This window comes from Balaenoptera ricei, chromosome 9 (genome assembly GCF_028023285.1).
Source record: "Balaenoptera ricei isolate mBalRic1 chromosome 9, mBalRic1.hap2, whole genome shotgun sequence".
In the NCBI taxonomy this organism is placed as follows: Eukaryota; Metazoa; Chordata; class Mammalia; order Artiodactyla; family Balaenopteridae; genus Balaenoptera; species Balaenoptera ricei.
Window position 1 is genome coordinate 38412421 of NC_082647.1, and position 1153433 is coordinate 39565853.

The following is a 1153433-nucleotide window of genomic DNA, read 5'->3' on the forward strand; positions in this document are numbered from 1 at the left end:
CTTGCCACAACTAGAGAAAGCCCTTGCACAGAAACGAAGACCCAAAAAAACAGCCATAAATAAATAATAAGTTTTTAAAAATTAAAAAAAAAAAAAAGTTCTTGGAGTAGGATTTTTGGGGTGAGACTTTAAAGGATTGATGAGCATTTCATGTGACATCTATACAGAGGAGTATAATGGAGACATGCTCACAGTGAAACAGGAGAGTAGTGGGCAGGGCACAACATTTAAAAGAATAACATAGCTGTTGAGGACACGACAGAACTGGTTAGAACCGATTAGGCCCAAGATGGCAAAAGATTTGACTTGCAGTAGACCATGAGCCTCATTATAAGCTCATTGTAACACTTTAGCATAAGCTAAATGACACACCCACCACCACCATGACAGTTATGAGGCCTACCATAAGAGGCCAAAATGTGGGCGGTGGCCCAATTCTTGGAAATCTCCACCCCTTCTCCAAAATAGTTGGAATAATCCTCCCACTCATTAGCCTATGAAATTACCCAGCCCATAAAAACTAACCACCCCATATTTTGGGGCCTCTCGCCTTCTGAGATGGCCCACACTCTGTTTGTGGAGTGTGTTTCTCTCAGGGCCGCTCTTGCCTTTTGAGACAAACCACAATCTGTCTACGGAATGTGTATCTCTAAATAAATCCATTTCGCACCTATCACTTTGCCTCTCGCTGAATTCCTTTTGCGCCAAGACATAACCTAAGCTTCATTAAGTACTGAGACCAGGTGTGCGATTTTAATTAAAAGACAGTGGGTTCAAGTCCCAATTTGAGTTTTGGCTGGGTTCAAGTCCCATCTGAGTTGTGCGGTTTCAACAGATTTGTTTTTATTGTCAAACCAGGCAGAGCCCTTGCCTGAATACAGGATATCAGACCTTGAAACAGGAGGGAAGGGGGTAGGGCACAACATTTAAAAGAATGACATAGCCCGAGGACATGACATAAATGGATTAGAACCAAATGGGTCCAAGATAGTGGACAAGCCAACTTCCACTAGACCTTGAGCCTCAGTATACGCTCTCTTTAACACATCAGCAAGCTAAATGACATACCCACAGGCATCATGACAGCTCTAAGGCGACCATAAGGATCAAAAAGTGGGTGGTGGTTCAATTCTTGGAAATCCCTGTCCCTTCCTGAAATAGCTGGAATACTCCTCCCACTCATTAGCCTATGAAATTACCCACCACTATAAACACTGACAACCCCACACCCTGCGCCTTTTCTCACCTTCTGAGATGGCCCATACTCTGTCTGTGGAGAGTGTTTCTCTCTAAATAAATCCGCTTCTTACCTATCACTTTGTCTCTCACTGAATTCTTTCTGCAATGAGACATCAAGAACCTGAACTTCATTAGGTCCTAAAACCAGGTGTGTGATCTCAGTCGGAAGACTGGGGGTTTTGGCCAGGTTCGAGTCCCAACCGAGTGGGTTCAAGTCCCAATCTGAGGTGCACGGTTTCAACCTTGCACCACACTTGCTAAATTATAATTTTCAAAAAGGTAGAATTATGACTCTTAGACAAATATAGAATGAATACATGTCAAATATTTTCTTTAACTCATTAATTGGTAAAGGAACTAGAAAGATGTTAAAACCAGTTCAAAAATGTTTTTGGAGTACAGATATACATAGAGGCTATCAGAAATTCTGAAATGAACTTGTTAATAAATGCAAATTGGTTAATATTCTATAGAGCAATAAAATGTAATATTTTGGGTGGAAATCAATTGTAACTCTACCAGATAAAATTTATTTGACTTTTTTTCAATAAATTTATTTATTTATTTGTTTGTTTTTGGCTGCGTTGGGTCTTCGTTGCTGAGCGCGGTCTTTCTCTAGTTGCGGTGAGCAGGGGCTACTCTTTGTTGCGGTGCGCAGGCTTCTCATTGCAGTGGCTTCTCTTGTTGCGGAGCACGGGTTCTAGGTGCGCAGGCTTCAGCAGTTGCAGTGCACGGGCTCAGTAGTTGTGGCCCACAGGTTTAGTTGCTCCGTGGCCTGAGGGATCTTCCCAGACCAGGGCTTGAACCCGTGTTCCCTGCATTGGAAGGCAGATTCCTAACCACTGCACCACCAGGGAAGTCCCTATTTGACTTTTTATGAAAAAGAATCATTTGCAATATTATGGACAAGAAACATTTGCATTGTTATCCATTTTCTATAACTTCACTGCTTTTTCTATAGGTTGTAAAATAGTCTAATCAAAGACAAAGATACAATATTTTATATCACGAGTTATCATTTCACTCTGGCAGAGTAAGTGTTCAAAGATTAGGGCATGCTTACTTTTTCATTTTATTCTTCCCAAACTATTTAATACCCCAAACTTCAAATCACCTCTTTATTGTCTTCCTTTCCTCTCCATCAAACTTTCCATTTTCAACTTAAACAGCCTTCCAGACCACCTAGGCTAGCTCAAATTTCCTCTGTCATATGCTCTCAAAACACCTTGTAATTTTCATTCTTCTCAATTTCCACAATTTTGTTTGATTTGTTTAATACAGGTCTCTCCACCTATGTTTCATGAGGGCAAAACTCTTGCCTGTTTTATCCATAACTGTATTCTTAATCCCTAGCAAAATGCCTAGTACATAGTAGATGCTCAATAAAAATCTATTGAAGGAATGTATGAATTCCCTCAGTGCATCTCCTCACAAGTAGGAAGTTTATGCAGGCAGTATAATACATGATTTTTAAAAAGGGCTTTATTGCCAGACTATCTGGGCTTGACCTCTAATTCCACTACGTATTAGCTATTGTAAGGACAAACACAAATTAAAAATAAGAGGCTTAATTCTCTCCGTTAAAAATAAGAAATTTCCATCTCCTCCTTCTTAAAACATTTACTTTGGAAAACTTTTAATCAGAAGTACTTTCTTTTAATCTCCAAAATATATAAACAGCTCATTCAGCTCAATATTAAAGAAATAAACAACCCAATCCAAAAATGGGCAGAAGACCTAAATAGACATTTCTCCAGAGAAGATATACAGATTGCCAACAAACACATGAAAGGATGCTCAACATCACTAATCATTAGAGAAATGCAAATCAAAACTACAATGATGTATTACCTCACACAGGTCAGAATGGCCATCATCAAAAAATCTACAAACAATAAATGCTGGAGAGGGTGTGGAGAAAAGGGAACCCTCTTACACTGTTGGTGGGAATGTAAATTGATACAGCCACTACGGAGAACAGTATGTTTTAAGGAACAGTATGGTTCCTTAAAAAACTAAAAACAGAATTACCATATGACCCAGCAATCCCACTACTGGGCATATACCCTGAGAAAACCATAATTCTAAAAGACACATGCACCCCAATGTTCATTGAAGCACGATTTACGATAGCCAGGTCATGGAAGCAACCTAGATGCCCATCGACAGACTAATGGTTAAAGAAGTTGTGGTACATATATACAATGGAATATTACTCAGCCATAAAAAGGAACGAAATTGAGTCATTTGCTGACACTTGGATGGATCTAGAGAGTGTCATACAGAGTGAAGTAAGTCAGAAAGAGAAAAACAAATATCGTATATTAATGCACGTATGTGGAACCTAGAAAAATGGTACAGATGAGCCGGTTTGCAGGGAAGAAGTTGAGACACAGATGTAGAGAACAGACATATGGACACCAAGGGGGGAAAACTGCGGTGGGGTGGGGATGGTGGTGTGCTGAATTGGGTGATTGGGATTGACATGTATACACTGATGTGTATAAAATTGATGACTAATAAGAACCTGCAGTATAAAAAAACAAACAAAACAACTAATACTAAACTTTCATTGGGTTATTTGTATGGAAATATGTTAATATAAATGTTTCAGACATTACATGAAATTTCTAAATATCTTATATGTTCTGGTATAATGTTATGTCATAATTCTAGTTATTACTTTAAAATGTATATCTCAGAAATAACTAAATTTCCTTGTCAATTGCATTATTATGAACTTTCATCAAAACTTTAACCGTGGTCATTTTTAAGTCTTTTGTCATTTACAGACAGTTCTGGGTGTACTGTGATGCTTTTGCAAATATATTCCTATAAAAGGGTTTCATCTTCAAGGAATTCATGGAAAAGACTCTGACAAGTACAGGTTTCTGGTAACTGACTGTACTGCTGAACTGAATGAATAAGAATTTTCAGAACACTAATGAAAAACTGATGAACTCATAAAAGTGTTTAAAAAAAAAAAAGTACTTTCTCCTCTCTTTGAAATGTATAAAATCCTTTTGAAAACTAGATAGGCTTTTTGTCTGCTTTATGACCCAGTAATCCTTTCTGAAGAACATGGGAGCCACCTCTTTGAACTGTAAACATTAAGAGATAGCGTCACTATCTCCTAATTTCTGTGGAAAGTGCAAGCCTCACTTATTTAGGCACCTTGCTCCAAGTTGCAAAACTCCTCCTGTCATAAAGCCACAGGAGGTTTGTGTTTCCTCTGAATAAAACCAATTAGCTAACATGGTTGGTCACCCCAATTACCAGGTACAGCTAAGATGAATTATGTGTCACAAAAGGTGCCGTCCAGCCCTCTCAGTTGAGAACTAGTTACTGTTTATCTTGAGAACATGTATGTCAAGGGTTGTATCTGTTTGGCTACAAAAGAAAAAGTAAGTCTTCCTTCTGTCTTTGCAATCAATCTCTTAGCGGATTGTCTGTGATGTGCATCACATTCTGGTTTGATGCTTATTTGATAATAAAACTGTTTTCTTTCTCTTCTCTCTATGGAGAGGTTTTCTGGGTTGGCAGATTTCATTTTAATTATGTTTCCCCAACAGTCTGTAACCTTAGGCAAGTTACTTTTAACTATAAACCATGCCTCAGTTCCTTTGACTATAGAATAAGCATCCTAATAGTACTACCCCTGGAGTCACTGGGGAGATTCAATGAATTAATACCATAAAGAACTTAAGGCAGAACCTGTGGGGAAGCAATGGAGGGCTCCCTGCCGCAAGTGCAGAGCTCGGCCACTGAGAGCTCCACGTGACGGCGCGGGTCCTGGAGCCGCAGCTCCGCGAGGGAGGAGCTCACATGGGGCCTCCCGTGGTCTGTAGCTGTGGTCCCTGCAGGGCACATGGAAATCCCAGGCAGGGCAGAGTTCTCCCAGGCACACCCACACTCTGGGGATGGCCCTGGAGAAGGAAGGGTGAGTGGTGGCCCAGGTGGGCAGAGGAGCAGCTCCAGGCGAGGGTGAAGGGGGCCCAGGGGCCTGCTCTCCATCCCTGGACACGGATTCAGACAGGGACAGTGTATATTGAGCGCCTACCCTGTGCTGGGCGCTGTTCAATGTGAGCCCTTGTCTTAACGGACAAAAACACACAAGCAAATAATAAAATCTGAGGTATTGCTGAGGGCTGCAAAGAAGACAAAATAGATAATGTGGTAGATGAGCAGTTGGGCTGTTTTAGGTAGTTGGGCAGGGGACTGTCTCCTGCTGGTAGCCACTAAGACACTGTTCAACACTGTGCTGTTGTCCACTTGAAATAAGGCTGGTCAACACTGAGATGTGATGTCACACTCACATTGGATTTCGAAGATTTAGTTGGAAAAAAATGTAAAATACATTATTAATAATTTTATATTAATCATATATTAAACTGATAATATTTTGGATATATTTGGTTAAATAAAATATGTTTTTACAATTTCAAAAAAAAAACCACACAAATGCCTGCTATAAATCAAGTACTCAAAAAACGTTGGCTGTTAATATCATACAAAAGTAATCACTATAGCAGCTTCTGGAGTTGATGCTCCAAGACATACCTGCATTTAGAAATAGATCCTGGAGGCCACAGTGTTCTAGATGTAAGTACTGATGGGGCTTTGACAGGTAGAAAGGAGAATGTTGCCACTTATCCAACGTCTGTGCTTTGTTGCATGTTGGTTAACTGTCTATCCAAGACTTATGGACAGTTCTGGACATACGTTTTCACATATTCTATACCGTAACTTTTGGTTATATTTTTTTAAAAGGCCAGGACAGAGTTTTTATTCTTATTTGTCTTTTCAAACTCATCTAATAACTCAATATTCTCCCTGGTTCCAAATTACCCCTTTTGGTTACCTGCTGATTCTACATTTAGCCATTTCTGTTTTAGTTGCATTTTCAATATTCCAGTCTTGTATTTTTAGCAGTTCTCATTCCATTATGTTTCTATTTTAATTTCTTCTCAAAGTAATTTTTTAAAAAAAATGTATTATTAAATAGGAGGCAAGGCAATTTGAAGGAGAAAGCACACTATTTTAGTGATAATATAATAATTATACTTTTTTAAAAAAATATTTTATTTATTTAGTTGCTCTGGGTCTTAGTTGCAGCAGGCAGGCTCCTTAGTTGTGGCATGCAAACTCTTAGTTGCAGCATGCATGTGGGATCTAGTTCCCTGACCAGGGATTGAACCTTGGGCCCCCTGCACTGGGAGTGTGGAGTCTTATACACTGTGCCACCAGGGAAATCCAAATAATTATACTTTTGTAACAAATTATCCCTGTGGGTTCTATGATAAATTCTAAAGCAATAAAATATGTTAGCTGCAAACACTTGCAATAAAGCCAGTGCCAAATGCATGGAGGTTGTTCCAGAAGTTGTAGGTCAGTGTTAGGGCTGAATTCAGTTAACGGGAGGCAATCCCTTAACATTTTAGCTGATAGGGCCACATTAGAAGTGCCGTTGTGTGATCACATTTTAGTGCCTATTATGTCTTGATTAAGACTCCCCTGGATATTCCTTTTTAATGGAATTTGAGGAATTAAAAATGGCTTCACAAATCACTTTTTAATCTGGTGAAGTAAGCAGGGAATGAAAAACACCACGCTGTTATCTTCAAGTGCAAAGAAAGTTGTAAATAAAGAAAACAAATTAGTGTGGCTGGTTCACACCTCATCAGCTACCTAACAACCTGTTACCAGTTAATTACACACCTTTAAAATACATGTACAAGAGGAATTATTCAGCAATCAGTTTCTCTAAAGGGGAGGGTGGCAGACAAGTACCATATCAGAAGAGGGTATATTTAACTATTTAGATAACCAACCATGAATGTGGAAAAAAATTTTTTTTCTCAAGAATGATAGTCCTAAGACCCAACACAGCCATAAATGAAATAAATAAATTAAAAAAAAAAAAAAAAAAAGAATGATAGTCCTGAAAGTGCCATCTATCAGTGGTTTAGCTTCTGTGGCCTCCACACCAACAATTCACTCTGGACAGATAAATATTTGTTGAGCACCTCCTGGGAAATAGAGTCTCCAATATCCCTTTGTGACCCACTGTAATATTCTTGTTCTATCAGTAGCACCCATTGGTTGTTACCTATGTTCAGAGCCCAGTCCTGAACAATGTGAGAATTAGACCACAGATGACAAAGCTAAACATCACCATTGCCAAAAAGTTTGAACAGTCTGGTTGCATGATTTTTATTGCACAATATCCCTGTTGCCTCTTGTTGTAGCATTAGTGTAAATAGAAAGCAATTGGAAACCATGTATATTGAACAAAAAATAAATTTGGGATGGAAACTGTCTGGGACTATTATGTTATCTCGTCTATATACACAGCCTTGTTGAGGGACTTATATGTGTCTGTGTTTGATTTATTTCTTTAAAATTGTTTTCAATAAGTAAAAGACTCCAAAATATGGCTTCATAAATACTAACAAAATTATGGAGCTGTCCTACAGGAGATTGGTCTGCATACTGGTTTATCTGGAATCAATCATTTTCTTGTCCTGTGCCCCTAGTTACCCCCTGTTAAACCAGGATGGTCATAACCTACTTCACTGGGTTGCTTGGATGCACAACTGACAGAAGTAATTTCAATGCACTAGGCCTGTGGTAAATGTTAATTATTATTTGCCATGGTATTTATGGATAGTGAACCATGACATTGGTTTGGTTGCCTTTTCAAATCTATTTCCTATAGCATTTTAGTGTAACTTATGATCTAAATTCTTAAAGTGATAATATGTTGTTCATCTACTAAAGGGTCAGCTTCAAATTAGCCTGTTTTGAAATTGGATATATATGCAGTTTGAAATCAATTAACTCCACAAATAACTTTTTAAAATATATTGATTCTATCTGTATTACATTCACTTGGAAGTGATTATTTACATGATGAATATTCAGATCTTTTAACATTAATTCATCTTCCAGCAACTTAATTCTTCCCTGGGTATTACAGTCAAAAGACAACTAGTTGGGCTTCCCTGGTGGTGCAGTGGTTAAGAATCCACCTGCCAATGCAGGGGTCCCGGGTTCGAGCCCTGGCCTGGGAAGATCCCACATGCTGCGGAGCAACTAAGCCCATGAGCCACAACTACTGAGCCCATGAGCCACAACTACTGAGCCCATGTGCCACAACTACTGAAGCCCATGTGCCTAGAGCCCGTGCTCTGCAACAAGAGAAGGCTCCGCAGTGAGAAGCCCGCGCATCGCAACAAAGAGTAGGCCCCGCTCACCTCGACTAGAGAAAGCCTGCGCACAGCAACAAAGACCCAATGCAGCCAAAATAAATGAATAAATTAAAAAAAAAAAGACAACTAGTCATTTCCAATTTGAAAAATATATATACACACATACGTACACGCACATACACACACACACACTCATACATATATATTCCATAGCCCATAAGTTGTTCAAAATCATTTCGGTAAAATTCTCATGCTTATTTGCCCAAAGACAAATAGTTAGGTAAAGGGTATGATTAGTTTGGGCAGGGTGTATGGATCTTTATTAGATCCTAGTCTGAATATTGTGCACATCCACAGAAAACTCTCAGAGAGTAATGACCTCTTTCCATCCCATGTAGGTCAATTTAAGAATGCTGTTCTACAACCTTCCCCATTCCTGCTGATAAACTTCCACTGAAGCACTGAAAAGATGAGTTAATTTGTATGATACGGTCCATCACATAATAGTGGACAAGATACTGCATCAAGTTTAAAAGATTGGATTTTCTTATAGTTACATCTTCACTGGATTATTTTTGCATGTTACAAAAGTAATACAAACATATAAAACAAAAAATGTCTACTGGCAAACTTCCATAACTGCAGCCATCTAAGATAACTACTTTATATATATGATTTTTAAAAGAATACATTATATGTACTCTATTCTGAAGCAGCCCCTTATTTATGGAAATGTAGGGTGTTCCCAAAACTTTCTGTTATAACAATACTAGAAATAAGTGTCCTTGAACATATATCATCACATACTGTTGCCAGTCTTTCATTGATTAAATATCTAAAAGTAGAGTCACTGGGTTAAGAGTAGCTGCATTTAAATTTTAATAAATATTATTAAATAGCCACCTAAAGAGTTTATAACTTACACACTCACTCACAAAGCAGGAGTGTACCTATTCCAGCAACACCTTACTTGCTCTGGATAGTATCACTCTTTTAAGTTTTTCCCACTCTCTTAGATAAGGAGATTTGAGACCATTATGGGATTGAACATTTATTCACATGTTTTTGGTCATTTTACTATCTTTTCCATTAATTGTTGTTTACCCTTTACCTTTATCTCACCCCCATTTTCTTGTTCTATCATTTTGGGCAAGTCAATCTCCCTGAGGCTTTGTTCACTGTCTATACATTGTCCAAATGAGACACATTCAAAACCTGTGCATTTTGCTTGTCCCTTTCTCTCTTACTTGATTTTGTCTCCATCCTATTCTGAAATGTATTGTTAAAAGATAATTTTCAAAAAAAAAAAAAAAGTAAAAATAATGACTCTCATGCAGTTATAAAAATGAACATGTGTTAAAGATTTTACTTTACTCATTTGTTCAGGGACACTGGCAGATGTTATACCAATTCAAAGAAAAGTCAAAAGGCACAAATCTATATGGAGTAAAGGAATGGAATAGCAAATGGAGGAAAAAGTGTTTTTTTCCTGAGGAAGGAGGGAAGTCAGTTGAAAATCTATCAGAATATGGCAGTCTATCAATTTTTTTAAAGTTTTAAAATAGCTCAATGACTATGAAAGGCTACCATCTGTTAATACAGAAAGCTATGCTATATGCATAGTTTCCGTTGAAACACAAACTTTTTCTACAATGTCTCCCCTTTTGATCAAAAATAATCTCAAAAGTTTATTCTTGATTTCAAAATAAGATTGCCCAACAGCATATTAGAAGGATCATACACCATTATAAAGTGGGGTTTATCCCAGGAATGCAAGGATTCTTCAATATACACAAATCAATGAATGTGATAAACCATATCAACACATTGAAAGAGAAAAACCATATGATCACCTCAAGAGATGCAGAAAAAGCTTTTGACAAAGTTCAACACCCATTTATGATAAAAACCCTCCAGAAAGTAGGCATGGAGGGAATCTACCTCAACATAATAAAGGCCATATATGACAAACCCACAGCCAACATTGTTCTCAATGGTGAAAAACTGAAACCATTTCCTCTAAGATCAGGAACAAGACAAGGTTGTCCACTCTCACCACTATTATTCAACATAGTTTTGGAAGTTTAAGCCACAGCAATCAGAGAAGAAAAGAAATAAAATGAATCCAAATCGGAAACAAAGAAGTAAAACTGTCACTGTTTGCAGATGACATGATACTATACACAGAGAATCCTAAAGATGCTACCAGAAAACTACTAGAGCTAATCAATGAAATTGGTAAAGTAGCAGGATACAAAATTAATGCACAGAACTCTCTTGCATTCCTGTGCTTCCCTGGTGGCACAATGGTTAAGAATCTGCCCGCCAATGCAGGGGACATGGGTTCGAGCCCTGGTCAGGAGGATCCCACATGCCGCGGAACAACTAAGCCCATGTGTCACAACTACTGAGCCTGTACTCTAGAGCCTGTGAGCCATAACTACTGAAGCCCACATGCCTAGAGCCCATGCTCCGCAACAAGAGAAGCTACCTCAATGAGAAGCCCACACACCAAAATGAAGAGTAGCCGCTGCTCGCCACAACTAGAGAAAGCCCGCGTGCAGCAACAAAGATCCAATGCAGCCAAAAATAAATAAATAAATAAATAAATACATTTATTTTAAAAAGAAAAAGAAATCTCTTGCATTCCTATACACTGATGATGAAAAATCTGAAAGAGAAATTAAGGAAACACTCCCAATTACCACTGCAACAAAAAGAGTAAAATACCGAAGAATAAACGTACCTAAGGAGACAAAAGACATGTATGCAGAAAACTATAAGACACTGATGAAAAAAATTAAAGATGATACCAACAGATGGAGAGATATACCATGTTCTTTGATTGGAAGAATCAACATTGTGAAAATGACTATACTACCCAAGGCAATCTACAGATTCAATGCAATCCCTATCAAACTACCAATGGCAGTTTTCACAGAACTAGAACAAAAAATTTCACAATTTGTATGGAAACACAAAAGACCCTGAATAGCCAAAGCAATCTTGAGAAAGAAAACAGGAGCTGGAGGAATCAGGCTCCTGGACTTCAGACTATACTACAAAACTACAGTCATCAAGACAGTATGGGACTGGCACAAAAATAGAAATATAGATCAATGGAATAGGACAGAGAGCCCAGAGATAAACCTACACACATATGGTCACCTTATCTTTGATAAAGGAGGCAAGAATATACAATGGAGAAAAGACAGCCTCTTCAATAAGTGGTGCTGGGAAAAATGGACAGCTATATGTAAAAGAATTAAATTAGAACACTCCCTAACACCATACACAAAAATAAACTCAAAACGGATTAAAGACCTAAATATAAGGCCAGACACTATAAAACTCTTAGAGGAAAACATAGGCAGAACACTCTATGACATAAATCACAGCAACATCCTTTTTGACCCACCTCCTAGAGAAATGGAAATAAAAACAAAAATAAGCAAATGGGACCTAATGAAACTTAAAAGCTTTTGCACAACAAAGGAAACCATAAACAAGACAAAAAGACAACCCTTAGAATGGGAGGAAATATTTGCAAATGAAGCAACTGACAAAGGATTAATCTCCAAAATATACAAGCAGCTCATGCAGCTCAATATCAAAAAAACAACCAACCCAATCCAAAAATGGGCAGAAGACCTAAACAGACATTTCTCCAAAGAAGATATACAGATTGCCAACAAAAACATGAAAGGATGCTCAACATCACTAATCATTAGAGAAATGCAAATCAAAATTACAACGTGGTGTCACCTCACACAGGTCAGAACGGCCATCATCAAAAAATCTACACACAATAAATGCTGGAGAGGGTGTGGAGAAAAGGGGACCCTCTTGCACTGTTTGTGGGAATGTAAATTGATACAGCCACTATGGAGAACATTATGGAGGTTCCTTAAAAAACTAAAAATAGAACTACCATAAGACCCAGCAATCTCAGTACTGGGCATATACCCTGAGAAAACCATAATTCAAAAAGAGTCATGTACCACAATATTGCAGCACTATTTAAAATAGCCAGGACATGGAAGCGACCTAAGTGTCCGTCGACAGATGAATGGATAAAGAAGATGTGGCATGTATATACAATGGAATATTACTCAACCATAAAAAGAAACGAAATTGAGTTATTTGTAGTGAGGTGGATGGGCCTAGAGACTGTCATACAGAGTGAAGTAAGTCAGAAAGAGACAAACAAATACCGTATGCTAACACATATATATGGAATCTAAAAAAAAAAAAAAAAGGTTCTGAAGAACCTAGGGGCAGAACAGGAATAAAGACGCAGACATAGAGAATGGACTTGAGCACACAGGGAGGGGGAAGGGTAAGCTAGGATGAAGTGAGAGAGTGGCATGGACATATATACACTACCAAATGTAAAACAGATAGCTAGTGGGAAGCAGCTGCATTGCACAGGGAGATCAATTCAGTGCTTTGTGACCACCATGAGGGGTGGGATAGGGAGGGTGGGAGGGAGACGCAAGAGGGAGGGGATATGGGGATATATGTATACATATAGCTGATTCACTTTGTTATACAGCAGAAACTAACACAGTATTTTAAAGCAGTTATACTTCAATAAAGATATTTTTTAAAAAACTTTAAAAAATTAACAAAAACAAAAACAAAATAAGATTGTTGTTAATGGATTTGGTCTGGTTGTTTATATAGATGCAGCAAGAATACTATACCATATAGACCTTCTTAAATCGCCTTTGCTGGAGGTCTTCATAAGGAATCTCAGAATGAACTTTTAAAAACCTCTTGTTATGTGCTATTCTGAGGTTAGGAGACCAAAGTAAGAACTCACCACCAGGTTTCACCTGCACTACCTATAAATGTGGGCAAATTCTTTTCTTTTCCAGTTCTCCCAAATATTCTAAGATTCTTGGGCCTACCAGGAAGTAAACTTCCACACTCACCTGGAAGGTTGGGAACCCTGTAAGCCAAGTACCAGTCCAGTTTACCCAAGTGAGCTTTGTAAACATTTGTTTATAAAATCTAAAATGTTACTTGCTTAAAATACATGGTCATATTTGACTAAATTAGCATCATTCTCAAATATAACAACTGAATATCCACATACAAAATAATAAAGTTGGATGCTTTTCTTACATTATTCACAAGATTAATTCAAAATAGAACATAGACCTAAATATAAGAGTTAAAACAATAAACCAATAAAATAACCCAATATACCAATAAAACTCTTGGAACAAAATATAAGAGGTAAATCTTTGTGACCTTGGGTTAAGCAAAGGCTTCTTAGATATAACACCAAAAACACAAGTGACCAAAAAAATAAATAAATAAAATAAGATGAGTTGGACTTCATCACAATTGTGCTTCAATGGACACCATTAAGAAAATGAAAAGACAACCCACAGAATGGGAGAAAATGTTAGCAAAACATATATCTGATAAAGAACTTCTATCTAGACTATATAAAGAAGTCTTACATCTCAATAATAAAAAGACAAGTATTTCAATTTTTAAATAGGCAGAGGATTTGTATAAAGATTTCTCAAAAAAAGATATAAGAATGGCCAATAAACACATGAAAAGATGCACAATATCATTACCCGTCGGGGAAATGTAAATCAAAATCACAGGGTGATATTAATTCACACTTATTAGGATGGCTATAATCAAAAAGACAGAAAATAACAAGTGTTGACGAAGACGTAGAGAAATTGGAATCCTCATACACTCCTGTACATAATGTAAAAGGGTACAGCCACCATTTTGGAAAACAGTCTGTCAGGTGACTGTGTGTTTATACAGTCACCATAAAATCAGTTAAACACAGAGTTACCATATGACCTAGCAAATCTACTTCTAGGTATACACTCAAGAGAAGTGAAAACATATGTCCACACAAAAACTTGTACATGAATGTTTATAGCAGCATTCAAAAAAATTGAAAACAACACCGAATGTCATCAACTGATGAATGGATAAAGTGTGTTATATTCATACAATGGAATAATATTTGACAATTACAAGGAATGAAATCCTGGTACATACTACAACATGGATGAATTTTGAAATGTTATGCTAAGGGGAAGAAGTCGATTACAAAAGATCACACATTGTATGATTCTATTTATATGAAATGTCCAGAACAGGCAAATCTGGGTTGGTGGGTTTGCAGGGAAATGGAGAATTATTGCTCATGGGTACAGTGTTTAAAGGTGATAAAATTTTTCTAAAATGGATATGCTGATGGTTGCATAATATACCAAGAACCATTGAATTATATACTTTAAATTGTATGGTATGTGAATTATACCTCAATAAAGCTGGAAAAAAAATAATAACTAGGGCTTCCCTGGTGGCGCAGTGGTTGAGAATCTGCCTGCCAGTGCAGGGGACACGGGTTCGAGCCCTGGTCTGGGAAGATCCCACATGCCACGGAGCAACTAGGCCCGTGAGCCACAACTACTGAGCCTGCGCGTCTGGAGCCTGTGCTCCGCAACAAGAGAGGCCACGATAGTGAGAGGCCCGCGCACCGCGATGAAGAGTGGCCCCCGCTCGCCACAACGAAGACCCAACACAGCCAAAAATAAATAAATAAATAAATAAATTAATTAATTAATTAAAAAAATAATAATAATAACTAAAATTATGACCTATAACATTATACTGTTGTTGTCTGATACTAAGCAAAGCAGCAGCAGGACTCCGATAAATGGAAATACATCATGGACAGTGAGGGCACTGACAAATCTCTAGAAATGTTTCATTTAGGTTTTAATTTCTGAAGTGTTTGTATTAACAAGCTTTTACTCATATAAATTTAACCTAAAGTAGGCTAGCCATCTCTTCTGATTTGACAACTCTTTCTACGTGACTCATCAATAATAACATATCAAATAAGCCTAATTTTTTTTCTAGCACCTCTCTTTTTATAAGGTGAAAGGACAAATCTTTGTGATTTTCAAGGAGCCCTCTTAAAAATCTCAAAGACAGTTTTAGTTCTCTGAGGTCCTCAAGAAGCTTGATGATCCCAGAGGGGGTTGGAGACCACATATCCTGACTCCTTTAGGACAAAGTAACTCTTTTTCTCAAAAAATGGAAGTACAAATGCAGCTGTATTTCTCTGAAGCGATGACTCCTAAGTATAGTCTAAACCATATAGTATTTATAACTTTTACCCCAAGTCGCTAACTTCTATTTCACAGAGGAAGCTGGGGAGAGGACAATTGTCTGTCACACACCAGCGTTCTGTAGCACATTTGCAGAGGCCACGAACACACCTAACACAGTTTTCTAAGCCACACACATCATTTATATCTGCCTCTCAAAGTGGCGAAAATGAGCATGTCCATTACGGACTCAAGAGATAGAGTCATAACAATGAGAAGTAGATGGATATTAACTTAAAATTATGATTAGTAATCAGTATTTCAGTACTCTATCTTACTGTCTTAAGATACTTACTATCATATGAAAGTCCATTAATTAACTCAACTTAGTGTCCCCCCAAGGTTTTAAGTTACCTAGAGATCTTAGAAATTGTCTTTAAACTGACATATGACAAAACAATTATTGTTGACATAAGTTTATCAGAATAATAATTTAATCTGGGTAAACACAAATTTACATTTTTCATAATCTTAAACATTAAGTAGAAGTAATGTTAAGTTTATTCAGTCAGCAAATCTATTTAAGATTATGAAGTACATATCCAAGTAAAGTAGAAATCTATACTTATGTATTATGCTTTTTAACACTGACAAATCATAGATGACATACCTTTTTTTTTATAAAACCAATAATATTAAACTTGTCTCATTAACTAAATTATGTGAAAATGAATTCTTAAAACATTTCTGGGCTGAATACTTTTTAAATCTGGCACGTTGAAAGTATGAGAAGTCCAATTTCCTTATTTTAGGAATATTCTAATTATATGAGTACTTATTTCTTTAAGATATATTTTATAATTTAATTTATTAGTACTATTTGGAGTAATAAAATATTATACACTCACATGATGAGAGGTAAAAGCCTTTCTAAATTATAGTCACATACAAATATACATAGAGGGAGAAAGCTTATAGCTTCCATTCTAAAATTTTAGCCATGGGTCAAGAGTAAACATAGAAATATAAAACTCACCAGGGGGCAAGAAATTCTTAATTGATTTGATCTCAAAATAGGCAAACAGAAAAGACTAACACACCAGATTCTCTGTTGTTTCGCAGCCAGCTGAGTTCTCTATTAACTATTAATCCATTTACAGAGATGGTCAAATGATCAGGTCATAAAACCAAATTTTCAACAATTACTGGGAAATAACTTATTGGCCCCAAACAATCCAAACACAAAACATAAAATTGGTAGAGAGGAAAATTAAAACTAGAAAAGCAGAGAGGAAGCAAAGTTTTATTTCCATTTTGGATTCACATTTGGGAGCCAAGAGAAGGCTGCTGTGGGCATAAGCTGCGCATGGAGTGTACTTCCCTCCTTATGAAGTTTTCCTGGTTCCGGTACGTGAATCCACTGAGCATCTCAATGGAACCTCCAAAACTGTTAAAAGATAATTTTCTGGAAAAGGTAAAATCATGACTCTCATATGGATTTAAAAATGAGCATGTGTTGAAGATTTTATTTTACTCATTCAATGAGGGAACTAGGTAGACGGTATAACTGGTTTAAAGGAAAAGTCAAAAGGCACTAATTTCTATGGAGTAAAGGAATGGAGGGAAGTCAGTTGAAACTCTTCCAGACCAGACAGAATATGCATGTGTATCAACCTACAAAGAGTTGTAAAATAGTGCAAAGATTATGAAAGACTAAAACCTAATAACCCAGAAGGATATGCTGTGTGTAGATAATGTATAGTTTTCCACTGAAACACAAATTTATTTTTTTCTACCGTCTGTTCTTCTGGATGTCTTTATATAGCATCTGTTCATGTCTCCTGTAGACCCCATAAATGTTTAATTGCTCTTCAAATAAAACCTTGTTCTCATATGACTAGCAGTTGAGAAAAGATTCCTACTTATGTGGTAAATGCAAAGCAATTTTATTAATAGTTTTCTCCTTTATATGATATTGAGGTATTGGTTTAACTGATTTTTTAAAAATTTCTCTTTTAGTTGTTTGGGCATCCTTTATAGATAATATGCAAAAGAAAAGAGATTGCTCATAGTTGGGAATAATTGAATTTACAGGCCAAAGTGGAAGGGCCCAAAGCTCATTTAATTGATTGATTGATTGATTTAATAATCACTTATGGATTGTTCTTCATGTGCTAGGCACCATGCTTTAAGCTTTCAAGAATTTAATACTTATCAAGGGCAATAGACAAGGAAATAATCACTTCTAGATAGTGGTGAGAATATTTATAATGCAGGTATATAAAGGGTGTCTTGAGAGCACAGCCTGGGAATCAAAGTCACCTAAGACACCTAAGCTCAGTCCTCTAGGAGTTATTTAGCAAGGTCAGGGTTGCTTATAGAAGGTTTCAGGCAAAGTGAGTAAACAAGTGCATGGGTTGGAAGGCAAGAAAGCAGGTAGCATTGTGGAAATTATGATTCCCTCCGTGTAGCTGGAGCATAGAATTTGAGAGGAAGGGATGGCAAGAGATGTGGCTGGGAGGGAAACAGCGTCAGCTGTGGGATGAGCCAACTGTGACAAACTAAAGAGCTGGCTGTCTGCTGCAGGTAAAGCATTTTAAGCTAGAGAGTTCCAAGAGCAAATCTGCATTTTAGAAAGAGGTCTCAAGCAGCAGGATGGGGGAAGGATTATTAACGCTAATGTTTTCCAGTGTATATTCTATTAATACTTTAGCACAGATTTTTTTAAACTGATTTTCAGGTTCTCCCCTGCAATCTATGTTTACAATATTTGGTCTGTAGCCACAGTTTTTCTGCATTTTGAGTGCAAGGCTGTGACTTTGTGATAGAGGATGAATGAAAAGAAATGAAGGAGAAAAAAATTATGCTATGAGGCATGAGTCAGCGAACTAAGGCTTGCAGGCAAAAGTTCTTTGCCTGTTATTGTAAATAACACTTTATTGGAACACAGCCATGCCCGTTCACTTCCATAGAGCCTATGGCTGCTTTTGAGTCCCAACAGCAAAGTTGAGTAGTTGTGAGAGTGTGTCTGGAATGCAGAGGCTAACATATTTACTATCTGGCCCTTCAGAGAAAAAGTTTGCCAACCCCTGATATGAAGAGTTAAAAATTTGTATGTTAACTTATTTAGTTTATTTGATCATTTATTATTTATTCCCTGACTCAAAAGGATTTATGCAAATGTGTGTGGCCAGTCCCATGAAAATTTTTAAACCTTGAAAGCTGTGCTGGTAATAATGCTTATGAAGATGACTATATTAACGCCATGTAGAAGAGCATCTACATGACATTAATTCTTCTCGACATCTTCCAAGAAGAAGGAGCAGAAAGATCTGGTTTATATGCTATTGAGCTTGACTTATTTTTGTTCAAGGAAAGATACTTGATTACAGATACATTTTAAAATATTCTGCATAACTTTTAGGACCTTGAATCTGAAAATCTCGAGTTTGAGGATTGAATATAATGTCACAATTTTTCCTGGATTCCTGGTGTGATGTCTCTGGCCTTAGCACAATGCCTTATTTGTGGGAGAAATACACAGAAGTATTTTGTCATTGACAAATTTTAGTCACCTTTTAGAGTCCCTATTCTAAACGAGACTACCTTGGACCGCACTGAATAGGCAACTTACAGAGAGTACGGGACTCAAAGAGGTCAGACACAAACACTTCACAGCTAGTGTCCCACAAGTTGCCTGCTCAGCCATCCTTAGCTAGAACACCTTGAATATTTGAAAATTCAGAAAAGAAGCAAGAACCTGTCTCATGGTTAAATCTTCTGTAGTGCCTCAGTACTCATCTTGGGAGACTGTGACACATGCATCAGTAGTATTTACTTAATAAGAAACTCCTTTGACGAGTTTAAGGCCAGAGAACAGTGATGTTAAAAAAAAAAAAAAGTGTATTTCAGTCCTTGATTGAAATTATCCAACATTTTGGGAAAAGTCAATTTGCATAACAGTTGGTGTTTCACCTACTGGTGTTAAACCCATCTTCCTTATGCTGTCTTTGTGGATCTGTTAATCAAGTTTCCTGCCTTCTCTAGACAGCAGCCTAACTGTTTATGTCCTGCAGAAACCCCTCGCTGAGAATGAGATTTAATTTGTAGCTGAATCCAATATTTTTATGCAGTATGGGAAAACACTATCACTTGTTACAGTGTTTTGCTGGCCTCATCATTAGTCTCCTAATAGAATCCCTTCCTTTGATCTTAATCTGACTTCTCTTTTTCTACCACCTCTGTCACAACTTTTGGTTTTGTTCTTTGACCCAGAATATCCTTTCCTGCCAGAGAAAAATCATCATCATCACCATAAGAAGTATTGATTGCTTGCCCACGGGGTGCATTTCATTGTACCTGGTGCTGTGGGATTTTACCAGGTTTCATTAGCCTTCTTCCCTGATGTAGCAGAAACAAAATAAAATAAAATAAAGCAACAGCAAAAAACAAAACTACACACACAGACACAGACACAAAACCTTTACTTTGTGTCATTCCTTGTATTTGAAGAAAATGAAGAACAGTATTCCAAAATGTGAACCAGACATTAATATGGATCTCAAAACTAGGTGATTTAATTAGAAATGTATTCAAGCATGTAAGTATATTAGAACTGACCTTCCATCCTATTTGGTTTTCTGTTTCTTGCCAGCATGACTTTCTCTTCCATCTACCCTTTTCCTTTTTGCCCCATCTGGCCTTCTGATAGCCACAGAATGAGTGTTAGCTATGTACTATTATTTGACATTCTTCTTTTTATAAAATTGAATTTCTTTTGATAAATGTCAGAAGGGGACACACATTCTTCAGTAAAATGAGCTAAGCCTAGAACAGATTTGTCACTGCCACCTCCCCAGTCATCTCTTTTGCTTCTGACAAATACAGTTTGTCCTGAGCTTGTCTGTCCTTGGTGACCTTAAAGAAATGGAAAAGTGATCCCATCCTTTCTGATTTCAGCACTGTGAATTGTCACAGATGGCAAGTTAGAAATGATTAAAATGTTTACATATTCTTCCTTCATTGCTGTCCTCTCTGGACAAATGTACAGAAGGACGTCAGAACGAAGCAATGGGAAAGGCTTTCTGGTAAATAAGACTAGCTTGCATTTTGGTTTGGAAACTTTTAATACTGTAAAGATTCTATTAGTTTTTATTTCCCAAATCCTTTTCAAGTCCCAAAAGAGGGATTGATTTTAAAAACAGCCAATTCTTCATCATTGAATTCCCCTCTATATGAATCACATTGGAAAAAAAGAAAATTCACATAAAATAAACTTTATTCCAGTGGAGGGGAGGAAGAATATCTTTTTCCTCTAACTTTCTAAGTTCTCTGTTGGGACGCCTATAACAAAAGAAAGATTAACAAGAAAAACGCATAGCAATCTATTTAATGTAAGTTTTATGTGACACAGGAGCCTTCATAAGGAAATGAAGACGCAAAGAAATGATTTAACCTGAGTGTTTTTATGTTGGGTTTGATGAAGAGTGGAAAGTCCAGGAAAGACACAACAGGATAAACAATATGGGCTGTACAGTAAAAGGGGTGGCCAGGGGTAGGGGTGGGAGTGGGACTTAGAAAGGGCTATGCATTCAGATTCCTCTCCTTGGCCCTTTATCTTTGGAGATAAGGATACTCCTTTCCTCCAGGTATAGGGAGCGCCCTTCTCACATGAGCGTTTTATGACTTGCTTCAGGGGAAGGTAAGAAAGTCCTTCCTATACATGCCTTTTTCAAATTTCATCAGCTAAAAATATCTAATATGCTAAGCTGCTGTATATTGGGGGTACCCTGTGTAGGGTGTCAACTTATAGAAAAATGCACAACATAAGAGTTGTGAGTTAAGTTTTATTCAGGGTCTTACTGAGGACTATAGCCTGGGAGACAGACTCTCAGTTAGCTCTGAGGAAATAGCTTTGAAGAAGTAGGAGAGGCGCCAGTTTATATATGACTTTTTTTGGTTAAGAAATACATGCAGGAAAACATACATCTTGGTAAAAGATTACTGCTAATCACAAAGAACAAATATCTCAAGTTAATGATTTTAGTGGTCTTCTATATATAGGAAGATGCAAGAAACTGGGGTCATTGAAATTCTTCTGAGGTACGCATCTAACTACCTAAGGACCTGTTTATCCAAAGTACAGAGTACCTCCTGTTGTTTTTCATCCAGAATTCCTCTCTGATTGCACTGTTGGTCATGACTGCTGTGGGTTATGACTTAACCATTGTAGAACTGGGTGGTAAGCAACACTCATTGGTTCTTTGTTTACATGGGGAGGAAGAAATTTTCCTCTATCCTTCTAGATTCTTCTGGCTGATCTAAGAATTAAATTGACTTGAGACAGATTAATAGTAGAAAATCAAACAAAAGTTTAGTAACATGTATGCATGGTAGAGACCCAGGAAAACTGAGTAACTCACCAAAATGGCCAAAATGCTCACTTTACATACCATCTTCAGATAAAGACAAAAGAGAATGTTGGGGGTAGTGGTTGGGGACTTCAAAGGGGAGGAAGGCAATTCCCATGAAGATGAAAAAGGAAATCTTTGGTAAACAAATATTTGCTGGGTCGTGCAGAGACAATGGGACATAGAAAATAATTTTACAGACTTTGCTCAGTTCTTCCCTGTCTACCACATCTAGTTCATACTATAGTTTTCCTATGGTGATAGCCCCCTTCCTGGAACAGGTCCTCTATCTATATTCTTTTAGGTATCTAGGGGGAAGGTCAAAGTTTCTTCCTGGGTCTTTTGGGCATTGATTGTTTTCAGCTCGAAATAATCTGCAAGCCAACAAAGCATTTCAGGGCGGCAAATTTTGCTCCCCTGAACCTGTCCTGAACCCTCTCACACGTGAGTCATCAGTCTTTCTCTAAGAACATAATATTATCGTTAGTTGTTCCAATGTCAAAACTGCCCTGAAGAGCAGAAACAGGAGATAAAATGAGTATGTTCCTATAGTGATATAAGATATTATCCTATTTTCAGGTAGTTAGTCCTAGAAATAAGAGGAAGTCCTTCTTTCTCAGATCTGCCTGAAGGTCTGTTGTTATGGCACATTGCCTTTCTTTGAACTTCAAACTAGAAGGAGTTTCAGTGTGTGAACTAAAAATGCCACCTGCCATATCACTAAACAGAGGATGTTGCAGTCATCAAGCCATCACATTACAGTCGCCCTGATGGTGAGCCCCGAGGGAACTCAGGATGGACGTGGGATTTGTACCCCCATCTAGCAGTCAGCCACTGCAGCCATCCCTGATGGTATATCCTGAGGAGACTCAGGATGAGAAGCACAGGATACTGGCCCCAGATAGCTGAAGTGCGTATCAAAGGGTTGATTTCAGTGAGCCCAGACTTTTGCATCTTCCCGTACATAGAAAAGCACTGAATTCCTTAACTCAAGATATCTGCTTTTCTTTAATTAGCAATAATCTTCCAATGTTTCAACTACCTGGTCTTTGTTGCAGAAACTCCTATATGTCCTGGCTTTTCCCCTTGCCTCTTGGGAGCAGTCCCTCAGAGTTATCTGAGATACTGTGTCCCGGGCTTAAGTCCTCAGTTTTGTCCGCCGAATAAAACATAACCCGCAACTTTTAGGTTGTGCTTTTTTTTTTTTTTTCAGTCGACAAATGTTAGCTATGTGAGAAAGAGTTCAATTAGACTTTACAGATGAGTCATTCAATGATCACTGAATGAAATGGATCCTTCATCAATTTATTCCTTTAACAAACTGTTGCTAATCTCTACTGTATGCAGATGAGGGGTTAAGCATGGAATGCTCGGAAAACTAAACAGACAAGGTTTTTGCCCTCATGGGATTTGTCAGTAGACAAGTAAGTGAATCTACAGATTACAGTATCGTCAGGAAGGAAATAGGAAGATGTAAAAGAAAATACAGAAGGCCTACTTTGGATAGCAGTATGGAATGTCAGAAGGCTTTATTCTACTTAATAATTCAATACCATATTTATGGATATTGATCATGTATTGAGCATCTACCATATACTTAGTACTTTTCTAAGTGCTTTAAACGTGCTAATTTATTTAATCATCACAACAATTTTATGAGGATTGTCTTGTTGTTATTCCAGATTACGATGAGGAAACTGACTCACTGAGAGGTTTAGTAATGTGCCCAAGGTCACAAAGATAATATATAAGAGCCAAGATTTATCCTAGGTGGTCTAGCTCCAGAGCCTGGCCCTTAACTACTATTGTTATTGCAATTCATGCAACAAATATTACATAAATTACTTAAAGTGTTGAATATTGCACTAGGTAATTGAGATACAAATATGAATTAAAATGGTGCATTGCTCTCAAGAAACTCACAATTTAGAGTGGGAGACAGAATGAGAATTACAATGCATTGGGACAAATATAATACTAGAAATATGAACAAATTACATTACGAGCACTGAGGATATAGCAATGCTATAGTTAGTGTTTATTGTTTTCTTATTAAAAAAAAAAACTAATAGAGACAGTAATCCATGGTAAAGTTTAGAAAGGGCTGCTATATTTGTTACTAGGGCAAATGGGAAGTTAAAGCACTGCTAGTGACTCTTTCCAAACTTGTGGAAATTTGTTGGTCCTTATAAACCAAATTCATTAACCCTCAATGATGCTAGCTTTCTCTCTACCCCTGACATACAGAAATAGACTTTGGAAATGGGAGGGAAACAACTGTGTTGAGGTGGGCAATTCAGCACTATACTTATGTTCTAAGTTATAAACTATTGTTTGATGAAATTTACTTTTCTTTCAGCATCAGTCTCTTTATTCTTCACTCTTCAAGCCTTAATCCATAACCCCAATCCCTGCCTAACATCCCTTCATGAATATTTCCCAGATGTCTCTTAGTCACCATGTTCAACCCACAGTACTGATGTCTTCCCAGGCTCCTATGCTTTGAAGCTTCTCTCCTTCACCCTGTATATTAGTTTCCTACAGCTGCTGAAACAAATTGCCACAAACTAGGTGGCTTAAAACAGCAGAAATTGGGCTTCCCTGGTAGTGCAGTGGTTAAGAATCCGCCTGCCAATGCCAGGGACACGGGTTCGAGCCCTGGTCCGGGAAGATCCCACATGACGTGGAGCATGGAGCAACTAAGCCCGTGAGCCACAACTACTGAGCCTGCGCTCTAGAGACCGTGAGCCACAACTACTGTGCCCATGTGCCCTGGAGCCCACACACCGCAACTGCTCTGGCCCACGCGCGCCTGGAGCCCGTACTCCGCAACAAGAGAAGCCACCGCAATGAGAAGCCCCTGCACTGCAACGAAGAGTGGCCCCCGCTCACTGCAACTAGAGAAAGCCCGTGCGCAGCAATGAAGACCCAATGCAGCCAAAAATAAATAAATAAAATAAATAAATTTATATAGAAAAAAAAAGCAGAAATTGATTTTCTCAGAGTTCAAGAGGCCAGAAATTCAAAATCAAAATATCAGCAGAGCTATGCTCCTTCCAAATGTTCTGTGGGAGGATCTTACCTTGCCTCTTGCCTCTTCTGATGGCTCCTGGTGTTCCTTGGTTTGGGCAGCATAACTCTGATCTCTGCCTCCATCTTCACATGGCCCTCTTCACTGTGTCTGTCTCTTACGACAACGATTCTCTCTTTTACCAAACTCTAGGCAGGCTCCTTTAAGCCCTCTTCTTGACCAGGCCTCTACCTTGGTCTATTAAAACTGCAGTCTCAGCACCAATGATTTTTCCATCCTCCCTTCCCACCTACACACAAAGACTTGAATAAACACTAGTGTAGTTTCTAACAGTTCAAGGTTGAATTCCTAGGATGACCAGTCCAGCCCTCTTAAATTCCTGCCTCAGAAAACTCAAGGCTGCCAAAGAATTTACTGTTTGTTCCAGCCAACACCTGAAGATAGGGCCTTTTCTCCCAGGCTCTGTGTGAGGGTAGGAGCCTAAGTCTGATAAGTGCCAGTTAACAAACCCAGATGAATTTCACATGGACCAAATCTCCCTCCCCCTCACACTTTTTATAAACTTCTGCTTCCTTGACTCTTCTCAAACCCCTACTTTTCTCTTTCCCTGCTCCTTCATTCTGCCTTTAGAACACCCCGTTACCTCTGTGCAAATTGAATTCAGTTCATGAAGGAGCCTCTTCCCTATTGTGATAGTTTATTACCGATTAAAGTCTGTCCTTGCGACTTTAACTACTGTCTGGCTTTATCTTTGATATTTACAAGGACACTCTCATTGTATACGGGGCACATCCTAATCCAGTAACGTTCTTATCACAATCCTTACCTTATTTACTTCTGCAAAGACCCTTTTTCTAAATAAAGCCTTATTCTCAGGCTCTGGGTGAACAGAAATATTAGGGGGACACTATTCAATCCACTGCACCCCCTATATCCAATTAGTCACTGTGGCAAACTCTATTAATTGTCCACCTAATATCCAATGCCTATTGATTCCATGCTAATTTTTTCTTTTTCCAAAAAGACATTGTGATCAGCCCCTAGTTATGGACCATGGGCAGTCTTAGGCAATCAAGGCCCTCCGGTCCCCCACTTCCCCAGCTTCCAATGCAGGTAGAGGCTGCCACGTGAGCCAGCTCTGGCCAATGACACCTAGAGTTGGCTGTGAAAGAGAGGGTTGTTCAATAGCATGAGGCAAAAACCGAGAGAACTGAGAAATGTCCCTGATATTGGTGTATGGTCAGGCCACTCAAGATGGCTGTTCTCTTGCTCTCTGTACATCCCCTGCCCACTCAGTGTCTGCTTCACCTACACCCTACACACGTGAATGACCTTCCTACATACTTGCCCCAGGTTCCAGTTAGTGATTGTTCTTATCAAGGGGCAATGAGGGGCGTGCCCCTCTACTGGTTTCCCTGGTAACTAATGAGCTTACCTGACCCAATTCCCCTATAACTGGAGATCTCTCCTTCCCCCGAGGAGGGAAGCTTGTCACCATGTCCTGCCCGCCTTCCACGGTGAAGGGGGTGGGTGTCGCTCAAGGACCTTGCTTCAGACGTGTAAGTTCTCCCCCATCCATTAAACTACCGATGTCTCTGTTGCTGACTCCGGGATCTTTCTTTGGTCTTGAAGCTGGGCAAGCACAGGACTCCTGAGGTCTGTGGGGTGCAGCCCAACAATTGGCAATTTTCTGCACCAACACCAGCAGCCACCTGCATTTACTTGAGTAAAATAAGTCCCTATGTGTTAAGCCCTAGTCAGCAGAAATTCTGTTCATTACATCCAAATTCATTTCTAATTGATTTGCTCACCAAGCTCAGTTAATTTTCTTTTTGAAATGTCTCTCCTATTTATTGCTTCCTTTCCATTCAATCAAATCTTCATCATTTCTCACTAGACAATTATAACATCCTAATTAGGCTCCCAGCCTCCCTGCTTTATTCCAGACTCGTCTATTCCCTGTGGGTCCACTAGAGTAATTGTTCTGAAACACAGATCATGTCCTCTGCTCAAAAATGTTCCTCAGCTCCCAATTACTTAGAGAATAAAGTCTAAAATTGTCATCATTAATGATCTGGCCTCAATCTATTGTTTTCTACTCTCATTTCACTTCCATATCCTCATTCGCTCTACCTTTTGCACCACCAAATGACTTTCCCAGACGTACTATGTATTTTCGCATCTCAGCCTCTCTCCTCCATCTGGAATAATTTGTGGGAATCCTATTTATCCCTCAGAATCCAGCCCCAATATGTCCTCCTCCATGAAGGCCTCTGTAGTCATCCAGTAGGAATTAATCCTTGAACTCACATAGGATGTTGTTCCTCTATTTCAGGCAGTCGCCAGCTTTAGAATGCTTTACTTTCAGAAAACTTGCACCTCCATCCACTGTGCATTCACACAGCTAAATACCCTTTCCTATGCTGAGTGTACACTTTCATCCTTCACTGATAAACATTTCACACCATCACAAGGGCCTTCTGCCTGACAGCCAAATGTTTAATCTTGGCAGCTTCATAATCCCATCCCTTTGTAATGCACGTGTAATTATTTGAATATCCTAATGCATTTAGTCAATATTTTATAAACATGAAAGTATACTACTAACGAAAATATAATAGGGACCAACAGTAAAATCATGAAATGGGCTCCGATTTGCTGTATCTTTGGCTTTAATCAGGTACCCATTTCACTTAAATTGGTCCACCATGTTTAATTGTAGAAGAAATGGTATAAAATTAGAGAATATGTAGAAAATGCGGGAGTATATTGTTGAAGGTTATGACTTGAACTCCAGGTCTAGTAATGGGAGAAATGGAGACGTATTTTAAATCATGGATTAAGAACAAGCTGCAAAATATAGTGCAATTATCCAAAGGCACGGATACTATCACAGGTCCTTACAGCTGTTAATTGGTACAACTTAGTAGAAATATTGTACTTTTATCAAGAAAAAAAATGAGAATTTGTGCTTTATTTTTTGTTAATTAAAAATGTTTAGAAGTTACAGACCACAAAGTCAGCATCACATTTTCTGCAAAATCTCCATTAGCAAGTCCTTCTCCCCAAAATGGAAATAACTTTTTAAAAAGAACATTAAAAGCCATCTAAAGGAGATAGTGAACTCTAAATTGAGGTAAGAAATTACTTTAGAAAATTACTTTTATTGTCTCTATTTAACATTTAATCTATATTTTTAATTTGTAAAAAAAATGTTAAAAATAATCATGTACACATGCTAGAACACTTAGGGATAAAATAAACTGCACATTCGTATCATAATTACAGCTTGCATAACATATATAGCCCTGCATAAAGAGAATCCCCTCCATAGCTGGTACATCTGTAGCTCAGCTTCTGTAGGCACAGTACAAGGGAGATATTAATTAATTGGGCTCCAAGAGGACAAAGAATTCCTGATCAAATAAGTTTAGGAATGCCCTTTACTAAGTTCCTGTCTTGGAGATTCAAAATACATACTAGCATATTAAAGAAGTCCCACGTTTTAAAAAATCCATTTAACTTTGTTTAATTATTTATCTGTAAAAAGAAAGAATCCCCCCCCCCAGCACCCCTATTAACAACACTTTCCCAACAAAAGAACACAAAACCATATGGAAAACTGAACAGCTTTCCTTTAATCTTAATTTAGGAAAACTAAACGATGGATTTCAGGGAAAGAAAGATGCTTCATTTTGAATTTTCTGCTGTGCCTAGCACAGTGTTTAGTACAAAAGCTCTCAATAAATGCTTAACAATTAACTTGAGAGGAAAAAAAGGAAGACAGCTTGGAGTGTTTGGAGCTCTGAAAAAGCTTTAAAACCTACTTGACTTCCACCCAATGATCTTCTTTGGTGTGTGTGCAGTAAAATATATACAACATAAAATTTACCATTTTAACTTTTTAAAAGTGTACAATTCAGTGGCCTTAAGTATATTCACATCATTGTGGAACCACCACCATTGTTTCTTTCTAGAACTTTCTAGAACTCTGTGCCTATATAGTATGGGAGGAAAAAAACGTTTTCCTCTACCCTCTTAGGGTCCCTGGACGGGTCTGAAAATTAAACTGACAAAGATAGATTAACAGGAGAAGACCATACAAACTGATTTAATGTAACTAATTTAATGTAATGTAAGCACATGACATGGGAGCCTTCATAAGGAAATGAAGACTCAAAGAAATGGTTAAACCTGAGCGTTTTCAAGCCAGAAGTGATGAAGAAGGAAAAGTTGTGGGAAGATGTGATAGGACAAAGGTGAGCCAAGTGTGGTAAACTGGGGGAAACCTAGCAAGGCCAGTTAGTTCAGATTCTTCTCAGTGTCCTTTCTTCTTAGAGATAAGGACGCTGCTCCTTTTCTCCAGATACAGGGACATTACCTCTCACATGAGGGTTTTAAAACTTTGTCAGAGGTAGGTCAGAAAGTCCTTTTTGCACACATCATTCTAAGATTCCTTCAGCTTGAAATATTCAGTATGCCAAGTTGTCCTATTTTGGAGTAGTGTGTCCTGAACCCCATCACTATTAAACAATAACCACATTCTCCACTCTTCTCAGTCTCTGGAAACCTCTATTCTTTCTGTTTCTATGCATTTGACAATTCTAGGTACCTCGTATAAGTGGAATCTTACAATACTTCACTTAGCATAATGTTTTCAAGGTTCATCCACATTATACTATGTATCAGAATTTCATTCCTTTTTAAGGCTGAATCATATTGCATTGTATTGAAGGGGTTAGGAACAAGTCTACCTAAAATGTACCACTTTAGCATGTGGATTATTTTGAGCTGAGAATAATCAAAGCCCCTAAAACTCAGGAAGCATTTTTTTTTAACCTTCCCCCCTTAACTACCTAAAAGAATTTAGATGGGGGCCTAGCTCAGAGAGAGAGCGATCACCAGAGACAACTTCTTTTTTTTTTTTAAGCACTAAGTTTTAGGGTGATTTTAACTTTTTAACTTTTTTATTTATTTAATTTTATTTTTTTAAACATCCTTATTGGAGTATAATTGCTTTACAATATTGTGTTAGTTTCTGCTGTATAACAAAGTGAATCAGCTATACGTATATATATATCCCCATATCCCCTCCCTCATCTGTCTCCCTCCCACCCTCCCTATCCCACCCCTCTAGGTGGTCACAAAGCACTGAGCTGATCTCCCTGTGCTATGCAGCAGCTTCCCACTAGCTATCTATTTTACATTTGGTAGTGTATATATGTCCATGCCACTCTCTCACTTTGTCCCAGCTTACCCTTCCCCCTCCCCGTGTCCTCAAGTCCATTCTCTATGTCTGCATCTTTATTCCTGCCCTGCCCCTAGGTTCTTCAGAACCATTTTTTTTTTTTTAGATTCCATATATATGTGTTAGCATATGGTATTTGTTTTTCTCTTTCTGACTTACTTCACTCTGTATGACAGACTCTAAGTCCATCCACCTCACTACAAATAACTCAATTTCGTTTCTTTTTATGGCTGAGTAATATTCCATTTGTATATATGTGCCACATCTTCTTTATCCATTCACCTGTCGATGGACACTTAGGTTGCTTCCATGTCCTGGCTATTGTAAATAGTGCTGCAATGAACATAGTGGTACATGTCTCTTTTTGAATTATGGTTTCAGAGACAACTTTTTAACTGAATGACCTACCTGTATGGCAGGGCAAACACCTAATCATCAGACATCAGCTCTTCTAATTGTCCTGTGAATCACCTTCCTCCTCTTTGAAGCCCCAGGGCCCTATCCCATTCCTTAGCTCAGGATGGCATATAAGTCTCTACTGCTTGACTTGCTTTTGGGGTCTCATATTTTTATGGACTCCCATATGTACAAAATTAAATTGGTTTTCTCCTGTTAATCTGTCTTATGCCAACTTGATTATTAGACCAGCTAAAAAACCCTAGAAGGGTAGAAGGAAAAGTGTTTCTCCCCTACAGTATCTATATACTGAAGGGGAGCAGAACATGCCATCCCAACGTATGCCGCTTTGGCATATTAATTATTTTGAGCTGAAAGCACTTGAGAAGCAACAGATGCAGGAAGGGATCTCTCTCTCTCTCTCTTTTTTTTTTTTTTGGCTGTGCTGCTTGGCATCCGGGATCTTAATTCCCTGATCAAGGATCCAAACTGTGTCCCCTGCAATGGAAACACAGACCACCACTGGACCACCAGGGAAGTCCCAGGAAGGGATCTCTGATCTCCCTCTTTTTACTTAAAAGTGGATCATAAAATTTCCTACGAGAGAGGTGCCCTCTCTGTACTAGGAAGAGAAGAACATTCTTATCACTGGAGACTGGGAACCTACACCAAAATAGATCTATACAAACAAATCTACTAAAATAAAACAAACCTATTAAAATAACTTCCATTAGTTTCCCTCATATATTTTCAAGTCACTGTTCCACAATTTACTGCCCCTACCCCAAACCCCTTTGTCTTGTCACATCTGCACAATTTCTCATTCTTTGTTTAAAAAGGTACTTAAGTTTTGGAACCTAATGGTTTCTTCCAGTCTTCATTTTCCTTTTGAAGATTTCCTGTGTACATGAAACAGTATGAAATAAAATTTGTATGTTTTTCTCCAGTTGATCTCTTTTGTCAGTTTAATTCTTAGGCCCAGCCACAGAGCCTACAAAGGTAAAAGGAAGTTTTCCTATAATACCACGTTTTGTTATCCATTCATCTGTTGATGTACACTTGGGTTATTTCTACTTTTTGGCTGTTGTGAATAATGCTGTGTAAAGCAAAGATGTTGCCCACCATCCGGTTCTATAAGGATAAAAGGTTCAAGTCATTAGCCACTGCAGTAGCTGACTGACAGTGCACCTGAAAGAAATTCAGGATGAAAAACAGGATAAGGCAGTCTGTGCTTTGGAAAAACAGACCCCTTAGATTGTTAGAGATATCTCTGGAAAAATTTTTAATGAACCCAGATTCTTGAATCTTCCCATACATAGAAAAGCACTAAAATCATTAACTGAGATATCTGATTCTTGTGACTAGCAATAACCTTTTACCGAGATGTATGCTTGACTGCAAGCACTCCCTAGCCAAAATCATATATATATGGTTCTCCTCCTACCTCGTAGGAGCATAACCTCAGAGCTGAGAGGCTATTTCCCAGGCTATAGTCCTCAGAAAGGTCCCTGAATAAAACAGAAACCCACAACTCTGGCACTGTGCCTTTTTCTTTGTTGACAATTTTTATGAACATTGGTGTGCAAGTATCTGTTTGAACTGCTTTCCATCCTTTTGGGTATATTCCTGGAAGTGGAATGGTTGGATCATATGTTTAACTTTATGAGGAATCACTATACTGTTCCCTACAGTGGCTCACCATTCCCTTCGGCAAAGCACAAGGGGTCCAATTTTTGTCGGCCTCCTCACCAACACTTGTTATTTTCTGTTTTCAGCCTCCTCACCAACACTTGTTATTTTCTCCTTTTTGATAATAGACTTCTAATGGGTATGAAATGGTATCTCATTGTGGTTTTGATTTGTATTTCCCTAATAACTAGGGATGCCGAACATCTTTTCATGTGCCTATTGGCCATTTTAATATTTTCTTTGTCCATTTTTTGAATTCCAACTAATCATCTTTTTTTTTTAAAACATCTTTATTGGAGTATAATTGCTTTACAATGGTGTGTTAGTTTCTGCTGTATAACAAAGTGAATCAGCTATACATATACATATATCCCTGTATCTCATCCATCTTGCGCTCTCTCTCCCACCCTCTCTATCCCACCTCTCTAGGTGGTCACAAAGCACTGAGCTGAACTCCCTGTGCTATGCAGCTGCTTCCCACTAGCTATCTATTTTACATTTGGTAGTACATATTAGTCCATGCTACTCTCTCACTTCGTCCAAGCTTACCTTTCTCCCTCCCCGTGACCTCAAATCCATTCTCTACATCTGCGTCATTATTCATGTCCTGCCCCTAAGTTCTTTATAACCTTCTTCTTTTTTTTTTCTTAGACTCCATATATATGTGTTACCATACGGTATTTGTTTTTCTCTTTCTGACTTACTTCACTCTGTATGACAGACTCTAGGTCCATCCACCTCACTACAAATAACTCAATTTCATCTCTTTTTATGGCTGAGTAATATTCCATTTGTATAAATGTGTCACATCTTCTTTATCCATTCATCTGTCGATGGACACTTAGGTTGCTTCCATGTCCTGGCTATTGTAAATAGAGCTGCAATGAACATTGGGGTGCATGTGTCTTTTTGAATTATGGTTTTCTCAGGGTATACGCCCAGTAGTGGGATTGCTGGGTTGTATGGTAGCTGTTATTTTAGTTTTTTAAGGAACCTCCATACTGTTCTCCATAGTGGCTGTATCAATTTACATTCCCACCAGAGTGCAAGAGGGTTCCCTTTTCTCCACACCCTCTCCAGCATTTATTGTTTCTAGACTTTTTGATGATGGCCATTCTGACTGGTGAGAGGTGACACCTCATTGTAGTTTTGATTTGCATTTCTCTAATGATTAGTGATGTTGAGCATTCTTCCATGTGTTTATTGGCTATTTGTGTATCTTCTTTGGAGAAATGTCTATTTAGGTCTTCTGCCCGTTTTTGGATTGGGTTGTTTGTTTTTTTGATATTGAGCTGCATGAGCTGCTTGTAAATTTTAGAGATTAGTCCTTTGTCAGTTGCTTCATTTGCAAATATTTTCTCCCATTCTGAGGGTTGTCTTTTCGTCTTTTTTAAAGGTTTCCCTTGCTGTGCAAAAGCTTTGAAGTTTCATTAGGTCCCATTTGTTTATTTTTCTTTTTTTTCCATTTCTCTAGGAGGTGGGTAAAAAAGGATCTTGCTGTGATTTATGTCATAGAGTGTACTGCCTATGTTTTCCTCCAAGAGTTTTATAGTTTCTGGCCTTACATTTAGGTCTTTAATCCACTTTGAGTTTATTTTTGTGTATGGTATAAGGGAGTGTTCTAATTTCATTCTTTTACATGTAGCTGTTCATTTTTCCCAGCACCACTTATTGAAGAGGCTGTCTTTTCTCCATTCTGTATTCTTGCCTCCTTTATCAAAAATAAGGTGACCATATGTGCATGGGTTTATCTCTGGGCTTTCTATCCTGTTCCATTGATCTATGTTTCTGTTTTTGTGCCATTACCATACTGTCTTGATTACCGTATCTGTGTAGTATAGTCTGAACTCCAGGAGCCAGATTCCTCCAGCTCTGTTTTTCTTTCTCAAGATTGCTTTGGCTATTCAGGGTCTTTTGTGTTTCCATACAAATTGTGAAATTTTTTGTTCTAGGTCTGTGAAAAATGCCCTTGGTAGTTTAATAGGGATTGCATTGAATCTGTTTAGGGATTTAATAGGTAGTTTAATAGGGATTGCATTGAATTGCATTGCATTGCTATGGGTAGTATAGACATTTTCACATGTTGGGTCTTCCAATCCAAGAACATGGTATATCTCTCCATCTGTCTGTATCATCTTTAATTTCTTTCATCAGTGTCTTATAGTTTTCTGCATACAGGTCTTTTGTCTCCTTAGGTAGGTTTATTCCTAGGTATTTTATTCTTTTTGTTGCAATGGTAAATGGGAGTGTTTCCTTAATTTCCCGTTCAGATTTTTCATCATTGGTGTATACGAATGCAAGAGATTTCTGTGCATTAATTTTGTATCCTGCTACTTTATCAAATTCATTGATTAGCTCTAGTAGTTTTCTGGTAGCATCTTTAGGATTCCCTACGTATAGTATCATGTCATCTGCAAACAGTGACAGTTTTACTTCTTCTTTTACAATTTGGATTCCTTTTATTTCTTTTTCTTCTCTGATTGCTGTGGCTAAAACTTCCAAAACTATGTTGAATAATAGTGGTGAGAGTGGGCAATCTTGTCTTGTGCCTGATTTTAGTGGAAATGGTTTCAGTTTTTCACCATTGAGAATGATGTTGGCTGTGGGTTTGTCATATATGGCCTTTATTATGTTGAGGTAAGTTCCCTCTATGCCTACTTTCTGGAGGGTGTTTATCATAAATAGGTGTGGAATTTTGTCAAAAGCTTTTTCTGCATCTATTGAGATGATCATATAGTTTTTATCCTTCAATTTGTTAATATGGTGTATCACATTGATTGATTTGCATATACTAAAGAATCCTTGCATCCACTTGATCATGGTGTATGATCCTTTTAATGTGCTGTTGGATTCTGTTTGCTAGTATTTTGTTGAGGATTTTTACATCTATGTTCATCAGTGATATTGGCCTGTAGTTTTCTTTCTTTGTGACATCTTTGTCTGGTTTTGGTATCAGGGTGATGGTGGCCTTGTAGAATGAGTTTGGGAGTGATCCTCCCTCTGCTATATTTTGGAAGAGTTTGAGAAGGATAGGTGTTAGCTCTTCTCTAAATGTTTGATAGAATTCGCCTGTGGAGCCATCTGGTCCTGGGCTTTTTTTTTTGGAAGATTTTTAATCACAGTCTCAATTTCAGTGCTTGTGATTGGTCTGTTTATATTTTCTATTTCTTCCTGGTTCAGTCTCAGAAGGTTGTGCTTTTCTAAGAATTTGTCCATTTCTTCCAGGTTGTCCATTTTATTGGCATATAGTTCCTTGTAGTAATCCCTCATGATTCTCTGTATTTCTGCAGTGTTAGTTGTTACTTCTTTTTCATTTCTAATTCTATTGATTTGAGTCTTCACCCTTTTATTCTTGATGAGTCTGGCTAATGGTTTATCAATTTTGTTTCTCTTCTCAAAGAACCAGCTTATAGTTTTATTGATCTTTGCTATTGTTTCCTTCATTTCTTCTTCATTTATTTCTGATCTGATCTTTATGGTTTCTTTCCTTCTGCTAATTTTGCAGTTGTTTTGTTTTTGTTTTTCTAATTGCTTTAGGTGTAAGGTTAGGTTGTTTATTTAAGATTTTTCTTGTTTCTTGAGGAAGGCTTGTATTGCTATAAACTTCCCTCTTAGAAGTGCTTTTGCTGCATCCCATAGGTTTTGGGTCGTCGTCTGTTCATTGTCATTTGTTTCTACATATTTTTTTGATTTCCTCTTTGATTTCTTCAGTGATCTCTTGGTTATTTAGTAGTGTATTGTTTAGCCTCCATGTGTTTGTATTTTTTACAGATTTTTTCCTGTAATTGATATCTAGTCTCATAGCGTTGTGGTTGGAAAAAATACTTTATATGATTTCAGCTTTCTTAAATTTACCAAGGCTTGATTTGTGACCCAAGGTATGATCTATCCTGGAGAATGTTCTATGAGCACTTGAGAAGAAAGTATATTCTGTTGTTTTTGGATGGAATGTCCTATAAATATCAATTGAGTCCACCTTGTTTAATGTGTCATTTAAAGCTTGTGTTTCCTTATTTATTTTCATTTCAGATGATCTGTCCATTGGTGAAAGTGGGGTGTTAAAGTCCCTTACTATGATTGTTATACTGTCGATTTCCTCTTTTCTAACTGTTAGCAGTTGCCTAATGTACTGAGGTGCTCCTATGTTGGGTGCATATATATTTCTAATTGTTATATCTTCTTATTGGATTGATCCCTTGATCATTATGTAGTGTCCTTTCTTGTCTCTTGTAACATTCTCTATTTAAAGTCTATTTTATCTGATATGAGTATTGCTATTCCAGATTTCTTTTAATTCCATTTGCATGGAATATCTTTTTCCATCCCCTCACTTTCAGTCTCCATGTGTCCCTAAGTCTGAAGTGGGTCTCTTGTAGACAGCATGTAGATTGTTCTTGTTTTTGTATCCATTCAGCAAACCTGTGTCTTTTGGTTGGAGCATTTAATCCATTCACATTTAAGGTAATTATCGATATGTATGTTCCTATTACCATTTTCTTAATTGTTTTGGGTTTATTATTGTAGGTCTTTTCCTGCTCTTGTGTTTCCTGCCTAGAGAAGTTCCTTTAGCATTTGTTGTAAAGCTGGTTTGGTGGTGCTGACTTCTCTTAGCTTTTGCTTGTCTGTAAAGGTTTTAATTTCTCCATTGAATCTGAATGAGATCCTTGCTGGGTAGAGTAATCTTGGTTGTAGGTTTTTCCCTTTCATCACTTTAAATATGTCCTGCCACTCCCTTCTGGCATGCAGAGTTTCTGCTGAAAGATCAGATGTTAACCTTATGGGGATTCCCTTGTGTGTTATTTGTTGTTTTTCCCTTGCTGCTTTTAATATTTTTCTGTTGTATTTAATTTTTGATAGTTTGATTAATAAGTTTCTTGGCATGTTTCTCTTTGGATTAATCCTGTATGGGACTCTCTGTGCTTCCTGGACTTGGTTAACTATTTCCTTTCCCATATTAGGGAAGTTTTCAACTATAATCTCTTCAAATATTTTCTCAGTCCCTTTCTTTTTCTCTTCTTCTTCTGGGACCCCTGTAATTCGAATGTTGGTGCATTTAATGTTGTCCCAGAGGTCTCTGAGACTGTCCTCAATTCTTTTCATTCTTTTTTTCTTTATTCTGCTCTGCAGTAGTTATTTCCATTATTTTATCTTCCAGGTCACTTCTCCGTTCTTCTGCCTCAGTTATTCTGCTATTGATTCCTTCTAGAGAATTTTAAAGTTCATTTATTGTGTTGTTCATCATTGTTTGTTTGCTCTTTAGTTCTTCTAGGTCCTTCTTGAACGTTTCTTATATTTTCTCCATTCTATTTCCAAGATTTTGGATCATCTTTACTATCATTACTCTGAATTTTTTGTCAAGTAGATTGCCTATTTCCTCTTCATTTGTTTTGTCTTGTGGGTTTTTACCTTGCTCCTTCATCTGCTGTGTGTTTCTCTGTCTTCTCATTTTGCTTAACTTACTGTGTTTGGGGTCTCCTTTTTGCAGGCTGCAGGTTTGTAGTTCCCGTTGTTTTTGGTGTCTGTCCCCAGTGGCTAAGGTTGGTTCAGTGGGTTGTGTAGCCTTCCTGGTGGAGGGGACTGGTGCCTGTGTTCTGGAGGATGAGGCTGGATCTTGTCTTTCTGGTGGGCAGGACCGCATCCAGTGGTGTGTTTTGTGCTGTCTGTCACCTTATTATTATTTTAGGCAGCCTCTCTGCTAGTGGGTCGGGCTGTGTTCTTGTCTTGCTAGTTGTTTGGCATGGGGTGTCCAGCACTGTAGCTTGCTGGTTGTTGAGTGGAGCTGGGTCTTAGTGTTGAGATGGAGATCTCTGGGAGAGCTTTAGCCATTTGATATTACATGGAGCTGGGAGTACTCTGGTGGACCAATGTCCTGAACTTGGCTCTCCCACCTCAGAGCCACAGGCCTGACACCCGGCCCAAGCATCAAGACCCTGTTGGCCACACAGCTCAGAAGTAAAGGGAGAAAAAGAGAGAGAAAGAAAGAAAAAAATAAAATTAAATAAAGTTATTAAAATAAAATACAAACAATAATTATTAAAAATAAATAAATAAAAAAGAAAGAAAGAAGAGAGCAACCAAAGTGAAAAAAAATCCACCAATGATAACAAGCGTTAAAATCCATACTAAAAAAAAAGAACCCCCCCCAAAAAAAGGACAGCGAGGACCCTAGGACAAATGGTTAAAGCAAAGCTATAGAGACAAAATCAGACAAAGAAGCATACACATACACACTCACAAAAAGAGAAAAAGGAAAAATATATATATATCGTTGCTCCCAAAGTCCACTGCCTCAATTTTGGGATGATTCGTCATCTGTTCAGATATTCCACCGTTGCAGGGTACATCAAGTTGATTGTGGAGATTTTTCCGCTGCTCCTGAGGCTGCTGGGCGAGATTTCCCTTTCTCTTCTTTGTTTGCACAGCTCCTGGGGTTCAGCCCTGGATTTGGACCCGCCTCTGTGTGTAGGTCGCCTGAGGGCGTCTGTTCTCTGCTCAGACAGGACGGGGTTAAAGGAGCAGCTGCTTCGGGGGCTCTGGCTCACTCAGGCCGGGGGAGGGAGCGGTACGGACGAGGCGGGGCGAGCCTGCGGCGGCAGAGGCCAGCATGACGTTGCACCAGCCTGAGGCGCGCCGCGCGTTCTCCTGGGGAAGTTGTCCCCGGATCACGGGAGCCTGGCAGTGGCGAGCTGCACAGGCTCCTGGGAGGGGCGGTGTGGATAGTGACCTGTGCTCGCACACAGGCTTCTTGGTGGCGGCAGCAGAAGCCTTAGCGTCTCCTGCCCGTCTCTGGGGTCCGCGCTGATAGCCGCGGCTTGCGCCCGTCTCTGGAGCTCGTTTAGGCGGCGCTCTGAATCCCCTCTCCTCGCGCACCAGGAAACAAAGAGGCAAGAAAAAGTCTCTTGCCTCTTTGACAGCTCCAGACTTTTTCCGGACTCCCTCCCGGCTAGCTATGGTGCACTAACCCCTTCAGGCTGTGTTCACGCCGCCAACCCCAGTCCTCTCCCTGCGATCCGACCGAAGCCCGAGCCTCAGCTCCCAGCCCCCACCCGCCCCAGCCGGTGAGCAGACAAGCGTCTCGGGCTGGTGAGTGCTGCTCGGCGCCGAGCCTCTGTGCAGGAACCTCTCCGCTTTGCGCTCCGCACCCCTGTTGCTGCACTCTCCTCGGTGGCTCTGAAGCTTCCCCCCTCTGCCACCCGGAGTCTCTGCCTGCGAAGGGGCTTCCTAGTGTGTGGAAACCTTTCCTCCTTCACAGCTCCCTCCCACTGGTGCAGGTCCCATCCCTATTCTTTTGTCTCTGTTATTTCTTTTTTCTTTTGCCCTACCCGGGTACGTGGGGAATTTCTTGCCTTTTGGGAAGTCTGAGGTCTTCTGCCAGCGTTCAGTAGGAGTTGTTCCACATGTAGATGTATTTCTGATGTATTTGTGGGGAGAAAGGTGATCTCCATGTCTCACTCCTCTGCCATCTTGAAGGTCTCCCAACCAATCATCTTTTAACACAAGATCAAGGAAAACTTCAGCTTGTCATTGATCATCTGGACATATAAAATAAGTTATATAACACTACTTTATAAAAATATAATTTTTGGCAGATCATTGAGAAGGTATATGAATAGAATTTATTACTTTTCTTTATCTTTCTCTTTTTTCCAGTTCCCATCTTACCTTGTGTATAATGAGTAACCAGTTTTATTTGAAGAATGTGACAAAAAAGAATCTAAGAAAATAATTTTATGATTTTTCTGGATTATTCAATTTCTTATAGATTTTCACATGTTCTTTTAAAAAATTATAAAATATTTCAAGCATTGTAAATTTTCATTTAACCCAAGACTTTGTCAGTTTTTCTCCTTCATGTCCTGTTAGGAAACCCCATCAGGAAGAATTGTGAAAGATTTTGAAATGGGTGCGATTACTGGGTGTCCTTTCGATGGACTCTCTGACATTGCCTGGCTCTCCCTTCAGGTTATCTGATTCTCTTGGGGCCTGTGCTTTGAACTGTCCTTGATTTAGCTATTCTGTAACTCAGAACATTATAGAAAACCGACTGATAGTAAAATGCAAATAATTCTTGTTCGTAGACATGTAAATAAGTTTTGTCATAGAAACACAACTGATTTCCTCTCTGTAGAAAAGATGATTATAGCATTATAATTTAGTGCCTATAGGATCTATTTTTTTGCATCTATTAGCAAATTTACTTCAGGCTTTCTGATTGCCTTACATATGTCTGTTCTGGTTCTTTTTTGAGCAGATTGCAATATCTTACTGGTTCCCTTGAGGCAGGAGATAGTTGGGCCTCAGGCTGAGCTGCTGGGATTTGTCCCCTGTGGACAGATACTCCAAAATAGCAGGAGCGAGAGAGAAGCTGCACCCTGCGCAGATAAAAGATAGAGACCACATGTTTCTCATTCTCAAGGTCAAGGAGATCTTCCTGGCTATACATGCACCGTGAGGCTCCTTGGAGGTCAAAAAGGGAGTGATGTCAACCTATTCATAGGCCTCTTCCCTAGAATACTTCTTGGCTAAGAGATTCACGCACACACACAGGGGGACCCTGAGATAAACCAAATATGAACTCAGAACCAGGCAAAGCAAGATGATTGGCCAAAGGAAACCTGGAAGAAATGCCCCATATAAGTGATTCAAACTACCACGAGGGTGCAACTCTCTCTCTGAGTCCACACGTTTGTCTATCCACATGTACTCTTTTTCCTCCTAATAAACACTTTACTTATTTTACTACTTTTCGTCTCTTTGTAGAAATTTATTTCTACAAAACTGACAGGCCGGGGCCTTGTCACTGGCCACTGGTCTAGTGGCTAGGATTTAGCACTCTCACTGCCATGGCCTGACTTGAATATCTGGCCAGGGATCTGAAATCCTGCTTCAAGCCACTTCAGGCAGAGGCCACCCGAGATTACCCTCATTAATTAATAAGTTAAATAAAATCTTTAACATATGTTCACTTAGTATTTTACCATTTTGAAAATCATCCTTTAACAACCTTCTTATTATCAATAGTGATTATGTACTTAGTTCTCTTGTCACTTTAAGTAAATTTTTAATGTAAGCAACACTTTACCTTTGAACAAGTTCAGTCTTTTCCACTTATAAAATAGTCAACATTTATAAAGTCGATATTGCCTATTTACCTGTTAATAAGATAAATGCTTATTAATTTTAAGAAGCTTTATTTAATGTCCTCTCATCTTCTCTCCCTCCCTGTCCCGCCAAAACATTCTAATTGTCTGTTGCTTATCCAATCTAGGAGTCATTTCCCTTTTTGACCTTGTCTACAAGGTCACTCAGCTAGCACATTAAGGAAATGTTGTAAAACAGTTTATCTGTATAGCTGGAGTTAAATATTATGTTTATTCTTTTCTTATAGTTTCTGTATAAATTAGAGAAATTCAAACTGGGTGAGACTACAATTAGTGCTGGCCCTGCCTTAATTAATATTTTATCAATGACTGTTATGTCCATTGCCGGGTTGATTTAAATTAATTCTTATTGAACACATGCTGTTTTTTAGGCACTTTTACTGTATCATCTAATTTACGAAATATTATATTTATCTTGTGTGTGTTCAAGGGCCAAATTAAGATCTGTAACTGAAAATTACAGGGAAAATAATTTCACTGAATATAAAAGAGCAACTTTCTAGTAGTTAGAGCTCTCTGCAAACAGAACAATATATTTCATGAGGCAGAAGATAGCAGAGTGGCTAAGAACATAAAGTTTGATGTCAGGCAGACCTGTGTTTGTGTGTTCCAGGTCCCTCAGATACTAATTTCATGACCTTAGGAAAGCTTCTTTTTAGTTCCCTAATCTGTAAAATTAAAAAATATAATAGTACCTACTTCATAGTGGGTCTCTTTTTCCCCTTTCTTTCCAAGCAGTTAACAATGCCCTCACACCTTTCCTCCTATAGAGTATGCCTTTACCAAGTCTCTGTCCACTCTGTTGAAGTGGATATTCTGGTAGAACGGAAGGCAATTTGGTACTAGGATTGAGAGTCAATTTACTAAGGTTTTTTATTAATACTTCAGAGATAGGTCGAGAGGCAGCTGGAACTTCCTGGGAATCTTCATCGACGGACATTGGAGGAGACTCCAGGGTCCAGTTTGGGTTAAGCTTTGATGAGTCTACTGGGAGTCTAGTCACAGCTAGAAGCTCCTCCTAGATCTTTGGGTTCCAAAGATCTCTGAGTAGGAGAAATCTTTACAGACTTCTAATAGCCTCCTTCACATCCTCAGGAGTCTAGGAGTTCTCAGTTTATTTAAGATTCTAGTTAATTTTAGTTATTTATGCTCAATGGTAATCTCTGTGCTTCATATCTGGTTTACTTTGAATTTTTAATCTAATCTTAGTCTTGTACAGTAAAATACAAATAGTAACTCTTGTTTATTTGGGACTGATTATTCAAGTCATTATTTCCCTTTCTTTTTAATCTTGCTGAATTTCAAAAATTATCTCCCTCACAGAAATCAAATAGGTCACTAAAAAGAGATAAACTTAGACCACACAGTTTTATTTTATATTACATGATGGAAAGTATTAGAATATTTTAAACATAATTTTCAATTAACTATGTGTTTAATCAGTAATTCATTACTTTGTCCTGTGTTAGCACAGTAGTGTTTAGGATATGCTTATATAGTTGAAAGAAATAGTAAAGTTTAATTAAGTAACAAGTTATTTTGAAAGAACTGAGTTGTTGAATTGAATTCAGCCTTTTCTTCTTCTAAATTGTTTTCTAAGTTTGGTGGAAGAGTAGATTATTGAGATTCTGAAATGCTTATATTGGTCTTTCTATTAAAAAACCCTAGTTTTCACCACTAATTATTAATTTACAAGTTAAAATTAATCCTAAGGATAAAAGAATAAACTCAACGTTGATTGCTAAGACTTTTTTTTTAGGGTTCTGATATTAATCTCCTCTCTGGTCTTGGACAACTCACTGAATATCTGTGCAAAAAGATGCTTTTGGGGGGTATTTTCCCAACCTTTTTTTCCTGGGAATTGCTCTTGACATTCATGGGGTGGATCTCTGACAATCAGATTTCCTCTACAAGGGCCTGACCAACTGGTATAGCTGATTGCAAGACAGGCAAGCTCTCAGTTGTAAACAACACAAAATGATTCTGGCATATTTAAAAAGAAGAAATAATTATTTCAAGAATTTAAGAATGCTCACAGAATCCCTGAGAAGACCTGAAGAGCTGGGTTTGGGAAAAAATGAGCAACAACTAAAGGAGACCATAACATAGGACAAAGTCATGCTGCAGAAAGAACCTGGGTAGAATGTGACTGCTGTCATTGCCCTGTAGTCATCACTATATCACCAGATACTGGAAGCTGCTACTGTCACTACTGCCACAGAGAACTAGATTCTAAGGTTATTGGTGCCACAGTTATTGAAAAAAAATTCCAAATTGTTTGTATCACTTGCTCCAGATGCAAAGTTCCAGACAAAAGGATCTGCCTTTGACCCAGTGAGTTCAATTCAAGGGAAAGTTGTAGAGAACTCCATTTCTGCCCCAAGTTCAAGTCACATTATCCAACTCAGTTTTACTGTGGTTATTTATCAGTTGGCATAGGAATCAGAAGGGAGAACGATGTGATGAATTGGTACCATAAAGTCCAAAATAATTGAGGCAATCAGTCGTTCTGGGCTGGTCTCTTGAATGATGGAGATGTAAACTAGGGGGCTGTGGAATAAATATCTTCTACCTATCATGTGGCTGGGAAGCACAGAAAATACATCTGTAGAAGCAGAGAACAAAGCAGTTTATTGAGAGATGTAGAGTCAAGACAGAGAGAGAGTTCTGCTGGCTCCTGTTTTCAGCTGCATTATACTAGCCTTGGTTTCTATGAAATAGCACTCAATCTTATACTGTCTTTCATTTTTGCTTACGCTAGCTCAAGTTGCTTTTATAATTTACCAAGAGTCCTAACCAATATACTCTCTGAATTTCATTATTCTTACCCATAAATGGCAATTTTAATACTTATTCTATGTATCTCACTAGGAGAATAGCATGAGATAATAGAGACGGAAAGAATCATAAACTCTTAAGAGTCCCTTTGATACAATCCCCAATAAGTGGTTGTCCAGTCTTTTTCCTTGACAGGAAATCACTATTTCTGGAGGTACTCTTTTCAGAGTTCTCTGGTTGCTAGAAAATGGGTATATATATAAAATCAAAATTTTCTTCCCTGTAACTCCATCTCATTTATCCTAATTCTATCCTCTTGGGTCTTAAAGAGTAAATGCAGTTTCTCTTGTTCAGGACAGCCCTTGAAGTTTATGAAGATAGCTATCAAATTCTCACCTAAGCCTTTTCTTCTAAAGGCTGAATATTCTCATGTTGTTTAAGAATATGTCATGATTTCCCTGCATCAGAGTGCCTACAGTGACCAAGTACGTTTGGATATATGAGTTGGAGAGAGAAAAAATTTTGATTAAGGTCTGCATCATTGAAAAAGAAAAAAAAAAAAGACTTTGTTAATAAGGCAATTAGTCTGTGCATTCACATTTTTACAGTGATTTCAAATTCCCAACAGATACTTTCAAGATTAAGAAAATAAATAGGAATTCCAGGAATCATAAGTTAATATGTATTTTTTAATGTACTTATGTGTTTTTAGATAATGATGGGTGACCATAATAATAAGGAGTGTATCATTTTTTGATAATAGGGTTATTCTAAAAGTTTTAGAGGTTTTCTGTAAAAATAAAGACAACAGATGCATATTACAAGAGTATATATTTGAATAACATATAAAAATGATCTCTACCTGATAATAGAAAAAATTGAGATGAGAAAATTAACACCAATAATAAACACCAAATGAAGCTGACTAAAAATTGAAATTTATTTAAAAGTTATCATTCTTAAAATAAAAAAATTAAAATACAGAAAACATAAATTGCCCTGATAATCTTGATCTTTGTTTTGTAACAAATATTCTAGATGTAGAAAATTTTATTTTGCATTGACACTTGTTGAATTGTTAAGAGTGTCTAAAAGCATCTTGAAGTTGAGTATTATTGCACATATAACGTCATATTAGCACCCTTATTTATTTTTATTTTGTCTGCTTGCCTTGCTTTTGGAAATTGATATTGCTTTCGATAATTGAGATATTAGATCAGTTTCTAATTTCATGCTGGAATATTTCATAACAATTCATATTTTTGCATTTCTTCTATTAAAGTATTTACAAAGATGACTTCTGGTTCTGGTGCAACTGAAATAGGCTCATTCCACCCAGGTCCTATTTCTTAGAATGAAAAAGCCTGGGCATAACTCAACAAACGAGCATAGGAAGTCTCTGAAGTCTCAAAAGAAGGTGGACAATTTAGACACCTTGGGACTTGAGGACTGAGATGGCAGTGGGTTCCCTGGGTTTTCTTGCTGCCTCCCTTAGATCCTAGACAAGGCCCTGCAGAAGCTGCCAACCTGGAAGTAGCAACAGACATATACCAAAAAAGCTCCAAGAAAAGCCTGTTTAGCCAAAATTTTCGGTAATACCCGCCCTACTCCAGTCAAACAGCAATGGAAAAACCACACCCCTCTCTCTCTGGAGGCTTCATGGAGGCCAAGCAGAAAGCTGATTTTCCACCGCACTCACTGGAAGCAGGCAGCAGCGCTCTGCTTCTCACACAGGGTGGAGGTGACTGGTTGAGGGGCCAGCTGTTCTCAGTCTGGCAGAAGCAGGTCTTCCTCAATTCCCTGCCAGGACAGTGTCAGCAGGGTCCAGCAATGAGCTGAGCTTACATCCACTCTTGGCAGCAACCAGACTTAATGAGGCAGTAGGAAGCGGGTTTGTCACAACTATGTCTCAGTTCACATGCCACCCCCAGTGCCAGCATCAACAAGACTGAACAAGAAGGTGTGACTCAAGTCTAGTCACATTCCAGTTTCTCCTCCAGCCCCCCCATTCCCCCATGGAAGCTGTGCCTTAGCCCAATGGGTTCTGAGCCTCCACTCCCAGAGGTAGGGCTAGTTGGCCCTCTGTTTACAGCCCTCTCCTCCCCTGGTGTCAATGAGGCTCAATGCGGAATTGAGAGCTGAGATTCCACTCAATTCTGCATCAGCACAATGGTGTCAATTAGGGTGTCTGCTTCCCAGCTCCCTGGTGGCACCCCCATTGAGAGATAGCTAGATGGTGTGAGTGAGTGCCTTATTTCTACAGTGAAGGCGTCAGACTCAAGCATGACATTAGGGCAGTGTGAACGATTGCTCCACTTTTGCCTGGGTGATGTTGGTGGAGTCCAGTGAGGGGCTAAACATACAAAATCCCCTGGCTTCCTGCTATACTTCAACAGGGGGCACTGTCTGTTTAAAAAAGAAGATTAAGTGGGATTCAGAGTCCTATAATAGCCACAATATCCAAGATATAATTGAACATTACCCATCATACCAAAAACTAGGAAAATCACAACTTGAATGAGAAAAGAAAAGCAACAGATGTCAAACCCAAGATGAATTAGATGTTGGAATGATCTGACACAGATTTTAAGCAGCCATTATAAAAATGCTTCAGTTAACAACTATAAATTATCTTGATACAAATGAAAAAAATCTCAGCAAAGAAATAAATGTTATATAAGAAAAGAACCAAATGAGAATTATAGAACGAAAAAACTAAAAACAAAATAAAAAACTTGTTAGATGGGTTCAACTATAGACTGGAGATGACTATGGATTGAATTGGTGAATCTGAGGACAGATCAATAGAATTTACCCAACCTGAACAACAGAGAGAAAATCAACTGGGGCAAAAAAATGGACAGAGTCTCAGGAACATATGGGCAATACCAAAGAGCTAACATTTGTGTCAGTGGAGTTCCAGAAGGAGAGGAGAAAGAATGTGAGATTAGAGAATATTTGAAGAAATAATAGCTAATAACTTCCAAAATTTGGCGAAAGGCATAACCCTACTAATTTAAGAGGTTGAACAAACCCTAAGTAGGAAAAAAAAAAAAGAAAAAGAAAAGAAAAGAAATCCATGCCAAAATATCCCAATGCTTCTGAAAACTAGACAAATAAAAAAAGTCTGGAGAGCAGCCAGAAACAAGACACTACTTATAGAAGAACAACAATTTGAACGAGAGCAGATTTCTCATCTGGCAACAATGGAGGCCAGAAGGAAGTGGCACCACATTTTTCAGATTCTGAGAGATAAGAATTGTCAATTCTATATCTGGTAAAAATAATCCTTCAGGAATGAGGGGAAAATAAAGATATGCTCAGATGAAGGAAATCAGAATTTGTCAATTATACATTTTAATCATGTGCAGTTTTAGCCATTGCTTCATCATTTTGTACTAATTATTCCTACTAAATCTACAGTTCAGTGTTTTTAGCTTTCAGAGTTACCAACAAGATATGGATCTTGTTTATTTTCCCTTTTAACAAATTTTTACTGTGTGCAGTTTTATTTTGAATTTTTTCTCCCATAAGTAGTTATTATGCATTTGTGGTTTGTAATTATTATCTGGCTAATTCATGAGAAAATTTAAGCAATTCCTTCAGATATGTCAGAATTGTCAATCAAAAGCAAATTAAAAAACAGCAAAATGTGGGGCAGGCCAGGGTCCTCCAGGTAACTGTTTCCTTCCTTCATGGATCTAAGGATTTGGTTGTTGGTGATTTCTTTTGCAGTGAAGAAGCTTTTTAGTTTATTGTAGTCCTATTTGTCTATTTTTGATTTTGTTTCTTGTACTTTAGGAGTGATTTCCAAAATATCATTACTGAGACCTATGTCAAAGAGCATTTGTCCTATGTTTTCTTCTAGGAGTTTCACGGTTTCAGGTCTTACATTTAAGTCTTTAATCTGTTTCAAGTTAATCTTTGTGAATGGTGTAAGACAGTGGTCAAATTTTATTCTTTTACATGTGACTATCCAATTTTCCCAGCACAATTTATTGAAGATACTGTCTTTTCTCCATTGAGTATTCTTGACCCCTTTGTCAAATACTAGTTGATCATGTATGCTTGGGTTTATTTCTGGGCTCTTGATTCTGTTCCATGGGTCTATTTGTCTGTTCCATATTGTTTTAATGACTATAATATAGCTTGGAATCAGGAAGTGTGATGTCTCCTGCTTTGGTGTTCTCAGGATTTCAAAATTTATAGTGTATAGGAACACTACTGATTTTTGCATGTTAATTTTGTGCCCTGCAGCTTTACTGAATTCGTTGACTAGTTTTAACAGTTTTTTGGTTGAATCTTTAGGATTTTCCGTATATAAAATCATATCATCTGCAAATAGAGAAAATTTTACTTCTTCCTTTCCAATTCTGATGCCTATTGTTTCTTTTTCTTCCTGACTTCACTAGCTAGGACTTCCAGTACTATGCTGAGAGTGGGCAAACTTGTCATTCCTGATCTGAGAGGAAAAGCTTCCAACCTTTCACCATTGAGTATGGTGTTAGCTGTGGGCTTGTCATATATGGCCTTTATTATGTTGAAATATATTCCTTCTATGCCTAATCTGTTAAGATTATTTTTTAATGAATAGATGTTTAAGTTTGTCAAATGCTTTTTCTGTTTTTATTGAGATGATCATGATTCTTTCCTTTCATTCCATTAATATGATGTATCATACTGATTGATTTGCATATGTTGAACCATCCCAGGGATGAATCCTACTGGTTCAAATATCTTAAAGCTAATCCCAGATAGTATGTCATTTAACTTCAACACACTTCAGAATGTTTCCCCAAAGAAAATGGACATTTTCCAACATAAACACAATGCCATTATTATACCCAATAAGATATCCATATTTCTTTGGCATTGTCTAATACCAGTCCATACTCAAATGTCCATGTGTTTCTTAAAGTTTTTTAACTGTTGTGATGTTTGAATCACAACAGTTGAACCTAAACAAGGTCACACCTTTCATTTTGCTGCTATATCTCTTTAATCCAGAGCTCTTCCTCACCTCTTCTCTCCTTTTTGCCCTGTTATTAACTTGCTGCAGAAATAGTGTCAGTTTTTTTATAGAGTGTGTCACATTCTAGATTTTTATTTATTTATTTATATTTATTTTTGGCTGTGTTGGGTCTTCGTTTCTGTGCGAGGGCTTTCTCTAGTGGCGGAGAGCGGGGGCCACTCTTCATCACAGTGCGCAGGCCACTCACTGTCGCGGCCTCTCGTGTTGCGGAGCACAAGCTCCAGGCGCACAGGCTCAGTAGTTGTGGCTCACGGGCCTAGTTGCTCCGCAGCATGTGGGATCCTCCCAGACCAGGGCTCGAACCCGTGTCCCCTGCATTGGCAGGCAGATTCTCAACCACTGCGCCACCAGGGAAACCCACATTCTAGACTTTACCTGTTACCTTCTTTGTGGTGTCATTTAACTTGTTCCTCTAATCCTCATGTTTCCTGTAAGACTTTAAGTGGGAAGTCAGTTCTAAGGCTTGATTAGACTGTTTTGTTCTTGGTTTGCTTTGTTTTGTTTAAGCAAGAACACTTCATAGGTGTGCTGAGTGCTTCAGATGGCATTAGATCAGGAAGCACATAATGGAGTCCCTTTTGTAGTGATACTTAAAAGAGTATTAGGCTGAGGTAGTGACGCCCTGATCTCCATTGTAAAGTACCTTACTGACCTTCCATTTAATGGTTTAATCCATCGATGATTGTTGCCTGAATCATTTATTTCACAAAGGATTGCTAAATGGCAATTTTCCAATTCTGGTATTTCTTTCTATATTATAAAAAACAACTTACCCTCAACAACGATTTGGCTTTCTGAAATACAGTTAAATCAGGAAAGGTAGTATAAGTTCTAATTCTTTTCTTTCAAATGGCAATTTTACTTTATTTTTATTTTTTTAATTAATTTATTTTTTATTTGTTTATTTTTGGCTGCGTTCGGTCTTCGTTGCTGCGTGCAGGCTTTCTCTAGTTGCTGTGAGCAGGGGCTACTCTTTGTTGTGGTGCGTGGGCTTCTCATTGCAGTGGCTTCTCTTGTTGTGGAACACGAGCTCTAGGTGTGTGGGCTTCAGTAGTTGTGGCACACGGGCTCAGTAGTTGTGGATCACGGGCTCTGGAGTGCAGGCTCAGTAGTTGTGGTGCATGGGCTTAGTTGCTCCGCGGCATGTGGGATCTTCCCAGACCAGGGCTCGAACCTGTGTCCCTTGCATTGGCAGGGGATTCTTAACCACTGTGCCACCGGGGAAGCCCCATAATTGACAATTTTAGAATAAGGGGTGTGTGCCGTAGTTACTAGCAGTAGTGACCAGTGAATTGTTTTGTTTTTGTTGATTTTTGTCTCCCTCCTTTGGAGCATCATTAAGAATTCATGGATTTTTATATATTCAGTATGTTTCAAACAACTGTATTTATTACTTTTTTTTGATTGTCCCATCTTTGACCAAAGAGACCCTTCGATTTTGGTTTCTGTTACTTTTTTTTTTTTTTTTTAATTTTTATTGGAGTATAGTTGATTGACAATGTTGTGTTACCTGGTTTACATTTTTTTTTAAAATTTATTTATGTATTTATCTATTTATGGCTGTGTTGGGTCTTCGTTTCTGTGCAAGGGCTTTCTCTAGTCGTGGCAAGCGGGGGCCACTCTTCATCGCCGTGCGCGGGCCTCTCATTATCGCGGCCTCTCTTGTTGCGGAGCACAGGCTCCAGACGCGCAGGCTCAGTAGTTGTGGCTCACGGGCCTAGCCACTCCGCGGCATGTGGGATCCTCCTGGACCGGGGCACGAACCCGTGTTCCCTGCATTGGCAGGCGGATTCCCAACCGCTGCGCCACCAGGGAAGCCCCTCTGTTACCTTTTGACACACTTATTTATTGTGAATGGATTCCTTGTTTTGTATCACAAGATATCCCACACTTGTCTTATATATATATCCTGCCCCAGACCTGAAATGAGACATTCCTCTGAGTGGCCCTGGTTTCTTTTAGTTGGAAATTGTATTAAAAAATCCAAAATGCATGACTTAAATTATTTCATTTGTAGTAAAAATGAAAGCTTATACATGTAAAGTTTTATTCCAAGGCAATAACTTTAGAACCTAGTGTTTATTTAGGTAATAAACAAAACTGTAATTGCCTGTTTTATTTTTATTTTAAGCCGACTTTTAAATTATTTATGTAAAAGGAGATGTACATCATTCATTATAAGTAGACCTAAAATTGGTTAATAACCATATACCAATGTTTCATTTTTCCAGATGGCACAATTTACATTCAAAATTTCCCAAAAACGTTTGAAATGAGGGATATAAATGAAATCTTAAATGTTTTTACATGTATTCAAAAAGAATATCAATTTAATCAGAGTTGCTATAGTAAAAGCCTTGAAAAAACTTTCAGAAATGTGATGGGTTTGACATGAGCTGTCAAGTTTGAGATTTAGCTTGGAATAAGTGAAGGGCTATAATTTCAGGTGTTAGCAAACTCTGATGTGGGAATGCATGATATTCAAATAAATGAAATGCAAAATGCTATTTGGCAGCAATTCTCAAAGTGAGGTCTGAGGACCCCTGGGGTTTCTGAGACCCTTTTAGGGGATTTGCAAGGTCCTCCTTTTTCAACCATGATTTGAATGAGGGCCAGTTTTCCTCCTAATATCTTAGCTATAACAACATATCACGAAAGATCGAATGCAGAAGCAGAATGTGAGCTTCCAACACTCTCTCTTAAGCCAGAGAGTAAAGAGATTTGCAAAAAGTGTGAAAAAGGCCACTTTTCTCACTATTTTTTAAAAAAATGTAGTCATTATTCAAAAAAATTTTCTTTATAGTAAACATGAAATGGGTTTATTATTTAAAAATGAGTTAATAAACATACATCTAAATTTTTTGTTTTAGTTTTTAATACAGTAAACATCGACATATATAACCCACACAAACATAAGCTCTTTAAAGTCCTCAATCATTTTAAGAATGTAAAGAGATCTTGAGACCAAGAATTTTGAAAACCTTTATTCTATGATATCTTGCACTATTTGCTTAGTAATTGTAAGTATGTATGAATAGGAATAGATTCAAAATATAAATGTATTCATAGAATTTATAAACTTTATTTCAAGTTAACTTTGTTTAAATATCTCCTGAGCATTAGACATGATCTCTAACCACAATTTAATTTTGTACCTTAGGAATATATGATTCATTTTCTTCCTGATGACATAAATGCCAAACAGAAGGCTGCTCTCATCTAAGGAAACAACTCATTATGTTTCAACTCCACACATGAAGCCAAATATTCAGTTTATAATTTAACTGATGAATTTGAAGAATATGAGATGTTTGGAGGTTTTACCCCAGTTTCTTTTTCTTTAGAAGTCTATTTTTTTTTTTTTAAAGAGCAGTTTTAGGTTCACAGCAAAATTGAGGAGAAAGTACATAGACCTCACACTTGCAGAGCCCCCCCAGCTATCAACATCCCAGCATCAAAGTGGTATATTTGTTACAACTGATGAACCCACACTGACACTTCATTATCACCCAGAGTCTATAGCTTACATCAAGTTTCACTCTTGGTGTTACCCATTCCATGGGGTTTGACAAATGTATGAGGGCATGCATCACCCTGATAGTATCATACAGAATATTTTCACTGCCCTAAATATTCTTTGTGCTCTGCCTATTCTTCCCTTCTTCCAGCATAACCCTTGTCAACCACAGCTCTTTTTACTGTCTCCATTGTTTTGCCTTTTCCAGAGTGTCAGATAGTTGGAGTCATATAGTGTACTGTACCCTTTTCAGATTACCTCAGCTTCCTAAGTACATTTCATGAATCTTAATGACAAAGTCTGGTCAGACTTAGCAACTCTTTTTGTATGTTTATTTACATTCCTTTATAATAAAAATCACACATACCTGCCTTTGTTGTTTTTCCACATACATTCCATTCCACATAGTCAGCTCCTGGTGGCCAGGAACTCCATCTATTTAATTTGGGACCACCTAATTAATTATTAATATTAATTATTAGTGCCAATAGATCCCAGTCCAATTTACAAATCGGTCCCCACTGCTATTCCATGAGCGTGGTCTTCTAAGCTAAGTGTTCTTGGAATTAAGTCCTTAAGCATTAGCAGAGAAGAGCTTACCTTACAGTAATTATTTCATTGACAAAGAAGAAAAACTACAAAACTGCCACACAACCCCTTCACAGGAGATCAATTTTATTCTCCTCGGGAGACTAATAGTTCTAGTTATCAGGTCCGTTTAAGTCTCTGACTAGGTTTTTAAAACCTTAGAATTAGTTTTGAACCCAAAGTACCAGAGTGTCTGGTACTTAGATTTGTATTGAACGCTTTGCACAGAATACTTTGTCAGTATCCAGAAGGACGATAAAGACAGACATAATCAAGGATATAATTGGCGGAGGGTTAAAAAAAAAAGTAGTTGTAGGTTTCACTTTCTTCGAAGGTTTTAATAACCCAGGTAAGAGTTTGTGTCATTTGAATGCAAAAGCTTAGGTATGCAATTCCAGTTTCTCCAAAGTAAACCACTTGTTCTGGGTTATTCCTTCTGGCTTGTTTAGAAGCGGCAACATCGAATAGTTTTCCCGTGCCCACTTTAGTAGAAAAAACGCCGAAAAGACGAATCCAGAGGGGAGAGCCTCAATAAGGCAGCTTGCCACTATAGCTGTGCACTCAAAACAACAGCTGGGGTCTCGGTTTCCTCATCTGTAAAACAAGGGGAGAGGATGAAGTCACAGTCTCACAGATTTTCAACTCTTTGTTGCCCTCTCTCAGCTGTTAGTACAGCGCTGAGCTCAGGGCAAGTGCTCAATAATTGCCTGCTAAGCGAGTGTTGTTTTTGATCCGTTTCAGATCCAGGCCGGGTTTTGGGCCTAACCCGCGCAGGCGTTCGGAAGTACTGCTTTACCGCTGGGGGCGGAGCTTCGCGAAGCTCCCGCGCTCCGGGGGCGGGGGCGGAGCTTGCCGCTGGCGGAGGGCGGAACCCACGCGGGGACTTCCCTAGGGCTGAGCTGCGCAGCGGGTGCGGAGGGCGGGTGTTTGGGGGATTGTAGGGGGCTGTGAGGTTGGCTGGGGTGGGCAGGCGGGGTGCCGCTGCCGACCCTTGGTGGCTCCCAGGGCTTGGGACCCTTACCCCGGAGTTAGCCCCAGAGGGGACGAGTGTTGCTGGGAGGCGGAGGGCTGCTTGGCCGCGAGTCCTGCGGTGATAGCGAGCATGTGTGCGTGCGCGTGTTTATCTGAGGCCCAGCGGGGCGGCCAACCCCGGACCCCTCCTCCTTCCGCCAACGCGGGTCGGAAACCGGAGCCCAGAGACAGGGACGCCAGGCCCGGAGCCGATGCGCTCCTACCCGCTGGCCAGGCGCCCCCAGGTCGCGCCCTCTCTTCGTGCCCCCCACCAGAGGGGGCAACTCCGGCCCAAGTCCTGGCCGAGAGGGAGCGCTGTGGAGGCGCGCTGCCTTATGTCTGGACACGTTGGGCGAGTGGTGGGAGTTCCTGAGGCTTGAACGTCAGGGTTTTAAAACACGTGTTTGTCTCTGTCATTTTTACTTTTAGGGTTTTGGCCAAATTGGGCGAGGGCACAAAGTAACCACTTACCCCTTCTCACCGAGGAGGAACGGGGGAAAGGGTAAGTAAGGAATGGTTAGGGGTGGAAGGAGCTAGGACTTTATCCTGAAAGAGAGCGAGACAAAGAGAGAAGGACTAGATCCAGAACTGCCCTTGGATCTTGGGGCCAGATTCTACGTTTTCAGCAGGAACCTAAGGCCCACCTTCAAGGGTCACAGGCTCCAAGTCGAAGAGTTTTTTTTTTTTCAGGTGTTTCGGAGTCCGTAAGTTGGCTGGGACTTTGACAGCTGGCATAGGTCCCTTTTAGTCACTTGACCTGGCAGAACACTGTCATTACCCTTCACCTCTCGGTAGTTGTCTGTCTTGCAATTGTCCTGTAGTTGTCTGTCTCAGGCCCCCATCTCTTAGCTAACTTGGACTAATCTCTGAGACTGTGAAATTAAAGCATCATGGCTCTCCTTGATAATAAACAGGAACCCCTCCAAAGATCTTTACATTTTAGAAGGGGACTCCTGTAAAAATCCTTTAGGACTCCAAAGCATAAAGTTAATAACAATGTTACAAGTGTTGAAGTTCTTTTGGGATCTTCTCTTAAGCTCATAGAGAAGGGTATTTTGGGAGGGAGAAATGACCAGACAGGGCCTTTTCTTCTTGACTTTCACTTTGATACCTCCTCACCAGCATTCTCTTCACTTCTGAAACGTTGTCAAACAGCATATTGAAGTCTTTGAAGGTTTGCTGTGATTTTTCAGTGTGGGCTCTTTTAACGGTTCTTCTCTGGAACTTTTCCATGATCTCTCCTCCCCTAGTATTAGTGAAATGAAACACAACTGCTCTCAGAAGTTTGGAAACACCTTATGCATCCTCTGGGTCCCATATAAAGAAATGTTTTGAATTAGTTAAAATTCAGGTAAGCCACAGGCAAAGATTTTGTAAATCACATTCTTGGATACTTACACAGGAAAACTAGAATTGCTCTCCATGGCATGTTGACATTGGCTGCCTGTGTCCTGAACCTGCCTTCTTATTTGTGTGTGCTCAACTGGCAGATGGCCACATAATTTACTATCTGAAAAAAACAGGAAATAGTTGTTTATTGGTGATAGGTTCATTTATTGATTCAATAGATATTTTTTTTTACCAAAGTGCTGAGCACTTTGCCGTGAGTAGGATGGTGAGAATGAGGGGACTGTTGGAGATGGCCATTTGGGGGCAGGCCTTTTACCGGTTTTCTGCGGTTTTTCTGAATAGTTAAGTGTTAATGTAGAAGACCTTCACTGTACTGCTGATAGTGGTGGTGGTGGTGTGGGAGAACAATGTTCTTTTCCTGCCTTACTGATACTTTCAGAAGTAAACATTCAAGGATGACTGACCATGGTGATTTGTGTCCTGTAGTAAAGTTATAGTCATTTTCCAGTGTAATAAATGTATTGAACCAGCATAATAATTAGATGAGGATAATTATTTGAATTGTTCCAGAAAAATGACCTAAGATTAGAAAGCATGGACAATGTTAAGGATGATGCACTTAGGAAAATAAATACTAAAGTAGGCTGTGCACTTGTGTGGGTTTCTTTACATTTAACCTCTTTTTTTGTTGTTTCTTTTAATGTTTAAATTTATTTTTTTAATTTTTATTGGAGTATAGTTGATTTAAAATGTTGTGTTAATTTTTGCTGTACAGCAAAGTGAATCAGTTATACGTATACGTATATCCAATTTTTTTTTAGATTCTTTTCCCATATAGGTCATTACAGAGTATTGAGAAGAGTTCCCTGTGCTATACAGTAGGTCCTTATTAGTTATCTGTTTTATATATAGTAGTGTGTATATGTCAATCCTAATTTTTTTTTTGACCGTGCCGAGTGGCTTGCGGCGTCTTAGTTCGCTGACCAGGGATTGAACCCCAGGCCCCCCGGCAGTGGAAGTGCTGAGTCCTAACCACTGGACTGCCAGGGAATTCCCATAACCTCGTTTTTGTTTTTTTTTTAAATTGAAGTGAAACAAGTTGTCTTTTTTTGGTTACAAAAGTTATATAAGGTAAAAAAAAAGTTACTTAAAATTAAATCTTGCAAGGTTATAAAAGGTAGAATGTGAGTCTCATCTGAAATCAGTCTCAGACGACCACTGCTGGGTAAAAATGGTAGGTTTCTGCCTTTTACCTCCATATTCTTGGCTATTTACCACTGCTCTTTGTTCCACTCCAAATCCTGTGTGGAAGTAGCATGACTTTTACAGTCTTTCAGACATGGACGTGAATCCTGGCTCTTATTATGTTAGCTCTGCGACTGTAGGCCAGTTAAAACTCCTTTGCCCCTAACTTCTCATCTATCAAAACAGAACAACGAGTATATTAAAAAGAAAGTGTAAAAACAGTGCCTGGCACACAGATACTATTAACTTCCCTCCCTGTTTCTCTATCGGGTCACCCGCTTTCTTTTGATCTTGCTTGTGATTGTGGAGAGCAATCTAGTACTTAACTCTCCTAAAGGTGCTAAGCTTCCTGGGTATTTGCATTTTCACAGGTGATCCCCTGTTCTATCTGATCCTAGAATTTCTAGGACAAGGACTGACACCTGATTCCCTCTATCAGATCATTCCACAGCCCTGCGGAAAGAGTGTCAGCTTGAAAAGTGAAGGGGAAGGGTTTCCATAATGTGTTTAAAAAGCTCTAACGCTGTTCCCACAGTGAGAAAGACATACTACCACATTTAGCTGAGTGTTTAGAGTTAGGATTTTTATTTCAGAAATGTCTTTGGTTTATAAGAATTACAATAAAAATGCTGATGCTTCATGTCCAAACTGTCATGATATTGCCAAGTCGTGGGTTTAATATACAGCTAAGCTGTGTATTTAGTGTAGCTAATACTGCTCTGGAAGCCAAGAAAGACAAGTCCACAGACATCTGATTTCACACCAGAAATCTGGTTTCACTTTGCTAAAGACTACATTTTGTCAGTAGATTACAAGCATATCAGCTGTACTGCTGTAGTTTGTGGCATTTCTATCATAAGCTGTGGTCTGTAGGGTTTAGTATGATGTTTTATTCAAATGACAGCACACTGTAAATGAGCACCTGGTCAGATAAGCATATTTCCCATAGGTGTCTTCTAGTGTCATGGTTCTTACAAGTTAACAAGGTGAAATAGTTTCTATCCTTCGTGATTTTTTGTGGAAGAAAATATTCTTAAGGAAAAGCCTCACTTAAGAACTCCTTGTATTCCCCAAATAAATTTTCAAGACCACTTGTTTGTCATGTTGAACAGTGTACTTACAGGAATAAAATAACAAATAGCATTTAGATTTCCAGGCCAGGACCCCAAAGCTTTGCTAACTCATTGTGTGCCTTTGCGTATTAGTGATACTATAGACTGTAACCAACACTTATAATAGTGTTTTGGAGAATAATGTATTCTGAGTTGCAACCTAGAATGGTTGGACCACATCTCTCTCCATTTTGAGGTGGTCAGGGGTGTAGAAATACTCTGGAGAAATATTCCTGGATTCTTGGGCCAGCTCTGTCATTGCTGTGTGGCCTTGGACACAAATTTCCCATCTGTAAAATGGGGTACTAATTATAAATGATTACTGTGAGATTTAGGGAGCTTTTTTTTTTTTTGGCCGCACCTCAGAAATGCGGGATCTTAGTTCCCTGACCAGGGATAGAACCCGCACCCCATGCTGTGGAAGCATGGAGTCTTAACCACTGGACTGCAGGGAAGTCCCAGTGAGTGTTCTTAAAGTAGCACAATGTCTGGCACAAAATAGGTTCTCAGTAAATAGCAGTTTCATTTTCTTTCCTCTAGGTCCTGGCCACGAGAACAAAGACTTCCCCTCTCTTATATCCCAGGCTTGTGGCTCCAGCTGAAGGGAATTGCCCACTGAAGCTGGGACTTGGTAGTGGGACTGGGAAAGGGGTATGGAGAATCATGACAAAGGGGAGGAGTGGTGAACTGAGAGAGGAAGGTGCCAGTCTTTTGCTCAGTCCATGGACTCAGGTTGATGAATTACTTGACTCAGAGAAAGAACCCCCTTTATCTCTGACCTTTCTGCTAATCTTTTGTCAGCTGCTCCATTGGAGACTCTTAGCTCCTTATTGCCTGCTTAGTCCAATGACAGATTTTTTCTTTGTCACCTTTGTACTACGTTAATAACCATATATTTCTATTTTTTTTTAATGAGTGGGACTTAATAATAGATGTCTGTACTTTCTTAAGATCTGGATTTTTTTTCTATACTTAAAGTCTGGTTGATCTTTTTTCCTTTCATTGGCCTACAGTTCATACATTAATAACTTTTTAAAATTTTCTGTATGCTGTGTGCATTGAACTAGTGCTGAGGATAGAAAGTTGAAAAGTCACTTTCCTTGACCAAGGAGCTTACAGTCTATAGGACAGTGGACATCTTGACCAACAGTCCAAATATTGTGTGCTATTTGCTCTAATGGAGATACCTACACATGCAAAACAAGCCTAGCAGAAGCTCTTGATCCCTGACAGGAATGCCAGAGCAGGGCTTTAGCCGTGGTTGTGTTTGAGCCGAGTCTTGACAGCTGAGTAGGATTGGGCAGGGTGACAAGCAGCACAGAGCATTTCCAGGTGGAGCTAATAACATGAATAGTCATGTGGTACTATGAGAGCATAGTGTGTTCTGGGAACTGTAGGTAGGTCATTATATTAGAGTGTGAAGGGCAAAGTCAGGAGTGAAAGGAGAGGAAAGTAGAAAGCTAGTTCAGGGCGCATTTCCCATCCCATGTGTTGTAGTGAGCCACTGAAGAAACGTGAGTGACCTGAAAGATCACCGTGAAAGCAGTGTGCTGTGTAGATTGGGGTACAGTGGGGTGGGGATGTGGTAAGATTGGGGGCCGGAGTGGACAGTGCAATTAGCGTGGGTGATAGGAGGCTGAGAGCACAGACAAAGGCAGAAGTAGTGGGGGTGCTCAGAAGTGAGAATGTTTAGGAGAATATCTAGGAGGAGGGAGAGCTGGCTGGTCTTTGCGACTGTTTGACTGTAAAGGCAATGGGAGAATGAGGCTGACTCGAATGACTGCCGGCTTTCTGGGTAGTGGGAGGGAAAAGAGAAGAAGCAGTTCTGCGGGGGAAGGTGATAGTTCAGATTTGGACACGTTGTGTTTAACGTGCTTGTGGGGCATGTCATTGGTGAGTTGGAGGCATCTAGGGGGCAGTTGATACGGTCTTGGAGCATCACAAGAGCTGGGGAGGCTGGAGAAACAGATTTCTGAGTGCTTGCCACATGGAGAGTGGTTGAAGGCATGGGTAAGGATAAAAATGCTCAGAGGAACTGCATAGAAAAGGAAGAGAAAAAGGCTGAAAGTAAGTCCTAGAGGATATTGACATTTTAGGGACAAACCAAGAAAAAGAAAAATGTAAGGATGCTGAAGGAGAGTGACCAGAGAGGCTGGGAGAAAAGAGAAAGCAAAACTTTTCAGGTTCCAGGCAGAGTGAACTGCCCTGGGTGAAGGGGTAAACAGGAGGGGAGGGAGTGAGGCTAGAGTAGATAGGCCTGGGTTCTTTCTCAGAGCTTCTGGCTTCATTGGTCTTCAGTTCAGAATTTTAAAAGCTCTGTCGAAAATACGAAAATACTATGGTTGCCTGTAATCAGTGTTCTTTGTCACACCTTCTTGTGAATGAAAATCAAGTTGTCCCTTTGTTTGCCTAATCTCTCCCTTTAAAAAAAATTCATACCTGATCTTAGCTTCGTGTATCTCATTTTACCCCATTTATCCTATTCTTTCTTGGCCTAGGGTTCCACTGCTGTCTTGCTCTCACCGTATCTGGCCTTTTTGCATACATTATTCGCTAACCTAATCCAGTTGTGGGGGGAGTGGGAGTCCCCTTTCTTTTATGAGAAGTTGAAAAATTTCAGAAACGTGTCTACTAGGAGGCCAAGGGGGAAATAACCATACCAAGCATAAAAAAAACCCCATACAATTCAGCAAATACTTTTTAATATCTACTGTCTATCTTCAAGGCTCTGGATACAAAGATATATAAGATGGGAAGGATGAATAATATAGGGACCCTACCGTTAAGGAGCCCTCAGGCCAGTAAGAGAAATGGATGTGTAAATAAATGCCTTGTGCAGTATGTGCTATTTAGAGGTAGAGTTCAGGGTAAGATGGATGCAGAAAGATGGGTTTCTTTATTTTGTGTGAGCCTGAAGGCTTCATGGAGGGGGTGATGCTTGAGTTAAAGCTTGCAGTGGAGTTAAGGTGTGGGGTGATGGGGTTCAGGGAGAGGAATCGGGGGAATAAAATATTCCTTGGTGGCTCCATGAAAGCAGCAGAATGGGTTTGAGCTTCCCACCTCCTCTTCCTCCTTGTTCTGCTTCGTTTATTGCAAGGTATCTTTGTCTTAGGGGATAAGGATGTTTTAGCTAACATGTAGGGATATCCACAGTTTCTCCCTTTGTGGCATAAACTTTCTGTGAATTTATCACCACTGGTTTACTATATATTAGATGGCTAAAACAGACCAAAGCAATTAAATCAGAGTTTCTGGGGGATGATGTCCAGGTATGGGTAATTTTCAAAGTGCCCTAGGCATTCAGAGTAGAGAACCACTGGCTAAAACGTGGCACAGAAGAAAAGTGTCAGGTTTGGAGCTAAAAAATTGTAGGTTCCTTTTAATAACAATGTGTCCTTAGTTAAGTTACATTTACATGCAGATGTGGTTGTAACAGTGAAATGCTCCATTGACTTTCTCTAGGAGGAGACAGGCTAAGAGCCCGCAGCCTTGTCCTGCAAGATGGTAACCGTTTTATGGATCGGGACTTAAGAGTTCACCGTCATGAGCATTTTGATAATATATTTTACTATGTTTGTGTAATGCTAAAAGTTGAAGACTCAAAGCAAAAAAACAAATCCTTAAACAATGAGCAGTGGAACTTTTCTTAGTGTGACGTATTAATTCTGTTTAAAATTACACAAATGTTTATTGTGATTAAGATTGTAAAGTGTATAAATATCCTCAGTGTCAATAATGTAATTGTTTAGTATTAACATGCTATAAATATGTTAGGTTTTTATTTTCAAAATCTGTACACTTAAAAAAAAACCAGAATTCTTTCAGAAGATAGTAAAAACCCCAAAAAGTACCATGAAGAGTCACAAATTCAGTTATATTGCAGGTGTCATCATGTCTGTTAAGTATGCGGGGACATGTGCTGTATCTCTGTGCTGTGGAAAGCCTGGTATGTTAGTGCTGGTCGTGTAATCAGAGAAATGATCATTCTTACGGTATTATAACTTATTTTACTTGAGAAGTGGTGTCATTTAATGACAAGGAAACTGAATCTAAAGCCTAGAGACTGGGTTCCCGACGTGGTTTAAGTGCTCACTCCTACGTGGTAGTAGGTAAGTTAGCCTCTCTAAGCCTTTTATGTAAAATCTGGATGCATTCGTTCTCTGTTGCTTTGTACCATATCGAAAACTTAGTGGCTGAAAACAACGGTAATCGTTTATTATCTCATGGTTGCTATGGGTCTGCAATTCAGGTGGTTCTGGCTCAGGGTCTCGTGAGGTTGTCAATAGATACCAAGTAGAGGTGCAGTTAGTGGAAGGTGTGCCTGGGGCTAAAAGATTCACTTCCACAGTGGCTGGCAAGTCGGTGCTGGCGAGTTGGTTCCTCTCCACGAGCGGCTTTCTATGGGGCTGTCCTCACTCAGGCTTCCCCAGACTGCCATACCAAGAGACCAAGTTCTCTTCAGTGTCCCCCAGCACCTTTACCCTAGCGCTGGGTACTTTGTTGGTGCTTACTTGGTATTTGCTGAACTGAGTTGGATTGCTGGTGAAACTCCACCCTTTGTGCCTCCCCTGAAACTTTAGATACAGAAGGTTGATTTTTGCTCAGGTGGTGGTGGTGGTGATGGTGGTGACTCCTGCCAGAACCATTCTTAAGCCTGTCTTACGGGTCCCTGTTTTGCCACTGGAGTTCTTAGCATCTCCCAAATGACTCAGGTGTTTGGGTCTGCCAGTGCTTAGCCTGGCCTCATTGATGAACAGAGCAAACAAGCACCCTCCCCCCCCCCAGTCATTCTGTGTGACTGTTTCAAGATCTCAGTGAACTCCTGCTCAGTTTGGTAACTCATAGTGTGTTTCTGACATCTGAGATTAAGAATACCTAGAAGATAAAAATGTACGTCTTTCTTCCATGTAATATATCATAAAAATTAAAATTTTGCAATTTTATCCAAAAGTTTATTCTGAGAGCTAGGTCTTTGTAATGGCACTTTGACACACACACTTTTATATATCTTTTTCTTGAAAAATGTTTATAGCATTTATGGTCAACTTTTGAAAAATCATCTCTCTTGTGGCCAGAGGACACATTGTAAACACATTATCAAGGTCTAGTTTTGGAATCATGTTCAGCAAAGACATTTTTTAAAGAAGGGAAATGCTTGTAATATCATGTTTTGTATTTTAGGACAATTTAATTTCATGTGATTTTCACATTATGTAGACCAGTAAGTTCAGAGCATCTCAGGATTGTTTTCTCCTTTCTGTGCTCTCTTGTGGATTTTTCTGCAGATTTCCCTCTTTCGGAACTCTTTACCTTCTTAGCCACTACCTGCCTTCTCCATCTGTTGTCTATACTTAATTTTCTCCGTGTCTTTGGACTTAGTCTACCAATGTCACGTTAGATGCTGAGCAGGCTACGAGGGGCAGGGCAGGATTGGGAGGAGCAGTGGGTGTGTAAGGCAGAATCTCTCTGAAGGTTAGGGTTGATGGCCAAGGGTGTTCTTTCCCGAACAGGTACAAGTGGACCTCTGAAGCAATGATTGAACAGATTAGAGTTGCCACAGATCATTTACCTTAATTTTTAAAATATACTTTATTTTTTGGAGTAGTTTTAGGTTTACAGCAAAATTGAGTGGAAGGTACAGAGATTTCCCACATGCTCTCCGCCCCTACACAAGCAGAGCCTCTCCCATTATCAACATTACTTTCCAGAATGGTACATTTATTACAATTGATAAACCTACATTGACACATCATTATGCCGAATGCTCATAGTTTACATTAGGGTTCACTCTTGGTGTGTACGTTCTATGGGTTTGGACAAATGTGTAATGTCATGGATTCACCATTATAGTATCATACAGAGTAGTTTCACTGCCCTAGAGATCCATTGTGGTCTACCCATTCATCCCTCTTTCCTAACCCTTGGCAACCACAGGTATTTTTACTGTCTCCATGGTTTTGCCTTTTCCAGAATATCATGTACTTGGAATATATATATATATATACACACACACACACATATATGTATGCCTGAATTTTTAGTTTGCCTGTGGTAGGAAATTATTTACTAAGCGTTTTGGTATTTTTCCAAGAGCTTATTTGTTTAATAGTTACTTTAATAAGAGTTTTATTAGTGTCAGATTAAGATACTAAGTAACTATTATTTGGTTTGTTAAGTATTGACAATTTAGTGTTGTTATTATCTAAGAGTAGTTTGAAGCACTTTATAAACTAATTAGCTTGTGTTTTTTTTTTTTTTTTTAAGTGGTAGGTTTCTGCTTTTAAGATTTATTTATTTATTTTTCTTGATTGATTGATTGGTTGCTATGTTGGGTCTTCGTTTCTGTGCTAGGGCTTTCTCTAGTTGTGGCAAGCGGGGGCCACTCTTCATCGCGGTGCGTGGGCCTCTCACTGTCGCGGCCTCTCTTGTTGCGGAGCACAGGCTCCAGACGCGCAGGCTTAGTAGTTGTGGCTCACGGGCCTAGTTGCTCCGTGGCATGTGGGATCTTCCCAGACCAGGGCTTGAACCTGTGTCCCCTGCATTAGCAGGCAGAGTCTCAGCCACTGCGCCACCAGGGAAGCTCCTTAGCTTGTGTTTTTAATGAGTATTTTTTACGGGTAAGAGAAGTACTGTTATCTGAACAAATGGGTTATGAAAACACATTAGAAGATTAATAGTTTGGGGCATATCTGGTGTATATGACTGCATGATGTTAATACTCTAAACATTTTATTAAAACTTTTATTTTGAAATTAAAAAATAGGCATTAAATGTAAATTTCCAGATGTTAAAGTGGTGATGTATAGTGACAAGAATATGGAATGGGGTTATGAAGACTTTTATTCAAGTGCTAGCTCTACTATCAGCTATGTGAACTTGAACTTTTGGTCTTTGAATTTCATTTTCCTTTTGGGAAAATGGAGATAAAGTGTACTTCATTGGTTAATTTTGAGGACTGTGTATGTAAACTTTTTATTTGAAACCTATGTAAATTTTAACTCATTACAAAGAAATGTGAAAAATTATTTGGTTAACGAGTCATACTTGGTTACTGTCTCCAACTTAAATTTTTTTTTTTTTTTTAGTTTTGTAGAAGAGTCCTCAAGGGAAATAATGATTTGGGGTTAAGAAGGTAGTACTGCTGAAAAGATGCTTATTTGGCTGTGCCTGGGAGCGGCGGGGGGGGGAACTGCATTTTTTTATCTGAATTTGTCTTACTGATTAAGCCTGCTTGTGTCTTCTCATGAAAGGTGTACATTTTGGGATATTCTGCTTGCGTGCTTGGCTCCTAATCATATTTATTACCTAGCTGTCAGCTTGAAATGTTAGTCCTCATTCCCAAAGCATGAATTATAGTGTCACATTCTGTATAGAGTCAGAGACACATTATTTCCTGTTTATGGTGAGAAAAACCTGGATTCTAAAGCTCTTATGACCAGCCTCTGTGTGGTTGAAGCCACTAGGGCAGGGTAGAGTTTGGTAGAAAGATTCTGGGGGGGAGAGCATAAAAATAGTCCTGTGAAGTTGAAATCCTGAGGCAGTTGGTGTATTGAATATAATCCTAGTTTCCAATCAAAATGTCCCTTTCTTTTATAATACTTAGACCTGTGGTCAGTGACATTCTAATGAATTAAAATTATAGAAAACTTTACACTTCTGAGTTTGAGAATGCTTGAGAGAGCTTAATTAGTACAAGACAAAACTGTAATAGTCGTTTCCTGTCAGGACAGTTGACATCTTTATTATATTGTAATCTCAACTTTCTGTGTCTCTACTAATTTACAGTATTTTAAGAGGATTAATCTGACAAGTGTATAGGATCAGTTGGAAGGTAGAGAGAGTAATAAAAAGTAGACCAGTTGGGAAGCTGTAATTTACTTACAAGGTAGTGAGGATTTTCACTATGATAATTGTGGGAATAGAAAGTAAGAAATGCTCAGAAACCATAAAAGAGAGGAATAGTAAAACTTGACTATATTAAAATTCTGCACTGCCAAAAACAGATTAAAAAAACTATATCAACAAGCAAAGGCAAACTAGGATGATTTGCAATTCATATCATAGGAAAAGGGCTAATTTCATAAATATATTAATTCATATCATTGGAAAATTTATACCATAGGAAAAGGGCTAATTCATAAATATATTGAAAATACCAACAACTCAGTGGGAAAAAGACCAACAATCAGAAAAATGGACAAAGATATGAAAGGATATGAAAGGCAGTTCATAAAAGAGAAATGCAAAATAAAACTTCAGTGAGATACTCATTTTTTAACCTATCAAATTGGTAAAGAAACAAATTTTGAACACGTGAGGTGTTACTGAGGGTATGGGGAAATAGGCAATGTCATTATTGCTAATGGATGTAGGAATTTTTGTAGTTTTCGTTGACACCAATTTAGAAATAGTTATCAAAACTTAAAATACACATATCATTTGATCCCCCTACCAGAATTTAACCCACAAATCTTGTACTTGTGTGAAATAATGTATATTTAAGGATATTCTTGGCAGCAATTGGAAACAAGTGCTCATCCCTAGGGGACTGGATAAATAAATTATGATACATGTAGTGAAATATTTAGTAGTTGTTAAAAAGAATAAAGCAATTTATATACACTGAAATGGAATAATTATTAAGTCAAAAAGGCAAGGTACAGAACAGTGGGTATTAGTAGGTTATTATTTTGGAGGAGACTAAATTAAGATATGTATTTTCTTATATATGCACAGAGTATCTCTGGAGGGAATTATAAGAAAATGGAAATATCTCTGGGGGTTGAAACTTGGTGGCTGGATAACAGAGATGGGAAGGAGTTTCATTTTCCACTGTATACCCTTTTTTGGATATCCTGAATTTTGTATTATACCCCCTCCAAAAAAAATCCTAAAAAAGGAAGAAACATCTTCAACTCAAAATATATTTCTGTAATACTTATAGCCAACTCTGAAATATTAGGGAATAGAAAAGTGAATTAAAAAAGAGCTCTGGTTCATATATCTGATAAGGGGTTAATATCCAGAGTATATAAAAATTCTTACAACACAACAGCAAGCACAAACAGTCCAATTAAAAATTGAGCAAAGGGCCTGAAGAAACATTTCTTCAAAGAAGATACATAAATGGCCGATAAGCACATGAGAAGCTCAAAATCACTAATCATTAGGGAAATGCACACTTATTAGAATGGCTATTATTAAAAAACATAGAAATTAACAAGTGTTGGTGAGGATGTGGAGAAATTGGAAAACTTGTGCACTCTTAATGAGAATGTAAAATGCTGCAGGTGCTTTGGAAGGCAGTTCCTCAAAAAAATGAAAATAATGTTTCCATATGATCCAACAATTCTACTTCTGGGTATATGCCCTAAAGAATTTAAAGCAAGATTTTGAAGACCCATGTTCATAGCAGCACTATTCATAATAGCCAGAAGGTGGGAGCAACCCAAGTGTCCATGGGCGGATGAATGGATAAACAAAATGTGGTATATGCACACAATGGAATTTTATTCAGTCTTAAAGAGGCAGGAAATTCTGACACATGCTGCAGATGGATGAACCTTGAGGACACTATGGTAACCAAAATAAGTCAGTCATGAGAAGACAAATACTATATGATTCCATTTATATGAGGTACCTAGAATAGTCAAATTTATAATAAGACACAGAAAGTAGAAAGTTGGGTGCCAGGGGCTGGGGATAGGAGGGAAATGGAGGAGGTGTTGCTTACTGGGTAAAGAGTTTCAGTTTTGCAAGATGAAGAGTTGTGGAGATTGGTTACAGAACAATGTGAATATACTTATCACTACTTAACTGTATACTTAAAAATGGTTAAGACAGTAAATTTTATACCATGTGTACTTTACCACAATTAAAAAAAAGATAATATAACTCTCCCCCGCCCCCCCCCCCCCCCGAACCCTGTGGTATGGAGGTAGGGAAGATGAATATGTAAATAAATGGCTGTGATTCAGAATATAATCTGTGTCCAAAATGGGTATAAACAAAGCTCTGGTGTGGCACAGAATGAGATGTAGCTAAGGGAGATTGCCTATGACTTCACACAACAGGAGGTGATATCTTGAGCTGGTGTTAGAATGCAGTACTTATGCAGTAGAGCGGATGGAAAGAAATTCTAGGCTGATGGAGTAGCACAAGTAAAGGCAAAAAGAGGGAAGGTGAAGGATACTATCATAGAACAGAACAAGATGGTGCTGGAAAAGAATCAGGATAGATTCTCAGTGTCTGAACGGTGGGTCACAGAATTTGGACTTTTTCGATGTGTAGTCATGAAAGATTTTGAATTGAATAGGATCATGGTCTACATTGTAGAAAGGTATATTTTTAGAAAGGATAGAGGGTCATGTGGGAGGTAAGGAGATTACTTAGGAGCCTGTTGAGATTCTGTGGACTCCTTAAATGTAGCCATTTTGCAGGATTGTGCCTTTGCTTTACCACAGTGGCCATGAATCCCTCTCTTGTCAGACAAAATGGGACAAATTCTGGGGTTGACTCTGGGAAATGAAGATGTAGTCAAAAGAGGTTCCATGGAGTTTGTAGGAAGCCTCTGTGGGCAGGGCTGACCAACCAGGCATAGCTGTTTTCTTCTTGGTTTTCTGTTAATGTTGTAAAATATGTTGTCCCTTTGCTCTGAGGGTATGAGAGAGAGAGGAGAGAGAGGGAGAGAGGGAGGGAGGGAGGGAGGGAGAGAACCAGAGCACCTGAATTCTAGGTTGAGACTTCTTTGTTGGTGGTGGTGTGTCTTATTCTGTCTCTCTCTCAGAGTAAGAGAGGCGGTTGGGGTTTTGTCTTTTTCCTACCTGAGTTTGTCTCACTCTTTTCTTGTTTGGGGGTGTAAACCACTCTCAGGGCTGCTTAATCCTCTTGCTGTTTTGTTTCTTGCCAAGATGATTCCTCCTATTTCATTCTTAGTGTTGCCTGTTAAATTCCTTTCCCAGTAAAAAGCCAACGTGTATGATTTTTACATAAGTGGCATATAAACCTTCCCTCCCCAACTGCTTTTCTCCCTTCTGTGTTTTGCTTCTGTGTTAAAGTATAGCTTGAGTCCTATTTGCCCTCTACCCAGAGGCCATCTTCTTAAAGTTTTCTTCCAGCCAATGGAGCAGAATGTGTTTAGTACACAAAAAGCTAAAGACATTATATTTCAAAGTTTTTCCTTAAGTAAGTCTGTGTACAATATAAATTCATTGAGCCTTATTGATTTTCTCTGTGACAGGTGAGGTATCTAATTTAGTTGCTTTGTTGATGTTTCACTGTTTTGTTTCTTCATGCTGTAACCTTGTTCTTTCACTCTTTGCATTAAAGAAATATGAACTGAATTCCTAGAGTTGATAGAAACTGTATTCAATTTTAAAGATAGAATTTGACCTTTAGCCAGATATTAGATTGCTCAGTTTGTTTCCTTGAACTCTTTTTCTTCCTAATTCTCAGGTGTTAAAGGCAATGGGATATACACATCTACACCATTTAGTAAATGGGAATGGGGTGGATTCTGAATTCATTTTTCTTGCTAATTTTTCTCTCCTGCTAGGAGAGGTGCAGGAAAAAAAAAATAGTCTGAGAAAAAGTATTTTCTGATCAGCTTCTATTGAAAATACTTAATCAAAGTAGTCAAAAGGGAAAGAGAGGTTCTCAAGGATTGCTACTTGATTATGAAATAAAAAAATTATGAATGGCGATTTATCTGAAGTGTGATTCTCTCTTGGGGAAATTTTGCCAGCCTATTAGCATTGATTTGCATATCTTTTAACAAATGTATGATTGGATCTGAAGATGGAAGACTACATATGCTCTCATTCAAAATTTAATTTTATGATAATATCGACTACCTAATTATTATCTTTACTTAAAGTATCTTTGACTGAGGAGTCTGGTTGGTTTGAAAATGTGCTGTTGAGACCAGTGCCTTGGGGATTAATCAAGCGTGGTCTTGTTGGCTCACAGAGAGGGCCCATCTTGGCCTTTTGCTCGGTACATAGTTTTGTTCTCAAGCAAACTAATGTGGGTAAATTGGGGGAGAATTAGTCATACAACTAGGTCCTACCAGTTGCAGGAGGTGACTGGGGTAGGGTGACAGTGGTTTCATCAGTTTTGTATTTGAAAAGCAGAGTACCCTTATAGGTTATGAATGTTTAAAATATATATATAATGTAACTATTACAGAAAAAGTGGTAGTTTAAAATTAATTGCAGTTTTTGTTTAAAAAATGTGGTTGATTTTTAAGTACTTTGTTCTGTATTTGCTTTTATATTTGCTTCAAATATTACACATGAAGATTATGCTTTAAACACTGTAAAATGTTTTTCTAGTATTAACTAAACGATTGTGGGAAATGTTACACTTTAAAGGTCACGTTGATTTTGCAGCATTTCCAATTTTACATTTTACACATATCTTTGAATTGGTTTAGCTTCTAGTTGAGTGTTTTAAAGATCCGGGTAATAAATATGGACGGGAAATTGCAAAAGGGTACAGTGCTTTGGAATGCACATATCTTCCACCTTTCTTTTGTTTCAGCAGTGAAATTTCAAATTCTAACAGGCAACTCAAAGGGCTGAAAGGACAGCAGGACAATAAGCGTTTTCAATACTTGCTAAGTCCAAAGACAACTCTAATTATATTTTTCTGTTAATTGATATGATATATAGATTTGTACTTTTCTTCCTTTTGTATCCTTTCCCAGTTTGAAAATTTATTAGAAATGAATGAGACTTAAGCATTTACCTTTTATATAGTGGATTGAACTAATTGTGTATTCAGACACTTCATATAAATTGTATCTCAATGCTATAATGGCAGTTATGGAATCAATAACTCCTCCTGCTCTGTGTTTACTGGGAGTGGTGAATATTTACTGGGAGTGGTGACTAACTGGGAGGCAGTGGAGAATAGTGCTTAAGTGTGCAGGCCACCGGCCAGAAAATCTGGACTCAGCTCTGCTGCTTAATATCTGTGTGACCTTAGGAAGATTACTCAGATATGCTGAGCATAAGTTTACATCTGCATTTAGGGATATAAATAGAGTTAGTGTAGGGATTATTTGATGTAATTAAAATAACAAAAATGTTTATTGTAGTATCATTGATATAGTGATATACTATTTTAGACGATACAAAATGAATTTTCTTCACTAGACTAAAATTGTTATTTCATTGGTTTCACAAAATGGTTTTTTTACAATTTTTCTTTCTTTCCAGTTAATGCTTCTTTCAGAGTTGATAGATTTGATAATAATTTGTGGAAGAGTACTTTTGGCTGATTTTGTATGAGTGGCCAGTCACTCTGTCTTTGTTAAAAATGAAGCAAAACCTCATTGTTCTGTTAGTCAAAAATTTTTATGCAACTGTTTAATATTGGTACTAGGGTTAACACCCAAGATGTCGCAAAATGTTGGTCTAATTTTGGCCAAGGAAAAATAACATTTAAATATTTCCTGGAGGATTCAGTTACCTACATCTCACTTCTAAAACTGACCTTTTCATCTGTGATTTTATCATGGCTCTTTTTGCTAGACAAGAAGAAGTGAAATTGCCACCTTCCTTTTTAATTAATTGGATAACAAGTTACTTGGCTAGGGAAAGGTCTTTGTGTGATATGCCTAGTCTTTTTGCAGAACAAAACTACATTAGGTTCTGAAAAACTTCTTCATTATTCAAAACTGATAGATATTAATTTAAATTGCTTTGAATTTCTATATGGCTCATATATTCTTATCTAGCTCATATATTCCCCCAAATCTATCAAAATTGTTACTGGATTTTCTTTCTAAGCCATTTACTGTAACAACCATTGTGACATTCCCTAATATCATTTAATGTTGATTAGACAATAAAAATAAGTTTCTTACAAAATTGGAAAGGTCAGGGAATTATTCTCAGGGCCACTGAGCTGTTGATTATGCTGAAAATAACCTATTTCGTGACCAACATGAAAATAGTTTAATTTTATTTATTATTACTGGTGCTTCTTTGTAAATAGGGTCGTACTTGTCTTTGCTGCTGAAAGCAGGAATATATTAGAAATTTCCCCAAGTGTGTGTGTTGTCCTGTACTATCCAATTAGCTACGCGATGTGTATTTGTTAAATGAGCACAGGTATGAAGTAAAGATCAGATGAGAAATTTAAGTGTCATCATTAGAAGTGAACATACTTTCATGAGTATGTTAACCTTGCAGCAGAAGTCAGAAAGGTCTTGGAGCACAGGTGCAACAGTGATGATGATGGGCGGTATCACGAAAGACAGGTAATTTTAGTACTGGGAGGAACGGGCCATTCCACGGATTTCAGATATGGAAGGAAAAGGCTTGAAGTTAGTCTCATAGAACCATAGATAGTTAGAGCAAAGAACCTTAGAGGTAGTCTACTCAAGTAGATGAAATGAATTGCCCAGTCCTTGGCATAACTGAGACTTGAATCCAAGTTTTCTGATTTCTAATTTGGTACCTAGCATGGGAAGAGGAGGAAAGGTTTAGCTCTAGGAGAGGATGGGTGCTTTGTTCTTTGGGGGTGACACATGCATGGAGGTACTTTCAGATGGATTGGGTGGCTCTCAAAACAGCCTGCTCTGGCCACCCAATTTTTCCCTTACGCTCTTGACTGTCATTTAAAGGAATGGAGTGTCTGACACAGCCATACCAAACTGTCTTTCCATCAGCATTGTAAGTGGGTATTAATATAAACCATATCTAAAATGAAACAAGCAGTCAAAAAGTATTTATTTAGCACCTGCAAATGCTCAGTAAAATTCTCATATCTTTAGGGTGTATAGGGAGGAATGAGACATGGTGCTTACCCTTTGGTGGTTTACAATCTAGTTGGAGAGAATGGACCTTCTACAAAAAGTTAACTAACAATACTGGCTGGCAAATGTGGGTGTGACTAGTACCTGCAGAGGAGTTTGGGGGTGAAAGATGGCTCTGTAGGTCAGAGTACTCATGTAAGGTTTCCTGGAAGAGGTGAAAATTAGGTTGGTTGTTCTGTTAAATTAAACAAGGAGGCCATTAGACTGAGGTAGCTCTAATGCCATGGGGTGACCTACTTAAGCCAAAATCTAAGCCTGTAGATGCCTCAAGGTTACAAAGTTGAAACCTAAGGACCACCAATCACCAACGGCCCACTAGGCTTTCACCTATAGCCAATCAATTATTTCCTTTCTTTGCTTCCTCCTTTTCCCTGAACTCCTCTTGGTGGAGCATTTATAACCACTTCCCGTTCGGCACTGCCCTATTTGAATTGATTTTTGCTCAGATAAATGCTTAACATTTTAATATGCCTCAGTTTATCTTTTAACCCTTCTCAGCTCAGTAGATCTTATGAATAATTATATGTGTTCACCTCTAAAGTTTTCGATTCACCCAACTTACTGTTACAGAGCTGGGACTTGATTGCAGGTGTTTATCAGGTGTTTTCCGGTGAGTGCCATTCCACAATCCCCATGCTGGTGTGCATAGGACAGCAGAAGGTTTCTGTCTGAGAGAATCCCATTTCTCCTCCTCATCCATGAGTGTGTTCATCAGCAGATCAAATTCTCCCCACTGGTCTTCTGAATGTTGCATGATGGAGGACCCCCTGGTTTCAGTTACCTTGTTCCCCTTTTGTTTCTTGGTAAAATAGCTAAAGTTGCTAGTTAAATGTGAGTTTGTTGGGTTTTTCCATTTAAGACAATCTTTTTCCTAAGACAGTATTAAAGCGAGATGAGATATTTGTTGATAGTACATGAAAACATAGCAGCAGCTGGCATTTACAGTGGGCTTTTCTGTTTTTCAATTAGATTATTTTGTTATTCTGTGTTATGAATCGTTAGCTTGAAGATTGGTACATAAATAATGCCATTAAACATTATAAGAGAAATAAATTTAGAAACAGCTGCATCAGAGAATAAATATGCTTTTCAAAACTCATGTTGTTTTCTCTCTACCTGGGTATTTCTGTATTCAAATGGTATTTCTCATTTTAGAAATAAACCAGCCAATAAACCTGACAAAGATGAATGTACAAGAAATAAACAAGAAATATGAAAGACATTAAGGACTTGAATTAGAGAGTGTGAGACTCAATCCACCACTGATTCTTTAAGGTGGTGATTTTTAACCTTTTTCTTTTTATTTTAATGTAGTGAACTCTTCTTCAAGGAAAATCTTTTTTGGAATTCTGTTATTAAAAAAAACAACAGATAAAAGCAGAGTGGCTCTGATTGAAGCAGGGAGTCGGGGCTCAAAGCTCTGCTCACTTAGCGCCTGCTCCTTTCGGCCCCGAAGCCTCTAGGGAATCCTCAGGACACCATGGAGCATGGATTGAAAAACACTGCTTTTAAAGGAAAAACAAGCTAAATACTTTCTAAAAGTAAGCTGTTAATTGAAAAGAAAATTCATAATGCCTTATAGTTGAATGGGTTGTGAAAAGTTATTTGATCCTTGTTACCCATCTTTACCGCCTTTAGACATGAGTGCTGTGCTATGATTTATTGAAGAAAAAAAACACCAAAAAAAACACCCCCAAAAAACCTCTTGAAGTTACACACACACGCACACAAATTTTTTTTTAGAAAACCACTTTCTCCATAAATATCTTCAACTACCAAGTAGAACTGTCGGGTGAGAGATGGGGATAATCAGATAAACATATGCACATGCTCACGTGTGTGCACACACACACAGTTTGTTGCGTGTGATTGGGTACTGCCTTTTTCTGAACCCATGCATCCCCAACATCCATCACATTCTGAATCTAATGTTTAGATAGTTTACATGGACAGGAAATTTTGAGGTTAGCTTCCCCAAATCGTTAATTAAAGAATTATTTTTAGTAATATTATTGGACATGTTTTGTTAATTTCCTTAATAACACTGTATTGGATATTGAACACTTCAGTGCAAGGCACTGAGGTATGGCAGTGAACAAGAGTCCCTGCCCTCACAGAACTCACAGCCAATTGGAGGTGAGGCTGGGAGAATCAGGTGTGATAAATACTACACTAGGCGGAGCATAGGCTTTTGTGAGAACACATAGGAGGGGCATCTAATTCAGCTTTGAAGAGTCAGGGTGGACTTCCGGTGGAGTGACATCTAAGCAGACCTGAAAGATGCATAAGAGGTGGCCAAGACAAGAAAGGTAGGGAGAGTGATGAAGACAAAAGGGAGAACATGTATAAGGGCCCAGAGACAAGTAAAAGCATGACACATTCTAGAAATTGTGTGTTGCTGGGTTTGGCTAGAACATGACGTGCTAACGAAAGAGTAGAAGTAATGAAACGAGGGACCTAATCATAATTAGCTGTGTATGCTAAATATAAAGAGCTTGATATTATGCTATAGGAAATGGAAAGTTATTGAAGAATTTCAAGCCAGAGAAGTTATGATCTGTATTTTTTCAGGAGAGGGCCCTTTGGTTAACTACCATGTTGACCTTCGGGCAGCTGTTTGGATGATGGAGTCATTCTCTGAGAGTAGAAGGGCCGAATATAGAATACTGTGTAGTTTGTCTTTCCATAACGTCCCCAGTTGCCTCTGTCTCTTATGAAATCCATCTTTATTTTATCTTTATGGCCCTCACAAGGCTAGAGTAATTCAAAAGAACAACGGTTTATGTTCGGTATCTATATAGATGCACAGATATGTCTTCACTCTTTCAGTATAGAAACTGGTATGATGCCCAGCACACAACAGGTAATCAATAAATGTTTATTGACATGAAAGGAGTAAATACTGAAGGAAGAGATACCAACTCAGTTCTCTTTTTTTGGTAATCATTACTCTGGTCCCCCCATCCTGGCCCCATGTTCTTTAGGTTTAGATAATTTTAACATCAGCTATTTCTTAAACCTGCAAAGGTCCAATCATTGTATACTACTGGTACTAATGATAGTTACTAAAACTGTACCTTTTAAATAGTTCAGATTCACACAATCTTCATTTTACGCTGGATCCCAAATTCACTTGACAGTTGGATGTGCTGATATAGTAATCAGAGAGCAGTGGAAAACTTTATTTAGTCAGGTCAACAATTATACTTTGGAAATTATGTAGAAGGATAATCTATGAATTGAAAAAAATTTCCCTGCCAGGAAACTTCATTTCTAACGTATATCTGAGAATGATCACAAAGGAAAACACTATTTTGCATTTTATTAAACAACAGTTTATAGAATACTTTCATGGTATTAATTACTTAATATGAAATTAAATTAGCATTACCCAGTTTACTTTTTGAGGCTAAATACTCAGTTCTTTAATATTGCCCAATTTCAGAAGATAAGCAGATCCACAGGTATTTTTCAGTGGTTTATAATCATTACTGACCTTATTTATTTAGATGGTCACATTTTTTCATATTTAACCAGTAGGATCACCTTCAAGCAGGCCCCTGTGTCCTTTTGATGTGCTTCCATTGTTTTTCTGAGCACTTCAGGTAACAAGATGTTCCAGGCTCATTCTATACCTTGCTTGCCCAGCCCTGCAATCAACCCTTTCTTGAAGAGCCCTGGTTCCCTATTGTGAGGAATGGTATTAGAACCTAAGATCCAGGTACTAGATATAGTTGTTGCTACCGGGGTATCTTTGCTTTTAGGTCTCCAGAGGGTTCTTCCTTGGCTCCCTGCTGTGTATTTATATCTCCCTTTTTCCATAGAGAGCACCCTGGCTCCCAGCTAACACTGGTTTCCCATTTGCTCAGTGCTACAATGTATCTAAAATAGTTTCAGACCTGCTTCCCTCATTGTTTGCATTTCTCCTCCCTTACCTCAATTGAGGATATATAATTAAATATGATGTTCAAAAATTAATGGGATTAAAAGAGGGTGGGAGGAAACTTATGGAGGTGTCTGGTATGTTTATGGAATATATTGTGGTGATGGTTCCATGAGTGTATACTTATCTCCAAACTCATCAAGTTGGATACATTAAATATGTGCAGCATTTGGTGTGTCAGTCATACCTTAATAAAATAGTTAAAAAAAAAAAAAAGGAAGATGACGGGTGAATTGCCATGGTGGACAATACAGGGTCAGTTTGAATTGCCCGCCTCCAGAATTTTTTTATATGAGAAAGAAATAAATCTCTTTCCTGTTTGTGCCACTTAAAAAAAAAAGTTAATTGGATTAATCCCTCCTTCCTGTACCACAATTGATGCCTGTTTAATTCTCTGTCTTGCTTAGATTTTAAGTGTCTAGTGGGGGCAAGGACCCTTTCTCTCTTTCTCTCTCTCTCCTTCCCTCCCTCTGTGTGTGTGTGTGTATGTGTATGTATTTTTATGTGTGTGTGTATATATATATATATATATATATATATATATATATATATATTTATATATTTATATATTTATATATTTATATATATAAATTTGTGGTGTAAATCAAGATTATTGCGATTGTTTTGTCCTGTGTTTCACATCTCTCATTAGAAACTATTGCTGAAGCAAAATAAAGTTTAATGTTTCTTTTTGTTTTCCTTTTTTATTTATGGAATGTTTCTCTACCTCTTTGCGTTTTCGTCAGAACAGCAGAGGCATTTCTCTCTTCCTGCGATGTTTGCATTCCTGAAAAACCTTTAATTCTGCAAAATCATGTGCTAAAAGTGATAGGGCTTCTAGAGAAAATAGGGTGAGGAACAGATGGTTTGAAACCAGTAGAATTTTGTAAACAGACCCAGCACCAAAAAATGACAATTGTAATAAAAACAACGACGTGGTTATATCTCAACTGGCATTTATACCCAGCATCACAGTCAGTCCTTGGCCTTAAATCCTGGTTTTCCTCCTTTGAATTGTTGGTCCTTAAAGTCACCCACTTCTAACAGAGACCAATTTCATCAAAGTTAAAAATCTGATCCAGGTTGTTGACTTAGTTTTATTTTAAACACAAGGAGAAATATTTTGCATTTCTTCATCTGCACTCTCAGCTTCCTTGGATAGCTTACCATAGGGGAGGGTCTTGAAGACAGGAAATGAGACTTTCCTGCATGTGAACTAATTTACATTAAAGAAACATCTGTTGTAGCAGAAAAGGCTAATGTTAATTTGCTTTAGTATATAAAGATAATATATACCCATTATTGAGAATTTAAATAATATGGAAAAGAATAAAGAAGAAAGTAAAAATCTCTTGACTGCCAGTAAATACTACTGTCATCATTTGTGTGCCTATTGTTCCTCACCCCACCTCTTTTGATGATGATGATGTGTGTATATAAAATTTCACATAAATGAGTTCATATTATACTTATAGTTTTCCAACTTTTTTTGAAGACAGAATGTCAAACAGTATAGCTATACAATGTCCTTTTTAATGATTGAAAATTATTTCACTGTATCTGTGTCATAGTTTATTTCTTTATTTTTTCATGGACATTTAGGCTGTTTTCAGTTTTTCACTGTTGTAAACAGTGGCGTACTGAAAATTCTTGATCATATCTTTGTGCCCTAGAAGTGGTGTCTCTGCATCAGAGGTGTGTGTTCATGTAACACTTTGGTACATATTACAATATTACTTTCAAGAAAGGTTGTACCCATTTACACTCCCAGGAGAGCATGATAAGTTCTGTGCTCCTACACTGGGTAGTTTTAGTTTTCTGAATCTTTGCCAGTCTGATAGGTTAAAAAGGTGATATTTTGTTTTTATTTGTATCTGTTTTATTATTAATGTGGTTGAACATCTTTTTATATCTTTATATACTGTCCATATTTTGCTTTTGGTGAAATGCCTTTCATGTATTTTACTCACTTTTCTCTCAGAACATTTACCTTTTTTCTTCTAAGAATTGTATAATTTTAGAGATATTAAACCTTTGGGATTAATATATATTGCAATTTTTAATATCATTGCTGATTATCTTATAACCTTATTTATGGGATGTTTTGATTTTTATGAAGTTAAATCCATCAGTCTTTTTTCTTTTATGTTTCCTGGGTTTTGTAAAATGCTCAAAAATGCCTCTTTCCACTCCTAAAATACTGTCTGCCTTTATTTTCTCTTGTTGCTTTTATGTTTTTATTTTTATTTTTTACTTTTAACCTTTGAATTATCCAGAATTTATCCTTCTATAATGAGTAAAATACCCACCTTTGGTTTTTTTTTTTTTCTCCCTCCAAACTGTGGTTAGTTGTTTAACATCAGTTGTTAATTCAAGCTCCTCCCCATCAATGTGAACATCTCTGTCATATACCAGATTTCTCTGTGTCTTTGGATTTATTTCTGGGTTTACTATTGTATTAGTTATTTCTGCAAAACAAATTACTTCCAAACTCAGTGGCTTGAAACGTTTATTCTCTCTCACAGTTTCCATGGGTCAGAAATTTGGGAGCAGCTCAGCTCCACAGTTCTAGTTCATGGTGTCTCTTAGGGTTGAAGGAAAGATTTCAACCAGAGCCACAGTCATCTGAGTGCTTAACTGAGGTGGGAGGGTCTTGCACCTTGCAGGTGGCTCACTCATGGCTGGTCAGGGGGTGCTGGCTCTTGCGGGGAGGGCGGCCTCAATTGCTCTCTAATTGGGCTTTTGCCAGGGCTGGCTGTCCTCAGGACATGGTGCTGGCTTGCCTAGAGGTAGTCATCCAGGAGAGAGAGGCAGGAGGAAGCTATCTTTTCTTGACTAGCTTCAGTCATATAGCATCACTTCTGCCACATTGTGTTTGCTAGAAGCAAGTCACTAAGTCCAGCCCACTCTTAAGAAGATGGGAATTAGGCTTCTCGTTTTGAAGGGAGGGCTGTCAGGGGTTTGCAGGAATATTTTTAAACCACCACAGCTCCCTTGACCGAACGTTCCATTCACGTATTTGACTACTTCTGCACTAATATCACATTAATTCACTTAAAGAGTCTTATATTGAACTGATGGAATGTTCCATAATACTATCCTCGACTGTATTTGAGAGCCATTGACTCTTATTGGCCAAGTATCTAATAACAGATTCACAAAATAATATTGATAATAATGTGGTGACATTTAAGTTGCTTTATTTCCCCAACTTCTGATACTTCTTTGGAATTATACAGTAGGGATCATTGTATTTCATTGCAGATACCTGCTTACAGTATTAAACAGTTTTTTTTTTTTACACTATTTCATATTTCTATGAGTACTTTTAAATACTTTGATAGGCAGATACATTGTAACTTCAGGGCATTGCATGTTAATGAAATTTCACAGGTACCTTAAACAGAATCTTCTAATATACCAGCAAGTAGGCAAAATCAAAATAAGGCATTTATGTGTGGGGAGCAATCTAAATAAACATCTCAGCTCCATCTGCTGTAATGTTCACCAGGGGCTCATTGTGATCCCTGGACTTTCTGTGCAGCAGTCACTTGAGTCCAGAGAGTGCTGTGCTCCATCTGCCTTAGTCCCCAGGCTGTACAGAAGGAGCCTCTTTGTACTCTGACCTCTTGGCTGCCTTTTTTTTTTTTTTAAAGAGCTCCTCACTTATTTATTTATTTATTTATTTTATTTAATTTTATTTATTTTTGGTTGTGTTGGGTCTTCGTTTCTGTGCGAGGGCTTTCTCTAGTTGCAGCGAGCGGGGGCCACTCTTCATCGCGGTGCACGGGCCTCTCACTATCGCGGCCTCTCTTGTTGCGGAGCACAGGCTCCAGATGCGCAGGCTCAGTAGTTGTGGCTCACGGGCTTAGCTGCTCCGCGGCATGTGGGATCTTCCCAGACCAGGGCTCGAACCCGTGTCCCCTGCATTGGCAGGCAGATTCGCAACCACTGCGCCACCAGGGAAGCCCTTGGCTGCCTTTTTTTTTTTTTTTTTTTTGCTAAAAACATGTTGCCAGCCTGACCTTTGTTGCCATTTCAACAAGTGCGTGTGCCTGAGTGTGGGATTACACTTATAAGTTTAAAGGACCACAACCACTCATTCCAAAGACCTTGGTCACTGTTGCTTTCACTTTAAGTTGCGTAAATCTTCTCATCTGGCTGAGTCTTTATCCAGTACTGAGCCTGCACTGCCACTGTTTGAGCTCCCCGTGGACGTGCAGCTGCCATAGATGGGCCGTGGGCAGCCTTCCAAAACTCCCAGCCATAGTGTGGACAGGCTTTATTTTTGACAGGCTAATCAGAGCCTTGATGTGCTTCCCCTGCTGGGGGAGCCTGTGTTTCTAATTTTTAAATTTATTATTCTGTGAGAGTAGTATCAGTCCCTGGGCTAAGTTTTGCTGGTTACGTTGTATTTCCCAGTCTCACTTTTTTGTGACCTTACCTTCCCATCTTTGCCCCTTTGCAGGCTGGTGGGCTTGGCTATTTTGAGAAACCTTCCTAGTTCCTCTTCTCAATCCTGATCAAAGGAAAAGCCGTGTTTTTGTTCCTTATCTCTTGATATGAATTTGACTTAGTGTCTGGTTAAAGAAAGCAACACATGTGAGGCATGAGAGGTAGGGGTCAGGATAGGATTTTCATGAGACCCTAAAATCATGTATTTTAAAAAAATTGCCTATTCCACTTACTGTCCAACCCATTGGAGACCCTTGTACCATTTAAAAATAGGGCAGAAGCAGAGGTGTTGTGAAAAGCAACTAGGAGAAACGAGTATGAAGTAGTATTAGACAGTAGGCCAGGATCGGAGGTAGCAAGATAGGTCAGGGACAGCTGTGCTTCGGGAACTGCGTGTCACATGGAGTTTTAGGGGACATTTCCCCGGAAACTCATATTATCGCCTGACGCTTACTTCCTATTATTCTTCTTGTTGATCTTGTGCCCTTCTTTTTATAGGTTCTCAGTGTTATCATCTTTTCCTTATTTCCTCTGACTTCTATTGCTTAGTTTTGATCATTGAAGGGTTTTGAGATTTTGCTTTTGGAAAGCATACTTTTTCCGTTTACAGGCTCTCTTAATTTTTTAAAAGCCAATTTCACTCACAGTCTAAATGCTAAATAATGCTGTATTTTCTTTTTAGCTGTTCAGCAAGTATTCTGATGCTGGAAATACGTTCTTTAGCTAATTCAAAATATTATTGCTTCAGGAATAAATGGGCTTATGGTGAAATAGTCCAAAGTCCTCTAATTACTTTCTTTGGGTTGTAGATAAGTACCTGGTCTGTTTCATTTACACATATATTTAAGTTGCTACATTGTTAGCTTAATGTTCACATTGCCTTTAGCTTCTACTTAATGACAGCAGTTATGCTTTTCTATTAAATTGGAAAAAAAATACAGTACAGTTGAAATCTAAATTTTGTGGTTATTAGAGTTTAAATCTTACTAAGCTTCTCCCTGCTAATGGTCATCATTTAATACGGTTTTCCTCATTTCATAGAAAGCTATTTTCTGTCCTGTTAATTTTTATGGTAAACTACTTTTGTAAAATCTATGGCATCTTAATAACTGAAATTTGAGATTGGGCCTTACTTGTAAATGCAGTCAAATTGTGTCTACATGGACTTAAAGGATAAGGATATAGGATTAGGGTGGCCTGAGCCAGCTCTTAGAGAGGGCAACTGTTGTGATGTGGATTTTGTTTTATATGGTTTCCAAAAACATTGGGATGATGCTTTCCATATTGCTAAGAAACAAAACAAAGCAAAATAAAAAATAAGCATTAAATCCAGTCTTATTCCTCACTGCTCTTAATATGTCTCCTGTTCCCTGGTCTGGCCGGTATTCTCACTATCTGAAATAGGCCATATGTACCTTTACTCTCATAATCACATTTTCCTCTTGTCTGAGAAATTTACCAAATGTAATTTATCCTTTTATTTTCAACATTTTAATGAAAAATTTTAAACGTACAGAAAAATTGTAAGAATTTTAGAGTGAACATTCTTAAACTTACCACCTACATTCTAATTCATTTTTTTCTTTTCAGCTTTTCGCATGAATTTTTTTTCTTGCAATTCCAGCTCCTATTTTTCTTTTCTTTTTTCCCAATGTCTATTATATTAATTATTCCTCTGGTCCGATTTTGTTGCTAAGTCATATATTTCTTATATTCTGCTTAAAAATAATTCTCAAAACACCTAAGACAGTGCTGGTGTTGGGACTCCATAATTCTTGTTATTTGGCAGACATCAGGAAAGATGATCATCCCTAACCCATCAAATCTTAGAACAAGATTAGATTCAAAGCAGAACAAAACTATCACTCTGGATATTAGGTGTCCCATTATTTAGAAGATAGGCTTTATAGGTTTTATTGTATGTAATGGACATCCTTAAGTCTCTTGCCCTTTTTTGATTTGTTATTGCTAGTCCTTTTCTTTGGACATGGCTAATGCTTTTATCTGAAGAAACACCTTTTATTTGATGATCTAGCCATTGTTCTCTAATACATTACACATAATATGTTCAGATGCTAGTTTTATGGGGGTTTTTTTCCCCTTCATACTAATGCTTATTTTTAAAAAAAATGCCACATGTCTGAACATTTTGAACTTCCACAACACCCAGCAAGGTTTCTCACATGGAAAAATTGTGGCTCAGGAAGATGAAGTAATTCGTCCAAAGTCACATGATTGAATCATGATTTGTACTGAGGTCTTTTGGATTCTCAGGGAATCCAGGGAAGTCCCACCAATGTGGACTTTTATTTTTATTATTTATTTATTTATTTTAACATCTTTATTGGAGTATAATTGCTTTACAATGGTGTGTTAGTTTATGCTGTATAACAAAGTGAATCAGCCATACCTATACACATATCCCCATATTTCCTCCCTCTTGCATCTCCCTCCCACCCTCCCTATCCCACACCTCTAGTTAGACACAAAGCACCGAGCTGATCTCCCTCTGCTATGCGGCTGCTTCCCACTAGCTATCTATCTTACATTTGGTAGTGTATATATGTCAATGCCACTTTCTCACTTCGTCCCAGCTTACCCTTCCCCCTCCCTGTGCCCACAAGTCCATTCTCTACGTCTGTGTCTTTATTCCTGTCCTGTCCCTAGGTTCATCAGAACCATTTTTTTTTTTAGATTCCATATATATGTGTTAGCATATGGTATTTGTTTTTCTCTTTCTAACTTACTTCACTCTGTATGACAGACTGTAGGTCCATCCACCTCACTACAAATAACTCAATTTCATTTCCTTTTATGGCTGAGTAATATTCCATTGTATATATGTGCCACATCTTCTTTATCCATTCATCTGTTGATGGACATTTACGTTGGTTCCATATCCTGGCTGTTGTAAATAGTGCTGCAATGAACATTGTGGTACATGACTCTTTTTGAATTATGGTTTTCTCAGGGTATATGCCCAGTAGTGGGATTGCTGGGTCGTATATGGTAGTTCTATTTGTAGTTTTTTAAGGGACCTCCATACTGTTCTCCATAGTGGCTGTATCAATTTACATTCCCCCCAGCAGTGCAAGAGGGTTCCCTTTTCATCACACCCTCTCCAGCATTTATTGTTTGTAGATTTTTTGATGATGGCCATTCTGACTGGTGTGAGGTGATACCACATTGTAGTTGTGATTTGCATTTCTCTAATGATTAATGATGTTGAGCATTCTTTCATGTGGTTGTTGGCAGTCTGTATATCTTCTTTGGAGAAATGTCTATTTAGGTCTTCTGCCCATTTTTGGATTGGGTTGGTTGTTTTTTTGATATTGAGCTGCATGAGCTGCTTGTAAATTTTGGAGATTAATCCTTTGTCAGTTGCTTCATTTGCAAATATTTTCTCCCATTCTGAGGGTTGTCTTTTCATCTTCTTATTTATGGTTTCCTTTGCTGTGCAAAAGCTTTTAAGTTGCATTAGGTCCCATTTGTTTATTTTTCTTTTTTTTCCATTTCTCTAGGAGGTGGGTCAAAAAGGATGTTGCTGTGATTATGTCATAGAGTGTTCTGCCTATGTTTTCCTCTAAGAGTTTTATAGTGTCTGGCCTTACATTTAGGTCTTTAATCCATTTTGAGTTTATTTTTGTGTATGGTGTTAGGGAGTGTTCTAATTTCATTCTTTTACATGTAGCTGTCCATTTTTCCCAGCACCACTTATTGAAGAGGCTGTCTTTTCTCCATTGTATATTCTTGCCTCCTTTATCAAAAATAAGGTGACCATATGTGTGTGGGTTTATCTCTGGGCTTTCTATCCTGTTCCATTAATCTATATTTCTGTTTTTGTGCCAGTCCCATACTGTCTTGATTACTGTTGCTTTGCAGTATAGTCTGAAGTCCAGGAGCCTGATTCCTCCAGCTCCGTTTTTCTTTCTTAAGATTGCTTTGGCTCTTCGGGGTCTTTTGTGTTTCCATACAAATTGTGAAATTTTTGTTCTAGTTCTGTGAAAAATGCGATGGGTAGTTTGAAAGAGATTGCATTGAATCTGTATATTGCTTTGGGTAGTATAGTCATTTTCACAATGCTGATTCTTCCAATCCAAAAACATGTTTGTATCATCTGTTTGTATCATCTTTAATCTGTTTGTATCATCTTTAATTTCTTTCATCAGTGTCTTGTAATTTTCTGCATATGGGTCTTTTTTCTCCTTATGTAAGTTTATTCCTGGGTATTTTATTCTTTTTTTTACAATGGTAATTGGGAGTGTTTCCTTAATTTCTCTTTCAGATTTTTCATCATTAGTGTATAGGAATGCAAGAGATTTCTGTGCATTAATTTTGTATCCTGCAAGTTTACCAAATTCATTGATTAGCTCTAGTAGTTTTCTGGTAGCATCTTTAGGATTCTCTGTGTATAGTATCATGTCATCTGCAAACAGTGACAGTTTTACTTCTTCTTTTCCAGTTTGGATTCCTTTTATTTCTTTTTCTCCTCTGATTTCTGTGGCTAAAACTTCCAAAACTATGTTGAATAATAGTGGTGAGAGTGGGCAACCTTGTCTTATTCCTGATCTTAGAGGAAATGGTTTCAGTTTTTCACCATTGAGAATGATGTTCGCTGTGGGTTTGTCATATATGCCTTTATTATGTTGAGGTAAGTTCCCTCTATGCCTACTTTCTGGAGGGTTTTTTATCATAAATGGGTGTTGAATTTTGTCAAAAGCTTTTTCTGCACCTGTTGAGATGATCATATGGTTTTTATTCTTCAGTTTGTTAATATGGTTTATCACGTTGATTGATTTGCGTATATTGAAGAATCCTTGCATTCCTGGGATAAACGCCACTTGATCCTTTTAATGTGCCGTTGGATTCTGTTTGCTAGTATTTTGTTGAGGATTTTTGCATCTATGTTCATCAGTGACATTGGCCCGTAGTTTTCTTTCTTTGTGACATCTTTGTCTGGTTTTGGTATCAGGGTGATGGTGCCCTCGTAGAATGAGTTTGGGAGTGGTCCTCCCTCTGCAATATTTTGGAAGAGTTTGAGAAGGATAGGTGTTAGCTCTTCTCTAAATGTTTGATAGAATTCGCCGTGAAGCCATCTGGTCCTGGACTTTTGTTTGTTGGAAGATTTTTAATCACAGTCTCAATTTCAGTGCTTGTGATTGGTCTGTTTATATTTTCTGTTTCTTCCTGGTTCAGTCTCGGAAGGTTGTACTTTTCTAAGAATTTGTCCATTTCGTCCAGGTTGTCCATTTTATTGGCATATAGTTGCTTGTAGTAATCTCTCATGATCCTTTGTATTTCTGCAGTGTCAGTTGTTACTTCTCCCTTTTCATTTCTAATCCTATTGATTTGAGTGTTCTCCCTTTTTTTCTTGATAAGTCTGGCTGATGGTTTACCAATTTTGTTTATCTTCTCAAAGAACCAGCTTTTAGCTTTATTGATCTTTGCTATCGTTTCCTTCATTTCTTTTTCATTTATTTCTGATCTGATCTTTATGATTTCTTTCCTTCTGCTAACTTCGGGATTTTTTTTTTCTTGTTTCTTTAATTGCTTTATGTGTAAGGTTAGGTTGTTTATTTGAGATGTTTCTTGTTTCTTGAGGAGGATTGTATTGCTATAAACTTCCCTCTTAGAACTGCTTTTCCTGCATCCCATAGGTTTTGGGTTGTCGTGTTTTCATTGTCATTTGTTTCTAGGTATTTTTTGATTTCTTCTTTGATTTCTTCCATGATCTCTTGGTTACTTACTAGTGTACTGTTTATCCTCCATGTGTTCGTATTTTTTACAGATTTTTTCCTGTAATTGATACCTAGTCTCATACTGTTGTGGTCGGAAAAGATACTTGATACGATTTCAATTTTCTTAAGTTTACCAAGGCTTGATTTGTGACCCAAGATATGATCTATCTTGGAGAATGCTCCATGAGCACTGGAGAAGAAAGTGTATTCTGTTGTTTTTGGATGGAATGTCCTATATATATATCAATTTATTCCATCTTGTTTAATGTATCATTTAAAGCTTGTGTTTCCTTATTTATTTTCATTTCAGATGATCTGTCCATTGGTGAAAGTGGGGTGTTAAAGTCCCCTGCTATAATTGTGTTACTGTCGATTTCCCCTTTTATGGCTGTTAGCATTTGCCTTATGTTTTGAGGTGCTCCTATGTTGGGTGCATAAATATTTATAATTGTTATATAGTCTGGATTGATCCCCTGATCGTTATGTAGTGTCCTTCTTTGTGTCTTGTAACATTCTTTATTTTAAAGTCTATTTTGTCTGGTGTGAGAATTGCTACTCTAGCTTTATTTTGATTTCCATTTGTATGATATATCTTTTTCCATCCTGTCACTTTCAGTCTGTATGTGTCCCTAGGCCTGAAGTGGGTCTCTTGTAGACAGCATATATACGGGTCTTGTTTTGGTATCCATTCAGCCAGTCTGTGTCTTTTGGTTGGAGCATTTAATCCATTTACATTTAAGGCAGTTATCGATATGTATGTTCCTATTACCATTTTCTTAATTGTTTTGGGTTTTTTATGGTAGGTCTTTTCCTTCTCTTGTATTTCCTGCCTAGAGAAGTTCCTTCAGCATTTGTTGTAAAGCTCGTTTGGTGGTGCTGAGTCCTCTTAGCTTTTGCTTGTCTGTAAAGGTTTTAATTTCTCCGTTGAATCTGAATGAGATCCTTGCTGGGTAGAGTATTCTTGGTTGTAGGATTTTCCCTTTCATCACTTTAAATATGTCCTGCCACACCCTTCTGGCTTACAGAGTTTCTGCTGAGAAATCAGCTGTTAACCTTATGGCGATTCCCTTATATGTCATTTGTTGCTTTTCCCTTGCTGCTTTTAATATTTTTTCTTTGTATTTAATTAAAAAATTAATTAAAAAAAATTAAAAAAATTAAAAATTTTTTGGTTGCATTCGTTGCTGTGTGTGGGCTTTTCTCTAGTTGTGGTGAGCGGGGGTTACTCTTCATTTTGGTGCACTGTCTTTTCATTGCAGTGGCTTCTTTTGTTGCGGAGCACGGTCTCTAGGCACGTGGGCTTCAGTAGTTGTGGCTCACAGGCTCTAGAGTGTAGGCTCAGTAGTTGTGGCGCACAGGCTTAGTAGCTCCGCGGTATGTGGGATCTTCCTGGACCAGGGCTCAAACCCGTGTCCCCTGCGCTGGGAGGCAGATTCTTTTTTTTTTTTTTTTTAAAGTCTTATTTATTTTATTTACTTATTTATTTATCTATTTATGGCTGCATTGGGTCTTCGTTTCTGCGCGAGGGCCCTCTCTAGCTGTGGCAAGCGGGGGCCACTCTTCATCGCGGTGCGCGGGCCTCTCACTATCGCGGCCTCTCCTGTTGTGGAGCACAGGCTCCAGACGCGCAGGCTCAGCAGCTGTGGCCCACGGGCCCTGCTGCTCCGCGGCATGTGGGATCCTCCCAGACCAGGGCTCGAACCCGTGTCCCCTGCACCGGCAGGCCGACTCTCAACCACTGCGCCACCAGGGAAGGCCCGGCAGGCAGATTCTTAACCACTGCGCCACCAGGGTAGCCTTGTATTTAATTTTTGATAGTTTGATTAATATGTGTCTTGGAGTGTTTCTTCTTGCATTTATCCTGTATGGGACTCTCTGCACTTTCCGGACTTGACTGACTATTTCCTTTCCCATACTTGGGAAGTTTTCAGGTATAATGTCTTCAAATATTTTGTCAGTCCCTTTCTTTTTCTCTTTTTCTTCTGGGACCCCTATAATTCGAATGTTGGTGCGTTTAATGTTGTCCCAGAGGTCTCTGAGACTGTCCTCGATTCTTTTCATTCTTTTTTCTTTGTTCTGCTCTGCAGTAGTTATTTCCACTATTTTATCTTCCAGATCACTTATCCGTTTTTGTGTCTCAGTTATTCTGCTATGGATTGCTTCCAGAGAATTTTTAATTTCATTTATTGTGTTGTTCATCATTGTTTGCTCTTTAGTTCTTCTAGGTCCTTGTTAATCATTTCTTCTATTTTCTCCATTCTGTTTCCAAGATTTTGGATCATCTTTACTATCATTACTCTGAATTCTTTTTCAGGTAGACTGCCTATTTCCTCTTCATTTTTTTGGTCTAGTGGGTTTTTACCTTGCTCTTTCATTTGCTGTGTATTTCTCTGTCTTCTCATTTGGCTTAATTTACTGCATTTGGGGTCTCCTTTTCAGAGGCTGCAGGTTCATAATTCCCAATGTTTTTGCTGTCTGCCCCCCGTGGGTAAGGTTAGTTTAATGGGTTATGTAGGCTTCCTGCTGGAGGGAACTGGTGCCTGTGTTCTGGTGGATGAGTCTGGATCTTGTCTTTCTGGTGGGCAGGACCACATCCCAAGGTGTGTTTTGGGGTGTCTGTGAACTTATTATGATTTTAGGTAGCCTCTCTGCTAATGGGTGGGTTTGTGTTCCTGTCTTGGTCATTGTTTGGCATGGGTTGTCCAGCACTGCAGCTTGCTGGTTGTTGAGTGGAGTTGGTTCTTAGCATTGAGATGGAGATCTCTGGGAGAGCTTTCACTGTTTTATATTATGTGGGGCTGGGAGGTCTCTGTTGGACCAATGTCCTGAACTTGGCTCTCCCATCTAAGAGGCTCCGGCCTGACACCCGGCCAGAGCACCAAGACCTTGTCAGCCACATGGCTCAGAAGAAAAGGGAGAAAAAAAAAGAAAAAGAAAAAGTAAAATAAAATAAAGTTATTAAAATAAAAATTAAAAAATATTGTTAAAAGTAAAAAAATTAAAAAGTAATAAAAAAAAGTAAGAAAGAAGCAAGCAACCAAACCAATAAACAAATCCACCAATGATAACAAGCGCTAAAAACTATACAAAAAACCCCCCAAAAACCAAACAGACAGAACCCTAGGATAAATGGTGAAACAAAGCTATACAGACAAAATCACTCAAAGAAGCATACACATACACACTCACAAAAAGAGAAAAAGGAAGAAAATATATATATATAAAAGGAAGAGAGCAACCAAATCAGTAAACAAATTTACCAATGATAGTAAGCTCTAAATACTAAATGAAGATAAACATAAAACCAGAAACAAATTAGATGCAGAAAGCAAACTCCAAGTCTACAGTTGCTCCTAAAGTCCACCGCCTCAATTTTGGGGTGATTTGTTGTCGATTCAGGTATTCCAGAGATGCAGGGTACATCAAGTGGATTGTGGAGATTTAATCTGCTGCTCCTGAGGCTGCTGGGAGAGATTTCCCTTTCTCTTCTTTGTTCACACAGCTCCTGGGGTTCAGCTTTGGATTTGGCCCCGCCTCTGCATGTAGGTCACCTGAGGTCGTCTGTTCCCTGAGCAGACAGGATGGCGTTAAAGTAGCAGCTGATTAGGGGACTCTGGGTCACTCAGGCTGGTGGGAGGGAGGGGTGTGGAATGCGGGGCGAGCCTGCGGCGGCAGAAGCCAGCATGATGTTGCACCGGCCTGAGGTGCACTGTGTGTTCTCCAGGGAAAGTTGTCACTGTATCATGGGACCCTGGCAGTGGCGGGCTGCACTGGCTCCCGGGAGGGGAGGTGTGGATAGTGACCTGTGCTTGCACACAGGCTTCTTGGTGGCTGCAGCAGCAGCCTTAGCGTCTCATGCCTGTCTCTGGGGTCTTCGCTGATAGCCGCGGCCCATTCCCATCTCTGGAGCTCATTTAGGTGGTGCTCTGAATTCCCTCTCCTTGCACACCCCGAAACAATAGTCTCTTGTCTCTTAGGCAGGTCCAGACTTTTTCCCAGACTCCCTCCCGGCTAGCTGTGGTGCACTAGCCCCCTTCAGGCTGTGTTCACGCAGCCAACTCCAGTCCTCTCCCAGTGTGGACTTTTAAAATTGGGTTTCTTTTCCAGAACATGATTCACTTTATGTGTAACCCCATTACATTTCTTTCTTTTATTTTTTTAAATAAATTTATTTATGTATTTATTTTTGGCTGTGTTGGGTCTTTGTTGCTTCGCACGGGCTGTCTCTAGCTGCAGTGAGCAGGGGCTACTCTTCGTTGCGGTGCTCAAGCTTCTCGCTGTGGTGGCTTCTCTTATTGTGGAGCATGGGCTCTAGGTGTGTGGGCGTTGGTAGTTGTGCCTCACGGTCTTCAGTAGTTGTGGCTCGTGGGCTCTAGACAGAGGCTCAGTAGTTGTGGTGCACGGGCTTAATTGCTCTGCGGCATGTGTGATCTTCCTGGCCCAGGGCTTGAACCCGTGTTCTCTGCATTGGCAGGTGGAGTCTTAACCCCTGCACCACCAGGGAAGCCCACCTTTCTTTCCTTTATTTTGTTTGGCTAGTTTTTCTTCATACTTTTTTTTTTTTTGCCGTTTTGTCCTTTCTGCAAATTTTTGAGTGTGAACTATTAAGTCACACAAGTTAAAAGATAAATAATTTCATGCTGGAGTTCACATTCTAAAGATTACCAATTATCTACTTTTATGGTATTTATTTATAATCTGAAAGGAGGAAGGTGGCCCTGAAATTTATTTCAAATTGGTATCCATCAGTTACTTTCCCAGATTTGCTTCCAGTGGAATCAAAATTGTTCTAGTTCATCAGTTATTATTTTTCCCTTGATTCAGTGTAAACGTATCCTAATGCCTCCTGCCTCCTATTGCACATGCTTATGCTTTGTTTGCAGAGTGAGGTTATTGGTACCAGGAGCTCCTGGAGAGATAACGTGGAGGAGGGTAGCCCGATCACGTGTGGTCATCTACTCATTCTTGTGATCTTATCACAAGTCCTTTGGGAAGGAACTATGACTCAGTGTGCCTTTTTACTTTTGGTATCTTAGCATAGTGAGTAGCACAAAGTAGGCACTTAATGTAGAGAGAATGAAAATGTAAGCTCCACATGGCCAAGGACCAAGCCTGCCTTGTTCTGCATTATGTGCTCACCTGTTAGCACAGTTACATAGTAGGTGATCAATAAATATATATTGACTGAGTCAGGAATTGGGTGTCAGATTTGTTTGGGTCCCTGCTCTTTTATTCTCTGATATTCGTAGTTTGAATTTAGAAATAAAATCTTGATTTGGCTATCCAAATGTGCAGGCTGATTTCTATGATGGAAAGGTTACATTTTATGTAAGATACTGCTTTGTAATTTATTGTTTTCCTCTTACCTTCAAAGCTGCCACACAATTTTAAAATAGTTTTTATAGTTAGGATGACTTGTGTTGTATTTATTCACATGGTTGCTATGGATGAGTGATTAGTGACTTTGTATAAGCTAAAATATATGCAAGTTTAAGAATGATTTTAGATGAATTCATGTATGATCAAACCATAACAAGTTGTGAGAGGAAAGAGAGGTATTTAGAGTATAGGTCATTATGTGGTTGAGGTCAGTAGCACCAAAAAACCTTTTACTTGCAGGTGTTTTAAACCAGGCGGCAAATATGATTTCAGTGAACTCTGAAAGCTTATTTAAAAATATTCTCATTTATGTACTTCAGCAATGAACCAGGTGTGCCTACTACTTAAGCAATAATTTTCTCAGGAGCAATGTTTTGAACCTAAATGACTTGCGTGGTTACTAGAAGAATGAGTTCACTAGTTCACTAGGAATAAAAATTATTCCTTTTTTGCCAGGGATGGTCACATTATTATTGCTTAAAGGAAATTTTGTCAGAGGAAGTGGACGCTAGGTGCTTATTAGTATTGTAGTTTTAAACATTTAAGGTGTGAACAAAAGACCAGATCATCCCAATGGTTCTTTGTAGAAAAAGAAATACATTAACTTTAATGAAGTGTGAATGCCATAGCACTTTAAACATTTTATTTGATATGACTTGACATAGAAGTATAATATTCATTTCTTCATTTATGTATAGCTTTAGTATTCTAAAGATAGTGAGAAGCTTCTAAAAGCATTTTATTATGAGGTAGAGGTGTGGTTCACAATTCAGGTAGGACAGGACTGTACTGAGACTTTGCTTTTAAGCCTCTGAAAGTAGTGACCCCTTATCTGCAAGGCAGCTTTTATTTTTCCCCTTGGCTTGGGGCAGAATCTGCATACCTTCAGATTGGCATACCTCCCACAGCTCCCACATGCTCTTTGAGAATCTCTCAGTAGAAAAATATTTGTCCTTACCGTTGTGCAGGTGACGGCGGCAGTGCTCTGATCAGCAGTGGAGTTGTGAGCGTGAGAAGGGAAAGGGCAGTGGCTTTCAGGTCTTTACCTGTATTTAAAATGTCCTTTCACATAAATTGCACTAGTTCCAGCTTCCTCTCTGCTTCCCTTTTTAACTATTTGTTTAATAAAAGCAAAGTTTTTTTTCATTTCAACATTAAAAAAAAATCTCAAACCTAAAAGGCAACATAACAGTTCTTCTTAGTCAATAATAATCTAAGTGCTTTTCTTAATTTTAGTACCTTCTCAGAATCCTGGAGAAACAATCAAAAAATGTGTAAGAATATAGAATGTTAGCACTAGAAAGGATCTTAGAAATTGAATCTAACCCCTTTCTTTTTATAGATGAGGAAACTGAGGACCAGAAGTGAGTTGATCAAAGACATGCAGCTAGTAGTAGACATAGAGAGGACGCCACCTCAGGGCCCCTGACTCTCGTTACCACGCTCCTTCCTGGGTGCCACAGTGACTGAATGCAGTAGCAGTGTAGGGGGAGTTTATATTGGAAAAGAAGTGGAGGTGTAAAATTCTGGGAACCTGAATTTAATGCAACTTATGTTAATGTATTTTTCCCCTTTAATTTACATTGTAGTCATGCATGCTACCTTACAACTGGGATAGCTGTGGCGTCATCATATTTGAAGCTTTCCTAGTTTCTATCCTGCTGCTATCCCTAGTTATTTAGTGAAGGTGGAGGTCCGTGCATGCAGGGCACAGGGAATAACAAAGAGAACACATTATATTTTCATTCTGTCCATATATTTGCTACTTTTATTCTAAGAGCCACAGATGTATAGAAACATGTTTTTCTATTTGTATTTGTTCTATCCATTTTTTTTTTGAGTCTAAATCCTCTGGTTATCTAAGTCTCTTTGACCTGATTATTAAAATATATTTAAGCAAGCATAGGTTTGTGTGTTTAAAGCCAGTTTATTAATTACTTAAATAGTCAAGTGGTCAGGTTAGTTGTTATATGAATTGTCAGTATTTTTTTCCTGTTTGAACTAAAGTGCTTACTGTGGGTGAGTAGAAAGGTAAGAATTTCCAAGGCTCTTCAAACTTTCAAGATGTTTTCAAAAGCATGTAATATTCTGTCATAGTCTGAATTGGCTACGTAAAAGAATTGCAGTCAGTTATAATATATTGATCGGTGCACAAACAGGGAAGAATCTTTCTTGTTCTACTTGGAGCAGCAGAGACTAGACTGCAAAAGTGTGGTTTGTTTATTGTGATGGGAAAGAGAGCAAGACTAGTTTTACCCCATAGTATCTATATATTAAAGTGACTTCTGAGGACCATCTTTCTTTTGTAAATATTAGAAACCAACTGAAGTTCAAAGAAGAAAATAGTTCATCATCTACTTTCTCAACATCTAGAATGAACCATTTTAAGCATTTTGATAAACCTGCTTTTTTCTGTCTCTCTCTATATTTTAATAATTATTCAGGTGACATATGGGTGTTTATTAAATGATTAAAACAATACTGCAAATAACTATTTAAAATGCTTTTTTTTTTTAACTTTTCTCATCTTACATTCAGTGCTCTAATTTCTATTTATTTATTTATTATTTTTGGCTGTGTTGGGTCTTCGTTTCTGTGCTAGGGCTTTCTGTAGTTGCGGCGAGTGGGGGCCACTCTTCATTGCGGTGCGCGGGCCTCTCACCACCGCGGCCTCTCCCGTTGCGGAGCACAGGCTCCAGACGCGCAGGCTCAGTAGTTGTGGCTCATGGGCCTAATTGCTCCGCGGCATGTGGGATCTTCCCAGACCAGGGCTCGAACCTGTGTCCCCCGCATCGGCAGGCAGACCCTCAACCACTGCGCCACCAAGGAAGCCCCTAAAATGCTTTTATATGCATACATTTATATAGAAAATATATTGTTTAGTGAGAGTTTTAAAATGATATTATACTGTATATGTAGCTGTCTTTATATCTGCACTTAGCATTGGTGTTTAGCAGGCAATAAGTAAATGTTTACTGAATTAAAAATTGAGAATTAATATAGTAAAGTTTGTGTATACTCCATCCAAATTGAACTTCTTTTAGTTTCTATAATAACCATATTTTATTTTGCTCTGAAGACTTCATACATGCTGCTCCTTTTGCCCAAAGAGCCCAGGTCTCACCTCAAATGCCATTTCCTTTGAGAGACCTTCCTGAATCATTTTCTGATGGATAGACTTCCTTGCTCCATGTTCCCATGCTCCAGAGACATTGGCCCATTTTAATGCTCATTTCCATTGGAAATATTTGTTTAAGGGCAGTCTTCCCTGGCACTTTGTAACTCCTTGAGTGCAAGGACCATATCTACTTTTCACTCCTGTATCCCTAGCACCCACCTTATGACCTTGTACTTATTAGAAGTTTGAGGAATTGAATTATGAGCATGTTTTTAGTACTTTGGAATGTAATCCAAGGGAATGATAAAATAACAGTGCTTGGATAGGTCACAACTACCCCTTGACAGTTTTCTTGTCTCCTCTCCTCTCCCCAGCCCTTGCCCATCCATTTTCAATCCTGTCAGTTTAACTTCCAAAAGAGGTATAAGTTTGCCCATGTTGGTCCATCTCTACCACCACCACCACCACCACCACCACCACCACCACCACCACCACCACCGTAATCCATCCTACCATCATCTCTTGCCCTGGACCGCTAGAATAATCCAGTCTCCCTGGATCTATCTAGTCCTGTTCAAGAAATAAAACAGACAAAAATTATAGTCTGTTACACAGTATGAATAAGTATTGTTTTGAGAAACTGGTGAGCAAACTGGTCATTTGCCTTTTCCAGCCAGGAAGATTCTTCATCTGTTGGACTGAGTTTGACTCCATTGGGTCTGCTAGGGTAGCATATCTTGATCTCTCACTATTTTGTTTTTCATTGCTTGAGACAGTTTAAGGATTGCCTTAGCTAGGCAATCTGAAATCTGAAAATTAATCAAGTTACAGGGCTAAGTGAGGGTTGATAATTTTCTGTATTGAATTCATATGCAGTGATTTTTTTTCTTGATTTCTCATAGATTTCATTGTTGTATTAGTTAGGATCAGTTTGGCTGCTATAACATAGGCTTAAACATGATGGAAAATGATTTACCTCTTAATTAACAGCTCGAGTGTAAGCGATACAGGGCAATGACAGTGCCTGCATGGTGCTGGAGACCTAGGACCCTTCTATTCTGTTGCTTTGCCGTCTTTAACTTGAGGTGGCTACTCCTGTTCCTACAACCACCTCCTTATCACAGGTATCACAAAATGGGAACAGCAAGTGGAGGGCATACTTCTTTTAAGGGCACAGGTTGGAAGTATGTCATTTCTGCTTATATGCCATTCATCAGACACAGTCACAAGGTCACACTTAGCTGCAAGGGAAGCCGGGCAGCCATATGTCCCCCTAGAACTTCAATTATTGCCGAAGAGAACAGATATCAGGGCTTTAAGGAGCATCTCCACCATAGTCAGCAACAGGAAAGGACTTACTTTTGGAATGCTGATTTTTTTTCTAACTCATTGCTTTGTGAGGAGAAATTTTCTATTGAAATTAGTAAGCTACTTGAGCTACTGAAAAGAGTTAACCTAAGTTAACGTATTTGCCTTTGGGATTTTAAGTCAAATTTATTCCAATGGTTATAGGGATGAGTGTGAAACATATTGAGATGAGGTTGCTTTTTCTTAACTCTTATTTTTCTTGGGCTGTTTTTGTGTTTTTCTTTTTCACCTTATTGAGGCTAATTTCATATTTGTTTTCTTTGTGCTTTTAGGTATGGCACTGTCTCAAGGCTGGGTGAAGAGATACTTCAAGGCCTTTTGTAAAGGCTTCTTTGTGGCGGTGCCTGTGGCAGTGACTTTCCTGGATCGGGTTGCCTGTGTGGCAAGAGTGGAAGGAGCATCAATGCAGGTGAGACTAATATGACTTCGTTCTTTAAAACACATGCTTCATTGTTTCTCAGGCATTAGAAATGATATTTCTGTGTATTATCTCTATGCTGGAACTGAAAGGTTTTAAAAAGGCCTTGAACTGAAATTTAACGTTGCTAAATTTCTTTATAAGGTCTTTTAATGTAGTCATGTTAAAATCAGAGCAGAGGTGAATAAAATTAACTATCAGATAGTTCTCTGTATCTGTGGCTTTTTTTTTTCTTTTTTGGAATTGTAAATGGAGGTTCTAAAGAAATTTTACTACATGATACCATTTTTTGTGGCTGTAGCTTGAGATTTTAAGATTTTTAAGTTATCCATATTTGAATCCATACTTAAATATCCTTTTAAGATCAAATTATTAGTACAGCTGCAAGATGGATTTGGCTCAAATTCAGTTACTCTATTGTTACACACACACACACACACAGTTCTGATAGGTAGAAAAGTCTAGAGCACTGATCTCAGATATTCTAGTGTATTCTTTAAGCCTGTTGCTGATTGAAAAGATTAAGTGCTATTTACATTGAAAGAAATTTGGAGTGGAGACTTCCAAAGCTTATATGCAAATAGTCTTCTGGAGTATCTTAGAGAAAACTCGAATATTCTAAAGTTGATGTCTGGAACCTAGCTGTTTAAGTAAGTTTATGCAACTAAGAAGAATTTGCATTTTGTAATATAATTTGTTTTCTTCCGTTATTAGCATGTATTAAGTTCATGCATTGTGCTCAATATGTGTATAAAACATAAATAAAATGAATGTATAAGCTTCTAAAAGCTTAAAATTATACAGAGAATAAACAACTTACTTTTTTTTCTTTTTGTCTTAGAACTAGGTGAGGTTATAGACATCAGCTCTGAGGAGTTAGAATGAATTTTCTTTTTTTAAAAAAAATTTTTAATTTAATTTTATTTATTTTTTTATACAGCAGGTTCTTATTAGTCATCCATTTTATACACATCAGTGTATACATGTCAATCCCAATCTCCCAATTCATCACACTCCCACCCCCACCCCCCCGCCGCTTTCCCCCCTTGGTGTCCATACGTTTGTTCTCTACATCTGTGTCTCAATTTCTGCCCTGCAAACCAGTTCATCTGTACCATCTTTTTAGGTTCCACATATATGTGTTAATATAATATTTGTTTTTCTCTTTCTGACTTACTTCACTCTGTATGACAGTCTCTAGATCCATCCACATCTCTACAAATGACCCAATTTCGTTCCCTTTTATGGCTGAGTAATATTTGATTATAGATATGTACCACATCTTCTTTATCCATTTGTCTGTCGATGGGCATTTAGGTTGCTTCCATGACCTGCCTATTGTGAGTAGTGCTGCAATGAACATTGGGGTGTATGTGTCTTTTTGAATTACGGTTTTCTCTGGGTATATGCCCAGTAGTGGGATTGCTGGATCATATGGTAATTCTATTTTTAGTTTTTTAAGGAACCTCCATACTGTTCTCCATAGTGGCTGTATCAGTTTACAATCCCACCAACAGTGCAAGAGGGTTCCCTTTTCTCCACACCATCTCCAGCATTTGTTGTTTGTAGATTTTCTGATGATGCCCATTCTAACTGGTGTGAGATGATACCTCATTGCAGTTTTGATTTGCATTTCTCTAATAATTAGTGATGTTGAGCATCCTTTCATGTGCTTCTTGGCCATCTGTATGTCTTCTTTGGAGAAATGTCTATTTAGGTCTTCTGCCCATTTTTGGATTGGGTTGTTTGTTTTTTTAATACTGAGCTGCATGAGCTGTTTATATATTTTGGAGATTAATCCTTTGTCCATTGATTCGTTTGCAAATATTTTCTCCCATTCTGAGGGTTGTCTTTTCGTATTGTTTGTAGTTTCCTTTGCTGTGCAAAAACTTTTAAGTTTCGTTAGGTCCCATTTGTTTATTTTTGTTTTTATTTCCATTGCTCTAGGAGGTGGATCAAAAAAGATCTTGCTGTGATTTATGTCAAAGAGTGTTCTTCCTATGTTTTCCTCTAAGAGTTTTATAGTGTCTGGTCTTACATTTAGGTCTCAAATCCATTTTGAGTTTATTTTTGTGTATGGTGTTAGGGAGTGTTCTAATTTCATTCTTTTACATGTAGCTGTCCAGTTTTCCCAGCACCACTTATTGAAGAGACTGTCTTTTCTCCATTGTATATCCTTGCCTCTGTTGTCATAGATTAGTTGACCACATGTACGTGGGTATATCTCTGCACTTTCTATCTTGTCCCATTGATCTATATTTCTGTTTTTGTGCCGGTACTATATTGTATTGATTACTGTAGCTTTGTAGTATAGTCTGAAGTCAGGGAGACTCATTCCTCCTGCTCCCTTTTTTTTCCCTCAGGACTGCTTTGGCTATTCGGGGTCTTTTGTGTCTCCATACAAATTTTAAGATTTTTTGTTCTAGTTCTGTAAAAAATGCCATTGGTAATTTGATAGGGATTGCATTGAATCTGTAGATTGCTTTGGGTAGTATAGTCATTTTCACAATATTGATTCTTCCAATCCAAGAACATGGTATATCTCTCCATCTGTTGGTATCCTCTTTAATTTCTTTCATCAGTGTCTTATAGTTTTCTGCATACAGGTCTTTTTTCTCCTTAGGTGGGTTTATTCCTGGGTATTTTATTCTTTTTTTTGCAATGGTAATTGGGAGTGTTTCCTTAATTTCTCTTCCAGATTTTTCATCATTAGTGTATAGGAATGCAAGAGATTTCTGTGCATTAATTTTGTATCCTGCAACTTTACCAAATTCATTGATTAGCTCTAGTAGTTTTCTGGTGGCATTTTTAGGATTCTCTATGTATAGTATCATGTCATCTGCAAACAGTGACAGTTTTACTTCTTCTTTTCCAATTTGTATTCCTTTTATTTCTTTTTCTTCTCTGATTGCTCTGCCTAGGACTTCCAACACTATGTTGAATATAGTGGTGAGAGTGGACATCCTTGTCTTGTTTCTGATCTTAGAGGAAATGCTTTCAGTGTTTCACCATTGAGAATGATGTGTTTGCTGTGGGTTTGTCGTATATGGCCTTTATTATGTTGAAGTAGGGTCCCTCTGTGCCTGCTTTATGGAGAGTTTTTTATCATAAATGGATGTTGAATTTTATCAAGAGCCTTTTCTGCATCTGTTGAGATGATCATATGGTTTTTATTCTTCATTTTGTTAATATGGTGTATCACATGGATTGATTTGCATATATTGAAGAATCCTTGCATCCCTGGGATAAATCCCACTTGATCATGGTGTATGATCCTTTTAATGTGTTGTTGGATACTGTTTGCTAGTATTTTGTTGAGGATTTTTGTATCTATATTCATGAATGATATTGGTCTGTAATTTTCTTTTTTTGTAATATCTTTGTCTGGTTTTGATATCAGGGTGAAGGCAGTGAAGAAAGTGTTAAATAATGTCACCGTTAAATGCCACGTCTGTTGACTAAATAGTAAGTTTGTTGCAGATACATTAGAGTTTCTTACAGTATTCCTGAACCACTACCCCCAATAAGTCAAATTTGTTAACTTGTAGTTTGTTTGGTAGATTATGTAGAATTTCCTTGGCTACTGGTTACAGAAAAACAGCTTGAATTGACTTAGATTTACAGGGGAATTGATTGGAAGGCTTATGATGTACCTAGGAGAAAGGAAGGAGTGTGGCAATCGTCAGAGACAACTGGAACCAGGGACTTGAATGCTGCCAGAGTGCTCAGTCTTTTCTGTTTCAGCGTCTGCTTCTGTCTGCATCTTGGCTTAGTTCTCTCAGACCAGCTTTCTTCTCAATGCAGGGCACATGGCAGCTGGCAGCTCTCATGCCTTTAGATGCCAATTTCATCACCGCCTGAGAGAGACTTCTCCTCATGCCTTAATATCACTTTGAAAAATCTTGAGGAAGGACTGTGATTGATTCATCTTGGGCCATATGCCCTTATCCATACAAATACAGATCAACTTTGACCAGAAGATTAGGGTGCCATGATTGGCCCAGCTTTGGACAGGTGCACACCCCTAGCCTGTGGCTAGTTGGAGTGAGAAAATGACAGTGTATATGTGCATCACATTGTGGGCTTTCATGGTGAGGTAAGGGTGACACTTCCTAGAAGAAGAGGGGGTGCTATTTTTGGAATAAAAGGGGAAAGGATATTCTGGGAAGAAAGGAAAAAAATGTATGTTTATTACAGTTTGACCTATATTTTAGGAATTTTAGACCACTTTTAGGTATAATAGATAACTTGTTTACACTTTTATTAGATATCACTACATCATACTTAAAATTATTTAGGAACTGAAAGTGCAATAATGAAATATTGTGATTTATTAATTCAGCATAGTTGAAGAGATCTTTGCTACTATACAGCTTTGATAACTGAACATGTTTAGACCATGGGGTTCAGCAGAATTTTTGACAAAAAATTCGAAAAAATTCTTGTCTTCAAATTTCTCTAATGATTCAAGTACTAAATAGTTGGCAAGGTGTGTGGAGCTCCCTGGAAGTCTCTGAGCTTCCTTCAAGGAACACATCTGCTTTTATTGACTCTGAGGCCTGAAAATTATATGCAGGTTATTGCAGTTGGTTGATTTGTTGTGGAACAGAAGGAGTATTCTGGATCCATGGTGATGTCTTCTTGTACCAAGGCTTAAAAGTATGAAAGGAAGGCAGAAAAAGCAATAGGCAAGAAAGAAGAAAAATGTGAAGAAGAGGAAAGAAAATAAAAGATCAGTTGGGTGATGGAGAAAAGTAGACAACTGGGACACTGAGCAGGAGACAGAGTGGCACAGAGGACCAGTGATGAACAGACTCAAGACAGAAAAGTGCTCCAGTGAAGGGGCTCACGGACCCCTTTCTGGAAACTCCCTTGGAATTGTACCCTCGAATGCTGACCCATCTCTGCTACATGTTTGTGGGTAGCACCGTGAGATTCATCATCCAGCTATCCATTCTAAATCTCAGTATTCATTAAAGGAATCTGTGTGCCATTTTGAGGGAATTCCTATTGGTGTAAGTTATCAGTCTTGAGCATCATTCATTGCATAGTACTTTAGTTCCCCTGTGTATTCAGGTAGAAAGATCATATCTAGTCATTTCTGTCATTTCAAATATATGAGTAATTTTGTGACTCAGGGGGTCATTTTGGGATATGGATAATAATAATAAGCACTGGTAACTGAGAGTTGGAATAGGGAGTCATTTATCAAATGGCTAGTATGTGCAAAACTATTTTAGGTGCTATGGGGTGGGTGAATCAGATACAGATTCTGTCTTCAAGGTACTGTTGCTTTAGCAGAGGAGGTTCAAGAATTACTAATCCTAGATGACGGATACATCTTCAGATGAGATTTAATATAGAAGATGTCAAGCTGTCAGACAAATGTTTGCCCAGTGCCTGGTACATCCAGAAATGAAAAAACTTGACTGGTTTAGCCTACTATTTTAGAGAATGGACCTGGAAATTTTAATTTGAGACAGAGTGGTACCAGAAAAATAATACCGTTTATGGTTGGACACTGTATTAAGTTTGTTACCGTGGCAACAAACAACCCCAATATTTCAGTGGTTTACTTAACAGATCTTTATTTCTTACTCATGGGTCTGTAGATGGATTGTAGTCACTCTAGACTAAGGGTTGGGATCAGTCTGCTTCCTGTATCTCTCACTGTAGAGCCTCTGCTGAAGGAATAGAGACAGCATGGGGCGTGCTCTTCTCATGGGTGATAGCAGGACACAGGAGGGTGAGTGGAAGCACTCAGAATGTCTTAAAGCCTCAGTTCAGAACTTCTACCCTTCTGTCCACATTCCATTGGTCAAAACAAGTCACACGGCAAACCCCAAAGCAATTAGTTGGAAGTATCTTCCACCCACAGGGAAGTCATGACAAAGGTGGGGAGGGAAGGAAGAATTGTGAATAGGTAAGTACATCTACCACAGCCACTAAGACGCCAAAGACACATGATTGATTTCAGAGGTAATCTAAAAAGTTGTATTTACCTTTGAGTCTACCTAGAATGACCCTAGTCTTTGTAGTCCAAGTCCGACAAAATTGGAATAGATTGAAATTCTAAGTCACTGAATTCTGGAATGGATTGATCCAGTTTAGATGCCGTTAGGTTGGAAATAGCCCAGGGCCAAGTGGTTCATCACTTTCGTGTGGCTTTTTTAAAAGGTCACTCTGCAACTTGTAGACATTTAAGAAAATCTAAGAAATGAAAGTTAGAATTTCATTTAAAGGACATATAATACCAATCCTTTGGAGTTTATTGAATAAATACTGTTATAACAACACTGTAAGTTCACTCTGAGTGACAGATTTTGCATTAGAACTCTTTTTATGTCTTTAAAAAAATTCTGTTGGCTTGAGATTTAATAGGACAAGCTCATTTTCAGGATTCCCTCTTATAAGAAATAATTCTTTACTTTTTAAACACTACTCAGTGGTTCTTTTTTGAGGTTAGGTTTTCCAATGTTAATTTACAGATTCATTAGGTATCTGACTAGAAGGATAGAGGTGATCAAACATGGGGAGTCACAGCTCGTTGAAGGTAAGTCATAAATGCAAATAAAGTTAATGATATAATTCAGTGGAAAATAGGATTCAGTTTATGAAATATTTGATTTTTTTATCAAGTTATATAGGCATATCCCTTTTATTGGATGAGATGTACCTTTAGCAATGCTCTGCACACCAGGAACACTAGCAGATATTGTTGGTTAATGATTATTCATATTGACCTATTCCCCTCTCATGCACATGAATCACTTCTACTGGTTGCTTGAAAGGTTACCATGAAAGTAGATGCACTTTTTTTTTTTAAAGAAATGCCATGTTACTCAACATTAATTTAACTCAGGAAATGAAAACTGATATTGCATACAGTTAAAACTACAGAGGGAATTTATATTGGTGAGATGAAATTACTCAGATGAGGAGCTCAATTGCTTACAGAGACTTTTAGAGTAAAAAGGTACCCTAGGAAATGTTTAATGACCTCACACCAAAGTTTTATATTTTATTTGAGTGAGAATGCCTGCAGCAGGGTCACTGGTTCTTATAAAAGGCGTATGCCTTCTACGGGTAAAATTAAGATTTAAGACATAAAAAAATAAGTGAAAGAAATAATTGTAAGTGACATTGTCCTGTTTTTGTTGCAGTTGCCACACAATCTTTATGTAGTATGCCCTTTTCCTTTTTCCATTTTGCATAGCCAGAGGGGAAAATACTTGAAAACATTACACAATACTATCTCTCTAGCTCACACTTCAGGGAAGGATTTACACAGAATAGATTAGAAAATAAGAGAATGTGAGGGAAAATAGAGTCTAATCAGCACTTAGGTCTTTATTCATCAATACCACACATTCATTGGTTCAAAATTGCCTTGACTTTCAGCTACCTGCAAATGATCTTGAAGAAACTGGTTTGTAATAAACCTCTTCGACTTCTACCTGGCTCTTTGCAGTCATTATCTTGTTCCCTACTGAGTTTAAAATTAAAAGTTCTATCAAAAAAGCAAGCAAAGAGGCTGATGCTCTTTCTCTCTTTCTGTCACATTATTTTATTTTATTAAAAAAATTTTAAACCTATAGTGGGCTTAATATACAATGGTTATAGTGGTTGTAACTATTATTTTGACATTCTGAGAAGCTAAATACAAATAGACTCTCAAGAAAAGAGATGTATTGTGATGTATATGCCAGAATTTAAGGTGGAGTTAGGGAGTTTTACGTTACCTGCTGAATTTTCGCTTCTAAGATACTGGGAACCGCTGGGCACACATTTCCTGTGATGCTGACCGCTCTGTGCTCTTACTCCCCTTGGTTGGCTGAGGCTGACTTTGAGGGAAGCCAGGAGTTAATGTTGGAAGGCTTTATTGGCTTACATGTGTGCTTTCTTCCCAAATTGCTTTTCGCTCAAAAATCTCACCTGAGGTGTTTACCCCTTAGGATGTTATGCATTTTTATGTAGTTCTGCAACCTGTCATTAATAGAGAGTTTAAATAGATCAGTTTGTATTTATAGCAACAAACATATGTGATACTGAAGCAGTAAGTGATAACTTTATAATGTCCCTTCATGGATTTTCTTCATGTCCCGTGATAGAATAGCAGCGAGCTTCTGTTCTATATAGCCAGGGTTAGGTCTGTTGTTTAAACACTGACTTCACAACACTCTCTCTCTCTTTTTTTTTTTTTAATTTTTATTTATTTATTTATTTATATTTATTTTTGGCTGTGTTGGGTCATCGTTTCTATGCGAGGTCTTTCTCTACTTGCGGCAAGCAGGGGCCACTCTTCATTGTGGTGCACGGGCCTCTCACTATCGCGGCCTCTCCTGTTGCGAAGCACAGGCTCCAGACGCGCAGGCTCAGTAGTTGTGGCTCACGGGCCTAGTTGCTCCGCGGCATGTGGGATCCTCCCAGATCAGGGCTCGAACCCGTGTTCCCTGCATTGGCAGGCAGATTCTCAACCACTGCGCCACCAGGGAAGCCCAACTCTCTCTTTTTTTAATGTTGAAGTAATTTTAGATTTACAGAAAAGTTTTAAGAGTAGTACAGATAACTCCCATGTGTTCTCTACTCAGATTCACCAGTTTTCAGTATTCTGCCACGTTGATTTTATTCTCTTCCTCTTTCTCTTTCTTTCCTCTCCTCCCCCCATATATAACATATAATAGATAATATATAACATATAATATATGCATCTATGTTTCTATGTATATATACTCACACATATATATGTGTGAGTATATATACCCACAAACGTTGTTATTGAACCAGTTGAGAGTAGGCTGTATGCATCATGCCCCTTTAACAGTACTTCTCTATACTCTGCTGAGTATACTTATGATGCTTGCTGATTGGTATATTAATGATTTTTACAGATTTTTAAATTAAAAAAAATTTAATTAAAAATTTAACTTTAATATTTTATTCAGATTCATATGCATAGAATTTTTGATACGTTAAGAGATATTGATTCAAGTTCTAAACTTTACATTTGAGAAAACTGAGGCCAGACATTTGAGATGATTTACAGTAACTTACATAGCCATTAGGTTTTAGAAGTGATTTGAACCGCTCTGATAATGCTTTCCATTTTACTAAATAATAACCAATAAAAGTTGTGCTTTATCACCGTGCTATAATGCCTCCTGATAGTATTCCTGTTCACAGAGATATTTCGTTCCATTTTGTTTTGGTTTATTGAATGATGTAATTAGTAAGTTATTTAATTTGGGGATGGTTTCATAGTACATTTGGCATTTAAACAAAGATTGAAATTAAGCTTATGTTATTTTATTTTTTTTTAATTTAATTTTATTTATTTTTTAATACAGCAGGTTCTTATAAGTCATCCATTTTATACACATCAGTGTATACATGTCAATCCCAATTGCACAATTCATCACACCATCACCTCCACCCCCACCGCTTTTCCCCCTTGATGTCCATACGTTTTCTCTCTACTTCCGTGTCTCAGTTTCTGCTCTGCAAACCAGTTCATCTGTACCATTTTCTATGTTCCACATATATGCGTTAATATACGATATTTGTTTTCCTCTTTCTGACTTACTTCACTCTGTATGACAGTCTCTAGATCCATCCACATGTCTACAAATGACCCAATTTCGTTCCCTTTTATGGCTGAGTAATATTTGATTGTAGATATGTACCATCTGTACCATCTGTCGATGGGCATTTAGGTTGCTTCCATGACCTGGCTATTGTAAATAGTGCTGCAATGAACACTGGGGTACATGTGTCTTTTTGAATTATGGTTTTCTCTGGGTATATGCCCAGTAGTGGGATTGCTGGGTCGTATGGTAGTTCTATTTTTAGATTTTTAAGAAACCTCCATACTGTTCTCCATAGCGGCTGTATCAATTTACATTCCCAACAACAGTGCAAGAGGGTTCCCTTTTCTCCACACCCTCTCCAGCATTTGTTGTTTGTAGATTTTCTGATGATGCCCATCTAACTGGTGTGAGGTGATATCTCATTGTAGTTTTGCTTTGCAGGTCTCTAATAATTAGTGATGTTGAGCATCTTTTCATATGCTTCTTGGCCATCTGTATGTCTTCTTTGGAGAAATGTCTATTTAGGTCTTCTGCCCATTTTTGGATTGGGTTGTTTGTTTCTTTAATATTGAGCTGCATGAGCTGTTTATGTATTTTGGAGATTAATCCTTTGTCTATTGATTTGTTTGCAAATATTTTCCCCATTCTGAGGGTTGTCTTTTCGTATTGTTTATAGTTTCCTTTGCTCTGCAAAAGCTTTGAAGTTTCATTAGGTCCCATTTGTTTATTTTTGTTTTTATTTCCATTACTCTAGGAGGTGGATCAAAAATGATCTTGTTGTGATTTCTGTCAGAGTGTTCTTTCTGTGTTTCCTCTAAGTGTTTTATAGTGTCCGGTCTTACATTTAGGTCTCTAATCCATTTTGAGTTTATTTTTGTGTATGGTGTTAGGGAGTGTTCTAATTTCATTCTTTTACATGCAGCTGTCCAGTTTTCCCAACACCACTTATTGAAGAGTCTGTCTTTTCTCCATTGTATATCCTTGCCTCCTTTGTCATAGACTAGTTGAGCATAGGTGTGTGGGTATATCTCTGGGCTTTCTATCTTGTTCCATTGATCTATATTTCTGTTTTTGTGCCAATACCATATTGTATTGATTACTGTAGCTTTGTAGTATAGTCTGAAGTCAGGGAGACTCATTCCTCCTGCTCCCTTTTTTTCCCCTCAGGACTGCTTTGGGTATTCAGGGTCTTTTGTGTCTCCATACAAATTTTAAGATTTTTTGTTCTAGTTCTGTAAAAAATACCATTGGTAATTTGACAGGAATCGCATTGAATCTGTATATTGCTTTGGGTAGTATAGTCATTTTCACAATATTGATTCTTCCAATCCAAGAACATGGTATATCTCTCCATCTGTTGGTATCATCTTTAATTTCTTTCATCAGTGTCTTATAGTTTTCTGCATACAGGTCTTTTGTCTCCCTAGGTAGGTTTATTCCTAGGTATTTTATTCTTTATGTTACAATGGTAAATGGGAGTGTTTCCTTAATTTCTCTTTCAGATTTTTCATCATTAGTGTATAGGAATGCAAGAGATTTCTGTGCATTAATTTTGTATCCTGCAAGTTTACCAAATTCATTGATTAGCTCTAGTAGTTTTCTGGTGGCATTTTTAGGATTCTCTATGTATAGTATCATGTCATCTGCAAACAGTGACAGTTTTACTTCTTCTTTTCCAATTTGTATTCCTTTTATTTCTTTTTCTTCTCTGATTGCTGTGGCTAGGAATTCCAACACTATGTTGAGTAATAGTGGTGAGAGTAGACATCCTTGTCTTGTTCCTGATCTTAGAGGAAATGCTTTCAGTGTTTCACCATTGAGAATGATGTGTTTGCTGTGGGTTTGTCGTATAAGGCCTTTATTACCTTGAGGGAGGTTCCCTCTATGCCCACTTTCTGGAGAGTTTTTATCATAAATGGGTGTTGAATTTTGTCAGAAGCTTTCTCTGCATCTATTGAGATGATCATATGGTTTTTATTGTTCAATTTGTTAATATGGTGTATCACATGGATTGATTTGCGTACATTGAAGAATCCTTGCATCGCTGGGATAAATCCCACTTGATCATGGTGTATGATCCTTTTAATATGTTGTTGGGATTCTGTTTGCTAGTTTTTTGTTGAGAATTTTTGCAGTGATATTATATCACATATAATATTTGCAGAAAATTACAGATCATTAGTGATATTGGTCTGTAATTTTCTTTTTTTGTAGTATATTTATCTGGTTTTGGTATCAGGATGATGGTGGCCTCATAGAATGAGTTTGGGAGTGCTCCTTCCTCTGCAGTTTTTTGGAAGACTTTGAGAAGGATGGGTGTTAGCTCTTCTCTAAATGTTTGATAGAATTCACCTGTGAAGCCATCTGGTCCTGGACTTTTGTTTGTTGGAAGATTTTTAATCACAGTTTCAATTTCATTACTTGTGATTGGTCTGTTCTTATTTTCTAATTCTTCCTGGTTCAGTCTTGGAAGGTTATACCTTTCTAAGAATTTGTCCATTTCTTCGAGGTTGTCCATTTTATTGGCATAGAGTTGCTTGTAGTAGTCTCTTAGGATGCTTTGTATTTCTGCAGTGTCTGTTGTAACTTCTCCTTTTTCATTTATGATTTTATTGATTTGAGTCCTCTCCCTCTTTTTCTTGATGAGTCTGGCTAATGGTTTATCAATTTTGTTTATCTTCTCAAAGAAACAGCTTTTAGTTTTATTGGTCTTTGCTATTGTTTTCTTTGTTTCTATTTCATTTACTTCTGCTCACATCTTTATGATTTCTTTCCTTCTGCTAACTTTGGGTTTTGTTTATTCTTCTTTTTCTAGTTCCTTTAGGCGTAAGGTTAGATTGTTTATTTGAGATTTTTCTAGTTTCTTGAGGTAGGCTTGTATAGCTATAAACTTCTCTCTTAGAACTGCTTTAGCTGCATCCCATAGGTTTTGGATCGTTGTGTTTTCATTGTCACTTGTCTCTAGGTATTTTTTGATTTCCTCTTTGATTTCTTTAGTGATCTGTTGGTTATTTAGTAACATATTGTTTAGCCTCCATGTGTTTGTGTTTTTTACGTTTTTTTCCCTGTAATTGATTTCTAATCTCATAGCATTGTGGTCAGAAAAGATGCTTGATATGATTTCAATTTTCTTAAATTTACTGAGGCTTGATTTGTGACCCCAGATGTGATCTATCCTGGACAAGGTTCCGTGCGCACTTGAGAAGAAAGTGTAATCTGCTGTTTTTGAGTGGAATGTCCTGTAAATATCAATTAAATTTATCTGGTCTATTGTGTCATTTAAAGCTTGTGTTTTCTTATTAATTTTCTGTTTGGATGATCTGTTTATTGGTGTAAGTGAGGTGTTAGCAAGTCCCCCACTATTACTATGTTACTGTCGATTTCCTCTTTTATAGCTGTTAGCAGTTGCCTTAGTATTGAGGTGCTCCTATGTTGGGTGCATATATGTTTATAATTGTTATATCTTCTTCTTGGTTTGATCCCTTGATTGTTATGTAGTGTTCTTCCTTGTCTCTTGTAACATTCTTTTTTTAAAGTCTATTTTTTCTGATATGAGTATTGGTACTCCAGCTTTCTTTTGATTTCCATTTGCATGGAATATCTTTTTCCATCCCCTCACTTTCAGTCTGTATGTGTCCCTAGATCTGAAGTGGGTCTCTTGTAGATAGCATATATATGGGTCTTGTTTTTGTATCCATTCAGCAAGCCTGTGTCTTTTTGTTGGAGCATTTAATCCCTTTATGTTTAAGGTAATTATCAATATGTATGTTCCTACTACCATTTTCTTAATTGTTTTGGGTTTGTTTTTGTATGTCCTTTTCTTCTCTTGTGTTTCCCACTTAGAGAAGTTCCTTTAGCATTTGTTGTAGAGCTGGTTTGGTGGTGCTGAGTTGTCTTAGCTTTTGCTTGTCTGTAAAGCTTTTGATTTCTCCATCGAATCTGAATGAGATCCCTGCCGGGTAGAGTAATCTTGGTTGTAGGTTCTTCCCTTTCATCACTTTAAGTATATCATGCCACTCCCTTCTGGCTTGTAGAGTTTCTGCTGAGAAATCAGCTGTTAACCTTATGGGAATCCCCTTGTGTGTTATTTGTCATTTTTCCCTTCCTGCTTTCAGTAATTTTTCTTTGTCTTTAATTTTTGCCAATTTGATTACTGTGTGTCTTGGCATGTTTCTCCTTGGGTTTATCCTATATGGGACTCTCTGTGCTTCCTGGAGTTGGGTGGCTACTTCCTTTCACATGTTAGGGAAGTTTTTGACTATAATCTCTTCAAATATTTTCTCTGGTCCTTTCTCTCTCTCTTCTCCTTCTGGGACCCCTATAATGTGAATGTTGTTGCGTGTAATGTTGTCCTAGATGTCTCTTATGCTGTCTTCGTTTCTTTTCATTCCTTTTTTCTTTATTCTGTTCCACAGCAGTGAATTCCACCATTCTGTCTTCCAGGTCACTTATCATTCTTCTGCCTCAGTTATTCTGCTATTGATTCCTTCTAGTGTATTTTTCATTTCATTTATTGTATTGTTCATCTCTGTTTGTTCTTTCTTTAATTCTTCTAGGTCTTTGTTAAACATTTCTTGCATCTTCTCGATCTTTGCCTCCATTCTTTTTCTGAGGTCCTGGATCATCTTCACTATCATTATTCTGAATTCTTTTTCTAGAAGATTGCCTATCTCCATTTAGTTGTTTTTCTGGGCTTGTATCTTGTTCCTTCATGTGGTATATAGACCTCTGCCTTTTCGACTTGTCTGTCTTTCTGTGAATGTGGTTTTTTTTCCACAGGCTGCAAGATCGTAGTTCTTCTTGCTTCTGCTGTGTGCCCTCTGGTGGATGAGGCTATCTACGAGGCTTGTGCACATTTCCTGATGGGAGGGACTGGTGGTGGGTAGAGCTGGCTGTTGCTCTGGTGGGCAGAGCTCAGTCAAGCTTATATTATAAGTGGGAGATGAAAGATTTTAAAGTTTGATACTCAGGTTGATGGAAGACACCATATGTTAAACTGAGGATTATAGATTTCCTAAGAAGGAATTAGACTTCAGTTTCTGGAAATATGGCAGAATAGACATCTTGAAAATATTTCCAATGCAGAACTCATTAAAAAGTATAAATAAAACATTAAAAATCTTTAAAAATGCATAGTGACCTTGCTGGAAGGTAAGGGAAATGACCAGAGACCACACATAAGGGGGAATACATTTCTAGAGTAGTAAGTACACATTAAAATAATCAGCTGTCTTCTGGACATTTGTCATTTCCTGGTAACTTAGAGTTTTGGTTTTAATGGCCACATGGGGATCAGCCCTGGACTGATACAAGGTAGAGAGTTGGGACAGAAATTCTGAGTAAATTCACTATCATGGAAGAGACACATCTTTAGGGAACTGATAGACTAAAACCGGAATCTGTTATGAGAGAAAAATTGTCAGGTCTCTGAGTACAGAGTAAAAACCCTAATGTGGAATTGAAATTTGAATTCACTTTCACTGTAACTGAAAAACCCTAAACAGAGGTAGTAATTTATAGTGGACAGGGGTTTAGGGCAGCCTCAGGCACCTGGCAGAAGCTATCACCAGTCCTCCTGGGCACATGCAAAGTTTGATGAACATGATCTCACGGTAAAAAATATCATACAAGGAAGTGAATGTTTTAAGTGAGAGTCAGTAACAACCCGTGGTAGAATCAGAACTTAAAGACTTTAGATATTAGAACTATCAGCTGTTAAATGTAGTATGTTTAAAGAAATAAAAAAGGAAACTGAAAATATGAGAAAGCAACAAAAGTTTATTTAAAATGGTCAAGCAAAGTGTGCTTTAATATATTTTTTAAGATTTAAAAATGATGTGATTAGGTTAACAATCCTTATCTTCTATACTATGAATCTAATAAAATTTGCAATGAAATATACATACATATACATATATATATATATATATATATATATATATATATAAAAAATAGGTGAAATTTATTTTAATATTAGAGGAGGAAAAGTGGAGTGGGGTTACAGATGAAACAAGATTGGCCATGAGTTCATAATGTTGATTCTAGATGATGGATAACATGGTAGTTCATTATTTTAATCTGTCTAGTTTTTAAAAAACAGGTTTATACCCATTCTGAGTGAGTTAATGATTTTTAGTGAATTTGTAGCGCTGTACAGTCATCACCTTTTAGAAAGTTTCCAAGATCCCTCATGCCTGTTTGAAGTTAATTCTTGCTTCCACCTTGCCTTAGGCAACCACTGATCTGCTTTATAGATTTGCCTTTTCTGGACATTTCCTGTGAATAGAACCAAACAATATGTGATCTTTTTGTCCAGCTTCTTTTACTTACCATAATGTGTTTTGAGGTTTATCTACGTTGTACTATATATCAATAGTTGGTATAATTTTATTGCTGAATAGTATTCCATTGTATGGATGTATCACATTCTGTTTATCTCTTCACCAGTTGATGAACATTTAGGTTGTTTCTACATTTTCATTATTGTGAATAATGCTGCTGTGGACATTTGTGTACAGGTCTCTGTATAAACATGTTTTCATTTCTCTTGGGCAGATACCTAGGAGTGGAATTGCTAAGTTGTATGGTACATTTATGTTTAATTTTTAAAGAAATTGCCAAACGAACACTGGGGTAGGAGAAAGTGTGCTGATTTGCACTGCCTGCACTCTCATTCTACCTCTTTGTTGCCGGGTCAGGGGAAGTGAAGGGACCCTGCCCAGTCTCACTGCTGCTGGGTGAGGCTGGAAGTCTAGGTCCCTGCTCAACCCACCGACACGATGGTGTTGGGCCAGTTTTTCCTTTGGTGGTTGCCTGAATTAGGACAGGTATTATAAAAAATGTTTTTTTTGTTCCACTTGGCCATGCTTTTCCAGTCTTTTGGGTAAAAAATAGGCTCTTCTTCAGGCTTTTTTGTCCTGCCTATTGGTGGTTCCTGGTTGCAGGCTTCTCCAGCACCTCATCTAGGATGCACGGGAAGCAAAAGGAAAACCCAGGGAACTCGCCACCGTGTCACTCCTCAAGTCCTAAGGTCCCTGGCCTCCAGTATATCTTCTTTACATCTTTCAGAGTCTTCCTGTATTTGTTAATTACCTCTGGGATGTTTTAGTTGTGAGAGAGAGAGTGTGATGAATGGCGGTACACCATTTTGGTCCTAGGCTGTATTTTTTACCTTTCCTAGTAGTCAAATGTGACTAAGTTCTGGCCAGTGAAAAAAGACCAGGAAAGTGAGGTGCCATTTCCAGGCCTGACCCATAAAAACCTTCTTTGTAATCCATGCTGTGTCTTCCGTCTGCTGGCTGGATGCAGAGGATCCAGTTGAGGACTTGGAGGCCACAGGAGATGGTGGATCTGCAAGATAGAAAGAACGTGGGTTTCCCAATGACTGGGTGTAGTACTGGGTGTATTGTACTACACCCAATAGTGGGTGTAGTAAATCCACTCACTATTGTATTATAGACTGAGCTTTGGAGATTCTTTTTATAGGCAGTTAGCCTAGTTTGACTATACAACAAGACTTAATACTATACCTTTTCCTGTCTGCTTTTTCTTATCTTACACTTCCTTTAAGGCTAAACTCAAGTCCTATCTTCTTCACACAGCTTTCCCTAATTCCATCATTCACTTATTTGAAATCCTACAGCCCTGTAAATTTAACTTATGATTATAAATTCTTTTGTATTGTCCTCTAGTCATCTTAACTATGGGTTAATACTAATTACTTTGTAAGCTTCTAAAAGAAAGGGACCATATTCCTCTCACCTACCTGTTCAAGAGGATGGTGAATAACTGCATATTAAATTTGTTCTTTGAAGCATTGAAGTGCCTGAATAATTAAACCCTACAGCAATATGATAAAATGAAATTATCATCATTAAAATTATTTTCCTTTAAATTTGAGGGTGTTTCTGCACTTTGCACCTGAAAAACTTTTTAGCTCCTTGATGAATCCATCATATTCTTTATAGCAGAAATTTTCAAACCTTTTTGCCCATGACTCATATTATAGATTTTCATTGTACACACAGACACGCGACTGAAACAAAAGTTTCATGTAACAGTGCTTAAACTGTAATTACCATCATTATGTGCAATGCCCTCCGATATTTTCTATTCTGGTCACAACCCATTAAATTGATTCTATGACTCACTCACTGGTCACGACCTGTAATATGAAAAATGCTGCTTTATTGCTGGAGGGAGGAGTGAAAGGGTGAAGCTGCTCACATTGACCTATAACTAAGGGAGTGGAGCACATTAGCTCTTGATTCTGAAATTTTATTTTATTTTATTTTTATTTTTTTATTTTTTATTTTTTAAATATTTTATTTATTTATGGCTGTGTTGTGTCTTCGTTTCTGTGCGAGGGCTTTCTCTAGTTGTGGCAAGCGGGGGCCACTCTTCATCGCGGTGCGCGGGCCTCTCACTGTCGCGGCCTCTCTTGTTGCAGAGCACAGGCTCCAGACGCGCAGGCTCAGTAGTTGTGGCTCACGGGCTTAGTTGCTCCGCGGCATGTGGGATCTTCCCAGGCCAGGGCTCGAACCCCTGTCCCCTGCATTGGCAGGCAGATTCTCAACCACTACGCCACCAGGGAAGCCCGATTCTGAAATTTTAAATGTGGGCTTGTCGTAACGGCTTCAAGCAGTAAATGCAGCACAAAGGATGAGGAGGCGCAATGCCTGAGAAAGCCCTTTTGCAGTTAGTGTGGTTCTTGGGCCTTTTTTATTAACACTACGTGTGTACCCGAGCCCCATTTCAGATCTATGAAATTAGAATCACTGCTAGGACCTTGGAATCTGCATTGTGACAAGCTCTGTCAATGCTCAAGTTTGAGAACTGTTTTTTTACAGAGAGCCCCAGCTCTTGGGTATGAGAGATTGTTGGGGGATTTGCCAAAATGCAAACAACTTTTGCTTGAAAAATCCTGATTGCCTTGGTTTGTTAAGCTTTTGAATTCTAACTCATGGTATTTTTTAAAAATATATGTTTTATTCCCCATCCTTTTGTCTGTTGAATTATTTACCATATATCTGTGCTAGTTTTAGCTTATTTTCTTGTTTCTAATCTCATACCAATTGTTTTATCAATTTATATTATTTTCATTTTAGATTTTCTTACTAGTTTATAAACTTTGTTTTTATTTCTTCTTCCTAATTTTACTTTTATATTATCTTTCTACTTTATTAAAACTTTAAAATGTGTGTTCTGCACTTTGTAGCTTTAAGAATGTTTTTTAATTTTTAAAGACATTTTAAGAATGTCTGTTAATTTTTTTTGCTTTATTTAGTTTATTTGTTTTACCAGCGAATTTTCTTCCTCCCTCCCTCCTTTCCTTCCTTCCTTCCTTCCTTCCTTCCTTGCTCTCTTTCTTTCTTACAATATATACCGTCTTTTATTTCTGTAGTTTTTAAAATGACCAATAGGAAGCACAGAGTGTTAGCTGAGAGAATGGCATATTCTCTTAGGATGGGAGACTTATAGATTTTTACAGTAATAGCTTCTCAATGAATCATAACTCTCTCATTGATTTGTATAGTTCCCCCCACATTGACTCTGGCCATGTGACTTGCTTTAACCATGGGGCATCAGCAGATGTTATTCAAGTGGAAACATGGTGAGCACTTGTGAACTGGGAACATGCAAGAAACTCAGGCTGTCCTGCTAGAGGGGATATTGAAGGACAAATGAGACATTCTGGCCAACAATCCCCAGGTAAATGCCTGACATATGACTAGGGCCATCTAGGACTTCCAGCCCCATTTGAGCCCCATATGGTTACAACCACATGAGTGACCACAGGAGAAAGCAGCAGAGGATCTGCCCCCACTGAGTGGAGCCCAAATTGCAGCATCATGATCAAATAAATGGTTATTCTTTTAAGGCACAGTTTTGGAATTGTTTGTCATGAAGCAATAGGTAACTGAAACTAAAATTAGTATTATTAGTGAGGTGCTGCCATAACAAAATCCTAAATTATGTTGCATTGGTTTTGGGACTGGGTGGCAGTTGAGGTCTAGAAAAATGATGAAGGGATTGTTGGCAGAGGCTGGAAAAATGACAAACTGTTAATGGAATCTGGAGAGGTGGTGAGGAAACTGTTATTGGAGATTGGAATGATGATGACGCATTTTTATGGTTCTGAAACAATTTTAAAAACTGTCACTTACAGGAACTTAGAATACAGAAGATGTATGTACTGAATTTGTGGATCTGGCTTAAGGATCCAGGCAGAATATTGAAATTGTCAACTGGCTTCTGATAGCTTTGTATAAGGTATGGGAAGAGAGAAATGAACTTAAAGCAGAAATTAGAGGAAATACAGGGTGTCCAGGAATTTCTGTATTGGAAAATAAAACTGTTTCTTTCATAGTCTCTGGCAGGCAAAATATTCTTAAAGTACAAAGTGGCCTGGAGTAAATATCAAGTACTCTTTATTAAGACCTTAGAAAGATTTAAGGTAGGTCCTTTTAGCTAGATGAAAGAGATGATAAGTTGATAAGAATCTTAAGGGTTTTGTGCCCTAACAACCTAACACTTCCAAATTAGAGAAGGATCTAGTTTGAAAGAGTTATGGATATAGTTTTAGGGGGAATAGAATGAAGCTCAGTTAGATGCATAGGAAGTCTACAAAGTTTTAAGAGATTAGAATTGGCTTATACTAAAAGGGATGGTCAGTTTAAAAAGAGGCCTCTTGGCCTCAATTTACTATGAATAGCAGCATTTCTATTTAAAAAGAACCCCAAAGCCCAGAGGGCAGAGCAAAGACCCATGGAGAAGAATAGATTAGGAAACCATTCCAGATAACAGAAATGGGCCCTAATTAAAAGAACATTCCTGTCCCTGTGTTAGGAGGCTCTGACAACATCTGCTGCTGGATTTTAGACCTGTATGGATAAATGAATTCTGTGTTTCTCCCATTCCTTTTTAAAATCTATTGTAGTTATCCTGTCCCCTGTCTTTCCATTGTATGTTGGATATTTGGGGGACAGACAATTTTTTCTTTTTGCTTCGTAAACTTCTGATTCAAGATGAGCTGCATTCAAGTTGTATCCTCATCCATACTTGGAGCTGATGCATATTATGAGGTAATAAAATTTGATCCTTTTGCAAAAGTCAGAGGAGATGTTGGAGATCCTGGGAAGGGTTGCATGTGTTTGCATGTGGGAAGGATATGATTCATTGGGTCCAGAGGGCAGAACTTTGATAGATTGTTACATTAACATCCCCTCCCCTACCCCCAACTCCTATAAGCCATGCCTCTTGGTTCTCAAGCTCTTTTGTAGACTCCTACCCTGACTCTTGGCTTGGCCATATGACTTCCTTTGGCCAGTGGAATTATAGCGAACATGTCTACAGAGGTTTGTTAGATGCTTACACAGTGGAGCTTGTCCTCTGGGATCACTGCTATCCCTATGATTGCAGTTGCCTGAATGATCTCAGGTCACACTAGCTTACTAACCACCTGGTTAGTCATTTAGCATAGCCTAAATGCAGAGAATCAAGAGCAAATAGCTGATTACTGTTTTAAGTTTTGGAGTAGTTTGTTTTATAGCAGTAGATGAGTAATATAAAGATTGTATGCTTTTGTCCCTTTTATCTGCCACAATGCTTTTTGATTCCTTTCAATAGACTGTTTTCTACACAGTCAATCCCTTGAATTCTAATAGCTTTGATTTATGTAATTCAGAGGTCCCATGGACCAAAATTTCTATTTATACCCACTTGTACTGCTAGAATGGGGGCTTTTTTTTTTTTCATATGATGCAGTATCAGGTTCAGCAATGAAGAGCTGAAGGATTTAAAATCCATGGTCTCATTTTCACAGATTTGTTTACAGATATTGTACACGTGAAGTGAATAGATTGCTGTGCACTGCACCTACTTGGGAGTTTGGCCTCTTTGGAGTTATGTACACCTGGGGAAATCATCCCATCAGCCTCCTAAAAACCTTTTTTTATTTGTTGAACCAACTTCTTTCTGTTGCTACACATCTTACTATGAACTTCTTTTTAGGTCAGGAGGGCACATCAGAGGGAAACGTGGTTTCTTCTGGGCAATGGAGAAGGACGTACTAGTGAATAAGAAGGCCTTATTCAGTTTTATGAGGATGTTAAAGATTCATCAGTATATAGATGTATCTTGGTGTCAGTACATAGATGTATCTATGTAGCTGGCTTAGATTACATATAGTAATCTGTCTTCTTGTTACTATGTAGAAATGTTTATTTATATCAATTTAATATTTCATTAACTATACATCTATTTCATTTTGTGATTAATTAGAACTATTAATAGCTATATCAATATGTTTTTTTAGCAGGGAAACACCATACACATATTTAATGGTAGTGTTTTGTAGTAATTGCATTATTGCATTGAACCAGAAAGTTTGCAGATTGTAACCTTGCAGTCTAGTTACAGTGATGTGAATAAAGGGGATGCTTAAACACTAAAGAACTTAAGAAGAAAGCAAACTTCAAACATATTTGTAATAAAAAGATATAAGAATCAGATGCTTGGGGCTTCCCTGGTGGCACAGTGGTTAAGAATCTGCCTGCCAATGCAGGGGATACGGGTTCAGCCCTGGTCCAGGAAGATCCCACATGCTGCGGAGCAACTAAGCCCATGCACCACAACTACTGAGCCTGCACTGTACTCATGAGCCACAACTACTGAGCCGGCGTGCTACAAGTACTGAAGCCTGTGCGCATAGAGCCCATGCTCCACAACAAGAGAAGCCACCGCAATGAGAAGCCCGCGCACCACAACGAAGAGTAGCCCCTGCTTGCCGCAACTAGAGAAAGCCCATGTGCAGCAACGAAGACCCAATGCAGCCAAAAATAAATAAATAAAATAAATAAATAAATAAAATTGTGAAAAAATAAAATTAGATACTCCTCTAGTTAAAAAAAAAAAAAGAATCAGATGCTTTTTTTCCTTTAAAAGCTTAATTGCTTCCTTCTTTCTCTAAAGCATTGCATTTTTTTAAAAAATTTTTTAAATTTTTTTATTTTTGGCTGTGTTGGGTCTTCGTTTCTGTGCGAGGGCTTTCTCCAGTTGCGGCGAGTGGGGGCCACTCTTCATCGCGGTGCGCGGGCCTCTCACTATCGCTGCCTCTCTTGTTGCGGAGCAGAGGCTCCAGACGCTCAGGCTCAGTAGTTGTGGCTCACGGGCCCAGTTGCTCCGCGGCATGTGGGATCTTCCCAGACCAGGGCTCAAACCCGTGTCCCCTGCATTGGCAGGCAGATTCTCAACCACTGCGCCACCAGGGAAGCCCCAAGCATTGCATTTTGATTGAAGAAAACTTGGACAGTATAGAAAAATACACAAATAAAAATAATCTACATCACCTTCCAGAATTAGTTACTTTAAGATGTTATTGTATAATACTAATAGTTAAAAAGTACTGAGTGATCAGTGTGTTCCAGGCATTATAGTATAGTATTCAGTTTAAATATAATAGTTTGTTTAATATGCCCGAAAATCCTATGATGAAGGTACTATTACTAATCCATTTTACAGATGAAGAAACAGGAGCAGAGAGATTAATCTGTTGAAGATTACACAGATTTAAGCCCAGACTTTTGACTAAAAGTTTGCATTTCTAAACCATTATAAGTTCTTCTCATACCTTTCTGCAGTTTTCCTTCCTCCTTCCCTCCCTCCTTCTCTCCCTTCCTCCCTTCCCTTTCTAAGCTGGATCACACCAATTTGTTTTTTTCCATTTATCACATTTTCACCTAATTTATTTTGCCAAACATATCCAAATATCCTTAAATATTTCTCTGCAATGTGATTTTTAATGGCTTCTGGTATCCATATATCATATGGTTTAACCATTACTATTTGAATCAGTTTTCTATTATAGGTATTTAGGTTGGCTCAGTTATTCACCTATCATAAATAATATATGATAAGCATCCTTGTACATATTTTTGATTATTTCCTTAGGATAACTTTCTAAATATGACATTTCCAGGCCTAAGGATAAGACCACTTTAAAGACTTTAGATACATTTTGGCAAATTACCTTTCAGATAGTTTGTAAAGATTTTTATTTGTACAAGCAATATATGAGAGTGCCTGTAAAACTTTGATGTGTCTCTATATATACATAGAAAATACAATCTAAAGAATGAAAAATTAGCAACTCACTATTCTTCCAAGTTAAATTAAAATGGTATATGTCCATTTAAAAATTTTATTAATATAGCTTTAAAGGCTTGCTTTTTAAAGAAAAGTTAAGAAATTTAGTATCTACAGAAATACAAATTATTTTTCAGTGAATAAAATTTCGTGCAGAAATATCAAAAGGATGAGAAAATATTCACCTCAATTTAAAGTGAATATTTTTTAAAAGGCTCTTAAATCTCTGAATAAAATGTGATTTGAATCATATTTGGATTTTCAGGGGTGAGGAATCCCATTGTCTAGCACAATGCCTAGCAGAATTGGAATTCAGGAGTTTTTCAGTGATGAAGGAATGAATGAGTAAAAGAAAGCATGAATTAATTTTTCTAACTTCACTTCTTTAACAAAGGCATCCTTTGTTGTCTTTTAAGTTGGGCATATAAAAATATATCTCTGTTCCAGCTCATGTGAAACCTGTCCAAAGTCTACACATGTGAGCAGAGAGAGGCTGCCAGGATTATCTGGTCAAGGCGGAGTGACTGGTCTAGGCCAGAGCTCTAAAGTGACTCTGTGAAGCGAGGAGGTTTCTAATGGGGACCTCCTGATATTGCCAGATGCTCCTGTGGGGAGCCTCTGGAAGCTGGAGCAGGTGTGAGGAGCCCATTATTCTCAACTTATTAATAAAGTGTCAAATGTAACTAGGACTTAATAAGTATACATTTCCTGAGATGCTTTATGATATGAATTTCTTCCTTTTAGCACTCAAGTGTAACTGAGTATGTATGTGCGACTCTAGGTTTTTATCACCTTGCCAGGTTAAGGGCCCTGAGGTCAAAAGTTTGAATAATTTTTGAATTAGATGGATGGTCATTGTAGGGGGTCAAGTATTCAGGGCTATGGGTAATAAGTACCCTTTACCTGGAAAGAATGCTCCACTTCCAACTTAAAGCTTCATGCAGACTTGGGTACAGTATAGTCCATTTTATTATGCACACCTTGTAAGACAAGTCTGAGAACTCTAGAAGCCATGCAAACAATAAGACACCTGAATAGCAAGAGAAGGAAGATGACATTTTACACAATTTTATTCATGTTTTTTCAAAAGTATGGCGTCTAATAATAATAATTGTTCTGTAATCAGAATATACTTATTTTAAGTGTACCTCATTGCTTGCTGGCTAGTGCTACAATGTTAGAAAGTTTACAATGAAGTATTATTTCAGTTTCTTCTCTTACTTTAATAGTCCCACTCTGGCGCACCTCACCCTACCAATCAGTTCTCTAAAATAATGGTTCTTCAAAAGAAGTCTGGGGGCTGCTGTTGGTTCCTGTGGCTGCCACGGGGGACTATCATATTGAAAAGCACAAAATACTATTTAAACATTTTAGATTGTATATAGTCAGGGTGGGTAGTGCTCATTATAGGTCTGAAAAGATTGACAATACTGCTCCCAAAGAAGTGAGGTTAAAACCAGGCTTTATTGGTAGACTATCGGTAGTGAATTGTGGCTGTGGACTTCTTTTGTTTTAATTAAAAAGTGAATGAGAAAATAAATGAATAAGAAATTTATAGAAAAAATCAAAACCATAATAATATCATTTATTATTTGGCTGTGGCTAAATCTTACAAGGTGAGAAATCTATCATGTCTCTGTTTAATTCTCTAGGGGAGTTATATTTTCCTAAATCAAGACATATATTTCCCCCAAACTGTCATATGATTTGAACTTAGACACAAGTTGAGAATTTAGGATACCTTGACAATAATATTTGTTTGTAGAAGAAATAAAAATCCTTCAGATTGATCAGAGAGAACATTAAAGCTCAACTTCCGTGGTATATTTGTTTCAAAAGCAGGTTTGATATCTGCCATTTCAAGGTTTAACATAATTTATTAACATCTGTTGAAATCTTCTGACTTATATTGTCTTTCTTAGAGTGAATGTTATAGTACTTAGGTCAGAGCAAAGCATATAACCTCTTTTTAATGTAACTTAAATTTTTTCCAAAAAAAAAAAAAGAAGAAGATTATAATCTCATCCATCAGAGTTAACTTAAGATTTTTTTTACTGTATACCTTTATTTATATATGTATGTATGTTTTAAAAATGAAACTTAAAAACATAATGGGCATAATGTTTTGGTTTTTTTTCTTTAAATTTATTTAATGGCTGCGTTGGGTGTTCGTTGCTGCACACAGGCTTTCTCTAGTTGCGGCGAGCAAGGGCTACTCTTCGTTGTGGTGCACGGGCTTCTCATTGCAGTGGCTTCTCTTGTTGTGGAGCACGGGCTCTAGGCACACGGGCTTCAGTAGTTGTGGCTTGTGAGCTCCAGAGTGCAGGCTCAGTAGTTGTGGCGCACGGGCTTAGTTGCTCTGCGGCATGTGGGATCTTCTCGGACCAGGGCTCGAACCCGTGTTCCCTGCATTGGCACGCAGATTCTTAACCACTGTGCCACCAGGGAAGTCCAAGAGATGTATACATTGTTTAGATAACATACATTGCTTGGGAAACATCTTAGTTAAATATGCTTTCAAACACATTTAATCTTTTAAACTTCAAAGTATAGAAATACTATTTTCCAGCCACTGTTCTGTGATTGGGCATACAAAAATGAATAAAGTATGGTTCCTGCAATTGAGAAACTTACAGTGAAAGAGTCATATGTATAGGCAGATACCCGTTATAAGGTTTTAAGAGCTCTCCCTGAAGTTTACCTAAATTGCTAAGGGAGCACAGGTGGGGGAATGATTAATTTATCCTTGTGGAGGAGAGGAAAGGTAAAAGAAAACTAGTGTTTCCTTTGTAAAAATCAAACAAGGTCTTCCAGGTGTTGACTAATGATTCTAATATTTTACTGCTTGAAATTAGACGTGCTTCCTTCTGGGTTTTTTTCCCCCTACATAAATCTTTTGTTTACAATGCATTACCTTTTGGTTCTAACAATTAACATTAGAAAAGTTGGTAGATGATTGATTCTGTAAGGGAAAGATGAATGCAAGTGTCAAGGTTTGAGTCTATAGGGATTATTGTGTCCCTAACCATGGAGCACCAGGAAGTAATTTCCTAATTTCTGCAAGGGAACTTCAAGTTTTGTTGTGTTTTGTTTTAAGGCTTCACAGAGAAGTCACCATCATCTGAGCTGGGCTTTGAAAGATAAATAGAATTTTTCCAAGTAGGGAAAAGGCATTCTGGGAAGAGGGAAAGTCTGGTGATAGGTGACTTGGAGAGAGAAGTTGAGAAGGACTCAAGAGTTTTCTAGTATGGGGGATAAGGTGAGTGGTGATACTGTTAACTAAGGAGGAGAGTATAGAAGTATATTTTGGGGCTAGGATGGAATATGGTCTCTGTTTTGGGCATGTTGATTTGGGGAGTCTTTGGAAATTTCATTAATTGATTTTTAAAAAATTCTTTCCACTAAAATTTATTAATATCCTTACTTGCCCACGTATGAAGAACACAGACATAAGAAATAATCTATTCTCAAAATGCTTATAGACTCTTGGAGAGACAATCCAATAATTATGATATGTGCTTAAAACTGCTATGATAGCAGCAGTCACAGGTTTTGATGGGGAACTTGGGAGTTTTGATCACCTAATGGAGACTGAAGATGGGAATGGGGAGGAGAGATAAGGAGTGATAGGAAAGAATTCCTATGAGATTGCCTCACGGAATTCAAGTTTGTTTTTTTTTTTTTTCTGGATTTTAATCTTTAATATCTAACATTATTGCTTTAGGACACGTTTTCCCTGAACCAGGAACAGAATGCTAATTACATAAAAATATACACATAGAAAAAGTAGTTCTCCATTTTCCCAGGGAAAAACAGTAACTCCTAGAATACTCAAGTGTTTTGTTTTAATTACAAAGTCTTGGTCATCTCATTTATTAGCTCTGTAACATACATATTTAAATTAAACATTATTAGACAACCGTTAACAACTTATAAATGTAAGGTGCCATTACTGAGTAAATAGAGTCTCCTGTGAGTGGATGTGTCCCTTCTCCCACCCACTAACAAGGCAGTAATATGGTTAGTTTAATTTTATGAGTACATGATCCATCGCTGCAAACACTAATTCTCGTCTTCACCCTCTGCTTATCTGTGCAAGTGTGTGAGCTGGTTAGATCGCACGGGCAACCTCTCTAACTTCAACAGCAAGATGAGCTGGGCTTGGGCTTTCGGTGCAGACTAATTGTGTCTGTCTGAATCAAGTGATCTGACCTATCCTCGGTAGCAAGCACTCTTCGAACTGCTTCCTCAAAGGCTGCTGTGACATTCGTCGCATCTTTTGCACCTGTTTCAAAAGTAAGAATGGTCGCTGTTGTCCCTGCACCAGGCTTGAGCTTCTTCTGCAGACACCTGCCGCTCGCTGATGTCAACTTTGTTACCCAAAATCACAAAAGGAAAGCTTTCGGGCTTTTTCACATCCACATAATATATGAATTCTTTCTTCCAGTTACTCAAGTTCTGGAAGCTTTGAGAATCATCGACGCAAAAAGTAAGCGGGCAACAGTCAGAACCTCTGTAAAATGGTGTCCTCAGGCTTCTGAATCACTCTTGACCGGCCGTGTCCCAGATCTGTATGGTAACAAAATGTCCATCCACCTCCAAATCTTTATTTAAAAATCCCACACCTATTGGTGAGCTGGGTATCAAACTAATTAGACACATATCTGTTCATTAGAGAACTCTTCCCAACTCCACCATCTCCAAGGAGAATTACTTTAAAAAGCGATGATTTTCCTAACATTTTTAATCTCAAGATCTCTGATTGCAGAACCCTTAATTGTTCAGTTCAAATATTATCATTATCTCTAGGGCTGTCGGGAAGATCCACTTGGACATGGACAGCAGGAAAAGCCGTTCACCACTGTGCCAGGCGCATTATAGGAGCGCAGGGAGTTTCTCGCGGCCACACGCAGGAAAGCCCGGGAGCTCCGGGCCAGCCCGTCGGGGTGCAGGGAGGAAAGAGAGAGGGTCGAGGACCCTGCGGGCAGGAGGCGTCGGCGGCACTGCCGGGGGCCAGCACCGAGGGAACAACATGGTGATGGGCGGGGCCCTCAAGTGTTGTTTTGAAGTATGAGTTAAACAGATTGTGGGAAGAGGGAAAGAGGGGGAAACATGTCAGGCAGGAATTTTGCTTAGATGATGCCTTGGGAGTGTGAGGAAGTAACCTGTGTATAGAGAGCACTGCTTGTGGTTTAGTGTAACTTGTAGGAACTATGTAAGTGGGGATTGGTAGGGTCCTGCAGATCATATGTCTCTTGATTTTTATGTTGAAGACAGTCATGTTGGTAGTGTCAGGAAGCTAGTGAAGGATTTTAAGTAGGGGAATGGCTTGATCAAATTTGATGCCCAGCAACCAATTAGAATTATGTTCTAGAATTTCAGAAATGCAGTTGGGGGGTAGGGTATAAATTTAACTAGGGGTCACAGTAATGGATAAAGTGCTTCCTGCTTAGATGTGGAGACAGGTAAATAAAACTGACATCACAGTATGTGAAGTGTTGTAGTATGCAGTGCTATGTATTGAGTATAAAGGAGGAAGTGATTTGGGACTTCACTTTTAACAGTCATAGGTATATGGGTGGTATTTGCAACTGAGAATATTGATGATTTTTCTAAGGAAATAATATAAAACAGAGATGAAAGAACTGACAGTAGAATTCCAGAAGAAAGCAGCCTTCATAGGATAATGGTTAAAGAAGAATCATCTAAAGCTGTGATGTTAGCACTGTGGGTTACAACTTATTTGTAGGTTGTAGATCAATAATAGTGGATGGGAAATTAATATGGTTGGCAATAGACAGAATTTTAAAAACATGGATTAAGAGAGAAAGAAAATATCAGGGTGTATGAAGTAAAGGTAATTATTATTTTGTGGCATCTTGTTCAGATGTGTGTATTTGTGCATGTGTGTATTGGGTAAAGTGTAAAATGTCTTATTAAGAGTTGTAATCACAAACTTTTGAAAAACAATAAAAGACACTAAGGAAGAGCAGTTGGAAATAATTAAATCACTTTTGTTCTTCACTACTCTGATGGCAAGGAAAAGAAATGGACCCAGTGCAAGTGCAATGGAAAGATTTTATGTGCAGGTGGTCTCCCCCTAGGCCACCTTTGCCACATCAGTTATGTAGGAAGAGAAATACAAAGAAATAAGGGGAAAGGACTTGCAAGATACAGAACTCAAAGACAGAGAGGGAGAGGAAGAAATAGAGAATATGAATGAGAAATATGGATGAGAAAGAATAAACCCCTATGGAAGCATGACTTTTAGCTTAACCCTACTGTGTGATGGCAAAAGCTCCATACCCTAGCACCATGGCCCAACAAAGCCCCTTGGATTTATCCTGCCATATCAGCTCTGTTCCTTATTAGGGATAGAGCCAGAGGAGGAACCTGGGGAAAGGGTACAAAACTACCTCTAATTAAAGTTGTGATTTAGTAATATCAATAATAGAAGTTATTGAGAGCTTAACTATGGGCTAAGAACTATTCTAAGCACTTTAAATGCATGATCTCACCGAATAAGTTAATATTTGTAAAGCCCTTAGAACAATGTCTTGCACATGGTAAGTACTCAGCAAGTATTGGCTATCATTATTCTTTAATTATCAATTAGAGAATAGTTACTAAATATCACCATTTTACTAGTAAGGAAATTGGAGTATAATAAAGTTAAGTAACTTAAGATTTTATAGTTATAAAGAAATAGAATCATGCACTTTTGAGTTGGAGGTGAGAGACTGACTAGTATAGGTGCATGAAGTTGTATGATGACTGGTGCTTGAAATATGATGATGGTAGAGAGGAGACAAGATGGGCCATAAGTGAAAGATATTATGAAAAGAAAATCCCTTTAGCTTGGTGACTGGTTGGATATGAAGTAAAAAGATAATTAAGATTTTAAGTTGGTTGACTGGGAAAATGGTAAATAGGATGTAAGAAAATAAGGAAGAAAACTGTTTTGGTAGGAAATGATGACAAATTCCATTTAATCATGTTGAATTTTATGTCAGATAGTCAAGTGATGATTAGCAGGGAATTCAAAACTAAACTTAGAGATATTTAGGCATTATCGCATAAAGGAGTTGCAGAAGCTGTAGAAGGGTTTGAGACCCCCAAGGATAACCAATATTTTTTGGCCACAAAAAATCTGGGGAGTCAAAAATAAGGTCATGATAATAGCCCCCATGCAAAATTTCCACAGCTTTGCTCACATCTGCTTTGTAGAACCTACAAGTAATACCAGGAATCTTTAAAAAATAGTATGTCACTACTGCTCCAGGGACAGGCTGTTGTCTGGCATGCACTGTTTTCCTCACTCCTGACCTGGTAGCTGTGGTGTGTCTCCTCTTGCTGCCACCATCTGTGAAGGTGGAGAGCCTCAGCTGTGGTTTGGTACCTTTCCCACCACCGCAGAAATTGCTGTTTCCCCTATGACGTTCTCAGAGACCCTGGAGGGTCAATGGTGAAAAAGCTCTCCTACTTTTTCTCATTCTTTTGTCCACCATCAGGTTTCAGACTTGATATCCATTGGCTTTTTCTGCACCCCTGTCCAGGTGACAGGTATGTTGGCTTTATGGCTCCTCAGTCAGTTGTTTTTTTTTTAAATTTTATTTATTTGTTTATTTATTTATGGCTGTGTTGGGTCTTCGTTTCTGTGCGAGGGCTTTCTCTAATTGTGGCAAGCGGTGGCCACTCTTCATCGCGGTGCGCGGGCCTCTCACTATCGCGGCCTCTCTTGTTGCGGAGCACAGGCTCCAGACGCGCAGGCTCAGTAGTTGTGGCTCACGGGCCTAATTGCTCCGTGGCATGTGGGATCCTCCCAGACCAGGGCTCGAACCCGTGTCCCCTACATTGGCAGACTGATTCTCAACCACTGTGCCACCAGGGAAGCCCCTCAGTCAGTTTTTTATGCCTAGATGATTCCTGACCTTCAGATGAACTCTTACATAAAATGTTTCTCATTTTTTGCCCCATCAATCCTTAGGCACATCTAGACTTGTCTGAATCCTAAGGTGCAGGTTACTTATTAGGCTTAAACTGGAGCCAGGACCCTTGTTGCATGCTCTCTGGAGAAAAGAGAGGTCAAATTGGCAAATTCCCATATTTTCCAAGCTTATCCCATCACTCGTTTCTTCTGGTCCCTTTACTTCTTCATATGGGTGTTTTCCTGGTTGATTTGAGATTATTTCTTCTTTTCTCCAGATGGAACGATAATGTGTACTTACTGTGGAATTAGATCCTATCCGAATATTTTGTTGGGAGGTTTGATTCACTTTTTCCTTTTAATTCTTCTTACAGGTTTCCATGCTCTTTGTTGGAGTTTAGTAAAGATTTGAATATCTAGCACGTTTTCCTTTCAAATAAGTATTGGTAATGTATTTTTTTTTCTGGTTCTCTGTGAAGAATCCCAACGAGCCTTTTTGAAAACTCATCATTTGCAGTTATTTTAGAACAGCAGTTTGTTGAAAGCTACCATATTAGAAATGTTATATTGCACTGCACTACAGCTATGAAGTGCAAGGAACCATGAAGAATGAAAAATACAAATGATAGATGTGTCTCTTTCATCTTATTTTTTAGCCTTCTTTGAATCCTGGGGGGAGCCAGTCATCTGATGTGGTGCTTTTGAACCACTGGAAAGTGAGGAATTTTGAAGTACAACGTGGTGACATTGTGTCATTAGTGTAAGTAAATCAGAAACATACTATATTCATATATAAAATTATTTATAATTATCTGATTTAACTAGTAATTCACTGTTTATACCATATTGTCAATTATTAAATTAATAGGTCCATTTAAAATATTGATATAATGCATTTTTCAAAATCAATTTTGAAATGTAACAGTGCTATAAGAAAGGATTTTTCTTTTATACTTAAAATATATCAGTTGACTGACATAACCTGGATTTGGCAGAGCGTGTTTAATGAAATGTTGATTAGAAATTATTATATTGATGATCTAGAGTACATGAACTTGGTATTTGGGTAATTTTGAAATTCCACATTTTGGAAGCAACTCTTATGTTACTCTCATGGTTTATTAGCTTGTGTAGCTACAAAATATTTCTAGACGATGATAATTGTGACATGAAATTCAGTGGCATTTATATATATCGGTAATTTAACTGAAAAAAGGAAGTTTGGAAGATTAGTAGACTGGAGGCTTTTGTTTGGGACCAAAAGGTGGCACTGTTTCTCTGTTAAAGTATTAAGACTGGTCCGGAACAAAAATTTCATTCCAATCATAGTGTAGAAAAGGAATGTCAAAATGTACATAACTGACACAATGATAGTCCTAGTACATGCTTGAGATTTGTTTGTTTATTTTAAAAGTAAATTTACATTGAGAAGACTGCAACAGAACTTGCCTAATTTCTGCTGGTTTCAGCTACTTATAAAAATGTTTTAATATGATTCCCTGTTATGCCAGTTAGTGCTTTGGGGTGGCAATGTAGCAATTACTGTTACTTGTTTTTTTTTTTTTTTGTTACTTGTTTTAATGATAGTAAAATCCTCCTGTTTGGTGAAGACTTCCAGCTTATAGCTCTGATTCTTGAATTGGAATGATGGTTTTTTGTTGGGTGATAATTTATAATTGGTAAAAGCAAAACGTTATCTACTAGTTCATACTTACCTTTGGCTAGTACTTTGTGGAAACAGATATTTTCTAAATGTGTCTCAGTCAAACCTGTTCTACCAAGATTTGAAAACATATTAAGTAAATCTGGTCAGTAACTAATGAAATAAATTTGAGTGAAGTTTTATATGGCAGCCATCCAAGGATGGGAATTAAATGCTTCTCATGTTCTTGAGTGCTTTCTTTAATATTAACCTACTCTTTGGAGTATACTTTTATTTTGTCATTCAGGGAACTGTTTCTGCAACGTCCTTAACAACCTTTCCATGCTGGGTTAGCCTGTTGTGCACTCATTATTCTTTTGCCTTTGGTTTGACAAGGTTACATCCTCGCTTAGTGGTGGAGAGGATACCCACCCAAGTGAAAGAGGTCACACTATAAGCAGACAATTGTGCAGTAACTTTTTTCTATGAGAAACATACTATCTCCAACCAAGTGAATTTGAATAGGTAGTTGGGGAAAAAAAAAGCCTCCTTAAAATTCAGGGTTGCATGGGTCCATAAGAGTACCCTAGCATATCACAGACTATGTAAAAAAGAGAACACTATTCATTTATGTAAATATTAAAGTAATTGATATTTATTATATAAATTAATTTCAGAAGTAGTGTATTCAAATTGAGGTTTATATACTGAATTGTAGCTATTTCGGTTGAACTGTATTTTTAATGAGTTAATTGTGCTATATCTCTGTCATGTACAAATAACACAAATTTTCTTTCATAATGCTTGTTGCTAGCAGGAGCTATTTACATATAAGAATGCTTAGTGATTGGTATCATGTTATTTAATAACAAATAATCATTAAGCAGTAATTGTTGCTTTCTTTTTATGAACCAAACGTCTTATACCAAAATCTTCTTTAGCATGATGTAATATAGTAAAAGACACTGTTTAAAGTATCTTTTTAGTTTTATGAACAAAAATCCTTTCTAGACACATGTCCTGACATTAGAATATCCTATCTGTGTAAGAAATTTGTGACTAATACAGAAATGCATGACTAAATTTTGAATTTATGGCTAAATATAAAGTATGATAAATATAATATTGGTATTAATAACACATTTTATTGATATATAAGTAATCTTTGGAAACAAGGTAGTTTGACAGTTTATATTTTAAATTATCCTTGGACAGCATTTTATGTATTCAGAGTATGTGGAAATGCAGCATTTCTATGGTAATATTATATATGCATTTCTGGAAAACGTAGTTCATAAATTCATACTTAAGTTACTAGGGCTTATGCATGTTTGTAACCACAGCACTAATGAAAATAACAACAATTCCAATAGCACCATTTAAAAGACATATGAACTTTCTAATAAATAAACACTGCAGTAAATGTCGGATTTTACTTAAAACAAAAAAGGTGAAGGTAGCTTGATGGAAGACAATATAAGGAAGGGTTGAGGCTATCTATATTTACAAGGGCCAGGGGCATTATTATCAGAAGTTGCAAGTAGAGGAAAGATTGCAAGCTTTGTACAAAATGTATTGATCCCAGAGATGTATGCTCAGCTCATTGTTTTGTGTTACTTTGTTTTATTTATTTATTTATAACTTTATTTTTTTTTGAAAACAAAGATCCCAGTTAACCTTGCTTTAAGCACTTCTAGGAGAAAGGTTGAATGTATAATACTGATTCCTTCTTAGCTTGCTGCCTTTAGTGTACTTAGCCTTCAGCTGTTATTATTAAGGAGGCAAAACATTAATGATCTGGGAAGAAAATCAGATGTGAACCAGTGCAGCTTCTGCTTTATACTGAAAATTCTTTCTCCATTCTTTCTCACCAGTTGCCTATGAGCTAATTCATGTTACAGGAACACAGGATGTAGCAGAGCAGACTTCTGTTGTAAGAAATTTCATTCAGAGCTTATTGACCAAGGCCGTTTCCTAAAGCAAGGAAGGTCTGAGTGGGGGAAGTGTGCATATTGGAATACACTTCTTTGCATCTCTTCATTTTCCTGTAACTTTCTTTCTGTTGGTAGCAGTGGTGCTACTGTTTAACCACATTATTCAGTAATGTTAAATCAAACGGTGTATTTGTTTGATAACGTTACTGGTCGCACAAAACATTACTTGCTGTCATCAAGTCCTCAGTGTTAGAGTGTAAGTAGGTGACATCATACTCTCTTAGTGGATTTGCAAACTAATAGTGGTGATTAAGGTGGATTTTCTATACCTTGGAATCGACTTTTCATTAACCTGTGTGATGGCCTTACTGCCATAGACTTAGCATAAGTAGCACTATTTTATAATGATATATCAATTACCATCCATTGGGACAGAGGTTCCTTCATAATAAAGTTTCAAATAAACACATTTAAAAGTGTTTTAACTTTTCACTTTGACATGACTTAAAGAAATGTTGTAAAAATAGTATAGAGAGTTCCCATATACCCCCTAATTTTTTTTCTGTTTTATTAAAGTAAAATTGACAAAATTGTAAGGTATTTAAAGTATACACTGGGATGAATTGATATATGTATACATTGTGAAAGAATTCCCCCCATCAAGTTAATTAACACGTCCATCACCTATTTACCGTGTGTGTGTGTGTGTGTGTGTGTGTGTGTGTGTGTGTGTGAGTGAAAGAGAGACAGACATGGAGAACATTTACTCTCTTAGCCAAGTTCAATTATATAATACAGTGTTATTAACTATCATCACCATGTTATACATTAGCTCCTCAGACCTTACTCATCTTATATCCCCCCAATTTTAACATTATACACAACCACAGGACAATTATGGAGACCAGGAAATTGACATTGATATAATACTATTAACTAGTCTACAGACCTTGTTTGAATTTCACTGGTTTTCCCACTCATGTCCTCTTTCTATACCAAGATCCTACCCAGAATCCTATATTTCATTTTTATTTTTCGTGTCTCTCTAGTCTCTTTTAATCTGTGACAGTTCCTTGGTCACTCTTTATCTTTTTTGACCTTGACACTTTTGGAGGGTCTGGCCAGTTATTTTGTAGAATGATCCTTTTCAATGTTGGAGGGTCAGTCTGTCTCCGGTGAGGAAGCATTGCTGTTGATGGCAGTTGCTGGGGAAGCTGCAGCAGTGGCAACTGTTGGGGAGATGGATGAGACAGGGTCAGAGGAGAAGGAAGTTTTCAGGCACAGGTCTCTTCAGTTTCTTAGGACCACATACTTGGGTCATGACTAAGAGGTTCCATGGCTTCTAGAAGTCCACACAGTGAAGTTTATAGATGCTAGGAAGCCAGGAGGTAGAGCTGTGAAGGTGGGGGAAAAGGCTATAGTTTGTAGTAGGGGTAGAAGGGAAGGAACTAAGGCTGGGGCACAGATTATTCTATATTGAGCCAGCATTCAGTTTTAGAGTAGAAGGTTAGGGTGAGGGAATTCTCATTTAATGAGCACCCCGGTATGTCAGGCCTTGTGTTAAGTGCTTTGTGTATGCCATTTTAATTCTCATAACAGTATCTGGAGATAGTTATTATTTTATTTTTGTGGGTGGTAGAATATTTATTTTTTAATTTATTGTTTACTTAGGTAACTGGTTTATAACATTATATGTTTCATATGTATAACATTATATTTTTACTTCTGTGTACACTAAATCTTGTGGACATAGTTATTTTTAATGTAATGAAACTGAGATTTAACAGGTAAATGGCAAGTAGTTGGCAGAGCTAGAATTTGAATCCAGGTCCATTTGACTCTAAATCTCTATTGCCTGATATAGTAGGCATATGTGGCTATTGAGCACTTGAAGTGTGGCTACTGCCGCTTGTTAAAATGTTAATATTTTGGATATATTCAGTCAAATAAAATATATTATTATAATTAATTTCACCTGTTTCTTTTTCCTTTTTTAATGTGGCTCGTAGAAAATTTGAAATTACCTATGTGACACACATTACGTTTCAGTTGGACAAATTCTGTGTCTAAACCTTTTTCCATTGTACACTGCTGCTTTCCTGGAGTGTGTCTAAGGTGAACTAAGATGAGATCCTAAAGTCTGAGGTGGAAAAATACTAATGTAGCTCCTGTGAAGCAAAGTAGACTCCCAAAGACAGGAAAACACTGTGTTGGTGAGAGTGTTGGGGATGATCAAGTCCAAAGACAAAGGGAAAAAGACATGCAATCTACAAAGAGAAAAAAAAGTAACCTCAATATTTTTTTTCTTGTAGCACTGAAGTCCCTTTATTTTTAAAAAATCATTTATTTATTTATTCTTTACTGAAGTATAGTTGATTTACAATATTGTGTTAGTTTCAGGTGCACAGCACAGTGATTCAGATGATTTTCCACTACAGGCTATTACTAGATACTGAATATTGTTCCCTGTGCTATATAGTCAATCCTTGTTGCTTACCTATTTTATGTATACAGTTTGTATCTATTAATCCCATACTCCTAATGTATTCCTTTCCACCTCCTTTTCCCCTTTAGTAACCATAAGTTTGTTTTCTATGTCTGTGAGTCTGTTTCTGTTTTGTATATATTCATTTGTATTATTTTATAGATTCCACATGTAAGTGATATCATATAATATTTGTCTTTCTCTGACAGCTTCACTCAGTATGATATTTTCTAGGTCCATCCATGTTGCTGCAAATGGCAATATTTCATTCTTTTTTTATGGCTGAGTAATATTCCATTGTGTGTATGTGTATGTTTGTGTGTGTGTGTGTGTGTGTGTGTGTGTGTGTGTGTGTGTGTATCTTTCTACTCACATCTTCTTACATATATCTCACCAGTTGTCTCTTGATGGGCATTTAGGTTGCTTCCATGACCTGACTATTGTAAATAGTGCTGCTATGAACATTGGGGTGCCTGTATCTTTTTGAATTAGAGTTTTTGTCTTTTCCGGTTATATGCCCAGGAGTGGGATTGCTGAATCATATGGTAGCTCCATTTTAGTTTTTTAAGGAACCTCCATATTGTTTTCCATAGTGAGTACACCAATTTACATTCCCACCAACAGTGTAGGAGGGTTGCCTTTTCTCCACACCCTCTCCAGCATTTGTTGTTTGTAGACTTTTTGTTGATAGCCATTTTGATTGGTATGAGGTGATACCTCATTGTAGTTTTGATTTGCATTTCTCTAATAATTAGTGATGTTGAGCATCTTTTCATGTGCCTCACAACAGTTTTTAATATTTATTGACTTTATCATTTTCCAGTCACTGGGCTTAGTTCTACATTCATTTTTATTTAATCCTCACTAAAATAAATCCCAGTAAAGTAGGTACTGTTGTTATTCCTATTTTATAGATGAGAACACTGAGGTACAGAGAGGTTAAGTAACTTGCTTGTGAACATACAGCTCGCTGGTAAATGGAAGAGTGAAGGTTTGAAGGGCTTCCCATCAAATCCAGTGTTCTTAACTGTCAAACTGTAAAGCCTCTGTATACTGTGGTGATGGTTTGGTTGAGGATACTTACTCATTCTTAGCAAAGAAGTCATGCAGACCCTTGTATCTCTGCATCTATCAGATTATCCCTATTTCTGTAATGAAATTTCTGATACAGTGGTTCCTGAAATGTTGTCTCTTTATTAATAGCAATAATACTTTATTACGAACATACAGTCTGCATACAATTTTGACAGCTGGTTTGTAGCATGCTAAACTAATTGCCATTTTCTGACTGTGATGGCTACATCTGTAGCAGTAAATATGAGCAAAAAGTTATGAAGAATTGAGCCAGGGAAATAGATGAAATAGAATAGAGCCTTTGGGGGGGTGGGGAAATGTGCTAGTTCCTTTGTGTCTTGAACGCTTATAAATCTTTAAAGGTCCCTTGACCCACCAAGGGAAATTAATTGCAGTCTGCTAAAATACGAAATTCATGTTTTGAAACAAATGCCCAGGGCAATGATAATACTGAATAATGACCTATAATTGTATTAAAAGCCAGTTAATCTGTTGAGCTAGGAGAATATAATTGTGATTACTAGTGTGGTACTAGTCTATCTATACTTATTCCTAGTTTTTTTTGGTTTAGAGCCAAATTTTTTTTTTTTTGAGTTTGTAGTTAATATCATACATTTCAGGAACACAAATTTAGAAATAACATGACTTTCAAAGAAAGGTTCTATAGGTAGGAAGAAGTGCCTAGGTTTTTGTTTTTTGTCTTTAATTAATTGATAGTAAAAATGCTGGAGAGTGAAATCCTGGGCTGCAATTTGTTTTGATGAGAAATTTAGTTTTTGGCACTTTCAATTACACATAATAATTTGCATTCGTTACTAAGTATATTTACAAATAATACTGAAAAAATGAGATAGTGTAAGTATTGTTGCTATTGTCTGATATAGATTAAACTGATTTTATAAATACTCTTCAGAGGCATACAGAAAGTTGGTGCCCTTAAAGTAGTCCTTAAAAGCAATTTCCTTTCTTGAGTAGGATAAACTGCCTTCACAATTTTTATACATTTAATTATACAATGAAACATTTTCTTAGTTCAGGCTCAAATTATAGCATAGAAATGTTTCAGTGATCATAAATTTCAATTTTGAATTATTGAGATTTTATGGTAATGTAACTATAGGAGATATCCATAGCTTCTGCTCAACCCATTTCATAAATCTTATATGCTTTGAGAGATGACAAGAAGTTGTCAAAGAACAAAGTTATACATGCAGCATTCTTTGAAATAGTGGGTATTTACGTAACTTCTTCTTTTTTTATTGTGAAAAGAATCCAGTCTCTGTGAACACTGTTACCTTATTTAAAAAAAAAAGTGCAAGACAGCATTTACAACGAAGGTGCTCCCAAATGCTCCCAAATACACCTTATATGTTATACATAAGGAGTCAGCTTGAACTATTAAGGAGAAACATTTTGAATATAAGTTGAAATAATAATTTTAACAGAGAAATAATTGAAAAATTTAAGAAGTAAATGGTTTAGCTTTCAAGCAGAAGATAAAACACAGAAAAATAAACTATCCCATAGGTATGTCAACCTGTCTTTAATACTTTTGGAGCCAATAAGATATGGATGCATACATAAAGCGAGGCCACTAAGATCAGCAACATCTGATCTCCATTTTCAGGTATGATAGATTAGTTTATTTCAAGCTAAGGCCCATACTGACAAAATGAGAAAGCTATATTAAAAAGAATATCTACAGGCATTGTAGTACTACCAAAGGGCAAAGAACCCAGAGTGAAGAGAAACACACTGAGGTGAGCCCTGTATTCAGTGCCACTTTTCACCTTGGGTTATTTGTCACTTAATGACAGTACGGGCTATGAGGCTGAGAAGCCAAGCAGTGGCAGCTAAGCTGGGAGATGCTGAGCATAATTTTTGGCAGTTTCACATTGCTAAGAGGTCACAAACTAGAATTCAGGGAGGAATATGCAGGACCCTGGTAAAACACTCTAAACTTTTAATTGGGACCCCTGAAGGGCTACATCCTTGGAGTTACAGAGAACTAGAAATAGACAATAAGTTATAAAAATTGAAATGCAGCCTCTGATAAACTCAATTGATTTTAAGGTGATCTGCCTTTACTTTAACTGTCTGTCATTGCCAGAAGCAAGAGACATCGTGCAGAGTCTCTGTAAGTTTTAAACACAGTACCTGACATTCTATAAAAAATAAATCATGCCTATCGCAAGCCAGGACCAAGATTTAAAAAATATAAAACAACAATCATTAGAAACATTCTCATAGTGTTCTAGCTTTTGGAATTATCAGACATGGGCTATAAAATAATTATAATCAATATATTAAAAAATTGATGAAAAGATGGATTTCATTAGAGAATCAGAAGAATCTAGAAAAAGAATTGAAAGGAATTCTAGAAATGAAAACTAGTATAACTGAAGTGAAGGACTCAGTAGATGAGTTTAACAGCAAATTAGACACAGCTGTGGGGAGGATCGTGAACTGGTTGATAGGTCAGTTAGAAAATATCTAGGCCATGGGTGAGAGGAATAGCCTGAATAAATAAAGGCTAAGAATTTTCTAGAACTCATGAAGATATCAACCTACAGAATCAAGAAGTACTACAAATCCTATCAGGATAAATACAGTGAAAAACCACAATTAGGGCACAGGGTAGGTAGTCAAACCACTGAAAACCCAAAAAAAGAGAAACCTCTTAAAAGGAAAAAAAAAGATATTACCTTCAAAGAAGCAAAAATAATAGCCGACTTTTCAATTGGGGGGATACAGGAGAGAACTGAATGACATCTTTAAAGTGCTAAAGGAAAAAAAAAATCCCAACCTAGAATTTTGTACCTATTGGAACTATTCTGCAAAAATGAAAGAGAAATATACTCTTTTTCAAACAAACCCTCAGTACATGCTCCATTGTCTATAGGACTTTACTTACAAAACAAAGTATTAAGAATTTCAAGATAGCACCTGAAGAGCATTAATTAAGCCCCAGGTGTGGGGCTTTTCTGAGTCCAGGCCCATGGGTGATTGCACTGGTTATGTCCTTACGAAGCTGGCCCTGTGATTGGACCTAAGCAGGGCCAATCTGAGCCATTCCTGGAAATGGACGTATAAATGTTAGGGGTGAAAATTTACATTTTTGTTAGAGTTGTTAAGTTTGAACAATAGGATCTGTTAAAAAAAAAAATGTAAATCTTTAAGGTTATGTCAATAAAACAGGTGCTAAGTGTAGTAGGCAGAATTTTGGTCCTCAAGATTCCATGCCGTAATGCCCAGGACAGTGAATATGATGAGATATTGTGCCCATGAATATGTTACCTTGTACTGGCAAAGGGACTTTGTGGTTGTAATTAAGGTTGACCTTCAGTTGTCAGTGAGGAGGCTAGCCTGGGTTATCCAGGTGGGCCCAATGTAGTCTCAGGAATCCTTAAAAGCAGAGGCTGTCCTGGGTTATCCAGGTGGGCCCAATGTAGTCTCAGGAATCCTTAAAAGCAGAGGCTGTCCTGGGTTATCCAGGTGGGCCCAATGTAGTCACATGAGCCCTTAAAAGCAGAGGCAGAGGAAGAAGTTAGGAAGATGCAGTGGAACAAGTCAGAGGGATCCAAAGCGGGAGAAAGATTTGATGTGTTTTTGCTGGCTTTGAAGATACGGGGGCTGTGAGCAGAGGAAAGCAAGCTGCCTCTAGAAACTAAGAATGACCTTTTGCCAAAGGCCAGCAAAGAAATGAGGACCTCAGTCCTACACAGAATTGAATTTTGCCAACAACCTAATGATCCTGGAAACGAACTCTCCCCTAGTCTCTAGATAAGGGCCCAGACCAACTGGCAGCTTGATTTTGGCCTTCTGAGACGCTAAGCAGAGTACCCAGCCGAACCTGCCAGACTTCAGTCCTGGAGAACGGTGAGATTATAAATGGCTGTTATTTTAATTTTAAACCTCTTCGTTTGTTTTAATTTGTTAGAGTGGCAATAGAAAATTGTGTTAAGCAATGAAAAGATACAAACAGTTATAATACTACTCTTAGAATGTATAAGGAGATGAACTTTTACAGAAGATTCTTATTAAGCATTTGAAAAACACTGTTTTACTGTTACTTGCCTAACTAATTAAAAGTTATTTTCTTTTATATAAAACAAATTTGTAAGCCTCTACCTGCCAGTTCCTTGGTGCAAGAATATAGGAGTAGGCTTCAGGAAATCTTACTACTTTCAGCTGTTATCATTTATTAACTGGCTGAGTGACCTGGGAGAGGTTTTCTTAACTACACTTAGGGTCAAGTCTTAGCACCTGCAAAGGAAGAGGTATAGACTAGTTGATTTCTAAGGTCTCTTCCATTTAAAAAATTGCATGAAAATAGTTTTAGAATCCAGATGGAATTGTTAGAGAGCTAGACATAAGAATCAATCCCTCAGAATATTGGAAAAATATTGTTCCATACTTTTGAAGCTGGAGTCAGAATTGATTTGACATTTTTGTAAAGAAGAGAAGCCATGTTGGTACATTAAACAGAAATTTTAGAATAGATAAGGAGACTGAACACCAGAGCTTTTTTGGTCAAAGGGATCAGATGAATAGTGCCTATTAAGGTTGAAATTATTGAAAATCGAAAAATTAAAAGTTGGCAGGTATTTTACAAGAGGATGAGCACAAAATTCTTTCCTTTCTGTTTAAAATTATTCAAAATAAGAAAGCTATAGAAATCTTATTTCTTTATCTCTTGTCATTTATTCTGGGAGTTGAGTTTTTGGCTCTAATGGTTAATCTTGTTCTGGTTATCTCCATCTCTTTTGTCAACTTCAGATGCATTTCCCACCAGTCAACACTCTGTGTACTTGTTCTTAGAAATGATCCTAGATCCCATATTCTGTTTCATAGCTTAGGTCCCGGAAATGTGGAAGAAATCTCAAAATGAAACTTAAATATCACCTTATTTGATCTAAGATCAGTAGCTACCTTCCCACTTTTTTTTTTTCCCTTTTACAAAAAGAAAAAGGCACTGTTTTGGGGAGGGGGTGGCAGTTGTTGGGGAATGTGTCTGTGGCTGATAAGAAAAGGAAAGGGCTTAAAGCGATAGCCACCAAACTTTATCAGTGTTTTGGAGTTAAGGAAAACATTCTTTCCAAGAAGAACAGGAATGGTTTTTTTGGTAATTGTTTATTTACATTAATGAGACGCCTCAATGACCCATTATTATGAAAGGTAACTCTTTGCATAATCTAGTGACAGGTTTACCACATTCGGAGGTCACATTGATACTTACTGAAGGCACAATAAGTATAGGTTTCACTTTATTAAAAATTGTATAGCTCTTGAAATTGCTGACAGAGAGGCTGACTCAGTTTGATTTGGCTACGGATATGATAATTGTAATACGGCTCACTGTGGTTTTTAGAGGTCATAAGTTACATTGCAAAGATTTGTGTATTTGGATTGCGGGAAAGTTACTGTAGAGTACTAAGACAATACAATAGGAAATACTTAAGTGTGAGTAGTGTGTCTCACATAAATTGTACCGTAGAATTAAATATGAATCATTAAAATATTCCAGGTTTATTAAAAATTTATTATTCTACTAAAGGATCTTTAAAGAGCAGTAAGAACTTGAAGAAATAATAGGAAAGCTTTGCTAACAGTGACAGTGTGTTGAGTTGAAAGAAGGTAAAGAATTAACAAAATGCATACAAAAAAGATTTGTAGTAAATCAAGGGGGGAAATCAGTTAATAAAGAGGCCAGGGAGACCTTCAAGATGGCGGAAGAGTAAGACGTGGAGATCACCTTCCTCCCCACAAATACATCAGAAATACACCTACATGTGGAACAACTCCTACAGAACACACACTGAACGCTGGCAGAAGATCTCAGACCTCCCAAAAGGCAAGGAACTCCCCACGTACCTGGGTAGGGCAAAAGAAAAAACAAAAAACAGAGACAAAAGAATAGGGACGGGACCTGCACCAGTGGGAGGGAGCTGTGAAGGAGGAAAGGTTTCCACGTGGGCGGAGACTGCGGGTGGCGGAGGGGGGAAGCTTCCGAGCCGCGGAGGAGAGCGCAGCCACAGGGGTGCAGAGGGCAAAGTGGAGAGATTCCCGCACAGAGGATCGGGGCCGACCAGCACTCACCAGCCCGAGAGAGGCTTGTCTGCTCACCCGCCGGGGCGGGCGGGGGCTGGGAGCTGAGGCTCGGGCTTCAGAGGTTGGATCCCAGGGAGAGGACTGGGGTTGGCTGCGTGAACACAGCCTGAAGGGGCTAGTGCGCCACGGCTAGCCGGGAGGGAGTCCGGGAAAAGTCTGGACTTAAGAGGCAGGAGACCATTGTTTCTGGGTGCGCGAGGAGAGGAGATTCAGAGCGCTGCCTAAATAAGCTCCAGAGCCGGGCGTGAGCCGCGGCTATCAGCGCGGACCCCAGAGATGGGCATGAAACGCTAAGGCTGCTGCTGCCGCCACCAAGAAGCCTGTGTGCAGGCACAGGTCACTATCCACACCGCCCCTCCTGGGAGCCTGTGCAGCCCGCCACTGCCAGGGTCCCGTGATCCAGGGACAACTTCCCGGGGAGAACGCACTGCGCGCCTCAGGCTGGTGCAACGTCACGCCGGCCTCTGCTGCCACAGGCTCGCCCCGCATCCGTACCCCTCCCCCCCCCCCCCCCCCCCGGCCTGAGTGAGCCAGAGCCCCCGAAGCAGCTGCTCCTTTAACCCCGTCCTGTCTGAGCGAAGAACAGATGCCCTCAGGCGACCTACACGCAGAGGCGGGTCCAAATCCAAAGCTGAACCCCAGGAGCTGTGCGAACAAAGAAGAGAAAGGGAAATCTCTCCCAGCAGCCTCAGGAGCAGCGGATTAAATCTCCACAATTAACTTGATGTACCCTGCATCTGTGGAATACCTGAATAGACAACGAATCATCCCCAAATTGAGGCAGTGGACTTTGGGAGCAACGATATATGTATATTTTTCCATTTTTTCTTTTTGTGAGTGTGTATGTGTATGCTGCTTTGTGTGATTTTTGTCTGTATAGCTTTGCTTTTACAATTTGTCCTAGGGTTCTGTTTGTCCGTTTTTTTTTTTCTTGTATAGTTTTAGCACTTGTTATAACTGGTGGATTTGTTTTTTGGTTTGGTTGCTCTCTTCTTTTTTTCTTTTTTTTATATTACTTAAATTTTTTTTTAATTTTTAATAATTATTTTTAATTTTAATAACTTTATTTTATTTTTTTCGTTCTTTGTTTTTTTCTCACTTTTCTTCTGAGCTGTGTGGCTGACAGGGTCTTGGTGCTCCGGCCGGGTGACAGGCCTATGCCTCTGAGGTGGGAGAGCTGAGTTCAGTACATTGGTCCACCAGAGACCTCCCAGCTCCACATAATATCAAACGGCCAAAGCTCTCCCAGAGATTTCCATCTCAATGCTAAGACCCAGCTCCACTCAACGACCAGCAAGCTACAGTGCTGGACACCGTATGCCAAACAACTAGCAAGACAGGAACACAACCCCACCCATGCAGAGAGGCTGCCTAAAATAATAAGATCACAGATACCCCAAAACACACCACTGGATGCTGTCCTGCCCACCAGAAAGACAAGATCCAGCCTCATCCACCAGAACACAGGCACTGGTCCCCTCTACCAGGAAGCCTACACAACCCACTGAACCAACCTTAGCCACTAGGGGCAGACACCAAAAACAACGGGAACTACGAACCTGCAGCCTGCGAAAAGGAGACCCCAAACACAGTAAGTTAAGCAAAATGAGAAGACAGAGAAACACACAGCAGATGAAGGAGCAAGGTAAAAACCCACCAGACAAAACAAATGAAGAAGAAATAGGCAGTCTACCAGACAAGGAATTCAGAGTAATGATAGTAAAGATGATCCAAAATCTTGGAAATAGAATGGAGAAAATACAAGAGATGTTCAACAAGGACCTAGAAGAACTAAAGAGCAAACAAACAATGATGTACAGCACAATAAAGGAACTTAAAAATTCTCTAGAAGGAATCAATAGCAGAATAACTGAGGCAGAAGAACAGATAAGTGACCTGGAAGATAAAATAGTGGAAATAACTACAGCAGAGCAGAATAAAGAAAAAAGAATGAAAAGAATTGAGGACAGTCTCAGAGACACTACATTCAAATAAAGTCCTTTTAAGAAACCGGCTATAAGATGTAGAGAATGGACTTGAGGACACGGGGAGGGGGAAGGGTAAGCTGGGACGAAGTTAGAGAGTGGCATGGACATATATATGCTACCAAATGTAAAATAGATAACTAGTGGGAAGCAGCTGCATAGCACAGGGAGATCAGCTCTGTGCTTTGTGACCACCTAGAGGGGTGGGATAGGGAGGGTGGGAGGGAGACACAAGAGGGAGGAGATATGGGGATATATGTATATGTATAGCTGATTCACTTTGTTATAAAGCAGAAACTAACACACCATTGTGAAGCAGTTATACTCCAATAAAGATGGTATAAAAATAAAAAAGGAAAGAGGCCAATTATCAGTGAAGAGGGGGTGTGTTTAATGATTCTGAATGAAAGGTTAAACTGCTTCTGTGAATTTCCGTTTAATAAAAAGGATGAAAAGCAATATGGGTAATTAGACAGTAATAAGATCATACTGAAAAATATCAGAAAACTGCCTTAGGTGTTAGGGGAATATTGGCTAATGGACTTAACCTCCTGAAATTATCTTCGAATATTCACTTTGCTCTAGAAACGGAGGGAGTGATGTTCTTAGTCATTTTCAAGGAGTTATGATTCTTTTGCACATTTATTTTTTTGTGGATTTTAAAAATGGTAGCAAATAATGAAATAGAGAGAATTTCTCATGAGAAAAATATCTAACGTGTAATTTGTTAAAATACTGTAATTTTCACTATGTGTTTATGTTATTGGTCAGTTGTTTACATTTGGGTTCTACTTATCTGTTTCATAATAGAAACAACTTTAGAGACTCAACCTACTTGAATCATTCATAGAAATTCAGTACAGGATATTATGATTCTTAGAAGAAAAAATCTTTCTTTAGACAATATTTGGGATTTTTACTTATGTGTTAATAAGACCTTAATTGAGATACACTTCTAGTTAGCCCAATAAAAAATATATATAACATATGTATAATTGTATGTATAACATATATATAAAATATATGTTATAAAATATATATATATAAAATATATATATAACATATATATAAATATTGAAATCTTATAAAGATGTTGGTAGATTCTTGGCCATTTTTGAAGCTTCTTATGCCTTTGAATTAAGAGAAGATCTTGGAATCTTTCTAGAATCAATATAAGGACTAAGTTTATATGACCTCTGTACTAATGATCAGCTAGAGGGAATAATAACCAAGATAATTAAGTTCATAGATGATTCCAAATTTAAAGATGTTGTGAATATAAAAATTGAGCTTATCTCAGCTCCTATGATGCTTTGCTGAGAAAAAGGTCATTTGATATATACAGAACTATAGTTTATAATTGTAGTCTCTCTTTGTCACTGATATCTTATGATTAGCTTGGCTTTTCTTTTATTAGATAGTATATCATATGCAGTTCTGCACTGTATATTAATGTTGAAAACCAATGAAAAAATCTGCTTTTCATAATGTTAGCAGCTTCCCAGCAGGTTAATAGCTCAAATAGGTAATAACCCAAGGGGCAGTTAATGATTATCTAGTCAAAAAAGATTTGGACCAGATACCAAGAGACCTGGGTTCTAGGCTCACTCTGGCACTGTGAGACTTTATGTCAATTAATTTGTCAATTAACTTCTGTGGATAGGTTTTCCTTTTTAATAAAATGAAGGGATTGCACCTGATAATTTCTAAGGTAACTTTTAATTCTACAGTTCTTTTCTCTATGATTTTATTTGCCACATGTGTAAGTTAAATTTATTTTATGATGGGAGGCATATCACAGCTTCTATTGGATATTTATAGTATTTTCTTATATTTAAATTATTGACAGTTTATTCATTTGGCAAATATTTTCCAAGTGTTTACTCTGGGTACAGAACTAGCTATTGTGATACAGCAGTGAAGAAAATAGACAGGAAAAGCACCTCTCCTCATGGAACTTACTATTCCACTGATAGATGTGTCTTGAATGAGCCAAATTGAAGAGAGACATTTTTGAAACTTGTCAAAAATGTAACAGGTGGGCATATTAGAAGGGAAGCTTGATATTCAGTAAATCAGCAATTGTGCCAAGCATGGTACAGTGCTTTGCACTGGTTCCCAAGAGTCAGTTTGCCTACATCTTCCCATTCCCTCATTCAGCAACTTCATTTTTGTCGCTTGAAATCAGTCATGGTGGGAGTATTTATATCATGAAAACTGGCAAACACTTCACATCCGGGCTTACAGTTAAAAGTTTTAAAATTATGCTATTAAAATGGTTTGGTGGTAAATGTTGTCAGGTGGCACAACAGAAATAGCAGACATAATTTCTCTCCATAGTTTCTATCCGCACACCTGGTGTGTGAGTTTATCGAGCCATGTGAACAACTACTGATATGATACTGAAAGTAATGAGTTAGTGAAGGGAGAGGAGCTAAAAGAAAAATAGGTGTGAATTTGTAATCTGATTTTAAAGATGGGGTGGTCCATGCTTGACCAGAGAAGAAACGAGAGTTTCAGAGATGGCATGTGTAACAGTTCTGAGGCCAGAGTTAATAGCTGTGTGGGAGAAGTGGTTTAAGTAGGTTTGTTGATCTTGAACAAGGTGTCAAAGCTTCACCTCATAGGAGCGTAACAATGTCTAAATCATGTGTTAACCTGTACCAGCCAAGTCTTAAACATGGCCACGTTTTCGCTAGCAGTGAAAAATGGAAGACCGTTCTTGAATTTTGTGACCTTATCTCTTAGTGATCCTTTGAGAGTTAAGGAAATAAAAAAATCCTTTATAGTAGATTATAGGCTCTATACCAACTGAAGGCCTATAAAATGTTGTCTGTGGTAAAAGATTTTGTTGAGTATTGATACTGAATGTACCACAGATATTTATGTGATTTCCTCACTGTGAACTGCAAGTTACTCTTATCAGGGAGCAGGGTGACATACACAGCACTGTGACTGGGTCTGCAAGCACTGAAGGAGCAGTGACTGTCTAACACCATGCTGCATTATGGTGGGTGACAGCGGGACACCTAACACCTAGTATGTGTAGTAAGCTGAAAGAGGCCAGTTCAAGCAGGGAAAACTGGAAAAATCTTTTAAAGATGTGCTGAAGCTCTGCTTTAAATGAGATACCTGGATCTGTACTTCCGGGAGCTAACAGGAGCCAGTGGGCAGGCTGCCATACAGGAATCTGGAGTGGGATACCTTTGAAACAGATGAGTACAGTAACTCCAGTAATGTGAAGAGTGGTCACAAACAGCAAGCAGAGAAACGAAAACATGTGGTTCAAAATTGAAAACACCTCTTTGGAAAACACAATCGCTCTGTGCATGCCTGACTCCATTAGCTAGATTTGTATCAGCCTTTCATCAGTGTGGTACAATGAGATAGCAGCACATAGTCAAGAAATGGAAGCTGGTATTCTTTGTTTCTCTCAATGATGTCAATTTGGAATACCAATAGTAGTTTTATTTGTTAAAATAAATGCAGGGTGTATATATACAGAAAGAAATAAACATGCTGCCTAATCTTTTCATTTTTCAGCACTGTAGTTTGGAGCAATAACTCTACAATGAAAACAACTATCATAATTTTGGTAGTTAATAGCTTATGAAACTGTCTCACAGAATTAAGTACTATGTACAGTTTAAAGCAATAATTTTATTTTTCAATTTCTCATGGAAAATTAGCTTGAAAAGAAAATGTCATTAAAAACCTAATTGTGCCCTTTTTTACATGTGAAGTTTAGACAGATTTATAGTAGCTTGGAATATTGAAGAAATTACAGCCAGAGAGTTTTGGTTGGTTATAATTATTGGAGATCCTGAAACTGTGGCTGACCTGTAACATAGAGGTTGAGTGAGCTTTGAAGACTTCGTTGGGCAAAGTCAGACTTTAAATTCTGCAAGAATTTGAAATATATATTAATATATACTGTAGTTATACTTTGAACTTAGTAATTTTTAAAAAATAGAGCTCTTTCTTAAAATAAATTTATTTATTTATGTATTGATTGATTTTGGTCGTGTTGGGTCTTCCTTGCTGCATGCAGGCTTTCTCTAGTTGTGGCTAGCGGGGGCTACTCTTCGTTGCGGTGCATGGGCTTCTCATTGTGGTGGCTTCTCTTGTTGTGGAGCATGGGCTCTAGGCGCGTGGTCTTCAGTAGTTGTGGCATGTGGGCTCAGTAGTTGTGGCTTGTGGGCTCTAGAGCGCAGGCTCAGTAGTTGTGGCGCACGGGCTTAGTTTCTCCACGGCATGTGGGATCTTCCAGGACCAGGGCTCGAACCCATGTCCCCTGCATTGGCAGGTGGATTCTTAACCACTGCACCACCAGGGAAGTCCCTGAACTTAGTAATTTTTAACTTCTCATGAGTATAAAAAGCCCTGATATTTTAGTGAGTTACCAATCTTGAATGGCAGACAACAACACAAGAGTTGAGAAGTAAATTCTTTGAGCTTTTTCAAATGTTTTCTTAAAACTATTTTTTAAGAGACATATGCTTGAATGGATGATACTGTCTTTAATGTGGAGTTGTGTTGTTCAGAGTATATATATGTCCAAACAAAAGCAAAACCTAGCATGGCTACCTTAAAAGATTAGTTACAATATGGGTTGAGCGGTGAACATAGGACACTCTGTTTATTGAGGTCATGATTTTAATATGTTTGGAGGTTGTGTTTTTTGCTACAAGCAAGTGATTTTATTGGACATAGCATAGAACGAGATGGATGTATATAACAGCTCAGCTACTATTACCTTTTTTTAATTCAAACTTTTAAATTTTCACTGATGTTTCAAGAGGTGGAATAATAGAGGTAATACCCATGGGTGAGTTATAGTTTGGGTTTTGCTTCTAACTAGCCAGAGGACCTGAGTAAGCCACCTAATCAGCTAGGACCTTAGTTTCTTAAGTTATACCATCATGAAGTTGTCCTGGGTGACCTCTTCATAAACTTTACCCTAATGTGATTCAGAAGGGCTGGTTTCGACAGAACCTTTCTGAATCCTGCTCTTATTCCAATTCCAGTGTTCATTCTCTAGGTCAGGGCTGTCCAATAGCAATATAATGTGAGCGTTGTATAATTTTAAATTGTCTACTTGGCACATGAACAAAGTAAAAAGAAATAGGTGAAGTTAATTTTAATAATATACTTTAGCTCAACATAGTATATCCCAAATATTATTTCCATATGTAATTAATATTAAACTATTAATGAGACATTTTACCGTGCTTGAAGTACTAAGTCTTGAACATCTGGTGTGAGTTTCAGAGAACACATCTCAACTTGGACTAGCTACTTCCAGTGTTCAGTAGCCTCATTGAGGCTCATGGCTACTGTATTGGACTGTGCACCTGAGGTCACTGGATCCTCATAATCACTACCCATCAGTCAAATTTAGGAACTTTAGAGTCACCTTTAATTCCTTTTGTTTTCTCCCCTTTTCTATTCAGTAGTGACAGACTTGCACTTCCTAGAATGTGTCAGGATTTAGAGCTGAATCGGCACATTTTCTCTTTATTTTCAAACATCCAGAAAGAGTAACCTGAGTTCTCTTCAATTCCTTAACTTATGAAATCAGACTTCTGTGTTCAGTAATTGACAGAAACTCCTTGAAAAAATTCCCAAACCTTCTCAAGTGCTAAATATAACGGCCACAATACGAATGCTTCCTGATGCCATAGCAAAGTCAAGCGCTGTAAATACTTCCTCCTTGAAATTTCCTTGTCCCTCATCATATTACACTCCTTTCTCGGTTCTTCCTTGAGTTCTCTGTTTTGCTGATTCTTTTCTTGGATCTCTTTTCTTTTCCCTTTGCCCTCTGTCCTTGACTTCTTGCCTAAGAATCATGCCTGTACTTTTAGCTATTTATTGGACATATCTATATGATGCTATTCTGTGGATTCTCCCAACCTGGCCTTTGCTCCATACCAAACTTGTTTTCTTCCTCTGTGTTATTATTTTGGTTCTTGACATTGCCATATTTGGTCACAAGTCAAAGTTAGAGACTTTACCGTAATCTTTAACTTCTTCCAATTTTTTTTTTACCATCTACATGCAATTAGATACACAATCTTTTTGGGTCTACCTGTGTAATACGTTCTGAACATTTTTCTTTCCTCTTTTTTGCAGTGTTTCACTTCATGTCCCCCTCACCCTTGCTAAGATCCCACATGGTGCCTCTTACTTTGACTCTGTTTCCTGTAATACATTTTCGACATTGCTACCGGAGTTCTTATCAACACAGTTGGATAATACTGTTTTCCTGTCTGAAACTTACAGCAATTCCATTTGTCCTCTTCTTACGTGGCATGTAAATCCTAGGCTACTGTTCTATCTTTAACTCTAGACGTTCTCTTCAGTATTTTCCTCTCCTCTGAAAACCTTTAAGGCCTAAATTTAAAGATGAAATTTTAGTCTTCTTGATGATTAGTGGAAGAAACTCGTCATCAAGTGTGGATAGTATGGCCTGAAAGCATTCATATACTCATAAGACATGGGGAAATATACAGTATGCTTATGTGATACTCATAGCTAGGTTAACAAGCAGATTTCTGTATTTCCCTGTAAAAGAAGCCCTGTTATAGATATTTCAGTTTCCGAGCAGCAAGAATTAATAGCATCCTGGAAACAATGAATGATGCGTGTCTTATTTACAGATATACTTTCTGTACTTGGAAACTAATGTAGAGATATATCTTAGTTAAGGTTCGCAGCTTGGCTGAGTTTTACAGGAAAAGAATAGATCCCCTGAGGTAATACTAATGTAAGTAGAAAGTAACTCTGGCAGTTAGTACATCTAGTTGGGTTGAGAAAGAATGACTTTAATTGTTACCTGTTTTCTAATACTTTTACAATTGGTTGTCTTCTGGCCTCTCTATTCTCCTAGCATATTTCATTTGAATGAGATGTTAGTTCTTTATAATGCAACATACTATTTCATCCAGCCCAATCCTATTATTATAAACCTCATGTGCCTTAGCTGGCAATGGGCTTCCCTTAGGCAGCATAGTCATTGATGCTGTGGGAGGAAAAGGATAAATATTAATTGGAAGGTGTTACTTCTGGGAGACCTTAAAGAAGTACTAAATATGCTGAGGAAGTCATTTTTGCTGCTATTTCATGGGAGTTGGTTTAAAATCTAATTGCTTGATTTGAAAGAAAACTAGAGGTCATAAACAGCAATGAATAAATTGTCAACAGGAAAATTTTTGCATATAGTAAAACTGTTTTGCCCTTTTATCAAAAGGAAAACAAGGTAATAGCCAATTATCGTATTTAAAATGGTAATTAACCTTCTCATCTCTGTAATTTCAAGCAAGTCTAGACATGAACTCAGGATTCAGCATATTGTTTTAATGTAAACTTGGGTCATCAGTGAAAACTTATTCTCTAAAATCACTAATATTGTGCTAAAGTATGAGCAGTGTGACTCATAAGTAGGAGAAAAAAGCCCCAAACTGTAACTGCAACAAAATATTTCCTTTAAAGTAAAAATGATCTTTATTTTTAAAAAAAAAACACAGAACAGTCACTACCATTTATTTGGCACATACAATCTGTTACACACTCTGCTAAATACTTTATAAACATTATCCCTCTTAGTTCTCAAACAATATCATGAAGCAGCTATTGTTATTTTCAGTTTAGAGGTATTTAAGTTGAGGCCTAGAGAAATAATTTGCTTGGTTCCATTTACCTAGTAAGTGACAGAGCTGGGTTTAACTCAAATACGACTCCAAAGTTTAAGCTCTTTATGCCATTTTGCTGTTAATTTTTAAGGAAAAAAAAAAATGCCCTTTTTCCCCCCAGACTGTGTGCCAGGTTTCCTGTGGAGGATTAAGCATGAGGATGTTAAATGAGTAAAATTGTTAATGTTCAGGAAGTCCCTCTCCCGTTACTTACGGCTCTATTGCTGGGAAATTTAGATCCCACATGGTTTCCTTATCACCACCACATGCTCTTCCTAGTCCAGAGACTAGGGTGTAACAATGAGAATGATTCATTGTACTCATCCTGGGCTTTATATAGTCATTGTTTCATGTGAACATCACAAGAAGCCCTTGAAACTCTATTATTTCTGTTTTACTCATGAGGGTGTCGTGGCTAAGGGAAGTCAACGAACTGGCCCAGATTCTCAGCTAATACTTGGAAGAGCTGTCTGGAATATTATAAAAATGATCTTTTATGGATCTATATAGTTCTGGACTATTTATATACAATTGGAAGTTGTAGAATTAGAAGTGGTTGAGGGCTTACTTTGTGTCAGGAGTTCTAAATGCTTTGTATATATTATGTCATTTAATCTTCCCAATAACGTGTGAGGTAAGAACAGTTATTTTACAATAAGGAACTTGTGGCCCGTGGAGGTTTTAACTTGCCCGAGGTCATTCAGTAAATGTGGGAGTGAGGATTTGGACCCGGGCCTTCTCACCTCAGGGCTGTGCTCTTGGCCGCGTGGCTCTTCTGCCAACTTCGTGGTCACGTAGTCAGCCAGCCAGTCAATCTGCTTCTATAGCAATGAACTCTATAGCTACCACTCAACTTGTAGCTAGTACTCTTATTTCTAAGTTGAAGCTTTCTTGGGATGTAGATAAGATATTTTGATGTATTGGTAAATAAGTGCTTATATAAACACACAAATACAGTACATTTAAATGTATCTCAAAGCCATTTTATACAGTAACAATAAACAGTTTTTGCAAATTAGTTATTGCAGTTGAGGTGTGTTTGGCTAAGTCAAGTAATGGAATTTTTTCTAAAGTTTTTTGTTTATTTTTAACTTAAAAAGAAGGCTTATAGTTTGCAAAGATCAATGAGGGTTTCTTTTCCCAGGTTTCCTCCCCAATTACTTACCCTTTCTTAAAATGCTACTGAATTTGATGATTTTTCATGTCCTTTTGGAGTGGCATCTTCTCCACAATTAAACAAAACCAAGCATATACATCTTGGGATGAAAATCACTATTCAGGGCTGTCTCTGGCTGAAGGAGGGGTTTGGTAACTGTTTAAAGGGCTGAGTAGAGCTTGGGGTAGGGGGTGGAGTGTGGTGTCTCACCTGTAGCCTGGAGTAGCCCAGGTGGGGGATTGATGAACATCACAGGCTTGTCTGACAGCATGTGAAGTCATCAAAAATGAATTGTAAGGCAATAAAAATCCTGACGATTTAAAATGTACTGCCACAGGGGTCAGAGAGCCAGGTATAGCAGGAGGGACAGGTCTTATTGCCCTTTTGAAGGACAGGTAGATTGGGTAGTAAAAGTTACATGCTTGGCTGTGCTTTTATATATTCCTAACATACCTTTGACTGGGCAGGTGGGGTCCACATAAAATGATGAGGCTAGATTGACTTAGAGCATAGATCAAGCACAGAACATCAAAGGAAAAGTTAATAATAGTAATAGCAGCTAATACAGAACACTTGTATAAGCCAGGCATTGTTCTAAGCACTTGATCTATATTAAGTGATTTAGTTACCATAAAATTAATGTAAGTATCCATAATTTGATGTCTGTCTCACGTGCCAACCCTATGACCTGTATACTATTATTTTTATGTCCATTTTATTAACATACAGCAAGGTTAAGTAATTTGCTCAGTTTACACAGTCTAGTAAGTGGTGGAGGCAAGAGTCAAAGTGAAGTAGTCTGCCTCCACAATCCATGCTCTTAACCTCTGTCATACTGCTTCTCTAGAGGAAGATAGAAATGAGAGAGAGCCAAAGAGTCACAAATGCATATATGATACAGAGTGGTACCTTTACTACCAATTAGTTTAAGTATCGATTGGAGGCCTCCATGCCTGAGGTTACACTTCTGTTTAGAGTTTTGAAAAACAAATCATGTAGGTCATCTGAAGTAAAGAAGTGGATTATCCCTATATATCAGATGGGGTCTTGGTGAGAAACAGATGGTACATGAAAGAGGGTGATGAAGAGAGGTTAATGAAGGGGCTGTTCACAAAGGGGTGGGCAGGATTCAACTGGGAAGAAATATTGAAGCAACCAAGGACTAGTAACAGTGGGAAGTCATGACAGCCTTATGCCAGAGGGTCAAGGAGAGGAAATGGAATTACCTATACTGGTGAGAGCTGGAAGTATGGGAGAGGGGCCAGTGGACAGGAATCGGGACCTTGAGTGACTGAATGTAGTGACTCCCAAAACAGCGTCCTGGTGGGAGGCCGGGGGTGACAAATTCCCCACCTTCTCTTTTCTGTTAGCTTGTGATCTCCTGCAGGTGCCTCCCATTGGCTGAACCCAGCTGGAAGCTAGAAGTCAAGGAAGCTTGGGTAATGTAGTTCATAGACGTCAGCCTCTGGGGTAGAAGTCAGAAACGATCAGGAAGTGGACCTGGTGGGCAGCAGATTAACCAGTGTGCTACTTGTTATGGGTTGAATTCTGTCAACCTCCCCCTCACCCCCCAAAAAAACCAAAAAAAGAAAACCAACCAAACATATGTTGAAGTTCTAAACCTCAGTTTCTTAGAATGTGGAACTTATTTGGAAATAGGGTCTTTACAGAGGTAATCAAATTAAACTGAGCTTGTAAGGCGGAGCCCTAATCCAGTATGACTGGTGTCTTTATAAAACGGGGAAATTTGGACGCAGACATACGCAGAAGGAGAAGTTGTTGACACAGGGAGAAGATGGCCATCTATAAGCCAAGGAGTACCTGCAGCTACTAGAAACTATGTGAGACGCCTGGAACGGATCCTTCCCTAGCCTCTTCAGAGGGAATATGGCTGTGCTGACACCTTCATTCGCAGTTCTGACCTCCAAAACTGTGACACAATACATTTCTGTTGCTCTAAGGCACCCAGTTCTTAGTACTTTGTTACAACTGCTCCAGGAAACTAATATACTGTATATCATGATAAAGTTTCTTATTGACCAACTTTGTTTTTCATTTCTTTTAAGTTTATATAGAGTCAGAGAGTTCGAAGACTTTAGAAATGAGCTAGTGTAAAACACTGATTTTGGAGACGAGAGCCTTGCCCAAGATCACGAAACTTTATTGGCAAGGTCAGAGCTAGGGCCATACAGGTAAGGTGTGTATCTAGACATTGTGTCACTGAATTTTTAGGTAAGAAAAGCCTTGTCACTATAAATTTACAGGTTTCAATATCCTAGTAATTAATTTTGGGGCATTAATTAATTATGCCGTGTTGGTATGTTCCTAATTCATTTTTGAACCAACATTTTCTTGTTAATATGAGGTAAACAACAAACAATATGATAAACATCCCTGTAGGTAAATCATTGTTACCAATTCTTGTTCTGCATAAGATCATGTTTGCATGATAAACAACAGAGCATCAAAAAAGCAATTGCCTGTGTCCAGAATAAGTGAAAACTCAGTAGCATATCTTAATAGAAAAAAATTTCAGTAGGTTGGAGAGATGTGCCGAAGTCAATGTGTAAACAAAGACTTCAGAGTTAAAGAAGACTTCACAATAAAACCTTAAGCTATATGTTGGGAGTAAAAATGATTACAGCCCTTTAGGGAAGCAGTTTGGCAATGTGCAGAAAGAGCCTTAAACTTTGCTAGTATTATATAATTTTGTATATATATATAAAATATATTTTTTTCTCCCTCAGGATGCTATCTGCTTTTTGTTTTTGTTTGAACATACTGTTCTGGAAAATTTTAAATATATACAATCTTGTTTCATCTGTAACTTCCATCTACTTTGTTACCCTATATAATTTTGTTACAAATCCCAGACATCATATTGCCCTTTGATTATTGTTTTTGATAAGTAGTTCAGTTTTGAGGAATATATTCTAATACAGGAATTTGAAATGATTGAAAAACTTTATATCCATTATGTTCCTTACAGAATTATTTGTAATGGTGGAAGAAACTGAGAGCAACTATCTGGCACTAAGGCAAAGTATAAATTGTAAGATGTCCATTTGATGGAATGCTGTATTAAAGTGAAGCCTGTGAACAGTTGTAGGTAACATGAGTAAAAGCTTACGTTTAAATGATGAGAATTGAAAAAGTGGATAAATAAAATAAGCAAGGAAAAACTTGGCTTGGAGAAATCATGAGAAGGAAATAGACCAAATATGAAATAATGATTTACTTGGATCACAGTGTTGTGGATTATTTTCCCTTTTGTCTGCTCTTCAGTGTGTTCCATATCTTCTATATTGATTAATTAGTTTTATGATGGGAAAAATACAATATACTTGAATTGTGATTAAAAACAAGGAACAGGGCTTCCCTGGTGGCACAGTGGTTGAGAATCTGCCTGCCAATGCAGGGGACACGGGTTCGAGCCCTGGTCTGGGAAGATCCCACATGCCGCGGAGCGGCTGGGCCCGTGAGCCACAACTACTGAGCCTGCGCGTCTGGAGCCTGTGCTCCGCAACAAGAGAGGCCGCGATAGTGAGAGGCCCGCGCACCGTGATGAAGAGTGGCCCCCGCTTGCCACAACTAGAGAAAGCCCTCGCACAGAAACGAAGACCCAACACAGCCATAAAATAATAAATAAAAAATAAATTAATTAATTAATTTAAAAAAAAAAAAAAAAAAAAAAAAAAAACAAGGAACACCGTATTCGGCTTTTGATAATCATACTACCTGGCTCTAAGCATTTATGGTGATTGTGGGACCTAATTATAAGAACAGATACCGTCACAAAAGGAAATTAATAGGATTTTTCTGGATTGCAAAATTTGCAATTGACTGCTCTCATTCCCTCCTTTTCTTAGTTAACTTTTCTACCTTTACCACTTAAAAAAAAAAGGAGAGAAGGCAAACATTTATTTAAAAATCTCCCACAAACACCTTTACTTACGAAATACAAACAAAAAAATGATAAAATACCCATTCTTCTGTCTAACTTCTGAAATGTTGATTGGCCTTAAACTTGGTTCTCATTTCTGATTGGGCTTCCTCTAATTCCTTGTAGGTCTTGAAATTGCCACTAAAACTTGTAATCTCCAATGTTGTTTAGCTGTATTTGTAGAAGAAATATTCCTTATCTAATAGGATTTAGGTAGTAGCAGTTAAAATGTCTTTAGAAACTCAGTTTACGTGCCCACATCTTTATATGTTTATTCTGTTTGCTTTATTCATTGCAATTGAAATATACTGAGTTTGAGTTACATTTTATATCTGAGGTTCTGGCTGCTTTCTCTCCTTTACCCCCTCTACCCTTATGCTGGGGTGACATTTCAGCCCATACAGCTGAATTGTAACATGAAGCATTTTGCCTGGTTTCTAGCTGCCTTTTTGGAGCCTGTAGAGCTGTAGTAAAGCTATCTTAGAGCTGTGCTATGAAGCATTTTTATTTCCCTGAAATCTATCAAAACTTGATTAGAATTCTCTGATTTTCCGAGTCAGCTTGATTTCGACGATGCCTTCAAGGTTTTAGCAATTTCCTTTATTGCTCCACATTTTATCTCAGAGGGGACTGCACACCTGCAATCCTCCTATCAAAGGGCCTCCTTGCATCGAGCTCTTTGTAAGGGAGTCCCCTGTGACTTTCTGCTCAATAAAGGGGATATGTTTTAAGGAAGAAAACTACATTTTACCATATGAAATATAATAATGATGATTAATAATAATAAAAGTAATAGAAACTTTTGCCTGTCATTTTGGTTGCTGTGACAGAGGGAAAAATATGAGAAATGGCTCTTAAAACTTTTGTCTAGAAGTATCACAAGTCACTTTTGCTCATATTTTATTGGTCAAAGCAAATGACATGGTCACTTTTAAAGGTGAGTGGAAAAGTATAGTGAGTATATAAAAGAATGTTAAGTATTTGTGAGTACTTTCATAGGTATGATTGGTTGATTAATTTATTTAACTAAACTTAATTGAGTCCTTTTTGCTCTTCATTGTTGTATTACCATGCCTGTAATACGTACAAAATAAACAATATCTCAGCTCTCCTGGAACCAACATTCTTGTGATAGCGCTCTTCTGGAAATCAGCTTGTCAGTATTAATCAAGAATCTTAACCATGCTTCTGTCTTTTGGCCCCATAATTCCACTTCTGGATTGCTATGGTAAAGTGATATTCTTAAATACAAAATTATGTGTAATGATAAATATTGTAACTTGATTTGTATATACCGAAAAATTAGAAACAAATGTCCAGTAGGTAAATAGTGAACTATAAAAAATTTACTCACAGAATATTCTGAACTCATCAGTTAGTATTGAAAACAGTTGTTACATTTTAAGTGGCAACTTGGTGACCATTTTAGCATCCTGTGATTAAATAAAGCAGGTAACATAATTGATTCTGGGCTTGGACTGGCAAGATGGGGAGGACTTTAAATTATTAGGATTACATGGAAGGACTAGATGTCCCCAAGTATGAGTTTATGGACAGGGGCGTGAGGAGGATGGAGAGAAGCTAGACGTTTTAAATTTAAATGTAAATTTTAAATAGGATATCGAGTCATTCATGTAGACATATCCTGAAGGCAACTGGAAACCTGAGGTCAGAGATTGGTTGGAGATTAGGGCTAAAAATGTTCTTTAGGGATTCATCAGTATAGAAATGTTAATTGAACTCGGGGTAGTAGATGAGCTACCAAGAAGTGAATTAAGAGGAAGAGGAATGCAGGCAGAGAATCAAAGGTAAGTGGTGGTGGGAGAAAGGATGAAGCGGATTCTGAAGAAAGTGATGAAAAGATCAGAGGGACTGGAGAACCAGAAAAATGTGCAGTTTTGGGAAATTTTTAAGGAAAGAATCTTTTGGAGGGAAATAGAGCTGAGAGGCAAAGGAGAAAGATTGGGTGGGTAATTTTATTGGTCATTTCAAGCAGTTTTTTTTTTGGTAACAGGGCGGTACGGTGGTAGGTTACTTATTAGTTAAAACAGAAGCATATCATATATATTATTGATGGCAATAATACCATTCCATAAAAATTGACCAAAGTTTTTTGTCCATTTTAAAACTACTTTTAGTAAAAGGCTCAAGTGATAGATTAAGCGGAAATAATTTACATCTTAATAGACATTTACTCATGCAAAGAAAAAGTACTATACAAGGAAAACTCATACAAAGCTTTATGCTAACCAAGTGGTCAAAAATACCAACCTTATTCACATATTGAAAAAATAATTGGTATCTACGAGATCAGAGCAGATTAAGTGGTCTGAAAGATGCAAAAGAGAAAAGCAAAAGGTGGGAAATCTTAAATCTTTTAGGCAAAAATATCTGGGTAGTACGGTTCTATTCAGCAACTCAGTGATTTATTATATGCTATATCTTGAAGCAACTAGAGGACATGGTGACCATTTTTCATGACACAGAGTATTTTCTATGTTTGCTTTAAAGGACAAATTAGTGACATTTGAAGACTTTACAATAACTTTGTGGGAAGAACTAGGGCAGTTGCAATGAGAAAAGTGTAGTTTTGCCATGTACAAAAAAATGCTATAAGCTAGTAAAATGTAACAGCATACTGTATACCCAAAAGGGCTGCTGTTAACACTTGTATCTATGTAGATCTCTTTTTTCCTCAAAACTTTATGGTTTTAAATGAGTACAGGTTTCTTAGTCAGGTAGTATGGCTGGAATGTATTTAAATTTTTGTTGATGGATTCTATGTTCTTCTCCCATTATAGAATCTAATGGCTAGGTTTCTATAGTTTCCTCCTTTTCTTTCAACACATTATGAAAGGCTAAATATTAAGAAGTAAAAATTAGCAAGATCTGCTTGGTATCACTGATAAGGTTTTAGAATATTAGGTTTTTGATTAGGGGAAGACTTGGATCCTCTACATTTTACCTGACTTTTGCAAATGAAGAATTTGAGGCACAGGAAAATTAAGTGTTCTAGTCCTACTAGAACCTGGCCTTACCTGTCACTATTAGGTATTTCCAATAGTCTCGGCTGTACCTAAGTTTACAATATTAGTGCTAAAATGCTGGTGTAACTAGGTAGAGAATTTCCTCATGAATAATAATGAACTCACTGATGTGGTTTCAGTCAGTAACTGAGCAAGCCATATCCCTAGGGCAGTACCATTTGTTATCTAAAGGAAGGGAAGAGAGGGAAGGACAGCTCCTAGGCAGGGGACATGGAGTCTGTGATAGTAAGAAACGTTCAGGACTCAGAGTCAGAGGGCCTGGGATTCAGTTTTGATGGTGCCACTTACTAATGGTGTGACTTTGGGCAAAGTCCTAAACTCTGTAAAGTTTCTTCATGTATGGAATGGGAGTCATGATTGTTGCCATACTTACTTCATAGATTAACTGTGAAAATCAAGCTATTGTGAGAAAGAATCAAGGTTAAGTTTACCAATATTCACGACTACTGCTACATTCCAGGCAGTACTGCAGACCCCAGTAATAAAGGAGACAATTAAAACTTTTGTAACATATTATGAAAGGCCGAAAATTAAGTGAAATTTACCAGGAAATCTGATTGATATCATTGATAAGTATTTAGAATAATAGGTACTTTTTCTAAGTTATAAACCTGACTCTTCAAGACAGGACTTTGTCTCCTTTTATCCTCAAGGAGATTACAACCAGTTGTAGCTGTGTGTTGATGGAGATTGTTAAATAAAGCAGTTTTACAAACTGTTAATACTAGATTGAAGATAGGAAATGAATGTCAACAGTATATCAAAAAGGAGGAGGAAGATTATTTGCTTAGGAAGGATGGGGGTAACTCTTTTTTTTTTTTTTCATTGTTTTATTTTAAACCATCCCTTTTATGCTGTAACATCTTTCTTGTTCTTCTACTAGAGACCAAAGCACTATTACTACTCTTTGAGTCAGCAGGAGATTGAATAATTGTGCTTCAATCAAGGACCTCATCTTTTATTTTTACCTCTAAAGGATTATTTGGCTTCACTGAGATTTTGGGTCTCAATTTTAAGATTCATACATTGCTGGCAATCTTTATGGACTATACTAGCACTAATATTTAAGCAAATGATGACCATATAGTGTTAGGGTTTCTGATTGTAAGCTATTTGTCATTTATAATCGTGCTAAATATTTCTACATTTATAAGTTTTTTTTCTGGTTTCTGAAATGCACATTTTTGTTCATATTTCAGTATATCTGAAATTAGGACACATCTTTAAATTGATAGCTTCTTAAGTTCCTTGTTGGCTATCTGGTGGTTTTGATGAACTTATCATTGTCTGTGCATGTGTGAATGTGGTTATAGTGTCAATGCTTTAAGTGAGTTATGTGTATTTTAGGTACCACCATAATTTCCAAATCCAAGATTTGGCCTTGGAAAGATAAATTGTACATATATAAAGGCATGGAAGCAGAGCACTGGAATATTTGACAGAGTTTTAAAAAACAAACAAGTATTAAATGATAAGAAAGCGTTGTGTCATAGTTGGTTGCTTTTTTTCTTTCTTGGTGGTACATAATAAAGGTACGTCATACAATGCTGGTGTTTTGGGTTCACTGAAGCATACTATGTTATTTTAGCTTGAGTAATTTAAATGAGATGACTTATGATCTAGAGGAAATTTTAAGAAGGTGTGTTCATGGAAAGTGAATGTCATTTCAGAAGTCATATGTTTACTTACAGACTCTGTTAAAGTTTACTTTTAAAAAGAATCATGAGTCCTATTCAAATATAAAATGAATGTGTCAAAGATTTTTTTAGCTCATTAATAATGAGGGAACCGGTAAGATAATACAACTCGTTCACAGGAGAGTTAAAAGCGCACACATACACAGGCAATCAGGGATGTTGAAATGAATGTACTGCCAAACTCGTCAGTATCCACAGGACAATGATCCTGTGGATCATGATCGTCAATTATTTTTTCTCCCCCACGGGACACAATTTATTTACATTTCTATGGAAAAAAGTCATTTTTATTAATATGTATTTTACAACTTAAAGAGTGGTGAAGTAGCCAAAAGACAGTGAAAGGCTTAAAAGCCCTGCTACAATTGGATAACCTAGATGGGTAAACCGATAGGATACCCACTAATACTTTTTTTTTTCATCTTTTAACCTCTATCACATTTTCTGACAAATCTTAGTGTTTGGAAGGTTTCCCAACAGGCCTTTTACTGACCTTTAACTTCATAGGAAGGATTGCGTTCAGACCACGCTAGAAAGATCAGTACCTTACGGCTTCTTCTTCCATCACTCACTACTCCATCTAGCTGTATTGAAACGTTACTAATTTTCTTTTTTTTTCTTCTTGGCCGCGCTGCATGGCTTGAGGGATCTCAGTTCCCTGACCAGGGATTGAAACTGGGCTGCGGCAGTGAAAGCCCAGAATCCTAACTCTAGAATGTTACTAATTTTGAATTTCTCATATCTTTGGGTCAGTAGGTTGAATGTAGCCCAGATTGTATTTTGGGGTAGAGAAAAAATTTTTTTAAAACTTGTAAATTAAGAATTGACACATACTTACTGATCACATACCTGTTAAAGCCCAGCTAATTAAAATCATATTTTGTCCCAAGAATTAATTCTTAATAATGAAACTGTACAAATTAAAAAATTCTAGCAATAGTTTCTAGAAATGTTGCTTAGAAAGGATATAAACAACAGATTCTTAATGAACTTAGCTATATCTGAAAATGAGTGTTGTACATAATACCTTTAATATTTTAGTGAATTGAGAATAAAATGTTTCCCATATTTTATGTGATCTTCTTAAATATGGAAAAATGGAAAATTAAATGTACTTGGAGAGCAGAATGAAAATTATTATAACAAAATATGTATTACTTCAAAATTGAGAGTAAATTAAAGTTTTCTTACTGTTTTTGACTCATTGGTTTTGGAAACAGGTATTTCATTTTCTGGTAGCTATATGACTGAGCATAAATTGTCACTTGAGAATTACTTCAAATCAAAAGTGTTTCAATTTATTGTTATAAAATTGTCTTTGTGTTGAGTATATGAATGCATAAAGTTCTTATTGAGTATCCAGACACATCTATCTGTTAATATATTTATCAATTGGTAATATACATTTTTGAGACATAACACTTTACATTTAAAAGTTTGGCATTTAATTTGGGCTGAACTTCCCAAACCACAGGGAAGTACTCATTGATTCATTAATTTATTTAGCAAATATTTGAGTGCCTACTGTATATTAATCACTTACAAATGCATGTTATTTTAGGGAGCTTTTTCTTTCCGTAACTTAAAAGAACAGGAATGATTGGGCTTTACTGTGTGAGAGTGATTTGGGGTTAGCTTGAGACGCTGGTAGGAGGTAGCCAATCAGTTAATACCTGCACTGCTCAAAATCATCCTGTGCACTAGTGGCAGCTCCCCTCCAGTCTTTTTTTCTTGTCCCTCACTGACTCAAGGGCAGAGAGTTGAGTCTATATTAATAGTAAGAGTCATCTTTGTTTCATCATGTCCTGTAGGTAGCATTCACCTCTATATGTACTTTATCAGTTTAAGGCAGGAGTTGACATCAAATAAAGGTACAACTTAATTTGAATACTTTTACAGTAATACATGTCATAACATCTATTTATATATGTTAAATAGATGCACAAATGTGTCTATGAATCTATTACTAATGAAATTTTTTTTTGATCTTAAACAACAGAAATTATTTTCTCACAGTTCTAGAGGCTAGAAGTTGAGATCCAAGTGTTGGCAATGTTGGTTTCTTTTGAGGCCTCTCTCCTTGCCTTGTAGATGGCTGACTTCTCCTTGTGTCTTTACCTGGTGTCTCCTCTGCGCAGAAGAATCCTTCCAAATTTCCTCTTCTTACAAGGAGACCAGTCAAGTTGGATTCGGGTCCACCCTAATGATTTAATCTCATCCTAATTACCTTTCTTGTTTTTGTTTTTGTTTTTGTTTTTTTACTAATGGGCTTTTATGGAGGTCGTTGAGGGACTGTGTTGATCAGGGAAAATTCAGAGGAGTAGATCTATTGTAAAGGTGGGGAGAAGGCATAAAGGAAACAAGCTAAAGGATTAGATGCTTTGAGTTTTTATGGCCATAAAATGAAATCAGCCAAGAACAGAAGTATTGTGCTAATCCGTACAGATATCACTTGCAATTGTTGTAGCAACAGACTGTTACCCATGATAATGACAATAGGGTGAGAAAAGTCAAATGCAAATTAAATAATCAGAATTGGAGCAGCATGTGGTTTAGTAAGTGCTTCCCCAGATGGGGGATTTGGTACAGATAGAGCCTCAGGCAAAGTAATAGTCCCTTCCTTCATTATTTTTGAGTACCTGCTATGTGTCAGGCACTGCTCTAGGTACTTGGGATAGGTCAGTGAACAAAATGATATGGATCCCTGCCCTGTGAATAATGTAAGAATGTAGTATCTCCTAGAAGTATCTTCCTTCCTCAGACCCGCTGCCCGTTAGTGACTAGAATTGTTTTAAGTCTGTATGGAAAGACACTATTAGTTTTATATTTCCTGTGACCTATATATTTTCTCTTACCGTCTGCTTAAGCCTTCCTTTTAAAAAAGTCTTTACTGATTTCTTATGCTACTAGTGATATGTCCAGAGAAAATGTAGGATTTCTTTCTTGATTAAGTAGCATTCAGGCATTTTGTTTTGGCAATACGGTGTTTCAATCACTAATTAAGCTCTATTAATTTGTGGCCTTTATGCAATTGGTCTGTTTGATAGCATTTCTTCCTTTAATACTAAATCAGTTTGCATTTCCTCCTCCTTTCTTTCCTACTTTGTTTTCTTGTTGCTCCCTTTTCTTCAATTAATTCTGTTTTCCAACCTCTACTCTTTCAGCACTCCACAAAAAGGATCATCTAATTTGAGCTCTAAAACTTATTTGAAAATGCTCATAATATCTTGAGCGTGCTTGAACTCCTGTCCTCTATTTGTACTTTAAAGTTTCATTATTCTTAGTCTTCAAATTTGTGCTTCTTTTTATTTGCCATGACCTTGTATGGTGTTGCTCCTCTGAAGCCTAAAGCGCTTTAAACTAGTGTGTGTGTGTGTGTGTGTGTGTGTGTACGTGTACATACACATGTTTGCCAACGCATTAGCTGAGCTACAATAAAAAAAATGTGTGTGTGTATTAACAGATATATGAATATGCAGATTATTTTAAAACATAAGAGAAAGGACCTTATAATTAATGGAAAAAAACAAATTCGAGTCAGATAGTAGGGAAACAGAAAATTAAATAACAAACTTAAACTTCTCCCAAGTGATGAGGCAACTGGTTTTTTTTTTTTTAATAAAAAGGCTGCATTTAAGAATTACTTTCATAGAAATTAAGGCTATACCTTTAATATTTACAAAGAAGTAATTTAAAAGGCTATTTAAACATTTTTTTATCTTTCAAAGTTGGATACTGTCAAGATGCACACACAATATTCTTTACACTTAAATTTTCACATCTATAATGCATTTAAAAATTTCCTCCCTTTATAATCAGAAAATCAAATTACTCACCTTCTAACCCCCCCACTTCTTTCCATTGTGCCTGTGTAGAAAAAAATTGAAAGTAAGTGTTAGAATGTTTACAGTGATCCACACATTTAAAAATAGAGAGAGAAAAGTAAAAAATAAAAATAGAGGGAAAATGGGTAGTAGCTAACACATTTGAATTAAATATAATATTGGGCTGCCCAAAAGGTTCGTTCGAGTTTTTCCATAAGATGGCTCTAGTAGCACTTAGTTGTCTTTAACTCTTCAAAAGAATTTTGTTAGATTCTATTGTGACAGCTGTGCATTTAAAAAAAGACTTATCAAAATGGGTGAATTTTTGTGTAGCCATTTAAATATTGAAGATGGAAGGAAAACAACATTTTCGGCATATGCTTTATTATTTCAAGAAAGGTAAATACGCAACCAAAATTCAGAAAAAGATTTGTGCAGTGTATGGAGAAGGTGCTGTGACTGATCGAACATGTCAAAAGTAGTTTGTGAAGTTTCGTGCTAGAGATTTCTCACTGGATCATGCTCCGTGGTCGGGTAGACCAGTTGAAGTTGATAGCGATCAAATCAAGACATTAATTGAGAACAATCTACGTTTACCACGCTGGAGATAGCCGACATACTCAAAGTACCCAAATCAAGCGTTGAAAATAATTTGCACCAGCTTGGTTTTGTGAATCACTTTGATGTTTGCGTTCCACATAAGTTAAGCGAAAAAAACCTTCTTGACCATATTTCCTCATGGGATTCTCTACTGAAACGTAATGAAAACGTTCTGTTTTTAAAACAAATTGTGACGGGCGATGAAAAGTGGATACTGTACAACAGTGTGTAATGGAAGAGATCGTGGGACAAGCAAAATGAACCACCACCAACCACACCAGAGGCCGGTCTTCATCCAAAGAAGGTGATGTTGTGTATATGGTGGGATTGGAAGGGAGTCCTCTATTATGAGCTCCTTCTGGAAAACCAAACAATTAATTCCAACAAGTACTGCTCCCAGTTAGACCAACTGAAAGCAACACTTGATGAAAAACGACCAGAATTCATCAACAGAAAACGCATAGTCTTCCATCAGGATAGCGCAAGACTGCGTGTTTCTTTGATGACCAGGCAAAACCTGTTACAGCTTGGCTGGGAAGTTCTGATTCATCTGCCGTATTCACCAGACATTGCACCTTTGGATTTCCATTTATTTCGGTCTTTGCAAAATTCTCTTAATGGAAAAAATTTCAATTCCCCGGAAGACTGTAAAAGGCACCTGGAACAGTTCTTTGCTCAAAAAGGTAAAAAGTTTTGGGAAGATGGAATTCTGAAGTTGCCAAAAAATGGCAGAAGGTAGTGGAACAAAAGGGTGAATACGTTGTTCAATAAAGTTCTTGGTGAAAATGAAAAACGTGTCTTTTATTTTTACTTAAAATCCAAAGGCACTTTTTGGCCAGCCCAATAACTTTTGAGACTTTAATAATTTCAGCCTTTTCAGTGTTGTGTCAGAACATTTGAAAAAGTAGATTGTAAAGTCCCACCTAGATATTTTGAGAATTCTGTTGTGTGAAGCTTGGACTGGGAAGGAATGTAAAACAGTACACTAAGATGTCCTCATACTGAGAACTGTTCAGAGGAGACTTGATACATGTTTGAGCTCTACGTGCTCAGGTTTCCTGGGAAGTAAGGTTTACCAGGTTTCCTGGGAATTAAGTTCACACCATTAAGCTCTCCATGATTGTGTCCTTTGCGTCCTTTACCAGCCCACTCAGATTTCCTCCTCTGGTGACCGTGGTCATAATACTGTTTTGAAGGTAGCCTGGTATTTGGATAGATTCACAAAATAGCTTACTCTATTGTATTTGAAAAATGGGCTATGTTATGGGGCATAGGTATAAATAGTTAACAGAGGAAAATTTTTGTTTAATATATTGTGTGGTCTTGTGTGACTCGCACTTTCTAGGTTTCATTTTCTCACTTTTAAAAGGGGATTGAATGAGATAATCTTCAGATCTCCATCTTAAAAAAAAAAATCTATGCTATTACATGTATATATTTTCACTAACTGATTTAAAAGTTTTGTTGGATGTTCTGGAAAGAAAAGTGAAGTGAAAAACCCTCAGTACTTCCAAAGCATATGTGTAATTGAGACATTCTAGATGGTTGTGTTCCGCTTTGATGTTCTTGTCAACATAGAGGCTTTTGTTCTGTTGTATTTAAATGGTAATTATAACTAGGACCAAGCCAGCTCAGTTTGGCTTTTCAGTTCAAAGGATTTGCTTGGGTAGCAGAGGTTAATTATATGGGAAAACTTAAGGTTAAAAACACTTTTCCTCCTATGATTTACAAAGGACCTCCTCGCATATAACTTTAGAAAATTTTGTTAGTATTTACATCCAGCATTGCAGTGTTATGTGCTTCATTAGATGCATCCAGTCCTACTTTATTTGTACTAGATTTTTTTGGTTGGTAGCTGGCAATTTTTTGAGGTAGCTACACATACATTGCAAGGAACACCTGGGCCTTCTCCTTAGCACAGGCCACTACTGTAGATTAGAGATGTACCTTGTAGCCATCCTTAATCTGATGGCTGGTTCTGCATACTGCAGAAATTGTGAAAATATCAAGTACATTTTCCTCATCTTATTATTAATTTCCAATATCCTGACCTTATTATGTATTTTCCAATTTCACTTTTTTTGTTTTTCCAATTAGAATGTTCTAATCGGGACCTCAAACAGGGCTTTGTTATTTATGAGATAAAGCCAGACAGACAGGAAGTAGAGTGACTCGAGTATAATGTGTTACCTTAATGTTTGCTTTGTCTACGTGTGGTTCCTGTCCAGGAACTCATGTCCATCCACCTAGATTTAGAGCTAAGACCCTAAGCCTTCTGATGTGATTCTGGTCCAGCATGCTTTCCATGTTTCCCTTCTCCTGCTGTGAATTTGATTCTTGAGTGTGCATTTCTCAAAGTGTGAGCTGACCTGTCCAGTAAAGAAACTTATGAAATTATATGCCACTATTATAAATGTTTGTGAAAAGCTCGAAAAGATCCCTGGGAAGGTATCATTTCTCTAAAGTTCTGTTGCCATTGAAAGGCAAGACTGTTGAAGTCTCAATTTAAAAAAAAACTGTTTCATCTGGGTTGAAGTTAAGTTAGATGTGAATCTTTAAATTCTTAATTCTTCTGGGCTATTGTGAAAGGATGATGCTTGTAAGTATGAAATCAGGGATGTTGTGTTAATTGTTTTTTGTTGTTGTTTTTAAGCTGACTTTCAGTGCTTTTGTTATCTACTAGGTAGATTGTATCCTGCTGCTCTTGATTCAGGTCCCATGCCTAGCACCATCTGTGAGTGCCAGAGCTTCCCTAGTCTGTGTATGGGAACTTTGCTTGTTCAAAATGCCTAGTCAGCCTCTTCACGCAGGCCTTGCTGCTTTTGGTGACAGGTGAAAGACTCTGATGAAGTAGACTTTTAAAAAAGAGTAGGTTAATTTGTTTCTGGAGATCAGAAGAAGGGGACCTTTTTGTGTGTGTACTCCAGTTATTAGAGAGACCGTTCTGTGTGCCTGCATGTTATCTTCAGGCACGTTGTGGGAACTCAGGCCATGCTATGAAGAGTTTTCCCTGCACAAAGTACTGAATGCTGACACTTGAGAACTTTTGTGTCCTAACTTCAGTCTCATTAAAAGTAAGTTTTGAGAACATTAAAAGTAAGTTTTTTTGCCCATTTAGGATTTTAATTTCATTTAAAAAAAATGCTTTTTACGTTAAAACAATGCAATTTCTCTTTACCTCTTTAGGGTAGCTAAGAGCTCTGGTTAATGAGAGACCTGAGTTTGAGTCTGTCTTTAAGTTTGCTTGAAATTCTTCGCATGGCTCCCCAGCTTTGAGAAGACTACCTAGTGTTGCCGAACCATTTAATTAACCAAGCAGAACACTTTACAGTAGTGGGTCTTAACCTTCTTCTAGGGCATGATACCTTTAAGAAGCTCTTAATTTACTTCAGAGATACATGCATGAGTGGATGTCTGTACACACTCACCCCCCCACCCCATTCATGTGTGTACCCGTATCACCATGCATCCCCATCCTTCATAGTTCCCGGAGATTCATAAATCCTCTCCTGAAGTGCATTGACAACCTCCAGATTAAGGACTTCCACAGGTATTACTTAAGTAAAAGGAAGAAAGAAAGACGGTGTGTGGGTTTTTTTGCCCCCCTTGGATGGAAAGCAGCTTATTTATTCATTTACCTGTCCTTCTTGAGCATCTGTTCATCCATCTACCTATGTATGCACCCACTCATCTATCCATGTCTTATTGGATACTTTCTTTTTGTCAAACACCTTGTGTTTTATTTTTCCGCTTTTCCTTTCTTTTCTTTCCTCTTAAATCAGGAACTAGACTGCTTTCTAAATACTTGTAGAAAATTAAAGAATGATTCATGGCAACTATAAAGCTGTTCAAGTAGAGAATATGTACATATTTGTTTGTGATTGTATAATACTATACTTTTTAAGCATTTACAGATTTGGGAAGGTTATATAGATAGTCATTTTAGCTGTGGCTTGGTTTATCATCAACTCTTTTTTGTACTTTGGAAAGTATTCCTTTGAACTTTTTGTTCTGCTCTGGTTTTAAAATAAAGCACATTGTCAGTAAAGCAGAATAAGATTTTCTTGGGTAAAAATAAAATCACAAGTCACCTGGCCATTTCTTTAGAAAGGTACTTTATCACAGTATTTTTAAAAAAGTTTTTAATGAAGATTTTACTTTTACCAAAAGTTTCTTTTCTTTTTGAAATGGTAGATTTGTTTAGTTCACATATGAATCATTTTGTAAAGATTTTTTTAGGATTGTAGGGATTCACCTAAGTATTTTTAGACATGCAAATTTTTTATATTAAATTGTTTTCCTCCTAGTCCTTATTACTTTAAAAAATTACTGCTGAAACCTTTATTTGTTTTAACATTTTCAGTATTCACTTTTCTTCTGCCTTATGTCTTTCTCATTTAGATGAGAAATCTATTTTTTAGGTAGACAAAGAAGGCAAACTGACTTATTTGCTAAATAAGGTCCTAATTGCCCTATCATTTTCATTAAGATTGAAATACAAGATCAGGGAACAAAAAGAGAATCACTCTCAGCGTATTGCAAATGAAAAAAAGCAATGTGTTCACATGTGTACAATCTGCTGACGGGTCTTAGCCGATGAGGAGTTTAGCCTGAGTGCGGTTGCTCACAGCCTACACTTGTATCAAGAGCATATCATGAAATATGAAAAAGTGCAAATCAGTACTAATAGCATTCAGGTTTTAAATGAGTATAATTAACATGCCAGCAAAAAAGATTCATACCTATATCTTAAATTAAACATGTTTCTTGAGAAGAATATGTCAGTGTTATGGACTTGCCTAATAGAACTAAGCCTTAGGCTCTGTCTTTGCTCTTAGGGCATTAAGGAAGATTTAACTGTTTTGAAATCTTTATATATATTGAACTAGATTAACAATTGTAAATATGAAAAATACTTTTTTCCCTAGTGGAAATAAAGCATGGAGATTAATAAGCTGATCAATAGTAAAGATCATTTTCTATCTCCAAGTGATAATGTAGTTTTCTATTAAATAGTAACAGTCATTATTATATGTACTAATGGACAAAATCAGCCTTTCTATTTCATTTTTTTTTTGTCCTAGAAATTTCTTTTCCCTAGAATTTATGAATATTTTGCATCTCCTTTAATAATGCAGTGTTCAATCTTAAGAACTCTCCTAATATTATCTTTCCGACCTGACTTTTTCCCTAAGAACAAAAACCATCTCATTCAGCCTGGGGATCATTTGACAGTACCTATAGAAAATGGTTTGAAACAAATTACAAAGCATCTTGAGTCTGAACTTCTGGCCCAACTCAGTCACTCAGAATTTTTTTAGAGGATTATTTGAGGTGAAGGTCCAGTGGTATTTCTATTCTCAGCCACTAATGGATAAATGATAAAAGAATTTTAAGGTCTTTGCTAGTGAACTCTGTAAAGAGTGCCAGTCTTGGGTGAGCAGTGAAGTAAGGAGTTTGGATCTGAAAGGGTGCAAATGAAAAACCGTCATGACATTGAAGTGATCAGTAATGCAACGAGACTAAGAGCTGGGACTTTGTAACTAAACTGAAATGATAAAATGAATTCTGACTCACCTGAGCTTATGGCCCAGATTAAAAAAACATGTCTGTGCAGTTGCGTGAATATGCATGTGGATAAACATTTTTATTATTAATTACTATTATTTATTGAACAGTAAGCCCTAACTGCTTTTATTTTTAAACGAACTCTCATTTAACCCTCATATTAAGCATGTGAGTATTTAGTGATACCTACGTTTTGTAGATAAGGTACATTGAAGTAAACCCACATGTGCTAGAATTTTGCTGGAGTTGGTTAGAGAGGCAAACTGCTCATTAAAGGAAATGGGACCATCCACATGCCTTAAAAAGGAAGATACAAAATATTTAAAATATCTAAGTAGATTATAGACAATTTAGACAGTACTTTGGATATTTGTCCTTTGCGCATTTTATAGTGGGCTAAGTTGCTATGTGAGACACTTGAATTTTTATTTGCTGTCTGGTCTAGGAAACCTTTCTAATCCCAGGGTATTCACTCTTGGGATTTTAACACTTTAGAGCAGTGTTTCATGTAGTGAGTTCCAGGTAAAATTTGTTATGGAAAAAAAATCCCAAAGAAGTAATAAAATCAGCTGTGGTCATACTTTCAATTACTTAAAATACTTGCAGCTTGGTTTGAATGATAAACAAGAGACACCTAGATTATATTGGTAACTGAAAACATTGCAGAATCTTTCAAAAGCAGTATATTAGATAGTAAAAGGAGGATCTAATATATATACATTTATTTTAAATATCTTGATATATTCGAGAAGCAACTACCATAAATATGTTGATTTTTGCTGTAAAATAAATTTTTTGTATTATATGCTTATGTACACAATTTTCTATAGTCTAGAATGAACTTCCGCCATCTGGAAAAATTTCACTTATCCTTCATGGTCCAGAAGATGCCCTTTCAGATACATTTAATTAATTTAAAAAGATTTTTAGCCAGTTTTAACTGTTTGGATCAATTTATATAAATACCTGAAATGTTCAAGCAAACAAGAAACTAAGATCATAGTTCAGAGTCTTTGGGAACATATGCTGATTCCTCTTTCTTTACTGGATAAATTTTAAAGTAAAAGGATTATGAATAATGATCTTCTAAATTTTAAAACATTTTATTATGGAAATTTTCAAACATAGAGAAGTTGGAAAAGTTTTACAGTGAATACCAGTTTACCTACCACTTATTTTTGCGAACATTTTTCAATTATGTATCTGTTCATCTGTTCATCTCTCTATTCATCTGTCAGTCAATCTTATGGTGCATTTCAAAGTACATTGCAGGCATTTCCTCCTAAATACTTCAGCATGCATATCATCTAGAATTCAGTAATAGTCTCCATTATTTTTTCTTCTTGAGGTAAATTGAAATACAATGGACATACAAATATCTTAAGTGAACATTTGCTGAGTTTCGACAGATATGTATACCTGTTAACCCAAACCTCTATCAAGATAATGTTACCATCTCCCCCAGAAAGTTCCCTCTTGTCCATTACCACTCAGCCTTTACCCTCACATGCCATAGGCAACAATGTGATGTTTTTCCTCTCCTGATTAGTTTTGCCAAAACATGAAATCTTTACGGAATCAAAGTATATAAATGTTTAACTGAAAAACATAGGAAGGTGACAAATTATTGTGTGAAATGATCTTAAGAATGACAACTGGGAAACCTGAGAGGGCAGTTGATGAAGGAAAGCTAGAAGGACTTCACGAAATGACTAATGACACGAGTTTAGGGCAATGCCAGAAGTACACACAACTAGTGGCCATTGAGCCTTGTAATTCCTTATAATGGCATCAGACCATATAAACCTGAAAGTCCCTTGACAGAGACCTTTGCCTGTTAGTCAGCAAAAGTGACATAATTCTATGACCCAAATAAGCACATATTTTTACAAAGGTTATAAAGTTGAAATATGGCAGTTGTTTCAAGTGTTTTGCTTTTGTAATAGAGTTGGTTAATATTTGGCTTTTAAAATGATCTATTATAAAATAGGGAAAATATAAAGTTTTAGTTGTACAATGGAGAAAAATATTTTGGAATATATAAAGTCACTTTGTATTAAGAGTCTCTGCATTTAAAATATAATTTTAATAGTGTAGTTATACATCATACACAAGTTACACAGGTGTAATGGATCCAAGGCATTAATCAGGTACTTTGTATCTATCACTAATATATTTAAATTCTGAACTCCAAGCAATAGAGAAAGAAATCACCAATAAAATCTGTAAAATAGCACGGCCTAGTCTGGGAACCGATTCTCAGTTTATCATTACTTCTGGTCCCTAGCCTCTCTGACTTTTTGCATAAAGGCTGAATATATATTAGCTGATGGTTTGTTAGAAAATGATGGTTTGTAAATTCTAACAAACCCCACACACCTCCCACCCGCCCACCTTCCCTCTCTTCCTTTGTTTCCTTAATTCTCTCCTTCTCTTTCTCCTTCCTTCCCTGCTAATTAAAAAGGTATTTATTGTGTACCGACTGTGTAACACCGTGTAAGATGCTGGAGGTACTGTGATGAGTGGAAAGTATCTTAATGTAAATCAGATTCTACAGATGGTACTTAGATTTGTAAATATTAAATTTTAATGAATCAGAACTCCCTTTAAAAATAATCATGCATCTTAGAATTTGTCAGTAGGTTTTGTATAATACAGGACATGATGGTATACATGATAAAGATAGATTCTTCGAAGTTGATTGAATATTTGTACTGTTGACATAATTCTTTTCTTTTCACAACCGGAACCCTGGACTTGTTATTGACACCTGCCCTGTGCCATCAACTCTTTATGCTCAGTGCAGTCATCAGTACATTTAGCTGTCTTTTACTTTAAAAAAGATTCACTTGTGCCTTTACTTGTGCGAATAGTTTTTTATATGTTTCAAAAGAACTATTCTTGGTCACAGTTAGGAATTTCTTACGTGATCTCTCAATTTGCATAGTGTTAGAGAACAAAGTTCATGGAGCCAGAAGTCAGGAAACTGATCTTCTCCATCTTATTAGCTATGACTTGAGACAACTTAAGTGCTTAGTTGCTATTATTAATAATGAAGTACTTTCCAATTCAGGCTGAATCTCAGAAAAGAAAAAAAAAATGTGTATATAAAAATATAAGTATAATTACTTTAGCATGATTAAAACTTTTTTTATTGTGGTAAAATATACATAAAATGAATTATGTTAACCATTTTCAGTGCTATTAAACATATTCTCCTTGTTACACAAATGTCACCCCCATCCATCTCCAGAATTTTTCATCCTTCCAAACTGAAAGTCTGTACCCATTAAACAGTAACTCAGTGACTTCTCATTCCTCCCTCCCTGCAGCTTCTGGAAACCACTATTCCATCTTTTGTCTTTAGGAGTATAGAACAAATGTTTTGATTAAGAGTGCTAAGTTTTCTCTTTCCATTCCTCGTAGTTAAGAAGTGTTTTTCTTTTTAGTAACTGTATCTATCAGGGTTAACTGCTAGAATACCTACATTCCAAGTCTAAATTCAGTTCTTTAATTTTTTAACATAACCTATAATTTTTATTTTACAGCTGTGGGAGGCATAACAAAAACACTTTGAAATAAGTGTGCCTAGGCAATTGTATAAATGCAATCTATTTAAAACTTAAGCCATTTATATGATATTAGGCATTTCATTTGATTTCCACCTGTGGTATGGCTTTGAGAAGTTTGCTTTACAATTTATTTGATATAATTTCAGGCTGAGAATATCTTTGCAATACAATAATTAGAAATTAGGTTATTTGAAGTATGGCTTAATGAAGTGTAAAGGGTATGAAATGAAACATAAATAAAATGTAACCTAGGGAATATTTGTATGAAAGGTATTTAGCTATTGGGCATTTTTATATTTATACTGTAAGTGCATTTTCATAATACATAAAGGTAGTTTTACTAATGTTGGTATCATTTAGAACATTTTGTCAGGGTAATTAGATGATTGAAATTTTTGTTTTTTATTTTCTTAAATGAATTGGTATTTTCAGGCCAGCATTTGGTTCAATATATTGTGTACTAAAAGAAAAGTCTTAGTCATTTGAATACTCGTAACTGTAATTATATTAAGAATTTCACTGGTATTAGCAGTACAAAGCTCAAAGGCACTCATGGTAACCTAATTACCAAGAATGACATTTGTTTAGTGCTAGTGAGATGTGAGTTTTTTTTGGTTGGTTTTTTTTTTTGGAACTGAAGGTTGAAGAGATATCAGGTAAGGTCCAGAGTGGGGGGAACATATGTGTTTCAAATTAACCTTTTTAAATCCTGGGATTCAATGACAGTGATGTAACTGGGTTATAAAATGTAACGCGTGGAATGAAGAAACAAAAATGTAGAGATTGCTAATTGGTAAATATTATTTTGATCAAGACATAATTTCCTAACATCAGGGGCATTAAGGTTTTGTTGGGGACCTGAAATTTAGACTTTTTATGAGGGCGAGTCCTCTTCAAGAAAAAAAATACAAAATTACGAAATGATGTACAGAAGTTAAAACTTAGAATGAAAAAAGAACAGATGACAGATTTTTAAAAAGGTGGCCAATGACATATATTTAGAAAAGTGAACATTTTAGAACTAATAACACTTGTAAAATACTTTTTAAAAATTTACATCTGTAGGATGTATAGTCTTTGATTGCCTCTCCCTGTGACAAGGCTATTACAATATGATTACCTGGAAAGAGATTAGAAAGATAAGTTAGTCTTTCCTGTAGCCTGGCTAACAAAATTTTTTTTTATTACTGATAGTTGAAGTGTATAAAACATGCAGCTTCACTCAAAGACATACTCAGCTGCTTGTAGAACTGCTACAGGTTTGTGCTCTACAAAGAGAGTTTGAGAAGTTCTATTTCATAGGAGTCCCATAAAAAGAAAAAAGAACTGTATGATGCATTTATAATTATATAAGCCTTATCAACTAAACTCCAATAAGAGAGAACTTCTGATTTGACTAGGCACTGACTAAAAACTGAATTATCTGCTTATACTATTTCATATATCATGAATGGAAGAATTTACCATAGACTAGCTTCTAGCTGTGTACATTTCAGACTTTTTCTCCTCCACTTATCACATACCTGTAGTTCTATTTTCCATGGGACACGTATATGTCTCCATAGACCTCAGGCTCTGTACTTCCATTTCATGACTCCAGGTGAATTGGTGCAGTGGGTAAAAAGGTGTGCTCCTTGAAGCCATTCCTACAGTGGAACAGATGGCAGTAATTAATTACACATGGAAATAAGTGAGAACCACATACATATATTTCACTAATCCCAAATTGAATGTACCACAAATTCTCCTTCCTCTTTGCTGGACCCCCAAGGTGCCTACTGTGACTCATACCATTTGACACAAGAGAAAAGAACCCTGAAGCCTAAGCTTCATGCAGCAAATTCATGGTAAATCCACCTCTGTGGATTCTGTAGTGCTATTTCTACAGTGATGGAAATCTGCTGTCCAATATGGTAGCCACTAGACACATGTGGCTATTGCACACTTGAAATGTGATTCGTGACACTGAGGAAATGAATCTTTAATTTTTTTTTTTTTAATTTTCTGAAGCCTTCCCTTGTGGCTTCTACTATTTTTTTGAATTTTTGAATTTTATTTATTTATTTTTATACAGCAGGTTATCTATTTCATACATATTAGTGTATATATGTCAATCCAAATATCCCAATTCATCCCCCTGTGCCCCACCCCCAATTTCCCCCTTGGTGTCCATACGTTTGTTCTCTACATTTATGTCTCTATTTCTGCCTTGCAAACTGGTTCATCTGTACCATTTTTCTAGATTCCAGGAATATGCGTTAATATACGATACTTGTTTTTCTCTTTCTGACTTACTTCACTCTGTATGACAGACTCTAGGTCCATCCACGTCTCTACAAATGACCCAATTTCATTCCTTTTTATGGCTGAGTAATATTCCATTGTATATATGTACCACATCTTCTTTATCCAATTGTCTGTCAGTGGGCATTTAGGTTGCTTCCATGACTTGGCTATTGTAAATAGTGCTGCAGTGAACATTGGGGTGCATATGTCTTTTTGAATTATGGTTTTCTCTGGGTATATGCCCAGGAGTGGGATTGCTGGGTCATATGGTAATTCATTTTTAGTTTTTTAAGGAACCTCCATACTGTTCTCCATAGTGGCTGTATTAATTTACATTCCCACCAACAGTGCAAGAGGGTTCCCTTTTCTCCACACGCCCCCAGCATTTGTTGTTTGTAGATTTTCTGATGATGGCCATTCTGACTGGTGTGAGGTGATGATACCTCGTTGTAGTTTTGACTTGCATTTCTCTAATAATTAGTGATGTTCAGCAGCTTTTCATGTGCTTCTTGGCCATCTGTATGTCTTCTTTGGAGAAATGTCTATTTAGGTCTTCTGCCCATTTTTGGATTGGGTTGTTTGTTTTTTTAATATTGAGCTGCATGAGCTGTTTATATATTTGGGAGATTAATCCTTTGTCCGTTGTTTCGTTTGCAAATATTTCCTCCCATTCTGAGGCTTGTCTTTTCGTTTTTTTTATGGTTTCCTTTGCTGTGCAAAAGCTTTGAAGTTTCATTAGGTCCCATTTGTTTATTTTTGTTTTTATTCCCATTACTCTAGGAGGTGGATCAGAAAAGATCTTGCTGTGATTTATGTCAAAGAATGTTCTTCCTCTGTTTTCCTCTAAGAGTTTTATAGTGTCCGGTCTTACATTTAGGTCTTGAATCCATTTTGAGTTTATTTTTGTGTATGGTGTTAGGGAGTGTTCTAATTTCATTCTTTTACATGTAGCTATCCAGTTTTCCCAGCACCACTTATTGAGGAGACTGTCTTTTCTCCATTGTATATCCTTGCCTCCTTTGTCATAGAGTAGTTGACCATAGGTGTGTGGGTTTATCTCTGGGCTTTCTATCTTGTTCCATTGATCTATGTTTCTATTTTTGTCCCAGTACCATATTGTCTTGATGACTGTAGCTTTGTAGTATGGTCTGAAGTCAGGGAGTCTCATTCCTCCTGCTCCGTTTTTTTCCCTCAAGACCGCTTTGGCTATTCAGGGTCTTTTGTGTCTCCAGACAAATTTTAAGATTTTTTGTTCTAGTTCTGTAAAAAATGCCATTGGTAATTTGATAGGGATTGCATTGAATCTGTAGATTGCTTTGCGTAGTATAGTCATTCTCACAATATTGATTCTTCCAATCCAAGAACATGATATATCTCTCCATCTGTTGGTATCATCTTTAATTTCTTTCATCAGTGTCTTATAGTTTTCTGCATACAGGTCTTTTGTCTCCCTAGGTAGGTTTATTCCTAGGTATTTTATTCTTTTTGTTGCAATGGTAAATGGGAGTGTTTCCTTCATTTCTCTTTCAGATTTTTCATCATTAGTGTATAGGAATGCAGGAGATTTCTGTGCATTAATTTTGTATCCTGCAAGTTTACCAAATTCATTGATTAGCTCTAGTAGTTTTCTGGTGGCATCTTTAGGATTCTCTATGTATAGTATGATGTCATCTGCAAACAGTGACAGTTTTACTTCTTCTTTTCCAAGTTGTATTCCTTTTATTTCTTTTTCTCCTCTGATTGCTGTGGCTCGGACTTCCAAAACTATTTTGAATAACAGTGGTGAGAGTGGACATCCTTGTCTTGTTCCTGATCTTAGAGGAAATGCTTTCAGTTTTTCACCATTGAGAATGATGTTTGCTGTGGGTTTGTTGTATATGGCCTTTATTATGTTGAGATAGGTTCCCTCTATGCCCACTTTCTGGAGAGTTTTTATGATAAATGGGTGTTGAATTTTGTCAGAAGCTTTTTCTGCATCTATTGAGATGATCATATGGTTCTTATTCTTCAGTTTGCTAATATGGTGTATCACATTGATTGATTTGCATATATTGAAGAATCTTTTTCCATCCCCTCACTTTCAGTCTGTATGTGTCCCTAGGTCTGAAGTCGGTCTCTTGTAGATAGGATATATATGGGTCTTGTTTTTGTATCCATTCAGCAAGCCTGCGTCTTTTGGTTCGAGCATTTAATCCATTCATGTTTAAGGTAATTATCGATATGTATGTTCCTATTACCATTTTCTTAATTCTTATGGGTTTGTTTTTGTAGGTGTTTTTCTTCTCTTGTGTTTCCCATATAGAGAAGTTCCTTTAGCATTTGTTGTAGAGCTGGTTTGGTGGTGCTGAATTCTCTTAGCTTTTGCTTCTCTGTAAAGCTTTTGATTTTCTGTTGAATCTGAATGAGATCCTTGCTGGGTAGAGTAATCTTGGTTGTAGGTTCTTCCCTTTCATCACTTTAAATGTATTGTGCCACTCCCTTCTGGCTTGTAGAATTTCTGCTGAGAAGTCAGCTGTTAACCTTATGGGAGTTCCTTGTATGTTATTAGTCGTTTTTCCCTTGTTGCTTTCAATAATTTGTCTTTAATTTTTGTCAATTTGATTACCATGTTTCTTGACGTGTTTCTCCTTGGATTTATCCTGTATGGGACTCTCTGTGCTTCCTGGAGTTGGGTCGCTATTTCCTTCCCCTTGTTAGGGAAGTTTTTGACTATAATCTCTTCAAATATTTTCTTGGGTCTTTTCTCTCTTTTCTTTCTGGGACCCCTATAATGTGAATGTTGTTGCATTTAATGTTGTCCCAGAGGTCTCAGGCTGTCTTCATTTCTTTTCATTCTTTTTTCTTTATTCTGTTCTGCAGCAGTGAATTCCACCATTCTGTCTTCCAGGTCACTTATCCGTTCCTCTCCCTCAGTTATTCTGCTATTGATTCCTTCTAATGTAGTGTTCTTTTCAGTTATTATTATTGTTCATCTCTTTTTGTTTTTTCTTTAATTCTTCTAGGTCTTTGTTCAACATTTCTTGCATCTTCTCGATCTTTGCCTCCATTCTTTTTCCGAGGTCCTGGATCATCTTCACTATCATTATTCTGAATTCTTTTTCTGGAAGGTTGCCTATCTCCACTTCATTTAGTTGTTTTTCTGGGGTTTTATCTTGTTCCTTCATCTTGTACATAATCCTCTGACTGTTCATTTTGTCTCTCCTTCTGTGAATGTGGTTTTTCCCACAGGCTGTAGGATTGTAGTTCTTCTTTCTTCTGCTGTCTGCCCTCTGGTGGATGAGGCTATCTAAGAGGCTTGTGCAAGCTTTCTGATGGGAGGGAGTGGTGGTGGGTAGAGCTGGGTGTTGCTCTGGGGGGCAGAGCTCAGTAAAACTTTAAGCTGCTTGTCTGCTGATAGGTGGGGCTGGGTTCACTCCCTGTTGGTTGTCTGGCCTGAGGTGACCCACCACTGGAGCCTACCCCACTGTTTTCTGGGACTAGTGGCAGACTCTGGGAGGGCTCACGCCAAGGAATACTTCCCAGAACTTCTGCTGCCAGTGTCCTTGTCCCCACGGTGAGCCACAGCCACCCCCCCACCTCTGCAGGAGACCCTCCAACACTAGCAGCTAGGTCTGGTTCAGTCTCCTATGGGGTCACTGCTCCTTCCCCTGGGTTCTGATGTGCACACTACTTTTTGTGTGCCCTCCAAGAGTGGAGTTTCTGTTTCCCCCAGTCCTGTCAAAGTCCTGCAATCAAATCCCACTAACCTTCCAAGTCTGATTCTCTGGGAATTCCTCCTCCCATTGCCGGACTACCAGGTTGGGAAGCCTGATGTGGGGCTCAGAACCTTCACTCCAGTGGGTGGACTTCTGTGGTATAAGTGTTCTCCAATTTGTGAGTCACCCACCCAGCAGTTATGGGATTTGATTTTATTGTGATTGTGCCCCTCCTACCATCTCATTGTGGCTTCCCTTTTGTCTTTGGATGTGAGGTATCTTTTTTGGTGAGTTCCAGTGTCTTCCTGTCAATGATTGTTCAGCAGTTATTTGTGGTTCCGGTGTTCTTGCAAGAGGCAGTGAGTGCACATCCTTCTACTCTGCCATCTTGAACCAATTCTGCATCTTTAATTTTATGTAATTTTAATTACTTTAAAGTTAAAGAGATATTTGTGATTAATGGCTACTGTATTGGACAGTATAGGTCTAGCATCTTCTTCTTTATTATTTTATATAAAATTAGTGCTTATGTAATTCCGTTAAAGATACTATGTATTATGTCATATTCTGCTTTACTTAGTTTATTTAGGTATAAAACTCCATTGTAACCTCAATTCTTTATTACATATGATATTGCCTACTGAGCAAAGCAGGCAATTCTCAGAATTATAGAGAAGATTTATATTTGAAGATCTATTTAAATTAAACTGAAAAACAACTTTAAAGTGTTTTTTATGGTGGGGATATTTTGAGTCTTGCTGGAAAATTATCTTGAACCAGTCATTTTAAAAAATTATGTGGTAAAATGTGTGTTTTCAAAGCAGGGGTTAAAACCTTTTGTATGAAGCATTGTCTTTTATTTTTCTCTTTGGAAATCTAATGGAGCATTTCCAAAGACAAAGGAAAAGTGGAATGTTTGGTTGACATGCTTAATATTACATTTGACTGATGAGTTTGCTAATCCAGGTGCTCCAAACCAGATTCCGAGATTTGGGCTAGATCTTGTCTTGCTGTGACTTGGCATTTGACAGTAATTCATGGATATTTAAATTGGTAGAAAAAAGAGAAAGCATGAATATTGTTCAGTAGAATTATGTGAACTACCTCTATGGTGTGTCATTACCTATAATTTTCTGAGATTTTGCAAATTTTATTCATTATATGCCTAGCACAGGATGGAGCATTTTTGTAATTGTTGCTGCAGTGTATAGGTGACCTTTCAAAATTTGTGTATAAAGTTTCAATGTGTACTGAAGTGGGATATTTAATGATTTTCTGTTCATGTGCTAGTGATTTTTATTCGAACAGCTGAGGGTTGATAGAAATTGGGATTAGATATTTTCTGTACATTTATATCTAATAATTGTAATATTTAGATTTACTAGATTGACTTTTTTTAGTTGAGGTAAAATTCACATAATATAAAGTTAACTATTTTAAAGTATATAATTCATTGGCATTCACAATATTGTGTCACCTCTGTTAAGTTCCAAATCATTTTCATCATCACCAAAGGAGTCTCCCATATCCAGAATGGATATAACCATTACAAATATTTCATATAAATGAAATAATACAACACATGGACCTTTGTTTCTTGGCTTTTCTCACATTTTAGCATAATGTTTTCAAGGCTTATCCGTATTGTAGCATGTGTTAGTATTTTATTTCTTTTTAAGGTTGAATAATATTCTATTGTATAGATAATACCACATTTTGTTTTTCCATTCATTCATTCGAGTAACTTGAAATAAATTAAAATAAATTTCAAATTGAAGTATAGTTGATTAACAGTGATGTGTAGAATAACTTTTAAATACAATTGAAACTGAGTCCTTCAGTAATTTTTCTTAATCAGTTCTAAACCTTGATTGACCATAAAAATTCTTGTTTATAGTTAGTTATTCAGTACTCTTCAGGTTCAAATGAAATATGACCAGTATTTCAATTTTTACCCTCAGTCCCATTCCCATTCATTAATTTTTTACACACTGTTTTGTGGTAAACATCTTATATAAACCTCCCTTAAAATTATTTTTTAATGTTAATAAGATAGTCTAATACAGATGCTCTGAATTTAGTCTGATGAATCATAGAATGATAAAGCTGGAAGAAAGATAAAACTTGAACAGGGCTTCCCTGGTGGCGCAGTGGTTGAGAATCTGCCTGCCAATGCAGGGGACACAGGCTCGAGCCCTGGTCTGGGAAGATCCCACATGCCGCGGAGCAACTAGGCTCGTGAGCCACAATTATTGAGCCTGCGCATCTGGAGCCTGTGCTCTGCAACAAGAGAGGCCGCGATAATGAGAGGCCCGTGCACTGCGATGAAGAGTGGCCCCCACCTGCCGCAACTAGAGAAAGCCCTTACACAGAAACGAAGACCCAACACAGGCATAAATAAATAAATAAATAAATAATTAATTAATTTAAAAAAAAGAGTGGATCTTTAGAGGGAGTGCTTTGAGGTCCACTGGAGATGGAGAAGCGGCAAAGTCTTCCCCCAAGCCAGTCTTTAAAAAAAAAAAAACAAAAAAAAAAACTTGATCTATGAGACTGATAATCTTTTAAACTAATTTGATAAGAAAGTAAACAGTAAAATCAAACATCCTTCTTATCCACCAATCATAAAAGGAAAGTCATAAAAATCTCCAGATATTAAATTTTTAATATTCTCTTTCATATCAGTGAATATAGACTTTAAAAAAAAAATGGTGAGCTTCACCAGAATTTTAAATTCTGTGATATAAGATGTGTTGCATCATCTTGTGAGGGCTCATTGTTTTTTTTGTTTTTTTGTTTTTTTGTTTTTTTAACATCTTTTTTGGAGTATAATTGCTTTACAATGGTGTGTTAGTTTCTGCTTTATAGCAAAGTGAATTAGTTATACATATACATATGTTCCCATATCTCTTCCCTCTTGCGTCTCCCTCCCTCCCACCCTCCCTATCCCACCCCTCTAGGTGGCCACAAAGCACCGAGCTGATCTCCCTGTGCTATGCGGCTGCTTCTCACTAGCTATCTATTTTACATTTGGTAGTGTATATATGTCCATGCCACTCTCTCACCCTGTCACATCTTACCCGTCCCACTCCCCATATCCTCAAGTCCATTCTCTAGTAGGTCTGTGTCTTTATTCCCATCTTGCCACTAGGTTCTTCATGACCTTTTTTTTTTTTTTTTCCCTTAGATTCCATGTGTATGTGTTAGCATACGGTATTTGTTTTTCTCTTTCTGACTTACTTCACTCTGTATGACAGACTCTACGTCCATCCACCTCACTACAAATACCTCCATTTCGTTTCTTTTTATGGCTGAGTAATATTCCATTGTATATATGTGCCACATCTTCTTTATCCATTCATCCGATGATGGACACTTAGGTTGCTTCTTGTGAGGGCTCATTGTTTTTAATCTTCTGTTCCACTATGCTGGGCCTCACTTTTCTGTTCTAGAGATTGGTACATAGAAAGACATGAACATTGACTTTGCTTATGGTAAATTTCTATTCAGAAATCCAGGACTCATGACAGGTTTTATTTGCGGAGTTTTAAAACTTTTCTGTTGGCATTTTTTTTGGGTCAGAACCTGTCTGTTTGTTTTAAAAAAATTATCACTTGGTAACCATTTGCAAAATTCTCAGTAGCATCTTAAAAAGTTGCTTCCTGATGGATTTGTTCTTGCGTATTTTCTTGGTTGTGGATTTTTTTTTTTTAACAGGCTGTGGTTGTGTCATATATGCTAGTTATAATTTGGCTTTTCAAAATGTCAAATGCCAGCTATATGCAAATAAAGTAATTTGCATTTTTATGACTGTAAAATTCAGTTCATTTTTCAGAGTAAACAAAAGCCTCAAATGACTTCTTTTAGTCTAATTTGTTGACTTTGGTGTTTTGTCAGTGTGTAACAGCCTGTATCAGTTTCCATCCCTAAGTAACAAGTTCCCACAAACATAGTGGCTTAAAACAACATAAATGACGGATGTCAGTTTCCATGGGTCAAGAGTATGGGTCCAGTATAGCTGGATTCTGTGCTCAGGATCTCACAGGCTGAGATCAAGATCTTACCTGGGCTGAGGTCTCATGGGGTCTTCTTGCATATTTGTGTTGTTGTTGGCATAATTCAGTTTCTTGAGGTTGTCTGATGGAGGTCCTAATTTTTTTGCTAGCTGTTGACTGGAGACTTCTCTCAGTCTTTAGAGGCCCTCTTAGGGCCTTGCTACATGACCCCCTCATGAGGCCCTTTTCTTTAAGGCCAACAGGAGAGCCTCTTTGAGGCTCTTCCTTCAGGAAAGGCCTAGTTCCTTCTGAGAGCTCACCTGATTAGCCCAGAATAATCTCCTTTTGACAGACTTAAAGTCAACTACTTTGTAACTTTAATTATGTCTGTAAAATCCTTTTACCTCTTGTCATAAAATGTCATCTAATACAGGGAATGAACATATTTACAGTCCTGCCCATACTCAGGGGATGGACTGTGTACACCAGGGAGCAGGAATCCTCTAAGGTGGAGGCCATCTTAGAATACTGCTGACCACACGGAAGTTAGGTGACAGTTTTTTGGTTTTTTTTTTTAATTAATTAATTTATTTATTTATTTATGGCTGTGTTGGGTCTTCGTTTCTGTGCGCGGGCTTTCTCTAGTTGCGGCAAGTGGGGGCCACTCCTCATTGCGGTGCGCGGGCCTCTCACTATCGCGGCCTCTCTTGTTGCGGAGCACAGGCTCCAGACGCACAGGCTCAGTAATTGTGGCTCACGGGCCCAGTTGCTCCGCGGCATGTGGGATCCTCCCAGACCAGGGCTCGAACCCGTGTCCCCTACATTAGCAGGCAGATTCTCAACCACTGCACCACCAGGGAAGCCCCTAGGTGACAGTTTTAAAGTGTATCTGTATATGTTTTAAAAACTAATAGACTATATTTTTAAGAGCAGCTTTAGGTTTACAGAAGAATCGACCATAAAGTATAGAGTTCCCATATACCCCCTCTCCCTCTACACAGTTTCCTTTATTATTCTTATTTTGCATTAGTGTAGTATATTTATTAAAATTGAACCAATACTCAAGTCCATAGTTTACATTAGGGTTTACTCCTCATATTGTCCTATGGGTTTTGACAGATGCATAATATCATGTATCTACCATTACAGTATCAAACAGAATAGTTTCACGTCCCTAAGAATCCCCTCTGCTCTACCTATTCATCATTCCCTCCTCCCTCCCCTGAAGCTCTGGCAATCTCTGGTCTTTTTGCTATCTCTAATCGTATTGCTTTTCCAGAATGTCATATAGGTGGGATCACAAGACAAATAGCCTTTTCAGACTGGCTTCTTTCACTTAATAGGCTTTTAATGTCCCTCCATGTCTTTCTGTGGCTTGATAGCTTATATCTTTTTATTGCTGAACAATACTCCATTGTATGGATGTACCACCATTTGTTTAATCCAGTAAGCCGCCCTCTACATCCTACTGAGACTTGCTGGGAATTAGCCTGTAGAGGTGTCACTAAAACTCCCTGGGAGGCCTCCTTTGGGTTAGGAGGAAGGGGCTTCTCTTTCTGGTTTCAGTGTGCTTTATTCTCTTGCTCCTGTGATGTGTGTGGAGGTGAGCCAATCCCTGAGGAGTGGACAGTGTCCACTGGGAAGATGCTTATGGGGTGCTACTGAAACTCTCTGGGAGACTGCTGTTTGGGGACATCTGTGAGACTTGCTGGGGAAACTACCTGGGGTGCTGGTGGAACTTGCTGCAGTGGGCTTATGGGGGTGCTGCTGAAAGCTGCTGGGGAGTGAGTGCCACTGGGTGCCCCCATGCTAGTGGCTGCCACATGAGCAAGAAGAAAATAAAGCATACTGGAACCAGCAAGAGAAGTCCTTTACTCGAGCAATGTTCCTCTAGCACCCTCTACCAATAAAGCTTAATGTTATGGCTACTGGCAAAGATGAGAAAATACAGGGTCCAGCTTCAGTATCACAAAGCAGGACAGTGAAGGGTAGAAGGACAGTTTGGAGCTGACAGGCAAGAAGTTGATAACTGACACACTTTCTGTTTCTACTTTGCTGAGAATTTTTTTTTTTTTTTTGTTTAAATCAGGAATGAGTATTGAATGTTGTCACATGCTTTTCTACAATATCAAGATAGTCATAAGGTTTTGTCTTTTAATCTGTTAATGTGAGTTACATTAATTAGATTTTTAAATGTTAAACCAATCTTGCATTCCTGCATAAACCATACTTGATGTAATATCATTTTAAAAAAAAATTTTTATTGGAGTATAGTTGCTTTACTGTGTTAGTTTCTACTGTACAGCAAAGTGAATCAGCTATACGTATACATATATCCCCTCTTTTCTGGATTTTCTTCTCATTTAGGTCACCACAGAGCATTGAGTAGAGTTCCCTGTGCTATACAGTACGTTCTCGTTAGTTATCTATTTTATACATAGTATCAGTAGTGTATATATATCAATCCCAATCTCCCAATTCATCCCACCACCCCCCCTTTCCCCTTTGTTATCCATACTTTTGTTCTCTACGTCAGTCTCTATTTCTGCTTTGTAAATAAGATCGTCTATACTAATTTTTTCAGATTCCACATATATGCGTTAATATTCCTTTTTATATATAGTTGACCCTTAAACAATGCAGGAGTTAAGGACACTGACCCTCTGAGTAGTTGAAAATCCAAGTATAATTTATAGTTGGCCCTCTGTATCCCTGGTTCCTCTGTATTCCCAGTTCCGCCTCCTTAGATTCAATAACTCGGATCTTACAGTACTGTAATATTTACTCTTGGAAAAAAAGTCTGCATTTAAGTGGACCTGGGCAGTTCAAACCTATGTTGTTCAAGAATCAACTGTAAAAAAAATAATAATAATAAAATAAAATTAAAAAAAAAAAAAAAAAAGAATCAACTGTATTGTTAGATTTGATTTGGTAATATTTTGTTAAAGATCTTTGTCTATATCCATAAGATATATTGGTCTATCATTTTCTTCTTCTGTAATGTCCATTTGGTTTTGGAGGTTTGGTGGCTTCATAAAGTAAGTCGGGAAGTATTCTTCCTCTTTTTGAACAAGTTTGTATGGGATTTGTCTCAATTCTTCCTTAAATTTTTGATAGAATTTGCTAGTGAAGCCATCTGGTCCTGGAATCTTCTTTCTGAGAAGATATTTAGTTATAAATTCAATTTTTGAGATTGATGATTGGCTTCTTTTTGAGTCAGTTTTGTACTTTGCATCTGTCAAGCAATTTATCCATTTAATCTGTTATCAAGGATATCAGATTAAAATTATTCTTAATATTCTCTTATTGTTTTAATGTCTGAAGCATCTGTAGAATGAATCCTTTTTTATTTCTTGTATTCATAATTTGTGTCTTCTCTCTTTTATTCCCTGAGTCACTCTAGCTAGTGGTTTATCACTTAAAATTTTTTTTTTTAAAAGCATCTTTGGTTTGTCTGTTTTCAATGTCTTTATTTACTCTTGTAAAAACAATTTCCTCTTTTCTATGTACTTTGTTTTTAAGTTGCTTTGCTTTCTCTAATTTCTTAAGGTAGAAATTTGTCTTTTAAAGCTACAAATTTTCCTCAAAACTAGTGACTCTGAAGTTTTGTTTTAAATGAAAATGATCTAAGAGTCTTTAAAGTATACTAACGGCTTTTTCCCAGCCCCAGACACTGTGATTTAATTGTTGAAATAGATATGGGGTACAATGGGATACTTAAAAACTCTCTAGTTGATTCTAATGTGTAGCACGTTCTGTGAAGCACTGCTCTGAGCACTACTTTAGCTGCTCCCACAAATTTTGATAGGTTGTGTTTTCATTTTCATTCACTTCAAGATATTTAAAAATTTCGCTTGTGATTTTCTTCTTTTATCCATTGGTAATTTAGACGCATACTGTTTGGTTTCCAAATATTTCAGGGCTTCTCTTTTTCTTCTTTTTTCTTGATTTCTAGTTTAATTCCACTGTGATCAAAGAAAGTATTGAGTGATTTCAACATTTTAAAATTTATTGGACCTTTTCTATTCGGGCCTGTCATGTGATGTCTCCTGGTTAACTTTTCACATGCACTGGAATATTATGTGTATTCTGCCATCACTGGATGGAGTATTCTACAAATGTAAATTAGGTCAAGTGTGTTGATGGTGTTAGTCAAGTATCCTATGTACCTACTGATTTTTTGGTCTTTTTGTTCTGTGAATTACTGTCAGAAGTGTGTTAATCTCCAAGTATTACTGTAAGTTTGTTTATTTCACAATTCAGTTCTGTTAGTTGTTGCTTCATGTGTCCTGATACTCTGTTATTAGCTGCATATACATTAAGGATTGTTAAGTATTCTTGATGAATTAACTCTTTTGTCATAATAAAATGCCCATCTTTATCCTTGGTAATATTACTTGTTCTCAAATCTACTTTGATATTTATGTAGCTACTCAAGCTTTCTTATGGTTAGTGTTTGCATGATAAATCTTAAAAAAATCGTTTTTTAATGTCTGTTTTTATAATTAATTTGGGTTTAACTTAGCATATATTTGGTTTTGTTTTATTTACAATCTGACAATCTGTGCCTTTAAATTGAATACCTACTAGCCTCACTCAGCTAGACTTCTGCAAGAGGAATAAGCCTACAGAAAATGGTTTGAATGGATATTTTCCCAGTTTTCCTGAGTGTGGGACAAAGCAAGTCCCAATCTAGGTGCAGAGGGGAGAAGTTAATTTACTGCATACAATAAATGCCTTAGGACATTAGGGCTTAATTCTTTTGGGGAGCCCTGCTAGAGAGGCTGGTTTAGGTTTCTGTATAATGTAATTGCTTAAATCTGCCATCTTGCTGTTTTTTTTTTTCTCTTTGTCTATGTTTTTGATGTTTGTAATTTTGTCTTTTCTTGCAGCCTTTTGAGACAATTGAGGACATTTTATGTGCCATTTTATCTCTACTATTGCTATATGTTGTTACTTTTTTAGTGGTTACTTTGAAGTTTACAGCATGGATTAATATATATTAGTACATTAATACCTTATGTATGGTATGTATTAGTAACACTTTATACTTTCAAATAATTTTATGCCTTTTCACTTATAATTATCTTACATTAGTATACTTCCAGTAGTCCCTTCCATCTTTTGTGCTATTGTGGTCATACACTTTACTTCTACATGTGTATAAACTCCACAATACATTATTTTTGCTGCACACAGTCAATTATCTTTTAAAGAGATTAAAAATTAGGAAAAAGTCTTAGGTTTACTACACTTATATTCTTTCCACTGTTCTTTATGCCTTATGTAGATGCAAGTTTCTATCTTGGTATTATTTTCCTTTTACTTGAAAAACTTCTTTCCGTGTTTCCTAAAAATATAGGTATGCTGACAAGAACATATCTGCCTTTATTTTTTATTTTTGAGGGACATTTGGTCTGGATATAGAATTTTAGTTTCATTAATTTTTTTTTTTTGAGCATTTTAAAAATGGCATTCCATTTCCTCTTGCTTGCATAGTTCCTGACATGATGTCTGTAATATTTTTATCTTTGTTCCTGTGTACATAATGTATCTTTATATTTTCCTGGCTGCTTTTAAGGTTTTCTATTACTGGCTTTTAGCAATTTGGTTATAACATATCTTGTGTTTTTTTTTTTTTTTTTTCCTTTATAATTATTCTGCCTGGGCTTTGAACTTCTTAGATTTGTAGGTATATGGTTTTTATCAAATTTAGAACATTTTTGGACATGGTTTTGTTAAATTTTTTTTAACCCTCTTTTCCTTCTCCTTTTAGGACTCTAATTACACAAACGTTAGCTAATTGATACTGTCTCACACCTTACGGAGGCTGTATTCACTTCTTTGCCTTTTCCCTTCATACTTTGGTTAAGACAATTTATATTGCTAAGTCTTCAGTTCCCTGATAATTTTTTTCTTCAGTGCTTAATTGCTGATAATCCCATCCTGTGAAATGTTTATGTCAAATATTATATTTTTTATCTTTAGACATTTAATCTGGTTTGTGATGGTATCTTCCCTTTCTCTTATTATATTCATATTTTCCTTTAAGTCTTTAATCTTATCACGCCTATTTTAATAGCTATTTTAAATTCCTTTCATGTTAACTTTATCTGTGTTAATTCTGGATCTATCTTTATTGACCGATGTTTCTCCTGGTTATAGGTAATGTTTTCCTGCCTTTTGCCTGTTTCTTTTTTTTTGGATAGGTAATGAGCATTAGGATTAATATTTTTTAGCTGAATTTTATGGTTTCCTTTAAATAAGGTTTAACCTTTATTTACAGATCAGTTTAATGATTTTGAGGCTAATTTTCATGCTTTATATATTTCCATGATCTATGGTAGTATTTACTCTAGAGCTAGTTTAGCCTCACTACTAAGAGTAGTAGACCTTTCTAGAGTCTTTACAGAATGCCCTGGGTATAAACAAGGTCTCTACATTCTGGAAATTGTTAAGTTTACAACTCCCCTGAAATTGCTCTTTCCTTTCTTGTTCTTCACTTGGCCTCTTGGAGTTTCACCCTATTCAGCACAGGTGGGTACTCAGAGCCTGTCAGGATTAATGCCAATTACTGCAGCTTTTTTTTTTTTTTTTTTGCAAAGCTCCCCCCACCTGTTTTTTTTTTTTAAACCAGCTCCACAAATTCTGGCTATCTCAGCCTCCCCAAAGAGTAACTTTTGTTTCTTAACTTATGCAGTCTCTGAGGTTCTTTTTGGGTTCCCCATCCTTATACCACAGATTGGACTTTGCCTTTAGGATAAAATATGGGCAGTCTTAGCACCTGATTTGTTTCCTTTCTCTTATTTCACAGGCCTGTATTGCCTTTTGTTCAATATCTGAAATAGCTTTATATATTTTGCTCACTTTTCTAGTTATATACAGAATTGGGAGAGCAATCTTATAGCAGTCCAGCATAGTTACTTTTCCCACTTAAATTCATTGTGGTAAATGTAGTTGCTCTAAACCTGAGTATTGAATCTGGTTACTTTCAGAAGCAAGCTTTTGTGGTATATTATTTTCAGAGATTTCGAAGAATTTTTATAGAGACCAAAAGATTATTTAATGAAAGTTATACCAGTATCTTAAAATAATACCAACAGAGGTTTTATAGAGGTTAAGATACACTTTAGGTCATTCCTGCCCCCCACCCCCAGCCCTTTTAGTGCACATTGGTTGTTTGATTCATTACATTGACAGCATCTACAGGTTCTTATAAAATTGGATTGGGACTCAAAATGAACACATGCTGTTGTAATGTTTCTTACATAGTGTGTGTTGAATTATGAGAGTTACTCATGGTTATATGTTACCCAGGAGGACTACTTAATGTGCTTGGTTATATAGATCTGCAAATTTTTAGCTATGGGCTGATATCCATATTGAATGATAAATTTATTATTGATGCATAGCTTTCTAGGCAGACATGTTACACTCTAAGAGAATTAAAGATAGGAATTACATTTCTCTTATGGGATGGTTTCTTCAACTTTAAATGAATGCTTTATATATTCACATTACTAATTTGTATAGCCAATACACAAAAAGAGTTGTTTAATTATTAGTTAGGAACATTAATTACAAATTTTTCTATTAAAAATACTAGAGGAAACATTTAGGGAAAAATATTTCCATGTAAAAGCAATTTAACTGACTGAAGCTTGTCAGCACTTAGAAACATTTATTCTCAGTTATAAATGGTACATTTTTAAGCACCATTTTTACTCTAGCTTTCATCAATGTATCAATATATCATTTAGACAGAAAGCTGACGTGGATTTTTGTCTTAGTTTGGAAAGGTATTGAAGGTGAATTTGGTTTTAGTTACACATCCTGTTTCCTCCACAGTCTGAGGATTTTGTGGCTGGAAAATTAAATTATCGTCAAATATATGGGCTTGGTGATCATTTATATGAGGTGCTTTAATTAAAAAAAAAATACTAACTACATACAAGGTAGTTCATTTATCAGCTTTCTTATCTAGAACTATCTCTAAATTTGAGAATGTTTTACTGGAAGATGCACGAGAAGTTATTGTCCCCAAGTTTTCCATTCAAGTTTACTGCATTGTGAAATTTATAACTAAACTTTCATATGAAAAAGATAAAACACACTGTCATCTCATCTTGTCTCGTACTTTTCAGTTATAGGAGCAATGATATGCCTTCAGTTTTGTGACACTTTGCACTAGAATTTTTATTACAGAGTGTATGTGACTCAGTGTGTGTGTTTGTGTATGTTTATGCCTTATTCTTAGAGAATAAAGTTGTATTTACATGAACTATAGTGATATTTCTGTATCTGTATGAACATATTGATTCAGTAGACAAGATCATAGGTGTTCTCTGTATTTGTTTACAATAATTCTCTCACTGAATATGCACCAGTTACTGACCAGACAGTCCTGTAATGACATATTCATTACTGGTTTCAATGGCTAGTGGAGATAATTAGAAGTGTTGCAACATGGTCACTTATTGGACCATCTTAAATATGCTGTTTATGGTAAACTTACCATGTTTATACACATTTGGTACATATTGTGCTATTTTCTGGTTTTGCTGGTAAGTTAGCTAAAGGCTGTTACTTAGCATTGCAAGGTAGAATGATTTATTTTTATGAGTATTAGTCAATTAATATATTAATATATTTTCTTCTGTGATATGAGCATGTTACTTAAATTTCCCTGAGCCTCAGTTACCTCATCTCTGAAATGAGGGTGAAATAGGTCCTGTTTAATGGGATTATAGTAAAAATTAAATGAGTTAACACAAGTGAAGTTCGTAGAACAATTTTTGACCCCCTAACAAACTCAGTGAGTATTAGCTATTACCATCCTTACACTATTACTTTAGTTAATTTAAGAATCACTTAGCCAACAATCTTTTTTGTCCTTCTCCTTTACATCCCATAAAATTCACCCATGCTAAGTGTGGAAAACAATGATATTTCATGAATTCTGAGAGTTGTGTAGCCATCACCACAATCCAGTTTTAGAACATTTCCATGAATGCCAAAATATTCCTCATGCCTATTTGCAGTCACTGCTCTTTCCTACCCCCAGCTCCAGGCAACCAACAATCTGCTTTCTGCCCTTAATGGACATTTTATTTAAATGGAATCGTAAATTGTCTTTTGCGTCTGGCTTCTTTTACTGAACATAATGTTCTTGGGGCTCATCCATATTGTAGCAGATACCAATATTTCATTCCTTTTTATTGCTTAATAGTATTCCTTGTGTGGATGTAGTCCATGTTTAAAATTTATTCACCATTTGATGGACCTTTGGTTTATTTGCAGTTTTTAGGTATTATAAAATGCTGCTATAAATATTCTTCACCAGTATTTTCATAAACATATATTTTTGTTTGTTTTGGTAGATTCCTAGATGTGTGGTTGCTGGGTTGTGTGATAAGTTTATGTTGAACTTTTAAAGAAACTATTAAACTGTTTTCCAGTGCAGCTGTGGTACCATTTTACATTTCTACCAGCAATTTATGAGGGTTCTAGTTTCTCCACATCCTTATCAACACTTGTTATTTTCTGTCTTTTTAATTATAGGTGTTCTGTCACTGTGTTATGTAGTATTACATTTCCCTAATTTCCCTAAAGCACATTCTCATGTGTCTTACACAAAATTATGCCCTCTCTGGAAGTACCCTGCATCTCATAATGCACCAATATGTGGACTCAAAGACCTCTCAGGTTCTTGCCTCAGTTGGGAAATTCTGAAGTGCCATTCCCACTCTAGGTTCCAGTGGCTTTGACCGAAGCCTTCGTTACAACTGCATTGCAGTTCAACTTCTCTGTCTACCTGTCCTACTTTCTTCACTCCCTTCTAGATGTTGTTCCTGAAAGTGTTCCCCTAAATGCATGCAAATCTCACAGTCTTGGAATCTGTTTCCCAGGGCATCTAACTACAGGGATATAGAGTTGACAGGAGTCACCAATTCAGAGAGAGTGATTGAGGAAGGTGGTCTCTAGCTTAAAGTAATATTTGAGCAGAGACCTGAATAAAATGCGGAAGCATGCCAACTCGGTATCTGGCGGGAAGAATTTTTTAGAGAGAACAGTAAGTGCAAAGAAACTGGGCAGGACCATGCTTGACAGTAAGGAGGCCCATGTGGAGAAACCAAAGGAGCCAGATCCTGAAGGGCTTTGATGGTTATACCCTGTGTGGCCTTTGAAGTATTTTCAGCAGTGGGATTCCATGATCACTCCAGATGCTTTGTGAAAATAGAATGTAAGGGGCTGAGAGCAGCAATAGGGAGCCGGTCAGGAGCTATTGTAATGGTCCAGGTGAGAAATGGTTGTGGCTTGAGTTAGAGTGGTAGCATTGGAGTGGGCAAGAAGTGGCCGGATTCTGAATATATTTTGAGAATATAATTTTTTTGGTGGTTGGGATAAGGATGTCAGAGAAATGTGAGAGAAAGAGAGGAATCAAAGATGATTCTGAAGACTTTGGCCCGAGCAATTGGATGAATGCTGATGAGTGTGTTGAGAACTGAAAGGCATAGGAGCAGGTGGGGTTGGGTAGAAATCAAATTTCCAGTTTTAGACATATTAAATTTGTATGCCTATTAGAAATATGAGAGTAGATTGGCCTGAAAAGTTGGAATGCAAGTCTGGGTCCAGACTGAAGATGGAGTTTGAGGAGCTCTCAGGGTGCACATACAAAGTCACGGATCTGAGTGAGTTCCTCTCGACAGGGGTTCAGATGCACCATGTTGTCTTTGTTGCAGTCATTAAACTCTGCCCTGGTATTGGTAAATACTATGACAATAGTTAAACAAATGGGTGTGGCTATGTTCTAATAAATCTTTATTTATAAAAATTGGTGGTAGGTTGGATTTGGCTTGCAGGAAGTAGTTTGCTGACCTGTGAGTTAGATAGTGAATAGAGAAAGAGAAGAGATCTTAGTTCTTCCCTTAGCTGGGCCCTGGGGTAGTATAACACGTAGAGCTAGGGAGATTGGAAGGAAGACACTGATGTAGAAGGAAAATTCAAAGAATGTGTTTAGGTTACAATTTATGTTTATCTTCATTTAACTTACATTTGTAATTGGATAAATAACTAATGTAAAAATATAAATATGAAATATTCTAATCTCTTTTGGTCTTAGACATACTATTTCTTTAATATTATACTTTATTAATCATTCTCTAGAATTTATGGAGTAGTATCATGTAAAATGCTCAGAATTCTTTAGACACTTGAGTGTGAAGCTCTAATCAAAGTTTTTAGTGCATTGTTCCAAATACATTTTTTTTTTTTTTTTTGGTATACTCTGATATGTGGCGTTATTTGTTAAGATGATACGGTTGGAGTTTCCTGTTCCTGAATTTTCAGACAGTCTTTTTGTTTGGGGCACCTACATATTCAGAAATAGTGAAAGTAGAGGAAGAGAGTTTGAAAATAACAGATAAATCCTTTAAATTTGAGCATTTTCCATTTTTAAAGACCTTTGGAGTCTTAAAGAATACCGTTGCACCCTTCCTATTAAGTAACTAAAGAACGAACTGTGTAAGCACACGTGAACTCACTAAACTATAATTGGTATAAGAAATTTCACAGACTTGTAGTGTCTTAGCTTAAAAACATGACTGATATTACAAGAAATCTTGGTTAAACTTGCATTTAATTTGTAGAATTGGAGTTCTTGCAAGCTATACCTGGTATAATTTTAATTTTTATGATACTGCAGAAGCAGCAGACACAAGGTGAAGTAGGAATTAAGGAACTACTTAGACATATCTTTTTGGAGCTTCGGCACGAGAAGTGATTCTGAAATTTTTGCATTGCCTACTGATAGACATTATGTATAAAGAACTCACATTATTATAGGTTACTGAATTAATTTAAGAAATAGCAATTGACATGACTCCTTCTGGGAATTGTGGGCTGCTGTTTGATATTATTGTCTTTGTCAATACGAAAGTGTGGAATGAATTTTATTTCTAGTGTGTAGGGACTTTAAGAATGAATTGATTTTTTCTCTCCAAATTTAAATTTTTTCAAATGGATCAGAAGTGAAGTTTATAGACTTTCTTTCTACCTCTCTTCACTGAGATAGTTAAGTGTTTGAGTTTTCCATGAACTGTTGTATGTACTAGATTATTCCTAAATGGAAAAAGAGTTCCAAAAAGCATTAAAAACGGAGTTGGGCTTCCCTGGTGGCGCAGTGGTTGAGAATCTGCCTGCCAATGCAGGGGACACGGGTTCGAGCCCTGGTCTGGGAAGATCCCACATGCCACGGAGCAGCTGGGCCCGTGAGCCACAATTACTGAGCCTGTGCGTCTGGAGCCTGTGCTCCGCAACGAGAGAGGCCGCGATAGTGAGAGGCCCGCGCACCGCGATGAAGAGTGGCCCCCGCTTGCCACAACTAGAGAAAGCCCTCGCACAGAGACGAAGACCCAACACAGCCATAAATAAATAAGTAAATAATTAATTAATTAATTAAAAAAAAAAAGAATTAAAAAAAGAAACAAAAAAAAAAAACGGAGTTGTGCTCAAAAGTCATTTTTTTTTTGTGGGCGAGGGCGGTCATAATTGATATTCCTTATGTGCCTATTATATTTGACAGCATTTATATGCTGTCAAATATAATGTGTTCCAGATGAGATCATTAAGAAATGAAATTTTTCCTTGTCATTACAATAGCAGTTGGGCAAGCCCTCTTTTGCTAAAAGGCTCTCAGTAACTCCTAATACTCCTAAGGCTCTCTGTAATTTCTAACACTCCTAATATTTCAGCTCTTTGTGGTAACCAATTTTAATTGTATCACATTGAACCTGATTTTTTGTGTACTGGTTATCTTCTCAGATCAATTTATGTCCTTTATTCCAAAATATTTTAGAAAACAGATTGACTAGTGTGAATTTATGTGGGCTTTTATTTTCTAGTCAAGTAGATAAAGTACTGTGAGATAGGGCAAAATATGATGGGTAGGTCATGCGTCCATGGTAAAACTCCTTGTATGTTACACTGTCATTTGATATTAATTAGTATATGTGTTTGGAGTTGTTGCAGGTATGGCCCTTACAATAATATGCTGGTTAAAAAAAACAAAACATAAACCATTCAAAAGGCTTCAAAACAGCTAATTTTGCCCAAATATTACTTTACATTTAACTATGATGGTCATTTCACATTTTGAATTCAAGCTACTTTTTAAATCATAGGAGCCAAACTTTTAACAGTAGTACATGAAAAATAAGGGATCTTTCCTTGTACCCTTTTAGGGACCCTCTGCAGGATTCTTGGTAACCTGAATACAGAATTCTAGCTTTTGGACTTGGCTCTCAAACTGTTTGTGATTTGCAATAGCTATTTAACTTTTTGTCCTGTTTTTTTTGTCCTGTTTTTCATGTGTAAAGAAATTTGTTAGACCAGATGATTTTATTGATGAATTTAAAACAGCACATACATTTTGAATATTTACTATTCCAATAGCTGGTATACTAAATATCCTAGGAAGTACAAAATAAATAAACGATAAACCATCTGACTTTAAAAATTCTAACCTAGTTGGTATGAAAACAGCAGATAGTAATTTAAAACAGCATAAGATTCATTACCAAAATGAATGATACACAATAAGGAAGAAAGTAGTATGGATTTGGATGATCCAGGAGGACTTTCTGGAAGGAATGGTGCTCGAGTTGAGCTGGAAAAAGTTTGGATAGGAGGGAAAGGATTTGTTTTGTTAAGATGACCATGGAAAAACAGATGTCAGTAGATGTAAATGAAGATAATGTGCTTGTAGTACCAGGAGGGCATTGAGTTGGGAACAGAAAATTCCTGTTGGAAAGGTAATAGGAAACAGATTGGATGTTTAGAGAGATGGAGGGTTTTGAATGCCACCTTGTGAAGTTTCAATTTGATTTTGTAGCATACGGAAGTTTTAAAGTTTTTGACCAAAAAAGTGATAAAAGAAACATTAAGGAAAAGGGTGATTGCATTTCATTATGTGAATAATCTATAGATATGAAAAAGCACTTGATATTAGGGACCAGGAATACCAGCTGAGGTGTTTTATAAAGGTCGTTTCAGAGCAGAAGGCTTTTGCTTTGTTTTGTTTTGAATACATGGGACATTTACAGGATGAATGAGTGAAGGATTGCTCTCTGAATTCATTATTATTATTTTTAGACCATGAATATATAACATGGGAGACAGTCTCCCAGAGTACATGTTTCCTGGATTTTATTCACTGATCTAGTGTTTTGCACAAAGGCTCTAAATAAAAGTTGGTTTAATAACGAACCTGTAGTTTTCCTAATTCTATTGCTTAATAGCATTCCAAGTTGTTCCTTCCACCTGACCTTGTATGTAGCTATCTAGTCCATGTTTTACCAATTGAATTGCTCTGTATGACCATGCCTCGCCTGGTGTTTTTCCATTTTAGTCTTCACAGTTACTTGAGGAATCTCCTCAACAGCAAGCAGTGGTCCACTGCTAGTCAGGGCTCATTTGTACAGAAGTGCTACAGGAAGTATAATCTCCAGTGTACCTTTGAAAGGACATGGTTGGGTAATTTTTCCCTTATTTATTGCTCAAAGAAGTACCTTAAAATTTGGAAGGGTATTGGAGCTACAGTTTTAATCCCCTTATTTATCTGTATATCCTTTAATGCTAAAACTTTTGTGCCTCTACAGAATTCATTTATTTTTCTTTAAAGAACCATTTTATTCTACCTTGTGTTATTGTTAGGTGAGCACGGGTCTTTCTATTTTACCAGCATGTACACTCGTTGGGACAGAAAACTGGTTTTAACTGCTTTTGCTCCCCCATAACTCTCAGCACAGGTAGGCAATCAGAAAATATTTAAGATCCTATCCTTAGTAATTATACATATTCACTAGAAAATTGGAATTTTATTTTACTGACTTCATTTTAAATCATGTTATAACTTGGTGGATTACATTTGGAACATAAGCTAAATTTTATTGCATCTCAGTGAGATAATCTCAACACATGTCATCAAATCCTTAGAAAATAAAAGCAAATCTGTTCAGTCCAAAGTGAAGTTATTACATAAATTTATGTAAATATTTAAGAAAAACTAGACTAGTGCAAGGAAAGCAGAAAATACAAAAATAAAAACAGAACCTTTTTTTTTTTTTTTGACATTTGGGACAGTGTGGATGGACCTTGAGGGCATTATGCTAAGTGAAATAAATTGGACAGAGGAAGACAAATAGTGTATGATCTCACTTATATGTGAAATCTCCAAAAAGCAAAACACAAAAAATACTGAACTCATAAATACAGAGAACAGATAGGTGGTTGCCAGAGGCCGGGGATAGGGTGTTGGTGAAGTGGGTGAAGGTAGTCAAAAGGTACAAACTTAGACTTATAAAATGAGTAAGTCCTGGGGATGTAACGTGTACCATGGTGACTATAGTTAATAGTACTGTATTGTATTTTGAAAGTTGCTAGGAGAGATCTTTTTTTTTAAATGTTTCTTTTTTTAAAAAATTTTATTTATTTATGGCTGTGTTGGGTCTTCGTTTCTGTGTGAGGGCTTTCTCTAGTTGTGGCAAGCGGGAGCCACTCTTCATCGCGGTGCACGGGCCTCTCACTATCGCGGCCTCTCTCGTTGCAGAGCACAGGCTCCAGATGCGCAGGCTCAGTAATTGCAGCTCACGGGCCTAGTTGCTCCGCGGCATGTGGGATCTTCCCAGACCAGGGCTCGAACCCGTGTCCCCTGCATTGGCAGGCAGATTCTCAACCACTGCGCCAGCAGGGAAGCCCCGCTAGGGGAGATCTTAAAAGTTCTCATCCCATGAAAAAATATTTTAACTACGGGTAGTGATGAACGTTAACTAGAACTATTATGGTAATTATTTCACAATAGATACAAATATTGAATTATCATATTGTATACCTGAAACTAATAAAATGTGTGTCAATTATATCTCAATTAAAAAAAAAAAAACAAAAAAAACCCCACCCCCAAACAACATAAACCTTTCCTCATCAGAATATACTTGAGAAGGACTTATCAGTATAACTTTTTTTTTTTTTTGGTGTGGTGTGACTCTAAAAAGTCTGTGTTATTTCTACTGGTGATCGTTATGGAAATGAGAGTTGTAAAATTATAAAATGATATTAATAATCTTTACTACAGACATATTATTTCAGAGTAGAAATGCAGTCATGCCTCATGCCATATGCTTTCCGAAGATGTAAGCAGATAGGCTGAGAGCTCTTCCCCAAGCCTCCGTGCCTGAATGTTCCACGTCACTAATATCTCTCCGTTGAGCCATGCAAGGTACCTGAATGTAAATTTAGCACAAAGAAGGTACATTAAAAGTTATTGTCATTCAGACTACATATATAGATGGTTGATCACAAAGAAAAGCCTGAAAGAGAACAAGATAGGAACATTTTAAATGGACAGTGGGGTAAGGTGGAGAAGGTCAAGGGTGGAAGGTGGGAGCAAGGGAATACCACCGAGGTGGAGGTGCAGCAGCAGGGAGTGTAAAACTGGATTCTGGAAATAGAGGTCATGTCATCATTGAATCTTTAAGTTGAACAGACTTAATAGATAATCTTGTCTCTAAATTACCCATTTCTGAATTGGACACCATGACCTATAAAGGTTAAATGACTTGTTTACTACTGTAGTTACAGTTGACCCTTGAACATCACAGGTTTGAACCAGTGGGCCCACTTACTTGCGGATTGTTTTCAATAACACTACAGTACTATGCACTCTTATGTTTTTGAATACTCTTCAGGGAAATTTGCTGCTGTTAAATTGTGAAATTAAAAAAAAAAGCAAGCTACATAATGTTGCCATAATCCCAATAATTGAAAAATAAGGTATATATGTGTAGAAAAAGACTGAAGGAATATATAATATGTAGACATTGTGGATATGTCTATTAAATGTGATTTGTAATTTGAAATTTTTTTTTTCTGTAGCCTTAAACATAACGACTGGCATTATATATTGAGTTGTATTTATACAAATAATTTGCTAACCAGTATTTCTCTATTTTTAGAGCTACATGATACATCAACATTAAATAGTTAGAATTATGGTTTATGTAAATTTGTTGAATAACATTTTTCAGGCGTGGGTCCAGATTGAGTCAATATTTAATAGTTTTCACCTAGGAATGTTACAGGATAATGTTACCACAGTTGGTTGTGTATTTTTGATATACCAGAGGTGAAATGATATCATGCTTTCAATTAAGTTATTTTAAAAAGGGGAAAGGTTAAAATGAACAGCAAAATAAAGGAACAATTTCATCTATAAAATACCATAAAACTGTACTGTCTGTATTATTTTCTTTTAGAAATATTGTAGCTGTACTGTATTTTTCATTAAAATGTGGATATTTCTTATTAAACATTTTTATTGAAGTATAGTTGATTTACAATATTTTGTTAGTTTCAGGTATACAGCAAAGTGATTCAGTTATAGATATATAATATATATATTTGCAGATTATTTTTCCATTATAGGTTATTACAAGATATTGAATATAGTTCCCTGTGCTATACAGCAAATTCTTGTTGCTTACCTGTTTTATGTATAGTAGTTTGTATCTCTTAATCCCATACTCCTTCTTTATCCCTTTCTACCTCCTTTTCCTCCATGGTAACCATACGTTTTTTTCCGGTATCTGTGACTCTGTTTCTGTTCTGTATATAGATTAATTTGCATTATTTTTTACATTCCATATGTAAGTGACATCATATAATATTTGTCCTTGTCTGCCTTCACTTACTATGATATTCTCTAGGTCCATCCATGTTGCTGCAAATGGCATTATTTCATTCCTTTTTTATGGCTGAATAATATTCCATTGTGTATATATATCACATCTTCTTAAGCCAATCATCTATTGATGGGCATTTGGGATGTTTCTATGTCTTGGCTGTTGCAAATAGTGCTGCTGTGAACATTGGGGTGCATGTAACTTTTCAAGTTAGAGTTTTCGTCTTTTTGAGGTATATGCCCAGGAGTGGGATTGCTGGGTCATATGGTAGCTCTATTTTTAGGTTTCTAAGGAACTTCCACACTGTTTTCCATAGTGGCTTCACCAATTTACATTCCCACCAACAGTGTAGGAGGGTTCCCTTTTCTCCACACCCTCTCCAGCATTTATCATTTGTAGACTTTTTGATGATAGCCATTCTGACTGGTGTGAGGTGATACCTCGTGGTTTTCATTTGCATTTCTCTAATAATTACCGACGCTGAGCTTCTTTTAAAATGTGGATATTTCTTTTATTAGCACATTCATTAACAAGAAGTAAAATGATTTTGCTGAAATGGCTGTATGATACAGTATAAAGTAAAAATGAGTACAAGTAATGTGTGATCAGGCAAACAAAATTGGGCTACAATTTTTAAATTTAATTGACTGCTCTCTGATTTAAGTAGAAATACATTTCAGGTTACTGTGTATGGAGACAGAGAGAAAAAAAGGGCAAAGTGTAGGAGAATGTGGAAGAAAAATAACTTATATCATTTGAAATTATGACTTGGTACTTCTAGTTTAAAAAAAAGTTTGAGCCATTTTCAAAGACTCCTAACTGTGGAGTTGTCTTATAGTCTGTTATCTAGTGAGATTTTTTTATAGTCTGTTATCCAAATAGTCTTTTGATTTGGTACCTAGTGAAAGGATCTTACAGGATCTCAAAGGATATTAAAGTCCTTTGATATGAAAAGATCCTAATCTGTCAGGCTTGGATACTCTGAGCCAGATCATTTAGCACATCCTTTAGCAATTGCATCAGATTTTTTTTTCCAGTGGTCTCGCACATGGAGACAAATGCAAAGTACAGAAAATTAGGACAGAAACAAATAAACAAAAGGCACTCAGAAAAAGTTGAATAAGGAGAATGCATCAGAACTCTAACTTAATCTATGTTTATTTTTAAATTTTCTGTTATTTGTTTAGAAACATGGTGATGAACACAGCAAATTTATTGAATACTTCCTGTATGCCACATCCAATGCTAAGTGCTTTACGTGGGTTATCTCTGGTGGTCAGCCAGAGGCTGCTGGGAGAGGAACTTATCAAATCTAAGATGCATCCTTATTTTTATATACCACTAAGAAAGAAAAAGGTACTGTTACTTAAACTATGCTGTGATTGACTAAAATAAATCCTGATTCCAGAGATGACACACTATTTTAAAAATTGTATCCTAATAAATGAAATACGTTGGTTGGTGGATGGGAGAGTGGACTAGCAAACTGATCAATTGCTCTTCCCTATCTTGAAGGTCAGTTTTTAACAAGGTTATTATCACTGAAAGGAGAAAATTTTAAAAATGTGAGAACGAGGCAATAAAAGACATTGGTGATTCAATTCAGAATGAAGTTTAGTTGTCTATCCTGCATCCCTTGGCTGTCTTTGGGTGTCTTCTTTTTGGGAAGAGGTTACATATATAGAACCCATTTATGTAAACAGAGAATCAGAGCAAAAGGATTCTGAGGGGACTGTGTATCTTCAGGTAGGGATACTTTTTTATGTAGGCAGAGGCTAAGCTTTAATTTTCACTAGTTGTAGACATTAGACTGCGAAGTTGTACCCTTGGCAGTCAGGAATGGTGATGGGAGGATTTTAAAAGTAAAACAGTCAATGAACATTGAGCAACAGATATGTTCTTCCCAGAGGAATGGTCTTTCTAGAGACACTGAACCTGTAAGTAATTCTTTCCTACACAAAATGTCAGGAGCAAAATTAAATAGCTACTTCTAGCACGCAGAGTTTACACACAACAGATAGTCTGAGCAGAGCAGACAACAAAGTAAGTCTAATTGAAATGTGCAAAGTAAGTCTAATTGAAATGTGCAATGATCTAAATCTTGCCTGTTACCTGGTACAAACTTGGGAAAGGTAGAGGGAAGGGAAGGAGAAATGGGAGAAGTCTCTTATAAGAGGTAGTGTGAGAGGAGCCGTTAAAGGTACTAGGTCACAGTAGAGAGCTATTACTTACAAGGTAGTCTGTGGAAAAATGGAAAAAGGAAGAAAGAGTTAATGTATTATGGTACTAGAGAGAGAGATTTGGTCTTTGTCTCCACTTTCTGGCACAGAGCTCCTAAAATACTTGGAATTTTCTGAGTGGTAAGAGTGATAAGCACATCTTTTGTTCTAACAATAACTCTTGATGGGCCCCTGTCTAGCTTTTGCATAGGGCTGGTCACAAGGACAGCAACCCTTGACTGGAAACTTAGAACTCTGAGCCCCACCCAACAACCTCTGGCTAGTGGAGAGAGAGGCTGGAGATTGAGGAGATCACCAGTGGCCGGTGATTTAATCAATCTTGCTTGTGTAATGAAACCTGCCTAAAATCCCCTAAATGACAGGGTTCAGAGAGCTTTGCACTTGGCGAACACACCCCCATGCCGGGAGGGTGGCACACCCCACCTCCAAGGGGATGGAAATCCTCGTGCTTGGGACCCTTTCGGCCCTCACCCTATGTACCTCTTCATCTGACTCTTCGTTTGTATCCATTATAATAAGCTGGCAGTAGTATGTAAAGTGTTTTCCGGAGTTTAGTGAGCTCTTCTGGTGAATTGTTGACTCTTGCAGCAAGAGCCAATTGTGGGAACCCCCTGACTTTGTAGCCAAGTTGGACAGAAATGTGGGTAACCTGGGGACTTGATACTTGTGACTGGCATTTGAAGTGAGAACATTTTGTGGGGAACCTGACGTCAACCCCAGGAACATAGTGTCAGAATTGACTAGAATTGTAGGACACCCAGTAGGTGTTACAATTGGCTGGTGTCAGGAGGAAAAATCCTTCTCATTAGATGTCACAAGCGATGTGAGCAAAACCTGTTCAAGCATAGTAAGGGAAGCACCAAGTTACAGGCCAAAAAGTTCAAGGAGGGAGGTAAGGATATAATACGTTGGTAGGAAATGAGGTGAGTGGTGGCTAAGGAATGTAAGACAATAGGCTAGAATAAGTAAAAATTAGATTAGATGCTTTAGGAGCTAAAGCTACAAATGCTGGGCCCATAGCAGAAAATTCAGTTTATGGTAGCTCTTGTACGTTTCCAGGGAACATTGACCATTAAAATGTGGCTAGAAGAAAAAGAGGCTTCAGTGGTCCGGGTACCCTTTTTTCTAGTTAGCCAATATATGCATTGGCAAGGGTGCTTAAAGCACTGGAAATGTGTCTAATCAAGTAGTTGCCCACGTGGCTGTGGAGTCAGGAATAAATTCTTGTCTGAATTCCATCTTGGGGAGCAGATGTCCAAAGGGAAAATGCAGTTTGCAGATGGGATATGCTGGACACAAGTGAAATCTAGTTGGTAATGAAGAATCCGTATATACAAAGCAAGGCAGAGACCGTGAAGCAAGCAGGCGAAGAACACTTGCTGAGCCTTCACTGCAAACCAGGAAGAATTAGCCTGAGATGGAAGCAATGCCTGTCACAGGTCTGGGATGAGGGAGCAGTGCTCCGTGTCATCCTTAAGAGCAGAGGGCGGGAATCCCACCTAGAGAGTGGAGGCAAATGGAAGAGAGGCGTGGTTGACTGCTTAATATTAAAGAATCCTATCCAGGCTTCCTTGAACTCCTCCTCTTATCTCACTATTTATGTGTTTGCCGGTTTCTGCTGTAAGGCTGAAGCTCTTTCCTTTAAAAAGTCTGGAGGTTTGCATAATCGTTCTTGTATAAGGCACAGACACAATGCGTTATCTACAGTACATTAGTTTGGTCGATTAACTAGAAGAAAAATTTAAGACACAAAGCATTCTGAGTGTAGAATCCTTTTAGATTTGAATAATTTTTTTCTAATTGTCCAGTCTAGCCTTGTTCATACCCAATATGTTTATATTTTTAGTAATTCATCTTTATTAAATCTTTGTGATGCATAGTACTTGTTTTTCTTAGATGCAGTAATTCTTGCCTTTTTGCTCTTTGATTTCATCAGCTTGTGAACAATTTAATTAAGTTACACAGCAACAGGAACAACTGATAATAAGTGTGGGACCAAAACAACCACCTTTGAGTGTACAACTCAGGGGGTTGGGGGGTGGGGAGAAAAGCGGTGTATGGTAGAGAGGGTGCATGTTTCACAGGGCTTCTGAACAGAAAGGGCCAGCTAACTGGGTATCAGGCAAGAGATCTGCTATCGTATTTGTGATGCTCACAAACCCTGCAGTTCCTCTATTCCTGTGACTTCTAAAGATTCTATAGTCTTTTGAGAATCTTTCACTTACATATTAGCCATAAACCATACTTGTTTTTATTAGTAAAAATGAACATAGTGGGAGACATTAGTAACTGGAACTGAAATTATAGTAGATAATAGAGTTTCAAGTAAAAGTTGTAAAAAAGTCTCAAATTTCTAAGTAAAAATTTTTTGTGATAGTTGAATGTATTTTGGTAGTAATGGTAGGGAGTGATAATACAAATTGATGATTGAGGTATAGGTTTTAAACTTATCCTATAATTAGAGTTTCACTCTTCCTAGTTCTGTGTGTATGAATTTGTCTGTTTTCTTTGTTTCAAAATGTGATACTAAAAATACACACAGGGAAATTAAAAATTTAGTCCCACTACAGTCCCGTAATCTCCTCTTATTTTCTTCTGTTGCTAAGTCAGAATTCACATTTACTAGATTATTCTCTATTGCCATGGAAATCATTTTGTTATATTTCAATTCCACTACAAGAACAAGCAGCAGGAGCTAATGGACCGTAAGAGGGAAATTTGCTTTTTAAACAATGATTATCTTTTATATTTGGCTAACATGAAAAGGGGAAAGTACAATTTTTCTGTCACACAGCATGAGAAGGTAAATGGATGGGAGTTAGAGGCAGAATTCACCTTAAGAAAATTCACAACTGTCTTATGAGTCAGAAATAATGTTACTCCCTCACAAGACAAAATTATAAAATGTGTCCATATCACGCTGTTTTAACAAATAGCAAAGGAGGGCCTGGTTGTAGGTTGGGTTCCCCAGAAGTAATCACTGAGATGGAATAGGGGTGCAAGATGTATGTCAGGGATCAACTGCTGTGAAAGGAAGGGGAAGCTACAGGATTGGGTAGAGAAAGAAGCCAAACTTCCACGCAAGCCTGACAAAGCCCCAGCCAGGCCAGTGGCAGGGGAGGGGTTTGAGGTGGTATTGTCCTCAGCATTGTCTCAGGTCACCCCTGCTCTGTGGAAGGATGTGGAATGCCCAGGGCAGGGCTGTCTGCAGCTGAGGCACATGTTCAAGTCTGCTGACCTGGAGACCCTCTACTGACCACAATCCCCCCAAGTTCATCCTTGAAGCAGGATCTGGGTGACACATTTCTTTGTCTACGTGGGTCATCTTATTTCACGAATAGCAGGGATTTTCTGCAATTTTATCCTTAAAATATTTGTAATGCCCATAAAATATGTCACCTTTAATCAGCCAAGTGTTGCATAAGAATTACAATTTTTTTTTTTTTTTTTTTTGGCCACGCTGTGCAGCATGTGGGATCTTAGCTCCCCGACCAGGGAGCAAACCTGTTCCCCTGCATTGAGAGTGCAGAGTCTTAAACACTGGACCACCAGGGAAGTCCCATACAGTTCACATTTTTTAGACTTACTGATGATAAAAGCCCTTTTAATGTCCTTATTTTGTTTGAGTGCTTTTAGAATTATGTAGGCCATCTTTTGTCTGTAGCCACAGCATACCTTTTTTTTTTTTTTACTTTTTAAATTTACAGCAGATTGTGGCCTTTCGTAGACAGTTAAGGTTTTTCTTAATAGTATATGAACATTTATGACCAAACATTTCTTTCCCCTTTAAACTTTTAATTTTACAATGATTTCAAACTTATAGAAACATTCTAAGAATAGGACAAAGAACTCTCATATGTTCTTCACTCGGATTCCCCTAGTATTAACATTTTATTACAATTGTCTTATCATATTCCCTCTCTTCTCTCTCTCTATCCCTTAACTCTCACAGATGATTTTGAAGATTTTGTTTTTGTTTTTTTTTGGCTTGAGAGTAAAAGTTGCAGCCATGATGCTCTAGTAATCTCTTAGTAATTCAGTGTTTCCTAAAAACAAGGACATTTTCCCACATAACCGTAATATAACCATCAAAATAGGAAATGCATATTGGTATAATATTACCACCTAACCCACAGATCCCATTCATAATTCACCAGTCACCCCAGTGATGTTATTTATAGGTCCAGCATCCAGTATCATGCCTTGTATCTATTATCCTGCCCTTTGGTCTCCTTCAACTGGACTGTTCCTTAGTCTTGCCTTGTCTTTCATGATCTGAACGTTTTTGAAGAATACAGCCAAATTATGCTTCTCTATTTGGGTTTATCTGATGCTTACTGATGAATAGCTTCAGATGATGTTTTCAGACAGAATTACCACAGAACTGGTGCTGTGTTCTCAATTCATCATGTTAAAAGGTGGTCCAGGCGTATCTTATACTTTTTCTGCCTCAGCCTTGGAATTTTAGGATTTCTGGTTCCTTTGGGTGGAAATGACATTTAGAAACCAAGGGGTTTCTAGAGGGTTCTAGAGGTGTCATTGCTGTTAGGATATCTTTGCTTCTTAGTAAGTAAACTTAGGAAATAGAGGTTTGTATGTATGTGTGTGTATGTATATATGTATGCATGCATGTATGTATGTATATATACACCATATACACGTATACATCTCTATGTATGTATATATCTATAGATCTATGTAAAAAAATAGGTTCACACTGATATCTCCAACTCCAACCCCAAACAGCAGGATTTATTCTTCCTTCCCCATTTTTATACTTGCAGATTCCTTCTGCAGTGTTGAAAACCTTGGCTCCCATTATCCTCAATATGTTTACCTACTTGCTCAATTCCCTCTGTATGTAACCAGTCTCTTATTGATTGGTCACCTCTTTTGGCTTGGCCCTACCATCTCCAGCCAGCACTGTTGAATATTTGGTTTTGGCCTTGGTGACCATGCCAGCTAATTCTTCTGCCTCAAACAAGGGGAAGAGGCCCTGATGTTTCTTATGTTTCCCCACCCTGTTATTAACTTTCCTTTGGATATAAAGTGCTATACGGTCTCTAAAAGTGATTGTACTCAAGGTAGCTTTTGTTATGGGTTATATCAAAAAAGAAATTACTAAGTTAAAAATGGAATTCTCTAGTATTTTAATTTTTTAAAAATTGAAGTATAATTTACAATGTTTTGTTTCAAGTGTACAGCAAAGTGATACAGTAATACCTGTACATATATATACTTTTTCAGATTCTTTTACATTATAGGTTATTACAAGATATTGAGTACAGTTCCCTGTGCTATACAGTATGTCCTTGTTGTTAGTTGTTTTTTTTTTAATCATTATTCTAAGGTATGAATGACAGGGTTTTAGTGCTTAGTTTACGATTCTATTGTGGATGATAATGATAGCAGTGGGATATGTGCTAGCGATTTCTGATATTAAAGATAGCTTCTGAATAAGAAACCATCTATATTGTAAAGGCAGATCTTTCTCTGGTTTCTTTTGGATTTATTTCTTGGCAGCTCAATAAACAACAGCTATTGGCAAGAACAGTTTCTGTTGAGCCTTGTTTATTGGTTTGCCATAATGAGCACAGTTATTGAGTCACAATAATTTTGTGCTTTTATTTTCAAATAACAAAGTGTTCTTGTTTTGTGATGATACCAAGGAAAGGTAGTTTAAAAGCTAGTTCTAAAGGATCTGTAGCTTTGAGAGGTTATAATGTAGAATGGAGGCATGGTGGTCAGAGGAAATGAGCCAAAGTTAAAAGCCTTTTCTGTGCCATTGCATCTGTAACCATCCTCAAAGTACTCTGCACTTTATGTCACAAAAAAGCCTCAAATCCTGTGTGTAAATGTTATCTGCAGGAACCTCATCATTTCTAAAAACAGTTCCTTTATTCTTACAGTGTTTGAACGAGAAATACAACTAATCGTGTTTTCTTTTTGCAGGACAACATATGGATATAGGGATTCTTTTATTTTTGAATAAGTGCCTTGTGATGTAAAGAAAAATCAAATTTAAAATTAATGGATGGCAGGACAGAAACTGAAGGTGTTATCTTGGTTAAATCTTTTTTTTTTTTTTTTTTGCCTCTTTTGTGGAGCAAGGTTATTAGTTCTTATTTTTCTTGGGATTGTTTTATGCCTAATTTTCTTTTGAAGGATAAAATATAATTACTTCTCAGCTAAAAGTTAATGGGAGAGTTGTTTTTGCAAGTAGCTTTAAAGGTAGATCTTGATTATATTTAACCTGTAAGGAACACAGGGAGCATACAGGATATGGGCAAAGCAGTTGATGTGCAGTGAGTATGATTGTACAGGGAAGACGAGTGAAGGCTCACTTCATTCTTTTTCTTTTTAAATTTATTTATTTTATTTATTTTTGGCTGCGTTGGGTCTTCGTTGCTGCACGCGGGCTTTCTCTAGTTGCAGCAAAGGGGGGCTACTCTTTGTTGCCGTGCTCGGGCTTCTCATTGCAGTGGCTTCTCTTGCTGCAGAGCACGGGCTCTAGGGCTCAGTAGTTGTGGCACGCTGCCTCTAGAGCACAGGCTCAGTAGTTGTGGCGCCCAGGCCTAGTTGCTCCGTGACATGTGGGATCTTCCTGGACCAGGGCTCGAACCCGTGTCCCCTGCATTGGCAGGCGGATTCTTAACCACTGCGCCACCAGGGAAGCCCTCATTCTTTTTCTTTAAATATATTTGCGTTTTCTCATGAGCCTTAGGATTTCTCCTCTCCTCGTCTAATGTAACTTTAGTTGTTGCTTATTCCATTCCACTTCTCTTTGTTTCTGCCTCTCTCTCTGATACAGACTCACTCACACGTATATACACATACATTTGCACTTGAATCTACATAGTTGACATGTATAGAAATATTCCCAAATGGAACTCACACAGGACCTATGTATATAATTGGTGTGTGCTTTTGTGTATGTGTGTGTGTACACATGCACATACTGTTTTCAAGTAGTTAACCACTCAAAGTACTTGGCTTATTGTAGGTATTCAGCTCAGTTCATTAAGTGAATAAATATGAGCTCCAAACCAGAAGTGATTTTAAGAACAGGTGCAGATTGGGCAAAGGCAAAGGGCAAAGTCTCATGGAGACATCATTCGTGCAGCGAATATTTATTTGTTGTGGAGGTGGTTACTTCAGGTCACTTAGTAATTGTATGCAACAATTGTTAGGTTGTCTGCTCCTTTACCTCACCTTTCTGAATGATACTTTACTTGTGAGTGGTAGGGGGTGATTAACTGAGCTGGACAAAAATTTCACTGGGAAAGGTAAATCATGCCTTGGGTGAAGACATGATACGGGACCAGATATTTGTACTTTTCCCTCCTCTGAATAAGCTCTTCTTATTGCAGCCCATTTTCTGTCTTGTGACAGCCAAGTAACTCAGAATAGAGTCAAATGACTTTTGTATGATAGGAACCATAACAAAGCACTTAGGACATTAGCCTTTAAAAACAGCAATAAAAAGATCAGACATTCTCTAGCTACAACTTTAACATTTTGCTATTTGCAGTGGTGCTGCTACTCCTGTCAATGACAATTACCCCTTGGCATCTTTTTGGAGTATCCAACTCTGTGGTTGGGGACCCTTGTGGGCATGGGATAGTGTGCTCTGTGCCTTGTTCAGGATTTTCTGATCTACTTTCCTAATGTGCCCGAAATGCTAAGAACAGGGCCCTGTTTCTCCTGCTACCTGCCTGGATGTCAACATCTTCCTCTCACAGAGGCAAATTGCTGTATTTTGAAAGAGCATAAGCAGTGGGAATCCAAGATTTGCGTTACAGTTCGGACTGGGACACCACCCACTTAAGCTCTTTTCCTCCCCATTCTGGTCTCTGCTCGAATGTCATCTTGTCATTGAGGACTTCCTGGGCCATCAAAACCCCTACCTTCTGCCTAGCCTGCCTTCTTTTCCCATTAGCACCACTTGACATATTTTATAGTTTACTTCTTTTATTATGTCTCCCCCATAAGAAAAAGCTCCACAAGGGCAGGTCTGCTTCAGTCCCAGTGCATTGCATATGGGAGGAATTTATTGAATATTTGTTGGTGAATGAGGCCTTACAGAACTCACCCAATTTATCTAAGACTTCACTTCCTCAGGTATAAAATGGAAGTATTTAGAAGTACTTCATGTGCTTTATAAGGTGTACTTTATAAGGTGCTTTGCCATTATTAATAATCAAGTTAGAAACTCAGTATTTAGTAAGCACAATCTGTATACTTCCTTACTTACTTAGCCAGGTTGAAAATGCATGTAGAGCACTCTTGGTGAAATGCAAAGGGACAACCTCAACTGCTGGCTGTCTTTTTGGCCTCAATCCCCATTGACTCATGACTGATTTCTACTGTCTGTGGACCTTCCTTTGAGCCTGATGATTTAAGAATTTCCATAGCTCCAGGCCAAATAGAGCTCTGACTGGCTGATGAGTCAAAAGATTGCTCCTTTAGTTCTTCCTGTCTGGGTAGTCAGATTAATTCACATTGTTTATCCATGATACAAAATCCTTCTGGATCTTTCTTTCTTGCAAAAAAAGAGGGAGAGTAGTGATTGTACGCTACTGGGCTCAGTAGCAGCCCCACAAATTGTTGTGGAAGTTCAGAGGAAGGAGAGATGAGGTGTGACTTAGAGCAGAGACCAACCTTGACAATGTGCTCAAGGTTGGAGATACACAGCTGAATTTAGCAATCTCATCTGATTTACTAGGGAAGATATATTTAAATAACTTATTATAACAAAGTGCTTAATAGAGATATAAATAAGGCCTATGAGAGGATAAACGAGATGGTGATACTTAAATCTAACTGGACAGGGCGGGAAGACTTCCTTGAGATGACATATGAAATTCATGGATTTGAACATGTGGTAGTAGAAGGGGAGGGGACTTCAGGAGGGTCAGACTGAGGAAAAGAAAAATGAAAAATAGGCAGAAAAACTTAGTGCAAATTTTATTTTGTCTGTTGCTGAGGGCTTTTGGATGAGGGAGTTTCAAGGTGATATTTTGATGTTTTAATCTTCCACTTTTACCCTTCCTGTGTTCTGGGGTTCTGGACTGAAGAATGATTTATTCCCCCACCAGCAGGGAAATAAAGTGCTGCTTCATAGCTGGATGGATGCTTGGTAACCCTCCATGTCTGGCTTTTCCAGTGAGGGATTTGGAGGCTAAACTGTGTTTCCTACTCCAAGGAGCCTCAGTCCCACTTATCTCCCCAGCCGTAGGTTGAGAATTGGAGCAGAGGGGAGATGAGGAAGGCCAGATCTGATTTTTTAAAATCACACAAAATGATCATGACCGTTCTGCCTGGAGGTCCACATTCTGCCTGGACATGCATGCTCACCTTTCCAACGCCAGAAATGGGAAGAGTGGAGGTAGAGGGAATCTGGGTTCCTGTCTTGAAGGCACAATAACTCCACCCACAGGGTTTAAACTGTGGCTCAGTGTGACAGATGTGACTCTTCCTTGGGAAGGAGCTAGTGAGGGGTTAGGCAGAGAGGATAGAAACTCTCCCACACCTTCCACTCCGCATGTACATAGGTGGAAACCCTGCAGGGACAGAAAGGTTCCCTGTCCCTCCAATCCTCTTTGAGACTGACAGTCATTTCTGAGAGGTTACCTAACAGGTACTAGAACCTATTAAGTCAGTGGTCATGGAGTAGACTGAAGTTGACTTGCCCTCTGATAGCTCTGTGTCCTTGGCTTTAGAACGTTTGCTATACATAAGTATTACTCAGATACTTGGAACTGTGGAGCCACATTTGCAGTTACCATTAATGAGAGGAGCCCAGTGATTCCTCTGTAACATGAGTAATATTTTAATATAGAAACTAGAGTCCTTATTTGGATCAGAATTGATCGTTGTCTCTTAAGCCACCTTCTCTTCCATCTTTAGGGGAAGAGATGTTCTCTCTCCTCGTCAAAGTTACCTGTCCACCTGTATTCTAGGTTTTCTCCTCGCCCAGCTCCTCAGGCCTTTGATCCATTAGTTACTCCATTTCTTGCCTTTTTAGCCATCCTATCTGCGCTAGCTGCTTTTCTGAGCTTTTGAACATGTTCAAGTCTCTCTCATATCAAAAAACAAAGATGAAGGCACCCCAAACCCTCCCTCAAATCTGTGCTTCCTACTTTATTGTTCTTTTAGGGTTTTAGAAACAGCTGTCTCTGCTTGGCCTCTCTACTTCCTGGCCTCCCTTGTGCGCTTCAGCCTTCTGTAGTCTTGCTCGTTTCCCCCACTCTGCTGGAATCACCTTCATAAAGGTCATCAGTGATCTCTGACTTAGCAAATTTTGTACTCTTTCCAGTGCTTCTCTGAAATTATTCTTCCAGTTTGATCTTATGGAATGTTACTTACTTAAAAACATCCTTCTCTTTTGGCATCTGTGACTATACCCTTTATGGCTTTTTCTCCTTCATGTCTGGCTACTCCCTGTTAGTGGACTTGCTCTCTTTTTCTGCGTCCTTAGTAGTGTTGTTTTCCCTTGGAACTTGTGACCCTTATCCCTCTACAGCCTCTCTCTGAGCAATCTCAACCCCTCCTAAGAATTTGCTGCCAAACTCTGTAGCTTCAGCTTAGACCTTTCTCTTCACTTCAGACCCTGCAATCCAGATCTGGGAAGTATTTCCCAGATACTTCCATTTAAATATCCTTTAAGCATCTTATTCTTGATGTATTTGATAACAGAAAATTTCTTCCTCCTTCATTTGCTGTTTCAGTGGATGGTAACAACCTCCACTCCATTTCCCACTCCAGAATGTTAATAAGCATTTTTGACTTTTATTTAGCTCCCCGTAGCACAACCAGCATGGGACCCAGCATATCTTAGGCATGCAGTGGTATGTTTGGATGGATGAATGAATGAATGAATGAATGAATACATGACTTCATCTCCCTCATCTCTTTTTTTTTTAAATATTTATTTTTATTATTTATTGTTTATTTGGTTGCACTGGGTCTTAGTTGTGGCAGCTCATCTCTCATAACCAGTCACCAAGTCCTGTCTCCTCTACTTTCTTTTATTCTCTTAACTTTTCTCTCCTATTCCTTTGCATTCCCACTGTTGTGGATCAGGCTGTCGTCTTCTCTCACCTTGGCTATTTCAATAGCCTAACTTTGACCTAATCACTGTTAGTGTGTTTTCCTTTCTCCAGTTCATCATCTACCACATTACTGTCCATTAAAATTTGTTATGCAAGCCATGTATATAGTTTTACATATTCTAGTAGCCACATTAAAAAATAAGGAAGAAGTGATGTTGATTTTGCTAATATATTGTATTTGACCCAGTATATCCAAAATAATATTTCAGCATGTGGCCCGAGTCATATTTCAGTGTGCTCAATCTGTACACACTCTATTCTTCTTGTCTGGAAGCCTCCTATCCTTCTACTGAACAAACTTTTTCATATAGTATTAACCTGAATGCTGTTTCCTTGATGAAGCCTACCTTGACTTATTCAGGCAAATTTCATCTCCTTGTGACTTTCAAAGATTTTTGACCATACCTAGGAAGAGTATTTTACATGGTGACCCAGATATATGTATGTACACACACATATAGAGATAAATATATACTCCTATATTTTTGTCTATAGCTATACTGAAATCTGTGTCTATGTTTACATCTAAATCTGTATCAATGTAAAACTGGAACAAAAGTTTAAAACAGTGTTTTCTTTCACGAGGTACATTTTAGTGTTTTGTATCCTATGCTATTATATTAAAAAAAAAATGACTGTGACTATGTTGATTCCACAGATCACAAAGTAAGTCAGAATCCATAGTTTGCTGCTAGTGTAGACCCATGTTTTTCAATCTGATACATAAGTTTATTACTGCATTTACCAGGCTACACTAAATTTTATTTTATTTTTTTGCATATATCTCCTCACCAGACTCTAAATCTTTTTTTTTTTTTTTTTAATATTTATTTATTTATTGGCTGTGTTGCATCTTCATTGCTGTGTGCGGGCTTTCTCTAGTTGTGGTGAGCAGGGGCTACTCTCCGTTGTGGTGCGCGGGCTTCTCATTGCACTGGCTTCTCTTGTTGGGGAGCATGGGCTCTAGGAGCCCGGGCTTCAGTAGTTGCAGCACGTGGGCTCAGTAGTTGTGGCTCGCAGGCTCTAGAGCACAGGCTGAGTAGTTGTGGCGCACGGGCTTAGTTGCTCCGCGGCATGTGGGATCTTCCTGGACCGGGGCTCGAACCTGTGTCCCCTGCGTTGGCAGGCAGATTCTTAACCACTGCGCCACCAGGGAAGTCCCAGACTCTAATAAATCTTAAAAAAAAAAAATTCTTTTAATTTTTAAAAAATTTTAGACCTTTATGTTTCTGTTGACAAATCCAATGCCTGGTGCAACATGCCTGCTCAATATATATATTGGATGACTCAAGTCCAGAAGTGTTGTTCACATGCTCAAAGGCAATATTTTAACCATCCAAGTTAACTAGCTACAACAGTTTGTACAGTGTTGTCTCAGCACTGGCTGACTGAAACACAAACACCTGGGTGAAAACTTGGTTCCCTTTATTCCCAGCTCCACTTGTATCTGAACAAGGAGCTCAGATTTGTTCTCTCATTCTGGCACTATGGAAAGTGGATAGCAGTGAGAACAATTGATATTTTTCACTTAGAATCAACTCAGATACTTAAAAGAAACAGTTGGGTTTTTTTGTTTTGTTTTGTTTTTTACTTTTTGTGAAGGGAGCTGAACTTAAGTTTATACTCTGAGGTTAGCAATATATGCCTGGTATTCTAAAAAATTTCTGGTGACATGATACAATCCCAGAGTATATCAGAGATATGCCAGACGACTCGTTTCTAGACTAGTTTTACTGCTAATTAAAGGGCTAACTTTTCTCTCACATACTCAAGAGTGTGAATGTATTTATTGTCAAAATATTCAGTAGCTGGACAAGCTAATTGGTCTAGGAAAACCTAATTGGGTATTTTCCATCTTGCATAACTCTGGTGCTTCTCTTTGAGAGAGCCTGGGGAATAGCTGTTAGTAAAGGTATTGATTATAAGTCTGCGACTTTTTAATAGCTGTGTATTAACTTCAGTTAAATTTCAAGGGACTAAAATTTTAAAGAGGAATAAAGATCTAAGCAGTTGGAACTAGTCCTGTCACTACCATTTAGGTGAATAGTTTTGATTTGATTACATTCCGAGCATTGCTGTCAGTCTGTGTGAAGAGGCCCATGTGACTGGGTTGCTCTTATTTTGACAAAAGATCATTATCTGGCTGGAACATGTCCTAGGAGCCAGTGAGTAAATAACAGGCTATTTCAGATTCTTTGAAGATATTAAGCATAATCTCATTTTGACTATAGACGGTGTTTCTTAGTAAATGTTTAAAAACTCTCTTGACAGGGCCTTAATATGACAACTAATAAATATATCATTGGATAAATAACAGAAAAACGTGTTACAGTGAAGTACTTTCAAATTATTTACGTGCAATAATAAAGTATCTTTTTTTTCTTGACAAATAAATTAGCGATGAGTGACTTCTTTCATGTTAATTTATGTTGAGAAATACAGAAGTTTTTGCTGGGGTTATTTTTACTATCTTCTGGTAATTCACTTTTGATTTTTATTCAGGTAATTTATAATGCTAAATTCTCTTGAAGAGAACAGTTGCCACTTGCAATACATATGGATTTTATTTTTTGCTTAAACTTACCGTGTATTTGTGAATCTTGTTATTAATGTTAGGAAAAAATGTAACCAAGATCCTGGCTTAGAAAGTTGCTTATGAATGCTCTTTCATCTAAAAATTCGACTTGACCCGACTTGCTACTTTTCTTAATCTTAAAATGAGTTCCTGTTTATTTGACGAGCAGAGAGTTTGCAATTAAATGTTAAGTAATTTTGTTATTTAGAGTTTGATATGTGCCGTTTTGATATCTCTGGAGTTTTCTGTTCTTGAAGCTGAAAGCCTTCAGATATGTATTGTTGTTATGAATACTACCATTATTATTCAAGAAAGTGACTGGCATTTTACTTGCCTTTCAGCATGGTGTCTTTCCATTATATTCACATGATTAGGGAACTACTTTTTGGCTCAGTGAAATATCAACAGTGTTTTTGTGAGATGCAGTAGTCTAACATGAGATTGTCTTAAAGTGCAACATTATGAAATTGTATTTCACCATGTAAGCATTATGGCCTATCCTTTTTTTAAAAAATAAATTTATTTATTTATTTTTGGCTGTGTTGGGTCTTCATTGCTGTGTGCGGGCTTTCTCTAGTTGCAGCGAGCGGGGGCTACTCTTGGTTGCGGTGCGCGGGCTTCTCACGGCAGTGGCTTCTCTTGTTGCAGAACACAGGCCCTAGGCGCAGGGGCTTCAGTAGTTGTGGCACGCGGGCTCAGTAGTTGTGGCGCACAGGGCTTAGTGGCTCCGCGGCATGTGGGATCTTCCCGGACTAGGGATTGAACCCATGTCCCCTGCATTGGCAGGTGGATTCTTAACCACTATGCCACCTGGGAAGTCCCCATTATGGCCTATCTTGCAATTTAAAAAATGACTTGTATTTAAATACTTATAACAGCTGTAATCCTGAAAAATGGGTATATAATTTACATATTCTCATTATATCTAATTTATATACTCTCATGTAAGTTCTTTGACTAGAATATAAATTTGCCTTTACCTATCAGTTTAAGTGGGAAGCTGACATTGTACATGGTCTTTCTTATCTGTGATATGACTTTTTTACTGTAAGGTTTATGAGAAGCTTTCAGTGATACTTTATTTTTAATTTCAGTCTTCTCTGACTTTGTACAGATGTCACATATCTTGTTCTTCAGTTAATAAACAGCTTGTATTCTACTGTCTCATTAGCCTTTCAGTAAATGGGTTTCAAAATGGTCTCATTAGCCTTTTGATAAATATCATTTTAATTAAATATGCATAAATATGGAAAGATCTACTGTGTAACAATGCAGTAATTATGATGCGTTCTATATTATTTTGTATTCTCACGGAATTGTGTACCTATTTCTCATGCAGAATAATTATTTCATTAAGAGTCTAGACTAACCTGTTTTCTGTGTTTGTAAAGATCACAAATCTATCAAGTAGTAGCTTGAATTAATTTGATTTCACCTTTATCAGAATGCTGAAGAAATTGATATTGTAACTTTTCATGTGCCAAGAAGTAAAGAACTCAGGTTTAATAACTGTGCTGATTCAGAAAAGTAATTTGTTGCTTGCAGGATTTTTGTAAATAAAGATGTTTTAATGTAATATTATAAAAACTCTTCAGTTCAATTCTTCAGCTAGTCATTAAAATCATTGTTAAGATATTACAAAGGTATTGCTTAAGAAAGGAACTTTTGAGATAGAAAGACCTGACTTTGAATCTGAGATTTGCCAGTTAAAACTATCATAATGCCCTTGGGTGATTATAATAACAATACCTGCCTCCTAGGACTGATTGCAGACATAAATGAGATAATAAGACTTAGTAAGTGCTAAAAGATGTAGATGATTATTATAATCACAATAATCAAAGCCCTAAACTTTTGTCCTAAATATATTTAATTTTGCTGGAAATTTTGTTTATCAACCTTTGTATATGTGACAATTACAAAATGTTGACTAGTGGATGAGTATACCAAGCTGTAAACTATTTTTTGGATGCCCTGAAGGACAGTATAATCAGCACGTTGAAAAATATTACATAGTTGACATTTAATAAAATTGAATTGAATTTGCATGGCTTCAGCTGGTATGAGATGATTGTCTTACAATTTTGCTTATTTCCTGATATATAATTGTTTTGTAATTGTTATATATTCTCTGTCAAACTAAATTGTACACAAAAATTGATTAGAAATTATTTTTCAGCTTCCTCTCATCTAAAAGTATGTAAAAAAAATTTTTTTCCAACCACCAAGTATATTCAGTAAATGTTTGTTGGGTTTTAAGCTGATACATTTTTAATGGATGCTCCCTACTCCCCTTGATATTAAAAGAAAATGGATAAATAAGACAATTAACTATTCATGGAAGAATGACAAAATTGATTACAGTGTAATCATACTATGCATAGTATCATGCTGTTAAGACATATATTTGTATATGTGGACAAGTAACTGTATATGCGTAGAAAAAATTGTTAGGATTTATAGCCCATTGTTTATGTAATTACTTCTAGAGAAGAGATTGGAGAAGTGTAGAGTATATACTAAATAGGGTGTTGTGATTACAAGCAACCTAAAATGAGAGATTAAGCAAAGAAAGAGGGGGAGATTTATTTGATAAAGTGCCGGTACATCACAGAATGGAAAGCAGAGTTGAATAAGTAGGCCTCAGGAAGTAGAGAAATAGAAACCACTCCAGTGTTAAGTGGCAGAAATTTGTGAGCGGTTACTGTGGCAAGAGTGGGTTTTGAGGACTTCTTGTAATTGACAGCCCACTAGAGTTACAGAGAATGGGGGTAGTGGCAGTTCATCAAAGGAAAGGGTGCTGGGCATAAAGGGATGTGTTCCTTCTTATTTTAGATAAATCTTTTTAAAAAAATAGCTTGAGATTTAATTCATATACCATATGATTCACCCATTTGAAGTTTATAATTCAGTGGCTTAGTATTTTCAGAGTTTTGCATTCATCAGCACAATCAATTTTAGAATATTTGTATTACCCACAAAAGAAACCCTACTACCCCCTTAGCCATCATCTCCACGCCACCCCACCTCTGCCCCTGGAAACCACTAATATGCTGTCTATCTCTATAGATTTTCCTATTCTGAACATTTTATATCAATGGAATTAAACAATATGTGGTCCTTTGTGACTGACTTCTTTCACTTATCACAATATTTTCAAGGTTTATCATGTTGCAGCATGTATCAGTACTCGATTTCTATTTATGGCTGAATAATATTCCATGTTATGGATAATACCCCATTTTATTTATCCACTCATCAGTTGATAGATGTTTGGATTGTTTCCACTTTTTGATTCTTATGAAAAATACTGCTATAAACATTTGTGTACAAGTTTTTGTTCAAATACTTGTTTTTAATTCTCTTAGGTATATAGCCAGGAGTGAAATTTCTGGATCATATGGTAATTCATATTTAAGCATTTGAGGAACTGCCAAGCTGTTTTTCAAAAGTTGTTGTACCATTTTACATTCTCACCAGCAGGGTAGGAAGGTTTAAATTTCTCCAAATTCTCATCAACATGTTAAATGTCTTTTTGATGTTAACTATCCTTAGTGGGTGTGAAGTGGCATCTCACTGTGATTTTGATTTGCATTTACCTGATGACTAGCAATGTTTACTATCTTTTTATATGCTTATTGGCTATATATATATTTTAAAGTAATGAGATAATGAATTTTTTTTACTTTCATAATTTTTAACTAAAATGTATCAGATTTGTCCATTTTTTCTTACCTTTACTTTTTTAATTTTTTTTAATTTTAATTTTTTAAAGATTTATTTATTTAATTGATTGGTCGCTATGTTGGGTCTTCGTTTCTGTGCTAGGGCTTTCTCTAGTTGCGGCAAGCGGGGGCTACTCTTCATCGCAGTGCGTGGGCCTCTCAGTATCGCGGCCTCTCTTGTTGCGGAGCACAGGCTCCAGACGCGCAGGCTCAGTAATTGTGGCTCACGGGCCTAGTTGCTCCGCGGCATGTGGGATCCTCCCAGACCAGGGCTCGAACCCGTGTGCCCTGCATTGGCAGGCAGATTCTCAACCACTGCGCCACCAGGGAAGCCCTTACCTTTACTTTTCATTCTTTATCATTTTTTGTGAGTGTTTAACACAAAGTTAGTTACTCCTCATAATTTCTCTGAGCTGAGTATTATACCCATAAAAAAATTGAGACTTAGAAAAAGTATGTAATTTGCCCAAGGCCACAAAGCTGGTAAGTGGTATAGGATTTGAAAGCAGGCTGTTTTAAATCCAAAGCTTGATTTCTTAAACATGACATGATAGTGCATCTCAAGTTATATATACTCTCAAGTTTACTGTATTGTTGTTATTTTGTTTTACTTGCCTTCATAATCTCATAGAAACAAAGACAAATATCAAAGGGACCTCATAGTTCATCAAATGCTGTTTTTGACCAAATGCATAAATCTGTCCACAGGTTTGCTAAGGCCTGGTTGTTTAGCTAGCATTGTATATCTTCTACCTACATCAGAATCAACTAGGTTGTTTGTTAGAAATGCATATTTACAGGCCCCCCCTCCCCCGCCAATTCATGAACAAGCCAGCTGAGCATCAGGCCTAGGAAACAAAATTTTAAGCAAGTAGATTGAGAACTACTGCTTTGGTGGTAGACATCTATCTCACAAGGTCAGTATTTTGTTGGATGCTTTTTCACCTGTTTCCTGGTAGCTTTTATCCTTTGATCTGTCTCTACTCTTTGTAGCAACACTCAACAAGCCTATTCCCCTTTGATGCTTGGTAAGCATAGCTCTGGCATGCAGAAAGACAGGACATTTAGTCTGCAGTTTGATCCAGGAAGTTCTGCTGAGTTAATCATGGAGTTAAGAATCTCTTGCTCAGCACCTTCTGAATAGATGGGTGACAGCACCACCTCTACTATGCATGACCTCTGCTATGAAAGAGGCAAAACTCTGGTAGGAATTTTAAGCTTTAACCAAAAATACTAAAATCTTCTCGATAGATCATGAGATCATGTTTGAATATATCTGATGTGAACGTTTCTTGATTTCTTCGATAACAAAAGTCTAGTCTTAGTGATAACAGTTCTACCTGATTTCGCGTAAGAAATTTTCTGAACAGTGTGATAGCTACAGCTAATATCAGGTGCAGCATCCAATGTCTTTGCACAAGTGATATCCCCTACACTTTGTTTTCTCACTTGAGTTGTCAAGCTAGGAGAGAATATTATTAAAGGGTCAGACTCATGTGTTCGGGCCCTATTAGCTTTTGATTTATGACCAAAGCCATTTCACTTACATCCTTACTTGTTTGACTCTCAGGAGTTGACTGTCCTTTGGTTTTAACTTGATAAGGACTGTATGGATGTCATTCTTGCCTTTAACACTGTGAAAAATGCAGGGAGCCTGATAAGTTGTGATTGTTAGATAAAGGACAATGTGGGGATAGCATGGACTTGGTAAAGCTCATCTTGTACAATTGTTAAGTCCTGTCACTTTTTTCTAATGTTGGATTTTTTTTTTCCTCCTGGGAACTGGCTTCTTATTACCAAGTTCTAAAGCTTTTTCAGTCATTCCCCTAGGATGCATTTCTTTCCTTTCCAGTTTTTTTTTTTTTTTTTTTTATTGTCATTAGCCAAGTTTAGGATCTTATCAGCTACAGAATGATCAATACTGGGAAAGGTTAAAAAGGTCAGATGTGAATTTATTACATGAGTATTCACTTGATTTATGCAGATGCATTGTCAACAGGTGACCAATTTACATTATTTGATATTTGTTTATAGGCACTTATGATGATGTCAAACTCTAGCTTGTGAGCAATTTTTAAAGACCTGCTTTGTGCTTAGTACAAAGCAGCTCCCATTAAATAATTTGAAGTAATGATGATGAAGGTTTGGTTTTTTTAGGAATGAGGTCTTTACTGATGACTAAAGTAGGAAGAGTCGGAGCAAACCTAGAATTAGAAAGAGGTATTTGCATTTTTTCCTTCATAATTAAAAAAGCAGGGGACAAAAAAGCATTTTGTAACTTTGAATTGATTCAAAACCGTGTTTTCCAAAGTGTAAGCCATTCTTGTGATATGTGAGTTCCTTACCTTAAAAGTGGGTTCATTTAAATCTGATGTATTTCCCCAGGTTCTCCATTCATGCTTAGGAGGTAGGTGATTTATGAGCTACTGTACTCAGCAGAGGAGAAATTAATTTGGCACAAAATATGTAGAACCAAATCTTATCCTTTTTTTTTTTCCTTGGTGTAAGAATTCAGTCTACCCTCACCACCTCATCCTTGAAGGCGTTTTCCTTTAGTTCATAATCTTCACTAACCAATTTGTCTCCTGTAGGAACTTATAAGCATCAGCAAAGCTTACAACCAAAGTTGTCAAGAAAAATGGACAAGTGAAGATCTCTGTGTCAGTAGAGCTTTACAAGTGGCAGCACGTGGAGCACCAAGGAGCCAGGAAAGGGATCCTAAATGCACTGCCTTTTTCTGCCTTGCCTTACTTTGCAGCATCAAAAGGCAGTTTTCCCTCCTTTACTCAGTGTTTTTCTCAGTTTTAATATTTTTACTGCCTGGCATTTTCCAAATATATTTACAAACATAATCTCATCCAATTATCTAAACACTGCTGCGGGGTAGGTGGTGCAAGCCTTTATTCCAGCATGCCACACCCCCGTCCCCCAGTGTAATAACTTTTTTGATCATCTCTGATTTTTTTTCCTTTTCATAGAAAATCTGTTGTTTTCCTTTCCCTGATATATAATTTCAGTTAAATTTAAGAAATGTTTATTTAACAGCTACTCTGTGAGAGGCTTTTGATCTCTTTTCCTCTGTAGTTAGTGGGGTTTTTTGTTGTTGTTTGTTTATTGTTTTTGTTTTTTGGGGGCATTTATACCACTTTTAAGTGTTTTGGGGTAAGTCACTTAATCCTCTGTAATGAGAAAACTGTATAATTTTGTAGGCCCCTTCCCTCGTCAAGTAACAAAACAGATGGAATCCACACTTGGTTTTTCACGTTTATCTTGACTAGTTGTTCACCTTGAGTATGCAGGTTTATGGGCTTTTTGTGAAAATATGTTCCATGATCTCACAACACTTGAAACAGGAAAATGAAAATGACTAGGAATTCTGACTGCTCATACTATTGTTTATTTGGTTGTAGTCGGGTAAAACTCGTGGTTTTTACCGTCCTCGCTCGTAACTGTGTTCGTGACCTCTTGGGTGGACTCATAGGGAAGGGGATGGCTATCACAGCTCAAACCTCCTTATCTGTCTGCTACCCTGCCCCCACTCTCACCATTTTCTTTATGAAACAGATTCTGCTTGTATTAAAAAACTCATCAGAAGAGATGACAATGTCAGTGATCATTTGAAAGCTTGTAGGCAGTCTGTTTACACCTTTAGTAAGTTTTTAAAATAATAGACTTTATTTTTTAGAGCAGTTTTAGGTTTATAGAAAATTGAGCAGGAAGAACAGAATTACCATATACCTGCCCCCAGTGCCCCGGCCGCATAGAGTTTCTCCTGTAACTAACAACTTGAATTTTCGTGGAACATTTGTTATAATTGGTGAGAAAATACTGATACATTACTATCAACTAAAATCCATAGTTTCCATTAGGGTTCACTTGTTGTGTTATACTTTGCTCTGTGAACTTTAACAGATGCATAATGTCATGTATCCACCATTATCATACCTCACTGCCTGAAAAATACCCAGTGCTCTGTCTCCCTCCTGCCCTTCCACCCCACTCCTCAACCTCTGGAACCCCTGGCAACCACTGATCTTTCTGCTGTCTGTATAGTTTAGCCTTTTGCAGAATGTCATATAGCTGGGACCATATAGTATATAGCCTTTTCAGACTGGCTTCTTTCACTTAGTAATATGCATTTAAGTCTCCTCCATGGCTTTTCAGGGCTTGATAGTTCATTTATTTTTATCACTAAATAATAGTCCATTGTATAGATGTACCGCAGTTTATCCGTTCATCTGTCAGAGAACGTCTGGTCGCTTCCAAGTTTTGGCAATTATGAATAAAACTGGTATAAATAAATATTTGTGTGTGGGTTTTTTTTATGGGCATATGTTTTCAACTCCTTTAGGTAAATACAAGGAGTGTACTCTTTTCTGACACTTCAGAAAATTAGAATGCCTATGAATATTTTAGAGCTTTAAAATAATCCATATAAAAGAAAGCATGCTATTAAAATGATTATATGTTTGATTCTGAAAATACATTGTGAAAAGAAAGTAATTTTTGAAAATTACTGATGAGAGTGTATGTTTATATTATGTATGAAAAGTTATTAAAGAAGTGAGAAGAAGTCAGAATAACTCTTTTGATAGCAGTGTTCCAGGGTTCATAGGTATAGTTTTGGTAGTATTTGTATGTATTGAATGTATTAATTTAATGTATTATGAGTCTAAGCCCTTTGTCATTCCTCAAAGACTAAAGCCTGTCAAGTCCAGAAAAAAAAAAAAACAACTTACTTTTCTCTCCCCCTTACTTTTTTTTTTTCCTTGAATAACTTTTTTTGGATATTCCTTCATGAACAAATACTGAGTACTCTCTATGCTGGGGATACAGCAGTTAGCAGATGAAATTTTAATGGAAGAAACAAACAAGTAAAATTCATAGTGCAGCAGATATTTGCAAGTGGTCATGGAAAGATTAAAGCAGGTATGAGGGATGAGGAGTCGCTGGTGATCCTGGGGTTGCCGCACTGCCCCCAGAGCCTGGTGGGGATAGAGATGACCTGGAAGTCTGGGGCTTCTCCGGGAGCTGATGAGAAGGGGGAATAAAGGACATAATAAGATTCGTTTTGATGATCCCAAGGGTGTTAAACATGGTAGGATTGTGAGTGTTGCTTTGGGAGGGGGTGGGTTCTCAGTTTTCATTCCTGTCAATGGCTATGTAGACACTGGGGAGGACTGGTCCTGTCTGTAGCTGCTGGGCTCTCGCGTTGATTTGTGCTGATGGAGGCCAAGGAGTCAAGGGAGGTGATGTCTTATCCAAAGTACGAAAGCCCCAAGGATCTTTTTTGACAAACGTAAGTGAGAAGACGGGAGCTGGGGCAAGTGTGTGTGAGGCTTGATCAGTGCCTTGATCGGGTCACCAAAGTCCCATTTCCATAGCTCTTCACTACCTTCCTCGGTATCTGCTTCCTTCTGAGGCAACGGATATCACCTGACAGATGGGCTTTTTCCTGCCCACCATCAGAAAGAGAACCAGAGATGGGTGTCCCTTTCTTTTCTAAGCCTCCATTATTTTATTGAAGTAATCTTTATAAGCAAATTGTAACCCACAGTTTTTTTCATTGTTTTGTTTTGTAGTTGCTTGCAGTTTTTAAACACGAGGCCAGGACAGGACCCTCAGGCTAGCGGTCTTGCAATGCTGGCTGCCCCTTGCTGGTAAAAGTAGAGTGCTGAAGCTGGGGAAAAGCCAGGCCGACGGCTGTCTCACCCAGAGCGGTGGCCATTTGTTCATGTACTCTGAGCTGCACACCTTGGAGACTGTCAGTTAGGTTGAGTAGTCGAAATCTGGGACATGCCACTTTGCAGTGCAAATCTGATGCCGGCACGCTCATCTTTAAAATTAGTGGTTTTAGTTTGTTTTGAGTGTATGTATGTATGTTTGTTTTGTTTTGCTTTAAAGAATAGTTTCCCAGGCTGAGCTTTTTTATTCTGAAACACATACCCACCTCTTTACACCTTTTTTTTGAATTTTAAATTCTGAGTATATGCCATACATATTTGCTTCCTGTGTCTTTAAAGAAGTGGCCTTACTTCGTGGACTTGACTTGTGAATTCAGTCTCTGTACATATAGTCTCTGTGGTGAGACTATCTTTACGTAATGAACAGTCCATTGCAGGTGACTGGCAGTTATGGTGTATCTTTCTTAGAAACCTCATGGTACCTACTGTGCCATAATCTTCTTTTGAAGGGTGCCTTATGTATATAGTATCAAGTTGTCTGTCTTATCATGTCACCCCATTATCCTGACCACCGACTCTAGGAAGACAGGCAAAGGCGCATAATCATGGAAGGGACTGGACATAAGAACTCTGTTCCACGGGGTGCTCTCTACAGGAAAGTGAGCACAACCCCCGTAAGATCATTTCCCCTAAGCAGAGGGATGCAGTTAATAGAATGATGTAGAAGTGTGCAGATTTTCTGAGAGAAGGTAGGCAGCAGAATCCAAGAGGCTATAGCAGCCATAAAGAAGACATTGCCATGAGATAATGGGAAGAGGCATACTGAGAAATTAGTAGATTAGTGAAGGAGAGAAGCAGACCCAGAAGAGGAGTCCAAATTGACTTGCCATGCGACTCCTCAAGTCACTGTGTATTCCGAGGGCAGGTTGATTCTGCTCTTACCTCATCTTGTATCCTTTCAACAATCCACATCCTCCCCACAACCCGTCCCCCAAATTCCCTGTCTTCTGAGTTTCTGGAGCTGCCTGAAATCCCTGATGTCTTAAAATTGCTTACTTAAGAATAAATCAATTTTTGAAAAGTGATAATATGATTCTCAAATAAAGACCTTGCGTAATGACATAGATGGTCTAAAACAAGGCCCAAAATACCAGATACAGAAGTGGAATATCTGAAAAAGAAGTGATATTATAGGTTTTTGTGTTTATTTCTTACCATGTACAGATTTTATTTATCTGTAAGTAAAACTTACATAGTTTCTTGAGAGCTATGATATAACCAGGTAGTAGTTTAAATGAGGAAGAAAAGATTGCTATATACTAAATTGATGTAAGAGATCTCATTAACATACTGCCTTTTTTGTCAGGTTGCTAAGGCTCACTGATTGTGAATTTAGAGAAACTATCATCTTGATGGCAGTGTTACCAACTATACTTCATCTTCATTTAAATTTCTGTTTGTGTGTTAATGTTTGTTTATTTGTTTCCCAGTGGTAACTATTTCAAATACACATGTCAACCTTACAGGGAAGTGATGTATGAACAAGGAGACAACCAAGCATTATAAGTTTTTCAGTAGATATTTTCTGTGTAATTTCCATGTGATTTTGGACTATTATGTTCACTGACATCTCCCATGTGCATAGAACAGTGCCTGATATATTGTGGGTAATATTTGATAAATAGTTGCTAAATGAAGATATCCAACAGAGATAGGAATTTCTATAATATAAAATATAGACTCATGTTAGAATCAGAGGGGAAATTAAAGATCTTAAAGCATGACTCCATGACTCCCTTCATAGATTAGGAAATTGAAGCCTAGAGAGGTGAAGTGAATTGCCTCAGATCACAACTAGTGGCAGAACGAAGGCTACTTTCTATGTTTCCAAACAACTTGATCAGTTTCACATGGCCAACAGGAGGGTGGAGCTGGGGTTTAAACTCAGGTGTGAATGACTGTGAAGTCCAGTATCTACATAAGAGGTTACTGTTCACATTTCTGATATTTTTCTAAAGGCTTAATATGTCACCTTCTCTGTAGCTCTTTCTGTGCCCCCAAATAGAATTAATTGCTTCCTTGACAGATAGCACTAAATACCATCTCTTTTCTAGTATGTATGACATTATATTGAGTCGGTTTTCATGGCTATTTGTGCCTTAAAGCCAGCAACCAATTGTTATTCCTCTTTGTTACCCTAGCATTTAGTGTAATGACTTACATGAAAGATGGAGTTCCCTGTGTGTTGAATTGTGTTGAGAGTTAGTAACAAATAGTATCCCCAAGGTTAGGTTTAGAGAGAGAAAACTTTGATGAGAGGAATAGACTCTCATAGCCTTTCAAATACAGTTAATGCTTGATAAATGATAATATTAAATAATCATGGTTCTGTAGACATAATGATAGTCTCCTCAGTTTGAATGGCTTTTTGAGGAAGACTTTGTAATTTTTAAAGAATTCGTAATAGTACTTTGCTATGGATGTCTTGGTTTCAATACTAACACTTGTGACCTGATGGTATGTCCTCCCATTGTTTCAGATTCTCATCAGTCTGTGATTAATGCAGTTTAAAACATTTCAGCTGACATTGACACTAGTAATTTTAGACCTCTTTGGAAAATTGAATCTAGTATTGTTATGGATATATTCCTTAGTAAGTGCACCAATCAATTTTATACACATTTAACAGAACATGTCTATCAAATCATCAACGAATTTTGAAAGGAATTATTCTTTTGAACTTGAAACTTTTAGGTAAGGTTGGTGTTTATACAACATTTGAAAACATGAAGGAAAGCACATTTCAGGAGAATATTTTGATATTAGAAAATGTAAAAATCTGTAAAAGTTGCATTGTTTTGCCTGTGGATGTTAAAAATATAATAGTATTTACTGTGTAATAATATTTCAAACCTATTTATTTTTTATAGCTATATCTTCTGAGACATGTGATGTTTTTCCCTTAGGGAAATAGTCTGAAAGTATTTGATTCCTAGCCTTTATGTTAGAAACCACTATAAATCTTATTTATATAAAAAAATAATATTTAAAAAAGAATGGGTAATACTAAAGTCAACGATTAACCATGTGCTAAATTCTTTAAAGAAGGTCTATATTTTTGGTGTTGTCATTAAGAACCTGATCTTCTTCACAAAACATAATATTTTATGAATGTAAGAAAACTTGCAGTTCAAACCACCTGCATTCACAGATGAGAAAAAAAAATTAAGAATGAGTGCATTCACACTTGAAATGTTATAGCCTGCTAAAATGAAAGCCTGGACTAGATTCTAAACTTTCATATTCTTTGGCCAGCATATTTTCCAACATACCAAACTAATGGAAAATAGTAAAAGTCATCCAAAGAAATACTAAATAAGATTATATAATTTCATCCCCTTATGGCTTTATATTTTATATGTTTGTTTTTTTTGTCATCCTTGCCAGCAAAAGACACAGACTATGATTCAAAGTTAAAAAAGGAATTTACTAGAAGTTCTTAGAATGAGGGACGCTCTCTCAGAATTGAAGGGAGACTGCATAATTAGGCTTGGAACAGGGAGGAATCAGGCAGATCCAAAGGTCTTGGTAGCAGGAACACTCAACAAAAATACCTAGGCTCTGTTGCTGACATGAATTAACTCTAACCACATCTTTGGTATGTACATAGACTCTGTTTAATAAACCAAGTCCCAAGAGATTGTGTTTTATTGACTAACCGTGGGTTTTGTGCTAACCAATCTGTACTAGGAATTGTGCAGAAATCTTCCCAAAGCAGCCTCTGAGGGACACCTTTGGTTTCCATAGTTGGCGAGCATGTATTTAGATTTATGTTTCCATCAGGACGATATAGTGGAGGAGAAAATTCCCCAAAAGGGAGTTGAAGAGATGTCAGGAAAGGGGCTGGATGCTGGGTTGCCACAAAATGACATATGTTCACTTCATCCATCTGTCAGTGATCACATTATGCTGGAAAGCTTGTTCTGTGTCCGATAAGATCTGCCTTTTCTGAATAGCATACTAAGTATTTTTAAAATGTGGTTATCTAGTGTGTACAGATTGAGACTATTTTAAGACTTCTTCTCTATTGCTTTGTCTCTGGTAGCATTTTAATTACTCAACAATACATTTTTTTTTTCGCCCATGAGTGGTCAGAGGAGGGAAGAAATGGGAATTCAAATCTAAGATAGTGTTGGTTTTTGAATTTTATATAGAGCGTTTGCTGCCCACAGTGAATAGAAATAATAGCTATAATTTATTTTTTACCTACTGGTTTATAAAATACTGGATTTAAATACTTGATGGTCATTTTACCTATATATTCAGCACAAGAACAATTTGAGATCAGAAACTTAGGTTCAGGAAGGTAATAAAAACACAGTGGAGCATGGTGTTTAAGTATGAGGTCTAGGATGAGATTCCCTGGGTTCAAATTCTGACGCTGACACTTACTAGCTGTGTGACCTTGCACGAGTTACCTAACCTTTCTGTTGCTGGTTTTTCTCTGTGTGAAGAGGGGTGGAAATAATAGGATCTATGTCATAAGAGTGATTGTGATAGTTAAAAGATATGATCTATAGTAAGCACTTACGGGCATAATAGCATTAATAGCCTGGCACTTAGTAAGCAATAAATGTTAGCTATAATGATTTGCAATTAAACCTTGTTAACTGTACTATTTGTTACACTACACACACACACACTCTCACACACTTCTTGTTGAGGAGAAAAAGACCTTCCAAATCGAGGAAGAAGGAAGAAACTAAAGAACTGGGCTTAAAAACAGTACTATGCTCTTAGTGGACTTAAAACAAATTGATGATTATTACCCCCAAAATACTTATTAGTCTCTGCTCTGCTGCATTGTGAGGGCTTTTCGTATTCTTTAAATTTTTTAAAAATTGAGGTGTAATTGACATATAACATTATTAGTCTTAGGTGTACAACATAATAATTCAATATTTGTATACAGTACAAAATGATCACCACAATAAATCTAGTTAATATCCATCACCATGCAGAGTTACATTTTTTCCTCTTGTGATTAGAACTTTAATCCATTTTGAGTTAATTTTTGTGAATGGTTTAAGATATAATCGAGTTTTGTTCTTTTGCATATGGCTGTTCAGTTTCTTCAACACCATTTATTGAAGAGATTCTTTCCCCATTGTATATTCTTGCCTCCTTTGTCATAGATTAGTTAGCTATATATGCATGGGTTTATTTCTGGGCTCTCTGTTCCATTGATCTATGTGTCTGTTTTATGCTTATGCCGTACTGTTTTGATTACTATAGCTTTGTAATGTAGGTTGAAATCAGGGAGTGTGATGCCTCCAGCTTTTTCTTTCCCAAGGTTGCTTTGGCTACTTGGGGTCTTTTGTGATTTTATACAAAATTTAGGATTGTTTGTTCTATTTCTGTGAAACATGCTATTGGAACTTTGACAGGGATTGCGTTGAATCTGTTGATTACTTTGCATAGTATGGTCATTTTAACAATGTTCATTCTTACAATCCATGAACATAAAATATCTTTTCATTTATTTGTGTCTTCAGTTTCTTTCATTAATGTCTTATAGTTTTCATTGTACAGGTCTTTAACTTCCTTGGTTAAATTTATTCCTAGGTATTTTACTCTTTTCGATGTAATTCTAAATGGGACTGTTTTCTGAATTTCTCTTTCTGATAGCTTATTATTAGTGTATAGAAACACAGCAGATCTTTGTATATTGATTTTGTACCCTGAAATTTTAATTTGTTAATTCTCAGTTTTTTTGTGGTGTCTTTAGGATTTTGTATATTTGAAATAGTGTCATCTGCAAGTAGTGATAGTTTTACCTCTTTCTTTCCAGTTTGGTTGCCTGTTTCTTTTTCTTGCCTAATTGCTCTGGCTAGGACTTCCAATACTATGTGGAATAAAAGTGATGAGAGTGGACATTGTTTTCTTCTTCCTGATTTTAGAGGAAAAGCTTCCAGTTTTTCACTGTTGAGTTTGTTGTTAGCTATGGGCTTGTCATATATGGCCTTTATTACGTTGATGTACGTTCCCTTTTTGCCCACTTTGTTGAGAGTTTTTGTCATAAATGTATGTTGAATTTTGTGAAATGCATTTTCTTCATCTCCTGAGAAGACCATATGGTTTTTATTCTTCATTTTGTTAATGTGGTTTATCATGTTGATGGATTTGCTTATGTTGAACCATCCTTATATCCCTGGAATAAATCTCACTTGATCATAATGTACAACTCTTTTAATGTTGTTGAATTCAGTTTGCTAATATTTTGTTGATGATTTTTGTATCTATGTTAATCTGTGATATTAGCCTTTAGTTTTCTTTTTTACTGGTGTCCTTGTCTAGTTTTTGTATCAGTGTAATGCTGGCCTCCTAAAATGAGTTTGGAAATGTTCCCTCCTCTTAAATTTTTTGGACCAATTTGAGAAGGATAGTTATTAAATAGTTATTAACTATTCTTTGAATGTTTGGTGGAAATCATCAATGAAGCTGTCTGGTCCTGTTTTTTTTTTGTTTTTTTTTTTTTGCAGTGGGAAGGGGAGAGGCTTTTGATTACTTTTTTTAATCTCCATACTAGTAATTGGTCTATTCAGATTTGCTATTTCTTCATGATTCAGTCTGGGAAGATGGTATGTTCCTAGGAATTTATCCACTTTTTCTAGGTTGTTCAACTTTTTTGGCATATAATTTATAGTAGTTTCTTAAGATCCTTTGTATTTTTGGGGTATCAGTTGTAACTTCTCTTTCATTTCTGATTCTATTTATTTGAGCCCCCTCTCTTTTTTTCTTGATGAGTCTAGTTAAAGGTTTGTCAATTTTGTTTATCTTTTCAAAGAACCAACTCTTAGTTTCATTGATCTTTTCTGTTGTCTTTGTAGTCTCCATTTCAGTTACTTCCTTCTACTAACTTTGGGCTTTGTTTGTTCTTCATATTCTTATAGTAGTTTTGAATGAATTATTAAAATAATTTACAGAGCATTATTTTATCTTTATTCTCCTTTGTAATATGCTACTTTACACATGTGAGCTTAAGTAACATATATGTAGTTATAAAGCTTAGTAAAAAGAGGAGCAGTCATGCATCTGTCATGGAAAATATTACACCTCACATCCATCTGCCTGATTCCCCTGTCTGATTCCTCTGCCTCTCTCACATTAGTTGGAGTTTGTGTTTATCATTCTTCCTGCTTTTTTAAAAAAACTTTTTATTTGGAAATAATTTTAAGTTACACAAAAGTTGCAAGGGTAGTACAGAGAATACCTGTATGTATGTATTTAATTACACTTATGTATACACTGCACACACACATATGTAGAGTGATCATTTACATTCATCCTTTTCTCAGAACCTTTTGAGAGTAAGTTGATGATATCATTGCCTTCCTTTACTGTTAAATATTTCAATGTGATTTCCTAAGAATAAGGTATGTTTTTATGACCATAGTAACTTAATATTGATTAATTTTATCTAACTTACGATCCATATTAGAATTTGTCAGTGAACCTGATAATGTACGTTATACATCTTTGTTTTTCTCTCTTGTACAGGATCCAGTAGAGGGCTGCATGCTACATTTGCTTGTCATGTCTCTTTAGTCTGTTTATAATCTGAAACAATTCTTAAGCTTTATTTTTGTCTTTTTATAACATTGACATATTTGAAGAATACAGCGTTCTCGCTCTATTTTTTTTTTTTAATAGAATGATCCTCATTTAAGTCTGATGTTTCCTCACAATTTAGTTTCAGATTTCACATTCCCAGACAGAATACTATAAAAGTGATGTTTCCTTTCCAGATATTATATCTGGAAGCACTCAGTGTCCACCTGGTCAAAGTGTTGTCCAATTTCTCCCTTTTATAGTTACAAATTTTCCCCTTGTTGCTGGTGAGCAGGCAGTGGGGAGACATTCTAAGACCATGTGTATGTGTATGTATGTATATATATATATCCTGTTCCTAGTAAAAATTTCTCCTCTTGATTTAGCATCTGTTGATAATTCTTGCCTGAACCCAGTGTTATTGTTGTGGTTGGAAAATGATGCCAGCAGCAAGTCCACTTTTACCCGTCAGCTCTCAGCATTCTATTCTATTAACCTTTCTTTCTTCCCCATTTCTATCTTTATTTATTATTTTCCTATTCCCCCCCCCCCCCCAGCAATTTATAATTTTGAGTCCTTGTGACATGTCTTCTTATTCTTTGAGCATTTCCTTACTTTCTGGTGTAACAAGATGCTCCAGGCTCATCATGTACCTTCTCTGCTCAGCTCTGGAATCAGCCCTTTCTCCAAGGAGCTACGGTTCTTTAGTGAGGAATGGCATTAAAAAGCAACATCTGGGTGCTAGGTTTACTGTCTTTGTAAGTTGATTGAACTGTGGTTTTAAACCAGTTGGCAATTCTTCTTTTCAGCCTTCAGCCAACTGGTTATTTATTGAGTTTCTCTGACTTAAGATAACATCCTTCAAAACCTATGACATTTTAATTCTCCTTGCCTTTTTTTTTTTTTTTTTAAGAATTTTTTTTTTTTTTTAATTTATGGCTGTGTTGGGTCTTCGTTTCTGTGCGAGGGCTTTCTCTAATTGCGGCAAGTGGGGGCCACTCTTCATCGCGATGCGCGGGCCTCTCACTATCACGGCCTCTCTTGTTGCGGAGCACAGGCTCCAGACGTGCAGGCTCAGTAGCTCACGGGCCTAGTTGCTCCGCGGCATGTGGGATCCCCCCAGACCAGGGCTCGAACCCGTGTTCCCTGCATTGGCAGGCAGACTCTCAACCACCGCGCCACCAGGGAAGCCCCTCTCCTTGCCTTTTTTATAGTCCTTTATGTATTTGTGATAGTATTCCTCATGAGTGTCAGGATTAGCCACCATGTTGTAGGACATCCAATAGCTGCCCTAGTGTGGCATGAAATGAACAGCTGTGTGGGATTAGTAATGATACCTTTCTCAGGCAGGTGAAATAAAGCATTAATGATGTGGGGTTGTTGAAAAGGATGAGAATGAAAGTGTTTTCAACAAATGAAATGTTCATGATAGATTGTGTTTCAGAAGCTGAATAGTTTCACATAATCGCTTTTCTACATCCTTCTTGAAGTACAGGAAACTAAGGAAATAAAGACTTGTGCAAAGGCCACTCCAGGATATTAATACTATACTGAATTAAATTTTTAAAGTTCAGCAGTACAAAGGTTAGGACCTTCTAATTTAAAGTTTATTTTGGAACTTCCCTGGTGGTGTAGTGGTAAAGAATCCGCCTTACAATGCAGGGGACACAGGTTCGATCCCTGCCAGGGAACTAAGATCCCACATGCTGTGGGGCAGCTAAGCCCGCACGTCACAACTGCTGAGCTCGCGTGCCTCAATGAGAGCCCACGTGCCTCAACGAGAGCCCACGTGCCGCAACTAGAGAGAAGCCTGCGCACCACAATGAAAGATCCCGTGCTGCAATGAAGACTCCCCCATGCCACAACTAAGACCTGACACAGCCAATAAAACAAATAAATAATAAACTTCTAAAAAAAGTTTTATTTATCTTATTTCTTAAGGGATTTCCTGTTGATTTAACATTGTAACCCGTAGAATTTATGATATTGAATATGATTTAAATAAAAATACTATGTATATAATGTTTATAGTTTATATAAAACATTTCATCCTAATTTTCAACCCTGATTTGATACGTCCTACCTAATATGATCTTGCAATTGCTATTTAATCAATATAAAGAAACTGTCGGGAATTCCCTGGCGGTCCAGTGGTTAGGACTCAGCACTTTCACTGCCAGGGCTGGATTCAATCCTTTGTCGGGGAGCTAGGATCCTGCAAGCCATGCAGCATGACCACAAAAAAAAAAAAAAAAAAAAAAAAAAAAAAAAAAATTGTGACTGAGACAGATTATGTAATTTTGCCAAAGTCACATAGCCATGTTCTGTATACGTAGTCAGACCCTGCCGAGTTGAAAAAAAGGAATTGAGGTAGATTATTTTAAAAAATAGTTTTTATATCTTGGTTTTACTGTATCATATGACATAAAAACACTAAAGTGTAAGAGCAGGGAAGAAGCAAATATATCAATTGCAAGAGCTATTACAGTGCTATGATTAAGAATTAAATTTCAATTTATTCACTTTGACTCAGTCTTCGTCACCTGTTTCATGCCGTTAATTTTGTTAGTCCCTGGAGGAGGTTATTGTCTATTTAGGGAGACAGATTATTTGAATATAAAATAAGTGATGTGGGAGTACAAAGCAAATAAACTTTACCCATTGTGTGTGTGTGTGTGTGTGTGTGTGTGTGTTTGTTTCAGCACACAGGAAAGCTTCTTGGAGGAGAAGATGGCTGAGTGGGGCCTTGAAGGACAGGTAAGAATTAGCCAGAGAATAAATAGGGCAAGGGTATTCTTGCAAGGGATAGCATGATGGACAGTTACCACATGGTGTGTGCAGGGAGCTAAAATAATTACAGTAGGCAATGGAAGGTGGTTGCATGATGAGGCTGGAGAGCTAGATAGGAGCCAGATAATCAGGTCCGCATATACTTGTAATATTTCATTTTGGGTTGGAGACACTTGAAGGGTTTTTAAGCAGGGGAGTGCCATGGTCAGATTTGTTAAATAGATTGTACTCTTGCATCTGTGGAGGGGATAGGTTGAAGGGAGGAAGGACACTTCAGAAGTCTAAGAAAATGAGGAAGAAATGTGTTTCCAGTATATTTAGTTTGAGGCTTATGGTCTTATAAACTGGTTAGTTTACACAAGAAACACAAGGGTTATCTAGTTATTAAGATCAGAAAGGGGGAGACATTATCTCTTCAAAAGAAAAATAGTTTTCTACATATTAAACTTTCAAAAAGTATTCCTCCCCTTCTTACATCAGTGTTTATATGCTTATCTGCATGTAAATCATGTGGGGATTTTGTTAAATCAGATTCTGATTTAGTAGGTGTCAGATGGGGCCCCCAAGTTTGCATTTCTAACAAGATCACAGATGATACTTATGCTGTGTTCTGAGGACCATACTTTGAGTAGCAGGGATTTAGATCATATTTAGTGTTCAGATGATTGTGCCACCAGCAGTAGTTTTATAATAAATACAGAGGTGATCTTCATATGATTACTTTCTATGAATGGGCTTTGAATTATGTGTGTGAGAGAGGGGTGGGGAGGACGGGGCGAGAGGTGAGGGAGAAGCTGGGAAAGGGAGATTAGTTTAAGATACTAAGATGAGTGAAAGGATAGTGTGCCCCTTGGACCTGAGGTCTTCAAATTGGTACATGATTTCTTTGCAAGGGACACACAGTTGATTTTGAAAAAATCCCTTTCTAAGTCCTAAATTTCCATAGTCTTGCCTAAAATTGGTTCACCTGAGAAAGCATCTCTTTAGCAGGTTCTCCTTTACTAACTGCCTTCTCACAATTGCTCTTTCATGTTGTAAGAAGAAATGCAGACAGGCCTCTCACCCATTCCTTTTCTTACTATGGTGCATTTTTCCAGGGTGGAAAATGCCCCTCGCATCAAGCAGAGGGTCAGTTAGAAATATTGGTATTGGTATTGAGAAAGTGAATGACTTAAAAACACTAGGCAACGAATTCTTTTGCAGCTCATGTGGTTTCCAATTTCTGTGTTTCTCCACTTGTAGGAAGATGTAATTGAGTTATCAGCTGATTATTAAAAATATTTGTATGATTCATTATGTGATTTTGAGGAATTAACATTGCTGTAACAAAATGCTGTCCCTTTTCATGTATTATTTAAGTAAACAGGATTTTTTCAGTCCTCTCATAAGGAGAGAAAAGAATAGAACAAAAATTGATGCGTAACCTTGTCTCATACTAGTAATAAGTAATGTTCATTCAGAGGTCTATGAACAATTAAAAAAAAAACTAGCCCCATCCATTTCATCAAGAAATGCATTTCCAATGTATATTTCTAGTTTGAACTTTACAGTTTTAGGAAATAAAATTAAAAGTTTAGATGTAAGATTTTAAGGAATATTTTTATTGTAGAGAAGTATGATAGAGTGATCAATAAAAACTTTCAGAAATAAAAAAATGTATTACATAATGGTAAAATTCAGTGGGGACGTAAGTATAAATGAGTTCAAGCAAAAATGTGAACCCTGTAAAATTTCTTACTATTAAATATTGTATTTTAATAATGGATGATGGTGTGTATCAAACGGCTGTGACATTTAGATTCCTATGGTACTCTTAAAAGAGTGATGTGATGGTTGTGTTTAAAAATGAGAATATTTGCAACGTACTGGAAATTACATTCTTTGCAACTGTTCAAACTTGTGAAAAATTTTGAATGTCAACTGAGAAAGCGTACTGCAAAATTTTAGAGAATTCTTTTGGGAACATGGGGGGAAAAATGGCATCTACTGCTTTGGAGCTTGTTTCTCAGACCCTAAGTTTCCTTAATAAGGCTTTTCATAAAATTTAGATGATAAAAGAATTGATCATACTCATTGAGAGCATATTAAATTGTTAGTAATAGCAGATTTCTAGGCTTTGGATGCCTGATGAACAGGTTGTGATAAAGTTGATCTCCTGTCAAAGATGAGTGTCCTAGACAACTCTCTCAGATGAACACTTCTTCACTGAAAGGTAGGAGTAGCCCTAGGCAACACCAAATTTTCCTGAGAAAGAAATCTTTGGATCAAGGCAGACGTTTGAACAACTAAGCATTTTGTTGAGACTCCATAAAACAAGACAGGTATTTTAGGAAAAATTTTGTGATAGCTTCAGCTATACTTCATGATGCTGCAATTGCTACTACAGAATGTGTAACTCTTAACAGTGAGTTAGCTGTGAAATACACTCTCAGATAATTGAATTAATGTATATAATTATATAGAAATCACTATATAATCCTAATTCAATGTTTAAGAATGCTTGCAAAATGCAATAACTTTAGTTTTGATATGCTTACTGTTGAGTTTGTCATATTGGTATAAGTGAGAATGATAGGGACCAGATGTCCACATAGCTAATAAGTTGTGAAACTGGTATTTAAACCCATGTATACAATACCATGTTTTTTCTACTACAGCAATTAGAAAGGCTTCCTAGTATTTTATACATACAGCAAGCTGGTTAAATTTAATACAGTTTGTTTACTAGAAGAAATTCTGGCAGTGTTACAGGATTTTGCTAATTAGTTTATAGTTTTAAAAAAATCTTAAAAATTGAGGGCCCCAAAGAGCTTTTGTTTACGTGGATTAGATTTGTCAGTATTTAGCATATTAGAATTTAAAATTGGGAAAATTAAAAACTCATAAAAATAGTAAACCTATTATATATTAATGTAAATAACTCTTTCCTAAAACAAAAACACTTAGTGAGAATAGTGGGACTTTTTTACATTTTTGTAAATCTCTTTAATGTGTAGCTTAATAGACACAGCTGGGTTCCCGTATCTGCTCTTGCATTCAATCCGACATATGTTGTTTTGTTTGAAGTACATGAAGAAAATCTACCCTTCCCCAGATACATACTTGGAAAACAGAGACCTTGTGAAACCCCTGAAAAGTTCTTGGGGATCACCAGAGTTCTTTGGACCACACTATGAGAAGTGCCGCTTCAAAATATTGTCATAAGCATTATATTACACCTTCATAATTTGTATGCGCATGATAAAATAGTACAGTTTTTGCATATGCGTTATGTTGATGTTGTCTGCATTTGATTTTAGCTTCATGTATTATGGAAGACTTTTAACCTGTAGATGTGTAATTAAGTTTATGACAAAATTGTAATCCTAACCTGAAAACATTTAACTAAAATTATGGGGTATATTAGAATATAAGTTTCTATAAGATGGGAATTTTGAACAAGTGTTTATCTCAATCAGGAAAATCAATAGAAAAGAAATTAAATATATTATTATTAACTAATGCAGTTGTAATAATACCAAAGAATTCTAAACTTCAGGAAAGTGTTTATCCCATAAATCCTTTAATCTAGATCTCTGTCCATCTGTCCATCTTTTTCAGTTCTTTCCAGCTTTCCCTCCCTCTTCTCTCTTTCATTTCCATCTTCCTCTTCAAAATTCATTCAATAAATATTTGTTGGAATCTTTAGAGGTTAGGGTAAGCACTCGCTTGTATAACAAAGAGAGGAAAATGGGCAATGGTTCAGAAGTTTATTTGTTGCTTCATTTAATGCTCGTGTTTCTGTTTGGGGAGAGGCTGCTCATTGAGAGAGGTGGCCGGTCAGCTGGGGAACTGCAGTTTGTGCAGTTTAGGAGCTGTCCCACAACTGCTGGCTCTAGGACCACATCATCTCTGCCATGATTCACACTGGTTAAATGGACGGCTGGCCCTGGCTCTTGACACTCCTGAAAGTAGGAATTGGACATTAGGATCTATACTGCAGAAAAATCAAACTTCTCTCTCCCTGATTCTGCAAGTAAAGACAGCAGAAGCCACAGCAGCCAGCCTGGCCTCTGTCTCACTGTGTTTTAACTCTGACTTAAAGTCCTGTTGGTGCGTCTGCTTGGCAAGAGCTGGATTATGTGCCAAAGTCTAGCTGTCAGGGAGTTCAGGAAGTGAACTCTAGCCTTCTAGCTTAGCTTTCTAGTTTGGCATGCATTAAAGAATGCAACTGGAATAGAGTTGAGGGAATCAATCTGTATACATAGGAAAAAAACCCTAAAATGAAATGTTTTAAAATGTTGATAGCGAATATTTCTGGCTTATTAAATCAGAGCACCTACTCCTTCCTTTACTGTCTTGATTTCTGTCCTCATCCATGTCAATCTTCTTCACTTTAAAAGAACTTTCACCTTTCTCCCCTGGTTTTACAGTATCTCCCCTCGTTGCTGTAAGACCATAAGACTAACAGAATTGGTCATTTCCAGCAGCTGCAGGAAGACTACTTCCAGTCTGAGAACTTTTCATAGTTCTCATGGGGATGGGGGTCACACAGTGAACTGGCTAAAGGAGCTTTTCAGTGCAACTACTGTACATGTTGAAATGAGTCTAGATCATTCTCATTTTGCTGCCAGCTGTGGATGCTTTGGCTTTTTAACGCCTAACTGAGCTTGGGCATTATGGTATATCATGTCATGGAGGAAATCAAGACGGTTTTATGCTTTGTGGTTTTTCCTTGAGCAGGTCCGAATTTCTTTTATCTCTTATGTTCTGCTGCCTGTTGAAGACTCTATATGGCACATAATGGGAAAAGATACTTTCATTAATGCTTGGGGGTTGCCCTAAGTAACTGGTGGCGTAAATAATTTGTCCTCAACTCTGGGTGGTATCCTGGCCTTTGAGTGACAAGGGAATAGAGGGTAATAAGATAATGCCCTTATTGTGTAGGTGAGGAAAGGTGAAACAGTTGTTCAGGAAGGAAGCCAAATCCAGACGTGCTGGGTCTTCAAATCAAATGGTTCTAGAGAGTGAGGCACCCAGGGGGTGTAGCAGAAACAAGCCAAATGGTTTTGTATTCTGAATAAAAAAGTAAGTGGTTGACAGGCCAGTAGAGAAAGGGTATCCAGAGCTGAGGTAGGGTGTCCAAAGGGTCCGGATTGCCTTAGGGTAAAAAGCTTAAGGATTTTATGGATCGCAGAGATCAGTGAGTGTGGGGAGGGGTGGGCGTGTGTAGGAGTGGTACAGCAGTAATTCTAACACTGGCTAGTGCCTTTGCTTATCTTCAGTTTCCTAGTTCATGAGAAGATGGGTATGTCCCAGATGGTTAAAGGTACAGATAGAAATGGACAACAGCATTTATGTATATCTTTTCCATACATTCTTCATGATGACTCATGCTGTAGAAGGGTGAGAGACTTTTTTTTTTTTTTAACACATGGCTTACCTCATGACAATCGGTTTGATGGATTTCATTACATTAATTTGTTTACTAAAAATATTTCGACATAATAGCTAGAGCTGGTGAATGTTAACAGTAATATAAATTAAAAAAACAAGTGCAACAGTCAGACAAAACAAGTTAATTTAGTTGACACGATTCTGAGTTGTAAAAGCACAGACCAGCATCTGAAGGGAATGCATTTAGGATTTTTAATATGGCAATTAAACACGGTTAGGGGGCTATGTAAATTAGCATGTTTTTAACTGCAGTTATGGTCATCTTAATCTGATATGGCTGACTTAATTTCATAGTCATTTGAGGATAGTTAATTCTGCTTTATAGTTGCTTACCAGGTTAATGTCTCATGCTGTGTGGTGAGGTTTTGTAAATGAATCTAAAGAAAATTTAAAAATTCTTTTTTTAAGTACCATCTAACATTGCTGCCTCTAAGGGATTGTTGCTGCATGGTATTTAAAAAAAGATTTTAAATGTGTTTTATATCTTGTCAGTTTTTGAACAGAAAAACACAGAGGTGTGTGTTTAGCAAAAAACTTAAATACCACTTTGGGGCCAGTCTGTGTCCACATCTTTCTCAAGTGTTGGTGATTAATCCCATGGCATAGATGAGTTTGCAGTTTATGAAGTACTGTACCATTTGATAATAATCTTACGGTTTGTACATACATGCTTTAAAAGATAAAATATCTGTTAAAATGTCAAATCTCTTTTTTTAAAGTCAAGATTTTTTTAATCCCAGCTAATACAGAATGTTAACTAATTTACTCATAAATAGTGTCGTTACCAAAAGCTTGGCCTCTCTGTACACCGGTGCTGAATCAAATCCCAGAGACAGAGTTCTGGGTCAAGTAGAAAAGGATAGCTTTATTGCTTTGGCAGGCAAGGGAGACACTGGGCTTCTGCCTTGAAAAACTATGTATCTCCACCCCAGGGGGTTTATAGCAGTGGTTCAAAGTGGGAGTCCTGACAAGATTAGGGTGTGAGCAGGGCTTGCACTCCTTTAATCTCATCTGTTTTTTTTTTTTAAATAAGTTTATTTATTTATTTATTTATTTTTGGCTGCGTTGGGTCTTCATTGCTGTGCGCGGGCTTTCTCTAGTTGTGGAGAGCGGGGACTACTCTTCCTTGCGGTGCGCGGGCTTCTCATTGTCGTGGCTTGTTGCAGAGCACGGGCTCTAGGTGCATGGGCTTCAGTAGTTGTGGCTTGCGGGCTCTAGAGCGTAGGCTCAGTAGTTGTGGCACACGAACTTAGTTCCTCCGAAGCATGTGGGATCATCCCGGGCCAGGGCTCGAACCCGCGTCCCCTGCATTGGCAGGTGGACTCTTAACCACTGCGCCACCAGGGAAGCCCTCAGGTGGTCATCTCTTAATCTTGATGAGTTTCTCTGGTCCCTTTAATCTGGCCTCAGGTGATTTTTTGGCTGCTCCTCCCATGATTAGCAACAGTTCAAATCTGCCCTTTGGAACTTGGGGAAGGTCATGGAGGCTGGAGTCTTGCCTATAAGAAATGGTGGGCAAAAGGAGGCCTGGGGAGGGGGGGGGGCTTCCCTGGTGGCACAGTGGTTGAGAGTCTGCCTGCCAGTGCAGGGGACACGGGTTCGAGCCCTGGTCTGGGAAGATCCCACATGCCACGGAGCGACTGGGCCCGTGAACCACAATTACTGAGCCTGAGCGTCTGGAGCCTGTGCTCCGCAACAAGAGAGGCCGCGATAGTGAGAGGTCCGTGCACCGCGATGAAGAGTGGTCCCCACTTGCCGCAACTAGAGAAAGCCCTCGCACAGAAACGAAGACCCAACACAGCCAAAAATAAATAAATAAATAAATAAAATTAAAAAAAAAAAAAAAAAGGAGGACTCGGTGCCCAGGCCCCATTCGGTTTCAGTGCCTGGGAGCCCCACAGGGCCCCACTCGGTTTCAGTATTAACTTGTATGAGAGAAGTCTGCAAATTTTCAATTCTGTGTTAGAAAGCAAACATTCTGGATTTGATATCAAATAAGGCATTATTTAAAGATGTTGAATGAATCAATTAATTAGTGTAAAAAGGAATCTGGGTCTATTTATTCTATAACTGATTATATTTTATTTAAAATATGGCTTTGTGTATGCGTGTAGTGTGTGTGTCTCATTTTCTAAATTCTGTGTTAAATCCCATGTGGCTTAATTATTGTCCTTTGGAGTTTGTTTTTCAGATAATCATTGTTAAAAATACTCATGGAAACAAGTATTTTTAAGAGTTGTAAGATTTTCTAACAGAATTAAATATTTTCAGATGATTAAAGACCTATTGATAGAAAAATAACTTGAAAAGTACTATTAATAAAGCTTAAACACAAATCTTTGAAATATAAAGCAAAATTAAAATAGATTACACTGTATGTATGTTCTCCTTAATTAAAAAAATTTGTTTTGGGTATGTTTCAATCCTTCTTCAGAAGGAGGGTGATTTGTTGTATTACAAGATGTAGATTATACTTGTTCTATAGGTGAAAGTTTAAAAGGTTACTGTCAACATTTTTGTACGTCTTATGAGTGAGTAGAGGTTTTAAATTTTTTTTCCTATTTTAAAAACTTTTTTTCTTTTTTGAGTAGGTTTTCAAAAATGGTTTTTTAAAATGCTGAAGGAAATTTGTGTAGGAAACTGAAGAAAAGCAAGAAAGTTTGGAAAAATAGTGAACAAATAATTAAGAGGATGTTCATGGGTTGTGTAAATTAAGTAATATTGCTCAGCCCTGCAGTTTACATTGAAAAGTTTTGAAGACTCAGAGCACTTTGCATTTGCACAGTGCCTCTGGTTAAAGACTCAAGGTGTATAAATTACTTATTTTTATAATTTATGAAAAGAAAACATTTTGCCAAACTTAATTTATGCATTAGTATTATCACCTACATTATGTATGTTTAGCTTTTAGAAATTGATTTTGATTTTTTAAAAATACCTTGTTGTAGAAAACATGTGAATTGTATGAAGAATATTTAATTTCGTCTTTCAGAGGCAACCATTTTTATTTATGATTAATAAAAAGTATCATGTTTAGTGTAACATAATACATTCATGGAACCGTCATAAAATGTTTTCTATTGATACTGGTGTTGCAGATTAACGTGGGGAAAACTGAATTCATTGGCAAGTTTCCCAGAATGGTCTCCTTCCCAGCTTCTCTGTATTCACTCATATTTTGTTGCAGTACTTACACAGTTTTATTTATTCTGTTGAGATCTTTAGGACATCTGGAATTTTGGGGAGGGGAAGTTTGATATAAGGTAGGGATTTAATTTTTTGTCAAATGAATGACATCTCTTCGTTTTTCAGAGCTTCTTTTATGTCCTTTGGTAAAATTTTATAGCTTTCTTCACAAACTTTGCACATTTCTTGTTAGATTTATTCCTACTTATTCTGTATATTTTTATTGCTGTCTCTCAAGAGATCTTTTTTTTCCAAAAAATTTGCAATTGATTATTTCTGTGTATAGGAGAGTCATTAATGTTGACCCTGATTCTGGCCACATTTTTGGATGTTCTTATTCATTCTAATGCCTTTTCAATTGATTGTATCTGTCTTTCTAGATAGGCATAAGCAAAATAATCTCATTTTTTCTTTTTTTCTCCTTAGAGCACAACCTCCACTCTGTTTCCTCTTCACTATGGAAGCCCTTCTACTATTTACATTGACTGTAATATTTGCCTTAGGCTCCTTGTATGGAATCAGAGACATGTTTTTTCCTCTATTCTCATTTGGTTAAGAGGCTTTTTGGGTTTTTTGTTTTGTTTTTTGGTTGTTAAATGTTTATCTTAAAGTGAGGGGAGGTTAGACTTTAAGTACTTGTAAGTATTTCAGCCTTTGATACTAGGGGTCAATTGAGATAACAATAGCTATGTGTTGTGTTTATCTGTTAGTATGGTGAATATATTATATAAATAGATATCTTTAAATTTATTTGTCTTACATTCCTATGATAAGTCCTATTTGGTCATGAGAGGTTACTTTAAAATATGCAACAGGATTTGTCAAGATTTTATTTGGAGTTTTTGCATCCGTAGTATTAAATGAGCATTTGTGGGTCTTATTTTTCGGTATATTTATTCATTTTTGATATCAGAGATAGACTAGTTTTATATCTCTATTACTCATAAATCTAAAGCTCTATGCTCTATCCTTAACTTTATATTCTCCGTAAATAGTACCCCTTCTCACCACTCCAGTTACATGTCTACCTGTACCATCTTACCACCTAGGATCCTACCTTAAGACTCTCTATAGGAAACAGTATTTGATATTTCAGATGTTTTCAGAAAAAGAAAGAGGGGAAGGGGGAGAAGGTGGAGGAGGAGGAGGAGAAGGAATATTATCACAATTTGTGGATAAAACCAATTTTTTTCCATAATTAATGTAATACATATAACTGAATATATTTGTGTTTGTGGAACCTATCATTATACAAATGATAATAAGATTGTCTTTTGATATATTAATTTGGGCAATTTCTTTTTAGTAAATTATTTTTTGTTTACATATGTATATCAATATATATGTTTGTTTTTAATATCCACAGCTCTTTTCCCATTAAATCCGGTTGAAGCTTATTACCATTACTACAGTTTTATGTTGGAGAGGAGAGTTAAACTTTTAAAGAAGAGTTAAATTCTTATGTTCACAGGTAAATTTACACATAAATAACACAGTTAAATTCTGTGTTCTAGGTAGACTGCTGAAATTTACAGTTGGTGCAGTAGTCTTGAAATCCAAGCTGTTTGAGTTGCAGGAACTGGACTGTATTTGATAGACAAGGTCTTGTTTTTAAAGCAAAGCTCTGAAGATACCAGTGCATAAATTTATTTATTTTAAAAAATTTAAACAATAGATTGGAATGAAATTAGCTAAAAAATGAGATGATCTCATTATAATGTTAAATAAACATTGTCTTGGCTGGAAAGAGATTTGTGTTAGAAGTGAGATTCAGTAGACACAGCGGCCCTGTACCTTACTTTCCTTTCCTCTTCAGGCTGAGGTGTGGGAGGGATGATGATAGAAACTCCTTTAGGTGAAGATTTGAGTAGGGGATATTTGAGCTTCACTCTCTAGGTGAAAGCCAGGGAGATGGCAAGACTTACATAAAAGCGTACATGGTCCTGTATGACCACGGGTGTGGTAGCAGTAACGTTGGAATGGCTGAACCTCTGCCCCTTCTGGAACTTTATGAGGCAACGATCTCATGGATGTGTCCCACATTAAAGTGACATGGGGTCACTAGGGTAGAGATGCTTATGAGAGGAGCCTGGAGACAAAGAAGATGTAATATTAATCCCCGGTTTCCTGTGGATCAAGGGAGGCAGCTAGAACTTCTTAAATTCCAGGACAGGGAAGTTCGCTCAGAGAACCAGTGCTCTCAGTTATGACGAGGGGGATACAGCCAAGAATGGCAGTGTAGGGCATATGCTTGGAGGCCAGCGGGACTACAGATACATCACTGAAAACCAGACTGCACAAATGATGTTAAACAGGGCATTGCAGATCCGATGCCTCCCACTGATGACACAGGGTGAATTTGCCCCTCAGCCTGTAACCCTCACTTCAGGGACAAGAGAGATGAGGAGGCCTGAAATCTTGAATTGACCTTATACAGAAATTACTGAGGAAACCCAGAAGTGATTAAGTTTATCTAGAAAAGACTAGATTATGTCTTCTGACTTTAGGTGGAACAGGATCTTGAGCAATAAGTATTAAGTTCCATTGCAGAAAACAAAAATTCTATATTTGCATGTCTGAATTTGTATTTTATATAGTAATGCACATGCAGTATCAGTAATATACTTCAGAAAGTGGTGTTCTCAAAATGTGGGAGATGTGGTTGAGGGTATGCTGATGGATCCCTGAAACACTTTGCGGGGGGGGGGCGTCTATGAGTTCAAAACAATTTACATAATAATACTAAGAATTTATTTGCCTTTTTTTACTCATTCTCTCATGAATGTACAGTGCAATTTTGCTGAGACTAAAAGACATGTGACATCACAACAGATTAATTCAAAAGCAGATATGAGAATCCAGTTGTCTCTATTAAGATTCGCAAAAATGTAAAACAATGCCATTCTTTAAACTCTTTTGGGGAAAATATAGTTAGTTTTAAACAAAAAAGTGCTACTTGTGTTGACATGTAATGGGTTTGCTATTGTTAATTCATTTAAAAACAACAAAAGTTTTAGGTTGTCAAATTTAGTTTCTAATATGTCATAACTCATGGATACAGTCCATATAAAAGAAAGGCTTTGGGGGATCTTTAGTAACTTTTAAAAATGTTAAGGGGTTCTAAATGCAAAATGTTTGACAATCATTGGCTTAGACTAGAGCCAGCACCTGGATTGGAGGCTGGAATCTGACTGGCACCTGAATAACATTGGGTATGTTTCTCAAATTTTTTTTTTAAATAAACTTATTTATTTTTATTTTATTTTTGGCTGTGTTGGGTCTTTGTTGCTGCGTGCGGGCTTTCTCTAGTTGCGGCAAGCAGGGTCTACTCTCTTGGGGTGCGCAGGCTTCTTATTGCAGTGGCTTCTCTTGTTGCGGAGAAGCAACAAGAGAGGTGCGCAGGCTTCAGTAGTTGCGACGCATGGACTGAGTTGCTCTGCGGCATGTGGGATCTTCCTGGACCAGGGATCCAACCTGTGTCCCCTGCACTGGCAGGCAGATTCCTAACCACTGCGCCACCAGGGAAGTCCCTTCTGTTTCTCAAATTTTGAGTCTTACTTTCCTCATTTATAAAATTGGGATAATAATGTTTAACTCGTAAGAACTTGTGAAGATTAGAGATATGTACATTGTCCACTCTAATATCCTGCCCATATTAAGTGCTCAACACTTTTTGGATAGGTGGATGATTAGATGGATAGTTATATTCCAGATGTCATTGGGGACTTCTGTGTGGAGATAGCCTATAATTTTCTTTTCTACTTACTGTCTTTTTCTTACTCTTGAATGGGTTTCAAAGGTTGAGAAGATTATTAATTTTCTTTCCTAAGAGAAATGACCAAATTTATAGATACAGATGAGTCTATCTTACCCTAGCATTTTTGAGCCAGTCATTCATCAAGTGTTACATTTCCCTATGCCATATATTTTTAATCCTTTATTCTACATTTTCTCCTCTAACTGCATGTCCAGATTTTTGTCACCTCTATAGTAGGCATATACTTTTTGTCTGTTTTTTAAACACTTCTCCCGTATCCTGCCAAGCATTACGATTCATGTAGGCTTTGTCATGCCTAAGGTGTTTATGCTCATGATTGCAAACATCTAGCTGATTGATTGCATTTATACATTTTACTCATAAGTCTTGGTGATATGGACACATTTGTTGTCTTAATGACAGATAAAAAAATGCTACTTAAAAAATATGACACAGAAAAAGGAACTATTCCCAGTCAAATGCCATGTTTAAGTGAATGTCAGTTCACTGAAAAGCTGAAACCTAATCAGATTGAGTTATATATTAATAAATCAAATGAAATATATTGAGGTACTCTGTAGCAGCTGTCTTGAAATACACAGGTCAGAACCTCCCTAAAGGGAGGTTCATTGGATACGTGGTATAACATGGATGAAATTGAGATGGACAGTGTGTCTGCATTTACTCATCTCAAAAGGATGGCTTAAAGTTTAACATCATAATGAAATAATTAGATAAAATGATAAAGAATAGTGAGAGGACGCCTCTGTTTTTGCAGTCTCATGTTACTCCAGCTACTCATTTAGCAATTTTTATCTCTGACACCTGTTTGAAACTTACATATGTCAAAAGGAATATATATATATTTTTGGTTGGTCAGGAATGGAAGCAAAACTTGATGACAAAATGATATTGGTGATGAATTGCTCCCATTGTTAGTTATCTTCTTGAATTGGTAGTTATCTACAGTGCAGTGAAAGAAAAATAGATGCCACCCTCATTCATTTTGATTTAATGGGTTGGTATAGAATACAAGATACAATTTTTTTTCCCCCCAGCACACATGCAATAGTGAATTGAGTAAAAAATGTATTAAGTAAGCTTTTTAGTCTTATATCCAAATCAATACCAGACTGTTGTTGAAAATTTTAAGATTATGATTTCCTCATCAGTTTGTGTTGTACTTTAATCTCTTAGAATGTAATAGTCGGCTATCTAACCTAATAATATTTAACGTCATGATTGAACATACACAGTCAATTTTTCACCTGTCTCATCATCCTGGACAATTACAGTGTTCATCGTTCTGTTCTAAGTAAACAGAAGCTCTGTGAGGAAATTAGTGTAGTGTGGACTGAAATAAAATTAAATTAAAAATAGATCAAAGGTGTAAAAGGTGAAAATCTTCATGGTGACTGTGAATAAACTGTTAGATGTTTTGGATTATTTTTGAAAAAGTGTTAAATTCTGTTTCTATTTACTATAAAATATTCTGCAGAGAGGAAGTGAAAGAGTGAATATTCCATGGTAAAGTGAAGCTGAAATCTCCTCTCCTAATCAATTAGCCACTTCATATAAAAAAATCTTCTGTTGTATGATTACTTATGGAGAATAATCGTGTAAGATTCAGATAATTAATAATCTAGACCCTCCTAGCTGTGGGAGGAATATTGTCTCATTGTAATGTATTGAACATCTACTATGTACTTATAGACTCTGGGGATCTAAGATGACCCTGCCCTCAAGGAATTCATTGCCTAATAATTTATAATAATACAGTGTATTAATAAGTACAAAATAATAAGTCCAGCAATATATCTATATATGCAAATTTAATGATATGGAATATATTTTATTACTTTAACAATTGGTATCAGGAGTTCCCCTTAAGAAGGAAATATCTTTGAATAAATAACATAATCAGTTCACATGGAGTAGATGATATTTGAGGGGGGTTGGGTGCAGAAACTTCATTTTGATTTGGACTGGAGGGGCGGGGAAGGTTTCTGTGTGACATAAGGAGAGAAGAGGGAGAGGCCCAGGAATGGATTTGGGAGGGTGGAGAGTCTGACCCTACCTGGAAAACACCCGTGGATTTCCCTGGCCTGCCTCTCCTTCCGTTTCCCTTAGCAGTGCTTCTCTCTCCTTAAGTCAGGGACCGCCCTCTACTCCCCTCCCTGGCACCAGATGACCACCCTTCTTCTAGAGACATTGTTAGTTAAAGCCTGTTGCTTTAACAGAGGATTTAAACAGAGGATTATCTGTTAATGTTTTTAAACCTACGTAGGTAAGGCTCACATGGCTCTATGAAAGCCAAGGCAAATTTATTTGCTTTACTAAAGTTTAGGGGGGAACGCTGATATTTAACATTTGAAATTTGAAAACAAAGGCACCTTGTTGTAAATTAACTGGCTGCATTTGTTGACTTCTTGCTCAGAAGTCTTTCAACTCTTTTGTTCTCTCATGTACTTTCTATCCCACTTGCCTGTACAATTCCTGGAGGGTAGGAATAACATTTCCTGCAGTTTGGTTACCATCCCAGTACCTAACAGAGCAGCTGCCCAACATAGGTGCTCATTCATATATGTCACATAATTTATTGTTCTTAATATTAGCAATTAATCTTTTTCGGTTGTGTTTTTCCTTAAATTTTAGAGAAAAATAGAATTGAGATAGTAATTCTATGTCTGATTCTGGAAATTAGGGTTCTAGGAGGCTCCTCTACTTTGATAATGTGGTTGTAGCTCAAAAATCATTCTTTTCCTTATGGCATACTACTAAAATTGCAAGAAAACTGTATCTGGGGGTAAAGCCTCTGATGTGTTCAGCATGCAAGACCAAGCTAATAAAGTATTAACTGGTATACACCAAAATCAGTCTACTTGGGAAGAAAATAAATAGTCGAAAGGATTTTTGATGAAGAAAAGATATCTTTGCTAGTTTAAATTCATTCTAGGCAGGTCCTTAGGAATTTATGATATGTATACATAAGAAGGACAGAAAAGAACATTCATTCCTTGCTTTCAGATATCAGAACCTTTAGATGGCAAGTCAGCTAGTTAGTAAATGGCAGAGGTTTAGTTTCTACAAGGAGAACATCTAGGGCCAGTGAGACATAGTTTAATGCTATCGTAATAGTTTCCAAAGACTATCCCACAATTCTAGTTCTGTTAATGATACTAATAATACCATTTGGGCATATTGAAAAAAAATCTATGGACCCAATGACCTTATTTGTAGGGCAGATTCATGTGAACTATTTGCTATTAGAAAAATACAAATTTTCTCTAGTTTACTTATTAAAAAACTGCATTGTTTGGTTTCTAACATTCTAACATGGAGAAGTATGTGGGATTACAGTATAATTAGGTGGATCGATAACTGGCTTCCTTCTTTTAAGAAAAAAAGAGCACCTACTGTGTTTTAGAGAATGACTGGGAATTTTAGCATTGAACAAATGCTATTTGAACAAATGCTATCATTGAACATGATCTAGTGGCAAAATAAACATATAACTTTTATCATAATAAGTGCTTTAATAAAAATTTAGAACCAAATATTGTATGACAGATAAACCATTTATGAGAGGAAAGTAGGGGGAAATTTCACAGGCAACAAATGAATTGGGCTCTGAAAGTTAAGTTGAAGTTCATCATAGGAACGCCTTTCCCTTGTCATTCTCACTCCATTCCCTTCAAATAATATCCTAAAACTTTGCCGCCATACTCAAGTTCAACTCCCTACTCCCCCCACCTCCCTCTACTCCCCCCACCTCCCTCTACTCCCATGGAATTGACCTCAGGTTATTACAAGATGTGAAATTGGAGAGAAACTTCCTCAATTTCTTGCTATAGGACATATCTACCTCTGCATCTATAAATTTTTAAAAATTGAAGTATAGTTGATTTACAGTATTTCAGGTGTACAACATAGTGATTGAATATTTTTATAGTTTATACTCCATTTATAATTTGTTATAAAATATTGGCTATATTCCTTGTGCTGTACAATATATCCTTATAGCTTTTTTATTTTAGGGGTAGGGGATTAAGAGGTACAAACTATAATACTATCTCGCCACTCCCACCTTCCCTCTCCCCACTGTAACCACTAATTTGTTCTCTATATTTGTGAGTCTGTTTCTGTTTTGTTATTCATTCACTTGTTTTGTTTTTTAGATTCCATATACAAGTGATAACAGGAGTATTTGTCTTTCTCTGTCTTATTTCACTAAGCATAATACCCTTCAGGTCCATCCATGGTGTTGGAAATGGCAGAATTTCATTTCTTTTAATGGCTAAGTGATATTCTGTTGTGTGTGTATGTATATATATGTATATATATCACATCTTCTTTACCCTTTTATTCATTCATGTGTTGATGGACACTTAAGTTGCTTCCATATGTTAGCTAATGTAAATAATGCTGCTGTGAACATTGTAGCGCATGTATCTTTTCGAATTAGTGTTTTCGTTTTCTTTGGATATGTACCCAGAAATGGAATTGCTGGGTAATATGGTATTTTTTTTTAAGTAGTTTTTTTGGAGTATAGTTGCTTTACAATGGTGTGTTAGTTTCTACTGTACAGCAAAGTGAATCAGATATATGAATACATATACTCCCTCTTTTTTGGATTTCCTTCCCATTTAGGTCACCTCATGGTATTTCTGTTTTTAGTTTTTTGAGGAACTTCCATACTGCTTTCCATTGTGGCTGAACCAATTTACATTCCCACCGATAGTGTATGAGGAATCCCTTTTCTCCACATCCTCACCAACATTTGTTATTTGTGTTCTTTTAATGGTAGCCATTCTGAGAGATGTGAGGTGATATCTTATTATGATTTTGATTTGCATTTCCCTGATAATTAGTGATGTTGAGCATTTATTCATGTGCCTGTTAGCCATCTGCATTTCCTCTTTGGAAAAATGTCTATTCAGTTCTTCTGCCCTTTTTAAAATCAGATTGTTTGTTTTTTATGTTGAGTTGAGTTGTATATGCTGTTTATATATTTTGAATATTAACCTGTTACCGGTTATATCATTTGCAAATATTTTGTCCCATCCTGTAGGTTGTCTTTGCATTTTGTTGGTGGTGCGTTTCCCTTGATGTGTAAAAAAAGCTTTTACATTTAATTAGGTCCCATTTAAAAATTTTTGTTTTTGTATCCTTTGCCTGAGGAGACAGTTTCCAAAAAAATACTGCTATGGTTTATGTCAAAGACTGTTCTGCCTGTTGTTCCTTCTAGGAGTTTTATAGTTTCCAGTCTTAATCTGAATCTATACTTTGCCTTTTGTTTCCTGCTTTTCTAGGAGAAAGAGGAACTCTTGTTTCTGTTTGAGGCTTGTCCTTGTGCCCTGGACCCATTTCTCTCCAACTGCTCAGAAACTGGTTTCACCAGGTTAACCCCTTAATCCTTTGTACCTTTAGTCCCTCCCTGTCTCTAGGCTCTTCTCTTTCAAACTCTTAATTCTTGTGTCATCCATCAAACTAAGTTACTTTCCTCCCCTGGCTTTTACATCCTTTCTACTTGCCCTCATAGCCAAATGTCTTTAAAAGGCTAGACTACGCCCAGGCATTTAATTTCTTACTCTTCAACACATTGTTACCTGGCTAACGCTCAGACATCTCAGGCTTATCATCTTTGAAAGTAAACTCCTGATCTTCCTTCTCATGCCTGACTTTCTGCCTGTGTTCCATCTCTGAGTTCATCCAGTTACCTAAGCAAAGACATGGAGCCATCGTAGACTACCTTCTCTGCCTCTCTCCTCTTCTCCTTGTCATTGCTAACATTTAGTGAGCATTTATTATGTGACAGGGACTTTTATAAACCTTCTACATCTATTGTCACAGTTAGTGTTACCATCATCTCCATGAGTTAGGTACTGTGGTACCTCTTTTACAGTTGCAGACACTGAAGTACAGCGTCAATCACACAAATTAAATTGTGGAGCTGTAATTCATATCCCAGTCAGACCAGAGCCCACATTCTAAACCTGTAGTATACTACAGTTTATAATCTGAACCATCACTGAGTACTGTCAATTCTGCTTTTTAAAAATCTCTTGAAACCATATACTTTGTTCCATCTCCCTGTGACTTATCTAGTTCAGACTCTTGTGCAGGGTTCACTTGGAATATTGGGAGAGTTATCTTACTGCTCTCAGCCTCCAGTGTAGCTTTCTTTCCATCCATCCATACATATCACCTCTTAGAGTTAACTTTTAAAGTCACTTAAGTAAATGTATAATTCTATCACTTAAAATACTCAATGGCCTCATAACCCTAAGGTAAGTTCAGACTTCTTCCTGTAGCATTTGGATAACTCCATCCTCAACCTTGCGTGGTTTAGCCTTTTTCTTCAATTACTTGGAGAAAAATGGTTGTTATATTGAACACGTAGATGGTTCAAGTCAGTTTGTGTGTTAAATAACATAATTAGGAGTTAACAGATGTTCAGAAGCTTCTCTTACCCCCTTCCCCCTTCCACTCTGCTCAGGTCTCGTCTGAAGTAAGTAGTCCAGGACAGGGATTAGGATTTGCAGTCAGACATGTGTTCAATTTCCATACTTGTCTCTAACTATATAGCCTCTAGCAGGAATTTCTATTTCTGTAATCCTCCATATCTTCATTTTACGATGATGATTATAATTCCATCCTTATTAGGATTTGGTGGAACAAGACATGCAAAACACTTAGTACTTATGTTGGTTCTTTTTAAAAAAAATTTATTTTATTTATTTATTTTTGGCTGCGTGGGGTCTTCGTCGCTGCACGTGGGCTTTCTCTAGTTGTAGCGAGAGGGGGCTACCCTTTGTTGTGGTGCGCGGGCTTCTCATTGCAGTGGCTTCTCTTGTTGCAGAGCACGGGCTCTAGGCGTGCACGCTTCAGTAGTTGTGGCATGCAGCCTCGGTATTTGTGGCTCATGGGCTCTAGAGTGCAGGCTCAGTAGTTGTGGTGCACGGGCTTAGTTGCTCTGCGGCATGTGGGACCTTCCCAGACCAGGGCTCAAACCCGTGTCCCCTGCAATGGCAGGCAGATTCTTAATCACTGTGCCACGAGGGAAGCCCCTTATGTTGGTTCTTAATGTTAGGTTAGTGCATTTGGCTTTGATTGTTGAAATATAGCGATAGCAACATATTTAGAAGACAGTGACTCAACACCATGCCCTACAATCAAGGTTACAATTGAATAAGCTACAGCAGTTTAATCTGAAGACAAGGAAAATGAGGCATGAGGGTATGTAATAGCTTCTTCCAAATTTTTGTAGGAATGTGGAAGATGAATTTGATTTATTCTCTTGGTTCTAGGGAGTATAACCTACTGAATTGGGAATAAACTAAATAGTTGAGAGGTAGATTTTCACTTAATATAAAGAATTCTATAACAGAGCTGCCTTAAAACAATCTGCCCAATATAGCAGGTGTTCTGGTGGAGGCCAGGGTTGTCAAATGGGACATTAGCCCTTTGACTAGCGATTCAGACCCATTAACCGTTAGAACGACCACCAGCTAATCCGCCTGGTGCCCCTCATCTCTGCTGTTCTGTGAGTCAACTCAGTTTTTGCACAACATACTATTGTTCAGCATATCCCACTTGGGCCATTTACAGATCATAGTTTTGTGGTAACCAATCCCTGTAATAAGTTGCAGTCCTCAAATAATCAAGCAACATGCATTATTTCTTATTCTGTAGTTGCTTGCTGGCTTTTATATTTCCCCAAAGTGTTAAATCTGGCCTTTAGGAATCAACATTCTGTAAGCCCCAGGAGACGGTCTAATGTCTGCAACATGGGGCTTATTGCAAACAGCTGCTTATTGCAGAGTGGTGGGGAGCAAACTGTACCTCTGGTGACCAACGTAAAATAAACCTGAGTGCATCCAGCTCTCATGGAGCACAACTGAAACAATTTGCTGTGAGTAGATCTACTTGGCATTTTTACCCGACCTCAAGTTAGTAATATTACACATTCAGCAATAGTAGACTGGCCTAGGAGTTATAAAGGAATTGATTGACTCATAAAATTGGGATTACATTCTAGGTGATCCTATATGAAATTTCCAATTTTCACGCTTAATATTTCTGTGCAGGGAAAATTCTAGGAAAAAACCATATGTGAAATGTGAGATAATGAGGGTTTATCTTTGTTACTCTGTCTGTCCCCATCAGTATTATTCCTATTTAAAATCATGTATTTCTGGGACTCGAATGTTGTTTTGCCTCATTTTTTCCTCCAAAACCTTATCATGTGGTGGCTTCCTGATGCCACCACCCTTAGGTGGCACTTCATTTTCAGAACTTTCTGGATTTATTTCTCTTATCAAAACTGTCAAGTATTTTATTTTCTATTTCTTATTATCATATTTCATCCTTTCAGAGGTAATAGCTATCTACTTTTATTGACCCAAGTATATCAACCCTTGCCTTATCTCAGGTAACTTATGCATTAACAGTAGTCTTGGGCTTCCCTGGTGGTGCAGTGGTTAAGAATCTGCCTGCCAGTGCAGGGGACACGGGTTCGAGCCCTGGTCGGGGAAGATCCCACATGCCGCGGAGCAACTAAGCCCGTGCGCCACAACTGCTGAGCCTGCGCTCTAGAGCCCGCAAGCCACAACTACTGAAGCCCGTGCGCCTAGAGACCTTACTCCGCAGTGAGAAGCCACCGCAATGAGAAGCCCGCGCACCACAACGAAGAGTAGCCCCCCAATGCGTACCCTAAAAAATGCAAATTTCTGTAAATATATATGCTTGAAATGCTGGAAATCTCTGAGTGATAAGACTTGTCTTTTCTTTATCTGTATTTTTATAAAAATTTCTATAATGTGAACATTTATATATAAATGCTCATATTGTTTTAAATCTATAAAATTGATCAGTAAAGTTATTTTTCATTTACAAAAGTAATAAATTCTTGTCATAAGAAAATTTAAAAAATAAATAAATAAATAAAGAGTAGCCCCTGCTCGCCACAACTAGAGAAAGCCTGCGCACAGCAACGAAGACCCAACTCAACCAAAAATAAATAAATTAATTAATTAATAAAAAAAAAAATTACCCCCCCCCCAAAAAAAAGAGAATTAGAAAAAACAAAAAAAAAACAGTTGTCTTCATAACAGAAGGCATTTATCAAACTCTACTGATGGATGTCAGAGTGTTGAAGGTGAAATTTAGAGAAAACAGAGAACCCATGCTCACATCAGAATAGACTGCACATGTTCTGCCCATGTACAGCTTCCCTTCTTTTCTTCCTTCCCGAAACATTTTTAGTCTGTTGCTGTGTGCTGAGCCATGGCTCTACACATTGGGAATTTGCTGAAAAGGGAAGAAGGAAAGTGTGGTAATAGAGAATAACAGGATTGCAGGCTGAGGGAACAATTTGGATACAGTGTTCAGGGAAAACCTCTCTGAAGAGAAATAACGTTGAAGCTGAAGGAAGTAAAGGAACCAACCCTACGAAAACCAAAGGCAAGAGTGTGCTAGGCAGAGAGAACAGCATATGCAAAGGCTCTGAGGCAGGAGAAAGCTTGATAAGTTGCAAGATCTGGAAGGAGGCCAGTGTGTCGTGTGTTGGGAACTTTGGGCATAGTTGGATGAGATGAGTTTGGAGATGTTGTTAGGGGCCACATCATTTAATAGGGTAGTAGGACGTCACTGAGGGAGATTTTAGGTAGAGTGACAGTTCACTTTATAGTTTTTTTTTTTTAATGAATTTATTTATTTTTGGCTGTGTTGGGTCTTCATTTCTGTGCGAGGGCTTTCTCTAGTTGCGGCAAGTGGGGGCCACTCTTCATCGCGGTGCGCGGGCCTCTCGCTATCGCGGCCTCTCTTGGGAGCACAGGCTCCAGACACGCAGGCTCAGTAGTTGTGGCTCACGGGCCTAGTTGCTCCACAGCATGTGGGATCTTCCCAGACCAGGGCTCGAACCCGTGTTCCCTGCATTAGCAGGCAGACTCTCAACCACTGCGCCACCAGGGAAGCCCTCACTTTATAGTTTGATAAAGGTTCTCTGACTGCTCTGTGATAAATAAATTGGATGGGGCAAGAATGGGAAAATGTACTTGAAAATCTAATAGAGAAGCTGGATTACTGTGGGGATAGAAAAAAATGGAGAGAAGCAGACAAATTGAAATATCTCTTTGGAGGTAGATATACAGACTTTTGGTTTGGATTGGGTATGATAGTAGAGGGAGGGAGAGGAAACAAGGATGATGACAGGTTTTCTGGTTTGATCAATGAGTGGATGGTTGCACCATATGATGAAATGGTGAAGGTTCCCCTCTTTAAAGTAGTGGAAGATAAAGCTTGAAGAGGTTAAGTAATTTGCCCAAGGTCACCTACTCTTTTACTCTGCTTTTTCAAATTAAGCAAATGCCCAGACAAGGAAACTATTTGTGTGGGAAATATTTTATTGTGTGTAGTGTTCTAAGAACCTAGAACTCATATTACCTATATCAAGGACTGGCATTTATATCATTCATTCATCCAACAGATAATGAATTTTCTAGGTGTCATTGGGTACAGAGTGGTGACACACAGAAATGATCTCTGTCTTGCTGTTTTGGGGGAAGGTAGGCCATTAAGTGGTATAACCCAGCATGAGATTGCTGTAGGGGTGAAGCACTGGTATGTGGGGAACCAGGAAGGTCTTCTCCATGAGGATCATTCCTTCTTGCAGGTGAATATTGAAGACTCAGTAGAAGTTAGGGTGAGAGATCAGGAAATAGTGTTCTAGGCGGAAGTGACAGCTAATGTTTAGAACTGGGACTCTACAAAAAGTTCAGAGAACCTGAAATTAAAGCCATGTGGTTGAAAAACTAAGTTCAGATAGAGTGGGGAGAGGTAAGGCTGCACAAGTAACCAGGGCATGCCACCTCAAAAGTCCTTTTAAGGAACTTAGATGTGATTCTGTGGTAGCAGGGAAAGCGTTTATGTCTTTTAGAAGGGGCATGAGTTTATAAAATTATCATTTTAGAAAGACTGTTGTAACTGTAGTGTGGAGAATGGATTAGAAAAGGCTACAACCACTCAATAAATATTCGTTGGTAATATTCTACAAATGTCTAGTGTGTATAATAGGCAGTTGCAAGGATTTTCAGCTTGGTTGCATTTAACTGATGAAAGATAATTTGAAGCCACTAGGGAGTGGCATAAACAGAGCCTCAGTAAGTTTCATTGCTATTTTATTCTGTTATTTGAATTTTTAGGCAATTTGATTTTAGTGTATACATACGTAAGTATTTTTTTCAGTTTGCTTGTTTTTTGCATTTTTGTCCTAGAAGGATGTTAAAACAGATTAAAAGAATTATGTTGCTTTTTAGAAATGTGCGTATCTTTTTCTACTTAAAAAGCGTGTATTTACTGATATAAACATTCTTATTAACCTAGCTAGAATTACAGTAAAAATTAACATATTAAAAATACTTAGAGATATAATGCTCACTAAAAAAGGAACATAAAATTTTATTTTTGTTATAATTATACCATATATGTATAATTATAATAACATTTTAAGATCTATAAGATAATAGAGTACTTTAACTGTCAATTTATTATGAATGTAAGATTGTGTATGACTTTTATTCTTTTTATTATTGTATATACACAGTAAGCATTTAAAAGTCTGCCATATTTTAATATATTTTCAAAACTCCTAATCGATAATTCCTGTTCTTAGAATTAAATCCTTCCTAGAAGGGTCTTATAGGTCAAATCTAACCTCCTTCCCAAATACAAATTATTTCTTGTCTACAATCCAGTATCAAGTTTCTCTTTTAACACTGCCTTTTAAAATATTTTGGTTGTTTAAAGTTCCTTTTTAATTACTGACCTAATCTCTTTCTTTGAAAAATCTGCCTCTTTGGTTGCAGCTCTGTCCTCTGTGGTTTTAAGGAAATGCTTAAATATTTCATGTGTTATAAAAACTTATTCATGAAGATTTATGCTGGAATATTAACCCTGGAAGAGGATTCACTTCACAGCATAATGAAATAGTTATTTAAAGCTAGGTTCCCTTTTGTGTTTGTGTGTTCAGATGTGTTCACACTGGATGGACTTTCATTTGATGTGTATATATCTATTAATATAGCTATACTTTCTAATTACTGATTACAGTTTACATCTTCCTCCCTCCCTCCCTTCCATCCTTCCTTCCTTCCTTCCTCTGCGTGTTTTCTATTTCTTTCCACTAGAGTAAGAGCAATAAGTGCCTACAACACTGTCCTACATATAGTAAGCTCACATGAATATTTGTTACATGAATAAAAATGATTTAAAGTCTTTCAGAAAAATCTCCAGAAGATCTCTGAGATTTATTGGCTATTAGAATTATCACTGGGAGGTTAAGTTATGTTAAAGATCATATAGTTAGTTAGTAGAAAGTCATTACTAGAATATTATTATTCTGATTAATACTGCTAGGATGAATTCACTACTCCAAGATGTAATCTTAGAAAAATTCTAATGTATGCCTAGTGTTTGAAGTGATGATCTTAAATTGAAGTATAACATTCAAGCAGAAATGAATACACGTCCTAAGAGTACAGCTTGGTGAACTTTTCCAAGGTGGTTGCCCATGAAACCACCACACAGATGAAGGTAAAGAACATTATCTTTCTCATGCTCCCTTCCTGTCATTATCTCACTCAGATAATTATTATCTCCATAGATTAGTTTTTCCTGTTTTTAAAGGTGTATGTAAGTTGAATTATATAGTATGTACTCTTTTGTGTCTAACTTCTTTCACTCACCATTATGTAGATGACGCTCATCCACACTGGGTGTAGTGGAAGTTCAGTTTTATTGCTGTGAAGTGTTCCTTGTAAGGTTACTCCACAATTTATTTTTCATTTGTACTGTTAATAGACATTTAAGTTGTTACCTTTTGGATACTACAGATAACTGCTTAAATTTTCCTGTATATGTAAGAATTTCTCTTGGCTGTCGACCTCGGAGTGGAATTGCTGGGGACATAGGGTATATGTCTAGCTCTAGGAGATATAGCTAAAGATTATTCTAAAGTGGTTGTATTATATTTTATGTATGAGAATATGGTGAATATCAGAGATGTGTTGTGATGAAATAGGAATCATATTGGCAGAAAATATTCAGTTTTAAATTTTAAGAAATCTAAATAGTATATAATTTTTTAAAAACAACTAGAATAATGTCTTTTATACTTTGTCCCAACTTTTCAATTTGATATAGAGAAAACTTGAGTGGATGAGTATATTATCTTGCAATAGTAATCTTTTTTTTTTTTTAAAGATTTATTTATTTTATTGATTGATTGCTATGTTGGGTCTTCGTTTCTGTGCTAGGGCTTTCTCTAGTTGCGGCAAGCGGGGGCCACTCTTCATCGCGGTGCGCGGGCCTCTCATTATCGTGGCCTCTCCTGTTGTGGAGCACAGGCTCCAGACGCGCAGGCTCAGTAGTTGTGGCTCACGGGCCCAGTTGCTCCGCAGCATATAGGATCTTCCCAGACCAGGGTGCGAACCTGTGTCCCCTGCATTAACAGGCAGATTCTCAACCACTGCACCACCAGGGAAGCCCTTGCAATAGTAATCTTGACATACAAAGAGATCTGTAATGGAACTTAAAAAAAATGGAATGTTCAGGGAACATATTAAATTACCAAAGATGTACTTGATGCCCCGTACTAATGGTTTTTCTTGCCCTATGTATACTATAAAAAGTGACTCTTGGACTTGAAATCAGGAAAAGAAAAATTTGAAGATTTCAGTTCATTTGATATGCCATAAAATTTTCTTTCTATTTGTTTCCCTCTACCAGAGTTTCTTGGTTATGTTTAACATGTTACAGACAATGAGCTGTGTCTACAGTACTCTGTATACCGAATGGTAGTATCAGTGATCAACCTGTGCTCTTTGGCAATTATAATTGCTTTTTAATCCCAAATTAGCACTTTGGAGGGTATATGCAGGTCTCACCATGCATTTTAAAACATAGGCATCCTTATCTTAATATGATTATTGAATGCTACTTCAGCCTCAGTTACATTAAGTATAGTGTTTGGAAAGTATTTTGATGTATTGCAGAGGCTAATTACTCAGTTTTCACCAAATTCCTTTACTATGCAAGTGTAGGTCCAGAAGAAGAGTTGAAGTTTTTAAATGACATAGAAGAATGAAAATATCAGTAACTTTCATATCTTTGTTTCATGTTCAGTTGTACCGAATGGTTTTTATCTAGCTGAGAGAAGTGGTATAATATTTTTACCCCCCTTTATTTGTGGTTCTTTCAATCAGTATTTCTGCAGCTTTGATTGGGTAAACGCTTTACTGAGTCTTAGTTTCATTATCTGTTAAATGAGGGCATGGGACTAAGCTGGCTCCTTCTAGAGCTAATTTCTGTGTGTGTGTGCTCTATATATTAATGCAGAGTATTAGATGTATATTTAATAAAGTGTTGCTTAGGAAGGGCTCTCTGGTTTTCTTTCTTCTTCCTTACAAGTGAAAGGAAATATTTCAGAGAGAGAATAACTATCCTCCCCCTTCCAGATCTTCATAACTGGTGCTAAATGAACCAGGGAGGAGAGAGATCTGCTGATTCATGGCATTGAACTTGGAGTTCTAACCATTATAATTTCTAATGAATGGTGACTCAGGAGACTTCTTTAAAATAATACATTCTGACATCCAGTGACCTTTAAATTAATATTTCTATTATGTAACTCAGTTGCTTCTGTTTCCTGGAGGTAATAACATTAGTTTGTGCTGTGCTGAGGTAGATAATGATTTTGTTAGCAATTTCCTTTGTGGTAAGTGTTTTTACTGTAATTTAGTTTGAAGGAAGGATTGTTTGTACAAGTAAAATCTAGAGGAACTCACCTGTAGTGTACTGTGATCAAGAAAAAAGGTGGTCATTGACTTCTGGGACAATATTCTTGACACTCTGGATGAATAGTCACATTGACTGAATTTATTTTGGTGAAAGCTTGTTGCCAACTACAAATTTTTTTAAATCACAAACACACACAGTGCTATGGCAAAGGAATGAGGCTGTGGAATCAGACCTATTGCTAGTTCTCTCATTGATGAGTAAGCAATATTACAAACTTGGGTTTCTTTATCTATAAAACAAGAGTAATAATACCTCACAACAGTGTACAGTAAGTGTTAAGTGAAGTGATAACCTCATCAGATCTAATTTCTGTTGGGCCACTTTACCTTATCCACTATAAATGACATAAAAAACATGAAGAAATCTACTTTTGAGAAAGACAACTTGATAAATAGCACAAGCAGGAATTTGCTTTATATAAAATTAGTTTAATGGATGGATCTGCTAAAAACTTTAAAATAAGTATGCTTGATTGTTTTTCATGGGAATAAGTGAAAAAATAACTTCCATTGGACTAGAGCAAGAAATTATGTAACCAAACAGGCAGAACCAAATATGAAGGTGTATATAAAAAAAGATCTAATTAGAAATTGAAGAATTGAAAAATGTTGTCACTAAAAGTAAAATGCCATTATAGACAGGATAAACTTTAGAAAATTCACTGTTAGAATTTTTGAACTGGAAGATATTATTGTGGAATCCATATCAAAATCAAAGATAGATTAAAAAAATAGGAAACTATAAAAATACTGAGACTAAAGAATAGGTTGAGAAGTGCCATTATAACTAGAAGTATTTAAAACGTTCTAAACACACACTATCTTCATTTTTTTAATCTACTATTTTCTTTAAAAATAACAAGAGGAAATTATACAAGTATGTGTGAAAACATTCTTGACATAAAAATTCAAACATCAGGTAACAATATATTGAAGTAAAAAGTAAAAGTACCTCTGCTCTTTTTAGCCATGCACAGTTCCCACCCCATAGTAACCACTATCCATTTGGTGTATATCATTCCAGACCTTTATTCCTTTATTTATATGAAAATATATACACATGTAGAAATATATAATCTGATTTTTTGTAAGAGGCATGAAATTGTTCATATTATTACACACCTTTTAAAAAAATCACTATTAAAAGTGTCTTTGTAATTAAGTGTGAGTGTCTAGAATAATAGATGGTTAGATATGGAAATAAAATGGTATGTAGATTATTAATTTTGATAGGTATTGGCAATGTTGCCCTCCAATAAAGTTGTGTAATTTTACATTCTCACCAACATTTTAAGAGAATGACTATTTTCTCATATTCTCACTAATACTGGGTATTATGAAATTCTTAAAATTGTAATTTCATGGCAAGGATATCCTGATTTTACTTAAATTCGTGATGTTGGAAATCTTTCAAATTTTTGTTTTTAATGTTAATTGATATTGATAATTTTTACCTATTTGAGGTCTATATATTAAATAGTAACCTTTATCTGTTACATGTGCTCTAAATGTTTTCTTCCTGTCCATTTGCCATTTAGCTTGGGGTTTTTCTATTCTGTAGACACTTTGCCTTTTCATGCTGTCCATTGAGTTTTTACAGCTCTCCAGGGTTATATCATACTATATGTACTTAGTTTATTTCTCCTTAAAATTGTTCTTATATAAAGATATGCATCATTTTATCAAATATGGTTTTAAATATTTAAGATATCCATTAAAAAGAGAAGGTAAGGGAGGCTGAAATACTGCTCTAGTTTTCTACCTTTTCTATAACAAGACCATTCTTGTCTCCCTTGCTTCTTGTACAATACATGTGTTAAAAGCTTAGATTCCAGAAGTGTATTAGTAAGTGTGAATCTCTGCTGAGCTTATGGGAGTTGGCTTGTAACCTGCTCCTGCCACAGGGTGCAAGGACAAGGAAAGCTGCTTGTTAGAGGTCTGTATGGGATGATTAACAATACAAGAGGGATATGACTGGAGAAAGAATAGGTGTGTCTCAAAATTTTGATTTCCATTGTTAGGTGACCAATTTTACCTGAAACTGACCTACCTTTTTCTTTCGTTTTTCTGTGTATTAAGACATGATAGAAAAAGGGGAATGGAATAAATAAAAATGAAGCAAAATTGAATAAATAAATGAAGTGTAATAAAATAGATATATTTAGTAGCCTTGTGTCTCAGACACTGAGCCATGTACCTCCAGGGAGTTCAATTCCCAGGAACTCTTCTGCACCATCAGGACCAAATAGAAAAAAACAGTGAGAACCTGCAATGTAAATGGGCACTGTCTTTCTGTAGTCATACGTGTATGAAACGCCATGTTATAAAATTTTTATTTCAAACGCCTTTATGAGCTGAGATTTTTTTTTAAAATTTTTTTTTTCATTTATTTATTTTATTTATTTATTGGTGGCTGTGTTGGGTCTTCGTTTCTGCGCAAGGGCTTTTCTCTAATTGCGGCAAGTGGGAGCCACTCTTCATCGCGGTGCGCGGGCCTCTCACTATCGCGGCCTCTCTTGTTGCGGAACACAGGCTCCAGACGCGCAGGCTCAGCAATTGTGGCGCACGGGCCCAGTTGCTCCGCGGCATGTGGGATCTTCCCAGACCAGGGCTCGAACCCGTGTCCCCTGCATTGGCAGGCAGACCCTCAACCACTGCGCCACCAGGGAAGCCCCCATGAGCTGAGATTTTAATTCATATGTATAACATGAGTCCTTAAAAGTAGAGAGCCTTTTCAGACTGGGTCAGAGCTGGTATAGAAGAGAGAGATATAAAGTATGAGAGACTTGAGAGATATAAAGTATGAGAGATATAAAGTATGAGAGATTTCTGGCTCTGCAGATAATTCATAAGTTTTTACTCTTTCAGTTTCATTAAAATGAGTGTTTAAGGCTATCAATTTTCCTCTGATCAGTGCTTTAAAAATATCTGATATGTAGGGCTTTCATTATTATTTTTAAAAGACATTTTTTGTTTGTATTTACTCTTTTACCCAAGAATTGCTTTAAAAAAGTTTTTTAAATTTCCAAGTAGGAAGGGGCTTTTACAAATCTGCTTAAGTAATTTCTAGTTTTATTTCATTGAAACCAGAGAGTGTTGCTTATAATATATCTCTTTTATAGAACTTTCTGACATTTTCCTTGTGACCTAATACATGATTAATTTTTGTGATGTTCCATATAGAGTAAGGTATATTTTCTATTTCCAGGGTGTAAAGTTTAATATATATTCACAGAGTCTTCATAATTCTATTTGTAGGGTTAAAAAGTGTTTTCACATTTTTAGTCCACCTGATCTGTCAGTAGTATGTTAAATTCTCCTATTGGTTTTGCTCTGTCTGTGCCTCCTGGCATCTCTGAGATTTTGCTTTACAAAGAGGAATGCTGTGTTATTTGCTACATAGATATTCATACTTACTATATCTTCATTGAGACTTTTGGTTTTTAATATTAAACAGTGTCTTCCTTTTTTACATTTAATAGTTTTTGTTTTGTGTTTTACTTTGTTTATCAGTGTTACTATCCCTGCTCATCTGTTTAAAAATTTTCATGGTATATTTTTGTTTAACTCTTTATATTTAGGCTTTTGACTCATTTTCTTTTAGGTATATACCTTATATATTGTATAAAGTGAGGTTCTGCTTTATGAACCAGAATAGAAGTCTTTTCCTTTTAATAGGTATGTTAATGCCTCTAAAGTTATTGGAAAGAATGTTATGTTTGGTCTTAATTCTATCATATTATTTCATATTATAATCATTCTGCATTTATGGTATATTTGCTGGGTTTCTTTTACTACATGAGTTTTTATCTCTCTCTTATGTCTCTCTGTTTGAATTTCATTTCTAGCAGTGTTTTATTTTTGTTTTAGTAGTCACATTGTAATTATGGCTTTATTCCCAACTTAAAATTTTAACTCTTTAATGTCTGGTTTGTCAGCTTTTAATAGTATACCTACCCCTACCTATTGCCTATACAAGTTCATTCTACTTTATTCTTTCCCTTTCCTTCTTATCCCATTGTTTTATCAGCATTGTTTCTACTTTGTGAGAACATTTAGTACATAATACATTGTGTATATCATATAGCATGGTATTTTCCTGTGTTTACCCTGTCTTTGTCTTATATATACAAATAAATATATAAATGCACACTGTTAATTTTTGGCTTAACTTTCCCAATAATTGCTTAGTTGGATTAAATTCATCTACTAATAGATTTCTCAAGGACTTGTGGACACAGAATTCCTTGAGCTATTACATGTTTAAAGCAGTTTTTCTATAGGCTTAATACTCAAAGGTAGCTTGGCTGGATATAAATCTTTAGATTCCACTGTATTTCCTGGAATTTTATGAATGTTGCCCATTGGGACTTCCCTCGTGGTGCAGTGGTTGAGAATCTGCTTGCCAATTCAGGGGACACGGGTTCGAGCCCTGGTCCGGGAAGATCCTACATGCTGCGGAGCAGCTAAGCCCGTGGGCCACAAATACTGAGCCTGCACTCTAGAGCCCGCGAGCCACAACTACGGAGTCCGCGTGCCACAACTACTGATGCCTGCGCACTTAGAGCCTGTGCTCCACAATAGGAGAAGTACCACAGTGAGAAACCTGCACGCCACAATGAAGAATAGCCCCTGCTCGCCACAACTAGAGAAAGCCTGCGCACAGCAACGAAGACCCAATGCAGCCCAAAATAAATAAATTAATTAATTAATTTAAAAAATACATTAAAATAAAAAGAAAATGCTGCCCATCAGTACTTTGCACTGAGTCTTGTATTTGATAAACCTGTTGCCAATCTAATTCTCTTTCCTTTGTACATTATTTGAATTTTTTTGCCTTGATACCCTGAGAATTTTTCCTTTAATGTCTACTAGTCTTACTAGGAGTTGATCATTTGAGGTCCTTTTCCCTTGATACCCAGTGTCCCCTTTCAGTGTATAGATTCAGGTCTTTCATTTTTTAATACTTTATTGAAGTAGAGTTTCAAATATTAGTTCTATTCCATTAAAAAAATCTTCTTTAGGAATTCAATTGATATGTAAATTGGATTTTCTTTTGCCTGTCCTCCATTTCAACCACTTTCTCTGTGACCCTTTAATTTTTTTTCTCAGTTTCATTTTATTCCCTTAGTTGTTTCTGTTGTTTTTCTACTATCCCTTGTTATATTTTCATTGAAATCTATTTTTTGTTTAGAATTTTGTAATGTAGTTTCTATTTGTGGTATAGTTTTATATTTTTCTATTTTTCTTTTTTTTGAGTTCAGTCAACTCACTTCTTTTTTTTTTTCTGATCATGCATTTTCTCTTAGTTTAAAATTTATGTTTCACCTACCTAAATGCTTGTTTGAGGATATTTAATTAAGGTTTGAGTGTTACGTTATAGTTTCCTTCTGTTTTGGCAGTTTGTAGGGAGGGGATGGAATTTCTATCAGATGAATTGTTTGGCTTATTCTCAATTTTCTTTTTATAGCAGTTTTTTTGTTTTTCTTTGTTTTTCCAGTGTGTTGGAATGACATTCCTAGTTCAAGAGCACTCTCGTCTGTCATTGCAGACAGAGTATTGCTTCTTTACTGGATGGCATGGCTTTCGAATAGTTATGTGTCACTGGATTTTAAAATTTTATTTTGTCTTAGGGGATTCTAAATATTTCCCCTTGCTCCTTTTCTTTTCTATGTATAGTTCCCAAAGAAACCTTTCCTTTTGTGCTAGCTCTCTTCTCCCTCCAACACGAAAGCTTTCTGAGGTTGCCTTGTCATCTTTAATATATCTTTTCAAGTCCCTTCTCTGTGTCAGTGCTCGTATCTAACTGTTGACTTTCAGTATTTTCACATATAGGATCGACTTTCTGGCAGTGGTTTTAAATCACATTCAGGTCTGCCATTAGCTTCCCTCTTATCTCTTTGTATTTCTCCTGAATTGCTGTTGGTTTCTATGAAGCCTGGTGGCAGGAGCACCAGTGAGAGCATGCTGGAATTTAATGTTTACATTTATACTTACAAGTAATTGGAAGTTGAGAGGTTTCTGTCTTCCATTTATGTTGAGTCACGAGTTTGTGTAGTTTTATTTGTCCTCCCTGTTTTTTTATTTTGTTTTATTTTTGTTTTTTTGTTTTTTCGGATATGTTGCGACTTTGAGATTTACACCACTCCCACTGCTTTGGCAACCCAGAATCATCTGTGTACATTGATATCACTCAGTATCCTGTAGCAACTTAAATGTTTTTAAATTTTGCTTTGTATGAAATTCAAATATTGAATATATATGAAAACTTTCCAAAAGATGAGAAGATATTTTAAATAATTAAATTTATACATCATAAGCTTTATCAGACACATAGTTTCAGCAGTTTAGAAAAAAATGGATTCTGAAGTCTTACCAAGGTCTTACTAATGTAAAAATCAATGGCTTTTTGTCTCTGTGTTATTAATGTTTAGAGTCCCTAACGTGTTTTGTGGGACTAAATAATAAAACAGCAATCTTCTTTTTAACTGTGATTCACTGCTGATTCTTTTTGCTAAGATTATCTGAGACAACTATGTGTGTTTAGTAAGTCCAAGGGCACGTTGAAGTTTCATGTGGAATAGTTACATGGAAATTTGCTGAAGCAATTACTCTGCTGTTTACTAAGTAATTATCCACATCACTTCCCAAGCTATACATCTCTCTCTTGCTCTTTAGCATTTTGAACATCCCACCCATTGGTATGCACATTTATTCTGCACAGTATCCAGCTATTACCTACTCTAAGACATAACACACCTCTAATTTGTATAGCTAAATCTTGCTTCACTGGGTCTTGTAAATCTGAAGCTTTAATTTTTTTGATGGCCAATTTTTTTGTATTCTTCAGACTTTGTAATGCTTTAAGAATCTGTGGCCCCTGAAATAAATTTTGTACCAATAAGGAGCAAGAAAGAACAGTAATTTTCCTACTGGGGAAAACTGAGTAATCTTGTAAATGCATTTCTAATTATCATTCTGTGAGCTCCTATTCATTTCTAGCTGCCATGGATTTCACTGTAACATGTCATAATTGGTATAATATAGTTTAAATTTTTCTTGCATTATATCAATTTTTAAAGCATCTTTAATATTCCTTTGTAACCTGCAGCTGAATTGAAAAGAACCCAACCGTATTGACAATTTTCAAAATAACTTTTAAGAGGTTATAGGAAAGTATTCTGGGAGAGCTGTTCCAGTGGTACTCTTTTTAAAACTAATACAAGTTCTCTGAGTAAGATTGGATCATTGTACTTCCATTAGTTCTACTATGACTGAGAGGTCATCAAGTGGCTACCACAGTTCGCTTTTATATTCTCCAGCCTAGCAATGAAAAGATGGAAAAATATGAGTGGTTCCTGTGCTTAATAGTGCTTTATTCCTGTATTTATCTCCATGTATCATGTATGGCTATATTTACCTCTCCTCTCCAAACAGGTGATAATGTATATAGTTAAACCCCATTTTCACATTGAGATCAGGAGCTTTTTCATATGTAGCCATCTGGAGAGTTCAGAATTTTTCATATTATATGCTCCATGTTTTTCTGCTTCCATTTCTGACCTCAAGCAATTTGTGGCTCTCCTTCTACCTCTGCATTTATCTTGGGTAAACCAGAGGACTTTATGATAGCATTTAAGTTATCAAGATAACGTAAGGTTGCTTTCTAGCTTCTAACTTATCTCTGAAAATAGTTAAATATTTTACTCTTTTATTCAGAAACAGTGCATTGATGAGCTAAGTTTTCCCATATTTCTTTAGCTTTTGTTTATTCACATATTGGAATATGGGGTTTGGAATAGATTATTTTAGATCACGTCCGTAATAAGTACCAGTACCTTCTTTTAAAATGGGATAAGAAATACACTGCAAAAAGGTAAAGTTTAAACTGTAATGTCATTGTGAACCCAGAATGTTTACCATTTGTCAGCTAATTTAGGAGGATTAAAGAATTGCAAATTAACAATTCAGGTATGGGGATCACCTTTCTAAATTTTTCTAAGTCAGTTTACTTGATAAGACAGTAATCTGTAGTTGTCTATGTATAATTTAATATTATTTAGACTATGGTTTTTAGTGTTAATATTAACTAATTTAAACATTTATACTGGTCCTCTCCCCTCATATGCAAGATAATAGTAATCTTCATTTTCACCACTCTGTGAATATTATTACTCTTTCTAACTAATTTTGGTTTTCAGTAGAGCAATTTGGGATTAGACATTTGACGACCAATACTTAACATGTTCATACTTAGGGAAAAGAATAAAGCCATTCTTCTACATAAAACTATGATTACCTCTTCACACCTAAGAAAATTAACAGTAACTCTCTAATATCGTCTGATATCCGGTCCACAATTTTCCCCCAAAATGTTTTTGGTAGTTTATTTTTTTTTCTGGTACTGAGACCAGTGAAAGTTTATAAGGTTGTTAAGTCTTATGCATCTTCTTGAATCAAATCCAGTGCTTTCTGTTTGATAGCTGTGACTGTGATAAAGAGAAGTGGCTCTCTTGCAGTGAATATTCTTTCTCTGGAAAAAAAAAAAAATTAGGTTGGGAGTGTTTGCCACAAAATCACAGTGTCGTGTAGTGCTGAAGCCCTTGACTAGTCTCCTTTGTTGATGGAAATGGAATTAACCTTGGAGGAAGCGGTATCACTTGCCTCCTTTGTTTTTTCTCCCCTCTCCAACTTTCCTCTCCTTCTCTTTTCACTTTGCCCTTTGACTTCTGCTATTCCATATTCATGAAGTAGGAATGTTACTGGAGACTAAATGTGGCTATGAGAATTTTTGAATTGGGCAGTATAGGAGACAACTGAAAACCAAGCCATCTTGTAACTTTTACTTCTGGAGGGAGATTGTTGTATTACAATTTTGGAATTATTATAACTTTGTCTAAAATGAAGAGATATTTTATTTCTTACCTTTGGTCTTCATTAAAAACTGTTTGCTGTGGTTTTGAAAACTTAAAAACCTTCATTAAATTTAACAATTATTGGCTAAGCACTCTTTTTTGCAGTCTCACTGTTAAATATGGATAATTCATGTTCTTAATTGAGCTGTGATGATGGACGAATTGCTTTTAAAATAACTAATACATGAAAAACTCTTAAGTAAAATTTTCTTCATATCTGTATAAACCTGAAAGAAATTAGAAGTGAGGAGATAAGACATTTACTCTTACTTGCTTTGGGAGATTTTATGAAATGTAACTTAAAAAAAAAAAAAGTACTGTGCATAATTTAAGCACACCATGTTTTACTGTATGTGACTTCAAGCAACAATAAATTAAAAATAGCAGTGTTGCTCACAGTTCAGATATAGGCAGAACTACATTATAGTTTAAATTCAAATTCTAGTAGATTATTACTACAGTAAAATTTCGCAAGGAGTTCAACCTTTCTAATAAAGAAATACAAATGAATCAACTGTGAGATGCTATTTTGACCTACCACATTGACAATGCTGAACAGTAATATGTAGTATGGGCAGGGGTTCAAGGGAATAGAAGTTATATAGTTATATATAGAAGTGGGAATGTAAAATTCTTAAATCTTTCTGGAAGGAATTAGATGATATGCATTAAGATTTACATCCTTTAATCTAGTAATTCCACCTCAAGGAATTTTTCTTAAAGAAGTAATCAGAGAGCTACACAAATAATTACATGAAGTGTTTTATTACAGAAGGTTTCATAGTACTAAAGCATTAAAACAAAAACATAAACACTGAAAAATAATGGAATGATTAAAAATATTTTGGTAGGTCCAAATGATTATCACACTATGCATTTATTTAAAATGACATTTTGGAATTTATTTACTGTTACGGTAATATACCTATAATAATATTAAATGAAAAAAATAGAATAGAAAATTATATTTATTTTGCTTGCTTTCACATTTGTATTGTTTAAAAATATATATCTGTCTCCATACAAGACTATTGAAGTAAAATTTAGCAAAATGTTAACAATTATTACTTATAATTTAAAGATAACAGATTTTTTTAATGGTCCCATTTTACGTACTTTCTTGAGTCTTTGAAAGTTTCTACCATTAACAGGTGTTATTTTAAAACTAAAAATGTATTTGTTTGAAAAAGCTATCACAATTAGCTCAAAGAATATACATCTTTAAAAATGCATGTAAATTATTTTGTGACTAAGATCTCAGATTACCATTTTTTCCTGTTGACTAAGCTATTGTTGGATTTTCTGCTAGTAAAATAATATTCACCAAATACTGCATTCTCTATGGGATAGCATTTGCAAAACTCATATATTTAGAGAACACAATTATGTCAGTGAAATGAAATTAATGAAATGGCATCCCACACAGGCACCATAATTTGCATATTAATTTCAGTTAATGTTTTTATGGATGTGACAGGCTTATTCTAGTCATATTTGATAAAAAAAAAAAAACAGATTGTGAAACAACCAAATATTGAACAGTTGTTCCAGTAGATTCACAGTATTCCAAAAAACAGCTTTAATATGTTATTTTTTGGCACTTTGACTTTGGTTTATTTACCTTTTATAGCTTTTTTTAAAGTACAAATACATTTTGTCAATAAATAGGTAGTTGTTGATGCTGAGTATTTATTTTTTAATAATAATACCCCCCTGCCCCCAACACACATAACACCCTGGCAACCACCAATCTGTTCTCTGTATCTTTGAGCTTGTTTTCTTTCTTTGTTTTGTTTTTTAGATTCTACATATAAGTAATATCATAAAGTATTTATCTTTCTCTGTCTAACTTATTTCACTTAGCAAAATCCCATCAAGGTCCATCCATATTTGTCACAATTGGCAAGATTTCATTCTTTTTTTATGTCTGAAGAGTATTCTATGTATATATATCACATCTTCTTTATCCATTTATCCATTGATGGACACTTAGGTTGTTTCCCTATCTTGGCTATTGTAAATGATGCTGAAGTAAACATGGGAGTACATATATCTTTTTGAATTAGTGTTTTCATTTTATTTGGATAAATCCCCAGAAGTAAATTGCTGGGTCATGTGGCAGTTCTACTTTTAATATTTTGAGGAATTTTCATACTGTTTTCCACAGTGGCTGCAGTAAGTTATGTTCCCGCCAACAGTGCACAGGGTTCCCTTTAATTCACATCTTCACCAACACATTATTTCTTGTCCCTTTGATAATAGCCATTCTATGATGGTGATGAGTTGATATCTTATGGTGGTTTTGATTTGCATTTCCCTGATGATTAGTGATGTTGAGCACCTTTTCATGAACCTTTTGGCCATCTGTATGTCTTTTTTGGAAAAAATGTTTATTGAGATCCTCTGCCCATTTCTTTAATTGAATTTTTTTTTTTTTTTGCTATTGGGTTATTTGACTTCTTTATGTATTCTGCATATTAACCCCTTATTGAATATATGATTTGCAAATATTTTCTCTCATTTGGTAGGTTGCTTTCATTTTGTTGATGGTTTCCTTTGCTGTTCAGAAGACGTTTAGTTTGATGTCATCCCACTTGTCTATTTTTGCTTTTTTTGATTTTGCTTTTGGAGTCAGATTCAAAAAATCATCAAGACTGATGTCATATGAAGCTTACGACCTGTACTTTCTTCTAGAAGTTTTATGGTTTCTGGTCTTACATTCAAGTCATTAAGCCATGTTGAGTTGATTTTTGTATATGGTATAAGACGGTGGTCTCATTTCACTTCTTTTGCATGGGACTGTCCAGTTTACCCAACACCATTTATTAGGAGACTGTCCTTTCCCCATTCTATATTCTTGCCTTCTTTGTTATAAATTACTTGATCTTACATGTTTGTGTTTATTTCTGGGCTCTCTATTCTTTTTTTTTCTTTTTCTTTGATCCATGTGTCTGTTAACAAGAACCAGCTTCTTTATTTATAAGTGTTACAGTTTTTCTTTTTTTTATTTTCATTAATTTCTTCCTTCTGACTTTGTTTTACTTTGTTGATCTATTTCTAGCTTTTGAGTAGAATGTTTAAATCACTTTTTTTTTTCCAAAATTTATGTATGTAAACACTGAATGCTATGGATTTCCTTCAGAGAAGTGCTTTTGCTATGATCTTTAAATATTAGTTGTTTAATACCTTGTTTGTTAATTTCCAGGTGAAAAGGTTTTACATTATTATTAATTAGGGTTTTTTTTGGTTATTATGTGGTGATCAGAGAACACTATTGGTGTATTTGTGTATCAGTATTAATACACTAAAATATAGTATCAGTATTAATTTACTAATATTAGTACGGGTGTACCTCAGAGGTATTGTGGGTCGGTTTCAGACTACTGCAATAAAGCAACTATTGCAATAAAGTAAGTCACACAAACTTTTTTGGTTTCCCAGTGCACAGAAAGGTTATATTTACATTATACTGTAGTCTATTAAGTGTGCAATAGCATTATGACTAAAAAGCCAATGTACATACTTTAATTAAAAAATACTGCTATTGAAAAAATGGCACAGATAGACTTTCTTGATACAGGGTTTCCACAAACCTTTAGTTTGTTAAAAACGTAATATCTGGGAAGCATAATAAAGCAAAGCATGATAAAACAAGGTATGCCTCTATTGGTATATTTCTTTTTTTAATATAAATTTATTTTATTTTATTTATTTATTTTTGGCTGCGTTGGGTCTTCGTTGCTGCGCGTGGGCTTTCTCTAGTTGCGGCGAGCGGGGGACACTCCCCCCCACAGGCTTCTCATTGCGGTGACCTCTCCTGTTGCAGAGCATGGGCTCTAGGCACGCGGGCCTCAGTAGTTGTGGCTCACGGGCTTAGTTGCTCTGTGGCATGTGGGATCTTCCCGGACCAGGGCTCAAACCCATGTCCCCTGCATTGGCAGGCGGATTCTTAACCACTGTGCCACCAGGGAAGCCCTATTGGTATATTTCTAAATTTTTGGATTCAGTTCTTGTTACCAACCAGACTTTGAGTTCCTTCTTCAAATTTGGCACCCAGAGATTTCTCTCCCTTGGTTTCAAATTTGTCTCTATCCCAGAATTCTTTTGTTATCCCCTCTGCCTTAGGATTTCATTGATTTGGAGGAGAAATTGATGATTCTGTCTGCATAATCCACTGTAAAATTGTGCTGAAGTTATGCTGGTATTTTCTTCAGTTTCAGGGTATCTTTACAATGTAAACTAAAATTCTGCATCTAACCGGTCAGTTTGACTTTAGTGAATATTTATTGAGAATCTGTTATCTTGTCACGTACTATTCCAGTGGGTCAGGCATAAAGGAATTTCTGAGACAGCTTCTTATTTATTAGTAATTACTCAGTAGATATCAAGTCCTAGAGTCATGGCATCCATGTTCATTTCAATTATTCAGGCAAAACTACAAATTGGAAGCCTTTATCTTAAATTCCTACAGGGATATTTCTTGGCATTGTTTTCTCTTGTAGAAATTATAAAGGTTCGGGCTTCCTTGATGGTGCAGTGGTTAAGAATCCACCTGCCAGTGCAGGGGATACGGGTTCGAGCCCTGGTCCGGGAAGATCCCACATGCCGTGGAGCAACTAAGCCCGTGTGCCACAGCTACTGAGCCTGCACTCTAGAGCCCACAAACCACAACTGCTGAGCTCACGCACCACAACTACTGAAGCCTAGAGCCTATGCTCCGCCACAAGAGAAGCCACTGCAGTGAGAAGCCTGTGTACTGCAATGAAGAGTAGCCCCCGCTTGCTGCAACTAGAGAAAGCCTGCACACAGCAATGAAGACCCAACGCAGACAAAAATAATAAACAAATTAAATAAATAAATAAATAAAAATAAAACTTAAAAAAAAATTATAAAGGTTCAAAAATGAAGGAATGTACTTTTAAGTACTGTGAATGAGGAATGCTGCTTATTGTGCTTTGGGTTTTAACATACTTTGGGTTTTAACATAGGCATTTTAGGCTTAAGGATTTGTATCATCATAACTGAAGGTATTTTAAGGTAAGTTACTTAGTCACAAAGGCAAAGATGAAAGTAAAGTCTTAGAAGTGTTTTACACAGCCTTTGAAAAGGCATGCTGAAGTTTTCTATACTAATTACTGTACAGTTCTACATCTCTTAATTAAATAAACTGCTATTGTTTTCCCATTATTCTTGGACTTTGAAGTTTTTGAGTCTAAGAAGATACTGAATTAATTCAAGGATTTCTGAATTTAAAGATTTAGGGCATAGTTACATAGTAACACCAGCGTTTGGATTTAGGACTACAATTTTGATTCGCAGATTTTTTAAGGACTTATTTTTTATCACCCCCAGGATACATTGCAAACACCTGAAAAGCTCAATTTCAAAGATAAATAATTTAGGAAAAAAAGATTTTTGTAAGATTTTTTCCCCAGTCGAGAATATTTGCATTTAATTTAAGACATTGAGTGCATTTAATTTAAGACATTGAGTACATTATCTCAAATCAGAGATCTGAGCAGTTGTGAGCTTCCAAGGAGCACTTAGAATGGATGGAAAACATCCTTTATAATTACTGTCATTTATTTAATCAGTGTGCAGTGATTAAATCATGTAAGGAAGCAGGATTTTGATTAAAATCCTTTTCTTTCAGTAGAGGTTGTAATCTGCTGACACAGAGCCAGTTGGGTGCTGACTTAAACTCTCATAGTATGGACAGGTGCTTATTTGGTATGATGGGGAGACAAACAAGGGTAAGTCAGAGCTAAAGGCCAGCATCACTCGATAGCTTCTCCATCAGTAAACTTTCCTGGATTCATTAGGAGTGTCCTGGAATTTCAGACAAACACTTAGTTGTTATTATTTTCCTTTGGGCAGACCTAGAGAGTAGCTTAGCATAGTTCATGTACATTTTGGTAGCCATTTTTTCTTGAAGGAAGCACAGATTTGTGTACCCTCCCATCCCCATATTTATTTATGCATTCTTTTATTCAGTTAATATCTATTGAGAGTATCATGGGTTCCAAATACTGTGCTAGCATCATGATACACATATGAATGATGTTATTTGTACTTTTTAGGATCTTATAGTCAGGGATGGAGAGAGGGAGAAAAAAATGTGAACAGTACAATATAGTGTGATAATTGTAAGCTCGGGGTGCTTTTGGAGCACATAGATGGGCCAAATATAAGAGGTCTAAGAATGTTTCCTGGAGGACTATAAAGTGAATTAAGCCCTGAGGAATAAGGAATGGTGGGACTTGGTGCTGAGAGAGTACGGATTACTCTCAATATACTATCAATTTAAGCACTCCAAAATTTTAGTATTGTTGGTTATGAAAAGTAGCAGTGGTAAGAGAGGAGGCTTGAGAGTAAACAGTCAGATCATAAAGGACCTTGTAAGCTGTGGTAAAGAGTTTGAACTTGATCTGAGGGTGGTGGGGAACCGCTTAAAGGTTTTAGGAAGATTACTCTGGCTGTGTTTTGAGGCATGAATTTTGGGGTCATAAAACCAGAGGCAGAGAAACGAGTTAAGAAACTGATTAAATAACCTGAGTTGGAAATGCTTAAGCAAACACTGAGGCAGTCAGTTGGAGAGAAATGAAGAGATTAAAGAGCTAACAAGAATTTGGACTAATTGACTGTGGGATGAAAGGGAAGAGGCAGGCATGACTCCCAAGCTTCTGATTTGGGCGAGAAGTTGGATGTATGGTGATGACATTGACTGAGGTGAATGAGTGGAAGGCAGTTTGGGGGCCTGGAGTTGTTCAGGTTCATACTGTAGAATTAGCGTCTGTCCTGAAATGATTACCTGAGCAGATGTTCTCCACTTGGCAGCAGTGTGCAGGCCAGGTGTGATCTGCTGTTGTCAAAGCCTCACATGACTTATGCCTGAGGATCAATGACTTGTCCTCTCCTTCTGAGTAGATGTCTTCCCAGGATGGAGGATGCTGGGTGATGAGGGTACTTGTTTAAAAGAGGCCTTTATATACAGAAATAAACAGTAATGAATAGCTTACGAGGGAGGAAAGAGTTTCATTTAATAGTACTTAATTAAAAATATAGATGAAAGAGAAAAATAGAAGCAATTTTCATATAAAGTCATTGTTATCACCTATAAAATGTTGCACCTGAAATATTACCCGTTAGTTATTCTCTAATAGGCCTTGGGCATTGCCTGGAAGTGTGCCCCGAAGGTATGTTTTCAGCCAACGTTCTGACCTTCCTTTAATCTGTTTGTTTCCTTTTTTACACTTTATGCTATTTTAACTTTCTAGGAAAACTTAGGTTTTAAGTGATCTACACTGGAACTAAAACTGTCTCTTTCTTAAAATAGTACCTATCCCTATAGAATATAGTCTCCCTTGAAACAGATTATGGGATTTTTCTTGAGGGCTGGTCATTGGCACAATCAAATATATAACATTGGTAGATAATGAGAATTTCGGTAGTTTACTGGTAACATTCTCTTCTGCCTCTGCTTCCTTACCTCCTTCCCTGATCCATTCCCACCATCCCACCAGCAAAATGAGTCCTGCTTGGATCTGCTTTTCTGTGAATTTTTTACTCTTTTGAAAATAGCGCCGTATCACATTTGGAACATATTGGAGAAGGCTATAGTATGTAGCACATTAGTATAGAAGGATATTCTACTTCTTTTGTAGAGATGGCTTTTAGTGCTTCTGAGGACTTAAACTATGGTCTTTATGCCATAAAACATCAGGGTCACGACTTGATACTGCTGAACAGTTCAGTGGATTCTGTGAGGGTGAAAAAAAGAATGCTCTCAGCACTTCATCGTTGAGTGTTACATGATTACAAATGATTCTGCACAAATTCCTGAAAGTGTAAGCATGCCCTCAGCCTTGCCCTCCCACAGACATATTTGGTAGCTTCCACTCAGATTCTCAGTCTAATGGAGTCTTACCTTAAGGCATATGGTGATTTTTTGATTACCATGATGGTATGGAGGGATATATTTGTTACCACAATGTGTGAATAAAATTTAAGATAATGATACAGAGAAATAATTGTTGTAGATGGCTAACCTCTGGCTAATTAGCAGACTAATCTTTGAGTTATTCAGTACAGTCTGGGTAACCCTGAATCTTGTGAAGAACAGACAATATATTTGCTCTGTAATTGGTTTGAAAGAATTATTTCCATACTTGAAATGTAAATAACACCAGAAATTTAATAGTCCTACTTTAGTAATGAAATATTTTTAAAAGAATCTAGTAACTAAGAGAAATCTTTCTTAATTATGTTATAGTTGGTTGTGGTCAGTCCTCCATATCCGTGGGTTCCACATCTGTGAATACAGAGAACTAATTGTACTTCGTTGTGTTATGTAAGGGAACTTGAATATCTGCAGATTTTGGTATCCACAGGGGCTCCTGGAACCAATTCCTGTGGATACTGAGGGACGACTGTATTTAGTCTTAAAGTGGCTTGGTAAGGTATTGCCTTCAATAAGTGCTGTCTTCCAAGTTTGCCACTTTTCTAGTTTCTTTTCTATCAGAACTAGAAAACTATTTTGTGGTTTGATCTGAGCCATACCAGTGTTTCACAATAAATATTTTGGTTGAGGTTTAGTCATGTTGAGGCCTGATGTAGTTTTGCATCTGATCTGAGGCTTCTTGTGATAGCTTTTGGGGTAAAATCTTTTCATGGGGAGTGGGTTCCCAGACCTCCCTTTCTCTGCTTCCTTCGGACATCCGTATGTACCTATCTGTTACCACCAGACTTCAACCCCCTTCCCTTGTACTCAACCTGAAATATTGTTTGTGTGCTCAAACCCTTTGCTGGTCTTTGTAAGGAACCCAAGTACCCTCTTAGCTCTCCCATCTGTATCAACCAGGCAGCTTGGGGAAAAGCTGCCATCTGCTTCGTGGACAGAATCAATCTGTACACTGATATTCAGGCCCCTTAAAGGCCCTCTCCTGCCACTTGTGGCCCTCTTTCACACCTTAACTTATTAGATTCTGGCCTATATTGGAAAGCATAACTGCAAAATCAAAGCCAACATGGTTTCTATTTCTCTAATCCTCCGTAGTTTGGTCAAGTATAGTATTATAAGGATTGCGTTGTAAGTACTGTTTATATTCTGTAAATGCTTATTTAACATACTTGGCGCGCTCAAAGGGTGGGTTGGAAAAAATGAAGATTTTTAAAATGTAACTGCCTACTTGATATTCTTTAACAACAAAAAAAGGAACATATAGAAACTATAACAAATTTTATTCAGCCCCTCCTGACATTTTTGAAGTTTGATTTAACTCTGAGAGGATTAGGAAGTTATGAAATGTTAAATTCACAAACTTAAAAAAATCTTATTTTTAATAGGTTTAAGGAACTGTGTGAGGGTCTTAAATTTTCCTTCATTTGACAACAAAATAAACAGCCTTTACTAAACCTCTTGAAATCAATGACTGACAGACTGTTCCAAGCAGCCTTATAATGGTCTCTTTTTCGGCCATGATAATTAGACTTGAGAGATTGAAGATGAATTGTTGATTTTTGTGATGTTTTTGAAAGTTCCAAATTTAAGAGTTAAATAAAATCCCATACACTCTTTGCTAAGAATGTTTGCTTTTAATTTTTAGACCTTTGAATATTTTATTACTAGTTTATTCCTCTGATTCATTACTACTTAGTTCTTCAAAATACTGAATATCTAGGGTCTCTTTGAGTGATAAACCTCAATTTACAGGGAGTCATGTAATATTCTTTGCATATTTAATGTTGGATCTTAACATACAAATCTTGCATTCAGCCAAATCACATTGAGCTTGGCTAAATCTTTGTTTCTACGTTAGGTCTGAATAATGATGCACTGACAATTGGAGTCTTCATTTATCTCTAGATCAGAATGGCTTTAGATATTGTTGAATTTTGTATCATATGTATCTCTTAGATGAAATCCTGGAGTGGGTAAAGGATTGAGGGTCTGAGACCTGAGTAAGAATCTGTGCCTTCCATGTCCATTTAACCTCTTGAGCCACTTTTCACTCCTGTATAAAGAGCCAACAATACTTGTTTAAAAAAAAAATTTTATTGGAGTATAGTTGATTTACAATGTTGTGTTCATTTCAGGTGTACAACAGTGCATCAGTTATACATATACATATATCCACTCTTTTTTTTAAGATTCTTTTCCAACAGTACTTCCGTTTCAGAGTTGTGAGAATTCAGAGATAATATATGTGAGGTCCATTACAAATGCTCCTTTATAATTGCTTATAAATATGAACATATAGTTTTTCTTACTTGAGCATATAAATATATGAGATAATACATACTATCAGATATACTCATTCATTTCTTCATTTCCCTTTCTTCCATCTTTTTAAAAATATTTGCTTATTTTTTCTACTCCTTCATAAAGGAATTTGTTAAGTTGAAGTCCCTGGTAGCTGGAGTCTTTTAAGCTGTAGCCCTTCAGAATGGAATCTTAAAAGAATAATAAGAACCACTATAGTGGTATAATTTTATTCATTGATAAAAATTTTGAAGAGCTTTGTCTTTTATCTCTATTGATGTGTTCATCCCTAAATGATACATTTAGATCACAACAAAGAATTTTACTTTGTTGACTCTTACAGCAATGAAACATGTATACTGGTCTTTAGATTCTTGTTCCTACTAACTTTTTGCCATGTCTTCTCTTTGTCTATAAATATGTCGGTTAGGGTGGCTGGCCTGTGCTTTGAACACATCTGACACCTTCCAGACTTTATGTCTCGTATGCCTTTGCTTATACTATCCACCCTCTTGCAATCCCTTTCCACTCAAGGTACTTTCCTATCAGTAAGGCGTGGGGCATGGTGTGAGTCTTACCTCCTCCACGTCTTTCCAGACTACGTAGCCAGAGTGGTTATTCTGTTTCTTACATTCCTACAGAATGATTAGCTCTAACACTCATTTTTGCATTAGCTGGATAGTAAGAAAGCCTTTTTTTCCCCCTTTGTTTCTAAAAGACTGTAAGATACCTTTTCTTGTATATCGTTTGCCTAAACTGGCTTAGTGTCATTCTCTGAAGCACTGGTTGGTGGTGAAGAGGTAGTACCATGATCGGTTTAGATTAGACAGAGCTTAACTCTAAAGCTGGGTTGGGATGAATATGGGGGAGTATACTACATTGTATATGCAAATAATCTGACAACATTCCACCCTCCACCCCCCCACCCCAGAAAATGTCCATGTAAATTTTTAAGAAACCTAAGACTCTCAGAAATAGTTTAAAAATCAAAGTCGTTTCTTTTTAGGAATGCATTATGTCCAGAATCCCACTGAAGAAATTTTAACTTAATCTTTGATACTTGAAAGGAAAAGCAATATTTATATATGAGTGATGATAACTGAGAACGGGCTAGTTTATTAAAAAAAAAAAGTATTGTTAGAGATTGGATTGCCCTGGGCAATACAGAGTAGTAGGCGTATTTTGTCTTTGACCTTTTCCTACTTCGTCTTTCAGTATCTGTCCCTTTTCACCACTTCTTTCCACTTCCCTTCTTTAAACATTTATTGCGTGTTTATTGTGTGTCAGTCTTGTGCTTTGTGCAATGAAGACAAGAATGAATAATAATTGTTCCTGCTATCAACGGCTTTCATAGGCTTCTCTCCAGTTAGATAATTTTGTGGTCAAGTATCGTTAAGTACTATGATACAAGTATAAGCAGGATGCTAAAGAAACACCCGTGTTCTATTTTCCTCTCACCTGTCCAGGCTAGTTCTCTATTTCTTGCCCTGTTGTTTGGACCTCCTCCATAGCAAGAATTTAATAAAAGAAGTTTTGTGCAAAACTGTTGATTACAATTGAAGATGGCCTCTTTTCTGGTTGGCAATATAAAATAGGCTGTGATAGCGTCACAAATGATTGCCTTTTATTATGATATAAAAAAGTCAATGCCGTTCTGAGGGAGAGTGACCATAAAAACAATAAGAATCGATTCTTAATTTTTCTATGGGTGGGATTTGCCACTGTACGTTAAAAATATTTTCCTCTTGGTTTGCTTTGGGCAACTTCTAGTTCTGCTAGTGATTATGTATGAGGGAATATGGCAGAATTTAAATGATAACCTAAATAATATTATTAAGAGGTAGATTTGCTGTAAAAGAATTAAAACAAAATAGGTGGGCTTCCCTGGTGGCGCAGTGGTTTGGAGTCTGCCTGCTAATGCAGGGGACACGGGTTCGAGCCCTGGTCTGGGAGGATCCCACATGCCACGGAGCAACTGGGCCCGTGAGCCACAACTGCTGAGCCTGCGTGTCTGGAGCCTGTGCTCCGCAACAGGAGAGGCCGCGGCGGTGAGAGGCCCGTGCACCGCGATGAAGAGTGGCCCCCACTTGCGGCAACTAGAGAAAGCCCTCACACAGAAACGAACACCCAACACAGCCAAAAAAGAAATAAAATAAATAAATAAAGTAGCTATTAAAAAAAAAAAAATAGGTAAATAAAAAGTAGAATATATGCCACGCTTACGTCAGAGTGCTTTTTACTAGCTACTCTTTTCAGTTACATTCCACAGGTTTCCATCTTTTGTTTAGAAGAATCTATAGGATAATTTTATTAATCTCTGTAGAGAAATAGGGTTATTAAAGTGATCATTGAAAATACATAAATAGTTTTGAAATGAGCTTAACTGACAGATTGATTAGAAGCTGGGGAACTTAGAAAAGGAAGGAGGAGGAGAGCCAGGCTTTTCTTAGACTTATGAATATAGGACAAGTGGGGATTATTTCACTTTATTGCACCTTTAGTTCTAGTTTCTCTCACTAGAATAGAGGACTACTCTTCTGTTCCCTGAGTGTTATCCTCTCTAATCAATCCTCCACTCCTCTGGCAGTTATCTTTCTAGAATGCAAATCAGATCTGACAGTGCTACTGTATAAAGCCCTAAAACACCATCTGATCAGCTGTAGGAGATGCAGAATCGTACTCTGCTCACTGTAACCAGTCCAGCCTTTTTTTCCAGTTTACCCCCCTCCCCGCCCCCAACTCCTCAGTTGATATTCCAACCACATAAAATTCTGCCACTTTCCAGGCATGCTTTATCGTGTCTGTATGCCTCTGCACATGCTGTATTTCTGACATGGAATACCCTTTTCTTCCTGTATTCTGACCAAGCTCTAATTTTCTTCCAAGTGTCACTTCTTTCCTGAAACCTTCATTGACTTATCTGTTAGTCGTGGTTCTCTCTTCTCTGTGCCTGGTACACATAGCCTGGTTCTTGTTACGCTGTATTTTGTTTCTTTCCTCAAACTAGAGGAAAAATTCCTGTAGTTGATTTTGCGTATTTAACTCCAGCATTGGATGCAAAATCAGGTTCAATAAACACAGTAAATACTTGTTGAATATTGAGAAAGCTAAGATAGAATGAAAATAGCATTTTGAGTACTTCTCTGCTACTTGGTTTTCTTTACATTTCTTAATCTGCCATTTAACTTTTTATATGGTTGAAGAAGGATAAAGTGGTCATACTTTATTTAACCATTAGTGTTTTGTTTCATGCCAGCTAGGGCACTTATCTCTCAGCTCCATGCCTGCCCTATTACACTCCACTGCAGAGATACAAAAGGTGTAAAGCACGTATGCCAGACACCACTGCTAGCAAGTTTTCTGTCAGGTACAGCCAAAGGAAGGCAATGGTGAAAGATGGGAGGGCGAGGGGAAAGAGCAGTTATTTATTTCCTTTTATTGGACGGTGTACTTCAGCACGCAGCAGGAGTAGATGATGGCTGACGGTGACCACGGGTGGCTGGGCGTTTCACTAGCGCTGGGGTTGGTTTCATGAGCATCTCTGTCTGTACTGCTGTAGAGTAATACAGACTCCACTGAACAAAAACAGAGCAGGCCCAGTGGCCGCTGTGGCGGTGTTTCCAGAAGCTGAACAATGATCGTAGGCTTGTGGGTCCCAGCCCAGCATAGTAGCACCCTGGCTTTGATTTGCAGCCCTGTTTTTGTTGTATGCCTCTGGTTATGCCCCCTTCTCCTTTTTGTTCTTCTAATCCCTTCAACACCTGCATAATAGATTTCCTGTATTAACTGCCCTATGCTTGAAATACCTAGAAGACTTCCATTCTAGTGGATAACCAGGAGTGGTCTCAGAAAACAGATTTCAAGGATGAGAATTTACTTATCTGAACTGACTGGGATTGAACACAGTAGGGTCTTCTTATTGCCAGTGGAGAAGTGCCCTGACATGCATTTTTAGTTACTTAAATTATCAGCTTTCTTACTGAAAGTGAAGTGTTCTCTAAAGTCAAAGCTTTAGGAAATCAAATGGAAGTTGTAATTGACTATTATGGTGGGAATAATGGCTTCTAGGACTCTTGGGTGTGTTGGCTGCTTTTGACTGCACAGAAAAATTTTAGCAAGGAAATGATGAGTTTAGGGCTTTAAACACTCAATTCAGGTATAGTGAGAGAAACAGAGAGCTCCATGATGGATTGTCCTGTCTTTTACTGTTGCAGTTCTGATGAAGCTGAAAATAAAACCCCAAATTTGACCCTGAGAGTTGTAGAATCACACATTAAGTTGAATTCATAGCCTCCCAAGCTTTTTGATGTAAAAGATAAGAATTGATCGGGTAGACATGGGATCATGAGAATTGAAATGAATATACTTAGGTAAACCTAGATGAACCTGAGAATTTTTAACCTCAGTTCTCTCTGTGCTTCATTTGCAATTTCACCTATGCTTTATTGTGGAACCAGCCCCTCCTTAGTTCCCTGAGGGGGTTAATTTTTCCCAGCTTGAAGACCACATAATGGCCTCAACCTTGCTAGGAAAAAATCTAGGGAGAAGAGTGGATGTATCATGTGTGACACACAAATACTCCCTTTGTTGAGACATTGGGAAATGCATTGGTGAAGGGAGCACTCAAATCCTGGAAAAATTGTGGGATGCCTATGCTCTGATTGCCTTGGAATATGTTATGTGCCACTATTGAAATGGGCTCTCTCATTTAAATGGAATCATGGCATCCTGGAGTGACAGAGGCTGGGCGTCTAGGTGTAACTGCCAGGGGCGTACAGTTACTCTAATGGGCAGAAGAGCCAGAGCGACAATCAGAATTTTGTGACCCCAGTGTTGTTATCATTGGTGGTGGCTAAACCATTGAAGTACAGCCTTTAGGGTACAGAAACTTTTGGGTCACGTGAGCAGAAACCTGATTTCATTCACCATCATGGCCTCTCACTACGTTTCCAGGCCTGAGCCAGTTCACAATTCCACAGCCCTTAAATAAAGTGGGAGAGCTAGATCCCTTTGAGGATAAACTATTGCTATTGCTATAAATATATACTGAAAATCTTCCTTTAGGTTCTCCTTAGGGGGAATCTCAGTTATTTACCAGAGTGACTGAACATTATGGAAAGGGAAACTCTCGGCTCTTTTAAGGATTACTAGACATGGCCCTTACTTGATACTAATCTTTTGAGGGAACCAAAACACTACCATCGTTCTTGGAAAAATGAGACCTTATGGTGAGCAGATGATGGATTTATTTCGCTTCCTCCCTCCCTCCTTCTCTAGATTGAGTTTATCTCACTGTAGTTCCAGGGAGACTGTGTATCTACCTTATGATCATTGACCTAGTTCTTCAGTGTTTACCCTGAAGAACATCTACATTGTCTCTGAGTCATGGAATGAGGGATATTATGGAAGGGGGCCAAGCGAAAAGCCCTGGAAGTGTTCTCTCATCCAGGAGAGTAATCAAAAAATAATAACTGTATCACAGGAATTGCAGAGATGAGAGCCACCGTGAAATACTCAAATTCAAAAGTAGAGATTTTTATCACATGCTCATTTTACTCACCTTGGCTTGTGCACAAGGAGAACGGATGTTGGAAGCTGTTTTATTATAAGTTGAATCAGGCTGTGGTTCCAATTGCAATTGCTGTTCCAGATGTGATGTTTTTACTAGAGCCAGTCATCCTGGTCTCTGGTCCTCGGTATAGTACAGCTATTGATCTTGCAAATCCTTTCCCGCACCCACATCAATCAGCCAGGATTACAAGAAGCTGTTTACACTCACCTGGCATAGAAAGCAGTATACTTTACTGCCAGGGTTATGTAAAATCTGCTATCGTAATCTAGTATACCTTGAAGTTATTTTTTAAATGGCCAAATAAGGATAAAAAAAAATTCATACTTTTCCCATTATTACTGTAAAATTTTAAACCAAAGAGCATTTCTTAGCACCAATAAAGGGTGGAAGAGGAAGGTGTTAATTAGTGCTTAAAGCAGTATTTATTTGATTGACTTCAGCTAGGATGATTGTTCTTCCAGAATTAAAAAGTAGAGCAAAGCTAAACAAAAACAAAAAGTTAACACAAAGTGTAATTTTAAGCTGCAGAATTTCTTGTCTTCTTACCTTTTCCCTCACCTTACCTTTTTAGATTAAAAATCAGAGGTGGTTAACAGTTTTTTTTTTTTTTTTTTTTTTGGTTCAGTGGACTCCTTTGCAATCTGGTGAAGTCTGGATGTCACAGAATGTTTTCAAATGCACAAAATAGCTTGCATAGGATTATAAAGCAAGTCAATTAGTTGAAATATAGTCAACAAAATATTTTAAAATCTCCAGTACAGTAACACATGTATAGTAATAATAAGTAAAAATTAGTATTACTTCTAATAAGTATTTTAATGTTGGAGTTAGTGATGAGTATAACAATATGTCAAATTATCTGTGACTTCTACTGGTCACAGGTACTCTAATACTACTGTCATTTATTGTCTGCATTCTTTTTTTTTATTTTTTATTTTTTAAAATTTATTTATTTATTTTTATTTTTGGCTGTGTTGGGTCTTTGTTTCTGTGCGAGGGCTTTCTCTAGTTGTGGTGAGCGGGGGCCACTCTTCATTGCTGTGCACGGGCCTCTCACTGTCGCGGCCTCTCTTGTTGCGGAGCACAGGCTCCAGACACGCAGGCTCAGTAGTTGTGGCTCACGGGCCCGGTTGCTCCACGGCATGTGGAATCTTCCCAGACCGGGGCTTGTACCCGTGTCCCGTGCATTGGCAGGCAGATTCTCAACCACTGCGCCACCAGGGAAGCCCAATTGTCTGCATTCTTAATAGAGGGCAATTTAAAGATTTAGTCAGATGTGAGTGAAAATAAATGTATGATCTCTTTTCCATCCAAATACATGGACCATCCCTTCACCCGCCACTCCCCAAATCCTTCTATTGAACTTTTTGGTGGATGAGGGAGGGGTACATGAATCTCACTTAAATCTATTTAGAGCAGAAGCTGTTTATGTAACACAATGGCCCTGAAAAAAGGAATATTTATTATCTTTTGAATGTATTTACTTAATCATATATTTTACCACAATGCTGTATTTACTGTATGGAGAAATAAAATACTCTAACATAATGGAAAGTGGAGACCAGAATGAGTCAATGTGAATAAGTAGTAATTCTTTGTTCAGTGAGTTACCACATAGTAAATTAACTCCTCTAATATACTAGATGGTGCCTCATGGACCTTTTGAAGTAAAACTATTTCAAGATTATGCTGTTTTCCTCCATTTTGTCAACTGGTTCAAGCTCATTTACTTAATGCTCAGCTAGACTGACTGCATAATATCTAAGATTTTTGTTTATTTCTGAAAGATTGAGTTTCTGCAATGATCTGCACTAATTGATTGGTGTGAAATTCTTACTAGAGTATTTACAAAAGTATTCATTTTTATACATTTGTCAGCTCACTCAAATAAAACTGCACATAATGAAAACAATTGCATTTTTGACCACTATAGCTACAAAATAATTTCTGCATTTTCTTCTTCCTTCTCCACATTTTCAGTCCCAAATTATGACAATTTCACTAGCATTTGAAAAATTATTATGTTTATTGGATTATTTGCAGGTGGGGCTCTGGGCTTTGGTCTACAAATCAGTGGTTAATTTAATGATGCACTAGTTTATATTTAGCAAAATGAAGCATAACAAGCTCAGCTGAAAAAATGATTCTTGTTTTAACCAGTGATCTTCACACAGCTGTTTAAATACCATATTGTACTTGTTTTTTGCCTCTTTCCTTATTTAGGATGGCACATGGTACTTGTATAATCTTTGCTTATTTTAAGCCGGCATAAAAGAATGGCTCTCAGCAAACCGGAGGCAATTTGCAAAACTAAGGGATATTCTTATGAATTCAGGCCAAGTTAAATTATTATTGAAGAATACATCTTTTCTCCTCAAAATTTCTCCTGAGACTTTTTTTCATTATAATGTTATGTTTCAAAGTTTATGACAGAGGTACATTATTTCATTTGTTCCATAGAATTTTCTTTCTTCTGTATAATGATACCATTAAAGTAAGATTGGCCTGGAAAAGTCAGCTGTTTTAAAACTGTAGTAGTTCTTTTTTGTGTTATCAATGTTATAATGTTTTTCTACCTAGAAAAGATTGTGGCTCTTTGTATACAGATGGAAATGCTGACTTAAAACATAACCAATAGATGGAAATTTAAAATAATTTTCTATGACTTTTTTTTTTCACTACTGCCTCATCTTCACTGCCTGTCTGATCCAGCCCCCAACTACTACACCACCAATAACAATCAGTTCCTTTCCTTTTACATTTGTTATCAGGTGTACCAAATAAAACTTTCTTGTACGATTTCATGATTTTATTCACCCTTATTATATTTACGTAACTTCCATTTTTTCATGAAATGTACTGTAAATATTATCAGATGGTACCATTTTATCACAATACCTTTGTGAAGTAGGACACTGTGCCATGTCTAGATCTTATATCTGCTTCTTTATGTGGAACTCTTTGCTGTCTATTTACTAACTTAAGCATATGATCTTGTAGGCAGTGATCACAATTGAGATTGGAAAGATAAGGAATAGAGATGCAGGGACATACTTATAACTTCAAAGACTACATTGAATTACACCAGTGTAATTGTTCTACTTAGTAAAACAACTCAGTCTGCATCTGTATTTCCTAGAATGTGTGGTGTTGCTTAAAATGCTCAAGTATATTCTGTATATTTATTCTGGATTCTCTGGATATCAGACCTGATTTTGGTTGATTGTACTCTTTTTTATTAGGTGGAATTGTTATGTTTTTGTCTTATTACTAGATTTAAATCTAACAACTAGAAGCACTGTCCTAGGAACTGTTACACCAAGAAAAGTTGTACTGCTGTGGGTTTTTAAAGGAATTTAGAAATGCAATGAGAACATATAGGAAACAGCTATAAGTAAGAAAAATAAATCTGTCAAAGAGTAAAGATATGCTGTGTAAATTATGACTATGGGTAAAACTTAAGAAAAACTTGTGACTTGATAGTTATTTTTTTGAATTAATAAACAATATTATAGGTATAGTTACATTTTATAGTAATACATTAAATTTTCATACAGAATTAAACTTTATGTACTGTATATAGCACGTACAATTTGGGAAGCTGAGTATTAACTCTGGGACCATCTATATTTTGGCCTGCTGTGACGTAGATAATCAAAGCTTTTTGTAAGTGTTTTTTTATAATTGAATATAGCATGTATGAACATGTTTTGGATAAAATTCAGGACTAAAATATTGAACTGAAATTAGAAAGAATGGAACCAAAAATCAAAACTCAGTGAATTGAAAGTAATGGTAAATGCTAATAAAATAAGAATAAAAAACCAATGGTAACATTTATGATACAGCTCTCAGCCAAATAAGCAAATGTTTAAAAAAATTAAAATCTCTAAATTGTGAGTTATATCGATGAAAAACTATTTGGGGTTAAAAATTAAAATAAGGTATTAAGTTTTTGTAACATAATTTAAGATGATGGGTATATGCTATTTCTTTTCCTTTTTTGAGTTTTCCATCTTATTCACATGTGAAAAATGGGCTGAAATGATAAACTAAGAACTAAATGAAAAAATGTATTTTAAAAAAATACTTCTTACAGTTAATCAGTTTTTTAAATATCAGAAAAGCTCTTTTAATAATGAGCAATCAATTCCATAAGCATACATTTTAAAAGTATAATGCTAATATATGCTGATAATTCATACAGTTTTTCCCTCCATTTTGCTGAGGGTAGCAGGCTCTTAATCCTATTAACTTCTTCATTTTCACTGATTCAGCCTGAGGGATAAAAGTTAGGAGACATCAGCAAATTGATAGAGTAACTTGGTCAAGAGCTTGATCATTACTCCCTGAAATAAAAGACAGGTAGCATTCAACATCCAAATGTGACTGTTGTTTAGAGCATAGTTCAAAGAAATAGCCAGCTGTTTGTGAGTTCCACTTAAGGATAAAAGACACGTAGCAACAGGGTGATAGGCTGTATCTCATTTGGCTTTTTCTTTCTAGATGCTGTCATGAGATTGTAGATTCTGATCTTAACGAGCCACCTTGAAACTAGTAATAAACTTTGGCAGTTTATTGTGCTTTGTCCAGTTCCCAAAAATTCACATCAAAATCCCTTTACACAACTGAGAATAATTGGCTCTATTTTTATCAAGCTCAACAAATGGCAAAGGTGCTAGATAACAGTTGCCATTTCATTCAATAAACATATGTTGGTAGCCTATTATGTGCTAGGTACTCTGGTAGGAATACAGAGATGAATAACCCTTGGATTTTGCCCTCAAGGAGTAAGCAGATAATGGGGAAAACACACGCATGCATGCATGCATGCACACATACATGCACACACATGTACTGTGTACAGGGTACAGTCCTGGGTTTTGAAGGCTGTGTAGGTCAGCATGTGGAAGAGAGGGAAAGGGGACCATGTGCCATCATGTGAACAGGTGGAAGAAATATTAAAGAATTTTAAGTAGAAGAGTAATACTAATTTGTGAGCTGATACATTCTGTGAAGATCGAGTAATATATTTGAAACTGAAATTACCTCTGAAAATTCTAGATAAATTGATATAACCATGTTCCAGTCCCTTTGATAGTGTGTCTACAAAGGTGAATGAAATACATTTCTTGCCTTCTTCCAACTCACTGTTGAATTGGGGGAGACATAATGCAAAACAAACCAAGTTCAACGTGGTAAGTGCTGCAATAATGTTAGAAACAAAGTGCTAAGGAAAAAATTCTAGGTGATTAACTTTTTCTTTTTGTAAATTTGCTTCTCTCAATGGATATTTTAATGTCTTCTCATCTTTGAAAATCAACTTTGTTGAGGTAAAATTATATAAAATACCACACACCCTTTTAAAAAAGAGGTGAAAAATATGTAGGAACATTTTTCCTGGTGAAGAATGGATATAATCTTATTCTTTGTAAGGAAAAGATTCGAATTTGGTAAGGCCCAAATTTGGCTTCCTGTGTTTAGATTTTTATAACAATGAAAGTAGGCCTATATTTCAGAAACAGGCCTTTTGCTTAGAAGGTAGTTTGGGGGCATCAAACTGAGGGACATTTTTTAGCAAGAGTAGCAATCTCTGTAGTTTTGACTGAGAGGGATAATAGAAAAAGCTCTATTTTTTATGCTAGTTTTAAAACAGTGAAGGGAAGAATACTTTTAAAAGATATATCAATTATGAAAAGACATTAGTTCTAAGAGTATCAAGGGAATCAACAATAAAACACTTCTAGGTTTCTCCAGTTAATCAGTTCGGCTGAAGATTAGTCGTATTATTTGTCCATTATATACCTCTTTCTGTATGAGACCCCAATAACTGAGTAATTACACTCCGCAGATTGGCTTGGCCACATTATTTTATCAGAAGAGCCCATCATTACAGCACCTCAGTCAGTAACCTCTTTTCTGAATTAAAGGAAAAAAACAGTCTCCATCCCAGTATCATCAATATGATACCCTATACAAAAATGAAAAGCTTTTAAGTGTTTCTGAAAATGTATTGATGCTGATACCAGATAAAGTGAGATCTGTGCTAGATTTTTTAATAATTTTTTCTTATTAAACTTATAGATGTTCACTTTGGAAAACTTAGAAATATAAAATGGAATGAAAAAGAAAAAGTAGTCATTACACACATTTTGATCTAAGTCAGTTTTATTTAAATACGGACAGCAAAGTAATCCTTGAAAATTTGGCCTGCTATTTTATTGTACATTTCATGATATTTAGAGATCTATATATGCCTGAAATGTTTGATTCTTTTTAGAAGGTATGTACCATCCTCTTTCCTGCCCTACTCTTTCTTTCACCACTTTTCCTAGGAAACTGCTTCTTTAATTCTCAACTGCTTTTTGAGTAAAACATTGCAGAGACCAATGGAATGGAGACCTCATCTAGGGTAGTGACAGTCTCAGAAGGCGGCTGTTGTTTCAAGGACCAAGTTCTAGGATTCAGTTCTCAGCTTTGCAGGTCCTGAAAGTTGATTCTTCGGTGTCTAGAAGTTCATCAGTCTTTCTGGGCTAGACCCACCAAAGAAATGAATAAACCTGTATTTATTCATTAATATTTTTATTAATTTGCCATTCTAGTTTAGCCCTAAGGAAGGATTTTTTATTTATTGATTGATTGGTTGATTGATTGATTGCTGGCTGGCTGTGTTGGGTCTTCGTTTCTGTGCGAGGGCTTTCTCTAGTTGCAGCAAGTGGGGGCCACTCTTCATCGCGGTGCGCGGGCCTCTCACTGTCGCGGCCTCTCTTGTTGCGGAGCACAGGCTCCAGACGCACAGGCTCAGCAATTGTGGCTCACGGGCCTAATTGCTCCGCGGCATGTGGGATCTTCCCAGACCAGGGCTCAAACCTGTGTCCCCTGCATTGGCAGGCAGATTCTCAACCACTGCGCAACCAGGGAAGCCCAGGAAGTGGATTTTTTTGAAGCCCTGAAACCTATTGATGCTGTTCTAAGTTGCTGCCAAAATGCCAATTCTTTTCCAATAATCTGGCCCTCTCCCTTGCTTAATTCATACTCTGATTTTTCCATAGTCAACTTCCCACTCTCCCCCCGCCACCTCGCCACCCTCTAGAGACCCCATTTCGTAGCAAAACAGAAGAAAACAACCTCCCAAAGCAGAACAATTTTTTTTTTTTTCTATATTCTTGTAATTGTCATGGAGTTCTCCTGTTCTACTTCCTTTCACAACTAACATCTGCAATCTGGAGCCACCTTCCTCAGCAGAAGACTCTCTCTTTCTTAGACAGTCATACTTTCAAATTCTTACTTCTGGGACTTTCCTTTTATAGATGTCATGTAGATCATTGTTCTTGGAGCACACTTTTAAAAATATTTTTTATTTAAGGAGAACAGGAAGGGTCATGTTTAAGCTTTCTTATTTATAAGTTCCTTCTATCATGCTATATGTGTGTGTTATTTTGATTTTGGATATTGATGTCCAGGTAGTTTAACCTGCTATTTCCTGACTTTTTCAGAAAATATACATATATATTATATATATAATTGTAATATATTGAATAAAATGTGTATTTAAAATTTATACATAAATATATATTTATATACACATATGTGTGTATGTATATAAATGTATATACATTTTGACTCACAATATTTATACAAATGGCTGAACATTACATTTTGATTCTTTACAATTTATTCTCAGAGCATTAATTTCATTTTCGTTTGCGGCACAATATTTACTGTTTTTCTCTTTCTCCACCCTACCACCACTAGTACGTTTTTGCTTTGGAAAAAGCTATCTTCATAAATACTGTGGCATTTATTTTCTGTAATAGCTTTATCTGCACATTTTACTTGAACATTGATTTCTCATCACATGACAGAAATGGCAAGGGTAACATTTCAGGAGAGCTTCCCTTCTGTTAACAATATCTTCATCCTCTCATTAGTTTAATTCATGAGACTAACCCAGACAAGCTTTGACCATTAAATCCTTTTAGGCAGCAGAGTTTCCCAAAGGCCATTCTTTGTTTTTGAATAACAAGTTTCTTCAATTCATTTTAGTGTATGAAGTTAATACTATATGGGAATTCATTTTCTTTCTGATGCAATAAACTTTCCATAAATGTCTGAGGTTAACTTTTAAGTTTATTTCTTCTCTTATATAGCTGATGGTTAGAGTATCCAATAGAATATTTTGTTCTCTTCTGACTAAAGCTCTTTTTTTTGGGGGGGGGGAATTGTGTTTTTGATAGTTGTTCCTGTAACTCTGTTTCTTCTATCACAACTTTTTCTCTTATTGTGCAGGAAAGGATGAGGTCTCTCCAAAAAGCATTTATGAAATCCCTGAAGAACCCTTGTGAAGGCGCTGAGATTGATTTTTTTGTTTCTCTTAAAAAAAATAAGTACTCAAATTTGAGAAGTCCATATCTTCAGGAAGCTTAATATTCAAAAACTGTCTATTCAGTTCTGAGGAACTGCCTGTTATGCCATTATTATTTCTGACAAATGGATCAGGTACAGTTCCAAAGAACAGGAGACTCAAACATAAGTTACTTCTTCCCCAGATTAGAAGGGAGTCTCACAGAATAAAATACAGGATATTCTAGCTTTGCATAGTCATGACCATAGAATTGAAATCCCCAAGCACTTTCTAGAGATAAGGAGAGGCATTGCAGAAATAAATAGATACTGGCTGCTTCCAAACAGCGAGTGTATATAAGTACATTTAAAAAATTTGCTTTATGAGGCTGAGCTTTTTAATTTATTCAGCCAAAGATCCATTACTCCGATTTTTAAGTAATTTTCTGTTGAAGGAAGGACTGAGAACATATTCATACTTCAAGAGTTGCTAATGTTTACTGAACTAATTTGTAAATAGTAAATGTTTTAATTTTTCAGATTCCTGTACTTTGCTTAGTGGGGAAAAAGGCAGTACTTTGAGGATGCTTAGTAAGGAGCAGAACAGGGCAATCAAAGGCAGAAGATGTTACTTAGAAATGCATTTGAGTTTTTAAGTTTGTATCTGGTTTCAAATTTTGAAACTTGTTTCAAAGGTTGAATTGTTTCAAATTTCCAAAAGATACTTATATAAGGCCGTTTTTTGCTTTCTAAAACCAAGGGTAGGGGGCAAAGAAGGCAGTATAATCAGCTCTCTTAAGGCTGGTAGGATATGATTGGGTTTGAGGAGTGAATTTAGTGAATACTCTCTTTGGGATTTAGGTCACTGAAGTCAAGTGAAAAGCTAGCGCTGTTGCAGCCCAGTAATTATCTCGTGAGTCACATTGAGGAAGTTCTCTTTAAAATTTCTTCTATGTCGTGCCCTTTCCTGATATAGCATTATTTTTCTTTAGGACTGGAACTAGAAGTAATCAAATAAAAGGTGCTAAGCAGTAAAGATTTTGGCAGTTGTCATAATCTCCATCAGAGAAGCCAAAGAGAAAAAAAGAGAACAGTCTTTATTTCACTGCTTCTTCTTAGTGTAATGACTAAGCACATAAACATGTGTAACCTTGGTTAGATACTGAACATGGCTGTGCCTCACTTTCCTCATTTATAAAATGAGGGCAGTATAAGACCTCTTAGGGTATCGTCAGGACTGAATGAGCATATATACGTATGGCTTTTTAAGGGAGGTGATATTTAATAAATTGAGAGCTGATGACAAAACAAAACAAAACAAAACAAACCCCAGAAAACAATGTTGTGAAGATATGGAGGCAAGAGCATTCCCGTGAAGAGTTTCTAATGTGCTCAGAAAACAAAAAGAAGACTCGTGATGCAAATGGGTGGCAGCCTGGGCGTGAGCAGTGTGAGGTACGAATGGGAAGCTGGATGGAGTCTGGTTTTGTAAGGCTCTGTGAGCCTGGATAAGGAATTAGGATATCATTTTCCATGCAGCAGGGAACTCTTGAAAGGTTTTTAAGTAGAAGACTGGCATTACCTAACCCACATTTTTATAACTATTTTGATTAAGGCCTACAATAATCAAGACAGTGAGGTTTAATGGTGGAGGGATAGACACATAAGTAAATAGCACTGAATATTGTCACAAGAAGTATACCTGCACAGAATTTTGACACACTGCATTTGACAAAGGGGCAAAAGCAATTCAATGGGGGAAGGATAACCATTTCAACAAATGGTGCTGGAGCAATTGGACATTCACAGGTAAAATAATGAAATTGACCTAAAACTCACACCTTATAAGAAAAAATTAACTCCAAAAGGATCATTTGCACTTAAATGCAAAAGTATAAGAGTTTTACAAACAAAAAAATAACAGGATGAGATCCTCAGGATCTAGGGCTATGCAAAGAGTTCCTAGACTTCATTACCAAAAGCACAATCCATAGAAGAAGTCAATAAATTTGCCCTCATTTGTTCTGTGAAAGACCTGTGTTAAGAGAATGAAAAGATAAGCTACAGACTGGGAGAAAATATTTGCAAGCCACATATCCGACAAAAAAACTAGTGTCTAAAATATGTAAATAACTCTCAAAATTTAGCTGTATAAACAGTCCAATTAGAAAAAGGGCAAAAGACATGAAGAAACATTTCATCAGAGAGGATGTACACATGGCAAATAAATACATGAAAAGAGCTGCCTTTCTCTAATGGCATCATTAGCCACTAGAGAAAAGTAAATTAAAACCATGGTAAGTTAATACTGCACACCTACTGCACAGAATGACTAAAATAAGAAAGTGCAACACCAAATGCTGCTGAGGATGTGAGGAAAATGCATCGCTCATACATTGCTGTGGGGGGAATGTAAAATGGTGCAGCCACACTGGAAAACAGTGTGGTGGTTTCTTATAAGTCTAAACATCAGTTACTGTATGACCCAGCAAAAGCACTCTTAGGCATTTATCCTAGGGAAAATGACAACCTACACAAAAACCTGTACATGAATATTCATAGTTGAACCTGTACTTGAATGTTCAACTTATGTTCACACAAAAACCTGTATATGAATGTTCCAGCCCAAAGTGGAAATGTTCCAGATGTTCTTCAAAGTTGAATTGTTACACTGTGACACATACGTCCCATGGAATCCTACTCAGCAACAAAAAGGAATGATACATGAAACAACTTGGCTGAATCTCTAGGCAGTTATTCTAAGTGAAAGAAACCAGTCCCCAAAGGTCACATATGAATGACTCCATTTATATAACATTCTTGAAATGACACAATTATGAAATAGAGAGCATTAATGGTTGCCGGGGTTCAGGACCAGGGGTTGGGGGTGGGAGGAGGAAGGAGGTGATTGTGTCTATGAAAGGAAGACAGGAGGGATCCTTGTGGTGATGGAATCCTCCTATATCTTGACTGTTATCAATGTCAGCATCCTGGTTGTGAATTTGTGCTATAGTTTTGCAAGACGTTACCACTGAGAGAAACTGGATAAGAGGGTATGTGGCATCTGTTTGTATTATTTCTTACAACTGCATATGAATCTACAATTAAATCAAAATAACAAGTTTAATTACAGAAAAGCCCAATTATTTTAGCAGATCAGTAGAGAATGTATGGTCTCCAGCCCTAGTTTTTCTGATTTAACTGGTCAGGCGTGGTATCTGTGTCTTGTACTTTTAGGAAGACTTTCAGGTGGTTCTATTGTGGAGACAGGATTGAGGGGCTCTGCAAAGCTGCACACAGATCCCTCTGGACTTACATGCAGGATGTTACTCATGCCTTCTTTAGGCTGTGATACTTGTTGCAGGCATTGGACTCTGCATGTCTGTGACCTGATGCTGGGGGACCAGTGTCACTTTCTCAGCTGAGACCACCAACTGAGAATGTTTGAGATCTATATACATATCTTAATATTTTCCTCTTCAAAGTACATTTTACTCTGTTTCTTTCCAAGGTCCATTCAGCTTTTATTTCAGACACCTGTTGAAATAATTTCATAACTTGTAGTTACTGTAATTTTGTCAGCAAGGATGCAGGAACTGCCTATTCATGCTTGCATGTTGCTGTTTGTCCTTTTGTTCCCCCTTCTCTTGCATATGGGCCCTGGCTGGGCAATAAAATCCTGTGTGTAAACACAACACGTGCAGGTCTTTTTGCATGGCAGTTGCAGGAGTCTATTTAAAAACAACAACAGCAGTATTTATTATTTATTTTATTTTAATTTAGTTTTGGCTGTGTTGGGTCTTCGTTTCTGTGCGAGGGCCCTCTCTAGTTGTGGCAAGCGGGGGCCACTCTTCATCGCGGTGCGCGGGCCTCTCACTATCGCGGCCTCTCTTGTTGCGGAGCACAGGCTCCAGACGCGCAGGCTCAGTAGTTGTGGCTCACCGGCCCAGTTGCTCTGCGGCATGTGGGATCTTCCCAGACCAGGGTTCGAACCCGCGTCCTCTGCATTAGCAGGCAGACTCTCAACCACTGCGCCACCAGGGAGGCCCAACAGCAGTATTTAATTCACATATGAGGTTCCTCTTTTAAGTGCCTGCTGCTTATGATCAGAAACCACAATAAACTGTTACTTCATAAGTTTTATACTTTCTTTTCCATGAGAACTTCTTTCTTTTGTCTTTTTACAGTAGAGAAGCATGCATTTTTTTCCTTTTGCTTCAGCTACACTTGTAAAGAATATTCTGGCAAAACCCCACTGGTAATAGGTTTGTATTTGCTCCTGGAAATTCTAATCTCTTGTGTAATTATATATTGACCACTTATTTCTGTGTTGCATTTTGAAGATTATTTATTTGATGCAGAGTTCAGCAGAATGCTTAACACATAGTAGGTGTTCAGTGATTGTTACTGTATAAGATTAACAATTTTTTAAGGATTACCGCTGTGTATCAGCCCTGTGGACAGTTCCATCTTCATGTAGCTTTCAATTTGGTGATGAGATATATAAATAATGAGAATGATTCAAGACTTGTTATAACATTCCATTTATTGGATGTGATGGATACTTTCTCAAACTTACTTGGCACCCGTGTGTGTGTGTGTAATGGTGTGCTAGCCTGATGCCCTCTGTTTTTGCTTTTGTCTCTCGTCCTCTTGATAAAGTCTCAGTGTCATCATTAGACACCTGTTATTTATGGTTCTGGTAATTCAGGACAAATAGTGGAAGTCTGTAGGCTGTTCCTTGAATCAGGTATGGTCCAAATACTTTTGCCTTTTGACTGTACTTTTTCCCCTTTATGACTTCAAGTGCACAAAATTTGTTTGCTCCGGATGATTCTTGTTATTGATCAATGTATAGCCCCTCTTTTATTTTATTTTATTACGTTTTTACTTCTACCTGCATTCCTGTCCCTCCATTATAAGTATCTGTATAAAGTATTTAATGAATGTCCCTACAATTAGCTCTCCCTTAGCTTTTTTTTGATATATATGTATCCTTGAAAAAGGATTGTGCTATTTTGTTTGTTTCATTGTATTTATTTATTGTTTAACAAACACTTATATAGTGCTTGTCATATCTCAGATACTGTTTTAAATTTTTCCAACATTAATTCATTTAATCCTCACAACAGCTCTGTGAGGTAGATATTCTTATCCCTGTTGTCACAAAAAGGTTGGTGCTGCAAATCTCACTTGGTTCTTTCCCTTTTTTTCCATGCTGCCATTTGTACGTCAAATTCATGACCTTTAATTGCTACTTGGTATTTTGTTATGAGCATATACCACATTTTGCAAACATCAACTTTATTGAAGTATAATATACATATAATAAAATAAGCTCATATTAAATATATAGTTTACTGAGTTTTGACAAATGAATATATTCCTGTAATCAATGTCACAATCAATATATACATTTCCTTCACCCCAGGAGATACCCTGGTACCCCTTCCCACTCAGTCCTACCCCTGGCCCAAGAAACTTTGTGTCACAATGGATTCATTTTTCCTGTAATACATTTTTTATAAATGGAACCATACAGTATGTACTCTTTGATTCTGGCTTTTTTTTTTTTTTTTATTCAGCATATTTTGGGATTCATTCATACTGTTGCTTGAATTGGCAGTTCACTTTTTATTATGGTGTAGTTTTTCATTGGATAAATGTACCATAATTTGTTTATCTATTCATCTGTTGATGGACATTTGGGTTGTTTCCAGTTTTTGGCTAGAATGAGTAAAGCTGGCATGAAAATGTATGCATAAGTATTTGTAGTGATAAATGTTTTCATTTCTCTTAGGTAAATACCTAGGAATGAACTTCCTGGGTCTTATGATAGGTATATATTTAACATTATAAAAAACTGTCAGAATGTTTAACAAAGTGGTTGTGTCATTTTTACACTTTGACCAGTAATGAATAAGAGTTAAGTTTCTTTCACATTCTTGAAAACTCTTGGTATTGTCACCCTTTTTTTTTAAGCTATTTATTTTGAAATAATTATAGAGTCATAGTTGCAAAAATAATACAGGTGGTCCTTTGTACTCTGCACCCAATTTTCCCCCAGTGGTAACATCTTGTATAACTTTACTACAATGTCAAAACCAGGAAATTGATATGGTACAGTTCACAGAGTTATTCAGATTTCAACAGCTATATATACACTAATTTCTGTGTACATGTGTATGTAGTTCCATGGAATTTTTTCATGGTTAGATTCATGTAACTACCACTGCAGTCAAGGTACAGAACTGTGCCATCACTGCAAAGATTTTTCATGCTAGCGTTTTACAGTCACACACATCCCGCTTTGCTCCCTTCCCCCACCTTTTCTTGCACCCTTTGTGAAACCGTGGAAAACTAACCTGTACACCATCTCTATAATTTTGTCATTTCATGAATGCTATATAAATGTAATAAGATAGTATATAGTCCCTTGAGATTGGCTATTTTTACTCAACAGAATGCCCTTAATATCTATCCAAGGTGTTGACTTGCGTGTATCAATAGTTATTTTCCTTTTCATTGCTGTGTGATAGGGATATAACCATTTACCTGTTGAGAGACATTTGAATTGTTGCCATTGTTTTGCTTTTACAAAAAAAGCTGCTATGAACTACTGTGTATATGCTTTTGTGCGGACATAAATTTTCATTTCACTGGAATAAATGCCCAGTAGTAATGTACGTTAAGTTTTTGTTGTTGTTATTTTTTAAGAAACTGCCAGACTGTTTTCCAGAGTGGTTGTACCATTTTACAATCTCACCAGCAAGATGTGATTTGTCTAGTTTCTCCACATCCTTGCCAGCATTTGCTATTGAAATTATTGTTTATTTTAGCCACTGTAATAGTTGAGTAATACTACTTCATTTTGGTTTTAATTTGCATCCCCTTAATGGCTAATGGTATTGAACATTTCTTCATGTGCTTAATTTGCCATCTGTATATCCTCTGTGGTGAAATGTACAGTATTATCAGTTTTTAATCTTAGCCATTCTAATGGAGTGTACTGGTATCTCACTGTGATATTAATTTTTCTTTTCCTGATAAACTATGATGTTGAGCATCTTTTCAAGTGTTTATTGGTCATTCTTACATTTTCTTTAGTGAAGTGTCTGTTCAGATTGGTTTTGCTCTTTTTTAAGTTGGTTTATTTGTCTTACAGAGTTATAAGAGCTCTTTATTTCTGGATACCAGTGCTTTGTCAGATACATGTATTGCAAATACTTTCTACCATTGTGTGGCTCACATTTTTCTTTTTAAAAATAGTTTCTTTTGAGGAGTAGAAGTTTTTAATTTTGATGAATTTCAGTTTGTCCATTTTTTTCTTTTATTGTTAGTGATTTTTAACATCCTTTCCAACAAATCTTTGCTTACTCAAAGGTCATGAACATTTTCTCCTAGAAATTTTATTGTTGTACGTTTTACATTTAGGTCTAAGTTCTATTTCGGAGTTAATTGTTGTTCAAGTGCACATTTGTGTTATCCAATCCCCTATTGATTGTTACTTAGGTTTACTAGCATAAATAACACTGATGACACACTGTCACATATGGCTCCTTGTGGCTATATGGAAAAGTATCTCTGGCTGGTAAGGCATATATTCAATTCACTAAGTGTATGCAAGTTGCTATCTACAATGGTTGCACAAGTTTATACTCCCATCAGTATGGTGGGAGAGTCCCTGTTTCCTTTATTTTTACTTCTTATGAATAATTACAAGATTTTTTCCTTCACTTCTAAACTCAGATTTTATATTATGTTGTTCTTAGCGTGCTTCCTTATGACAATCTGTGACTCTTTTCTAATTCACTTACTCTGATCTTTTGTGAAGGGAAGGAGAAACCAGTACTCTTACCCAGTTCAAATTGTGTCTGAATTATGAGTACATAGGCTGAGAGGGAAGGCCTTAGGTTCTGTACCATTAGTTCAGTGCATAGGTGTTATGATAGGTGTTTTGTCAACTTGACCACTCTTTTATCTCCTTTTTCATTCTCATCTTTGGTTCTTATTTTTCATGATGTTGAACTAGTGACCTCAGGTAAGTTAGGTATCAGTACATATAATTAAGTGCCAAATTGTGTGAAGATAATTTTTAATATAGTTATGAAGGCTATATAGTGTTAGGGGAAAATATCTATGAGCAGATGGTGATGTGAGCAATAACTTCAGTACCTCAACATGGGTCACACCTTAAAAGTCTTTTACCTAGTAAAGGACAAAACCATCATGTTAAAAATATACTGGAAAATGCTGTAATATTCAGTTTGAAACTTTATGTATTATAAGAAAAACTTGTGTTGAACAGATGTTTCAAGTCTTAAGGGCTGTAGTATAAACCAGTTAAATTTACATGATGATTTTATAGGCTAAAATATTAGTTGTCTTCTCTCTGATTGAAAAGTTCATTCACTGCTACATAACAGAAACACCTGGACTAATCTCCACTCTGAAATAAGGACTGAGAAAATTACATGTGAAAATGAAAGATTCCTTTTTTAAGTTTTCTTTGCTAAGTTCTTTGAATACTAATATTAGTTTTGAATTATATTTATAGAAACTGTCACCTGCATTAAATGTTGCTTCCATCTGGTGAGCATCATTTCACAGTATCAGCAATTTAGTTTGAATCTGTCCTTGCCAGTTTTGGTGTCAAAACTAGAAAATACTGAGAAATCTTTGTGCACCTTTGACAAAGTCCTGATAGTTTCTTTGCTATGCATGAAGTGTATATTGTTTTCCTCCTATTTCTTTGGTAGCTTAGTGTTTAAATTATGTAAATATTGAAAAAAAGGGAAAAAAATCACAGCATAGATATAAAGGCTATTACTTGATTTATGTGTAAGTTCAAACTGTTCTGCCTTGTTTAAAAAAATGACTTTCATTGAACATAACTTTTTGCCCCACCGTGTTTGATAGACAAATTTTTGTTTGTTTCTAAAGCCATATATTATACATTCTGCTTTGCTCAGGACAGTTCAGGTTTATGCCTATGTTCTGGGTGTAATTATTGATAGCATGTTCTATCACATCCTATTAAATGAAATGCTGGTCATGACCTACTAACTTGATTTCATGACCAGAACTGAGTTGGGTTGAGATTCATATCTTGATTCAGATATTCCCGGGTATCAGTCTTAGCTGTGTGACCCTGAACAGTGGCTTACCTTCTATAAACTTCCATTTCCTCATCCAGCTCTGGTAAGGGTGCTGTGAGGATTAAATGAGATCATCTGTATAAAGCACTTCATATAGTATCTGGTGAATGGAAGAACATACTGCGTGTTAGTTATTCTCATTATTTATTTATACTGTAAGCACGATTTTCCTCTTCTAAAATTCCATTACACAGAATATAATTGATTAAAAGTTTTTGCCACATTATTGAGAAACCTTTTAAAATTATGGATAAAATTATATTCTTGTCAATCAGTAGATTTGAAGCATATCCATAAATGCTTTGTCAAATAGTAAAGTTTTTATACTACACCTGTGAGGGAGGGAAATCTTGGTTTTCCAGCTGAGTTGAGTTCCTCACTAAGTGGGCAAATGTAAGGGATATCATTAGAGAAAATACATTATTTTGGTATTTCTTGCCCTGTTCTAGTTAGGATTCATTTGAATCTTTAAAAAAAATTAGAAAATTTTTCATCTTGTTTCGCATTTAAAATAATCTATAGCCTCTTAACATTGAAACATAGATGCCTTTTTGAAATATTAGAATCAAAAATTATTTTTGTAAAGCAAAAAGCATTAATATTTTGATTATCACTGACACAATAAGCTGTTGACTTCATGTCTAAAATGAGGTGTTAAATTTATATCTGAGCAGCCTTTGGTCTAATATTCAATAATAACTGAGGTAAGTAGTCTAATTCAGATATTTGGCTTCTAAGTTTATTTTGCCTGTGTCAGGTTACTGTTCTCTGAGTTTCCCTGTGTTTCTTACCTGTGCATAATTGTCTGTATCCCATTCTACATGTCATTACTGCTGTCTTACCTGAAAAGCAGGGCAAGGTGAGGTATATGTGGAGAGTTAAGTCCTTTGACTTGTTAGTTTGGCAAGCCTTGCATCCTCCACATTGAGTTTCATTCTGAGGAGGAATGAGCCCTCTTGACTTTGGCCATTGTGCTGTGAAAGTAGCTCATAATGGTTTGGATGGTTGTTCCATGAAGGTAAAATAATAAATATGTATCAGTATTATAGCAGAGTACTTATTACTCTGCCATATTCCTTTTTTTTTTTTTGGCTGCATGGCATGTGGGATCTTAGTTCTCAGACCAGGGATTGGACCCGTGCACCCTGCACTGGAAGCATGGAGTCTTAACCACTGGACTGCCAGGAAAGTCCTACTCTGCTATAGTCTTTCCATTATTAAGCCATTTCTCATGATAGCCTTGTGAAGTAGGCATTGCTAGCCTCAGAATGGTTCTAGAAGATGACAGCGTTGAAATTTAAACTCTAGTGTCTGTTTCACATTATTTTAGGCTCCTCCTGGGAAGTTTGTGGAAGTGGTTTCTGAATAATACTCTCCAGATCACAGTCGTTAACCCTGGTGTTTATCACTTTCATTAATGACATGTTATATGTCAATATCACCAAACCAGGCTAAGATTCCAGTACTCTGAAAAACAAGAAAAGGATTACAATTCAAAAAGAAATGTCAAATTGGCAAGAACTAGTAACTGTAAACAGACTATAGCTCAGTAGAGATGCGTGCAGTGTAATTCCCATAGGGAGGAAAACAAAGTGTACAAGTGCAAGAGTGAAAATTTAAGAGGCTGCCAGGCAATTCTCTTTTTCTCCTGCAGCTCTGGTCATGAATAAAGAATATAAAGATATTCTTTATTATATAGAATTTGGAGAGAATCTAGAGGAATCCAACAGAAATTGTTAAAAGGTTTGAGAAATCTGTTCTGTAAGTCTCAAGAACTGGGTGTATTTAGCCTAGAGAAGTGAGGTCTGCATAGGGACTTCATTACACTCTTCAAGTTCAGTGAAATCATAGACACCGAAGCTGTGAGTTGTTCCCAGAAGAATTCTCTTTTGACAGGAACTTTCGAACGTGGTTGTTTTCTTGGTTTTCACTGTGCATGAAAGGATATCATATGAGTGATGATGAGCAGCTGTTCTTCACTGCAGGGACACAGGCAAGAAAGAGCTTAAATCACCACAGGAGTCATTTAGGGAGACCTTTTCAACTATCCTCGGAAGCTGGTGGAGAGTCCTTCAGTAAAGACTTTTTTTTTCCCTAAAGAGTTTTAATTTTGTGTGTATGCTGCTGGAATTGAGGGAATGGATTTTAGACTGAAAGGAAGAAAAAAGTTGCATTGCCCTTTTTTTCCTGGTTTAAAGGTAAATACACATTTTTTAGATCCCTTCTCTATGAGCTCTGTCAAAGTATGAGACACCTGTCGAAAATAAGCCTGGGGCTTCCCTGGTGGCGCAGTGGTTGAGAATCTGCCTGCCAATGCAGGGGACACGGGTTTGAGCCCTGGTCTGGGAAGATCCCACATGCCGCGGAGCGACTAAGCCCGTGAGCCACAATTGCTGAGCCTGCGCGTCTGGAGCCTGTGCTCCGCAACAAGAGAGGCAACGATAGTGAGAGGCCCGCGCACCGCGATGAAGAGTGGCCCCCACTTGCCGCAACTAGAGAAAGCCCTCACACAGAAACGAAGACCCAACACAGCCATAAATAAATAAATAAATAAATAAAATTTAAAAAAAAAAAAAAAAAAAAAGAAAATAAGCCTGGATGACAGACATGTTCATGTTATGATTTTCAGCTTTAGTTCAGTTTGGTAGAACCACTTAGGCACCTTCTGATTGTGAGCTAAGGCCCAGGAAGACCCTGATCTTTGAGAGAGAGGGCTTTCAGATGATGTAAGCTGCTGTGACACTGGTCACCTGCAAAGATCTCCTCATTTTCTTTCTCTGCCTTGTTTTTGTTGTTGTTCCTTAAAAGCTCTTTTCTGACTGAATCTCCCCAGATTGAAAAATATTATCTGTGCCTCTTCATTGCCTCTTTATATCTGGAAAAACGTTCTTTTCCTTAGTGGCTAGTCTCACCTAGGTTTTAAGGGAGGGTTGGTTTCAAATTAAAGGGACATCATAATGTATGAAACGTAGGTAAATAGCTCCTATGGGATCTTTATTTGGATTTCCTTCCTTTCTTCCTCCCTCCCATGAAACCCTGCTAGGTGCCAGGTACTGTTGTAGGCACTGGGGATACAAAACAGACAAAACCAACTGCCCTGGAGAGGTGGATAAAAAATAACATATACAGTGTGATAAATAGTGATACATGCCATTGGGGGGAATGAAGGAACACAAAAAGGGGATTATACAGGACCCAAAGTTCAATTTGAAATAGGTGTGTCAGGAAGGCCCCACATATCTAGGTGTCATGGATATGTCTGAGCTGCCTGTTCTGGGCTTCAGCTTCTTTCTGCACTTGCTTGCCAGAAACAGGAATCAGAAGCTTGGCATGTCACTTCTGCAGGACTGCGGACCTCTGATACAAATAGAGCATGAAGGATTGAAGTCATTTAGTGGTTTTTTTCCAAAAGAAGTCCATCGTGTTTTAATAAACGCTAATTATGTTTAAAAATTACCTCTGAAGACATTTAAAACATCCCAATGGCTGTAAATACGGCCAGAATTTAACAGTCATAAAGCAGTCCTTTTATCTCTTTCAGTATATGGGAGAAATGTGTTTCCTCGCTTTATATTTCATCTCATGTTGTGTTTTACAATTGTGGGTTTTGCAAAGGTCACTTGGCAATGGAGTGTGAAAGGATTCAACAGCCCCACTCCCAGAAAGCCCACTTAATGCACATGATCCACTGATGGCGGGTCAGTAGCATAACCTTTATATTAAAAGAGAAGCCTTGTAAGACGAAATTAAGAATGATATGGAATTACTGCTGTAAGCATGGGAAATGATTGAACTATATATCCTTGACTTTTTTGTGTAGTGGTGAGTTAGGGAAGGGAAGACAATAAGAGGGTATAGGTTAGGGCTTTGCAGTAATCGCTATTCTAGTATAAATTAGTAATTTGCAGTAGGTGTGTTTGAATAGGATGTGACCCAATTCAAAGCTTTACTTTTGAGGTGGTGAATATTAGGAGATATTTAACTGTGCTAATAGTTATTATGTTCATTAATATAATTCCAATTCAATTGGCCTTTAAAGTGATGTAAAAGCTGGAGCTGTGTCAACACCAGAATTCTGTGGGTACAGAACATTTAAATGCAAAGACACAACAATCAAGGATAAGGGAGGTGGGTGTATTTTCTGAGCTCTGAAATATATAGTTTGATCTCTTTCCTAAAATTTCCAGAATTGGTCTTCTGAATTGTATATCCCTTTGAAATCACTGAAAGAATAACATGGGATACTTACATAGTGTTGTAATTTAATGTCCAGGTTCAGTTCAACACTGTCACCATTGCTTAAAGCGTCCCTCAACATTTAAGGCTATTTAGAATTTGTCACTATTTTGTCTTTCCAGGCTTTTCCCTACTTCTACACAAATGGCCTAAGTCTGGGCAAACAGGAATTGCCTCTTTCAGAATACTTTTTGAAAGGAACTTTGGACAAAATTTAGTGTCCCGCACTACACATCTTTATTCCTACTTACGGCTTCTTGTCTGCAGTTGGAAGTGATGTCCTCTTTCTTTGAAACTCCCGTAGCTTTTTCTTAACGTACATATCTCAGTGCCTCAGAAACAACAGTAACAACAAAAGCAATAAGAAAAAAATCCAAAATAAATTGCAGGGAAATCTTCAAGTGCCTCTTAGAAATGTAATGTGAGCAATTTTCAATATGTTTACCTATGGAATGAATTTGATTATTGTGCTTATGGAAACCTAGATTCTATTTTGTTGAAATTTGGATAGTTTACATTTCTCAGCTTCATGGACCACAGTCAAATGTTTCAGACTTGATAGACGCCAAGTCTTCTTTCTCTTGCTTTCTTTAACTATCCCTCATGTAGGAGGCGGCCCAGTGAATTTGCCCAGTCTGTGAAACTGCTTGAGGACCATTTCAAAGGGCTGGCTTCCTTTGCTCACACTGGTTGGCTCTATATTTCTGGTTCTCTGTGATTGGACACAGAGTCTATACACTTTTTAAAAGAATGATCATCTTTCCTCCTAACTCTGGACACAAATCAGAACATATGGCAGCTTTTAAATGCATGCCAACTTTTAACAAAACTAGCAAGCTGCTTTTGCAGTTTTAATATTCAATACCTTGAGGGAAATCCCTTCTGAACATTGCAGCCTTTTTTTCTTTCTTTTGTCACTTGACTTTTCAGTTTATTTCCAACATTATCACTTGTCTTGTTCTTTTGAATTTTTGAATTTTATTTTTCTATACAGCAGGTTCTAATTAGTTACCTATTTTATACATATTAGTGTATTTTGGAAGAGTTTGAGAAGGATGGGTGTTAGCTCGTCTCTAAATGTTTGATAGAATTCACCTGTGAAGCCATCTGGTCCTGGGCTTTACTTTGTTGGAAGATTTTTAATCACAGTTTCAATTTCATTACTTGTGATTGCTCTGTTCATATTTTCTATTTCTTCCTGGTTCAGTCTTGGAAGCTTATACCTTTCTAAGAATTTGTTCATTTCTTCCAGGTTGTCCATTTTATTGGCATAGAGTTGCTTGTAGTAGTCTCTTAGGATGCTTTGCATTTCTGTGGTGTCCGTTGTAACTTCTCCTTTTTCATTTCTGATTTTATTGATTTGAGTCCTCTCCCTCTTTTTCTGATGAGTCTGGCTAAAGGTTTATCAATTTTGTTTATCTTCTCAAAGAACCAGCTTTTTAGTTTTATTGATCTTTGCTCTTGTTTTCTTTCTGTTTCATTTATTTCTGCTCTGATATTTATGATTTCTTTCCTTCTACTAACTGTGGGTTTTGTTTGTTCTTTTTTCTCTAGTTCCTTTAGGTATAAGTTTAGATTGTTTATTGGAGATTTTTCTTGTTTCTTGAGGTAGTCTTGTATTGCTATAAACTTCCCTCTTAGAACTGCTTTTGCTGCATCGCTTAGGTTTTGGATCGTCGTGTTTTTGTTGTAATTTGTCTCTAGATATTGTTTGATTTCCTCTTTCATTTCTTCAGTGATCTCTTGGTTATTTAGTAACGTTTGTTTAGCCTCCATGTGTTTGTGTTTTTTATGTTTTTTTCCCTGTAATTGATTTCTTTTCTTAATTAATTAATTAATTTTGGTCTTTTCGTTTCTGTTTTTTTTGAATTTTTGAATTTTATTTTATTTATTTTTTATACAGCAGGTTCTTATTGGTTATACACTTTATACATATTAGTGTAAATATGTCAATCCCAATCTCACAATTCATCACACCACCAGCTTCCCTGCCACTTTCCCCCCTTGGTGTCCATATGTTTGTTCTCTACATCTGTGTCTCAATTTCTACCCTGCAAACTGGTTAATCTGTACCATTTTTCTAGGTTCCACATATATGCATTAATGTACAATATTTGTTTTTCTCTTTCTCACTTACTTCACTCTGCATGACAGTTTCTAGATCCATCCACGTCTCTACAAATGACCCAATTTCGTTGCTTTTTATGGCTGAATTATATTCCATTGTATATATGTACCACATCTTCTTTATCCATTCGTCTGTCGATGGGCATTTAGGTAGCTTCCATGTCCTGCCTTTGTAAATAGTGCTGAAATGAACATTGGGGTGCATGTGTCTTTTTGAATTATGGTTTTCTCTGGGTATATGCCCAGTAGTGGGATTGCTGGGTCATATGGTAGTTCTATTTGTAGTTTTTTAAGGAACCTCCATACTGTTCTCCATAGTGGCTGTATCAATTTACATTCCCACCAACAGTGCAGGAGGGTTTCCTTTTCTCCACACCCTCTCCAGCATTTGTTATTTGTAGATTTTCTGATGATGCCTATTCTAACTGGTGTGAGGTGATGCCTCATTGTAGTTTTGATTTGCATTTCTCTAATAATTAGTTATGTTGAGCAGCTTTTCATGTGCTTCTTGGCCATCTGTATGTCTTCTTTGGAGAAGTGTCTATTTAGGTCTTCTGCCCATTTTTGGATTGGGTTGTTTGTTTTTTTAATATTGAGCTGCATGAGCTGTTTATATATTTTGGAGATTAATCCTTTGTCTTTTGATTCGTTTGCAAATATTTTCGCCCATTCTGAGGGTTGTCTTTGCATCTTGTTTATGGTTTCCTTTGCTGTGCAAAAGCTTTGAAGTTTCATTAGGTCCCATTTGTTTATTTTTGTTTTTATTTCCATTACTCTAAGAGGTGGATCAAAAAAGATCTTGCTGTGATTTATGTCAAAGAGTGTTCTTCCTATGTTTTCCTCTAAGAGTTTTATAGTGCGCAGTCTTACATTTAGGTCTCTAATCCATTTGGAGTTTATTTTTGAGTATGGTGTTAGGTACTGTTCTAAATTCATTCTTTTACATGTAGCTGTCCAGTTTTCCCAGCACCACTTATTGAAGAGACTGTCTTTTCTCCATTGTATATCTTTGCCTCCTTTGTCATAGATTAGTTGACCATAGTTGCGTGGGTTTATCTCTGGGTTTTCTATCCTGTTCCATTGATCCATATTTCTGTTTTTGTGCCAGTACCATATTGTCTTGATTACTGTATCTTTGTAGTATATTCTGAAGTTGGGGAGTCTGATTCCTCCAGCTCCTTTTTTTTCCTTCAAGACCGCTTTGGCTATTCAGGGTCTTTTGTGTCTCCATACAAATTTTAAGATTTTTTGTTCTAGCTCTGTAAAAAATGCCATTGGTAATTTGATAGGGATTGCATTGAATCTGTAGATTGCTTTGCGTAGTATAGTCATTCTCACAGTATTGTTTCTTCCAATCCAAGAACATGGTATATCTCTCCACCTGTTTGTATCATCTTTAATTTCTTTCATCAGTGTCTTATAGTTTTCCACATACAGGTCTTTTGTCTCCCTAAGGAGGTTTATTCCTAGGTATTTTATTGTTTTTGTTGCAATGGTAAATGGGAGTGTTTCCTTAATTTCTCTTTCAGATTTTTCATCATTAGTGTATGGGAATGCAAGAGATTTCTGTGCATTAATTTTGTATCCTGCTACTTTACCAAATTCATTGATTAGCTCTAGTAGTTTTCTGGTAGCATCTTTAGGATTCTTTATGAACAGTATCATGTCATCTGCAAACAGTGACAGTTTTACTTCTTCTTTTCCAATTTGTATTCCTTTTATTTCTTTTTCTTGTCTGATTGCCGTGGCTAGGACTTCCAACACTATGTTGAATAATAGTGGTGAGAGTGGACATCCTTGTCTCGTTCCTGATCTTACAGGAAATGCTTTCAGTTTTTCACCACTGAGAATGATGTTTGTTGTGGGTTTGTCATATATGACCTTTATTATGTTGAAGTAGGTTCCCTCTATGCCCACTTTCTGGAGAGTTTTTATCATAAATGGGTGTTGAATTCTGTCAAAAAGTTTTTCTGCATCTATTGAGATGATCATATGGTTTTTATTCTTCAGTTTCTTAATATGGTGTATCACATTGATTGATTTGCATATATTGAAGAATCCTTGCATCCCTGGGATAAATCCCACTTGATCATGATGTATGATCCTTTTAATGTTGTTGGATTCTGTTTGCTAGTATTTTGTTGAGGATCTTTGCTTCTATATTCATGAGTGATATTGGTCTGTAATTTTCTTTTTTTGTAGTATCTTTGTCGGGTTTTGGTATCAGGGTGATGGTGGCCTCATAGAATGAGTTTGGGAGTGTTCCTTCCTCTGCACGTTTTTGGAAGAGTTTGAGAAGGATGGGTGTTAGCTCTTCTCTAAATGTTTAATAGAATTCACCTGTGAAGCCATCTGGTCCTGGAATTCTGTTTGTTGGAAGATTTTTAATGACACTTTCAATTTCATTACTTGTGAGTGGTCTGTTCATGTTTTCTGTGTCTTCCTGGTTCAGTCTTGGAAGGTTATACCTTTCTAAGAATTTGTCCATTTCTTCCAGGTTGTCCATTTTATTGGCATAGAGTTGCTTGTAGTAGTCTCTTAGGATGCTTTGTATTTCTGCGGTGCATGTTGTAAATACTCCTTTTTCATTTCTAATTTTATTCATTTGAGTCCTCTCCCTCTTTTTCTTGATGAGTCTGGTTTATCAATTTTGTTTATCTTGTCAAAGAGCCAGCTTTTAGTTTTATTGATCATTGCAATTGTTTTCTTTGTTTCTATTTCTTTTATTTCTGCTCTGATCTTTATGATTTCTTTCCTTCTACTAACTTAGGGTTTTGTTTGTTCTTCTTTCTCTAGTTCCTTTAGGTGTAAGGTTAGATTGTTAATTTGAGATGTTTGTTGTTTCTTGAGGTAGGATTGTATTGCTATAAACTTCCCTTTTAGAACTGCTTTTGCTGCATTCCATAGGTTTTGGATCATCGTGTTTTCATTGTCATTTGTCTCTAGGTATTTTTTGATTTCTCTTTGATTTCTTCAGTGATCTCTTGGTTATTTAATAACATATTGTTTAGCCTCCATGCATTTGTGTTTTTTACGTGTTTTTCCCTGTAATTGAGTTCTAATCTCATAGCATTGTTGTCAGAAAAGATGCTTGACATGATTTCAATCTTCTTAAATTTACTGAGGCTTGATTTGTGACCCAAGTTGTGATCTATCCTGGAGAATGTTCCCTGTGCACTTGAGAAGAAAGTGTAATCTGCTGTTTTCAGATGGAATGTCCTATAAATATCAATTAAATCTATCCGGTCTGTTGTGTCATTTCAAGCTTGTGTTTCCTTATTAATTTTCTGTGTGGATGATCTGTCCATTGGCAAAAGTGAGGTGTTAAAGTCCACCACTATTACTGTGTTACTGTCGATTTCCTCTTTTATAGCTGTTAGCAGTTGCCGTATGTATTGAGCTGCTCCTATGTTGGGTGCATATATAGTTATAATTATTATATCTTTGTCTTGTATTGATCCCTTGATCATTATGTAGTGTCCTTCCTTGTCTCTTGTAACATTCTTTATTTTAAAGTCTATTTTATCTGATATGAGTACTGCTACTCCAGCTTTCTTTTGATTTCCATTTGCATGGAATATCTTTTTCCATCCCTTCCCTTTCAGTCTGTATGTGTCCCTAGATCTGAAGTGGGTCTCTTATAGACAGCATATATATGGGTCTTGTTTTTGTATCCCTTCAGCAAGCCTGTGTCTTTTGGTTGGAGCATTTAATCCCTTCATGTTTAAGGTAATTATGGATATGTATGTTCCTGTGACCATTTTCTTAATTGTTTTGGGTTTGTCCTCGTAGGACCTTTTCTTCTCTTGTGTTTCCCACTTAGAGAAGTTCCTTTAACATTTGTTATAGAGCTGGTTTGGTGGTGCTGAATTCTCGTAACTTTTGCTTGTCTGTACAGCTTTTGATTTCTCCTTTGAATCTGAATGAGATCCTTGCTGGGTAGAGTAATCTTGGTTGTAGGTTCTTCCCTTTCATCACTCTAAATATGTCCTGCCACTCCCTTCTGGCTTGCAGAGTTTCTGCTGAGAAATCAGCTGTTAACCTTATGGGAGTTTGCTTGTATGTTATTTGTCATTTTTCCCTTTTTGCTTTTAATAAATTTTCTTTGTCTTTAATTTTTGTCAATTTTATTACTATGTGTCTCGGCGAGTTTCTCCTTGGGTTTATCCTGCCTGGGACTCTCTCAATACAGCCTTTGTTTATTAATTATTTTTAGTGGGGAAGGCTTGATTTTGGGGAACAGAAGACTCTTAAGTTACGTTTGTATCTATGATATGAGTGCCCCCATCTCTTCCACGCAGTTAGGGTGCCTGTACATAATGCTTATGGTGCTTAATACCAGAGTCAAAACCAGGGTTTGTAAATATTCTCTTGACAGCTTCATACATACTTTTGAGTAGGTAAAACAGGAAATATGTTTGGAATTCCATTTTATATCTTAATAGCTTGATACATTTCTACATGAGCAGGATATATACCCCTTCTCAGTTTTCTTCCTACCTAGAGATGAGAAAAATCTGTTCTTTTCTTATGCTGGTAGTTTGAATTTATTGCCACAAACTGGGAGGCAGGTGGGTGGTGGTGGTCTTTAAAGAATACTGTTTCTGATATCTAATTATTGGCATTAAGTTTAAGAATGGTATCATCGAAGTTTCTCTAAAATCAATGTCACATGTCCTTTAACATTCTCTTAGTTTGTAGCTGACAATCCTGTAGAGCAAGTTATCTCACTCATCTTGCAAGAATATGTTTTGCAGCCAGTTTATTTTGAAAGATAACTTGAAACACTCCCTAACATGAATTATTTTAAAGATGGTATCTTATCAAGTCTTTGAAAGTTATTAGGAATGCCTACTTTGAAAATTGGGTGTCCTAAAATCACTGGGGCCAGGCTCCAAGTCTCTGGGACCTCAAGCACCCATTGATCAATGTGTTAAAGAGGACCTGTGACCATTTTCTGAGAGAAATAGTCTTTCTCTGCTTACCATTGGGATAATATCCACATACAGCTGTAAAGTTTTCATGAGATGATGCGTCCTTGGCTTTTGGTCAACTGATGAGGAAGTTCAGTATGCCGTTAACTGTTTCCTATTTCTTCTCAGAGATCACAATTTCAAACTCTGTGCTGTTTTGTTCTTATCCGAACTCAGTCGTGATAAATAGCGATAGTATTTGTGAAATATTACTGAGGAATAAGTAATCCATCCATTCTGCTAGAGATTAGATCTTTTTCCTTAATTCAAGCCAGACCATCACAGAGCTACATTTTGCCTCCCTTGAGAATTGCTTTTACTGAGTTGTACTGTGGTGTTATGTCATTGGCCAGATTGAGGGTCATTATTAATAAGCATCCTCAGGAAAGTCATTATTGGATTCATCACAGTGGAGTGGGTAAGGAGAGGGTCCATACAACACACAGTGTTTGCTTTATGAACATTCATAGAAGAAAGTTCTCGAAGTTCTCAGTGTCAGGAGATGCTGAACTTCTCGGGAGCAACTGTTGCTAAGAATCTTCTGACTAGTGATTTCATTGCCCAACTGTAACTAAACTTCTGTTAAACTTTTTGTCAACTACACTGACTTCATATTTTTTTAATTATTATTACTTTTCCTTCATGCCAATAACTTATCTTTTTAAATGTTACAGTGTATTTCTGTAAGTGGTCAAAAATGCTTTTGGAGTGAGCTTGGGAATGAATTTAAAAAATTACACAAATGTATGCTTTGATTGTACCTTCTTCCTTGATTTTGTATCATAGTGACTTACTTCCTTACCTAATCTCCCTACCAAATGTGAGGTCTTTCAGGGTAGATATTGTGTCTCTCACTTCTTGATTGTGTAGAAGTATTAAGAACAGTGCTTTGAATTAACAGGCTCTCCATGAATATTTTTGCATTAAATAAATATGCATTTATTGAATCTAGATGCTTTTGAGTATACAAATATGAGTAAACTATGGTCCATAGCCTTAGGAAATTTATTTACAATTCAGAGAGAAAAAAGGAAGATTGTGTTAAAAGTTGTCATATGCTGTAGAAGTCCTGGGGAGGAAAAAATAAATTCCGATAGTTTGGTCTAGAGTTGACATTAAGTGGTTCTGGAAGGGTGAGTGGGATTTTACCAGGGGAGACTACCTTGGACAAGTGGATTCTTAGCATTGAAAATTGAATTGTATGGGAAATTTATATAATTCTTATATGATCCAAAATCACTTTCGTTTTCCCTCAAGCTTCAAGGATTCCCCTTTAAGCTTGTGTTCTGAAATTTAGAGAATAAGCCCTTGATACCATGATTGTACAGACTTCAGTCCTCTCTAGTTCCAAACTTCAGAACCTTAATCTTTGCAGTTTGTCTTGATATATTAACCTCTTCCCTTCATTTTCTCATCATTTTAAAAGCTTTTCTCTGGACCGTCTCAAGTTTATTAGGTCTTTCCCAAGGAAACGTTGTCTAAGCCATGATTTTATACATGGTGATTTCTGCGTCTTTTATAATTTTTGTTTCTATTTTTATTTTTCTCACAGTGCATCTTATTTAGAAGATCCTATGATTTGAGGGGTTGATCTTCAGGTCATGGCACTGTATTAAAGGCCATTGGTGGTCTCCATCCTGATGACCTTTTCAGCCTGTGTGCCTTCACTGGCTTTTCATAAGCCATACTGTTTCATGTCATAGGGTCAGCTGCTGTCTCTCTCTGGGAGGCCCTTTTTGCCTCATGCTGTCTATGCAGGTTCCTCCCCATCCTTCATGATGCTCATTCACCTGTGAAGCCTTTCCAGATCCCTCAGCACAGTCACTTCATCCCTGCACCTCATGACTCTAGACACGCAACTCTATCAATCCTCAGATTGCAGGTAGTGATTTACATTTCTCCCTCTCTGTTAGACTTGAGCTCCTAGAAGGCCAGGGCTGCATTTTATTTGACTTTCTTCAATGCTTGGTAGAGTGAGTTTCTCTGTATTTGCAGTTTCCTGTCTAACCGTAAAGATGCACAGTCTTGCAGTATATGAAAAACCTCTTGACCTTTCATTGCCTCACAGAGTTTATTGTCATGGTTGAGCTGGAGATTCCCCTCTGCACTTCTCTGTAAACATGTTAAATAATCACTGTACTAGAAAGCGTCTCTAAGGAGCACTTGTTTAAACTACTTTTGTCAGAAAAGTTCCTGTTCATTACTGCCTTTTTTTTCTTCTCCCTAAATTAATTATATGTGACTAATAGAGAATTAGGAAAATATTGTTAAATGTTGTGGGTTTAAATTTAGTTTTTAGGTTTTTTAAAAAAACTCTGAACCTGTTTTATCATATTGATTTTGGGTGACAGCAACTATATCCTGGCCACCCTCAATAATGTTAGGCAAAGCCCTCACCTATTTGTATGCTGCCAAAGACTTCCAGTCTCCTGTTAACCGGATTAAAAAAAATCTTTTTAGTGTGAAACTTGATGTGATGTTTCTCTGTCTATGGACACCCCCTTGGGAAATTCGAGTAGGTTGGTCAGATATCATGTTTCCTTATGGAAGTTAGGTTTTTCCCTCCATGGTTTATGTGTATGTAGGTATCTGTGGTTGAGATTCACATACTAATAGGAAAAATGTATTCTAATTATTTTTGTATTTTGCTTATGTATTTGTTCACCATAAACTGGGTGCAAATTTATCTAATATCTGGTTCTGTCTTTTGCCTTCAATTATTTTGCAGATCAGAAGAAATTCTTAGTAAAGCTGTGGGAATTTACAGCAAGCTAGAAAGCAGAACTATTTGCAAATTCTTTAATTCCTACATCTGGTTTCCACAAATGGTTCTTTGGCTTTAATTCTCACTGATAGTTAGACATCTAGTACTCTCCTGATATTTTTACAAAGGTAGGCAATGACTCAGAGCCCTATGGTGAGATTATTTTATGATGTTTTCCCTATGCAGTGTATAATTAGGCAAATATAATTTTACTTTTGTGATTACATTATTATTATTTTCTTGCAAACATTTTGAGTTTTGGAAAAATATCAGGAAAAACTGCGTCTGTATTGCTTTATCCAATTGATTTTGGATGATAGGAAATATGTCCAGCCAGTATGAATTATGTTAAGCACAACTATGGTTTAATTGTTTGCTCTGTAATTCCTTGCTGCTCATAGTGTAGTCAGTGAACCGGCAGCATCTGTATACCTAGGATATTCAGAAATGTGGACTATTTGGTCCCACTCTAGACTTATTAGCCATAATCTGCATTTTAACAAAATTCCAAAGTGGTTTCTGTGCACATGAGAGTTTGAGAAAAGTTCCTCTAGTGCACATACACGTCACACGTATTTTGAAGGTACTGAAATCTAGGTTCTTGTTACTCCTAGCTGTCTACATACCATCACATCAGTATCATCCGGGAGCTTATTTTCTATTCCTATCCAGACATTCAGGTGCAATCCCTGACCTATTGAATCAGAATTTACATTTTAACAAGATCCCCTGATGATTGCTATGAACATTAAAATCTGGAAATTGATTTAGATTGCATCATTTTCTAGCTTAACTTGAATTCTAGTTTTAGAATAAATATGTGGTATTCTTTTTTCAAAATGTCTCTTTAGTAGTCTTCGCTGGAACATGGCCAATTCAGTAAGTATGCCTATTGTCTCTGAATACACAAAGGAGGACTCTCCTGTGCTTCCTTAATAATTGACTTAATACCTTCTGACATTCGTCCTTGACTACTTCTCTCTAACCTCTTCAGTGGATGGCTCTCCTACTCCCACTTATCCTCATGAAAATAGGAGTATGTCATATTTTCCCCTACCCATTGTGATTTCCAGAGCATTGTTATGCAAAATGAGTTAACGATTTCTCTTATGATAACACTTCTTCGTTTGCATTTCTTTTTCCATTCTCATTTTCCCCAGTCTCACCCCTGCCGTTTGCTCTCTTTCTGGGCATTTTTCCTCTTTCCTCAATGGCAGCTCCTCATTCTCTTTTCTTCTTCCTCTCAAGGCCTGCTACTTTTCTTGTCTGTGGCATTTTTAATGCCTCAGGTTCACAGTCATTCTCAGCTGCACTGACCTTTACTTCTTCTTCACTCTGGCTCCTCTTAAGTCATCTTCATCACTCCCACTTTCCCACTTGTACCTCCCAAAACTTTCCACTTTTAAGAATCTTGAATTTCCCTTCAAGCTTCCTTTCTGCAGGCTACAGCCTTCTTTGCCAATCTCTCGCTGCTGTTCTCTTCATCACATCTTGGCTTCCTTCACCTGACCACCACAGTGAGCAGCTGTAACAGTTGCCTTGTCTAGCATCTTTGAAAGTTCTTTCTTTTTTACTTTTCCTGTACTCATCCTTGAATCCTGGGCTGCCCCCTGCCGCCTGCTTTATCTGCTTTTGTTTTCAGGTTATTAAGCTTTGCTTGAGAGAACTGTGAAACCAAGTTGATTGAGTACAAATAAAATTTTTGGCTTTATAACCTCAGCTGGATGGTCTCTTCTGCCCCACTGTCTTTTTATGTATTTCCCGTGGTCCCCAATCCCATGTGCATCTTTTTAGTTTCTTAGGAGAGGTTGGGAGATATTCCTTCGGTAGTGAATGATGGTAAGGCTTTATGCTTTTAGATTAAATTTGCTGGTAGGCTTCTAAATCATTGTGCTTTTCTATCATTACATTTTTTTCTAGAACAGTTACAATAAACTTAATATATTTGGCACATTGCTGTGTTGCAGATTTTATTATGGTCTTTAGATGCAAATGGCTTTTACCTTCTTGCGGATATAAACAACAGTAACAAAGATCTGGTGTCTTAATTGGTCTCATTCCCTGTTAAGCACTGTTGTTTTAAAAATTGCTACATATAAGAAAGTGAAGTGGATATTAAGAATTCTTGCCTAGTAGCAAGGAAACACAATTCAGGTATAATTTGTTCAATTATATTGGATAGCCAAGAAGGGCAACTAAATTAAAAAATAAATGATCTTCAGTTAATGGGCAAAATATCTCTAGGAATTTTGCACTGTTTGTGCAGTAAAAAAGTAACTGTTGTATTAAATCGTTGCAATGTCCCCAGCATTGCGCCGGTAATTGTGGTGGAGCCAGAGGAAGTACAGGGTATTTTACCTGATGAGAAAAACTTGTGTTATATATTGAAGAGAAAATGGTGATATACATGAACACTGTGAGACAGAATGTGATAGAAAACACGAATCTGATCATGTCACTTTCCTTTTTACAGAAAGGTCACTGATGTCCCAGTGTACTTGGTCATTAACCATCTGACCCTGATCTCCCTTGCCAGCGTCATCTTCCTCTACTGCACTCTCCTACCACATGCCCTCCCCTCCATTCGCTCTGATCTGCTCATTTTTCCAGAATATTGCATGCACTTCTATAACTCCCTGACTTTGGTAAGCTGCTTCTTTATTTTACAGTTTCTTTCTCCATGTTTTTGCCACAAAAATTCATACTCATCTTTTGAGACCGACTTTAAAAGTTGCTTCCTCTGTGCTGGTGGAGGTTTCTTGCATTTTCCTATGTAGATTTAGTGTCTGCTCTCTGTGTACTCTTTTAGGTCTTTGCTAACTCCCATTCTGTTGTTTGCCAGGTTGTTTTTTCTGATTTCCATTTTGACTTCTTCTTTGACCCACTGATTATTTAGGAGTGTCTTAGTCAGTTTGGGTTGCTATAACAAAATAGCATAAACTGGGTGGTTTATCAATAACAGAAATTTATCTTTCATGGTTCTGGAATCTGGAAGCCCAAGATCAGAGTGCCAGCATGGTCAGGGCCTGGTGAGGGCTCTTATCCTGGTTTGCAGATGACCATCGTCTTGTATTTTGGGAACAAGCTCTCTGTGTCTCTTCTTGTAAGGGCACTAATCCCATTCACGAGTGCTGTACCCTCATGACCTAATTACCTCTTGAAGACCCCACCTCCTAATACCATCACATAGGGGGTTATGATTTCAACATATGAATTTGGAGGGACATAAACATTCAGTCCATAGGAAGGAGTGTGTTGTTTAATTTCTATATATTTTGTGAGTTTCCCCCAATTTCCCATTTATTGATTTTTAAGTTCATTCCATTGTGTTTGCAGAACATATGTTGTATTATTTCTATTCTTTTAAATTTACTGAGGTTTATTTTATGACCTACGATACGGTCTGTCCTGGAGAACGTTCCATGTGCACTTGAAAAAAAATGCATATTTTCAGTTGTTGTGTGGAGTGTTCTATAGACATGTGTTAGGTTAGTAAGTTTATAGTATTATTCAAGTCTTCTATTTACCTGTTGATCTGCTCTCTAGTTGTTCTACCCATTATTGAAAATAGAGTATTGAAGTCTCCAACTATTATTGTTGAATTGTCTAGTTTTCTCTTCATTTCTGTTAGTTTTTGCTTCATATATTTTAGCACACTGTTGTTAGCTGCATATGTGTTTAAAAGTGCTATATCTCCCTGATAGATTGATCCTTTTGTCATTATAAAAGTGTCCCCTTTATCTCTGAACTAGGAGTGAGGACAGAGGGAAAAGTCTTGGTTCAAATACCACAGACTCTTGCCTTTCTTGAATTCTCATAGATTTTCTGGAAAGGATACTGTTTTCATTTGCTGCTTGCCCTTAGGACCATTTCCTGACACTTTATATGTTTTTGTTGTTGTTTTTTAAAAAATACTTTTTACCACTTTCACTGGAGACCAGATCAGCAGAGCTTTTCATGCTGCTACGCCAGAAGTTGATCCATATGCCTCTTTCTATAATTTGTGTGTGTGTTTGTTTCTTTTCCTTAATAGCTGATGAGTTTTACAAGCCTCATGAGGCAATGATTTATTCATATTTATTTGCCCGGTACCTACCACGATGCTTGAAATACTGCAGGTCAGTGATTCTCAAACGTTTTCTATTTTGGACACAGTTTTGAATGCTGAAATTTTTGGTGGTGCATTTGAAGGTATTAAAAGGATCAAAATAACATTAAATAACTTAGCAATTATGAAGCATGTATTGGTTGTTTAACAGAATCCCATAGTGCCCATAAAAAGAACCACAGTTGTCCTACCATTTTTATGGTCTCCTTCTAGTATCCTGTCACTTTCAGAGGTGAGTTGCTTACTGCCTTGACTTACCTACCTTATAACCTTATGAAATCAAGTTCATTTGTTTGTTTTGTTTGTTTTTAGCGCCACTTGACATCAACTGCTATCCCTGACTTGTAGCTTAGTATCTCTATTTATATAATACTGAAAGCCAGTGTATTTTAACACTGTTCAGCCCATAGTTCTTTCTGCTGAACATGGATATAATAATACGTCCACTTAGTTTTGGCAAAAATAACTTTTCCCACGTCAGTCATATTGGATGAAACCTCTGAAGTTTACTAAGCCTACTGAGTATCTCTGCTGGATTCTTAGTCCACATTTGGTTACTGTTGGTTAAATCAAAAACTAAATTGTGAAGTGTAGACTCTAAATGTTATAGAAGTCTTCCATGTAACCTAAGCTATAAGGCTTGGGACAGTTTCTTGACTTTCAATATTCCTATTCCTCATATCTTGTGTATTTAACCAATAACTAAATTTTATTGCCTTTATCTTCTAGAGGTCTGTAAGACCTTTGGTTCAGTTCTTATCCAGACCTTTGAACACTCCTCAGTGGTTTGTAGTAATAGCCTTCTAATTTGTCTCTTTCTGTAGTTTGTGTCTTTTTTGGAAGCCCTCCTATACTCTCCTACCCAGACCAATTTTCTTTAAGTACCAATCCATCACACCGTTTTCTTAATGCTCACCTCAGATGTTTTCTGATATTTGTTATGAGCCATTCACTGCTCTGGGTGCTGTAGTTTAGTAGTAAACAAGCTAGACAAGTTCCCTTCTCTCTTGGGCATTCTGTTCCATGTTGCAATGGATAGTAAACAAGTAAATAAAGGAGATCCTCACATTGTGATAAGTGCTATGCTAGTAAAGAGCATCATGAGGGGGTAACTTACGGGGAACACCTGAAGTAGGTGGTGAGTGAAGACCTCTCTGAGGAGATGTCATATGAGCTGAGACCTGAAGGTCAGGATGAGGTAGCCACGCAGAAACTAGGAAGAGGGCTTCCAGGGGACACCAAGTGCAAAAGCCCAAAGACAGAGGAGGGCTTGACACACTTATGAAATAGAAAGCAGGGCATAGTAGCTACAGTGTAATCAACATTAAGAATGACAATATGAGATAATGTTGAAGAGGAAGGCAGATTATGTAGGGCCTTGCTAAGTTATGGCAAGGAGTTTTTAATCTAAGAGCTCTGGGAAGTCACTGATGATTTTAAGATGAGTGAGAAGACTTGTTTTTAAAAGGTAAATATGGCTTCTATGTGGAGAATGCTTTAAATAGGGAAGAGTAGAACGAGGAGACTACTTAGGAGGTTGGTATCTGTTCTAGGTGAGTGATACTGGTAGCTTATTCTAGAGGAGTGGCTTATAAAGGTGGAGAAAAGCATATAGGTGCAGGATACATGTTGGAGGTTGAGCCAATAGACTTGGCAATGCACTGAAAGCCTGACCTGTTTGTTGTTTATATGCTGTATCACAGACAAAATCCTTTGTGTTTTTCATGGTCTCTGTAACCTGGCCTCTTCATATGTCTGTTTAGTTCCCTTTATACCCAAAGGTACACTTTATTCTTCAAGTAAAAGTGAGTATAATATAGTAGTTTAAAGCACATTCTGTGGTATCAGACTTTCTGGGTTCAAATCCTGGCTTTTTCCCTTCCTATGTGATCTCAGATCGGACACTCTTTGTACCTTGGTTTCTTCATCTGTAAAATAGAGACAGTAATATTTCTAACTTATAGGGTTGTTACTAGGATTAAATAAGTTCATGTAAAGTGTTTGGAAAACCCTTGGCCATGGTAAGTGTTCAGTAGATGATTAGTGTATTCATTTCCTTGGGCTGTTGTAAGACATTACAGCAAACAGGGTGGCTTAAAATAATAGAACTTCTTTCTCCCATAATGCTAGAGGCCGGAAGTCTGAAATCAAGGTGTCATCAGGGTTAGTTCTTGCCAGAGGCCATGGGGGAGAATTTGTTCCATGCCCGTCTCCTGGCTTCTGGTGGTTGTTGGCGATCATTGGCGTTCTTTGGCTTGTAGAAGGAGCTCTGATCTCTGCCTCCATCTTCACGTGGTCTTCCCTTTTGTGTTCCTGCTTGTTTCCCCTTTTCTTCTGAGGATTTGTCTTTGAATTTAGGGCCAATCTTAATTCAAGATGCTCTTATCTCGGCATCGTTAGCTTAATCACAAAGACCCTTTTTGCAAATAAGGTCACACAGTTTCTTGGGGTTGGGACATGGACGTATCATCTTGGGAGGGGGTCACCATTCAGCTCACTGCAGTTGCCTGAGACCACTCATAGGACCAGCTTTGTGCCTATCCTAATGTTTAGTAAAACCTAGCCACTTGTAAAAGTCTGGTTTAAGTCTTTTTGTGTTGGTTAAATCACCTCTGTAAAATAATTCCTACTCTATACGATTTGCTCTCTTCCTCAAGTAAAATCAAATACAAAAATATTTTTGACTCTCAATATAAAAACAGCACAGGTGACTTGCTCCCAACAGACTACTTATGTGCCTTGCCTTTTATTGATTATTCAGGGAGTTCAAGTCCCCTTCTCCATGTTCTATTTCTTAATGTTTAGGACAAATATTTTATTCTCAGGGAAGGTTGTTTCAGTGACCCAGAAACTGTTAGAAATGAATGTTTCTAATTCTGTTAAGAAGAATGAGACATCTTGAAAGTTGGACTAGAGGTAGAGTTTTAAGTCTAATTGCTGGGGGCAAGTTAGGCATAGATTCCAAGGAAATAGTTTTGGTCACAAATAAACTACATTGTTGGTATATGTGAGAAAGAGTTAAGTCCAATGCACATGAGCTGGAAAATGATAAAAGTGTTATGAATAAGAGACCATGCTTCATTATATTTTCCTTCTTCATGTTCAAATTCATAGCCTAAAGATGAGAAAGCATTCAGTTAGAGATTTAATACAAATACATATAAGTCATGCACTATTACAGAGCTTCACACCCGATATGCGTGAGTCATATGTTTCTGTATATGCCTAAAGAGATAAGTGGAATAATGTTTACTGAAGCATTCACAGTGCTTATCTCTGAGTTGGTGGGATTTCAGGTGATTTTTGATTTTTAAAATCATCAGTTCTGATAGAATTTTTTTTACAGTATAAAGGTGTCATTTTACAAACACAGTGCTTGTGATGAGGGACACAAAGAGAGAGTGGCTGGAGCCCCCAGGCCACTGACCTCTATCTGCACAAGCATGTTTGTATGTTTACCCATGTTCCATACAAAGAACACAATTTTTTTCCATATGCCCCAGGGGAGAAAAGGTTGGGAAGCAGTGCATAATATATATGTTAAGACTTAATTGTATTGCCTTGTGACTCACTCATGGACACACACACACACACATAAACAGACACACACACACACCAGTCTAATTAAGGTCTATCTGATTTGTTAAAAGTGGACTCTTTATTATTAAAATTTCAATGTAATTACTTGCTTCCCTCAGCAGTCTCCCACACGTGTTTTTGGAGTATGGGGTAGTTATGGGAAGTAGTTCAAGTTAGAAATGCTAGGGGTGGAGGGACAAGAATTCTGTCCCAAAGCTGGTTAGAATTCATTCCAGAATATAACTGTCCTTTTTAACAAGCTGATGCCCCTCAGAAATATTAGAGTTTGTTGATAGAACTGTTTATGTGAGAGTGCTTTCCTGTTATTTGCAGCGGAAGAGGCATTCGGGCCGTGTCCATGTCTCACTGGAGGGCGCTGCTCCATTAGTGGGTGATGTGGGCTTACTGACTTGCAGGCACTGACCTGTGGTCCCCAAGTCCCTCTGAGCAGATCCTCTGAGAGCCTCCATGGGATTCTTATAAATATGCACAGAGCAATTGCATTTTTCCCCAACACGAAGGAATTCACATGGGCTGGAAACTTGCCAAGTTTGATTCTGACACATGTCAAGATTAGAATGTTGTAAATGGAGAGGCAGAGTTGTGTCTTGGTGCTCCCACTTTGGATCCGAGACTGAGGGGTGACCGGGGACAGAGCTGTAAATGCTGATGCGTGAGTGAGTGCTTTACATACTGATGGGGAATGTTGGTGCCTGTTCATGTCTGCACTCTGTTAATTCTCTAAACCGTTGTAGTGTTACTCTTTCTGTTGGGAATAGCAAGAAAAGACAATCTCTCTGTATTCCCTGCTGCTGGGACATGTGCCTATTTGCTTAAAGACTGGTCTTTGAAATTCGGGTTGCAAAACAGTTGTTGAGAAAACAACCATAGCAGTCTACTTCAGAAAACCCTTCTCTCTTTTGAGATATAACTAGATTGGTGATTCGTGTGTTTGTTAATTGCAATAAAGCTGCTACTATAATTTAGAATGCTTGTTAAGAACAGTCCAACGGTCCTCTAAGGGACGATAGGTAACCCGCAGTGTGTCTGGCGTTGGGAGCTGGTAATTATTTTACTGTAAATGAATCTAACAATAGCCTATTGGAAAACCACAAGAGGGACAGGCTTTGAGGGAGGAGTGTTAAAATCAAGGCTTTTCTTTATTGACGACATTCATCAGCCTAAATTACTGGCAATAAGGTTTCTAGAGAGGTTCAAGTAAAGAAAGGAAAATAATTAAGATTCTTTTCAGTTACTGTAAAAAATTCTTAGTATGAGTGCATCTTATTTAAGGATCATTCTAACCTTCCTTTTAATGCAAGTGTCAAGGTTTCATATTATGTAATGATGGATTTTGCTTTTTTAAAAGGCTGTCCTACCCGATCAGAGACTTGTAAATTTTTCCTGTAGGAATTGCTTGGCTAGTCTCACTAATTTTACATCTTAGAGCTACCTACCATGTCATATTTTGACTTTCATTAATTTTTTCTTTGTTGGGGAAAATAGGTGTAGGTAAAAACCAGGCACAAGTAATACTTTTTGGGTGGTATTGGCAGAGTATATAAAGGAAAAGCTAGAGAAGCACATTTTCTTCCCATGAAAAGACTTTCAAAATTAGGTTTTGGCTGAGGAAGCTCTAGACAAGTTACTAATTTTTAAAAATTTCAAGAAATACATATAGTACTTAAAGCAAAATGGAGTTTGTTATCAAACTGATGACTCAGCTATATGCACCCTTCCAGCATTAGGTTCAAACCTACTTTTAGTTCTTCCCTTTCACTTCTTCTCTTTATGCCACTCGTGCTCCAGCCAAGCATAACTATTAGTTCTCACACTATTTAGTGCACCTTCGAGGTTTTGGGTGTGATTTTTCCCTCAGCTTTGAATGCTCTGAACTTTAACTTCCAAATGACCAAAGCTTGGGACCCCTTCAGACCCAGCTCCCTCAAGAAGTGCCCCCTAATCAGACAGAATGAATGTCCTCTATCTCTGAAGTCCCACAACAATGTACCTGCACCTCCTGTATCCTCAAGACAGAAGCTCATAAGCTCTATTCATGAGGACTCCACTCCCATGGTAAGATAACTGTTTTTCTGTCCCCTAGCATGTCCTTTAATTTTGAGCTTATTACTCTGTAGTACATTTAGTTGTCCAGATCTTCCCCGTTAGGCTATGAGTTCCAACTCCTCCCATGCATTTCTTCTTCATTCCTACTGCTGCTTTGCTAGTTGAGCTCCTCCTTGTCTGTCTTAGATGGCTGCAGTGACCCCTTTGTGCCTGTCCCTGGTCTTGTGCCCTTGAATCTCTTCTCCACACGGCCCTCTAGAAGTATCCATCATAGGGCAAACCTGACTGTGCCAGTCTCCTCCATGAGACTTTACAGTGGTGTCATTTGCCATGAGAACAAAGTCTAACCTCCTTAGTATGTCAAGTCAAATAAGGCCACCCATGATTTGACCCCATCCATCTCTTCCAGCCCTAGTTCCCACTACTTGGGGCTTCACACCTTACATTCCAGCAGTGCTGAGCTGTTTTTACTTCACGCTAAGGCCTTTGATATGTTATAATTCTGAACTTTTCTCAAGGTGCTCCTTCTGCTTGTAATGTTCTTTGAAACATAGTTAATTTCTGATTATCCATCAAGACTCCATTATCACCTCCTCCAGGAAGATATCTAGATCAGTTAGCTGATCTCTGGGCTCTTATGGCATCTCAGTACATACTTCTGTATTATAATCTTAGTGGTCTCTACAGGGCAAAGGTCATTTCTTATTTATTATTGTATCCTCCATGTCTAGCATTGTATTTGGCACACAGTAGGTTCCCAATAAGTGTTTGAATGAATGGATGGAAGAGCAGAGATTAAAAATACCCCATGGGGGCTTCCCTGGTGGCGCAGTGGTTGAGAATCTGCCTGCCAATGCAGGGGACACGGGTTCGAGCCCTGGTCTGGGAGGATCCCACATGCCGTGGAGCAACTAGGCCCGTGAACCACAACTACTGAGCCTGCGTGTCTGGAGCCTGTGCTCCGCAACAAGAGAGGCCGCGATAGTGAGAGGCCCCCGCACCGCGATGAGGAGTGGCCCCGGCTTGCCACAACTAGAGAAAGCCCTTGCACAGAGACGAAGACCCAACACAGCCAAAAATAAAATAAATAAATAAAGAAAGAAAGAAAAAAGAAAAAAGAAATACCCCATGGGCCGTATGAAAGGCAGGAGTACAAACCTTGGCAAAGTCAAGACATGAGTTTTATGGCAAAGCTTCTGTTGATAGCTTCCAACTTAAGAGATGACCCTGTGGGGATAAGGGCTAGCAGTGTAGCTCTTGTGGAAGGCTGGTACTGATGCTGCGTAGGTGTCCATTTGGGGCAGGTATATACTTAGTGATAAGAAGGTGACCTTTCAAGATTGAGATAGGTGACTACTGTTGGCGATGATCTTAAGGGGATAGCCTAGATTTTAGTTTTAGTTGGGACTCAGAAGTATGCTGGATTTTGAGGCAGGAAAGTACTTCCCGGGGAATCAGTCTGAAACACAGTCTTGGAGGATTGGTAGAGAGTTGCAGAATAAGGGAAATAGTCACAACAACTGTATGGAAGCTTGGCTATTGCAAAGCTGGGCTGGAACGTTCAGGCAGTGCAAGAGGATTACTGAGCAAATGAGACGCTTTCTTGGAGTCTTTATCTTCTTTCTGCCAATGGCCATGCTTGGTTTGGATTCTGGCGTGTGTGGACAAAAAGGAGGGCTAAGTGAGACCTGTTGAAAAGGTTGGAGCTGTTCTGTGAGAGCAAGCCGAGGCCAGACATTACAGCGAGCTTGGCCAGCCACTTTCTACTTTTGCTCACTCTCCATCTCTATTAACATACCAAAATTTTTGCAGTTGCATACATATCAGCCTATCAGTGCTTAGTTTGGGACTTTTACTAGTTGTTAATAAGCAGTAAACAACGCTTGGGATTAAAATGGTGAACAAGACACAATGGTCCCTGTGGAGCTTAACCAGTGAGGTAAACGTACAAGGAGCAAGCAATTTCAAATGTGATTAATCATACCAAAGGCACTGTGCACAGTGACTTGGGAGGACGTGGTTGTGATTTAATTTATTCTCGTGAATCAAGGAAGATTGTTATTAGACATGACACTTAAGCTGAGATTCAAGGAATGGGGAGTTTGCTAGAAAAAGTAAAGTGGGTGATGTATAGAGGTGTCGTCATAAGCAAAAGCCCTGAGGTGGGGTAAAGAGACATGCGGCGGAAGGCCAGCACGGTTAAGTGGGAGAGTTTACACTGGATGAGCCTGAAGAGATAGTTAGGGGCCTTATGTAGAGGCTATGAGAAACCACAGGAAGGACTTTAGACCTTGTTTTAAAAGGTCTAGAAGTCCCTGGAGTGTTTTAACATCACCATGCTTATGTTTTAAGATGATTGCTCTGTCTACACTATGGAAAAAAGATCGTAAGGGGGCAAAAGTAGAAATGGAGTGTGTGATTAGGGAGTCTATTACTTTGTTCCAAGCATGAGATGATGCTGGCCCTGATCAGGGTGGCAGTGGGAATGAAGTAAAGTGTATAGATTGGAAAGATGTATAGGAATAGATTAGACAATTTTGGCCCATTGATTAGATGTGGCCAGAGAGAGAATAATTAAGAATGACTTCTAAGCTTTGAACAACTTGATAGATGGTGGTACCATTTTTTTCTGACGTAGGTTTTGGATAGAGATTCAGTGCAAGGTATTGTGCACTCAGGACGCCCCAAGACATCCAAATGGGCAGTTGGTTAAATGGGCCTGGTAATGAGATCGGATGACTCATGGAAGGCATCTGGGTGGATGCAGTTACCTGGCCAGTGGTTTTCAAAGTGTGATCCCCAGACCAGCAACATTAATATCACCTGGGAACTTAGACATGCAAATTCTCAGGCCCCAACACCGACCTACTGTGTCAGAAAGTCTGAGTGTAGGGCCCAACAATCTGTATTAATAAGACTTTCACATGATTCTGATGTATGTGGAAGCTTAACAACCACTAGCTAAGGTAATGAAAGGTAGACTGAGGGGGGAAAAAAGCAGGTGTAGGACTTATGTATTCAATATATTTGTTATTTTACTCCAAAAGCAGTTTAGTTTGTGATGAACTTTGTTACTCTACATTTGACCATTCCATCAGCTGGGCGTGTCAGTGGAGAATGCAACAGTTTTAACAGGAGCTATGTGGTCCTGAAATTGTACTTTACATTAAGAGTTTTGAACTTGTTCATGTAAGGTAAGAGATAAGTGCTCTTTTCAGAGATGCCCTTTTTGTATGTATAACATAAGCGAAATTCAATTGTTGTATCTTTTTGGAGGACTGAGGAAAAACTGCTCTGAGTAAGAAAATAAGCAGATAAATACTTGTGTTTTCATTAGATGGAGGTCTCTTCAGGTCAAAATTATAGTCCGTAAATTGTTGAAATACAGGTATTGTGTAGAAGTTACTTAGATTAAACTCTTGACCTTAGAAAATGCTTTCCAAAAGGTAGGATGCTATTTGGTAAGCCTTTTAAAATTGCTTTTGACAGCTAATTTGCTCACATAATAGAGTAAGGTTTCTCCTCTTGTGCTTCATATTTTTTAAAAGAATTTTTTTTCCTTTATAATGAACTCTGATAAATAGATGAGTTAATTGATGGACTGCATCTGCATAAAAAGAATTCAACTTGCTAAATACAATACTCATGACAAATGGAATGAATCTAGACTCTTCAGTTCTGGGATTGCATTCTGTCACTGTGCTCAAGAATAATATGGAACATTATGAAAAAATGAAAATCAGAACAGTAGGTTTCTTTAAGGCAGCACTGGAGTTTATTTATCATAATGGGAGGCGGATAATGATAACTTTCAAGTAATGGAAGCTATGCTATAGTACATTCACTTTTGACACATTTTCTTTGAATGAAGTTTTTTTTGTTTTTGTTTTTTAAATGTAAAAGGCAAGCTGGCTTCCTCCTGCCCCCATTTAATGGGCAGCTACATGGTAGGCACTAGAAAAAGCAAACTGGTGGTCTTCCGATCAGTGGGGAAGATACATACACATACAAACACAGATGGTAGGAATAGGAATTGCACAGATTCAAATGCAAATACCAATGAATGATGCCTGAGCTTAATCTTGAAGGACAAGAAGAGTTAGCCAGTATGGAGAAAGGTATTCTAGAATCAGAATACAGTGTGTGGAAATGGCGGATGGATGGAGGTGTTAAAGACCATGCCATATTCAGGGACGTGTGGTTGTCCAAGATAGCATGATCAGAATATTGGGTGCTTTAGGAGCTGCAGCAGTGGTGCTAGAGAAATAGCTCGATACCTGATGGCAAATACCTTCCTGGGCAACACTAAGAATCCTGACTTTGATCTTGAAGCTTTGGGTTTCCATATAAGGATTTCAAAATAGGAAGTCATATACTCAGATTTATGTTTTAGAAAGATCCCTGCATAATATTTTGTTAGTATATTAGGAGGGACCAGCCTGAGATAGGCATGGATGGCTCCTAGGTTTTGGCTTCAAGCAGTAAGTTTGACTATCTCTTTGCCCACTTTTTTCTTTTTCAAGCAAAGTTTGAGGCTTGTATAGGTTACAGACTTGGGAAAAGACCCAGGAAAAATCACAGAGAAGTGCTGATCACACAGGAGGAAAAGAAGAACATGTTTGTAGATGTAGGCGTGACTCAGAAGTGAAAGAGAGGGGAGAGTTTCAAATAGGAACTAGTGGCCCACAGTCTCAAATGTTAGAGATGGAATAAGGGCTAAAGATTCTCTAAACGGAGTGTCACCAGTCGGTTTGAAGAGTGCGCTTTTGAGAGGGTTCTCCGGGTTAGGCAGATGTGGAACTGTGGAGAGCTGAACACTAATTAAACGCTGAAGAATTAGAGTTGAGGTGTATAGTTGTTTCTTTAGGAAGTTGAGCAGAAAAGGAAGAAGGGACATAGGTTGGTAGGAAGCGATGTTATGTGAGAGGAGTGGTTTTCAATTGCAGGAGGCTTGAGCTTATTTATGTGGTTAGGTAAAAGTGCAGTAGGGAGAGAGATTAAAGATGCAGAGGAGAGAAGGAAGCATTGATGGATGACAGTCCTTGAGGGAAGTAGATTGGATGGCATCCAGCACCAAGGTGGTGGGTCAGTGATAGAAAAAAAATAGATGTGCTTGCTCTCAAAGAAGGTGCAAGTAGCCAAGGTATCCAAGGATGGTGTAGCACCAGGTAAGCTTCTGAGGGGACTTTGATTATACTCTTTAGGAAAGCATTTCTATGTGGTGGGTTTGTGTTCTATAAGTCTTCTTTCAGATGAGGTAGTGGGGCTTAGCTGGATTTAAACACATAATTCCATATTTTGATAATAGAATTCCATAATTTACCTCTTCTTTCATGATGTCAACACTGGTTAGTTTTTTTAAACTGTAATACACACTGCGAGAAATTTAAAATTTGTATCTAACATCATCATACACATAGAGAAGAAAATACTGAATTCACTGTAGGATACTTACGATAATTATTTACAACAATCATTTTAAGTAAATACGTCTTTTTATTCTTCAACTATAAGATGAAATAAGGGACTCTCAGAAGAGAGAGGCCAAAGTATATATCAAACACACATAGTTGTTGTATTTGCTACTTGATTTTACAATTATTTGTGTAATTGCATGTTTTTCAAGATAATATGTACTTGATTTGGCTTAAAAAACTCATCATGTGATCCGTCTTCTCCTAGGAATGATTTTTTTATACACAGATTGCATTTCTTAATGTTTATGTATTTTTTTTTTAGGATGATGAGACAATGTAAAAATACAAAAACTTAAAGGTTGATATTTGTTTTGACAAGGAAATGAATCATGTAAAGGTGTTTCTTATATGGACAAATGCTGCTTTTGATATAAATTTTACATGAAAGCCTCCTTCATCTCCACAAACTCTGCCCTGTCATGTAATCAAATCATGCCTGGGTGCGTGATCGCAGACGCTGGCAGCTTTGCAGATAGACGGAGCACACTCCTGACGCTGGGGTCCCGAGTCTGGGGTCCTCTCTTCCTCTGTGGTCCTGACTTTTGTGCCTTATGCGGTCACTGGGCCTTGCTGCACCTACTTTAGAAGCAATAAAGAATGGGCAAGATTTGCAGATGCTTCCAAGTTACCAAGGACCAGCTAAGATAGCAGTTTGTATAGAAATTTGAAGTTTTATTCATATCTCTACCCTAGGGGTATAGTTACCATTTTCTTTTTTTTTTTTCTTTTTTTGGTGAGGTTGAATTTTGAAACCAGCAAGTTACCACTGTATTTTCCCATTGCTACCATCACAAAGCTAAAACCTATTAGTGGAAGCCTGCCCTGGGCAAAACCATGAAATAGGTGAAGTCTGTCTTAGACCTCTGCTTCCTCCCTTTTCTAACTCTGCCAGCTCCCAAACACCTAATACTTTTGAGTTCCTCCTGCCTGAGAGGCTTCACACAGTGTTAGTGATTGACTGCATCCTAATATCTTACATCTTCCAAGGATATCAGCTTTTAAGAGACTACCTGGGGGGAGTAATATATAACACAAAGGAATAAACCTCTAAGGGCAAAATTTAAAACGTCTTTTGGGGGGGTTGATGATTGAGAAAATTGGGGGCAGAGATCTTCTAATTCTAAAGCTAACGTATAAGTGACTGCTTCCTGTGCTCTTTTTGTAAAGCTGGGGTTATTAATAATTAGTGCTAATTAAAAATTCCTTGAATTATCATACTTAAATATGATAATATACAGGCATGAATGGGCTGGCATTTCCTTATTCTTCTTTGAAGCAGATACTCTGTAATGATAGAAAGAATGAATTGAGACTATTTTTATGCAATGGCTCATGAACTCATAGACATGAGGGAATGATCCTTGTTTAGCATTTCAATTTGTGGTCTATCTTGGAATCATATTTTAATTAACCCAGCCAACACCTTTGTGGGTGGTAAGTAATATCTATCCCTGGAGAATGGTATATAGAAAAAATGTAGTCTAATCTGAAAGCTTGAGAGGGAAAAAAGAATATTGCCCTTATCAAGTCTGTTAAAGATTAGGTTAAAGAGATAGCTCAAGGTTAAGTCTCCTGCTGAGAAGTTGCCCGGTAAATCAGTGAGAGAATTGCAAGGAGAACATCTGAGCTTCTGGCCTCTTAGGGCATGGAGTCACTGTTTACTTTAAGGCCATGTTTATAATCACAGTTAGTGACCTCAGGAGACCAGTGCTTCCAGCAGTGAAGCAGATGGCATGCTTCCCCCATTACCCTACAGCTCATGAACCATAATGCTAACCAAGTGGGATAGGAATGTTAAATAATAACAAATTAGGCTGTGTTGAAATCATGGCATTGAATATATCTCAGTAACTTTGTTTCCAAAGGACTTTACAGTTATATTTATAACCCATTCAAACTACTTAAAATTCCTCTCATTCCAAATCACTACACTTCTTTTCAATGCTTAAAGAAATAGCTATCTGGTGGGACCATACATATTCTGATGGTGAATTTGTATTTAGAAGGAAGAAAGGTTATCAGCTCCACCACTGGGTGAGGTCCTATTAAAGTTTATAGATAATATAGCATATTGACACTAAAAGGGATCTTGGAGGTTGGGAGGAAATTAATTTGTAATTGGGATCCTTGGACCAAACTCATTATCAAAACCACTCAGATAACAGAGTATTAAATCAGTTAAGGGTGGCCTTTGGAGAAACAAGCTTTCTGGAACACTGGAAAGCTAGGGCAGAGAGATTGATCAAGGACACCTGGGCCCTGCTCCGCTTTCTCCATCTGGAAGAGGCTGTGACCTTGCCCACACTGAGTATGATTCAAGAACTAGGAAAGCTGCTGTTTGTAAACATTCCTTTAAATGGAAACATGTCTATAGCAGCATAAGTTCTTTCTGGGTAAACTATTTTAACCATATGTATAAAAGGGTAGTGACATAACAAGAATTTGGCTGTTTCACAGATCTGGCAGGAAGGTCCCATATCCTTGGCTAATTAAATTGGGACTTCGTTTACTCCTACAGTAGGCATATGTAAGTTTAATTAAACCTCAGTTTTACAGATGAGGGAAATACAGTTTATGGAGGAAAAATGACTCGTCTAAACTGACAGATCACCTTAGTGCCAGAGCTGGAGATAGAACCCAGGTCTCTTGACCCTGCCGTAATCATCTATAGCCTCATGACTCGGAAAAGAAAACCCTGACCCCATTAAAACCATTAATTTTCTGTTCATGACAACATCAGATTTCAGTCATTTTGGTCTTCATTCATGTATTCATTAATTTAACAAATACTTAGTAAATCCCTGCAGTGGTAGAGTGAACAAAACAGGTCAAAGTCCTTGCCCTCATGAACCTTACTTTATGGTTGAGGAAGACGGACAATAAACTAAACGAGTAAGATATGATTTAAAGTATGTTTAAATTTGTGTATGTTAAATGGTGGTAAGTGCCACGAAAAAAGATAAAATGGAAAAGAGGAGTGGGGTTGTGTGTGTGTGTGAGTGGACTGCTGTAATTTTGAATAGGGTGGTCAGGGAAGACCTCACTGACTGGGTATCCAGTCGTTTCCTCAGTCATCATGTAGCGTCTACTCCTTGATGCGTACAACATCTGTATTTCTTTTCCCATTTCCCTGAATAGAAACAGAAAGCTCCCGTTGCATCTTTTCTTGACCACACATTCTCTCTGTCTCATATTCTAAGACATCCATTATCCTGCCTCGAGCCTGAAGAAATCAAACCTGAGTCCTCTCACCCCAACCCGCCTCTTAAGTCTTCCGTGATCCCTCATTAAGCCCAGCCTCGCCACCAGGAGATTCAAGCCCTTTGTGATATGGCCGCATCTTCTCTTCCCGCCCACCTTCCCTCCTGCTTGGACAGGCCACTTTTCCACTTTTGCTCATTGAATGCTCTTCTGCCAGTTGAAACTCTGACCATCTTTCACAGTCTATCTCAAACCATGTCCCTTTCCGGAGAGTTTTCTTCTGATCTTCCCCCCACCCTGCCCCCGCAAAAAAAAAAAAAAAAAAAAGAGTTCTAGTTTCCTCCTTTAGGGTAAGAATTGGTCTCTTAATCAGCTTTTCATTAGCACAGCTCTTGGTACATAGTAACTGCTCCATGAGGGTTCGTTGAATCAAGTTGAATGATACTTATCAGTTTCCACTGAGAATCAGAAATCTCAACAAAAAGTTGAGATTGCAATCTGGGTTCAATACACTGCTCATGAAAATGTAGCCAAGACATAGGAGAAAAAAACGTTTAATAGAATATATTTTAAACAGAAAGAGGCTTTCAGAAATATAGCCTGTTCTATGTTCAGGGACAGTTGGAGAGAATGAATTCCCGTGAACTTACGTGGGAAGCAGGCTGTCAGCTAAGCCATGTGGAAATGACTCTGCCTTAAATGGTTTTCTGCTAAAATAAGCAACATTTGAGAAATGTTGTCTATATCTTTAGGTTAGTGCTAAATTATCTCACAGCTCTCTGAAGCTCATCAAGTTAATAATTGTTTCCAATGATCTGTAAACAAGCTTGCTTTAAACAATTAACCCTTCTACTTATTTGTATAAAAGACTTAGATAACAAAAGATTGGAAGTTGATGGGCTCAATTCAGGATATCTGTGTCCTCGCCCATTGGTCCCTGCCTTGAGTATCATGCTGCACAGCTGTGGGTACCAAAGACTTGCCCCTGGGAGATTTATTATTTTCTCCACCTGATCTACATTTACCGCGACTTAGGAGCTGCTGCTTCACTAGTGGGTGGAGTCTGGGGGTGCGTGGACGGCTGCGTCTATACACAGTGTCCTGGCAGTAGGGTGGCGCGGTAGCCTCCCTGTTGGCCCCATGAACTTTCCCTGGATGCGAACCTTGCTAGCTGATCGTCTCTGTAACTACTTGGTCAACTTCTGGTCTGTCAGTTTCGGTTTCTGGTTTGTAATTAATTCATGGCTACAGCTGGTATCCACCCCTGAATTTCCCATCCATAACTAAATTCCTCTTGGGCAGAAACCTAAAAAAAAAATTCCTGCTTCGAGGATTAGTTTCTTCTGGGCAAGTTTTCCAGAAGTGTACTTGCCAAGAGGGAACATATAAAACAAAACAAAACAAACAAAATCTCCATCTGCTGTTTCCAGCAGAAATGATTTGGAAGCATCTTTCCTACCTCAAGGATTAGACTGTGTTGGGCAAGCTAATAGACCCAGATCTGGATCTCTTCTCTTAGGTGAATGAGGCCTTTTAATCCTGCATAATTTTGATGATAAGACTTAACTCAGTGCCCTTCTTCGTTAAGCACCATTCTTCTTAAAATGAGATCTGTTTAAGAAGTCTCATTTTAAGAAGAGACAGGTAAAAAGCAATGAATTATTAGCCTTTGCAACTCCTTTTTTCAAGTTTTCTGTGTTAATATGTGGATAGTTCACTTTAAGTGTTAATACTTTATTAGTGAGAGATGCAGCTGGGGATTTTTATTAAACTTCGCTGAGTGTGGAGAATCATGACTGTATTTACTATGTCTGTCTGTTAATATACTATTACCGACCCAATCACCCTAGCCAGAGCCTAAGGAATCATTTTTAGATAAAAACCTGTGTGTTCTACCTTTTAAATATCTCTTCTTATTAAGGTCACTAGAGATTTCCATGTTGCTAAATCCAATGGACAAATCTTAATCCTCATTTTTCTTGACTGTCAGGTGAGGTGACACAGATGACCATTCCTTCTTTCTTGAAGTAACTTTCTTCACTTGGCTTCCAGTGAAGCCATACTCTCCTGGTGTCCCCCCTGTTTCCCTAGTCACTCCTCAGTTGTTCTTTCCTGTTCGTCTTCCTCTTTCTGATCTCTAATTACTGGAGTCCCCCGGTGCTCAGTGCTTGGACCTCTTCTCTAACAACACTGTCTCTTGGTGATTTCATCCAGGCTCATGGTTTTAAATACCATCTAATGCTGATGAAGCCCAAACTTGTATGTCTATTCTAGACTTCTCTCCTGAACTGCAGATTCATACATCCAGTGGTCCACTTTCATCTCCATTTAGATGTCTGATTAGATTCTAAGTCCAAAATATCCAAGGCAGACCTCCTGATCACTCCTGTGAAACCTGCTTCTTCCCTAGTCTTCCTCATCTCAGTAAATGGCTATTTTATCCTTCTAGGTTCTTAGGCTAGAAAACTTGGGTTTATGCTTGATTCCTCTCTTTTTCTTATACTCCTCATCTAATCTGTCAGCAAATCTTGTTGGTTGTATCTTCAAAATATACCCAGAATATAAGTATTTTCCACTACCTCTACCTCTCCAAGCCACCATCATCTTTCACCTACTCATTATAATAACAGGTGTCCCTGTTTTTGCCCTTGGCACCCCATTCTTTTCTCAAAACACAAGTCACAATTACTGTGTCATTGTTTTCACTCCAAACTCTTCAATGGTTTCCTATCTCTCAGTAAGTGGGAAAGACCTTACAATGGCTTATTAGGCACTATAATTTCAGCCCCACATTTACCACTCTGAACTCACCTTTTTATGACTCTCTTTCCAATCATAATGTTCAGCACACTGGCCTCCCTGCTATTCCTCTCTGAGCAAACAAATAGGACTAGACTGTCAAATCAGACAAACGTGAATCAGAGGTCTTACCCAGCGTTACTCTATTAAATGATGTCAAGGATACAGTCCATCAAAGGGCTTAGGCAAACTAGAGAGAGGTCCAGGATATCGAGGGAAACTCTCAAGGTCCTTCCCACGTTGGACCTGATCCTCTGGCTTAGAATAGATGAGATATCCAAGTGGGGTTCATGAGATTACCCCAGAGAGAAGGAATATTGAAATTATGAAACATCTCCATTTTAACCTCTAGAGAGTTGTATCTATACATGATACAGATATGATATATCTGATAAAATACTATACAAGGAGACATACCTCACAAATCTTAGGTTCTATTTACTATAGATAATCCTGAACTAGGGACCTCTGGCTACAGGCATTTCAGAGATTGTCTCTTCCTCCTGGGTGAATATCATTCATCTGCTTATTCAGAAGTCTAGGTAGCAAAGGGTTTAGATAGCTAAACTGCCTTCTCTGTTACCTTCTTCCAGCCCTTCCCATCCCACCTCCCCACTCTTTCCTCCCACTCATGCAAGCACAGTCCTGCTATAGGTCATTGCACTTGATCTTCTCTCTTACTGAAATGTTCTGGACCCAGATATTCTCGTAGCCTGCTCCTTAACTTCCTTCAGCTCTGTACTGACCTTCTTGGTGAGATTTCAACCCCACTTCCAGATACATTGTTTTCCCAGCATTTTCCCTTCTGTACTTCTTCCTGTATAAAATAGTGTTATTTCACTTATTCATCTCGTTTATAGATTGTTTGTGCCATTAGAAAATAAATTCCATGAGGGTTGAGATTTGTGCTTATTGCTGTATCCCTAGTTCCTAGAACAGGACCTGACAACGGTGGGTTCTCATTCTGTGCTTGCTGAATGGATTACTGTTTCTCCTTCCCTACTACCACTACTATGGTTGAGGACCTCATCATTTCTCACATCGATTGCTGCCGTCATCTCCTAAAAGATTTCTGGCATATTGTTTCCAACGTGATCTTTCTAAAACGCAAAGCTGCTCTGTGGTCATATCTCATTCCTGCTTAAAATTCTTCAGTGGCTCCCCATAGACTTCAGGATAAATTCCATATTTCTTAGCATGACACCCAAGGCCCTGCTTAACTCTCCAACCTCATTGTAGTCTTTCTTTCACTCATGTGCTTTTCCCTTCATTTTGTTCCTGAATTTTTGTGCCTGAAACGCCTATCTGAATCATCTGAATAACTGGTTCCTTGATGACTTAGCCTAAGGCTCTTTCCTGTAATGTTTCACCTTATTCCCCTTAGTCTGGATTAAATGTTCTTCTCCAGTAGCAACCGTGCCTGTCTCTGCTGTAGCATTTATACATTACGTAATAATTGTCCTTAAATGTATATGTCTTATTCACTAGACTTTAAGCTTCTTGAGTTCTATTCATTTTGTATCTCTAAGACATTTGGTAATTTGATTCATAGTAGGCCCCCAAAATGTGTTGACTATGTGAAGCTCTAACCCAAAGAAAAAAAGGGCATTTAGATTAAGTAGTAGCTTTAAAAAATAGTTCTGACTTGGTTACACAAGACACAGAAGACTATCTCCTTAATCAGATCTCATGGTATACACAAGGTAGTATACGCAGAGAGCAGCAACTAAGTAGCTACCCCTCCGAGGGTCAAGTCTGAGAGGGAAATGACATTGCTGGAGTTGGTGAATGCACAGGGAATATTATGCCGTGCATTTACTTCAGAGTAAATGAGGAGGAGACTTGCTCATCTTTACCCCATCCTTAAAGGCTCTGGAAAAATTGGCCACAATTAAATCCTTGTCATTTTATTATATAGGTCAAGTTAAGGAAGTTAATGGGAATTTTTTGACCCACGATCTTGTTATATTATGCTACGAGTCAAGTGTTAGGTAGAGAGGGGCACATTTTCCACTGAGATTCACAACTCTTGACTTCTTAGAATCTCTATTCTTCATTCCAAGTATCCAAATTTGTCACTTCCAGCACCACACTTTATCATCCCCATGTGTGTTCACACTGAAATCAAAGATTAATAAATGATAATTTTTAAATTACTGTTTTTATCAACTGATATACTAATTTAGGTTGGTATGTTTTTTATTACACTCATACACAAGGGAAACCTTATTGATAGGGTTAATTGAAAATTTCTATATTGTACTGTATTTTTTAAAACGTAATTTATATTCCTGTAATTTGTAATACCTGTTGCAATTGCATAGCTCTTTAGAGAAAACAATACCTTCCTCATATACTTCACATAAAAACAACTAATTCTTATAAATATTTTTAAGTAATGCAATCCATTATGATTAAAATGTTTTGAGAAATAGACTTATAAGGTATAGAAAAGTATTGTTATGAAAAGATTCTTATTAATATAGATCTTCACTTGGCTTATAGGTGTTCCCCCAAAATATCAAGTCTTTTTTGCTTCTTTAGTTAAACACAGTCTTTTTAGATCAAGTCAAAAAATGACCTACCTTACTACTAGTTTCTGCTCTGTAGAGAACTGGCCATGGGGCCAGTAGAGCTTGATCTCAGTATTGCAGAATTCAGGTTACAGTTTAGGTAGTCAATTACTTTGCTTCCTCAATTATCTGCTAGTAACCATAAATATAAGTATTGAAAAATGGAATTTTAACATGTTAATTTAAAAATATACTCATATTCATAAAGCCAGTATTTCAGAGGGGACTGTTATAAATATGAGCCATTACATAGAAGGTACACAAACATGAGAAGGTGCTTAGTGATTAATTGAAGGCCTTCATGCTGTTTTGTGAACATTTGTTAACAAATATTTGTATTTTACCCTTGACCTTCTTGTTTTCAATCGATTCACCTTTTTTCTTCTCAAGTATGTACATTGTACTTCTTTGTGATCACCCCACATTTGAGGGATGACAAGTTAACTGATCTTCAATTCATTTCTCCACATATCTGCTTCATTCAAATTTGTGATAGAAAGAAGGATATAGGAACACATCTTATATGCGTCTTATCATTATTTTATTGATGTTCCAGCAATTTATTTATTAGCCTTCATGCAAAGTTGTGGGGTTTAGTAATAATACATTATAGTGCTGGAAAAGAAAACATGCTTTGTTTAATTATTGATTCAAATGTCCTTTGGAAAAAGGTGTTTTAGAGATGTATAGGGCATATATTTTGTACCAGTGTAATCATTCACTGTGTTGTTTAAGCAAATAAGTTAGTTTAAATAAGCTCATAACAAGTTTTTAATTTATAGAGAAATGAATCAGTAGGACAATGAGAGGTGCAAAATCTTAGAAGAATTTGCCTTGAATAATAATTGAAGAATCACTTGAGTACAATCCCCACTGAACTAGCTTTTGTTGGATGAAAGAATGCAATTATATTAAAAATTAATGCTTCAGTGTAATATGAAACCAATGCTGCCTGAATTATTATGTGCCAAATTAGGTTGCTGTAAACAATAACAAAATGGGTGACTGTGCAAATGGAAGCACTGAGTTATTTATACTTGCAGTAGCATGTTTAATGAGATGCAGTGAAAGCAGAAAATGTTTAATTTTGTAACGGGTGACCTGAATCAATCTGTCCTACAGAAATGACAGGCTTCGGATTAATTTTCAGTTAAAACAAGGTAACTGAACAACCACCCTTATTAATATACAATATGGACTATTTTATATTACTCTTTTTTAGTAAGAGATATGGCATCTTTCGGGGGAAATATTATAAGTTCCACATGAAACACTGCCAGCCAAATTAAGTCTTGGTTGGTTTTTTTCATTAGAGAATCTGAGAATGATTTGTGTTTCTTTCTGGTTGGATTATATTAAGATCATAATCTAATAAATTCCTTGAAGGGAAAACTTGTTTTGGTATTTGTCTGGAATATAATTGTGAGTCTAGTCTACTTTTATAAATTATAGGTAGTTTAAGATGATTAAGTTAAAATGATGGACTCGTGTCATATTTAGAAAGATCTCTGGAGTTGATGATCTACCCAGATATTTTTTAGTTAAGTACCTGAAACTGCTTCTTGCCCTTGTGTTTTGCGTCTTTCAGAGGCATCACAATTCAGGTATTTTGAAAACTTCTTTCTCAGAGGGTGTGAATTCAGTGTATGATAATTTGGGCAATTCAGGGCAGAGAGTTGAATTATTGAAGGGCCGTTTTGCACCACTTGAGGGGCACTCAGTTTTATGAGTTTCCCGTGATACGGAAAACACTTTACACTTTTACTCAAATTAAAAAACTTTTCACTCTAGGCAGCCTGGTCCTCTGTGAACAATGGACATAAAGTGAACATCTGTGTGATAACGAGAAGCTGCAAGTATCTTTTAAAAATGAAACCGCTTATTTGTAAAAGTGAAGTGCATTTTGTCTTAATCCTCCTTCAATGGGAGGTTTCCTTGATATATCTTATTCATTTGGAGTTGGCTTCCAAACTGAATTAGAAGAAGAAATAACATGTAGCATCTTATACAATGAACCAAAATGTGTCCCTAACATCACACTTGTAACCACTTTAGTGTTAGGAATGTTATCATATTTCTACATCTGAATTCTGCACAATTGTGAAAGTATGGTATTTTTAGAAAATATTGATTAGATTCAAACATTATTTTACGAATTCAAAAATTACTATAGTTCATTTGTGCATCAGTTGGAGATGTTTGGTTTAAAGGCAAAATGAAGTTTGACAAATGCCATTTTGTTATTCTGTAACTTTGGTAAATAAACGTTTTTGTATTCAAAAACTTAATTAGCATAATACTTTAAAACAGGAAGACCAGAAGCTATTTTTTCATGAGCTTGCTAGAATATTATCTAAATCAAGCAACTAACTCATTTGTTTTAAGTAAAAACAATCTCACTTTTCCAAAGAAACAACATGCAGTGTTGTTTAATCTCTGTACGCTTTAGTTTCCTTTCAGAGAGGAAATTTTTCATGGTTTATTCTTTTCAGTGACGAGGCTTTAGACTGTTAGAGCTATTGAATATCTCTAAAAAATACAAGAAAAACGTCAAAAGCATTTATTGTTTCCAGAAACATTCCTTGGTAATAGTGGCTTTGAATAATAGAAAGCAGATAAAGCTAGTATGTGGGAGTTATTTTCTGGTTAGAAACAGCATATAGATAGATAACCTTTTCTTGAAAAGAATTTTCATGTTTAGTTAAAACTTTTGGTTTGGGCAATGATTACTACAGATGCTCTCTGTACTCTGATTGTTCTAGAAATGCTCATGTTAACCAGAGCATGAGCTTTGGAATTAGTAGACTTCATTTCAAATCCTGGCTCATCTATCCGTGGCTCCTTTATTTTTTAGATCCTGGACATAGTGCTTACCTTTCTTGAGGCTGATTTTTTCTTCACTTGTAAACTTGTATTCATAATTCGTAACCCCCAGGGTTTTATTAGGGTAAAGTTGACATACATGTGAAATTTTTTGTTAGTTATACACTATAATAATATTATTGGACTTCCCTGTTGGCACAGTGGTTAAGAATCTGCCTGCCAATGCAGGGGTCACGGGTTTGATCCCTGGTCCGGGAAGATCCCACATGCCATGGAGCAACTAAGCCCGTGCGCCACAACTACTGAGCCCGTATGCCACAACTACTGAAGCCCATGCGCCACAACTACTGAGCCCGTATGCCACAACTACTGAAGCCCGTGCACCGAGAACCATGTTCCGCATCAAGAGAAGCCACTGCAATGAGAAGTGTGCACACTGCAATGAAGAGTAGCCCCCGTTCTCCGCAACTAGAGAAAGCCCACGTGCAGCAATGAAGACCCAACGTAGCCAAAAATAAATAAATAAATAAATAATGTTATTATTTATTATTGTTATTATTATTAGAAGGTGCTCTATAAAGATATCTTATAATGAATCATTTTAAGTGGAGAATTTTTTTGTAAAATGAATGATCTACACCTTCCTTTTCACCATTCCTCTGTTCCACTAATTTTATACTCTGAAATTTTCAAACACTGTGTTTAAAATTGTATCTGTCAATATTGCACTTGTAATATGTCTGAGAACACATTCTAGCCTCATGGAAAAATACGGTGTTCAATTTGTGGTTGAATTATTTTCTTTAATTATGATATTTGCACTACTTTTGGAAGAGAAATTAGTCTCTCAGTATTGGCACCCATGTTGATCACTATGGGAAGAAATGCTTTAAAAATGTATTGGTAATAAGCTTTGAAGTTTTCTTCACGTCTTTTGGTGCTGAATAATATTCCACTGTTTGGATGTACCACAGTATGTTTATTCATTCACCTACTGAAGGATATCTTAGTTGCTTCCAAGTTTTGGCAGTTACGCATAAAGCTCTTGTAAACATCTGCATGCAGGCTTTTGTGTGGACATGTTTTTATTACTTTGGGTAAATACTGAGGTACTTGATTGCTACATTTGCAGTCAACTATGATTATAAGTAAAACAAAGTTTGAATCCCAGTTAGGCAAAGTATTTATTCCCAGTGAAGAATCCCATTGTTCCCATTAGTAGGCATATATTACAAAATAAATCTATCCAGTTATTATTTTGGGGGTTTTTAAAAATAAAAATGTGAGGAAATGGAAAAAAATGCACTGATGTTAGTGATTATAATAGTAGGGGTGTTGGAGTGCAGGTGGAATTGCTTACATAACTAGAAGTTTTCATCAGTCTAGAATTACTTGATGTATTAGTTTGGAATATAGATTAAAAATAGGAAGTGGTTATATCTGGGTATGGGATTGTGGATAATTAAAATTTTTTATATCATGTTACTTGAATTTCATTTGAGAGTTGCATATAAGTTTACTATGTAAATTAGCATTGATAAGAGCTGAAGATTATTTTCCAGAAACAAAGTATACAGACTAGATAAGCATTTGTATGTAGCTTGATTTTTCTTTTTTTTTTTTTTTTTGTCTATAAAATGTTAACACATTGGGCTCATCAGTTATACAATAAACTAGTATTTGGTATACTGACAGTCCACCATGAGGACTGAAGTAGTACTGTGAGTACAGTACTGGGCAGTGCAATGTCCTATTTCAGAGTGTCATTCATGAAATAGCATCCTTTTGTTCATTTCTGTTTACCAGATCAGAGATTGATAGGTGAATTAAAAAATGTTCCAGAATGGCTATGGTCTATATTTGTAAGCTTTCCTCTTTGCGGATTTGCATATATTCAAAGGCTTTTAGGATCATTCCGGAATGCTTAGGACCGTCCACTTTACTTTGAGATGAGAAAATTCAAACCAAACAAAGGCAAACAGATTTCTGCCCAAATGAGAACAGGTTAACTTACTTTTCTCTACCATTAATAGCCACCAAAGCAAAATTTTTATCACTCAGAAATCTCTTCCAATGAAGGTATCTGGGGAAAAAATGTTCAGCTCAAATCTGAGATAACTTGATACCTGTACTCTGTGTCTTAATGAATTTGTTCTAAATGATCTTGTTATCTATGGCATTACATAATTTCTGCAAATATTTTTGTGTGGTACTTTAGCGTTTTGAGAAACATTGATTTAGTTGCTGTTGTTTAAAAATTAATGTATTTCACCTAAGAGTCTTGATTCCTGGTTTTCTTTAAATGTTATATCAGGGCATGCTTCACCTAAAACTCTGCCTGGCAGCGGTTTTGGGGGCTGAGTTATCACAGGTCCTCCTGAGTTCACTAAGGGCACCACTGGGCCTGTTCACTTGCTTATATTACTTGCCTGGCTTTTGAAAGCATTTGACTTCGTGAGGTTTGGCCTAAATACTTGTCTGACTTTAGATAAAGTTGTTTGTAGCAGGTTTTGAGAGCCTTAATACCAGTTGATACATATTTTGTGATTCTTTGGTAACTAACTTTGACCCCAGTTAGTTTGTATGATTTTACTGAAACACAATCTTTAGATTCCCCTGACAAAAGCTCTTGGAGGGGTTCCTTCCATATATCATTGATGTTGCTTTTCATGACCTTGGCTTTGCCTTTCTCTAAAGGGCTTTATTTTCTGGCAGTCCCCACAGCCAAGAATCACATCTAGCTTCTTACCTCTGAGGCTTGCGTGTTCCGATGTCTGGAGCACTCGCCCAGCCTCGTTCCTCTGGCTTCACGTCGTCCTCCTCCTCCCTGGACAGCCTTCCTCATGCTCCCTCTTCTTAGCTTGCCCGCCATGCCTGGCTGAGGGCGCGTTGAGACCTGACAGGCGCCATCTTTGTTGCACTTTATACCCGCTCACTGCAGGTGAATATGCGTTTAGTAAATGACTCTTAAGTTTTTCTCGTGTCATTTATGAGTCATAGTTCCCCCTTGGCATTGACCTTTAGGTAGTTTACATTTGGGGGAGTGTTTCATTTTAGTGGAGGAACGATAGACCTCCCCGAACCATGTCCCACCGCATTCCCCCCACCTCCTCCTCTACCCCTCCTCCTCTTGCTTCCTGTAAATACTCTAGGCGAGACCTTTTATCACATAGAATTTTATTGGATTACAATGTCTTTTATCTTCCATATTCTCTTTCTTACCATATTTTCCACTTACAATAAAGTTGGAAACATTTGTAGAAATTAGAGGAAGCCTAGGCAACATTAGTAAAATTTGTGAAATTTTTTAATGCTCATCATATCATTTTTACTTTAGAAAACATTTTATATAGACTCAAACTAAATCTTCGTTCTTGTAAATAATGACATTGTCGATCTTAGAAACTAGTAACTCTTTAAACATATTTCCAGAGAGACTCTAAGGTTTTAGAATAATAATAGAAAACACCATTTTCTAACGATTGGGACTTGAAAAAAACAAGTTCATGAATCTGAAACAATATCAAAAGATATCTCTGAATAATTATCTGCATATTGTGCCAATATTACTAATTTTAAATAGACTCTTCACGGGTTCTCAAAAATATAATTTTACTTTAAATGTTCAAAATGCCCAGTTTAGTGTTGGCTCAAGCCTAATGCAATGTTGGAGCCACATATTATTCTTTAGAGGCTGGTATTCGTTTCCTCTCCTGCCCTCCATCTCAAATTATTCCCTGTCCTTTTTCCCTTTTCCAATGGCAATGTCCACTAACCTTTATCTTCTCAAATCTTGTGACAGCTATTTAAAATACTCTTGTGACAACATTTAGGGTGCTTGCTCATCTGTCATAATACTTTCATATCTCTGTAATCTGTTTGCCAAGTCTGAGTTGATACTGCTCAATTCAGAATTTTTTTCGTTGGCATATTTCTAATAGCCCCATACCCATTCATAAATGCGGGTGTGCGCATGTGCACGCACACACACATGCACACACACTCTTTGACTTTATTTCTCATGTTGGTTGATGATGCTTACCTTTTACGTGATATATGATCATCCCTACCACCAGATGAATAAACCATTGCTTCATTTGAACCCATTCCTGAGGGAGAGAATCCTGCATGTGAGTTTGGGATAGAGAGGCTGATCATTCTTCAGACTCTTGAATGACCTACTTTAAGAAGCGATGAGGGCTTCCCTGGTGTCACAGTGGTTAAGAGTCCACCTGCCAATGCAGGGGACACGGGTTCGAGTCCTGGTCTGGGAAGACCCCACATGCCGCGGAGCAACTAAGCCCGTGCACCACAACTACTGAGTCTGTGCCCTAGAGCCCGCGAGTCACAACTACTGAGCCCGCGTACCACAACTACTGAAGCTCACGCGCCTAGAGCCTGTGCTCTGCAATAAGAGAAGCCACCGCAGTGAGAAGCCCACACACCACAACGAAGAGTAGCCCCGCTCGCTGCAACTAGAGAAAGCCCGTGCGCAGCAACGAAGACTCAACACAGCCAAAAATAAAATTAAAAAATAAATTAAAAAAAAAAACGATTATTGGTAAGATTCTGAGATATGTTCTCTTCCTTTTTTGTTAAAGCAAATTCTGTTTCTCTTTTCTGTTCTTGTCATAGCTTTCACAGATATGAGGTGTTTTGTTAGAAGAGAGTATACTAGGTGGGCCTTCAGAGCAGATCTTGTATTAGGGAATAAAACACATGAAGAAAGCAGTGACAGAGTGGCATTATGTTTTTAGATGTAAGATGGAAGTTCAATAGAAATAGTACTGTTCTCCCAAATGGATAGCTTTTATCTTTAGAAGCAGTTTGTAAATTTTTAGTAACAAGAAGCAGATGTACGGAGTTAAGTCTTTTACTTCTCTAAAGTTGAAAATTTTACTTCTGTAATGGATGTAAGCTCCCTGTCATATAGGATTATAGCCCAATACATGAAGGACTTTAAGATCTATTGTTGTTGAAATGACTACTCTCCATGCAAGAATATCAACCTTAACAACTTGAGAATTTGCTAGTGCAGTGTTTGTTCCTGACAGTTTGCCTCTGTTATATTGCAGCTTTTAATTCTATAAGAGATTTAGATGGAGAATTACTCGTGATGGTGAACACTTTCAGTATAATAAGTATTTCATAATTCAACATATTAATAAATATATATTTCATATTCAGAATAATATTTCTGGAATGATTGAATGGCAAGTGAACAAGGCAACATCAAGTTTAAAAAATGATGTTTCTTCTGAAGTGAACTGCTGTTTACTTGGGATAAAAAGAATAAGGCAGGTTTTTCGATAACAGTATTTTTCACCTTTAGACACTTGAGTCAGAAGAAAAGTGCACAAAAAGATTTGTTATAGGACAAAAAAATATCATACAGTCCTTCTTTCTTCCCTAGTAAAATACAGCTTACTAAATATAACAAAATAAGAAACGGTTATGGAAGACAGGATGATAGGTTGTTTCTAAATAATTGAATCATTATGGAAGATAATAGTATGTCAGAACCCAAACTTAATTCGTTGAGGAATATTTATACGTTTACTTCTCTTTGCTTTTTGGAAAAATTCTAGCATGTTCCTGTTCCTAGCCTCCCAAATTTGCTCTCCTTCAATCAGTAGTCATGGTCTAGCTGTGCTTTTGGCTTTGGTTGAGTTGGAGGAGCATTTAGAGTGGTCATCTGACACATCTGGAAATTTGGTGATACACGAGGCCTTCAGAACTAAGAGAAATGGTTAAAAAAAAAAAAAAAGCCCCAGACAGCTCATTTGCATAACATGAATGGCTCACTAGGTGAAATACAGCTGATGCACAAAGTACATGGGCAGTTCAGGTGAATGAATTGTTCTCTGTGGCCTGTTAGATTTTTTTCTCCACTTCAGTAACTGCTTGGAAATGAAAATCATCTGGGCCCCTGGGTTGTTAAGTATTGTTGTCGTGCAGTTCCCTTTTGTTTTCTTTTATGCTCAAGAGTTGGAGCTATGAAAGGCAGCTTCATTTATTGTTTAGTTGAATCAGAATGACTGCAATTCCACAAACAAATTGGACTTCAGTTAGGAGTGCTTTGTTATAAATAATCTTGGAAGAGATTGGATTCTTTCCTAGCTGATATACTCAGCTGTATGTTAAAATCAAAATCTCAAAGGGATTGATTTATTGATGATCTGAGTGATAGCTGAGCAACATACACCTGTCCTCATCCTGCTCTCTCTTTGCTGTCTCTAATTTCCTAAAGTGTATTCAGCAAAAGTTTATGGTAAGGGAAATAAATATTCTATTTTCTGAATTATTCTTTTCATTTTAGCCTCCACTTAAAAAACAAACAAACAAACAAACAAAAAAACACCAAAATAGTTCTACAATGCACAACCCTTTCAGTGAATACTTCTTCATGATCTGGAAAGAAAACCTGTTTCATAGATTGGTTAAGGGCATTTTTCATGGTTGGGTTAGGTGAATCATATTTTCCACATACAATGTTAGGACATTTTGAAATTTAACAATATGTTTTTTGCTACAGGCTTCAAATACCTAAGCAATACCTGTAAACACCTCCTTTCATTGACTGTAAAAAAAAAATTTTTTTTTTTTTTGTCCATTAAAGTGTATTTATTAAAGTGTCCATTAAAGTGCTTCAAGTTATTTGGTGCATAAATCATCTGGAGACATAGAAAATCTGGTAGTTTCCTCCTTGGTGGAAAAGATATATGTGTGTATGTATGTATGTGTGTGCATATGGCATGTAGTTTGTACTTACATATAAAGATAAAAGTGAAAACTGAGTATACATTTGCTTAGATCTTGGTCCTTAACTATAAATGCCATAATAAGTAGCACTTTGCTTCCTTGATTCATAAATGCTATTGTGGTCAGTTATACTGTCAGTAACAATCATTTCATGTAAGTAGGCTAAGTTGGCATTAATTTTCTTATACATTGTTTTTTTTTAATTATTAGCACCTTTAATTATTATTTATTTATTTATTTATTTTTTTGGCTGTGTTGGGTCTTCGTTTCTGTGCAAGAGCTTCCTCTAGCTGTGGCAAGCGGGGGCCACTCTTCATTGCGGTGCGTGGGCCTCTCACTATTGCGGCCTCTCTTGTTGCGGAGCACAGGCTCCAGATGCGCAGGCTCAGTAGTTGTGGCTCACGGGCCTAGTTGCTCCACGGCATGTGGGATCTTCCCAGACCAGGGCTCGAACCCATGTCCCCTGCATTAGCAAGCAGATTCTCAACCACTGTGCCACCAGGGAAGCCCCTTATACATTGTTTTTTTCTTGCTAGATACTTTATGTGTGTTATTTAACTTGAAGTAAACGTTATTTCCTTTTTTACAGGTGAAAAAATTAACATTTAGAACTGTTAAGTGGCTTATCCTCAAAACACACAGCTAGTAAGTTGTAGAGCCGGAATTTACATCTGTGTCTATCTAGCTCCAAAGCTTATGTATTTCACCTTTCCTTTCTACTCACTGTCTCGTATAGAGATAAAGTTTTTTTTTTTTAATTTTTTTTTATTTTTGGCTGTGTTGGGTCTTCATTGCTGCGCATGGGCTTTCTCCAGTTGCGGTGAGCAGGGGCTACTCTTCATTGTGGTGCGCGGGCTTCTCACTGCGGTGGCTTCTCTTGTTGTGGAGCACAGGCTCTAGGCGTGTGGGCTTCAGTAGTTGTGGCACGCAGGCTCAGTAGTTGTGGCTCACGGGCTCTAGAGCACAGGCTCAGTGGTTGTGGCGCACAAGCTTAGTTGCTCTGCAGCATGTGGGATCTTCCCGGACCAGGGCTTGAACCCGTGTCCCCTGCATTGGCAGGCGGATTCTTCACCACTGCGCCACCAGGGAAGCCCAGAGATAAAGTTTTGACAAAGCAGATCATATTTTCAGTTTGATACATGATAGAAAACAGTGGTGAATGTGTTTAAAGCGACCTTTTTTTTTTTTTGGAAAGATCTGTTTATAAATTAGAATTGTTATTTTCCTCAAATGAGGGACACCCATGGTGACTTGGAGTATATTAACATGTTTTAGATGAATACACTCTTATCCATAATATTCAAAAGCATATTAAATTAATAGTTTTAGAAAATAAGATGCAAATGTGAATTAAATGTTTGTCTAATTCAAACATAAAAACATAAAGTATTGTTACCTTAAGGTGTTTCGAGCAAGAATGTGCACATAACACTGTAGGATTGACCTGTGCTGATGTGCTGTTACTATTGTACCACATGTGTTTTAGGTGCTCTATGGTTTACCTTTTAAAAACATTTAATGTTCATAAGGTGTAAGGTCTGAGAAGGTCTGATGTCTAATGTGCCATCGATAAACAGTTCATTGGGGCAGAGACTTAGGAGTGGGGGTTGGAATGGGAATAATGATGTTTACTTTTTCTGACACGCCACTAGCATGCTTCAGAAAGAAATTTAGCAAAGCTAATTGGAGAGACTACCAATACTATAAATTAGGTCCATAGCTTAGACTTGTGAGTACTAGCCTTTATAACAGACTTGACAGCAACACAAATCTGTTAAAAGAAAATGGAACTGTCCTTGACATGAAATAATGGGATTGTCATAGATACAACACATTGTGCAGTTTTTCCTTTTAATTACCGTATGAGAAGAAAATCATGTTTTGCAGCTGGTCCTTCTTCATTTTCATTTGCCTTGACTAAATCTCACACCTAGGGGTTTGAAGCATGACAGACAACAGGTGTGAATCTGTATCTAATAAATGACTAGTTTCTGTCCTTTCTTTAAAAATTGGCTATGTTGTAAACATCTGTAATACTAATCAAGACAGCCTTTTTCCCTTACTTTGCATACCATGGTTAGATTATATGTCTGAATCAAATCACAAACTTAAGTCAAGTTATTAAATTACTCTTGCTAGAAGAATAGATTTTAAAGGAATGATGAGTTTCAGTCAGTTAAGTGCAGCTGGCAAGCAGCCATTCATTATGGCCTAGTGTGACATTGATTTTTGACTGGAAGAAATGGAAACATAGCAGTAACTGTGTATCCTTAAGGAAACATTCTATATTATTGATGTACTTTGTCTCCTTAAAAGCCACTACCAAAACTTTATTCAAATTGAATTTTGATTGTACTGATAAGGAAATCTATTCATAGTCGAAGTCAAAACATTCATTATTGTGAAAATAAGATGCTAATCCCAAACTATCACCTTAGCAACTATTTCTACCACTGTTCTTTAAGGACACAAGGTGTTTTATTATACACAAGACCTCTTTTTTTTAAAGCAAAAATTACAAAATACACTTAATTACATGTAGTAGGAACATGTGGGCTGACTCATTGTGCGGATTAAATAGACTATCGAAACAAAATCAGTTGATTTGGCTCATTTTTTTTCTCCTACATTTTCTCCAGTGATTACTGCTCTCATCTACTTGCCAAATTGATGGGAGTTGGCAGTAAAAAATAAGCAGTTGAAAATGTGGGAGATTAAGTTTTCTGAATTTCATAGAGGGTCATCAGAGGGAAAGATTACAAAAAGAGTTGGTCTTAACGGGTTGATAGGTTGCATTATGAATTGTCTATTTTCAGTTACAATCACCTAGACCTAATTTTAGAACCCTTGCCTTAAGAGAGTGTTATTTTTGTTTTCCATATTTTGATAAATACGGTGGATTCAACAAAGAAGGTGTTTATAATTCTTGCATGATTTGTCTTTGTCTTGTCATTAAGTGTCAGAACCTTAGATTCTAATTGTATTAAGTCTGTGAAAATTAACAGTGGAAAGTGGTACAGTGTTTAATTTGCATAAATTAGGCCTTGTTGAAATTAGTGTCTAGGATATTGAATATTGGCTTCAGGGTCTGATCATACTGAATGCTGTACATAATAAAGTCTATTTGTGTAAGGCAAATAAATGAAGGAGGTGGTTTCAGGGACAGTAGGTAGTATTTAGTCACAGCTGTAGCTTGGATAGCAAACTGGCTATGGGATAGTGTTGAATTTAATGGGGATTTGAGCCAGTCATTCTCGTTCCAATTGGCAGAGACCTGGAATGAGTCCAAATTTGCATATGCGGAAGATGTTCTGAGGCAGAGGCCCTGGAAGGGCTGCTACTGCTTTGGACGTAATGACAGCAAGCCTGAGTCATCTTCTTCAGCTAGGTTGGGGGGTGCATCTTGATCTTCTCTACTCCTCCTCCACTCTGATGATGAAAGCTACAATTATTGCAATTATGGCAAGTATTACACGCATTCCCACTTAATTTTCAGAATAATTCTGAAAGGTAGTTGTTATTATTTTTACAGATGTGAAAATTAAGATTCAGAGAATTTAAAGAACTTAAGGTCATTCAGCTAATAAGTGACAAAATTTAGACTCAAACTAGGTCTGTCTGATTGCAAAACCTTGACTTTTCCATCCACCACCACTATTACAAATTATCAAAAAAAATTAGAATAATTTTTCTCTGTAACATGTCTATATTGGGTCAGCTTTCAGTTCAGCTTACCTCATAAAAGCTATTTTCCCACATGACTATTTTACCTTCTAACAGATCTTTATCACTCATATTCTTCTCTTAGGTCATTTGGAGTAGGGGCTTAAAAGGCAGGCAGCTGCTGGATTCTGTTCCTAGACTGACCTTGGAATCACCCCTGCCCTGTTTTATCTGTCTCTACAAGCTTGCAAGTGATGCTTTCCTGCGTCTCCCATCTTTCAGGCTTTTATAATATTAAGTTATTGAGTGTGTGCCATATATAAGGCTCTGATATATAGTATTAAATCAGTAAATCACGGAAGAAGGAGAAAAAGGAAGAGGAAGGAAGAAAGAAATTTGTTAGTTTGGGAAACTGAACATTTCAGAGACAGATTGGGTTTACTCCAGAACCTGCCTCACCAGTCCGTCTCTGGTGTGCTGTCTGTGTTACTTTCCCACGGAGCTGAGGTCTCCCCAAGTGATGGCTCCTCACTTCATATACAACTAAGTGATTTTTCTTTTTCTTTTTTTTTTTTTTTTAGCTTTGAGGCATTTTATTATCAAAAGCTGGTACTCATATACATAAATGAGTAAGAACTTAAAATTCATCATACATTTACTTCATTTTTTAGCTTGACCTTCTAGTAAATCTTTAGCTTCATTGATTTTGGCTGCTATATAAGGAGATCCTCCTTTGTCTGGGTGATTTAAAAGCATAATTCGTCGATGAGCATCTCTTATTTTTCCCTTATTGGCAGTAGGGCTTACACCTAGTATTAATGCTGCTTCCCATTTTGTCATTTTGGGTTCAAACCCACCTCTGTAATAGCCACCACTGAAGGCAGATTTTGGTAGACTTTGAAAAACTTGTTTTACTTGAGGCTCCATATGCTTCATCCTTGCAAAGCGTAACGGGCTGCAAATCCTGCAGCAGCAGTGGTCAGTCCAGCTGCTACCACTGTACTGGCCACGGTTCCCGCTCGGCTCCTCTGCTTCCGCCGGGAGCGCGGTTCATCCCACCCCACCAACTCTGCGCCTCTCGATTTTTCTTTTTTTTTTTTTAAAAAAGAAAGGACCCCCAAATGAGTCAGTATGGTGAATAATTAGGAAAAAAGTATGCATTTCTGTGAGATTTGTAAGCTACTTTCATTGGTGTTCGTGAATCCTTTAAATTGAAGATTCTTTGTTCCCGACATTCTAAACTGCTTCTAGGTCCACAGAAACAAACACACTGGCAAAAATTCTATATCCTAACTTCTCTCTAAATTTCATAAGAAGGATAATTGAAGTGTCATTATGTAAATTCAAGTTTTTTTGGTCTACACTTAAAACTGTGAAGAAAAATAGTTGTAGGAATATTAGACATGTATTCATTCATTCCACATTTATTATTTCTTTTGTATCATGTGTGATATTGAATCTTTTTGTGTGTGAAAATGATTTTGTTTAGTCGGGGTTTTTATTTTTGAGGAGTTTTTTTTCCCTGTTTTCCATTTTGAATTGTCTTACGATTCAAATTGACTTTCTAGAAGGCACTCTGAAATTTGGCAGTATTCCTTATAGAAAAAATTAGTATACTTGACAGTTGTATGATATTCTGTGAGAAATTCTCAGAGGAGTATCTCAGTTATTTTCAAAGCGTCTCCACTTAAAAAACTTTTTAATGAGCATTATAGTAATATTTATTCATGATTCTCTGACTTACTTTATTTTGCTCATTTACTCAGTCGTCGTTGATTCATTCGTTTTCAGTTAATAAATATTTACGAAGCCCCTAACACACGTGTTGCTCTTGGTAGATGAAATGGATATATTTCCCTTATGACACTTATCCTGTGTTGGGGAAGACAGATTAAACAAATAAACACACTAAGTTGACAACTGGTGTGAGGAAAAGAACTGTGTTATGAGAGAGGCAGCAACCCACTTGAGAATGAGCAAGCAGGAAAGGCTTCATTGGGGAAGTAAAATTGAGCAGAGATCTGATGGATGCTTAAGAGTCATTTAGCGCCATCAAGATGTGGGAGAAAGGCTATGTACATGTAGTTAGCCCTCTGTATCCACAGATTTTGTATCTGGGGATAAGGAAGGCAGACTGGACTGTGTCATTTTATATAACGGACCTGAGATTTGCGGATTTCGGTATCCATGAGTGAGTGGTCCTGGAACCAATCCCCCCACAGATACTGAGGGAGGACTGTACCCTAAGGAGGGAACGAACTGGCCTTTTTGGAAGAACCAAAGAAAGCCTGTGTGGTAGTTAGAGTAAAGGCTAAAGTTATGCAAGATGGGGTTTGCCATTTGACGATTTTCATTTCCAAGCATGAAGTGAAGTTTGCTAAGCTTTCATGCATTGTTTATAGTAGTAGGAAATATGTGATGGTGTAAATATCAGAATAATTTACCTTAACCATTTGAAAAATGGAGACAGCTTGGTGTTACGTTAGTTGTCAGTTTTTAAATGCTTGGAAAGGTAGACAGACCAAGTAATTTGATTGCTGTAGGACTTGTGAACAATTCTTGGTTTTAGTTTTATAAGTATTTTTCCTTTGGTTTTGCATGTACACCCATACACCACTTATTTAGCTGTTTTTCTTTTAAGGAAATCTTGTATTGTTTATTAAAGTGTTTAAGAAAATCTCTATCAAAATTTTTATTTACCTACCATATTATCTTTAAAAAGGCAGGGTGGAGTTAATTTCCACATTTGCTTTGTGTGTTATCTTCTTGCAAAATGAAAACCCAAAGTCTTTTTCCAGATTACTGTTTTAAACTAAAGTAAAACATAAGACATACTAACCTATGGGTTTTTGGGTGTGCACGAATGTGATTCTTTCAGGGACTGTGTGATCCTTTGTCTAGCAATGTAACCTAAATATTTTATTAAAGAGCTACTGGAAGTGAGCATATGTTTTGTTTGTGACTAGTATAATTCCTTTTGTATTTCACCGTCCAAAACTATTAACTCCTTTATTATGATATTTATTATTATAGAAGATTCCAGTTGCATTCTTTGTTAAACTAACTCCTCTTAAGTTCTGCCTTGTGGTCCCAAGTGTTGTCTTGAGAATGTTTTTGTCCCTTAAGGTGACTTGAAATTCTTTGTTGCTTGGGTGTAAAATTTAAATATACTCTCTCTTTATTCCTTCCAAACTCCAATATATTACTAGTTGACTAATCTGATAAACTGGTTAAGGGGAATATGTTTATTGGTTAACGCTAATGTCTTGTACCTTAATTAATTCTTTCACTAGTTTAAAACCAAAGGAATAACAAATGCAATAGAATATTACTGTGAGTTGAACATAAGAGATCTAAAATATGTATATATTTCATAACTTTTTCTTAATTTACGTTTCTTAAGTACTGTTTTAGGCTAGATATATTATCTTAAAAAATGGCATTTTTGTCATTCTGCTATCCTATCTGATTGCTGTGCCGAATTCCTCCTCTGAGCTCCAGACATCTGCATCTAATTATCTGCCTGACATCTCCACCTGTATATCTCAAAGGCACCTCACACTCAGCATGCTGCAGACTGGACCAGGTTCTCTGCCAGTGTTTTCTATCTTAGTGAAGAGCAACCACAACACATCCAGTTGTATAAGCGCCATGTCTCAGATTTATCCTTGAAACCTCTTGCTACCTCATTCCTCATATTGCTTCCACCACAAAGTCCTATTGATCTTATGTTCATCCACTGCCATCCATCTCCAGTGACATTATCTGAGTCCAGGACGACTACAGGCATTGATTAACCTGTGTCTCTTCATCTACTCAGCTTCATATAACCTTTTGTCCCACTTGATCCAAAGTGATCTTTTGAAAATTCAAGTTTACTATCATGTGAATAGCCTTCATTATCTTCACTTATTTTAAGATGAAGACCATAGTTATTAAGGTAGCCTAAATGTCCCCATAAAGTCTGTTATCTGCCTGCCTCTCTAGCCTCACCCTCCCCATTTTCATGTAACATTTGAAATAAAATAATGTATGCAAAGAAACCTATAAGTTATAAAACAAACAAACAAAAGCACCAAAAAACCAAACCAAACAAAAAAACTGGACAACCACGAATCTGCCCCCCAACTTAAAACTCACTGCATCTCCCTGTGGGTGCCTCTACATTATCTTTATTATCATTATGTCTTCCTGAGATGTAAACACTATGCTGAGATGTAAACGCTATCCTGATATTTGTATTTTTATAAACCTTTGCTTTACAAAAACAAATAGCATGATCAGAGAGAGAGTGAGAGAGAGATTGATTTTCCTTACTTAGAGATTTCCCTTACCATCAGTGCATTAAAACTGTTTTGTTACTGAGTCTACTTGTATGACCATTGAAGGTCTCCTCAAGAGTTAGTCCCTATGTATCCTGAGGTGAAAGTCTTTTTCAGATTCCTTTGCTTACTTAGCTGTCTATATTCCAGCTTCATTGACTGTTAATTTTTGTTCCTTGGTGATCTCTCGTTTTTCCCTTCTTCCAATCCCTGCCCATCATAGGGATTCTGTTGCTTTTGTCGATCTCGCCTGCTCCCTGTTAACATCTGCCCATTCTTTACTCCCAACTCAAGCATTTCTTTTCCAAATAAAGCTTTCTTTGTCCCCCTTCCTCAGTAGCCCCAAGCCCAAGTCAGTTTCCTTTGTTCCAGATATTCCTAGGTCTGCATTTCCTTTCTTTAGATTGTACCTTATTTTGTAATTGCATACTTGGTAATGTGTTTGATTACTGCCTCTCTCTCTCTTTCTCTCTCCCGCACCCACTCACTAAACTGAGGAAAGGATATCATGGCATTATAATATCTTTAGGGCTTGACACAGAGCTTGGCATCTGAGTGGTGCACAGCAATTACTTAGTGAAAAAAGAAAAGAATGAAGAAATGAATGAGTAAATGTAACTCTACCTCAGCCTGAAGTTTCCTGTAAAACAGAGCTAGCATTGTCCCACATTCATTTTCTTTCAAGATAAGCTATGAAGTTTAAGGTTTCTTGAAATTATACAACACTTTTATAATATATTAATAGTGTCATCAAAACTATTTTAAAAATAAGGGTAAAATAAGTACTTGATCTCGTTGATCTTCCTTCTGCATTTCTTTGCTTTTCAGTCTCTTTATTCCTCAGATCCCTATGTGATCTAGAGTATGGAGGACCTTGCTAATGTTTGAGTTGATATCAGACCTCAGTAGGTACTTGTGAAGTGAAGAAGTGAATTATTCACAAGACAAGAAGCTATCCTTCACGTGTATTAAATTGGTTGTAGAATGATCCAGTGATGAAGAATACTGAGCACCAGGTACCCCACTTTCATCATTAAAACAATGCCCTAAGCACACCTTTGTCTTTTCTATGCCATCATAACAAATAAAGACCTTGTTACTTCATCAACTCATTATTGTTTGGTTTCTATTTGGTGAATTCCGAAGAGATCTTCTGTGGTTATGGTTAGAAATTTATTAAAACATGCAAATCCCTGTTCCATAAAACTCAAAATAAACCATATGCTAGCCATCCTACACTATCCAGGGTCCTTTTTGGAATTACATCTAAGAGCTGAGAAAATGTAACACAGAGATTTTTACCAAAGCTTACATAATCTTCAGTTCTTTACATTTGGGCTTTCTCTGAGCATTTCTCCAATGTAACATTTCCTGTATATTTAGACATAGTAAATGAAAAATGCTTCTAGTTGAACCTTATCAAACATTTGCCTTTGAAATGCAAAAGCCTAGTGCACCCTAATGGCATGGAGTATTTTAATATATGCAATAATTCCTTTTCTCTTTTAGTCAAACACCCTGGAAATTCCTCATTAAATCCGATTTTATCCCTCGTTGAGGTCATTCCCCATGATAAATTAAGCACTTAAATGACACATGTTATCCTAGAAAGATGGAAGATGGCTGGGAGGGGCCTGGGGTGAGGTGGTATGGGAGCATTTGGAACATGTGTAGCACGTTCAGCAGGACCTTTGCTATCAGAAACCAGGGAGGATTTCAACTCTAAGAAAAAGTAGTTTCCTTGATTGCCTGACTGTAATTTTCATACCCAGAGCTGATAAAATCATAGCTGGTACATATGTATCACTATCCTAACCCATTGTTTAGATGCTTTTAATAATTGCAGTATTTGAAGTACAAACTACTAGGTATAAAATAAATAGGTATAAAATGAATAATATTGTAAGTCAACTATATTCTTCAATATAAAAAGGGAAAGGATTCTTAAAAAATAATGTTCAGTATTTTCTTTGAAACAGAAATAAAGCATTGTTTAAATCAATAGTTTTTTTTAAGAATTAAACATGTAATTATTAAGAATTGATTTTGTTTCCATTGGAATTATCTGTCATCAATTTGGAGAGAAATTATTTTGTAATAAAGGTGATTGAGTAGAAGAACTGAAGGTCTGTGCGCTGTTGGTGTGTTGGCAAGTTGTTAGTATTTCAGATATATGACAAATAAGGGCTTAGTGTGACATTAATAGTAGGTAATTAAGAGAAAAACTGGCGTTGCTAGTGCTTGTTGACTTATCTGTTTGTACTTTAATGCTTACTGTTATGTCTTGGTAATTTTTGAAAGGTATAAATTATTTTACCTTTTGTTTTTACATATATCCATATTTTTTACAATGTAATAAATTGCCTCTTTCCTAAAATGGCTGAAGCCCTTTGTTAAATTTCTTTTTAAAAATTGATATCTAACTGTAAGAGCAGAAGCTATATTTAATCATAGTCGTTCTTTTGTAAATAACTATAGATTGTTTATGCATTTTGGACAAAGCTTCAGGGGCAGAAAAGTTGCCCTTGCTCAAGTTAAGAAATCTCATACAAAATTCACTGGATTCGCCCAGTATATGGTCAGTTTCTGGGAATGGATACAGCTGTGAACTTCAACTTGTTCCCCAGTCCTCTGTACATCCAACACATAGTTGAGAGCTGACCTGTGGGATGTGCTGGTCTTGGTCATTTAGTCCCCAGGATCATTAGAAAGCTACCTTGGTTCTTGTGCTTGAAGCTCCATGCTGCCTGGCTTTTGGAAGATATTTCCAGATAGAGACCTTTTTGCTTTTTGCCTCCCCCCCGCCCCCCTGCCCCATAAAAGGAAAGTTCTTCTTATGGAGTCTGATTTTTTTTTTTAAATGATAACCTAATGTTCTCCTGATACAAATTGATTGAAACAGACTTAGTTGTATTAAGTACTCTGATGCCAGACACATGTTGTATCCTGGCACATGTCCCAAATGCTCCTGTCCCCACCTTGACAGCTTTTTAGGTCTGTGACTTTTATTTATATGCTGGCATCATGTGGCTAGTACTTACTCTTAAATTCAGGAGAAGAGAATTATTTTGTTTTCAATAAAGTTTTTTTTTATAAAGTACAAAGATGAAACTATTTCAACAGCGGATAATCTCTTAATGAGAGGATTCCTGGTTAACCCAAAGAAGCCAATCCTGACATTATTTCTGATAGATTTCTGTGGCCTAGGGTTATATTTCAATAGAAGTAGTTTAGGAATCTCTACATGCTGTTGCGGTTTAGGAATCTCTACATGCTGTTGAAACCAAAATTTGTCATGTTAGGCTCTCTAATAAATACAATAAGAAAACAGATTAATTGTAGAAAGAAATTTTCAAAGTATCAATCACTTGAAATGTTATAAATACTAATCTGGATTAACTTTTAAATGGGCTACCATGTGATATGTTTTTTTCTTGTATGTGCTAGAATTCTGCTTATAAGAATGCTTTATTGTTAACATATTTAAATGTAAAGAGATATGTATTGACAAACCTACATACTCATCATCAGATGTCTGTTACGTGCTTGCAGTATTAAAAGTGATTTATTCCTAACGTATGCAGAATTATGAGAGAGCAGCCTTATTGAAGGTTTCTATTCAGTTTTTGTCTTTTTAGGCAGTGACTTTATAGACACCTATATGCTTTGGGATTCCTTTTTACCATTGTCCTTAGAGACTGGCAAAGGAAGTTGTAGGTAGATATGGTTTTGTTCAGAACAGGTTTCTAATATGTGTTTTTCCCTCTTGGGTGCTAAAAAAAAAACAAAAAACAACTGGCTCTTACAGTAAGCCTAAAAGAAAACAGGTAGAAAGTGTGTAATATATCCCACTTCCTTCTTTGCTTATTGATTTTTGGGAACATATGTTGACCAGAGGCAGAAAGTTTGTGATGTAACACAAACATTATGTTTGTAACATAATGATTTGGGGAGCAACTGAAATGTAAAAAAAAGGGAAGAAGATAAAGAAGCAATGTTAATGGAATAATGCAGAATAGTGTGAGAAAATGCACACTGGTCTAAACGGAGTACTGCTGAGAAGGAAACGGTGGTGTGACTGTTTGTACCTGGAAACTGGCCGTAGTGTCTGGTGAGTGCTGCTTGCTCTGCTACCAACGCCAGAGAAAAGATGTCTGGAACCTTCGAATGCTGCTTGCTCACCTCATCTCTCCTTCCCCTCCCTTTTTTCCATGTCAACATTTTCTGTGTGCTCATTTGCCCTCTCATCTATTACATTCCTTTTTTATCCTGACCCCTCCCATTTCATCAGGGATATCAATTCACCAGTCAACTAACCCTTGGAAGTTGGCATTTCCCAGTCATTTCCTCTCCACTGATTATTATCTTCACACATACCTTGACCCATATCTTGCTCATGTGGTTCTATGTAGTCCTGTTCCTTCTATCCCATCACAGTATTGCTCTATTATTTCCTTTTCCTTGTAGCCTATTTTCTAAAAGAATGTTACAATGCTGTGGACTCAAATATCACATGTGATCATGCCCTTTCTGGAAAATGAACCAAAGATCATAACCAAAATTTGCCTGTTTTTTTTTGTTGGCAGAGTTAAAATGTCTTCCTTCACATTTCATTCACTTTAGGTTTAGCTAGAATTATGTTGATATAAAATGAAATTGTACCCTAACCTTCCTAATTCTGTGATAATCAAGTTGATCATCATATACCAGGAATTCAAAGAGCAGCATTGATCAAATAATTGAATGGCTCTTAACTAGCTGTTTGATGTTGGATTCCCTAGAAGCTGATGCTAAGATGAGGATTTATTTGCAAATAATAAAGTGAGAAACAAGTTAGGGAGTAATAAATGGGAAAGGCAGGACTGGGAAGGGAAAGAAGGTGTGTAATTTCAGGCAAAGTCTGTCCAAGTGCAACTGAAGTTTAAAATTTCATGGAAGTTCTGTAGTATGAATTATGCCACTGTTCCAACCCAAGTTAAATGAACTGGACATTTATACTTCCATACCTGTCAACCACTGACTAAGGACCACAGGACTACAGGGTAAGGGAGGGTAGATGCTTGCCACAGTTGGACAAAAGGGCTCTAGTTAGCCTTAGGACAGAACAACATTTATGAGTACTATTTTTTGAAGCAAAATTACACTGAAGTGTAAGAGGCACAATATGTATTGTAATGTGCACAGGTCTTGTTGAAGAATTGTGATAGAATTAGATAACTTCCTTTCCTTTCCACTCCATAACTCTACTCCATTCTACATCATTTTCTTTTCTTGTCTTTTCTTTGGTTGCAGCCCACTTCATTGATTGATTAGAGAAGGGAGGAGTATTTTCATAGCACTATTGGATAACTGTGGACATTCTTCTTTAGTAATACACCGAAATTCAACAAGTGGTAATTTCTTAAAGATTAGTTAGTTATAAACATATTAATGAATTTTTTGTATTTTGTTGTTTTAAAATCCATTGATCTACTATGCACTTTGAACAAATACTTTACCCAGGCATAATACTGTAACATCAACTATTGGTCATTTAGAAAATGTTAATTCACTGAGTTTTGTAGATTTTCCAAATGTTGATGCATTTCATTATACAGCATAAACAAATCCCATTTGTTAATATTACCATAGATCTAATCAGAAAAAATTGCACTGGGAAGCTTTTATGCTCCCAGAGGCCATTAGAAATTTTTCAAATTTCTAAAAGATTTACCTCCCTCATTTTTGCAAAATACCTGCCCAATACCCAAGTCTGAAAAATTGTAGGTTGTCTATCAGTTGTTCCTTCAAGTAAAAATGGTGTTGCATGAAAAAAGTGGCTAGTTCAGCTGGCAACTTAAAAAAAACCACACAGGTGTGCTGTTCCTTGAAACACCTCTTACAGTTTAGTATGTCGCAATTTCTTTGTATTTATTTACCATTTTATCACACAATAAAGAAAATAATTGAATCAAGGGTTGAGATATAACAGAATTAATATTTTTTTACTGCTTCATTAAGGGCATTCTTAAATGAGACAAGCTTTGTTTGTTTCTTTTAAGGCATGCAGGTATGTGGCAGTGAAGAGTATAATGACGACTAATACAGTTTGCTGCCGTGGCATTGACTTGTGCTGAGGCACCAGCAATTCTCCCATCAGTGCTTTTGCACCACACGGCAAAAAGGCAAATAACATCTTAATATTATTATGAAAATAATTTTGCCATCATGAATTCCTGGAAGGTTCTCAGGGACCCTAGGAGTCCATTGAGCACACTTAATGAACCACTGCTTTAAGGAAAGCAACAACTCTTGGCATTCTCCACCTTGCCACCCCCTTTCAGCTAGTGTCCATTTTAATTTTTACACACAACTTGCAATCACCAATTAGTCCTTAAGTAATTTTGGAAGAGAGTACTTCAGACACCTTCCTTCAACTTCCTTGTGTACTCCTACATTGAACAGAGTTCCATACTAAAATATCATTAGCAGTTGTTTATTTTCTCTTGGAGATTTTCTTGTAGCAGGTCTACTCACTCACATACAAACCATAGCTTGCTGAAACTACCAAATTAATTTTCCTTATCTGTTTCTGAGAATTTTATTGTATTCATTTTGCAAGGATATTTTTTGGTTCTGAAAGGATCAGAATAATGACAATCACACTTTGTGGTTTTTGAATGCTTTATCTTTCACAAAGCACTTCTGCATGTGTCATCTCTTTCAGGCCTAACACCAATCCTGGGAGGTTGGCAGGACATTGTCATTATCTCCACATGAGTAATCTCAGGTTGAGAGAGGGGATGTCGGTTGCTTAAGGCCACAAGGAATGAGTGGCAGAACAAAACTGAGATGCTCTGTTTTCGATCTCCAGTTTCCTCCGCTGTAGAGCACTGTTTCTTTTCTTGTAACAATTTAAAAGGCATTTCATACTTTTCTCCCTGGTCTCTGCAGCACATTTCTGTTATCATTTATGTCATACGATGCCTGCACAGGCTGACTTTGATAAAAATACTGTGCAGCTGAAGAAATGGTGACTACCATAGGCACTGTGGTCTCAATGGAGGCCTGATGCTGTTCAGAATTCTGCTGTAACCATGAAGGTTAATGCCTCTTTATCCTTAATAAATATCAGCCAACCCAGGTATGAAATTTTCACCTGCAAGGGAAACCGCAGAAAACAATCAGTCAATGTGAGGCAAAACAATACAGAGAATGGAGATTTGCTGGGTAATTAAGCATATTACAAAATAAACTTGACTGACTAATCTATAATCATATGCTGGGATTCGTAATACAAAAGGCTGAAGTACATGGTGTGAGTTAATGAAAAAGGGTTTTGACGAGTTTACAACAGCAAAGAGTGTTTGCATATTGTAAAAATTAATTAAACATTAGTTTATTATATTTCATCATGGTCCTCCTTTTTGGCCAAGAGGGTTGAACTGAGCTTCTCAGCATTCATTTTGTTTAATTAGAACTTTTAAAGTCTTAAAAAAGAATTTGTTAGGTAATATTTTTGAAACACTGCAAATGATAGAGAATAATAATACATATCCATATAGACACCATCCAGTTTTCTCATATTTTAGCATTTTGCTGTTTGCTTCTTTTCTTACAGAAATAAAGTGTTATGAGACAACTGAAGCTCTGTCTGTACCCCTCCTAGGTTACACTGGTCACTCCCCAGAGTTAATTATTATTTTGAATTTGCTATTCAGTTTTCATAATGCTTGTTTTTATATTTTGACACATGTATTTGCATTAATAAATATCTAAGATTTTTCATGTTTTAGTACTTTAAAAATGTGGTATCGTTATGTACATTTGGCAATAGTTTTTTCCCTCGACATTGCTTTTGGGATTATCCATTTTAACATGTGCAGCTCTGATTGAGGTATTCAATGCACAGTGTTCATTAATGACTATGCTGTAATTCATGTATACATCCTATGATTGATGGCAATTTAGGTTGCTTCCCATTCTTGCTGTACGAAACAGAGTCACAAGAAACAGTCTTATATATACTTCCTTGTGTATATGGTCAAGAGTTTCTTTAAGGTACATACCTACAAGTAGAACTGCCCAGTCTGGACAGTATGCTTCTTCAGCTTTACTGCGTACTACTGCCAAATTGTTTTCTTTCTTTTTCTTTTTAATTTGAAAAAATCAGATTTTACTTTTTATTTTGAAACAATGTTCTTTTAATTAATTAATTTTATTTTTGGCTGCGTTGGGTCTTCGTTGCTGCGTGTGGGCTTTCTCTAGTTGTGGCGAGCGGGGGCTACTCTTTGTTGTGGTGCGCAGGCTTCTCATCGTGGTGGCTTCCCTTGTTGCAGAGCACAGGCTCTAGATGTGCAGGCTTCAGTAGTTGTGGTTCGCAGGCTCTAGAGTGCAGCCTCAGTAGTTGTGGCGTATGGGCTTAGTTGCTCTGCAGCATGTGGGATCTTCCTGGACCAGGGCTTGAACCCATGACCCCTGCATTGGCAGGCGGATTCTTAACCACTGTGCCACCAGGGAAGTCCAAAACAATTTTTACTTATAGAAAAGTTGTAACAATAGTACAAAAAAATGCTCATAAACCATTTACACAGATTAAAAAATGTTAACATTTTGTCTTTATATTGTGTGTGTGTATAAAGTATTTTTTTCCCCACCAGAGCCATTTGAGAGTAGGTTGCTTTGACAATGTCTCTTCACCCTTTAATACTTCAGTGTGTCTTTCTTAGAACTGGGAACCTTCTCTTACATAACCACAGTACAGTTATCAAGTCTAGTTTAACACTGAAAATACTTGTATCTAATCTGCAGTCCTTACTGCAACGTTGTCAGTTGTCCCAATAATGTCCTTATAGCAGTCCTCCCCCGCACCCCGCAGTCAAGGATGACATTGCGTTTACCTTTCACATCTCTTTAGGGTTTTTTAATCTGGACGATTCTTTAGCCTTTCTTGATCTTTTATGACATTGATGTTTCTAAAGAATAGAGGAAGTTAAAAGTTTCTCAATTTGTGTTTATCTAGTGTTTTCTCATGATTAGATTCAGATTATGCATTTTTGGCTGGACTAAAACTAATGTTTTAGTGATGATGTATCCTTCTCAAGGATTAATCATTAGCATTAATAGAATTAACTATTTTGGGATGCTTTTGACATATTTTAATTGACTAACTAAAACTCTTAGCTCTTTTTTTTTGATATATATATATATATATAAATATATATAAATGGAATTCAGATTCATATATATATATATTTATATATATAATATATATATCCATGTATATATAAATGGAAATCTGTTATTCAGGCTGGTAGTGCTAAATTAGCTTTTTTGCGCTGACCCAAGTAGCAAATACCTTGGAGAATTTCAGTGTTTAGTAAGCTTTGTTACTTTCCCACCTATGAATAGCACTTTATGACAGAGGCTGAACTAGACAAATATGCAGTGTTATGTGGATCATTATGCAATAAAACTGCTAAAGTCACATGGGTGGTAAAGTTTGATAGTCTCAAGCCTGTGAAGCACATATCATGTAGACATTTTAAATATAAAGCTTTAATAGGAATAGGAAAGCTAGTTAAAACATTGTTTAGTTGCATATAAGTTGTTCTTCTGGACTTCTTTCATTTTTAATAAAAATTAAAAGTATTATTGTTGGCATTATTTTGATTATTTGTTTCAAGAGTCATTCAGTTTCTCTACCATATTTACTTTTTTCCTTTGGAAATTAATAAGTAATTTATAGGGAAATACTTTGAGATGTTTTAAATATCCTGTTTGTAATCAAACCTTTTCCCCTTAGATTTAGCATCTATTGATCATGCTTGCCTGAATCACGTTTTACTACTATAGTTGGAAAATTGTGATTTTCTAACTGAATTATTCCTTTTTTCTTTCTATACATAGTAACATAGTTCTTCAGTTGAACTTGAAGAAATACTTGTGAGCATGAATTCTTAGTCTAAATATTAGATTCAGGATTTATTTTGTGAAATTTCTTTTCCTATTAGCCATTTGTTGGCTTCTGAGAAAAGAAGTTAAAATGGTATTCCCATTGCCCGAATCAATCTAGAACTACTCTGAGATCACTTATTGATTAATTTATACCTGACTTCTATTAAGGATTAGAGAAAACTTTTCAAATTAAACACAATAAAACAGGACAAAAAAGGTAAAAATCATGATTAACTTAGTGGTACTGTTGAATCATTATAGTTGAACATTGAGTTCAGATCATAGAAAATCAGCAGCTAAGCCAAAGAGACAACCATATAAAATTAGATGGGATTTCACTGTTTCATAAGACAAAGCATCTTATAAGAGCTTAATAAAATATATATAAGCAAGAATAGAAGCTCACTTAATTTGAATAACATATAACTTAATTTCATGTCACCAGGAGGGCTAATTTTTGTGTTGTGCTAGCTCTATTTATTGAAAATTTATGCACTGGTAAAAACAATAGCTCCAACCAGTGCAGACTTACTTAGAACTTTTGTTTCACACTTAGGGTCCTGGGTCTCAATTCCAGAGATTCTGGTTCATTAGGTCTTGGGAAGGGCCTGGGAACATCACAGGTGATCCTAAGATCACACTATGAGAAACAGTACCTCAAAGAAAAACACAAAAGTTGTGATTTTGTTGTGATCAAGTCAGTATTGCAGACTTTATAAAGAGGCTTGTAAAATTCTTCCAGTAGTCTCATATTTATAGTATAATAACTTTTAGAAATTCCTATTAATGAATAATTTGGGGTAGTAAATAAACAGCTAAATAGCTAAACTGAACCATTAGAGCATACACCAGTAGTCGATTTAGTAAGTCAGTAGTATAGTCTTTTACCACTCCAGCCTAATACCCATACTTCCTTAGGATTTTCATAAACTCCTTATTTTTTCATTAGTTTATTAACTTCATTAGTTTTAGTGGCTCAACATACATGACTTTTTAACTTGTGTACGTTTTCCAAGTTGTAGAAGTGTTTGTTATTTCACCTTTTAAGCAGAACCTTAGGTGTTTGTTTGTTTTTTAATATTCATTATTTTGTATTAGAAGAGACAGGCCACCGATTTCCAAGATTTATTACTCTTTTGCAATAACTGGCTTTAGCCAGGGGCCAAGATTTCAGAACTGTTCATAGGAAAGTAATTTCCACTGGTGTCATTGCTAACTAAGTGAGTGACTTTGACATACATAGCTCTGGCCTACAACTGGTCAGCCTGAAGTAATCAGAAACAACAACTATTTTAGTAACGCTGAATACCAACCTTACAGTTTATAAAGTAGGTTTATTGGAGATCTTCCATCAGCAGAGACTTTCACAATGGCTGTTGGGTTAATGAAAATATTTTAGGTATAACTGAATGTATAAGCCTTGGACTGTTCTGTGATTTCTCTTAAGACTGTATGGGAGACATTTTATTTGTTGCCTGGGATTTATTGCTGTAGTTCTCTTGAACACTGTAATGGAAACAACTGATAAAACTTCTGAAAATATGCTGGAAGTTTACCCCTCTGTTTTATTAAATGTAGCAAATATAGCATGTAGTAATAGCACTGGTACATGCATTCTTGATTTGCAGCTCTTTCAGGAGGAAGACATTTATTTTCATAAGAAACGTGACATTTATAAGGATTGTACAGCTTAAAAGGTGTGCACAGAAATTGGTAAGACTTGTAAAACATTGGTTTACCAGGCCTGGTTGATGACCTGTGCAAGACAACTTTAGAACAGGAGCTGTGACTTAGTTCCCAGCTTGGAACATTTGTTTATATTTTGGTGTTTATAAGATCATAGATGCTAGGCTAAACTATTTTCACATAGGAAAAGGATGACTAAGAGAAAATTCTTATTATTGTGCTTATGATTCAAATTTTCTGTCCACCATAGTCTTTTGAATTTTACTGCTTATAAAAGTACAAAGAGGCAATAGCATTTATGTAGCTCATTATTTTGAAAAGGAAAGTGAGAAATGAAAACTACTGTTGTGTCTCAGCATTCTAAGACCCCGGCCCCAAGAGAAGTACTGAAGACCTTCAATTCATAGTAGAGATCTAAGCATGTCAAAAATATTACATTTAATTTTATATTAAATATATGATTTCTAGAGTATCTGGAGAAGGTTGATAATTACACCTCTAATACTTTTTCTGCCTTGTATTAGAATTTCATTCATAGTGGTTATTTTTCAGCTTCATGATTTTGAGGTGAAGGGTTTCCTGAAATTATTACAGTTTGATTCTAATCAGATATAGCTGGCTTTGTTGTTGTTTTTAAATGGAAAAAGTAAAGGAAGTAGAACAGTTTAGTTACAATTTTGATTCTCATCAATGGACCTTGATTAGTTGTCTACTTAGCATCCATTTCACTTTGCTTCTTTCCCTGCATTACTCCTATTTTCTTCATGCAGCTATTCTGCTCTCGTGTAGGCCAAATGCTTCAGGAGAAGCTGAGCCATATCCCAGCTCCAGGAGTGGGAATGATTTGTCTAAAGCCAACACCATCTTTTGTACCTCTAACAGTTTCATCTGAAAAAGGTCAGGTGCACACTTAAGCCTACTGATGCTAAGCTCAATGCTCCTGGCGCCTTTTTGGAAAAGTCATGCTAATCTTCACCTGGAGACCTTCCAGAACTGATTCCCTTTCTCTCCTGCTGGGCTGCTGGCTGCATCCTAATACCAAAGGGAGAACTAGCTTTATGATAAACATTCATTGTGGATTAAAGAGCAGAGAAAAACATTCCCAACCAGGAACATTGTAACTCCACTGTGTATGTGTGTGTGTGTGTGTGTGTGAGTGTGTGTGTGTGAAAAAGAGAGAATGACAGAGACAGGTATCAGTAGATGAGGAACATCCTGGTGAGAATGTACATTTGCATTTTTTTTCCAGAAATTACAAAGGGAAAATTAAAATATGCCATTTGGGGTTTTACTTTAAAGGCCTGTATGAACCAAATCATCTGCATGCTTTTGATAAAATGTCTTTTTTCTGTTCCGCTCCCCCTCAAAGACGCTTATTTTTCTCACTGAAAAATTTCAGAATGCTAATGTGGTTGACTGGGTATAAAGTCATAAAGCCAAGCCTTCTGAAGTTGAAAGGCTTATTGCCTAAAATGATGTTCTTTTGATGATATAGTTAGTTTTCTAATATTTACATTTTTTGGTGCCTCATATGGTAGAATTGGACTTCTCGTCTTTTGCCCAAAAGATGTTTGAATCTGAGAAACCATTTACTTGCAAATTTTGATTTATTAGAAATTATATCCTTAAAATTAAAATTCAATGCAAATGTAAATTGTGGGATACACTTTGAACCACTCCTTTTTTTCTTAGGGAAGAAAGAAAATACAGATATAGGTCGTCCTTCACATGTTTTCCTGCTCTTCATCTTGATAGGCAACTTTTTAAAACAATGCTCTTAAAAAGAGAATAACTCAATGAATATCTGCTTGGGGCTTCCTGGAAGGAAGGTGAGATGACAAAACTAGTGATGTGTGACTCCGCACTCCAGTGACAGAGTAGATAATTGCAGTAAGGTCTCCAGAGTAATTTAGAGGTAAACTGGAATTTTCCAAGAGAGAGTGAAGTTACATTAGTGAAAAAGAGACAGTTGGGGAAAATGTTATTTTAGCCACATATTCTGGTTGTACATAATTTAAAGAGTATGAATTTCAAGAGGACAATAAAAAAGAAATTATAGTAATCAAGATAGGAAATTATTAAGGGTTTGGGAGAAAATTTCAGCCAAGAGGGAATGTGAAGATTAAGTATAAATTCTCACAGCCTTGGCTGACAAGCTGATGAGCACATCTACAGATGAGAAATGTAGAAGGAACAAAAGGATGACTTGTGTGAGAGCCAATGTTAGGTTTGTATTAGAAAGAATAAAAGTAGAATTTGAACAGAGAAGTTTCTGAAAGGGGGAGAAAAGTAATGTTTTGCCAAAGTTTGCTTCTGAGGCTTCTCTGAAGATTGACATACTTCTCTTTCATAGTTGCCTATTTGTGGGCAGTCTGATGCTTTCTGTATCTGACTTTTCTTTTACTGTTGAGGGAAATAAGATGAGAATTCAGAGAGGAGAGAATATGTATGGTTTTTGAAGTTAAACTAAATGGATGTCTTTCTTATTTTGCCTATTGTGTGTGGTAAATTTAATCTTAGATGTAAAAATGGCTGTATTCATATAGATAGGAGCATCTTCCTACTTCCTGTTTGAAAAAATGAGTCTTACTCATTGCTAGCCATATTAGCTGTGCCAAGGCCAGATAAGCACTGGATTTTGGGTCTGAACATGCAGATTCAAGGGTAAGTCTGTTATTTAGCAGCTTTTTGAGTCTAAGGGAGATACGTAATGACTTTAAATAGAAGGGTATGTTCAGAAGTATGGATGGGAGGCTCTCGAAGGAATGGAATGGCTCTTGTAGGTGGTCTGGAAAGTACCTACAGTGCAGAGGAAATAGTACTTCTTTTTTCTGTTACACTTACAATGTCTCCGTGAGGAGGCAACCACAGACTCTTTTAACCAGTGGTAAACTATGAAGAGTGGTGGGGACCGTGACAAACTGATCCGAACGCCAGGTTAAAGAGTGTAGTTTTTAACTTAAAGTGATTGTTGGCATGTGAGAGTGCAGGCCTAGTTTTGCCAGAACTTCCAGTTTTTGTTTTGTTTTGATTTTTAGAACCCTGAAATTTGCATTTTTTTCAGTGAAATTTCACACAGACACACAAACAGAAACACACACGCATATGCAATTAATTAAAAAACAATTTTGCCACACTGGTGTGGGTCAAACAAAACAAGTCTTTGAGCCAGATGTGCCCTATGGCTACAGTTTAGATCTTCTTCTTTAATCTGTTTTTTCATAGATGTTTATTGAGATCCTGATAAGTTGCATGGCTTTGTACTAGACTCTCTTAAAATGTTGAATTATATTCCAAGAAATTCCTAATAACCTATATTTTATTTAGGTGATGTTTAAACCTTTACGTAAATTTGGAAAAACAATTACTTTATGGGATTGAAAGTAAGGTTCCTAATAGTACACATTTTATTGAAGCATGGGAAGGACTATAAAGGAAAGGACGACTGATTTCATTTCTTTAATTTTGTTGAGTTGTTACCATAAACCTTGTCATCAATGTTTCTTACAGAATTTTCTAAATAAGCAAGAAAAGATATGTTTGGAAGGTCCTATGGACACTCAAAGGTAAAAGATGGTGAATATTTATTTTAAAAAAAGTCTCTTCAAAGTAAAATCATTATCTCACTATTAAATTGAGTTATATATTTTTAAAAATATGTCTCTATTCTCAGGCTTACCAAAGCTAACTATTGATGATACGTCTTATGTTGGAAAAATATGGATACTTACAACTCTTCATTATTTGTGTGATCCAAATCCTTCTATTTTTCCCACTATTTTTGGGCCATAGAATTGCAGATTAAGAATAAAAACTTATTCTGGTCGTTTGATAACTTTTTGGTTTTAGGGAAAACTCTAGAAATAGAGGAAGCTGTGATGATTTGAATCAAATTACCCTTGCAGGTGATTGTTTTTGGAGTGGGCACCTGTTCCAAAGATCATCAAGCTATAGGTCACTGGTCCTGTGACACAGCCTGATTAAAAGATAGGAGTGGATTAGACAGATCAAGAGAAAGAGTTAACATTTGAGAGGAAGCTGAAAGAATGCCATGGAGTGTCAGATGGCCATGAGGGATCATGGAAAGCCTAAACTTTATGATGAAACAAACTGTGGATAAGATGAGGGTGAAGACATTATGTGAGAGAAATGAAAACATGCAGAATGTGAGGGGCAGGAGTGTTCTGGAAGAATCCAAGACAAAATAAAATTTCTACTCCAGGGAGCAGGCAGATGAGGAATAGCTGGACAATATTAATGCAGTGAAGCAGGACAAAGATCCATGAACCCTCAAGGCTGAAGTCTCTAAGCTCCCTTATATCCTTTCACTACCTGATCCATTCTTGTGTCAAGGCTCTTTCTTGGTTCTTCCATCACAGGGTTTTCTCTTGTCCCTAGAGAAAACTGCTCACACTGGTCCTTCTTCTTCAATTAATCCAATTTCCTCCTTCCCCTCACCCCTTTACCGTCTCCCACTCCCTTTATGCCAAGCTCTTACTCATTCAGCAAGTCTCACTCAAGATTTCTTTTCCTTCTAGAAACCTTTGTTGACTCCCTCCTTCTTTTTTTTTTTTTCCAAAACCATGGGATGTTTTTAAACCTTCCTGGAATTGATTCCGTCTCTGTTTTTTGCCCATCCCCTTCTTATGATCTCTCAGTTTTCCCCTCTTTCTACCCTGTCAGACATGTTTACAGCCTCCAAGCCTTCCCTTTTTCCCATCCCATCTGACCCAGTGTTGGGTCCCCATTATCTCATTTGTATCTTGGGATTTAGCCTCGAAGTAACTTTCTAACTGCAGTTTTCCCTATCCAGAATTTCAGATCCTTTTTCATAAAGTAAAGGAGAAAATCATATCACCCTGCTCAAAAATTATCACTAAATCTCTAATTGATACTTAATTAACTCTAATTTAATTAAGCCTAATATTACAGACTTTCCAAAGTGAGGATCTAGTCTCCTGTACCTTTTTTTTTTTTTTTTTTTTTTTAATATTTATTTTTGGCTGTGTTGGGTCTTCGTTTCTGTGCGAGGGCTTTCTCTAGTTGTGGCAAGTGGGGGCCACTCTTCATCGCGGTGCGCAGGCCTCTCACTAACGCGGCCTCTCTTGTTGTAGAGCACAGGCTCCAGATGCTCAGGCTCAGTAGTTGTGGCTCACGGGCCTAGTTGCTCCGCGGCATGTGGGATCTTCCCAGACCAGGGCTCGAACCCGTGTCCCCTGCATTGGCAGGCAGATTCTCAACCACTGCGCCACCAGGGAAGCCCTCCTGTACCTTTTCTGACCAGTACTCACCTGTGAGGATTCTGAGGGCACCAAATTAAACCGCTGGCTGCTTCCACTGTTTTCCTTCCCAGTACCACTCTTCATTCCATTCCCATCTTCTGGCTTTCCTCCTCCCCCTACCCCCATACATTTTTTTTAGCTGTCTTTTAGGGTGCTGCTTCTTCCCTTCTGCCATGATTTGCTTGTTTTTTGTTGTTCGTAACACATACAGTCTCACATACAAAAGGAAATAGAATAGAGCTTAATCTAACACTGCTCTTAAGCACAGTGATTAAGAGCATTGGTCCTGGAGCCAAACTGCTTGAGTTCCAACAGTTCTGTCTCTACTTCTTATTCTGAGGCCGCAGAGATGTTATGCAACCTCTCTTTGCCTTAGTGTTCTCATCTGTAAAAAGGAAATAATTAGTGCCTACCTTATAGGGTCGTTGACCAGATTGAATGAATGAATACATGGAAAACACATAGGATAGAATCTGGCACATAGTAAGTGCTTAATAAATATTGTTATTGTTATAGATTGTCAAAGTCAGAAACATTTTATTGTAATGGGAGGGATTTTTTTCATAAGTCAGCAAATATACAAAAAGAAAGAAAAGTAACAAAGAAACTCATCACCAGCATTATAAATTATTTAGTTGAGTAAAGATTTAGTGAATTGGTAAATTAAGGCATTCTCTACTTCATTTTGGGCTTGAGTATTAAGGCAATAACCATAGAACCATTTTAATCTAATTTTCAACAGTTTCCTCTGGGGTTTTAAGAGTTTCATTAAAGAAATCTCAATGTAAGGATGGCTACTTTTTCTTAACACTGAATTTTCAAGCTCCTTAGAGTAAAGGTAAGATCTGTGCTTATTTTTTTCCATTTGAGCTTTTGATGTCTTTTCTCTCTTATATCACTTCCATTAATGAGAATGCCTTCCAAATCATGGTTTAGCCTGTCTACTTAATTGCGTTTCTTAGGAATAGCAGGCTGTTTTTTAATAATTGCCTGAATGACTAGATTAAAAGGAAAGATGAGAACAAGTTGAAGAATTCACTTCAGTTTCAAAATGTGACTTCCAGTTGACCCTTGGGAAGTGTGCTGTTCAGAATGTGTTTGCCTAGACAGAAACACTGGTCAGTTTTAGTCTGTGTAGTTAAGTATTGAAGGTATGCCTTCCGTGAGAAAGTACAGGCAATGTCTAATAATATGCAATTTCTCGATGAATTTGGAAAAGTGAGAGTGGCCTGAAACAGGGACTATGGATACACTAGCAGATACCACGTTTCTTTCATCTTCTCTGGTGAATCTAATGTCAGTCGTCCCCCTCATCTCACCCTCTTGCCCACAGCCCCTCTACCACCAAGGTTCTCAGAAGCTGAGATGACATTTAGATGGCACAGACCGATTTATTCTGGGTTGGCCATCATAACATATTTGTCTCTCAGGGGTTTTTGGATGGCAGATGACAGAAATCTAAATCAATCTAGCTTACGTTAACAGTGAAAAGGGATGGATTAGGGGATTTGGAGGATGGTGTATTGATGCATGAAACTGGGAGGTCCAGGGGTGAAACTGACCTCAGAAGTTGAGGTACTCAAATGGTGTTGTCACATTCTTCTCCCTCTTTGTCTCAACTTTCTCAGCTCTGCTTCTCTGTATTTATTTTTTCCTACATGAGGCAAGGTTTAGAGGGACACATGGTGGCAATTATTTTCAGACATTCATTGCCTTAGCTCAGTTCCCCAGAAGGAAGACAGTCTTTTTCTCTCATTGAACATTTATAAAATCCCAGGGAACAGCTCTAATTGCCTATGCTTTGCTCTTCTGGCCCACTGTTGGCTTAGACACTGTGGATAAAGGTTCAAAGATCTGTAATTGGCTAGGCCCTTGGCAGAATTCGAGTATAGCGATTGAGAACCCTACCAGAACATGTGAATTGAGAATGGGAAGTCCACCCAAGGAGAGAGCAGAAAATGGGAATGGCACCAGGAAGACACAAACAGCAGATGTCCCTTGGTATTCACAAATCTGACGTTGAATTGTCTTTTACTTTGGCACCATTGCTCTGCTTTTTAACCTGAACCTTCATATGTGTAATAGTCATATCCTTTTATAATTTGGTTTTATCATCATTTTATTTATCCATTGAGTGTATTAAAGCGTCTGTATTTTTGTGACGACGGGAGTAAATACATAATTAGGGAACAAAAGTTGCTTTTTTTTTTTTTTTTTAAGAGGACTGGTTCCAGGCATCCCTGTCACCTAGTCCTGTTGATTTCTTTTTTTAATTAATTAATTTATTTATTTTTGGCTGTGTTGGGTCTTCGTTTCTGTGCGAGGGCTTTCTCTAGTTGCGGCAAGCGGGGGCCACTCTTCATCGCGGTGCGCGGGCCTCTCACTGTCGCGGCCTCTCCTGTTGCAGAGCACAGGCTCCAGACGCGCAGGCTCAGCAGTTGTGGCTCACGGGCCTAGTCGCTCCACGGCATGTGGGATCTTCCCAGACCAGGGCTCGAACCCGTGTCCCCTGCATTGGCAGGCAGACTCTCAACCACTGCGCCACCAGGGAAGCCCCCTTGCTTGCTTTTTAAAAGAAAATCTGTGATGTATTCTTTTATAAAGTGACATTAACCTTCTAGATAAGGGTTCCCAGACCTGACTCATCGTTACAATTCCCTGGAAATTTAAGAGAAAGAGAGAGATAATCTGGTTCAATACAGCATGATGAAGACTGGGGGTATGAATGGTTAAGATGATTTAGTGATTCTCCCAGTTCTGTTGATGATAAGAAAAAACAAGGGCAACGTTAAGCAGGATTTCAGTCTTCTAGTCTGGATTTTTGAACCTTTGAACCTGTCTTTGCTCAGTCTCCTTCGTTTTCATGTCTCCTGGAAGGTGAGCAGGGCTTTCCCACTGCTCTGTTATTGTAAGCCTACCTACCTGTTTGTACTCTAGGCTTTTCCTTTCCTGTTTCCAGACTTATCTGTCTGGTGTTCTTGTCCCTCTCAATAACTTTATTGAAGCAAATTCTGTCAATATCCCTGAGGATCAAAAAAACCTTCTCCAAGAGCATGAATTTCTAAAATGTAGAATGTTAAGTCCCATTGCATGCACCATATTGGCTAATGACTACTTTTACATGACAATGGTAGCCCATTTAGAGAAAAATTGGATGACAGAAAAATTAGTCCAGGGATGCTGTGATGTATCTAGTTAATTCTTGCTCTTTGGAATGTGTCCTCTTGAGAAATTATTCTCCGTATCTCACAAAGGCTACTTCCAACACTTTCCACTCTCTCTAAGCTCCAACACTCTACTCTTCCTTAGTGGACCATCTTGCCTCTTCAGTTGTCTAAAAAGCAGGGAAGCATTTTGGTTTAACATCCTTCACCATCCCTTTTCTTCCCAAGAAATTTCCCTGGACCTTTTAGCCTATTCCTTTCACCTTTTTCTATGATCTTGTTTAAGAAATGATTTCCCCCTCACTCCTATATCTTCCATTGCTCCCTTTTCTCTAAGTCAATACACAGAATTCCTCCCCTTTATCTCAATACCTCTTCATATCTCAACCTTACCATTCACTATCAGATTTCTGCAAGGGAAGGGGGGAGGCAGCTGTGGGAGTTGCCTCCTCTTGCACCCTCTCGTTCTGATCATCTGGTTCTATGCTCGCCTCTCCACTGTGATGGTTGCTTTTGAAGGTCACAGATGGTCAGGTTCAGTGGCCTTTTCCTGCTGCTTTTGTTCCATGAAATCTTTGTGATATTTACATTATTGCCCAGCATTTTCTGCTTCAGCTTTCTTTGGCTTCGGGCTCCCTAGATCCACTTCCTTCCTTTCCTTCACCGCCCTGTTTGCTCACCTTTCTGCTTGAAATCTGTTTTGGATTTCCTAGGTATTTGATTTCCTAGATTCTCTTCCAAGTTTTTTTTTTTCCTCTCTCTGTTTTCTCCTTTTTGATCTCATCCCTTTTTAAAAAATTGATTCTATGCTAGTAGTCTGCTGAACTTTGCTAAATCTATATTTTTCCATCCTTAATCTTTCTTATGAGTTCTTTTCCTTATTTTTAGCTGCCTATATCTAATATACCTTCCTTATTTTTAGGTATCTCTCAGCTTCTTAAACTGTGCTTATTCCACCTCATTGATGCCTCACCAAACATCTTCTATTTCATTTCAACTAATGTGTATGACCTCCCAGGCACAAGGGCAATACCTTGGAGTCGCTATCATATTTTTCTATTTCCCTTTAATATTTACTTATTTTCCCAGTTTTGTCAATTCTGAAATGTGTTCCAAATAACTTTAAGCTAAAATTAAATAGCACTATATATATTATTTTAAACACACAAAATAATACATGATACACACAGTATAAATTGCATGTGTTTGTGTATATGTGTATATGAGGCATAGTAACACAATAAAAATTCATGAACCCATTATCCAGTCCAAGAACCAGATCATTGAATATTCCAAATTTTTCTTTTCTAATTTCAGTTTAAGATTTGTGTTTCAGTAACCCTCCAATTGTCCCCTTGTTACATAATACGCTTTAAAACTATATTTCTCTGCCAAGCTTCTGATGATGTGCCCTTGATCAAAAGCCTCAGGTTCCCCATTACTTTCAGAGTAAAATAGACTGTGCCTAATTCTTAACACTTTGTTGATCTGGCCCAACCTGTGATTCAGCTCCATTTTCTGCTATTCCCATTGAATCACTCCATGCTTCAAACTCAAAGTGTCTTCCTTCCTTCTTTCATTTCTTCCTTTCTTTTCATGAACAAGCCACTGCTATCTTCTTTGCACACCTTTGCTCCTGTAATTCCACATTGAAGCAGTCCCTGGAATGTTCTCTGTCTTATCTCCTTTGGTTAAAATCCAATTCATGCTGTAGGGCCTATCTGAAATGCTTTCATATTTATGCAGACCAATCATACATGGTCTCTGAAGCACTCATTCTCTCTGTCATTGCTTTGAAGTATTTGTAGTTTTCTTATATTTCTTCATATCCTTCATGTATTACATAAGGTCTTGTATAAAGAGTACACTTAATAAATATGTGTTAAATTAATTGTTGGAGAGAGTAACTGAACTGAATATTTGTTTCTTCCTATAAAAAAGGATATAATTTCTGCCTAAGTTAAATTTCTTATTTTGTCTTTTTCCCTTTTCATTCAAGGTAGGTTCAGGGAAGGCCAGAGTCCCTATCCATATCTATACAGTTGGAGGACAAATCACAAGATTCTCAAGTTTTGGTATTTCCTATTTTGACTGGTGTTCCAATTCTAACTCTAAGAAAACATTGTTCTTTGTAAACTTGAAGATTTCTTAACTGGGATTCTCCCTTCAATACTCACAATACTATAATAGTACAACGGCAATTTTTATTTTCTTTTAGACGTTTCCTTAAATGGCAGTACTATGATTAAGAGTATAAGTGGATGCAATATTTCTTACATTTTACCAGTTGGTGAGCCTAGAAAAGGAAACACACTTTAAAATGGGTGCTATTTAACTATATTAGGCATAGAGGAAGGGAAATATTTCTTGCCTATGGCAGTAAGAAGACACCTTAATGGAGTTACAAGTAGGTTTGCAGATAGTCCTTAGAGTCTGCCTGGTTGAGGAGATTTCTATCTAGAAACAGCAGAGTAGATTTGATGAATTTTGTAAGTTTTTACAGCTTCCAGTTTATATGTGAAACAAACAAACCCAGCTTGAAAACTTCAAACTGACAAAGTAGAGAGAGCCACATAATTATGTTGGAAATATGCTCTATCTGTAAAGAAGAACTTAAAAAATTTTAAGACAAATATTCCACCGAAATCTCTAGTAATCTTCATGTCAGGGGTCCCTTCCTATGGAACTGCTGAGGCTGAGGTAATTTTAATTAAGATGAGGCAGGGAGTCAAGAAAGTAAAAAACAAAGTCTCAACCAAAAGGCGTTACTTGGAAGGGAGGAAAAGGAGATGGGATTGATTGTTAGCTCTTAGAATCTGAACAGACAGGGAGAGCATGAGGCCTGTCTCTGCAGATTGCAACAGGGCTGATAGGCAGGTAGCATGGGGCCTAGAGACCAGGAACACTGGGTCGTTTTTCTCTACCTGACCCAAACCCTCAAGCCCGCCTATAATATAATTATGTCTTCCAAAAAGTCATTTGCTCTTAAAGGCTGATTGAACCATACTTTGTGTTATTATTGGAGGGCATCTTACCCTGATAAAGGTGGTAATTATTTATCTAGATAAGCAATCTTGTTGATTGACTATAGCTAAACCTTTGGCTTTTAGGCCAAAAAGTACCTTTAGGCTTTATTGGTATATGAGTAAATGGAACATGAGTATTAGTTGTACCAGTTTTAACAACTGAAGTTATATACTAATTTTTGAGTTTAAATGTAGTTAGTGGTTGCTTACTTTCTGAAACTAACTTTGAAATTGCTTAAGAAATTTGTGCTCTTTTCCTTCTCATCACGGTATTTTCATAAATGCTCTTAGTTTTAAACTATAAACGTGGAGCCAGCACCCCTGTGCATAAACTGCCTCAAAGAATAATTAGATGATTATAATGGGACTTGCTTTGAGATAGCTAATTAAAAATATCTATTGCTCCCAAGTCTAATTTTTGTGAGTAACGATCACATATTAGCAACTATGAAACTTAAGTTACAGCCAACCTCATTGAAGAAAAAAAAAAAAAGTAAATATGTTGACAGTATTTTCTACAAAGACCTAAAGGATGGCACCAGACCAGTCTTTCCATTTTCTACTCTGTATTCTGTGCTCAGCCTCTCATACGTGTGGACACTAAACAACCTGCACCATGCTTCATTCATCTGATTTCACTCTGTTTGTTTTCATTTATTTTATAACGCTTCCTTTGGCACTGGGGAGATAATTTTCTCCCTCTTTTCTACCTTTTGTTGAACCTCTGAAAGAAGGCTTTTGTAATTGGACTTCACAGCTTTAAGAAACATTTCATAACCTGCCAGTAAAAATGTCAGTTCTTTGGGCCAGGGCATAATTAAATAAGTATCAGTGTGGTAATTCAGCTGCAAAATAAAGTAATTTAAAAGGGATTATTAATTGAGGACTTGCTTTGATTTTGGAATTCTAATCAGTAACAAGCTGTGTTATGGACAAAATCTTTCTTGCTTTCACCATTTCCATTACTTGGATTTAAAAATATTAAATGAAACTGTGTCTGTAAAGTTTTTACTTTATTTTTCTGAATGATTAATCTCCTGAGAGAATCTTGTTAAAATATCAACAAATCAGATAGGGACAAAATGTTTAGCTGTGAGTCTTTAAAAGCAAAGATGAGTGATACAAGCAATGTATAAAACTTTGTAATGGACTCTGTTGGAAGCCGTTACTTCCTGATTGAAGACTGAAAAAAAGTGCAAAATTGAATTTTGGAGGCTAATCATAGTTTGTTTGGTGGGGAGCCCTTTGAGCTGAGAGCAGCAGGAGGAAGACAAGGGTGTAAAGTGATGGGTACCATAATGATGAGGTGTGGATTAACTAGTGGTCATTCTGGGAAAGAGTTAGTTTTGAGAGCAAACCGAAAGGGTGATGTAGTAAAATCAGTCTTTTAAAACAGAAAAGCTCCAGAGATCCCTGGTGGTCTGGTGGTTAAGATTTGGCACTTCCACTGCTGTGGCCCAGGTTCAATCCCTGGTTGAGGAACTGAGATCCTGCAAGCTGCACAGCCTGGCTAAAAAACAAAACAAAACAAAACAAACCCAGAAAACAAACAAAAACCCACAAATGACGCCCCAAAACAAAGAAAACAAACAAACAAAACAAAAAAGCTCTGTCTTTTGCTAGGAATTAATTGGTTGGTTGTATAGTTTTAAAGCTACATTTGAAGTCTGGGAATGGTAAGGGTGAGCAATGACTTAGAACTCAACATAATTATCACTGACATTAATTGAGCTTTTATTTTGTTCTAGGGGCTACAGTAAGTGCTTTAGTCTATCAACTCAATTCTTCTTACACCCCTGTGAAATAGGTCAGACTCCATGAGGAAACTGAGGCACAAAGGTTACTTTATTAGTGGCTGAGGTGAGGTGTTTAACCCAGGCAGCCCAATTCCAAAGCCCAAGTGTTTGGCTACAATTGTATGTCCCTTCCAAGGGAAATTTTATTGATAGTGATGCTTTAAGTACATTTCAGCCCAATGCTGTATCCTAATGATAGTTTTTAAATGGCTATTACTAAATGGAGAGATAGGGATTTGTAGAAAGTTTGACATTAGATATCCCATAACAGGGAGAGACTCCCCCGCCCCCGCCAAGGTTAACTCATACAATAGATTTTTCTTGACAATCATAAAAATATTTTTTAAATATTTATTTATTTATTTATTTACTTGGCTGCGTCGGGTCTTAGTTGTGGCACGCGGGATCTTCATTGTGGCATGCGGGATCTTTCATTGTGGCACGCAGGCTCTTTGTTGTGGCATGTGGGCTTCTCTCTAGTTGTGGCCCTCGTGAGCTCTCTAGTTGTGGCATACGGGCTCCAGAGCACGCGGGCTCAGTAGTTGCAGCACTCAGGCTCTCTAGTTGTGGCGCATGGGCTCTAGGCCACATGCGCTCAGTAGTTGCGGTACACGGGCTTAGTTTCTCTGTGGCATGTGGGATCTCCCTGATCAGGGATCAAACCCATGCCCCCTGCATTGAAAGGCGGATTCTTAACCACTGGACCACTAGGGAAGTCCGTTAAAAATATTTTTTGTAAAAGTTATTTTTTTCCGGAAACAATGAAAGAATGGTAGATGGCAAGTGCTGGTCTTCTTTTATGTACTTACTTGAAATGTTTACTTGATGTGCCCATCTGGTCCCTAAGAGTAACACCTCAGCAAAGATGTCTCCCCCAATGAGGCTTATTGTCTGCTTATTTGTTTTGTTTTATTTTGTTTTCTTGTTCTCTTGCTTATGAGATGAGAATAAGCTTCTAAGGCTATGCTCTCACTTGAAACAATCTGAAGATCAGAGTCACTGATTGTGTTACTACACACCAGAAAGAACGTAAACGTAGACCCTACCTTTACTGCAGTTTGAGAAGCTGATTTGCGGCAACAAACGGAAAGACTGGAAAATTGCCTAGCAAGTCTGGGCTTATGTAGCGTACAGCTGGAAAGCTAAGGGGGACTTACTTGCATGAAGGGATATTAAAAGAAACATGTTCTTGTTTGTTTCCTCAGGATGAATAGAGAAGAAATAGGCTTAAGTTAAAGCAAGCAGGATCTAGTGTTCTAGGATAGAGGTAATGAAAAACCTCAGGATTTTACTAGTAGTGAGATCTGAAGGAGTTTATTGATTTTTTAAAAATCACAATTGTGTAAGAATAAGCTAGTATATGGTGTAGTTTTAAAGCAGTCTGGTGTTCCATTAGGAAAACAGATTTAGTGTCCTGGAGCTTCTTTGGAGATTTAACACTATGTATTGTAGCTTGTTTTAATTCTACGTGCTTGAGTTGGGAGCTGTCTAGGCAGTTCTCTACTTTGAGTGATTGTGCTTCTAGATGATGCAGAAAGGCTTCCAGCCAGTTTTACTGGTGTTATTATGTAATGGCACTTAATGCAAGCAGGGCACAAATGAACTTGCCCCAGCTAGTCTGATTCCTGACGTGAATCAATAAGGCCCCCTCATCAGCAGCCTCAGTTTGTTCCCCTGGGCTGCTCTGTGACACTCTGTGTAGGGTTCGCCCCCGCTCTAGAGCTGCAGCAGCCGAGAGAGGGCAGAGCAGGAGCAAAACGGCGGGGTCCCCACACAGCTCCCGAGGCGATCTTCTTTTTTTAGTGTAAAACCTCCTTGTGTTTCTGTTGTTGTTGCTGTTTTCTGTAATTTAATGTTATTTATTGTTTTGTACTAAAATGGTTCGTTTATAAATTTCGCTCGTGAAATCAAATCAAAGAGGTAAAGATAGAAGGAGAAAAATATGTGTTTGGCTAGCAGAAGAGACCTCTTTGACCTATAATGCCCTGTGACATTCAGTGGGACTGATCTCCCAGAGGAGTTGGTAAATTGGCTCTGTGACCATTCCCACAGAGAAGTTCTAAAAGTGGCAATGACAGTGCCCTTGAAGCAGATATATAGGCTGTCCAGTAAAATACTTTGAAAGGCTGCACTCATTTGATGTGTGAGGTCTTGATGTCTTACATGTATGTATTACATTTGATGTATTTATGAAAAGAATTCAGTCTCAGCACTATATAGTCACACCTCACATTCCCAATCTACCCTCCAAATAAAAATATAAACAGATCTCCCAGCAATAATGACTACACTAATAAAAGGATTTTTTTAGCTAGGATAGAAAGACTTGATTGTGTCAGTTTTGTACCTTTGGTATTTGCCATTATTCAGGTCACAGCTTTAAAGGTTTTTTTTGTTTGTTTGTTTGTTTTTACATTGTGAAGAAATAATGAGAGAGCTCAGAGCAAGGACAATTTGGTGCCAGTGAGGACTGATTCACACATAAAGCTCTTGCATGTCAGCGAAGGGCAAGTTGAGTGTTCAAGTGCTGCTGACCTGGCAGCTTGGACACTGCAGGACATTAGCTATTCGTCCAGAGAAACTTACTTGGAAAAATGAGAGTGCTACAACAAACTATTAAGGAGGTTTTCTCAAAAAAAAAAAAAAAAAAAAAAAAAGAGAAAAGAAAAATCATCAGGGATTACTGTTTCACCCAGAATCTCCTCTAAAGCTTTCTGTCCTTACACTTATAGACAGCACTTAATATTTTATGTTGTGATTATTTGTTTTTATTGTCTTTTTTTTAATGTCAAAAAGGACTTCTTCAAAGGTAAGAGCCTTGCTTTCATCTTTTTTTTTGCTTTTCCTGCCTTGCGTTGCACCTGGTACAGAGAGGTGCTCAGAATACTTCTGTTCAATAAATATCTGACTCCCAAAATATCTCTGCAAAAACCTTTCTAAATTCTGTGGTCTTGCAGTTTTTTTGTCTGCTTGTTTTACCTTTTTCCTCTATTTGTTTCTATAAAAATAGGTCAGGTGGACTTTTAGAAGGCAGTAGTAGCTTGGTGGAAACTTGGAATGGAAAAGTAAATAGAATTAAACCTAGATTATTATTATTTTTTTCTTTTTATGTACTTTAAATTTTAGTTTTTTATTGTGGTAAAAGACACGTAACACAGATTATTATTTTTAGGTTAATTTATAGATGTCTCTGAACTATAGTGTATGCAGTAGGTAATGAAACATGTTCTTCTATGTTTCCAGATTCCTTTAGCATCAGGCCTTTGGTAAGGATTATAATTGCATATTATAGTTTTATTTCTATGAGAAAATAGCATCAATTTATATAATTCTGATCTAAGGTTGTTTGTTTGTTTGTTTTCCTAGAGGGATTCTAGCAGTTGACTCTGTGAAAGACTGGGGTTGGAGTACTAGGTTCTTACTCTGTGATCTTGGGTAGGTCAGTTAACTTCTCTGAGCCTCAGTTTCTTTATGTTTAAAAACAGGGGTAGCAAAACATACCTCACAGGCTGTTGTGAAGACTAAATGACTTACTATATGAAAGTATTCAACATGTTACCTGAATGTTGGTGGTGGCCAAGAAGTTGTGTGTGTTTGTGTATGTGTGTGTGTGTTTTAATTACTTGTTATTTTTTAACCTAAATAGCAAAGTATAGTATTATAGAATTTTCATGGAAAAAAGAGCTTATCAATCATTACAGTATTATTAGATATAGCTACTTTGTGTGCTAATAATCATAATGTATATCAGCACTGTTGAATACTTAGTATGCATGGAAAATTTTACTGAATATTATATTTTAATCAGAGTTTTTAAAAATTTGTGTTGTAATGCAGAGGTGACTATATGCTCTGGGGTTAATTAGAGACTAAAATGAGATTTTTGTTTTATGCCTTGCAGTTCGTATTGTAATTTATTTAAACAGAAGGGGGCTATAAATTGCATTTTAAAGCAGATACCTCTCATGAGACATTTGCATCACTGAGCACTGTGGACTTTTGAAAGTATTTTCAAAACTACTCACAGGAGCATTTGTCTCAGTCATTGAAAAATTCTTGGACAGGACATAATAATTTCTCAACCATTAGAGAAATGATATTATTTTAGAATATTTTAAAATGCAGATCCTGTAAAAGATGATAGATGACTATTCTAAAGTGAGATTTATTTCCTTTCTGAGTGTAGACTGGAGTGGTTAGACTTTAAGAGCATGACTGATCAGTGAATCTCGTCTATTCAGCAGTTCTACAGTGTATAGATCCTTGGCATTATTAAAGCAACCATTTACAACTTATTTGTAACAAAGTTCTTACAAGGGTAGTACATGTAATGTGGTTCCAAAGACATGGAAATCATTTCCAAGAGAAGTTTTAGATTTTAGTGATTTTTCAAACAATTGGGAGCTATCTTTCGGCCATTTCATTGCTCTGCTACTGATTGTACTGTGTGATATCCTGAGAATTCGTTTAGTTTTTAATGGTTCTTTGTGTCAAACCCATGTCGCTCCTGCTAAAAAATGGAGAAGAGGAAGCCAGAGATAAAATATTTTACCTCATGTTTGACAGTGACAGAGGCAGAACAAGTAGCACTCCAAATCTAATTTCTTGGGTTTCTTTGGTTTTCCAATTTTAATTTTAAAAGAACCAATAGTTTTCTAAAAAGTAACGTAATCCTAGTCTATTTTTTCCCAAACATTATTACTTTTCTTCTTTTCTTTAAAAACATGCCTTACCTTCCCTGACCACCTTATTTAAAATAACACCGTCCCCAATGTTGCCTATCCCTCTGGGCCTCTTTATTTTTCTACATAGCACTATTGCCATCTGACATACTATATATTTTTCTTGTTATTATCTGTCTCCTTTATTATAAAAACTCTGCAAGAGTGGGACCATGTATCTGTTTTGTTTACTGTTGTATTCCAGTGCCAAGAATAGCACCTGACACATAGGATGCTGGCAATAAATATTTATTGCATGAATGAAGTCAAAACAAACAACAAACAAACAAAAGAAAACCTATGCCTTGCTTTTTTGTATGATTGAGTACTTCTTTTTATGAAAGCATTTGTTTCAAGAACAATTCATCTTAAATATACCTTTAAACATTAGCCATTTCCTTTTCCTGGTATCTGTCTGAAAATGTAGTTCTAGTTTGGGAGGTTTTAATGTTTACTTCTCATTTTCCAGATAGCAAATGGCCTTTTTGCAGAAAGTTAGGTTGCTTCCCCACGATTATCAGTGTTTGCAGTTTGGGGCAGCAGACCAGCTCTCAAGTCGTCTGTACTATGCCTGGTCTCCCAAAACGGTGGGCACCTATGGATTTCTTTATTTGTTTGCATACTTGTTTGCTTGTTTCTACCCACCATTTTCCAAAATGAATTTTAGGAGGCCAGCTGTCTATGAATCCGCAAAGTTCCATACACACTCATCTCTGTTTCTACTCTACTAATCGATCAGTGTTGGGTCAACTAGAGTTCAAGAGTAAAATCGCTTATTATCTCTTTATCCCGTTCCTATAGAGAAGTAGTCCATTTCCCCAAACTCCCTTCTTGCTCGTGTAATGTTTTCCTTTGATGCTATTTTTTTAGCTGTGTTTCAGATAGTGTCTGTGCAGAGTCAATTCTACATATCCTCTTTACTGTCCATCATTAGAGGGCAGCCACCTAGAACAAAGCAGCGACAACTGAATTGCTGGCTGGGTTCACTAGTGAAACTAACTGTGAGGACACTCATCTTTGCCCTGTTGGGTATATTTGGAGTAGATCAATTTAAATGATGGGTCTCCATGGGATAAAGGAAGGCACTTCTCTAACAATGAATTCTACATGATGGGAAACTCTGAGTGTGTGACAAATGAGGTTATTTTTAATTCTTGAAACTTGTCATCAGAGAAATTATCAGCCAGGTGGACTTTGGGGCCAGCACTTTAGTTGTTAGTTCCCTTTTCCAGACAAATTTAAGTTCCATTAATGGATTTTAATTGCACTGACTTTTTCTGCCAAGAGTGGGGATCATGGAAGTTAATAACCTGGTATTAAAGTCAGTAGAAATCCTTCATTTGGCTTCTGGTTGTTTCTCAGTGACAATTCTGCTTTATCCTAGGAGTGATACATTTATCACATTTGAAACATGTTTAGTCAAGTTAAAGAAACTACTTCTCTAACGATGTGCTTTGAGATTAGTATCTAGTTTTTCATGTAGATTGGGTAGTGTAAATCTGCAAAAATTGTATGAAGATTGAATTCCTAAAATTGAGGCAGTTGCCTGTGGATTTGACATGATAAATGTTGGTTGGGGACAACACATTGATTTTCATTATGTAGCTGTAGGACGTAGGCATGCTCTGCTTATTCATTTAATGAACTGTTTGTGTTTAAAAGATGTCTTTGGGCCCTCCAAGAAAATGTGTGTGATGCTAGATTTTTTCATATGAATTTCTTAGAAGAATAGATAAGAATTGTTCCTGAATATCCGAACAAGCTAAGATGGGAATCAAGATTGCATGATTAGGATCTGATTTTGCCCTTGTGGAAGAAAATATATAGGAAGGTTTTTTTTCCGCTGTAATACTATATTTTTGTTGAGATTGTTGTTGACTAAAGTAAATATGAATTAAAATATTAATTGGTGCAAGGGTACTGCATTTGATTAGCAATCATGCAAACATAGGGTTCTTCCTGTTGTTTGCCATGCCTTTGTGTCTTTTATCTGTTTGGTGAACTCCTAGTTATCTTTCAAGTTCCAGGTGGCCCATCACCTCCATGAGGTCTTTGTCTCTCTGCTAAGCAGAGTTGGTGGCTCTTTCTCAGTGATCCCTTTATTGCTTGGAATTGTCTATTATAAATATAGATATCTATCTATTACAGCCATATCGTAATGTATTATAATTATTTTTATGTCTCTTTTTTCCAACAGATAGTGAGTTTTATTTGGGCAGAGATGATGCCTTAATCACTATTTTAATGTCAGCTCCTTGATTAGGATCCCATATATAGTACGTTCTTTCACTGGGAAAGTAAGCCGACAAAATTTCCTGTGTCTACCTTTAGTTCACTTGTAATAATCCCTACTTTGGGGCTTGAATTAGAGTATGATGGTGTAAATAAAGCCAGTATGTCTGAAAATTTCATATGGATGTGTTAGATATAATAAAGAGACTGATTAAAGATCCACCAAGTTAAACAGTTATACTCTCCACTGCAGCAGTAAGTCAATTAAAAAAGATTTTATTATACTTGATTCTGAAAAGGCAGTATCATGAATCCTGCTTTATTACTACCTAAATGTTATATACCTTGTATAGCCATTGGTTGGTTTTGAGAGGTTTTGTATGATGGAAAGGATATTGAAAGAATCAGACTAGAAAGAGATTTTAATCTTCTGTACTTTTCTCTGTAATTTGTAAACTTGCATCCCATACACGTCAGTAAAAATAACTCTATACATTTATTAAAACTTCAATATCTTCATTTATATTTAGAGGGGTAACAACATAAAATTGAAAACCTGAGAGTTGTGAAGGATGTAAAGTCATCTTTTAATAAACTAAATTGCTCCTTCAAAGAGCCTATAAAACTGAAAAGTGTTCATTATAAATGTAATAAAAACTTATGAGTCCCATTTTATTAAAACTACACCCAGTTTCCTGAAGGCACTGGATCTTTAGAGGTAAACCAGTGACACTTTATGTCTAGCAACATACATTCTGTGAGATAAGATATCTACTGAAATGAGGTTGGTGGTTTTAACTGGATCCCTAATGGCTATCCATTCATGTTAAAAGACTGGAATTTTTACTTTAGCAGAGTTTGCAGCTTCTGATAACAATGCACCCAGACCAGGTTAATGACAGTAGTAAATTACTTACTACTCTAAGTTCCTTGAAGAAACAGAACAATAGTGAAAGATAAAGCTTATGCTTCTACTAGTTGGTGTGTTACATCATCTTGTCATCCTGTAAAATTCTTAGTCAAGTCAAATTATATAGATTAACACTGTCACAGGATATTAACTTTCTAGTGATTACCATTGACCTTTCTTTTTTCCCTTCAGGTACAGTATTGTTTTTGATGTGTTACAGGAGAATCATTCTCTTCTAGTCTTTGGCTGCTTTTCAATGTTTTTCACTTCTACGTATTTCATATTTGGTTCTATTTTGCATATTCCATACACATATTTCCGTATTTTAAAATTGATTATGGTTATATTGATGGAGGTGTTTTTAAAGTGCAAAAGGGAAAATGATGAAGTGACAGCCAGCTTGTCCAGTTACTCTTAGCTTTAGAATCAACTAACTTTAAACAGAGATATTTGCATGTTTAAATGAGAGAATTGAAGTATTTAAGTTAATACGCATAGGTCGTATTGATTTATTCAGAAAATAAGGCAAGGTTTCTGGTAAATGGTGGCAAACATTTAAAGTGTGTTTATTCCAATTCCTTTCTTGAAACACATCCCACAAAGAAATAAATTAATTGTATGATTGATTCTAAGGGCAGATCTGGAGCCATATTTAGAGGAATTGTCATGTCAGGCCAAACCTTCACCCGTTTATGCAGAGTAGAGAGAACATTTTCTTCCTCTTCTTCTTCTTTTTTTTTAAAGATTTATTTATTTTTATTTATTTTTGGCTGCGTTGGGTCTTAGTCGTAGCACGTGGGATCTTCCTTGAGGCATGTGGGATCTTTCGTTGCAGCGCGCGGGCTTCTCTCTAGTTGTAGCCTGTGGGTTTTCTCTCTTTAGTTGAGGTGCGCGAGCTCAGTAGTTGTGGCACACAGGCTTAGTTGCCCTGCAGCACGTGGGATGTTAGTTCCCTGACCAGGGATCGAACCTGCATCCCCTGCATTGTAAAGCGGATTCTTCACCACTGGCCCACCAGGGAAGTCCCCATTTTCATCTTTTTAAAAAAATGAGTAGAAGGAAAGCCTTGTTTATTCTCCCATTAGTATTGCGTTCTGGTGTCCTGGAGAACAAGAGAAGAGTACTTGCCCCAAAATGTATTAGAATCCTTGGAGAAAGTTTTTAATTAAATCCTAAATATCTTTAACCTTAGGATATAAAATCTTATAAAATCTATAAGATTTTATATAAAATCATCTATAAAATCTTCATTACTCTGTTTAATGTCATCTGTCTGAATTTCTGTCTGAATTTCTAAATTATATTCAGTGTTTTTTCCTTCTTGTTGGTTGCTGTTATTACTGTAAGGCAGATATTTGTCTCCAAATCTTTTCTAATATGTGAAAATTCCAAAATATGAGAAATCTTCTAATTTGAAAGTAATGATTTGGCAGCAAGAGAATTTTTCAGGGGAGCAAAATCATTTTAAACTTTTGAAACTTCAATTTCAGCATTAGGTCAATTTATCATTTGATAGAATGTAACAGTACTAAGTAAGCCCATTGAATGCTATCATATGGTGTACTAGTTCTAGTGGGTTTTTAATATGATTATTTTTCTCATCCTTCCAGCTGACACCCCCTTTAAAATTTCTTGGAATTGGGGTTTATATTTGAGAAGTACCGTTTTCATTTTTAACTGATGACATATTTCACTTTGGTTTGTTGAACCCCAATTCCATAATTATTTTTATCTTTTCTTGTCTTTTTAAAGATATATGGAGATTTTTTTCATCAGATAGTTAACTATATTGCTCTGAGATTTATTTTCCTATAAATGCTTAGTTAATTTACAAAGTAATTGATTGGCTTATTGGAACTTATTGATGGCTGCTGTATTTCCTCAACCTTTTCAGTATTCTTCAGGTCATGTTAAAAAAAAAAAAAACCTCATTATTTTAAGTAGTCTTTATGAATTCTAGAGAATGCATGGAAATTTAGGGTAGCTTTGTTTGTAATAGTGAAAAAGTGGAAGCAGCTCAAGTCAGCCTCAATAGGGGCAAAATAAATTGTGAAATACCCGTTCAATAAAATACTACACAGCTATGAAAATTAATGAGCTAGTTTTGTATGTACTGTTAAAGAGAGATGCCTAAGGTATATATTAAGTCAAAATGAGTAAAATGTAGAATGCAAATAGTTTGAGTGCATTTATGTAAAGCTAAAGCTGTACAGATATGTAAATAACAAACATATAGAGAGAAAAATTTTAAATGATTTCTGAGAACCATTAACAATGGTTACTTCTGGGGAAAGAAACTAGGAAAAATGAGAATAATTTGCACTTTCATATTAATTTCCTGTTTTTCTGCACTGCTTTGATTTTTCTTTTTTCTTTAGCCTCTGTTTCTATGCCTTTTTTTTTTTTTTTTTTTTTTTAATGAGCATGTTTTATTTTTAAAACAGGAAAACTTTTTTTAAAAAGTACCCATCTACTTAGGAAACAATGAATAGGAGACTATTCTTTTGGTGTCTTCCATAACCTTTTTTGAATGAAAACTGATTATCTTGTAATTTCCGATGATTGTCATGAAAGCTTTAAGAAAAATGCCACGTTGATTTTCATTTAAAACTTCTAGTGTTGAGTAGGTCATTTTATTGAACTCTTTTTTTTTTTCTTAGTTTGCTTTTACAGTTTGATTCTGAAAATGAAGAGCAGAGATCTGCCTCTGCTTGTCAGGTGTCCCGTGAAAGGTCGCTACCCTAAAGCAATTTGTTCTTCAGAATGAACAATGTAACCTTTTACTTCGTTCTAAAATATTAATTATCTTGATTAGTTAGTTCTTGTAAGGCCAGAATTAAGCTTGGTTTAAAAAATTAAATTTGATTGAACACTGCAGCATTCTGTTCACATTGCCAAAGTAAATTTATAGATTTGGAGACAACTCAGACAAATTTTTTTGAGTGTGTTAATTTTAATTTATTTCATATTTTTCTGATAATTTCTAAACCTTAAGTTTGTAATGTTCTGGAAGAAACATGAATTTTGAAATCATACATATTTGTAAAAAGTACTCATAGGATGGTTAAAATTAAAATAAGTGAGATAACATATGTAAAGTACCCTGAAGAAAGACTTGGCCACATAACAGACCTTCAGTAAAAATATTTGTATGCATCTACTTTTAGAAACAAAACTTCATTCGTAATAAAAATCATATACGATGTAAACGGTAGTGTGGCAATTGGTAAAGTGATGCAATTAAAATTTTACACTGATTTTTGACTCTTTACTTTGAATGTATTGACTTCTCTGGCTAGTGTTGCCTCATATTCTTCCAGCCTGTCTCACTTTTATTCCTTGTAACTTTATGCTTTGATGAAATTAGTCTTCAAAAGCAATTGATAAAGTCAGCTCAGTTTGTAATGAGATCATAGAAACTGGTATCACTTGAAACAGAACTGATAAGTTAAAAAAAAAATGTTTCTAGCCTCTCATTCCATCTTCCAAAGATATTAATGGGATTTAGGTTTCTACTGTCCTTATTACTTTAAATTAGAGAAATGCTGTTAATTCAGCAGATTTAATAAAAATCTTTGTAATTCTATATAAGTATAAATGGAAGCCAAAAATCTATTACTTGGTAAATCTTTCATACACTTTACAATGTAAGTTTTATGTAGTGCCAATTAATGTTTAAAAACTGTGACATAGTAAATAACATACCAAACATCAGTTTTGTATTAAAATAATTTATTCTTTTTTAACAATTCACTAAAATGCATTATTTGAAGCTTATTATACCTACAAAAATCTATTTCTGCATTTGAAATATTACCTCTGAAAATAATAAGTAAAAAATTGTTTTATTGCGGGGGGGGCAGTTTAAGTGTATAGCAAAATAAACTGGAAGTTTAGTGTCTGCATGCTTAAATCTAATTATAAGTTGATACTGACTGGAGCTAGACAGTTATGTTCTGTATCAGTGATTTTGTGATTTAAGGTTGGAAATAATGGTAAATCTCCTGCCTCACAGAGTTGGTGAGAATAATTTGTAAAAGAAATTTCATAAAGGAAATACTGCGTTTTAGGTGTTACTCTTTTATTTAGAAACAAATACTGAGTAATATTTTTATCAACTGCATATGGTTTTATTGGATTGTGAGATAAGAACTATTCATTCCCCGAACATTTATTCAGTACTTGGTATTTACTACACGTTGTGCGGGTAGTGGGTATAGTGATAAGACGAGGTTCTGGCGTTGATAGAGCTCTTTGTTAAAAGGGAGCCGAGCATCAAAAGCAAATAATTATGATACACAGTAACAAATGTGGTTAACAGATGTAGTGGGACAAAGGAGGAATTGATTCCATTGGGGATCTCAGGAATTCTTCCCAGAGGCTGTGCTTGCAGGGTGGTAAATAAGAGTGTTAACAGCAAGGTGGGATAATGGTGATCATAAGTAGACTGAAATTAGGTAAATATTTACTTCAGTGTTGAACAAATACTAAAGGTAGAAGGAGAACAATAGTCAGTTCATTAGATGTTTATTGAATAGCTGCAAGGGGTAAGTCCCTGTGTTAGCCGAGGGGCTACAAAGCTGCCAAGGTCTGGTGTCTGCTCTAAGGAGCTCACAGTCTGGCATGTGTGTGCAGGAGGAGCTGTGCCCCGGGGCAGGGGTGGAGTGACGGTGCTGTGGGAACTTCCTGCCGTCTGACCAGGCCAGGGCATACCTGCTGAATCCCAAAGAGCAGCTGTGAGTTTGTAAGTAATTCGGCCTCTTGAGTACTGAGTTAAAAATGGACTGACATGAGAGAGGAGAGAGATTTTAAGAAATCAATAGTATTTTTAAAATATATGTGACATAGTCTTGAAGACTTAAAGTCAGTTAATGGATAGGGTACGGTTTAAATAATGGGAAGCTGACCCACAGTAAGGCCAAAGTAAATGTCGAAGTAATAGGTACAAACAAGTGCTATCAAAAGGGATCAAAATTATGCTGTCTACAGATACTATTGCTTATCTCATCTAGAATCTCTTAACTAGGTTTACCAGTCAACATATTTACTAAAGAGGTTCCCTACTGATCTCTAAGTCATTGCCCAAGAAGAAGTGAGTTCTTCTTTTCCTAATCTAGCCCCAGCTCTCTAGTCAAGATCTCTGGTTGTTGAGGACTTCCCGTGCACAGAACTGTATTTAACACCCCTCTTCTCTTTCATCTCAAATAATCACTCTTGAGAATTCTAAAACCTAGGTGAAATAAAAACTATTCTTTTCTTTAAAAAAGGTTGCAGATGTGTGCTCAAGGTTTAATTCTGCTTTTAAGAACATTTCTAGGTCTTTCATTGCAAATCTTTATCACACTTTTCCATTAGACATAAATTTGCTCAATTTTATTTTTACTAGGCCTTTAAATTTGTTGATCTGTTTACTCATTCTTACCTCCCTCATTCCTGGAGTGGGAGAAAGGCATTTGAACTCACATTGAAAAGCAAAGCTTCCTCCTGTGTTCTTCATCTGTCACTCTGATTCTTACCAACTTCCTTTTGTATTTTAATTTCTTCCCTTTAATCTTGAAACAGGCTAAATCCTTCAAAAACGAAAAGAAAAAAAAAAAAAGGAGGAAATTCCTTATACATATTTCCCCTCGCACTTTTCCTTTTTCTTTCTACCTCCATCTTTAAATAGCTGTTCTCACTCACCATCTCTGTGCATTTCCTATTAATACTCCATCCACTGCCCAAACCATCGGCTCTACTGCAGGAGAGCTCGCTAAGGCTGATGTGGACTTCAGGTTGCCGAACTCAGCCTCTCCTTATGTACTTGGTCACTGCCCCATCTACCTGGTCAGCCATCCCTTCTTAAATTCCTCCCTTGCCTCATCAGCTAACACTCCCCTTTTCTTACCTCTGTGACTTGTTTTTGGTCTTAGTTGTTTCTTTTCCCTTTATCCTGCTTAAAAATGTGGCTATTCACTTGAGTTATGTATTTGATCTTTTCTTTTTTATACTTTGCACTCCCTTGGGCTGTCATCCACTTTTCTTTGATTAAACTGCCCAAATGACTCTCAAATCCAGTTCAGATTTCTCCTGAGTTCCAGACTCATAGCTCCATCTGGATGGACCAGGCACTTCAAACTTGGAATGTTCCAACCCTTCACTGATTTATATCTGCTGTTAACTAGAACTGAGACTTCTCTCTTTCAAAACAAGCAATTCATGCAATTTTATTAATATGAAATATTTTACATGTTAAGTTTTATTGGAGGAAGAAGGGAAGGAATTACGGTTGGTGGCTGTATTAGATTGTTCATTTTGCAGACTAAATACAAAGTTAGGGCACTAGTAAAGCAGGAAACAAAAAGTACAATTTTTTAAAAGAAATTTACCTAGGATATTTAAAAAAGTTGTCATAGGAAACAAGGAATTTGGTGCAGTTCCTTATACTTACATCATGGTGTAGTGTTTTTACTTTGCAATATTTGTCTTTGACTTTCAATAATACATAGGGGCATGAGACCTCATGGTATTTTCAAGGCTTAAGGTAATTTGATCATGGTTGAATGGTGTTATGAAAGTTCATTGCTGTATTCTGAATTTGTTGGCTTCTGGGTAAGTCTGAGAGAAAATTACTTCTTCTACTTGGTTACATAGTTGATCACCCAAACTCTAGGTGATACCAGACATGAGGTTGCTCTGTGTAAGTGCAACTTGTATTTGTTCCAGTTGTCTTTTGCCAGATCTTGATGAACACAGACTTCCCTGTGGCTACCTCCCTCCTCTGCCTCTGTCGACAATCCCCCTCACCTCCTTATGCTGCACAGTTCCTGGCTCTAGAAAGAGAACCAAGCTGCCCTCTGTTGCAGAATAAATACATTTATCCTTAAACGGCAGTGGAGAACTAGGGTGATGTGATAGGGTGGGGGGATGTGTACAGAAAGAATGTGAAATGTGAAGTGCCTTTTAAAAAAGGTTTTCTTGCTTAGCTCATAGAAGATCAACTATTTTTTGGCCTGACTTCATTTTCTAAAGGCATTCACTAGCCCTGTGACATGTTTAAGGGTAAGAGATACTGGAATCTCCTTACCTTAAGAAACTGGATTGTGCTACTAACCTAAAACACTTGCAAGTGAGGAGGAAGGAATATACAGTTACTTGCCTTTAGGGTGTTTGTTTTTAAGAGTGCACTACAAGTCAGATCCAGTCAGGGCACTTTGTTTAGAAGTAAAAGTATGCAGGTGGAGTGTGTGTGTGTGTGTGTGTGTGTCTGTGTGTGTGTGTACAGCAGCATTTTACCCTGCTGGAGATTTTAATTGTATTTCTGGAAGTATTCTGTTAGCAAATGTAACTGGGATGTAACGAATGCATTTTACACGGAGTAATGAAATTTAAATCGCTCTGTGAGGCTAAGTAAAACAGTTACTCTATTTTTGCCTTAGTCTTCTTACCTGCAGTTTAGGGGAGGAATATGGCAAAGAATATTTTTTTAAAAAAGGAATATCATTCAGAATGCAAAATAATACACTGTAAATTATATTAAGTCATTTAAAAATATTAAACGGAAAACTTGTAAGCCAGGCTAGCCCTGGAAAAAGTTGTGAGCAAGGCAATATGCCTTTGTTGCTTCTCACCCTTACCTTCTCTACAATGTTCTCTTAGCTCTCATTTCAGGTATGCTGTGGTCAGTCCATTTCTATTCTTCAAAGCCTGCTCTAAGGAAAAGGGAGTAGCATGATTGATGTTCACTATGTGTCAGCCTTTTGATTAGAAGTTTTACATGTATTTTCATTCAGTTAACTAAGATGACAGTCAAACTTGTGACACCAGCCCTCCTTCCCCAGCTTCAAATTCTAGTCAAACTGCCTAGTCAAGTTTGTTATGAAATTTATTTACATCACATGATGATACACACAAATACATATGTACCTTCTGTTATGTATGTCACATTTTATGCAAAACAAAAATTATTTTCACTTTTGGTGAGTCTAAAAGTACATTTGATGATAAATAAAGAAGCTCTGTAGTTAGAATTTGGTAATATGGTGATGCTAGATTTAACTTTACACTGGAGCCTGAAGGTCTAGTAGAATCAGAGAAAACCTTGTTTTTCTTAGATGTAATTGTTTACCTTGAGCATGAAAAATAGAGCAAGTTGTTAGAAAGCTTAAAGGAATAAAAAATAATAACCATCATGCTACCCTGGAAGTAAAAGGAAATGATAAAGCATATACCTACAAGCTCAGTGATCAGTGATTTTAGCTATTGGCTAGACATTTAATTTACGTAAAAAATGGTGTGAGATGATGCTTTAAAACATATCTGCAGACAGTTTTTGTGTCGTTATTTATTTTGATATACTGACAACTGGCCACTTTAATTTTCACTTGTAATACAACTGAAATTATCTCATGAACGTATATATCAGCACCCCTCGCCCCACACTGGGTTGTCCTATAAACAAAACCTTATTATACTTGAACAGATATATTAAGGCTAATCTATGATAGCAGTTTGCTTGAATAAGCATTTAGACTGGGAAAGGCATCCTTTCATCTTAAAATGTATAGTGAGTCTTCGCTTCCCCCCCCCCCCCAAGCCCATCTCTTCTCCATCACTGGGCTGGGTTGGAGGTGGAGAAATCAAAGATCATAAAAGGTATGAAGAATGGCAATTCTATGAAACTTCACTGTATTAAAAATGTCATCCTTATTCTCTTACCTTATCTTTGCCCTAGTTCTTTGCTGAAGGATGCCATCATTTCTTTGATATTTGTAGGGCTTAGGAGAATGTGGACCAATACATCTTTCTTCTTCTGATTACTTTCTGTATGTGGGTTCTCAGTGATAGGAAAGTTAGAGAGTCCATGAGTAGAGTGTAGACTCAGTGATAGGAAAGTTAGAGAGTCCATGAGTAGAGTGTAGAAACATTAAAGGAAAGCTGTTGAGAAAATAATTCTGCCATATTTATTAAGCAATAGTGTGGTTTTCCTGGTCATTAATGTTGACCTAATTTCCTTTCTGGCAGGCCCTTGCAGTATTTCATTTTTTTCATTAAAAAGGTGGGCTCTGTGAAAGCATTGATGTCTTTCAATAGTTAAAATCGATGCAGAGGACTCTCAGGTCTCTGGGACCACAGAGGCAAAGTTTCTGCTTTTGAGACAGGTTTCTCTTCTCTTTTTATCCCCCTTGAGATAAGCCTTGATTTTGAGATAAGCCTTTAGAGCTTTGATTAGAGAAATGGCCACAATAAAATGTGAATTTTCTCATGTTTTTTCAAGTAGCACACTTGAGTTTATGGTGCATATAGACTACGTACTAGAGCTCTCTCCCCTTTGCTGCTTGAGGGCAATTTTCTCTCCACGGTACTCTTAGTCAGTGTGACTAGGATAGCTGGCTGATGTTTGTAGGAAGCACTACTCTTAAGTTTACTGGTGAAGAACTTCTCACTGGTTTGTACTGGATTCTCTTCAGTGGAACTGTTGATCTCTCTTTTCCATCTTGTGCATACCTGCCCACTCCTCCCCCAGTCAGTGTGTCAAAGTGCTTTGTCAATAGCATGGTACTATATAAATATAAAGTCAGAATGGTGCTTGAACACGAGAAACTTTTGTAAGCTGTTTTCATAGGTCTGGTCTTACTTGAAGTTAGCCAGTTGGAATGAGGTTCTTGGCTTAAAAATAGGTTTAAAAATCAGAAATCTTCCTATTAAATGAGTAGCAATTATTCTACAGGATTAATAACTAAAGTACAAGCTAGTGTGAGTAATGCCCAAAGTCTCCCTCTTTTAGGGGATGTCAGAAATGCCAAGTTTGTCAAGTGGCCACTCTCTGCGCCCTTTCCCATCACTCACACGTGCCCGACTCTCCATTACACCAGGAGATTGACCCCTAGCTCCTCCCAGGACCAAATAGTTTCTTCCCTTGAGCTACAGGAACCAGCCACTTAAGGCAGATCCTGCGGGTGAGCACCATGAATTGACCTGAAATGTGGAATACCACCTTTATTTGAAGCCTTTATTAAAACAGCAACAGAAAATTTGAGTCACACCCGTAACCGAGGCTGAGCAAGAGTAGTAGAAGCTGTCAGGGGAGGACAAGCACGGGCTGCGACTTGTGTTCCCCAGAGGGACCTTGCCCAGCAGGCCCCAGCCCTTCCTAATGTAGCTTCTCCTTCTCTGACAGGTGTACATCAACCTGGTCTCCTTCATCTCTCACCCCCTTAAAAAATATTTTAATTTTTCCTTTTCAATGCAATATCATCAACATAGAGGTAAACCGTATTCTGACTTGGCAGTATAGTGAAGTAGTTAAGACCCCAGACTCTGCCTGCATTTGCTTCCCGAATCTGTAGTTACTGATGAAGTGATTTTGGACAGATGATTTAAGATCTCTGTGCTTCAGTTGCTTCCTCTGTAAATAACCCTCGTGAGCCTTATAAAGAGAGTTGGGTAAGTTAGTATTTGTAAATCTCTTTAAAACAATATCTGCCATATGATAAGCTATTTTTAAGTGTTTGCTATTATCATTGATGATTTAAATATAATCCTGAAAGAAGTCTAAGGCACTCTCTTCTGTCCTATTGAATACAGCATTCAATCATTCATTCAACAAATATTTATTAAGAGCATACTATGTGCTAGGCGTGTTAGTCTGTCTCATTCCCAGTAGGCTTCATACTATGAGTATGACCCGAACCTAATTATATTATAGCAGTCTGAATTTCTGTCCTAATACTGCATTTGAAATCTAAGAGTGCAGATGGTTTTTATTCACACTCTTAAAGGTAAAGTGCATAATTTGGGCTTGGGTAGTATTGGTCTGAACGTCTGGGAGCTCTTGCTAAGTGACAGGATCATATTCAGCTGATACTAATAGGGAGACCCTGGTGGCCCTATAGCCTCAGGCAGCAAAACCTCCCCCTCGTCTGTGTAGTTACTCTGCTGCCAGAGACTCGCTGATGAGTTAAGGGCTAAGACTCCCTTTAACCAGCAAAGAAAGGACCTAGTTTCCTTGGGACCCACAGGCTGTTGGAACAGCCCCACCTTACTCCCCTTCTCTTACATCATTTTATGTCATACATCACATGTGTGCAGTGGTCTCCAACAACATTATTGTTTACTTGTATTTTTCCCACACTTCTTTGAGCTTTTTTTTTCCTGTATAAAAGTGTACACATTTAGGGGAAAAATAGAGCCTACTACTAATTCTACTCCCAGAGATAAGTGGACTAATTTATACTCTACTGGGGAGACAAGAAGGTACTAAAACTGAAAAAAAGGGTAGAATTACAGAAAATTGTAAGGGGAGATTTCCAAAAAACATATGTGGCCTCTTCCCAGTGTTGCCTCGGTCTGACCCTGTCCTTGATACATGAATCCCAGGGGTTCTCGAAGAACTGGGCAGTAAGAACCATTCTTAGGTTATATATTGAAATTGATTTCCTCATCAACCTGCCTGATAAAAGCTGAGATATGGTCCTGGGTGCTTAAAACAATAGAGTGGAATGATACTAGGATATACAGTGGGCAGAAGAGAGGAACAATGAAGGCCTAAGTAGGCATGAGGGAATGAGTAGTCCCATGGCTGTGACTTCAGCTGTGGTGACAGTCGTGTGTCAGAAGCATATACACTGGCATCACTGTGTGATGTTTTCTTTAAAAAAAGATACTTGTACCCTTTCTTTGCGTCATGGATTCCTTTGGTGGGAATCTTCTATAGCCTATAGACCCCTTCTCAGAATAAATTTTTAAATGAATAAAATATACAGGATTACAAGGGAAACCAGTTGTATGTATAGAATACATTTATCAAAATCTTTTAAAATTTGTTATGTACTATATATGTGCTTCTTCATAAATGTATTAAATGATGTGATCTAACATTTAGTGTAAAAATGATTATAATTTCAAGGTGGTGTTGAAAGGAAAAAATTACTTCAAGATATGTAGGTGACCAAGTCACAGGGATTGCTAATATGACTGTAGTGGTGTTTTTTTTGTTTTTCCATACATTCACAATAGGATGAAATGCTAACTTGGAGGGTGAGGTTAGCAAAAATAAAGATGTATTTTTTTTCTGCCTAGGTTTACAGATATCCCTGGATTCTATGTGTGGACCCCTGGGTCCATGAGCCCCAGGTTGGGAACTCCTGTTTAGAAGCAGCACTAAAGGCAGTACTGCCAGAGTGAGGGGTATTAACGTTAGATACTATGAAGACAGTGGAAAATTCTGTTTGTTGATAGGCTTTATGATAAAGGAAACTTGTCCTCCATTTTGGATTTTTTGGTTTTTAAATCAAAGGTGTATGATTTTTTAATAAGATTTTCTTCAAACTTCAAGGGCCTTTTCATTTTCCGTATTAGTACCTTGACTTACCTGTAAAATTTATAGAACCATATGATCTTTTTAACTTAAACATTGAATATGTAATATTGTAATAAGAGATAATTTAGAATTGTATTTTTTCTTTTTAGGATTGTATTTTTCTATTCTGACACACGCATATATGTGTATATATATGTAGTTCTCATTATAGTTTTTAGATTAAAGTGTATTCCCCTACATTTCAAAAAACTAGGCAAGCTAATCACTCATTTCTGTTGGTACTTATGCTATTTAACCTAAAATGTTTAGAACTATTGAAATAAATATTTGAATGAGCAAAGTCATTGGACAGTAATGCAAAGGGATGTGGCAATCAGTTGGCTCTAATTCCCTTGCTATTCTTTTCATTAGGTTATAGAAACTGAAATTTTCTATTCTTGTTCTGACCCCCAAGAATACACATAAAGTGAGTTTTCAGTTTCACTAGTTGCTGTTTACTTATATGTTGATTTTAATATATTTTTGTGTTTAATTGCTAAGTTCTTTTAGAAATAAATCCTTGGAGGTAATGTGCCAAAAAGCTCTAGAGTTTTGAAATTTTGTTGTCACTTTTAGATCTTCATTCCTCCTGCCTCCTGACATCCAGACTGACTTCTCCCGGTTTATTTTATTTCCAGTTGCTAAATGCAATGAACACGGTCAGACATAGTCAGAAGGCAAAGGCCTGTGAGTTATGGGTGATTGCTTTTTTGTATTAACAGTTCCTATGGAGGGTCTCATTAACACGCACAGCATGGGGAATTTTTGGAGCTACCACACAGAGCTCAAAAAACCCAACTGCAAAGCAGACTTGATTGTTTATGCCTCAGTATTTTTATTTGGAGCTTTAAAGGATGTTAACAAAACTACTTGGGGCAGGTGGAATGCCATATGGCACAGGGACTGGACCACCGCCATAGCTGTAGAGATTTATTGAAGCTTCTCCTTCTAGTGGGAGCGATATGAGTCCTTGGACTGTTGCCATTCAGTGATGACATTCATGTACAGATCGGCAATAAAGCTACTTAAAAGACAGCAAACCAGCAACCATCTAGAAAGAGACTTCTCGTTTTAATGTATACTTATTGATAGGGCCTGAAAAAGAGCATCTTTGTTAACACTGTCTTTATTGGATTCAAACCTTTTTTTTTTCACATATTGACACATTTAAAAAATTTTATACAGATACTATTGTGGGGTAATTGGGGTGGTGGTGGGAGATACAGATGTACTGGTTTCCTATATACTAACTGAATACTCCTAAATTCAGATTTTATGTCACACACACACACACATCTATGGATAGTTCTGAATGGTGGCATAGCCATTAAGAGGCAGTGTCTGGGGCCTGCTGGGGTAACATCAAAAGTCACACTACTCTTTTAGTTCTACCATTAGCACAGCAACCTTCCTCACCAAAGTGTGTTTATGCCTTCCTTGAGGCAGGGTGGAAAGAATTGCCTTTGCAGTACTGCTTGCGACAAGTGCGTCTCATGGTCTCTGTAGTAAGACCAGAAGCTCTAGAGAAGGAGAGGGCGGGGAAGCTTTTTCAGTGCTTGAGAGAGTGAATGGATTATATCCTTGTTTAACAGAATTTGGAGAAATTGAATATTTGTTACTATGTCACTGACTTCAAATTATCAATACATATGTACTATAGAATACTGTACATAATTCACGTTATGTAATATAGTTTTTTATAAATGGAGGCTGTCATTTTATGTGGAAATTGACACTGCAAATAATTTAAAGATTAAACATAGAAGAACATTTACTTATTGACTCCTTTTTCACTATTTTGTCCCCCAATTTCTCTTTGATTCCTAATGCAGAATTATAATTTCTCTCAGGAATACCCCAGAGTACTCTTTGATTCTTCATGGATGCTCGTATACCTATAATAAGGAGTGAGCCAAACATATGAAGAAAAATTCTTTCATTGGATATAAAATATAAGAACTTCCATTCATGGGCACTTACCATTTTCATAAATAAGCTACACCCCTTATGGTTTCCCTATTATTGTGACAACACTGCAAACTGGGTGCTGTTATTTCCATTTTATAAATGCAGAAAATGAGACCAAGAGAAATCAAGTAACCTCCTCAAATTCTCACGGGCATGCTATTAAGAGGCAGAACTGGCTTTTAAAAAACCATTATCACTTGAACTCAAGAGTCCATCTTCTTTCCTTTATGTCTAAAATTCTGTCTTTTGTTTCATGGCAAATATTTCATAGGGATTTGCAATTTCCTGATTCAGGCACTTTGCTCTTTTGAGTTAAAAGACCCACAATGATCTCCAAATATGCCCCATAGAAGGAAGTGCTCTTTTAACAACAGCAACCAAAACTTAGAAATGAGAGGTCATGCTAATGAGAAACAAGACACAATATAGCTGTTGAGGAAAGTGCCAACACAACTTCTGGCTAAGTCTGAGAATATAGCTTCTGCTTGTCCCAGTTAAGCTTTGAATGCATATGTAGTCATTTCCCTTTATAACTCTCTGTGGACAGAGTTTGCAGTATCAGATGTGAGATGATAGAAGTGGCTCCCAGTAAAGTGAAGCCTAGGAAGCTATGGCCTAAAATATAAACTCTTTTTAAAAAACTTGTTTCCTTACTGAGCTTGCCAATTTCCATAATTAGTCAGAGGCAATTAAGTACTTTAATTAGTTTGATCTTTATGGAATTTCCAGCATATTTTTGTTTTGTAATCAGAACTAAATTCGAGTATATGACTAATATCCCTTATAAAGTCTTATGTTAACATGCATCAAAATGGTTTACTTCCATTCCAGGTTGGAGATATTTTATTGGCATAATTTTCACATGCATTTCACAAAAACACAGTGTTTATACATTATTACTTATTTGGAATACCACATCATCCATCTGCAGGCAGCATGGGGTTAAGCAGAACATAATGGCTTTTCTTCATTTTTTAGTTTAGATGCAGCCACAAAATAAACATTTAAGATGCATTTATTAATACTTAATGTCAGCATTTAATATAAATGATCATTTAAACTTCTGTTATAAAATAATAGTGAATATAAAAGTTTATGTAATCTAGCAAGGCACCAGTTTAAGAGAGAACTGCCAATCTATGTCTGTAAGATTTAGCATTCAAATCATGGTACAAATTAGGGTTGATTTGATTAATGAATTGCTGACTTCCAAATTTAAATTTACATAAGCACTTGAGAGAATCCAAACTATTTGGAAACTATCCTGAGTTATCTTATTTTTCTTGTACTTGTCTCTGCTTCTAGGTCCATTGAGTTTATCTATTGGGTCAGGATTTTTTTTTTTCTTTCTTATTTGTGCCTAAATCCATTCTTAAAATGATGACTGTCCTCAACTCACAACACACTTTCACCTCTACCCTCCACTCCCAGCTATTTTCTCTGAGGAGCACGATTGATTTTTGTTTTAAGTTTTCATATCTCCTTAAGTCATTTTCTTAACTACTTCATCACTAGGGATACTTTATGCTCTATTTCCTAATTATAATTTTTCAAACTTATTATTTTCCTTTTTTTCCTTTTCAATTGATAAATCAACTGACAAATCAACTGACAAACTCTATCTTGAATCCAAGATGACTGCTTTCTTGAGTTTTCAAAGAATGTGAGGATTCCTTTCAGTGGAATCTATCACAGAGGGTGGGGGGACTGGACTCAGGTGCAGCCTGCCTCCTCTGTGATTGAATCATGTTGAGGCCTTGGGACAGCCTCTGACTTCCTTAGATCTAATAGGATCAAAAAAGTGTAAACACCTGGTGGTAGTAGAACTAGAAAACAAACAATGGATTTAGTTCTATTAGTGCTATTAGCTTGGTAAACCGGAATTCTGTCCCAGAGTTCCTTTGAGCACTCTGAGTCCTGAAAACATGAAGGTGATGGGCACCTGAACAGAACTGACTATACTGAGAATGGGACTCGGACGGAAAAAAATAAGATTCTGTATTATATATTTCAGTTCTATACTCATTCCCTCTTCTGCCACTTAGGGGAAAGAAGTTTAAAAATCTCCTTTTTTTATGCTTATTTCTTTTCTTGAAGTAAGAAATGACTGTGTGTATTGAAATGTTTATTCTTAAAGCTTTTGAATCCAAAGAGTTGTGTTCAATAGTTGTTCTATATGTAAGTGAGGTTTGAGCATATCTAAAGTGACAGATTAGCTAGTTACAAAATTTATAGCTATAGGTTTTAGCTGTAAGAGGTAATCAACAGCATGGAAGCAACGATAAGAAGCCCTCAGTGTACTTTATTCTTGTGTTAGCTTTTATCATGCTATTGAAAAGCGTTAAGGGCAATTCTTTGTTATTGTTTGTGGCATGCAACTAGATTAAATAATGCTGGTCATTTGTTTAGGATTATATAAAACCTTTGCATTTATCCCAGTATCCACTTTCAAAATTGGAAAGTTCAACAGTGTGTTTTAGGGCAACAGAGCCTTCCTTTGTGCCTCTTACTAGTCATCTGGGTTTGGATTCATTGTCGTGCTGCCAAATATTAGCTGTGTATGTTGGGCCACAGCCTATGAATCAAGCTGGGGGCACCCATAGGATGTGTGTATTAGTTCCTGCATATCTCTTTTCCAAGCCATTACCTATTTCAGCAATTCAAGGGGCTCAAATACATGATTCACTCCTTTCTCTAATCTATTTATTGAGCACTTATGATATGTCAGGGAGTATGTAGAGGATTGTATGTATATAACAATGAACAGGACAGGCAAGATCCCAGTTCACAGAGGTTACATTCTATTATCCGAACATAAATAAGAAAGTATCAGCATAGTGATAGGGTGACAAAGGTACAAGACTATTCGTGAGAAGCATGTTTATAGTATGTGGTTAGGGGAACTGTTATCCATTCCTACTTTGGAAAATCACATGAAGATATTGCTTTACTTATTCTCCAGCAAATCACAGCAGGGGAAATTGGGCTCAGTGATCTTAAGACATTCTTTTTTTTTTTTTTTTTTTTATGAAAATCAACTCCCTACCACTGTGGTTCTGTTGTCATTCCTGAGTTTGTGGCACATGGTTAGTACTTTTTTTTTTTTTTAATTTTATAGCTACTTTATTTATTTATTTATTTTTGGCTGTGTTGGGTCTTCAGTTCGTGCGAGGGCTTTCTCTAGTTGCGGCAAGCGGGGGCCACTCTTCATCGCGGTGCGCGGGCCTTTCACTATCGCGGCCCCTCCCGTTGCGGGGCACAGGCTCCAGATGCGCAGGCTCAGTAGTTGTGGCTCACGGGCCCAGCTGCTCCGTGGCATGTGGGATCTTCCCAGACCAGGGCTCGAACCCGTGTCCCCTGCATTAGCAGGCATTAAGACATTCTTATTATGTGGATCTCAAACATATGTGCAGATTGTTTACTGGCAATGAAAATAGTATGGTAATAAGGAAATCAGGTAATGTATACTCCTAATTATAGTTAAATAGGTCTACATGTAGTGATAATAATGGTAAGCTAATATAGTCATAATTGTATGATAGAAAAATAGTATAGAAATAATGGTATAATATTTGGTGGTTGTGAAATCTAAGTATCATTTTATTTTTTCAGTAGCATCAACTAAGCACTATAATATGTTTTTTTGGTATGCTGGATTTAAATTTAAAGAATAGCATTTTTTCTATCCTGTAAACGTCGTAAGAACCTAATAAACAGTATGTCAAAATTCTTCCTAATTTATAAAATGAAGCACGTATCTTAAATGGAGCAGCCAGAATGAAAAAGTAGAGGTTTTGTCAATATGTATGCATAATTGAATTGAAAGTAATTAGTACATTCATTTCAGCACAATTTTATTATTTGGTTCTGTGATTCATGGGAAAGATGCTTGCCGGTTCTTGGGAGTATGTGGATGTCTGCTAGCTAGTTGGAAATAGTAATATGAAAAGCACTTAGCATACTCAATCACATACTATGTCCCTCTCATGGTATTAGGTGCTTTCTTGTTTCATTTGATCATCAGTAGGACCCCATTTTTACAATAAAAGAAAGTGAAGGTCCAGGCAAATACACATAGGGAATGGGGAAGCTAGGATTCAACTTCCTGCCCTCTGATTCCAAGTACCTTGTAGGCCCTTTCCACTCTTTGTAACAGGAAACCCCATCTTCCTGTCATATTTGATGTACCCACATGTAAATAAAAGAAATCTCACAGGTACTTAACTTTCAGTGAATATTTTATGGCAAAAACTAATCTAGGTAAATTACATTTATGGGTCATCTCCAAAGGTCCTTGTAACAATGATTTTAGTTACTTCATGGACTAAAAGATCTACAATTAGTGCATAGCAACATTAACTGATCTTCAGTTTTATATTCTCTCTGTTACTGTATTTGACATCTACACCTTTTAAATTTGGAGATGTGGAAAGACAGAAAGTAATAATTAACAGAAGGGCGAAGAAAAGAGGATAAATTTTCAAAACGTAGGGCAGTTTGAAATTCAGTAATTAAACCAGGTTTTTTTTGTAGTAACAAAACTTTCCCTGACCATTTTCTTATGAATTTTTCATGGGGTACTTTGAAGATTCAACATTTTTCCTATTATTATTTTCATCCACATTCATCAGTGAACTTGAGGCTGGATAGTCATCAAATGATGTGCATATTCTGGATGAAAAGAATTGTATGAATAAAGGAAAAGATATTAAGGGGCCACATTCTTACTTGCTCTCTAATTTTCACTATGTGTAGAAAATAAACTATATTAAACAATATTCCGTAACTAGAAGAGACTCACTGAGAAGCCATAGGCAATAAGATTGTCCACACAGTGGATCATTTTTTTTTCTTTATGATTTAAGTGATTTTATATTATTTTTAAGCAGCATATTTTAATTTTCATGAATTAGCAGAAGGTGGGAGTATGATGCTTTTTTGTCCATCAACATTTGTGAGTAGATTTACAATATGCTGTAGACTCAACAAATGACATCCATATGACAAAACTCAATCTTCTGATCCTTCTTTTCATATATAACGCATATATGACCCTTCAACAGTGAAAGATACTTTTTGATTGTAATGAGGCAAATACATTTCTTCTGTTGACTTGTGTAGAAATATATTTCCCACTATAAAGTAAAATACTCTGCTTTCCATAAAAGAAAAAAAATATATTTCTTACACTGAAAAATATTCCACCTCTTATTTAAATTATTTTGTGCATTTTTGTTGTTAAAGTTCCATGCTGCAGATCTGTATTGCATTTCTTCAGATAATTTCTGATATTATGAATCATGTGATCCCTAATGGAGTATGTACTTTTGCATAAACAAATTATAGATTCCTCTTCACAGCGAACCTAGGATGGTCTATACGTATTTCTTTCCTACCCACCCCTATGTTATATTATTATTCAAAAGTGTATATATAGTACAACTTAGGAATTAAAAGAGTAGACAGTCTAGTTAAACTTTAGTGAGTTTACGATCTATGCATCAGGGAAAGAAACTTCTGTGAAATGATTTGAAGTAACTGTTACGTAATACAGTTCAGATACCTCAAAAAAATAAAACTCAAATGCATAAATTCTGAGAATAATGCAGTGATGATCATTATGTGAGGGAAAGGTTCCCAGAAAGTGCTTGATTTTGCTATTTATTCCCCACCCTTTGCATTACACTTTTTTGGGGCTTTGCATTACACTTTTTTGGGACTTTGCATTACACTTTTTGGGGGCTTATTTCTCATATAAATTTTTCTTGGGTATACAATTTTACAGTTTTTTAAAAAAATTTTTACTTGAAAAAAGTTTTTATGGCCAATAATTTTTAAGACAAAAATTTCCCTTTCTAAGTTGTTAATGATTTTTAAAGAGATTTAATTGAGATATAATTTACATATCATACAGTCTATTTACTGTGTACAATTCAGTGGTTTTTAGTATATTCACAGTATGTGCAACCATCACTAGAGTTTGTATTAGAATATTTTCATCACCTGAGAAAAGAAACCCAGGACCTGTTTGCTTTTACCTCCACCCTCTTTCCCTCATCCCTCCCACCCCAGCCCTAAACAACCACATTTTTTTTTTCTATGTAGAATCCTCTGTTTCAGATATTTTATATGTATGGAATCACATAAATGTGGTATTTTGTGATTGGCTTATTTCACTTAGCATAATGTCCTTTAGGTTCATTCATGTTGTAGTATATGTCAAAATTTCCTTCCTTTATATGACCGAATAATATTTCATTATACGGATTTTACACATTTTGCTTATTCATTGAGCTGTTGACATACATTGGGTTGTTTTCACATTTTGACTGTTATGAATAATGCTGCTATGTTGATGTGTAAGTTTTTGTATGGAAATATGTTTTCTACTGTCTTGTGTATATACCTAACAATGGGATTCCTGGGTCCATGGTAACTCTCTATTTAATTATTCGAGGAACTGTTTTCCAAAGCAGCTGCACCATTTTACATTCCCACCAGCATTGTCTGAGTCTTCCAATGTCTCCATGTTATGGACTGAATATTTATATGCCCCCAAAATTCATATGATGAAGCCTTAACTTCCCATGTGATGGTGTTTAGAAATGGGGCCTTTGGGAGGTAATTAGGGTTAGATGAGGTCATGAGGGTGGAGTCTTCATAAGTGCCCTTATAAGAAGTGATCAGTACTCTTATGAGAAGAAAACCAGGTAAGGAATGATTAGTGCCCTTATAAGAAGATATGCCAGAGAGCTTGCTCTACCTCTCTCTGGATCCATGCACCAAGAAAAGGCCATGTGAGCACACAGCAAAAAGAGAGCTTTCACGGGAAGCCTAATTGGCCCTCACCTTGTTCTTGGATTTCACATGCTCCAGAACTGTGAGAAATAAATTTCTCTCATTTAAGCCTCTTAGTCTATGGTATTCTGTTATGGCAACCCAAGCTGACTAATACCCTCCATATTCTGGTCAACAGTTGTTATTATCTTCTTGATTATAGCAATCCTAGTAGGTATAAAGTGGTACCACACTGTGGTTTTGATTTACATTTCCCTGATGACTAACTGGTGCTGAGCATTTTTTTTATGTGTATTGATTGGTCATTTGTATACCTTCCTTGGAGAAGTGTTAAACCAATTAACACTTAAACCAATTTTTAATTGGGTTATTTGTCTGTTTATTATTGAGTTGTAAGAATTCATTATATATTCTGAATGAAGAGTTGTAAAAGTTATTTATATATTCTGGGCCAATTTCATTCTTTTGCTTGTAACTATCAAGTTATCCTAGTACCATTTGTTAAAAAGACTGTTCTTTTCCCATTGGATCATCTTGGCACCTTTGTCAAAAATCAGTTGACCATGGGCAGATATGTGGGTTTATTTCTGTACTCTCAATTCCATTAATATGTCTGTCCTTGTGCAAGTACCACACTGTCTTGACTACCACTGCTTTATAGTAAGTTTGAAATCAAGAAGTAGGAGTCCTCCTACTTTGTTTTTTGTTTTCAATACTGTTTTGATTATTCTGGGTCCCTTGTGATTCCATATGAATTTTAGAATCAGCTTCTCATTTTCTACAAAGAAATGTTTGTTTTCTGTTGGGAATTGCATTACATCTGTGTATCATTTTGGATAGTATTTCCATCTTAACAACGTTAAGGCCTCTGAACAATATAAAGGTATATTTCCACTTATTTTGATCTTTGATTGCTTTCAACAATGTTTTGTAGTTTTTAGAGTACATGTTTTGCACTTCTGTTAAACTTATTCCTCTGTATTTTGTTCTTTTTGGTACTACTGTAGATGGGATTGTTTTCTTAATTTCTTTTTGGATGGTTCATTGCAAGTGTGTAGAAATACAATTGACTTTTGTATATTGATCTTGTATCCTGCAACCTTACAGAACTTCTTTATTCTAAAAGTTTTTCAATGGATTCTTTAAGATTTTCTATATACAAGATTATGTCATCTGTGAATAGTTACTTTTACTTCTTCCTTTCTAATCTGAATGCCTTTTATTTCTTTTTCATGCCTAATTGTCCTACTAGAACCTCTAGTACAATGTTGAATAGAAGTAGCAAGAGCATATATCTGTGTCTTGTTCCTGATCTTAGAGGGATCTTTTTAGAGGGAAAGCATTCAGTTTTCACCATGAGGTATGATTTTTCACTGTGGGTTTTTCATAGATGCCCTTTATCAGGTTGAGGAAGTTCACATCTCTTCCTAGTGCTTTTTGGTGGTGGTGGTTGTTGTTTTACCGTGAAAAGGTTATTGAGTTTTGTCAAAAGCTTTGTCTGTGTATGCTGAGATAATCATGATTTTTGTTTTTTCTTATTTTGGTTTGAGTTATTACATTAACTGATTTTCAAGATGTTGAGCCAATCTAGTATCCTTGAGATAAATTCCCTTTGGTTATGGTGTATAAATATTTCTATATGTTGCTGCATTTAGTTTGCTGGCATTTTGTTGCTATGTTTGCATCTATATTCATAAGAGACGTTTGTGTTTTTCTTGTGATATTTTTGTCTGGTTATGGCATCAGGGAAATACTGGCCTTATAGAATGAGTTAGGATGTGTTCCCTCCTTTAATACTTTGGAAGAGTTTTTGAATACATGGTATTAATTGTTTATATGTTTGTAAAATTTAATGGAAAAGCCATCTAGACCTGTGCTTTTCTTTGTGGACAGGTTTTTTTTTTTAAACTATTTTAATTTCTTCATTTGTTATACAATTTATATTGCATATTACTTATTGAGACAGTTTTAGTAGTTTTTGTCTTTCTAGGAATTTTTCCATTTCATCTAAGTTATCTAATATGTTGCCATACAATTGTTCATAGTTTTTCTTCATAATCTTCTTTATTTCTGTAGGGTCAGTAGTAATGTTGCCTCTTTCATTTCTGATTGTAGTAATTTGAATCTTCTCTCTCTTTTTCTTTTTTTTTGAAAAGGGTAAATTTTGCTCTGTAAATTATGCCTTCAAAAAGTAAAAACAAAAACTATTGTTTTACCTATTGTTTTCATTTAATCTTATAAAGAAAAACTCTATTTCATCTGCTACTCTCTACTATTACTACACTCACAACACTTCTGACACAAGATGTGTGGGTTTAATCTCATACTGTCCTATTCTCTGATACCAGCTGGGTGTCCTACAATTCAATTCCATTCTAACACTATCTACCTGGAGTTAGTGTCAGATCCTACAAGTTAAAAGTTCCACAAGACTGCCCTCACTTCAGAAGCCAATCACAAGTCCCGGGTTGTCACCTGTGCTTCTGACCAACCAGCTATACATTGGGCTTCCCACTACTCCCTCCTCAGGTCTGATTATTTGCTAGAACAACTCACAGAACTCAGGGAAACACGTACTTACGTTTACCAGTTTATTATATAATAAAGGATACAAATGAATAGCCAGATTAAAGAGTTACATATGGGCAGGTCTGGAAGGTTCCTGAGTGCAAGAGCTTCTGTCCCTGTGGAGTTGGGTGTGCCTCCTAACCACCCACCCACCTCCTAGCATGTGGCTGTGTTCACTGACTCAGAAGCTCTCTGGACCCTATAGTTCAGGGCTTTTTATGGAGGCTTCATAATATAGACATGACTGATTTTTAACTCAGTTTCCAGCCCTCTCCCCTCTCCAGAGTTCTAAGCGTCTAACCATGGCTTGGTCTTTCCAGTGCCCAGCCTCCATCCTGAAGCTATCGCTGAGCCCACCAAGAGTCACCTAATTAGAACAAAGATGCTATTACCCAAGAAATCCCAATGGATTGGGAGCTCTGTATCAGGAACTGGGATCAAAGGCCAAATGGTAGAATGAAAGATGCTCCTGACACATTTTATCATCTAGGAAATTACAAAGATTTTAGGAGCTCTGACCAGGAGCTGGGGACAAAGACCGTATCAGCACTTTAGGATAGATAATTTTATTTTCTTCATTTCAGAGAGGAAGAAATCAAAATGTGGAAAACTTAAGGGCTCACCCTGATTGCTAGGGGAAAGGCAGGATCTTTTTCATTCAGGCTGAGTTTTGTTTAATCTTTCTCTCTTCTGGATGAAAATTGGATTTTAAGTTTAACTTTTTAAATTCAAAATTGTGAAAGCTTTTAATTCCTATTGCTTAAGGTAAAATTTTCAGGCTCTTAAATATGAGTGATGGCTTCAAACACAGTTTTTTGTGCCATAAGCCAGACATATTAGTGTTAACTCAGCTTCCTGGGAGCTGACCTACAGCCATTTCTTGGGCTATTCTGACTCCTCTCTTTGAGTAGGTGAGGGAAGTTTGTAATTAGCATGGGAGGGGGATAGGTACGCACTTCAGGGTTTTCTCTTGAACGTGGCTAAGTCAGGATGGGGGAAGTGTTGGCTGCTTCAGTAAAACCTTTTCCTTGACCTTCTACGGGCCCTCACAGTGAATGAGTTGTATGTGGAAGCAAGAAGTTACTAGTGTGCTAGTTAATCCTAACTGGCCTGCACAGAGTTGGAAAACAGCATCAGGAGGACTCCAAAATTAAGGCAGTAGTTTCTTCTGACTTTATTTCTGGTAGATTAAAAAAAAAAAAAAAAAAAAAAACACTTTTCAGTTTAATAGAGCTCATTATTTGCTTTTATAAAATGTGAAGGCTCCTTAAGGCAATGAGAAGCTATTAAGTGCCTACTGTATGCTTAGTATTTGTTGGCTTTTTATTCTCTATTGGAAAGTCCAGCCCACTTAGAGGAATTCTTTTAATGTTAAACTTTATATATGTATACCTCTCCTGCTTTTCATATTTCTCTCTGAACATTTATTGCATTGATTCCAAAACATCTTTCAGATTCTTTCCCAGCAATTTAAATTTGTGCATCTGTGCCAAGAAGGGATTAAGTTTGTTGCCATGCACATGCTTTATGGGGCTATGTTCTTTTTTTCAATAATTCTTTTACCAGAGTCGATATGAGGCCGGTTAATAGTTTTTCATACGGTAATAGAATTCTCTGAAGCAGAGAGAATGTAATTGTGAAGTTTAAAAATACACAAACAAGGGCCAAAAGATTTAGGCTGTGTATTTTCTGTAAGCACTGTGAACTTTGAAACCGGCAATATGTTTTTGCGTTGGGTGAGGTAATAGCTTCAAAAATATTATGTACAATAAAAATATAGATTATGGCTCTAGGCAGTGTGTGTGTGTACCTGTGTGTGTGCATGGTAATATGCCTTGAATCAGGAATCAGAAGACTAGGTTTTGTCACTCATCAGCTGTAGGAAGCCATTAATCCCTGTTTGCCTCAGTTTTCTAATTCCTGATACCTGCCTCACCTCATTTTTAACTGTGCAATGAGATTTACTATGTGAAAGGACTGGAAACTGTAGAGTTGTTAAACTGTGAAATAGTATTGTTATAAGTCCATGTGTTTATAGCCAGTTCACTGTTGATTGTAGTATAATTTTAATGAGACTGAGGCCAGGATCCCAAGATTTTTAAAAAATCTTACATGAATGTGTGTATGTGTCTATAACTTTTCTTTATGATATGAGGCAGGTAGAGAAAATTGAAGGATGATATTCCACACAGATCGATGCCCAGGGGAGGTTCATTTTGTGAGAAGTGTTGATGTTTAGAATTCATTTTAAGAGATGTTTAATAACCTTCCAAGACTGAACCAGGAAGAAATAGAAAATATGAACAGACCAATCACAAGTAATGAAATTGAAACTGTGATTAAAAATCTTCCAACAAACAAAAGTCCAGGACCAGACGGTTTCACAGGTGAATTCTATCAAACATTTAGAGAAGAGCTAACACCCATCCTTCTCAAACTCTTCCAAAAAATTGCAGAGGAAGGAACACTCCCAAACTCATTCTATGAGGCCACCATCACCCTGATACCAAAACCAGACAAAGACACTACAAAAAAAGAAAATTACAGACCCATATCACTGATGAATATAGATGCAAAAATCCTCAACAAAATACTAGCAAACAGAATCCAACAACACATTAAAAGGATCATACACCACGATCAAGTGGGATTTATCCCAGGGATGCAAGGATTCTTCAATATACGCAAATCAATCAATGTGATACACCATATTAACAAATTGAAGAATAAAAACCATATGATCATCTCAATAGATGCAGAAAAAGCTTTTGACAAAATTCAACACCCATTTCTGATAAAAACTCTCCAGAAAGTGGGCATAGAGGGAACCTACCTCAACATAATAAAGGCCATATATGACAAACCCACAGCAAACATCATTCTCAATGGTGAAAAACTGAAAGCATTTCCTCTAAGATCAGGAACGAGACAAGGATGTCCACTCTCACCACTATTATTCAACATAGTTCTGGAAGTCCTAGCCACGGCAATCAGAGAAGAAAAAGAAATAAAAGGAATCCAAATTGGAAAAGAAGAAGTAAAACTGTCACTGTTTGCGGATGACATGATACTATACATAGAGAATCCTAAAACTGCCACCAGAAAACTGCTAGAGCTAATTAATGAATATGGTAAAGTTGCAGGATACAAAATTAATGCACAGAAATCTCTTGCATTCCTATACACTAATGATGAAAAATCTGAAAGAGAAATTATGGAAACACTCCCATTTACCATTGCAACAAAAAGAATAAAATACCTAGGAATAAACCTACCTAGGGAGACAAAAGACCTGTATGCAGAAAACTATAAGACACTGATGAAAGAAATTAAAGATGATACCAACAGATGGAGAGATATACCATGTTCTTGGATTGGAAGAATCAACATTGTGAAAATGAGTATACTACCCAAAGCAATCTACAGATTCAATGCAATCCCTATCAAATTACCAATGGCATTTTTTACTGAGCTAGAACAAATCATCTTAAAATTTGTATGGAGACACAAAAGACCCCGAATAGGCAAAGCAGTCTTGAGGCAAAAAAATGGAGCTGGAGGAATCAGACTCCCTGACTTCAGACTATACTACAAAGCTACAGTAATCAAGACAATATGGTACTGGCACAAAAACAGAAACATAGATCAATGGAACAAGATAGAAAGCCCAGACATTAACCCACGCACCTATGGTCAACTAATCTATGACAAAGGAGGCAAAGATATACAATGGAGAAAAGACAGTCTCTTCAATAAGTGGTGCTGGGAAAACTGGACAGCTACATGTAAAAGAATGAAATTAGAATACTCCCTAACACCATACACAAAAATAAACTCAAAATGGATTAGAGACCTAAATATAAGACTGGACACTATAAAACTCTTAGAGGAAAACATAGGAAGAACACTCTTTGACATAAATCACAGCAAGATCTTTTTTGATCCACCTCCTAGAGTAATGGAAATAAAAACAAAAATAAACAAGTGGGACCTAATGAAACTTCAAAGCTTTTGCACAGCAAAGGAAACCATAAACAAGACGAAAAGACAACCCTCAGAATGGGAGAAAATATTTGCAAATGAATCAACGGACAAAGGATTAATCTCCAAAATATATAAACAGCTCATTCAGCTCAATATCAAAGAAACAAACACCCCAATCCAAAAATGGGCAGAAGACCTAAATAGACATTTCTCCAAAGAAGACATACAGATGGCCACGAAGCACATGAAAAGATGCTCAACATCACTAATTATTAGAGAAATGCAAATCAAAACTACAATGAGGTATCACCTCACTCCTGTTAGAATGGGCATCATCAGAAAATCTACAAACAACAAATGCTGGAGAGGGTGTGGTGAAAAGGGAACCCTCTTGCACTGTTGGTGGGAATGTAAATTGATACAGCCACTATGGAGAACAATATGGAGGTTCCTTAAAAAACTAAAAATAGAATTACCATATGACCCAGCAATCCCACTACTGGGCATATACCCAGAGAAAACCGTAATTCAAAAAGACACATGCACCCGAATGTTCATTGCAGCACTATTTACAATAGCCAGGTCATGGAAGCAACCTAAATGCCCATCAACAGACGAATGGATAAAGAAGATGTGGTACATATATACAATGGAATATTACTCAGCCATAAAAAGGAACGAAATTGAGTCATTTGTTGAGACGTGGATGGATCTAGAGACTGTCATACAGAGTGAAGTAAGTCAGAAAGAGAAAAACAAATATCGTATATTAATGCATGTATGCGGAACCTAGAAAAATGGTACAGATGAGCCAGTTTGCAGGGCAGAAGTTGAGACACAGATGTAGAGAATGGACATATGGACACCAAGGGGGGAAAACTGCGGTGGGGTGGGGATGGTGGTGTGCTGAATTGGGCGAATGGGATTGACATGTATACACTGATGTGTATAAAACTGATGCCTAATAAGAACCTGCAGTATAAAAAAACAAACAAAACAACTAATACTAAACTTTCATTGGGTTATTTGTATGGAAATATGTTAATATAAATGTTTCAGACATTACATGAAATTTCTAAAAATCTTATATTTGTATTTGTATGGAAATATGTATGGAAATATGTTAATATAAATGTTTCAGACATTACATGAAATTACTAAAAATCTTATATTTGTACTTGTATGGAAATATGTATGGAAATATGTTAATATAAATGTTTCAGACATTACATGAAAGTTCTAAAAATCTTATATGTTCTGGTATAATGTTATAAGTAATAATCCTAGTTATTACTTTAAAATGTATATCTCAGAAATAACTAATTTTCTTGTCAACTGCATTATTATGAACTGTCATCAAATCTTTAACCGTGGTCATTTTTAAGTCTTTTGTCATTTACAGACAGTTCTGGGTGTACTCTGATGATTTTGCAAATATGTTCCTATAAAAGGGTTTCATCTTCAAGAAATACATGGAAAAGACTCTGACAAGTACAGGTTTCTGGTAACGGACTGTACTGCTGAACTGAATGAATAAGCATTTTCAGAACTCTAATGAAAAACTGATGAACTCATAAAAGTGCTAACAAAAGATCAAGACGAAAAAAAAAATTAATTACATGGGACTGAGTGAACTGATGAGGATGAGTATAATTTTTGTGACTTTCTGTCTGAATTTAAAAAAAAAAAAAAAAAAAAAATTCCACACGGACTCAGAGGCAAAGAATATACAAATCAATTTTCACTGCAAAGTAAAGGAGCTGTTACAGTGGAGGATTACTGGACTGAATGTCAATACTATGACATAGTATGAGTGTGTTTCATGTTTGGTAATTGCAATCATTGTTGCTTTTGTTGTGGTCATCCATGTACAATGCTTGGTGTCAGTCGATTTATCTCTTGTAAAAATAAAATACAGTGTGTGTGTGAAAAAAAAAAAACAACAACAAAAAAAGAGATGTTTAAAGTTACAAGTAAGCTTTGTTACATTAATATATTTAACGTCAGTGTAAGTTAGATATTTTTAGAAAAGTTTGAAATTTTAGGTTTGTTTATTTTTGGAGATGAGAAGATCATGAAATGCTAAAACAGAGAAAGGCTGATTACTGCTTGTGGTTCTCTTAAAAGTTAAAACAATCTTAGAAGCTCTGTTTGTCATAGTTTGTCTCCATTTTCTTGATAGATACTCTCTGTAATTGATAAATCTTAAAGTCTTCTTACTCCCATTTAATATAAAGATTACATTTCAATCCTGGCTTGTTCTTCTGATACTACGATAAACATCCCAGGAGGCACACTGTATCTGCTCTTCTGCTAGGGATTGAAAGTTACACTGTTACACCTGAAATTCATTCATTCTTGCCCTCTGATAGGGCACATACAGAGTGTAGTTCACTATTTACCAACCCTGAGAAAAAGAATTACTGTGTATGTCCTCAAACCATTGTGGTCACCGATGGTTCAAGCCATGTATAAAAATCACAGACTTTATCTGTGGTGCTTTTTTTTCTGTCGTGCAGACACAGACTTACCATTTGCAGCATCTTTAGAAAGTTTACTAAGTAAGTCATAATCAATGTGTAAGAGAATGAGTGTAAGAGACAAAAGTCTGGACGAGTAATTCAGTGCTTTAGGTGACCTCAATTTACTTCTTGCAACAGCAATGTTTTCTCCCTTGTGAGCATTTGTACTCAATCCTTTGTATGTTATTATAGGATATTATTCAATCTCTTCTGTAGAAATTGTTAATAATAGGCATGACAGTGTGCCCCTGATAGTATGTATGTTGTAGCACTTGATCCACATTGCTTCCATGGCAGGTATGTCCCATGTACTGTACAAATATTAGCTCATTTAATCTCATAATAACCATATGATGTGTTTATTATTATTTTACAGATGAGGAAACTAAGGCAAAGAGGTGTTGTATTAACTTTTCACACAGGTAGCAGAGCTACATTGTAAACTCTCTAAAGTCCAAGCTCTTAACTACTATTCTATGTTCCTTTCTGGTCAATTCATCAAATCATTCGTTAAGTTAAATGATACTTAGAAAATATGAGTTATCCTACATGTCACCAATGGGGAAATTAGACCATGGGGCGTACCAGCCAACAATTGTGAGTGTTTGTAGCTAGTAGAGTGTCTGCCCATGTGGGAGAGAGAGATGATGGCACCTTTCCAGTTTCTCAGTTTAAATTTTGTTTGGAATATTTCTTGTGGGGGGTGGAGATGTTAGTCTTGCCGTTCTTTCTCTGATTAAGTAGCTTGAGGAGTGAGAGAGCTGGCTGAATCCTGCCTTGATTCGACTAGATACCAGGCACTATTCTGACCATATGACACATAATGGAGATTAATACAGTGTCAGAGCAGTTTACAGCCTAGTGGTGAGCACTGTGGCCTTTGGCAAGTTAATTTGTCGTGTGGATATAAGACTCTAGGTCTATAAAATGAAGGGATTATTTTGCTCATATTTTGTAATGTATAATACTTCTTAATTGTCAGTTAAATATAACATGATTAAGTACAATAAAAATTAAGTGAGCATATTCCTACCTGATGTAACACTAATGCGTCTCAGTTAGATACTAGATTGTTTTTTGTTTTGTCTTTCCTTCTCGAATCAGTTATTAATTTTGTGTGTTAATATGTAAATTTTTATTCATGTAGAAAAGTTGGTTTAGAAATATCTTTCAAAAAGTCATTTTGTAAAAAAATTAATCAGAAAAATGTACTATTTGACAAATAGACTTGTATTTTATCTAAAGAGAGAAGAAGTTTTCAGCTGCCATTATCTAATTATGTTAAATTCTGAAAAAGAAACTTCAATTGTTAAAAATCCCCTTTCTCTGGCTACAGCAATTTGGTAGTGATGTTAATGCTCTGAGAGAAAGCTCTACTTTCTAGGAGATTAGGATCCCCTGGGGCTTTTATGACTGAAACTCTCAGTTATTCTCTGCTGGAATTCTTACTGACTTCATGTATTGTTCATTTGTCTGTAGCATATGGTGCAGTAACAGTTCCTTAGCAGGTTACATTTCCCTCTTAGCCATATAGAGAAGAGTAGTTCTATTGTTTACACAGATTATCGCACAGTGGTTTTTCCAACATTTTACCATGCATTCTCTGCCATTTTGTCAACTTCAAGTTGATTTTTATTAATTTAATGGTATGTTGCCTTTAAAAAATACTCCACATACAACTCCACATTGAAGAAATGTTGATAGAGATAAGAAATTGCCTCCTAGAGTGTTTCAATTTGTAGATTAAATTTAATATGGATCTGATATCAGTACTAAATAAAGCTGTGAAGTTTCATTTCTTCTTTTCCCAGAGAGCTTGAAGTTGAGCGGATTCTGCTTAGGAACCAGCACCATGATGCTACTTGTATTACAGAAGTCCCTTACATTTTATACCGTTTAGCAAGCAGATTTAGCAAGTGACATACCTGATTTCTTTATCTTCAAAACAGTCTCAGCAATGCTTGTGTTCAGAATATTGAAGAAATTCTTCTGGGCATACATTACTTTCTTGATTGAGATTAATACTGGTTTCTATTAAACCAGAAAAGAAATAACTGAATGCCTTGCCCTTTTTCATCAAGCCCACGATATTCACTCATTCTTTCCTTCAAGTTACTGATTCCTTGTTCTGTTTCCCACCCCTAACCTTACTTTATTCACTGGCGTTTATCTTTTAATTCTTGATATAATATATTTGTTGCTTACATTTCTATCTGCCTTTAGTGGAAGCTACCTGAAGTGTTTGTTGTTGTTGCTGTTGTTTTTGGGAGCAGCAGGATTATAAAGGAAAAGGAAAAATGTTCATGTTGCTTCTTGTCTAAAGAGCATCTTAAGACATATGCTAAGCAAATCCCAGCTTGATCAGGAAACTGGTAAGTTTCCTTCAGGATTTTAGGCACTTTTCCCCTCAGATTCCTTTATTATAAACTATATGACTATAGTCTTTAAACATTCAATGTTATGCAACGTACTTATCATAAATGTTTGGCTGATCATGTTCTTTCGAGGCAGAAGAATCTTGAACCTTGGGAATGGAAGCAAGAAAGGCTGAAATTATTCACGCTCTGCAGGTTGTCTCTTTATGGTTCTCTCTGCCTCTCTGGACATTAAAGGCAAATATTTAAATAGTTGTTGTGATATGTATAAAATTAAGAGAGTTGAGTATTTCCCTTGAGTTCAGTGATTCCCAACATTGATTTTATGTTACCCTATGAGTTTCAAATAGTTGTGAGGTAGTACAGTATTGAAAATGTCTGGTGGGAAAATTTAATACATGGTAATTTTAAATATAAATGTATGTCGTATGGTACCCTCACTCTCTCCCTCTCTCCCTCTCTCCTCCCCTCCATCTCTCCCTCCCTCCCTCTCTGCTCCTTCCTCTCTCCCTCAGTGTACGTGTATGTTTCTGTCTGTCTGTCTGTCCATCAGTCTGTCTATCTGTCTTGTAGGCATATTTTTCTGTTCAGAAAAGGATTGTTGCAGTGCTTGTGAAAAAAGTTGATTTCATTCACTGCTGGATACTTAGAAAAGTTTTGGATTTTTATACTGATTCCTGGAAGTAAAAATGGACCTATGAAATACAGATGCATATCAAACACATGCTCAGAGCTTTTCTCTCGCTCTCTGAGCAACCAGAACTTTTCTGAATAGCCTGATTATAAGATAAAATCACTGTCTTTTAGTACATTATGATCATGTGTCTGAAGCTTTGTTTTTCTGTTTTAAGAATCTTTCCAAGTACAAGAAAACAGATGAAGGTGAAATGATACCATTGGTGAACAGGAGCTAGGAATGCAGTGATGGGAAACCTCAGACCCTGTTATTTGTTGATTTATTGATTGAAGTATAGTTGATTTACAATATTAGTTTCAGGTGTATAACATAGTGATTCAATACTTTTATAGATTATATTCTGTTTAAAGTTATTATAAAATATTGGCTATATTCCCTGTGCTTTACAAGGATATACTTGTAGCTTATTTATTTTATACATAGTAGTTTGTACCTCTGAATGCCCTAACCTTATCCTGCCCCTCCCCACTACACCTCTTTGCACTGGTAACCACTAGTTTGTTCTCTATTTCTGCGAGTCTTTTTCTGTTTTGTTATATTCACTAGTTTGTTATATTTTTTAGATTTCACAAATAAGTGATGGCATACAGTACTTGTCTTTCTTTGCTTAACTTATTTCACTAAGCATAATACCCTCCGGGTCCATCCATGTTGTTTCAGAATGCAAGATTTCATTCTTCATATGGCTGAATAGTATTCCATTGTATATATATCTTACCTCTTCTTTATCCATCTGTCTGTTGACAGACACCTAGGTTGCTTCCATATCTTGGCTGCTGTAAGTCTTGCTGCTATGAACATTGGGGTGCATGTATCTTTTCCAATTAAATGTTTTCATTTTCTTTGGATATATACCCAGGAGTGGAATTGCTGGATCAAGTGGTAGTTCTATTATCAGTTTTTTGAGGAACCTCCATACTGTTTTCCATAGTTCAGAACTTGTTATTTAGACATGCCAGTTAGTGGGTAGGTTTGTAGGATTGTCCTTGCTGGAGCTATCCTGTCTACATTCTCTACTTTTATGTCTATTTCCAGTGCTATCAATTTCTTCTGGAAATGGGTGCCCTGGGCTGTAGTTCTTAAAATGTACTCACCTAAACTCTTTTATCATGGGCTCCTCTTCAGGCCTCAGCCTTCTTTCAAACAACTGTGTTTCTGGCCTTTATGTTCCTGACAGTTGTTGTGGACTTTTGCCCCTGCCAGGATCATCTGGAGAAACTACAGAAACAAACAACTCTGTTCTTAAATTGGCCTTGATATCCTTGCCAATCCATCTGTTTGCTGCATATCCAAATTCCCCAGCATGGAAGGTACCTTGATTTCTTCTTAGTTTAGTTGTTGGATCTTCTGTGGGGCTGGGGGACCCAAGTTAGCAAAGAAAGAGACCTTGGTTTCTTTTTTAGGAAAACATTCTTAGAATTAGTTTTTTCTTCCTAATGCTAATTCATAATAAGTGCCAAAATACAATGACTCCATTTCAGCAGTTTTGGTGTTAAACCCTGGGTTGCTTTTTGAAACAAATCCTGAATGTATGCATAAAGAAACAAAAAATTTCTGTTGTTTAAGCCAGGCAGTTTGTAGTACTTTGTTACAGTAGCCCTAGCAGACTAATTAGATTTAATTCAGTAACAGATGATCTAATATCCATTTAAAAACCTACTTTACTTTTAGTGTCAGGTATAGAATCTAGGTTATTTTCTCATGACAATTTATTTCCTGTAGAAAGAATGCAGGGAAAGTCTCGACTATCACTTACAACCTTGCTTGAAAGGTATACAAGTAGATCTTGAAGATTATCTTTTTAGATCTGTTTTTCAAAATAAGGAAGTACTTGTTAAGTCAGATCTATACAGCAACATGGAAGATGCTTCAAAGGCAGGAATACAAAACCAAAGTAAATTTAGCATAGGTCGATAAGTGTGTGTATTGGCCCAGGAAGAAATGTAAGCTGGCTAAGCATCAAAACTCCTTTCTTCTTTAATGATGTGCTGGTTTAAAAAGCACTGACCCACTCTCAACTTACAAGACTGGCTCACATCCAGACCTCCTGTTTATAGATGCTGCTGGGTAGTTTGCTTAGCAACATACTTAATGGGACCACAGGGAATTTGGTTTTCCAGCTAAATGAGTTTGGATTGCTCAAATAAAAGCCAAATTCAGACGGAAAAAAAAAAAAAGAGGAAGAAGAGGAAGAACTTAAACCCACAAGTGAAAACCAATCACAGATAATTAGATCATATATCATATGCAAATAGTTTTTCCAAGGGTTTTATTTTTTTTGGTATATTCATAAATAATTCTCTAACACTCAGAATTAAGTCTGTTTTTACAGAAAACATATCCAACAGAAAATCAGGTTTTAGATTTCACCATAAAGGTATTCCTTAAATATGCCTAAATGAATTTACAAAGAAGAAAACTTTATTTTTCAATAATAGTAAATTTTCCTGGCAGTGTTGAACTTTTTCAGGCAGGCATTTTAAGGGAGGGGGGCTAGGTCGTTCTGGAGTGTGCCCTTGAGCTATTAGAAATGATGTTAATATTTGTTCAAGTCTCTCAGTGTGTGTATGTGGTGGGGGGGGGGGAGTGGCAGGGTGCATGGGGTAGACAAAATCATTTATGCCCAAAGTGCTGTTTTTATAGGCCAAGGTTGAGGTCTAGTTGAGAAGAGGGCTCAGAGAATCCTGACTATGGTTTGGTAAAGGAGGGAGTCTTGGGCAAGAGCATGCCAGCATTGGAGCTTGGAGAGCACCCACAATGGGTAAGAAAGAGTCTGATAACTCAACATCTAGAATCTTCTGAGCTTCACAGACATGGCTACTATAAAGGGAAAAGCAACTTAAAATCAGATAATAAATTAATCCCCATGGAAATTGTGTCCTCCTTTAGCTGAGCACATTTGGTGACTCTCATATTTTTGCAAAGTTTTATCTGTTTGTGCTGTACTCACCAACATTTTAAAATGCCACATTTTCTCTTTTTCATCATGCCAAACTTCCTTATCCCGTATGACTCTGTGAAGAGTGTGTGGTTACTTGAGGTCATTGCTTCTCGAGATGATTTTAGGGAGAAATTCCAATACAAGTATAATTAAATCAAAATTCATTAGATTTCTTCAGATGTTCTTCAGGTCTTGGACATTTGTAAAACCCCTTGGAACCAGGTGCATATGCGCATTTAGAGAGATGTACAAGACATTACTGTTAACAAAAAGTTAGCAATCAACAATTTGTCATTTGTAATCAACAAGTGTAAAAATACTAGTGTGTGATCACTGATTTCTTTTGGTGTGTGATCACTGACTTTAGGAGACTGATGCAAACAATTTGAGAATGCTGATCCAGAGCCTCAGACGATCCTGTGGACGAAAGTTAGACATCTAGCAGTTGTTGAACACATACTCCTGTATTGTGGAGAGTCCGCCTCAGAATTCTATTTAAGGCAATATCCTAATGTAAAACTGAAAAAAAAGCTTGTGTCCTTTACTTGAAGTAGAAACATTTTATTTTGTCAAAGTGTCTCAAATACAGACGGATCAGTGAAAGTATTTACAAGTAAAATGCACGAACTGCTTCTTTGCTACCAAAAGACAACAAACAGTTAATTTGATAGAATTAAAAACTCAAAACTTTTTTTTTTTTTTGACATCTAATGTTTATTAAGCTTCTACTGTGTGCCAAGACCTTCTGCCTCATCTCACTGGATCATCTCCATAACTGCATGAGATGGGTACTTTTATTATCCCCATTTAATGGATGAAGAAAGTGGGTTCCAGAGGTGGAAGTAACTTACCAAGAGTCACGTAGCTAGTGAGTGGCAGAGCCAGGCAGGGTACCCATAGATCTGACTCCCCCACTCCACACCAGTGTGCCATACAACCTTGGGATGATGCCTCCATTCAAGCAAAGGAAACACAAGCAAGTTCCTGAAAGACATTCTTCTAAAACACAACAACTATGACAGAATGTTAAATCAAATTCAAAACCATGCAAAGAAAATAAAGCCCTGGTTCTTTCCCCTTACATTTTCTCATCAAAATTCACAATCCAATTATGTGTACTGCTCCCTTTGTTCCAGTTTCTTCTTACAAAGAAGTAAAAACCCAAAACTTTTTAGCTAATGAATATCCTGAAGTCTGTCTACCATATGTTAAGCAAATTGGTATTTATTAAAGTTCATCCATACTATTCATTGTTTAGAATACTAATTGCTTAGATTGTTGAATTCTTGAGGAATATGTCCTGAAATGTTTGTGAAATTTGAATATGCCATGATAGGGTATTTAACAGTTCATCATTAACAATTATTCCTGAAGGTTTCTTGGTAGGTATCTTTTCCCTTTTCTGGTTTGCTAAGAGTTCTTACCATAACTAGGAGTTGGATTTTATCAAATGCTTTTTCTGCATCTGAGATGATTATGATTTTCTCTTTTAAACCTGTTAATGTGGTGAATGAATGACATTTATAGATCTTTCAGTGGTAATTTTCTTAAGATTCCTGAAAGTTGAACTTAAGTCGAACAGTAGATACGTTTGTATGTGTCAATGGATTTGCTTTTTTAGTATTTTGTTCAGTATATCTATAACTTCATACGTGAGTGAGATGGACGTACTATTTTCTGTTCTCTAGCCATTTTCTGGTTTTGTTGTCAAGATTATGTTGGCTTCATAGAGTTGGGAAATAAATCACTCCATTCTTTCTCCCCTCCCTTTTTTTCCCATTCTCTGGAAAGTATATGATTGAAATGCTTTGTTTATTGAAAGTCTGAGAAGACTTGCATCTAAAGATCTCTGATTCTAGTATACTTGTTGTGGAAAGATTTTTTTAAGCTAGTAATTCCATTTCTTTAATAGTTCTAAATATATCTGGATTTTCATCTTTATACCTTCTTGAGATTGATTATATTTTTATAAAGATATTTCCATTTCATGCAATTTTTCCAATTTACTGGCATAAAATTCATGGAGGGGATTCCCTGGTGGTCCAGCGGTTAGGACTCTGCGCTTTCACTGCCCTGGTCCAGGTTCAATCCCTGGTCCGGGAATTAAAATCATGTAAGCCGCACAGCACAGCCAAAAAAATAAAAAGAAAAATTATTCATGGAATTCTTTTAATATATTTTAGTTCTGTTGTATCCCTGATTATGTTCTCTTTTTCATTCCTAATATTTATTTGCCCTCTTTCTCTTTATCATTTTAATTTTTCACACTCAACAGAAATTTATCTGAGTTATTTCGTTTTTTCAAAGAATTAACTTCAGGCTTATTGATTGCCTGTTTAATCTTTTCTTCTATTTAATTTTTGTTCTTATCTTTATCATTACTTTTCTTCAACTAACTATTTTTATTGTATTTTTCATCATCCAAATTCCTAAGTCCCATACTTAGCCCATGAATTTATAGCCTTTATTCTGTCTTAATAAACAAATTAAATGTCTTCACACTTTTAATATATGTGATAATGAGCCAGTTGGTTTATGGATTTTCATTGGTTTTCTTGGCTTATTTATAAGCAAAGTGACTTACTCACCATAGGAGCCTTAAAAGTCTTATGATTTAAGTTTGAGTGTTAGTAAAAACTTCTTTTTGTAAACTTCAGGGGTAGAATATGGAAATTTCAGTGGACTATTCTGATATATATAAACCTAAACAGAAATACTGATCAGAGATTTATTAGTGAGGTTTATCATTTTTCCTATATATGATAATTCTGTTGAGCATTTTGGTTTTAACTTTTTAAAATTTTTGAATAACTCTGTAATAATATAGCCCTAATTATGATATAACTTCATGAATGTAAGTAATATTTGGTGATATTTAATAATGATTTATTTTGTTTGTGCATATTTATGAGATGAGGAAGAACTTTGCATATCATCATTAGAATTAGAATTTTGAAAACTGAGTGCTTAAATACCCTTTATAAATCATATTATTCAGTAAGTGAAAACCAAAAGCCTAAAGCTGCATTTTGCAATGTGGTATTACTAGCTGTGAAGCACTTGAAATACAGCTAGTCCAAATCAAGATATTTTATGTTTAAAATACATGTTGAGTTTTGAAAACTTAGTATGAACAAAAGAATATAAAACATCTCATTAATAAATTTTATATTGATTACATGTTGAAGTGACAATATTTTGTTTATATTGGATCAAATGAAATATATTATCAAAATTAATTTTGTTTTTACTTTTTTAATGCGGCTATTAAAAAACTTAGTATATGGCTCATCTTAATTTCTATTGGACAGTGCTGGTCTAAGACTTTATTTCTCTATGTAAACCTTCAACGCAAACTAGTGAGGAATTTAGAAACAAAACACAAACCTACTGATTCCCTTAATTAAGCATTTCGAGATTTCAAAAAGTAACTTATTTTCTTCTTTTCCTTTTTGTTTAGTGAGTTTATTTTTGCTGGCTTAATTTGGAGAAGTTATAAAACATACCAATAAAGGCTATTGTTTCCTCAAATAAAGCACATGAACCAGATAAAAGTTTTAAATCATAAACATTGTACGCAACAGTATGAACAGAAAATAGTCTTTCTCAGTAGAATGCTTCCAGAAATATTTTAAATTTCAAAATAGTTTTAATTTTAAGCAACCAAGTTTAGAATTCGTAAAGTTACATTATGACTCTGAGTGGATTAAGTGTCTAGATATTAAGCATATACGATAAAAGAGTCTCAATTTAATTTTCATCATGCTTATTTCATTGACATTATACATTTAGGTGGATCCACAAACTATCTTTTGAAGAAAGGTTAAACTAGCTTCTGATTTCAAATTAGATTTTGTGTTATCCATGGACCGAATAGTTTGAAGTGGAGGCTTAGATTCTACTCTACAGAACAATTTCATTGTTTTTTTGTTTGATAATTCAAGAAATCTGGAATAAACAATTCTATTTAATATCTACATTAACCAAGAGAAACATAGCTATGTGTGGATCTTTGAGAAAATGTGTACAACAGGGTGGTTTCTTACCTGTTTAGAAAAGATATCACAGAGTGTTGTATAGCATCTGTGAATGTGGCAATGCCCTGAAATAACTGAAAGCAGTGTGATTTGAAAAATTAACATTTTTGGATAGAAGTTAAATTTGCATTTCATAGCAGTTTTTCATTCTAAAATTACACTTAGCAATTGTAAAAGCACATAATTACCTCTAAGCTTAATTGCCACTACTTTCTGTATGAAGCAAACAGTGTTTACTTGTTAAGTGCTATAACGGATTATATTACACAATTAAAAAATCTCACCCTTATGAATTGTGTGTTGACTGTCTGTCATTGGTATTGGGTTTATTTTGAATGCAACACTGTTTGGAGAGTGTGTGTGTATATCTCTGTATACCTATATCTATCTACCTGTCTATCTATCTATCTATCTATCTATCTGTCTCTGTATATCTGTCATCAGAATACTTTGCAGAGCTGGAGAAACTGGAATGTGTTTTCTTTGACATGAAAAAATGCAGCAATCTTATTTTATAATTGTCTAATTATGTGCCATAATGCATGTTTGCTTCTTGAGTAGTAAAAAGCTAAAATAAAATGTTCATTTTGTAAATAGAATAGGGGACCAGAGAACACTTACAGGCTAGAAAAGTGTAATATAAATTCTGACAAGCAGTGCTGACAGTAATGCCTTTTAATGTTGTCATCATTGAGGCCAGATATGTCCCCTACTTGTCCTACTGTGCAGCAGAATAAATTAACATGTGTTTAATAACCAGTAGTTTCTAGAAGATGTGCTTTCTATTAAATTATGTTTTTCTTCTTTTATTGGAACTTAAAATTCTATAATTAAATGCTGTTTCAAAAATGGAGGTAGAGTTCTGTCACTTTTATAAACTTTTACCTTTTCCCCCTCTTTGTGAAGTGTGTTCTGCTGTGCGGGGAAAAATCAATTTTCATTAATGAGTGCTTAAGATTATTCATAATAGAGAGAAATTTAAAACAGTTTTCTCCAGGAGATGCAGATTCATTGGGCAGAATTCAGCAACACAGATGCTTCTGAGTAATTGTTCAGAATCACAGCATTCTGCCAAAGCCCACTCCTCCAGCCAGAGCAGAGAATCCACATATAAGACAGATTGCGTTCTGACCATTCTTACTCATTTCTAAGGATAGCAATTTGTGGTTCTAATCAATAAGAAGTTTTGACATTCAGAATTCTATGGACATTAAAATATCCTGCAGGATTATTTTGATTATAGAAGGGTAAATCTGTCAGAGGATAAAAGTCTTAGCATATGCATAGTATTCAGTGATGCATGAGAGGAAGAAAATACCTGTTGCATTATTTATAATGAAAAGTAAGTGGTTTACATGCTTCTATGATCTGTTATATAAATAATTATAAAATATTAAACTACTTGTATGTGTGAGTCTTTTTATATTTTTAGTGCTATGGGGCTGAATTAGTATAAGACAATGATTTGATATTTTGTTCCATAGTGTATCTGTGACCCATGAGATCAAACCCTTTCAAGGCAAGAAAACATTTTTGTGATTAGAACATCCTATATGTGCAAAATATTTGTCATAATTTGGTATTTTAAACTTAAAACCATAGTATTTCATTGCAAGTCTGCTTCTCTTTTTAATCCGAAATGTTCTCCAGACTAAATTGGTATTGTACAATTTTTCTAGACAGGAGTTTAGCAATATCATTAAGATTAATATTAACTTCTAGAAATTTATTTTATGGAAATAATCAAAGATGTATACAAAGATTTAGTATACAGTAGTGTTTATATTTCATTTATTTCTAAATGGTAAGCACTTGGAAACAACATAACTTCCAGAAAAAAAGTCATGACTGATTTAAAAAACATAAAGGACTTCTAATGTAATGGATCACTGTGTGGTTATTTAATACTGTCCTTTTAAAGATTGCCTGATAATTTTAAAACTGGTACATAATGCTAAGTGAAATAAAATGATAACCATAAATATATCCTGTATGGTGTCAATGTTATATGAGAAAAATTGCACCAAGTATATCTTAATTATTCAACCTTGATATGGGATTTGTTATCTTGAGGCAATAGGAGCATGCTTAATATTTTCTTGTTTTGACTGATTGGTGTTTTTGAAATTTTGTTTAGATTGATTATGAGTTACTTCTATAATCAGAGTCAGTCACCGTAAGTATTATTTCTAAAACCAAAAGCTCTCTCTAATAGGTTGTGCTGCTTCGGCATTTCAGTTTCAGTCACCAGGCAACTGGGTGGCCTTAGCCCTTGATGCTGAAAGCAAGATTCTAGTTCATATTACTGTGAATTTCTTAAAGGTTAGGATCTTGAATTGTAAGTCTCTGCTTCCTCTTTATATTTCATAAAACACATTTATCCCCTATTCTCTTAAGGAGTTATTAATTATTTCCCTACTATATGTCATGTCCTGGGAGGATACAAATATAAACAAGATAGAACCCTTGGGCCAAAGACTTTTCTTTTCTTATATAAAAGCAACATCAACAAAAAAGTTTAAAAGTGGATAGCCAGCCTATATATATTTGTTTTCCAGATAAATTTATTGTAGCTACACCACAGATAATTGTTACCATCTCTTTTTTTCTCTTTGTAGATAATACACAAGAAAATAGTGACACACATAGGTAAAAGTTTTTGATGTGAAATGACTGTATTTCTAAGGTTAATTATTAATGATGAGCCATCAGGGTACAGGACCTAGGCAAGGTACTTGCTGACTTAATTCCATGAAATATGTGAAGAAATATGAGGATTCTTTATTTGCATGTAAGTGAATTCAACTCCACAGGTGTTAAGTCTCTTGCCTAAAATCACACAGTAGAGAGTGATTATACTGGGCTTTGAGCAAAGAATCATCTAACTTTTTTCCTAAACTTACTCCAATTAGTGCTCATATAGACTTAAAGTTTTAATAGTCCTTCTGGTTTAGATTTTATTCTCATTAAATACAATTGTGAAGGAATCAGCTGTGATGGAGGAGCTGGTACTAGTCTCTCCTTCCTGCCTAAAGGAACCAAAATATAATAGGATAAATAACAAGAAGAACCCGTTTAAAGGCACTGGAGCAAAACCAGGACATCCAAAGTTGTGGAGAAAAGAGCAGGGTAGATGTGTGAGCACTGCCTTCTCAGCAGCTTTTTGCCCAAGGACATTTGGAAATTTGCATCATAGGGCAGCATGGAGGAATAGAAAACAGTGGCTTGTAGCAGGAAAGGCACTGGTTTTAGAGATCAAAAATTGAAGCAGAGGGTTCTGAAACAGCCAGAACCTACTGGTCCCAGAGAAAAAGCGAAGATAGGGGAAAGCAACCCATTGTTTGGTTTACAATATCTTTTAGAAGTATTTACTTACTTAGTGCATATATGGAGAGTGAGACTCCCAGAAACCAAAGCTCATGTTGCTTCATAGGACATAAAAAGTAGATTTTAGGACGAGCAAGGACGAGTCCTGATTTATACCTCAGACTTTTCATGGAATCCTCTGAAAAGACTTTTCCTTGGGAATAAAGGCAAGTCAGAAATATACTAACTTCAAATGGATCCAAGGTAATTTTCTTTTTTTTTTTAACATCTTTATTGGAGTATAATTGCTTTACAATGGTGTGTTAGTTTCTGCTGTATAACAAAGAGAATCAGCTATACATATACATACATCCCCATATCTCCTCCATCTTGCGTGTCCCTCCCACCCTCCTTATCCCACCCCTCTAGGTAGACACAAAGCACTGAGCTAATCTCCCTGTGCTATGCGGCTGCTTCCTACTAGCTATCTGTTTTACATTTGGTAGTGTATATATGTCCATGCCACTCTCTCACTTCGTCCCAGCTTACCCTTCCCCCTCCCCGTGTCCTCAAGTCCATTCTCTGCTTCTGCGTCTTTATTCCTGTCCTGCCCCTAGGTTCTTCAGAAGCCTTTTTTTTTTTTTTAGATTCCATATATATGTGTTAGCACACGATATTTCTTTTTCCCTTTCTGACTTACTTCACTCTGTATGACAGATTCTACGTCCATGCAACACACTACAAATAACTCAATTTTGTTTCTTTTTATGGCTGAGTAATATTCCATTGTATATATGTGCCACATCTTCTTTATCCATTCATCTGTTGATGGACACTTACGTTGCTTCCACGTCCTGGCTATGGTAAACAGAGCTGCAATGAACATTGTGGTACATGACTCTTTTTGAACTATGGTTTTCTCAGGGTATATGCCCAGCAGTGGGATTGCTGGGTCATATGGTAGTTCTATTTTTAGTTTTTTAAGGAACCTCCATACTGTTCTCCATAGTGGCTGTATCAATTTACATTCCCACTAAGAGTGCAAGAGGGTTCCCTTTTCTCCACACCCTCTCCAGCATTTACTGTTTGTAGATTTTTTGGTGATGGCCATTCTGACCAGTGTGAGGTGATACCTCATTGTAGTTTTGATTTGCATTTCTCTAATGATTAGTGATGTTGAGCATCCTTTCATGTGTTTGTTGGCAATCTGTGTATCTTCTTTGGAGAAATATCTGTTTAGCTCTTCTGCCCATTTTTGGATTGGGTTGTTTGTTTTTTGATATTGAACTGCATGAACTTCTTGTAAATTTTGAAGATTAATCCTTTGTCAGTTTCTTCATTTGCAAATATTTTCTCCCATTCTGAGGGTTGTCTTTTCATCTTGTTTATGGTTTCCTTTGCTGTGCAAAAGCTTTTAAGTTTCATTAGGTCCCATTTGTTTATTTGTGTTTTTATTTCCATTACTCTAGGAGCTGGGTCAAAAAGGATCTTGCTGTGAGTTATGTCATAGAGTGTTCTTACTATGTTTTCCTCTAAGAGTTTGATAGTGTCTGGCCTTACATTTAGGTCTTTAATCCATTTTGAGTATATTTTTGTGTATGGTTTTAGGGAGTGTTCTCATTTCATTCTTTTACATGTAGCTGTCCAGATTTCCCAGCACCACTTATTGAAGAGGCTGTCTTTTCTCCACTGTATATTCTTGCCTCCTTTATCAAAAATAAGGTGACCATATGTGCATGGGTTTATCTCTGGGCTTTCTATCCTGTTCCATTGATCTATATTTCTGTTTTTGTGCCAGTACCATACTGTCTTGATTACTGTAGCTTTGTAGTATAGTTTGAAGCCCGGGAGCCTGATTCCTCCAGCTCCATTTTTCTTTCTCAGGATCGCTTTGGCTATTCGGGGTCTTTTGTGTTTCCATACAAATTGTGCAATTTTTTGTTCAAGTTCTATGAAAAATGCCATTGGTAGTTTGATAGGGATTGCATTGAATCTGTAGATTGCTTTGGGTAGTATAGTCATTTTCACAATGTTGGTTTTTCCAGTCCAAGAACATGGTATATCTCTCCACCTGTTTGTATCATCTTTAATTTCTTTCATCAGTGTCTTATAATTTTCTGCATAGAGGTCTTTTGTCTCCTTAGGTAGGTTTATTCCTAGCTATTTTATTCTTTTTTGTTGCAGTGGTAAATGGGAGTGTATCCTTAATTTCTCTTTCAGATTTTTTCATTATTAGTGTATAGGAATGCAAGATATTTCTGTGCATATTTTATACCCTGTTACTTTACCAAATCCATTGATTAGCTCTAGTAGTTTTCTGGTAGCATCTTTAGGATTCTCTATGTATAGTATCATGTCATCTGCAAACCGTGACAGTTTTACATCTTTTCCAATTTGGATTCCTTTTATTTCTTTTTCTTTGATTGCTGTGGCTAAAACTTCCAAAATTATGTTGAATAATAGTGGTGAGAGGGGGCAACTTTGTCTATTTCCTGATCTTAGAGGAAATGGTTTCAGTTTTTCACCATTGAGAACGATGTTGGCTGTGGGTGTGTCATATATGGCCTTTATTATGTTGAGGTAAGTTCCCTCTACGCCTACATTCTGGAGGGTTTTTATCAAAAATGGGTGTTGAATTTTGTCAAAAGCTTTTTCTGCATCTCTTGAGATGATCCGATTTTTTTTCTCCTTCAACTTGTTAATATGGTTTATCACATTGATTGATTTGCGTATATTGAAGGATCATTGCATTCCTGGGATAAACCCCACTTGATCATGGTATATGATCCTTTTAATGTGCTGTTGGATTCTGTTTGCTAGTAATTTGTTGAGGATTTTTGCATCTATGTTTATCAGTGATATTGGCCTGTAGTTTTCTTTTTTTGTGACATCTTTGTCTGGTATTGGTATCAGGGTGATAGTGGCCTCATAGAATGAGTTTAGGAGTGTTCCTCCCTGTCCTATATTTTGGAAGAGTTTGAGAAGGATAGGTGTTAGCTCTTCTCTAAATGTTTGATAGAATTCACCTGTGAAACCATCTGGTCTTGGGCTTTTCTTTGTTGGAAGATTTTTAATCACAGTCTCTATTTCAGTGCTTGTGATTGGTCTGTTTAAATTTACTATTTCTTCCTGGTTTAGTCTCGGAAGGTTGTGCTTTTCTAAGAATTTGTCCATTTTTTCCAGGTTGTCCATTTTATTGGCATATAGTTGCTTGTAGTAGTCTCTTAGGATGCTTTTTATTTCTGCAGTGTCTGTTGTAACTTCTCCTTTTTCATTTCTGATTTTATTGATTTGAGTCTTCTCCCTTTTTTTTCTTGATGACTCTGGCTAATGGTTTATCAATTTTGTTTATCTTCTCAAAGAACCATCTTTTAGTTTTATTGATCTTTGCTATTGTTTCCTTCATTTCTTTTTCATTTATTTCTGTTCTGATCTTTATGATTTCTTTCCTTCTGCTAACTTTGGGGGTTTTTTGTTCTTCTTTCTCTAATTGCTTTAGGTGTAAGGTTAGGTTGTTTATTTGAGATGTTTCTTGTTTCTTGAGGTAGGATTGTTTTGCTATAAACTCCCCCTCTTAGAACTGCTTTTGCTGTATCCCATAGGATTTGGGCCATTGTGTTTTCATTGTCATTTGTTTCTAGGTATTTTTTGACTTCCTCTTTGATTTCTTCAGTGATCTCTTGGTTATTTAGTAGTGTACCCTTTAACCTCCATGTGTTTGTGTTTTTTACGTTTTTTTCCCTCTAATTCATTTCTAATCTCATAGCATTGTGGTCAGAAAAGATACTTGATACGATTTCAATTTTCTTAACTTTACCAAGGCTTGATTTGTGACCCAAGGTATGATCTATCCTGGAGAATGTTCCATGAGCACTTGAGAAGAAAGTGTAATCTGCTGTTTTTGGATGGAATGTCCTGTAAATATCAGTTAAGTCCATCGTGTTTAATGTATCATTTAAAACTTCTATTTCCTTATTTATTTTCACTTTGGATGATCTGTCCATAAAAATGGGGTGTTAAATTCCCTTACTATGGTTGTGTTACTGTCGATTTCCCCTTTTATGGTTGTTAGCCTTTGCCTTTGTATTGAGGTGGTCCTATGTTGGGTGCATAAGTATTTACAATTGTTATATCTTCTCTTTGGATTGATCCCTTGATCATTATGTAGTTTCCTTCTTTGTCTCTTGTAATAGTTTTAATTTTAAAGTGTATTTTGTCTGATATGAGAATTGCTACTCCAGCTTTCTTTTGATTTCCATTTGCATGGAATATGTTTTTGCATCCCCTTACTTGCAGTCTGTATGTGTCCCTAGGTCTGAAGTGCGGCTCTTGTAGACAGCATATGTGTGGGTCTTATTTTTGTGTCCATTCAGCCAGTCTGTGTCTTTTGGTTGGACCATTTAATTCATTTACATTTAAGGTAGTTATCGATATGTATGTTCCTATTACCATTTTCTTAATTGTTTTGGGTTTGTTATTGTAGAAAAAAGAATTTCCTTCTCTTGTGCTTCCTGCCTAGAGAAGTTCTTTTAGCATTTGTTGTAAAGCTGATTTGGTGGTGCTGAATTCTCTTAGGTTTTGCTTGACTGTAAAGGTTTTAATTTCTCAGTCAAATCTGAATGATTTCCTTGCTGGGTAGAGTGATCTTGGTTATAGGTTTTTCCCTTTCATCACTTTAAATATGTCCTGCCACTCCCTTCTGACTTGCAGAGTTTCTGCTGGAAGATCAGCTGTTAACATTATGGGGATTCCATTGTATGTTAACTGTTGCTTTTCACTTGCTGCTTTTAATTTTTTTTCTTTGTATTTAATTTTTGATAGTTTGATTAATATGTGTCTTGGCGTGTTTCTCCTTGGATTTATCCTGTATGGGACTCTCTGCGCTTCCTGTACTTGATTATTTCCTTCCCCATATTAGGGAAGTTGTCAACTATAATCTCTTCCAATATTTTCTCAGTCCCTTTATTTTTCTCTTCTTCTTCTGGGACCCCTATAATTCGCATTTTGGTGTGTTTAGTGTTGTCCCAGAGGTCTCTGAGTCTGTCCTCAATTCTTTTCATTTTTTTTTTCTTTATTCTGCTCTGTGGTAGTTATTTCCACTATTTTATCTTCCAGGTCAGTTATCCGTTCTTCTGCCTCAGTTATTCTGCTATTGATTCCTTCTAGAGAATTTTAAATTTCATTTATTGTCTTGTTCATCATTGTTTGTTTACTCTTTAGGTCTTCTAGGTCCTTGTTAAATGTTTCTTGTATTTTCTCCATTCTATTTCCAAGATTTTGGATCATCTTTACTATCGTTACTCTGAATTCTTTTTCAGGTAGACCACCTATTTCCTCTTCATTTGCTTGATCTGGTGGGTTTTTACCTTGCTCCTTCATCTGCTTTGTGTTTCTCTGTTTTTTCATTTTGCTTAACTTACTGGGTTTGAGGTCTCCGTTTCACAGGCTGCAGGTTTATAGTTCCCGTTGTGTTTGGTGTCTGCTCCCAGTGGCTAAGGTTGGTTCAGTGGGTTGTGTATGCTTCCTGGTGGAGGGGACTGTTGCCTGTGTCCTTGTGGATGAGGCTGGATCTTGTCTTTCTGGTGGGCAGGTCTATGTCTGTTGGTGTGTTTTGGGGTGGCTGTGACCTTGTTATGATTTTTAAGCAGCCTCTCTGCTAATGGGTGGGTTTGTGTTTCTGTCTTGCTAGTTGTTTGACATAGGGTGTCCTGCGCTGTAGCTTGGTAGTCATTTAGTGGAGCTGGGTCTTTGCGTTGAGATGGAGATCTCTGGGAGAGCTTTCACCGTTTGATATTACGTGGGGCCGGGAGGTCTCTGGTGGATCAGTGTCCTGAACTCCGCTCTCCCACCTCAGAGGCTTAGGCCTGACACCTGGCCAGAGCACCAAGACCCTGTCAGCCACATGGCTCAGTAGAAAAGCGAGAAAAAGAAAGAAAGAAAGAAGATAAATACATAAGTAAAATAAGATAAAATAATTAAAATAGAAAAAAATTATTAAAAATAAAAAAGTAATAAAAAAAAGAGAAATAAGAGAGCAGCCAAACCAAAAAACAAATCCATCAATTATAACAAGAGCCAAAAACTATACTAAAAAAACCCCAAAAACCGGACAGTCAGAACTCTAGGACAAATGGCAAAAGCAAAGCTATACAGACAAAATCACAAAGAAGCATACACATACACACTCACAAAAAGAGAAAAAGGAAAAAAAAAAAAAATATATATATATATATATATAAAATAAAAAAAGGAAGAGAGCAACCAAATCAATAAACAAATCTACCAATGATAAGAAGCTCTAAATACTAAACTAAGGTAAACGTAAAACCGGAAACAAATTAGATGCAGAAAGCAAACCCCAAGTCTACAGTTACTACCAAAGTCCATCGCCTCAATTTTGGGTTGATTCATTGTCTATTCAGGTATTCCACAGATGTAGGGTACATCAGGTTGATTGTGTAGATTTAATACGTTGCTCCTGAGGCTACTGGGAGAAATTTCCCTTTCTCTTCTTTGTTCGCACAGCTCCTGGGGTTCAGCTTTGGATTTCACCCCAACTCTGTGTGTAGGTCACCTGAGGGCATCCAGGTACGTAGGGAGTTTCTTGCCTTTTGGGAAGTCTGAGGTCTTCTGCCAGTGTTCAGTAGGTGTTCTGTAGGAGTTGTTCCACATGTAGATGTAGTTTTGATGTATTTGTGGGGAGGAAGGTGATCTCCATGTCTTACTCCTCCATCATCTTGAAATCACGCCCCTCCAAGGTAATTTTCAGTCTTCTATCTACTTGCCAGAAAAAATATTATATCTTCTTTTTAGGGAGATAATATCACACAGAGTCTTTATAGTTTTTATGTTTACTGTCTAGCATTCTTTGAAAAATTACCAGTAATGCCCAGGAAATATGGCCAAAAAGGATAATGCAATAGCAAAGTATGATCCTGATGTTAGAAAGGTCAAACACAGATCTTAAAATAACTATTGTTAATATGATAAGAAAATAGATGAAAATATTGACTATGTCACCAGAAAGCTGGACTCTGTAAAAGCCATAAAATGCAAACTTTACAACTAAAAAATATAAGTAAGAAATATTTACGTTGAGCACAAAGGGAAACAAGTTTGGATAATACAAATAGGAAATACAAATAAGATATAAAGGACATGTTAAAAAGACTGAATAATTGTTTATTTAGAGTTCCAAACGGGGAGGAAAGAGAGAATGTGACAGAAGAAATGTTTGAAAAGGTACTGGCTGTACATTTTTTCAAACTAATGAAAGATGCCAAGCTAGAGATCAGAAAAGGTTTCTGAATAGCCAACAGAATAATTAATTCCTAGACATATCCTAGTTAAACTGCTGAAATTCAAAGTTCAACAAAATAAAACACCTTAAAAGAAGCCATAGTGAAAAAGCAATATTTTCCCTTCAGTAGAGCAACAATGAGACTGTTAGTTAGTTGGCACTTCAACAGAAAAATGGAGGCCATGCCATGACTATGGAATGACATCTTTAATGTGCTGATAGGAAATATTTGCCAATGAAATATTTTGTACCCATGGAAAATAGTGCTGAAAGAGTAAGGTAAAATATAGTTGCAAATAAAACCTGTGAGAAATTTTTTCTAGTAGACCAGTGCTGAAAGAAATATTAAGGCAGTTTGTGAGCAGAAAGGAAATCACTCCTGAAAGAAACACAGTAATATGGAAGAAAGGACAGCCTAAAAAATATTAACAAAATTAATGTTTATAAAACAATAATTATATGTCCTGGGTTTTAAAATGTAACAACTAAAGGCAAAAGGAAATTAACAGTATTAAAATGTTGTGAATTTTTTTTTTTTAATATTCTAGGAAATGGTGAAATCACTAATTTGGATTAAACTCTAATAGTGTCACTAATGTATTTTGTAATCCCTAAAGTAATACTGAAAGGATTTAAAAAATGTATTAGTAACAAGCAAGTAGATGTAGGAAATAATATAATTAAAAATACATAATCCAAAGAAAATAAGGAAGGGGAAAGGAAAGAGTGATAAATAGAAAGAAATAGTAAAATGGTTGACTTAATTCATAATTAAATTTGTTAAAAGTAATCTAATAGAGACAGAGATTGTCTAGATTAAAATTAAAAGAATTATTTGCTGCTAACTCAGAGATACTACTTAAATAATAAAGACACAGAGTTTGAAAGTTAAAGGATGGAAAGTGATATCTTATGTAGCTATAATATTAAAAATGTAGCCCTTAAGGGAAGTATTACTGGATATTTCATAATAATAAAGATCAATTCAAGAAGATATAAAAATTATAAATTTTTATGTACCTAATTATAAAATCTCAAATGAGATAAAGCATAATTTTACAGAGCTAAAATGAGAAATCTAAAAAAAACCCCTACAATCATGGGAGATTTAAACACAGCTTTCACAGTAAGACAGTTAACAAACAATAATAGAGAAGATTTGAACAATACAATAAGAAGATTAAATCAATACACACATTACAGTCAGCAACTGGTAACTGTAGAATGTATATCTTACCAAGTTCACATGGAACTTTTAGTAACATAGACCATATACTGGGTCAGAAACCAAATTTCAATAAATATAAAAGAACTGAAATTATACAGAATATGTACACTGAGTATAGTGGAATCATGCTAAAATTCTAGAACAAAAAGGTAACTAAAATATGTCCTACTTTTTGGGAATTTAACAATACAAATCTCAATATCCCTCAGTCAAAGAATAAGTTATAATACAAATTATGAAATATTTTTGATTGAATGAGAATTAAGATAAAACATCAGAGCTAGTGGTATATAGGGAGAGGAGTATTTGGAGAGAAACTCATAGCCTTAAAAGAACATAATAGAAAGAAGAAAGGTTGAAAACTAATGATCCAAGTATTCTTTTCAAGGAAGCTAGATAAAGAATGGCAAATTAAATGGCAAAGAAATTAGATGGAAGGAAATAAGAAGGAGTTAAAAACAGTGAAACAGAAACAAATGTACATTACATCAAGAAAGCCAAAAAAAAAAAAAAAAAAAGGTTTTTTGAAAAGATTACTAAAATTGATAAACCCTTAATAGGACAGTTAAAGAAGGTAAGAAAAGTACACATTGATAGTATGAGGAATTTTTTAAAAGGGCAATGCTAAAAATCCTATAAACATTAAGGAAAAATAAGAGGTTTTAAAAATTTGAGTGAAATGGACAAATTTATTGAAAAAACTCTACTTATGACAACTGATAAAAGGAAAAATGGAAAATCTGAATCATCATGTTTGTTCAAGAAAACCCATAAATAAAAATCTCCTCACAGAACAAACCTCAGGAGCAGAAGACTTCACCAGTGTATCTTTCCATTATGTAAGAAAGAAATGCTAAAAAAAAAAAAAAAAGTTAGAAAAAAATCTAACAAAAGGCTTGAAAGGATACTTACATATATGGAATGATATACCATGTGTTTATGGATTGTGTCAATGTCAGTGCTGCAAACTGACTATAGATTCACTGCAATCCCAATTAAAAATCTAGTAGGGATTTATGGGGAAGCTGAGACACTGATTCTACAATGCAAATGGAAATGCAAGTGTCAAGAATAACTAGGTCAGGCTTGAAGAAGATAACAAAGTGGGTGGATTAACATTACCAGATACCAAAACTTATTATAATGTTGCAGTATTAGAATGTAATAGTGGTTTAAGTATGAAAAAAGAGATCAGTGGAGCAGAATAAAACATCCAGAAATAGACCCATTCATTTGTCATCATCTGATTTATTGACAAAGTATCACTGAAATAGAGTGTGGGGAAAAATAATGGAAATATATGCCACAGAATTATGTATATCTGAAAAGAACTCAAGTCTAGAGTAAAGAACTCCTACTAATCCATAAGAAAAACATAATATAATGAAAATGGGAGAAATAAGTAGACATCCTACAAAGAAGCTAATCCAATGGTCAATTAACATATGAAAAGGTAATCAGCAATTTAGTTCTCAGGAAAATGTAAATTAAAGCTAAGAGAGACACCTAATCCCCACCTGAATGGCCTAATATTAAAAAATAAAGTAACTGAAAGTTATCAAGTGTTAGAAATGGAAGCTATGGAACAACTAGAACTTTTAAGCTGCTGACGGCAATGTAGGTTGGTATAACTGCTTTGGAAAACTGTTGGTATTGTGTTTTAAAACTGAACTTAAACATTCCCTATGACCAAGCTATTCCACTCTTAGATATATGCCCAACAGAAAAATGTATGTAAGCACACCAAAAAAGTCTGTATGAGAGTGTTCATAAACAACATTATTTTAAATATCCCACAGCTGGAAACAATTGAACTTACTGTTAAGAATAGAATTGATAGATGAATTAGGGATATAAATTTAAACTTTATAGATCAATGAAAAGGAATAAGCTATTACAACCCAAGCAACATGTATAAATTTCACAGAGCAGAAGACGTCAGAAACAAAAAGAGTATATATCACGTATTTCCATTTACATGAGTTCAAAGACAGACAAAGTTAATTTGGGATGTTAGAAGTAGAAATTTTTGTTACCTTAGAAGTGGGGTAATGACAGCTGGGGCATACACCTCCTGGTGTCTGCAAATGTGTTCCCGTCATGAAAATCCATTCAAGCTGTGTTAAAATTTGTGCATTTTATAGTATTTATGTTATGCAACAATGAAAGGCTTTAAAAAGTATATATTATTTTAGTTCAGTGGAAAACATGCATTGTGATGGAAAATAATATACAATTATATACATACAGACCAAGAGACAGGATATAAGCACAAGGCTTTCTAGTGAAACAATTTTTATTGAACACTTTGTCCTTTCAGGACTTCACAGAAAGATAATGCCTACCTAGAACAGGTCTAAACACTGTTTCTTTTAGAGTGGATATTCCTTAGCCCCTTAGTTTCTAAGTGGACACGCAGTTGCCAATGACATTGTACCATTAGGCAGAGCTAGCCAGAGTTGAAGGCTATGATCCAGCTTTGCAACTGCCCTTTTATCCTCAGGGCTTGTGTCATCAACCCAAAAGAAAGGGCACGTACTGATATCTGCTTCTGCACAAGAAACTATCACAAACTTTGGAGTCTTCTATTTCTTGAAACAAATTCAGAAGACCATATTCATCCTGACCCTGGAGAAGAAGGCAAAATTGTTGCCCATACACTTCTGAATATATCTCTTCCCCCAGCAGAGTTTTAATGATGACTAATTTACAGTGAATTTTACATCCTGACAGTCTCCTGAGTGAACTGTAAACTAAAGCTGCTACTAAGGAGTTTATTGATTATCCCTAGTTCACAACAATTAGAATTCAGAGCATGAGGGTCTGTATTCCAGTTAAAATTCCTTTTTGTAGATATTACCTGTATTGGCCCAGCATCACCATTTTTGTCCTTTGTGAAATTAATTTGTAAGTCAGATCCAACAACCTGAATGATAAAAAGGGATATTTTCCCCCATGTTGAAGTGCAGACTTTCTTGGTGTTGTTTTTCTTACTGTACTTTAAAAACAAAATTCTATTGTATTTGTTAATGTAGTACTTATAATCCTCACTGGGCAAATACTATGTATATATATACACACGGTAGATAATAATGCTAATGCCTATCTATCTACTGTGATTTATCTTTCTAACATAACTTTAAAAATCTCAGTGAGAAAAAAGCTAGCCAGCCAGTCAGTCGAGCATAAATCAGGAAAGATAAGGCAGAAGGGTTTTAGAAATATCCATTAAAGATATTGTAGAATAGTTTTAATTTCATTTTTCATATTTTTTAACCAACTATTGAATATAATACTGTGGCACAAAAGGGCATATGCATCTTTAATTTTAATAGACTAAGAAACAAGATTAAGTAATGAATGAATCTTTGTACTGTGAAATTAGTGGGGATTCTTTTCTTTTTCATAAAAAGCAAAAAGCAATGATACATCAGAGCCTTGTTAGTATGAATCTGACTGAGAGTATAATTTGATGAAATGTGAAGACTATCTGCAGTGTAGTTCTAGTCCAAAGAATTTGAATAAGTGTTAGGAAATATGAATTTGTTTCTGCTTCATCTAACTAGATTTGGTACAATGGAGTGTGCAGTTAGGGAGAAAAAGTCTCTGGTATTTAATAAAGCAATAATTCATGCTGAATGGATATGAGCAGTCATTCAATGAAAAATTGATTTTTATAGTGTCCTAGACTTAGTAACTTTTGGAGATTTGTGTGCTTATTGTGCAAGTACCATAAAGAAAATATATAGTTCTCATTAAAAGGTGAATACATTTTTTTCCTGTATTTGATAGATATTTTTTAAAAGTTCGAACATTTTTCTTTTGCAATTTTAGATATTCTTACTATGTTTCTAAGAAGAGTGTAGGTAAAGAGAAATAACATGGCTCCAGAGTTTACTCTTTTCTCTTAGTCATGAGTGGATTTATAAATAAACTGGCTGATTTCCATCCTTAGCAAGAGAAGCTAGTTATAGTTTAGTTTATATTTCAGATCAAGGCACCCTTTAGCAGTTGAAAAGGTTACAAAGTGCAGATTACTCATCAGAACGTTAGACTATTTATTGAGTGTGTTGGAAATAAAACTGCAGCACTAATTCTACATAGTAGCATAGTGTTTATCATTAGAGGATGTCACAGTCTGTAAAACAAATAATTTACCTTTAATAGGTATAATGCCTCACGTTGACATTTTAATGACAGAGAAATCTGAGTACTCGTAAATTAATCTGCTTTAAAATTAAGATTCATCATGACTTTTAGATACTGCTTTGATAAGAGCTTTTTAAAAAAAAGTTGAAAAACTAGGTATTTGTCATAAGGTAGTACTCCCAAACATATAAAATGCTATTTTAAAGAGAAATGATTCTTTTCTCTCTTTGTAAGATATGCTCTTTTGGCTTATGTAAGGACCTTCAGAATTTTTTACAGTAAAACTGCAGGTTTTGAATGCATTTATATTTAACTAAGTTACACACAGACTATTACTTTGGAGCTTGATATCCATCCATCCAAATTTTAAAAAAAATATTTTTTGTTCTTGTCATGGGATACTAAGAGTAACAATTGGTTCCTAACTTGTTAGCTCACAATCCGGTAGAGATAATAATTTAAAAAGAGAAATTGAAGAGGTGGCATTAGAAGAAAGTAAAATAGGGATAGATGATTTTTGTAATTAAACCCCAGAGAGGATGAAATAATGGCCTATTAGTGAGGAGGAGCTGAGTTATGGATAAAGAATGCAGAACATCCTGCTACTGTCTGCTGTGTTCTCGTAGAAAGTTTTATGGGCAGAGCTAATGTTAAGGAAGTGGTAATCCTTTTTGTTAGTGAGGATGATGAAGGAATGATCCTGTGTAGCTATTGGTTTTTACTCTTCCAGGGTAAATTAAGATCGACTTTCCCAAAATATTTTCTGCAGAAGAAGTTGCCAGTGTGAGAAACAAACCACACTAAAGTACGATGCATGCAGTAAAAATGTGTGCAGGATGCGGTGGGAGGAACAAGCACCACACTTCGCTGAATTAAGGAGGAACCTATGGAAAAGTTACACATAAGAGGCCAGGTGGTGTAAATAAAGACCCTGTGGTGGTAACATTAAGTACTCAGAGAGTACTTAATACTCCAGCTTCAATCACTCCACTTGCTTCCTCCCTTCCAAGATTATTTTAAAGCAAATCCCAGACATAACATTATTTTATTTGTAAATATTTCTGTCTGTATCTATAAAAGATAAGGTCTCCAAAACATAGCCATCATACCATTGTCACTTCTAAAACGTTGGTTGTAATTTCTTAATATCAAATATTGTTTTCAAATTTCCATGATTGCCTTGTAAATATTTGTTTAGCTTGGTTTTTTACATTTGGTTTGTTCAAATCAGGATCTTAAAAAAGATCCACATTTTGAATTTTGTTTTATGTTCTTTACATAGATTTTAAAATCCATAGATTGGTCAGTTTCTTTCTTTCCTTCTCTCTTTCTCTCTCATTTTCTCTCTCTCGTTTTCTCTCTCTCTCTCTCATTACAATTAATTTTGTTGAAGAAACCAAGTTGTCCTGTGAAAAGTTTCTCATATGTTGGATTTTGCTGATTAAATCCCTATGTGGTCACTGAACCTAATTCTCAGTGCCCTATATTTCATACAAGCTAGTAGTTAGATCTTTCTAGACATTTTAAAGATCTGGAGAAATGAATGAAAAATCACCTGGATTATCCCAGTTAAGTGTCAGTAGAACTGAGGCCTTCCCTCTCGCAATTATTATTTAAGTCTAACAAATGCTGATTGAATCTTTTCTATGCTGAGGTCCTCTGACACGTGGCCTAGGCATTGTGCACATCAATAAAATTCAAGTTCTGTTTTCAAGTGCTTATAATCATTCCCTGTTATACAGGAGCAGTGCTGGCCAGATTGCTCAAGACTCCCTGGGACTATTTTCTCTGTAACATCCTGACCCTAACATAGGCAGACAGAGCAGCTCTCTGGTGGGAAACAGCTTTTCCTAAGGCATGAAAGCCATCAGTGTTTATAATCTCTTCAGGCATCAGGAATGGGATGTGACTAATGAAATGGCACAGTTGGTCCTATGGAAGCCAAGCAAAAGAACAGGTAACCTCAAGTCATCCACAAGCAGAAAATTGAACTGCAGAAAGATTAGTAGAGTGATTGAAATAAATAAGATCATTTTTCTGAGACGGGATTAGCAATAAGGCTTGCTTTCATGCCATAAAATGAATATATACATAGGTATGTCTGTAGACACACATACATAAATATTTATATAGGTATTGTTTTTACTTCGAATGCAAAGTTATGAAAAATAGTTTGAGTATTTGGCAGTAAAACAAAGCACAGAAAATATCCAAACCTTGCTTCTCCTTAGTTGGCTCTGTTTCCTGTTTGCAACAGCAAAGCCAGCCCAGTGGCAGAGCCAATTAAAGCAAAAGTCTGTCAGACTTAGTCCTAAGGACGCAGTCAGAGGTATGGTCCAAGATGGTACAGTCAAGATGCGTGGTTTGTTACATGATGTTAAAGGTAATAGCAGGTAATGTACTCTTTAATGCCAGGAAGTTCATTTGCCTATGGTGAAAGCATATAGCTACAGAGGGAGGTTTGTCAGCCTGTCAGAACAAGGGCCCGCGGACTGACTGTCTAGGGATGAGAACACACTGTGTGTCTTGGAGATGACTGAGAAATTACGGAATTACTCGAAGACGTGATGAGAAGCCTTATTTAAAAATTCAAAATAGAGAGCATGTATCTATGATGGTTTATATCAGTGCCTTTGTCAAACTTGAATGCAATATTTAACCCTGAAAAGGAATTATTGTATTGTGTCGTTTCCATGTCATGGATGAGATTTTAAGATTTCTTGAAAGTTACCACTTGATAAGGACAGGTGTGATAAAATTAATAAAGCAAAGTAGTACTGAAAATAAAATAAAAATAAAAAGTGAAATAAAGTACTGCTAAGGTTTGCTTTCTGACATTATCCAAATTTACTGGTGAACTAACAGCGTATTACTTCATGGAGTATGAGAATAGCCAGAAGTTGTTTGGATGGTTTGAATAGAAAAGTGACTAGCTATTTATACCATATAGTCTCAAAGAAAAGTAACCTTGAACATAAAATGATCTCCTGTTTTTTCATAGACACGATTGTAGATGACTCAAACGTCTATTTAACAATTTATTAATTTTGTTACAATAGTTATTTAAGATCACATATATAATTTAGTATTTAAATTTCTTTCTTTTTTCTGCTGTTACCTGTCATGAAGAAAGTTTCAATTTTTTACATGTATCTTCATCATCAGTGTTTTCATTATTAGAGCCACTCTCCGAATCATTTAACAGAGTTTCAGAGCACATCATCTTCCTTTCTGTCTAAGTTGAATTACACATGATGTTCTAATCAGAAATTATATCCCAAGCTATGAGAACCTATTTAGAAAACATTAGGAAATTGTTTTTGGTTCTCTCTCTCTTTTTTTTTTTAATTCTTCCTGTGTTATATATTTGTGATGTCTTCAACATAATTGCTTATTGTATTGCTTTTAACATGTTCCTCAAAAGTTCTTATTACAAAAGCAACATGGCATGTGGTTAAAAGCACAGGCTCTGGAGCCAGTCAGCCTAGATTCAGATTTTAGCCCCATCACTTACTACATTTTTGACCTTGGCCTAGTTAACCCTGTTTTTGTTTCCCTGTGGAGTTAATAACAGGAACAACCGGCTAGAGTTACTTTGAGAATTCATTGAGTTATTCCATGTGAAACACTTAAAAAAACTATGTGTTTGATGACTAAGTGTAAGCATTTGATAATAAACTAATATAAGCATTTGGTAATAATACCACTCCACACTCTCTCTCCCCCCGACCCACAATGCTTGCTATTGTGAGGTTATCTTCCCAGATGGAATTTGTAGAATGAATAAAGTTGGAAGCCAATAAATCTGTCAGGTGACTTCTGCTAAACTCAAAATGCATAACTGTCTTCATATTTTCATGTTAAAATGTCTTCTTTAAATGGTATTTTTGCCTCAGGTGAAAACTGTCATCTACTGAAATGTTTTTAAAAACTTTATTGAGATACAATTCTTAGACTATAAATGTCAGTGTTTTAAAGTGTATAATTCAGTGGGTTTTCATATATTCACGAAGTTGATCAGTTATCACCACTCTGCAATTTCACAACATTTTCATCATCCCAAGCAGAAGCCCATGCTCTTTAGCATTCGTTTCCTATTCTCTTCTCCTGCCGCTCTAGCAGGCGCTAATCTCCTTTTACTTTGTTTCTATGGATTTGCCTATTCTGGTCACTTCATATAGATGGAATCATACAATATTTGACCTATTATGACTGGCTTCTTTCACTCAGCATGTTTTCAAGGTTGCTGAGATTGTAGCATGTGTCAGAACTTCATTCCTTTTTATTGTCAAATAAAATTCTATTGTATAGATATACCGTATTTTATTTAGCCATTCATCAGTTGCTGGAGATTTGGGTTATTTCTCCTTTTGCCTATTATGAATAATGCTGCTATGAGCATTGGTGTCGAGGTTTTTGTGTGGACATTATGTTTTCAACTCTCTGGGTATATACCTAGGAGTGGGATTGCTGGGTCATAGGGTAACTCTGTGTTTAACATTTTCAAGAACTGCCAGATTGTTTACCAAAATGGCAATTTAAAATGCCACTAAGTTCACAGTTCTTAGCAAGATTCATCCAGTTTTGTTCAGTAGGTGCCTCTCAGATTATTTCAAACCTTTGGTTAATTTGTAGAATTGTGAAAGAGTTTAACAATCGTGTTTTGGTTGCTTTTATGGAAGAGCAGGTTTTCAGAGGTCCTTACTTTGTTGTTCCATAAATGTTACCTGGAAAAAATGGGCCTGGGGGAGGGGTAAGGCCTCTAATGTGATTTCAGTACCTGAGAGTAAGGCAGGATTAAGACTGAGGTGTCTCTGAACCTCATAATAGGAGAGAAAAGAGAGGAGATAGGAGCTGTGCCTAAGGAAAGCATGCGTTGCAGTGACCCATAGGATAGATCTTTTTTTGTTGGGACATTCATAAATGTTACTGATGCGTCTTCTGATTTTTCCTGTACACATTGATGTTATGCTTCCAGTTTTCTCAGAAAATGGTTTGTTAGAGTAACAAGGATGGTCCAGATCCACTCTTTTGAATTAATAGGCTTTTATGTTTTTAGTTAAAAGTTTTGGTTAAAATTTTTAGCTACCTGAAAGCTATTTTTAGCTATTAAACTCATTTGTGGGTATATCACATTGTAAACTCTCTTCATTTTTTTTCTATTCGTCTGATTTTTTTTTATTCTTTAGAAAAAATTATTTTTGGTTGGTATTCCTTTCATCTCTCCTAGCAACTCAACTGTCCTGGCTTTCATACTATTCAATAACTACTCTGACTTGACTTCAAATGACAGTAGAGCCAGCGTGTCCAGAGAGCAGCTGCCCGTTGGCATTTGCTCTAATAGCACTTTCCAGAGCCATCCTTTGGAATTATGTTTTCATTTATTAATTTATTTTTAATTGCCTGTGAGTTTTTAACATTGTTTCTCCCACTACCCCAGACTTCGCTTCATAGAATTATGCTCCTTAATAAGAAGTGGCTCAAACCCATATAGTCCATTAGTGTTGTTGTAATGTCTGTGATTGCCAGACTAAGCATCTGCCCTGATGCTCATTTGACACCGTCAGACTGAGTGGGTGAGTTCACCTCATGACTCCTCTAGGAGACACACCATTCCTATGATATCTTCTTATTTGTCAATTGCTGGTTTAGGTGGTCCAGCTGATTCATATATCCATCCTGGGCGATTCCTTTCATGTTAATACTTACAGTGGGTATTTGCCATCCGTGGCTTGTTTATAATTAGATCCAGATGTCCAAAAATTCAGTCCCATGCTGACTCATGTTCCATTTTGCGTTGCTCAAGAGATCCTAGATCTGTTTTTTCTTTGCTTTACTTTTGATAAGACTTTACCAAGATCAGTATATATTATTAAAATGTAATTATTTGGAAAAAGAAATAGATCTTCTCAATTTAATGCTAATATGTTAAAAGAAATTGCAATAGGGGATGGCTCTAGGTGATATCATTTATACCCATGGCTTAGTTATCATTTATATGTTAATGGTTCAGAGGTGTGGCTTTAGCCCAGCTTTCTCCTTTGCACTCCCAGCATCCATACTTGACTTCTCTATTTGGATTCCTTAAAGGGCTCTCAAATGGAAGCATGTGCCAAGCTGACTTTCAGTTCAAAACTGTCTTTTAGTGTTTCCTCAGAGTGAATGTGATACTGCCATCCATACAGGTGCAGGTCAGAGACGTAGGATTCATTTTTGACAGATTCTCTCTCTGACCTCCATTATGCGATCCGTGAGAAAGAATTGTTGACCTCTTCTTGTAAAGCTGTCATCATTCTGATCTTAGTATCTCCACTGCCACCCAGCCCTACACACGCCACTGCCAGTAGCCTTCTGTTTGTTCTCTTAGCCTTCACCCTCCCACTCATCAATTCTTCCTAACAGAGCCAGTGATTTCAATATAGTTCACATTGTTTTCCTTTAAACAGGTAATAGAAGTGCAAAGATAAATTTCAAAAGGCACAACAGGCTGTACAGTGAAAAGTAAATCTCCTTCCGACCTCTGTCCTCCAGAGCCCCTCACTTCCTCTCTTCAGAGTCACTACTTGTATTCCCTTCAGACATACCATGTGTATATTTTAGCAAAACAGCTTCTTATTGAGTAAGACCTAAATCCGTAAATTGGCTTTTCAGGCCTTGCTTGAAGTACTTGCCTGAGTGTATTTCCTTAGCTGTGTTTCTCAGCACTTTCTTTAGTCCCCTTGCCTCCAACCACGCTGTGCCTTCATCCATTCTTTTAGTTGTTGACCCTGCCTGGCTTTCTCCAAACTCTTTACACACGCTGTGCACATCTCTACCAGAAGGTTCTTCTTCTTTCTCTTCATTTAGCAATAGTGTACCCACTCAGCTCTAATATTCCAAGTTAAACCGTACTTTGCCAGGGGAATCCTCATGACCCCACAGTCCAGATCTGGCCCCTCTGAAACAGGATCTCATATTTAGCCTTCATAGCATTTATCACTGTTTGTGTTTATATATGCAGTGATTGTTTGGTTAATTTCTTTCTCCTTTGCAAGGCTACAGGTGCCTTTAGGGCTGTATTTTGCTCAGTGTTGTTATTCAGTATTAGCCCATGAATAGTGGATAAACACTTGAGAGTGCTAGCTTGAGAGGGCTAGTTTGCCTATGGGAAGCACCCCTCTCCAAGTAACCCATTCAGTTTCTTTCTTGTCTGCTGTTACTTTACACACAGCCAGTCCTCCAGAACTTCCACCCTCTGTGGGTTTAATGTATTTCCCTGAGCAACCCTCAAATAAGCAGTGGTAAGTATTTTGAATAGTAAGAAAGGGGGAAAAGAAGTGAAAACTATGGGAGCACAAGGGAAAGGATGATTCTGGGGGTGGACAAGTTGTATTTAAGCTACTCTACCAGTCAGCGTTATGATCTACTTCTCTATGGAAGGCATGATTTCTTCCTTTGCAAACTCTCCAAATATATCCAACTTCTGGCTTACATGGCTTTTCAACTCTAAGATCCACGAGGGCAGAATTGTCACCTGTCTTGCTCAGTGCTTCTATCCCCAGTACAGTCATTCCTTGGTATCAGGGAGGCGGTATTGGTTCCTGTTCCTCCCCTACCCCTGGATTCCAAAATTCATGGATGCCCAAGTCCTTTAGTCGGCCTCCTTATCCATGGGATTCAACCATGGATCGTAAACATATTACATGATCTGTGGTTGATTGAATCTGCAGATGTGGAACCCGTGGATATGGAGGTCAGACTACACTTACTATTGTGCCTGGCAAATAGGCACTAAATAAATATTGCTAACTTGAAATTTAAATTGATTGTGGAGGCATTGTGTATTGACTTAGAAGAATTGTAGGAAAAGGAATAAATAGTTATTCAGGGAGACTGGCACACTGTCACTAAAGGCAAATAGTGGAGATGCATAAAGAAGTGTTATTTGCGCTCATAGTTTTGGCTCTTTTTGCCTAGTAAATGTTGTGGACTTCATCATAACGTGGTGGGTTTGCCTTGCAAGCAAAATTGTCTTACAGTGTGGAGGTTTTGTTAGTCCAGCAATTAAATCTCCTCATTTGACAAGGTTGCAGTATATGTTATGACACTAAAACAGAAATTATAATTTCTAAAAAGTTTTACAAAACAAGTCAGGGTAAAGAATGAATAAAATAAAACTGTTTTAAAGATTTGATTACATCATTAGTTTGTGCATAAGAGTAGCTTTGAATATACAGTATCTGAGTTGGTTTCTCTTAAGGCACGACATGATTACTACTGTTATCATTTAAAACAAGAATGTATTTTCCCACAGTGGATAGCAAGATAGATATCCTGAGTCTCCTAATGGCCCTGATGAAAGTTATTGGGTGTGGTTTCAGTTTACTTTGGTGTCCTTCAATTGTGAGAGCCATTTTCATTAAAGGTATTATTCCTTCTCTTAGCCTCAGTAAGAAGTGTCTGTAAAGAATGCTTTCATTTGAAATCAGTGGAACAAGAAACTTGGAAGCAAAGGAAATAAATTTCTAAGAAATAAATATTTGTAAAATGATCCAAGGTGAGATTTTTTAAATGTAGACAGGATAGAGCATTTGTATTTTTCTTTTAAAAAATATAATCCAACAATTGTTGCCCTTTTACAGGGAATAGCTTCTCAGTATTTTAAGGGTAACCCATGGTGTCACGGATTTATTCCTGGAGTTTTTGACCTAAGAGTCACTGCTGTGTGGTCTGGAGTCATGGCTATCTACTCCACTTATTTAGCCTGGGAGGGGGTTGGGGGAATAGGCGGGGGATGTCTCAGAAAAGTAAGTTACTTCTTGGTAACTTATGAAGTTATTATATAGTACCATAATTATGTAATATGTCACCTCTTTTTAAAATCAGTGCTTTTGCTTATTTCTCATTGGCATAATAAAAGAGCAGTTTCTAATGGACATCTTTCTTAAGACACTCTGATTTTTTTAAATTATATTTGAAAACATTTTTCTGTCTTTTTTGATCTCAAAACAAACATGCAAACATAAAACATTGATCAGAGCTCACACAACAGTTAGGAAATAGGGTGCTTCAGCTACTGAGTAATTAGAACTTAGAAAATATGTACATTTTTAAACTTAAAGAAAAAAAGCTACACGACTCTCCTGTGTAGGAAGTAATGTAGGATGGGTTATGTTCTGCTCTCTGTCCACAACAACAGAGATGTCACAGTCTAAAAATAAAATCAGGATGATAAATTTCAGTTACAACAATAAAAGTTCGGGGACCAGGAGAGTTGTTCATCTAATTGAGGGCACAGCCTTCTCCTGTCCTCAGGTACAGGATATTGTTCCATTTTAAGCCATTGAGGGAGAAGTGCTTTATATTTTAAATTGCAAGCTAATAAATGTTCTTTTTCTCATTAACACACATGACCTCTATGATGTATGCTCTCATGCACGCTGGCCCAGTTTCTCAGTCTCTGTTAATGATGTTGAGAACCTCTGTTTAACATGAATTATTTTCCAACTGAATCCCTGTAAATTCACAGTGGATATTCATTGTAGTGATCTGCTTGTCCTGTTCAGGAAAGAAAAATAGCAAAATGAACCCTGATTGTTGTACCTTTTCTGATTTCTTCAATATGTGTATAAAATTATTCCGTTTATTGGAATTATGCAGACAGCTTTGTCATACTTCTGATACTAGAGATAATACATGAGTTTCTTATTTCAAATAATAAGATATTTGCTGTTCAAATAACAATCAATAGAGTTGGAATGAGAAAGACAGATGAAGGATACCTGATAATTAAGTTTAGAGGGCTCTGTCTAATTTTATGTTCTCCTTAATTTATGGTGGATTAAATAGTTTCATATTGTTTTGCCTTCCTTGACACAGGTAGGTATGGAATTTGGCTTTAACTCCAAATCCATAATGTCTGCAGTAAAGTCCTAGAAAATGATAATAAATGCATTCCTAAATCTGCATAATTAATTGCTAGAGTTAATTTTTAGTTTTTAAAGTTAGGGAAGAAGATAATTTAGAGAATAGGGCTTAGAAAATTATGCAGCTCAGGGCAAGCTGATACTACAACCTTTTTTTTCCCCCCCATGATTTGACTTGACTGTTGGAATATTATTTAACTATAATTACCACAAAGATATTTCTAATTGCCCTCATTTTGACCAGCCTAGGAGGCGATATTGTTGGCAGCTAGCAAAATCACTCCGTAATTGGGCAAATGAATAAAGCAGATTTTGTAAACGCATGGGATTATAGAATATTAAAGTCAGAAAGTGCTAGGGAGGTTACTCAATTCAGTCCCTTACTGATATTGGGAGGAAATTAAGACTCAGTGAGATACAGTGATTTGTCATGTACATTTTGCCAGGTGAGTGAGGAGCCGAACTAGAATTCAGTTTTTAAAATTGTTTGTCTTTATCACCTCACTTTCTCTCTTAACTCATTTCTAATAAGAATGTATTTATATCTTAATTAAGGTAAAAGGGAATGCAGTAAAATTTACCAAATATAATGAATGGAAGCTGTTGTATAGTAATTTGACTGGTCTTTGTCCTGGGCTATGGATATATAGGAATGTCTGTGTTATTTATGAGCCCTTTGGACAACATCTAAGTTTACGTTAATAAAGTGACTGATGATGGACCCCTAGATAGCATCAGGAGGAGTCTGGTCAGCTGAAAAGACCAATGTGATTAGAACGTTAGGGCTTTGAGCCACATGATATCAGCCCAACTTCCCTGGAGACTGAGTTCAATCACATGACCAAAATCCCAATAGCACCTGGACACTGAGCTCAGTGGAGCTTCCTGGTTGGTGAACCCATTGATGTGCTGGAAGGGTAACATGCCCGGATTTCACGGGGAAAGAACACAGAAACTGTTTGGGACCCTTCGGGACCTTGCCCCATGCTTCTTTTCATTTGGATGGTCTGGTTTGTATTCTTTATAATACAACTATAATTGTAAGTATAGCACTTTTCTGAGTTCTGTGAATCATTCTAGAGAGTTATCAATCCTGAGGGTGGTCATTAGAAGCCCCCATATTTAGCTATTTAGTCAGATATGCCGGTGACCTGGGAGGCCGCTTGTGGCTGGCTTCTGAAGTGACAGCAGTCTTGTGGAGCCCTGAAGTCCTTAACTTGTGGGGTCTGTACTAACTTTGAGTGGTTACCATCAGACTTGAAATGTTATTGCAAAATGCCAGTTGGGGTTGGTGTCAGAATAGAAGCCTTGAAACATACATGCTATGCAGTTCCCCAGTACTCCACGTGATCTTTTTGTTGACAGCTGATTTGGTGCAGAAAAAGTGGTCAAGTGTGAGTCAAGTTGACCATGGATTGTGAGCGTTGACCTGGAATGCCTGTTCCTCTTTCTTTGGGTGACATTGTGCTTTCTCTGGTAGGGAACTTGTGCTTAGAAACATGAATTGGAAAACTTAAAGTATGTGCTAAGAATATTTTCCATGTTTGAGTAGGTCTCTTCCAGTTTCTACCCTTCTTGTAACATGGTTAAATGATACTTTCTAAAGCCTTGCTAGTCAGAGTGTAGTTCTTAGACCAAAATCATTGGTATCATCTGGGGGCTTGTTAGAAATGAAGACTTAAACATAATCTGTGGTGTAACAAGCTCCCAGGATGAGTCATAAGCACAGTAAAGTTTGAGAAACGTTAATCTAAAATTTGGAGTTAATGAGAAAGATTTATATTAAACTAAAATCCAAACCCTTCTCTTGAAAAAATGAAGATGAAAATTCTGACTTATATTTTTGACCTGTTATTTTCCTCAATAATCAAAACCAATTTGTAATCGGTAAATTCTTCCACACCTACTTACTCATGACTTTGGGCAATTGTTAACATCTGTTAATGTTTCAATATTGCATACAGGCGTTAAAAATCAACCTCTAGTTCCTTGTTAAATATGGTTGATTGAACACATGCATTTATCTTCTCTTCTTGAAATGTCACTAAAATAACAATAAGGAATAAAAAGAAAACATCAACCCACAATGATAAAGAGAATGGAAAGGATACTATATTAAGCAAGAGATGTTAGCAGATTAATAGTTCTGTTCAGAATTTGAGAATGAAATGTTCTAGGTACATTGAAAATTAAGCAAGTGAAAAAAAAAGAAGGCAATGATTATCTGTAGGGAATCCAAAACTGTACAGGAAACAGTGTAATCATAGTCATAGTATACTATGTGGTTTAGCACTAAGAATTTATAATATGTGTATATGAGTGTTGATTTAACAAAAAGTTTCTGGTAAAATTATATTTTGAGCGAAGATTGAGAGGGAAAATGTGGAAGTATATAAGGGACCTAAATTCTCATTCTTCAAAATATTATTTCTAGTCAGTAAATTGTATCTAAGACTTTAACATTTAGTATTAGTGGTATAGGTTTGGAATGTGGTAGTACCACCAGAAACAATAGTTGAGTTAATGTTCTCTCTTTTGCTTTCTCTCAGTCCCAAATATGCCAGAATTTATGGATACTGATGCACAGTGTAGAGACTGTTGGATTAACAGTCAGAAGATCTGTGTGCTAGTCCTACTCTGCCACCAATGAACCATGTATTTTTCAATGAAAAAGGTATAATGTTCCATGATTCTTATACCATTTTATCATCCAAGTTCTATACTATGTGTCATAGATTTTTTCCTCTGTTGCAAGTAGAGTAGATAAGAAGAGACAATTTCTAGTAGCTCCCTCAGTGATATTAAATTTTGCTTTGCTTTGTCACTCAGCCATTTACCCAAGTGGCTTTAAAATTACCCTTTCACGGGAAGAATAGACAATTTTTCTTCTCAAGCAGCCGAATAGTCTTAATAACTTGGAGAACAGCATGGAATTATCATTAGCATGAATGAGGAGCAATAGTTCCTTTAGTTTAGGCAGATGGAAATATTTTCAGTTCTCACACCCTATGACATTTGTGAGAGTTCAGATATTTCCCAAATTGCAAAATGCAACCTGACCAAAATGCCTTGGCCCTGTTAACTTATTTCACCCCTGCCCAATTATATTTTTTAGCTTTCTCATCATTTGTGTTCCAAGCTTTTGTTTATTCAACAGCAAATCTATAATATTAAGTGAAGTCTAGTATTCTTGAAAGGCACACAGCTATGACTTTGAATTTTGTTTAGATTTTAGAACCCTGTAGATTGAATGTGCAAGCAGAAGACATCTAGTATTGACTCACCTGGGCTCAGGAATATGTGTTCCTTTCTAAAAGGTTCATATTAGCCAGGTCATTGACACTTCGTGTCATATCTGCCTTTACCAGCCAATTTTCTAAAGGGCACTATTGAGCAGGTGATAACAGAGACAAGGCAGTATTTAATGAGGGCAAATAAGCTAACACTTCAAGTGGACAGAGGGCTTTGACCTCTCAACGCCTCCTGACTCTCTGTCTGCCTCTCTCACCCCAACTCTGCCCGTTGTCTGTTCCTTTTTTCTTACCTTGCTTTTTAGTTTCTTGTGTCTCACTTTTTCAGGATTGATGTGTTCTGTTCTTGTCTCTCCTCCTTTCTTTTCTGCTCTTTTTTTTTTGCTCTTGTTCATTTTTCTTGGAGAAAATAACAAACTAGGAAATTGAACTATAATGGTAACTGGGAAATTGAACTGTAATGGTAACTGGGGTTTAGTAGATGAGACAATAGAAAGCTAGAAGGTAGCTGTAGAAATAAAATTAGAGTTTCAGTTTTCGAAGTAGCAATGCCAACAGCATAAGGCAATCTTGTCAGAGAAAGAATATCCTAGTTTTTCCTTTTGCTGGGGAATTGTGAGGTGAACCACATTTGTAGCAGGTGAAATACATCTTAATAGGCATTCTCTTTTCCTAGCTTAAAATAGGATTTTTTAATTCAGAGGAAAATGTACTTTTTTCTGTTTTAGAAAATGAAGATTTTTTTCCAGTTTTTATAAAGAGAACAGGCACTATTTTATGTGTCTTCTGTTACAAAAACAACTTTTTAGATAGGGGAGATGGTTATCTTGCATATCAGGGCCAGTTTAATTACTGTTATCTGGAATTTTCACAAAATATATCTGGAAGCTACTTAATTGCTGTAGCATTTCTTACTCTCTTTCCTCCTGTGTAGTTTTCCCATCATAGATAATTCTCTAAACTCTTGCAGGGCAAGTACATATCTGGTTCATCCTTGTATATCCTGCAGCTTCTAACATTTTAATTTCATAGTAAATACCAATGAATAAAGAAATATCAACCTAGCCTAGTCTCTGGCCATTGTTACGGTTTATTACCTGTTCATAGAATCATTTAGGCTTTTTGCCTCTGGGTAGTAGTGCTGCTGAGGTTCCCAGAGCACTAAAATTGTGTCTTAATTTAGCCTTTTATTAGCTCAGTTCCAAAAAATTTTCTTCAATGTACAATGTATATAGGGCAAAGATAAAAATTCCAGATTTATCCCTTCTGTTCATGAAATACTTGACATCAAGTGCACATCATATTCATTTGTTTGCTGTTTTTTTCCACAATAGCCAAACAATTTTAAATAAAGGTTTCAATGGAGATAAATTTTTAAAACCATGTTAACTGAAACATTTTTAGCAGTATAGTATGTTCTGATATATTTGTGGCATTTGAATGCATCCTAATTTTCAAGATTTTTCCTTCCTAGAATATAGATGCAGGCAGTTCTCTTTTGCCTTAAAGGGTTTTACAAGTAAGTTATCTCTTATCTCTAACCTTTTTCTAGCTATGTTCCACTTTTCCTTCAGGATTATTTTAATTTATTGCAAGTCATTTTGCAGGGTTTTCCATCTGTAAGTTACACCTCACTTGGAACAAGTGATATCATTTGTTTGTTTATGGATGGCTATTAAAATTTAAGATAGGTTAGCAGTTACATAAGAAACAATGAATTATATTGCCCATGTAATAAAAAGTAGCTACCACAACTAAACAGGGAGGCACACTATTTCCCTCTTGCTTTGGTCCTCTGGCCCCACGAGTTAATGTAGGGCACGAAGTATCAGAGAATCCCATCTGTATTCCAACTGTATTTCGAAGTGAGATTTTTAAAAGTATAATTTCTTAATTCATTCATATTACAGTTCTTACAAAACATAAACACTGACTTCTGGTCTTTGGTAAAGCTGTTGAAATGCCTCTTGGTCTTAAGAAACTGAACTGCTTTTGACTCCGTGCTTTTATTATTCAGAGCATTGTGGTGGTAATTTAATATCTTCACTCCTCAAATTATTTTTTTTCGTGTCATTTGTCTGCTTCTGGCTTATCAAGCTTGATTACATTTGCCTTTTCTTACTTTGAGCAATGTGGTCTGAAAGTGTGAAATAGAAAAAAATTGATCTTCCTAAGTATAGAAAGGAATATGCCAGTGTTTTGTATAAGTTTTGTTTTGCCTGATGGAAAACTGTAGTTCTGGCTTAACGTCTTTTTTCGCTGTGATTAGGGAATGGGGTGAAATGGATCATCAGCAATGAAATAAACACTGATTTAAAAAATTCCTTCAAACAGAAAAAAAATTTTTGTAAGGCATCTAAATGGCTCTTTCAGCATGATAATTAGTATAAATTGAACACAGAATGAATCCTTCTTGAAAATTAATTTTACTTTATTTTGGTTTGCATTTTTGTTATACTGTTGTAAATGCTGTCAAAGAACTGAGATGGAGGGAGTTTAACACTGTTCCATCCGTTCCCTGTTGCCATTTGAAGTTGAACTGAGCTGCTGTGTATCTTTGTAACTTTCCAATTTTTGAGAACATATAGTTGACATCCTAGATTTATCCATTTCTATCTGCTTGTAGTGGGTTGAATTGTGTCCCTAGAAAAGACATATTCAAGTCCTAACCCCAGTACCTGTGAATATGACCTTATTTTGAAATAAGGTCTCTGCAGACATAATCAACTTAGTCCAATGACTAGTTCCTTTATAAGAGAAAGTGGGAGATTTGGGTATAGACACAAGGGAGAAGGCTGTATGGTACTTTCTTATGGCAGCCCTAGGAAATGACTACACTCCTCCTTTCCTTAAATGGAACTCAAGAAAACATTCCCAGCTGACAGCCAGGGAATCTACCATTCAGTGTACGTTCTTATTTAGAAATCTATAAAAAGTTTATCTGATAGTCTCCTGATTTAATTATTTTAAGATTTTTTTCCTGTCCTTTGAGAGGTTTTTAGTGTAGTATCACCAGACAGATGCATTTTAGAAATATTAACTATATTCCTGTAGACTGTTCTCTAACCTATGTAAAAATTACAAACTTTGGAGTCATGTAGATTTGGGTTTTAATCCCAGCCCTTCTTTGGGCAAGTTGTTCAACTCTTCTAAGCCTCAGTATGCATGTTACATGCTCTTCCTTCCTCTTCCCCTTCACAAAGCACCTCTTCAGTAGCTGCTGTTGCCATCTTTTCCTCTCTTCTACTTTCCCTTATTATGTTGGAATGAAAAAAAAATAATATTAAGCTTTGAACTAATAACTACAAAAAGAGAAACTAAATGGCAATTCCACAGATATTTCTTGACTTGTGGTTTATTCCTGACCATGGGTACTGGTAGGTGTTTAATGTTTTTCAAATTGCAGGTTATGACTAATTGGTAGTTAATAAAATCAATTAACAGATCATATCAACATTTTTTCAAAAAAAAGAACTAGAATAGAATAGAAAATATACTGAGTTTGAATTGCACAGTTAGAATCTTTTTTGTGAAACTTAATTTTTGTTTATGTGTGTGTCACAATGTATTATATTTACTTTAATGTGGAGCACAGTTAAAAACAAGTTTAGAAGCCAATAGCTAAACAAAAACAAGCTTTAGTTATTCTCATCTATACTTCTCTCCTCAGCATCCTGTTAACTCATGATGGGATTAGACTACTGTTAGTAAGTTAAGCAATGGAATAACCTTGATGTATGGGAATACCTTTCATTAGTTTTCCTTTTGGGATTGTCTTTCTTTTGTTGACTGAAAGCCTTGTAGTTCTATCAATTTCTCTAATGACCATAGCATCATGGAGGTGTAATCGCTCTGTTTCTGTTTTCCAGTTCTTAGTTTGTGTCAGGCTTTATTTCCAAAAGTATGCTATCAATGAAATACTATTTCTAACTATAGAGATTCTTAATTTTCTGCTCTTGTGATAATTGCTGATGCTAATTAAGTTATCATAATACCCACCCCTACTACCTGCTGAGTGACTTTTATCTAAGAGGTCATATCAGTTCATATGAGAAATTCCAAGGTTTATAGTAGGTGTTAGCAAACTAACAACCTGTCAATTTGCTTTTACATGGAGACCAAATCCCTCTTACCCATAAAAACTTACTAGCGAAATCTTGGTAAGTCACTTAAACTTTCTCAACCTAAATTTTCTCACCTGTCATATAAAATATGGCTACTGATAGAACCTTCCTCATGGGGGTTAAATTAGGTTATATGTCTGCTAGGGCTTAGCGTTTACTAAGTGCTGGTGATGCTGGTCTTGGTGATGTTGCTAACCACAAGATTTGGCCTCAAGTATGAAGACCCTCATCTGCTTAGAGGTGGCTCTGCTTTCGATTGAAAACAGTGCAGGAATTTTGTTAACATTGCTCCCCAACCAAATAGAGAGCTTAGCACACCTACAGGGTGGCATTCTGTTTGCGGTACTGTATTTTAAGAGAGACTTTGATGACTTGGATCATCTTCAGAGAAGAGTGACCTGAATAGCTTTAAGGACATGGACTTCTTCAGTGTGGAGCAAAGAACATATAGGGACATGATAGCATGATCGACTTGCAGGGCTGCCCTGTAGTACATACATTAAATTCATTCCTCTTTTGCTCCCTAAAATAAAACTAGTGAAAAATAGAAAGAAGCAAATTCTCAGCTGAACGTGAGAGTGAAAATCTTTTTACTCCTAAAGCTTTGCAAAAATGTAATAGGCTGATACATAAAGGACTGATGTACAATACTAGAGGATGGTAATATCTGCCAATCATGTCATTGGGAGCTTTGGGGCTGGGTGAGGAAATGATGGGGTGAGCAGTGAAATCTTTCATCCTGAGATTGGAGGTCTTTCATGCCAATTTTACAGTCTGGGCACCTCTAGTCTGTACTAAGAGTGAAGGTAGTAGAGTCAGATAATATAAACTTTGTGGAAGACAGAATGACAGGCTTTGTAAGAGGGAGACAGGAAGAATGTGGGGCTCTCTTTTCTGTATTTTCTTGATTTTGTATAATAATCACATGTTACTTTAGTAGTAAAATATATTAAGGCAAAATAATATAAAATTATGTACTTTAAAATATATTTTAAAGGAATAATGTGACATCATTATTTTAAGCTTGGAATTTCAAGTCAAGGAGATCTTTAGGAGAGGTTTAATATAAAAACTCATTTCTGAAACCAGATTATTTAAAGATCATAGGATTGGCTTTTCCCACTATAGCAAAAATCTTTATTGATAAGCCCATTGCCACTGTGAAAGCATGCACAGGTGTTTGACAGTGCTCACTTTGGAGCAGGGGAAAGATTCAATGGGTTTGCAAATTTGATGATAATTTTATTTGATATTTCCATTGCCAGGACCAATAATTCATCAAAGTAGGTTAGCATGATTTTTCTGAAATCACAGAGTAGCTACGGAGGATATATTCAAATGTCAGACATATGTAAAAATGTCTTATATCTTAGAAAGTACTTGACAAATGTGTAATCAAAGCTTTATGACATTTAAGATTGTAACTTTAGTTCGACATCTAGGACTACTGATTTCATAGACCTAGTATTTTATATATTCTGGCTTCAGTGAACCTAAAACATGACTTGTTTTTTCCAGAATGAGATGAGAGTTTGTGCTAAGCCACATACATGTTCTTACCTGGTGTGAGTAGTCACACTGAAAAACAGTTGACCTGAGTACTGCAGCCTAGCGCTGGGGCAGAGTTACTCGTATCAATAAAACAATCACTCTGTTGTTACGTTTACTTAGTATCATTTTATCTAAAGGCTTCTCTATTATTCATACCAGAGTGAAATGGAACAGACACACTTTCCATGGTGAATTGTAGTCCTCTACAAAATTAGGAGCTCACTTCAGAGTGTTGTAGGAGTCTTTCTGGGCATACCAAGACCCCGGCATTTAAAATATCATGAGAAGGTGGATGTGCTTTCAACCCCCCCTTGGTTTCAGGTAAAAACCTCCAACAGACCTTTCAAACAAAAGATTTTGAAGGATTGAAAAGTAACTAATTTAATAGTCTTTGTATCACAGTTTCCCAAAACCTTTTTGAGAAAATTTAATAGCGAAAGTATTTCCGAATTTTTATGCTAATGCTTATCTTTTCTGTTAAGTTTATTATGTCTATTATGTTTATGTCTATTAATGCTTATCTCCTCTATTAATTTTTAAGTACATCTTCAAAATTAAACTTTAAATTATTGACATAATTTACATCTTTAGTAATCTATATTAGACTTGTGTTAGACAATCTTAATAAAATTTTCTTCTTAAGAGAGCTCAGTGTTGAGAAACCATAAAAAATGTAGAATGAGTGTCCTATTCATGTGGGTGAGTACTTCTACCTATTCTACTCTTTCTTATTTTAAGTTATTTTGAATTCAGGGTCTCAACTGGAAACATAAGAGAGCAATTTTTTTTCTATTATCTGAGGAAAGTGATATCTATGAGATCCAGTTAGAACTATGTCTGGTATGGTAGAAAACATAATGCAAGGAAATGAGACACAGTATTTGTTCCTGGTGTTCCTAAATCTGTTTTTATACTTATTAAACTCTATATAACATATGTGTGAAATTTCTGAAAGAGAAATACAATTATCAGTGGAAATAGAACTAGATCGGTCTTAAATTCAAACACATAGACCCTAATTTTACATTACATGGGTTTTAATGTACAAAACTGGCCAGAATACCTAAGGTCTCTTTCATTTATTTTCCCTTTGGGGAAAGAGTGGAGAGCTGGAGTAACATTTTGACCCTCTGTTAATTTCATGGGAGGTGTATTTTTTTAATATCTGAAAATAGGATATCTTACATATAATGGACCATACTTACTCTGAACATGAATGGTTTGTGTCTGAGTGTATGCTTATGAGGGTCTTGAGAGTCTCTCTGTGTGTGTGATGTGGTTTCAGATTAGGGGAGACCTGAGGAGTAGTGTACAGAGTGTGCCTGTGTCTATTTCCTTTTCTCTTTTATTTCCCACTTCTTCTCATATTCCCAACTATGGAGGACTAGGGATTGGATGAGAAACTGGGGCTTGGTTATAGAGGGAGACAGGCGTGAAATATGGAAAACTAATATTTGTAGCCTTATAAATTAGTCCTGGTGTTTTAAATTTGGCCTAGTCGTTTTCCCTGGGACATTAGTTTCCACCACGTTTAGCACCAAGTAAAGTTTGATTTTTTTACCCATATCTTCATTTATCTTTTGAAGCCAGCTCTGGCTTTTTCCTTCTTCAGAACTTTCTCCCAGTTACTCAGCATGCTGTTGCTATTCAAATTCTTCAGCTTGTTGTCATCTTCACACTGTCCCTAGCCTGCTCCCAACATTTCTCAGCTTTTTAATTGGGAGATTGTGTAAAGGCAGTCTTAGTTGTTAGAACCCTTTCTGGGCTCCTTTATAATAACCTGTACCCCAGCATATGTGTAAGCTATCCCCATTCCTATCATATTTCTATTAACTTATATTGCAATTACCAGATTCATTTGTTGGTATCTACCTGTAGACTAAGTTTTATGATGTCAGGGAATTTGTCTATCACAGTCAATGTTGCATCTCTAGCAGCTAATACCATGTCTGGCACATAGTAGATCCTCAATAAATGAAGAGCACATGGGAAAAAATCATGTATGAATGAAAACATGGGCCACTCCTTGCTTCTCTGTTTAGAAAATTTACTACTATTATTTTCCAAATAATAGTAGCAAAAGAGTTCTGCCATATCAATGATTCATTAAAAAAAAAAAATCAAGGTGGGGTGGTATCTTTGGAATGAGAACAGGGTTCAGCATAGTGACTATGAAATATTAGCAAGCAAAAATTAGTACTCATTAAATACTGAGATACTTCTCTACACATAAAATCTGCATGCCAATTTAATTTCATGGAAGCTACTAATCTGTGGAAATGTTTGCTTGTTTTAATGAATCACCTTGTTTCTTCTACTGGGACATAGAGACAATCAACTTCCTATATGGGCATTGGAGGTTTTAATCTCAGGGATAAGTTCGATGGTGTCAAGTTTTTATATAATATTTTTTGCTGCCCCATTTATGAACAAATAATCCATGTTATCTATCCTATACTAATTAGTTTTGTTCTTCTAGAACAAATTCATTTGTTAGAACTCCTCAGAATCAATTCATAAACTCCAATTCATAACTTAGAACTCCTCAGAACCCGTTTGTAATAGACTACAAGTCGTCCAACAGACTAAACTCTATCAGAGTGCACTGACTTATGACCCTCTAAGCTGTTAGTGTTTATGGCACCAATACATGCAAGGATGGGGATGTTGGCAGAAAGTTGAAGGGAAAAATTTTTCCCCTCAGTCCTTACTCTTTATGCACCTCCTTCTAAGGTCAGAATTATCATGTATGACAAATATAAGCTAGAGTCAGAAAACAAGTAAAACAGGTAATTGACTATCCTTTACTCTTCTGTAATGGGACAGAAAAACAGGAGAGCATTATGCATGGGGACTGTGAAATGGATGCATGGGAATAAGTACAGAAGAGTCTTTCGTAAGTCTCTAGAAGCACCTTGCAGCCAGTGAGTACTTCATGAATATGCTTATTTTAAAAGTTCAATTTATAATATATGCAGGTTTTTGGAGGTTGTTTTGTTTTGTGTGTGTGTGTGTGTGTGTTTTGTTTTGTTTTGTTTTGGGTTTTTTTGCTAAACCAGTGCTCACAGTTGTGCCTTTGGCAAGTAATAACTGAAGGTTGGCAAACTGGAGCCCATTACCCCAATCCCTCATGCAGAACCGACATAGGAATATTATAAGTGAACATGTTGATGGAGATAGTTAGAAGACAATAGCACAATTAATGAATCTGGTATACTATTGATGGAGTGTTCCCTCCTCAAAATACCACCTATTAGTTATTTTTTGTATGGCATGCCAGAAAAGCACCTGGGTATTATTATTTTTCATAATATTGTACCTTTTGGTTTTTCTGCTCTATGATATTATCATCTTGGGAAAGAAAATTACTTCTCTGAGACTGATGTATAAAATGAGAGTGTTAACACTGAGCCCACAAGGATTTCATGAAAATTGAATTAATATAAGTGTGTGTGTGTGTGTGTGTGTGTGTGTCGCACGCATGTGAGAGACAGACGTGCATATAGAGAAACAGAGACCAGGAGGGTGAACAAGCATATTCCTCAGTATGCCTGACACATAGTAAGATGGTAAATATTCATTTTTCCCACACCCCTTCTCCTTTAGATCTGGAGTGGATTTCTTACGACCATAGCAAATTTTTAGTCTGGCACATATTCAGCATTCAGTAAGTGTTTGTTTCCTTCCTTTCTAGTTTTTATCTTGTTACTCAAGGAAATATGAATGTATATTTATTCAAATATGATAATGTTGATAATATATTTATTAATTGCTATGCATTATATGTGCCAAGAAAATCTCTCAAGCATCACATTGTGACTTCAAGCCTGAGCCTGGACTGAGACGCACGTAACCCATTGGTGGGAAGAACCTAACTCCCCTTATCTAACACGGGTGTTTTTGATGTAGCTCGTTTTTTCAATGCAGTCTATTAAATCTATATGAATATATGTAGATAAGGATTTTGATAGAAAAAAGAAATAAATGTTTTATTTCCTTCTATTTTTTATACCTTTTCTCTATTGAAGGATTCTTATTTTTACACTCAAGGGTTTGAATTGGGTAGTTAGAATCACATAGTTATATAAATTCATGCATTTTGTATGTAAATGTGTTTTTAAACTCTAATAAACAATTTAATGTGAAAATCATATATTGGAATGTTGGTTTGTTGATTGACTAGGAAACAGCGATGGGAATCCCGGAAGCCTTAAAGTTATTTTGGGGACATGATTTTTTTGTTCTTTATTGACTACATGACTCCTCTCTGTAATCATTATTAAAGGGATGTTTACCAGAGGTATCTGTCTTTAATCCCAGTTTTGATAGTGAATTTCAGTCTTATATAGTATTCTTTTGAAGAACTCTTTCAGTGTGTTTGATCATATTCCTGTAGTAATAACACCTCTGATGGTTTAAGAACTGTTTGTCTTTACCAACCTTGAATTTGGTACCTCAACTGACAGGAAAGTTATTTTATTACACTCTGATTCTTTCAGTGCTAGGATTAGGATGGTCAATTTATGTCCTAAGTTTACTCCATTGTTTGTTGCAGAGGCTGATAAACATTATAAATGGATATCACAATTGGATTTTGAATCAATGACTTGACACCGAATCATATATTTTAATGAGAAGCTGGATTTTCCTTACAATGGTCACATAATGGTATTAGTTTCTTGAAGATATATTAGAGTTAGAAAAGATAAAGACACAAAGCACTGTGAGGTCTTCAAATGCCATTATAGTTCACTCTTCTGAAAGACTTGCCAAGGTTAACCACAATTCTTTTGGCTATGCTTTGTTACTCTGGACCACACTACAATAATTTTGAAATCATATGTGATAAATTTGCTCTGAATTTATTACTTATTTAAATACCTCACTTTGCTTTTAAGAGAAAACTGTATCGAAGTATCTGTTATATACATGACCCCTTACTTGGTATTGACTATATGGCTTTATTCAAAGGTAAGCTAAGAGCCCTCTGCTATATATGTAAAGTGAACTAGAATAGGTAGATTCAAATCTCTATGGGCTTGTCTATTTTCAGTAGGAATAAAAAGGAATTGTGTTCTATTTCATGTATTTTCTCACTTGAGAATACTGAATGCTTACTAGTCAATTCAAAAGCACCTTTGTTATATCATTAATGGAATGTTTAGGCCAGATTTTGGAAAAAAAATCTATATTTTACTAGAATATTCTTCTTTAAAGCTTGTATTTTAATAATTTTACTTGGAATTGGATATTTGTGGCTATTAAAATTAACTCAGATTTTGCCATTTTATTCCTGTGTACAAATAGTGTTTTTATTTTCCCCTTGCTTCAGAGAAATAATATAAACCAAATTGGTGGTCACCCCTAACAATAAAGTCCTCACTTTTCAAATTAACACACGAAAGTAGCCACTACTGTGTTGAAACTGGAGTCAGTTTCTTTCATTTTCCAGAACTCCATGACAGGCATGGCTTTTTCATTCCAGTACAATACTGCCATGCTCCCAAGCAACAGCCTAGTTAGCAAGGCATTAGTCAGGGTAAAATGATATTATAAAGGTGGGGGCTATAGAACTAAGGGTGAAAATACTACCATTTGAAAGAGAAGATCATTTTAGTCTTTCTGTTTAGATTTATCCCCAAATGACCATTTGGGACGCTTGATATACTAAACATACCTGTAACAACCATATTCTTTGAAAAAACTTTTACTTATTTGTTATCATTTGTTATGGCAAGTTAGAGAAAGAGAGACAAGAGAGACAGAGATTGAATCAAAGAAAATGTAGCCATAATATAATTACTATTTATAATTCCCTGTCTCCTAGAAAGTCAGCATTGTGACGAAGCTAAAGATGTTGCTTTATGTTTACGTATACAATGAGATTTTTTTCCTGCTGTTTATGACAGCTGTGAGAACATTTTATTGGAATTTTCTCTTTCTTTAGCAAATATATGCTCTTAAACTTTAAGTTGTTTTTTTGCTTTATTGGTTACTGACCTGTCACTTCTAATTTTTCATGTAAAAGGCTAATCTATGGAATTTTTCTTCATAGTTGTTGGAAGATTTTTTTTTTTTTTTTTTAAATGGGTACTGGCACAGGAATTAGGAACCGGTGTTTTCTTTTTTTTTTTTTTTGTTAGCTACTTTATTTATTTATTTATTTTTGGCTGTGTTGGGTCTTCAGTTCGTGCGAGGGCTTTCTCTAGTTGCGGCGAGCGGGGGCCACTCTTCATCGCGGTGCGGGGACCGCTCTTCATCGCGGTGCGCGGGCCTTTTACTATCGCGGCCCCTCCCGTTGCGGGACACAGGCTCCAGACGCGCAGGCTCAGTAGTTGTGGCTCACGGGCCCAGCTGCTCTGTGGCATGTGAGATCTTCCCAGACCAGGGCTCAAACCCGTGTCCCCTGCATTAGCAGGCAGATTCTCAACCACTGCGCTACCAGGGAAGCCCTGGAAGATTTTTATAAGAGTGGATAGAGTAAGTTGGTCTTCCTCATAAAATACATAAATATTTTAGCAGTGCTAGATTACCTTCTTGAATTTGACTTACATTTCTTGGGTGATCATTCTATGTTGAAAATAGGGGAAACATAATAGTTATCCATGTTTTTGTGCCTAGAAATAATTTATGGTAAGTCGACATGCCTGTTTATTTAACCAGTCTGAGGATGGTGTTAGGCTAGTATCTATCTATCTATCTATCTATCTATCTATCTATCGTGAATAAAATCAATAATAAATTTGAATTAAGTTCCTGTATCAACATGTTGTGATAAATAAAATATTTTAGACCAAAGAAAAAAATCTGATTTTCTGAACATTACCATTCTGTGAAAGTATGGATTGAAGCTGGGTCTCCGCTAGGTAACATAGTTAACACATATTTGTGAAATCAATGATACATAACCAGAATGCAAACCAGTTGAATATAAGCCCCTTAATGGTGGGGAATTTGTCCTGTTCACTTCTATTTTTCCAGTGACTAATAGCCATACAATACATATATATTGAATATAAACAAAAGAAAATATAGTTAAATGAATAGACTAAGGAATTATAATGTTAAAATTATGCTTGCTGTTATATAGTGTTGCTTAAGAAATTTTTACCTAATTAGAATAAATTTAAGAACTGCAGTAAGTATCAACGGACTGACATATGTACCATAAATCTATTTCATTTCTTTCTAAGTAAAATGGTTACATATGACTGGCAGCATATTGTTACTTGGCTTTGCTGACAATTGCACATTTTGCTTCACATTGTATGCATTTTTGTATTCAACTAGACATGCCTATTTATAGAAAATTTGGATTTATTTTGTAGTGTAAACTATAAAATATATAATTCTTGTAAAATTATTTTTTTCTAAAAAAATGTTTTCCTTCATGCAATGTGAGGGGATCATGTGGCATTCATAGAGATATAAACTTTAGAATTTTATTTATTATAGGCAGAGTTTGCCTTTGTATCCATTTGGTATCACCAAATTGTAAGTTACATGCTTTGAGTACTTTAACCAGTGCTTAGTTAACTTTATGTGAGGTTTAGGAGGTAATGTAGGGAGTATGAAATGCCATTCTGTTGTTGAAGCAAATGTCTTTTTTTCTTTTTCTCACTGGCAATTTAGATTAAAATTTGAGCAAGTAAATAGGATCATGATTTGCTTTGAGCATCTGTATTTATTCAGCTGTAACAAAAATACTTCATTTTAGTGCTCACTGTTAGGTATCTATTCAGAGTACTTATTTACTGCAATTTCTCTAAGAAAAATGTAGCTTGAAATGGATTCTCAGCTTTACCATGTTTGGTATAGTTCTTCATGAAGATAGAAACATACAAGAAACCTGAGCAAGTTCTTGCTGACCTATACAATATCTGTATCCTAATAGGTCATATTTCAGCTCCTCTATTTTTGATAAATAGCCTGGCTCTTTTAAAAAGCTCTGTCCGTGGTGCTGAAACCTCTTGTGAAGTATGAGCATGTCTTATTGATAAATTCTAATGTCAGCCTCTCTGTGATAGTGATTCATCAGGTTGTAAAATTTGTGTTTGGGAAACACATTTAATTAGCAAGTTTCATATTTTGGTTGTGTTAAAATTAACACAGTTGTCCTTTCGTTTTAAAGAGTTCATAACAATTACTTTCCAACATTGTCAAATACAGCTAATACTTAATTAGAAACTGTTAGTGCTATCACAAAAGCAAATGTCTAGTATTAACAAATAAATTGATATGATTTCAGTGGTAGAAATGTTTACAGGCCAGTGACATGTTGATGATGTGCAGAAAGCTACGGTAAGAAAACTTAAACACTTGATTATGAACAGATTAAGTAGCAGTTAACATGGAAGACTTGTAGCTTTGTAGAGATAAGCAATTTGCCTATAAAAAGTAAGGCTTATTACCTCTGTAGATTTTTTTTTTTATTGTTTCAGGATGTTTTCTTTGTACACAAATACATTGGTTTTGTAGGACTATGGGTTTTTGTTTGTAAATATGACTAAAGCCCTAAAAGTCTTGGTTGTTCTTTCCAGGTAAAAGTCTTGTATTTTCTGTATAAGACTCTAAAATAATTAGTAATGTTATTAGCACTTCAATTCAATGATTCTCAATTTTTCTAAGCTGTGTTATTTAGGTGCCTTACAGTCATTGAAAACTGCACTTAATTTTTTTCTTTTATTCTAAGTCTCAGAAGCTTTTCATGAGCAAAACTGTCCTCTTAAATTTCTATTTAACTCTGGAACTTCTTCCACTATGAATTCAGTATATCTTAAAATAAAATTTAAAAATCCTAGTTTCAGAAAATCCTAGTCTCCTAAAATTCTAAAATCCATTGTTATCCTGGGGAAAAGAACCATCTACTTTGATCATAACTGTCTTTAAGTCAGTACCAACTAGGTTAGTTGCTATACAAGTATATAAACCTCCTTCTTTGGGGGTCATGTAGAACATGTTTTCTTGCTGTATTTGCAGCATAGAAGATTATTAGATTATTTGCTTGTTATTGCAGTGAAGCTCATTAAGTGTTTACAGTCACAGCAAGATTTGAAAATTACACCTAGATCTTAAGTCCTACTGAAATTTGGTGATATTTTCTGCAAAGCAAGCAGCCTAATGTTGAGCTACTACCAATTATTAAAATAAGACTTTCATTTCCTTAGATATTGGATTTACATTATATGAACTTAATAATTAAATCCACTCCAAAAGCTGCTTGTTAAGAAAAGAAAATCTATAAGTGAATACATAATTTCCAGGAGGATTTGTTTCTGTCAATAAAGGGTTAAGTACAATGTTATTATTGCCTTTCAATATTGATAAAGTGCCTTCTAAAATCCATTTTTGTGCATTATAAAAATGTAGTTACATCACCCAGTAAAAGTGTCTTACTCTTAGCATTCCAAATTTCATTATAGAAAAACGCTTTTTGAAAACATTGTCACTTAAATGATATCTGGTCAAATGATATTTCCCAGAAATTATTCTTTATTTAGAAACAAAAACAAGACAAAAGCAATTGATTTTAATCCAAAATGTATTTTTCCTTATAAAAGAGGTCCACATATTCACTGTGTCTACTCTACAGAATTTGTCCATTTTATTACACCACGTGTCAATTCAAGTTTATCTGGTCACTGCAAAAACTCGTGGCTAACATGTGTAATACAACACAGGAGGAGGTATTGCTCAGTTCAACTACTCTTATATACTTAAAAAAAATACAGAAATGTTTTTGTCCACTTTAACTGTAGTCCAGACATAAAAGTTACATGTTCTAAAAAATGGAATTGTTTTATTTGGTTGCCACAGTACCCTTCGAAGCCAGTTAATTAAAATGCTGAACTTGTACATATGTCCATTGGTCAGGAGCAGCATTGGTGAAGCTTAAACTTCCTTCTACAAAGTAATAGTTCTCTGCCTTTTTTTTTTTTAAAAGTACAACCACAGTTTTGAGTTTTCTTTGAAGTAGATTTAGTTAGTTGTTTTTAGGACATGTTTGTTGGCACACCTATAACAGTTGCCTTTACTTCCAATGCTGTACCTTTTTCTTTGCCTGCTTCCCAGAGGTTGATCAGAGGATAAAGCTCACTGAATGCAAAGGTGGGTTTCTGTAAGTAATTTCTCACATAGTTATGTCCACCATCACAGTTCATTTCTTGAGAGAGGCAGCTGAAAAGACATATCATACCAATAATCCCCAGAAAACCTCCAAGGTAGGCCATAAATGCTGTGGTGTTACTCTTACCATACTCTTTTCGATCAGGGTGCAAACCTTTTGTGGTGACATTTACACACTGTTTTCTGCTTTTTTGATAGATGGTGGGGATATCAATACAAATCTTATACTCAGTTGATGGGTTCAGATGAGTAAGATTATATACCTTGACATCAGATGGTATTCGAGCACTTTGGGCAGCATGGGAATTTTGAGTCTTGACAAAGGCTGTCCACTTAACACTGGATTTGAGAATTTTAGAACTTGCTTTCCAAGACACCAGAACTGAGTTGGCCTGAACATCTTTTATTTTAATATTCAAGGATCCATTGTTATCCTGGGGAAAAGAGCCATCCACTTTGATCATAATAGACTTCAAGTCAGCACCAACCAGGTTAGTTGCTATACAGGTATATAAACCCCCTTCTGTTGGGGTGATGCCACTTATATCTAGTGTGCCTTCAGAATGGACATAGAACTTGTCTGTCAGAGTATTAGGCAAGAGTTTTTTACCAGAAGGTATGATCCAGTAGATTTCAGGCTGTGGCTCTGCAGTAGCTCTGCAGTGTAAGGAAACATAGCTCCCAGTTTCTAAATCCAGATTAGAAGGAAAACTCTCGGGAGCTATAAGAGGGAGACAAATTTCCATCATTTCCCTGAAATGCACCTGCCGAACATTCTGGCCTTGGAATTCAGGTGGGTCCACGCAAAACAGTGAATCTGGCTCCATAAATCGAATGTTGGTTTTGTTCATATTAATCCAACGGATGACACAATCACACCTGATGGGATTGCTGTGTATGCTGATTTCCTTGAGGTTTGGCAGAGACTCAATGGTACTGCGGTACAGGGCACTAAGGGCATTGCTGTTAAGCATGAGTGATTCCAGCTTGGGTAGTCTGAAAAATGCATTTGGGTGAATGTAAGACAACCTTGGGTTGTTAGTAGCTTCTATTTTTCTTAAATCTGGCAGGTTATCCACAGCAAGACTGTCGATGGAAATCAGCTCAGGCATATTGTTTATCCCCAATTCTTTTAAGTGTAGCATATTGCTAAAATCACCCCTCCGTATTCTATTAATGGGATTTTTATTTAGATCCAAAAATTTGAGGTTTACCACTTTTTGAAGAGCAACATGGGGCACTTTAATAAGCCTGTTGTCATAAAAAGAGATGCTTTCTAAGTTTTCAAGTCCAACCAAGGCATTATCTGGTATTTCCGTGAGGTTTATACCAGCTATAACCAGGCTTCGAAGATTGATAAGAGGCTTAAAGTTCATGTCTTTGATTCTGATGATTGGATTTTCCCCAATCATCAGAATCTCCAGATTGGGAAGAGCCTCAAACCACTTACTGTTGATCATCTGCAATCTATTTGAATTGAGATGAAGTCGAAGAAGATTATGTAGGCCAATAAAGGCTCCGGGTGAAATTGTAGAAAGCAAGTTGTGATTAATATAGAGTTCTTGTAAGTTACTAAGTCCAGACAGACATTTTTCAGGCAGCTCAGTAAGTTTGTTTTCCTCTAGGTACACAGAAAGAAGCTGAGGCATCTTTTTTACATTAATATTGGTAACTGAAGATAAATTGTTTTGAGATAAGTCCAGGCCAGTAAGATTTACTGGCAAGTCTATGGAGTATTCAATTTTTGCAATATTGTTAGTCTGTAGGAGCAGAATCTGTGTGTCAGCAGGCAATCTGGCTGGGAAATTTGAAAGACCTAAATCATTACAATCCACTGTAGATGCTTCCATATAAATGGATCTAGGTGTAAACCAGGGCCGGATTTCACACGTACATAATTGTGGGCAATCTGCTTTTTTATCTACAGCTTGTACTAGTGTAGTGATAGCTAGGCCAAGTAGCACATGAATTTGGAGTGGCAGGTCCTTCATCTTAGCTTTCTTCTTCAGAGATTTAATGGGTCCTTAAGGATTCCAGGGTCACTGCTAGTAAGATCAGTAAGAGCTGATAGATAAGGAAAATAGTTGCTTTTGTCAAATGATGAATGCCATAGAACTGCAAAGATTTTCTTCATGGAAAAAAGTGCCAGTGCCACAATTGCATTGTCCAGAAATGTCATGCATATTGAAGAAAAGGTTCCTATCTCCTTTATGATAGAATATTGATATACTTTTTGAAGATGGAGTATGTATAGATGGTCACAGGAAATTAAGCAATTCATTTATTTAAGAGTGTAATATTCAAATCCCATGCTTGTTCAGTACTTGCAGGAATAGCAGCATGATGCTAACTATAATAAAATAAAATATAAAAGAAAAAAGAGAAAAATAATTAGTCCAAAGGGAAAAAAACACAATATCCATTAACTAATTATGATTATCTTATATATTATTATATCTTAATTATATTATTATATCTTAATATTCTTAGTTTACAGTTAATTCAGTATGTTTTGATGACTTTATCCTTGTTATGACTGTCCTTAATAGTTATTGGCCCAGACATTGGATAGGCTGGATTTTTTTTTTTTTATTGGTGTATAGTTGATTTACAATGTTGTATTAGTTTCAGGTGTGTACATCAAAGTGAATCAGTTATACATATACATATATCCACTCTTTTTTAGATTCTTTTCCCGTATAGGCCATTACAGAGTATTGAGTAGACTAGCCTGTGTTATATAGTAGGTCTTTTTTTTTTTTTTTTTTAAATTAATAGCTACTCTATTTATTTATTTGTCTGTTTGTTTTAGCTGTGTTGGGTCTTCGTTTCGTGCGAGGGCTTTCTCTAGTTGCGGCAAGCGGGGGCCACTCTTCATCGCGGTGCGGGGGCCACTCTTCATCGCGGTGTGCGGGCCTTTCACTATCGCGGCCCCTCCCGTTGCGGGGCACAGGCTCCAGACGCGCAGGCTCAGCAGTTGTGGCTCACGGGCCCAGCCGCTCCGCGTCATGTGGGATCATCGCAGACCAGGGCTCGAACCCATGTCCCCTGCATTAGCAGGCAGATTCTCAACCACTGCGCCACCAGGGAAGCCCCTATAGTAGGTCTTTATTAGTTATCTATTTTATATATAGTATATGTCAATCCCAATCTCCCAACTTATCCCTCCCCTCCTTTCCCCTCTGGTAACCATAAGTTTGTTTTCTACATCTGTGACTCTATTTCTGTTTTGTAAATAAGTTCATTTGCACCATTTTTTTAGATCCCACATATAAGCAGTATACTTGTCTTTCTCTGTCTCTCTTACTTTCCTCAGTATGACAATCTCTAGGTCCATCCATATTGCTGCAAATGGCATTATTTCGTTCTTTTTTATGGCTGCGAAAGTGGATCTTTAGAAGACTGAAGTTACATTAAACGTAAAAATTATGCTGCCAGAATTTTTCGTTGTTTTCAAATATTTGCTTGTTTATAGCCTGTAATTTTATTTATTATTTGTCGTTCTCTTTGACAATTAGTTATAGGGGGGAAAAAAAGAAAACCTTTCAGTGATGGCTTTTTTATTTTCTCTTAGAGAGGCAAAATTAAAAGTTTATAAATAAATAATACTGTTCAGTTACAATCAAATGAGTTAGCCTGTGGTTCCTCAGGTTCCCAGGAGATGGCATTTAGAAATAAAATTATAAAATGAACTAGAAATTGTGGAATTTCGCTGAATTTTTCATTTTAATTCATACTTCTCTCCATAGTTTCCTTTGTTTGTATAAAGTGACTTGAATTTTGCAGTATTTGGAAAAGGTTGTCTAACTTGCTGTAGCTGTACCTGTATATTGTCATGCTTAACTGAAATCCAGATTAATGTTAGACTGTTTTATTTTTCCCTGAAAATAACTTACATTCCATTAGTTACTAACAATGAAAAAGTAACTTTGATTACATTGCTAATACAGACACTTAGATGTACCTTCTTTTAAATGGTTACTGATGTCTTTATCATAACAATAAGCAATCTAAAACCAAGTTGCAATTTTGATATGTGCTGTATTGTAAAATACCACATTACTTTTACATGTACACTCCATCCCTTGGACTGCCGATGAGCTCTCCCCACAAGTGTGCAGGACAGCTGGAGCACGGCTGCACTGTTCATTCTGAGACTTCTTGCCTACCAGTAGTAATGGTCTGCTGAATAATCAGTCTGTGAATACTGTTCTTTTCTTTCATCTCTGCCCAATATTGACATTCATAATGGCATTGTTGAGTGACTCTAAGGTAGGTACTTCAGTGACAGAGATCAATGTATTTGGAGATATGGTCTCTACAGAGAGATAAAACACTTTCTTTTTAATTTAAAACATTCTTTGGTTTTCAGATTTGTTGGAATATTTACAGTTCAAAGTCACACCTAATTCTCCTCTTATCCTTTAAGAGATGTGATAAAACTGGATCATGAAGTTCAGATAACTCCTAAGTTATCTTGAATTAAGTGTCTTTGCTTTTTTTGTTTGTTTGTTTTGTTTTGTTACTTCACCTATTTGCTGATCAAAATTCCTTCTTTAAATACTGTTCACCTATTACTCTTAATCTGTTTTAAGTAAACTCTAAGCCCCTTGAGGAAAGAATTTAATACAACTGCTTCTTCCCTGAAGATGTTTTATAAATCCTTAACCCTCCACGATCTGGGGTCCCTCCTCTTTTTCTCTGTTTCTTGTCATTTTCTGCCATTCTTCTGCATGCAGCCTTCTCTCTGCCAGTAGAACTGTGGGTGCCTCACCCTTTTCTCTCTGCCTGGATTGCCTGTTTCTTTGTTTTACATTAATTATTGCTGTTTTATCAACCCTCAGTTCAAGCATCACCTCTCTGTGAAGCCTTCCATATAACCCCTCCCCCCAGCTGTACTTTAGCTGCCCTCTGAGGTCGTTCAGTGGCCCCAGCACACACCTCTGTCAGAATATTTAGTTGGTTCTCTGCCCCACCAGACACTCACTTCCTTGAGAGCCTGAGGCCTGCCAGCTCCTGGGCATTGTAATTAGAACATAGTAGATGCTCAAGAAATGTTTTCAGTGAACTGATAAATGAATTATATTGCTTAATAAATGTACATATTCATGTTTGCTACATACAATTTAAGCAATTCGGTTTGTTTGATTTCCTAATTTCAGTATTCAACTGGTTTAACTTGGGTAAATCTATTAGTTACACAGAATGTGTGTTACCTTTATTACTTAAATCCAAAGATTAAATTTGAGTGTAATACAAAGGAACTAGACTTTAAAGTCAATCTAATATTATATCTTAGTTTATTCCTCAATTTATCCAGTCAACATTTAATGAACACCTTTTATGTGCCAGTTATTGGGTTAATAGTTGGAGGATAAAAAGATGACTTAGATATGGTCTCTTCCCTTCATAAGTTTTCAGTCTTTCTGGGGAGACACAGGTAAACAGATGGTTACAATCCAGTGTCAGAGATGAAATGGGAGCACATAGGAGAGGCGCCTGGATAAAACTTAAAATAGCAATCTATTGCCTCTTTATTCTCAAAATGAAGAAAAAACCTAGGTACAAAGTATAAATTTCTGCATGTTGACATAAATCACTCAGTTGAGAACTGAGCAATCATAATGTCAGCCAAATAACCAGTTATATCCCCTTTCTCTGGCAGAGCAAAAAGACTCCTATATTCTCCTTTATGTTAACTAGAGGATTAGAAATGTTCAAGGTGAAACATTCTTTTTAGGGGGATGTTAACCTAATAATACCACTTTTTGTTTTAAAATTTTTGTATTTTCTTAAATTTATATTTATGTTTAATTAGAAACTCTATTCTGACCTCATTTCATCATTTTGGCATAGCCATATGCCAGAAACAACCCTATTTGAACTATATTTATTCTGCAAGCTTTAGAAAATAAGGAGAGTTCTTAAAGTGGTGAACAAATTCAAATTTTATTTCTCCAGGTCTGTAGGAAGAAATTGTCAGTATGGGAAGTACAACAGAGGATATGTAAATTTTGCCTTTCTTGTAATATTGATTTTTTTCTTATGTTTTTGAAAATGATTATGATACTTTCACTAATGGATTATTTGCAGGTTAGTAAGGCAGTAATAATATCTTACCTCTTAGAGCTTTGTGGTTTTCCAAGCCCTTTGTTATTCATTATTTTATGTTAATAATGGCCTTGAAACAGATTGGAGAGGGATTTTAACCACTATTTATTTATTTATTTATTTATTTATTTATTTATAAGGGTATTGACACCTATCTGCCTGAAATCACACAGCTAATAATTGATGAGGTGGGATTAGAACCCAGGTTTTATCCTTAGGCCTGCAGCTCTTTCTAGTAAGCCATATTGCATACACATGTAGAGATGCTATGAAATTATTTTAACAGAAGGTAATGTAGTGATGTTTTTCTTAGGAAGGGCTGGTATTACCTTTGACTTCAGCTTTTCAAATTTAGAAAATTAATTTTATCAATCTACTAATAGTGAGTAGGGTGTGATTCACACTAACCAAACTCACAGGGGACAAAACCCAAATGCCAATACATTACAATGAGAAATATGACTGTCAAAAGAGTACAAATACTTGAATCTGCTGGTCAGTGCTTTTGCTCCATTTAAAAAATCTACTTGGAAATACAAATTATGAATCTGCAATTTGTTTGTAATTATAGAGTCAGGTGCAGGGAAGTTAGGTTAGACTTCTTAATTATCATCATCATCAGAAATGATAGCCTGACATACCTGCTTTAGTAAAGAGCATATCATCACCAGAAACTGGACTTCTTGAGTCTCATGGCCCTTTTAGCATGACCTCAGCCCCCAAACATCTATGCTGGGAAGCTTTTCCTGGATTCATTCTTGGTCACCTCTCATTTGTGTCATGATAATCATTTGTTTACCCTTCTTTTTTCCCTTACTGGCCATAAAATTATTAGGCAGTAGATTATTACTAGACATTAGATTATTAGACTATTTCCTTACTAGGTATAAGATTATTAGATTATTATTTTCTTACTAGATTATGAGATTATTATTATTAGGAACTGTATTCAGCTTACTTTTGATTATATTAGTACATTTGATCAGTTGATTAGTACCTAAGCCTGTATATAGGTCATTAAACAAATGTTTGCTACATGCTAACTCACAATTGTGTCTTTCTATAATTTGTATTGTATGATAGAATATGGAATAATGATTAAAATGACTGTTTCCCTTCTTAAGTAACTTAAACAACATAGAAAAAAAAATAAAGAGAAAAAGATATGCTCCCAGATTTTTACAGAATATTTTTCTTATTGTTTGGTGGTTAGAGAGTAGAAATAGGGGACTTCCCTGGTGGCGCAGTGGTTAAGAATCCACCTGCCAATGCAGGGGACACGGGTTTGAGCCCTGGTTTGGGAAGATCCCACATGCCGCGGAGTCACTAAGCCCGTGCGCCACAACTACTTAGCCAGCGCTCTAGTGACCAACCACGAGCCACAGCTACTGAAGCCCACGTGCCTGGAGCCCGTGCTCCGCAACAAGAGAAGCCACTGCAATGAGAAGCCTGTGCACCGCAACAAAGAGTAGCCCCTACTCGCCTCAACTAAAGAAAGCCTGTGTGCAGCAACGAAGACCCAACGCAGCCAAAAATAAATAAATAAATAAAATAAAAATTTATTTAAAAAAAAAAGAAAGTAGAAATAACACAGTTATACTGCCAAGTTTCCACTGGCAAAACAGAAAGTGGTTCACTTTACCAGCACCAATTTAAAAACATAGCTGTTCTTTAGGTACACTTTAGCTTTATCAGTGAGAAAATCGTTTCCCCTGGTGGCTATTTTGAGATTTGGGCTAGATAACAGTGATAATGGTGATGTTGATTTTAGAAGGAGATATTGTCGTTTGTTTTTTTATGTGCATTGGTGTAAAATTTTTTTTAAATAATAAACTAATTATGTCATTAAAAAATAGATGGACCAGCTAAATCCCATTTTCACTTTTTGAGAATTTTAATGTGTGTGCCCTAAACCCTCTCACTTCTGTCCTCCTTCATCTTTCCCTCTTCTACTTTTCCTTTCTGAATATAATGAAAAAAAAAAAAAAATTCTCTGAAAAATGTTTTCAAACTTAGAAAATTTGTATTATGTAATTATTGATATACTTACATAATTTCCCATACTCCATCAATTTGCTGGGATTATTTTTTCTTCTAAAGAGTAGGAAAATTATACTTCAAAAAGTCAATATTTCAACTTAGGTTTTGAAGGTTTTAGGACTGTTGCCTGGATAGATGATCTGGAGCCTAGCATTGGGACTGGGACATAATAAGTCTTCAAATAGATATTATATTATGGATGGATGGGTGGATGGATGGATGTAAAGTAGATAACATGTAGATAAAATATTTTGCTTCTCTTCTTTAAAATAAATTAAGCCATATGCAAGTAAATCTTAATAGTGGATGAATTTTCATTAAATGATTTCTTGCTGTTAGGGTACACATTCATATATGTAGTCATATGTAGGAGCTAAGGACCAGCTCATAATTAACTGTTGTTCTTTTCAGTTGTTTTTTCATCTAAAACTATTTTATAAGGTTATTTTTTGTATGTTCTTTTAGTTTTTTGTTTTCGATTTTATTTATTTATTTATTTTTGGCTGCATTGGGTCTTCGTTGCCATGCGTGGGCTTTCTCTAGTTGCCTTGAGTGGGGCTACTCTTTGTTATGGCGCACAGGCTTCTCGTTGCGATGGCTTCTCTTATTGCAGAGCACGGGCTCTAGGCACGTAGGCTTCAGTAGCTGTGGCACGAGGGCTCAGTAGCTGTGGCTCATGGGCTCTAGGCACGTGGGCTTCAGTAGCTGTGGCACGAGGGCTCAGTAGCTGTGGCTCGTGGGCTGTAGAGCACAGGCTCAGTAGCTGTGGCGCATGGGCTTAGTTGCTCCGTGGCATGTGGGATCTTCCCAGACCAGGGCTCGAACCCGTGTCCCCTGCCTTGACAGGTGGATTCTTAACCACTGCACCACCAGGGAAGTCCCCCTTCTTTTAGTTTTAAAGGCAACAGAATCGTATATTAAAGCAAAATAAGTTATAATTGAATATTATACAAGTTCAAAAGACAATGTTAAGGAAATGTCACCAGGACTGAAAACTGACATCTTAATGAAATGTATTATATAAGGGCTCTTTTAAATGACTTGAATGAATGACTCCTACAGTCCAAAATCAACCCTTATATAGAGCTTATCGTCTATCTGCTTTTTCATTTATTCTTCCATTTGATCTGTCAATAAATATTTGCTGAGGGCCTACTGCATCAGTCACTGTGCTTGCATTTCTAATCTTTACATTTTATAAGATTTTTAAGAACTGAAAGATTAAAAATGATTTTTCTTTGACAGAGAATAATTGGCAGTGAACTTAAGGCCCTTTTTTTGGGGGTGTGGGTGGTAAATTTGTAGACCTTTTTTTTTTAAAATTTAGAAAGCATTTTAAGATGCGGAATTTTCCTAATACATATGTCCTTCTGTGCTTTCTGAATTTTTCTCACGGGGTCTTTAATTTTTTTGTTGGCTTCCCCACATAGATTTTGCCTAAAAGAGCGTCAAAGATCTAAAGTGTTTTCTGTGTTTTAAATTAAACAAGTAATATATGTATAATAAGACTCTGACCAGCAGCATGAAACCTCCTAGTTTAGGCCATTAAAAGAAAACAATTTTAAGAATTCTCATATCTTATGATATTTTTTAATACCTGTGGACACTCGTAACCTTAGAATTCTTTAAAATAAGAATAGAAATTATTTCTAGATATAATTATATATGCAACTTTTGAGAGCAAAAGCTACTTTTTTTCTTGGTAAAAAGATCTTAATTCTTTAGCTTATTCTGTTTTTCTACATTTATGAAACATTGACCAGACACCTCCTTTTTGGCAGGCACTGTTGTAGCTACTGCAAAGTCAACAGTAAATAAGATGAACTATCTGCTCACCAAGTTCTGAGTTACTGAAGGAGAAAATAGCAGAGGTGATGCACAGTAGAGTTGACTTGTTGTAATAGTAGTATGTGTACTACTCTACGGATGCACAAAGGAAGAGACTTAGTTCTATCCATCCAATGGAAGTAACCTGAATGTTCTGTGTTCTTTTATGATCCTTATAAAAAATAAACTAAAGTAGTGGGGAAACACATGGGTAAGAAAATGTAAAATCCAGTACCTTTCAGGTGAATTTTTACAATCCTAAAGCTTAAGAACGAAGTGTGGCTTCTTCCCTGTACCTCATTATGCGTATTATAAAGACTACAGAGTCTGAAGAAGAGAAACATTTGGATGCTTAAGATCAAAAATTGTTCAAGATAGGAGGTTGCTATGGCTACATTAAAGCCCAGTTTTTCCTTTTCTTCTATAGCAAATTGCTAGCTAAGTTCATTTGTATAAAGTACTTAAATTCTGTTCTCCCATTATCTGACTTTATATTCCTTTATTGTTAAGACTCAATCTTTCTTCAATTCTAATTGAAGGTTCCGTATCCCAAAGGTATTGTTACGTTATTCTAAATGCATCCCTATAAAAGGCGATTCTTTTTTCCTTGAGAAATATTTATTTTCCAGTTTTTCAGAATTTATTAACTATTTAAATATCTATGTCAAATTTCAGGGAGTGGATAATGGTGACTAGAGTAGTTTACTGGATGCTATCTTAAAATATTTATCTGTTAATAAAAAATTGATATAGGGGAAGAAAATTTGCTTTGCATTATGAAATATTGATCAGGTTTACTAGGCGATTGTGTGATTGTGGACAGGACATCTTACTTTCCTCTGCCTCAAGTTATTGATCATTAAAATTTAGAAATTGGTTATATGATCGTTAAGGTTTCTTCATATTCTAAACTGACACTACTCTGAACATGAAACATATTTTAAAAGATGTCCAAAAAATAGCTGTGGGTATTCAGTTTTAATCTTTGTATTTAATTGATCACTAATTTATATTTAGTGCTGTAATCCTATGTCATAGACACATTAGGATCACTGAATTTTAGTCATTATGGGGCTTTTAAATGCTATCAGATTAATTACCTGCCATTGTTCCTATTTCATTTTACGTTTACATCTAGCTAGTAGTAAATGAGGAAGAGAATTACTTTAGTCATCATATTGAGGCACACTACACTGGGTAAGTAAATTGCCTGGATTAGGTCCCTTGATGGAATAACTGAGGCAAAAATGAGTTGCCAGTAACTATTAATATTGACATATGAACAATATATTCAATGTGATATTTTTGCTAATTTGAAAGATATGGATTTTTAATAATATCAAGTTCCAGCCACCTGAGTAAATTTAGTATCATATAAAATTAGCATATTTTTGATGTCATAAAATTTTTTAGCTGGAAATGGGCATACAGATCTGCTGATTCTCAACCTCATCTCAGTTGTGAAAACCTTTGTTCAAATAAAGTCTCACCTAGATTCAGAATAAGTCAAACATAGGAAGGAAGATCTATTCCGGTTAGCATGGGACGTGGGATGGCGGAGGAGAGTGTGGTTTCTGGAAAGATTTAGATGGTACCCAGCTTAGCCTTTCTGCCCATAGCATCTGATCCTGAAGAGGCTCCAAAGACCCCAGTTTTCTGAACCATCCATTTATTCCCATCCTCTCTTAGAAATGAGTTAAAGGAGGCCCTCAGAGTGAAATGACTCATACAAAGTGGTTCATTCTAAAACGGTGTTGAAAATTTGGAGAGACTTTAGGCATTCTTTCTCACACAGATTCCCCCACTGTCATCTCAGTCTATAGACCTGCCACAGTGAGGTCTCTTTCCCTTGACCTTGACTGAATCCTAATTGGTCTTTCTCCTTTCAAGTGAAAAATCCCTAAGTGTGTTATGATAGCACTCAGCTTCCATGGTGAGTATTTGCCGAGTAAGGGATGGGGCAAGGAAGAAGGAAGTGCTCTGGAGGAGGGTGGGTATGGTAGGAGCAGTTAGTAACAATACATCAATGGCAAGCATGTCCCATGTACCACTGGTCTCATGCCTCATGTAAAGTCTCACAGGTACTCCTCATGTCATCTCTTTTTGTAGACGCTAATATCGTCCTTAATTTTCACATGAGGCCAAAGAGGTTAAATGACTTGCCAGTTTACACCCCCTCAGATTCAAATCCCTTTATTTTGCCCCTGAACCACTGTTAAATTAATTAAACAAGGAGGCCATTAACTGATAGGACTCTAATTCTATGGTGACCTATGTAAGCAAACCAAAATCTAAGCCTGTAAATGCCTCAAGGTTACAAAATCAAAATGCTAAGGACAAGCAGGCAAATAGCTTACTAGGCTTTAAGCTATAGCCAATCAATAACTCCCTTTTTTTGCTTCCACATTTTCTCTCTCAAAGCCTCTCTCTGAGCTCCTGCCAATGGAGCCTCCTAACCATTTCCAGTTTGGCTCTATCCTGTTCGAATTGATGTTTGCTCAAACTCTTAAAATCTTAATATTCCTCAGTTTATCTTTCACTACCACTAAGCTCTACTTCTTCTCAAATGTTTATTAACATAGTACCACTCATCTTAGTAACTATTCAGAAATGTATTTCCTATAACTGGATGAGTACACTGGCTTTTGTCGTTGTTTGTTTCTCCTTCTCTGATAGAAAAGTTTTACTCAGATGAAATTTAGAAGGCAGTTGAGTGTTGCAGAAGGAGAAGTAGAATAAGAAAACCTTTTTTCTAGGCCTAGTTTTGCTGTGTGACTCAGTTAAATCATATTGCTCTCTGAGTCTTAGTTTCCCACAAAATGTGGGGTTTGGACAAAATTTTCACTATTATTTCCAAATTGATTGTTAATGTTCTGGGAAATCCCATAAAGATTTTTTACAGAGTTACCATTATAAAGAAATCTCTTTTTTAGAGCAAAATTATTTTTGTTATTGTACAGAATTTATGCACTAAAATGTATGTTATGAATACCCATATATTTAGTGGATACCATTTTTGAGGATGATTTCCTTAGATTCTGATATTTTGAGAATCTCAAATCAGATATTTTGAGATTCTCAAATTGGATAACATGCTCTTTTGTCATTATGATAGGAATAGCTGTAGCTAAAAAGAAAAAAAAAAGAGAGGAGATTTGATATTATTTTGTGTCCTTGTCATATTCCGGACATTCTATTTGAACAGAGAATATTAGTGCAGATCTTAAACAAGTCACGTACTATTTTCATCCCTCATGAAACTAGGCTCAGCTGACTCCCTTAGATTAAAATGTAGGCCTTGCAATGAATTTCTTTTAGAGAAACCAGGAGTAACTTAAACAGCACAATTCTTTTTTTCTCCCGATTCTTAAAATATGCTTTGGGCAGATTGTGAGGTAGTCTTTAGATTTTTATCTTTTTTCTTCTGCTGTTTTCAAAATTTGGGGCTTGTGCTATGTGGGGAGATCCATAGGGATAAAATAAAAAAGGATCAAGATAGTTTTCTTTAAAAAATAATGCTAAACATGGCACCCCAAAACAGCAGATTTGTGGCAGCTAGTTATAGCATAGCTACGATCAGGAAGGATAATTCACAGTGCAGAAATTCCTCATTTATAATATTGTTTTAGAGAGTGGGGAATGCCATCTGAGTCTCAGGAGTGTTTCATATTGGTGTAGTGATTTCTGTATACTTAAAAGTAACAGGTTGTCATAATTCAAAAAGACACATGCACCCCAGTGTTCATTGCAGCACTGTTTACAATAGCCAGGTCATGGAAGCAACCTAAATGCCCATCGACAGACGAATGGATAAAGAAGATGTGGTACATATATACAACGGAATATTACTCAGCCATTAAAAACAACGAAATTGGGTCATTTGTAGAGATGTGGATGGATCTAGAGACTGTCATACAGAGTGAAGTAAGTCAGAAAGAGAAAAACTAATATCATATATTAACACATATATGTGGAACCTAGAAAAATGGTACAGATGAACCAGTTTGCCGGGCAGAAATAGAGACACAGATGTAGAGAACAAACGTACGGACACCAAGGGGGGAAAGCGGTAGGGGGGTGGGGGTGGTGGTGGGATGAATTGGGCGATTGGGATTGACATGTATACACTGATGTGTATAAAATGGATGACTAATAAGAACCTGCTGTATAAAAAAATAAATAAAATTCTAAAATTCAAAAAAAAGGTTGTTGTGATACTGTCATTTCTTATCATGAAAAAAATTCTGATTTGTATTTATTTTTAATTACAGTTTTTGTTCAACTGAGTACTTCATTAATAGCATTATTTGTGAAGTTGATTTTTGTATGTAATTAGCAAAACAAATGATATTTCTAAGCCGGAACTTGTTCTGTTTATTTATGCTTGTATTTCTTCTGTGAGAATCATTCCATGCATTGGGGAGCTCTAATTTATAACATAGCATAACAGTACTTCATTCAATATTGTGTGAGAGCCAATGGAATTTGATTGCCTGATTTGCCTTTTAACTTCCTTTTTATCATTCTCTTGTTATTTAGCATTTGTATAGTCCCAAGTGTAGGTGTCTGTGGGGAAAAGCACTCATTTATGCATTATCCTTAACATTCACTCATCTTAGATTGAAGTATAATTATCTTATTTTCCAAATTAGAAAACAGAATAATGGAAAATTTGCTTCAGGTTATAATTAAACTATAGATCTCTATTTGGGTGATTAATAGTAATTTAGCAGCAGGGTATTGTGAAAGCATGCAGACCCAAAAATTAGGAGAAGACCTCATGACCTTCAGTGACTTGATTTCTAAAATGAGAGGTCCCTCCATGCTCTATAATTAAATAATTTTTGTAATAATCTTAAATAAGTTCAAAACTGTTTAAATATATTTCCTGAGCAAATATATTACTGACAGATAGTGACAGAATTTACATAGATATTTCATGATATTTTCAGATTTTCATGATGTTTATTCACATGTTTTACACGTGTGTCAAACTGTGGCATATAGACAGGGTGGGAATTTTACTAGGATCAGAAGTAGTCTATAAAAGGATTCTTAGCACCTGTACAATTCATAGGAAATTTGGAGATTTTTTTTTACTCGTATGTCAGGAACAATTTATATATGTGTAAAAAATAATTATTCTCTTTGCAAAATGTTCATGTACATGCACATGTGTAAGATCCATTAGTTCAGAAAATTCCCAATGTGATTGACTAAACTTATGTACTAAGGTTTCCCATTTTGTTCCAACTTTTATTCCTATCGGTAGAGTTTTGGGTAATTGACTTAGTTAGGCATCGATTTGTATTTGAAAATTTTCACATGGATGAAGAGGACAAGTCTGCCTAAATAAACTTTCCTTTTTCCCTTGATACTTTTGTTTTCTGAAAGCCTGTTCTTATTGTCTAGTTCCAGTTTATTTGGGTAGTGCAGTGGGATGATTTGTAAATGATGCCATCCTTCTGTCTTAAGAGGCATTTCCAGCTGCATTTAGAGACAGTCTCTCTAGCAAATTCCCCTGATTGTGTGACAGGAGAAATACTTATATGGTGCCTTGCCGTATGATGGCTTGGAAATGCATGTCTCAATGTAGACCTACTTTCAATTGCCCTCCATTTCAGGTGAAAACATTTGGGGTAATTTTCCAGACAATTCAAACAATTTTTAAATATTTTCTTCTTCATTATAAGGCAGCCAAATGCCCTAACCTGTCTTTGAAGTCTCCATTCTTTGAGTCTTCTGAAGACTGTCCATCTCCCTGGTGTAGTTAAAAGCAATATAGAGTGATTCCAGCCTGAGTTGACCAGGTACACGTATGCTGCCCAGTGCTTTCTCATCACAAGCACTGCTCTCCCTGGCATCTTACACATGGGAGGACATGATAGGCATATATACCACTGCCACCAAAAAAAAAAGAAAAGAAAAAAAGTGTGTTCCATATTGACTGTCACAAGTACAAGTAAATGCTTTCATCCTGATCTCAGGAGGGTTGGTTTTTGAAGCAGAGACATGCCATAAAAGGATGACAGGAAAAAGATTTTCATCATGTTTGTGTCCTTTCATTAGCTCAGTTTGGCAGAGCAGAAAGTCTTTGTTTTGTAAAGAAGATAAGGATGCCTCTGAACAAGAGTCCAATGATGTACTGTAGATGGAGAGTGAAGAATATTTTAGTTGCAATATTATTACAGAAAACTGAAAGTTACATTTTAGAAAGGAATGTTCCTCTGACAGGAACTCAGAGTGCAGGGTCTCTGGGTAGTTCAGCTTCTGTTCTGCATATAATAAAAAAATTGGTTTTCATTGCTATTAAACAAAACAGCATGAATACCAGAGTTTTATATTTTTACTAAGAATTGTGAAAATAAAACACATTTTGAAAGGAATTGAAATAAAATGAGCTCCCATGGTCAAATAATTTCTTCAAATGCAGTGAACAAGGGGATGAATCAGCATCACATTTCAGGTGTGCCATGGGTCAGCACTTGTCTGCCAGTGAGTTCAGTGATGGATGATGCTTTTCTGTTACTGTAACTGAGGGAGCTGATAATACAGATAGGGTCTGTATTATTAGTTCCTTATAATGAGCATGGGATTGCTTGTATATTTTCATTTGAAAAGCGTGTCGGATTTCCCTCATGCTCCGTGATTTCCCCCCTTATACTCTTGTCACACTGCTTAAGACAAGTGCTATCTTTGAGTCCAGGGGCTACAAGAAAGATTTTAAAATAGAACAATAATAAAAACTCATTTGAAAGCTTGAGAAAACCTTTCTAAATTACGGTTTTGAGTTTCAAAAGTAATCATCTAAACAAGGTATAGGGGGAGTCTTCACGCCTGTGTGCATGTTTGTGCATCTCTCAGTAAGAAGACGCTCGCTACTGGACACGTCGTGTGCTCTTTAACACTTGTGTTGACAAATGATCATTGTGAGATGATCTGGTGGTACTTGGAGGAAGTCTGAAGGGGCAGACAGAGTTAGTTCTTGACGCACCCTAAGTCAGTGAAGCTTTATTATTTCTCATGTGTGGAAGTAAAAGGTACTACACGCAACTTAAAGCTTTGAGTTTCCTTCTTCCTGTTACTTAATTTATAGCCACTTAACTTTCCAGTAGCCTCCCAATTGCTCTTTACTTGGAGTTAATTTTGTGGGACTACCTTAAGTAAACAACTTGCGAAATTTTGTTGCCTAAAACCTCCTTGAATTCATTTAATATTATTTTTGACAGAGGGGACACAATTTGATTCATATTCTACCCGCTCATAATGGGCTTTATGATGAATTCTACTTTAATAAGTTTCCAGTAATATTCAACCACTATACCATTTAAGGATTAGGCTACATTTTGGTAATGAACATTTGGGGGATATGAGATGCCCAAAAACGGTGACATAAAAAAAGCAGCATGTATTGCCTTTAAATGTTGAGTAGAAACGATCAAAGTTTAAGGAGGAAGTAAAAAAGACAAAATGGCCCTTTCTTTGAAAGGGAAAGTAGTACAATTTGTGATGCCTACAAATTTTAATTTTGTGTTAATAGGCAGTAGAGGCCCTTGCTAACATTACTTCTTTTACAACAGCTACCTCATGAGGCGCTTGGGCAATATGCCAACTTAAGCTTTTTTTTTTTTTTTTTTTGAGGTTCCACCTTGGCTAGAGGACCAGTCATGGAAAGGATTCTAAATCTTAATTGGGAGAAAGGATTCTTTCAAAACAAGGTTGTAAATTTGCATCCACTTTACACTTAAAAGCCTGGTATTCATCTAATATATGGATTAGGTGAAAAACTAGGTGACAAATCACCTGTTTGGAAGAATTTCTTAGTGATAAACTCTCTACAGAAAATTTAGGAATACATTTAAAACTATCATTTTAAGCTAAGAGAAGCAAATAGTTTTACATTATGTTATAACAGCTTCACAGGGTCAGATTTAATATGTTTTTATTTTTGATTTCTGAATTTGAGTTAGGAGAAGAAACTTTCCCTTCACACAGTTGCATGATTCAAAACCTAGAATCCTTTAAATTTGATCTGGGACATTCACCAAAATTTACTACTCCCGTGTGCCCAAACAAAATTATTTTGCGAAGTAAAGTTGATTTACCGTTAATATGTATTGCAGGAATATTTCACATTGTTCAGCCAAGAATTATTCAACATTAATTTCATATTATGAAGAAACTTTCTTTGAAGCTTAAGAATTTTTGTATTTAATACTTGTATTTTTCATATCATATTTACATTTTAGATGTCTTCTTCAAAGAGAACCATGTAGTAAAGTTTAGATTAAACCACTAGGGAGTTGGAGTTTAAGATCTAAATTTCAAGGAGACTAATTTTTTTTTCATGGTGTTTTAAAATTGTAATACATGACCCTGGTTAGTAAGATATATCTTTGTCATTACTCCTGGTGTTGTGTAGGTTTTCTTGGAAGGTATAGTTTTGTTTCAGTGAATGAAAGCTATCCTCAATGTATGAGAAGAATAATTAAACTGTGTCATAATGATGAAAGATACGGAGTTGAAAATTCTAGTTTTGTGAGTTTCTTTAATGACTGATCCCCAGCAATTATATGGAGAAACATAGATTAAAGAATATAATTTTCTCTAATGTAGACTTAATTCCAATATCCATGGACAGATAAGGTCTTTGATGCTTTACTTTCATATTTTACTGTAGTCCTGATCCTAACATTTCTTAAAGGCCTTTGTCATTTCTATGAATTTTTTGCTATCATATAACAATAGCAACAAATAACGAAACAATGAAAGTAATAGCAGTCATAATATGCTACATTGCAAAAAAAAAAAGCTAAATTCATTGTTCATATATATCCCAGAATAATCCTGTCAGCTTGTGCTGTTATACCTGCTTAACAGTGATGAAGTGAGGCTCAGAAAAATTTAACGAGTTGGTCAGAGTCTAAGGGCTGGTAAGTGATGGCTCCCGAGCTTGATCCCAGATTCCCGATTCCATTATCGGTCATCTTTCTGTTAGGCTGTACTGCATAATGCTTTGTGTTATAGATGCATAGGTGCTTGATTAGCCCCTTTATTAGTTGTCAATAAAGTACTTCCAGGTCTACACCAATGTCTTATTTACTTCATCAGCATACACAAGGCTGAATATTCCTTTTTTTGTAAGATAAAATTAGATGATAGTTCTTTTTAAAACTTATGAAGGAAAAGTTAATGGTTCATCACATAGTTGGCAATGAACATGTTACATTGTACTGAAATTACTTTAGGCATTTTAGACATTTGTTCTTTAATTTGGCTTTTAATTTTCCTATTTGGTGATGTTTATAGACCACCTTACCAAAAGTACTGCTTCGAGTCCCTGTTTTGTTTTCCTTATATAGCATTCAAGACCACTAGAACCTATTTATTTACTTTTTGTTTATTGCCTGTTTCCCACCACCTCCAACTAGAAAGTTAGCTTTATTAAAGAGTTCCTGTTTTGTTCATGGCTATGTCTCCAATGTCTAGCTAGAATAGTGCCTGGCTAGTTAAGAAAGTATTGAATGAATGAATGAATATCAGTTGACTTTAATTGTAAATTCCCAAAATAGCATTATAAGAAATATTTAATGTGTAAGACACTCATTTGTGACCTCGGTTTTGCTGATGAATGCTGAGTTCCTGACAATAGCTTCTATGAGTGGAATATTGAATAACATAAACTTGGCAAACTGAGAAATAAATATGTATGTGTTTATAATTTGAGCGACTAAGGAAACTGTAGCGAAAGCCACTTATAAATAGTAGCATGTATAAAAGTATAGTTAAATACAGATTGCTTAAATCTAATCATGAGAATACCTCTAATCCAATTTTCACCCTCATAATAGTATCTTGAATAAATATGTCTGGAGAGAACTAATGAAGAAAATGTTTTGTGAAAGTGAGATAGGTTTTTTTCATTTGATTTTTATAGATTATGTTTGTAGTAGTAGTATAGAGTAATGAGGGTATAAGGGATATGGATTAATTTCTTAAATTTTGTGGCATTTCTACTTGGAGAATGGAGAAAACCATGTAAATTTGGTCATAGTATGTTCTTAATATCTGGACTTGTCACAGACTTAAAAAAAATTAAAATGCTATAACAACAATTAAAAAAAGAATAATAAACATTAAGATAATTGAATGTAAGTGTTGAGAAAAGTTCTCTAGAAAACTGGTTTGGAGTGGCTGGCAGGCCTTGCTCATGGCCAGCTGATAGTGATCAAATGGGAAGTGGTCATTACATCAACAATCTGTGAAGTTTGCATCTTTAGGGAAGCCTAGATTGGAGTAAAGAATCTGTGCTGAAAAATGATACTTACAGAAAATAGTGTGTTTCCCTAAATACTTTGGGGCATAAAAACACCCTTGTTGTAAAGAAATTCATATATACCCTGTTAAGGAAAAAAGTTGATGCAAACCAAAACAATATCTGCTGTTAGTCAAGAGGTGCAAAGATTGTTGGTACCAAGTTTTGGCAGAAGTACTTAGAATCCATGCAGCACATGTAAAAATGAGTAAAATTTACTTAAATGTCAGCTCTGTATACCAGATTCTGTACTATTATCAGCAGAATTGGAAGTACTCTACAGTACAACTCAGAGCTTTGAAATGGACAGCTAGTGTTACAAATAAATCTTTGGGAGTTCATTATTATCCAACAAAATTATTGCTCACTATATCTGAAATAACAAATCTATGGCTTTGACATTTAATCAGAGCATGAACACATTTATTGAATCTCATATTTGAGATTATTACTCCAGAAGCGCCCCGATTAAAGCATGTGGATTTAAAAAATTCCTTTCAGACAAAGTAAAATGCACAATGCTTGTTATACATGCAGATTCTTTTTATTCTTTGCTTCATGTTCAGTTGCCTTTTCTTTAACCTGCTTATTTTGAGTTTTTAATGAACAGAAATGGCTTTAATATAAGTATACAAAGAACAAACCAAGAATTTTTTTGTGTGTAACAATGGACCTAGAAGGTTGAAGCTGCCCATATTCCCCTGTGACTGTTCAGTTGAATGTAAACTGTTTATAACGGAATGTGAAAGGAAGTTTCTATCTGCTAAGGCTGGTATTATAACATAAGATGATTTTACATGCCTACATAATTTGAATTTTTAGGCTTTAAATAAAGACTCTCCTTAGTCTGAGTCCAAGAAGAAAGGAAGGAAGAGAAGGAGAGAAGGAAAAAAGAGGGAGAGAAGAGGGAAGGGAAAATGGGAAGGAGTCTGGGTCTGTACCATGCTTTCACTTTCTAGTGAGAAACTCTAAGTATTGTCTATTCATGAGCTTCTGCAAATCACATTGCAGCTTAACTGTCTCTTCTCTGATTTAATAGAAACTTTGATTGTTTTTCTAGGATTTACATCCAGAGTAATTGTTTTTGCATTTTAATGTAGTAAGAAGTAGATTGAATAAATGCATAACATACTAGAAATGCTATTAAGCAAATGATTCTATGTGGTACTGTTGATTGAATGTTTTCCTTTTCTCTTATGAACAAAACACAGATTTCTCCAATTATTTTTAAAATGATTGTTCTCTATTATTGCCAAAGGAAAAGTGAAAAAAGAATCTGTTTGTTCACTCCATTTAATCTTTCGTGTGATTAACTGGAGCAACAGAAGACTAATATATACAGTCAGGAACTTTTGCCTCCAAGATCTGTAAGCAACACTTTTATCTGCATCTTGGATACATAGTGTTTTCACACACTGAGACTTTAGTTCCTGTTATCTTGTTATTTATATTATAAATTCCTATTATCTTTTAGCTGGCATACCTCACCAATCCTTACCGTCTTTGAGTCCCTGTCTCAAAATAGTCAGCCCTTAACTCAAGCCTTGGGTGGTGAGAAACCCTAGAGAGGGTTTTCATATGGCAGTAGTGGTGGTGGAAGAGGACATATCTGCTTTGTTTTATTTCTTTGCTTTTTAAGTAGGCCATTTTTCTAAAAGAGCTTTCTCAGAATCAGTGAACTTCCAGAAAGAAGAGATTTGTGTTGTTTCAAGGGCTGGTAATTGAACTCTTTGAAGAAAAGTTGACCTTCCCAGTCAGAACAGCATCAGGAGAGTTTAAAAATTTTTCAAACTTGCCACTGAATAAGGACAACAATAACTCGAGTTTTTATTTTCAAGGCCTTAAAGGATCTACTAATTTGTGTCCATTCTTTTACGTCCCATTGGAGAAGTAAGTAGATAAAGGATGAGTATTCTTCTTGCTATTTTATTCAGAGTAGAGATGTTTATTTGCTTTCTCCACTGTGCACAGATGTTGGTAATATGATGTGTTCTAGGGTCCTGCACAGTCTCCTTGTGAACAGACTCTGATGTGCATTATTGTGAGGTTAAGAATATGCTTCCCAGAAAATTAATGATCTCCTATTTGCACCTTGCTTTTGGTTTTGGTCCAGAAAAATAAGACTGCTCTTGCTCTTGCTTTAAGCATTGAGCTCTCAGTGTATTCCTGGGAGTATCATGCATAGATTTGATACATCAACGGAGTTAAATTGGTTAAAAGAGCTGTCCATGATAAAAGTGGGGATGCTATAAAAGACAATGGCCCAATCACATTCATGTGACTCAGGCAATCTGTATCCATCTCTTTTATATTTCTGTGGATTTTTTTCTTTCCCATTTGCATAAATTGGTAGTATACATAATTTAAAAAATGCAAATGACAGAAAGCAAGCCCAGTTTTAAAACTATGAAAAAATAGTTTCTGTCATGAGATTTGTTCTCTTGGGGCGGGAGGAACAATAAAAATACATGCTGTATTTGTGTCTTAGAAGGTACTTTGAGGGTTGTTGTTATTGTTATTTTCCTCCCAGCAAGCTAAATAGCAGTTGCCACAGCAACCCATTTTTGTGATTTGCAGAATAAGGGAGCAAACCAAATGTAAATTGTCAGTCAATAAGTTTCTGTTATCATAGAAGATGGTAACATATGCAGTCTTATTTGGTCAATTTATAAACTTTTGTGGTGTTTTGTTCTCATCTGTTCCTTTCCACATGCTGTCAGGAATTAGTATTCTGTTCTTTGGCTGCATAATTTCTGAGTTTCATACATGCTATCAACTGGACTAACTAGATGTCAGAAGCACAGAAGGTTTTGTTGCAAAATGAAGGTTACTTGACATCCATTTTGTCATTTTTTCAGCATATTGACACATGGATTCCTTGGTTTATCTCATGGAAAAGAGTCAAATTAATTTTTAAAGGGCACCTTAAAAGGTACTGTGATTATTTTATTTGGAAATACATAGTTTCAGTCTACAGAGATGAGTTCACTTTTGTCTCCCTGATTCCTTTGCTGTGGAAATTGAAATTGCTCTCTACTGGGAACTTTTGGAAGTCTCTGGCCATGCTTTTGCTCTCCGTGTCCTGGGAAGTGGACCCACATTTTGGGCCCAACTCATTTCTAACAGCTATTGTACTTGCACCTTCTCTTCCTTCCTTTTATCTTTTCTCTGTTCTTGTGTATAATACTCTCCCCTTCCCTCTGCTTGCCTTTACTTTCTTCCCCATTATTCCAGAAGTCATGATCCTCTCCTCCCGAAGAGATTTTGCCCCTGCTTCCAATGGAATGAGAGCCTGGATGTGTGTGTATTTTTAAATTTGATGAGTAGTGCAGCTTACAGCTGATTAGGATACACTAATGTCTCTTCCCCTGCTGCCTATTGGCAAGTCCTCCACCTTTTCTATTCCTAATAACAACCCTCCTTTCCCCTACATTTAAGAATCTTTCTTTAGCATTTGTTCCAAAAAGCCAAAGCCTGAAAAGACTAGGTGGGGGAATTCATGATGAGACATTTCTAGTATTTAGAACTATTTTCAACTACTGTTGACAACCATACTGAGTAGTTTCATGTATAATATCCCCTCCTTCCTTTTAAAACTGCTATCAGCAGCAATCAAAGTGATGGTGTTTGTTGCTACACTGACAGCATAAGGATACATGAAATATATAAACTTGGAGCTTTAGCAACAGATGTGAAAACATTTCTAGAACAAAAGATGGCATTTGGTAAATCTAAAGCAGATGACAGAAGAAATTGTTTCACTCTCTAGAATAATATTGAATTGAGACTTATAGAACTATATATTCATGGGAAAGAGGGAGTGGGAGAAAGACAATTGTATGACTACTGTCTCTCCTCTACCTGGGGTTTCATCATTTCCCCTCTACAAAACTAGCTCAAGCTGTGAAAAATGGAGGTGTGTATGTGCATGCATGAAGGGAAGAAAAGATGGAACTCTTCAACAGCAGGAGACATTTCTCCAGCAAATTTGGTTTTCAGGACGGTTGCCTGAATATAGGCCCAAACCCAGAGATATGAGTGGTGTTATGCTTGGGAAGTGAAAGTGAAATTGTAGCCTTTCCACCAAACCTGTATTACAGACATATCACTTTTTACTGTTCCCACTTTGCCCCACATTTAACCCCAGTACTTCTTAAGTAGCCAATGCAAATGCTTTGTTGTATTCTCTTGCTCTCCAGTACTCTCAGTGGTTTTCCTTAGAGGCAGCCTAGTGATTAAGGGATCAGACACAGACTCTAGTTCTTCTTCCTCCTCTGTCACTGATTTCTCATCTATTAAATAGTGGGTGATAATAGTACCTACCTCAGAGGGATGGCATGAAAATTAAATAATGCATTAAAAGCTCTTAGTATAAAACAAAAAGAGCTCTTAATGTTAACTGAACAGGAAACAAAGTAATTACTAAATATTAATCACTATCAAATTAATAATAGTCATAATAATGGTCAAATTTATTAGAATTTGTTGTAACTTAGTTTGGAGGTGGTGATGTGAGAACAGAAGTGGAAGAGCAAAATAGAGCTACTTGAATGGCATTTGACTGATTTGCATAAAAGTTTGTAGAATTTTACTTGCCTTGTAGATTTTTTCTTTTTTTGCTTATTTCTGTGAGAATAACTCTTAAAATGCACCACAGTATTTGTCATCTCAGTTCTATGGCATGTCTTAGGAGATGAAAAATTATTGGAAACCAGGTACAAGTAAGTGTGGCTAGACTTATTTGAAATATTTATACACTGGTAAGAACTATTGACAGTTGACAGGTGTTAAGAAAAATCCAGTATTTATGTGTGTGCAAGTGTGTAAATGTATGCCTACATGCTTGTATTAAGTTGGCCTTGAAACAGATAGAGCTATAGAGGTGCAATGGTTAACTATATAAATCTACAAAAGTGATAGCATAACTTCTTTGAGATGATGGGATAGGACCGTTGTCATTTCTTGAGATATGGTTACATTTGGGGGGAAATAAATCTTAAAGAGATAGTTAAAATGTTATTTAAACATCTTTCATTAGTACTTGCAAGAAGGATTTTTCAAATGAGAGAAAATAAAACTACCTCTGAAGTCATTTTGATAAATGGAAACTCTACACTCTAAAATAAGATCATGTTATCATCAGCAATTTAAACGTTTTAATTTAGCAACTCAGAGCTTCTAGTTCTCATTATTCTATACTATGCATTCTTTTGGGAGAAAACTTATGACAGGGTTTTTATAAAAAGCTAAAAAAATAAGTTTGAAATGAGATTTATCATTTCAAAAATCGTAATTATTTTGTATGTTATAAGGCTTCTTAGGTTCCCAGCAAAGAGGATTAGGGCAGAATGATCTCAGAGGCTTCTAAATTTGGGATGGAATATCCAAGAGGGGTAGAAATTTCCAATAGAATAGCACAAAGAACTGTATCATTCTATTTCTATTTTGGATAATTATGAAACTTGCTTTTTGTATGGTTGCCATTTTTTAATTTGTGAGTTTTCCATTTAATAATTTCTCTCTCTCTCTCTCTCTCTCTCTTATGTGACTGATTTAAAAATGAAACAAAACAACTCTTCAGCTAAAACCACTTTAGGGCACAAATTCAAAACCCAGGTCTCAAGTAATTAACATGCTTGATGCAGAGCAGCAGCAACACATTAATGTCAGTAAAATGTCAATCTAAAGAGGCATCTTGAAGAGTGACTGGATGATAGAGGGTTGGGCTTCTGCCAGACTCCAGCAGCTAGCACTTGTACAAATATGGGCCCTTCACAGGGAAGGCACTGCTGAATTTCTCTACAAGGTTGAGTTTGGGAACTTTTGGTCATAATGGTGCTTAAGAAAAGGAATGATTTGATAGGAGCACGTGGTCCAATCTTTTTGAAACTCTGCCATCACAGTCAGTGTGCTGTGCAATAACTGCTGGGCAAGGATTGAATCACCTGGTTTCTGGTTCCAATTACGTATTTAAGTGGTGAGGTCACTGTGAGCAAGTGACTTAATATCTGTAAAATTTCTCTCAGTTTCACAGTTCTGTTATACCGGGTCTGACTTGTATTATTCAATGGCATTTGAAGGCAAATCAATAGGCAGTGTAGAATTCATTCGTTAATGATGCCAGTGGTGGTTTCTGGGTAACCGTCAGTTGAGTTCGATGTAGAATGTGATATAGCATTTGAAAACAGGAGTTCATGAACATGCAGGAAAAAGGGTTTTGTCCATTTCTGGTAGACACTCCTCCTAAGGATACCTGATCTACCACCATATAGACATCATCTGAGAGCCAAGAATGACTATAGGTGGTGGTCCTCTTTAGACTAGGGACTATTCTTACCATAGTCTCACAGGTATATTAACTAAGAACATCCACTTAAATATCTCAGTGATATCCCTAACAGTCAAGCCCCTATCTCATTTAGCCCTACCCTATTCCCGGTCTTCTCTTGGGAAAAATACAACACAGTATTCCCACTGTATGCATATTCTGTATAAAGCAAGTAATTGTTCATTGCTAATAAGCAATTTTTCTAAACCTAAAACAAAAATGGCAGACAATGGACAATGAGAAAAGACTTGAATCTTTAACCACTAGTTCTGAAACTGAAAAATAATTAGGTGTCACTCTCATAGATTGTGATTCTGTGTTAAAAATAAGCACTGTGAATTCGATGTTGATTGTCGTACTTACAGGTTAATAAACTTTGTTTAATGTTGAAAATGAATCAAAATGTACAAACATATATATCGATATATTACATCTAGACAATGTGTTTCACAATACTTTTGGAATATGATGCCTTGGAAAATCTTGATAGAATGGCACCTGTTAAGATGAGAAAATTTAGATAGATAGATAGACAGATAGATAAATAGATATGGCTCTACTTGTTGTATTATACATCAGCAAATAGATGTTATACATCATTTCTTACCAATACCTCAAGATTCTTTTCATTGATTTTGGATGTATCCATGGTCATTGATTAAATAACCATGTTGGGGCATGTCTAAATGAATGACTAAAAGATAAATTATTTTAGACTATCTTTCCTTTCAAAGATTCATAGAAGTCTCTATCAAGTAAAGTACAGAGTAGCACATTGATTTATAATTAAACATAGTTATCTCAAAAGGAAAACCTCATGCTTAAATGAAATTAAGAACTGAATATACTACGACTTTCAGTGTTGTGTGGGAAGGATGGGGTCAGGATGTGGTGGTCGAGGAGGAGTTACTATTCTAGATATAAAAAAATTCTTTATGGAGCAGATTTGAGCTTATAAGTGCTTGTCATCTTTCCTAGGTGTACACAATATAGAAAAATATAAAGAAGTTTCAAATATTTCCTTAATCTAGTGAGCTACATTCAGTGGGGAAGGATAGGGTTAAAACATTGTTCTACATGTTCAATTTGCAAGGTATTTATGGCCTGGAAAACGTTCCTCATTTTATTCCTGATATCCATTCCCTAAGAAATAGTAAAGATCTTAGATGTTCACAAGTCCTTTTGGAATTCAACTATGATCATATTTTTTTTTCATTACACTTCTGAAATTACACAGATTAATGGCAATATTCAAGTAGAAAATCCACAAATAATACTTTTCTTTTAGATTAGTTGTATTATATTAAATGTTCATTATATTATTCATGAAATACTAATCAGGTTGCCCCATGTGGTAAAACTGAAGTTTGATTAATTATTATATAAGCTTTCTGAACTTTGCTGAGAAACTTACAACTATAGAAAGAGGCTGTTGTTGGATGCGTCTGTATGAAAAGTAAAATGCTTCCCAAAGGAGAAATATATTATGCTTATTCTAATATATATATATGACATGGGAGGCAGATAGCATGATTTTAATAGCATGGGCTTTGGAGTCAGACATTCAGGGTTCAAATCCGGACCCTGATACAATGGGAAGCTGGGCACACGCTTCCCCATCCTGAGGCTCTGCTCCCTCACAGAGCTGTGACGTCAGGTGAGATGAGGCGCGTAAAAAGCTTAACCAGGGTCCAGGTTGTGGTACATGTTGAATAACTGTTGTCCAGCATCCCCCTTTTCTCCTCCTCCTCCTCACTGTTATGTATGAATGTAAGAAACAGCAGGAATAAAACAATCAAAAAGTTTAATTTAAAATTCTAAAAGTCTTTCTTTATTTCGTACCTGCTTTGAGTTAGGTTATTCATGATGCACAGATATTTTAACCTTTTATCACCTTCAGCTTGAATTCATTTTTCAGTTGCCTAATTATAATGGTTAAAAAAAAAAAAAACTTCCTTCTGATAAGAAAAGACATCTGAGCATGAGCTCTCTAAACCCTATTCCTTATCATTGGAAGAATCCTCAGGATTCATTTTGGCCTTAATTTCACATTCAGCTTTTTCTATGTAGGGCAGTCAGATTGAAGGACTCCCCTGATAGCTCTTTGAGGAGGTCACTCAGCGAGAAGTGCTGAAGTTTTGCAAGCAGCTGGGATAGAACAGTTCTGCTGAAGTTTTAGGTTTGCTTCAGCTTGCTCCTTTTGAAAAATGGATTATGGCTTTCATCAGTTATCTTTACAGAGCTGGAAGCTTATTGATAATGAGGAGGATTGATGCATTTCATTGACAATTGATAATCATACTAGCAGTGAAATAGTATTCAGATTGTTTTCACCTTCCTTGTTTAAAGGAGATTGCATGAGGAAAGGAAGGATCCACAGATTGGAGTTGGACCCAGGAAGGATTGTTATAAATAATGAAAATTGAGACCTGTGGGCTAAGCTTTGTGTTTCTCCTTTGTGTCAGTTATTGCGCCGAGCGACCTCGGTTAAAGAAACATGTTGAATTCTACTTAACGGAAAAATGGTGAAGGAAGAAGTCTGTAAGCCTACAAGCCACCAGTCAAAGGTTGGCCTGTGAACTGCAGAAATCATTTTAGTTAATCAAATGGATAGTGATACTCAAGTACAACTAAGTAAATCATCACTTTTTTCTCAGAAACCAAAAAAAGAAGAAAATATGAATGAATCCTGCCAAGAGATAATATCCTAGTATGAGAAGAACGCATGCTATGAAATGCTAAGTGGGGTGATTGTATTTGGATAGAGAATCTGACTCCTGGAAGGCAGTATAGACTAGTTATATTTAGGTAATACCAACAGGGAAGCAGTGTTGCCTGGTGTACAAAGGCATGATATTTAGAGCCAAACTGACCTGGTTCCTTTATTCAGTTCTGCCTTTAATTAGGTGAGGCAAGTTGCTTTTCTTCACTAAGCCTTATTTCTCTCATTTGTAAAATGGGATTAATAATAATTACTATTAAAATAATAATAATAATAAACTTGCTTCATATGATTATTATGAGGGTTAAATGAGAAAATTCACGTGAAGTGTTCAGCAGTGTTGGGCACGGAAAATGCCTGTATTTAGTAAATGAGATCTGCTAATTCTGTGGTCATTCCCTTAGCCAATAAGGGATTGTCAAAGAGACATAATGCGATTTGAACTCATTAGGTCTCTGCTAACAGTATTTTATGTCATAAAACATGTAATTCTTCATTTCTTTGACCATTTTGTCCAACAGCAGCAGAGTGTGACACAGTTTATAGTGTAAATGAAAAATGAGACTTTGATATTTATATGGAATTTGCTTGCTTGTTAAAAGTAAAGTAACTGATTAAGGAAATGGTACTTTGGCAAATGCCTCATTGATTTTAAAAAGTTAGCTGAACATCACCTTATGACACTCTTTGAGCCGCTGTAGTGTTTGTGTAAAAAATGCGTGGGTGATAGACTACAGTAAGAGGAACAAATATAAATTGTATGTTTGGTAAGTGAATCAGTTCAGCTATTCACACAAAGAATTGACTTGTTGGATGAATACAATCTAAGCTCTATCTTATAATGGCATTTTACTTGTTTTTCATTCAAGAATTATTAGGAAAAGAGCTTCCAAGTTTTCTAAATGCTTAGAATATATTTCTTTTGCATATATGGTTGTAGCATTGTTTTTCTCATTCCATTCTACTGCACTTTCTCTTCAGTGATACAGCATTGCAACCTACACTCAGGCCCATTTTCACCCACTCCATTGTTTTACTCTCAATGCCTTAAACATGTGCAGTGTAAGGACATTAACCCCTTGGTCTTTGTAGAAATCAAAATACGATCTGTCTAGATGTATATTGAAATTACCTCCTGCAACTATTTGAAATTTCAAAAAAGTCCATTGTGGTCCCATATACTCTGTAGAATATATTCAGTATTTGGTGTTTCTGAGTGACTGATTTTTTGATGACAATAGAATTAAACATGGAGCCCAGAGACATTGTTAGCAAACAATGATAAGACCAATATGTCTTGGGAATATGAATATAGCAGTGAGAAAACTATTCTAATGACATAAAGGCCAATATGAATTGTACCTCTGAAAATACATGTCTGCTGTTAGCATTTTTTTGAGTTTTTAGTTTTTCGTAACAAAAGTAAATTTCTGACAATGTAATTTAAATGCCCTGACCTTTCAGTGTTACGAGACTGTAAGATATTACGGAGCAAATTTTACCAGTGGAATGAATCTACTAGAATATTTGCCCTTGTTCCTTTGTAGTCATTTTATTAATTTAATTTCCTAATTTTAGAGAGCGTTTGTAATAAAGCGCATTCAGTCCTCTCTACCACAATGCAAATGAGGCCTCTTTAAGTATTTTCTGTAATGAAAATATTCAGTATTACTCATGTCATTGGCAGGTGTTGCAAGTCCTGAGACTTGCTGAAGGCCATTGCTTAGCCATGGCCCGTTAGCAGGCTCAGTTCCAGGGGCATACGTTCTCCCCTTCCTGGAGTCACTGCTTTGTACAAGTCAGGAAACACTGCCTCCTTTCTCACTCCTCAGGGAATTAAATCCCAGGGGTTTCAGGCCTCTGGAAATAGAAAATATTGCTTGTTGATGCTAAGCCTTTTAGTGGGTCACTGGGGAGTCCATGGGCCTTTTCAATGCAGACATGGAAAAAAGTGGTGATGTTTACACCCCTTCTTAAACAGAGTAGCTGATTATCTGTAGAATGCTTCACCTTCTGCAAGTAAAGCTTTACATGATAACCTTTAGAACATGTGTTTCAGGGATTTTCATTTATTCCAAGGATGACATTACTTTTGAAAGATAAAATCTCCGTTAGAAAGGGCCCTCAGAATAATCTGAATAAATTTACTGGCATTTTGAGGTCTTTGTGTGCCATTTTCTCTCCAAGATTAACTAGAAAGGAGATGCCAAAGAAGCTGCTTTTCTAGTCAACTTTATCCATTGGTGGTGCTTCAAATGACTTTGAGGACTTTGCTCTTAATTTTCCAACAACCTGGAACATGCCTGAATAATTTACTCATCACATTTTATCCAATTTTTGAGACCTTTGCCAAGTATCTGTTTATCAGAGTGCTAATGCTGTCAGACAAACATATGGATGAGTAGGTAGAAGACATGAATCTTTTTCTCCAAGAATAGATGTTGGTTGTGTGTGTGGTTTTTTTTTTTTTAATTTAACTTGGGCATATTATTAGCTGTGATGTAAATTAAGAAGTACAGATTTTTAATTGCAGAAATCTATCCACATATAGTGTGGTATGGTACAAAGGGCATAAAACTTGGAAGGGTTAGGCTAGAGTGGGATTTCAGGGAAAAGGGAACAAATATTTACTAATGGGCTCACAGAGTGCCAGGTACTATGATCATTGCTGTACCATCTTTGGAGTGAGGCTACCCAGCTCCTCCACATGTTAGCTCCCTGACTGTCACAAGTCTCTAACCTCACAGAACTTAATTCTCCAATCTTAAGAGAGGTGATCATCATTACTCCCTCAGCAGGTTGTTGGGAGGAGCAAATGTCATTTACTCTGTACACAGTATAGCTCTTAAACAAATAGTCACAATTGCTGTGTTATTTTTTTGTATCCTCCTTTACTTCCTCAAAGTTTTTGGGTCCGTTCATTGCTATTATCTTAGCGAAATGTGGAGAGCACATTTAGCAACAGAGAAATTTGCCAAAAAGAAAAAAACAGGGCTGTGAAATTAAGGAGGTATGTCACTGTCTACAAAGGCTCTCACTTTTAACTTTGGAAATGAAAACGTAAGGCAGAATGGGGGAGATGGAGAGAGGAAAGTAGGGATTGCTGTTCTGAGAATTTCCTCTGTGAGGTGTAGAAGCAAAGCCTGAGAATGGACACTGCATATAAAGAGGACACATGTAAGTGCCTTAAAATATTACTGGTAAACCCAGTAAAAAAGGATTGGAGAGTCTCTTCAGAATTCCTGGGAAAACTTACAGTGGCTGATCAATAGCTGAATTTCTATAGGTGAAGGAGAGCAGTGTTATTATTAAGATGTTTTTAAAAACAGGGCAAATCTCTAATTTTTATGACTTATTACAGAATATAGTAGACTACATCCCAAAGACAAATATTTGGTTGTGAGGTACTTAACAAATCATATGGCTTCTATTGTTGAATGTCTGCTTTTACTTTTAGAGTACTTGATTATCTGGATAAACACCTCCTTAAGTTTTTTTTTTTTTTTTTTTTTTTGCATATATCTATGAGTCTTTTCTTTTACTTTTTAAAGAGTATTATCTTTGGAAGAGTGAGTAGGCAGACCTTTAACAGGCTGCTGGAGGGAGCACTGTGAGGGGTTCTACCCTAGGCCTCCAATAAGGAGCTGAGTGATTTGAGGTAAAGATGTTAAACCCTTTGGGCCTCAGTTTCTTCCCCAGTAAAACGAGCATATTAGACCATTTACCAAAGGTCCCATTCAATCCTAAAATTCTACTATTATACGAAAATCTCTTCCCCTTCTTCATTTCCCCACGCTGAGGTTGTGTAATGTGCTTTCATGAATGGCACCTTAAAAAATAGCCCTCCTTCATCACAACCTAAAGATAAATTAACATAGTAGCAAACAGTTATATACAAATATGACAATTATGCAAATACAGTAGATGGCCCGGCGGGCACTGCATTTCTTCACAAAATTTGAGATGAACATTTTGTCATCTCTGCTCCCCTTGACTTAATGACTTCTAAATAGCGCCAACTGAGATCTATTTCTACCCCTCCCATCAGGTTAAAGAAACATTTATATTTCTCCCTGTTACTTTTTCTATCCTCTGGCACCACCTACTTTCTTTATATGAAGTTTGATTTCCTTTTACTTTGTGGCCGAGGGAACGATTACTGTCATGTACTACTTGCTAGGTGTCCAACCAGACATCACTTCATCAGAAGAGAGCCAGGGAGACGTGCACAGGACCTGTGTTCAGTTGCTACACTGGGAAGCTTTCCTAAGTGCTGCTCTCGCAGCCAGCATAAAAGAGCTTTACCTTTGGCAGCCCTGACGAGATATACTGATCTGTTGCCTCGTGTTTACCTGCTTTATTTAGTTGCATGGGACCGAGGAGGGATACATAAGTGATTAAACCCTCAGAAGCAGGTCTCCATGGAACATTTTAAGTGGCTGCAGATGTGTCCAGTGTTTCCCCAGATTGGCTGGAGCTACATTATTTTAAATCATTCTTTGGGGGCATCCTCACTGAGGCTAGAAGTAGGGACTCATTTTTTAGCATGCTATTAGCTTCCTTTTCAACGATCTCCTTCAGATTCCCCAGCAGATATCTCATCTATGACCATCTTCAGGGGCCGCTAATTAAGTAATACTATTTAACTTACATAAGTGTTATTTTTTAACTCAGATTACAAACCTTTCTCATCAACATAATTATTTTGTAATAAATATCGCAATGTCATTTTACATAGGCATTTTGCACCAGAAAAAATTCAGAGTTGGGGGAAGAAAGTAAAACATCGAACCCATCTTGTGGCCAAAAAAAAAAAAAAAAAAAGGAGTAGGTGTAAAAAAGATCAAAAATAATAAAATACAGTTAGTGAATTATAAGTTGATTACTGTTTTCATAGGTCCATAAATTGCTGGGCTAGAAAGCTGATACCACTGTTTTTTAAGCTATTAACAGCAGCAACAATAACCAAAGAAAAAAATTCCACCTACTAATCAGCATTCTAACTCAGCATGTTGCCTGTGAAAAGCAACACTCTGAAAACATGGTTCTTTGAAGCTTGTCTTGCCAGAAAGCTATTATTTCTGGTATAGCTACATGATTGGGGGAGACTGTGGTTAAGTCTTGCAGGCATGCTCGTATGTCCATCATCTGGCATTGGTAGATGCTCATCAGATCACCAAACTCCCTGGCACACACTGAGTGACAACCCCGGGGTTCTAGAGTGATTGTATTTCTCAGACTCAAGTGGGCACACTATTGATCTCTGTAATCCACAAAATATGTATGTGAGCTTTACCAAGGTTAAAGAGTGAATCCACTGTTCTTAGGTGTCATTGACTGCAATTTTAAAATAGGTTGGGTAGGATTTAAGAATGTGTGTGTTTGGTATAGAAAGTTTCCCCAGAAAAGGTCTAGGAAAAACTGAAATCAATACTGCAATGCTACATTATACAGGAGTTTGAAATCCGGAGGTTGAATATCTGCTTCAAGCTTTTTCTCTTGGCTAGGAACTTAGGAGGTACCTCAAAAATATCAGATCTGTTCTGTGGCAGAAGGCACACTTCTAATGCATAGCAGAAAAGGAAATATACCTTTTCCTCTTTGTAATGAATCATTTTGTTTTCCTATAGATTGCGTGTGGCGTTTGAGACAGAGCGAGCAAACTTGCCAATATTTTGAGCTAATGCTTCGGCACCTTTCATTTTTCACTCTGGGCAGGAAACCTCGTCTTAAACTTATTCATTTTACAGAGGGAAAATCGAAGCCCATGGCATATTGTCAGAGCTGCTTTTTTGTCATCATTTACAAAGGTCCCTGGAATTAATTGACTTCTTACATTGCATACTGTAAAGTGACTCATTTTTTGACACATGTATGGGAAAGTGGCAGGATCTAAGTGGCTGGTTATTGTCTCTTGGTTTTGGCTCATATTATAAACTAGAAAACGAATAAAAACTCTGAAATTACGGTTGTAGAAAAAAAATAACGTGCAGTTCAAAAGAAGCAGTCTCCATTAACTATTTGGTTAGTTGACCTAAAGGAAAGGAGGAGGGAGCTGCAGAAGATGAAATGTAAATACTTGGTTTGCTTTAATATCTTTACAGGATCCGTTAAAGGGGGTAGTGAATGTTTCCATAACATCCTCAATTGACGTTGTCTGTTTGAAAGCATATTCTAAGTAGCTGGCTTCCTTTCACACGACTGGAAGTATAAATTAACCCACACTGTATACCATGAATCATCGCTGCATAGATGCTCATAGTTTACTGAGAGTAATTCTGTCTCAAAGGCATTGCTCCTGAAGCTAAAGAGGAGGAATACAGGGTATAAGCAGTATTTATAGTGCCAGGGCACACTGTTTTCTAGATAGATATTTTGAATCCTTACTTCTTTTTTTTTTTTTCACATTGTCCCCTTTTCACTAAATGAGGAAGCTTCAACTCATTCTCATAGCTTGCTTTCACGAAAATTAAAAGCACGGAAACAAGGACATATTGTTAAAAATGAATAAATTAGAGGCGAATGAAGCCTTCTAGCTCAGTAACAGCAAAGGGAATATAGCCGTTGGTTTGAACAAACAATCTTCTTAAATAGGAAATGTACTTTAAAGCCATCCTGCTGTGATCCTGTTAATTACCAAAAAAGATTAGAACTCTTCTGGTTCATGGGATCCTTTTACCTAGAGTTGCAGCTGCATAAGCAATCAGACATTTGCACTGTCCCTTCAGACCAGCGAGGGGATGTTATTAAAGGGAAGTCATTTACCCCAATCCGTAAGATGTAGCCTGGCAGAAATTCAGTAACTGTTTGTGATATGCTCATTCTGCCACTCTGCTTAGTGGTGTTGGCTCTTGACATACAGCAGCATTTGTGTTAAATCTCCAACCACTAGGTGAAAGGGAGAAAAATGCCCCATTTGGGGGGTTGGTTTCAAAACACAGAATGATGTGTGATCTGCTTTTCATTACAAGTACTGTGAAGAGAAAGCAAAATTCCCTCGCCCCCTCTCCCTCTCCTTTTCTCCTCTGGTCTTCTCTCCCACTGTCCCCTTATCTTCTCTGTCCCTCCTTTCTCTCCTCCTCCCCCCCACCCCAGCACTGCTTTTTCTCTCCCACTCACATCCTCTGATGGGCGTTCAAGCTAGTAAAATTCATGTTGGAGAATCCCACAAACACAGCTAGGCATACACAGAGCCAGAGGGCTTTTGCATTTGAATTTCCTCTCAAAAATGAAATGGAAAGAAAACTGCTCTCAGAATTCAGACAGGAAGAGAACGTCAGAGGAGAATTTAGGTGTAAACAAAAAAAAAGAGCATCAACTAAACAAGAAATAGAGCATATTTATATAGAAATGCATATTTCAAACTTACCCTGTAAAAGCGGTTTCTGTGCTACACCACCTTCTGTGTCCCTGCGTGCTGGATTCCTCAGCTCCTTAGTTGCTATAATCACATGGTTGTGTTCTTGCCCGGGTGTAAATAGGTGCATACGTGTGTGTACTAAAGTATACACAAACGTGTACTATAGATATGCACACATGCAAGCAATCTTATCTCTGTATTCTAAAATGTAAACGAAGGCGGGAGGCTGCAGCTGGGATTCCTTCTTTTCCCTGGAACTCTTTCTCTCAGTCGGCAGGCTGAAGCCCTCAATCCAGTGAAGAGAGATCCTGGGAGCTGGCTTTATTTCTCCTTGTTTCCATGGTGGTTAGTGGTGCATCGTTCGCCCGATCGGTTGTCACACTGACATGGTGCTGCCTGCTCAGCGGTCATTAATAACTGAACACCTTCCACTCCCCAGAGAGGAGCCAATCGCTTCGGACTGCCAAGATGTAGCGCTCGCAGCTGCTCCCGTCTGGTTGGCTGAAACAACCTGTCTGTTCTGTGACACGGCTACTTAGGATACAAATAAGTGAAACAGCCTTGCTTATTTTCCTAGGTATCATTCCCTTCCTTCCCTCCTTCTTTCCTCCCTTTTTTCCTCCCTTCCTTCCCTCCCTCCTTCCCTCCCTCCTTCCCCCCCCCCCCCCCGCTTCTTCTTTCCTTTTTTTGCTTCCTTCCTTCCTTTTTTTTGAGGGGGAGGAATTTTTGACAAGTTTTCCCATTTTTGGATTCTCAGTCATTCAGAGAAACTGTGTTTTCTCTCTGGAAATAGCAGGACACATTACTAATAAGGATTTCCCAAATATTAAAAGCACCTGGGAGGGATGCAGAGCTTCCGACTCCTTCTCTGTGAAGTTCACCAAGGGCTGTGTTATTTAAGAAGAGCGGCTTAAAACTGTTTGAGTGGCATTTGGTTTTCTGTAGGTCCTACTTAATTTAGCATATGTGCTTGTTGTTCAATAACACTTTTTTTGTTTGTTTTTAAAGCAATGGCATTTCTGACCTGGACTGACCAGTTTTTAAAAATTAAGCATATATTTGCTTCTCTATAATTCACAACATTGGCATATTAAGAGGGTATTTTTAAAAATATATTTTTCTGGTTAACATTCACTCACTTCTCCTTATGTGATGAAATTAATTTGCCAGCCACATATGAATGGGTACGTGTGTCAGGGTGTTAGTAGGTATCTGTGTGTGTGTGTTAGGGTGCATGCTTTACTAACTCTGGGGAAGAACTTCACCTGCAATAAAATTAAACCCTCAAGAAAATGATTTCTCTTTGTTCTTAAGACCTATTAACTCAGAATTTATACTTACCAGGAAAATATACTATATATACCACATGTAAAACACCCGCTGAATTATCAGAGATTTGAAAAGAAACACAGAAAAGCATAGAGATGTATGTTTCTGCAAGGACACCTGTGAGTAAATAGGCAGCAGTTTTAAAAAAATGTATGTTTTACAACCTTAATTAGCATCCTAGAGAAACATCTTGTTGAAAAGGACGCAACATGAGGATTAATTTATCAACAGGTCAAAAACAGGTTGGATTCATGACTCCAGCCCTGGTTTTGAGAGACTACCCTCTAGTGGAGTAAAAAGAAATGGCGTTTTCATGTTACTGGATTTACTTGGGGAGGGGAAAAAAACATTCACATCTAATTACTCCTTAAGTATTTACTGAAATGATATAGACCAAGAGTTTACATTTATTATAATCATAATACCAGTTTTGTTTCTAACTACTAAATGTTTTCTCTCTGTGGTTTTCTTTAAAATGTTCCCAAATGCTTTATTTTTTTCTTTTATAAAACCTTATTCAAATGGTTTTTAACCTTTTGAATAAAAAGAAGTTCAAGGCATAAGTAGTTTCTTGTTTAACCTAGTAACACTTGTTTAAGAATGCTACCGTAAGAGTTTCTTCTTTACTAGACACTCTAGCGCTTACGCCGTAAATGTTAGGCACCTACGGTCCAGTGTCGGGGACGTTGTGATGCACTGTGTTGACATTTACTTTAATGTACTTGTGATAATAGTAACTCCCCCAATCTTACTCTCTCCAGCGCCAATTTCTTGCCTATTCCAAATAATTTCACGACTGGCAGATTTTTATCTCCACATATGGACGAATTATATTAAAATTGTGATAACTACGTGAAAAAGGAATTTTAGTTTTATACCATTGGTTCCTTAAGCATTTCATTGTGGTTGATTGGTGTGGACTGTATAATTGACAAATCCAGTTATCAAACCAATTATAATGGACTCCCATAATGAAAGGAAGTGGTGATAATCAAACAGATGTTTAAACTACTTTCTTGGTTTATAAATGAAACCAACAGTCATAACTAATATTATAAATTTCAGTCTCTTTCAGAAATCAAATAAAAATCTAAGTTTTAATTCAGTGAGAGTGGAATATTTGAAATGCTACCTTATGCTCTATCATAGGAAGTTGTTTTAACTTCCTGTGATTACCTTTTTCTGGCATATGGGAGATGAGATAGCTTTTCTTGCAATTGTCCTTTTGGTGTAGGCACATGATAAATTCAAAAGATTTCATACTCATTTTTATAAATTTAATATCATGGAACATTAGAAATGAGATTTCAATGTGAGAGAGAAAATAACTCTGGCTTTGGATAAAAAGAGTGAGGGTTTTGTTCTTTGGCTGTAGTTTCCTTTTGACACAAGAGCACCAGCAGCTGAGTAGAAGCAGTATATGTTTCAGGTGATTTTTTACTTTTGCATCAGGTCAACCATTTGTTAGTAATGAAAGGTAGCCCTCCAAAAAGATATGTTAAAAACTTATTATCATATCTATAAAGTACCATGTGAAGACATTAAATTGTGACAGGATGAGGATTTTGGGGCTTTTGAATTAGTACAATTGTGAATGGTCATCAAATGAGAAACAAAGTCTTAAAACTCTAATGCCCTGAGTGTTAAAAGCTCAAGAAACGTGATATGTGCACACAGCTGGTCAGAGAGAGCAAGACTAGAACCCCACAGGTCTTCCAAGATTTTTCCGCTATATCACCCTCTTATGATTGATAGGTCTCTGCTTTTTCTTCTTTTCCTCCTTCCCTTTTTTTCTTCTTTCCAAGTTTTTTTTTTTTCTTTAGAATCCATTGCAAATACAGTATATTACATGGATGTGCATGTCAGCTGCCTCGTAATAAATATCTGCAGGGTTTCCTGAATGAGTACTCAGTTCTAATGAAAATGTATTGAAATGATTTTTAAACATAAATGAGTAATTACAGCCCTTAAATTATGTTGAAAGAGTTCTGCCTGGATCATCAAATAAGAAAATATAGGGGTGCAATAAATATGTATTTGTTGATTTAATGGTTGAAGTTAAGCTACTCATTTGTGAAGGTTTATTGCTGTTTCGTGGAATCCTAGGCAGTGTTTGCCTGTGTGCTTTTGTTAGAGAAGTAGTCTGGGTAGTGGGTCAGAGTGCAGGTTCTGGGGACAGACAACCTGGGTTTGAACGCTTACCTTGCCGTTTTCTACCTTTGTGACCCTCAGCAAGAACTTAACATCTCTGCATCTCAGTTTCCTCCTAGGATTGTTTTGAGGATTAAAGTAGTTAATATATTTAAAAGCTTAGAAAAGTACCTGGAACATAGTACGCTTGAATGAATGTTTGACATCACCATTATTTTCATTATTATCATTGTCATTGTCATCATATCATCATCTGGTCCAACTATCCCCTTTGTTTGGGGTGCCCTTTCTACCTTCCATTCTAAGTCCCTGCCTCTCACTTTGTCTACCTACTCTGAAATAAGTTAGTTCAGTTCACATGCTGCTTCCTCTGTGGAATCTTCTCTGATCCTCTAACAAGATATGAGCTCTCATTTGACCCACGCTAGCATTCTTTATCCCTGCTATCACTTATCACTTTTTTTAATATATTACAACTGTTTCTGTAGTTTGACCCTTTTTAATCTCTAAGATTCTGCTGGATGGGGGAGGGGGGGTCTGTATCTTAATCATCTTTAACATCTGCAGCATGTAAAAACATGGAGAAAAAAACGTTTGTTGCATACTGTTTGTTTTAAAAATTATTTGATCTTCACAGCATCTTAATAAGATAGATATTTTTATCCCCATTTGACAGTGTAGAAACATTGGCTCAGAGAAGTTAAGTTACTTGCCCAGTGTCCCGAAACTGTTAAATAATGGAGCTAAAATTTGAACTCAGTTTGGTCTGCCTACAGAGCCAAGGCTCTTTTTACTGCACAGGGCACTCAGTATTCATTTGGAAAATAAGCGAATGCTTGATTGATGACTGAGTCAACCAATTAAATGTAGTCAGCACCAAGGGATGCTAAAAATAAAAATACTATTTTAAAAAAGGAATAAATTTTATGCACTCGACAGTGGATCTTTTTATATAGTTAGTGTTGGTTCAGTGTTAATGACAGAATTTTTATTGCTGGCACCATTTGGGAAATAGAGCTCTGAAGAGATGCAGTGCCTGGTTGGAAAGATGAACTGACATGTTAAATACATGTGAATGGCCACTGACGAAGAGGGGCTGACACTGAGCTGAGAAGGTCTTCAGTGGCACTGTCCTTCCTCGTCTGATTCTGATAGCAGATTTGCTCTTAAGTTAGAAACAGGATGTAAAGTGAGGAACCTTGGCTGTTTGTTAGAATGTTGAACTAAAGCAAGTTGGAGTAGAGTTCTCATTTTCTTTTTCAAGGGAGTTTTGAAAAGTAGAATTGGAAAAAAAAATGAGATCCTTATTTAACCATAGGTCTTGTTTTTTAATACGGGATACGACTCTAGTTGAAGGACAAAAGTAATTTCACCCCTTGAGGAAATTCACAACCAAAAATGAGAAAGATGTCAGAAGTCAAGGAAATAAATCTCTGTCTTTCTATCTCTTCCTCAGATTCCTCTCTTCTTCCCTCTCATCCTCCTTGTCTTTCTCTAAGTCTAAAACTGTCTCTCATCTTGGCTTCTCTCTGCTCATCCCTTTTGTCTTCCCTTTCAGAGGATTGACTTTAACTTCTTCTCTAGCCATGTAAAAAATAGTGAAATAGTAAAGTACATTTTTAGAAAATATATACAGGTAAATAGATAGGTAAGTAGCCAGATAGGTAGTTCATAGGTTGCACAGAAATAACTGGAAAGAAATCTATCAAAAAAGAAAATATTCTAAACTATTGGTAGTAGTTATCTTTGATGGGATAATGGTTGTTTTTCATTTTTGGTTTTGTTTTTGATAAAGTGCTGACCTGTATATGACATCATTTTTTTAAAATTGAAGCATAGTTGAAATGCTGTGTTAGTTTCAGGTGTACAGCAAAGTGAAGTGATTCAGTTATGTGTGTGTGTATTCTTTTTCAGATTATTTTCCATTATAGATTATTACAAGATATTGACTATAGTTCCCTGTGCTATACAGTAGGACCTTGTAGTTTATTTTATATATAGTAGTGTATATCTGTTAATCCCAAATTCCTAATTTATCCCTCTTCAACCCTTTTCCCTAAGTTTGTTTTCTATGTCTGTGAGTCTATTTCTGTTTTGTAAATAAATTAATTTATATCATTCTTTTAGATTCCACATTTAAGTGATATCATATGATATTTGTCTTTCTCTGCTTCACTAAGTATGATGATCTCTTGGTCCATCCATGTTGCTGCAAATGGCATTATTTCATTCTTTGATGGCTGAGTAATATTCCATTGTGTGTATGTGTGTGTGTGTATATATATATATATAGATATAGATATAGATATATAGATATATATATATATATATATATATATATATACACACCACATCTTTATCCATTCATCTGTTGATGGACATTTAGTTTGCTTCCATGTCTTGGCTATTGTAAACAGTACTTCTATGAACATTGGGTGCATGTATCTTTTCATATTAGAGTTTTCATCTTTTTTGGCTATATGCCCAGGAGTGGGCTTGCTGGGTCACCTGGTAGTTCTATTTTTAGTTTTTTAAGGAACCTCCATATTGTTCTCGATAGCGGCTGCACCAATTTATATTCCCACCAATAGTGTAGGAGGGTTCCCTTTTCTCCACATGATAATGGGTAGTTTTTAATTTTCTTTTTATGCTTCTCAGACTTTCTGCAGTCAATATGTATTATTTTTATAATCAGAAATAATAGCTATTTTTGAAAAAAAGATATGAATTTCTTTTGGGGTAAAATTTCACTTCTATACCTGGAGCTGTTTTGTTTAGTAAAACATCTAACTTTCTTAACTTAGTATTCAATTCTATCTATGATATAATAATTTAAATCGCAACACAACAGTAATAATAGTAGACACCATTTATTGAGTTCTTGTCTTGTGCCAAGTAGTCTGTTAAGAGTTTTTCATAAACTGTATCATTCAGTCCTCCCTATTAGAATACCAGGTAACCATTAGTCTCATTTTACAGATCAGAAAACTGAGGGCCGAGTGTGCAGAAACTCAAACTTAGTTGCTTATTAGCGGAGTCAGCAGTCAAACCAAAGTCTAAGGCTAACACTTGTAACCACTGTGCTACACTGACTCTTGATTTGTTTCCCATATCTCTGTCCAGTCATTCTCTCTATTCCTATTTCATATCCCATCCCTCAGCTACATCAAATGCCTTATCATTTCCTGAACAAATCTTGTCTGTTGGATTCTTCACAGTTTATTTCTTCTTAAGTGTATCAGGTCTACAAGGCTTCTGCTCAAAAATCCCATCTTTTAAGAAGCCCCCCTCCATCTCAATGAGATAAGTATTTCCTTATTTTATCATAATTTAAATTTACCTTTTATTATTGTATTTCTCTCACTCCAATACATATTATCTTTTATGGTTTATTTGTGCCTAAATAGTAAGCAACTTGAAGGCAGAAAATATGTCCTATTTGCTTTGTATATTCAGTAGTGCATTTTACATATTAAAAGGTCAATGTTTGATTAGTTAAACCCCATAATGTGACTGAAGGAATAATTTACTACTCTCACGTGTGTGCTGGTTTTCTTCCAAGCATTTGAGTAAAATCGGAGAATTGCTTAGTTAATGAAAAACCTGCCTCTCAAGGTGGTAGATTTTGTCAGATCAGTTACACATGAGGCTATTCATAAGAGAGCTGTTATTTATGGGAGAATAGAGTGTCTCTTGACTTGGCTTCTTCCTCTTTTGCTATTCTTTGATTAGTACATGTTAAATGCAGTTGTGTTCATATAACTACTAAGATTCATGTAAGTTCTAGGCAAAAATTAAACTCCAAGAACCAAATGGCAGGTAGGTTCATAAGAATTCTAGGCAAAAATTAAGAACCAACATAGCATAACACTTTGTGCAATATTCTTAGGCAAAGTCTGCTGGTATTTTCTTGCTTTTACATGAGTTATTTTGTAAGGTGGGCTAATGAAAGTTACCAGTTTTTTATGTCTAAGCAAGAGATCAAGGCAGTGATTTCTGAGCCAGAGAAAACAAGCTTTTTTTGTCAGTAAAATATTTAGGCATCTTGTTATATTGCACCATAGAGGTTAAAGAGTTGTTTGAATTTTCATGAATATTTTATATCACTTTTGCTTGACTTCTACTAAGTGGGAGAACAAAGGTGACTGTTATCATTCTCATCTGGTTCTCTTCCTTCATTGATGGAGCATACAGGAGGCCCAGAGCCAAAGTTCTCTCTCTGATCTTTTAGTGATTGTTCGCAGAGTTATTCCTTTTAGGGTAGGGAAGGTGTTTTCAGTAATGGAAGCCATTTACTACAACTAGCAACGATGGCAGAAGAGATGGGAGATTCTTGTAGTTACTACCTATACTGATGCCACTGCTGAATTTTCATCTTTAAATCTTAAATTTTTCTTCAACTCTATCTTATAATCCTACTCTATTCTACTAGGACTATTTGGAGCGGCGGATTCTACTCCAACCTTTGGTCTTTAGAATATTTTCAGAAATGAGTTGATAAGATGAGCAGGTAAAGGTAGTTCTGAGCAGATACTGGACACTCCATACTTATTTATTTTTGACAGTTACTGCTTCATTTATTATCACTCTCTATATTTAAGTCAGGCCTGGTTCTCTTTGGATTTGGCCTGTTCATCAGCTGGTTTCTGATTCAGGAGCTGGGGAGGGCAAAAGAAGTTCTGAGTAGTATAAGAAGTAGTGAAACCTAGTCAAATGCAGGTGGATAAATGTGCAGACTTTGCCTGACAGAATTCGAGTTTTGTCTGTCAGTGGCATTTGTTGACCTCTGAGTGTGTATAGAGAATTCTTCAAGGAATTACGAGACCGTCCCTGCCAGTGTCTTCTATTTTAAAACTGTTAGTAGCTGTTCATACTAAGTGTGTGTGTTAATCAGGATACTTTTGGCTGCCAGGGAAACAAATGCTATTTTAACTAGCTTAGGTTAAAGTTAACTTAGGTTTAAACCAGCTCAAGTTACAAGGTGGGGTTATGGGCAGGGTAGTGTAGTCTTACATGCAACAATAATATGGGCGGGAGAGAAACTGGACCTCAGAGACAAATTGGCCTTGAACTCACATGATGCCAGGAGATTCTTTTTCTGTTCTCCTGTGTCTGCTTTTCTTGGAATATTGGGTTTATTCTCTTCTACTGCTGGTCAGCTTTCTTTACATGTCTGACAGCATGGCCACCAACAGCTCTCATGTTCTTCATCTCACAATTTTACCACCAGGGAGACTATCCCTTTCTCTTAGTTCCAATGTGAAAAATTTGGAGGGAATTCCTACTTGGGCCACATGCTTATTCCTGGATAAAGCACTATTCTGTCCTCCCTGCCCAAATTAAAGGGTAGGGGACAAGGAGAAGTTCCCCAGGAAAAGGAAGGTGTCCATTAGGTAAGCAATAAGGACTTAATAATATTAGATACTATTTATGGAGTGCTGTCTACCAGACGCTGAGCTAAATAAGCGCTTTGCTTACAGCATCTCTTTAATGTCTTAGAGTTAGTTTGTAAGCAGATACTGTTTCCTCCTTTTACAGATAAAGAGGAAGCAGGTTTCTTCACTCCCTACGATAACATGGCTTGTGAATGGCTCAGCCAGGGCTGGAATCCACATCAATCTGACTCCCAAGCCTGAGTTTGGAACCACTCACTGTGCTAAGTGTCGCGTGGTTATCAAATGAAACTTAGAGCAGTGTCCATGGAGCACACACTTAATGCTTTTCCTCAGCACAGCAGTGTTGGACAGCCAGTCGGGCTATGCTTCCTGCCATCAGAAGCCACAGTGCCCGTGGTTGAGGACCTGCTGACCACCTTGTGTCCTCCCTGGAAGTGTTAAGAGTCAGACAGGGTGGGCACTGGGGCCCCTGCCTGGCCTGAACCGTGTCCTCCCTCCTGTCCTCTGAACTGTGAATAGCCTTTAACGGAGATCAAAGTTTTGTAACCTTCGCCATCTGTTGCATTCTCAGCAAGTCACTCTCTGAGACTCATCCTTATATGAGGTAGGCACCCCCCCCACCCTGCCTCTCATTCCACATGCTTTTCTTGTCAAAGATAACACGGCTCCCGCACCCTCTCGCATACCATCATCCAGCTGCTGTATGCTTCATTCTACGCAAATCCTCCCAATTCTTTCCACTTTTTCTATTTTTCTTTTGTAAGCGGATTTCCCATCCTTTCAATGGTATCCCAGACCTCTTCTTCTATTTCCTACTTCAGCTGAAATCTAATCTCCTTTCGGGACTTGATTATTTTTATGGCCCTCTCTGCTTGGAGACCACTCATTTTCCCACCCCTTAGGGCTGTGTGTGTGTATGTATGTGTGCACATGCATGTGTGTGCATATTGATGGGGGATCATGTTTCTGCACCTCCTCTGGCTTCCCAGTACCAATTTCAAGCCACTAATTATTAACTCTTCTGTAAGGCACATACCATTCCTTACCTGCCCAGTTGGCTATCACTTACCTACTTCTCAGTAGAGGCCTGTCTTTTTTTTTTTAAATAAATTTATTTATTTATTTTTGGCTGCGTTGTGTCTTCATTGCTGCGTGTGGCCTTTCTCTAGTTGCAGCGAGTGGGGGCTACTCTTCGTTGTGGTGCATGGGCTTCTTATTGCAGTGGCTTCTCTTGTTGCAGAGCACGGGCTCTAGGCATGCGGGCTTCAGTAGTTGCGGTACGCGGGCTCAGTAGCTGTGGCTCGCGGGCTTAGTTGCTCCACGGCATGTGGGATCTACCCGGACCAGGGCTCGAACCCGTGTCCCCTGCATTTGCAGGCGGATTCTTAGCCACTGCACCACCAGTGAAGCCCTAGAGTCCTGTCTTGATATCTGGAAAATGATATGCTTTTCCACCCAGCCTGCTGCTAAAATACTGGGAGATTTCAACTTTTAAGCATAAAACCAGCACAAAATTATTAAGTCTCCTTAAATGAAAATAACTTTCACTTTCACTGCATTTCAAAAGCCCACTCCCAGGTATGCTACGTTGATGATGTTGGTAACTGGAATTATTCTACCTCGGAAATCTTGAACTTGAGTGTCCTGCTTTCTACCATTAACGTTCTATCTATCTGGCTCTTTTAGAACTGTGCTCCTCCTATGTCTGCTTTTTGACACCATAGAGACCTCAGATCTTCTGAGGCCATTTCTCCCTTAGTCATTCTTATCTCTCTTCCTTTCCTACCCACCAAGGTTGATCATCTAAACTACTCACCATTCAGTCACCTTGGGTCTCTTGCTCTGGTCTCCCACCATACCTGCCCAGTCAGAACCTCTGAACAACACCATGATCGTTCTCTGCTCTTGTCTCCAAGAGGTAAATTGGTCGTGGAGGAAATCATAGTAAGTGCAGAGTGTCCTGTTTCAGCTGGGTCTTCAGCAGTGGCCTCCCATTCTTGTATTTGTCCTAAGTCAGCTCTTTATCCAGTTACCTTCAGAGAGGACTCAAATTTTGCAGTCTCTTCAGCATCCCTTGTCACTCTCTGAATATTCTTAGGAACATGCCACTGGCTTTAGTTTCATTGAACTCAGGCCTGGAGGAGTGAACTTCCTTTATTTCACAACCTTGCAACATACTGATGACTCTTTATCCACACTCATCATTATCTTTCTTTCGTAGTCTTAAAGGATGAGACTTTTTCTCTCTACAGCCCTCCCTTTTTTCCTTCAAATTCATCTACTTCTGTGTTCACAGGAATTCGTTTCTAGAAGCCTTTATCCCCATTCCACCCTGTAACTGACAAATTGCCATGAAGTTCATAGACATGCTTAATTCTTACTCATACTAAAATAATAACAACCTTCTCTTGACCTTTAATCCTACTGTGTCATTCTATCTGTCCTCCTCATAGAAATTTCTCAAGAGAGCTATCAGCATTTGATATTACTTCATCATCACTTTCTACTTACTTTTCCAGCTCATGTTTCTCTGGCTTCTGCTCTAGCCATGCTACCGGAATTTCCCTTTGGAATCTCATCAGTGCCCTCCCAACTTGGTTCTTGTACATCAGAGCCTCCCAGGCATGCTCATGCTTGCCTACACGTTCGTTCTGCTGTCACTGTGGGCTCATCTACCTTTAAAATATTTATCCTAGCTTTCGTCTTTTGCCTCTGCTCTTCATATTCTCTCAGATAATATAATCTCTTCTACTTATATATTCATTACTCTCCAATGTATAGCACTGCGCTTGCAAATAAAATTCTTCCTCCATAACCATTTAGATATGCTCCTCAGACTGTCTGATAAATGTCTCTACTTGCATGAGCACGGGCACTTCATACTCTCCATGTCTACAACTGACGTCTTAAGCTTGTCTCTAAAGTGGTTTTTCTTCCTTTTTTTTTTTTAACAACTTTACTTACTTACTTACTTACTTACTTACTTACTTACTTACTTAATTTATTTATGGCTGCGTTGGGTCTTCGTTGCTGCGCACGGGCTTTCTCTAGTTGCGGCGAGTGGGGGCTACTCTTTGTTGCAGTGCGCAGGCATCTCATCACGGTGGCTTCTCTTGTTGTGGAGCATGGGCTCTAGGCGCGCAGGCTTCAGTAATTGTGGCGCACGGGCTCAGTAGTTGTGGCTCACAGGCTCTAGAGTGCAGGCTCAGTAGTTGTGGCGCACGGGCTTAGTTGCTCCGTGGCATGTGGGATCTTCCCGGACCAGGGCTCGAACCCACGTCCCCTGCATTGGCAGGTGGATTCCTAACCACTGCGCCACCAGGGAAGTCCCCCCCTTTTTTTAAAAATTTATTTTAGGGGTAGTAGCAGTACCCAGTTACCTGGAGGAGTCCAGCATCTTTGAGCCTCCTTCTGTCTTATACCCTTCATTCAACCGTTTGCTAAATTCTGCTGATTTTCCTCTCAAATTTTCTTAAATCACATTCTCTATCAGCTAGGCCTTCCGTCCTCTCTCTCCCTGGTCACTGCAGTCATTCCAAACTTGCCTGCTTCCAGTCTCATTCCCTCTAGTCCATCCTGCAAAAAAACTCCAATTTGTTTCTCATCACAAACAGAATATTATTCCAAGCTCCTTAGCGTTGAGGTCCTTCTATAACCTGCCTCTTGGATCCAGATACTCCTTACTGGTCACATTGTACTCCAGTCATGTACAGCATTTGTTGTTCTTAAAGGACCGTGCTGGCTTTTCTCTCCTCTGTGTCTTTGCTGATTCCATCCAGGACACTTGGAGCGCTTGCCACCTGTAACACACAGTCAGGCACACAACTTCCTTTAGCAAGACTGCCTCCCACTGTTCACCTTTAACGCTGACTTTAAATATTCCTTCTTGTGACAGATCTGTCCCCTGCCAAAAGAGGCTGGGTTTAGTGCTCTGCCACTGGGCCCATAGTACAAAATAATTGATCAGAATGTATTATTGAATAAATGGATGAGTGAAATTTGAGTAGAGGTTCAATGGATAAGAAAGTAAAGTTGCAAAGTGTTTAAGCACAGCAGCGTTAAGTCTTTAAATCTATAATTGTGGATGTGTAGCCATGTATAAATGAGAGCAGAGTTATTCTTTGGTTCTTGTGTGAGATAGTTAAGCCATAATCCACTGCTAATGGGTCAGAGTTATCTACTCTTGAGTACATAGAGAACCGATGTGCAAATATGAACCAAGAGGAGGAATCCATCACAATTTCTTGGGGGGGAAGAAAAAGAAGAGCTCACACCTATCAATGATAGGGATGCAATATTCTCTTTGATAGCAAATTTAATATTGTTGTTATGTGTGTTGTTATATCTATTATTATTTAATTTATTTATTTTTGGCTGCATTGGGTCTTTGTTGCTGTGTGCACAGGCTTTCTCTAGTTGCAGTGAGCGGGGGCTACTCTTCGTTGAGGTGCACGGGCTTCTCATTGCGGTGGCTTCTCTTGTTGTGGAGCACGGGCTCTAGGCACACGGGCTTCAGTAGCTGTGGCACGTGGGCTCAGTAGTTGTGGCACGCAGGCTCTAGAACACAGGCTCAGTAGTTGTGGCACACAGGTTTAGTTGCTCTGTGGCATGTGGGATCTTCCCGGACCAAGGCTCGAACCCGTGTCCCCTGCCTTGGCAGGCAGATTCTTTACCACTGCACCACCAGGGAAGCCTGTTGTTATATCTATTATTGTTGTTGGTTAAGGAAATACAAATGATTTTCCTTTAGCAATCCACAAAACACAAGGGAATAGATCAGAATTTGAAATACGTCACTCTACACATGTGGAAATTATGTGTGCTGAGATAATAAAAGTACCTAGAATAATAATAAATAATATTCATTGAGAGTTAACTATGTGCGAGACACTGAAGTGTGGTTAACTCTGCATATGTTCAGTTTTATTCTTACAGTGCTGTGAGACGTTCAGGCACCTGCCCCTTTTCACAGAAGACGAAACTGAGGTTCATAGAGGTTGGTAAACTTGCAGTCATAGAGGCAGTGAGGAACTAGGGCTGGAATATAGGTCGAACTCTGAAGCCAACACTCTTAAAACTATTTTCTTGCCTCTAGGTATCTTCTGAGGCTCTCATTCTCTTCTTCTTTGCACGCTCTACAGAACAGCTTTTGCTTCTTGTATTTGCTTATTTGTAACCAGATTGACACAGCACATTCATAGCAGAATGCTAACAGTAATTTAGCTGTATCTCACTTCAGAATCTTTGACTGCATTCCTATCTTCCTAACTGGATGATTTCATCATATTGTGGCTATACCTATAAACAAGTATCCTCAAAGGCAAGCATTATATCAACTCAGATAATTTTTTAAAAGTTTTCATGTTGGCTTTTATTACTCTAGGATAGTATCTGTATTTGGCTGCCTTTTAGAGTCAATATTTAAGATTAATGACAGTTGTATTAGAGAAGCCAGCTCTTTTTCTAATTGTTGTGTTGGCCTGAAAATAGATAAGTAAATGGATAAATAGAAACACCTCCATAAAACTTCAACATTGCTATACATAAAACTAATTTACTATTTTATTTTTAAAAATATATTTGAGACTATCAAAAGGCAAAATTTACACCTTTTCCTAACAACTGAATTTCAAATCTTTATCAAAGATGACTGCTATGCAGAAAACTGGAAAATCAGAAGCAGCAGACTTTAGGCATAGACAGAAAAAGAATAAGGCAAGCTTAGGCTTTAAGGTAAGAAAATGTTTTAAAATACATTCAAATGAAAGAACAAAATGTGTGTCTTTTGTGAAATCCCTTATCTTTCTTTCCATTCCGTAGACATGATGCAAAAAATGAGTAAATTAACCCACAATAGTAAGAGTACTTCTTAACATCCTTAACCTTCTATAAAGGGTATGTTTTATTAGAAATGCAATGAATAGTCAGTGTTTTAGCCATTTTAGACTTTGGGGGTGCTCCCCAGCTGTATAATGCTCACTGAGAGCCTATGTGTGGACTGCAGGGCTGGGAGAAGCCTGGACGGAGGGGCTGTGCTGAGCGCTTTCACATAGTTCCCATTACTAAGGAAACCACTCGTTTTGTCTGAACATGCTCTGAATAGATGTCTCATTTGAAGTCTAGTGCTCAAACCATGAGGATTGCATTATGGAGCTGAGAAAGAAATGAGGGGAACAAAAACTGTTTGAAAATGCCACCAAGCATTCACAAAGCGTCGTACTGTAATAACATTCCACGAGACAGAAGGTGCATTTATTTTTGCCGCATTCCAAGTTATTTTGGTGTTATAAAAGCAAATTCCTTTGCCTGCCCACGTAATCAAAATAAGCGAAGCAGATGTTCTTCTGACCTATTCTTAATTCTTGCTCTTGTTAGGGTCTCACTCAGACGTGTGACATACAGCATAGGAAGGACAAAATATGGATTCTTATATTAATCTAGATTTGCTCCATTGTGCTTTGTAACTAAATGTATAGTGCTATCTCTGTGCCAGTAAACAAATGCATGTTCAAAGTCAGACCTCAGAATTTGCAGCCTCCAAATTGTCACTGTTAAATTCAGAATGGCTACTGCAAACTGGTGCTTGGTGTTCTTTAATGAGCCTCCAGTTCAGATTCCGAGTGACAAAACACTGTTTCTAGAAGGCTCCTGCTCCCTTCTCTAGCTTCTGGCAACCCATAGCAAAGAAAGTAGCTCCTGCTGAACAATCGGATGATCTTTCTTTCTTCCTCACCCTGGAAAGTAGGGTTTATGGGACTTCGATTACAATATAATCTTTCTCATCCCATTCCCCATTCTTTGATAAGGGCTATTGACATTTTCTTAAATGTACGTAAAGCACTGTACAGACACCCTAAGCAGAGGTTGCCACCTCTAAACCCATAAAGAAAGTCAGGAGCCACCACTGCAAGGAAGGAAGGCATTGTTATCTTCATTTTGAGCTACTTTAATCCTTTCAGCAAACAAGAAGTATATCAATACATCAACTAATCCACAAATGCAGAAATTAATACATATTTATAGATGCCTTGCCATTTTACTGTTTTGCTGATGCTCGTAGCAGTAAGATAACTTGTCTGAACAAGAGTCAGTGGCTGAATGAGGTATTGGACTTGTAGCCTCGCACTTTAGTTCTGCATTGTGGACAGAGGATACGGAGGACTCTCCTTGGAATACCAGTGTTACAAAGAGGTGCTATCGAGTCTAAGACCTAGAAGCAAGCATAGAAAGCGAGTACAGGTTTATTTCCTTAATAACCATGGGAAGCCAACAGCATTGTCAGGTCATGTTTTTATAGAACTTTTCCTTTTTCACCAGTCATGCATGTTTAATAAACATGTATTTCAAGCAGATGTCTTTTACAGATTTCCTGCCTGACCAAGTTTAAGAAATACCAACAGAATTGTTTTCTAGAATTCAATTGCATACCAACACCACTTAAATGGCCCTAGATTTGAAAGAAAGCTTATTCTTATGAAAGTACGTAAGTACTTACCCTATTAGTAATCTCCTCACTAGTTCTGATTACGAGCCTTCAATTCATTTTGAAACGAGCAGCCTGAAGCTGCCAGCAGTTTCTAGTCTGAGGTGCCTATGGAGTATTTACTCAGAGTGTATGTTTAGCACTTTAGCTATTGTGGCTGCTGACAAGAGAATTCTAATATTCAGACTTACTATGAAGTTTGTTTTCAAAATGAATATACATTCGGTTCCTTATAGTTTATCCCCTCAAGGTTTGGCAGAGATCAGGATGTATGCATCTTCCTGTTCTTAGTACTCAGCATGAGGCCTGGCATAAAGCAAGCGTTCAGCAGAGGAGCTTGAACTGAATTATTTGATACGAGAAAAATACAGCAAACTCAGCATTTTTAATGACTCTTAGCCTGGCCTAATTGAGTGTGAAATGATGGAAACATCAAATGTTTAACCTGATTTAACATTTAGCTAATAAAGTCTAATTTTTCCATGGCCCTTCAATCACCTATAGCCCTTTTTGAAATATTTTTTGTGTGTATATAAAAGTGATAAAATTTCACTGAAGGTATTGCATCAGATCTGTCATACAGCCTTTGCTTTGTTTCAGGCCTACATGGTTATATTTGCATTTCATTCTCTTAATGGGAGAGTTCTCAAAATGTCTCCAGTTACCGCAAATCATCAGATATTCATTATAATTCTGTTTCTGCCTGCAGCCATGTATTTGCAGTCTGTTGTAACAATCATACATTTCCATTAACACCAAGAATCATTTTATTTGGAGAAGAAAATCCTGTTTAGAAGACTTAAATTTGTTAGTAGACCAAAGAGATTTTAATTTGAACAGGAATGGAGAATTTACAGTTATTATTAAAATTAATAGTACATATCTATGATTTGGTAAAGTTAGAAGCTCATTTAGTAATTTTTTAGAAAAGTTATAGTCTTTACTATGCATCTTCAAACATGCATACATTTTGAATCATGAAGTATCTCATATATGATTTAGGACATTGTGTTAACACCCAAGTCAAAACTTAACTTCCCAGGACAGATAACATTGTGAGGGTGATTAAAATATAGTGAATTTAAATATAAGTAAACACCCATCCATACAGTATTGTATTTAGAAAGAGTGAGTTTAGAAAAAATTAATGCCGTTTTTAACTCAATGAGACTTGTATTGATTCTTTATTCCTTTTACATTGTTTAACTAAATATATGTCTGTTTAAGATTGTTTATTAACAAAATAGCTCAGGTGTATTTTAGAAAATTTGGAAAATTTAGAAAGGATCAAGAAGGGAGAAAAAACCTTTGCCATCAAAGGAGGTGTATACTTTGGTATGCTTTTTTGTTATTACATATCAGAAAATATTCCATTTTAAAAAGTTATATCATAAAAATAAGAGAATCTTTATTATTTCAAGTGCATATATTAATACCATATAGATGACCCATTCCCCAAATACTGGATATTTGTTAAATTTTTTTTCATTGTTCTATGTTATAAATAATGCTATGGTAAACATCATAGGATAGGATTACCATAAGAGACTTTTTGACCGAAGGATTTGGGCATTTTAAGACTCCTGATATGTATTAGAGCTAACTTTCCTGAAACCACACACAGCAATATGTATATCTCCTTCCTACCATGCCCATGCCAGCATTCATTTATTCATTCATTCATTCATCCATTCATTCATTTATTTAAGAAATATATTTGAATACTAAGGTATTGTTCTAGGTGCTGGGAATATAAAGGTGAAAAACAAAGTCACTGATTTTAGAAATTTTACTTGTTGGGGAGATTTAGGAGATGGATTATAAATAGGCAGTGATAAACATGCAAGTATGTAATAAGTTGATTCCAGAGATTGGTATGAATTTTTTTAAAAGTTAAAACAATAATAGCATGGTGAATAACAAAGAGGGATGTCTAACATGCAACATTAAAGTGGTTCCTCCTGAGAAGGTGACATTTGAGTTCGGACATCAATGTTGAAAGGAGAGTCAGTTAGGCCGTGGTGTTCCAGGCAGAAGAACAGAGCATGCAAAGGTCCTAAGACAAGAATGAGGTTAACATGTCCTAGGGATAGAAAAAGGCCAGTGCGCTTAAGTGTAATAAACAAAGAGGAAATGCTAGGACATGAGACCCAAATGGTGCCCTGAGCTGAGATCATCTATGATCTTACAAACCATGTGAAGGAGTTGGATTTTCATTGTAATGTGTGGCCATTAAATGGTTTTATTCGGGGAGAGATATTATTGGATATATCATTTTTATTCACAGTTTCAAAAATCACAAGGGTGCTGCATTCACAATTAGTGAGAGGAAGATAGGAGTTAAGGGGAGAAACAGAAGCTAATGGCTAGACTTCCATGGGAGCTGAATAGATGGTGATAGATGGTAGGATTCTAGAGATATTTTAAATTTAGACATAAAAGGACTGCTAACTGATTGTATGTAAAGGATATAGAAAAAGATGATTTAAGCATGACTCTTACATTGTGGTACAACTATCTTGGTGGATGGATGGTGATGATATTAAGGGAGATGTGGGATTCTGCAGGGAGAATGAGTTGCCCCACCCCCAGAGTTCTGTTTGTCCTATATAATGGAGGCATAATGTTGCAAAATGCTTAAAATGCTTTCATATTTTGCTCAACTGTATAAAGCAAAAACCAAAAAAATGTTACCCTCATCAGTTCTACTCATTCACTTCCCTGAAGGGAGATTAAATTTTTTCACAGAATGAATTCCAAGAAGTAGTCAGTACAATATTCAGCTCTGTTTTAAAATATATATATATATATATATATATATATATATATATATATATATATATATATATATATATATATATATATATATACACACATATAATGCAATGATCAGAAGAAACAATTAGTACAAAGGCCCTAAGGTGTGGATTTCTAGACCAAATATGGCAAGCTAGGCTTCCATCTTGAGATAAGATTTCCCTGATTCCATCTGAGCTCAAGTGTCTCAGCTCACATAATTTTTCCCAAGTTGGGAAGAGACTATCTGCTGTTTGGTAAATCAGAAGGAAGAAAAATAAGATGTCATGGAAGGAAAATAAAAGCTTTTTATTTGGTCTAATCTGAGGATTTATAAGAAGAAAAGAGGGGAGAGAGATGAGAATAAGGTGGTTGGACAGGTGTCTTCCAAAGTGCCCTCTTGGAGATGGGTGAATGAATTAAGCAAATAAAATCATTGCTTATGTCTCTGGTAACATATCACCTCTTTGCTCTCCCATCTCTCTTACACCATGCCACAACAATTTCACCACACCACACAGTCGGCCAAAAGAATTAGCTTTCCTGAGCCACAGGAGCTGGGTTGAGCGACAGTGGTCCAATGGCTAGAGTCCCTACAGCAGAGGCTGGGCTGGTGCCTGAGCTACGCACTGAATGAAGGACAAGTCAGTCATTCCAGAGTTTGCCACTAGTGGGAACTGGGGTGAGGATGATCGGGCTACTCAGAACTGCCAGGCTCTGAGCAAACAGACGGAAACAAACCAAAAAAACCAAACACAAAAATGCCAAACCAAACCAACCAACCAAAGTCCCACAAAAATTGTAGCAATCATAGATTGCAGCTGAGAACATCAGCAGGGTAAGCGGCATCCAGGGGCATCCAGAGTGGATGCCAGCTCTGCCGTGCTTCTCAGACTTGTGAATCACTTAACGATCTGGTTAAAATGCAGATCCTGATCCAGTAGGGCTGGAGTGTAGACTGGGGCTGTGCATCTCCAACATGCTCCCAGGTGATATCAATGCCGATGGTCACAGACCACATTTTGAGTAGCAAGGAGCTAGTACATAAAAGGATCATCGTGAAAGCCAGTGGACCCCTCCCACCAATGTCATGAGGGCAGATATTTGAAGAACCAAGTGTTCTTTTTTCCCCTTGAGAGAAATTAAATATTATCTGAAGGATCTCTCCAACTATCAGACTAGGCCAAGTTTAAACTAGGTAAGATGTTTTGTTCATGTGATTTTCTTATAGCTAGCAGGTAGAAGGCTGGGGAGAACAATTTCACTGGCTGTAAATAAAAGCAAAGCATTCATTTTTTTTCTCTGTGCGTTCCAGAACAGTCAGCTAAGCTTGGGTTGCCTTTTAGCTAGATAATGGCCACATCACATTTTGGATGTATGAGCATAGCGCCCAGAGGAGAAGTCAGAGTTGAAAATACAAATTTGGAAGTCATCCACTTGTCCTTAGATGAAACTTCCTGGGGAAGGAGTGTACAGAGACAAAGAGGTCCGGAGATCTGACCTGAGGCCGTCTATCATTTAATGTGAACCGAAAGTGGAAAAGCTGCCAAGGGAGGAGGAGGAGGAGCAACCAGCAAGAAGGCAGCCAGAAGACCTCAGTGTTAGGGAAACCCAAAGAAGGATGGAGTGGCTAGCTGTTTTAATGCTCATGCGATTTTGAGTATTAGGAAAACAAAATATTGACTATCAGATTTGGACACTACTAATAGAGATTTATGATGTATATCAAAAAAACTTTTAAGAGTTTGGAAGCAAGCTATTTAAAAATATAACTGCTAGAATCTTCTGCTCCCATTAGAATCAAAATTCTTGAGAACATTGCCTTAGAGCCATTGTCTTTACTTCTTGACTTCTCCTGATCTTTCCATTCCACTCTAATTGGCCTTTGATTTTTGTCTTTCCATTGAATAGTTCTTATCAGTCACCTGTATGTTGCCCCAGAATTCCCCCAGATTTCTTTTTTCTTACGGATTCCATACAAATAGGTTTTCTTGAGATTTTCAGCATTTCTGTTTCTTGGTTGTAGCAAAAAGTACTACAAAACTACCCTTATTGCTGAAATTTGATATGTGATTACAGTCTTGGTCACAATCAGAAGTGGAAGGAAAAACAAACATTCAAATATTTCTGGAAGTAAAAAAACATTGTATTTTAAGAAAAAGTGGGACTCTGTTACCCTCTTGCTTTGTAATCAAGCCTCATTAGCAAGAATATTAGAATGCTGGTTTCCAGCAGTGCCTGTATGGATGAAATCTCCATGAGCCAACTTCCCTTTCCAGAGTGTGATAAATACTGTTCAGAGAATTCTAGATAGCTGGCAGAGGAACAAGCATTTAGGCAGAACTATGTTCAAAAATGAGAGAACTAAAGATATGCTTCATGGGTCCATGTATTTCACATAGGACCAGGATTAACTGGGTTTTGCTCTGAACCTTAAGAAATAAAGCTCTTTCAGCTTTGTTAGAAATAAACCTTGCTTTGAAAGATTATTGTACGTGTAGTGTTTATGAAAAGCAAATTAGTATTCTCTAATTTTTCTCAGACATTTAAAGCGGAAATCAGTTAAAAGAAAGACCCTGAACCGTTTGATGAGGCATCGTGGTAGGTGGAGAGATTACAGGTCAGGGAATGAATAGACCAGGTTTCTTACTCTCACTCTGACCTAAACTTAATGTCTTAGTTTGGGTAAGTCATTTAAACTTTCTGGACCCTGTGCTTTATCTAAAAAATGAAGGGATTAAACCTGGTTTTCTCTGAGGTCCCTTTCAGCTCTGATGTTTTGTGAGACTATAGTTCAATAGTCAAAATCACGAAGAAGCCAAAGGTTAATAATTAAAGGAGGTTGGTGTACAGACCATTGGAAATAAGTATTATCTTCCTGAGAGGCAAGTTCTGCTACATAATTGGTGGCACAACTAAGGAAGCATTTAAGGAAGACCTCTATTTCAGCAAGCGACAGTTAACAGAAGATACCTCTTAAGGGAATGGTGGAATCCCACACATTTGAGCCTCCTAAAAGTGGACCCAAAATAGCAGTAAAAGTGATGCCATGGGGAATAATCTCGCACCGGCAAGCAGATAGACTTGATAAGCAAATGGGATTTCTCATTTCCGTTTGCCATGCTTCTAAGAGGAAAATGGCAATTAAGAGATAGTATGGCTATGAACATAGTCTGTGATCTGTGTAAGCATATAGGCTTGAATGAAATTAAACTTATTTCAGAAACACAATTTTTTAAAATTTAGTTCTTAAGTAAAAAAATTTCCAAACTTACAGAAAAGCCACAAGGATAGTACAGTGAATTCCCAAATACCCACAACAATTGATAGCATTTTGGCTTGCTCCCTCTCTCTGTATATGTATGTATACACACACACACACATATATTGTTGTCATTTTTATTACTATCATTATTGCTGACCAACATGAAAGTAAATTGTAGATATGATGACCCTTTAGCGCTAAGTCCTTTCTAAGAAGCATTTCTCTTATATAATCATAGTACAACTATCAGATTCAGGATTTTTGACAGCAGCACAATGCTATTATCTAATGTATTGTCCATATTCAAGTTTTATCAGTTGCTCTAATAGTGTTCGTGTTAGCCATTTCTCTGTCCTAACTAAGAATCCAATTGAGCATCACACATTGCCTTTAGTTGTCAGGTCTCTTTCCACTGTTTTTCATGACACTGACATGTTTTGAATTTTGTATCATTTCCCTTATTTTTGGTTTTTCTAATGTTTCCTCATGATTGGATTGAGGTTTTACACTTTGAAAGTAATACAACTTTAGTACCTCATATATCAGGAGGCACACAATGTCAGTTTGCCTCAGTTTTAGTGATGTCAAGATTGATCCCGGGGCTTCCCTGGTGGCGCAGTGGTTGAGAATCTGCCTGCTAATGCAGGGGACACGGGTTCGAGCCCTGGTCTGGGAAGATCCCACATGCCGCGGAGCAACTAAGCCCGTGCTCCTCAACTACTGAGCCTGCGTGTCTGGAGCCTGTGCTCTGCAACAAGAGAGACCGCGATAGTGAGAGGTCCGCGCACTGCGATGAAGAGTGGCCCCCGCTTGCCGCAACTAGAGAAAGCCCTCGCACGGAAAACGAAGACCCAACACAGCCAAAATTAAATTAATTAATTAATTAAAAAAAAAAAAAGAAGATTGATCCCTTAGCAAAGGTAGTAGTATCTGCCAGGTTTATCCACTATAACATTAACTTTTTTTTGGTATTAAGTAATATGTTTTGTCTAAATATTCTATTCCTTATAAACTCTTATGCAGTAGGTCTAGCATTCAGTGACGACTCTTGCCTGAATCAAGTACTATTATGATGTTGCACAACGGTCATTTCTATCATTCCTTTTACAGTTGTCCTTCAGTATCCATGAGGGACTGGTCCCAGGACCTCCCTCCCCCACCCAACAAATACCAAAGTCCGTGGATGCTCAAGTATTTTATATAAGATGGCATAGCACTGTTGGCCCTCAAGTTGCTGGAGGTTCCATAATCCAGGAATTCAACCAACCGTGGATTCTAAATGTGGAACCCGTGGATACAGAGGACCAACAGTATATTTATTAGTTGGCATCCTCTTATAAGGAATAGCTTTCTCTTCTCCCTTTTTGTTTAGTACCAGTAAGGACTAGTAGATTCATCTTCCCCACAGTGAGTCATAACCATCATTATTCATTGTGATTCTCACATTGTCCCAGGTTTGGCAGTGGGCAATATTTCCTTTTAAAATTCTTTCACTCATTTGTAATGACCCCGTCATTTTTTATGGATACGTATCATCAACAAAGTCTTGGGAAGTCTGCTATAAACTTAAAAAAAATGAAGTGAAATTCATATAACATAAAATTAACCATTTTGAAGTGTCCAGTGCAAGTGGCATTTAGTGCCTTCACGGTGTTGTGCAACTACTACCTACATCAAGTTCCAAAACATTTTCACTATTCCAAAAAAAAACCCTAAACCGATTAAGTAATCACTCCTTGTTCTCCCTTTGCTCTAGCTCTTGGCAACCACCAATCTGCTTTCTATCTCTATGAATTTACCTACTCTGCTTATTTCATATAAATGGAATCATACAGTATGTGACCTTTTGTGTCTGGGTTCTTTCACTTAGCGTAATTATTTATAGGCTCATCCACATTGTAGCATGTATCGGTACTTCATTCCATTTTATGGCTGAATAATATTCCATTGTATGCATATCTACATTTTTTTATTCATTCTTCACTTACGGGCATTTGGATTGTTTCTACCTTTTGGCTATTGTGAATAGTGCTGCTGTGAACATTCGTGTACAAGTATTTGTTTGAGTACCTATTTTCAGTTTTGGAGGGTATATACCTAGGAGTGGAATTGCTGGGTTACATGGTGATTCTATGTTTAACTTTTTAAGGAGCCACCAAACTGTTTTCCACAGTGGCTGTACTAGTTTACATTCCCAGTAGCTGTATGTGAGGGTTACAATTTCTCTACATCCTTGCAAACACTTGTTATTTTCATTTTTTTGATTCTCAACATTCTAGTGGGTATGAAGTAGTATCTTATAGTTTTGACTTGTATTTCTTTAATGCCCAACTATTTTAAGCATCTTTTCATATGCTTTTTGGCCATTTGTATATCTTCTTTGAAGAAATGTCTATTGAAGTTCTTTGCCCATTTTGAAATGAGTTGTTTGGTTTTTTGTTGTTGAGTTGTAAGAGTTCTTTATATGTTATAAACTTTTAGTAATACACAGCATCATTTACTTAAAAACTAAAAAGTACAAATGTTTTTAAACTCATGATTTTTTTCTGATCTGAAATTTAAGTTGTGGGACTTGAATTAACAATAGTGTCAAGAAAAATATCAAATAGGTAATCATTTTTAATTACTTAACTGAAATTTGAAGATACGTCTATTTATATATACAACCAAGAAACGTAGGTTTTTTCTATCTGGGGTTTAGTTAAAATATTATATGATATGGCTGTTGTCCAAGGCTCCTTCAGTGTGGCTATGATGGTGCAGCAGAGACTTTTGGAATCCCCAGTGAATCAGGAATCCAAGCTCATTGGGGAAAATCACTTTACACTCAGTATTTCCCCAGTGAGGCTCAATGTGGCAGACATGTTAAAGTCTAGTTTGCAAAACCAACTTACTCTGGCTAAGTTTTGACCAAATTTTCTTATTTTCTTGATAAAAATTCTCCAATCACCAGTTCCTTTCTAGTCACATAATGTGTTTATTTAACAACAAAAAACAGATTTTTCTAACCATCACCTCCATATATAATTAATTCCCTAAACTATTATTCATCAACTGAATGCTAATCACTATTTGCCATGACAGTTATCAGCAGTGCCACCATGGGATATGCTGCTTCAAACTTTGGTGGAATGTTTTGCAGCATATCAATGCTGTCATTTTCAGATGCAGAGGCTGACTTTTGAGGTGGAGCCTGCAACCCTTTACAGTTTTGTGTTGCTCACTATTTTTTCCAATGGAATTTATAGCTTTCTTTTCATTATTCAAAGTTTCTTTGGACTTTACCCATTGGCAGGTGTTTTTTTCACTATAGTTTTTTTTTAATTTTTTAGTTTATTTATTTTTGGCTGTGTTGGGTCTTCGTTTCTGTGCGAGGGCTTTCTCTAGTTGCGGCAAGTGGGGGCCACTCTTCATCGCGGTGCGCGGGCCTCTCACCGTCGCGGCCTCTCTTGTTGCGGAGCACAGGCTCCAGACACGCAGGCTCAGCAGCTGTGGCTCACGGGCCTAGTCGCTCCGCAGCATGTGGGATCTTCCCAGACCAGGGCTCGAACCCATGTCCCCTGCATTGGCAGGCAGACTCTCAACCACTGCGCGACCAGGGAAGCCCCATTCACTATAGTTTTACATCTAGTTTTATATTTCGGACAAAAATGTGAACCACTTTTGCTAAACACTGCTTTCTTTTCAACCTACAAATCTGTGTTGTGAGCTTCTGGGTAATATTTATCACCTCTCTTCTGTTACGTATGGACTATCTTTGGAGAAGGGTAGGAATGGCAGAGATCCTGGCTGTGAAACTTCCAGGATGGCTGTACTAGAGACAGAAATGTGACTTGTTTCATCATATATTTGCAAATAGAAAATAACTTTTAGGGGGACATTGTCCTGTCTTTGCCCCTGGAAACTCGTTCAATAGTACATTCTAGACAGATTTGAAGGGACCCTGGTGGTTGTTTCTTTGAAATTGGTGCGACTGTCTTTCCACCTTAGCTATCTCTCCAGGAAGGAGACCAGTTCCAGATGGCCCCATTTCCCCTGGACATCTGGGCCCTAAATGGTAACTGGGAGAGGATTAGTGAGAAGTACAGCAAGGGTCCCAGGAGAATCACTGCTTTGTGTATCTATATGCTTAGAATCTAAATGCTACTTAACATTGGTCAATATAATCATCAGTGTTCATTATAATTATTAATCTCCAAATAGCAATTAAGACATATTTCAGAATCTTTTCTACCTAGAAGCACAGAATGTTCTAGTTATAAGAGACCTTAGATGTTATGTTATTCACTGTAATTTTCTAATTTTATAGACAAAAAAACTCAAGTCCAGTGTTCTTTATGGCCTATTGTTATAGACTAGTTCATTATTAATCCTAATTGTACCAAAAGTTTTTGTTCAAAGGACATCTAACAATTGTCTAAGAACTAAACAGCATGTCTCTTGCAGCTTGCCCATCCGCAGACATTGCTAATAGATCAAAGTGCTCCTTCCTACTGAGCACAAAGCCTCTTTCTTACATGCTCAGCCGTCATTACCAGTAAAAAGGTGTTGGTAAAAGGTAAGGAATCTATTTGCCTTACCAGATCTAGTCCAGTCCCTTCAATTTAAAGAAGAAGAGATTAAAGAAAAACAATAGTGAGGTTCTTTGCTTAGGTTGCAAAAGAAATCATGTGCTGAGCAGACCTCTTGCCTCCTGGTATAGCATCCATCCTACTTTGCCAGAGAGTATCCACGCACCCAGCCTCTGTCATGGCTGAGTTCCAGACTGAAAGCTGAGTAAAAAACTACTCTCTCAAGGAATTCCTCTTTTATTGTTATCGGCAGAGAGATAGCTGGCTGCACCTCCTGATTAGCCCATTAATTCAATGAACAAAAGAACAAAAGGGATTTGAGTTAGACTTCTGAGATGTCTTTTCTAAAATTAGAATGACCTCACGGTTTGTTCTGGGAAGTTTAAAGTTTGGAGAATAGGGTGTCTTTCAACATTGCTATTGTCTATATTAAATTTTAGTTGGAAATTAAAGGGATCTTTTTAATTACTTTTGATAGCACTAAGATTTATCTTTCAATTGCCTGAAGTTGATATATATGCTATTAAAAATATAAAAGCAATAATAACTTGGAGAGATCATAATTTATTGTTTGATGTTTTTTCTTAAAATTTTTTTTTGTTTCACTTAAGAATCTTTGCTCAGTTTTAGAGCCTATACCTTGTGCTTTCCGTCACTTTACCCCCTGGAACTGGAAAGTAGTACTGTTTTATAAAATATGAATAAAGTGACAAATTTAAGCTGCATATTGATTTCATACAAATATGAAAATCAATCTTTTTTTTCTTGCTGCTTTTTGCATATTAATTTAAACCAGCTTGGAAATGTGAGAAATTATTTCATACAGAATTCATTTTTCTCTGCCAAAGTTTATCGTGAAATGTTCCATTTCCACAATGAAAAATGCTGCCCATCAGTCACAGACATTTCTGCAAAATTATTAGTGATACATGAAACAAATTTTGCCATCTGCCTTCTCACACACTTTCCTTCTCTTATTCTATATTCCCTATGGTCTCTTTATGTATGTGCATTTGTATATGTGTAGGTAAGTATGTGTGCATACACTAATTCACATACACACACACACTCTATTCTTCACGATTAATTGACCGGCATAATGTTTACATTATTTATTTATTTATTTATTTATTTATTTATTTATTTATATTTTATGTATTTATTTTTTTACTCTTCAAATGTCCTGGTGTCACATTGGTTTAATTCAGGGTTTACTAAGCACTCAGTCTTCTTTGAAGGATTTTATATCTTCACACTGCTCCCCACCCCATCCTCAATCCCCTGCTGAAATTCTGTTAGAAACTGTGACCATGCATCTTCCTGGTTCTCTGCTTATTCCCTTGCTTTTCCTTCTTTATCCCCTTTGTCAATTTTTCTTCTGCCTGTTTTCATGGAAAGAGCATATGCCCTGCTGTTAGACAAACCCAGGTTCCAGTCTCACTTTTACCCTTACTCTGTGACTTTAAACAAGATCTTTCTACCTCTCTGAGACTCTGTTTTTTTCATCTGTAAAATGTTATAGTGCTTTCCTGTATGAGTGAGGCTCCTGCCAGGAAAAGAAAAAAAAGACCTCTTCAGTTTAGGAAAAGTTGAGAAGGATTTTTTTATAGAAGGACTAATTATGAAAGTATGTGGGATGTTGGGGAGTAACAAGGGGAGGATGTGCAGGAATCCGTTGAAACTGCTGTCACTCACCTTCACTTCTGCATCTTCCTTTTCCAGCCCAAGGGAGAAAGGGAGGGAAGAGTTAATGGAATCATGTAGAACATTTTGCCTTAAGAGAAGCAGTGACTTTCTATCAAAGAGGGACACAGCCAATCTAAGGCAGTCCTGCTGGAAGGGAACCACATGCATAAATATCAGCTTCTCTCTCCTCCCTCTCTCTAGCCTCCATCTGGGCTCCTCATTGGCTGTACTCAACCTTCAGTTAAAGATTGAGCTCATCTGTGTAATCCATACAGTTCAGCTCCCAAGTCAGAGATCATGGTGGATGCAAGAGTGTAAGCCAGCTAGAGTCGGAGGGAACCGCCCGCACCTCTGCCTCCAATTGCATTTTGGGGAGGGGGTTCTCAAAACTACCTTCAGCTTTGAGAGTCTGCTAGGAGGACTCACATAACCTACTGGAAGCTCTTATACTCACAGTTATGGTTTATTATAGGGAAAAGATACTGATTAAAATCGGCCCATGGATGAAGCACATAGAGCAGCGTCTGAGAAAGTACAAATGCAAAGCTTCTATTATCTTGTCCTTATGGAGTCACATCATGACACGTTATTTTCCTGGCACCAGTGTGTGACAGTATGTACATAGTATTGCCAATCAGGGAAGCTCACCGTAGCCTTGACATTCTGAATTCCTATTGAGTCTCTATTACATAGGCAAGATTGATTGATTGCCCATGTGGTTGGTCTCAGTCTCTGGGTTGACTGAGACTGTGTGACCCAAAGTGCCCACCCTAAATCCCATTGTTGTTTTTCTCTGTCATGGTCAACCCCTACCCTAAATCATATAGTTAGACTATCCAGCATGACTCAAGGCTCCCAGGCAATTGAAGATACTCCTAACTTTTCCAGGGCACAGAGATTACTTCCCAGAAGCCAAGGGCAAAGGCCAAGGTTAGATTTTTAGTACACAGTGAAAAGAATGGAGAATGGATCTAGAGGGGCAAAAGTTAGCTATCAGGCCCATTGCCTTTAAGAATTACTTCAAAGATTAAAGGAAATAACCAATGTAAATCACCTCCTGTGGTACCTGGAACATGACTCTTATCTATTTAAAGTGTTATCTTCCTAAGCAGTTTCTTTGATCCTTTTCTCCTTTTACTTTGAAAACAGCATATGTTCCTATGACTTCTCCTTTGTTTTGTTAATGATTCTCATATTTTAAAATCTCATTCATTTTTTTAGTCTTTGTTCATCTATTTTATTCATTAAGTATTTATTAAGTGCCTACTTTATTCTGGTACAGATGTGGTTCCTGCCCTCATAGAATTTATAGCTTAGTATGGGAAACAAAAAACCCAAATCAATCAATCACACACATAAAACACACACACACACACACACACGTAGACATATGTACACTTTAACATACACACTGGTAAACAAAAAATAGAATAGCTCTAAATTGCAGAAAGTACTTTAAAGAAAAGAAAAGGTGCTATGTCAGAGAATAACAGAAATTTCAGAGATTTTTAAAAAAGGGCATTGGGTCCTGACTTAGTCTGAATCCTGGAAACCTAATGCCATAGATTTCTTATACTTTGTGAGAGTGAAATTCATCTAAGTGAAATACCTAAACTCTTAAGACAGTATCTGAATCAAAACAGAGAAAGCAGGCTTTGAAAATATATACAATATTCATTTTCCCAAGCAGCTTAATTTTAAATCAGTGATCCATATTGATATATAATAATAATAATTAACTTTCATTGAGTTCTTAATGTGTCACAAGCATTGTCCTAGCAATTTACACGAATTAATTCATTTAGTCACTTGACGAAAACAATGTGTTGGATGCTAAATGATCTCCATGTTGTAGATTTAAGACTGAGGCTTAGAAAATTGAGATAACTTGCCCCAGTGTCTTAAACCCAGTCAGTGCTCCAGCCCAGGACTCAAACAGTTTGACTTCAGAGCATGTGCAGCTCTGAACCCCACAATGGTGCCTCTTCATACAATCCCCATGCAATACAATGAATGTAAATCTGAAGGTTTTGTTCAGGCACGCTGAGGGAGGAAAGTAGAATTCTTGAGTATTATTTCATTTTGTAGATTTATATTATTGAATTTTCTTGAAAGGTCAGAAAATAATAAAGTACGTGGGTAAAATAATGTGATTCCTTATAGAAAGCCACAGGGATGCAAAATTGAGGGCATTTTAAACCTCGAGTTGTGGAAGTACCTGCAAATGCAGTTAAGATAAATGAATGACTGCTTCACATAGTGTTTCTGGATTGTCAGTAGTAGGCTTGGGTAAAAAGGTCATATCCATCTTGATAGCAAATGAATATTTCTTTTTTAAAAATTTGCTTTTTTTGGCCTCCTCGGGTTTATTACACCGCTATTTACAAAAACAAATCACTGAAGACTTGGCACGTTGCAGACTCCGTTTTCTAGACGCTGAAAGAAATTCAGGCAACATTTCCATTAGCTTACTAATTAATAAGACAGCATTGGCTACTTTCAGAGGACTTGGATTCTGGCAAGAACAGCTCTTTTTTTCACAATTAGGTATTTAATCTTAAAGATATTACTGTATGCTACAGAGTCAAAAATATATTTGTGTACATATTCTGAATTAAGAGGCTCTACCTTCTTATGGTATATAGATGGCTGTAACTTTACATACTTGAAGTCACCAACATGAAAAAGGCAAGGATATTGATTACCCTTGGGGAGAATTTGTTCTGTGATTTCCTGCTAAAATTTTGAGCAGTATAGCTCAATGCCTATCCCACATGGTCAGCAGAATATGTAAATGACAAGTATCTGGGCCAAAGTATATAAAATCAATTCATTGAACATTTACTGAGTGACCTGTGTGTTCTAGCCACTATTTTAGACCCTGGGAGCAGAGAGGTGATGATAAGGTAGAGTCTTCCCCTCATGAAATTTCTAGTCTAACAGGGGAGATAGGTCTGTAAATAAATATTTTAGGGAACTAGAAGCTGGGTACTATGGACTGTTATAGTGGGCTGCAGAGGAGAAATGCTTAAACTTTCCCTGGAACAATTAGAGAAGGCTTAAGTTTTCCATAATCGTATATTTAAATATATAAATTCAAATACTTTAAACAACATGGTTAATTTCATTGCAATTTATGGTCCTATTTTATAAGGCTAAGGTACTGCCTGTTTAACGACCACTGATAAGCTGTGAGAAAGGGGAAACGAAACATGGTGAGAAAGCGTCAAGGTGAGAAAATAGAATTAATTCTTTAAAAGAAAAATCAAGGTAATGATTTCAATTTTTCAGTTTTCAAGGGTTTAGTTTTTTTAAAGCAGAAATTTGGTAGTAGGGCTCAAGTCAGTATATGCTGGGTCATTTGCTGAAGATGCGTTCCTCCCTAAGACTTTGGTTAATTTCTCTGAAGGGTAGAGAAGATGACAATAATTTTGATAGTTCTTGGGTTTCTATATGCTTATGTATTTTAGGGGTTCTTAAAGCTTCACACTTAAGAAAAATGGGTTAGAAGGTAGTGTGGCATGCTGAACTATGTAGATTTACTCTTCTGCCCTTAGTTGTCTATCTTTTGTTTATCTATTTTCATATATGTTGAAAACTTAATTTTAAAAAATATATAACATAAAGAATCATGTTGCCTTTAATTGTAATACTATTTATGATTCCTTCCTGAGTTCATACTTACTGGGTACAGACTGTCCTACAAACACAAAGAACTCTTCTTAACATAAGCTTTTTCTTTACAAGAACTGTTTGTTCTTTCATATCTGAAGTTTGAATTATTTCAGATAGGCTAGCCAGCACATTTCAGAAATAAGTCTACATGGATGGACCTAGAGATTGTCATATTAAGTGAAGTAAGTCAGACAAGAAAGACAAATATCATATGATATCACTTACATGTGTAATCTAAAAAACAATAATACAAATGAACTTATTTACAAAACAGAAATCGACTCAGACAGAGATAAAAAACTTAACGGTTATGAAAGGGGATAGCGGTGGCGAGGGGAGATAAATCAGAAGTTTGGGATTAACATATACACACTATATATAAAATAGATAAAAAACAAGGACCTACTGTATAGCACAGGGAACTATATTCAAAATCTCTTAATAACCTATAATGGAAAAGAATCTGAAATAATTTATATATAATAACTGAATCACTTTGCTATACACCTGAAACTAACACAACATTGTAATTTAACTATACTTCAATTTTAAAAACAGGTTAAAAGATTTTAAAAAAGAAAGAAGTCTGAAATACACATTATAATTTTATATAGTCATGGTATAAATTTTTTTAAATAAATTTATGTATTTATTTATTTTTGACTGTGTTGGGTGTTCGTTGGTGCACGCGGGCTTTCTCTAGTTGTGGCGAGAGAGGGCTACGCTTCGTTGCGGTGCACAGCCTTCTCATTGCAGTGACTTCTCTTGTTGCAGAGCACAGGCTCTAGGCTCGCGGGCTTCAGTAGTTGTGGCATGCAGGCTCTGTAGTTGTGGCTCACGGGCTTTAGAACACAGGCTCAGTAGTTGTGGCGCACGGGCTTAGTTGCTCTGCGGCATGTGAGATCTTCCTGGACCAGGACTCGAACCTGTGTTCCCTGCATTGGCAGGCGGATTCTTAACCACTGCATCACCAGGGAAGTCCCGGTATAAATTTTTATAGATACATTTTTATTGTCTTTTATTTGAACTCATAATAACTGGAAGTTACCTTTGATTGAAGTGACAGCCTGAGTTAGAAAGAATGTGGCTTTACTCTCCCTTTGGGGTGCCTGTGTATACTTTGATATGACTTTGTAGAAGAAAGGAGTTACATTCCTTTGCAGAAATTCAAGGCATTATAATTTTTAGTTGACCAAATTCTGCCTTTTGCAGAACTGGAAATGTTAGTTACTTTGGGCTTGTATATTGTGATGGTGAGAGAATCTGCTGAAGAATGTGTAGTTTGAATAATCTTTCATTCAGAATACATATAATATACACACATATGCTGTACAGAACTGAGGACATTTCTCATGGATAAGAATGTTTTACAGTTACACATGTTTTATATTAAAGAAAGAAGTTTTTACAGTAATTAGTTTCTTTCTGTTGTTGAGTAAATGTGGCATTTCATCTGGCTTGAAAGGACCAAATAATGCTTAATGAGCATCCAGTTGATGAGAGTTTTAACCTGAGGGATTTATGATCCCAAAAGATATATTTATTAGATTTAAAGGTACTAGTGCCACTGTCAAGTATTATTTCACTGAAAAGTCTTGACTTATAGGTTACCATTTATTCAGTTCCATTTAATATGTATGCAGATTCCTGTGAGTGGTAAATATTATTAAACCCTCTTTAAAATAACTGTCTATAAGATATTAACCAAGGGGATCACTTTTATTTGTCATATTATTTTTAAAATTCTTAAATTTTTCTTCAGTGAGACTTGTTTTAGTGTTTAGCTATAATGAATAAGAATTACAATTGAAAAAGTTTATTATTTTGAAGTCTACTTTGTATCACCTTTTCTGCTCTGAGGATGATTGACTCAAAGCAATGTAAGTCCCTCCAGCCTTCTGGAGAGATGAAAGAGGCAGATGGCCAATGCCTACCTCATGGAAGGCATCAGTCTATACTAGGTGAAAGTACTATGTCAATGAATCAAATCTAGGAAGTGGGCTCCAGAAAATGCAAAGAAGGGGAAATATGATTCAGGGGCGAACATTCTTAAATTAGTTACTATCCCTGGAAGTCAAAACGTCATGTCCTTTATGAAGTCAAAAAAGAATGTTATTTACAATTTGGAAAAGTTATATCTGTGAGTGAGCAAAAATGATAGAATTCAAGGTAATTACACCTGGCAGTGAAATCCAGCTGAATATGATAAACTCTATTAAGTATTGATAGATATGGGGTTCTGTTGTAATGATTATAAAAGAGTTTCATATTAAACATTTTAAATAACTAAAATTTATAGCTATTTGGAACAACGTTGATAATATCAACATATTTAGAGATATTTAACCCTACGAATGTCTTTCCAAGTAAATAGTTAAAATAGTATACATATATAAGAGCTTCCTTTTCTTCTACTTTTTTAGCTCAGGCTTCGTCTTGACTCCAGGTCTAAGAGGCAGGAAGAGGATACCACTGAGCAAAATCATTAATGCCACGGCCCAGACTTATGTGGTTGGCAGAATGTCATTACTGAAGTGTTTTATGTAATTGAGTATGCTATACATGATAAAGCCTGCATTAGTGTTGTTCACTTTATTTTTACGAGAAGACTCTTATTATTAATTCTGTTAAATGCTATGCATGCTAAATTGGTATGAATATACTCAAAAACACATTACTTTCTATTATTTTTTTTTTGAATTTTATTTTATTTTATTTCTATACAACAGGTTATTACTTACATATTTTATACATATTAGTTTATACATGTCATTCCCAATCTCCCAATTCATCCCACCACCCCTCCCCCACTTTCCCCCCTTGGTGTCCATACGTATGTTCTCCACGTCTGTGTCTCTATTTCTGACTTGCAAACCGGTTTATCTGTACCATTTTTCTAGATTCCACATATATACGATAATATATGATATTTGTTTTCCTGACTTACTTCACTTGTATGACAGTCTCTAGGTCCATCCATGTCTCTATAATTGAACAAATTTCATTCCTTTTTATAGCTGAGTAATATTCCATTGTATATATGTACCACATGTTCTTTATCCACTTGTCTGTTGGTGGGCATTTAGGTTGCTTCCATGACCTAGCTATTGTAAATAGTGCTGCAGTGAACATAGGAGTGCATGTGTCTTTTTTTTTTTTTTTAACATCTTTATTGGAGTATGATTGCTTTACAATGGTGTGTTAGTTTCTGCTTTATAACAAAGTGAATCAATTATACATATACATATGTTCCCATATCTCTTGCGTATCCCTGCCTCCCACCCTCCCTATGCCACCCCTCTAGTTGGTCACAAACCACCAAGCTGATCTCCCTGTGCTATGCGGCTGCTTCCCACTAGCTATCTATTTTACGTTTGGTAGTGTATATATGTCCATGCCACTCTCTCACTTTGTCACATCTCACCGCTCCCCCTCCCCATATCCTCAAGTCCATTCTCTAGTAGGTCTGTGTATTTATTCCCATCTTACCCCTAGGTTCTTCATTACCTTTTTTTTTTTTTTCTTAGATTCCGTATATATGTGTTAGCCTATGGTATTTGTTTTTCTCTTTCTGACTTACTTCACTCTGTATGACAGACTCTAGGTCCATCCACCTCACTACAAATAACTCCATTTCGTTTCTTTTTATGGCTGAGTAATATTCCATTGTATATATGTGCCACATCTTCTTTATCCATTCATCTGTTGATGGACACTTAGGTTGCTTCCATGTCCTGGCTATTGTAAATAGAGCTGCAATGAACATTTTGGTACACGACTATTTTTGAATTACGGTTTTCTCAGGGTATATGCCCAGTAGTGGGATTGCTGGATCGTATAGTAGTTCTCTTTTTAGGTTTTTTTTGGTTTTTTTTTTAACATCTTTATTGGAGTATAATTGCTTTACAATGGTGTGTTAGTTTCTACTTTATACCAAAGTGAATCAGTTATACATATACATATGTTCCCATTATTTTTAGTTTTTTAAGGAACCTCCATACTGTTCTCCATAGTGGCTGTATCAATTTACATTCCCACCAACAGTGCAATAGGGTTCCCTTTTCTCCACACCCTCTCCAGCATTTGTTGTTTGTAGATTTTCTGATGATGTCTATTCTAACCTGTGTGAGGTGATACCTCATTGTAGTTTTGATTTGCATTTCTCTAATAATTAGTGATGTTGAGCAGCTTTTCATGCGCTTCTTGGCCATCTGTATGTCTTCTTTGGAGAAATGTCTGTTTAGGTCTTCTGCCCGTCTTTGGATTGGGTTGTTTGTTTTTTTAATATTGAGTTGCATGAGCTGTTTATATATTTTGGAGGTTAATCCTTTGTCCGATGATTCAGTTGCAATTATTTTCTCCCACTCTGAGGGTTATCTTTTGATCTTGTTTATGGTTTCCTTTGCTGTGCAAAAGCTTTTAAGTTTCACTAGGTCCCATTTGTTTATTTTTGTTTTTATTTCCATTACTCTAGGAGGTGGGTCAAAAAAGATCTTGCTGTGATTTATGTCAAAGAGTGTTCTTCCTATGTTTTCCTCTAAGAGTTTTATAGTGTCTGCCCTTACATTTAGGTCTTTAATCCATTTTGAGTTTATTTTTGTGTATGGTGTTAGGGAGTATTCTAATTTCATTCTTTTACATGTAGCTGTCCAGTTTTCCCAGCACCACTTATTCAAGAGACTGTCTTTTCTCCATTGTACATCCTTGCCTCCTTTGTCATAGATTAGTTGACCATAGGTGCGTGGGTTTATCTCTGGGCTTTCTATCCTGTTCCATTGATCTATATTTCTGTTTTTGTGCCAGTACCATATTGTCTTGATTACTGTAGCTTTGTAGTATAATCTGAAGTCAGGGAGTCTAATTCCTCCAGCTCTATTATTTTCCCTCAAGATTCCTTTGGCTTTTCGGGGTCTTTTGTGTCTCCATACAGATTTTAAGATTTTTTGTTCTAGCTCTGTAAAAAAATGCCATTGGTAATTTGATAGGGATTGCATTGAATCTGTAGATTGCTTTGGGTAATATAGTCATTTTCACAATATTGATTCTTCCAATCCAAGAACATGGTATATCTCTCCATCTGTTTGTGTCATCTTTGATTTCTTTCATCAGTGTCTTATAGTTTTCTGAGTACAGGTCTTTGACCTCCGTAGGTAGGTTTATTCCTAGGTATTTTATTCTTTTTGTTGCAATGGTAAATGGAAGTGTTTCCTTAATTTCTCTTTCAGATTTTTCATCTTTAGTGTATAGGAATGCAAGAGATTTCTGTACATTAATTTTGTATCCTGCAACTTTACCAAATTCATTGATTAGCTCTAGTAGTTTCCTGATGGCTTCTTTAGGGTTCTCAATGTATAGTATCTTGTCATCTGCAAACAGTGACAGTTTTACCTCTTCTTTTCCAATTTGTATTCCTTTTATTTCTTTTTCTTCTCTGATTGCCATGACTAGGACTTCCACAACTATGTTGAATAATAGTGGTGAGAATGGACATCCTTGTCTTGTTCCTGATCTTAGAGGAAGTGCTTTCACTTTTTCACCATTGAGAATGATGTTTGCTGTGGGTTTGTCATATACGGCCTTTATTATGTTGAGGTGGGTTCCCTCTATGCCCACTTTCTGGAGAGTTTTTATCATAAATGGGTGTTGAATTTTGTCAGAAGCCTTTTCTGCATCTATTGAGATGATCATATGGTTTTTATTCTTCAATTTGTTAATATGGTGTATCACACTGATTGATTTGCATCTATTGAAGAATCCTTGCATCCGTGGGATAAATCCCACTTGATCGTGGTGCATGATCCTTTTAATGTGTTGTTGGATTCTGTTTGCTAGTGTTTTGTTGAGGAATTTTACATCTATATTCATCAGTGATACTGTTCTGTAATTTTGTTTTTTTGTAGTATCTTTGTCTGGTTTTGGTATCGGGGTGGTGGTGGCTTCGTAGAATGAGTTAGGGAGTTGTCCTTCCTCAGCAATTTTTTGGAAGAGTTTGAGAAGGATGGGGGTTAGCTCTTCTCTAAATGTTTGATAGAATTCACCTGTGAAGCGATCTGATCCTGGACTTTTGATGTAGGAAGATTTTTAATCATAGTTTCAATATCATTACTTGTGATTGGTCAGTTTGTATTTTCTATTTCTTCCTGGTTTAGTCTCGGAAGGTTGTGCTTTTCTAAGAATTTGTCCATTTCTTCCAGGTTGTCCATTTTATTGGCATAGAGTTGCTTGTAGTAGTCTCTTAGGATGCTTTGTATTTCTGTGGTGTCCATTGTCACTTCTCCATTTTCCTTTCTAATTTTATTGATTTGAGTCCTCTCCCTCTTTTTCTTGATGAGTCTGGCTAAAGGTTTATCAATTTTTTTTATCTTCTCAAAGAACCAGCTTTTAGTTTTCTTGATCTTTGCTATTGTTTTCTTTGTTTCTGTTTCATGTATTTCTGCTCTAATCTTTATGATTTCTTTCCTTGTACTAACTTCGGGTTTTGTTTGTTCTTCTTTCTCTAGTTCCTTTAGGTGTAAGGTTAGATCGTTTATTTGAGATTTTTCCTGTTTCTTGAGGTAAGATTGTATTGCTATAAACTTCCCTCTTAAAAGTGCTTTAGTTGCATCCCATACGTTTTGGATCGTCGTGGGGTTTTTTTAATCATTTGTCTCTAGGTATTTTTTGATTTCCTCTTTGATTTCTTCAGCAATCTCTTGGTGAGTTAGTAATGTATTGTTTAACCTCCATGTGTTTGTGTTTTTTACGTTTTTTTCCCTGTAATTGATTTGTAATCTCATAGCATTGTGGTCAGAAAAGATGCTTGATATGATTTCAGTTTTCTTAAATTTACTGAGGCTTGATTTGTGACCCAAGATGTGATCTGTCCTTGAGAATGTTCCATGTGCACCTGAGAAGAAAGTGTAATCTGCTGTTTTCAGATGGAATGTCCTATAAATATCAATTAAATCTATCTGGTCTGTTGTGTCATTTCAAGCTTGTGTTTCCTTATTAATTTTCTGTGTGGATGATCTGTCCATTGGCAAAAGTGAGGTGTTAAAGTCCACCACTATTACTGTGTTACTGTTGATTTCCTCTTTTATAGCTGTTAGCAGTTGCCTTATGTATTGAGGTGCTCCTATGTTGGGTGCATATATAGTTATAATTGTTATATCTTCTTGGATTGATCCCTTGATCATTACGTAGTGTCCTTCCTTGTCTCTTGTAACATTCTTTATTTTAAAGTCTATTTTATCTGATATGAGTATTGCTACTCCAGCTTTCTTTTGATTTGCATTGGCATGGAATATATTTTTCCATCCTCTCCCTTTCAGTCTGTATGTGTCCCTAGCTCTGAAGTGGGTCTCTTGTAGACAGCATATGTATGGGTCTTGTTTTGGTATCCATTCAGTGAGCCTGTGTCTTTTGTTTGAAACATTTAATCCATTCACATTTAAGGTAATTATTGATATGTATGTTCCTACTACCATTTTCTTAATTGTTTTGTGTTTGTTTTTGTAGGTCCTTTTCTTCTCTTGTGTTTCCCACTTAGAGAAGTTTCTTTAGCATTTGTTGTAAAGCTTTTTTGGTAGTGCTGAATTCTCTTTGGTTTTGCTTGTCTGTAAAACTTTTGATTTGTCCGTCGAATCTGAATGAGATCCTTGCTGGGTAGAGTAATCTTGATTGTAGGTTCTTCCCTTTCATCACTTTAAATATATCGTGCCACTCTCTTCTGGCTTGTAGAGTTTCTGCTGAGAAACCAGCTGTTAGCGTTATGTGAGTTCCCTTTTATGTTATTTTTTGTTTTTCCCTTGTTGCGTTAAATAATTTTTCTTTGTCTTTACTTTTTGTCAGTTTGATTACTATGTGTCTCGGTGTGTTTCTCCTTCTGTTTATCCTGCCTGCAACTCTGTACACTTCCTGGACTTGGGTGGCTATTGCCTTTCCCATGTTAGGGAAATTTTCGACTATAATTTCTTTAAATAGTTTCTCGGCTCCTTTCTCTCTGTTCTCCTTATGGGACCCGTATGATGTGAATATTGGTGCGTTTAATGTTGTCCCAGAGGTCTCTTAGGCCGTCTTCATTTGTTTTCATTCTTTTTTCTTTATTCAGTTTTGTGGCAGTGAATTCCACCCTTTGTCTTCCAGGTCACTTATCCGTTCTTCTGCCTTAGTTATTCTGCTATTGATTCCTTCTAGTGTATTTTTCTTTTCAGTTATTGTACTGTTCATCTCTGTTTGTTTGTTCTTTAATTCTTCTAGGTGTTTATTCTTTAATTCTTCTAGGTCTTTGTTAAACATTTCTTGCATCTTCTCGATCTTTGCCTTCATTCTTTTTCCGAGGTCCTGGATCATCTCCACTATCATTATTCTGAATTCCTTTTCTGGAAGGTTACCTATCTCCACTTCATTTAATTGTTTTTCTGGGGTTTTATTGTTCCTTCATCTGGTACATAGTCCTCTGCCTTTTCATTTTGTGTGTCTTTCTGTGAATGTGGTTTTTGTTCCTCAGGCTGCAGGATTGTAGTTCTTCTTGCTTCTGCTGTCTGCCCTCTGGTGGATGAGGCTACCTAAGAGGCTTATGCAAGTTTCCTGATGGGAGGGACTGGTGGTGGGTAGAGCTGGGTGTTGCTCTGGTGGGCAGAGCTCAGTAAAACTTTAATCCTCTTGTCTGCTGATGGGTGGGGCTGAGTTCCCTCCCTGTTGGTTTTGGCCTGAGGCAACCCAGCACTGGAGGCTACAGGCTCTTTTGTGGGGCTAATGGCAGATTCTGGGAGGGCTCATACCAATCAGTGCTTCCCAGAACTTCCACCACCAGTGTCCTTGTCCCCACGGTGAACCACAGCCACCCCCTGCCTCTGCAGGAGACCCTCCAACACTAGCAGGTAGGTCTGGTTCAGTCTCCTATGGGGTCACTGCTCCTTCCTCCTGGGTCTTGATGCACACACACTTTTGTTTGTGCCCTCCAAGAGTGGAGTCTCTGTTTCCCCCAGTCCTGTTGAAGTCTTGCAGTCAAATCCCACTAGCCCTCAAAGTCTGATTCTCTGTGAATTCCTCCTCCCTTTGTGGGACCTCTAGGTTGGGAAGCCTGACATGGGGCTGAGAACCTTCACTCCAGTGGGTGGATTTCTGTAGTATAATTGATCTCTAGTTTGTGAGTCACCCACTCAGCGGATAAGAGATTTGATTTTAATGTGATTGTGCCCCTCCTACCGTCTCAATGTGGCTTCTCCTTTGTCTTTGGATGTGGGGTCTCTTTTTTGGTGAGTTCCAGTATCTTCCTGTTGATGACTGTTCAGCAGTTAGTTGTGATTCTGGTGCTCTCGCAAGAGGGAGTGAGCGCATGTCTTTCTACTCTGCCGTCTTAATAGGCTCTAAAAACACGTTACTTTTTAAAATAAACAGCTCACTCTGAAATGCATCTTTAAATATAAAATTAGAGATGAATTAAAAATAACAGCTATTGATCAGTTAGATTTTAATTGATAAAATATAAATCATATAAATATTAAAAAACAGTTGTGTCAGGAGTTATTATTAAATGTGCCAATTCCAAAAGCACCAGCCTAAGCATGTTATTCTGACACAAAAATCAATCTAATAAATGTCTGATATTAGCATGTATAAGCCCCTAGAATTTACCCATCATATCCCAAGGTTATAAGAAGGCATGTTTAAATACCAGTATCTGCTGGTTAGGCTGGTGCTTAGAGCCTTGCAAGTCATCCTCTCCCTCCCCTGAATTCCCTCATTCCTCTGCCCACTATGTCCTTTGAAGCCTAATGGATCATTTTCCATCAGACATTATTATACATTCCAAACCATGGACAATAATTAAGCTTGGGCAGAGGGGCATAGAACTGTGTTCCCAGGATCCAACCCAATAAAGTGGTTGAGCTTCACTAAGGCAGGCAGGGGTCTGAACAGAACTGGAGCCAGCCCCCAGCAGAAAAGCAGATAGTACAGCTGAGAGCATAGATCCAGGCACAGCTTGGGAACAAGTTATGTAGGGTTTCTGACAGGTATCTTAGCAACAGAAAGAAGCTTCCAAAGAGGAAGTAAGGGCAGTGAGGTATTAATTAGAGCTCCTGCCTTCTGAGGTAGGGGCTTCCTGGCTTAGAACCACATTCGGAGATAGGCCAACCCCTCGACTGGAGAAAGGAGAGAGGGTGGAGTCAGTGTTCTTCTGCTATTCTTGGTGGCCCCTTTTGAGCCAGCCCAACTATTTTGTTTTCTGTTAATTTATTGCCATTTTTCTTTTTTCAAATAGAAAACCTGTACATTGAGACTGTAATTTTACTAATAATTCTCTTTTATCCTTTACCATGTTCTTCTTCAAATTTATCACATTGAGAAGACTTTTGAAGAATTGGTGGAGAAAGGAAAATGTATAGAGGCTTTCTTCCTGCTGTTGTTTTTTAGGGCCTGATGCAGGGAACACTCTTTATAATAGAGAGAGGTGCTGGCCATTTCCTCTGGCCACACTGCTTCTCCTGAAGAAGACCTTTCTTGCCATCCTGTACAGCTTGAAAAGTCTCTTCTCTTGTGTGGTAACTAACATCCCCCAGTGTGTTCTGAGGCAAACATCTGCAGGGATTTATGTGCTCAGTTCCTGAGGCATAGCTCATTGGTAAAGATAATTCTGCATGAGAAACCATTTGACATTTCTTGGGTACATTTAAATTGCATATTGCAAAGACTGCAAATGGTTTAATTGGGCCATTTGGTGTGCCCTGATGCCAAGCATACGTGCCAGCTGATGTCCCTTTGATAGTTTCTTCAAAATGAAGTATTTTTAAATGTCTTCAAGATAGGGAAGCTCTTATGGTTAAAAAAAAATAGCTGAAAGAGAGAAAAGGACATTTAAAAAGTCAAAACAACAGAGTGATTAAAAAATCTTGTCTCTAGGGCATAGATTTTTAAAAACTGAGGTATCTATGTATAGTTGAATTTCTAAATGCCTATATATTAAAATACAACAAATAGAATTCTTTTTAAGTGCAGTCTTAAAGATGTGTTTTCACCAAGACAATGATGGTTTTAAAGATTTTAGTGCACTGATTTGCTTCTTTCCCTAGTGACCCATTTTTTTCTTTTCTTTTTAGTACAAATTACCACTTCACTGATTCCTCTCTTAGTAACAATTCACATAAATCTAACTTCTCTTTAAAAATGGTTTGTTTTTTCCTGGATTACCTAACCTCACTACCATATAGACCTTGATTAATTTGAATTAAAATACTAAATACAAAATTATTGATTTGTTTAGCAATTAAAGGTTTTAATATTCTGTAGTCTGATATAGTTCCCTCTTGCTAAGTCTTGTGGAATTGATTCAACAGTGATACACTTATTTATCAGAAGATCATTGGGTGTATTGGCACTGAATGGAGTTTTCTCTGCAAGCTGTATTTCTTGGGATTCTTTCTTGACTACATTTTATTGTCTGTTCTCTGATACAGAGCTAAGCTTCTATGGTGCTGAATTTTGGTGGGAGAAAACAGAAACCCAGTAGGAGGAGAGGGAAAGAGCAGGGAAATGACCAAACTTAGAAGCTGGTTATTTATTTAGACCCTAGAGCTGGAGAAGCACCTATTCAGCAGTGGGAACCAGACCATAAAAACTTTCTCCTTTCTGTGGAGGCTATTGATAGTTACCAATACTCTCTGTTACCTGTTCTGAAAAAGAGGCCGCTTGTGGTATAATCAATCATGATTCTTCTTAAAATGGTACAAACTCTGGTTTTAAAAAAAAGGTGTTTCAATATATAACTGCTTTGAAGATTTTTTTATGGTGCCTTATGTGATTAGTCACAATTAGAGTGAATCCACTTTTCTTATTATAGCCAACTTATATCTCAAAACGTAGACCTATCTCAAATATTTTTTCCTCGGAGATTTTAAAGTATGAAAGCTTGAGTTCTTGTGAATCTTTGAGAATTTTTATATTGACCTCAGCAGCCTTATATTTGTAGCAAAAATTGTATTTAAGGCTTTCTAAAACACTTCAGAAATGTTTCCTGATGATAATGAAAACAGATGTGACTCGTTAGAATGCACAGATCCAAGACTGATCTCAGGTTTCTTTGTCCTGTGTTCCATTCACTGGAAGCATTTAGTCAGGAAGGTTCCTGGAGGCTTTCTCATGCTCCTCAGGGGAAATATTCAGTGGTCTGAGAAACAAAATAACTTAGCGACATAGGAGAAAAACCAAAGCATCATTTTAGTAAAAATGCTGACAAAATAGAAATAAGCAGTGACATACTCGCCGTTCTTTGCCTTTGTTTTGGGAGTAGAGGAGATGCATAAAAGCACTTAGACCATTTAAAAACAACAACAACAAAAACAAAAAACAAAAAAACACTACCCCATGCCCTGCCTTTGTAGGATGCTGAATATTTTTCTTTTATCCATTGTTTCCCCATAACTCTTTTTTTTTTTTTTTATAAATTTATTTATTTTTATTTTTAGCTGCACTGGATCTTTGTTGCTGTGCACGGGCTTTCTCTAGTTGCGTTGAGCGGGGGCTACTGTTCATTGTGGTGCACAGGCTTCTCATTGCGGTGGCTTCTCTTGTTGTGGAGCACCAGCTCTAGGCACGTGGGCTTCAGTAGTTGCAGCACGCAGGCTCAGTAGTTGTGGCTCACGGGCTCAGTAGTTGTGGCACACAGGCTTAGTTGCTCCGCGGCATGTGGGATCTTCCCAGACCAGGGCTCGAACCCGTGTCCCCTGCACTGGCAGGCGGATTCTTAACCACTGCGCCATCAGGGAAGCCCTTCCCATAACTCTTAAATCAGCTTTCTCACTTGTTAATTTCCTTTCCTGCCATCAGCTTACTCTGCTTTCACTGAGGTTTTTCAGACAAGAGGCGTGATGACTAAAACAGATTGAGTATATGCTGTGCTTTTCAACTCACCTAACCTACTTCTTAGATCTGTTAGACATATCCCATGGATACCACAGATGCATGTTTTTATGAGAGGGGAAAAAAAAACTTTTGAAAGGATATGGTACATAGTAGACAAAAATGTGGTTGAACCCAAAAGGGTGTATTTTCTAGGCTTGCATCAGTAGTTAAGCAGTAATTATGCCCAACATTGAGTCATCTATAAACTCAAAGTAGACTTAAACTACTTAAATCCACACACAGTAGATAATTCACACATCTGGCAAAATCACTTAAAAAAGACTGGCAATCTGCCAGGCAAAAAGCAGAAAAAAGATTTTCACTTTAATCCAGATTATATAACATTAACACACCTAAAGAAAGAATGTATCAATAGAAAGGAGGTGAGAGAGGGTGGGTAACATTTTATGAGGATGCCTCACTGTTGGTTGTTTTCTTTGTTTGACACAACTCGCCTTCAATTAAGTTTTATTATCCCTGTTTTACAGATGAGGGAACTGAGCTCACAGGTTAATTTAATTTCCCCCAAAGTTTTAGAAAGGAGAGGTGACAGTAACTACTTGAAATATGGTGAATTTAGCTTCAAAATAGGTAAGGTTTTTTATTGCCCCCAGCAGCATAAATTTCCGTGTAGTAAAAGCTTTGGGGGAATTAGAAAAAGGTTTTTTGTGAATGGGCAATTCAGGATTATCCAACAAGTGCTTATTGAATGCTTATTATATACTTCATTCCTAGAAATGGAACTGTTGGAACACAGTCATTTTACTTTACTAGCATGGTTGGAATGGAAATAAATCTTAGGATTTGGGGATCCCCCCACCTCCATCCAATCAATCTTCCTCATACCTGGTCCAAGGAAAACTCAGCACTCAAACCTTTGACCAGGGAGAGATGAGTTTTGTCCCTTAGGTTTCTAGGTGGGGACAGACCACTATGTCCACTGTGCTCCCAGTGGCGTATTACAGTGGTTCCTTGATTCCCAGTCCTTCAATAAACTTTCCCTAAGGATCTAGTCCTTCCGAAGGGTTGAAACCTTTATACCCTCAAGGTGGGTGTTGAACTGCAAAAGCATTTTTTGACTACTTTTCTTTGCAAGTTCTGCAAACGTGAGCTAGCATTTTACTTGTGCTTTAGAGTTTGTTTTCAAAGTATTGACTTTACCTTGGAAGTACTTTGAGAACTTTTGTTCTCAACCTTTTGGGGCTTCAGATCAACTGGGACAAAGAGAGCCAATTAACTCTCTTGTTGTTATATACCATTTTACAAAGAAAGAAAATTTACTAAGTAATACAGAATTTAGGTGGATCAAAGGGAAGAACTGTTCCAGCTTCTTACTAAGAGTGATTGGTTTTCACAATTTTAAAGGGATAAAAAAGTCAATTAACTGTGGGCTGAAGTCATGATATCCTATAACACTTTTTAAAAGTATCATAAAGATCAATACCCTAAGTTTTAAACAGGGCAGTTTCTTTAGTATTGTAATTTTATAAGATGCCCTGGAGGTATTTGGCTATCAGATATAACGGTATATATTTAAGTTGGTTTCTGCTAGTGGTTGTGAACATGCCAATGTAACAATTCTTGGTCCACTTAGTAGACAATTTTTCTTAGATTTCAAACTGATGTATATAGTATTTGAATATTCTGATCCCCTTTAGTGGCTTTTACCAGCTTGTCTAAGAGGGGCACAACTTACAGAGTCTCACTGCCCAAGGATGGGTCTTGGGATCAGTCTGTTATATCAGTTCAGTGGCTGTAGCAGCATTTTTAGCTTATACTGCTTATAATTGATTAAATCCATGAGCCTAGAAAAGTATATTTTTAATAAAAAACTGACAGACTTCATTACATAGCTCTACCCCAATTATGCTTTTTCTAAGATTACTATAGTCATTTAAAAAAAGTATCTATGTTCTTTTTCCAACATAGAATAGAAAAGGTGGAAGTTTTAAATCAGAGTGAGACTAAGAAGATGAAGTTATTGGGATTCTATTCTGTGGGGCAGCTGACTGTCAGCTTAAACAGAAGTCAGGGCAGTCCTCCCTGATTACAGAGTTTGGGAGTTGGGTATCCTGCTGATTTGCAAACCAGCTCTCAAGAGCTGGGGAGGGAATTCTGGTCAGCATTATCCCAACTCACTTTGTGCCTCATGGTTTCCTCAATTAAGAAAGGAATCATTTATGATCCTTTAATAAGGGACTAGTCACTTAGCTCCCGCCATGAGATCACTGTCAATACCAACTCATTGTTGTCCTATGGGAAATAACCAGATAACTTGCAAAGTGAAATATGCCTGCATATTATTTTCCTGTTCCTTTTGTCAACTTCTGTGATATTGGCCATCTTCTCCTCCCTCCTCTCCTTTTCCTTGGATGGACATTGACATTTGAATTCCACTTGTAAATTTCTAAGGAAATGCCACGTAGGAACTGGCAAAATATTCATCAGATGTGTGTCCTGATTTTCAGACTTAAATGAAGAATAGTTGCTTATACATAGTATATTCCAAAAAAATGCTGAACAGGTCTGTACTACCTAATGATACCAACTCTCAGAAACATTTAGAATAACTCTTTATACTGAGGCTGTTTTCCATCTCCTCTACTAAAATCTCATAAAAATATTTCTCCATGACACTTGAAATGTTTCTTATGTATCTTATTTCCTTTGGTTGCTCTGTGTCCTTATCTTTAGCATTACTATTTCTGGGGATAGTGGGTCTCTGGTGAGTTACCAGTTTAGTGATTAAATGGTTGGAAAGTTTCACCAGGATTTAGGCTCTTTGTATAAATGGCTCCCAAACTTGTCTCCACATTGGAATCCCCTGGGAAGCTTCAAGAAATCCTGATGCCTGGGCCCCGTTTGCAGAGGGTGATTTAATTATCTGGGAGTATGGCTTGGTTTTGGAATTTTAAAAAAGAACCCAAGTAATTCCAATATGCAGACAATTTGGGGGATCACTGCCTTAGAATCATCTAGGGAGCTTTGAAGAATACTAAATGTTTAAACCCCAGCTCACACCAATCAAATTGGAACATTTGGGATTGGGGCTAAGTTTAGAGTATAGCCAAGATTGCCAACCACTGCTTCAGGGAAGCTCAAAAGTTGATATCTTTCTTGAAAACGGAGGCTTTCAATAAAACCGATAATTTATTTACTAGTCCTTCGGTCAATTATTGAGTAGTTTCTAAATAGTTAGGTCTATGACTTAATTTACTAAGCATTCTAAATAAACATGCAATTAATTAAGAATGTGTGTTATCCATCCTATCTCTAAGTAACCTAGAGAAAATGAGTATGGGTTGGCTCACTAATACTTCCTGATAAAAACAATTGACAGCAAGTCGTGAGAGCTGGGTTTCCTGGCTGCTGGCTATCTTGCTTGTAGTCATTATAATAACTGTCTCTCTTGCTGGACTCCCTGTCATCTCTTGAAGTGCCACTGACTTGTGGCTATAGATGTTGCTAGAGGTTTATAGATCCTCCCCCACCTTGAATTACCTCAAGAATCACCTGTTACCAAATGTATTGGAGTCAGCAACCATCCTTCCTTACCAAGGATTTTTCCAGCTACCTAGAGATTCAGTTCCCTTTGTTCATTAATTCTGCAAGTGTCGTTAGCACTTTCTATGTACCATGTATTGTGATAGGTACTGGGAATATAATTTATGAATAAAACATAGTCCTTGGCCTCAAGGGACTCACAGGCTATTCTAATTCATTATGATGAATGCTAAGAAAGTGGTAAATACAGATGCCAATTACCTTTTTTTTTTTTTTGATGTGACCACTAGGAAAGTGGCTCAGCAGGCATGAACACTTGCTCTCTTGTTCCTTTTTTGAAATTGGATTCAGCGGGTTACTTCACTGTCCTCAGGCAGAGATATGCATAACCCTCCTGTATCCCTTTTCCTCCTTAAACTGATCAGAAGTCCCCTGAGGAGAGAGACTTAAATATATTCTCAACACTGGTAACACTGTTATCTATTAGTATGTTGGTTCACACACATTTTCTGTGTACCTCTTAAATGGCAAACGGAGTATGTTCTCTGAAAGGCTAGGCTCACTTTAGTTTATGATTCTCATTTAATTTATTTTATAATACTCCCTCTGAGGTGGTTATCTTCATTTCATTTTCTAGATAAGAATAGCAGGAATCTACATAAAAAAAAAAATGGAGCAGACGTTAAAGAATGTGGGGTAAAACTCAGCTTCCTTTTTTACAGGCCAGTGTCTTTTCTATTAAATGGCGTAAACTTTGAAAAGTCGTTAATGTAAGACTTTGTTCTATGTAGAGCTTCCTTCATATAATATATGAAGGGCTTCCAGACCATTCTGAGTGGGTCCTTTATACTATACAGCTATGACCATCTTAAGCAGAACAAGCACCAAGGGAAGCTGTTTTGCCCTCTTGAGGGTTTGAGGATCCCTCCTAAAAGTGGATGCTGAGCCTTGCTAACTACTTTCCCATTGCCAACGCTAAGAGTGTGACCCAGCATTCTTGGGTGCAGAGCCAAGAATCTCATTTGGAAAGGGAGCAATTCTTCATTACCCCAGATTATAAAAAGACTCAATTAATAGCTATCCCATCTAACGACGTGTCAGATTTTTTGCTATGTAAACTGTAAGCCTAGACTTTTGAGGCCAATGATTTTATACATTTATACTATTTTCCTTAACAAAGGACTTTAGTATAATAACTATCCATGTTAATCTCAATTAGAATTTTTGATTAGTCTGTTTATTATAAAATTTACTTATTTTTAATATCAGTTCAGCTTCTGAAAACATTTTACCAATTTCTATGTTTACTATTACTTCAGCTCCTGTTTCTGGGTTCACTTTTCTTGTTGCTGAAGTCCAGGGCAGAACTGATTTTGTGGAGTATGCAGCTAATACACTCTGAGACCTTCTTTTAATGTTGCGTTGGCCAAAAAGTAACATCGTACAGAAAAACCTGAATGAACTTTTTGGCCAACCCTATAAAATACAAAGTTAGGAATGAAAATGTCTTTTTTTTTTTTTTTTTTTCACAGTATTTCAGCCATATATTTCAGTGTGTATCTCTATGAGAAAATAAACTCTTTTAAAAACAACCATAATACCATTATTGTGCTTCAAGAATTAACAATAATTCCCTAATAGTGCATATTCAGTTAGCATTCAAGTTTCTAGTTATCTCTCTTTTTTTTTTTTTTTTTTTTATACTGCAGGTTCTTATTAGGCATCAGTTTTATACACATCAGTGTATACATGTCAATCCCAATCGCCCAATTCAGCACACCACCATCCCCACCCCACCGCAGTTTTCCCCCCTTGGTGTCCATATGTCCATTCTCTACATCTGTGTCTCAACTTCTGCCCTGCAAACTGGCTCATCTGTACCATTTTTCTAGGTTCCGCATACATGCATTAATATACGATATTTGTTTTTCTCTTTCTGACTTACTTCACTCTGTATGACAGTCTCTAGATCCATCCACGTCTCAACAAATGACTCAATTTCGTTCCTTTTTATGGCTGAGTAATATTCCATTGTATATATGTACCACATCTTCTTTATCCATTCGTCTGTTGATGGGCATTTAGGTTGCTTCCATGACCTGGCTATTGTAAATAGTGCTGCAATGAACATTCGGGTGCATGTGTCTTTTTGAATTACGGTTTTCTCTGGGTATATGCCCAGTAGTGGGATTGCTGGGTCATATGGTAATTCTATTTTTAGTTTTTTAAGGAACCTACATATTGTTCTCCATAGTGGCTGTATCAATTTACATTCCCACCAACAGTGCAAGAGGGTTCCCTTTTCACCACACCCTCTCCAGCATTTGTTGTTTGTAGATTTTCTGATGATGCCCATTCTAACAGGAGTGAGGTGATACCTCATTGTAGTTTTGATTTGCATTTCTCTAATAATTAGTGATGTTGAGCATCTTTTCATGTGCTTCGTGGCCGTCTGTATGTCTTCTTTGGAGAAATGTCTATTTAGGTCTTCTGCCCATTTTTGGATTGGGGTGTTTGTTTCTTTGATATTGAGCTGAATGAGCTGTTTATATATTTTGGAGATTAATCCTTTGTCCGTTGATTCATTTGCAAATATTTTCTCCCATTCTGAGGGTTGTCTTTTCGTCTTGTTTATGATTTCCTTTGCTGTGCAAAAGCTTTGAAGTTTCATTAGGTCCCACTTGTTTATTTTTGTTTTTATTTCCATTACTCTAGGAGGTGGATCAAAAAAGATCTTGCTGTGATTGATGTCAAAGAGTGTTCTTCCTATGTTTTCCTCTAAGAGTTTTATAGTGTCCAGTCTTATATTTAGGTCTCTAATCCATTTTGAGTTTATTTTTGTGTATGGTGTTAGGGAGTATTCTAATTTCATTCTTTTACATGTAGCTGTCCAGTTTTCCCAGCACCACTTATTCAAGAGACTGTCTTTTCTCCATTGTATATCTTTGCCTCCTTTGTCATAGATTAGTTGACCATAGGTGCGTGGGTTAATCTCTGGGCTTTCTATCTTGTTCCATTGATCTATGTTTCTGTTTTTGTGCCAGTACCATATTGTCTTGATTACTGTAGCTTTGTAGTATAGTCTGAAGTCAGGGAGTCTGATTCCTCCAGCTCCATTTTTTTGCCTCAAGACTGCTTTGCCTATTCGGGGTCTTTTGTGTCTCCATACAAATTTTAAGATGATTTGTTCTAGCTCCGTAAAAAATGCCATTGGTAATTTGATAGGGATTGCATTGAATCTGTAGATTGCTTTGGGTAGTATACTCATTTTCACAATGTTGATTCTTCCAATCCAAGAACATGGTATATCTCTCCATCTGTTGGTATCATCTTTAGTTTCTTTCATCAGTGTCTTATAGTTTTCTGCATACAGGTCTTTTGTCTCCCTAGGTAGGTTTATTCCTAGGTATTTTATTCTTTTTGTTGCAATGGTAAATGGGAGTGTTTCCATAATTTCTCTTTCAGATTTTTCATCATTAGTGTATAGGAATGCAAGAGATTTCTGTGCATTAATTTTGTATCCTGCAACTTTACCATATTCATTAATTAGCTCTAGCAGTTTTCTGGTGGCAGTTTTAGGATTCTCTATGTATAGTATCATGTCATCCGCAAACAGTGACAGTTTTACTTCTTCTTTTCCAATTTGGATTCCTTTTATTTCTTTTTCTTCTCTGATTGCCGTGGCTAGGACTTCCAAAACTATGTTGAATAATAGTGGTGAGAGTGGACATCCTTGTCTCGTTCCTGATCTTAGAGGAAATGCTTTCAGTTTTTCACCATTGAGAATGATGTTTGCTGTGGGTTTGTCATATATGGCCTTTATTATGTTGAGGTAGGTTCCCTCTATTCCCACTTTCTGGAGAGTTTTTATCAGAAATGGGTGTTGAATTTTGTCAAAAGCTTTTTCTGCATCTATTGAGATGATCATATGGTTTTTATTCTTCAATTTGTTAATATGGTGTATCACATTGATTGATTTGCGTATATTGAAGAATCCTTGCATCCCTGGGATAAATCCCACTTGATCGTGGTGTATGATCCTTTTAATGTGTTGTTGGATTCTGTTTGCTAGTATTTTGTTGAGGATTTTTGCATCTATATTCATCAGTGATATTGGTCTGTAATTTTCTTTTTTTGTAGTGTCTTTGTCTGGTTTTGGTATCAGGGTGATGGTGGCCTCATAGAATGAGTTTGGGAGTGTTCCTTCCTCTGCAATTTTTTGGAAGAGTTTGAGAAGGATGGGGGTTAGCTCTTCTCTAAATGTTTGATAGAATTCACCTGTGAAGCCATCTGGTCCTGGACTTTTGTTTGTTGGAAGATTTTTAATCACAGTTTCAATTTCATTACTTGTGATTGGTCTGTTCATATTTTCTATTTCTTCCTGGTTCAGTCTTGGAAGGTTATACCTTTCTAAGAATTTGTCCATTTCTTCCAGGTTGTCCATTTTATTGGCATAAAGTTGCTTGTAGTAGTCTCTTAGGATGCTTTGTATTTCTGCAGTGTCTGTTGTAACTTCTCCTTTTTCGTTTCTGATTTTATTGATTTGAGTCCTCTCCCTCTTTTTCTTGATGAGTCTGGCTAATGGCTTATCAATTTTGTTTATCTTCTCAAAGAACCAACTTTTAGTTTTATTGATCTTTGCTATTGTTTTCTTTGTTTCTATTTCATTTATTTCTGCTCTGATCTTTATGATTTCTTTCCTTCTGCTAACTTTGGGTTTTGTTTGTTCTTCTTTCTCTAGTTTCTTTAGGTGTAAGGTTAGATTGTTTACTTGAGCTTTTTCTTGTTTCTTTAGGTAGGCTTGTATAACTATAAACTTCCCTCTTAGAACTGCTTTTGCTGCATCCCATAGGTTTTGGGTCGTCGTGTTTTCATTGTCATTTGTCTCTAGGTATTTTTTGATTTCCTCTTTGATTTCTTCAGTGATCTCTTGGTTATTTAGTAACGTATTGTTTAGCCTCCATGTGTTTGTCCTTTTTACGTTTTTTTCCCTGTAATTCTTTTCTAATCTCATAGCGTTGTGGTCAGAAAAGATGCTTGGTATGATTTCAATTTTCTTAAATTTACTGAGGCTTGATTTGTGACCCAAGATGTGATCTATCTTGGAGAATGTTCCGTGCGCACTTGAGAAGAACGTGTAATCTGCTGTTTTTGGATGGAATGTCCGATATATATCAATTAAATCTATCTGGTCTATTGTGTCATTTAAAGCTTCTGTTTCCTTATTTATTTTCATTTTGGATGATCTGTCCATTGGTGTAAGTGAGGTGTTAAAGTCCCCCACTATTATTGTGTTACTGTCGATTTCCTCTTTTATAGCTGTTAGCAGTTGCCTTATGTATTGAGGTGCTCCTATGTTGGGTGCATATATATTTATAATTGTTATATCTTCTTCTTGGATTGATCCCTGGATCATTATGTAGTGTCCTTCCTTGTCTCTTGTAACTTTCTTTATTTTAAAGTCTATTTTATCTGATATGAGTATAGCTACTCCAGCTTTCTTTTGATTTCCATTTGCATGGAATATCTTTTTCCATCCCCTCACTTTCAGTCTGTATGTGTCCCTAGGTCTAAAGTGGGTCTCTTGTAGACAGCATATATATGGGTCTTGTTTTTGTATCCATTCAGCCAGTCTATGTCTTTTGGTTGGGGCATTTAATCCATTCACGTTTAAGGTAATAATCGATATGTATGTTCCTATGACCATTTTCTTAATTGTTTTGGGTTTGTTTTTGTAGGTCCTTTTCTTCTCTTGTGTTTCCCACTTAGAGAAGTTCCTTTAGCATTTGTTGTAGAGCTGGTTTGGTGGTGCTGAATTCTCTTAGCTTTTGCTTGTCTGTAAAGCTTTTGATTTCTCCATCAAATCTAAATGAGATCCTTGCCGGGTAGAGTAATCTTGGTTGTAGGTTCTTCCCTTTCATCACTTTAAGTATATCATGCCACTCCCTTCTGGCTTGCAGAGTTTCTGCTGAGAAATCAGCTGTTAACCTTATGGGAGTTCCCTTGTATGTTATTTGTCGTTTTTCCCTTGCTGCTTTCAATAATTTTTCTTTGTCTTTAATTTTTGCCACTTTGATTACTATGTGTCTCGGCGTGTTTCTCCTTGGGTTTATCCTGTATGGGACTCGCTGCGCTTCCTGGACTTGGGTGGCTATTTCCTTTCCCATGTTAGGGAAGTTTTCGACTATAATCTCTTCAAATATTTTCTCGGGTCCTTTCTCTCTCTCTTCTCCTTCTGGGACCCCTATAATGCGAATGTTGTTGCGTTTAATGTTGTCCCAGAGGTCTCTTAGGCTGTCTTCATTTCTTTTCATTCTTTTTTCTTTAGTCTGTTCCGCAGCAGTGAATTCCATCATTCTGTCTTCCAGGTCACTTATCCGTTCTTCTGCCTCAGTTATTCTGCTATTGATTCCTTCTAGTGTAGTTTTCATTTCAGTTATTGTATTGGTCATCTCTGTTTGTTTGTTCTTTAATTCTTCTAGGTCTTTGTTAATCATTTCTTGCATCTTCTCAATCTTTGCCTCCATTCTTATTCCAAGGTCCTGGATCATCTTCACTATCATTATTCTGAATTCTTTTTCTGGAAGGTTGCCTATCTCCACTTCATTTAGTTGTTTTTCTGGGGTTTTTTCTTGTTCCTTCATCTGGTACATAGCCCTCTGCCTTTTCATCTTCTCTATCTTTCTGTAACTGTGGTTTTTGGTCCACAGGCTGCAGGATTATAGTTTTTCTTGCTTCTGTTGTCTGCCCTCCGGTGGTTGAGGCTATCTAAGAGGCTTGATGGGAGGCTCGAAAATGTCTTTTTTTTTAAACAGGGAAAGAAAACCCAATACTTGAAGACTCCTTTTGAAATCTCTGTAGGCAGTTTTCCAGAAATGCCTGATTGATATGTTTTCCCTCTCTGTCTGGAACACTCTTCAGCTTCCAACAACTCCCAGCATAATAGGGTAGGGGCCTGTGCAAATGTGAAGGTTTACAGCTTAAGTTTCATTAGTTTATATTAAGTCTGGCTCATTCTTTTTTTTTTTTTTTTTTTTTTAGAGTAAAGTTAAACTTTACAGTAATTTTTTTTTATATACAAAGAATTACAGTACATATTTATGGGGATAGGTTGGCTCATTCTTGATTAATAGTTTAGGCAGAATTGAGTTCTATTTCCTTCAACATGTTTAAGATAATACTTAGTAGTCTTCTGTAATGTTGCTAATGAGAAATCTGCTACCAGTCTAATTGTTCTCTACTATAGACAGTCATTTCTTTCTGGTAGCATTTAAGCTTTTCTCTTTATCTTGGTTTACTACAGTTTCCCTGTGGTGGTTTTACAGGTTGATTTATTTTTTGTTTTCTTGTTTGGTCTTCAGTGTATAGTTTACCACACAACTTTTTTCAGTTCTGGAAACTTCTTATCCACCTTCTTTCCTAGTTTTCTCTATATCTCTCACTTTGTCTTCTTCTATAACTTCTACTGGATGTATGTTGGAGCTTCCCAATCTCTCCTCCATGTCCCTTAAGTACTCTGTTATATTTCTTATTGCATTATCTTCCTGGGATGCATTTTGAGTCTCTGCTCAATACTCTTTGGAATTAGTAATTACTAAATCTCTCTTTGACTACAGTAAATTTACAGGTTATTCAATCTATTTTTTTATTTCAGTAACTATATATTTTCATCCCCAAATTTCTAATTGGTTCTTTCATACATACTTGGTGTTGATTAATTTCTATCTGTTTTAAACTTTTTATGTTCTATTTTATGGACTTAAATCCTTTTATCTTTTTGAGTTTTAAAGCTATTCTTATGTTCAAATCATTTTAGATTATATTATTATTTTTTCTGATGAATATCCCACATTTTATTTTATTTGCTTTCCTTCTTTATTTTTTTAAATGTATTTTGGAATTTTTGACTGTGTTCTTATCTCATGTGGGAGGTTTTAATTACAATCTGTATTATTTTCCTATTGCTGCTATAACAAATTACCACAAACTTAGTAGCTTAAAACAGCACAGATTTATTATTTTACAGTTCTGTAGGTCAGAAGTCTGACATGTGTTTCATTGGGCTAAAAAACCAGATGTCTGTAAGGCTGCATTCCTCTGTAGGCTCTAGAGTAGAATTTGTTTCCTTGCCTTTTCTAGTCTTAGGAGGCTGCCTGCATTTTTGGCTCGTGGCCCCCTTTCATCTTCAAAGCCTGATGAGTCTTTTTTACGTCACATCACTCTGACCCTGACTCTTCTTCTGCCTTCTGCTTTTACTTTTAAGGACCCTAGATGATTATATTGGGCTGACTGGTAATCCAGAATAGTCTCCCTGTTTTAACGTCATCTGATTAGCAATTTTAATTCTATGTGCAACATAGTAAGTGTTTGCCCAGAAATGTCACATTTTCACAGGTTCCAGGGATTAGGACATGGATATCTTTGGGGGCGGGGGGCATTATCCTGTCTGCTATACAACCACCACTATTTTTGCAAATTATTTTGCAAATAATTTGCATTTGCCTCTAGCCAGTCTCCTGGGTCTTGCAGTCTGTAAGTCCCAGCTTTACATGCTTCTGAGTTTGGAGGCCAGTAGTGTAGAGCCTGAGGCTCTTTGACTACTTGATGTTTCTGTTCGTGGAAGCTGTGTTAGACAATTCAAAAGGGGCACCGTTTACATTTAAGCTGTGTAGCTTATTATTTTTGGTGGTAAAAATGTTTGTATAGGTGGAAGGGTTAAGAGGGTTGACTTGTGCTGAGATTATTTTTTAAATGAAGAAATTTCTAAGTTTTTCTTCACATATTTACCTTTTGTGGCTTTGTGTTTGTCACACAGGCATGGCCTTGAATAGTAAATCACAGTGTCATCTTGGCTGGAAATTTTCCCCAAATTACCTTCTAAGAAATATATTTGTCAGTCCTTTGGTTCAACTAGGAATGGAAGTTAAATTAGATTTTTTTCTGAATTTCCACTAGTGTGACTAATTATTACTGCACCATCTCTGCCATTCCCTGGCTGATTAGAGGAGCTACTTTTCATGTCTGGTAAGCAAGCAGCCTCTGAAACTCATTGCTGCTCCTTTCAGAGTCTTGGCTGAGAGAAACAGAAGTTTTTTTTTGGGGGGGGGGGGTATACAGTTCACAGATCCTTCTAGATACTCTTAAGACCTACTCATTGATTACGTCACACCACAGGGAGCTGAATGCAGGGATTAAATGCACTGGTGTTCACTCTCCTATACAGCTACCTTACTGAATTATATATGCTGTTGTATAAATGTTGGCCTCTATTTTAGGGAAATTCTATTTATTGTGGAGAAGTTTTTGTCCCAGTATCTGGAATTTTTGTTGTATTGAGCATGATTCCATATTATGGGGCTGACAGGTTCTCTCCTGACATGAAGCATACATTTTATTTGGGGGCGGAGAGACAGACAACAGCCAAGGAAATTAATAAGATGATTTCATTAGGAAATGTTATAAGGAAAATAAAACTGGGTTATATGACTGTATGGGTGTGAGTGTGTACATACACACATTTATTTGGGTTTCTAGTCAAGGTTTCATTAAGGAGGGGATATTTCAAATGAGTTCTGGCAAAATGTTACTCACGCTGAGGTTCAAAGACTGAGTGTTCTGGGTAAGTGCAAAGGTTCTGAAGCAGAAATGAGTGTGGCATATACTGAAAAATAGAAAGAATTTGCTGGAGCATGGTGGGCCAGGGGCAGAGTCACAGGAGAAGTGTTCTAAGAGGAAGTCGAGGTACAGATCACAAAGGTCATGGGAAAGAGCTGGAATTCATTGAAAGTACATTAGGAAGCCATGGATAGTTGTATAGAGAGGAGTGACAAGACTTGATTTGTGTTTTATAAATGACCCTCCTGGCTACTATGTGGAGAATAAGTTGTAAGGAGACCAGAAAGTAGGTCTTTTGAATAATCTAGATAAGAGAGGGTAGTATGTTGGACTAGGGTGGCAGCATTGGAGATGGAGAAGAGTGATCATATGTTGAGAATATATTTTGGCAATAAAGCCTACAGGGTTTACTAATGGAAAAATCTGGAAAGAGAGGGGAAAAGAAAGATCAAGGCTGACTCTTGTTGATTTGGCTGAGTAGGTTAACGAGCAAGCCAAATACTTGTGCTTCTAGGTTCCCGTTTTTTTTTTAATCAATGGCTGTCCAGCAACTAGTTGTGATTTTGGTGTGCTCATGAGAGGAGGTGAGCTCAAGGTCCTTCTACTCTGCCATCTTGTCTCTCTCCTCGTCCAAATAGTTGTGCTTCTACAGAGAATCAGGTTTTGCTTTACTATAGCTCCTGTGATCTTTGTGTCTGGAAGCAAAGAATGAAGTTTGTGAGTTGCTTTTAGCAATTTCTTCTAGCAGGGTTTCATTACAGAAATTTGTATGTTCATCACACTATTATCTCCTTACTACTTTTCTGTTTATATTCTACCTTATTTTTCTCATTTTTAAATTATTTTTCTCATTATATTATTCACATCTCTGTAAGCTGCCTTGAATCAGGGTAGATCATAAATAAATTATAAGTAAATATAAATAAATCATAATCAGATAGCAACCTGAGTTTTCAATAATCAACTGTCCACATAGGTAACCTTTAAAATGATCATCATTCATTAGTTTATGTAACACACACACACACACACACACACACACACACACACACCCCTTAACTTGCTGATGGTACAAAAAAGTATCAGATTTGATCATTTGTTAAGTTTTTGTTTGTTAGTCGTTCCTTCTTGCATCTGTGTTGTCTATCTAAATTTATTATTGTTCTGTCACTCATCAATCAATTTTGAATAGTTAAGAAATAAGACATTAATAGACTGACAAATGGTTGATCTAGTTTGTTCATAATATCCAAGACTACAATATTAGATTCTAAGTCTGTAGAAGTCAAAGGCATTGTTGATTTAATTTTATCCATTCTTTCGATCCTATGCTGTGTAAAGACGAGATGGTAATGTTGCTTTTAATGATGATGGTGAGGAAACTTCCAAATAGATCGGAAGGCATCTAGGGAACAGTAGGTTCACTCTACTAAAAATGGTTCAGGGAACACAATTGCTTGACATAACATCTTTTGATTGATACTGAAATGACAAGAATCAACTTGGTGAATGCCTCAGCGTTTTATTTATTTTGTTAAAGGCTCACTACCTCTTGGACTATGAACTTTCTTACACATCCCTATCAAATCCCTTCACTGACAAAACAGCTGACAAATTATTAGTCATTCTCTCATATTTGAAGGTAATGATCTCTATTTAATATTCCTGTCCACAACTGTTTTTTGTCTCATATTTAACAATTCAAACATTTCCTTCTATGCAACTTTCTTGTCTAGTACATATTAACTAAGACTTTTTCATTATGCCTCTGCAAAGATGGCATGAAAAGGCCATAGATACAAATATTTGTTTTAGACTAAAAACTACTATATCACACAATAATACTAGCATATTCTGGCATTGAAACACTGCTCTTTACTGTTCTGTTTGTTCTCTGTTTTTAAAAACCTAATTTTTAACCCATAACATTTATAAAGGAATTAATTTCTACCTAAAGAAGAGTCTCAAATTCAACTAAGATGGAGAATATAAAGTTCTGCAAGACTGAACTGGCAGACATTGAATTTGTATGTCCTTTAATGTTCATGTATTTCCTACAGGCATTTTGGGGTACTGTATAAATAAACTGTTAAGATGTTAATGTTGGGGGGAGGAGGAACAAGAAGGTGAGACATTAAGTAACCATGAAATTCTAGGCTTCTTGGTTGAGTTAATTATAATTCCACATTACTGTACTATATTAATACTTTTTGTCAATTTCTCACAGCTTTTTAAAAATCACCTTGTTGTGTGTGTTTAATTCGAGAGACCTTTAAGAAACCATCTTTTGACAATTAAAGGAGGATATGATAGAATGCCCTTGGCGCTTACCACAGCTCCCATTAAGAATTACAGGAGGGACTTCCTTGGTGGTCCAGTGGTAAAGAATCCGCCTTACAAGGCAGTGGACACGGGTTCGAGCCCTGGTCAGGGAAATAAGATACCACATGCCATGGGACAACTAAGCCCGCACGCCACAACAACTGAGCTCGCATGCCTCAACTAGAGAGCCTGCGTTCCGCAAACTACAGAGCCCATGCGCCCTGGAGCCCGCGTACCACAACCATAGAGAGAAAACCCGCATGCCACAACTAGAGAGAAGCCTGCGCGCCACAACAAAAGATCCCGCGTGCTGCAACTAAGACCCAACACAGCCAAAAATAAATAAAATAAGTAAATAAATAATAAATAAATCTTAAAAAATAAAGAATTATAGGAATGTGTGTGGATGGGGTGAGGTGGAATAGGACTATGGCATGTGATTGTTTCAGAAGAAAGTATAGTCAGTAGAATCAGCTATAGAACTAGGAATTTAACTTCTTTTGCCTATTCACTTTTGACTTTTACTCTTTGATTCAAGATATATTCATTAAACTCCAGTTATATGCCAGGCACTCTGCTAGGTGCTGGGGTATAGTGAACAAGATGTGGACCCCATTCGAAACTTATAGCCATCTTTCATTTCTTTATTAATTTTCCTAGCCTTGGAAAACCAGTGCATGGGAAGAAATAAGGTTATCATGGATTAGAGGGAATAGAGGAAAGTTGAGATTTGTAAGCTTCTTTCAAACCCTGAAATCCCACTTTAGATGTTAGCTGTCTGTTGTAGCAGGGCAAACCATGCTGTTCAGGGCGTCTTGGTCATCACTAAGATCCTTGTCAGAGTATTAAATAGATCATTCTCTTACCTGGCCTGCTCTACCTCCCTGTTTCTTTTTGCCTACCCAGGGACCACATGACTCTTGCCAGCATCTATCTGCCTGCTTGAGTTTATTGTTTTCCCAAGTGCCTCAAGCTTAGATATTATCAATAGGTTGACCTTTACAGGAGATAAAATATCTAAGTGTTATATATGATGGCCATATTAAAAATCAAGACAGGTGGTTTTACAGATACAAGTGTACATAGAGAATTATTGGGAATATTTTAACAATCTTAAATTATAGTATTAATTATTTTATTTAACAAATGCTTTATTTAGCCCTTATTATATGACAGGCTCCATTCTAAGTTCATTTTAGTCTTACAGCAGCCCTATAAGGTAAATTATTATTATTATCTCTTTTTCACTGATAAGGAAACTGAGGCACAGAGGGATTAATGGCTTGCTTAGGTTTGTACACCTAGTGGACCTGGGATTCCAACTCAGGCATTCTGGCTCCAGAATCTATGCTTTTAACGTTAACTAAAATAGGCCTTATCTCTCTGTAATTATGCATGGGATATCCACATGTCCATGCTCCAGTAGGATGTATGGACTGGAAAATCATATGAAAGACCTGGGCTGAGAACAGATCAGAATTCACATATATAGAGATGGTGGTCGAAGCAATGGGAGTACATAAAATCCCATTAAGAGAGGACAGATAGAATGAGGAAAGGAGATTCTCAAGTATGTGGCGCTGGGATCTAGCAACATTTAAGTGACTGGTGAAAAAAGAACAATCAGAAATGTTGACTGAGAATGAAGCAATTCAGGAAAATGGTATCTTGGAAGTCAAGGGAAGATAGAGTTTCAACGAGAGTTTAACTTTGCCACATACCCTGGAGAGGTTAAAAGAATGTAGGCTGAAAAAGATGCTGTATCTGGCAGTTGAGGCCATTGATGCCTTTTGCTAGAGTTGGATGTTTCTAGCGAAGAAGATAGAAATGAAATGCCACAAAGACACATTTTAAGAAAACATAAGTATGTGCTTACACTTTTAATTTAAACATATTTATTACTCATTTTCAAAACAAATTCAGTGGATTTCAAGGCTTTTTAAAAAAATAAGCTTATTTTTTTTTTACCACAACCCAGCTTAGCTTAGTATACTTTACCTTGTAGGCACTTAGATATTTCTCCAATAAAAGGATATCAAAAATTTATGAGCCTCAGGAAAAAAATAATTGAAGTTTCCTTAGGTGGTACATGGCCATCAGAATTAGCTACTAACCCCTAAGCAGGATTATCTTCTGGAATATTTATCATACCAAAATACTAGTTGTGAATCATAATTCAGAACAACCAGAATTACATGATGACATTATACATTTGTAATTGAATGAGTGCTAAAGTGAGCAATTTGAATATTTCCCTTCAGTGCAATATTTGAGCCAAATAATGCCATCAGTATTAATTTATGATATTTTCTGATGTAACTAAAACTTGATTTATCATACAGTGCTTTACTGCTGTAGTTAAAGTCTTACACATCTTTGTTATGTGTCGTTCTTGAAGAATATGTCCTGAAAACCTGGGAGCAGTAATAGATTTTTTTAAATAAAGGAAGAAAAAGTTTCAGATTAAAAGATATGCCAGGATGTATAATCCAATGTTAGGTAAATCTGATTAAATACTCTTTGCTATAATCGTTTAATGTGATACATTTCTTTAAACTTGGGAGGAAAGTCCCCTAAACTGGTCGTTGGCTTCAGTAAAGAATGAAAACTCAAGTTGTTTGAATTAAGTTTTCAATGCCACTGTTGTTATCACTTTATGTATACTGACATTTCCCGGTTTGTGAAATGTTGTTGGTAACTCCCGTAACTATGTAAGGAGTTTAGTTACTTAATGGAAGTATCAAATTCTCTTCAAATAAATCATTTTAGGGAATTTGGCTTAAATTCTCATTGTTGGAAATAACCATCTAGTGTGGCGACCGTATCCTTTTATAGGTGGGCCTCGGCGTATAGAACTGGGCTGATAGATTGTTGGTGTGGAATGGTAGCTGGTAGCATACATGGAGAAATGGAAAGACATTCTTTAGGTGACATTTGCACATGATTAAGCGAGCAGCAGAGCAGCTGGAATGATTTCCTGACTTCCGTAGTTTTGTGAACTTTGGATTAATGCAGTGAAACTTGATAGTTTTTGTTGCTATTTTAAAAAATCATTACCATGTTTATACTTGATTATACAGGCATTAAATAAATAGGGGATACAAAGAGGAGAGCTCACTGACCTGAACTTACATAAATTTCTTTGAATTGGGCTCAGTATACTTGATGCTAAATATAATGTTTTACTGTGCAGGTAACACCTGCCTTCTATTGAGCATTGCCAAACATAGGATCTAAACCTACCTTCCTTAAAGTGCCATAAGTATAATATTTATGTTAATCATAAAGGTTAGTAGATTTGCTTATGATATGTTTAGAGAAGTATATTCTGTTTTTATTAAAAAATAGATCAGCTGTTTTGAAAATTTTTATTTTCCTGAAGTGGAATATTTCCTGAAGTGGAATACTCCACTATATTTTTTCATCCCAGTTGACATATGAAAAAGTGAGTCAATAAATAAATTCTGAAACTTGAGCTTTCTAATTTGAGATTTTATGTTTTCCAAATTTAAAATGAAATACTGAATTCATGGTTGAAACAGATGCAGTGACCTCATATATAAAAAAACTAATGATGAAAGATATGAGATCAAAATTATCTTCATGTTACTAATTGCATACTCTCCTATTCTGTATATTGTGGTTACCAGAATTCGGAATAGAAATTACATTCAAAAGGAAATGACACCTGTTGCCCAAATATTTTAAATCTGAGATGGAAAAGAAAACAATTCCCTGAATTCCAAGGCTTAGAAATGTATTTCTATTACCTTCTTATTTATATTAGGTCATGAGTAGAAGCCTTATTTCAGTTAGTGAGTTATAATTCCCAAGGTTGACCTTAACTATTACCTATACTATGAGAAATTTACCAATATGCTGTTCCCCAGAGTTTTAAACTTGTTTTCTATTAATAGCATGATCTATGAGAATGATAACCTTTGATTTTAAACTGTACTTCATTTCAACTTATTTCAGATAAAGCATTGACTCCAGAAAAGTATTAGAAATGGTACTCTCTTATGTACATACTGAAGAACCAGTATACCCTTTTTACTGTTCATTGTATTTCCACTGAGTGCTAGAAGCAGTGTAGTTGTATGCCCAAGCACTCATTTTACTGAACAAGCTAGAACTCTTTACCTCACCATTTTAGTTAAATGCTGGTGCCTAGGTCATTGCGACTGCTTGGTGCACACCATTCGGGATCATAGTTGTATTTGGTAAGCTTGCTAACCTAGGTTAGGGTCTTTGAACCTACCGTGTCTGTTTCCAACCAGCAGATGGCTTTAGCAGGGTGAAAAAGAGAATGACTTTCACTCCTTCCCTTCCCCTCCTTCCCTTTTACTTTTAGTTATTGATGAAGATAAAATTCTCAAAAATAATTAAACCAGACAGCGCTGTGCATTAACTCTCTTTCTGTTGCTCTTCCAGATCACTATCTACTAATCTACTGCTACCTTTCCATTTTTACCACCAAGGAATTCTGAATAATCCACTTAGATTTTATAAAAATAAGGATCTTTGGATCCTTACTCTCTTTTTTTGCCTTTAAAATTTTGTAAGTCCTTTTGGATGGACACAAGCTAGTCTCTTAACTTAGGATATGGTGCGAATACCTACTGCTGATCATGAGAAAATATTTTAACTTCAAATTAGGGTTTTTCATTGCAATACTTGATAACTATGGTGTGGTTGATGTACCAGTTTGTTAATAATCTCATGCTGACCTATGGGAGTTTTTCTGTGATAGATTTTTTTGCCCACAGACTTTAGGTAGGGAGAGCATGTCAACACAACCTTTTCACTTCTTAATAATATACAGTGCATTTTAAACTGTCGTCTGGAAATAGATAAGTGAACTTGAATACCTCTGTATCTCATTTTCTGTATTGTCTGCAAATGATTAGTCTTTTTTCATTACCCCCCTTATTATTTTAAATTATACACAATTAAGTACCTTAAGTTGCTTTTGTAAAGTTTACTTTCTGTCTAATATTGAAAAGGCCAAGATTCTATTATGTAAATCTTGATACATGAGAGAACCCAAAAAGTAAATACTTGAATAATAACTACCTGCTTTGAAGACAACTGAGTTTATTTACATTGTAAATGTTATTTCACAGTTCAGTCAGTTACCTTACTGGGTAATAAAGACCCTGAAATTAAAATGACCCCTTTTCACAAAATACAGCTGTAGGATTCATTTACTACAAAGCTGCCTCGGTTTGATATTCCTCCTCCTGAAATAGAAAATGATATCCTAGTAATGTATCTGAAGTGGCTTTAAAACCATCCAAGGCATAGTTGTGAAATTAATGACTTCTGCTTTTGGCCTCAATTACACCTTGCGATTCTCCTGAACTATGCCTACTTTTCCTCTGTTTCTTCTCTGACTTTACAATGTATCTTACTGGTTGCATTCCAGATTTTTTAGAAACCTCTACTTGAGAAAGACTGTGTGTTTACAGCTGACTTGAAATCCTTTAGACCTGTACAAATTTGAGCACTTAATTCTTAAGATTAATGTTCTATACTAGATACGGTAGTTTAAGGTCATCTTAGCCTTTTAAGTATATAAGCACCTAACAGCTTGATGAGGTAAATCACCTTACAACAAAACAGTGTAATGATGACAAAATGTTAATTAAATTTTTCCTTGTAAAAAGATTCATTTTCAGTCTGAGTGAGCTTACACAACAGTGTTACTAACGAAGAGCAAGGGATTTACTCAGCAGTTACGACTGCTTATTATTGGTTCTTGACGTTTAGTTCCTATGCATATTTATTCTGTTGCAAAATACTATATCACTGAAAATATTAATAGACAAAAATGTTTCCTTTTATTGGCAAAACTCCCACATGGTGATTTCTTATGATATTAGGGAGAAGTTTATAATCTTAATGTATGCATTAGGAAAATATGTGGCTACTGATTTTGAACACATTAAGCCCCTTACTCACCTATCCAAAACTACAGAAACAATAAAGTTATCTGGTTTGCAAAATACCCTTAATATACTGTATAACTGGGTATATTACCCTTAAAAATGCCCTTTTCTATGATAGAATTGAACAGCTTTTTGATAAGTAGTAGTATTAGTAAAAGATAAGTGTAACATCAGTAAAATTCTAGATTGCTTCTGGAACTACTGATGGCTGTATCAATCCTTTATTTTTCACGCCCTGGACATTTTTTGGCTAATCATCTAATTTCTGAATGACCAAAGTGCTGTGGAGAGAAAGGAAAAGAAGCATAAAGATCCTGCCCTAGAGGATCTTGATGCTTAAAATCTACTTGAGTATGTAGAGATAAATTCTAAAGTGTCAAAATTTCAAATTTATCATGTCATATAAATACATTAAAGAACACTAAGGGATTTACTGAATCAGAATATTAGCACTAAAAGGGACCTTAGCAATTCTCAAGTGCAAACACTTTAGGGATGAGTAAGCTGAAGCCACCAAACGGAAGGTGATTTACCTGGGGCTCACTGGCTGTCCTTGGTAAAGGTGGGCCCAGAATTTAATTCACAGTGTTTTCTGACTGTCCTTAAGGGGGCTGGTTTATGCAGGAGAAGGCTTTCTAGAAAATGTAAATCTTGAGCTTAAAGGAAATAGCATTATAAACAGCAGGAGCTAGATCTAGAGATTTGGGTTTCTTGTGTCCTCTCTAAGGTTTTTCTAGTTCTAAAATTCCATATTTTTGGTTTAGATTGATATGAAAGAGGGAATAATAGGAGTAAATAACAATGAAAAGTAGTAAGAACAATAGGACTAAAATTTACAGACCTTCCTATGTGCTAGGCTCTCCTTTAAGCACTTTACGTTCATTAGCTCATCTAATCCTTACAATAACCTCATGAGGTAAGTGCTGTTTTCATTTCCATTTTACAGATGAGCAAACTGAGGCCCAGAGAAGTAACTTGCCCAATATCAAACATGGAATGTTATAAGAGTATGATATGTGGAATGACCAGCCCTGTCAATGTCAGGTGACTACGTTTAGGAGAAGAACTACTATGTTAAGGAATAGAGATAAGGGTTTCTCCAGGGAAAAAAATTCTTTGAGGGGGAAAAAAAAACCAACCTAGTAATTCCTTATTGTTACATAAAATGATGGTGTCCAATATTTCTGTAGCTGCAAACAGTTAGTAATTTGAGTGTCCAGGGTTCAAGGTCTCATTTTAACTAAGCAACCCCATCTTCGAAAGCATTTATGGCTAACTACTAATACACAATACTCCATATTTTTGTTTCGAGTTGTGTGTCTCTTCTGTTCCTTGCTTGCTTTAGAAAATGTTATTTAGCTTTTTCACTTCAGTTTACTCAACACCAGCCGTTTATGTGAGAAGATCTGAACAGGGTTAACTGATGATACCTTTTTATTCTTGTCCTTGTCTTTCCAATTTTAGGCATCAACTAGCATTATTGGTCTAAGTGATGCAAAAGATACAGAATAAACAAGTAGTAGTAGTTCTAGTAAAATATCAACTTTTGTACACTTGGAGAAGCTAATGCCTTTTTTTTTTTTTTTCTTAACGTCTTTATTGGAGTATAATTGCTTTACAATGGTGTGTTAGTTTCTGCTTTATAATAAAGTGAATCAGCTATACATATACATATACATATACCCCATATCTCCTCCCTCTTGCGTCTCCCTCACACCCTCCCTATCCCACCCCTCGCGGTGGTCACAAAGCACCGAGCAGATCTCCCTGTGCTATGTGGCTACTTCCCACTAGCTATCTTTTTTACATTTGGTAGTGTATATATGTCCATGACACTCTCTCACTTCGTCCCAGCTTCCCCTTCCCTTTCCCCGTGTCCTCAAGTCCATTCTTTATGTCTGCGTCTTTATTCCTGTCCTGCCCCTAGGTTCCTCTGAAGTTTTTTTTTTTCTTAGATTCCATATATATGTGTTAGCATACGGTATTTGTTTTTCTCTTTCTGACTGACTTCACTCTGTATGACAGTCTCTATGTCTATCCACCTCACTACAAATAACTCAATTTCGTGTTTCTTTTTAAGGCTGAGTAATATTCCATTGTATATATGTGCCACATCTTCTTTATGCATTCATCTGTTGATGGAAACTTAGGTTGCTTCCATGTCCTGGCTATTGTAAATAGAGCTGCAGTGAACATTGTGGTACATGACTCATTTTGAATTATGGTTTTCTCAGGGTATATGCCCAGTAATGGGATTGCTGGGTCGTATGGTAGTTCTATTTTTAGTTTTTTAAGGAACCTCCAAACTGTTCTCCATAGTGGCTGTATCAATTTACATTCCCACCAACGGTGCAAGAAGGTACCCTTTTCTATACACGCTCTCCAGCATTTATTGTTTGTAGATTTTTTGATGATGACCATTCTGACTGGTGTGAGGTGATACCTCATTATACTTCTCATTTGCATTCTCTAATGATTAGTGATGTTGAGCATTCTTTCATGTGTTTGTTGGCAATCTGTATATCTCCTTTGGTGAAATGTCTATTTAGGTCTACTGCCCATTTTTGGATTGGGTTGTTTGTTTTTTTGATATTGAGCTGCATGAGCTGCTTGTATATTTTGGAGATTAATCCTTTGTCAGTTGCTTCATTTGCAAATATTTTCTCCCGTTCTGAGAGTTGTCTTTTCGTCTTGTTTATGGTTTCTTTTGCTGTGCAAAAGCTTTTAAGTTTCACTAGGTCCCATTTGTTTATTTTTGTTTTTATTTCCATTTCTCTAGGAAGTGGGTCAAAAAGGTTCTTGCTGTGATTTATGTCATAGAGTGCTCTACCTATGTTTTCCTCTAAGAGTTTTATAGTGTCTGGCCTTACATTTAGATCTTTAATCCATTTTGAGTTTATTTTTGTGTGTGTCAGGGAGTGTTCTAATTTCATTCTTTTACATGTAGCTGTCCAGTTTTCCCAGCACGACTTACTGAAGAGGCTGTCTTTTCTCCATTGTATATTCTTGCCTCCTTTATCAAAAATAAGGTGACCATATAAGTGTGGGTTTATCTCTGGGCTTTCTATCCTGTTCAATTGATATATACTTCTTTTTTGGTGCCAGTACCATATTGTCTTGATTACTGTAGCTTTGTAGTATAGTCTGAACTCTGGGAGCCTGATTCCTCCAGCTTCATTTTTCTTTCTCAAGATTGCTTTGGCTATTCGGGGTCTTTTGTGTTCCCATACAAATTGTGAAATTTTTTGTTCTAGTTCTGTGAAAAATGCCATTAGTAGTTTGATAGTGATATCATTGAATCTGTAGATTGCTTTTGGTAGTATAGTAATTTTCACAATGTTGATTCTTCCAATCCAAGAACATGGTATATCTCTCCATCTGTTGGTATCATCTTTAATTTCTTTCATCACTGTCTTAATAGTTTTCTGCATACAGGTCTTTTGTCTGCTTATGCAGGTTTATTCCTAGGTATTTTATTCTTTTTGTTGCAATAGTAAATGGGAGTGTTTCCATAATTTCTCTTTCAGATTTTTCATCATTAGTGTATAGGAATGCAAGAGATTTCTGTGCATTAATTTTGTATCCTGCTACTTTACCAAATTCATTGATTAGCTCTAGTAGTTTTCTGGTAGCATCTTTAGGATTCTCTGTGTATAGTATCATGTCATCTGCAAACAGTGACAGTTTTACTTCTTCTTTTCCGATTTGGATTCCTTTTATTTCTTTTTCTTCTCTGATTGCTGTGGCTGAAACTTCCAAAACTATGTTGAATAATAATGGTGAACTGGATAACCGTGTCTTGTTCCTGATCTTAGAGGAGATGGTTTCAGTATTTCACCCTTGAGAATGATGTTGGCTGTGGGTTTGTCATATATGGCCTTTACTGTGTTGAGGTAAGTTCCCTCTATGCCTGCTTTCTAGAGGGTTTTTATCATAAATGGGTGTTGAATTTTGTCAAAAGCTTTTTCTGCATCTATTGAGATGATCATATGGTTTTTCTCCTTCAATTTGTGAATATGGTGTATCATGTTGTTTGATTTGCATATATTGAAGAATCCTTGCATTCCTGGGATACATGATCCGCACTTGATCATGCTGTATGATCCTTTCAATGTGCTGTTGGATTCTGTTTGCTAGTATTTTGTTGAGGATTTTTGCATCTATGTTCATCGGTGATATTGGCTGGTAGTTTTCTTTCTTTGTGACATCTTTGTCTGGTTTTGATTTCAGAGTGATGATGGCCCCATAGAATGAGTTTGGGAGTGTTCCTTCCTCTGCTATATTTTGGAAGAGTTTGAGAAAGATAGGTGTTAGCTCTTCTCTAAATGTTTGATAGAATTCACCTGTGAAGCCATCTGGTCCTGGGCTTTTGCTTGTTGGAAGATTGTTAATCACAGTCTCAATTTCCGTGCTTATGATTGGTCTGTTTATATTTTCTATTTCTTCCTGGTTCCGTCTCAGAAGGTTGTGCTTTTCTAAGAATCTGTCCATTTCTTTCAGGTTGTCCATTTTATTGGCATATAGTTGCTTGTAGTAATCTCTCATGATCCTTTGTATTTCTGCAGTGCCAGTTGTTACTTCTCCTTTTTCATTTCTAATTCTCTTCATTTGAGCCTTCTCCTTTTTTTTTTTCTTTTCATGAATCTGGCTAATTGTTTATCAATTTTGTTTATCTTCTCAAAGAACCAGCTTTTAGTTTTATTGATCTTTGCTATTGTTTCATTTCTTTTTCATTTATTTCTGATTTGATTTTTATGATCTCTTTCCTTCTGCTTACTTTGGGGGTTTTTTGTTCTTCTTCCTCTAATTGCTTTAGGTGTAAGGTTAGTTTATTTATTTGAGATGTTTCTTGTTTCCTGAGGTAGGATTGTACTGCTATAAACATCCCTCTTAGAACTGCATTTGCTGCATCCCATAGGTTTTGGGTCATCATAGTTTTTTTTTTTTTTTTTAACATCTTTATTGGAGTATAACTGCTTTGTAATGGTGTGTTAACATCTGCTTTATAACAAAGTGAATCAGCTATACATATACATATATCCCTATATCTCTTCCCTCTTGCGTCTCCCTCCCTCCCACCCTCCCTATGGTCATCGTGTTTTCATTGTCATTTATTTCTAGGTATTTGTGATTTCCTGTTTGATTTCTTCAGTGATCTCTTGGTTATTTAGTAGTGTAGTGTTTAGCCTCCCTGTCTGCATTTTTTACAGATTTTTTCCCGTATTTGATATCTAGTCTTATAGTGTTGTGGTTGGTAAAGACACTTGATATGATTTCAGTTTTCTTAAATTTACCAAGGCTTGATTTGTGACCCAAGGTATGATCTCTCCTGGAGAATGATCCATGAGCACTTGAGAAGAATGTGTCTTCCGTTGTTTTTGGATGGAATGTCCTATAAATATCAATTAAGTCCATCTTGTTTAATGTATCATTTAAAGTTTGTGTTTCCTTATTTATTTTCATTTTGGATGATCTGTCCATTGGTGAAAGTGGGGTGTTCAAGTCCCCTACTATGATTGTGTTACTGTCGATTTCCCCTTATATGGCTGTTAGTATTTGCCTTATGTATAGAGGTGCTCCTATGTTGGGTGCATAAATATTTACAATTGTTATATCTTCTTCTTGGATTGATCCCTTGATCATTATGTAGTGTCCTTCTTGTCTCTTGTAATAGTCTTTGTTTTAAAGTCTATTTTATCTGATATGAGTATTGCTACTCCAGCTTTCTTTTGATTTCCATTTGCATGGAATATCTTTTTCCATCCCCTCCCTTTCAGTCTGTATGTGTCCCTAGGTCTGAACTGGGTCTCCTGTAGACAGCATATATACAGGTATTGTTTTTGTATCCATTCAGCCAATCTCTGTCTTTTGGTTGGAGCATTTAATCCATTTACATTTAATGTAGTTATCGATATGTATGTTCCTATTACCATTTTCTTAATTGTTTTGGGCTTGTTATTGTAGGTCTTTTCCGTCTCTTGCATTTCCTGCCTAGAGAAGTTCCTTTAGCATTTGTTGTAAAGCTGGTTTGGTGGTGCTGAATTCTCTTAGCCTTTTCTTGTCTGTAAAGGTTTTAATGTCTCCATCGAATCTGAATGAGATCCTTGCTGGGTAGAGTAATCTTGGTTGTAGGTTTTTCCCTTTCATCACTTTAAATATGTCCTGCCACTCCCTTCTGGCTTGCAGAGTTTCTGCTGAAAGGTCAGCTGTTAACCTTATGGGGAGTCCCTTGTGTGTTCTTTGTTGTTTTTCCCTTGCTGCTTTTAACATTTTTTCTTTGTATTTAATTTTTGATAGTTTGATTAGTATGTGTCTTTGTGTGTTTCTCCTTGGATTTATCCTGTGTGGCACTCTCTGTGCTTTCTGGACTTGATTATTTCCTTCCCCATATTAGGGAAGTTTTCAACTATAATCTCTTCAAATATTTTCTCAGTCCCTTTCTTTTTCTCTTCTTCTGGGACCCCTATAATTCGAATGTTCGGACATTTAATGTTGTCCCAGAGGTCTCTGAGACTCTCTTCAGTTCTTTTCATTCTTTTTCTTCTGCTCTGCAGTAGTTATTTCCACTGTTTTATGTTCCAGGTCACTTATCCATTCTTCTGCCTCAGTTATTCTGCTATCGTTTCCTTCTAGAGAATTTTTAATTTCATTTATTGTGTTGTTCATCACTGTTTGTTTGCTCTTTAGTTCCTCTAGGCCCTTGTTAAACTTTTCTTGTATTTTCTCCTTTCTATTTCCAAGATTTTGGATCATCTTTACTCTCATTATTCTGAATTCTTTTTCATGTAGACTGCGTATTTCTTCTTCATTTGTTTTGTCTTTTGGGTTTTTACCTTCCTCCTTCATCTGCTTTGTGTTTCTCTGTCTTTTCATTTTGCTTAACTTACTGTGTTTGGGGTCTCCTTTTCCCAGGCTACAAGTTTGTAGTTCCCGTTGTTTTTGGTGTCTGCCCGCAGTGGCTAATGTTGGTTCAGTGGGTTGTTTAGGCTTCCTGGCGGAGGGGACTGTTGCCTGTGTTCTGGTGGATGAGGCTGGTTCCTGTCTTTCTGGTGGGCAGGACCATGCCTGGTTGTGTGTTTTGGGGTGTCTGTGACCTTATTGTGATTTTAGGCAGCCTCTCTGCTAATGGGTGGGGTTGTGTTCCTGTCTTGCTAGTTGTTTGGCATGGGGTGTCCAGCACTGTCTCTTGCTGGTCGTTGAGTGGAGCTGGGTCTTAGCATTGAGATGGAGATCTCCGGGAGAGCTTTTGCCATTTGATATTACCTGGAGCCGCTCTGCTGGTCTCTGGTGGACCAGTGTCCTGAACTCGGCTCTCCCACCTCAGCGGCACAGGCCTGACACCCGGCCAGAGCAGCAAGACCCTGTCAGCCACACGGCTCAGAAGAAAAGGGAGAAAAAAATAAGTAAATAAATAAAATAAAGATTAAAAATTTTTTTTTAATTATTAAAAATTAAAAAAAAGGGAAGAAAGAAGGAAGAGAGCAACCAAACCAAAAATGAAAGCCACCAATTATAACAAGAGCTAAAAACTATACTAAAAAAACCCCCCAAAAAACGGACAGACAGAACCCTAGGACTTCCTAATGTGTGGAAAGTTTTCCTCCTTCACAGCTCCCTCCCCAGGGTGCAGGTCCTATCCCTATTCTTTTGTCTCTGTTTTTCCTTTTTTCTTTTTCCCTAGCCAGGTACGTGGGGGGTTTCTTACCTTTTGGGAAGTCTGAGGTCTTCTGCCAGCATTTAGTAGTTGTTCTGTAGGAGTTGTTCCACATGTAGATGTATTTCTGAAGTATTTGTGGGGAGGAAGATGATCACCACGTCTTACTCCTCCGCCATCTTGAAGGTCTCCGCTGATGCCTTTTTGATGAAGGACTTTATTTGATCCTCTCAAAGGAATATTGGATTTCTTAATGTTCTCTAGTTTCCTTTAACATTTTATTATTGACTTTACTAATAAAATGGTAAAAAATACATATAACTGTTGAGGATCTGTGCTGGAAGTACAGTTTGGTTATACATGGAGTTTTCCTGTGTGTCGTTCAATACACTTTAATTAACAATCTGTCTGCTCTGTTTTCATTCAACAGTATTTACTCAGCTCCCACTAAGCATTAGGTTCTGATGTGGGTTCTGGAGTGTGGGTCTGCCACTATGTTCATTAACCTGTTATTACTCAAGGTTACACTTTGAAGTAGATAAGTTTCTCTTTGGATCAGATTTAGCAAAGATAATTCTGAAGCCAAGATAAAGCAAATACACAGTGTTATAGAGCCTACATTTATTCTAGCTGTTCCACGGATATTATTAGACATAAAGCACAAGATAATAAATTCTTATGATACAGACTAAGTCTAGAGTATTACTATTCTGCAATACACGATTTTGTCTACAAGTGGGTTTTTTCTACCTCCCTCCTTTCTCCTTTTCCTCCTTTTTGTTACAGAATCATTAGAAAAAATTTTAAATGAGATCTATAAATTAAACACATTTTCTATCTGTTCTAGCTAGTGAAAAACAGACCATTATTTGGAACATTTGATAATATCTAGAGAACATACTGAGTTAACTCTAAAAATCCCCTACAATCTAAGTATACTTAAAGTTTGGAATAATGTTTTATAAGGTCATATCAAATGAGAGTTCAGTAACCAGTCATATAGAGATTGATGTACTCATAAATTTTGTATCTGTCACTTTAATTGCCTTGTTGATATATCTGGGATGACCAAGTCTTCCCTGTTTGTCTGGAACTCTTCCAGTTTTAGCACTCAAAGTCCCAAATCCCAGGAATGCCTTCAGTCCTGAGGAACCAGGATAGTTGGTCACCCTAATTTTATCTAAATCTGAAGATTTAATTTTCTCCATTTCAGGGATAAAATAGTTAGTGAACAAATATCATGTGTGAACCTTTTTAGCTAAAGAGCACATATTAACATATTAATGTTTATCTAAATACAGTGATAGATAATTGAAAGATGAGGGAATAGGTGAATGGATGGATGGATGGATGGATGGATGGATGGATGGATGGATGGATAGATAGGTAAATATATAGGAAAATGACCGTGTAATACCTTCTGAATGGTTAGGAAACATTATCTGTTAAAATCCTAATCATCTCTTAAGGCCCAACATAGCTCTCATCTTTTTGTCAAGATTTCTCTGAATCTTGTAGGATTAATCACTCTACTCTGTGCCTACAAAATTCTGTTTATGCCTTTATTACTGGACTTACCATAGTTGTATTATATTTGGTTGTATGCATATCTGTATTTGCCACTGAGCTATGAATTCCTAGCAGAGCAAGAATTGTGCCTTAATACATCTTTGTCCTTCAGCTTCTGTGTACTGCCTTGTGCCGAGTACAAGCTGAATATGGTATTGCTGAATTGAGCATTCATTTTCCCTCCAATTTTAATAATCTTTATTGAAATGTAACTTACCTACAATAAAATTCACCAGTTTTAAATATACAGTTCAATAAGTTGTAACAAAATCAAGATAAAAAACATTCCAATCACCCCAAAAATCCCCCTGTGCCACTTTGAAGTTACTCTCTCCCTGTCACCCTGGCCCTGGGCAACTGCTGATGTACTTTTATCTGACTCTAGTTTTGCCTTTTCTAGCTTTTCATATGAACTTCATATGTTTGACTTCTTTGACTTAACATAATACTTTTTGAGAATTATCTCTATTGTGGCTTCCATCAGGAATTTGTTTCATTTTATTGCTGGGTAGTATTCCATTATATGGATATACCATAATTTGTTTATCCGTTAACCTGTTGATGGGCATTTAGTTATTTCCAGTTTGGGACTATTATAAATAACACTGCTGTAAATATTAGCATACACATTTTGTATTGACATCTGTTTTAATTTCCTACAGGTAAATATCTAGGATTGCAATTGCTGAATCTAACAATAAGTGTACATGTAAGTTTATAAGAAATTGTTAAATGTTGTGCAAAGTGGCTGTACCATTTTGCATTCCCACCAGCAATGCATGAGAATTCAGCTTGCTCTCTATCCTTGCCAACACTTGAAATTTTAGTCATTCTAGTATGTGTTTGGTATTATCCCACTGTGGTTTTATTTTGCATTTCCCTAATGACTAAAGATTTTAACCATCTTTTGATATATTTTTCATTTGCATAGCTTCTTTGCTGAAGCATCCATTCAAATCTTTTAACCATTTTTAAAATTCTTTTTTTTTTTTTTGTCTCCTTGCTACTGAATTGTAAGAGCTCTTTTTATTTTCTGGATACAAGTCTTTGTCAGCTATATGTCTTGCAATTATTTTCTACCAGTTTTAATATTTTATTTAATTTTTTATTGACAAAGGATGAAATTTTTAATTTTAACAAAGTACAGTTAGCCAGTTGTTTCTTTTATGGTTCATACATTTGGTGTTCTATCTAATAAATATTTACCTAACATAATGTGACAAAAATTTTCTCTTATGTTTTCTACTAAAAGTGTTATTGTATTAGGTTTTTCATTTAAGTCTATGATTCATTTTGAGATAATTTTTGCATATAGTTAAAATAAAGGTCATGTTTTTTCTTTTCCATATGTATACCCAATTGTTTTAGTACTATTTGTTGAAAAAGATTATCTTTTCCCTATTTAATTACCCTGGCACCTTTGAAAAAAGAAAAAAATTGATCATATAAACGATGGTCTATTTCTGCACCATTTTTTCCATTAATCTTTATGCTACTAGCACACTGCCTTTATTAAAATGATTTTGCAAGAAATCTTAATATCAGGTAATGTAAGTTGGTCAGCTTAGGCTTTTTAAAAAATGTTTTGACTGTTCTAAATCCTTTGCACATCTGTGTAAATATTAGAATCAGCTTGCCAATTTCTGCTAGGATTTTTATTTCTGGTACTTTTCATTCTTCTGTATTTATCCACATTTCCATCTAGTGTTATTTTTCTTCTACCTGAAGAATTTCTTTAAACATTTCTTTTAGTGCACATCTGGAGATGAAAAGGAAGTTGTAAGATAAAAAAATAAGACCAATATCCTTCATAAACGCAAGTGTAAAAATCCTTAACAAAATTTTAGCGAATTAAATCCATAATATATAAAAAGGTTAATATATTATGACTGAGTAGGGTTTATTCCAGGAATGCAAAGTTGGTGTAACATTAAAACAGCGCAATGTAATCTACCAAGTTAATAAACTAAAAAAGAAGAAATGTATAAGCATCTCAATAGATGCAGGTAAAGTGTTTGATAAAATTCAATACCCATTCATAATGAAAACTATCATCGAACTATGAACAGAAGGGAAATCCTACGGCCTAGATTTCAAAGAGAGTCTATGAAAAAAATCAACACGTAACATCATACTTAGTGGCAAAAGAATAAACACGTCCCTTTTAAGATTAGTAAAAGTATGTTCACACTCTTCTGTTCGACACTGTACTGTCCAACTTCTCTTGAACTGTTGTTCAGCACTGCCCTGGAGCACCTAGTCAAGGCCAAATTTAGAAATCTGGGTAAAGATTTAATTCACTCTTTTATTCAATATATTTCATGAGAAAACATATTTACTGAGAATTTTGCTAAGCTTTGTGAAGGTTGCACTCTCTTGGTAAATACCCATACTTTTCCCCTGTCTTCTCCTGGGGAAGATCAACTTTGGCAGTCAACATTTCTTACTAATACATATACTTACTTGATAATGCACAGTAAATCTAATGAATAGGAATTAATATGTAAAATAATAGGCTAGTTAGATTATGTGGATGACATGGCTGCTCTTTGCAAGAGAGGAAGTATGTAACTAGACTGAAGACTATGTATATAATTTTGTGTAACCTCATGAAAAAATGTTACTCTCTTAATCACTTTTTTAATGTAATACAAATTGCTATATCAAGATTGAACAACTTCCTATTGATGAAAAATAGTAGTAGTGTGGCAACATAAAATAATTCGCATCTATCAAAATAACATCTTATAAATGACTTCAAAGCATATTGGAGCCATGTTGAGAGAAATGTAATTTAATTTTGTATCAGGCAGATTGCATGTTAATAATTAATTATTAGTGAGTTCTTTTCTTATCTAAATACCACCCATATATCAGAGAACAGCTCGTATTTCTGCTCCTTGAATTTCTTCCTGATCAGCCTTATTGGAAATGATTTCTACCTCTAAATTTTCTTATGAGTTATAATCCTTACCACTCAACTTATTAGAGTTTACATTGTATTGTCTTTTAACTTATATTACCATATATATAATCATTTTAATTTGGTAGACTTAATTTTTAGAGGAGTTTTAGACTGACATAAAAATGAAACAGAAAGTACAGAGTTCCTTTATATCCATTACCCTCCACCCACACACACAAATTCCCCTATTATTAACATCTTATTAACATGGTACATTTGTTAAAATTGATGAGTCAATACTGTTGTATTGTTATTAATTAAAGTTCATAGTTTACATTAGATTTCTTTCTGTGGGTTGTACATTCTATGGGTTTTGCCAGATATATAATGGCCTATATCTTCCATGACAGTATCATACAAAAGAGTTTCACTGCCCTAAAAATGCTCTATGCTCCACCTGATTATCCCTCCCTTCTTCCCCCTTGCTCCCAGTCCCTGGGACCACTGATATTTTTACTGTCTCCATTGTTTTGCTTTTTTTCAGGATGTTGTATAGTTGGAATCATACAGTAGGTAGCCTTCTCACATTGCCTTCTTTCATTTAGTAATATGTATTTAAGATTCTGCCATGTATTTTCATAAGATGATAGCACAGTTTTTTTTTTTTTACATCTTTATTGGAGCATAATTGCTTTACAATGGTGTGTTAGTTTCTGCTTTATAACAAAGTGAATCAGCTATACATATACATATATCCCCATATATACCCCCTCTTGCATTTCCCACCCTTCTTATCCCACCCCTCTAGGTGGTCACAATAGCTCAGTTCTTTTTAGCGCCAATATTCCATTTTCTGGGTGTACCACAGTTTATTTATCCATTTGTCTATTGAAGGACATTTTGGTTGCTTCCAAGCTTTGGCAATTATGAACAAAGCTGCTATAAACATCCCTGTACAGTTTTTGCGTAGGTGTAACTTTTCAACTTTTGGGGATAAATACCAAATAGAGCGATTGCTGGATTGTACTGTAAGAGTATGCTGAGTTTAGTGAGGAACTGCCAGGTTATCTTCCAAAGTGACTGTATCATTTTTCATTCCCACCAACAATAATGAGAGTTCCTATTGATCTACATCCTTGCTAGTGTTAGGTGTTGTCAGTGTTTTGGATTTTAGCTATTCCGTTAGATGTGTATCTGATTGTGTTAACTTGCAGTTCCTTAATGACATATCATATTGAGTAGCTCTTCATGTACTTATTGGCCATCTTTATATTTTCTTTGGTGAGGTATCTGTTCAGATTTTTTGCCCATTTTTTAATCGAATTGTTTTATTATTGTTGAATTTTAAGAATTCTTGGTATATTTTGGCTATGTCATTTATCAGATATGTGTTTTGTAAATTTTTATCCCAGTTTATGAGTTACATTTTCATTTTTGTAACAGTGTTTTTCATACAGCAGAAGTTTGTAATTGTAATGAAATCCAAGTTACCAGCTCTTTTCATGGACTATACTTTTGGTATTAGATCTAAAAAGCCATCATCAAACCCAAGGTCACCTAGCTTTTTTTCTCATGTTATCTCCTAGGAGTTTTATATTTTTGTGTTTTACATTTAGGTCTATGACCTATTTTGAGTTAATTTTTGTAAAGGGTGTAAGGTCTGTGTCTAGATTCATTTCTTTGCACATGGATGTCCAGTTATTCTAATACCATTTGTTGAAAAGGCCACCCTTTCTCCATGGAATTGCCTTTGTCAAAGATCAGTTGACTCTATATGTGTTGGTCTATTTCTGGGTTCTTTTTTCCGTTTCATTGGTCTGTTTGTCTGTTCTTTTGCCTTTACCACATAGTCTTGATTATCATAGCTTTATACTAAGTTTTGAAGTCTGATAATGTCAATCCTCTGACTTTGTTCTTCTTCAATATTGTGTTGGCTACTCTGGGTCTTTTGTCTTTTCGTATAACCTTTAGAGTAGGTTTGTGGATACCCTCAAAATAACTTGCTGTGATTTTGATTGGAACTGTGCTCAATCTATATATCACATTGGGGGCACCTTGACAATATTGAGTCTTCCAATCTACATACATGGAATAACTGTCATTTAGATCATTTATATCTTCTTTGATTTCTTACGTCTAGGTTTTACAGTTTTCCTCATATAGGATCTTATATATATTTTGTTAGATTTATACCTCAGTATTTCTTCCTTTGCTTTTTTTTTTGGCAGGGGGTGGGGGTGCCTAGTGGTGCTTATATTAGTCAAGGTTCTCCTGAGAAATAGAAACAAGATCTGTGCACAAAGTTCATTACTATTCAGGGATGGTTGCTTATAGGACCTGTCACCTTAAAGAGCAAAGAAATATATCTATATATTACTTACCTGTGTATGTACACACAACTATAGACATTTGTATATGTAACTATCTGGATCTACTTTAAGCTAAACACAAGTTCCTACTTACATCTCTTACTCTAATACATTACCATGTGGATCATTCTTTTTTTTTTTTTTTCCCTCATCCCCCGCCGCTTTCCCCCCTTGGTGTCCATATGTTTTTTCGCTATATCTGTGTCTCAACTTCTGCCCTGCAAACTGGTTCACCTGTACCATTTTCTAGGTTTCACATATATGCGTTAATATATGATATTTGTTTTTCTCTTTCTGACTTACTTCACTCTGTATGACAGTCTCTAGATGCATCCACGTCTCTACAAATGACCCAATTTCGTTCCTTTTTATGGCTGAGTAATATTCCATTGTATATATGTACCACATGTTCTTTATCCATTTGTCTGTCGATGGGCATTTAGGTTGCTTCTATGACCTGGCTATTGTAAATAGTGCTGCAATGAACATTGGGGTGCATGTGTCTTTTTGAATTATGGTTTTCTCTGGGTATAGTGCTATTGCTGGGTCATATGGTAATTCTATTTTTAGTTCTTTAAGGAACCTCCATACTGTTCTCCATAGTGGCTGTATCAATTTACATTCCCACCAACAGTGCCATAGGGTTCCCTTTTCTCCACACCCTCTCCAGCATTTGCTGTTTGTAGATTTTCTGATGATGCCCATTCTAACTGGTGTGAGGTGATGCCTCATTGTAGTTTTGATTTGCATTTCTCTAATAATTAGTGATGTTGAGCAGCTTTTCATGTGCTTCTTGGCCATCTGCCTGTCCTCTTTGGAGAAATGTCTATTTAGGTCTTCTGCCCATTTTTGGATTGGGTTGTTTGTTTTTATAATATTGAGCTGCATGAGCTGTATATATATTTTGGAGATTAATCCTTTGTCCTATGATTCATTTGCAAATATTTTCTACCATTTTGAGGGTTGTCTTTTCATCTTGTTTATGGTTTTCCTTTGCTGTGCAAAAGCTTTGAAGTTTCATTAGGTCCCATTTGTTTATTTGTGTTTTTATTTCCATTAATCTAGGAGGTGGATCAAAAAAGATCTTGCTGTGATTTATGTCAAAGAGTGTTCTTCTTGTGTTTTCCTCTGAGAGTTTTATAGTGTCTGCCCTTACATTTAGGTCTTTAATGCATTTTGAGTTTACTTTTGTGTATGGTGTTAGGCAGTGTTCTAATTGCATTCTTTTACATGTAGCTATGCAGTTTTCCCAACACCACTTACTGAAGAAACTGTCTTTTCTCCATTGTGTATCTTTGCCTCCACTGTCATAGATTAGTTGACCATAGGTGCATGGGTTTATCTCTGGGCTTTCTATCCTGTTCCATTGATCTATCTTTCTGTTTTTGTGCCAGTACCATATTGTCTTGATTAGTGTAGCTTTGTAGTATAGTCTGAAGTCAGGGAATCTCATTCCTTCTGCTCCGTTTTTTTCCCTCAAGACCGCTTTGGCTATTCGGGGTCTTTTGTGTCTCCATACAAATTTTAAGATTTTTTTTGTCCTAGTTACATAAAAAATGCCATTGGTAATTTGATAGGGATTGCATTGAATCTGTAGATTGCTTTGGGTAGTATAGTCATTTTCACAATATTGATTCTTCCAATCCAAGAACATGGTATATCTCTCCATCTGTTGGTATCATCTTTAACGTCTTTCATCAGTGTCTTATTGTTTTCTGCATACAGGTCTTTTGTCTCCCTAGGTAGGTTTATTCCTAGGTATTTTATTCTTTTTGTTGCAATGGTAAATGGGAGTGTTTCTTTAATTTCTCTTTCAGATTTTTTCATCATTATTATATAGGAATGCAAGAGATTTCTGTGCATTAATTTTGTATACTGCAACTTTACCAAATTCATTGATTAGCTCTAGTAGTTTTCTGGTGGCTTCTTTAGGATTCTCTATGTATAGTATCATGTCATCTGCAAACAGTGACAGTTTTACTTCTTCTTTTCCAATTTGTATTCTTTTAATTTTTTTCTTCTCTGAGTGCCTTGGCTAGGACTTCCAAAATTATGTTGAATAATAGTGGTGAGAGTGGACATCCTTGTCTTGTTCCTGATCTTAAAGGAAATGCTTTCCGTTTTTCACCATTGAGAATGATATTTGCTGTGGGTTTGTCGTACATGGCCTTTATTATGTTGAAGTAGGTTCCCTCTATGCCCACTTTCTGGCGAATTTTTATCATAAATGGGTGTTGAATTTTGTCAACAGCTTTTTCTGCATCTATTGAGATGATCATATGGTTTTTCTCCTTCAATTTGTGAATATGGTGTATCATGTTGTTTGATTTGCGTATATTGAAGAATCCTTGTATTCCTGAGATACACCCCACTTAATCATAGTGTATGGTCCTTTTAATGTGCTGTTGGATTCTGTTTCATAGTATTTTGTTGAGGAGTTTTGCATCTATGTTCATCAGTCATATTTGCCTGTAGTTTTCTTTCTTCGTGACATCTTTGTCTGGTTTTGGTATCAGAGTGATGGTGGCCTCGTAGAATGACTTTCAGAGGGTTCCTCACTCTACTATATTTTGGAAGAGTTTGAGAAGGATAGGTGTTAGCTCGTCTCTAAATATTTGATAGAATTCGCCTGTGAAGCCATCTGGTCCTGGGCTTTTGTTGGTTGGAAGATTTTTAATCACAGTTTCAATTTCAGTGCTTGTGATTGATCTGTTCATATTTTCTATTTCTTCCTGGTTCAGTCTCAGAAGGTTGTGCATTTCTAAGAATTTGTCCATTTCTTCCAGGTTGTCCATTTTATTGGCATAGAGTTGCTTATACTAATCTCTCATGATCCTTTGTATTTCTGCAGTGTCAGTTGTAACTTCTCCTTTTTCATTTCTAATGCTATTGATTTGAGTCTTCTCCCTTTTTTTCTTGATGAGTCTGGCTAATGATTTATCAATTTTGTTTATCTTCTCAAAGAACCAGCTTTTAGTTTAATTGATCTTTGCTATCATTTCCTTCCTTTCTTTTTCATTTATTTATGATCTGATCTTTATGATTACTTTCTTTATGCTAACTTTGGGGTACTTTTGCTCTTCTTTCTCTAATTGCTTTAGGTGTAACGTTAGGTTGTTTATTTGAGATGTTTGTTGTTTCTTAAGGTAGGATTGTATTGCTCTAAACTTCCCTCTTAGAACTGCATTTGCTGCATCCCATAGGTTTTTGGGTCATCGTGTTTTCATTGTCATTTCATTCTAGGTATTTTTTTATTTCCTCTTTGATTTCTTCAGTGATCTCTTGGTTATTAAGTAGTGTGTTGTTTAGCCTCCATGTGTTTGTATTTCTTACAGATGTTTTCCTGTAATTGATATCTAGTCTCATAGCATTGTGGTCGGAAAAGATACTTGATAGGATTTCAATTTTATTAAATTTACCAAGGCTTGATTTGTGACCCAAGGTATGATCTATCCTGGAGAATGTTCCATGAGCACTTGAGAAGAATGTGTCTTCCGTTGTTTTAGGATGCAATGTCCTATAAATATCAATTAAGTCCATCTTGTTTAATGTATCATTTAAAGCTTGTGTTTCCTTATTTATTTTCATTTTGCATGATCTGTCCATTGGTGAAAGTGCTGTGTTCAAGTCCCCTACTCTGATTGTGTTACTGTCGATTTCCCCTTATATGGCTGTTAGTATTTGCCTTATGTATAGAGGTGCTCCTATGTTAGGTACATAAATATTTACAATTGTTATATCTTCTTCTTGGATTGATCCCTTGATCATTATGTAGTGTCCTTCTTTGTCTCTTGTAATAGTCTTTGTTTTAAAGTCTATTTTATCTGATATGAGAATTGCTACTCCAGCTTTCTTTTGATTTCCATTTGCATGGAATATCTTTTTCCATCCTCTCCCTTTCAGTCTGTATGTGTCCCTAGGTCTGAACTGGGTCTCCGGTAGACAGCATATATACGGGTATTGTTTTTGTATCCATTCAGCCGATCTCTGTCTTTTGGTTGGAGCATTTAATCCATTTACATTTAAGGTAATTATCGAAATGTATGTTCCTATTACCATTTTCTTAATTGTTTTGGGTTTATTATTGTAGGTCTTTTCCTTCTCTTGTGTTTCCTGCCTAGAGAAGTCCCTTTATCCTTTGTTTGGTGGTGCTGAATTCTCTTAGCATTTGCTTGTCTGTAAAGGTTTTAATTTCTCTGTCAAATCTGAATGATATCCTTGCTGGGTAGAGTAATCTTGGTTGTAGGTTTTTCTCCTTCATCACTTTAAGTATATCCTACCACTCCCTTCTGGCTTGCAGAGTTTCTGCTGAAAGATCAGCTGTTAACCTTATGGGGATTCTTTTGTGTGTTATTTGTTATTTTTCCCTTGCTGCTTTTAATATTACTTCTTTGTACTTAATTTTTGATAGTTTGGTTATTATGTGTCTTGGAGTGTTTCTCCTTGGATTTATCCTGTATGGGACTCTCTGTGCTTCCTGGACTTGATTAACTCTTTCCTTTCCCATATTGGGGAACTTTTCAAATATAATCTCTTCACATATTTTCTCAGTCCCTTTCTTTTTCTCTTATTCTTCTGGGACCCCTATAATTCGAATGTTGGTGCATTTAATGTTGTTCCAGGGGTCTCTGAGACTGTGCCTCAATTCTTTTTTCATTCTTTTTTCTTTATTCTGCTCTGTGGTAGTTATTTCCACTATTTTATCTTCCAGGTCACTTATACATTCTTCTGCCTCAGTTATCTGCTATTAATCCCTTCTAGAGAATTTTTAATTTCATTTATTGTGTTGTTCATCACTGTTTGTTTGCTCTTTAGTTCCTCTATGTCCTTGTTAAATGTTTCTTGTATTTTCTCCATTCTGTTTCCAAGATTTTGGATCATCTTTACTCTCATTATTCTGAATTCTTTTTCAGGTAGACTGCCTATTTCCTCTTCATTTGTTATGTCTGGTGGGTTTTTGCCTTACCCCTTCATCTGCTGTGTGTTTTTCTGTCTTCTCATTTTGCTTAACTTACTGTGTTTGGGGTCTCCTTTTCGTAGGCTGCAAGTTTGTAGTTCCCGTTTTTTTTTTGCTGTCTGTCCCCAGTGGCCAAGGTTGGTTCAGTGGGTTGTGTAGGCTTCCTGTTGGAGGGGAGTAGTGCCTGTGTTCTGGTGGATGAGGCTGGATCCTGTCTTTCTGGTGAGCAGGTCCACGTCTGGTGGTGTGTTTTGGGGTGCCTGTGGCCTTAAGATTTTAGGCAGCATCTCTGCTAATGCATGAGGTTGTGTTCCTGTCTTGCTAGTTGTTTGGCGTAGGGTGTCCAGCATTGTAGCTTGCTGGTCCTTGAGTGGAGCTGGGTCTTGGCGTTGAGATGGAGATCTCTGGGAGATTGTTGCCGTTTGATATTACATGGAGCTGGGAGGTCTCTTGTGGACCAGTGTCCTGAACTTGGCTCTCCCACCTCAGTGACACAGCCCTGATGCCTGGCTGGAGCACCAAGAGCCTGCCCTCCATACGGCTCAGAATAAAAGGGAGAAAAAAAAGAAAGAAGAAGATAAAATAAAATAAAGTAAAATAAAATAAAATAAATTTATTAAAATAAAAAATAATTATTAAGAAAAAAAATATTTTCAGTAAAAAAACAAAAAACATAAAAAGAACAGACAGAACCCTAGGACAAATGGTAAAAGCAAAGCTATACAGACAAAATCACACACAGAAGCATACACATACACACTTACAAAAAGAGAAAAAGGGAAAAAAATATATATATCATTGCTCCCAAAGTCCACCTCCTCAATTTGGGGTGATTCGTTGTCTATTCAGGTATTCCACAGATGCAGGTACATCAAGTTGTTTGTGGAGATTTAATCCGCTGCTCCTGAGGCTGCTGGGAGACATTTCCCTTTCTCTTCTTTGTTCACACAGCTCCCAGGGTTCAGCTTTGGATTTGGACCCACCTCTGCATGTATGTCAACTGAGGGTGTCTGTTCTTTGCTCAGACAGGACCTGGTTAAAGGAGCAGCTGATTTGGGGCCTCTGGCTCACTCAGGCAGGGAGGAGGGAGGGGAACGGATGCAGGGCGAGCCTGTGGAGGCAGAGGACAGCATGAGGTGCGCCGTGCATTCTCTGGCGGATGTTGTCCCTGGATCACGGGACCCTGGCAGTGTCAGGCTGCACAGGCTCCCAGGAGCGGAGGTGTGGATATTGACCTGTGCTTGCACACAGGTTTCATGGTGGCTGCAGCAGCAGCCTTAGCATCTCATGCCCGTCTCTGGGGTCCGCAATGATAGCTGCAGATCGTGCCAGTCTCTGGAGCTCCTTTAGGTGGTGCTATTAATCCCCTCTCTTGGTGCACCAGGAAACAAAGAGGCAAGAAAACGTCTTTTGTCTCTTTGGCAGCTCCAGACTTTTTCCCGGACTCCCTCCCACCTAGCTGTGGCGCACTAACCCCCTTCATGCTGTGTTCACGCAGCCAACCCCAGTCCTCTCCATGGGATCCAACGTCCGAAGCCCGAGCCTCAGCTCCCAGCCCCCACCCATCCCGGCAGGTGAGCAGACAAGCCTCTCCGGCTGGTGAGTGCTGGTCAGCACTGATCCTCTGTTCGGGAGTCTCTCCGCTTTGCCCTCTGCACCCCTGTTGCTGCGCTCTCCTCCATGGCTCCAAATCTTCCCCCTTCCACCACCCGCAGTCTCCGCCCACGAAGGGGCTTCCTAGTGTGTGGAAACATTTCCTCCTTCACAGCTCCCTCCCACTGGGGCAAGTCCCGTCCCTATTCTTTTTTTTTTTTTTTTCTTTAAAGGCTGTGCTACAATTTCCTTTAATTAATTAATTAATTTATATTTATTTTTGGCTGTGTTGGGTCTTCATTTCTGTGCGAGGGCTTTCTCTAGTTGTGGCAAGTGGGGGCCACTCTTCATCGCAGTGCGTGGGCCTCTCACTATCGTGGCCTCTCTTGTTGCAGAGCACAGGCTCAGATGCGCAGGCTCAGTAGCTGTGGCTCATGGGCCCAGTCGCTCTGTGGCATGTGGGATCCTCCCAGACTAGGGCTCGAACCCATGTCCCCTGCATTAGCAGGCAGATTCTCAACCTCTGCGCCACCAGGGAAGCCCCCCGTCCCTATTCTTTTGTCTCTGTTTTTTCTTTTTTCTTTTCCCCTACCCAGGTACGTGGGAAGTTTCTTGCCTTGTGGGAAGTCTGAGGTCTTCTGCCAGCGTTCAGTAGGTGTTCTGTAGGAGTTGTTCCACATTTAGATGTATTTCTGATGTATTTGTGGGGAGGAAGATGATCTCCGTGTCTTACTCTTCCCCCATCTTGAAGCTCCTCCTAACTTTGGGTTTTGTTTGTTATTCTTTGTCTAGTTCCTTTAGGTGTAATGTTAGATTGTTTATTTGAGATTTTTCTTGCTTCTTGAGGTAGGCTTGTACAGCTATAAATTTCCCTCTTAGTACTGCTTTTGTTGCATCCCATAGGTTTTGGATTGTCGTGTTTTCATTGTCATTAGTCTCTAGGTATTTTTTGATTTCCTCTTTGATTTCTTCAGCGATCTCTTGGTCAGTTAGTAATGTATTGTTTAGCCTCCATGTGTTTGTGTTTTTTATGTTTTTTTCCCTGTAATTGACTTCTAATCTCATAGCATTGTGGTCAGAAAACATGCTTGATATGATTTCAATTTTCTTAAATTTACTGGGGCTTGATTTGTGACCCAAGATGTGATCTATCCTGGAGAATGTTCTATGTGCACTTTAGAAGAAGGTGTAATCCGCTGTTTTTGGATGGAATGTCCTATAAATATCAATTAAATCTATCTGGTCTATTGTGTCATTTAAAGCTTCTGTTTCCTTATTGATTTTCTGTTTGGATGATCTGTCCATTGGTATAAGTGAGGTGTTAAAGTCCCCCACTATCATTGTGTTACTGTCGATTTCGTCTTTTATAGCTGTTAGCAGTTGCCGTATGTATTGAGCTGCTCCTATGTTGGGTGCATATATAGTTACAATTATTATATCTTCGTCTTGTATTGATCCCTTGATTATTATGTAGTGTCCTTCTTGTCTCTTGTAACATTCTTTATTTTAAAGTCTATTTTATCTGATATGAGTATTGCTACTCCAGCTTTCTTTTGATTTCCATTTGCTTAGAATATCTTTTTCCATCTCCTCACTTTCAGTCTGAATGTGTCCCTAGGTCTGAAATGGGTCTCTTGTAGACAGCATATATATGCGTCTTATTTTTGTATCCATTCAGCAAGCCTGTGTCTTTTGGTTGGAGCATTTAATCCATCCACGTTTAGGGTAATTATCGATATGTATGTTCCTATTACCATTTTCTTAATTGTTTTGTGTTTGTTTTTGTAGGTCCTTTTCTTCTCTTGTGTTTCCCACTTAGAGAAGTTCCTTTAGCATTTGTTGTAGAGCTGGTTTGGTGGTGCTGAATTCTCTTAGCTTTTGCTTGTCTATAAAGCTTTTGATTTCTCCATCAAATGTGAATGAGATCCTTGCTGGGTAGAGTAATCTTGGTTGTAGGTTCTTCCCTTTCATCACTTTAAGTATATCATACTACTCCCTCTGGCTTGTAGAGTTTCTGCTGAGAAATCAGCTGTTAACCTTATGGGAGTTCCTTTGTATGTTATTTGTCCTTTTTCCCTTGCTGCTTTCAGTAATTTTTATTTGTCTTTAATTTTTGTCAATTTGATTACTATGTGTCTCGGTGTGTTTCTCCTTGGGTTTATCCTATATGGGACTCTGCGCTTCCTTGACTTCAGTGGCTATTTCCTTTCCCGTGTTGGGGAAGTTTTCGACTATAATCTCTTCAAATATTTTCTCGGGTCCTTTCTCTCTTCTCCTTCTGGGACCCCTGTAATGCGAATGTTGTTGCGTTCAATGTTGTCCCGAGGTCTCTTAGGCTGTCCTCATTTCTTTTCATTATTTTTCCTTTATCCTGTTCCACAGCAGCGAATTTCACCATTCTGTCTTCCTGGTCACTTATCCGTTCTTCTGCCTCAGTTATTCTGCTATTGATTCCTTCTAGTGTAGTTTTCATTTCAGTTATTGTATTGTTCATCTCTGTTTGTTTGTTCTTTAATTCTTCTAGATCTTTGTTAAACATTTCTTGCATCTTCTCAATCGTTATCTCCATTCTTTTTCCGAGGTCCTGTATCATCTTCACTATCATTATTCTGAATTCTTTTTCTGGAAGATTGCCTATCTCCATTTCATTTAGTTGTTTTTCTGGGGTTTTATCTTGTTCCTTCATCTGGTATATAGCCCTATGCCTTTTCATCTTGTCTGTCTTTCTGTGAATGTGGTTTTTGTTCCACAGGCTGCAGGATTGTAGTTCTTCTTGCTTCTCCCATGTGGATCATTCTAATCACCACTACCCCCTTGTTTTTCTCTGACCTTGCACTCCAACAGTAAAAAGATCTGGCTCCCACCATCTGTCATTTATTAATTGTTCAGTTTGTGTGTATCTGTGTGTGTGTATATGTTCAGTTTTGTTGTTATCTTCATTTTGAAGCAGTTTGTCTCCAACGTTCTTGGACATTTTGTAAGTTGATGCACTTCATTTATCAGCTTACTCGAGGGTCAGCCATACAAAATATACAAATGAGAAATAGAAATTTATTTGGGCAAATGAGAAAACGTACAGAAAAATGGATTTTCAGTTGGGAAGTACTATGATAATATGAGGTAGTTATCCAGTTGTCACTAATACTATCAATATTTCTATGTTGTTATTTTATCAAGTCAGTAATTCAGCATGAAGTTCATTTTATACAGAATAGTATCACTGATGACTTTCTTTAGCTTTCATCTTTTGTTCTCACCATATATTTTTGCTTAATAATATAGTAAATACAATGGGTAACTATGTAATTAATAATTTTTTACTAATGTAGATAATGTTAATATTATTCTTAACAGCTACTCATAGTGAGAACTTCAGTAGCCCATCCCCACTTCCAGGGAGTTTCTGGGCTTCAGTCTTAATGAGAGCAACTCAATGTGATTTCTTTAGGAGCTGCAAAACTAAATCTTTAATCCAAGTCAAAATTGGCATCATCTTTGACTTCCCCATGTTTGTTCTGTAGATCATTCCAACTGTACAAAGCCCATGTGAAGAAAAGGAAAAGAAGCAAAGATATTTCCTTATAACAAAATGAATTTCATAATCTATTGACATTCATTATATGATTGTATGTTTTCACATGTAAATGGGAAAATTGGGAAATAAGAGTTTGTCTAGTGAAAGGAACAAAAAATCTTCTTAAATTAAGTGGCAAATTTTCAGCACACTTATGGGTTTTTTTCACATATTTCTTCATTTTAGGTGATGAAATTGTGGAATGTGGCTGATTTTTTTTTTTTTTTTAAGTAATTGCCTGAACCCTAATTTCTTTACAGTGATTAGATGCAATAGTCTCAATCCAAAACTCTGAACCTCTTTTTCACTGCCATATGGCTCTTGAGGTAGAATCTCACCTGGCAGGATCTAAACTTAGTAATGAGCTGAAATTAGCTAGATTCTGGCCTCCTTGAAGGAATCGGGAATTTGGGAGAAGAATCGATTCTGGCAGATTAGTTTTTAAAATTCTGTGACTGTGATTCTGTCACTGTCCCATTGGAGTGACTGCCATTTTGTTCTCTTTTTACATTTCCTGTGAAACATGATCTGGAATCTTGCCAGAAACCACTCTCAGGCTGTCAGTATTTTTTTAAAGCTGTTTTTCTTTTTGACTAACAAGGGTTTTCTTAAAAATGAGGACTATCAGTTTCACTCTTTCTTTCAGCTGTGTCAGAAATATATTGTTGTATTGAAGTGGCTCAAGTTATAGCTGCTGTGGAAAGTGGTGAGCAGTAAATTGAAATGCCCAAATACCTTATTTTCCAAGTATAAGAGTCATTTTAATTTATTTTTCTAACCTGGTAGGCTTAAATTTATATATGTTTTTAGATTCACCACAAAAGAGTCCTAAGGCGTTTGAGCATTACTAGTGAACTCCAGATATGACAGGTTAATTTGGGGTATTTAGTTCTCTGCTGAGGCTAAGTGATTTTAATTACAACCTTTGGTTCTTGGGACGGAACAAGTCTTAGAAGGTTCGTTCCTGCCTGGCCAGAACCACCTGATGTGGAGAGACAGGTAGCTCTTTCTCTTTGTCGGCTTACTGGTAGTTTGTTCTAATTGTATTACTTGACCTCTCTGTATTTCATTTTTTCACCTCTAAAATGGAGAGAGTACCTCCCCAGAGGACCCCAGTGCTCAGAAGAGCACTTTGGAAAGTGTGGAGACATCGTCTCCTCTGCTCTCAGCTGGCCCTGAGGAAGCAGTGAGCTGAAACCACAGCTCTCCCTGATGTAATTCTCTGCTTGACCTTCCCTGAACTGTGTGCCATAGAAGTTGTTAAACTCTATTATTGCACCTACATTATGCCACTGCTGTATGGAAATTGGATCAATGTCCATGAGTTCTTAATCTGTTGCAAACTCTTGTCATAAGTGATCGTTTTACAATGACATCTGATCAGCTATAACTTCTTAGAAGAATCATATTTGCTTATTTAAAATAATTCTGTATAGTTTCTTTAATGTATTTTAAATAGTGATTTTTCAGAAGACTGTTTCATAAAAACTGTTTACTAGAATTTTATATGAAATACTTTAAAAATTGATTTAAAGATTCCCCTTGAATATTAAAGAGTAGTAGTTACTTTATGTCAAGATCAGATAATTTTAATTGATGTACAGTGTATCCTAATCCATTAGGTTATCTCAGGTTTTCTTAGGAGGAAGGTTCAGATTCCAGGGACATTTGAAGAAAATCTGATTTTATAACTTAGTTTCTACAATGCTACACGTAAGATTTTTTTCCCTATTCTAAACCCAATCATTTTAGATTACAAATATATGTCATTTATTTTTTTTAATACATAGTTTTTCCTTGGCAACATATTGTGATATTAAGAGCAAATAAGAGAGAGAGAGAGCAAGGAAAACCATGGAATACTAACAAAAAGCTTAGTATGTTAGCAGCATCTAGTACATATCAGAGAAATGAGTTCTCAAATAACGAGGCCCATACTGAAAAACAGCATAGTTACTTTTTTCCCAGAGAATCTCTTTTTGATGGTATACTTAATAAGCAGTTTCATAGACAGTTGTACCATATTCATTACAAATAAATTACATAGTTTTTCCATTGCATAAAAATCTCATCATAGCCTTTTGCTGTTATCTTTGTTTAGAAAGAAGGTGATTATTAAGTATATTCGGCAGTAATGGCAGACAAAGAGATTTCTCTATGCTGATTGCAAAATCTAATTTGTAATAATTTGTAGAGCAAGAGAGGCAGAGAATGTGGTAGAGTGCAAGAGAAAAACACACGCCAAGCAATGTATTTTCAGTTTGTCACTCACCCTGTTGTTCCGTATGAGTTTGTTTGACGTGGAAGCTAATGGCAGAGCTGCCGAGTTTATGATTACTGGACTTGACAGTGCCAATTCATTTTACCAAGATTTGGCTAAGGTTACAAAAAAATCTCATTTTTCATGCTGAATTTGGTGACTTATTTGCAAACATTAATAAAAATTAATTTTACCGCTCAGGGTTTTTCAGATGTGTGTAAAAAGAAAGAAACAACAGAGGTTGATTAACAATTGTTGTACTTTTATTTTTTCTTAATTTATGTCTGCTATGTGTTTTTGAGCTTCTTAAATTTTTAAGAACATGGACTTTTAAAGTATAAGCTTTAAGAAATTAATTCTAGTGGCGGGGGGGTGGTGGTGGGATGAATTGGGCGATTGGGGTTGAAATATATGCACTAATATGTATGAAATAGATAACTGATAAGAACCTGCTGTATAAAGATATAAATAAAATTCAAAAAAAAAGAAATTAATTCTTTAAAATACATAAGACTTATTTTTGCCCCCATGTATTCAAATCTGTTAGCCAAATATGTGTTTATTTTTGCCTTTGCCTTTTATTTTTAATAAATCATTTCTCCTGGTCTGTCTTTCTTCATTGAGAAGCTTTTGTGGTAAAAAAATAATAACAGTAATCTTGCTTTAGTCTGTGAATTTAGATTTCTTCCTTTTCTGAATTTCTGTCTCATGAAATATAAAGTTAGATTTTTTGGTCCTTCCTATACATGTATCAGTGTTTGTGTCTGAATACTGTTGAACTCATAGATGAACAGTATTAGCCTTCCCTGCATATGGTAGATACTCAATAATGTATGTGGTTTATCAGCTGAAGATGAAACTTACCAGAGTAGTCATTTTTGCAAGTCCTTCAACTGTGTCTGTAGATCAGTAGTGTTTCTTCCTTGTGCACTGGCCAGAAGCTCACACTGGACCAAGGGCTTCCCACTAAACACCCTCAGCCATCTCAATTGCAGAATGCTCAGCAGCTCTTGTTCTCTCTCTCTCTCTCTCTGTCTCTTTCTCTCTTCACACACACACACACACACACACACACACACACACACACACACCCGCATTACTAGGAGGAGACATTTTAGCCATTTTAGCTTGTGTCATTTTATCTGTGAAATTCAGTGAATTAAATATTTTCAGGTATTTACACAAAACAAATCATTGTAATCTCATTTGTAAAATATAAAACATCACCAGTGTTATTTCAATGCATGAATAGTTAGCAAAAGTAGCCTCCTTTTCTCTGTGTATGTATCTAGATCCACAAGTAAACTCAGAAAATGAGAAATCCGCACATATTGGTCACATACAGAGTTGTTTGTTTTCTGCCACACTGAGTTGTTTGTTTATACCATCTATCAAATCCAGCTGTGAAACTGCAGTAGAAGTTGAAGTGGCTCTTTATAAGCACCGGATCAGTAAATGAAGTGGTTAATCTGTGGTGAGTTAGTGGTTAGAAACTGCTAATGAGGTTATACTCATTAAAAAATGTCTTCCAGTGGGAGAGAACAAGACAAGGATTGAACATTTAAACCAAGTTATACAGAAAGATAAAAGCACCTAAAGTTGGACAAATGCACCTTGTTTCATTTATATCTTTTATAAGGTGCTAGCCAGCTCAAGAACCATCTCTGATGTAGACAGGAAAAACCTAAGAGAAAAAAAAATAAACAAAAAACCAGCAGTATATAATCCCAAACATGACACCACAACTCTGTACGATATTCAATCCTTCTTCTTTTTCCAGCAAAAAAAAAAAACTAGCAGCATGCTAAAAGAAACCTTGACTGAAGGGCTTAAGAGTAGTGTGGGAATAATTTCAATAATTTAAAAAGACATTGCTTGCTGTAATAAAAATTGATTCCATTTCTTTTATTTACTTGCATACATGCTTGCTGTAACACCTTAAAATTAAATTGAAATGCACCTAATCCATGTTCTTCTGAACTACTTGATTCAGTGTTTTCAAGTACATTTGTGCTGGAATTTCTGAGCTATTTATATGTAAATGGAAAGTCTTCTGTAATTGGCATAGGGAGAGCCTGCTAGAAGCCCAGTAATCTAATCTAAGTTGCACATTTATTTTTCCTCTCTGTTATACATTCATAATGGCATTTGGGGGCAAACAGTTTGATCCTTATGTCAACATCATTCTCTTTTGCAATAAGGGAAAGAATAGGGAAACTCTGTTTTAAGGATTAAATGGTGAAATTTTTCTATGACACACCATCTTAGACAGAGCTGCCAGGTTTTATAGAGAGCAAAAAGATATCATTAACTTCTAACTACTAGGAATAGGAATTCAAGTTATTTGTTTCAGGTAGTATAATGAAAGTAAAATTGCACAATTGTTCTGGCTGTGATAGACTTTGTTTTACTGAATTTTATTTTATTTTTAAAAATATGTGCTACTTGAGACTTTGGTGACAATGGTACTGAAACAGTTTTTCTGGTTTTGCACTTTTCCTAATTTGTGTTTATTGGGGAAAATATTAGCAAAAAGACCGATCAGGTAGACAAGACATTTAACTCTGTTAAATACCATGGGAACTTGTTATATTCCTATTATAAATCATGGGATGTTTAAGCTTCAAGGGCCCTGAGAAAAAAAATACCTGAATCCCAAATTGCATTCTGGAGCAAGCAATATTAAAAAAAAAGTTTTCTTACTAAATTAGTTAAAATGAGATTTATTATTCAATGCAGCCATATAGCCATCCATTCAGGTATTTATCCATTCATCCATTCCTTCAGTAAATATCATGCCCAACTAGGCTTCAGCAGTGGGCTGGATGCTGGGAGTACAAGAGCAACAGGAAACTCACATGGCCCTCATCTAGAGCACCTTCTTGTAATTAGAACTGTAAACCAAAGTATATAGTTGAATGAAAGTTACATTAAAAATTTAGGTGTTTCCCATTTTCAAGAACTGCATGGTTCTGAATATTTGCCTTTTCTAGATGGTTAATAGTTATCCATTTAAGCACAACCTGTTTTAGTTGGATCTCTTTCGAATGTATGACCCCTAAATGGAAAGTATTGGATATAATCTTTCTTTATGTTCTCAGGATCATGGTTTTAGATATTATACTGACCTGGAATTCAATACCTAAATAATCTAGATTACTAGAATTACTGATTACTGAATTATTGTATTTGATTTTGATTTGTAGTTCATTTTTGACTACAAGATTATCTTCTTGCTAGTTAGTGTGTCCGCTTCTGTAGCAGAACTCTGCGTCCCCTGCTCCTCCCATTATTCTTTCTAATTCTTCACGGATATGGATACAAGTTCCCTAGGGTTACTACAATTATTCCAATTATTTTCAAAATAAGAGACACTTTATAAAGTAAGATGGCTTCTCCTGTAAATCAAATGCATCTTCTTTGCTAAATTTATTTTTGCTGCCTACAGGTCTTTCATTTTACTGTTGACCCTCAAACAGTGCAGGGGTTAGGGGCACCAACCCCTGCACAGTCAAAATTCCCAGTATAACTTTCGATTCTCCCAAAACTTAACTACTCCTAGCCTACTGTGGACCAGAAACCTTGCCAATAACATGAACAGTTAATTAACACATATTTTGTATGCTATATGTATTATATACTGTGTTCTTACAATAAACCTAGAGAAAATGCTATTAAGAAAATCATAAGGAAGAGAAAATACATTTACAGTACTATTCTGTATTTACTGATACTGTAAAGTTGTATCATCTGTTTACAAGATGAATCATCTGTCAGTACCTACATCAATATTGTCTTATATGAAATAAAACACTGTAGATGTTATATGCATTATTAACACCAGACATCAAAAAGGAAAAGATAATGTAAAAAATAAATTTATATTTATTTACAGGAGTAACAATTCATACACTAATAATGAAGAAGGAGCAGTATGATTGCTACATGGTAGCCTAGTGTAATTGACGTGGTTGCTTCATGGTAGCCTAACCTATACACTAATGAATGAATCATTATAAAATGCTTATGGCATACAGAGTTACAGTCATATTCATAATACAGTTGTGGAAACATTGTTACATTTTTTTTTAAAACCACTTACCTGTGGTGATAAGCTGATACACAGTTTCTCTAATTATGAGAGAGGCATATGTACAGTAATATAATTCCTTGAAAGCAAAGTTATAAAACAGAAAACTAACATTATTAATTTTATATTAAATATCACTCACCTTAAGCCTACATAAGAATATATCAGTATCTAGATATATTTTATGCATTCATGACATACCTATATTTTTCTTAATTTTTTGGAGTATTTGTAGGCTGTGTGGTTCATCTACAGGTTTTTTCAAATTGACGCAGATATCCAAACTTTTTCTGATATATTTCTCTGTATATAAATGGACCTGCACATTTCAAACCTGTATTGTTCAAGGGTCAATTGTATTCTTGGCCCTCTTCCTAACAGATGAAACACTATTTTAACCATACTTTTACCAGTTCAGAAAATCAAGTCAAAAGGATAGCAGCACAACAATTCAATGTAAATCAAAGAACATATTTGTTAGTATTTGTGGCAAGACACTCTGAATTTTGTGGCTTACAAACGTTATGTACAACACTAATATTCTAGGCTATGCCATGAAAAATAGCTGGTTAGACTCTTTGATTCTTATGGGTAAAAATAACTAGTATTGGCATAAAACTTTGAGATTTACCAAAGGAAACCTTTTTGTCGTTTAATCCTCACATATCAATAGCATCACTAACCACATCTTACAGACAGTGAAACTGGATCATTTACACTACTTGCCTGGTGCCTGTAGACGTATGAGTTTTTGACAAGTGGTTTGATCAAAATCGCACAATCCCCATGTGGTGTAACTGACAAATTTCAGAGTGATATGCAAAATGGAGTGTGGTGGGAGAGTGGGAGTGGTGATGGGATGGAAGGAGCTGAAGGGATCCCGTAGATGAATCTGGAAGTGACAATAGTGAGGTTTCAGAACTATCTTCATTCCCATTTGGAGAATCTGGTCATTTGATAAGGATTATTTATAGGTAACCAAAATGTTAGCATTTCTCTGCAATTGAAAATACCCTTGACTATTCACCCATATCTCTAAATGAGTGATTCTTAACCTTTCTGGAGTCATTTACCCTCTTGGAAATTTGATCAGAGTCATGGACTCTTGGCCCATAGACATGCACATGTGATTCCTGATGGTTTCATAAGCCTCTAAAGTCCATACATTAACCACCCCACCCATAATGGTCACGAACTTTAAGAACCCATGACTTGAATGAAGTTACAAATTTATATTTGTTTGAAAGAGAGCATTTCGAAATATAATAATCTAGATGATCTGTCTATGTATTATTTACCAAGGCCATAAACACTTGAATATTTATCAATTTAACAAGGAAATGATGTCATTTTGTGTGCACATGTGTTTAGCTGATACAGAAAATGTGTGAACTCAAAAGTTTACTTTCAGTAAGCTTTTACATTACTGCAGATGCTACGTAAACAACAAGAACTTGCCTCCAGGACAGTGAAAAGAGATGCGAGATCTCATCAGGCTGGCTTTACACGTCACATCCTCGTGTCCACAGCAACACATTTGCAGGGTCTTCTGTGACCATGTGGCCCTGTCAACAGCTTCACTGCTACATTATGTATGACTCTCTTCTACTGAGGGCATGAGCAGTTGGTACAAAGCTGCAAGTGTGATTTTGTGTTGTGTCTGGTTCGGAGCTCAGAAATGAGTTGGATCTGCCTTGTGTATTTGCTGTCTTTTTCATTCAGCTTTGCAACATTTTACCATCAAAAAAGAAAAAGGAAATTCAGCATTAGAAATGAATAAAATTTATTTTTGATCAGAGTTCCAGGATGTTTTTAAAGGCCATCTCAGGTCTGTTACACCGGGGTTTGGAGAAAGGGTCAGCTGATTTGGTGACCCAGAAATTGGATGTCGTGGTACGCATTGGTGACCCCTCTGCTTCTGTTTTTAGTCCTGGAGCTACGGGATATAGATCATCCTTGAGGCGGGCCAAGGTTTTTAGTGAGTGTAGTTCTGTGCTTCTCTTTCCCCCCCCCCCCAACACCCACTAGGGGCATGACACCTTCCCATCAACAGCAGCTAATGCCTAAATTATTAAGGGAACAGGGCGTCTCAGAATGTCTGCAGGGAAAAGAGTTTAAAAAGTCCCACCCCCTCCCAATGCTCTGGAGAGCCTATTCATCTCCATACCCCCAGATGGGAAAAACATTTGTAGAGATTGACTCGTGACACTAAATCTGTCAGAAAAGAATGGCGACGTAAACCAAGCTTTAAGCTTAGGTGTTGTTTCCTTTGTTGGGTCAGTGGGGGGACTTCATTCTAAGGATGCCACTTAAATCCTGAAATTATGATGCCGGAGAGCTGCAGTTTCTGCTGTGGCCAACCTATCTTTATCCCTATCAACCTAGTCTCCTTAGAAATTTTTAAAGCTAAGGCCATGCCTCACCTGTACTGAGATGGGAAATGAGATTTAGACGATGGCTTTATCTTCAGACTGGGGTTTGTTGGGTGGACAGGATGAGTTCTAGTTCATTTGGAAGGAGGGTAGCGTAATGCTTAGAGCAAATCATTCTACTTAAGAAATGCTGTTGATGGATTAGGGTGACTGAGGAATCAAATTGTGAAGAATAGTTACTATTCTACTTGATTTCAGACAGAATTTCCTAAGGCTTATGAAAAATTAAATATTTGCTAAATAGAATAGAAAAGGAAGTGAGAAGAGAGAGAAGAGAAGGAAGAAAGATGGGTTGGGTCATGGAAAGAGCTTCATCTCCCCTGAGAAGTGGGTGACCCCTAACTTAAGTGTTTGATGGTGATTTCCTGGTGTAAATAATAGTGTGTTGTAGACTCACCATCTTTATTGATCAAACAGTATCTCTCTCAATAGTGTGATCACTTACTAAGTGATTTATGAGTGATTTAAATGTATTAGAGGTATTAATTATGTTGCAGTTTCCGTCAATGCACTTGAGTGTTTTGGAGGTTAAAGTCAGATGAGGAAGTACTCCATCTTTTCTAGTTATTACAGATTGTCATGCTTTCTCAAAATGAACAGGAATTTAAGAAACACCTCGTGACACACTTTTTAAGATTCCTTTGAAAATAATTTTAATTATGTCAGTCACTGATCTTAAACTTGCTTCCTCCTTCCCTTCCCTTTAACTTATTTTAATAAACACCCCTTTTGGAAATAGTTTTAATAATATTGCCTTTATAATTTCTTTTGTCACATCATTTTTAGTACACTGGAAAGAGAAATGAAGTTTTTCTTTTCCTCTGACCAAGTGTATGTGTTTCCACTTTTTTATGTCTAGAATATGTGGTAAAATATGAGAATTTATACCAAATTCACAGGTGAAATAATCTCCTGAAAGTCCATCAAAGGTAGCATGTTCTAATACTGTATGGGGAAATACAGATTTCCTTTTGATTTAAAAAGGTTGAACTCAATTCTTTTTTTTTTTTTTTTTTAAACATCTTTATTGAAGTATAATTGCCTTACAATGGTGTGTTAGCTTCTGCTTTATAACAAAGTGAATCAGTTATACATATACATATGTTCCCATATCTCTTCCCTCTTGCGTCTCCCTCTCTCCCACCCTCCCTATCCCACCCCTCTAGGTGGTCACAAAGCACCGAGCTGATCTCCCTTTGCTATGCGGCTGCTTCCCACTAGCTATCTATTTTACATTTGGTAGTGTATATATGTCCATGACACTCTCTCACCCTGTCACATCTCACCCCACCCCCTCCCCATATCCTCAAGTCCATTCTCTAGTAGGTCTGTGTCTTTATTCCCATCTTGCCACTAGGTTCTTCATGGCTTTTTTTTCCCTTAGATTCCGTATATATGTGTTAGCATACTGTATTTGTTTTTCTCTTTCTGACTTACTTCACTCTGTATGACAGACTCTAACTCCATCCACCTCATTACAAATACCTCCATTTCATCTCTTTTTATGGCTGAGTAATATTCCATTGTATATATGTGCCACATCTTCTTTATCCATTCATCTGTCGATGGACATTTAGGTTGCTTCCATGTCCTGGCTATTGTAAATAGAGCTGCAATGAACATTTTGGTACATGACTCTTTTTGAACTATGGTGTTCTCAGGGTATATGCCCAGTAGTGGGATTGCTGGATTGTATGGTAGTTCTATTTGTAGTTTTTTAAGGAACCTCCATACTGTTCTCCATAGTGGCTGTATCAATTTACATTCCCACCAACAGTGCAAGAGAGTTCCCTTTCCTCCACACCCTCTCCAGCATTTATTGTTTCTAGATTTTTTGATGATGGCCATTCTGACCGGTGTGAGATGATATCTCATTGTAGTTTTGATTTGCATTTCTCTAATGATTAATGATGTTGAGCATTCTTTCATGTGTCTGTTGGCCATCTGTATATCTTCTTTGGAGAAATGTCTATTTAGGTCTTCTGCCCATTTTTGGATTGGGTTGTTCGTTTTTTTGTTATTGAGCTGCATGAGCTGCTTGTAAATCTTGGAGATTAATCCTTTGTCAGTTGCTTCATTTGCAAATATTTTCTCCCATTCTGAGGGTTGTCTTTTTGTCTTGTTTATGGTTTCCTTTGCTGTGCAAAAGCTTTTAAGTTTCATTAGGTCCCATTTGTTTATTTGTGTTCTTATTTCCATTTCTCTGGGAGCTGGGTCAAAAAGAATCTTGCTGTGATGTATGTCATAGAGTGTTCTGCCTATGTTTTCCTCTAAGAGTTTGATAGTGTCTGGTCTTACACTTAGGTCTTTAATCCCAATTCTTTTTTTTTTAAGGTAATGCCTGCTCTGTGTAAGACAGTCTGCTAGGCAAGGTGAGAATTCGAAAGTGTAAGCAGTATAAAGGTTGCTTATTACAAGCTTACTGTCCAATAAGAGGCTTATAAAATATGTCATACAAAGTATAACAACTATAATTTAAGATATACTGTAGTGAATAGAAGGTAAGCTCCCTGGATGCAGGAATTTGTGTCTGTTTTATTCATCACTTTATCTCCAGTGTCTAGAACGATGCCCAGCACGTGACAGGCATGCAATAAATGTATGTTGAATAAGTGAATAGGATACACAAGTGACAGCTAAGAGCTTTCTAGACCAAGTGTCATTCCAGTGATCAGGAAAGACTTCATGGAGAAGATGGCATTTTGGTGGCAACAAAATGGAGATGTGTGGCAGTGTTTCAGAAAAAGGTGAAGGTATGAATCAGGAAAGCAGGGGGAAGGAAGGTCATTGAGTTTCTATTTATGCCCTTCCTTGCAATAATTTTTTCTCGGGGAATAATTAACAGTGCCAGCAGGCCAGTCTCTAGTACCCTGCGGTAGCATGTTCCCTCCAAAGGCATTAACTGCTGATTTACACTGGCTCTTAAAAAATGTTTTAACTCTCTAGGCATGAATCTGACTTTCTTCTGTGTTCCATTTCAACTCTGCCTTTTCTTTTCTAACGTCATTTTCAAAGGAAGACAGAAGACCCTGAGTAAGAGGAGGCGAAATCCTTTTTCTTTCAGTTACTTCTTGGTTCTTTGAAAAAGAGGTGGGGGGCCCCTTGCTGCCTGACTCTCCCTCCGGGACGCCTCCCCGGCCCGTGCTCCCAGATGCAGGTGTGACTCTAGCCACCGCCGCCTCCCTGCCGTGGGACCCTCTCTCATTTCCCCGGCCCCTTGGCCTGCGGTCTGAACTCCCTCCCAGTACAGCAAGGATGCAGAGCCTAGGCTGTGCAGCTCTGCAGAGAGTAGGGAAGCCAAGGCAGCAAGGAGGAGCTCTCCATCACCTTTGTCTCCCCTTCCTCCCCCCGCGCCAAGGTGCTGGCCCCTTTGCGCTACCAGACATTTCTTTTATGTAGTGTTGATTTATTTACCTTTTATCCTCATTCAACACATTTATTGAGCGTTGATACTAGATGCACAGAGTACAAAGACAGTAATCTCCTCTTTGAAAGAGGAGAATTATCAGTGTGGTATCTAGACACAAAATAACTAGTCATCACAGTGGACTCAGTCATTTGACTTGTCTACACCCCTGCTAGTCTGAGCGGGTTCACTAATACAGTTGATCTTAATTAACCAAGCACGTTTTTTGGAAAGATTGAGCCATGTGTATGTAAGTGCAGCCTATGTAATTTTTTTAAAAAAATCAATGCCACTGGGAAATGGATATTTATTAAAAAAAACACTGATTTTTTTTACTGATTAAGAGCATGGACTCTGAAGGTAAACCATGCAATTCAAATTTTAGTTTCTCCTTTGGCTAGCTGTGTGGTATCAGGCAAGTCACTGAACCTCTCTGAGCCTCAATTTTTTAATGTGAATTGGGAACAATAATGTTACCTACCTTTTGGGGTTGTTGGGATGATTGTTTGAAGATTAGATGAGTATATGCAAAGTACTTAGAGCAGTGGCTGTTGCATACCAAGTGCTATACAAATGTTAGTCAGTATTGAAAGTGTGTCTACTTTTTAAGGTCTTAACCATGGAACAGCCTGGAGTTAAATTCCTCATTTGAACAGGAGAAAATGTTTCTTTTCTTTAGAAACTGCCCTGTGTTTCAGTGCCCTATCTCTTACACACAATTTCATACTTCATCAGTGAAAGATCTAGAGATTCCAATATATGTTATCATGTGCAATTTGCAATCAGCATCAGTGCTTGTTTCTGGAGACCTGCTAACACTGTGTCCCATTAATACTGGGTCTCACGCTCTGCCTGGTACTTTTAATGAACACCCAAGCTGTCTCTGCATCAATGAAAATTGTCTTGCTACCTTTCAGAATAATGTGCTTGTAGACAATTATTAGATTTTTCCTACTTCTGAGAAATAACTTGAGTTCAAATAATAGTAGAATAATGATGCTGCCTTAGATTTGAAAAATAGAAAAGCAGACAAAGCAGACAGTTTAAGAATAGCTGTAACTTGCATGTGATCGATATTCCATATGAATCTAAGTGCACTAAAGATACCCGTCTCTTTCATTTTGCAAGATAATAGTTTGTCCAGAAGATATTGTTAAGTGGGTTTCTTGACTTGGAAAATAAGCCTTTGTATAATTCAGAATGACATCTTTTTGTAAAGTCAGGAACCTTTCTTTCTGCTCAATGGGTGTTTTCTTTGGCATTGTTTCTGTAGGGTCTGTTCTCCTGGAGGTTCCTGCTATGTCTGTCTCCCTTCTAGGGGGATTGTCTAAAGCTGCCTGAGCCCTGGGTGGAGGACTTGTGCCAGGGTCTGAATTGGGTCTCTTGGGGGAGAGAATATGAGTACAGCATCAAAGGTCAGAACCAGAGAGGCCTCTACCTATGGTAGGACTGGTAAAGAAGGAATCGTATCAAACATAAAGGCCAGCTGAAAGTACACTGAATGGGGAGTAAAAAGAAAGGACAGTGTAAAAGGAAGAGGATCTAAGAAAATTTCTGTAACCAGGACCAGGGTGTTTAAGCCTCCTGTTTTTTGCTCACTGATCCGTGGTCTTTGGGATTACAGGCACAAGGTTGGGAAATACCTAACCCTCCTTCCTGCCGACCCACATAATCATTTCTGTTAAAAGCGAGAGGTATTACATTATCCTGGGCTTTTGAGATTACTGGAAAATAAGTAAAAGCAATAGAGTTACAGATACGCGAATATATTTAGAAAATAGAATTTGAAGTTCTATTGATTATCATCGTTTTGAAATGTCTATTGAGATGAAGTGAATGCTGTCATCTTTGTGAAATTCCTACTATATTTTTTCTGCTCAAAATGTTATTAAAAGTGTAAGCATAATACATCTTCAAAACAGTTATAGTATTCTGAGAGATTTACAAAGTATTGAACTTTCTTTTATTTTTTCAAATTTGAGGGGCGGAAAGAAGACAAGTAAGTATTCTTGTCACTAATCTTCTTCGTACTAAATCCTTATCTGAGTTTAACCTAGATGAAACACAAGGCTTTTAGTGCAAATTGAAGATGTAGTTTTAATTTTAGATGCTGAGATAAGATGTCAAAACATCTTATTCAAGCTGACAGATCCATACAGCTGTGTTTTGCAATGCACACTCAATCTCAGGCAAGGGGATTTCACATTTTTATCCTTGAAATTCTCTGGCATTATGGTATTGTTTTTAGCACAACATTATTAATGCTGCATTCTAGTTTGTTGCCTTAGGATTCCTAGGGAGTTGAATGCAGTGACTCAAAGAAAATAATTATTGAGATATCTGAAAGAACTACTTTATAAATTTCTTAGTGTTTGAAGGGGGTGCTGAATGGTTTGAAAATGCTTAATAGCCTTTGTTTGGCAGGTAAAAGAGGCTGTATAGAGGGAGATAAGTGTGTCAATCACTAGACATCAAAAGCCTTTTTTTAATTGTACATTTCAACAGTTTTTAATATATTCAGAGTTGTGCAACCATCACCAGTATTTAATTCCAGTGCATTTTCATGACCCTCAGAAGAAACCCTATACCCATTAGCGGTCATTCTCCACTTACCTCAATCTCCCCAACCCTAGGCAACAATTAATCTATTTTCTGTTTCTATAGATTTGCCTATTCTGGACATTCCATGTAAATAGAATCATAGAATATGTGGTCTTTTCTTTTTTTAATTGTGGTAAAAAGCACAAAATATAACATTGACAGTTTCAAAAAATCTTAGCCATTTTTAAGTGTACAGTTCAGTAGTGTTAGGTATGTTCACACTGTTGTGAGTTCTCCAGAACATTCTCGTTTTGCAAATCTGAAACTATGCCCATTAAATAACAACTCCCTTTTGCCCTCCTCCCCTAGATCCCTGGTAACCCCTATTCTACTTTCTGTTTCTATGTATTTGACTACTTGAGAGATGCAGAATCATACAGTATTTGCTTTTCTGTGACTAGCTTATTTCACTTAGCATAATGTCTTCAAGGTTCATCTATGTATTAGCATGTGACAGGACTTCCTTCCATTTTAAGGCTGATAATATTCCATTGTATGTATATACCACATTTTGTTTATTCATTCACCTGCCAGTGAACATTTAGGTTGCTTCCACCTCTTGGCTATTGTGAATAGTGCTATGAACAGATGTACAAATATCTCTTTGAGACCCTGCCTTCAATTATTTTGGATGTATACCCAGACGTGGCACTGCTAGATCATATAGTAGTTCTACTTTTAATTTTTTGAGGAACCTCTATACTGTTATCTCATAGCAATTGCATTATGTTACAATGCCACCTGTAGTGCACAGGGATTCCAATTTCTCCACATCCACATGAACACCTGTCATTTTCTGTTTGCTTGTTTTTATTGTAGCCATCCTAATGGTGTGAAATGGTATTTCATTGTTCTTTTGATTTGCATTCCTTTAATGATTAGTGATGTTGAGCTTTTTGTATACTTTTTATACACTTGTTGGCCATTTTGTATAATCTTTGTAGAAATATCTATTCAAGTTCTTTGCCCATTTTAAATTGAATTATTTGATTTTTTGTTGTTGCGTTGTTGGAATTTTTAAAAAATTCTAGATATTAACCACTTATCAGATATATGACTTGCAAACATTTGCTCCCGTTCCCTAGGTTGCCTTTTCACTCTGTCGATTGTGCCCTTTGATGCACAAGTTTTTAAGTTTGATGCAGTCCCATTTGTTAATTTTTGCTTTCTTTCCTGTGCTATAAGTGCTCTATTCAAGAAGTCATTCCAAAAGCCTTTTACAAATTCATATATATATAGCCAACTTTTGATTATAAGAACTGAGGTCACTCATTCAAACAAAGCTTAATCCAGGAGTCATTTATATTTACATTTAAAATGCAATTTGTATTTATATCTGATAATGAGTGTGCCTACAGTTCTGAAAGGTAATTGCAGCTTTGTTGTGAATATATGACTGTATGATCAAGAAAAGCTGGAAATATGTCTGGTTTTCATGGCTTGACCCCCTGAGGGAACGTTTTACATGTCCTTCTTTCAAAGAATTTTCTTGGTAGGACGCAGACTGTACAAAGAAGTAAACTTGATTTCTTTTATTAAAAAAAAAGAAAAAAAAATGTATGCTGACTAGTTTGTTTAATCTGTTGAGATAGGCTGCAGACTAAACTCGAATAAAAGATATGCATAATTAAGGTTTAACTCTGTAATAATGCTCAAGTTACAGGGACTTAGGCTACTTTGCTATAAAATGAATTCTTTTTCCCACTTGTCAGCAGGGGTGTATATGTGAGTGTGTATGTGGGAGGGGTTAGTTTGGAATGAGGCATATCCTAACCTCAAAGCTTGCTCTTTTTCCTTCTATCTTTTTATGTGTGAATGACTTACTGTCACCCACTTACTAAAACAAGGTCCTGGACACCATTCCTCAGTCTTCATCTCCCTTACACATCACAACCAGTCAGTCACCAGATTATTTCAATTTTACCTCCAAAAATCTAAGGCCACTTTTCTATCCCAGCTGCTGCTTTCCTTGTGCAGGGGGTCGTGTTGTGCCTTAAAGCACCGTGGCAGCCCTTCTCCCATTTATCTGCCTGCCTTGACTTGCCTTCTTTAATCACAAGTCAACTTTCTAAAACATAATTTGCTCATGTCTGTCTCTTTCTTAAAGCTCTTACATGATTCTCACTCTTAGAACAAATACTAAACTTCTTAGCATGGCTCACAAGCCTTCTGCAGTCTGGCACATGCTTACCCCAACAATCTCATCTGCTGTCATTTACTTACCCCTTTTATAGCTTTTATCTCAGGTTCTTCTAACTGCCTCTCTACTTGTCTGTATCTTTCAGCGGACTGTGTGCTCCCTGAGGTCCGGAACCTTGTGGTCTAGCCCACTGCTGTAGCCCTCTTGCCTACTGAGCACAACGTACAATGCATTAGGCATGCAGTGAAAGTGTGTTGAATGAATGAAAGCAGCAGAGCGTGTAAGCTATATGGAACCCCCGTCCTCTTCCTAATTGCAAATTTTCTTTCAGTAACTTAGTGTATTCACTAGTTTCTTTCTTCCAAGGAGGCTTGAACAAGTTCTCAAGAAATAAGATACGGTGAATCCTTTCAGCTTCCATTTCCTCATCTGTAAGATAAAGGCTAAATCCTTGGCAGATAAATTTGTAATCTAAAGGGGTTGGGCCAGGTCATCCGTGAAATTCAATGCTGTGATCCTATATATACATAGCCACCTAACTTTACCAAAACTCCAGAGTAGCTACCACATATGTTTATATATATGTTTATATAATATTTATAAAATAAAGTTTATTAAATATTTTGTATATGTGTTAGTTCTATACCTATATTTATTAACCTCTAAAGCTTAATCTCTATTAATGTTTGTTTAAACTTTTTCAGTGTGAAACGTGTCTTTTTCAACTTATGTTTGATTTGCCTCAATGTTAGTATCACGTAAAGATTACTATGTGTGAATACCTTCATTGTAAATTGAGAAACTATAAAATAGAGGAAATGAATATATTCCTGCCTGTATGAAATTTGTATTTGTTTTTATTTTACCAGCTGCATAATATGAGGTACTATTACCACTGTAGTGAGGTATTTCTGAGGGTAATTGCCATATTGTATGAGACACTGAAGTTCCCTAAAGGAAGAACATAATATAAATTCAAAATAATAATGGAAATAATTGCATTGTTTACTTTGAAAAACTCATGCTTGTACAGCTCATCAGAATTGTTGTGTATTAGAATTAGCTAGATCGAATATTAACTGAAATAACCATAGACATTTCTTTTATTTGTGTACCTTGGATCTACGTCACATTTCATCTTCTTTTTAAATAGAGTCTTCTTTCCTTGCATATCTTTTCCCACTCTAACTCACTCAATACCTGAGTTAACCCAGCATAGGCAGGAGGCTATAAGAATTGACATAGTTGCTCTCTTGCCATCCTACGCAAGAGCAGAAATGACTAGAAAAGCAAGTTCCAGTTATATGCTTCCCAGGCTGCAAAATCCCAGAGGGACATGGGGCATGAAAGGGAGTACTGACCATGAGATTTTCCTCTGGCTCTCCTACCAAAGACATAGCAATTCCAAGCTTTTGTCGTACCCTTCCCCAGGCGAGGCATAGTTTCTTCCTGGTGAGAATTGATCCATAACCAACCAAAATCATGCAAGCAATGGACAGTTTCTTCTTTTGTTCATTTGCTTATTCATGCATTCATTTTTTATGGAGAATTTAATCACTTGACACTCTTTCTTAGTTGTTTCAGTCTTCAACACAACACGGTGCCAAAATTCATTCCTTGTCTAGCGGCAAAGTTGCAGACTCTCAGATCGTGCCAAGGAAACGTCTTGGCTTGGAGTATAATTACTGAGCCATTGGAAGTGATCCTGGCCCACAAAAGAAGAATAAAGGATCCCACAGATTCTCCCTTTATTACTTCCCTCCCCCAGGTTTCCTTTCAGTGGGATGACAACGCAAGCAAACTGTTTTTCAAATGTGCTGCATCCCTGAAGGAAGATGTTTCTTGAACATGTGTTTTTATGTATATTTTATTCTTTAATGATAGCACATATACCTATCCATTTTGGGTGCACATGGCTTCAGGAACAGGGCAAGAGCAGCATTTCTCCAGGTATACAGTTTGGCCAACACTTATTTATAAATGTTAAGACTGAATTAGGTATTAATGAATACTGCTCTCAGCAAATGGAAGTCCATTTAAAATTTAGTTTCAGTAACACAACGTGGTTAACCCAGCACACTGCAGACTCAGTTTACACTGGTGACTGGACCCGTGAATTTGAAAATCCTCTTTGGTGGATACTTTTCTTTCTCTCCTCAGTCACTGCCCATCCACCCATCTCTACCTCTCATCAGTGCCATTCACTTCCCTTCCTAATTGTCACCCTCATCTACTGATCTCTGGAGCACTCTCTTGCCTTCCACAGTGATGGACACCTGACACATCTCATCCTACGGACACTTTCAACACCTGGGCCTGCAACTTGGCTTTAACTCTGACAGCCTCATTAAGAAGACAACTTTGAAGCTATGCCTCCAATTTGTCTTCAGTTGAATTTGTGCTACATTTATAGTCTTGAGCCCTGAGCGTTCTTTCTCTGTCTGAAATATAGCCTATGCTTACAACTCTCTCCTTTTATACTCACTGAGCCTACCCTATGCCCTAGAATGAGCTTCATTTGGTTTCTATCAGTGTACCTGTGGTTGAACACCCAGCTGGCTCTGTGACCTTAAGAAATCCATCAGATGCCCACAGACCACAGTCTCCTTCTGTGTCAAGTAGTTGTCTGGCCAAAGCCTGTATGCGCCCTTCCAATTCTAAAATTTTATAAACTTTATCAGTAGTAAGAGTCTTTTTGAGGTAAGCATGCTTATGAGTCAAATTATAAATTATTTATAGCACTAATATAAAGTATCCATTTTTGACCCCTTATACCGGTGAGCACGTGCTGCTTGATTGTTTATTTTTTTCTAGTCTGAAGGCATCTAAGTGAATATGCTGCCATGTAAATGGAGGAACTCACTAAAATGTTTAAAGATGACTATTGCTGCTAGAAGGAAAAAGAACCAGTATAACAGGGAGAAAGTTAAGCTCTGTCTCCATACAAATAATCATTAAACTAAAATATCTGCTACGTTACTGAAGACATACGACTCTATGATTTCTCTAAAACCTCTTATTCGGTGTTAATGAAAACATTTATATTTTGAATAGCAGGTCTTTGAAAATGTGTGTCAGAAATAACTAAGAAAATATGGGTCAGATATAACTAAGAAATATAAGCAGAATGATATGCTAAGTATTCTAGAGAATCTTGTCTGCCCTAAGGCTCTCTTTACTCTTTACTTTGCCTGTGAAATCTATGGGAAATGCTTGGAATATTTATCTAAAGAACCTGAAGATATGCTGATATAGTTAAAACCATAACTGTTCAATTAGGACTCCATTGTAAATCAGCCCATGGCTAGGTTGTTTTAGTAGCAGGGACACTGACACGGGGAGTTCATTTCTTAATTTCCTGAGTAAATGAGGGCATACATTTAAAAATAAAAATGTTACCTTGAACAGTGTTACAGAACACAAATAAGGTTCAGAGCTTTTGTTTAATTTCTCTTCAGCACTTTTGCAGTACTTTCAAAACCACAGCATTTGTTTTATAATTTCTACTCAGGATGTTCCAAGAACCCTAAGTCCTTTTTCCAGAATGGAATATGAATATGAATGCGAGTGGTTTTGTGAGCCTTTGGACTGCACTTACAGTGTTGCCAAAAGTCAACTTTCTCTTTTTATTCACTTTGGAGACAGCCTGAGGACAAAAACAAAATTAAATATGGTTAAAGCCAAATATAACATGTGCCTTTTCAGTTTGTCAAAATTTTAATGTTTCACATACTAACAACTTAAATTGGAAATATTTCATCAGCAAGATACTTTTATTTACCTGTGCTTCATGCCAGGGTTTATCGTTGCTGGCATTTTTTTAGTGCCTTCTATGTGTGAGGTTGTCTGTTAGGTGCCCTGAGCAATACATTGTCTCTGCCCTCGTAGAATTTACAGTCCTAGAAAAATTGTTAAGATCAAAACTAAAATAAAAAAATAGACTGAGAAATATATATCTGCTCTGCATAATCTGCAATTAATTTGACTTGCTAATACAGTGTTAATGAAATCATTGCAATTACAGTTTTTTTACTAAATTAAGGACACCCGTTTTGGCTAAACTAAAGAAATGGTTTGTAACAGTAAAGTTACTTACAGGCACAATTTTCTTATCTAGAACAGTCTGATAAGGCCAGATAATCAAGTTTTGTTTTCTTTTGTTTTCAGAGAGAAGTTACCCTGGCAGATCGTTATGGCAGGCACATAGTAGATAAACAATAAATACTTACTGATTTTATTAAAAGAACAACCAGAAAAAAGTATAAAATAATGCTGAAGTAAATACTAGATTCTGTGTTATAGATCACACATGCCAAAGAAATTTCTATATGAGAACAATCACTATAAGCTGAGACTAGTCAGTGGGGGAGGGGTGTTCATAAATAACTGACCACCTCGGTGACCCAAAGTGGCACAAGATCAGCACATATTCCTGCTTTTGCTTAGAATATCCTATTCCATTTCTGAAAATCTCCAACTTACTCTTTGTAACTCGACAGGCCGTTATTGGATCTTTTCATTGTAACTTTGCTGGACCTTCCTGTGTGATTATTTCCTATTCACTACTACTTCAACAAATAGTTTTGGGTTCTGACTTTGTGCCAGGCATCATTCTAGCCCTTGAGGATACAGCAGTAAACCCACCTGATCCAAGTCCCTATCAACGTGCAACCGACACTGTTTTGTGTGTATGTGGAGGTGGGGGAGGAAACAAAAATAAACAGTAACAGCAGTGTTGTGTGTGTGTGTGTGTCTCCATATATATGAGTGTTATGGAGAAAAATAAGGTACAAGAGGGATAAGAAGTGCCTAGAAGCCTGGAAGGGGGCGTCTTTTACATGATTGTCATGGAAGACTTTTTCTAATATGGTGACATGTGACCAGAGACTTGCAGGAAATGAGAGAGGGAACGGTGTGGACATCTGGGGGAAGAGTGGTCTAGACAGAGGAACCATCAATTGCCAAGCCCCTGAGACAGTAGCAGTCTTTTTCTGCACAAAGAACAGTAAGATTAGATCAGGTGAAGATGGAAGATGACTTCAGACAAGTATCAGGTGAGTCATGATGTGGAGGGCCTTAAAAGCCATTTTGGTGGATGTGAGCAGAAGAATATATACAGATCTGGCCTGGTGAAAGATTCACACTGGAGTTGTGTTGAGAATTGAGAATAGAGAAGGGCAAGAGAAAAAAATAGAAAAAAGGATCAGGAGACTATTGTAGTAGTCCAGAAGAAAGATGATCATGGCTGGGGCCAATGGTAGGAGAGGTGGTGAGAAGTGGTTGGATTCTGGATAAATTTTGAAGAGAGAGCAAATAGGATTTGCTGATTTGGTGAGAGAGAAAGAGAATAGCCAATAATGCCTTAAGGTTTTTAGTCTGGAGGGATGGAGTTGTTATTAACTGCAGTTTGGAAGACTGGGAAGACTGAGGAACAGGGTGGAAAGTGAGGAGTCAGGCTTTGGTTAGGGGCATGCTACATTTTCGATGCATAGGATACATCCAAGTGGAGATAATAGATAGGCAGTTGGATATATGAATTTGAAATTCAGAGAAGTTGGGAATGAATATATTACATACATGCATAGATGTGTATGTATGCACTGACAAATGTGTGTATGTATATATACACATATGTTATACATATGAATGGCATTTAGACACATGAGACAGGACGAAGTTAACTGGGAAGTGAGTGTAGATGAAGAGAGGTGTGAGGTCTGAGTCCTGAGGAATTCTAACATTTAGAGGTCAGGGAGAGGAGGACACATCAGCAAGGGAGACTGAAAAGGCACAGCTGATGAGGCAGAAGGAGAATTAAGAAACGATTGTAATTCAGAAGCCAGATGAAGTACATGTTCCAAGGAGTGATCAGCTGTGTCAAACGGAGCTGACTCTATAAGAGCTGTTTTGATGGAGTAGTAGGAACCAAAGTCTAAGTGACTTAAGTTCAAGAGAAAAGCACAGGAAAGCGGGGAAGTCAGAAATATGGCAGAGATATGGGGTCAAGAGAGCCTATTTTTGTGTCGATAGGAATAATCTAGCAGAGAGAGAGAAGTTGATGGAGCAAAAGTGATAGAGGTGATAGAGTGATTTCCTTGACTCAGTGTCGGTAGGTGGATCTCAGGGAGCTTACTTCATTACGATGGGGTTTCAGAAATAGAGAGGAAAGTAGACTCAAAATGTGAGAGCCTGATGGCAGTGCTTTTGCAGAAGGAAGCAGCTGAAACAACCAGATGTTGAGATTCTCAAAGGGATGGGTGACACAGTCACCTGATGACGGCGAGGACTTTGGAATGTGAGCACACTGGATAAACTATTGCTCTTGAAAGAAATAGAAAAACAGGCAAATATGCTTCCCCCAGTATGGCATCTGTTAAAGATTTGTGCTTAATAAATGTCTTGTGAATGAATAAATATTAAAGTAAATAGCTACTGTGGGAAAATGTGCTTTTGCTTTAGGGGATTAAACTGGTTGGTGGTTTTGTTTTTGTTTTTTATTAAATCACTTTTATTGTTAGAAGTCTATGCAAAGGCAAAATATATCATACAAATGTCATCATTTTTCCTTTGTTATAGCTTTATCGATCATTGCAAATCAATCATTGTATTTTCTTTTTTCTCATTGAGTCAAGAGTTGTCCTTAGAATCTTTTTCATGTCAGTCAGTCACTACTTTTTGATTGGTGTTGGCATTCAAGGTCAAATCTGTATATCATCACTAGTATATATTTATAAGATGACAGCAACAATTAAGTCTTTCCTAAACCACATGTGAGTTATAGGCAAAATTCACCCTAAAACATGTGCATGCCTCCCAGGCCCAGATGATCTCCATGAGAGTCGGTATTAGGGAAAGGGTATGTGGAAGGACGAGAGCAACTCAGTTTTCATTGGTTACCCTTGACCAAGGGGTCTATGACTTTAACAAATTGGAAAAACCACTACCCGAGCTGAAATTAGTTTCCATTATCTGCCTCATATGATGTCATTCACTGAGCAGTGATCCATCTGCTAGTTCAGTTCATGTGCATCCTGAAGCTAGAAAGAACTATCCTGGAGGGCAGTCTTTAGCATTTAGTGACTAGAAAGGAAGACCTTGTTTTCAAAGACTGCAGTTGCACTCTACTGAGCGGTGTCTTAATATCAAATCTAAATAAAGGAATAAAGGAGTCCTTTAGTAACTCTTTAATTGCAGGAGACTAGATTTTCTAGAACAGAAACTAGTCAGGCCATTCATAATTTTGACTCTCTTTACAGGGACATTAGTAAGTGATGAACTATGTAGACTATCTGCTTAATTGAGGCAACTGCAGTTTCAGGACTCAGATTGCATGTGATTAGTTGTTTTGTACACTGGTGATGTATATGCTGGATTTAAATAGTTTCCCCAAACTTTATCATAGCAAGGTATGCAAATGTTTGCATATGTTTGTTCTCTCTGGGTGATTTGGGTCTTACTTAGTTTGACATATAGGTCCAAACATTAATTGCCAAGATCTACTTTATAAAACAGTAGAAGTATTATTGCTAATAAGAGACACTGTATCTGGTTTTCTTCTTTTTCAGCCTATGGGAGAGATAGCATAATGATGAAACAATTTTGACTGGATATACGCCAGTCATTCTGGGAGGACCAACAGCAGACCTATAGTAAGGCAGGTGGGATTCTAAATGTAACTACCGACTGGGAAAGCAACAGAATGAAGCGCTGAAGTGACAGCCGCATAAATAGGAATATGGGCACAAGTTCTTGGATTATTAAATTCACATATTCCAACCCTTCTCATGATAAAAGTAACTTCCCATAGGTTGGGCTCCCAAGCTGTTCATGACTTAGTAGCTGTACCATATATTGGATCTTATTGCAACTTGGGACAGTTTGAATTAGTTTGAGCTACGCTTATTTAATAACTTTGATGTGATAAGTAAGAATATTTTTGTTTTCCGTGTACATCTACCCTGAGGTTTCAAAATCCAACTTTTATTTGTATTCCTAAATGCCTAGTTTTATTAATGGACTTATTTCTAGAAGGTAAGGAAATAAACTGCTCATATAGCGTATGCTGAAGGAATAACCATGCCCAGACCCAGCAGGTGCTGAGTATATAACCAGAAACACATGTTTCATGCAGAGCTTTGCATCCCTTGAAAGGGACAGCTGGCTGAGGACTCTCTGTATTTTATTCAGCTCTGATCAGATTTTAGGGGCCATGGTATTGTTTTTATTCTGGGGATAATGACTTGTTTCTCAGAAGATCATAGAACACCCCTTTTGCAAGGAGGTAGGAGTGGAAACTTGAGACCGTAATGTAATAACAAGCATATTAACACTTACCAGATCTTCACTCAGTGACAAGCACTGACCTCAGTGTTTTGTGAGAATTAAGCCTCGCGGCAGCCCTATGAAAAACTTGCATTAAGGTCCTTAAGGTAATACACAGTAAAATCAAGCTTCCAAACCTAGGCAATCTGCTTCCAGACTCATAGCCTCCACTGAGCTGTGTTAGGGTACACTATTCTCACTGTTTCCTGCCCTTTCATTCAGAGAATCCATGATGTTTGTCAATGATTTATTGCTTTCTTTCTAAAATTTATCAATATGTATTAGTTGAGAATATATGAAGTGGTATCTCTCAATTTATAATATTAAGTATGTATTTTTCAGAAAATCTGCTTTATGTGAATCACCCAGATATCTTTTTCTTATTTTACCAAACTTAATGTTTATTTTGATATTTTGTACTTTAATCTATGTGAGATTTTAAAAAATTAAGAACACTGACTTTTTTCTGTCAGTAACAATTTTTTTATTTGCATAGTACTTTATAGTTTACAAAAGCAAAAGAATTTGTTATACCTCTGGCTTTATCTAAGGGATATTTCGATTAAGTAAGTGGGTGAATATGTAATTAAGTAGTGGATAAGTAGTTTTATAGTTTATATATTGTTTTATAAAGAATATATTATTTGCCTTTGTATCATACAAGTATCTAAGATGGGAGAGGAAAGGATATGGATTAGTGTTATCTCCACTTAACAGTTAAGAAAAGTTATCAGTAATAAATTTTTAGCACCAGACTAAACCCAGTATGTTCTGATTCAGTATATAATAAAATGCTAACATAAACTAATTACAATAGTAACAATGATGATACAGTAGTAGAAAAATCCTCCCAAAGGGCATTTATGGTATGAGGGTTCCAGACAGAATGTCTTTGTCACCAAGAGAGCATTCTGGATTCTCAGAGGAGAACATATATGGAAGCATTACCTGCATGGTGTCATTACCACAGTCCTGGAGTGTACAGCTTGGGAAACTTGGTTTTACCCCCATTTCCTGAGCTACTGTATTCAATCTCCTGGGCCCTGACTCACCCTCGGCAAACTCACAAGAGTCAGTGAAAACAAAACAAAATAATCAGAGTGCAGTTGTGTTGTTTCCAAAAGGACTCTTCCTTTCTAGTGACCTGAATTGCTTGAGACTGCTGTGCAGGGTAATTTCCAGAGTCAGGATGCATGTAAACTGGAAAACTGTCTGGAATACCATGTGCTGAACATACAGTCAGAATAGCAGAAACAATTTGAACTAAGCCAGGAGTTCCCATTTTTTAAAAGACATGGATCCCTTGGTCAAACGTATAACAGATGGACGCAGAACTGTGCTTGTATCTTCATACCCTGCACCTCACCCCTTCTTGTTGCAGCTTCTGAAGGGGCTACAAGAACTCAAGGCCTAAGATTTGAAACCACTTATTTGTACTCTAGAGAATTATAAGGAAGTATCTCTACCTTAAAACAGATATGTATCTTTCATGAAAGTGGCAGGTGGCCCAACTCCCCCAAAATTCATCATCTCTTTCCCTGAGGACTTTGCTGGATAAAACTTTGGCCAATTTGGTTGCTCCCTGACTTTTTTCTTGCTCTTTTTTCTGACCAGCCTCATTGGTAGTTAAGCATTCCTTCTCTTGAGATGTTTATGCCTTCTATTGGATAATAGTAAGCCTTGATCCTCCCTCTTTGGGCCTGAAAAGAATTCTGTCACTTTAGGGTAACTTTTACCTATATCTTACATATCCTCTATGCTGATTATCTTAAAATTATTTTCAGAATTCTGCTGGTGCTTCACAGGGTCTCTTCATTCATCTTCATTCTTCTCTGCCTGTACTTCACTCTCATAGTGTTAGGAAGTTCACTTAATGTTTTATGTACCAGTGGGTACTGAAGTTCAATTTTAGTTTACTCAGTTCAATTGTAATTCCTTAGATTATATTGGCATGTTGGAGGAACTTTGCTGTGGTCAGTTTTGTAACCCTTAGCTGTTGTAAATTCTCTACCTCTAATTGCTTACTTCTTTCTCACAAACATTGAAATGTCAAAATGGATTGTATGTCTGTTTCTCTTTTTTTTTTTTTTAAAGTGGACCATTCTTTAAAAGTCTTTATTGAATTTGTTACAATATTGCTTCTGTTTTACCTTTTGGTTTTTTTGGCCACGTGGCATGTGGGATCTTAGCTCCCTGACCAGGGATCGAACCCATACTCCCTGCATTGGAAGGCGAAGTCTTCACCACTGGACCACCAGGGAAGTCCCTGTCTGTTTTTCTTGATCACTGATTTTGGGAGTGGTGTTGGACTGAAATCTCATGGTGAGGAAAGAGTCTAATCCTATTACAAATTGGGAATTATAGTTTGACTCTAGTTTACCACTAATGCTCACTGTTCATATTTGAACCTGGCCTGACACTTAAATATCATTTTCATTATGTTTTAGCAATGAAGGGTTTTGTCAGAGTATTGAGAAATTCTAATAAATGTTTCTTTAATTGAGCTATGTGAGATATAATTAACGACCTTCCAAATTTCATAATAGTTTTTATTCAAATACTTAGTTGTAATAAAACAAGTTCTCCTTTTTGACATAAAAGCAGCTGATTTTAACCTGCCCTCTCAAGTTTTCTTTAATATCTTTGGAACCAATCTGTCAAAGCTTTTATAAAGGACACTATATTTATTTAATAGTTTTATATTTTTACCACACTTTCATACATGATTGAATACAATCATATAAGGTATGAAAAATATGTAAGTTGAAGTTATGCTTCAAAGGATTTTAATTACATTGGGAGCCTAATAGAAGACTGGCTTAAAAAGATGTTTGAAATAATTAACATTACATTATTTTATTTTATAGGAGCAAAGTAATCCTTTGTACAAGAACAACTGATAGGTGTTTTGGCACCAGTGTTAGAAATTAAAAAGTTATGTCTTTGCAAATCCTCTGTGACACTGGAATCCTTATGCTGTGATTCTACATGCATAAGGTTACTTGTGTTCCATTGATAATGCTCTGTTCATGCCTTACCACCGTCTTGTGACATATTGATGAATTGGCCAATCAATATCACTGTCTACGTAGAATGTCTATAAGTAGTTCTTGTTCAGTGCTCTTGCTACTAACTTTGGCTTTTCTAGCTCTTTTATTATCTTTTTTTTTTTGTATATTTGCCAAACAAACAAAAATGTTTCAAAATATTGGTGAGAAGTTCCATATTTTCAGCCTACCACAGGGGAATCACCCATCTGTTTTCTAATGAGCATTTGTTAATAACAGATATATTGTAAATGGTATATAATAAAAGGTATTTACAAAATGAAGTCTCCCTTCATCCAAATATATTATCACCTAATTGCATTTTCTATTATATCATCTTCTGGTGATCCTTTGAAATTTGTTCTTCTAAAGGCAAGAGCTGTTACCATGGCTAAACTGAGACTGCACGTAACTGATTATTAAGAACTTTTAGCTAGAAGCAGTAGACAGGAATATGTGTTTGCCTTCCAACCCTAATGAAGTATTTTTAAAAAGGTAAACCTTTAACAGAGGAGAGGAACTCTGGACTGAAAGTTAGCAAGGTCCACAGAGGTTTTGGTAAGAAGTGTGGCTACAAACAGAGATTAATAGAGAGAACCTCCATCTCTCTCCCTAATTTCTGTTCTTAGAACAAAGTCATGTGGCAGGTGTTCAGTTAAAACAACAACAACAAAACCAATGGTTCTTCTGTAAAGAAATTGAAAGAACTGACTTGGGAAAGCTAAGGCTTCTAGATGGATATTGATGCTCCAGATTAAAGGGAGTAAAGTCTTCTTGTTTTGTCAGTTGAGGGGATTGGACTAAATCTGTCTGGTGGCTCCCTGCGCTTTTACCTTAACCTGCAAGTTGGCAAATTTCGCTCTGTGCCTTTGATTCCTTCCCATGATGCTGCCCTACCCTACACAAATATCCCAGTCAGAATTTCCACTCAAGGAAAAGACTTAGGGAAAAGTCCTTCTTAAACAACAGTGGATGAAACCTATATTAGCAACTCCATCTTCTGACCCAACAACATGAAAGTAAAAGATGAAAAAAAAAGGAAGGAAGAAAGTTGATTCCAGATGACAATGTAATAATTCAGGGAGCCTATCTCTTTTTTTAAAATTTAATCTGATGTATTCAGAAATACTTGAGAGCATATTGTATCTGTAAAATAAGAATTAGGGATACTGTGATGAAGGACACATTAGAGAACTAGAGAAAATGATTGTGGAAATATATCAATAAAGTTAGAAAACAATTTTGAGAAAATCATGCAGAAAATAGAGCAAGAGGACAAATAGATGAAAAATATGAAAAATAAAGCTATAAGGCATAGATACCAATAAAGGAGGTACAGTATAGGAATCTCAGAAAAATATGAAAAACAAACAAAAAAAATTAGTAAGAAAATAGTAGAAGACAATAACCTAGATCTGAAGATGGAAATTTCTCATTTGATTGCTCCCATACAGCAATCTACACCAAGATACTGAATTTTTGAAACACCAAAGATAAACATGAGATCATAAAAGTTTCAAGAGAAGAAAAAAAATGTCTTAAAAAGATCATAGATCAGATTTGCCTCTGACTTCTCAGGCCCAGCACTGAACATCAGAAGACAGAGCATTGTTTTCAAAGTTATGAGGGAAAATCTCTTTTGCAACTTTAGATGGTATTTACCTTCCATTCTATAATGGCAGGCTGAAGACGTGTTCAGATATCTAAAAACTCAGAACATTTCTCCCCTAATCCACCAGCAAATCATGTGGTGAAGTGAAGATCACTGTAAATTCTTCCCATCAAGACATGTGATCCTGTATCCCCTCCCCCTTGAATCTGAGTGGGCTTTATGAACACTTTAAGCAGTTGAGTGCAGTGGAAGTGACACTGTGCCAGTTTCCTAGCTCAGACCTTAAGAAATTACCAGCTTCCATTTCCCATCATTTGGAAAACTCTTTACGAGATCCCCTGAGAACTCCATGTAAGGAGTCCAACTATCTTGTGCCTGCCTTCGTGAAGTGGCCCCATTTAGGCATTCTAGTTGAAAATCGTAGCTGAGCCCAGCCCTCCAGTCATCTCTACCATGGGAATGTGAGTGATACCATATTTGAATTAACCAAATTTTCATGGAAAACAACTTGAACATATGAAATTTGCTAGAGCAGAATATATATTGCCAAGTAAGTGAACTTTTATTTAGTTAGATGAATATTTATTACTTTGCAATGTTTAGCTTGTAATTCCTGGGGAAAGTAGATATGGGAGAGACATTCAATTTCATAGTGAGAGGATTATGTGCCTTGTGTTATATAATTCCACCTGCTCTTCATTCTAGTAACAGCCCCAACCTGGTAGAGCAAGTCCAGTATTTAGTATAAGGAAACATTAGACTTTTGGAAGTAAATTGCAGGGTATAATGACTGTGGTAGAAATTTTAGGACAGAGGAAGTAAGAATAAAGAGGTACCTTGGGTCATTATGTGGTAACCCTTAAACACAAGGTTTACAAATTCGTATTTTTTTGTAGGCAGTGGGAACACCTGAAGATTTTTCAGCTGGTAAGCAGAAGGCAAGGTCTCTTTCTGGTCATACTGAGAAAATGGCAAAAGCCCAGTGATCTGAGACTCATCTAGGCAGATATCCTGACAAACATCAGTTTTTGGCAAGGAGATATGCAGTCACCTATATTGATTACTTATTAAGAATAATGATATATTATGGAAGGAAAGAGTCCACATGAACAATAGGCAGATGTGGTAGTGGGGGAAACAGAGGTTAAAGTGCAACAAAGCTTCCATTTTCTGTTTCTGGAGCATGTCAGAAACTATAGTTTTATTGATGGGATCCAGTATTTAAGGAACTTTACAAGTTCTGAGTGTTCCACATATATATTACTTTTTAATTCCCTGCTTCATAATGATTATTGTTTATAATCACTGATAAGACAAGGTAAAGACTGGACTAAAATATGGCAAAACACATATCTGACAAAGGATTTGTATCTAGAATATGTAAAGAACTCTCAAAACTCAGTTAAAAAAGCCAAACAATCCAATCAGAAAATATGCAAAAGACATGAAGAAAAAATCATTGAAGAGGGTATGCATATGGTAGATAAGCACATGAAAAGATAGCAAACATCATTTGTCATTAGGGAAATGCAAATCAAAACCAAGATGAGATATTACTACACAAGTGTTAGAATGGCTAAAATGAATAATTGTGAAAGCATCAAATGTCATCAAGGTCATAGAGTCCCTGAACAATTCATGTATTATTGGTAATACCACTGCTCTGGAAAACAATTTGACAGTTTCTTATATAACTCAACATGCAACTACCATTTGCAACTACATACCAGCAGTTGTACACTTGGGCATTTATCCCAGAGAAATGAAAATTTATGTTCACACAAAAACCTGAACATGTATAGCAAAACTTTATTTGTAATAGCCAAAAACTGGGAAAAAATTATATATCCTTCATCAGGTGAATGGTTAAACAAAACTCTGGTACATCCATACCATGACATACTACTCAGCACTAAAAGGAATGAACTATTGAAGCATGGAACGACTTGGATGGATCCGAAAAGGATTATACTAAGTAAAAATAATCCAAGAAAGCTACATTTTATATAATTCCATTTATATTACATTCTTGAAATTACAAAATTATAGAGATGAAGAACAGGTTAGTGGTTACCAGGGTTTAGGGAGATGCAGAGGGAGGTGGTTATGGCTATTAAAGGTTAACATGAGGGCCCCTTGTGGTAGAACTATTCTGTATCTTGACTGTGGCCATAGTCACATGTATCTACATGTGTGGTAAAATTGCATAGAACTCAGTATACACACCAACACACATACACACACAAAGGCATGTAAACCTGGTGAGATCTGAATAAGTTCAGTGGATTATATTGATGGCAGTATTGTGGTGGTGATAATGTACTGTAGTTATGCAAGAGGTTACCATTGGGGAAACTGAATGAAGGCTACACAGCACCTCTCTTTATTATTTTTTCAACTGCATGTGAGTCTACAATTATCTCAACATTTTTAAATTGAGAAAAATAAGAAAAAGGCCTGTCTGTTTTTGTAGCCCATTCAGACAGAAAGAGGCGTTAAAGATACCATTCTCTAAGAAGAGACTGCTTACCAATTCTCTCTCTCCTGGTCCCAGAATCAATGACCATAAAGCAGTGTCTCCCCAGCCCAGGTGTTACTTCCCAACAGTGATGACAGAAGTAACATTTACTGAATACTTAGTATGTGCACGTCACCTGCTACTTCAAACCCTTCGTTGAACGATGGCTTATGCTGTCCCGTATTGTCTGGCACCTGCATACACCTCCAGCTTCCTTATACTGAGCTATCCCTCACCCTCTGTTCTCCAGCTACACTTGCCTTTAATGTGAGCTGTGTTTTCTCCCACCAGGAGCCATTTTCCCTTGGCGTTCTCCTGCCGAGGACACTCTTTATCAACCCCTGGTTAACCCTTTGCATCCTTCAGATCTTAACTGCAATATCACTTCTTCAAGAAGCCTTCCCAGATTTTCCAAACTAGGTCAGGTATCTTGTTACATCTTCCTGCAGTATTTTGACTGTTCATAGCATTTATTATTATTTTTAATTAATTAATTAATTAATTTTTGGCTGTGTTGGGTCTTCATTGCTGTGTGCGGGCTTTCTCTAGTTGCAGCGAGCGCAGGCTACTTTTCGTTGTGGTGTGCGGGCTTCTCATTGTGGTGGCTTCTCTTGTTCCAGTGCATGGGCTCTAGGCACGTGGGCTTCAGTAGCTGTGGCTCGCGGGCTCAGTAGTTGCAGCATGCGGGCTCTAGAGCGCAGGTTCAGTAGTTGTGGCTCACGGGCTTAGTTGCTCCACGGCATGTGGGATCTTCCTGGACCAGGGCTTGAACCCGTGCCCCCTGCATTGGCAGGCAGATTCTTAACCACTGCGCCACCAGGGAAGTCCCCTCATAGCACTTATTATACATGCAGTTGTATGCTTGTCTGTGTTGTTACTTGATCTTAATTTTGCAGTAGAATATACCGAAGTTTAGAGACGTTTTATGAGTTACACACCTACTAAGATGATAAAGCTGGGGTTTAACCCCAGGTCCGTCTGACAGTGAAACCCATGCTTTTACCACTATGCTCTAAAGCATCTTATATGTATTACATCTAGAGGGATTTCTTACTTTGGGATTTTATAAATGCTGCATAAGGGTTTGTTGAAAATGACCTAACCTGTAGGATTATATTTCTTTACTATTGTAGTATTTCTGGCGGCTTATAGAAAAGTAGAAAACACACACATGCAACTTGTGATTCATCTGGCTAAGAATACGAAGACTGGCAGAAACTAGGGAGGAGATGTAGCACATCTTAGCCTGGTTTTCCTTTATCCAGTATCCTTAATGGGGTTCAGGCCTGCTTGTGATGATGCAAGAATATTTAGCCTTGCCAGATATGGGAAAACACCTAATTCTTAGAAACTTGAACCAGAAAGAACTGAAATACAAAATCTATGCACTAGACATGTCCATTTCAAGGACTCTTTATGGAGGTTGGACTCTCCTTGTCATTGAACCAAACTCATTAACAGCAACTCACTTCCTTATCTCAGGGAAGAAAGAAAGTAATTTCACCGTGTCCCTGATGACTTTTTCACCTCTTGCTGATCAGCATCTGGGGAAAACAGTTTACTTACAACTACTCTTTAACGTAAGTACAAGTATTATCAGTAACTAGATGACTATAAATGGGTTTCAGTGGAGTTCAGGTAACTCAAGATTTTTCCTTTCTATGGAAATTGTCTTAACTTTTAGCTTAGGTTCTGGCATCTGTTCTGATCTACTCTAAGTTCCTCTTCTTGGGCTTTTCCAATTCCATTTCTCCTCTTTAATAGACCCCGTAATGTTCGAACTCCATGTTAAGTCTTCATTGGGACTGTAGCTTCTGTTTCTCCTGATTCTCATTTCCAAGTTCTGAGTCTTTGTATGAGCCAATGACTAATGTTCATGTTAGTTTTACTTCTCTCTGTTGTGCTCTTCAAAATGTCTCCTTTTCTTTCTAATAGAAATGGTGTGATTGCTGCAGCTCTCTAATTTTCTATCTACCTCGAATGTACTGTAGCTGTGGACCTTTTTCTAGGAAGATGTATTTTCTTATTCGGGCCTGAACTGAAAATATGTTCCTCTATTTCTTGCACTATGTTCCTTTCTGTGTAATACCAATTAAACCTTTCTCCTGGCATTAGAAGCTCAGGACAGTGACTGCTTGACTCCTTGCTGTACAGTATCTCGTGAACCACATGTGTCATCGTTGTTCACAAGTAGGAGAGGTGTTGAAGAGATTGTGTCTGTGTATTTGATAGCCTGTTGTATTAGCTACTTTAACAGAAACCAAAATAACAAAGGCTTAAACAAGGGCAAACTTTATTTCTCTCACAAACAAACATCTAAATTACAACTGGTCCAGAAAAGGGAGATGGGGGAACATGGCACTGCTCCCAGAGGCTGTTCAGGAACCAGACTCCTTGTTGGTCCCCAGCCTCTAAGGTGTTTCTGGCACCTACATGATCAAAGGTGGAAAGGGGGAAAGAAGTGGGGGGCCTACTCCTTCCTTTTACAGGCAAGATCTGAGAGTTGTATGTGTGATTTCTGCTCATATCCCATTGGCCAAAATATAGTCATATGGTTACACTTAGCAAAAAGAGAGGCTAGGAAATGTAGTGTTTAGCTGAGGACTACACTTTTCCTATTGATAGAAAGATGAAAGTGAGAGCAGACACTCAGGGACAACTTATCTTATTTTGTATTTTGGCTTGAGGTGGGGGAAATAACCCCAAGAACAGAGTTAAATGTAGGATGAGTTCCTGTGGCTTGCGGCAAAAGAGGAGAGATCATAGGAAACTGATCTGGACCTGAACAAAGATCACCTGGGGTTGTCAGTAGAAAGCCAGGTGTGTGGTTTCTCTACACAAAATGACATGGCACAAGGATAATAGTGGATATTTAGTGAATGGATGAATACTCACAGCTATTCCCCAGCATATTAACATGGGATTGGCATTAGGGATGGAATGCAGAGGGACAAATAAGAGACTTGTTTTCTTTTTATTCCAGGTAAGAGCCAGTGAGAACTAGCTCTGGAGTGTATATAGTGAGAAGGACAGAGACAGGACAGACAGCAGAGACATTGGCGAGGCAGGGTCCCCTGAAACGGGCAGAGAGGAACCGGAAAAGTCAAATCTGACTGTAGTGTCCAGCATGGTTCTCTAGAAAGAGAGTGTCTTCAGCAAGAGAAGTAGGGAAGTCTGGAGGAGGGTTTCTGTTCTGTGGTTTGTTTTGCTTGTGGTTTGTGGCAGTAGGGGAGAAGAGAGAGAGGTGTATTTTGTTTTTGACTGTTTGAGTCTGAGGTATCAATGCAACACCCAGGTGACTATATGTTCACAAGAAAGTCACACTGTTGGACAGGAAGTAAGGAGAGCTCTAGAACTTTGAGGGAAAGAGATTTTCTATCCTCCTGTCATTTTTAATGGATCTAATACAGTAGTTGAAGACATGAGAATACCAAGGCAAAGAGAGAAAAAGGTCAACTTTGGGGAAGACCTGTTTATTGGGGGATGGCAAGAAGGGCTAGAAAGGGAACTTCAAAAAGAAAACAACAAATCCATGGATCTTCATTAATGTTGATAAGATTTTCAAGAAGGAGAGGCTCAGTCATCAGGGTAGAATTTTTAGAGAAAACAAGGACAAAGAAATAAGCCCAATTGATTTACTCATCGGGAAATCGTTATAACTTTTAAGAGACCAGTTTTAGTTGAGTGACAGAAGCACGAGCCCCAGCCACGCAATTAACTAATGTGCAGAGTTGGCAGCCGGGAGGAAGGAGAGGAGGGTGCGGTGATGATGTTTCCTTTCCTTTTCATTTAGGCTGTTCACGTGGCATGTGTCTGTCTGTGATTGTGAGCTGTAAGGAGCTGACATATGTTGAAAGGTTGAAAGGCAGGAAAGTCTTAGGAAACCCAGGCCTTTTTCTTTAAATTATTTGATAAGATACTGTAATACCATTTCTTTCTCAATTGCATTATTCTCCTTGTGATTTTAAATTATATACTTTTGTTTTTATATAACAAGATGAGGTTGAGAACTCAGTACGTAGGTTATTATTTTCTACATGGTGTGTCCCATTTGATGCAGTGAATTCTCACTAAAGAAATGATCTTTTCCCCTCCTAAGTGATTCGTCGTTGGAGTCCAGCCAAGTTGCTTTAACTCCAGGGACTGAATACAAGTGGCCTACAAGGACAACATTAATTTATTTGCCAAGAATTTGGCAATTTGAATAAAGCATTAATTATGGCATTATTTCTGAATATATTCTTAATTATAGTTATATTGATATTGGCTAAGAGTTTTGATACATTTGGATGAATTTTCCATATGAACAAATGCTCGAGTGATCTGATTAAACATCCTAATGAATCTGTTGTATATTATAAAGCTCTTGCCAAGACATTTCGGAACTCAGTTAAGTTAAAAAAAAAAAAAGTAATACATCTTTATTTGAATTTCAAATATGGCTGAGATTCTGTTTGGAACATTAAGCTAGATTGTGATTATGATTTATCTCAAATTTGAGGGCTGATAGCATTATTGATGCATTATCATTATACTTTCTTCTTTAATATTTATGAAGTGCATACTTTATGCCTGATATACTTGAAATGGGTGGTAAATCTATAATTATTATACATGTTATTTAATAACGCAGCTGTTAAGTACATAGTTGGGTATTTAAGTTACTGAAAGCACCAGAAATATTTACTTCAACAAGCTTGTTGCCAAAGTCCTGTGGCTATTGTGATTTCTAATTAATATATATTTATCAAATGTTTACCATGTCTAATACATTAGCCCAGGGGACACAGAGAATGTAGAGATGCATACAGGATTTTCCTTGCCCTCAGTAGACTTATAATCTCTTGGAGAAATAAAATAAATGTGCATATAATTGTATCACATAACTTATGTGATGAAAAATATATGAAATACAATCAAGGATGAAAAAAGCAGAAGGTCAGAAAAAGTGACAGTGTCATAAAAGAGCAGATATTTAAGAAGAGGCTTGGCCGATGAGTGGGATTTTGGTGGCAGAAATGGGAAGGGCAGAATGAACAGCTTCAGCAAAAACAAAGAGGATAGCAGGATCTAAATTTGGAGTTGAATAGATAGGCCAGGTGCAAAAGGTAAGCGTGAAGTGTGATAAGTAGGGAGTGATTGTGGAAAGCATGTTAACTAGAAGAAGGTCCTTAGGAGTATTTCAGTTCACAGATAATAGGAAGCCATTGTGGTGGTGGTTATTATTGTTGTTAGAGCCATGCATTTCCTTTGCAATTAGCAGGGTCTAATAGTCTGTGTCTGAGCACAAGAACCAGAAACATCTCAGGGAGGGCCAGGATGGCCCTGTGGACCCAGATTCCCATTCAGAAGCAGCCTAAGTGGGTGATTTGGATGTTATCATGTAGTGATAAAGACACACTGACAAGATTGCAAAAAGATGATCATCAAAAAACTTTAAGCTTTGCTCCTATTACTGAACCACACCACCTTTAGTAAACTGTGAAATATTCATTGTAATGATAATGAATCTTAATTTACAAGTAGCACAGTTATATGGCATTGTGTTTTTAAATGTTGAACACATTAATCTGTTGAATATAAACACTTAGAACAAGCCATACTATATATAGCTGTGTTTTGGCCCTTCTCCATTTTTTTTAATATGCTGAGAGGCTCAAAAAAATGAAGGTGGCCTCATCCTTTCTCAACTTCTGTGAGGCTTTGTCAGGGCCATAACATTTTCTTGTATGTACAGAACATTATCATTTATTAATCTTCCGTAGACTTTGCTTTGATCTTCCTAAGTGATGTGGTTGGAAATACCAGTACTATGTAAACAGTTCATAGGATTTGTGCTAATCCAGTGTAACTCATGAAATTTACTTTTAATTATGAAATACACATTTTTATCTTATTGCATGAATATTAGAAAATTTTCTATCCAAGAGAGAAAAAAGAAAACACTTTAAAATGCGCCATTAATAAAAATGTGCCACATATGACTGTGAGTCTACTCTTGTCCAGCAACACATCAGAATCTGCCATAGTTAAGATTGTATAGCCAAGGAAAGTAAGGTCAGGTCTAATAGATCTAACTTTCTATATATCACATAACTGGAGAACCAACAAAGGTTCTCAGGTAGGAAATGGGGTCCCCAGGCTTATGTCTTTAACAGACATCTCTTGGCAGTATGGTAGCCAAGAGAACATCGGCAGTGGAGTTAGGGAGGTCGGTTATGAGGTTTATGCAGTAATGCAGGTGTCAGATAATAAAGGCCTGGATTTAGAAAGTGGCAAGGAGAAGGAGGCTTTCCAAGGCAAAAAATCCTGACCCCAATGCCTGTGATCTTTCTACTATTCCAGGTTGCTTGTGAAAAATACGTACAAGTTGTATCCTCTTGGTACTTACCATGTAATTAGGTTATAACTAAAATAATTGAGATTAAGTATTTAGAGGAATGGGGCTAACTAGGAGTACAGAGTACAGCACCGGTGATAGATGTAGGTGGAAAAATAGTTATCCTGTGATCTTAAATATGGCCTATTCATATTTCTTATTAATCTATTGTATCAGCATGTTTAAATTTAAATTTTTGCCTAGTATTATTTGTGAAGGCAACGGCCATGAATTTTACAGTACTCTGAAAGAAGTTCACAAATATAGTTACTTAAATATAACTTAATCTCTTCATGATTATGGGAGATAATTATAAATTAACTTATAATTACTAAGCATTAAGGATATTGTCACAATATATATTACTAAAATTCCTTATTCGTGTGGCTATGTAGATATATATGTATATATTTGAATCATTGCTTTACAAGCCGTACGTGCTGCTGTATGTTTCTCATCAGAATCAATAAGCAGAAAATAATGTATGGGTTTTTACTGAGCAAGGCTCTGGATGGAAAGTAATTGCTTGTCCATCGGTCAACACAGATAATTGGTGGCACAAAATAACATTGGTCTTTGTCTCTATAGGTTCATAGTGAAAGCTCAGAAATATTTGTTGTTGTTTGTTGAAGTTACAAAATAAAGATTGCAATAAAAGTTGAAGTTATTACTTTTTTCCCTACCAGCAATCACTTTTACAATTTTTTCCTCATGTCTTAAAAGAATGTGCCCATCAGATGTGTGTGGAAAGAGATCAAATACATGTTTTTTTTTAATTTTGTCTTTGCTTTTTACTATAAAACAGCTTCAGAGTTTTGTCATTGGTTCGTATTTAGTTACATATTGATATTTTTATTTAGAAATATTGCTTATTATAAATATACTACATATTTAATTTCAAAAAGAAGAAATTGCAGATAAAAATTTAAAAATCAAACATCTATAATTCCAACTCCCAAATATAGCTACTCAGAAATAATATCTTTTTTTTTTAATTTAATTTTATTTATTTATTTATTTATTTTTAAATGGCTCACTGTCACTCACTATTTTTTTTTATTTTATTTTATTTATATTTTTTATTTTTGGCTGTGTTGGGTCTTCGTTTCTGTGCGAGGGTTTTCTCTAGTTGCGGCAAGCAGGGGCCACTCTCATCGCGGTGCGCGGGCCTCTCACTGTCGTGGCCTCTCTTGTTGCGGAGCACAGGCTCCAGACGCACAGGCTCAGTAGTTGTGGCACACGGGCCTAGTTGCTCCACGGCATGTGGGATCTTCCCAGACCAGACCAGGGCTTGAACCCGTGTCCCCTGCATTGGCAGGCAGATTCTCAACCATTGCACCACCAGGGAAGCCCAGAAATAATATCTTAATGACTGTCTTTCCAGGCTTTTTTTCCATATGCTTATAACCATATATATTTTACTATTTGTACATCTTAATATTGTGAAATACCCTGCAGATTTTCAGACATTATGACATTATTTCACAACATGATGTTTATTGAGTACATGATACTCTACTTTAGGAACAGGAATACTATACTTCATTTAATTGCTCCCCTATTTTTTGATGTTTGGATTAACTTATATTTTTTCAATAATAGCTTTTTATGTTCTTTTCTGTTTGTTTGTTTTTGATGGTAGAAACAATTCTAACACTGGGCAATTGTATAGACCACATTTGTTTTTGTTGTCCTTGTTGTGCTTTGTGACTTTTCGCTACTGTACGTCATTCAACCTCTTTTTCCTTACACATATATAGCAAAGGCTACTATTTGTTCACTAAGATGTATGTTTTCCTCTTCTTCCTGTGCACCAGCTGGACCACATTTCACAGTTTCTCCTGTAGTTATTGTGGTTACATGACTGTATTTTAGCCAAAGAAATTTGAGGAGAAGTGATGTGCATAAAGTACAGGTCTGGCTCAAAATATCCCCCATGCTTGCACCTCTATTTTCTATTCTTTCCCACTGACTTGGATGGAGGCAACCCCAAGGGTGACCTTGGAAGCCATGTGTTGAAAATGGAAGAGCCGTTGACGACAAACAGAGTTAAGGTGCATGCCCCCCATGGCTCCTACCAAACCGAAGCACTTCGCACTGTTATTTGAGCCATAAATGAACTTTGCTTAGGTTTGAACCATGACATATTTTGGGGTCACTTTGTTAGAGCAGTTAGCCTACACTTCATAGTAGCCCTAAAACTTCTTCCTTAAGCCTCCAAAGACTGACAATTGAGGCTCTGCTTTGCCCTACATATTCAGCTTACCCTACTTCTTAAGTTGTCTCTTTTTTCCTTTCTCCCATTTATTTTTCTGGCATTCTCTGTTAATCTGATCTAGAACCAAGCTGTCAGAGATTGATAATGGGATAATATTCCATCTTTCTCAAGAGTATTTTTGTTTTAGTGGAATATTCCTAAACTAAGGATTAGGGACATTAGTTGACAGGAACAACTATAATTTTTAATTAATATCTTTAAATGAATGTAATGCTTCTTAACTAAATCATAGAGCAGTGTCATCCATACCATCTGTGAGATGTTAACACATTTTAGGCAAAAAAGAGATTCTATTCTTAAAGACATTTTGGACACCTGCATACTATACCCATCTGTTTGCAACGTGCAGTTCATGTTAGCATTTGAAAGGCTCTAAGAAACCTTGCACTAAAGAAACTCATCTCCCTTCTCTAACCTAGTGTTTCCAAAGCTTAGTTTCCCATAGAAGCCTTGCCTTAAGTTTCTACCATTAACATCTTGGAAGCAATACAACTAGTGTTCCATGAAACACAGCTTGGGAAATACTATCCCAGGATATTAGAGTCAAAGAAACCTTTGAAAGGATTAACAAAAAAGCAAATGGAAAGGAACATTTAAAATTTTGCATGTAATTTTATAAAGATAACTGTTCCAGTTCAAATAGAGTTGTCATTGTATTTTCAAAAACAGGTTTATTGGTTGGAATACAGTGCATTGTGAAGACCTGTCAACTCTGATTATCCTTTTCTCTGTCAAGAGTTTAAAAATAACAAGAAAACTTGTTTTTGTGAGAATTCAAATATTATTTTCTTTCTTGACATCTTTATAAATATTAAAGATTATTTAATTCAGTTAAGTACCTTCTTCAACCAGTCTCTTCTTGAATTTTAACTTGTTACCTGCCCATACGTTATAGGTATATATAAAAATGACGGAGTGATCTTGAAAAGAAACATTTATGATAACTTTTAATTTTTTATTCTCCCTTTCCACTAGTTTGATGTATATTTTTCATACTCTGCTATTTGTCATTTGGGTTAAGAATTTTTTTACTATTTCATTGGGAGGTAATGAGGTAATGGAGGTCCCAATCATAACATTATATAGTACTTTATCTCTCCTTAAGAAAATAGGTAATCTAAGAGGAAAAATAATTAAAAGATAAAATATGTGAAGCATTATATAAAGTCCTAAGTTGTTTTCTTGAAGGGGGGGAATAATTTATTATTGTGTGATTTTTTTTTTTTTTTTTTTTTAATCAAGTGTGAAGATGTGTTTCAACCTACCCTAGTCATAGTGTCACAGCCCTGGAGGGGGTGTTGAGGAGATTGTGTTTTACAAACAGGCCAGCAGAGGCCCAGAGAGGCTCTGAGATTTAAGCAGGAATCAAAACTAAGTTTCCCCACTTGAAGTTGTATTCATTCCTCTATATTATGTTGTTTCTTAGTTATATTTTAAAAATTCTCTTAGCTGGGACAGGCTTCACTCTGGGGACAGTAGAGGACAATCTCTTTGGCAGAATTTACAAGAGACCTAGGAAGTCTTAGCATTAGGACTAGATAGACTATTATTTTTAGAAAGGAGGACAGATCTTTTATTCGTGTCTGCATTACTTGGACAATTAGGCTCTTAGGCTTCCTTGAAGTCTGGGGTCAAATAATTTGCTTCTCTACTTCCTTTCGATACTTAGTTACTTTTTGTTTTGTATACAGTTAACTGCCAGTAACTTCTATTTAATGGCAGAGCTGACCAATTTATTTATATTTCTTTATAAAAATTGCTTATGTGGAGTTTATCAGATGTTTTCACTTCAAAGAGGATTTATTTGTTGATAATTGTATGAGTATAAATAGAATCAAAATTATGCATGTGTGAAGTTTAATGACAATAAGCATAATTTTAAAGATACGGTCCTAAATTGAGGGGGAAGGATGTTATGAGGTTATAGTTAATGTTAAGAGGTTAATGATCTTTCACCTATGGCTTTCTGTTTTGGGTGATTAAGGGGTCATAGTTAATGGTTCTATCTTATGACTTTTCAAATTAGATGAGAAAAATTATGTGACTTAAGGAAATTCACAAACTACCATTTCCGTAAGAGACTTGAATTGCAAAAATCCTATCTCAAAAAATACCTTTATCTATATGATGATGTTGAAACTAGATTATTTAATTTATGGTAATTAAGGAAACCTTGATTTATAAGAAAAAATAAATGTGATTGGTATATGCTGTTCATATCTTTTCAAATATCCATTAGTTCTCACAAAGCATACTTGTACAGTGACAGTAGAGTCTTTTTAGGTAGTTCATGGACCCTGTTGTGTTAGCTTCCTCATGGTGCCCACCAATTTGCTTCATTTTTGACCTAATGGGACCTCCTCCAGGGATCAGAGAGTTGCTAGGTCTTCATGTCTATTCAGCCCCAGGATTCTCTACTGAGACTGCCAACAGAGGTGCAAATTTTGATGTTCTGTATATCCTTTTCCTCCTAATATGAGCACTTATGCAGTAAGAACTCAACTAAAACTACTTGACTCTGAGTAACTAGTGATCTAGCCAGGGTCAAAATGTTGCCCTAAATAGGGAGTTCTGAATCAGTGGCTCCTTCATGGAGTGTATACTTGGATATGTGACCTGATTCAGTTTTATACCTTTGCCTCAATGACGCAGCAGGGTCTAGCTTTGGAAGACAGTAGCTCAAATGTATCTGTGTTATTTTTGATAACATGAGAATTACACAGGGAAAATCACTATGTTGTCTCAGATTTTCTAATAGAACCTGAAATCAGATGCAGGTATTAATAAATTTTCCCAGTTTATACATGAGCAATCCTCACTGGGACATTTTGAAAAGTCTTTGAAAAAGATCTTGCAATGTATGTTTCACCTTAAATGTCCTACTATCATTTTTTAATTAATACCTTTATATTTAGTTTCTGCATTCATTTTTTCCAAGAAATGAGAGAACAAAGGTTAAGAGAAGGTAGTTATTATTCCAGACATTGAATACAGTTGTTTCAACTCTCCTAACTGAGAAAGTGGCAGGTGTTGATTTTGTGCAATGCTTGTCTTGACAGAGCAAAAATAAGGAGGGCAGCAGAAGTGGAAGAGGACCAGATGCAGGGAAAAAAAAGTTAGTGAAAAGTTAGTAAGACAGTCCTCAAATTTTATTTTAAACATTTTGTCATGCCCCAGGAAAGTAGTTTTAATTGTTTATTTTGTCGGTTCTGATCTTAATTGTAAGTTTAGCAAGGTTTTCCTAAATGCTTTATAAAGCATGACCAATTGTTTTGATTTGCCAAATATAAACCTAACTGTAGGCAAGAATTGTTAATTACCCACATAATTTTAACAGTGTGACTGCTGCCAAACCCAATAATTCAGTTCTCTCGAAGCTCTAATTTGGGTTAGTATCTCATTGAACACCAGTATTGATAGAATTAATCAGACAATCACAGATCACTTTTAATTTGTGTTAGTCCCACCTGAAACTTCTCATTCCGTTGCGAGTTAAGAATTGGAAAATCTTGTCATTATAAACTATGAAATTTTGAAAAAAGGTTACAAAACAGTATATACAGTTCTATTTTTTAAAAGTTAAGTATGTATAGAGTTAGAAAAAATGAAAAAAGATGAATACCAAAATGTTTACTAGCAGTTATGTCTGGGTGATGGGGAAAAGAGTGTTTTCAGAAAAAAATTTTAAAAATAAATAGTGGGAAACTGAAAGTACTAGAAAAGTCTTTGGAGCAATTTGTAGTGATAGCCAGACAACATTGTACCTTCTGCCCCAGAGAAAATTAGCATATGCTACATGGATTCATGTGGATATACATGTCGTACATATATTCAAGAAAAGTTGTATTGATTTTTTTTAAGTTACATGTATTTTTTTAAAGTTATGTATGTTTTTTTGGTTTTTTTTTTTTTTTAAAGGAATTCCTTTATTTTTTAAAATTATTTATTTATTTATTTATTTTTGGCTGTGTTGGGTCTTCGTTTCTGTGCGAGGGCTTTCTCTAGTTGCGGCGAGCGGGGGCCACTCTTCATCGCGGTGCGCGGGCCTCTCACTATCGCAGCCTCTCTTGTTGCGGAGCACAGGCTCCAGACGCGCAGGCTCAGTAGTTGTGGCTCACGGGCCTAGTTGCTCCGCGGCATGTGGGATCTTCCCAGACCAGGTCTTGAACCCGTGTCCCCTGCATTGGCAGGCAGATTCTCAACCGCTGCGCCACCAGGGAAGCCACTGCGCCACCAGGGAAGCCATTATGTATGTTTTTAAAGTCATAAATTGTAAAATGTTTTAGCAAAATTATAGATTTTTCTCTTTTTAAAAGAGGGATTAGTATTTTTGATACACTCCTTAGAAAGATTTATCAAAGAATACTTTAGAAATCAAAGCATTAGAAAATTAACTGGAGGCTTCTACGGGGTCTTTATATCAATCATTAATCTATTCATACTGGGATTAAATACTTTTATCTTTCTCACTTGGAAATATGGAACGTTTACTATAGATGATAATTTTATTTTAAGTAGGATTTGTCCCTTTTAACAATTCATAGTTTGATCTATTTATTTCATATCAAAATTCATTGTGAATATACAACTTTTTAGAAAGAATGAAAATAATTTTAGACTGTCACCATCAATTTCTCTTTGGTGTTACTTATACATTTCTTTATACTGATTTCTTAAAAATGAAATCCCATTGCAAATAATAATGGCAACCATGAGAAATTATAATTAAGTGTTCTGACTAAGAGATGAAGAGTCTCATACACATGGTTCTGGTCTCAGTTCTAACAATCTGATTTGTGCTTTTTAGAAAATATTTATTTGTCTATGACGTACCTTTCTTATTGTAAAATATAGGTACCCATTTTTTCAGTTTAAAAATATTGCCATAATTAAGTCAATTAGGACATTTTAAAATACTCAGGATAAAAGCCTAGAAAATATATTAATAAATGGCATAATCCATTATCCTAGACAGGAATCAGTGAAACAGTAAACATGAGACTAAAAGGTGGACAAATGCCTGTCATGTGTCAACTTTCTGGTGGCTTATTCTGAACCTCTTAGGCCTTGGATTTCTCCATTTGTGCTTGTTTTAAGGATGCTTTATGACCCATTTGCTGAATTTCCTGAGCATTTTAAATACAATATCATTGTTTTTGTTACCTAGTTTTTAAGTGAGGAACAATTAATTAAAATACACAACAGATAGAACAATTAGATTCCCTTTGCTTTCCGCAAAGAATTGGTTGATTGAAATTTTGCATTTCACTGGAGCAATTAAATTGCCCAGTAAGAATACATTTAGCTACAAATTTAACAGCTCATGAACTAATGAAAAAAATCAGCAAATTACTGGGCCTAAAAATGGATTAATCTCTCTATACCATCTTCAGTTATTAACAGGTTTTATGAAGAAGGTTCTAAAAAGGAAGGAAGGTAGGAAGGGAAAGAAGGGAAGGAGGGAGTGTAAAAAGGAGGAAAGGAGAGAGCTGGGGATGCTGAGAGAGAGAAGCTATTTGACATTTATTTGGAAGTTGAGTCGAGCTTTCTCCTTGGTGGCAGAATCCTTGCATGTAATAGACCACAACACACACCTCACAGAGTGTTTCATATTGATCTTTGCAGTGAGAAGTTCATTTTGTGGTCTCAGTTTCAGAGATTATAGCTTCTTTCCTAAAGTAGGAATTGGACCCTTGGGGTCTGTCAATACAACTTATTATCTCCTGAGGCTCATTTTATAAAAAGCAGATGCTCAGAAGCTTTTGTTTAGTAATTCATTTGATCCCTGAAGCAAGATTTGGGGGTCAGCAGTGCCAACTGTCATCACCTCTTTCTTTTCATGACACAATAGATGCTAAGAGAGGTAAATGACTTGCTCGAGGTGATACAGCTCACATTTGGGCCTGCATCCTAAAAATACTATGAGTGCTGTAAATTGTAATAAGGTCTGTTTTGTAAACTAGTGCCACGCAGAGTGCCTTGTACCTGGTTGTCGTCCAGCAAATATTTGTTGAATGAACTAATGATTGTAAGAAATAAATTCTTCTATATCTAATACCATAGCCTTTCTGTTACATCATAGCTTCTCATCATTATGTCTACTCTGGGTGAGGTTTTTATATTCTAAGGAACCCTGGAAATGGAACGTTTTGCTCTTTCTTACTTGAGTTATGTTGTTCCATACTAGTTGTAGATCCAATTCCAGGTTGGAGTTAAATATGGAATTATTAGAATGTTGGTTTTTTTCCTAGTAGGATTTTGTTTTCCCACTAGTTTACAATTTTGTACATGTTCTGAAATCAATATTTTGTGTTCTGTTTGTTTTGGAAATATTTTATGGCTTTTCTTTGTGGCTTATGTCTTTATTGAATGTGTGGGGATCCAATATGCTGAATTTCATAGAATTTTCATGTGAAGGTTTCCAGCTGTGTCTGTCAAAGGTGGGCTAGGAACATCTACATCAGAATCATCTATGTGCACTTTAAAATGTGGATTCCACATTCCTAGGATTCAACCCTAGACTCTGAAGTTTCAGAACCACTAATCCATAGACTAAGATCTATAGACCATATAGAATCATTCATTTTCATGTCAGTATAAATTCTATTGGAAAGAATTAAGGAATTATGAGCTTTTTCAAAATTTCAGCCACCATACTTTATTAGATCATAAGAAATATACCAAGATATTGCTACTAGGTTGATAAATCATTTTGAATATTCATGAGCAAGGACTAGTATCAGTCATGAAAATGACAATTAAGGAACAGAATTCAGATACATGCAACAACATGTATAAACCTTGAAGACACTATGCTAACTGAAATAAGCCAGACACAAAAGAATATTGTATGATTTTACTTATATGGGATACCTAGTAGTAATTTCTTGGTATATTTCTTATAAACTAATCACTATGAAATACTACTTGTTTTTTTTTTAAGCCCTAGTAACTGACTTGGGACTGTATACAATGAGAATGTTCAGACAATCACTACTTTCATATCTTCCGTTCGTCTTGAGGAGACCAAGTAATCTAAAAATAAATAAGTAGCAAATGGGAACTTCTAAAATGCTTCATGGTATCAATATTAAAGGAATTCAAGAGGAGCAAGAATATTCTTGATAGATTCCAGACTAGCTTTTGGCTTTATGGGTAGTGTTTCACATTTAGAATTTAAATGGTATCAGTTCTACCTATACATTGCAGAAGCCATTTTTACATTATTTTGAAGCTGTTATGTTCTAGTTTGGTGTTTCAGAATTTAAATATGAGATTACACAACTGAGCTTAATGTAACCTGAAAGCATATAGGAAAAACTAAAAGTACGCAGGAAAGACCAATACACTGTTAATCAGCATACCTTCCGTTTACACTGAGAGCATTCCATTTTTGTGTTTGGTAATATTTCTAATGAAGCCAGAGTTTCACTGTAGCTGAGACAGTAAAACCCATTGCAGTACTAGTTTGTCTCCTCACCTATATCCAGGAAACAACTTAGCACCAAGCTGCCGTTCAAAACAAAGCGGCTCTCTTGGAAGAGGATATGCCACCAGGTCAATATGTTACTTCAGCTGACTCCAGCATAAGACATAGGAGCTATGGTCCTGAAAATTAGCTCTCTGTGTCAAGATGGTTTATTAGTTGGCAGTTAAGAAATTCTGCATGCATTCTCCAAAGCTAAGGTTAAGGTGATAAAGTAATTGAGCCTTTTAACACTCAAAGAAAGGTGGAGGTGAAATGAAATCACCATTCAAAACAGCAAATAATTAATTGAATCTCTTTGTTAACAGGCAGGAGGTCAAGTACACATGGCCACAGCAACCACACAGCCTGCATGCTAAACAGCTGCGTCTTTGACTTGCAAGTGATTAGATTGCATTGTTGGGAACTCATTAAAATGAGATTTTAACTTAGAAAGGTAGTAATATAGTTTGAAAGATACTGTAAGAGATGATCATTTACTTTTTGTCTTCTCATTTGTTCTGTAGAGTTGCGACCCTTGAGTTCCATTTGCTTGCTATTTCTTTTATTAAATCATGTTACATATTTGCTTTAAATCTGTAACTAATAGTTCTACTCTAGGATATTGATTATGTGATTAGATCAGTGTAACTATGAACAGTTAGACTTTTATGTACTAAAAGTTAATAAAAAGGAAATAAGACTTTTCCAGAAACACTTGTTTGTTTTTGTTTTGTTTTGTTTTGTTTTGTTTTTTCTCTAGCTTGAATATGAAATGCCTAGGTGTAGATTTTTTTTTTAATTTATTTTTTGAACAATGTGTTCATTTTATTTTATTTTTTTGACTTGAATAATATATATATTTTTTATACAGCAGGTTCTTATTAGTCATCAATTTTATACACATCACTGTATACATGTCAATCCCAATCGCCCAATTCATCACACCACCACCCCCATGCCCCTGCCGCTTTCCCCCCTTGGTGTCCATATGTTTGTTCTCTACATCTGTGTCTCAATTTCTGCCCTGCAAACCAGTCCATCTGTACCATTTTTCTAGGTTCCACATATATGCGTTAATATACGATATTTCTTTTTCTCTTTCTGACTTACTTCACTATGTATGACAGTCTCTAGATCCATCCACGTCTCAACAAATGACCCAATTTCATTCCTTTTTATGGCTGAGTAATATTCCATTGTATACATGTACCACATCTTCTTTATCCATTCGTCTGTTGATGGGCATTTAGGTTGCTTCCATGACCTGGCTATTGTAAATAGTGCTGCAATGAACATTGGGGTGCATGTGTCTTTTTGAATTATGGTTTTCTCTGGGTATATGCCCAGTAGTGGGATTGCTGGATCATATGGTAATTCTATTTTTAGATTTTTAAGGAACCTCCATACTGTTCTCCATAGTGGTTGTATCAATTTACATTCTCACCAACAGTACAAGAGGGTTCCGTTTTCTCCACACCCTCTCCAGCATTTGTAGTTTGTAGATTTTCTGATGATGCCCGTTCTGACTGGTGTGAGGTGATACCTCACTGTAGTTTTGATTTGCATTTCTCTAATAATTACTGATGTTGAGCAGCTTTTCATGTGCTTCTTGGCCATCTGTATGTCTTCTTTACAGAAATGTCTATTTAGGTCTTCTGCCCATTTTTGGATGGGATTGTTTGTTTTTTTAATATTGAGCTGCATGAGCTGTTTATATATTTTGGAGATTAATCCTTTGTCCGATGAGTCATTTGCAAATATTTACTCCCATTCTGAGCGTTGTCTTTTCATCTTGTTTATGGTTTCCTTTGCTGTGCAAAAGCTTTGAAGTTTCACTAGGTCCCATTTGTTTATTTTTGTTTTTATTTCCATTACTCTAGGAGGTGGATCAAAAAAGATCTTGCTGTGATTTATGTCAAAGAGTGTTCTTCCAATGTTTTCCTCTAAGAGTTTTATAGTTTCTAGTCTTATATTTAGGTCTCTAATCCATTTTGAGTTTATTTTTGTGTATGGTGTTAGGGAGTGTTCTAATTTCATTCTTTTACATGTAGCTGTCCGGTTTTCCCAGCACCACTTATTGAAGAGACTGTCTTTTCTTCATTGTATATCCTTGCCTCCTTTGTCATAGATTAGTTGACCATAGGTGTGTGGGTTTATCTCTGGGCTTTCTATCTTGTTCCATTGATCTGTGTTTCAGTTTTTGTGCCAGTACCATATTGTCTTGATTACTGTAGCTTTATAGTATAGTCTGAAGTCAGGGAGTCTGATTCCTCCAGCTCGGTTTTTTTCCCCTCAAGACTGCTTTGGCTATTCGGGGTCTTTTGTGTCTCCATACAAATTTTAAGATTTTTTTGTCCTAGTTACATAAAAAATGCCATTGGTAATTTGATAGGGATTGCATTGAATCTGTAGATTGCTTTGGGTAGTATAGTCATTTTCACAATATTGATTCTTCCAATCCAAGGACATGGTATATCTCTCCATGTGTTGGTATCATCTTTAATTTCTTTCATCAGTGTCTTATAGTTTTCTGCATACAGGTCTTTTGTCTCCCTAGGTAGGTGTATTCCTAGGTATTTTATTCTTTTTGTTGCAGTGGTAAATGGGAGTGTTTCCTTAATTTCTCTTTCAGATTTTTCATCATTAGTGAATAGTAATGCAAGAGATTTCTGTGCATTAATTTTGTATCCTGCAAGTTTACCAAATTCATTGATTAGCTCTAGTAGTTTTCTGGTGGCCTCTTTAGGATTCTCTATGTATAGTATCATGTCATCTGCAAACAGTGATAGTTTTACTTCTTGTTTTCCAATTTGTATTCCTTTTATTTCTTTTTCTTCTCTGATTGTTGTGGCTAGGACTTCCAAAACTATGTTGAATAATAGTGGTGAGAGTGGACATCCTTGTCTTGTTCCTGATCTTAGAGGAAATGCTTTCAGTTTTTCACCACTGGGAATGAGGTTTGCTGTGGGTTTGTCGTATATGGCCTTTATTATGTTGAGGTGGGTTTCCTCTATGCCCACTTTCTGGAGAGTTTTTATCATAAATGGGTGTTGAATTTTGTCAAAAGCTTTTTCTGCAACTATTGAGATGATCATACAGTTTTTATTCTTCAATTTGTTCATATGGTGTATCACATTGATTGATTTGTGTATATTGAAGAATCCTTGCATTCCTGGGATAAATCCCACTTGGTCATGGTGTATGATCCTTTTAATGTGTTGTTGGATTCTGTTTGCTAGTATTTTGTTGAGGATTTTTGCATCTATATTCATCAGTGATATGGGTCTGTAATTTTCTTTTTTTGTAGTATCTTTGTCTGGTTTTGGCATCAGGGTGATGGTGGCCTCATAGAATGAGTTTGGGAGTATTCCTTCCTCTGCAATTTTTTGGAAGAGTTTGAGAAGGATGGGGGTTAGCTCGTCTCTAAATGTGTGATAGAATTCACCTGTGAAGCCATCTGGTCCTGGACTTTTGTTTGTTGGAAGATTTTTAATCACAGTTTCAATTTCATTGCTTGTGATTGGTCTTTTCATATTTTCTATATCTTCCTGGTTCAGTCTTGGAAGGTTATACCTTTCTAAGAATTTGTCCATTTCTTCCAGGTTGTCCATTTTATTGGCATAGAGTTGCTTGTAGTAGTCTCTTAGGATACTTTGTATTTCTGAGGTGTCTGTTGTAACTTCTCCTTTTTCATTTCTAATTTTACTGATTTGAGTCCTCTCCCTCTTTTTCTTGATGAGTCTGGCTAATGATTTATCAATTTTGTTTATCTTCTTAAAGAACCAGCTTTTAGTTTTGTTGATCTTTGCTATTGTTATCTTTGTTTCTATTTCATTTACTTCTGCTCTGATTTTTATGATTTCTTTCCTTCTGCTAGCTATGGGTTTTGTTTGTCCTTCTTTCTCTAGTTTCTTTAGGTGTAAGGTTAGATTGTTTATTTGAGATTTTTCTTGTTTCTTGAGGTAGACTTGTATAGCTATAAACTTCCCTCTTACAACTGCTTTTGCTGCATCCCATAGGTTTTGGATCATCATGTTTTCATTGTCAGTTGTCTCTAGGTATTTTTTGATTTCCTCTTTGATTTCTTCAGTGATCTCTTGGTTATTTAGTAACGTATTGTTTAGCCTCCATGTGTTTGTGTTTTTTACGTTTTTTTCCCTGTAATTCATTTCTAATCTCATAGCATTGTGGTCAGAAAAGATGCTTGATATGATTTCAATGTTCTTAAATTTACTGAGGCTTGATTTGTGACCCAAGATGTGATCTATCCTGGAGAATGTTCTGTGTGCACTTCAGATGAGATGTTAAAGTCCCCCACTATTATTGTGTTACCGTCAATTTCCTCTTTTACAGCTGTTAGCAATTGCCTTATGTATTGAGGTACTCCTATGTTGGGTGCATATATATTTATAATTGTTATATCGTCTTCTTGTATTGATCCCCTGATCATTATGTGTGTCCTTCCTTGTCTCTTGTAACATTCTTTATTTTAGAGTCTATTTTATCTGATATGAGTATTGCTACTCCAGCTTTCTTTTGATTTCCATTTGCATAGAATGTCTTTTTCCATCCCTTCACTTTCAGTCTGAATGTGTCCCTAGGTCTGAAGTGGGTCTCTTGTAGATAGCATATATGTGGGTCTTGTTTTGTATCCATTCAGCCAGTCTATGTCTTTTGGTTGGAGCATTTAATCCATCCACATTTAGGGTAATTATTGATATGTATGTTTCTATTACTATTTTCTTAATTGTTTTGGGTTTGTTTTTGTAGGTCTTTTTCTTCTCTTGTGTCTCCCACTTAGAGAAGTTCCTTTCGCATTTGTTGTAGAGCTGGTTTGGTGGTGCTGAATTCTCTTAGCTTTTGCTTGTCTATAAAGCTTTTGATTTCTCCATCGAATCTCAATGAGATCCTTGCTGGGTATAGTAATCTTGGTTGTACGTTCTTCCCTTTCATCACTTTAAGTATATCATGCCATTCCCTTCTGGCTTGTAGAGTTTCTGCTCAGAAATCAGCTGTTAACCTAATGGGAGTTCCCTTGTATGTTATTTGTCGTTTTTCCCTTGCTGCTTTTAATAATTTTTCCTGTCTTTAATTTTTGCCAATTTGATTACTATGTGTCTCGACATGTTTCTCCTTGGGTTTATCCTGTATGGTACTCTCTGTGCTTCCTGGACTTGGGTGGCTATTTCCATTCCCATGTTATGGAAGTTTTCGACTATCATCTCTTCAGGTATTTTCTCTGGTCCTTTCTCTCTCTCTTCTCCTTCTGGGACCCCTATAATGCGAATGTTGTTGTGTTTAATGTTGTCCCATAGGTCTCTTAGGCTGTCTTCATTTCTTTTCATTCTTTTTTCTTTATTCTGTTCCACAGCAGTGAATTCCACCATTCTGTCTTCCAGATCACTTCCACCATTCTGTCTTCCAGGTCACTTATCCGTTCTTCTATCTCAGTTATTCTGCTATTGATTCCTTCTAGTGTAGTTTTCATTTCAGTTATTGTATTGTTCATCTCTGTTTGTTTGTTCTTTAATTCTTCTAGGTCTTTGTTAAACATTTCTTGCGTCTTCTCAATCGTTGCCTCCATTCTTTTTCCCAGGTCCTGGATCATCTTCACTATCATTATTCTGAATTCTTTTTCTGGAAGGTTGCCTATCTCCACTTCATTTAGTTGTTTTTCTGGGGTTTTATCTTGTTCCTTCGTCTGGTACATAGTCCTCTGCGTTTTCATCTTGTCTCTCTTTCTGTGAATGTAGTTTTTGTTCCACAGGCTGCAGGATTGTAGTTCTTCTTGCTTCTGCTGTCTGCCCTCTGGTGGATGAGGCTATCTCCAGAAACACTTGAATTAGCTACATCTTAATCATATAACTCCTCTGAGTATTGTATTTAAATCTTTAAAGCCTGGAATTATAAGGGTTTAGGGAATGGTGGTTGTAAAAGATGAGATGTTTAGAAAGTTTTCCTCCTATGTATAACACAAAACAGTGTAAGAGGAAATAATTGTGTTTGAAACAGAAGGCCAGAAGAAACTTAGATATTATCTCATTGAAAAAATTATATCTGAGGAGGATAATGTCCAAACTATACAGGGGGTAGTGTTGAAGAAAAGCTTTGGGAAGAAGAATTGGAAAAGACCCAGGACATTTCTTGGATAGTGCGATAGAGAATTAGAGGGAGGCATCTGAGTGCCAGTGAACAGCCTGGAGGGATGGGCAATGCGCTGGAAAAAAGCAAGCAAACAGATGGTAGTGGCAAGAAAGAGCTGATAAAAGGTGGGAGAGATACGGTGGTGTGCATCCGCAAGGCTTTGGGGCTATACATCTTTAAAGGAAGCTGAATCAGAGGATTTTTGTGAGAAGTATTTTTATGATTTTGTTATATGTTTTCAAGAAAGGCATTTTATTTTAGGGAATAGACTTAGGTTAGTTAAAAGTCCCAAACAAAGTTTAATAATGTTGCATAAGGGAAAACATCTCTCCATGTGGTCAGTCCAAAACATGATGCCATTGCCTATAAACCCACTCTAAAGAAGATTAGCCCCCTGAAAAAGTATTCTATACTGGAGATCTTTCTTAATCACTGATGTTTGTGCTCTTGTTTCTTGGCAAAGCTCCCCTGCTACAGTGAAATGAAACTCATAAATTTCTACCATTCAGATGAAGAATGGTGGGTGGTGAGCATATGTTTCTGAGAATCTGCTTTTATTTAAATCAAAGCCTCCTTCATGCATTTAACCGATAGGCATGTAAGACCAGTTGGAGATTATTTCCCTTAATTCTATTTGGCCTTGTTTTACTCCATTCTAGAGGTATTTGAGAGTTATTAATGGTTATACCTTTGTCTGGAAGATATTCATTAAGCTTCAGCTGTGGGAGCCATATGGAAATCAGGCCCCCTATGAATTTTCTGCACACATGAAGAGGAGAGTTTGCTTCCATTTTGACTTAATAATCTCTCACTGCTGTTCTGGTTTTGAGGAAAGCCGTTGATCATGTTTGAGCTGTAGAGTGGTTTCAGAGCCTGTGAAATGTACAGCTCATGAAGAGCATCAAAGTGACAGCTGGAGAGATTAGAGTCCATTTTGTGTGTGTACAGAATTAGAGGACTGAGGCTCACAAAAGCAGGCAAGCCTTCTCACATTAATCAACATCTTTTAAAGTAGAATCAAAGTGGTTTTCTGTAAGGAAAAACACATGTGGGTAGACACTGTATATTCCATTTTAAGTGGGTCTCCATTATTTGCGATAAAACTTTATGGACTAGAAAAAAAGTGTCTACTATATATTTATATTAAAGAATGATAGAAAAGGGTAAATCATCTGGCAAATTGTAGCCTCAACATACTCAGTTTTTATTTAAAAAGACATACCTGAACATATTTTATAGTTATTGCTGACTGTATACAGTCAACTAAAAATAGCAAGGTGATCTTTAGCCTTGTGAAAGAATGCATCACAGGTTGAGATATAGTTGTAATTTTTGAAACGGGATTCCTTTGGTGTTCTGTATCTAGAACACTTGCAACTAGGGATATTTTGACCTCTGAATTTTCCTACAAAGGATAAAACTTTTCCAGGATAACCTAATGGGAAAGGACAGTCACGAGATTGTAACAACAGCATAACTGACTTTGCCGGATTCTGAGGCTCTGTCAAACCAATTTGGCTAGAAACGAAATTTAGCAACTCTAAGGGTCTTCTGTCTTCAAGTGGTTTCTTTGGTGAATCTATTGGCCCCGCACTCTCTTCCTACTTACCTGGTGGTCTGTACCTCTGTGGCTTGGTTTACCCTAATAACTTGGTAACTTCTGTTAGTTCTTGGACATATTCTCCCCCTTTTTCCTCCTATTGCCCCCAAAATTCCCTTACAATCTCTCACAATTCTTTTAACCCCTCCAAAGTGCCATTCTCAACCTGCCTTCTTTTATCAGACATTTATTCTCAGCCACTAAAAACCCATTTTAAATTTAAGCCCTTCTAGCTTATCAGACACTAAACTCTTACCCTTTCTGTAACTCTGTGTATTCCATCCAGCAGAGAGGAAGGAGGTAATACTAGGAGGCTTAGAAACAAATAGGAGTTAGACATCTGATTTAATGGTAGCATTTTTTTTAGTTTAAAGCTTTATAAATAAACTATCATAGTAACAAGTTATTGCAGTATAAATAGCAGGAAATAAAATACTAAGAAAAAGTTTCTGATAACTTAGCAACCAGAGCTATATAAGTGGCTATCAAGCTGAGCAAGTAAATGATAGTGCTGGTTTCAGACGTGACCAGTTGAGTTGATTTTGCAAAATCTCAAACCTGATGTATTTTTTTCTGAAGACAGTTCATGAATGCTATTCAGTGTACTATTGGGGGTATAACGTTGACACTTTCAAGGGAGCAAATTGTGTGTAGTTATTGGAACCTAACAGAATTCCTCCGCAAAACAATAGTACTGTATTTTAAAAATTAATAAGTCCAACAGGGTTAGAACAGAAATGAGCCAGGAAGCTTCATATTGTACTTATATTCTAACTACTATGTTGTCAACCTCCTCCATGAGATCGAGCATTTTAGAGAAATTAGGATAGTTTCCATGATTGTGTGGAATTTCACCTCTCCTCACGCATATACCTAACTTAGTTTTACTAGGAAATTTTGAATCTGCAGCACAGTAGATACATTAATAATGCATGTCACCACAGTAACTAGAAATGGTAATCCACAGATATATGCAGTAGAAAAAAGAAAATGGAATGGGTGCAAATTCTCAGGCCATAAAAACCAGGTATGCAAAAGTATATACCTTTATTTTGCCGTTTCTGGATTTAAGTTTCTTATTGCTAACAAAACCTATTCTTTTCAAACTGAGATAAACTTAAGAGCCTTCTGAGGCAATTCAGAGCAAATTAAGTCTGTTTATTGTTCTACATCTTGTCAGAGTAGCATCTCAGCTTTGGGGAGTTTATATTGTGATAGCATCAGGGGAAGGACAGCTGAACCTCAGTCCATGCTGGTATCTACTGAGAGGTATGTTGGCCTGTCTGGTTCTCAGTTGTAAACCCACCCCCCAACCCACCACCCTCCGCTCTCTTACTGGTATCCACTGAAATACCCCCATTCCCCTCCGACTTTTTATTTATTGCCTGACCCTGAAAAGTATCACATGATAACCACAGTCATGAGACAAAAGGGCTGGGGTTTAGTACATCAGTTTATATGTCACATTTTTATCTGATCATAGAAAGTTACATTGAAGACATTCTGGCCATGTTGTTTGGAGTGCACACCTCTGATGGGCATGTGTGAATTTTAACAGCTTCTGTCCATTGCAAGCACCTGTTGGGCCCAATTAGGCAGACTTCAAAAGCTTAATGCACCATAGGTAAAGTATTCATTTTTGTATTTATAAGGATAAAAATTCTGTCTCATTTATTCCAGATATTTGGTTATTCATTCTGGTTAGAAATGAATTATGGGTGAAAAAGTGGGTGGGCACTAAGTGCTGGCTCCAGGTAAAATGGTCGAGACTGTCTTTGTTCCTCACTTTTACTAGGATGTCCCCTGCCCTGAGCTTGGCATCTCACACCTCGCAATATGACCAACATTGTGGCAAACTTGTGAGTGAGCTGAGTTAGAGACAGGATGATCCTTGTGCCATTTTCCAATAGCCTTTTTCAGGTGACTGCAGGTACCACTAACATCTTGTATGAGCATCGGTGTAAATGTCCTCACTTCAGCTCTTACATACTAGGACAGTTGTCCCTCGGTATCCGAGGGGGACTTCAGATACCAAAATTTACAGATGTTCAAGTCCCTTACATAAAAAGGGGTAGTATTTGCATATAACCTATGCACATCCTCCTGTATACTGTAAATCATCTCTAGATTACATCTAATACCTAATACAATGTAAATGCTATGTAAGGAGTTGTTATACTGTATTGTTTAGAGAATAACGACAAGAAAAATCTGTATACATTCACTACAGATGCAACCATGGCAGGCCTAACTGCACAGCACACGTCATCAACAACGTAACATTTTCTTTCTTTGAATACTTACAGATTGCTTTCATTTAATGACCTGAAAGAGAAATATATAGAATAAAACACAGAATATTTCAAATACAAGTACATGTAGAAAATATAATTATAAACAGAGAAAATATAAATTCACTTCTCTCTCACACTCACACACACACTGTGTTAACCCTCATCAAAACCCTGATTATTCTCTTTTTTTATTATATTTAAAAAAATTTTTTTTATAAATTTATTTTATTTTTTTATTTATTTTTAGCTGCGTTGGGTCTTTGTTTCTGCAGGCGGGCTTTCTCTAGTTGCGGCGAGCGGGAGCTACTCTTCATTGCGGTGGCTTCTTTTGTTGCGGAGCACGGGCTCCAGAGAGCAGGCTCAGTAGTTGTGGCGCACGGGCTTAGTTGCTCCGCACAATGTGGGACCTTCCCGGACCAGGGCATGAACCTGTGTCCCCTGCACTGGCAGGGGGATTCTTAACCGCTGCGCCACAAGGGAAGCCCCTGATTATTCTCTCTTGATAACCCTCATATGATGATAATGATGATGGTGATGACGATGACAATGATGATTGTTGTATTATTTTACCGTGCTGATGGGGTGAGGGGATGAGACGTCTGGCACTGTAGGTAAGTGGTGAGACACCAGGCTAACTTGAACCTTCTGGCAGGACGTCAGAAGGATCAACTGGGTTTCAGTTGCAGATGTTGAGACTTTGGAGGCAGCTCAGTGATACTAATGTCAGGATCTGTAGAGGCTGAGGGCTGAGGATCTTCAAGCTTGAAGGCCAAAGCTTCACAACTGCAGGTGCTTTAGTTAGAAACACTGTTATAGGAAGCTGTTACTTCTTTTCTTTTCATCATCAAACAAATCTTGCAGTGGTTCTAGGCGCATCGTTATCCCTCAGGTAACACAGAGGCTTCATTCCATCAAAGAATCATCCTTGAAGCTCATGTCCTTTTAATGCATGAAGCTGTCAAAAAAAAAAAAAAAACCTGCTGCAGATTTTTCAGGCATCCATACTGATAGCTCTGCCTCCTCTAAGTCTTCTGCATCACTATCGTCATCGTCTGTAGAGGATTTCAGCAGATCTTTGAGTTCCTTGTTGGTAAAAGTTTCTCTATGCTACTAGGTGTTCCTCAACATTGTCCTCAATCATGTTAGAGAAGCTTTCCCCACTAACTTCCCGTGGAACATTCCTGACTTTTGCATCAGTAGTGGGGATGCCCCTGAAATCATAGACAACCTCACTCCATAATGGCTCCCAACATGCACCCCTGTCTTGGGCGTTGGGACATCTACAGTCTCTGTAATTGTGAAGCTCTTCCATAAATCCACAAGTCTTCCTGAAGGCAAGGCAGGCGTAAGTTGCTTTAATGCACCTGATGATGCCTTGATCAAGTGGCTGCAGCAGTGACATAGTGTTAGGAGGCAGGAACATTACTTCTGCATTCTTGTCAGTGAAGCAGAGACATTGGGGTGGCTGGGAACATTGCCAATGATGGGGAGGCCCTTGAATGGCAGCCCCTTCTTTTCGAGGTATTTTTTTCACTTCAGGAATGAAGCACTGGTGGAACTATCCCAAGAACAAGATGGCCATCACCCAAGCCTCCTTGTTGTGTTGCCAGAACACAGGCAGGCGATTTGGGGTTTTCATCACATTTCATCACTATTGAAGACTTGCTCTGGAAGGTAGCCTTTCTCTTCTATGAATTTCTTGAGCTCTTCTGGGGGCACTGATGACGCTTGGCATCAGCCAATGCTGATTCTCCCGTGATCTTCACATAGCTCGCCAGCCATCCCTTAGCAGGCTTCATCTCCTTCCTCTCGCTCTCCCCAGCCCCTTCACAGTAACGCTCGAAGAGATGAAGTGCTTTACACGCATAACTTTGCCATCAACAGGGATAGGCTCCTGTGACATGTTCTCTAGCCGCACACTTCATGCTTTCTCAGTCTTTGTAAGCACTTCAACATCAACCAGAGAGACTGTCGTTGCAATTGTAGGTGAAGCACTAACACTTCCGCAAATTTTAGCTTCTTTCTGCTTTATTGTGTGAATGCTCAGTTCGTTCTTACCGACCTTACTGCCCACTTTGGCAAGCGACATGCCACTTTTCAAAAGATCTAGGATTTTCATTTTCTCTTCGAGAGAGAGCACTTTACACTCCCCCTTAACCTTTGAGGGATGCTTTGACCACTTAACGGCTTTTTAGGAACAATTTGCTTCACAGAAACAAAGGGTGCCTACAGCATAAGCAGCCAACGAACAAGATGCGAGGTGAACAGTGTTCAAACGACTAGGTACTGGAGAGAGACTGAGTGTCTGTGGAATGGCAGGAGGCTGCAGCAGCCCACACATCACTCCATTCAGTGGATTTAGTGTAGTGCGCAACGCACGGCAAATTGAAGTTTTGCTTTCTGGGACTTTCTGGAATTTCTCTTTTATCCAAATGTTTTCAACCTGTGGTTGGTTGAATTCGTGGATGCAGAATCCAGGGATACAGAGAACTGAATTTATTCATTTTGCATTTCAGTTGGTCTGCTTTTTTTTTTTTAATTTTATTTATTTATTTATTTATTTATTTATTTATTTATTTATTTATATATTTATTTATTTATGGCTGTGTTGGGTCTTCGTTTCTGTGCGAGGGCTTTCTCTAGTTGTGGCAAGTGGGGGCCACTCTTCATCGCGGTGCGCGGGCCTCTCGCTATCACGGCCTCTCTTGTTGCGGAGCACAGGCTCCAGACGCGCAGGCTCAGTAGTTGTGGCTCACGGGCCCAGCCGCTCCGTGGCATGTGGGATCTTCCCAGACCAGGGCTCGAACCCGTGTCCCCTGCATTGCCAGGCAGATTCTCAACCACTGCGCCACCAGGGAAGCCCTGGTCTGCTTCTTCTGTGACATATTCATGCATATGAATATGGCTTGATATGGAAAATATCAATAGCTTACACTTTCAAGTTTTGTATATTTGTATATACATCTGCATCTGGTTTGTATATTCTTCAAGCCTACCACAAGTATGTGGCACTATTTCCCAACCTGTTTAAAGCTTAAAGTATAAATCCAGTTAGCTTAATCATGATATTAGGGTTATGAGACTAGACTGATGGCTTTAATTCATTTGAAGACCAGTTAATTTTGTTTTATTCCATGGCCTTAAGTGGTACTCTACTAAAAAGTCATACTCAATGAGATAGTGCAGCTAGAGGAGCAAAACCTGTCTTGACTACAGCAAAAACCGCTCAGACACTCCTCAGTGCATACTCTGGGGACAGATTAGTAGTATTTCTATATGAATGTCTGCACTTTGAGAGTCTATACTGAAAGAATAGTCAGTATTTATATTTATGTTAGGTATTCATCTCCTCCACTTCCACAGATGTGGTCAACTTTAAGCATATTCAATGTGTGAAAACACAAATTTATAAAATAAATAAATGAGGGAATGTATTTTTCATCCCAGAAGTTTCTTTATAGTTCAGAGGAGTTTCTTTAAATAGTATGATTCCATATTGTATGGTGGAATACACACACATACACACATATGTGTATTACATAAGTGCTATATATTTTATGTATGTACTATATATATTCATTTACATACAATTCTAGACAGTGAAGTATAAGTGCAGTTATGTTCACAACTGAAGATTGCAGTGTTCTATGTTTTGAAATGCTTGAATTAATAAACATTGATAGAAATTAGCTCATTGTTATGATTATACTAAATTTCTTAGATTTTTCACAGTTAAGTGAAGACATTTATTTTTCAGAATCAAAACAGTCAATTATAAAACTATTTCAGCTTTTTCAATTACAGAAGTTAGAGTCATAATACACATTTAATTGATTTTGTATAATCAAGGCTGATTTACTAATAAGACAAGTTGTCACTATTTGCTTATTAAACTTCTTCTAATTCGTAGTTAGTGATGGTGAGACAACTCTTAAATTTAACCAAGAAAATGTTTATCAATAGACAACAGTTTAGTTCTTTAAAGTTCATGCTTTTGTTGTTTCATAAGTACTATTAACATACATTTATTTGTATAAGGAATTGTCGACCATAAATCTGAAACATAAGCTTATTGTTCCTGCTGCTACATTCTTGGATCACTAGAACCCTGCCTGGAATCTCGCAGGGTCTCTATAGGATCATATTGCTACTGCTCAGGAGGCTGATTCAGGGAGGCTTTGCTTTGGGAGAATAAGCCATCCGTTCCATACCCCATCGCCACCCACAAAATAAGTCTGCCCAAGAGCACTGTCCCCAGTGCTCTGAAATTCTACTCACTTCCCACTAGGACTTTCTATACACATAACCCTCTGCCCCTGCCTGATGGTGATCCTTTCCCAGGATTTCCCTTCCCCCAAGACCTGTTCCCTATGTAAGAAAATATGGTATCATAGAAGAAAAATTTGAAGCATTAACCTGGGTTCTTGCCACCTCATCTGTAATTCGCTTTTCTAACAATGAGGCCCTTGGATTGGAGCATTTTATGAGATATCTGAGCAAGAGTAATGGTTAGGGATTGCATATATACACACATACATATACTTTTTTTTAAAGGTTATTCTATGACATATAGGTTTTTTGGGTTTGTTTTTTAAATTAATTAATTAATTAATTTTTGGCTGCATTGGGTCTTTGTTGCTGCACACGGGCTTTCTCTAGTTGTGCCGAGCGGGGGCTACTCTTGGTTGTGGTGCTTGGGCTTCTCATTGCGGTGGCTTCTCTTGTTGCAGAGCATGGGCTCTAGGCATGCGGGCTTCAGAAGTTGTGGCACGAGGGCTCAGTAGCTGTGGCACGAGGGCTCAGTAGTTGTGGCACATGGGCTTAGTTGCTCCACGGCATGTGGGATCTTCCCGGACCAGGGATTGAACCCGTGTCCCTTGCATTGGCAGGTGGATTTTTAACCACTGCACCACCAGGGAAATCCCATACATACACTTTTCTGAAACTGTATCTGAAGTTATAAGCTTCATACTTGTGCAGATTTCAAGAATAAACCCAAAGAGCAACAAAAAAGTCTTGATAATTTCTTTTGTTTAAGTTTCAAAGATTCACATGATACAAAGAGAAGTCTGCAAGGGGCAAAAATGTAGCTGAAATGCTGACCTAAGTAAAAACTTTTATTAGAGTGCTAATTAATAAAACTGCATTGAATTTAGAAAATAAATCATTATAAAAGGGGCTGTTTGCACAAAGTTCGAGCTACTACTGATAGTGAAGCAAGAATACAGAATTCAACGTAGAAAAAAGTCATTTTTATCATGATTTTACAGACAACAACCATTTAATTTAAAACTGACCTGTGACTTTCCGATATGAATACAGTTATATTTAGTTTTCATGTTTCTTTAGTTATTTGTGTAATAAAATTTGACCAAACCTTTAAAAATGCCTTTCTTGCCCTCTAATGCAACAGACTGAAATTATTGGAGGGTTTTTGAAATAAATATTCTATCTATGTAAGTCTTAAAAAAAAAATCCTAACGATTTGCTTGTGTCCAGTTAATTGATCTCCTTTATAAATTTATTTTAGGAAGAGATGCCTCTAAGATTTACCGATTTCCTACTATGCGTTAGACCCTCTGCTGGAGTTTTCATGTGTTCTCTCAGTTGTTATATGACGCTAGAGGTGGAAGAAATCATCAAGATTTCTAGGGGTTCCCAAACTCATGTGTCCTCAGTCACTGAGACCCACATGAAACAAGCTGTTGGCACTGGGGCAACTTCTCAGGATCTGCTTCTCAGATCCAGTGGACTCTTTTCATGGAAGAAGGTAGGCTTGGGGTGCCAGATCTTTGTATTTTTCTAAGAGGAACAGGAAATGAGAATTTTTATGTGAAGTCTCCTGTTTGTTTGGCCAGCTCCAGATTTTAAAATAAATAAATAAATGATGTGTGGACCAAACAAAACATTTCTACAAGCTAGATCTGATTGTCTGACTTCTGGTTTAGGACTTCTGATCTAGCCTTATCTCTCCGAAAATGAGACCCAGATTGTTTACAGGGCTTGCCTACATTCGGCAGCTGTCTGTACCAAAGGCGGAACAGTGACCATGGATTCCATTTCCAATGTCCCCCAGTCCATGCATTTGTAAGACACAAGGCGCCCAAGCAGAAATGCTTAGGCCGTGGAGAATGGGTGAGACTGAATATTGCCAGGAAAGGGCTAGGTACACTCGTAGGCCTTTTCTAACTCTAACCTATGAAAATCATGTGAAACCCAGGCAATATTTTCCAAAATTAAAAAAAAAAAAGAGAGAGAGAAGAGAAGCTTTCATTTGCTAAGGTTTTTCATGACTTTTTATTCTGTTGTGTGGACTTTTCATTTTCATTTTGATAATAAAGCAGCAATACTTTTTTTTTTTTTTTACCATTTTGATGATGTAAAATTAGTTGATTTAATGCATGTCCATCCTTTCGACAGTATAAAAAATAGTCTATTATAGGTCATTCCTAGAATATTAGTTCTTAGTTTTACCTCATTAATGAAGAGTTAAAATTTAGACCTTTCTGTGATATATGCCAAGGTGACTTCTAATCCTGAGATGAATTCTATAATAATCTGGGCCAATCCTGAACCAAACAAATATAAAAATCTACACAACCCACAGAGGGAAGTTTTAGAATTTTACTATAAATGGGAGAAGGGTGAACGTGCTCAGACACAGGGTTCAGATATATGTCTGACATCAGGATGAGCACAAGTGTACCAACAGAGAGGGTGGCACACTTGCTAGTCTCCTCATTCCCACAGAACACAAGAGGGTCTCTCTTGAGTTTTCCAGAGTACCTTCCCAGTGTTCCAAACAGGATCAAAATAACAACGTTTTGGGAGCATACACAAACATGAAATTAGCTACAAAGGTTATGAGACTGAAGACATGGCTCTGTTGGCTTGTCACAGGGTAAAAATGGCGACACTGCTATCAAGATAGGAAGTGAAATTCAAGGAGAGGAACATTAAGTATCACGGAAATCTTATTATGTCTATGCTAACCCTTCACCCTTCCCCACAACCATTCTCGTTGGAGATAAGTTCTGCCACATCAAACTGATCTACTGAGACCTACGCAATAGAGAGACGATTCTAGGCATCTTGTCCAAACCTCTGGCGAACCTTGCCTAATTAAATCTTCGGCATAAAACAGAATGCTTAAAATTCAGACTCCAGTAATAAATATTGTAAAACAATGCTTATTATGAAAACACTAAAATTTCAAATTTAAATGCAAATTTTATTGGGCAGCACACATCGTGTCCCTAAAGTAAGGCGTAATCCTTCACTTGTTATTTTTCTCACTTCTAGAAGACAGGCAAGTGGCCGAGAAAATGTAGACAAAGGGAAGTTCAGTGACTTTCACAGTGTAAATCTGTAATAACTCTCGTACCACTTGTACGTACATCCAAGTAATGCATTCAACAGCCTAATGATTAAAATATAGATATAGATTTTGAACAGTAATGGGATTAATGTTAGTAATAGCCTTTGTAAAAATTTTTGAATCATGTGATTAGATTCATGAGATTAATATTACATTAAAATTTATAGATACATTTGAAGTAGTAATTCATAAGACTTTAATTATATATGTAGCTCACTTTATATATTCTATTTTGCCTCATGATCTTACTATGTAGGTTATTTTAAAATATAAAATAATTTTCAAGTATATCTCAAAAGCTTAAAGGTTGTGGCATAAATACTATTTTACGCTGATAAGGGTTGCATTTCATGTTATTTCATTAATGTTAATAGCGCATCAATATTAGGTGGGGAGACTTGATGATTAGTTCAGGTCTCACTCCTGTCTTGGAACGTTTCTTCTCAGTTAATGTCATGTGACACAAATATTTGTCATCTTCTAATGGACTTCCCAGTAATCTGAACCAAAAATCCAGGCATGTGTTTTATCACACACAGAACTATGCCCCTCCTCTTTGCTTTATATCCTTCCTAATTTTTCCCAGTACAGTTGCATGCATGTTTTCTCTTTATAATTACTGAAGCAAGGTCATGGTACACATAAATTTTCTAGCTCACATGTTAAATCTGTGTATCCTGTTGATATTTCCACATCATTAAAAATTCTTTTATAACGTCATTTTCAATGATTGAAGAATATTTTATGTGGATGGACTATAATTTATTTCACCAATCTTTTCTTGTTGATTTTTTCTCTTTTTTAAAATAGACAACATCCATGTAGCTAAAATTTTGTATGCATCCACAACCATTTCATAAGGACACATTCCTAAAAGCATAATTGATATGTTAAAGAGAATATAAAATCTTAACCTATTTACTGAAAGGTATGTTCCATGATCACGTACTTTAGGACATGTACTAAATCCTCAACAACAAACTGTATTAATAGTATTATTACTATTTATTTGTCAGTATAATAGGAAAATGGTGTCTTATTGTTTTAATATACAATTCTTTGGTGATCACTGAGGTTGAATTTTTTTTTTTTATACATTTCTGGTTATCTAAACAGAGAGACATGGGGGCAAATTTTTCTAAAGATCTATAAGTAACCCTGCACAGAAGATATGAATTCCGTCATCTTGAATGTGCCCAGATCCCTCACTCTAGCTGTACATAAATGACATTAAATTTATAGAAATATAGTGTTTAGTCAATTCAGTGAAGGGGACAGTTCAGTCAAAAACTCTGATCAAATTTCCTTTTAAAATAAAGAACATTAATAGTTAATTTAGTGGAAAGTTATGTCACTAAGTTTCACAAGTAGACTCAAATGGTTTAGATGATTTTGTTTTCTCTGCAAGATATAATGTGAAATATAAATCTTATTGAAACTGCATATTTCCTTTGATGAAGTATTACATTTTGAATGTATTTAATCTTTTTTAGTATTTGTGCATTTACTTTCCTTTTTAAAGGTAATTCAATTCAAAATGTGACTTGAATTGAAAATATTTTTATCTATCTCTGATTTTTAAATACATGTTAAGTGATCATTTATGTGATATGTGAGCTGTTTCTTGAAACACATGTTAAATCAAAAGACTGAAAATGTTATTGGCAGGAAATTGAACATATTAAGTTTGAGTTATCCATTGCTGTGTAACCTCTAGCAGCTTAAAACAACAAACATTATCTCACACATTTTTCTAAGAATCAGGAAACCAGAAGCAGCTTCAGTGGGTGGTATGGCTCAGGGTCTCTCATGAAGTTGCCGTGAAGCTATTGGCCACAGCTGCACTTTCTGAAGACTTGATTGGGGCTGAAGGATCTACTGGGTTTTGTTTGTTTGTTTGTTTGTTTTTAATTGAAATGTAGTTGATGTACAATATTGTGTTAGTTTCAGGTGTACTACCTAGTGATTCGACATTTACATACATTAGGAAATGATCACCCCGATAAGTCTAGTAACCATCTGTACCCATACAAAGGTATGAAGATATTATTGGCCATGTTCCTTTTGCTGTATATTACATCCCAGTGGCTTATTTATCTTATAACTGGAAGTTTGTACCTCTTAATCCCTTTCGCCTATTTCACCCAACCTCCCACTCCCCTCCCTCCTGGCAACCACCCTTTTGTTCTCTGTATCTATGAGTGTGTTGAAGGATCTTCTTCTAAGTTCATTCACATGAAGGTTGGCCAACCTTAGTTCCTCACTAAATGAGTTTCTCAGTAGGACTGCTGAGAAACAGACATGGCTTCTCCTAGAGTGAGGAATCCCAGAGATAGAGTAAGGGGGGAGGAGGGAAGAGAAGGGGAGGGGAGTATTTATTTGAGTAAATAGTATTACCTTAAGTAAACATTTACCATAAGCTACTAATCATAGATTAAAATAAATGATGTCTGCATTAAGTATATCAGAACCTATCAATTTCTTTTAGTCTTGTTTTAGCACTCTGAATTACATAATCTTTAAATGGCTAAACCTAATTGTGCTTTAAAAGAATTTCCTCCCCTTGCCCCTCCTCATCAAGCTCTACCATACCCTAAAACCCGAACCCCAGATTCTCCCTGCATCTGCCTCTCTCTCCAGGACTGTCCAGTATTATGCCCCAAAGAGGGTAGGGTCTTGGAGGAAGGAAAACACAGAGTTTAGGGGGACCTCAAATGCTGTGTCCTCTGTGCTTCTGTAGAATGATGCGAGTACAAGTGACAAGACTCCAGCAAGGCTGGGCCCTGCCCCTCTCCAACTGATCCTTCTGCACAAGGGTCAGAAGCAGCTTTAAGTAGGAAATGTGGCAAGGGACCAAGGGGTTAAGAACAGCCCCAAACTTCAAGTCCTTGAGGAAGTGACATTCTCTCCTCTGGGTGGCCCTGGTCTAAGTGCTTTGTTAGAAATAAACCAACATGGAAAAAAAAAAAACCCAGAATTTCCTAATTGTTTGTTTTTTCAAAAAAATTCCTCTCTTCATTGTTTTCTTTGTTTAAATCAAACTCCTCTGTTTATTTTAAATAAAATGAAGAAACTTAAGTATGTTATCATTTTAAAGAAATGCCTAATTATTTTATGTATGAATCCTCTTTCCTACAGGTATTTAGATTTAATAATGAAAATCTTTATACTTCTGGGTTTTTATTAAATTTTTTTTTTTTTTTTTAATTTTTGAAAAGTTTCAGTGTGATCCTTTTCCCTCAGAGGTTTAAAATAAGAATTCTTTCACTCTTAGCTCTATCTCACTTGGGACCTAAGTAGGACTGATGTCATGTCACGGTTGCAAAGGATCCTGTAATGACTTTAATATAGCGTATTTTCTTGTAAAATTTCTTCTCATTTTCTTAAAACAACAGACATAACTGATTATATAACCTCATCTTTTTCTAGGTCTCCTAAAAACCCAGAACAGAAGATCATTAAGAGAGTGATTGCTCTTGAAGGAGATATTGTAAAGTAAGAATTTAAACTAGTTTTTTTTGTTGGTTTTTTTTTTGTTTTCTTTGAGTTTAGGTTGTAAATATCTAGATTTTTGTCGAGTTTTAAATCACCTCACATGGAAAGTGCATTTCAATCCAAAGAGGTGTCTTTGAAGTCTTCAAACCTTTGGAGACTTTCCAAATGAACTGGTACATCTTTAGTGAGTATCATCAAACATTTCAGGATATAACACATAAATAAACTGACTGATGGTATTGTTATCCTTTACTGGGAAGCACAAGAGAAATAAATATTAATTAAGCTGAAATTAACCACATTTTATAAAAAGACCATTAAATAACTGTTTTTCAGGCATTGAAATTAGTATGATTGTTTTAGGTTATGATGTCAAGGTTCATTTTAGAAAAATTCAATAACATTTTGTTATTTTAGAAGCAAACACAGGAACTAAGGGGGAGCTTATATTATAATAGAGATGGGGGAAGATGGAAAAGAATGTGAAACAGAAGCTTCTGAATCAGTGACAAAAACAGTAGCTTTAAAAAATAACATTGTAACAATCAGGTGTTTTAACAATGTGTAGTAACATCTTATTTATTCTACTTGCTGATAAGTCTAGAATAATGTTTGAGATTCAACTAGTAAATATTGATGTAGCGTGATATGTCTCATATTGATTGCTTACTTTAAGTTACAGCCAAGTCTATACAATGTGGGATTCAATATACTTTGAAAACTATATTCAGAAAGTTTTTTGATCCTATTTTCCCAAAAAGCTTGTATTAATGACAGTACAGTTTAAGCAATCTCATTAAAATGAACCTCAATTAAAATGGTCTAGAGCAGAATCTAGACCAACAGTTCTCAAAGGATGGCCCAAAGACCACTAGGAGTTTCCAAGACCCTTTGTGGGGTTCTGTGAGATCAAAACTACTTTCCTAGTAATACTAAGGTGTTATTTGCCTTTTCATTGCCATTTCTCATATGAGTGTACAGTGGAGTTTTCCAGAGGCTACATGATGTATGATATTGCAGCAGATTGAAGGCAGGAGCAGATAAGAGAATGTGGCTGTCTTCTATTAAGCCAGATACTAAAAAGATTGCCAAACATGTTAAAAAAAAAAAAAAAGCCACTCTTCTCACTATTTTTTCTCTTGTTTTGGAAAACAACTATACTTTTCATTAAATATGTTCTTTGTGTTAACGTACAAGTTTATTATTTTTATTTTACATTGAATCACTAAAGATTTTTTTTAATTCTTCATTTTAATTTCTAATATGATAAATATTGACATCTAATATACACATAAAAGTTCTTTGAGACCTCATTATTTTTAAGAGTGTAAGGGTGTCCTCAGACCAAACAGTTTGAGAACTTGCTGATGCAGTAATGAATGGCAAACATTTTCATGTCCAGATTAAGTAATTATTAGTAGCCTGCATGGTATCAATGTAGCTATCGAGGTATGGTATGTTTAGTTTATATTCAGGAGTATTTGTTTGGTCTTTTTTTTCTTCTAAAATCTTTATTCAATTATAAAGCTGAAACTAACACACCATTGTAAAGCAATTATACTCCAATAAAGATGTTTAAAAAATCTTTATTGAGGTATAATTTATATACATATATATACACATATATAATTCACCCATTTTAAATATACAGTTCAGTGAGCTTTAATATAAATGTATACAGTTGTGCAACCCTCACTGCAATCTAGTTTTTGAGCCTTCCTATTACCCTCAAACATTCCCTCACCTGATTTGCCCTTAACTCTGGTTCCCATCATTCCCCGTTGCCAGTGCCACACAACCATGGATCTGCTTTCTGTCTCTATAGGTTAGCCTTTTCTAGAAATTTTATTTACATGGTAATATACAATATGTAGTCCTTTGTACCTGGTTTCTTTCACTTAGCATAGTGTTTTTTGGTTCCTCCGTGCTGTGCACCTGTAGTTTGTTCCTTTATATGATTGATTACATTCCATCATATGGATGCACAACTCTTAAGACTATATTAGAAACAATGAGTTCTACCTTTTAAATGGGTAAATCATATGTTACATGAGTTACACCTCAGTAAAGCTATTAAAAAACAAAACAAAAGAAAGATCAATAAAGTAGGCAAAAATTTCATCTATGTAAAGTAATCTAACAGGATTAGGAATGTCAAGAGATACATTTTATAGTATAATCCAAAGGTAACACAAATTTCATTCAGATGTATCATTATTGCTCACTAGCTGACTAGTCAACAATGTGAGATTGCAAAGCTTGTTCAGACATAAAAAAAAAAAAAAAAGAAACCTCTGTGCAATCAGAAGTCCTACAAAAGACTTCTCGGAAAAAAAGGATGGGTTGTTGCTTTCCTCAGTAAATGTAAATATTGGGTTCACAGAGGAGATGCTGAGCTAGAAAGAGGGCTAATGGTACAGGATTGAAGGGTGAGAAAAGGGGATACGGGAATGTAGTAGCTTTACATCTTTTTTCCCCACTGCTGCAACCCATGTGTGCAAAGTCTAGCTTCTTTGTTCCATCCTGAAAACTGACACTTTGGACATGCATCCCTTTCTGGCCCCTTCACTATGCCTCTATCATGCAGCAATGAATAATATGAAGAATGGAAGTGGCAAGACTCAAGACTTTTCCACTGTGTGGCCTCTAAAGACTAGTAAATAATTGATTAGAAGAAAATTACTTTTGTATTTGGTGTTTTAAAAGAAAAATTTAAATTTCATTTCTCTGAATCTTTGGTACCTAAATATCCTAACCTTCCTGGACTTTCCATTAATAATTGAATATATTCCTATAATGATTTTCTAACAGCATTGAAAAACATTAAGAGATATTTAGGGAATAAAATACTGTTCACTCATGTGCTTACTTCTTTTCTCTCTGACCCATTTTTAAAAATATAAGAACATATTAAAATTGTTTTTAATATGCTATCTGTCTACCACTGGAAGTCATTAGTCGACTGGTGTCCTAACTTGTAGTAGGCAAGGTGCTTTGGTCTGTGATAGGACTTTCCAGTCCCACCTTTATCTTGGTTAATACTGGCTTACCTAGCAGGCAAGCTAAGTACTAATGTAGGTCTCTAGAAAAATATTTTTTTGAAAAAAATTGTTATTTTATTAAATGACCAAAGAAAAACAAATCAGACTTATCAGGACTTGGTTATACTTACTCTGGGTTTTATATTATTTTTATTTTGAATTACACATAATTAGAGGCTATAAAGGGAACCATAATCTTTTCAAAGGTTAAGCCCTTAAAAGGCTTAATCCAGTCCTCAATTTAATGTTCTGTTAGTGAAACTCCTTCAGATTACAATAATAGAGAGTAAAATATAGTTGAAAGAGCATTCATTCGAAAGCTACCTGGGGAAGGAAGGGTGATAGCGCCCAGGGGCAGTCTAGCCTCACTAAAGAACAGGAATGGCAGTGCAGCACTTCTGGTTTCTGTACACTTGTGCCCGGTCTGCTGTCACACTGCTTCTGCCTGTCTTGTCTGTGTTTCAGTTGGCTTTTGCCCCATTGTCAACTGCTGACTTCCTTGGGTGTGCCCCGTGTTTAAACTACCTGAGAGAAATCTGAGCGTGCCCCTTTGAGGTATAGATCTAGAATCTGTCCACCTGACAGGCCACTGTCAACCAATTGATCAGTTGCCTTTGGGATAGGTGCCCTGCCCTGGTCCAGTCAGCTGTGTCTAGGCCTGCCATAAACCTGGTACAAACCCTGTAATTATAAGGAACCTCTTGGAAAGGGCTTGTAGGTATGGCAGGTACCCTGAGGCCTCCCAGATTCTGGCAGTGAGATTAGCAATCCTTTACTCAGCACTACCCTTCAAAACCTCACTTTCTTTCTTTTTTTTTTTTTAATTTATTTATTTTATTTTTTTGGCTGTGTTGGGTCTTCATTGCTGCTCGCCTGCTTTCTCTAGCTGTGGCGAGTGGGGGCTGCTCTTCGTTGCAGTGCTCGGGCTTCTCACTGTGGTGGCTTCTCTCGTTGAGGAGCACGGGCTCTAGGCACGCGGGCTTTAGTAACTGTGGCATGCGGGCTCAGTAGTTGTGGCGCACGGGCTTAGTTGCTCCGTGGCATGTGGGATCTTCCCGGACCAGGGCTCGGACCCGTGTCCCCTGCATTGTCAGGCGGATTCTTAACCACTGTGCCACCAGGGGAACCCAAAACCTTACTTTCAATTAGACTGTAATCTGCTCTCCTTAGTAGTTGCTTAGACCTTACTCTCTAGGGAAGATATTTTGTTTGTTTAAATTATAGAAGTAACAGAAGCTTGAAAAATGCAAAGTGCTTTAATGAACATCCTTGCACACATGCCTTCATACACTTGTGTGTTTATTCTTACAGAATAGATATCTAGAAGTGGAAATATTCAGTCGACATATGTTTTGGTGTTGCTGTTGTTGTTGTTGTTTTTAGTTCTAATATATATACAACCAAGTTTCCCTCCCAAGAGGTTTGTGTATGTTTATACCCTTACCAACACTGCATGAAATACCCTTTCAGAGGAAATTGATTTAAATATCATGTGCAGTGGGAAAGCTGTGGGCTTCAGATTCAGAAACCAAAACACGGCAACACAAAATTTGGAAATAGTTCTAGATGATCAGGTTATATTTAATGTAATCAGTTCACTGATGGTGTAGGCCTTAGAACTATTCATTTAGAACACTAGTCCAGACACTAGAGAGACGTAGTTGAACAAAAGAGACAAAGTCTCTGCCTTCATGGAGCTTACATTTTAGTGGATGGAAGCTAATAATAAACATACAACAACATAATAACAAACATATAACACATAATGCAATGTCATGAGCTAGAAGTGCTATGAAGAAAAATAAAGTAGGAAAGGATGTGTAGGGTGATGGTAGGGTCTGGGATGTGTAGGGTGATGGTAGGGTCTGGGATGTGTAGGGTGATGGTAGGGTCTGGTGATGGTAGGGTCTGGTAGGGTGATGGTAGGGTCTGGTGATGGTAGGGTCTGGGATGTGTAGGGTGATGGTAGGGTCTGGTGATGGTAGGGTCTGGTAGGGTGATGGTAGGGTCTGGTGATGGTAGGGTCTGGGATGGTAGGGTCTGGGGTAGGATATTTACTGTAAACCTCTCTAATGAGAAGATATTTGAGCAGACTTCTAAATTAAGGGAGGGGAGGGGAAAGAGAGCCATACTAGAATCTGGGGAAGGACAGTTCAGCCCAAAGGAATAACAAATGCAATTCTGAGATGGATACACGTTCGGTGAGTTTGAGGAATTTCAAGATGCCAGCCAGCATGTTGCACCTTTGGGAAGGAAGACAATGGAGGTAGAAGATTAGGTCTGAGAGGTTCACAGAACCTTGTGGGTCATAGTAAGGATGCCAGGTGTTTATTCTACTGGGATGGCAGGCCAGTGGAGAGTTTTGAGCCATGGAGCAGTATGATCTGATTGGTGTTTTGTTTGTTTGTTTGTTTGTTTGTTTTTAACATCTTTATTGGAGTATAATTGCTTTACAATGGTTGTTAGTTTCTGCTTTATTAGAAAGTGAATCAGCTATACATATACATGTATCCCCATATCTCTTCCCTCTTGCGTCTCCCTCCCTCCCACCCTCCCTATCCTACCCCTCTAGGTGGTCACAAAGCACTGAGCTGATCTCCCTGTGCTATGCAGCTGCTTCCCACTAGCTATCGGTTTTACATTTGGTAGTGTATATAATGTCCATGCCACTCTCTCACTTTGTCCCAGCTTACCCTTCCCCCTCCCCGTGTCCTCAAGTCCATTCTCTAGTAGGTCTGCATTGGTGTTTTTAGAGACTCACTCTGCCTGCTGTGAGGCGAATAGGTTAAAGCAAGGCAATCTGACCCAAGTAACTGGTCAAAGTATTTTTCTCTTGAGAAAAATCACATCTAGCTTCTTCTAACAGTAAAGTGTCCTTGTTTATGACATGAATGATGACTACTTCGATTTGTTATTTTCGGAGTGACTCATAAAAGTAGTCACATTATTTGTAATCTCTGTCATTATGATTATATTGGCAAGGTGAAAAGTAGAGTTGAAGTATTTGTTCAAAGAATTCAGATGACTGTTTCTAATATAGTAAAAGAGGAGACTTTCAGGGGTCCGAATGTTCTCTCTTGATGTCAACATTGATTAAAATCACAAGGCAATTGCTTGAGTCTCTGGATAGCTTAGCTAGGAATGTTAGTTATTGTCATAAAGTTAACCCAAATGGGGATACTTATCTATAACATGAACAGTCAAAAGCTAATGAAAGTAATATTTAGACCCATTAGTTCCACCGAAATGTTTTTCATAGTTATTTGCTTTTTCTCATTAATTTGTTATGACTCACAGAGAAGCCCTGTTTTAGAAAAGCATAAAATGAATACAAAGCACTAAACTGCAGCAAGTCAATAGGAATCAACCGCAGTTGAAATTTCGAAGGCATCAGCATTTTTTATTGGGACACTTGTATTTTTGTTTCACAGATTTTGTCAGCCCAGTCAGAAATGAAATCTAGCATCATTTCTCCTCGTCCCTGATGAAATACACTTTACAGACATTTGGAATCTGGGCTTTCATGTAGTTAGCAACCTCAATGAAGTAAATGAATAGTCTTTTTAGTCTCCAGTGAAGAGGGAAACCAGATAATTCATCACCTAAGCTAGGACACTTTCGAGAGTGGAAGGGGATGATATTATTACATAGGAATAATCAGCATAAACTGAACTGCTCAAACTGTACCAAATGGTCACCCTAGCAGTAAATGTAATCTACTTTCTAATTCACTTCACATAATTTGATTTTGTTTTGTTTGTGGCCGTCCTTGTTCAGGAGAATTCCAAGAAGTGTTCATAGAAAACAATCACTTTGTGGCCTCCGGGAGGAATTAAGTCTGGTGGGATCGATGGTGTTGTGCTCACAGCACAGTGATTTTCCTGCTGCGAAGTACAGTGCAAGATTTTCTCTCACAAGTATTGATATTGCAAAGTAGTCTGAGGTAGAGAATCATGAGACTTCTCTCACTGCAAAATATTTAAATAATAATTCCTCTTCAAGTCCGGAGACTACTTTGTAAAATGTCAAAACATCCTGATTTATTAAAAATAACTTTGTTATTAGCAAAAAAAAAATCCATTGAATCACTAGAAATTAAACATTTTAAAGCCTGTTGATCTTAAATGCGCTATTGAAGATAGGGAAATCAATATTAACCTACCACAGATGGTTGGAACATATTATGTTCTAGCAAATGATGAAGCTTTATAGGAAGAAAAAGAGAACTAAATTGAGTTTTCCCCAGTAGAACTAAAAATGATGCCTGTTTAATAACTTCTTTTTATGGTTGGTGCAGTAGCTCTGAATAATAGAAGTCTAATGTGTCTATATGGCTCTCTTTGAAGACCATGCATTGGTTTATGGCATTTTTGGTAGATTAGTAATTAGGAATGCATCTGTCCTAAAAGGAAGGATAGAATGAAAAAGAAACTTGAAAAGAAGCTTGTGTCCAGGACCCTGATAAAGATTGGTGAAGGCAATGTTTTAGAGCATGGAAAATAATGGTTTTATTTTATAATTCTCAAATGGGAGCCAGATAGATGGTTGCTTCTGAGGACGGAAGGATATTTACACACTGGGTCCTAGCTGTTGGTAACTTGAACAGCAAGTTTTCAGAATGCTCTAAGGCCCTTTAGCCTGGTTTAATTTGAACCCTGAATTTTTCCAAAGCAAAATAGCATGGCACATCCTTGCTTAGTACTTAGGATCTAACCAGTGCTGTTAGTTAATAGGTAAGGTCTTGAATTGTGAAAGTAAGTATCCCAGAGTCTGTCTAAGTGTTTATTTACCACTAAATAAGAGACATTTGTGAAAAATCATCATCTTCCCTCTGATGTGAACCTGAAAAATTATTAATATATTCTGGACATTTTTACCTTCTTCTTGCTAAAGAATTTTAATTCTTCTTTAATCAAGAATTAGGGATTGGTAGGTAACCCATACCTTTTTGGAAATATTTCTTTCTTTTACATAGTTGTAAATGATTATTTATCACACTACTGCTATATCCATGAATAAAAATGGAATTGCTAATAAAAGCTCTATGCCCTAGCAATAGGTATTTCTAACTATCAAAGTGATAGTTACCTCAAGTTTACATATAGAAATGTTGATTTTGGTTTTCTAAAGTTGAGATCATTTCTGTAATCAATTTAGCAATATAGGGAGATTTCCAGAGGTACTACATGAAACATAGTATGTATACCTCCACCTAGGAGGATGCAGTACTTGCTGGAAGTTACTAGAATATTTAGATTGAATTGCTTTTTCCAATAATGATAGCATCTATTTTTGTGGTATTCTCCCCACCCCCATCGGTGGTTCTCTGGTTTCATTTTCTACCTTAGTCGTCTTGTCTCTTGAAGAGGAGTCTTCTTTAGACATGAAACTCTTCCACATTTATTCATTCATGCATAGTCATTCATTTATTCATTCACTATGATGTAGAAGTTATGAGCACAAACTATGAATTCAGACTTCCTTGATTCATTTCCCAGTTTTGTTTCTTATTGTGTTACTTTGCCAAATTACTTAATTCTCTAAACTTAATTTTTCTCATCTGTCTGTGAAATAGAAACTATAATAGTACATACTCCATAGAGTTTTCTTGAGAATTACATGCAATAGTGAATATAGTTTGGTTAGCACAGTGCTTGGCACATAAGTATGTGTTCAGTAAATATTAGATATTATTATTAGTAGGCATCATGATTTAATCATTTATTGAGTGCCTAGAGTATTTACTATATGCTAGACACTGCAGAATTCTGAGATTATAAAAAGCCATAGGTAGTCCTTGCCTTCTAAAACTTACAGTTTGGTATGAAAACAACAAAAATAGCAAACAAACAAACAAACAAAAAATACAATGTAATGAAAGAACTGCCACCATGGAGATGTACCAAAGGTCCCTGGAACATTGGAGGAGGAGCATCTGGTTGACCTGAGGAGTTGGGCTGTATTGGAGACAACTTTCAGGTCGAAGTTTGAGATGAAGAGGACATCTCCAGCCTCTTCCTTAACTGTGAAAGTGATACAGGGTTAGTACAGAAAACTCAAACAATACTGGAGCGTATGAAGAAAAAAGGAAAGGTCCCTTTTTCTCTTAGCCCTAATTGAATTCCCAGAGGTATATCTGGCGTATATCCTTCTAATCTGTGTCTCATAGTAGGATATTGAAAGGATTTGTCAAATATTTATCTTTCAGCAGTATTTTCCTTGAATACTCCATAAAGAAAAATATATACTTGAGATATATCTGTAAGTATTTATGTTTCCCAACGTGTATGTTATGTTATACTAGTATACTCATATGTCTAAACTAGGTAGTTATTTGTAAACATGACAATTCCAGAATTGCTTATTTAGTAAGTCCTAAATGATAAGTAATAGTCCTAGGAGTAACATACACAAAGATACCACAGGCATATTATTGGGTAGCAATGATTTATGATTTAGACAAAACCATTTATAGAAAATTAAAGGGGAGAACATGAAAATAAATATTAACTGATATCCTCATTATTTAATGTTCTTCAAACTAAACTCGCCATATCTAAAAGGAAATATTAGCACTGTCATGGCCTCTCTAGGTAGTTCATGGGCTGAAATAACTGGGGTGCTTCAGGTAGGAAACCCATTGGCTTAGCTTAATTAGGGAAAATCTTTGCAACAGAAAGCCTAGCAGGATGCTGTGATCTGGCTCCATCCTCGTCCACATTTTCTTGTTTCTCTTTAGAAGATAGTAGTCAGTTTCTAACTTTATGCTTTTCACTAAGCTCCTTTTCTCTCTTCTTGGGCTGGCTTTGGGACTTTGCTCCTTGGTTCTGCCATTAGTCTCATCCCCCTCCCCCAGTACAGATAGATTATGTGAAGTGCTATTTTGGAATCTGATTTCTTCCTAGCAGGAAGTACATCACATCTGAATCTGGCTGCTGCATTAGTGTATTAGCCTTCTTTGCTGCTGGCTTAATTACATTTCTTAGTCGTATTACTTTCTGAAGTTGTGGACTCCAAGTTAAAATATAGACAAATGCTAACTTTTGTACACTTCTTTGAACTAAATATTGATTTTTTTTCCTCTGCTCACAGTAATGTAAGTCTGTCAAATATTTTGAAAAGACATATAAGTATAATTATCTCAGTAGGAAACTAAAAAGATTGTCTTAAAATACCTTTTTAACTAAGCTTAAGAAGCATGCCAGAAAGATTCAAGAATATTTCAGCCTGAATAATTACTTAATAATTAAGGAACAGATAGTTCTTCTATTTTTGTGCAATTTCAGCTAACCTTGTTTAAACTTAACATTGACCGTGGTTTCTCTTTAAAATGTTTGAAGGAAGATTTTCATGTAGGGAGCAGATGTGTTTGACGTATTGATTTAATTAGTTGTGGTTGCTCTAAAATTTTTGTTAATTTTTTTCTTATAAAAGTATCTTTTTTTTAAAGATGCCTAAGAACAATAAGGGGTAGCATGATAAAGTAGAAGAATGTTACACTTGGGCTAAGATAATAGGAGATTCAATCTCAGCTCTGTTTTCTTACAAGCTAGGTCATCTTGGGAAAGTTACTGACCTCTCTGAGTTTTGATTTTTTTTTTTTAAATCTCTCTATTTTCAGGGTTATTTTGAAGACCAAATGAGGTAAATTAATATATGCACTAATCCTTTGTGAATTTCAACACACTATCAAAATTTAATGTAATTTAATTTAATATTCTACATGAAATAATGGATATAATTTGGTTAGCACAGAGCTAACCCAGAGCTTAGCAGAATGTCTTGCCCATTTTAGATGATCATTTTTTTGTCATTGTTGAAATAATTTGATTGTACTGCTAGGTTAAGACATAGCTCCATATTTAGTGAATCCAAGAGGTAGAAGAAAAAACACTTTTAAAACTTTCCATGCAAGTACTCAAAGGCTGGCTATACTATATCTTTGGGATCTTGACCTGCTTCCTCCTGCACATTGTTACCTGTTGGCAAGATATTTCACAATTGTGATATTTGTTTCTTATTATACCTACAGCAGGGATCAGTATACTTTCTCTGTAAAAGGCCCATAATAAATAGTTTTGGCTTTGCAGGCCATACTGTCTCTGTCAAAAATACTCTACACTGATATTGTAGCAAGAAAGCAACTCTCAATGATACATAAAATGAGTGGTGTAATAAAAATCTATTTACAAAAGCAGATGTTGGACTAGATTTGGCCCATAGGTCATAGTTTGCCAATCCTTGGTCTGTGTTATCTACTTTTATTCCCTTAACTTGGAAATCAATGGAAAATACAAAACTTATTTCTAGTCCTGGCCAATAGTTTAAATAGAAGAGAAGAATTAGCCTAAAAGCCATGGGTTCTTTGATTATATGTTGGTTGAGGCAGAGGGGGCAGTGGGAGAGAAAATACTGAGTTGCTACTTTGAGATTTTTGTGGAATTGCTAGAAGCCACATGGGTGGACCTGTACAATGAAGATATCTGTCTTGAGCTGGATGGGGAAGAGCTATTATACTATAGGAACCTTACAAAACATCTTCACTGGAGAGCACTCACAATGCTCATAAAAGAGTAGAATAAATTTCATTGCCCAAATAGTTTGTTTTAATACAAAAGGAACAGCCCTGCAGTTGGAAAAATTCTGTATCAGAATATTACCCTCATGCTATTTATATCTCATCTTATAAGCCCAACATAGAACTCCAATTATCTTTTGGCTTTTATTTTAGCTCAGTCTGCCTATGCTGGACCAAACTGAGAGTCCAGAGAAGGAGCTAGTAACCTAGGGTATCTATTTCCTTTAAGTAATTTAGTTCCTCAGTTCATTTCATTGTGTTATGGAAAATATTCAAATGTTATCTAACTCATTATGATAGATACCTATGTGTATAATAGCATCATAATCACAAGCAGTAATTATTCCCATACTTAAAATGTTGATTTTGACACTAAAGTCTATGCAGTTTTATAAAATTGGAAAATATTTGTTTATCAGAAATATTAATTGTAAATTATTCATTAAAAAGGGAGTGTCTTGGACTTCCCTGGCGGTCCAGTGGTTAAGACTCCGATCTTCCACTGCAGGGGGTGTGGGCTCGACCCCTGGCCAGGGAACTAAGATCCCACATGCCCAGTGGCGTGGACAAAAAAAAAAAAAAGGGGTGTCTTCCTAGTTTTTTTACTGCAGAGTGATCCTGTGTGAGAATCTGAATGGTTCATGCTAGCAGAACTAATAAGATTTTGAAATTGATCATCCTTGTTGTGATTCAAATGAGAATCGGAGTGAAAATAATTAAAAAGTTCTTAATTATTAGGAGCCTGACTGTTGTTGATATTTTCTTTCAGAAGGGGAAATTGTGTGATGAAACTTGTATGTTTGGTTTATGATGAATAGCAAGTCATTAAAATTCAGGTTTCTGCAACTTGTCACCTGGGAACCCAGGAGGTTTTCTACTTTGCTTATTACACAAATAAATTCTACTTCCTGACTATTATGCGATACCTGATTTTAATATGCAGCCTGGAGCAGGAAGTGATAAACACTGAGTCCCACGCTGCTGCACCTCCAGGTGTATTGATACTTCTAAGGAACATTTCTGCAGTCTGAATTTCAATTTTACATAATTGATGTAATTTTACATCAAAAAGTAAATGGCTATTTAATCTTTTACTCTAACATGAAGAGGAGTAAGTAATACATACTGGAATGGAGTTTAGTAAGATGGAAAGCCAAACTGAAGGATTTTCTATTTGAGATGAAAGTATAATAAGCGGTAGGCTTTACAAAAGCGTGGAATATGATAATAGAAGAGGGAGTGAATGAGCGGATTAGAATTTGGTATATGTATGGGAAACTAAGGTGACCTTTAATGGATTTCTGGGACCGTCTTTGGGGGATTATGTAAATCAAGCCTGAATTCTAAATCTAATACGGCTATCATTAAAATCAAGCGAATGCTCACTGCATGATGGGAATTGAAATGACTCCTAACTTTATAATGTTTCTGAGCTCTAGTATTCTCACGGGACTTTCAAAAAAATCATGCTTTTTTATTAAAACTTGCAGTATCCTTAGTTATAAAGTGGAGGGAATCAAGGAGTATATAAGAAAATTTGTATGAAAGTTTTACTTTTCACATTGCTAGCAAGGTATGGAAATTTCACTGTGCATTGAGCCAGCAATGAGTATTAACATCATTTTAGTCTTTGCTAATAAGAAAAGTGAAAAAAATGTTTCTTACTGTTGTTTTCATTTATTATTATTATTGCTAAAAAGAATGAATATTTTATACAATTATTAATCTTTCATTTCCTTTTCTAAGAACTGTCTTTTCCAGAATTGGCCATTTTAAAAGGGTAGTAAATGTTTTCTTCTCAGTTTGAATATATTATGTATGTTAGCTCCTTGTCATATTTAGATCAAGTATATTTCCAGTTTGTGGTTTGCCTTTTAGTTTAATTCATTCTCATAGATTATTTAAGGAGATAAGTTTTTTTTTTAAGTTATTTCATCTTATTTTTGACGATTAAAGGTCCAAAATGTAGAACTTTAGAAACTGAATTCTTTGAAATAACTTTTATACATTTATCTACTATGAGTTAACGCTATTAGTGTGTTAATGCTAATCTATGAGTTTAATGAATATAGAGAAATGGGAGTTCACTATAAAGTTTCCAACATGTTTTTCTCAATATTTTAAAGCTATAAAAATCTAGAAACATTGTATTGTAGACCATACATATGTCTATGTACTTTCTATAGGCAACATAGCTACCACGTGGAGGGTGGCATTGTTCTAGCAGAATGTTTCTCAAAGTGTGATCTCCAGATGACAACATCAGTGTCAGGTTTTAGGAATTCATTTCCGCTTTCTTTGTAATAACCTCCGTAGGGTCTCACACCTTTAGGAAAATGGAAAGCAGCTCACAATAAATTTGAGGACCCTTGGACTAAATGAGATTCAAAGATTTCTGACATGTGTTCCAGCTCTTAAATTCTATAATAGGTATTTTTTTGTAGAAAAGAAGGAAGCAGTCCGTACTTAACTTTTTGTAGATGGATTAGCACCCAAAGAATCTCTCCCCATTCCAGGGTAGAAGGGTGGATCCCAGCGCTGGGTCATTCCCTACAGCTGCTGCTTTACCCTGAGGCATCTTAGACATTGGCCTTGGATGTGATGTGCCCAAAAGGAGAAAGCACAAGAGGCAAGCAAGGGAGAAGCTTCTTTCACAGTGCCCAAAAGATGATTTACCAGGCCTTTGTTATTTCCTCCCGGATTACTGTGCCTGTATCCTAACTGGTTACCCTATTATACCCTTGCCAATCCATCCCCCACACTTCCACAAGAATGACTTCATTACAATGTTAGTCTTATTATGTCTCCCACACTCAGGAGCACGGCATGTACTACCCCTCATGATCTGATGACCCCTGAGTGTCTCTCCAGCTGCATTTTCTCCAGTAAGTTCTAGCCACCCTGGTAGTTTGCAGTTTCATGGCAGTTATGCACCTTTTCACATACCATTGCATTTGCAGGAAGCATCCTTCCTTTTGTCTTGTTCCTACTGTTTTGTTTTTGCCTGGGTAACTTCTACTCAGCAATTCCCTTTCTAGGAATTCATCTGGAGATGGACTTGCACATGAGTGAAAAGGAGTGTGTCCAAGGCATCATTGTTTATAATAGCAAAAGACTGCAGCCTTCTAAAGGTACATCGGTATAGTTAAGGACATGATGGTACAGTCATAAAATAAAACACTCTGGAACAATTAAAAAGAAAAGGATAGCTGTATATGTGCGCACGCGCGCACACACGCACACACACAGTGTACTGGAGTTGTATTATTCCAGACTTTTAAAAAATGTGCTGCTTCTCTACATACGCTCCCATGTTATCCTGTGCTTGGCAGACCTCCCCATCCCTGATCCATTTAACAAAATCCTGTACCCTTTCTCTGACAGAAATGATTGTCCTCTTCTCTGTTGCCATAGTACTTTATTGATCTTACAGGTGTACAATGCATCTAATTGTATTACAGCCATTTGAACATGTGTCTCTCTGCCTGTGAGCACCCTGAAGTCAAGGGCAACAACTCATTTCTGGAGCCCAGCATTTAGCAGGGTCCAGTCTTCTGAAATCTAGCATACTGAGACATGTGCTCAGCAAGGATTTGTCATATTTAATGACTGCAGAAGGCTCCTGTGCAATATTTATAAAACTTCAATCCTGCCTCTCACTCTGTGAAATGATTCTATTTATTCCGGAAATATTTCAACTTAGTCCAATTAGCATCAGTCCCAACTCCTTATCTTTAAAAATGTAAACTCTCTAAATTGCTGAACATTAGTTTTTCATGTTGCTGAAGGTTAAGGAAAGCAAGTGGTAAAGAACATGAGTCCCAGCCATCTGTTTTCCTTTACTCTCTCCAGCAGCATCAGTGCTGCAGGGATTGTCCCTGCATAGCAAGAGGCATGAGGATGTGCTTGCTTATTATTGAAAAGGCTTTTGCACAGGCCCTGTGTCAGTCATCTTATGCTGACTTACTTGGTGATAACAAACTACCCCCAAATCTCAATGGTTTATTGTAATAGCTTTTTTCTCACTCGGCTGCGTGAAGCTCTGCTCCGTGATTCCTTCCCTTAGGGACTCAGGCTGACAGGGTATTTATAGTCACAGGGGAGATGGAAGAGGAAGCATGGTGCAACCATGGGACGGACCTTAACACTTCTATTTGGAAGAGGCACATATCATTTCTACTCACGTGTCATTGGCCGAAACAAGTCATATGGCCACGCCTGTTTTCAGCAGGGTGGGTATATACAACCATTCCTCAGGGGTGGGAAGCAAATATTTTGAACAATAACATGCTCTACTAAAGCCTCTTTTAGAGTTCTTCTCTTGTAAATGAATTGGTTTTGCTCTTGCATCAATGTGCCTCTTCAACACACATTAATTGAATGTGCACCACAAACAGAGCACAATGGCAGGGTGTGAGTTGAAATCAGACTCTTTTTAAGGATCTATCAGAAGGGCCTAAAAATACATGTGATACTTGCCTCCATGGTGGTCACTTCGGTATGCTGGCAAGAACACTTGGAGGAGAGAAAGCTGATAGTGTGAAATTGTATGCATTTGCTACTGATATCTGAACAGATATTTGTATTATTATTTTTTAATTTCACATGTAAAGGTGTACTATTCAAGGATTCATCACGGCTATTTGTCCTCTAATTCTTGTCATCATTTCAGAAATTTATGTTATACACACATATATAATTATTTAATAAATATTTGCACGTGTGGTGATAAAGTGGTAACGCTGATCAAAATAGCTGGTGTTACCTTATTAGTCATACTATTTGGGTGTTGGATGTGTAGAGTCATATACAGAATTCTTATGAAACCCATTAAATATTATATTTTAGAGTGTTTTTTACCTTCTGCTTATTTATTTAATTTTCTTTTTACTTATTTGTTGTTTTGTGTAGCTCTCATTTTATTTCTTTTTTTTTTTTTTTTTTAAATTCTATTCTTGTCTGCTTACATTATTTTTATGTATGTATGTATGTATGTATGTATGGCTGTGTTGGGTCTTCGTTTCTGTGCCAGGGCTTTCTCTAGTTGTGGCAAGTTGGGGCCACTCTTCATTCGCGGTGCGCGGGCCTCTCACTATCGTGGCCTCTCTTGTCGCGGAGCACAGGCTCCAGACGCGCAGGCTCAGTAATTGTGGCTCACGGGCCCAGTTGCTCCGTGGCATGTGGGATCTTCCCAGACCAGGGCTCGAACCCGCGTCCCCTGCATTGGCAGGCAGATTCTCAACCACTGCGCCACCAGGGAAGCCCTCATTTTATTTCTGAAGGAAGAGATCTGCTCGTGCCCCATGCGGGCCTTGGATTTTCTGGCTTGGGAATTACTTTCTTGTCTACCCACTGAATACATGGTGCTGATACCCTAAGCTGTCAGTGTTTTCCTCTTGGAAGACTATTCCACGTCCATTGCTTTTTAAATATATATTCAAAAGGATCATATTTTAGGAAAGGATTAAGTATTTCAAGGGAGAAAAATCATTATTCTGTTTCTAAAGTGTACACAGCCGTTAAACTTTAATTAAACAGGTTTGTAGGAGAGGGGATTGGAGACCAACTTCATAAAACCAGACAGATATGCTTTGAAAATGAAGAAGAAAACTAATTAAGCCAAGCATAGCAGCTTAATATTAATTTTTAGAACACATCCAGTATATTTGTTGTAAATCTTGACACTGCTATTGCTTGTTTCCTAATGAGTTATTCTACAATTTCAGTTCAGCATTTGGATGTCAAGGATTCCTAGTCCATTGAAAAATTATAAGATCTTCCCACATTATGTTAATATTTATTAACATTATGTTAATTATGTTAATATTTATTGCAAGAAACCTAACTCTTGAATGAAATGCAATTCATCAGTGAAAATAAACAGTGAATTTATACCTTGGAAGTAGAATTTGTCATGTTATCCACAAAAATAATCCAGAGTAACCAACAGGTGTTTAAAAAATTATTTGATTACCAACAGATTCTGTGCACCAAAACAAAACTGATAAAACAGATTTAATATTCAGTAGTGGTGTTTTTGAACTTATTCTTAAGTCTTTTCAACAAGTTATGATTTTTTGAAAAACTTACTAATGTGTAGCTATGCCATTTTAACAAAAAAATTGAGCTCAACAGTGCACTCAGAATTCTGTGAAGGAAGAGGAACAAAATAAACCTAATGAATTAGAATTTGTTGCCTCACTGTTGGACGCTAAGAAACCTGCAGATACATTCAGTTATTGAATTGAGTTTATGTTTTCCTTTGTATTCTATTGTGCACGGACTCTGTGATGAAACACTTTTTAAGATTTAGATTTTACCTTCTCAATGAGGAAGGCGTACAGGAAAAACTTTCAAAGCTTAAAGGTGTTTAAATTAAGCCTGCGGGGAGTGAATGCAGTAAGTAAAACCAAATTGTGATTTATTTCAATTACTCACAAGTTGAAAGCTCTTTTTTCTCTTTGAACAATAAGTGTCCTCTTTTATTCTCTAAATAGAATTATCACCAATAAATTAAGCATTGACTGTATCTTAAATGCATTAATATAATTATGAGAATTTCAAACTATTACTTAATCATAACTGAAAAGATCTCTTTTGCTGTGTTGAGCAAAAGGATCACAGACACTGTTCATTCCAAAGACCACCAGAGAATAGGAAGATATTTGAGACCATCAGTAGTTTTTCCAGACAGTCACAAAAGCTGCAAATAAGCGAAGATTTAGAAACATTATGCTGAGCAACGTACATTGTGTGGCATGTTGTCTGGTGGTGCTTCAGTTGATATATTGTGTAGCCATAATACTGTCATCAACAGAATATCTCTGAAAATGGGATGTTTCTCCCAGTAGGCTTCTGGATAAAATGAAATATTTTACTTGTGTTGGAGATGAGACATGCACAAACCACTCTTCTGAGAGATGCATTCAATCTAAAAGGGGGCTGTTACTCTAGGTTCTGATTTCCATTTTAAAGACAGCATTATCACTGATTATGCTGAATGTAATTCTCCATAGTAGCAGTTTCCTCTGTCATGCTGGATGAATGGCAACAGTGATGATTGGTCCCCTAAGTATTTTATCAGGTCTGCTTTCTTCATGTAGCACACTGTCAACATGTGATAAGGTCATGATTAAAACCCCGCTTATAAGCATATTAGTCAGAAAGACTCTCTAAGTTCTTCCATTTTTTTCCCTAAGCCATCTAGTACTCTAAAATATAATCTTGTGGTTTTTCTTTCTCATGACACCTGAGGCATTTCCTGATAGTCAGGAGAGTTACTCCAGGATGTCAGACTTCTATAGGTCACCTGCTGGGTGGGCCAACACATCTAAAGATGTTTGTCTTCTTTGTTTAATGACTAAATTACTAAAACTTAGTGATATACATTTGCATAACTGGATCCAAGAATTTCAAAGATCAAGTTCAGTTCACTCATATCATAGATGAGGAAATCGAAACCTGAAAAGTTTTGTGACTTGCCCACATTTATGTAGCTAGCTAATGAATTAATGTGGGTAGGTTATTCAACTCCCTTAACCCTTAGTCTAGCTGGATCAGATGATACTCGTTGGAAATCTGTAAATTTCACCACAGTTGTCCTTTGTTCTATTGAGTTGATGGGCAATTGAATCTCTGAAGACCCTTGTATTCCTGAGATACTGTAATTTTGTGATTTCTAATGAATAACCACCAACTGTGCATATGTGAAATTTTATTTGTCTATATTATTACACAATATTTATGTTATTTTTAACTTTTTTGATGGTTACTCCACTGTGATATTTCTGAAATTAGATCTCCTTTATTTCCAAATAAGACTATGGGCCAATTGTGGGCTTATAATGTAGTACTACTATTTTGTCCGATTGAATTTATAATGTCAGGTTCTGTTTCACCTTTCAACAAAATTCAGCAGAAGATTCCCCTCTGTTGAGTGTCAGTGTCAAAACTCTCAGTGGTCTTTTCTGTGTAAAATTTGTTTTGTTGCACTTACGCTTTTGGGGTGGCAGCTTTTCTATTCAGTAACAGCCCACTAGATCATTCTCTGTTGATACAATGAGTACAGTGAGATGCCCACACTTTATTTAATCACTGAGCTGTACCTTAATGCCTGCTTATATGGCTGCTTATTGTGGGCATGCTTTTCTAGAGGAAGATAGCTTTGTCTTCCCTTAAGTAGGGACAGAGGAGAAATCATTTGGTCTACCTATTTAGAGCTGAGGGTTCAAGAAGGGGAGGCTTACTTACTGCTTCATAGTGTTGTGAACATTACTTTCCCAGTAACCCAGGAAATCATGAGGCCTTCAGGGGCCCTAGGACAGCCTTTGTCCGATAGCAAAAGGATTCCCAGTACATTACATTTTGACCACTGTGTACTAGCTTTACGCTTTTGGAACCAACTAACTCCACTTTCTGCAATTCTGCATTAGATCAGTGGTTTTTAAAACTTGGTTAAGCACAGAAGCTCTTGGGACACTTTTATTTATTTATTTAAAAAAATTTTTTGTTAAAGGTTTTTTTTTTTAATTTATTTAATTTATTTATTATTGGCTGCGTTGGGTCTTCGTTGCTGCGCGCAGGCTTCCTCTAGTCGTGATGAGAGGGGGCTACTCGTCGTTACGGTGTGCGGGCTTATCACTGAGGTGACTTCTCTTGTTGCGGGGCTCAGGCTCTAGGCACGCAGGCTTCAGTAGTTGTGGCGCATGGGCTCAGTAGTTGTAGCTTGTGGGCTCTAGAGCGTAGGTTTGGTAGTTGTGGCACACGGGCTTAGTTGCTCCATGGCATGTGGGATCTTCCTGGACCCAGGCTCGAACCCGTGTCCCCTGCATTGGCAGGTGGATTCTTGGGACACTTTTAAAAACAAAGATTCCTGGAAGTCATTTCAAATCAGCTGAATTGGAAATACTCAGGAATGGAGCCCAGGAATCTGTAATTCTTAAGAGCTTACCTGGGACATTTAAAAAAAAAAAAAAAAGGCTGGGTTCCATGCCAGACCATTTAAATCCAAATCGATGGAGGTGATGCCCCAGGATCCAGCATTTTAAAAGCTCTCCCTAAGGGATTGTCATATGTAACCAGGGTTGAAAACCAAGGCTCTAAGCTTTCTTCCATCTCTTAAGCATTTTTTGCTTAGAGGATCTAGCAGTGTAAGCTTTGCTCTTCAAGAGCAAATAAAAGAATCCCTGACTATCATTTGTGTGTTCCTGAGTGAAGTGGTTTGGTAACCTCCATGCCAGTTGCAGAATCTGTACTATCGGAAGCTTAAATTTAGTGGTATATTTAGACTTCCTCATAGATTCAAGGAAAGTGATTTGCATATAAAATCATCTAACATTTAGATCTCCATTCTGTCTCACTCTCTGCTATCTCATCTTCTAGTAGGAACTAAGTATTATATTTTAAGGATATTCTTCCTCTTTCCCATTAGAAGAAATAATAATTTTTTCGATCAAAACTCCATCAGCACTTACTTTATTCAAATGTGTAAGCCATAATTGGCATACATATATGAATTTGTATTAGAGGGACTGTTTGGATTTCTTGTTGTTTCGTTTAAAGTAAGGTGTTCATTGGTTGTATCTTTTCAGTAAAGATATGTGTTTCCTGTCTTATTTCTTCTCAGTCAGTCTGGCTCAAAAAATGTCACAGATGTCACAAACGTCAAAATATCCCCTGTCCTTTGACCTGGTTGCTTTTTTAATGAAATGTCTGCCTTCCCAACCAGACTGAATTCCTCAGCCATGAGGCTTTTTGGAGCCATTGTTTAATATGATTCCCTCCCTGCTAGCACCTAACATAGTGCTGACCACAGATAAGTAGACTAATAGGCCATAAATGTGTGTTGACTCATGTACTGATAACTCGGACTGCATTTTGAGAGAATAGATCCTGTTGAATTGTTTTGCCATCTGCCTAATAGATGATAACATGGAAATTGGGAGATCATGAGCCAGGAAGAGTTGAACTGATACCATAAAAGAAGGAGACAGATCTGGAGTAGGCCTGGAAGGGAGGGCACAGGAGCCGGAAAAGGAACGGGAAAGGGTCAAGGGGGCCAGTGAGATAAAGAGAGCTACTCAGATGGCAGGAGGATACTCCTTAGGGTTGCCAGGTTTGTTTGTTTTTTTAATTTTTATTTATTTATTTATTTTTGGCTGTGTTGGGTCTTCGTTTCTGTGCGAGGGCTTTCTCTAGTTGCGGCACTCTTCATCGCGGTGCGCGGGCCTCTCACTATCGCGGCCTCTCTTGTTGCGGAGCACAGGCTCCAGACGCGCAGGCTCAGTAGTTGTGGCTCACGGGCCTAGTCGCTCCGCGGCATGTGGGATCTTCCCAGACCAGGGCTTGAACCCGTGTCGCCTACATTGGCAGGCAGATTCTCAACCACTGCGCCACCAGGGAAGCCCAGTTGCCAGGTTTTTAATAAGCCTTTCTAAAATCCAAATGTATCTGGATTTCTTGTAGAAACCAGCAGGGGCTTTGTATGTATCCTTGTTGGTACAGTTGACACTTAGACAAGAATCACCAAAGGAGGATCCAGAGGCTGAGTTACTATGAGAGCATCAAAGGTCCCTTCTGCCAGGACATAGGATAAAGTATAAAATGAGTTTGTACCTCCACAAATGAGAGACCGGTTATAGGAGCTAAACTGAACTGGCTTTGCAAAGTGTGACAAGTCTGAAAGTGAACTCGTTCTTCCCACTCCCATTCTTACACTTAGTTGTATGTGGTTGAACCAAATGATACTGCCATCTTGGAAGTAAAATAGTCCAGTATGAGCAATTGCCTGACCGCAGGGTCAGAACGACTAGAATCATTCAACAGAGACTCTTGCCATTAAGTCTCAGGGCTATAAGTCACTCCTGGAATTTAGAGTACTCTGAACCTGTCCTCAGATATGTAACTCTCTCAGCTGGAGTCTCCCACTCTGCGAGTCTCTCCATCCCCATCCTGCAGACTGGGGCCCACTCCTCTTAATACCAGCATTCACAGCCAGAGAGGGGACCTTTGTCATATATGCCATTTCTTTCTATCTTTGCTTTTTCTGTTTGTTTTCATCATTAATTAGGAACAGAAGTCTGAAGAGGGAGAATCTGTTCTTTCTCCTTATTGAAAAAGAGCCTCTAGGGCCAGTGCTGGCCTTATACATAGTCGAGGCCGAACAGCCTAATCCATGGAGGAAGATTTGAGGAAAGACTGAAAACATCTCCTGAACCAATAATCATACAGCCTGGAATTTCAGCATCCAAGATGAAAAGCACAGAGTGAGGCTGAAGGCTTTTTAAAAACCTTTAAGAGTCCTGTGTTTAAAGAGCACATACTTATTACAAAAGCATCATATAATTTCTCTCTTCTGATATCACAAGAAGGCTTAATTCAGGGAATTCTCCCCTTTGTATCTACTGCAGAGAAAAGTACCTTGGAGTAGAGGGAGAAATAGATGGGGTGGAGGATGTCTTTAAATGAGGTGGAAATTATGCAAAGACAAACCTTGTGGACTTAAACACACCTTCCCTTGGGTCATCTGCCTGGGGCACTTCTAGATATTTCATCTGATCCCTGTGGTGTGAGCCAGAAAACCCAGTGTTTGATCAATGCCTCGTTACCTGCCTCCAGTCTATGGGCATCCGACTGTACCGTTCAAGTTTACTGCAGCTCTGTCTCCACCAGGCCCTTCCTCCAAGTCTACTTCTCTAGGGAACACACTATGAAAACGAAGGAGCAGTGCTTTCAAGTGTGTGGAATACTTAACTGTACATGATAAAGTTAATATAGCTGTCGTTTCCACACACTTCTTATTTGTGATTATGTTTCAAGTAAACATGGTAACAGCAGTCTTAAAAACCCTGTGGCAAAAGTGAAGAGAGTTAGAGCTCTTCCCTGATATAATATTCTGAAATAACATTTTCACAGGTTCCCCTTATTACTGAGGGCATGTATAGTAATATGTCATTTTAGAAAATGCCATTGCATTCTCCAGAAAGGCAACATGAAATTTTTTACACTTTTTCAATGATCTCTTTCATCCTTACATTATAATTCTAAGGTTAGATTCCCATAGGGGGGACCACAGTACTCAAAATATGTGTGTAAGAAAAATATAGGTGACATATCCTCCCTTTTTTTGCTGTGGCAAATATATCAGATATTTTCTCTGCTATCATCTGAGAATGTAAGAAAGTATTCAACACGCTTAAAGTAAATTCTTAAGCAGCAATTTCAGAGAAGGCTTAAGCACAAAAGACTTTTCATGTGATTTATTTATTCTGGAAATAGTTATTGAGCCTTACTATGTAACTGGTGTTCTAAGTAATGTGGATAAATTAGTAAGTGTCCCTACTCTCATGAGTCTGTCTGAAGTATGGTGTGTTAACAAACCAAACTTGGGTCTGCTTGCCCACGCGCAGTAAAGCCAATCTACTGACACTGGGTTGTGGTGAAGGAAAGTGCAGTGTTTATTGCAGGCACCAGGCAAGGAGTCCAGGTAGCTAGTGCTTAAAAGTACCGAATTCCCCAAAGGCTGTCAGGGAAAGATTTTTAAAGACAGGGTGAGGAAGGGGGGTTGTGGGGTGTGTGATCAGCTTGTGGACATTCTTCTGATTGGTTGGTGGTGAGGTAATCAGGAGTCAACACCATCAACCTTCTGATTCCACCTGGTCTGGGGTCTATGTGCTTGTGGGCAGCACACACTTAACTTCTTCCACCTGGTGGGGGTTTCAGTGTCAGCAAAACACCTTGAAGGACATGGCTCAGAATATTATCTATAGCCCTTGAAGAGGAACTAAAGGTCCTTGACTTTGTTTAATGGCTAAACTATTTGTTTTGTCTTGCTTGACTGTTTTCCTTTCTTCTGCATTTTCTCACTTCTCTGATTAAATTTACTCTTTGGAACTTGGGGAAGGCCTAAGAGGCTAAGGCTTTTCTACAGACAAGAGGAAGGAGGAGGACCTGGGGCAAGGGGTCTGTTCCAGGAAGACCCCATAGGGTCCTGCTCAGTTACATAAGGAAGTGGGATCTAGAAATAGGACATACAGACAGACCATACACAAGTAAATAAATAAATAAATGATAGCTGTAGGTGCTATGAAGATATAGAAGAGGGTGTGGTGATATCCATTGACTGGATTCAGTAGAGTAGGAGTGTTTGAGCACTTAAGCAGTCAGGGAAGGTGGCCCAGACCTGATTAATAGAAAGGAGTAGTCCTGCTAAGATACAGGGTTGATGTATTTAAGGTAGAGGGAAAGGCAAGACCTTAAGGTATTAATGAGCTCAGCATGTATAAGGGAGGCAAAGCAGGGTCCTATGACAGGATATGGAGAGTAGTGGAATGAGGCCAGAGAAGGAGATAGGGTCAGACTACTTAAAGCCTGTGGGCCATGGCAGTGCTAGCCTAGACTGTTTGAAGCAAAGGAATGATGTGATCTGATTAATATGTTTAAATGATCATGAGGCTGGTATATATCAGACTTAACAGGAGAGGGCAAGAATAGAAGCAGGAAGCTAGGTAGTGGGGGTGAGGGGCTATAATAATCCGGATAAGAGACGATAGCAACTTCAACCAGGGTGATAGAAAAGAAATGGAAAGAAACTGCTGTAGAAGGAGTCTGGATATGTTCTGAAAATCAAGTCAAAAGACTTGATAATGATTAGATATAGGGACTGAGGGAAAGAGGAATGGAAGGTAGTTCCTTAGCTTGGCTTTTGGTCTGAACAACTAGGTACATGCTAGGAATGGTTACTGAGAAGGGATATTCAAGATGGAGGAGAGAATAAGTTAGGCAGGAATAAGGGTCAATGGAAATGAGGTATAAATTACCTGAACACTGTACTCAGTTAAGAAGAGTTAGTCTTGCTGCTGCCAATGACATCCTGTCTTCGGGGTTAGTGACATCCTTTCATTTCCATATGTTTCAGGCCAGGAAAATTCCTGATGCTCTTCCTTGTCCCCAGGGAAACACTTGGGACATTCCTATAAAACACAGAATGAAATAAACTATGTCTCTTATATGTTTCCAACCCAGGGCTCTCATCCTAGTCTTGATACCCTACTTTCCATCATCTGCTTGTCTGTCTGAGCTCTTCCTAAGCATAGTGCCCCACCTTTTATCCCCCCACCCTCTTCCTTCCCTGGACCACAGTAACTTGTTTCTGTCCCACAGCACCTCCCCTCCCTGGAAAAATTGCACTCATCAGATTTCAGGAACCTATCCCTTTAAGGCCCTCAGAGGGTATTTTGAGATTACACAATATACCGTTGATTCAATCATTGTATACTGACCATTTTTATGAAGAACACTGTGTTTGGCACTAAAGAAGAAATTTTAACTTGTAAATGTAGCTGTTGCTCCTCATGAACTTAGAATATAATTGAAGATCTAAACACATTCATATGAAATAACTAGGTAATAATACTAGATAATTTGGCTTATGTGGAAAGCACAGGGCTGAGTTTATCATCCAGCATGGTATGATTACATACTTCAGTATGGTGAGAGTGACATGGTGATGATTCTGATCTCGTCTTATGACTTCAAACTTGACTTGACTTCAAACTTGACTAGTATTGCAAATTACTAGTGTGATGACTAAGTGCATTGGGTTTTAAGTCATAGTTTAAGCCCTTACTGTGTCACTTCCTGTGACCCTTGGCAAGTTTCATAAGTTTTCTAAACCTCACTGTCCTCCTCTGTAAAAAAGAGAATAATAATATAACCTACTGTATGTTTTTTGTGACAAAAATGTGAAAAAATTGTCTGACACGTGGTGAGAACTAAAGGAACATTTGTTCTCCTCCTCCTGGTGATATCACCATTATCCCTTGCTGGCATGAGTGGTGTCAACAAAGCTTTTTCAGGTACAGGCTGCCTGAGGATGGGCCAATTGATAACAAAAGGTTTACTATCTCCCAAGGCCAGGTCACAATGGAAGGATAATGACCTTGGTAAAAGAAGATAAAAGAAGCAGGAGACAATGAAGGAATCTGGTTGGTACAGGAGTTGGTCACCATCTTTCCAAATAATTGTACTACAGAGGAAAAGGAGATAAAGGTTTCAGCACAGTAATGAAGTTTTATTGTCAGTGTGATGTTGAAGCACCTACTAACTATATATTGACTTAATGGGGTTTCTGATTTACTTTGCTCAGTCCTAAATAGAATGAAATGATTAAAAGCAGTATACTCAGTAGCTCCAGAACTGATTACTTCTCCAGAGCTAAGACTAAATCCATCACCAAGACTCTGATAAATATTTCTCTTGACAAACCAGTATTTAATAGCAGTTATCACCCCCCATCTACCACCTCCTTTTGTGGTCATTTTCTTATTTTTGGGAACTAGAAGAAATTCACAATTCAATCATTCTATGACATTTCTCTTTGTACATGGCACCTTCTCTGTCACTTCTTGATCAGTGAAGAATCAGACAGTGACTCATTCCTGATTTGTTAATGCAAAACCTTTTTTATTTAATCATTTTGAGACAGTCATGGGTAGTTATTTAGCTCTGCAGATTCTTATAGGTCATGAGCCTGCTTAGGGAAAAGATGTTGAGGAACTTGTTGAATTATGCAAAGTTAGGTTCAAAAAGTCAATCTTGATTTACAGCTGTTGCGTGAACAATTCAGTGCAGGCTCAGTGAAGCACATCATCTCCAAATAATACTCTGTACTTATACTGAAACAGCCAGAACAGAAAGAGACTTCATTCTATATGATTAACGTACAAGTGCTTTATAAACTGGGAAGCACTCTACTGATACAAAATAGAATTTATAGGCAGCATTTATGTGACCATGGGTGAACCTACCTCAAGGATAATGAGGAGTTCCTATTGATGTCCAAGATTAAAGGAGACCTTACTTTCTCAAATGGAGGTAAATATCTTAGTGTTACTTAATCCTATACACTGCTTCACAAGTTTCCATGTTGTGTTGACTATGGTAATGAGAGCAATTTCAGTAGTCATTAAATCTTGTGGGCATTAAATACCAACCATTGCAGAGTTACAAGGAAGTCAAAGATACAATCCTTAAGAATTCCCAAGACTTTGTTCTCCTTACACATTGATTCCCAATAGGCAAATAGCTTTGCTAAATTAGGGGACTCTGCAGAGATGGGACAATATATACACCTAAGCATCATTTTTGCTTCTTCTTTTTCTGGCCTGTAGTTGACAAGCAGTGTAACTCTGCTTCTGCTTCCATGTGAAGAGAATCTTCTGCCATTTCTTTTATGGGTAAAATTACAGAGATCTCAATAAGGTGTCCAAAATTACAAATTATAATATTGAAAGGGAGTAGAAAATTGCCGCCAGGTAGAATCTATGGCTGGGTCATTACATACAGTGGCTTTGCTTGATGCATATGTTTTGGAGCAGGACTCCAGCCAGTAACATTAAGTAGATAGGAGAGACAGAGGTACACATTTAAAAGGCCACATATGCAGGGCAACGGAGGGAGGCAGAAGCCTAGTGACATGGATGTGGTCCATACAAAGATGGTTGCAGCCAGGTGGCAGGTAGTGGAGCAGACAAGTACAGAAGAGTCACCTAAAGCAACAGGAAGGATCCTAGTTGTCAGGTGGTTGCCGCTACTCTGCACTCTCTGCCCTGGTTACCTCTGGCTCAGGAACTGGGAGAGGCTCAGCTTCCTTCAAGGAACTTGGTTTCTGAAGTTGAGAAGACCAGAGAAAGGCCAGATGCACCAGGTTTATAGAGTAATTGTTGAGAGAGAGATATCGTGTTAAAACCCAGTGTAGTATCAGAAGTCCTCAGTAAGAATATCAAGAAAAGGCATATGCTGGGAGTGTTAATTATGCCATGAAAGTGCCTTTTTCTTCTTTCTGAATGTACCTCTTTTTGTTAAATTTCTGTTTGACTATCTCCTATGTGTCTCTGTGAGGATCTCTCTCTCTCCCCACCATACTTTTTTTTTTTTCTTTCTAATCATCTCCTTTTTCCTTCTGTTTCTATGTCTTTCTCTGTCAACTCCTGATTTTTGTCTTTTTTATACTCTCTTAAGCAGACACAATACAAAGCTGAAATGTATATATATCAAGTGTGTGTATACACGTACACATATACATACACATACATAGTTTTTTATTGTAGTTTGGATAAGAAGTTTTATTTCATGTTCTTAAATTGAAAAACAGAAGAGTTAAATACTTTATTTCTCTAATTTTAGAAAATATTAAATTAAATGTTTGCTTCTATCTTGTGTTGATGCCCTCCATAGCTGTTGATCTGCTTTAGAGGTTTGGTTTGGTTTTTGCTAGAGACAAGATACTTTTCATTCTGTCTATTTCACTACTTGTGATAGGTCATGGTAAATATATTGTTTTAGTCAATCTTATTTATTTATTTCTGGCTCTGTTCTAAAAGGATATGAGGTAGTATATAAAAAATAAGCATAGTACCAGGGAGAAAACATAGCAAAAGAAAGGGAAAATTAGAGTGGAGATATGAGATGAGATCCTGCGAAGTGGTCCAAGATGGCTCATTGATTGGGTTTGAACTTCCTATAGGCCAAAACTGAGAATTAAGCAAGGTCCCTGTTCCAATTATAGAATTAATGATAAGAAATCCCCTCAAACTTAGAGGCTTAAAATAAGAGTATATTGTTTTCTATTGCTACGATAATAAATTATCACAAACTTAGTGACTTAACACAAATTTATTGTCTTAAAGTTCTGGATGAAAGAAGTCTCACATAGATCTTATCAGTCTAAAATCAAGTAGCACCCTATTTCTTTCTAGAGGTTCTGGCAGAGAATCTGTTTCTTTGCCTTTTCCAACTTCTATAGGTTATGTCATTCCTTGGCTTATGGTTCCTTACCTCCATCTTCAAAGCCAGTGATGTTGCATCTCTCTGACCATTCTTCTGTACTCACATCTCCCTCTGACTCTCTTCTTCTTCCTCACTCCTCCCCTTTTAAGGACCCTTGTGATTACATTAGCCTACCTGGATAATCCAGGATAACTTCCCTATCTTGAGGGCAGCTAATTTCAAGCAAACTTAATCCCATCTACAACCTTAATTCCCCTTTCCTATATAACTTATCGTACCTGTAGACTCCAGGGAGCAGGATGTGGACATCTTTGGGGGGCCATTACTATTCCTATCACCCCAGAATAACAACATTTATTCTGCTCGTGAATCTGCAATTTGGACAGAGCTTAATGTGGACAGCTCATTTCTATACTACCTGGCATTAGCCAGTTTAGGTGGAAAGTTGGGGCTGGAATCATCTCAGCATTTTCTCACTCAAATACTTGGCACTTGATACTGGGATGACTCAAAGAGCAGAGGCTGGAACAGTTGGCATTCCTTGAGCATCTCTGTCTGTCTCTATGGTCCTTCCATGTGGCTTCTCCAGCACAGTGGCTCAGGTAGCTGAACATCTATATGTTGGCTAAGGTCTCCAAGGCATGAGGGTGGGAGGGGAGGGAGGGAGGGGAGAGAGAGAGAGAGAAAGAAAGAGAAAGAGATAGGTAGAAGTTGTGTTGCTTTTTATATTCTAGCCTCCCAAATCATGCAACATCACTTCTGTCACTTTCTGCTGACTAGAACTGAGACACTAAAGCAAGGCCATATTCAAGAGAGGGAAATTAGATTGAAGGAATGTCAAAGAATTTGGACACATGTTTTAAAACTACCACAGTCAGTTAAAATATTTACAATGTCCCCTGAACAGCTTTTCTGGAGGATAACAAGTAAATAAAATTTTTTTCATGGGTCTCATAAAAGGACACTCTGTGTGAAATAAAAGATGATGGCCTCACCAATGTCTGTACAAAAAAAAAAAAATGTGACGATAAAATTCATAGAGATATTTATTATGGCATATCTGGGTGCTAGTACCAAAGTACATTTCGGGGAAAAAAATTGTACAAGTTTCTAAAGTTATTCCAAGGTCTCTAATGGACTAAGGAGAATCCAGGCAAAAACTTAAAGGCTATAGAAAAATTAATGGACTATACATCCTTCAGCTGATCTGCCATGAATATTATATTTTATGATAAAACATTTAAAAGACTTGGGCATCAAAGAGATCATGGTTATATTTCTTGACAAGAACCAGAAGTAAGAATAATCTCTGTGGCTAAAGGCAGGTCTTTAGGTTTTTAAATTACTTTGGTGTTGAGTTCTTAGATGAAATCAATAAATTGTGCTCCTCCTCATGTAATCACCAATTTCAGACAGAAATCAACACAGACCATTTTTAATATATGGAGGATGAAAACATATCACCTTGAACATGGTTGTTTTCAAGTTTCAGTGGAACAGCCTTTTAGCAAATGTCCATTTGCTACTCTTGAGCTCCCATCCTTGCACATCAAATGATTATAGTAATTGGCTTTTCATCATTAATATTTCTTTGCAGATGTTTGAATCTGATGTGAAATATTTTTTTAAATTTAGAGTAAAATTAATGAATAAAGCGAGTAAGATCAAGTGTGGGAGTTAACTAACTTAGTTCTTAGACTATCTGTTCTTAAATCATGTTTTTCTAAGAGGGCGGTATATATTTTTGTGGATTATGTCCTATTTTTGCCTTCTTTATATTGTCTTCATTAACATTTTTTTTCTCTTAAGAATTGAGAACAGGATCATTCAATCACTTACAGTTAGTGTACACATGAGCAGTCTGCTCTTTTCTTTGCAATTAAGTAATATAGGACACAGACTGTGAAATGAATGAATAAAAGGTAATTACATGGCATACTTTATAGAAAGCCAAGTTCACCAGCTTTTTTTTTTTTTTTAAAACATAGAATATTTTGAAAACAAAGAGAATCGGTTTTTTATGGCTTTATTATTATTATTTTTTAATTTATTTATTTTTGGCTGTGTTGGGTCTTCGTTTCTGTGTGAGGGCTTTCTCTAGTTGTGGCAAGCGGGGGCCACTCTTCATTGCGGTGCGCAGGCCCCTCATTATCGCGGCCTCTCTTGTTGCGGAGCACAGGCTCCAGATGCGCAGGCTCAGTAGTTGTGGCTCACGGGCCTAGTTGCTTCGCGGCATGTGGGATCTTCCCAGACCAGGGCTCGAACCCGTGTCCCCTGCATTAGCAGGCAGATTCTCAACCACTGCGCCACCAGGGAAGCCCCATCACCAGCTTTTTAATGTTCTTTCATTTAAGTATCCATACTTGATTATTGTTATGTTTTTCCCTACTGCTACCTAATAAAACAGGAAATTACAAAGAACTTCTGAATGCTGTCAAATAACCTAACACCATTTTATCACAGATATAAGGTCGGTAGATCTACATGGAAATTGAATACAGTGTCTACACTAAAAGTCTACAGCAAAGTGGAGCTATGAGAGTATTTGGGGGTGGGACCCTTTGGAGTTTGTCTTCATTTTTATAGATAGCTCCTCATATACTCTTTAGGCCTAGAAAGACTGATGTCCTTGTTTGAGGCCATGCCCTTGAAGTAAGAGTTGCTGATTAAGACCGAATATCAAAAATTATGTGTAACTTTATTTTCCGTTCATTCAACCTACTAAAAACAACATAGTTTACTTGTTTGAATAGCTCTGTATAGAAAATAAAAGCTGGTCTTCCTTTGCTCTTCCTCTTTAGCTCTAAAATATTTTTTATAATTGTTTTTCCCACGTCTTGTGCCATGATTTGTTTACCCCAGCAATACAAGTTTTACAAGACTTTCTTTCCCTGCCAGCTTCTATTCTTTGCCTTCATTATCATGTATAGTCATGAATGGTTAGATGGAGTTAAAATTTTTCAACTGTTCCTTTCGTTTTTTCTTCTCTTAAGAAAATATCCTTAACCTTTTCTTGAATTATATATGTGAAAGGCTGTAGGGCAGTATAGGGACAGAGGCATAAAAAAAGCATTTCTCCAAATTGTTTAATTGACTGTATAGCAGTTCTATTTTGGAGTAATAATTATAACACATAGATGTGATATAAAGTGAAACAGGGACTTCCCTGGAGGTCCAGTGGTTAGGACTTCACCTTCCAATGTAGGGGGTGCGGGTTCAGTCCCTGGTCGGGGAGCTAAGATCCCACATGCCTCGTGACCAAAAAACCAAAACATAAAACAGAAGCAATATTGTAACACATACACTAAAGACTTTAAAAATGGTCCACATCAAAAAAAAAAAAAAAAAATTCTTAAAAAAAAAGTGAAACAGCCAACACCTATCTTTATATTTTTCTCAAACTTGAGAATCCTGTTCTCCAAGTGAGGATCTTATTATCTATCGTTTATTAATATTTTTAGAATATTTGATATTTAAAATAAAACCAACCCGCCCGGTTTCCCACCGTGACAGAAACATAAGATAAATGTGATACCTTCAGCCAGAGGACCCTGTGACACGAGAGGATGGTGCCCTTGTGCATCTTTTGCAGGAATCCTTTGGCAAAAGTTCTACCAAATTGGAACCTCCAGAGGCCTTCTAACATCCCAGCAATCTTTTCCCTGAGAATTAATATTGATTCTAAAATATTCAGGCAGAAATAAAACTGAATAAATCCTGATCCCTACCTACACGTTTTTATCTGCCTAAAGAACTACAAATGTTGTCACCAGAAACCTCTTCTCAATTTTGCTTTAATAAAGTGGATTGAAGAAACACTGGGGAGAAAGAGAAGCAGCTCTGTCCCTGTCTTCATCAGACAAAACCTGGCTTCATGCTGATAAAGTCTGACTGTTCAAATAAAGCAGTGTTCCATGTGAAATCACAAAGTGAGGGGAAAAAACTTTTAGAAGACAGAATTTAAAATAATCCTGTGAACTGTTACTTTGTCACACATAAGAATCAATTAGGTAAACTTGCCACCAAGTGACAAGGTGAGCTGAATGCTACCTTAAAGCCACTGAAAAGGGTAGGCTTTTAATTCCCTTGTACATCCATCCAGGGGGGACTATTCCTAGGCAAGTGTGAATCTGCACTTCTGTTGTCAATCGCTAGAAAGAAGGCCACAATGTGGAGTAATCTGCAGTGCACTGGGATATGGAGCTCTCATTAACCTAAATTCTGGGAAATCGGTTTCAGTCTTCCTCAAAGGATAGCTTAAATAAAGACTGTAATGTTATAGTGATAAAAAATAGTGTTCTAATTAAAAAATGAGATCTTTTGAGTCACAGTATAGACCAAATTAACAATGTGTTAACAGTATATTTCAGTTATTAGCCAAATATTAACTGTGGCCAAAATATTTATGTGTGAAGTTTATTTGATAAACTTTACTTTATGAAAAAGTAATGATTAAATATAGCAGGCTTGGTGAATTATTTTTAAATGTCCTAGTATTACTGAACCAAACTTGGGTCCACTCGCCTGCACACAGTGAAGCCAATCTACTGACATCGGGTTCTGGTGAAGAAAAGTGCAGCGTTTATTGTAAGGCCCTATACAAGGAGCCCAGGCAGCTAGTGCTCAAAAAACCTAAGCTCCCCCATGGGTTTCAGGAAAGCCTTTTTATTTTTTTAAATTTTTTAATTGAATTTTATTTATATTTTTATACAGCAGGTTCTTATTAGTTATCCATTTTATACATATTAGTGTATACATGTCAATCCCAATCTCCAAATTCATCACACCACCCCCCCAACCCCCCGCTACTTTCCCCTCTTGGTGTCCGTACGTTTGTTCTCTATATCTGTGTCTCTATTTCTGCCCTGCAAACCGGTTCATCTGTACCATTTTTCTAGGTTCCACATATATGCATTAATATACGATATTTGTTTTTCTATTTCTGACTTACGTCACTCTGTATGACAGTCTCTAGGTCCATCCACGTCTCAACAAATGACCCAATTTTGTTCCTCTTTATGGCTGAGTAATATTCCATTGTATATATGTACCACAACTTCTTTATCCATTCGTCTGTTGATGGGCATTTAGGTTGCTTCCATGACCTGGCTATTGTAAATAGTGCTGCAATGAACATTGGGGTGCATGTGTCTTTTTGAATTATGGTTTTCTTTGGGTGTATGCCCAGTAGTGGGATTGCTGGGTCAGATGGTAATTCTATTTTTAGTTTTTTAAGGAACCTCCATACTGTTCTCCATAGTGACTGTATCAATTTACATTCCCACCAACAGTGCAGGAGGGTTCCCTTTTCTCCACACCCTCTCCAGCATTTGTAGTTTGTAGATTTTCTGATGATGCCCATTCTAACTGGTGTGAGGGGATACCTCATTGTAATTTTGATTTGCATTTCTCTAATAATTAGTGATGTTGAGCAACTTTTCATGTGCTTCTTGACTGTCTGTATGTCCTCTTCAGAGAAATGTCTATTTAGGTCTTCTACCCATTTCTTGATTGGGCTGTTTGTTTTTTTTAATACTGAGCTGCATGAGCTGTTTATATATTTTGGAGATTAATCCTTTCTTGATTCATTAGCAAATATTTTCTCCCATTCTGAGGGTTCTCGTTTCATCTTGTTTGTAGTTTCCTTTGCTTTGCAAATACTTTTAAGTTTGATTAGGTCCCATTTGTTTATTTTTGTTATTTCCATTACTCTAGGAGGTAGATCAAAAAAGATCTTTCTGTGATTTATGTCAAAGAGTGTTCTTCCTATGTTTTCCTCTAAGAATTTTATAGTGTCCCGACTTACATATAGGTCTGTAATCCATTTTGAGTTTAGTTTTGTGTATGGTGATAAGGAGTGTTCTAATTTCATTCTTTTACATGTAGCTGTCCAGTTTTCCCAGCACCACTTATTGAAGAGACTGTCTTTTCTTCATTGTATATCCTTGCCTCCTTTGTCACAGATTAGTTGACCACAGGTGCATGGGTTTATCTCTAGGCTTTCTATCCTGTTCCATTGATCTGTATTTCTGTTTTTGTGCCAGTACCATATTGTCTTGATTAGTGTAGCTTTGTAGTATAGTCTGAAGTCAGGGCATCTGGTTCCTCCAGCTCCTTTTTTTTCCCTCAAGACCGCTTTGGCTATTCGGGGTCTTTTGTGTCTCCATACAAATTTTAAGATTTTTTGTTCTAGTTCTGTATAAAACGCCACTGGTAATTTGATAGGGATTGCATTGAATCTGTAGATTGCTTTGGGTAGTATAGTCATTTTCACAACATAGATTCTTCCACTCCAAGAACATGGTATATCTCTCCATCTGTTTGTATCATCTTTAATTTCTTTCATCAGTGTCTTATAGTTTTCTGCATACAGGTCTTCTGTCTGCTTAGGTAGATTTATTCCTAGGTATTTTATACTTTTTGTTGCAATGGTAGATGGGAGTGTTTCCTTAATTTCTCTTTCATATTTTTCATCATTAGAGTATAGGAATGGAAGAGATTTCTGTGCATTAATTTTGTATCCTACAACTTTACCAACTTCATTGATTAGCTCTAGTAGTTTTCTGGTGGCATCTTTAGGATTCTCTATGTGTAGTATCATGTCATCTACAAACAGTGACAGTTTTACATCTTCTTTTCCAATTTGTATTCCTTTTATTTCTTTACCTTCTCTGATTGCCGGGGCTTGGACTTCCAAAACTATGTTGAATAATAGTGGCGAGAGTGGACATCCTTGTCTTATTCCTGATCTTAGAGGAAATACTTTCAGTTTTTCACCATTGAGAATGATGTTTGCTGTGGGTTTGTCATATATGACCTTTATTATGTTGAGGTAGGTTCCCTCTATGCCCACTTTCTGGAGAGTTTTTATCATAAATGGGTGTTGAATTCTGTCAAAAGCTTTTTCTGCATCTATTGAGATGGTCATATGGTTTTTCTCCATCAGTTTGTTAATATGGTGTATCACATTGATTGACTTGCATATATTGAAGATTCCTTGTATCCCAGGGATAAATCCCACTTGATCATGGTGTATGATCCTTTTAATGTGTTGTTGGATTCTGTTTGCTAGTATTTTGTTGAGGATTTTTGCATCTATATTCATCAGTGATATGGGTCGGTAATTTTCTTTTTTTGTAGTATCTTTGCCTGGTTTTGGTATCAGGGTGATAGTGGCCTCATAGAATGACTTTGGGAGTGTTCCTTCCTCTGCAATTTTTTGGAAGAGTTTGAGAAGGAAGAGTGTTAGCTCTTCTCTAAATGTTTGATAGAATTCACCTGTGAAGCCATTTGGGCCTGGACTTTTGTTTGTTGGAAGATCACAGTTTCAATTTCATTACTTGTGATTGGTCTGTTCATATTTTCTATTTCTTCCTGGTTCAGTCTTGGAAGGTTGTAAGTTTCCAAGAATTTGTCCATTTCTTCCAGGTTGTCCATTTTATTGGCATAGAGTTGCTTGTAGTAATCTCTTAGGATGCTTTGTATTTCTGCGGTGTTTGTTGTAACTTCTATTTCATTTCTAATTTTATTGATTTGAGTCCTCTCCCTCTTTTTCTTGATGAGTCTGGCTAGTGGTTTATCAATTTTGTTTACCTTCTCAAAGAACAAGCTTTTAGTTTTATTGATCTTTGTGTTGTTTTCTTTGTTTCTGTTTCTTTTATTTCTGCTGTGATCTTTATGATTTCTTTCCTTCTACTAACTTTGGGTTTTGTTTGTTCTTCTTTCTCTAGTTCCTTTAGGTGTAAGGTTAGATTGTTTATTTGAGATTTTTCTTGTTTCTTGAGGTAGGCTTGTATTGCTATAGACTTCCCTCTTAGATCTGTGTTTGCTTCATCCCATAGGTTTTGGATCATTGTGTTTTCATTGTCATTTGTCTCTAGGCAGTTTTTGATTTCCTCTTTGATTTCTTCAGTGATCTCTTGGTTATTTAGTAACGTATTGTTTAGCCTCCATGTGTTTGTGTTTTTTACATTTTCTTTCCTGTAATTGATTTCTAATCTCATAGCATTGTGGTCAGAAAAGATGCTTGATATGATTTCAATTTTCTTAAATTTACTGAGGCTTGATTTGTGACCCAAGATGTGATCTATCCTGGAGAATTTTCCATGCGCACTGTAGAAGAAGATGTAATCTGCTGTTTTGGAATGGAATTTCCTATAAATTTCAATGATATCTCTCAGGTCTATTGTGTCATTTAAAGCTTGTGTTTCCTTATTAATTTTCTGTTTGGATGATCTGTCCATTGGTGTAAGTGAGGTGTTAAAGTCCCCCACTATTATTGTGTTGCTGTCGATTTCCTCTTTTATAGCTGTTAGCAGTTGCCTTATGTATTGAGGTGCTCCTATGTTGGGTGCATATATATTTATAATTGTTATATTTTCTTCTTGGATTGATCCCTTGATCATTATGTAGTGTCCTTCCTCATCTCTTGTAACATTCTTTATTTTAAAGTCTATTTTATCTGGCACAAGAATTGCTACTCCAGCTTTCTTTTGATTTCCATTTGCATGGAATATCATTTTCCATCCCCTCACTTTCAGTCTGTATGTGTCCCTAGGTCTGAAGTGGGTCTCTTGTAGACAGCATATATATGGCTCTTGTTTTTGTATCCATTTAGTGAGCCTGCGTCTTTTGGTTGGAGCGTTTAACCCATTCACGTTTAGGGTAATTATTGATATGTATGTCCCTATTATCATTTTCTTAATTGTTCTGGGTTTGTTTTTGTAGGTCCTTTTCTTCTCTTGTGTTTCCCACTTAGAGAAGATCCTTTAGCATTTGTTGTAGAGCTGGTTTGGTGGTGCTGAATTCTCTTAGCTTTTGCTTGTCTGTAAAGCTTTTGATTTCTCCTTAGAATCTGAATGAGGTCTTTGCTGGGTAGAGTAATCTTGGTTGTAGGTTCTTGCCTTTCATCACTTTAAATATATCATGCCATTCCCTTCTGAGTTGTAAAGGTTCTGCTGAGAAATGAGCTGTTAACCTTATGGGAGTTCCCTTGTATGTTATTTGTCATTTTTCCCTTGTTGCTTTCAATAATTTTTCTTTGTCTTTAATTTTTGTCAGTTTGATTACTGTGTGTCTCGGCATGTTTCTCCTTCGGTTTATCCTGCCTGGGATTCTCTGTGCTTCCTGGACTTGGGTGGCTATTTCCTTTCCCATGTTAGGGAAGTTTTTGACTATAATCGCTTCAAATATTTTCTCGGGTCGTTTCTCTCACTCTTCTGCTTCTGGGACCCGTATTATGTGAATGTTGTTGCATTTAGTGTTGTCCCAGAGGTCTCTTAGGGTGTCTTAATTTCTTTCATTCTTTTCTCTTTATTCTGTTCCATGGCAGTGAATTCCACCATTCTGTCTTCCAGGTCACGTATCCTTTCTTCTGCCTCAGTTATTCTGCTATTGATTCCTTCTAGTGTATTTTTCATTTCAGTTATTGTATTTTTCATCTCTGTTTGTTTGTTCTTTAATTCTTCTAGGTCTTTGTTAAGCATTTCTTGCATCTTCTCGATCTTTGCTTCCATTCTTTTTCCGAGGTCCTGGATCATCTTCACTATCATCATTCTGAATTCTTTTTCTGAAAGGTTGCCTATCTCCACTTCATTTAGTTGTTTTTCTGGGTTTTATCTTGTTCCTTCATCTGGGACAAAGTCGTCTGCCTTTTCATTTTGTCTGTCTTTCTGTTAATGTGGTTTTTCTTCCATAGGCTGCAGAATTGTAGCTCTTCTTGCTTCTGCTGTCTGCCCTCTGGTGGATGAGGTAATCTAAGAGGCTTGTGCAAGTTTCCTGATGGGCAGGACTGGTGGTGGGTAGAGCTGGGTGTTGCTCTGTTGGGCAGAGCTCAGTAAAACTTTAATCCTCTTCTCTGCTGGTGGGTGGGGCTGGGTTCCCTCCCTGTTGGTTGTTTGGCCTGAGGCGACCCAACACTGGAGCCTACCCAGGTCTTTGGTGGGGCTAATGGAGGACTCTGGGAGGGCTCACACCAAGGAGTACTTCCCAGAGCTTCTGCTGCCAGTGTCCTTGTCCCCATGGTGAGCCACAGCCACCCCCTGCCTCTGCAGGAGACCCCCAAACCCTAGCAGGTAGGTCTGGTTCTGTCTCCCGTCGGGTCACTGCTCCTTCCCATGGGTCCCTGTGCGCACACTGCTTTGTGTGTGCCCTCCAGGACTGGAGTCTCTGTTTCCCCCAGTCCTGTCGAAGTCCTGCAATGAAATTCCACTAGCCTTCAAAGTCTGATTCTCTAGGAATTCCTCCTCCCGTTGCTGGACCCCCAGGTTGGGCAGCCTGACATGGGGCTCAGAACCTTCACTCCAGTGGGTGGACTTCTGTGGTATAAGTGTACTCCAGTTTGTGAGTCACCCACCTAGCAGTTATGGGATTTGATTTTATTGTGATTGAGCCCCTCCTGCCATCTCATTGTGGCTTCTCCTTTGTCTTTGGATGTGGGGTATCTTTTTTGGTGAGTTCCAGTGTCTTCCTGTTGATGATTGTTCAGCAGTTAGTTGTGATTCTGGTGCTCTTGCAAGAGGGAGTGAGCCAGGAAAGCATTTTTTTTTTTTTTTTTTTAAGAGGAGATTGCAAAGAGAACTAGATTTAAATTATTTATTTACTTATGGCTGTGTTGGGTCTTCGTTTCTGTGCAAGGGCTTTCTCTAGTTGCGGCAAGTGGGGGCCACTCTTCATCGCAGTGTGCAGGCCTCTCACTATCGCGGCCTCTCTTGTTGTGGAGCACAGGCTCCAGACGCGCAGGCTCAGTAATTGTGGCTCACGGGTCTAGTTGCTCCACAGCATGTGGGATCTTCCCAGACCAGGGCTCGAACCCATGTCCCCTGCATTGGCAGGCAGACTCTCAACCACTGCGCCACCGGGGAAGCCCAGGAAAGCATTTTTAAAGGCCAGATGAGGGAGGGGAATCCCCAGGTGGGTGTGTGATCAGCTTATGCACAATACTCTGATTGTTTCATGGTGAGGTAACAGGGCGGAGTCACAGGTGTTAACATTATCAGTCCTTAGGCTCTAATAGACCTGGGGGCTATGTGCTCACAGTCATCAAGTAGTTAATTCTTCCATTTGGTGGAGGTTTTAGCATCCATAAAACAACTCAGGAAATGTGCATCAGATATTGTTATCTAGGTATACAGAGGATATTGGGGAGGGGTCTGTCCCAGGAAGACCCCATATGGTCCTGCTTGGTTACACTAGTAATCAAAAGGTAGAATCTTTCTTAAAAGTGAAATGATAGTAAAGCCTACTTTCAGGTAATATTTGTATTCAATAATTCAATTTTTATGAGTTCATTTTCTATCTTCTTTTTCTTTTGAAAGTTTATCTTCTATTTGTTTTTCTTTTTTCATGGCATTAATGACACCGAATGCACATGTACTTTGATTTTATATAGAAAGGTAATTTGCTGGTAAGTGACCCTATCAAATGCTTTCTTTTAATTCATTCTCAAAATGGTACTTTATAACAGGAACTTATCTTTTTCTTGTATTTATGGTCAAGCGATCAAAATTTTCTCCATTAGTATAAGAATTACTTATTCTTGAGAATAAAATCTAGAATAATAGTTATATTCATTGTTTCTCCATCAGGTAAAGTTGATTCATGATCAATAAATGATTCATCGTTTATGTATTCTTTGTCCTTACTATAGTCAAAGAACTAAAATGCAAGAGATGGTTACTGGTGGGGCAGTGTGTTTATGCCTGGGGGCCTAGCCATGGGTATGGTCATCAAAGCAACTGCCCCAGGCTTGCCTCTTCTCAGGTGAAGATTTGGAATGCTGAAACTCTGACACAATTAATCTGTTGACTGTGCCATGCAATGGGGCAAATCAGAAAATCAGTCCAGTTCCACCAGTTTACAACTTCTACCCTGTTACACATTAAATGAAAGTCTTGACTGTCAAACTGATGAGAAAATCATTACATCCAGAATTTAGCAGGAAATCACATGGCTTGCTCATATTATACATCTGAAGCACCAGGGCCACCTTGTATTCTCACAGTGGGTGATAGAATTTTTCATAATTCTAAATCCTGCTTGAAGAATATAAAACAGGACATGGTTTTAGACCAGAGTCTTTCTAATTTTTGTGGTCCCCTCAGCCTAACCCAAACAACAGAGTAAGTGAAGAGGAGAAAAATGACATTTTAAAGCTTCAAACGTTTATTACAGGTTTTGAGTCATTTAATTTTTTTTTAATAAATTTATTTATTTTTGGATGCATTGGGCCTTCGTTGCTGCACGCAGCCTTTCTCTAGTTGCAGCGAGCGGGGGCTGCTCTTCATTGTGGGGCACGGGCTTCTCATTGCAGTGGCTTCTCTTGTTGCGGAGCACGGGCTCTAGGCTCTTGGGCTTCAGTAGTTTTGGCCTGCGGGCTCTAGAGCGCAGGCTCAGTAGATGTGGCACATGGGCTTAGTTGCTCTGTGGCATGTGGGACTTTCCCTGACCAGGGCTCAAACCTGTGTCCCCTGAATTGGCAGGCAGCTTCTTAACTGCTGTGCCACCAGGGAAGTCCCAAGTCATTTAATTTTTAAAGTCTTCTCCTAGGGATATGAATATGTCAAACAGATTTAGATGGTTCATGTAAATTATATTAAAATAACCTTCTAAAATATGATAAATTATAGCAAGCTCCAAGTTGATTGAGGGTTTTATATCCTGTATATATGTTTCTACTGTGTTTATTTAAATGTAATTTATAACTTTGGCTTCTATTTTTACTACCAGGGTCCTTTGGACCAAATACAATAGACAACTGACAAACATTTTAGGATTTTTATATGCAGCTATCTGTGGAAGAAGTAGAACTGCATTTAAGCCTGAAGTTTGCATACTTCTGTACAGTTCATTAACATGAGAACATACCTTCTTTCCTGAGTGCTAGGCCTCCTAACAACCTCTTAAGTAAGTAACAATTATTTCCACAATTTTATAAATGCTTCTATTTCCAGAGCAGAGTGGAATTATAATTTTCATAGCATCTGGGCACTGTGAGTGTTGTATGGGAGTGGTGGAAAATACTAATGGACTGAACCTTATTCTTATTTAACCAAAAGAAATACTGTAGCTGTTAATATTTTTTTCTACCTAATGAACCCAATCTATAATAAGGCTCCAAGTTTCAGTAGAGCTGCAGGTGCTTTACAGATGACACTACAAGAAAAGATAATTTCTGACTAATGCTGAGGACTCTGGAGAATTACTAAAAAGTGACTCCCCGACCAGTTGTACTGAAGTCATCTACTGTTAACTTCTAGGAGAGATGGAGTATCCTCCTCATGCCAGAGCAATTTGTACTTCCAGTTTTCATACATGTGTCAAAATAATGTTCCTGATGGTACGCCATGGGTAGTTAAGCACATTTGTTATTCCAAGATTCAAGCTTTCACATTATGGAACACATGAAAATATAATGTGATCCCAGCCAGTGCTGCCAGCCTGAAAAGGAGAACAGAAGAAGAAACAAGCAGGGGGTGTCATCCCAGGCCGTTCTCTCCCTGGCCTGGTTTTCTAGAATTCTTCTGTGCCCTTTACATTGAAATTCCTCAAAGGGATAGTAATTTGAAGCAAAGCGCGTTGGCCTCTATTGGCTAATTGGATAAGAGCTAATGCACAGTTAGAAGAGGGATGTGCATAGGTGCTGGTAGCAAATCACCTCGCTTTGATGTTAGACAGTGGAGGAGCTCGTGTTTTTAGCAGATGTGGATCTCAATGTGGGTGTCTGCAGCTACCGCTCTCCTACGAGGAGGGGCACTTCTAGATGCTACACTCTTGTGAAACCTTACCAGACAGGACTTAGCCTTCCATCCCCAGTTTAACGAACTACCTTTAGTGTTAAGTAACACGGGAGAGTAGAGAATGTGAAAAATATATTTTTGTGCATCTATTTATTATTTCAGAGTTCAGCCAAGGTTATATAATAAGTAACACATAAAATAACATTGAACAAAGCTTATCCCATTGAACAATTATATTTCAAACATAAAACAAAAAATACTCTTAATCATGTATGTCTCATTTAAGAAGCTGACAATTCTAATTCCTATTCCTTTTTCTTTCTCAAATAACTGGTCATTCACTAAATTAGTTTTTAAAACGTCAAGATGTCAGAGGAGAAAAAAGACATCAGTGGAAGAACTGTTGAAATCTGAATAAAGTTTGTAGTTAATAGTATTAAACCAATGTTGATTTCTTATTTTGATACAATTATTTTGATAATTGTGCTATGTTTATGTAAGATATTAACATTAGGGAAATCTGGGTGAAAGGTATATGGGTACTCTATTGTTTTTCTAACTGCAAGTCTATAATTATGTAAAAATACTTTTTCTAACAAAAACTCAGACCGGTTACTGGGGAAAAGGTGTGGCATGGGTAAGAACTATGATAATGGGACATACCCCATAGTGATCATTTCTTTTTTAAAACCTACAAGTATAATGAGAGCTAGAAGCTTAGGAAAACATATTAAATATGAAAATACTATTTCAAAAATGTAGGAACTCATAGGATCAATTCCTAGCGTTCCGACTTTCAAATTTACCTGATAGCTGGCAGTCACCTCAATAATACAGGGTAAATTATGAGATACCTCATCCGAAAGCAAAAAGCCAAATTACTTCTAAAACCTTTAAAAGAATGGCCTTTCTGTCTAAGACATCTGTGAAAATTTCTGAACTCTCCAGAACAAATCACCTACCCTGCCCCCTGTAGGCCCCTGGCTTCACGCATCGCCACCACTTAGCACATCCCACCATGTCCCTAACTGGGGGACCCACTCTGCAAGACAGGCACCTAATTGTTTATCTTCACTAATACCTTAGTCCACAGTAAGTACTTGTAGAATATTTTTTTTCAGGGGATCAATGAATTTGTAGGGAAAAATTTGTACACATGGTAAAACCGTTTTTGTAAGAGCACCTTTGGTTCAGGGTCCTCCTGAGAATTCACGGGAGGAACAGCCGTGAGATAAACACTTCACTGAAGCCCTTGCCATCCTGAGGGTGCTGAAAACATACCCTCACTGCTCCATAGAATTAGATGTAAATGATCCTGAAAACAACTGGCGCCGCTATGAGAAAAGCCCTGGGTAGTATAGGCTCAATTTATTTGCTGATTCTGCTTTTTCTCAGTTCTGTTTGTGATTCCTAATATTAAAATCCTGGTTATTTGAAGGTTTAGGTTTGTTGACTGTACCTTAGCCACAATTTTCTACCCCAGGCAGTTTCTGTATCTAATGTTTCATTTTAGTGAGTCAATAATAGGGCAAGTCAATCAAAGATTAATGATCAGTAATCAGTTTGTCATTTTAAATACTGTATTGAAAATAGTGAAATAAGAGTTACATTTGCAAGTAAATATACTGAAAAAAGAAAGTCGTACAAAAGTCACCATATGGAAATACATCATTCTCAGAAGTCCCTGAATTGGTTTTGGCTTCATCAAAACATCTTGTTCATGGTTGGTGCATTTAGTATGCACCATGGTTGCTGCTGTTTGAAGGTTATTCAGTTTGACCTAGATTTTATTGGTGTTCACTCTAATCTACTCAATTATCTTTTGGGGTTTGCATGTGTCTCTGGAAAAGATGAGGCACCAGCTATGATTGGTGGTGTATTGGATAGTTGTAAAGTTTTGATAAAATGCTAATTGATAATAATGAAAAACTGAGTCACTATTTTGATAAAAATTTATTTTCTTGTTCTTTTGAAAATTATTAGAGAAATTCTTTTTTAATGAAAAATGAAGTGCTTAGTAAGGAAGAATCCTGGGAAGAGGAATATAACAATAAGAATCCTATTTGTTGGCATTTTTGTAGCTTATGCATTTCAGATAGCAGGATTACAGTGAAAGGCACTAAAATTTTAGAATTGTAGGTTCAGGAATAGCTATCAGAGATCATAAATATTCCCTTCTCCTAATTCTAAGTCTAAATGAAAATCACTTACGACAGAAAATTTTCTTAATTAACATCAAAAGAATACAGATTTATAACTCCCTTGATAATAATTTCATAATCTATGCTTTGAGACCCCTAATTTCTACACTCTCTTAGGCTACGTTCGTAAACTTTTAAGAATTACAGCAAAAGGACAGGAGAGACATGCCTGAGGGAGAGACCTGTGCATTGAACACTGGGGTGTTTAGTCACGGTTGTCCACTCTTGGCGTATTGTCAGCAGATACTTCTGAATGGAGCAGAGGCAGGGAATTAGGACACATTGTAGGAAAGAGTTGACTTTATTTAAATAACTACAGAAAGTCAGCACTACTCCGTTAGTCACCTAATACCTTCTGGACCTGTTTCCTTGTTTTCTAAGTCCAGTATGATTTTAGTTCTATTCTCAAAATTGTTTCTTTTGCTCATAAATTTATATTTTTGTTAATTTCTTGTTATTCGTTTGGGGATTTAACTTTTTTTTCACTAGGCAACTGCTATTTTCTTTGGTTATTTTTAAATATATCAATACAATACATTAACAGGGTTCAGAAATTTTTAATAATGTAATAGAATGGAAGATACCCTCTCACCTTGCCTTCTGTCTCCCCCTTCTCCCCCCTCCTTCCAGAGACTTTATTAATGCATGTGCAGGTAAGGAAGTATTCATTTACTTTATACTCTCCCTTATTCTTCAGTATTTTTAGTGGAGGATGATAGACTGAAATCAGACTGACTTGGGTCTGAATTCTAGTTGTCAGTTTCTTCCTCTATGATGAGTTAATAATAATGTCATCCTCGCAGGGTTGTTAGGAAGGTTAAATGATAAAAAGACTGTAAAACAATTTATCACTATTTCTGACATACAAATAGTACTTGGTGAGGGTGATGATCATTACTCATAACCTTTGAATGAAAGGAAGGGCATGAAAAGGATAAAATGTTGGATTAGTTCCCTAGGGTTGCCAGAACAAATAAATTACCACAAACTTAGGGGCTTAAAACAACAGAAACGTCATCTCTCACAATTCTGGAGGCAGAAGTCTGAAATCAAGGTGTTCACAGCGCTGCGCCCTCTCCAGAGGCTCTAGGAGACATTCTGGCCTTTGCCACCTCCAGCTTCTGCTGGTGGTCAGCATTCCTGGGTTTGTGGCTGTATTGCTCTAATCTCTGCCACTCTCTTTACATTGCCTTCTCTCTTCTCTGTGTGTTGTGTCCTTCGTGTCTCTGTGTATAGCCTCTCACCTATTGTCCATTACCCAGTGGTTATTAATCTACCAGGACCTTTCTAGGCAGAAGTAAGACATCTGCTCCTATTTCCTTCTTATCTGACTCTGAGGAGGACTAGACATATCCTAGCCATCCTAAGTCAGATTTGAGATTGTCTTTGGTGACAGAACATGTAAAACTACAACTTCCAGACGTTACTGCTCCCAGAGTTCTTCTTGACTCCCCTCACTTGCATGTCTTTATCAGGAGAGGATCTCAGCCTTCCAAAATGTCCTATGACCCTGTCCATTCCCTCTCTATCCATGTTTGTTCTCCCTGCCATTGCCATGTGCTGGAAATTGTAGTCAGTGAATGGATGCAAAATAACAGACTCATAGCGTGGGTTGGGAGGGGCCCCAGCTTTGATGTCTCAGGGTACTAGGGCAGTAGGCAAGGTGTTTACCTCAATTTTCAGATGGTTGTAGACCTTGATTATCATCTAGGAGCAAATAGCAACTACTTCCCAGACAGTCTCTGGCATTTAATCAACATATTTTTTTGCTTCCTTGTTCGTACATGACATTTCAAAACAATTCAAATACTGAATTGTATAAAAGAAATGTAAGAGGTTTTCTTGCTAAAATAATGTCCCGTTATCCTACTCCCACAAGATGAACAATCTTAACATTTAAATGTGTTTCTTTCTATAATTTTTAATTCTCATAAAAACACATAAGTATGTACCTGGGTGTATTTTGGGTTTTTTAAATCCAGAACTTGGGTTTTCTGTAACTCCATGTTTCCAATCTGAGATCCATCATGAACTTTATCTATAGCATCACAAATCTAACTCATTATTTGTAATCCATGCCCAGCATTCCACAGTTTAAATGTATTATAGTTTTTAAGTCATTTATTTATTGTTCAACACTTACATTGTCTGTCATTTTTTTTTTTTTTGCTATTACAAATTATGTTTCAGTGACCATGTTCATACGTATGTCCTTATGCAGTTCTGCAATTCCTTCTGCTGGATAGAATTTCAGATTTGCTGGGTCAAAAGATTCACACATGTTAAAATCTGTTAGGTGCAGCCAACTTGCATATTTTAAAAAAAGAGGAGAGGAATAAATGATTCAGCCCTCTTTCATTTTCCATGTGCTTGAGAGTTTTTGTCTTTGGTTTCTTTGTATATTTGTTTCTACCATTGAATTTTAACTGGGTTTCAGGAAAGGCTAGACCTACTGTTTTAGAATGTGGTTGCCTAACCAATATTTGTAATTTGTAACATTGTATGTGCTATAGAAAGCCACCTTCTTCTAGGAACTTTTTCTACCTTCCAGGAGAAGAAATTTCTCAGTGCATTTACTGTGATTTCAGAAGAGGAAATTATTTTGATACATATTTACTATTCCATCAAGTGCCTGAAAATAAGTACATGAATTTTTCAGGAAGTCCTGAATAGAAATTGAAGAATTAGGTTAAAGTAGATAGCAGTAATATTTGCCTCTTTATTCCTTGATAAATGTGGCTGAAGCTAGAGAAAACATTTTGTTTGTACTGCCAGAACAGAAAATAGGGATATTGCTGTCAAGATGGGTAAGTAAAAACATATGCAGTTCTGTTTCATGGCATCCGTTTGATACCTGACCCCCAGAGGATTTTTCAAAACTGCCCTTTCAGTGTCTTTTAGCCAGTTTGGTTTATTAGAAGTACTTAGTATTGACAGGTATGAATCCCTTTATGTTCAGTTTCTGATGTACTGTTTAAACCAGGGACAGGTCATTTATTCTTTATTCTTCTGTTTTTGTGTTCATGAAGATAGAATAATTCTCACACAATTGAAATTAGAGCATGACTGCTAAAATCAGGGTTTTGAGTGCTTAAAAATCCTTGGAGGGAAAGGCAATTTTAGCATAAAATAATGCTGTCTGATTTACATTTTGTAATGTATTATTAATTTTACTTTTAAGGCTGAATTTGAATTCATTTTTATAACTTCTGTGTTAGATTTATCTTGCTATGCAAGATAGTTTAGGTAAATGGTGGTTAGAAAGTCTGCAGTTCTTAGATGAGTCATTTCCTCTTTTGTGGCTTTGTATATATTATAATTTTAATTTCTAGTTGCTCATAAAAACCCATATTTATGACTTGCCTTAAATAGTGAAAAAGTATGTAAAAATACCTTTTAAAAGTATATGTGGAATTATTGATGGTTTATTTGGATGGAGTCTTGAATAAATGTTTGGGTCTCTTCCACTGCTTGATTCTGAAAAGCTCCACCATCTACATCTCTGTTGAAAGAAATGTGTACAAACATGAATATATATATTTTGTGTGTGTGTATGCAGACACATTTATTTACATATATGCATATATGTGATTATATAGTCATAAACACATAAACATACTTCACATATATTTAAGAGTAAATTAAAATGTTCTTTCCTAAATATCTTTGATTTTCACACATTCTGCAATCCTCCCATTAGGTACCTTCTCTATTAAATCTCATTAACATGAACACGCAGGCAGAACATTGATGCAAAGGCTTCCCCTAAATCAAAAATATCCCCTCCAACGACTAGTGTAATAGTAAGTGTCCCACATACCAGCATTATGCGTTGTCAACCAAAAATAATGAGGAAAAGAGATGATTATCAGGTCCTATATTTGTCAGTGGGACCTCCCCACTTGATGAAATCACTCATCACCTGAAGCTCAACTTTTATAGATGAGATTAATCACTTTTCTCCCAAATATGACCCAGTTTTCTGCTTGATACAATAGTTTCATCATTTCAGAGTTCCAACAGTGGAGTCACCTTTAATTCCCCTCTTTTGACTCTATGATTTAATCTATGATAAAAATTTCACAGTCTCTTGGTTACCTCCTTTCTATCACTACATCAGACTTTTCAATGCTTACGTTAATGAATATCCTCCTTACTGAGTTATTGTGTATCCTCCTAGCTCCTAGCACTGTGTTTGGTGGCATTATAGGAATTGAATAAATATGTGTTGAATGCGTGGATAAACACTACAAGGTTCATTATTGTAGTTTATTAAAATACAGCTCTCATCAAGTTACTCCCTGTGGATCTCAACAGGGGAAAAGACCAAACTCCTCACTGTAGTGCTTGGGGCTCATTAAGATCTTGCTCTCCTTATTTTATTGTTATCACTACTCTCCCTGTAAATGCTCTGTGGCAGTCATGATAGTTTTTAAATTTTCCCTAGTATTTCAAGCTTTATTCCAAGCCTGACATGCATCATTCCTTTATTCTGTGTTTTCATGCCTGGGTTACTTACTCTAGAATGACCCAGAGTGTTCAGTCTCCTTCTCTAAGCCTAAGGCTTAACTCAAGTTTCTGTACTTCAAAGTTCTCTTAGCTTTGGCCCATACTAGTATTTTCTTCCTTGGCACTCTGATTGATTTAATGTATCACTCTTTTTTTTAAACACTGATACTTTTCTTTTTTTTTTTTTAATTTATTTATTTTTTGGCTGTGTTGGGTCTTCATTGCTGCGTGTGGGCTTTCTCTAGTTGTGGTGAGCGGGGGCCACTCTTCGTTGTGGTGCACAGGCTTCTCACTGTGGTGGTGTCTCCTGTTGCGGAGCACGGGCTCTAGGTGCATAGGCTTCAGTAGTTGTGGCTCACAGGCTCAGTAGTTGTGGCCCACGGGCCTAGTTGCTCCACGACATGTGGGATCCTTCCTGACCAGGGCTCGAACCCGTGTCCCCTGCATTGGCAGGTGGACTCCCAACCACTGCGCCACCAGGGAAGCCCAACACTGCTACTTTTCTTGAAGGTAAGGCTTCTTCTCCAAACTCATGAGAGTAAGAACCCACCCTTCCCTTTCCTTGGAAAATACAGATATAGTTGATTGAATAGTGGGAATGGTAGATGGAGTTAATAAGCCCTGGGCGTCTGCAGGTGGAAGATGGAGAGGGATGGAATGGCTAGATGAATGGAGTGGGAGTTTGTTTTCGGAGGGCTGCATCAGGATGGAGAGGCACTCAACAGGGCCTGGAGGTGGGGATAGTTTATGTTAGACCAGAGAGTGGTTTCTCAAAGAGAAGAATGTTCACCAAAAAAAGGCTATAGAGGTGAATGTTTCTTTCTTCAGGATTTTACCTTAACAGAGCCTAGCCTCGTGTTTCCTGGGAAGTAGAAGTAATTTCATGGCACTGTCCTCTGGGTGTCAGCGCGTTAGAAATTTTCTCCAGTACCTTTAGGTGAAAGTCCTGTAACCTCATTACACCCTGTCCTGCTGCATAGTCCTCTCTGCTCAGGTACTTCTTTTAGGGCCATTAAAAACTGCATTTCTATGAAACATGAACTCATTTCCTTGTGATTAAATATGCAGTTATTTCATCTACCTTAACTAAACTATTTATTTAGGCACCTAATCAACTGAATAAACAAAATCATTGGACAATAATTCTTAAGTCTCCCAGCAGAGTGCAGCACAGTTTGGTCCCTGCTCATCACTCTTTCATCATTTTATTCTCCTTTTCCACTCCTTTTGCCTTCCTGCTACTCTGGCCTTCTTTCAGTCTCCCAAATGTCCTGGATTTCCTTTGGACATGGGACTTCTGCATATGCTCGCAATCTGCCTGAAGCTAACTTTCTCTTCACACCCCCCTTCATTCTCCCAGACTAGGTTGGATTCCTCTATTATAAGTATTTGTGGCTTCAGGTTCCTTTCTTTCATAGTTCTCAGCATAGCTATGATATTATATCTTTTTAAATTGAAGTATAGTTGATTTACAATGTTGTGTTAGTTTTAGGAGTACAGCATAGTAATTGAGTTATATACATACATATATATATATATATATATTTATATATAAAAGAATTTTTATATATAAAAGAATCTGAAAAAGAATATATATATATATATTCTTTTTCAGATTCTTTTCCATCATAGGTAATTACAAGATACTGAATATGGTTCCCTGTGCTATACAGTAGATCCTTGTTTATCTATTTTATATATAGTAGCGTGTATCTGTATCCCCACCCCCATCGCCTTTGATAATTATAAGTTTGTTTTCTATGTCTGTGAGTCTATTTCTGTTTTGTAAATAAGTTCATTTGTATCATCTTTTTAGATTCTATGTATAAGTGATATGATATTTGTCTTTCTCTATCTGACTTACTTCACTTAGTATGATAATCTCTACGTCCATCCATGTCGCTGCAAATGCCATTACTTCATTCTTTTTGATGTCTGAGTAATATTCCATTATATATCAATAAACACACACACACACACACACACACCATATCTTCTTTATCCATTCATCTGTCGATTTAGGTTGCTTCCATGTCTTGGCAATTGTAAATAGTGCTGCTATGAACATTGGGGTGTATGTATCTTTTCGAATTAGAGTTTTCTCCAGATATATGCCCATGAGTGAGATTGCTGGATCATATGGTAACTCTATTTTTAGTTTTTTTTTAAGGAACCTCCATACTGTTCTTCATAGTGACTGCACCAATTTACATTCCCACCAATACTGTTGGAGGGTTCCCTTTTCTCCACACCCTCTCCAGCATTTATTATTTGTAGACTTTTTGATGATGGCCTTTCTGACTGGTGTGAGGTCATACCTCATTGTGGTTTTGATTTGCATTTCTCTATTAATTAGCGATGTTGACATCTTTTCATGTGTCTGTTGGCCATCTATATGCCTTTGGAGAAATGTCTATTTATGTCTTCTGCCCATTTTTTGATTGGGTTGTTTTTTTCGTATTGAGCTATATCAGCTGTTTGTATATTTTTGAACTTAATCCCTTGTCAGTTGCACATGATATTACATTTTAAATGATTACTTGATTAACGTCCATCTTTCCCACTAAATTTGAAGTTCCTTGAAAAAATGTACTGTATCTGTCTTTGTTCATTTTTATATCCCAGTGTATGGCACCGACAAGGTACTCAATAAATGTTTATTAAATTAAGTGAACTGAGAACTTAAATTTCACTTGTGAATCCAGTTATTTTACTCTCCATAAACCCAGATTTATTGTGTAAATTGTTACCCTATTATCTAAAGTCTCTAAAACACAAAGGAATCCAAATACATATGAAAAGGCTTCTATGCATAAAAAGTTGAAAACAGGGCTTCCGTAGTTACATGGTTACCTATTTAGCCAAATATTAATTTTTGTCTTTTACATAATAAAGAAGGCATGTTGGCAGTTCTTTAAGGTTAGGGTATGTTTCTCCCTCTGTGTGGTTTTTAGAAAACTTAATTACACTTTAAGGATAAATATTTGCCTAATTCTAGGGAAGATTATACACCAAAAAATCTGAAACATCCTCAAAAGCGTTCACATTTCAATAGAGGGAGCATACTGATTTTACTACTTGACTTTGTTGTACAGAGTTTTCTCAGAATGAACACTAAATCAGTTATCCAGCAAGTTCATATTAAAAGAAAGATGTTCAAAGAATTATTCCACAAGACTTCTCATGTCTGGATCTTCAAAGACTGCCTGCATGTGTTAGTGATACTAAAGTATAAATAATTTTGAAGGGGAGAGAGAAGTTTGATGGCTTAATAAGAAAGGGGTCAGTTAATTCTGGTCACTGAGGTTGCTGGATGCAGAGAGACTGTTGATAAAGATAAGGCTTTTGCTCCTTTTGTAGCTGATTTTGTGAATTTCTTAGAAATACATGCTTTGACTTTCTTACTACTTTCTTGAGTTTACCCATAAACCAAAAGAGATGTAGTATTTGAGTGCAGCTTCATGAAAAAAAGAATCTGTGATAAATGTCTTCAGCTCCTCCCTCTCGCTCCTAAGCTGCGTCCAGTCAGGCAGCCAGCACTCCCAGTTCTGTCACGTGAGTAAGTCCGGACTCCTACTTGTGCTCCTACACCTACCAAGTATTCTCTCCTGATTTGACCCCCACCTCACTCCCCAATCTCTCCCTCTCACTGTTGGCATGGTTCCTTCTAAAGTGCAAACCTGATCACTCTTTCATTTAAAACTTTTAAATGGCTCATAACAACAAATTAATACAAAAATGTTATTACATGTCGGGCCCTATTCAAAGTACTTTGCACATGTTAAGTCATGATTATGCCCTGGGACGGTATATCTAGAAACTTATTGGTCTACACTTTGGCATAATAATAAAGTTGATGTTAATTGAGTGCCTCTTTTGAGCACATAATTACAATATTAGCTCTTCTAATCCTAACAACATCCCAGGAATAAGGACTTTTTTTTTAAGTTGTGGGGACTGATTGACTATTAAGAGTTGTATAGTATAAGGAACTTGCCCAAAGTCACATGGCTGATGAATAGAGAGATAGCATTCACACTCAGGCAGACTAGCTCCTGAGTCCATGTTCTGAAGCACTGCTCCTACTGCCTTTCCTAATAAGCTCCCTGGTTCTAGAGCCTTGCTCACAAGCACTGTGAGCAAGGCTCAACTGGCTCTTCTCTCCAACCTCCATTTTCCTTGGCGTTGCATCCTCCTGTCTGGCTGATCTGCCACACTGAACTAAACAGATGCTCTCTTAAATGAAGCCTTCAGCTGGACAAGCTTGATTCACTCAAGCTCTCTATTCCTTCTGTAAAACATTTGTCTGAGCCCTGTAACCCAGAATACTCACAGCTAAAAGGTTACACTCTATAATACTATGTACTTTCATTCCCACCAGCTAAAATGTATGCCTAAAAGAAATCAGTTGTGTTTATTCCCATGCATGTTTACACTAGTTATACCTATTATCATACACATCTAATTTAATTAAATGTTATACAAATTGATGAGACGTGGAAAAGAAAAAAAAAACTGTCAGATGTTTTGAAAGACTAACTTGTAATGAGTTTTCTTTTCTAAATGGCTGTCAAATGTGGTGAGACAACTGTGAAAGCCTGGGGAAAATTTGTAAAAGTCTAGAAGGATTCTGTATTCAGATTTTGTCACAAATATCTTTTAAGTTTTCACTCCAATGTAAAGAAACTAAAACTGGGAATTATAAACAGTGTAGTATGAGTATGGTTTATAAAAGACTTCTCAGAATTTCAACTTGTGCACTTATACCCAAAGAGAATGACTTCTTATCTCAAATGACTGGTGAATTAATTGGGCATTATATGTTTTACAATACAATGATATGATTAAGAAATGAATGTATGAGATTTTGGTATAATTCCTTGCCTTGCCAACTTAAAAACGATTACCTGACACTTATCAGTCTGAAATGTGTTGGATGAGAGGATTTCTAATCTCTTTGAAATATGGTACCATATGTACCATCATACCCATGCTCCAGACAAACCACAGAACTCAGAGTTCTTCTAATATTAACCTATGAGGCACTTTCTGATCTCTCATTTCCTGCCTTTGAACATGCTTTCCTTTTGCCTGAAATGCCTTTTCTAACATTCTTTTTGCTACCTTTGATTCGTCTCTTAGTTTTAGATATTACTTGCTCCGCAATGCCTTTCCAGATCTCCCAAGACTGGCTGTGTGCTCCTCTAAATGTCTATTAGAAACAGCTACCCAGAAAAAATTTATTGTAATTGAAAATTTAAGGGAAATGATGAATGTATTCATCCTTTTTACTTTTGTTTCTTTTATGGGAAAGAAGTAATAGAATAGTTTTTAAAAATATAATTATAAGGATAAGTAATAAGTGAAACTTTTCTAATCCTAATATCCTATCCAAAATAAATCTATAGGGCAATCACAGACTTGACCATGACTTAAAGATTAATAATATTGTGCTAAGGATAGAATGCATATGACAAGGGAATCATGCAGAATTTTGATTTGGGAATAATCAGCTCCGAAAACTTGTGTGTTTTTTATTTTTTATTTTTAGGTATTATGGTTAGGCTGATCATTTGTAGGAGGGAAAGCTGTTAGTAGTAGATATGCAACTGCAAGGCAGGTTACTAAGTATGAAACATAATTGAGACAATAAATAGCAAAGTAGGGTTTAGGTGGATGTAGAGGTTTCCACGGTGAGCCTGTTTCATCTAATCAAAGTGTTATTTTGCAATCATGAAAAGAATATAATTATAAGCATTTATTATCTGAGTGATATGATTTTTGATAAGGGTGAAACAGGATTGCTTTTATTAGAATGAGATATCCAATCAGAAGATACAGAGATTATGTTAATTACATGGTTCTGGTGCTTAGGAGGGAACACATGCTTCTCTTGGGCTCACTTTCACTGGCAAATAGCCATTTAACCTAAAATGTGCTAGAGCTGTAAAGCTGCAGTACTCAAATATTTTGCTTCCCTGGTGATCCTTCTATAGCAAGTCCCCAAATCAGGGGGATGAATTGAATGCAGTTAGGTCTCAGTAAGAACCATCACCTCAAGTGAAGTGGCCACACAACATATACACTGATATATTGTGCCTGTAATCAGTGGAAGCTTGCTGTGTGTAGAAAGCAAGGGCTTCACTCTGTATGAGATTAACTGTATTGAATATATCTGGAGGGATGGTTTCCATTGACAGCTGACCATTAGGCTAGTCCTATGAGGATAATTCTGTATAATCTTGTAACTTTTTTGATCATCACCCTTCAGATGTTCCTAACTGCCCACAAAATGGAATATACATATACTTCTTAGATTGATATTTAAGTTTCTATATGGTCAGTCCATCGTCAACCTACAGCCTACATTTGCTGGCTTCTGTTAAACTACATTACAGCCAAACCAAATAATTCAGGGTTTTTCTAACATGAACCCTTGATGCACTTTATCATCTACATACCTTTTGTCACATTTTGTACCACTCATGGTCATATTTGTATTTTTCTAATTTCCCAGATCAGGATCAGCCTAGTCAGAATTAATCTTTTTCTTAAAGGAGTGCAGAATAGTAGTTAAGTACACAGGTTTCTGTGTATCAGTGTTCAAATCCTTTACTATTTTCTTTGCTTGAGAAAGTCTAAATTACTATCATTTAGTCTACTACTTGGTCCATAATAAGGACTCAACAGATGGTCAATTATCATCATTATTATATCTCAAATCCAGCACTTATCAGATTCTGTTTGTGTTGTGGTTTCCAGGTACTTACTTCATCTCTTGTACTATATTATATTATAAGGTCTTTGAGGTCAGACGCTTTGCCATTCTTAGCTTTTTAATCTTCCTGAACCCTCCAAAATAGTGTACGTTTTAGATGTTCATTTTAATAAATGTAAATTGAGTTGAACTGATAGGAATGAATCTCACTACTCATGTTAAAAATTATCATAAACTACAGTGTATGTTTGTTTCAGTAATGTTTATTCCCCGTGTAGTCCTACAACTTTGATGCAAATCAGTCTATAAAGTCCATAAAATGAATCCATTCAAATAGTGCTTATGCCAAGTATCTAATTCTATGCTTTACATATTCCGAATTATTTTAGTTTATAACCATAAATTAATGCAATTTCTATGAACTATAGGCCATCGATATTCTTTCATTGATTCCTTTTACGATCTGATATGTTACTGAGTGATTTTCCTATCTAAATATCTAAGACAAATCGTCTTTACTTAATAAGATGGCAACTAATAGCCTTCTTAAATAATGATCTTATACTCAATGCCTATATCCACATTCAATTCAGATTTTCTAAAAGTTTAGTAAGTGAAATGTCCATTAATGAGACTAAAATACCCAAAAGGAAGATTATAAGAGAAACCCTGAAAAATTTTGGTTTTCATCATTTTGATTTTTAAAGGTCAATTAAGATAAACTAAGTCTAGTCATTGTTGACAAAGTAACCTCTCCAGGCCTCAAATTTCTTACTTGTAAAATGACTGTGTTACCTGGAGACTTCTAAAATCCTCTTCAATTTAGGCTATTATATGAAGCTATTATCAAAATGAGAGAAACAGCAACCACAAATTGTTTACAGTATTCTAAAGAGGACTGCTACCAGAATTCACACTTATTCATCCATTTAGTCAGTGTATATTTACTGAGCACCTGTGGAAAATATAGACAGGCGCTGTTTTAGAAATTAGGAAGACAGCGTTAAACAAAACAGTTCAAGTCTCTGGCATTGTGGAATTTTGTCAAGTCAGGGAGACAGACAAAAATCAAGTAAACAGTGAGATAGATTATTAAGCTAAGGAGCAGATAAGTGCTATGCAGAAAAGTATGCTAAGGGGTAGAGGGTGGCAGGCGGAGCTGTTTTAGAGAAAGAGAGAGAACATTTAAGCAGGGACATAGAACACAAAGAGCATTCCATGCAGAGAACAGGAAGTGCAGAAAAGGGCCGGAGTCAAGTGGGCTCTTGGTCTGTGGGAGGGACATGGAAGAGGCTGCTGTGATTGAAGTCGAATGAGCCAGAGGAGATGAGGACAGAGGCGCAGTGAGTGGCCACATCACACAGAGCAGTGATTCCTGGAGGGGGGGACTTTGCCCCCAGGGGACATTTGGCAATGCCCGGTGACATTTTCGGTTGTCACAGCTGTGAAAGGGACGCTACTGGCGTCTAGTGGGTGGAAGGCAGGGGTGCGACTAAGCATCCCAAATTGCACAGGACGGCTCCTCGTGGCTAAGAATTATCTTGTCCAAAATATCTATAGTTCCAAGGCCCAGAATCTTGGATGTAAGGGCTTGTAGGTTACAGTAAGAAATTTGGACTTTATTCTAAGTGTGAGGGGAAGCCCCTGGAAATTTTTCAACACGGCAGAAATATGACATGATTAGACTTGTATGGAGAATGACTAAAGATAGAGGAGAGTAGAGACATGAAAACCAGTGAGGAGGTAACTGCGGGAGTCCAGGAAGGAGATGCTGGTGGTTTGGACCAGTGTGGGAGCTAAGGAAGATGCAGGTAGTTGTTGGACCCCAGGTATAAATAAAAATGATTTTTTTTCTTTCCTTTTAGCTGTGGCTTTTCCATCTGGTTTCAAAGTTTCACAAGGTGATTTATATTATTTAAAAATTTACTTTAGGAGGATAGCAATTGGCCTACATGGCAGAACATCAAGAGGATGTGTCTATGGAGGGAGGATTTACTCGTCAATTTATATCTTCACAACAAGATGAAAAAAATTACATCTTTTTAAGATTTACTTTATCCACTTGAATCCAGTTTCTTACAGGTCAGGCTTCACCATACGAATTCAGTGGATATAGAAGTCAATTTTATGCTGCTTAATATTATTCTGGGTTGCATTAGAAGTTTAATAAGACCTCATTAAAAGTGATTTCCTGCTTTTTCTACCTGAATTGAACATTCCCTGTATTTTCTCTTCCACAGTGGAAAAGTCAGGCTTCCACTCCAGAGCACATTTCTTGGAAGCTGATAAAATTGCTGTCTACTTCCTTGAAACTTAGGTCATTGGTAGCAAATATTCAAAGGTAATTATGAAACAAAATATCCTAGGAAGCCTTAAGTAAACTTTTTGTTTACAGCAAACCACTTGGCCTCCAGGTATTCATCCATAACCTCATTCATGCTTTGCAGCCCAGAGAATTCCCAGGTAAGGGTCCTGCCATCACGTGATAGTTCTATGACTAGGGAAGGAAAAACATCATCTTTTGTGACTTTCCAACAATTCACTCACCTATTTATAGATGAATGCTGGCATTCTAAACATTATAATGTGGATTTATAATACAGGTTCTTGTAGGCTGAAGCAATTGGGACTTAAATTAGCAAGATTCCTTATTTGGTACTTCATAAAACCTGTTTTATTCATATTTATATTTTATGAAGAATAGTCTATAGCTGTCGAATGTGTAATCTAGTATGGTAATTCTTTTAAGAAATCATTATATTCTCTCTCTGTAGTACTTTGTTTGAATGAAAGTGTTAAATGAAGACATATTAAGGAATATTTGGTTGGAAAATGATTGATGACTAAACTAATCCCTGCTGGCTTTGATTAGTTAGTTCTACTATTTTGCAATATTGATCATGTAAAAAGAAGGATCTCGATTTGAATTTAACCAAAATCCAATTGGTCCTTGTGATATAGTTGTTATTGAAATGTTATTGGTAGGTAATTAACACTTAAAAAAACAGTGATAAAAAAACTAAATGTAAAGTTATTTCAAAAGATACTGCATGACAACTAGGGCACCTATCAGGCACCGGTAGGGGACCACTGACACCTAAGGGGACGGGAGGGAACCCCCAGCGACCGGGTAGGACGTGGGGCATGGGGGGAGTGAAGGGGAGGAGAAGTGGAGGCGGGACAGGACTGGTGCCCCTCAGGGGCGGCTGGGGGAGATGAAGGGATCCCACGCCCAAAGGGGGAAATGAGGGGACCATTGGGAGGGCAGAGGATCAAAAGGGAGCGTGGCCAGGTTTCCCCTGCCCACTTGGACACCCAGGAACCTGTTGAGATCCTGGGCCTGATCCTCTGCCCACCTCGGCCCCATCCAGCTGTGTGGGTCCTGAGGGAGTTGGAGGGAGGGATGGAAGGGGCAGCAAAAGTAAAGGCCAGACCTCCAGACCAGGACCCCTGAGGGGTGGCTGGGGGAGGGAAGGGGTTCCTACACCCAGTGGGACCCACGCACAGTTAGGGATCCAATGGTGACGGGGAGACCCTGGGGGAGATGGGGGGAGGGGCGCGAAGGAATGGAAGGGAACATGGCCAGTGCTTTCCCTGTCCACTTAGGCACCGGGAAGCCTGTTGGGCTCCCGGGCCTAATCCTCTGCCCTCGGAGCCTTCCTCCTGCCGCAGAGCCCAAGCCCCCCCCATACACCCCCCCCCCCCCAGGGCCCCACCTCTACACTCGGACACCCCCTCCAACGAGCTGGGCCTAAACCCCCCCCACACACCCTCACTCAGGGCCCTACCTCCAAACTCTGGAACCCCACACTCCACAGGCCCTCCTTTCCACCTGCTGCCTCTCCCATTCTGTGCAGGTCCTAAGCAGAGGCCCCGCCCCACGCTCAAATGTCACACCCCGACCTGCCTAAACTCCGCCCCACCCTAAACCCTGCCCCTGCTTAAGTTACAGCCCTCGCCTAAACTCCACCCCCATAGCCAAGGCATTTTTTTTCTTTTCTTTTCTTTTTTCCTCTTTTAGATTGGGGTTCTGTTTTACCTTGTTATTTCATTGTTGTTGATTCTTTTACATTTTTATTTTCCCTAATCTTTTATTTTTCTAATTTTATTTTATTATTTATACTTTGTTAGTGATCTCTCTTTACAGCTTGTTCCCCCCCACTCCTTTTTTATTTTCTTTTTTCTGTTGTGGTTTTAATTTTCCTTGTTGCAGTTGTTTCAATTATAGTTTCATTTTTCCTAGTATATATTTTATCTTTCTAATTTTATTTTATTTTTTATTCTTTGATATTTTACTGCTCCTTTTTTTCTTTCTTTCTTCTTTTTTTTTTTTTTTTAACCGCACCACGAAGCTTGTGGGATCTTGGTTACCAGGCTGGGGGTTGGGCCTGAGCTCCTGTGGTGGGGGCTCCGAGTCCAAACCGTTGGACTAACAGAGAATCTCAGACCCCAGGGAATATCAATCAGAGTGAGACCTCCCAAAGGTCCTCATCTCAGCACCAAGACCCAGCTCTATCCAACTGCCTGCAAACTCCGGTGCAGGACATCTCAGGCCAAACAACCAGTAAGACAGGAATACAACACCACCCATCAAAAAAAAAAAGAAATGAAAAAAAAAATGTTACAGACAAAGGACAAAGGTAAAAACCTACAAGACCAAATAATGAAGATGAAATAGTCAACCTACCTGAAAAAGAATTCAGAGTAATGACAGTAAAGATGATCCAAAATCTCAGAAACAAAATGGAGAAAATACAAGAAATATTTAACGAGGATCTAGGAGAACTGAAGAGCAAACAAACAGTGATGAACAACACATTAAATAAAATTTAAAATTCTCTAGAAGGAATCAATAGCAGAATAACTGAGGTAGAAGAACGGATAAGTGAGCTGGAAGATAAAATGGTGGAAATAACTGCCAGGGGGTAGAATAAAGAAAAAAGAATGAAAAGAATTGAGGACAGTCTCAGACACCACTGGGACAACATTAAACGTGCGGACATTCAAATTATGGGGATCCCAGAAGAAGAAGAGAAAAAGGAAGGGACTGAGAAAATATTTGAAGAGATTATAGTTGAAAACTTCCCCAACATGGGAAAGGAAATAGGCAATCAGGTCCAGGAAGACCAGAAAGTACCATACAGGAAAAACCCAAAGAGAAACACACTGAGACACATATTAATCAAACTATCAAAAATTAAATACAATGAAAAAATATTAAAAGCAGCAAGGGAAAAACAACAAATAACATACAAGGGAATGCCCATAAGGTTAACAGCTGATCTTTCAGCAGCAACTCTGCAAGCCAGAAGGGAGTGGCAGGACATATTTGAAGTGATGAAAGGGAAAGACCTACAACTAAGATTACTCTACCCAGCAAGGATCTCATTCAGATTCAAAGGAGAAATTAAAACCTTTACAGACAAGCAAAAGCTAAGAGAATTCAGCACCACCAAACCAGCTTTACAACAAATGCTAAAGAAACTTCTCTAGGCAGCAAACACAAGAGAAGGAAAAGACCTACAATAACAAACCCAAAACAATTAAGAAAATGGAAATAGGAACATACATATCGATAATTACCTTAAATGTAAATGGATTAAATGTTTCAACCAAAAGAAATAGACTAGCTGAATGGATACAAAAATAAGACCTGTACATATGCTGCCTACAAGAGACCCTCTTCAGACCTAGGGACACATACAGACTGAAAGTGAGGGGATGGAAAAAGATATTCCAAGCAAATGGAAATCAAAACAAAGCTGGAGTAGCAATTCTCATATCAGACAAAGTAGACTTTAAAATAAAGACTATTACAAGAGACAAAGAGGGATAACTTCATAATGATCAAGAGATCAATCCAAGAAGAAGATATAACAATTGTAAATATTTATGCACCCAACATAAGAGCACCTCAACACATAAGGCAAATGTTAACAGCCATAAAAGGGGAAATCAACAGTAACACAAAATTAGTAGGGGACTTTAACACCCCACTTTCACCAATGGACACATCAACCAAAATGAAGATAAATAAGGAAACACAAGCTTTAAATGACACATTAAACACGATGGGCTTAACTGATATTTACAGGACATTCCATCCAGAAACAACAGAATACACTTTCTTCCCAAGTGCTCATGGAACATTCTCCAGGATGGAACATATCTTGGGTAACAAATCAAGCCTTGGTAAATTTAACAAATTTGAAATCATATCAAGTATATTTTCCGAACACAATGTTATGAGACTAGATATCAATTACAGAAAAAAAAAAACTGTAAAAAATAGAAACACATGGAGGCTAAACAATACACTATGAAATAACCAAGAGATCACTGAAGAAATCAAAGAGGAAATCAAAAAATACCTAGAAAAAAATGACAATGAAAACACGATGACCCAACACCTATGGGATGCAGCAAAAGCAGTTCTAAGAGGGAAGTTTATAGCAATACAATCCTACCTCAGGAAACAAGAAACATCTCAAAGAAACAATGTAACCTTACAACTAAAGCAATTAGAGAAAGAAGAACAAAAAAACGCCCAAGTTAGCAGAAGGAAAGAAATCATAAAGATCAGATCAGAAATAAATGAAAAAGAAATGCAGGACATGATACCAAAGATTAATAAAACTAGAAGCTGGTTCTTTGAGAAGATAAATAAAATTGATAAACCATCAGCCAGACTCATCAAGAAAAAGAGGGAGAAGACTCAAATCAACAGAGTTAGAAATGTAAAAGGAGAAGTAACAACTGACAGCGCAGAAATACAAAGGATCATGAGAGATTACTACAAGCAAATATATGCCAACAAAATGGACAACCTGGAAGAAATGGACAAATTCTTAGAAAAGCACAACCATCCAAGACTGAACCAGGAAGAAATAGAAAATATGAATAGACAAATCACAAGCACTAAAATTGAAACTGTGATTAAAAATCTTCCAACAAAGTAAAGCCCAGGACCAGATGGCTTCACAGGTGAATTCTATCAAACATTTAGAGAAGAGCTAACACCTATCCTTTTCAAACTCTTCGAAAATATAGCAGAGGAAGGAACACTCCCAAACTCATTCTACAAGGCCACCATCACCCTGATACCAAAACCAGACAAAGGTGCCACAAAAAAAGAGAACTATAGGCCAATGTGACTGATGAACATACATGCAAAAATCCTCAACAAAATACTAGCAAACAGAATCCAACAGCACATTAAAAGGATCATGCATCATGATCAACTGAGGTTTATCCCAGGAATGCAAGGATTCTTCAATATATGCAAATCAATCAATGTGATAAACCATATTAACAAATTGAAGGAGAAAAACCATATGATTATCTCAATAAATGAAGAAAAAGCTTTTGACAAGATTCAACACCCATTTATGATAAAAACTCTCCAGAAGGTAGGCATAGAGGGAACCTACTTCACCATAATAAAGGCAAAATATGACAAACAGCCAACATCGTTCTCAATGGTGAAAAACTGAAACCATTTCCACTAAGATCAGGAACAAGACAAGGTTGCCCACTCTCACCACTATTATTCAACGTAGTTTTGGACGTTTTAGCCACAGCAGTCAGAGAAGAAAACGAAATAAAAGGAATCCAAATTGGAAAAGAAGAAGTAAAACTGTCACTGTTTGCAGATGACATGATACTATACATAGAGAATCCTAAAGATGCCACCAGAAAACCACTAGAGCTAATCAATGAATTAGGTAGAGTAGCAGGATACAGTATTAATGCACAGAAATCTCTTGCATTCCTATACACTAATGATGAAAAATCTGACAGAGAAATTAAGGGAACACTCCCATTTACCACTGCAACAAAAAGAATAAAATACCTAGGAATAAACCCACCTAAGGAGAAAAAAGACCTGTATGCAGAAAACTATAAGACACTGATGAAAGAAATTAAAGATGATACCAACAGATGGAGAGATATACCATGTTCTTGGATTGGAAGAATCTATGTTGTGAAAATGACTGTACTACCCAAAGCAATCTACAGGTTCAATGCAATCCCTATCAAACCACCAATGACATTTTTCACAGAATTAGAACAAAAAAGTGTACAATTTGTATGGAAACACAAAAGACCCCAAATAGCCAAAACAATCTTGAGAAAGAAACGGAGCTGGAGAAATCAGGCTCCCTGACTTCGGACTATTCTACAAAGCTACAGTAATCAAGACAGTATGGTGCTGGCACCAAAACAGAAATGTAGACCAATGGAACAGGATAGAAAGCCTAGAGATAAACCCACGCACCTATGGTCACCTTATCTTTGATAAAGGAGGCAAGAATATACAATGGAGAAAAGACAGCCTCTTCAATAAGTGGTGCTTGGAAAACTGGACAGCTGCATGTAAAAGAATGGAATTAGAACAGTCCCTAACACCATACACAAAAATAAACTCAAAATGGATTAAAGACCTAAATGTAAGATAGGACACTATAAAATCTTACAGGAAAACATAGGCAAAACGCCCTGTGACATAAATCACAGCAAGATCCTTTTTGACCCGCCTCCTAGAGAAATGGAAATAAAAACACAAATAAACAAATGGGACCTAATGAAACTTAAGAACTTTTGCACAGCAAAGGAAACCATAAACAAGACGAAAAGACAACCCTCAGAATGGGAGAAAATATTTGCAAACGAAGCAACTGATAACAGATTAATCTCCAAACTTTACAAGCAGCTTGATATCAAAAAAACAAACAACCCAATCCAAAAATGGGCTGAAGACCTAAATAAACATTTCTCCAAATAAGATATACAGATTACCAGCAAACACATGAAAGAATGTTCAACATCACTAATCGTTAGAGAAATGCAAATCAAAACTACAGTGAGCTATCACCTCACACCGATCAGAATGGCCATCATCAAAAAAATCTACAAACAATGCTGGAGAGTGTGTGGAGAAAAGGGATCCCTCTTGCACTGTTGGTGGGAATGTAAATTGATACAGCCACTAAGGAGAACAGTATGGAGGTTCCTTAAAAAGCTAAAAATAGAACTAACATATGACCCAGCACTCCCACTACTGGGTATATACCCTGAGAAAACCGTAATTCAAAAAGGTCATGTACCACAATGTTCATTGCAGCACTATTTACTATAGGCAGGACATGGAAGCAACCTAAGTGTCCATCGACAAATGAATGGATAAAGATGTGGCACACATATACAATGGAATATTACTCAGCCATAAAAAACATGAAATTGAGTTATTTGTAGTGAGGTGGATGGACCTAGAGTCTGTCCAACAGTGAAGTAAGTCAGAAAGGAAAAACAAATAGCTAACACACATATATGGAATAAAAAAAAATGGTTCTGATGAACCTAGGGGCAGGACCAGAGTAAAGGTGCAGATGTAGAGAATGGACTTGAGAACACAGGCAGTGGGAGAAGGGGAAGCTGGGACGAAGTGCAAGAGTAGTATATGTATACTACCAAATGTAAAATAGATAGCTAGTGGAAAGCAACTGCATTGCACAGGGAAATCAGCTCGGTGCTTTGCTACCACCTAGCAGGGTGGGATAAGGAAGGTGGGAGGCAGATGCAAGAGGGAGGGGATATGGGGATATATGTATACATATAGCTGATTCACTTTGTTATACAGCAGAAACTAACACAACACTGTAAAGCAATTATACTGCAATAAAGATGTTAAAAAATAAAGACACTGCATCATGCTACACTTTGAAGATCAAATATTTTCATAACCATTGTCGGAAATAAATAATGAGTAGAGTTAACAGAGGAACAGATTCTTAAAAAATAAAATTGCAGGCCTCCACAAAGAAGAGAGGAAAAGAAAGCAAATTGGTCAGTTCATATGCCTTGATTAGAGTTGTCTTTGTGTCCTAGAAGGCCTAAACAGTGGCTTAAAAACATTAAATCATCAACTCTGAAACAGGAGCGCAGATGCAGAAGGTTTCCAGAGCTTTCCACCCCACAGAGGATAATAAGTTTCATTCTAATGACTATGTTGAATGTTGGCTAAGTTTTTTCATTAAAATGAAGCCAGGAAAAACAACTGATTTTCCAGCTAGAGGCTCTCTTTTGATTCTTTATGAATTTTATGTCAGGGAGGACCAGAGCAGCCTCAGCCCATCAGTAGGTACCCCCCACTCTTATATCTTTCTCTCTTTTAATTTTAATCACAGATGGGGAGCCATCTCTCAGGAAGTCGAGAACATGGTTTCTTTTGTTGTTGTTCATATTCGGTTTGGCGGTTTTGTTGTGTTTTATATTTTTTGTTTGCTTTTGTGTTTTGCTTTTGCCTGTGAAGGGTGGCAGAATATGCCACTCCAAAATATGCCACCTTGGCATAAGGATTATTTTGATTTAGAAGGACTTGAAAAATAGCAAATCCTGTTCCCTTCTTTTTCTTAAAAGCAGGAGATGAAATTCTCATGTGAATTATGTCCTCTGTAATAGAAGCAAAAGTAACATTCTTATCATCAGGGACAAGAAGTTGAGACCCAGAGAATTCTACACAAATGGACCTTCTATAATAATTCTTATCTTCCTTTAGCCTCTGCACATAATTCATTTACTTCTCCATAATTACCTCTCTTTGTTCAGCCAACTATAAAAAATCATGTAGGTTCTGCCTTTCTTTGTGTCTTCATTCCTTATGAGGACTCCTGTGTAACATAAAGTTTATATAAATTTGTATATATTTATACAAGTATATCTCTCAGTATCGGAGGGGAATTGGTTCCAGGACCCCCCTCAAATACCAATATCCAGGGATGCTCAAGTCCCTTATATAAGATGACACAGTACAGTTGGCCCTCCACATCTGGGGCCAACTTTGCTTTTCTCCGGTTAATCAGTTTCTGTCAGTTTACTTCTCAGGCCCAGCTGAAAATTCTAAGAGGGCAGAGGTGAAAATTTGCCTGCCCTATACCTTCGGCATCTGTGGACTGAATCCAAATTTTTTGGACTTCTAAATATGAAGACATTTCATAACCATTGCTTCAATAGAAATGATTTATGTTAATAGGCATCCTACTGGAACTAACATTTGACAGATCCTTTGCTTAGTGCAGTGAGTGGCTAATTGAGGACCCTTAGGTATAGCGAAATGAAGGATATTTCCATAAACTGGTATACCATTTGTCCCTGCCCCCCTGCAACATTTATCTGCTGATGCATTCAGCCTAAGAGGAAAGACCCCAGATGGGAGGACCCCTGGAAATATTACACCCAATTAACACTTCTGGCTTTTATAAAGTAGTGTTTATTTTACTCTTTATTGTTATTTTTTGTCTAGTTTCACTGCTATGATGCCATGCTTTTTAGCTCTTCTCTAAATGTTTATTTTATGCTTTGCATTTATATATGTACATATAAATATATTTGTATTTTGTCTATTGTAGTTAGCTTTGATATGAATCCACTTAAAATTTACATGAAGGCATGAATATGGTAATATCATAATGCCTTATTTAGAAATGCCTTTTTTTTTCTTTTTTGTCTTTGCTCTTCCTTCTTTCTCCTTTCTCTTGTATTAGTTTCCCCATCCCTCACTCAGGTCTATAGCCTCTTGTGTATCCCCAATATGATTTTCTTTATTCTGAAACAGTGCTTCCTATATTCACATTTACATATATACTGACTTTTTGTCAACATTTTTTTCACGAAAGTGGAAACATATCACATGTACTTTCCTACTTTTATCATTCAATAGTACTTTTTGAAAAATCTCTCAAATCAGTTAATGGCTTTATTTTTGTTCTTTTTATGGGTTGTACAGCATTCCATGGTATGGGCCCTCCATCATTTATTAAACCATTCCTCTGTTTTTAGTAATTTTCTTTGCTTCCAATTTTTTTGCCATAATGAACAACATTGTAATAAACATTGTTGTACCTGTGTCCTTATACAATTATTTTTATGGCATTTAATCCCCGAAGTAGAATTGCTAGGTCATAAGGCAAATGAATTTTTAAAATTTTATAGATGTTGCCAGATTGCTTTCCAAAAAGATTATAACTCTCCATATTTCTACCAGTAATGTGAAAGAGTATACTTTTCCTATACTTCTGCCAGCAGTAGGTATTAAAGCTCTTTTTAATTTTTCAGCTGTTGGTTATAAAGTAATAGCTTGTGTTTAATTTGTATTTTCCTGAATGCTAGCAAATTTGAGTGGTTTTTCATATGTCTCATCTGTAACTTGCCTATTTATATCTTTTACCCATCTTCTGTTGGATTGTTTGTCTTTTTTTTTTTTAATGTGAGTGACTGTGAGGATATTTTTATGGTGTAGATATTTTCGCTTTGTATGTCATTTGGGCAATGTTTTTTTTTCCAAAGCTAGTGTTAATCTCTTGACTTTGTATGGTACAAAATGTTTTAAATTCTTCAATATTCAGATATTTGTATATTTTATAACTTTTGGTTTTTAGTCTTGCTTAAAAAGGCTTTCCTCAATCCTAGCTTGTACATGAAACTTTCAGATTCTTTTTTTATTTTTTAAAATACTGATTTTTTTTAATTGGTTGTGTCAGTTGAAAAAAATGCACAGCCTAAAATTTGAGAATTATGTTTTCTCCGGCCGACTTTCTGAGGACTGAAACCTGGAGGCAGCGTCTCAGATAGAGCTGAGGGACGGCTCCCAAGAGCTAAGGGAGGAGCCCGGATATATAGGCGTTTCTGCAACAAAAGCCAGGCAGTCACAACATCAAAAGATTACTGTTAATTAAAGAAAGCCAGACATCTCAAGTTAATGAATTTAGCGCTTTTCTATGTATGGGAAGATACCAGAGTCTGTCTGGGCTCACTGAAATCATTCCTTTGATATGTACCTTATCTATCTGGGCCAGCATCCTGCTTTCCCACCCTGAGTCCTCTCAGGGTGCACAGTCTGGGAGCGGCTATAGTGGCTGATGGCTTGATGGCCGCAAAATCCTTTGTTTACTGATATGGCAGATGACATTCTTCATCCACAGTTGCAATATTATGTACCTTTTCCTTGGCTTAAATTTGGTGGTTTAGGGATGCTGATAATGTATACCCATCATGTAATACATGGATGTTGATAATTTCAGAAATATGGGTATAATATATGAAAGGTATTACCTTTTCCTGAAGACTACCCTGTAACCCTAGCTGAGTTGGATATCTATTGCCCAGCTCCTTATTTTGCCCTATTTGCACCTGTAATATTGGCTTACCACTTTGAGTTGAAATTGTATGTTTAAAAAATAGTCTATTTACTTAGCTAAGCTAAAAAATTCTTCCAGGGCAGGTCTGTGTCATATTTATGTTTACATCTCTAGTGCCTAACAGTTCTTGATACCACTGGGTACTTAATAAATATTTGTGGAATTAATATGAATTAGAGAAGATTTTTTTTTTTCCTAGCTGCCTTAATTATTGTATCATAAGAACAGCTAAGCTTATTCCCGAATTCTGATAATGAAGTTTACCATTTATTAGGGTCTATTCTGCCAGGCACTATTCTAAAAATGTTACATGCCTTATCTCATATCTCATATCTCTATGAAGCAGATAGTGTTATCCTCTATTACAACTGAGGAGCTCAAGGCCATGCAAGTAGGAAGTGGCAGAACTGGAATTCAACCCGAGTCTGTCTAGCTTGGAAGCCTATATTAATTTTCCCTCTGCCACACTGCTTTCCAGCTTCGAAGTTATCTATTATTCCTATTCTAAAGAGATATTTTTAAAGAAGAGCCATTGTTTGGTGATCTCTTTACCTCTGAGGCATTTATTTTTTTGTTTTACTAGTAATTAATCCAAAGGCTTATTAATTTTGTTTGTAGGAAATAAAGAGAATAGTAACCATTCCTTTTAATACTAAAAAGTTAAAGTTATAAGACTGAGATCAGAGCAAACAGATGGAAAATTGTTCATAGTTCCTCTAATATCTAAGTATTATTGGACCTTACATTAAGAAAGCACTGAAATGTGTTTACCCCGCCCCCCTCTGTAACTAGCATGTGGGAAAAACCTGTGGAACTAAACGATGAATGATGTGGACACCCAGGAAATCATTTTGAAAGAGAACTTTGTAAACAAGCACAACAATACCATTTATAATACATATTGATTTTTTTTTGAAAAATAAAATTATGCATTACAAGTTCACTGTCCTATTTAAATTTGTTTGCTAGGAAGCCATGCATTGAATGAATCACTATATATATTACATGATAAGATCCAGTTAACAATAGGTAAACTGATTATGTTATTTACACCTTTGACATGTCATGTAATTGGTGATCATTTTAGCAAAAACTAATTTTAAATATATGTAAGTTAGTTACATTATTTACTTTGTGGAGTTATCTTTTATATATTCAGATAGCTTATATAATGTTTATAATTATGCTATAATTCAGTAATATATTTACCTTAAACTTTTTGACTCAATATGATCTAAGTTAATATTGGGTATATTGTAATAACAAATAGAATATATAAGAGAAAAATCAATAATACATTTTTAGAATAAAATAATTTAAATATATTTAATTTTTCTATAAATTATAATTGAATGTCCTCATTAGAAAGTGATTTATGAAATATCTCCCTTAATTTACAGTGTTATATCTCCAGAAAATAATGTACTAAGGAAAAAGAAATCTTTTTTTCTGTAAGCGAATGGGATTTGAAACCCACACTATCTTCCTTACCTTTTAGGTTTTATCTGTTCTTCATATCTGGATTCAAATATACATAGTGCCTTTTCTGACTATTCCAGCCTAAAACAATATCATCCTTTGAACACCTCTGCAGTTAGCAACATTTGACATTCGTTCATTTATTTATTCCTCCATTCACCAATTATTTTCTTGCAGATGCTTCCAGCTTGTGAAATTTTGTCTATGGTAGTTTAGACTGTTATCTGTTATATATATATAATAGACTGCTTTGTGGCTTATGTTTTGAATCATGGTATAAGTTATAATCTTGGTAGGCCCCTAAAATTTAAAAGAATGGTGATTATCAAGTGTCAGTGGTGTATGGAACAACTGGAACTCACACATTGTTGGTACAGCTGCATTGGAAGCCAGTCTGACATGTTGCAAGGCTAAACATTCGGTTACTACGGGACTCAGCCATTTCATTTGTAGATATTTACCCAGGAGTAATGAAAACATGTAGCCACATAAATACTTATAGGTTCATGGTGGCTTTGTTGATAAAAGCCAAAAACTGGAAAGAATCCAAGTGTCCTTGAACTATTGATTGATAAACTAATTGTGTTATATCTCTATAGCAGTATACTATTAAGAAAAAAGTAACAAGTGACTAACATGTGCAACAACACAGATTAATCTCAAAAGCAAATAGACTACATTAAAGAAAGAAAACCAGAAATCAAAGAATGCATATAGAATGATCCCATTTATGTGAAATTCTAGAAGAGGCACAACTATGGTGACAAAAAGCTCAGCCGTGGTTGCTGGGAGCTGAGGATGGAGGGAGGCAGGTCTGCCTGCAGAAGGGCATGAGGGGCCTTTTCTAGGTGATCGGATGTTTCATATCTTGATCTAGTGATTATGGGGTTGGATAGATTTTTAAAACTCATTGAACTGTACACTTAAAATTGCTGGATTATATTTATCTCCTAAAAAGGGAACTCTGCTGTCAGTTTGCTATTCCTCTGAAGATAATCTACTCTTTTTTCTCCTGCAGCTTTTCAAAAATTTTTTAGGGAAGAAGGGTTCCTTAGTGTTCTGCAGTTTCATTACAGTGTATCACGGTGTGATTTCTTTCCATTTATTTATCTTACTTGTGATTCACTTTGATTACTGAAGCTGTAATTCATGCTTTAATCAGTTCTGGAAAATTTTCTATCACTATCTCTCAAATGTTATCTCTTCCTTGTTCCTTTTTATTCTCTTCCCTTGGGACTCTCATTACACGTATATTACATTTTCTAATAATGTTCTCCATCTCTCCTACTGTTCATTTCCTTACCTCTCTGTGCTAAAGTCTAAGTAATCTTTTAGATATATATTCCAGTTCTTCTTTCTTTCATTTATATTCATCTGCTTTTTAATCCATCTATTTAATAGTATATTTTAATTTTTAGAAGCTCTGTTCGATTTTTTCTCAAATATCTGTCTTTTAAAAATGTATATTGTTCCTTGCTCATGTTTTTAATTCCCTTTTTTTAATTTTTAAAAATATTTGAATTTGTATAAATTATATTCTATGTTTGAGAAATCCAGCATTTTAAGTCCTTGGTGGTCAAATTCTGCTGTTTGTTAATGAGTTCTGACTCATTAGTGCTGGTTATTTCCTTGTGAGTTCTGTTTTTTGGATTGTGAGTGCCTATTGACTGGGACTTATCTATAGAAAACTTGAAAACTCTGAATTGAGGGATTATCCCTGAAGAGATTTATAGTTCCTTCTGCCAGATTCCTGGAGCCAATTAAAGTTCATTCTTGACTCTCCCAGACCACATAAGCAGTGTGAATTTGAACCCGTCTCACCTTGAGAGCAGGATGTGGACTCTCAAGAGAGAATTGTTCCCTTCCAGAGGTCACCCTAGATAGGCAAATGTCCTTTTCATTTTCCTTTCCTGATGGTAGATTGCTTTTTTCTAGTCAGTCTATTAATGATGATAAAAGAGATCTAGTTCCAACTCTTGATCTTACTGAATCCTGAGCTCTATCCTCCTGACCCCTTCTGGACAATGAAAACCCAGGGGGTCTAGGATCCAGGGAGTGTCCAGTAAACCCGTTCAGGGCAGCCGCTAATTTGGACAATGAAAAAAATTCAGTCGAATGGTTTGAAAAATAAATAAATAAAAATACCTTAATCAATTATGAATTATTAATACTAATTACCTACGTTAAGAAGGTGTGTGTGTGTATTTGGGAAATACTTTAAATATGAATTTGTTTCCTTCTTGTGACATCAAGGATTACATAGACAAGTTTGTATTCAACTGATGACACTCAAAACATTCAGAGACCTAAAAAAAAAAAAAAAAAAAACCCATTGTTTTCAAGGTCAAATCAAATTGGAAAAAATCATTCTTCATTCCATTTATAAGACCTAGGTAACTTGTCTTGGTAAAGCTAGTACTAAAAGTGCCTTTTTGTAGACAGGTAGTTAGAATACCATAGAGAACTCATTTTTGACAGTCAAAACCAAAATTATTTGCAAGCCATAGATACATACAACCTTGTAGGCTGACACCTCACTTAACTGTTAAATCACCGAAAAGATTACCTTGTCTTTCTTTTATGTGAATTCACGAGCACAAAGCTATTTAAAATTCCTTCTCTAGAGAGATTCTATTAGAAGTATTATATTTCTTTGGCAGTCCTAAAAGGAACCAGCTCAATATTTTAACGTCATATTTTTTAAAGCTACTTTGGGTTATTTTTTTAGAAGTTAGATTGAAGCCTGAGAAATTAAATATGTGTATATGGCATGAATTTTAGCAGGGTTCTACAACTCAAAGAGTTATTTCACACCCTGTCTATTGTCTAGATAAAACATTCTCTATTAGCGTAGCAACATTCAAATACCTAAGAATTAGTAAGTGAAAACAAATAGATTGTGCTTTCACCTGCTACTCTCTGCATGCTTGCATATGTACAAACAGATAGATTGTGTTTTCACATGTAAGCTTTAGAATATCCCAGAAGGGCATAAGAATAAAAGAAAAATAAGACTCACTGTACCATTAAAGATAGTCTATAGCCCCAGTGCAAATGTGGGGGGAAAGAAATTATTGAAGCATAACTCAGGTAATTTTAAAAGACTGATGCTAATAGACAGTAGAGGCTGAACACATTCTGAATTATAAAATGAAAGAAAACAGTGGACAAAGGAAGATAATAGCAATAATAACTATGGCTTACTGAGTTCTTACTGTACATAAGAACTAGATTGAGTGCTTTACTTAAAAAGTCTCAACTGTAAGAGAATCCATTTATCAAGTGTTTAATATATGCCACTTTTATGCATAGAACCACTTTTTGAGTTAGGTACTATTATTTGCCCCATTCTGCAAATGAGTAAACCAACGCTTGAGTTTTATCAACTTGTCCAAGATTACATAAACTTGGAAGTGTTAAGTCAGACATCGAAGCCAAGATAGGCTGATTGCAGAGACCATGCTCTATAACAACCTCTCCATTATATTCTCATCTAACTACTAACCTGCATCTCAACCCAGTTAGGGCGTGTCTAATCCATCCCATTTCAAAGGTAGACAAATGGAAATAGAAACTAAGTAATTTGCACAAGATTACTTGTGAGTAACTGCATAAAGATTAAAACTGGTTTAGTCTGTTTCCAGAATCTATGCACTTTCTACTGTATTATTCAACCTTTGTGAAAGTATTTTTCATTCTTCAGTTATACATTCATTTGGTCATTCATTTAACAAATGTTTATTGAGCATTTTGTATGGTGCATTCTTTTGCGCTCTGGGAATACTCTCGTGAATATGAAACACAAAGTTCCAAAATTTATGTTCTAGTGGGGGAAAGATAGGCAATAAACCAATAAACTAGGAAGTAGATATCATGTTAGTGGGTGTAATGAAGAAAAATAAAGCATTGCAAGGGGCTAGAAAATGATGGGAAGTTGGATGTATTTAAAAATTTTAAATAAGATAGTCAATGCAAGGAAATATGCAAATGTCACTGGTAATTTTATGATACTGTTATCTTCTATCACAAGTATCTTGACTCCTTGGTTTATATGACATTGAAACTGAATCTGAGTTTTATATCAGCTTCACTTTCCAGAAGAATATGCTTGACTTAGAACCTACCATTTCATTGCAGAAATGATTGGTTTTATTTCATATTTCTTCTTGAATCGTTATCTGAGGAGACAAAATAGGTGATTGTTTCCTTTCTAAGTACTTATCCAAAATAGCCAACTTAATAAGGTAAACAAATATTTGGACTTATTAGGAGAATGTGCCTTGCCAACAATTAAGTAAAAGGGTCGTCTCCCCATCACTAATACTTGATGTGGGATATTAGTTCTTAGAAGGAATCTCATGATAAAATGACTAGTGATGTCAACAACTAATTGACTGATTTTAATTGAGGAACATTTATATGACGGTATGATGTATTCAACTTCTTTCTGCTTTTCTTTAAAAAGCTGAAACTCTTCTTCCCAGTAGTAATTAAAAATAAACAGCAGTCATTTACTTACTGTGGGCTTCTAATGGTCACAATACCTTGCATGAATGATTTAGTGATATAAAGCAAAGCAATTCAACACTGAAATTATCTTGAAAATTAAAAATCATTCTAGATAATGAATAGTTTCAATTTCTATAGCACCAACTTATGTGCAGTTTTCCTTTTTTATGTATTCTTCTGCATATATACAACTCACTAACTAACAAAAATGGTCTGATTGGGACTCCACCTCAAAGAACAGTGTATAAAGCTCAGTCTCTGGGGTTAAGTCTATAGACTTGGGGGTGACATTTATTCATTCAACTATTATTTATTGAGAAGCTTCTTTAAGCTAGGCATTGTCTGGAATTCTTTGGGGAATGAAAGAAGAAAAAAATAGTCTCTGCCCTGAAAAGAATTTATTATTATAGGCTTGGGATAATATTTAATCTAATTCCATCCTTTTTATTTAATTAGTTATATTATAATTTATGTAACCAATCTCTTGTTGTTGATTATTTAGAAAGATAATTTTGTTGTTGTTATTACAAAAGGCCTGTGCTGAACATCTCTGGTAATAAATATTTGTCCATATTTCTGATTATTTCTTTGGAACGGATTTCTATCAGTAAAATAACTAGGTCAAAAGGCATATACATTTTAGTCTATTAATAAATTTGGCAAAAATGGGCCCCCAATGGCAAAATAGGAAAAAAGTTGTATCACTTTACACTGCCACCAACACAGTACGAGAGAGCCTTTCCTTACTTGGTTTCCTTGTCAGCCTTAAGAAGACGGAATGTTCCACTAAATGTATATCGTCGATCATTGCTCTCTAAATATTGTCTTCAAAATTGTTGAAAAGTTTCTCATTTTCAAGAATGATTTATGGGATTTCCCTGGTGGTGCAGTGGTTAAGAATCCGCCTGCCAATGCAGGGATATAGGTTTGATCCCTGGTCCAGGAAGATCCCACATGCCATGGAACCACTAAGCCCGTGCACCACAACTACTGAGCCTGCCCTCTAGAGCCCACGAGCCACAACTACTGAGCCCTGCGCACCTAGAGCCCATGCTCTGCAACAAGAGAAGCCACCGCAGTGAGAAGCTGACTTAGCACAACAAAAAGTAGCCCCCGCTCACCACAACTAGAGAAAAGCCCTCACACAGCAACGAAGACCCAACGCAGCCAAAAATAAAAAAAAAAAAAGAATTATTTATGAAAATGAATGTTGCTAATCAAAAATTTTCAGTTGACATTGATAGCTTATATTTGACAAGAGATCATCAAGGGGTTTTTTTTCTTATATATTCTGAATTTTAAAGTATTAGAGGTTATGAACATTCTGTCAGTTGGTTTGAGAAGTTTATTTGACTAAAAAAATGAAGATTGCAGCTGGCCAAGTTGACCATTGAGGTAAAAGCAGATGTCAGAAATAAAATAGATCTGCATTTTGTTGGGGCTTATTGAGTTTTATAAAAACATAGGATATTATGAATTAAGTTAAGTAGCAAACCATTATCTGGTGCTAGTGCATCTTGTTTAAGCACAAAATTCCTACCTACAGAAACATGAAAAAAAATACTGTGGATAGGTTTACAGGGTCTTAACCACATCTTATTTAAAAAGAAAATTCTAGAGTATCCTTACATGTAACCTATAATAATCCATTGCATCTTTACAGTAGTATTTTTACTTTTCCTGAATTTGTATGCTTAGCTGTTTGATCTCTCTCTTTTCTGATCTTTTCTCAATGGTTATGCTGTTTATTTCTAGAACTATGGGACACAAAAACCGCTATGTCAAAGTCCCCCGTGGTCACATCTGGGTTGAAGGTGATCATCATGGACACAGTTTTGACAGTAATTCGTTTGGGCCGGTAAGTCTTCTTATTACTGGTATGATTGGATTTCAAATGTAGGAAGAAACGTATGTCACACAGGTTGCTCAGGTAACCCACCCAGCCAAGAGTAGTTGTGAATTTTATAGTGGAACAGTTTATATTTGAAAATTTCCTTTTAAATATCATATAGATAATGTAAGCTGTCAATGGGGGGAGGGTGTGTGTGTGTGTGTATATAGAAAAGAACTTCGACAACTCAATAAAGTGCCAGAAGATGCTTTCAGCTGACTACCTGATCCCAGTGGCAACGGTTGTTTTTTCCTCACATAAATGCTTTGTACCTTATGTTCTTAGTTAGTGTTTAACAGAAATAATGTGTAAAAGACCCATAGACATCAATTTTCTAAGTAATTACTTAAAAAGGCATGTATAATAGAAATCATATTGGTAACTAACATTTTTCAGCTTTTAATTTATAACAGAAATGCCCACATTCCTTATACCATATTTACATTCCATAAAATGTGACTAAATTCATATATTATAATTTTTTTCATTGTTGAATATGTACAGAAATTCTCTATTTATGAACCCCTGCAATCAATCATTATATAAAGTGAAGAATATTTTAGTTAATGGAAACTGCACCTGATTTCTAGTCACCTATGTCTCTTTAAAAACTTGGATCTTCAACCCATTAGATTTTCCTACATCTAGATGTAGCCATACTTGTATGTATGTAGAAGTTAATATTGAGCACCTTTAGATAGGTTTGCAAAAAAAGTTATCCACATCCTTTTGTCTAAAACTAAATGTTGGTGGTCTCTATAACACAATTTCCTTCACCTATCATGAGGGACCACTATTATTGTGACGGGAGAAGCAGTCACTTGACTCACCTTTAGCTAAAAGTATAGCAAGAGACTTGGGGTTGGGTAAGTGTTACGCGTAAGTGGAAGGGAACTTTAGGTGATGACCCCTACTTCTTTTTTCTAGCTGCAGTGATGATAAGAAAAACATCTAAGGTCTTTCTTGCTTTTGAGTATTACTTATTATAAAAATACAATTTAATCGTTGTAGGGTATATCAAAGATGGAATGAACAGATTGGAAATGTTGTAGATCACTTAGAGAGTATAGTAGAAGTGACTGTCATGAAGAAGCTTAGTAGCAACTTGAAAGTGAAAATAAATCACCTAAAAGCAGTTTTATTTCTCTCTCATCAATAAGATTAAATCTATTAAATGTAGCATGTTGGCCAAGTCCACATTAAAATGTTAACTTTAGTTTGGGTTTTAATTGGTAGGGTAGTGACTCTCAAATGAAGTGTTAAAAATGTTGTTTTGTTGTTAGTTGTGGGGTGTGAGGTAAATAATTACTTACTAATAATAAAGTACTCAAGTTTGAGATTGGTTTGCTTTTTCTTTATTAATAAATAAAGCTAGTGCAATCTTATCTATATAATTGTATAATTGTCAGTCACTCATATTCCAGATGCTTTCTTATTCGGGAGGGAAAAATGATAAGGTTGATAGCCAGAATATTGGGAATTGCACATAACCTTCAATATCATATCTATTGTGTAGTTCTTTCTGGGCTGTCTTTCCTGCTGTGTACTTAATAATAGTATTATGAACCACTGAAGTATAAGTAGACACATGAAAGTTGAAAATATATCAGGTATGGAAATATCCTCTGTCACTTATATCTTAAAAAAAAAAAGAAAAGAAAAAGTGAGAACCATGTGGGAAGGCCAATCTCATTGTGTTTATTACAGTAAGAAACTATGATATGCAAAACACTGACAAATACATTCCGTGCAGGACTTTAATGCCATTGGTTTACATCAAGTTTTTAAAAGAAATCTACTCATTAATTATAACTTGAACCAGTAATATGAGTCAGAGACACAAAACCATTTTGAAATTTAGTGATTGTTTTCTTTTCTTTTTAAATGGATATAAATATATAGATGCAGAATGGCTTTTGGTTCACAAGTTGGACTAAATATAAATTTCCATTCACTTAATTCATATTGTTTTTTGTCAAAATTAGATGAAGAACCTGTACTAGGATAAAGGAAAACATTTGTCACATCATATACTAACCTACTTGTATTTGATGAGTTTTAGTACATATATTTTTACCCTTACAGGGAGCTCTCATGTTTTATGTTCCAATAACATTTATGACTAGGAAAAATAATTAATAATGATGCTCCCAAATAAGTTTTAAAAGGACAGAGGGAAAAAAATTGAATTAAAGCCCTACAATTTTTATTTAAAGCTAAGTTGTGATGTTTGAGTATAGAGATTTCTTGTATTTTATTAATTAATGGTTATCTGAATAATTAAATTATTTTAATATTTTTATAATTCTCAGAAATAAAAACTCAAGTTTTACAATTCTAAAAAACCAGAATAATCTTGAATCTTACAGTGCATATACACTTGAAAGTTGTTACATTTTTCCAATAATTCTCAGTTAGATTTTTTGGCTTATCCATCAATATATTTGGAGATTGTCTGTGGAAGGTCAATTAAGTTTCAGGCTTTCTGAATTGTTGATTCATTTCTCCCCTTGGAAGCAGGGAATACACTTTTCCAGAAAGTAAACATCCTATCTAAAAATCAGCCGGCATTGTTCCAGGATGCTTATCTTGACTTTGCAGAAATTGACTGAAGCCTTTACCCTTCATATCCCTCCCAAATAACTTCAGAATTGTATCCAAATATGTTTAATATGCTTTAACTCTTTGAATTGTAATTATACTATATCATAGCATCTCCTCAGTTTATTTTAAATTGTTACCTATGGGTAATCACAATGGAGCTTTTTCCATATTCGAGTAGATTTTTACTTGTAATCTAGTGAAAAATAAGAAAAAAATGTCTTACTCTGTTTTTTTTCCTAGTTTTAATATTTCCTATGTATTTCTTAATATTTGAATTTGCTTTTTTGATTTGGTTTATTGCCACTATATGTATGCTGGAGAGGGAATTAAAGAGTTTTACGAGTGAAAGATGAATAATGGATTATGAATTTAAAGATACCAATGTTAGTTATAGTAATAGAATGCATCACAACAGAATGAGATCCAACATCTGCGCTTTTAACTTGTAAAGGATGACATTATGGAAATAAACTAGTAGACTCCTTTATGAACATGGATATAGTAAAACAGAAAATCAGATAACCTTAGTTTTGGACCGCATCAGTCACATAACTTGCATGGGTCTACATTTCCTCGTGTATAAAAGGATGAATTTCCTCTCCTCTGAATTCATCTTAAATGATTATTTAATAAAATGAGCATATATTATATATATATATATATATATATATATATATATATATATACACATATATAAATATATAATTTATTTAATATACTCCTATTTACATTGCTGAGGATGTTTACTAAAAACTTAATAATATATTTAAAATATATATATATATATATATATAAAATCCTTCGATTATATATATAGAAAAGTTTTAATGAACATCCTCAGCAACCTAAAATAGGAATAAAATTAAAGTATGTTTCCTCCAGAGGATGAACTATTATGCAGTTGTTAAAAATCTACATTTGTGAACAATTTTAATAACATCATGTTCATGATATTGTTTTAGGTAAATACATGAAAATAAAGAAGAGAATACACAGTATTATGTTAATTGTGCCAGTTGTTATGATTATGGTCAATTCTTTTTTATACCTTTGTACTTCTCTATATTCTAAAAGGTCTGCAACAAGTTTTTATTACCTTATAATCAGAAGAAAACTGATTAGTCAAAAAAATAAGATAAAGGGGAGTAAAGTAAATGACTTCTAAGTTTTATTCTGACTAAAGTCTATAAAAATGTTTTATGGTGCTATGGCCAGAGGGAAAAATATCACAGATGTGATTGGGTAGGAAATGTTTCAGTTATGAATTTCTCTCCATGGAAGATCTCTGTGCCAAACCTCTTGAATATATCATCATTGCACAATAATAGAAAATGTCCTATCGCATCATAATATGGATTCACTAATGTATGACTTTAGCTCAGATTTCTAGTTTGAGAAATATATTTTGTTAGTATCCTTTAAGATTATTGTCTAGAAGTGTTTTTCAGTGCATATTACTACTTGATGTCACTGGATTGTGTATTAAAGATATTTGATGATTGCTTAGAAAATTCAGAAAGAACTTCTGTTAGTAATTCTTTTGCTCTGTGAAAGACATTAGCCTTTCCCTTTACCATCCCTACTTCCATGTAGATGACATTAATACATTTCTATTGTGGCCATGTTCTTTGCCAGCACCCAAAAGTAACTGATTACAATAAATATTGATGAATTTTCTGCTTGCTATAAAAGGAAATCACATAAAAGTCAAATTTTGTATTTGTATGTGTGTGTACATAGCTGTGAATTTTCTTTCTTTTTTTCATGAATTTTATTGTATTTATTTTTTTATAAAGCAGGTTCTTATTCGTTCTATTTTATACATATTAGTGTATACATGTCAATCCCAATCTCCCAATTCATCCCACCACCACCCCCACTGTCCCCCCCTTGGTGTCCATACGTTTGTTCTCTATATCTGTGTCTCTATTGGTGCCTTACAAACAGGTTCATCTGTACGATTTTTCTAGATTCCACATATATGCGTTAATATACAATATTTGTTTTTCTCTTTCTGACTTGCTTCATTCTGTATGACAGTCTCTAGGTCCATCCACATCTCTACAAACGACCCAATTTCATTCCTCTTTATGGCTGAGTAATATTCCATTGTATATATGTACCACATCTTCTGTATCCATTCGTCTGTCAGTGGGCATTTAGGTTGCTTCCATGACCTGGCTAATGTAAATAGTGCTGCAAAGAACATTGGGGTGCATGTGTCTTTTTGAATTATGGTTTTCTCTGGGTATATGCCCAGTAGTGGGATTGCTGGGTCATATGGTAGTTCTGTTTTTAGTTTTTTAAGGAACCCCCATACTGTTCTCCATAGTGGCTGTATCAATTTACATTCCCACCAACAGTGCAAGAGGGTTCCCTTTTCTCCACACCCTCTCCAGCATTTGTTGTTTGTACATTCTCTGATGATGCCTATTCTAACTGGTGTGAGGTGATACCTCATTGTAGTTTTGATTTGCATTTCTCTAATAATTAGTGATGTTGAGCAGCTTTTCATTTGCCTCTTGGCCATCTGTATGTCTTCTTTGAAAGATGTCTATTTAGGTCTTCTGCCCATTTTTGGATTGGGTTGTTTGTTTTTTTAATATTGAGCTGCATGAACTGTTTATATATTTTGGAGATTAAGCCTTTGTCTGTTTATTCGTTTGCAAATATTTTCTCCCATTCTGAGGATTGTCTTTTCATCTTGTTTATAGTTCTTTTGCTGTGCAAAAGCTTTTAAGTTTCATTAGGTCCCATTTGTTTATTTTTGTTTTTATTTCCATATACTCTAGGAAGTGAGTCAAAAAAGATCTTGCTGTGATTTATGTCAAAGAGTGTTCTTCCTATGTTTTCCTCTAAGAGTTTTATAGTGTCTGGTCTTACATTTAGGTCTTTAATCCATTTTGAGTTTATTTTTGTGTATGGTGTTAGGGAGTGTTCTAATTTCATTCTTTTACATGTAGCTGTCCAGTTTTCCCAGCACCACTTATTGGAGAGACTGTCTTTTCTCCACTGTATATCCTTGCCTCCTTTGTCATAGATTAGTTGACCATAGGTGCATGGGTTTATCTCTGGGCTTTCTATCCTGTTCCATTGATCTATGTTTCTGTGCCAGTACCATATTGCCTTGATTACTGTAGCTTTGTAGTATAGTCTGAAGTCAGGGAGTCTCATTCCTCCAGCTCCGTTTTTTTCCCTCAAGACTGCTTTGGCTATTTGGTGTCTTTTGTGTCTCCATACAAATTTTAAGATTTTTCCTTCCAGTTCCGTAAAAAATGCCATTGGTAATTTGATAGGGATTGCATTGAATCTGTAGATTGCTTTGGGTAGTATAGTCATTTTCACAATATTGATTCTTCCAATCCAAGAACATGGTATATCTCTCCATCTGTTTGTGTCATCTTTGATTTCTTTCATCAGTGTCTTACAGTTTTCTGAGTACAGGTCTTTGACCTCCTTAGGTAGGTTTATTCCTAGGTATTTTATTCTTATTGTTGCAATGGTGAATGGGATTGTTTCTTTAATTTCTCTTTCTGATCTTTTGTTGTTAGTGCATAGGAATGCAAGAGATTTCTGTGCATTAATTTTGTATCCTGCAACTTTACCAGATTCATTGATTAGCTCTAGTAGTTTTCCGGTGGCATCTTTAGGATTATCCATGTATAGTATCATGTCATCTGCAAACAGTGACAGTTTTACTTCTTCTTTTCCAATTTGTATTCATTTTATTTCTTTTTCTTCTCTAATTGCCATGGCTACGACCTCCAAAACTGTGTTGAATAATAGTGGCGAGAGTGGACATCCTTGTCTCGCTTCTGGACCTTAGAGGAAATACTTTCAGTTTTTGACCATAGAGAATGATGTTTGCTGTGGGTTTGTTGTATATGGCCTTTATTATGTTGAGGTAGGTTCCCTCTATGCCCACTTTCTGGAGAGTTTTTATCATAAATGGATGTTGAATTTTGTCAAAAGCTTCTTCTGCATCTATTGAGATGATCATATGGTTTTTATCCTTCAATTTGTTGGTATGTTATATCACATTGATTGATTTGTGTCTGTTGAAGAATCCTTGCATCCCTGGGATAAATCCCACTTGATCATGGTGTATGATCCTTTTAATGTGCTGTTGGATTCTGTTTTCTAGTATTTTGTTGCTGATTTTTGCATCTATATTCATCACTGATATTGATCTGCAATTTCTTGTTTTATATTATCTTTGTCTGGTTTTGGTATCAGGGTGATGCTGGCCTTGTAGAATGAGTTTAGAAGTGTTCCTTCCTCTGCAGTTTTTTGGAAGAGTTTGAGAAGGATGGGTGTTAGCTCTTCTCTAAATGATAGAATTCACCTATGAAGCCATCTGGTCCTGGACTTTTGTTTGTTGAAAGATTTTATCACAGTTTCAATTTCATTACTAGTGATTGGTCTGTTCATATTTTGTATTTCTTCCTGGTTCAGTCTTGCAAGGTTATACCTTCTTAAGAATTTGTCCATTTATTCCAGGTTGTCCATTTTATTGGCATGGAGTTGCTTGTAGTAGTCTCTTAGGATGCTTTGTATTTCTGTGGTGTCCATTGTAACACTCCTTTTTCATTTCTAACTTTATTGATTTGAGTCCTCTCCCTCTTCTTCTTGATGAGTCTGGCTCAAGGTTTATCAATTTTGTTCATCTTCTCAAAGAACCAGCTTTTAGTTTTACTGATCTTTGCTATTGTTTTCTTTGTTTCTATTTCATTTATTTCTGCTCTGATCTTTATGATTTCCTTCCTTCTACTAACTGTGGGTTTTGTTTGTTATTCTTTCTCTAGTTCCTTTAGGTATAAAGTTAGGTTGTTTATTAGAGATTTTTCTTGTTTCTTGAGGTAGGATTTTATTGCTATAAACTTCTCTCTTAGAACTGCTTTTGCTGCATCCCATAGGTTTTAGATCGTTGTGTTTTCGTTGTCCTTTGACTCTAGGTAATTTTTGATTTCATCTTTGATTTCTTCAGTGATCTCCTGGTTATTTAGTAACACATTGTTTATCCTCCATGTGTTTGTGTTTTTACATTTTTTTCCCCTGTAATTTATTTCTAATCTCATAGCGTTGTGGTTGGAAAAGATGCTTGATATGATTTCAATTTTCTTAAATTTACCAAGGCTTGATTTGTGACCCAAGATGTGATCTATCCTGGAGAATGTTCTATGTGCACTTGAGAAGAAAGTGTAATCTGCTGTTTTTGGATGGAATGTCCTATAAATATCAATTAAATCTATCTCGTCTATTGTGTCATTTAAAGCTTGTGTTTCCTTATTAATTTTCTCTCTGGATGATCTGCCCATTGGTGTAAGTGAGGTGTTAGAGTCCCCCACTATTACTGTGTTACCGTTGATTTCCTCTTTTATAGCTGTTAGCATTTGCCTTATGTATTGATGTGCTCCTGTGTTCAGTGCATATATATTTATAATTGTTATATCTTCTTCTTGGATTGATCCCTTGATCATTATGTAGTGCCCCACCTTATCTCTTATAACATTCTTTATTTTAAAGTCCATTTTATCTGATATGAGTATTGCTACTTCAGCTTTCTTTTGATTTCCATTTGCATGGAATATCTTTTTCCATCCCCTCACTTTCAGTGTGTATGTGTCCCTAGGTCTGAAATGGGTCTCTTGTAGACAGCATATATATGGGTCTTGTGTTTGTATCCATTCAGCAAGCCTGTGTCTTTTGGTTGGAGCATTTAATCCATTGATGTTTAAGGTAATTACTGATATGTATATTCCTATGACCATTTTCTTAATTGTTATGGGTTTGTTTTTGTAGGTCCTTTTCTTCTCTTGTGTTTCCCACTTAGAGAAGTTCCTTTAGCATTTGTTGTAGAGCTGGTTTGGTGGTGTTGAATTCTCTTAGCTTTTGCTTGTCTGTAAAGCTTTTGATTTCTCTGTCGAATCTGAATGAGATCCTTGCTGGGTAGAGTAATCTTGGTTGTAGGTTCTTCCCTTTCATCACTTTAAATATGTCCTGCCACTCCCTTCTGACTTGTAGAGTTTCTGCTGAGAAATCAGCTGTTGACCTTATGAGAGTTCCTTTGTATGTTATTTGTCATTTTTCCCTTGTTGCTTTTAATAACTTCATTTTCTTTAATTTTTGTCAGTTTGATTACTATGTGTCACGGCGTGTTTCTCCTTGGCTTTATCCTGCTTGGGACTCTCTGTGCTTCCTGGACTTGGGTGGCTATTTCCTTTCCCAAGTTAGGGAAGTCTTCATCTATAATCTCTTCAAATATTTTCTCGGGTCCTTTCTCTCTCTCTTCTCTTTTTGTGACCCCTATAATGTGAATGTTGTTGCGTTTAATGTTGTCCCAGAGGTCTCTTAGGCTGTCTTCATTTCTTTTCATTCTTTTTTCGTTATTGTTCTGTGGCAGTGAATTCCACCACTCTGTCTTCCAGGTCACTTATCCATTCTTCTGCCTCAGTTATTCTGCTGTTGAATCCTTCTGGTGTATTTGTCATTTCAGTTATTGTTTGTTCATCTCTGTTTGTTTGTTCTTTAATTCTTCTAGGTCTTTGTTAAACATTTCTTGCATCTTCTTGATCTTTGCCTCCATTCTTTTTCTGAGGTCCTGGATCATCTTCACTATCATTATTCTTAATTCTTTTTCTGGAAGGTTGCCTATCTCCACTTCATTTAGTTGTTTTTCTGGGGTTTTATCTTGTTCCTTCATCTGGTACATAGTCCTCTGCCTTTTCATTTTCTCTGTCTTTCTGTGAATTTGGTTTTTTTCCACAGGCTGCAGAATTGTATTTCTTCTTGCTTCTGCTGTCTGCCCTCTGGTGGATGAGGCTATCTAAGAGGCTTGTGCAAGCTTCCTGATGGGAGGGACTGGTGGTGGGTAGAGCTGGGTGTTGCTGGGTGTTGCTCTGGACTGGTGGTGGGTAGAGCTCAGTAAAACTTTAATCCTCTTGTCTGCTGATGGGTGGGGCTGAGTTCCCTCCCTGTTGTTTTGGCATGAGGTTACCCACCACTGGAGGCTACAGGCTCTTTTGTGGTGCTAATGGTGGATTCTGGGAGGGCTCATACCAAGGAGTCCTTCCCACAACTTCTGCTGCCAGTGTTCTTGTCCCCGTGGTGAGCCACAGGCACGCCCCACCTCTGCAGGAGACCCTCCAACACTAGCAGGTAGGTCTGGTTCAGTCTCCTATGAGGTCACTGCTCCTTCCCCTGTGTCCTGATGTGCACACTATTTTGTGTGTGCCCTCCAAGAGTGGAGTCTCTGTTTCCCCCAGTCCTGTCAAAGTCCTGCAATCAAATCCCACTAGCCTTCAAAGTCTGATTTTCTGGGAATTCCTCTTCCCATTGTCAGACCCCCAGGTTGGTAAGTCTGACGTGGGGCTCAGAACCTTCACTCCACGGGGTGGAGTTCTGTGGTATAGTTGTTCTCCAGTTTGTGTGTCAGTCACCCAGCGGTTATAGGATTTGATTTTATTGTGATTGAGCCCCTCCTGCCATACCACTGTGGCTTCTCCTTTGTCTTTTGATGTGTGGTCTCTTTTTTGGTGAGTTCCAGTGTCTTCCTGTCAATGATTGTTCAGCAGTTAGTTGTGATTCTGGTGTTCTCGCAAGAGGAAGTGAGCTAATGTCCTTCTACTCCACCATCTTCCATAGCTGTGAATTTTCAGATAGTGATTCTTAACTATTTCAGATTAGCAGACTCTTCATAAATTAAAAGTGCAGGCAGCAGTTCTTTCTTCCATTTATTATAAATATTCATTTAATTACTTATATTTGAAATGGTCTCATAGATGTCCATTCTTTTTGGTGAAAACACAGATGGACCCTTTCCATGGCTTCCATTTATCTTGTACATTTCCTATCTTTCAATTTTTTTCTATTATTTTAATCTAGTTTTAAGTCACAAACCACTGAAATACATTCACTGCTTGCTGTATAATGATTTGATGTATGTCATAACAGAAATTCTAGGTTTTTAGTATCTAAAATAAATAATTTATTTTAACTTTATTGAGCAAAGTATATTAGGGAAAAAAAAAAAACTTTTGGCTTAAACATTTCAGGGTGAAGATAACCTTTCCACGCTGTATAAAAGTATTTTGATTTTTAGGTTTGTGGTCTTAGTGTCACCTTGTGAACAATTTGTGTGTAGGAACCATGAAGCAGGACTGAACAATTTGGTGCAGAAACTATGCATGATATAGTGCCTCTATCTGAGAGTGGAAACAGGGAGTTATACTAAATATGAATTCTTTTTAGTTCCAAGTCATTTGGAAAAGAGCTAACCTAATCTCTTATTTCATAGATGCCTAATTAAATAAAATACTAGACCCCTAGAATGTTTTCTTGAAGGAAATATGCCTAATAGATGATAATTTTCAAATAAATGAGTATTAGAAATATTGTTTGTTAAATGAGCTAATTATCTAAAAATGATAATCTGTAAGAAAGCATTGAAATTAAGATTAAAATTCCATAGAATTCCTTTTGAATTTAGTGAGGTTCAAAACATTTTTTACTTTTTAAAAAAGTACTGAAAAATTCAAGGAGAGGAAAAGTAAATTTTATGAGTTCATATCATGCAGGCCTTTCATTTATGTCTTCAAGACACATTTGGAGCATCTACCAATTATCCAAATTGATTTTGGCTGGGATTCCAATGGGCAGAATGGATCAGGAGAGGTGACGATTGTGTTAACTACAAAGAGGGTGCTAGATTAGGTAATGTGTGGGAAGTGAACTTTCAAAGAGTTTTATTAGTCATGCCTGTTTTGAATTTTCTCCCTATGTTATACATTTTTGGTAAAAAAGAAATACAGTATGAGATTAACTAGGGTAGCAAAACAAGATTCTTGGAGACAGAAGGAGGCTGAAAGGAAGAGAAAGGGAAAGGAAGTTATGACATTTTTGAGACCAACTGACAAAGGGTTGAGTTGGAATGGAATTTGGGGAGATGTTTAAAATATTCAGAGAGTATAAGGACAGAGATTCAAGTTGTGGATAATAAGGAGGGCACTAAGCCTGTGAGTATTCCCAGTCCTTTTGCTGCTGTCATCAAGAGATGCCCTGATGCCTAGGAAGATCATAAGATGGTCAATAGATACAACAGTGACTGAGGTATAAGGCCTACCTGCAAGGAGGCAGACAAATAATAGGGCAGAACCAACACAGCAGTCTAAGTAGAGGTGTAAGTCAGAGCCTCTTAGAGGAATAGACATTTGTGTACTGAAAACTCATAAGAAAAACCTATGAAATCTGGAAGGATTTGGTAGAACAGTGTTCTGAAATCCGTGAAAATAATAACTATTTGGTACAATCTTGTATTGCATAAAACACTCTGGATGCTGCATGTTTTGTGAATGAAGTAGTTTATGCCTGGAGTGGTTAATATGTTTCAGCTGCATTGAAAACACTGTTTATACAGTGCAGAATAATCTTGTGGACATATGAGAATGAATTGACATTTCATTTTATGTACTGTTGAAGTGTAGTATTTTCCTTGTGTAAATTCTCTTCAGCAGCTAGAATAACTTTTACTTAAAATCAGCCATTTTCAAATAAAGAAAAAGGTCATTAGACTATGTTGACAGGATCCAAATAAAGTGTTCTGTTCACGCTTTCTCTGAAACATGTTACTTGGACTTTAATTGATTGTATTTTCTTGTTTCCTTGTGGTACATGCTTTTGTTCATTAAAAATTTTGTGAGGAACTAAAGCAAGCTCTATTTATAGAAAAATATTTGTGACAAAAGTCCCTTGGTTCCTAAAATTATAAAACCTTACCTTGGGGTTTTCCTTCAATTGTTTTTCGCAATTCCTTTAAACAGTGCCGGAACCTAGCAACCTCACATATTTTACTCAGGTATAATTCTTATTTGGCTGGTGTAGACAAAGGCATGCATTTCATAAAAAGACCAAAGGCAATGAAAAGAAATGCCATAATAATTAAAATATCTGTATATCCAAAGATAGTTAAGTCTCAGAAAAGAGCCCACCCTCTGGAGCAATATTCAAAACAAAGAAATAGGAAAGGAAAAAAAGAAAAGGAAAAAAAAACCCCACAAAAGTACCTAAGGATTAGCATCGCTATTGGTTGGCTCTAATTAAAATACAGTTAGAGCATCAAAGAATATATATGATTTTTTAAAAAGAACATGGAAACATAATATCAACTAGAGAACACAGAGACAAACTAAGCTTCCATTTCTACCAAATCAAATTTTGTTTCTGTTTTAATTATTCTGCTAGTGTAGAAATCATTTTCCACATGATTTCATTTTCAGAAAGGAGAGATGTCAGCAGAATTGTCATTAGACTTCATTGCTATGGCAGATACTGTTCCTTTGGGCCATTTAGTTAGAACTAAGCATGTCCATTACACCAGAAATGTTATATTTACTGACAGTGGGTCAGGAAACAAGATTTAGTGAAATATATGCAGTATTATTAATTTAGCAATTTTATAAATTCTCAAACTTTTTTAAGTGGGATTGAAATCCTTATTTTATTATTTATAAGACATAATCAGTGTCTACATTACATGTCTACATAGAAAAATAAAATGGAAGATGTAAGGAGCCCAAAAGAGAAGGAAAATCTTCTACTGCCTAGCCTAGACAATACAAGGAGAAAAAATCAGCTATTGAATATACTGTGATTCAAGGTATGAGACTGAATTTCCTCATTTAAATAGATACTTACTTATGAAATATTTACTGAGTAATTGGGCTCTACGTCTTATAATATGCAAGCACAAAACTATGGAAATGACTTTGTATTTCGACTGAGCTTCTGGGAGATGACTTTCTTCAGAAATTTTTAATTTTCCTAAAGCTTTTGTTGGGTAATCCTAAAAATGACTTTGCTTTGTATCAGCATCTTATTGGTTTTTTGTTTTTTTTTTCTTTTTCCTGAAAAACAAAACTTGCAAGAGAATTAAAAGATCAGTTTGATTGTCAGTGACTTGGATGACTTTTTTCTGTGTAATGGAGGCTGTAATGAATCACAGTAACCACAGTTTTAGATATTATCCATTGGAACACCCATGTGGGTTTGTGTTTTGTTAAAATTTTTCTAACTTGGTGAATCAAGCAAGTGAAAATGCAATTCTTTATTTCAGTGGTCAGAATTAGAACCATGTAGTGTGTTCTATTGATAGGACATCACAGGCCCCATGGCTTTTTCGCTGAAGAACATTGATTTCTGTAATATGATTCCTAGGTATTTCTGCTCCAACTCATCCTCCTATCACTAAGAATTTTTCTGAAACGAACTCTGATCACATCATTCCACTTCTTAAAACAATATCATCAGCCTACAGTACTTATCATACTTAATGAAGAAATGTTAGGAGCTTTCCCTTTTAAATCAGACACAAGACAAGAAGGTTCTCTTACCACTTCTGTTCAACATTGTGCCAAAGATCATTGCCCGTGCACATTAAGGCAAGAAAGAAATAAGAGATGTGGCGATTGGAAAGGAAAATTCCACAGTTTCTTTTTTTTTTCTCAAGTATATTATTGTCTAATTAGAAAATCTAAGAAGCAGACTTCCCTGGTGATGCAGTGGTTAAGAATCTGCCTGCCAATGCATGGGACACAGGTTGGATCCTTGGTCCGGGAAGATCCCACATGCTGTGGAGCAGCTAAGCCAGTGTGCCAAAATTACTGAGCCTGCTCTCTAGAGCCCATGAGGCACAACTACTAAGCCCGCCTGCCACAACTACTGAAGCCTGTGTATCTAGAGCCTGTGCTCCGCAACAAGAGAAGCCACTGCAATGAGAAGCCTGCACACTGCAACAAAGAGTAGCACCCGCTTGCCGCAACTAGAGAAAGCCCATGAGCAGCAACGAAAACGCAAAGCAGCCAAAAATAAATTAATTAATTAATAACAAAAAAAGAAAATCTAAGAAGCATCTGCAGAATTACTAAGACAGTTCTGCAAGTTTATTAGTATAAGAGCAATCACATACAGTGATCAAATAGGTCTAGACCTCATCAACAAACAGAAAACACACTTTTAAAGAACTTGATATTTAAAATAGCAATAAAAAACTCAGGATAGGGCTGACAGTGGCTTCCAGTTCCAACTGGAGGCCTTGCCTGCTGGCGTGTGGAGCAGTGAGTTGCTCTGGGATGAGTAAGTTTGTAAAGTGTCCTCTACATTTTTGGGAAAAAAAAAAAAGACACTCAAGATAAGATAATTCCTCTTATGTTATAGAAGATGAATTTGAAGCAAAACATTGGAAATTACTTATTGAAGTTGAAGCTGCAGAGCAGTGACTGAAGCCATGTGGCTGACAGGGTCATGGTGCTCCAGCTGGTTGTCGGTCCTGAGCTTCTGTGGGAGAGCAGAGTTCAGGACATTGGGCCACCAGAGACCTCCTGGCCCCACATAATATCAATCGGCGAGAGCTCTCCCAGAGATCTCCATCTCAATACTAAGACCCAGCTCCACTCAATGACCAGCAAGCTCCAATGCTGGGCAACCCATGCCAAACAACTAGCAAGACAGGAACACAACCCCACCCATTAGCAGAGAGGCTGCCTAAAATCATAATGTCACAGACACCCCAAAACACACCACTGGATGTGGTCCTTCCTACCAGAAAGACAAGATCCAGCCTCATCCACCAGAATACGGGCAGCAGTCCCCTCCACTAGGAAGCCTACACAACCCATTGAACCAACCTCACCCGCAGGGGGCAGACACCAAAAACAACGGGAACTACAGACCTGCAGCCTGCAAAGAGGGGACCCCAAACACAGTAAGTAAAACAAAATGAGAAGACAGAGAATTATGCAGCAGATGAAGGAGCAAGGTAAAAACCCACCAGACCAAACAAATGAAGGGGAAATAGGCAGTCTACCAGAAAAAGAATTCAGAGTAATGGTAGTAAAGATAATCCAAAATCTTGGAAATGGAATGGAGAAAATACAAGAAACGTTTAACAAGGACCTAGAAGAACTAAAGAGCAAACAAACAATGATGAACAACACAATAAATGAAATTTAAAATTCTCTAGAAGGAAACGATAGCAGAATAACTGAGGCAGAAGAATAGATAAGTGACCTGGAAGATAAAATAGTGGAAATAACTACTGCAGAGCAGAATAAAGAAAAAAGAATGAAAAGAATTGAGAACAGTCTCAGAGACATCTGGGACAACGTTAAATGCACCAAAATTCGAATTATAGGGGTCCCAGAAGAAGAAGAGAAAAAGAAAGGAACTGAGAAAAATATTTGAGGAGATTATAGTTGAAAAGTTCCCTAATATGGGTAAGGAAATAGTTAATCAAGTCTAGGAAGCACAGAGAGTCCCACACAGGATAATTCCAAGGAGAAGCACACCAAGACACATATTAATAAAACTATCAAAAATTAAATACAATGAAAAAATATTAAAAGCAGCAAGGGAAAAACAACAAATAACATACAAGGGAATCCCCATAAGGTTAACAGCTGATCTTTCAGCAGAAACTCTGCAAGCCAGAAGGGAGTGGCAGGACATACTTAAAGTGATGAAAGGGAAAAACCTACAACTAAGATTACTCTACCCAGCAAGGATCTCATTCACATTTGACAGAGAAATTAAACCTTTTACAGACAAGCAGAAGCTAAGAGAATTCAGCACCACCAAATCAGCTTTACAACAAATGCTTAGGGAACTTCTCTAGGCAGGAAATGAAAAAGAAGGAAAAGACCTACAATAACAAACCAAAAACAATTAAGAAAATGGTAATAGGAACATACATATCGATAATTACCTTACATGGAAATGGATTAAATGCTCCAACCAAAAGACATAGACTGGCTGAATGGATCCAAAAACAAGACCCATATATATGCTGTCTACAAGAGACCCACTTCAGACCTAGGGACACATACAGACTGAAAGTGAGGGGATGGAAAAAGATATTCCATGCAAATGGAAATCAAAAGAAATCTGGAGTAACAATTCTCATATAAGACAAAAATAGACTTTAAAATAAAGACTGTTACAAGAGATGAAGAAGGACACTACATAATGATCAAGGGATCAATCCAAGAAGAAGATATAACAATTGTAAATATTTATGCACCAACATAGGAGCACCTCAATACATAAGGCAAATGCTAACAGCCATAAAAGGGGAAATTGACAGTAACACAATCATAGTAGGGGACTTTAACACCCCCCTTTCACCAATGGACAGATCATCGAAAATGAAAATAAATAAGGAAACACAAGTTTTTAATGACACATTAAACAAGATGGACTTAATTGATATTTATAGGACATTCCATCCAAAAACAACAGAAGACACTTTCTTCTCAAGTGCTCATGGAACATTCTCCAGGATAGACCATATATTGGTTCACAAATCAAGCCTTGGTAAATTTAAGAAAATTGAAATGCTATCAAGTATCTTTTCTGACCACAACGTTATGAGACTAGATATCAATTACAGGAAAAAAACTGTAAAAAATACAAACACATGGAGGCTAAACAATAAACTACTAAATAACCAAGAGATCACAGAAGAAATCAAAGAAGAAATGAAAAACTACCTAGAAAAATATGACAATGAAAACACGATGACCCAAAACACGACGACCCAAAACCTGCGGCAGAGGAAGTTCTAAGACGAAAGTTAATAGCAATACAGTCCTACCTCAAGAAACAAGAAAAATCTCAAATAAACAACCTAACCGTACACCTAAAGCAATTAGAGAAAGAAGAAAAAAGAACCCCAAAGTTAGCAGAAGGAAAGAAATCATAAATATCAGATCAGAAATAAATGAAAAAGAAATGAAGGAAACGATAGAAAAGATCAATAAAAGTAAAAGCTGGTTCTTTGAGAAGATAAACAAAATTGATAAACCATTAGCCAGAGTCATCAAGAAAAAAAGGGAGAAGAGTCAAATCATAGAATTAGAAATGAAAAAGAAGAAGTAACAACTGACACTGCAGAAATCAAAGGATCATGAGAGATTACTACAAGCAACTATATGCCAATAAAATGGACAACCTGGAAGAAATGGACAAATTCTTAGAAAAGCACAACCTTCCAAGACTGAACCAGGAAGAAATAGAAAATATGAACAGATCACTCACAAGCACTGAAACTGGAACCGTGATTAAAAATCTTCCAAGAAACAAAAGTCCAGGACCAGATGGCTTCACAGGCGAATTCTATCAAACATTTAGAGAATAGCTAACACCTATCCATCTCAAACTCTTCCAAAATATAGCAGAGGGAGGAACACTCCCAAACTCATTCTATGAGGCCACCATCACCCTGATACCAATACCAGACAAAGATGTCACAAAAAAAGAAAACTACAGGCCAATATCACTGATGAACATAGATGCAAAAATCCTCAACAAAATACTAGGAAACAGAATCCAACAGCATCATAAAAGGATCATACACCATGATCAATTGGGATTTATCCCAGGAATGCAAGGATTCTTCAATATATGCAAATCAATCAATGTGATACACCATATTAACAAATTGAAGAAGAAAAACCATATGATCATCTCAATAGATGCAGAAAAAGCTTTTGACAAAATTCAACACCCATTTATGATAATAACCCTCCAGAAAGTAGGCATAGAGGGAACTTACCTCAACATAATAAAGGCCATATATGACAAACCCACAGCCAACATTGTTCTCAATGGTGAGAAACTGAAACCATTTCCACTAAGATCAGGAACAAGACAAGGTTGCCCACTCTCACTGCTATTATTCAACATAATTTTGGAAGTTTTAGCCATAGCAGTCAAAGAAGAAAAAGGAATAAAACGAATCCAAATCAGAAAAGAAGTAAAACTGTCATTGTTTGCAGATGACATGATACTATACATAGAGAATCCTAAAGATGCTACCAGAAAACTACTAGAGCTAATCAATGAATTTGGTAAACTTGCAGGATACAAAATTAATGCACAGAAATCTCTTGCATTCCTATACACAAATGATGAAAAATCTGAAAGAGAAATTAAGGAAACACTCCCATTTACCATTGCAACAAAAAGAATAAAATACCTAGGAATAAGCCTACCTAAGAGACAAAAGACCTGTATGCAGAAAACTATAAGACACTGATGAAAGAAATTAAAGGTGATACAAACAGATGGAGAGATATACCATGTTCTTGGATTGGAAGAATCAACATTGTGAAAATGACTATACTACCCAAAGCAATCTACAGATTCAATGCAAACCCTATCAAACTACCGATGGCATTCTTCACAGAACTGGAACAAAAAATTTCACAATTTATATGGAAACACAAAAGACCCTGAATAGCCAAAGCAATCTTGGAAAGAAAAACAGAGCTGGAGGAATCAGGCTCCCTGACTTCAGACTATACTGCAAAGCTACAGTAATCAAGACAGTATGGTACTGGCACCAAAACAGAAATATAGACCAATGAAACAGGATGGAAAGCCCTAAGATAAACCCACACACATACAGTCACCTTATCTTTGATAAAGGAGGGAAGAATATACAGTGGAGAAAAGACAGTCTCTTCAATAAGTGGTGCTGGGAAAACTGGACAGCCACATGTAAAAGAATAAAATTAGAACACTCCCTAATTCCATACACAGAAATAAACACAAAATAGATTAAAAACCTTAAAATAAGGCCAGACACTATCAAACTCTTAGAGGAAAACATAGGCAGAACACTGTATGACAGAAATCACAGCAAAATCCTTTTTGACCCATCTCCTAGATAAATGGAAATAAAAGCAAAAATAAACAAATGGGACCTAATGAAACTTTAAAACTTTTGCATAGCAAAGGAATCCATAAACAAGATGAAAAGACAATCCTCAGAATGGTAGAAAATATTTGCAAATGAAGCAACTGACAAAGGATTAATCTCCAAAATATACAAGCAGCTCATGCAGCTCAATATCAAAAAAACAAACAACCCAATCCAAAAATGGGCAGAAGACCTAAACAGACATTTCTCCAAAGAAGATATACAGATGGCCAACAAACACATGAAAGGATGCTGAACATCACTAATCATTAGAGAAATGCTAATCAAATCTACAATGAGGTATCACCTCACACCAATCAGAATGGCCATCATCAAAAAATCTACAAACAATAAATGCTGGAGAGGGTGTAGATAAAAGGGAACCCTCTTGTCCTGTTGGTGGGAATGTAAATTGATATAGCCACTAAGGAGAACAGTATGGAGGTTCCTTAAAAAACTAAAAATAGAGCTACCATACGACCCAGCAATACCACTGTGGGCATATACCCTAAGAAAACCATAATTCAAGAAGGGTCATTTCCTACAATATTCATTTCAGCTCTGTTTACAATAGGCAGGACATGGAAGCAACCTAAGTGTCCATCAACAGATGAATGGATAAAGAAGATGTGGCACATATATACAATGGAATATTACTCAGCCATATAAAGAAATGAAATTGAGTTGTTTTTAGTGAGGTGGATGGACCTAGAGACTGTCAGATGGAGTGAAGTAAGTCAGAAAGAGAAAAACAAATATCGTATGCTAACTCATATATATGGGATCTAAAAAAAAGAAAAAAAATGGTTCTGAAGAACCTTGGGGCCAGACAGGAATAAAAACATGGATGTAGAGAATGGACTTGAGGACACGAGGAGAGGGAAGGGTAAGCTGGGACAAAGTGAGAGAGTAGCATGGACATATATACACTACCAAATGTAAAATAGATAGCTAGTGGGAAGCAGCTGCATAGCACAGGGAGATCAGCTCCATGCTTTGTATCCACCTAGAGGGGTGGGATAAGGAGGGTGGGGGGTAGATGCAAGAGGGAGGGGCTATGGGGATATATGTATACATATAGCTGAATGACTTTGTTATACAGCAGAAACTAACACACCATTGTAAAGCAATTATACTCCAATTAAAAATATATATATATATATATGGAAAAAAAAAAACCTCAGGATAATGGTTACCTTTGGAAGGGATGGGAGTGAATGTTGTTGGAAAGGGGTGTACAGTGACACCAGATTACTGGTACTGTCTCAAATCTTAAGCAGGCTGGTGAGTATATAGCTGTTCATTATATTATGCTGTATACCATTTATGTCTGAAATGTAATCGAATATTTTTAATAACTACATAAAAATATTAAAAGTTGGCCTCAGTGGCTACACATTATTCACAGCAGGTCTCTTTCTAATATTTGTGGGGCTTAGGGCATGGAGGTCCACATACCACATATCTAAATATTTTATAGCTGTAAATCAAGTTTATAAACTGTTAAATGTGTTCCTTTCTCTTAACTTGATAAATATACCTACACATGGCTAAAAGCAGCAAACATATCAAAGATGACTGAATTTAATTTTTGTAAGTCTGCATATTCTGCTGGAAGGCCTGGGATGTTTTAAAGTGTAATATGAAGACACATGTAATTCATAAATTATTATATGTTTATTCATAAAATTTTTCTGACCTCCATTTTAGCAAAATCACTATCTTGTTATAATAAAGATTTTCACATAATTTGCATTTTACTTTTAATAATTATATAAAGGATTAAAATATTTAATTGAATTAGAGTATAGAAAATTTGAATATATATTTATTGAAATGTAAATGAAAAGTAAATGAAAAAAATTGAAAAGTAAATATTTTCAAATTTTTGTAAAATTTTTTTTGTAAAATATCAAAAGTACCTTTTAAAATCAAAAGGCAAAATAAAATAACTACTAATGAACATAAAAATTATATAAAAATTATTTGAATAGAACTGAATTTTTAAGTGTTTAAAGAATTAAATCTTATTACATATTTTTATAAAAGTAAATCTTTTTACAGTTTGAGGATTCAATTTCCATATAGTTGTCCACAGAAAGAGTCTGTAGAAGGCTTTTTATGCATATCATATCCTGAACTATATACATGCAAATTTAAGAGGCACTAAAAAGCCATTTAAATTTTTTGCTCAGGAGGGTAATGACTAAGAAGAGCCATGTCAGCAAGACTGATCTGGGAACATTATGAATGAAAGATTAGATTGCAAATAGACTACAGGTAGAGAATGCAATTACTCGATGATATTATTGGTTCAAGTGGGAGATGATTAGTCCCCAGACTAAGGTGGCAATCATAACAATATGAAGAAGTGTGTTGATTTGAGAGTCCTTAGGAACCAAGAATTGATTGGATGCATGTTAGATTCCACTGACTGGAATTAACTCACCATATCTGTTAGAAAAGTTCCCCAGCTGAAACACTGAGCTGCCTTCACGCTCACCTGTGGTGGATCAAACCTTAAAATTAAGCATGATGAGCTTAAATCACAATGATATTTTGGTGATCACCTTTATGTGGAACACCAAAAAAAGTGACAACATGATGTCTCCAAGCTTCTTTAGTTTGCAAAGTACTTGTAGAGACATTGCAGCGGGCAGCCTGGCTATCTGGTGAGAATTGTGCTGCGTCATACTGATTAGACTTGCTGTTCTGACCTTGGGAGAGAGAACTGAGCCTTGCTCATGACTCATTAAAACTTACAGGCAGGTATTATTCCATGAAAATTCTGTTCTCTTACACTTTGCATCCATGTCAGCTGATCCACTACCCACCGATTTCACAGGCCTTCTCTGCTCTTTTTCTAAAGTTCTCACGTATTACAAAAGGTGACGGTGAATCCAAGAATGCAGAGGCTAATGAGAAGGAAATAAATTATGTAAGTACTTTGATTGTTAAACTCACTGATAGAAAAGCAGGTTTAAAAATTTCTTTTTTACTATTGTTATTTAATATTATTATTTAAAATGTAAACATGTAGGCTATAGTTCAACATTTAAATAGTTTTAAAAAGCAAAAAGAAATTGTTAGTTTCGCTGAAGGAATGATGTAGTATATTTGCACTAATTTCAATTTACATTAACTGATCTTCCCTTTAAATACAATTACAATATTAAAATAAATATAATGGTATTATGATCAGTGGAAGGAAAGGGGAAATTATAAGCCTTCGTCAAGTGGTGGAACTGTGGGCTTAGTCTTTTTTTAATCACTAAACCTGATTTTCATAAAGATAATGATCATTAACTAGAATTTACTTTAGACTAACAACAACATTAGGCTAAAGTTTTACATAGACCTCCAGTGATTTTATTTACAGTTGAAGAGCTTTAACTGAACCATTTTCAAAGCTACTTAAATCTCCCTCGTTGTGAAATGTATTTGCCTATTTCCTGCAGAGGCTTTAAACTCTATCTGCCTAGTATTTGCTGAGGAGCTGCAGGAAAATGAAAGATTCCTCTCAAATGAGCCATGATTTTATTTTGGTTGTTCACTAAATTAAGTTTCACTTCAAAAATAAACTAATAAGATTATAGATTATGTCATTTCTCCAAGTCATTATGGAATTATCTAGTCTCTGGCCGAAGAAAAGTTCTAATCTTAAAATATTTGGTCCAGAGGCTTTTAAAACAAACTTAATTGTGTGCCTCTTTTGACATTAAAACAAAAAACAAATGAAAAAAAAAAAAGGTATTTGCTCAGTCTTTCAAACAAAGAAAGTTTATGTACTGCATAGGGAATGGTAATGCCATTAAATGAATGAATTCTTTACATCTAAAGGCATGGTTTCAGTGGGCTGTTGTTTTCTGATTCAGTGCATTACCCTGAAATGACTGAAAACTAATAGTACAAAATGGGCAAGGCCATTTAAAAGGTCATTCATCAAAGTGCATGGTATTTAAATAACCTTTTTTTGCCCAGATGGGCATTGCTGGTTAACTGTTAACATCTTTTCAAATAGTATTATACTGTTGAGTCACAAAAGTATACCTTATAGGAACTTTAAATAATTTTTAAGAGTAAGTTCTCATTTGATTTTATTATAGTCACACAATACTTCTTTATATTTTAATTTGGAAAAAACCCCCCAAAAAACCTACCATGCTTTAGCTGAAGTATTTTTCCCTTTAGATGAAACTACTGTTTGATTGCAGGGAAGTCTCTCTACAGCCTTTATGTATTTCACATAACAATATTGTATTAATGTGAATTTTTATTATATTCTTCTTCACTCTGTCACTACCCGTAACTGTCTCACTCCTCATTCTTTTGGAGTTCATTGTCCATAACACCTTTGTTTGTTTGTTTTACCAAAGGAAATTTAGTATTTGGTTTTAAGGAAGAATATGAATAAAAGGCCCCTTTATGAAAAGGGTTTAAATAGGATATGCCTGTGTATGAGGACATTACCCTAAATTGATATATCATTATCCTTTAGGTTCAGGAAGATTGCCTTCTCTATGAAGTTATTTTCTATATTCTCTGTTTTTAATTCCTGAAAGGCTCCAACATGGCTATGGGGACTATTGCCATGATACTTTGATGAGTATATCTGTTTGAATGTGCTTTTCTATAACTTCAGTCTGGTTTAAAAATCAACCAACCAAAAACATCATGAATCATGCAAAGCAGAATCATTTACAGATTCATGGGAAATATACTCTATATATTCTTCCTGCTCAATTGAAAATAAACTGGGCCTAGAGTAAATTATAATGTCTTCAAAGCTCATTATACATTCTATATTCTTAGCCCCTATTTCTTTTAACCCACAGTAGAAGCCCCTCCTTCTGCCATAGCAGTCCAGATCTCTCCTGCTCTCAAAATTCTCTTCCCTACCCCTCCCCAAAGGAGGCAATCTAATAACTTTTCAGAGACAAAAAGAAAGACAGAGAAAGGGTGGAGGCATCAGGAAAATAAATACTATCTTTTGCAAATATTACTTTCAACTTTTTATAAATGTAGCATGAACCTTTCGCCACCACTCCACATCACCATGCAAAGAAAAACTAATAAAGCAGTAGAAATAAGCTAGCAAGCAGAGGAATTATTTGTGTGGTGATGGCTCCCCCAAAGTGTCACAAGGTCCCCTTGCTTGTCCCTGAGGGCGGTGGTGAATAACACTTTGAAGTGGCCTCCAGCCTCACCCTGACTAGATGCCTGTCTCCGCCATCCCAAGGCCTTCTAAACTGGGGGAAGCCCAATCCCATGGTCACAGCTGTGGACTGCTTCCCAGTGTTACACAGCACAGTTGGAGCCAGAGGAGAGAATACTCTGACCTCAGACTCTCAATCCAGAGGTTTAGTTTGGGTCATGTGCCAATCCTGAACCAATTACCTAATGACCTGTGGAACAAAATCTAGATGAGAAAGGGCTATGATTGGCCCAAGGTGCCCATCCTGGAACAATCAATCATTGTCAAGGGGTGGGACACTATGGAGCCATAGTTTGTGTCAGGCATCTACTTCTAGATCAACTAATGTGGCCTGAAGGCAGTATTACATAAAAATTGTGACAGTCCCGTGGAAACCTTATATTGTTGATGCCAACATAGAGAAAGGGGCTGTTGTTCCCAGCTTCTGCAGGGTGCTGGGCAGACAAAAGAATAATCCACACTATCATATAATAAAAGGTAGAAAGCATACACCCTGTAGCAAGAGACAGAGATAAAACACTATGACGTTCACAGAAATGATTACTTCCAGCAGGAAAGAAATGGATAGGCTTCCATGAGTTCAACCTCAAAGAAAAGACAGGATTCGGGCTTGTGGGCAAATGGGAAAGTAACTTTCTAGAAGTAAAGAGCAAGTTAGAAGCAGGGAGGTAGAAGCCTGTAGGACAGGTACTGGGTATTTGAGCAATTTTATTTGGGTGAAAATTCAACTGTGGGAAGGGCAAATTCTGAAGCTATGACTAAGAACCTTGAACATCACAATAAGATGTCTGGACATTATTCTTCATGAAGCACCCAGAAGGCTTTTGGTCAGGGTAGGGAAATGATTCCAACAGCAAGTTAGGAACAATAATCTGGCAGTGTGGTGTAAAATGAGCTGGAGCATGAAACAAAAGGTGAAAAAACTTACCCTACAAAAATCCTGCAGTATCATCTCACAGTACACAAATTAGGATAAGGGTTCTCAGGCTTCAGAGTACCTAGAAAACACTAAGGGAGCTTATTAGAAATGCAGCTGCCTGTGCCTCCCCCTTGCAGATTTTGGTGTATAAGTGTGAAGTGGGGTTTTGGGATTTGCTTCTTTTTTTTTTTTTTAAAGCACCAACGACCAGGTGAATGTGGCAAAAGAACCACGCTTTGAGGAAAGCAGATCTTGGGATGCAATTTGGAGAATCCGTTTAAGAAATGAGTATGAAAGAGCCTTGGTTCACTCTTGCAACTTGCTGGGCTTTCAGAGCTCTGGATTTCAGCCCCGGTCTTGGTATAATATATCTGAAGTCAGAGCCAAAGCAGAAGGTGAAGACATGAAGGCTCACTTCCCTCTAAAGTTTCCGTGGGCTCTATTTCATGTGGTGCCATCTCTCTGTGGATAAGTCAACCGGAAATTTACAGCGTGACTCACCCGAAGAATAGCATTGAGATATGTGGTTTCAGTGGGGGAGCAGTGCCAGAAAAGATTAATATGTTCTGTTTTAAGACGAAGTGTGATTATTTTATGTGGCTTCAAGATTCCATTTTTTTACTTGCAATCTATGCAGATTCAAATTCCGTGCAATTTAAATGACAAAGGGTGATTTGGGCTGTCTAACAAATGGGAGATTGGTATTAATCATCAGGTGGTATTAATCATCAGGTTTTTGGAGCTTCACTCTGGGCAGAGGGGGGAGTGGTAAGTCCTCCTAGGAGTACTTACACAGCTGCAGTGCATTAGTAGACTTTGCTTGGCTATTCTTTGTTCAATAATTAATTAGAAGTCTTTTCAAAAATCTCCTTATGTCTCCTGAATTAGGAGCAATAACATTTTTATCCTGTGCTGATAAATTCTAAGCTCCATCTTTAGACTGATTTAAGGCATGTGCCAGATAGTATGTTATATTTGTTTTGTTTTTAATTCTATTGTTAGTTGTTCTTGTATGACAGTTTAAGATTAAAATCTGATAAGGGTCTGAACCTGTGCTAAGATTTTCTTTATATCTCCTTCCTTTTTACCATTCTACCTTTCTTCGATCATTTTCTTTTGCAGCCCAGCTAGATGCCTAGGCTTTGAAGAGGTAATTCACTCATTTGTCTCAGGGTTTGTCCGGGTTACTTTAGTGTTGCCAAAACCAGTGACCTTTCCGAGGTATTCCTCTTATTCAGCCTTTCAGCAGTATTCGATATAGTTGACCACTTCCTCTTTAAAACATATTGAGAATTCTTTTCTCTTAGCTTTCTTGAACCCGTACAACCAGCCATTTTTTTCTCGGTCTCTTTTTCACTTTCATATTTCTCTGTGAGACCTCTAAATTTGGTCTGCCCCTGAGCTCTACCCTGATCTTTCATCCCTATTTAAACTCTCCCTAAGAAAATGGATCCCATGTCTTTAAAAGATGTTTTTATGCATTGGTGCTCAGAATTATATCTCCAGATTGATCTTATCACACTTGGATATTCAATAAGCATCTCAAATTTAACATGTCTAGATAGAAATTCTTTGTTCCTTCCCACTCCCATCTTCTTTCCTCAGATTTCCCAGATTTTAGTAAATGACATCACCATCTACCCAGTTACTCAAGCCAAAAAGTTAGGAGGCATCCTTAATGTCTCAGTTTTTATCACTCCCACCTGCAACCCACCATCAAAGCCTAGTAGCTCTACCACCATCATATCCTAAACTTGCCCACTTTCATCCACCTCCGCTGCTGCTTCCCTAACTTAAGTCATCATCATGTCTCACCCCAAGAGCTCCCCAACTGGCCCACAGCCTTTCCTTCTTCATCTTCTAAACTCCAGTATCTAGATAGCAGCTGGAGTCATCTTACCCTCAAACCAGGTCCCTCTCCTACATGAAACACTTCAGTGGCCTCTTGTTTCTATTAGAATTAAAAATCTTCCCCACAGTATTTTCTCTGACTCACTTGACCATGGCCTTCAGGGGTCTCACACCATGCAGCTCTTGTATCTCAGTCCTCCCTATGCTTTGCACCACTCAGGTCTTTCAGTTCCTTGAATAGGCCATAGGTCTTTTGTGTTAGCTGGATATTTTTCCTTGAGTTCTCTTCCCTTAGATCTTTCTGTAGCTGGCTCCTTATCTTCCCCACTTCAGAGAAGATTTTTCTGTGCACCCAATCTAAAATGGAACACACATACACACACACACACACACACACACACACACACACACCTCTGCCATCACTATTATTACTGTTATTTTCTTCATAACTCTTATCACTATCTTATATTATTTTACTTTTTAATTTTCTTTCTTTTTTTAATCCCCTTTAATAGAAATTAAGCTTCATGAGGTCAGGGACCATGTCTTTTGGGGTCACTGCTATGAAACAGTGCCCGGCTCATTACAGGCAATTAATACATCTTTTTAAAATGGATAAGTGGATTTCTGATCTGTGAATGAGCTTAGCTCTAATGGTGCCTCCTGGTTCAGAAATAAGAAGTTAGTGGAACATATACAAGGACATCTTTGAAAAAAAGAGACTGTCTGCTTATAGTGGCTTTTAGAGGTTGGAATTAGGCTCATGGCATGATGCACTTTCCAGGAAGTATGTCATGAGAGAGTGATATGCATTCCACCTTAAAAACAAAATGATGATCTAGCAATCTCACTTCTGGGTATATATCCAAAGGAAACAAAACCATTATCTCGAAGAGGTATCTGTACTCCCATGTTCATTGCAGCATTATTCATAATAGCCAGATACAAAGACAGCTTAAGCGTCCATGAAAGGATAAATGAATGAAGAATAAAGAAAATGTGGTGTATATATATATATATATATATATACACACATTATATATATATACACAGACATATATTTACACACACACACACATACACACACACACAAGTAATATTATTCAGCCATGAGAAAGAAGGAAATTTTACCATTTGCTACAACATGATGGACCTTGAGGGCATTATGCTAATTGAAATAAGTCAGACAGAGAAAGACAAATATTGCATGGTATCTCTTATATGTGAAATCTAAAGAAAAAAAGTCAAATTCATAGAAACAGAGTAGTAAAGTGGTTGCCAGGGGCTGGAAGGTGGAGGAAATAGGGAGAGGGTGGTAAAAGGGTACAAACTTTTACCTATAAGATGAATAAGGTCTGAGGAACTAATGCATAACATGGTAACTACAGGTGATAACACTGTATGTATAATTGAAATTTGCTGAGAGAGTAGAACTTAAATGTTCTCATAAACCACAGCCCCCAAACTGTATATATAGTGATGGACGTGTTAATAACTAGATGAGTGGAATCCTTTCACAATATGTATATCAAATCATCACACTGTACACTTAAAATATCTTACAATTGTATTTGTCAGTTATACCTCAAAGTTGAAAATAATTTTTAATTCAAAAGATGATAGGGAAAATAAAATAAAGCTCAACTAAGTAGGTTTTTGCTCTAAAACATTCATACTCTAATACTAACAATAAAAGAAGCTGATAAAAAAAAAAAAAAAAGTGATTTAACCAAAGCAAAGAGGACAAGGAGAAACAGCCAAGGTTTCTCATAGATGGAACACAGGGCTTTTGTGATAGGTAAGTGGACCAGGCTGGCTGAAACCCGGAAGAAGGACATAGTATAAATAAGGGTGGTAGGAATCTTTGGTGACATCAAAAAAATACCTTCCTTATACAGAGAGCCAGAAGTAGGACTATAAGATATTGGTGCTATCAAGGTATTACTGGGATGTTAAGAATACAAAGTCTCATTTAGTACAGAATGACCTGAAATCTAGGGGTTAAAAGAAAACATCTCCCTGAGAAGATAGAAAGAGGGATAGAGCCAAAGCTTCTGATTCCATTCTGAAGCTCTCTAAACCGAATCCTTGTTAGCCGTAACTAAAATTTTACTGCACTGTTTTACAAAGTTTAGTGTGTGTCAAAATCACTTGTGGTGCTTGATTAAAAATAGAGATTTCCCATCCTCCATGAGATACTGATTTGGTAGTACTTGTGTGAGGTTTGGCAAGCTGCATTTCAGCAAGTATTCCCCAAGTCAAACTAATGCTGTTCTAGTGTAAGGTTAGGCCATGCCTTGATAAACAGTGGCTTAGAGGAGCCCATAGTTTTACCTATTGTCACATAGCATTTAGACATAGTTCAAAAATCTTGTGAATGCTTGAGGTTTCACTTTGTTTTAATTGTTGGTTATTTAGATATAGTGGGACTCTAAGACATGTCTCATTCTAAAAATCAAACGTTCTCATTTTTATTACAGTTATACATGCTCTGCCTTTTTTCTTTTTTGGTTGAGTTTTGAAAAGTGTAATGAGTTTCAGATAACTTACAAATTATTTGAATTTATAGAATCAGACTTTAAATTATAAAATTAGATTGGAGAAATGAGAAAGTATGTTAACTAAATACGTATTTTCTCTTATTAGAAGTTTTAATGGCCCCACATACAATTGCTTCTACCCACATGATTTTTTGAATTCTGGGAGCAGAAATTCCACTATTTGTTATCTATGTAAGTGGTTTGTGTATGACCACTGAAGAAACTATTTAAATTGTAAACATGATTGCATTCCCTAGAAAAAAATATTGTCTTAGAAAAACTTAGAGCTTCTTAGTCAAGACACTATTAAAATCATTGGAATTTTCCTTATTTTTTAAAAACTTTTTCCAGAAATTTTGTTTCTTTTTTACTTTTCTATTTTTTTTAATTTCTATTTTATTTTTGGCTGCACTGGGTCTTTTCGGCTGCACGCGGTCTTCTCATTGCGGTGGCTTGTTGCAGAGCACGGGCTCTAAGCGCTCAGGCTTCAGTAGTTGTGGCTCATGGGCTCTAGAGCACAGGCTCAGTAGTTGTGGCACACGGGCCCAGTTGCTCCAGGGCATGTGGGATCTTCCCAGACTAGGAATTGAACCCTTGTCCCCTCCATTGTCAGGCAGATTCTTAACTACTGCGCCACCAGGGAAGTCCCTTTGTTTATTTTTTAAAAGTTTCTTCTTATATTCAGTTCAGAACTTGTTAAAACTTGGCTATTTTCCAAAACAAAAATTGATTAGACTGTAGAAAGAATAATGGAGATAGGCTAGTTGATTCAAGGAAAATTGTATGTGTAGGAAGCACCAAATACAGTGCTTCGTGGGTATTCCGTGCATTTAATTATTCATTTAAAGACAGTGGCTGGCTGACTGCTTGCATAAACAGAGCAGTGCCTGCCCTATGCCAGTTCATATATCCTACTGTTAGAGATTTTCTGAAGATAAAACATGCCTGAGTAACCTTTGTGTCTGTTCTCTTTGCCCAGCCCAAATCCTAACACTCACAGGTTTAATGCATGTCTAGATTAGACTAGCGCAGTTTGGAATACAATATGCAATCATTGTACTGTGATTTGAATCCTCTAGTCCCTTTTGATGATCAAAATTATAACGATATAACCTACTAGGTTACAGTTATACTTGGGGTGATTGATTTGGGTTCTTGTGGCGAAACTACCTCAGAGGGTTGTCTTGATCTCACGTAGCTACTCTTGCTGTAATGACTGAATCAACAAATTTCATGCCTCTTGTTTCAAACAGAAAAATGGGCTAGGAGAATAAGAAAAACAAAGAAATCCTTAGCCAACGTAATATACACCAGGTGTTCTTTTTCTCAGCTTGACTTCGTCTTGCTCATCCAATACCTCATGTTTGTCTGTATCTATCACTGAATTTTAAAGTCAGTTACACATTTTTTTTTAATTCACAAGAATCTCGTATTCAAAATAAAAAGATCTCCGGATAGAAACTTCTCAGTTTGAGTTTGTGTCTCTTTGAAGGTCAGCTGCCTTTAGTTAATTGCTCTGTTTTCTGGCTCTGTATGTTGATTATTTTCTTCTGGAGCCCTAAGGACCCACGGGGAGCTCCTAGGGTGACAGAGCTGTGACTGAGCAGTGCCGGTGAGGGGCTGAGAAATGTCAGCCTCGGAAACCTCAACATGAGGATAATGAGTTCAGGCATTTCAGAAACCAACCAGCTTCTGAGAACGGCACTTGAGTGGAGTCATGCTTATTTTTGAAATTTAAGAGCTTGAGGCTCACCTGCTAAAATAAAGAGCTTTCAAACAAAAGCCTGGAGGAACCTGGATTGATGGTTGCTTCCATGTGCACAGGAATGGCCTTGCCGTTCAACTTGATCCGAAGTGAAATCTAGAGATGAAGGCAAAGAAAAGATACTCAGCAACAGTTAAACTCACAGGAAGTTCTTCTTTAAAAAATGCATGGTAAGATTTTTGGGGTAATAAAAATCTCCCCACATACACATACATTATTTTATTGCTCATACATTTTTTAAATTTTATTTTAAGGAGTGTTCTGTCACTGCCATGGACTGAATTGTGCCTTCCCAAAATTCATATGTTGAAGCCCTATCTCCCAAAGTGATTATATTATATTTAGAGATAGGGCCTTTAGCAGGTGATTAGTTTTAGATGACATTATGGGAGTTGGGCCCTCATGAATGGATTAGTGCCCTTATAAGCAGAGGAAGACATATTGGAGCTCGCTCTCTCTCTCTCTCTGCCATGTGAGGACACTGCAAGAAGGCAGCCATCTGCAAACCAGGAAGAGAGCTCTCACTAGAACCTGACCAGGACTTCTGACTTCCAGAAATCCAACCCCGATTTCTGACTCCCAGCCTCCAGAACTGTGAGAAAATACATTTCCGTTGTTGAAGCCATCCAGTCTATGTATTTTGTTATGGCAGCCTGTGCAGACTAATGCACTCACATGGTAATAATTAGTTACCATAGGAATAGGTTACTAGTTGAGGAGGTGTGAATAAAAAGATCTCATCTAAATAAAATTTCCTTTAACCAATAGTGTACATAGGAGTGTAATTTTTCTGGTATATGAAAATTTATCATTGTATTTGCAATTGGTAGTTGTAGCTTGAGGTTCTTTTCATTCATTTTGGGTTCTTTGAACATCCTGTAAAATACTGCATGGCCAGTCTACAGAAAAACAGGCAGCGGCACATGTATGATTTGATTTAGGGAACACTGGAATCTCCCAAGAATCAATCAATAGATGTGAAATGCCCAAGATATGAGATTCATTTCTTTAGGTTTAAGGCTTTGTGTCTCAGGGAAACTCTCAGTCAAATGTCAATATCCCTCAAAGAATAATGTATCGATACTTCACTAATATTTTTCTTAGCATAAATTAATCTTTAAGATTGGCAAGTTTTTGTTTTAGAAATGATGGTTAAGAGTCTGATAAAGAGGAGATAAGAATAGGGAGGTTTCACAAAGAAGATGGGGTGTTAGAGGGAAGAGCACCCATGGGAGGGCTCTGATGGCAAAGGGAGAGCCCGTCGGCACGGAGTGACTGAACTATGCCAAGGGGAGGAGATGCTCTGTTCTGTCTGCTCTGTGGCTCGCTTTTTTCTTCTCTCTGCCTCTACTTTATACTGTGAATATTCTCCAACCACTGCCTTTGTGTTTTTAATCCTTGCTCTCATCTTCCAGAGATTTACATGACTCTTAACACTGTGCTTACCTCCATTTCCCTTCCTGTCACTTAGGCTTCTTGCTGAAATTGATGGTTTTCATCTTTTCTTCTCTTTATGCCACTAAGAAATCACCCAAAGTACAATAATAGCAAAGAGCCTTAAGTTTGAACCAAAACAACAAATATAATAGATACTCACGGATAAGGATTTGTGATCAGGCTTTGCTATTGGAAGAAACCACAATTTTTAAAGCATGTCAATTATGTTCTTAAAATATTACCCCAAAATTATAGAAATCTCTTTGCTGTTCAGAATCCTTTAATGGCTTTTTTTCAGAGATACTTTTGCCTTTTTTCTACCCCTTTATTCTCGTAGCTCTGAATACTTAGATGCACCTTGACATGCCTAGATGATTTTTGAAGTAATTCTGCCTTGTATAAATTTTTTAATCTATACTGAAGTGCACTGATGACCACAAACTCCTTGAAAAAAAATTAATTTGAGGAATAAGTGCAGGATTCTTGCTTTATTTCCCTCATGAAAACTGAAGCTGAAATCAAGTTAGATCCTATAAATAAAAACCTGCTTTAACTGTTAGCCTGCTTAATTAATGAAAAGAGAAAAATACAGAAAAGTCTGTATCTAAGATGACTTTTTTCTTTGGGTTCATCACTGCTGCCTAGCTGATTGTTTTTTGAAGGAGAGTGTCTTTTGTGATTAAGTCACTTGTCAGATTTGCATTGATATGCAAAGTCTCATTTTATATCTCAAGAAGCTCCACCATCTGTTACTAACATTCTTCCAGCAGGAAGTTCAAGAGAATAGCATTTGTAAGGTAAAAATACATCAGCCATAGCTAGAGCTTCAAACAATTGTTTATAATTAAGAAATAGAACTCAGAGTAAATGCCGACTGAACGCAGTTGATAAGAATGAAATGAAGGATAACAGTGGAGAGGTGAGACAAGATGTGAAAATGCTGAAGGACAGGAAGTATATTTACATTTCTTTTTGGAAAAATTTCAGAAAAGTCTGTCTTATTTTTTTACTTTAAGAAGATGGTTCAAATTTAGGGTTTGTTTTAATTTGTCTTTTCATTCATTCAATTAATACTTACTGGACCCAACAATGAATAAAGAATGGGTGTGTGTGTGTGTGTGTGTGTGTGTGTGTGTGCGCGTGCACGCAAATATGCACTTCTTGTCCTTCAAAGTCTCATATAAGTAATACAGGATATAGCTAAAATTTACTTTTAAATATATAAATTCCAAATACTGAAGTAAAAGCACTTACGTTAACCATGGATAAGAATAGAGGAACAGGACTTCCCTGGTGGCGCAGTGGTTGGGAATTCCCCTGCCAATGCAGGGGACAATGGTTTGAACCCTGGTCTGGGAAGATCCCACATGCTGCAGAGCAACTAAGCCTGTGAGCCACAACTACTGAGCCTGTGCTCTAGAGCCCGCGAGCCACAGCTACTGAGCCCGCATGCCACAACTACGGGCCTAGAGCCTGTGCTCTACAACAAGAGAAGCCACCATAATGAGAAACCCGCGCACCGCAACAAAGAGTAGCCCCCGCTCACCGCAACTAGAGAATGCCCGCGCGCAGCAACGAAGACCCAACGCAGCCAAAAATAAATAATTAATTAAAACAAAAAAAGAATAGTGAAACAATTGAATATCCCAAATAATGTTATATAAATTGCATGATAACAGGTGAACATTTAGATATTAAATATTTGGGTATTTAAACACTTAGATAATTTAGAAAATATCCCCTGAATGGAATATAGGCAGTTTAAAAAAGAGGGATGTGGTCAGTAGATCAAGGCACATGGGATTATTAAATTGAAGATAAAATAGTTAAGGGTAAAAAGACTTGGTAGAATGGAGTTGCTTGACATAGTTCTGAGAATCCCAAAATTATGACTTAATATTGTTTTATTAATTCCTTAATATTATTTGATTAACTCCATGTAAGTGTGTCTATTTGAGCTTTCAAAATTGAAAGCACTACTCTGATTTTTTTAAACAAACAAGGAAATTTAGTTAACCTCTGTTTTAGTTTTCTTAGGTTTTCTTTTTTCCAAAATGGCTTTAAGAAATGCAAAGGAAGTAGGTAAGTTCACTTGCAAACTTTGTTTAAAAGAGAGCACATTATGCTTTTGGAGCTGTTGATGACAGATGTAAAGGCAGGTACTGTAACTTTAATCTCTGTGTTAGTGAACTGTCAGTACAGTTGTAGCATCAGTGAAAGGGTACATTATTTTTCTCCATTTGTATAGAAAATGACACCACTCCTAATCCAGTTACAAGCTCAAAGCCAAGCTTCTGATAATACCTTTATTGTACTAACTATACAGTAGTGACAGACATGCTTTCAGGGAATAAGAAATTTTTTCTTTGGCTTCCAGGAAGTACATTTTTCAAATCTATAAGTGTGTCTGTCAACGTTAAATTGGCCAATAAAAAATATTACCCTCAACTTGGCATTTTATTTTAACTAATATCAGGGAATCCAAGAACACACTATATATGCAAAGCCTCTCTATGGAAGATAATATTTACTATCAACTTACTTCTTTAGTCATAGCATATTCAAATGAATGGAATATTTTAGAAATATGAGGGAAAGTGGAAAATGTGTTACTTATAAGTTAGGTGGTTTAATCCTCTTGTATTTTCCTTTTTTCCCCCAATCCAGTTTGTTTACTTTGCTTATTCTACACAATAGAACATAATGCTGCCCAGCAGTTGATTGGTTTATTCTGACCAGCCTAAACATTGATGTTGATCTCTACTTAATCAATTTGGAATAGACTAAATGTTGATTATAACAATGGCAAAAATAAATAGTGATTCATGTTGCAGATTCGTTCATGAATTCCTAATATTAATATTTTAGGCTAAAAATATAACAGCCATTTAAGTCCATGGTAGATAAGATCAAGTAATAAATTTATAATTCAGAATTCTATATGATTGTGAAGAACAGTCTCTAATAACTTGGATACTTTGTTTATTCTAAGTTTCAAACTGAAAATCTATACCCCTGGGAAAGGAGATGGTTAAGATTTTATTTGCATGACATTTTACTCAAAAAATACATATTTTTTAGTAGACTTTAATTTTTAGAGCAGTTTTAGGTTTACTACAAAATTGAACAGAAGGTACAGAAATTTCCTTTATATTCCCTGTGCCATATCCCTCACTATCAAAATCCCGCACTAGAGTACTACATTTCCTACAATCAATGAACTTGCACTGATACATCATTATCACCCAAAGTCTGTGTTTTACATTAGGGTTCACTTGCTGGTGTTGTACATTCATTCTGTGGATTTTGACAAATGTATAATAACATGTATTTACCATTATAGCATCACACAGAATAGTATCACTGCCCTAAAAATCTTCTGTGCTCTACCAAATTCATCTCTCATTCCTCCCTAATCCCTGACAGTCACAGATTCTTTGTTATCCCTGTCATTTTACCTTCTCTAAAATGTTATATAGTTGAAATCATACAGTGTGCAGCCTTTTCAGATTGACTTATTTCACTTAGTAATATGCATTTAAATTCTCTCATGTCTTTTCATGGTTTGATAGGTCATTTCTTTTTAGCACTGAATAAAATTTCATTGTCTAGATGTACCACCATTTATTTATCCTTTCACCTGCTGAAGGATATCATGTTTGCTTCTGAGTTCTGGCAATTATGAATAAAGCTGCTATAAACATCCATATGCAGGTTTTTGTGTGGACACAAGTCTTCAACTAATTTGAGTAAATACCAATGAGTGTGATTGCTGGATTGTTTGGTAAATGTATGTTTGGTTTTATAAGAAACTGCCAGACTATCTTCCAGAGTAGCTGTACCTTTTCTTTTTTTTTTTTTCAGTTAGCAATGTATGAGAGTTCCTGTTGCTCTATATCCTCTTCAGCACTTGGTGTTGTCAGTGTTCTAGATTGTGGCCACTCTACTAGGTGTATAGTGGTATCTCATTATTGTTTTCATTTGTAATTCCCTAATAACAAGTAATGTACAAATTTTTTCATATGCTTATTTGCCATCTATGTATCTTCATTGAGAAGTGTCTGTTGAGAGGTCTTTTGCCCATTTTTTAAATTGGGTTGTTTGTTTTCTTGTTGTTGAGCTTTAATAGGTCTTTGTATATGTTGGATAACAGTCCTTTATAAGACATGTGTTTTACAAATATTTTCTCTAAATCTGTGACTTGTCTTCTCATTCTCTTGACGGTTTCTTTTATAGAGCAGAAGTTTTCATTTTAATAGAGTTCAGCTTTTCAATGATTTCTTTCATGGATTATGGGCTTCATATTTTATCTAAAAGTCCTCCTTTGTACCCAGAGCCATCTAGATTTTCTCCTGTGTTGTCCTCAAGGAATTCTATAGTTTTGTGTTTTACATGTAGGTCTATGATCCATTTTCAGGTAATTTTTGTAAATAGCATAGGGTCTGGTCTAGATTCACCTTTTTGCATGTGGATATTCAATTGTTCCAGCACCATTTACTGACTTACCAAATTTTATTGGCAAAAAATAGTATGTGCACTAAACATTTTAATCTCATTTTTGGCTCTGAAATATTTTCTAAGAATTTTCTTTGTCTGAATTTCTAAAATTTTGCATTTAGGTTTTTCTGTGTGGCAAAGATACAAGACTACCATAGTTAAAGACTGAAAAAAGACTTTGGAAAACTCTAAATTCTCTAATAGTACAGTTATTTCAGTTAAAAGCCTTTAAAGAGACCTTGAAATCCACAGAATGTTGATGAGTACTCTCAGTTTTATTATGAAATTGCCATTTTGGCCTAAAGAATTCTAAATTCCCCTGTTACATTAATCAAAGGAGATAACCCACTAGTCATTTCCAGTTAAATGAAAAAGAAACAATAAAGGAAAAGAACATGAGCCAGTTGTTTATGTGTTGTGGACTATCTATACACCAAAATTGTTGATCTAATGCTCTTAGATGTGATCAGAAAGCAGAACAGTGATTTCAAAGTTCTTCCAAATTGGTACAGGCTTCTAGCTAGGCTAACAGGCTTCAGTTAATCCTGTGGGTTCCAGGTATTTCTAGTACACAAAGCTGAATTCTGAGTCATGACTTTGGATTGGCCATGGACCATAGGTTTCAAACTGGTTAATAATTGTTTTTCATTCTCTCCCCCTCTGCTATTTCAAGGAATTTTTTTTCTTTTAGAATGCTCCAAAACCTTTAGTTTGGAAACAGTAATCATCTCTCTGGAGTTCTTAGTGACTAAGGATGGCTTGTGACTAATCTAGACCTACTACATTTCTGTACAGGTAAATATATGGAGAAAAATAGAACAAGCCCATCCCCAAATTGATACCAATTAATAATCTAAATCAAGAGGACAAAAATTATAAAACCACTATAATTTTTATTTGAGATTTTTTTCATATCTTGCTTTTTTCCAAGAGAACTTTGGGAGTTTTTTGGTTTGTTTTGTTTTGTTTTTGCCTAAAAAATATTAATACAAATGTCATTGAAAGGGAAAAGAGATAGAAGAGAAGGGAGGAAACAAATACGCTTACTGTGAAGTTGAGTGTGATTGCTATAGTTAGGCATCAGTTTGGTTCTGAGCTTCCTGGCAGCCCAGGGGAAAAGAGAGATATTATGAATAACATAGTTTTTATAATCAGGAAAATGAATTCATACCATTTCTTATAAAGAGAGAGAGGTGACCCTGAGTGATGTATTAGCAGTGTCCTTCTTAACATTTTTATGGCAAAGGCAGAAGAAGAAATCACATAGCTGTTTGTGATAGTGATCAAAATAAAAGATTATGATGTAACATTGAAAGAAACACTTGTAAATCAAGCTAATATTTCATATGGTGAAGTTGTAGTTAATCTCAGCAGAGGTTTAATGAATCCAAAGACAGAAGAGTCTTGCATACCCTGAGGACTGACTGGATTCTGACTCCCATAGACTGGTCATTTTCAATTTGAGTATTCATAAGAATCAAAGTTCTTGTTAAAAATACAGGTTCTTTGGCTCTATTCCTGGAATGTCTGATTTAGGCAGTTCAAGATGAGATCAAGTCATCTGATTTTTTTTTGATGTTTGTTTATTTATTTATTTGTTTATTTATTTATTTGGTTATGCTGGGTCTTAGCTGCGGCAGGCGGGCCTCTTAGTTGCGGCTCATGAGCTTCTTAGTTGTGACTCGCTGGCTCCTTAGTTGCAGCGCACAGGATCCTTAGTTAGGGCATGCAAACTCTTAGTTGTGGCATGCATATGGTATCTAGTTCCCTGACTAGGGATCGAACCCAGGCCCCCTGCCCTGGGATCACATAGTGTTAACCACTGTGCCACCAGGGAAGTCCCTCATCTGATTTTTTAACAGGTCCGTGGTAGGATTCTAATGCAACTGGTCTGGCATTTGAGAACCACTGTCTTGGATTCTCTTCTTCAGATTTCTTTTATGTGAGTTAAATTTTTTGTAGGAATTGGATAACAATTAGCTCAACGTTATACTATCTGAAGACAGCCTAGATGGCAGATATTCTATAGTACTGATTAAAGGCAAAACTATGAGTGATCAAACAGATGGTAGGGCTTTCATTCTATTATGAAAATTATAGAGTGAGACCAGTACCCTAGGCTAGACAGGCCAGCCACCCAAAGGTTTCTTCTGGTCAAGGCCAGATTTTCCTCAAGAAACAGTTTTGAGTTTGCTCCAGCACTTGGGGCACTGATGAATTCAAATGTCAAGTTAGAACAAGTCAGAGATAGATTTTATTTGGAAATCTTTGAAGAAAGTGTTACCTATGTCACACCATAGCTATCCACAAAGCCTTATTATGACCCTGTGCAGGTGTCCAGATGTGTCTGCCGGGATGAGTGAGCTGCTAAATGTTCCCCAGACAATTGAACACATTGACCTGTTACAGGGTGTGATTTAATATTGATCAGATGAATGTCTGCCAGAGACAGTGGTTTTTGTTACATCAAGGTTAATGATGAGTCATTCTTCCAAACAGCTGATGGATCCCAGAACTCCTTGCCTCTTAAGACCACTCCTGTTTAATGAACATCAAGCCATTTCATTAGCATTTAGGAGACCTAAAATACTGAGGTTTTGGGGGGTTTTTTCCTTATTAATTAAAGGCCCCTGGTCTCAGCCTCTGTTGGTTAACTGGTAACATTCCAAAGAATATCTTCATATAAATCTTCATTTCACGTATGTTATTGTTTTTTTATTTTTTATTTTATTTTATTTATTTACTTTTGTACCAGAAAGAAAGAGAAAATGGACATTCTCCCTTTTCCAAATCAATTTCTCTTAAGTAGAAAACTGATTGGACATGTCAGGTCTTGCTAGCTGCTCAAGACACATATAATTTTTGATCTTTTATAAGAAAATACCCTGATTTTCCCTTTTCATGAATTTGTAGCAGATAAAATAATGTCACTTTCACTATACATCAGCAGGCTTATGGACGGCTGCTTCTGTCTTGCCTTCATTTTTAAGTGGGCATGTTCTCGGTGATTGGTTTCCTTTTTAGAAATTAACATCGTTTTGTCTACCTATCTTGGCAGTGGCATCACTCTGCCCTTAACTAAGTGGACTTATAACTTTTTAAAATCTGTACATGCTTTTTAGCTGAGGACTGTTTTAAAAGTTTGACACGAAAAGGAACCCTTGCCTTAAAAAGATAGATGAAGTCCCTTAACCTGCTTTTCTGTACAATCTCATTTTAACAAACTTGATGATGAGTGTTTTTAAGTGGTAGTCTTGATCCAGTTCTCACTGTTTTTTTTTTTAACTGGAAGTTCAATAATTTGGTAGTTTGGGAAGAAAGTACATTTAGTCAGAAGAATAGTTGCTGTAGTGGATGAGCCGCTCAAAGCCTATAAGAGTTATGTGAAAAAAGCAGATTGAGACTTTACATATTTTCAAAACTTTTTCTAAAACTTCAGGAAAAATATAGTTTACTATAAGCATATCGTTCTCCATTGATGGGTCTGTCACATTATTTTATGAGCCTTGAGTTGATTGATTAGTCAGTGCTCCTATATTAAGTTGTAAAGAGATTACCCAGATAGGTGCCCATATATAAATTACCCAGATAGGTGCCCATATATAAATTAAAATATAGATTGACAAGTTCATGTCTAATTTTAACTTTAAGTAGTGGCATATCTAACTGAATTATTGTGGGACTGATTATAATGATCAAATAAAGGTGAGATGTTTGGCAAGGAACCTTGGAGAAGATGAGTTTTGGCAGAGTTTTGAAAGAAGGAGGAGGGACAGATTTGGACTGGGAAAATAGAAATATCATTCAAGTTGAATAGACAGATGGCTAAGGGTACAAGGGATACCAAATGTTCCCTTAGGATCATGAAGAATTATCTTCCTTCTTTTGCAGCGTCCGCTTCTGCTCAGAATGGTTTTTAGTGTAGAATTTGGTGTTTGAAAGATTTTCTCATTCATCTTGCACATTGCACCGTATAAAACAAAGCCCTGAGAAGTGATCTGACTTCCCCCCGGCCCAAACTACTGGCAGTGGTGGAGGTGGAGCCAGAATGCCCAATTCTAATAGAGTTTATTATGCTGCATTGCAGTACTGTATCACCCCCTGGGTGTTAGATCTCCATTATCCTAAACATTGTAGTCTTACAGAGAAGATAGAAGTGTCTATTGTAGAGGGCTTTAGGTTATGTAACTTCAATTGCCCTTTTTTTTTTTTTTCCTGTAACAATCTTATTTCTTCTTAGGCAGAAACTTTGGTACTCATTTAAGATCTCTTTCTAAATTGTGATTGACCTTGATTCTCCACCACACTGGTATATTTTGCCTGTTATCTTCTAAGTGTGTCTTCTCAGATTGACTGAATGTTTTTGGACTGTCTCATGTTGGTGTGTTTTCTTAAATCATGATGGAACTGGCCTTCAAAAATGTAAATGTCCCTTCTTAGGTTTTATTGTTAACATGGATTTGATTTTGGAATATGATGAATATTCTTTAGTGGAAAAAGCCCCACAGCTCTAGAAACCTCACTTTCTTTTCTCTTTATTCAAGGGCAGATTGTTTTACACTTGCCGTATATCAGGCCTCGTCTAAGCTCTGGGAATACAAAGCTGTATGTGGACAGTCACTGTCTTCTAGAACATTACAGTCTAGTAGGGGACAGACATGAGTAAGCAGACAATTGCTAGAGACTCAGGCAAACCATTTTATTTCAAGAATGTGGCATGCAATTTGAGGTCTGACCATTTGATAAAAACTCCTTTTAGCTGATTTTTATGTAAATGTCTTCAGAGTTTGTGTGAGTTAGATATGTTTTGTAAAGTGATAATCTTGAAATTTTAATGTGTTCGCATATCAGTTAGTTTTTATTGTTATTTCATTTGGCTAGATTAGCTATTTGTCATGAGACCCAAGGTCTAGTCATACGGCGTTCTATTCAGTAACGTTTTAAGTGTATGTTTCAAGTTACAACATTATTAAGATGGATGAGCAAAATACGCATTTGTATTATTTTGACACAATAAATTTTAATGCAGAACACTTTTAAAGACCAGCGTTTTATATAAATAATAAAAAAACACTACATGGTTCTTTCCTATGGATTTTCAAAAATTACTCAGAGTAAGTATGTGTTCACTGTTACTATTCCAGATTAATTCCAGAGGGATTTAGTAAAGTATAGTGGGTTTAATATTAAATTTGTCCTTTATGTTTCCCGCTGATGTATAACAATTGTCAAAAATTTTTTAAAAAGGAAAATATAAATATGCTAAGTGAAAAAGGTAGGTAGTTACTATTTCTTTCTAAATTTATGTTATTATTATATACTTGTAGAATATTAGAATGCATATATTTAAAAGATATATGTACTATCTGAGTAACACTAATTCATTTTAAGAATTTGGAGCTATTTATTGATGATTATAAGAAATACACTCTTGTTTTTAGTTGATTTAATAATATTCTTAGTAAATATTGAGCCCAGAGTTTTAAACAGAAAAATTATTCTGCCTAATGTGAGAACAGCATTTTTAATATGTATTAAAGTCAATAGATTTTTGTGGTTATTACTTACTATGGAAGTTATAGTTTCTTTGGCTATTTCATATTTAAAGCCAGATAACCTACATAATTAGTCATTATTGACTATTTTGCTTTGAAACTCTCTTTAATGGAATATTTATTTCATGAAGAAAGTTAGATAAAATTATGTCTACCATTTTATTTTTAACAATTGTAATTTCAATTTTTAGCGTTTTCTTAAATCTGTCTTTAACAAGGTACTTCTGAAAAGAAAAATAGGAACATGATAGTCAAGATCAAGTGTCAAAATAATGATAGAACAGGACGTATCTATTTTCATGTATAGGAGAGCACTTTCTTCTTTAAAAGTCCCCTAAAGGTCCTATCATCTCGTATGCTATAGAAAATGGCCTGACATTTCTACTTTAAAAGAAACCACCTTTTACTGTCTGAAAGCATTCCCACTGATTACCTCACATCACTATAGATGTACTCAATGCCTACTGTTTATAGAAACTTTGGGAGGAAGGAAGAAAATATAAGGAAGAATAAAAATTCATGAACTCATAATCCAGAGATTAAGGTGTATACACACTATTTTATAAAAGCAAAAATTTTTTTTCTAATGAAACTAATACATATCTTTGGTTTTTTAAAAATAAATCAATACATATATGTGTAAAATAGAAATTTCAAATCCCACCAGAATGAACAATTTTGGTATATCATCATAATATTTTTGTGTTTGTGTATGTTTGTGTTTGTCTTCTTCCTACTTCTCTGTATGCATGTATGTACTGAGAGATATATCTTCAAATGAAACCAAGTTATAATTTTGTTCTACAACTGCTTGTATAATTTAATTTGTCACAGACATTTCCCCCAGTTGTTCCATAATCTATTACTGCATAAGAAGCCACCTCAAAATTTAGTGGCTTAAAACAACAGCGGCATCTCCAATCTTGGGCGGGGCTTACTGGGGACAGCCCATCTATGCTCCACTTGGCATCAGCTGGGATGGCTCGAAGTCTGGGGGCTGCAATCATGGGAAAACTTGTTCACTCATGTATCTGGCAATTGATGCTGGCTCTTGGCTGGGCCTGTCCTTTGGAATGTCTCCACTTGTGCTCTCCATGTGGCCTGGCTTCCTGTTGGGAGACAATTCTCCATGAATATTTCATGTTTCTGCATGGTCCAGGTCTTCTGAACAAAGGCATTTACAGCCAACTTGAGAATATTTTATAAGGAGATATTCCAGGGTAGTAAAGCTTAGAGACATCTCCCTCCCTGGAGACAGTCCAAGATAGTGAAGATAAAAACCTGTCCTTCCCTTCCCCAGAAGTTTTCCTTACATTCCAGAGCCAAGATAAGGTCTCTCTCTCCCGAGGGGAGGACTGGACATCACCAGCAGCCCTATATTAGATCAGAGTTTCCTAACGTGCAGGTTCTTCTCCTACAGCGCACCCCACTGCATGGGCAGGTACCATTTGGCCTCCAGCATGTTACCCTGGGGTTTGGGAAACTCATGCAAGATGTTGCTCTGGTTGCTGCTTTTACTGTGAATAATAAACTGTCTTTGTTTCTAACCCTGAGGCCTCATGTTTTCTCTCTCTCTCTCTCTCTCTCTCTCTGTGTGTGTGTGTGTGTGTGTGTGAGAGAGAGAGAGAGAGAGAGATAGTACTCAAAATATTATATGTATATATGTATGCACAGGCTACATACATACATACATGCTGTGGCGGTCTACATCATTCACTTGCAGATAAGGTTAAATCTCATTCCCTTCACAGTATCTGATAACAGTTTCCTCACAAAGTGGTCACTGTGTTCAAAAGGCAATTGTCTGGAGAGAGACAGAACCAGGTGGAAGAAGTATCACTTTGAATATCATAGCCTCAGAAGCCATGCTATGTCAGTCTTGATGGATTTCATTGGTTGATCACTCACGAGGGCCTGTCTAGGTTCAAGGTTAGAGGAAGTAGACATGAACTCTTCATAGGAGACTGGTAAGATTCTGGAAGAAAATGTGAGACCAGAAATATTGCTGGGACATTTTTGGAAATACCAATACGACTTGGATCAATATGATCAATACAAGTTGTGTATCAGTACAACTGAAGGTATCTCATCCTGTTTAACTTCTGCATAGTTTAAGTTCCTATTGATGGACATTGAGAAATTCCACTTTTCCTTTAGCTTGGGATTCCTAAGATAGTAATGTGTGAAACAAAGGCTTATATGCCGTAACATTATAGGTTTGTCCAATCGTAGGGGGTTAGTGAGAGAGAAAAGGGGAGTGAGACAGGATGGCGGGAGAGCCGAAATGGGGATGATTTATTGAGCTGCCCACTGCTCAGTATCCAGCACAATTGATCGCTCAGTTTTGCAGAACCATATTCTAAGAGGCGACATAAACATTGTCTCAGGACAAGGAAGGAAGGGGGAGTAACTTATCTGCTGACTCCCATCTCACATTGTTCAAAATCTTCTCGTGGGACATCCTTTCCTCTGTGCATCACGTGTGTGCTTGGGAGCTGAACTTCTACCTTAGACTCAGTAAATATGAAGTACTTACAAGAGATGTTGCATATTTTTTTAACATGTCCTGAATTTTGGTATAACGGTCATCTATCTACATAAATTCATGTGTACTTGCCAAATTATATCCTTAAAATAAGTTACAGAATTGAAATCTCAAGATTATCACACGTACATTTTAAATTTTGCCTTCTATTGACAAATATTACTAATGTTCCCCCTGTACAATTTATACTCTACCAAGGAATCAGAGAACTTAATCTCATATTCTAGACTTAATCAATGTCCTAACTGCTAACAATCTAAAAGGAAAAAAGAATTTTTTTGTTTTCCTAGTTTCTGTTTGATTTGTTTTCTGAGGATGAGCATCTTCTTCCATGCTTATGGATTATCTTCATTTTTCCTTTAGTAGTTTTTCATATTTTTAAAAATTTTTTTCAAGGAGGGTATTCCCTTTTTCTTTTTGATGGCTTAGCTATATGGATAATGAAGAAGTAGTGTTCGTCTAAGTTTGCACATATGTTTTTCAGTTCTCATTTCTCTATTATTTTAATTTTGTTTTTCATCTCTTTTATCAAACAAAGGATGAAAATCTATCAGTCTTTTGCTTTCTGACTGTCAAGCATTCAATCTTATATTTTATTTTGTATTATATTTTCTAATTTATCATGCCTGGTATATATCTTTTTTTCCCCCTGAATTTATTTGTTCATTAGACATTATACTATCTGTTTCTAGTAGTTTTGCCATTGATTTTCTTTGAATTTCTAGTTAGATAATTATATCATCTTTACTATTATTTTCTCTATATATTTACATGTGCATATTTTCAGTTTTTAAAATATTTTTAAATTATTACATTATGAAATTTTTCTCAGACCACTAAAAATATGAATTTAAATTCATGAATTATTTTCTACCTATGTACCATAATCTAATTTTGGACCCTCAGTTTGTTAGTATTTTTTAACATTTATAAGTAATGCTATAATAATTGTCTTTATAAATGAATCTTTTCTACATTTCTGAAAATTGCCATGGAACCAATTTCTAGAGGCAGAATTAGTGGGTTAAAAGGAGGACCAGTTTTACACCTCTTAATGCATATTGTTATATTGTCAAATTGCTTGCCAGAGGTGTTTATTGCTACTTAATTCCAGTGGCAGTGTATGGGAATGTCCATTTCACTTGTACTTTATTACTACTGTGTTCTATCACTTATTTTAATTTTTATTAATTTTATAAGTGATAAATATTATTGTTTTAATTTACATTTTGCTTTGATTCCTAGTACAGTGGAATATTTTCTCATATGCTCATTCGTGATTTGTGTTTCATCTGGGATTTTTTTCTTTCATGAACTTAGTCCATTTTAAAATTTCAATTTTTTAAAATATTGATTTATATAATAAATATATTAATCAATCATGAGTTATACTTGGGGGCAAGTATGTTTCCTACATAGTAGTTTGCATTTTAATTTCATAGACAAATATACTTTTTGTTTTAGTAAAGTCAAATCTCTTCATTATTATACATTTCTGATTTCTTTTGGTTCTTGCAAATTCTCTTTCATCAAAAGGTCAGATGGATAAATACACTGATTTTTTAAAATTAATAGCACTTATTTTTAGAGCAGTTTTAGATTCACAGCAAAATTGAGGAGAAAATATAGACAGTGCCCTTATACCATCTATCTCCATACATGCACAACTTCCCCCAGTCTATATTCTGCCCCACAGTGGTGTATTTGTTACAAATGATTAACCTACATTAGCACATCATTATCACCCAAAGTCCATCGTTTACATTAGGCTTCATTCTTGGTGATGTCCTTTCTATTGGTTTTGACAAATATATAACATGAATGCACCATTGTGGTACATTCATAACAGTTTCACTCCCCTAAACATCTCCTGTGCTCTGCCTATTCGTCCCTCTCTCCCCCCAACCTCTGGCAACCACAGATTCTTTAACTATCTCCATAGTTTTGCCTTTTCCAGAATGTAAAGTACAGTTGACTCTTGAACAACTGAGGGGGGTGTTCAAGAGTCAACGAGGGGGTGGAGGTGGGGTTAGGAGCACTGACTCCCAACTCAGTGGAAAATCCTACTATAACTTTACAGTTGGCCCTCCTTAACTGCAGTTCCATATCTGCAGATTCAACCAATCTCAGATCATGTTGTACTGTAGTATGTATTTAGTGAAAAAAATCCACATGCAAGTGGACCTGTGCAGTTCAATAAATTCAGAAAGAAAAAAAAAGATATATACCAGGTATGATAAATTAGAAAATATAATAAAAAGTAAAATATAAGATTGAATGCTTAATAGAAAACAAAAGCAAAAGACTGATAGATTTTCATTCTTTGTTTGATAAAAGATGAAAAACAAAATTAAAATAAAAGAGAAATGAGAAATGAAAAACATATGTGCAGACTTAGACAAACACTACTTCTTCAAGGGTCAACTCTAGTTGGAATCACAGTATGCAGCCTATTCGGATGGGCTTCTTTCATGTAGTAATAATCATTTAAGATTACTCCATTCCAATTTCTCAGTCCTGCAATTAGTTCAGCTCTTTTTTTTTTTTTTTTTTTCCACTTTGGTTTCTCCTTTGCTGTGGGGTTGACATACCCTTGGGAACTTAGCATCTCCTTAACCTCAACTTTCAGCCCTGGTCATTAATTCTGGGTCAAGACTCATTCATTGCCCTGTTACAGAGAAACAAAATTGGAAAACCATATATACCAAAATATATTACAGTGATTAATAGAGAAAGGAATGAATTTTACTTTCTTCTTTGTACTTTCTCTATTATCTGAAATTTTTTCAAGTAAGTATGTGTTACATTTATTATAATCAGGCTAAAAGAAATATATTTAAAATAAAATATATGTTGCTAGTGCAAAAATACAAGCAGAAATTCAGTTGCTTTATGTATATTATATTACATTTTTCCCCACCCATGCTGTACATTTTTAAAAGCTTTACAACAAACCTTTTTTTTTATTGAAATATAGTTGATTGACAATGTTGTGTTAGTTTCAGGTATACAGCCAAGTGATTTAGTGATATATGTGTGTATATATATATATATATATATATATATATATATATATATATATTATATATATATATATATATTCTTTTTAGATTCATTTCCATTGTAGGTTATTACAAGATATTGAGTATAGTTTCCTGTGCTATACAGTAGGTCCTTGTTGATTATCTGTTTTATATATAGTAGTGTATGTATTTTAATCCCAACTCCCAATTTATCTCTCTCCTCTCTTCCCCCTTTGGTAACCATGAGTTTGTTTTCTATGTCTGTGAGTCTATTTCTATAACAAACCTTTTTAATGTATACTGGCTAAAATTTTCTAAATCTTACTGAAACAATCCTATAACTTTAATTTATTAGAATGTATTTTAATTCTTAAAAATTGGCATAATTCAACAAGTATTTCCTGAGTATGTGTGATAAGCAACATTTTTTGTGCCCATGTTGTGAAATATATAGAAATGCAATATTTGAGAATGCAACATAACAGGAGTTTATAAGACAAGAGTTCTTAACCTGGTTACAGAGGAGAATTACCTGGGAGCTTTTTAAAAATACCAATGATCAGGCCCCACCCAAGATAATTCTGAATCTGGGATTTGGGGAGTGGAACTGATACTTTTCCAAAGCTCTCAGACTGAAACAAAAATAAATAATGAACATGTATTTTCATTTATCTATTCATTCATCAATTGCTATCATTATAAATGAACATTAAACCGATATTAAGTGTGTACTACTTGCTGAGAACTGTGCTAGATGCTAAGGAAGACTGATATGCAAATAAATAATATAAGACAATGAATGAAAGAGAGGGGAAAGAAAGGTGAGAGAGAGAGGTCTGGGCATGTTCTGGCGCAGAATCAGCTGCTTTCTTGGATTTTAGGCTGAAATGCTAAAATTATGGCACATGTTACTTTAAAATTTCAGCTTCTGAGAGTTCGGAGGTAGAAACACAAGCCATCCCATTTCCTAGACAAAATGAGGAAGTAGGGAAATTTGTGCCTGGGGCTCCCTGGCCTCCATTTCTGGGACTCTTCTTCTAATCTTCCTCATTGCATCTTGACTCCAGAGGTTCTTACATTGTCTTTGGTGTGCATATAATGGAAACCCGTGGCTCTCCAGTAAAATTCCTGGCCATAGGTGGTCGTGAGAGAAGCAAAGATAGAAGTATAAAGGAATTGGGAGAGCAATTCTGTCCATCCTTGGTGTCTCCACACTCTCCCTTGTGGTAGGTTATGCCTTTACCGTCTGTCATAGTCCGCTTGGGCTGCTATAACAAAGTAATGCAGACTTGTTGACTTATAAATAACAGAAATTAATTTATTACATTTCTAAAGCCTGAAAATCTGAGATCAAGGGTACCAGTATGGTCAGATTCTGGTGAAGACCTTCCAGCTTGTAGACTGATGACTTCTTGTGTCCTTACATGGCAGAAAGAGAACTAGTCAGGTCTCTTGCCTCTTCCCATAAAGGCACTAATCCCATTCATGGGGGCTCCACCCTCATGACCTAATTACCTCCCAGGTGGCACCTCTAAGTGCCATCACACTGGGGATTAGATTTTAACATATGAATCGGTGGGGTGGGGGAACACAAACATTCAGTCCATAACAACATCTCTCCTCTGAACTACTGGAGAAATTTCTTAACTATCCTCCGTGTTACTACAGTAGTACCTTCCTCCTCATTACTCTTCTGCTTGGGTCTATAATTATCTTTCTAAAATACGTCTGGTCTGACTTGAATTCATCCAAGTTCCTCATTAACCATAGGATAAGGTTCAAATCCCTTAGCACATAAAATCGCCCCATCCATCCCATCCATTTGTCACAGGTTTACCTTTCCCAGCATTTGTCACAAGTTTACCTTTCCCAGCCTTTACTTTTTTTCTAAGTCCAGCATTGCTGAACTTCTTTTGTCTCCATTCCATTCCATACTCTTATATGCCTCCATTATTTTGCAATTGCTACTGGCTGGAATATTTTTCCCTTATAAGACACAGTTCAATGTTTATTACTTTTGGGCTTCCCTGGTGGCGCAGTGGTTAAGAATCCGCCTGCCAATGCAGGGGACATGGGTTCAAGCCCTGGTCTGGGAAGATCCCACATGCCGCAGAGCAACTAAGCCCATGCACCACAACTACTGAGCCTGTGCTCTAGAGCCTGCGAGCCACAACTACTGAGCCTGTGTGCCACAACTACTGAAGCTCGCACGCCTAGAGCGCATGCTCTGCAACAAGAGAAGCCACCACAGTGAGAAGCCCACATGTGCAACGAAGAGTAGCCCCCACTCGCTGCAGCTAGAGAAAGCCCGTGCACAGCAATGAAGACCCAATGCAGCCAAAAATAAATAAATAAAATTAATTAATTTAAAAAAATGTTTATCATTTTTGTAACGTTTCCCCTTGTTTCCCTTAACATTTTATACATGCCTCTAAATACACATTTACCTCTAATAAATCATATTTATTTAATAATTTGTTATATTTCTGGAAAGCAAAATCTAAGCCCGTTTGATCTTTGCATTTCCCACCTCTTCAGTGGAACTGGCAAACAATAGATGTTGAAAAATGTTTCTCAAATGAATATTAAATGAATGCACTAACTGGTGTGCTCTGGGGATCCAGAGACCTCTCTGGCAACAGTGTTGGCTCGGCAATGACAGCAATCTTTTAAAAATGCAAATCTAATCATATCACTTTTCTGCTTAAACCCCTCCAAAGGCTTCATGCTTCACTTAGATCCTAAGCCTTGGCGTGAAATCCACAACCTTTACTGGCCTGTCTCCCCTTCCTCCTCCTCCAGGCTCGTCTCTCCTCACCTTCCCCCGACCAGGCAGCAGGCCTCAGCTGCCCTGGCTCCTTCTGCCTGGGATATTCGTCCCTGGGCACTCGTTAGCTGTTCCTTCCTCCAACTTCAGGTCTAGGTGCGGATACCACTTCCTCCTCGAGGCCCTATCCAAATCCAATTTCCCTAGCGTCATCTCACTTTGGTGCTTTATACATTTTATGGTGCTTACTTCAATGTGTAATTTGCATTTATCTCTGTCATTTTTGTTTAAAGTCTGTCCTGTTTACTAGCCTTTAATCTCCACTATGGCAGGGACCTTGTATATTTTGTTCTAAGATGTATTCCCAGCATAGTGCTTGAGACTTAACTTGCCCAATAAATATGAATGAATGAGTAACAAGCTTTAGGATTGTACTTACTATAGATATTTTTCTCCTCCTCTAGTTTCTCTTTATTTTTAACCCTAATGCCCCATACTTATCTAATAATTATAGTATTCTGTTAACTGTTTGGCTGACCCCCTCCATATCCATACTATTATCACCTTTGAATCACACAGTGTTATATAAATTTCTAGCTCTCAAATGAATAATAAATTGGTGTGTTTCTTCTAATATTTTGCCCAACAAACTTGAAATTAAGCTTTTCTTTGCTTACCTTTTTTGGATTTCTTCACGATAATATGGCAGAAGGCAGTTGCTGAATCATCTTCTTAAAACCTTTACTGTAATGTTAGGAATGAATGCAGTACTATTTAAAGTTCATGCTCACTATCCTCTTTGTCTTTTTGTTATTGTTGTTACCCCTCATAAAAGCTGACTTTTAGCATCACCAGTACAACACTGTACAGACCATCATGAGTAATCCAATAATAACCATGCATTTTATCTCAGATTTTTTTTTTATCTGATTCGATAAAGCTAATTTAGTTTTTCTAAGCTCTGGTCTTAAATCTAATTAAGACATCTTAAATTGCTCCATCTCCATTTGGGTAGTCTGCTTTGCCCATAATTTTCAGGTTTCAAGACTTCTCTAATGAATTTCTTCCATTGCTTTTCTGCAATTACGCTTCTCTTCCATTAAACTCTGTCAGACTTAGTCATAAAGCAAACTGCTAGCCAATCAGTCTCATTAATTAAGAGCAAAAGAAGATTTTTAAAGAAATTCCCTTTTATACAAGGTAATATAGAGGAATGACATCATTTTGCAAATGTCCACATATCCTTTTTTCAGCATGGCCAGTTACGGGTATTTTGGAAACTTATTTCTTCCCCCTCTTCCTCACCTCTTTTGTGTCTCTGACCTCTCAAAATCGCCTGTCCCTCCAACCCCCACTAAAGGTTAAAACACAGTAACAACCACATACTAAGATAGAGGCAGGGGCTGAGGAAGGTGGCCTGTGGTTTGCCCTTTGGCTGCAGAGTACAGCAGCACTTGCCAGCCCCAGGCCTTCCTAGTTGAATATGTCACTTCCCCATCACAATCTGCCTCTGTTGTCCTGTGGCCTGTGGACCTGAACTCAAGCCTCCATTTCAAAGGCATTATGCTACGGCACGCCATCTGGTCAGCTGGCCCCGCATCCAAAGAGATTTGGAATCACAGTGCAGAGGAGCTAATTATGTTCTGTGAGTGTTTCGTGATTTGCTATTCTAGCCAAATAAACAAAACTGAATTATTTAAATATTTCCTTTCTGTTCTCCCTGTTCATCAGATTCAAAAGTATAGGAGAAAAAAATCTCTAAATAGTGAGAAAATTATTGGAGAAGCTCTTGAGTCCATTTTGCATAACTGATCCTGCATATGTTCTAAATTGTAACCCTTTTGGACTTGAGATTGATAAGAATATTTCATGTGTTTCTGCCCTATTTTACAGCAGACGGTTTTCATGCTACGTGCTTTAATATATGTCTGTACCATTAATGTATCACTTGAGGCTCTACAGTTCAAAGCTTTGAGTGTACTTTATGAATTTGAGATTTACTGACCTAGTGTTTATTTTAACAAAGACATATTTATGTTTGTACCTTTTTGAAAAGCAGGCCATTGGGATAGAGGCAAATTTTAAAATCTTAAATCTGTTCTTAGATGTAATTTGATAATGGACTCATGGTTCTTTCCGGTTACTTCTGCAAATGCTTAAGCACCTTCTGTTTGCCAATCCAGATATTATCCAACTTGTACTCAGTAGCTCTTACCTACAAATTAATTTCCCCCTAAACCCCAGTTCTTAAAAGAAGACTTCAAGCAATAGTATTTCAATATTTGTTAATTCTATAATATGTCTACTGAAGTCATGTAAAATTTGATTTGAAATGCAGTGTGAATGGCAAATCTATTATGATGAAAGAAAGCCAGGAAGCTATAAAGCAAGCATGAACATATTCATGTGGGAATATTTGTCTAAAGTCTAATTAAACTAAGTGATTCTAGATTAACCTTACTAGTTATCTAAAAATAAATACCTATAGAGAAAAGATCCTGCTTTGTAATCTATCATTAATTTTCATGCATAGATTTCTCATTATAAACTTTAAGGATAAGAGCTATCTCTTTTCAGTCATCTCATCTGTTGTTTATATATTGAGAACATATAAATGTCAATTAAAACTTTTGAAGTAAATGTTCTATTGAGAAGCATGTATTAAACGCTTGTTAATCCATCTGGTGTGGACTTTAAAATCCAGGGCTTTAAAATCTAAAGCTAATTATACATGTAAAAGTGCTACTTTTTTCTACTTTATTGAATGGCCCCCTGAATTAAATAAACATCATTACATAGTATCCTTTTTGCTTGAACACTTAGTGCCTTCTCACTGCTAGAACCCAGCCAATTGTTTGTTATAACTAAATATTACCAAAATTGAGTTTATCCCCACCAGATTGCTAAAATGTGTAATTAACAGTTCCATTAATACCAGATAGTTTTAAATATTCTTTGAAAGAAAGTTCAGCCTGTGGGCTTGTATGCAGAAGTTTTAAAAAAATAGCATATAGAAAATAAACAAGAAGTTTTTTCTTAAGATGAATATGTATGTGAAATAATCATTTGGGGCGAGGGCACATAATTTTTAATTGCCCTTTCAAATATCACATTGTATGCACACAAATTATAAAAGACAGACACTTTAAAGTCTTGATATAATGTTTCTAAATACAGTTTCATTCTGTCACATGTAAATTTAAATTATTTCAAGCCAGCATATAGATAACAAGTCATCCCATGGAATATTCTACCTTTCTTTTTTCCCCTTCTCAATTATGTCTAAACAGAACTTAACCGATATCAGATGAACCACAGTTATCTCCTGTACCAGACTGTAAACTGTTTGAGACAAGAGTCAATTTCTAATTTATTTTTATATGTTATAGAGCTCTTAATAGATTCTTAGCATATCAATGTGTGGGTCAGGATCCCATAAGGAAAGAGATGGTACACTTCATTGGTGTAATTGCGGAGTGTTTAGTAAGGAGACTAGTTATAAAGATATGAGCAGGGATAAGGGTGAGACAACAAAGATGGTGAAGCACTCTTGGGCTAGCAACAGCAGGAAGCTATTATCACTCCTTGGTCTGAGGGCCAAAAGTGGGGAGAGGTTACTAGGATCTGAAAAGAGCTGTGGCTGAGATTGTAGCTGTAGTAGAGAACTGCTGGCAAGAGCTGTAGCCTTTTGAGGGGTTCAGGCTATGGCAGAAGTGAAACCCAGCAGAAATAGAGCCTCATTCCCTTATGCCTTCTCAATGCTTTTCATTGGCCTATTACTGGCTAAACCCAAACAAAAGCCAGGGACTAGAGAAGTCCATCAGTATACTCCATCAACGACTGCATCCACAAGCACAGAGAAAGATGGAGAAAGGTAAAGAGTAGATGGAAACAAGGGAAGGAGGATTGTGTGCAAGCAGGGAATGTCTGTCTTAGTAGATGTTCAGTTAATGAGTGGGACAGTGATGAAGTCTTTAAATGTTTTAACTCAAATATGTTTGCTTAATTGTGGTGCTTAAATTTCACTGCACTCTCTCAAACCATTAATCTGGGTGTATATATAATTGAGTACTTGGGTAAGAGGAAAGCTGTAAGAGAAGGCAGCAGTTCAGGAAGACATACCACACATACACTTTTAAGGACTGATCTTTTCTGTCATAAATATGATTTTTGGTAAATCTATACCCAGGTCAACAGAGAATGAAATTTGTGTTAACCTAAGTTGAAAATGAATTAACCTTTTAGCACAGCCTGTATTAGTCTAATATGCCTTCTGTTTTTTGTTTGTTTAATTGACTAAGCATTGTTTACAAGTCCTAATGATTACTTTGTTCATTTGATGTTTCTGCTGATGTCTATCTATAACTAATGCATATAAATAGCATAATTTTGCAAATAACTAATGGAGTTAGTTATTTAAAGATATTCCAAGATCTGTCTTTCACTGAACAAAATAATCCCTTCATTATGTGAATCAACATCTCCTAATTTATCTTTTGTTTACGTCTGTATGTTCGTATATTAAAATGGCTTAAATCAAGGGATTTAAGGGACAAACAACAACACTGAAATGAATTGTTGAACTGAAGAATGCAGTGATATTGATTGTGTTGTTAAATCAGTCATATTAATAAGGACATCTAATAGACCTAAAGTGTTGAGTATTTGTGGGAAATAAAATTACTAGATCTTAAAACATTTAAGGCTACATTAATTGATGACAGCGATTTCTCCTTGTGATATTTTGTTTTTTCTGGCTCAAACTAACTGTTCCATGTTTCTAATGGAACTTATAAGTGCATTTAATAAATAAATCATTAGGACCTGTAAAACCATAGATCCCAAAGAGAAGTATACAAGTCACAAGAAACACAAAGAACAATCCATTGGGATGCATTAAGAAAAAATAATAAAATATCTACTTCTATTTAATTTCATCAAAAATTAAGTCAAAATGTTGATTAACAGTAGAACCTATATATTGGTTATAAATAAATTTACATTTATTAGGAGGGCGTGCTCAAAGATTCTTTAGGAATATATGATTGAAGGCCCAGATAACTACTGACTGAACCTGATGATTTAGGAGGCTAAGAATTAGTCTATTAACAATTGTGACTACTATTTCCACCTAAGACCATAAGTATATATCTTAAGCCAAGGCTTCTTCTGGCAGAACAGTAACATTTACTCTTCCAGAGATTTATTTATTAGGAATAAACAAAATGGATCCCCCTAGTCTAGGCCCCAAAGCCAGTATGTTCATAGTCTGTTGGTCTGTCACCATGAGTCACCGCCAACCTATAAGTTGGAATTGACGGGTAGAAACTGAAGACCGAATTGCCAGGCCTTCTGGGCATGTTCATGTCCAAACCATGCTGGAATTCCTGCTGGGAAAGAAAGCACAGTTTAGACTTCACCCTCAACTCCACCCCAATCATCTTATAGCTTCAACCAACGAAAAAGTAGCTGGAGGTCCCTACATGGTCTCCATCACCCTATCTTCTTCAGATTGTATTACTGTTTTTTTTTTGCAAACAAAGGTGGGCAACAACAGTTATCATTCTTCTCTGTGTCGAATAAAACCGTACCGAGCTATCTGTGTAAAGACAAATGAACAACTTCACCTTCGCTCCGTCATCTCATTCCTCTGAGTAACCAGTGTTAGATAGTTATCTACAGCATAGTATCCCTTCTCTATGCTCATTTAAAGATAGATACACACCCACCGAAACAGATTTTTGCATTTTCCCTTCACTTACCTGTTTCCTTCTCTCTCTCCCCCCACCCCCTGCCTGCCTTTCTCTTCTTTCTCCCTCCCTCTTTTTCTCCCTCCCTTTCCTAAACTGGAATGATACTATAGGCATATATTCTGTCATTTGCTTCTTTTTGTACAATGTATCACATTCATTCCCCTGATGTCAATACCTATAGATGCAATTCATTCTTTTTAATAGCTGTATGATATTCTATAATATGGAGGTAGCATGTTTTCTTTAATCATTCCTCTACTGATGAACATTCAGGTTGTTTCTAGCTTTGTGCCTCTACTGTCAATACTGCAATAAACAACTTTGTACAGAAATCCTTATGTATGCTCCTTTAAATGTGTATGAAAAAATCCCCCAAACTTAGATTACCAATTCAAAAGGTACCTTTATCTTTAAATTGTAATGTATATTACCATATTACTTTCCAGAAAGGTGGTGGCAATAAACATGGCCATAAGCAGTAAGTGAGTTTCCCTTCATCCCTAGGCATCCTTACTAATACTGGATGTTATCAATCTTTTCCATTTTTTCCAATTTGATAGGTAAAAATAAAATAGAATTTCATTAATGCTTTATGTTTCATTATACCACACCAGCTACCTGAAGTACAAGGGCAACAAATAGAAGGCCTAGGGTCACAGAAGTTTTTAAGGAGTTTCTCTAATAACTGATGATGCATGAGAGGACTTTGCCATGTGTGTTTATGCATGTACCCCCCCCACTCCAAATTACAACAATACTTCTATATTCAGGTCTTACCCTCAGAGAAATTCTGGGAAACAGTCAGCTGGAACATATGAATTGAGTAGGCTGACAGAACAGTGAGAATACAAGGGCCAATATGAATTCAACCTTATCATTTCTTAACTGTCTCTAGAGGAATTCCATCCTACCAAGTCATATGTTTACAAAGAGCTCAGCTTCTCCTCACCCCAATTTATGCAATACTGACTGAGATTTGTTATCCTGTTAACTCACCACAGGATCTGTAATTCATTAAAACATGTCATTTGTAGGTGCTTCCAGCTACAAATGAGAGTGAACAATTGGGTGTTGCCCGGGGTCTAAATGTAATTACAATGTTCAATTCAGCACATGCCATGCTCTACAAAGTCAATGACGCATCAGGGTAAACAGCAACCCCCCTAATGTGATATATTTGAAGAAAGATTTGTTAAATGAGAAGAACAAGAGAAAAGAGACAATGAGACTAATACACAGGATTATTAAAAGATTTTAAATCTTCTATTATTTAGCATTTATTGAATACAGTTTCATACATGTAATAATAATAGATCTTATTACTACCCAGTTAAATTCACAAAGAAAGAAAAAAAGATTTAGGAATAAAAATATAGCTACTAAGTTTAGCTCAGAACTATCTTTAGGGAACAAAGGCAAGTATGTCAGTTAGGAGAAATAAATTTGAAATTTACAACCAAACAGCTTCATTTTCCTGGCTCAGCTACCCCTGGTCGTTTTCTCCACTTTCTGGTTTTCCTTGGTCCCAGGGCTCTCTGGATGTTTGGGGAGACTTTCTGGCAGCTTTCTAAGAGTCTTTGCTTGATAATCTGAGACTTTTGAGGACAAAAATTTCAGAGTCTGTAGAAAGCTCTGCCATACCCCATATTTGGTTGGTGGATCAGATCTTTGGTCTCAGGTAATAAACACCTTTGTTCCTCAGCATCCAATAATAGAGTCATAGTACCCCCATCCAGACAAGTTCTCTCGCATCACCCCTGAAATGGGTCCCTCAGCCCTACTTTTTTTTGGGACTTTTCAATAAGGATTTGTTTTGTTTTTTGTTTTCTTTTGTTCCATTTTGTTTCTTTGGTGAAGCAAATGCTTCTTCTACTCTGAGCACTAGAGGTGATTTAGTTACCTATTTTACATAATTATTCCTTCCTGGGGTGTCTTGTGGCGACATTATGAGCTCACATGCCACAGATGACTAGTCCATAGTCAGGAAGAAATTTCCAGATGAGTGTTTCCAGCTGAAGCCCACCCTGCAGATGGTTCTCAGTGTTTACCTCTCATCCATTCTTCTGGTTACATGGTAAGGGAGTGGACTTCTGGCAGGTGGCAAAAGGCACCTGTGTCATGGAACCATGTTCTGGTTTGCTTCAATAAGTTAGGATCTCTGAGAGGTTCCCCATTGCCTGCTGTGATCAGTTCTTCTATTGCTTTCTGTTAAGGTTTTATTAATCCCTACAATTCTCTTTGTAGCAGGAGACAAACCCAACCCTAGTCTATTTTCATAGCCTGTGCTGTCACAAGCCGCAAGTTTCTCTTCTTTAACCTGACTGGAATTCAGCGATAAGTTTTTCATTATATAATAAATACTAAACTACAAAAGCAGTAAACATAAATATTTAGTTCTTTGTTTCAATAATGGTGACACAGTTGGAAGGAAGACAAAGCTTTCTTCCTCCCTGTGACTGTCTGCTATTTTGTCACTGGTTTCTCTTATGATCAGTTGCTAGAACAATGATTAGAAACATCCTTGCAGGACTGTTTTGGGCTAATTTTTGTATGCGTTCGTTGTAGGGGAGGAAAATCTTCTTTCTATCCTCTTAAGTTCTGTGGCTGGGCCTGAGAATTAAATTGATATAAGACAGATTAATGAGAGAAAGTTTTTAAATACTTTATGGGCACATGAGAGTCCTCATAAGAAAAGGGAAGACTCAAAGAAGCAGTTAGGACTAAGAGTTTATATACTTTTTTAACAAAGAATGATAAATTTGTGGAGAAATGACAAGACAAAGGGGTTTCAGTTAGGGGCAGTAAATTGTGGGAAAATGATTAGGAAGTGTATGGGGGAAACTAATGGAAGACAAGGGTTATTTTAGTGGGTTTGTTTGTATAGATCCATTTCTGCATAGGTTCCCGGTTTCCAGTGATAAGAATGTTCTCTTCCTGGTACAGGGAGGTCATCTCTCTCATGCGAAATTGTATGGCCTGCTTTTAAGTATAAAGTAGGAAGAGAGAGCCCTTCCTACATCTGCTGTCTCTTAAGTGCCTTTAGCTCAAAATAATCAGTATGCCAAAATGGCATGTTCTGATCCCCTTAAGTATGTAACGTGTACATTGTCTTAAGCCCTTCTTAACTTCTTTATGTTAATATGGCAGATGAGGCCTGATTTATGTCTGGTGGCCATTTCTTAAATGATAGGCTGCTGTGCTAGGCTGGGAAAGGGCTGTACTAAATTGAGTGTACTACAGAGGTAACTACATCTGGTATGTTTCTTTGGAGGCCCCTATTTACAAAATATAATTAAGATTTATTATAATAAAAACTTGGGGAAACTTTATAAATAAATTGCAGTAAAAACTAGGAAATTCAAAATAAACTCAGAACAAGCAATGAAATCATACGGAGGAAAAGTTAGAAGCAACTTCAAATGGATTTATTAATGTGGATGAGCTCTAAACCTAACTCTGAAGTTATTGGCAACTAAAGTAAAAAAAAGAAAATACTTTGGTTTACCTAGTTCTCCTTGTTGAACTCAAGAGACCTTTCATATTAGTCTCAGGGGTCCGCAGTGCACAGTCTGGTAAGTAAAGGCGTGAAGAGGCTTGGTGTGAACCGTAGAGAATGGTATATAGCTTGTGTTTGCCCCACGCAAAGAAATTCAAACTAAAACCAAACCAAAACCGAGTCTTTCCTGGCCAGATAAAACCAGAGGTGGGGATAGGGATAGATACCAATTAATAACTCCTGAGCTAGAATTGAAATCCAGGAGAAATTTATCACATAGGTCTGTCTATTTGGCATTCTGTAATATAAAATTCAATGGATAATGTATAAATTATTTTATTGAAAGAGCACAGAAATGGCTGTTGCTATAAAAGGTGTTTCTAATATTGAACCTCTGAAAAAGCTGAAGATTTAATATTATTGTTTTGCCTTAATGAATATACTATGAAGTCACTAGAAATCAGACATGCCCCCAAATGGTCTAAGAATGCCAGTAGGTGGAAGGATATAATTAAGGATACTTCAATTTAGTGATAGAGTTTTTCTAAGAGATCCACTTTCTCTTACTCTGGAGTGAATATCTCCCATGGTTTTGAGTTAGCAGTGTAAAAAGCCTTCTGTGGCCTTCAGTTAAATAAGAGCAGCGCCATTCAAGGTGTATTGATTACATCTTGTGTATGAGATAGGGGATGGCAGGGAGGAGGCGGGCATTGTACATCATCTGTAGAGTTCCCAGAGGAAAACAGGTCAGGAATGCACTGGAAGGAACAAAGAAAACACGTCTAGTCCTTTCTCCTACTCACTTGGTTACTAACGTCAGCTTCTCAGGTCAAAAAGTCATCTTTACATCATATGTGGTCATGTCCTTTAGATGGTGAGAATAAACTGAATCCTGCCCCCCTCCCCCATTTTCTTACTGCTCAGTGATTTTTGATCTCTAGAATTTCTATGAAAAATTCTAAGTTGCTTGCTGGTACTTGTGGGGGAAAAAGAACCTTTTCACTATTTTCACCATTCTGTGTCAAATACCTATGAAATGCCTGTTTAGGGTTGACTGGCAGGTCACGTGATATAAACTCAGTTCTTGGTGGATGTGGGGAGGTACAGAGCACGCTTGGGTTTCACAATGTTCTGAGCCAACCCAAGGTCCCCAGACCAGGTAAAGCAACAGAGAAGCTACAAAACATGCAACCAGCAGTCCCCTTTCAGACTGTGAAAGAATTAAGGGAGGCCGGCTTGTCTGCTGAAGACAGTGGCGAAACCTCTGACCACTAGCCCCAGACAAAGGAAGTGTTAGCTCCTGGGAATCCCTGACTTCCAAGATGACTGACTCTGCTCAGAGGTCATTTAGCGAAACCCAAGAATATGCAAGGATAAAGACAGTACAGTGCAAACACTGGCTCAAATTAGAATGACAGAGTGGTTTTGAAGTCAAGTTAGTTTGGAAGCATCTCAAACCCCAGCTGGAATCTATAGATTCAGTTAAGGACTTTCACCTGGGCCTTTAACGAGTCTTTGTTTCAAAGCACTGAGCACTTTAGACTTCGCAGGGCAAAAAGTAACATCTGGGCATCTCTCAATAAATCAGTGACCCCAAATGTCTAAAGAGCAAATGAAACTTCTAAAGGCTCTTTCCCTCTAGAATTTGTCAGTCTTCCTTTAGTGCATGCTTATTTTCATACTTGCTACTTCAACTCTTTTAAGTTTTATTCAAATATTTGTAATGTCTTGTAATAGTCCTCTTTGATATGTTTTCATTTGGTTCTTCATTTTGCAATGAAATGTTAATTGCCAACCTGGCCGCCTGTGACTTCTGGCTAAATGTGCAATATAATTTAGGGGATGTAAGGAATGTGTTTGAGGGGCTAAGAATTTGTCATTACAGTGCGGTAGGCAGAATACTAAAGGCGTCCTCTCTAGAGGACGTTTTTCAATCAAACCCTCCCCTAGGAACTGCTGTGAAAGGACTTTACAGACAGTTAAGGTTAATAATCAGCTGATCTTAAAAGAGGGCAAGGAGCTTGGGTTTTTCCAGGTGGGTCCAGTATAATCACATGAGTCTTTAAAATCAGAGGAGGAAGACCAGAGAGTCGGGTCAGAGAGATGCAGTTGAAGAGAGAGAGGGGCAGAGAAGAGAGGAGGCGGAGGGAGAGGTCTAGAGATGTGGAACATGAGACGGACTCAGTTCATTGCCTCTGGCTTTAAATACGGAGAAAGGGGTCCAGGAGTCAAAGTGCGACCCCTAGAAGCTGGCGATAACCCCTGCCCCACAGCCAGCGAGGAAGTAGGACCTCCGTCCTACAGCTGCCTGGAAGTAAATTCAGCCAACACCCTGAATCATTTTCCCAGTGGATGCTCCCCCAGAACCAGGCAGCGGACACCTTGATTTCGGCTGTGGGAAGCCCAGAGCAACCAGACCCACCCTCTGACCTTCAGAACTGTAAGGTAATAGATCTGTGTTGTTTCAAGCCTGCATATGATCACTTGTTTTAAGTTTGCTTAATTGGTTAGAGCGGCGATAAAAAACTGATAAATGTAAGGCTTATTTAGCATGCCTAGGAGTGCCTTAGTGCCCAGGGTGACTTGAGTTCGACTATAACTAGTCAGGAAGAGGGATGGCTGAATGGAGGAAAGAGAGAATGAAAGCAGGAGGAGGAGAGAAGGGGTCTAACATTACAAAGTGGAGGCGCTTTCGCCTGCATTCCTTTTCAGGAGACTGTGACCCCAAGTGGCTTCTTGCATGCCTGATGGTATTAGTTTCTCACATGACTGATTCTAATCTTTAAATATTTCAGTGGCTTTTGCGGGGGGTGTACAAGATGGACTTCTTGATTATAAACTGTATACTATCGAGTACATTATATTTATGTATAATTAGAGGGTTATGTTTGGAAAACCATACCTACTGTACTTTAAAGAAAATATAAGGGATTTTCAAGGGTATTTTGATTTCAGGCTATTTTTGCCTAATAGGCTGATTTTAGAAACCAACTCCCACGTAAGATGCAACCATTGTCCTGCGTGCTACCTCTCCTGGCCACAGCCTTAGGAGAACTTGAGCTTCTAGAGGGAGGCAGGCTGCAGGAAAGTGGAGTAGCCTCACTCTCTGTTGCTTAGGAAGTCATTTGACTCATGTGCACACTGTCAGCCTGTGAATTCTCCCAACTTGCTCCACACAAGAGTGGAATGTACCTTTCTCCTTTCCAAGGATTCCACAAATTATTCCTTTCTTACCTTTCTCTCATAAAAGGTAACCTGGGACATTAGTGGTAAACAATCTGATTTAATCTATGAACAGTTGGAGAGTGAGTGAAAGGGAAGAGAACCAGGCATACATATGATTTGCTCCAGTGCTGTTCCCCCCTTGGTATCCTCTAAACCCAGGGAAAATAAGCTAATTGAGATGAATTTCCTTATCCATATTAGCCTTTCTCTTTGGATAACCAAGCTTCGAATTGCTGCTTTCTCAAATCTCTTTGTAGTTTTCTGTGTAGGAAACTGTGGAGGCCTCCCACAGATTGACTCATTTGAATAAAAATACATTTCTTCTGACCTCTACGACCTTCAGGAGTCTTCACAGATGAATTTAATTATACATATTAAAAGAAACCAAACTCAGAATTTTGAGGGTTTCAGTTCTGAAACCAAATTTATTATGTTCAAAGTTGTGTCTGGATAAAAGACAAGTATAACATTAAAATATTAATCCATTCATGCCATTTAGTGATTTGAATTATTCACAGCTGCTTGTATTTTATTTCTATAAGAATATGGCTTTTGTCTATGAAGCCAGTCAAATTGAAAGGAATATTCTTTGCTTTTAAAATCCTTCCTAGTCGAGGTTGTTTTAATATAGAACACCCCTTCTCCCCATCGTACGTTTTATGAGCTATCTTCATAAAGCATTTACATTTGGTTGAAGCACTTAGAAAAACTAGGTAAATTGAACGCGAAGAGCTAAAGCAAAAGGCTAGGCAACTATTTCCAAATTTACAGTGCTTTGTTGCTGGTAAGCTGTTAAATCCCACTCACCCAAGCTCTCCTTCCTCCTAGAATACAAAGGAGATGATGCTTTACAAAATATTTTTTGGTGTCTGTTTTTTAGTGTTCAGTATATATTGTGTAAGCTGATTTGGGAGCTTAGCTTTAGCCCCTTCCCTTTTTATGACATATGTCAAGAGTCTTCTAGGTGGAGGGCAATCCTTTTGAATTTGGGTTTCCTTATTTGTAAAAAGGCAATAGTATTTATCTTTGCCAATCTCATAGGGCCAGGGAGCTTGAATGATATACTACACAAGGATATAAACTCTAAATTATATTACTTCAACGTTATTACTAGCAATGACTTTACAGACTTAAGATATTACAAAGTTTCAGAAGGCACAGAACTTAAAATTGGTCAGAACCAAGGACTCAGAAATATCATTCAGACCTAGGATGTTTTAAGTTCTAATCTTTGTTTGATTCCAAGCATTTGAAGAAGACTATTACGCCTACTATATTTCTGCTTTACTCTTTACACGGTTCTTTCAAACCTATTTGATTTGCTAAAATTTCCAGGGTTTTTTAGGTCCCTGGTTGCTTTCTTATGGACAGTCTTGTTAGTGTTTTACTCATAATTGAACTTTATAGAGTGAAGTAGACCTGCCCTCTTTTCATTTGAGATAAACGTTTCTATTAATATCATTGAAGGTCACACTGTTTATTTCATGATGGAATGAATTAGGAATACTGTGGGGAAGAGAGTTACTTTGAGGTAATTCTTTGGAATTTAGGAAGGGCCATTATTGATCATATAATCTAAAGATCCTTGATTTGATAAAAGAAACACGGGCCAGAGTAGTAAAGCAATTTGCCTAAGATCACCCAGCTGGTTATGAGCGAGGTAGAATTAAAAGCCAGTTCTCCTGATTTCAAGTCTAATGTTCTTTGCATTATACAGTGAAAAGACGGAGAGCATAAAAGGAAAGATGGCTTAGAGCAGGAGTCAGCAAACTATGGCCTGTGGACCATATGTGGTCCACTGCCTGTTTTGTAAATAAAGTTTTATTGGAACCCTGCCATGTCCATTCGTTTACATATTGACTCTGGCTGTTTTCACACTGTAAGGCAAAGCTGAATAGTTATGTCGGAGATCATCTGGCCTACAAAGCATAGAATATTTACTGTCTGGTCCTTTACAGAAAAAGTTTTCTGACCTCTGGATTAGAGGAAAGATGGCTAAAAAGTCTGGTTGGGGCATTTTGTGAACAGTCTCTTTAGTTTGTGCATTTGTCCCTAATTGTGGTTTGGCATAAGCTATTTAGATATTAGGCAAAATCAGCGGGCTCTCATGATTATTTTACAGGCTGATGTTAACAAATGTGAAAATATATTTGGGACTTCCCTGGTGGCACAGTGGTTAAGAATCCGCCTGCCAATGCAGGGGACACGGGTTCGAGCCCTGGCCCGGGAAGATCCCACATGCCACGGAGCAACTAAGCCCGTGCGCCACAACTACTGAGCCTGCGTGCTGCAACTCCTGAAGCCCACGGCCTAGAGCCCGTGCTCCGCAACAAGAGAAGCCACCGCAATGAGAAGCCTGTGCACCGCTACGAAGAGTAGCCCCCACTCGCCGCAACTAGAGAAAACCTGTGTGCAGCAACAAAGACCCAACCCAGCCATAAATAAATAAATAAATAAAATATTTTTTAAAAAAGGAAAATATATTTGCAAAAGAATGATAGATACATATTTTTAGAAGACATTTCCCATAATAGGGGGATTTATTTCCTATATTCATCCTCATAATACATTCTTCAAGCAATGGAAATACTTAATTCAAAGAAGTGAAAACTTATGCAGGACACACAATAGCTGTATTCAAGTATGTGAAGGACTATCCTGTGAATAAAAGGATTAGAAGATGTATTTGTCTTTCAAGTCCGACTCAAATGCACTTTCGCTCTTAAGCCCCTGATCACCCACTCCTCCTCCTCTCTTCTTTGGACAGGATTAATCACTCTTCTGTGCTTCCAAAATACTTTGTACGGAGTACTACTATAGCCTTTATCACACTGCGTTACAGGTAGTTGTTTACACATTTATCTCCCCAGTTAATTGTGAACTCCTTGAAAGTGAGCACAATACCTTATTCATTTTGGCATCCCCATCATGGGGCTCAGTCCCTGGCTCATAGTAGAAGCAATCTAAATACTTGATGAATTAATGTATATTATGATATCAGAGGGCAAAGCAAGGGCCAATGTAAAATTTCAGTGAAAAGAACTTTGTGACAATATTGGCAACAATATGTCCTAAGCAGTGCTGCATAGTCATCAGAAACCAGAACTTGGGGTTAGAATGCCTGGGTTTGAATTTCCGCTGTCCTGTTTACTGTTTGTCTTTAGGTAGGTTACTTAATGTCGTAGTTTCCTTACCTTTGAAATAGAGATGATTTAGGCAGCAGTTTTCTAACTATGGTCTGCAGACCCCTGGGCATCCCAAAGACCCTTTTAAGACGTCTGTGAGGTCAAAACTATTTTTATAAGAATGCTAAGGCAGTATTTACCTTTTTCGCTGAGTTTCATTGATGGTGCAAAAGCGATGGTGGGAAAACTACTGGTGCTTTAGCACAAATCAAGGCACAAAGTTGAACTAGTATTAACATTTTCTTCATTATACACTGGCAGAAAAAAAAAAAAAGTATGCCAGTTTCATTTAAGAATGTCCTGGATGAAGGAGTAAAATTACTAATTTTATTAAGTCTCAACCTTTGCATACAATGTCCTTTTTAATACTGTGTAATGAAATCAAAAGTACACATTTTTGCTACATTTTGAAGTACAGTGGCTATCTTGAGGAAAAGTACTTGTGCTATTGAGTTGCCAGCTGAACTAGCCATTACCGTACATGGTAACACCATTTTTACTTGATTCACTGATAAATTACAGTATGGTTATCCAGACTTTGGTGTTTGACAGATATCTTCCCAAAAGTTGATGAAGGGAACCTATCATTTCAAGGAAAATGACTAATAGTATTTGTTTCCAATGATTGAATTATGCTTCTAAGCATTATTTTTAATTTTGGAAAACATATCTTTCACCATGAGCTTTAGAGCTGCTCAATTCTTAAGGACTTCTGTGAAAATATCAGTGGTGTTATAAATTATTTTAAAATATTATATAATGAAATAAAACAACATTTGGGAAATCTGCATAATATAGTGAACTGGGATTTCCAAATGACCAGTACATGATGTTACAAAAGTATGCATTAAAATCATGCATAGGTAAAGATCATTCAAAGTACATATTAAAATATGGATGCCTTGAGACCAATAAATATATTTTAATGTAAGAGAGCTATTACATTAAGTTCTTTGGTGGGATTTCAGATTCTACATTGCAATTATTCTTTTTTTTTTTTTTTTAAAGATTGATTGATTGATTGATTGATTGCTATGTTGGGTCTTCGTTTCTGTGCTAGGGCTTCCTGTAGTTGCGGCAAGCGGGGGCTACTCTTCATCGCGGTGCGCGGGCCTCTCACTATTGTGGCCTCTCTTGTTGCGGAGCACAGGCTCCAGACACGCAGGCTCAGTAGTTGTGGCTCACGGGCCTAGTTGCTCCGCGGCATGTGGGATCTTCCCAGACCAGGGCGTGAACCCTTGTCCCCTGCATTAACAGGCAGATTCTCAACCACTGCGCCACCAGGGAAGCCCGCAATTATTCTTTAAGAAACTACCATTGTCAAGTTTTGGTGTGCTATCAAAGAAGAATATCTGCAATTATGTAAAAAGACTATTAAAGTGCACCTCCCTTTTCCAACTACATACTTGCTATGTGAGGCCAATTTCTTTTCATATACTTCAAGCAAAACAACATATTGCAAGAGAGTGAATGCAGAACCAGATATGGAAATTCAGCTGTCATCTCTTAAAGCAAACATTAAAAAGATTTATAAAAAATGTAAAACAAAGCCATTAGCCTCCCTAATTTTTTTTTGTTTTGTTTAGTGTAGGTTACTTAATCTTTGAACTTCAATTCAAAGTTCAGATTATGATTACTTATCATAATGTTATTTATGTTAATATGTAATGGGATCTTCATTTTAATTTAAAAATATTTAATTGAAAATATTTATAATATTTAAAATATTTAATTTAAAAATAATTCAAAATATTTTAAAAATATCTACAATTGCCAAGATACGGAAGCAACCTAAGTGTCCATCAACAGATGAATGGATAAAGAAGATGTGGCATATATATATATGTGTGTGTGTATATATATATACACACACACACACACACACACACACACACACACACACACACACACAATGGAATACTACTCAGACGTAAAAAAGAAAAGAATGAAATTTTGCCATTTGCAACAGTATGGATGGACTTGGAGGGTATTATGCTAAGTGAAGTAAGTCTGATAAAGAAAGACAAATACTGTACAATACTACTTATATGAGGAATCTAAAAACTACAACAAACTAGTGAATATAACAAAACAGAAACAAACTCACAGATACAGAGAACAAACTAGAGGTTACCAGTGGGGAGAGGGAAAGGAAAGGGGCAATATAGTGGATTCAGAGGTACAAACTATTAGGTATAAAATAAGCTATGAGGATATATTGTACAACATGAGAAATATAGCCAATATTTTATGATAACCATAAATGGAATATAACCTTTAAAAACTGTGACTCACTATATTGTACACCTGTAACATATAACACTTACATCAACTATACTTAAATTTTAAAAATGGTTAAAATGGAAAAGAATAATAACTAAACTTTTTAATATCTCAATTTTAACTTCTAATATGCTAAATTTGGATAGATGCAACTCATATAATGAAAACTCTTTAAGTTCCTCTATTTTTAAGAGTAGGAAGAGGTCTTGAGCAGATGTGGGGAAACAGACATTCTCATATACTTCTTTGGAACTACGAAAATATTTCCAAGATATTAAAGTACTTTTTTAAAGATACAGAAAATTATTTTGAATGTGATATCATGTGTAAATAATTAGTGGATCTCTGTAGAGATAAATGCCTGGAAACTGGAAACCAGAATTTTATTGGGGGAAAAAATGGTTAGAGGTTGAGAGGGGTGGAAGGAGGCATTTGTTTTCCATTTCATACCTTTCCAAGTTTGATTTTTTTTTTTTACTACATTCACTTTTTTGTATACAAAATTGAGGTGATAATACTTGTAATTGTAATGAAAACTAGTAGAGATAATGTTTCATCTCCTGACCTATAGTAAATTGCTCTGTAAGTATTGGTTGGATAAGTAAAAGACTGCTTCATGAATTTGTGTGGTGCCATCAATAGACCATTCTCCAAGCAATTACTGAAGGATAGCTTGATAGAAATATCATAAAGAAAGAATTCTGCCTAATTGATCTCTAGGGTTGAATTCTGACTACCTTTGATCCTGCCTTTTTATGAAAGAATAGCCATAACATTTGAAAATGAAAGTTCTATACCAAATGTCTTTCAGATCTCTGAGCAACTTTAAAATTTTTCAGAATTTCATTTGCGGCTATTAATTGTCATAGCATTCACTTTTCCCATTCAATTTTGTTCTCAAAGAATAGAGGGGCCACTGGGACAAATAAGCCAATATTCACTTAGTTTTATACTATGCCATGGCAGGAAGCACTTTTTTATAATCTTATGACAAGAATTTAGTATACTTGTCTCACAATTGCCAATTCCATAAAATAGAATTTATTTAGTAGAATGCCCCCATTCTTAGGATAAACTTATTTTACAACAGGTTGAGGGTAAGAAAAAAATGACACAATTTGCCTTCTTAAAATAGAGAACATTCCAGATTTTACTGTATTCCTTAAAAATTACTTAGTGATGGCGAGTACTGCCTTTTGAAGAATCAAAATACGATTGCACATATAGACTGTATATGCAATATATTTTTATAGATCAGGGCTTAGGTCGTTGTGTGAAAAATGGATTTACCTTTCTGGAAGAACAGATTAATAATTTATCCCAAACATCTTATAGAAAGAAAAAAGCCTATTTGAATAATGTTGGGAGATGAAGCATACCAATATTATTCTTTATTTCTTTTATTAATGAGTTAGGATATAAGAAACTCAATAAAAATTACATTAAAAACTCAAACATTGTTCAAATCTTCTTTCCCCATCAGTCACATTTATGAAACTGGCATTTCTATTTAAATGATATTTAATAAAACAAGGTTTTATATAGTGAGGCAAACAATTCATGGGCTCATTCATTTACTCACCAGACACTTGTTGAGTGCCAGATGGTGTACCAGGTACTGAGGGCTCCATGGTGAATAAGATATATTTCTTGTATTTTAAGAGTTCAGTGGCCAGTGGAGCAGCAGACGTATAAACAAATAATAAAGTGCTATGGTAAAATAGGAAGAGCATGGGATTCTGGAGATATCAACAAATTTTAAACCTGGCCTTCACTTCTGAATTATATAGCCTTCTAATCTCTCTGTATTTCAGAGATTTCATCTGTTAAATGGGATAATATTTTCATTGCATGGCTGTTTTATGGATTGAAGAAAACATATTCAGAACACAAGGCCTAGAACTAAATCTCATCAAATGGAATATATTACCCTAAAACTACAATATGAAAGGTACCATAATATGGGCATGGACAAGAAAGAGAGAGTAATTCATGTGGGGATGGGGACAGAAAAGGAAAAATTTCTTAGAGGAGGAGATGTTTAAGATAAGGAGGTGCTCATAACCAAGAGAAGAATTCCAGGCAGAGAGATTTTCATGCGCAGGAGCATGGAACCTGTGCTAAAATATAAGGAATAGTTTGGTGAGGTTATAGCCTAGGGTACAGAAGAGTGGAAATGAGGATGGTGAGCTTATGGTCCTCAATCACAGAGGACCTTTCATAGCCTGCAAATGATTCAAGATTTTTAGCAACAGCAATGGGAATGAGACATATAAACAGATGTGAGCAATATTTTGAAGGTAGGATTTGTGGAATTGAGTGACAACATGGGATTGATGGAGAGAAAGAATAGACCTCCCAGTTTTTGGTTTGGATCAGTAATTGTTGATATCATTAACCAGAAGAAGGAATTGAGGAGAAAAAGTAGGTTTGAGGAGAAAATGATGAACTTTATTTCATTTTATCAATTCTGATTTGTCAGGACCTTAGGCAGGAGAGAGACCTACCTTGCAGAAAGAATTTGAGAGGGCTAAACATTTAGGCGAGAGTAGAAGCCAGGAGTCTGAAGTTTCTAACTGAGCTGCGTTGTCCGTTGGCTTTGTGACTAGTTCGTTTTTACCTTTCCTTGTTCTATTAGAGATTTAACGCAGCTGAACTTTGTAATTTGGAAGTCTTTAAACGTCTAGGTCTTAGCTCTAAATTCTCATAAATGAAATGAAGATGTAAAAAACTACTCAATATCCTTCACAGGGTTGTTTTAAGAAACATATTTTTTGATAACTGGAATCCCTGTAAAATGTTGCATATATAAGTAGAGAGTTACAGATGTAGCACTTAAAGATTTAAATTAGATTAATATCAGCAGAAATGGAACTATTAGTAAATTCATTGATAAGGACTCTATAGTTACACTGAAAAGCATGATCAGATACTGTAAATTAGCATAACAGTTAGGAGTGTGGGCTCCCAGTCAAACTGGCTGTGTTTGTGTGTCAGCCACTTATTAGCTCTTGACTTTAGGCAAGTTGTTTCACCTCTGTTCTAAAATAGAAATAACCGGAGTATCTACCTTACGGGTTGCCATGAAGATTAAATGAGTAAATATAAAGTATATAGGATAGTGGCTGACCAATAATTAAGGCCTCAGTGTGTAATTGACATCATTAGAGGCAGTAAGCAGCATCATAATCATTTATTATCATAAAATGGCAGGATTTTAGTCAGTGAGGGGGATGTGGGAGATACAGTAATCATATCAGTGTTATAGATGAGAAAGAGGAAGCCCGCAATCGGTAAGATACATTCAAGCATGAACACCTAGCGAAAGACAGGCGTGAAGATCTAGTACTGCTCAGCTCAGTGTCTTTCTTGTCACCCTTTGTTAAACAGGACCTTGTGCCTTCATGCGTAGGTTAAGAAAATGTGTAATTTTAGTTGATAATTAGTATTTGTTGCACACAGTAGAATAAAAATATTATTCTTTATTGAATTTGCTAATGGTCAGAAGTTCACTCTTTGTGGATATTAGTTCAAGTTAGACATTAACTATTATGGTTGTGTGTGTGTGTATGTCAGAATTATCTGTTCATAATATTGGATATTATGGAATTGATCTAAGTAACACACATTTATCCAGTCTAAGCACACCATGAAAATGAACGATTACAGTTTTACTTGGAAGATGGAGTTTATAATTATTTAACTAGGAGTTTCACCCTCTTCTTCCTTTTAATTTGCACTATCATTCATTTCTTTCCCATTCTGAGCTCCTTTAGCTCTAAAATTCACAGGATTCTTTGCAGTGGGGCATTTTATTTAGTAAAATCATTGAGGCCTTGCTTATTAAAAAAATATACTGGGTCGTTTAAGTTCGTAATGAATATCTCACAGCCTCACCCGCTGTGGTCACTGCTTTTGTTACTTTTGATCTTGGGGCCTTGGATTTGACCAAGTGGATGGAACAGTGGAAAGCAAGTGGATAAAAGCAACCCTTCCTTCAACACATTTATCGAGTCCCTTTCCTTGCCTTTGCCGTGTTTTTGCCAGACCTCCTGAGCACTCTTCACCTGCTCCCAAATGGACATACTTTTGCAGATGAGCCAAAATGTGTGCCTCACATTTGCGTGTAGAGTAATGTCCAGATCACACACCAGCTGCTTCAGCTTGAAGGCCTTGCTCAGTTCCACCTCAGCCTCATCCCCTGCCCCCAGCCCTCTGAGCCTCCCCAGACAGACACCAAGCTGCTTCTCTTCTTTCACTCACCTACACCCTTCTTTCCATCAAGGGCCCGCACAAGTCTCAGCTCTTGCATGAACCCTCTGTGGACTCCTACGGTCCACGTTGATTTACTGTGTCATACTCCCAGAGCACTTTTCACCAGCACCCCACAGCTGAGCAATTATTATTCAGTGTGGTTTTATGAGGCTTGCTATTATCTCAATTATATTTTAAGCTTCTAAAGGAAAAGGACCATGTGTTTCATTTCTGTAACCTGCATAGTACCCAGCACAGTGAGGAAGAGAAAGATTAAACATCATAATAAATGCCTGTTAGCAAGTTAAGTACTGTGACTGCATTGTGTCTTAGAGTTCATTGTATATTTACAATACCCGTTTATAATGAGATTAAATTTTTCTGAGCAATAAATTACTAGAAATCTACATGAAATTAAATTTTAATTATACATAGTTCAATACTTGACAAATTTTTTTGTTGAAAAAGAAATCAGGATTTTTTTTGGTAAATACAGGACATATACTAACAACCAAGATAGTTTATTGGTTTGTGATAGCATTTTTAGACAAAAGCGTTACCTGATTTAATTCTTAGAATATTATACTCTGATAAATTTTTTTTTTTTTCTGCTACATAGAACTGTTTTCTCAAAGTCATGGATGTTTTAATCCTAGAGAGGACTAAATTGAGAGTAGATGCTGTTTAATTTTTGTTTAGTCATAATGAAGTATACTAGATGTCAATATATGCAAGGCTCTGATCAAAATATAAAATTCAAGTGGGCCCTCAAAGATTTTGTTGTCTACCAAAAAAAAAAAAAAATAGGAATTGCATATAAAGACATTATGCACCATCATTTCTGTGACATTGGAAAAATTCCCCTTTGAGGAAAAGTAGAATGGAATTTGGAATGTTGCTTGACTCTTCATCCAGAACTGGTCCTGAAAAGAATACAGTGAAATTGAAATGTAGCAATTTCCTGGCTAATTGCATAAGCACAGAGAGCCCAATCTGGCCCATCAAATGAACATACTTGTGCTATTTGTTTCCTTGGGGATTGATGCCTTTCCTTAATCTACACTCAAAAGCATAAAAGATAGTTTATGTTCTGAATTAAGTATAGAAAATATTTTTCTGTCTAGGAAGTTAGTTTCGATGAAATTGTTTTATCTGAGGAAACAGCACAGTAAAATGACTTCCCTTTGGGTGTAATTTTAGAGTGTTCCTTTTTATCTTAAACTCAGTTTAAAAAGTACTAAAAATGTACTTTAGTAGGACTTAATAAATATTAAATTAGCCTGGGGCAGTATCTATATGGAAATGATTAAATTCCTGAGTATTTACTTGGAATTTCTGACCTTTCTAAGCAGAATTAAAATCTTTAGCTTCCTTATGTCAGAGCTACAATTAGCTACAGTAATACATTCTTCTCCCATTCTCCCTGGCAGCTCCATTTTGATTAAACTTGATGTTTTTAGATAATCCAAAATCTACAGACAATTAAGAATTACGAAGTACAGGCATGAAGTAAATGCTGCAAAATGGTAAATTTTTCCTGCTGAAATGGTTCAATCGAAAAGGAACAAAAGTTTGACCTCGTTTTCTCTTGCTCAAATGAGAGAAGTTTACACTTAGAATGGGAATTAGTTATTGAATAAGGTACAAAAATAAGATGATCTAGAAAGTTAGAAAAACTCTTCATGTACTTCTTTTTACTCAATATCCTTTGATTTTTATGACAACTTTTTTACAATGTACTTAATCCTGAAAAGAGAGGATAGTGCTAAAGCAAAGGGAAAAACACTTTACTGCAGAGTGATTTTACAGAACTCTTGCTCAGTTTCATGGTGCTTTAGGTCTCCTGGGGGGTTTATTAAGAAAACTAGCTGGCACAAGAAAAACTCAATACCATTTGAAAATGCCACTTACATGAGTATACATGCATTTTGATATAATAAAAATAGAATTGGCATTTTGCTTGATCTGCCTTTTTGAGAAGGGAGAAATGTGTAAGGAAATATGGTCTATATATAGAATTTTAGATAAGAATACAAGAGAAGCAAAATGGAGCCGTTATAATCTCCTTCCTTCAAACCATCCTGTTCTAAGCTACTTTGCAAAAAAGATCTCATCTTCATGGAATAGTATTACAGATTAATGTACTTGATTTTGAAATGAGTTTTTTCTTTTCTTCTTTAGGCTCTTTATCCTCCATTTCCTTTTTCATTTTTTCTCCCCTTTTTCTCTTTTCTTCTCCTTTTTTCCCCCCACTCATTATGGCTTACAGATACATTGAACCAAATGTATTGGTTAGGCCAATCACATGGCATATGTGCCAGGGATATACTACAGAATAAAACAGATGTGGTTCCTGTCCCAAAGGAACTTAATCTCATAAACTAAAGACTTTAAGCAAATCACTACAGTTAATTAAATTTTCAATAAGTATGAAACAGTAAAGGGTGAGGGATATCAATCTTCAGTAACTGCTCTGCATATAATATATTGTGTGTACGTAAAAACATAATTTTTGTGAATATTAAGTAAACATGAGTCCTGACCTAAGGAATTAATACTTTAGGATATACTAGTTGCTATGGTTCACATACAGAAACTTTCTGTTTAACGATCAATTAGATGAACACATGCAGTTTTGGACTTTGATAAGGCCTACTCACATGTTTTACATATGAGCCTATGAACAGCCAGTGGTCCCCTAGGTCTCAGTCTTTACATACTTGTAATTTCCTTGGATCCTGCACTCATTCACCACCAACTTCCATCTCCTTTGAGTCAACTGAGATCTTAATCCCAAGCTCCCAATCCTGATTCAGGAGTTGGGGCTCAATTCCAAGGCCAACCTAAGCCTGGTTTTACTAGAAGCAAAGTATGATTTTTTTTTTGTCCTCCTGCTAAATAAAGCCTTCTGATGTTAAATTCTGCTCTCTCAGGTGGGAATCTGAGGAAGATAGCAGTGAGACTGGGTGCAAATGATGTTTTTTGTTGTTTTTTTTCTGAGTTTTACTGAGTTTCTTTACCTTTTCTCAGGCCCATTTTATTCAACAGGACTCTCTCCCCTCAGCATTGACTACTTCTAAATCTTATGGCACTCCTGAGGTGCCAAGTAATGATAGTGCTTCAGAAATGAGGTTATTGCTTTAGCCAGTGTTTATCTCCTATCATAGCTCACTGTGGGATAGAATACCCTACTGGTTATGTTATAAAGTATGTCTTTTCTATATGATAGAATATTATCTGTGATTAAGCAAATTAAGCTACCTCTGTTGCCCTAAAATGAAAAGATGTTAAGTAAAAGAAGTAAATTAGTTTCATATACTTTACCACTCTATTTAGAAACTTTATATGTGTATATACATAAATATCAGTATACATACATATGTATGTATAGGCTTATTTTATTGACAAATATATATGACAGAGAAATAAATCTGGATGGAAACATACCAAACTGATATCAATGATTATACCTGGAGAATAGAAATAGAGGCAGAAGAAGCAGCAGAGTTACAAAATTGAATCTTGGTAAGTGGCTTATGTCATTGGCTTACATGTGAGCCAGTCTCTTTGGCCAGAGGATTAGAGTACTGTTATTAGGTGGGCTCACCCTAAAGCCGGGAGGCAGTCCACCCAAACCACAAGTATTAACAGCTGGGGAAGGGTGGCTTTTCCATGAGCAACACCAGGAGGCTGTTTCCAGAAGGGACAATCAAGGCTGAACAGTCAATACAGCAGCTGTGCATGATAATACTCCCCCCGGATTTCTTGCTTTGTTTATTACATTTGTGTACTACTATAGCAATCAAAGCGTTCATAGGGTAAATCTTAAAATATATATAAAACAAAAAATACACAGGAGATTTTCAATTTGAAGTAAATTTTTTATGCACGTTGAACTAATACTTATGACAAATCATAAGAATAAACATAAACAGTAAAGAAAAGGAAAAGTTTTTTGTACACCCACCTTTCACCTGTATAGGCGCTTTGATGAATAAGCCCAGTATCCTATTTATAATAAGTTGCTACCCCTTATTTGTTTATGAATATATTACCCTTTATCACATTTCTCACTAGACTGATGTTTGGCATTAAGGCCATGTAGATGTGAGTTTTAGGATTTCCTGTGACATTGTCTTTATTAGTTGCTAAGGTTATTCTAGAATTGGCAAAGTGAAAGTCTTTCTGTTCATTAAACCTTATGGTGCTTTTGGACTTCATGCAAAAACTAAAGTATTTTGCAATGTTTTAGGAATAGAGAAAATTGCTAAAAAGTAATAGCATTCCTTAGGGAAAAGGACTGACAATCCAACGAAGAACTAATAAATTTTACTGGTCTCATTACTTAAGCATCATTGCCTGCCAAGCAAGTAAAAAATATCCAAGCATATGGGGCGTGGCATCATCAGAAACCTGTCTGGAAAGTCTTTCATTCACCCCGGGCTCTGTTCCGTGTGCCCTCACTTGAGCTTCTCCTGTCATCCTAGGGTAGGTACAAGGTGTTCTGTGTTGCAGACCTGACAGAACTTTACCCATCTCTGTGCATTTTCAGGGAAACCTAAGCTTTTAATAATGAGTTATAGCACCCATAATTGAAGTTTCAGAGAGATTAATTGTATTATTATTTTGAAGAAAACCACATATTTGAGACCCAAATAATTTCCCAGTACTATGTAATGAATTAAGGTATCTCTCATCATGACTAACCCATTCTCAAGCTGAATTAGGCCATAGACTCTTTCTCCTCCAGCTTCAAGTTCTGCTGCGGAGAAGAACTAGCAGCCTTAGGGTATTTGAGGCCCCTTAAAGCCCTCCTCATGGCCAAAGGACTGACAAGCAGCTGTGTGTATTAGACTTAAGCATTAATTCCCATGTCAACAATTCAGCATTTCTTTTTAGGCTGGTTAGTACCTAATGTAACCTAAAAGGGATCCTATGCCTCCCAGTATATTAAGATCACCTTCCCAGCTTCTTTGGAAACATAGTCTATCAAATTTTAATCAATTATTTCTTCAGTGTGTTATAGTACAACTTTTCCGGTTGAAGGATCCAAATGTGAAGCGTTCTTTTTACTCATTGGGCTGCAACTGATAGCAGCAGCCGTCTGTGAATTCTGTATAGTCCGTTTTAGCTGAACATTGATAAGATAATTAAATGCAGCCGTGGTAGTGTTTTACCAAGTTAAGCGAAAGGCAAGCAAGTGAGAAGAAAGGAATTAAGAGGAGTAAACAAGGGATAAGCAAAACAGTTTTAGCTGGAAGCTGGGAATGAGATGGTTGCTGGCAAGGCAGAGTGGTGAGGATGCCGGCTCCAGATGGCAGACATTTAGGAAAAAAGACGTCACACCAGCGACCAGCCATTCAGAGCTGGCGTTGGCGTGCTTTGTCTTTGCTTTTTTTTCATAATGCAAGTCTATTGCTATTTGCCAAAATGTGTGAAAAGCATATGAAACTCAAATATAGGGAAGAGTAGAGCAGTGGAGAAGAGGAAGAGTTCATTTTCATTTAGGTTATTTTGGGTTTGATCTCATTGGATAGTAGGGCTTCAGAACATAATTTGACTGAATCGTTTTGCTGTTTACAGCTCAAGAACTGTCCAATTGATGAACTGCAGAGTTGCTCTGTTAGAGAAATGCAGCAATTGTTTATTTCAGTTGTGAGGAGCTCTTCATTTTAACACTTGACTTTGAGGAAGTTTGGAAACACAAAGAAAGTATTCTATTTACCAAATGCATAACTTACTTTTATATAAAGTAATACCACCTTTTGGTTGGGACCTGCTTATTATTAATAAAGTATATGACATAGTTTTTTAAATAACTTTTTACTATGAAAGTTAATTGTTTATTTTAGAAAGTCCAGACAGCATCTGACCAAAAACAAGTTAGTTAAGAAAAATTATCCATAAATACTCGCCATAATCCTATGCATAATTAGAAACTAAAAGTGGTAGTATTTTGGTGTTCTTCTTTCTAGTTATGTATGAAATCCTATGCATGTATATTTATATGCGTGACAGTATTTTGTTACTGCTGCAACCCAGATGTCTAGAAGAGTATCAAGCATGTTCAGATAACTGGATTTGTGTTTAGTATTAATATCTTAGTGCTTTCCAGTGGACTTAATATACTATTTTTATTTCCTAGCATGTTAACAGGCCAAACCCACTCACTGACATGACTTTGCTCTCTTCCTGCCCACTGACCAGTCTTCAATGTAGTATTTTCTTTCTGTCACAGTAGAATAGATGATGTGAAGTTGAAATGGTAACCGAGCTTCACGGTACATTTTTATTTAAAAGGAAACCACTACGTGCTGCCGCACCGAAGAGAAAGAATGAAGGTTAACAGATGTTGCCATGATTTTCAAGTACCTCCTTTAGGGCAAGGTGATTTTAGCTTTACTCATCTCAGCATATTTTCAGGGAAACCTAAACTTTTGATGATGTCAAGGATTATGAATCATGACACCCATAATTGAAGTTTCAGAGAGATTTAATGATATTGTTACTTTGAAGAAAACCACACAGAACCATATTTAGGTACAATTTCAAAAACCATTTTACTCCGTTTTCACATCTCTGTTTTTCTTTTAAACTATCTGGTAAACATCCAGGGTTTCTGAATGCTTCTCTCTGATAGATGCAAAGAGCATTTAAGCTAACACTCAGCTGTTTGTTTGTTATGTTTTCAAACTTCTTCCAGTTTCTGTTTAGTATTCAGTGAAATGGTGTAAAGAAAACCATCTGCACTGCAGCTGCAAAGGGATTACCTTCGGTTCTTCTTTTCAAAAAGAAGCCAAATGCCCCCTGTGCATAGCCCTGGACAGTTGCTTGTATCTTACACCATATGTTTTATACAGTCGTCCTGGAGCTAAGTCAATTAATAGTTCAGAAGATACAGTTAGCCTTTTAGTGACTGCACTTTATCATAAAGTGCTGCCTAAAATAAAGAAACCCTTGATTCCCTGCCCCTATTATAATTTTAGGCTAAAGATTTGAAGTGTTGGATGACAGCAAGTGTACTGAGATCATCAGCTCCTGGTGGATGCTCTGGTTTACACAGCCTTCTGCCACCATGTCAAATTCCTAGGTGTGTGTAGGATATTGGCACAAAATAAAGATGAAATTATTGTCAACAGAACATATTGAAATGAAATTTTACAGTCTTTATCTTGATCGCTTTTGTCTCTATCCAAATATATATTTTAAGCAGACTTGAGTGAGGAATATATAGTGAAATGTCATTATTATAGTGAAAATTCATTATTTTACAATTTGCCGTCTTTACCTTGGCAATCTTTTTTTTTTTTTTAAGGTAAAATTAAAACCCTTTGAAAATATTACACCCAACTCACTTGTAACTTTTTCTTAAGCAAAAGCCTCTAGGCATTGTGCAGCTTTAGAAACCATTGCAGTCATAACACACGGATGTTAAGCTAATGCATATCATCAACTGGAGCAGAAGTTACACTGATTTCTTGTGACTTATATCTGGTTTGGAGGAAGGTCCAGAATGAGTCAGTGGTGTAGCTGGGGGTCAGTTTTGTGAGGATGACAGGACTTGCATATGAAATTAAAAATTTACTTTTTCTTAGGTAGGATGACACCTTAAATAACTATAAGATTAATAAGGTAGTATTCAAAGGATAAATTTAGATTTCTGTACATAGAGTTTTAATCATTTTTAAAACATAAGTATACATGTATTTAAATGATTTTCCTGAATAACTGTTTGGGGAATACCAGTAGCTTTCATGGGAGTCCTAAGGTAATTTATTTCAAATTTTCTTATACTTACTTGGCAGAAATTAGACTTTGTGTCTGGTTGACTACAAGAAGGAAGGCGCCACTAACAAAGGAAAGTCATTAGGAAGAGATGGGGGTGTTTTTTCTTTTCTGTTTTGTTCAAGATGGAGATGGGTAAAACAAACACAGGACATGGGACTGAGTGAACTGATGAGGATGATTATAATTTTTGTGACTTTCTGTTTGAATAAAAAAACAAAACAAAACAAAACAGGATTTTCTAATACACAGATAATTCAGATACACCCTTCAAATTGGTTTTTCCATGGCCAAACAGAGAAATGTCCTCCTAGATTTAGAGTAAGAAAGAGGATACTGCATTAGACAGAATGCAGCTAACTGTATCAGCATTAAAATGGGGCAGAACTCCATGATGGCTAGAAGAATCAGCTCCAAGAATAAAGGTGCTGAGAAGAGGGAAACCAAAGTATCTACAAGGAGTGTATAAAATTAGAGCATTCTTGGCTTTAATGTACACACAAGCAAAATTTTAACACTAAGACCCAGAACAAACCTTATCAACAGTGACCAAAAAGCGATGCGGAGAATGGAGACTACTTGATTATCAGAGCAATTCATCCCTAGAAAATATTTAACATTTTTTTCTGAATGCTTCTTATTGGGTTGGCCAAAAAGTTTGTTTGGGTTTTTCCATAATATCTTATGAAAAAGATGTCAAGGGAAAACCCGAACAAACTTTTTAGCCAACCCAGTACTTTCTAAGATTCCCTTGTACTTTCTGGCAAGATTAACATTTTCTGAATATGCCAGGATATTTGAAGGGTGGGGTTTAAAAAAAAAAGGCGTTTGAATTGGAGCATATTTCTGTATTGGGAAGTTAACCAGACATTGGCAGTCATAGATCTGAGCACAGAAATATTTTATTATCATAATTAATTGCTATTTTAGTGTGTAGTATTCCTTGAATTGGATATATATTTTTTGAGGCCATTTTTTTTTCTTTCTGTTTTTTTTTTTTTTTTTTTTGGAAAATTTGTTAAAAATTCTTCATGCTTAACTTAGAATGAAGAGCATTATCTTCTAAAGCACAGAAGTAATGAGTGAGACATGGAATACTTTTGAAAATATGGATAAATCTTCTCAGTAATAAAATAGGTTTAATGCTATCTTGGATCCATACCATCTCTTTCTTCCGTAGTCCCTATTCTATTTTAATGCATTTTGTCACGTTATTCTGTTAATGTTTCTATGAGTTAAGGGATGGGAAATAATGTCTGCAGTAAACATATTGAAAAATTATGGCATAGTGGAGTCTAAAGTGAGTCACCCTGAATGATGAACCTCAGAGCCAGAACATGAGCCAACTCTTTTTTTTTTTTAAACATCTTTATTGGAGTATAATTGCTTTACAATGGTGTGTTAGTTTCTGCTTTATAACAAAGTGAATCAGCTATACATATACATATATCCCCATATCCCCTCCCTCTTGCGTCTCCCTCCCACGCTCCGTATCCCACCCCTCTAAGCCGTCACAAAGCACCGAGCTGATCTCCCTGTGCTATGTGAGCTAACTCTTTTAAAGTTACACTGACACTTGAGCTCATTACCTTAAACAGTGCAGTGGGGTTGAGCTTTTCCTAATAATTTTATAGATTTACCTATCCATCTTATCACTCACTAGGATCCCTGTGTGATCAATAGCAACCATTCCTAGTTGAGTGTATTCTTTGGGCTTAAAATGGAACAAAGATAACTGGTTCACTAATTGACTTATTGGATTAATGGTTTTGCCCACTTTAGCAAGGGTTGATCCAACTAGAGTAGTTCACTGAAGCCCTGAAAATAGACTAGATATTGCTGAACCTAAAGTCTTTTTGATCTTTTTTACCTGGTATAAAGTATGTGCTCTGGGTTTAGCATTTACCACTTCATTCATTTGTAGATTTAAGAAAGGTTTCAAAATATTCTCTCTAAAACATAGCTATATACAGTAAAAGCCACGTTTAAAACGAGCCAGGATTGTAAGGCAGTGTTAGTCCGTTATTATAAGGGAATTCACTGTTTATTTGATAGAATACAATTTTATATTCTATTACATTTTTCTTAAGAGTTCTAGGAGTTCATTTTTCCAATGACACAACTGCTCATAAATCCTGAATTTAATCAGTAAGTCCAATAGCAAAAGTTTTGTTAATTATAGAATCATGGGATTTTTTTTTTTCTTTATGTAATTTAAACAAATAGACTGTGGTTGATTTTGAGAAGGTTTAATGTATTTCAGGATAGATGAAAATCTTTCAATACTCTCTCTGTATGTATTTGTTCTGGTTTTTTACAAATGTTAGACCATGAAAGAAATCGCATTCATTCATTTGACAATGTTATACACTGCCTATTATGTACCAGGAATATTTTCTAGGTTCTGTGTATTTGGCAAACAAACCATTCACTACTCTCATGGAGCTTACCTTGTGGTAGTGATTTATACTATTAACCAAAAGTTATCAGATACCATGCTGGTAAGGCTTGGTCTTATAAATGTTCTACTTACAGAAAATTTCTATTAAGTTTTCTATTAAACTTTAAGTAATTTACATTATGTCAGTAATATATAAAGCACTTCCTGCGTACTTTTGTTACTTATTCATCTGAATTACCTATCTTAAAACTGGTTTGACTTAATTTGCACTCTCTTCGAGAACAGGAAATACTTCGATATGGCATCTATGATGATACTTAAAATTAAGTTGAACTTCTTTCCAAGCGGTTAAGGAGCATGAAGGACATCAATGACCTTATTTCCTTATTTAATTATAAGTACTTTCTTCTGACACAGCCGTAAATGTACAATCTAGAATAAAGGTTAAGCAGTCAAACAAGAAGAATAGAGGTTTGTTTCTCGCTCACGTAACAGTTCTCTCCTAGAGTGACAGCTTTGTTCTGCACGTTTAGGTCATTTGGAGGCCCAGTTCATTACATGCTGTGCTTCCATCTTCTAAATTGTCCTCATCTGCCTAGTTGAAACTAGACTGCTACCTCAACTGCATTCCAGCCCCTGATGGGAGTGAGTTGGGGAGGAGTTTCAGGGAAAGCTGATTGTCTTTCAGTTGAAGATAAGCAGAAGTTTCATGCTTCACTTTTCTTATATCCTGTTGACCCACACTTACGTGGCTACTCCACACCACAAGAAAGGCTGGGACATGTAGTCCCCAGATGAGCCACCATGTGCCCAGGAAGAATAAGAGCAGAATGCATTTGGAGGACAACTAGTGTGCCACAGGAGGATCCAGTGTACGTTAGAAATCAGAGTTCCAAAGTACTGGGGCTTTTGACTGGGTTTTGTCAATCCTGCGGTGGATAGGTGAATTATTACTCTTCTAGACATGAGACTCTGTGAAGTTAGGTTTTGCTCCAGTAGCCTAGGACCAGAGTTCATTGTGATATGAACATTTGCTATGCAAATATTCAGTGTCGAGAAGGTTCTTTTAGGAATGCTGCACGGAATGTTTTTTTCATCTGAAAATAGTAATTGGGGTGGAAGAAGGATCTAGCATTTAAATGAACGTTAAATCTCCAGCAACATGATCATAAAGTGAGCGTTTACCACCCAAATCCTGGATATTTAAGTCTATTAGCATGTGGATAATAAAACAGGGAGGGTATCTCCTATTTCATTAATTTCAAGAGAGTTTACATGTAGATTCACAGCAGTACAACTAAGAAGTTAATTGTAGAACTCTGGGAAGTGAGACACTCTTCTTTAGTTTACTCAGTGACTCACTCATCTTTGAAACACCCAGTTTACCAGTTTCAGCTCCAGAGCTCCTTATGGAGTCAGCTGACTTCTCCCTGGGCTTCATTCTGCTTTCTCCTCCTTCCTGTCTAAGTGTTAACCCCAAGGGCACTCTCTAATAAACACCCTGAACACACCAGACTGTACAGAGTCTTTCTTTCTAGAGACCTCAGTCTGTAACAGGAATGATTCAGCCCACAGTGTTTCTCTGTGGCCCATCAAATTAAGTCCACTCTCTGAGTTGATACTCAAGGTTGACCTTCAACTAACCAGCCCTAAGCTCTGCAGCTCATGGCTCACAGCCACTTTCTAACCCCCATCTCCTGTCTGTCTGATCCCCACCATCCCCTGCACAGCTCCTACTATGGATTTCTGCCTTAGGGTTTTTATCTATTTTGTTCTTAACATCCAAAATGCCTCTCCAGAGCTGTCCCTTTACCTGTCCTAATCCTATGTGTCCTTCAAGGCTCAGATCCAAACTTGCCTATTTCAAGAAGCCGTCCCGATTAAAGCACTGTAGAGCTGATCTTGAGAATCTCCTAGTAATTATGTTTATAATCTGTACTTGCGCATATTTCTATAACATTATGTGGTATTGAAAAATGAACATTTTTAATATTCATTTGTCTATCCTTCTAGACAGTGAACGCCCTGAGGGCAAGGATCATACCTTTAGTTATCCATGAACAGATAACTGGCCCACAAGTATGTCCTATTGCACAGGGCCACTCAGTGTGCTCATGCTACCTTGTAATTTCTCTACTACTACTCCTTACATATCTTTGCACTTTATTCTCTTTACATGTTCCTCAGGGACAAGCTTTTGTTTTTTAGCTTTATGTTCTCATGGTTCTTAGTGCTGCGCTTTGAGGAAAGCAGATGTTCCATTAATACTCACTGAATAAAGGAACCTTGTATATAGTTGGTGGTTTTTATGGCCCATAACAAAGAACATGCTAATAGTATGTATTCTGAATAGAAGACCATACTTACAATTTTATTATACTTTTCTCTATATTTGAATGCTTACAGTATCCCAAGATAATGAGCTCTTTACAATCTGAATGTTTTACAGCACATTTATAAATAAACTTACAAAATAATGCTGTAGAATATTAATTTGAAGTAACCTTTAGCAGTCTACCTAACAATGTGGAAAAAATAGAATTAAAAAATGTGGCGTTACACCTACCAAGCTACATACATAAATTGTCTTTAAAATAAAAATTCCTTTTAAATGTAATCATACCACCAAGTTAACCCCAGGTCTTCCACTTTCATGGAAACTCAGAAGATAATTTTTATTAATGTAAGCTGCTTCTAATTTTAATGCTAAATCATACTTTCTGTTTGTCCTAGGCTAGACCAAGGAATCTTATCTAGATTCAAAGCTGGGCAAGATCCTTGACTTGGAGATAGTTCAAATTTGATTTTATTCAGGTTCACTCCTAACACAGCAAAGAATATATATCATAGAGCTGTGGTGTATGCCCAGGGATTCATGTATTTAACAGAGATACACCTGAGGTTTGGTGATCTTGGCTGCTGCATAGAATGAGATCTTGCTGTCAAGTAAGAGGATCCTAGAATTATGGGCTTGCTGTCTTTATCCCACCCAGCCTGTCAACACCAGAGAGAGCACAGATAAGGCAATAATTCTATTGGTCAAAAAGTAGACCACACAGTATCTGTTACCAGTCCAGTATCTGTTATCCAGTGTTCCAGATCTTGACAATCCTGCTGTGCCAGCCCTGGGAAACTGTCCTTTTCAAATGCATGTGTCCAGGCCTGGGTATCTTCCATTTATATCCGTAATGAGACTTCGGATGTGACTAACCATGACTTTCCTCCTTTATTAGTTTCAGAGGGTTTGCAGCTGAAATGATTGAAGAATAAAGTTGTTTTCACATTCTACAATCCTATTCAATTTCTAATTCTAGCTAGATTTTAAGTAGCATAAATAAACAGGAATGTCAAATATTCTCTTACCCATCCTCTAGGGTCTGATTAAAGGGCATTGCTGTTTGGGTTTTTTTCGCAATCCTTATTCAGAATCTCACTCAACCAAGTTAGTCCACATAAAACAGCAACAACAACAAAAAGTATAAGTCAAGCACATAGTTGGAAACTCCACTTTTGAGGCTGAGGTCTATAGCACATACGTTCATTTCTAATTTGGGCAGTTTGAATAAAGTTAACACAGCAATATATGGGAAGGCTCAATCTGAGCAGAATATTAGATTCAGACAGCAAGACAACCCTAAAGCAGCAACTGTATCAGCTATGTAAATAGCAGATACATGTATGGTCTCTGTGTCAGATGTGCATGGTTTTGATTTTCTAGCCAGATCTAGAAAGCTGGTAGAAACCTAGGACTGACATCATGTTCAACTATGTACAGCAAAGTCAATGAGTTAAAGGAATCACAGATAATATGCCTGCTGCCATCCATACATAAAAAACGAATCTATCAAATCATAGACTGTAAGCCATGTGCTTTGATTTTATTTGATTAGGATTTTTAAAAATAATTGATCCATATTCCCTATTAAGGTACCCGCCTATGCCCAGTGGCCCCCATTTATGAAATAGTGGTCTAAGGCTGTGGAACAGACCAGGTTCATCTTGGGAGCTACTCCTTCACCCTACATCATTGGCATTCTACCCTTACCAACTGCACCATGTAAAGAAGTTATGATTGGTTAATATCCAGTTACACAAGTCTTGCAATGGTTGGGGTCAGATGGTGCTAACCTGTCATTGTTTTCAAGAAAATGTACAGATGCCCTTTTTAACAGTGAGTAAAAATACTATGATAATCTTAAAAGTATTATCTTAGGGAAAGTTTCTTATGAGAAAAATGGTTTATATAAATATATTTTCATTCAAACAAGAAAGTGAACTTTGTGGGATGAAACCATAGTTCATTCTTTTTATAATTTATCAAGGAGTTGGTGGGTATGCACACACAGGAGACACTTTATGAATTTTGTAGATTTAATATTTTTTGTTGCTTAAGATGTGTCCGCATGTTTTCTGCCTTTGTTCTCATTCCTACTTGGTTATTCAAAAATTCTCTACAGATCCATGGGAAAATCTAAAAATTAGTTTACACAGGAAAGAGACATCATTAGATCAGATGCACATGCCATTCAGCTGTGGGTGGGAGGGAGCTTGATTATTTACTCTCTGTAATGTCATATTCATTCTCAAACTGCTTCTAATACTCCAGTTGTATCTGTTTCCTCAGATTTCTCACTTAATACTTCCTCACATTTCCTGATGATCTTCTCTATTAGATAAATGCTTTGTTTGTGGAATATACAGCCACAACAAACTAGAAACTTGGAAGTTATAAGAAAACAGGGATCAGAGAAGAAGCCATCAGATTCCTCTTTCAAGTGTGTGAATTCTATTTGCAATAAAGAATAAATGATTAATAAATATTTTAAACATTATGCATTTAATATTTTAGCAAATCTTTAAGGTCAATTTCGTGTTAAAATAATTTAGAGCACAATTTCAGGGAACTTTTATGGAAATGAATTTCAGAATCCACCCTCATTGTCATTGGATGATGTACAATGGAGTTGGACTGGCATATATTGCTGCTAAGTTGGTTATTTTAGAGACTCTTGGGTGAACTGCAGCAAAGCTTCAACCAGTAGAATTGGTAATTCAGACAAAGTCATCAATATTGCCAATCTCCTTGGCCTATGGTGTCTTGACTTTGCCTGCACATGCTACTACTGAACATTTTCTATCTTTAGTTGGTGTAATAAAATTATTGATAGTAAAGAAAAACAGTAAATTGTCATCTTCAATATTTTCTTCTAGAAATTATATATTCTGGTTCCTTGAGTAAATGTGACTCTACTATGTTCCTCCTTACTAAAGTATTCGGGAAATTATGTAGATAAGTAAACATGGATGATAATTCATACTTTACATGAAGTGCTTCCAAAAGCTCAAAGATATAAAAATAGAAAAATTTTAATATCTTTTTAAAAACCTTAATCTAAATTGGTTTTATGATATCCTCAATGAATTAGTCTCAAAAATATGTTCCGACCTGAATTTCAGAAATAAAAGCAAGTTGTTCACTTAAAATGTACTGAATTGTCTTTAAAGTTCCTTTTCACTTGGTTTTAGTGAAAGAGTTCCCTTTTTAAAAAACTGGTTTTAACACCCTCAAATTCAGGCCTTTATTTCCCAACTCTGCTTACCACATGTATGTTTAAAGCTTATTCAGTGAACAAGCATAGGAGCCTATTCTCTGAGCATTCTTCACCAAGACCTCAACCTTGAAGTGACTACTGTCTAGCTCCTGCCAATAGAATAACAGGGAAACTACTGGTGTTTGAGATGGGTCACAGTCACCACTTATTCCTCTACATTTTCCCCAACTTTATGTTAATACCACCACCAGAAAGCAACAAGCTTAGCTACCAATAAAAATGCTTTATTTGGGTTACAGTTTATTACCATTCTTTTAGTTTTTATCAAAAGACACTTAAAACAATTGACCACAGGAAGAGCATTTCTCCATCTTCTGCAAGAAGGTATTGACATCATTGCCCATTAAGTTACCCAGAGTTCCTTTTCTACAAGAAAGAATTTTCTTATAGTATAGTTCCAATAAAATGTCTTTCTCTGAAGACTGGTGTTTTCCTTTAGTCAGACAATAAGAACTGCAAAATTACTTCCCTTTTTCCTTGACTGCTAGGTATCTCAGAAAGAGAGATGATGTTCAGTTTACGTAACCATCTGAGTGTTTTTTCTCTTTCCTTTCTCTTTGGGTTCTAATCTTTTTTAGCATTGATCTTATTGTACCAACTTGCAATTGGAAAGCTATTTTTCTAGGAATAGGTTGAAAATAAGTTAACATAAATGCCAGAAGTTAGGGATTCAGTCAGTCATTCATTCCTCTAAGTTTATTTCCTAAAAGTACTAACTGATTATCTCCTTTGGGCCAGTGCTAAGCACTATGGATAGACTTGTGAATGAGGTATATTCCCTACCTCAAGGAGCTTTCCCTCTGATTCTTCTCTGTACCTTCCATAATGGCAGGCACAGGGTGAATGTTCAACAGATCTGTGTTATCTGATTACCTCTTAATTATTTTTCAGGCTTGCTTTCTTTGAGTGTTTCAAAATAAGATGAATTTTCACCTGTCTGAATAGTTAATTATAGCACCTAAACTTTAAAATGTATGTGCATTTTTTTCTGTATTGTGTCATGGTATGGTTAGAATCAAACACAATATTTTATATTTTGCTTAATAAAAATTAGGCATAAACTCCATGACGTCCAAGAATTCTTAAGACTTTGTGATTAATTGCAAAGCATACCTTGTACTTTGATATTTCTTTTGCTTAAATAACCATTGTTTGCCCTTCTGTTACTTCAGGGATCGTAGTTATTCTTTAAATCTGTCTTCCTGATCACTTAATTTTTCATAGGCAAATGCAGGAATTCATTTCAAAACAAATAACCTATGTTAGGTGATTTGGCATTTCTTGAGGCAGACATGACACTTACACAGTCACACACTGTAAGCATTCACACATGTATTTTACTTCTGTTAGTAGATCTCAGCTTCTAAGAGGTCAAGGATTATCTTATAACTTGACTCTCCCATAGGGCCTTGCAGAGTGTCTTCCAAATAGTGAGTAACGAATAAATATCAGATGAATAAATTAGTTCCTAATGTATAATATAGGTGTGTAAAACGTTAGGCATTCTTACACTAGTACCTAGTGTGCTCACACTTACAGGCATGCGCTTTCTCTAGCACAACAGAAATGTGTTGTCTAACTGATTGCTTCTTCTCTTAACTAATTTTCAGGCTTGATTTACCTGAATGTTTCAAAATAAGATGAATTTTATCTTTCTGAATTAGTTAAAGCAAGGACAAGAAAGATATAAAAAGTATATTTTAATTCACACTGAAATTTTGAACTTTTTTCTCGTAGCTTTTTATCCTTACATAATGGCAGTTTCTTAAAACTAACATTATTTCCCCCCTCAAGCTGCTTCTGGTATTTTGCATATGGCATATCATGTGATTTTGGTGAGGATTCAAATTAGGTGAGATGGTCCATTTAGAGGTGGTGTTTTTTGTTTTTTTCATTTAGATGTTTCAGTGTATTGCAAAAAGATAACGGTAATTTAATTTTCATAGCAATTTTGTTTTTTGCATGAGCTGAGACAGAAGCAAAGACAGAACTTATTCCCTGAGCAAAAGGCTCATGAAAGATAAACTTGCTCTTACCTTTTAAATTGAGAAGCCAAGCTCTCTAGATCCCTGCATTTTAATACTTACCTAGGAGTTGTTTACTTATAGAGAGTGAGGAAAATGAGATACTGCAGGGGACCGTTCTGAGGGAGGGGCTTGTAATAAATTAACTCATTACTTGCTGAGCTTCCAGTTCTCATTAAGAGAGAAGCTAATGTGGGTTAAGGCATTTAGCTCTGCTATGTATATTTTGCAAATGCAATATTTTCTGGAGGTCTTGGGTAACACCCTATAAATAGATAATTTTAATCAAATATTCAAAGAAGAAACCCTGTCTTTTCACCTGTGATCTTGCTTATGAGGTAACAAGAGCTGTGGGTTGTGGCATCAGATTCCTGTTGGTATGCAGAATCTGTTCAAGTTCTTTCATATCTAGCTTCAATGGTTTCCTCTTCCTTTTAAATATATTCTGTGATATAACATAGGGTATGTTTTTAATATTGGGGAGAAATCTCTCAAATTGAAATTGTTTTAAGCTATCATAGGATGAAGACATGGTTCAGTGAAAAAGTTTTGGCTAGCAAACCTCCTTCTAAAAGTCAGAAACAAAGATTTTGAACCCTGAAGAAGAGAAGAGATGGTCAAATAGAGTGTATTTTCATTTTGAGCTCGTGCATTAAAAACAGCGCTCAGCCACGAGTCAGGAGACTGGAGATCTGTTTCTGCCACTGCCTTGAACTCATTACCTTTCTGTGCTTTGGCTTCTAGGGGGAGCATTGGATGAGTTCTAAGTCCATCTCTCTCTGCCTCACTGCAAGACTAAGCATTGCTTTGTAGTGCTGTCCTTGAGGGTAAGAAAGGTGCCTTATCCTCTGTATCCCAGAGCCTGGAACTTAGTAGCTGCTTCCTGAATATTAGTTAATTCCTACTGAATTCCCAGGTGCATAACCGGCCTTAGACTGACCCCCTGCTTCAGTGCACAGAACATCAGCTCTGCGGCTAAAAAGCAGGATATAGACTTGAATCCCAGAGTGCCTGGATTTCCAGAGCTGTCTTCTCTTTTGGTCATAGATTTAATGTGTCTTCATATTTCTGGTTCCGCAGATGTTTCTCTATGGCTGCTATGCTTATGCTTGAATTGGTTATCAGGGCTGTTAGGAAAAAGCACTGTCAGCACGCTGCCTTGCCCTCAGGAGACAATTGTATGACAGTGTTCATCATTACTCGTACAGGAAAGGAAGTCCCATGCCTATTTCTAGCCCACTCGCTCAATATCTCTTATTTAACCCATCCTAGGATACTGATTTTTACAAATGGTGTGCTCGCTTTAGGTTTTTAGTCACAAAGTAGAAGAATATGGAATCCTGTGACCAATGTTGAGTCAACAGCCAAGACAACTGTACTAGCTTGCTTCTGTGATCAGGATAAGAAGCAGGGCCAGGTACAAATAGCAAACTCAGGAGCACAACGTAATCACAAAGCATATTTTGTTTGGGACCCCGTCACAAAGTTAGCCAGGTTTGTTTTCAGAATGTTCTGGCCACTTTTTGCAGTCATCTCTTTTCTCGTTTTCTCTGTTCTCAAAGCACTTGTCTCTAGTCACCCCTGAGTCCCAAGTGCATCCCCTCCTCCATGTTTTTCTCCCTGTGTCTGAACCAGAGGTAAGAGCACTGAGCTGAGAGTCAGAAGACCAAGCCCTGTTGTTAACTGCTAATTGTGTAACGTCAAGTCATTTAAACTTTATCTTTATATGTATGTAATTTTTTTTAATTACAGGGTTGGAATTATAAAGTTCTTTCTAATTCAATATGTATGATTCTGTAGGATCTTCATCTTATGATCAAAACATTCTTCTCCTTTCCACGTGCCCTGTATAAGTAAACCTGGAAAGTACTGTGTCCCAAGATGGAAATGGCAATGGTCACCTACTGTGGTAGAGTCATCAGGATGCAGAGGGATGTGTGTTTTGTGGTAGTGGTTTGGTTTGTTGTTGTTGTTGCATTTTCTTTAAAGACATGTCTTAAATGTCTTAACTAAAAAAAACAAAAAACAAACAAACAAAAAAACAGAAGAAAGAAATAGCTGAAAGAATTTAAGCACAAGGTGAGAAAAATGGAAGATGTATTCTTTTATAAAGTAATCTTTCATCAGCACTGAAAACAAGTATACATAAGCCTAAGGTTTAGTCCCGATGACTATGGAGGTCAGCCAAGTGACACAGTCTAGAATAGTTGTGGAATTTGGTTCAGTACAAATTTTAATCCCTGTCCTAGTACTGAATCAGGCAGGGAAAGGAAGAAAATGGTATTAATTCAGCACTCATATGCCAAGCCTTTCAAATTTATTTCCATTTAATTCTAACAAAACCCTAGGAGATGGTATAGCCACTTTTCAGGTTAAAAAAAAAAAAAAAAGGTACTGGGAAGACAGTTAATTTGCTCAACTTCATAAAGCTATAGATGGAGGGAGTAGGTTTCAAACTACTCCGCGTCTCTGCCCAACCAGCTGCCCCGTTCATGTATCTGAAGAAAAATGAAAGGGGGAAGTTATATGCAGATGTTGGTAAAAATCCAGCTCTACAGTTGAAGATAAAATTTAGTTCCCTCCTCCAACTTTGGAGGGTGAGGTGGAACATTTATTCCTAACTCCTCATGTTTTCATGGAGGAAGGTAATTTCCACTCCACTCTCCAGGAGGGAAGTGCCTGTGAGGAAGGTGTGTTCTTCTCTCCACCTCATTATTTGCTCCTTCCAGGACAGGAGGAATGGCTTCTTTTTATAGTGGAGTTTGGCTGAAGGAAATGATTGTGCCCAAATCACTCTTTTCTGCAACACATACATTCTCTGCTTCTTGGGGAGCTTTCAGTCCAGGGTCTCCCCTGAGAGACTGGTTGGCAATTGTCCAACATTGCTGGAAACTGCAATTCAGGGGGATTAGAAGGTATTAGAGGGGTCACTAGGGTGGCATCTTTAAGCCACATTCTTTCATCAGCTTTGTCAGTAAGAAAGCTGACATTTTGATCTTCTTCGTCTATCTCTCAGCTGGTTTCAAACTGAGAAAAGAAAATTATTTTATTTTCTGGCTACTGGAAACCTCAAAAATAGGCAGGACAAAGTCCAGAGGATCAATGTTTTTTTAAAAAATTCATATATAGATGTATACATATATTTATGAATTTTATATATAAAATTACCACTAAAGATAATGTAGTAATAACTTTCATTTCTACTTCTGAAGGAGAAAGAAAAATCACTGCCAAAATATTTTGGGGAAACTGAATGACTAATATGTTAAAGGAAGAGAAGAGAAAGGATGTTAAGGTCAGCTTGCTTTTTCTGCTGGGATAACACCAAGTCAGCAGAGCCCATTTTAATGGCTGCTCCCTACAGAGCTGTACTTCTTATGATGTTTCAATATTTTACGTCCCTTTTTAGCCCTGGTCAGCAGCTGCCCTACAAATTTGTTTTCTTTTATGTGCATGTTGGGAGAAAGACATGTGAGTACTTAATTCTTTGTATGAGTGGTTTCATATTAAGGTTTTAGTGTGATTTTTTTTTTCCCCCAGAGTATCTGTAAATGTTCTGAAGAGGTGTATCTCTGTGGACAGAAGTCTGTCTATGAAATTTTCTTGATGGCTCGCCTGCCAGATATAAATCCTGTCAGTCTTCAGGGTGTCCAGTTAGGCCATCTGTACATGCAGGTGTCAGGGGTGCTTCTTCAAGACAGTGGCACACACAGGTCTCTGTTATGTGTGGGTGTCACTATTAATCTCTTGGTACATTTTTATTCCAGTTAGGTATTGCGTCCAGGGGTCTCTGAGAATCAAAGAATTTACCCATCAGTTCTTAGAACTTCTGTTCATCTAAACTATCATATGTTTGAACATTGCTTTGGAACTTGCTTGCCAACTCTGAATCCATCCTATGAAAATAGGACCCTTGTTTAAAGTAAAACTACTCCTAAAACAGTACCACTGTTTAACCACTTGCTAAGGCCAGAAATCTAGGCATAATCTTTGATTGTTCTTATTATCTTGTATCTAAACTATCAAGTCTGTTCAAGTCTACTTTCAAAATATATCTTGTATCTGACCACCTTGGAGTCCTCTGTCATTATTATCACAGGTCAAGGTACTATCATCTCTTGCTTGTCTGAATTACTGCAAAAGCCTCAGGACTAGTCTCCCTAGCAGTGCTTCCCCTCTTGTTCTTCATACAGGCTATTTTCTACAGACTTTCAGAATTATATTTTTAAAAGGCCAATTAGATCGCATCATTACCCTTCAGTTTCTTCCCATTAGTCTTTGTCATAGCCTATAAGGACCTGCCTGATCTGGCCTTTGATTTGTTCTGTTACCTCATCTGATTCACTCTCCCCCATACACATTCTGTCATGGTCACCCTGTTTCTCACACAAGTCAAGTTAGTTCCTATTTCAGGGTCTTTGCACTTGATTGTCCCTCTGCTTGGAACGGTCTTTAACAACAAGCAATGCTTACTGAGTTCCTGCTGTACTAGGGACTACCCCAGTCCTGGGAACTAGAGCTTTCAACAAGACAAAATTTTTGTCCTCAGGAAGCCTTCATCAAATAGGAGAAAAACAGACAATAAGCAAAAAATCAAATGTATAATAATTTAGGAGATCGGAAATCAGGATAAGAAGAATAGAAAATGATAGGTATAAGACACACTATTTTTTTTTTTTTTTACAAGAGATAAATAGACTGACACCAAGCATTGTACATGGATGACCACAACAAAAGCAACAATGATTGCAATTACCAAACATGAAACACACTCATACTATGTCATAATATTGACATTCAGTCCAGTAATCCTCCACTGTAACAGCTCCTTTACTTTGCAGTGAAAATTGATTTGTATATTCTTTGCCTCTGAGTCCTTGTGGGATTTTTTTTTTTTTTTAATTCAGACAGAAAGTCACAAAAATTATACTCATCCTCATCAGTTCACTCAGTCCCATGTAATTAATTTTTTTTTTTCATCTTGATCTTTTGTTAGCACTTTTATGAGTTCATCAGTTTTTCATTAGAGTTCTGAAAATGCTTATTCATTCAGTTCAGCAGTACAGTCAGTTACCAGAAACCTGTACTTGTCAGAGTCTTTTCCATGAATTTCTTGAAGATGAAACCCTTTTATAGGAACATATTTGCAAAATCATCAGAGTACACCCAGAACTGTCTGTAAATGACAAAAGACTTAAAAATGACCACGGTTAAAGATTTGATGAAAGTTCATAATAATGCAGTTGACAAGAAAATTAGTTATTTCTGAGATATACATTTTAAAGTAATAACTAGGATTATTACTTATAACATTATACCAGAACATATAAGATTTTTAGAAATTTCATGCAATGTCTGAAACATTTATATTAACATATTTCCATACATATTTCCATACAAATACAAATATAAGATTTTTAGAAATTTCATGTAATGTCTGAAACATTTTTATTAACATATTTCCATACATATTTCCATACAAATACAAATATAAGATTTTTAGAAATTTCATGTAATGTCTGAAACATTTATATTAACATATTTCCATACAAATAACCCAATGAAAGTTTAGTATTAGTTGTTTTGTTTGTTTTTTTATACTGCAGGTTCTTATTAGGCATCAATTTTATACACATCAGTGTATACATGTCAATCCCAATCGCCCAATTCAGCACACCACCATCCCCACCCCACCGCAGTTTTCCCCCCTTGGTGTCCATATGTCCATTCTCTACATCTGTGTCTCAACTTCTGCCCTGCAAACTGGCTCATCTGTACCATTTTTCTAGGTTCCACATACATGCATTAATATACGATATTTGTTTTTCTCTTTCTGACTTACTTCACTCTGTATGACAGTCTCTAGATCCATCCACGTCTCAACAAATGACTCAATTTCGTTCCTTTTTATGGCTGAAGGACACACTATTTTATGTAAACTATTTGGCGAAGACCTCTCTGACAAGATGACTCGTGAGCAAGACCTGGAGGGAATGAGTGAGTGGCCACGTGGCTATTTGGGGGAAGCGTATTCCAGGCAGAACAGCAAGTACAAAGGCCCTGAGGCATGAGAGTGCTAGATGCTTTTAAGGAAGAGCAGGGAGACCGGTGTACCTAGAATGCAACAAGCAAAGCAGGGAGAGTGGTAGGAGAATAAGAATTAGCAAGGTGGTGGAGGTCCAGATCATGTCATGAAGAGTTCTGTAGGCCATTAAGGACTTTAGCTTTTTTTTTTTTTTTTTTTTAGGACTTTAGCTTTTAAGCTGTATCACAAAGAAAGCCATGGGGAGGTTTTGAGCATTGAAGTGACATGATCTTACTTAAACTTTTAGAAGAGTAATCTTCCTACTCTGTTGAGAGTAGATAGTATAAGAGGGAAGATAGAAGCAAAAAATGACTAGTTAGGAGGCGTCTGTAATAGTCAAGACAAGAGGGATAGTGGTGTGAAGTCATAGATCCTGGATGTATTTCAAAGGAAGACCTAGATTTCACAGGGTCTGCTGATAGATTGAGCATGGGTATGAGAGAAAGGAAAAATTGAAGGCAACTCTAAGGATTTTGGCGTCAGCAGTTGGTAAATCCATCCTAGTTACTATTGTTGTAATAAACTTAGTGACCTAAAATATCCATATTATTTTGCTCTCGGGTTCAGTGGGTTAGGAATTCAAACAAGGCCCAGGAGGGAGCCCTCGTCTCTGTTCCACAATATCTGGAGCCTCAGTTGGGACAACTCAATGATAGGGAACTAGAGTTATCTGGAAGTGTCTTCATTCACATGTGTAACAGCTGATGCTAGATTTTGGTTAGGGCCCCAGCCTTGTTGTTAGCTGGAACACCTACCCATGGCCTCTCCAGGTAGTCTCCAGTTTGGGCTTCCATACAGCAAAGCAGCTAGGTTCTAAGAGCGAGTGACCCAAGAAAACCAAATGGAGGTGCATGGAATTTTCATAATCTAGTCTTAGAAATCACATAAGGCTACTTTCCCAATATTCTACTGGGCAAAGCAGTCACAAAGTTCCACCCAGATTAAACGAAGAGGGGACAGACACATTACCACTCAATGGAAGGCATGTCAAGGCAAGAAGAGCACATCCAGCAGATGATATTGTGGCAGCCATCTTTGCAATACACAGTCTGCAATGGGGAAGACTGTGAGAGTAGCAAGTATATGTGGGATCTCAAAATTAAGAGTTAGAAGCATTTTATTTGTGATACATATTAGACAACTAAGTGGAAACGTCGAGTAAGCAGTTGGATACCTGAATCTGGAGACGGTCTGTGGGCTGCAGATACATTTGGAAGTCATTAATCTACTTAAAAACGTGGCCTGGATGATGCAGAGTGAGTGTAAATAGGGAAGAGAAGTCCCCAGGACTGAAGCCTGAACCACTTCAATGTTCCAAGTCAGGAAGATGAGAAGGAACCAGCCAGGAAGACTGAGATGGGTAGTCAGTCCTGCTAAGAGGGTGGTGTGCTCAAAACCAAAAGAAGAAAAAATTTCAAGAGAATCCACTGTGTCAATTGCTGTTGGAAGATGGAGACTGTGGATTGCCTTTGGCAATAAGACAGTTATTGATGACTCTGAAGAGCTATCTCCTTGAGTGGTGGAGCCCAAAACCAGCTTGGTGTGGGTTCAAGAACAAATTGGAAGAAAAGAAGACTTTGAGTAGAAAGAACTATTTTGAGGATTTTGGCTGCAAAGGGAAATAGATGAATGGTGTGGAATGGTTTTTAGAGGGAGCTATTAGGTCAAAAATAAATATGATTTATCTATTTTTATTTTCAGGATGGAAGATATTAGTGCATATTTGTATGCTAGTGGGGAAGAAAGTGGAATAAATAATGGAGAGGGGACATCTGCATGAGTGAAGTCCTTGAGCTGGCAAGAGGGGATGGCATGCAGTATAATCAATATTTGTTCGTTTCCCTCCCTCAGCTCATCCAGATAGCTGCTCAAATGTCCCTCCTCAGAAAAATCTGCTCTAACTACTATGTAGAAGCTCATACCCTTCTCTCTTAACCTGCTCTATTGTTCATGGCATTGTGCCATTAGACATTTGTTTCCTATCACCCATCAGAATGTAAGCTCTATGAGAGCAAGGATTTTGCCTGTCTTGTTCATTGACCTATTCCTAGCACCTAGAACCTGCCGTGTAGAGGGTATTTAGAAAAATGTTTTGAGTGAATGACTGCTGAATGAATGGAAGAGTGTGTATTTCTATGTGAATCTTTTTGTTTGGCTTAGTACTTTTTAAAAATTATTTTATAAACATTAGCAGTTCAAATGTGATTTTGACATCACTTTTTAATTAGGACATCATTTTGAGACTTCTAGGGATGAAAGCATGACTTAATGGGAAAACAATTTGGCAGATTTTATACAGCCTAATACTCATCCTTAGCAACTTGATGACTTTGGAAAATGGATCCTCATTTGACAGACTCCCTAGATAAGAAATTGGCATATACACTTGTTTTATACCCTCCTACACCCTCCATTGTTCACGTTAAATAGCAGTTCAATTGCTCAGGACAGAGGACTGAATATCAAGAGGAAAGATATAAGGAAGGTCCTGCAAGGTTCTTAGAAAAGTACCTGTCCATTCTCTAACTCATCTTACCTGCTAGGAAAATGTGCACGATAACATGTTGGTAGTTCACTGGGTGAAGAGGGTATTGAGACATTTCCAATTAATGTTAGGGAAACATTTTCCTCAGACAATCATAAGTTCACAGTATCGTTATCTTGGTAACTATGACAAATGAAAACATTCACTCCACTTTCCTCTCTTATAAGTCACTTCTTATTGATTTGTCATGTCAGGCAGTATTGTATTTTCATACACATCTTTTTTTTTCTTTAGAGTAAGAAAGTAATTTCACAGCAAGCAAAGAATAGTATTGTTGTAGAATATCATCCTGTATATCCTAAGTTTCTTTTATTTGGCGAGCACTCCAAATTCAACTATCGACTTACAAAGCTGTGTTATTTTTCACGATGTTTTTGGCTTTCAGTATTATGGAGAAATGCCTGATTAAAAGGAAGTCTGCAAATGAATTCCCAACATGCCCTTTGGCAGCTTTTTCATTTCACTTAGAGGTGGGAGCAGGTGGTGTCATTTAAATTAAATACATCATGTCTCAGATGGCAGGAAAACAGTGTTCAGTGATGAAATATCCCTGCAATGAATCTCATTAATTGTTCACCAATTTGTGGTAACTTTATTTATATTTGCATACGGTAATACAAGTACAATGAGGTGTCATATATTTGGATTACACTTAGTGTTAAGTTTAACTATAAGCTGTAAAAGGCCTTTGGTATAACAGCACTGAAGCGCTGATGTATGATTGCCAATCCATCATCTACACAGGCCCTCCCCGCCCACCCAACAGACTCGTTTCATTTCCTCCATTTTCCAGTGAAGTGATAGCAATTTCACAAAACTGTGGCCCAGCTTAAGCCCACACTATTTTTAGCATCTTCACTCTGGAAAGAGATAGAACAGATCCTATTTGAACTCTCATGTGTTTCCAAAGGCATAATACTCCTGCAAATTATAATGTTTTGCTAGCATGTAAATGTTTTTAAGTGTCCAATTGCAACTAAAAATCCATCTGATCTTTTTACTGAAAGATATACTTTTAGATTCAAGTAACCATGTATTATATTCAATAGTTTATTAGAAAAATAAGTCTAGGAACATTAGACTAAAATAATTACTTTCTTTTTATGTGGCTGTTTCCATCATGGAATATTTGAGCAAATATAAAAACTTACAGTAGTTAAGAAATATATATTGGTAGGTAACATGCAAAAAAATACAGCATTATTTCTTTTTGTTGTTTTGTTTTTATTGAATACTATTTTTTATTGAAGTATAGTTGATTTACAGTATAGTGCCAGTCTCTGCTGTACAGCAAAGTGACTCAGTTATACAGATATATACGTTCTTTTTTAATATTCTTTTCCAATATGGTTTATCACAGGATATTAAATACAGTTCCCTGTGCTATACATTCGGACTTTGTTGTTTATCCATTCCAAAGGTAATAGTTTGCATCTACCAACCCCAAACTCCCCTCCCCCTTGGCAATCACAAGTCTGTTCTCTATGTCAATGAGTCGGTTTCTGTTTTGTATATAGGTTCATTTGTGTCATATTTTAGATTCCACATATAAGTGATATCATGTGGTATTTGTCTTTCTTTCTGTCCTTCTTGTCTTACTTCACTTAGTGTGATAATCTCTAGTTGCATCCATGTTGCGGCAAATGGCATTATTTTGTTCTTTTTTACGGCCAAGTAGTATTCCATTGTATATATGTACCACATCTTTATCCATTCATCTGTCAATGGACATTGAGATTGTTTTCATGTTTTGGCTACTGTGAACAGTGCTGTTGTGAACATAGGGGTGCATGTAAATTTTTGAATTATAATTTTGTCTGGGTGTATGCCCAGGAGAGGCATTGGTGGATCATATGGTAATTCTATTTTTAGTTTTCTGAGGAACCTCCATACTGTTTTGCATCCATGCAAACAGTGGCTGTACCAGCTTAGATTCCCACCAACAGCGTAGGAGCGTTCCTTTTTCTCCACACCCTCTCCAGCATTTGTTATTTGTAGACTTTTTAATGATGGTCATTCTGACTGGTGTGAGGTGGTACCTCATTGTAGTTTTGATTTGCATTTCCTTAATAATTAGTGATGTTGAGCATCTTTTCATGTGCCTACTGGCCATCTGTATGTCTTCTTTGGAGAAGTGTCTATTGAGGTCTTCTGCCCATTTCTCAATTGGGTTGTTTGTTTTTTTTGTTGTTAAGTTGTATGAACTGTTTGTATATTTTGGAGATTAAGCTCTTGTCTGTCCCATCATTTGCAAATATTTTCTCGTTGGCTGTCTTTTTTTGTGTGTGTGTTTTTGTTTTTTTATGGTTTCCTTTGCTGTGCAAAAGCTTGTAAGTTTGATTAGGTCCCATTTGTTTATTTTTGTTTTTATTTCTATTGCCTTGGGAGACTGACCTAAGGAAACATTAGTATGATTTATGTCAGAGAACGTTTTGCCTATGGTCTCTTCTAGGAGTTTTATGGTGTCATGTCTTATGTTTAAGTCTTTAAGCCATTTTGAGTTTATTTTTGTGCATGATGGCAATATTTGTAAAAAGTATCCTTTTTCTGAATTCATCATTTTCATTTCTAGAAGGACTTATGTGCCAAGGTCTGGGCTGCCTTGTGGAAAATGTGAAAAAAACCACTTAAGATAGCCTCTCTCTTTCCAGGAATCTAAAGTATCTTTGAAAAACTAGATACAAACGCATGAAAAAGAGAAATATCAATGTACAGTTGACAAATTATGTGGAACCAAGCAGGTGTTATTACAGATCAGAGTAAAGACATTTTATTGCAGTACTTTCCATCATTAAAGGCTTTTACTTATGATAGGTACCTAGTTATATAGCCTATCGGACACATAAGACATTGCCCCAATAAAATAAAGCCTATATGGTTTACAGTTACTTTATATTGATAAATATGCATTTCTGTCATTGGTGATCCAAGGTATTATCTTGAAAAGACTAATAGGGGATGGAAGACATTGATTCTATCTTTGCTTCACCACCTGTGCTATGTGGCCTTGAAGAAGTCACTTCTTTTCTTTTCTTTTTTTTAAAAATTTTTTATTGGAGTACAGTTGATTTACAATGTTTTGTTAGCTTCTGCTGTACAGCAAAGTGAATCATTTATACATATACATACATCCACTCTTTTTTAGATTCTCTTCCCATATAGGTCATTACAGAGTATTGAGTAGAGTTCCCTGTGCTATACAGTAGGTTCTTATTAGTCATCTATTTTATATATAGTAGAAGTCAGTTATTTTCTGATTATTTTTCTAGTAATAAAATGGGAAGTTGCGTGGAAAATCTAATGTGTTAGAGCTCATTTTTGCTCTCCCAACTGATTGTATAGTCCTAATACTGGAAAAGATCCATGGGATTCTTTACCACTGCAGAGGGTGAGAACATCTGATTTTCAAGTTTACAGGAACCATTTCTAAGCCCAGCCATGTTAATGCTGAATCACCACCAACAGAACTAGAAATATATAATAAGAAGATATACTATTGAAAAATAACAATTAAAGTGATAAGTGGAAGATTACACTGATGCAGATTTTTAAAAGATGGTAAGCTTTGTTTCAAGGATATTTGTCTGGTTAAAACAGACGCTTTCACTTTTAATCTCTTTTTGCCAATAGCTTTTGTGTCAAAAGGACCTCAGACATAATTGAACATTCTGAATTCTTCTGCTACCTGTTGTAATTTTAATACCAAAATGTATGTATCACATGTGAATCTAATCCTCTGAAAAGAACATATCATGGAATTAATGACAAATTACAATTGACTTTATTTCTGACAAAATGTAACTTCTAATTTCATGTATTAGAAAATATATTACAAATATGGTTAAGTGTCCTATTTAAGAAGTATTAAGACTTTATTTAACAGGAAAATATAATTACAATTTTGAGATTTCCAGTGGAGAAATACACATGCGTGCGCACACACACTAAACTTCAAGTTAGAACTGTGTTTGTCTTCCAGCTCTGCTTTCTATGCCTGTATGATATTAAGAGAATCATTTCATATAGCTGACCTCAATTTCCTCAATTACTGAATGGGAGGCAGTGAGAGCTACCTTACAGAGTTCTTGTTAGAAGTCATCAGGTAACACATATGCAAGCATATGTAAAGCAAGATGCAGTTATAAGAAAAAACATTGACCTCTAAGAATTAAATATTGTAATAAAATTTCAGCTGGGAAGCTGTCTGCATAGTTTCCTTTTGATGAGTCCATGGTTACTTTTCTAGAGCAATTTACTTTTCTTCTAAATCTGGAATTAGCCAACAATAGCTCACAGGCCAAACCCGGCCCACCACCTATATTGCAGTAAAGTTATGTTGGAACACAGCCGTGCTCATTCGTTAACCTGATGTCTGTGGCTGCTTTCGTGCCATGACAACAGAGATGAATATGTGCAACGGAGACCATTGGGCCCCCAAAGCCTAAAATATTTACCACCTGGCTCTTTATGAAAAAAGTTCACTGACTTCTGACCTAAATCATCATATTTAGCTGAATCTCATTTAATGAAGAATGAGGGGAGGTTAATTTTTCTGCTATTTCAAAAGAGAATTTGAATTCAGTTTTTGGAGATTACGTAGGACAAAGTATTTCTCCAACTAGGTCAGTGACCATATAGTTTGATACTTTTGCCTTGATCACCCTCTTGGGAGTTATATCACACACTCTTAAAATAGGAGAAATTAGATCTTGGTAATGGGCAAATCAGGAAGAAAATGAAGAAGGCTTACACCTCATTGGCCTCCCTCAGGGAGACCCAGTTTAGCAGAGCAAGGAGCTGACGGAGACTCCTCAGCTTGGTTTGTAGAGTAAGACTGGGGACGAGGGCCACGTTAGCTCTTTCTCAAGTCTCTTCTTGCGTTGAGTATCATCATTGCCTCTTCCAACTATAAAAAAATAGAACTCATATATATTTATTTGGCAGTAAACTCCAAGGCTAAACAATGATTCACATTAAAAAAGGACATAGAGGGAAGTTACTCTTGAGCAAATTTTACTCAGGCAAAGAGGATTATTTGTTAAAATGTTGGAGAATTATATGCTTTCCACTCTGAAATGTTGACAGACTTTCTGAAGAATCAAGCAGCATTCTTTGAGATAGTTCCTTCTGTTCGTATAGAAAGTAGTATTTTTCTTTAGTATCTTTATAAAAAATATAGTTTTATTGCCATGATAAAGCAGATTTTTATCCCTGTGAATAGATTTTAGCAATAAAATATTAAAATATGAAAAATAACCTTAAGAACACAAGTATACATGTAAATATATATGTACAGAAATGTGTGTGTGTATATATGAATATATGTGTACGTAATTAGCTTACACTCCCAGGGTATCACTGTGGGAGGTGAAGAGTATATGTGTTCTAGTCCACAAAGTTATCTAAAGTTTATTTTACATATTAGCAATGGACTCTCTCTTTGGCACATGGACAAATGTTTTGTAGAGTCAGTATTTCTAATATGATAGTTTCTATACTTTTGCTTCTGGTATTATGTCACTTATTCAGCAGATATTTAAATCTGAGTCATGCAAAAGCAGATATTAACCTGTGTTTACAGAGCTTACTAATTGGAGAAATGGACATTATATAGTCTCAGAAATATGTGTGTGGGAGAGAGAGATGCCCATATTAAGGGTGTGTGGTGTATTACCCCTTCAGATGAAATCTGAAGGATAACTTGGAGTTAACTAGAAAAAAAAAAGAAGGAAAAGAATAAAGCTCAGGCAGAGAGCATACAAAGACCTTGTGGTGAGAAGAAGGAAAATATCGGAAACTAAGAGAAGGCGAGGGGCAAAGCAGGAGAAGGGGGAGTGTAGTGCTGGATAAGGCTCTTCAGTGGTGATGTCTGATAGAAATAGAATACAAGCCACATAGGTAATCTTTAAATTTCTGTTAGCCATGTTAAAAAGTGGAAGAACATGGAATTACTTTTCATGATGTTTTATTTAACTCAGTATTTCCAAAATATTATTTCAACATGTAATCGATATTAAAAATTACTGAGGTATTTTACTCTGTTGTTCACACTGTCTTTAAAGTCTAGTATATGTTTTATAGTCACAGCATGTCAATATTCAGACCAGCCACACTTCAAGTGCATAATGGCCACATATGGTAAGTGGCTACCACATCGGATGATTGAACTCTAGGGCACTGGTTCTCAGCCCTGGCGGAACAGGAGAGCTCTCAGTGGAACTTGTAAAAATCTGGCTGTCTAGGCCCATCCCGGACTAATTACATCAGAATGTTTGAGGGTGCGACCTAAGCATCAGAGTTTTTATTAAAGTTTTCTGAGCGATTCCAGTGTGCAGTCAAGTATGAGGACCACTGTGTGGATTGGGGACCTTGTTGAGGGGTTTTGCTTTTATCCTAGAACAATGATAAACCTTTAAAGAGTTGTAAACAGGGATACAGCATGATTGGATTTACATTTGTCGAAGAGCACTCTGGTGAAATCACAGAGAACAGATGAGAGGGAAAAAAAAGTAGATAAAAATGCTGGCTGATCCTTTAGGTGGCTTTGGCAGTAGCCCAGTTCAGAGATAATGACTTCATGGTAGATAGAGATGGAATCAAGAGTTTTTTAGAAGATAAAGAGTCTTGATTACAGATTGAATGTGGAGTGGGAGGGGAGAGATGCTGTTCAGTGTGATGGAGGAAGCTGCAAAAAAAGATGCAAAAGTTACATGATTTTTACATGGCTTTTTTTGCATTGTTTTAATTGGAAACTTTAATAGCTTGACTACTGATAATAAATTATAAAACTTTGATAGTTAAATTGTGCTATCATTTATTAGTTGTTTATTCATTTTGTAGACCTGAAAGAAACTTTGCACACTTGTGTTTTCTGTTCTCCATTTCAGAGGAAGATTATGAAGAGAGCATCTTAAAAGGCAAATATAAAAGTTTTTGCATATCAGGAGTTTTGAGTCTGTGTATCCAGATACTTAAAAATGTACAATAAGACCTTTCCGTTGCTGAAGGAGCTTATAGGTTTTGCTATTAAGTATTTATTCATTAACTGTAACACTGTAGGAGTTTAAGAATTTTATCATTGAAGAGGAATATTACCTGTTTTATTTTTGTCACCTAAGTCATCCAGGGGAAAGGCAAATGGGAGGGTTAATTCTTCGATTGTCAGCCTCATGGCTCATTAAGGTTCTTGTGAAGAAAAGATTTATTTGTTCCAGAGTCAGAGCATGTTATGGTCTTCCCTGTTCTGTATATCCCCTGATAGCTGAGTTCAAGCTAGTTAGACCCAAGATAGGGAACAAGAAAACGTGTTAGCATATACTCCTCTGAAATTCACTGTTCCTATGCCAACCCCAATGTACTCCAGTGCTTCCATCCCTAGCTCATATCCTCCCAGGAAAAATCACGATTCTTCCTCATTTATTCCTCTTCTATTACTTGAACCTATGCACTGAAATTTATTTATCTTCACTAAGGCTTCTGGACTGTTATCCTTTCTGAAGTTTTATTTTCAGGGTCTCTTCTGTTCTTTCTATACCTCTGTTCTGCAAACCTCTTTATTCTCTTAGTCCAAGGAGGCAAAAAATCTCCACATTCCTGAAAATACCACCTGGCCATATTATCTATCCAAGGCAAGTGAGAGTTTTGTACATCACTCAAGATTTAATGCAAGTCTAAACCAAGAATTTCTGGAGGATCTGGTGCTCTTAAACAAATGAGATATCTGGCTGAGTACCTATTGTTAGCTTAAGTGTTGAGTCTATATGAATATAAACAGAACTTTCTCATATATTTTTTTTTTAATTGAAGAGACATTATGTGTTAAAATAAACATGCCTTAAAGGGAATACTGGGCCAAATTGCCTTAAAGACCACCAAAACACTGTTTAAAAAAAAAGTTTGGAAAGAACCTATATGGTTCCGGTGCTCATCTGTTCGCCTTTCCCAATGGAGTTGCGTTAACACACTTAAGCAAATAACACATCGTCAGGAAATGAAGCTGTCAGTTGGAAATGCTAAGGTAAAGCCTCCTAAAACTGTTAGAATCATACGACCAGGTAGACTCTTATACCCTGTTTGTTGATTTTCCCCCTATTGTTAATTCTAATTGAAAGTAGTCATGTCTATTGTCTGTTTTTGAATATATAATCTTCCTGAGGATTGGAGTTTGTACCCTGTCCACTTTAGGCTTAAAATATGTTTGCGGTCATAAATTATAAGTCCAGTGAGTGTCTCAGAATCTTTTTTTTGTTTGTTTGTTTTTGTATATGTCTGGATTTAAAGGCCAGAGATGGCCAAGGAATCATACTGAAACAAGGCTGAATGGAGTGGAGATTTTTCTGCCTTGGACTCAACCATACCCCATTTAGGTCCTTATTGGGTGGACTCAACCCTATAAATTAATCTTCAGGTCTCATCTCTTCTACCCACAACCAGGTTAGAGAGAAACTTGGATAACAAGCTAATCTTTTCCCATTTCATATTCAAAGAAGGTACCTTTAAATTAATTGAATAAAGTGATTATTCTCCTTTATTGGAAGAAAGAATTTGATTTCTATTGCCTATTAATTTTTCAAAAGTTTAAGGGCTATATAGCAGATCACCTCAGGTATATAATTATAATGAAACTTTATATGTACCTTTTGTTATTAAAATAAGTATAATTAGGCTGACTTCCCTTATAATTATCTCTTTAAAGTTTTATTTCAGGCACAGGCTATTGTTAATATTTTATATGGGTCTGTTTTATTTTGGATCAAGATTTTTGACAATTCATAACGTGTTGTCAGATAAGTTCCATTTATATCTTGCCTAAATTTTATTTGAATGTGGAAAATGAATATTTCAGTTCATTTTGGGAACATATCCTGTGGATGGTTTTCTTGAAATAAATTATAAAATATCTTTATTTTAGAAATAAAAATAATATATTGAACTAATATTTGATGTTATTGATAACTAATAATACCATAATGGCAAATTAAAATTTGGTAATTTATTTTTTACCATTCTGAAGCTGGAGATTAAGGGGAAAGCAATGCATTTAATTCATTTAAAATTATTTGAAAAATGTACATCTTTTAGCTTATATTTGCAATATGTGGAACAAAACATAGGCTGCGCTAGGCTGAGAATTTTTACTTAGTGTAGTGAATATAGATGTTCTACATTATTGGAGAAAAGAAAGGAGTATATTTCTTTGACTGCTAATTTAATAAATGGATGATTTTTGTAGCACAGGATGATATACATTACTGAGAAAAGTGTACAACTTTTTGGTTTGCCCTGTATTAATATCAAACCTGGTATATATAACTAAAAGCCTCTTCAGTGATCCGTGAGTTCCTATAAAATCATGATCAAAATTATCCTTACATTCTGCAAGGTTAACAAGTGGAGTATACGTGTAAATCCTAACTTCGAACATTTTAGTCTCCTACCGAAAATCCTGCATTAACACGTCATAAGCCCACACTAGTGGAGCTACTGTCTTATGCAGGTTGTAAACTCAGGAGGCAGAGAAGCCAAATCATGAGACACAGGGGCTCATGCAGAAGTCTGGCACCTGCTCCTATGCTGTGAGGAACTAGAAGGGTGTGTGTGGTGAAGGCAGCCTCCTCCTCTAAATAAGATAGGTACACTTGAGTTTAGGTAAATAAAAGTCACATTTAAATGCAGATAGGTTTAAGGTAAGACTTGCAGATTTTTTTGTAATCAACTTACATTTTACCAGGAATCAATTGACTGACTCCTAATTAAGAACAAACCACAGTGAGAATGGAGAAGGGGCACTGGCAATGGGGAGAGGTATCGTGAAGGGAGTAGGCAGGTTGTGGGCTTGAAGAATTGTGACATGAGAGGGTGGAGGTGCCCAAAATAATAGGATCGATCGATGTCTGAAAGTTTACCTCTGAATATACTCTGGATGTCTACATGGGAGTTAGTTCTACATCTGCAGAGAAAGACATTGGGAAGATGGGTTTTTTAAGTAGTACTTTTCTTTTTTTCCAGTGGTGAATGGTCACATCTCTTTATAGCACCAGCGTAAACCATAACAGTTGGTGTTTTTAAACACAATATCATTTTTCCATCTACTGTATAGAGAAATAATCCAGAGAGTCAGCTTCTAATTCAATTACAGGAATTAAACAGTACACTTAATATTCTGAATACTAATTTATATCAACCTTGTTTCTGAAGCTTTGGTGCAAGGCACTCAAAATACAATGAAGTAGAAAAGAGAACAAGGAGATCCCAGAGCTTCCTAAAGAGATTCATATCTAGGCCAGCCAGATAAATAAATAGTGTATCAAAGATGACTTTAAAGACAGTACAAAAAGTGGAAAAATATGACCTACCAATTTTATTTAATTAGCATTAGAGGATATGCTCTTAATAGTACTCATGCTAAAAAGCTTGTAGGAAATACTCATTCCATGTATTTCCTTTACAGCCAACCTGTGGTTTAAAAAACCATTGACCTCAAAGTTCCAATCTGCTACTAACTTCTTGGGTAGAAAGTTCCCTAGGAAATTTATTCCTCTGTTTCCCTTACTGTGCAAAGAACGATAGTAATTATTGCTATTACCACGGCCCATGGAAAACCGTTTAGAGTTTCAGAGCTAGCTACATAAAGTAGCACATGACCAAAAATGCCCATGAGTTAGAAGTACAATATTTCCTGTGCCATGCTTCATTCCAAGTCATGCCCTGCTCAGTGTCTGAACCTCCAACATGTTGGAAAAGAATAGACGCTGTTACAGTTCTTAGGGTAGTGGTGGTATCTCAAGGGGTGGTTCTTATAGCACCTATGTTACAGCCCTCTCCTGGGCTTGTTTAAAACTGTAGTTTCTTTGGTCCCACCCCTGACTCTCTCAATAGGGTTCTTTTGTCCGAGTAAGTTATTTTCTACACTAAAATGTGAGAACCATTGTCTTAGAGCTTTCTAAATTATGGAGGAAATAAAAATAATTTTGCTTTGCTCTGTTTTAGTTTATTTTTACATTGAAAAAGGATAACTGATAAGAGTAATATCAGAGCAATGAGGATAAAAACATTGACTGACTTACAACAGAAGTAAATGATGATGCATGTATATCCTAAGAGATTGTCTTCATCTTTATATCTCCAATGCTGCTTTCAATATATGGCATAGGTGCTAAGTAGGTGTTTCTTGAATAGAAGACAACATTCTGAATTGTTCAATGTCTTCTATTTGCTAATTTTGTTTAAAAAAAACTAGTTTCTTTAAGATCTATATTTACTCACATGTAGAAACACCAAATTTTAACTCTGTATTTTTTTTTTTAATCCACAAAAGCTTTTAGATTCTCTGTCCGTTAGGTTTCTCCACCAAAAAACTTTTACATGACAAAATATTTTTTACATCCTACATTTTTGCCTTCATTTGGTGCCTCTAGAAACCAGATGTTCATCTTAGTTAAGCTGACATACTCTCATCATCTTCTTTCTAACCCAGCCTTGCCTTAAAAACTGCCAAGAAGTTTTAAGTGTGGGTGTTTCAGTAAAAGAATTCACTGCTGTCCATCAGTTAGAAAATGTTAGGTTTCCTTTTTTAGACTAGCAGAACAATAAATGAAAAACAAGTCAAACTCTTAGAAGAGGAAAGACTTATTTTCTGCCTCTTAAAATTAAAATAATCTATTCATTTTAAAATAAGAGACTGTACCCACAACCACCAAACCATATCTTTTTTGGCAGTTTATTTGGTATTAAGATTATTTTCTCTCTTGTAACTGTCAATATGGAAATTTCAGTATAGTGGATCTGCAAGCCACCACCATAACAGATCCTCAGAATAACACATATTGTAGCAAAAATAATGCAGAATGACACTTCTGCCAAACATATTTATAGAATGAAGCTTATATAATATAAGACATCCTATTCTAGAAGCAGTGTTCATTCTCTAGCTCTGCAGCTTTCTCAGCAGCATTCCTCAATATTATTTTTGGTATAGAATGTTCACACTAAATTAACGAGCTAAAGAAACTATTCGATTTTATGGGGTCTTCTTGGAGCAGCAAGATTTAAACTATTTTTTTCTAGGGAAAAAATATAGTGTAGGAAATGTGTATGAGTGGCAGGTTTGATTGCTCCCAAAGTCTCCAAAATAATTGTGTCTTGCTTATTAGTATTGCTACAAACTCATTTTTTCCCCTCATGGGAAACAATAGCCTGTGGGGTGGCAATAGCCTAGAGGAGTTGCATTCATGTATTTGTTGTCTGTATCTTCCAAATATGGCCTGACCAGGTGATTGTCAGGCACATGTCAGGCACATGAGGTGGGCTTCTATGATATTTGCACAGGGATACAGAGGTTTTATCCAAGAAGCCCACAGCTCAGAATGGTGTGCTGATGAAAAGAAAGCACGTGGAAAAGGATCTGAGACATTCCCAGGAATTTTCAGCGATGCTAAGCCCTCACTATTTTTTTTTAACTGAAGTTTCACATAGAGCCACTGTCAAATTTATAACTACAAATATTAAAGTGCACCATCCTGGGATGAAGTTAAAATGGTCCCTACTCTACACTTTTAAGTGTAAAGAAACACACAATCAGTAAAGACATACATGCCAAAAAAAAAAAAAAAGTCAATGCTTTGCAGTATGATATAATAAATACAGTACCCTGTACCGTAGGAAGCATAAAGGAGAAGAGGGAAATGTTGGCCGAGAAGGTGACCCTTGAGCTGAGTTATGTTATTGTCAGGCTTTTGTGTTAAATACCAGTAACTTCCAGAAATTGAAGGTAAATGGGAGATACAGGTTTTTTCCCCCTATATTAAAATGAAAGCAAATCTTAGTCTGAATCCTGCCATACTTTTATTAGCATGCAGGCATGAAAACAGTCCACTCCTTGCCCACTTAGGAACTCCTGGCAATTAGCCTTAATGCAAGCTTCCCTCGGAAGAAGATGCAACGATATTAAGGTGGCAAGATCACAGGCCCTCTGTTTTCTCAGATAGATGATAGGGTCCTCCATTAAAGGGGCACACAGCTACAAGAGATTCTACACCTTGAGTGCTACGTGTCCTGCTGAGTTCTTCAATTTCAGACATGGAAAGGCAGAGATATCTGTATAATCTTTCTAGGAAACCACCTCTCAAATACCACTCATTTTATGAGAATAGTTATTTTTAACATTACTCTGACCCTGTGGTACAGATATACTGGTGATATTTGAAGTGTATGACACAGCCATCCCTAGACTGTGAACTCTTGATAATGATCTTCAGATGCTAACCACGGAGTGTGAATTCTGATTAGAGTACTTAGGTGTTCATTAAACTTAACACATGGTATAGGTTAAAGATAATTTACACGTGCAGTCACTGTTTATTATGAATTTTTTTTTTGTAAATTACAGACAATTTATTATTGGCCAGAATTTGACTTTTAACTCTGTTTTGAGGTTTATAAGTTCCTTCCTCAAGAAGTTATTTTTTTCGTGGGTGTTTTGTTGTTGCTGTTTGTGTGTGTGTACTTTGTTTTTCAACAGCAAGTTGACTTTGTTGCTCTGGGCTTGTGCAAAACCAGGTTGATGTGTGGGCATGGTATACTAAAGGAGAGACAGCTTTCCTTCTCAAGAGCAGCTTCCATATTTTTTTTTTTTTTTTCCTGTAGCCGAAAACTGAGTTCCTTTCATCTCTGATAGCTACTTTACTTTAACTGTACATTTACTTTACATTTAATGTTTTGTTTTCAAGTAAAGAAGAATAACATTAGGTACAGCAAAAACAGAATATCTTTTTCTTCAGCACTTTCACTTATGGAAGAATAGCACTTGAACAAGATGGAAAGTATTTGAGGGTTCCTCTAGGAGTGGCTTTAACTAAAGGCAAATGTGTTTGAGAGTTTAAATTCAACATACATTTTTATATGGTGGAATGACAGAATGAAACCTGCATGGCCTTTTCTCTAGTAATGGTTTCTCTATCCAGTTTAGGTCTAGAAAACATTTCATACAATTGCCTCCTTCTTCAGGTTTCCAATTCTCTCAGGTATTTACTTGGAATTTAAATAGAATATTTCTATTTCAGGTGGCATTAACCTTAACAATGAACTCGACCCTCTGTCATTTCCGTATTTGAAACTGTTCACACTTAAGCAACAAATACAAGCTAATGTTAGATCAGAACCACGCATACACATGATTGACTTAAGCTTTACATGCTCACAGTAAAAAATTTGGAAAATTCAGAACAGTATAAGAAAACATGCATAATCTCACTATCAAGAAATGGTTAACACTAATGTTTCCTCCTAGTATTTTTTATATGCATGCATTATTATTTTAAAATTGCAATACAGCAGATAAAGTTTTATGTCTTCCATTTGACCTGCTATGGGTATCTTCCTGTATCATGAAATAATCAATGAAGGAGGTATGATTTTTATTGGCTGCATAATATTCTATCCCATGGATTTTCCATGATTTATTTAGCTCTTTTGCTATTTTTCTTGACACTTAGAATTTTTGTTTACAATTTAAAATTTAGTCTCTAAAGACATGGGCGTACATATACTTAAGTGTTTAAATGTAAAAAAAGGTTTTAAAACAGATTTAAATTATTTTATGATGCAATGATGGTTAATTTGTTTACATCTAAGTAAAAGTAATAAAAATTATCTTTAGAGATAAAATAATATTTTTATAGGTGATCATTTACTTTGGGATGTGGAAAGGCAGCTGGGAGTATTCACTTAGTGCCATATTTACATGTGAATTTTGCCCTTTCCATCCTTGCTTGGTGAGATTTGCAGTGCTGAAAAGCAGTTTTGAAACCACAGAAATGTGTCTCGGGGGGCTCTGAGGAGCTCCAGTTCTTTATGTCTCAATGCGGTAAGAAGTAGGAGAGAGGCAAAGCGATAGACCGGAAGTGATTTATTAGAATAGGATGCTTGTGAGGTTTACAAGTGGGTGGGCAAGAGGATGTTGCCCTGAGAACTTAGTGGGCTACAGTTTCATAATCAAAGGAAGAATGGGGAGGGGGAGAAGACCACCTTCTTCCTCAATTTTGAGTAGACATCAGGCTTCCATCATCAGCTCCTCCTCCACATCAGGTGGGGGAGTTTTCTTGTCCCTACATGGTCAAGCCGGGAATGTCATGACACTATTTAAATTAGCAGAAGGGTGGTAACATATGCTAAAAATGGTAAATCATCTCAGGTGTTAGTCTAATGCCATCTTTTCCCTATATTTTTGCTTTTAGTGTGGGCAGAGGAGTGTGCCCTGGGAATCATTAACTTACCTCGCTGACAGGATGTGGGTCTCATTTTACAATTATTTTATTGTTTGGGGGCATGTCTCATGCTTCTGTTGCATGGTTTTGTTGTTAGGCAAGCCTGCTTTCTTGAGTGATCATTAACTTACAGGGGTCTTCCATATTTTTTTCTTCACTTATGATCCCTCAGTGGGATTAACTATTTAGTCATCTACTTTGTCCCTTTACTCTGTCCCTATCAGTTTCGACTTCTAGCTAACCAAAGAGCATGATAAAATTTTGGGTAACCAAGGGTTTACCAATCACTGATTCCACTTTCTTTTCCCTTGCAAAGTGCTTTCCACTATCCTGTAGACTAGTTGTCTTTAAACTTGGTGAAACTACAAATTGCTAGACAATGTTTTTATGGGGCTCACCTGTCATTTAAATACAAACCGTCTCAAACAGCAACAGTTATCAAAGACATAAAGGAAGTAATTTCATTTCAAAAGATACAGAAAATAAATGTTTCCAATACTACCCTTTTGCAAATGACTACTCAGAAATTTTTAAATTATTTTCCCCAATGTTATGATTTGGAACTCTAGTGAAAAATAGTTTTAAAATTACGAGTGCAGAATCTTTAGAAAATTTCAAAATTGAAAAAAATAGCAGGCTGGTCAGTTGCCATTGAGGTTGCCTGATTGGCCTCCAGGACTATCTAACTCCCAGGTGAAATGGATGATTGAATATGCTGGTCCTTCTCACCTACAACTCTTAGTTTGGATGGCCAGGTTGCTAGATACATTTCTGGACAACCAGGTTAGATTGTGTAACAATATTAGCATAGCTTTTTTGTTGTGGTGGTTGTTTTTATGTTTATAGCTCTTTGAAAATAGAGTCGAAGGAAAATTGTTTGTACAGCAATATATTATAAGACAGCATTTGGCCAGATTTCCAAATTTAATCTATTTCTGCACCTGACACTTAATGACTGATTTTTTTAACCTTATAGACAAGACCCCTGATGTAAAGTATTCCATAATATTTGATTGAGAGGGTGGTTCAGGCTATCTTCAGAAAAGAGTGATCTAATGAATCATTTTAACTTACCGGAATTTTCTGTGTGTCTCAGCCAATTAAGAGGTAGAGTTAGCGCTCTTTGCTTAAAGCAGTTGCAAGAGTATAGCCTCAGGCAGGTTGTGAACATTTTGTCAGTGTAGAGACCTTGAAATATTGAAAGGTTCAAACTTTCATTTGTTTACACAGTTGAAAATCCTTGGTTTTCTAGCATACACTTACTAAACTAATAATGCCACTTTTTCTGCTTGACAGTCTCATATGAAACCTTACTCCAAGATGACCAAAAACCTTTTTAGGTCTTGTTATTTGAAATATATATATTGCCTTGGGACTATCTATGTACATGTGTATATATATATATATATATATATATATATATATATATATATATATATACACACACACAGAAACACATACACATATATATGTGTACGTATGTGTGTTCACATTTATGTGTGTGTATATGTATATATATGTATATCCACACTTGTTAGTAGAATTACTTTCTAAGATTCTATGTTTGTAATTATTTCAGGAGTAACACACATCTGAAAGGACAAAGGAAGAAAGAAATGAGAATGGCAGATAGTTCTAGTTCTAGGGTTTCCCTCGACACAATTCAATGCAAGTAATGTACTGCAGTTAGTCCCTAGAATGCTGTGCTTGAGACCTCCTACCAGTAAGAGTGTGAAGACTGGAAGTCTGAGTTTTCCCCTCTCACTGATCTACACCCTAGGGCTTGTGTGGCGCTTACAAATGACAGGCGCAAGGGAGTCAAGACTGACTTGGTCCTATCTCACAGCAGTTAAGGGGCCCTGGCTTTTATTTATTTTTTTTTAATATACATACTTTGTTTTTTGTTTTTATATACATACTTTGTTTTTTTTGTTTTTTTTTTTTTAAAGGTGTAGGCTTATTTATTTATTTATTTATGGCTGTGTTGGGTCTTCGTTTCTGTGCGAGGGCTTTCTCCATTTGCGGAGAGCAGGAGCCAGTCTTCATCGCAGTGCGCGGGCCTCTCACTATCGCGGCCTCTCTTGTTGCGGAGCACAGGCTCCAGACGCGCAGGCTCAGTAGTTGTGGCGCACAGGCTTAGTTGCTCCGCGGCATGTGGGATCTTCCCGCACCAGGGCTCGAACCCGTGTCCCCTGCATTGGCAGGCGGATTCTCAACCACTGCGCCACCAGGGAAGCCGGGCCCTGGCTACTGAATAGAACCTTGGTGAGCTTTGTCCAAAGCCAAGAATCCTGAACAGAATGCCCCCTCCAGCAGAAACCACAAATGTTAAAGCAGCATCTTTCCTTTTGAGAGAGAATTTGCTGACTCCTCACCATCACGTTCATTGAAGGGACGCCCAGCCAAGCTGGCCGTGGCCAGTGAGGGGTGAGATGATAGAAATGTGAGCTGTGGAACAGCTGTGGGTTAAGGAAGCACGTGGCCGCCAGTGTTAGTCCTTGTTCCAGATGAGGAAACTGGGATCCGGATAAGTTCAGTAACTCGCCTGAGGGCACACAGCTAAGTGGCAGAGCTGGGTGTCAGGCAGTCTGGTGGTCCCTGTTCCTCACCATTCTGCCATTCTGAATCTCCACTTCCAAGGTCTTTTCCATTTATTTAGCAGCCCCATATTCCCCTATTAGGATCAGCCTTGCTTTTTTCTCATTATTTCTCAAAGGTATAGATAGCCTAATTGGTTGGAGGTATTGCTCCCTAGCAAGGAGGCCCGGGGCAACTCCCTCATCCTACTTAATAACAGCATCAACAATTATGCTCTGCTGGATCCTACTCATGAGATTCTCTTCCAGTATCTCAATCCCACAGTGGCTTTCTTGACCTAATCTCACCTCCCAACTTGAAGTAATTCTGCCATAAAATCACATAAACAGCAATCCCTTCTTTAGGGAAATTCAAGTTATTTACCATTGGGATCCTCCAGAGATGAAGTTTCCCTGGCCCTTGTCATGTTTTCTTCCCCTTCTTACTATCAGCATTTCAGTCTCCTGCCCAGGTCTCAATGGTTAAGCCAACTTTAGGTGTCCCTGATGGACCCTAGGAGTATAGCACAGGCCCACGGAGCAAGTGTGTAAATATTACCAAGGACAAATCGGCTCTGTGGGAGTCATATTAATTACATGGTGATTTTGCCAGAGGGATATTCTTTTCACCATAAAGTGATGTGTGCTGCACAGGAGCCCCAAATCTTCCTGGAATATCTTCTATAGGGTCAGATATTCCAGGAATGCTATATCCACCTGGTAACACAATGCCTTCAGGTAAACCTCCTTCACCCAACAATGGCCCTTTTCTATACATCCCTAAGGTAATAATTACCCAAATAAGCACAGCTTTCAATACCTTCCTTTGAAGATACAGAGCAGTTCAAAAGGAACATTTGCCATATTGTATATATAAAAATAACTCTGGAAACATCTACTACCACCAAACACATCAAAAAGATTTTGACAGGAACAAGACAATGCGTGACAGTGTAAGGACTTGAACTTCTATGACGTTTGACGGGGAGGTGGGAGAGGGCATACTTCATTGTTAATCTTAATGTATTCATAAAAGTCCATGAAATAAAATACATTTTCACTGATGTTTTCTAATTATAAACAAAGGCTAATTTTTTTAAACCTTTTAATATATTCACAGAAATGTACGTTTGCTAATGAGTACCATTATCTTGAGGGGGACATTGCACGCAGAGGATTGCATTAATGCAGGAATGACCCTGCATAAATACAGATGGCTTCATATTAGCTATAAGGGAATTAAGGATGAGACCCTCCATCCTCTGAGTTCTTCACAGAAAATAGTTAGCTATTGCTTTACTTAAAAGTGCCTGAGACTTCATAGCACTATTAGTTTTTTCTTGTAGCTTTTCTTAAGAAAAAATTTCAAGTCTCTAGGTCCCTTTGGGATTAGGAAAACACTACGTATATGCCATATAGTTGTGTGTGTATGTGTGTGCATCTGTTTGTGTGAGCATTTGAGGACTGGGGACTCTTCAGTGGCTCATATCTACTTGAACAAATAAGACTGTTATGGACCAGAATGGTTCAGTCAACCTGTTGGCTCTTTAGTCTATAGTGCACTAGATAATCAGTACAGCAGATAAATATAACATCAGATGGATGTTTATCCACAGATTTGCACTGTTTCCCCATCAGGAAACACAGTGGAAACTGCTTCAAATCCAGGGCAGTCTCCACTCAATCTTTGGTTGAGCTCTATTGTACTCTAACTTCTCTCTCACTTCTTGCTCTCTCTTTTCATTTATCTCTGAATTTTTCCCCCTTCTGTCCATTTTCTTTACAATTATCCATGTTAAATGATGACCAGAAATAACATGGATAAATGACATCCACTGACAGTTTATAATTCTCCATTAAACCAATGATTTCATCCTTGTTTTCCATCAAATCCTTTTATGAGGGCTGCTCAAAATGATCAAAATGGATTCACTTGCATTTCACTGCCTCTCTTCACCTCATATTATCTAGTGAAAATACAAACATGCTGTGGCCAGAAGATGGAGAATTAAATGGGAAAATGAAGGAGGAGACCTTAAGTAGGAATTAGCTGACTACTGAATTACAAGCGTGTATGCAAACAAAGGGTGATAGGGAGCAGGCGAGGGTTCCCTGTGCTGGAGGTCATTCCTGCCACACCGGGTGATACGGAATGGCTCAGGAGTGTGGCAGTTCATGAGCTTAAAGAGGCTGGACGTAAAATGAGAGGTGCAACCAGGAAAGAGTGAGTACTAGTCTAGAAAGGTAAAGGAAATAACAAGGAGAGAGCACTGGCAATCAAGAAAATAATTTAGAAAAATAGTAAAGAAGAGTGGGAGAATACAGTTGCACTTTAGAAATGTGTGCTGAGAAAATGAAAATGCATTCAAAAGGTTGGACCAAAGATACTGACGTACTTAAGAAACTGTGCTATAAGACAAAGAGGTACCAGGACATTTACAAGGAGTTTTGGAGCATACTCTGTTTATTTTCTTTGAAACATTTTAAGCATGCCTACTTCTATGCTTGTTTCCATAAAGCCATCTTTACCTGTAAGCACTCAATAGCTACTATTACTTTAAAAAGTCACTATATTCATTCAGAAAATGTTTTGAATGCTTGCTCTACATCAGGGCTCTGTGCTGGTGCAGAATAAACAGGAATTGCATAGGCAATGTGAGTTTTCAAGAAGCTGATGAGTTAGTGAGGGAGATAGACAGCTAAGTAATCTCAGTGTGTTGGAATAACTGCTGTGAAACTGAAGCTTGAAAGCATAGAGGAGGGATACGTGTCTCATTCTGGGAGGGAGCAGAGACTTCCTCCAGGCAATAACGTCTGCACTGAGAGGTCCAGAGGGTAAATGGAAGCCAGCAGGGAGAGACGGAGGAAGGCAGGTGCGGATGAAGATATTCTAGGCAGAGGGAACAGCATGCACACAAGCCTGGAGAGAGAGCTTTGGAGCTTTGTGGGACCAGAAGTAGTTCAGCGTGGCTACAGCATCGTATGAGGAGAGAGGAGGAAGTGGGAAAGGCTGAAGGGATATTTTTTAAAATTTTTTTCCCCAGCTTTATAGAGATATAATTGACATAGAACATTGTGTAAGTTTAAGGTACACAATGCGATTATTGGATACACATATATATTGTGAAATGTTTACCACCTAACGTTAGCACATTCTTCATCTCACATAATTATCATTTTGTCATCATTAAGGTGAGAACATTAAAGCTCTAATCTCATAGCAACTTGCGAGCGTACAATTCACTACTGTTAACTACCACGGTCACCATGCTGTATATTAGATCCCCGGGATTTATTCATCTTATTATTGAACGTTTGTACCCTTTGACCAACATCTCCCCATTTCCCTCACCCTCTAGCCCCTGAAAGCCACCATTCTGTTTTGTTTCTATGAGTTCGATGTTTTAGATTTCACATATGAGATCATACAGTGTTTGTCTGATGTATTTCACTTAGCATAATGCTCTCAAGTTCCATCCATGTTGTCATAAATGGTGGGATTTTCTTTTTTGTAAATGAATAATATTCCTTTATATTTATTCCATTTTTAAATATATATGTATATATATATCACTATATTTCACATATATATCATTATATATCATATTTATATTTAACATATAAAGATCACATATCACATTTTCTTTATCCATTCATCTGACAATGGATACTTAGGTTGTGTCCACATCTTGGGTATTGTTAATAATGCTGCAAAGAACATGGGAGTGCAGATATCTCCTCAAAATAGTGATTTCACCTCCTTCAGATATAAACCCAGAAGTGGGATTGTTGAATCAAATGTTAATTCTATTTCTAGTTTTTTGAGGAACCTCCATACTTTTCCCATAGTAGCTGTACCAATTTATATTCCCACCAACAGTGCAAAAAAAATTTTTTTTTCTTTCACATCCTCACCAGCACTTCTTATCTCTTGTCTTTTTGATAATAACCATTTTAACAGGTGTGAGGTGATCTCATTGTAGTTTTGACTTTTTTGATATGCATTTCTCTGATGATTAGTGATGTTGAGCATCTTTTCATGTACCCATTGGCAATCAGTGTATCTTCTCTGGAAAAACTATTAAAGATATATTTAATTCCTCTGCCCATTTCTTAATCAGAATTTTTTTTTTTTTTTTTTTTTTGCTATTGTGCTGTGTGAGTCCCTCATATATTTGGGATTTTAACTTCTTATCAGATATATGGTTTGTAAATACTTTCTCATATTCTATAGATTGTCTTTTCATTTTGTTGATGGTGTCTTTTGCTGTTCAGAAGGTTTTTAGTTTGATGTAGTCCTGCTTGTTGATTTTGGTTTTGTTACTTATGCTTTGGGTGTCATATCCAAAACATCATTACCAAGATTGATGTCTAGGAGCTTTTCTCTATGTTTTCTTCTAGGAGTTTTATGGTTTGGGGTCTTATGTTTAAGTTCTTAATCCATTTGGGGTTAATTTTTGTGGATAGTGTAAGTTATGGGTCCAGTTTCATTCTTTTGCATGTGTCTGTCCAATTTTTCCAACGACATTTATTAAAGAGACTGTCCTTTCCCATTGAGTATCTTGGCTCCCTTGTCAAATATTAGTTGACCATATATGCATGGGTTTATTTCTGGGCTCTTGAGTCTGTTCTGTTGATGTGTCTGTTTTTATGCCAGTACCATACTATTTTGATTACTATAGCTTTGTTATATAGTTTAAAATCAGGAAGCATGATACCTCCAGCTTTGTTCTTCTTTTTCAAGATTTCTTTGGCTATTTGGGGTCTTTTGTGGTTCCATAAAAATTTCAGGATTGTTTGTCCTATTTCTGTGAAAAATGCCATTGGAATTTTGATAGGGATTCCATTGAATCTATAGATGACTTTGAGTAGTATGGACATTTTAACAATATTAACTCTTCCAACCCATGAACACAGGGTGTCTTTTCATATATTTACATTATCTTCAATTTCTTTCATCAGTGTCTTACAGTTTTTGGCATATAGATGAGGGAAACTTTTAATCTTGTTAATCAGGTCACCCCTCTCTCTAATTAAAACCCTCCAGTGGTTTTACATTGCAAGTAGAATAGAATTCAAACTCTGTATTATGACTTTAAAGGCCTGTGCATCTGGCCCCCTTTTAACACTCTGGCTTCATATTTTTTGTTTTGGCTTTTTTTTTCCTGTCCCTTAAATATATCAAGCTCATGTCAGTCCCAGAGTCTTTATATCAGGATTTTCTCTGGTTTTCACATGTTTCTGCTTATTATTCAAGACTCCACTCACATACCACCCCTTCTTTGATGCCTTCCCCAAGCAGTCTATAATAAACCAGCATTCTAACCCACTCTCTGTAATGTCTTATTTTTTCATAGCACCTGTCAATCCTAAAATTGGAAAATACATGTTCATATATTTATTTTCTACCTTCCTTCACTAACAGTGAGACTTGGTGGGCAGAGACTATATACAATTTACTGCTGTATTCTCAGTATCTGGAACAGTGTTTGGCGCATAATATGTATTCAATCAAATTCTCCTCAAGCACTGATAGGAGAGTAAGCATAGATCAACTCCATAAAGTGCCTTATACACCATGCTTAGGGCTTTACACCAAAAATGCTAGGTTTTTAATCAGAGTAGGGGCATTATCACAAGTGCGTGCCTTAGAAAAATCATCCTGGCAGTATCATAAAGCACGAATGTGGGGCTGGATGAAAGTAGAAAGACTGGTTAGGAGAGTGCTGAGATTGTTCCAGTCCTCTCCCCACTCTAACTGCTGACTTGAACCAAGGGAGTGGCAATGGAAATAGAGTGAGGTAGAAACAAAATACAGTTGACTCTTGAACAACATGAATTTGAACTGCATGGGTCCACTTATATGTGGATTTTTTTTTTTACCAAATATGTACTGTAGTACTACACCATCTGTGGTTGGTTGAATCTGTGGATGCAGAACAATGGATACGGAGGGCCAACTGTAAACTCCTCTTTAGATTTTCCACTGTATGGAGGGTTAGCAGTCCTACCCCTCCATTGTTCAAAGGTCAGCTTTACATTGTACTTGATGATTAATTGGATAAGCATAGGAGGGAAGAGGAGGAGTCAAGATGATATTTAGGTGTTTTTCTTGTATAACTGAGTAGAAGGAGAGAGAGAGAGATGTAACAAGAGATCTGGATTTGAGAGTCATCAGCAAAGAGATGAAAATGGATGAGATCATCCTGAGGGAGAGGGTGGCATGAATGAGACTGAGAGCGTTAAGGCTGAAATCCTAAGGTACACATGTAAGTTCAAAATCAAATTGAAAAAAAAATTTAAGCCCATATCAAAAGCATTTTTAAAATTTAGGTTTGAGAAATTTCTCCTTTGTGTGAAGTCTCTTTCTAGTTCCGCCTGCTTGTGTCTCTGGTCAATTGTCAACTTTGCTAAAATAGGTAACCTGTTCTCTAGTAGGTAAGGTTACATTGAGGTAAGTCTCCCTGACTCATAAGCAACAACAGTATGGCTTAATAGGATAAATAAATTATGTGACAAACTGAAATGCCAGTTTTGCATCTTGCAAAATAAATATTAGCACAAGAAAAACAGGAAATACTGATGGCATCATAATGACTCTAATGCTTCCAGGTAATCATAGATCAAATCATTTTAAATGCCAAACAAGCAAGACCTTGTTTCCTCCCCTCATATAGACAGGATCCAGTGGCCCAATTAAGCATGAAAACTGCCAGAAGTTTCATCATGAGCACCGGGAACTCAAACACCAGGTCCTACCCTCTGAATACTTATTGCCTGAAGTTTCTGATTACAACTCGCCAAGTTCATCAGAATTTCTAATTAGTTATGATTGTGTTTTCTTTATAGGAGACTAGAAATCAAGATATTAAGCATGTTCTCTTGAAGAACTAAACAACCAAATGTAAATTCTCAATTTTCATAAGGGAAACATAGTTTAACGGGATTTAAAAATGAGTGTGATTTTTATTCCCTATCTCCATCCCCACCATAAAATCTCCTATTCCCAAGTAAGAAATGAAAAACTACTTTTCTAGGTCACATACATTTATATTGTTTCACTAATACTTGGCAAATAAAGCCCTTCAGGATTGGAGTCAAATATGTTTATTAAGAGCCAGAAAATAGTTGGAAATAGCCTATCTTTATCTTGTGTTTCACCAGTTAATTCATTTAAATAATCTCTATGTTATTTGGAAATGTTTAATTTATTCTATTTGTAGATAACTCAATAGCCAATACAGTCACAACAAATTCTAGCATTTAATAAAATTATCAGAACCAATAATTATATATCAAATAAATTATAGCCAAGCAATACAGAATTTCTGCCATAACATGATATATGTAGGCTTGAAAATACCCACAATCTGTAAGACCACACACTGAAAATAAACAAGTTTATGGGGAAAAATAGACTTAAGATAGACCACTGAAAACTTTGCAACCAGAACACTACCAAAAACAATTTTTTAAAAATCTAGTAAAGGGGGCTTCCCTGGTGGCGCAGTGGTTGAGAATCTGCCTGCTAATGCAGGGGACACGGGTTCGAGCCCTGGTCTGGGAAGATCCCACATGCTGCGGAGCAACTAGGCCCGTGAGCCACAACTACTGAGCCTGCGCGTCTGGAGCCTGTGCTCCGCAACAAGAGAGGCCACGATAGTGTGAGGCCCGTGCACTGCGATGAAGAGTGGCCCCCGCTTGCCGCAACTAGAGAAAGCCCTCGCACAGAAACGAAGACCCAACACAGCCAAAAATAAATAAATTAATTAATTAATTAAAAAAAAAATCTAGTAAAAATAACAGCCCAGTTGAAAAGGCATGTTAAATTCCAGTTTCATAAATAGATGAGTATTATAGTTTATCCAGGACTTGATGTTGAAGAGATATGGAAGATAGCTTGAGGGAAGAGGCAGAAGGAAGGATTGAGACTGTTCAACTATGAAAAAAGACAAAATGAAGCAGTGTGTGGGAGAAGTGAACAGCAAGCCCTTCCCATAGGTAGTGTAGCCAACCTGAGTTAGGAAGGATTGAATGAGATGATTGGGTGTCATGCACAGTATTGTATTCAGATGTGTTTAGCTGCTAATTCTTGCTGGGGAAAATGTTAGAAAATTGCTTTTGAAACAATGTTACATCTATGTTTTTCTGACTTCATTCCATAGCAGAAGAAACTATACCTGCATTTGAGTAACTGGTATAACATAACATATACCATATATATATAACATGTATATATATATGTGTGTGTGTATATATATATATTATACATATATATATAAAACATATACCATATATATATAACATATAATGGAGGCTCAACTTGATACATAAAATAGAGCTAAAGCTGTAAAGTTCTTACCCTAATGATCTCTGGGTAAGATCATTTATAATTTATAATAAATTATAAATAATAAGTTTATAATTTCTGACTTCTGAGAGAGGAACAGCATCACCTTTGGAGACAAATTACCTGATTTCAAGTCCAGGGTTATCCACTTCCAGTTTGGGTTGTTTGGGGCAAGTTGCCTGACTTCTGTAACCCACTGTCTGTTGCTTATCCTTAAAACAGAGCAAGTAGCAACAGTTGTCTCCTACGTTGTTGTGAAGGTTAGAAAAGATAATGTGGAGAAGACACTGCCACAGTAGCCAACCCACAGAAAGTGCTCCATAAATTATGTTGTTATGATTAAATGAAACTCCTTTTGACAGTCAGCCCTCCAAACTGGCTACATTCACTCCTCACCAAGAAGGCCTTTCCTTAGAGAATATCCCCATTTTCAGCCAGAGGATGTCATCCTGGTCAACCTTGCACCAAAGGCTTTTTTCAAAGGAGCAGGTTAGGTCTCCAAAAACATCCAGATGGGTCCTAGTTCTATCCCAAAATGATGGATCCCCTTGGGGCATTTCCTCACAGTGAATCAGAGCAATTAGGGGGGAAAAAAGTCTAGATTTAATTGATAAACTTTCCTTTTTGTAGTAAATTAAGATTTGTTTTGAGATATTTATAATATAGACTTTTCCCTAGCCCCCAGAAAAGAATCTTAGGAAATGATCTTTGGGATTCTTTTGGTCTCTACTTCTGAAAGGATAGTATACCGAATGGAATATTTCTTTTTACCAAGTAATAATGATGGAGTTTTACTGTACAGTCTTATGACATTAATTGCTCTGCCATGAACTTTGTAGGAAGAGCAGAAAAGCCAGAAAATAAAAAACAAAAACCTCCCTGATAAGTTTTGCTTCTGGAAGTGTAGGAAACTGTAAGTTCTGAAGCACGTTTATAGCACGACAACTAGATGTGGAAAAAGTGCGCCAAAAATTATTTTTTAATGCCTTCTAGACTTAGAAGAAAGTAAGAAATTTCCACAGATTAAAACAAATCTCATTCATAAACATATTTAAGATTCTTTAATTATTAAAGAATTTTAAAATTCTTTAAATATTGTAGACCAAGTCCAACACTAAATAAAAAGTAATCTCTCATGACCACGTGGGTTTATTACATAAACAAAGGATTTAACATTAGAAAATATGAAATGTAGTTCACCTTTATTAGCAGATTAATGGAGAAAAGGATGTGACCTTCTATTAGATGAAGAAAATGTTTGCTAATATTTTACCTTGATTCATTATTGTAAAAATTCTCCAAGCAAACTAAGAATAGAAGGGGGCCCTATTGTCCTAATAAAATGTATCTACCAAAAGGCAACAACAAATACCACTCTGAGGTAAAAGTTTAGAAACATTCCCTTTAAAATCAGGAAGGAAACGATATATCCGTTGCCATCACTTCTGTTCACCTAGTAGCAGAGGTCTTAGGCAAGAAAAAAGGAATGAAATAAAAGAATTGGAAAGGAAGAAATCAATAAAATATGCATACTTACATTTCTATGCAAATCACTAAAGGAGTACATGTAGATGGAAACTGCCAAACCAGTAAAAGAAAAAAGTGAAATTGTACAACATAATCAGTGCAAAAGAACCAAGAAGGGAGAAACATAGAAAAATAGGAAAGGTGGAATGGATTTAAAGTGTGTGCACGCACACATACACACACATGCACACGAAGATGCTGGAAAAAAATCTGCATGTATCAGCAATGGAAGTAAATGAAATTGAGCTAAAATCAGTTAAAAACCAACATTTAAAAAAATAAATCAAAAAATGATAAACACAAAAGGCTGGATGGGATTGCCTCTTGGTGGGGCAGCAAAGAATGGAATCGGGATGAAGCATAGATAGCCCAAACAATATTTGTCATTATCTCATTCTGATATATATTGATGAGGCCTTGGGTATTCTTTTTGTTGGTATGCTCTATATGAAATATTATAAAAATTAGTGAAAAACTATATATCAAATATTACAAAATTAAAGTATATATATTTAAACTTCCTAAGAAGCCTTAAAATATAAACTAACCCCTTCCTTTCAAATTAATATAACAATTTTAGCAGTATAAGAATCCTGTAGGTAAAATGGAAGAATACTTCAAGGAAATAGAATATTATTGATAGAAACTGCTTATGACATCAAAATACACTGTCTCAGGACTGTTCCCAGATTTGAGAATCAACCATAGGAAGGGCCAAAATCCAAAAAAGATTTCAAAATAGTTATTAAGGATATTCTGATTAACATATAAGAATGATTAGGGATTAAATCAGAAATAAGGTAAATCTCATTATTCAGATTTTTTTAAAAATGTGTTCTCCATGACTATGGAATTTGTTGTCTTAATACAGCTTAGTTGTCATGTAAAGATTTATATAAAAGTAAGCTTTATATAATATAAACAGAATTTTTAGTAGGTACTTTAGAGATTTCTTGAATGAATGAATTTTATCCCCAGTAGTAATGACCTAACCATTACTGCCATCTAGTGACAGCATACCCTACTTATAGGCAAAGCACTGAATACTGAATTTATACTCTTAAATATAAAGTAATCATGGTAATGTCAGGTTGGGGAAAGTCATTTGAAAAATATTTGGCATTCTCTTCTGTCCATACTGCCTCCCTCCAACATCATTTTTAATGGGCATATATTGAGAGTCATGATAACTGTTTCAGCCTACCCAACAATTTTTGCAAACTTGGGATCTCATTAGAAATCTTGCCTTCTCTTCTGGGGTATAAACAGGTCTGTCATTTTCCTCTATAAGTATTTAATTTCCTATGATAATGTTTATGGTCAGAAACTTCTGTTCATCATTAACCTTAGTGATTTGACTTATTGTAGGCATATAATATTTTATGAAGGGAAGAGGAAACTTCCTCTTCTTCTACCCAGTTTTGCATAGCAATTATCCACCCTTCAAATCTACAGAATATCTAGCACCTTGATCTTGCGCTGTAGTACAGACATTAAGTCTTTTCCCTTCAGATTGCTGACTAAGATTATACCAGTAGAATGTCTAGGTCAGCAGTATTTCTTCATTTTACAGGTGAAAACATTGAGGTTTGGGATTCGGATTTGAGCCTTTACTGAAATGGTGCAGTTTTCAGTCTCTTCCTTTTGTCACCTTGGATCCTTACAAGAAACCACAAAGATATTATGTCATTTTTTAATGTTTTTAATCACATCTTGTTTGGCTAGAAGATTAGAAGTGAAATAATAGTAGCATTTGTTTTGAGTTTGATGGATTTATGAGTACCACATTCAGGGATAGTGATGCTACATTTAAATACTAACATTTTCTCCCCAAGTAATTTAGTAACACAGAAAAGAAGCTGGATATCTGTTTTCCCTCTTTGGAGTCATAACTCTCTTTCACTGACATACTCACTTCTCCTACATATGAATTTTTTATTATTGTAATTAAGTGCTACTTTATGAGCAATCATTTCAAAATAGATGTTTGTTGATTTGGTAAGTTCACATTTTTTTACACAAGTTTTATTGAAATGAAATTAACTGTGCCTTATAATGAGGATTCCCAGTACCAATGCTTTATTGAAAAACTTAAACATGTTATGCTGATGCGGTAGCAAATATTTTGTGTAACTATATTATCTCATCTACTCATTTTCTTTTTGGTGAAATCATATAAATAGGAATTTTTGGCATTTTGGAGGAGGAGAGGTTCTTATGCTGTTTTATGACTAAAGAATTAAAGCCCTGAAAATCAGAAACTGTCTTTAGTTAATATGCAGTAAGGTTATAAGTGCTTATGTAATATTGTGAGCCTGACCGCACATGAGAAAGGGGAATACGTGACTTTCTGTTCCTCTTCAAACGGTTGTGTAGTTGCACTGTCAGTAGATGGTCAGAGCCCTCTCATTTTGCCAGGGGTTAGACTTTGAAGGTGATTTCAATGTTGGCACGTAGTTATCCAGCTCTGTTACCCTGCAATCAAGTCAGATTTACATTTCCTGATTGTTATTTTCATTCAGTGGAAACGAGGATGTGTCGCTTCATTTAAGCCTCCTGCGAATTCAAAGCTTTGAGTAAAACTTCATTAATCTGTACCCCATTTGTTCAGAGGATGTAATAATTTAGAAAAGTGCTGGGCTGAAGTTTACTTTTCTGGTATCTATAAGGAAAGGATTACTAACCCATTAACCAAATTAATAGTGCAAACAAGATTGGAAGAACAAATGGTATTAAACACTCTAAAGCACTTTAGAAGCACCCATATACTTAAGGCCTATCTCAACTCAAAATATAAAATATTCCCAGAGTTTCTTAAAGCAGCATCGCTGCCCAGCAACAATGATGAGAATTTTAAATGTCCCTTATTTGGAATAGTCCCCTAATTCACTATTCCCCTGCTTTAAACCTGGTTATTCCAAATCCCTGAGGCTAGGTTGAACTTGACAAACAAGTTATTAAGTTTGTGTAAAAACTAGGTTGCTTGTCAGTGTTACAAAGTGATCCCAAAGTGGAGACGATCCTTCCCAGTGAGCAATGTTCAGGTGGACTTCTGGTGTCCAGCTTCTAGAACAGTCAGATAGAGATGAGAACATTCAAATCATTCTGCGTATAATACTTTTTAAAGGTTTTAAGCAAATTTTAAAGACTTCAGTTTTTTAGAGGAGTTTTAGGTTTACAACAAAATTAAGAAGGAGGTACAGAAGTCTCCCATATGCTCCTTGTCTCCACACGTGCAAAGCCTCCCCCGTTATCAACATCACTCACCAGAATGCTACATTTTTTACCAAGAATGAACCTACATTACTACATTATAATCAGCCAGAGTCTGTAGTTTAACTCAGGGTTCACTGTTGATACAGTACATTCTATGGGTTTGGACAAATGTTATAAGAACATGTATCCATCATTATAATATCATGCAAAGTATTTTTACTGCCCTAAAAATCATTTGTGCTCTACCTATTCATTGCTCTCCACTGCCCCAGCAACCACTGATCTTTTTTATTGTCTCCTTAGTTTTGCCTTTTCCAGAGTGTCAAACAGTTGTAATCATACAGTATGCAGCCTTTTCAGATAGGCTTCTTTCGCTTGGTAATATACATTTAAGTTTCCCTCATGTCTTTTCATGGCTTGATAGCTCATTTTCTTTTAACGTTGAATAATAGTCCATTGTCTGGATACACTTTACAATAATTTTTCACAAAGACTTGTCATATGAAAACCCACAGGCTTGGACCCGAGCACACTACCTACCACGGGGCTTTGCTTGCAAATACTAGGCATGTGAATTTTGAGCGAGTGAATGAATTAGTCTATTTCTGTATGTGCTGGAAAGTGTGGCATCATGGTAGAGAGGTCCTTTCTGCTCTCTTGAGTAGGAAATGCTTTTTTCATCTCTCTAGGGAACTAAAATAAAGGATTTATTTCAAACCTTGAAATTCCATAACTAGTTTAATAACATTTTAAGGGTGATCTGTCACTTGACCACATTTTCCTTCCCCGCCTCCCAGTTACCTCCTGAGACTGCAGATTTCTTTCTCAGGATATTATCCCAAGGAAGGAAAGAAACTCATCATTTCCTTATCCTCCTTTTCTGAACTGTGATCACACACTGAAAGCTCCATCCTGAGCTGATGTTTGAGAATCTGTTACCATGGAGCTATTCCCCAGCTCAAAGGATGGTTTTATTGCATACAGTGTTATAGGAAAAGAGAATGATAAAAATTAAACTTAAAAATAAATCCTTATTAATGATGGAAATGGGGAAAATGTTTTTAAAATCAAATACATGGTGGAGTACAATGCATTTTTATGCTCTCCCTCTCTCTCCAAACATTGCCCTTATTTTTTGCTTTGTGTTTGTGGTAATTGTGTTGTTTTTAAAAGACCCTGCTGTCTACTAGCTTCTGGGCATATGTCCAAAATACAAGTGCACATTAACTCAATTCAACAGATCAGATTTCCGTAGAGACCTCCAGAAGACTCCACTATTCCATTCCTACCAAACTGCCTCTGACCTGTGCCCTCCCAGACAAAGCTACGTAAAGAAAAAATAATAAGATTCAGTGCTTGTGTGGAGGTCAAGAAGGATACAAAAGAGTGAAGGATAAATACAAGATTTTGAAGCAGAGGTGACTTTGAGAATGAAGGTAACCCTGACACCGAGGCAGGTCTGAAGGGGACTTGATGTTGAGGCAATGTGATAGGCTATTCAAGTGAAGTGTGCGTCAGCCACAGACCCTGTCACTTTGCAGCCGTCATGATCCTACTGTGATGGTTGTGATCTTTTTTCTTACATGGATTGAATGATCAGGATTTATTGTTTTTGTAAACCCACAAGTTTAACAGTTCAGAGTTTTTCAGCTGTACTCTATTTCAAGTATTTTGTCCATTTTGTAGCACTTGGAAGCACATTAATGATGGAAGAAAAAATGGTATGTTTACCAAAAGTCTCTTTTCCTGATAAAACCTCTGAAAAGTTATATATATATATATATATATTTTTTTTTTTTTTTTTTTTTACAACTTTTAGGAGAAAAGAAATTTAGAAATGCATTAGGAGCAAACAAAATGAGTTGCAATTAAATCTTTCAAAATGTCTTAAAATAGCTGTTCAGATAGTTGTCAAGTTTCCAGATTCTTTGGAAAGTAAAGGACAATAGCTTTGTTGGAGACAGAATTCAAAGCATTCTCTGCTTCTAGGACCTTGGTCTAGACAGAAACTCAGGAGTGTGTCAGGTGCTAGGAGATGGGGTGTGGACCCATTGTTGGCCAGGAGCAGTATTTAGCTTTGGCACAAACGACACGAGGTATGCTACATAGACCTGACAATTGTCCTTGTGACACCAGGGGTCAGAAGTTAAGAGAAATGAACAGGTTGTGACTGATAGCATGGAATAGAGGTTAAGAGCTCAGCCTTCCAATTAATGGTTAAGTGTTTGTTTAAACTCTTTAAGCCTCAGGCTTCTCATCTGTGAAATTGGATTCATAATTGTATTTACCTCATAAGGTAGTTGTAATGGTGGAATTAGACAATACGTGTAAATTAGGTTAGCCATTTACACATAGTATATTACAGCATAGAGTAAGCATCTGATAAATATGAAAGTTACTTTTGTAAAAATTCAAAATCTCTTGAGAGGTACTTAGTGGATGCATATCTACTTCAGCTTTACGGCGATATGGATCTCCCAGTAGAATATGTTGAATTCTGGAGATCATTTTGAAGGATTCTATTATATTGTTCTTGATTTCTTATAACTAGTGTAGATGGGTCTAATTCTATATCTCAATCTAGGTGGAGAGTTCAAAATTTTTCCGTCATGGAAATGGCATCACTGATCGATGGAAAGCTTTATGCTGTACTTATTCAGCAGGGCTTGATGTGAGGTGGATAAAGAGGAATGGCTATACTTTCCTTTTTTCCTTTTTCCTTTCTTTCTATTTTTTTTTTTTTTAACCATCTCCATCCTCCAGATATCATGATTTCTATTAAGCAGTCTCTTGTTTCTCTGGTGGAGTGCTAGTATGCCACAGATGGAGAAACCACTTAATCTGGAGTCTCACATTGTTAGAGATATTTGCAGAGACGAACAATTTAAAATCTGATTGGCTGAACAGTGGGCTACCTTAGGGTCTCAGCTGTCCAGAGAGAGCTATTCTGATGCAACCAACAACTCCCCTTCTCCGTGATCCACCAGCAAATGCTCTTAATTCGCTAATTTCCTTGCTATTACTGCGTTGCAATATTTGCTCTCCCTTTTTCCTTCACCCCAGTAGGCCCGTTTATGTAACATAGAAATCTGGTTTGACTTACGATCTGGCTGCTATGGTTTGTTGAGCCCGGAATCCCTCTGGGGTCTGCATGACACTTGTGAGGCACTGATTGCGATTACCATATGCAGTGTTCTACACTTGTCCTAAGAAATGGGTGTTTAGTCAGAGCTGTTACAGTAGTCAACAGACCTTTGCAGATTTCCGAGGTACGGAGTGCTGTGAGAGATTTTCAAAAAATCATGTCACAGAACAAAAATAAGATTGCACACAGAAAACCAATTCTGTGGTATGTTCGGAGGAAAACAAAACCAGAGCTTTCTTTTCTCCCTTTCATTGTGGTCTGGTATCTTCTAGACACTTAATTCCTTCCCAGTAGTTGCCGTTCTGTGAGATGGGGACAACAAAAGCTGGTTTGTTTTTTTTTTTAATAAGTTGAAAACAGTAAGTAGTAGATGAGAGCGTCCGACTTCTTAGTGATCAGTGTGGGCATTTCATTTCTGACCTTCAGTGTATTTACCTCCACAAACCTCTGTAAATGGAAGACATCAGCTTCAAAGCCCTTCATGACTCTGAAACATTTTCATCTATTGCTGAATGATTATATTTCCTGGACTAGTGGGATATAGATTATCTTCACTGGGAAAAACAATGTTTCCAATTTAAACTTAATGTGAAGGGTGGTTCAATACTGGATATAAGCAGCATGCGTCTGAGGCAGATGCAGATAAAGACTAACAGAAAGGTAATGAGTCTATCTTAGGCCTGGACGTGGGGGAATTAAGACTGAATTCTCAAGGTGGCACAAAGGCAAGTGAATTCTTACCCCAAGGCTGATAAATAGATAATAATGAGAAAGATAAAACTGTTTGCTTATTTGATGACAAAGCACAGATGTCTCCACTTGATTTCATATTAAATGGAAGGTTTAACTGCCATTTTTTTGGGGAAATGAAGCTTTTTTTTTTTTCTTCCTCAGAAAATGCTGAAGCAGATTGTCTATTAAAAAGCCTAATGGAGAATTTGAAGACAGAGACCTCACAGCAAGGCAAAGAGAGTAATTAGGCTGGGAAAGAGTGAATCTAATAGTGATAAGTCAACTTTCCTTCTGCCAGGAAGTTCAATGCTGAAAATTCATATTATATAAACTCGATTTATTTATATCCTTTCTTATTTGAGAGTATTAGAGCTATGGCTTCAGTTGTTCATTGCTGTCAATATTCTCCTAAAATAAAAAGTGGTCAAAGGCATTTGTGTATTTTCTTAAGGAAATAAACTCCTAAGTTTGTTTAACATAGTTACCAAGAAAGGAAGTAGAACAGGTCAGAAATCTGTTTTTAATATTGAGTCAAGAAAATGTCTCCTGACTCTTTACCAAAGCAGTCCTTGAAAACTAGAGTCTTTTCATAACACACTCTGAACTGGTAAGTATATGTACCACGAGTCTCCCTTTCTTGTGAACATTTACACAAGCCTCCTATCTTAGGACCCATTTACTCCATTTCTTTCCTTGCATGTCATGCCATGTTATTTGATCAGCCTCCATTCGGAAATGTATACATTGAAATTCATTCATTCAGCAAATATTTATCTCCTATCTACTCTGTGCCAGTCACCAACAACTCAGGGAAGAATAGGATAAGGTGCTTATAATCTGGAAGAGGAGACAGAAATGTCAACAGATTACAGCCTGGTCAGTGTCATGGCACAGGTGTAAACAGAGTGCAGTGGGGACAGAGAAGGAGATATTCTCCCCAGGGGGACCCAGGAATGCCTCCCAGTGGTGGTGATACGTAAGCTGTATCTCCAAGGATGAACAGGGTATGTTTAGAATCTGTAGTCAAGCTTAGCATGTGAGAGCCTTGTGGAAATAATGGCAACTAGAAGGTTAAACGTATGTTGTTTATATAAAAGATAAGTCTTCTCAGAAATTAAACTTAATTGTAGGGGGTGTTAAGACATGGAGAGTAAATATCTTTCATTTGGAGGAAATTTAAGATATACGTGGCTATTGCTAGGTAGACATTGGGGTCTACAAGTACCTTTCTTTTTTTTTTTTTTCTCTATCTGGAATTCTACAGGAGCAAGAATCAGAGAGATTTGGTGCCTGGCTAGGCTTACTTAAATAACTTATTAATTTGCCAGGCACTACAATGACCAGTAGATACTGTATTTCATAATTAAAAGCAAACTAAGTCAAGGGAAGGTTGGATGTCTTGTTTGTGGGGGGGTCTCAGAGCTCATCAGTGACAAAACCGTGAATTGAACTTGAAGCTCTTGGTTATATACTAATGCCCTAACTGTTCACAAAGTATTAGAAGGTTTAATTGTAGGAAGACTGAAAGTCAATATTGATTGACTGATTATTTACTAAATGGCACAGTGTCACATGCCCTGAGATGTCTCCCTGCAGGTCGCTAAGGCTAGTGCTTACTTACTAGATCTCATCCCCTTCCACCTACAAGGACATAGCTCGAGCAATTCCTTCCCCCTCTCCTGCATCATCAATATTTTCCTGTCTATAAGATCTTTCCTAACAGCATACCAACATGCTGGGTTTTATTCCATCGTTAAAAAAAAAAAAAAAGGGGCTGAATACAGAGATTAACTCTAGCAATTTTTCTCATTTTCATCACTGCCAAACTCAGAGTGGTCTGTACTCGTGGTCTGTGTTTCCTCTCCTCCCATTCTCTCTTAAGCACACTCCCATCAGGCTTTTCACCCACAGCAGTCCACAGAAACTGCTCCTGTGAAGGTCATCGGTGACCTCCAAGTTGTTGACTTCAGTGGTCCCTTCTTCAACCTCATTGTCATCGACCTGCAGCGCACTGAGCAGTAAAAGGCCAATGCAGTAGAGCCTTCTCCTGCTCTAGTAGAGCCACCTTCCTTCCTTCTTGAAACATTTTCTTCCTTACCTCTCCTATGAGATAGGAGGACAACACGTTTTCCTCCTATCTCATAGCTACTTGGATGTTTAATCCAACTTTAAAGCTCATAATGTCTGACCTCATGAGCTAAGCCACTCTGACTCCCACCCCTAACCCTATATCCCTCTCCCCTTCCACCAGCTTCCCCACCTCAGTTCATGACAGCTCCACACTTGCAGTTCCTCATGAAAGAAAACTGTGGCTCAGCTCCTTTTTCTCACACTCTACATTCAATCCATCAGCAAATTAATTTGGCTCTGTCATGACTGTGGTGGACTCTGGCCACTTCTCAGCAGCTCTGCTGCTACTGAGCTATCATCACTTCATTCCTGGCTTATCGCAGTGGTGTCCCCTCCCCTTGCCCCATCTCTCAGCTTTTATCCTTGCTTAAGACTACTTTTAAGGCAATAACCATAGTTATCTTGGTAAAATTTAAATTCCCGCCTCAAAACATTCGATAAGGCTCATAAGGCCCCAAATCATCTGTCCTCCTATTTCCTCTGTGGCATTGTCTTCTATAACTCTCCCCCTCACCCACTAAACTCCAAACTCTCTGGCCTCCTTCCTGTTCCCCTGATTTAGGGATTAGCAAACTATCTGTAACGGAAAATATAGTACATAATTCAGGCTTTGTGGGTATGTGGTTTCTGTCATAACTACTGAATTCTGACATCGTAACATGAAAATAGCCGTAAACAATACACACATGAATGGATGTGGCTTTGTTCCAATGACACTTTGTTTACAATAACAGGCAGCAGCTGGATTTGTCTACAGGCTGTGGTTTGCAGACCCTTTCTGATTCACCAGGTAACCCCTCCCTTAGAATCCTGGCTGTTTCCAATGCTTAGAATTGTCTTCTCTGGATAGCCACATTGCTTCCCCCTCACCTCTCACCAGAATCTACTCAAGTGTCACCTTCTTAACGAGGTGTTTCTCAGCCTGAGTACTGGCAGGACACACATGGCATACTTGAATGAGAAAAGTTTAAGAAAGGTCTAATGAAGGTATGGGCAGGGAATAGGTAGACCAGAAGGCGTATGTATATGCCAGGCCTGGTAAGCAGATGGGCCTTAGATGGGCAAGGAGGAGAAGCAGTTGTAGCACCTAGGACAAGCGAAGTGGGTAGCCAGGATATCCTGAGAGAAGCAGTGACCTCTTGAACTCCTGCTTGGGCTCCCTATCATTGGAACCAAATCTGCAGCCAGAGGGCAAAGGAGGTCCCTGATACAGTCCATGTGGTCAGCCTCCTGGGACAGAAGAGTTCAGAGAAAGGTGGAGAATATATCTGATGAGCCAAAGGAAAGATAACACTCACAAGGGGCTTCCTCATCCACCATATTGAAAATTACAACCAGGACCAAGTGTATCATTTAAGGGGCCACTTGTTTAAAAATTAAGAAGTTCAAGACAGTGGGAGTGGAGCATTGCACCCAACATGGGGCCCTTCTGGTCTTGGGGTCCTGTGTGACTGCATAGGCTGTGCACCCGTGAAGCCAGCCTTGATTTCAACCCTTTCCCCAGCACTGAATTCCCTATTCCTCTCCTCTACTTTGTTTTCTCCACTACACCTGTCTCAGTCTCACATGCTATATAATTTAACTGATTTGTTTAGTTTATTATCCCTCTGCCCCACTTGAATTTGAGCTCCCCAGGCAGAGATTTTAATATCTTTTGTTACATGCTGCATATAATGTCTTAAACACTCCCTGGTACATAGTAAATGCAATAAATATGTGTAAATGTATGCAATTCTCCTGGAAAAGGGAAGAAGAAAGGCCACAGAAGGGGATCATCACACTTACTGATTTAGCTTGGTTCCCTTTCCATAGCCCTTCTCTTCATAAGCCAAAACCCAAAGCTGAGTGCAGGCCAGTATCTCTCATTGGAAAGGATAATTTTTTAAATTCTCAGTATTTAAGATCATCTGCCTTAATAATTTCTTATATAGAGGAAGTAATCAAAACAAGACCTCTAACTTAAATTAACAGTTGGCATTTAGAATAGAAATGTGTGCATAAGTATAATTTTTAAGTTTTCTAAGGATTATTTCCATGTTATGAACTTAGCTAATATTTATTCTTTGTGGTCTGCCTATCCTAGAATGATTGTTTCTCAGAGTTCTGTGCTTGGCCTATGTCTTCTCTCACTATACACACTTCGCAGCAAACTCATCTGTAGCCACTGAATCAAAATAGCACTTAAAGTAGGTGAGGCACAAACACGATCTCCAGCCTATATCTTCCACCTGGGCTTCAAAATGTGTATGCTACAGTCCAACTGCCTGCTACATATGATTACTTGTAAGTCTCATAGGGATAGCAAACCCACTCAGAACGGATGTCGCTGTATCCCCCTTCTCCCACTCCAGCCACCAGCCTGCTCCTCCTGCTTTGCCTCTGAGAACAGCATCTTCGTCCCTCATGATCCCTGCCAGAAACCCAGGAGTCTCCGGTGACCTCTCCCTCTTCCTCATTTACCATCTAATTAGCCCAACAGCCTATTGTTTTTCACCTCCTAAATACCTCTCATATCTGAGTCTCCTCATCTTCACATCTGTTACCCTAATTCATTTTGACAGTGGTCCCCTAAGTAGCTTTCTTGCCTTTAACCATGCTGTTAAATGTGTCATTCACCATGCTGCTAATGCAGGCTTCTTACATGTAGATCTTACCATGTCTCTTCTGTTATTTTTTCAGTAGCTTCTCTTCACCTATAACATAAAACCTGAGCTTCTTTAGATGGCGAGTAGAATCCTCCAATGTATTATCTCCCTTGATGTCTTGCCAATGTATGATACTTTAATGAGTGACTTGTACTTATCCAGCCAAATCTTTTCCACTGTTACTAATGCCTCTCCCTGCCTTAGCACCCAGTGTTGTTACTCCTACAGAGAATGCTTTCCCCAGTGTATCCAACCCAGCAAATTTCCGCTTCTCCTTTAAACCCACCTCCTTCCCTCTGTGCCCCCTGCACATTGTAATAAGCCCATTACAGCTTTGCATCGCACATTGTGACAGTTGGTTTAGATATCTGGCTCTCCACTAGATTCTAGGTTCCTTTGGAGAACAGACATCTTTTTATCTTTGTAGCCCCATGTCTAGCACAGTGACCAGCACATAGTAGGTGCTAAATAAATGAGACAAACAGATGCTGCATTTCCATTTTGGCTATTACACAATGTTCATATGTGTGCATGTGTGCATAAATTTAAACCACAGGTCTAGAACTACACAATCATAATTTGAAATACTTAAGTCTTAAAGTCTTTTAAACAATATTCTAAGTAACTATTAACTACTCTCTAATGATTTTTGCCTAGAAAGTACTAAAGGAAGCTAATTTTATTTTTTTCTTAATGACTGTGAAAAAGTTACCTTTTAAACAAAAAATTAGTAGTTTATAACTGTTAAATTTATTTATAAGCTTCAAAAAGAAAACACAGTGTCTCTAAATGCATATACACAAGTACACAATATTTAATCACACTTAGGAACAAAATACTTCAAGAGTTTAAAAAAGTATAGTTGCATAGACTAAACTGAGTATCAGTCATATTTAATTACAAGTTAATATTTGAGACACATAGTTTATGTTGCAATTATTATTTATGTCTTAACCCCATAGCTATGTCATTCTGCTTCAAATAATATCTCCTTTTAGTTCAGATATATACTAATTTTAGAATGTATTGTCAGAGCCTGAAGGTCAGATTAAAATTTGGCTCTAATATTTAAAAAGAGTAGCATGTGCTATTACCATGCCATGTTCCCTGGTTTTCTGAGGGCCACATTAAAAGGATTATATTCTTGTTGGAGGAATATATAGGGCAATAAACAGTTTTGTGGGTAATTAAACAGTGAAGTGAAGCCGAATCTTCCAATTGCCAGCAAAAGGCTCCTATTGCAAATATGTTATGGTACCATGAAAATTTCCTTTTGTATATTAGTTTTTTTTTTTAGAGATATATTAGTTTTTATAACATATTATTTTAAGAGCTTGATTATTATTAGCTTTATACTGAGCAGTAGCAGATGTGTACACTGAAAAAAATCCTAAACTGAATTTCCGAAATTCAAAATCCAAGTTAATATCACTAGACCCAAAAATAACTTTTCACTTTCTATAAACTATAAACTATTTCTGTACCCATAGAAAAGCAGAGAGAAGAGAAGGGAGGACTGACATTTAATCCAGAATAGATATGCCTTTGGGTAGAGATAGCTGCTGAGTAAAGCTGACAGATTTCTACAAAAAGTGCAGTTCGTAGATGGAAAAACTATCTACAGGCTATTAAATCTGGACTTTCTGAACAAACACAGTGTAGCTAACCCTAGTCATCTCTGAAATAAGATATTATTCATCTTAGAGTAGCAGTGATATTCACTGATTATATTAACTGAATTATTATTTAAAACATAGTAAACTATACAAAAAGAACTAGAAAATCACTACATTATTTTTCTTCTCTGGCACTGTGAATTGAATGTTGATATCTTTTACCCTTTGACCCCATTTTTAAAGACAAGCTTCAAAAAGAGATACATTATTTGACAGGGACGTGTTAGCTTGGAGAAAGTTTGGAAAAATGGTAGCTGGAAAAATTTCCCTGATACTGTAATACATGTGATGGTGGTTTTATTCTATGCACCAAATTTTGTAGAAAGAAACTCAATACCAGTCTACTGGGAAGCTTGGATGGCACTCCAGAACCTTTATGACAGGAAGTAGGGATGGCAGGGCCTCCATCTGTCCATCCACATTCATTGTAAAGTGACTCAACTCTCCTGAATAAGGACTATTGATTATAGTGATCGTCAGACACGATTTTCTTCTGTTGCTCACATTCTCTTCTATTTCCTCTCTCTTCTTGTTTCCCTAACTACACACACACACACACACACACACACACACACACACACACTGACACACACACACTGACACACATAAATAAACTTTCAAACAAAAGCCTCTCACCTCTATGGCCATTTCCCTTTGGCTGTTCTTTGAAAAATCAGACATGATGTGCTATCACATGTCCTTGGTATGTCCCAGTATGCATGTCCATTTAAGGGCCATCAGTCATGAATACGTTATGATTCCTGCGTATGGTTGTTAGAAAATTAAGATATCTTGACGTTGCTCTGATAGTTTAGGATTCCATATTTCACTGAAGCATGGGCTTCTTCATAGATAGTTCCATTATAACATTGTGTGAGATCTTGTCATAAGAGTTAAATGTCAGATGGCAAGTGCCCATTTGCAGGGGTCAGTAATGAAAATAAACTGAATCTCAGCTTTTTGGTTATGAACTAGCAAATGAAAAAAAGTATTCTGATTGAAGGGAGCCACCATGGATCATTTATAATTCCTCCTATTCCTTTTCTAACATCTAAGATCTTTTTGAGTAGTCTTTTATTTGAGTAGGTAGTTTGAAAGCTAATTTGACTCCTTAAGTAGACTATTTGAGGTAGAAAGATTCACGGAGATTTAAAACGTAACTTGATTTACAAAAAAAGTGATCCGTTTAGGGAACATTTGCAGTCTTTTCTTTCATCCCTTTACCTTCAACTTTCCCAAGATTGATCAAGCATTGCCCATAGAGTATAATTACTATGGAGGGAAAACTTACATATTCCATTATGGGTTAAAGAGACTTCATGGAGACCATAATAAACAGTGTTACTGTGGTGATTCATAGGATCTTCTCTTTTAAAGGATCTAACAATTTACTTAACTGCTCCCTGCCTTTACTTTCTCATTGGTAAAATGAAGGGCCTTATTTATATGTTCCCTTAAATCCATTCTAGCATTAGTAGTCTATAATCTGTGATGCTTGATTTGCTTCAGATTTGGTTCTCCTTCTGTTTCCCACTGATGGGTAGGGATGTGTTCTCAGCCCAGCCTCTTCTTCTTTTTTTTTATTTTATGTTGTTTATTCAGGATGTCTTGTTAATTCTTTTTTTTTTTTACATATAGAATCTAAAAAAAAAAAAGGTTCTGAAAAACCTAGGGGCAGGACAGGAATAAAGACGCAGACGTAGAGAATGGACTTGAGGACACGGGGAGGGGGAAGGGTAAGCTGGGACGAAGTGAGAGAGTGTCGTTGACATATATACACTACCAGCCTCTTTAGACACGCTGTCCCTTCTCTCCTGCACATCTCTTCGCAGTGGGGCTTTCCTCCTTGACTGGCTAAAGGTGGGCCCGCCTGCCTCCACCACTGCCTCCCTCAGGTGTTGGCAAAGTGTGTGTCAGAGGATCTTCATGCTGCTAAAATAACCATGCTGCCATGGCGATGGAGGGCTGAGAGTCCAAAGATCTTGAAATATTAGATTTGAAAACAATAGCAACATTAACAATAGTGAGTGTCCCAGTCATTTTCTGTTGTTTAACAGAATTGAAACCAAGATTTTAAAATATAAATAAAATTACTTTATATATAAATAGTGAACAAGTTAGTAATCATAAGCTTTCATAATGTATGACACTGACACATTAAAAAAAAAAACAAACCCACCAAAACACTGTAATCTTTACTTAGACATTCCAAGACCGAGACAGTGAAGCATTGGAACACACTTTTTAGGGTTGTTTTTTTTTCCCCTGCAATAATGGCCAATTATGCTATTGTAATTACCTAAGCAAGCTATTGTAATTACCATCAGTCAGCCTCAGTTCGACTGAATCAGAGGAAGAGATCTTAAATCCTATAAAATGCTTTGTAGCTGACCATTTCTATAGTACTAAACCTCAGAATTTGTCCCATGAACTATTTCCATCATGCCTATTTTTTAAAATCCAAATTAAAACTCTACACTCAGCAATGGTTCTCAAACTTGGATGTACAAGCATTGCTAGGGGTGCTGCTTAAAAATGTAGTTTCTCGTGTCCTAACCCTAGAGATACTGATTTAGAAAATTTGATGTGGGATTTAGGAATTAGCAATTTCAATAATCGTACCTCATCAAGGGGATGTGAATTTATCAGATGAGAATCTAGAGTGGAATAGAGCAACTCAGAAGTTAATCAATTTTTTGGATATGTATAATCTTCTGAAGTCATATTCATATATTCATTTATTTTAAAATAGTATTAATTTACTTTTAAAAATCTTCCAACATTTCATATAAATGAAGTATTTAAATGTTACATGTAATCACTGAATTATTTGGAAGTGACCATTTTCATTCAAAGAATATAGTACAGGTTTAAACGAACTAGTCTTCAGTTCACTAAATATCAGTTTCCTAGTTTTTAATCTGATATGTCACAGCTCAGCGGTTACGTTCTTTACCTTGTTACAACATATTATGTTACAGCTAGATCTTGTTTCAATGTTCCAGAGAAAATTTCCTGGAACGCTGGCTGGTTATCAGGGCTATTCTTTTTTCTAGTCAGTGTTCTTACTTTTGTTTCTTGTGTATGTTTCATCTAATTTCCTCAAGGCCTCTCAGAGTGGCTTGAATGTTGGCTTTCAAAAAGATTGTTTGTGAAAGTCTTGGAGAAATAAGTTGAAATGTCTAGACAATGAAAAAAAGGAGGTTAGCCAAATATTAAATGCATGTTTCTAAAGGAGTATCATAATGATTTCTAAAAAAAATTTTCTCTTTCTGTAACCATCCATCATAAATAATGGGATTTGCTTTGTAAATACCAATGTGTTATTTTTCCATAATGGCTTTCTTCTGAAGACCCACCTTGTCTTACACATGGTTTCCTTTCTGTCTCTTAATGAGGGACAAAGCTGAAATATTCTGGATGGTGTTTTATCTTGATGTTCTTGAGAGAGAATTATGTGAATATCCTAAAGTCTTAAAGACATTCTATGAAAAAGGTTTATCTTCTCTTCATTTTAAGAACATTTTTCCTATAATTTTAAATTCTTTTTTAATTGCAGTATAGTTGACATATAACATTATATTACATATATTAGTTTCAAGTATACAACATACTGACTTGATGTTTACATCGTGTATACTATTGTGTATACACAATGTTTACATTTGTGTATACTGTAAAATGATCACCACAGTAAGTCTAGCTAACATTTGTCACCATACATAGGTGCAACATTTTTCTTGTGATGAGAACTTTTAAGGTCTACTCTCTTATCAACTTTCAAATATGAATTACACTATTATTAATGATAGTCACCTTGCTATATATTATGTCCCCATGACATTTATTTTATAACTGGAAGTTAGTACCTAAAAGCACTTTTTGACATGCAATTTTTTTTTTTATCATTTCCACTTGAAATAAGTAGTGTTTGGTACATGCTTTCTGACAGGTCTTATCTATATTAAAATTTGGATATTTTTATCATGCATTTCTTGCATTAGTTTTATTTTTTAATATTTCATTAAAGTATCGTGTATCTTGATTAATAAGGGTTTTTTATGACCCTTAAATTTGGTGCCCGAGGTAAATGCCTAAGTGGCCTCACCCTAGACCGGCCCTATTCCCTATTAGTAATATGCTCTGTAGAGAGAAAGCACACTATTAAAGAAGCATTAACAGTGGATCTCAGCAACCAGCGAGGTATCTAATGTGGGGCAGACCCTCATTAAATTGAACTGACGTTTTGGTCAGCATTTAGTTGCAAGTCTTCCTTATTTTGTGTTATCTTAAATTTTCCAGAATGAATCACTATAATTGCCAATGATTTATTATTTTCTTTATGGTATTTGTATTTCTTTCTATTGTGAAATAAGGTATTTTAGTTACGTGAAGATATATGCAAAAAATATATATTTTAAAATACATTGCTTTTATTTGTAACATAATCCAAAAATATCCCAATAGATATTCTGAGTTTTCTCCAAAGTTGTCTGTTCTTCCAGGGGTTTCAGTGTTCTTCAGAATCATTCTTTTAGAATCTGCCCTTGAACAATCCCTTTTGGAAGTGAAATAAACAGTGCTGAGTCTTCCTATAATGCAGTGACCTTGCTTTGTATTGACAAAAATATCTCTTACAGCTGCTTCTTATGTACTGCATGTATTGATGTGTTTCTGAAGGCCCAGATCAGTGAGTAGAAGCTATAACTGTACACTCTCTTTGTAGATGTTAGAAGAAAAAGAAAAAAAATCCTTTAGACCACAGAGATTTTTGGCAATATCATTTCAGGTTGAATTTGCACTTGGAAACTTAAACCAGGTAATCCTTGTAGTGTTTAGCTATTGAAAAGTTTTTATATTAATGATATATTTATGCTGTTATAGTTTGGTCCTAGCAGCTTTTCTAAGTAAAATCATTACTTTCTTGGAGCTGAATCTTAGCTGCAAAAGGTTTGCTCTGATCTGAAGTTTAGCATAATGACTGTTGTTTAATATAACAGTTTAAATAAATAGCATACCTTATTTTGATGAACTTTTACTTAATGCTCTGAAAGTTACCTTGAAATAGTATAGGTATGGCTTCTGCATATTCAGATTCAAATGCATTATTTGATAATACACTGTTACTACAATATAAATAATTACTATCTAAATTATAATTTAGACATTTCCTGCCACATGAAGTAAAATTGACTGTGTAAATGTCCTTTAAACTACCTTTTCTCTGACCCAGAAGCCATGTGTCTCTCCATTGCCTGGCACTATAAACCTATAGGTTTCTTTTTAATATTTATTAACTATGAGAATCTACATGCTTATATTTTCTTTCAAGATAACTTTCTTTCCCCAGTTAATATTATATCATGTGTATTTTTTATGTCATAAAATAGTCTTTGAAAGTACAATTTTTAGTACTTGCAGAATGTTTCATTGTATGGCTATATCATAATTCACTTAATTATTTTTGCCTATTTTTGGGTATATAAGCTGTTTCTAATTATTATATTGTATTATTATACATTGGTTTTCAATGCACACCTTTATTTATAAATGCATTATAAATATATCACCACATCTCAGATTCTTTCCCTAGGATTAATTTTTAGAATTTTATTCATGAAGTAAAAACATTTGTAAGGCTTTTGGATACACACTGCCATTGTACTTTCCAAAAGCATTAGTACAATTTCATTTTTAGAAACAAGTCCCCATTTAGCAAAATATACAAAAATAACCTCAAAGTCTTCATGTACTAACACCTAGTAATTTATATTGTTTCTGCTTTCCACATTGTTCTATAGGACTGACGTTTTTGCATGCTAACGTTCTGATTCTTTCAGTGATGCTTAGGCTTTTTTCTTGTCTTGCCAATGCTCAGAATTAGCCCAGCTGTCTGAGTGGTCACTTTTCTCAGTGGAGATAGGCTTTTCCTCAATAAACTGGGGAATAGCTCATATCCATATAGACTTTCTAGATTCCGTGACTATTTCCTTGACAATCTGAAGAAGTAGAATCTAAGTGTTTTTACTGATTACTTTGTAGAGCAGTAGTCTTTAAAGTGATGTATACATTACAATCCCCTGAGGTTTAAAAGACAGTAGAGGAAATTTTATTTATATTTTTAATTTTAGTTTTTAACAAAATTCTTTGTCCAGATTTTATAAATTCTATAAACTAATAGTATAATAGAGTGTGTATATAATTTATAAGTAAACATATATTGGGGTTAAATACTTACATTTTTAAACTCATGAGTGTGTACTTATGGCAGAGATTGAAAATTGCCTTCCAAAATCCATCTTTCCTTCCTTCCTTCCTCCTTACTTAGAAAAACACACTTTTCAGTTGGGCACTTTGCCACATGTCTAAAAAATTGCACTCCCTGGACTCTCTTTGTAGTTAGCTGGAGCCTCATGACTAAATTTTGGCAAATAAAATTTCAGCAGAACTGTGTACAACTTCCCAGAGGGTGCCTTGAAAAGGAGAAGGCACGTCATTCCTCACCTTCTTCCTCCCTCTTACATCTTAAACTCCAGACATTATGCCTGGCATCTCAGCAGCTAGTTTGGACTATGAGGTGACTATGAGGGGAATAACACCTACCATAGTAGAAAGTTAAGATGGAAGGAGATTAAACCCTGATAACCCTGTAGAGCTGTCATACTAGCACCCACCAGCATAATTACAACTTGTATCTTGTTTAACCCACTGTTTTGGGGGCTGGGGGCTCTGTTTCTTGCATGCAAATCCAATCTTAATTGATAAGGTATCAAAGATGTTGGAGTCCGTTGTACTCGAGTGTTTCTCCTTTCCATTTAGCAACTCTTATACCAGATGCCTGAGCCATTTATTAGGCAGGGAGAATGTAGGTGCTTGTTCTGCACTTAGGAAATCATTGTCTATCAATAAATTGAAACTGTTGAGATGTTTCTAAAAGTCCATGATTTGGCTTCGGGAACATTAATTTTTCCATGAGTTCCTGGTGTTCATGGACAGAGTATAAAATCTTTATAAAGGCACACTAGTATAAGGCCAAAGGAAAAGGCTCCTTTCTGCTATCTGTCCATTCTTTCTAAGAGAAGGTGAAATCAGTACCATTTTCCAAGCTCGCAAATCATAATGTACATTGCCAAAAGTGGAGAGATGCAGTTCTAAAGATCTCTTTACTTTTGATTAGAAACGAATTTAGAATGGCTTCTTTTAGGTCTTACACTCTTTCTTTTTGATTAAATTTTGAAGTCTTTAAAAAAGCAACTAGCTATTGTTAATAATAATAGCAGGCAAGAAAGGAATATGTTTGACGAACAGGGAAATACTTTTATTCAGGATTCTTAAAGTGTTTCCTGAGGAGTCATAGCTCCTAAGGCATTTTATAATCTGTCCCTGGTTACCTCTTCTGCCTGCCCCTCCCCACTCGCACTCTCCCAGGTCACTGAATTCTTCATGCTGTCCAGCCCCCTGAACATTCACCATCGTACATGTTCTCCCAGTACGGTGACCCTCCCCCCCCATCCAAGGCTCAGCTTTGACATCACTTTGCACAGGGACCTCTTCCAAAAAATCCCTCTCATGGGTTCCTATGGCCTTTAGAACTTACCCATTCCCAGCAGATATCATACTCTTTCCTAAGTGCTGGTTGTTCGTGTGTGTTCCTAACTAATTGAGAACTCCTCAAAGGGGCCACTCTTTTATCCAGCACTTAATTCAGTACCTGGCACATAGTAGGTACTTAATAACAATGGAATGATGAACACATTATACATTATTAGTGATGGCACTTTTATCTATCTCATTCTAAGGAATAGGTTTCTCCATCTCATACTCAAGACATAAACACTGTAATATTTGAGCATGTCAATAATCCTTTACCTAATTATTGCAAGGTATTATTTTTAATGTCACTTTTCATGGTTGTAGTTGTACATTTGCCAATGTGCTTACAGAAGATGAAAGCTACAAATACAGTAACACGAGTTTGAATTCCAGATTCAGAACTGTTGTATATATTGTGTGTCTTTGTAAGCTTCTCTCTCCTGTGTTTCCTTAAACTACAGAGGCTCTAGGTAGAGTTCACTGTCATAAAAACAAATGTATGAGGTCACTGTTTACCTCATTTCTGAATGCTAGATGCGTTCGTGCCGTTAGTAAGGAACTAAGGGCATCTGCATTTATTAATTAACATTTTGAAGCACCTTCTGTATCTCAAGCATTGTATACATTTGGGCAGCTAAATATTTATATTTAAAATTTTGATGATATTCTGTACATTAAAATACAGTAGTATCTCTTATAACAAACAAATGCTAACATTTTACAGCCTTTTACAGCTAAAAAAGTAGTTCTTATAGGTATATACATACTTTAATTCCTCTATATGTACATAATACTTCCCTTTTATATGTATATATATACTTTCATTTAAATAATCCCCATTTTAAATATCGGGGACCTGAGGCTAAGAGAAGTTAAAAGAAGGCATGAAGTAAAAAATGACTTTTTAGAAGGGTTTACCTGATTGGATATTGTGCTTTAACTTCATTTAAATTGCTACCTCTTCTTATTCACACCCATTAAATAGTGAACCGATCAGTTACAATATGTGTTTAATTACTGTTTGGTTTTGTATGTGCTCTAACATGAAAACCTTTCACTTGAAATTAGAGGGCAGTCTGTTTGATTTTGCTTCATCGTGTCCAATATATTCTAAAGATACTTATTTGATATGACTAAAGAAGGATTGCTTCTTCATAAAAGTTGCATTGCTTTATTTTGAGTTACTAGTAGTCTTTAGTGAAATCCCTATGAACATGTAGCATATTACATACCTGGCCCCAAAAAGAAACTAGTTTTCATTAGCAAAATAATTTTTTGATTACCATAAATTGATGAAAATGTTGACAATAACCATTTATCCTGGATCAACCACACACAGTTGTTACCGTGAACAAGGTTCTTAACCTTTCTAAGTCTTCGTTTCTCAAGAAGAAAATGGGATAATAAGAGTAGCCACCTCCAGGGGTGTGGGAAGGAATGAATGAGAGAATGTGTGCAGAGCCCAGAGTACAATGTGTGGTGATAGCAGGCACGCAATAAACATTAGCAGTTAGTATTCTTATTTTTGTTTTTTTTGTGGCTGGACTTACTACCGTCTTGGATGGGGGGTGGGGTGGGGCGGCAGTGGCAGTATTTGGGTCTGTTGATTCGCAAGTGGTTAGAAGGTTAGATAAAACATGATACTGATGAGCTTCCTGCTCTGGCTGTTCTTTGCAGGTCAGGTGGGTCCAAAAGAACCTTTTACTGTTAATAATGATAACGACAACTAGCATGGCAAATATCATTTGTGGAGTGCTTACCATGCACTACATTAAATGCTTCCACTTATTGCTTCATGTAATCCTCCCACCAACACTAAGAAGTATACGCTGTTATTACTTCTGTTTTACAGATAAAGAAACTGAGGCACGCTCAGGCAAATTGGTTCCAGAGCTCAGACCCTGAAGCTCTTTGTGCCACCTTTTACATTGTGAATAGAAGTGAGCAGAATTCCATGTGTACACGTGCTTGATGCAGAGATTGTCACATATGTAGCTGCCTTGTTGACTAAGCGCAATTTGTTAAATGTAATTACGAAACAAATTTTCTTTAAATCCCCTTACATCCACTCTATGCAGCAAGTTTTTTCCTTGCCCATTGATACATGTTCAGGCAGGCCTCGTGACTTTCCTGGACACTCTTGGATAATAATATGTCCTATAGTACTTTTTAGGCAAAATCACAGATTCAATTTAATAATTTAAATCTCCAGGCCATGTAATATTTAATATTCTAAACTTTATTTAAAGTTTCTCCCCTCGAGCTCCAAGCTCAGGGCTCCCAGAGACAGGAACTATCCCTTTCCCTGCCATGGTTTCCTGTCTGTTTCACCACCTGGCTTTCTACTTCTCCATCCTGTTTGGTAATATCACGTTCTGACTCCTCTGGGTTTGGAACACTGGGATAGAGGGAAGGATAGGAAAGTTCTTCCTTAATAAATACCATAGTGTTAGTCTAGCATTCCTGCTCTCTGAACTTGGGGACGGGATTAAAGCGACTTGATTGTGAAAGCTTCCGTTGTTCTGTGTAGACTATCCCTGCTGCAGTTGTTTTAATGGGGCAAAACATCTCTATTCTGGCTAAGAAAGGCAGTGATCTGTCCAGTTTTTGAGATCTGTTGACCCTATCCAAATGGTCTTCTGAGATATGACCCATTCTGATTCCCTCTTCCAAAATGCCCACATATAGTCCAAAGAAACCACTCACACATTAGGAACCCCAGTGTATGCTGGGAATTGGTAATTCTTAACTTAGCAATCTCCCTTTTGCCCCACCATAAATGGAACTAACCAATCACTTGGCATTTAGGTGTCTTGTGCATGAGTCAGACACCAATCCACATGCCCATCAAACTGCAGGGGACAAATATTGAGGTCTCCATGAGGTCCTGTTGAAGTCTCTCCCCAGTCTGAGGTAAGGGGTAGACATCTCCTATCCTCCAGAGTTGAATTCACAGCTTACCAATAACTTTCTCCAAAAAAATTCTCCTCCCTAATTTCCAGCTCTAGAAGTTGAATGGGGATGTGGCATTTAAGAATTGCATAACTGGTTCTTAGAATCCTCCTTTGGGAATTCAGCATATGGTCTAACTCCTCCTTTGGAATGTGTTAATTATTGTGTTGGTGCTTCAGCCCAAAACTCCTATTTTAATATTCTGTTATGTATGTAATAATTACTTTCAGATAAATTGGATTTCCATTGTGTGCTTTTTTTTCTTCAACCATTTTCTTCCCTTTCTCTCTCTCTCTCCTATCAAGAGAACTGAATTGGAGGCATACGGTGGGAAGAATAAGGGAGTGCTGTATATTTCGCATATCCACTCACTTGGCGAGGGAGACGTTCAAGCAGCCCAGTGGTTGAAGACCGCACCATCATTTATCGCATAACTCATCCTCTGTTACTATTCCCTCTGTTTAGGTTGGCTTGTTGACTCTCTTCCTTGGTGACTTTTTATAGGAGGGGCAGTTTGCTATACAAGCTGTGAACTGCAGACTCTGGGATTAGATCATCTGGATAAAATCCCAGCCCCACCACTTATTAGTTGTGTGTCCTTGGGCAAGTCATTTAATCTCTTTGAACCTCAGTTTCCTCATCTGAAGAATAGGGATAATAGTTCTTGCCTTATAGCATTATTGTGAGAATTAAATGAGATAATATACATAGGGCTCTTAGAGCAATGCCTGGCTTATAGCAAGAACTATGTAAGGGGTAGTAGCAGTAGTTGTAATTATTGTTATTACTACTACTACTACTATTCATCTTTTAAGATTCAGTTTAAATATCTCCTACTTTCTGAATTCTTGGGGGATCATCCCAATCAGAATAGGCTAGCTTTTAATCTGTGGTCTCACAGCACTTTCTTTGCTTTGCTGCCACCCTTGTCACAAGGTACCCAGGTTAGTGCTAGCATATTGCCTTCTCCACTAGCCAGTGTTCATTTCAAGGTCATTGTATCTCTTTCTGGGCACAGTGCTTAAACATAGCAGACATGGCCAACAAACGATAATTTCTTTCCCCTCTCATTTTTGTTGAATAGTTTAATCTAACTCTTAAGATCTAACAATTAATTTATAATATTTAAAGAATATTATAAAATAGGAATATTCTTTTAAAAATGTGTGTAGAAGGCAAATACCATGTAAGTTAAAAGAAAAGCATTTTCTAATTATTAATAAAGTCTGCCAAATATTTGCAACTGATATTAGACCAAGAAAACATTCTGTTTTGTACATATAGTAACAAAAGCCAACATTTACCAAAATATTGGCTTCTTAAAGAAAGTAGAAAAGCAAAATATTTAGAACAAGAATGTCTTTAGTAACTGAGCACATGTTAATGAAAAATGTGAGCCTGGATTCAGTTGCTTATACATGTTGTCATCTTTGGTTTTCTCTGTATAAAGCAGAGATGGGCAAGTCTGATCTTTGTCTGAAATGCTTTTGTGGCATCAGTGATACGGTGAACCCTGGCATAATCAGCGTAGTTTCCAGAGCAAAGACTTTGAAAACACCACAACTACTTATAACAAATGTGTTGTTTAAACAGGTTCTGCCTCATTTTATCTGTCTACCCCAAGGGACTTGGAGCTTTACTGTTCTCAAACTCCCTCAGTCTCAGCCCTGTCATCCAGTATAATGGTCTACTTAAATGCATTGTACTTGGAAATGCTTTCACTTGAGTCAAGGTCATGAAGGTTTTAACATCTCACAGCCAAGTCATGATAAGCCACTCACAGGTATAGATGCCCTTAATGTTAGTAATTTTGGGGTGAAAAGGGAGGGGGTCAGACAATTATTGATTGGGAGGAGGCTTAGTTCTTGTGAATTTGGTAGTCATTAAAAAAGAACCTGAGGGGTAAGAACTCTATTTCTGAAAACACATTTACGAAACTATTGAGATTATTGGAATGCCTTTTTTCTTTTCTGAATCTAATTTTTAAAATACCTCTTTTGACACACACAGAAAAAGGATGAGGACATTTTCCCCTCATCCTTAGCAACCTTGAAGAGTCTGCACCACTATTCCTCAGGGAATCTGCAATATTACTCTAAAAGAAGTTTTAACAGTGTACTGTTATACTATTGTATATCAATGTCCCTGACGATTGCTTTCCTTCACTGCAGCAAACAGACACTTTGTTTCCAGAATATTCCTGAGTGCAACTCAGTAAAATTTTTTGATAGGAATGCTTTGCCAAAGATGTCATTGACAGGAATCAGTTTGGAAGTTACGGTGTTGAGTCTGACAGTAGTTCCTCCCCCAGCCCCCCCATTAAGCTTAGTTTGGGAGAGTTGGATATAGGAAGGATCTAGCTAATAGTTCTTCTTAAACTACTGAAGCATAATTCTATTTCACATGGAATAGCACACCAACAAAAACTTCGAACCAAATAAACAGTGACCGTTTGAAATCCGTTTTATAGTTATAAATCTCAAAATACTATGCATGCTTAACATATGAAAAGATATTTTGACAACCACAAATCAGTTCAAATATCATGTGTTCTACAGTATTTTGAGGGTTGTTAATAAGAATTGCATAAGGAACAGAAAATAACTAGAAATGATATTAGTCAAAGATATCAAAATTTAACATCAACACTTCAGTTACTATTATAATTCTATAAATTATTTATAAGTCCTTTCTACTAAGCATTTGCAAGTGTGTGCGCTAAATATTTGCCAAATAGTATTTCCCTCCTAAATTCCTTGTTGTTACTAATCCAGAATATCTATTCTTGGGTGTGGGAATCATTCAAGATTGAAGCTGAGGGTTCCATGGTTTATCTCTATAATTACCTCTGTTTTCTAATTCATTTGTCTCCATGGCCATAACCAGAGACTATAAAATAAAGGTTCCAGTAAGTATCTCTCAATGCTGTGGGTGTTTTTTAATATGCTTTTTACAGAAAGCATTTTTTTAAAACATATTGTCAGACATATGGGCTGTGTCTTTCTCAATCAGTCATTTTTAAGAACTGCTTCAATTGCTAATCAACAGAGATTCATTAAGAGCATAAAAAATAATAATAACCCCAAAGGATGAGTCACTACCTGTTACTTTTTATTCCCTTTGGTCAGTGAAAATACCAATCTCAAAAAATTAGAAACCAGACACTCATACACATGTGGATTTCAGTTTGCTTGTGAGCAGGATTGTCCTGTGGCAGGTACATACCAACTATAGGATCAAAGTCTTGGGTCAGGGTTTTGCATCAGACTGGTGGTGGCTTATTCCATTAGCTGGTGTGACAGTGACTTCCAGCCATCTTCCCTGCTTGGAGGGGAATGTTTACACACATGCATAACTTCTGTCCCTATTTGTGAATACCTCAAAATCCTCACCGTAATTCAGTTTGGCATCCCCATTTATGGTCCAGTGACTAAAGTTTCAGACTATAGTGTATCAGCCATTTTATTATTTATTGTTTATAAAAGTGTTTTTTCAGCTTTCAGTTGGCATGTCTATTTTAGAAAAGCACTGCGATATACTACGTACCAGGAAATCTTCCTTTTAAGGAGGACTTGGTGAGTAGGACACAGCTAAAGAGAGCTTTGACAGGTTTGCCAAGGTTGCCAGCACCCCAGCTTGAGTATTTTCTGCTCAGGTTGTACCAAATTCCAGATTTTAATGGCATGAGAAGCACAATAGTGAAGAATGAAAAGCTTTTATTTTCAGAAAATTGTTTTGCCCACACACTTCTCTGCGCCACAGCCCTAACCCAACCTCCTACCATTTATATCTTCAAACCATCCCAGCTGGTAATTTTAGGAAAAACTGGCTGAGTTAGGATCTATTCTCTTCTCATTGTAGCAAGGATCTAGAAGATAGGCCTTCATTTCCTTACCAGAAAGAATGATATATTTTAAGTTTGCCTTTTAAACTTTTAATAACATTTTTTCATAAAAACAAAAGTTGGAATATATTTTGAGATTGATTACAATGTACAGCATCTATTTGCAAAAAAAAAAAAAAAAGAGAGAAAAGAAAATAGTAGATACAACTATGTGGAGAAGATGGATTATATGATGTCCTAGTTTTCATATCAAAGAGAAAATATTCATGTGAATTAAGTAAATGGGTTTTGGAGTCAGTGAGATCTGTTTGAACCCCAACTTACCATTTATTACCTGTATCACTTCTGGCAAGTTTCTTAACTCCCTTGAACCTGGTTTCTCATTTTAAAAATCAGAGATGGTACCTATCTTAAAGAGTGGTTTTTAAGCAATAACTGAGATCAGGAACATGAAACTCTTATTAAGTGCCTGGCATGTAGTGAGTGCTAAATAAGCATTAGCTACTTAACTAGTCCTACTATTACTGACAAATTTCTGCTGCTGCTCCCACTGCTGTTTCTATTAATAGTTTTTTAACATCATTATTGGAGTATAATTGCTTTACAATGCTGTGTTAGTTTCTGCTATATAACAAAGTGAATCAGCTATATGTATACATATATCCCCATATCCCCTCCCTCATCTGTCTCCCTCCCACCCTCCCTATCCCACTCCTCTAGGTGGTCACAAAGCACCGAGCTGATCTCCCTGTGCTATGCGGCTGCTTCCCACTAGCTATCTATTTTACATTTGGTAGTGTATATATGTCCATGCCACTCTCTCACTTCATCCCAGCTTACCTTTCCCCCTCCCTGTGGCCTCAAGTCCATTCTCTACATCTGCATCTTTATTCCTGTCCTGCCCCTAGGTTTTATTTTATTTTTTTAGACTCCATATATATGTGTTAGCGTACGGTATTTGTTTTTCTCTTTCTGACTTACTTCACTCTGTATGACAGACTCTAGGTCCATCCACCTCACTACAAATAACTCAATTTCATTTCTTTTAATGGCTGAGTAATATTCCATTGTATATATGTGCCACATCTTCTTTATCCATTCATCTGTCGATGGACACTTAATTAATTAAATAATTAATCTTTGCTATAGTTTCCTTCATTTCTTTTTCATTTATTTCTGATCTGATCTTTATGATTTCTTTCCTTCTGCTGACTTTGGGTTTTTTTGGTTCTTCTTTCTCTAATTGCTTTTGATGTAAGGTTAGGTTGTTAATTTGAGATTTTTCTTGTTTCTTCTTTTTTTTTTTTGAATTTTAGAATTTTATTTATTTATTTTTACAGCAGATTCTTATTAGTTATCCATTTTATACATATTAGTGTATATATGTCAGAAGAAGAAAGTGAATTCTGTTGTTTATGGATGGAATGTCCTATAAATATCAATTAAGTCCATCTTGTTTAATGTGTCATTTAAAGCTTGTGTTTCCTTATTTATTTTCATTTTGGATGATCTGTCCATTGGTGAAAGTGGGGTGTTAAAGTCCCCTACTATGATTGTGTTACTGTCTATTTCCCCTTTTATGGCTGTTAGCATTTGCCTTATGTATTGAGGTGCTCCTATGTTGGTGCATAAATATTTACAATTGTTATATCTTCTTCTTGGATTGATCCCTTGATCATTATGTAGTGTCCTTCTTCATCTCTTGTAATGGTCTTTATTTTAAAGTCTATTTTGTCTTATATGAGAATTGTTACTCCAGGTTTCTTTTGATTTCCATTTGCATGGAATATCTTTTTCCATCCCCTCAGTTTCCGTCTGTATGTGTCCCTAGGTCTGAAGTGGGTCTCTTGTAGACAGCATATATATGGGTCTTGTTTTTGGATCCATTCAGCCAGTCTATGTCTTTTGGTTGGAGCATTTAATCCATTTACATTTAAGGTAATTATCGATATGTATGTTCCTATTACCATTTTCTAAATTGTTTTGGATTTGTTACTGTAGGTCTTTTCCTCCTCTTGTGTTTCCTGCCTAGAGAAGTTCATTTAGCATTTGTTGTAAAGCTGGTTTGGTGGTGCTGAATTCTCTTAACTTTTGCTTGTCTGTAAAGGTTTTAATTTCTCCATCGAATCTAAATGAGATCCTTGCTGGGTATAGTAATCTTAGTTGTAGGTTTTTCCCTTTCATCACTTTAAATATGTCCTGCCACTCCCTTCTGGCTTGCAGAGCTTCTGCTGAAAGATCAGCTGTTAACCTTATGGGGATTCCCTTTTATGTTATTTGTTACTTTTCCCTTGCTGCTTTTAATATTTGTTCTTTGTGTTTAATTTTTGATAGTTTGATTAATATGTATCAAGGGGTGTTTCTCCTTGGATTTATCCTGTATGGGACTCTCTTTGCTTCCTGGACTTGACTATTTCCTTTCCCATGTTAGGGAAGTTTTCAAGTATAGTCTCTTCAAATTTTTTCTCAGACCCTTTCTTTTTCTCTTCTTCTTCTGGGACCCCTATAATTCAAACGTTGGTGTGTTTAATATTGTCCCAGAGGTCTCTGAGACTGTCCTCAATTCTTTTCATTCTTTTTTCTTCATTCTGCTCTGCAGTAGTTATTTCCACTATTTTATTTTCAGGGTCAATTATCTCTTCTTCTGCCTCAGTAATTCTGCTACTGACTCCTTCTAGAGAATTTTTAATTTCATTTATTGTGTTGTTCATCATTGTTTGTTTGCTCTTTAGTTCTTCTAGGTCCTTGTTAAACCTTTCTTGTATTTTCTCCATTTTATTTCCAAGATTTTGGATCATCTTTACTATCATTACTCTGAATTCTTTTTCAGGTAGACTGCCTATTTCCTCTTCATTTGTTTGGTCTGGTCGTTTTTTACCTTGCTCCTTCATCTGCTGTGTGCTTCCCTGTCTTCTCATTTTGTTTAACTTACTGTGTTTGGGGTCTCCTTTTTGCAGCCTGCAGGTTTGTAATTCCCGTTGTTTTTGGTGTCTTCCCCCAGTGGGTGAGGTTGGTTCAGTGGCTTGTGTAGGCTTCCTGGTGGAGGGGACTGGTGCCTGTGTTCTGGTGGGTGGGGCTGGATCTTGTCTTTCTGGTGGGCAGGGCTGCATCTGGTGGTGTTTTTGGGGGTGTCTGTGAACTTAGTATGATTTTAGGCAGCCTCTCTGCTAATGGGTGGGGTTGTGTTCCTGTCTTGCTAGTTGTTTGGATGGGCCATCCAGCACTGGATCTTGCTGGCCATTGGGTGGACCTGGCTCTTAATGTTGAGATGGAGATCTCTGGGAGAGCTCTTGCCGACTGATATTATGTGGGGCCAGGAGGTCTCTGGTGGACCAATGTCCTGAACTGAGCTCTCTCACCTCAGAGGCTCAGGCCTGACACCAGGCCAGAGCACCTAGACCCTGTCAGCCACATGGTTCAGAGTAAAAGGGAGAAAATAAGAAAAAAAATAAATTCAAAAAATTATGAAAATAAAAAATAATGATAATAATAATAAAGAGAAGAAAGCTACCAAACCAATAAACAAATCCACCGATGATAACAAGCGCTAAAAGCTAAACTAAGATAAACATAAAAATCAGAAACAAATCAGTTGCAGACAGCAAACCCAAAGTCTACAGTAGCTCCCAAAGTCTACTGCTTCAGTTTTGGGATGATTCATTGTCTATTCAGGTATTCCACAGATGCAGGGTACATCAGGTTGATTGTGGGGATTTAATCCAGTGCTCCTGTGGCTGCACAGAAAAATTTCCCTTTCTCTTCTTTGTTCACACAGCTCCTGGGGTTCACCTTTGGTTTTGGCCCCACCTCTGTGTGTAGGTCACCCTCAGGCATCTGTTCCCACCCAGACAGGATGGGATTAGAGCAGCAGCTGATTAGGGGGCTCTTGCTCATTCAGGCCAGGGGGAGGGAGGGGTACAGTAGTTATAATTGGAATGCGGAGTGAGCCTGCAGTGGCAGAGGCTGGTGTGACGTTGCAACAGCCTGAGGTGCACCGTGTGTTGTCCCGGGGAAGTTGTCCCTGGATCACAGGACCCTGGCAGTGGCATGCTGCACAGTCTCCCAGGGGGGTGTAGATAGTGACCTGTGCTTTGCACACGGGATTCTTGGTGGCTGCAGCAGCGTTAGCTTTTCATGCCCATCTCTGGTGTCCAAGCTGATAGCCATGGCTCACGCCTGCCTCTGGAGCTCATTTAGATGGTGCTCTGCCTTCTGTGGGCAAACAGGAAAGGAATCCCCTCTCCTTGCACACCCCGAAACAATGGTCTCTTGCCTCTTAGGTCCAGACTTTTTCCCAGACTCCCTCCCGGCTAGCTGTGGCACACTAGCCCCCTTCACGCCGTGTTCACGCAGTCAACCCCAGTCCTCTCCCTGGGATCTGACCTCCGAAGCCCAAGTCTCAGCTCCCAGCCCCCACCTGCCCCAGCGGGTGAGCAGACAAGCCTCTCAGGCTGGTGAGTGCTGGTTGGCACCGATCCTCTGTGCGGGAATCTCTCCGCTTTGCCCTCTGCACCCCTGTGGCTGCACTCTCCTCTGTGGGTCCGAAGCTTCCCTGCTGCTCACCCCCCATCTCCACCAGTGAAGGGTCTTCCTAGGGTGTGGAAACTTTTCCTCCTTCCCAGCTCCCTCCCAGAGGTGCAGGTCCCATCTCTATTCTTTTGTCTCTGTTTTTTCTCTTTTCTTTTGCCCTACCCAGGTACCTGGGGACTTTCTTGCCTTTTGGGAAGTCTGATGTCTTCTGCCAGCGTTCAGTGGGTGTTCTGTAGGAGTTGTTCCACATGTAGATGTATCTTTTATGTATTTGTGGGGAGGAAGGTGATCTCCACATCTTACTCCTCCACCATCTTGAAGGACCCCCCTCTATTAATATTTGTTATTAGTCCACCATGCTACTCAAAACCCTTCAGGCTTTCCATTGCTCCATCCCCACCCTATTCTAGTTATCTGACCATTTCCCTTACCTATGTTTTCCCAATATCCAAAAATAATTTTATCCTGTTGTTTATCCTTGGAATGCTCTCTTCCTTCTCACCTGTTGAAATCCTATTCATCTTTTAAGTACCAGCTCAAATGTGTCTTCTCAACTAAATCTTCATCAGTGTACTGAGGTAAAATCAATCCTTCACACAGCTGTGCTTTCAGATCCCTAGATCTTCACATTTATTATAGCATTTTTATTTGTTCTTATCTTATGGTTGTTTACAACTCTCTCTCTCTCTCATTATATTGTAAAGTATTTGAATACTTTCTTACTTATCTTTATTCTCTCCCGCTACATACAGTCCTCACCAGTGAGCACAAGGCTTTTCTGTTTGGTGACAACTCAATCAATACTTGTTAAAATAAATTGTTATCCAGAATTCTCTAATAGCAAGGATTTCCATTCTTTGCTGGTAAAATGAAAATTGATGGTCATACAGATAACTCTGAGACAATATAAGAGACTGAAATGCTCTCTAAATAATCAAATGACCTTCAACATGTTTTAGAATTGTGGGGGGATTTTTGTCATACTGTTATTTTGCTAGTTGGTTACCCATAGATGGTGTATCAATTTACTAGGACTGCTCTAACAAAATACCACTAACTGGGTGGCTTAAACAGAAGTTTATTTTCTCATCCTTCTGGAGGCTGGAAGTCCAAGATCAAGGTTCTTGCAGGGTTGGTTTCCTCTGAAGCCTCTCTCCTTGACTCAAAGATGACCGCCCCCTTGCTGCTTCTTCACGTGGCTCTCCCTCTGGGCTCATGTACCCCTGGTATCTCTCTGTCTGTCCTAATCTCTTCTTAAAATGACATCAGTCAGATTGGATTAGGGCTCATCCTGAGGGCCTCATTTTAAGTAAATCCCTTCTTGAAAGGCCCTACATCTAAATATAGTCACATTCTGAGATACTGGGTGTTAGGACTTCAACATATGCATTTGGGGGGAACACAATTCAGTCCATAACAGATGACAACTCATTTTCTAATCATAATTTTTGGTTTTCCAGAAAGCCTCATTTCCTAATAATTAGTCCCTCTCATCATAATATAACTTATGGTCCTATGATTCCTCACACATGAAATTTTCAAAGTGAGTAATAGAATAAGAGTACCTGTGGGGTACTATGTACTGCTTATTAGTAAGAAAAAACCTTATATCTTCATTTCCTATTATTTTTCATCATTATTATTGTCAATTTTTTCATTGGATAAACAATTTGCAAGGGAAAATTGCAAGAAACATGAATAATACCAGTAACAGTAATATTAAAAATGACTGGCTTTGATTGAGTACTTCATACTTGCCCAAGCACTTCACAGAGCAATATTTCATTTAGTCCTTGCAACCACCCTAAACAATCTGAGACTTAGGGAGGTTAAAAGTTTCCCAAGGTCACACACATAGAGAAAGAGATGGTGTCGGTCCCTTTTAGCTTGTCTCTGGTATAGGTCAGAGTCTATCTGATGCCCAGGTCCATGTATTTGACCAGTATACTACAACTGCCACTCAGTGATGACACCAGATATAGGAAGGGTCTAGGATAGTGATTCCATTGGACGGGACGCAAGAGAACTCTTCCTGAAACTGATTTTGCATAACAGACACTATTTTTATGTATCGTGTATTAATCTTGATTAGTGTTGGGTGTGTGGGGGGGCAGTGGGACAGCTGGGAGAAAGAGGGAGGGCTAAGCCCTCCCAAAGCACCAGTTGGTTCTACAGTTGCGGCCAATCCAGAGTCAAAAGGAGAAATCTGGGTTCCTAGGTACTTAATGCAAGTTCACCTTTGGATGCCACCAATTCTGGAAAACCAGGGTGGCATGAATCAGAAAATCTTTCTGTGTTGTTTTAAGTAGCAGTCACGACCACTAAGAGAAATGCACTTAAAAGATTTCAGAAATATTCAGCATAAATTTTGAGTTCCCAAGGGTTATGTTCCCATCAATACAAGACAGCTCACATAAAAACAAAAGGGCCACAGGCCCAGCTCCCCACCTCTTGTTGCTGTCAGTATATTTCTCAGCCATTAGTAGTAGAGGAAAGACTACATTACATCTTATTTTCCAGAATTTAAATTGTTTTAGTGCATGTGTGTAAATCATCCTGTGGCTTCATTAAATTATTTTCAGATAATAATACTGACAGAGTCATTTTTACTTACAAAACCTCAAACAATTATAACAGTATTCCCCTGTGGTGCTGAACTGTTTCATTAGTGTTTATATTCTTGCTTTAGCACATCCCTTTGTCCTCTTTTATTTCTTTTACTAATTGTTACAACAGGCTTAAATAAGAGTGATTACTTTCTACATAAATGTTTTGTTAGTATAATTACCAGACTCACCTGGGACTCTGACTCTTTTACCTTAGCTGACTTTCTAGAATAAACCAATATATCTGTATTTTATCATCCTGTAATAGCCTTCATTCCAGTTTGGGTATCTCTTAAAATTTTGTTTTTTATAATCTCTTACTTTTGGCTTCTTAGTCAGTGGCCCCTTAGTATGATTCTCCTGTGGGTTTCATCCAGTAACAATGATCTGCTTATGGCCCTCTTAGCTAATTTCCCAGACATCATGAGATTTCCAGGATTTCAGTTGGAATGTATCCGGTCATCCAAAATTGTGATTTTTTACACTTCAAACACTGAAATGTAAAATAACTCTCTGGTTTTACAGCTGTCAGGAGCAAGAACATATTGAATTGGTTTATGCCAAAAATATTTCATCTTCAGTTTGATTTACTGGATATTTTGGCCAGAGGTGCTGAAATACCATAAATAGTGGGTAGTGATTTACAGGGTAACTACATAAAAGAGTGCTATAATTCCGAACCACAGGATAGAGCATGTGATGAGCTCTCGTTATTGTAATATGGCCAAATTGACAGCTTCTTCTCATTTAAAGCTGTTTGTTTTCTATGAAGATCACAGACCAAGGTCATTTGACAATACAAATACCATTCTGCTTCTTTGATCATTCCTTCAAAGATGTTCAAGCAGAATAAAACATCTTATATTCTACTGACACACAAAAGAGGTTATTCTTATAAGCATCCCAGACTTAAAAGAACTTTCTGTTAGTTTGTGCAATTGCCAAATAGAAAAATGTTAGGATATATTTTGAGAAGTGAACTTTTGTATTTAAACAATGGGTTGGATTTTTTTTTTCCAGAGCCCTGTTATTTCATGTGTAAAAACTACAGCTTTTGTTTTTTTTTTTTTTTTTTTTTATTTATGGCTGTGCTGTGGGTCTTCGTTTCCGTGCAAGGGCTTTCTCTAGTTGCGGCGAGCGGGGGCCACTTTTCATCGCGGTGCGCGGGCCTCTCACTGTCGCGGCCTCTCTTGTTACGGAGCACAGGCTCCAGACGCGCAGGCTCAGTAGTTGTGGCTCACGGGCCTAGTTGCTCCGCGGCATGTGGGATCTTCCCAGACCAGGGCTCGAACCCGTGTCCCCTGCATTGGCAGGCAGATTCTCAACCGCTGCGCCACCAGGGAAGCCCCTCTACAGCTTTTAAATTACCTATCTTTAAAAAAAAAATTCCTGATTGCCTGTTATACTTGGTTGTGTATTATATGAGTAATTAAAATTAGTGGGAGAAAGCCTTACTTCTTACCACCTTGAAATACTCATTCCTGAATTCAAGGACTCTAAATGTCACCTTCATGTTGGGCTCACTTCTGTGCTGACTCATTCCTGCACCACGAGGCCCGCGTCAGATGGCACACAAGGCCATCAGTACAACAGTCATAGATTCTTACTTTATATCCTATCCTTGCTCTTTTCTCCTAGGTCTACTTCAGTGTTTGCTTGCATTTAGATCCTATTATCTTTGTTTTGAACCTCTCATCATTACCTTTTTGAGCTATGTCAGTAGTAATTTGATTTCCCTGATTTTGACCTTCAATGTTTCCTAAGGCAGAGTTTTCCTAAATCAAGTGTGTTCTGTTGCCCAGGCAGTGAATAGATTGGAATGAGTGATAGGTGTCTGGGATGTGTGTCACGGAGTAGGACGCCTTGTCAGCAGTCACTGACAGCTTCAGGCAGCCTCGTTCTTTTATTCAGGGGTGCCAGACAAATATTAGCATTTTTAATGTGTGTCCTGACTGCCCTTAGGTGCTTACACCCATCGTCCTGTTCTTGCAGCTTCTGCCTTTTGCATTTAAGCCCTGAGCTGACCTACTGTCTGCACTGAAGAGCCCGTCTCAGTCTGAAACCACATCCAGATAAGTCTGCCTTTTATTCCCGGCCCTTTCTCTCCCTCCCTAAGGGAAGGATTCAGAAACATAATTCTTTCTTATCCTTGAGGCTTCCACACTCCCTTATTCCCTCTAATTCCTCTTGCCCTTCATACTCTTGAAGTCCTTTAATCACTTCCACCCCCTCCTTTTAAACCTAAAATGCTAACACCTTTCTCTCTCTCCACGCAGCCTAACTTCCAAGTGTGTCAACTTCAGCACTGTCAACTCCCCAGTTCCTACCCATCCTATCATACTTCTCTGCCAACGTCCAGCCTTGGATTAAACCTGCCCTTCACCTTTTGGTCCCTATACCAGGACTGCTGAATGCCAGTGGAGAAAACCAAACCGTTGAATCCAATTGGTACTGCCAACCCAAATTTATCGTCTCCTCTTCAGCTGCATAGTGGCAGCCCTTTCCATGTACCCCTGTTAACTTCCCTAATCCGGTGTCAGAGTTTGCCCCAAATATCTTCACAATCCCTACTTTACCCTTAACCCTTCTAAAAAGATGGCTTCATTGCTGCTTCACTGAGAAATCTGAGGAATAAGTGCCCTCAAACTTCCTATTTTTACACCAATAAACATGCCTGTAGTTGCCCCTATTCTTACCTATTGATGGAGGTTTGAGGTAAGAGGTATAGACCACTGCCATATACCAGAAGCCTGGGAGTGATCTTTGACTCTTCTTTCCCCTCACTCTCGACTTTTAATTGCTACATGGATAGAGAGGACGTGCCTCTGGTCTTAGACTGATGCTTCCATCTCTGCTGTAGAATTTATCTCCTCCATGTACCAGCGACCATACTTTATCAATTATGCCCTTTTTGGCCTTTTCCCTTCTTCCTCCTTTTGGCTTATTTCCCAGCACGTACATCTTCTCAGATCTCCCCCAACTTACAAAAAAAAAGTTCTCACTAATGTTTCCTCCTCTATTTTTATTTATTATTCCTTCTCTTCTCTGCCAGTCCTTTTGAAAGAGAAATCAGTCTTCAGCACCTCCACTGCTTCATTATGTATCTGCTCCTCAGTGGATTCCAATTCCAAAACTCCATACACTTTGTTCTTGATAAGGTTTTCAACTGATTTTCTAATTGCCAAATCCAACAGTCATCTCTTAATACTACCATAAATGTCTTCCTCCTTGAAATGTTCCGTGTGTTTGGTTTTCATAGCATCACTCTCTTGGTTGTTTTGTTCATTTACTTAACAAGTGTTTTCCTACTGTGTTCTGGGTAGTCTAATAAGGTGCTGTGGATACTCGTCTAGATGACAAGCAGTATAGACATAGTGCCTGCCCTTTGAGAGCCTACACTGTGCACTGTTTATATTTTAGGCTGTGCCTTTTTTGTCTACTTAGATGCCTCCTCATCTTTCAAATAAACCCTAAGATATTGCCAGCCAGTGGGATTTCATCCTCTGCCTTCTTTTTCATACCAAGTAGTCTGTAAGATACACTTAACCAAATCTTCAACAACTTGTATACCTCATGTTGTTATGGCTCTCAACATCTGTCATGAGCTTTAATTCCATATTTCTAAATGCTTACTTCTTATCTTAGGTTTCCAATTTCAATGACTAGTATGATCATCTTATACCAGAAATTTGGGAGTTATCCCTTCATCTCCCCCTTCATTTTTAACCACATTTAATCGATGAAAAAAATTCTGCAGATTGTATATCTTTTATCCTTAACATTTCTAAAAACTATTTATTCTTTCCAGAATTGATCATTCCTTCCTTTGATAATATTTATACCAGAAATATTGGGACTGCCAAGAAAAAAATGACTGCACTGGCATAAAAGTGAACATTTATGGAAGAAAATATTTTGACCCTCTTCAGTCCTTTGCATTTGTTTCAAGGCATTTTGTAACCTTTTACCAGGTTAGCAACATTAATTACCTGAGGGAATATCTTTTAGGGCTTGGACGAATCAGTTCACAACAAGCAGATATGATATTTCTTAGAAATAATGAAAGTACCATAAAGTAAGTTTAAAATTGCCTTTTTTTAAATTTTTGATCTGGGATATAATCAGACATTTACTTTCTGTTCACCTGAAACACTACTAGACACCATTTAACATTCTCTTTCTTCTAACCCAACCAACTGTTGAAAATAATGTGTTTGATGACGTGTTAGAGGTATTTTAGCCAACTCCTGATCTCTTGATTATCCTTGGTAATGGATCAGCATGGATGAAAGACATTTACAGATCATTTCACACTGTCTTTTTAGCCAGTAGCTATAAATTCCTCCATCACTAAATCCCTCATGATGCCTGCTAATAAAGGGCAGAAAGTATATGTCTAGTTTAATCTCTTTCCAGTTCTCTATGGTTATTTCCAATGGAAATAATAATAATGGGCTGATTATATATAAAACTGACTACTGACTTTTATCATTGGATTATGAAATAAGTTGACTTTTTTTTTTTTTCAAAAAGAAGTGATTTGATCTGGTCGAAGCAAATACTTTACTGGAAAGTTTTCTCAGATTTGACATATGCTATGAAATCAACGTAAATAGTGTAAGTACCCAAGTGTTAAATGCAGGGCAGAGGAGCAGTGTTAGACAAACAGGATGAAGGAAGAATCTTAATAATCTCTCCAACTGGTTAATTAACTTAAAGATGATTCACACCAGTTCTTAATTTTTTACCTAAGTGACTTCTGAGTTTACTCTTCCTGATAGTCTTATTTCCTTTTCTTTTCCTTGAAAAAGACAATTTATTCTTAGTCTGGCAAAACCAAGTGAAAAGAAATCAACTGAATAGAAATTGACATTTAGAACACAAAAACTTGACAAACTGGGTCAAAGTTAATAGTCTAATGAATAGCTTACCATGTGGTCTAATGTTTTGTGCTGTCATCTGAGTTCTGGAAGGGACAGTTCGGGGGAGCATTGCCACAATAGTGGTTTCCAACACGCCAAATTCCCCACATATCAAAAATGGTTAGGATAGAGTCTCTTAGCAATTAAGATAAGACAACTATAAATGTTACTGGGAATAGTTTACAGTTACACATTGCATTGAAAGCTTGCACTGTTTAATAGGTGTGATAATATTGTAAGAGAAACTTGGTAACGTTAAGAAGGAGTGATATTCCTCAGAGAAATAAATCAACATGTAGTAATTCAGGCTTGATTTTTCTTATTCAGCAATGTGAAAGTTGTTATTAACACATAAAATTGGTGATTTTCCTGCTACACATATTTAACAAGTATAGTTACTCTGACTCTTTTCTTTAGAGAGTGTAAAACCAGTTGAGAATATTAGGAATTTGAAGTGGTAACTAAATCTTAAAACCTTAAAAAAAAAAAAAAACAACTTAAGAGCGATTAGAAAACCATCCTGTTCTATATAGTTAGAATTCAATACAATTTAAACTACCATACATTTTATTTGAAACCTAGTCATTGTATGAGTGTAGTCTTCTTCACACAAAGACTTATCTGAAAACATCAAAGTTTATTTTCTGAACTCAGTATTGTTTCTGAGGATATTTTGAATTTCTTTGCTCCCCATTGCTTCTCACAGCTCACACTTCTACAAAATTGTTCCTACCAGGTCAGCTGACTTTGTATATCCATCTTTTTCAAAATGCGAATGAGCTGTATATTTTGGAAATTAAGCCCTTGTTGGTGGCACATTTGCAAATATTTTCTCCCAGTCTGTAGGTTGTCATTTTGTTTTGTTTTGTTTATGGTTTCCTTTGCTGTACAAAAGCTTGTAAGTTTGATTGGGTCCCATTTGTTTATTTTTGCTTTTATTTCTATTGCCTTGGGAGACTGACCTAAGAAAACTGGTATGATTTATGTCAGCGACTGTTTTGCCTATGTTCTCTTCCAGGAGTTTTATGGTGTCATGTCTTGTTTTTAAGTCTTTAAGCCATTTTGAGTTTATTTTTGTGTATGGTGTGAGGGTGTGTTCTAACTTCATTGATTTACATGTAGCTGTCCAACTTTCCCAACACCACCTGCTGAAGAGACTGTCTTTTTTCCATTATATATTCTTGCATCCTTTGTCAAAGATTGACTGTAGTATGTGGATTTATTTCTGGGCTCTCTATTCTGTTCCATTGATCCATATGTCTTTTTTTGTGCCAATACCACACTGTTTGGATTACTGTAGCTTTGTAGTATTATCTGAAGTCTGGGAGGGTTATGCCTCCTGCTTTGTACTTTTTCCTTAGAATTGCTTTGGCAATTCTGGGTCTTTTATGGTTCCATATAAATTTTAGGATTATTTCTTCTAGTTCTGCAAAGAGTGTCATGGGTAATTTGATAGGGATCACATTAAATCTGTAGATTTCTTTGGATAGCCGTACTAAATAAACATTTAATACTGAATTTGCTTCATCCTTAGAATTGATGGGTGGGCTTTTGTTTTGTTTTGTTTTTGAAATGTAGAAGGAAGGAGAGGTTGAAATAAATGACTAGGTAAGAAATTCCCATATCCAATAGATACATACTCTAATCTCAAGAGTAAACCCATCAACCCTGAGAATCTACAATAAGTCAAAAGATAACCTAAGAGGGAGTAATGCAAGGAATTGGAGATGCCAGGGTTGGGGAAATATTTCTAGAAATCCAGGCTGGTAGATAGTTACTGACCAGGAGACCTGTCCGTGGATAATGTCTGAATACTGGACAATCTGTGCCAATATTTGTGAGGGCTCTGGGGGTTGCAGTAGTTAGGACCTGAATATTTGAAAACATGGGGTTCACCAAAGCAAGGTATAGTCTACAAGGCATTATGTGGAGGGGTGTGTGTGTGTGGAGGTGGGGAAAGGAGTGATCCTTAGAAAGGTGATCAAAGCTGAAGCTTCAGGGCTGTGGACTAGAGCCCTTAGGATTAAGAAGGACTTCAATTAAGAAAACAGTGAAAAGGCCAACGGTGGGGTGCTGCATCCCAAGTCAAACTGGAGGCAATGGAGGCGTGGGGAATGTACTAGTTTTCTGAGATGTGTAACATTACCACAAGCTTAGTGGCTGAAAACAAGTCATTTATTATTTCACAGTTCTGTGGGTTAGGAATCATGACTGATTTAGTTGAATCCTCTGCTCAAGATCTCTCAAGGCTGTAATCAAAGTGTTGTCTGGGCTGTGCTGTTATCGAGGCTTGACTGGGGGAGAATCGGTTTCCAAACTCATTCAGGTTTTTTCCAGAATTTCTTTGTGGCTTTAAAACTGAGGCACATTGCTTCTTACTATCTATCAACTGGATGCCCCCATTAGGTCATAGAGGCTGCCCTCAGGTCCCTACCACATGGCCCTCTCTGTTGGCAGTTTGCAGCATGGCTGTTTGCTTCTTTAAGGTCAACAGGAGAATCCATTGCATGCCAGTGTGCTAAGACAGAGTCTTAGATAATAACATGTAATCATAGGTGTGATATCCCATCAGTGTTTCCATATTTTCTTGGTTAGAATAAAGTCAACTGCACTAAAGGGGAGGGGAGCCATACTCAGTGGGTGGAGATCATGGGGACCATCTCAGAATTCCTCCTACCACAGGGAATGAGCCCAGTAATGTTTCTAGGTGTAACAAAACCCGAGGTCCTAATATGTGACTTAATATTCTGGGCCCCATTAAATGGGATATTGGGAAGTATAGGTACTTCAAGACTCAGGTGGGAGTGGCACAGGGTCTAGGGTAGAATTTTTTCTGTAACTGGGGTCGTCTCTTAGTACAAATGAGAGAGGCTTGAGAAAGCTGAGGCAAAGAGAAGTAATAGGAGGTGGAGCGGCTATGAGAAAGGGTAAATACTATTTCTTCAGTGGGTGCCAATTTTAGCAGCTTGATACCACACCAAATTAAGGCCACCAAGAATAAGGGCTTTTAAATCTCCTCACCTTTCACTGCCACAGTCTATTCAACACTTTCCTGACAGCTGTCAAAGCACTTCACCCTTCATTGCAAATATGTAAGAACAATTACTATGTCATTCGCATTTACTTAAAAAAATATGAATTCAAGGTATTTCTCAAAGTAGCTTAGATGGACACAAGGCCACAGACTATCCAGGCACGTGCTGGTGTCTTTCCATACTTGGATATTTGTGAAAACCTTTGAATGAATTGCAAACATTATAGCTTTGAATTACGCAGCATCTTATGCCTAGAATGGTGGAGTGAAAAGGTGAGAAGGTGAATACTGGATACATAATGTGTGTGTGTATTAGTTGTGGTTAAAGTTAACTGTATATAAGAAAAATCCATTTGGCTTTCTCCCACTCTTAAGAAGTCCAGAACTCCATCTATCTTCCAGCCCTGCCATCCTTAGAGCACAACTTTTAGTCCAAATGGCAGGCAACTGAAATTTATATGTCCATTTCTCTGGCTGCTGAGTTTCTGTTGCCAGCCACCACTTCTGAATTCTAGGAAGGATGAAAGAGGAAGGCAATAGAGGGTAAGAGAGACGGTATCCTCTCAGCCCCCTTTTAAAAAGCCTTTGTGGGGCTTCCCTGGTGGCGCAGTGGTTGAGAATCTGCCTGCCAATGCAGGGGACACGGGTTCAAGCCCTGGTCTGGGAAGATCCCACATGCTGCGGAGCAACAAGGCCCGTGAGCCACAACTACTGAGCCTGCGCGTCTGGAGCCTGTGCTCCGCAACTAGAGAGGCCGCGATAGTGAGAGGCCTGCGCACCGCGATGAAGAGTGGCCCCCACTTGCCGTACCTGGAGAAAGCCCTCGCTCAGAAATGAAGACCCAACACAGCCAAAAATAAATAAAATAAAATAAATTAATTAAAAAAAAAAAAATACCTAGCTCCATCAAAAAAAAAAAAAAAAAAAAAAAAAAAAGCCTTTGTGGAAGTTTTACCCATTAACTTCCATTGTCATCTCCTTGACCAAACTTGGTAATGAAGGAGGCTGGGAAACGCCTCCTTTACTGGTATATTGCCACAGGAAGAAAATCAGTGTTATTGTAATAAGGAGAGGAAGAGTGTTGATTTTGCAAGTGGCAGTCTCTGCCACATACTGTAAACTCTGATCTTGTAGTGGTGTCTAAACTGGGGAGAAGATTACTTATCTATCCATCCATTTATCCTTTACAATTCTGGATTCTAAAGGTAGAGTTATAATGAAATAATGTGACATATATTTAGGGGTAACTACTTTGTGCCATTAGTAAGGGATAATGTAACTTATGTTTTATATTGAGACATAACATTAATATCTCAATGACTAAACCTATTTATTCCATTAAGCAGCAGTTATGGATGATGGATTTCTCTTTGCAGAGAACACGTTGTCTTTGTTAGGCACTTTTCTAATACTTTATTTTCAGTGTATTTTGCAAATTATATATTGGCTCTTCCTGCCAGTACATAGTCAGTGACTCGATGGTGGAGAGTTTGGATAGGAGCTCAATCTCTGCATTTTCCCTTGTGCTTAATTCCCAGGCCCTGCTGACTCCTCATGGAATTTTACTGATAAATTCTTCAAATGGAAACTGCTGATGATTCAAAATACTGAGAGGCAACATTTTTATAACAAATATTTTGACAAAGATTAACATATAGTGACATGTACATTTAGCCATGGTATTTTAGCAAAAAAAAAAAAAAAAAAAAAAAAAAATTTAAGCCTTCCAAATTATTAAACAGGAAAGCTTACATGTATACACTGTACAAAGACAACATGCTGTGTTTAGCAGTTTCCTTCCAAATAATATTCACAAGTAACAAGTATCTTATTCATTTGAGATGATTTCTTAGAAATTCTTTCTGTGTTCAGTTTTAGTTAAAATTCCAGACCATGGAATAGCACTTTAAACCAACAAAATATTTTGGTAGGGTTCTACTGGAGTTTCCTTTCAACCACTAAATGAGATAAATAAGACATTCCTTTAAGGTAATGAACATTTTAGTGTAAAGTTTATGCGTCTTTAGGTTCTCCTGTGTTTGCGGTCATGTCATAATAGATGTGTTTCAGGCACGATTACTCAATCCACTCTCAATCCATCTGGATCTGCTTCCCTAGTTAACTTTTGCAGTGTCCAGGATATATGTCGCCATCGGAATACATCATTCATCTTTTGTCTCTCTGTTTTGCATTCTTAATTAGAAAACATTGTTTTTAATGGTCTGTCTGGCTGGGTTGTCTGTGTCCTCCTTTGATAATCTGGTGGCTTCTGCGTGTCTACGCTGTTAGCCTTGTGAGGTACCCCACGTTATGCTGCTACTCTTAGGTCTGGGCTATTCCTATAAGCGTATCCCTTTCTATCATGTACCACCTGCCACTCCCTCTCCTCCCCTCCCCACCCCTCACTGTCTTTTAAAAAATTTATTTAAGAAATATTTTTCACCTTTGAGACTATTTTTTTACTGAGATAAAATTCACATAACTTGAAATTATTTTAAAATGAACAATTCTATGGCATTTAGTACATTTACAATGCTGTGCAATCAGCCCACCTAGCTAATTCCAAAACATTTTCATCACCTTGAAAGGAAACTCACCCATTAAGGAACTAATCCCCATTTTCCTCTCTACCAAGCCCCTGGCAAAATGATCTGTCTACTTTCTATCTCTATGGATTTACCTATTCTGGATATTTCATATAAATGGAACCATATAATAGACGACCTTTTGTGTCCGGGTTCTTGTACTTAGCACAATGCTTTCTAGGTTCATCCATGTTCATGTATCAGTCCTTCATTCTTTTTTATAACGAATAATCCATTGTATGCCTATATCACATTTTGGTTATCCATTCATTCATTGGTGGATTTGAGGTTGTTTCCACTTTGGACTATTGTGAATAGTGCTGATATGAACATTCATGCACAGGTATTTGTTTGAGTACCTGTTTTCAGTTCTTTGGGATATATACCTAGGAGGGGAATTGCCAGGTCATATGGCAATTCTATGTTTAACTTTTTGAGGAACTACCAAACACACACACTCTTTCTCTTAATCAGTGGTGTGTTCAGTCCTGAGTACCTTTCTCATAAAGCCTTAATAATATCTAAGAGATCACATTTACTCCTCTGTGTCAGAATTTATGCTCTGATTCACAGACAGATAAGGACCTAAACACTAGACTTAATTTCCCTTCCCCTTAATATTCCCCTGAGACTTACTAGACTCTCTGCCATGTGGTTCTTTTTTCTTTATCACATCTATTGTTCTCTTTTGTATCTGATTTTATCTGGGTTTAGAACATCTTTATCCAGTGGGCAAGGCTGCCAAACACTTTCTTCCTTGTCTTCTTGCGACTGTGCTCTGTCCCTGCCAGGAGCCAATCATTCCAAAATTAGAAGTCACCATCCAGAGAAACAAATTCTACTCTATTCCTCTTTTTCAGCCAGCTATTCACTTACATGTGATTTTTTTATCAAAGGCCAGAGCTTGAACTGGAAAAAGAAAGAAAAAAACTTAATTCTTATGTATCCCAGGGTTTCACAAATCTGTAGGGAAATAGTTTTATATATATTTTTTCTTCCAGGGTTAGACATCAGAAATGGTGATGCCTGCATTCTTCTATATTTGGGATACTCATCCTAGGTAGGAAACATAGCACCTGATTGTGGCGATGGTCCACCCATGGTCCCTCAAAAGAGAAGCATCCATAATGAGCACATGACCTCCCACTTGCTAGGGTCTCTATAGCTTCCCTTGCATCATTGCTACTGCTGTTATTCCAGAAGGACTGGCTTGACCTAGTATTACAAGAAACTGATTTCTGTCAAAGAGTTCCAGGAGCGCAGAAGTTCTTCCTTTCTCTCCCTTTGGTGTGAGATTCCTCTCCACATCAAACTCATGACACTGGTTGGGTTCGCCCAACATCCACAAGACATCTTCCTTTCTGGTCCTTCTCTGGATTATTTTCCTGTTCTCTCTAGGAATCCCCTACCCTCTCTAATAAGCCAAAAGGAAGAGAGGACTTCCTTAAGCCCATTCATTTATTTATTCAGTAAGTATTTCTTGACCCTTGACGTGTGCCAGGCAGTCTTCTAGGCACTAGGGATCCAGCAGTTAACAAAATAAAGTCCTTGTTCTCATAGTTTTACAGTCTAGTGAGTGGATATATCTATAGAACAAAGAAATAACTGTATAATATGTAATATATCAATCTCATGATAATTGATAAATGCTCTGAAGAAAAGTAGCACAGGATAAGGAGAACCAGATGATGCTATTTTAAATATGGAAGTCATAGAAAGCTTTTCTGACAAGGTGACCTTTGAAACCAAAGGGGACTAATGAAATAGTCCTAGTAAAAGATGATGGTGTCTCGGACTAGAGTGGTTGGGATAGCCGTGATTTTTCTTCTGTTGTGTTCTCTCCTGCTGGGACATCACTTTGCATTAGAGCACACAAAACCCCTGCCCTTCCTGAGAAGCAGACCATTTAGTGCATATCCTATAGTTCATAAAATGTGCCTTTGCTTTTCATTCTTCTTTGTCTCAAATGGAACTTCAGTTCTTTTTGACATGCCCTGTATTTTCTCACAAAAATTCTTTTACATATTTAACTGGTTGATCTCAAGCTTGAATGCGGAGAAGCATCACCAGTAAGAATTGTTTAAAATGGACCTTCAAATATGCACTCTGGGAGAGTTTTATGCAGATGTCTTGGGCTGCACTTTGAGAAACACTGCTTTTAGCCTCAGTCTCTCCTAAGTCCCAGACTGCTATCAATAACAAAAGCAATAAAATAAGTTATTAAGCAACTTCTGCCTTCTGATCATCACAACTTTAAAAGAATGTATTATTAATATTAGGTTAAAAGTTTTGTCTGAATTTACATGGCTAGTAACAGGCAGATATAGGATTCAAACCTACTCTGTCCTATTTCTTGAACTGTGCTGGTTCCTCTGTACTATATTGCTAAACTAATAGATTGTCATATTGCTAGCAACTAATAAATCACTAACTGATTACACTGGCACTTACATTATCTAATGGAATCTCCTGCCTTTCATAGGAATAAGCAATATTGTAATTTCCTGCTTCTAGCTGTTTTCACACTGGTTCAAATTCCTCAGAGCTCTTCCTAGAAAGAGCTATTTATGCCTCCAGTGATAATCTATACCAAGAAAATTAAATAACAAATCTTATATAATCAAGTTTTGAGACTTATTTTCTTTAATAAAAAACTATTTTCAGTTCCTAAAATCAATGCAGTGGTTCTATTTAATAATCTATAGCTTAGAATCAAAGGCACTATATTAAGTGGAGCCCATTTTCAATAACTGAGGTTTTTAAAAATTAATTGCAAGAGCAATATAGTAACAAAATTAAAGAAAATGTGGAGGTTCCATCAATATGGCAGACTGAATGTTAAATTCCCTCCTATAAACACTTAAAAATGCCGAATATAATACAAAGTTGACCTTGAGAAAAAAAATTGTAGAGAAAACAAAGAGAAGTGAACTCAGGATGTGAAGCTGTTGCAGTTTGCGCGGTTACCAAACTAGATACAGGTCCTAGCATCCTATGACAGGAGATGTGGCTTTGTGTGAGCTGAGGTGTGCATGAGAGTTGAGACAGAAACCTCTGCAGAAGGCCTGGGCTTTAAAGGCCTGACCCCTTCAGGGAAAGTCTAACAAGCAAACTTTAGTTAGTTGTTTCCTTATACTTTGGGTAGTTTGTTTTGTCTCAGGAAAAGAAAAAGAAGGCCTAGGCTCTCACTGTGGAGAGTGTATAGTCTAAATTTACACTCCATGCATGGTGCATGAAATTCTATACTTAGAAATTAGGGAACAAAGTGGTTTAGACTAAAGAAACTCCTCAGGTACCTGGCAAAAATATATGCAAATCCATGTTGAAACACTTGTACAACCTATCTCTTGAGACGTGTACAGATGAAACAATTCTCTAAAGATCAAGTCAAAATCAAAAGTTATAAACCACGTGAATGATCTCAAAGAGGCTAATAAAAATGTATGCTTATAAGAATTAAAGATATAAAAGAAGGGATACACCCTGAAAGGAAAATGAGGTCACTATGAGAGAAAGTAGATAGATTTGAAAGAGAACAAAATGGGACCTTTAGAAATGAAAAATACAGCAGTTTGAAATTAAAACTTAATGGACAGGTAAAATAGGCTGATTTGACAAAACTAAAAAGAAAATCAATGAACTGGGAACTAAGTACACGGAGATGAGTTAAAAATAAATAAGAAAAGCTAAAATTTGTGGAAAAGAATAAAAGAAATAAATAGAATATAAAGGAGAGAAAAACTTAATGTACATACCATCTTTAACCTTCTTTTTCTAAGTTTTTTAAAAAAATTTTTATTGGAGTATAGTTGCTTTACAATGTTGTGTTAGTTTCTACTGTACAGCAAAGTGAATCAGCTATACATATACATATATCCCCTCTTTTCTGGATTTTCTTCTCATTTAGGTCACCACAGAGCACAGAGTAGAGTTCTCTGTGCTATACAGTAGGTTCTCATTAGTTATCTATTTTATACATAGTATCAACAGTGTATATGTGTTAACACTAATATGTATAAAATGGATAACTAATAAGAACCTGCTGTATAAAAAAATAAAATTCTAAAATTCAAAAGAAAAATAGTGTATATGTGTCAATCCCAATCTCCCAATTCATCCCATCCCCTCCTTTCCTCCTTGGTATCCATACATTTGTTCTTTATGTCTTTGTCTCTATTTCTGCTTTGTAAATCATCTATACCAACTGTTTCAGATTCCACATATATGCGTTAACACATGATATTTGTTTTTCTCTTTCTGACTTACTTCACTCTGTATGATAGTCTCTAGATCCATCCACATCTTTACAAATGACCCAATTTCATTCCTTTTTATGGCTGAGTAATATTCCATTGTATACATGTACCACATCTTTATCCATTCCTCTGTTGATGGACATTTAGGTTGCTTCCATGTCCTAGATATTGTAAATAGTGCTGCAATGAACATTGGGGTGCATGTGTCTTTTTGAATTATAGTTGTCTCTGGGTATATGCCCAGTAGTGGGATTGCTGGGTAGTATGGTAGTTCTATTTTTAGTTTTTTAAGGAACCTCCATACTGTTCTCCATAGTGGCTGTATCAATTTACATTCCTACCAACAGTGCAAGAGGGTTCCCTTTTCTCCACACCCTCTCCAGCATTTATTGTTTGTAGATTTTTTGATGATGACCATTCTGACTGGTGTGAGGTGATATCTCATTGTAGTTTTGATTTGCATTTCTCTAATAATTAGTGATGTTGAGCATTTTTTCATGTGTTTTTTGGCCATCTGTATGTCTTCTTCGGAGAAATGTCTATCCTACCTAAGGAGGCAAAAGACCCATATGCAGAAAACTGTAAGATGCTGGTGAAAGAAATCAAAGATGACACAAACAGATGGAGAGATATACCATGTTCTTGGATTGGAAGAATCAATATTGTGAAAATGACAATACTACCCAAAGCAATCTATAGATTCAGTTCAATCCCTATCAAATTACCAATGGCATTTTTCACAGAACTGGAACAAAAAAATTTTACAAGTTGTATGGAAACACAAAAGACCTTGAATAGCAAAAGCAATCTTGAGGGAAAAAAAAAACAGAGCTGAAGGATTCAGGCTTCCTGACTTCAGACTATACTACAGGGCTACAGTAATCAAGACAATATGGTAGTGGCACAAAATTAGAAATTTAGATCAATGGAACAGGATAGAAAGCCCAGAGATAAACCCACGCACCTATGGTCACCTAATCTATGACAGAGGAAGCCAGAATATACAATGGAGCAAAGACAGCCTTTACAATAAGTGGTGCTAGGAAACTGGACAACTACATGTAAAAGAATGAAATTCGAACACTCCCTAACGCCATACACAAAAATAAATTCAAAATGGATTAAAGACCTAAATGTAAGGTCAGACACTATAAAACTCTTAGAGGAAAACTTAGAATACTCTTTGACTTAAATCTCAGCAAGATCTTTTTTGACCCACCTCCTAGAATAATAAGAATAAAAACAAAAATATACAAATGGGACCTAAGTTCTTTTTTTAAAAATGGCCTTTTAAATTTTTTATAAAGGAAACACATTCACTTTTTTAAAATCAGAAAATAGAAGTAAAGCTATAGTTCCCATGCTTTCACGTACATCAGAAGTACCAGTAGGGGTGTAGAAACACAGAATGCTGAACCGCACACTAGACTTTCTGAGTGGTAGGCCCAAGGTAGGGGCTACAAATATGCATTTCTGACAAGTTCCCAAGTGATACTGATTCTGTGGTTGGGGAGCATAGTTTAAGAATTACTGCCTTAAAATAAGAGAAGAAAATAAGGATGAACTGTAATATAACCCCCTAAGGATAAAGATATTGAGATGCATCTTTCTTTTTTTAAATTTTTTTGTTTATTTTATTTATTTATTTTTGGCTGCCTTGGGTCTTCATTGCTGCATGTGGGCTTTCTCTAGTTGCAGCGAGCAGGGACTACTCTCTTCGTTGTGGTGTGTGGGCTTCTTGTTGCAGTGGCTTCTCTTGTTGCGGAGCACGGGCCCTAGGCACGCAGGCTTCAGTAGTTGTGTCACGTGGGCTCAGTAGTTGTGGGTCACGGGCTCTAGAGCACAGGCTCAGTAGTTGTGGCTCACGGGCTTTGTTGCTCTGTGGCATGTGGGATCTTCCTGGACCAGGGCTCGAACCCGTGTCCCCTGCATTGGCAGGCGGATTCTCAACCACTGCGCCACCAGGGGAGCCCAATATGCATCCTTTTTAGTCTTCTTTTCCCACAGGAAAAAATATGTGTATGTGTGTTGGGGATTGGGGGAAGAGGGGAAAAATACATACCTTTTTTTTTTAAATAACCCAAAATGAGATTGTGTTATTCACAGTTTTGTACTTGGCTTTTTCCATTTAACATATTATGAACATTTTTACTGTCAGTATAGCTATATCATCATTTTTAATGGCTATGTAGAGTTTTAGTGTTGGGATACATCATAATTCATATAAACTAATAATGTACTTACCAGGATACATGTTTGCAAACTTTTCCAATTACTTACTTATATCCTATGTTTCTTTGATAGTCTTCAGCTCATTTTTTAATGTACTCTTTAGTGTACCTTCTGTAATGGAGGCTTGACTTGGAAAATATTAGAGATATGTAATCCATTTTTCATATTAACTTTTTGCTAAGGGCATAATTAAAGGGGAATTCATAAATTGGTCAGTATTAGGTTTTCTTCAGCATTAGGTTGTATAACATATAAGTTTACTGTTTGTAAGATTAGCTATCTGCTTTGTCAGCATACCATTTTAATTTTGTATTTGCATGGACACAGTTCTACATGTCCAAAGTAGTGATAGTAGTGTTTATATATTGCTGTGTAACAAGCTACACCAAAATTAGTGGTATAAAACAACTGTTTTATTTTACCCACAATTTTATGCATCAGGAATTTGGGAAGGACTCAGCTAGGTGGTTTGTGTTTGACTCACGTGGCATCAACTGTAGTGGGAAGGGCTGGAGGACCCATTTTCAACATCTTCACTGAGATGTTTTGTGCCTCAGTGTTCTTTGTTCTTTCTCTCACTCTCTCTCCACGTGACATTTCATTCTCCGAGGCTTCTCAGTGTGGTTTGGGCTTCTCACAGCATGGTGATCTCACAGAGTCACAATTCTCATATGATGGATAGTTTCTAAGAAGCACAAGCTGCCAGACCACTTAAGTGCTATGCCCAGAATTGATCAAAGCAGTCACAGGTACCCACTCCCAACCAGATGAAGAAATAGACTTTACCTTTTAAAGGGAGAGTGGGGTGGAAAGATTACATCGCAGAAGAGCATTCGAGTTGTGAGGTACTTTTGTGGTCATCTTTGAAAAATACAATGTGCCATAGGTAGTTTGTTTACATAAAGAAATAGACCCGTTTACGTATACAAGCTTTGACTATTTTGCCAAGAAGTATAAAATCTTAAAAACTTATTTTTAAAGATATATTTCTTTGCTCAATAAAAGATCTATATTTTGAAGTAATCAATGTTGTGAAATCTACTTCATGCTACAATTAATAAACAGGTCCATGTTTTCAGCCACACGGTTAATGGTTCTTTCCTAAACTGGTCTTGTCTAAGGGAGTGTGGTTATTTTTGACATTGTATTGTTTATGAAGAAGGTATTTGTTGAGTGCCCATCATGGATAAAATGTTACACTGAGTAAGGAATAAAAAGACATATTAGACAGGGGTCTGCCTTAGAGGACCATATAGTCAGCTAGGGAAGATAGGGCACATAATAGATAATTATAAATAAGGTAACAAGAGAGAAGTCTATAGCATTGAGGATGGAAGAGAGTCGTTTTTAAAAAGCCGTATGGAAAATGTTGCTGGCAGTCAAGGGAGGGGGTAGAATGAGGATGTGGAGGTGGTGATGAAGGATGCTGAGAGGAGTGGCAAGAGTAAAGCTACAGGTGCAGAGGAGCCAAGAAATAGTTGTGACCATTTCACTTTGGTAGTTTAGGGCATTCGTTCTCAAGCTTTGATGGACACTCAAGTCACCCTGGAGAACTTGTACGGAGCTTGTGTCGGGTACGTGCTAAGGGAATAGTGAGAGAAAAGAATGGAAAGGTGGGTAAGTGGGCCTATTACTGTCTTGCATGTTAGGCCGTTCCTCTTTTACTTACACAAGTAGGCAGTGAAGAACCACTGAAGTGTGATCATCCTGGGAATTATCTGATGGAAGCCAAGCTTTAGAAAATTAATCTGGTACCAGTACGTGTAGCAGCTGGAGCAAAACAAGGTTGGAACTGGGGAGTTTGGAATAGAGGTTACTGTGCTCATTCAGGGAAGAGGAAACCAGAACCTGTCCCTGGGTGATGGCAGTGAGAATGGGAAGGAGCAAAGGGATTCAAGCAAGGAAGAATCTGGCAACTAATTTTAATAAGATGGTGCTGAAGCAAAGCCAGGAGTCTAATTATGGCTCTAAGACAGCAGTGAAGACTGGGCAACAAGGAGATCCCCAAATCAGAAAACCAGGGTAAGACGCTCACTTGGGGCAAATGCTGATGAGCTGGTGTGCTGTGTACATCGTATTTGCATAATGAGGACTCCCTGGTGGGAGTGTCCAACAGGCCACTGAGAATCAAGTCTGGATGTCAGGAAGAAGGGTAAGGCTGGACATAGGGACTTGAGGGTTATTGGCAAAGTGGTGGGAGTTCAAGATACAGCAATGGATGAGCTTACCAAGGGAGTGCCTATAAAGAGAAAAAATATAACCACAGGGAATACCTAGATTCAGGAAATTGGGGTGATGATCAGCCAGCAAAACTGGAGTACCTTTAGAGCACTCAGAAGAGAAGTAGAGTAATCACCAGGGGTGACTTTCGAGCAGGGAATGATCATCAGGGTTGAAAATTACATAGGAAGATGGAGACTGAAGACAGGCCACTGATGTTTAAGGTCACTATTTAACAGAATCGTGTAAACAGAAGGCAGCAAAGGTTAAGGAATGAGTCAGTGGTCAGGAACTGGCACCATTTATAGTGCAGTGTTATTTTGTTAAGAAAATTCATACTTCCCAGGGACCTTTTAACTGCTGTGAAAGAGTGGGAGAAAATCAAGAAAATATTGCTCATTTACCTAAAAGCAATTCTTTGTGATCTGTCACACATGTAATTTAAAGCAACAATGGAGTCCTCTGACCCTCTGTTTTTCATTACTGCAAATGCCTTTACCAGAGCTAGAAGTCTCTTAGGGATGTTACCTTAATCCAGAGGATTTTGTTTTTATTGAGCTCATCTCAGTATATAGAAAAGCTCCTTCAAAGTTTAGCCTTGTATCAAAAAATGAAACATAACAGCACCCATGTTTTATTGCTATTGTTGATAGAGCTCCTAAGAAGGAACTTTATTGGAACAAGAATTCTTGCAATCATTTTTGTACTTATAAACTGACATCATAAGCTAACCAAAAACATTTTTTCTCAAAGGCATAACCCCTAATTGGACACTATTCACGGTTAACAGTGGGATACAGTATAATGTAGCTATTTTCAACACCTCATTTTCTTCTCTTTTGGTGTTATTTTATTATACTTCAGGCTTCCTCTGCACCTGATTTACTATGGAGTAGCATAGTAATTCGTATGTATCAAGGCTCTGCCCTAGAGCTGTGCACTTTGCACCCTTTCATTCTTGTGGCAACCTTGCAAGGTTGATATTTTTGTTCCCATTTCGACAGTGAGAAAAGTAAGGCTGAAAGAAGTGGAGTAACTTAATCAAAGGTGGTGCAGCTCTTCATTTTTCCAGTCTGGATCCCACTGTGATTTCTTGACTCCAAAGCTTATGCTCTCAGCAGTCTGCTACTGATGCTTACTTACTCTACTCCTCTCCCTTGGACCATCTGTGTGTCATGTTATTTCAGGAACATAGACAGTGTGCTATTGATACTGAATCATCAGGATTTTTGATGATTAGAGAGGATCTCTTTTGACTCCGTCTTTAACAAATTTGTTTGGGTTGAGATATCCCCTCCAACTTTGTGTGTTAAAAAAATTTTTTAAGTAATGAAGCAGTTGTCTTTTCAGGTTTAAGAAGACATGGAAAAGCCAGCCGAGGGTGGGGCGGGGTGGGGGGGGGGGGAAGTGCTAAAAGGAAAGGGAAAGCTAATTGGAACTGTTGCTTCCAATGCTGTTAGTACTGGCTACAGTGGTCTAAATATGGCCAGGAATCCTCATGAAAAGGCTTCATCCAAAGTCAGGGCAGGTTCTACTCCTGGTGCTTTGTGCACCCCACCCCCACTTTGGTAAGGAAAATGATTGATGACACTTTCTTAATACTGGGAAGCTGGCACGGAGATGAAGACAGAGCACCAGATATGTGGAAACATTCATCATCAGCCAAGTCTCTGTTCCTCTCCCCAGGGCAGTGAGTGTCTCCAGCAGTGGGGCCACAAGGCTAAGCCCAGTCTCTCTTTGGGCTTAAGTCCTGACAATTTAACATTATCTCTGAATTTATAAAGCACCAACAGTTTTAACAGTACGTATCAGCCTGTTGTACTCTCAACATTAACCTATATGTAAAACAACATAATTGTTTGGTACAGCACTAAGAATTTATAAATTAGAGCCAGCATTCAGTTATCTGAGTCAGTGGAGTAAAGTCATGTATAATCCATAGTGTCAGATCAAAGATAATTTGTAACTTTGCGCTGGAAAAATAAATTTGCCCTTCTTATATTTTGTTATATTTTCCTTAGGCTACTACTGAACTTATCAACCTTTTCCAAGGTGTGCGTGTGTGTGTGTGTGTGTATACAGCCAATATAGAGAGAAGAGATATGACTTCGAATCATTCAATCTAATTGAGCAAATAGATTAGAATATAGAAATTTTCTGTAAATAAGCCATACACCGTCCATAGTTAGCTCTCAGGAATTCTTTTTGTTTCTTAGTAATCCGACCAGTATTTTTCTTATTGTTGCTATGCCATCTTTGACATGGATCATCTATCATTACGTAAACTTGAACTTTAAACATCGTCTATAATGAACTTTCAGACAATAACTGTGCATATTCAAAGTCAAAAGACTAAATTCCCCTAATTTCACTATACTGCAATTGCTATCTCATACAGAGCGTCCCAGGTCCTGGCATTGTGCTAGCATGTTTATTGATTGAATGTCGAATAACCCTCGAGAGATTTCTCTGAATTAACTACTGTAATCAAAGTACAAAAGCAATTCTAATATTGATATTAAGTTCCTGAATTGCCTCTATGGTTTTTTTGGTTAGATTTTGAGCTCCTGCAAATAATAGTTGTATTATTTTGAGCTCAAAATCTAACCAAAAAAACCATAGAGGCAATTCAGGAACTTAATATCAATATTAGAATTGACATTGGGCAATATGCTTCCCGCTCCCAAATTTACTGAAGAATAACTGACAGATATAATTGTATATATTTAAAATGTAGAAAGGGATGGTTTGATATGCATGTACACTGTGGGATGATTACCAAGATCCAGATAATTAACACAGCCATCACCTCACATAGGTAACTTTTTCTTTGTGTGTGTGCTTTTAACATCATCACAGTACCATTATTTCTTTGTTGATTCAAACTATACTAACAAGATGACTTCTCAAGAAGGCAACAAGATCCTTTACAACTAATAAAAGTAGCAAAAATCTATTCAATAGTTTACATTTCTTTTGTTTTTATTTACTTAGTAGTGAACCTGATTAAAAATAAATAAATAAATCATAATATTTAAACTAAAAGATTTATAATTACCCTCCATAAATAGTATTATTCCTGATAAATAATACAGCCCTTTAAGTAGCGTTTTTGGTTCACACAATTTATTTCTGACCAAAGTGGTATTAAGAATGTGAAATTAATTTAAAACTCAGCTAAAAATCTTAGAAAGCATTTTACTTACCCTTCTGAAAGAAAAATGTTTAAAAGTAACAAGACATTTATTTCCATTAGAGGAGATATTTTGATCAATCTGCTGATTTGTTTTTATATTATATATTTAGTCCATGAGTTACATACATATATACAAATGTATAACCACACTAGGTGAACATCATTTTCAGAATTTTAATAGGTTTTTTCTGGATCTTTACATGTTCTCTAGGCACAGTCAAAAAAAGAATAGCAACTACAGTTTTAAAGGTGACTTACAACTATTTCCTCCCCTATTGTCAATGCTCACCTTTTTACAAGCTGAGAGCAGTATGCCTCCATTTGTGCGAAAGTCTGTCAAGCCTTGGAGGTGGGTGTGTTACAGCTCAGCAAAATGTATTGATTCTTGCATGTAGCTGACAGCTTCCTAGCATTACCTTTGAAATGCAACGTCCCCCAGGTCTGTGTCCTTAGCACTCTTACTTTCTTCTTCTCTAGGTGAGCACATTAATTACTGTGGGTACAATTGGGTGATTCCTGAATGTCTAAGTTCTACTTGCCACCGTTGCCTGGACTCTTGCACAGAATTTTCAGTTGCATTCGGGATGTCTTCCCGTGACATTCAACAGGATCCTCAGATTGATAATCCAATACTGAACTCATCATTTCCCATATCTGCTCCTTCTACTGTGATCCCTCTATTATTAATAGCATTACCATCTTTCCAGGCAGGTGAGAAATGAGCCATCTCTACACCTTGTTCTTTTCTCAGCTCCCAGGTCCAATCAATCAGTTGCTAAATTGTATCTAGTCTAAATCCACATCATCTCCTGTTTCATTAATTTAATCAGTCAACATTTTTTGAGCTTCTTTCTACTTTCATTCCCTTGATTTAGAATATGACAGTGCCTGCTTCAAGAAGCTCATACTTAGTAAGATACAAAGAACTAAATAGACCCTCACTGCACAGGGTGGTAATTACTAGTTATCATAAATAAGCCCAGACTGCAGAGGATGGCAAGAGGGCTTGGAGGCCTTCCAGGAGGAAGGAACATGTAAGCTATGTCTGGAAGGATGAAGAGGAGTTATCCAGGTAAACAGTGAAAGAAAGCCTTTCAGGAGGCAGAAAAAGCAGTATGTGCAAATGTGCAGAGGTGTGAGGGTGATTCTGGTACAAGTTGAGGAGCACTGAGGCATAAAGCGGAGGTCCATTAATGAAGGACCAGGCATACCGTGCTAGGAAATGTGGATTTCATTCCCGAAGGCTCCTTTCTTTTCTTTTCTCTCATACACAATCATATCTCTTGGCAGCACCACTGCAAAAAATCTCCTGACTGTTCTCTTGCTCTCCACTTTCTTGCCTTTTTTCTTTCCTTAGACTGTGGTCAGAGGTGGCGTCCCCTCTTACAGTGTTGGACATATAATCTCCTCCTAATCCTTCAATGGCCTGTGTTACTCACCAGATCACTCTCATTTCCTGCAACCTCTGCTTCTGCCAAACACATCCTATGGATCAAGCTTGTGACAGCCGTCTTCCCATCTGAGTTGTAAGCTCCTCAAGGCCAGAGTCTATGGCTCATACATCTTGGTACATTTAGAACATCATGCCCTGTGCTTTGCACATAGCAGGCTTTTATGTATCTATGGTGTTGAGTAAAGGGAGTGTCTTTTAGAGCCTTTCCCCACTTCTTCGTTTTCCAGGCTCTTTTATGCACGTGGACATAACCGCATTGCTGTAGTAAGCACTGCCTTTCTTGTCACTGCCAGCAAGCATTCCTTACAGCCCAGTGACTTGTAACGTGTTCTGCTGCTACAAATCAGCAACAGTTCCCAAAGCGGCATGGATGTGTACAGACCTTAACGTGCAATGTTTGTTTTTTTTCCTGCAGAAAATGAAAGGCCTCTCTTTTCCCTGGGGTGAAACCAGGTTTAGAAAGCATCAATGCAGGGCCCCATGCCAAACATTACAATTTCCAGGGCTCTACACTTTGTATCACTAACAGGTATGGTGAAAACGACTTTGAACTAGGAGCCAGTGCTGAGTCCCAGCCCTAACTGACTGTGGGCAGCATTTCTGAGCCTCGATTTCCTCACCTGTGGGGCTGGGGATTAGACCTAATTTCTAATATCCTTATAAACATTATTCATGTGTAAGGATTTCCATGGCAGTGTATTCATCAGGTATCTTGGTTGCAAATAACACAAACTCATCCTGACTAATTTAAGTAGAAAAGATGTCATTGGAAAGGATATCGATATTGGATATCACTGAATGGATGGGATGAAAACAAGGCTTGGGAATTAGACAGTTAGCAACATAGGACACCCTTATGTCACACACAGGAGCAGGATGATGGGTTTGGCAATTGGTGTCACTGCACACTTCCTGGCACTCTCGTCTCTGCCAGTAATCTCTGACTATTTCTGTGTCTTTGCATCGCTCCCTCCACATTCATAGCCCTGGATTTCAGTATCCAATTGGTTGAGCCCTGGTCACGTGCCTACCCTCAGCTATTGGCAATGGAGAGAAGGAATATCTGGACCATCCAGCTTGGGGTTTAGGCAGTGGATGAAGGCATTTCTTCTCACCAAGATTTGTACAGACACAAAAAGGTGGTTGAAACGGGTGGTACTCATGCATGCCACACCCATAACTATAATGATCTCAGTGATCCTTAAGACCCTGCTCTATCATGTGTACCTTTATCACTTCAAATACCTGGTGGATATTTCTTCTAGAGAAGCCAGTTTTGCTAGGGTTTAGACCATTCTTTCAATTACCTTTTATTATACTGCATAATTTCTTTTTTCCTTATCAACGCAATTCTTTGGATTTTGGTAAGCTTAAATTTAAGAACAGTAGTTATAGCTCTGACCACTAAGATATTGTTCTGGGATGAGGAGAAGGGCTGAGTGCAGTAGATCATCAGTTCCAACTCATCCTTCATTTGTAGATACACAGCCAGATTTTTGGATCAGGAATTATCTCCTGCCACAAACAACACAGAACAGATCTTGTATATCAAAAACACAGGTGAAAGAAATATTTAGAAAAGATCATTTAAAGGGCATTCTATCTATCTGTGCTGCCAGGTAATCTAAGTACTTATCATTGGAATAAGTTAGGTCTCTAGATTACATACAAGACAACATCGCCTTAATCATTTGGCAGAACAGCTAATTGCCAGTAAGCTGAACTGTCCTACTGTCTTTTAGGTGGAACCTACTTCCATGGACATTGTCCATTTTGATGCTTCGAGTATCCTGTGACAGAGCCCACGTGAGAAATAGCTTGCAGAAATTTAATCAGACAAAAACTTAGCTTCCCTTAAAAATTGGGACACTTCCCCCTCTCCTATGCGAGCTGTGTAAGCTAGCTATCTGAGAGCCACCATGAAGAAGAAAACATGCTGCGTACCAAGTGTGCTCTCCACAGCAACTATCTTGGCTCTTGTAGCTGTCACTTTTATTTATCTTCTTTTGTTCCTGGTTGGTTGTTTTGTAAGCCTCCTCGATTTCTTTTTTTTTTTTTTGAAAAAAGAAAAAAAGAGGGATGGGAAGTAGGGAGAGATGGTAAGATAGAGACTGGATGCCAGATAACCACCCAAATGAACAGAGGTAACCATGGTAGGGATGTGGCTTCATCCACCATAGCAGCAGGTCTGGCAACGGCTGCTGGATACCTTGTTGTCCCAAATCCTCTCCTACCAATGGCAGTCTGGTTTGTCTCAGCAGCTGTCTGCCCAGTGGCCTAAATATGGTTTAAAACAATGTCAACCACAGTAAAGACTTTTACACCTCTCCTCTCACGTATTTATATGGACTGTTTTATCTCCTACATAAAAATAGCGTGTGGGACACGAGCTACTAGAGAGAACACAAGTAAACAATGAGACATCATCAGTAACGTCATCCCCCACTGTGGTTTATTGTTGATACTGTGAGTTTCTAACTATCTAAATTATGTTCAAGTATTTCATCACCTGCTTAATCAAGCTGCAAAATAAGGCGTTAGACCACTTCAACTCCAGTGATTTGATTATGTGGTGAAGAGACTGGTGCATAAACATTAATCCTGGGAAATTAATTCATGAAAATTAGCTGGAGATACCCCTAGAGGCCTGTTTTGTATCTATTTCTGCATAAAATGTTGAACTAACTACTTACTGAAGGTGCCGGGCTTGGGGGGGGACTGGAATGGTTATGCCTGATTCTGTAGTTATCTAGAGAGAATCCTGAAGAGGCCATGAAGTGACCTGAAAATGCATTCTGATTAAAGCTCAGTCTTGAACAGGAAAATTGCTTTGAAATGATTAAAGTTAAAATTGTTGATAATGAAGGAAAACACTTGTCCTAGAGTGAGGTCTTTAGAAGAGAGAGTCTCATTTTGAATCTTTTGTAAAGCATGTGGCTTTCCTTTTCGATGGCAAAGTACTGGGTTGTATCAAGCTATCACATTGTCTCAATTTTGCAACTCAGTGGGGGGGCCGGGAGGATTAGGAGAATGTTCTAGACAGAAATCTGGCAGGGGATGTCATTGGGTAAAGGTCTACCCTCAGGAGAGGGAAGTCTCCATCATCCCTGGGAGCCAACTTAGATGCAGCGGCTCAGTGGAACCTTCCCAAGGCCTGACCGCAGTCTCTGCTCCCAGGGCACTTGGCTCCTTCCTATGTCTGTCATATTGGATTGTATTTTGATGCTCTGTTTAAACATCTGTCTTTCCCGCCAGTTGGTGAGATCCTACACGGGGTCCCATCCCACCTAGGACTGAGCCCAAAACTCTGGTTACATTTATCCTCTTTGGTAAATATTCATCTTTGCAGATATTTAAAGATAGTAATACTATATCTAAAACTTGGAGGGCAAATGTGTTTCAGAAATCAGACTGTTTGTTTGGATGTTGGAAAGGTGGTATCAGTGTCTATACACAGCATCTAAACAATATCTATACCATGTAACATAACGTTCCCAGCAGAGTCTGGGGCAACTTCTGTAATCAAGCACGTTAATACTTCTGCAGCAAAAATTATGAATAGGCACACTGCAGGGGATAAATAAAGGGTATGATTTCCTAACAGTTTAGGTCACGTCTGGTTTTGCTACCAGAGAGTTACAAAACAATTGAACTTTTGGAGCTCTTTGGATTTTGGCATTGTAGATAAGGTATTGTGAGCCTGTATTATACATCTTTAGGAAGGAAGGCGTTCTCATCCAAGGGAAATATTCCCAGGTACAAGGACCCTTACTCTTGTCACTTCAGGGAGGAGACAGAGAACAGCGCTGGGATTTTCTGGATGGTGACGTGTTCTCATAACTGGTGCTGCTACTAGGGTCCCTGTGGGAGGGGGCAATGGAAGTGGTTCATTCCCCACAAATAAAGCTTTCTCAGTGTGCCACCACTGCCTCTGTGCCTTTTACCTTACCTGCTGCTGCTTCCCCTCTGTTCTAACTTATTTCTCCATTTTTCTAGAGCGTTCCTTCTCCCCTCCTTTATTCCTATATATTCTTTTGCTTACCAGCTTAGGTCTTAGGAGTGTTGATACTTTCCTTGTTTGTCTTCTGCATAATTCTTTAGCACAGGACCCTCATGCCTCTCATCCACCTCTACAACCAAAGCTTTGCCATTGCTAGTTTGGGTTTGCGTAGATGCCGGTCAGTGCTTGCTTAGGCTGGAAGCAGTCTCCCTACATGTTCTTGTTTAGTGGACTGTGTTTATCTGCTCAATGCTGTGTAGATAAGCATCTTGGGAATGTGTGCTGGTTGACAGGCCATTACTATTCTCCTTCTGACCCTTGTCTACTGTATCAAACAATGTTAATGAAAACCTCAAATTTGTATATGTTAATCCATGTGTAAAAATACAGTAGGTGCTATCATTTCTATCCTTCGGACTTATAAAAAATATCCTTTTCATAATATTTTAAAACAGTGCCGTTGCTTATTTTTCCATATGGTATGTTTTTGCCTGTCTTTATTTCTAATTCTTTTTGATTCACTTAGACCACGCGTCTGCTTTTGTCCATATTTTCAAGAGAGCTCACTTTTATGCTCTCTGATAAAGGAATTATTTTGCTCTCCTCAACCTCTCTCAGTCTTTTAGGTTGTTTTTAAGTACCTGCCTTTAGTGTTGTTGTTGTGTAACCCTGACATGCCCAGAAAATGGTGACCGCAGAGGCAGGGCCAGGAAGGCAAATCTCTGCACTATCAGGGCATTCTTCTCTGTGGAACAGAGAACCACCAACAGCCACAGTGGAAGCCGGTGTTGCTCTGTCTCTTCTCTGTGCGAGCCACGCCCTGGTCCATCCAGAGCTTGATGGCGTTGTGTTTTCCTCGGTGACTGACACCACGGTGCAGTGGGTGAGATGTTAGGCGTCTGTTCCTTGTGGCGGGCATTGTGATGATCTCTGCTGTCCTCCGTTTAGGTGGGGTCCCGCCATGGGATTAGTAACTGGCATACAGTGCTCTGCTCCCTCGGGGTTGATCACCAGTGCACAGAACCTGCCCTGCGCTGTCCACTTGCAGCATCATATTGAATGCGCAGTACCAAAGCACGGGCCCTGAGTGAAGTCCTGTGTTTCTCTCTAGTGTCCTGCTCTCCAGGTACCACTCCCATCTCTGGCCTTATCAGTAGTGATCAAGACAACACCCTCTTTTGTGGTACTCCAGTCCGGAAAGAGTTTGTCAGTACAGCAGTGAGCAGTGTTCCCTGGCTGCCACGGATAGCAGACTGATGTGGACGTTGTATTCAGGAAAAGTTTAATGTGTGGAAGGGGACAAGTAGCCAGAATTTTGGTCTCTTACTCAAAAAACCAATGGTACTCGTCCCAGGAGACTGAGGACCAGTCGTTATACATTTCTCTCCTCCCTAATATTGTTCATTTGCTTTGGAGGTAAATGGTGGTCCCCAGAGGCAATCCAGACCAATTTTCTTTGCCTGTGTAATATATTTAAAAATTCTTAAGAGGCAGCAAATATAAAAATTTTAAATCTATGTATTTCGTGTATATGTTTTAAATTCCAAACTGTAACTTTAAAAAATTCTTTTGAGACTGGACCAAAGAACTGTATCACAGTTTTTTTGGTAGCACTAGTTTGTGGTCAATCCACGGTGGCACATCATCTGTAAAGCTCTTATGTCACTTAATATTGTTTTCCAGCAAACTGTGATTGTTTCTCTTAAGATAAGTTAGGGAATTTCCTTGATGCCCAGATCAGAAAATAGAGCATTTCCAGATTTTAGCTTTCCTCCTTAATGAACATTCACTCATTCAACAAATATTTGTTGCTGAAAAGTAGTTCCTAATCTTGGATGAAACACTGTCCTTTTCAGAAAACATTTTAATCACATAAACTTGGAAGTTTTATGCTTCATCTGATTTCTCATATTGGTCCTCTTCTGACCCTGGCTCTAGTTCTGAACACCTTTTTAAAAAGGAGTTTGCCCCCATTAACAGTCATCTTCTTTCTTCCTTACCTTCTTTTCTGTGTTTTCCCCTCTGTCCTATCTCTAGACTCATGTGCTTATGTTTGTCCTTGCTCAGCAATGACCAGTACAAAGTAACTGGTTTTATTTTTATTATTTTATCACAGTACTCACAGACTGTCCTTGCAAGCTCTTCCTTCAACAGAGGGTGCCCTGAAGCCAAGAATCAGAAGAGTGTTCTGTAGACTGTAGCCCTGTGGAAATGGGTGGAGGGAACCAGAGTAACACACACCTGTGCCCCTGGCACCTGAAGCAAAGGCTGGGCCCATGAAGGCTGTGTCTACCAGATGCCAAAATAACTTCTCAGTGGAGCCAATTCAATCAAAGACAGGCGGTTCACTGTAAACTTAGTCCATGTGGTTCCTTGGCATCATGTGGACAAAACAAACCAGTTGACTGATAGCACTGATCACTTTCCAGACAGTAATTTTGGTGTTTGCCAGAGAAGGGATTTCTAAAGAGGGAGCAGGAATATATAGGGGCTGTTTATAGTGATCGCCTGGATGCAAAAAAAATTAGAACTTTGGATCTGAAAAATAAGAATTTGAGCTTTACTAACATTTGGTTTTATAGTGTTAATACTAATACATATGTATATGTAATTTTAATATACTTTTATATAATTATATATTATATAATTTTATATTTATATATTATATATACAGTTTTAAATATATAAATACAAAGGTGAATTCTCAAGTATTTTTGCTAGTGGGGTACACAATCAAAATAGTTTTTTTTTTTAATTAATTAATTAATTAATTTATTTATTTATTTATTTATGGCTGTGTTGGGTCTTCGTTTCTGTGCGAGGGCTTTCTCTATTTGCAGCAAGCGGGGGCCACTCTTCATCGCAGTGCGCGGGCCTCTCACTGTCGCGGCCTCATTGTGGAGCACAGGCTCCAGACGCGCAGGCTCAGTAATTGTGGCTCACGGGCCCAGTTGCTCCACGGCATGTGGGATCTTCCCAGACCAGGGCTCGAACCTGTGTCCCCTGCATTGGCAGGCAGATTCTCAACCACTGCGCCACCAGGGAAGCCCCTCAAAATAGTTTGGTGACAATCATTCTAGATCCTTGATTCCGCATCTTTGGGCAAAAGAGTTATTGTAAGAGGCTCATTAATACATGTAAATGGACCTATTTTCTCATTCAGTAGATACTAAAAATACAATGATCTGCTAAGGGTTTATAATGTTTAATGTGTTTTTGGTGTTATGTTTTAAAATTTACTGTAAAAGTGAATTCCTCAAGCCTAAAAATACTGTGAATCCATTGGAGGAGACACATCTACACAGGGAACACAAACGAGCAAAGAGAGGGGAGCGTTGAGTCCCAATAAAATATTAGGTTGGTTGGTCAAAGTATTTAAGCTATTGAAAAAAATTGTATTCAATACATGCTTAAGCATCTTTCTCTCTCGCTCTTTAATAACAGATTTTTTTTTCCTTTTTTTCTCATCCTCTTCCTTCGTTCCCCTATTTGGTGTGAATATTGGGACATCTCAGGAACTGGCTTCCAGCACAGTGTTCCTTTTTATTTATGTCTGTATTGGTTTACTAGGGCTGCCATAACAAAATACTACAGACTGCACAGCTTAAACAACAAATTTTCTCACAGTTCTGGAGCCTAGAAATCCAAGATCACTGTGTTGGTGAGTTTGGTTTCTTCCAAGGCCACTCTCATTGGTGTGCAAGTGACTGTCCTTTTGCTGTGCCCCTACATGGTCTTTCACCTGTCTACATGCAACCCTGTTACCTCTTTGTGTGCCTTAATCTCCTCTTCTTACAAGCATACCATCAGATTGGGTTAGGGCCTCCCCTAATGACCTCATTTTATCTTAGTCCCTTCTTTAAAGGCCCTATCATCTCCAAACACAGTCCCATTCTTAGGTACTAAGGGTTAGGGCTTCAGTATATGAATTTTGGGGGAACACAATTCTGCCCATGATGTGCATTTCCTTTTGATAAATCTACTTGTTTCAGGAAAGTATGTGGGACCTAGGGATATCAAGAAGTAGTATGATTAGGGTGACCGTATCTTGATTTGTCCAGGACAGTCTTGGACAAATTATTATCCTGACTTAATTTAAAAAGTGCCCCCAATGACTGTCAGAAGTGTTTCATTTGTATGATAAATTATATGGTGATCCTGATATAGATATTCGAAAGCCAGAGGGCATGTATTAAAGTGTCAGCTCAAAAAATGTATTGTTATACCTGAGTTTCCTCAACTATGAAGTAGAGACAATGATAGTACCTGCATCAGGGTTATTGTGAGAATTAAATGAGTCAGTATGTATAAGTAAGTCATTTGGAACATCACCCTGAATACAGTGAACACTGTGTGTGACATTGAGTAAGCACAGAGGAAATATGTTTGTCAGAGGTGATTATATTTGTAGGTATGATGGTTAATTTTGTGTGTCAACTTGGCTGGGCCAAGGTGCCTAGATATTTGGTCAAACATCATTCAGCGAGAGTGGTTTTGGATGAGATTTACATTTAGATGGGTGGACTTTGAAAGCAGGTTGGATAAGTCACACTCACGTACTGGAGAGCTGTCAGTTGAAGGCCTGAAAAGAACAAAAGGCTGACATTCCCCCAACCAGGGAGGAATTTACCAGCAGATTGCCTTTGAACTTAAACTACGGCTCTTTCCTGAGTCTCTAGCCTACTGGCCCTCTGCATCAGATTTTGGACTCACCAAGTCTCCATAATTGTGTGAGCTAATTCCTTAAAATAAATCTCTTCCTATATATATACACACATCTTATTGGTTCTTTTTCTCTGGAAGACCATGCCTAACACAGTATGTGTGGACACCAAAGCTGGACCTGAAGATAACTTTTAATTTGTTTAAAGTTTAATATATTTCTGGATTTTTATGCCCTTTTAAATTCACTGTGTTCTTTGCATGTCTATGTACATACCAACCAAAAAAAATAAAGATCCGTGACAAGATAGCTAAGGGAGTGACTAGGCACTCTCTATCTTAATCTCAGTCTTTAAAAAACAGTTATATTTTGCATTCCCATACCATGTTTTAAAATGATACATTATCCATCTGTGGGAATTTTTCACCATTATTTATAATTATGAAGATGAATCATTTTTTTCAGGAAGTTAGAGTAGCATTTCTAATAAATGTTTGGAATAAAATTGTAATAGGTTTTGGTAAACTGAATGTTGATTTAAAAAAATTGAATCACTGTTAAAACTGGGCTCCGAAACTAGGAAATCAGGCAAAAATATTGGCAAGAGTTCAGCCAAGTTAAAAGATTGGCAGATCAACCTTATGAAAAAAGTTAAACAACTTGGAAAAGCAAATAAAGGCTTGAGGAACAACTGAGTAGCAGCTATCAAATCTAAAAAGGGTTATTGTGGAGGGGATGGAGACCAGCTGTTCTCTAGCTCAGCTGAGCCCAGACAAGGACAAAAATAGATTTTAAAAAAACGGCAGCATGATAGACCATTTAGATCTAGGCTTCTGCATTTAATATGGTTAGAATGGTTACTTAGGAGTTCCAAATATATTCAAGAGAGTTTTTAAAGTTGGTTAGGTTTACCTTTTCTTGGTGTGAAGCCAAGTGGAAAGTCCAGATCTAGATTTCTAGTGGGGTTAATCAGAATTGCTTGGATGTGGGATAGGGCTTTTGTAAAAACCACAGGCTCCATCTTTATGAAGTGATAGGAAGTGGTTTCCAGGATATGCTGTTAAGAATAAAAGTACCATGCAAAAGGGAATATATACCTTCAGTATGAGAAAAAAGGGAAATAAGAATGTAATAGATAAAAACTGATAAAAATATGTATTTTTACATATATTTTCTTTTTTGGAAAAAAAAAAAAAGGATAAACCAGAAACTAATTAACATAGTTAGCCTATTAGAGAGGTAAGGTAGCAGATGGGAGTGGAACTTCTCTGTATTTTTTATTAGTTTATTAGTTTCCTATTGCTGCTGTAATAAATCACCACAAGTTTAGTGGCTTAAGACAACGTAAGTTTATTATTTTACAGTTCTGGAGGCCAAAAGCCCAAAATGGACACTAGGCTAAAATTAGGGTATCAGCAGGGCTGCCTTTATTCTGGAAGCTCTAGGAGATAATTTGTTTCCTTGCCAGCTTTCAGAGTCCACCTGCATTCCTTGGCTCATGGCCCTGTTCTGCGTCCGTATCTTCAAATCTCTCTCTGAATCTGACCCTTCTGCCTAGCTGGTCTACATTTAAGACCCTTGTGATTACATTTGTGTCCATGGGATCCTACAGGATAGTCTCCTTATCTTAAGACCAACTGATCAGCGACCTGAAATCCATCTGTAACCTTAATTCCCATTTTGCCCTGGAACATTACATATTCACACCTTCTGGGGATCAGGATATGCATCTTTGGAGTTTGTGTGGGGACATTATTCTGCATGCCATACCTTTTAAGAATAATTTTACTCTTAAACCATTTAAATACTTATTCAAAAGTTAAATTGAATCAAAAAGGATAACAAAAGCGAACTCTAAAATTGAATACAAATAGAAACAAATGGGCCTAACTATATATCAAATAGAAATATAACTGTATATTGGGAAGAAAAAAAGACTGAATTCAACTAAGTTTTGAATACAGGACTCTGCCAATACACCCTTAAAATGAGATCTATTTTAAGGACCAAAATAATTGCAAAGAAATCTCGATTTTTACTCACGAAATTTGTTGTTGGTAGTATTTATAGTATAGTGATCTCAAAACAATTTTTTGTGTATTTTAGGATAGTGTAAACGTGTTTGAGACAGAGGGCTCACTCTGGAAGAAGGGAGATAGAAATAGGGAATGCAGGAGGTAAGAGAGGATCCTGTGGTTTGGGGCTTTTTATGTTTATCCCCTGAAATGGCATAGAAGATTGACAGCCCCAGGAGCAATGAGCACATCTAGTACCAGATCTTGATTTCTAAATAGCATTCCTTGACAAAAGAGACCAAGGCTCTTTAAAGAGATGTCTAATTTCAGAGGGAACAGGTATGAAGTACAAGGTAAGCCCACAACACCTAATGGTACCAAAAAGTTAGGAAGTGCTCAGAGATTCATGGAGGCATACCCAAAAATGAACAAAGGACCCCCACTGGCCCAATGTAGGACATCTGAGTATCAAACAAACCAAATGATAGTAAGATTTTGAATTTAAAAAGGAATCTTCTTTTATGTTAAAATATAGGCATTTGGGGACTTCCCTGGTGGTTCAGAGGCTAAGACTCTGTGCTCCCAATGCAGGGGGCCTGGGTTTGATCCCTGTTCAGGGACCTAGATCCCACAAGGTGCAACTAAAAGAAAGATCCCGTGTGCCGCAACTAAAAAAAAAAAAAATATATATATATATATATATATATGTATGTGTGTGTATATATATATATAGGCATTTGAGGTTGGAGGGGACAATACTTTTTAAGAGAAGAATGGAAGCTAATAAATGTAAAAGAAATAACAAATTTAGAAAGCAGGATAATTGATTGATTATCCTGTTTCAGGCAGGGTAATCAATAGATGTTAAAAATTATTTTAGATGCTTTAGAAACCAGCTTCCTTCAGAGAGCAGTGAGATGATATGTTGTTGACATACAGGATATTTACATTTCAAAATATCATCCCCCTGATTACTTATTACAAAAGGAAAATGATTGGTTTACAAGAGAAACCTGGTCAACATCACCTTAATCGAATGATCAAACTTCACATGACATGGGATGAACTGATATTTTGTGCCTCCTGATGTGATAAAATGGTAAGAATATAATATCAGCTATATGGTATACTTGCCAAGAACACTTGACTCTAATCAGGAGGGGAAAAAAATCAGGCAATTACAGATGTAGAACCTCTAGATTTTAAGCCAAATGTAAACTGAAGCATCATAGTGACAATCATGATGCAATTTGTGATCCTCAGTTGAAAATTTAAAAAATAAAATAGCTCTGAAACACATTTGGACAATTGAAAACATTTGTATATGGGCTGTATATTAAGTAATATTGTATCAATATTAAATGTCTTGCATATAATTTATTGTGTTGATGTAGGAAAGTGTCTTAGGTGATACACGCTGAAGTATTTGGGGATAAATTCAGCATGATGACAACAACTTTCAAATGTTTCAGGAAAAAGTATATGTGTAGAAATACATATATACACATATGAGAGGGGAATGAATGCAGCAAAATGTAAATAACTGGTGATTTTGGTGAATAGAGCTATTTTTTATACAACATTTTCAAATTTTCTGTAGGTTTGATTTTTACAGTAACAAGTTGAAGAAAAATTCCATTATTGGGCCCATGGGCTTCTTGGTACCCTTTAGGCTTATTTTGTTTGTATTTCAAGTTGTTGTGAATGTTTTCCTTACTTTTTTTTTTTAATGTTTCTGGTTATGTTTGGAAGTGTTTCCCTTGACATCCAGCTCTGAGTCTCTGGGCAGTGTGCTTTTTCAAATGCATATAAATAGAACTTTAATGAAAGCAGTGTCATATGTTAATCACTGTGGAGCTCCAATTTATAGGAAAAACATTTGAAAATAAAATGGACACATAGTATCTGGTTTATACATGGCACTCAATATGAGTGTGTTTTGTAAGCTTCTACATACCATTAAAATATTACCTGATAGCACCGACAACAAAAGGCACAGATTACCCTTCACAGGTCTGAGGGAGAGCCTGGAAATCTCTGAGTATAGGGCCTTGATCTGCATTTTAAACTGGTTTGCTACATTCTTTTGAGCACTGCAGTTCATGTCCCTAGGGAGCCTGACATGTCTTTAAGGGCTCCCTCCCTCTCAGGACTCAGTCTTATATCCTCCAGGAGAAGTTCCCTTCCCTTGCCTCCTCTTCCATCCTGGTATGTCTTTTACCATCTGCAGTGATTTTCATATAGATTTTCCTCCACTTATGATAGGGTTACATCCTGATAAATGCACTGAAGGTTGAAAATATCTTAAGTAAAAAATGCGTTTAATAAACTTAACTTACCAAACATCATGGCTTCGTCTAGCCTACCTTAAACGTCCTCAGAACATTTAACACTAGCCTACAGTTGGGCAAAATTATCTAACACAAAGCCTATTTTATAATAAAGTACTGAATATCTCATGTAAGGTATTGAATACTGTACTGAAAGTGAAAAACAAAATAGTTGTAAGTGTATCAGTTGTTTACCCTTGTAATTGTGCAGCTCAAAGACACTGCCCAGCATCACAAGAAAGTATCAGTATCATACCGTATATTGCTAGCCTGGGAAAAGATCAAAATTGGAAGTATGGTTTCTACTGAGTGAGTCTTGCTTTCACACCATCATAAAGTCAAAAAGTCATAAGTCGAACCATCATCAGTAGAGGACCATATACTGGATTTTTTTCCCTTGGTTTCCCACCTCTCTTCGTGAGCAGTAAACCCAAATTGCTCAGTGTACTTTCGGTGGAGGCACCCTACCCAGTCTCACACCTAACTTCTGCTGCTCATCCAGCATGTGGGACAGTATTTTTTACAAAATATAGATATTTTTAAGGTATCTCTGATTTTCCACCAAAAAAAAAAAGAAAAAGAAAAAGTCTCTCTGAGATACTGGGAACGCTGGAGGAAATTCTGAGAATGTAAACCAGATTCATGCCTCCGGGGGTTAAGCAACCAGTCTACTGACGATAGAGGTTAAGGGTGCAGCCCCTGAAGTTGGACTGCTCAGCCTTGAAGCCAGCCTCTGTGGCTTGAGAGCTATGTGACCTCTGGCTAGTGCTTTAACCTTCCTGAACATAGTTTTCTCTTATGCAAAAAGGGGATATCAGTACCTACCTCAAATGGTTGTATTAAAGGAATTTACATATATAAAGCACCTAGAAAAAAATGCCACTAAGGGTTTACTATCTTAATCATCATCATTATCTTTCCATGGAATATCAGACCTGGATCAAATTCTGTTTTCAAGATATTAATGATGATCCTATATAAAAGAACATCTTTCTCACTTTGTGTCTCTCATGAGTTCAGGTTTCCCTGGGACTCCTGCATGGCCATGCTACTCACATCCTGTGGCCTCCAGAGCGCTGGCAGAAATTGGAATCTGTTCTTCCTCCAGAGCGCTTGCCCATTCAGAGTGAAGAGGACTGCCTGCGTGGATCTCCCTGAGCTGCTGCTATGGGGAGGCACCACCACCAACCCGAGGAAGAGGGATGGAGAAGAGGAACACCATAGGGGCAAAGCTTCCGCCAAGATGATGCTGTGCAAGAAACATTTCTATCAGTCACATTAAGATGATCTGTATTAGTAGAGAAAGAATTTTAAAATATTAAACAGTATTAAGTGTCACCTGATTTTTGTGTTAAATTGTAATACCCTGTTTAATGCCAAAAAAATGCAGACCTTTGGGAATATGAAAATTTTATTCCCATATGTCTCAAAGGGGATAAATTTTGGATTTTTTTATGCATACATATTCTATTGATTGTTAGGTTTTGATTTTGGAGCTTGCTGCTGGAAGGATATGAAGACTAATATTTACTTCCATCACATAGTATTACTCAGTTACTCTTAAGATGGAAGATGAAGAAACATTACACACATAGTGTTAGGAATTATAATTGACAGTATCTACAATGCAGTGACTGTCAGTTAGGAAGAACAGTAAACTATGATGTAAAAATAAAACACTGATTTGTTCAGGTACTGTTTTGGGTGTTTATTATTTGACCTGTAATAATCATCCATTAATAAGGAATACATTCTCTCTTTGGGAAGGAAGGAAGTAATGGGGAATCAATTCTCTCAATATTTTCATATAGCCAAATCTTTCTTACTGGCCCTTTTTTAATCCAGAACTTCTTAGTGATCTCATGCCTATTCACATTGATGAGTAAACCTATTTGTCAATATTCGGTTACTGTTTGGTAAAATGTTCTGAGTGAAATGGAAAAATCACTCCAGATCAAACAAATTTGATTTTTTTTCCCTCCCAATGATTTTTCAGTGCTCATGTCTATAATTCTGAAATCACTATTGAAAAGTGGAGTAATATTGGCATAATAGATTTTATAATTGTATAGCTAAGGAGGTAAATTCCCTGCATGCAAGTCTATATGTATGAAGCTTTTCTTTTTTTCCTCCCATTGGTTGGAGGTTTGTGCTTATGGAAACTACATCTCTAGCTCAATCTCCTCTGTGTGCCTCGTCTCATTTTCTTTCGTTTCATCGGCAGACAAGATCCCAAACAAGGTTTAGCCATCTTGCAAATGTGGATGCAAACTCATTAGCTGGCAGGAACAGAAAGAGCAACAGCAAAAAACATATGCAGATTAAGAGTTACTAATAATAATTCATTAGCATCATACTAGCTAGTTTAACACACATCAATGAGTACTTATATACTAAGGTTGGTCAAAATTATCATGTTTTTAAAAATATCTGCTTAATATCTCTCCGTGGATCTATATTATCCTTATGAGTTCTTCATTTCCATTTCCCTCTCTTCCCCAACTTGAACTTCACACTTTGGCCTTTAACTGCAGATTACCAAATTCTCATTGCTATTTCAAGGCTTGAAACTTTTTTACCCCTTGGTGAAGTGCATCCCCTGGGATTATATGTAAAATATTGCGTGCATAAGAGTATTAATCCTTTAGTTACTAGAACATAGGAAAGTTCGGGGACTATGGAAGACAGGATTGGGGGTGATAATGAGGGGGGACAGAGTAGAGAACAAATAAAGGGGTATCTGGATTAGCTGCTACTTACCCTGGTATGGAAGAATTTGGTATTTTAACAGTTCAGCAAATTGGCTATCAGCCTTATTACCTTATTGACTATTTGTGTCTTCCTATTCAAACTATTAATTCAAGATTGTAAATCTTCAGACAGGAGACAAATGCTCCTTCTATTTAATTTTGTATTCTCAAGCCATCTAGCATATCACCAGCAGAGTTAATTCTTGATGCTTGTTGAACAACTCAGCTCATAAGCTACCTCCTCAAAGATGAAACTCCAGGCAGAGTTTCTGTGTTACCTAGTATGTACTTTCATGAGTGCATCAATCACTCTCACTGTTAACCAAGAAAGAGTTCTTAATTGTCAACACTCCCAGGGCCAGCAAGAGGCAACAGACCCAGGAGCCCAGTCTTTCTGTGAAAAAGGCCTGTTAGCTTATATTCATAGTTATGGCCTGAGGGACAGGATTCTAATTAAACACACATATAAGGGCTGACTGTAATCCTTTCCAGAGACCTCAGAGGGCAGGCACTATCTTTGCACTCTCCCTCTGTCATGTTGCAGAGCCCCAGTATCTCCCAGAGAAGAGCCTTATACATGTCTGGTGCCCTGGTTTTTGTGACTGCCACCCATGGGACACCCTTTGGTCACTGGCTCTGGTGGCCAGCAGGGCTGGCATTCATGTGTCCCATGGGACTGTAATAATTGGAAAGTCACTTCTTGCCTGGCTACCACCCCCAGGGCACTGCACAGTCAGGAGACTGAAACCTGCACCCAGTCTTTCTGTGACAAAGGCCTATTTGCTTGACCTGGAACTTTATTCTGAGGGCAGGGATCTGGTTTAGCACACATCTAGGGGCCTACTGAGGTAAGAACAGCACGGACAGAGGTGGGTGGATGCCATATTTGTGCTCTCCCTCTGCCTCATTCCAGGTTACCAGCATGTCCCAGAAAACAGCTTGTCTGGCACCCTGATTTTTGTAACTGCCACCCAGAAGACTCCTCTAGATTTCCTGGCTCTGGTGGCCAGTGAGATTTATGCTTGTGATCCCACAGGACTACATGTATTTACGTACTTTAAAAGCTGCCGCCTGAGGGCCTGGCTTCCAAACCACTTGAATCTAGGTGCTGACTGAGATCCTCTCCTCCACTGACAGGTCTTGGCACACCCTCAACTACAAGGAGCCACTAAAAATAAAACAGGCTGCATGAACAATCACAAAGGATTTACAGACAACCAAGAGCTAAGGCAGAGTAGAACAATAAGGTTCATCTCCTACACAAGGCCACTCCTTTAAGACTGGGAGAGATGGTTGTTTTATTTAGTGCGTAGAAACCAACACAGAGAGTCAAGGTAAATGAAGAAATAGGAATATATTCCAAATGAAAGAACAAGATAAAACCTCAGAAAGTCAATAATGAAACAGATAAGTGATTTACCTGAAAAAATTTCAAAATAGTGGTAATAAAGATGGTCACCAAACTTGGGAGAAGAATGAATGAACACAGTGAGAACTTCAAAAAAGAGAAAATATACAAAAGTGCCAAAGAGAAGTCACAGAGCTGAAGAATATAATAACTGAACTGAAAAAGACACTAGAGGGATTCAACAGCAGACTAGATGAAACAAAAGAAAGGATCAATGGAATTGAAGACAGAGTGGTGGAACTCACACAATAGGAGCAGCAAAAAGAATAAAGAATGAAAAAAAGTAGAGATAGTTGAAGGGGCTTATGGGACAACATCAAGAAGACCAACATTTTCATTATAAGGGTCCCAGAAGGAGAAGAGAGGGGGGAAAACTCATTTGAATAATGCCTGAAAACTTTCCTAACCTGGGGAAGGAAACAGACATCCAGATCCAGAAAACCCAGAAAGTTCCAAAAAAGATGAACTCAAATAGACCCACACCAAGACACATTATAATTAAACTGTCAAAAGTCAAAGACAAGAAGAGAATCCAAGCAGCAAGAGACAAATAACTTGTTATGTTATGCACAAGGCAACCCCCATAAGATCATCAGCAGATTTTTCAGCAGAAACTTTGTAGGCTAGAAGGGAGTGACACAGTATACTCAAAATGCTGAAAGAAAAAAAAACAACAACTTCCAATCAAGAATACTCCACCTGGCAAAGTTGTTGAAGGAGAGGTAAAGAGTTTTCCAGACAAGCAAAAGATAAAAGAGTTCATTGTCACTAAACCAGCCTTACAAGAAAAGTTAAGGAGACTTCTTTAAGCTGAAATGAAATGGTGCTAATTAGTAACAGGAAAACATATGAAAGTATAAATCTCACGGGAGAAGTTAAATATATAGTAAAATTCAGAAAAATGTAAAGGTGGTGGTTGAATCACTTATAAAGCTAGTATGAAGGTTAAAAGACAATGGTAATAAAAATAACTATAGCTACAACAATTAGTTAAAGGATACACAAGATAAAAAGATGTAAAATATGACATCAAAACTATAAAACATGGAAGGGAGTAAAAATATAAAAAGCTGTAGATTGCATTCAAACTTAACTTAAATTGTTATAAATTGTTTTATGTAAACCTCATGATAACCACAAAGCAAAAACCTAGATACATAAAAGGAAAATAGAAAAGAAACTAAGCATACCGCTACAGAAAATCATCAAGTCACAAAGGAAGAGAGCAAGAGAAGAAGAAAGAAACAGAGGAAATATGAAACATCCAGAAAACAATTAACAAAATGGGAATAAGTACCAACCTATCAATAATTATTTTAAATATAAATGTCTTTTGATTGGAGAATTTAGTCCATAGAGTGGCTGAATGGATTTAAAAAAAAAAAAAGACCCATCTATAGGCTTCCTACAAGATACTAACTTGAGACGTAAGACACACTGAAAATTATAAGACATCGATAGGAAAAATTGATGAAGACACAAATAAATGGAAAGATATCCAGTGCTTATGGATTGGAAACATTAATATTGTTAAAATGTCTATACTACCCAAAGCAATCTATAGATTTAATGCAATCCCTATCAAAAGATGCATGGCATTTTTTACAGAACTAGAACAAAAACTCCCAAAATTCATATGGAACCATGAAAGAGCCTGAATTGCCAAAGCAACCTTGAGAAAAAAGAACAAAGCTGGAGGTTTCACACTTCCTGACTTCACATTATACTCAAAACTACAGTCATCAAACCAGTACAGTACTGGCACAAAAAGAGACACATAGATCAGTGGAACATAATAGAAATCCCAGAAATAAACCTATTCACTTATGGTCAATTAATCAATGGAGAAAAGACAGTCTCTTCAATAGGTGGTACTGGAAAAACTGGACAGTTACATGTAAAAAAATGAGATTAGAACATTTCTCCTATCAAACTTTCAATGACATTTTTCACAGAAATAGATCAAAAAATCCTAAAATTTATAAAGAACCACAAAAGACCCTGAATATTCAAAAACAATCTTGAGAAAGTACAAAGCTTGAGCCATCATCCTTCTTGACTTCAAACTATGTATCAAAGCTATAGTAATCAAAACAGTATGGTACTAGCATAAAAAAGACACACAGATCAATGGAACAGAATAGACAGCCCAGAAATAAACCCATGCATATATGGTCAATTAGTTTATGACTTAAGGAGCTAAGAATATACAATAGTTTCCAGGACAGTTTTTCAATAAATGGTGTTGGGAAAACTGGACAGCCACACGCAAAAGAATGAAACTGGACCACCATCTTACACCATACACAAAAATTGCCTCAAAATGGATTAAAAACTTGAATGTAATATCTGAAACCATTAAAAGAAAATATAGGTGGTAAGTTCCTTGACATTGGTCTTGGTGATGATTTTTTGGATTTGACATCAAAAGCAAAGGCAACCAAAGCAAAAATAAACAAGTACGACTACATCAAACTAAAAGCTTCTGCACAGCAAAGGAAACCATCAACAAAAGAGAAAGTCAACCTACCGAATTGGAGAAAATATTTGCAAATCATATATCTGATAAGGGCTTAATATCCAGAATATATTTTTTTTTTTAAAACTCATAAAACTCAACAGCAAAAAAAAAAAAAAAAAAAATCCAATTAAAAAATGGGCAGGCTTCCCTGGTGGCGCAGTGGTTGAGAATCTGCCTGCCAATGCAGGGGACACGGGTTCGAGCCCTGGTCTGGGAAGATCCCACATGCCGCAGAGCAACTGGGCCCGTGAGCCACAATTACTGAGCCTGCGCGTCTGGAGCCTGTGCTCCGCAACAGGAGAGGCCACGATAGCGAGAGGCCCGCGCACCGCGATGAAGAGTGGCCCCCGCTTGCCACAACTAGAGAAAGCCCTCGCACAGAAACGAAGACCCAACACAGCCAAAAACAAATAAATAAATAAATTTAAAAAAAAAAAAAAAAAAAAAAAAAAAAAATGGGCAAAGCCTCTGAATAGACATTTTTCCAAAGAAGACATACAGATGAACAACAGGTACAAGCACATATAAAGGGGCTCAACATCACAATCATCAGGGAAATGAAAATCAAAACCACAATGAGATATCACCTCACACCAGTTAAAATGTCTACCAAAAACAAAAGAAATAAATGTTGGCAAGGATACAGAAAAAAGGGAACTCCTATGCACTGTTGGTGGAAATGTAAATTGGTGCAGCCACTATGGAAAACAATATGTACATTCCTCAGAAAATTAGAACTACCATATGATCCAGCAATTCCGCTTCTGGGTATTTAATCTGCAGGAAACAAAAATACTAACTCAAAAAGATATAGGCACCCCTATTTTCATTGCAGTATTATTACAATAGCCAAGACTTCGATACAACCTAAGTATCCACTGACAGATGAATAGATAGAGAAAACATGGTATATATATCCAATGGAATATTATTCAACCATTTAAAAAAAGGAAAGCTTGTCATTTATGGCAACATAAACCTGAGGACATTACACTAAGTGAAATAATTCAGACAGAAAAAGACAAATATTGTATGATTTCACTTACATGTGAAAACCAAAAAAAAAAAAAAAAAAAGACAGAAAAAAAGAAAAAAACAAGCTCATAGATACAGAGAACAGATTGGCGGTTGCCAGAGGTGGGGGTGGGCGGGCAGTGGTGAGGTGTGAAATGGATACAAGGTGTCAAAAGTACAGACTTTCAGTTATAAGTCATGGGGATGCAATGTACAGCATGGTGACTACAGCTAATGATACTGTATGGCATATTTGAAAGTTGTTTCAGAGAATAGATCTTAAAAGTTCTTATCACAAGAAAAAAATTATAACTATGTATGGTGGTGGATGTTAACTTATTGTGGTGATCATTTCATAATACATGGAAATATTGAGTCATCATGTTGCATACCTGAAACCAATATAATGCTATATGTCATTTATACCTCAATTAAAAAAAAATTTGGAGACACCCATTTCTCCAATTTGGGTTTTGATTTCTTGTTATCTTTTAAATTCTCTCCTCTCCTGCTAAATTTAAGAAGTGAAAGTGATCCAAACTATAAATTTCTCACCAAGAGCTGCCTTCCTACACTACCAGTTTTCCTTCTTAAATACATGAGAATAAAGCTCTTAAAAATTTATATTTTAAAAGTCAGAAATCTCTCGAGCATCTCTCTCAAAACCGACTTCCAATAAACAAAATCCTCAGCAATGTCCTTATTTTGCCACAGTCACTCTTTCCTTCATTAGTATGGCAGAGGCTTTAAGCAGTTCACCAAAATCATTTACCTCTTTTTCCTAGAAATACCACTAAGTTATGTTCTCCAGGTTCCCCTGCAGTTAGTTATGACCATGTTTCTGAGTTCTTGCCAACTCAGATTATGATTAAAAATGATTAATGTGTCTGGTGCATAAAACCTTTCATGGGCTTCTCCAGCCTCTTCCCATGTCTTCCGGTGGGAGGCTTATGATTATAAGACCTTAAGGGTAACAGAAGCACATGATGGAAAATGTGTGGGTCCCTGAGTGACTATCTGAAAAAAGGCCAACACAACTGAAACATTTTCCCTGGACTATTAAGTGAGCAAGAAACACATTTCTATTCTGTAAAGTCATTGAGATGTTGAAGTCTGTTAACACAACCAAGTCTCCCTTAACTAACATAGGTTAATTAATAGAGATTCCTATAGTGAAGGATTCCTAGTATAGCTTAAAGGACTGTCTCAGGGTTAGCTCTTCTTTGAGTCAAGACTATCATGCCTCTCTTTCAAAGGTTAAGGTCTCTCTCCAAAATTTGATAACAAATTTCATATGCATTTCAGTCTCAAAATCAGCTGATTACTTAATTTTTGATCTTCAAATAGGAAAGACAACATTACGAACCATTCTAGTATATTGACAGTTGGAAAGATTATAGAATGGAAACTTTCACCTGGCAGGGCAAAATGGGAAGGGTATCAAATTCATCTGGGAAAATATATCAAATTCAGGAGGAATTTGTTATGTTAAATAGTTTACACGATAACAGAAATTCAATTTGGGCTTTTACCTTAGTTTGATCTTACTGACATTTAAGTTGAAGCTACAGTAATTTTTTCATTACTTTATATACTTTAAATCACAAGATTAGCCAGTCTTTAATCAGTCCTACTAACAGGGTAGTATCCAATCCTCAGCTGCAAAGAATCCAGATGCACCCACTAGAGAGATGGGAGTACATACAAAGAACCTGAGGACCCTCATAAGAGGTTTCATATCCAAACATAGCATCCAAGGGCTGACAAGAAGTGAGGTCCCACTGACCTTCTCCAATGCAGGCCTCTAGTTCTACTCTTTTCAGTCTTCTCACAAAACATATATCCTCTATTTTGGATGAAACATTACTTCTTCAAGGAGAATGGGAGCCCTAAGCATACATATTTTCCCCTCAGATCATCCTAACCCCATTCCTCCTTTTTTTTTTTTTTTTTAAATGACTTTTTTTTTTTTTAATTAATAGCTACTTTATTTATTTATTTATTTTATTTATTTATGGCTGTGTTGGGTCTTCGTTTCGTGCGAGGGCTTTCTCTAGTTGCGGCAAGCGGGGGCCACTCTTCATCGCGGTGCGCAGGCCTTTCACTATCGCGGCCCCTCCCGTTGCGGAGCATACGCTCCAGACGCGCAGGCTCAGTAGTTGTGGCTCACGGGCCCAGTTGCTCCGCGGCATGTGGGATCTTCCCAGACCAGGGCTCGAACCCGTGTCCCCTGCATTGGCAGGCAGATTCTCAACCACTGCGCCACCAGGGAAGCCCCCATTCCTCCTTTTTGAAAGAACAAAATACTTCTCACCAATTTTCTCATATTGTTGCAGTTTCTGTGGTCTTTATACAGAGCTTTACTCTCTCTGGGCAATGTCATAGATAAAAACGCTGCCCAGACTCAAAACCACAAGCATGTCTCTATCCCTCTCCAAGTATATTTATCTAATTCATCTATTCACCTTCTTTGAAGATTAATTCATACCCTCTCCACTTTTACACCTTCTCCTAATGCTCTCCCTGAACGAATGATTTTGCTTCCAATTTAATGAGAATATATAAGGAATAAGAAGAGGACTTCATCAGTCTGCCATAACCATGTCTAACAGCCTATGTGTACCTGTATCCATGTATTCTGCTTCCTGACTGATAGATAAACTAATTAAAATGCACCTTTTCATTTCAGGAAACTGAATCCATGACTAGGAAGATAAATCTGAAAATATATTCAGACTGCAGTACAAATTACTTTAAAAATGTATATATAAGAATTCTCTTATGTCCACTTTGTATTAGATCCAAGCCCTTTTACCTAGTCAAGGAAATTACTCTAGTAACTGACACCCCTCTCTGCATTACCAATTTTTCCTTTCTCCACATCATTCCCATCAGCATATAAATATGCTGTAATTTCTCCCACCTGACAACTCTTTCCCTTGACACATGCCCCCTTGTACTCTACTCACTCTCTTCAATCCCTTCTCCTTTTATAAAACAACTCCTCAAAAGAGTTGCCCACACTCTCTGTCTCTATTTCTTCCTTTTTGATTCCCTTTGAAACCAAATCCATTCAAGCTTTGACCCCTACCACTCAACTAGAACTTTTTGTGTTAAGGTCACCAGAGACCTCCAATATGCCAAAATCAATTCCCAGCCTTCATTTAACTTGACCTTTCAACAACATTTGATATTGCTTACCACTCCCTCCCTTATATATTTTATTCACTTGCCTCCTGGGGATTGACTATTTCTTGGTACCCCTATAGTTCACTAACAATTCCTACTCAGTAGCCTTGGTAGGTTCCTTCTCACCTTGTCAACTTCTAACTATTAGCATCCTCTAGGGATCTTTTAACCTCTTCTGTCTATGATCATTCTATTGATGATCCCTGAGCCTTGGAGAGAGGAAGTTTCTGCCCAGGCTGCTCTGAGCCCTCGAGCCGTCTGAGAATCACAACTAGAAAAATACTGCATTGCAAGTATTTTCTCCCATTCCATTGATTACTTTTTCATTTTGTTGATTGCTTCTTTGCTCTGCAGAAACTTTTTAGTTTGATGTAGTCCTAAACGTTTTTAGCTTAATTATGGTAATCATTTCATAATGTATATCAAATCATCACATTGTGCACCTTAAATATATACAATTTTTATTTGTCAATCATACCTTAATGCAGCTGGAAAAAAATTAAGAGGAAAATACAGTTTTCACTTTTCAAAACTAGATATGAGTATCAAAATCACCTGGAAAAATCTTCTCAAAGCTTATGGCCAGAGAAAGGATCACCACAAAATATTCATTGAGAGAAGAAACCTGAATTTCCTATTATATTTTTTATTTTAATTAAATGTAAAGCACGAAGCACCACTTATTTCTTTAGTGAGGTATCTTTTTTGTAGAATAGAAAAATGAGACTAATTCTACACCCACTCCCACAACCATCAATATAATGACGATGGTGATAGACATATTCTGGCTATGTAGGAGGATGTAATTATTTTTAGGAAATATATGTGGAAGTATATCAGGTTAAAGTATTCTACAAAAATGTTTAAATTCTTGAATATAAAATGAGGGGCATATACGGACCCATTGCATTGTTCTTCCAATTTTTCTACAGGTTTGAATGTTTTCAACATTTTAAAAATGAGAGAAGAAAAGGCTGAGTCAGGATGGCATACTAGAAGGACGTGGAATTTGCGTCTCCTCACAACTATGGCACCTACCAGGCACTGGTGGGGGACCACGGACACCTAAGGGGACAGGAGGAACCCCCAGTGATGGGTTAGGACGAGGGGCGTGGGGGGAGTGAAGGGGGAGGAGAAGTGGAGGTGGGATGGGACTGGCATCCCTGAGGTGCAGCTGGGGGAAGGGAAGGGACCCCACGCCTGAAGGGGGAAATTGGGGAGCCATTGGGAGGGCAGAGGATCAAAAGGGACCATGGCCAGGTGTCCCCTGCCCACTTGGACTCCCAGGAACATGTTGAGATCCCAGGCCTGATCCTCTGCCCATCTAGGCCCCCTCCAACCACTCGGGTCCTGAGGGAGTGGGAGGGAGGGAAGGGGGAGCAAAAGTAAAGGCCGGACCTCTGGGACCAGGACCCCTGAGGGATGACTGCGGGAGGGAAGGAGTTCCCACACGCAGAGGGACCCACCCATGGTTAGGGATCCAGCGGCAACGGGGAAGACCCTGGGGGAGACAGTGGGGAAGGGGCGCAAAGGAACAGAAGGGAACGGGGCCAGTGCTTTCCCTGTCCACTTAGGCACAGGGAAGCCTGTTGGGCTCCCGGGCCTAATCCTCTGCCCTAGGAGCCTCCCTCCTGCAGCCCAGAGCCCAAGCCCCTCCCCTACATCCCCACCCAGGGCCCTACCTCTACATTCAGAGACCCCCTCCAATGTGCTGGGCCTAAACCCCACCCACACACCCTCACTCATGGCCCTACCTCCAAACTCTGGAACCCCACACTACAGAGGCCCTCCTTTCGACGTGCTGCCTCTCCCATTCTGTGCAGGTCCTAAGCAGAGGCCCCACCCCACGCTCAAATGTCACCACCCAACCTGCCTAGGTCCCACCCCACCATAAACCTCACCCCTGCCTAAGTTCCACCCCCACCTAAACTCCGCCCCCATAGCCAAGGTTTTTTTCTTTTTCTTTTTTTTTCTCTCTTTTAGATTGGGATTCTGTTTTACCTTGTTGATTCATCATTGTTGATTCTTTTATATTTTTATTTTTCCTAATAAATCTTTTATTTTTCTAATTTTATTTTATTCTTTATACTTTGTTAGTGATCTCTCCTTTTGGCTTGTTGCCTCTTTCCTTTTATTTTCTTTTTTTGGTTGTGGTTTTATTTTACTTTGTTGCAGTTTTTCCAGTTATAGTTTTATTTTTCCTAATATATTTTTTATCTTTCCAATTTTATTTTGTTTTTTATTCTTTGGTATTATACTGCTCCATTTTTTTTTCTTGCCTCCTTTTTTTTTTTTTAGCCACACCACGAAGCTTGCAGGACCTTGGTTCCCAGTGGGGAGGTTGGGCCCAAGCTCCTGTGGTGGGAGCTCCGAGTCCAAACTGCTGGGCTAACAGAGAACCTCAGACCCCAGGGAATGTCAATCGGAGTGAGGGTCCCTAGAAGTCCTCATCTCAGCACAAAGACCCAGCTGTATCCAACTGCCTGCAAACGTCAGGGCTGGACCTCTCAGGCCAAACAACGAGTAAGACAGGAAACCATCACCACCCATCAAAAAAAAAAAAAAAAAAAAAACAGAAACGACAAAAAAATACGTTACAATTGAAGGAGAAAGGCAAAAACCTACAAGACCAAATAAATGAAGACAAAATAGGCAATATACCTGAAAAAGAATTCAGAATAATGATAGTAAATATGATACAAAATCTTGGAAACAGAATGGAGAAAATACAAGAAACATTTAACAAGGATCTAGGAGAATTAAAGAGCAAACAAACAGTGATGAACAAAACAATTACTGAAATTAAAAATACTCTAGAAGGAATCAATAGCAGAATCACTGAGGCAGAAGAACAGATAAGTGACCTGGAAGATAAAATAGTGGAAATAACTACCACAGAGCAGAATAAAAAAAAAAAGAACGAAAAGAATTAAGGACAGTCTCAGATACCACTGGGAGTACATTGAACACACCAACATTCGAATTATAGGGGTCCCAGAAGAAGAAGAGAAAAAGAAAGGGTCTGAGAAAATATTTGAAGACATTATAGTTGAAATCTTCCCTAACATGGGAAAGGATATAGTCAATCAAGTCCAGGAAGCACAGAGAGTACCATAAAGGATAAACCCAAAGAGAAACACACTGAGACACATATTAATCAAACTATGAAAAATTAAGTACAAAGAAAAAATATTAAAAGTAGCAAGGGAAAAGCAACAAATAACATATAAGGGAATCCCCATGAGGTGAACAGCTGATTTCTCCGCAGAAATTCTGCAAGCCAGAAGGGAGTGGCAGGACATATATAAAGTGATGAAAGGGAAAAACCTAAAACCAAGTTTATTCTACCCAGCAAGGATCTCATTCAGATTTGACAGAGAAATTAAAACCTTTACAGATAAACAAAAGTTAAGAGAATTCAGCACTATCAAACCAGCTTTACAGCAAATGCTAAAGGAACTTCTCTAGACAGGAAACACAAGAGAAGGAAAAGACCTACAAAAATAAACCCCAAACAATTAAGAAAATGGTAATAGGAACATAGATATCAATAATTACCTTAAATGAAAATGGATTAAATGCTCCAAACAAAACACATAGACTGGCTGAATGGATACAAAAACAAGACCCATACATATGCTGTCTACAAGAGACCCACTTCAGACCTAGGGACACATACAGACTGAAAGTGAGGGGATGGATAAAGATATTCCATGCAAATGGAAATCAAAAGAAAGCTGGAGTAGCAATTCTCATATCAGACAAAATAGACCTTAAAATAAAGACTATTATGAGAGACAAAGAAGGACAGTATATAATGATCTAGAGATCAATCTGAGAAGAAGATATAACAATTGTAAATATTTATGCACCCAACATAGGAGCACTGCAATACATAAGGCAAATGCTAACATCCATAAAAGGGGAAATCAAAAGCAAATACAATAATAAGTGTAGCGGATTTTAACACCCACTTTCACCAATGGACAGATCATCCAAAATGAAAATAAATAAGGAAACACAAGCTTTAAATGACACATTAAACAGGATGGACTTAATTGATATTTATAGGATATTCCATCCAAAAAACACAGAATACACATTCTTCTCAAGTGCTCATGGAACATTCTCCAGGATAGATCATATCTTGGGTCACAAATCAAGCCTTGGTAAATTTAGGAAAACTGAAATCATATCAAGTATCTTTTCCGACCACAATGCTATGAGACTAGATATCAATTACAGGAAAAAAATCTGTAAGAAATACAAACACATGGAGGCTTAACAAGACACTACTTAATAACCAAGAGATCACTGAAGAAATCAAAGAGGACATCAAAAAATACCTAGAAACAAATGACAATGAAACCACGATGACCCAAAACCTATGGGATGCAGCAAAAGCAGTTCTAAGAGGGAAGCTTATAGCAATACAATCCTACCTTTAGAAACAAGAAACATCTCAAATAAACAACCAAACCTTACACTTAAAACAATTAGAGAAAGAAGAACAAAAAAACCCCAGACTTACCAGAAGGAAAGAAATCATAAAGATTAGATCAGAAATAAATGAAAAAGAAATGAAGGAAACGATAGCAAAGATCAATAAAACTAAAAGCTGGTTCTTTGAGAAAATAAACAAAATTGATAAACCATTAGCCAGACTTATCAAGAAAAAGGGAGAAGCCTCAAATCAATAGAATTAGAAATGAAAAAGGAGAAATAACAACTGACACTGCAGAAATACAAAGGATCATGAGAGATTACTACAAGCAACTATATGCCAATAAAACGGACAACCTGGAAGAAATGGACAAATTCTTAGAAAAGCACAACCTTCTGAGACTGAACCAGGAAGAAATAGAAAATATGAACAGACCAATCACAAGTAATGAAATTGAAACTGTGATTAAAAATCTTCCAACAAACAGAAGCCCAGGACCAGATGGCTTCACAGGAGAATTCTATTAAACATTTAGAGGAGAGCTAACACGTATCCTTCTCAAACTCTTCCAAAATATAGCAGAGGAAGGAACACTCCCAAACTCATTCTACGAGGCCACCATCACTCTGATACCAAAACCAGACAAAGATGTCACAAAGAAAGGAAACTACAGGCCAATATCAATGATGAACATAGACGCAAAAATCCTCAACAAAATACTAGCAAACAGAATCCAACAGCACATTAAAAGGATGATACACTATGATCAAGTGGGGTTTATCCCAGGAATGCAAGGATTCTTCAATATATGCAAAGCAATCAACATGACACACTATATTAACAAATTTAAGGAGAAAAACCATAGGTTCATCTCAATAGGTGCAGAGAAAGCTTCTGACAAAATTCAACACCATTTATGATAAAAACCCTCCAGAAACTAGGCATAGAGGGAACTAACCTCGACATAATAAAGGCCATATATGACAAACCCACAGCCAGCATCGTCCCCGATGGTGAAAAACTGAAACCATTTCCACTAAGATCAGAAACAAGACAAGGTTGCCCACTCTCACCATTCTTATTCAACATAGTTTTGGAAGTTTTAGCCACAGCAATCAGAGAAGACAAAGAAATAAAAGGAATCCAAATCGGAAAAGAAGAAGTAAAGCTGTCACTGTTTGCAGATGACATGATACTATACATAGAGAATCCTAAAGATGCTACCAGAAAACTACTAGAGCTAATCAATGAATTTGGTAAAGTAGCAGGATACAAAATTAATGCACAGAAATCTCTTGCATTCCTATACACTGATGATGAAAAATCTGAAAGAGAAATTAAGAAAACACTCCCATTTACCACTGCAACAAAAAGAATAAAATATCTAGGAATAAACCTACCTAAGGAGACAAAAGACCTGTATGCAGAAAATTATAAGACACTGATGAAAAAAATTAAAGATGATACAAATAGATGGAGAGATATACCATGTTCTTGGATTGGAAGAATCAACACTGTGAAAATGACTCTACTACCCAAAGCAATCTACAGAGTCAATGCAATCCCTATCAAACTACCACTGGCATTTTTCGCAGAACTAGAACAAAAAATTGCACAATTTGTATGGAAACACAAAAGGCCCTGAATAGCCAAAGCAATCTTGAGAAAGAAAAACGGAGCTGGAGGAATCAGGCTCCCTGACTTCAGACTATACTACAAAGCTACAGTGATCAAGACAGTGTGGTACTGGCACAGAAACAGAAATATAGATCAATGGAACAGGATAGAAAGCCCAGAGAGAAACCCACGTACATATAGTCACCTTATCTTTAACAAAGGAGGCAAGAATATACAGTGGAGAAAAGACAGCCTCTTCAATAAGTGGTGCTGGGAAAACTGGACAGCTACATATAAAAGAATGAAATTAGAACACTCCCTAACACCATACACAAAAATAAACTCAAAATGGATTAAAGACCTAAATGTAAGGCCAGACACCATCAAACTCTTAGAGGAAAACATAGGCAGAACACTCTATGACAAAAATCACAGCAAGATCCTTTTTGACCCACCTCCTAGAGAAATGGAAATAAAAACAAAAGTAAACAAATGGGACCTAATGAAACTTAAAAGCTTTTGCACAGCAAAGGAAACCATAAACAAGACGAAAAGACAACCTTAAGAATGGGAGAAAATATTTGTAAATGAAACAACTGACAAAGGATTAATCTCCAAAATTTACAAGCAGCTCATGCAGCTCAACATTAAAAAAACAAAAAACCCAATCCAAAAATGGGCAGAAGACCTAAATAGACATTTCTCCAAAGAAGATATGCAGATTGCCAACAGACACATGAAAGAATGCTAAACATCATTAATCATTAGAGAAATGCAAATCAAAACTACAATGAGATATCATCTGACACCGGTAGAATGTACATCATCAAAAAATCTACAAACAGTAAATGCTGTAGAGAGAGGGTGTGGAGAAATGGGAACCCTCTTGCACTGTTGGTGAGAATGTAAATTGAGACAGCCACTATGGAGAACAGTATGAAGGTTCCTTAAAAAACTAAAAATAGAACTACCATATGACCCAGCACTCCTACTACTGGGCATATACCCTGAGAAAACCATAATTCAAAAAGATTCATGCACCAAAATGTTCATTGCAGCTCTATTTACAATAGCCAGGACATGGAAGCCACCTAAGTGTCAACCGACAGATGAATGGATAAACAAGATGTGGCACATATATACAATGGAATATTACTCAGCCATAAAAAGGATCGAAACTGAGTTATTTGTAGTGAGGTGGATGGACCTAGAGACTGTCACACAGAGTGAAGTAAGTCAGAAAGAGGAAAACAAATACCGTATGCTAACACAGATATATGGAATCTGAAAAAAAAAAAAAGGTCATGAAGATCCTAGGGGTAAGTCAGGAATAAAGATGCAGACCTACTAGAGAATGGTCTTGAGGATACAGGGAGGGGGAAGGGTAAGCTGGGACAAAGTGAGAGAGTGGCATGGACATATATACACTACCAAATGTAAATAGATAGCTAGTGGGAAGCAGCCGCATAGCACAGGGAGATCAGCTCGGTGCTTTGTGACCACCTAGAGGGGTGGGATAGGGAGGGTGGGAGGGAGGGAGGTGCAAGAGGGAAGAGATATGGGGACATATGTATCTGTATAACTGATTCACTTTGTTATAAAGCAGAAACTAACACACCATTGTAAAGCAATTATACTCCAATAAAGATGTTAAAAAAAATAAAAAATAAAATTGTAGGACGGTAAAAAAAAAAAAAAAAAGAAAAAGAAAAAGAAACAAGCAAAAAAAATCCCAACTACATGCTGCCTCCATGACATTCACTCTCAAAATGAAGATATGGAAAAAAGCCATTCCATGCAAATGGAAACCAAAAGAGAGAGCAGAGGTTATCTATACTTATATCAGACAAAATCGACTAAGTCGATTAAGTAGGAAACTATAACAAGAGACAAAGAAGGTCATTAATAGTGATAAAGTGGTCAATTCATCAAAAGGATATAACAATTGTAAATAAATATGCACCAAATATCAGAGCACATAAATATATTAAACAAACTAACGGATCTGAAGGGACTAATAAACAATATTACAAGTATCCACTTTCATCAATGGATAGATTATCCAGAAAGAAAACCAATGAGGAAACATTGAACTTAAACTATACTTTACATCCAATGTACCTAACAGATATATACAGAACATTTCATCCAAGGGCAGCAGAATATACATTCTTCTCAAGCACATATGGAATATTCTCCAGGATAGATCAGATATTAGGTTCAACACAAGTATAAGCAAATTTTAAAAGACTGAAATCATATGAAGTACCTTTTCCAATGACAACGGTCAAATATGTGGAAATTAACACACTCTTGGAAACCAAGGGGTCAAAGATGAAATCAATGGCAAATTCAAAAATATCTTGAAATGAGTGAAAATGAAAACACAACATATCAAAACTTATGAGGTGAAGCATAAGCAGTGCTACGAAGGAAGTTTATAGCGATAAATGCCTACATTAAGAAAAAATGACCTCATTTATGTGGAATCTAACAAACTCATAGATACAGAGAACAAATTGGTAGTTGCCAGATGCAAGGTGTGAAGGGTGGGTGATATGGGTGAAGGTGGTCAAAAGGGACAAACTGACAGTTATAAAATAAATAAGTCTTGGTGATGTAATGTGCAGCATGGTGACTATAGTTAATAATGCTGTATTATATATTTGAAAGTTGCTAAAGAATAGAGCTTAAAAGTTCTCATTAGAAGAAAAAAAAATTTGTAACTATGTATAGTGATGAACGTTAAGTAGATTTATTGCGGTGATCATTTCACAATATATACAAATATTGAATCATTAGGTTGTGCACCTGAAACTAATAGTATTATATGTCAATTATACTTTTTTAATTAAATTAAATTTAAAAATAAAAAATAAATGAGAGAAGGATGTAAGAATAGTAAGGATAAAGCAATGGCTCTCCACTTTACTGCTTTCCCGCTACACCTTCCTGGAAAAATGCATAAATAAAACCAGGACAATGATATTGTAATCTGTTTCAGTACAACCTCAGTGCTATTCTTTCAGGGATTAGTTTATATTTTGGCCTTTTCTTCTCCTTTTATAACAAGAAGTCTTTCCAAGTACTTTCATATATCACCTCCAAGAAAAACCGAAAGATAAAACAGGGAAATGGCTATTCATCATGAAAAAAAAAAAAAAAAAGTTTTTTAAAAAAGCTTCCAGGATGTTTACTATTCATGACTCTATTTGGAATCAATATTTTACTTTCTCCTCTTGCCAGGTTGCCAATTATTTGTCTGTGGGTGGTTTGGGGCAGGTGGGGTGTTGGAATTCACATCCAAAGAATACAGTATTGAGGAGAAGCAGAGGGAAAAAAGAAAAAAGAATGTGGGAGAAGAGTAACAGATTAAGAAGTGTAGTCAGAAGGAAAGTGAATGATTTTGGCAATTTGTGGGGCTATTTTTGCAATTTCTGAGACTAGAAATAGTGCCCTCACTCATAAGACCTCTTTCTGTCCTAAATTGCTTTAGTGTTCCTGAGGGTAAGGGGACATTAAAGGTGGTGTAGAGAAAGAGGAGTTGAAAAGATCTTGAGAGCAAAGGAAGATGAGAGGTTCTTAGAGAAAAAAAGGAGATGATGGTAATAGAAAGAAAGTTGGTGGTGGCTTTTTATTTTATTTTATTATTTATTTTTTAATTTATTTTTTTGGCCGTGCCACGCTTGCAAGATCTTAGTTCCCCAACCAGGGATTGAACCCAGGCCACAGTAGTGAAAGCACTAACTTCTAACCACTAGACCTCCAGGGAATTCCCGGTGGTGGCATTTTAAATAGGGAGTGGGGAGAAATAAAACCAGCATAATACCCTATTTCTGGGCTAAACAATACTAGGGCCGGAGGCATACTTTTCCATTCCTGTGTTAAATAGTACTGAGACTAAGCAAAGTAACCTATGTGAAACACCGTTCTGGAAGTTAAGACAGTGACCCAACCAGACAGCTTTTTCACCAAGACTAATTTCGAGACTCTCATTTTGTCCACCAATCCAAAGCTATTATGTCATACACTTTGTGTAGTCCAGAGAAGTCTCCCTCCTTGTCAGATCCATCTTACACGGACACATCCCAGGTGCTGAATCCCAACAGATACCTTTTCCTAATTTCCCCATTTTCAGACATTATTACCAAAATTTTGACAAAGTGATAGTTTCCCTTACTGCAGTACATCTTTGTGTAATCAGGTTTTTCTGGTGGTCTTTTGAGAAACTGGAAGTGAACACATGGAAGAGGATATTATAATTGAAGGAGATGAGAAGGTTTGGGGTTCTAGAAAGAAAAGGCATTTGAGTAGTTGTGAGATACAAAAAAAGGGGAAATTATAGGGAAGAAAATTGGGAGTTTCTAAAAATATATGTAGTCCTAATAGTGAAGAAAGCTTGAGATAATGTGAGGAGAGAACTGTGATAGAAAATGTTAATTCTTTTCTTGCTGCAAAAATTTGACAAAATATTGTTTTTTTTTTTTTTAAGATTCTCCATTAAAATTCCATCAGAAGATACCTCAAGAGCAGACTCTTGGCCTAATTCCTTTTATTACCCCATGAGGCCTATCACTTTTGGAATATACTAAAGAGTCAACCTAGCAAAGCAATACTTTTGTGGGACTCTCCGTGGTCTTTGCCCTACCTGCCTCTTCTGCCAGCTCTCAGGGACATTGTGTGCACAGCAATTACTCCACTTAATTAATGCCAAAACCTCCCAGATCATCATCTTTATACAAGGTACAAGTCAGGATTCCAAACTATTAAATGATTTACAGCTGTTTTATATTAATAGAAGGCATGCCCTAATGGACACCTAATAGTCTACATCTTCATTTGCCAAGAAATGGAATACTGAAATACATAAAAATAAAAAAACATTTTTTAAATATACAAATCATAGGCCAAACACTGATCCCTACCAGTGAAGAACAAAAGTTATTTTCAAATGTCCAAGAAGTATTTTTAAAAGTCAGTCACACCACAGATTACAAAGAAAACATCAACAAATCCCCTAATTGGAAATTATGATAATCACATTTTCTGACAGTAATTTAATACATCAGGCAATTAACAGAATTGCACATACACACATACACATCAGGCAAATTGGAAACCTAAAAATCTAACCTTAAAGAAAAAAAAAAAATCCCTAAACTCTTGGGTTGGTGAACTAAACTTGGGTTGGTGAACTCCTGGGTTGTCGTCTGTTGGTGGACAAATACAGACAATTTAGAATATAATTAAAATAAAATAATATATAATACATAAAAATTAATGAATATGGCCAGGGTGTGCTTAGAGAAAACTTTTAAAAATTCTGTTTATATTATTTAAAATAAAAGGTATGGAGGAAATTTACTAAGAATTTAACTCAAAACAAGAAGAAAAGTAAAATAAAGATATAGGCTTAAATTAATGTACTGACAAGTAAAAAAGCAATACAATGGATAAATAAACACACTAGTTCTTTGAAGAGATTGACACAAGGCAGACCTCTGACAAACGTGATCATAGTTATGACTGAATCCCCAGGCCTTGGTCCCGGTTCAGAGCCCTGAAGTAACTAAAAATACAGGAAGAAGGAGAGAGAAAAATTTCAAGGGATGTTTCTTTCAAGCCTTCCCTGAAGGAGAGGCTTTCATGTAACTTTTAGTCCCTAAGTATAGCTTCCCAAGTTTCTCTTCCAGTACTGAGAGAAAAAAAATGAGGAAAAGAAAGTATAGTCCCTAACTCAATTTGGTTCAATGCCAAATTTGTCCTTGTATTTTTAAGCAGCAAATTACCTAAATCTTTTACCTCATTTGGAAGGGGATTCTGTTTCTGATTATTGAACCATACTACGGGTGGAACCTAGAAACGCCTTGGAGAAATAGATGAAGAAGCAAGTTTTCTAACTGAATTTTAAAATTCCCTCTAAATAATATCAGGATTATACATGATGATTAATAGTAGACTTTGTAATGAGAAAAAACATAATGAGAAAGGGACATAACCATGAGTATGAGATTATGACACATAACTCTATCTTGGTCATTTTTAAAAACAAGTAAGAAAAATATCTGACAAAAAGAAACAAAAGTAATTCGAGAAAAGTGCTCATACTTTTGGTTAACCAAATAAAACTGCAACTTGAAATAAAACCCTTCACAACAGTCTTATGTTCCCAACTCTTAAATTACTTTATTCTTTCCCAATCCTTATCCTTATTGCTATCTCCATCACAAACAATGAGTATGAGTCTAACATTATATTTTAACCTAAAATTGCCCAAGTAAGGAGAGGAGCTGCTTATATATCACTATGGAAGCACAAACTATTACATTTCTAGAGGAGTATCAACCCCCTAAAATGTCAGCATGACCTTCGGCCTATAACATTAATTCTGTTAATTTATGCTACAAAAATAATCAAAATGTATACAAAGTTCTGTGCACATAAATTTCAGTGTCTAGAAGAGTACTTAGCTAACCGTATGTCTAGCACATTTTAATTAATAAATGATCATCAAAGTATTTTTGAATACTGTGAAAAATTGGAAACTACTTAAATGTCTAAATAAACTATGGCACATCTATGAGGTACACCAATGTGCATTCATTAGGATTCTTTTTATCTTTTAAAAATATTCAGTGGCTTTGGAAAAAGATCACAGTAAAGCTTTTAGCACAAAAAGTGAAAGTATTACATCACATACACAGCATGATGACAGGAGTCTATGTGAGAGTCCTCACATATAAATTTGGGTAGATATGTATCTATATGTAAATAATATCATCTCTGTTACACAATTATTGGTGGTTTTTTAATTTACTTCTTTTTTCTTTCTATATTTTCAACAGCTTTTGGCACAAAAATCCATTAGTTATAATCATATGTTAGCAATACATAGTATAAAGACTAAATTTTAAATTTTTTCTGATATTTACAATTGTGAGTAATTACTCTTATATTTTATAGCGTACATAGTATTTTTTAGTATCTAGTTTAGTATCTAGTCCCTGGCCTGAAGGACTCACCATCTAATAAGGAAGAGAAATGTATAAATAGGTAACTATAGTAAAATGCTTTATATTCTGTAATAGAGAAATATGTAGGATGCTATAAGAACATAAAGGAAGAAGAAACTACTCCATTAAAGATATTTCTAAAGAAGAGAGGGTAACACTGGAGCAGCAGTTTCAAGAGTTTACTTGCTGAGAGCCAGAGAGAAGGAATAAAACAGTGCGCTTAAGTAATACTCACCCAGTTGTTTGCCCTGAGGTAGAATGATTTAAGTGTTAATGAGTAGTTGAGTCAAGATCAAACCTATAATTAAAGAGTGATAATCGTGTGGCACAATACACATTAAGCATCAAACAGTAGATGGAAAAAATATTTAGGGGCAAGAGGCTGTTTCCCCAACCCAGCCCTAGATCACATAGGATCTATTTCTATACCATTATCTCCCCATGCAGGTGTTCACTCTCACTCGTCTAAGCAGCCATAATGCTTTATCTATTCCTTTCACATGGCATTTATTTTTAAGCCTGAAATAAGCCATACCTAGCTAAGCTTTTTGAAATTTTATGTCTCATTTTTGTATCTTCTAAAACACCTTCCCCAGCCTTGCATATAGAAGTGCTCAATAAATATTGATAGAATGAATCATTAATATAGAATACTGGAATTTGTTTAAAAAAAAAATGTTATTCATTTAGATTTACGGTCTTTCTTTTCAGAGTTGGGAGGCTGACTGAAGAAGTAATGACAGAGTGGAAAATGGGACAAGCAGGAGGTAAGGTGAAAACACATGCTAACAGGGAAGGGAGGTGACCATGCTGAAAATGTTGACAGTCACAAGGAGAAAGATTCCATTTCATTTCCATGATTCCCTTGGAGCAACTCCAAGATTTCTGCTCTAAATATACTGTTATCTTAAGTCTCACTCAAAATGTATTGTGTGTGTATTATGCACAGTTACTGCAAGGATCTTTAGAGAGCAGGGCTTTTGTCACTAGTCCTCAGGCACTGCGACAAAGAGAATACGAAAAGACTCAAACTGGCCCAAATCCAGGGGAAAGTAGACAGACTGAAAAGATAAGGCAGGTAGTTAATCTTCTGGAAGGTACCACTAGTCAAGACAGGTTTGTTCACCCAGCTTGCTGTCTCAAGTCTACTTTTGTTTGACTTGTTATCTTACCCATTGGGAAATCTGTGTCTTGACATTGAATCACAAAGCAAGGATGGCCTGGGTCACTAAATAAGGCTAGTTAGTGAAAGGAAAAAGTCTTTAGTCAAACTTTATGCCAGAACTGAAATCTATGCAAAATTTGGCCCCATGTCTTTAAGCACATTTATTATGACTTGAAGAAAAGAGAAACCAATAAGGCAATGAGCCTTATTATTACAAAGCAATCTTTTTTATCATCAGTCAATAATGACTCTAGATGTATAGGTCAGCCAGAAAATTGCACTTACTGCAAAAATATATTGTACTTATTACCATAAAGATGACATCTCAATTGTCAAAAACATTAAGTGCTACCTGGTGGATAGCACAGATATTACAAAATTCACAAATGGGTGAATGTTTCACATTTGTTCTCTGATGTGACTTTTCTTGGCTTGATATAAGCAAATGTAATATTTTAATAGAACTAATACCAGCTTGTAGGGCAAGCTTAAATATTTTTGTCATCTTCTAAAATATAGCTTACATGATTGATATAATGGCTTTGCTTCCTCTAAAAATGGGTACAAGATTTACATGTTGTACAACTGACATTGTGGTTTTCTTATCTACATCCTTATCAAATTTGCCCACCATTAGTAAATACGCAGCTTGAGGGATTGACTCCCAGTTCCAAAGGTAAGCTCTGATTAACCGAAGGCAGTCAGGATAATCTCATGGGCCTTGATAAAGTGTTTGGTTTAAGGATGTACAGACTAGGAAATTTCCTGTGCAAAGGCACTGATTGAGAAACGGATGTGTGACTCGTTCTAGAACATTAAGACCCAAGGCTAGGTTTCCTGGGTTCTTCTAGAAAGGGTACTTTCTCACTCTTAAGAGAGTTTATCTAAGCAACTCTGTTTCTTCCTCTCAGCACCATGGGGTATGGTGATAAAGCCATAGGGAAACCTAATGGATAACCAAAGGACCACAAAGAAATGGAGCTAAAGCCATTGAATTTTTGCTGATTCTAATAGTTGTCTGCCATTTAGACTAATGTTTACATGAGTAAATAATTCTGTTACTTGAAGCCAACCTCTTTCTGATACATGCTGAATATATGCCTATTTAAAAGAACTTAAGTATGTATTAGAGTTACTTAATAGCTATCTGCCCAAGACCGAGTAACCAAGACTGATGGATGAATCTTGATTAGAAAGGAAGGGAGAAGAGAGTAGAGGAGAGGAAAGAAAGGGAGGATGGGGAAGGAAAGGAGGGAGGGGGGAAAGGAAAGGAGGGAGGGGGGGAAGGAAAGGAGGGAGGGAGTGGGAGGGGAGAAGGAGGGAGGAAAGTGCTAGGTCATATGGTAAGTTTTTAGGAAACTGCCTTACTCTTTTCCAGAGTGGCTGTACTACTTTTTGTTTTCACCAGCAATGTATGAGAGATACAGTTTTTCTGTGCCTTTGCCAGCATTTGGCACTATCAGTATTTTTTATTTTACCCGTTCTTACAGGTGTGTAGTGATAGCTCACAGTGATTCTAATTTTCGTTTCCCTAAAGGCAAGCAGTGTTGAACATCTTTTCATGTGTGTATCTACCATCCATATATCTTCTTTGATGAAGTGTCTGTTCAGTCACTTCATCCATTTTCTAATTGAATTGTCTTCTTACTATTGAGCTTGTAGACCTCATTATATATTCCATATGCAAGCAATTTGCCTGATAGGCGATTTGCAGATTTTTTTTTTTCCCCAGTTGCTGATGAACTTTTCATCCTCTTTGCCTTTTCACACTCTTAACAGGATCTTTTGCAGACCAATCATTTTTTTTGTTTGTTTTAATTTCTATGGAGTTCAATTTATTCTTTTAATTTTATGGATCATGCATTTGGTGTCATGTCAGAGAAATCTTTGCCTAATCCTAGGTCATGAATAATTAATATTTATTATTCATTTCCTCTTATTCCATAATATATTGAGCATTTCAATTTCTTCTTGCCTATTTTCCCCTTTCCTCCTCCATTTCTTAACTACCTGGTCCTATCTGAGCCCTTGTATCAGACTATAGAGGCAGTATATCAACCCTGGGCAAAGTACTTGTCTTCATTTGGGTCCACTATAGCTCCTAATCTGTGCTTCAGAGTTTTCATTTAGGTGATGTATCTAGACCTACTTCTTGGTCAGGGTTTCCTCCCTTAGGTGGAAGACCAGGTGAAAGGTAGGCCTATCTGAATACCCAGGGGTAGGATAATGGAGTGCAAGGCCAGGTGCCTCATACACATATTTACCAGAGTGAGTATATAACATTCAAAGGGCAACCAAAGTCCAACAAAGAATAGCTCAAAAGAGAGTCTCCAATTCTGAAAAGCTAGACTGAAAAGGAGAGCCAAAGAAAGAGGCTAAAATAGAGAAACCAGGGAGGGAAAGGAAATAGAATTGATACAGGCAGGGGGCACTGAAAATGTGAACTGACAGAAGCTAAGGTACTTTTATTAGCTTTAGAAATAAAGTTAATAATAATAGCTAATTCTTACAATTAGATTCACTCTGTGACAGGCACTGTTTTAAATGCTCTCTATCAGTAGTTCTCAAACTATGTTCAAGGGAACCTTCATGTAGCCCTAAAACCCTTTTAGGGATCTGCAAGTTCCAATCTATTTCCATAATAATAGTAATATATTATTTGGTGTTTTCAGTCTTTATTCTCTCGTGAGTGTTCAGTGGAGTTTTCCAGAGGCTACATGTTGTATGATATTGCAACAGATTGAAAGCAGAAGTAGATATGAGAATCCAGCTGTCTTCTATTAAAGCAGACAACAGAAAATATTTGAGAAAAATATAAAATAATGCTACTCTCTAACAATTTTTTTCTTGTTTTGGCACAGAGAGCTAGGTAGGTAGGGAGCTAGTTATAACTGGGGAGGGAGAAACACAAGGGCTCTGCTGAGGGAGCCCTTTCATGGATTTAATTTATTTTAGCCAGATGAAAAGTTATAGTTAGTATCCAATATAAAGAGTGCTCTTTTAACTACATTGTAATTTCTCCCAGGAATTTCTACATTTTCATCATAATCTGTTACACTCTCTATACCTCTGTGTTAGTTGTACTGTGGGGATACTGCAGAAAGTGAAAGAGCAATCTAGACAGCATCCGCCAAGGGTATCATGATGCTACAAGATGATAGACGGCTAGCCTAGAGTTCCAGGGGCTAATTAGCAACAAAGCAGTGAAGTTCAGAGTTACTAATAGAGACTAGACAAGAACAGAAACACTAGCTATGGCAGAAAAAAGAAGGGGCAGATGTATGACAAAAAAAATTCCTCCACCAAATATATTAAAGGAAACAGACCCTGGAAAGTGGGATGGCAGGCAATTAAATTATAAATGCAACTTTGATGAAGCCCATGGGAAAAGAGTAGGCTATTGTCAAAGAATCCCTGAGAAATGTGAAAGGGAAAGGAAAGCCAGGCTATGTAGTCCTAAGAAATAGACTCTTTAAAAAATTATTTAGTAAACCAATATTAAGCATGTGAAACAATTGTGCTTGATGCTAGTTCTATTTATATATTTCTCAAACTGGAATGTACCTAGAGTGATCTGGGATAAAAAACACAGCATAATATGACATACTTTTGGACTGTTAATTCTATCTGATGGAAAGTAATTTAAAGTGTGTATTTATATTGAAACAGTCAGCTATGTTATAAAGAGAACACAGAATTCAAATATATATTTTAAGATGGACAATTTGGCAGAGTCTTAACTTCTGTTACTCTTTCAGGAATTGGATAAAGTCCCCAACTGGGTCATGCCATGCCCCCATCTCTATGACCAAAACTGTATTTCATTTATTATTACTGTCATTTTACTCGGTTTTCCGTCTCAAAATGGAAATATACACTGAAATTTCAATGATATGGAAAAAAATATCAAGGGGAGATATTTTTAAGATAGAAAATTATCAAAAATGTCCAATATGTCCAAAACTTGACCATTGATTTAATGTGTCCCTTTTTATAAAGTTTAATGTTCAATATATAGTATATTGCTGACCCTTCATCTTGGGGGAAAATATAAATGATTTTATATTTGGAAGTTAAGTAGAAACAAGAAAAATTATTTTATAGCTATATTCATGCAATAAATACAGCCTATGAAAAGTGTGATGCATTTTGACTATGTATCATGTGTTTCGTCAGGAAAAAGAAATCCTACTGTGGTGATGTTGTGCTTTTCAAGGGGCTATTCAGTCCCATAGCATCAAGCTTAGTCTACAGCAATATTTAAACAGTAACTATTTCTTAACCACAGTAAGTAGTGAATCAGAGCTGCACACTGTTAGAACTGAAAGAGGATTCAGAGATCATCAGTACTTTAGTACTGTGCTGGTTGAGCAGTGAAGCAAACCAAAGCTTCAGAAGGCATGTTCTTGAAGTAAATGGTTAAGTGCATGGAGTAGTTAAGAGCATACAATTTAGAGGGAGATAGGCTTTGGTTTTTATTCTGCTCCACCACTTACCTATGTAACACCAGAAAGTTATTTAACATTTCTAAATTTCAACTTCTACATTCCTAAATTGAGATAATAAATAAATTAATGCTTGAAACAAGCTGTAATGTAGTTTATGGGGATAACAATGCTGTAGAGTAAAGGTAGCATTTCTCTATTAAAAAAATCTATTAATTTGATTTTAAGTTCTAGAATTAAACTACAGAATATATTTAGTTATAGCATAGATTTTGTTATAGTCATAAAATAGATTGGTAATGTCATCTATCTGAACAATGTTAAAATATTATCATGGCTAAAAAAAACCATGAGGTGTAGGATAAAAAGGAGAGGTGAAACATATGAGGGGTATGAATCTCCTAATTTTACATATAGGGAACCAACATACATTGCAAAGTTTAGACTATAAATTAAATAGTTTATGGCCCATATTCAATTTAAAGTTAAAAAAGATAACATATATGAATTATATATTCATATAGAAATGAGTCCTCAACCCTCATGGTTAAATTGAACCATATGAAATTCCAAATATTCAATCAGGAATAAAATAGTAATATAAAAAATGACAAAGTTTGGAAGAAGGGAAGGAGAGGTAATGTAAATATAATAAATTCCTCATCCTTAATTTTGATAAATAATCAATGGAGATACAAATATATTATTTAGTGTTAGAGGAGTGTAACCTTCAAAAACTGGAGAATAAAATTGGGAATAGGAATTAATGTGAAGGTAGAGGAGGCTTTTAGTTTTCAAAGAATACTTTCTACATTTTTATAACTTTTTTCCAAGTACATCTATCACTGCTATAATAATAATTTTCAAAAATAAATTACTCTCATAATTCATAATACCCTGAATGCATACTTACTGCTATAAATATGAAGCTCTTAACTTTTAGAATATGCATTTTCAGAAATATGAAAGTATTTCCAAATTGTTCCCATAGTCATGTTTTCTACATATGCTTTTACACAACAAAGTAATCTCCTTTTCAACTTTAACTGAAATTTTATTTCTTTTATTTGTCTTAAGTTTCATAATGTTTTGAGGGAAGGTAGTCTTAGAAAAGGACAGTTACACAAATCTCTTGTTTTATATGTAAAACAAGATATTAAGTAGATATTAAGCAAAGAATAATAATTCTAATCTACAGCAAAATTTGAATGTCTCTCTTTAAATTGTCTGAATTTATTGCCTTCCTAAGAAAACCACATTCTTTGAACTTGTCTCTTCCTCTTCACTTCCATTATCAGATTAGCACTTGACTTTTATTAATTTTTTTTATTTTTTGGAATGGAGAGAGATGGAAAAATGGGTTTTAATTTAAAAAATTTAATAAATGGACTATTTTTTAGAGCAGTTTTAGGGTTACAGAAAAATTGAGTGGAAAGTACAGAGATTTTCCATAGAGTCTCTCACCCCGCCACACACACAGTTTCCCCTATTATTAACATCTTGCATTAACATGGTACAGTTGTTACATTTTATGAACCCATGAACTGGAATTACTTATTTTTTCATTTACATGTCTATACCTGGCTTCTATACCTCTACTGACTCACAGAAGGCAGTTTCTGCAGAAAGAAACTGTCTTTGATATTCTATGTGGCAGATACAACATTTATATCACACTCACGCTACATGCCTCGTGTAAGGCTCTACTCCACACAGCCATTCAGGGACCCTGGCTGGGGAAGGTTCTATTATCTTGAAGGTGTTTTATGTAGAGTCTTGCTGCTCAAATTGTGCTCTGCAGACCTGTATCACTGATATCATTAGGAACTTTATTAGAAATGCAGAGTCTTAGCCTCTACCTTGGACCCAAGTGATAACCTGCCTTTTGACAAGATGCCCAAGTGATCTGTATGCACATTAAAGTTTGAGAAGAGTGGGACCAGAAGACATGCTTGGATCCCTATGCCAGGGGAAGAGAGATGCAAAACCTAACATAGGCATTTTATTGCCTCAGCCCAGAAGTGACAAAATCACTTCCCTTACAAGAGCATTGACCAGAACCAGATATACTTGGCCTCATCTAAGTGTAAGGAGGCTGGAGAATACAGGTGAGATATTTGATGTTCACATAGTTTTAATATCCTAGACAGATTTTTGGAATGATTATGGGTGAAAATCTCAGAATCCTGAATGTGAAGGCTATTCACTTAAACATATCAATTACAAATTTATCTTTTCCATTTTTGTTAATATGAATAAGTAATATAACTGCTTCACACTAAATAATGCAGCAAATTTGATTAATACGTGTGCTCAATTTAGATATTCTAGGAAAAATTCCAATTCTACTTAGTTCCTTTTTTATCATAAATATTGATGTTCATCATTAAAATTGACATATATGTGACACAATATTTACATTCCCTAAGAAGTTCCTGGATCGTTTATACACTTCACATTCTTCGAACAAACTGTAATAAAATCAGTTATAGTCCTCAGGCAATAAACTTGACATTGATGATCACTTTTTATTCAAAGCTAGTATTATAACTCAATAATTTTACCTGAGGTTAACAGAGCCCTTATGTGTCACAAAGTGTCCATAACACAGTACCAGAGATGAAAAGGTATACTTTAAATAACATACAGGAACAAGAGTAGAGTCTAAGAATGAAAGAAGGTCAATTATTATATATAAGAATGTAGGAATCTAAAAACCCTCATAATCTGTGTCAAGGTCAGAAAACAGCGAAGGACAAGTTAGTGGCATAGCAAGGGATGGAGATCTGAGCAAAAATTATAGGCCAGTTTGAATTTGTTTGGAATATGAAACCATAAGAATTATTTGGGGATATTTTTAAAGAGCTAGGACAAAATATCAAAGTCACTCATTCACTCAACAATATTTATTCTCAATTGTGCTATGAGGAATTCTGATGCCTCTGTCTAGTTTCCCTTATATTGTCCTTAGTTGTTGAAATTTTCTTATTCTTTGCATCTTTTGAAATAAAGCAAGTTAGTATTAACCATACTATGTCAACTATTTAAAATTTCCTATAATAGATGAACAAATATAAAACGCTCATATCTCACCTCAAAAACTGGTCTTAATTACACAGGGCATGTAGAATCAGTGCCCTATTAAGGCCCTGATTATTAAGTTGGGAAGCAGCACAGCATAACTGAAGTTCTACTGACATGAATTCAAATGCTGGCTCTGATACTTATCACTTTGGGCTAGTTACTTAACCTCTCTAGGCTTCATTTTCCTCATCTATTTACTGAGGATAAAAATATCTATTCCTTAGGTAGAAAGTGGGTGTAAAGATTTAGTGCAGGGCCTAACACCTAGTTAATATTCAAGAAATAATACCTATTTTTATTTTGGAAAATAACTATCTATCTCATCCCATATCCCACACAGTGTAGGTACCACTGCTGTGATGTTTCTGATTGAGATTTATCCAGTCTCCATTAGAACATTTCCACTGACAGGGAGCTCATTACCTTACAAGGCTGTCCAATCCATTCATGAGCAACTTTAATTTTTAAAATATTTTTTACTTACGCAGATCACTTCTTATGTGATTCTGCCTTTTTACTATATGTATATATATACACACACACATACATTTATACACAAATATATACATACATATATAGGTAATATAACCATACATATATTTAGTCTTATCAATGCCATCTGTAGTAATCCAATATTAAATGTAAGTATTTTAATTTGATGTCAAAAGTAATGGTGTCAGGAATGTTCTTTGTAAAAGGTTAGTTTATTAATACTATATGTCCCATATTACAAAGTCATCCTTTAAAGTATTTTTCCTAGGCTTAGCCCCAAGATGTTCAAACAAATGCTTAAGCCATTGATTGCTGCATAGAAAAGTGGCAGTAGGTCATGTACACAACAAATTTCAAACACTTAAGAGACCTTCAAGATGGCGGAGGAGTAAGACGTGGAGATCACCTTCCTCCCCACAAATACATCAGAAATACATCTACATGTGGAACAACTCCTACAGAACACCCACTGAACGCTGGCAGAAGACCTCAGACCTCCCAAAAGGCAAGAAACTCCCCACGTACCTGGGTAGGGCAAAAGAAAAAAGAAAAAACAGAGACAAAAGAATAGGGATGGGACCTGCCCCAGTGGGAGGGAGCTGTGAAGGAGGAAAGGTTTCCACACACTAGGAAGCCCCTTCGTGGGCGGAGACTGCGGGTGGCGGAGAGGGGAAGCTTCAGAGCCATGGAGGAGAGCGCAGCCACAGGGGTGCAGAGGGCAAAGCGGAGAGATTCCTGCACAGAGGAGTGGTGCCGACCAGCACTCACCAGCCCGAGAGGCTTGTCTGCTCACCCGCCGGGGCGGGCGGGGGCTGGGAGCTGAGGCTCGGGCTTCGGTCGGATCGCAGGGAGAGGACTGGGGTTGGCGGCGTGAACACAGCCTGAAGGGGGCTAGTGCACCACAGCTAGCTGGAAGGGAGTGCGGGAAAAAGCCTGGACCTGCCTAAGAAGCAAGAGACCACTGTTTCTTGGTGCGTGAGGAGAGGGGATTCAGAGCGCCGCCTAAATGAGCTCCAGAAACGGGCGCGAGCCGCGGCTATCAGCGCGGACACCAGAGACGGGTATGAGACGCTAAGGTTGCTGCTGCCGCCACCAAGAAGCCTGTGTGCGAGCACAGGTCACTCTCCACACCTCCCCTCCCGGGAGCCTGTGCAGCCCGCCACTGCCAGGGTCCCGTGATCCAGGGACAGCTTCCCCGGGAGAACGCGCGGCGCGCCTCAGGCTGTTGCAACGTCACGCTGGCCTCTGCCGCCCAGGCTCACCCCACATCCGTACCCCTCCTTCCCCGCGGCCTGAGTGAGCCAGAGCCCCCATATCAGCTGCGACTTTAACCCCATCCTGTCTGAGCAAATAACGGACGCCCTCAGGCGACCTACACTTAGAGGCGGGGCCAAATCCAAAGCTGAACCCCGGGAGCTGTGCGAACAAAGAAGAGAAAGGGAAATCTCTCCCAGCAGCCTCAGGAGCAGCAGATTAAATCTCCACAATCAACTTGATGTACCCTGCATCTGTGGAATACCTGAATAGACAACGAATCATCCCAAAATTGAGGTGGTGGACTTTGTGTGATTTTTGTCTGTATAGCTTGGCTTTTACCATTTGTCTTAGGGTTCTGTCTGTCTGCTTTTTTTCTCTTTCTTTAGTATAGTTTTTAGTGCTTGTCATCATTGGTGGATTTGTTTTTTGGTTTGGTTGCTCTCTTCTTTCTTTTATTCTTTTTTTTTAAATTACTTTCTAATACATATTTATTTTTAATAATTTCTTAATTTTTAATTTTAATAACTATAATTTATTTCCTTTTTTCCTTTCCTTCTTTCTTTCCTTCTCCTTTTCTTCTGAGCCACATGGCTGACAGGGTCTTGATGCTCCAGCCGGGTGTCAGGCTTGTGCCTCTGAGGTGGGAGAGCCAAGTTCAGGACATTGGTGCACCAGAGACCTGCCGGCTCCATGTAATATCAAACGGGAAAAGCTCTCTCAGAGATCTCCATCACAATGCTAAAACTCAGCTCCACTCAATGACCAGCAAGCTACAGTGCTGGACACCCGATGCCAAACAACAAGCAAGACAGGAACACAAACCAACCCATTAGCAGAGAGGCTGCCTAAAACCATAATAAGATCACAGACACCCCAAAACATACCACTGGACTCGGTCCTGTGCCCACCGGAAAGACAAGATTCAGCCTCATCCACCAGAACACAGGCACTAGTCCCCTCCACCAGGAAGCCTACACAACCCACTGAACCAACCTTAGCCACTGGCAGCAGACACCAAAATAACAGGAACTACGAACCTGCAGCCTATGAAAAGGAGATCCCAAACACAGTAAGTTAAGCAAAATTACTAGACAGAGAAATACACAGCAGATGAAGGAGCAAGGTAAAAACCCACCAGACCAAACAAATGAAGAGGAAATAGGCAGTCTACCTGAAAAACAATTCAGAGTAATGATAGTAAAGATGATCCAAAATCTTGGAAACAGAATGGAGAAAATACAAGAAATATTTAACAAGGACCTAGAAGAACTACAGAGCAAACAAACAATGATGAACACAATAAGTGAAATTAAAAATTCTCTAGAAGGAATCAATAGCAGAATAAGTGAGGCCAAAGAACGGATAAGTGACCTGGAAGATAAAAGAGTGGAAATAAGTACTGCAGAGCAGAATAAAGGAAAAAGAATGAAAAGAATTGAGGACAGACTCAGAAACCTCTGGGACAACATTAAATGCACCAACATTTGAATTATAGGGGTCCCAGAAGAAGCAGAGAAAAAGAAAGGGTCTGAGAAAATATTTCAAGAGATAATAGTTGAAAACATCCCTAATATGGGAAAGGAAGTAGTCAATCAAGTCCAGGAAGCACAGAGAGTCCCATATAGGATGAATCCAAGGAGAAACATGGCAAGACACATTAATCAAACTATCAAAAATTAAATACAAAGAAAAAATATTAAAAGCAGCAAGGGAAAAACAACAAATAACATACAAGGGAATCGCCATAAGGTTAACAGCTGATCTCTCAGCAGAAACTCTTAAAGCCAGAAGGGAGTGGCAGGACATATTTAAAGTGATGAAAGGGAAAAACCTACAACCAAGATTACTCTACCCAGCAAGCATCTCATTCAGATGTGACGGAGAAATTAAAACCTTTACAGACAAGCAAAAAGTAAGAGAATTCAGCACCACCAAACCAGCTTTACAACAAATGCTAAAGGAACTTCTCTAGGCAAGAAACACAAGAGAAGGAAAACACCTACAATAACAAACCCAACACATTTAAGAAAATGGGAATAGGAACATACATATCGATAATTACCTTGAATGTAAATGGATTAAATGCTCCCACCAAAAGACAAAGACCGGCTGAATGGATACAAAAACAAGACCCATATATATGCTAACTACAGGAGACCCACTTCAGACCTAGGGACACATACAGACTGAAAGTGAGGGGATGGAAAATGATATTCCATGCAAATGGAAATCAAAAGAAAGCTGGAGTAGCAATTCTCATATCACACCAAATTGAGTTTAAAACAAAGCCTATTACAAGAGACAAAGAAGGACATGACATAATGATCAAGGAATCAATGGAAGAGGAAGATATAACAATTGTAAATATTTATGCACCCAACATAGGAACACCTCAATACACAAAGCAAATGCTAACAACCATACAAGGGGAAATCGACATTAACACAATAATAGTAGGGGACTTTAACACCCCACTTTCACCAATGGACAGATCATCCAAAATGAAAATAAATGAGGAAACACAAGCTTTAAATGATACATTAAACAAGATGGACTTAATTGATATTTATAGGACATTCCACCACAAAAAAAAAGAATACACTTTCTCCTCAAGTGCTCATGGAACATTCTCCATGATAGATCATATCTTGGGTCAAAAATCAAGCCTTGGTAAATTTAAGAATACTGAAATCATATCAAGTATCTTTTCCGACCACAACACTATGAGACTAGATATTGATTACAGGAAAAAATCTGTAAAAAATACAAACACATGGAGGCTAAACAATACACTACTAAATAACCAAGAGATCACTGAGGAAATCAAAAAATACCTAGAAACAAATGACAATGAAACCACAAGGAACCAAAACCTATGGGATGCAGCAAAAACAGTTCTAAGAAGGAAGTTTATAGCAATACAATCCTACCTCAAGAAACAAGAAAAACCTGAAATAAACAACCTAACCTTACACCTAAAGCAATTAGAGAAAGAACAAGAAAACCCCAAAGTTACCAGAAGGAAACAAATCATAAAGATCAGATCAGAAGTAAATGAAAAAGAAATGAAGGAAACAATAGCAAAGATCAATAAAACTAAAAGCTGATTCTTTGAGAAGATAAGCAAAATTGATAAACCAGTAGCCAGACTCATCAAGAAAAAAAGGGAGAAGACTCAAATCAATACAATTAGAAATGAAAACGGAAAAGTAACAACTGACACTACAGAAATACAAAGGATCATGATAAGCAAGTATATGCCAATAAAATGGACAACCTGGAAGAAATGGACAAATTCTTAGAAATGCACAACCTTCCGAGACTGAACCAGGAAGAAATAGAAAATATAAACAGACCAATCACAAGCACTGAAATTGAAACTGTGATTAAAAATCTTCCAACAAAGTAAAGCCCAGGACCAGATGGCTTCACAGGTGAATTCTATCAAACCTTTAGAGAAGAGCTAACACCCATCCTTCTCAAACTCTTACAAAATATAGCAGTGGGAGGAACACTCCCAAAATCATTCCACGAGGCCACCATCACCCTGATACCAAAACCAGACAAAGATGTCACAAAGAAAGAAAACTACAGGCCAATATCACTGATGAACGTAGAGGCAAAAATCCTCAACAAAATACTAGCAAACAGAATCCAACAGCACATTAAAAGGATCATACACCATGATCAAGTGGGGTTTATCCCAGGAATGCACAGATTCTTCAATATACGCAAATCAATCAATGTGACACACCACATTAACAGACTGAAGGAGAAAAACCATATGATCATCTCAATAGATGCAGAAAAAGCTTTCGACAAAATTCAACACCATTTATGATAAAAACCCTCCAGAAACTAGGCATAGAGGGAACTTACCTCGACATAATAAAGGCCATATGTGACAAACCCACAGCCAACCTCATTCTCAATGGTGGAAAAACTGTAAACATTTCCTCTAAGATCAGGAACAAGACAAGGATGTCCACTCTCACCACCATTATTCAACATCATTTTGGAAGTTCTAGCCACAGCAATCAGAGAAGGAAAAGAAATAAAAGGAATACAAATCGGAAAAGAAGAAGTAAAGCTGTCACTGTTTGCAGATGACATGATACTATACATAGAGAATACTAAAGAAGCTACCAGAAAACCACTAGAGCTAATCAATGAATTTGGTAGAGTAGCAGGATACAAAATTAATGCACAGAAATCTCTTGCATTCCTATACACTGATGATGAAAAATCTGAAAGAGAAATTAAGAAAACACTCCCGTTTACCACTGCAACAAAAAGAATAAAATACCTAGGAATAAACCTACCTAAGGAGACCAAACACCTGTATGAAGAAAACTGTAAGACACTGATGAAAGAAATTAAAGATGATACAAAGAGATAGAGAGATATACCACGTTCTTGGATTGGAAGAATCAACACTGTGAAAATGACTCTACTACCCAAAGCAATCTATAGATTCAATGCAGTCCCTATCAAACTACCAACGGCATTTTTCAGAGGACTAGAACAAAAAATTTCACAATTTGTATGGAACAAAAATGACCCTGAATAGCCAAAGCAATCTTGAGAAAGAAAAACAGAGCTGGAGGAATCAGGCTCCCTGACTTCAGACTATACTACAAAGCTACAGCAATCAAGACAGTATGATAATGGCACAAAAACAGAAATATAGATCAATGGAACAGGATAGAAAGCCCAGAGATAAACCCACACACATATGGTCACCTTATCTTTGACAAAGGAGGCAAGAATATACAATGGAGAAACGACAGCCTCTTCAATAAGTGGTGCTGGGAAAACTGGACAGCTACATGTAAAAGAATGAAATTAGAACACTCCCTAACACCATACACAAAAATAAACTCAAAATGGATTAAAGACCTAAATGTAAGGCCAGACACTATAAAACTCTAAGAGGAAAACATAGGCAGAACACTCTTTTACATAAATCACAGCAAGATCCTTTTTGACCCACCTCCTAGAGAAATGGAAATAAAAACAAAAATAAACAAATGGGACCTAATGAAACTTCAAAGCTTTTGCACAGCAAAGGAAACCACAAACAAGATGAAAAGACAACCCTCAAAATGGGAGAAAATATTTGCAAATGAAGTAACTGTCAAAGGATCAATCTCAAAAATTTACAAGCAGCCCATGCAGCTCAATATCAAAAAAACAAACAACCCAATCCAAAAATGGGCAGAAGACCTAAATAGACAGTTCTCCAAAGAAGATATACAGATTGCCAGCAAACACATGAAAGTATGTTCAACAACACTAATCATTAGAGAAATGCAAATCAAATCTACAATGAGGTATCACCTCACACCAGTCAGAATGGCCATCATCAAAAAATCTACAAACAATAAATGCTGGAGAGGGTGTGGAGAAAAGGGAACCCTCTTGCACTGTTGGTGGGAATGTAAATTGATACAGCCACTATGGAGAACAGTATGGAGGTTCCTTAAAATCTAAAAATAGAACTACCGTACGACCCAGCACTCCCACTACTGGGCATATACCCTGAGAAAACCATAATTCAAAAAGAGTCATGTACCACAATGTTTACTGAAGCTCTATTTACCATAGCCAGGACATGGAAGCAACCCTAGTGTCCATCGTCAGGTGAATTGATAAAGAAGACGTGGTGCATATATACAATGGAATATTATTCAGCCATAGAAAGAAATGAAATTGAGTTATTTGTAGTTAGGTGGATGGACCTAGAGACTGTCATACAAAGCAAAATGTCAGAAAGAGGAAAACACATTCCGTATGGTTACACATATATATGGAATCTAAAAAAAAAAGAAAAATGGTTCTGAAGAACCTAGGGACAGGACAGGAATAAAGATGCAGATGTAGAGAATGGACTTGAGGACACGGGGAGGGGGAAGGGTAAGCTGGGACGAAGTGAGAGAGTGGCATGGACATATAAACACTACCAAATGTAAAATAGGTAGCTAGTGGGAAGCAGCCGCATAGCACAGGGAGAGAGATCAGCTCGGTGCTTTGTGACCACCTAGAGGGGTGGGATAGGGAGGGTGTGAGGGAGACACAAGAGGGAGGAAATATGGGGGTATATGTATATGTATAGCTGATTCACTTTGTTATAAAGCAGAAACTAACACACCATTGCAAAGCAATTATACTCCAATAAATGTGTTTAAAATTTTTTTTTCAGGTATCTAATAGAGAAAGAAAAATGATGCACTCGTGAGAACTGTTCATTCTTTGCTTCAACCTAGCTTCATATAACACAGGCTTGTCTTGAACAATCTCACATTTTGCAAAATTGAGCACTAAAAGTAACAAGACTCGGGGAAAAATAGAACTGGGTCTATATTGGAACTTTGTGACCAGAGCACTAACATAAACAATTATACCCCTAATAAAGGATCCTAGTAAAGTTAAATCTCTACTAGCATCACTGTCAGAAAACTCTTTGCAATGTTTTATCTGTGCTTCCTTCTTCCAGATATAGATCCTAGAAGGCATACACTGCTGATAAAGACTTTTCATCAGAATTCTTTTTTTACTACATTATTTTAATTCATGGTGAAATGTCTCCACATCTGCATTTCCCCAGACAGCTGAACATAGTGGAAAGCCTAGCAATTCTTGAAGCAAATAAACAGCTACTTTTTGCTCTAAAGGAAGGCACTTTGGAGATTTTCTGCCTTTTTTTTTTTTTAAAGCTCTTTATGTATTGCAAAAGTGGTCTTTTTAGTTTTGAGAAGCTTGCCACTGATTGCTTCAAAACAGTAACAGGCTGGACATAATTGTGCATGAACCAACATAACCTCCACATCATACTTATAGTATGTTTTAATTTACAAATCAAATCAAAGAAAGATTGCAGAAGAACCAACTATAGTACCAGCTATTACAAACCCTGGGAATCTTATTTCTTCAGGTGCTTTTCAACAGTCAACAGAACAGAGACCCCCTCAAGGACACAGGGGTTCATGGGCTAATGGCACTCACTCCTCAAAAAAACAGAATGTACTTAGAAAGTCTTTGAGATGAGTAGAGGACATTTTAAATTTTTATTTATTTAAAATTTACACACCACTTATTTCCAAAAATGACTTTTGGTAACTGCCAGAGAGGAAGGGACCCATGCCAAAGAGAATTTCATGCTTTTTGTTTGTCATAACATATAAATCAGACATAATGTCTACCTAAATTTTAGTGGCTCCAAATGGATTGAGAGCTTAGTGATTAAGAACACGGATTTTGGACCCAAGCAAAGCTAGGTTTGAATCTGGGCATGTCACTCACTAGTTGTGTGACATTAAATTAGTTCCCTTCTCCAAGCCGTGGTTCCTTCCTCTGTGAAATGAGGTTAATAACATCTGACACATTTTCATGAGAGCTGGGTAAGATAGCATATGTAAAGCAACACAGCAAGTGATAACTAAAAACCTTTTTTAAAAATGATTATTATTTTGTCTTTTGTCAAGAGTAGATCTTTTTCACTGCAATCGTATATCTAAGCATTATCTATCTACATTTTATATGGTTTCAAAATTGTTAATTTACAGAAGAAATTTATTTTTAAGCTTCTATAGGCCCTATTTATTTTTGAAATGCTAGCCCAAACTTATAATATACCCTGGCATCCTTTAGTAGTACTGAAGGTCATTGAAATCACATCACAGTTATTGTGAATCCAGACAAGTAAAAGTGAAATGTCAAGAACTAAAAGTAATGCAGGGAACTCACTTTGTTTAGTCAATAAAAGTGATTGGACCTGGTTATCTTTCCTGCCTCTTTCATTAGCCCAGGAGACAGTTGGAGGTTATAACTTAAGCTGTTTCTAAAACAAGATAAAAGAAAGAACCTCTTTCTGAGTATTAATATTTTAACAGCCAGTTGATAAACCTAGCTTTCTAAGTGCAGGTTTGAGAAAAATAAAAGGAACATGGATGTTGGTCAAACTTTTTTTTTTTTTTTTACTCTTGATTAGTTTCAAACTGAAGCTTTTAGTAATGATCCTGGTTTGTCTGTGAGTCAGGAAAACACATCATAACCTGAAAAAATATATATGCTCCCTACTGGCCCGGTGCTAGATGGTGCCTCTTCAAATTGCTATCTGTCCTTCAGACTCTTGCTACTTAAATTGTCATCCCCAGACCAGCAGCAAGAATCACCTGGAGCTTGTTAGAAAGGCAAGATCTAGGATCCTGCTCAGACATACTGAATCAGAATCTGCATTTTAACAAGATCCTGGGCTGATTCCGATGCATTTAAAATTTGAGAAGGCCTGCTTTATGTGTGTCTCTAACTTCAGTGCCTTTTCCTTCCCTTTATTCTCCTCCAAACAACAACCCAGAGTCCCCTACCAACACCTTGGTAATGTTTAATACAATTTCTACTGTAGTCCAATATATGTATTTCCCCCAAAACGCATGTTTTTCAAAATCATACTAAAGTAACAGGGTTGGTAGGAAAAATAGTGTTGGGAGATCATTCAAATTTTAATCTACTTGGTAACCAGAGGCTCTAACCAAAACCATAATTGGTACCTCCAGAGATAACTTGGACAGCTAGGCAGGCACTGAGCATGTTTGGAGGCTGCTTCAAGGACATTAAAAATTCACACCAAACAATAAAGTAGAAATGCTGGCTTACAGGTGCAGAGACAATGCAAATGGAAGTGGTGCTCTGGACAGGAGAATGAACAAATTGCCCAAAGGGGAGAGCTGGTTAAAGTAGGGGTTCAGCTTTCTGGAGAGGAATCCCCAGTGTAAGAGCTCTTTTTCCATTGTCTTAAAATATAGCCAAAAGGACTCCTATCTGTGTGATATCCAAGCTAATGGATTTTTCTTTTCCTGCAGAAGTTTCTAATTATTGCCACACCAGCTCTTTGCCTAGAATTGGTCACATATGAACCAACCTAACTTCACCTTTATGTTGACATAATTCCCATATTTATAAATGACATCAAGGTCATAGTCATTCTACAAACAGGTATTCTGACACTATTATAGTCTTTCCTATAAGAGGAAAAACAAAATATCCCCCTGAACTAATTCTCACTAAGGTGTTACGGACTCATTCTAGGTGTATGTAGAAAAAGACCAATATACAATATTCAGAAACAAATTTTAGTGACGAAATTTCAGATATTTTAGAGAAGATGTATTTTAAAAGCGGTCCTTCTCAAAATCCTTTAAGCTACACAACACAAGCAAACACTTATACCCTGCTGTCGCCTTTCTTCCTTCCCTCCTTTATTCTTTTCTGCCTACTTTCCCTCAACTGTCATCTACGGAACATCACTACGTGCATGGCATTATGTTGGATGCTATAGATAAAAGACCTAATGGGAAGACCATTTTTAAGAGAAGTATTTAGAGATCAAGGAGAAAAACCACAAAAATTGATCAAAAGGATTTTTTTTTTATGAAATAAAAATCTGTACGGAAACATTAGAGGGAAAGAAGTTATTTATCCTGAATAGATTGCCAAGGGCTCACCTCATGAGCAACTACAAGTATTAGAAATACTATTTGATCAAGTAGGTTGTCCAGCAATTCTCAGGGATTCTGCAAAGAGAATAAAAAAGTGACTTAAAAACTGAGAAAAGGGGATTTGATTAGGTGTTTAAAGGACTATCCTAAAATGAGAGATAAAAAATGTTTTAATGGGGCATAATGCTTGAAGTGTGGAAAGGTCAAAGCTGGCAAACTTAGAAGGAGGGTTATTATCCAACAGAAAATTTTGTCCCATTTCTCCCAACTACATTTGATCTTGCTCTTCCAGGGCATTTGACAATAACTCGCTCACATGAAAGTGAGCAGTTATCATTTAGGCCATACAAAAATTACACAGCAGTTTGGTCCACATGGGAATTCTGTCCTGATAAAGTAGAGGACAGCAATGCAATTCATTAGCACCTTAGTCCCTTGGTTGGTAGAACCTCCCCTTGTGTGTGACAGCATCACTATTATCTTTATCATCACTGTCACCACTCCGTCCATAGCAAACATTTATTACCGAATTCACTATGTGCCTGACATTCATTGCACTTAAGAGCTTCATTTGCATTCTCTGATCTAATCCTCACAAAGTAAGACTATCTCGTGCCAATGCCCACGTGGATTGGGAGGACACTGTACAAGTGAGATTATAATACCTCAAGTCTCACTAAAATAGGTTAGCTGAAATCCTGCTACCTTCAGGCATTCCAAATCCTGGCCTTTTGACAAAGTTTCAGTTACGCAAGATGAAAAAGTCTGGAGATCTAATATACAGCAATGTGACTATAGTTAACAATACAGTACTGTATCACTGTAATTTGCTAAGAGGGTAGATCTTAAGTGTTCTTATCACCACAAAAAAAGAAGGAAGGAAGAAAGGAAGGAAGGGAGGGAGGGAAGGAAGAAAGAAGGAAGAAATTGGTACCTATGTTGGGTGATGGATATGTTAATTAGCTTAATTGTGGTTATTTTACAATGTATATGTAAATCAAAGCATCAAATTGTAAAACTCAAATATACATTTTTTATTTTGTCAATTATATCTCACTAAAGCTGGGGGTGGGAAGGGGAAAGAAAGTAATTCCTGTTAGCCACAGGCTTTATAAGGATGAATAGCAATCCCTGACCTGAATTTCTCTCCTTCCGCCTTATAGTTAAGACTTCCTCTAAAGGGATTGGCAATGTGATTTCCTAAAAGATTTCCAGGTAGAGAAATTTCAGAATCTCTTCTGGTTTTCAATTCTATTCCTCTCTCTGGAGAATTGGGAAGTTGTCCTAGCTATTTTGCCTCACAAATTTGATTCATTTAATAAATTCTACTCTACAAAAACAAACAAACAAAAAAACCAATTCTGGACTTCCGTTAATCATTTTAGGTATTTTAAAACCAATCTTACATAGGTAGATTTAAGGGTACTTCTACCTTAATTTTGAATATATCATAGATATGTATCAAATTTACAAACTTTTATTGCTGACAGAATAGTTTTGCATCTCTATGGGTGAACAGAAGGCTTTCCCTCAAGGCGCTAAACTTGGTTACCCTGCTAAAATAGTGGAAAAGACATTATTTTAACTGTTCTAGAGTCACAGGACACAAGATGGGCATATTCCTGCTAGAATCCCAAATTCAGGTTGCAGCTTCTCCATCATATGTCTTGTCTCTTTCACATCAAACAACCGCTTCTCCTCCTTAAGTGTGAGTTCACATATTGGGCCCTAGGCAATCTAGCACTTCTATTACCTGGGCTATAAGTGCCCTTTACATAATTCCAAAGCATTATACGTTTTCTAGATTGCCACTTCAATCTCTTCTGCCAAAATTGGGAAAATGTAGAAAGCGTATAGCTAACTAACTAACATACACACACACACAAACACATTTGTGCTCTTCATTTATGTGTGTGTATGTACACACAAAGTATATGTGTTTGTCTATGTGTGTTTGTGGTGTGTGTTTTATATGCATGTATATAATATAATGAGGGAGAGAATGAGACTAAGAAAAAATGAGAATAAGAGAAAGCAGTTTCTAAATTCTGTATCCAATATATTATTTAACTCTAACTCATATAATGTTCAATAGCTTTGCATCATAGTTACACATGATTTTAATATCTTAACTACCAAGATGAATATCTTTCTAGTTTCACTATCGATCCCTTTCTTTACCCCAACAAAAAATAACTATTTTTAAGTGTTACCCATAATTACACTAGTCATTTTTATTCAGTGGAAATTCTAATATATCAATGTGTTACGCATTGCATTTTTGTATTTCATCAACAATGTTTTTTAGTTTTAATTTTTTTCCAGCTTATATGCTGCTTGAATATTTTAATTAAGTCTTGCCAATGATTTTTTTTTCACTTATTAAGAATACAGAGATGAAAGAGATTAGGTAGATTCACAGACTTTCTAAAAGTATGACTTAATTATAGAATAGGTATCAGTATCATGCTTTCTCTTACGAAAGAAGGTACATATCCTATGCAAATGCTCCTATAAAACATTAAAACACAAACATTAAAGTAAAAAAAATGAGCTATGTAAGTTATACATTTTATTTTCTGTAATTTTTATAGCACATTTAATCTAGCAAATTATTCTTAAATAATGTTTGACTTCCTATTGGAGGTCATCGAGAGGATGTGACTGCTGGTTTGACCCAGATGTGAGCTGGACCCCAGCAATTGGAAGCTCCTCACCCCCTCCTCTGTTTTTGGAATGTATGTTCTGCTTGCCTACTGTGCCCAGGAGCTGCCCCCAGGATACAGCCTTGAGCTAGTGAGGTGGTGATGAAACTCTCTGGACTGGGTATGTGACGGAACCTGGTTAAGGCCTCGACATAAACTTTTAAGACTGTGGTGGACTGGCGTGGAGATCTACTTGTCTTGCAGCCTCGTAAGTTCCCTTGCTTGTTAAACCTGCCAGCCACCAATCTGGAGTGGTCTGTCTCCCTCTTTGGTCTCTCCCTGCCCTCTGTGTCCAGGGGCCATTTTCAGATCATACCTGGAAGCTCCTGAGGAGGTTGTGAAGTAACACTTTCAAAAAACCCAAGGTTTTCAGTAAGCCCCCAAATTATTGGTTGACAGATGTATTTAATTTAATCAACTTGGAAAATTTTCCAAAGGAATAAAATTCACTATTTTGGGAAATAAAGCAGGACAAAATGTACAGTTATATTTTCTCTAATCATTTGTAAATAAAGTATCAGGACAAGGCTGGGTCTTAATCTACCCATTTTTAATATGTTAGAGTTTTGATGTAGAATAAAATGATTTATTTCCTTTCTGTTTTAATTTTTTTTTTTCAAACAAACATAGTTAAAAAATAGGAAGAATTTAAGAGGTCAATTAATCCAACTTCTACCTAATGTTTAATGAATAACCTCTATAGCATCCCTTCAAGCAACAGATTCTGCTTGAAAATATTCAGTGAAAGAAAAATCACTTCTCTCTTAGATCTCTTGAGTTGATAATTTTTGTAAGATTTTCTTTTTAAAGAGCAGCATTCAAATTCTATGAAGACTACTCCAAGAACCCAGATCTTTCTCATAAATAGTGAGAGACAAAAATGTTTAAGTTATAGAGCTTAAGCTTGAGTAGAAATGTTTTCTAGCCATCTAAGTTAGAAAGACATTGAATCTGATGGAGAGAGCTTGGTCTGGCTTAGTGATGAGTACCTAAACTCTGTATGTTACAGTTCTTTCATCTCTCAAATAGCCTTACTGTCATTTTGGGTTTATACAGACCAGACAAAAAATTTCTCATTTTCTTTCTTAGATATTTAATCTCTATTTCCTTCAAAGCCATGATCTGTACAACATGCAAACATCTTTCCCTCCATTCTCTAGTTCCAAAGCCTCAGTTCCTCAAATGCCATTTCAGCAAGAGACCATGTTTGTCTTTCCTTAGGTTCTCCTCCTTTCTCAGGCCCCTAGCCATAATGTTGTGATTATTCTGAGCACAAGGACTCTTCCTTCTGTCCTCTTAACTCTTTCCATGAGTTGCTCCTTCCATAGGATAAATGATTGTCACATAGGATAAATGATCAGTTACATCAAATGGAAAGTCTTTGCCCTCCCTCAGGTCTGGTCTTTTCCTGAGCTGTGTCTCCTAACTCTGATGAACAGAAATGTTTTCAGATAGATTTATCCTGCCTTTCCTTAGAGTCTTTAGGCAAATACTTATGACTTCCTTTTATTTCTAGGTTTTCTGTTTAAACTCCCCCAAAGAAAGAAGTAGGTTGGTTCAAATAGTGAACAATCAGGAAAGCATGCCCTAATGAGGGAGATTCCTCATGTTACTACCTCATAGGCCAGCCTCAAGACTGACCACTCTCAGCTCAGGTGTCCAGCCCTGGTCATAGCACCTGTAGCCCTCATGGTGAAATTCATGTCATGGATCACATGATGTGTATCATGTATCACATGCTCTGACTTATAAAGTTAATGAACCCCTTAGAATAAGGGAGAGGCCATGTAACTGGCCAGTGGTTTGTGTGGCTTATTGAATATAAACATAACCACCAATAAAACAAGACAAGGAACTATCAGGCAACTTGCACATGAATTGTTATATGTCATAAGAGTTTAGAGCAATAAGAAAACATTGCTTATTAAGCAATAAGCAATATATTCAGTCAAAAAATATTCTTAGGTGGAAAAAAATGACAACACAGGAAAGAGCAGTAGGGTGCAGGCAAAGGCATGAAAGCAGGAATGAGCAAGACAAGTGTGGGTGGCTGGAGGGGTTGGGCTGGATTGATTAGTTACTATAAGGGACTGCTAGGGCCCCAGGCATTCAGCTAATGACTCTTATTCAAGCTTTAGGCCTCATCTAAAATGTACATCCTCACTCAGAATGGCCTTCTATGACTACCCATTCTAAAGGAGGCTCATACATTTTCCTCTCTTATACCATTCTGGTTTTTTCCTTGATAGCATTTATCAAATATTGAAAATTATTCCTTTATTTTTTGTACTTATTTGTTTGGCATAGTGGTTAAGTATGTTGCTCTGGAGAGTGGTTGCCTAGATTTGAATACTGATTCTGCCATTCACAAGCTTTGTGACCTTGGACAACCTTCTCTGTATCTTAGTTTCCTCATCCATATAGTGGAAATAAAAATACTGTTCCCCACTGGGTCATTTTGAAAGCAAAAAAAGTGATATACACTTTAAAAATATTTTATATGTTTATACATTTTTTAATATTTTTTAAAAATATAAACCAAATGTCTAGTATATTGCTTGGCACATAGTACACACTCACAATTTGAATGTGCTCAAGCTGGGAATTGCTTATAAGAACTACTGGGACCTGGATAAACAAAACTGACAGAACTTTAGCTAAATGAACTCAGAAAAAAAAGAGAGAAGACTCAAATCACTAAAATCAGGAATGAAAGTGGAGACATTACGACCAATTATACAGAAAGAAAAAGGATTTTAAGCACTGTGAACAATTTTATGCCAGCAAATTGGATAACTTACACTAAACAGACAAATTCCTAGAAGCAGAATCTATTTAGACTAAATCACAAAGAAATAGAATATCTGAATAGATCTACAACTAATAAGGAGATTGAATCAGTTATCATACATTTCCCGACAAAGAAAAGCCCTGGACCTGATGGTTTCACTGGTGAATTCTACCAAAAACTTAAAGAAGAATTAACACCAGTACTTCTCATACTTTTCCAAAAAATTGAAGAGGAAGCAATAGTTTTTAATTCATTCTTTGAGGCCAGCATTACCCTAATACCAAAAGCAGACAAAGATACTAGTAGAAAAGAAAATTATAGACCAATATTCCTTTTGAACTTTTGTATAAAAATCCTCAACAAAGTACTAGCAAACTGAAATCAGCAGCATATTAAAAGAATGATACACCAACACCAAGTGGGATTTATTCCTGGAATGAAAGGATGATTCAATTTACAAAACTCAATCAATGTAATACACCATATTAACAGAATGAAGGGAAAAAAACCACAAGATCATCTCAACTGATACAAAGAATTTGACAAAATTCAACATCTTTTCATGATAAAAAGAAAATCAACAAATTAGGAATAGAAAGAAATGACCACATCATAATAAAAACCACATATGAAAACCACGCAACAATCATCATATTCAGTGATGAAAGACTGATAGCTTTTGCCCTAAGATTAGGAATAAGGCAAGGATGCCCACTTTTGTCATTTCTATTCAAAAAAGTTCTGGAAGTTCCAGCCAGAGAGACAAGGAAAAAAAAGTCATTCAAATCAGAAAGGAAGAAGTAAAATTATCTGTATTCACAGATGACATTATCATAAATGTAGAAAACTCTAAATATTCAGCAGAAAAAATGTTAAAACTAATAAATGAATTCATCAAAGTAGAAGGATACAAATACAACACACAGAAACCAGTTGCATTTCTATATACTAACAATGAACTATTGAAAAGGAAATTAAGGAAATTCCATTTACAATGGCCTCGAAAAGAATTAAATATTTAGAAATTAACCAAGTAAGACTTTTACAGTGAAAATTACAAAACACTGCTGAAAGTAATTAAAGAAGACATAAATAAATGGAAAGAAATTCCATGTTCACGGATAGGAAGATTTAATATTAATACTACCCAAAGTGATGTCAATACTACGCAAAGTAATCTACAGATTCAATGCAATCCCTATCAAAAATTCCCATAACATTTTTTGCAGAAAAACTGATCCTAAAATTCATATGTAATCTCAAGGGACCAAGACCATTCTATGGGGAAAGGAAAGCCTTTTCAACAAATGGTGCTGGGAAAAGTTGATATCCACATGCAAAAGAATGAGTTAGACCCTTACTTAACACCATATACAAAAATTAACTTAAAATGGATCAAAGACTTAAATGTAAGAGTTAAAATGATAAAACTCTTTGAAGAAAACATGGGACAAAATCTTTGCAACATTGGATTTGGCAGTGATTTATTGGATATGACACTAAAGAGATAGGCAACAGAAGAAAAAATAGACAAATTGGACAACAAAAATTTAAAAATTTTGTGCATCAAATGGCACTATCAACAGAGTGCCAGGCAACCTGCAGAATGGAAGAAAATATTTGCAAATCATATATATGGTAAGGGATTAATATCCCTTATCATATATAGAGAGAACTCCTAAAACTCAATAACAAAAAAAAAAACCCAATTCAAAAATGGATAAAAAACTTGAAGAAACATTTCTCCAACGAAGATATACAAATGTCCAATAAACACATGAAAAGATGCTCAACATCACTACTCATTAGAGAAATGAAATATCAAAGCTACAATGAAATACCATCTCACGCCCATTAGGATGGCTACTATATACTATATGAACAAATAGAACATAACACATGTGTGGGGCAAGGATGTGGTGAAATTAGAACCCCTGTGCACTGTTGGTGGAAATGTAAAATAGTATAGCCACTGTGGAAAAATAACATGATTGTTCATCAATGATTAAAAACAGAAATACAGCTTTTCGGATCCCCCATCTGTGGTGGCACCGCTGCCAATAGGCAAATTTTCGTGAAGACCGTGACGTGGAAGACCATCACTCTCGAGGTCGAACCCTCGGATACAATAGAAAATGTAAAGGCCAAGATCCAGGACAAGGAAGGAATTCCTCCTGACCAGCAAAGACTGATCTTTGCTGGCAAGCAACTGGAAGATGGACGTACTTTGTCTGACTACAACATTCAAAAGGAGTCCACTCTTCATCTTGTGTTGTGACTTCGTGGTGGCGCTAAGAAAAGGAAGAAGTCTTACACCACTCCCAAGAAGAACAAGCATAAGAGAAAGAAGGTTAAGCTGGCTGTCCTGAAATACTATAAGGTGGATGCGAATGGCAAAATCAGTCGCCATCGTCGGGAGTGCCCTTCAGATGAATGTGGTGCTGGAGTTTTTATGGCCAGCCACTTTGACAGACATTATTGTGGCAAATGTTGTCTGACTTATTGTTTCAACAAACCAGAAGACAAGTGATTGTATATTGGTTAATAAAAGACAAGAACTAATGAACTAAAAAAAAAAAAAAAAAAAAAAAAGAAATACAATATATTAGCAATCCCACTTCTGGGTATATGCCCAAAAGAACTAAAATCTGGGTCTCAAAGAGATATTTGTATACCATGTTCATAGCAGCAATATTCATAATAGCCAAAATGTGGAAGCAAACCAAGTGTTCACCTACAGATGATAGGTAAGTGAAATATGGTGTATATATATATATATATATATATATATATATATATATGCAATGGAATATTATTCAACCTCAAGAAGGAAGAAACTTCTGATGTATACTACAGGATGGATGAATCTTGTGAACGTTTTGCCAAGTGAAATAAGCCAGCCACAAAAAGACAAGTATTTTTTGATTCCACTATTATGAGGCGCTTAGAGTGATTAAAATCATAGAGACAGAAAGTAGAATGGTGGTTTCCAGGGGCTGGGAGGAGAGGGGAATGGGGAGTTATTATTTACTAGGCATAGAGTTTCAGTTTTTCAGGATAAAATGTGCTCTGAAGATGGATAGTGGTGATGGTAGTACAACATTATTAATGTATTTAATATCACTGAAGTGTACACCTAAAAATGGTTAAGATGGTAAATTTTATATGTATTTTACCACACTAAAAGAAAATTGGAAAAAAATATGGTTGACCCTTGAACAACATGGATTTGAATTGCATGGATTCAATAGTAAATGTTTATCAATTGTAAATACTACAGTATGACATGATCTGCAGTTGGTTGAATCTGTGGATGTGGAACTGTGGACATAGAGGAAACTCGGATACCAAGGGCTGGCTGTAAGTTTTATGAGGATTTTCAACTGCACAGAGGGTCGGCGTTCCTAACCCCTACGTTGTTCAAGGGTCAACTGTAGGTATTAAGTAACCCCAAGAGCAATAAGATATATTTAAATAACTAGGGAAAAAGAGACTACACAGGGACCTGAATTTCACTCTGTTGAAATGAAACATGCAAATAACTTTTCTTTATGGCAAGGTACTGAAAATGCCACTATATTGAATGCTAGGCAAAGTATCATACTGAGAGCTGCTTCCAAGGACTAAAAGAGAGTGTGAGAGGAAGGTTATATATACTAAAATCTTTGCTCCACTCAAAGAGTAACACCAAACTCAGCTATTGCTGGGTAATATTTGTCCTAAGTGTGGATGAATAATGACACATTCGCTAGTAGAATATTAATATAATAGTTAAAATAACAATACTTATTCTGTCCTCTGTCCACACACAAACTTAAATTTTCTAACAGACTAGTTGCTCGCTTGGTCTCTTCTTCAAATTATAAATACTTAATATTTTAAGTTTAAAATATCTGAGTTATATATATGATATATTACAACTATATTACAATCACAGGCTCAATATTATAGTTTTAATTTAGAGGAACCAAAATAGTAAAAATGAGAGATTATAGAATTACTCTTAAAAATCATTAGTTCTTTGATGAATGAAGGTGGTAAAAAATCTAGTAGAGGTGTTAGGGGATTTGTTTTAATGGATAGGAAAGAGTTGTAATTTCCAAACAAATGGTGACATGAAATTGAGTGTAATTTAAGAACTTAAAGTGTACTTTAAAATGTTTTCAATAAATTTTAAAATGTTCTGAAAACATTCAAATTACACTATTCACTTATTTAGAATATTTTATAGACCGACCACAGAGATACATATCAGTTCAAGCTTCCGCCAAAAGAGTACAGATATTTAAATTGGTTGTTTGAGAACTGATGAGACTTCATGGCTGGTGCAGTATGAGCAGAAATTATGTTTATTATCGACCAAGAAGGCCCTCAGTTTAATGAAACTTAAACAAGCTTCTTCCTAACTCTAGGCCCCTGGCGATCCTCTTCTTAGAGCATTTACTTTAGAAGACTTGTCATTGTCAATTCTTTCTCTGCCCCTTTAAAAAATCTTCTTGCTATAACCCAGGAATGACTTTCTCTAAGACCCTGGGGCCAACTCTGTGAAATGTAATCATCTAGAATATAGTGCCCTTATTTCCCAGTTTCTGTGGGAGGATAGAAGCCTAATTTAGATGGGCACCAATTAGTTAACACCGATGATCTAATCATAAAGGAAACCATTTGCATATTCAATGTGCGGGACACATCCCATCATCAACCCCCCTCCTTCCTGTCCTCCAGTGCTTAAAGACACTCACATCATTTGTTTCAGGGGAGTTGAGTTCAGCTTCTATGCCCAAGTCCAAGAGCCAGAATAGTCTTCCTTGCTTGTTTAACTTTGCCCAATGAAATTTTTGCATTGGCACTGTGAAAGATATGGTCCCAAACAGACCAAAAAAAAAAAAAAAATCATTATCTGAACTGCAGTCATTACTATTGTCTAGTGATCAGCTGGCCTCAGGCATTCTCTTGTCAGTAAAAGCTTGTTTAAAAAGACCAACCTTATACAGCCTCCTCAAAAGTGAAAGGCTTATTAATTCAATTGAAAGAAGGAAGGTGGAATCTCCATTCCAGTTCCAGATCCCAGTAAGGGCTCCACAGGGGAGAATGGGAAGCAAGGGAAGCAGCTCTCTTCCTGAGTGCACAGACCAGAAAAGAGAGGAACTCACTACGTCAGAGACTCTAATTTTCTACTTTAGTCCAACATATTTCCAGTGAATAACAATCCACAGAATAATGAGTTTGAACTACCTCCTGCAGGGCCAAAAAAAAGAAATCCTTACTACCCAAGAAATAAATAATCTTCACATAAGACCTTAATCTTCAAAGGTAAGCACAATTATACAGAACTAAATATATTTTGAAGCAAAACCCTTTTTGTACTTTCTCATCGCTTTCTGTGTGGGTGATAATTTACTGACATATAATGAGTAAAAGGGATTAAAGAATATCGAGAGAAAATTGGACAGGTTGTTCAGATAACAAAAGGCAATTCTGCCTTTCATTTTTTCTTATTCCTCAGTAGACTATGGATTTACTAAAGCTGCAGAATAGCCCTTGTTCTAGGAACTGCCTCTGCAGGTAGAGGGAAGTTGTGAATATATATGAATATAAAGGTACTGGTAAAATACATGAGGACAGAGGTTGTCAACTATTCCAAGTATCCATGCTTTACGTTAGCCATTAGTTTTTAAAACTACATGACAAAAAAGGTCTCATTAAAACAGAACTACTGTTGTCCTCTTATTAACTCAAGATAGAAATCACCCAACAGTGAATAATGGAAATTCATTACAAGAAAAGTATTCTGAAAAATTAAGCCGAAACAACTTGATGTGAGTGAGAGGACAGCATGATTCAGTCAAGAATATGGAGTTATATTTAAAATTTCCATGCAGCTGGAGGCAAAATTTTAAGGTAAAACCGTTTAGCTTTTATCTAACTTTCCACCCTTTCTACTGAGCCTCTTCCCTCCTCCTGCTGCATCTGGGAAAGTCACAGCCCTGACCCCACTAGCTGGATATCTACACTTCATTTGGTACTTCTTATTGACTGTAGAACTCTCAAAAGCAAAAAATAAAATATCCAAAGTTTCTCTTTCAGGTCTTTGAAGGAGACTGTTTTATTTGGCGGGCACCCTTCCTGTGTACCTTAAATTTCCATAACTAGATCATCTCTGACTTCACCCATTTGTCATTAGATGTTTTATACAAAAATAAACAGCTTATAAGAGTGATTAACCCTAAAACTATTGATTAATCAGAAAACCATAAAGATTATTGATAATATACTCTGGAACCCTGAGATGGTTATAACAATTAAAATGAAAGTAACAAATTTTAAAACATAAAACTTCAATACCATGTAAACTTCTAATTGATTCCATTTTGAAAATAAACAAGCTAGTTTTCTCTTATGCTTAATCTACTTTGGGGAAGAAACGTATAGGAAATAAAAGAATTTTCCTTGATTTTTAAAGACCTGAAGATTGAAAGAGGTACCAAATAAAGAGAAATTTCCCCTTGAATTACTCACAGTTTGAGGGACGATGGCAAATGCTCTACTATTTGAAGACAAGGTAGCAATGGAATTCTAAATGTTGATTAGTGCTTCTTGTTAAAACGGACATCAGGTATAAACCTAAGATTTTGCTCCCAACCTTGCCATTTCTTCAAATTATGCTCGACTTTCATGTTGGAAAAATTATGCTATTTTGGAAAATTCAAATGAAAGAAAATGTAGGGAAGGTACATATACAATCAAAAACATTTATCAGTTTACTTGGTGTGAAATATAACTAAAGCAAAGATTTATAATTGCATACATAAAAATTAGCTGAGTAGTTATTTGTTAACTGCTTACCAAAAAATATCACAGGGAAAGGTTTTTAAAAAATAATTCATCACTACAGAATTGGCTGTCAGTGAATACAATAATCTCTTTCAGCAGAACAACGCACTTATTAAAAAGTATAATTTGCTGTTTCATCATACCTTCTATCCACCTTGGATTTGAATGCTAATCATTCATGGTTTGCTGCTGTTGTTTGCAACACCTTTAAAATTAATTACAAACTATACTGAGATTGTAAACACCTGTATATTTCTGCATACATATGTATAGAAAATCAATATTGCTATGCTAAAGTATTTGAAAAAATATTACAACTATCTCAGCAGTTCTACTGATCCTTTACTACTTTGATTTCCCTTTATGGTATTTTTTATGTTTTTGCAATACAAGAAAATATATGGCCTCAGTTTACTAATCCCTCTTGTTGGGAGAAAGATAGTTCATCAAGTCAATTAAAGTTTCTTTCGGAAGGTATCTTCCAAAATGTAAAAAGTCTTTATCCAGATGCTAAAATGAGCAAATGAATATTTAACAAAATTTAACAGGTCCTTTCACAGGATCCCTCCTACACAGTCATTCTCAGGCTACAAAAAAAAAAAAAAAAAAGAGAGAGAGAGAGAGTTTCCTTGGAGACAATACTGAATAAACCAACCAACATTCCTAAGTCTTTGAGTATTTTTCAAATGTTTTGGAAAATTATCATAGGAGTCTACGCAGCCTTCTTTCTGAGAGCAAAACATTGGCTAGCTCACAAATAATTTTGCCAACTTACGACTCTCTAAATGAGGGGCATTCATTCATTCATTCACTCATTCATGTTAATCTAAGAACTCTTGATTGAAAAGAAATTTTAAGAGGACAGTGTGTACATCAGGTGAAAATAAACCCATTTTGGGATAAGAGCAGGAACCAAACTATTCCGAGGTTCTCCTCCACTTGTTACAGGACACTGACTATAGGTTTTTGAATACCAATCTTCTAAAAATATATAGTACAACTCACATTGTAAATTTTTCTGCTTGGTTTAAAAGAAAGAGAATAGGACATTGCATCAAATGACTTCATTTTTCATTCCAGTAAAACTTATTACCAATGTGACTGTGGGTAAATCTTTTACCTTCTGTTCATTGTCTCATCAGCAACATAAAGACAGCTTTGCCTACGCTGGGTAATTCCTGACATAGAGTTGACCCTCACAAATATTATTTTATTCTATATTTAAGGAAAAACAATATCAATGTATAATTCTAAGGCACACTTCCAGTTTAACCTCAAAGTCTATTCGGAGTCAGGCAGAGCGTCTATTTCTATTTGGGTTGATCAGGGATGAACCTAGATGTCAGAAACATAATTTGCACAGTGTCATACAGGATGTATGGTAAATAGCAGCACCTAGACTTGCACCCATTTTCCTGACATAAACCTGGAACACTGCCATGATTCTGTTACTTAGTTAAATGGCCATATAATGGTGCTAATGGGGTTCTGTAAATCATCCCAAATCTAAATTATCTGCCTAGTTCTTTATTTTTGTCCACATCAAACAAGTGGCATATTCACTGTTTGGGGGCAGAGCTACTTTCTCTACCTAAGCGACACTGCTATAGTGACTCTTTCAGTCTCATAATAGTTAGGTAAATATTCACATATGTTCTCAGGAAAGCCCAGACAATTCAAGTCATACAAATGCAAATACTTCTGACTAGGGTATTAAGTATTCTTTCAATAATCGTAAAGCCCTCTAAGAGGGAAGGGAATTTGGAGGACATGAGGTGTTGGAAAGCAGGGTGCAAGATGGCCAGGAGCTCACCTTCCCAGAAAAGCCTGCCCAGCATGAGGTAAGGGGACACTGTCAACATCACAGGGAATTTGTGGGGCAGCCTGGAGAGGCCCATCAGTGTGCAAGAATGTGGTGACCTGGGAGCTCATGAAGGACCATGTCTACTGTTAATCCTCCTTACATTACCCCGCTAATTTCTGCCATAGCACTTATTACTATCTTTTCTTTAATGTTACATATCCCTTTTTTTCCAGCTACCAACTATAAATCAAAAAAGGCTAGTATTATGTCTGTGGTTTTCCACCACTGACTCCTCGGTACCTGTGATAGTGGCTAGGTACAGAATAGGCACTAAAATATGTATTTATTGAATGAATGAATGATCCCCAAAGCAATATTAAGAGCAACGTACACCAGTCAGAATGAGAGCACTGTTAGAGGATTCACAGTATAACCAGAGGATGCTGAATGAGAAGCTGTGGTCCCTTATTTTGTTGATGCGAAATGTATATCCAGTAACAGCCAGTTGAGAAACATAGAAAATGAAAAGGATTTTTTAAATTGCAAATGAGATTTTCCTTGTACCATAGGAACTATATTAGGTTAAAAGTTTCCTTGACCTGGCTTTATAGATGGGATAGCAGGATGAAATTATCTTAACCCTTTCATGCTTTTTTCATGAATGTTCTGTCATTTGACACATACAAACATTCTATTTCATCAGAAAAATAGAAGGTTACCAGTTATCTTTATACCTGTTCAGTTAAATGTTTGGAAGACATAAACAAGCTTAATTAATTCATATATTAAAATCCCGTTATACTCAATTTACCAGGTATTGTCATCAGCAGATACAACTACCAAATTTTCCTTTGTATTACATTTTTCTCTTTCCCCTGTGACAATAGTGTTGGTATAAAAAACTACAATCATTACCTAAATCACCTGTAGAAGTTCCAGGAATGAAAGCTCCTTTTATCAGTGTGCTGCAATTCTAAAATGTCTATAATCTGAATCTAACATTTTAAGAAACTCTTCCAACCACCTGAGCCCATGTTCTGTTTCTCCTTTGGTCCTAATTGAACAAACAAGACAGGATTTGTAAATCCTACTTTGTAAAAGCTACTAAAGAAACTAGTCTTCTTCATCATTTTACCTTACCTATGCCGTTTTCAAACATTTGGTAGTAAAGTGTTCGCCTCATCCCAAAACAGAGCCTGGCGGCAAGGCCCCTTTTCAGTTAAGCTAACGGGCTCTTATCAGAAAAGAAAGAATTAGGGAATTCAGTGGTGCTTCATGGGCCTGATATTCATGAAAGCTCTGTATGAGAGTGGATTAGATTGCTACTTCATTTGAATTACAGAGTAATTAGACTTCTCTTTTAGGAAATATTTTCATATATGTGTTTAGAAATAGTTATTTTAATGGAAAGACCAAATTGCCATTTGAAGCCCCTCACTGGCACTCAGACATCCATTTACTCATTATTTCATTCATTCATACATTGAGCGCCTACTATGTGCCAGATATCATACTTGGGGCTAGGGTTTCATAGTGAAAACAGTGTTTATGTCCACGAGGCTCTTACCATATGGTGAAGAAATAGACAAATAAACCAGAAGTATAATGGAGTGTGGCACTAGGTTGGAGATAAATAAGGTATAAAAGAGAATACGTGGACGGGTGACCTAACAGCCAGGACAGCAGGGTGTGAGGGTGGGGGATGTTAAGAAAATATTCCATGATAAGCTGATACACTGACTGAGTCTGGAAAGCCAAGTTTATATGATTCAGGCAGAGAAAGAAAAAGCCTTCTAGATGCAGAGGACAGCATGCTCAATGACACAGGAGAATGCAAAAACAGGTTGCTGCTGCTTCAGGTGAAGGTGGTTGGTGAAGAATCAGGAAGGTGTTGCCCAGTGTTAACTCGAAGGAAGCCACACCATAAGGAAGATGCCAGATTAGGATGCTACCACCTGCTGAATCAGAAAGCCAACTCTACAGCTACTGGCTCCAGAACCATGCTGCTTCTGCTGCAATCTGCTCCCCGCCCCCATAATGGATGCCCCTTAACCCCAGGTTATTCAGTTATGAATCCAAGTCTTATTCAAGTGCATCTAATTTATACATAGAACTGTAGCTGCAAAGGAGTCTGGAAAATGTAGGTTTTAGCTTTCTATTTTTTAAAACTGTAGAATATATTTAGAATGAGTAGTGAATGACCCAAACCCAATTTGTGCCATAGATTTCAACTTAAAATCACAAGTCAAAATAACTATTTATCCATTTTGAATAGCAATTTTAAGACTGGCCTAAAATTATCTATGAAAAAATTTTAAGAATAGTATAAGTAATATAAAATACTAAATATTACAGACTCTCTAACATAAAAACAATTATATATTGCTTTTGAACTTCTTAAACATTCCTATTCTTAATTCTATATATTTCTGGGGTTGAAAAAGACTTACTATTAGAGAGACATTTATCATCTCAACTCACCAAGCTGAGGACATACTCTGGACAATATTTAATAGCTGTTATATCATGAATTCCAAAATTTAAGGGGATGAGGATCCAATGGTCCAAATCACTGACTGTCAAGTATTTTATTATTTTTACATCATGTTAGGGCCTGTAACCCACACTCTGTCCACACCACATGTTGAGCTTCCTCTGATCTAGTTATTGCTTTATTACCTTCTCAATTATTTTTATGTTTGTCCTATTATAACCAAAGTTCTAGATATATTAAAATGCCAGTGAAGTAAAGTTTTAGCTCTCATGTATTTGACCTGCAGTCAGCACTTCTAAGGTCACTCTTCTGACAAGTCAGGAAGAATGCTGAGAAATATCACTATTAAAGGAAAGGCAGTATTAGGGGACCCTGAAAATAAAGGAGGAGTAAACACGGGAATAAAACTAAGAATATAATGCCATGAGATCAAAGGGAAGAAGAATTTGGTTAGATGTGCTTGGAACAACAGAATTAAATGCCCAGGTTGAAAGGGAGAAAAGGATAAAAGAGTCCTCCCTGGATTTGGCAATTCAGAGATCAGTGATGAGGAAAGCAGTTTCAGCAGAGCGTGCAGGGAGAGAGTTTGGCTTTGAAGGGGAAAAAGAGAGTGACAGCTGGACTCAAAACATAATTTTGACAGTTTTTTTGTTTGGTTTGGTTTGATTTGCTTTTAATGAGAGATCACGCAACATAATTAAATGACACAGAACACATTTTAAGAACCAATCCCAATGTCTAGTCCAGTCTTGGAATGACCACACTATTTGGCATTTATATGTTGGGCTGACAAAAATAGCTGAAGTATTTCAGGCTTTAGGCTTGAAAGAACCAATATGTCTCATTGTACTGGGTGTTGTGAGTACTTAGCAGAGTCAAAGACTTGCTGACTGTCCAGTCATTCTGTAGAGAACCCATCAGGGTCACACATACATCAGGTGTGTCTGAGAATCTGTGGGGGTAATGCTGAATTATTACAAATAAAATCTGAAGTTGATTTTTTTTGCTGGTAATTGTAGTAAATTAAGGAAGTCTTAAGTTTGTAAGAAAATTCATAGAAAGTGAAAGCTTTTAAGAGACATAATAGGATTCACAGCTCATTATGGACCAGAGAGAGAGACAGAGAGAAAGCTCTCCAGAGGGACCACTTAGAACAGTTAAAGGATGATAAAAATTCATCTATTTTAGACTTTAGCATATAATTAACAATTCATACATTCACTCTCGTTTGCAAAGGAACTTCGATTCCAATATTATTCACATTAGCTTCATTGTCCTGGAGAGTTAAAGAAGATAATGGAATAAAAATGTTTAAGAGATTATTTAAAAGTTCCATGTGTAGTTACTTTTTATGCATAGTTCAGTTTTGTAGTTATCACTATTTTGTATACTTCATTTTATTTATAAAAATTAATGAGTTGAGAAGAAAAAGTTTTAAATCCCATGTAAAGCTATTCCTTATTAAACATTCTTAAAAATCATATGTAAGCCATACCATGATGGTATAACAGAAATATTTACCCTAAACATTTTGAAAATGAATAGCATGTTCTACATAAAAAAATTAATGGATTAAGCTTCACATACTTGAGTCAAACTTACAAAAAATTGGTCATCTTTGAATTAGTAGTTAACTCCATTATTAATAAAGTTGTTAAAGTAATATATTACAAGTTGATAGGATTTTAATACTTTTAGGGATCTTAGATACTAAGTTCCTCACTCTTATTTACTCTTGAAGAAGCCAAGCTCATGATAGGTTTTTTTTCCCTCCCATTTTTTCATATCTTAATTAATTAATTGATTAAAATTGCCAGTAGGACTTCTTACATTATTTTTTGACAAAAGGTGTGTGTGGGGGTGGGTGGGTATGGAATATAGAGAAGGAGGGAGGGAAGGAGAGATCGGGATGAAGCTCAGAGGTAGAAAGAGGGGAAGATGGGGGAGAGAGACCCTCAGTATCATGTCCTAGCTAAGGGCATCTTCTCTGCTTGAGCATAATCACAGGCCTAATCCACTACTCAAGGACATGGCTCTAGCAATTCTCCCTTCTCCCCTCTCTCTCCTGTAACACCAAGATTTCTGTCTTTCATTGACCACCATTTCATAGCCATTACATACATTTCTCTAATCTAAAAAAAGTAATAAACAAAACTCTACTGACTTCAATTCTTCTACTCAAGACCTCTTTGTCTGCTCTCCTTTATAACGAAATTCTTCAAAGGAGTTCTCTACATTCACTGATGCCAACACATCCTCTCCTCCAATTCCTTCTTAAACCTAGGCTTCTGCCCACCATTCCTCTGAAACTGCTTGGTCAAGGTCACCAACGGCCTCCATGTTGCTAAATGCAATGTGTATGGTCAGTCCTCATTTCCAGACCTGTCAGCATCATTGGACACAGTTGATTACTCCCTTCAAATGCTTCCTTCACTTGGTTTCCAGGACACCACTCTGCTGAATTTCTTCCTTATATCACTGCTTTCCACTCTCCTTGGTTGGTTTCTCCTCATCTTTCCAACCTCTAAACATGGAGGAAGCACCTCTGGCTTCGGTCCTTAGACAATTTGTTTGCTTACACTCATTCATTTACATACCAGGTAGAGGTAGATGAATCCTAAACAGATATCCCTAGACCTCAACCCTGAATTCCAGACTCACATATCTAACTGCCTTCTTGATAACTCCACCTGGACCTCTAGTAGACATATCAAACTTAAAATGTCCTGAAACAAATTCCTGATCCTCATCTTCAAACCTGTTCTTCCTACAGCCATTCAGTAGATGGTAACGCCATTTTCCCAATTCTATAGGCTGAAAACCTTGAGGTCATCCTTGACTCCTTTCACGATCCACGTACAATCCTTCAGCAAGTCCTACCAGCTGTACTTCTAAAATATTTCTGGTTAAGCCTCACTACCTCCACTGCTAACCCCATGGTATACTGTCATTGCTAATCATTACTTCACCTGTATGATTGGAATAACCTCCCAGAATTTTTCTTGCTTCCACTCTTGCCCTCTGCCCCCAATCTCGGTTCTTTACATGGCGGCCAGAATGATCCTTTCAAAGTATGAGTCAGCTCATGCTACTCCTCTGCTTAAAAGCCTCCAGTGGTTTTCCATCAATTTAGTGCCAAATCACCACAATGACTTAAGAGCTCTACATGATCTGGTCCCCACTATTTCTCTGACCTCATTACCTACTGCTCTCCCTCTCCCTTACTTGGCTCCTGCTGTTCCTCAAACATTCCATCCATGATTCAGTCCTGAAATCCCTGCTATCACTGTTCCCTCAACTTGCAATGCTCTTTTTTTGGATGTCTACATGACCTGTTCCCTTACATCCTTTACACCTTTGTTCAAATATCCCTTCCATGAAGCCTTCCCTGATCATCCTACGGACAACTGCAAACCCACCCACAACCCAGCACTCTATTCCATCAACCTTGTTTTATATTTATCCATAGCGTTTACTACCATTTAGCATACAAATTTCACTTTTCCTTTTATTTATTGTGTTTTCTTCCGATAAAAGCAAACACTTTTATCCACTTTATCAACAGCTATAACCTTGGCACTCAGAACCAGGCCAGGCACATAGTGGGCACTCAGTATCCCTGTCTGACATTGTATTTAACAACTTGTCAGTAACTGTAAAAAAAAAAAAACATAAAAAAGAATATTTGAGGACAAAATAATAGAGTATTGTCCGGAGATTTTCTCTTTGTGAAACTCATCTGGGTTTACTTGACTTTTAAAATCCCTTGAGTTTCATCTACCACTGATTAAAGTTAATAAAGAAGTAAAAGCACTGCCAGTTAATGCAACATGTCATTATTCATTTGTGCATAGTCACTTTTTCTTTATTTAATGCTAAGAAGAGGATTCAAAAACACATTTGAAAAAAATGAACAGAGTGAGCTGACATCTGTTTTTTATAGAGGCCAGTACCAAGTTCAGAGCCTGGCCAAGGCAGTATTAAGACTGAAAATTATCGTGTCTTCTACCTCAAGTATATGCATATTCTAAAAAATACTAAATCGTAAAATGAGGTTGTAAAAGCCAAACACAATGCTACTTTGTCCAATTATTCCTATTTCATATATATTTTTGAAACATCAATGCATTCTTTAAAACATATTCAGCACCTTTGCTGTTATGGACAGACTATTTGTTTCCCCCCAAAATTCATATGTTGTAACCCTACCCTCTGATGTGATGGTATTAGGAGGTGGGGCCTTTGGGAGGTAATTAGGATTAGAAGAGGTCATGAGGGTTGAGACCTCATGAAAGGGATTAGGGCCCATATACAAGTCACAAGAGAGCTTGCTTCCTCTCTCTGTTCTCCACCATGTGAGGATATAATAAGAGGTCAGCAGTCTGCAATCAGGAAAAGTGGTCTCAGCAGAACTTGACCATGCCAGCACTCTGATCTCAGACTTCTAGCCTCCAGAACTATAAGAAATAAATTTTTGTTGTTATTAAGCCACTCAGTCTATGGTACTTTGTTATAGCAGCCTGAACAGACTAAGACACTTGCTTTGCTATTGCCTTCAAGCACTTGCTTAGTCTACAATTCAACCCTAGATGCATCAGAAGAAACGTTTACTGAAAGCAAAAGTGAGTAGCTATTAATCCAAATGGATTTAAAAAAAAAAATGCTGGGATGAGTCACTAAACAGAACCTTGCCAGATAAGAGTACATTTGAAAAATAAATGTTCTCTCTTTCTTCTCACTGTCATACCCTGAAGGAAATCTGGCCTGGCTCTAAGTACTAGCTACACTCCAGTGATTCCCAAATAATTCCTTCCAAAGAATACCTTCTATCTCTGACATTGCTCTTGAGCTACAGGGTAATATAGCAATGGTCGAGGTGACATACTTTCTTGGCTCCTCAATTTTAACTTATCCAGCATTGAAATCTTCCTTTTATATCCCTCACAAGCCTCCAAACCTGCTCTCTATCCAGGCTTCTCCATCCCCCGGTAGCAACAATATTCACCTAGTCACTCAGGTCAAAAATTTTGAGCCTCCCTTCATCCTATTTTTATCTCTATCCATTTCTTAAGCAAAGAATATACATCTTCATGTATGTCAAACCTCCCAAAGGACGCTGTTACCATCCTAGTCCAAGATTCATGCTCACATTATTGCAGTGGCCTCCTAGCTAGTCTCCCTGCTTCTGCCCTCCAGCCCCTAAACTCATTTCGCATACAGCAACCTGAGAGGTCCTCTTACATGTAGATTATGAAACTCTCTTCTTTAAATTCTCCAGTGGCTTCCCAGGGTCCTCACAATAAATTCCAAACTTCTTCCCTGAAAAACTTCCATGGTCTGGTCTCGGCCCAGCTCTCTGGCCTCAGCTCCAGCCCATTTCCCTCCTTGCTCACTCCACTAGAGCCCTACAGGCCTGTTTTAATTGCTCCTCTGACTTCAAGCGTGATGCTCTGTGGTGGCCTTTGCCCTTGCTCTTGCCTCAGCCTCAGTACTTGTGCTCAGGTCCGTTCAGGACTCTCCCTCTCACCTCCCTCTAGGTCTCTGCCCAAATGTTACCTTTGACCAAGATGGCTTTAACATTCCCCTTAGCTTGACTAAACTTTACATGGGTTTCTTCCTGACTATAGACCCCTGACCTCCCTTTTCTTTGAGCATTTACTTTAGAAAACTTCCAATGTTAAGTTCTTTCTCAGTCCCATTTGAGGTGTAAATCTTCCAACCTCTAGCCAGTCTTACAACTGAGGAATGTGTTTCTCAAGGACCTGGGAGCCAGCTCTTTGATACGTAATCATCATGGAAGGTGGAGCCACTATCACCACTATCTTCCAGTCTCTGTGGGTGGACAGGAGCCTACTTTTTATAAGGGAAAATTAGCAAACACAGATGGCCAAATCACTTGACCACCTACCCATAATATCCTCCAGTACTTTCCACTAGCTCACCCCAGTGCTTAAAAATTCTACTGCCTTTTGTGTCAGCAGAATTCACTCTGTTTCCTCTATTGCAATAGTCTTGAATAAAGTCTCTCTTGCCTGTTTAAATCTGTCCAGTGCAATTTTTCTTTGACATCTTCTCAGAGATTCTGCTCTGACCCCTACGTCTAGAATAGCCTATTCTCACCATCCTCCACACACCTAAATCTAGTCACTCTTTATGCCTCACTCTGCTTTACTTTTCTTCAGAGGACTTATTGTATTACACATTTATTTACTTATTACTGTCTCCACTGAAATATGAGCTCCATGAGTCTGTTGATTTTGTTTTTACTTCATTACCATTGTGTCCTCAACACCTAGAAATATACATGGCATGTCGTAGGCTCACAATAACTGTGTGGTCAGGGAGGGAGGGAGGGAAGGAAGGAAGCAAGGAAGCAGGGAAGAAAGGTTGGTCAGCAGGTCAGCCAACCGGTCAGAATTAGGGATGTTAAAAAGACTGAGCATGAAAGAGGAAATGTAAAAGAAGTTTATGTTTTCAATTCTGCCAACCCTGTATTCTCTTAGGCTTCCTGAAAGCTTGGGACTTTTTTCTGGTATTTTTGAACTACTTATACGTCCTAACTGTACAGAGTTCTCTGCTTACATCAGGCTGTAATTAAAGTTCCTATCCCATGTTCACCTCTTTCCCCAATCTGAAGCTTTGAGAGCAAAGCCTGGAAGGGAGTAATGTTTCCCCAAAGGAGCTCAATCTTCTCTGTGGACAAGCAGTCCCATCTATTTTTTCTCTCTGAGGGATACACAAAGACACTCCCTCATTGTGTTTCGTCCTGTTAACCACTCCTTCAATTTCCAGGTAGGCCAGGAGAAGAAAACCCACTTCTCAGCTGACCATTCATGGCCCTGGATCTCAGAGGGTGTGGAAAAGTTAATTCATCCTTTCATTCAGCAAACATCATGGAGTCATGGGTATATGATAGTAAACAAAAGCTGTGCTACCTCCTCTGTCCTCAGAGCCATCATGGAACATCCACTCTCATGCTGAAGATATACTTACAGTTATCACAAGAAAGTAAAATGAAGATTATGAGAGAGGAACTAAAGGGGCAGTAGTAGAAGAGACTAATCAAGGAAGACTGAAACTTAAAAGATAAGTGGGAGCAAGCCAGTCAGGCAAGAATATGTTACAAGAAAAGGGGACCATGTGTCCAAACATAAGGGTAGAGGACGGGAGAGTCAGGGGGCATTTAATTCAGTACAGAGAAAGGGGGACTGGTGAGAGGTAAGGATGTTAGGGAGTCTGGGCTTTTGAGGACAAGAGCGACATTGAAAATTACAAGGATTTCTGCTGTTCAGAAAGATCATTCTGACTTGCAGTGAAGTATACATCAGAAGGGACCAAAACTGAAGCCAGGAATTTTATTTCCTAAAAACTAAGGACAGTTTTAGGAATCCAGGCAAGATACGTTCGTGGCATGAGTTCGAAAATGGGATGTAGAGAAGTAAATGGATGAGTTAATTATATTAAGATTTGGAATTTGGATGTGAGAAAACGGGAGAGAGGGAAGAGTTAAGTTGGTTTCCAGGTTACTCTTGGGCCTCCATTCACTGTTATGAGTAATACTGGAAGAAGAGTAATGTTCGGAAAAAGGTCTGAGGCCCACTTGTCCTGTTCAGGGCATTTAACCGTGACCCGTGTCCTCTTGCTCCCCAGCACAGGTAGGCAACCACTCATAAACTTCAGGGTTGCACAGGTTTGCAAACTACTGTGTTCAACTTTAGCTCAAGCTGCCAATTATATTTTATAAGCTACCTCCCAGTCATCTGTTATTGAGATCAGAGAAAAGGCTACAGTTTTGTTGTTTTTTTTTTAACATCTTTATTGGAGTATAATTGCTTTACAATGGTGTGTTAGTTTCTGCTGTATAACAAAGTGAATCAGCTATACATATACGTATATCCCCATATCTCCTCCCTCTTGCATCTCCCTCCCACCCTCCCTATCCCACCCCTCTAGGTGGTCACAAAGCACTGGAGCTGATCTCCCTGTGCTATGCGGCTGCTTCCCACTAGCTATCTATTTTACATTTGGTTGTGTATATATGTCCATACCACTCTGGGACGAAGTGAGGGCTACAGTTTTGATGCTTGAAATTAATGGGTAGGATCTTAATGGTTACGGCAAAAGTCTAAGGCATATCCAAAAGTCTAAGGCATATCCAAAAGTCTAAGGCATATCCGGTCACCTTTTGAAACTGAACCTTGATAGGAGGCCATAGAACCTCTGCCTTGTTAGCCTCTTGCTAGTAAAGCGTAGATTTCAAGATGTGGCTTATAATTGCATTTCACAGTTGTCTTTTTTCTACTCCTTTCCTTTGTCTTTGGATGTGGATCTTAGAAATGCTATGGACGGAGAAAAAGGAAATAAGCTCCCATGGAGAAAAGACTAAAAGATGTCAGCAACTCTTTTCTCAGATAAGAGCGCACAGCAGGGAGTTGTTCTTTTCTATGCCTATAGCTGGTCAGGCAGCTACATTATACTTGATGGATACATTTCAGACTGATTATTTCCTCTCTGGAACACTGGACCTTTTTTCACATTGACTCACAATGGGCAAAAGGTTAGAAAATAGGAAGGGTACTAGTAATTGAATGTTCCTTTTAGAACATAGACAGGTCACAGGGGCTGAATGACAGAAATAGGTTTTCATGCTGAGTCAACTTCCACAACCCAGGTTAAGTTGCTACTAAGGGATTTCTGATCAAATGAAAGTACTGGAGCTTTAGATTTAAAGAAAGATGCTTATTTACATTACAGTGATGAATGTCTGAGAGAATGATGTCTACATAATCAGTAAGAGCAAATAACAACAAAAGTCATCAAGTCGCTGTGGGTACTTTATGGCACAGGCAGGGTTGCTGCGCTGGGAAGTTCCAAATCCAACACCAACACTGAGCAAGCGAGGAGCATCCAGTAAAACTCCCTTAGTGCCTCATCACTTTTACACACAAATATATTATAAGTTCATTTCCAGGATGAACAGAAGATAGACAAAGGAATAGAAATATTAATATATATAGGATCTCTGGAATTGAGCATATATAAATTTCAGGGTTTTTAAAATTTTCAGTCCATCGACAGAGGATAAAGAAGATGGGATACATATATACAATGGAATATTATTCATCCATTAAAGAGAATGATATAATGCCATTTGCAGCAACATGGATGGACCTAGAGATTGCTGTACTCTAGGTGAAGTAAGTCCAACAGAGTGAAGTAAGTCAAACAGAGAAAGAGAAATATCATATGATATTGCTTACATGCAGAATCTAAAAAAGAAAAGATACAAATGAACTTATTTACAAAACAGAAACAGACTCATACACTTAGAGAATGAACTTATGGTTCTGGGGGAGAGGGTGGGGGAAAGGGATAGTTAGGGAGATTGGGATTGACATGTACACGCTGCTATATTTAAAATGGATAACCACAAAGGACCTACTGTATAGCACAGAATACTCTGCTCGATATTATATAACAACCTAAATGGGAAAAGAATTTGAAAAAGAATAGATACATGTATATGTATATCTGAATCACTTTGCTGTATACCTGAAACTATCACAACATTGTTAATCAGCTATACTTGAATATAAAATAAAAAGTTAAAAAATAAAATAAAAATTTCAAATATCTTTTTCTACTGGCCTTGGATTTAAACTACAGTAACAAATGTGGCTACTTTTGCTCATGCTAAATTAAGGAACTTGCAAATTTCAAGAAAATAAAATCGTTCTACTTATGGTAATGCAACAGTTCAAAAGTCCTAATAAAAACAAATTTTGCTTGTCCCATGCCAGCTTAAAATGATTTCTTGTGCTAGTTGTCTTCAAATAAAAATACATTAGTGAAAGAAAAATTCTGGAACAAAAATTGAATGCACTTCTATACATGTTTAATCTTTATTTGTAAACTGACCTTGAATAACATTAAGCAATAATCTAGAGTAGTCCAAAACTGAAACTGAGGTCATTGAACAAATCCAGAAAATCTAGGTAGTATTCAGAAAAATAGTGCATAAATGGCTTTATGTTATCTGCCAATTATGTTTCTCTAATGAACCATCACAAGCATGTCCAACATAAGCCCTCCATCGAGGCCCACCATAGCTGTTGGTGAGTTTCTCTCATATCATCACCCCAGTAATTAAAGAAATATATATGTAGTCACCATCATCACTGAAGCCTTAGAACCCCAGCACTTTCTCCTCTCCTTTGAATTTGCTGATTTCACCCCAAATTCAGTTTGTATATAGCATACAGAAATCTGCTTTATTTTCCAGGTAAGAAATCCTGGGGCAGGCAAGACAGAATAAGAAGTCTGAATTTCGCTCACCTCTAGAGTAAACTGGCGGTTTCACCTCATATTCAGCTTGTAGAAATTTACCTGCTTTTCCAGGTGAGGAATCTGGGGGCAGGCCAGTTAGAGAGAGAAGTCTAAATTCTCATCGTAGTGACCACAGCTAGGTCACCTGAGTTAATTCTGTTGCCATGAATCTCTAATTCTTAAGGAAACCCAGTCTATTCTGACTGTTTAGCACAGACTGAGGCTGAAACTATTCTCAACAACTGACGACTCACCGTTTCTCCTCTGTGCTTTCCTGATGTACACACAGAGTGTGTGTGTACATGAGTGTAAGGTGTGTGTGTGTGTGTGTGTGTGTAGCTATCTATACTCTAGGTCCCCCAGGTCAAATTACTTGAATATTTTCTCCAGCCCTTGCTGTTGAATAAACAATACCCACCCTCAACCATGGTCTCTTAATTCAGACTTACTCCTTTCTATTCCAGAGTACACCTAGTCACTTCTTTGAGCACACTTCTCCATATGCATCCACAATATCTGCTTCTTTAATGTTTACTAATTCCCCCCCCCCAGCTTTATTGAAGTATAATTGACAAACAAAAATTATATGCACTTATGATGTACAACATGATGATTTGGTATACCTTTACACTGTAAAATGATTACCACAACCAAGCTAATTGGCACATCCATATCTCACATAGTTGTGTGTGTGTGTGGTGAGAACAGTTAAGATCCACTCTCTTAACAAACTTTAAGCATACAATACTGTGTTATTAACTATAGCCACCATGTTGTACATTAGGTCTGCAAAACATATTCATGTTATATCTGAATTATGTACCCTCTTACCAAAGTCTTCCCTAACTGTTATCAGTTATAAAACAACTTTATACAACCCATATTTAGACTCCTATAGCAATAGCGCCTCTAGTAATAAAAAACTAAGATGACTAAAATAGATATGCCTCTGAAAATGGGGAAATTCACCATAGTGACTATTTTATAAAATTAAGCAAATCAACAATTTACCAAGGAAGGAATTTTCAGCAAATGAACCCTATCAGTATTTAGCATCATTTAGCTACCATGGGCTAAATTACATAACCTGTAAATTTGAGTAAATTATGTTGCTATCTCGAGTTTACTGGAACACAGAAAAGATACTCCATGTATATAGTTTTGGGAATGTTGCAAATGAGAATTTAGTTTTGTGGAAAACATCTTGGTACAAAAAGGCCCTAACCTAGGATGAATGAACTGATTAAGGAAGAGCTAATGGAAAAAAAGGAGGTAGGGAGGGAGAGAGAGAAAGACAGGAGAGGAAGAAAGAGACAGGAAAGGAAGAAACAGAAGGAAGGAAGGAAGTAGATAGGGAGGGAGGGGAAAATAAGTGAGGGAGAGGGATAGAGAGAAGGGAGGGAGTGAAGAAAATATAAATTAAGAGAAACAGGAAAGTTAAACTGAAAACTACTATAAGAAAATACTTGAAAGTAAGAAAAATCTTTTATGGTGATTTGGTTCAGTTAGACAGACAAGATTCAATAAGGAGCAATATGGTTGGTGTCCAAAGATATACTCAGAGGAATCAAGACCCATGAAGTCTGAGTTTAAATAGTTTTGCAGAAAAAAAGTATGGAGAGATGGTTCTGAAGTTTTGTGAAGATGGATCATCTGGCCAACTTGGAAGTAAAACAGAAGCACAGTAAAAATTTGACCAGTGAATTAAGTAGCATTGATCCATTTTAAATAATGGGTCTGTGTATTAGTAAACTATTCTCTATATTGTTTGAACACTTTGGAAACATAAATTGTACTTTACAATTGGATAGTTCAGGCTCAAGTCATTTCTCTCCAGTCACTAATGTGTAGATACATTACTAAGCCCTCTCACTTATCAGTCAGAGAAATAAATATAGCAATATCAGATCTGTGTAGAGGAGGTACAAGATATTAAACCACTTAAGTGAAAGATAATGAATAACATTTATTTTGAACAATACAGAGACTATGTCTTTAAATTATATCTAAACTTGGAATACTAAAGAAACATAAGCTTTGAGAGTATAAAATGTAAGGAGATAAACACCTAGATAAATCATCACAAAAGAAAATACAACTCATGAAAGTCTTAAGGTCCCTCAAAAGGTATTAACTCTATGACATGCCTTCTGCCATTCAACGTTTTAGTAGACATTATTTCTATCAGTATTTCATTAATCTTGAAGATTACAAGAGGAAATTTTCTGCAGAATATATCCCCATCATGCACTCCTTTAAACATAAATGAATGTTTCTTATGAATCCTTTTGAAATAATTTTTAATTTTTCATAGGCTAAATTATACTCAATTAATTTCTAAAAGTGATTTTAGCTGTATCTTTTAAGGTTCTAATGCTTTGATGTAAAAGTACCACAATATTTAGCTGTAGTTATACCCTGAAAATTTTCAATTATAATACATGCTGATCATTGGATACTGTTTTACTAATAGTCTACTGAGGTTTCATCTTTTTCATGACTTTGGAAAATTGAAGATTTCTTTAGAGAGAGAATGTGTTTGCTCTTTTGCTTAAGTTCAGTCTGGTTATATTCCTGGAAAACTCTTGTGTCTTGCATAGGATTTGAATCTGGTTGCTCATGAAATTCTGTCACTGATATGAAGCTAACCAGTGTCAACCACTGGAACTAATCCATCACATACAGTTGTCATAGCACAAAGAATGTCAATTATCTCTCACAAAGTAACTGAGATGGCAAAATCAATCCAAGCATGTGCAGCAAATTATCTTCTAAATATAGCATGAAAAGCTAGAGTCTGTGGCATTCTCAAAAGTTGCTTCCCTAAAGAAAAGCCAAATGACAGTCTGTTAGACAACACACCAGATACAGAGATTTGAGACCTGAATAAAAGCCTTAAAAAAATGGGAAAATTCCATTGTATCTCAAATGGAAGAATCCACGTATAATATAGAGGTGAAGAAAAGCAATAGCTCTCTGTTATGAGCTAATCTCTTTTTCTTTTTGGCCCACTGAAATGGGATTTACATTAGTTTTCCAACTGAAGAGAGAGGAAGGAATGGTATCCACCTGGCATGATGTTCTTTTATTCCTGATTTATATCAAAAAATCCAATCTCTCACATATGGGGTTTATGTGGATGAATTATGACAGAATCTAAAACATAGTTTTAAGTGATGCTTTATGTAGAAGGTTAAGGTGAATTGCTTTTGATTAGCATTATAAAAGAAGTAAAATACTCATAAAACATCACTTAAAACAGGGATATTGTTATTTGCATACACCATTAAAGGCCAGATATTTACAACATTTATGTTAGAATTTAGATAATTTAGTCTGAATAAACAGGGCAGCAGCATGACTTATTTGCTAATGTTTATTGAGCGCTGATTATATCAAGCACTGGGCAAGGCGATGGTATACAGTCATGAACAAGCTAAAAAGAACTACTACCCTCATGGAGCTTACACTCTGTAGAATAAAATGTAATTCTTAAGAAACATAGCAGTAGACACCTCTTATGGGATTTCTCCCTCTTTGTGCTTTACTTGTTGAAATGCCTACCTGACTATATTAACAATAAAAGGACCTTGTCCTGACAGTGTGTAATTACCCTAAGCATATTGCAATTATTTTTCAACGCCAAATAGAAAAAACAAGAAGGGAATTGAATGAAAGCATCCTTTGAACAAAGAGGAATAACAGATTTTATTAACAGTTTCAAATGGAGACGAAACTTGTGTTTAATTCTGCTTAGAGTTTAATGATCTCCACCTGACAATTAAAAGTGAGACTCTAAGAGATCAAAATTAGAAATTCAACGAATATGTACAGTAGAAATTAAAGAAATTGCATTCCAAAACATATTTTATTTATTTTGACAGGTGTGATTTAGTTTCAATTAGTTAAGGTCATTTTAGTAGTACTGTTACTGATCTTGTAGAACATTTCACAAAATTGGCTAATTAATTCTTTCCTAGGAAATTAATGGCATTGCTGAGCAATTTAATGGGAATGCCTGGGTTTTCAGATTAACAAAATAAGAAATATTAGTCTTTGCCAAACATCTATTTTATTTCTTAATCTGCCAATAAGTGAAAAAGAACACTGAACAGATCGATTTTTCTAGGAGGTGTGGCTTTTGGTGGAGGCCAGAAACTACATAATCAGTAACTGGTTATTCCATACAAATGAACCACAAGTCAGTCAAAAAGTTATGACATTGCTGAATTATATGATGTATAAGGGGGTGGGAGTGGAAGGAGAAGGAGTCCTTGAACCTCATTGTCTAAGCCATTTTTAAGCGACAGAGCAAATAAATGGCACCCCAAGGGAGCAGTAGACACAGATGTATTAATCTTTCAGGCTTAGAATTAATGTTCTTAAGAACTATGTTTAATGAATAAACAGGATCTTATGGTTTCCCAGTGACCGTTTAAGAAATTGACATTTAACCTCCTGACTCTGTGCTGCTAGGCTCTTGTTGTTAAAATCCAAAAAGATGCCACCATGCAATCCTCTCACTCAATACACTATTCTCTTGAGAGGCAAAGAGTTACAGAATGTACATGTCTGACCTTGATATTTTGAACACTGCCAAGAGCAATATTCTCTTTTCTCCACCTAATTAGTACAAGCTGTCTCTTGCTTTTTATCTCTCTACATTTAAGTGGAAATATGAGTCAAAAAAAGACAAATTGTTCTTTGTTCCTTTCCTAGCTGCCACCAAGACAAATGATGCTCCTATAGGTTATGGGAACACTTCAAGTAGCTAAGAGCCCTTTATTACTTTTTACTAGTGCCATGTGTAATAAAGGGATGAAGAATTAGCAGTATGGCACATCACTTAGATAACGAGCACCTACTGAAATCTGAAGCTTTAGATGTTCCTTAGTCAACCATTTTATTGTTAATTCCTTTATTTTTTTGTATTTGGAGTAAAAGAAGTGAACAGAGGGATATATATAAGTATATATACACACACACATATAAATGCATGCATGGAGCTCTAAGTGTGGGTGTAGGTGTATACTCTGCTACACAATTTGCAGGTGCAGACGTAAAGGTAGTCTCAGGGATGATAAAAGGTAATGCCAATATCAAGAAGCATATTTATGCACATATATATATATATATAAAACTTACATGGTACATGGCATAAAAAAGGTTTCCAAATACATTGGCATGGGAGTTCTACATGACAAGAAGGATAATGGGTCTTAAGGGATAGATAACTCTGGGCCTTAAAGGATGGATAGATAGTTCTTTGTCCATATGACAGGTAAGTTCACGCAGAAATCTGCCCCAGTACTCCCCAACCCTTGATTCTGCTCCAGAAAAGAGAAAAGTGGAGAACACACTCAACCATATATATTTTTTATAGATGTGAAACAAAAGTAGCCTGGAAAATATACATAAACACTGACAACAGTGTGAACTATGGAGGGAGATGATATGGAAGAACGCAACCAGAAGTGGTGGTTAAGGACCCTTTTACTCTCTCCACAATGATTTCTTTTCCTTTTGACAAGTAAAAATTTTGCAACAAAAGATGATAAATTAACTGTTTTTCACTCTGAGTTGCAAGAATATGGATACTTATTATATTACTAATTATTTTACTCTTTTATTTTTTTAAAGGATTGATGGAATTTCCATAGTTATACAGAAAGGGAATGGAGAAAGTCCACAGTACATATTGAAGAAATGGTCACTAAATTCAGCAAGGTCATCAAGATATACAAATCAGAAAGTATCATTGTGGACTTTTATTACCGGAGTAAGAAATCCCGATTTTCTTCAATAAGCAGTAAGTAGCCTTATAAAGCTTTTGAAAAATATGATATAATAGTAGTGGTTTCTTAAGATACTAAACTTAACAAAAAATTCCTAAAAGGTTCAATTCTTGAAATCTGCATATATTCATCATGTGTTGATTTAACCCAATGCTCTTTCCTGGGCTAGAGAACCGGGAGAGGCAAAGGTAACAGGGGCTACTCTATTTGAATTGTTCAGTGAGATGTTAATAAGGGACTGAACTAAGTGGCAGCAGGAAACAATAGATGAAAGAGGTATAACTGATTGATTGGACTTAGCAAAGGGATAGAGAGGAGCCGAGAACATCTCTTAAGTAATTGGTAACGTTAAGGGCAAAAAAGGAAATAGGAGTTTTTTTAAAAGATGAGAGATATTACAGCTTCTTTATCTACCAATGGGAATGACAAGACAAGAAGGAAAAATGGGTGCTGCAGGAGAGAAGGGTCTCTTACAGGAGCCATGCCCTGTGGTAGGCAGAAAGGATGGAACCCAGTGCCTTTATCAAGGCCCTACCCTTAGATAGTATCACTGAGAGTTCCTCCATTGTCACTACACATGTACATAGGTAGATTTCGAGATGTTCGTGTGCGACTGTTCCCTTCTGATTGTTTCTATGTTCAAATAGCATGCAAGTTTGTTAGCTCAAAAAGAAGAGAATGGTAGAAATGGATGTTTGACAGAGAAGAAGAAGTGAAATAGTCATCTAGGAGAGTAAGAGACAATTTATGAAGGAAATGTAAAGGGTTGCTGGACAGAACTAGGATCCAACTTGAGGATAATGCTCATTTATTTAAGATAAGATCAGGGAATATTGGTGTATACTTTTCTCCAGACATGAGTAGATGCAGAAGAGGCTAAGAAATGAATATGACTGGAGTTGGGTTTTCCAGGCAATTAAGAAGATGCGATGAAAGGGGCCAAAGAATTGAAGGTGTAAGCAAGAGGCAAGTGTAAGTATGAACTACAGAATCTAAGTTTGGATGAAGGAATATGAGAATTTTAAGGAGTTGAGAAAATGTTTGGTGTGAAAAAGGCATATGACCAATAGACTGAAGATCTCAGACAAGTGGATGAATTGTGTGGGGAAGGAAATAGCAGGAATGTGTTAGAAAGATATGAAGGATGGATTGGAGAGTGGGGTGCTTCAAACTGAGATTACGGAGGGAAAGCTATTACTAGGGTTACCCCATGAGAGTGAGCAGCTGATATAAAGTAGGGAATGAGATTCTAGTAAAAAAAGGAGAACAAGGAACTAAAAAGTCAGGAGGTTAACAGGATCATCTGCATGAATACAGAATCACCAAAAATTGTGACAAAGTAGTAATGGAGTGAATCATGGGGTAAAATCTTCAAGAAATGAAGAAAACTGATCTGGGGGTTTGTTAGATACAACAAATCTGGATAGTGGGCAATCTCTTGGTAACAACGTCAAAGGAAATCAGGGGTTTTGGAGGAGGAGAGAAGAAGGAAAAAAGGTCTGAAAGAAACAAGAGGAATCAGGAAATAACATTATCTAAACTCCAGACCCAGTAGTACGAATGGCATGAGAGAGAAAACCAACACTACTTGAAAAGACAACTCTTTAAGTCATCTCGAGGGAGAGCCAGATTTTAGCTAGAGAAAGAGGATGAAGGCAATATTCTGAGAAGAGGTGAAGTATGAAGGGGATGTCTCTGATGACTGACTGTATATTCCAGAGGGCGAAGAAGAATGGTCTGGGGTTGAGGAAGGTGGGAGATGTGGGCTAGTTAAAGGAAATTCCAAGAATGAGCATCCATGTGATGAGATGACTTGAGTATCTTGGGCTTCTTGTGCGACTGACAGAAATCCAGATATCGGGCACGGTGAGGTTAATACTGGAATTTTCTAAGAGGGTGGTGGTGTCTTTGGTGCTGTGTGGGGAGGAAACCATCTGGACAGGAGCACATGTAACTCAGCGTGTCACTTCTTCAGTTGCATCAAAATACATTGAGGTCAGGAATTGCTAGGGGCCCTGAGCCAAGATGGTGGAGTAGAAGGACGTGCTCTCACACCCTCTTGTGAGAACACCAGAATCACAACTAGCTGCTGGACAAGCATCGACAGGAAGACACTGGAACTCACCAAAAAAGATACCCCACATCCAAAGACAAAGGAGAAGACACAATGAGACGGTAGGAGGGGCGTGATCACAGTAAAATCAAATGCCATAACTGCTGGGTGGGTGACTCACAGACTGGAGAACACTTATACCACAGAAGTCCACCCACTGGAGTGAAGGTTCTGAGCCCCACGTCAGGCTTCCCAACCTGGGGGTCCAGCAAAGGGAGGAGGAATTCCTAGAGAATCAGACTTTGAAGGCTAGTGGGATTTGATTGCAGGACTTCGACAGGACTGGGGGAAACAGAGACTCCACTCTTGCAGGGCACACACAAAGTAGTGTACCCATCGGGACCCAAGGGAAGGAGCAGTGAACCCAGGGGAGACTGAACCAGACCTACCTGCTGGTGTTGGAGGCTCTCCTGCAGAGGCGGGGGGTGGCTGTGGCTCACTGTGGGGACAAGGACACTGGCAGCAGAGGTTCTGGGAAGTACTCCTTGATGTGACCCCTCCCAGAGTCTGCTACTAGCCCCACCAAAGAGCCTAGGTAGTCTCCAGTGTTGGGTTGCCTCAGGCCAAACAACCAACAGGGAGGGAACCCAGTCCCACCCATCAGCAGTCAGTGGATTAAAGTTTTACTGAGCTCTGCCCAACAGAGCAACAGTCAGCTCTACCCACTGCCAATCCCTCCCATTAGGAAACTTGCACAACCCTCTTAGCTAGCCTCATCCACCAGAGGGCAGACAGCAGAAGCAAGAAGAACTACAATCCTGCAGCCTGTGGAACAAAAACCACATTCACAGAAAGATAGATAAGATGAAAAGGCAGAAGGCTATGTACCAGATGAAGGAACAAGATAAAACCCCAGAAAAACAACTAAACGAAGTGGAGATAGGCAACCTTCCAGAAAAAGAATTCAGAAAAATGATAGTGAAGATGATACAGGACCTCGGAAAAAGAATGGAGGCAAAGATTAAGAAGATGCAGAAATGATTAACAAAGACCTAGAAGAATTAAAGAACAAAAAAACAGAGATGAACAATACAATAACTGAAATGAAAACTACACTAGAAGGAATCAATAGCAGAATAACTGAGGCAGAAGAACGGATAAGTGACCTGGAAGACAGAATGGTGGAATTCACTACTGCGGAACAAAATAAAGAAAAAAGAATGAAAAGAAATGAAGACAGCCTAAGAGACCTCTGGGACAACATTAAACGCAACAACATTCGAATTATAGGGGTCCCAGAAGGAGAAGAGAGAGAGAGAAAGGACCAGAGAAAATATTTGAAGAGATTATAGTCGAAAACTTCCCTAACATGGGAAAGGAAATAGCCACCCAAGTCCAGGAAGCGCAGAGAGTCCCATACAGGATAAACCCAAGGAGAAACACGCCAAGACACATAGTAATCAAATTGGCAAAAATTAAAGACAAAGAAAAATTATTGAAAACAGCAAAGGAAAAATGACAAATAACATATAAGGGAACTCCCATAAGGTTAACAGCTGATTTCTCAGCAGAAACTCTATAAGCCAGAAGGGAGTGGCATGATATACTTAAGGTGATGAAAGGGAAGAACCTACAACCAAGATTACTCTACCTGGCAAGGATCTCATTCAGAGTCGACGGAGAATTCAAAAGCTTTACAGACAAGCAAAAGCTAAGAGAATTCAGGACCACAAAACCAGCTCTACAACAAATGCTAAAGGAACTTCTCTAAGTGGGTAACACAAGAGAAGAAAAGGACCTACAAAAACAAACCCAAAACAATTAAGAAAATGGTCACAGGAACATACATAGAGATAATTACCTTAAACATGAATGGATTAAATGCTCCAACCAAAAGACACAGGCTTGCTGAATGGATAAAGAAACAAGACCCATATATATACTGTCTACAAGAGACCCACTTCAGACCTAGGGACACATACAGACTGAAAGTGAGGGGATGGAAAAAGATATTCCATGCAAATGGAAATCAAAAGAAAGCTGGAGTAGCTATACTCATATCAGATAAAATAGACTTTCAAATAAAGAATGTTACAAGAGACAAAGAAGCACACTACATAATGATCAAGGGATCAATCCAAGAAGAAATATAACAATTATAACTATATATGCACAACAACATAGGAGCACCTCAATACATAAGGCAACTGCTAATAGCTATAAAAGAGGAAAGAGACAGTAACACAATAATAGTGGGGGACTTTAACACCTCACTTACACCAATGGAGAGATCATCCATAATGAAAATAAATAAGAAAACACAAGTTTTTATGACAGAATAGACCAGATAGATTTAATTGATATTTATAGGACATTCCATCCAAAAACAGCAGATTACACTTTCTTCTCAAGTGTGCAAAGAACATTCTCCAGGATAGATCACATCTTGGATCACAAATCAAGCCTCAGTAAATTTAAGAAAATTGAAATCATATCAAATATCTTTTCTGACCACAACGCTATGAGATTAGAAATGAATTACAGGGAAACAAACTTAAAAAACACAAACACATGGGGGCTAAACAATACGTTACTAAATAACCAACAGATCACTGAAGAAATCAAAGAGGAAATCAAAAAATACCTAGAGACAAATGACAATGAAAACATGACGATCCAAAACCTTTGGGGTGCAGCCAAAGAGTTCTAAGAGGGCAGTTTATAGCTATACAAGCCTACCTCAAGAAACAAGAAAAATCTCAAATAAACAATCTAACCTTACACCTAAAGGAACTACAGAAAGAAGAACAAACAAAACCCAACGTTAGCAGAAGGAAAGAAATCATAAAGATCAGAGCAGAAATAAATGAAATAGAAACAAAGAAAACAATAGCAAAGATCAATAAAACTAAAAGCTGGTTCTTTGAGAAGATAAACAAAATTGATAAAACATTAGCCAGACTCATCAAGAAAAAGAGGGAGAAGACTCAACTCAATAAAATTAGAAATGAAAAAGCAGAAGTTACAACAGACACCACAGAAATACAAAGCATCCTAAGAGACTACTACAAGCAACTCTATGCCAAAAAAATGGACAACCTGAAAGAAATGGACAAATTTTTAGAAAGGTATAACCTTCCAAGACTGAACCAGGAAGAAATAGAAAATATGAACAGACCAATCACAAGCACTGAAATTGAAACTGTGATTAAAAATCATCCAACAAACAAAAGTCCAGATGGACCAGATGGCTTCACAGGTGAATTCTATCAAACATTTAGAGAAGAGCTAACACCCATCCTTCTCAAACTCTTCCAAAAAATTGCGGAGCAAGGAACACTCCCAAACTCATTCTATGAAGCTACCACCACCCTGATACCAAAACCAGACAAAGATACTAAAAAAAAAGAAAATTAACGACTAATATCACTGATGAATATAGATGCAAAAATCCTCAACAAAATACTAGCAAACAAAATCCAACAACACATTAAAAGGATCATACACCATGATCAAGTGGGATTTATCCCAGGGATGCAAGGATTCTTCAATATATTCAAATCAATCAATGTGATACACCATATTAACAAATCGAAGAAGAAAAATCATACGATCATCTCAATAGATGCAGAAAAAGCTTTTGACAAAATTCAACACCCATTTATGATAAAAACTCTCCAGAAAGTGGGCATAGAGGGAACCTACCTCAACATAATAAAGGCCATATATGCCAAACCCACAGCAAACATCATTCTCAATGGTGAAAAACTGAAAGCATTTCCTCTAAGATCAGGAACAAGACAAGGATGTCCACTCTCACCACTATTATTCAACATAGTTTTGGAAGTCCTAGCCATGGCAATCAGAGAAGAAATAAAAGAATACAAATTGGAAAAGAGGAAGTAAAACTGTCACTGTTTGCAGACGACTTGATACTATACATAGAGAATCCTAAAGATGCCACTAGAAAACTACTAGAGCTAATCAATCAATTTGGTAAAGTTGTAGGATACAAAATTAATGCACAGAAATCTCTTGCATTCCTATATATTAATGATGAAAAATCTGAAAGAGAAATTAAGGAAACACTCCCATTTACCATTGCAACAAAAAGAATAAAATACCTAGGAATAAACCTACCTAGGGAGACAAAAGACCTGTATGCAGAAAACTATAAGACACTGATGAAAGAACTTAAAGATGATACCAACAGATGGAGAGATATACCATGTTCTTGGATTGGAAGAATCAATATTGTGAAAATGACTATACTACCCAAAGCAATCTACAGATTCAATGCAATCCTTATCAAATTACCAATGGCATTTTTTACGGAGCTAGAACAAATCATCTTAAAATTTGTATGGAGACACAAAAGACCCCGAATAGTCAAAGCAGTCTTGAGGGAAAAAAATGGAGCTGGAGGAATCAGACTCCCTGACTTCAGACTATACTACAAAGCTACAGTAATCAAGACAATATGGTACTGGCACAAAAACAGAAACATAGATCAATGGAACAAGACAGAAAGCCCAGAGGTAAACCCACACACCTATGGTCAAATAATCTATGACAAAGGAGCCAAGGATATACAATGGAGAAAAGACAGTCTCTTCAATAAGTGGTGCTGGGAAAACTGGACAGCTACATGTAAAAGAATGAAATTAGAAGACTCCCTAATACCATACACAAAAATAAACTAAAAATGGATTAGAGACCTAAATATAAGACCGGACACTATAAAACTCTTAGAGGAAAACATAGGCAGGAAACTCTCTTACATAAATCACAGCAAGATCTTTTTTGATCCACCTCCTAGAGTAATGGAAATAAAAACAAAAATAAACAAATGGGACCTAATGAAACTTCAAAGCTTTTGCACAGCAAAGGAAACCATAAACAAGTCAAAAAGACATCCCTCAGAATGGGAGAAAATATTTGCAAATGAAACAATGGACAAAGGATTAATGTCCAAAATATATAAACAGCTCATGCTGCTCAATATTAAAAAAACAAACAACCCAATCCAAAAATGGGCAGAAGACCTAAATAAACATTTCTCCAGAGAAGACAAACAGATGGCCAAGAAGCACATGAAATGCTGCTCAACATCACTAATTATTAGAGAAATGCAAATCAAAACTACAACGAGGCATCACCTCACACCAGTTAGAATGGGTATCATCAGAAAATCAACAAACAACAAATGCTGGAGAGGGTGTGGAGAAAAGGGAACCCTCTTGCACTGTTGGTGGGAATGTAAATTGATACAGCCGCTATGGAGAACAGTATGGAGGTTCCTTAAAAATCTAAAAATAGAATTACCATATGATCCAGCAATCCCACTACTGGGCATATAACCAGAGAAAACCATAATTCAAAAAGAGACATGCACCCCAATGTTCATTGCAGCACTATTTACAATAGCCAGATCATGGAAGCAACCTAAATGCCCATTGACAGACGAATGGATAAAAAGAAGTGGTACATATATACAATGGAATATTACTCTGCCATAAAAAGGAACGAAATTGGTTCATTTGTTGAGACGTGGATGAATCTAGAGACTGTCATACAGAGTGAAGTAAGTCAGAAAGAGAATAATAAATATCGTATATTAATGCCTATATGTGGAACCTAGAAAAATGGTACAGATGAACCGGTTTGCAGGGCAGAAGTTGAGACACAGATGTAGAGAACAAACGTATGGACACCAAGGGGGGAAAGCGCCGGGGTGGTGGGGGTGGTGGTGTGCTGAATTGAGCGATTTGGATTGACATGTATACACTGATGTGTATAAAATGGATGACTAATAAGAACCTGCTGTATAAAAAAAATAAATAAAATACAATTCAAAAAATAAAAAAAAGCAAAGAAAACCCCACACTGAGGTCAAAGAGGAGCACCAGGAGCACAGGAGGATCTTCTGAATGTTCCCCGTCAGCTCCTTCAGGATGATGGGCTGGAAGACGGTAAGTCTTCCCTAGGAGCTCATGGGCCTCTATGAGTATTTTTGGTATTCTCTTCCTATCATGAGGTTTAGCCTTGTGACAGCAAACTCCAAATCTCGTAAGAGTGATTTGGACTGGGCAGCTACTATCTTTTTCTACCAAACACATTCCCACCAATTTTCCCCCTCACCCACTGTGCAAAGCTGTCTGGAGAGTTATGTGTATAAGGTGAGCTCATCAAAGTTGGATGAAGGGAAAAAGAAAGGCTCTGCCCTGGAGAGAAGTTTTTGGCTCTATAAACAGAAACAGAAAGAAGAGGACAGACTCTAAGCAATATCCTAGTGCCCAAAATAAGATAAATGGACTAATAGAAGTCAGAAGTAAGAAAAATAAACAATGACAGGACAATGACACCAGACTACATGCCTCAGTTGTTAGTGGTGACGATAGCAGACAACTTAGAGAAAGGAATTTCTAAATCTCTTTTGGATTCCTCTAGTTTAGATAGTTTAAATAGGGCTTTTATCTTTTCTGCTGGCATATTCATATAGGAACTACAAAAACTAGTGGTCACTAATGGCTTTGATTTTGAAACTTTGAATCCTTTTGCAAAGCAAAACTACACATTGACTATAAAAACCAAAACTCGGATGGCCACATGTTGTCTTTAAAAACAACTGAACATGTGAACACAAATGGTCTGATTCTCTTTTTTTCCTACTATCAACGCCTTAATCAGATAAACTGACATTACCTGAATTTTGACTTACTTTACAGAGCAAACCAATTCAATGAGAAAATGTTAACTAGCCATTCATCATAGATAGGACAGAAAGCCCAGATTAGGAGTAAGGAAAAGCAAGATGATCATTTCACATCCCTGAGGTCTCCAGGCATTCGTAGAGTACCTCCTACACTGGCAGGCCCAACGACATTCACAAAGTAAGCCCTTCTGAAGTCATCAGTGTGTACTCTCACTTCCCACTCGAGAGGTCTGTGTTTAGTGACAGTCATCTCATAAAAGCTCCTTATGCAACATCGTGTGTGTCAAGGTTGATAAAACAATATTAATTAACATTTGTGTTTCTTGACTCTCAAATCTATATTGTCAATTTAAGCATCCAAATGCTGTCGGTGTTTTCATCTTGTTATGTGCATTTACATATGTATATAAAAATACATCACACAGCATGACTAACCACTTCCTTCAGGTTCATGAGTATACATTTTCCAAAGACAAGTATTTTCAGCTCCCTGATGTTGCAAGTATCCTGAACAGCGGTTATTCTGGAAATATGTGATTGCACCAACATCAGCAGTAGCGAGGAGAAAATAGATGTGACTTCGGTATGCTTAATTTATCATATTTTTAGCAATTTTCTGAGAAGCACTCTGCATTTGAAGCAAATTTCTATTAGATGGAGAGTATTTTCCAGGTATTAATTCAGCTAAACTATTAGTTCCTTAATGGTTCTTTTAAATAACTGAATAATTAATTTTAAAGGACTTTTTTGAATGCTCCCTCAAAATGTGTCCATATTCATTGTTATCTTTGTAAAACTGCCAAATCACTAGCATAAAACACATTGGTCTTTCATTGCATCGAATCATGAATCATTTTCCTTCCTTAAAGATTTAGGGGAACTCAGTGTATAAATATTTTAAAATTATTTCCTGGAAGTTTCCTTGGCCTTCTAGCGATAATAGATTGCCCTTCTGGGTCAACCTCATTCCATCCATACGTCCTAGATAACATTAAAAAATACAATCTCTTTAATCCTCTCAGATTGTAAAAAAAAAAAAAAAAAAAAAAAAAAAAAAATCACTATCCTATGTCCAACACAACATGAGCATTTTCTCCTTAAACCACATCCACTAGTGGTAGTATGCCATATTTTCACAAAGAAACAAATTTAAATGCACCTTATCTGCATCCTTTGCTTCATTTCATTATCAAGACAGAAAATGTCAAAGCATATGTTCAGAGAAGCAAGCCATTAAACAAAGAGGTTTGCACATTGTTTTTCTTAGGTTTAAAATTCCAAATCATATAATAAGAATAGGTAAAAATATATAAACGTGTAACTTTATTAGATTCATTTAATTTGGTCACCTTTTCCAAAGTCAGCAGAAAGAAACCAAAAGATCACTGGCTGGAATCAGGGGGACTGGGTTCTGGTCAATGTTCTGATACTTGCTCTATGAACTTGGAAAGCCCGTGCCTCAGTTTCCTTATTTGTAAGATGAGATAACAACACTTCCCCTGTGTACCACACAGAGTTGTTGTAAGAATCCATTTTTTGGGGCTTCCCTGGTGGCGCAGTGGTTGAGAATCTGCCTGCCAATGCAGGGGACACGGGTTCGAGCCCTGGTCTGGGAAGATCCCACATGCCACGGAGCAACTAGGCCCGTGAGCCACAATTACTGAGCCTGCGCGTCTGGAGCCTGTGCTCCGCAACAAGAGAGGCCGCAATAATGAAAGGCCCGCGCACCGCGATGAAGAGTGGCCCCCACTTGCCGCAACTAGAGAAAGCCCTCGCACAGAAACGAAGACCCAACACAGCCATAAATAAATAAATAAATAAAAATTGTATAACTTTAAAAAAAAAAAAAAAAGAATCCATTTTTGTAGACACCTAGATACATAATTTATTAACAAACCTTTCTCATACTGTGAAGTTAAATATGAGTGGGAATCATTATTGTCGCTACAATTATTATGTGCATAAGACACATGATGGAATCCAGAAAGTGAACTATCATTAAGTACTTTGTTGTTCCATAAACTTTACTCTAATAGTTAAAAGATTTATCCATACATAAGTTTATAATATATTGTTGTAATCAGAGTGTGAATATAACATCCATAAAATTTACTGCAAAGATTCACTACCTTTCTCCAATATGCCTAGCCCTTCTGTTCTTTTCTCCCTACCCTACCAATAGGGTATGTACAAGAAGCTGTAGTTTTTTAATCTGTCATCACAACTGTATTTTTTTAAAGTCTTTCAAAACACTTAAAATGACCTCTAATTAACTGTTGCCAAGATGATAAGATTTTGATGTCTATGAGGCTTTGTTACAATTTATAATGCTTTGTATGCTGTTCACAGAAACAGTTAACAGGAGGGAGTTGGGGAGTTTATTCCTTGGGAATATCCAAGGGTAGAATAAATATGCCTGGGACTGGGTTAGAGGTACTCAGAGCTAGAACTTAGGTGAAAGATCCCCTCATTTGCATTGGCAGAACCAGAAAAAGAGTAATAGATAAGAAATTACTTTCCTAGAGCTGCCATAACAAATCACCACAAGCTTCGTGGCCTAAAACAACATAAATTTATTCTCTCAAAGTTCTGGAGGCCAGAAGTCTGAAATCAAGGTGTCAGCAGGGCCATGTTCCTCCTCAAGGCTCTAGGGGAGGATCTTTCCTGGCTCCTTCCAGCTTGAGGTGGCCCCTGGTGATCCTCGGCTTGTGGTAGCGTGACCCCAGTCTCTGCCTCCGTCTTCACAGAGGCTTTTGCTCTGTATCTCTGTCTCAGTCCCCTTCAGTCCAAGCTAGCAGTGTTTCAACATTCTCAAAAACCTTGTAGGCCTACCATGTATGTCATGGGATCCACACCATTAGACGGGAGGTCCTCCACAGATCTTTCCTGGATAACCCCATCTCTATTACTGGTGCCTGCTGAATTGGTCGATCAGACCCCTGAGTCACATACCTAGTCTCTTCAGCAAAAGGTTTCCCAGCCATACCCTCAGGCTTCAGTTCAGAGCATGCTTTCCCAACAATGAATTTCCTTATTTTAGCATCCTTTGCAACCTGGGTACCCTGAGAACCTCCCAAATCATCAAGTGCGGCTTCCTTTTTGCTTAGCAGTTCCTTCTTCAATTCTTCTCTTTGCTTTTGCATTTTACTTGTTTTCCATCCAACAGTAGAATACAATTCAGCCATGTTCTCCACCACTTTATAATGAGAATCACCTTTCTTCCAATAACATGTCCCTCATTTCCTACTGAGTCGTTACCAGAAATAACTTTAACATTTATATTTCTATCAGCATTCTGTTCACGACAATATATGTATCCTTTAAGACAAGACACTTTCTCTACTGTACTCTTCACTTCCTTCTGAGCCCTCATCAAAATTGCCTTTAATGTCATTATTTTCACTAATCAGATCTTCGATGCAGTCTGGGCTTTTTCTATCACACACATCAAAGTTCTTTCAGCCTGTACCCATTATCCAATTCCAAAGCAAGTCGCATATTTTTAGATGTTTTTTTACAACAGCAGCCTACTTCCTCGTACCAAAGCCTCTATTAGTTCCCTTGGACTCTTCTAACAAATTAACACAACTTGGTGGCTTGAAACAACAGAAATGGAATCTCTCACAGTTTTTAGAGCCAGAATTCCAAAATCAAGGTATTGATAGGGTCACACTACCTCCAAAGGCTCTAGGGGTAAATCCTTTGCCTCTTCCAGCCTCTGGTGTCTTCAGTGGCTCCTTGGCTTGGGACTGCATGACACCCCCCCCCCCATCTTCACAAGAACTTCCCTGTGTGTCTGTGTCTTCCCCCCTTCTTATAAGGATATCAGTCATTGGATTTAGGGTCTGCAGTCCTTAATGTAAAGGTCCTATTTCCAAATAAGGTCATACTGATAGGTGTTTGGTATTAGGACTTGGATATATCTAGTGACTGAAATATAGAAACTAAGGGTCAGTTTGGGATTGACCTACTGAAGTAAGCTGTGACTGACCCTCACTTCTCTCCACCCAACTCTGCTCATGTGAAGGAGGTCTCTCTCTCAGGGCCACCATAGTACCCCCACATATGTGTCTTTATCACTGTACCCGCAACATTATTAAATTATTATCTTTTGTATGTAGTATCTCCCACTAGACTCCAAATAGGATACAGCATCTTAAACAGTTCTCCTCCATTCACAGGCAGAGCAATCACAGAACTGGAGAAAACTGACTTTATGACAAGCCATACATACAGCATGCATTTTGGGATGACATCAATTCCTTAATCAATACTCTTTGATCATGGTTTTTCAATCAACTGTAATTTCTTTTTTTTTTTTTTTCTGTGCAAGGGCTTTCTCTAGTTGCAGCAAGTGGGGGCCACTCTTCATCGTGGTATGCGGGCCTCTCACTATCGCAGCCTCTCTTTTTTTTTTTTTTTTTTGTAGAGAGATACCAGTTTCCTGGGTCTTACTCTCCAGTGGTTTGGGAACTTGGCTGGCTGCCCTACAGACTTGTGGACCTCCCACAGACTCTGATTTGCTTGTTCAGGTGTGACCTCACCCCAGGTTTTTTTTGTTTTTGTTTTTTTTATTTATTTATTTATGGCTGTGTTGGGTCTTCGTTTATGTGCGAGGGCTTTCTCTAGTTGCGGCAAGCGGGGGCCACTCTTCATCGCGGTGCGCGGGTCTCTCACTATCACGGCCTCTCTTGTTGCGGAGCACAGGCTCCAGACGCGCAGGCTCAGCAGTTGTGGCTCACGGGCCCAGTTGCTCCACAGCCTGTGGGATCTTCCCAGACCAGGGCTCGAACCCGCGTCCCCTGCATTAGCAGACAGACCCTCAACCACTGCGCCACCAGGGAAGCCCCCTCAACTGTAATTTTTTATATTTATGCTCACACCCAGTCCTCATTTACTTCTCTTGTCCACAAGGATCTCATGAAAAACACATGAGATGTGTGTACATGTACGTGCCCCTAATTGGCTAAGTTAGTAAATGCATCCCATAAGGGAAATAAGTTCAGGTTGACATGACTGCTCTCATTAGAACAACAATTGAATTCTCCACACTAGAGCAAAGTCCCTGGTGCCCTGGGGAGAAAGAAAGCAAAGAGAAAAGGGTGGCTGTGTAGTCACAAGCCAACCTAGATGATCTGTTCTCCTTTCAGTTAGAGGCAAGACAGGCTAAAATAGTTAATCCTTCTTATGATCACATCACAGAGGCAGAAAGTAAAGGCATACCCCAGACAGGAAACTGCAGAAGGCATTATCACACATTGTTTGAGCACTTCCTTAACCTCTAGCTTGTCATAGGGCGGTGCCATAATTACAGTAGCAGGGATTGCCCAGGAAGTTTAAAAATAAATAGTTGATGAAGACTATAAATAATGTGTAAACCTCATAATTGTAGACATATTCCTTGCAATTAGTATAATACAGCATATAAGGGAGTGAAATTTTATTACTGTTAACAAAAGATGTAGAAAGATGAAGCAAAACTAGGATGAAAAATCTAGGAATAAGACAAGCACATCTTTTTACTCAGACCTGTCCAAGTATAGAGCCAGTTGTTCTGTGAGTAGGAATTAGAAGTTAATGCCCAAACATACATTAGATTATTTATATTTAAGTGTAGGATGTCATGATGGTTAATTTCATATGTTAACTTGGAAGGTATTTTTAGATGAGATTAACATTTAAATCAATGAACTCTGAGTGGAGCAGATTGCCCTTCATAATGGGTGGGCCTCATTCAATCAGTTGAAGGCCTATATAGAACTAAAAGATTGTCTTCCCTGAGTAAGAAGGAGTTTGTCAGCTGACTGCCTTCAGACTTCATGTGCACCACTGGCTCTCCTGTATCTCCAACCTGTGAGCCCACACTGCAGGTCTTAGACTTGCCAGGCTCCAGAACTGTGAGAAAAAAATACTTGTTGTTTAAGCCACCCACTCTGTGGTATTTTGTTATGGCAGCCCAAGCAACCTAATAAGGCACCGAAGTGGGTGATTCTACTACTGCTGCCAGCAGACCCTGGCTTCTCCTTTTCTTCTGCCTCCCAAAGCAAGTGCTTCTCATTGGCATTCTATTACCCAAAATTATATGGGGAAGGGGATTCTGAACAAGGGAGTTCCAGAATCGCTGGCAGTGATGCTGAGTTGACATCATAGTCCAGTACAATTGATTTCCTAAAAACCTAGAACTCTAGAATACCTAAAAAATTGAATGTCTACAAACCTAAAAATCTAGAACTCTAGACAAAATCTGAGCATCTGGATGTTTTCTTTCTTCTTTTTTCAAGGATAAGAATATATACATACTGTCCCTGCTATCTCTAAAGGTAAGGAAGAGAAATATTATATGGTATCACTTAAATGTGGAATCTAAAAAATAATACAAATGAATGCATATGCAAAACAGAAACAGACTCACAGATATAGAAAACAAACTAGTGGTTACCAAGGGGAGAGGGAAGAGGGGAGGGACAAATTAGGGGTATGGGATTAAGAAATACAAACTACTGTGTATAAAATTGATAAACTGTAAGGATATATTATATAGCACAGGGAATTATAACAGTTATAATTATCTGATAATAACTTTAATAATGTAATTATACAGTGACCTTTAGAAGATACTCCCCAAAAGTTTTTCCAAAGCACTTGAACAAATTTTACTTCTAGCAGCACTATATGAGAGTTTCAAAATTTTGCCTTCCTGGTGGCTTTTCTCTTTTCTTTTAACCACCACTTTATCATTTTCAGGCAATTTGGCAAACTCTTCTTTATCATGTCCATGGCTTAGCACAAAAATAAACTACAACTATGATGCCAGATGGGAATATTTTTTAACCAGCTGTGACATATTTTAACGTTGGGAAATTTTCTTTTAAAAGTATTGATGTGAGACATAGTAAATCATTCAGTAGCTAGGAGAAACTTAGAAACCAATAACTCAACAGTACTTATTATGATGCAAATTAAGATTTTATTCACTGACAATCCACCATGTCCTACTTGATTAATAAGAGATTTTTGCCCCTTCTTACATATTCTTGGGGATTGCTTGATCTTTCTTTTATTAAAGATTCCTATCCTCTAATTTTCTATCAAGATTTCATTCCCAAAGGGCTACTGTACTTCTCACTTAAATATGTGTTGCTGAATATATTATTTTTGCTTGCAATTTTAATTTAATTGTTATTATATATCGATATAACTTTTGCATCACTGTGTGTTTAAAAGGAAAATTTAATTATCATTGTACAGGGGTTGTGATCTTCCTGAACACAAGGTGGTGATTAGCAGGCCTGGTAGCTACCATTTATTGAAGGCAGGTGTGCCCAGCACTGCGCTAAGTAAGCACTTTACTTACCCTATCAGGATTCGCCCTCACAATACCATTAAGATGTTGATGCTATGTAAATCAGAGGTTTGTTTTTTCTGCATCTCTCTGTTTTCTTTCCTCACAACATTATTGCAGAACATTATTGCTTTAAATTTTCCAGGAAAACAAATCCATTTATACTGAAAGAATTATTGAGCAATAGAGATTTTAGCAAAGGTGTCACTGATAAGACAGGAGAGTTTGGCTCCTTCACGTGCAGCCTCATTTGACTCACATCTTCTCCTGATCTGCCTCATCCTGTATGTTCACTTCCAACCCTCCTTTCTCAATCTCCCGATTATGTAATGTAGCATCTTTTTTCCACTGGCAACCTGGGCCCCCATTGTTGGACTTTCTTCTATGCCACAGTAATCTAAAAATCTCTTTGCACTAGCTACTAAGAAAATTAAAATTCTTCATTTTGTTACAGTCATAAATCTGTAATTTAACCATAAGTAAACTAAGGTGCAGAGATATAAAATTGCCTGCTCTAGGCTACTTAACTGGTAAGTGTCTGCTCCAGGAATCAAATCTAGGATGGTATGACAGGCTACCTCCAAATTTACCAACATATTTTTGTTTATTTTAAAATATGGATTTGAAACCTCCAGGAAATTTACTAAGCACATGGGTTCTCGGTTGATTTCACTTTCTAGTTCTTCACCAATCCTGAATCACTGTGTACCAATTTATGCATAAATGGTGCACTTTAATCTCCAAATAAAATGCATAATTAAAGGAGGCAAACTTTAATCCTAACTATACCACCCAAGGTAAGACAGACATGATTTGTGTACCACCAGGCAACAGCTATATAGGAAAACTTAGAGTTGTCACTGCATATTTATATGATCAGTTGATGGGTGCAGGTTCTTGAAGTAAGTAGAGGTCAGATGATAATCTGAATAGCAGGTAAATAATCAGACAATCCTAGGAAAATCCTTAGAGTCAGTTATATGTGTTGGTGGAATTGTTCACCGCTTTCAAGCTATGATTTCAGAGAGGCCACAAATCCAGTTTTCCTTTCTTCAGGGTACTTCAGTAAAGGAGATGATGCCTTCATTCCACAAGTAGAGTTTAGGCTTAAACTTCAAGAGCCACTGACAGGTGTGGTTCATTGACTGATCAAAATCACCTAGTCATAAACATAAAACATCAGATCCTTTCTGGAGAGCACATGGTATGAAAACAGGCAGTGTGACTGGGAAGCTGAGTGTCCTAGACACTGTTTGTTTCGGTATCACATGGGTTCGAATAAATTTAAACCACAAAATCACAGTGTTAGTGTTGGAAAGGACCTTAGGGTTCCACTAATCCAGTGATTCGTAATGAGCATGTGTCCATATCAAGGTAGGATGAATCCACATGTAGTTTGGATAAAGCTCATTTAAGGTCATATGTTCTTAGCCATTATTTTTTTATCATTCAAGCTTAGAAAGTAAAACTGTCTAGAACTACAAGGTTGGTGGAGTAAGCCCAAAGATAAATTGTATATTCTTTTTATTGGTGATTCCACAAAATAGAAGGTGTTACTTCTTTACAGAAGTGGAGGAAGTAGAGTGATCTCCAGAGCAGTGTACAATTTTATCAAATGGAGGCAAGGGTTTAAAGCAAAGATTAAGAAATAAAAAAGGAAGAATGTCATGTTTCATACTCCTCAATTTACTGATGAAAAACTGTGGTTTGTAGATGTTTAAAAAAATTAAAAACTGGCTACTTTTCCACTCTACTAGCTTTTATTATGTAATAGATTACCACAAGGTAACAGCCTGAAACATTTCACATTTACTATCTCACAATTTCTGTAGGTCAGAAGTCTGGGTACAGCTTAGCTGGGTTCTCTGCAAGGCTACATCAAGATGTCAACCAGGGCTTGATTCTCATATGGAGGCTTGACTAGGGAAAGATATGTTTCTAAGTTTCTTCAGATTGCTTGTAAAATTCATCTCCTCATGGTTATAGGACTGATGCCCCCATTTTCTTGCTTCCAGGAGTTGTTCTTAGCTCCTGGAGGTTGCACATCATTCCTTGCCATATAGCCTTCTCACAACATGGTGGTTGACTTCAATCCAGCAAGGGAGAAAAGTCTCTCCAGTCAGCTAAAATAGTCTCAGATAATGAAACATAATCACAGAAGTAAAATCCCATCATCACCTTTGCTTTATTGACTTGGTTAGAAGCAAGACACAGGTCTCCCCTGCCACACACACACTCAAGAGCAGGGGGTTACAAGTGGTATGTATCATTGGGGGTTAACTTAGGGTGTGTATGTCATGTCCACAGATACTTTTAAGAACTTAGAGAAAAATCCAGATCTTCTAACTGCACATGATATTACAGACAACACTGCTAAGACAGGCAAAAGAATCATGGCTCTTCCCCCTGAGTTGTTACCACTGGCATTTGGAATGAGCAGGATCAAGCTCAGGGGAAAGAGAGTTCCAAGTGAAGAGGAAAGATGTCATTGTATGGGAACTCAATGTGCGTGAAACAACACAAATGCATGGGCATAAGCCACCCTTGTGCCACTCCAGGATACAGAGAAGTGCATGAAACGGGAAGATGTCCATATTCCAGAGCTACTTTAAAGAATACTGGGACTACTGCAATGAAAGAAACAAGTTTTAATGTGGTTGATTTAACAATAGAACTGTTTACTATCCTAAAACTAGAAGTCTGGGCAAATCTACTGCATATTTAATTTCCAAGTTCTGCACATGCCTCACTCTGGTAAAACACTGTGTGTATGTATACACACATACATACACACACACATTTAATTTAAAGTAATAATGTCCCATAAGGTCATTTTCATGGAAAAGAAATGGCTCTGATAGTCCTTCTTTCCTGGAATATCATTCCATTCCTTTTTGAAAACCTTGTCATTTTATCTGGTTGCACATCAAGATCCAAAATTACCTCCTCCAGAAACCTTTCTCTGCTAAATTCTTTTGAAAAATGAACTCAGAATACTCAATGTCAGAGGGATTTTAAAACACACCTGAAGGAGTCCTGGTGGCAGCAGGAAGTTTGATTTGTGGCTTCATTTGCCCATGTGCTAAAAAACAATACTCCCCTGAGAAATGGAACAGGCCTGACACAGGTTAGAAATGAAGTTGAAATTCTTAGAAATATGGAAAAGAGGGAGGGAGTCCAAAATGAGCTGCATGTAGCCCAAAAGGTTAGCAAGACAATCCACTGGAGGATGGAAGAAGAAAATACTAAAATGTGTATTTTTTAATATAAAAATATAATAATTATGTTTTGCTAATATTTAATATTCAGATGGGCCCTGGTCTTTGGTACCCTGCATGTTCAATAGTCCTAGGTTATCTGTATATCTGGAGCATCCTGAAGGAAAGGTAAGGGCGATTGACAATTGATACCTCTATCTTTCACTTGCTTTTAGCATATTGTAATGCTTTGCAGTTTATTATATCGAGTTAAGAAGACGTAATTATATTGTCTAATTCTAACTATATCAACCCTGTTGAAATGTCTGGGAAGTCTTAAAAGAGTACCACTAAAGAAGAATGTATAAGACACCTCTACTGTTGGGTACAGCTCTCTAAATACCATAGAAAAGGATATGGTGATATTACCAGGTCAGACAAAAAGACCAAGCTATGTAAATAATCTAGAAGCTTACTTAAAATATGGATCCATGTCCACCATTGCTAATGCTGTTCTTAATCCTATGTATAATACATACTACACCTGTAGGCACTAGTTAAAGTAATTCAATGCCATCTTCCATTTGTATTATATTATATATATATCAGGCTACCTTTATTCATATGGTCATTTAAAACTTACATGGAAATAAACTCAACTTAGAACCCCTCCTTTGACTCATTATAGCATACATTTTAAACCAGGATTTAAACCAAGAGTTTCAATAAACAAAAATATATTTAGACATGGAAGAGTCGGTGGGGTTGCCTCGGAGGTCCTTTGGCTTGTTTGCAGCCATCAGAAAAGGGATCACAAAAAAGCGAATGCCTGTACAGTCCTCTTCATCATTTGTAACCTGGGATATTGAGCTCTTGGGCTGTCAGAATTCCAGTTCATGAGGCAATCTATGTCATTCTGGTCTAGCCAGATGAGGCTGAGACTTTTAGCTAAAAGACTGGAAGGACAGACCTTCAAGATGGCAGAGGAGTAGACATGGAGATCACCTTCCTCCCCACAAATACATCAGAAATACACCTACATGTGGAACAACTCCTACAGAACACCTACTGAATGCTGGCAGAAGACCTCAGACTTCCCAAAAGGCAAGAAACTCCCCACGTACCTGTGTAGGGCAAAAGAAAAAAGAAAAAACAGAGACAAAAGAATAGGGATGGGACCTGCACCAGTGGGAGGGAGCTGTGAAGGGGGAAAGGTTTCCACACACTAGGAAGCCCCTTCACTGGCGGAGACGGGGGGTGGGGGGGGACCTTCGGAGCCACGGAGGAGAGCGCAGCCACAGGGATGCGGAGGGCAAAGCGGAGAGATTCCCGCACAGAGGATCGGCGCCGAGCAGCACTCACCAGCCCGAGACGCTTGTCTGCTCAGCCGCCGGGGCGGGAAGGGGCTGGGAGCTGAGGCTCGGGCTTCAGTCGGATCGCAGGGAGAGGACTGGGGTTGGCAGCATGAACACAGCCTGAAGGGGTCAGTGCACCACAGCTAGCCGGGTGGGAGTCCGGGAAAAAGTCTGCAGCTGCCGAAGAGGCAAGAGACTTTTCCTTGCCTCTTTGTTTCCTGGTGCACGAGGAGGGGGGATTAAGAGCGCCGCCTAAACGAACTCCAGAGGCAGGCGCGAGCTGCGGCTATCAGCGCGGACCCCAGAGGCGGGCGCAAGCCACGGTTATCAGCGCGGACCCCAGAGACGGGCAGGAGACGCTAAGGCTGCTGCTGCTGCCACCAAGAAGCCTGTGTGCGAGCACAGGTCACTCTCCACACCGCCCCTCCCGGGAGCCCGTGCAGCCCGCCACTGCCAGGGTCCCGTGACCCAGGGACAACTTCCCCGGGAGAACGCACGGCGCGCCTCAGGCTGCTGCAACGTCACGCCGGCCTCTGCCGCCACAGGCTCACCCCGCCTCCGTACCCTCCCTCTCCCCCGGCCTGAGTGAGCCAGAGCCCCCAAAGCAGCTGCTCCTTTAACCCCGTTCTGTCTGAGCAAAGAACAGACGCCCTCAGGCGACCTACATGCAGAGGCGGGTCCAAATCCAAAGCTGAACCCCAGGAGCTGTGCGAACAAAGAAGAGAAAGGGAAATCTCTCCCAGCAGCCTCAGGAGCAGTGGATTAAATCTCCACAATCAACTTGAGGTACCCTGCATCTCTGGAATATCTGAACAGGCAAAGAATCTTCCCAAAATTGAGGTGATGGATTTTGTGTGATTTTGTCTGTATAGCTTTGCTTTTACCATTTGCCCTAGGGTTCTGTCTGTGTGTGTTTTTTTTTTTTTTTTTTTTAGTATAGTTTTTTAGTGCTTATCATCATTGGTGGGTTTGTTTTTTGGTTTGGTTGCTCTCTGCTTTCTTTCTTTCTTTTTTTTAAAATTACTTTTCCACTTTTTATTTTTAATAATTGTTTTATTTTTTATTTTAATAACTTTATTTTCTTTATTTTCTTTCTTTCTTTTTTTCCTCCCTTTTCTTCTGACCCGTGTGGCTGACAGGGTCTTGGTGCTCCGGCTGGGTGTCAGGCCTGAGCCTCTGAGGTGAGAGGGCTGAGTTCAGGACATTGGTCCACCAGAGACCTCCCGGTTCCATGTAATATCAAATGGTGAAAGCTCTCCCAGAGATTTCCATCTCAATGCTACGACCCAGCTCCACTCAATGACCAGCAAGCTACAGTGCTGGTCACCCTACGCCAAACAACTAGCAAGACAGGAATACAACCCCATCCATTAGCACAGAGGCTGCCTAAAATAATAATAAGGTCACAGACAGCACAAAACATACCACTGGATGCGGTCCTGCCCACCAGAAAGACAAGATCCAGCCTCATCCTCCAGAACACAGGCACCAGTCCCCTCCACCAGGAAGCCTACACAACCCACTGAACCAACCTTAGCCGCTGGGAACAGACACCAAAAACAATGGGAACTACAAACCTGCAGCCTGCAAAAAGGAGACCCCAAACACAGTAAGTTAAGCAAAATGAGAAGACAGAGAAACACACAGCAGATGAAGGAGCAAGGCAAAAACCCACCAGACCTAACAAATGAAGAGGAAATAGGCAGTCTACCTGAAAAGGAATTCAGAGTAATGATAGGAAAGATGATCCAAAATCTTGAAAATAGAATGGAGAAAATATAAGAAACGTTCAACAAGGACCTAGAAGAACTAAAGAGCAAACAAACAAGGATGAACAATGCAATCAATGAACTTAAAAATTCTCTAGAAGGAATCAATAGCAGAATAACTGAGGCAGAAGAATGGATAAGTGACCTGGAAGATAAAACAGTGGAAATAACTACCACAGAGCAGAATAAAGAAAAAAGAATGAAAAAAGAATTGAGGCACAGTCTCAGAGACCCCTGGGACAACATTAAATGCACCAGCATTCGAATTATAGGGATCCCAGAAGAAGAAGAGAAAAAGAAAGGGACTGAGAAAATATTTGAAGAGATTATAGTTGAAAAGTTCCCTAATATGGGAAAGGAAATAGTTAATCAAGTCCAGGAAGAGCAGAGAGTCCCATACAATATAAATCCAATGAGAAACACGCCAAAACACATATTAATCAAACTATCAAAAATTAAATACAAAGAAAAAATATTAAAAGCAGCAAGGGAAAAACAACAAATAACATACAAGGGAATCCCTATAAGGTTAACAGCTGATTTCTCAGCAGAAACTCTGCAGGCCAGAAGGGAGTGGCAGGATATATTTAAAGTGATGAAAGGGAAAAACCTAAAACCAAGGTTACTCTACCAGCAAGGATCTCATGCAGATTTGACAGAGAAATTAAAATCTTTACAGACAAGCAAAAGCTAAGAGAATTCAGCACCTTCAAATCAGCATTATAACAAATGCTAAATGAACTTCTCTAGGCAGGAAACAGAAGAGAAGGAAAAGACCTACAGTAACAATCCCAAAACAATTTTGAAAATGGTAATAGGAACATACATATTGATAACTACCTTAAATGTAAATGGATTAAATGCTCCAACCAAAGGACATAGACTGGCTGAATGGATACAAAAACAAGACCCATATGTATGCTGTCTACAAGAGATCCACTTCAGACATAGGGAAACATACAGACTGAAAGCGAGGCGATGGAAAAAGATATTCCATGCAAATGGAAATCAAAAGAAACCTGGAGTAGCAATTCTCATATCAGACAAAATAGACTTTAAAATAAAGACTATTACAAGAGACAAAGAAGGATACAACATAATGATCAAGGGATCAATCCATGAAGAAGATATAACAATTGTAAATACTTATGCACCCAATATAGGAACACCTCAATACTTAAGGCAAATTCTAACAGCCATAAAAGGGGAAATCAACAATAACCCAATCACAATAGGGAACTTTAACCCCCAACTCTCACCAGTGGATAGATCATCCAAAATGAAAATAAATAAGGAAACACAAGCTTTAAATGATACATTAAACAAGATGGACTTAATTAATATTTATAGGACATTCCATCCAAAAAAAGCAGAATACACTTTCCTCTCAAGTGCTCATGGAACATTTTCCAGGATAGATCATATCTTGGGTCACAAATCAAGCCTTGGTAACCTTAAGAAAACTGGAATCGTATCAAGTATCTTTTCCAAGCACAATGCTATGAGACTAGATATCAATTACAGGAAAAAATCTGTAAAAAATACAAACACATGGAGGCCAAACAATACATTACTAAATAACCAAGAGATCACTGAAGACATCAAAGATCAAATAAAAAAATACCGAAAAAAAATGACAATGAAAACACGATGAACCAAAACCTGTGGGATGCAGAAAAAACAGTTCTAAGAGGGAAGTTTATAGAAATACAATCCTACCTCAGGAAACAAGAAACATCTCAAATAAACAACCTAACCTTACAACTAAAGCAATTAGAGAAGGAAGAACAAAAAACCCCCAAAGTTAGCAGAACGAAAGAAATCATAAAGATCAGATCAGATATAAATGAAAAAGAAATGAAGGAAACAATAGCAAAGATCAATAAAACTAAAAGCTGGTTCTTTGAGAAGATAAACAAAATTAATAAAGCATTAGCCAGAGTCATCAAGAAAAAAAGGGAGAAGACTCAAATCAATAGACTTAGAAATGAAAAAGGAGTAGTAACAACTGACACTACAGAAATACAAAGGATCATGAGAGATTATTACAAGCAACTATATGCCAATAAAATGGAGAACCTAGAAGAAATGGACAAATTCTTAGAAAAGCACAACCTTCCGAGACTGAACCCGGAAGAAATAGAAAATATGAACAGACCAATCACAAGCACTGAAATTGAAACTGTGATTAAAAATCTTCCAACAAATGAATACCCAGGACCAGATGGCTTCACAGGCAAATTCTATCAAATATTTAGAGAAGAGCTAACACCTATCCTTCTCAAACTCTTCCAAAATATAGCAGAGAGAGGAACACTCCCAAACTCATTCTATGAGGCCACCATCACCCTGATACCAAAACCAGACAAAGATGCCACAAAGAAAGAAATGTACAGGTGAATATCTCTGATGAATATAGATGCAAAAATCCTCAACAAAATACTAGCAAACATAATCCATTAAGAGGATCATACACCATGATCAAGTGGGGTTTATCCCAGGAATGCAAGGATTCTTCAATATACGAAAATCAATGTGATACACCATATAAACAGATTGAAGGAGAAAAACCATATGATCATCTCAATAGATGCAGAAAAAGCTTTTGACAAAATTCAACACCCATTTATGATAAAAATCCTCCAGAAAGTAGGCACAGAGGGAACCTACCTCAACATAATAAAGGCCATATATGACAAACCCAGCCAACCTCATTCTCAATGGTGAAAAGCTGAAAGCATTTCCTCTAAGATTAGGAACAAGACAAGGTTTTCCACTCTCACCACTATTATTCAACATAGTTTTGGAAGTTTTACCCACAGCAATCAGAGAAGAAAAAGAAATAAAAGGAATCCAAACCTGAGGAGAAGAAGTAAAGCTATCACTGTTTGCAGATGACATGGCACTATACACAGAGAACCCTAAAGATGCTACCAGAAAACTACTAGAGCTAATCAATGAATTTGGTAAAGTTGCAGGATACAAAATTAACACACAGAAATCTCTTCCATTCCTATACACTAATGATGAATATTCTGAAAGGGAAATTAAGGAAACACTCCCATTTCCCACTGCAACAAAAAGAATAAAATACCTAGGAATAAACCTACCTAAGGAGACAAAAGACCTGTATGCAGACACCTATAAGACACTGATGAAAGAAATTAAAGATGACACAAACAGATGGAGAGATATACCATGTTCTTGGATTGGAAGAATCAACATTGTGAAAATAACTATACTACCCAAAGCAATCTACAGATTCAATGCAATCCCTATCAAACTACCAATGGCATTTTTCACAGAACTAGAACAAAAAATTTCACAATTTGTATGGAAACACAAAAGACCCCAAATAGCCAAAGCAATCTTGAGACAGGAAAATGGAGCTGGAGAAATCAGGCTCCCTGACTTGAGACTATACTGCAAAGCTACAGTGATCAAGACAGTATGGTACTGGCACAAAAACAGAAATATAGATCAATGGAACAAGATACAAAGCCCAGAGATAAACCCACACACATATGGTCACCTTATTTTTGATAAAGGAGGCAAGAATATACAATGCAGGAAAGACAGCCTCTGCAATAAGTGGTGCTGGGAAAACTGGACAGCTACATGTAAAAGAATGAAATTAGAACACTCCCTAACACCGTACACAAAAATAAACTCAAGATGGATTAAAGACCAAATGTAAGGTCAGACGCTATAAAACTCTTAGACAAGAACATAGGCAGAACACTCTATGACATAAATCACAGCAAGATCCTTTTTGAATCACCTCCTAGAGAAATGGAAATAAAAACAAAAATAAAGAAATGGGACATAATGAAACTTAAAAGCTTTTGCTCAGCAAAGGAAACCATAAACAAGACGAAAAGACAACCCTCAGAATGGGAGAAAATATTTGCAAATGAAGCAACTGACAAAGGATTAATCTCCAAAATATACAAGCAGCTCATGCAGCTCAATATCAAAAAAACAAACAACACAATCCGAAAATGGGCAGAAGACCTAAACAGACATTTCTCCAAAGATGATGTACAGATTGCCAACAAACACATGAAAGAATGTTCAACATCACTAATCATTAGAGAAATGCAAATCAAAACTACAATGAGGTATCACCTCACACCAGTCAGAATGGCCATCATCAAAAATCTACAAACAATAGATGCTGGAGAGGGTGTGGAGAAAAGGGAAACTTCTTGCACTGTTGGTGGGAATGTAAATTGATACAGCAACTATAGAGAACAGTATGGAGGTTCCTTAAAAAACTAAAAATAGAACTACCATATGACCCAACATTCCCACTATTGGGCATATACCCTGAGAAAACCATAATTCAAAAAGAGTCATGTACCACAATGTTCATTGCAGCTCTATTTACAATAGCCAGGACATGGAAGCAACCTAAGTGTCCATCAACAGATGAATGGATAAAGAAGACGTGGCACATATACACAATGGAATATTACTCAGCCATAAAAAGAAACGAAATGGAGTTATTTTTAGTGAGGAGGATGGACCTAGAGTCTGTCATACAGAGTGAAGTCAGTCAGAAAGAGAAAAACAAGTACCGTATGCTAACACATATATATGGAACCTAAAAAGAAAAAAAAAAAAAGTTCTGAAGAACCTAGGGGCAGGACAGGAATAAAGACGCAGATGTAGAGAGTGGACTTGAGGGCACGGGGAGGGGGTTGGGTTAGGGGCAGGACAGGAATAAAGACGCAGATGTAGAGAATGGACTTGAGGACATGGGGAGGGGAATGGGTAAACTGGGAAGAAGTGAGAGAGTGGCATGGACATATATACACTACCAAATGTAAAATAGATAGCTAGTAGGAAGCAACCGCATAGCACAGCCAGATCAGCTCGGTGCTTTGTGACCACCTAGAGGGATGGGGTAGGGAGGGTGGGAGGGAGATGCAAGAGGGAGGAGATATGGGGATATATGTATATGTATAGCTGATTCACTTTGTTATACAGCAGAAACTAACACACCATTGTAAAGCAATTATACTCCAATAAAGATGTTAAAAATAAAATAAAATAGAAAAAATATATATATATACATTTAAAAACTGTAATCACTTTGTTCAGTAAAAAGTGTCATTATTTAAATAATATGGCAAGAGGAAAATGTCTTCAAACAGTCAAAAAATAAAATAAACACGACCTTTAAAATGTTCTCATTTTTCTCATCTTCTGGATTTCTATTTTATGTGTGCTGTAATGTACATAATATGTTAGAACACAGTAATATGTATGTAACTTAAAAATAAATATAATAGCTTTATTAGAGCTGAGAACTGAAAATTTTGGAAACCCTTGGTTTAGATTCTTTCTTGATACTTGAGTACCTACTCATAAAAGCTATTTTTTTTTTTTTTTTGCTTCCTTAAATTGCACAGGCACAAATTATCAAACTATGTTCCTCTAAGTTAATCTTTTATTTGGGAAAAAAAGAAGTTAAACAAATCAAATCATTTTTTTTTTAATGGAAACATCTCAAAACCTCCCATATGCTGACATGTCAAGTGAATTTCTGACAGGAGGTTTGAACGTACAGCATTTCCTAATTTTATTAATCCATGGAACCCTATTTTCATAAAGCATCTCATGGAATTGATGTTCCAAATAACAGATTTTAGAAGACACTGGCAAACATGCTTTGGTTTTATGCATCTATTTGTAGAACTCTAATAAATATTTCTGTAGCTCCAATAGTGATAAAAGTAAAGCTCACCTATGGAGCCTCTTCTATCTACTTCCTGTGTTAAACAAGCCTTCCTCAATCAACCACTCTGTGCCTACATTTCAACTCGTATCTGCCCCAGTCCACCACCCTCATCCTTTACGTTCTCTATTCCCTGATTCCGAGTCCCCTAGTATCTCATTTTTAGCAACTTTCCTTCCTCTACCACAGTCATCAGTTTATACCTGAAAACTGTCCTATCCCATCATGACCAGGCTATGGCCAAAGTATTTATTACCTGATAAAGTAACTTATTATCATTATTTCTAGATGTTAAAGGCTTCTCTATAGATGTTCTTGTAAACCTCAGAACTAGAAGTAACACCTAAACTTAAATCAGTAGATTAAAGTAGAAGCGTGGAAACAAAGAGGAAGTCACCTAGGTAAGAGTTCAGAAAAGTGCCTATGGATAGCCCAAGGATGCCGGAAACATATTTTTCTGTGGAGCTGGTTCTGTGGTATAGGTAGGGCCTACTAACCTAAAGACAATTTTCTCTAAGAAACATGCATTTTAGTGGAGTCTTTAATAACGTAACTCGGAGTGAGTAATGTTGTCATGTACGCCAATATGGTCGCATCAAGCGAGAAAAGATGCTAGAGAGCCAAGCCTGGGGAGTGTGTTCTTTAAGGTCATTTCAAATCCCAGTAAAGAGACAGCTGCTTATTCAGCCTATGTGTACGGCTGGCTCTGGATCGCCACTTCAGTTCATTGTCACCTGGATCACATAGTTCATTTGCTCGAAATGAATTCTGTATCTGTGGTGGCTACCATCCAGATGGGTCTGTCAGCTGTAGTGACTCAGCAGCAACCCACAGCTCGGCTGGCGTAGGAGAGTGAGTTCTTAGTCAGGATGCATGGATGAAATCTCCTGGGCCACAGTTCTAGAAATCTCACATGAACTCAGAAAGGCTATGCCATCTGATGGTACAGCAAAGGGATAAGATTTACATCAACAGGACAAGTGAGTTGCCTCATAACTAGTGCATGGGCAATTGTTAATCATGGTACAAAATACAGTACTGCTAAATTAAAATCAGAAAATAATTACAGTGTTATTATGAAACTCTTGCGGGTGAAATTTTAAAACATCACAAGGGGACTCAGCTGCCCAATCCCCATAAATGCCTTGAAAACGCATTGCCTGAATAATTTTGTAACAGGAGATAAAAAACAACTTCGAGTTTATGGGCTGCACTACGTTTTTTTTTTCTTGGTCAGCTCTATCCTGCTTTCTCAACTGATGGGAATTAATTTACAGCAGAAAAGCTTGGTATACAACATTTCTTGTTGTGCCCTATAGTGTGCTTTGATATCAGAAACTCTGAATTTCACAGCTCTAGGGTCCTGTTCAGCTTGAGCCTGAAGAGTTTTTGAAAGAAACTTTCATTGGAGAAATTTAAAGTAACACATGGAAAAAAATGTTACCAATTTGAAACCTGGGAATTTCTCATGCCATTAAAAAAAATGACAGATATGGCACTTCCTTTAATCTGTCTTCAATTATAAATAATCTTGATTTCAGAGAGATTGATTTTTTAAATGCATATTTTAGGATTGGTAAAACCTCTAAATACAATTGGCTGCAGATCAAAAGTGACTTAAGCTATCTTTATATTACACTATTTAAAACTGACATGCACTTGACTGGGATTATCAACCTATATCCCTTTTTATATCAAATATAAATGTGGCTTTTGTGTGTGTGCCCCATAGATGCTACCTCCAAAATACATCTCAATTCTGTCTACCTCTCCTCTTACCCACTGCTTCCACCCATGCCCAAGCTCAAGCCATGATCATCTCTAGCTTGGACTACTAGAATGGCTGTCCAATTGGTCTTCCTGCTTTCATTCTTGCCCCAGCAACCCATTCACCATAAAGCAGACAACCTAAGTTGGATCCTTTCAATAACCTCCCATTACCCTTCCTGTTAAATCCAAACTCCTCACTATAGCCTACAAAGCCCTGAACAAACTTACACCAGCCAGTTCTCTTGCCTCCAACCTATTCCTGAGTCACTCTCCCTTTCCATCTTGCCTCCATCGTTTTAACCTTCTTTCAGCTAATAGATCAGGTCAAGATTTTTTTCCTTCCTGAGGGCTTTAGGCTATGGGACTCCTTCTGCCTGGATGGCTTCTCCACTCCACCCTGCTGTCATCACTGTATTCTTTTGGTCTTTAAAATTTCACCTTAACTCTGACAAGTACAGGTTTCTGGTAACTGACTGTACGGCTGAACTGAATGAATAAGCATTTTCAGAACTCTAATGAAAAACTGATGAACTCAAAAAAGTGCTAACAAAAGATCAAGATGAAAAAAAAATTTAATTACATGGGACTGAGTGAACTGATGAGGATGAGTATAATTTTTGTGACTTTCTGTCTGAATTAAAAAAAAAAATCCCACAAGGACTCAGAGGCAAAGAATATACAAATCAATTTTCACTGCAAAGTAAAGGAGCTGTTACAGTGGAGGATTACTGGACTGAATGTCAATATTATGACATAGTATGAGTGTGTTTCAGGTTTGGTAACTGCAATCATTGTTGCTTTTGTTGTGGTCATCCATGTACAATGCTTGGTGTCAGTCTATTTATCTCTTGTAAAAATAAAATACAGTGTGTGTGTGTGTGTGAAAAAAAAAAAAAAATTTCACCTTAGATCTTATTCCTCAAGGAAGTTGTCTCTGCCATCCAATTTAAAATAAGTCCTCTTCCATTATTCTATCTATCTCTCTCTCTCTTTCTCTGTCTCCTAATTTTCCTTCAGATCACTTCTTCATAATTGAGAATGATACAGTTATATGTTTACTTGTTTATGGTATATCTTCTTCACTAGAGTTTAAGCCCCATATAAGTAGGGCTTGGTTTGATTTTGTTTAGATTCTGTACCCAGCATCTACCAGACTAGATTCTCAATAAACACTTACTGAATAAATGAATGGTTTTATACCCTATTCTGCCCACATTTGCCACATACATCCTTCACTCCCACTTCTCTTCATTACTGAGCACATACTTAACACAGCCAGGCACTGTGCTGAGAAAGGTGTATGCATCAACTTATTTTAAAAAGCTAATCGATATGCCTTCTTTTTACTATGTGCTAACTTGCAATAAGGACTTGGGCCCAGAGGGGTTGGATAACTTGTGCATGTTCTCACATCTGTAACTGATGGTCAAGCAGGCAGTCTCAGATTACAGACTTAATTTTTTTTTTTTCAGACTTAATTTTCTTAATCACTCAACTATGGAGCACCTTCTGTAATGGTAACTGTCCTCTTATTTGTTCTATGCCAAGGCTGCTCCCCAGGAGGCTCAGAATTAGCCTACAGGCTTACTGATGACCAGCACACTCAGAAGCGTCAATTATACATAAGTGATTATCTTGTTATGTCTCCCTTAAGCCTCAATAAAAGGAGCCTAAGTGGTGTTAGGCTTACATCACTTCTGTTTGGTCCCTGTAGTAGTGGTTGGTTTATGGATAAACCAGAGCACATCTGCCTGGCAGACCTGCCCAGAAGGCCTGGTCAACTCTAGCTATTTCTCAGATGTCTTTATTGATTTTTACATTGCTTCTGGCTTGTTTTCAGCACATCACTTTAGTGTCTTAACTTGACAGCCCTCTGACCTAATCACTACTGAATTGTTGTTCAGAAATGTACTCTCTTGCCCTGCCTACACAATAGAGCTGAATTTCTACAGTGTTCTGATCAGCCTGACACGTTAAAGTGGTGATCATATAGATGTGGTGGAAGTTTCCACGGCCATGATTTAGTAATGCTTAGCAAAATGGATCTCAGAATGAGGAATGTAGTATTTTTTTATCTTTTATCATTTTATTGCAACTATATTAAGTGACTTATTTAGTTCAATTACTAGGTGTTGAGTACACTATCAGGCTAGTATAGTACAAAAATACAGTGTTATATGAAAAAATATATAGTTCTCTTAAACACTGTGTAACCTTACAGGGAAAAAGTTTCCTTTAATAAACACCTTAGATAATCATCTACGATAGCATAAGGTCAAGTACTGGAATGAATGTCGCAAACAATGCAGTTGGAATGAAAAGAAAGCATATGGCTATGGACAGGAATTGATGGTGAAGGCTTCATGAGCATGTAAGGATATCTGGTCTACCATGGGAAGCAGTGTGGCATAATGGTTAAGAGTATGGGCAGGAGCAGTCAGAGGGCCTAGATTCAAATTTGGATTTCTCCATTCACAAACTGAATGGGCTTGGAGAAGTTTTTGGATTTCTATGGCACCAATTTAATTATTTGTAAATTGAGAATAATAATAGTATTTACCTTACAGAGTTGTGATCAGGATTAATGTGAATAATACATATACATACAAATTTAATTGAGTGGAGGGACACAGACCATAATATGTAACTACCATTGGCTCAAAGTATGAAGGATGGATGGTAGTTGCATGAGAGGATGGGCCGGGAAAGAATTTTATGAAAGGAAATAGCACCAGCAAAGACCAGGAGCTGGAGATGAGCGTGGCATGAGCCCAGGAAGGAGCGTAGACCTGCCTCAGTGCAATCCACAATAGTCTAGTCCCTTCTATCGGATACTCTGTTCTACCATTTGATTTGGGACAAAAAGCAAAACTAATGCAATTGCAATTTACCAACACTTTCACCCTGTCTCCAAAGAGAATTCAATACCATTCTCGCTTGGAAGGGTTGATTTTCATCTGCATGGCACACTGCTCCATTGCCATTCCTGCCAGTCTTCGAAGAGATGCTCTCACTTTCTTAATGCAGGTTGTTATCTCCTTGTCAAATGATGCCTCAGTGCAAGGAACATTCCCAGGTTACCATGAATACAGATACAACTTTCAGCTTTGGACTTTTGATAGGCTAGCAATTCAAAGGCAGGGCAAAGTAATAGATATGCCTCTGCCTTTTACCCAGTCTATGGTACACAGAATAATTTTTTTTTTTCATTTTCATGAGATGGTCTTTGTGTCCTTTGTGGCTTTTATCAGCAGCTACAGTGAGATGTTCAACAGAAAAGTTAGACTGTATCTGAGCCCTTCCATAGAGGCAAAGATGACAAACCTCAAGCTTGCTGCATGAAAGGGCAGGGCATGGGAAGCTGAACTGCAACAAGCTAATCTCTTCATATCAGAAAACTGACTCCTTGTTTCTTTCTGCAAACAGCAGGAAAATTCTCCCATCATTTGCATGCAGTCTGTAACAGGGAAATAGTTAAATGGCCTATGAGAAAAACTGGTCTCAGAAAGATACTGTGCCCACTTTACCCTTTTATCTGAGACGTTCATAATACCTTCAGAAAGTCACATGGCCAGCAGACCCTTCCAGCCAGGCTTTGCTTTAATCCCTTCTAATCCTCACAGTATCCCTGTTCTGTTGTTATTCTTCACTTTTGGTCCAAAGCACATAGAATGTGTAGAACCCTCTGTACAGTCTGTGTTCTCAGGTATTCCATACTCACTGCCCTATACCACTAATATACCCAATCATCCCACACTTGAGATATTGTGACTAAGGGAAAAGAAGGAACGCTGTAAACTGTGCTATTCTGATATGCAGAAGCTTAACAGAGAAAGAGGGAGCGAGGTTTAGTGGGTCCTGCTCATACAATCTGGGCTTCCTGGAGAAGCAATAGATGATCTGGTACAGGCAGAGGTCATTCTGCTGCTTCTGGCTTAATATTCAAACAGAACACTGGCACATTTTGCCACATTAGACTTTGTCCATTTGATGGCAAAACATTCAGAGCAGAATGCAAACAAATCATCTCAACCTCTAGGATTTTGCAGTTATGTTGACAAAATTCCATGAGATTGGGTAAAATGCTTACTTTCCTTTGGGACATGCTGGCATCCCGCACAGAGGTAGAAACTCCCCTGATGGCTGAGCAGAGTGACAAATAGAGAGCATTCCCCACCCCACTTCAGCTTCTGATGGCACATGTCTACCTGCAGTGCTTTTAGACTTAGAAGGCCTCGAGCAGCCAGTGCGTGGACATGGTGGGCTCCATTTCCCCTTTCAGGTCCTGACAAGCCCTCAGCCCACACAGGCTGTGTGATGCCACAGCAGTGTCCACAGACCAGGACGTGCTCACAGACAAGCCAGAAAGACAGTGGACCACCACCCTATCTTGGTGCCACTCTTGGGCCCTGAAATCCCATTTTTAAGTAATTCCATTTTTAATAAAGCCAGATTGCCTTTTGATGATTTCTCTTTTTTGCTTTAAAATAAAATAACTTGCTTAGTAGCCTTCTCATGTACCCTTCCCTGAGAGAATAGCACGGACAGACCATGCAACTGAACAGCTGGGGCATCTAAATACCGTGTCGGCGTCCGTGCTTATCCAAATCCAATCTCTGCCGAGCCCCCAAACTTCAAAATTCTGCAGCCAAAGAAGACTGGAAAATGTATAAATCACGATTTTGCTCCTGGGTCCCTAGCCACAGTGATGAGGTGCTTAGCATCCTATCCCACCTGCATCCTAATGCGCCATAAGCTATTCTGGTTTTTCTGAGGCTTCACCGAAAGCAGAGAAGATACTCAGCAGGCTCCATATTTAGTATTCAGGACTGAGAAGGACCACACCGTAAGCCGTCTCTTATGCCTCACTGTCAGCACAGACTCGCAGGGGGAGCGTACTACACTAGATTCCTTTAGAATGGCATCCAAAGCGATCCTCAAGGAAGAGGCCACAGACTGGTTAATACCTGCAGTGCTCTTGAAAGTTGTCTCAGAGTTCCTCACTGTTGGGAGTCCTGAGGTGATTGTAACTATGATGGCCACGGGTAACACATGGAGAGGATAGAACTCCTATGCGCCTTACATAGTCAATAGCCAAGCTCTTTGTTCTCAGTCAATTTCCCCCTATGCCTCAAGGTAGTCTACGAGTAGTCCGACATCATTTTTCTGATGTTGTGTAGGTCCTGGAAGCATGCTAGGGGAAGAGCTGACATCTGGCAGCAGATCCTGTGGGATTTATAAAACTGACAGATGTCACACGTAAGAAGCATGCTTTGCATTTGACACCCAATGGTGTTACAAAAAAGTCACGTTTAATGCAAACTGAAAACCAAATTTTAGCATCCTTTAAGAAAATAAGTTGACATTCTAAGGCATCTCTCTTACAACTTCCTTAAGAATCTCTGCTACATTCATGTTGCAAATGACATTGAAATATTTGTTAGATATTGATTTCAGAGAGTAGTTCATAGAAAGCAGACTCTGGGTTTGACCTTATCTTTTAAAAATTGATCTTGGAGTTCCATGTCCTGTTTTAAACAGGAATTAGGGAACAGTTATTTTGGAAAGAAAAAAAAATGATTTAGTTTCTTAATAAGAAGTATGGCATCATACTTCTTATTACTGCTCTCATCAGCCCTAAGGTTCTTCTTCTTGACACTCATGGGATAGCAATGTTGTCTCATGGATTCACAGTTGGGTACAAACAAGCTTCCATGATTCTAGAGAGCCACCTCTCCTTTAAGGTTTCTGGTCAGCTCATGTGGGAAGGCCCAGAGCATAATTAACACTACTTAAAGAAGGTCTCTTGCCGTTCTGAAAACCCTCAATCTCTGGAGAAAACAGAAGAGGCAGATCCCATAGAAAGTCTTTTCTTCTTCCTTCCAGTGTTAGCTGTGTCAGGCAGCAACTTGACAGTGGGGACCAATTGTGTAAAAGCACTAAGTATATACTCACATTTCTCATCTAAATCTACTTTCATTCATTAAAAATGTACTGAGGGCCTATTATGTGCTATGCATTAGTTTTCAATGCTACAGCTAGAGGAATAAATGAAAAAACAAAAATCCTAGCCTTCTCTATTCCAGCAACGGAGATTGACATCAAGAAAGATAAATAAAATATGTACCTTGCTAAGTAATGGTAAGTGTTAGGGAGTCAAAGAAAAAAGCCAGATGTGTTGGGGTAGGAAAGGATTATAGAAATTTTAGGTAGGATATCCGGGAAGAATTGCTAAGAAGATAATTTCTGAGTAAATGCCTGAAGGAAGTAAGGTAACAAGCCATGGAATTATCTGGAGAAGGAGCATTCCAGACAGACGAAATAACAAGTGCAAAATCCCCTAAACATGGCATGTTCAGAAAAAAGCAAAAATGCCAGTGTGCCCAGAGCATATGATGGCAGAGTAGGAGGAGAGGTCATTGGTCAGATCATATAGGGTCCTAGAGGCCATTGTAAGGACTTCTGCTTTTATGCTGAGTGAGATGGGAACCCAGGAGAGGCTTTTAAGCAAAGTAGTTACATCATCTTACTCACATTATAATAGTATCACATAGGCTGATGTGCTGAAACCAAACTATATTAGAAGTAAGGGTGGGAAGACCAGGTAGGAAAGAGGCTACTGCAATAATCCAGTCAAGAGGTGATGGGTTTTGACTGTTGAAGGTGTGGACTTTCAAGGCAGGGTTGGATTCTAGATACATGCATATAGGCTGCTTTAGTCAAACTTAATACTTGGTTAAAAGTAGGTCAAGCAAACAACTATCAGAAAACCTTTCAGACATTCATAGAATACACAGAATATATCACGTCCTCTGCAAACACATGTAGTAAAAAGATCTACATAAATTCATATACAGTATATTCTCCATACTTATTTACGTTCTCTACTCAGGTTGCGTATTTCTTCTTAGTTATCCCATTACTAGAAACATCTTGAATAAACCAAATTTGATGACTTAAACTTTGAGCTCCTTTGGAAAAGCATATTTTATATATGTATAATTTTGGAATACATTTTCATACTTAAATGTAATTACTAAGTGGAAATCCACCATTGGCATTAGTACTTGTAGTCTTTCTAAAATTTCTAATGTGCCTGCCGTAATTTGTGGAAAACATTGTAAAACTCTGGTCCTCCTATGCCATACCTGTCTCAGAGGATTAGTTTTCAGTCCTAGACAAAATATTCGCAGCTCTTCATTTGGAAGTCACCTTTTGCAGAAGTGAGCTCCCTGATGAAAGGTTGCGTTCCCTCTCCGGGGTAGCCCATATCCAATGGCTGGTCCATGCAGGGTACAAAGACATGGTTGCTCTGCCTTGACTCACAACTCTGAAGGGCCATGGCAGCTCCAGAGCTCGCTGTGGACTTGACTGTGGCCTATGCTGTAGCCTCATCATGGTTCAATTTCTTCCTCTGCACATCCTACCTTTCTCACTCCCTCACAGGTATTGTTCCTGAGAGCACTCACCCAATAAACTTACTGCATGCAAATCTCAGGCTCAGAGTCTATTTTCCTGGAACCCAAATTAAGACATCATGACCTTATTTATACAACTTTTTTTTAAATGAAATTGAATACTGAAGCCATGGATACAGCCAAAGTATCAGCCACCTAAATAAAATAAATACTCACCAAAGGGAATGAATGTTAACTACTACTATTTTAAATTTTAATTCTGATCTAATCCCCAAATTACTATTTCAGTCCATTATTTACCTTATGGAAAAGGCTTTTAAAAAGAAAGACGAACTTCCAAGAGAAAACTCTTTGCCACTGTACAAAATGTATTTCCTACTCTGCAAATTATAGAAAACACACATGAAGAATTAAAAAGATAGATGTCCTTAGAAGTCAGAAGTATATGACAATTACCTGAGCATACATATATCTTGGAAAGAAATTAAGACAGTCACGTTTGAAATTGTTGTCTAAGTTCCTCAGACACTCAGCCATTAATGAAATGAGCTTTATACATATTAAAAAAATAAAGTTGTATCTATTCATAGGTGAATATGCTTAGAAGTGCTCTCTTGACTGGGGGTTCTTTCGTAAAGTATTTTAAACACAAAGAAACATTGCCTGCCATTGGAGACATCTGTATGCCACTGTCAGTTCATCTCCCTGGAAACAGAAGAGAGGTTTATAATATAATGTATTCTGGTAATAGCAGTAACCCTGATAATATATGACATAGAGATAGCAATTTTAACTATGCACCATGAAACACTTTATATATGCATTAATGAATTCCAGTAAAATTGAAATACAGTGAGTTGGAATTATTTCTTTTCTCATTTGTTTGACTAACAGCATCGTGAGATCAGAGATTCTCTATCTCCTATTTTGGTTTTGGCTTAGGAGTGATTTTTGTTCTTTCTAATGTTTTTATAAAAACCAGATAAACAGATTGTTCTTTGGGGGGCTGAGAAATTACTGCATGGTCACAATAAATCACTGTAATGAGACACATAAGTAATCTGAGAATAATGATATGGGAACAGTTCAGCGTTGTTACAAGACTTCACTTGTCATACTTGGAGCTTTATCATTCCATTTTGTACTGTTAGAATTAGAAATAATTTTAAAAATCACCTATTTCAAGTTTTTTCAGAAGAAAAATATCAGGCCCAGTAAGATAAAGTTATTTGTCTCGAGGTCATAGAGCTATTTGTTGCAGAATTAAAGCTGGAAATTCAGGTCTCCTTCCTTTCAGGATGGTGAACTGAGCACAAATTTAACTTTGTCCCCTCCCAACATACCACAAAGTGAAGGAAGACATATAAGAATCATAATTTTATAATTATGCTAGGACTCTAGAGAGGATATCATCATCAGGACAGAAATGCTGAGGAATTCCTAGAGGATACAGATGGGCTTCTGTCTCTTAAACCTGTGTTCATGTTGAGTACATCTGTCTCTTTCCTGCCCCATTCAGTGAACCCACCAAGAAGGACCTCCCTTATCCAAGGGGGTGGTTTTCCAGCTTATGTGTCTGCTACCTAGTAAATAAATTCACACAAGAGTGAGAAATAGCTCATTCTGCCAGTTTACTTTAACAGTGAATCCAGGTTTACTAGGACAATTCAATGTACACGCCTGGAGTCACACTGCCCGGGTATGTAACTGGGACTCATAATTACACTTGCTCATAACTGAACATACTATTTGCATCCTTGGAGACTCAGTTTACTTATCTATAAGGAATTAATAATAACAGCACCTATGTTTGCAGCTATTATTGTTTGTTATTTTTAATTATCCTTTTTTTCTCCAAGTCTCAAATATAAATAAACCTACTTTTAAAATACCAGATGGGCTCAGATTGATGCTGAAACCAGAGCAAAGCACTGCACATTCTAATATATGTACAGGAGAGGATTGACAAAGGTGTGAGCTGTCCCTCCAAATGAGGATGGGAAGAAATTCTGCATTTAGAAGCAATAAGTGTAAAGAACAGGAGTTTAAAAAATACAATGATGTTCAGAATAACTAATTAGAAAACTATCAATATCTTCCAGAAATCTTGGACAATCAGGCCCTCCCCATCTCCGCGTGTTAAAAGAGCTGATTGTGGACTTTGTCTTCAGGATGAAGCCAAGGAAGCATTATCTAAATTAGAAGCTAATTTAACCAACCTGGGGTAGGACTTAGACATCTGAATCTTTTAACAGTTCTCTAGGTGACTCTGGAGTTAAAGGCCATTTTTCTAAGCCAATGGTTCTCAAAGTGTGGGCCCTGGAATACCAGCATCACCATCATTTGAGAACTTACTAGAAATGCAAATTGTTTGACCCGAAACAATGATGCTAAACCTGCCAAATCAGAAATTGTGTATGGAGCCCAGCAATATGTGTTTTAATAAGCGTTTTGGATAATTCTGATGCATGTTAGTTGGAGAACCACTGTTCTTAATGAAGTGGATGATCCAATTTAGAGGACCCTTAATGGCCTGGGGACTTGGGCCAGAGCCTAAAATTAGGGAATAGTATGATGTAACTCCAGACTTATATGATGGGAAAAAAGATGAGGGAGGGAAAGAGGAGGAAAAAGGATGAAAATTTAACTCTATTCAGGAGAAAAAATGATTTACTTTGATAGCACCAAGTATTGTTAGTCAAAGTCAGCTTTCTCATTCATAAGAAATAAATGATGCCATCATAATCGGCTGTCTGACCAAAAAGACCCTTAAATATATATATTTAAAGACATAGACTCAAAAGAATCAAATGATAAAAAATTTATATCTGAATAAACAGTGTTGGAAGCAACTTCTTTAATAAGAAATCTGATTTAATCAAATAAAATGCACACATTTGACCACATGAACATTCTCAGCACCATTTTACAAAGAGTGACTGATTTATTTAAAAAATGATCATGGGGCAAAGGATACAAGTGGAAAAATCATAGAAAAAGAAACCCAAATGATTTCTGTGAAATGATGCCCAATCCCAAAGGTGGTCAGGGAAATGCCAATTGAACCCATATTCCACTTATCAGACTGACAGAAATTGATAACTGCAATAATACCCTGTATTGAAAAGATGCAGAGAAATTAACAGAATCAAATATTGTTGAGAAGGATGTAAATTTCACAGAAAAAACAAAAACAAAAAATTTATGAAAATGTACATCTCTATTAAGATAGAGTAAAATAAAATATATGTGTTTACACCAAGAAATTCTGTTTTTGGTTATCTACTCTGTAGGTTAAAAATGCAAATATGTAATAAGTGAAAGGTATTTTTACTATAGCATTGTATGTAGCAGCAATAGAGTAAAACTTTATCTATTAATACGAGAATGGTAGATGTAAGTATTTTTTTTTAATCTCTACTATGTACTATTACGCTACTGTTCAAAATACGTATTTTAGATTGTATCTAGGACCAGGAGAATCATTAATGGTTGAATGATGCCTTTTTTGTTAAAATTAAATGCAAAAAATACTCCTATGTATTTGTGTTTATGTAGTTAATAAGGGATTAAGTCGCTTGGAATTATCATCTCTTCCTCTCCATGCACACACACACACACATGCGTGCACACACATGCACACACAAGACAGTCACATAGAAATTCAAGATGAAATATAATAAAGTTGCCTTTAAAAATTGAAAATACATAGCTGAACTTAAAACTGAAAAGAGCTCCCTGAAAACTCAGGAGCTGGAAATAACAGAGATACACAGAGTAGTGATCAGAGGCTGCAGATAAATTGTTTACAGCTATTACAGGTGCATACAAAACCTAATGTTGAGGGCTGTGGAAAAGGACATTTTAACAGCCCAAATCGCTCCCAGTGCTAGAGCAGCTCTAGCAGCATGATAGAGAGAAACACAAAGGGCTAGTAAGAGGGACTTGATACAGGATTTGAAAAAGTCTACCAACTGACTCTGAGAATAAACTAAGCACCTTATGATTCACATAGGGCCATGGATTAAAAAAAAAAAAGAATCAACCACAAGAAACTGAAATTACACACTAATTAACCAAGACCAAAAGCCAAGAAGTTAACATGAAAACAGGTCAGAAATCATGGAACCCATAGGACCAGATAGAGGGAAATGGAAAACCACTGTCTAGGATTGACTTCACATCCAGACAATTTGCAAAGGAAAACAAAATAATAACAAAAATTCACTGAAGATAAGCACACAATGTATAATAATGAAGATAGTAATGTACAAAGAAGATACAGAAACCCTGATTTCTATGCAACTGACAACACTGTGCAAAACATATAAGGCAAAAACTGATGGAATTACAGGGAGCAATTCAGTAATCCACCATCCAAGCAGAATATTTTAAATCATCTTTTAGAAACTGATAGGTTGAACATTTGTAAAGCTACTATAGCTATAGAAGATTTTAACAACACACATTAACACGCTGTATCTACTAGATATTTTAAACTCTACATTCAACTAATTTTCAAGTACACATGAAAATGTTCAAAAGCTGACCAGTCACTAGTCCATAAAGAAAGTCTCAAACAAATCCCCCAAAATAGCTCTTGTAAAGACCATACTGTATTATCACATAACAATTAAATCATAAATAGCTAACATCAGAACTATTTAAAAATATGTGTGTAACTAAAAGTCACACTACTACATAGTACCTGGGTTGAATAAATCATAATGAAAGTTATGAAAAATTGTATATTTAGAAAATAATAACAAATATCAAAATAGACCCACAAATATATAGAAACCTGGTATATAAAATAGAAATGGAACTAAATATCATGGGGAAATGTTAGATATTTAGTAAATGGCATAAGTAAATGGGATTTCCATAAGGAAAACATTAGATCCTTATCAAAAACTGTATTTTGAAATGAGATCCAGATATTTTGGAGACCTTAATGAACACAAAACAAAAAACCTACAAAGAATAAGAAGGCTTTGAAACCATCAGAAGAAATTATAGAAGACTATCTTTATGACCTTGACATAGAAAAGAATTTCTTAAACAGGGCACAAACAGCATAATCAATGAAGGAAATATGTTGATAAATTTGAGAAAACCAAAAATTTTAAAATTCTGCATGAGAAGAGACCCCATAAACAAGTTTAAAAGGCATGTTAAAAACTGCAAGAACAGTTGGCAATATATATAACAGTTAAAAGATTTTCATTCAGAATATCAATGAACTATAATAAGAAAAGGTCAAATCAATGGAGAAAGTATATGAAGCTACAATTCACAGAAGAGGAAACCAAGTGGCCAATAAACTTCTAAGATGCTACACCCCCTTAGTAATGAGGGAAATGCAAAAAAACCCCCAAAAAACAGTAAAGAAATACCTCTAACTGCCAAAATTAAAAAGTCTGAGTATATCAAATGCTAAGGAAGTGGTAGCCAACAGGAGCTCTCATACTCCAGGGGTAGGAGTGTCAAATTGAACCACTATTTTGCATAGCAACCCACCAGAGCTGAGGATGGGGGCGAGGGTCTGTTGGAGTGGATGGTTAGTTATAGCTACCTATATACCTCACAAACCCATGCTCTTGCCTTTACAAAACAAATATAACACGTTTCTTTCTGTGTACCCTACAAACCTAATACCATACTCACAGGGGGCTCAATAAATCTTGTAGGTGCAGGTAAGGAGCCCTCCGAAGAGCACCAGCTGAGCCATTATTCCAGTCTATGGGCTCCCTCTTCAGCATTTTAAAATTAAATTAGGCTCTCAGCGTCCATCTATTTCTAGACATTTCAGTCAGCAGCCCCAACAATGTACATAAAACAAGGTGGTTTTGTCAAATGTAATAGAAAAGGACAGACAATTGGCAATTTATTTGTAACTCCACAGAGAATTTTTCACACATGCAACACAAATGCCAGAGTCCACACCCACTTCAAAAGGTCCCATCATATTTTGGTTTCCAATCTAGAACTGGTTTGGTTGGCTACAAAGTTTTCTTTTTTTTAATATAAATGTATTTATTTATTTTTGGCTGCATTGGGTCTTCGTTGCTGCACACGGGCTTCCTTTAGTTGCGTTGAGCGGTGGCTTCTCTTGTTGTGGAGCACGAGCTCTAGAGTAGTTGTGGCACGCAGGCTCAGTAGTTGTGGCGCACGGGCTTAGTTGCTCCGCGACATGTGGGATCTTCCCGGACCAGGGCTCGGACCCATGTCCCCTGCATTGGCAGGCGGATTCTTAACCACTGTGCCACCAGGGAAGCCCTACAAATTTTTCTTTTAAAAATTTCACTCAATCCATTAATCAATCAGAATATGACTATCTACTGTGTGAAGAAGCAATTCTTCATTACCACTTTCAGAATGCAAAGGAGATAAACATATGATTTAACTAATAATGGAAAATGACTAACCACTCTCAAAATATTTTTTTGAATTTCACTTAGGCAAAGAAGAATAGTCTAAGAAAATAGAGCAATCTAGGAGAACAAGACTGTTAATATTAGCCTTAGAACTTAGGAGATTTAAACACTTTACTTCTGTATGTTTATAAAATAAACATTTATAAAATAATAGGCATGAAACCTAGGTGCTGTTGGGTTAAGGTACTCCTAAGAGGCTAAGAACTAGGGGACCTGGATTTCTTCTCTATTTGAAAAAACACAAAAAAATGTATGAGAAGAAATCAGCCTTTATATACCTCTTACACAGAATTGGTTAATGTTGTTATTTTGTTAAAGATTAACAATAACATGAAATAATGAAAGAAACAAAACATAATAAAGTAGAATTCTTGCTTGTATGACCCTGCAACACTTCTCTTCCCACCCTGAAGGCTACTTCTCTGCTATCATTAATCAGGTGAATATATCTCCAGTACTTTTTTTTAACCATTTAATAATATACATATCCACAAATAACACAGTGTGTTACTTTCTGAAACTTGCTTTTGTATTCCCTATTGTGTTTCTGAACTCCATTTATATTGTCCTATACGTTCATCTTAACTTTTATACAGCATGCCATTATTTGAATGTATTACCCTTTATCCATTACTATTGGTGGATACTTGGTTTATATCCAATTTTTCACATTACAAACGTTTTACATGTAAAAAACTGAAGTGAATATCTTTGTATGACTTCTGGTAAACATAAGGAATAATTTCTCTGTTAAAGAACTAAAGAGTTAAGCATGAGTTCTGGGTTATTAGCATTTTCAGCTTTATTGGCTATTGCCAAAAACACTAAGGGAGTGGGAAGGTAGGCCTTCTCATACACTATTGTGAGCAGTGAAAATTGGTGCTGTTGCCTTCATGATAAGGAATTGGCAAAATACACCAAAATCAAAAATGCACATAAGCTTTGGCTGAAGAATTCTATGTCTGAAAATAGATCTTCACAACATACTTGCTTATGAGTACATACATGTATATTTAGGACATTATTAAACATAGCTTTTTTTGTAATAGTGAATAATTAGAATAAATTTGATGTTCTTTTTATAGCATTTTTACAAGAAATACTATAAACAATTTTGAAGTCTACAGTCCAAAACTCCCTGTACACACACACACACACACTGAGCAGTTGGAAAAAAAAAAAATACTAGGTTTTATGTCTGGTGCTCTCTAATTTCAACTGTCTCTTTAATTAGCTCAGGTCTTTAGCCAAATGTCTAGGATTTTAAATCACCCTCCCCTTACCTTCTCTTGCTCGTGATGATGTGTGGTATCTGTGGAACTTATTGTATCCTCCCTGGGGGCTATGGGGAGGGAGTTTGTGTATGTGTAGTGACCTTTGGTGCTACTACCCACCATAGGCATGTCTGTACTGTGTGTCCTGATGGCAGAATTCAAAGTATTGTCCCCCTTAATTTGATAGAGCTTAATGATGATCATACATCAATGCTTCATGGCCCTGGAAAAAGAGTAGAGGCCTCCTGTTCTCTACACTTCCCCCTCTGTCTCCTCTGTCCTATACTGTACGTCATAGAAGCTACTCCAGATTAACTTGCCTCTATTCATGGCAGCTTCAAAGAAGCTCCACCCTCTCTCAGTACAGCTACTCTCAGTCACTGTTAGGGGACTATGGGAAAGTATGGATCCCATACCTGGCCTGTAAGAACTGGGAACATCTCAGAACATCTCAGAAAGTCTGGCCTTTCTCCTGCCTAACTTGACTGCACTACTGAATTTACCTGATGTGGTCACCCCCCCAGGTTATTTCTGGAGGCCCCATCTGTGACAATCTTCTTCTAAACATAAATTGGGATAAAAACTCCAGGCATTTTTCTCAAGAGAAACTCCTCTGACACCCTAAGTCAAAATGTGAAGAAAAGGGATTGGGAGCCACATACTTTAACCCCTTCTTCTGCTTTTCTCCCCATTCTCTTTGATGCAGCCTTTGGGTCCTGCTAGGGCTAGATTTTCTCTTAATTTTCCTACTCTGCCTATTTCATGCCCTGGCCATCGCAGGCAGAAGGAATATCATCATGATACTATGCAAGACACCCTATAATCTGAGTTCTTATAACTTGATTCTTAATATAATGAATTTAGAATATTCTCTCTATATTAATGCCTGGCTTTAAGCTTGGTGTTTTGTTGTCAAATTCTAGTTTGGAAGTTAGAAGCTGAAAAGGTTCTAGTTGATTGCTTGCTGTAACACTTTGTTCCACCCCCCCACCACCCCCCCGCCCCCGGCAAATACACACACCACCATCAAGATGGGCAGAAAGATGCTTTAAGTTGACTGGAGAAGAGCAGGTATGAACACAGGCAAACAAGAAAAGTATATTAACATGTGTCAACACATTACATTCACTCCCCGTATACACATGTAACCGGATGTTAAGTAGGGGTTTTTCTGTAATCCTAGGATTGCCTGCTAGGATCAAAAACTGTGGGCAGTGTCTCTAAATACCAAACTTCCCCAAGACAGACACCAATGAGTGGTATCAGAAACCTCCCTCAGATATTATTGAGATAGCTGAGTAAGTTCCACTACTCCAACCACTTCACTAGCTCCCCTCCTCAACCATCTTGACACCTAGTCTATGGAAGGGGAAGAATAAGGAAGGGGGAGCAAAATAATTAATTGTTGGAGTTGAAATCATCAGGAGTGTAGGCTTTACGGCTAACTTGGAGCGTTCATCCCCTAAGAGAGGTCAGTCCGTTGTTTCATTTCCCTCTTTCTGGCCCAGAGGTAAAAGGTGTTTCCATACAAATTCCTAGGTGCAGGAAGTACATGTTCCCCTCCCCCATCTCAAACATGTCTTAAAGTGCTTTAACTGGGAAATGAGATGGGAGACTTCAACCAGAGAAGACAGTGGTCTATTTTTGTGTTTGCTTCTTGTTGTTTATTTGTTTTAATAATGGGAAAGGATCAGAAAGTTTTGGAATCTACACAAGTTCTTGTTAAGGGGTTCAGTCACATAGTCTAGAAGATAGGTAATAATAGAAGAAAGATTAAAGTTTTCACGTTTATGCTCTACTACGTTTGGGCTACTTAACAGAATGGCTACATGTGCATAAAACTTAAAAGACTAGAAGTATATATACCAATATATTAACAGATATTATTTCTTGCTGATAAAATTAAGGGTGATTATTTTTAGTTTTATTTAATGTGTTTGCAAATCTTTCATAAATTCCACAATAAACTTAAAGGTCAGAATAAAGCTCCACTCTTTCCAAATGAACAGATGAGTAGAATGTTACGAGTGTATCAGTCATTATTTTTAAGGTATATTACTTTCATATGAATTAGTCTTCTACTTAATTCTCAAGTTAAAGAACAATGGTAATCCCAATTGTAACTGTACATTTAGAAATTAATATTTTCTGAACACAAAGGGAAAATGAAAAACCATAGCCCTGATTAGAACCCCAAGAAGAGAAATAAAAGGGTTACAACCCTTGCCCTCTACATCTTTGAGACCAGTATTTTAAGCTCTAAAATAATCCACCTGATGGGGGACCTGAGGCTCAACAGAGCTTCAACTACCTCTGGGCACAACTGCACTTTCATATCTCCTCTCACTTTGGTCTCACTCCTACTGTCTTCAAAGCTTTCTTCATTTTGGGAACACCAGGTGCTGAATAAATGAATAAATGACTCATGCCATCCACATGGCAGCCAGCAGCCTCTAGTATCCCCTTCAGGAAGAAGGTTATTAATGCAATGTTGTCATGGAATTTGATCACTCCCTCAGATCTAAGTGCATTCTGTTTTCATAACCAAAAAGACTTTCCTTGATAGTCTTACTATTGTAGACCAGAAAGTATTCAGTGAGGCCAAGTACAATTTTGATCATCTTAATTCCAAGGACACTAATTTCTTAATTATATTTAAAAAAAAAAAAACCAGTTATTTTCTGGGATACTGTGTTTCCAGATAGATTATTCTTTATCAAATATTTTAATTTAGCAACTTTACCACTTCTAGTAGATCTTATACCACCATGCAGGGGGAAAAGGTTGGAGAAGGAAACTAGATTAATGACTGAATTATTGTTTTATCTTAAGCTGAAAAATCCTTCAGGCAAAGCTATTGAAAGCACAGGGCCAAATTAACATGTAATTTACTCTTTTCTTCTTCATTGGATATTAAGGTCTCTTTCTCATAGTTATTCTATAATAGCTAGTTCTGGGTCACGAAAGGAAACAGCAGATTCCTTGCTCCTAATTCGACAGGACATAATTAAATGCTGGAAAGAAAATTCTCATAATTATTTTTAAAAGATATAAAGAAAGAAAACACAATTTTACTAGCAGTTTTACTGATTGGAAGAAATCTCTTCAATTAACCTCTTCCTCTATTAGCCACAACAATTTTCAGTTGGATTATTAGAAGAGTTTTTGCTTTGTATTTAAATTTTGAATCAAGAGGAATCGGAAAGGAAAGTTTTCTTGGCACGGCCCCGTACTGACCCCGGCCCGGGGAGAGCGAGTTAGCAGAAGCCCACTTACCCCCCTCTTCCTCTCCCACTCTCTGAACATACGCTCGAAGGTGGCAGGACTCTGACAGAATCGTGCTGCTCTCTGACGTGGATGTTCAGGCTGCGGCATTTCATGCTGAGCCAAACCTCAAGCATGAGCTGCAGGTAACAAGTTTACTTCCTTAGGAGTTAAGGAAAGATACCTACATGGTCAGTTCATCAGAAGTAGTCTCAACAATGTCACAACTCAAAACCCCAGCCTGGAAAGCAGAGAGGCAGGGAAGCCTCTGAAACAGAAACCTCTCGTTGCCTCTTGGTCACTCAAAGTACCTGCTCTGAATTCTCTCGTCTCTGCTTTAAGTGAGCATCAGAAAACCACAGTCCTGTCGAGGGAGAATGTCCCTGGTTCCTGTGAAACATCCCTCTCCCCTCGAGCCAGGTTTAATTGCAAACCTGAAGAAGTATTGTGACAGGAGCCTCTGCTTTTCTCTGATAAGGTACAGTTTTTCATTTCCCTCTGGCTTTATGATCCTCAGGGGTGGGGAAGCGCTGACAATGCAAGTCAATGACCAGAGGTGTTGACTCTCCGAGTGCTGATTTTTCTAAAGGAAGGCAGGCAGAGAAAATCTAGGAATTAAAATTGTGGTGAGGAAGAAAGCGTGGCCATGGCAACTGATTTGGATACTTGAGGAGGAAGAGAGCCGTCAAGATGAGTCAGTAATATCTCTATCTAAGTAAGTGCAAATTAAAGAGAAAGATAAAGATGCTTTGTCACCATGACTACATTGCTGGGAAAGCCTTGGTGTTTACATCCATCCTAAAGTTGGAGTACTAGTATTGCTGCTGCTGCTCTGCTACTACTACTACTACTATGAATAGCAAAAATAATAATGGTGGGTACCATTTATAGAGTGTTGATTTCTGTAACCGAGTTTTTTAAAATTAATTTTTATTGGAGTATAGTTGACTTACAATGTTATGTTAGTTTCTGCTGTACAGCAAAGTTAATCAGTTATACCTATATCCACTCTTTTTTAGAGTCTAGTCCCATATAGGTCATTACAGAGTACTGAGTCGAGTTCTCTGTGCTATACAGTAGGTCCTTGTTGGTTATCTATTTTATATATAGATATATTCCCAATCTCCCAATTTATCCCTCCCCACCCCTTCCTCCTTGGTAACCGTAAGTTTGTTTTCTACATCTGTGACTCTACTTCTGTTTTGTAAATAGGTTCATTTGTACCATTTTTTTAGATTGCACATATAAGCGATCTCATATGATATTTGTCTTTCTCTGTCTGACTTACTTCACTGTTATCATCTCAGTAGTTCTCACACACTGCTGATATAAGCACTATCACCACCATCCCCATCTTCAAGAAACCGAGGCTTAGAAAGATTCAGTAACTTCCCAAAGGCCAACGAGCAAGTAAGTGACAGAGCTAGCATCCAATGCTGTAACTGTCTAAGTCCAAGTCCTCTAGGCTATGCTGCCTCAGGCTCAGTGTCACCAGAATCATGTCGTACTTGGTCCTTCAGGCTTCTGAGAGGCAAAAGCCAACTAGCAAACCTTGTCTCTATTGAAAGCCTGCCACTACTGAATGAGCATCAATGCCTTACATGTTTCCCATAGTCCAACCGCTTCCCTAAAGTGTGCCCTGCTTGTAACACTGCTTATGACAGCTATAATTAAACATTCAGTCAAGATTAGCAAACTTCATTTAAAACAAAGCCTTTTTGTCTTGCTACACTTTTATCACAAAGAACTCTCAGGCTTCTCTGAGATTTCTAACAACTCAACCGGTCCTCTGAAGGCTGTAGGAGGCTGACTGCAAAAAATCTCTCCCTTCCAAGGTTTTAATAGCATTGAAATTACAACCCCGGCACAGTCTACTCCAGGACATAAAAAGCTGCTTCTCTCTCCAACAAAGTGCTCTCTTCAACAAAGTGATAAATAAAAGCAAAAACAAAAAATTCTGTCAAACCATGACAGAGCAAGCCAATTAAATTCTTTACTTTTTCGAGAGCGGAGTATGGTAAATGGCACAATATTTATATGAAGTATTTTTCAAAGTTTAAAGTGCCAGATTATGTGTGTCTTTTTAGGATTGTCTATTTCAAATTAAGACTAAGTAGCAAATATTTTGAGCACTCATGTGCAACACCCTACACTAGTTTCAGGGAGAAATACAACACGTAAAATGTTGACTCTCCCTTCAAATATCTGTTCTAGTTTCGAACTCCCACAATTCAATAAGCTCCATAAAAAATGGGTAAAATATTTGAAAAGACACTTCACGAAAGATTATACAAATAGGTAATAAACACCTGAAAAGGTGCTGGACATTGTTAATCATCAGGGAAATGCAAATTAATAGCACAACAAGATATGACTACACTTCCGTAAGGCCTTGTCTTACCTGGACAAGGCCAGGTAAGAATGTAGACCAACTGTATCTCTCCTGTATTTCTAGTGGGAATATAAAATGGTATAACTACTTTAGAAAAGGGAGGTCTGGAGTTTTATTAAAAAAAAAAAAAAAGTAAACATATATATGCCCTATGATCCAGCAATTTCATTTCTAGGTATTTACCCAAGAGACATTAAAATATATGCCGACCAAGAAACATGCACAAGAATGTTCAGAGCAGCTTAGTCATAATAGCCTGGCACTGAAAACAGCTACAAATTCTTCCATAGGAGAATGGATAAACAAACTGGAATATTCATATCAGGAAATACTATTCAGCAATAAAAAAGAATGAAATACTGATAATGTAACATAATTAAATCTCGAAATGTGCTGAGTGAAAGAATCCTTATACAACAGAATATGTACATTCCTGTTTATTAAAAGGTCTAGAACAGATAAAACTAATCTGTAGTAGAAACAAATCAGAACAGCAGTTTCCTCTGAAACAGTGGCAGAGGGGATTGACTGAAAAGGAGCATGGGAGAACTTTCTGGGTTGATGGTAGTGTTCTATATTTTAATAGGAGTTTGGGTTACAGAGCTGTATATTTGTCAAAAAGCAGCAAGTGTACACTTATGTGTTTTTCACTGCATGTAGATTTTAACTTAAAAAACTATTACATTTAAAAAATTCTAGTTAAAAGATACTTATGCTGAAGTATTTAATAGGGGTTGAACTGATATCTTCAATTTACTTGAAGTGTACCAAGAAATAAAATGTACTAAGGATTAATAGAGGGAGAGATAAATGGATAGATATATGATACAGCAAATGTAATAAAACAATGATAAAATAGTAAAAACCAATTTAATGGTGGATATATATATGGTCACTGTAAAATTCTTTCAACTTTACCCCATATGTCTGAAAATACACATAGTAAAATGTTGGAAAAAACATGCTTCATTCTTTCAGTCTTTACATGAAATGGTTAAAGAGAATGTGTGTAATGAGGAAGGAAAGAGAAAAAGTGGGCAGGAAACAACTGCCAGGTAGATATTATTTTCTGTATATATTTAATCTCCAGTCTCGTTCAACTGCTACACAGTCTTTGTCACACATTTAAGATATTTATTGAGTTTCTACTATGTACCGGACTCTGTGCTAGAAGAATTCAGACACATTGATTTGATTGATTGGATTTCAAAAAGCTTAGAGTACAGTGGGCATCCAAAGGTTTGATATACATAAAACTTCTTAATAAGGCACTATCAATCTATAATTTTTTCTCAGTTTCTAAATTTGGAGTCTTTTTAATACTTGGGGAATGACCAAATTAACCAATAGCACTATGATGCTGAAAGCACTTACATTATAAAAAGTATACATAATTATTCTGTAATTTATTATAAGGCAAATATGCAGGACATTTGCTTAATTATTATTTTAATAGAGTACTTTGTCTATTTAGGGAGTTAAATTTAAAATATCATGATAAAATCATAATAATTATGACATTTAGGTAACCTCACCTAAACCTATAACTTCAAATAAAATCAGTGACTCCCAAATGTGTATTTTTGGCCAACAGCTTGTTTCTGAGTTTCAGATACTTGAAACCAATGACCTGCTAGACATTTCTACCTAAGTATCCCTCAAGTACTTCAAATTCAAAAGGTTCATATAGAAACATAATATTTTCTCTCACAGAGCTGCTTTACCCTCAGTACATTTTAGATTAGTTATTCATCCCAGTCCCAAGAGTTAACCTAATCCCCTGCTTCATATTTATTCACTAATATCAAATACTATTTATTCTAGGTTCTAAAAAACTTTAAAAGTTTGTTTTCTTGTAATAAAAATAATGCTATCAAATACAATTCAGAAAGTACAGGAAAACAGCAAGAAATATAATCGTTTGTGATTTTACTATGTAATAGGTAAAATACTATGTAATATTTCTACTACTCCTTTTCTTTCCTAAATTTAGAGTTTTATAGGAGGTTTCTTTTTTCACTTAGTAATGTATAATATAAATGAGTCAGTACCCTGCTTTTAAAAATCTAATGTTATATAACGTGTTTTCAATTATGCCATTTGGTCCTTGTAAACTCTATTTTTATTATTTTTTTATTTTTTGTTTTTTATTTTTTAAACATCTTTATTGGAGTATAATTGCTTTACAATGGTGTGTTAGCTTCTGCTTTATAACAAAGTGAGTCAGCTATACATATACATATATCCCCATATCTCCTCCCTCTTGTGTCTCCCTCCCACCCTCCCTATCCCACCCCTCTAGGCAGTCACAAAGCACCAAGCTCTCTCCGTGTGATGCAGCTGCTTCCCACTAGCTCTCTATTTTACATTTGGTAGTGTATGTATGTCACTGCTACTCTCTCATTTCATCCCAGCTTTCCCTTCCCCATCCCCGTGTCCTCAAGTCCATTCTCTATGTCTGCATCTTTATTCCTGTCCTGCCCCTAGGTTCATCAGAACCATTTTTTCTTTTCTTTTTTTTAGATTCCATATATATTAAACTCTATTTTTATATGCCTGCAAAATTCTTAATTACCTAATGTTCTAACTGTCACACTCTGCAATCTGGTTCACATAATTATTTTTTCTGCATTATTATAAAGGTTATTTTAACCAGTCTCCTCTAAAATCTATAATCTACATTGAGATAAAGTTAGCATTCAAATTCAAAAATGATTCACTTCTTTTCTTAAAAATCTATTGTGGGACCTCTGTATCCAGGATAGAAGGAAGGTACCTAATTAACTCTTCTGCTTGAAAAAATTAAAGCACTCAACAAAATATGTAAAACACATTTTGAAACATTGGACATCATATAGCACAGAACAGTTATGCCTGAGATAGGGAAATCAAAGAGGTAATCCCTACGATTGCCCGACTTTATTGCTTGGGAAGAGTTTCCAGGCTGTGACACAAGATGGGGAAACCCAAGCAAAATCTGGAGCTCTTACAGAATGGAGTAGATGGAGTTGAGAGTTCAGGGAGGTCAGTGTGACTGGAGTTTACAGAATAGAGTACTACAGAGAAGAGAGCTGCAAAGAGAGAAGACTCTGGATATCTGTAGAGGGACCCCCTTGAGTACTCATCAATGTTCTGATCAGCATACACATGGAAAGAAACTATCTGAGGCCAAGGAAAGAGTTGCCTGAAAAGATAAAAGGGAAAAAACGTCTTTGCAGCACAAACAGAGCTGGGAAAAATACAGTTCCCATGAGCCAGAGTAGAATAACTGATAATTCTCAGAGTATCAGGTAAAGTAGAATTTTGTAGAAAATCCTACAGAATCTTACAAAAAAGTTGGAAAGAAGAATTTTTGCCTCATAAGTGGGCAAAAGAAAAAAAAAAGTGTTTGAGGAAACATTAATCTGGCCCTGCCCAACAAAGATTTAAATCAAGTTCCAAAAAGATTAAATGATTTCCATGTAATTTAACTATGACCCAGAACAAAGTTCAAGAACATATTTTATGAATGAAAACTCCTTGACAGTCAATAAAGTAAAATTACAATTTCTGTCATCTAATAAAAAATTACCAAACATACAAATAAACAGGAAAATATAACCTACACTGCAGAGAAAAATCAATAAATGAAAAACTACATTATGCAGATGATAGAAATTTTAGGCAAGAACATTAAAACAGCTATTATAACTATATTCCATGTGTTCAAGACAGTAAAGGAAATAGTGAATATATTAAACAAAAATACAGATGATGTGAAAAAGACTCAAACCTAATTTGTAGAGAGAAAAAGTACAATGTCTGAGATGAAAATATACTGAATGGGATTAATAACAGATTAAAGACAACAAAAGAAAAGGTTAGTGAACTTAAAACTTAGCAATCGAAATGATTCGAAATAAAGCATAGAGAAAAATGAGTGATAAAAAATGAGCAGAGAATCTCTGACCTATGGAGTAACATCAAGCAGTCTAACATAGATGTAATGGGAGTCCCCAGAGGAAGTGGGGGGTGCATGCAGAAAAATATTGATGAAAATAATGGTCAAAATTTTTCCAAATTTGAGGAAAATGCAAACGAATACATTCAACAAGCTTAATGAACCCCAAGCATAAGAAATATAAAGAAAACAACATCAGAATATATAACAACCAATTGTTTAAAACCAGTGAAAAATTAAAAAATCAAGAAGGCCAGGTTGGGGGAGGGAGAAGAAAACAAATTGTGTATAGAGAAATGAAGATGACAGATTTCTTATCAGAAATAATACTAACCAGAAGAGCACTAACAACATCTCTAAATTAGAGAAAGAAAGAAAATCTACCAATCTAGAATTCCTTAGCTAGTGAAAATGTATTTAGGAAATTAAAATAAAATAAAAATTTTTTCTAGATATACAAATTTCATGTAAGTCATTACCAGCAAACCCTCACTTAAAAAAAAAAAGTTAAAGAAATGTTTCAAGCAGGAGGAAAATGATGCTGGCTGGAAATCTGTATCTACATAAAGAAATGAAGAGCACTAGAAATGGTAGATATGTGAGCAAATGTAAGATAATCACTTTTCTTTGAAATATAAATGACCCAAGAAGAGAAAATAACAAAGTATTAAGAGATTAAAACATAGTAGACACAATTTATGGCAACAATAATAAAAAGACCAGGAGGAAGGAAATGGAGTAAAGTATTATAAAATTCTTACATCATATGTGAATGGTATAATGTTCAAAGTTAGTCAGAATTAGACTATGTTATTTTAAAGATGTATACAATAAACCCAAAGCAACCACTAAAAAAAAAAGACAAGGTTATTTACCTTTTAAGAAAATAAAGGAGATTTAATGGAATCATAAAATATTCAATCCAAAAGAAGGAAGAAAATAATGAAAAGGAAACAAAGACATATGGGAAAACAAGAAAATAATAGCAAAATGGTAGATTTAAACCCAACCACATCAGAAGTCACATAAAATATACATAATCTAAAACCCTAAATAAAAGTTAGAGATCATCAGACTGGATAATAAAACAAGATTCAACCATAGGCTATCTGCAAGAAACGTACTTAAAATATTAAGATATAATTAAAAATAAAATAATAGGAAAAGATATGTCAAGCTAACAGAAGTCAAAAGAAAGCTGGAATGATTAAAATATTATTAGACAATATGAATTTTACAGTAAAAAAAATATAACCAGTGTAGAAAAAAGAGGGCTTCCCTGGTGGCGCAGTGGTTGAGAATCTGCCTGCTAATGCAGGGGACACGGGTTCGAGCCCTGGCCTGGGAAGATCCCACATGCCACGGAGCAACTGGGCCTGTGAGCCACAACTACTGAGCCTGTGCGTCTGGAGCCTGTGCTCCGCAACAAGAGAGACCGCGATAGTGAGAGGCCTGCGCACCGCGATGAAGAGTGGCCCCCGCTCGCCACAACTAGAGAAAGCCCTCGCACAGAAACGAAGACCCAACACAGCCAAAAATAAATAAATAAATAAATAAATAAATAAAATATTTTTTAAAAAAAAAAGAAAAAAGAAAGGTTATTATTTCATAGGGATGAAGGACTCAATTCATTAAGAGGACCCAAGAAACTTAAATATTTGCAAATGATAACAGAACTTCAAAATGCATGAAGCATAAACCAACACAACTACAAAGAGAAACAGACAAATCCATATTTATAGTCACACATTTCAAAATCCATCTCTCAATTAATTGACAGAACAAGTAGACAGAAAGTCAGTAAGAATAAAATAAGTAAACAGCACTATCAACTAACCTGAGCAAACTGACATTTACAGAAATCTTCACCATGCTATAGCAAAATGCAAATTCTTGGATGCACTCACAGAAAATGTACTAAGATAGACCATATTCTAGGGCATAAAACAAATCTTAATAAATTTAAAATTATTCAAACCAAGCAAAATATATTTTCAAACTGAAATGTAATCAGATCAAAAAGCAACAGTAGAAAAATATCTGAAAAAAAAAAAAATCCCCCAAATTTGAAAACCAAACTACACATTCAAAATAACTCTGGAATCAACAGAGAAATTAAGAGAAATTTTAACGATTATTCAATTGAATTAAAATGAAAACACAACATAACAAAATTTGTGAAAAGAAGCTAAAACAATAGAGAGGAATTTATAGCATTAAATGCCTACACTAGTGAAAGAAGATCTTGAATTAGTAGCTTCAGCATCACCCTAAGAAACTAGAAAAAGTAGACCAAATTAACTAGATAGTAAGCAGAAGAAAGGAAATAATAAAGAGAAGAAATCACTATATTGAAAATAAATCAATAAAACTAAAAGCTAGTTCTCAGAAAAAAATCAATAAAATTTGTAAACTTTTAACCAGAATAATGAGGAAAAAGAGAATAAACACATTATCACAAATTAAAGAGGTGACATCATTACAGATTCTACAGATGTTAATAAGATAATAAGGAAATAGTATAAACATAAGTACACAAAAAATTCAGTAACCCGCATGAAATGAACCAATTCCTTGAAAGACACAAACTGCCAAAACTTACACAAGAAGAATGAAATAATCCGAAAAGCCCTAAATAGCAGGTAAATTGAACTTCCAGCTTAAAAGTTCTCACTAGGAAAACCCAGGTCCAGATAGCCTCAGTTGTGATGGATACCAAATTTTCAGGAAGAAATAATACCAAATTTATACAAATAAAGAATTGAAGAAGAGGAAATATTTTCAAATTTATTCTAAGAGAACATGACCCTGATATCAAAATTAGACAAAGATGTTACAAGAAAATTACAACTCCAAATCTCTCATAAACATAGATGCAGAATTTAACATTTTAGCAGATCAAATTCAAAATATATAAAAAGTCTACTACATCATGCTCAAGTTGGGTTCATCTTGAAAGTACAAGCCTGGTTTAACATTTGAAAATCAATGTATTTCACCACATCAACAAACTAAATAAAAAAACCACAAAGGACTATCTCAATAGATGCAGAAAAAACATTTGACAAAATCTAATGTCTATTCTTCATAAGAACTCTCAGGAAACTTGAAAAAAAAAAAAAAAGGAACTTCCTCAACCTGATGAAAGGACTCTAATATAAAAAATAACTAAAAATCAATCAATACTTTAACATTAAACTAAAACAATTTTAAACTTTGGAAAGAAACACAGCAAAAAATTTTCATGACATTGGTTTAGGCAAAGACTTCTTAGATAGAATACCAAGAGCATAACCCATAAAAGAAAATATTAAAAAATTATACTCAAAATTAAGAAATTCTGCTCTTTCATAGATGCTGCTAAGAAAATGAAAAGTCACAAATTGGGAGAAGAGATTTGCAAATCACATTTCTGATACAGGACCTGTATCCAAAATATATAAAGAACTCTCTAAAATCAATAATAAGGAAAAGAAAAGCAAATGATCAAAAAATCTGAATGGACACTTTACCAAAGATATGTCAATGGCAAATATGCAAAGGAAAAGATGTTCAACATCATTAGGGATTAGTGGAATGCAACTTAAAACCAAAATGATATACCACTACATATCCACTAAAATAGTTAAAATTTAAAAACCTGACTATACCAAGTGTTGGCAGAGATGTGAATCAACTAGAACTCTCACACATTGCTGGAGAAAATGTAAAAGGAAACACTTTAGAAAACAGATTGATATTTTCTTAAAAACAAAGCACCTATCATATTGTCTATTTCATTCGTAGGTATTTACTCAAGGGAAATTAAACCATATTTGCACACAAATACTTGTGCAAAAATGGTTATAGCAGCTTTATTTATAATAGCAACAAACCAAAACAACACAAATTCCCATCAGTAGGTAAATGGATAAACAAATTGTGGCGTATTCATACAGTATTATGCAACATAGATGAACACCAAAATAATTATGCTGAGTGAAAGTCTAGACCTAAAATGTACATACTCTATCATTTCTTTTATATATACTTCTAGAAAATGCAAACTAACCTACAGTGAGGAAACAGATTACAAAGGGGCAGGAGGAGATTTTAGTGGTGATGAATATGTTCATTATTTTGATTGCATTGATAGTTTTATGAGCATATAGATCCTTGAAAATTTTTTCAAATTGTACCTTTTAATGATGCGTGGTTTTTTTATATAAGGGAGGGGAGGGGAGGGGAAGGGAGAATAGAACAGAGCGAGGGAGGAAGGGAGAGAGGAATGGAGAGAACGGGAAAGAAACAATCCCTAGTGCTTCCCCAGAGATCTCAGACTAATACCTAAAGTCTTTAAATCATATTGGTGTCCTTTCATGAAATGGCTTGTCTTCCTCTACAGTCTCCTTTATCACAACTCTAACTCCCATCTATTTCCAATTTCTTTCACCACATACTCTACATTCTAGTTTACATTATCTCAAAGCCTGTTATCCCCAGTGGTCCCTGAAAGTCTTGTTTGTCTTTCAATGATCAGTGTCATCTGTCCTTTCCCTGAGATGCTACTCCCAGGCTGAGTTAGTTGCTCCTGCAGTGCTCCCAGATCAACAATTCATAGCTCTAACAAAACATTCTTCACTCCGTTTGGTCACTGTTGACTCACTTTTTGGTCTCCCTTTTGTTGAGAAAGCCCTGAAGAAAAAATTTTCTTGTGCACCCCTAGTCTCTCAATATCTCATATAGTGCCTAGTGCATAGTATGCACATAACATAATTTGTTGCATGAAGGAATGGACCTGATTATGTTAATGTATACTCCTTCCCAGTGGTGTCCTTTCAGTACCATAGCATATTACATAGCATAAAGTCATAAAGAGAGTCATAGCTATTTATCCCAACATTTGTTTCTAGTATGGGGATAAAAGAGAAAACATTAAAACAAATTCCAGATGTATGAGAACATTAAAAATGTTCACCACATCATAGAAAAACATCTCACCTCCAAGGTGTGTAACAGGTTACACAGCCTCATTGTTGCATGATCTGCCAAACAAATAGACATATAGATAGATAGCTTTTTAAAAGGGATGTCCTGATTGACTCTTACCTGTGTTTTCAACAAGCACAGCACTAACAACAAGACATAGTGGAGCAAGTTGCATGAGAAAGAGCTAACAAACTGCTTCTTTATTTTGAGTGCAGGGTACTTACTTGTGAACCCTTGAAACCTAAAATTTAGTCTGGCTCACAATTTTGCTGTGAGAAAGTATATGACAATCAAGAAGTAAATGAATCTAGCTCTCAGAACAATCCCCAGTGGGAATTACAGAGGAGTGAGGGGAATTCTCTGGGATGAACAGATGTTTTTTCATCAGAATGTTTCTCTCTCTACTTTGACAGTGTTTATGAACTATTCGCAAAGTACGCATTTACTGTAAACAGGTATTTTGCTGCCCACTTATGCTTAGGAGACACATTTCCTGGAATAGGCTGGAATGAACCCAGCTGTATTGTTTCTGCATGATCTCAAATGGAAGATCAATATGAAAGAAGTTCTGAAATGTCATTGGACTGGACGCTAAGTGTACTCCATTGTGAAATGAACCCTAGAGTCAGCCACTTAATATATTGTTCAGTGTCACTGAGGTCAGACAGTAGATGGAGAAAAGAAAATGCAAGTGAAGAATTTTTTTAAGCCAAGCTTTTAAAATATAGCTAAGAAAACTTGGGTGAGGATGTGTGAATTTCAGGCACTCTGGGAAGAGGTGCAAATAAAAACCTAGCTGGTAATTCCCTCCAGAACAGGTTGCTTCTTCCTCTTGAAAAACACAAAGAAGAAATCATGCACCAAGTAAAGCCAAATCCCTTTAAAGCTTCTGTTAGTAGTAGGTTCATTTATTTTTCCCCTGAGCAAGCATCATGGGATTCAAATAAAAGGCTTGAGGCATGTTCGGTAGATGATAATAAATGATGAAGAATCTATCTGGTAAAGTTGCAGTGGAAAATCAGAATGGTAAGGTTACTTTTACAAACATTTATTTAATAAGGGCATGCATAGAAACCTGGAGGCAAAAAAGAGGTCGACAGGAAACAATTAAGATATACCTAGGGGCATCTTTCAACATCTATTTCAAACTGATGGGAACTGGAGAAAAAAAATAACAGCAAATGAAATCCTCATCAGTCAATCATAAGAAACATGAAATGTAGCAACATGAAAATATCACTCATCTTCTCCATGCACAGAGATAAGGGGAAGTCCCCTTCGTAGAGTGTTACTTCCAGTCATGGTAATAAATTTGGAATAACTGAAAAGAAAACGGCAACTGTTCCAGTCTGAAACACAGCCCAATACATCCACCTGTTACCTACTTCTAAACAGTTTCTTTAAAAAAGAAGTTGATAGTAATTCAACCATTTCATCTCTTCCAGACATGATTAAAATATATAAAGAATTTAAATTGCCCTGTTATGGAAGATGTGTACATGTTCACAGTTAAATCACATTAAGCAGTAATGGGGTGTGTGTGTGTGTGTGTATCAATTACCACTTCATTTTATTGTGGATCACCTTTGCTCCTGAATTTATGTGCCTCTTAAATTATAGGAGAAAACATTGCGGAGATGACTCATGACATCAGGCATAGTCTCAAACAACCAAGCTTAGAGGGTAGGTAAAAGATTCTAAATGCTAAAAAGCTTTTCTGCAGTGTCAGTAGCAATTCCAGAAGCCTGTACTTTTTGAAACATTTATTCTTCAACACAAAAGGGCATGAAGTGCCAAATTTTGAAACAGCAGCATCTTAAAATATTTTTTAAAAAGCATAGTCTCCTCGTTAGTGGCACTACGCATAGAAACTAGTTTTTCTTTCACCCAACATCATGGGCTTGAGGCAGGAGAGGGATAGAAGACAGAAGAATCTTCAATAGCTACCATGCTCGGGGCGTGAGATCCAGCACCGTGCAGACATGATCTACTTTAATATTTGGAACACCCTGAGTCAAGTGTGATCACCATTTCATGGCTGAGTACTGAGGTTAAGTCACTCTAGCCCAAGTTGACCCACTTGGTAAACAGTGGGCTGGAAATAAGGCCCAGTCAGCCTGACCCCAAAGCCAAGGTTCTTAACTCTACACCAATCAGTTAAATTCTGGGTCCTGTTTATGTTTCCAGTGTGGTTTTATTCTAACAAGTTAACCATCAGATCAACTTCTACAGAAAGTCCTTCCTTACAGTTCCCAGACTGCATGTCTCTGCATTCCCACATGCCAAGCAAATTTTAATCAGAATATTGAGCACATTAAATTAAATTACGCAAAAAATCCTCTCTGGAATGTAAGCCCCTTGAAGGTTGGAACCACAGTTTCTTCTGTATCCTAAGCACTTAGTGGAGTATCAGCAATGTAGGAGATGCTCAACAAATATTTGGTGAATTATAATGGAACAGAGAGCTGATTAGATCAAGAATTTCCAAACTCTGCTCTATGGAACTCTAGGAATTCTTCAGAGCTCACCACCTGTGGGGAGGGGGATTGAATTGCAAGAAGAGAGTGCTGACTGGGCAAGGGTCCTGGTCTCCTCCATCACCAGAATCACAGGCACCCTATTTCCACTGGACTGCTTCTTCCTCAATCTTTTTTTCTCTTGAACTTCCACATAACATTTTATTTGAACAAAGGAAGATATGGCTTAAAAAATGTTTAAAACTATTGGATTAGATGGTCACACTTTCACTTCCAAATCTCTATCACTGCTTTCTACTTTCCTCTTAAAAGTCCATTCCTGGAATCCAAGTCATCAAATGTATGCCAAGCACATATGTAACTGAAGTTGCTGTGGGAAACTTGTGTTGGTGGCTGTGGTGTACTTCATTTGTGTAATGTGTTCCAGAATCTCGTGGAAGAAAATCGTGGAATAATCCAACATGTCAAACTCATGATGACATTTCCCCATGTGGTCCTTTGGGAAAGATTTCCTCATCCGATTTTCAGGAACGTTGAAAGGCCATCATGACTGAGAGAAGGCATGAGTCACCCCAAGTTTGGGGTTAAGCATTGTGAGTTTTCTTACCAATCATGGAGAACAATAAACCCTATTAGAGATTATTCTCCGAGGAGGTACCTCCTAGGATCCTTTGTTGTTGAAGGAGGTTGAAATCACCCCCAAGGGAATAGTCTTCAGAAGCACCTATCCCAGTATATTAAGAGCAGAGAGGGGAAAGAAAAAACTAGCGGTAGCTAGTGGGTCATGTGGAAACTTTTACCTTCTTCTAATGTTAGTCACTTGTAAGTAGGCAGAACTGATCAACCATAAAGGCAAGGAAAGCCCAGAACATGGTTGGAGTTAGACCAGGGGTTCAAACCAGAGTTCTTTTGCCCATATGCTAATTTCAGTTTCACTGGCAGTGGCAGTCCCCACTCCTCCCCCCAAGTCTTATGTCTGTGGCATATTAGGAGGCAAGACTGAGGCAAAAGAAGTGAACAGTAATTAGAGGCAAAGTCAGCTGTGGCTGCATCCACTCCACAAGATCAGAGGCTGGGGAGTTCATTAAAAACTATTTGACACACACACACACAAAAAAACTATTTGACACAGAAAAAGAATATAGTCACGAAGGAGAAATGTTTAAGTCAGTGTTCTTAGGAGTGCTTCTGAGCACGGGACACCCGTTGATTCCCCCACAGAGTCAATAAACAATGCTGTTTCATATCTGTGGTTTTTGCTTGTTATCAGAGCTGCCTGAAGGGAGCCAAGGACAGGCTAAATGAGATGCTCAGTCTTCAGGGGCCTTGTACATACTCATGCCAGCAGAGGGTGAACAGTATAATATGGCATAGAGGTTGAGAGCAAGGGCTGCAGAATTATCCAGACCGGAGCCCAGGTCCTGGTTCTGCCGTTTACTCGCTGACCTTGAGAAAGTTACTTTAATTCTTTCATCTTATGAAAACTTCATGGGACTGCTAACAAGAATGAACTAAGTAAATGATGTAAAACCTTGGCATAGTGCCCAGTACATAATAAGAGCTGTATAAAATGCCAGCTATTATTATTGATGTTGCTATTATTGTATTTGCAACCACGTTTCAACATCACACTTTATTTCTTTCCTAGCAAAAACAAGTTTTGCCTATTCAACCCTTTCTTATGATGCCATCAGATACAGCAGGGATCTTAAATGTATTTACAAACAATCGCTTCTCACTAGAGAACTCTAAATAGAACACTAATGAATTAGTAAGTTAGTCACATTATATATACTTGCATGTGCCAAAGCTTCTAGCAAAAGAGGAAATTTAACAAGGAATTTAAAAAAATTGATTACTAATGCTAATTTTCTTAGGAGTGATAATGGCAATGTGGCCATGAAGGAGAATGTCCTCAATCTTAGGAGATATACATTGAAGTATTTACGGATGAGGGATGTCTGTAATCTCCTCTCACAATAGAGTTCTCAATGGGACGTTCATTTCTGCACATCTTGAGAGCCTGAGAACTAACAAGGTTTTTTTCTGCACTATCTTTTCAAGGATGTTTGTATAGTGAACAGCCTTGAAAGACACACAGTGTTTCCCTTTGGGACAAAAGTTAAGCAGATTTGAAGTCCTCTTATAAAAGTCTGATCCTCCTCAGCTGTGACACAAACCTAGGGTGCACCCAGCATCCACCTGGACCCGCGCTGCATCACTCCCGTGGGACTTGGGGACAAGGGAACCAATGTGAACATAAAGCTCATGGTGCCTGCTGGGCTGTGAGTTATAACATTTTGTTTTCTGACCCAGAAGTCATAGGTCTTACTTCAACACAATATCGATGGAACTCGAGCAGACTACCTTGGTTTTCAAATACAGTAAAAATCTCTTCACAGCCCTTGACCTCTGTTTTCACATATTTAATCACGTAAAATAACATGTATGTCTATGTGTGTTTACTGTTGTAAAAGTCAAGGGATTAATTACCTGTCCTAAGAACATAGGTGTATTAACCTCATCTACAAATCACTGAACTCCACACTTTAGTGCATGGTCCCAAGTGAAAGGTGAAAGAAACCAGGTGTGCCCTGGAGCTGGGTGGGCATGCAGGCATCACGTGCCTCTTTCAGGGATCTCCTGCTGTTGCTTCAGATACGAAATTAAGAGAAAATGTACTCGGGCTTCCCTGGTGGCACAGGGGTTGAGAATCTGCCTGCCAATGCAGGGGACGCGGGTTCGAGCCCTGGTCTGGGAGGATCCCACATGCCGCGGAGCAACTGGGTCCCTGAGCCACAATTACTGAGCCTGCGTGTCTGGAGCCTGTGCTCCGCAATGAGAGGCCGCGATAGTGAGAGGCCCGCGCACCGCGATGAAGAGTGGCCCCCACTTGCCGCAACTAGGGAAAGCCCTTGCACAGAAACGAAGACCCAACACAGCCATAAATAAATAAATAAATAAACCCAAAAGGGAAAAAAAAAAAAGAGAGAGAGAAAATGTACTCAAAAGGGCTTCAGGGGACCTGAAGCAGCCTATCTCTCTGGCTCAATACTTAGAAAATAGATAAATATTTAGGTAGATAGACACATTATTTACACACTGCTTTACTCTTTAACTCTTAAACACATGTTCATCAGTGTTTCTCAGACATTTGTTACGGACCTAGGTTGTGCCAGGTGTCACAATAAGTCTTGTAACAACACTAATGGGTGGGAATTATTATTAAACCTTTTCTGCAGAAGAGGAAAGTGAAGCAACACAAAGTTTAAGGATTTGCCTGACAGAGTGACAGGGCTAGAATGTGAATTATAATAAAATCTTGACATCTTCCAGTAGGCCATCAATTTTATATTCTAACCCATATATCAGCAAGGTTATTAGGGTCAACTTTATACTCTCCTTTTGAATTAGAAAAACAACATGGCAAAGATGTTACTGACGTAAAATCTACAATGTACTATTTTTAAAGAGATATCATTTCATATATCATTTAAAGGCTAGTTTGATAATGATTTCCACCTGGTTTGGGCAATCTATGTGTGTTTTCCTTACTTAACATTTATTTTGAAGACCTTTATTAAAATAGTAATAGTCTTCATTTCCTAGCACATTAAGCTTGGGGAAGTTTGTCCACAGTTCTGGATCTATAATGATTTGACTGGATTCAGATTTATCTTTAAAATGTGAATTTAAGTAAAACTTTCAGTCATGAAATGACTAGCTATGATAATAATCTTTCAGTCAGTTGATTTTGGAAACTCCAAAGACACACAAATTGAAAACATAGCCAAATCATTTTGTTGGCAATATGCCATCTTACCAGGATACATATGTAAACATTTAGTCAATACAATCTTTGGGCATATTCAAGTGATACATTTCACTGAATATTATTTTTCATAATCAGATTTTTATCTGTATGTGAAATGTGGCTATTGGCTTATGAAGTAAGTTCAAACTGATCTCAGCCTGGATTTATTCATTGATTGCCTTAGATTTGAAAATGTATGATCAGCTATTGAGCCATTTGAATCTTTCAGACTGATTACATAGGGCAAATTGTCTTAAGATTTTGTTGTATGATTTCTGATTTTTTTTCCATTAAAAGGCAAGAAAAAAATCTTAATATTTTTTTCTTATGGTATTTCATCACATCTAAAGCAGTTAAAAGCGTAAACTGCCCAAAATGAATATAAAGTAAGAAAGATGCCAACAAGTAGCTATGAAATATAGACAACAGTTGTACCTATGCAGAAAGAAAGGAGACAAAGAAAGGGAGAGAGGAAGGGAAGGAAGAAGGAGACAGAGAGAGAGAGAGAGAGAGAGAGAGAGAGAGAGAGAGAGGTAGGCGGAGGCGGGGAGGGAGAATCTCTTGAATTAATCTAACTCAACACAACTCAATCCAATTCAACCTAACAGTATGACTGAAGGATCAGAAAATGGTATTGTTATACTGGGAAGAGTTCTCCGAATTTTATACCAAAATGTATAACACTCAATAGATAAATACAGACATATGGAAAAAGTAGTTTTAAAAAAAACTTCTTCCTCTTACAAGACTAATGGACAGAAAATAGATTATTATATTCAACCTGAATAAAGATGGGCATGCATAGTGTCCTTCATGAATATTCTTGGCTTTTTTATGAGGTAAATGCTGACCAAGTGTCTAACCCACTCTAGACTTCAGGCATTTTATCTGAGGAATTAAACTAGATGATTTTTTCTTCAGGTTCCTTCTTGTTCTGATATAACTCTTAGTTTCATGAAGGCAACCAGAATTCAATCTCTTCATATACCAGGAATCTTGGAACTATAAGGAAAGACGTCATCTAAACATTATTTGTGGGGCTTCGCTGGTGACGCACTGGTTGAGAATCCACCTGCCAATGCAGGGGACACGGGTTCGAGCCCTGCTCCGGGAAGATCCCACATGCCGCAGAGTAACTAAGCCCGTGCGCCACAACTACCGAGCCTGTGCTCTAGAGCCTGCGAGCCACAACTACTGAAGCCCACGTGCCTGGAGCCCGTGCTCCGCAATAAGAGAAGTCACTGCAATGAGAAGCCCAGGCACCACAACGAAGACGAAGAGTAGCCCTCGCTTGCCGCAGTTAGAGAAAGCCCATGTGCAGCAACAACGAAGACCCAACACAGCCAAAAATAAATAAATAAAAGAAAGAAAGAAAAAAAAAAAACATTATTTGTAAGCCTTCAGTTTGGCCCAATTTGACCTGAAGTGTTAACTCAAATTTTACAAGTTCTCCTTTCATTTTGTAAATTAGCCTGAGCCTAGAGGTGGTTAAAAATTCTTTTTTGTTTTTATTTTGATCTGGAAATTGTGTCATTTGCTACCACTCTAACTTGGAATATTCTACATACTTAAATATACTTGATAAATATTTACTCAAATGTTGGTTTTAAATTTTGACTCTGCCATGTTGAACAGTTCTGTGTTTGTCAGTGAGTTATGGTCTGCCCTATCTTTCTTATCCAAATATCTATGGGAATGAAAAACAAATGGAAAGATCTTTTTGAAATGGTTCTGGTTAAATAATACAACAGTAGAATATAGTTTAGGAAATGTTTTTCCCATATATACAAAACATTACAGAATGTCAGGATAGGAAATGATACAAACATTTAACCAAAATGATAGCACAACACCAATCAACGTTATTTGCCTTCTCCATTCTATGCCTTCTATCGCTAAGGGAACTGTTCTCAGCACCTGATCCATATTGAAGCTCAATGAATGTCTGCTGAACAAGTAATGATCTCTGTCTCATTTTATAGATATGGCTATGGAAGTAAAGAGACTGCATCATTTGCTAATTCATGGCAAATCCAAAATTAGAATTGTGGTCTTCTGACTCATAGGCCAGTCGTACTTTTTATGTTACACAGATGTAAGAATTTTGATATTGGTCAGATACATAATAAAGAAGAAATCAGATATATGAGAATTTCCATTTAGAAACTGATGACTTTTAAAAGTCATTACCTCGGGGCTTCCCTGGTGGCGCAGTGGTTGAGAATCTGCCTGCAAATGCAGGGGACACGGGTTCGAGCCCTGGTCTGGGAGGATCCCACATGCCGCGGAGCAACTAGGCCCATGAGCCACAACTACTGAGCCTGCACGTCTGGAGCCTGTGCTCCGCAACAAGAGAGGCCACGATAGTGACAGGCCTGCGCACCGCGACGAAGAGTGGCCACCGCTTTCCACAACTAGAGAAAGCCCTCGCACAGAAACGAAGACCCAACACAGCCAAAAGTAAATAAATAAATAAATTTTAAAAAAAAAGTCATTACCTCAGTTGGCAATGTACAGAACAAGAACCCTTTGCTGTGCCTTTACAGAGTACAGCAAAGTCATCAGGGATCAAACGAACTGAACGACTAGTTCTCAGCAGTGCTGCATCTCCACTACATGTGTTCCACGGGGATGCGGTCTGTGTGTTTTGGTTGAGAGGCCTGGGTTTTAATAGGGGCTCTAAAATCCAATAGTATTCTAGAATTCTGTGTGACCTGGTGGATCTTTTCTAGGACCTCAGAATTGGAAAAGAATTAGAAGTTAGCTTACTTGACATCTCATCTAACACAAATCCTTTGTACACTAACTCCTACAGAGAGGTACCCAGATGGAGCTAGAACTCCTCCTGTTAACAGTTTGTACTACTTCACAAGGCTGCTTGAAGTAAGGGAAAAAACTCAAGGCTTTGAAATGAAAAGATGTGAGTGACTACAGTAAACGTTCTTAACTTTTTGGAGCCTCTTTAGTTTTTAAAATGAAAATACTAATATCTGCCTTGCAGATTATTATTAGATAATAAATTATATAAAACACTCTCACAAATTAGGCAGTCAGAAATACTCGTTTCTTCCACAGATGCTTTATCAATCAGTTTGGGTAAAATTCTTTCTAGATGGATCAGTTTCTTAGGCCTGCTACAACAAATTCCCACAAACTGGGTGGCTTTAAACAACATAGGTTTATTTCCTCCCAGTTCTGAAGTCTAGAAGTTCCAAATCTAGGTGCTGGTAGGATCACACCCTCTCTAAAGGTCCTAGGGGAGAATTCGTCCTGGCGCCTTCCTGGCTCCTGGTGGTTGCTGACAATCCTTGGCAGTCCTTCCTGTGGAGATGCGGCATGCCAGTCTCCGCCTCTGTTATCATATGGCGTTATCCCTATGTGTCTCTGTATTGAAATTTCCCTTTTCTTATAAAGACACCTGTCATACTGGATTTAGACCTCACCCTAACTCAGTCTAAACTCAACTTGATTACATCTGCAAAGTCCCTATTTCCACATAGGGTGTCATTTACAGGCTCTAGGTTGACATGAATTTTGGGAGGACAGTATACAATCCAGTACAGTAGAATCGTTATGACAAGTAAATGAAATATTGTGTAAACTGCCAAGTATAGGTTGATTCCATTTCTCCAATTTCCAACTGTTAATTTTTATGTATATCTATGAAAACAAATTATTCAAGAAAACTACTTTCAAACATAGTAAAAAAAAAACATTCACCAGTTAGAGGAGAAATGAGATAATTCCTACTCCCAAATAATAGTTATAAAAGAATACAAAAGAGTTTTTATGTCTAGTATGACATTTCATCATATAAAATTAACCCATTTTAGAAAATCTACAGTCATGGGATGTATGAGGTAGGAATTACAAAGTATTGAACATCAAATTTAATTTTCCATTAACTTATGTTGATGATTAATTTATATTGATGTGAGGGTTATTATGCCCTTGAGCCAAAGCTTAACGGTTCGCTTACAGTTTTTTAATAGGAACTTCTGAGGAATGATGATAGTGTCACATTGTAACAGTAGAATAGGTTTAGTTCAGTGATTATCCACATACAACTATTTAAATGGAAACGTATGGCATCAGCCATCTTTTACATTTCTTTGATTGGGTTATATAAAGAAATCTTGGGATGTTTCACTTATGCTTAAATTGTGAACACTGTAAATATCAGCATTTAAATTAATATTAGCAGAACAATTGAGTTGGGTGAAGTATTTTCTTCATAGGAACCTGTACAAAATCAATCAATGTCACTGGAATTGCTGCACTTGGACTCCCAATAGCATATGATTTTCACTGAGTGGTACTGTGTAAAATATACCTCAAATACTATGATCAGCCCTAGGAGAGACAAAAAGGAGACTTCCTTCACTAAGACAAGATGTGATCATAAGAGTACTTCATGCTTTCTGCATTGAAATACAAAAATCCATAAAAACAGTAAAAGGCCTACAATTTAACGGAGCTCTGATCCTAATGTTTTGAATACTTAAAGACACATTTGGGCTGTATTTCTCATATAAATAGCCTATTAGAAGAAAATGAAATCTTTTTTTTTTTAAATTATCTAAACGGAGAGTGAGGATGGCATCTACAATTTTTTTAATCTTTAGAAATGTTTATCCTCTAGGATAAAAAATAGAATCTCTCAAGGTTCACCAATCCCTTTCTAGAATCGAGTTGTCAGGCCTGTGGAGCTACAAGAACTTCAATGGATTCATAACGGATTATTCACATTGCCATTGTCCCCAGCCTAAAGTTCTTATCAGTGTCACCTGAAACCACTGCATTTATATCCAACTGTTCTCCCTGCCATAGTCTTTTCTTTTCCTTAATCTACTCTACTCCACATTTCAGACTGACCTTCCTATAACGTATCTTTGCTCATGCCATTTCTTTGAGGAAATATCTGCATGTACTAACACTGTAGTCACGACACCATTGCCTCATTCCACTCATCGGAGATCTAACTCCAGCCAGTTTCTCCAGTTTTATTCCCCAAGTCTTCCTCTCAAAATCCTACACCTCAGACGATCTAGATTCTTCTCCATTGTGTAGAGCTAGTCAACACTTTCCAATTTCTCTGCCTCTGCTCAGATCATTCCACTTGAGTTGGCCTTTCTCCATCCAAACCTTTTCTGACCCACTCAAATGTCCTTTCCTTCATGAAGATTCTCTGAATCAAACCCCCTTCTCCTCACAATTCCCTCCCAATTACTAGGTGCATGTGTATCAACATTTAGCACATTCTGGTTTATCTTTAACTTACTTATTTTTCTCCCTTACTGATCCTACTTGTACAGTCCATGAGAAGAGGAATCATGTTTTCATCACATATGAATCATCCCCAGCAACTAGCATAACACCTTTTTGGATCAAGCCAAAGGAGTTTTTCATGTGGATTTTTCTGAAAATTCCATGGGAGATTATCATCTTAGACAGAAAACTAATTTAAGACTCCTTCACAGATTACCAGATGAGGATGGCAGTACTAAAAGAAGAGGAATTTGGAATTGTTACAAACTTAGTTCTCAGAAGATAGATGAAGGGAACTTATATATAGTAGCTTCTTCAGTAAATACTGTAGGGACTTTCCCTAAAATAAAATCTGTACAATTCTACCCCCACTGAGTGATCACAACACATATTTCTTTATCTTCTTTATATTCAGGGTTTTCTTTGGCAGATGTTGCTACAATCCTAAAATACAAAATGAAGGTGAGATTTGGAAATTTTTAGAATTTTTAAGTTTATTTGATTGGTATTGTCAGAAACTGACTTTCAGGGGGAAAAGAATAGGAGTCTGCCTTGGATACCATTCCTAAGGAGATGGTATAAAAGATGTAAGAGTAACCAATCTTTCTCCCATTGCTTATTTGTGAGGCAAAGACTCTAAAATAAAGCCAGAGTGACTGAAATTCCTTTAACGGTGTTGGAGTGTTTAAAGACAGTCCCTATAAAATAGAAGTTGCATTTCTCTTCACCTGGCCTTCATTCAAACACTTCTCATTTTGTTGGACTCTCTTTTCAGCAGAGCCTCCTGATGATAGAAAACATATCTTTTACATTCTGCCAGTGGAATTGCTTGGCACTGGAATTCTGGCTGGGTGTTCCCCGATGAGAAATTCACTTTTAGTATGCATTGTTGAGCATCCTACTGTGTATTTAGATAAAGCTTTTATTTCATGATTTCTTAGTTCCTCTTCTTTATGAAAGCAAGTAGTGTAAATCAGCTCTTCTGACTTGTACATATTAATTAGAGCAGTAGTTAAGAAAAGGTATTAATGAAATCCTTCCTTCCATTAAAATGGAGGTCAAAAGTGGCATATTACTACTCCATAGGGAGTTTAACCAAATTTAGAGGAGTAGTGAGCTCTTTGGCAGATATTAGGTTCTGGAGAATAATTAAACTCCCGTAAACTTTCTTGAAAAAACCTCACTATATAATAGGAAATGTTGAATGAAAGTCTCTTAGATTTTAAACTATTGGATATCTTAATGTTTGCCACTATTATTCATAAAGATGGTTATTCATAGAAAAATTAATTGCTCTATTTTACTTTATACTACTCATTTATTTTGAGGATTTTTTAAAAAACTTTGCTTTTCTTTGTTTTGGTATTTAGGTACATTGGTTTCCTCCATTAGACATTAATGTCTGCCTGTTTTACTTTCATAATTGCTCAATCATACTACATAGGACTGTGAAATGTAATATTCTCTGTCATCTAGATTTCTCCCCCAAGACCAAAATCTGAAAGAAGTTTCATGTCCTGTGTTTATCAATATCTTATATAGAAACATTTGCGGCATTTGATGAGATTTTCATGTATAATGAAGTTAAGAGTGAAATACACAATCAGAAATAGGATCCAAAAGACCACAAAGTGCTCAATTAATATTCCAGTTTCAACAAGGTAAAGCTTAATTTGGTTAAAAGTACTTCACTTAAGTACGTTTAAAAATACTGTACAAATATAGAAGAGGAGCTATACATTAAAAGTAATTCATATAAATACTAAATGAATAAAAACAATCTCAGAGTTATTCCAAGCCCTTTAAGTTTAAATAGGAATGAGATGCTCCAAGTCAAGAGTGACTTGACCAAAGTGACTCAGTTACTGGTAGCTTCCTGGGACATCCACTCAGCATCTCCAGCCTCACGTGCTTGAGCTGCCACATTACCACAGGACAAAGACTGGGCAGTTTTAATTGACTCTAAACTGAAAATGTGGAATGACTCCAAAAAACAATGTTCTTTTAAGTCAAATTATTAACGAAAGAATAATGTCCAGCACTAAGAGATAATATTCTCCATTGATCACACCCCAAATGGGGTTTTTCATAGTTCTAGATACTGTTTTTTGACTGTCAACTCAATAAAGCACCTTAAGCTCAGCATTCCTCTTCCCTTTCCCAGTCCTTCACTCGTGTTCCTTGGGCTCACTTCTCTAAAAAAACAACTGACAAACTACGTCCTTGCCCCAGGTTTTCTTTTGAGAAGAACCATCTAAGACACATACTGAATCTGCCCCAGGGGGACACAGCAGGCTGGACTTCATAATCTACTTTACTGTAAAATACATTTTTAAAAGATCATTTCTTACCTCGGGTATTCCACAGAACATACTCAGGGAGACACAGAACTAGATTTATTCTCTCTCAACATAGAAGAAAATCCGAGTTCCCTATCTTGATCTCCTACAAGAAAATGTGAAGCAGAGGTGTGACCTATATAATCTGGTCCCCAGCTATCTTTTCATACTCCTATCTTACCCCTTTCCTTCTCGGTCTCTTTACTCCAGATCAGCTGTTCTTTGTACTCCTCTTTAAACATGCCAAGCATGTCCCTGCTTCTGAGCTTCTGCCCTTGCTGTTTCCTGTATCGGGAACAGATACTTGTCCAGATAGCGGTGTGGCTCACTTTCCCACTTCATTCCTGTCGCCATCTAACTGTCACCTCAGCAGAAACGCCTACTACAGTATCTAAAATATCTCCCCTAGTCACTTTCTTTCACCCAGCTTTACTTTTCTTCAAAACACTTCTATTTGAAAGCACTTTTCACGTATGTATTTACTGGTTGTCTCTCCAGTAGAATGTAAGCTTCATAAAGGCAGATTTTGTCCGTTGTTGTGTTCCCAGTACCTGGGAAATCTGTGTGTCTTTGAAAACGTGTGTGTCTTCTTCGTCATCCTCATTTTTCTCATTTTGTTACGGATGCATGAAAATGCAATCCTAAACCAGCTTTTGGAGAAAAGCACTGCTCTGTAGTACTGAGCAATTTCCTTAGCATAACATAATGCCTCCACTCATTCTGTTTCTTTTGTCCTTTTTGCTTTTCTTTCTCACATTTGCCTTGAGAATTTTCCCTCTTCAGCACTCAGATTCAGCTACCTATCCTCCATGAAACCTGGCTGATGGCCCATACCATCAGGGCAGACACTCTCTCCTGCATGCTCACTTGTCTTAAAACATGTCTGAGTGTGCTGTAGAGGCTTGATCATGTGTCTGCACCACTAGGACTCTCAGTTCCTTTAGGGCAGTGGCCCTGTACCTTTACAGGGAGAGTGTCACTCTCATACCTTTTTCACCACCACCATCCTTGTCTGACACATTGTGTTATTAAATGGAACATTTTTGAAGCTACTTTGTCTTTTCTTACTAGACCTTATAAGTTATTTGTGTGTCAAATGTGGTTTGTCCCATAAAGCCTTCAGTGGTGCAATTTTCTTTTTTTTTTTCCATTATATTTTCAATCTTTGAGTAAAATGCATCGTGAATAATACAGTGTATTACTGGACGGCTTTAACAATATTTTTATATGATTAATCTGTGTCATCCTGTGGCTTGTTTATAGTAGTTATTTCATGACCAAACCAGAGATCACAGCTTTAGGACCTAGCGACCCATCTATTTAGCTCACTGTAGCCTGTGTAAATCTTTTGTAAATGTGAATCTGATCAGGTCACACACACTTTTTTTTTTTTTAGAAATCTCCATTTTAATTTTTATTTATTTATATTTATTTATTTATTTATGGCTGCGTTGGGTCTTCGTTCCTGCGTGAGGGCTTTCTCTAGTTGCAGCAAGTGGGGGCCACTCTTCATCACCGTGCGCGGGCCTCTCACTGTCGCGGCCTCTTCTGTTGCAGAGCACAGGCTCCAGACGTGCAGGCTCAGTAATTGTGGCTCACAGGCCTAGTTGCTCCGCGGCATGTGGGATCCTCCCAGACCAGGGCTCGAACCCATGTCCCCTGCATTGGCAGGCAGACTCTCAACCCCTGCGCCACCAGGGAAGCCCCACACACTCCTATGTTCTTGGTATCCTGGTTCTCCTCACAGCTTTTGCCAGTGCAGTTCCCTTTTCTGAAATGTTCTTTCCTCCCCCGTCCCTTCCTATGGCATACACCTTCTCATCTTTCAATCTCATAGAAGCCCCCTACTCTGTGTGTGACTATTCTCTCTCTATTACAAGCATTTATAGCACCAACTCCTCTCCTTCCAGTATCTTTCACATCTGTTGTTTCATTTTGGTCATATGATTAATGTCTGTTTCTCCCCCAAAGAATAAGCTCCAAGAGGAAAGAGGCTATAGATGCTAGGTACTTAGTAGGTAGTCGATTAGTCAATAAATACACCTCAGGTAAATGAATGAATGCAGGTGCAAAAGTACTTATAATCTAACTAAGTTTCCACCATGCAATAAAAGGGTTGCTATGGAAAAAGAGAACACTTTTCAGGCGTCTCGAGAGGATTTGGTTTCTAAAAGAGCCTTAAATTCTTACAGAGTTAAAAAAGGAGTAACTTTTTGAACCCAGTCATTTTTAGAATGCTAGCCTAGGCTGTAAGTCAAAGGGAGGAAGCTTTATGTTCACAAACCCCAAGGGGTTAAGGGCATGATCCAGGGAACCTGGAAGAAAAGTCTGCCACTGAAGCATGAAAAACCTGGTGTAAAAGGGCTTTCAATTCAGGTCCACCTGTTAGGGATTCTAAATTTTACATTCCTTGATCCTCTCTTTATCAGATTACTTTATAACTCAATTGTTTCCTCAACTCAAAAGAACACGATTTTACTTTTTTTGATTCAGGTATTGAGTGAACTGAAAGAGAATAGAGATTAATTAAAGTAAGATAGCAATGGTCAAGTTTGCTCTCTGCTGAGTGGATCGCCCTCATCTTAAATCTTCTTAAACCACATGCAACTATGCCCTCGAAAGCCTGAGGGCACTTGCATGGAAAGGCTAATGGGGTGAGACTTTAAATGATAGAAAGTCCTTAATTTGAAGTCTCTCGGCTACTTTATTGGTTTATGTTAACACCTTACTGATTAATCTTGTGATGACTGAAGCTGTTCTATTCACAGATATCAAATTGACTGAGTCTATCCTATTTTTGGTCACTTTAAATTCTCATTCACCACACAATTGATTGAATTGACTGTACTGTAATCTAAATCTTAAAACTGCAGAAAGTACCAGATTGGTCATTGCTTATGGATAATGTAGACATAACTAGTCTCTATGATATTTTCTAAATATTTTTTAAAAAGTAGATGTAGACATCCATACATATACAACCACAGAAGACTAATTTGTAAATTACCTACGTGTACAACTATAAGAGACTGATTTGTGAATTATAGCACATCTATATAAGGGCTGTTTTGATGCAATTTTTAAAATAATGTTTTCAGAGACAACTTAATGACATGGGAAATGCTCACAATGTTAAGGAAAAGGGCAGGTGACAAAGCTATATAAGGAATATAAAGCCACTTTTCTGGGAGGGATTTTATATATATATAATATATAAATTTTATATTAATATATATATTATATATATTTTATGTATAATATATATATTTTATGTTATATATATCTACACATACACACACACACATATGGGCTAGAAGAAGGAAAGGACTAGAAAGTAGGAGGGAAAGAGAGGGATAAGAGGAAAGAAGCAAGAAAAAGACAAAATGAAAATAAACCAAAATGTTAATACTGGTTAAACATATGATGGAATTATAGGCATTTTTTCCTTTCATCTTCATACATTTTCCAAAGTAGTGTACTTTTATAATGAGAATAAATCAATATTTTAAAAGTTAGAATATATACTCTACGGCCTTCAAATGAAGAAAATAATCTTCAGAAATTTCTCAGTTTGGGAAGGCTAGTTGTAGAGAAGTGGGAAGGAAGAAAAAGGATTTTATCCCCCATAGTCTTCTGCCACTACTGAAACATGCATGGTCTCCCTCTCTCTGTCTTTCTCCCTGTCTTTCTCTCCCTTTTCCCTTCCCCCGTCCCTCACACACATACACACACACACACACACACTCACACACACTCACACAGTGATGCTGCTATAGGCTCAGTGCCTTGACATCTAAAAGCTGTGCTGTACCAGAGTCAATCACTGTAAAAGTCCAACTGTGTGTTCTTAGCTACTGGTAACCTAGAGCTGATGCAGCATTCCAAACAAGCAAAAAGTCCTCTTCATTTTTGACTCTAAAGGCTTCTGGCAACCAAGGTGCTGTGTGGCCACCATCAATCGTGAATAAAGTAAAAGGTAAGAGAGGGAATGCAAAAAGACTCACAGAGCAAGGCCTCTCCTATGATGGAGTCTCCATCTCTGGAAGATGCGGATTTTCTACAAAGACTACCATCCCCATGGACCAGAGTCGTCAGCCTATATGATGTAGCCTGACACGGGGGTGGGGGGGGAGGGTTACACAGGGAAGTCTCTCTCTCAGCCCCTTCCTGGAGGCATAAACGCTTTTTGGAGATCTATGATAAAGAAAGCAGAAATAAAAGTGATCCTGAGAACATTCTACAGGGCAGCCCACAAGATTTGCAGGGCCCAGAGTAAAATGAAAATCTGGTGCTTCTTGTCTGAAAAGCGGGAACAAAGTGTCATTAAAGGTGCTAAAACATAAAGCTTTTTCCTTTCTTCCTCATCGTTCTCCTGACCTGTCACAGTGTTTTATTTATTTGCTATCAAATGTCATTCTAAGTAAAGAAGAATTTAAATTTTTGATTATTAGCATGAATTTTACCATTCCTGTTTATATTGTGCAATGCCTGTTTTAAATGCAAATAGAAGAGCATTTAGCTCAATTGCAGAATCACCAAAATTACACAATTCATATTTTGTAGCTTTGTACATGCATATGTATGCTGTTCTTAAAACAGTGGATATACTGCACAAAACTCAACCGTTTTTATTTCACTTCTTGATATGCACACATTCTACCAACACTCTACTTTAAGCCTACTGACAAGTTAGAAGTAATGAAAGGAAAAGAACTAGGTTTTCCTATTTCCTTTTCTTCTATGTCATCATTTTCAGCATAAGCGGCTGGCTAATACAGGGAAGTAACATGAGTCAGAAAGGATATGATACGATTCCTTGGTGATTGTGTAGGAAAAGCACTCTTGGTGTTTCTCCTGTACTACTCATACAGAACACTCTGACACTTCTGAATGTGTCTGTCTGTGTATGTTGGAGGGGGAGGTTCCTCACACCAACGTCAGCTGGATGTCCTACAATTTAACTTAAATCTGATGCCATCTATCTGGATCCCACAGGTCAAGGGCTCAATTCCACAAGACTGCCCCCAACCTTCACTTTAGAAGCCAACTATAAATATCAGATTGTCACCTGTGCTTCTGACTGATTGGCTATAAATTGGGTTCCCATGACCGCCTCTTGGGTTTGACAATTTCCTAGAATGGCTCACAGAACTCAGGGGAACACTTAACTTATGTTTACCAGTTTATTATAAAAGGATATGATAAAGAATATAGATAAATATCCAGATGGAAGAGATGCAAAGGGCAAGGTGTTGAAGGGTCCCAAGGAAGGAGCTTCCGCCCCTGTGGCATAGGGGAGGGCTATCCTCCAAGCACATGGATGTGTTCACCAGCCTGGAAGCTCTCCAAACCCTACACTTGGGATTTTTACAGAAGCTTCATCACAAAGGCGTGATAGATCATTAACTCCATCTCCAGCTCCTCTTCTCTTCCTGGAGGATGAGAGGTAGAGCTGAACATTCCAAGCTTCTAATGATGGAGTCGCTCTTTCTAGTGACCAGCCCCTGTTCTGAAGCTCTCCAGGAGTCCAGCAAGAGGGACTCCTTAGAACAAAAGACACTGCAATCACCCAAGAAACTGCAAGGGATTTAGGAGCTCTGTGTGAGAACTGGGATCAAAGACAAAATATGAGAAAAAATGCTCTTAGTACTCTGATCACTTAGGAGCTCTGTGCTAGGAACTGGAGGTAGAGACCAACTTAGATATTTTCTATTATTTTACAGTTGTTCATATTTCTTAGAACACCATTGCCTTCCCTCTGCATTTGAAACAAATTCTGGCTCCAACAGAAAGCACAGCACCCCAGGCTATCAGTTCACCCACTTTCTCAGTTGTAGATAGAATATGCTTACTTTGGACTCACTTTTTGTATTGCTGAACATTCATACATTGTGGGTCCACCAGAATTCTGTGCTCCTGGGGCATCCCAAACACTATATGCAAATGAGGTGACCCGAAAGGTGGGCACACATTTTGTGCTAACCTCCTCTGCTCACACACATGCTCCACTGTTCCATCAAAGTTCACTTACAAAATACAAGTTGAAAGAGATAACTGTTAATTTCAAAACACCACCAAAAGCATTAAATCAAAGGCAGGGCCCTTCTGATCACAGGTCTACACAGGTTGTACATCCATGAATCCAGCCGGACATACTGCCTTGGTTTTTTGGCCAAGGTACTCTCCGGTGCACTCAGCAGCCTATAACACCTGCTTATCTAATTAATGAAATTAAAATTCACCATGCTTCGGGGCAAAGAGCAGGACATGTACACACTGAGTTCTACACAAAGAGAGATTAGAACAAACTTACTAAATAAAAGAGCTAACCACAATGATCTGATATTCACATGACATTAAATGACTATTTCACCAAAATCCCACTTTATAATTTACGGATAAAGCTGGTAGTGGAAGAGAGATTAGGAAGCAGCAAAGAAGGAAAAAACTTGCTCACTGGTTATTTCAGACGCAGTTCCCGAGATTGACTGGGACACTAATTGGAGAATCATTAAACGAGAAGGCACAGTCTTACATATATCAAAGGTCTGTTTTCTTTCTGGTTGACAAAATGAACAATTCCAGGAATCATGCTGAACACTGTAATCTGATAATTAAGGAAGGGCTCAGTGGAGCAAGGAAAGGAAACAGGAAAATTAAATTTAAAAAGAAGCTGTTGAAGAGCCAGGCACCAGCTGACATAAAATCATCTGTTGAAGATGTTCTTAAAGAGAAACTGAAAATGCTCTTCATAAATAAGGTTTAGTGGCATCAAAAAAAAGAGAAGCTTTTCTGTAAAATAATACTAAGGCTGTCAAGGCAATGCATTTCTTAACCAAGCAAGTTAATACTGTTTTTGTGTACTGCTTGCTTTAAAATGGGTGAGGTCAGGGCTTCCCTGGTGGTGCAGTGGTTAAGAATCCGCCTGCCAATTCAGGGGACATGGGTTCGAGCACTGGTCTGGGAAGATCCCACATGCCACGGAGCAACTAAGCCCATGCGCCACAACTACTGAGTCTGCACTCTAGAGCCCACAAGCCCCAACTACTGAGCCCACATGCCACATTACTGAAGCCCACGCACCTAGAGCCCGTGCTCCACAACAAGAGAAGCCACCGCAATGAGAAACCCGCGCACTGCAACAAAGAGTAGCTCCCGCTCATCGCAACTAGAGAAAGCCCACGCACAGCAACGAAGACCTAATACAGTCAAAAATAAATAAATTAATTTATTAAAAAAAAAAAAGAAAAAAAAAAGGATGAGGTCAACCTTATAATATGATCAAAACAAGTGCAGTTGAAGTGAAATGTTTATGCACATTCTGTTGCCGTCTACATACACAAAGTGACCCTCACATCAATGCATCAGGGAAGCAAGATTAACCAGAAGTTTTTTGCTGGACACTGATTTGACATAATTTCTACCTCAATCTGCCTAGTTTCCTGGTTTTCCACAAACAAACCAGATCTTATGGCCTCCCTCCTAACAAACCATTTTCACTTGAGCAAGATTCTATTACCCATGCCTTCCAGTGTGGTTCAATCTCCAATATTCATATGTGGAGCAATCTCCATTGGCCAAATGGCACCTGCCGGGGTTACAAATTGGACACCACCATATGTCTCTCACTGTATTTCCATTGCCATTATCCAGATTAGAGCTCTGGGTTCAGATAATCCAAATCCCAAATCATTCCAAACATTGTTGCTTTGGACCACCCAGGTCTCAGTTCTGAGATCATTCTTTATCAACTCATGTGTTTTCCTCAGCTCTTCAATCCACAAACTAAGAAGGTTGTCTCCATCTAATAATGGCTTATCCTATTGTTATTGGCACCAAGTTGTCAAGAAATCAACATATCTTTGAGTTCATCTGAGATACTAAATGAGTCTCAGGGTCACTTAAATGGGGCATCCTAGCATCTGTGCCTAACCCAAACTCTAGATTTGGGGAGCATTGCTGTTCCCCATCAATGGTGTTTGTGTAGTCAACTTCTGTGCCCTCGGTTCCCACTGTAGGTTGGGAGGAGGAAAAAGAGTGCAAATGTAAGAATTAAGAAGTATTAAGAAAGTTCTTTATCTCAAAAATTACCCCAATCCAGGTGCCAAAATATTTGCAATATCTTCATTAATAATTCAATTCAAGATAAACCCTTTTAGCACCAACCAAAGAAGACACAATGGGTAACTCTATATGTAATAAAGATAAATAAAGCACAGCTCCTGCCCTGGAGGAGCTCACAGTCCAAATAGAAGAAATAAGATATACTATATTATGGTTATTTTATAGATGTAGATAAAGGAAACATTTATGAAGTGTTATGAGGATACAGACTGAAGGTCATTTTCTTTCAGTTAATCATTGCTCTCTTCCAGACATTATTTTATTCAAATTATTCCAAGTAGCAGTACATCATTTATTAGATCTATCAGTACCTTATCGCTTCCCCAAGCAAAAAGTATCAGGAAAATACTCATTAATGCATTCATTCATGCATTCAACATTTGTAAATCACCAAAACTATGGCAGATACTGTGCAGGATGAAAAGTTCTATCAGGCATAGTTTCTGTCTTCAAAGGAACACGTGTTACCACCTATTCCTTGATGTTGAGAAATTAAGTCAGGACTTTTGCAACTTTGAGTTTAATAGCTGCACTTTCAATATTTCAGGATTTTAATATCCACATTCCATTGTACAACAAATTCTTATAGGTACAGACCTACCTTACACCTTTTATTCCATTGAGGTGTCACTCGTGTTCATTCCTACCGTAACATTTTTTTTTAAAGAAAAAAGATTAACTGCTTATACCTATATTTAACAGAATGGAGTCACAGCTACTTATACCAGAAAGAATCACTTGGGTACTTACAAAATACAGAAAACCTGACTCAGAATCTCTGAAGTTGAAGGCCAGAAATCTACATTTTCAGTAAGCACAGATTATTCTGGTTAACACTAAAGTTTGAGCACTACTATGCTAGACACATTTACCTTTGCCTTATACCCTTGAGGATTTAGATCATTCCCCTTTTTAAGTAATGTTCTGCCTCCTGCGTTCATTTTCATTCAGAATATAATGATTAAGCAACTTCTATAGATATGAGAATAAAATTAACTCATAATGTGGCTACAAGGCCCTGCAGATCTGACCTCTGCCTGCCTTTCCAAACCCATCCCTTACTAAGGTCAGCTGTGCTCTAGCCACAATCTGTCTTCCTCTTTCTTCATTGTGTCAAGCTCTTCCCCAACAAATGAGTTTATACCATGTCATGTCTAAAGCCTACAAGTTTCTTCCCCATACTCTTTGCCTAGATAACTATTTTTCATTCTTCATATCTCAGCTGAAATATCCTTTCCATAGAGAGATTTTCCCTAACCACTCAAAGTTACTTAGGTCTCACCTAATATTCTTCTTTAATAGATCCCCATTCCTTTCTATCAGGGAGTATATCACAATTTATTATTAACAATTGCATATGTTTTGCTTGATGTACGTTTCTTCTGCCATTCCAAGCTGCTTCACAGTGGGGACCATTATCTTTTCATTTCACGAATGAATATCATCTCCTAGCAAAATGCCTGATCCAGAGTAGATATCTAATAAACACTTGAATGAATAAGCAAAATAAGTAAACAGTAATTACCTTCATTCAAGTGAAGATACGAAAAAGAGCACTGCATATATTAAATAATATATAACAGTTAATTAATCAATTATATGCAAGTCATAAAATGGTATAAGAATTCAGAGGGCAAAGAGATCAATGTTCACTGAAGTGGTCAGGAAAGACTTAGTAGGTAAAACAGAACTTTAGCTGGGCCCGAGATAGTAATTAAAATAGGTAAAGAGGAGAAGAAAGGTCTCATAGAAAAGAGTTCAGAGGCTGCGGCTCTTGTGGCTGCCAAGAGAGGCAGGAAGATGCTCATGGGTGTGGACCTGCCGTGGGTCTTTTAAGAACCGCCGTGTGGAGGACAGGCTCTTGGTGCTCCAGCCAGGCATCAGGGCTGTGCCTCTGAGAGAGGGACTTGGGAGAGCCAAGTTCAGGACACTGGTCCACAAGAGACCTCCCAGCTCCACGTAATATCAAACGACGAAAATCTCCCACAGATCTCCATCTCAATGCCAAGACCCAGCTCCACTCAATGACCAGCAAGCTACAGTGCTGGACACCATATGCCAAAAAACTAGGAAGACAGGAACACAACCCCATCCATTAGCACAGAGGCTGCCTAAAATCATAATAAGGCCACAGACACCCCAAAACACACCATCAGACATAGACCTGCCCACCAGAAAGACAAGATCCAGCCTCATCCACTAAAACACAGGCACTATTCCCCTCCACCAGGAAGCCTTCACAACCCACTGAACCAACCTTACCCACTGGGGACAGACACCAAAAACAACGGGAACTATGAACATGCAGCCTGCAAAAAGGAAACCTCAAATACAGTAAGTTAAGCAAAATGAGAAGACAGAGAAACACACAGCAGATGAAGGAGCAAGGCAAAAACCCACCAGACCTAACAAAAGAAGAGGAAATAGGCAATCTACCTGAAAAAGAATTCAGAATAATGATAGTAAAGATGATCCAAAATCTTGGAAATAGAATGGAGAAAATACAAGAAACGTTTAACAAGGACCTAGAAGAACTAAAGAGCAAACAAACAGTGATGAACAACACAATAAATGAAATTAAAAATTCTCTAGAAGGAATCAGTAGCAGAATAACTGAGGCAGAAGAATGGATAAGTGACCTGGAATATAAACTAGTGGAAATAACTACTGCAGAGGAGAATAAAGAAAAAAGAATGAAAAGAATTGAGGACAGTCTCAGAGACCTCTGGGACAACATTAAATGCACCAACATTCGAATTATAGGGGTCCCAGAAGAATAAGAGAAAAAGAAAGGGACTGAGAAAATATTTGAAGAAATTATAGTTGAAAACTTCCCCAATATGGGAAAGGAAATAGTTAATCAAGTCCAGGAAGCAGAGAGTCCCATACAGGATAAATACAAGGAGAAACACGCCAAGACACATATTAATCAAACTATCAAAAATTAAATACAAAGAAAAAATATTAAAAGCAGCAAGGGAAAAACAACAAATAACATACAAGGGAATCCCCATAAGGTTAACAGCTGATCTTTCAGCAGAAGCTCTGCAAGCCAGAAGGGAGTGGCAGGACATATTTAAAGTGATGAAGGAGAAAAACCTACAGCCAAGATTACTCTACCCAGCAAGGATCTCATTCAGATTTGACAGAGAAATTAAAACCTTTACAGACAAGCAAAAGCTAAGAGAATTCAGCACCACCAAATCAGCTTTACAACAAATGCTAAAGGAACTTCTCTAGGCAGGACACACAAGAGAAGGAAAAGACCTGCAATAACAAACCCAAAACAATTAAGAAAATGGTAATAGGAACATACATATCAATAATTACCCTAAATATAAATGGATTAAATGCTCCAACCAAAAGACACGGATTGGCTGAATGGATACAAAAACAAGACCCGTATATATGCTGTCTACAAGAGACCCACTTCAGACCTAGAGACACATACAGACTGAAAGTGAGGGGATGGAAAAAGATATTCCATGCAAATGGAAATCAAAAGAAAGCTGGAGTAGCAATTCTCATACCAGACAAAATAGACTTTAAAATGAAGACCATTACAAGAGACAAAGAAGGACACTACATAATGATCAAGGGATCAATCCAAGAAGAAGATATAACATATGTAAATATTTATGCACCCAACATAGGAGCACCTCAATACATAAGGCAAATACTAACAGCCACAAAAGGGGAAATCGACAGTAACACAATCATAGTAGGGGACTTTAACACCCCACTTTCACCAATGGACAGATCATCAAAAATGAAAATAAATAAGGAAACACAAGCTTTAAATGATACATTAAACAAGATGGACTTAATTGACATTTATAGGACATTCCATCCAAAAACAAAAGAATACACATTCTTCTCAAGTGCTCATGGAACATTCTCCAGGATAGATTATATCCTGGGTCACAAATCAAGCCTTGGTAAATTTAAGAAAATTGAAATTGTATCAAGTATCTTTTGCAACCACAACACTATGAGACTAGATATCAATTACAGGAAAAGATCTGTAAGAAATACAAACACATGGAGGCTAAACAACACACTACTTATTAACCAAGAGATCACTGAAGAAATCAAAGAGGAAATCAAAAAATACTTAGAAACTAATGACAATGAAAACACGATGACCCAAAACCTATGGGATGCAGCAAAAGCAGTTCTAAGAGGGAAGTTTACAGCAATACAATCCTACCTTAAGAAACAAGAAACAACTCAAATAAACAACCTAACCTTACACCTAAAGCAATTAGAGAAAGAAGAATGAAAAACCCCAAAGTTAGCAGAAGAAAAGAAATCACAAAGATCAGATCAGAAATAATGAAAAAGAAATGAAGGAAATGATAGCAAAGATCAATAAAACTAAAAACTGGTTCTTTGAGAAGATAAACAAAATTGATAAACCATTAGCCAGACTCGTCAAGAAAAAAAGGGAGAAGACTCAAATCAATAGAATTGATAATGAAAAAGGAGAAGTAACAACTGACACTGCAGAAATACAAAGGATCATGAGAGATTACTGCAAGCAACTATATGCCAATAAAATGGACAACCTGGGAGAAATGGACAAATTCTTAGAAATGCACAACTTTCTGAGACTGAACCAGAGAGAAATAGAAAATATGAACAGACCAATCACAAGCACTGAAATTGAAACTGTGATTCAAAATCTTCCAACAAACAAAAGCCTAGGACCAGATGGCTTCACAGGCGAATTCTATCAAACGTTTAGAGAAGAGCTAACATCTATCCTTCTCAAACTCTTCAAAACTATAGCAGAGGGAGGAACACTCCCAAACTCATTCTACAAGGCCACCATCAGTCTGATACCAAAACCAGACAAAGATGTCACAACAAAAGAAAACTACAGGCCAATATCACTGATGAACATAAACACAAAAATCCTCAACAAAATACTAGCAAACAGAATCCAACAAGTGGGGTGTATCCCAAGAATGCAAGGATTCTTCAATATACGCAAATCAATCAATGTGACACACCATATTAACAAATTGAAGGAGAAAAACCATATGATCATCTCAATCGATGCAGAGAAAGCATTTGATAAAATTCAGCACCCATTTATGATAAAAACCCTCCAGAAAGTAGGCATAGAGGGAACTTTCCTCAACATAATAAAGGCCATATAAGACAAACCCACAGCCAACATCGTTCTCAATGGTGAAACACTGAAACCATTTCCACTAAGATCAGGAAAAAGACAAGGTTGCCCACTCTCACCACTATTATTCAACATAGCTTTGGAAGTTTTAGCCACAGCAATCAGACAAGAAAAAGAAATAAAAGGAATCCAAATTGGAAAAGAAGAAGTAAAGCTGTCACTGTTTGCAGATGACATGATACTATACATAGAGTATCCTAAAGATGCTACCAGAAAACTACTAGAGCTAATCAATAAATTTGGTAAAGTAGCAGGATACAAAATTAATGCACAGAAATCTCTTGCATTCCTATACAATAATGATGAAAATTCTGAAAGTGAAATTAAGAAAACACTCCCATTTACCACTGCAACAAAAAGAATAAAATATCTAGGAATAAACCTACCTAAGGAGACAAAAGACCTGCTTGCAGAAAATTATAAGACACTGATGAAAGAAATTAAAGATGATACAAACAGATGGAGAGATATACCATGTTCTTGGATTGGAAGAATCAACATTGTGAAAGTGACTCTACTACCTAAAGCAATCTACAGATTCAATGCAATCCCCATCAAACTACCACTGGCATTTTTCACAGAACTAGAACAAAAAAATTCACAATTTGTATGGAAACACAAAAGACCCCAAATAGCCAAAACAATATTGAGAAAGAAAAACGGAGCTGGAGGAATCAGGCTCCCTGACTTCAGACTATACTACAAAGCTACAGTAATCAAGACAGTATGGTACTGGCACAAAAACAAATATAGATCAATGGAACAGGATAGAAAGCCTAGAGATAAACTCATGCACAGATGGTCACCTTATCTTTGATAAAGGAGGCAAGCATATACAGTGGAGAAAAGACAGCCTCTTCAATAAGTGGTGCTGGGAAAACTGGACAGCTACATATAAAAGAATGAAATTAGAACACTCCCTAACAGCATACACAAAAATAAACTCAAAATGAATTAAAGACCTAAATATAAGGCCAGACACTATCAAACTCTTAGAGGAAAAAATAGGCAGAACACTCTATGAAATAAATCACAGCAAGATCCTTTTTGAACCACCTCCTAGAGAAATGGAAATAAAAACAAAAATAAACAAATGGGACCTAATGAAACTTAAAAGCTTTTGCACAGCAAAGGAAACCATAAACAAAACAGACAACCCTCAGAATGGGAGAAAATATTTGCAAATGAAGCAACTGACAAAGGATTAATCTCCAAAATTTACAAGCAGCTCATGCAGCTCAATATCAAAAAAACAAACAACCCAATCCAAAAATGGGCAGAAGACCTAAATAGACATTTCTCCAAAGAAGATATACAGATTGCAAACAAAAACATGAACAAATGCTCAGCATCATTAATCATTAGAGAAATGCAAATCAAAACTGCAATGAGATATCATCTCACACCGGTCAGAATGGCCATCATCAAAAATCTGCAAACAATAAATTCTGGAGAGGGTGTGGAGAAAAGGGAGCACTCTTGCACTGTTGGTGGGAATGTAAATTGATACAGCCACTATGGAGAACAGTATGGAGGTTCCTTAAAAAACTAAAATTAGAACTACCATACAACCCAGCAATCCCACTACTGGGCAAATACCCTGAGAAAACCATAATTCAAAAAGAGTGGGAGGAGAGAAGATGGCGGAAGAGTAAGACGCGGAGATCACCTTCCTTCCCACAGATACAGTAGAAATACATCTACACGTGGAACTGCTCCTACAGAACACCCACTGAACGCTGGCAGAAAACGTCAGACCTCCCAAAAGGCAAGAAACTCCCCCCGTACTTGGGTAGGGCAAAAGAAAAAAGAAATAACAGAGACAAAAGAATAGGAATGGCACCTGCACCAGTGGGAGGGAGCTGTGAAGGAGGAAAGATTTCCACGCACTAGGAGCCCCTTCGTGGGCAGAGACTGCGGGTGGCAGAGGGGGGAAGCTTCGGAGCCACGGAGGAGAGCGCAGCCACAGAGGTGCGGAGGGCAAAGCGGAGAGACTCCTGCACAGAGGCTCGGCGCCGAGCAGCACTCACCAGCCCGAGAGGCTTGTCTGCTCAGCCGCCGGGGCGGGCGGGGCTGGGAGCTGAGACTCGGGCTTCGGTCGCAGGGAGAGGACTGGGGTTGGCGGCGTGAACACAGCCTGAAGGGGTTAGTGCGCCACGGCTAGCTGGCAGCGAGTCCGGGAAAAAGTCTGCAGCTGCCGAAGAGGCAAGAGACTTTTTCTTCCCTGTTTCCTGCTGCGCGAGGAGAGGGGATTCAGAGCGCCGCCTAAACGAACTTCAGAGACGGGCGCGAGCCGCAGCTAACAGCGCGGATCCCATAGCAACAGGGGCGCAGAGGGAAAAACGGAGAGACTCCCGCACAGAGGCTCGGCGCCGAGCAGCACTCACCAGCCCGAGAGGCTTGTCTGCTCCCCCGCCGGGGCGGGCGGGGCTGGGAGCGGAGGCTCGGGCTTCGGTTGGATCGCAAGGAGAGGACTGGGGTTGGCGGCGTGAACACAGCCTGAAGGGGTTAGCGCACCACAGCTGGCTGGGAGGGAGACCGGGAAAAAGTCTGCAGCTGCCGAAGAGGCAAGAGACTTTTTCTTGCCTCTTTGTTTCGCGGCGCGCAAGGAGAGGGGATTCAGAGCGCCGCCTAAACGAACTCCAGAAACTGGCGCGAGCCGCGGCTATCAGCGCGGACCCCAGAGACGGGCGTGAGACGCTGGGGCTGCTGCTGCCGCCTCCAAGAAGCCTGTGTGCGAGCACAGGTCACTCTCCACACCGCCCCTCCCGGGAGCCCGTGCAGCCCGCCACTGCCAGGGTCCCGTGATCCAGGGACAACATCCCCCTGGAGAATGCACTGCGCGCCTCAGGCTGCTGCAACGTCACGCTGGCCTCTGATGCCGCAGGCTCGCCCCGCCTCCTCCGTGCCCCTCCCTCCCCGCGGCCTGGGCGAGCCAGAGTCCCCGAAGCAGCTGCTCCTTTAACCCCGACCTGTCTGGGCGGGGAACAGACGCCCTCAGGCGACCTACACGCAGAGGCGGGTCCAAATCCAACGCTGATCCCCAGGAGCTGTGCGAACAGAGAAGAGGAGGGGAAATCTGTCCCAGCAGCCTCAGAAGAAGCGGATTAAAACTCCACAAACAACTTGATGTGCCTGCATCTGTTGAATACCTGAATAGACAACGAATCATCCCAAATTCAGGAGGTGGACTTTGGGAGCAGGATATATTAATTTTTCCCCTTTTCCTTTTTTTTTTTGTGAGTGTATATGTATATGCTTCTGGGGGAGATTTTGTCTGTATAGCTTTGCTTTACAATAGCTTTATTTTACTTCACTATATTATAGCTTCCTTCTTTCTTTCCTTTCTCTCTTTCTTTCTTTCTTTCCTTCCTTCCTTCCTTCCTTCCTTCCTTCCTTCCTTCCTTTCTATTTTTTCTCCCTTTTACTCTGAGCCGTGTGGACGAAAGGCTCTTGGTGCTTCAGCCAGGCATCAGGGCCGTACCTCGGAGGTGGGAGAGCCAACTTCAGGACACTGGTCCACAAGAGACCTCCCAGCTCCACATAATACCAAACGGCAAAAATCTCTCAGAGATCTCCATCTCAACATCAAGACCCAGCATCACTCAATGACCAGCAAGCTACAGTGCTGAACACCCTATGCCAAACAACTAGCAAGACAGGAACACAGCCTCATCCATTAGCAGAGAGGCTGCCTAAAATCATAATAAGGCCACAGACACCCCAAAATACACCACCAGACGTGGACGTGCCCACCAGAAAGACAAGATCCAGCCTCATCCACCAGAGCTCAGGCACTAGTTCCCTCCACCAGGAAGCCTACACAACCCACTGAACCAACCTTAGCCACTGGGGACAGATACCAAAAACAACGGGAACTACGAACCTGCAACCTGTGATAAGGAGACCCCAAACACAGTAAGATAAGCAAAATGAGACGACAGAAAAACACACAGCAGATGAAGGAGCAGGGTCAAAACACACTAGACTTAACAAATGAAGAGGAAATAGGTAGTCTACCTGAAAAAGAATTCAGAATAATGATAGTAAGTATGATCCAAAATCTTGGAAATAGAATAGACAAAATGCAAGAAGCATTTAACAAGGACGTAGAAGAACTAAAGAGGAATCAAGCAATGATGAAAAACACAATAAATGAAATTAAAAATACTCTAGATGGGATCAATAGCAGAATAACGGAGGCAGAAGAAAGGATAAGTGACCTGGAAGATAAAATGGTGGAAATAACTACTGCAGAGCAGGATAAAGAAAAAAGAATGAAAAGAACTGAGGACAGTCTCAGAGACCTCTGGGACAGCATTAAACGCACCAACATTCGAATTATAGGGGTCCCAGAAGAAGAAGAGAAAAAGAAAGGGACTGAGAAAATATTTGAAGAGATTATAGTTGAAAACTTCCCTAATATGGGAAAGGAAATAGTTAATCAAGTCCTGGAAGCACAGAGAGTCCCATACAGGATAAACCCAAGGAGAAACACGCCAAGACACATATTAATCAAACTGTCAAAAATTAAATATAAGGAAAACATATTAAAGGCAGCAAGGGAAAAAAAACAAATAACACACAAGGGAATCCCCATAAGGTTAACAGCTGATCTTTCAGCAGAAACTCTGCAAGCCAGAAGGGAGTGGCAGGATATACTTAAAGTGATGAAGGAGAAAAACCTACAACCAAGATTACTTTACCCAGCAAGGATCTCATTCAAATGTGATGGAGAAATTAAAACCTTTACAGACAAGCAAAAGCTGAGAGAGTTCAGCACTACCAAACCAGCTTTACAACAAATGCTAAAGGAACTTCTCTAGGCAAGAAACACAAGAGAAGGAAAACACCTACAATAACAAACCCAAAACATTTAAGAAAATGGGAATAGGAACATACATATCGATAATTACCTTGAATGTAAATGGATTAAATGCTCCCACCAAAAGACACAGGCTGGCTGAATGGATACAAAAAGAAGACCCATATATATGCTGTCTACAAGAGACCCACTTCAGACCTAGAGACACATACAGACTGAAAGTGAGGGGATGGAAAAAGATATTCCATGCAAATGGAAATCAAAAGAAAGCTGGAGTAGCAATTCTCATATCAGACAAAATAGACTTTAAAATAAAGACTATTACAAGAGACAAAGAAGGACACTATATAATGATCAAGGGATCGATCCAAGAGGAAGGTATAACAATTGTAAATATTTATGCACCCAACATAGGAGCACCTCAATACATAAGGCAAGTACTAACAGCCATAAAAGGGGAAATCGACAGCAACACAATCATAGTAGGGGACTTTAACACCCCACTTTCACCAATGGACAGATCATCCAAAATGAAAATAAATAAGGAAACACAAGCTTTAAATGATACATTAAACAAGATGGACTTAATTGATATTTATAGGACATTCCACCCAAAAACAACAGAATACACATTTTTCTCAAGTGCTCATGGAACATTCTCCAGGATAGATCATATCTTGGGTCACAAATCAAACCTTGGTAAATTTAAGAAAATTGAAATCGTATCAAGTATCTTTTCCGACCACAACGCTATGAGACTAGATATCAATTACAGGAAAAGATCTGTAAAAAATACAAACACATGGAGGCTACACAATACATTACTTAATAATGAAGTGATTACTGAAGAAATCAAAGGGGAAATCAAAAAATACCTAGAAATAAATGACAATGGAGATACAACGACCCAAAACCTATGGGACGCAGCAAAAGCAGTGCTAAGAGGGAAGTTTATAGCAATACAAGCCTACCTCAAGAAACAGGAAACATCTCGAATAAACAACCTAACCTTGCACCTAAAGCAACTAGAGAAAGAAGAACAAAAAAACCCCAAAGCCAGCAGAAGGAAAGAAATTATAAAGATCAGGTCAGAAATAAATGAAAAAGAAATGAAGGAAACAATAGCAAAAATCAATGAAACTAAAAGCTGGTTCTTTGAGAAGATAAACAAAATTGATAAACCATTAGCCAGACTCATCAAGAGAAAAAGGGAGAAGACTCAGATCAATAGAATTAGAAATGAAAAAGGAGAAGTAACAACTGACACTGCAGAAATACAAAAGATCATGAGAGATTACTACAAGCAACTCTATGCCAATAAAATGGACAACCTGGAAGAAATGGACAGATTCTTAGAAATGCACAAACTGCCGAGACTGAACCAGGAAGAAATAGAAAATATGAACAGACCAATCACAAGCACTGAAATTGAAACTGTGATTAAAAACCTTCCAACAAACAAAAGCCCAGGACCAGATGGCTTCACAGGTGAATTCTATCAAACATTTAGAGAAGAGCTAACACCTATCCTTCTCAAACTCTTCCAAAATATTGCAGAGGGAGGAACACTCCCAAACTCATTCTACGAGGCCACCATCACCCTGATACCAAAACCAGACAAAGATGTCACAAAGAAAGAAAACTACAGGCCAATATCACTGATGAACATAGATGCAAAAATCCTCAACAAAATACTCGCAAACAGAATCCAACAGCACATTAAAAGGATCATACACCATGATCAAGTGGGGTTTATCCCAGGAATGCAAGGATTCTTCAATATACGCAAATCAATCAATGTGATACACCATATTAACAAATTGAAGGAGAAAAACCATATGATCATCTCAATAGATGCAGAGAAAGCTTTCGACAAAATTCAACACCCATTTATGATAAAAGCCCTGCAGAAAGTAGGCATAGAGGGAACTTTCCTCAACATAATAAAGGCCATATATGACAAACCCACAGCCAACATTGTCCTCAATGGTGAAAAACTGAAACCATTTCCACTAAGATCAGGAACAAGACAAGGTTGCCCACTCTCACCACTATTATTCAACATAGTTTTGGAAGTGTTAGCCACAGCAATCAGAGAAGAGAAAGAAATAAAAGGAATCCAAATCAGAAAAGAAGAAGTAAAGCTGTCACTATTTGCAGATGACATGATACTATACATAGAGAATCCTAAAGAGGCTACCAGAAAACTCCTAGAGCTAATCAATGAATTTGGTAAAGTAGCAGGATACAAAATTAATGCACAGAAATCGCTTGCATTTCTATACACTAATGACGAAAACTCTGAAAGTGAAATTAGGAAAACACTCCCGTTTACCATTGCAACAAAAAGAATAAGATATCTAGGAATAAACCTACCTAAGGAGACAAAAGACCTGTATGCAGAAAATTATAAGACACTGATGAAAGAAATTAAAGATGATACAAATAGATGGAGAGATATACCATGTTCCTGGATTGGAAGAATCAACATTGTGAAAATGACTCTACTACCCAAAGCAATCTACAGATTCAATGCAATCCCTATCAAACTACCACTGGCATTTTTCACAGAACTAGAACAAAAAATTTCACAATTTGTATGGAAGCACAAAAGACCCCGAATAGCCAAAGCAATCTTGAGAACGAAAAATGGAGCTGGGGGAATCAGGCTCCCTGACTTCAGACTATACTACAAAGCTTCAGTAATCAAGACAGTTTGGTACTGGCACAAAAACAGAAATATAGATCAATGGAACAGGATAGAAAGCCCAGAGATAAACCCATGCACATATGGTCACCTTATCTTTGATAAAGGAGGCAAGCATATACAGTGGAGAAAAGACAGCCTCTTCAATAAGTGGTGCTGGGAAAATTGGACAGCTACATGTAAAAGTATGAAATTAGAACACTCCCTGACACCATGCACAAAAATAAACTCCAAATGGATTAAAGACCTAAGTGTAAGGCCAGACACTATCAAACTCTTAGAGGAAAACATAGGCAGAACAATCTATGACATACATCACAGCAAGATTCTTTTTGACCCAGCTCCCAGAGAAATGGAAATAAGAACACAAATAAACAAATGGGACCTAATGAAACTTAAAAGCTTTTGCACAGCAAAGGAAACCATAAACAAGACCAAAAGACAACCCTTAGAATGGGAGAAAATATTTGCAAATGAAGCAACTGACAAAGGATTAATCTCCAAGATTTACAAGCAGCTCATGCAGCTCAATAACAAAAAAACGAACAACCCAATCCAAAAATGGGCAGAAGACCTAAATAGACATTTCTCCAAAGAAGATATACAGATGGCCTACAGACACATGAAAGAATGCTCAACATCATTAATCATTAGAGAAATGCAAATCAAAACTACAATGAGATATCATCTCACACCGGTCAGAATGGCCATCATCAAAAAATCTAGAAACAATAAATGCTGGAGAGGGTGTGGAGGAAAGGGAACACTCTTGCACTGTTGGTGGGAATGTAAATTGATACAGCCACTATGGAGAACAGTATGGAGGTTCCTTAAAAAACTACAAATAGAACTACCATACGACCCAGCAATCCCACTACTGGGCATATACCCTGAGAAAACCATAGGTCAAAAAGTGTCATGTACCACAATGTTCATTGCAGCTCTATTTACAATAGCCAGGACCTGGAAGCAACCTAAATGTCCATCGACAGACGAATGGATAAAGAAGATGTGGCACATATATACAATGGAATATTACTCAGCCATAAAAAGAAATGAAATGGAGGTATTTGTAATGAGGTGGATGGAGTTAGAGTCTGTCATACAGAGTGAAGTAAGTCAGAAAGAGAAAAACAAATACAGTATGCTAACACATATATACGGAATCTAAGGAAAAAAAAAAAAAGGCCATGAAGAACCTAGTGGCAAGACGGGAATAAAGACACAGACCTACTAGAGAATGGACTTGAGGATATGGGGAGGGGGTGGGGTGAGATGTGACAGGGTAAGAGAGTGTCATGGACATATATACACTACCAAATGTAAAATAGATAGCTAGTGGGAAGCAGCCGCATAGCACAGGGAGATCAGCTCGGTGCTTTGTGACCATCTAGAGGGGTGGGATGGGGAGGGTGGGAGGGAGGGAGATGCAAGAGGGAAGAGAAATGGGAACATATAGTATATGTATAACTGATTCACTTTGTTATAAGGCAGAAGCTAACACACTATTGTAAGGCAATTATACTTCAATAAAGATGTTAAAAAATAAATAAATAAATAAATAAAAATAAAAAAAAAAAGAGTCATGTACCAAAATGTTCATTGCAGCTCTATTTACAATAGCCAGGACATGGAAGCAACCTTAGTGTCCATCGACAGATGAATGGATAAAGAAGATGTGGCACATATATACAATGGAATATTACTCAACCATAAAAGGAAACGAAATTGAGTTATTTGTAGTGAGGTGGATGGACCTAGAGTCTGTCATACAGAGTGAAGTAAGTCAGAAAGAGAAAAACAAATACCGTATGCTAACACATATATATGGAATCTAAAAAAAAAAAAAAAAATGGTCGTGAAGAACCTAGGGGCAAGATGGGAATAAAGACGCAGACCTACTAGAGAATGGACTTGAGGATACGGGAGGGAGAAGGGTAAGCTGGGACCAAGTGAGAGAGTGGCATGGACATATATATACTACCAAACGTAAAATAGATAGCTAGTGGGAAGCAACCACATAGCACAGGGAGATCAGCTCGGTGCTTTGTGACCACCTAGAGGGGTGGGATAGGGAGTGTGGGAGGGAACAAGATGCAAGAGGGAAGAGATATGGGGACATATGTATATGTATAACTGATTCACTTTGTTATAAAGCAGAAACTAACACACCATTGTAAAGCAATTATACTCCAATAAAGATGTTAAAAAAAAAAAAAAAAAGAGTTCAGAGGCCAGAAACACAGAATGTCCAAGTTAAATTAGCCCAAGATTTATTCCAATTCAGCACATTCTGCTTATAGATAAATGTGGTGAGAAAATTTTTGATTGTGATTGATTCTCTTGCCCTTGTAGAAATGATCCACAGAAAAGCAATATTCTAAATTTCTCAGTGGTTTTATTGATCCCACCACCAATCCCCAGAAATAATAACTCGTGTTACTCAAAGTATAAAGAGAGGTTAAAAGAGCATCAAAATGTGACCAGATATCCAAGCTGATATTATGAAACTTGACAGAAGTGATGTAAATATTGAAACAAACCACATCCAATTTATCAGGGAGTTAAATCAGAACATGAAGTTGCTGATTCCTCTAATACAAACCAGGATTCTGCATGTCAGTCTCCCCTGAACTTGAAAAATGTCAGTACGCTTTCTACTTTTATTTCTGCTCAAATTGTTTTCCCTTGTTTACAAAATGCATCCCCCACCCCCAAATCTTTAAAGCATTTTCACCTAAAGTCCTACTCTGCTGAACAGTCTGAACTTAGAGAGATGCAAATATGACTTTTTTTCTGTTTTTTTTTTTTGCCAAACATCTTTTGAAAGCTCCCCCTTCATGTAACAATGTTGTCACTTCGAAACTTTAAAAGAAGCCTCTTGAGTTGTTACTGTGTGTCCTTTTCTTAGACTTCTACCATATTAACGTAAGTAATTTGGTCTTGCCTGAACTTTGTAAACAATCAGAACTCTGGTTTAAAAAAAAAAAAAAATGAAATCACTGTTTTTAGGAGTTGAACACGGTGATCTCTAAGAGGATAAAAACAAATGAGGTATCCTTCAATCTCCCTGACTTTTGGCCTGGAGGAACACTGTGGACTGCAGCACATGGAAGGGGAACCCAAGCACAGTTTGGGGGTTTCATTGAGCTCAGGCAGAAATCAGGGCTTGGGTTTGCTGAGGCAGCTGCGATTTTTCAGGCAAAATACAGAGAGGAGTGAGAATACAGAGAAAGAACTCCAGAAACATCTAAGGTGGTTTTTCTAGTCTGTTTTTGAATATTAAGCTATCAGGCATAGGATGAAATTCCAAAGACCAAGCAAAGAGCTAATGGAGAGCTGTAAGATGAATAATTCCCAGAGAGCAAACTGGACTAGAAGGTACCAATTAGCCATAGTGGAGAGACTTGATCCAATAATCAGAGCAGATAAGAGAGACTTCAGAAGATTTGCACCTTACAAGTAAGGCTAAACTAGGTGTAAAGAATACACTAGATATATATGAAAAATTCACTGGATAGGCAAAATAGGAGATATACACTGATGGAAAAAATCAGTAATTGTGAAGACATAGCAATAAAAAATATTCAAACTGAAACAGAGAGAGAAAGTGACCAAAGAAAAAATGAACAAAGCCACAGTGACTTACGGGACAATTTAAAGTGGTCTGACAGATGTGTAATTTAAATGACAAAAGGTGGAATCAGCAGAAAAAACTATGTAAAGAGATAATGTCCAAAGATTTTCCATATTTGATGAAAACTATAAACCCATAGATCTGGGAAATTCAATGACTCAAAAGCAAGAAGAAAGTAAAGTATGATGTAGCCACACGTAGGCATGCATAATCAAAAAAAGAAAACCTTAAAAGTGATCATAGAAAAGAAAGACTTAATTATACATATGAAAAACACAAGAATGATCAGAGCCTTGTTCAAAAACAATGCTATCCATAAGAAATATAATTTCTTTAGAGTACTAAAAACATGGTTACTGTAGAATTTTATACTCAGAAAAAAAAAGGAAGATAAAAAATGTCATTTTCAGACCAAAAAAAGCTGAAAAAAAATGTGCTACCAGCAAATAGGCACTACAAGAAATGGTAAAGAAAGTTCTTCAGGCAGAAGAAAAATGGTACCAATGACAACTTTGATCTGCATAAAGCATCAAGAGCTTCTGAAATGGTAATTATGTGTGTAAATATAAATGAAATCCACATTTTAAAATTTCTTTAAAAGATAACATGATGAAGGAATAATAACTTATTACAGAAATATTACATAGGTAGAAATAAAATGTATTTCAACAACAGCATAAAGGATAGAAGAGGAATTAGGGGCAAACTTGCTAAGATTCTGACACTGTATCTGAAGGGGTATCATATTTTTTTGAGGGTGACTCTGATAGGATAAAGGAGCTTATTGTTAACTCTACAACCACCAATAAAAAATAAACAAAGAGCTATAACTTATACTTCAGTAATGCATATAAAATGAAAGACAAAAAATAATCCAAGAGAAGGCAAGAACCAAGGGACAAAGGAACAACCACAGCAAAAATGGTACAAATAGAAAATGAATATTATTTGGCACTTAAACTCAACTATATAATATTTTACATTAAATATACATGAACCAAACACAATAATCAAAGTAGAAATTATTAGACTGAATCAAAATCAAAACCAAAATATACATCAGTCTATAGAAATGCTCTTTAAATATAAAGATATATATAAACTAAAAGTAAAAGGATGAACAAAGAGAACTACAAAAATGCTAATCAAAGGAAGCTGGGAGTGGTTATATTAATATTAGACAAAGTGATTTTCAGGACAAGAAATTTACCAGGGATAGAAAAGGAAATTTCTTAGTAATAAGAGGGGCAATTCATTACAAAGACATACTAATATAAATATGCTTATCCTTTTCTGAATGGTGACTTCAACACTCTTTGCTCAGGAATTATTAGAAATAATAATTTAAAAATAATTAAGTACAAAGAAGAACTGAATCACACTATCAACTAACCTGATTTAATTGGCATTCATAGAACAGCACTTTCCAATTATATTTCAAGTGCAAATGGAATACTCACCAAAATAGATAGATCATCTGTTGGGCCCTAAAAGCAGTCTCAGTAAATATAGAAAGACTGCATTCAAACAGATTAGATTCTCTAACTACAACATAATTATGTTAGAAACCTTTTTGTTTTTGAGTTTCATGGAATATTGCCAAATATTTTGTATATTAACAACACTCTCCTAGGTTACCCATGGATCAAAGAAGTCATAAGATACTAGAAAATATTTTGAACAAATGATGATGAAAGAAAACATATAAAAAAAATTGTGAGATACAAATAAAGTAGTACTTAGAGGGAAATATATAGCTTTAAACATTTATATTAAAATAAAGATCTAAAATAAATTATCTAAGCATCAATCTTAAAAAGCTTGCAAAAGAAGAGCAAATTAAGGAAATATAAATCAAATAAATCAATAAAAGAACAAGGAAAAATTAATGAAATCAAAGGTTATTCTTTAGAAAAATCATTTAAATTGATAAACCTCTACCTAGATTAATCAAGAAAAAAGCATAAATGACGTATAGCAGGAATACAAGAGGGCATATCAATACAGATCCTACAGAAATTAAAAGGATACTTTGAACATCTTTATGCCAGTTTAAACAAAATAAAGTCCTTGAAAGACATAAACTACCAAAATTGAAATAAGATATAGTAAGCATAAATAGCTATATGTCAAGAATTTGAAAGGATAATTAAAATCTCTCCACAGGGAAACTTCAGGTCAGGATAATTTCATTGTTGCAGTCTGTAAAACATTTATACCAAAAAAAAAAAAAAAAGCCAATCCTACACAAATTATTTTAGAAAATAGAGAAGGATGATACACTTCCCAAATCATCCCATGAAGTCAGAAGTACTCCAGTGCCAAAACTAGATAAGAACTTTACAAGGAAAGAAACCTACAAAGTCACTATCCCTCATGAACACAAATGCAAAAATCCTTAACCAAGTATCAAATTGAACCCACAATATATGTAAAAAAAAAAAAAAAAAATTATGACCAAGGGGCATTTATTCCAGGAATTTGAGGATGTTTTAGCAATTGAAAACTAATGTTATTCCCTATCTTAACAGAATAAAGGGAGAAAACATGATTATCTCAATAGATGTATGTGATTATACTGGACAACCACTTATATAAATTTATTAGCAAATTAAGAATGAAGGAAAATTCAATCTGACCAAAGGCATCTATGAAAAATCTGCAGTTGATGCCATACTTAATAGTGAAAGACTGTTTCCCCTGCTAAGTTTGGGAGTAAGGCAAGTGAAACTCTGCTTGGCTAAAGGGTACAAACTTCCAGTTATAAGATGAATAAGTTCTGGGGATCTAATGTATGGCAGGGCAATTATAATTAATAATACTGTATTTTATGCTTGAAAGTTGCTAAGAGTAGATTTTATATGTTCTCACCACAGAAAAGAAATGGTAATTACGTGACATGATAGAGGTGTTAGCTAATACTATGGTGGTAATCATTTTGCAATATATGTGTATCAAATCAATGGGTGTTAAACTTACAATGTTATATGTCAGTTATATATATAAATTATATAATGTTCCAATGTTATATGCCAATAAAGCTGGGGAGAAAGGAAGTCTGCTCTCAGCACTCTAATAAATATTCTACTGAAGGTTCTATCAACTATGATTATGCAAGAAGAGAAAAAATTAAAGCATATAGAATTGAAAGGAAAAAAATTAAACTGTCACTATTCTCAGGAACCAAGACTGTGTATATAGAAAAAAAAACTACAAAACAAGTACTTGAACTAAGTGCATTTACTAAGGTCTCAGTATATACGACTAAAATATAAGAATCAACTATAATTCTATACATTAGAGAATAAGATTTTTTAATGATACAACTTCCAATAGCATCCAAAAAATGAAGTATTTACAGATAATTTTCTACATGTCCAAAACCTATGTATTGAAAACTATAAAACATTGCTGAGAGATATCTTAAAAGACTAAATAAATGGAAAGACATACCAATTTAATGTATCAGTATAGTTAAGACTCAATATTGTTAAGATGTCAATTTTCCCAGTTAAAATACCAACAGTTCTATAGGAATTTACAAGCTGATATTTATATACACACGCACACACACACACCATATATATACATACACCTGACAAAGAACTTGTATCTAGATATTTAAAGAACTCTTACAATTCAAAATAATAAGACGAACTATCTAATTTAAAAATGGACAAAAGATTTTAGCAGGTGCTCACATGAAAATATGTGAAAGAACAATAAGAGCCTGAAAAAGTACTCAACATCATTACTCACCAGGGAAATGCAAATTAAAAATCACTGAGATAATGAAATTTAAAAGATTGATGACCACAGCTTCGACCCAGATCTGGGGGCTTCTACTCCAATAACTGGGGAGAAGACCCTGCACCAGACAGGGCTGTGACAACCACAGAGCAAAGAGGAGGCCCCACCCAACATCCAGTGCAGGCTCTGGTCACCACAACACCAATCACACCCCCTATCAAGGGGATAATGGCCAGCACACCCTGAGGAAAGATGTAGCAGGCATCCAAACCGAAAACAGCCCTCGCACCAAAAATACTAGACTCATGCAGACTACACAGGGATGCGCCCACATAAAAACAGCCCATCAAAACCACAGTGGAATGGGACAAACCAACATCAGGCACCTCTTGATACGACACACTGAGGATTCAACATCATTTCTGTGATATTCCTGCCAAAAAATGCATGACCTGAGTCTAATCTTGAGGAAACTTCAGATAAATTCAATTGAAAACGTTCTACAAAATAACTGTCCAGGACTTCAAAAATGTCAGTGTCATGAAAGACTAAAAATGACTGGAGAACTGCTCTTGATTAAACGACACAAAAGAGGTAATTAAATACAATGTGTAATCCTTCATTGGCTCTTGGATGATTAAAAATACAATGAAAGACATTATTGAAATAACTGGGGATATTTGAATAAGGACTCATATTAGGTAATAATATGAAATATAGTATCAGATCATAGAATTATATCAATTTTAAATTTCCCAAGTGTTATAACTCTACTGTAGCTATATTAGAGAATGCTCATTTTTAGATGATACATGCTGAAGTCTTTAGGAATAAAATGTCACAATGTCTATAACTATCTCAAAAAAAAAAAAAAAAACAACCACACAATGGAAAACTGTTTCTCCTAAATTCATAGAGTCACATAAATATAAGTAAAATGAAGAAGCATGGGAACCACTCCCAATTAAAAGAACAAGAGAATTTCCCTGAAAGAAAAAACAATGAAATAAACCTCTCCGGTCTACTGCATGTTCAAAAAGCAGGTAATAACAATGCTGAAGGAATTCAGAAGGCTATTGATAGAAATGCAGATCACTGTAACAAGGAACTACAAACTATGAGGAGCCAACCAAAACTAGACAACTCAATTGCCAAGATGAAAACGAAGCTAAACGCAATAAATAGCAGAAAATAAATGCAGGAAAATGAACAAGTGATCTGGAAGATAGAATAATGGAAATCACCCAGTCAGAACAGCAGACAGAAAGACAAATGAAAAAAAAATATTAATGACATCAAATGCTGCTAAGGATGTGGAACAACTGGAACTTTCATATACTGCTGGTGGGAATATATAATGGCATTTTGGCAAACATTGTGACAGCTTCTTATAAAATTACCCATACACCTAACATACAGTGTTGCTATTCCAGTCTATTTACACAGACCCATGAAATTACTGTTCACACAAAGACTCATATGAATGTCTATGACAACTTCTTTCATAGTAGCCCCAAACTGGAAATGTAAATATCCACTAATAGGTAAATAATTCAATTGTAATACATTTATACAATGAAATACTGCTCAGCAATGGAAAGGAATGAATACTGATACAGGCAACACTGATGAAGATGAGAAACATTATGCTGAGCAAAAGACAGAACAAAAAAAGCATGTGCTATTTGACTTCATTTATATGAAGTTCTTGAAAAGAGAAAACTAATCTAAGTTGACAGAAGGCAAATCAGTGGTTGCCTAGGACCTACAGTGGAGTGCACAAAGGAACTTTCGTGGTGATAGACATATTTTATATGTTGATTGTGGTTGTGATTACATGGGTAGTAATTATATTTATCAAAACTTATCAAACTATGTATACATTTTAAATGGTGCATTTTATTGTACACATGTAAAATTTACCTCCATAATGTTGAATTTTTTAGCTTCTTAAAAATCCTTAGGATTGGGAGGCTATCAGACCACCCCAGCACTCTCCTCCTAGATCAAGGACTCACTACTCTAACGTATCCTTCTTCTTTAACCAATGTTTCTCTAGTTTTGCCTTCTTGTTGTAGGCCAAATGGCATGGTGAGTGAGGTTCTCAGAAAGTTTTGTTTGCCCCTTAATCAGCCCTGGAAGAAATACATGGCAGCAATCTTGTGCTTTCTGTAGAATATGGATATACTTATCTCTTTGTCATTAGTTTGGGACTTCACTCAGAATTATGAGTCCCCCACTCTCCCCACCCCCAACAAAAAAGTCACATTCAACGTCATCTTACATGTTTTAGGAAATATATTTTCTAAAACTTCTATTTTGTTTAGGAACCCATTCTGGTCACGATCAAGGGGAGGAATCTTAGTAATTAGGAAGTATAACCTGACATCCTTACAATGTCAGCTATTGGCTCAATAGCTTGTACAAAATGGACAAATCAAGGTGATCTGAGCAAGTTAAGTAAACCTGGCTACTTAGAGGAGTTGAAGGAATCTGTAAGTTTCCAGGTAAATCACCTACTGTTGGGGAGCACAGCATGGTGAATCCTCCTGATGAAAAGGAGAATCAGAGACTGTCACTGATGAGCGGAGTCTACCTAGAGAACCAGAATCTAGACAACCTTAAGGGGAGATAATGCCAATTTCTGCATGGTTGGGTGGAATGGAAAGTTTGTACAGTGCAAATCATCTTAAACATTTTCACAGAAGAATTAAAACAGAGCTCAAAGAAGTCCTGTACAAGCATAAAATACTCTTGATTTGTTTTAAGTGAACATGAATTAAATATTATTATTTAAACTACTTATTATTGAGTAAAAATGACACTCCAAGAGAAGATTCACCATGGTGATACTGTGGCTTTGTATACATCCTGGTACAGGACCAGATCTGTCATGAGCATGCATACTCATGCTCATGAGTTTTCCAAAATCTAGATGTAACAATAGAATAAGAGATGAAGTCAAAATGAGTTAGCCCACAGGTAATGAAAAACTATGAAGGGTTTAATGAAAGTAAGGTTTTAAAAGTTTTAGAAAAATTTATTTAGTAGTAAGGTGGATTAAAAGGAAAAAAAAAAATAAACTGGGACAAGGGCGATCGAGTAGGAAGCTACTGAAATACTTTAAGCAAAAAGGGAGTGCCCCTCAACTAATATTACCCTTAAAAATCTGAAAAAGTCCTCCACAAAACTTTACCAAGTAAAGATACATATTTTATTTTAGCTACAGACAAGGATTACATCCTAAATGCTGCTAAAGGATTCCTTTTCCTTCCACCTTGAAGAGGAATGTTCACAGAAATCCTAGACATAGACAAATGGGGACATATGAGTAACTCTGAAAAGCTAAAAACTGACTCTCTTTTCACTAGTATTTTAGAATATGTTTAATATTTAGTGGTAGCAGTGAGAAACAAGTGTTTTATTAATGAAAGCTGTACACCTCAATTTAAATTTGAAATAAGGAATTTATCATGTGCACTGAACATATCATAGCATTTAGAATATTTGAATTGTCATCAAATTGCAATTTTCCAAACCAGGGAACTTCTTAAGGGTCATAATAAAGGTATTTAAATTAGTTAATGAAACAGAGTACTCGTTCCTAGTAAACACCACACCTCATGGATTATTCAGTTTCAAATTTTCAGCTGTCTGCAGCCATCAAGTAGCTGGCCTCAGGATTTGGTAGGTGTGCTGTGGTTGTATAGTACATTCTGCATGGAAAGCCACAAAAGTACTTCTTAAAAGATAAATTGGCAACAACGAGGGTGAGTGTTTTCTTGTTTGTTTGTTCACTCAAAGGCGGTAACTTTGTTAGGAGTGGGACCTGTCATCTGTGAAAACCTGAATTTATTGACAGCATTTCTAACTTATTTCTCTGATGTTTTAGTGCATGTCATAAAACAGCAACATCATATGTCCAACTGGCCAAGCTCTGAGAACTCTTCTGGCCCACTGTGTGTTGGGGAACAGAATTCTAAGAGTGAAAAGAAGTTATAAGTGCTTAGGCCTATGAGGTCTTATTAGTGTTTTTTTTTTAATTTATGTTTCTGTTTGTTTTTTGCTTGCACTGTGGCTCCTTCTCTGCCCTGGAAAGTCACTCCACTCTCTGAAGGATAAACAGAGAGCTGGGGTACAGTCAACAAAAAAGGAAGCATCATCAAAATTGCTTAAACAAGCCTAGTCCTTGAGAAAGGACCTCTCGGCTCCCCTAGGATCTACACCACAGGTTTTCAGACATCGACGGGTACCGGAATCACCGGGAGAGACTGTTAAAACACAAATTCCTGGGCTTCTTCCCCAGAGTTTCTGATTCAGTAAGTCTGAGGTAGAGCTGGAGGTTTTGCATTTAGCAAGTTCCCAGGTGATTTTAATGTTACTAGGACTGGGATCACGCTTTGAGAACAACTAATTAACTAATTCATGGGGGCCTGAAGTTCCGAAGAGAAATTTGGGGTCCAAATCCTGGATATTTCTAAGTGTTTTGCTTTGGTTTCGGACTGACCTTCTCCGTTGTAATTCCCTTTTGTCTTATAAACCTGCAGTGGTTATAGGAAGCCGATGGAAGAATTATGTCAGAGTTCCAAATACCTCTGTGTACCTTTCAGCCCTGGGCACGTGACCAACAATAAGCAGTGTGGGTCTTGCGGCTCTCCCCTTAGTAATCATGATAATAATTATTATTAGCACTATTTCATAGCTTCTAAGAGATGACATTTGCAATTGGTTGTTTTACTATTTTGCTACTTGTTTGTTTTTTCTTATGTCAGGAGGCTGGAATCCGTAACCCGCTTAAGCTCTGAGGAGGAAGATTTGAGTGAAGACGGACAAGCTTTAACACCCTGCCTCGTGCACAAGGAGCAGTCATCAAAATGCATTTTAAACTACCTTGTGTACAATTTATACTGCAACAGCTGTCATCATCAGATATTATCTAAGTGAAAAATAGGAATTGAATGATATTAACATATTAAAAAGTGTAGAGAAAATGAGAAATGAGTCCAAGAAAAATAATTTCTGTCCACAACTGTACACAATATAAACCAAGAAGAAGAAGAAAAAAAACCTATTTAGGAAAAGTAAGTAGATTTGATTAATCAGATTCAGAAGGCAAATGACAAATAGGTAAAAATGCAAATCTGGAAGAATTAAAAATGTAAAGAAAAATATAGGAGGAGTTAAGTAAAATTAACAATTCCTGTGCAGACAAGTTTACTAGGAATACAGGATACTTGATACATGTTAAATACAATATGGCTTTATAGTTCTCAGATAAATATGTTACACATTAGCTTTTTCAAATTAATAATGGGATAAAAACAAACAGGATGGATTCAGGTAAAGAATGAAAAAAGGAAATCTTTACCTTAATCAAAATATCCAGTATTGGATGATGGAAATCTATATAATGTAAAACTTAAGTGACACATTGTTTTATTCAGCAGGGACAAGAAAATGCTGATTTGTTTGAGGTTTGAGATACAGAGTTAAGTATAGAATCAACCAAGGCCTGACATTTGTCTCTCTACATTTCTACACACTAAGAATTGGTGATTTTAATTATAATCTTAAGGTACTGTAAGATGCTCACTTATAAAATATTAAATTGTGTTCATTATGTTTGACTAAATTTAAATGAGTGTTAAACTTAGAAAATCTTTTGGAAAGATTTTCAAAAACCAGAATTGAAGAGAAAGAAGACTCTGTTTATCCCATCACTAACCGACAGGAAGGACAGAGAGAAATGACTGAAGTCAGACTTCTGGGAAGCTCATGCAGTACTTGTTTACTTACATTTTAACTGAAGCCTCAATTTCCACATCTCTAAAATGGAGCTAATGATAGTACCAACCTCATAAGTTTTTTGTGAGATTTAAATTAAATAATTTTTGCAAAATTCTTACGTTGCAGGCACATGATAAGAGGTAAATAAATACCACCTATTTTATTATTACCAGCAGTTGCTGTCATAATATTGTAGTTGTGGTTAATGGATGTTAGTTTTCTATTGCTACTATAACAAATTACCGTAAACTTGGTGGCTTAAAACACCACCAACTTATTATCTTATGATTTTATCTTACCACATGGGAAAACAGATGTGAGTAGGTTAGAAGTCTAACATGGGTCCCATGGGACTAAATTTAAGGTGTTGGTAGAGCTGCATTCCTTTCTGGAGGATCTGAGGGCGAATCTGTTTTCTTGAATTTTCCAGCATCCAGAAATCACCCACGTTTCTTGGCTCCTACGTGGCCACAAAGCCAACCACATGCATCTCTTGACCATTCTTCACTAGTCACATCTCCCTCTGACTCTCTTTTTCTGCCTCCCTCTTCCTCTTCCATTTATAAAGACTCTTGTGATTTCACTGAGCCCACCACGAAAATCTAGGAAAATCTCATCTCAAACTACCTTAACTTAATCACATCTGCAGAATCCCTGTTACCTATAAAGTAGCATATTCATAGGTTCCAGGAATTAGGTTATGGACATCTCTGGGGCCATTACTTTGCCTACAACAATAAGTTACTCAGTACGTGCCACTCATCTAGCATTCTAGTTAAGGTTTCATCAAAACAAACAGAGAAGCAATACAGTTATCTAGGCCACTTTTATTTCAAAGACAGCCACAGCAGATAATTCTAGCCCTCTTTTACCAAAAAAAATCTGCTTTAGGGTGTTAGTTACTTTCAGCAAACATTTACATAGCCCAAACTTAATTACAATCATTCTACTTACATTTTATAATGTGTGGATTTGCTTTTTTTAAAGCAATATATCCTGTCAAAAATGCAAATTAAACCATAAATACCAAGACAGATGTCACAAGGAATATTAAATTTCTTTCCCTTGCTTACAAATCTCAATAAAGATATTCTGATTTTAGAAATATTAACTCATTAATCCCATTCACTCTGGATTTATAGAATGAGAAAACAATCAAGAGCATTTCTCAGGCTTTTTTTTTTTTTAATTTTTATTTATTTTTTGGCTGTGTTGGGTCTTCACTGCTGTGCACCGGCTTTCTCTAGTTGCGTTGAGCAGGGGCTACTCTTCGTTGCGGTGCGCGGGCTTCTCACTGCAGTGGCTTCTCTTGCTGCAGAGCACGGGCTCTAGGCACGTGGGTTTCAGTAGTTGCAGCATGCGGGCTCAGTACTTGTGGCACACGGGCTTAGTTGCTCTGCGGCATGTGGGATCTTCCCGGACCAGGGATCGAACCCGTGTGCCCTGCATTGGCAGGCAGATTCTTACCCACTGTGCCACAAGGAAAGTCCCGTAAGGCCTTGTATTTTGATGGCAGTTTCATTTGTTATATGGAGGAAGAAATGGACTCATAAGTTTCATGTTTTTCCTATTTATATATCATTTTTCTAAACATAGAAAATTTATCTATGAGAAATTTATCTATGAGATATAGCAAAACCACCAAGTAGAAAAACTTTGGGAGTTCATCAAACATTATATAATAACAAAACAACTATTCAAGGATGGTCAAGTACTGTTACATTAAAAAGTATAATTTGTTCTGTAACCTGATTATACAAATACATTCTTCTAATTAGGGTAGATTGATGAAATCTAAGTGTTTAGAATGACTACTCAGGAAAAAAGTGGTATTTAATTAATGCAACTCATAACAGCTTCTACAGTTCTTTGTACTATTGATTCCTCTTTATGTGAAAAATTACTCATGAATAACTCATATAAAAGAACAGCACCATTCATAAATATAACAGCAGGATATATATGGTAAAAAATATTCAGCAATTTACTCAAGGAAAGCTACTTTATTACTATTTATTTCATAATAATTCTTGGTACTGGACAAAAACAGAGAAAAACTTACTCTTCTGCTTCTTGACAAATGCTTAATTTTATTTCTAGATTCACAAAAAATTAGATGAGTATTTGAAATTATCCATAATTAAATGATAATGCATACTCACTCACCATTAAGTAAAACATATGTTAGAGAGTCTAAAACTAATTGCATGTTGTCAAATGCATATGTGTAATAAAAATTTCTTATTTTCATAACAGTCTATAATTATATATTTCACAATAGACTAATGGATTTTCAGGAGCCATCACATTGTGCAGTGCTCACTCATTAAACAACATGGTGAATAATTTAGAAAGAGCTGTTTTCTTTCTTATGCTATCAAAAATGAATTAAAACCAAGTAAAATTCTGGTTCAGGAAACCAGAATCAATTTGTATTAATAGTCTAAAGGAAAAAGATCAGAGTAATTCTTTGTCAGGATTTTTTTTTTTTTTAATATTTTACTAAAGGTGTAGTGTTAAAAGATCGAATTTTGGTACTAGGCACATCCTTATTGAAACCCATCCCATGGGGTTTGTTGGTTAAAGTAATAATAAATAAATTAATCACTTTTAGTATAGTAATTGAAAGGACTATGAAAACTAATTCTTGGCTACCTTTTTATATCATACTTTGCCCCTAAACAGAATACAAGTGAGAAGGGGAATAATGTAGAAAAACAAAAATAACTTCAGAATACTTGTACTGTAGATCTCTTTGTCATGGGTTTCTTTAGCTTTACATCAGATTCTGAAAGACTTTGTACTCCGTGGGCCATGTCTACACTAACTCAGCCCAGCAGGCCATGGGATGCGAAAACTGACTGTGACAAGCTCAATCTACAGAGTCAGTATTCACAATTGGTATGGATGCCATAGCTCTACTGATGATGCAGTGGTCCATGTTAATTTATAAAACCACAATAGCCATGAAAATAATCTTGGGTTTTGAATATCCTTGTAATTTTTGTCCTGTAATACCATTAGAATAATAATAAAGGAAAAATCAAGCAGCACACACATAATAAATTTTTAGGATTTTATCTTTAGTCAAAACAGCAGAAGTCAGAGGCCATCATTCATATATCAACATTTATTTAGTACTTATTAAGTTCCAGAATCTGGGCAAGGCACTTTCACTTATTACTTTGTCTTATCACATATTTCATTCAGGCTTTAAAGTGGAAAATCTAGGTTATTTTGCAAGTTAAACACACCATCATTTGTTTTACTGGGGAAAAGTTCAACTAATTTTTTTTTTGATTTTTTTTTTAATTTATTTGTTTTACTTATTTTTTATTTTTGGCTGCGTTGGGTCTTCATTGCTGCACACAGGCTTTTCTCTAGTTGCAGCAAGCGGGGGCTGCTCTTTGTTGCAGTGTTTGGGCTTCTCATTGCAGTGGCTTCTCTTGTTGCAGAGCACGGGTTCCAGGCGCGCGGGCTTCAGTAGTTGTGGTACGCAGGCTCAGTAGTTGTGGCTCATGGGCTCTAGAGCACAGGCTCAGTAGCTGTGTTGCATGGGCTTAGTTGCTCCGTGGCATGTGGGATCTTCCTTGACCAGAGCTCGAACCCGTGTCCCCTGCATTGGCAGGCGGGTTCTTAAGCACTGCACCACCAGGGAAGCCCTAGTTTTTTTTGATGCTTTATTCTAAAATTCTCAAATCAGTTTTTGGTTAATATTTATACTTCTTTTATTAGTTTTAATTGAGTTAATTTAATTGGATTTAATTGATCAATTTTATTGATCTTAAATCATCTTTAAGAATAAAAATCTGACTTAAGAATAAAACTACCAGTTCCTTTGGTTCTGATACATTGTTTCTGAAGACTGAGTCTCTGAAAATACATCAGCATTTCTTTAATGTAGGGGAGAAGAGAGAAAATAGAGAAGAAAGTAATGTTTTTCAGCCAAACTCAGAGCTAGTTGACTTCCTACAAAGGAAGAGGAGGCAGGGGTAACAAAGCTATTTTGTAAGACTAAAGCCATGAGCTAGGCTGGATAGGTACTTGTGAAGGAAGAGGACATTCTGGATATGTTTTTATGGTTAATTAAATGGTATTTATTATAATATTGTCCCCTGAGTTGTTAAGTTTTTTGGTATCTGTAGTAAAAATTGTCACTTTTTTTTCTCACTTTCTAACATGAACTAGCTCTTTCTCCAAATCATTTGGTAGGAACTGAATGGTCCTTGGTGTTTCTACCCCCACAGAACAGAGTCACTTCAAAATAGGTATTCAGTCCTGAAAACACACATATGAAAATAGCTCACAGTACCCTACTGGACTGAAAAAGCATGTTAGGTCCTTGTTGACAGGTCTGAGAATTACAGTCTTGTCATTAGCAAGGACTTCAAACTTCAGGGGGCGGATCAGCTGTCGTCATGGCTCCCCCTGTAGGGCAATGGCATTCATTAGAACGGGGATTGAATTTCCATTCAGCCCTGACAGGCTGTCCTCAGATACCAACCCAAGACTCCCTCTCTTGTTTATCATTATCAGTAAAAATATCTGATAGTCTTTTCTCCTTGAGCAGATGTGTAAGCAAACAGGAAAGTATGGCCTGTCAAAATGACAATGTACATTGATTCCTCTTATCTAGATGTCTTTGGGAAGACAGCTTATCTCAAATTTACAAAAGAAGGAACTCAGTGTTTCTTCATCAATAAATGATGATGGCAGGCCTGGTTTATAACTAATTGCCTGTTTCCAAAGCAACATTTAAAATGTAATGCAGGGGCTTCCCTGGTGGCTCAGTGGTTGAGAATCTGTCTGCCAATGCAGGGGACACGGGTTCGAGCCCTGGTCTGGGAGGATCCCACATGCCGTGGAGCAACTAGGCCCGTGAGCCACAATTACTGAGCCTGCGCGTCTGGAGCCTGTGCTCCGCAACAAGAGAGGCTGCGACAGTGAGAGGCTCGTGCACCGCAATGAAGAGTGGCCCCCGCTCGCCGCAATTAGAGAAAGCCCACGCACAGAAATGAAGACCCAACACAGCCAAAATAAATAAATAAATTAATTAAAAAAAAAAAAATGTAATGCAAAGCATCCACCCACTATAAATTGATGGGAAACTACCTTTGCTTCTGAATAAAGGCACATTATTTAGAAGGGATAAAAAACAAAAACATTATTGCTATTACAAAAGTATAAAAATATACATAATTTAAAGTAATAGTTATAAACTAAGAACTAAAGTATAAGTTTGTAAGGTTATATTTATACAAGTAAATTATAATATGTGGACTATAAATAATATAAAGATGCATCTTACACATGGGGAGTATTTTCACTAAGATGTGAAAATACAGTAAAGTGGGTTTTATCACTAATCATCAGGCAAATGCAAATGAAAACCACAATGAGATATCACCTCACACCTGTTAGGATGGCCATTATCAAAAAGACAAGAGATAACAAGTGTTGGCAAGGATGTGGAGAAAAGGGACCCCTGGTATACTGTTGGTGGGAATGAAATTGGTACAGCCATTATGGAAAACTGCATGGAGGTTTCTCAAAAAATTACAAAATAGAACTATCATATGATCCAGCAGTCCCACTTGAGGTTATTGATCCAAAGAATTGAAATCATTATTTCAGAGAGATACCTGCACTCCCATTATTCACAATAGACAAGATATGGAAAAAAATATCCTAAATATTCATTGATGGATAATTGGATAAAGAAAATATGGTATACACATACAACGGAATATTATTCAGCTTTGAAAAAGAAGAAAATCCTGCCATCTGCAACAACATGAGTGGATCTGGAGGACATTATGCTAAGTGAAATAGGCCAGACACAGAAAGACAAATACTGTATGATCTCACTTATATGTGGAGTCTAAAATAGTTAATTGAACTCATAGAAGCAGAGAGTAAAATGGTGATTACTGGAACTGGGGGGAGGAGAAAATAGAGAGGTGATAGTCAAAGGGTACAAAGTTTCAGTTATGCTAGATACATTTTGAAGATCTACTATATATTAGCACAGTGCCTGTAGCTAAAAATACTAGCTAACTATGGCTAGCAAATACTTAAAATTTGCTAAGAGGGTAAATCTTATATTAAATACTCATATCACACACACACAGACAAATAATAGAGTTTGGAGGAAACTTTGGGAAGTGATGGGTATGTCTATGGCCTTAATAGTGGTGATAGTTTCATGGGTATACACTTATCCCCAAACTCACTGAGTTGTATACATGTACAGCTTTTTACATGTCAACCATAATTTAATAAGGTGGTTTATATAATAATAATAAAAGAATTCTATAACTTTTCACTCTTATACTCAACTTTTTCTCTTCATTTTTATTTTTAAATGCATAAAGTTTGGAAGGGTATCATATTTTATACCAAATATCAAAACCTTCCTATTGTTATGAAATATAGGTATTTATTAATAAGTGTGATTGACCAGTAAATGAGAGAAGAGGACAAAATTCATCAACTCAGTGCAAACCACCACCTTCTTACCACTGCATCCTATCTCTCTTCTAGGCCATTCCTCAGAATGTAGTGTGAACCTGGGAATGGAGGAGGTAGTTTGCCAGAAAGTAAAAATATATGTATTATTTATAATTATTTCCATGTCCCTACAATTTTACCAGATAAGGAGAGTGGCCTAAGTGCATTCTTTTAGTCCTTCTGAATTTCTGGATTCATTCCTTCAGCTTAGGATGTAGATATAAAGAGCTAGAGAAGAATCATCTATAATTACTCAGCTATTACATCTGGGGTGCCACATCCATTCTGAGCTTGAAGTTTGGTTGCAGGTTGAAATCAATCTGAACTGTTTCACTCACAGCAATTACCAACTATGTACCATGCAAGCTATTTAATTTCCCCATACTTCAGTTTCCTCATCTGTAAAGTGGGGATAAATGTATTTACTTCAAGTGTCTCTGGAAGGATAAAATGAGATATTTCACATAAAGTTCTTAGAGCAATGCCTAACACATGGTGAAGTTTCAATAAATTTACTCTAAACACCATTAAACTATAATGGTTAATAACTATGGTTCGGGCCAGTTCTTCAAAATGGACATTACATATCAATTAAGCCTAACTAATAAATTATTCTTGAGGATTCAAAAAACTAAGTTTGCAGTGTCCAAAAATGATCACCTTGACTTCTGTGAAGTCATATAAACTCAGAGATTTTGGCTGAGTTTTACTCATACAAATCAACACCTCTGTTTGGATAACTTGTCCTAAAAGTGTGTAGCCTCAAAGTCAAAAATATTTAGAAAAAGTTAGGCTTTGCTGTGATAATTCTCCTTTACAGAGGAAGGGCTGGGTAGAAGAAGTACAGAGTTTATTTTGATAGAGTGATGCATACTTTGAATTTTGAGTGCTATGTCTCTATTCTTAACATAGACTATTGAAAGGTGTTTCTAAATTTATTTGCCAGCTAGCCATGTAAATAGAAATAGCATATTTCTCTGGGAATACTTAATTTAAAAGCTAGGTAGATCTTACTCCGAATAGCCAAAGGAATCTTGAGAAAGAACAAAGCTGAAAGTATCATGCTCCCTGATTTCGAACTACATCACAAAGCTATAGTAATGAAAACAGTATTGCACTGGTATAGAAACAGACACCTAGATCAATGGAACAGAATAGAGAGCCCAGAAATAAATCCATACATATATGGTCAAGGACTTTACATGAAAGATGCCAAGAATATACAATGGGGAAAGGGCAGTCTCTTCAATAAGTGGTGCTGGGAAAACTAGACAGCTACATGCAAAAGAATGAAACTAGACCGCCACAGTCTTGCATCATACACAAAAATTAACTCAAAATGGATTAAAAACTTGAACATATGATCTGAAACCATAAAACCCCTAGAAGAAAACATAGGTAGTATGTGTGTTCATTGAAATTGGTCTTGGCAGTGATATGTTTTGGATTTGACACCAAAAGCAAAAATAAACAAATGGAACTATATCAAACTAAAAAGCTTCTGCACTACAAAGGAAACCATCAATAAAATGAAAAGGCAACATAATGAATGATAAAACATAAATCACATATTTGATAAGGGGTTGATATCTGAAATATATAAAGAACTCACACAGCTCAATAGCAAAAAACCAAACAGTCCAATTTAAAAATGAGCAGAGGATCTGAATAGACATTTTTCCAAAGAAGACATACATGGCAAACAGGTACATGAAAAGGTTTCATCAGGAAAATGCAAGTCAAAACCACAGTGCGATATCACACCTGTTAGAATGGCTATTATCAAAAAGATAAGAAGTAAGAAGTGTTGGTAAAGATGTGGAGAAAAGGGAATCCTTGTGCACTGTTGATGGGAAAGAAATTTGTGCAGCCACTATGGGAAACAGTATGGAGGTTCCCAAAAAAGTTAAAAATCTAACTACCATATGATCCAGCAGTTCCACTTCTGGGTATTTATCTGAAGAAAAGAAAAATCACTAACTCAAAAAGATATATGCACTCCAATGTTCATTGAAGCATTATGTACAATAGCCAAGATATAGAAGCAACCTAAGTGTACGACGATGGAAGAATGGATAAAGAAAATGTGATATATGTATTATATATATAATATATATATGATATATATGTAATATCATTCAGCCATAAAAAAGACTTAAATCATGCCATTTGTGACAACTTGGATGGACCCTCAGGGCATTATGCTAAGTGAAATAAGTCAGACAGTAAAAGACCATATGATCTCACTTATATGTGGGATCTAAAAATAACACTGAGCTCATAGATACAGAGAACAGATTGGTGGTTGCCAGAGCCAGGGGATGAGGGAATGGGCGAAAGGTACAAATTTTCACTTATAAAATAAATAAGTCATGGCGGAATGTAATGTATAGCATCGTGGCTATAGTTAATTTTACTGGATTGTATATTTGAAAGTTGCTGAAAGAGTAAATCACAAGAAAAAAAAATTGTAACTATGAATGGTGATGGATGTTAACTACTTATTGAGCACAGTGAGTCTAGTTAACACCCATCACCATACATAATTTTTTCAGTATATACAAATATCGAATTAAAAAAAAAACTGGACAGCTCTTCTTCACTCTTCCCTTCTTCCCTCACTGAAAGAAAATACCAAAGTTTTTGCTTTGGTACCTGTCAACTTCCACCAAGTACGTGGTTCATACCCGCAAACATCAACCCTATTTACCATCTGAGTCACATACAAGATCTGACAGGCAAATCAGACTTAAACAAATCAGAGATTTTACCAGGCATTATGTTTTACTAGTAATTTCAAGGATGCAGATAATCAAGAGACTCGACAGAGCAGAAAGATGCCTAGGACATCAAGGGCAGTTCCCCGAGTCTTATCCTGCCATGTGAAACATTAACCTTTGGCCCAGAATAATAGATGAAAAAGAAATCTCTAAAAGTGAAGTCTACGGGGTTACTTCATATAGTAGAAGTAGGCTTTAATTGTGAAACATCTCCATTTAATACCCTAGAGAGTTATAACACTTCTATGGCCTTCTCCAGGAAGCCATGACTCATAGATTCTAAGTTTATTAAATAATCCATTAGCCAGGGAACAGTTCCACCCTCAGACCTGCCAGGTAGAGCCCCTGCCCCAGGACAGGTCCCTCAGAGGACTCTGGAGTCCCTTCATCAGAATTTTCTAAGTCCTGCTTCAGTGTCTGGGACTATATGAAGCAGTCCATCCAGGCAGGATGCCCTAAGCTCAAATCTGGTCCTACATGGATCCTGGTCACCAGGAGAACCTAACTCAAAATTTTCTGTCCCATTCTGACGGCTGGGACTGCCTGAGACCAGCAGTACTGTCTCATCAAGATGCCCTTGGCCAGGACCAGATTCCCTCAGGGTATCCCCCTTTGATGGAATGTGAATAAATCACAGACCAGCTGTTTTAACTCTTTTCATTTTGAAAAAAGGCAGCTTAAGAAACTGCCTATATTTCAATTTCAGCTCCACTCTGTACTGGCTGCATGACCTCACACAGTTATTTAACAACTTTGTGCTTCAGTTTAGTTATTACATGTAAAGCATGAGTTTGTTTCACAAATATTTATTGAACATCTACCATGTACTATATAACCTTCTAGGTGGTTGAGATACATCAGTGACAAAAACAAAGACTCCTGTCCTCATGAAAGTAATTAGGAACTCCCTCCCACCATCAAAAATTTTTCCTATATACTTTGAAAGATTTTTCATCTTAAAAATATTTCCTGTCTTGAAATAAAAATATTCTAGATGGAAGGTACAGTTTAACATGTATCAGCCAAAAACCTCACTTAGTAAACATTTAAGCAGAGTTCAACTGACAACTAAAAACACAAAAATGAAACACTGGTCAAATATTGTTGGGCTGGAGCTGTGTGCTGGTGAGCTGGCTCAAAAACAACAAAAAAGTTTTGATGTGCAGGGTTTGCTGATTTCTGTGGTGTAAATACTCTCTTCATAGCCACCAATAGTAGCTTTCAACCAGCTTGTAAAATTCCTGGATTTTCCACAATCAGCTGAACAGCAGGTACAAGTTGGCTTCAGCAAACCACTGCGCTGGTGGAGAGTGGGTGGGAGGGTCAAAGGCAAACAAAGTGAAGCAGAGCTGGCAGTAAGGAAGGCAGAGGAGGTCAGGGAAACTTTGTCCCACGTACAAATACACATAGGATACGTTCTGGGCTTCTCCATAGCTTTGCACCCCACACACGGATGAGTTTTTATACTTACTAATAATAGCACTCAGTGTTATTTAAAAAAAATACTAATAATAAAGTATCAGCTGACCTTAACCTTAACAAGAACAATAATTAACCCAGCTACTAAAGCAATTTTCTGCTACTTTCAAAGAAGTAATATTCATTCAACTTTAAGAAGGTAATAATCCTGATGTATTCAGCACCAGTGAGAGTACGTCTGACATAGTTTGACTACTTTGGACACCATCTTCATACACAAATACACGCAAACACAGGCACACATAACTAATAGCATTTACCTTGTGCCAGGAGCCATCATAAGAATGAGAGTGAGGCATTCTGCTTATGTCACTTATATTTCTCAGCCACCTAGAAGACTGCGTGGTATATGGTAGGTGCTCAACAAATATTTGTAAAATGAACGTTTTACGCGTAATAAGTAAACAGGCACAGAGAGGTTAAAAAACCGTCCAAAGTCGTGGAGCTAGTACGGAGTGGAACTGGAATTCAAACATAAGCAGTCTTTTAAGGGGTTGTTTGCAAAACTAAAGACTGGCAAGAGGAAGAGAAACAAGAGTATGAACTTACAGGAAATTAGATGGTACACAGAATGGGTGGCAGACTTGCAATTACTCAGTCTGGAAGAGATAAAAGCTCAGGTTAGAACTGTTTTGACCTAGTAAAATATAAGCTGTTTTGAAAATACTGCTGAGTACCTCAGGTTAGAAGAAGGAGAGAGGTGAGAAGAACTCTAAAGTGATAAATCCTCAGGAAGGCAGAATTTCAGTTCAAAATAAGAGGAATTACTGGTGTCCAACAATGCAGGTAGGACATATAGGAAACAAGTGACTCCACCTCTTTCCACTTCATTCATAGAAAGTATTCAAGCAGAGGACAAAGAAGAGATCTCTTCATCAAGTGGCAAGTTAGGTTTATGGCCATTAGGATTTTCCCAGTTCAAATATTCCTTGTCTTAAGTAGAAACAGGAATCCAATAAATACATTTTAAAGCATCTTCGCCATCTTACGTACCACCAAGTCATAAGTTGGCTTAAATATTTGAGAATATTTTGATATATTTGCCTGGTTTGAAATTGTCTTTTTTAAAAAATCAAAATGAAGACAGAAAACTAGGTACAGACAAAAAACCCAAGAGAAAAACGTTTGCCAATCAACCCCGCCTATAAAGTCTCCAAAACATCACATATTCAATAGCATCTAAAATTTTATCCTAGCTAATTTTTCAGGAAGTGCACAAATTCAATAAGAAATGTTTTTAATCAGTCACTTACTCATCAACATGTCTCTAAGCTATGGAAATTAGAAAAAGTTTCTCACAAAGATCAAGGGGTAATATCTTACAGTAGCAGGTCAATGCTTATATATGGGTTTCTTATTTCTCTGTGGATCCTTCAGAAGAATGCAGTCAGTACCAAGATATAATGTAGCTGCTATGCATAAAGTTACTGGAAATGATTTATTATTCTCTCCAGCATTAGGTTTGTGGAACTTGCCATGTGATAAATATTAAGAATATTATATAGAGGGCTTCCCTGGTGGCGCAGTGGTTGAGAATCCGCCTGCCAATGCAGGGGACACGGGTTCGAGCCCTGGTCTGGGAAGATCCCACATGCCACGGAGCAACTGGGCCCGTGAGCCACAATTACTGAGCCTGCACGTCTGGAGCCTGTGCTCCGCAACAAGAGAGGCCGCGATGGTGAGAGGCCCGCGCACCGCGATGAAGAGTGGGCCCCGCTTGCCGCAACTAGAGAAAGCCCTCGCACAGAAACGAAGACCCAACACAGCCAAAAATAAATAAATTAATTAATTAAAAAAAAAAAAGAATATTATATAGAGAAACCTGAAGTACTTTATGTCATCAGAATCTATACTGGTGATTATTATTACCAGTGTTATTGATTTTTGGATGTGCTTTTGGT

General features: G+C 37.0%; 3 protein-coding genes and 2 pseudogenes across 5 annotated transcripts; 2 read left to right on the forward strand and 3 right to left on the reverse strand.

Annotated features, from left to right (window-relative positions):
- The first annotated feature begins 54234 nt into the window (after nt 1-54234).
- Nucleotides 54235-958251, forward strand: IMMP2L (inner mitochondrial membrane peptidase subunit 2). 3 transcript variants are annotated; one of them, XM_059932691.1, is made up of 7 exons: nt 54235-54313; nt 54844-54916; nt 97219-97355; nt 129680-129783; nt 679036-679101; nt 756611-756713; nt 957577-958251. In XM_059932691.1, exons 3-7 carry the CDS (start codon nt 97221-97223, stop codon nt 957712-957714), a joined length of 546 nt encoding a protein of 181 aa, XP_059788674.1. In that variant the 5' UTR covers nt 54235-54313; nt 54844-54916; nt 97219-97220; the 3' UTR covers nt 957715-958251. The 3 variants fall into 3 exon arrangements, with proteins under 3 accessions (XP_059788674.1, XP_059788676.1, XP_059788673.1); XM_059932690.1 differs by lacking the exons at nt 54235-54313; nt 54844-54916 and adding an exon at nt 59560-59635; XM_059932693.1 differs by lacking the exons at nt 54235-54313; nt 679036-679101; nt 756611-756713; nt 957577-958251 and adding exons at nt 54638-54659; nt 594902-594920.
- LOC132371446 (ras-related protein Rab-9A-like) lies at nt 125170-125849 on the reverse strand (annotated as a pseudogene).
- On the reverse strand, nt 360028-368152 carry LOC132372180 (mitochondrial import inner membrane translocase subunit TIM14-like). The gene is given in 3 exon segments (XM_059934366.1): nt 360028-360381; nt 360384-360530; nt 368143-368152. Coding segments are annotated over 3 exon segments (435 nt in total). The 3' UTR covers nt 360028-360103.
- Nucleotides 481179-483678, reverse strand: LRRN3 (leucine rich repeat neuronal 3). The gene has a single exon (XM_059932689.1). It carries the CDS (start codon nt 483676-483678, stop codon nt 481555-481557), a length of 2124 nt encoding a protein of 707 aa, XP_059788672.1. The 3' UTR covers nt 481179-481554.
- Nucleotides 958252-1007369: 49118 nt separating the features above from the next.
- Nucleotides 1007370-1008496, forward strand: LOC132371277 (ubiquitin-ribosomal protein eS31 fusion protein-like; annotated as a pseudogene).
- Nucleotides 1008497-1153433: the final 144937 nt, after the last annotated feature.

Bases quoted from the DNA above. Each gene is read 5' to 3' on its own strand.
- IMMP2L (XM_059932690.1), top strand. From the start codon at position 59,608: ATGTGTTGTAGTGAGCCACTGAAGAAAC. The intron at 129,784-679,035 runs GTAAGTAAATCA...ATCTTTTTCTAG, and splicing joins GGTGACATTGTGTCATTAGT to GTCTCCTAAAAACCCAGAAC. The intron at 679,102-756,610 runs GTAAGAATTTAA...GTTTATTTCTAG, and splicing joins CTTGAAGGAGATATTGTAAA to AACTATGGGACACAAAAACC.
- LRRN3 (XM_059932689.1), bottom strand. From the start codon at position 483,678: ATGAAGGACCTGCCACTCCAAATTCATGTGCTACTTGGCCTAGCTATC.